General features: G+C 47.7%; 40 protein-coding genes, 3 long non-coding RNA genes and 10 other non-coding genes across 95 annotated transcripts; 27 read left to right on the top strand and 26 right to left on the bottom strand.

Annotated features, from left to right (window-relative positions):
* The first annotated feature begins 10,511 nt into the window (after positions 1 to 10,511).
* Positions 10,512 to 13,743, top strand: LOC128072394 (Krueppel-like factor 2). The gene is made up of 3 exons (XM_052666144.1): positions 10,512 to 10,680; positions 10,906 to 11,869; positions 12,503 to 13,743. The coding sequence occupies exons 1-3, from the start codon at positions 10,591 to 10,593 to the stop codon at positions 12,676 to 12,678; spliced, it is 1,230 nt and encodes a 409-aa protein (XP_052522104.1). The 5' UTR covers positions 10,512 to 10,590; the 3' UTR covers positions 12,679 to 13,743.
* Positions 13,744 to 17,704: 3,961 nt separating this feature from the next.
* DMAP1 (DNA methyltransferase 1 associated protein 1) lies at positions 17,705 to 46,840 on the top strand. 2 transcript variants are annotated; one of them, XM_052666133.1, is made up of 10 exons: positions 17,705 to 17,807; positions 18,425 to 18,633; positions 21,140 to 21,231; positions 22,016 to 22,211; positions 26,500 to 26,658; positions 27,577 to 27,744; positions 29,053 to 29,238; positions 32,490 to 32,561; positions 41,919 to 41,991; positions 43,572 to 46,840. In XM_052666133.1, exons 2-10 carry the CDS (start codon positions 18,532 to 18,534, stop codon positions 43,916 to 43,918), a joined length of 1,395 nt encoding a protein of 464 aa, XP_052522093.1. In that variant the 5' UTR covers positions 17,705 to 17,807; positions 18,425 to 18,531; the 3' UTR covers positions 43,919 to 46,840. The 2 variants fall into 2 exon arrangements, with proteins under 2 accessions (XP_052522093.1, XP_052522092.1); XM_052666132.1 differs by lacking the exon at positions 17,705 to 17,807 and adding an exon at positions 17,829 to 17,922.
* Positions 46,841 to 48,545: 1,705 nt separating this feature from the next.
* On the bottom strand, positions 48,546 to 145,574 carry ERI3 (ERI1 exoribonuclease family member 3). 3 transcript variants are annotated; one of them, XM_052666147.1, is made up of 8 exons: positions 145,480 to 145,574; positions 137,079 to 137,353; positions 124,981 to 125,097; positions 121,235 to 121,294; positions 119,355 to 119,446; positions 102,072 to 102,144; positions 74,571 to 74,670; positions 48,546 to 50,060 (listed from the first exon to the last, which is right to left on the bottom strand). In XM_052666147.1, the coding sequence occupies exons 2-8, from the start codon at positions 137,328 to 137,330 to the stop codon at positions 49,978 to 49,980; spliced, it is 777 nt and encodes a 258-aa protein (XP_052522107.1). In that variant the 5' UTR covers positions 137,331 to 137,353; positions 145,480 to 145,574; the 3' UTR covers positions 48,546 to 49,977. The 3 variants fall into 3 exon arrangements, with proteins under 3 accessions (XP_052522107.1, XP_052522108.1, XP_052522110.1); XM_052666148.1 differs by having other exon boundaries at positions 145,454 to 145,489; XM_052666150.1 differs by lacking the exon at positions 145,480 to 145,574 and adding an exon at positions 145,198 to 145,278.
* On the top strand, positions 87,084 to 88,100 carry LOC128072402 (uncharacterized). The gene is made up of 2 exons (XR_008202240.1): positions 87,084 to 87,207; positions 87,514 to 88,100. It is a non-coding gene; the product is annotated as an uncharacterized LOC128072402 (long non-coding RNA).
* Positions 145,575 to 160,865: 15,291 nt separating the features above from the next.
* Positions 160,866 to 324,952, top strand: RNF220 (ring finger protein 220). Of its 7 annotated transcripts, XM_052666122.1 has the most exons (16): positions 160,866 to 160,882; positions 166,940 to 167,668; positions 224,846 to 224,920; positions 254,049 to 254,178; positions 263,902 to 263,947; positions 270,972 to 271,067; positions 273,892 to 273,934; positions 280,175 to 280,296; positions 281,295 to 281,427; positions 296,515 to 296,611; positions 297,618 to 297,704; positions 299,357 to 299,412; positions 301,109 to 301,187; positions 314,791 to 314,899; positions 316,094 to 316,168; positions 316,421 to 317,670. In XM_052666122.1, the coding sequence occupies exons 2-16, from the start codon at positions 167,044 to 167,046 to the stop codon at positions 316,493 to 316,495; spliced, it is 1,848 nt and encodes a 615-aa protein (XP_052522082.1). In that variant the 5' UTR covers positions 160,866 to 160,882; positions 166,940 to 167,043; the 3' UTR covers positions 316,496 to 317,670. The 7 variants fall into 7 exon arrangements, with proteins under 7 accessions (XP_052522082.1, XP_052522087.1, XP_052522084.1 ...); XM_052666127.1 differs by lacking the exon at positions 160,866 to 160,882 and having other exon boundaries at positions 280,175 to 280,218; XM_052666123.1 differs by lacking the exons at positions 160,866 to 160,882; positions 316,421 to 317,670 and adding an exon at positions 322,459 to 324,952 and having other exon boundaries at positions 166,942 to 167,668.
* A 1,850-nt stretch (positions 324,953 to 326,802) lies between these two features.
* Positions 326,803 to 329,743, bottom strand: TMEM53 (transmembrane protein 53). Its single transcript, XM_052666146.1, has 3 exons — positions 329,627 to 329,743; positions 329,214 to 329,326; positions 326,803 to 327,791 (listed from the first exon to the last, which is right to left on the bottom strand). The coding sequence occupies exons 1-3, from the start codon at positions 329,703 to 329,705 to the stop codon at positions 327,129 to 327,131; spliced, it is 855 nt and encodes a 284-aa protein (XP_052522106.1). The 5' UTR covers positions 329,706 to 329,743; the 3' UTR covers positions 326,803 to 327,128.
* Positions 329,744 to 331,299: 1,556 nt separating this feature from the next.
* On the top strand, positions 331,300 to 341,724 carry ARMH1 (armadillo like helical domain containing 1). The gene is made up of 12 exons (XM_052666392.1): positions 331,300 to 331,380; positions 331,625 to 331,848; positions 332,188 to 332,256; positions 332,643 to 332,809; positions 333,408 to 333,604; positions 333,925 to 334,009; positions 335,137 to 335,238; positions 335,378 to 335,447; positions 336,736 to 336,865; positions 337,508 to 337,585; positions 338,173 to 338,298; positions 341,377 to 341,724. Exons 1-12 carry the CDS (start codon positions 331,333 to 331,335, stop codon positions 341,428 to 341,430), a joined length of 1,350 nt encoding a protein of 449 aa, XP_052522352.1. The 5' UTR covers positions 331,300 to 331,332; the 3' UTR covers positions 341,431 to 341,724.
* LOC128072885 (U5 spliceosomal RNA) lies at positions 334,319 to 334,433 on the top strand. Its single transcript, XR_008202492.1, has one exon. It is a non-coding gene; the product is annotated as a U5 spliceosomal RNA (small nuclear RNA).
* On the top strand, positions 334,926 to 335,040 carry LOC128072883 (U5 spliceosomal RNA). The gene has a single exon (XR_008202490.1). It is a non-coding gene; the product is annotated as a U5 spliceosomal RNA (small nuclear RNA).
* Positions 338,949 to 352,867, bottom strand: KIF2C (kinesin family member 2C). 5 transcript variants are annotated; one of them, XM_052666387.1, is made up of 22 exons: positions 352,733 to 352,867; positions 352,542 to 352,636; positions 351,642 to 351,746; positions 351,370 to 351,418; positions 350,125 to 350,172; positions 349,075 to 349,194; positions 348,249 to 348,365; positions 347,867 to 347,967; positions 347,644 to 347,739; positions 347,083 to 347,137; positions 346,834 to 346,996; positions 346,485 to 346,575; positions 345,944 to 346,007; positions 345,089 to 345,180; positions 344,752 to 344,894; positions 343,252 to 343,456; positions 342,685 to 342,795; positions 342,194 to 342,261; positions 340,590 to 340,692; positions 340,395 to 340,511; positions 339,903 to 340,029; positions 338,949 to 339,635 (listed from the first exon to the last, which is right to left on the bottom strand). In XM_052666387.1, the coding sequence occupies exons 1-22, from the start codon at positions 352,794 to 352,796 to the stop codon at positions 339,556 to 339,558; spliced, it is 2,214 nt and encodes a 737-aa protein (XP_052522347.1). In that variant the 5' UTR covers positions 352,797 to 352,867; the 3' UTR covers positions 338,949 to 339,555. The 5 variants fall into 5 exon arrangements, with proteins under 5 accessions (XP_052522347.1, XP_052522348.1, XP_052522350.1 ...); XM_052666388.1 differs by having other exon boundaries at positions 350,125 to 350,166; XM_052666390.1 differs by lacking the exon at positions 348,249 to 348,365.
* An 848-nt stretch (positions 352,868 to 353,715) lies between these two features.
* Positions 353,716 to 357,226, bottom strand: LOC128072464 (uncharacterized). The gene is made up of 4 exons (XR_008202264.1): positions 357,069 to 357,226; positions 355,737 to 355,769; positions 355,304 to 355,463; positions 353,716 to 353,789 (listed from the first exon to the last, which is right to left on the bottom strand). It is a non-coding gene; the product is annotated as an uncharacterized LOC128072464 (long non-coding RNA).
* Positions 357,227 to 359,743: 2,517 nt separating this feature from the next.
* LOC128072876 (U5 spliceosomal RNA) lies at positions 359,744 to 359,858 on the bottom strand. The gene has a single exon (XR_008202483.1). It is a non-coding gene; the product is annotated as a U5 spliceosomal RNA (small nuclear RNA).
* Positions 359,859 to 361,327: 1,469 nt separating this feature from the next.
* On the bottom strand, positions 361,328 to 361,442 carry LOC128072884 (U5 spliceosomal RNA). The gene has a single exon (XR_008202491.1). It is a non-coding gene; the product is annotated as a U5 spliceosomal RNA (small nuclear RNA).
* Positions 361,443 to 362,246: 804 nt separating this feature from the next.
* LOC128072864 (U5 spliceosomal RNA) lies at positions 362,247 to 362,361 on the bottom strand. The gene has a single exon (XR_008202472.1). It is a non-coding gene; the product is annotated as a U5 spliceosomal RNA (small nuclear RNA).
* Positions 362,362 to 362,575: 214 nt separating this feature from the next.
* RPS8 (ribosomal protein S8) lies at positions 362,576 to 367,137 on the top strand. The gene is made up of 6 exons (XM_052666444.1): positions 362,576 to 362,765; positions 363,524 to 363,630; positions 363,890 to 363,989; positions 365,021 to 365,196; positions 366,137 to 366,266; positions 366,974 to 367,137. Exons 1-6 carry the CDS (start codon positions 362,576 to 362,578, stop codon positions 367,081 to 367,083), a joined length of 813 nt encoding a protein of 270 aa, XP_052522404.1. The 3' UTR covers positions 367,084 to 367,137.
* LOC128072868 (small nucleolar RNA SNORD55/SNORD39) lies at positions 363,372 to 363,456 on the top strand. Its single transcript, XR_008202475.1, has one exon. It is a non-coding gene; the product is annotated as a small nucleolar RNA SNORD55/SNORD39 (small nucleolar RNA).
* LOC128072871 (small nucleolar RNA SNORD46) lies at positions 363,699 to 363,802 on the top strand. Its single transcript, XR_008202478.1, has one exon. It is a non-coding gene; the product is annotated as a small nucleolar RNA SNORD46 (small nucleolar RNA).
* Positions 365,414 to 365,485, top strand: LOC128072869 (small nucleolar RNA SNORD38). The gene has a single exon (XR_008202476.1). It is a non-coding gene; the product is annotated as a small nucleolar RNA SNORD38 (small nucleolar RNA).
* On the top strand, positions 366,700 to 366,771 carry LOC128072870 (small nucleolar RNA SNORD38). Its single transcript, XR_008202477.1, has one exon. It is a non-coding gene; the product is annotated as a small nucleolar RNA SNORD38 (small nucleolar RNA).
* A 693-nt stretch (positions 367,138 to 367,830) lies between the features above and the next one.
* On the top strand, positions 367,831 to 367,959 carry LOC128072880 (small nucleolar RNA SNORA35). The gene has a single exon (XR_008202487.1). It is a non-coding gene; the product is annotated as a small nucleolar RNA SNORA35 (small nucleolar RNA).
* A 1,513-nt stretch (positions 367,960 to 369,472) lies between these two features.
* Positions 369,473 to 373,013, bottom strand: BEST4 (bestrophin 4). Its single transcript, XM_052666315.1, has 9 exons — positions 372,698 to 373,013; positions 372,382 to 372,476; positions 371,720 to 371,953; positions 371,232 to 371,386; positions 371,078 to 371,155; positions 370,847 to 370,999; positions 370,462 to 370,542; positions 370,212 to 370,366; positions 369,473 to 370,093 (listed from the first exon to the last, which is right to left on the bottom strand). The coding sequence occupies exons 1-9, from the start codon at positions 372,847 to 372,849 to the stop codon at positions 369,724 to 369,726; spliced, it is 1,473 nt and encodes a 490-aa protein (XP_052522275.1). The 5' UTR covers positions 372,850 to 373,013; the 3' UTR covers positions 369,473 to 369,723.
* Positions 373,014 to 373,802: 789 nt separating this feature from the next.
* On the bottom strand, positions 373,803 to 375,777 carry LOC128072478 (SLIT and NTRK-like protein 6). Its single transcript, XM_052666316.1, has 2 exons — positions 375,686 to 375,777; positions 373,803 to 375,525 (listed from the first exon to the last, which is right to left on the bottom strand). The coding sequence occupies exons 1-2, from the start codon at positions 375,702 to 375,704 to the stop codon at positions 374,381 to 374,383; spliced, it is 1,164 nt and encodes a 387-aa protein (XP_052522276.1). The 5' UTR covers positions 375,705 to 375,777; the 3' UTR covers positions 373,803 to 374,380.
* LOC128072479 (uncharacterized) lies at positions 375,274 to 378,240 on the top strand. Its single transcript, XM_052666317.1, has 2 exons — positions 375,274 to 375,358; positions 376,232 to 378,240. The coding sequence occupies exon 2, from the start codon at positions 377,329 to 377,331 to the stop codon at positions 378,238 to 378,240; it is 912 nt and encodes a 303-aa protein (XP_052522277.1). The 5' UTR covers positions 375,274 to 375,358; positions 376,232 to 377,328.
* A 48-nt stretch (positions 378,241 to 378,288) lies between these two features.
* On the top strand, positions 378,289 to 384,435 carry PLK3 (polo like kinase 3). The gene is made up of 15 exons (XM_052666314.1): positions 378,289 to 378,524; positions 379,137 to 379,244; positions 379,323 to 379,439; positions 379,749 to 379,878; positions 379,959 to 380,046; positions 380,433 to 380,528; positions 381,039 to 381,234; positions 381,565 to 381,691; positions 382,041 to 382,150; positions 382,225 to 382,342; positions 382,440 to 382,523; positions 382,646 to 382,808; positions 382,905 to 383,034; positions 383,218 to 383,328; positions 383,646 to 384,435. Exons 1-15 carry the CDS (start codon positions 378,363 to 378,365, stop codon positions 383,838 to 383,840), a joined length of 1,935 nt encoding a protein of 644 aa, XP_052522274.1. The 5' UTR covers positions 378,289 to 378,362; the 3' UTR covers positions 383,841 to 384,435.
* Positions 384,436 to 385,070: 635 nt separating this feature from the next.
* Positions 385,071 to 386,114, bottom strand: DYNLT4 (dynein light chain Tctex-type 4). The gene is made up of 2 exons (XM_052666322.1): positions 385,978 to 386,114; positions 385,071 to 385,835 (listed from the first exon to the last, which is right to left on the bottom strand). The coding sequence occupies exon 2, from the start codon at positions 385,824 to 385,826 to the stop codon at positions 385,149 to 385,151; it is 678 nt and encodes a 225-aa protein (XP_052522282.1). The 5' UTR covers positions 385,827 to 385,835; positions 385,978 to 386,114; the 3' UTR covers positions 385,071 to 385,148.
* A 52-nt stretch (positions 386,115 to 386,166) lies between these two features.
* Positions 386,167 to 392,732, top strand: BTBD19 (BTB domain containing 19). Of its 3 annotated transcripts, none has more exons than XM_052666320.1 (9): positions 386,167 to 386,266; positions 387,936 to 388,161; positions 388,745 to 388,798; positions 390,018 to 390,077; positions 391,311 to 391,379; positions 391,601 to 391,732; positions 391,813 to 391,938; positions 392,023 to 392,153; positions 392,262 to 392,732. In XM_052666320.1, the coding sequence occupies exons 2-9, from the start codon at positions 388,024 to 388,026 to the stop codon at positions 392,275 to 392,277; spliced, it is 726 nt and encodes a 241-aa protein (XP_052522280.1). In that variant the 5' UTR covers positions 386,167 to 386,266; positions 387,936 to 388,023; the 3' UTR covers positions 392,278 to 392,732. The 3 variants fall into 3 exon arrangements, with proteins under 3 accessions (XP_052522280.1, XP_052522281.1, XP_052522279.1); XM_052666321.1 differs by lacking the exon at positions 386,167 to 386,266 and adding an exon at positions 386,276 to 386,569; XM_052666319.1 differs by lacking the exon at positions 386,167 to 386,266 and adding an exon at positions 386,807 to 386,945.
* On the bottom strand, positions 392,648 to 409,374 carry PTCH2 (patched 2). Of its 2 annotated transcripts, XM_052666313.1 has the most exons (24): positions 409,069 to 409,243; positions 408,810 to 408,990; positions 401,949 to 402,138; positions 401,772 to 401,841; positions 401,437 to 401,528; positions 399,897 to 400,092; positions 399,686 to 399,807; positions 399,325 to 399,472; positions 399,040 to 399,171; positions 398,803 to 398,958; positions 398,626 to 398,718; positions 398,422 to 398,547; positions 398,220 to 398,338; positions 397,711 to 398,116; positions 397,320 to 397,632; positions 397,025 to 397,167; positions 396,731 to 396,911; positions 395,972 to 396,255; positions 395,453 to 395,590; positions 395,196 to 395,338; positions 395,003 to 395,102; positions 394,503 to 394,748; positions 393,985 to 394,386; positions 392,649 to 393,824 (listed from the first exon to the last, which is right to left on the bottom strand). In XM_052666313.1, exons 1-23 carry the CDS (start codon positions 409,138 to 409,140, stop codon positions 393,985 to 393,987), a joined length of 4,053 nt encoding a protein of 1,350 aa, XP_052522273.1. In that variant the 5' UTR covers positions 409,141 to 409,243; the 3' UTR covers positions 392,649 to 393,824. The 2 variants fall into 2 exon arrangements, with proteins under 2 accessions (XP_052522272.1, XP_052522273.1); XM_052666312.1 differs by having other exon boundaries at positions 392,648 to 393,824; positions 408,810 to 409,374.
* Positions 409,375 to 418,355: 8,981 nt separating this feature from the next.
* EIF2B3 (eukaryotic translation initiation factor 2B subunit gamma) lies at positions 418,356 to 510,729 on the bottom strand. The gene is made up of 12 exons (XM_052667026.1): positions 510,598 to 510,729; positions 510,281 to 510,428; positions 508,382 to 508,521; positions 492,319 to 492,478; positions 487,273 to 487,384; positions 464,741 to 464,830; positions 446,534 to 446,664; positions 445,752 to 445,945; positions 441,392 to 441,469; positions 440,797 to 440,945; positions 429,444 to 429,547; positions 418,356 to 418,571 (listed from the first exon to the last, which is right to left on the bottom strand). Exons 1-12 carry the CDS (start codon positions 510,664 to 510,666, stop codon positions 418,519 to 418,521), a joined length of 1,428 nt encoding a protein of 475 aa, XP_052522986.1. The 5' UTR covers positions 510,667 to 510,729; the 3' UTR covers positions 418,356 to 418,518.
* A 392-nt stretch (positions 510,730 to 511,121) lies between these two features.
* LOC128072832 (E3 ubiquitin-protein ligase HECTD3-like) lies at positions 511,122 to 517,548 on the bottom strand. The gene is made up of 21 exons (XM_052667025.1): positions 517,189 to 517,548; positions 516,937 to 517,097; positions 516,591 to 516,683; positions 516,121 to 516,256; positions 515,776 to 515,891; positions 515,470 to 515,583; positions 514,494 to 514,576; positions 514,208 to 514,373; positions 513,911 to 513,992; positions 513,463 to 513,645; positions 513,322 to 513,374; positions 513,154 to 513,218; positions 512,897 to 513,000; positions 512,681 to 512,800; positions 512,449 to 512,538; positions 512,160 to 512,366; positions 511,906 to 512,035; positions 511,675 to 511,743; positions 511,465 to 511,546; positions 511,322 to 511,393; positions 511,122 to 511,226 (listed from the first exon to the last, which is right to left on the bottom strand). The coding sequence occupies exons 1-21, from the start codon at positions 517,507 to 517,509 to the stop codon at positions 511,145 to 511,147; spliced, it is 2,529 nt and encodes an 842-aa protein (XP_052522985.1). The 5' UTR covers positions 517,510 to 517,548; the 3' UTR covers positions 511,122 to 511,144.
* A 721-nt stretch (positions 517,549 to 518,269) lies between these two features.
* On the bottom strand, positions 518,270 to 531,507 carry HECTD3 (HECT domain E3 ubiquitin protein ligase 3). Its single transcript, XM_052667024.1, has 21 exons — positions 531,070 to 531,507; positions 530,283 to 530,443; positions 529,533 to 529,625; positions 529,096 to 529,231; positions 528,531 to 528,646; positions 528,145 to 528,258; positions 527,605 to 527,687; positions 527,084 to 527,249; positions 526,538 to 526,619; positions 525,436 to 525,618; positions 524,741 to 524,793; positions 524,341 to 524,405; positions 523,827 to 523,930; positions 523,385 to 523,504; positions 522,944 to 523,033; positions 522,368 to 522,574; positions 521,911 to 522,040; positions 521,579 to 521,653; positions 521,281 to 521,362; positions 521,095 to 521,166; positions 518,270 to 520,844 (listed from the first exon to the last, which is right to left on the bottom strand). Exons 1-21 carry the CDS (start codon positions 531,388 to 531,390, stop codon positions 520,760 to 520,762), a joined length of 2,538 nt encoding a protein of 845 aa, XP_052522984.1. The 5' UTR covers positions 531,391 to 531,507; the 3' UTR covers positions 518,270 to 520,759.
* Positions 531,508 to 531,548: 41 nt separating this feature from the next.
* UROD (uroporphyrinogen decarboxylase) lies at positions 531,549 to 534,930 on the top strand. The gene is given in 12 exon segments (XM_052667027.1): positions 531,549 to 531,621; positions 531,624 to 531,670; positions 531,672 to 531,733; positions 532,398 to 532,510; positions 532,597 to 532,676; positions 532,956 to 533,018; positions 533,114 to 533,311; positions 533,520 to 533,681; positions 533,819 to 533,956; positions 534,152 to 534,252; positions 534,455 to 534,521; positions 534,658 to 534,930. Coding segments are annotated over 12 exon segments (1,254 nt in total). The 5' UTR covers positions 531,549 to 531,563; the 3' UTR covers positions 534,823 to 534,930.
* Positions 534,931 to 535,822: 892 nt separating this feature from the next.
* Positions 535,823 to 617,830, bottom strand: ZSWIM5 (zinc finger SWIM-type containing 5). Its single transcript, XM_052667023.1, is given in 15 exon segments — positions 535,823 to 538,364; positions 538,480 to 538,561; positions 538,877 to 539,040; positions 540,205 to 540,362; positions 541,027 to 541,162; positions 541,266 to 541,526; positions 541,917 to 542,054; positions 542,854 to 543,000; positions 544,485 to 544,661; positions 546,822 to 547,001; positions 550,665 to 550,815; positions 551,246 to 551,394; positions 557,712 to 558,068; positions 616,818 to 617,704; positions 617,706 to 617,830. Coding segments are annotated over 15 exon segments (3,960 nt in total). The 5' UTR covers positions 617,816 to 617,830; the 3' UTR covers positions 535,823 to 537,501.
* A 2,347-nt stretch (positions 617,831 to 620,177) lies between these two features.
* On the bottom strand, positions 620,178 to 622,477 carry LOC128072692 (selenoprotein Pb-like). Its single transcript, XM_052666760.1, has 5 exons — positions 622,283 to 622,477; positions 621,671 to 621,891; positions 621,379 to 621,591; positions 621,118 to 621,253; positions 620,178 to 620,992 (listed from the first exon to the last, which is right to left on the bottom strand). The coding sequence occupies exons 2-5, from the start codon at positions 621,871 to 621,873 to the stop codon at positions 620,753 to 620,755; spliced, it is 792 nt and encodes a 263-aa protein (XP_052522720.1). The 5' UTR covers positions 621,874 to 621,891; positions 622,283 to 622,477; the 3' UTR covers positions 620,178 to 620,752.
* Positions 622,478 to 623,035: 558 nt separating this feature from the next.
* HPDL (4-hydroxyphenylpyruvate dioxygenase like) lies at positions 623,036 to 625,210 on the top strand. The gene is made up of 2 exons (XM_052666631.1): positions 623,036 to 623,069; positions 623,610 to 625,210. Exon 2 carries the CDS (start codon positions 623,621 to 623,623, stop codon positions 624,782 to 624,784), a length of 1,164 nt encoding a protein of 387 aa, XP_052522591.1. The 5' UTR covers positions 623,036 to 623,069; positions 623,610 to 623,620; the 3' UTR covers positions 624,785 to 625,210.
* Positions 625,211 to 625,546: 336 nt separating this feature from the next.
* Positions 625,547 to 629,673, bottom strand: MUTYH (mutY DNA glycosylase). 3 transcript variants are annotated; one of them, XM_052666629.1, is made up of 16 exons: positions 629,502 to 629,673; positions 629,291 to 629,412; positions 629,154 to 629,193; positions 628,787 to 628,860; positions 628,620 to 628,661; positions 628,474 to 628,545; positions 628,190 to 628,303; positions 627,996 to 628,093; positions 627,649 to 627,793; positions 627,362 to 627,437; positions 627,096 to 627,281; positions 626,798 to 626,943; positions 626,514 to 626,666; positions 626,307 to 626,357; positions 625,939 to 626,084; positions 625,547 to 625,870 (listed from the first exon to the last, which is right to left on the bottom strand). In XM_052666629.1, the coding sequence occupies exons 1-15, from the start codon at positions 629,605 to 629,607 to the stop codon at positions 625,980 to 625,982; spliced, it is 1,530 nt and encodes a 509-aa protein (XP_052522589.1). In that variant the 5' UTR covers positions 629,608 to 629,673; the 3' UTR covers positions 625,547 to 625,870; positions 625,939 to 625,979. The 3 variants fall into 3 exon arrangements, with proteins under 3 accessions (XP_052522589.1, XP_052522588.1, XP_052522590.1); XM_052666628.1 differs by having other exon boundaries at positions 625,547 to 626,084; XM_052666630.1 differs by lacking the exon at positions 628,474 to 628,545 and having other exon boundaries at positions 625,547 to 626,084.
* A 401-nt stretch (positions 629,674 to 630,074) lies between these two features.
* On the top strand, positions 630,075 to 634,969 carry TOE1 (target of EGR1, exonuclease). Its single transcript, XM_052666091.1, has 7 exons — positions 630,075 to 630,217; positions 630,294 to 630,334; positions 630,461 to 630,557; positions 630,637 to 630,795; positions 631,106 to 631,365; positions 632,651 to 632,822; positions 633,956 to 634,969. The coding sequence occupies exons 1-7, from the start codon at positions 630,107 to 630,109 to the stop codon at positions 634,709 to 634,711; spliced, it is 1,596 nt and encodes a 531-aa protein (XP_052522051.1). The 5' UTR covers positions 630,075 to 630,106; the 3' UTR covers positions 634,712 to 634,969.
* Positions 634,970 to 636,009: 1,040 nt separating this feature from the next.
* On the bottom strand, positions 636,010 to 697,202 carry TESK2 (testis associated actin remodelling kinase 2). The gene is made up of 10 exons (XM_052666090.1): positions 696,876 to 697,202; positions 682,915 to 683,036; positions 676,960 to 677,008; positions 659,583 to 659,729; positions 650,063 to 650,145; positions 648,589 to 648,664; positions 647,251 to 647,334; positions 646,057 to 646,143; positions 642,912 to 643,047; positions 636,010 to 640,886 (listed from the first exon to the last, which is right to left on the bottom strand). The coding sequence occupies exons 1-10, from the start codon at positions 697,095 to 697,097 to the stop codon at positions 639,880 to 639,882; spliced, it is 2,013 nt and encodes a 670-aa protein (XP_052522050.1). The 5' UTR covers positions 697,098 to 697,202; the 3' UTR covers positions 636,010 to 639,879.
* An 11,981-nt stretch (positions 697,203 to 709,183) lies between these two features.
* On the top strand, positions 709,184 to 720,580 carry LOC128072814 (uncharacterized). The gene is made up of 5 exons (XM_052666997.1): positions 709,184 to 709,290; positions 716,204 to 716,668; positions 717,114 to 717,425; positions 717,554 to 717,711; positions 718,432 to 720,580. Exons 1-5 carry the CDS (start codon positions 709,224 to 709,226, stop codon positions 718,474 to 718,476), a joined length of 1,047 nt encoding a protein of 348 aa, XP_052522957.1. The 5' UTR covers positions 709,184 to 709,223; the 3' UTR covers positions 718,477 to 720,580.
* A 689-nt stretch (positions 720,581 to 721,269) lies between these two features.
* On the bottom strand, positions 721,270 to 729,017 carry LOC128072817 (uncharacterized). The gene is made up of 3 exons (XR_008202451.1): positions 728,790 to 729,017; positions 724,905 to 725,037; positions 721,270 to 722,188 (listed from the first exon to the last, which is right to left on the bottom strand). It is a non-coding gene; the product is annotated as an uncharacterized LOC128072817 (long non-coding RNA).
* On the top strand, positions 728,989 to 734,474 carry MMACHC (metabolism of cobalamin associated C). Of its 2 annotated transcripts, none has more exons than XM_052666999.1 (4): positions 728,989 to 729,089; positions 730,954 to 731,148; positions 731,489 to 731,641; positions 732,148 to 734,474. In XM_052666999.1, exons 1-4 carry the CDS (start codon positions 729,018 to 729,020, stop codon positions 732,439 to 732,441), a joined length of 714 nt encoding a protein of 237 aa, XP_052522959.1. In that variant the 5' UTR covers positions 728,989 to 729,017; the 3' UTR covers positions 732,442 to 734,474. The 2 variants fall into 2 exon arrangements, with proteins under 2 accessions (XP_052522959.1, XP_052522960.1); XM_052667000.1 differs by having other exon boundaries at positions 732,145 to 734,474.
* A 5,172-nt stretch (positions 734,475 to 739,646) lies between these two features.
* PRDX1 (peroxiredoxin 1) lies at positions 739,647 to 745,773 on the bottom strand. The gene is made up of 6 exons (XM_052667001.1): positions 745,637 to 745,773; positions 742,921 to 743,037; positions 742,287 to 742,440; positions 741,912 to 742,034; positions 741,158 to 741,288; positions 739,647 to 740,032 (listed from the first exon to the last, which is right to left on the bottom strand). The coding sequence occupies exons 2-6, from the start codon at positions 743,024 to 743,026 to the stop codon at positions 739,947 to 739,949; spliced, it is 600 nt and encodes a 199-aa protein (XP_052522961.1). The 5' UTR covers positions 743,027 to 743,037; positions 745,637 to 745,773; the 3' UTR covers positions 739,647 to 739,946.
* A 2,143-nt stretch (positions 745,774 to 747,916) lies between these two features.
* On the top strand, positions 747,917 to 766,502 carry AKR1A1 (aldo-keto reductase family 1 member A1). 2 transcript variants are annotated; one of them, XM_052666996.1, is made up of 9 exons: positions 747,917 to 748,046; positions 750,951 to 751,045; positions 756,091 to 756,210; positions 757,736 to 757,887; positions 759,994 to 760,189; positions 760,775 to 760,974; positions 761,796 to 761,868; positions 762,948 to 763,034; positions 765,574 to 766,502. In XM_052666996.1, the coding sequence occupies exons 2-9, from the start codon at positions 750,956 to 750,958 to the stop codon at positions 765,637 to 765,639; spliced, it is 984 nt and encodes a 327-aa protein (XP_052522956.1). In that variant the 5' UTR covers positions 747,917 to 748,046; positions 750,951 to 750,955; the 3' UTR covers positions 765,640 to 766,502. The 2 variants fall into 2 exon arrangements, with proteins under 2 accessions (XP_052522956.1, XP_052522955.1); XM_052666995.1 differs by lacking the exon at positions 747,917 to 748,046 and adding an exon at positions 750,009 to 750,028.
* Positions 766,503 to 767,176: 674 nt separating this feature from the next.
* Positions 767,177 to 777,265, top strand: NASP (nuclear autoantigenic sperm protein). Its single transcript, XM_052666990.1, has 15 exons — positions 767,177 to 767,317; positions 767,908 to 767,958; positions 768,083 to 768,193; positions 768,649 to 768,729; positions 769,248 to 769,345; positions 770,045 to 770,914; positions 772,691 to 772,773; positions 773,510 to 773,586; positions 773,705 to 773,778; positions 774,332 to 774,520; positions 774,748 to 774,914; positions 775,305 to 775,358; positions 775,452 to 775,523; positions 776,461 to 776,592; positions 777,099 to 777,265. Exons 1-15 carry the CDS (start codon positions 767,262 to 767,264, stop codon positions 777,150 to 777,152), a joined length of 2,169 nt encoding a protein of 722 aa, XP_052522950.1. The 5' UTR covers positions 767,177 to 767,261; the 3' UTR covers positions 777,153 to 777,265.
* Positions 777,266 to 777,674: 409 nt separating this feature from the next.
* CCDC17 (coiled-coil domain containing 17) lies at positions 777,675 to 780,682 on the bottom strand. 3 transcript variants are annotated; one of them, XM_052666993.1, is made up of 9 exons: positions 779,716 to 780,682; positions 779,380 to 779,565; positions 779,164 to 779,278; positions 778,993 to 779,095; positions 778,860 to 778,919; positions 778,515 to 778,792; positions 778,276 to 778,436; positions 777,961 to 778,094; positions 777,675 to 777,816 (listed from the first exon to the last, which is right to left on the bottom strand). In XM_052666993.1, the coding sequence occupies exons 1-9, from the start codon at positions 779,857 to 779,859 to the stop codon at positions 777,795 to 777,797; spliced, it is 1,203 nt and encodes a 400-aa protein (XP_052522953.1). In that variant the 5' UTR covers positions 779,860 to 780,682; the 3' UTR covers positions 777,675 to 777,794. The 3 variants fall into 3 exon arrangements, with proteins under 3 accessions (XP_052522953.1, XP_052522952.1, XP_052522954.1); XM_052666992.1 differs by having other exon boundaries at positions 779,380 to 780,682; XM_052666994.1 differs by lacking the exons at positions 777,675 to 777,816; positions 777,961 to 778,094 and having other exon boundaries at positions 778,292 to 778,436; positions 778,543 to 778,792; positions 779,380 to 780,682.
* Positions 780,683 to 781,958: 1,276 nt separating this feature from the next.
* Positions 781,959 to 812,062, bottom strand: GPBP1L1 (GC-rich promoter binding protein 1 like 1). Its single transcript, XM_052666991.1, has 12 exons — positions 811,946 to 812,062; positions 797,093 to 798,000; positions 796,124 to 796,238; positions 795,230 to 795,359; positions 794,601 to 794,884; positions 791,996 to 792,068; positions 791,319 to 791,512; positions 787,895 to 788,035; positions 784,225 to 784,383; positions 783,386 to 783,510; positions 782,396 to 782,498; positions 781,959 to 782,167 (listed from the first exon to the last, which is right to left on the bottom strand). The coding sequence occupies exons 3-12, from the start codon at positions 796,181 to 796,183 to the stop codon at positions 782,021 to 782,023; spliced, it is 1,416 nt and encodes a 471-aa protein (XP_052522951.1). The 5' UTR covers positions 796,184 to 796,238; positions 797,093 to 798,000; positions 811,946 to 812,062; the 3' UTR covers positions 781,959 to 782,020.
* A 191-nt stretch (positions 812,063 to 812,253) lies between these two features.
* TMEM69 (transmembrane protein 69) lies at positions 812,254 to 815,637 on the top strand. The gene is made up of 2 exons (XM_052667046.1): positions 812,254 to 812,854; positions 813,435 to 815,637. Exons 1-2 carry the CDS (start codon positions 812,810 to 812,812, stop codon positions 814,161 to 814,163), a joined length of 774 nt encoding a protein of 257 aa, XP_052523006.1. The 5' UTR covers positions 812,254 to 812,809; the 3' UTR covers positions 814,164 to 815,637.
* Positions 815,638 to 816,217: 580 nt separating this feature from the next.
* On the bottom strand, positions 816,218 to 825,432 carry IPP (intracisternal A particle-promoted polypeptide). The gene is made up of 9 exons (XM_052666700.1): positions 825,418 to 825,432; positions 823,478 to 824,093; positions 822,873 to 823,304; positions 822,628 to 822,783; positions 821,706 to 821,873; positions 820,219 to 820,356; positions 819,803 to 819,925; positions 818,914 to 819,134; positions 816,218 to 817,997 (listed from the first exon to the last, which is right to left on the bottom strand). Exons 1-9 carry the CDS (start codon positions 825,430 to 825,432, stop codon positions 817,773 to 817,775), a joined length of 2,094 nt encoding a protein of 697 aa, XP_052522660.1. The 3' UTR covers positions 816,218 to 817,772.
* A 6,223-nt stretch (positions 825,433 to 831,655) lies between these two features.
* Positions 831,656 to 844,165, bottom strand: LOC128072838 (riboflavin-binding protein). Of its 2 annotated transcripts, XM_052667047.1 has the most exons (6): positions 844,082 to 844,165; positions 843,064 to 843,220; positions 842,153 to 842,252; positions 840,922 to 841,050; positions 837,012 to 837,123; positions 831,657 to 833,162 (listed from the first exon to the last, which is right to left on the bottom strand). In XM_052667047.1, the coding sequence occupies exons 2-6, from the start codon at positions 843,200 to 843,202 to the stop codon at positions 832,926 to 832,928; spliced, it is 717 nt and encodes a 238-aa protein (XP_052523007.1). In that variant the 5' UTR covers positions 843,203 to 843,220; positions 844,082 to 844,165; the 3' UTR covers positions 831,657 to 832,925. The 2 variants fall into 2 exon arrangements, with proteins under 2 accessions (XP_052523008.1, XP_052523007.1); XM_052667048.1 differs by lacking the exon at positions 844,082 to 844,165 and having other exon boundaries at positions 831,656 to 833,162; positions 843,064 to 843,202.
* Positions 844,166 to 852,043: 7,878 nt separating this feature from the next.
* On the top strand, positions 852,044 to 1,015,854 carry MAST2 (microtubule associated serine/threonine kinase 2). 16 transcript variants are annotated; one of them, XM_052667029.1, is made up of 32 exons: positions 852,044 to 852,357; positions 866,293 to 866,440; positions 870,007 to 870,149; positions 892,195 to 892,281; positions 921,594 to 921,625; positions 930,513 to 930,719; positions 956,288 to 956,379; positions 963,120 to 963,195; positions 965,680 to 965,700; positions 967,983 to 968,061; positions 973,419 to 973,555; positions 980,101 to 980,176; positions 981,652 to 981,861; positions 985,998 to 986,099; positions 987,035 to 987,167; positions 989,259 to 989,320; positions 989,948 to 990,033; positions 991,486 to 991,694; positions 992,371 to 992,509; positions 992,930 to 993,062; positions 994,101 to 994,266; positions 994,983 to 995,084; positions 996,836 to 996,958; positions 998,281 to 998,390; positions 1,000,835 to 1,000,989; positions 1,002,042 to 1,002,334; positions 1,004,646 to 1,004,861; positions 1,006,633 to 1,006,859; positions 1,008,249 to 1,008,371; positions 1,009,378 to 1,009,514; positions 1,009,619 to 1,009,806; positions 1,010,456 to 1,015,854. In XM_052667029.1, exons 1-32 carry the CDS (start codon positions 852,172 to 852,174, stop codon positions 1,012,513 to 1,012,515), a joined length of 6,258 nt encoding a protein of 2,085 aa, XP_052522989.1. In that variant the 5' UTR covers positions 852,044 to 852,171; the 3' UTR covers positions 1,012,516 to 1,015,854. The 16 variants fall into 16 exon arrangements, with proteins under 16 accessions (XP_052522989.1, XP_052522991.1, XP_052522988.1 ...); XM_052667028.1 differs by having other exon boundaries at positions 852,045 to 852,357; positions 973,401 to 973,555; XM_052667031.1 differs by lacking the exon at positions 965,680 to 965,700.
* A 4,076-nt stretch (positions 1,015,855 to 1,019,930) lies between these two features.
* Positions 1,019,931 to 1,078,278, bottom strand: PIK3R3 (phosphoinositide-3-kinase regulatory subunit 3). Of its 4 annotated transcripts, XM_052666100.1 has the most exons (16): positions 1,078,166 to 1,078,278; positions 1,077,041 to 1,077,574; positions 1,074,259 to 1,074,354; positions 1,073,961 to 1,074,038; positions 1,068,456 to 1,068,587; positions 1,067,516 to 1,067,717; positions 1,067,022 to 1,067,107; positions 1,035,667 to 1,035,778; positions 1,033,363 to 1,033,461; positions 1,031,776 to 1,031,956; positions 1,030,943 to 1,031,068; positions 1,030,030 to 1,030,172; positions 1,029,183 to 1,029,359; positions 1,028,764 to 1,028,838; positions 1,028,216 to 1,028,386; positions 1,019,931 to 1,026,792 (listed from the first exon to the last, which is right to left on the bottom strand). In XM_052666100.1, the coding sequence occupies exons 2-16, from the start codon at positions 1,077,360 to 1,077,362 to the stop codon at positions 1,026,591 to 1,026,593; spliced, it is 2,202 nt and encodes a 733-aa protein (XP_052522060.1). In that variant the 5' UTR covers positions 1,077,363 to 1,077,574; positions 1,078,166 to 1,078,278; the 3' UTR covers positions 1,019,931 to 1,026,590. The 4 variants fall into 4 exon arrangements, with proteins under 4 accessions (XP_052522060.1, XP_052522061.1, XP_052522063.1 ...); XM_052666101.1 differs by lacking the exons at positions 1,074,259 to 1,074,354; positions 1,078,166 to 1,078,278 and having other exon boundaries at positions 1,077,041 to 1,077,576; XM_052666103.1 differs by lacking the exons at positions 1,067,022 to 1,067,107; positions 1,067,516 to 1,067,717; positions 1,068,456 to 1,068,587; ... (2 more) ...; positions 1,077,041 to 1,077,574; positions 1,078,166 to 1,078,278 and adding an exon at positions 1,051,241 to 1,052,079.
* Positions 1,078,279 to 1,080,394: 2,116 nt separating this feature from the next.
* Positions 1,080,395 to 1,084,273, top strand: TSPAN1 (tetraspanin 1). The gene is made up of 8 exons (XM_052666770.1): positions 1,080,395 to 1,080,467; positions 1,080,627 to 1,080,691; positions 1,081,289 to 1,081,495; positions 1,081,759 to 1,081,833; positions 1,082,449 to 1,082,547; positions 1,082,867 to 1,083,007; positions 1,083,373 to 1,083,456; positions 1,083,671 to 1,084,273. The coding sequence occupies exons 2-8, from the start codon at positions 1,080,635 to 1,080,637 to the stop codon at positions 1,083,722 to 1,083,724; spliced, it is 717 nt and encodes a 238-aa protein (XP_052522730.1). The 5' UTR covers positions 1,080,395 to 1,080,467; positions 1,080,627 to 1,080,634; the 3' UTR covers positions 1,083,725 to 1,084,273.
* Positions 1,084,274 to 1,088,871: 4,598 nt separating this feature from the next.
* On the bottom strand, positions 1,088,872 to 1,102,909 carry POMGNT1 (protein O-linked mannose N-acetylglucosaminyltransferase 1 (beta 1,2-)). Of its 2 annotated transcripts, none has more exons than XM_052666556.1 (22): positions 1,102,790 to 1,102,909; positions 1,102,128 to 1,102,307; positions 1,099,738 to 1,099,846; positions 1,099,232 to 1,099,347; positions 1,098,865 to 1,098,930; positions 1,098,477 to 1,098,590; positions 1,097,702 to 1,097,819; positions 1,097,296 to 1,097,394; positions 1,096,654 to 1,096,781; positions 1,096,453 to 1,096,523; positions 1,096,078 to 1,096,153; positions 1,094,952 to 1,095,035; positions 1,094,793 to 1,094,834; positions 1,094,536 to 1,094,594; positions 1,094,221 to 1,094,293; positions 1,093,795 to 1,093,923; positions 1,093,342 to 1,093,467; positions 1,093,113 to 1,093,177; positions 1,092,452 to 1,092,496; positions 1,092,197 to 1,092,332; positions 1,091,604 to 1,091,713; positions 1,088,872 to 1,091,440 (listed from the first exon to the last, which is right to left on the bottom strand). In XM_052666556.1, the coding sequence occupies exons 2-22, from the start codon at positions 1,102,236 to 1,102,238 to the stop codon at positions 1,091,338 to 1,091,340; spliced, it is 1,980 nt and encodes a 659-aa protein (XP_052522516.1). In that variant the 5' UTR covers positions 1,102,239 to 1,102,307; positions 1,102,790 to 1,102,909; the 3' UTR covers positions 1,088,872 to 1,091,337. The 2 variants fall into 2 exon arrangements, with proteins under 2 accessions (XP_052522516.1, XP_052522518.1); XM_052666558.1 differs by lacking the exon at positions 1,102,790 to 1,102,909 and adding an exon at positions 1,102,741 to 1,102,758.
* A 192-nt stretch (positions 1,102,910 to 1,103,101) lies between these two features.
* LURAP1 (leucine rich adaptor protein 1) lies at positions 1,103,102 to 1,107,529 on the top strand. Its single transcript, XM_052666478.1, has 2 exons — positions 1,103,102 to 1,103,311; positions 1,105,843 to 1,107,529. The coding sequence occupies exons 1-2, from the start codon at positions 1,103,117 to 1,103,119 to the stop codon at positions 1,106,482 to 1,106,484; spliced, it is 837 nt and encodes a 278-aa protein (XP_052522438.1). The 5' UTR covers positions 1,103,102 to 1,103,116; the 3' UTR covers positions 1,106,485 to 1,107,529.
* Positions 1,107,530 to 1,109,053: the final 1,524 nt, after the last annotated feature.

Raw genomic sequence — 1,109,053 nt, 5'->3', positions numbered from 1 at the left:
ATGGGCATAGGACAGCCTTTGAGACCAGCAGGAAGCCCTGGAGCACCAGTATTGATGTGTGATGGCACCTCCAGCCAGGGATGGAAAACACCCCAAGGAGCAGAGCACAGCAGCACCGTGGAGCCCTGCCCTTCAAGTGCACCTGCGTGAGTCCCTCTGGGCAGGGTCTTGGAGGAAACAGCCAGGGGATTTAACGCTTCACAGAGAGAAAAAGGCTGTAGAGAGGTGGGTGCGTCTTTCCTGGAACATCCCAGGAGCATGGGGCAGGACCTGGGCTGGCAGCAGAGACAGCAGTAGGGCAGCTGCAATCCAATTAACCACACTGTGCAGTCATCAGGTTAAAATCGGGCTGCTCAAGGCCATCAATGCAATCAGCGGCAGAGGCCAAATTCAGGCTGCGAAACACCAGGAGTTTATTGGCATCTTCCCCTTCTCACATGTCTGTGCTGAAGGCTGTCTCCTGGGTTGGGGCCACATCCTAGGGGTCCAGAAGGCACTGATGGACATATTTAGTGGGCACAGTGGTGATGGGTTGGGGTTGGACAAGGCGATCTTAGCAGTCTTCTCCAAATCTAATGATTCTATGAAATCCTGGGGGAAATGACTGTGAGATGTTCACTTGCTTGACCCCATTCTAGCAAAGGATGACTTGGGGAGTGAAGAGCCTGGGGGAAGAGGGACTCAGACAGCATGGAGCTGAGAGCATCCCCAGCACCACAACAGTGAGGTAGCATGCGGTGGAGCCCTGGGTTACCTCCCAGTTCAGGTGCCTGGAAATCAGGGTGAAAAGCATGAGATGAAACTGTAGTGGGGATCTGGGTGTCCATGAGCAGCGAAAGCCCGGAGCGCAGGAAGCTGCAGGGTCAAAATGAGTCAGGTACAACTCACTATGAAACAAAAGGTGAGACGCTGGGATAAGAAAGGGGGTGACTCAGAGTTTCCACATCTTCTAGATAGCGACCATGGGGATGGCAAGGGACCTCCGGGACCCCTCTCACCTGGAACCAGAGCTGAAAGGGTCAGCAGCGACACTCTGAAGCCTCTGAGTCCCAGCAGCTTGGAGGGGCGATCTGTGCCTGCTGCTGCCTGTGCCTCCCATCCAGTGATGCCTGCAAGGCATCAGGTGCCGAGAGGGGGAGGGGGTCCAGCATCCAACCTGGGAACATGGGCTGAGAGCTCATGCCTTCTTGGAATCTTCTTGGAGTCTGTTTGAATGAAACAGGAGAGATTTCCCCCTTATTAGCGGGCTATTAATCACATTCTTTTTTTTTTCTTTCCTTTTTTTTTTTTTTTTCTTCAAATGAAGCTATTGCACAACAGGTTGAGTAACAGCCTAATAACAGGCTGTAAATCTCAGTTTGCTCTCCGGGAGATTACAGATGTTAATAACAGATAATGACCCACAACTCACGAGGAGCTCCTTTCAGCCCTCCCCTTTGATCCCTCTGTTCTGCCCCTCACTTTATTCAGCCCCCAGGAGGGCTGCAGGGAAATCCCCAAAAATGCAAGCAGATAGCAAACATCCCCAAGCCTGTCACTCAGCCCTGCTTGCTGGATCCCAGCTTTTGGGGTCCTCAAATGTGAACACTGATTGATGTGACCCGTGGGAGCTGAGCTCCTCTAGCCCCAAATCTGCTGCTGGGGATGTTCCCTGCCCTGTACAGCTGCTTGCTGCTCAATTGTATTTGCTTTTGGGATTTCTGCAGTCACCCTGCAGTGTTGGTTGCCCCACATCCCCCCTCCATGTGAGTAATCCCTTGGAAATGCTCCCATTTTTGGAACCCACCCAGAGCAGACATTCGTACCCCACCAGAAGGTGTGATGCCCATCCCATTGCAGGCTGAATACAAGGCTATGACAGGACTGAGGGAGCACCATGTTAGGGACATGTCCCACCACCACACCAATACCAGCTCAGCCCCAGCACTGCCTTGGGGACAGGAACAGCCATGAACAGAATCCCACTGTCCCACAGATGCTCATCTCCTCTGGGGTGCACTGGTGGGAGCAGAAGGATGGAGAGACTTGTGGGCAGGGGCAGTGAGGGCAGTGAGGGCAGTGAGTCACCACCAGCTTTCCCTGCTGGGGTGGGACCTGTGACTTGCCCAGCACCTAGAAGCCACAAGCATGGCAAAATCCCATCCTCAAGGGCTCGCCATCATGCACAGAGCAGGCAGCATAGGGCACCTGGTTTCTGCCTCCTGTTCCTTGCAGGCCATGGGGTGCTGGATCCTTCTGACACGAGTGCTCCAGGATTGCTGTGCTTACCTGCACACTGCATACACGTCAGACCATATAACAGGCACCGGCACCATGGCAAAGGATGGAGCAGCAGCTGTGTTTGCTGTGAGAGGTGACTGGTGATCAGGAACCACAGGACAGCGCCCAGACGGCGCCGAGGCACAGCAGCCAGCACCCACGAGCTACACACAGGTGCTCCCCTGCACATTGAGCTGGGTCACATATGCAGGTGGGCATCAGGAGATCATCCCGAAGTCTAGTCTCCAGCCACTGCCTATGGCAAGGATTATAGAGTGACCCAGCAAGGATATGGGGTCTGTAGGGTCACCAGCCTGCAGTGTGAGCACCCGGCTTTGGATGTGGGCATGGCTCAGCTCTGTGCTGCTCGTGGGAACAGTGCAGTGTAATCTGGGACCGTGGGGCACTGTCCTACCCATGCCTGGGGAAAGTGTTCGGTGGGATGCAGGGATGGTGAGCAAGGAGAAAAGCACTTTCCCAAGAGGAGGAGATGCTGGCAGTTCCCAGGGCATGCCTCAGGGATGCAGCAGCCGCAAACTGGCCATCCCATCATGCCAACCATCCATCCAGTCCAGCTTGACACCCCGTTAGGCAGCTGTCTCTGTCGGAATGTGGCACTAGGGCACCAGTCCTTTCCCTAGGGACACCTCGCAGAGGTGGTGAGGACAGTGCCGCTCCCTAGCACGAGGAATGCGGTCCAGTGCTGCCCCAGCCAGTTTCCTTTCGGATGTGGTTATTAGTCCTGCATGCTAATTGCAGTGTATATGTGTGTGTGTATGTGTGTGCACCTTCCCTGCACCATGCCCAGGTGAGCATGGGTTGGGGTTAGGGGTTTGAGGGCATCCATGGGGCAGGACCCTCACCTGCAGGATGCCCGAGATGCGGGTGACAGCCGCCCGGGCACTGATGAAAGGCGGCCGAGGGGCGCTTTGCTGCTATAAGGGCCCGGGAGCTTTGATGTGCAGAGGTCTCTGATTGCATTAGCGAGTTTAGTGCCCGCTGCTCCCCCGGCCCCTCTATCAGGCGCAGACGAGCTGCTAAAGGGCCCAGCTCGCATTCTACATGCAAATGATCCTGCAATTGTGGACTCGGAGGAAAGAGAATCCCCAAATCAGCCTCGGTGGAAGGAGACCTGGCCGCAGACCAAAAGGTTCCCGGGCGGCTGGAGCGGCCCCTTAATCTGCCCATTGATGCTCCGGCAGCCGCTGCGTTCCCGCAAATGAACCTATTTGTTGAAAGTGCCGATTCCCGGAGGTGACTCCTGCCATTCCCAGCGCTGTCCCCGGCTGGGCTGCCCCCACGTCCCCCATCCTGACGCTAATGTCCCCAGGGCAGGCGGCTTTGAAATGCATCAGATTGCGCTAACGGGAAGGCGCATCCACAAAAGACGCTCCCGGAGGATCTCGGAGAGAAATCTCCCTCCTAAAGCCGGAGAGTGATCGGAGAGCCCCGCTACCCCCCAGTGTCAGCGTACCCCCAGGTCCTCACGTCTGTTGTGGCCCTCTTTGCACAAGAAAAGATGATGCAGGTCAAACCCAAATTTGAGCCAGTGCAGGAGAAATTGGGCTCCCTAAATCCTGACAGCTTGGAGTGATGTTGCTGCCCTGCTGATTTGGGAACCCCGTGCTGTTCCGTGGCCCCAACTGCACCAGTCCCTAGCTCAGAATGGAAGAAGAGATGTGGGGCTGTGCATGGGGGGCAGAGGCGGGGACAGCGTGACCTTACCTGTCCAAAGATCTCCCTGAGAACCCCTCTTCTCCACCTCCAAACTTGGCCATGTCCCACTTCATGTGTGTCATGAGCTCAGTCAGATCTCATCCTTTTGACATCTCTAGAAGGGAGGCGTGGAAAACGCCCCCCAGGTGCACCCTACATTGTAGGGAAGGCAGGAGGGGAGTGGGAGACCTCTGTGTCCCATGTGGTCGCTCATAGTCACGGCCACTTTCCAAAACAAGGAGGCGCATGGGCAGGAGTGCCAGCACACAGCCACACTGTCCATCCCCACAAAACCACTTTGTTGTGCTTTGATGTCGGTGGAAAATTCCCTGTTTGGCTGGAAATCTGGGGAACCCAATGTCAGCCACACTCAGTGAGGGACTAAAAGCATGTTTTGCTGGAAAGAATTTTCCTCTCCTGATCAGGGAGGTAACATCCGAACCTTATTTTCCTTTCCAAGGTGGGACACGTGCCAGAGGCACCGAGAGGTCCTGGGTTCCTGGAGAAGCCATGGGATGCAGCAGCTATGCCAAGCCCTTCATTGGCATATGGGAGGTATTGGGGAGACCAGGGCTGGGAAAAATGGATGCTGCTGGAGGCAGAATTTGGGTTTGGAGCTGTTAGCCTGTAGCCTGAACACACGCTGAGACCAGGGAATGGTGCTCCATGGCTCCATCGCACAGGCAGCCCCAGGGCATGGCATTCTGGAGAGCAAGGAGGGTTCGTGTCCTCTATAGTGCCCTCAGCCCCTTTGGGGTTATGGTCCCATGGGGAGTGTTGCACACACATGGCTGTTCCCTTTAGAATGGGATGGGGAGAACTCCCGTATCCTGGCTTTGCCCCCAGTAGTGGGATGACCCCTGGCCCTGGAGTGGTTGTCGGCTTTGGGACCACACTGGAAGGATGGCGATTCCCCACTGCCTGCTTTCCATGGGGTGTGAGGTTAAGGCAGGAAAAAGCGGATGTTCCTCCACCTGGGCCACACACAGAGTGAGGAGGAGAGCTGAGAGTGTTTGCTGGGGGTGGGAAAGCACCGGCTTTCCTCTAACCCTCCCCCACATGGGCGGCCTGCTCACAGTGAACTGCAAGTGCTGGCAAGTGGGTCCCCCTCAGAGGAAAGCCTTGCGAGAGCTTCTCCTGGAGGAACCCTGCCACTCTCCAGCCCCAGAGGAAGCGCTGGGATTGAAGGCTGAGATAAGGATCTCCCTCCATCTTTTTGGCTGTGAACGCTGCCCAGAGATGCCAGTAACCAATGTGGGCAACGTGGGACTTGGCACAAGTGTGGGTGAGCTCCAGGGCTTTCTGGGGACCTTGTGTCTGGAAGCTTTGAAGATTGATGAGCACTTTGAGGCAACCCCTCTCCATCCCTACACGCAACGCCCAGATCTTGTGCAGACCATGGGGATCTCATGCTTCCCTTGCATACGTTGTGGCTGGGCTGCCTGCGGGCGCACTGCACAGAAACCCCTCTTCTTCATCCCCTTTTGTCCAGATTTCTCTCTGCCTATCTTTGGAGCAAGAACACTGGAGTTGCTTCTGTCCCCTGTTCACACCAGCACAGTCAGCACGAGCAGGGCAGGGCAGCAGCAGGCTGTGCTTTGGGTGACTCACACTGTGAAGCATGACACGAGGCGTATGTCAGGGTTTTTGGCTCACTGTATCTCAGGGCTTTCCATTTGTGAGAAAGAGAGTTTCTTTCTTCCAGCACTGGAAGGGATTCTCTAACCCCATTGGCCAGGCGTTGGGGCAGGGGACAGGGGCACTACGAGTGGCTGCTGTCCCTGTGCAGCTTGCCCCGTGCTTCGTGTCCGCCCCAGCACCGCTGCCTGCCCCGGCGTGGTTTTGCTGCTGCCGCATTTGCTCGCAGGGTTATCTGCTCCACAACTCGTGTTGGTTTTGGCACGCAGCGCCGGGACCACACCTACTATTTAAATACCACAGCCAAAAGGCACTGAGGGAGGAAAAAAAAAAAAAAAAAAAAGAAAGAAAACGAGTACGAAATATTTGTTGCGGTTTGGAGATACGCACACGCACACACAACACAAACACAGCAGCCCGGCACCAGATCACTGGCAGCCAAGGAGGGAAGGCTTGGGCTAAGATTGTCTTCAAAACCACCCTGGTGGCAGAGTGTGCTGAAGGGAAACCCTTGGGGCTAGCATTAGCCCCTGCTGTGTGCAAAGCCTTCTCCTGGGCCAGGGTTAGGGAAACTGGGGCCAGGCAGGGAGCAGTGCCAGCCCTGGGCCTTGGGGCGGAGGGGGAAGGGCATGTGGGAATCTCCCATCCCGTGAGAGGATTCCCTCTGAGGGGTCCCATCCTAGAAGTGCCCATTGGGGTGGCTGCACCACCTCCATCCCGCTCTGAGAATTGTGCTGCAGGAGTGCTTGGTGCTGGCAGGGGAAAAAACGACCCCCGAGCAGCCTATGGGGTCTTGGGGACATGGAGGATGGGTGCCTCATGCGAGAGGGCAAGAACCAGCCTGGCTTTGGGCCCAGAGGCCGTAGGGACAGCCTGAACAAAGTGACAGACAGCGGTAGCACCTGCACTCGCCCCTGCCCAGCACACCCTGCCAGGAGCAGGTGGATTATCGCCACGTTCCTTTCCCCGGGCTCCTTCCCGGAGAAGTTTTCCTGATGATCTCATTGGATGCACATTTCTAAATTGTTTGCTTGATTGTTTCATCATCGGAGGTCAATTAAAGAGAAGGCGAGTTCCTGTCGCCCCGCTGCTAACCCCTTCACTGCCAGAGCCCCAGAACAAAGGGAGGAATTGGGCTTGGGCTCAGGCAGCTTGTATTCCCATTTGGATATTTCCAACAAGAGAGCATTCCCAGGAGCTGGGCTCAGCAGTGCACTACATGGGCTGGGACAAGGGGAAAAAAAAATCCATCCTTTTGTTGTGCATTGCAATGCTACATGGTAACAGGGGGCTCCTTCCACTCAGCACCTGCCATTCCCCTCCACTGCCACTGATGTGCCCCATGCAACACAGCCACACCTGTGCGGAGCTGGGCTGTGAAACACCATGTCCCTGTGTGGAGGAGGGTGGATGAGCACAGGGATGGGCTCTGGTACTTTCCCTGGTTTAATGTGTGTATGGGAAAGGGAGGTTGTACCAACCCACTCTGAGATGGAGTTAATTGGAAGCTGAATCCCTTTTAGGGCTAACAAGAGATGAGGGATGGAGGCTGCTCATGGGAGAATGGCTGAGATTGGATTCTTTGAAGGACATCTCCAGCTTGTGGCATCACCCATGAGGGCTGTGGTGCGCTGTGACTTGGGGCACCTTCCAGCATCTCCAGGTGCAACATGTACCCAATGGGGGAAGACCCCATCCATCACAATGCTCACCCCCGCGGGCACGGTGCTTTCAGCTTTCCTGTACCAGTGAAAGTTAAGCAGTGGAGGAAAAACGTTGCTGTGTGTTATAGAGGAAGAGAGGTAAAAAGGGCAGGAAATTTGCACCATGTCCATTTCCCCTTGGCCCCAGGCCGCTGCTCATTCCGGATTTGGGATTTGCGTAGGCAGAGTTAAAAATAACAGGGGTATATAAAGAAAGACTCAGAAGGCTGTGCTGGCCCCATAACAGCCCGGCCGGCAGCCCCAGCAGCGAGGGCACAGCCAGGGCTCGGGCGGAGATCAAAGTGGGATGCGGGATGTGGTCCATGGTGAAGTGTATGATGAGAGCATGGGACAGCCAGCTCTGCCTGCTCTGTGTGACATGGCAAAGCATAGGACAGGTGGCTGTGCCACTCCTCAGGGTGCGCTGGCACCTGGGAACACTCATGGGAGACAGGGACATGTGTGTTCTCCTCATCCGACATCACTCCTGACTGCCGTCCCTATGCAGCGCTGGATGTCCACCAGGAGGGACCTGAGCCAGCAGACCCATCCAAGGGGACCCGCAGCCATTGTGTCGGGGTGCTGCTGCCCTCTGCAGCCCTCAGCCCCATCCGTGTGTCCCGGTGCTCCCCGGGCTCCGGGCAGGCAGGGCGGACACAGCAGCTCGCTTGGCCGGTGCAAACGAATCTGCCCTCTGTGCCCTGATAACATTGTGTTTGTTGCCGAGCGGGAAGAGCCTGCCAGCGCACGATAAGAGCAGATGACTTTATTCTGGACCCGCTCCGGATTGAATTATGCTTTAATTTCATTTTCAGTTCCTCTTTTCTTTCCAGGAGGGGAAGGGGCTTAGAGGAGATGGAGGGAGGTCTGCGGTCTCCTTCCTGGACCCTTCCCCACATGAGCCAGCTCTAGGCAGAGGGAGACTGGTAGTGTCACCCCACTCCATGCCCCCAGGTGTCCCTCCAGCCTGCGGTGCGTCCCTGCGGCACCACCCTGCCGGACCCCCCTGGGGCTCCAGCTGTGTCACCCACTGCAGCCAAATCTCTCTGGGCTGTGATGATATGGCCAATGCTATAGGAGCTCTGAAGTTCCCCAGAGGAGAAGGGACACAGGGAACCAATGCCACCCACAGCAGCGCACACCCCAGCACCTACGAACATGCAGGATAACCATTAACCCTTTCCTCTTGGGCCACCGCCGTGGCGCACAGCCCTTCCCTCCCACTGTTTGCTCTCCCGCTGAGCTGCTGTTTGATCTTGTCTGATGCCATCTACTTTACAGTCTGCTGCAGAGGAGCGGGAGATAATTTGTGTTTCCTAAATGGGCTTCTGTCAACAGCAGGCTGCATGCGTGCCGTCAGACTCCGGCTGAGCCCATTCACATCCACTGGGGCTCCTGGCGCACCAAGTTCTGCCGTGCTCCCCACACAGTGCTGGGAACAGTGCTGCCCCTCCATGCTGCCCTTCTATAAGCAATTAGGAAGCATTAGGATTTCCCCACATCTACAAGAAACATTGCCTGTAAAAGGGACTCCTATCTACTGGTGATGCCTCTCCTGGAATAAGCTGTGAAAAGTGCCTGGAAAAGGGAAAAGCCAAGTGGGATGAGAACTTATCTCCTGTGGCATCTGCTCTCACTTATCTATAAAAGTTTTGGGCAGGAACTGCCTCACTATTAATTATTATTTGGATGAGAAACAAATAATGGGATTAGCTGGTGACTTCAACAAGACACTGTGGGGGCCAGGCCAGCAGGGTGCCCACACACCTTGAGCCTTTCCCCACTCAGACTGTGACTTTTTCAGGGGAAGGATGTGGCACCCATACACTTCAACCCGTCGGGTGACACTACCACAGCCATTGGTGGCAGGCATGCAGTGCCAGGCAGAGTCCCAGCGCGTGCTCTGGAAATGAGGGCAGGGATTCTTGGTAAAAGGGGAAGATCTGAATCGTTGTTGTTCCACGGGATTACCGAAATAATTTATTGCAATGCTCCACCCTTATAATTAAAGCACGGTGATGAAAGCAACTGGTAGGGTGGCTTTGGATCCAGCAGCGGCGGTGCGTGTGTGTGTGCGCACCTCGGGTGTTTATGTGTGTTTTTTTTCAAATTGACTCCTCGCTTCTGAGCAGGACGGCAGCAGCCCGAGTTCTTAGAAAGGTATCTTGAGATGGAAAGCCCCAGAAAGCAGGGAGACAAGCTGGGAGAGATAAGGACTATGGCTCCTTGACAAGCGCAACAGAAACCGGGCCATTCCTGGTACTGCCTGGAGGGAGGCCAAGCGGAGTGCTCTCGCAGTGGGATACACACCAAGGCCCAGAGCCCCTGGGTGGCCACCCAGAGCCCTGCACCTCTGTGCCACATCCCCATTTGGTGGCACAGAGAGGGGTCACTCTGCAAATGGGGATGTCACAACCTACTTGCTGCTGCAGGGAGCTCTCGTGGGGATGGCACTGTGCTGGGGCTCCGTGGAGCGAGCAGAGCGGCACAGCAGACTTACACCCTCTGCAGTGGGGCTGCTGGAGGCCTTGCCATGGTGCTGGCCCCCAGGAGGGCAGGCAAACATCTTGTGGGGCTGTGGGGTGCGATGAGGAGAGGCAAGCAGGCTGCCAGCCCCTGGTGTGCTTATCTCTGCTCGCACACGTACCCTGCGCTTGGCCTGATGGCAGCTCTGCACTCCGGGCTGCTGATTGCACCGCACAGGGGACGCAGCCTCACATTCACCGTTACAAGAGGTGAGCGGTGTGGGCGCATCGGTTTGCAGCACACCTCTGTGCTGGCCCTGCTCACTCCCACTCGTGTCCGTGGACACCAGTGTAGGTCAGGCTCAACGTGCCCCTCTACGCTGGGCTCTGTGATCCACGCTGGCACCCTCTCCACTCGCTCTGTGGCATAGGGCACGGACAGACCCAGCTGTGCGGTGACACTGAAGGTGCTGCAGAACTGAGGACTCGGCTCCGCGACCCACGCCGGGACCCCGCACTCCGGGTCGGGGCTCATCGGCCGCCCTCCGTCTGGACCCGTCGAAGGCAGCCCCAAGGAGGCGGGCGTGGCCTGAGAGCAGGGGGGCGGGGCTTAACAACTTCAGTACCCAATAGAAAGCTGCGGCGGCCAACATCAATGTAAATCGGACCAATAGGAACGCAGCCATGCTGTTAACAGCTTAGGGGCGCGGGGCGGCGCAGAGCAGCGCTGCCGCCGCCGCGGGGAGCGGAGCGGAGCCGGGCCCCGCGCGCCGCGCTCCCCCCAGCCCCGTGCCCGGTCCCGGCCCGCCATGGCGGCGGCCGTGGACGAGAGCGCGCTGCCCTCCATCTCCACCTTCACCAACCTGCTGCCGCTGGAGGAGCGGTCCGCCGACATGCACGTAAGCAGCGGGCGCTGGGGACGGAGTGCCGAGGGAGAGGGTGTTGGGGTCGGGGGTGCTGGGTCCGGTGCTCGGTCCCTTCGCCGTCGGAGGGCGCTGCTGGCGCTGTGCCGTAGCGGTTCGGAGCCGTCGGGTGGGTTGGGAGAGCCGCCGCCCCGGGAAGGGGGTACGAGTGGGGGGGAGCTGTGCCCCGCTGTCCCGTTCCTGACGCCGATGTTCCCGCAGAGGATGCTGCAGCAGGATGGCCCCGCCGCTGCCGTGAAGCGAGAGGAGGACGACTTGGGTAAATTCGTGGATTTGGACTTCATCCTGGCGCACACTAGCAGCGGCGGGCAGGGACCGCCCGGCCCCAATTACCCTTTGCCTGAGACCCCCGAGAGCTGCGGCACCACGTACGACAGCGACGGCTCCTACCCCACGCCGGGCAAGTTCCCGGCGCCGTACCCCGATGGCCAGAGCCACAGCTACGTGGCCGAGCTTCTCACCCCGGACCTGCCCGCGCACTGCGACCTGCAGCGGCGGGAGTACACGGAGCTGCGGGTGCCCGGTGGCCCCCACCACCCGCACCACCACCACTCGGCCCTGCACCCGGCCCTGTCCCGCCCGCTGCCCCTGGACCCGTCGCAGCCTTTCGGGCATCGCATCAAGAAGGAGCAGCCGGAGGAGCGCGCCTGCATGCTGGGGGTGCCTGGCGGCGAGTACCTGGGACCGGGAGGTGGTGAACACAAGCCCCCCCGCATGGCGCCGGGCCCGGTGTCGGGACCACCGCTGCCGTACCCTGGTTTCACCCACGGCCGCTTGGGCCCTCCCGAGGAACCGCTGCCCGGCGCCGACCCGCACCTGCTGGCCGACCTGCCGCCCCACTACGCCGTGGCCCCGCATCGCTACGCGCCCCACTTCGCCCCCCAGCCGCCCCCTCAGTTTCATGGACACTTCAGTGTTTTCAGGGAGCCGCTAAAGGGGCCGGGGCCAGGTCCGGCGGGGCTGCCTGGGCTGCTGGTCACGCCGCCCAACTCCCCGGTGCTGGAGTATTTCCCGACCGGGGGCCCTCCCGAGGACTGCAAGCCCAAACGCGGCCGCCGCTCGTGGGCGCGCAAGCGGACGGCGACGCACAACTGTGAATACCCGGGCTGCGGCAAGACGTACACCAAGAGCTCCCATCTCAAGGCGCACATGCGGACGCACACGGGTAAGGAAGCCCCGAGGAGGCGGGCGAGGGTCAGGACGCATGGGGTTACTCGCGCGGTCCCCGCGGTGGGGTTGGATAGGGGCGCGTGGAGGGGATGCTCTGCCGTCTGTCCACGGTAATAGCCCCAGCCGTGGAGTATGAGGAGGATTCACGGTGTGGGGCCGGGTTGGGGTGAGCTGTGAGAGGCAGGAATGGCCCTATGTGGGGGCCGGGTGTGCTCAAGACCCTGAGATATGAGGTGTGGCAAATAAGTACCCACAGCTGGGCTGAGGACGCAGGGAGTGGGGTCCCCATGGTGGAAGTGTTCTGATGTAGCCCTGTAGCAGAGCTGCGATGCGGCACGTGGTGAGTGAGGTTCCTTGGCAGGGACAGGCGAGGGGGCAGAGGCACGTGGAGGGGTTCTTGCAGTGGGGCAGAGGTGGGCCTCGTGCTGAGGCAAACGAGGCAGAGATATGTTAGGTGAAGGGCAGGAAGATCGGGATGAAAGAAAGGTGGGTCTGACAACGGCACACAGTCTGTTTCCTCTCTATGAAGGAGCCTAGGAGCGGTGGGCAGGGACTCAGGAGGACTGGGAAGGGGGGGGGTGAACGCATGTGGAGTGCTGTGCGCAACTGACAGCCCCTCTCCCCACAGGTGAGAAGCCCTACCACTGCACCTGGGAAGGCTGCGGCTGGAAGTTCGCCCGCTCCGATGAGCTGACCCGCCACTACCGCAAGCACACTGGGCACCGGCCCTTCCAGTGCCACCTCTGCGAGCGGGCCTTCTCCCGCTCTGACCACCTGGCCCTGCACATGAAGCGGCACATGTGAGCGGGGGCTGCAGGCGCGCTCGGCATCCCCTCTGCTGAGCGACTCCCCGGAGCAGCTCCTGCTGTAAATAGCATTGGGGAGCAGCCCGGCCCTTCTTGCTTGTAGCTGATAACTATTTTCTCCTCCTGCCTCTGCTGTGAGAGCAGGGTTCGGCTGCGTGCTGGGGTGAAGGTGAGGAGCAGGGCTATGCGAAGTCCCTTGGCCTGTTCCTGTTGCTGAGGGCTGGTGCAGCAGGGATCTGTTCCCAGAGCTCCTCGCTTGTATTTGGCATTGGCTTCAAAACCTTCTCCCTAGTCCTGGCACCCTGCAGCTCTGGGGATGGTGGTGGCTGATTCTGGCCGAGCTCCTGTGCTGGAGATCCATGTCCCACAACTCTGTGTTCCGCTCTTCTCAGCTGCGGCTGTCAGAGCAAACGTCCTGGCCCGAAATCCCGGGGAGTGTGGGGTTAAATTAGGACTTAATCATGAGTATAAAGGTTCTGTGGGGGTCGGCAGTGCAGTGTTGCATCACACAGGGAGCTGGATGCCCTCAGAACTAGCCTGGGACCCCCTGGGTGGTCTGATCCTATGCCCACAGTTCTCCTCTTGGGAGCCCAAATGGTTCTCACCAATGGTCTACTTTAGTTCTTCCCCTCAGGATGACACCAGGTACTGCTGCGGCTGCCTTCCCCATGCTGCTTTTTAAAAACATAGTGTGTAAAGGACAGTGAGTCCAGCTCTGAATGCCCAGGTCTCTGCTATACTTGAAACTTTCTTAGAGGGAAAAAGAGAAAACTCAGAATGAATCTTTTTATGTGCAGCTTCTGCAAAGCAAGATGTAAATTAAACAAAGCAGTAATATATAATGTTTCTGTTTTTTAATATATTTTTTTCTTCCAGCTGGGAACACAGATGAGTCTCAGCTTTGGGAAGTGCACTGTTCCTGTCTGTGTATATTGTTAATTAACATTTCTCTGCTTGGGCACGTTAGGTCTCTCGCACTCTGAAATGTTACTTTTCTTTATATGCAAACTGTTGAAATATTGTGATCTGCTGTATAATAAATAAACAAGATGTAAACATGAAAGAGCCAGGAGAGTTTACTTTAAAGCTGTCTTCTGAGAGGAGTGGGTGAGGCTGGGCTGCTTGTCAGTAAATATTTACATCGATGTTCATTTCTGCTTAAGTTAGCTGCGGAGGATCGATGGGGAACGCCCAACCCTCGGCATCCGAGCGGCATCTCCTGTGCAACAGCTCTTGAGTCACTCCACTTCCCCGTGCCTCAGTTTCCCTAATCTGCAGATGGGGCAATTGCATCTCAGGGATGGTGTGACCGGTCCTACGGTGAGTCACAGCTGAGAGGAACGGCAGCAGAAACCCTCCCGGCAGCCTTGTCAGCCCTATTGCCTTCCCTGAGTGCCCCGTCCCGCTGTCCCCTGCAGCAGGAGCGTGGCACTGGCTGTGTGCTCACCCCAGGAGCTGCGTGTGGCCGCCTGTCCCCGTGTGCTGTTGGGTTCAGGTGCTGAGGTTTCCCTGCATTAATGGGGTGACTCAACAGCAGCATGCTGGCAGGTCCCAAGCTCAGCGAGCAGGTCTGGCTCCATCCCTCCCTCCCACGGCTGATTACCCATCATGCATACAGCCCTCCAAAAGCTGGGGCTTGTCCAGGCCTGATGCTGTGCTGGGAGCACGCGGTGCCTGGCCCCCAGTATTGCCCTGCCTGTAGTGGTGACTTCTGATGTCCTGCAGGTGGAAACTGTATGGAGTTCTGCTGTGAGCGGGATTGGGCTGAGCCTTCCCATTTCCTGCTGTGGTGCGCTCAGCTGGAGGAAAGTTGGGAATGGCAGAGCAGGGAATGGCTGTCCTGGGGCCAGTACCCAGCCTGCAGCCCTTGGATTTGCCCTGGGCAGGAGGGCGGCAGCCAGCTTGGGACTTTGCATCCTGCCTGTGCATATGGGACTCCATCAGCAGGCATTACTAACCCACTGAGTTGTCACTCGTCCTTTCTACAGCTGCCTCCGCAGTTGGCTTGCCCCAGTTTTGGAGGGGTGTGTTTGTGGGTTGACCACATTGGGACATAGGGGAGCTGTGATGGGCTCCTGGGGTGCTCCAATTCTGGGACCCTGTACCAAAAGATAGGGGTCTGACACCAGCAGGATGGCTCCAGCAAAGTTCTGGGACTGCTGCCTCTTCCCCTTCACTCGTTCGAAATGTCACATGGAGGGAGAGGGAAAGGTGTGGGCTGTTTGAATTAGCGATGAGTCAGGCTGGCAAAGCCAGATGGGGAGAGAGTGCGTGCCTCTGTGTTTGTGTGCGTATAAGTAATCTCTGGCTTTGTGTTTTTATTATGATTATTATTTTTATTTCCAGGGGAACGATGAATTTCTCCAACCATCCCGTCCCACTGGAAAGGCTGGCTCTGCTGTCCTCTCCCCGAGCATCTTGGGAGCCGCGGTGACAGTCCGCGGCTGTTTTGAGGCTGGGCTGTGAGATCAGAGCACAAACCAGTTCTTCTTCACCTTTCATCATCGGGGCGGGAGCAGGGCCTAGCTCATACAGTGCTGCTTGGCATTGAGCTGAGGGCAGAGGATTCCATCCCAGGCAGAACAACCCCAGGCATGGCCAGGATCCTCACCAGGGCCAGAAGTGGCTGCAGTGAAAATGGCAATTGCCCCTAATTTGTTGTTAATGAGACTCAGCCTCTCCCCATGGCCTGGGCCAAGGTGTGCTGATTGCTGGAGAAGGGTGCCTGATCCCTGCCCAGGTAAACTTGCCTGCAAAGCTGTGAAGGCAGTGAGAAAACACCCTCAGAAACACTGAGAAACACTCCATGCCAGATGAGACAAACAACCCATGCCCTTTGGCATGGCCAGCCAGAATGTACTTTGCTCTGTCCTGGCAGGGCATACAGGGACCCAAAATACTCCAGCAAAGCAGGTGGGACCCCTCCAGACCTCACGGTGCAGACCCACAGATTTGGAGCGCAGATGAGGCAGCAGGGAGGGAAGCAGCAAGGCATGGAACAACAGGTCCCAGCAGTGAGGTGAGTCATGGCTGCAGCGGGGCCGGCCCTTTGCAGGCACCTGCCAGCAGGACTGGGGCCCTGGGGGGGACAGGCTTGGAGCTGGGGGCTCTTTCATGGTAAGAGTAGTAGATTTGGAGATGGCAGGAGATGGAGCTAGGATGGGGGTACTGGGGGTGGAATGCTACTCAGGTACTCTGGGGATGGGGTTTTGGGGGCAGCAAGGTGGTGTTGGATCTTGCCTCCCTGGGAATGTAAGTATGGTGATTCCACCAAGGGATGTACTCAGGGCTGGCGTCTGATGCTCACTGTAGGGTACTGGGCTGTGTCCCGTCCCGAGCACCAGGGAAAATCCAGCAGTCAGCCCCCACATCCCCGCTGCTTGGCCATGGGGTGGGCCAGGCGCCGTGATAGCGGGGCTGTGGCTGTCACCGCACCCTTAGGAAACATTTGGCTTCAGGCACCTGAATCCATGGGGAAGCGATAATTCCCCAGCTCGCTCACCATGCCTGGACCCACACCTGGCGCTATCGTGTCTTAGTCACACACCGAGAGTTTTTCCACTGCTGGGCCCCAGATAACCTCCTCCCGCCCCATGGCCGCAATGTTTGCACTTGTCCTCCTCCGCAGGTGCCAGCCTGGGGGACACGCACACCTCTGGCATGGGGCCGTCATGGACCTGCCTCGTGGCCATCTGCGGGCAGAGCATCCTGCCCTGGGACCAGGCGTGTTCAGGTGACTGACATCTCCAGCTGTGCCCCTCTGCTAACTGTGAAAGCTCCTGGATGAAGCATTGCCCCTCAGAAACCACAGAAATCCCCCGCTCAGAAAAGCAGGTGCTAAAGTCATAGCTCAAGGATGCCAAATGGCCATCTGCCTCTGGGCAGATCAAAATTTGTTTTGTTTTCTAGAAGTGCTGTTGTACAGCTTCACAAACAAAGCATGGACGACCTGTGAGCGAGGTGCTAAAAGAGAGGCTGCACTGCAGCCACTGGTGATTGTCCCCCTCTATTGTGCTCTTGTGAGGCCCTATCTGGAGTACTGTGTCCAGGTCTGGAGCCCCCAGTATAAGAAAGAGAGCTGTTGGAGATGGTCCAGAGGAGGGCCACAAAGATGATCAAGGGACTGGAGCACCTCCCCTGCAAAGACAGGCTGAGGGAGCTGGGCTTGTTCAGCCTGGAGAAAAGAAGGCTGCAGGGTGACCTCGTTGCAGCCTTTCATTACCTAAAGGGAACCTACAAACAGGAGTAGAGTCAACTCTTTGAAAGGGTAGACAACAGCAGGACAAGGGGAAATGGTTTTAAGTTGAGGGAGAGAAGATTTAGGTTGGATGTCGGGAAAGTTCTTAACAGAGAGAGTGGTGAGGTGCTGGAACAGCTGCCCAGAGAGGTTGTGGATGCCCCGTCCATCCCTGGAGGTGTTCAAGGCCAGGTTGGATGGGGCCCTGGGCAGCCTGGTCTGGTATTAAATGGGGAGGTTGGTGGCCCTGCCTGTGGTGGGGGGGTTGGAGATTCGTGATCCTTGAGGTCCCTTCCAACCCTGGCATTCTGAGCGATTCTGTGTACCAAGTTCTTCAGGGAAAGCAGGGCAGAGGCAGGGCCAGCCTTCCTCTGACAAAGTGCTGGGGAAGCCTCATTTCTTTCTGTAATAGGGGAATAGTGGAAATCACCTCTGGGCCAAAGGATGAATAAGGATCATAGAATTATTGACGATGGAAAAGACCACTGAGGTCATCCAGTCTAAACACCAACCCACTCTCATTGTGTCTGCTAACCGTGTCCCTCAGAAATGAGAAAAGACTGTATGGCAACCCAGGACAAACACAGAGGGACACATTGGCAGCACCACGTGGGACCGGCCCTGGCAGCACGAGCTTGGCAGCACGGCTGGAGGAAAGGTGTGCCCAGGCAAGCCCCGGAGCTGCTAAGACCCCGGGAAGCGATACTTGGCTTTGAGCACCCGATCCTGGGTGTTCCACAAGGAAGGAGCTCGCCGAGCGGCCGCGGAACCGGGCGCACAGCTCGCTGCCCGCAGATCCGAGCCGGGAACGCCACCTGGCGGGAGCGGGGCTCGAACCCGCGATCGAAAAACCTCCTCGCACCGCCCTCCTCCTCCCCCTCAACCTCGCGGTGCGTTCACAAAAGGCTCCCGGCACTTCCTGTCGCGGCGTGGCGGGACCGGAAGTGGTGCTGCCCGGGCCCGTGTGCTGCTTGCACCGTCCCGGTGGCCGCGGAGCTGGAGCGGGTGAGGGCGGGAGGGGTCCGAGAAGCGGGGCTAAGCGGGACTTCGGCGGCTCTCCGCGACCCCGGCAGCCCGCTGCGCCCTCAGCCGGCGCGGGGATGGTGTGCGTGGGTCTCGGGGGAGGTGGGGTGCGAGGGCCCGGTGTTGGGCCTAAGGGGCGGGAGGCGGCTGTGTGTGGGGGTACGTGTGAGTGTAGTGTGTGTGTGGGTACGTGTGTATAGGCGTGCGTGTGCGTGCACTTGGGTCTGTGTGTGTGTATGTGATGTTTGCACGTGTATGTATCTGTATGAGCGTGTCTGTGTGTTCTGTATGTGTGTGTAGGTGTGTGTGCATGCACTTAGGTCTGTGTGTATGTATAAATGTGTGTACATATGTGTGTGCATATGCTTAAATGTGTGTATGGATATGTTTGCATGTCTGTGTACCTATATGAGGGTGTGTGTATCTGTATATGTGTACTTGTGTCGTGCAGCTCAGTACATATATGCACATGTGTGTTTTTCAGTGGATGTGCCACCACCAGGAGCTGCGCAGTGACTCCAGCTCTTTTCTCTCCCCCTCCCTGGAGCTGGACAGGACGGTGGCGGGCAAAGGCAGCAGGCAGGCAGCAAGATGGCAACGGGTGCAGATGTGCGGGACATCCTGGAGCTGGGGGGTGTGGAGTCTGAGAACACGGGCACCATCAACAAGAAGGATATCATCAACTCAGATAAGGTGAACTGCCACAGCCAAATGGCTGCTGCTTTGTTTCCTGGGTTCTGATGGATCTACTGTGTGGTCTCTGGGGTGGATATTTGAGAAAAGATGGAATAAAGCGCATTCCTGTCATAGCGTGTTTATTTTCAGATTCCTGTGGTGTACCTAGACATGCCTGCAGGGCTCTGTTCCTGGGTTCCTGTAGTTCTTAGTTACTGGTGCTGTAGCATTTGGGGCAATATTTAAGCTGTAGCTGTGCAGAGAGTGTTCTTGTGAGCTAGGCTTGGACTCAGGATGTTTTTGACTGTCTCCAAAATTCTCTTGTGGGGGGAAGAGAAAAAGGTGTTTAGCATCTAGTCCCCAAACATATGTAAGTAATACAAAGCAGCTCTGCTTGAGAAGACAGAGACGTTGTCTGACCTGTTTAAATGATAAATGCTCTCAAACTGAACAAGCGGGCTGCATGTGGGTGAGCTGTGTGCCTCGTCTTTGGGACAACTGGGAAGTGTTGCCTGTGGGAATGTGGGCAAGCTGGGAAATAGTCAAGAAAGTATGCTGCATTCTCTGTGGTAATATTCTATTGGGTGCTGTTGCCTTTTGTGTTTTAAATTCAGGCAAGATCTTACTGTTCCGTGCTTTGCAAGGTGTTGGGAAGATCAATTCACAGCTAATAATCGGATGTGGAGGTGCTTGGAAAATGGTGCAGGGGATATGAAATCCCCAGGGATCTGTCTGTAGCAGAGATGGCCTCATTTGAAGTAAAGCCTGTGTAACGGATGAAAAGAACAGCCACAACAAAATGAAAAACGCCCCCATCTCCCTTCCTTACTGTCTTTGCTTGCATCCACTGGAATGTTTGGCTCTGAAGTGATTCTGTGACTGCCTTGCTGGGAATAGAGCACATAGTTTATAATTGGGCTAATGGAAAACTAATTACTCTCCCTAATTAGAAGGTTGAAGTGTTACAATCCCCAATTATCAGTTGTTATGGTAAAGTGTGTCCAGCAAGCAGTTCACTGATTGGATTCAGCCTGTGATGTTGTGCTGCTGAATGCACAGAGTTGTGAGTTCTTTGAGATGCACTTGTTTTTTGGCTAGCAGAGAGTGGAAGGAGTACTGAGAATATCTGTCTCCTTTGGAGTGAAAGACAAAATGGGGTTCTTGTCAAATTTGGCTGTCTAATGGAAAGAGAGAGGAAAGGGAAGGAAAGTGGGAGGTTTTGGAAGGAGTGGTGGAGACTGTGTGCAGCTGGGAGCGAAGCATTTGGAATTTCTACACAGTACAAAAATGAAATCATTCCAAAGGCATAATCCATTATCACAGAGAGAGATAAGCATCAGTAATAACCGTGCAGCACTTGCTCAGGAAGTAGTTCTGTTCTCAACTAGAAAAGATTCAGATTGATGTCTTTAAATAACAGGAGAACGATGAAGTACTTTCCAGTCCATTAGTGACTGAGAATGCTTTAGAAAAATTACTGGGCATAAAAAACATTTAAATCAACAGGACCAGGTAATTTGTTCTCAGGTCCTAAAAGAGCTGGCTGAGGTGATCTCTGACTTGCTGACATTAACTTTTAATAAATCTGAAAACACTGGGGGAATTTTGGAAGCCAGTATTCAAATAGGTCACATGGTGACCAGTGGGGAACTGCCCTGGCTGGCCTTATATTGCTCCTATGCAAAGTGATTGACAAGCACAGAGAAAGATATTTGATTAGGAGTAAAAATGTACTAATATAATGATGGTGTGTAATGAAGTTGTGTGGAGAGGAGCTGTAGTTCAAGATAATAGCTTTTTTTTTTTTTTTTTTTTTTTTTAATGGGATTTTGAATTTTCTTATTAGAATTGACTGTGTTCCATACAGTTGTGTTATGGAGTTACTTTTACTGTCACAAAATATTTAAGAGAGGCAGTGCTGTGGTAAGCACTATTAGAAGTAGTGACATGGTAAGTAGTTAGAAAGACCAAATGTTTCGGACTGCTCAGTAAACTTGGCTCACTCAAAGTGTACCTTGATAATGCAGTAGTTAATGTTACTTCTTCATAAAACTGTGTAGGTAGTAGAAGATGGATTGTGTCTTAGAAACCATCAGCTCTGACAGGCTTTTTAAGGGCTAGATTGATTTGTCTGTCCTGAATTCTCAACATGAGGATAGTACGTGGGGAAAAAACAAAAAGCCAGCAGAAGCTTTACTGTGCAAATATGACACTTGAGACAGGAGTGAGGGTTTACTTGTACAAGTGATTCTTCTGTTAGTTTTGATGTGGGGCTGCTGTAAGGTCAGCAGATCAAAGTGTTTTCAGAAGCAGGTGTCTGAGCAGCAGTGAGTGCTATCACTGAAAGCAGGCCTGCTTTGTTGTCAGTGTCTTCCACAGGAACTGGCAGTTTTCTGGAGAAACTCAAGGTGTCTACAAACAGATAGAAATGAAGAACGTATCAGAGCTCCAGCTCTTGTAGCTTTATATGTTCCTTTGGGGATTTTGCCATGTCTGAAACTAAAATTCAAATATTTTGTTTCAGAAAAAATCCAAGAAATCTTCAGAGACGTTGACGTTTAAGAGGCCAGAAGGAATGCACAGAGAAGTTTATGCACTCCTCTACTCTGACAAAAAGTAAGAGCTTGAGTTCATCTGTACAGGTTGCAGCCTGGGCTTTTGGTGGCAGGGCAGAATCTGTGTGCATCTGCAGTCTTGCCTTCCGGAGTCATTGCCCATTGTGCTTGGCCCACTTGCATGCCCCTCTCTTGGACTTCTGTGGACAGTGCCTTGCCTCTTTTCTAAATGTGAGGGGTTTGCTTTGTGTATGGAGTGAGTTACATCCACGTGCAGTAGGCCAGTGCAACCAATGCAGTGTTATTACCTCTCTTTATCTAATGCTCTTCTTCTGTGGCTGGGAATAGCACCTGCTTTTACTTTTGCAAAGAGAGTACTGCTGCATCCTGTATTTGGCTTGCTCTGGGTTGTGCCCTTGCCTCAGAGGGTTCTTGCATAGTTTGCTTTCCAGGTGATTGTTTTCACAATTATCTATGCAGTGCATTCTGTTCTCTGATGCATGCAACTTTCAGCTTATGCAATGAGAATTGTTTCTCTGACAGTATGTAATCATCTCCGCATCCTTTTTACCTTAGAAGTTGTGAGCTGTGCTTTAGCTTACGTCAGCACTAGAGTTGGCTTAGAGCAATTTAGGGTTAGGTGCTGCTGTATGACCAGCACTGAAGCATCATGGAAGAGCTGAGCATATTAGCATTGCAGTTTGGGAAGCGCAAATCCTGGAATAAAATTGAAATTCAGGTTTTCCCACCCTAGATACTGTGGGAAATCCCACTGTGAGTCTGAGCTCTGGCTTGTCCTGGGCTTCTTCCTGCTTCTCTTCAGCTGGTGCTTGTCTCCACCACAGGGATGCACCTCCACTGCTGCCAAGTGATACAACTCAGGGTTATCGAACGGTCAAAGCAAAGCTGGGGTCGAAGAAAGTCCGACCTTGGAAGTGGATGCCTTTCACCAACCCAGCAAGAAAAGATGGAGCTATGTTCTACCACTGGAGGAGAGCAGCAGAGGAGGGAAAGGACTACCCATTCGCCAGGTTCAATAAAGTAAGTGGGGTCAATTTCAAACAGTAGTGAATAAATAGCAGTTGCAAACTATCCTTTCATCAGCTTTTTGAGTATCCAGACAGGAAGCTGGTTCTTTCAGTGTCTGGAGGCTGAAATAGATTTGACAGTTGCATTTTAAATTGCAGCATGACTGCATGCAGCCTTGTAACCTCAGACTATGAAGTCTCCAAATCCTCCAAGCTGAGTGGGCTCAGTATGTGGTCAGAGCTTGCCAGAGTATTTCTGTGTTTTGGGGGTGCAGTTGCCAATTTGGTAAGGAGTCACTGCACTGTCTAATTAGCTTCTTAAACGATCTCCTCTCCCTGATTACAGGCTGTGGGTAGTAAAATGCTCTATTCTGAGTGAGGCATTGAAGTCATAAGTCTTGTTATCTTGCCCAGTATGAAAAAATTCACTTGTAGCTTCTTGGCCAAAACGCTGGCTTGCAGCCTTTTGGCCAGATTCCAACACAGATACTGAATTATATCGCATTCCTCTGAAATTGCTCCTGTGGTATCAGTGCAGTGCAGTACCCTGTTCTTTGCATCTTATATTAAATTATCACAACGTGTTGTTATAATCTCCTGCTGTCTTTTGTCCCAGATGTATCTGCTTTGAGTGGTTAGTGCTTTCATGTGCGTACAGAAAGGAAGCTGCAGCAAGATTTATATTTCAAAGTCAGGACCTCAAAAGTTAGGATGGAGGAGACTTAGTATGCCTCCATTATGTCATTTAACCCCCTTTATGATGCAAACCTCAAGGAGGAAGGAAAAAAAAAAAAAGCATGTGATCCCATGATTCTGCAGAAGCTCTGCTTGTATGTAACTGTATACAACATTTCAAGTTTGCAACCCATGGAGCATCAGCACTAACAAAGCCTGGCATCCTGCAGAGTTAAGCAGTTGGTTGACCTTGTATGTTAGAAGGCTCAGACTCTGACTGATGCTTTCTCTTTTGTTGGGACGCTGGTAAGAGCCTCCTGTGGTATCTCTTCTCTGATGTCTTGGGTGGAAGTCTGAAACAGGACTCACTTAGTCAAGGCACCTACCTAGCTGTCTGCATGAAACTTTGGCAGTGCAATTATCTCTAAGACTCTACCTCTCTAACAGTTTTTGGCTGAGTTCAGACAAGTTTATCACAGGGAACCACGCTTGGGTGTTGTAATTATATGATTCTTGTTTCCTTAACTTTATCACGTACTGTGAATTGACAGCCAGAAGAGTCTTCAGCAGGGCTGCAACCTACAGATTAGTGGTACAGACCTCTGCCATCTGTGTGCACCCACACAACCATGTAATATTAGGGGCAAATTTATTTGTTTTTCCCTACTGTTCTCCTGGATCCTTCTTGCATACGTGATACCTCTGTCTGTGTCTCTCACCCCTGTTAATGAGCCCACATTCTTGTGCAGACTGTCCTGTTGGTCACTCAAACTCCATTCCTGCACCACTGCTCAGTTGCTTTGCCTTTTCTCTGTGCTTCCAGTTTCCCCTATGATCCATTGTGAAATGAGAACATAAAAGCAGCTTCGCTGGTGTCAGAGCAAAGGCTTGAAAGGCTTGTCTTAGCCAAAATTCTCTTTCTGACTACTGTTCATAAAGGTTTGGAGAAAGAGTAGGAGAAGGGGGCAAATACAGCGCGTGTGTTGCTAGCTTCTGCTGGTGTTTCACGTGGGGATTTCTTAACTTGGAACTTGTTTTTAACAGTGGGTGCATTCAGGGCAGAAATCTGCTTTGTGAACGTTGTACAGCAGTGAGTTCTGCAGGTTCATTTTGTGTAGTGCAAAGAGGTGCTTCTGTGTTGTTCATAACTGTTAGCTGTGGATTTCATTTGATGCCTTTGAGCTCTCGAGTTACAAGACAGTGAACTGTCCTTGCTGCATACACTGTTTTCCATGCTTTGACTTGCATCTGCCCTCTGTGCTCAAACATCCTTTCTTTAGAAATGGGTGGACTGTGAGTGCATGTTGCTGTTCTGGAGGTACGGGGGGGTTTGTTTCTTTTTTTCTAGTCATTATTACTGTTCAGTTTGTCTTTTCACTGCTGCTTAGCATTGTGCTGGTGTTTTCACAGAACTGTCTCATGGCTCCAGGATCTTTCCTGAGCAGTTGCAGCTAATTTAAAGCCCATCATTGTGTGAGTTTGTAGTGTGAAATGTGTAGGACTGAGAGGGGTTTTCTGGGCCATTGAACCCTTGTCTCTTTCAGGCCCTGCACCATCCAGTCCCTTTCATAAACTGATCAAGTTCCATTTGCTGGATTTCCCTGCCCCTGTGCTTGCTTGGGAAGCTGTTCCAATCACTGTCTGCTCCGGTTCTCATTTCCAGGTTGAATTCTCCATATTAAATGGGCAATTTTTTTTTTTTTCTTGTGAGCCAAGTTCTTTATCTGTATCAGTTGTTTTTTTTTTTTTTTTCCCCCACCCTGTGAGTATTCTTTGCATTCCGTCCAGCATCATTAAAGCCTGCAGTCAGATCTCTTTCAGGCTTCCTCTACTAGGCTCCTTTCTCATCCAGTCTGAGGAGAGAGCACAAGCTCCCCACCCCATTACTCATCCTTGTTGCTCCTCTCTTTACTTGTTCCCATCTCTGTTCATCTTTTCTGAGCATTGGTCAGTTGAGTTGTAGTTGGTATTCCAGACAAGGTCTTGTTATGCAACTGAAGCCCTTTCAGTTTCTGCTGAAAATCCTCTTGGAGACTCTTGTTTGCATCTTCATGGCTGTATTGCATTTGAACTGATGGTCATCTGATGTTCAGGCTTCCCATCTCATGCGAGCTTGTCCTCTTACAGAAGACTTGCTTCCAGCACTGCAGTGCTTAACTGTGTTCCTTGTGCTCAGAAGTCTCTTCCCATTTCTGCTGATCCAGCTTCGAGTTGTTTTACTGCAAATGCAAATTCTGAGTTGCGTGGCCACAAGGTGCTAAAGCCTTAAGTGACTTATACAGGCAACCAAAGTAACTCTCATAAGTTATCTCTTTGAAGGAGTCCCCACTGTGTAGACTGTCATAACTGGGGAAGCCTGTGAGCCACTGAGAGAGAGGCTGAGGAGGTGTCTGAGGACTGCTCTTTGTCTCCTTCCCTTCTATGACCAGGGATCTGCCACCTTCCCTGCTATCTGCTGCACAGGGCTGTGCTCTTTTCATGTATGTATGATACTCTTAAAAAAGAAAATTTTTCTGAAGAAATATATAGGACATCCTTATGGTGTCTAGTAGGATGGCTTTTCTTTTGATAGAAGTAGTGCTTGAAGGCTGAGGTGTGTGCAGTGTGTCTCCAAGAGATATTCTACACCTTTATGCTTCCGTGCCTAAGTGCTGGAAGAAAGGCAGGAGAGATCTAAAGAGGCTGTGTGGAGTTGATGAGGATGAGTTTTCTGCTGTAGGACTCAGGAGGGCATGGAGGTTTTGAAGCATGTGTGCTGCTTACATGCATGTGATGTTTTCCTGTTTCTCTTGCAAGGCCTCATCAGGCAGAGCAAAGTTCCACTGCAGGAGTGGTAAGGGAGGGAGTGACTTTAAATATTTTTGTTGTTCCTTTAGTAATCTAAGGGAGCACTGTGTGACACTTGTGTTCTGGATAGAGCCTCTGCAGAGCAATTTTAAGCAGGAAAATGTGGTGTGGGTTTGACCTTTTAGGCACCTGGGATGGAGTGCTGTTTGTAGCTCTGCTGAGGAAAAGGGTAGATGAGGAAGGAAAGGCAGAGTTGTTTGCCAGGCTTACAGTTCTCAGTTGTACTGCTCTGGTCTTTCAGATCTTCGTATTTGGTGTGGATTGTGCTCTGAAAGAAGTGGGTTGTGTATCAAAGCAGGAAGTATACTGAGGAATAGGACCCTTTCTTGTCTACCCTGTTGCTCCCAGGCAGCAGGCATGTCCCAGCTCAATTAGAATCAACTGTCAGAGCAGCTGATGCCAAAGTATTGGTGCTGCTGTGCGAGAGGAAGGGAGGGAAGCTGGCCCAGCCTTGATTTCACTCTCACATTTACGTGGCAGTTTTGCAACCTATTTTCGGGATGTGGGCTGGTGACTCTGCCTATGTGAAGTAGGTTTCAGCCTACCAGGCAGTAGTCGTGTTTGTGGTGCTGAGATCCCGTGTTGCTCCTTGTGAATTCCTCTGCCTACTTTACACTTTCTATCAGGGCGCATTGCTCAGGATTCTCGCAGTGCCTCCCTGATGCTCCATCCTTCCTGTCAGCCTGCTGCTCTTGCTCTCGGCTCCAGAATTTCAGCTGCTATCAGCTGGCTATGTGAGAAAGAGAGAGAGCTGCCATGTTTTTCTTTTCCCTGCTTAGACAGTGCAGGTACCTGTCTACTCAGAGCAGGAGTACCAGATGTATCTCCATGATGATGCGTGGACCAAAGCAGAGACAGACCACCTCTTCGACCTGGCTCGGCGTTTTGACTTGCGCTTCGTGGTGATTCATGACCGCTATGATCACCAGCAGTTTAAGGTGAGTCCCAAGGGCCAAGGTGTTGCTGGCAGCTTGCTGTTACAGCACATGTAGGGCTTGCTGCGCTGCAAAGAGCAAATTACCCTTTATATCAACTTAATTAGGGGAAAATAATGAATTATTGGCAGCAGGGAATATTGAATTTCCAGCACAGGGCATCGCTGCTTGTTTTGTTTGTAATTAAATCCACTGTGACTTGTGCTCATTCCCTGTTGCATTTTATTAGAAAGTTAGGTTTGTCCCTGCCAGAAGAACGACTCATTCCCTGAAGGTGAGGCAGCTGGGGAGTTTGTTTAACTGAGCAGGATAGGTGTTCTCTGTTGTTGTATCAGCCCTGGGAGAAGAATCTTCTCATGTTCCCTTGGAAGACTGGGGTTTTTTTCTTGTGCTACTTCTGACTTGAGGTTTGACCTGGGTGCAGGCTTCTGTCATCTCTTTGGAGAAGTAATGACCATCAGTGGTCTGAAGATGCAATCCTGGTGGCGTGGTCCTAAATCTCTTGTAACCTGTTGGTGACTTGGCAGTGATGTGATTCCCACAGAAAGCTTTCAAGAGCTGGAGGCTTTTGTTGCCTTCTGACATGCTTGGGTGAAGAGCATGTAACAAAGTGAAATAACAAGAGTCTGCCCAGTTGGGCAGCCCAAACACCCTTAGTGCTTGTGATAGATCATGGTTTAGGTTCCATGTAATGTTGGGCAATGAACTGTTGCAGCTGATGCCTTCTTGGCTATGGCCGCTGCTATGACAGCAGCTCAGAGGAGGCCTCTGGTGTGTTTGTCAGTTTCCTGGTAAGCCTCATCCCAGGTGCTCTCTTACACCCCGCCTGACATCCTTCAGCTACTGTGTCCTTATCTGGTTACTGTGCAATGTTTTGCTTAGTTCTTTCATAATTCAGTCCTCTTTTGATGTCTTCCTCAGAAAAGATCTGTGGAAGACCTGAAGGAACGGTATTACCACATTTGTGCCAAGCTGGCTAATATTCGTGCAGCTCCAGGCACAGACCTGAAAATCCCAGTTTTTGATGCTGGCCATGAGAGGAGGAGGAAGGAACAACTGGAAAGGCTGTACAATAGGACACCAGAACAGGTAATGGAGAAGAGAGTATTGCTGCCCCCAAAATTTTTATGCCAGGCTTACGTCAGTGGGTGGGTAAAATAGGCCGAAAACAGGGAAAGGGAAAAAAAGACTGAACAAGAAAACAGCAACACCTGAGTATTGCTTTTTTGGGGGGGGGATTTATCGTTTTTAAAGGATACAAAGGGACAATAACTAAAGAGTCTTACTCTACAGGTGAGAGAGCTGGATAAGCAGAGTTATGTCCTCTGGTAACTGCTAGTACCTTCATTGTGGCACTTAACTGTTCCAGTCCTCTGAATAGAAGGAGTTCTCAGATCAGTGTCCTTAGATATCAGAAGCATGTATGAAAAAACTTCTTTATTTTGAGTGTTACAGAGCACTGAAACAAGCTCCTCAAAGAGGTTGTGGAGTCTGTTACCTGGTGTAGGGAGCCTGCTTTGGCAGGGGGGTTGGACTTGATGATTTCTGGAGGTCCCTTCCAACCCCTACAATTCTGTGATTCTATGATTCAGTTTCTCTGGAGATTTTCAAAACCCACCTGAGTGCTTTCCTGTGTAATCTACTCTTGGGAATGTGCTTTAGCAGGGGGTTGGACTAGTCTCCAGAGGTCCCTTCCAACCCCTACTGTTCTGTGATATTTCATAATATCTGAATTCGTACTGGCTCCCGTAGGCTCACGGTGAGCATATAGCATCTACAGGTGTAAAAAAGATCCTGAGTCCCAGCAGGGAGAGAATTATTTCCTTTGGAGTATAAATCTTGATCAAAGGCTATAAGTTGGCTTAGTTTTCCTCTCTGTTGAAGTGGCATAATGGTTTTGGGATTTAGAGATTAAGGAGCTGTGTGTTCCCCAAAGTTTGCGAAACTCCTTTTCTGTTAGGTGCTCAATCTAGTGATAAGTTTATGTGTGTAATGACTCTGCTTGTCTTTCCCACATGTATTGGTGTGCTGATATTAGATGTAATGTATGTCTGGGGGGAGTCAGCTTTTCATAGCACTGCATTTGCAGCTATAGCATATTTGAGCTTTTTTAACCTTTCTGTCTGTGCTCGTTCTCCTTTCTGAAGGGGAGACTGATCTCTCATGACTGCTGCTGAAGGGTGGACCGTGAATGTTGCCACACAGTACCTGCTAGGTTGTAAGCTGTCTTACTGTGCTCTGCAGAGCGTAATGTGCTCTGTAAATCCGAGCCCTCTGCTCAGGCAGGGGAACTTAAAGTCAGCTTATCCAGAGCGTGGTTGTTATCAGTAGATGGCCCCCTTGCCTTGCTAGGCCTCCTCTACTGCTCTGATCGCCTTTCTGTGCTCTGGTCTGCAGGTGGCAGAAGAGGAATATCTCATTCAGGAGCTCCGCAAAATTGAAACCAGAAAGAAGGAGAGAGAGAAGAGAACACAAGATCTGCAGAAACTCATCACAGCTGCTGACACCACCACTGAACAGAGACGCGCTGAACGCAAGGCTCCCAAGAAGAAGCTGCCGCAGAAGAAAGAGACAGAGAAGCCTGTAAACGTTTCTCTTTTTTCTTCCTTCCTTGTGATCTGGCTGGGTAACGTGTGTTTGCTTCAGCAGTTCTACCGAGATCGGGCTTAAAGCATTTTAGGGGAGAGTGGCTGATGGCTGCTGCATTCTGGCAGATATTCTTTGGATGAATTTTGGAAGTCAGCCGTTTGCAGAGAACTCTAGTATGCTCTCTGTCTCCCATTTGAAAAGTGCTGGTTTAAATAATGTTTTCCTTTCCCTACCTGAGAAACAGGATGAAATGGTGTCAGCCAACCATTCATGCCTCATGGCAGAGAGAAAAACATCTGTCTCTGCTCTCCTAAGGGTGTTCTGCTTCTGCTGTGCAGAGTTGTCACACAGACCCATTATCTGTCACCTGCCTTCTTTTCCTGGTCCGGGTTTTTCATCCCCTCCGTGCTCCTGGTTCTCAGGAACATTTTCTCAAGCTGATTCTATGGCTTTCTCCTGAGCCTCAGCTGTGATCAGAGCAGTCTTGCTGAGATGCTGTGTCCGTGGAGAGAGACATGGACACACTGGAAAGAGTCCAACAGAGAGCCGCCAAGATGATAAATGGAGCAGAGCATCTCTGCTATGAGGAGAGGCTGAGGAAGCTGGTACTGTTCAGCTGGGAAGAAAGGAGGCTTGGGAGAGGAGGAAAGATGGTGGATCTTGTCAATGTCCATAGATACCTGTAGGGAAGGTGCACAGAGGGCAAAGCCAGGCTGTTATCAATTGTGCCCAGTGCTAAGATGAGGTAATGGGCACAAACTGCAACACAGGAGGTTCTGCATAACATCAGGAAACACTTCTTTACTGTGTGAGTGATAGAGTGCTGGAACAAGTTGTCCAAAATGTTGTGAAGTCTCCCTGCTTCAAAAGCTGTCTGTACATGGGCCTGAACAACCTGCTCTGGGTGTCTCTGCTTAATCAATGACCTCCAGAGGTCCCTTCCTGCCATTCTGTGGTACTCCTGCATTATGGGAGCTATTGTGTCTCGTTTCTTTCTGAGCCAAGCTAAAGTCTAAGAAGCACACAGATTTTGATTCACATTTGATGTTACCTTAATCTCATTTTCTGGAAAGAGGGCAGCGTGAACTGAACTAAAACCAGCACCTTTGATAGGAAGGGGGGGCTGTTACATCTCAGGTCGTTCCATCTAATCACTAGTAACTCTTGTCCATCCACACTGTGATCAGGGAACACTTGTCATCATCCCCCAGAAGGTTCTGTGCAGGGAGGGGAGAGAAGAAGTGAATGCTAGAGAGTCATTGCCCAGAGAAGCGTGCCTAATGGCCACCACTACCTTAAAACTTTTCCCCAACACCCAGGCCAACATAATGAGTACAGCAGTGCTGGGGACATTGTGCAGTGAATTCCCTTGAGGGCTGATCTCTTAAAGCTTACCCACTTGTCTTCCTCTGAATAAAGTAGCTCATCATTAGTGGTAATGACAAAAAGGTGATGGTGGAGAATAGGACTGGAAGGATGCTGTGGATGCCAAGATGAGGGAATCTAGCACTAACTGCACGTGGGGCTGGAGCCTGTCTGCAGTCATGTACTGGATAGGCACACCGAGGTGGGCAGAGAAGCAGTTTCTGTTGTTGCACTAGCATCATTTCAACCATGACAGAGTCCATTAGGAGTCAATTACCAACCATAGCCGGGAAACGGTAAGAAAAAAATTGCATTTTAACTAAGAATTTGAATCGGGAGCTGCATCAGCATCATTTCAACAAAGGAAAATCATTTACCAAAGAGTCAATTGAGGTTGAAGCGTTTACAGCGTGTACAGGCACGCGAGGCAAAAGAACTCATTTAATTGCTCGTGTTCTGAGTGCAGTCAGAGTTGTCTCAGCCAAGCCAACAGTGCTGATTTACCTTCAGTGCTTGTGTCAGGGTGTTCAGCAACACACTGGGGAGCAGAGTTTGGGGCATCTGAAAGCCAGCCTTCATCCACAGCAAACAGAGAGTACTGGTTTTTGGTCGCAGCCTTCTTTCTCCCTAATAATGCAGGGAGAGAGGCTGCAACCTGCTGAATCTCAAAGTGATTCCCTAAAAGTGGGTAGTTAGAGATAACTTTTTCCATCATGGGCACGTTTAGAAAATTCTTCCTGGGGCCTCTGATGGTTGGGGTGACCAGAGATAACAAAAATTTGAATGCCTGGCCATGCAGAGTGATTTGCAAGGTGTTATCTCCAAACGAAGACATACAGGTAGCTGATACAGCAGTGGGAGTCAGTGGCAGGGAACTTGAAGAATTGAGTCACTGTCCTTCAGCATCTTTTGATGGTGGGGTGGCCCTCATTTGTGTCAGCCCTGTGTGGAATGAACAAAGAGCAAGCTGCAGAGCCTCTTGCACAGAAATGATGGAGCAGCAAGGCGAATGCTGTCTCCAGAGAAATTGGGAGATTGGAGATAACTGTTCCTTTTGGAATAATATGATTGAGCATGCATTTTGCAGTGACTGTGGCTATTGTTAGATTCAATCATGGGTATCACTGACCCATCCAGGGGGCCCTGTACTATTCTATGCAAAGGGCCCTGCTGATAGCCTGGTTTAATCACTTAAAAATATGCTCACCTGTGCTCTGCAGTGCAGATGTTTATGAGATTACATTTATTTTTTCCATTTTGCTGAAATGCAGCCGTGTGCTGTGCTGTCAAGCAGCTGTGTTAGAAGTTTACTTTCTCATATTACTATGCTTAAAATTTGAAGTGGGGAAAAGAGAGAACTGTCTAATTAAAGGACAAATGGAAAAATGTGTATGAACAGCAGGCTTCCCTGGAGGGGTGCCGTCCTTATGATCTGCACATCCTCGTTAGTGGGTTTGTATCTGTGCAGATCAGAAGTTTCTCAGCTCTTACATCAGAGAATTTGCAGATTTGGGAAGTCTTGGGCAATTTTGATCAGTGAAACGGGCCAGGTTAGACAGGGATAATAGTGTGCAAATATGCATATGGTGGTACCACCATTTAGGGTGAGGGTTTATGCTCATTAGATGGGGATAAGGCTTTGTGGAGAGCAGTGATTTTAAAACAAACTAACAAAGTGCTTGAGCTCTGCAGAGGTACCTTTAGCTCCAGTATTTTTCACTGCGAGTTTGTTTGGGATTTTCCTCTTCCCCCAGCTCTGACATGTGGCCACGGCAGGTGGTTCTGTCATAGGAAACAGCGTTTCCCCTTCAGATAGTGTCTCTATCAAATGTTGTGTTTTTGTTTCCTCCATCAACACATCCTGTTTCGATCTCTTTCAGGCCGTTCCTGAGACTGCTGGCATCAAGTTTCCTGACTTCAAATCTGCAGGTGTCACGCTGCGAAGCCAGAGGGTAGGCTGTTGTTCTGGTCCCATGGGACCTCTGTTAATATCTTTCAGTCTGCCTGTTCTCCTTTTATAGCTAAAGAAAGTCAAGATCTTGCCTCTAAAATAAGAAAGGAATGCCACAAATGTGGAGACTCAGAAACTAGGAATGCTGGCTCTGTGGAAGCCAGCACATTGCCTTGCAGGGGCACCTGAGCTTGCTCGTGTTTGTGACTGGTGTGTCCACTCGGCTGTTGGACACACGTGGCAGACACAAATGGAGCTGTCTGATCCAAACAGCTTGCAGCTAAATGTCACAGGCCACGTAGAGCACCTGTGTTAGTAGGTGAGAAGGTGCACTTAAGGACTGGATCTTCAGATTATGGCTTGTAAAGAGAGAGGTACATAAATGCATCCAATTTTTAGCCTTTTTATTCCCAGTATGTTGCTTTGGAAAATACGTGTGGGAAAAGCACCTTTGTTCATCCTGTCATTCAGACATCTCTGAGAAAAGAACTTCCTTGCTGTTTAATCTGCAAAATTTGAGATCTGTCTCTTAGCGACACGTTTTGGGATACAAAGTCAGGTAGAGCTGCCTGGCTGGCTGAATGTTTTCAGAGGGGTTTTGATAGCAAAATCCTGTTTGCCCAGGACAAATTTGGTTTCTTTTTCTAACCAAATAAAAAAAAATCCTTAGTTGCATTATTGCAGCAAAGGTGGTGAATGAGGTTTCTTGCCCTTCCCCCCCGCTTTCTAGATCACTTTAAAGAATACTTTATGGGATGCTGCTTTTGTGTCAGAATAGTTTCAGATCTTGTTGGGAATACCCTGGGGCTGCTAATAAGAACACGCTGGGGATGATGCTGCTTTAACTTGCTGGTGTATTGTGCACGTTAAAGGTGGCATGCCTGTGCAAAGCCAGGGCTGGGGGGGGAGACCCCTAAGTGCAGAAGTGCCACCACCTACAGGTTACTTGTTTGAAAAGTGGCTGCAGTCTTGAGGAAGAAGAAAAAAAAAACACAACAAAATAAAGCCAAACCTCTGCCAAAAAAAGAAACAAACCCAACTCAAACCAAAAAAAAAAAGCACCAACAAAAAATCCAACAAGTTATGGGCCATACTGCAGTGTGTGCACTGAGATTTATGGAAGCATGGCAGATGTGTTCTCCAGCACTAAGATAAATAGAGTAATTTATGGAGATTGATTTAGATTTTGAAAACTAGTAAGTGATGGTTGATCTTTCTTATTTTTTTTTCTTCCCCTGAAAGGGAAACTGAGCAATAACCTGTCAGTGATGGAACCATCTGGCAAAGCCAGCAGCCTTTTTGTGTGCCAAACAGCACAGTTCAGATCCCATCCATTGTGAAAATAGGTGCTACTGGCTTCTTCCTGTTCTCTTTAATGTTTAGAAAATGCAGTGGTAAGCTAAGGCATGGTAGTCTGCTTCAGCAACTTTCAGCCTACGGTATCCAGTCTCCTGAGATGATCTGAAGCAGCTTCATATGCTCTGCTTACAATTTTTGAGGTAAATGCTGGTATTATAATTACCAATCATTTGCAAATTTTAAAAGATTGCAAATCACTGGTTTAGATGGAAAAATGGCACTTTGCTGCTTGGAAACATGGATCTTCCCTCCAAGCCAGCAAAATGAATTCATTTGTAGTCTTTAGTCAGTTGCCTGGGTTCTTTATTTAATTCTTCCTCCTGATAGGTTGACTTCCTTCACATATGGATGATGGGGAGAACTGATTGCATAAGGTCAGTACCTTGTGAACTGGTGAGAGGTGCTGGAGAGCTGAGTGGTGTAAAGTAAAGCTGACAATCCATGCTAATCCAAATACTTCAGCTGTGGGATTTTCATGACAAACCCACTCCACACCAGCAGTGTTGGATTGGTAAGAGTTGGGAGCAGGCTAGGGCTAGCAGGGGAAGAGGTGTTCAGGGCTGGAAAGCTGTACTCTGGCAACATTCAGTGCGAGGTCTTTTGCTCTGAGCACACTGGAAAATGATTCCTGAAGGCTTGTGATATCCTGCAGTTCTTTTGCCTGAAGTCTTAAGGGGTTCCTTATCTAAATGCTTCTGTTGTTGTCTCTATTTTGTACTTTGCCATCATGCTTTACACCTTTGTGATGAGGTGCAGCTGGATTTTGCACTGAGAACAGGGGCTCAACTTCTGTCACGTGTCAGAAATGTATCGTACCATCCCAAGGCTAATGGCACTTACTCTTTGATTAGAGAGATTCTTTTATTTCCTGAAGATTTACAATTAGTCTGATAAGTTGAGTTAAAATTAATATATAGAAGTGTGTCCTTGAAGAAGGAAGCGGTCTGTATTCAACTTAATTTGTTCCTAGTAGTTTTAATGACGGCAGATCAGGCTTTTAAAGTTCCCCCTGTTGTTAAAGCTTACAAATATCTTATGCACAGGCTGAATTTGAAGACTTTTTTCTTTCCCCCTAGGATTAATGGTCACTTACAGCCATTATTCTTCATAACTGAAAGTTTCTCCTTCAGCAGACGCTGAAGTGTAATCTTCTCCAGTGAGTTTGACAAGCTGCCTTCTATCACAATGGCTTCAGTCTCCTATTGTTCTCCATAGGGCTGTGGCCACGGGCAAAGAAGGCCACAGCCCCCGTGCCCTTGCTCTGCATGGGATTTCCCTTCTGCCTCCTGACAGCACAGATCGTGAGTTCCTCTAATGGCAGTGGGAAGCTGGGCATTATGAAAAGCTTCATCTTAATTCAAGTCAGCGTATTGCCTTGGTGCACTGAGAACAGGAGGTGGTAGCAGATGTTTGGGAAGGGAGTGAAGCCTTTCATGAGTTCCTTGAAAAGGAATTTTACACCTTTGCCTTTGGTGTTAGTAAAGCTGTTATGAAAATAACACCAGGAATGTATTATTAATTCTAAGTGTTACTTCTAGAAAGCTTCCTGCTATACCAGCTCTGCTCAGCTGGAAGGGCAGATAGCCAAAGAGCCAGAGGAAATGAGAGATGAGTAGGGAATTTGTATGGGGAATGGAGAGGAAGAGACTGAAGGGAAGGCAGGGAGCCGAAGGCTTTGCTGAGGGCCTGCCTTAAGGGAGGGAAAATGAGAGCTGTTAGTCTTGAATCTTTTCCAGGATGCAGCCAAACCAACAGTGAATGCACGTCTGTGATCTGTGCCATGCATTGCTTCTGCAGGGCAGAGCTGGGCTTGTTTTGAATTCACCACTGTTTCTGTGCCATGTCATGTTCAGCTGAACTTCAGCTTCATGTTCTGTTTAACCTTAGGCTTCATTTTGTTCAGGGCCTACTTTGGCATACTACACTTCTCCTTGGAGTTTTACCTTGAGTTGCTCGTTTCCTTTCTCAGCTTTGTCTGCAAATTTTAAGTTCTGGTTAGCTAGTGCTGCTGAATGGCAAGGGTGGTGCTTTTATGAAGGAAGGTGATGGATGCAAAAGGATGGACATTTGTCCCTGTTCCTGCGTGTTTCTGGTATTGATCTGTGTCCTTGCTCTGTTGTCACGGCTTCGGAAACAAAGGAACTGTAGGAAAATCTATTGAGTGATGCCTCATGTGGTAACAAAACAGAACTTGAGGGTGAAAAGGAGTTTGTGGAGATCTCAGCCCACGGGAAGGACTGCAGCGTGGTCATTCAGAGCTGGCCATCTTCTCAGGAAGGGCTTTCAAACAGCAGGGCGGCCCCTTCTGCTAACCAGCATCCTGCAGACAAATTGCCCCTCTAACCAATTAATAAAAGTAGAAGAAGGCAAATTTCAAGTGCAGCTTTAGTACCCATTGATTCAAATATTCACACTCAACAGCTTTTAAATATTTACTAGCCAGCTGAGCATTTTGTTTTTAGCACTGATTAATGAGTAAGAATTTACTGTGGTTGTAGGGGGAATGTGTGTGTGATTTCTTCTCCATCTTTTCTTTTCTTGGAGTATGAACTGAGTGCTTACTGCAGCACTGAGATGAATGATACTTGAGGGGAAGATGGGGCTGTGTGTGTGTTTATCCTCCCTATTTGGTCTGCCTCGCAATTAAATGGCCAAGCACAGTGCCTGTTTGCTCTGTAGCAGAGGCTGTTGGCTCTGTTCCTTGCCTGTCATTAATGCAAACCCAGACCTCATCGGCTGTGGCCATGTGAAACATCTGTCTGTCCTGTGATCAATACTGTCCCTTCAGAGGCTTAGCTTTGGAAGCAGTTCCATAAAATATCAGTTTATTTGGATTTGATAAATTTAATTACTTGCAGCAATTAATAATTTATTTGTTTTGTATTGATTGCAGTCTGAGGCATCTCGGTAGGATTGTCTGGCGGCGGTCAGCACGTTCTTGTTAGGTGGGAAAGTATATGTTTCCAGGTCTGAACTTCCCATGTATCAGTTAGCAGAATTGTGCTCGTTGCTTCTGCTAGCAGTTTTTCAGTAGTGAAGTTGTAAATTTTGCACTCTGCAAGAGAGTGGGAGAGAGCAATGTCCATGGGGAGCCTGCCAGAGGCACGAGGGGAGGATGACGTGCTTGTTGCTGTGAGTAAATGTTATGAACAAATGGTGCAGGCTGGATCAAACTCAGGTTGTGGCATTACTGTGGACATGTTGCATTACGTGCCCTTTAATTAGGGCTAAGTGAGTGCTGCTGTGGTTCCTAATTAAATGCATGTCTGTGAAGACTCGAATAGGATGAAAATGTGGGGGTGTTTATTTTTTAAGAGAGCAATAGGAGGATGCAGCATCTTGAATGAACTGGTGAAGGTGAATCCAACATGTTTCCAACGCTGACGTTCCTGCAGGGCAATGGATGCTAAATTGCTGGAAGAAAAATGCATCCCTCGCCGTTTTCATCGAGCTCTGTGCTGTGCAAGAGCGTTGGGCCAGAGCCTTCCTATAGTCTCAGGTGGGAAGAGAGCACTCTGGTGCAGTGATGGGGTTTCTAGAATAAGAGGAGATGTAGTCCTCCAGCGTGTGAAGCCAGGTTCATCTACCAGCAGGACTGAAGTATAGGGTTTGTACTTATGCACAATTGATTTGGGAATTTGTGAGGTGTGTCTGACTTCTGTCTGAAAACAAAGCCTGAAGTAAGCACTTACAAAAGTTAATGTGGACATGTTTTCCTAAAGTATTGTTTTATTCAGCATTGTGCCTCACTGATGGGTGAGTTGATGGTCCCACGCCTACCCAAAGAGGTCACTGTGTTTAATGTTACATTGCACCACAGGGATGGCATGGCACTGTGATATATATTTTCTTAATTATCATCTTTCCTAAATCTCAGTCTGGCAGAGCAGCAGGCACTGTTGTAAGACACGGGGTCTGTGGCTGTAAGCTGGGACAGAGGAAGGTGTGTGCATTCATTGAGGCAGAGAACATCTGTGTAATTTCAAACTTTTCCAACTTTTGCATATAGCCCTTGTAATTACCCACCCACTTCTCATTGTACCGCTTTAGTTCTGAGCAATTAAGTCCTTTACATTGCCAGAAATGTGCACATTCATACTTGAAATTGAGTTTCTCTGTTGGGGTCTTTTAAGTTCCAGAGCTCTGAAGCTAAAATACGTAATATGGTTCTTTCCTTCCTTGAGTCTTAAAACCGTGCAAAAGTGGAGGCTCTGTGTTCCTGCAGAGTAGAGCCATGCAGCAGGGAACAGGTTGACCTTCTTTCCCCATCTTCAGCCAGAGAATGCAGACAGCATTATTCATCTAAACTTCAGCACTCCGTCTTCCTGGAAACCCACGGTACAACTCGGTACTCTAAAGGCATCCATGAAGAAAGTGCCTAATGAGAAAGTTTTCTTGGAATGCTGCTGAAATCCACAAAGAAGGTGGTTTTCAATGTCAGTGAGCTGTATTGTAATGCTGAACAACGGACCTGGTGCGTAAAACCACAGTTTTATAGCTGCAGAGACACAGGTCAGAAGCGTGGAGTTCTTGGCATTAACGGTTTTAGGACGTTTTGTTGGGGGTTGGGGAAGGATGACTTCGAGGAAAAGACTGCCTTGAATTAAAATGGAGTGCAGCACCAGGGAGGGCGAAATGTCATGGGAGATGTCCAAATAACCACTGGTCAATCATTTAAAACTCTTGGCTTTTGGTGAGAGACCAAAACAGAAAGTTTGATCATCAGCACAGGATTTTGGGGGGTGCCAAAAATGGAGCATTGACAAGAGCAGGACATCTAAGGTGGTGATAGAAATACAAGCACAAGTGGCGTTTAGCTGGATCTGTTCCTGTAGGTTCTGCAGGCCTGCCCCATTCCCAGCACAGACCCCCGTGCTCATTGCTACCTGCCAGCTGGTGATGCTGCAGGACACAACAGGGCGTTGTGTTGCAGGCTCTGCAATTACATAGCCATCATTACTCTTCCGAAATAAACTCAAATACATTTATGACCGTGCTTAAAAGTATTATCATAAATCATGGAAATTGAGTGGCACGCGGAAACAAATGAAACGAGTCCGTTTGGGGAGGTTGTATCTTCAGTTATTTCTTATCATGTTTGTTCATTTAATGAGTTTTGCCGATTTGCAATTAATTTGCAGTAGGTCTCCTGGTCATTAGTGTGAATTAGCAAGGTTTTGTTGGCGGGATGTCTCAAGCATTAAATAAAGGCATGGAAAATCCTGTATCATTTGGAAGCTCTGCGCAGTTTCCCTGCAGCAGCAAGGCTTTGCCTCTGTGCAGGGAGGCTCTGGGGCCCCGTGCTGTTGGTCCACACAGTTTTCTGTGACTCTTTATTTATTTTTCTCCTGATACATGTGGTTCATGTGTTTAGTGCGGGTTGTTTATAGCAAGGACAGAGGATTGCAGTCCTTAAATCAAAAGCGACGTTGGTGTAATTATAAGCGCGGGCTGGTGCTGCGAACAGGGCTGTAGGGAGAAGCTGTCAAAGGAGTGGAGCATCCAAAATATAGTAACCTCAAAAATCCCAGCTAATCAGTTTTCTGACTAGAGCAATCTGTTTCCCAGGTATTATTATTATACGGGGACTTTAAAGATAATAAATAACAGTAATAGTCTAGTGTAAGGAAGGAAAGAAAAGGGCAAATGCCATTCACCTTGGAAGCTGTGGTTGCTTGCTGGAGTTCTCTGAGGAATTTCCCTTAGCCTCTGCAGAGGGCTTAGTTCACAACAGTGCCAAGAGCATCCCGGGAGCTGTGGGGTAAGCGCTGAGGTTGCCCTGGATGTTGCTTTTTGGTAATGCAGAGAGAGGGCCTTCAGGCAGCACCCATCCCAGCGTGCTCATCAGTAGCCAGGGAGCTGTGCTGTGACCTCGTTCCTCAGAGCACTCCAGCACGTCTCTGGTCAGCTGCTGAAGGCATCAGAACAAAGAAGACCTGCTGAAGTAAGCTTGGGCCTGTCTGAGCCATACAGGACATGAAGACTTCTCTCCTGCAACAAGGCAGCCCAGCTAACGGACCCTGGCTAACAGATTATCAGCAGCATTTGAGTAATAGACTGCTCATTTAGTTTTAATACATTTTGCATAGAGAGCAATCAGCCTTCATCAGTCTTAGAGATGAATTGGCTTAGCCAGCTAAATTCTAAAGATATTAGTCTGACAGCAGCCACATAAATCATAACATTTTCTTAATGATGGTAAAATTAAAATATACTCTTGCTTTGAGAAACCAATGAAGCCTTCCTCTTCACAGGACAGATCCTCCTGCCTGAATTGAAAGAAAGTTTAATTGATACATTTTTAAACTAAACAAACAGCCCCACTGCTCTTCAGCATCTCTGGCGTTCCATTATTTGTAGTGAAATCAACTTGTGCTGTCTGTGCCTGCCCCATCCTCTGGTCTTTGGGAGCACCAGTAAGGGCCTTGGCTTGGTGTTTGTTGACCAGACTCCATTGGACAGCAGCAGCTCACACAATACTTGAAGGTTTTGCCAGAGCAGTGGTTTGTGTTGCTAATAGTTCCTTGAGCTAGTGAAAGCCTCCTCAGGGAAAAGCTTGTGCTCTTCCTCGACACAGCAAACCACGACTGCTGTCTGTCTGCCTAGCTAGGCATGAACTTTTCTGATTTCTTGTCCTCTGTTGCTGCAGTTGACTTGAAATCCAGAGTGCTTTTGTCACTGGTGCTTGACCGAAGGGTATCCTGTCTCTAGCTGGGAAGATGTTGCCCTCAACACCGTGATGTAGGTGTAGAGGGCAACAGTGAAGACACTCTCAGGGCTCTGAAAATCGTGCTGTGTGTCTGGATCTTTTCGATGGTCTTGTGATGCTGGGCTTTCTGTTAATGGCTTGTGCCCTAGAAGTCAGGGATAGCACAAGCAGAGCTGCACTGCTTGTCTTAAAAGTTTTGGGTGGTTCCTTATGAGGCAGAGCAGTTCGCTGGATCAAAGTCTCTTGCTCTCAGGATCATTTCATGGTGCTCCAGGCTGGCCCAGACACTGAGCCCAAGACTCTCAGGGTATAAAAATGGGACAGGGTGCCCTCTAATCCTTGGCTGCAGGGGTGGGTGGAAAAGCTGGGGCTGTGGAGGTGCAGTGGGACATACCCAGCCATAGCTGGATGGCCAGGAAGGTGTTTGGCACTGTGAATTGCTTTTCTCCTGCTCTGTCTTTGAGCATTGTCGAGGAAAGAATGTTCTTGCGATTGCTAGCGGATGCAGCGCAGGGCTTGGAGCCCTGTTGTCCCTGCCATATTGTGCCAGCTGCGTTTGTGCAGCTTGTCATCTAATAAACGCTTGGTCTGAGCAGCTCGCACTCCTGCTAGAGCCCAAATGAATGCAGAGGAAGGACCCTGCTAAGTGTATGCATTCTTCCTCTCCTGGCCAGCTCCAATTCCCTTTCATAGCTCACATCTGATGCTGCCTCTCTCACCTAGCCCCTTAGCTCCGATGTAAATGTGCGTTCACACTTCCGCCAGTCAAGTAACTGTGCTCTCTCTGTCTCTCCCCTTTGTTATAAAGCCCGCTCTGTAAATGAATCCCACAGGTCTGGGGCTCAGCAGGTAAAAGGAGAAGTGAGTCTGTTAGCGCATGAGTCTAATCAGGCCGGCTAAAGCGAATAAAGTAGGGCAGCATTGCACATTAGCCACTGTGTAAATGAGCCCTTTGATGGGCTGGGCACCGCGGGAGAGGGTTTGAAGCCAAGAAGAACTTTTGTTGTTAATTCAGTGACACATGGAAACTGTAAAACAGCGTGTCTTGCACACACACGAGAGAGAAAATAAAAGCCTTCGCGACCGGGCTTTTCAATACCTGCCCTCGGACCTAGTCTGAAAACTTTCAGCCCCTGTCTCCTTCTCTTACCACTTGATTTTCCTTTCTTTCCCTTTCTTTTTTTGTTCCCCCTGCACTATAAAAAGAAAAGCTCTGTTGCCTTTTGAACTAGACGGCTGTGAGTGAGGGCTATCTCTGAGCTGTGTGGCTCTGTTACCTTTGTGTTCCAGATGAAACTGCCGAGCTCGGTGGGACAGAAGAAGATTAAAGCCCTGGAGCAGATGCTGATGGAACTCGGAGTAGGTGAGTAAAGGGGGCACGCGAGAGAGAAAGAGACACACAGAGCTAGCCTTTGTTCTTGAGATGGGCTATTTTTTCCCCTAGTAATACAGCCAGTTTCTTGAATAACAGTATGTGAATGGTTTTTAAAATATTTTATGTGTTTAAAAAAAAAAAAAAAAAGAGAAAGAGGGTAAAAGCCAGAACAAGATGCACAGGGCTTTTTTTTTTCTTTTTTTTTTCCTCCCAGTAGAAAAATGTTTTAAAAGACCCTTTGTTTCTCTCTTGTTTGGGTCTTTTTAACTATCAAGAGAGGCAGCGCAGTATTAGGAAGGCAAATCTCAGCCTTGCAGGGAGAGGTACTTCTGAGTGCGTTAGTGACCATGGCGCACACATTGTTCAGGGCTGCCCTGTCTCACTTTCAAGCTTCGTTTCCTCTTAATTTACTGCTCGTGGTGGCAAGTCCAAAATGCGTCTGGGACTTTTCATCCCCCCTTTATAGGCGGCGTGCTGTGTGAAAATCTGGAGCATCTCTGCTGAAAGGCGAGTAAACACACAGCCCTCACTCCTGAACTCTAGTGTCTCAGCAGCAGAAAGAAGGGTTCACTTGCCATGGACGGTGCCTGCACGTAGCTGGAGGGGAAGCAGTGCAGCCGCTGCCCTCCATGCAGCAGGGACAGGGCCTGCAGGGCCGTCAGGTCCCGGCACGCGGTGCCCTTTGGTTGGATTCCTGATGGCTCCTTTTCCCCCCGCTGGGTCGGGAGGAATGAAAAATAAACATCCCTATCGGTGATTTACAAAAGCTTACTTACTGAGCCTGCTCCCAGCCCTGACTTCTTTGAACTTTTGTTAGATTTTTTTTGGGCCAATGGGTCCCTGGCTTGATACGTTGCCTCAGAGACTGTGTGCAGTTTTGAAAGCCTCCTGCAACTGGTAAAAGCAGCTCAACCCGGCTGATTTCACTTTTCTGCTTTAGAACTGAAGGAGTCACTGGGTTTGTTTGTTTGTTTTCTTTTTTTTCCTTTTTTTTTTCCCTTTTAGGAGCAGTCCAGGGAAAAAATAGGTATATCTTCTGAATGACATTAAAGGAGAGATAGATGGAAGGAGATTAATTGCGGTATATAAGCATTGAGTAGAATGGTAGGGTTGAGGCTGAGAGTGCCAGCTGAGCCTTGGGGAAGGATCTGAGTGCCTCTTTGAGCTCACTTTCCATGAGGGCAAGGATGGGGTTTCTGCCCTCCCACTCCCGCTTTACAAAGTCTATGCATTTCAAGGGCTTTCTGGAGCTTCAGCCATGCTGTGCCTTGGAGTACAGAAAAACACCTGGGCTTTGTGTGGGTGAGCACAGTGCTAGCAGGGAGGGGTCTGTGGCCAAACAGCAGGCCACATGCTGCAACAGGGCAAATATTCAGAGCCTCATCCTTTTCCAGAACACATAGCTGGGCCTAGCAGTCTTGATATGATGAGCCATGTGTGTGACTGGCTGCAGCAGGATGCGTGGTGTAAGGCGGTGGAGGTCTGCCATTGGAACTGGACCTCTGTAGGGATCTTCAGACACAGGGTTGTAGCTCTGGGTGTTCAACAGGGCTCCTTTATCTCCCTAGATCTCAACCCTATGCCCACGGAGGAGATCGTGCAGATGTTCAACGAGCTGCGGAGCGACCTGGTACTGCTGTATGAGCTGAAGCAAGCCTTTGCCAACTGTGAATACGAGCTTCAGATGTTACGGCATCGCTATGAGGCCCTGGCCAAAGCTGGTAGTATCGGCCCCCTCAGCGTGGAAGGCAGCCATCCAGATGGCCAGACAGGGCTCGGCATCGAGGAGGGCAAGGGAGATGCCAAGGACCAGATCATTGACGTAGTAGGAGCACCACTGACCCCCAACTCGGTGAGAAGGAAGGTTGTGGGGGCAGAACAGGGAGCACTCAGGTCTCCGACGCAGATGCCGTGACGAGCACTGGGATGCTGCCCTGCTCTCCCTCCAGGCGTGCGCGTCCAAGGGAGCACAGCACGCCTTTTCCCCCAAGTCCCAGTGCTCTCTGGGCTCGTCTCCTGTGCTGGACAGTGTTCTTGGTGCTATAGGTGGGGTCAGCAGGTCTTTCTTCATCCTGCATGCAGGCAGATGGCTTGATGTGGGTGCCATCGTGGACCAAAGCAGTGAAGCTTTGCCTGACGAGAGCTTGCACCAGGGCAGCGGCAGTGATGCCAGTACAGCTGCAGGCCTGAGGCATTTTCCTCCAAGCCACATAAGGGCTGCTCAGCAGAGGGAAGCAAGCGGGAAAAGCAGTCTTGATATGATGAGCCACGACCTGCCCAAGTCCCTGGAGTCGAGTGGTATCCTGCCTGGGGCAGAAGGCTTGGGAAGGAGAGAGGTATTTGAAGAGCTGAGCAGTGTTTCCATACTCTGCTTCCAGCGCTGAGGAAGAAAAGCCAGACCTCGGAGTTCTAGAAGCCACTGAAGCTTCGCCACGAAGCCCTGCAACAGCACCCTGTGCGTGTCCATCTGCAGGTTGTACATCAGCAGCCCTCTCCTCCCTAACTCTGTGAGGGCAAGTTGCCCAGCCCCTCACCCTCAGCCCTGAGGCAGTGGTGTGCTTAGAGGTCAGGCAAGGCTGCTTTCCCCTCTGTGCGCTCCCCTGGAACAGCTGAGCTGAACTGTCTGACAAACAGCTGCCCGTCTCCACGCAGTGGCATCCCTGCCGCCTCAGATATACTGCCCCCGGTAGCGTCACAGACCTTTATTTTCTAAAATGTATAATGTATTATTGCAGGATATTCAGAACACCTTATCTGTCAACAGCAGAGGTGACGCATTAATCTGGACTTGAGTAATGTCCTGTTCAGTTGTGACAACGTGGAGTCATAAGGAAGCGTTCCACCGAGACAGGTTCATGTTCGCAAAGAAGTCTTTTGCATCTTTCTTTCACTGCATTCAATCTCACCCTTCGATGCGGTCCACAGTATCCCGGTTGGTGAACGCCTGGGGCTGCTTCGCATCGCGCTGCCTTCCCTCGACAACCCTTGATGGGAAGGAAGGCACTGGTGGCAGCGGCCATGGCTGCAGGAGGGAGAGCCCAAATGTGTTCCTGACCACCTTCTTCCTCAGCCCCACCTCTTGGAGATGGAAACAAAGAGGTGGGCCTGGGCAGCGCAGAGAGGGTTAAACTGACCTCGTCTCTGACATATTTGAAAGAAATATAATCAAGTTAATTCACTGCAAGGCAAATTCAGTACCTAAAGGGCCTCCATGTTAAATACAGCACTGACCTTTACCGGCTGATTACACAAAGACGACACAATTAGATTAGTCCAAGACAAAAGGTCAAGCACATTCACACTGTGACCATTTTATGCTACCTTTAGAGGGGGGAAGAAATTACCTCCCAGCTGGAGGGGTATCTGGATGAGGGGAACGGGACCCCTGTGCCGCCTTCTGCGTGGCTCAGGTATGTTTGGGGTGTCAGACACATGCAGGCACCATGCTTCCCTCTACCTTCCCTGCACTTCTGGGTGCTCAGGCAGTGTGGGGGACCAGCAGCCCATGGCCCAGAACCTGCTGTGAGCTGGCAGGATGTGAGCAGGTGTGTCCCGCTGCAGTGCTGAGCTAGCAATGCCAGCAGTGCAAGCAGACAGCTGTTTGTTGAGCAGGTGTTTGTCGGGGCATTCCCTGCCTGCCTGCTCAGCAGCACGATGCTGCCTCCCTGCTGCAGCCCTGGCCCTGGGTGTTTGTTGGTGATGCCCTGCCCTTTGCCAGGGCTGCTGCAGGGGTTTAAGCTGGCTGTGCCAAGCTGGCTCTGAGCTCCAGCCTGTGCTTTGCCACTGAACTGCCTCGGGGAGAGTCGAGTGATCTCCCTGCTTACAGATTGCTCCGAGTTAGAGAATCCCTTTGTGCTGCCCGTCCACGGCACTCCATGTGCTGGATTAAGCATGGATTAGTTCAGTTCCGAGCCAGCTGCTGCCCTGAAGCCAGCTTTGGTTCCCCAGGGAGAAGTATCTCGCTCCAGATGTTGGAAGGAGCGAGTGGCAAAGCAAGGAACGGGACAGCGAGCTCCATCTCCCGTACGGTGCCCCACAAGCCTCAATTCCTTTGCAGGTGTTGGCAGGGCTGGGTGAGGGCGCAGCAGCGTCCCGAGATCCAGGCTGTTAGCGGCTGCCCCGTCCCTCCTGGCAGCACTGCTGTCGGCGCTGTGCCCCCTTAGGAGCGGCGTCCCCGGGGCCGGCGCGAAGCCCTGCGCCGTGCTGCCTGCCCATGGCCGCCTCGTCCCTGCCGCGGCTGCCATCCCCCCTCCCAGGGGCTGCGGTGCCGGCGCTGACCATGAAAGCCGAGCCGGGATCCCCCTGGTGCTGACCCCGGTAGGGACTGTGCTCGGGGCCTTCGGGAGGTGAAAGGTGAGCCGAACTCGGAACAAATTAGTTCCAAGCAGAAGTTCAGCCAGTTACTCCAGATTGGATCCTTTGATTTCCGCAACTCAGACTCCACTCAGTGATCTGTAATGAGTGACTCTCAGAAATCCTCACATTGCAGCACTTTGTTCCCGAGCTCACAAGTCAGCCCATTAATGGGTAAAGGAAAAGACCTTGAGTCTAAGAAGTCTCGGGTTCAGAGTCAGAATTATTTGACTTTTAAGCTTCCTTTATCTGAACTCCTGCTGACTTCTTGTTTTCTGAGCCTGTTTGAAAGCTAGAAGTTACATTGTTAAGATCAAACATTCTCTCTTTCCAGATGGAGTTACAATATCTGTCTTTTATATATATATATATATATATATTTTAATATATATATATATAGTGTATATATACCAGGGTGTATATATATTCCACTTTTTTTTTTGTTGTTTAATCGCTCTTTCCATTAAAAGAAACTAGACTTGTAGGCTCTTGTAAATTATAATGTAAAACATTTTTTTTAACCAGACAGTTCCCAATTTTGCCCAAGGCGACTGGAATAGCTGCGCCGCAGAAGGCAATAGGAAGGTGATTAATATGAATTTGTGACATATTTGAAAGATGGGTCTTTTGCCATATAAAGATTATCAAACACATGTGCTCTTCCCCATTAATTCCGCAGCCCTCCCAGGAAAGCCACAAAGCCCGGCTCCTTTGTTTCCAGGGTGGGTTTTTGTTTTTAAATGTACCTTTTGGTCCCCTTGATTACCACGTATTTGATTTTTATAGGGCATCTGTTCACACTGCTGCGTGGGTTCTCAGGCCCTTTTATTTCCCCGTTAAGCGGATCCCGTGAAGGCAGCCGTGCCAGGGGCTCTGACCAACCCTGTGTGTGTGCTGTATTTAACTTGTAGCCGTGCAAATTCCACCCTCTGTTTGCCGTCTGCCCGGCACGCAGTGGGGCTGCAGGGCCTCCCACCTTGTGCTGCTCAGAGCACGGGGACCTGCAGGAGGAGAGCAGGGCTGCCTGGCCCGTCCCGGGGTGCTTGGTGGCAGGGCCGGCCTCTGCCTGCAGAACAGAGGGGGTGGTTCAGCAGGGATCCCATCCCGGTGTGGTGCAGATGGCTCCACCTTGCCTTGTGTACCTGGATTCAGCCCTAAAACTTTCCCCACTCTAAGTGATGCTGGCTATGAAGCCAGCTGCCTTGGTCACCCCATGTTTTACAGCATCCTGGGTGTGCTGCAGCATCTCTACTATCACCAGTAGTGGTGGCCGGGGCTCGGGCACTGCAGGTGCAGGTGGCCCCAGCCGTGTGCTCCCCCTGTGCAGAGCAGGCTGCCCACCCTCTCGACCCCTCTGTGCTGCCTTTCAAGTGTAACTGGCCATCGATCCGCCGTGACAACGTCCTCTGAGTCACATTCTCGCCTGCAGGAGTAAAGGGCAAAGGCCAAGTTCTTAGTTTTCATAGAAAACTAATTAGACGACTCCATCGAAAATAGCTCAATAAAGCTGATTGGGGGCTGCACAGAGGGAGCCATTAAAGCCCCTGTGACCTTTGCTTGGGTTGGGGCTGCCCCTTCCCTCCTGGAGCTGCTCGCTTCCTTCCAGCTGCTTGGCAGGTCCCAGCAGGGACCAGGCTGCAGTGCTGTCCCCAGGGCTGCCAGGTGCCCTGCCAGCAGTGTGACTCTGCGTCACGGTGCTGCACAGCTGGTGGCTCAGTGCAGTGCAGCTCACAATGGCCCTGATTGATGCCCGGGACTGAAGTTGATGCATGCTGAGGCTGCAGGGCAGGGGAGGTGACAGATGCTGGCGGTAGCTTGGTGACGGCATCACCCTGCTCTGGGCATTGCTGGGACGCAGCTCAGCTGGGATGGGATGGTGGCATCCTTGGGGCTGATCCGTGCAGGGGGCACACAGCACATGGACAGCTTGTCCAGGCCTCAAACATCCGAGGTGGTGGGAGAAAGGGACGGACACCTCGTGGTGGTTGTGCTGGAGTTTGTGATGGGGCAGCGCTCCCATCCGCAGCCCCAAAGCCCGCTTTTGCACTTGGCACCCATAAAGGGTGAGCTGGGTGCCGTACCCCCGGGGCGGGCAGCGGCCGTCCTGCTGCCCTGTCTCATCCAGCACACCCCGTCCCAGCCCACTCCATCCCGGATTGCACTCACACATGCATGGGCACAGCCTGGGCTCCTTTACCCCCAAACTTTATTCATGTGGCACATTTACAGCAAGGATTGGAATAACTAGACAATGAAAATGCTGGGTTTGCATTATCGGTTGGTTTAACTGGAACACCACACACCATGCAGTCATGTACCGCCAAGTTCAGTGCCTGTATTGCCCTTCTGGCTGCCGTCACCGGCTTCGCTCCAGGCCATGCACGCACGGGCCCGGGGCTGCAGCCTCCCTGCAGGTCAGCACCCGGATGAGGGCTCCATTCAGCAGGGCCCCGGGGCTGGGTGACACTGGGTGACACTGGGGTTGCACGCCCTCAGCCTGCCCCGTGGCTGCCCCCGACTGCGAACCCACCCAGCCAGAGGGGACGCGCTCGGCAACTCTCAGGCAACAAGCCAGCTGCTGCTGAGCATCCGCGGGGACCCGCGAGGGGCACGGGGAGTGCGGGGACCGCGGGCACGCGGGGGCTGAGCCTCAGCATGGGAACCGGGGGAGCGGGAGGGGAGCGGGCCGGGGGACCTGGGCCGATTTACAGATCCCCTGCTCCAGGTACCTGTGGGTCGGGGCCAGCGCGCGCTGGCACGTCCACCGCCGGCAATGGACGCGGTGCTGCGGCACACCTGGCCCCGGCGGAGCTGGGACGGGTCGGTGGTGCTGGGGCAGGGCTGGGCATCCCACCCATCCCCGAGAGGCACGAGCGGACGGGACGGGGGCTCTGCACGCTGTCACCTCCCCCCTGCTGCCCGCCTACCCGCCCGCCGGGCCCCTGCCCCACTGAAGGGAGCCCTCCGGGGCCCCGCAGCCCGCACCAGGGCTGCCAGGGGCTCTGCAGCGGAGAATACAGGCACTTCACCTTGAACATAAAGAGACGGATTGCGTTTGTCACATACAGGAGTCAGAGAGGGGTTAGTGTCGCTTCAAAAAGAGGGGAGAAAGGCGCTCGGGGAGAGGCCGGGGCTGGCGGGGAGGGCGGGGGCCGTCTCGACACTGCTGAGTCTCTAGGAGCGCGGCGTGGGCACGCGCTGCAGCAGCCGTCAAGGCCTGAAAACATAAAACCAGCAAAAAGAAAGAAGGGAAGGCGGGGACGGCCCATGCCGGGGGACGTGGTGGCTACGGGGCGGGAGAGGGAGGACGGGGTGGGGCGCGGAGGGAGGGACGGAAATCGGGAGCCAAAGAAAAGAACAAACTACGAGTCTAAAATGTGGTGCAAGCGCCCTACGCGGCTGTCCGCTAGCATGGCATAATGTCCGGAGCAGCCCAGAGAGGGAGTCACATCAGGTCTACACAGATTTGCCTTCCCATATATACAACCTCTACTGGAGTAACAGCTGAATTGAGATTTGTGTCGGTTCCTCTGGCCTCGGTTGCCGTTTGAATGCTAGAGCCCGTCCTCCCCGCCTCGCCGGCGCCGGGCGCATGCAGCCCTGCCTGGCCTGCCCTGGGGATCAAAAGGGTTTGGAGGTCTGCTTGAAGATGAAGCCTCTATGGGCCAGTGTCTTCATGATGTTGGCGATGTTCTTACAGTCATCTGCGGAGAGAGCACAGAGGCACCGCGTTAGAGAAGGTCTGGCGCAGTGACGTCGCCTGGGCTGCGTCCCCAGCTGGGCTCCAGCTCCCAGCCGTCTCCCTGCGAGCCCAGCGCCCGACTGCCCCGTGGCCGCACCAGGGACGGGGCTGCCCCGCTCAGAGCTGTCCCCATCGTGGCCTCAGGCTGCCCCGCTCAGAGCTGTCCCCATCGTGGCCTCAGGCTGCCCCGCTCACAGCTGTCCCCATCGTGGCCTCAGGCTGCCCCGCTCAGAGCTGTCCCCATCGTGGCCTCAGGCTGCCCCGGTGCCACGCAGCCGCGGTGCCGACAGACGGCCGGAGCGTGGGGAGGGGGCAGGCGCTGCCGTTATTTACCTGGGACTAAACGCAGGCACCGTTTGCTAAAATAGAAGCCGGGCTTAAATTGATTCCTGGTGTCTATATTTCATGTTGAAAATTGGCTTGTAAATCCATGTTTTGATCTATGAGGGCCGTCTCCTTAAGAAAAAGCAAGAGTAAATGTGTAATTTCTCCCTTGACAGCACACGGCACAGAGGCGATCCTTCTTCCCGCTCCCCTCCGTTTCGGGACAGCTCCACTCGTTCCGATTACCACTCTTTCTTCCTCGCCCCACGCCTTGATGTCTCCATTTCATTACCGCGCGCCCATTTATCAAGCTGTTACCGTAAGGGTGACTTTGCCCACTTGCGTGTGGCAGCGGGGCCCGGCCGGCGCGGGGAGCAGTGCCCGGGGAGGGGGCGCGGGCTGAGCCCCCCTCTCGCCGCCGCCGCCGGATGGATGTTGTGGCGGAGGGAAGGCTGCATCATTACTGATGTGTAAATGATAAAGAAGCCTCCACATCCATCTCCCAACTGTAAATCCAGGGAGTGCTTTATAATCAAGCTACAGCGATAATAATGTGAAATTAGGTCTCTCTATCAACGGGAGGAGGCCTTTTAATCACGGCTTAAAGGGTGCAAACGCTGTTTATCATAATTGAACTGTATCCGGGCTAATTGTGGCCATATTTCACTGTCTAGGAGACAGCAGGCTGCCTGCTGACAGTGCCTCGTGCCGCATTGAGACCCCGCGTGGCCGTGCCGTGCCGCTGCCAGGTGCCGTCAGCCGGACTGTGCCACCCTGCTGTGCTGGTGGCAGGAGCGCTGTCACCTGGCATGGCCACGGGCTGGGGGCACCTCTGTCCCACGGCCCCGGAGCTGCTGAGGATGCTCCTGACACCGGCATCCCAGCCCATGGGTGGAAGATACGGCGTCCCCGTTAGCTGCACGTGTCCCTGTCACAGCCACCGGGCATCGCGGAGACGCAGGGCACTGCTTGGGAGATCTCACCATCCCACAGCTCACGGACAAGGTTTGCTCACAGCATCCCCTTCTCCGTGTCCCCGTGTTCCCAGTCCCTCCACCCGTGCCCGGTGGGACAGCATGGGGACACGGCGGCTCCCTCCCCCTCCGGGCACCCTGCGGGGTGGCAGCCCCAGAGGCACAGCCACCAACACCATGAGTCGTTTTGGGAGCTTCAATCCAAATCAGTGCGAAGGTAAACACGCTTATTATAATTATCCATGTACAAAAAAAATCAACAACAGCAGAACAACTTTCTAATATGCAATTACAGCCATCTATTGATTTTACAATGTAATCCGCTCCGATTGATTTAATAACACAATTATAGGCTGGCTCTCGGGATATTAGAGTGGGAGATTTTCATAAACTCCAAAGCAAAAAACTAAGCGGCTTTTAAAACAACACAGTCAGATGGCTGTTTGGGGAATTATTAGCAATATGAAATCCTCTAAATCTGGCCGTCGTTACCTTGTGGAAGGAATTTCTATTACAAAAATGGCAATCGACAACCTAAAACAGCACGGACGGGATTGCTCTGCTGCTCTTTCAGTGCTTAATCCATCGCAAAGGTGGCCACGGGGCTGGGGGCAGGGCCAGGGATGGGCAAGGGGGCAGGTGTGGGGTTGGGGACAGGGGCAGCCCCGTTGTCCAGCTGCCCCCCAGGGAGGCACACAGCCACAACAGGACCCAGAGCCCCTGCAGTGCCCGCACGGCACCGCTCACCCTGTGTCCCGTTGGAGTGACAACACACGGGCCCCAGAGCCTGCTCCCCATTCCCACTGCCCCGTCCGCAGCCCTGCGGCACCCACCCACATCCTCACACCCACTGCCACCTCCACGGCACTGGGGTGCCCACGTGTCCCCATGCCCAGCACTGGGGAAGGCAGCCCTGCACCACTGTCCCTTGCTCTGCGCAGCCTCCGTGCCCCGGCTCCCTCCATGTATTCCCGACTTTATGGGCACATTTTTCTTGTCAAGCTGACAGGGTTGCTAAGTGGATTTCTCCCTGATATGCGGACGGATTATCACATTACTCCAATGTCCTACACAAACATATTACTTTATATTCAATAGCTCTAATGAATATAAACTGCTTTTTCTTTTTGGGGGGCGGGGGGTAATCTATAGATTTTTAATGAGGGCACTATTAACTCCCTCCTCTTTAAAACAGACTTAGGTGCAGCCTCTGAGTAGAAAATCAATGGTGTTATTGTAGGAATATTGTATATTGATATTGTAATAATAAGATGCAATTGATTTAGGGGTGTTTCGCACCGTGTAGGAAGGGGTCAGCCCGGGGTTACCCGGCAAACGGAGCGCGGCTGCGCCGTGCTGTCCCACACTGCGCCGTGTCACGTCTTGCCGTCACCCACTGTGGGCACGGGGTGGCCGGGGCCAAGCTCATCCCGACAGCTCTGCACTGTCCCCACGTCCTGCCTGGGATTGCAACTGCTTGGCACCGCAGGGTACAGGGACTGCTGTGGCCCATCTCCATGTCCCCATCGGGAGCGAGCCCCGCGCGCCCGTGCTGCGGCTGGAAGACGGATCACCCCCCGGCCCGAGCTGAGCAGGTCCATATTTAAGCTGTCCCCATGCTTTATGGTCTGTACGAGAACTGATGCTCAGGCGACCGGGGGCCATTTGTCAATGTTCTAATGGCAGATTACTGTTAATGAATAATATCGCCGCTCCCTTTGTACAACAGCTCCCTGCAAAGTGGGAACAGGGACGCGCGACCACCGCCTCCCCGCTGCCGACCGCTGGTGACGGCCAGTGGCCCCATGACCTGGCAGCCACTCGGTCCCAGTGGCCCTAAGGGGACCAGACACCCCCCAGCTCTGGGATCAGCAGGATGCGGGTCCCACCGCAGGGTGACCTTGGCAAGCGTCACAGCCCAGCTCTGGTAAGGGCAGGACATGTAGGGACAGACGGCCGCAGCGGTGACAAGGACAGGTTAGGGCCACATCACCCTGCACGGTGCGGGGTCGGCGTGCCCCAGCTGCCGGCAGGTGTGTTATGAGGAGCTGACAGCGACGTGCAGAATATTAAGAATAACTTACCTCATTATCTGCAATTACGTTACTGCCACACACCTCATTTCTTCACGAAGAAAAGGAAATTAGCTTTATATTGACTTCATCCCACTGCCTCTCCTGGCTGCCCCGCCGGAGAGCCGCTCAGGATTTGGAGACAATTGGTGCCTCGCTCCATCCATCCCCTACCTGTTGCCATCCCTGTGCTGGGGGATGGGGTGCCCTTCCCCGTCCCAAATCCCACCCACACCACGGGCACCCTACAGCTGCCGGGTCCCTCACCTCCCGTGCCCCAGGGCAGCACAGGGGGCGTGCAGGGGATGGGGACGTCCCAGTTCTGACGTGGCCAAGGACCTCCACTTGCCCCGCGTCCCCATGAACGGCCCCAGACAAACCACGCGAGCAGCCCTGGGAGGGCTGAGCGATACAGGGAAAAAGCCAATTTCATCTTTATTAGGAGGAGATTTCTCTTTTAGTAATAAGCACACTTCAAATAATTAGCGTGTTTTACGTAATAATGAAATTATGGAAATGCAGGCCACTTATTCAAACAAGTCGCCATTACCATATTTTTAAATATTAGACTTAATTAGAGTTTATCACTTCAGAGAAGTACGAGGAGTGGAGATTTTTTTTCCTTTACAAAAAAAATCCTCATAAAGTGTTTATTAAGAGCGGGTAAGAAGGGGATAATGATCTGTTTGGAAATTAAGGCAATCAAACATTTAATGCTCTGCACTCCTGTAGGCAAAAGCATTCAAATGAGTCAATTATACATCCATTATCCAGGCACGATTAAACAAGGCAGGACGGGGAATTTGTCCTCCCCATCACACGATTGTCGCGAGGACTTATGTCCACTTAAAGGCAGCTAATAAAACACCCAACTTGTGGGAAGAGAGGAGGGAAGGAGCGGGGAAAGGGATGGGGTGGGAAGAAGGGGGACGAGGGAGCGGGTCAGCGGGAGCGCCGAGGGGAGAGGTGGGAGATCCGTAATGATGCGGCGGTGTCTGCATCCCAGCCCGCCATAAATCAAAGTAATTAAGTTAACATGAAAATCAACTTCGCCATCCCGTTAAATTACGGCATTTGCATATTAGGACTCAAATGAAGTAGGTGCTGGAGAGGGGGAGGAGGAAGAGGAGGAAGATTTGGGGGGAGGAGGGCGGGGATCCGCGCTCCAAAAAGGCGCCCATTTATTACGGTGAATAACTAATTCCAGAATTTATAGCGCTGGATTTTTGTTCCCGTGCCATTTATATTACAGAAGGAAATTAAGGGGCGGGCAGGAGGCTGGCTGGACATCTTTCTGCGTTATTGCTTGTCTGCCATTTGCAAATCATTATTAATTGTGGCCCGTGTCGCTGGTGCAGCAGGGCAGGGTGCCTGGACAGCCGGAGCAGACACACATATCTCTTCATCAGGACCCCAGCCGCTAGCCCTGGAGAGCCAATTACCCCTCCCTGATTGGTATCAGATAAGGAGGGAATTTTTACAAATTAGGGAATAAATAGAATTTCCACACGTGGAGCAGGGAGGGCTTGAGAGGCAGTAATGAAAAACGATACATCACCATCAGCCAGACAACCCTATTCATACGCCGATGCATTACGCTCACTACTCATAATCCCGCCGGGTGACAGACAGCCCGCGGAGCCGCCGGCCGGCCGGGACGAGGGGCAGCGCCGCCAGCATGGGGCCCCAAACCGGCCCCAAAGCCCCGCAGCTCCCAGCGCCGTGCCGCGGGCCATCGCGGACTCGTTAAGGTTGGCAAGACCAATCGTGTCATCCACTCCGACCCGTGCCCACCAACCACGTCCCGACAGCATGCTGTCGGGGAACCTGGAGCCAGCAGTGCAGAGATGTGGTGCGGCCAGCACGGCACGTGGGGTGCCCAGCCTGTGCCACGTCCCCAGCCCGGAGCTGAGCGCCGCAGGCAGGTAATTAGCTCTCCCTTATGACAAGCACGTCACCAAACAAAATGCTCGGCAGGAGATCAATCTCGCCTGTAAGTCACGCAGCCTTTAATTTATTCAGCATACAATGTCGCTCCACCACTGCCTTCCTGTAATTTATACCGTACACTGTCGTGTATTATTTAACTCATCTGAGTGTTTTACAGCTCGCCTGAAAGTCACGGTGCAAAATAAAGTCACGGCCGGGGCACGGGGCAGGGGCAGCAGTGTGCAGCCTGGCCCTTTGCTCCGGGATGGGATGGGATTGTGGTGTGCATTGGGGATGGGTGCCAACTTCCTGCACAAGTTCACGGCTCCGGGTGGGAATGGGAAGAGCAGGCCTGTGCTGAGAGCAGCCCAGCGAGATTCTGCTGCTCTCCAGGAGCCCCCAGCCCCAGATGCACCACAGCCAGAGGAAGTCCCGGGCACGGGAGGCAGCCAGGACACGGCTGTGGCCACCCACGAGATGTCCCCACACTGTCCCCTCTGCACAGGGACAGGAGCGTGTGGGGACAGTTCACCTGGAGCTCGTCTTTGGCCGTGCAGCCGAATGGAAACAGTCGATGATATAGAGCTGGATATTCTCCGTGGGGAAGGTTAAAACCTCTGTTCAGTGTAAAGTTGCCATATCTAAGCACTTATGATCACGATATTTATGGCCAGTTTATTCCAGGCTGTTAAAGGCAGCAGTAGTTATCCGCAGATAAAGGGAATCGGGCTCCCCTGGTGCCTCCTCTCCATGCACTGAAGGCAGCCAGGTGTCCGTGGGCACCGTGCCTCTATGGGGACACAGGCGGCACGTCCCCCCTGCCACCCCCTGCCCCACACCGTGGTGCCGATATCCCTGTTGGGATTGGGACCCTAATTAGGGCGAAATTTCAAGGGAGAAATAAGCGGGTTTGTGAAGGCGCGTTGCTGCCTGTGAGTGACACGAGATGTCAGAGAAAGGAAATAAAAGGCGAGGATGCAATCCCAGCGCTGCCGAGACTGTGCGGCGAGTCCTAATGGAAAGTTGTGCTGCTCTTTAAAGCTCGGTCAGATGGCCTAGTTATTGCTTTAAAAGGGCCAGAATCAAACCGCCGCGCCGCACTCCAATCCTTCAAATAAAGCGAGCCGTGCTTCTGCGGGTCCGGCAAGCAGAGCCGTGCGATTACACAGAGAAGGGCAGGTCTCTTTATCTTGGAGGGAGACCTACCTATTTTTAAACATTAGCTCCAAATCACCAGCTCACCTCTTTGTCTCTCGCAAACCCTCTCTCGCCTTCTGGAGGAGAGATCAAACGCCAGCCCTGCTGCCATTGTTTCTCTCCCAGCGAGATGGATGCGGGACTGTAATCTTCCCACAAAGCCGTGCGCTTCAAAGGCATCAAAAGTGCTTATTAAAAGTCCTAGGAAACTAATTTAATAACACCCCAAAGGGCCGGAAAAACAGAGCTGGCAGCTCCCGGAGCAGCCTGGCCTGCCATGCCACGGAGCTGGACGCCAGACCTGTGTTCCTGCATGGGTCCCACGGAGCGGGGCAGGAGATGGAGAGGAAAGCTCCAGCCTCCCGCTCACCCTGCCCATTAGCGGGGCTGTTTTACTCCGGATCATTAAATATGTATATCTTATTACACGCCTTGTTACAGTATTGAGCTCTATTGACTGATAATAAATTCCAAGCATCATCCCGGTCATAAATTTATCTGGAGATGATGAAGACTCAATAATCTAGTCATGCAGATAATATGATAGGGCCTTAAAAAAGATCATTACATTATATGTCAAAATTAAAAGTGAAATACACTTTATTAACAGTTTTTCCACACTTGGGGCCATTACTTGTTATATCCCCTCCTGCCCTCCCAGCCACCAACCCGCCATGCCTTGGGCGAAGCATGGATGAGCCAAGGCAGCTCTGCGCTGGGCAGGTGCCACCAACGGCCATGCGTTTGGGGACAATGGACACGGCACACTTGGGAACCCGCAGGTGTACCCGAGCCACCCTTCTGCCCAGTGCCTCATGTCCCTTGGCTCCCACTTCCATCCCTTGGCTTCACAAGCAGGTCGCAGCCACTGGCACCATGCCGTAGCCCTTCTCCACGGCACACGGCTCAGCCCTCCCCCCGGCCCCTGTCCCCCTCCCCAGCCCAACAAGGGGACGGGCAGTGGGGGCACGCGGATCGATGCCGCGACACAGATCAGCTGCTGGGAAAACCAATCGCGGATCAGATTGAAAGCGACTTCTGCGTGTATCTCCCCAGCTCCCGCTACAATAGATTGGCTGGAGAAATCCGATGGAGAGAGGAGACAAAGGGGGAGGAGATGGGGAGAGGAGGAAAGGGCTGATAATGCTCCCTGCCACGGCCGCTCTAATCTGTGACAGCCCGAGGATTTGCTGAAAACCATTATCACATTTCTCTCCCTTCTCTTGTCCCTGATAAAGCCCCGGCTAATCTGTTTGTTGCAGGTATTGAGAAAACGCATTTAGCGAAACAAGGGGTGTGCGTGCGCTCGGTGCGTGCCTATAAAACATTTCCCCCGTGTCTCCAGCAGCAGCGGGGAGCAGGGGGGGCTGCTTCAGGGGCTGATTTAGGCGGCCGTACTGGGTGTTGGCCATGGGCACATGGTGCCTTTTGAAGGTTTGGGGAGCTTTCTCCCATGAGAGCGCCCCATCACCCAGACTCATTCTGACCCCATGCAAAGCCCCAGGACATGGGGACAGAGGACAGCTCTGGGTGCCCCATTTCCATCCAAGCCCTTCCCTGGGGATGGAGGTAATGCAGCGAGAGCCCGGACTAGGGGCTCCCGTCTGTTACAAACAGTTCTCGTGGAACATTAATTACAGTAATTTAGCCGTGGAACACTAACTGCAGCCAGTGCAATAGCATTCAGTACATTAGTGGCTATAACCCACTCCTTAAAAAAGACATTTGGCTACTGACAGCTGATACAATGAGTTGTGAAGCATAACCGAAGGGAAGGGGGGGAAAAATAGTGAACTGGGAGCAACATGTGTGGTGGTGTGGGTGGGATGGGGCAGCACCCATCAGGGCACCCATCACTCAGGTGGTGGGGAAAAGGGCAGCACTCAGTGCCTGCAGTGGTCTGGGTGCTCCCACTGGAGCCCAGAGCCATCCCCAAGCCCAGCGGGCAGCAGCACAGGGCCACGTCTCGGCACGATGTCAAACAGAAGGACATTTCCTTCTATCTCTCAGTCACCGCCCCAGGGCACAATCCACCTCCATTCAATCTTTACTCCACTACACATGTTTCCTTTCTAGCCTCGGATTATTTTTTATCATCAAATTACTGCGACGATAAGATGGAGGAGATGCGATAGCGAGCAGCAAACCCCCGCCGCCACCCCTCTCCATCTCCCCCAGCCTTGCTCTGCATGGGGCTTCATGCCCCATCCGTGTGGATATCACGGCTGGGACCGAACCACAGCCAATGGTGCCTGATGGGGCAGCAGTGGCACCCAGGTGGCACAGGCAGGGGACGCACGGCCACGCTATCAAGACCCTGCAGGCATGATGAATCCTCCCAGTCGCCTTGTTTGCTCTACTCTGCAACAAACGAGCCCCTTCCCGGCCGGGGATAGCTCATCCGGAGGAATGCTCTTTCAGGCCTCTCTCCCTCTAATCCCTATTAATTTAAATAATGCTCAGGCACTCTCCTCCAACTATTTATTATTTATCAGGTTTGTTTATTTGTAGCTAACAGGTAGCGCTCAGCATGCGTCCCTGGTGCGGGGACAGCGGCCGTTCATCACCCCGCTCCCCCGCCATCCACCATCCGTCAATTACTCCTGCTTCCTTTAATTAGTAATGAGGACTAATATCTCTGCCTGGGATGGTGGCTGGAGCGGAACTTCCCTCCGGTGGCATCAGAAGGAATGAAAAATAAATACCTGTGCAGGGATGCTGCTCCGGGGGGAGCTCCCTGTGCATCCCTATTGGGGGGCAGCTCTGTGACTGCCCCTGCATGCCAGCTCCTGCCCTTGGGTAGAGCACATTATAGAGGACACGGAGGTCCCAGCCTACGGTGTCCCCTCACAGTGAGTCCCCGACACTGAGCTCTGCCCCACCAAAATGAAATGCCCGTGAGATGCTCCAGTGTCTTCTCGCAGACCCAGGGAGCTCTGCATCAGAAAGTACCACCCAGAGCAGCCTAATAGTAAAAGCAGCACGCGATATAAATGGAGCCCCTTTGATTTATTGACTGGGAGAAGTTTTTACACGATAGCCCATTAAGACGGACGGCTCTGTTTACAGCCAGACCATCTAGCTATAGGGACCCTGAGCTGGATGCTGTGTTTTGCTATTGCTCTTCAGGCAGACATCTCATTAAGGGCAACAGCATATGGAGCTCTCTGGATCTATACTTCACGAGTCCTGGGGGAGGTTTTTACCATTTTTAATAAGTGGGCAAGGTTAGCAAACCTGCAACGTGCTGACCTCGCACCATGGATCCTGGAGCAGCGCCGCGAGCGGACGCACCGGGAGCACGCGGGATTCCATAAATCACCACTCCATGGGGGAAACAGAGGGGTCCGGCCCCCAGAGGGGACCCAGGGCCATACTCATCCCACCCAGCTGTAGGGACACACAGCACGTGGGTGGCTCAGCCACAAAGGTGCTTTAAGGAGAGCGTGTTAACGCAACAGCACAGGAAACGAAACCCACAGGCGGCTGCTCCCGGGGGATTACACTGTATTCAGTAACAAGGCTGCGCAGGAGAACATGTATCTCTGGCAAAGACCTACAGCTCTTCTGCCACCTGACAGAGCCTGTGGGAACAGCTGGGTGCCGTGGGCTCAGACGGGCAACAAGCACAGGCTGCCAATGGCTCTGGTACACAGCCATCATTGCAGGGCAGGGCTTGGGCACACCCTCTGCTCCCAGCTCAGTGCAGCAAGCATGGAAAGCCTCCGGATGTCCCCAGGTCAGAGTTGGCTGACATCCACCGAGTGTTCTGAAGCACGGGGATTTGTGTCAGGTTTGGTGCCTGGCTCAGAGCACCATTTGCAACCTGATATAGCAGCACAGCATGGTCCTGAGGTAGCAGTGATTTATGCCAATGCGCTGCCCTCCCCACATTGCCTTCTGGCCGATGGAAGCCTGCAAACGGGACCGTTTCCTTTAGGAAAGTCTGCCTGGGTCTGGTAAGAGGCAGGGAAGGAAGAGAAGGACAAATGGACAGGCAGGGCAGCGTGTTTGGTCTCTTCTTGGCAATTCTCTCACAAACAGTCTGAGCATCTTTGAAATGAAATTTTGTAGGCGATTAGCTCACAATGTGAACTTAATTGCTTTTGGTATTTAAAAAACCCCATTAAATTAAATGGCCGAGATATTGAGGCTTAAGCAGTGGCTGCTTCCAACGCACAGTAACTACCAGCCTCATTACAAGGCCGATTCCAGCCGTGCACGGCGCAGACCCATGCGACGTGACCGCTCTGGGCTCCCTCCCTGCGCCCTGCATGGGAATTGATCTGGTCCCATTTGGTGCAGGTACCCTGCACCTCCCCATTGCAGCTCTGGGAGCAATGACCTGCTCCACACTGAGCTCTGTAATAGGACAGAGCAGCAAACGGATTTCACCTTACTTTACTTGTTTGTTTAAATTATTTACACTCCTCAGATGCAAGATTGCTGTCCAAAAGGAGCATCCTTTTGGCTGCTGCAGCTTTAAAATGACTTGCATCCATCACTCAATCGCTTTCAGGTCAAACATGCGCTCCCGACTTAATGACCACATTTCCTCAGCAACAAATCTGTCACCGCTGTTTGTTTAAAGCCAACAATCTGTAGGAGCACTGTGTGCAAGGATTGAATTAACTCAGCATCTGAATGACTGCAGCGCCAGATCATTCAAATTGCACCTTTCCTAAGATCTTCCCGCAATGTTAATTAACGCTCCGTGCGCGATGGACAACGTGCACGAGGCTGCGGGGAGAGCAAAGCTCAATCCCTGTGGCCACGGGGCTGTAGGAACCAGGTCCTGGCCACGTGTGTGCACGGTGGGGTGGTGGGGGGCACCCCTCGCTCCAACCTACCCTGGTGTTTCCAAAGCACAGTGGTTGCAGAGATTCTCCACGCTGGATGCTTGACTCACGCTGGTTTGTTTTCCCCAGGAAACATCCAACCCAAACTGTTAATGCACTGCAATGAACACGAGTGAAAAATATGTGGCTATTTCCTACAGATTCCAGCTACGTGTTGCTCAGAGGGTATTTGGTACGTGTGCGTTCAGATGCTTTGGAACAAAGCCTTCAAATCTGTCAGGAAGGCGATTTTGGGAGTGTTGGGGATGGATTTTCCATCGGAATGTCAGCAATGTTGGGCACAGCCCTGCCTGCAGCCCCACGCTCCCAGAGGCAGCCCCACTGGCACTCGGACCCAGCACCTGCATAGGGAGCAGGGATGTGTGCTCGATGACTTCCCCAGGAAACAGGAGGGAGGAAACAGCTGTGCTGGAAGACTTTGGGACCAGGAGCTGGGAGAGAGGTGAATCCAGAGGAAACCGTGATGGGGAGCTGGTGGGGCTGGTGGAGCTAGGGGACACCACAGCAATGGGGGATGGGATCAGGACAAGAAAACAAGGACAAAGAGCTGAGATACAGGTGGGGAGTGGGGCTCATCCAAACCCAAATGCACAGACGTGTCCCAGCCCTTGCCAACACGGCAGCAGTGCCCTCGGTGCAGGCCTCCTGTGCACGGCAGCCACCATGGCCCTGTGGAGCAGTAGCTGTGGGGTCCTAACCTGGGGGTTTACAGCCCCCCCCAGCCTCACCTCATTGCGCTGCAGTTAATTGGGGCACTGCTCTAATCTCTACCTGCCATTGATTTCAATTCAGCTCCAATTTTCTTCTTTGACCTTCTCTCCTCCAGACCCTGCTCACAAACAGAGCACAAATCCTCAGATATCCCCTTCACTTTTCCCTGAAAAATTCCATTGCTCCCCAACCACCAATGACTGATGTCTGTTTGGATGTGATGTTTGGGGACAAACACCTCTACCCAAATGGACACCCTTCCCAGATGTTCCCCTCCTTGGCTTTGGCATGGGAAGGGAAGCAGTGATGCTCTGAGACCACCCCAACCTTACACTCCTCACCTTTCATGTAAGCACTGGATTGGAAATGGGATGGAAACAGCACCAGCTCCCCAGGTGGCTTCCTGATATCTGTAAGGTGACCGTCTCATGCATGGGGAATGAGCATGAAGAACTGTTGGGTGTCCCTAAGCCACATCAAGGCTCATACATGCTGGGAGTCACGCTCCCTTCTTCTCACAGCTGAGATCACCTCAAGGCAAAAAGAGTCCACGAGACTTCCAGATGGTGACCTTCAGGATGGCTGCCTGCTGTCCACCTAAACACGAACCCCTGAGCCCCAGCCCGGCAGAGTTGAGATGCTTCAAAGGCAAGCTGAAAGGGAAGAGCTAGGGGAAGGTCTCCCCTCCTCCACATCCCTGGAGCCATGGATGGGACACAGCCACCAGCAGCACCCAGCTCCCCGGTGCCACTCTCTGTGCTGTGATCTGGAATGGGAGCAGCCGCTCGGAAGCGGTTAGGATCAGGTTGCAATGTGCTGGCACTAATGAGCAGGAGACAGGGGGCTGCAGAAAGTGACTGGGAGATGTCCACCAGCGAGATGCTGCCAGTGCCAGGGGCCATGGAGGAGCTGCCACTGGGGGCATGGGATGGGAGAGGCATCATCCCTCAGAGCTCATCGCCTCCTGGCACCCCAAAATGGGTGGGGAACCCCTGCCAAGGTGCTTTTCTCCAGAAATCCTGGCTGCCAGAATTCTAGCCCTCCTGGGGCCCTTCTTTTCCTGGCAGCAATTCACTATGTAAAGAGGCTGGGTATTTATAATTATGCTCAAAGTGGCCACTTTGAAAATCTATATGTCTCTAGGCTCCCTGTACATCATAATGTCAACTCTGCGAATGGAGGCATCCATCAGAGGCCTCACATCACAGACCTCGGAGCTGTGATAAACACTTGGGAAATGCTTGCTGAACCCCTTGTCCCACTGCTGCCCGCTGGGGAACAGAGCTGCTCTTTGTGGGGTGCCAATTGAGCTCCTCCAGGAGGAACAACGCCAGGTGAGACATTGATCAGCGATGGGATGAGCCACCCAGCCAGAGCCTTCCTTCCTCTCTGACCCCACTGGGAAGTGGGACCCACCGGAGCCATCCCCCCGTTCTGTGTCACCTCCTCGAGACGTGGGGCCGGTGTTGGTTCCCACAGAACAGAACACTGCTCCCTGCCGACCACGCAGGCTTCCCTAACACTTTGCCCAGGCTCTTCTTAAAAATTTATTGCTCTGTTGCAACGTGAAAAATAAGACAGAGAAGTAATCATTAGTATAACTATAACTCCCCGTGCAATAGCCCCACTTGTAAATTGAGATTTATGATTGCAGCTGCCGATATTTTAGAGGCCGGTGCAAGCAGCAGTGGCAGCACAGCCCAGCTCCACGCTGCCCCGCCGCAGTTACAGTTTATCACAATCTGCAGAGATTATTGCAATGAATAATACACAACGGGCTGGCAGTGAAGAACTATTCCCGATCAAACGTTTCTGTAAACAACTGAATAAATAATATTGCTCAGCCCCTCTTTAGAGCCCTCAGAAGCCCAGGGAAATCTCTCATTACTCAGCAGGAAGGCGGCGGGGGGCTCAGAGGGGAGGGACGTGGGGTCTCTGGGCACTGTGGCGGCAGCAGTACAGGGGGTCCCAGCTGGATGCCAGCACTGCAATGGGAGCGGGGCTCGGTGTGCTCCATAAATGTCAGTAGGTAATGTGACACACGCAGGAGCGTGTGCCAGCGGCAGTGGAAAGGGCATTTCTTACACGGCTGGAAGGACAAAGTTCAGCTTGTAGCCCGGGGTTCCCCCAGGCACATTGAGCTCCGGCTGTGCCCACCCATGTTGCGTCACTGGCACCGTGTCTTCATCCAGTGGGCAGTGTGCACAGATCCCCTTCTGACCCACGTCACCCTGGGATGCCTCATGCAATACCCAAACCCTGCGACGCCCACTCTCAGACCAGCAGTGGGACGAGGACACCCCCAGGCAGGACTGTCCCCCCCAGGACAGATCCCTGCTCCCCGTGCCCAGCTGCGAAGGACAAGGGATGCAAAGCAGTGAAGTTTGCTTCCCTGCAGTGCCTGCTCTGCCCACGCCTGTGGAATAGGCTCCAATTAATCCCCCCTCAGCTTGGCCCGCCCGCTTCATTACCTCCCCTTGATGAGAACCATCAGTGGGGCCTGTATGATTTTGCTAATTAGCCTCACTTCGTTTATCATTTCCATTTTCTCCCAGAGACGCTCGGCTTGCTGGGCGACAGCTTCATCTCCCGCTGAAACAATGCGGCCCCTTCTGTGCCCGTCTCACTTAGCGCTGTCACCGCAGCCATTATGAAATTGGGGTTTCATTTACACACTAATTAAACATTACAGCTTGTTCACAATTACAACACGGGGATGAGGAGGTAACTAATTACTTAAGAAATGAGCTAACATTTATCTCTGGTTCCTCCCCCACAGCCCACCGAGGTTGGAAATTGTTCGGTAGCGACGGCCTCCAGGCCCACGTACCCCTTGGGGCTGTATCCCTTTGAGGCTGTGTCCCCTTGGGGCTGTGTTCCCTTGGGACTGTACCCAGAACCCAGCCCCAAAGGCATATGAACCCTGTTCCAGGGATGATGGGGCCACAGCAGAGCCAATCCTGCTCCAGGAGCATGCAAGGGATGGAGGTCTTCATGGGCAGTGCAGACACCCACATGCCCTCCATGTTCTATCTGGTGATGGGCAACTCATCTTGAAAAAGACATTTTCTTCAGGGAGGAATTAACATTTAAAAACGAGAATCATTAGGGTAAATAAAGCAGGCTGTCACTTGGATCGAAAGGCAACACTGAGTATGGGCTCAGGACACTGCCATGTACCAGGAATCAGGCGAGGGGAGGAATAAGGAACCCATGCTTGGCCTGAGCCACAGAGCGCAGGCAGGAGATGGATATTCAGGTTGGACACTAGGAGAAAATTGTTCCCCTAAAGATCTGTGATGCACTGGCACAGGCTGCCCAAAGGGGAGGTGGGGTCACCGTATGTGGAGGTGTCCAAGAGATGTGGGGATGAGGCACTGAGCAACGTGGTCAGAAGTCATGGTGGGGAGAGGTGGGCTGGGTTGGATGATCCCAGAGGTCTTTTCCAACCTTTATGATTCTGTAGTTGGATGGAGGCTAGAGGCAGGAGATGAGGCTGGAGGCTGAGATGGAGGCTGAAGGCAGGCAGTATCCAGAGTCATTCATGAAGGGAAGAGCAGCAGAGAAAGGGGGAGATGACATGGACTGTCCTGGGACAGCTGGGAAGCAGCAGCTGGGCTGTATGTCCATCTGCAAGCCAGCAAGCAGGCTGGCAGGAAGAGAGGGCAGAATGCGGAAGGCCACCAATGCATTGCCTAGAAGCTTCTGCAGACACTGTGCTGCTGCTGGGCTTTTGAAACACATGAGAGTCCCCCCACAAACAGCCCTAAGCAGTGGAAATGCTCTCAGAAAAAAAAACCTCGTCCAGCACCAGGCAATTAAGGTTCTTTTGCAACTCTTAACCCGTGATTTTGAGACAAAGAATTTGGCCTTGGCATAATTTGAACTGCTAATTGCTTCCCTGATCCGCAGTCAGAGAACTGAGATGAAGTCTGGGCACCAAAAAAAAAATAAATCACCTTCCCTGTTCGGGAGAAAATTCAGAGCTGCTCTCTGGGGGGAAGGGGATGCTCTCTTCTTCCCTTGAAACAGCTTAAAAAATAATGATCAGGAAACAGTTAAGCAAAAGGGGGGTGAACTGGTGGTTGGAAAAAAAAAAAATTCACACCACTTTATAATAATAGTAACAACTCATTCCCATAGTTTTATCCTTCCTGTCTTTAGCCCACAAAAAAAAAAAAAAAAAAAAAAGGAAAAAAAAAAAAAGAAACCCTAAGCTAAACTACTGACACTGGCTGGGAGCTTAGAACTGCTGCATCAAACAGAGCCCTTGAATCTCCTGAACATAATTGTGCTGCCCTCTAACCTCAACCTTCAATCAGTGCAGTTTAACTATCTCATTTTAGCCTACAGGACACACCCCTCTGCTAACTAGCAGCCATATTCTTCTCATTAGGAGACTGCTCTGTACAGGAGCATGGAGGCAAATCCGTTGTCTCTCTTTTTCTCTCTCACTCTGCTGCTCTTGGTTGTTATATGTGTACTTCTGGAGGGAAAGAACACGAGCAGAGGGCTTGGCGGGTGCTGGAGATGGCCCAGCTGCCAAACTCTGGGTCCCATGGAAATAAAGCCACACCACTTGTTCTTGTGTGGAAATGCACAGCGTGCAGGCACGGCCCCACTAACCTCAGTGCCAGGCGCTTGGTGCTGGAGGTGCTCCTGCTTTGCTCTCTGCATGCAGCCAGGGATGGGCCCCAGGGTGGCAGTTCTGGTCCTGCAGGGCCAGGTGGGGACAGGCAGGGGACACGCGTGTTCCTGTGCCAGCACTGTGCCTGGGCAGGCAGGGAGGTGTGGGGCAACATGCTGAGCTGGATGGGGCTGTACACTGCAGGAAAACTGTGTCTGTGTGGGGAAAACTTGCGGAGGGTTGCCATGTGCTCTCCATCACTGGCAAGCTTTGCATCAAGTCACTGGCAATGGTTTCTTCCATGCCTGAAGGTCAGCTCAAAGCCACGTGGGAATGACGCAAGATGGTTCTGCCAGCTACCTGACCTGAAGGGCCACACATGCCCTGACGTCACTGGAGTACAGGACATGGCAGCTCGGTGCCTGCAGTGTGGACCAAAGCACCCACCCCAATGGTGACTGTGACCTTATCCCCTGCCTCCCCACCCAGCCAGCACCCCCAAGCCTGCAGCACCCACCTTATGCCTCTCTGTGGGTTTGGGTGATGCAGAAATCATAGAACCTCAGAACCACTGATACTGGAAAAGATTGCTAAGATCATTCAGTCCAACCCACCCCACCATGCCCACTAACCACATCCCTCAATGCCTCATCTCCACAGGTCTTGGACACCTCCAGGGATGGTGACCCCCTCACTTCCATGGGCAGCCTGTGCCACTGCATCACCGCCCTTTGTGAGAAGAACCTTCTTCCTAATATCCAACCTGAAATGGCATGCAGTTTTCAGGCAGAGCAGATCCCTCTGAGCCCACCCAAAAGCTCTACAGGAGCACGGTCAGTGGGGCCAGGCAGCAGCTGGGCTGGTACAGCTCTGCCTTTGCCTTGAGATTTGGGGGTTGGCATCCTGGAAGCAGGATGTGCACAGGCAGGGATGGATAAGAACACAGCTCTGGATGGATTTAGATAGCTCGGTGTCTGTCCTCCCCGCCCTGCAGCATCCTCCCCATCCACACCTCATCCCTGGGTCCCGCTGAGTTATGCCAGCTATTAACACGCTCCAAGTTCGTTATCTTAAAGAGGCCACTCAGGACACGGGGCAGCGATCCTTAAAGCAATTAATGCAATCCTTTGATTTCAGGGGATAATGTAGGAGCCGCCGGGCTGCCTTAAAGAGGGGACTGTCAGCACCAGAGCGAGGAACAGTCACGGGTCAGAGCGTCGCGCTGCAGAGGTACCCGTTAGCTCTTAACAAGACACGGGGGCAGCTGCCATGGCTGGCTGCTGTCAGAGCCCTCCTCACCCAGCCCAGCTCCCTTCCAGAGAGTGGAAAGTGGCAATGCAGGGCTTTGGCTGCTGCCCGGGGGCGGCCCAACCCACGGTGAAGTGATGCGCCCACCAAAGGCATGAAACTTTCCTTTCTTTCTTTCCTTCCTCGTTTTTTCAGAGCACAAGTTCTCTCTTGGTGAAGACTTCTGGGGGAGGTGGAGAGAAGCAGGAAGCCAAAGAGAACCATCTCGCTAGTCAAAGCCTTTAACAACTATTTTTAATATCAGGCAGAGGAACAAGATTTTGAAATGAAACAGCCTGCGCCGCTTTGATGGGCGAGCGACAGATCTTGAAACAAGGTCCATTCCCTCCTCCTTCACTAACTAACAGCCATATTTCTCTCATTAAAGACAATCTGGCCGTATTTTCAAACTTCTTAACAAGGCGATCACCGTAATTTGAGATTTCTATTATCCATGCTCCTATTACAGCAGTCTTTTAAGCAGCCTTTTTTTTTTTTTGCTTTCTTTCCCCGATTTTGTCTCTCCCCTCAGACTGCCATCAGTGGTAATGACGTGCAGGAAACAAGAGCACCGAGAACCAGCTCTTTTTTTTTTTTCTTCTCCTTTTTTTCCCCTTCTTTTTGGTACTAGCTCGTGCAGGGGGCAGCAATAAGGAACAGAATAAAAAAGCGAAATGAAGTTTGGTTATCTCTTATCGGGAGTTTGGTTGTTAATCCGCCCAGGAGCTCACTCGGAGCCCACGCACCACCTTATCTCCCCCGTCCACCACAGACCCCCTCCCCGCGGACCCCCGGCTCTCCCCTTCCCGAAGGCGCCCGGCCGCAGCCCTCCCTGCCCCATTAGTCCTTGGCTGGGCTCTGCCAGATGGATGCAATTTGCATAATATCAGCGGCAGAGGCTGGCAGATCAACCGGGGTCAGGCTCTGACATCTCCAGCACAGTCTATCTCCGAGTGCTAATTTGGACTGCATTGATCTCTCTTTCTGATTTCTTTGTCATTTACGTCTGCAACGGTTTGACAGGAGATACAGAGACAGACAAGGGGGGAAAAGAAGGGGAAGGGGGGAGGTAGAACAGGAGAGAAACAAAGATTGTAGTTACAGATGTCTTTAAGGGAAAAAACAGATTAATCCAAGGACTCCTCTGAGGGTCGCGGCTTTGAAACATCCTAATTATCCCCTTCTTATGAATTCCTGCACAGACTTAGAGGGGGGTCTTGTCAGGGAACTCAGGGGAATGGAAACTTGTTAAATTGTGGTGCAGCTCTCCGGCTGGCTGCTACCCCTTCCCTTTGCACCTCGCAGCCGTGTCTCATTAGGAGAAATGGGGTGGTTGCAGGCATCCCTCCGCACCTCGATGGTGGCTCTCGTTAGGGCCAGGAGGAACGGGCACGGGGCTGTGCTCACTGCCCTCAGGATCAGGAGGTGCTCCTGAGTCACCCCCCATCCTGGCAGCCCAAGGGGATGGCAAGGAGGACGCTGCAGACCAGAGAGAGCCACCAAGTAAGGACCGTCCCAGGGCTGGCCGTACCACCCGGTCCCCAGCAGTGGGTCAGGGACACGTAGCTTGAAGTTCAAAGATGTTTCCGTGCTATTAATTGAGACGTTTATGTTCATTAACAGGAAACTCTTCCCCACTCACAGGTAAGAGAGGACAAGCCTCGTCTGGGACATGTCGCAGAGAGACACTAAGGCACCAAAGAATCCATGGGGAAATCAAAATGTCACTCAGTGTTTTACGTTTCTACTTTCTACAGAAAAAGCTCTCTGGAAAGTTAATGATCTTCCCAGGCCTCTCACCTACCGCATGTCTTCCAGTGCGTGAGGCTGTGGCACAATGCACCAAGTGCTCGTGTTTCAGAACAAGTGCCTACAGGAGGAATGTTCTGCAGGACAGACAGACAGCCAACAGTAGGGTGGTCCCCAGCTAGCGCATAGGGCTCTCTGCAGTGCAGGTTAATTCAGGCCTGTAAGCTCCTGCTGTTGGGACTGGCTGGTTTGTAACACAGCATCCCTAAATCACACCCTCACCAGCCCCTCCCGCACTGCCAGTATGCCAGCAATGGTTTGGCATGAGACGGCACGGCACTGCAGAGCATGGCATCCCATCACATGGCACTGCATCACTTGTCCCGAGCAGCCGCAGCCCTGTAACTACCTCACCTCCACCAGAACGCCGGGACTGCTCCAGCAACATCCAGCACAGCGGGGCCAGCAGTGCACCGTGCCCCTGTGTGCCATCGACTTTGGGCAGTGTAGGACAGAGGGGTGACTGCAGTCAACACAAACACTCAATCATCCTTCCTTTCTTTCTTCTGTGCCTCCTTTGTTAACTGCAGGAAACAGCTGAAAGACCTTGAGTTTCCCATTGTGGCGTGTATGGGAACAGAGCTGCAGTGATCAGAACATACCCCCCGCTGCTCCTGGGGAAAAAGGGAGAGCAGAATCTTTTCTAAAAAGGGTTTACGATTAGAAGAGTGTTCTGTCACTCTGGCGCGCAGTAATCCACTGCGCCACCAAGTCCCTTCAGAGAGATGTCGAAAACTTAAATGACTGAAAGCAAAAGAGCCCTGGCTCAGGTTCCTAGGCAGCCAGACATCCTAATTATCTTTAGATCCACTCCCACATGGAGGGGAGAGAGCACACAAGAGTAAAAAAAAAAAAAAAAAAAAAGAAAGAAAAAGAAAGAAAAAGAAAGGGAAAAAAAAAAAAAAAAAAAAAGAGGACTGTCACATTGCTTTTTTCTTTTTTTAAAAGCCCGTCTCCGCTCCCTGCTTTTCCAGCTGTGACACCTCTCACGGTAGTTAATTAGAACCATGTCAGCACGTTAACGTGCACTGACTGGACACTGACAGACCCTGACCGGCCAGCACGGGCTCCTGTCCCTCCCACAGGGCCTGGGACCCCACTGCCCCCATCCCCGTCCCGCTGTGCTCCCTGCAGCACGCTCTGCCAGCCGGGCGCAGTGCCTCACCGCGGCACCTGTTTGGAGCTGCCTGACCTTTACCAGCACTAATTCAGAATGACACCCCTCATTTGATGACATTTCTGTTTACTTTTCCTTAAGTCTCTTTTAATTATTTAACTCTGAGTCTTTTCTCTTTTGCCTCCGGCTGCCTGGCAGAGGGAGCCCCGTTCTGTCCATGGCAGCGGCCCCAGGGCAGCTCCCAGTTCTCTGCTCAGCTCTCGCCATCGGTTCCCCTGGCACGAGGATGATGCCCACCGTACTGCACTGGCAGAGCACTGCCTCTGCTGAGAGCCGAAGGACGGGATCTGCCTGCTCTGTCCCCACAGCCACACTGAGGTTGGGGTGAGAGGTGGCTAAAAGCAGAGGGGAGTGTCACAAAACGCTGCCCTCGTCCCCTTGGTTCACGTGCCAGAGAGAAGCACAGGGTCTTGGAGCATCCCGAGAAGAAAGGAAAAGGCGAAAGGAAAGCAGGCTGAAATGAAGCTGCAGGAGGAGAGTGGGTGCTGACAGCTACAGGCACCATCCGTGTGCCCGCCCCACACTTAGCAGGACGCGGGCAGGGCAGGGGCACCGCGGGCGCTGGCAGCCGGCGGCAGTTAATTAGAATCGTGTCACTAAGTAAATGCGCTCTGACTGGACTCTGACAGACGCTCACCTATGACACTGGGGGCCAGGAGACAATCCACATCAAACTACTGCAGTGTGACCCTTTTAACACAAAGAGTAAACTCACTGCACGTCGAGTTGAAGCTCATTAAAACTGTCTACTCTGCGAGCATCCCATTAACCTCACTGTTAAAAACACGCAATTCCTCTTCTTCTATCCGAGGCCTAATTAATGCTCTGGATCAGGAACAATATCACGCCCTAACCTTCCGAGATTTCCAATCAGTAAATGAAAAGAGAAAGTCGGGGCTGGGGAAGCGCGGGTGCCTGCAGGGCTGCGCACAGTAGGGCTGCTGACCCCCGGGCTGTGGGGCTGCTCCCCCAGGCTGGCAGGGCCCCATGGCACAGAGCAGTGCTGCGGCCCCAGGACCACGCTGGCACCGTCCTGAGCCCACGGGTCCTGAGATTTGAAACGGAAAGAATCTGCAGGCTGAATTCTGAACTTTCACCGTGCTTTGCAGGCAGCCAATCCACCACAGGTTAAAGCAGAGCGGGCAAACGAGAAATCAACTTGCACAGCAGTGGCTTCTTCTGCACATTTGGGAACTTCTCCCTTTTCTGAGTGTGTTTTCAGTTCAGTAGCTGGCTCGCTCAGAGCCAAGAATCAACAAAGGCTTGTAGAAGAAGAAGAATGTCACCAACAAACATTATTTAAACCACTTATGGTTACTCAAACAGAGCATTCTGATTTTCATCGAGAAGCACTACGGCTGAAATCATGAGCAATCTTTTAATCCTCACTTCTTGAATAACTAACAGTAATGCACCATTTTTCTAACGTAATGACAATCTAAAAACTAAGAGTAAAGGCTTACTATGTTACATTATTGATTAAAATAAATGTAGAAAATATACTGCATTAAATGTAAGAAAGAATAACCAGGTTTAATCCCTGGGAGAGCTGAACACAGTCTGATAGGTGCTGGTCAGTAAAACATGACCTTTCTTTAGGGAAACAGTTAAAAACAGTGTGAATATAGAAGAAAATCAATTACTGAAAGCAGGTGCCCTGCTGGCTGATTTAAATCTCAATTAAAACCTGTGATTTTAATCATTCTGATTTATATCAGTCTCTGCAACTCCATAGAGAGACGTTGATGTGAGAGCAAGGCTGCACCACTGCCACTGCAGGGATGTGCTGCCCTAAACTGCACAGAGCTCCCTCCAGCCATCAGGGAAGCCCCAGCCATATTTCCCAAGGGATGTGGCCCTGGATTTCCACCAGGCTTCACCATGAGCTCCCTGCCCGTGCGCGGCGGCTGCACAAGGTGAGGCTCCCATATAGGATCCAGCCCTCAGGTTCCCATACGGGAACCAGAGGGGAAATTACGCATGTCACAGAATCACACAGAATCACAGAATCACAGAATCGTAGGGGTTGGAAGGGACCTCCAGAGATCATCGAGTCCAACCCCCTGCCAAAGCAGGTTCCCTACAGCAGGTCGCACAGGTAGGCATCCATCCATGTCTTTGTTCAGTTCTCAGCCCTCCCTGGTTTGCAGACTTTTGCACACCAGCAACCATCAGAGCAGGTGTTGACCCCCACCTAGGGCAGCCCTGGGGACCCCAGTCTGCCCCCCAACTTCCTCAACCCTGCTGCACCCCAGGACCCTACAAAGGAATAATGAGACTCCAGACAACACAGGAGCATTTCCAAAGCCACAGCTAGGTCCAGGCTTGCTGCTATGTAAAGTAACAGGCAAGCAGATGTGCTGAGCTGCTCCTAACTCTTTTCTTGAGATAGCAGCCCTGGAAAGTGGGCATGGATTGGGCTGTTCCAGGAAGGGAGGGGCAGCACAGGGCAGGAAATTCTGCAGGAAACATGCCTGCTCCAGGACAAGGCAGCAAAGCCTTCCTAAAGGACTGGAGTGGAGAGGCAGGTGAGCAGCACCTTTCAACTCAATCAGGCAGGGACATACCTGAGCAAGACAGCACTGAGATAAACACAGGCAGAAACCAAGAGCAGACAGATGATACTCCATAACTAGGGATGCTTTGTCAGAGTAGGAGATGACAGCAACAGAGCACTCTCACCATAAATAAAACAAAAGATGAGGCATAAAACAACTCTGCATCCCCCAGAGAGTCTCTAGGAAAGATTCAAGCCCCAAAAGAAGGCAGAACACAGCTCCTGCAGTCCCAGCTTGCTCCCCATCACCGCCAGTGTGGCACACCAGCAAGGCAACTCTGCTCCCAGGCAAGGAAGCAAATTTTAATGCTACCTCCGTCAATAATGCAACCAGATCCATAGTTCAAAAGGAGCTTGCTAATTAAAAGCTGGTGAGCTTTAAATAATTCATCTCCTTAACTTGGATTGATTGGAGAGTTTAATGGTTAGAGTCTTGAAACAATATTAAACAGCCTCCTCAAGGCCCAGGTAGCAGGTGACTTTTCCAAGTAAATCTTACCTTCTTGCAAACTTTACTTCTCTCAAGTCACACTGGATGAAGGGCTGGGAGGCAGAGGGAAGGCAGACACAAGGCAGGCAAGTGTGATGCAGCCCTCTGAGGCACAGCCCGGTGAACCTGGGCCAGATCCCTGCTGCCCACATATCCCACAGCCTGCACTGCCCCTGCCCCCAAAGACAATTGTAGTCCTCAGAGCACCCCAGAGCAGGGAGAGCTCCCAGCCCAGCACTCATCTCCTCTCAGCTGCAGCACCCCTGGAGCAACTCCCCAGGGGGACTAAGAGCCAGGATGCATTCCCCCTTTCCAATCGTGTTGCAGGCACAACCTGGTGCATCTTCTTCCCTTCTGCCAGCCAGAGGCCATGCAGCCCTCTGGCTGGCCTTCAGCATCTGGCTTTGAGCAGCTCTTGGAGCCATGGAGATAGGCAGAACACAGCACTGGGTCACTTACCTATCCCGCTGTGAGGCCTCCCTATGTGCTGTAGGTTCAGTCCTTTGTTCATGTCTAAGAGTCCGTTCTTTGGCCAACTCCCCATGGCAAAGCTGTACGCCTGCAAGAGAGAAGCAGAAGGTCACAGGTTGCATGGGGCACATGAGATACATTCTGGAGGGAACACGTGTGTTTGTGTCCCCAGTATTCAACACAGATCCAGACACTGCCCCTAAAGAAGCTTTCCAGGAGGTGGTGCAGGCCTGTCCCACTTCAGAGATGCCCAGGGCCTGACACTGAGGCTAGCACAGGAGTGTCACTGTGGGGGTCCTGAGGCAGCCCCCAGCTCCATGGCTGGGTGTTTTGGGACTCCTACAGCCTTTGGGCTCTTCGCCTCTAGAAGAAACCCCGCTGGGCCCCATAGAGCCCATAACCCAGCCAGAATCTGCTCCTGCCCCACAGCTTCTTGCAGCAGCACCCACTGCCCGAGTGGCACAGCCCCACTGGACAACAGCAGTGGGAGAGCAGGCCAGCCCCGCACCATGCATGCGGCCATAATTACAGCCTGAGAGCCCCCTGTCTCCTTCATCTTGAGGAATTAAGCTCACAATTGCATTGTGAGCCTTAAGAACAGCACGTGGGCTTAGCACAACTCACACAGTGCTATCTCTGCTGCCGTGAGGGCCATTGTCCCCAGATGAGATCAGGTCAATCCCGCAGCGCCTATCTCCCTCCCGCAGCGGGGATCATCACTGCATACAGTCACTGCATGGAGGAGCAGCAGGGCTCCAAAAGTAAAGCCTGCTTTTGGGGCTGCCCCCAGTGCCCCTGCTCTGCTCCCTGCTGCATGGCTGCCCCATGGGAGCCATGGCTTTGGGGTTGGGAATTCACTGCTGGCCTCCTAACGGTTTACGCTGCCTTGTTGCTCCTGCCTTAGCAAAACAGAGGGCTCCACGGATAATTAATAGACAGCATTGCTAATCCTGTTGGGAGATGATTAGCAATTAAAACTCCTAATTAAGTCTATGCATAATTCACTGAAATTACACTTTGTGTGTACACAACACGTTCAACAAACACGCTCTGATAACTTCATTGCTGGGATTGCTGGTGGCTGTGTGTTGGTCGGGATGCTGTGCCCCATGCCCAGTTCTGGGGGTCTGGGTGTCAAACACAGCAGCTCTGCCTGGGGCTCCTGGCTCCCTCTCCTGGGCTGCAGCGGGTGAATGCAGAACATCAGGCTCCTGGTGAGGAGAACCGTTCCAACATCATCTCAGCAAAGCCACAGCCATGCACAGGGTAAGGCTGCCTTAACACCCATCGGCCAAGCGCCCCACATCCTTCTCACCTCCCTCCTGCTTAAAATTGGGGTTTATTGCTGTGAACAGAACAAGAAGCCCACACCTTAGATCTCCCAGATCAGCACCTCTTTTGCATAGCACTTTTGCTTTGTTAATCAAGGTCATTTGGTACAGCCGTGCTACCTGAGCAAACTAGCTAAGCAGCCCGGCTAGAAGTTGGCCTGACCACTGAAGGTCAAGTGTGCACTTATGCATATTCAAAGCTGTCTGCAGGATCGATTGGGTTTTAATTGTTTTTCCTGGGGTTTTGGAAGGAAGTGCCAGGAGCATTGATCGGTCCGGCTGAGGCCGCTCACACTCGGTGCAGTGACTGCTGTCACCTCGTGGGCAGGCGGAAAGCAGCCGGGCCGGGGGAAGTGCAGCCAGCCTGGCCAGGGAGGAGCTCTGCCAGTGGTGGATTGTATTCGAAAATAAAGTTTTTTAATTAAAATTGGCAATTCTGAGCCGCCTGCCGGCAGCAGCCACACAATCAAGAACGAAGAGCTTTGCTGTTTAATATTTAAAGACAACGTTTAATCTTTAAATAGGAAAGTTCTTCTTCTGACTGTTAAAGTGAGCACCCGACACGAGGTCCCAATGCCAGCACCAGTGGCTTTTTGCCCTTTTTGCCAGGAAATCACACTCATCTGTTCCTCCCTCACTGGAGGGACCAAGCAGAGCCCTGTGAGGTGAGAGCAGCACCCCGCAGGATTTTGTTTTCATCTCCATTTGAACTATACAAAAAATGTGGGTACCTTTTCCAAAAGCTCTCGTAAAATATTTTGGGTCAGAATTCTGATTCAAATACGAACTCAGCCCCTCTGATCTGCTACCAAACACCAAAACAACACGCCCGCAGAATCATTTTCAAGCACTCTGAACTCAGTTATTTCCATTCCATTCCATTCTCTCCCTTTTTTCCTGATTCTGTTTGTAATTCTGTGAAGGCCGCATTTACCTCCCAGCCAATGCTCCTCTGAAGCCAGATGATTATTAATTATATTTATTTACTTATACAATCCCATAGGCATACGCAGCACTTCACAAATACTGCCCTGGGTCACTCCCTGGTGCAGGGATCTCAAAGCAAAGGTAAGCAGATCCTCCTTGATAAATGGGAGCTAAGAGCAGCCCGACATTAGACATCTATTTCCACGCATGCAACCAGCACCACAGATAATCCACATCCCATTAACAGGACTGGGAATAAGTCCTTGGGTAACTCACACTGTGCATAACTGCAGGATACTCAAGCCAGGGGGAAGCAAAGCAGGGAGGTGCTATGGGACAGCACTCAGGGTACAGCAGGCTGGGGCATGGAGATGCTGTGTGCTCCCTGCACTGGAACATGCCAAGCTGATGTATGGATCCAAGTGGGCTCAACGATGCCCCATCATTTATTCACAGGAAGCACTCAGCAGCATTCAGCAGACACCTTACAGGGGCTGGCAGTGCCATGTTCCCTGTCCTTTCTGCCATGTCGATGCCATGACCCATCTGGTGTCTTTAAACGTTTAACACGCTAACTGTAATTTTAATATTCATGTATACCACGCAGGGAGAAAGTACTTCCTTTCGAAATAATCCTCCCAGGAGCAAAGACACGGGGTGGGCTGAGGAGATATTGAAGGATGGGGATGGGAAGTGGAGGGAGCAGGACCCCTATGCACAGCAGCCCGCGGATTGAGGCTGACCCCTGACATCCTTGCAACAGAGAAAATGACTCTGCGACAGCAAAAGCATCTTCTTCCCCTCGTCATGTCAACCGCATGCCCAACATAAGCATTTCCCTCGAACCCACCTCATTCTGCTGCTTCCATGATGAGATGTCAGGGTTTTATATTACTTTGTGTGTTGGAAGGAAAAAGGAGGTCGAGCCTGCAGCTAAGTGGGATTTGAAACAGAGCTTAAAGTGTCCTTGGTACCACACCGTCCTACGGCTTTGGGGCTGAGAGTGCCTTTGGGGCAGCGGGTCCTGGCCATCCCATATTATTGCTTGCAAGCTACAGGAAGGAGGGGAGCAGGAAATATCTTGCTGGGATTCCTTGCCATGCAAACTCACCAGCGCGATGAAAGGGCAAATGAACATCATCCAGGCCAAACCACACAGCTTGGCTGGGGCTGAAAACACATACATAGGAGTAGGTAAGGAGCAGGAGGGCGAGGAGGAAAGCTGGTCCCCCAGCACTCTGCAGCACAGCATCCCCTGCAGCCTGGCCGCGGCAGGCAAGGAATTTCCCCCATGCCGCACCAGCCCAGGTGCAATGTGTCCCTGTTAAGCAGTTTAGTCAGCAGGGCTGCTGCATTCACAGCTTTTCAAGTGTTTTTAAATCACTTACAAAAGCGGGATTAAACGATCAGGAATTCCATTTAATAGGACAAATAAAGAAATAACAATCTGCTCCATCGGCCCTGCGAAAGGCAGGTTTGATTTAAGGGGAAAAAAAACGTTAAAAAAAAAGTATAAAAGAGGGAAAGAAAAAAAGGAAAGGGGGGTGGAAAAAAAGGATAATGTGTGTTTACTCAAGCAAAGAAAAAAATATTTAAGTGATGTAGGAGAGAAGATTGCGGTAACTAGTGAAGAATAACATCGTCTGCTTTGCTGTCAAATCACACAAGAATTTCAGTAATAGATTCTCATTCTGACACTCAATTCAATTCGAAGGTGATCCTGCTTTATCCCAACACATCAAATATTAAACACTCGTATTAGCCAGGGTGCCGTCGCTTTTCCCGGCTTAGACGCGGCAGGAAGCTTTTCCCCTACTTTCTCTCACCCGCTATAATATTCTCAATGTTATCTAAACATGCCTTCATACACTGGGGTTCTTTATCAATCCCATTTGGGAAGGGAGGGGGGTACTTAAAACGGTATTAGTTTGGGGGGCTTTTATTATTATTATTTCCAAAGCTTTTCAATTTGGTGTGGAAACAGCTTAGAAAAAAAGGAGGAGGGAGGGGAGGTGGCGAGAGAGGGAGACGGAGCGCGAGAGCGAGGGAAAGTATAAGAAAGGGAAAAGCAGCCAGCAGCTCTTGTTTGACTGATGCCTTTCAACAAGGGCAGTCTAGCTTGTCAAAGCCCGGGCTCGAGATGAATTGGCATATCTATTCAGCCTGCCTCTGGATGTCATGCAATACAGTTTCATATTCCCAGATAAGGCATGATAAGCAATTGCTGCCCTGACACCGACTCCATCCATCCCTGCCTTTCTCTGCGTGCGCCTGGCTGACTTACGGGGCTCTGCGTTGCATTTGCATCAATACAGCAGCAAGAGGGGCTGCAGAACTCACCAGTAACCCCCAGCCAGCACCCTGTATTGTTGGAACTGCTTCCCACAGATCCCAGCCTGCAGCCTGTGTGTTTTCTCCTTGCTGGAGCAAGCAGCCCATGCCATCAGACTGCTGTTCACGAGAGCATCGTAGTGCACACACACGGTGCACGCACCCTGAAACTGTAGTACTGCTGATGTTGCAGCACTGCTTGGACATATAGCCTGGGGAACCTGCAGCTGGGCTCTGACACTGTCCAGGGAGAGCCACCACGTGCCCAAACGCCCTGCAGCACAAGCAGGTAAGGCTTTCCTGATTCACAAAGGGAAACTGAGGCACATGGGCCTTCCCATCCAGAGGTGTGCCCGAGCAGTCTGTCTGCCCACAACCCAGCAATAGCATGCACATTCACTGCTCTAACTCAGTTTCAGGAGGAGCAGGATGGATCCAACCCACAGCCCTGCAGGATTAGCAGGCGCTGGGGCTTGTGCAAGGCCTGCAAGCCTGGCTCCACCATGTCAAAGTGCCAAGCAGTTTAGGCTTCACGTTCCCATGTGTTTGAACAAGTCTCTGCCTTGCTCCCAGGCTGAGGATTATCCCGGATAAAATGTTCTCAGCTGCTGTGTGCTCTGCGGATGGTGACGTGCTGGGTTAAGGCCTCTGGGACCTGGGTCCAAGCCTTGGGTTTGGGTTCAAGAGAAACAAAGCCACGGCTCTGGGTGACTGCAGGGCTGGGAAATAGGACTGTGCACACAATTGGGGAGCAGCAATGCTGGAGGTGGGCTAGGTGAGGAATATGACATGAAGCCAAACCCAGCAACGTCTTCACCCACAGTCACATCCCCTTCCAGGTGGCTGAGCAGGGACCAGTCAGATTCTCCTCGGCTGCTCCTGGGTAAATGGGAGCCGAGGCGGGGAAGAAGCCTGCAGTGGGGCTGGGACACAGGCACAGGCTGGCACTACCCTGAAATCAGACCGTCAGCCGCTGCAGATGTGAGCAAAGAGATGAGTGGAGCACTCTGCACACACATCTCCCTCCATGGATTTCACAGATCACAAGCCACCAAAGAGCTGCTGCTTGGCCGTGTTGCACGAAGCCACTGTTCACCACCTCATTCTCCTCCTCCAGCCCCCAAACACACATCCCCATGATCGAACCCCACACCCTGCCAAAGCAGAGCTGGCTCCAGGTTCGCTGTCAAAACACCCAATCCCTTTCGAAGGGGGAATTTTTCCCCCTCAATTTCTATTTTTACACACACGCACGCTTGTCTCTTCCTCGCTCACTGTTTAATTTCCGTGTGAGAGGGAAGCAGGTGCCCGTGCTCCCGTGAGCTCTCCCTTCTCGAGGCTTTTTTTTTCCCTTCTTGGATCCTGCCCCATTAGTTTAGTGCCCAGCCATCTGCGACGTCTCCTGTAATGCTGTCCCCCTTGTGTACCAGGGAGCTTTTCCATTAGCGCCTTTAATATTCTGACACCTTAGCAGAGGCTGCTATTACATTCAAACACTGATCGCCCTGTGAAATTACATCGCAGGGCTTGCTAAAATGGAATTGTGTATAATCAGGCTCCTCCATGCACTGTCAGTCCCATCACAAATACAACGTAAAGCAGGCTTATGGATGGGCTTAGCAGCTGCTACAAGTGTATTTTTTTTTAATAGATGAAGTATCCCTTATTTAAAGCATTTCCTTAAGAAAAAAAAAAAAAAAAACACCAAGAAAAAACCAACAAACAGTGAAAGACAAATCAACAGCTGCTGCACTATGTTAACCATATCGCTGGTCTCTTAAAAACATGTTATTTACTAAGGTAGCTATCTGCTTATCTATAACTATATCAAACAGAGAAGGAGGATGAGATAAAGATAGTTAGTTAAACAGACAGCCGAGAAGATATCTGCCACTGGGAAATAATAGCTAAATAAAAAGTGCCATTATGTACTGCTGGGGAGGAGGAGAGGGGGGACCCAGCGCTCTCCCTGCACTGCTCCACAGCACGGTGCTGCCTTCAGAGGCTCCAGTTTGCAGGGGCAGCCGTGCCCCACACACAGCCCTAAAGCTCCATATGGTTGTGTCTGACAAACGTGGACCGGTTCCCCAGCTGTTTTCTGTTTCAACTAAGGCCATAATGGGTTATGACAAAAGTATTTCAGGTGGATGCAGGAATGGTGCGTCAGAGAAATGAGCTCTCCAGCTCTGAGCTGAAAACACTGCCCCTCACCATGCCCTAAAGGTTATGCTGTCTGTCTGCTGTGAGATGTGACAGCACATCGCCTGAGGGAGATTTCCTGAGGCGCTCTGACCCTTTTGCCATCTCCTCCGAGAAGCTTTTGCAGAAACATGAGGCTGCAGCTCATTTCCACACACCTGGTGGGAGCCAGCCCGGATCAAATGTGGTGGGAGCAGGCGCTGGGAATCGGCCTGGGGAACAAACTAACACTCTCACATTTCCCTTCATCCTAAATCAGGATGGAAAAGCCAAAATATTGTAACATTTCACTGTGTGGGAATGGTTCTGCTTGGGAAACTCAAAGCAAAACCCAGCGACAGAAATGCTGCCCTCTGCAAGGAGCAATCTATTCTGGCGCGAGCACTGATGTGACATTTTGACTCCAGCTTTCCCAGTGCAAAACAAAGCCATTTGTCCACAGCAGACATGCACACAAGTGCTCTGGGTGCTTTCGGAGGGCCATATCCATTGATGGTCATGCTACTGGGCACAAACACGCCAGAAATCATACAATCACAGAATGGTGTGGGTTGCAAGGGTCCTTAAAGCCCAGCCAGTTCCAAACCCCCTGCCGTGGACTGGCTGTGACCCACCAGATCAGGCTGCCCAGGACCCCATCCCTCCTGGCCTTGAAATAAGGAAGTCTGGGACTGTGGAGGCCCAAGGACAAGTATTTTGTTCTTACAACTCAGGCCCTGTCAGATGGGAAAGAAGCAGGAGACTGATTGATCCTGCAGGTCCTTCTCACCAGAGGGGCATGGAAACCTGCGCCCTGCAGCTCCTTACCTCCTCTTCCCAGACAGCAGACTTGCAGAAACAGAAAGCAGCCTTCACATTTGAAATGAGTTTAAACTATAAGAGGGTAGATTTAGACTAGATATGAGGAACAAGCTTTGTATAATAAGAGTGGTGGTGAGGAACTGGCACAGGCTGCCCAGAAAGGTGTTCCTGGAGACAGCCAAGGTCAGGCTGAGCACCTGAATGTAGGTGCCCCTCTTCATTGGAGTTGGACTGGATGGCTCTTGAGGGTCCCTTCCAAGTCAAACGATTGTATGATTTGGCCCAGCACCAACTCAACAGAACTATGGGACCTATGAGCTGCAAGAACTGAATGAAGTTTCTCAGCACTCCCCCAGGACATGAAGCCACTCAAAGGAGACAGAGCTAGAACAGCAAGAGAAAGAGGGGAGACTACAAGGCAGAAGGCACCAGGGAAAAGATCAGTAAGGATTAAGAGGGCAGTGGCCACATCCCTTGCCCACGCAGGAGGCCTCATGGCAGCGGGGAGGGAGAGGTGAGTTAACAAGGCACTGCCTGCGGACGACACCTGTCTGATCAAAGGCAGAACTCACCCTGGATCACCTGCACAGCAGCTCTTCCCCTGTCTGTTGACTCAGGTCAGAGTTACAGCTGGGGAGGTGAAAGCAGAGGGGGCTCTAAGAGCGCTGATGGGTGCAAGCAGGCGGCAGGCGGGGGCCCTGCAGTGTGGGAGGCAGAAATGATGCTCCCTGCTTTTGACAGAACAGCAAACAGCGACGATTTTACTGTTCCACTTTTAACTTGCAACATCTTTTTCTTTTCAGGACAAGGGGTGCAGGAGGCAGAGGCGATGTGAGGACGGGGCACAGCCAGGTCCCTCTCACCCCTCCTGAGTGCCAGCAAGCCATGCGAGCACATCCGCCTGCCCTGTGCACCCCAGAGAGCTGGCAAACGAGCTCCAAACCAGCCCACTGCTTGTAATCGCAGCCAGCCAGTGTGTGTGTTACGCTTGAGTTGATGGCTGGTGTTAAATTCAATGCCTTGAGTATTGATTTCCTCGCACATCCAGGACTTTGTTAAAGGGTTAGCCGTGAACTGAGATCAAAGGGAGGTTAACTCGTTTCTCATAAGTGGTAAAGCAGACCTCTAGCAAAACTGGGCTCCAGGTCCCCTCCGCAGAGGATGCTCTCTGCATGTTGTTAGCTCTCCCGGTCGTCTCGAAAGCCAGATAAAGCCACAAAGCTGCCTCAAAGCAGGGAGATAAAATGATCCTGACAACTTCGCATGGAGCCAAAGCTATTATGAGTGCACACTGGGGACCGGCAGCAGGGGTCAGCAGGGGATCTGTCCCCACTCCACAAGGAACCGGTCGCCTCACCTAACCCAAATGGCAAGCCAAATCCGTGCCACTGAGGATCATGAGAAAGGGGAGCACTCCCAGAACTGGAGCTGTCTCGCTCTGCAGGCACACAGCACCCTCCTGGCCACGGCCAGGTGACAAGGACACTTCCCCTTGAGCCACTGCTGCCATCTTAACCTCTGGGGCACTCATTTGCTTCATTTTACTTTGCTCCTTTCTAGTTTTTCCCTGCTCATATTCATTCCTTGCACCCACATCATTCTGTTTTGCCAAGGCAGTAAGAGTTAAGTGCACAAATAAGAGGACTGCAATGGGGCTTTGGCTTTTCCTCCTTAATTTTTAAGGTATAGGAGGCAATCTGGAACAGTTATCACTACCACTAATAAACGCCCAGAGGCACCAAGAAAGAAGCACCCATTTCAGATCAACATCTGTCAGCACTAAGAGGTGAAATCTCAAAAATACCTGAGGTACTCAAGAGATTGGACTGCACCTCCAGAGAGGCTTAAGCACCCAAGTCACTTGTCCCTTACGTCATCTGGGCACCAGTGCTGGCCCTCAGCCCCTCTCCTCTCCCAGCAGTCAAACAGCTTCAGCTGCAGGCAGTGCAGCATGTTCTGCCACCCTTGCCAAAATAAAAAGTGAGCCCCCAAATGGCGATGTTGCTAGTGTCATTTCCTTTGTGCTGCTGCAACATCTGTAGGGCAAGAACCCCAACACAGCCTCCCTAGGTGATGAAACCCTCAGTTTTGCTCCTGAGAACAGAACCACAGAATCAGAATATCCCATGTTGGAAGGGACCATAAGGGACACCGAGTTCAGCTCATGGCCAGGGTTCTCTGTGTGGGATCAACAGACATTCATCCACCCCTCCTCCCAGATCCCTGCCACCCAGCACGCCCCTGGCAGCTGATTTGTTTTAAAGCAAAAGGTTTATATCAGAGTACTTAGGGAATATCAGTACCCAGCATACCAAGTGCTGAAGATTTCACTTAAACTCTCAGCATCTGTGTATCTCAACTAAATTAAGCTATTTGCTATAAAAGAGCACAATGACAGTAATGGAATAATAACAGCATTAATAAAACACAACAATCCTCGAATGAGAAGCGGACGCATCAGCTAGCTGCAACCAAGAGAAGAAGGCTATTTTAAAATCACACACAAAAACCATCTGGGGGTGGAGAAAACCAACAAAAGCTCCGAAACTCAGAGGTCAGACTGAAATTATGTTTCTAACCTCGAAAGAAAGATGCTTGCCAGAGCCTTCCCAGCCACAGCACTCCCACACCAGCTGGAAATGAATTTCCACAGCTCCTGGCAAAGCAAAGGCTCACAACAGGAACACTGACCATTTCCAGTGGGGCAGAACTGGATGCCTATCTGAAGCAGGAGCGCCCCTGAAGCATCAACAGGGTTTGTTGCCCAGCTCCTGGGACAGATGCAAGGGGCAATGCAGTGCCAAATGCATGAAGCCAGCTGCCTGCACACCATTATGCAAACATCCAGATGTCTCCACGCTGCCATTTCCTTCTCAGTTGGAAAATTCTTTCTCCTTTGTTTTAGATGAGGTTCAGGATAAGCACAGCACCTTGTTACTTGAGCCCCATTTTGCAGGTTGCACCATTTCAGGGCTAGGCATAAGCCAAGCCCCAAGCGCCCCAACTTCTCTGAAGGTAATGTCCTGTCACTGGAGCCCATTACCGGGGAAGGGGACTTCAATTCCTGCAGATCCTGCCAAGGACGACGCGGTACGGACAGATATCTGCTGTTCTCTGTGACATCAGAAAAGGCCTCCCCAACACCTGAGTGCAGGTTCCTACAAGTCCTCCTCCCTGTCTCCTTGGCTGCTCTATCAACTGCCCTGTCAACGTGGCTGACCTACCTTTTCCAGCTGCTCCATCACCATGGTCCTAACCTGACCCTTTCTCAATTCCCATGGAGAAAAACCCAAGGCAGAAGCTGCCCAAAATCTGAGCAGGCTGCAAGATTCTTTGTTTTCATTACGATTTCCTCTCCTGATGCTTTTTTTAAAGGCATTTCTGTTCTACCCCTCAGAGGTGCTCCTGTGATTGAATGAAACACGACCCCAGGCTCCAATAAGTGTATTTCAATTACATCTGTCACCACGTAACAATGTAATGATATATCATGTGATATTAAATCCATGGTAATCATATCAGCGATTTTTTTAATAGTGCACTAATCACATTATTACATCTCAATAATTAACAACAGAAGGCCTAAAAATCTGGATACAAAGAGGGAAGCTCGGAGAGTCCCAGCTCTTGCCTGGAAGAGGAGCAGAGCAGAGCAGGATGGTGAGGGAGATGATGTCAGGGCATGGCATGGCTACGGGCAGAGTGCTGGGCACGGGGATCCCGAGCCACTCCATCCCCACTGCACTTCAGCTCCCTTCCTGTTGCAGCCCGCTCAATCTTGGAGTTTCCACATCACAAGCTGATCTGAAGAGAGCCTCATTACCTGCCTTAAATTTCCAGCCAAGCACTTAGCTCTTAAAGACGGGATTTAAGAAATATTTGACTGATCTTTTCTCTCCTCATTGAGTTGGGCTTCTCTGAACCAATTCAACCTGTGAAGTTGAAATACTGAAAGTGGGAGGGGATGGAAGTGCTGGTGATCACACTGTGCCACATGCAATATCCCTGACTCCCCACTGGCCCTTCCCAAAGGTTCAGATCCTGTCTGACCTCCCCAGCCACCACCTCCTTTCCACTGCAGGAAGGGCATGGGGGGATTATAGCTCTTCAACATTCAGACAGCACTTTCTGCCATGCCTGGAAGTGCAGACTGATTTCCTCATGTCCTCTTCCATGTACATCTTTCTCCTACCCCACCTTCTACCTCTTCTGTCCCCAGGGCTGTGCAAGACAGGCAGAACTCTGGCTGAGGCAGAGCAGTTGGACTTTCTCTCCTTCCCCCACTCTCTTCCTTCCATTTTTTTTTTTAATTTTGTCTCAGAAGCCACGATCCTTTAAAGATGTGCACGTCTCATTAGCTCTACCTTGACAATCATTACCATTGCCGCAAATGCAGGAGGAGAACTCAGCCTGAGCGTGGGGGAGTCCATTACCTCGCAGTTAAAGGAACACAGACAACTGTGGGCTGTCTGCGGCCCTGCTCCCACTTCTGGGCAGCCTCTGTATGGGCAAGACCATACCTCGGTCCTGCAGGCATAAGCAATATGCCCCTTTTCAACACTTTGCATGTTAACGTCATGCAACATCTCACTTCAGCAAAATGCTCCTGTGCTGGACCACAAGAGCCCACCCAGCTGCAAAGCAAGCAGCTAATCCAAATGGGTATGGCAGAAGCCACACACAGGCTGAGGTCCACCAGCAGGATCCTGGGGTAGGGCACAGCTTCCACGTATGAATGCTTGTCGACACCACTGCAACAGGGACAGGACCAGAGCTGTGAACATTGCATTCATCAACCAGCTTAAAAGTGCAATGTCCCCTTGTAGTGGAAACGCTAAGTCACAGCCTGAACCAGTGATAGAGCACCTGCTGGGAAGGCAGGGCCAACCCAGGGCAGCTCAGGTGTAAGCAATGCATTTGAGTGACTGGAAGGGGTGGATCCTGGCTCCATCCCTTCCCAGCCCTCATTTAAGGGCTGGCAGGGGGAGGTAAGTGTGGCTTGTTAGAGATCCCTGCTTACCTGGGGCCTTTTAAAGGTATGCAGCCTTTTTCCCTTGTTTTTGTGTCTGTGGTTGCTGTACTTGGGCTTACACTTGTTTGCTGGAGCCTGGGAGTCTGCTACTCTACTGTCATCACTGTGTTTTCCATCACACTACAGTGCCATACTTCTCTACTTGCTGGGTGTGCCCCCAGCTTTGAAGGCTTTGTAGGGTGTCATATGGACCTAAGTGAGGAATGGGCTCCAGTGGGTGAGGGTGACTGTGGTGATGGATCTTCCTGGCTGGAGTTGATGGGTCCTGTTCATTTCTCTGGATACCGCCCTGGTTCTTTGTCCCTTGCAGGCTGGGAGCTCTTCGTGCTGCTTCCTGCAAAGCCCTGGTAGGATGCAGTAACACAAGGCTGCGCTTCAGAGCTGCGCTATGAAGAAGGATCCTACCTACACACCAATGAGGCTGTCCAAGAACTTGACAGGACTCTGTTTGAAAAAGATGTTGAAAGAAATGATCTCTTTAAGTGCAATGGGAGATATTTGTCTCTGATTTACCCTTGGCTTTTTGCTCTGGTTCAGGTAGGAGCGGTGTGGGATGGCTGGCAGATCTGAGAGCATGGCACGCCCCAGCGGGCAAAGCGAGCAGTGCGGAGGAAGGCGCGAGTCAGTTTGGAGTGCTCCCCATTTATCAAACTCACGCAGCCCGCCAGCAGAGCGAGTCTTTCTATCATTACAGCTCTCAAAATCCGATTCATACCACTAATCCTGCCTTCATTCTCCCAGATTAATAACATCTCTTTCAACCTTCACAGTGTGATAAATAGACAAAGAGAGAACAAAAGGAGAAACAGAAGTGAGAGAAAGAGCCAGAGCAACTCCACATAATAAAGAGAACCAAGAAAGGGGAGAGAAAAAAAAAAAAAAAAAAGGAAAAAGAAAGGGGAAAGAAAGAAGCTGGCACACTTGACTCTGCCATTTACTTTAGCAGATTCTCCCCAAGAGCTCCCTGCAATCTTTAAAGAATGTAAAACATTGCTCAAAGAAAAGGCTCGTTAGCAACTCTGACCAGCCCAGGTTTGCTGGAGATCTTTTTGCTTCCAGCCTGGGCTCAGGCCAGCACTGAGTTTGTTGGTTCCTTTCCTGCTCCTTCCCCAGATTCAAGCACCAGTATGCATCTACTACCTCCTTGTAAAGGCTTCATGGAGGACGCTGGGGGGTACTCAGCAAGCCCAAGATGCTGGCACTGTCACGGGACCCTCACATCTGCAGAATCATTAAGGTTGGAAAAGACCATTAAGATCACTTCGTCCAGCTGTCAACTGGTCCTCACCATGTTTGATGGCCATGTCACTCAGTGCCACATTTCCACAGTTCTTAAATACTCCAGGGATGGTGGCCCATCACCTCCTGGAATATTCAGGAGTGAGGCCCACGACCCGGGCTTAGGATGGGGATGAAGAGAAAGCCACAACAGCAAGTCCAGCAGATGTGGCACTTGATGCTATTTATTTACCCAGAGTGCGTCCATCGAGCTGGAGGCAGAGGATGATAGCAAGGGAGCAGCCCTACTGCACATGGAACACTGTTGCCTGGGTGCAAGGAACAGGGTGGTGGCAGCAGATGCCCTCCTAGCACTACCCTCTTTGACAGGAGACAGCTGAACCCTAGGGCAAGCTCAGCTTGCAGCCCCATAACACAGAAAGCTAACTTCTATCCCCCCAAGCAGCACAGCCCACTCTCATGGGTGCCAGCTATGCTTCCCTCACAGTACCAAGTGCAGCCCATGCCACCACACTGAGCACAGAGGAATAACTCCAGACCAGGATGCTGCTCTATTGTGGCTCTGTATTCACAGCCCCCGTGCAGAGGCTGGGCTGGGTTGTTGGTTTTTTTTTTTTTCCCCCCTTTTCTTTTAAACTGCTCCATATTACTCCAGCTTTGAAGTACAGAAAAAAGCCACACTCAGTGTGGCTTTTTTTTTAAAGCTACCTTTATCAGAGCAAATCTTTTCCCTCTCTGCTGTGTCGCTGGAGATAGATATCAAGCAAAAAGAAAGTCTCCTCTTCTAACAATGGATTTCCCTTCCCTTCTGAACTTCAAATAGAAAACTCTTATCTACAGCCACAGTTGACCAGAAGAAAAGAAAAGAAAACAGACATATGAACTGAACCCAGGCTCTCTTTCTATTTACTCAAAAAGGTTGTGCTGGGTTCTTCACGGGGAGATGCTCTGAACATGTTTATAGCACATATTTACTCACTTCACTAGCCATCCCACTACCATGGAAATGCACCTGCTTTTTCCCCAGAATGATTCTCTTCTGAAATCCTTTCTTTGCTTGGTGAGCTGTATGTACCAAGGCCATCCAGCACAACAAAGCCTACACTGAAAGCTGGAGTCCATGAGAGCTCTTCAAACTCAGCTAGGAGCAGCAGCAGTGATGCCCCTGGCTCGTATAAACCATCCCATCCATACAGTGAGAGTTCTTTAAAATGACAGGATGGATGGCAGGTCAGAGCTCGCTGGCTCTGCTCACGCAGGATACCAGCTGAACTCCCATCTAATGTACGTCCAGGAAGCCACTGCAGCCTTAAGCCCTGCCCTTCTCCCTGGGACAGTTCTGTTTCTGCAAAAGCTGGCCCCTGTGGGGTACAAGGGGGGGATCCATCACACCCCTCCTTCCCCCCGAGCTGCCTGCTGACAGATGCTCAGTGGGATTGGCAGAGCACTGCGGAAGCGCTTTATAATTCCCGCTCCTCTCCTCCCTCCTCAGCATCTCCTGGGAGAGGCACGATGATGGACGGTGACATAAGTGACTGTTCCCAATCAAGGTAATGTAAGTAATGACAGCTGATGTGATTCCTGGAACGCGCAGGTGCCGTGCGCCTTGCAGAGCTGGCAGAGGCAGGAGGCTGGGGCAGAGCCTTGGCCAGGTGGGGGGAGAGGAGCCCCAGAGTGGCTGCACTGCCTTTGCACCCCCGCCCTTCCCTGCAGGCCACCACAGAATACCCAGAAATGGAAGCGTTAAGTCAATTGCTGGAGCCTGTCCTCTGACCCCAAGGCGGCAGGGCTGCAGCAGCCCCAGCACACGCGCACACACATGGGTTTGCAGAGGCTCACAGAGGGACAGCCTTGTGTGAGCTCCGAGCTGCATCCCTCTCCCAGAGCCTCCAAATTAGTAGGGAAATTTAACATGCAGAGAAGCAACCGATTAATAACCCAGCATTGACTTAAGAAGACCTTGAATAATACATAGCGCTTGTACACGGAAGGGGAAAAAGTCAAGTCCTTCTGCTTGTCAAGTGTATCCGCCTCCCAAGCACCGACACTCCACGAGCAAACCTAGCTGCCAGCAGCTCCAAGCTCCTCTTCACAAATGCCTTTTGCCGAGATTAATGGTCTAACTTTGTGCCAAGTTAGGCTGGCAGTTGGACAGTTCCAAGTACGGTGTTGTTTTAAAGGTAATTAGCACTGCTTGTTAATAGAGTCTCTAAAGCTGCCAAGAAGAGGATGAGCACTTGCAGCCCACAGCGCGGTGCATGCCGCTGGGTGGGTATCTGGAACCCATGAAAAAGGGTCTCACCATGAGGCCACCCCAACCTCATCTGCACCATCCCAGCAGCTCGGCCACATTGAGCTGGCCCCAAGAGATAAGACTGACAGAAGCCCAGCTACAAGCACCAGGCTCCACAGCACCACAACAGCAGATGAAGCCACAAATGATTCCCACCTGCAGCCTGATTTCAGCATCTCTGCACTGCTCCAGCAGTTGAATGGCAGCTGAGTCTCCCTTCTGTGCAGCCAGTCCATGAGATGCTGCGTGGATCTAATGCCTGCCAAGCAATTTCAGAACGGAAAGACCTAAAGAAGCACTGGGGCTGAAGCCTATGGCCAGGAGAGATGAGACCTTGTTTTTGTTCCAGTCTCACAGCCGCCTTCTAACCCATCCATGTTGTCACTACACAAAACATGTTGTGTAAATAAAAGGTCAGCAACCACATACAAAAGCATTTACACCCAGTGTGAAATACAAGGGAGAAGGTGCCAGAAGGAATCAGGATTTGTCTTTTTCAGATGTAAATGAGGGGCAGCTAGAAGCAGAGTTCCAAAGATGCATTTTAGCACTGAAAACTCTTTCTGCCAAGGGAACACGTGATAAACAGGCTCAATTCTTACAGTTTGATTTCCTGAGCAATAAGCACAGAAACTGAGCCCAAAGAAAAGCTCCGTATTAGCAATAAAATCCAACCATTCAAATAGGAAAGAAGAGACACCCAGACTGGTGCAGACCTGTTTCCGGAGAGAATTTTGGCTCCCCAACCCTTTCACACCCCGCAGTGGCTCAGTGAAAGAATTCTTAAGAAGTTGCAAGTTTGGTCATAATGTGTAAAAAGCCCCTGAAATGCGACATCATTTACTCTTCTGTGGTATTGCTCAGCAGAGCTAATAAATCTTGCATGAGCAGAGCTGATTCTAATTTTCTAATACGAAAAGGCATTTGGATTGAGAGAGAAGGGAAGATAAAAGTGATTGAATCTCCAATAGCCCAGAGTCAGTGACAGGAAACATCCTGATGCGGACCCTGAGGAAGAATGGCTCCCTCCCACCCCAACATCCCATTCTCCCTGCTTTCTGCTCGCGACTCCCCTATTGACAGGATGTGGTTTTAAACACAGTTACACAAGTTATCATTTCTGCCTTCTGATCAATCTGAATTTTCAGGACGATTACCCTCTTAATCAATGATTGCTATCAGCATCCCCAGCTCCTCAGCGGCGCTGCGGGCAGACGGCGCACAGGCAGTGACGTTGGAGGAGGCTGGGAGCTGTGAAGGCCACTTCAAGGAACATCTGATGGGAAAAATAAGTGGAGGGAATTCAAAGGGATGTTGTGCAAGGCACAGCTAGGCAGGAAAGATCAGGGATCTGCTGAAGGTATACCACTAAATTGGAAAATGAATCTATTGAAACTACAGTATGAGTAGTGCGGCACTGGAACGGGTTGTCCGGAAGATGGTGGATGTTCCATCATCGAAGGTCAGGATGGATGGGACTCTGAGCACCTGAACTGCAAGGGTTCCTGTCCATTGCAGGGGAACTGGGCTAGAGATCCTTCAGGAGTCCCTTCTAACTCAAACGACTTTATGATTCTATGAAAACAATGAATTTGCCATCTACCCAAACCAGATCACTAAGAGCTATCTGTTGTGAGCACTCCTGCTCCTGATGAAGCTAATGAGCTCCATTTCCAGAGACTGAAACTATTAAAAGCAAAAGAGGAGAAGTAGGCTTCAGACATCTCCAAAGATGTGGGATTTTATGCATTTTATTTCCAGAGAGTGTCACCAGAATGCCCCTATCACTTTCACAAAGCAAGTCCTCCCCCATGGAAGAAATATCTCCTTCAGCCACCAGTGGTTGCTCTTGGAGGATACAGGCATATCCTCAGTACATCGTTCCACCCCAAAAGTCACTTCACCACATCCCTGCACCCCTTCCTCTGGGCACCTGGATCAAGGAAGGGGCTGCTGGGCAAGGAGGGAGCTCTGGGAGAGGGGAAAACAGCTGAGCTCCTGCAGACACAGCAGCATGGTGACAGCGTGGTGGCCTCGTGACTGCGCCCAGCAGCTCGGGCTGGCACTGAGCAGAGGCAGGGGGTGAGGCTGGCAGCCAGCTGCCTTCACAGGCTGCTGCTGGCTGGAGGAGCTCTCCGAGAGCACAGTATTTCACCAGCTATTTTACATGGAGAATTGCCGATCAAAGATATCCCCACTGTGTGCTCCAGAGCAATAAAAATAAAAAAAACCCACAAGAAGAATTCTTTAGGCGGGTAATGGGCATTTTATTCCTTTTTATGACACTAAACATAGGCAGCTGGCATAATTACACCACAATAAAGGCATAATGTGCACCTAGCAGAACAAACTCATACTTTTGATAATTAGGCAGAGCAAACACAGTCTGGGGTTCAGTCACACGGATTCACTGTCTCCTGATGCTGCCAGGGCCCCGTCCCTGCAGTGTGCCAGCTCCACACCCATGGTAGGATTTAGAGACCCTATGGGAGAGCTGAGCAAGCAGAGCATTACCTGAGGGCAATCCTGCGAGGAAGGGATGGCCAGGGAGCTCTGTTACCTGCAGCCCCATGCACTCATCCTGCACCTCTCCTGCATGTAGCTCCTGGTGATGGAGCCAGGGAGTGAGAGCACCAACTCTACAGCTTGATCCTAAAGAGTGACCCAACGAAGGATGCAGCAGAGCCAGCTCTGCAGGGCCATACTGTGCCCAGTGTAACGGCAAAGGGAGACTCACAGCACAGAAATGCTGAGCCCCTTTTGGGCTTTGCACCAGGAATGTGTTCTCCAAGGTTCTGTGTACCTGTGAGTCCTGGTGCCAACGTGCAGGGCAGCACACAGCAGCGAGCACACTCCTCAGGCAGCTGCATGCAGCTCTGACTGAGGAGTCCAGCCAAGGCGGAGATCCTAAATGATCTCTGAAATATTAATAGCATCAATCAGAGCCAAGCCAACAGAGGTTACCACACTGGGAAAGCACCGAGCAGGCTTTCCTGAAGCTGGCACGAGTCCATGCACTAAATATCCAGTTTGTTTAAAAATATAAAATTGATGTCCCTCTCCTCTGCCTTTCAACATCATGTGAGAAGTCTTCAGTGGCCCAGAAGGGAGCCCAATACCATAGCCCGGCTGTGGGGCTGCGCAGACCAAATGCACCACCATCCCCAGCTCCTAGTGAAATGGTCCCACCTATAAAACCATAGAATCATTACAGTTGGAAACGATTGGTAACATCATCTGAGCCCACTGTCCCATCTCTTCTTTAAATCTCTATCTATTTCCCCATCTTTTCTCACCTCTAAGTAAGGAGAAAAACACTTGCTATTATACTCCTCCATGACTTTATAGACCACATCAGACCATGACACTTTGACTCCTGCTCAGGAGCTCCTGTGCCTCATGAAGCCAGCAGAATATTCACATCTCTCACCCAAGGGTGTCCTGGTCTTGGAAGGCAGTGCCCAGGCTGCGGGAAAGAAGTTGCAAGACCTCATGGGGCTCCCACTGCAGGCAAGCAGAGAATTTAATCTCAACTTGCTTAGAAGCCTTGAGGCTCTAAGAGATTTAATTAATTAATTTGATGAGTATGAAACACTTATTAATATACAAATTCCCCTACACCGTCTCCCATCTCCCAGTTCAGCATATCTCACTGCTTTCATACTGAGCCCAAGGGAGGCAGGGAGGCACATCTCCTTGCAAACAAGGCACAAGCTCCTGCAGCCACACCGGCTGGGCAGGACAGCAAGCACTAAACCAGCTGATGTTCTAATCCCCAAAGCTTGCATTAACCTCTCATCCCTGTTCTGGAGAACTCCAGAGGCCATTTTCATGCTCTTCCATGGAGCTTCTGTCCTTTAAATGCACAGAAATGAGTGCACAGCTCTTTGCCCAGGTACCAGGTACCCCTGCTGCACTCCAGCTGTGGGATTGGGACATAGGAAAGCAGCAAAGGCCACCTTCTGTGCAGTGTACCTTTGCTTTCCAGCTCCTTTGGATCTGCAATGCAGCAGGATGACTGTAAGACATCCCCTGCCTGTAATCCCTTCTCCTCTTGCTCCACTACAGAAAGTGTTCTCATGGATGCTGCAGTTCTCATCAAGTCTTCCCATTGCCAGAATTGGAGTGCATTGGGTCAGGCTGCCTGCTGCAACACGAGGGCACACAGAAGGCTCTAGTCGAACCCAATGGTTACAGCTCTGCAGCAGAGCACACAAAGCCAGATGGGAACTGCAGACAGATGTTCACATCCCGCAACAGGGAGAGGTGCAGCCCTGCAATATGGCACAAGGGCTGCACAGGGGCCTCAGCAGCTGCCACTCCTGCCACCCGCAGGCTCCAGCAATGTGCAGGCAGAACTACAAACACTGACATGCCTTCAGCTGCTCGCATGGTGATGCTTCTGCTTACAGTTCCAGCTAGCTGATGCTCTGCTGAATTCTGAAGTTTCAGCTGTCCATGGCCACCACCAGAGCAAACTCTTTTCTTCCTCCCTAAGGACTTCCAAAGGACAAGGGAAGCAAGAACTACTAATTTTTATTCAATTCTGTGTGAGTTACAACTTATTTCTGTTCTTTCATATAGTCACACATTTTATGGCCAAAAGGAATTATTGAAGTTATACTCTATTTTGCAAGCCAGGAAACTTAGCTCCTTTCTGGGGAACTAAGCGCAAGAAATGACAGTAACCTCTGGGGATCACAGCTTTCCTATCTGTTCCCTGGTAAGTCCACACAGACACATGCTTCATGGGAAACTGCTCCTGAGCTTTTAGGATGCAGTAGTGGGAAAGAAAAAGAAAGAAAAAAGAAAAGAGTAGGGAAGCACACACAGCCATTCTGAGTTAGACCAAGACGACCACTGCTCTTTTCTACCCCCCTGGGATGGGCATGCATGCTACCACAAGTCATCCAAAACCAGTGAAGCCTCCAGGCTGTATCTAGAGCCCACCTCAGCCGTAGCAAGAGCAGCTCCTGAGACTGCAAGGAAAGGAAATGAGATGCGAGGCTGGGATCATTACTTTGAAACTATAAGCTCATGCCACTGAGCCAAAGCCTGTTATCCTGACATGCTGTGCCACCCCAGCAGCACTGATCATTTTCCAGCTCTGGTGCCCCTGGGAGCCCAGCTGCAGACATGGGACCAAAGGGCCAGATCTTCAGACTCTCCCAGATGCCCTTTCCCGTTCAGACAAATATCCTCACTCCCTCCCTTTGATTTAAGAGTTCCTCTCCTGGCCCTGACAGTAAGGTATTTCTGTCCCACAGATTATAACTCACTCTGGGCTATTATTCAACTCCCAAGCCCTGGCCCTGCTGCATTTAGTCCAAACATAATATCCTTCATGCATATATTATCTGTCTCCCTATTATCTGGAATCATTTCGGAATTAAATTTCAGTCCTGCAATATTGGCTTGAAGAGCGGCTCGCTTTATGGGCTAGTCAAAGGTTAGAATACCAATCAAAATAACACTGCCGATGCAGAGAGACATTTTAATATTCCAAAACCCGGTAATTGTAAAAGGACATAATATTTTTTCCCTGATTACCCCAAAGGCAACACATGTTAACAAGGCGAGGGAGAAGAGTGAAAGAAATTTCAGAGTTCAGACAGCCGCACGACAGATTTAAAGGAGAAGTCATGCATGGCGGTGGCTCCAGGCCCGGCAGTGGGAGGCACCCTGCCCACCTCAGCCCCCATCGTCCTCCCAGAGGCAGCCCAGACGCCCTGGATCCACCAAGGGCAGCCTCACGCCACGCAAGAGCTACACTGAGATGGATGCAGCCAACACTCACCAAGCAGGAGAAAGCGCCCAACTTCTGCTCAGGCACTGAGCCTGCCCCACGTTAATCCTTCTGAGCTCGAGAACCTCAGCCTGCAGTAAGTTGTTCCAACAGTTAATTATTGCTTCTCTAAAATCTGCACCTGAACTATCTCTCGCTTGGATTCCAGGCATTGGAGCTGCTTAAGTTGTTGTTCTGCCAGGCTGATGGAGCTTCTCACCACCTTCAGGCTCCCCATGTATTGCCCAGGGTCTACAGCCAAGACACTCATACACCCTTCTCTCTGGTATCCTAGGCAGCTTCCAGGGCCTTTGATGTACAGAAAGTGTTCTCGTGGATGCTGCAGTTCTCATCAAGTCTTCCCATTGCCAGAATCCCTACTTCTCCATCATCTCTGTGAGTCTCTCAGTGTGGTCCAAGCTGTCCCAAACAAGGAGGTGATCAAGCCCCGCTGCTCCTACTCAGCATGCCCTGCTTTTAAACCCAATGGCATCAATCTTCTGGATGCAGTACCTACACACTTCAGAGAAAACGATTTTTAAGTTTTCTTCCAAGGCATTGATAGAAGTGCTAAATACAAGAGGCCTGAGAAATAGATCCCTATGGGGCCCCACTAGGAAAACAAGAACTCCATGATGATTACCCATTTACAATTAAATGCTAGGAGCTGTCAGTTCGCTCGTTCTTAATCAATGTCATGTGTGCCATGTTGATTTTGTATCACTCTTGTTTCTTCATCAAAATGTCATAAGGTACCAAGTCAAATGCCTTCCAGAAGTATATTACATTGACATGGTTACCTTTATCAACCAAACATGCAGTCTCATAAAAAAAATATCAAGTTAGTTTGAAAAAGATCTAGTTTCCATAAATCCACATTGATTGGCATTATATTACCCTCTTTTCATTCTTTATTAATCATCTATGATATCTGGCTTTTCATTACTTTGCCCAGAATTAATGTCAAGCTGATAGGGCTATAATTACTTCATCGGTCATCCCATTTGCCCTTCTAAATTACTGGTACAACATTAGCTTTCTTCGAGTCCTCTAGAACTTCCCCCATGTTCAAAGACTTATTAAAAGCAACAAGAACAGTTGAGAGGTTCTCAGCCAGCTCTCTGAAAGCTCTTGTAAACCAGCTATGCAAAATGCCAACCTAAAGCAACCAGTTATGGTATCGTAACAGCATCTTGCTCACTGATACGACATCCTCTGCCTTTCAGTAAATACGGAGCAATGCATTTTGCTGTTAGAAGCAATCTTTCCATTCCCTTCCAGCTATGAACCAATGCCATTGCACAGACACTTTTCTTTCCCAATTTCCACATCCTTACTTCCCTTACCACTGGAGCTGTGTTTCTACTTTTGCTTCCCTTCACAACATCTAACATTGCTGCCTTCTGAGAGACCTATTTACTGAGGCCAGGAGCTCCAGAGCGAGGGATAGGGGGCTAAGAGAGCACAGCTCCCATGAAGGCAGGCAGGACAGGGTCTCAAGCACCAGGTGCCTGACTACATGCCTAATGCTTCAGTTGTGAAACACTGCCTGAGAAGTCCTTCTCTGTCATTTCTGACCTTCCTAGGCATTTTATATTCCCTATAGCTAGTAACTCAATCAACAGGCAATTGATAGCCATCACACACGCACACACTTAGCCCTCAAGAGGTTAACTTTTGGAAGTAACTTTCAGACATGTGTCAAAAAACAGCCTATTTCTCAACTGCATCCATTTTAATGTTCTTCATCCAAAGCACTCATGGCACTAATACCAAGTGCCTAAGAACTCCTTCCATCCCAAAGGCACAAGGAATTGTTAATTCAGAGAAGAGACAAAGACTTGCTAACAGCTTTTTGTTTGTTTAGAATGTGTTTACTTCCAGTTGCCAAATATTAACAAAAACATCCTATTACATCCTTCCTCTGCTGTATTTCACAAAGCCAGTAGATGACAAAATATTTGTCCATACGTATTAGCTGTTTGCTTCCAAGCTACAGAAACCTACAGATCACTAAAAGCTGGGCCTGGAAAACACCAGCCCTGTACTTATCCCAGCATGGACTTTCTGAAGTAACCACCATTTGTGTACCTAAAGACATGTGGACCTCTGTGAACAGAGACAAAAGATGGTCAAACGGGCCTGGATGAGAAAGGGACACCCTTGGCTCTGCAGTGAGTATGAAGATTGCCTTCTTTTTTTTTTCTCCAAGTAAGTATTTCAAAAATAAGGAATAAAATCTTTACACGTTCCATAAAATATTCCTTAGTTTTCTTATAACTACGTAACCTCCAAAGAAGAAATGGAAGATGACAACACAGTGTTAAAAATAGCTCCCACAACCCAATTCTGGAGTCAGGGAACAGCCTGTGGCTCTGTGCCAGCTCCCCACCAACAGTTGTGCTGCGCTGCAAAAGAGACCATGAAGGCAGACTCAGGCAGGGGCCTCGTGTCAACAGTAGGAGAGAAACTGGCACCACTTCTTTGCTCTTTCACAGAAGAGAAGGCTGAAGTTCACAAAAATGATAAGGTTTAAAAGAAATTAAAGGACATGCATCTTCACACTACTGTGAATAAGCAGAGTACAATTAATGCATAATTAAATAGCACAACTCATTGCTGCAGGATGCTCTAGAAACTGAAAGCGTCAGCAGATTCAGAAAAAGAAACAAATGGCAGCAGATGCAGCAAACGCAGTGGGTAACAGGCACAGGGTCAGGGACAGCCACCAGTCCCAGTCTGCAGGTAATGGCTGGGAACCAGAGCAGGCTGACCTGACCCACATCTGCATGTTGCACCGACAGCAGCAGCTGCAGCAGAAGCTGGCACAGTGAGCCACACCAGCTCCCAAAAGAGCCAGCGCAGCACAGATGGGAGCTGATCCTGGTGCAGCAGGCATTCACCAACCCATCCCTGTTACCTGAGGGTGCCAGTGGTGTAGCAGCCAGGTGACAGGTGCACAAGGGACACATGCAGGCAGGATGGTGGCTCTCACGTGAGATGGTTTAAGGGGACAGCTAAAATGCTGCGGCATTCACAGATTGGCTCTGCTTCCTGCAGCTCTCCCTCCGTGCTCAGCTCATCGAAGGGAAGAACATGATCAACTCTCTGCCCCGAGTCAGCTCTACCCTGACAGCTCACTAGAGACACACGATCGCTCAGTGACATTAAAAATGTCAGCAAACACCGATCAGGCTTGGCAGCAGGGATGTGCTACCAGGCTGGGGGAGGCACAGGGCAAGGTAAAACTTCTGCAAACTCGGTCAAGTGCATGAGCAGCTTTTCTCCCTTTGTCTTTCACAGGAGGCTTTAGCTCAGATCCAAGACATCACAGCAGCAGGCAGGATGGAGCTCAGCAATACTGGTAAGGCCAGACCAGTCCCAGAAGGTTTCCTGGTGCAATACAAGTGTGCTCCATGTGCATGAGCAGAGGAACATGCAATATGTTTCGATGCTGCATCACTACACACAGAAACAAACTATGTCTGCCTCATGCACGCACCTGCCCAGCACATGTCCCTGGATTCTGATTTGCAGCTCCCAAACTCAGTGGGATTCTCTCATTATCAGTGGTCACAAGCAGAGACCCAAGTAAAAGCCAACAGGATGCAGGTGGGACCGTTCTGCAGGAAGCTGCTTTCAGTCACGCATGCCATTTACACTCAGATGAACCGTTTTCTCAACATCTGAAAGATCCAAGTCTCCACATTATCCATGACCTAGAAATTAGCAGTTTCACACCACCCCCAACATCTTCACTTCATGGATCAGGTCAGAGGCACTAGGAGGTGTTTCTAAGTCAGGAACTTGCCAGAGGGAGGAGAAAAGGGGCCGCCTGAGCTCCAAGGGAGGAGCAGGGGGGCGAGTCACCCGTCCATCCTTATTTGTCTCATGCTGGGAGCTCAGACACAAGAAACTGAGACTGCTGGGTTCTGCTGCTCGCACAGGATTATTTATTCAGGCTGGAAATGCTCTCTGATAAAAACAAACACACCTGCACAAGGACAAGCAGACACAAGCCCCAGCCCGTGTGTCCCATCCTACGCTCTTAGTCTGCAACCCCTGCAGCCAGCTGGGCAGGGGAGCATTCCCATGTTTCCCTCTGTCCCTCAGCCCTGTGCTTGGTGCTTCACCAGTGCTCACCAGCCTTCAGCTCACTATCAGAATTTATGCTGTAGCTCAGTGCATGAACACTTGTCTTGAAGAACTGCTGCTTGTCTGGTCTGCGTTACAACACATCACAGCCTCTGCTATGCTAAATCCTAGAGCCTTGAGCTATGGAAAAGAGCCGTAAGCCATCCATCCATAGACCCAGAGGAGGAGCACAGATGGATCAACCTACTGCTGAGCAAACATCATGGGACACAGGATTATTTTTTTTATTATTATTATTCTGAAGCCATCAACCTGCTGGTTATGTAGCTGCTATCCATTCACCGGAAGTTTAGTGAACTTCAAATGGCGATCATTAATGGTCACTGAACTGCAGAATGCCCCAACGTGCTTTCAGATTTCATTTACCAAGGACCAGCAATCAGCCAAAAGATTTGCTCTGACAGCAAGGAAATACAAGACCCCTTGACAAGTTCAGCCAGGAACGTGCTGCCAGCATCCCTTGTTCAGCTCATGTTCTACCCCATTTGATGGAACAGATCATGCAAATTGTCCTTCTGTGGCCGCTCAGCCTGTCACTCATGCTTCCATTTAAAACAACAAATAAATAAAAAGAACAAAAGAAAAGCCCATGTCTACAACAAGCTGTTTACAGGCAAATTCCACTTACTAAGACCCCTAATTATAAGGAAAAGGCACAGAAACCCAAATAAAACATGAAATTGGATGGGGGAAGGGAACCCTACTCACTCCAAGGTTTAATCAGAAGGACCACCCCAGATACTCTTTGCACAGATCCCAGCCTCCCCAGCCCTGCTACAGCTGGGTATCACATTCGTTTTTTCTTTCCACTCCCATTTGCCACTTGGGGCTTCACCATGTTTTTCCATGCTGGTGCATGGCAGGCTGCTCCTTGCCAGTCAGAGATGAAGCACCTCACAGCAAAGTGCAAGGGATTTTGCTCTGCAACTTGATCGCTGGTCTCTTAGGTGGACATGCTGCTGAGACAGCACAGCACAAAGGGAAATGCTCATTTTTATACCAGCATATTTGCCCACTTATCAACCAGAATTTTATCAGAAGGAAAGCAAGGTCCTTGGATCCTTATATGGCTGCAGACAAAACAGAGTGAGCAGAACTGGGATCAACAAAACCCTTGCTGGTGAGAGGCCTTGCAGCATCCCACTATTACACGGAGACACTGCACTGTGCTGCCACAATGGGTTTCTCCCCAGCTGCAGAACATATCCCATCAAGTACAGTAAGACTCTATTAGAGGAGATACAATAGGAGTCAGAGGACTCGCTGAGACCAGCTTCTGAGAAAATAACTCATTTCAATGCAAAACAGCAGTAGTTATTAGACACCTCCTTAAGAGGAAAGAAGGAAAAAAAGGGGGGGGGGAAGACAGAGACCATGGCAGCTTGCACAAAAGTACCTTTTTCAGATTAATCCACTGTTTGAAGTAATCAGCAACCGGCAGCCCTAAGTACTGGCATTGTCCTGGTAACCTGTAAGAGAGAAGAGAGAGCAGGTTTGATTCAATTACTGTCCTGACAACACAAACTCTGTTTTATTAAGCACATTTCACTCTGAGATGGAAGAGCCCCTCCAGCCTGCAGGAGCAGGCTGCACATCAGAAAGGACAGCAGCAAACAAACCTCACGAGAGCACAGCTTGGCTGAAGCCTGACACACACCCAGCCACAGCCAGGCTGAAGATGCAAAGAGCTGCACACTGTCCCACTGCAGGTTTGAGCAGCATTGGCCAGATCTGCAAGCATGAGTCTTTAACCTCTGCCAACAGGGCTCACTGTGTGGGAACAGAGGGACACCAAAAGCCCTGGATTTGGAAAGTGGCTCCTTCTGCACAATGCCAGCCAGGCAGAGAACCCTGCTTTGCCCATGGATGGGGAAGGCTGAGAAGCAAAACCGGGGCTCCAGCTGTGCTAGAGATGAGTTATAGGAGTCCTCTCCAGCCAGTTTGATCCAATCAGGAGTAATTGATGAATCTTGTTCATTCACGTACTGCTGAGCATGCCTGGGGCACTGGTCACAGGATCTTTAACTGAAGCAAAGGAACATCCCAAATAAATATGTCAACTAAATAAATGACTAAATTAGACTCATTTGTGCATGTTAAAAGCCACAACCCCAGGAATTGGCTTTTGCAAACAGAGGGGGTGGGGAAATCTTACAACTTCCTTAAACATGTGGGGACTGCAGGGGAGGAGGGAAGAGCCGCAAGTGCCAGCATCAGCTGCTCCAGCATCTCAGCACACATCTGCCCAGGGCAAAATACAGAGAACCCAGATTGGACTTGAGATTCAGGACTGAAATTCAGGAACAAATTCTGAGCTGAGTGCACCATCAGCCCCTGTACGGTAGCTAAGAGCTCAGCCTATCTCCAAGCCCTCTGATTTCCAGGGCAGCATCCCTTCAGATCTAGAGCAGCTGAACTATGAAGAAACCAAGGGGGGATGCAGACAGCACATCTGTGGGTAACATGAGATTCTGTGTATCACAGTAACCAAAGGAGCACTGCTACCTAATTCCTAAAGGGAAGAAAAGGACAAAAACTGGCAAATATATTCAAAGGAATCTCCCAGAAAAACGTGACCAATGCAGCTGCCATGCCCAGCCCCAGCAGTGAGCTGCCTTTGTGAGCTTGCTTAGGATGAGGAAGGGAAAGACTGTGCTAAAACCAAGCACCTGGTCCTGTAAAGACGTATGTCTTTACATAGCCTCATTTAGGAGTGGCAATTTAAGCTATACAGAAACATTTAAATAAAGAGGTCCATAAGAATCTCTTCTGTCAAAAGAATGAGCTTACAGCAGCAGAACCGAGGCGATCTGCAAGGTAAGCAGCACAACCTGACAGCGTGCTCTCATCTCTTGGCACAGCTCATCTAATGCCAGTACCATCACAACTGCATGGCCACCACATAAAAGTCAGCCTGCTCTGTGCCATTACCCGTGTCCATGACGCCCCAGAGCTGAACAGACATAACCAAGCCCAACCAGCATCCTAGGAAAGCTGCTTTCTGTGAGGGCCAAATGAAAAAACATCACAAGAAAAAGGAACTATCTCAAATAAGTGATGGATCTAACAAGGGAATCAGCTCAACCTCTGGGACTGCTCACTTTAGCTGGAGAGGACCACAAGAGCTGTTAGTAAGAAATGTGTTACTAAATGGTTTCCCCTTTCAGCCCAAGAAATCTTCATTAATACAGCCTTCAACCTGGCTCCAGCTAAAGGAATAATTCTCATCTCACCTAACGTTTAGACAGGGCTTAGGACAAGCCAGAACAGAACTGTTCTTGTTAGCTACACGAAGTGACAGCTAACCACCCAGTTCAATGAATGACATGAAAGCATTTCCATACCCGTGGGATCAAAAAGGATAGGAAACAGGACAGCTTGGTTCTTCTCCCACCCTGAGACTGATGGCAGTAAGCCCAGGGCGCTGGACAGTGGGACTTTAATTGAAGAAAATAAATGTTCCAAATAAATATGTCAACTAAATAAATGACCCATTTTTGCAAACAAGTAACAACCCCAGAAACTGGCTGTGGAACTGTGTGACCTAAGGACATTCCCCCTCCCCCTCTGTGCTTCTGCTCCCCTCATTTCACATTAGCACCAGAGAGACTTTACCAAGTTTTTAAAGCACTGGCAGCTCCATATTCATACCATAACCTGGGCAGGCTGTCAGCCTCCGCTTCCTGAGCTGGAAGATTCAGGTCGGGTGGCCCCAGGCTGTCAGGGAGACAGCCCCTGAGCACCTTGCCCTTACTGAAGTACAGCCCTGTGTTCTGGTGTAGTCCAGGGCTGCAGAGGTCTCGGCATAGACGTGGGGATCTGGGGGCTCTCATTGCACCGAAAGTAGGATCCAGGAAAGCACTCCTAGCTTCAAGGTTGTCACCTACAGTGGATCCGTGCTCCCTCAACCTAGGGAACAGGCAGCAGTTTCTCCATCACCTTCTGCAGGTTGGAACAGGCATGGCAAACCTGTGACTCTCCTGGGGAATAAAACTGCCAAGGCCTTTAAGAAAGCATCTCCATTTATTAGAATCACTACCAGGCTCTGAGCAACCTATGCAGCTGTAGGTGACCCTGTTCAATTGTGGAGGAGTTAGACTTAGACAGCCTTTAAAGGTCCCTTCCAACTCAAATTATTCTATCATTTGGCAAACAGACTTTATGCTCAATATGGCTCCTCATCTGGTAAAATTCAATCTTGATGAGTAGAGCGGCTGTGCTCAAGCAAATAGCTCAGGGTACAGAATCACAGAGTCATCAAGGCAGGAGAAGACTTTCAAGGCCATCAGGTGCAAACGTCAACCCAACTTGCCAAGTCCCATCATTAAACCGTGTTCCTCAGTGTCACATGCATGTATCTCTGAAATACCTCCAGGGATGGAGACTCCTCTGCTTCCCTTGACATCAAGTGAACAACAAAGATCCCACCATGCTTCCAGCTTCTGAATGAAGTCTCGCTGCTTCCTCTCCACAAACAATCTCACCAGCCAACGACTGTGCTTCAGGCACTTGCCAGTGAGAAGCCTGAAAATGGCTGCGGGATCCTCCAGCCTCCAGTGCAGCTCTGCTTCAGCCTGCACTTCCATTTTCAGAGAGCCCCCTCATCCCAGGCTCTGTTTTCCACCCAGCCCTGGTCCTCTTCATGCTGTGAGGGAAACAGGGGCTGGAGAAGAACGGGATGTAAACGGAAAGTGAGGTCACCTGACTGCATTCCTCCCAGTGAAACCAGTGAGAAGCGCACAGCTCAGCGGTGATAAACGGCCTTGCTTTAGTTATCACTTCCCTTAAGTTAAGGAGAGCAGCCTAGTGATGGATGGGCTGGAATTCGGTTATCGGGGAAGGCTGTCAGCCAGAGTTGCCTATCTCCACACACATTTAGCAGGGCATCATTATGCGATGGCATGGAGTTAAAATATGACCAAGGGTATTGAAAGTAAGAGAGAATGGGATTTAAAAAAAAGAAAAAAAAAGGCAAATTGAGCAACAATAAAGGAGCGTGAGGCAAGAACGTTATCGTACGAGTGACACCTTTTATCTCGGTCTGGTTAGCTAGAGCAGGGCACAAATTGGTCCTTCCTCCACTATTGTATCCTCTTGTACAAACAGAGGCAGATAAAATGTGTCACCGGTGCGATAGCATATCAATTTAACCCTAATTATCTAGGGGGTCAAACTAAGAAATAGGGGTTTCTCATTTCAACAGGTTCCTCCGCCTCTGCTCAGAGCCACCACATTAATATGGAAGGGAGGGTTGGCCATAATTGATTTCCGTCACTCAGGTGGTCCTCGTGTATAAAAAATTAATGCTTGATTCTCCCAACTCATCAGAGCTGGTTAACGTCCATCTGCTTCTGGGTTCAAGATGTCAGGAGACAAAGAAATTGGGCCACTTTCTACACACTGGGTGTATTGATATTGAGGCAGTTTAAAGAATAAGTCCCTCTTTGGGAAAGATAAAGGGACATTAAATCTTGATATTTATAGACCTGGTTGTAGCTTTCAAAAAAAATAAAAAAAAAAATCACGCACCGGAGACCTCAAGTTGGAAGAGATGCAGAACATTTTAATTGCCAACCTCGCTGCACCGAGCTGCCAAGGAGAGGGCAAGCATGCTTCTGCTCTGGAAGTCCTCTGCTGAAGGAGCATGGGAAGCTTCAGTGGAGATGCTGAGATGTGGCAGCACAGAGCAGAAGCAAGGTGTCACCCAAGGGAGTAGGACAGCTGCCAAGAACAAGGCTTGGTCAAGGGCTGGATTAGCCCCTGCCAGGTGACTGCCTTCTCTGTGCCTCCATCCCTCTGCCTCCATCTTGCACTTCACAAGCTGCAGCTGTGCCAAGACAATACCTTTTGAGAGGGTTTGAGAAGCCCTAGGCTCTTGCAGAAACCCTGAGACAGGTGCCTTCTCTTCTCCCCCCCCCCATCTCTCTCTGCCTTCCTTCCATCCTCTCAGTTCTCTCAGCCACCCCCAAACTTGTCACAGCGCAACAAGCCTACGAGCTGCACATCAGCTTTAAATATCAGCGTGCGTGACGCTGGGACATGAGAGCAGGGAAGTGGGAACAGACAGAGCCAGCCTCCATCGCCTGTCAGTGAGCACTAATGAATTTCAACACCAGCAGCCATTGCTTCAGATGGGCTGGCGAGAGAAGACGGAGTTGCAGTGAGGAGCCTTTGCAGGAGCAGCCTGCCTTGTTTCAAAGCCCCTCTGTTAATAAATGTCAGAGCTGAGCTGGCTGCAGCCCTCATACTGGGATGAGTGGTTTGGGGGCAGGGGGGGACAGGCAGCTGACAGCATGCAAGTACTTGGGCTGGCACGGCTCCTCCTGCTGCACTCCCAGATGGGAGCCAGAAAAAAGTCCCAGAACCCAAGGGGCACACATCCACTGTAGGGAATCAGAAACAACCTCCAGAGGAGCCACAACTGCAACCCCATCATCACCCAATGCCACTTGCTGGGGTTGGAGTTACGGAGAACAGTCCCAGGGTCGGGCAGAGGGGTGCAGAGGCACCCAGGCACTCTGCCTGTACTACTGGCAGCAGCAAAGGCTGACCAGAGCAGTCTGCCCCTCTGCTAGCACAAATGCATTCCTGAGGCAGCAGCAGCATCCAGCACAGGGCACCACATGGCAACCGCACCGATGCACAACATGAAGGTCAATGCAAGTCTTCTTTACAAATGTCAACCTGTCATCTCTGGATATTAATGAGGGCTGACCAGCAGCTAAAATGCATCCATGCTCCATTAGTAATAAGAGAGCCACAATGCAGGAGAAGAGCATACACCGAGGCGTGCGGAGGTTCCGCAGGGCCTGGGGAGGTGTGCTGATGCACAAAGATAACAGAAGCCATTCTAAGTACCCAGTGAGGGAAGCAGGCTGCACACAAACCCCTTCACTGGAGAGCATGTTAGCTTTTTCCATCAATCTTTAATTGGATTAGGGTAATGAGGCCAAAAAACCCAGGCTAAGCAGCGAGGCTAATACCTGGCACTCTCAGAGCTTCCTGTCTCTTTCTGGCCAGCACTGCTTTCCCTCTGTCCCACTTACATTTCCACCTAGGAAGCCCCAAAGGCTCACCATCACTTGCTCGCCCTGCAAAGTACGGCGTGCCTTCCACTGCCATCAACCTTAATGAAACATGAAGGCATTTAGCACCATGTGAAATCTGGCCCTTTTATGGGTTTCTGTCTGTGCGTCAGCTCGATGCTGGCAGAGATGCTATCTCAACATTAAAAGCAAGGCTGTAACACAGTAGGTATTCAGCCTCCAACAGAAGATGTTCATCAACAATTGCACACACATGATGCTACAATAAATCTATGTGCTACTGCTTAACAGCTTCTCTTAAAAAGATTCATAGCTCTATTTACTGGGCCTGATTCTCCTGCTATACATGTGGGAGTAAATCTGGAGTAACTCTACTGCTGTTAGTAGGCAGCCAGTGGGAATAAGTAGCCATGAAAGTAAGCTACAAATGCAGCCTTTTGATTTTAAATAACCACCTAATTACCATGCAGGAAAGCAGGACTTGCTGGTTTTACAGTTCAACTGAGGTTAGGGGTGCAGCAGGCAGAACCTCCAAGTTCTCCATATCAGCAAAGCAGCACTCAGGGTCAGGGCAAATGCTGCGTTCCAGCAGGGAGGAGGGCTGGGGGGAGTTGCCTTTGACAACAGAAGGGCACCAAGTTGCTCCCAATGAAAGAGAAATTGGAAAGTGTCCAAGGCTGAGGGTCACCTCCTCAGCCGTGAGAATCTGACACTATATAAAAAACTTTAAAACAGATTTTTACATGCAGGCTTGCTGCAACAGATTGGCCGCTTATAGCATCACAGAGTACCTTATCAAGAGCAGTGTACAGTCTTAGCATACTGCACACCTCTGGCACAGGCATGTTCTTGATAGAAGTCACCAGCCATGACCACAAGCTGCAGGTGGTGAGTTTCCCATCTTCACTGTACAGGAAATAAAGCACTGGGACAGAGAGGTGGGGAACCTCCTCACTGCAAACACGCTCAGAAAAGACCCCAAGTGAGCTGTCTGAGCTTGAAGTCAGCCCTTCTTAGAGCAGCAGGCTGGAATAGAGATCTCTATTTAAATGATTCTGTGATTCATGCTGCAGTGGAGGCCAATTAGAAACACAGAGCGTATCCTTCTTCTATCTATATAGCCTGTTAGGGAGTGTTTCATACAGAGCCTTGTCTCGTAATCGCCTGGTCCTCTGCATACGAGCTGGTTGAAGAGGCTGCACTCAGACTCCTGCTGCAGAGCATCATGTCTACTCCTTGATTAAGGCAGGGCACATGATGCGATGAGTACATCCACAATGCATTGTGTCCAAGCCCCCTCAAAACCCAAACAGGCACAAAAAACTGAACTGAAATTAAAGGTGCTTCTCCCCAACTGCACAGTTTCCCACTGGAGTAGCTCCCCATAAAACTGGAGCATGCGAAACGCAGAGCGAGGTGCTGCTCAAGGGCAGAGCATGCATCCTGTTCCAGCTCCCTTCCCGACAGACAGGAGAAAGCCTTGTCTCTCCCATCCCTTGCCTGTCCTCACCATTTAGCTCGTACACTCTTCAGGACCAGGGCTTCTCTGCTATGAGTCATAAACTGTTTAGTGCCTAATGGTAAAGCCTATAGACGCTTAACATAATACAATCATGTCACTTAAAGGCCATTAGTCTCCAGTCTGAACAGCATTTTTCCAGTCACGAAGGAGAGCTGCCAGCTCGGGAAGGCAGAATAAGGACGTGGGTGGCCACATGGGTCACCGGATCCACAGACACCCAAATGACTTCTGTGATTACCTCCTCTTTCTCTCCCACTAAGGGAAAGGAGGCAGTGGGATGGGGGCAACTCCATCCCCTCTGCTGATATATAGCTGAGCATTACATGCATGACAGCTCCGTGTCCTTTCAGCACAGGCTGTGAGCACAGGACGCCCAGCACCCTGAGAAACAGGGGCTGAGCACAGGTTTCTCTGCTGTTACAGATTAGCTCTACACAAGGGGAATACACTTTGGGTTTCTCCTTCAGGGAGAGAGCCTGCTCCCCACCTCCAAGCACGAGCTGCCATTAGTATTTGCTTCAGCAGAGAGAAGGAGCAGTGAATCCTCCAGAGCAAAGGACAAGTGCAGCAATTAGGATGCAGGGGCTGCGGGAGCTGTTTAACAGCCCGACCCAGAGGTCAGTGCCGCCAACTCCCAACCCCTGCATAAATATTGTATGAATCAGGGAGAGGGGCTGTTACAAGCCAGCATCAGCCCTCCCCCCTCCATCACCACTCCGCATCTCACTAGATGTGCCAGCAACATTATTTACAGATGTGACAGTCAGGGAAATCACTTGAGTAACCAGGGGAATGGGGAAGAGGGCTGCTCGGCAGAGAAGGAGCCTGTGGCTGCAGTCTCACCCCCATTCTCCAGCTCCTTGCCTGGGTCAGAGGCTGCCCAGAAAAGCTGTAGATGCCCCATCCCTGGAGGTGTTCAAGGCCAGTTTGGATGGGGCCCTGGGCAGCCTGAGCTGGTAGGGAACAACCAGCCCATGGCAGGGAGGTTCCAACTATGTGATCTTTGAGACCTCTTCCAAGCCATTCTATGATTCTGTGATCCTTATGGACCCCTACCAACTTGAGATATTCTATGATTCTTACTGCAGGGCAGCCACAGCTGCTGACATCTCTGCAGATTCCCCTACCTGCTCTGTTTGGCACCAACCACCTTCTCTAACCATGACCTGCCCACTGTTTGCCCTCTGAAGATCACATTCACCTACAGCTCCAGTCCAGACTGGCACCATCCCTACAGCATCCTGGAAGGTCCTCTCCATCCTATGTGTGTTCTTTTACTGGAGATGGCCATCAGCTGCATACCTGCTATGATGCTCTGCATAAGTGCAAACCTGCTTTCAGGATCACTGAACCACTGAAATCAGCAACTGCTGAGGACAAGGACAGGAGCAATTCTCCAAATGTACATTAGCAGCACACAAATTCCTAAGGGCACAACACACATCCCTGCCCAGGGCAGTCACAAGAGCTGCAAGATGGGGAGCACAGCCTGGATATACTTCGGTCCCCAACACTCCTCCAGAAATGCTTCTGCTGCTCTGTGGTTGGCTGCTGAATGCAGGGCAGGCAGAAGCTCAGACTCATCATTCTCAGCTTTCCTGAGCTCACTGTGCAATTAATGGGCTTAATTATTGATGGCAAAGGCAGGGAAGGAAAGAAAGAAAGAAAAAGCCAACGAGAAGGGAATGACGTGGGGGTGGCGGGCGCCAAAGGTCTCCAAAGCTCCCCTCAGCCTAGAGCAGAGACAGAGCCCCTAGCTGCTCCGCAGCTCCCATGGCCCTGCTCTAATGCTCCCTGACATGCCTCTGAAAGCAGCGAGCTGTTTGCAGTCACCACCGTGATTTGTTAGTAATTATTTTCACGGTGTCACATTGCTGTCACTCTCTTAACAAAGAGACAGGCAGCCCGAGGCTGCCTGCGAGAAAAAAACAGCAGAGAAAAGGAAGTGTCAGGCACCCAGGGATCCTCTTTGCTTCCTGGGTTTCATAACCAGAGTCCCTACCAGCTTCTGAAGGAACTTCTGAGGAAAAGTGGCAAGTGAGAATCATTTCCCATCCAGGTCACAGAAAGAGGAATTAATTACTGAGCCTCCTCCTAATTTCACATTATCTATATAACTGGTGCAAGACCCTGGCGCTTAAACCTGCTTAAGTCACCAATTTCCTACAGCAAATGCAGAAAACTTCAGCAACTGACAAATTTCAGCTTTCTTCTTACAAGCTCTGAATTCTTTCATACAGTCTTGCCATTGGGCTGAATTACCCTGCTGGCAAATCTTACCTCTGCCGACCGGCTTTGCATGCGCTAACCCCTCCACACCAGCCTCATTCATTCTGTCACACTGCTGCGCTCCATGTGTCAGGAACACTCCACTTGGCATTTCCCAGTGCCAGGGATCTTGGCAGCTTCCTCACACCTGAAGCTCACAACCTGATGGCTTGCCAGCTCTGTTTTCTTGCAGACACCACAGGGATTTGACAAGAACCTCCCCTCAACCCACCCTCCGCCCATCCATCTCCCACCTGCCATGCGACCGCAGCCATCCATCCTTCGGCTAACGTGTCACTCAGATGTAATCACTCCTTTCCCGTAACTGCAGAGCCTGCTCGGGCCCCCGAGGAATGGAAGCTATTTCGGCACCCGAAGTGTCACACAACATAAAGACAGAGAGATGAAAGGATGAAAGGCTCAGACACCTGGCCAGCCAGCCCTTAAAGCACCCTGTGTCTCTACGCAGAAAGCAAGTGGGCTTCATACAGCGCAATCCCAGGCCTGAATTGCATGAGACAAGCATTCTTCCTTGACAGCACACCGAGGTCATTCCCTGTGTCGGCAGAACCTGGGCTATGGAAATATTAAGCCTCACTTTCTAAGCAAAACCCTCCCACAATTAACTGCACAGAAGAGCACTGACTCAGAGGGCAGCTCCTTTTCAGGGGTCCTTTTAATAATCAGAAACGGCACACGCATGCTGTGAAGAATTAGGATCACCATTGGGAAGCTAAATGGCCCATAAAATGTAACTGTTCTCCTCAGCTTGGGGACTATGGTGAGCTGGAGAAGAGGGGCTGCAGCCTTCCACCTTGCCTGGCTCCACAGCACGTGGCTCTGTGCTAAGGATGGAGCTGAGCCCAGCCCTGGCTGACACTGGCACTGACAACAACCCAACGTGATGTAAGAACTGAGCAGGGACAGTAGAGATGACCAAAGGCACCTACAGAAGGAGATGAAGAGTCACTTGGAATGCAAGTGCTGGGCAGATGGAAGGAGGAAGCCCTCAAAGGAGGCAAAGAAAGCTGAAGGGTCCCAGGCAGGACAACAGGTTGGGCAGCATGAGCCTCCCACACAGCACCGCTGGCACGTCACACTGCATCCTCACTCCTCTTCCCCCAAGTCTTCACAAGACGCGCTCTTCAGGGTGACAAACACACAGGAAAAGGGAGCTCCAACATGGAATGGACTTAGCTCAAAAAGTTATCTGCAGCTCTGGTGTCCCACACTCACCCAGACATCCACTCCTCAGGCTACCGAGAGTGGCTGGACAATGCACATGAGAATACGCTGGAGGGAAAATACCAGGGATGACCTCAAGATGGCCCAGTAGGTCTGTGCCAGCCAGGAGCTCCAGGAGGAAAGGGACTGAACCCATCCAGGAAAATGGCTCCCAACAGGAAACAAGCATGCAAACAATTAAAATGCTTTCAAGAAAGCCACCGAGTTATGCCAAGCTCAACTATAACAAAGAGGCTGCTCCTAGGCTAGCAGTATTTTTCAAGCAGGGCTCTCCAACCTGAGCAGCCATGATCACACTACTCCCAGCAAAGCCACTGGGAAGGCAGCAGTGATGACAACACACAACCGCCTTGCTTTTGCTGGGAGCTCAGAGGAGCTGAGATCCAAAGGGAGACAGCTGATATTTCAGCCCCAGCATGAAACACTACAGCTGTCTAGTGCTAGAAAAATTAAGCTTTTTGAAGCAATAAGGAAAAGTCACAACTGATGAAACTACTCTCATGCTGCACACACCTGAACTCAGATGATAGAGTCCTCCAGTGGTTTCTCCTTAACCGTCCTCAAGTCAGCCAGCTTTCTGACCCCTCAGGGCATGGGGTAACCATGAAGTTGAGTTGCTATCAGAGGCCTCTTATATATGCAAAGAAGGCCAGGGGTGCTTTTTACCAAATATTCAGTATGAATCCATTGGTTTTGAACTGTTTTGCCTAAATTCATTATAACGCTGGACACAGAATTCACCTTAGAGATTTCTATTGCAGAAGGAATTATTTTTCCCTATTGTATGATAAGATGATACTGGGACCAATGGCTTGCATTCAGTCCAGCGTAGCTGTTCAAATACAGCTTGCATTACTTTATCCAAGTATGGAAAATCCACCTCTCCATTTGTTACCCCACCTCAAGGGTTCATTGCTGGAAATGAAGTATTTCATGCAACGCCTGTCTCATTTTCCCCTACACCATAAATTTATTTCAAGTTTCTCCACCAACTTCTTTGACGCTGATTCCCAAGCAGCAGCATCCATGCTCCCCAGTGTGCATCAGGCATCACAGCTCAATAAATCTTTGGCAACTACAGCCCTGACTATGACAAACATCTCTGCTATGACGCACCAGGCAAGCAGCAGACCCAAAAGTGATAGTCCACTGTATGGCAACCCCTACACAGAGATTTCATGTCCAAAACTTAACACAAAGGCATTCTCACAGTCACACATCTCAGTGCTGCTTGTAAGAAGCCTCATGCAATCAACACATTTCAAACAAAGGCAGGAACAGGAGACAGGTGGGGAACCGATGCAGAGGGATAACAAAAATCAAGGGTGCAAAACTGATTTTAAATAAGCATTGTACACTCTTATTTTTAAGGGGAAAACCTTAAAAATCCAAGATTTATTTTGCGTCACTGATATCATTTCCTTTAAAAACAAAAAGCTGGCCTGCAGGGTCACAGAAGTGAATGGGGTCTGTGCTGCTCCCTGTAAGTGCTAGAGGAGAGCATGCTCATAAGGCTCCCTTGCTCAGCTCCGGCAGTGCACTTTAGGATGTAATTACATGAACAACTCCATCAGCAGAGCTGACTCAAAAGGTTCCTGACCCTGGATATTCAGTCCCATCCCTGCACTGCAGTTCACCATCCTCTTCTTGAGCCAATGTAACCACGTGAAAGGATATACCACAGGCTTGGTCAGCAAAACAATCTGCATTAAGGTAACAAAAAAGCTAATCCAAAGATTTTAGTTGGAATTACTGTCTTATTTTTAAAGGCAGATTACTACATTTCTGTTACCAGCTCTTCCCTCAAAGCCACTCTCTAAACCTAGCTTCTGCAATGCCATCACCTAACCAGCTCACCCTATGCCTTCTCCTGCCTCTCCCCACAGCTACCCACACAGCCCCAGGCACTCAGGGGCTGCCTGCAACTTCTGCCCCATGCAGAGACCGCTGACCCTCTTCTGTTACTGTGATAAAGAAGAGTGTGCATAAAGGACACCAACACCATTGATTCTTCATCTTCTTCATGACCTAATGCTGATCCCAAGCCAAGCCATAAGGACAGAAGGACAGAAAGACCTACCTACTGACACGCTCTGAGCTGGTATCAGAAGGCAAGTGTCCTCCCAGTCAGTGCCACTTGCACAGGAAGGGCTAAAAGAGTAACACTGAATTAAGCAGTGGTATAATTAATAGCTCAGAATTTACTAATGTGCAACCTAGGAAGAGCACCAAGGGCTATAAACATTTCAAGATACTTCACAATGTTATATCACCGCATTAGAGAGTACTAGCATTTTAACACTTGTTTAAGAAAATAAAATACAACTGAGCAGTAGCTTCCTGTAAAGAAATAAATTAGCGCACTGTAATCAGCCACAGTAAATGCAGTACAAACATCTTCATACTGCAGGTACACAGAGCCAAGCCTACGCATGTTTTTACTCTTCTGCTGCATTTGCAGAATGATCCAAACCTGGAAGGTTTAATGTGCTCCTGACATTAAGGTGCAGCTCTGAGGTTCACCAGATGTGGCTTCAGCTCCTTTCCCTGCCTCTGCCTGTATGTACGATGCACGTGTGACCACAGGCCTATCACCTACCTGCGCTGCGTCTCAGCTCTGTAGCAGGAACACACAGTGAAAACGTTCCTTTGGTTGCCAAGATTAATTCACATTGTGCTTACAGAGCGGGCAAAATGGTTCCACACACAGAGGGAGGCAATCTGACATTTCAGAAAAGAGAAACCACACTAAAGAGCTTACAACACAAGGGCTCAACCTCGGCAGACTCCGAGTACCCTCTTTTTCCACTAAAATCATCTCCTGCAGACAGCGGCTCCCTCGGCCCTTTAGGGGTATGTTACCTTCACCACTCAATGCCACATCAATGTGATTTGTTTAACCACCAGCAGCAGCTCCACCTGCGCGCAGGATGAGGCTCTGGCACTAAAGCTGGGTCTGAATCCGGCCCTGGAGCTTTTCAACTCGGAGGAGAGCTCCTTGCAACAGGCTGAAGGAATCCTCCCGCTGTGCCCGAGGACCGTGTGCCTAACGAGGCTGTATCCCAACTCATATTTTAGCTTGGCAGGTCTGGTGCTCCTTTCATCTTTTGCTTCAGGTAGCTCTCTTTAATTAATAACATTTCTGTGTCGGCACAGGGAACTTTCCACCCAGAATGAATGGCCTTCTCTCATTAGACCCACGACTGTCATGATGTATTCAAGAGCAGGAGTGTGATTCATTCCCTTGTCTGGGAATGAGGGGTGCTGCTGGGGGGTGGAGGGGAGAAGTCTCTGTAATGAGTGACTGATATTTGCTGAAGCTGAGATGCGACTCTGTCGGCTTGAACTGCCTTGTCAGGACATGCCTTCAGAAAGGTGATGTTCCTACTCAAGAGGTTTTCCTCATTAAAGAAATTGCATCTTAACAAGAGGGAAAGGGAGGGGCGGCAGGAGAGCTGCTGTCTCCCCGACTCCAGCCTGGCTCAGAGCTGAAAGCCGGCAGCCAGCAGCACTCTGTTTCGGAGCCCTCTCTCTAGCAGCAGCAGCCAAATCTTCCAGCAGTGACTTTCCTTTGTGTTTTGCTCCAAGGCTATGAGTAGCAGGGCAGAGGACCTCAACTGGTGCTCCACGAGCCCTTCCCAGGTGCATGTCCGTTTCCTGGCTCCTTGTGACTGGTGCTCAGAGGGAAGCCAAGCAGAAAGAGCTCTGTGATCTACCAGGAAAGTTCAGATGTTCGAGAAAAGTCAAGTGCGCAGCCACAAAGCACCTCATTCTCTGAAGACTCCTAAGACAAGCAGAGGCTTCATGGGTCCTTTAGCAGCTGAGCGTCTATCTTGAATGCTGCTAGACACCCTCGTAAGAGCTCTGCACCTTGGCTGTTCCTCTTGCACTTTTCTCTCAGCCGAGTACTATGCATGCTGCAACTCCTGGCTTTGACAGGTTATTTACCCACCTTGTCCTCACATCCACCACTGGATGGTGACAGGCTGGTAGGTCCTCCTCTGTGACCCAGCCAACACCCCAAATTCAATTTGCTCATCTGTGTGCTTCCCGGTGCCCTGGCATCTGCTGGAAGCACCCACAAGCAGACAGGCCTGTCCAGAAGACATCATTCCCCAGCACGTGCAGAACAGCACATGTGGACTGAAGCCAAGCAATGCCCAAGTCATTGCTGGAGAAGCCAGGAACAAAGCTGCACAGTTTTCTACCATCAGCCAAGCTAAGGACAAGGAATTACAAACCGCACAAGAAACTGGTAAGAGGAACACAGCTTGCTCCAGAACTCATCTAGAATCCAGTGGGAGTTTCACCATGCAATGCTTCCAGGAACATGTTCCTCCAAACTTGGACAAGCAGCACCACCTCCCCTCTCTGTCCCAGTACCTTCAGCGCCAAGCGCGTGGACTCCACTTGGTAGAACAGGGCATCAGCACCACTGCAAGTCTTTTAGGGAAGCACAAGGTAATTCCCTGGAATATTTCCTAGATGTTCCAGCTCTCTGAGAATGCATCTCCCTGTCTAAGCAGCCTCGTTTCAGCTCTGCGCCTTCCCTCTTTAAAAAGAGATGCTCAGTTCTGCTTTGCTAAACCCTATTTGGCAATGTGTCTACACACACGCAAACTTAATTAGTTTAGGAGGGAGACTCGGCATTTGTGGTGACGGATAAAAGTAATGGGAAATGAGACAAGTCAGAGCTGGCAGGGAGTCCTCACTCAAGCCTCATTCACTGGCATGGAGCTAATCAGATGTGACGCTGCACGCTGCTGCACCCAATCGGTGGCGGAGCAGTGCGATGCTCTACTTGCTGAACGGCTGCAGCCGGGCTCCCCGTATCTGTGGTTGGAAACATGAAATGTACTTTCTGCTCTGCCCTGGAGACGCTTCAGGATTGAATTCTGAAGTTAATGGTTTAAAACATTTTTTTAAAAGGAAGAGGGAGAAATGAACCACTCACTGCAGCCTCATGGCCAGGAGTGGAGTGTTCTTTTCCAGCTGACTAGTGAGGCACAGTCCATGCAAAAGACTGCTGCAAATGGTGAATCAAGTATCTGGGCTCCAGAGCTGCGTGTCCTGCTGGCTCAGCTCACCCCACAGTCCCCATGGCTCACCAGAAACAGGGCTCATCGTCACGATATTTCCCCACTATCGGCCTCTGATGAAATAGTAAATGCAGAAGGTTGTCTATTTCATACAGACACTGAGTTATGATGCCATTATCTGGAAACCTTGTTAGCCTGGTGTGAAGGGGATGGAAAGATGGGCTTTGAGACATAGCAAACCACAGTTTGTTCCTCACAACCATCACCAAAAGCAGTAAACTGGACTCTCAAAACAGCAACAGAGAAGGAAAGTGCCAAGAAAAGAGATTGGAAATAGATGTTTAGCACATCCCTGCAGCTGTCTTTGTGTTGGACTCTAACAAACGCTTAAGCACAATTTACAAAGAAAAACACATTAAACCAGTGACAGAGAATTGGCAATATACTCATGTTCAAGTTCTGGTCATGACCCCAGCAGAGTCCCAGCAACTTCTGACTCAAAAGAGCATGGCAAATTCCTCATCTCTACTAGCGCTTGTGCTGCTGCTTCGATCCCCGTATCTCATGCCTCACTAATCATACCATGTGGAAGCAAGGAGCTGCCACTCTACAAAGACCACTCTGCAGGGAAGGAACCGGTGCTGATTGCTCCCTGGCTGTGCGCAGTTTATTTAGGCTTCCAGCTTGTGGAAACCAACGTCACAGTGAGCACCAAGTAACACTACTAACGAGTTGTGGATGTCAGCTTAGCTTTGTATGTGTCAAGTCCAGGCTTTACTGATGTGATAACAACAGGAGCCTTAACCCAGCACTCTGAGGAAATGAAAAGCTGAGGCAAGTTTACAGCAATCCAGGTGAATTCAGCACAGTATGATAATACTTTGAAAATATCTTACAGGTTAGATTAATTTCATTCACTTCTTCAAAATCACTTTCCTGGGTTGCTGGTCTAGCTGTTTACATGGGAAAACATGCACATACACCAGCACTTGTAGACCTCAACGCAGGTCCCCACCTGGAACTCTCTAGATGCCAGTCACCCCACTCAGGAACACGACCTCAGCGATACAAAAGACCAGTGAAGCATGTCAGACTTGGCTTGTATTCTTTTCCCAAAGACTACTTTAATTCACATCCAGTTAACGTGCCAAGATGACAGGGACAAAGGATCTGCATGCCAAAGTCAGGTAAAGACTACTGCTTGATTTGAGTGTTCAGAAATGGAATTTCATTTGTATGCTTAGGGATGATCATCCCTTTGGAAAACATGTTGGCTAAAAACAGGAAATATCACAAAGCCCCAGTTTAAACCCTTCTCAGGGTTATGAAAGGATTCATTTGCTATAGAGATTATCCTGGGCAGTGATCTGGCTCTATGCCTAGCACCTACCTGTCTTCTTAAACAACCCTCCACTCCCAATTATGCACGGCGAACAACGATTTCCCTGAAAAATAAAGACTGGGGACAGTCGGAGGCTTGTAAGGACAAAGATATCCACATTACAGGCAAGCATGGAGCAATAAAGCCCAGAAAAACCTCCCTCCCTTTCCATACTCACATCACTTTCAAATCCCAGTCTCCACAGGTCACAAAAATCGACTTGACGCTGGGATCTAAGAGTCCTTCCTTTGCCATCCATTCGTCGACCCTCTGAAAGGAAGGCAAGAAAAGGGGATGAGTTTTGCAGAGACAGGCCGAGCCAGAACAGTTAAACTCAGATAAGCCGCTTGCAATCAAGTGAGAAGAAAATTGTGATCTTATCCACCTCTCTCCCTCTCTCTCTTCTCTTTTTGCTTGCCATCTGAACAACAGCACGTTTGGACCTTTGAAGATTTCTGATAGGAGACATCAGGCAACCAGAGCGGAGATGATCTTATCTGGCACCACAGCTGCTCTGCTCACAGAAGGATGGAAGTTGTGCAGCCTTAACGGGACAATACAGCTGCGCTTTTACCTGGCATTCCTGCACTTCTCCTCTCCCTGCACCAAATGGGCTTGTAGGGACCTCAACCTGTCCCCCTTCAGCCAAGAAGAATGCGCTTATTTCTTGAAGCACTCCACTGTGATCTGGGCGAGAGTAAGAGAAGCCAAAGCAGGAGCCCTCCACAATGGCCCTCCAGGCACCAGGCTGTAAGCTGAAGGGAATGAGGCAGCCAAACAAATCTGAGCAGGAGCTTCTTACTACCTGTTTGAATATCCAGGATAACACAAGCATCCTGGGATGGTGTCCCTCACTCACAGCACTGCTCACACACTCCACTCCACACACAGGATATGGGAGAGAGAGAGAGAGACAAAGAACTGGGTACAGCTGAACACTGCAGCAGTCACAGCCAAAGGCAGCCATCCCACCTTCCACTCCCAGGTTTGGTCTCTCCTTGTTCCTTACAATTCATTCAGCTTGGGTTTCAAGTGAGCCCATATTCCCAGTGAACTTCCCACAAGAACATATGTTCTGGATCCACTTCACAAATGGGCCACAATAATCTGGAGGATGCACACTCACCTTAGGGAGCAACCAGGCTAGCCTAGGCTAAACCCCCTAAGAAGACATTCATTCCAACTAGGACAGCCCTCCTGGGAGCAACCACCCCAAAGCAGAACACTCCTGGCCCCATGAGCACCTGCACCTCCAGGATCTGGCAGCAAAGCTCCCGCTGCAACCCTGCTGAACTCTTATGTGAGTGCCCATGAAGTGCTGTCTCCATGGAGGATTTTAAAGCCTTTAATTTGATTTCTTCACATAAGCAATTGTTACAATTATTCTGATTAGGAACAATTAGGTAACACAGCAGTGGAAATCCTGACAGAGACAATGCATTGAGCAGCAACCTGCAGCCTGAGAGGGCTCTGCTTGGGGAGGTTTCCTTCATTATTTAACTACCAACAAAAGCTATTGATGGAGAAACACTTCCAAGCTAATTAAGCTCTAAATGCTGTAGGAATTCAACATTAAGCAGATGGCATTATTAGGGCTATATCTGCATTTGCAAATCCTCCAGATTAGATTTTAGAGGCATTTTCCTTCAATGCTACGTGTATTATTTAGCATTTAAATAGGTAGAAAAAAATTAATTTAATAAAACGCTGAGGAAGAGGAAGGAAAAAAGACAGAGCTTCCAGAGCAGTGGTTTCAAGCAACGCCTCGGTCCTTTAAAACTGGCTCAAGGAAGAATCGCCTCTTCTCCTATCTACTGGCAAGAGTTTGGATATCTTGTCAGTACCCTTGACATGAGCAGCTGGAAATGACAGATCAATGGTTCAATACTCTCAGCAGTGTGTCACCGACGTGACAGCAAATGTTATTCTAATGAAGCTGTAATCATAGTCAAATTACGCGGTTCGATTCTCAGCAAGGGGAGGGTGCAGGGAAGGAGATGAAGAGGAGACGACAGGACCAGAGGTCAGAGTTCAGGAAATAAAGGTTATTCTGCTTACCTCAAGCACTTGCTGGAGGCTCGGCTGCCCATCCACCATGCCTTGAATAATCCCAGTCAGCTGAAATGAGAGACAAACAAAGAGCAGCCATCAGAGCAGCACTCAAAAGATCATTAGAAAGGTCTCCTCTGCTGTCCATCTCCCTGCAACCAAAACATGCTCCTGTGACCTGCGTGGGTGCTGTCGAGGGATCAGCCATAGCAGAGCCATGGGCAAGGGCAGAGCTCCATCCCAAACACAGGAAAGTACGGGGCTCCTGCCCACCCCCCACAGAACAATGAACTCCCAATGGGGCTGGAGGCACTTGGGGAGCAGCAGTGCCACTGCACGGCCTGACATGGTGTCCCAGAGCTGCACTTTCCCAGTTATTCCTGTTCTGATGAGCTCTACTGGGGGCTCTGGGCATGCCCCTGGTACTGAGACCACACTATCACTCAGTGGGAGCTGCTCGGAATCCATTCATTCCCTGTGCTGGGCAGTAAAGCATTGCAGCAGGATGGCTTGGCTGCTGAAGGGTAGGCACATGCACAGAGAGATGTGGTCTCATGGGCCCCCACCTGTGATAGCTTGAGGCACACAGAAAGCAGATAATTTTTCTGTCTGTCTTCCAACTGACAAAACCGTCTTTTAACATATTGAATATTGGAGGTCAGTAGCTTGCCATCAATGCACCCAAGTAATTAAAAAAATCATTATTATAACAAGTGCACACTCCAGTATTTTCCTTCATCTGGCACTTTGCAGGAGACCAGCATGGCCTCCTGCACAGAACGTCTCAGCATAAACCTCAAGGCTCTGCTACAACATGGCAGCTGGCAGCAGCTCTGCTGCTTTACTTCTCTCTTCCATTGGCTGCTTGGTTTACAGCACAGAACTCAGAAGAAGGGGAACAAGAAAAAAAAAAAAAAAGATTAAACTTCAATTAAACTGTAATTGCATTTAATGAATACCAAATACCTGACTCGCTGAATAAGCTGCAAGTGAAAAGATTATTTTCTCATCGTGACTTCCGTGGAACGGTAATATATAGCTTTTAGGGAAAGTATTCTAATTTTAAGAATGCAGAGCTCCTCTAGGTGGGTTTCTCAAGTTCATCAAGTCATTATAAGGTGGAATTTTAAGGAAGTGTAAGGACACAGACACTCATATCCTAGAAACTGTTTTCATATTAATCTGTATTTTAATTGTATAACAGCTGCTGCCTGCAGACTCCCCATATTCTAAGAGGCAAATAGATTTAGGAGATTAACATGCAGCTCTTCAAAGTGGTTTTTAAAGCACACTGGCTGGCTTCTTCCCCTCCTCGCTGCCTCTCCCCACACATCTGCCTGGCACAGGAGGACAGAGCCAGCCTGACCGCAGGAAGCGCCTGAAGGATGGGTACAATTCATCACCAAAGGAACTGCTCAAAGGGGACCAGCTTTCTGCTCTCCCATCTTTTGCCATCTTTTCTGGTCTCGGTTACATACATCACCTGCAGCACCCACCCAGGTGCACTGGCTTTATGCAGTATTATCTGATCTCTTCTGATAAAATATAAAAACATCAAATTGCACCACTGTAAAGTTTCACTGGCGACTCCAAGAAGCACATGGTATTTGGGAACATAAACAAGCGATAAGGCATTTATCTTTCTGTACTTTTATTGTCTGTTCCTTCAGGAAAAAAAAAATCAATAAAAATTAATCATAAAAAGAGAGCAAAGTACCATGAAAAAGCCTGAACGAGCGCCTCATGTGTAGAGGGATCCTGTCATTTCAGCTCCTGGTATGAGCTTTCCTGGGCATCTAACCACCTGTATCTTTCAAAAGGGCAGGAGGAGCTTTTTCTCCCTACTTTCTCTGCCTGACACCAGAACCAAGCCTTATAGTTCGTGTCCTGCCAAGAAATATGGAATCAGAGCAGGGCAACAGAAGAAAGCAGCTTGGAAGGCATGCTCCCAGCAGTGGTGTGGGAGGTTGGAGGAACCTTCTGAAGCCGGGGTTCAGTTCAGCCACCACAAAACCTAAGCAGAGAGATGCCCTGAAGGTGACTGCAAGCCCTTTGTCCTTGCAGTCACCGTTTTCATGCTGCTTTCTTCAGCAAGAGGAGTGTGAGAGATGCTCCAGACCAGAAGAATAACGTTGGGTGGCCCTGCTGAGCCTCACACACACACTCCTTACTGAGCAGTGCGATCACCTTCTGGCAAAGCAATGGATAGGGAAAGGGAAAGCAGAAGCAGGGCAGTCAGGTTCCCGTGCAGTGTCAACACTGCTGCTTTTGCACCAGAGTTTATCTGAGAAACCATCGTATTTCTACTCTAAGACAGTTTGCTGATTACCTAAACACTTGTCTCTGGTGTACAATCTGATAATCAGGCCTGGTCTTTCTTTGTAGACAAAGAGGCCAATAAATCTCACCCTTTGTAAGTAGAGGTGCCTAGACAAAGCCCTTTACTGGCATTTAGCAAAATGGATATTTTTCAGGCAACAAAAACCAGCTCAAAGCTGATGGTGAACGCTGGAGCTGTGCAGGCAGGGGCTGAGCTGGAATGGAATATACATCACAGCTGGGGCTGCTCCTGGGGCTGCTTATGTCTCCCAAACCCCAAGCGTCTCTATAGGGCCTCTGCAAAAAGCAGTGCAAGAGATAAATGTATTGGGGTGGGGAAAGTTGCAACAGAGGAATTCCTAGGAAAGGGAATGTCAGTAGGAGCAAATAAGTGAGATGACTTCTCTAGAAATCCAATGACACACAGCACTTACCTTCCAGGCCTTACTCTAGAAGGGAACATTGCTCTTAGGTGCAAACTGTGAGATCTATCACAGCAGACATCTGCCTCAGCACACGTCCAGCAAGCCTCCTGTGCATAGGGGCAGCCCAAATAGTTGTCCAGCCTTATCATGTTAAAGTTGCAAAAACACTTCCAATTTAGCTATAAATGCGTGAAAACAGGGCCTTCTGAAAGCCCCTCTCCTGGGAATAATGTTCTCTGAGCTTAGTTTTTATTTATTTTTTTGCCTCTTTTAGTTTAAATAAAATACCTTTGGCTGGCTTTTAGCTACAGGAGAAAGAAAAAAAGAAGTGTGTGTGTATGCATATGTTTTAACAACATGCAAATATGGCTGGCTGGTCTTAAAGACAGCTCCACTTAAGAGACAGGAGTCACTTGGAAACAGACACTACATGTAGGATAAGCTTGTCAAAGGAGAATGCAGTCAAAGAGAATGGAGAAAATACCACAGTGCCAATGGTGCTGGATGACAACAGGAGGGAACAAAAGGCCTGGATACCCTAAGCCCACAGTCAGTGCTTTAGTTGCTGACCTGGATAACATTAAAACAGTAGAGGAACAGGAAAAAAACCCAAAGCAAAAAGAACTTAAAAACCTCTGTGTTGATGCTCTCTGCGACCTCTCCCATCAACATTCAGAACAGCAAAATCCCAAAGAGTTTACATGGAGGCTGCCAGTGTTTTGTAGATTACACAACACAACAGCAATGCTTTTGTTTTGTGGTCACCTAGGAATACGTTCATTAGTTTAAACAGAACCAGTGTCAGCTACCAGCTCATAACTGAATGATCACAACTCACAAACCCAAAGAGAGACCTCTACACGCTGCTACAAAGACATAAGAAGATCCCCTTCTTGTCCTCAATTGTCCTCAACATGCGGCAGGACACTGTGAGCAGGGGGCCCCAACCCTGGTGCAATGAAAACCTGCTCCCCTTGGGACTCAGAGAACCGGGGAACCTTTGCACTTTACCTCTGTACAGAAGGGCGTAAGCTGGGGATGCACCACAGGCTGAACATACATGTGAAAGGTGGATTCAATTTCCATCGTCCTTCCATTCAGCTTCAGGATAGGGAATTCGATGATCTCCTGAACGGGGCGAGAAGGAGAGAAACTGTTCATGTAAACCAAATAAACAGAACCCCCAGATTTAGCCAAGCACAACGTGAAGCTCCATGCTAGGGTACAGGAGCCCAGGAGAGGTGAAATCAAAGTCACAAGGAACACTGCAGTGGGAGGAGAGGGACTGGAGCCCCCCCAAACCACCGCCATAGAACACAGCGCAGCAGCATCCCCTGCTTCATTTTCCTCTTTGCAGACAACTTATGCTGATAGGGAAATAAAACCGTTCTTCATCAGAAGAATGTTCAATTATTTGAATAATCAACAATCAAAAATTTACATGGACCTGTTAATAAAAAGTTTAAACAAATCCCGTTACGATGGATTTCACAATTATTAAAAAATATACATGAAATTAAAAAAGCCAACCGCCGAATAAAAGCCATAAAATCCTTTGTGTTTGCAGCCCTCCTTCTTCACTCCCTCTCTTCCTTCCAGTTTAATGCAAGAGGAGAAGCGACAATTTGTTTGGTGTCTTTAAAGAATAATTTGTCTATGTTATTTAATAGAGATGCATGGCACCGAGGTTCTGGAGTGCAAATGAGCCTGCTGAGTGATATCCACGCACCGAGCCTCTCAAATCACTTCTGGGGAGAAACGGAGAGGGGGAGAGAGAATAAAAAAAAATATTGCTTTTTAATATTCAAAAACAGTTTGCAAAATTTAATCAAAGCAGAGCAAAAGCTAACATTTTTACCACTTTGACATTTTTATTAGCGCTTTCATAAATTTTTAAAACATGAATGGAATTAGTTTAACAACAACGGAAAAAAAAAACTGCCTGAAAACATCTGGAAGAGACAAATAAGAAATAATACAAAAAAAAATTATATATATATATATATATATATATATATATATACACATATATATATAAAAAAATCCTGTGAGTAAAATTAGCATGTAGAAGTGCAGTCACTGCAGAGGAACTAACACCAGTTTGGACCCTGACTGCAACCCCTGTGACCCGCAGAGGGAAATTAATGTGAGGTCATACGTGTGAGTTGATGACATCATGATGCAGCAGTGGGTGGGTAAATGGAAACAGCAAATAATGTAAATAGAGGAAACACCCAGGGTATCCCCAGGAGGAGAGGTATCTGGCCCTAAGCAGGATGTGCTGTGGGGGGCACGTGCCTGCAGGTTGGAGAAATGAATGGAACCAAGTGTATGCAGTGCTGAGTGCACAGAGGGAGGCAGCGGGGGGTCAGACAGCCTCACAGGGGCAGCTGTGCATGCAGAGGAGCTTTGGGAGCATCTCTCCCTGTGCTGTGCTACCCACTAAAGGGTGGGAGGACCCAAGGATCCCACTGCTGAGAAGGGACAGGGAGGAAGACGCAGAGAGAGAAGGGCTGAGCGCTGCCTGGCCGCAGCCAAAGGCACTGGCCACAGCCATGTGGCATCCCCCATTGAACTGCAGAGAGTGAGGCTAGATGAAGACACAGCTGAATGGGGCAATGGAGCACCCACAGAGTGTCCCTAACAGCCATGGCGTGGTGGGATGCACAAAGGCACTGCCTTCCAGCACTGACAGCAGGAAGCACTGCCAGGAGGGTCATGTTAAAATAGGCTGAGGAAATAAAAACTAAATGCTACTAAAAACGTGGAAAATTTAACAACATCCAGCATTAGCACAGGTCTGGGGAAGCACACAGCCAGGCAGTCGGGGTGGGACCTGCAGAGCAACTCCAGCTTGAGAGAACGAGCAGCAGCTCTTCAGGGCTTATTCGGTCCCTTTTTAAGCAAGTGGTAAAGGACTGCTCCCCAAAGGCTGTTTATCTGCACGCTTCCTATAGTGGAGATTTTTCCAGGCTCTGGCAGTGTTTGCTCCGTCGGTATCTAAGGCAACAGATCCCGGCCCCATGAAATCAGCCCCACTCCTCAGTAACAACGTTAGCCAGTCCTGCAATGAAATTTAACCTGTGACACTGCTGTACTTTTCATTTAAACTTTCATTTGGAGAGAAGCAGTGTTCGGAGACCCTGCAGTTTGTCCTGCTAATAAAGACAAGTGTTGGGACCTTTAAAGGTGCCATTCATCTTTTGCCTTTATTAAATTCAATTTTCTTAAGCCCATGATACATCATGAAATTAAGAGTTGACATTCCTGCAGAAACAAAAATATCTATCAAACATAAACAGAAAGGGAAAGAAAAAGGAGGCCTCTATTACCAAGAATTTATGGCTTCAAGTTGATCTGTTGCCACTTTTCTCCCGTCCTCTCTTTTTTTTTTTTTTAACAAGCATATGGTTTGTTTTAGATATCCAAAATGTTATTACAGATCTACAATTTCATTAGTAATTATGATGAAATGGTGAGCCCTAACACATACACACACACCTCCCAGCAGCCCGGTAACCTCCATCCCTACACCCAGTGCTTTGGCCAAGTGAGAAAAGGAACAGAGAGCAGCACAGGGAACCTAAGGCAGAGCCTCCCTGACGTCCCCTCTCCCTCCCATCACTCTGACCATCCCCGTCTGCCTCACACATTACCATCTCCACCACCCAGCACACTGCTTGTGCTGCAGCAATGCCGGGGGGGCCCACAGCCATGAGCTCCCAGCAGAACAAATGCCCCCATTTGAATTCTGCGAGCACCGCAATTAAGGGCTTTTATTTACCACTGCGAAGTAACTTGAAAGGAAATCCGGGATTCAAACCGCCGGCAATAAATAAGCAGCTTTTTATTTTCCTTCCCGCGCGGTGAAAAGTTGAATATGGTTTGTGTGGGGAAATTCTGCGCGCAGCACCCAATTACGGGCATTTGCATTTATATTGTTAGAACACAGCGCTTCCAAAATCAATACTAACGCGCTTACAGAGACACGGGCACCCTCTGCTCCCTCTGCTGCTCCCCAAACTCTGCAACAATAGAACCTGCAGCGCCGCAGGCTTACACGGATCCATTACCCAGCCCGCACTCTTTACAACAACCTTGCCTTTATGATTTCGTGGTAATTCAAACAAATCTATGTGACAGCTGGCTCGGATTTGCCTTGTTTCTTTAAACATTCCCTGAGAAGAGGTGCTGGGTGCCAGCAGCGCGGCTGGGCCGTCCGCAGGGCACTACCAGCAGTGCTGGACTTCCCTTTCAAAGGGATCTGAAAAATTCATGAGGCCATGCAGAATCAGTGCCATAAAACCTCTCCCTGCCCGGCCACCTTAAATACAGCTCCCATCCCTGCTGCACCACAGCACAGAAGGCAAGATGCAGCTCTCTCAATTTTCTCGACAACTAAAGCTTTGCACAAGCAGGCAACTACACCTGCTTGGCGTCTCCTTAAAGCAATGAGACCTCAGCAAAGAAAGCTGCCCTCATCCCACAGCAGAACTTTTGCAAAGAAAGCTGCACTCATCCCACAGCAGAACTTTTGCTCACTGCTTTGATCCAGCAGGACTCGCACACACTCTGTGCCCTGCTGATCTCCCTGGGCCTCAAAGCCCTCTAACCCACGTCAGCTGAGGACAGGACATACTCTGGGACGCTGACTTATTTATTTGAGGAAGACTGTATGGACAATTCCATCCTAAAACTATCAGGGAATAATTTATCCCTTACACCCGCCCCCATCTGTGAAGAAGTTTAATAAACACGAGAATAAAAGATGCCCATAAAAATCAGAGCCTACTATTCAAAACGCAATAAAAACAAGCAGATGTCTTTGAGAGAAGAGGATTTTTTCCGGTAGGGAAAAGCATAAAACATCCTCCCAAAGACCACACTACACCTCCAAAGAGGTGCAGGCAGGACAGACGAGGGGGTCCCACGGAGGGGACACAGGCTCAGCACAGCTCATTTCCTTCAGCCATTTCTTTCTGGTCCCCTCTTGAAAAACAAAAAGTCGTTTTATGCACAAGAAGCTTATTTCTTAAACAAACACTCGTGGTTTTGATTTACACCACGGGCTGCTCCTAAATAATTTATGGCGGGTTAAATTTATTGCACAGCCCTGGCCGGCTGCAAATTCGAATTGCCAAATAATTAGATTTTAGGGCAATGCTTATAAATTATCCACCGATTTGTCCGGACTTGTTTGTCAGTTGCTTTGTGCTTCGGGTCATCTTTGGCATTTCGCTGTTTGTGTTTTAATTGCTGATTTACACTTTGACAGATGAGAGTTGATGCCTCCAAGATCCGGGTGGGTGCAGGGGGGTGGCGAGGAGCAGCAAGAATCAGAGCTTTTAAAGGCCTGCGATTCTACTTTTTTTTTTTTTTTTCCAAGGCAATTAAAATGGAAAAGGGACACGGTCAGGACAGCACTATCCTTAACAGGTCTGCATGCCCCGATTCCATCCTCTGCCTTAATTATTATTTTAACTAAAGCTCTTTCCAAGTGAGCAGCCTCGCACTTGTCCGCAGGGGCAGTAGTTGAAATGACCTCAGAGGTCTCTTCCCTGCTTCTAAATCTCCATTGAACTGACCAAAACAAGTGCCACAAAGGTGATGGGGGACAGCGAGGCTTCCGCTGGACCAAGGCTGTGCTGACTTCCCAAGGATGCTGACCAAAAATCAAAATACGGGGGCACATGCAGGAGCGTGGAAAGATCATGAAGCACCAGGAGAAGATGTGAGGGCAGCTTCTGCTCCCTGATCACTGGATATATCCAAAGTTTTTTTCCCTCTCCTTTGTTCTTAGGATAACCTCACCTTCTACCTCCAACGTTCAGGCAGCAGACCCTGATACCAAAATGTGGGTTTCCTCAGCTTGGAGCAATCTTTCAAGTCCTCTGCTGACACCAAACCCAGCTCAGATTTGCAGGTGCTTCCTTACAACTGTGAGGGTGAGGGACCATTTCTCTTTCTTTAATAGAAGCTGAAATTTCCATCTAATCACATGCCTCCAGGAGCTTGGGCTTTAAGAGACATCCAGTCCATGCACCTGCCCAAAGCCATCAGCATCTGCCCCTAAATCACTGCCGACTTTGTCTCGGCTGCTTTTACAGACTCCAATAAGAGAGACTCGCAGTCCCCAGGCACTCCATCCTAGTGCTTCATTAGTCTTATCAATGGAAAGTTTTCCTTAATGCCTAATCTGAATTTCCCTTGCTGTTGTTTAAATTCATGGCTGCTCCTCCTCCCCACAGCAGACGCAGCCCAGAACGCTGCATCTCCCTTTCTTCTAACAGAAGAGCTCGCCATCCACACCCCTGACACAAGCAGAGCCCAACGCGATGCCGTTCAGCCTGTGCTCACACGTGTGTTGCAGATCCCTGCTCACACTCACCCTCTCTCTTTGGGATTCTCTTGAAACTGTCTCAATTTTTTAAAGTATGGATTCCAAATTGAAAAACTCCAGCTGAGGTCCCTCCTTACAGGACCACAAATGGAGCATCTCAAACCCAGCATTTCACCTCTCAACTTATGGCTTGTTCCTTTCATGCTGCTGTGCCTGACTTTTTGATAGTGGGCTCACAGCCCTTGTCCTTCCATCCCAAACAAATCTTCGGTGGCCATTTGCTCACAGACTGCTTCCCGCCTCTCACCATCACCTCACCTGTCAAAAACCACTGGTTTTGATCTTTGTGTTTTTTTTGTGGGTTTTTTTTTTTTTTTTTTTTTTGCTATTATCTCCTCAGCTACATGCCACCATCAAGAATAAAGCAAAATTCCCCCCTTTTACCACACCTGGGATGCAAAATAGAGACACACCAACATTTCAGCTCACCTCTTCGAGCACTGCTGACATATACTTAACCACCCAGAAAATCCCCACTGACAGACAACAATTCAAGACCAAACGGAGGGAAGTCAACACTTGAACCACGTTAAAAACAGCATGTACGAATTTTCAAGTATTATCCATTACAAGTTGACAGCTCCACTATATATTGATATATAAAAACAGATAGATAGATAGGTGGGAGTCCACTCCCTGTTGCTACAGGCAGCTGGCCTGCACATCCCCACTGCAGCATCATCGAATCATTTCAAGCTCCAACCTCTTCACCTGCTATTGAGCAGCACAAGCGATCGATGTTCCCAGCAACACTAAAACATCTGGGCTGGGCAGAAAGGGCATGTTAGTGCATGTAAATGAACAGCCAGGGTTTTACAAACATCACAGCTAACTGCTGGTGACAGCGCACTTCTACTTGGCATGGAGAGGAACTAAATTACATAGCTGAGAGCTATGCTGCCATTTGATGAGTGCCCAAGCCCAACAGAGGGGATGAAAGTGGGGGACTTGGGCATCTCCTGCAGTCTCCTGTTTATGGGAATGGTTTGTTCGAAGACCTCAGGAACCAGGACCAGGAACGTGCAGTGCAGCATCCACAGTGCCACACCAGGGAAGAGTAAGTATGGCACCATCCCTTACCTTCAGAAAAGTGGTGCCACGTGGTGGCAGCACCCCTAGCATCCTCCATACCTCCATCAACTGCTTTAGGGCAAAGCAAAGCCACCTTTCAGCACCAGGCAGCTGACTTGCTGGTTCAGGAATGCGCACAGATCTTTTCTTTTCAGGGTGACTGCAGCTCAACTACTTTCTGCTGTAACAACAAACCTACTTAACACGCAACTTGTCACCCAAACCATGTGAGATGTTTGCACAGCTAAGGATCCAGCCATCAAACAGCACAGGTGGGAGCTACACAAGGGGAAGGGCAGCGTGATGGACAGCTTCAAGGTGGCCGTCCCATTGCTGTCAGTGCCCAACCACGAGCCAAGCAGGTTGGGTCAGGTTGGAACTGCAGCAATCAGCCACCCCAGCATCTGGTATTTGAGGCTCGTTGCTATCACAATGCTGAGTTTGTATCTTTAAGTAAGAAACTGCTTTGAATTTTGTCATACATCAGGTGTCTTGCTTGGTGGTCTGTAGGCTGTGCTCTCTAGGAGATCTGGATTCAGGCACTGTTTTCACATTATCTAGTTCACCAGGTTTTAAATAAATACAGGTAATTCTGCTGCCCTGTCAGATTCACATGGATCACAGCAAGGCTGTCCCTACTCACTGCAGGAGTGAGGGAGGTCTCCAAGGCAGGATGGCTGCCCCACAGAACGCAGCTTTTGTGGGTTGCAGACCCATACCAGAACCCTGTCTGCCCTCCTCTGACCCCCACGTCCTTTAAAATAAAGACATCATTCTCAATAGTGGCCAAAATAAGATTTCACAACAGTCCAGTGGAACTGCAATGAGGCACACGACGTATGGAAAATATGATAAAAAGGAACTGCATCTCTTTAATTTCAGATGCACATTGAGTTAGGGATATTTATGTGCTCTTAGCAGAACGTGTAACGGCTCAGATGAGGCAGCTACAAGGCCTCAAAAAGTTTCTTCAAACAACTGCTTGAAAAATTAACGTGAATAGAAAAACCATCTAAAACAGCTTTTCTATGAACTATTTCCCGATGCTCTGAGAACTTAAAGCACTACAACATAAGAAGAATGGCGCACCAACAGCCATGTAGCTTCATTATATAAAGGGTACAAAGTAAGCCATAATTGGCAAAGAGATGATAAATACATATTTTTTTATTTACTTCGGTAAAAAAAGAAGAGATTTGAAGCGATTGTGTTACGTGCATCTTTAACAGCATTCCTCTAGAAATAGCACTGTAACAGCTGAATTGAGGACTATGTGTTTAAAAGCACACCCAAGTCTAAGCTGCATGAAGACAGGTAATTGCAGATTAATATGCCACTGTAATACTTATACATGAGAGTGCTGAGTTAAAGTTGCCATGGGAAACAAGGCTGAATTTCTTCACTTTTCAGCAATTTGCCATCAACCTCAATACAGGTTTTGGCAGGTGATTTCTAACGCACAGAGCTTAACAGCTACACAAGAACCGTGCTAGCAGAAAGTTGCTGCAGGGGGATACCCAGGTAGAACAGACAGAGACCAACACATCTCCATTATCAGCCCTTCCAGGGGATGGGAGCAACCAGCTGCCTCGTGAGCCACCTCTGACAGTCCTACTCTGCCCTTTGTAAATCACCTGAAAGAAAGACTGGCTCTCATTTGTTCACGTGGTTTTGTGTTATGATCATACCTTATTTGTACACTTAAAAATAAATTAGTAACTGAACATTTGCATATTTGTAGTCTCGATGATTGCAGTTTATGTTGAAATGGTGAGCGACACTGTATTTATTAACAGGTGTGTCCAGTTTCGCTTGACATTTTTAATTAAAAGCACACGCACAAAGAGTCAAATATTAAAGGAACTTGAAACAAATAAGATACACTAAAGAAAGCTACTCAAATGTTTTTGTATTTAAACCATGCTGTTTAAGTGAGCGAGGAAGGTTATCATCTGCAATTCATTTATTTCTCTGCCTCTGGTCACAGCCTCCTTTAGCAGAGATCTGGCCATGTCATACCTTCAGAGCGAGAGGGAGGGGGGCATTTTTAATTCCCAGCTGATCAGCAAATCTGAGTGAACCCAAGACATGAAGTCAAATACTTGAAAACCGACCTGAACCAACAGTACCTTCACCACTGCCAAAAGTTCATTCAGCAGTGGAACAGCTTCTACCCCCAGCAACTTCCCCCAGGGCAGGGCCTGATGCCCTTCTGCACCACCTGGCAGCAGGGCACACAAGCTTAAAAAAATATTCATTTTTCATGAAAGTGTTTTTATGTATTACAGTAGAGGCTGACATCCCACGTAGGGGCCTAAATTCAAATTCAGGTATGAAAAGCTCTGATTTCTATGATTCTGTCAGACTTTTTTTTTTTTTTTAACCTTTAAGAAAATCATCACTTTTCATCCACTTGGCAGAAGCTGAAGACAAGCTGCAGGGCTTGCTGAGTAAATGGGACACAGCTCCTCAGGGCACTGCCAGCACAAGGGTACAGGCAGCTGCAGATCTGAGCCTGGGCAGCTCCTCAATACAGCACTGAAAGCAGGGGCCAAGATAAACAGCTGCATGCGAGGACAAAGGAACAGAGGAGCAAGCCTCCCACTTATTTGTGCATCTTCACTTGTGTATCTAAAGTACCATACATACCTACCCTTACGAGCTGACAGTGTACAGAAACAGGCACTTAAACTGTTAAACTGTTAGCAGGGGAAAGAGAAAGCAGCAGAGCTGAAGCTGACGGATGAAGCAAGCTGCCACTGCTGCAGGTCCAACTCCTGCTTGACACTGCTAGGCACTGGATCAAGTTCCAAACACGAGGTAAGCTTTGAAGAGATGCAAGGGAGCAGCCATAAACATCTCTTACTGCCAGCCCCTTGCTGACCTTTGGCTGGTTAAAACACTACATGACAGAGGCCGTGCCTCTATTCTTCCACTTTTCCCACTTATTCATCTGGGGCAATGCAGATAAACTCTCCACCTTCTTTTCTGTCTGGGATGGTCTCATCATTCATAAATAAATCTGTAAGCCAACCCTGCCCTTTTGTGCATTTAAACATGCACTTTGATTTGGGGGCATATCTGCTGAAAGCTATCAAGACAGGGAGATGACAAGGATGCAGGCTGATTGGCATGCTCTGTGCCACCAGCCCTGAGAGCACCTCTCCTCTGCAGACAAAGGGCAGAGACCACGGAAGTGGTGAAGCACAGGACAGCTGCCACATAGCCAGCAGTCACACCACAGATGGCTTCCCAGGGGAACACTGTTGTCCTTGACTCTCCTTGATCCCCTTTACAGATGCTGTGCCACAGAACCTTGGAAGGGACCAGAGAGCATGAAAGAGGATGGAAACGCAGGAGCTCTGAGTGAGAAGTGAGACGAGGCTGTCAGCTGCAGAGGAGCACATATAAGCAAATACAGAGGAAGGGGGAACAGACGTGGCAGTACATACCTTGGCATAGAGAAAAAGATAGCTCCTGCTGCTAAGGAGCTGGGATGTTTTGAAGAGTAGTCAGTGAGAAATGTGAAGTGTACCGCACAGTACAAGTGTGCTCTGCCAGACTTCCAGGCTGAGCTGGCTAAATTTACAGCTATGACTACCCACTGAATGTAACTTGGATCACGGCTTAGCTCTTTATGCAGCCTCCTCATCAAATTCTAGAGCATTTGGATTTCACTGTATCACTTACCACACTTCTATTTTGCAAGTAAGGAAACAAAAGCAGAAGAACCACGAGGATCACAGCTAAGATCAGAACCTGACCACTCCCAGGTCCGCTCTCATATTGCATCTCCAAAACCTGTGTGCCACTGCTTCACTGGAAAATACTGCCAGCAATACCTTGCACAAAAATCAGCATCACTGAAATACACAGCGCCGTTTGCTCACTCAGACATGTAGCCCTGCAATGACCAGAGCAACAGCCACATCAGCCAGCAAAAAGGTGAAACATAGGTAGGGGCATCAGCTAATAAAGGCTCTTTTCTGTAAAGCTGCCCAATTCCAGCAGGCAAATTCAGCCTTTTCAGTGACACCGATTCCCATGCAGTAAGAGCATTATTTATTTGTCAAACTCATTTGTTTGTGAGGACGTGAGGGCCTGACAGCCCTTACAGCACACAAGATATGATACAGACAGGCACAGAACAGAGCAGACAGAAGAAACAACGCCGAAGAACATCTCCACCTTAAAGGTGCAACAAAATATATAGCGGATCTGCATTGGCCCAGGCCATTACTTTCTCTGGCAAGGACTTGGGGACAAAGCTCCTTAAAACAGTAGTAATCATATTCCACTCATGCTCCTTTTTACTGCCAGCTGTAAACTAGCTCCACATGCATCATGGTTTTGCATCAAAATGTGCACGGACCAAGCCCATATCCAAAGGGACAAAGTAGATCCAATTTACAGCCTTGACAGATCTGTGCACCCGAGGCTGAGCGTGCAGGAAATAGCCTTACATCTCACTTGGAGAGCGGTTACAACCGCCAGCAGAGCGGGATGCAGAGCCACAACAGCCTCCCACAAAGACCCAGAATACAAGGAGAGAATGTGCAGTCCTTTTTGTCATGAAACAGGAGGGATGGGTGGCACTTGAGATGCCTACATCTGATCCCAACTCACAGCCCTCCTTTGGTAGATAAGCTCAAAGGAAGCCACAGCTGCACTGGGAAGCAAACCCATTGCACCAAGCCATCTCAGTAAAGAGATGCCACACTGATTTAGTATGTTTGAAGCAAAGCAAATCAAAGTAAATCTCAGACATGATGCACGAATTAGCAGTAGCATTAGTATGAGTATTAGTATCAGTACGAGTAGTATTACTTTTTGGTACAGAGGAGGGTACAAAGCCTGAGTTCAGCCTGGACACTAAGAAATTCTGTCCGTTACCAGCCCAATATTTCATCTCTTCTTTTTTGGCATGTTTTTTCCATTTAAGCAAGAAAACCTAGGCCCACACTGCTGATAACTGAACATATATTTAATTAACTTACTCTACGCTATGATGGAAGAACTGGCTGCAGAAATACATCCAAACCTCACCCAGATCTCTGCGTATCTCAGGAGGCCAGACACTGGCCAACCTTTCTGAGCAGCTCTGTTCCTGTCTCATTACACTCCAGAGTGAACACCCAGGCAAGATAATTTCAGCACCACCACACAGCTCAAAACCATTGTTCTCTGTTTAGAAACACCATTATTCTGCACACACTCATATCATCCAAATTGTGTTTTGCTTTTTTTTTTTTTTTAAAAAAATAAACCATTGGCTAATAATAGACCTTTTCCTTACAGAATCAAAGGTTGCTGAGAGCACTCTACTAATGCAGGTTCCCAGTCAGCAATTCTCAACCCCCCACCACTTCAGGCAGACAACAAGCATACATGACTAAGTAGCGTCTGTGATAACACGTGTTATCACTTCCATGGTGAAAATCAGGCTCCTTCATTTCATTTCCATCACAGCGACCTGGCACTGCTGCTTGAGAAAGCAGGAGCTCTGGGGGAGCAGCAGTAGAAAGAAGGTGGGAGAAAACAAGGAAAGTGAGCTATTCAGTACTGCATCTTTTCTTTCCATCTCTCAGAATGGCAGTATCAGCTTACAAGCACACAATTAACAGCGTCAACTATTTACCTGAGGATGAATCTGTGGTTTATCACATGTGGCCTCAAAATCCAGCACTAAGAAGTAGTGATATCTCTGTGGAGGGAAGGATGACATTGCTGCCATGGAAGCTCCAAAGCCGTGGGACGCCAGTTTCCTGCTTATGATGGAGCCGTACCCTTTGAGAAGAGGAGCAGGGAGGAGCAGGCACACAGCTTGTCTCGCCCTTGGAAGAAAGTGTTGGGGAAACTTTGCTGCTCCAGTATGGAGGAGTGCTATCATTGAACATCCAGAGGCATCTGAAACTGAAGAGAGATTCGTGTTACTCACACGCTCGCATCTCAGCGCTGTCAGCACCGCTCCATCGCACTCTGCCAGGGGTTTTCCTTGTGCTTCCCCGTGTGGCTTCCAGCACTGCCAACTAGAAGCAGCACAGCAGCCTGCACTAAGCACTATGGATGGAGCTCAAGGTAGCCTGAACCACATACACCTCGAGATCAACCCTCTGCAAACAGCTCTAAATGAGAAGCCACAGACAAAGCCGCCGTGGCTCCAGGCACCACATCACACAAACCTGCTGAGCCTTATCACAGCACAACACAAACTATTAATGCTTGAGAAGCTCAATCCAAAACCCACTGAAATTTCCAAGGAGGCTTTTGCCTTTTTGTATACAACACAACTTCTAATACACAGCAGGAACTAAAGGCAGCAAGCACACCTCAGCACCATGACCCCTCAAAGCAGCCTATCAGTCACACCGAGACCTCCCTGCTCCTACAGATCCAGGACTGAGGAACTGACCATGACAATGCCACCAGTCCACCCCGCTAAGCCAGCACGTGGGCACCCCTCCCAGCTCTGCTGGCTGACGGCAGCCACATCATCCCCCACACACAGCACAGCCCCTGTGGGGTGGAGGACACAGGGCACTGGCTCTGGGCACAGCCTGAGGTCCCACCCAGCCACGTGTACTCAATGCACGGAACGGGAAATGGAGCTCGCAGCCTGCGCACAAATGCACTATTTGCACAAAAGACAGCATTTGCTCTTCCCCATCCGTTAGTCCATCAGGTAAATAATGCACGTGCCAAAACACACACTTAATGAGGTAAATAATACGCCTTGAATAGCAGCTAAATCTGTATTTACCTGCGAGACCAGAGAAACTCGGAAGGACCAGATTAGGAGATAATTGCGGCTGAGCAGGTTGTGTGCTTCGGGTAAACACGCGCTCTGCAACCTCCCCTTACAGGGCCGGGGCCAGAGCAGCACCAGGCACAGCACAGCTGGGAAGCAGAGGTGCTGCGGGGCTCCCAGCACTGCCCACACTGCAAGCCCACAGTGTGAGCACTGCCACGCTTCAGACCTTCCACATTCTGGGGGGCTGCTCGCTGTGTTAGTGGTGTGCCAAGCAGCAGGTACTCAGCAAACTGAAAACTCAAGTTACAAAAGCATAATAAAGAGTTCCCCACAAGACCAACGTTGTATTTATCCCAAAGGGGCTCAAGCCCGACCTATTGCTTTTCCATCTACAGCTTTTACCGTCATTAATAAATGCATTAATGCACAATAGCAGTTAGTCACATTCACTTCTAACCGTCTCAAATAAGAGATACTTAAGGTGTACGTGCTTGAAATTTTCAGGCCTTCAGCTATGAATCTGAAGGTCCATCACTGTAACATCTCAGAATACAGCAGCATGTAAGTTAGTCATGGCAAAACCCGGCCTGTAGCCTGCTGCATAAAGCGAAATATACAGTTGGGATGGGGGAGGCAGGCAGACTCCAACCCCTATATCAAGCACAGGCAATAAAACACACCACGCTGTCCACCTACACAGCAAAATCAGCACTTCCCTCATGCATCTTCACCAGCATGGGCAGGGCATCGAACACGTGCAGTGTGAATCTTCAGGCCAGCCTGCAATGCACTGGCACTGTCAAACAGCTGGCATGGAGAGCCAACCAACACCTTCCCAGGCACTCCGTGCCCATCTAAGAGGGAGCTGAGCACTGAGCAAGGTGTGCAGGTGGAGCATTCCTTGCCGACTGCCCTATGCAGACAGCATACGAACAGGAGCAACCCTGCTGCACAGCCTGCACTCAGAGCCAAATGAAGTTTTAACTGCCTGTTTACCCAGCCATGCTCCTGGTGCCCTGGGAAGACCTTACATCATCTTCTCTGGGAAGGTCAGAGTGCCTCCGAGCACAAGATAGCTGTTGAGCAAACATGCTTTATTAGAAGTCATGTAAAGCATTTATAACTGCTGTGACGATGCGAGGCACGAGTAATTATCCCTTATTTCTCCCCCCTCTAAACAGGCAACAACCCAAGCAGTGCAGCTTCAGAAACCAGAAACCCTGCTCTGCGCACATAAATCCAGGTTGCATGATCCCATTTCCACACCTAAGCAAAAAAGCACGCCTATACTTCTCATGTACAGAGGGTGAGATTATCATCTCAGATAGTGCAAACTGCCACATCTGGCATCCAATCCTACTGGGTTAGTATTTCATATCACACAGCTCCAATTCCTTGCAGATATGTATGAAATATAAGGGGACCGTTGAGCTGCAGCTGGACTACAGGAATTGTTTTGACAGATTGTACACAGCCCTAGGAAAACGTGACAGCACGTTACAGTTGCAACACCCAATAACACAGGAAAGGGCCGTGTCTGGTGGGTTTCAGCTGAAGATAAAGTTAGCATTAGGTGCTGTGTAACACCTATCCACCAATGGTGAGATAGTAATGAACCTCAAGCCTGAGAACTTGAGCTCAACAGGCTCTCTGCAATGAACATTAATTTTTTCTTACAACTACATCTAATTAAAATCCTGGCAGCAAAAGAAGACATCTCTCCTTGCTTCTAACCCCAATATCCCCCACCGTAGTTGGAGACAAAAGAGGGGAAAAGACAAACTGTGCTTGGGTTGCCCCACCAAACTTAAAGGATGTATTTTAGAAAGCCTTCACTTACATGCTAAATGTAAAATGATTTTACCACAGCATATATATATATATATATATATATATATATATATGTATATGTATATGTATATGCATATATATATATATATATATGTATACATATATAATACAAATTTAGAAAGAACTAGAGACCAATACAAACAAAAATTGGAAAAATAAGAAAGAAAAGTAAGCAAGGAAGCTTTGGGAGTAATATGGGCCAGTTTATTTCCCGAGCAAAGCCCAGGCACAGGCAACTACGACTGCTGCTCTCTGGCAGACAGCTGAACTCAAGGCTAGAGCAACCAAAAGCGGTCCAAGATGCAAGTCAGACTCGTCTTTTATTGCTGTCTTATGTTCATAAATATAAAGGATAAAAAGACACAGCTATAAAGATGTATTTTGTAGAATAACATTGCATATGTTTAGCAACTCCTGGAACAGAGTATGATAAAAAGAAAAAAAGCAGGACTTCCAATTTGGGAGCTGCTCAAATGTGTACTCAGAGGTCAACTGTGAGACCATATTTCAGCTGCATGAAGATGTAACTGAAGAACAATAGAGAGAACTTTATAAAAAACAACAGCATTAACCTAAGAGAAAATATTTCATTGGAGGGACTACAGTCCAAAAAATGACACCACCTGGCTAGCCTGGGAGACAGGAAAGAAGGCTCAAGCACAAAACCAGCTCAGCTTATCTACTGCTGTCCAAACTCGCAAAAAAATAAAATAAAACACATACAGTAAAACAAACAACAAAACACAAAGCTTTTACAACCATTTTAATAATGTAACACGATTGTAGACAGGTAAGTTCTCTTCCTTAACGTGTTAACCTCACAGCATCATCCCTTGACCATCACTCCAGCATACCTTCATTCCAGCGCTCCATTTCTGGCTGGGTTTGTCTGCAGCACTGCTGGACAACCAAACCCATGTTTCAGAAAACTCACAACGTCACTTTCCCAGAGCACTCGGGATGCTCTGTGTTGTCCCAGCATTACCCATCAATAGCTACAACTTGGTATTAATCATCCTGCTTTGCAGAACTGTGCCCAGACTCTGCCCACTGTGCACACAGAGGTCCCTGTTCTCAAGAACTTACAGTCTAAACCTACATGTGATGCAGTGCAGGAGGATAACAGCAAAGAATGAGGGTTCCAGGGCAAACTACTTATCTGAGAGAGATGCACACCTCAGTGTTTGAATTAAAACCAACATGCTCATCGCATCACCCTGCCTGAGCATTACAGGAGAAGCAAGTGAACACAGAAGGGCTGATTACGAGATGGAGGGCACTCTTGGATTAAGAAAGTTCTCTGCCATTCCTTCAGCTCGCTCTTCCTGCTGCATTCCTCAGCTGCCATGGCAAAGGCCTGAGACACGTCAAAGCACCAGAATCTCTCAGAGTGAGAGATATGATGGTTTGGGTGATTTGAGGCAAAGAGAAGTCCTTCCTAAGGACACCACAGCCTATGAAGCTGGAAAACCAACCCATCTTGGCACGTGGGGTGACTCGGGGACACCTGCACCACGCAGACCACCCAGAAGTGCTCCCGAAGACACACAGTACAATTCCACTTTGATTTTATTAGGCCACCTCTGCCAGGCAACCCACTTTCGTCACCTCCTCGACTGGTCTCTTAAGACAGGTTTTGCTGGGTATTTTTAAACCTTCTCCAAGAGTAAGTGAGGATCGACAACAAGAGCTGAGCTGAAGTTGGAAGAAGCTCTGCTAGGTAAAGCATTGGTCACTTACAATAAATGCAGACGAGAAAAACGACAAATATTAAAACAAGCAGCAACAGCAGAGATGCATACAACAAAAGATTGGCAAGTTGCAGCAGAAGAGCAGATTCAGCATCAAGGAGTAGAGTTAAGAGATCCAGAACCCTCAAGCCCAGTCTTCCATCTCAGCGTAGGAGCCGCAACAAAATGCCCTGGGGTGAACCTAGACACAGCAGGGTTAACCAGCCCAATAGCTCTCAGAGGCCAGAAGGAGGCAGGCCCATATTCCCTCTCGCTCTTATTCTCCTGCTGATCATCTGACACCAGCCTTGAGCTAGTCAGGCCTCGCTGCGAGCAGATTCAACCACAGGAACCCATAAAATGGCTAATGCAGCCAGAATAAAACACAATTAAAACAAGATAGTTTCCTGCCGGCTTAGTGAGACGAAACAGCCTGGGGATGGGCTGGATGAGTGCCAAAGCTCTGAGGAGGGGATGCGCCCACACTGCCAGAGGCAGGAGGGAGATGAGCCAGTGGAGCTGCTCAGCCACACACCTGACCACGTGCTGCCTACGGCTGGGATGGCGTGGCAGGGCGCACAACGTGGAGAAGGCATCTTGGCTCTGGTAGCATAAACACGTAAAACGCAGAAGTCGGAAAGCCCACTGGGTCATCCTGTCTGAACCTCATGTAATGCAAGTCATAAAGTTCCCACTTCGTTACTTCTGAATTGAGCCCAAAGGCTCGAGCATCCTTCAGAAAAAAGTTTCTGGCCTTAAATGGCAGAATCCAACACAGAGGCTCCCCACTACCTCCAGACTGCTCGTTCCAATGGTCAATCAGTTCATTGTATAAAACAACAATTTTAGTTTTCATCCAAACTTTTCCAGCCCTGGATTTTGGAAAGAGTTCTGAAATTTATGGCATTTCAGTGCTCCCAGTGCCAAAAGTAAGACTTGTAGCTATGCCTGCAGTCAGTAAAAACTACTGCTGCTTACTGGCCTAATTTTGAGGAAAGGAGAAACACCAGGCTGGCCTTTGTTTAATGGAATCTAGCACGCACAATTACTTGATTTTCATACACGAGTACCTCAGTTGCTCAAACCACTTAAACAGCTGCACACCTTTCTTAGCTGAGAAAAAATGAATGTGAAAGTTAATATTTAAGAGTGCCAAACGAATCTCAGCCCAGATGCAGGGAGCCAACACTGACATCGCTTGGTATACGCTCACAGCTGATCTTCATAAATGAACTCTAGAAGTGTTTTTATTATTATTTTTAATAATGACAGAAATCTGCAACTCTGCCCAAGGTCTGCCTTGTTGGATGGACAAATCACAGAATCACACAGAATCACAGAATGGCCCAAGTTGGAAGGGACCTCAAAGATCATGAATCTCCAACCCTCCTGCCATGCAAGGTAGCAGCTACAAGAGGCTTTCCAAACAGCCCAGTCTCAGCAACCCCAGAAAACCAGCCAGGGAAGTTGTTAGGAAGATAAAAATTAAAAAAGAAAGCACAACCACAACAAATACAACAGAAGTTATTAATTGAAAAGAAAAAAAGCTATTTGGGAGCGAGGTGTCATTACTTGTGCAATGTGTCTGGAAAAAGCACAACCATTCAGCTGGCACTCAGTCAGCATAGGTAGCACTCTTAGGGGAAAGTTGCCAAATGGGATCTGGCAGCAGCAGCCAGCACTGCTGCTCTAGCACACGCTTCATATGCAACAGCTTGTCCTCTTCTCCCCCCATTCTCCTGCTTGCTGTTGCACCATGCTATCAGTCTATCACACTTAGAGTAAAACACCAGCAGTCGCTAGGATGAACGTTTCCAGCCACAACATGTGCTTCAGGTCCAGAGACAGGTGAAAGCCACACAGCCACTACGTGGTCTCCCATGTTCTCCCACGAGCACAGCCACCACAGCCAGCCCTACACCTGAGCACCGCCTGCAGCCTCCCTGCCCTTTACTGGGAGGAGGCCAATGGGTCAAATACAGCAGCAAAATCTTCATGCATTTCTGTATCTTCCAGAACTCTACTTCCAAAATTTTAAGGGGAAAAAAAAAACTAAAACAAAGGGATCCATTTGCAGAGCGGAAACTTAAGGTCACATAAAATCACTTCAGTGTGTACACAACCCAAGGACTTCTTTATTTAGCATCAGACACATCGGCATGTTGGGTTTTTCGCTTTTATTTTTTTTAAGGCTTTAATGGGTTTCTTCTGGATTTCGGTAATACTCAAATCTGTTTGGCTACATATTCTTTTTTTTTTTTTCCCCCTTTGGAAAACAACAGACTTGCTGTTCACGAAGAGCAACTCGAAATTTGAAAGAAACAAGAAGCATAGAAGGGCCACGCTTTGAAACAAGACAGGAATTGAGTCCACACAGTAAATTAACATCAACATTCAGCAACAAAAAACAGAACTCAGTACTTCAAAGAGAAACAAAAATATCTGACATCCAACTTCCCAAGCCCACACAATGAAGAGTAACCAACTAGATCTCTAAGGCATTATTTATTTTAAGAACAGTTCATTCTAGGAATAATAACTCATATGCCAACTTTATACTAAAGCGATGAGATGCCACAACGCCACAAAGAGCAATTCAATGATAAAGTCAAGTCAAGTTGCCATTCAAAGTTGTATCTATAAACAATTGCCTGGCAGCACCCAGTGGGCCATGGCCTGCTCTGAGCCCTGCACACCTCTCCCAAGGCACAGCACAAGCACTAACCAAGCGGAGAACCCCCTGCTCCCTGTGCCGCAGCTGGAAGAACACTTAAGAGTTCAGGCCAAGCAGTAGCTATCCATTCATCCATCCACCCACAGCCGGGACCAAAGCTCAATAAGAAAGCGGAGCAAATGCAGAAGAGGTAAAATAAGTGCCAGACTTCAGCAAGTAGGCCAGCAACGACCACATAAATCCACAAGACACAGACTTGCAAACGGCAGAACATGAGGAAAAAGGGACATCATCATTTCAAGTGCCTCACTTTAGAAAAAACACCTGTAATGGGGCAGCAGCAAAGAAAGAACAGGAGAAAAAAATCCTACTGCCAGCAAGGGACGAGCAAACAGCCCCGGCAGCCCCTCCAAGTTCACTTCAGAGGCTCCGGGTCCGAAAGACGGACGCTTCTATCCCACCAGAAGAACCCCCACCCTCCCGCCCCCCACCGCCCTACCCGCCCACCCCCACATCCCACCCGGGCTCGCCCTGCAGCGCACGCCGCTTCCCCTCCCGAGGCTCCGGCAGCGGCCGCTCCCACCCGGCCCGGGAGCGCTCGAAGAGCGGTGAGGAGCGGAGCCGGAGCCCGGCCTCGAGCGGCCGACGCTCCGCCACGCCGCCCCACGCTGGCCCCGCGGCCTCCCCGGCCCTGCCGCTTCGCCTTCCCGGCCCCGAGCCGCGCTCCCCGCCCTGCTCCCGGCCGCGGTACCGCCTCATCCCCCCCGCAGGCCTCGCCGCCGTCGCCGCGTAGGACCGGGCCGCGGCTTCCCCGGCAGTCGGGCCTCCACCCCCCGCCCCGGGCCAGGGCGGCCCCACGCCTCCCTCCGGGCCCGCCCGGCCCCCGCGCCGGCCCGGCCCCGCCACCGCCCGCGGCCCGGCGGCGCCGCGCCCCGCTCCCGTCCCCCCGCCCGAGCCGGGGCCGCCCCGGGCCGGCCGTGCCCCCCCGCCCCGCACGCGCTCCGCACCACGAGTCCCCAACGCCGCCGCTCACCTCCGCGCACTCTGACCCCCGACCCCGCTCTGAGCGGCGGCGCCGCCGGCCAACCGCAGCGCCGCCTGCCGCCGCCGGGGGCGGGGCTTCCTCCCCACCGCGCCCTTCTGCGCAGGCGCAAAGCCGCGGCCGCGACGCGGGGCACGCCGGGGGTCGTAGTTCGGCGCCGCCGCGCCGCCCCCCTGCCCGGTCCCGCCGCGTGGCTGCGTCTCGGCGCCGCCGTGTCACCGTGCCCGCCCCCCTCTCGGGGACGGCTCCGGCCGCCGCCGGCCTCCCCGCCCTCCCCGCCTCCTGATGGCACCGGGACGCCTCCTCGCACCCCGGGGGTGAGGCGACGCTGCGTCACCAGCCGTCACCCTCCTCCCCAGCGGCCGCTTTCCTCGGGTCCCCAAGTGCCCCCTCCCGTGTCCTCCGCAGGGACCGCCGCGGGACCCTTTTGTCTCGAAGTCCCGCGTATTTCCCCATTTTGTCACCAAAAAATGCCTCATGTCCCCACTGCGGGTCCCCAAGTGCCACCTCCCATGTGATATAATCACAGAATCATTAAGGTTGGAAAAGAAATCTCGCATCACCCAGCCCAACCCCAACCCACCACGCCCACTGACCACATCCCTCAGTGCCACATCCCCTGGGCGTGGAACAGCTCCAGGGGCGGTGACCCCACCTCATCTTCAGGCAGCCGCATCACCGCTCCATGGGAGAACGAATTGTTCCCAGTATCCAGCCTGAACCCCCTGCCCCTGCTGGCTGCACTATTGCTGATACAAGCCGGGATGCTGTTGGCCCTCTTGCCCACCTGGGCAAACTGTTGGCTCGTGTTCAGCCTCTATCAACCGACAACCCCAGATCTTTTTCCTACACACAGCTCTCTGCCACTCTACCCTAAGCACATCTTACATCAGCTTGTTGGCTCTTCAGGCTCCATTTCTCCTTTTTTGCTCTGTCTGCAGGCTTGAACTTCAGAGGCCTGAACCGTGTCACACAATCAGCAAACCATTTAATAATATGAAGAGTTCCTTTAAGTCCTCTTAGATTTGGCATCTCTTAGCCTCCCTCCCACACAAGCAAGCTCTGCTTCTGAGCTCAGCTGTGCTTCTGCAACTTGTCGAGCCTTTGGTGACTGATGTACAGCTTGACAAGGAGCACAGAGGATCAGATATAGGGCTTTTCCAGTGTGGCGTTCCTTGAGCGATCCGTAAGTGCCCTCTGCCAGTCCTTCCTCGTCAGTGATGGGAGCTGGCAGTGACGTGCTGGAAATGAACCTGCAGCCCCAAGGCTGGAAATTTAGGACTCACAGCCTGCCTGCGAGTGTTGCTAGTAGGATGAGAGAGGAAGCCTTTCATGGCTGACCTCTAGAAGTAGCAGTAAAAAATATTTTTTTCTCTGTCTAGACAAAAAATCAATGGCTCAAAGATGTGTACAGGTCCCTTTTTCATCAGCCAAGCTTGTGCTGTTTCCCAGGCTTGTTTCCCATTGCCCTTTCTGTATAGTGGGAACTTCTTTCCCTCACTGAGGTTTGAAATAAGGGGGGAGGGGGCACATCTAGCCCTGCTAACCTCAGTGTCCCCCCTTTATGAGTCTGTATGAGTCGTACCTCAACAGTGTGGGACACCAATGCAATTACCATCACCAATCACACTTCCAAAGAGTTCCTTTCTCCATCACAGCTCTCAGAATCTGGAGAAGGACCTCTTTGGAAGGTGTGCCAATCCCACTATCTCAGTGCCAAGGACCAGCATAGCAAGCCTTCCGTCAGCCCAAGAAAGGGCAGTAGTTTTTCAGCAGCAGGTCTAGCATCTTAATTGCTTGTCGTACTTTAGAGGTTTTGGAATGGCTACAAGCAACACAGAGGAAATAGACTGGACCCATTTTGGCCGTCCCAGTCAATTCTTCAAGCTCCAGATGGAAAGGTCAACCCAAAGCCTCCAGCTGTGCACCCCTTTTGCAGATGGATCCCCAGTGCAGTAGCATGGTCCAGAGCTATAACTTTAATTTGCTTTAGGAACCTGACAGCTCCCTAACAAAACATCACTTTGCTCTGCACAGCTGTGCATCCACCTCTGGGCTGACGGATGGACGGGGCTTTGAGAAGAGCAGGGCAGGCGAGGCAGGAAAACGGGACAAATCCCACACACTGCACACTTTTTAACACTGTGGGATTTTATAGGGTTATGGCATTAAAAGCATCGCCTCGTTTTAAAGCCAGCTCCTTTAGTTCCGTTCAGTCGCTTGTGCTGAATGCAACTTTAAATGCCTTGCAATACAAATGACAAGTAGTCCTGTATCACTGTTTTCTACTTAACAAGTTAATAATGTGCCAATCCAAATCCTTCAGTTACTAACGCCACCGGCGGGACTCATTAAGCAACGTGAACACATATTTAAGGGAATACTAATATTCACAATGTACATTTTTATATTCATGTTGTCATTCTTGAAACCACAGTGCAGTTCATGTGCTCTGCTAAAACATTTGTTTGCAGAGGATTGCTCTCTCCCCTTTTCTCCGAACACGTTTTCTGCCATTGTGGTGAATGATATTAATGACAGCTTGTCATCATGGAAAGCTATTCCTAGCTGTCAATTAAAGGGTGTTCTGAAAGAAAGAGGCTCGTTCAGCCCCAAGGGAGCAAGTGTGTCTCATTGTGTGGCAGTGACCCCCTGATGGATTTGGGAACAGCAGCTCGGTGCGGTCAGGAGGTTCACACACACAGCACAGGGCTCGTGGGTGATAAAGACACAGGTTTTAAAGGTGCTAAGGTCTTCAGCCTAGGAAAGGCAAAATAGGATTTCAGATCATAAAAGCCCTCCACACATGGGAATATCAGCCAGAAAAGTTGTCCTAGGGATACTGAGTGCGTTGCTCCACCGTGTAATGTGATTTGCCACCCAGCATCCTAGTCCATTTACCAACATCCACCTACAGATGCATTGGTTTACTTGTCTGCACTGACCTGGCTGAGCGGTTCCTTCAGGTCTTCTCTTCCTGGAAGATGGAAGACCTTCTCTAATTCCAAAACAACACGCATTCACAGCTAGTTTGCACTCATTTGCTCTGGCAGGATGGGCCTGGCTTTAACCTGGCTTTGCTTCATTTGGTATATTTCTAGGTAGCTCTCAGATTCTGGTTGTCCTTGTCCTTTTTGTTTCGTGTGGTAACAAAACCTGTTGTTCTCATCTCTCCTTGCCTTCCCATGTCCCACACCACTTCAGCAGACCCCCTCTGCACCTGTTCCAGTTTCAATTAAATTTTCTTGATCACAAGTGCCCAGACTGGAATGTGGTATTCCTGAGCTGGGCTCCAAGGCCTCATACCATATTTGTCACATGATCCTATAAATATATTTCATATAAACAAGCTTGATTTCTGTTTTTCCCCCCTCAACAGGGTGGTCCACTCTCAGGGCTTTCTTGTTTCTTTTATTTTCCTAAGCACTCCTCGCACAGTAATAAAAATGTACAGACTCAGTGGGGATCTGTTTTAACTTCAAATGTGCTGATTCAGTTCAAAAACCATTAATTCAGCCGGAATCAGGGCCGTGGGGTGGAAATCCCTTTCCAGTTAAAACAGTTAAAACAGAGCCTTTGGCAGGCTGAGAAATAAAGTGCATTGAAAAGCATGGCTCTGAGGGACACGGGTTATGGGCATGGTAGTGATGGGTTGGTCCTTGGACTGGATGACCTTAGAGGTCTTTTCCGAGTTTTGATTCTATGAACATATCAGGGAGTCAGAAAATGGGCGCTGACTGAACTGCATTAGCAGAGCATGAAGCAGCCCTGGGTATCTCAGACCAGCACTGGGTTCTCCAGCCTGTGTTTTGTTGGGTTGGATTAGATGATTGCAGAGGTTTCCACAAGACCCCAGGTTGGCTGAGCAGGCACGATGCTGTGTGGAGTTGCCCAGACAAACCGGTCCTTTCTTCAAAACAACCCTGTTATTCACAAGCATCAGAGGATACACTAAAATGTGAAGAGCAAACACGGAGCTGTGCAGTCTGTGGTCTTGATGGATTACAGGAGTTAAAGGGCGTTGGGATGTGACAATGATTTGTAAAACAGATAAACACAGGGTTCTTTGTAGAGGAGGCATGCTGAATAATCCCATCCGGTGATGCGCTGGCACAGGCTGCCAGCGAGGTGGTGGGGTCACCGTTCCTGAAGGCGTCCAAGGAAGGTGGAGATGTGGCACAGAGGGACATGATCAGTCGGCATGGTGGCATTTGGGCTTGGTGTTTTTAGAGGTCTTTTCCAGTCTTCATGATTCTGTGGTTCTATGATTCTCTGATCCACTTCCCAGATCCTTGCCATTTCCAAGTTCCAGCTCCATGTGCTTCACTTTTCCTACACGTAGCCTGGCGTGAGCTGCTTCCATGCATGCTGCAAGCAGTCAGTGCACAGACCCACTTCGTTAGCACGTGGCCTTGTTGAGGTGCTGACGATGTGAGTGTGGGCTGCGTATGGGTCAGTGTCTGGTGCGACCGCTGCAGGCCACCAGGCATCTGACTAAAGGAACACTTGGCTGAGCCAGAGCATCAGGAGAAGTTTCTCCAGGCAGTGATGCACTAAATATTTGGACCCAAGAAGTACAAAGAGGGACAAGCAGTGATGTCAATTTACTAAAGAAATAAAACCTTTTTACATCATTATTGTGTATCATAAAAGCCTTGTGCTCACGCTGTATACTTAATCTCGATATTCCAGTGCCATCCACAAAAAAATGCAGGCTTAACCCTCACAGTTTATATTGTCACCATAAACGCCGGTAAAAAAAATATTGTACAGTTGGGTGCAGTTTATTCTTTATATTTTAATGGCTATAGCAAAACTCCATCGCTAACTAGTAAAAAATAAAAATAAAAAAAAATAAAAAGCTGAATGTGTTTTACTGCTATGCCGTCATGGGAAAGCTGTATTTCAAAGTGAGGGCATCAGCACCAACGAAACGGGACGTTTTTAAGCATTTTAAACATTTTTAATGGGACGTTAAAAAAAAAAAAAAGAAAAAAAAAAAAAAACATTTCAGCAAAATCTTTTTGCCAGTATTTTAGCTAATAGGGTTGCAGTGCATAAAGGACGCCTGCACAGGCCACCCAATACTGACGGGCTGCTCAAGTGTCTTGAACTCAAAGTGTAAATGGAAAAAACATCGAAAATTAAGCGTTTCTCCTGGAGGAACAAATTGCTGATAAAGCAAATCTCCCCACAGGACGAGCACACCTGCTGGAAGGTAGAGACGTTTTTATGTGGAGGGCTTTAACGTGAGATAAAATGCTTTTCACGGGCCGTCATATGGAAGACAGCTGGCCAAAAATAATAATAAAGGAATTCCTGTCCCTTGGGAAATCCTGCAGTTGCAAAAAATATGGTTTCTGACCTGAGCTGGGGCAGAAACTGCAGCTCTCAAGGTTTGGGGTTCTTTTTGTTTTTTCATTTGACGACATATTCCAAAATAAAAATAGTGCATTTCTTTTCACTCTACCACTCCAGCATTTCTTATTACATAAATCTGGAAGTCCCAGCCATGCATTACACCGCACTGCTACATCTCATTTTATTGCATATTACAGAGGCAGGCGGAACCTCCGCCCTTTTTAAGATCCCTTTGAGAAGGGCTGAGTTTCTCCATGAAATTGAACACCCGTGCCTGAAAGGGCTGTCACCCAGCCCTGCTGCCACCTTGTCACTTGAATCCTTGCTGTGATCGGGGAAGTGGAGAAAGAAGGAAATATTGGACCAGAAGAGCTCCTGGCAGCCCTCAGTTCTGGAGACCTCATGTTTTTGGCCAAGCACTTGGACCAAAAGGGGTGCAGAGGGTGAAACAATGCTGTCAGGAGGAGATGAATAAAAAAGAACACAAACGAACACTATGGATGTTTTCTCAGTAAAAGCTTGGATAATATCAACACGTGCTAGGAAATGTTTCCAGTTGCTCCAATCAACATTTTCTGATAGAAAACTGGTCTGCTGGAAAAACATGGACCTGCTCTACCATGAAATCTCTTCTGTTCATTATTTGTTTGGACTCGAGCGTGATGTTCAGTGCAAGGCAGCACCTCCTGGATCCAGCCTCCTCCAAACAGCCCCAGAGCAATTAACTAATAACCTGGCCAGCCCTAGCTGCTGCCCTTCCAGCTGTGCTCTCCAGGTCTGTAGGGTATTGCCTAGATTCCTGGCAATTGCCAAGATTCAAGGCATCCCCTGTCCCTCCCACACTCCCAAAGCCCACCTGAGCTCTGCAGAGCATGGTCCCACAAGCCTTACTCTCTTCAGTCTGCACTGCTTTGATTTCCCCATTGCCTTCCCAATGTTTATTCTATTTTCTGCCTCTTTGTCTTTCCCCTCCAGCGCTTGGCGTCCCTCTTTCCTTTTCCAGCCTCTCTCTTCCTCCCCTCATTTCCCCGCACTCGCTCCGTCCTTCCTTGCTTTCTTCTTTCCTTCCTTCCCAGCCCTGGTGCTGGGCTTTCTATTCTCTCTTCTTTCCTCCCTCTCTTCCTCTGCTGTCACCGGAGGCACCCTCAGGGCCAGGGTAGGAAGGACGGTGCACAGAGGTGGGAATATGCAGAGAGGCATCAAAAAGTGTGGCTGGGACTGCCAAAATGCATCACACACAGTGGAGGTAAGAGCAAGCTCTGGTGTATAATGCTCTCCCTTATCTCCAGTGCTACTGACTTTGGTCTATTTAATTTTCACTTTGATTTTAATATAGATTTATTGAAAACAACAGTTATCAAAACAAACTGCACTGGCAAATTGGTGTTCGTCTGTAGCTGTACAAGCACCTATAAAGCTGCCAGCGTATGAAATAAATGGTGCTATATGGGAGGTCAGTTATTGCAATAGAAGTTCCCCAAGGATTTGCACCGGGCAGTTTAATATTTTTCTTATTACCCTCTTCTCTTTTCCACTATTTATGCCTCGGTTTAAATTTAAAACACACAGCCATCTGCTGAGACAAGCCTCTCTGATAAAGCCAACCCTGGTAAATTCTTTCACCAGTGCTCTCCCCTACTCATGTCTGTAAACACGATGCATCCTGCTCAAAGGCAGGTGAGTGGGGATAGACAAGACAAGTTTTCTTCCCAAAATGTCTCGCCACCCAGGCCAGCTCTTTTTGTCTCTTGTTTTTGGACTGGCTCACCTTTACCACATACTTTTTCATGTAATAATAGAGTGGGTTGGGTTGGAAGGGACCTTAAAGCCCATCCACCCCAAACCCTGCTGTGGATCACCAGCTCAGGCTGACCAGCTCCCATCCCACCCAGCCTTGGACATCTCCAGGGATGGGGCACCCACAGCTCTCTGGGCAGTTTGAATAAAAACTCCTTGATAAAACAGTGCTTAAACCACGTTATTTAACCTCGTTCAAATTCCACCCTATGCAGATCATACCCTCCTATCCACGGGTTCTTCCCCGCAAGGACTGCTAAAAAAGCCAAATCCAATCAAAGCCCAAACCCGTTCATCAGGAGAGATAAAAGGGTTTCTGTACCACTCTCCACACCAGGAGAACACAAATCAAATAGCATAACTGTCAAATGAGGAGACAAGGTGTTTAAATGCCTATAGAAAGAAGAATTCTAATTACGGAAACATCTATAATGTAACTAATATTATTTACATTAGAGAGATGCTAATCCAGACGTGGGTTAATGTCCCTGCTCCTAAAACATTACAGTTTAAATAGACAAGAGACAACGAGAGGGTGGAGGGGAGCATCAGTATGCTCATTCCCTCTTGAAGGCAAGGGGTGGAGGCAAACTCCTCGCTGAGAGAGTGGAAATGAGCCAAGATGTGCAATAAGAAGGGTGAGTTTAGATGGAGCCAGAGAGAGCAAGTGGCTTGCTGAGTCCTACACAGTCTGCCTGGGATGGTGGTGGGTGATAAATGGAAACGGTGGGTGTCACAAAAACATCGTTCTGCAGCAGGCAGTGCTTGGATGTCAATGGGTCAAAATAGGTGGATGTGTGTTGTCCTCATCGAACTGTAAAGGTTAGAAAAGACCTCTAGGATCATCCAGTCCAACCCCACCCCCCCACGCCCACTGACCACGTTCCTCAATGTCACATCTCCACAGCCCTCGGTTTGGGCATGCCCAGTTCAGACCATTTTCCATTTAGAATCATGAAGGTTGAAAAGACAACTAGGATCACTGAGTCCAAACTAAGATCATCTAGTCCATTTGGTGCAAATTGCTGAAGGGCAGAAAGATCAAGCACGATCTTCTATAGCAGTTGCAATGTCTAATCTAGCTCTGACATCCTTTTAGGGGATATTTCTTAGCCCATTCAGAAACTCTCTATAATGGGTAGCAGTCCCAAACAGCTAAAACGAGATAAAAGCTGCCTGTGTTTGGGGGGAAAGCTTCCACACTATCTGGCACAGGACCCAGCAGATTTTCCAGGTCTCTAGCAACAGTTCAGCACAAAAGGGAAAGCCGACAGACAAGAAGCAGAGCATTAAAAAGTCTGAATGACACGTGCAGCCAGATTGTCTGCTTCGCTGACAATTGATGCCATCCCCATTACCGGGAAAATATTGTAAGCATGCTTCCATGCCTCTCTGCAGCTTATTACTGCAGATAGCCAGTGTTTCTTGTCATGGCTCCTGGCTTTTGTGAGCTGGTGTAAAATGGCTTGCTGTTCCCATGCCCGAATTTACTGGAGGAGACAGCTGAGCGCGTGCCTCGCCAAGCATCCCGTGTGCGTTTAGATGCTCCCAAGTAGGAACTGTGTTATAAATGCCATTCTGACAGCTCAGCTACCCCAAACTTGTAAGCTGGCACTGCTAAAAAGGCCATAGACACTAGAGAAGCTCACTGAGGTCTCATGGCTGAGGATCAAACCCGTACCAAGGGGAGGGCATCCCACCAAGAAGATCTTCTGAGCTTGCAGAGGAGAGCGCGTGGAGCTCTGCAGATGCTCCTCTAAATGGGATCATTGGCAGCAAGTATGTGATACAAGCATGTGGTGGCATATCTTCACATCCCTCTCACAGTTTCCACCTGCATTCAGAAGTACTCCGTAAGGAAAGCAGGCAGAGCAGGGGATGGGAGAGAGGGAGAATCAAGCAGAACTGGAGGCTGAGGGCAGGCATCGCCGTGAATCACAGCAATTTCCTCTGATCCTGTTTTATCATTGGGGGTGGGAATGTAAAAGATGCAGAACCTGTGTGAACAAGGTCAAATTAAATCACATTTCCAGGCTGGGGAAATTACTTTTGCCTGCAGCAAGAGAGGTGCACAGCACCAATGAAGGAGGCGAGGTTCATGCCACCAGGCATGCTGCATCCAGCTGATGCACGACAGAGGGAATTTATAATTAGCCAACTGAAATATATCCCTGCAGGATTATGGGGGAGGGGATGGTCACACCAATTGAATGTGTAAGAGAAAGACCAACAGAGATCCACCTTCAGACCTGCTCCTTATGGAAGACAGCTTCTCTATGTCTCCTTAGGCATGCATTTGTGTCTGAAGAGATGACACTACAACCAATGTCCACTACCATGCATTGATGGAAGAGAGACTGGGGATGTCTTCAGGGCAATTCAAACCTGGCTCAGCTTTGAGAACATAAATGAGAGGACTCAAATCCTACCAAAGCTCAAAATTTCCCACAAGAGCATCTCAGGTCTGCGTGACACCCCTTGATCGAAACTTGAGATTATTTCTCCCTGGAACAAGCTTAAGGGAGGAAGAGCACCTATGATGTGCACAGGAGGCTTGATGGAGTAGAGTACTGTAAGGATGCATGGAAAGGAGTCTGATGAAAACCAGTGTAAGAACAGAGGACTAAAAGAAGCGGACATCTGCAGGGTTCCTATGGACCTCAGCAAGGGATGTGATATGTGGGGCACTAGGGCTGGATAAGGGAAAAAAAAATACAAGCTAAAGCTACAGCTGGGCCAAGAGAAAGAAATTTTGAGTGTATCAGTTCCTGAACAGATTCATGTCTGACAGAAAGCTCGCTTGTTGCACGCATTTGCCTGCTTTAAATAATTTACTGCTAGAGTAATGTGAGCTGGATTAAAGGACAAGAGAGGGGCAAGAAAAGGGGATTGGAACTGCTGGTGAGAAGTGACTCGTGAAAAAGACTGGCAGAAAGAAGACATGCATTTCTGGGAGGAAGATGGGTAATTTCCCAGGAGGGAAACAGGAGAGAACCAGGCACTGAGTCCTGGAAAGCTGCTGAGGAAGCCTACCATGGGAGGAAATCAGCCAGTGCTTGGATCTGTACAAAGAGGTTGTGGCCATGGCCTCTTCAGCCAGGGGAGATGGAGCTGGAGTGCATCACCCCGCAGAGGAACAGAGGATCCCAAGGAGGAGGGGTTTTTGGGGATATGACAAACTCTGCATCATTGGTAGCTGTGCACAGGGCTGCCATGTTCGGCTGCCCACCAGAGCAGCTAAGGTTTGTGGGTTTCAATCGTACCACAGCATGGCAATGGTCCCAGCGTACACCACTGCTGGCACTGTCAGGGCTGATGCTGTGCCAGAATGAAGTGTTTTCCATTGAAAGAAGGCACAGGTATGTCCCACATCACCTATGGCATGTGGCTGATATCTAGTGAAGCTCTTGGGCAAGACTGTCATGATAACCCTCAGCATCCCGAACTGCACTGCAGCCCTGTGTTACACAGCATTGTGAGGAATGCACGTAAGGCATGTTTACTTCCAAGAACATCCTGTTTCTATTACTACAGATGTGCAGCTCAGGATTAGCTTCTCGGACAGCATGTTCTTGGGCAAGAGCAACTTGTCTTTCTTTTTGCTGTAAAGCACCGTTTCAGCGTACGTACCTGTAGCAGATATTAATAACAATCATGCTGCACTTGGCTGCTGCAAACTCTGACTGATGAGTGCAGCCCTAACTCACACAAGTTTCCCATTGATTTTAGCTCATGTTAGGCTCAAACTAATCACATGAGTGAGCTGCCTGAACAGCTCCCTAGTCTGTCCTGCTCTGCTGTGGTCTCCAGGCCAAGAGCAATGGTGGGGGTCATCCAGCTCCCCATCGAACAGAGCTGGTCCGTCTCCCCAGAACAAACCTCACGCAGTCCTTGTGCAGTCACAGCAACCACAGACATGTGCATATGAGCAAAGCACATTGATGGGTAGGCAGTTGCACTTGATTATCTTAATGTTTTTTTCCAACCCTGGTGATTCTATGATTCTATGATTCTATGATTCTATGATTCTATGATTCTATGATTCTACGATTCTATGATTCTATGAACATGTTGCTCTGCCCGTGTACTTTCCATAAACCAAAGCCACTGCTCTGAGCTGCTCTGGACACAGCTCCACCTTCTCATGGCTTGCAAGGCACAGTTCAATGCCTTTGCCTTAGTTGTGCTTGATCCCATTAATGACAAAGATGACAAACACATATGCTTTGCCTTTATAGCTATTTCACGCTTTGACATGATCCCGGGCAACTCACCTATGCTGTCAGAGTGATGGATGGAGCACAGAAGGGGGCTTGGACAGGTGTAGCTCCTGTCACAGGGAAATATTTTTCCACACCATTAGCCTGTGGAACTCATAGCAACAGGATATCACTCAGAGAGGGACTCAGAAAAGCCCTGAAAAAGGAGTGAGTGTACACTTGCTTGTATAGAAAGCAAGTGTCCAGGGTGATGGGAGCAAACAATAAGAATAATCAATAGGGAAGGATGTGAAGGGTGCGTATCACACAGGCTTGGCTGCAACAGGTCTGGGGAGAATATGTTCCCCAGCAAAAAAAGCATCCCAAGAGGGCCTCGCTTGTGGCCGTCTACATCTTAAGAAGGGGCTATAAGAAAGAAGGGGACAGACTCTTTAGCAGGGTCTGTTGTAATGGGACAAGGGGAAGTGGTTTCAAACTCAAAGAGAGAGTATTTGGATTGAATATAAGGAAGTTCTTTACAATAAGATGGTGAGGCACAGGTTGCCCAGAGCAGTGGTGGATGCCCCACCTCTGGACACACTCAAGATTAGGCTGGGCAGGGCTCTGAGAGTCTGATGGAGCTGTGGGTGTTACCATTCATTGCAGGGGAGTGGGACTACATGACCCTTATGGATCCCTTACAACTCAGATGATTCTGTGATTCTCTTAAGATGCTCCCAAACCCAAAGCTCCATCCTCACCTTGGACACCCTCACTAGTAGGACAGGAATGAGCCATTACTCCACGCAGAACCTTCCTTCAAGCTCATCTTAGCAGGTACAGCCACAACTAAGACCGTGGCTTTGAGGAAACAAATGATCAAATCCAGCTGGGCAGAGGTGGGATGAGCATCCTGGCCCCAGCATGAGGGCAGGGCAGGTGGCACACTGCTGACAGCCTGGCTGTAGCCAGCAGAGGGCATGGAGCTTGCATGGAGCTTACACAGGCACTGCAAGCCATGGGTGCCTCAAAGCACAGCTGAGACAGAATACTTGATTCGGAATAATCCATTCATGAGCCCATTTCCCTTCCTCCACCCATATTGTGGATGAAAGGCAGTGAAAGCCTGAGTCTGGGGATGGTTCCAGAGGCTGCAGGATGGCTACCAAATTCCAGTACTTTCTCCTTGCATCGGGCTCCTCTGCAGCAGGGTGGTTGCAGACAGGGAGCAGGATCCCGTGCTGGCACATCCATACCCCACACGTTCGCTGGTTGCTGCTAGAATGTATCATATATACCAATTTTGGTTATGAAATGGAAGCTGGAGGACATGATGACAAATGAGGAGTCGTGCTTTACGATTTGTACACTGATGGCCATAAGGAGCCAGCAGGCACCGCTCCCGGCGTGATTTGCACATAGGCTTGACTTTATGTATTATTGGTAATCCTATTGAAATCTGCATGCATAAAGTTAAGTGCATCTAATCAACTCCATAGCTTCAGATTTGTATATATTAATTTAATTCCGCCGTCAGTATTTAGAGCAGCTCCTGCAAAGAGTAGTTACTGCGCTGCGACGGAGCGTAACGACCTCAAATTTTGTTTTAATATTAAGTGCAGGAAAAATATGAAACGGAGGCACCCCTTATTACTCTTCAAGGCAAACAATGAGCGCGATGTTAAATGAGATGCTCAAAGTTATTTCGGGGTCCAAATGATCAGCACTGAATGTATGTCATTGGAAATTTTTCCTGTGGGCCTCTGTGCACAGCGCAGCTCCATGGCGGTGCGCAAGGCCGTGTTTATGGATCCATTTTCAGGATCAAAGCCCTCATTAGTAATACGGATTAATGGTAATTACAAATATAAATAACTTGAGTGTATCTTCTCACTTTCCTCTGAAGACGTTTCTCACAGAAGGCAGCTAGATGCCAGGCTTATTCCTTAAATCCAAACTGTATTAAGTTCTCGGGTAATAGTGCGGTAACATAAAGTTACATAAAGCTGTGTTATTATTTTTCAGGCCTCAGAACACAGAGCTTGATTCTCAGCTCGCATTAACTGGAGCTCAGCTCTGGATTCAGATCCTTTTTTCCATACTGAGGAAGTGAAAATTTAAAAAAAAAAAAAATCAAATTGCTTTTTGGCTAAGAACAAAAGTAAGAAGTTGAAATTGGAGGGATCGTTTTTCACAATGTTCTAAGTACCAAAAATACAGCCTTATAATAAAAGCACTTTCTTGACCAAGATTCTGTAATTGCTACTATGAAGCTGAAGCTCAAGTCGGACTGCAGTGCTCACAAGCTGAGCATTTTCTCCAAATCCTTGGGAAACAGGGATTGCTTTAATGCGTTTTCCTGACATGTGTCGCAACTCTGATGTTATTTAAACATGACCAATCCATATCAACCTATGGAATATACACCCCACTCCTCAGCTGTTTGGTTGTGTCAGGGTGGGGCATGCTGCAGGATCAGTGCCTTAGGAATGTGTGTGGTGCCCATTCCCTGGGACATGACCACTAAGGTGATGGCCTTAAGTTGTGCCAGGGGAAGTTCAGGCTGGATATTAGGGATATATAATTCTCCAAAAGAGCAGTGATGCACTGGCACATCTTCCCAGGGAGGTGGTGGGGTCACCATCCCTGGAGGTGTTCCAGAACCGTGGGGATGTGGCACTGAGGAATGTGGTCAGTGGGCATGGTGGGGTGGGGTGAGATTGGACTGGGTGATCTCAGATGGCTTTTCCAACCTCTGTGATTCTGTGATTCTACGAAGATAGAGACAATTTCAGTGAGAAATAAAGGGAAGAGGAGAAAATGGAACAGAAAGTGAGGTACGAATGGAGCAGCTTCAGTGCACTGCAGGAGCAACCCTGTATGGGCCTTCCCATGTCCCAGGCATGGACACCTCTCACCGGGAGGAGCATTCACACCGCAGGGCAGCATTGGGCAGAAGCAACCTACATACCTCAGCAGTGGGTTGCTGCTCACACCACAGCCATCGGGTGACTGAAGCACATTGTCCCTTCCTCTGCCTCACGCACTGAGGACAGCCCAACCAGTTGATGATGTTAATGGAGAAGACTTCTATTTGTAGCCTGTGCTACGTAGTATGGTCATATTTTGGAAGTGGCAGTGCAGAATTAGGTAAGAGCTGGCGCTGGCTGGATTATTCTATTTTTAAGAACAACCCAAAATTATTTAGCAGTTGGTGAGTAAAAACAAAAAGGTTCCCTCCTGGGTGGAATAAATAAGTCCATCTTCCCAGTCCCCTGTGTGCTTCACGCAAAACAATAAGGCAATAAGGTCTTTCATCTGATCCCCCATTTGAAACTCACTCTTCCATTCCATGCAGCAGGCAGTTTTGCACAGGACAACGCCAGGGAGCATTAAGCCAGCTCTATGCATGCAGCCATAGGGGCAACGCTGACAAGTTCCCGATCTCAGGGATGCTCGAGGTGGATTTGGAGGTGCTGCTCCCCCGGGTGCCGGGATGCACGGCGGGGGGTGCGGGAAGAAGTTCTGTACCCGAACCCGGGGGGGCTCCCTCGCCTCCCGCTCGAGGCTGGGGCGGGGGGGTCAGGGCTTCCCGCTGCGGGGGATGCTGATATTCGGGATGCAAAACACAGCGGGTGCCGGGAGCTGGGTAGAGCAGCGCGGAGGGGCCGGGGGGGGCACGGCACGCCGGGAGGGCAGCAATCCCCCTGCCCTATATTTGAGCAACTTCGGGGGCTGCAGGCGGCAGGCGGGTGGGCTTCCGATGCTGGACTGCATTTCCCATAGTGCCCGAGCGCCCTAATGTATGCAGTGCTGAGCCCGGCTCGGTGTGCGAGTGTGTGTGTGCGTGTGTGCGCGCGTGTGTGTGTGTGTGTGTGTGTGCAGCCGGGAGTCCCTCGGAGAGTGGAGGCTCATTCACTGATGAGAGCCGGCACTGAGAGGCAGCACTGCTCCTTCCCTCGCACCCCCGGCGCCTCCCGCTCCGCTCCATGCAGCAGCGGGGCCAGCACGCCCGGGACTGCCCCGCTCCCCGCACCGTGAGTACCGGCACCGGGCAAACTTCGCAGGGCAACTTTCCCCCCTCCCTCCCCGACTCCCCGCTCCTTCTCCCTTTCCCCTTTCTCCTTCCCCGGCCCCGGCGAGCAGGGCTGCTCGGAGGGCCGGGTGGGCGGGTGGGGAGCGGCATGGTAATACCGAGGGGAAAGGCGGATAAAGGCTCCCCCCCCCACCGCTTCGGAGAGCCCCCGGCCGCCCGGATCCGCTCCCCTCCCCCCGGTGCCTTTCGGGGGGGACCGGCAGCCAGCAGGGGGATCAGGTGCCGGGGGCCTGGGGACGGCGCTGGGCGGGGGGACCCGACCCGACCTGGTGCGCGGAGCCCTCGCTCCGAGATCTTTCCCTTTTTAACTCTTCTATTATTATTATTATTTTTCATTTCGAGGGGCAGCGCGGCGAGTTGTTTCCTCGCTGCCCTCCGCTGCGATCTCTCTCTCTCCGCCGTTGCTCCGGCAGCAACGATTTCATTTCCCAGCCGCTGCAAAACAAAAACTTTTTCAAAGGAAATAAGCAGATCTGCTGCCTGTGCCACTCGCAGACCCTTCACTTTTTTTTTTTCTGATTTTTTTTTCCTTTTTTTCTCCCCCCACCCCCCCCCCCCACCCCCCCTTTCTGTTTAAAACACGCGAGCGTTTTTCTTTTGCAATACAAGTGCCCGCAGCACCACCGGGCTCTCTGCGCGCCGAGCAGCCGGAGGACCTCATTCCCTCCGAAGCTTTCCTTTTTTTTTTTTTTTTTTTTTTTTTAATAATTAATTTTAATTTTATTTTTTTTTTTAATCACCGGGCAAACTTTTCTAGTTCTTAAGCCGTCCTCAAAATGTGTGATCCCCGATCGGAAGAGTGATTTGTCCGCCGGTGCCTCTCAGCTTAAATTCGGCCGGGGCTGAAGTTTCGCCCCCAGCTCGGCTCCTCTATCCCCGGCGTTTTTCCTCCCCTTCCCCGACCGCCTCCAGGTAGGAGCCCTCCCGCACCGCTCCGCTCCGCTCGAACAAAGGTAGAGTCGCTTTAAATTGTCGCCGTTCTCCAACGAATGCGCTAAAATTACTCCACGTGTCAATCGCGGAGCGTGGAGAGCCGCAAAGGTGAAGGGATTTGTGCGTGTTTTCGCTTAGAAAACTTTCCGGATCGTCGAGAGCTCGCAGGGTTTTATTTCTTTTCGCCGGCTCTAGAGCAGGGAAGCTGTAAATAGGGGTGGAAGCACGGAAAATAATTCCTCACCTTCAGATCTAAATACATAAAAACCATCTGTTTGACCACAATGAAATCATTAGGAACTGTCTACTTAAGGAGTTGTGTTGAATGCTTATCCTTCCACACAGGAAACGTGGATGGTAAGTGATTGTTGCAATAAATTCAAACAACTCCGCGGTCATCCCCGCGTTTGATGATCTGTGTGACCCGGGGCTTTGAGGAGGGGAAAAAGTGGTAGAAAAAGGAGCACGGAACGGGTAGGGCAGGGCGGGGGGCGGGGGGAGGGTGGGCGAGGGCAGCACGACCGAGCCGTGCCGAGTCGGGCCGTGCCGTGCCGTGCCGTGCCGCGCCGAGTCGGGCAGTGCCGTCCGTGCGGGGCTGTGCCGGGCTGAGCCGTGCCGGGTCGGGCCGTGCCGAGCGGAGCCGTGCCGTACCGGGTCGGGTCGGGCAGTGCCGTCCGTGCAGGGCTGTGCCGTACCGAGCCGTGCCGAACCGTGACGAGGCACACCGTGCCGTGCCACCAAACACCTGTTTAATTTACCGCCGCCCACATCGGACCCGCGGGGCAATCTCTAGGCTGCAACGTGGGCATCGCCCCTTTTGATTTTATTTTATTTCCTTGTATTGAAAACCTCTGCGAGGGGCAGCGAATACTGGAGCGGGAGGAGTGGGGCCGGCGGCGGAGTGGGGCCGCTCCGGGCTCCGCGCTCCCCCCGCGGGCGCCGGTGCCGTTCCGGCTGCGGGACGGGGGGGCCGCGCCGCGCACAGCCGTAGGTAGGTGGTTGGTTGCTTTTTCCCCCCCCCTTTTCCCTCCTTTTATTCTTTTACAAAACCCCAGGCGCTTCCTCCCCGCAGTCCGCCGCAGGGTATCCCCTCTCCGCCCGGGGGCTTATTTTTTTTATTTTTTTTTCTTTCTTTTTGGTTTTCTTTCTTTCATTTCTTTCTTTCCTCCTTTCTTTTCTTTCCTCTTTCTTTCTTTTTTTTTTTTTTTTCCTTTTTTCCTTTTTTTTTTTTTTTTTTTTTTCCTCGAAGAACTTTGCAGCCAAACAAACCCCACGGAGGGGCAGAGGCCGCGCTGCCCTCCCAGCCGGTGCCTCCCGGGGCCGGGACCAGCGCTGCCCGCTCCGCTCCGCCCGGCCCCTCCGCTCCGCTCTTTCTATTTTTTTTTTAATTTAATTTTATTTTATTTTATTTTTCTTCCCCTCCTCCTCCCCCCCCAACCGATATTCACAGCAGTGGACATATCTCACGCGTTGGAAAAAATTAACTGTTTTTCTTTTGTATCTTAATCCAGTGATGAGAGCTCTCCTTTGTTGCCTTTCGAGCTCGCATTTGTTTTATTTATTATAAGGAAATCCAGTTCGGTTCAAATATATAATCCATTTGAGCACTTAAATCCCCAAACAGCTGGCATTATTTTGTTTTATAATCTTTGGCTTTTCTGCTCAGAGCATATTTCTAAATTCCTACTTGACATTTATGGGGAAAAAACTTTTTAATGTAAATGGATATTGCGATTTTTTTCTGGGTCTCTCCTCATTTAAATGCATCATCAATTTCCCCGTGTTTCCTTTTGTTTTTATCTTTCTTCCCACCCACCCACCCCCTTTCCCCCTGTAACTTGTTAATTAATTTTTTTCCCCCTATGAAAACTTTGTTTCTGGAGGTAGAAAAATGTTAATTCGCCCCATTATTTGTATCTCTGACATTTGGAAATGGTTGAGAGACCACAAAAATGCAACCTGTTGTAGGAACCCAGGGCGGTGCGTTGTGTGTATTTTAATCGATAGCAGAGCAGTGATTTAGGAAGAGGAACTCCGAGTGGCATTTTAGAGTAAGCTTTGCAGAGGTGGTGGCTGTGTATGCGGCGTGCATGTGCCTGCATTTGTGCTCACCGAGGGGGTTATGCTTGCAAGCAGCTCTCCCTCCTCATTTCCTCACTCGCTGGGGTGATGCCTGCGAATTCCGGCTCTGAGCCTTCTCCTACTTTTATCAGACTTAACTAATTCAGAGCGGTGTTACAATCTCCACGCACAGAGGAACCAAAACCGAGGCGGAGAGAACTGATTACAACTCGTTCCTTGCTGGGAGATTTTATTTTTATGGTTCAGAGCCGTTCAATTTGTCTTGGTGGTGGAGTGTTATTAGCAACACACACAATTACACAGGTAATTTGTGTACACCTTAACCAGGGCGGCTTTAAAAACCCATAACTATGCAGATAGGTAACCATTAAAATTTTATATATTTATATATATGTGTGTGTTTTCATAACCTTGATACTTGGTGGGCAGTTCATGCGGCTCCATAGATTGATCTCCACCCCCTCCCTCCGCTCCTTGTTTAGTTAATTCAACAAAGACTTTTCGCAATCTGTTTGGAGTTTGTCTGATGCCGTGGAAAAGTAGCTGCTGATTTATTTGGTTGCTTTTCGATTTCTGTCTGCAGCCCGTCTTTTCTCCTCCTTTCAGCGGGGATGTCAGCTGTTATTACTTCCTATTGATCCCTTTGCAAAGTGAGAAGTGAACTAAAATTAATGTCAATTCCACTGCTCGGATCAATAGCCGGAGTTATTTTAATCTGGATTTGCGCGAGGTGCTAAATTAAAAAAAATCAGCATAGAGGCAGAAAAGCAGCAGTCCCTCCCTGTGCCCGCTGCCTGCCCGCCACCCCGCGCTGCAGCCGGCCCATCATCCCGCCATCCAGATTTTCTTAATTAAGGAGGTCGGTTAGTTTTCTTCTTTTGGGTTCCGTATTTAAACCGATGACATTTTGACATCGGGAGTGTATTAACGAGAGATTTTCATAATGACCGCTCCGCCGCGGTCTGATCTGCACACTTTGCTGGGAAAGGGGGGGGTAGGGGTTGGAGGGAGGCACTGGGGAGAGAAAACGAAAAAGGAAGTGGGGGCTGAAAAAAAAAAAAACAAGAAAGAAAAAGAAATTTGGCCGGTGAGATATGGTAACGTGTTGATTTATTCCTGGCGTAATGAAGTTTGCAAACGAATAAGCGGCCGCGGTGATTCACAGTATCCTACAGGAGTGTCAAGTGTTGCAGCCAGATTACTAATTTATGAAATACGTTTAACGTAGCGGGGTGGTGGCACAAGTAAAAATAGAAAAGGAGGCAGAGGTGGCTGCTTCGCTTTGTTGTTGTTTCTCTCTTTCTGACTTTCTTTTCTTTTTTTTTTTTCCTGGAAATCCATATTTTCCGTGATCGCTCGGTTTCACTTCCACTGTTTATTTCTGAGGGTGGTGGTTCCTTTGCAAGCGTCCCTTTAGATACAGCTCTGTGCATACACGTGTGCACCTACAGGGCCCTGTGAGCCTCCAGCTATGCCAAATTTCCCAGCGGAGGTGGTTTCCTGGCCACGAGCTTCCAGGAGCACTGCATGAAGCGGCAGAGCAGAGGGCTCAGCGCTGAGCTGGTGCCAGTGCACCACTCTCCCTATGCTCTCTGTGGCAGTGCCTGGGTGGGAAACTTATTTAAAATCTGGAAGAGAGCAGCTTCACTTGTGCGAAATCCATAATGCAGTCATTCAGCACTGAAGTCCGAAGGGGTGCCAAGGAGAGACGATGCCCACTTGTTTTTGCCATCGATACCCATCGCTGGGCGCAGGATGAGGGAGAAGGAGCAGCATTGCCGTGCTGTGCTGAAGGCACGGCTGGCTCCGTGCGCTGTGTTAACCCAGGCTCCCTCATTCACACAGCACAAAAGGCACTCCATTAGGGAGACACTCTTTCAGTAAGTTTTATTTGAGATGTTTGACCCGCTGGATTTAAGAGGCACAATTTGTAACAGCTTTTTATTATTATATGATTTTTCTGGCCCTTTGAGCTCCGGCGGCCGGGATATTGTTTCGGAGTTATGGTCCTTGTGTTTTGAGCCGGGCTGTGGGGCCTGAATGGCAGGCAGCGGAAACTTGAAAGAAAGACACTAGATTGATTGGGGGAGAAAATAACAAAGCAAAAAGCCCGAGTGAACTCAGGGGGACGCAGAGAGGAGCAGCTCTTCCTGGGAGGCTCGACGAGATGCAAGTCAGAAATTTGGTTAACATTTTCCTCTAAATGTTAATGGCACATCCAGGGCAGTTTACAAATCTACTTAAGAGTGAGTGCATTAGGAACTAAAATTACTGATCCATTCTCTCTCGTCCCTGACCCGAAAGGCAGACGTTTGCGGAGATCAGATGGCAGAAGCACCCATTATGATTTTAAACATTGTCAGAGACGCCAGGCATTTTATTGGAGAAGTCTCTTCTTTTGCTAACAGGGAGAGTGCCTGTGCATGTTTGTGATGATGGATCACGCACATGCACCCATACAGACTCATTCATACACCCCATGGCCTGTATTGCATTGTAGGATCCTACGGGTGCGAGAGTGGCCTGCAGTGTATGCTGTCAGAGTGGGGGAAGACATACAGCTGCTGGGTATGGCAGTGGGTACGGCATTAACACGGCTTCTGGTGATACGGGTAACGGTGCACAATAAGTACTGCCATATAGTTACACACACACACAAGCAAATGAGGGCTGTGTGTACGTGTGGGCATTCTTGAGTGGATGCAATTAGATGTACATGCCACTTTTCCCGTATCAAATTCCAATTATCATTTGGAGTTACCATCCTAATTTCAAACCGAAGCTTGTTTATTAGCGGGTGATTAAATCTGCGTGCTGCTCTCCCTGCTTTGCCTTTCATCTGCCTGCGCTGGATGGCACCCTTAACCTGGAAGGCCAGAGCTGCTCCCAGCAGCGTGTGAAGTTCTCTGTTGATTTCCTTGAGCGAGCGGAGTGGTGGGACCCACACCTAACACGTAATCTTCTCTCTTCTGTTTCCTTGCAGCGTCCGGAGGGTGATGACGCTCCAGTAGGTTTTCCAGCCCTCGCTTTGCTTTCCCTCCAGGGAAGGTCGTTCCGCACACGATCCCGCTGAGGAAAGACACTCCGATGGACTTACACCGGGCCGCCTTCAAGATGGAGAACTCACCCTACCTCCCCAACCCGCTGGCCTCCCCGGCGCTGATGGTCCTCGCCTCCACCGCCGAAGCCAGCCGCGACGCCTCCATCCCGTGCCAACAGCCGAGGCCTTTCGGGGTCCCAGTCTCAGCAGACAAGGACGTGCACATCCCCTTTACCAATGGCTCCTACACCTTCGCCTCCATGTACCACCGGCAAGGCGGTGTGCCAGGCGCCTTCGCCAACCGTGACTTTCCTCCCTCTTTGCTTCACCTCCACCCCCAGTTTGCACCCCCCAACCTGGACTGTACCCCGATCAGCATGTTGAATCACAGCGGGGTCGGGGCCTTCCGCCCCTTCGCCTCCAGTGAGGACCGGGAGAGCTACCAGTCGGCCTTCACGCCGGCCAAGCGCCTGAAGAACTGCCATGACACCGACTCGCCCCACCTGCGCTTCTCGGATGCCGACGGGAAGGAGTACGAGTTTGGCACCCAGCTCCCCTCCAGCTCCCCTGGCTCGCTCAAAGTTGACGAGACGGGGAAGAAGATCTTTGCGGTGTCGGGCCTCATTTCGGACCGGGAGACCTCGTCCAGTCCTGAAGACCGAAGTGACAGATGTAAGTACCTCCGTTGGCTTGTTGGCGTTCCTCTCGTTGTGCGCGGTTGAGATACCCAGCAGGTGGCTGTCCTTGTGCTGAAGGAGGGGACGAGCAGCCTTTGCTCCCTGCCACCCCGCAGCATTGCCACGTTTCTTATAAATGGACAGTGACAGGTTGCAAGGGGAGGTGCTCTGGAAGGAAACCTGCCTTTCAGGCAATGCTGACCTGTTGTTATGTGCAAAAAAGTGTCTGAGCCCCAGAGGAGTGATATGGGTATTATACATCAGTAGGTGTGAGCAAGGCTTCATCTGGAGACTTCCCCAGAGCTTGTAGGATGTGCACCTCGAGCTTTGGGGTTTTTATCCCGATCTTTTCTTTACACATACTGTTCTTGTAGCAAATGCATCACCCCCAGGGTTTGTGCCTCAGGTGGGGAAGCTGAGCATATTCATGGTCACCAAGGTCCCTCTTCAAAGCATAAACCCAAGTCTGTTCTTTCAGGTCAAAAAACTGCATCCCAAATAGGTTGTGTGTGTTTCCCACACTGGTGGCTTGGAAGGTGAGGCTCTATGGCTGTAGCTCCCCAGTCACCCCCCATCATTCCCTTCTAGCACAGGGACAGTGTTCCAGGGATGGGCTCCAGGGCTTTGAGCAAGGCAGGTACCCCAAAAGAAGCACTGAGTTATGGTCAGTTTGCCTCTAAGAAGCAGTGAGTTTGCTGCTATGTGTACGCTCCTTTGTTCTGCTGAATTTTCTTCCTAGAAAACAATTCTTTTTTCTGTTGTTGTTATGATTACTATATTTTTTGTGATGAAACTCTGCTGCCCTGCTTCCCCCTCTCCCTTTCAGGCACGATTTTTCCTCTCCCCTTTATGATGCCGAGGAGGTAATAGAGACGTTGTGGCTCTGCCTCCCCTGTCGGCGCAGCTTCCCCAGCCTGTCTCCTTGCATTAGGCACCGCGCTAACTTACCGCCGCTAAAAGGCATCTGCCTAAACCCCGCGTACCTTTTCAATAAAAGTCATCATAAAATCAACCTGCCTTGTAAATCCATCGCTCTTTGCTTTTGAAATATGCCGCCAGTGTGTCTTTTATATTCGCGTTCGCAGGGTGATTCCTGCTGAAGGCAGAAGCTCTGTGTTCCGTGCATTATTCTGCATGGGGAAGGCAGGTGGGATCTCAACGGGGACGTTTTATGTCTGCTGCACGGCAGAGCAGAGCAAAGGCGACATCCCCAACCTTCCACCGACATTAAAATTCTTGCGTAACTACTGGGGCAGTTTACACTAAACATGTCTGTTGGCTCTGTATCGTATTTCCATCACATATAGATGCTGCACCATGGAAACTCAGCTCCATTAGCACCACAGGTTTATCTGTCGTCCAATACGCGGGATGTAGCGCCATTTACACGTGCGTGTGGTTGGCCTTGCTCTCTAAGTGTATACCCAGGGATTGTAGACTCCACATGTTGGGCCGTGAGGATCTGGGTGTGCCTGTGTGATGCGGCCGTGTGTCAGAGCAGGTAGGCGACTGTAGCTTCTGTGCAAGATGCAATAGGGCTCCTGCCAGAGATGGCAACTGTTGAACATTGTCTTCAACCAGCATCACCTTGCCATGTCCAGTGGGTGCTGTTCAGGTTTGCAAGCTCAAATTTTCGGTTGTATTTTTCAGATTCCTGAAAGCATTATATGGGTGGTGAGCTGCTATAGTTGCACTGCAGAGTCTTCTGTAGCGCTGCATAGGAACCTTTTTGGATAGCTCATTAAAATGTTTATTTTTCTTCATAGCCTAAACGGCTATTATTTAAAAAATGTGTTTATTGCAATGTTTTAATATTCCTGAAAAATAACTTCATGCTTGAGATACTTTGAAACACAACGAGAATCCAAAGCTAGGCATTTCCATCTTGGAATGATGAAGTGGGTCTCTTTAGTCCCGTGCATTGAGGGAGCAGAGCCTCATCCTCTTTTCACCCATATGCTGAATTCAGTGAAATGATTTGGGATTTGTCACAACCACTGACACCTGACTCTGTGTGATATACTTGTATTGAAGTGAGAACTCATGCAGCAGCACTGGACCAGAGCTCGTGTCCATGGGATGCTATGAATGCACGGAGGTGAGGTGGTGTTCCTCATCATTCAGCAAACCAGCCTGAGGTTGGTCTGCTCAAACACAGTGCTGTGAAATGCAGGCACTGAGGACACCCAAATGATGCACAAAAGCAGAGACTTCCCAGGGAGCAGCGGTCTCACTGTGTGCTGGATGGGGCCCTTCTGCTGGGTGCTTCTGAGAAACGTGATGCCGTTTGTTGGAGTGTGGGGGCTTCTTGTAAAGCATGTGTTAAAGACACCGAGAGACGTATTTTATGGGTTTCCTTTAATAAACCCACGACAGCCGAGATTCCTAGAAGGAGTGGAAATTAATGGTGTGTTTCTTTCTGCAAAAGAGATCTATAGCTCCATTTTAGAATCAGAAGAAAAAAAAAAAACCACAAACAAAACACAATAAAAAGACCCTTTTTGCTCCTAATAAAACCCATCCCCATGGCCTTCTGCATGAAGCCACCACCACGTCACCTTCCCACGAGGTGATGGGCAGAAGCCTGTAGCCTTCCCGTTGCTTTCTCCCACTTGCTCTTCATCTTGCATTTGCCATGACCTGCTGGTGTGTCAAAGATTTGCAACCCCTCAGCCACAGCTTCCATCCCATCAGAACCTGCTCTTCCGGTCTCAGCTGCTGCCGTTGGCTCTCACGCAGCTCCAGGAGGGGAGCTCTATGGTGGCATGCCTTGCTGGGACCTCAAATCCTGACCCCAAATCCCAACTCCAAATCCTGACTCACTGCAGCACGGGGATGGCATCGGCTGCTCCATAGGTTTTGACAGAAGGAGCTGCGAAGGGCAAAGTATGAGCATTATTAATACAGTACAGTTAGTAGAATATTATGAACTGTTATAAATCATTACTGCTAAACTACAGTTATTAAAGGAAATGACCAAAGTGCACTTTCTGAGCCAGGATCTCCGACAGTTAAAGCGTTATTTTATTATTTCACTTGCTAACTTGCAAAATTCAGGAGGCAGCGGCAGTTTCCTGGTTGGGCTGCGATGGTTGCACGAGGGATTGGGAGACGCTGGAGGAGTGGGCATGCACAGCAGGAAGCAAGCACGGGATTTAGTCATTGCTTTTCTCTTTCTCTGATAGCCTATAGGTTTTGAAGGAAGGAGACATTCCCCTCATGCAGGTGCTCTGGGCCCACCAAGGCCACCAAGGTCTTTCTGGAGTTCCCATAGAAAACTCAAGCGTGAAGGTGCTTTGGAATTGTCAGCAGTTGTTATCTGTGTGGTATCATTTAGACAAGTCCCATTAAATGCTAGCAGCAGTTCCATTCTCTCCTCTTTGTTTGCCTTCCAAGGAGCAGAAAACAGACATAATTATATTTTACGTGAGACTCTAAGATTTCCTCTCATCTCCTCCTCTGCTTAATATCTGCAGCTATAAAATAAATTCCATTTGTGCATACATGGTGCTAGACAGAGGTAAATAACTGTCATTCGAAATCTGCCTAACCTTAATCTGTACTGGGAGCACTATAGAGCACCGTATCCATTTGTATAATATTAGGCTTTATTTTTATTATGGATTTCTAATGCAAATTCATAGCGGGGACAAAGTTGTTTTCTGCTAATGCTGCACTCCAAGGAAAGCGGCTGCTACGAGTGAATGGTGACAATCTCTATCCAGCGGTTTGTGGTCCTCAATCACGTCAGTATACCTGGGGGGCATTTTTCATCCTTGCTCTTCAGGATTAAAAAGCAGATTTGAGGACTTTCGAGGACATTTTTTGGCTATGCAAAGCAACTGGGACCAACAGTTAGTGGGACTGGTGTGGCTCTGGGTTACACACACGAAGCTTCCCTGGAAGCCAGCCTGGAGTCAGAGTGCTCTGATTGAACACTGACAGTGACATTTGGTGCAAATCTGTGGCTGTGATCTTGTTTTTTTGTCTTTCCTTTGGAAAACATAGATGGTGGCAGTGATAAACAGAGCGTCCTTTGGCCACCAGAATTGCTTTCTCCTTCAGCCCCTTGCTGGCATCTTGAAGTGTAGCAGAAGAGAGGAGAAAGCAAAGCTGGTAACTTGGAGCTGAGGTCTACTTTCTCACCGCTATTTTAGGGAAGAATGTGTTTTGTACTTTTCCTTGTCAGTGCTGGGCTCGTGGTGCACAGCTGTTTGCAGCGGGAAAAGGAAGGCGCTGCGTGCCTCTGCATCCCTGTAAGAGGAAGAGCTGGAATCCGTGTCCTTGTTTCCCGCAGCAGCATGGATTCTGGGTAACTGGCTCCAGGCAGAGTGACACAGCCCAGGATTTTTTAATTCAGAAAACACAAGAGCTTTGATGCATTTTGCTGGTGCAGTCCTGCACACCCGCATGTGCCCTGCGCCCTTTTGCAGGGCCAAAAGTGCATCTCAGGTCTGCCACAGTGAGTCCACGTCGCTCTGTTGAGATTTTCAGGAAAAATCACTTTGCTTCTAATTAAGATAGTTTAAATTTTAGAAGTCTCGACCTTTTCATCTGATTTTCGTGTTGTTTCCCTATAGGAAGCAACTTGCAAAGCCATTTAATATGTGCGACTGTCTGTCCTGTAGCATCCCTCACTATAAGGGAACATAAGATAGCAATCCCTCATCCCAGGCAGCCTGCTCTGACACTGGGAAGGCATACAGAAGGCTCTGCACCAAAACACAGCTCTGCCTTCTCCTCTGGCCTTGCTTCAAGTATGAGAAATATTATGGGGAGCTTCCCCCTAGGGCTTTAGGAGAGGCTCTGCAGAGTGCTGGCGTCCCAGTTCTTCCTCTGTGCTCAGGGCAGGGGCTCACTGAGCTGAATGCCATCCTGGTGTCTGGAAGTCTCTCGTGGGCTGGAGGGCATCTTGTCCCAGTGTCACTGTTGGCAATGTGGATGGCTTGGGAAAAGGTGGACAGCAGGTGAGCAGGGTGCAGCATCACTGCCAAGGGGCCTCAAATGCCCTGCACAGAACCCACTTCCTTGTTGGGTTCTTGCAAACCAGTTTCACTTCCCACTACCAACCATCGATTGGAGGTGAGCCTCCAGTACAGCCCTCAGCCAGGATGGCTGCTTTCCCCCTGAGCACTTCTCTTAAGGAAGCAGTTTGACCACTGCTCTCTCTTTTTTTTTTTTTTTTGGCTTGAAGATGAAGGAGAAGTTGGGTCTGTAAAGGGCTGAGCACTGGGACCAGCATGAAGTGGGGAGCATGCTGGAAGTCTGGGGTGAGGCACAGCAGGACGCAAGCAGTCCGCACACCAGGAGTTAAACATCATCAAGCTCTGCAGAGGGAGTGTGAAATATAAAGGGTCTACAAGTTATTTCTGTCCTCATTTGGCCCAATACTGAAATAAGTGTGATGGCAGTTGGATCAGGACTGGAATATACTGGAAAAATGGAGAGTGAGAGCGTGCAGATCTCTGTCTCCATCAGCCAGAAGCACTGTTCCCACTGTCTCATTATGTTCCCTCTTAAAAATGAAAACGCCTTGACTGTGGAAAGAGAGGGAGATGGTGTCAGAGCAAGGCAGGGTGGGGAGAAGGGCTGTGAGCTGGTTTCACTTGGATGTGCCTGAGATGTTGTGCTGCCTGGGGAGCTGTGCAGGGCGCAGCCTGGATCAAGCCTTGGTTTATGCTGTATTTCAAGGAAGAAGGGGCCTTAAACTGGGGAAATGCTTCCTTTTGGGTCCTCTCTTCAGGAGCACCGCAGGGACACACCATCTTCCCAGGAGTGGGGGTGCCCTGTGGGGCTGGAGAAGGTCACGGCGTCAGTGAACACTATAGGGGCCGCTGTGTCCGGATGGAGCTGCACCTGGGCAAAGAGGCAAGGGAAGTCCCAGTGTGGTGCGATGGGCTCTGCAGGCGGGGAGGGCAGGAGGGGGCTGTTAGAAGGCACTTGCAGGCGTCACTGTGTACTCAGGTGGCTCAGTGATGTTCGGGTGGTCCCAGAGCCACACTGTTTGCAGCTGAGGAAATGTGCTGCAAGCTGTTCATATGCAGATTGTTTTACTTCTGTTGCTTGATGTTGGGATATGGAACGCAAAGGCACAGCCGTGCCTCCTTCTCCGTGCCCCACAGAGAAGGAAAAGGGAAGGGCTGTCTGGGCACTTCAGCTTGGGCTCTATTGACCTTGGACAACAGAGCCGTTCCTCACAGACAACGTGAATGCAAGGGTTGCCACGTTTCTGTGCACTGAAGGTGGTGGCATTCCCATCTCAGAGGTGCTCAGAGCTGCCTGCGTTGCTGCACCAGCACTGGAGGGATGCAGTCTTGTTCAATAAACACATCCCTGGCATTTGTTCTGAATAAACTTTTGCCAGACATATAGATGTCTTTCTCATGAAATTTGGGTGAACAGCTGAAAACAGTGGCTAGGAGCAGCAGAGAAAGAAACGGGGAAAATTTGGAGTAAGGTAGATAAAAGTGAGAGATAAAAGAAATAATGCAGGGAAGGATGAGTAATCGACATTCTTGGAGTCGAAGCACAGGCTCTGGCTTCCTTCCTGAGCAGTAAAATAAAATTAAAATAAAAAAAAAAAAGTCTTTAGAACAACAAAACTCTGGACGCGCTGGTTTCCTTCCTGACGGGCCCAGCCTCGTGGTGTTTCGATGAGTCCTCATTGGCAACCAGGGCTGATCTAAAGGCCAAAGGCAGAGAGATTGGGGGGGAAGGGAGAAGGGTTTAACTCTTAGAGCCCTGCTGCCAGAGATTTGCAGTGTGTGGGTCCTGGAGCATGAGCAGTGCTGCTGCCATTGGGCTGGTATCAGCTGGCACATCAGCCCAGTGGGCAGTGGGGATGTGTGAGAGGCAGGTCGGGTGCTTTGGGCAACTCGTGTTTTGCTGTGAGCTCTCTGAGGCTCGCCGCTCTCTGCAGGGTTCCCCTCTCTGAAAGGTCGAAGCTACTTCTTAATTCCCAGCAGCTGACAAAATATTTATTTTCAGGTACTTAAAATATTATAATTTGAAGTGGAGTCCAGGGCCCTGGCTGGAGCTGAGCTTTTGTACTAACAGCCCCAGCGAAATGACTTTTTCCTCCTACGACTTGCCAACAAACGCTCGGAAAATAATTGTGGGACAGTCATCCCTTTAGTGAGCAGATCAAGAAGATTTGAGACTTGCCAGAGCCTTTCAAAGGGCAGGCCAAAGGTTCAAGTTGCTGCCAGTTCTATTTGTCTTAGCCTTTATACTTACTTTTGTGTCATTAATTTCATCAAATGCCTGAGGGTAAAAGGCACCCAGCGGGCTGTTGCTTGTGCCGAGTTCTTTGGGTGTGCTTGGACACCTCTTGGGAAATAAGCCCGGCTTTTTGTGCAGAGCAAGATTAAAGCCAGTGCACACTCAGGAGACCCTCACTTACCCCAGACTAAAGTTGTTTCCTTTCTAAGGCCCTTTCAGAGCAGGTTGTGCAGAAAGAAGTATATATGAACGATGCTCTGCACCTACAGGACCTATAGGGATCTTCAGAAATAAAGCATTGCAATAAGATTTTGTCAAACCACTGAAATGAGGGCTGAGCACAGAGAGGTGAGCAGAGCATCTCAGGGCTGTTGGCCTGACTTCCCATCGCTGTCTGCATCCCAACAGCTGCTTTCCGACCCTTCCTGCCCCAGCGCAGCCAGCCGAGCACGTTAATTTCTCAGCAGAAGTGTTGTAATCATTAGGCAGCTCGTCGGAGGGATCAGCAGCACTTAACCAGATGTGAAAGACGCAGCTCAGGGTCCCTGTTCCATCACTGGGTTGCAGCCAGCTGCCTCACTGTGCCTGCTTTGGTGCCTGGAGGGGCTGCAGGAGGTGCCCAAGGCCAGACTGGATGGGGCCCTGGGCAGCCTGATCTGGTGGGGGCAGGGGTTGGAATGGATGGGTGTTAAGGTCCCTTCAACCCAACCCATTCAGCAATTCTGTGACCTTGGGCTGAGTCATCCTGACAATTCTTATATATAGTAAACTTTTATATATACACACTTGCGAAGTGTGTTACGCTTAAAAAAAACCCATATACAAGTTATAAGTTTATGGTTATGGAGAGAAAAAATCAGCGAGACCAAGGGAGCAGACGAGATTTAAAACTGATACTGTGTTATGCTGAAAATCCCAATGCATCTTTGTGTGTGTGTGTAAATGGTAAATTCTTCTCTGAGTTCTGGGCTTGTTTCTTAATGTGCATCACGTAGCAGAATAGCAGTGTGGACACAGTTGCAAATACGGTATGTGTTTTATTGTGAGCATTACGCTGCATAGCAGAGCGCGGGCGCTGAATACCGCAGCCGGTTATATACAGCTGTAAATGGAGCTACCTGCTGTTCTGCATACAGCAAGCTGCCTATTTATGAGTAAATACCAGCCTAGGTGAAATAACAACAAAACAGGAAGTTGCATTAAAGACTTCAATGTTTAGAACCAGTTTGCTCAAAGCTCCCGGGACTGCGCTGCAGGGAACAGCCCTGCATTTTTTGGCATTAAGTCTTTTCCATCTGATTTTTCTCATTCTGAGAGTTTAAGAGCCTTTGCTTAACTCTGCTGCTCATCAGAGCGTAGGGTAATTCAGATGCGTTTGCAGGCAGGGTGAGAGCGGGGCTTTGGCTGAGGAAAATGCACACGGACTCCTGCCTCGGTGCAGCTTTGGGGTAATGTGTGGGGACACGAGTGCAATCCCCGCGGTGCCACAGCAGGAGCTACAGGCACCGGGGCAGAGCGAGAGCTCCAAAATGAGCGATGCCTTCTGAAATACCGGCGTGTTTAACCTAGAGGGAGCTCTCCTACATGAAGAATGCGGCTTTGCCCGAACAGTTTTCACCATGCACACCCTTAGCGAGCTGCTCCGAGCGCACCCGGGTACCACACTGACGTGGAGGGGGACCCACGGGCCACTGCTGCTCTACTGTTAGAAACTGATGGAGATTTCTCCTGCTGATAACATTTCGTCTCTTTTTCCTGCTCCCCGTGACACAGATGAGGCAGGGCTGTGATGTTTTGAGGGTTAGGTGAGCTGGTGTTTCCTTTCCTGGAGGCTAGATGATGCTCAAGGTGACCAGGGTGGATGATGTGACCATACAAGTTCTTCAGCCCTCATGGGTCCTGTTCCCAGAAGACACAGGAGTGCAGAGTGAGGATTGGCAGTGTTCGAGGTGCTGGAAAAGAGGGCTTGAGAGAGATAAAGCCTGGAGAGATCATGGAATCATAATTGAGTAGGAAGAGACCTTTAAAGGCTGTCTAGTCCAACTCCAATGAACAGGGACATCTAAATCCCTATCAGGTGCTTAAAGCCCCATTCAGTCTGACCTTGAATGTCTGCAGAGGCAGAGCATTCACCACCTCTCTGAGCAACCTGTTCCAGCATCTCACCGTTTTATTGTTAAAAAAACTTCCTTATATCCAATCTAAATCTCTCCTCTTTCAGTTTGGAACCATTTCCCCTTGTCCTATGTCAAGGATGGGTGCTTTTCTGTGTGTTGTTTTTTGATGAATTTGGGGAAGGAAAGGACATGCGTGAGCTGAATGAAAAAGATAGTTGGAAAGAACTAAAGCACATTTTTCATCTGATTCTTAAAGAAAGGCTTTGCACTAACTTTGTGCATGGCTTCAGTTTGTAGTATGTTCTTCATTTTTCCATACAGAGCCAGAAGTGGCATGGGTTTAGTGGGCATAATGATGATGGGTTGCTGGTTGGACTCAGTGATCTTAGTGGTCTTTTTAAATCTCAATGCTTCTATGATTCTAAGTGGGAGCAGCAGAAGCGACTTAGACCCAAACCCCTTATTTGATTAAAAAAAAAAAAAAAAAAAGGAACTGGGATTGGAATAAACACATTCCCTGGGGACTTGCGCTTCTCTCCACGTTTTGGACGATGCCCATTCCACCTCTCCATCTTGCTGCCTTTGCTGTGTGTAACACTATAATGTGATGGAAAGTACAGCAATAATAGCAGGGTAGCAAAATCTCTGGCTTTGTAAATATAGATGGGTTCAAATGCAGCAGCCACAGACATGAAGGAAAGAAAGAATGAACAGACAGACAGACAGACAGACAGACAGACAGACAGACAGACAGACAGACAGACTTTGGAAGGCCTCACATAGGCAGGGATCTCCAGTAAAGTACCATTGCCTCCACTGCCAATGCTTAAATGAGGTCTGGGAAGGAAGGGATGGACCCTGGCTCCAACCCTCCCAGTCACTCAGGTACATTGCATGCACCTGGGCTCCCCTGATTTGGCCCTGCCTTTCCACCAGGTGCTCAATCACAATTTCAGGCCATGACTTGGCATTTCTACTGCACTGTTCTAATCGAGACATCACACCTGATCTCCCTGTCCATTCATGTGCTGACCTCCAGTATTGCTTCTCAGTATTAGAGTGGCACAGAAGACTTTGCAAATCCTGCATCCTGCTAGATGCCCAAATCACGTATTTAGAAATGATGCCAGTGCTGGTTTGACATGTGTCCTGTGACCATGGATGGTCACAGCCATTGACTGAAGGTGACAATGCATGGCATGAGGGCATGGGTGTGAGCACAACCCTGCTGCCCAGGTGTGCTGCAGCTTAGAGTGCTGCTCCTCCACCGTTGTATCCACGTCCTGCTTTCCTGAGATGGGTTGTAACTTATGTGAGCATCCTCTTCCTGACTCCCATTCCCTCAGCGTTAGCGCTGTGGGTGTACCAAAAAGGCTGATCTGTGTTAAAGGAATTTGTCCAATGGCAGACCTCTGAAGGAGCCTCTAACAGGCAATTAAGGCATAAAAAATATTTCCATCGAGTGAGCCCTAAATAAATGCTTGTCACCGCTGATCAGAGTTGGTTTATTTCCATGTGTGTTTTCCTTCTTTCTTTTTTTGTATAACTTACAGCCCTGTAAATGCTCAGCAGCTGTTAATATGATTCTGTCGATACGTTTACCATGGTGATTTGGCTATATTTGGCGAGCGTGTGAAGAAATCACTCACCGGTGAGAAGGAGGAAAGACAAGCTGTCGATAGCGAGGGAGAAATGCTAATAACCCGGTGACAAATCATTCCTGGGAATCTCGAAGGGTTAAAAAAAAGGGGCCGCGAGGAGTGAAGGTGACTCATTGGGAGCTGCAGACACCAGCTGTCATCTCCAGCTCCTCCTGCGCTTCATCACTTCACTTTTCTAAAGAAATATTTTGTTCTAATTCAAACAGACCCAGGCTTGTTTGTTTTTTATGAATTATTTACCGGGGAGGAGAACCTCCCGAGGTATCCATCTTCGCTCAGGAATAAGTGGACATTCAGTGCTTTAAAGTGCTCCATCCCCTCCATGATGAGTCTTTTTCATTCAACACCTACTTCCATGCAGAATAAATGCCAGAAGGCCAAATCTAGCGTTGAGTGTGCAACGGAGGAGCCCAGTAGACATTGGCCTCATCCAACTGATCTTGTGCCACGGGACTGAGACATCCCAGGGAACACTTGTGCCACGGAGACATGAGGGTTCCCTGCCCCTGAGCTGCTTCTTGGCGTGTTCCTGCAGCTCAGTGTGCCCAGATGTGCTCCTTGCACGCCAATAGCTCTTCCAGTGGCTACAGGAGCTCATCTGATATTTTGCAGTCCCAAAAGATCTGATCCAGCGGCCGTGGAAGTAAATAAATGGAAGAATGTGTGCTACTTGGACTGGGTATCCGATTAGCCCCTAAATGTTAGTTGATCTGCTTTGGGGTTATGACAGACAAATATTGCCCCAAGGTTACTGCTACAGGAATAATCGATCTACCTGTCTCAGCCACATCCAGGCTGCCTGTCATCACTGCAATAACCAGTTACACGTTACATCCTGGGAACATCGTGCCTGACCAGACAAGTTGCCTTTTCTTTCTGTGGTCTGAGGCCAGACAGTACCATTTTCAGCATATTTAAGATCATTTCTACTTGACACTTATCTGCTCCACAGGATATTGCTACTTGACTGCAATGTCCTCATTACAACTACTTAGGTTTAATTCATAATTTTTATTTATTTCTTTATTTTTATGGAATAAATAACGCGGCCTGCCAATAAATGGCTTGGTCCTCCAAACAATTTAGACAGACAAAGTGCCTTGAGTGTGATTTAGCTTGAGTGGTGTAAGTCGCACGCTTCTACAAGCTTCAAAATGACAGGAGAGATAATCCCATCAGGCAGTCTGTAAAACAGAACAAGTCTGGAGAGTGGTTTTCTTGTATACAATTACACTTAGAGACACAGAATTAGATGGAAGGGGATTTGGGACCTTGGGAGGCTGAGGAAGGCTGGGTCCTATGTGCAGATAATACAGTGGCACAAAGCACAGCGACTTAGGCACACTTCTTCCCTTCAGTCTTCTGCAAAATCTCCTGACTCGGTGTTGATTTTCTTGAGATGGTGTTTATTTAAATCAAGATAATAATCTTCCAAATATACCCTAAAATTATACGGCCTTATAAATCCTGTCATAATATATTCAGTAAAACTGTCAGGTGATCATTCTTAATGTAAGATGAGACCTTTTCATTTCCATCCAGTCAGTTAGCACTAAATTAACTCCTTGGAACAGGCTCAGAGTCATTCATTTGAGTAAATACCCCGGTTATTTATTGAATATACAGAAGTGCTGTCTGTGCCGGGGCTGGGAGCGAGGGCTCCTCTTCCCATCCCAGCTTTGGTGCTGGTCAGCAGGCAGCTTGGAGCCAGTTGCCTAACTTGTATGCTTGGAGCTAGAACAGGATTCTGCTATGGGATTCCTGGATGATAACTCAGCATGCATGAAAACTTCAGTGACACCCATAAAAACAGAATCATTTGAGTTGGAAGTGACCCTTAAAGGCCAGCTCGTCCAACTGCCCTGCAGTGAACAGGGACATCCACAGCTCTGTTGCCTGCTCAGAGCCTGGTCCAGCTTAATCTTAGATGTTTCTGGGAATGGGTCAACCAGCACCTCTCTGGGCAACCTGTGTCAGTGCTTTACTACTCGTGTTTCGCTCTGAAGTTTGGTGCAGCCATCAGTTGACTCACAATGATTCATTCCAACCATAGGCAGGGCTGCAAGCACCATTCCTAACCCACTGCTTCAGCAGTGACCCAAGAGTGGGGATTGCTAAAGAGCTCATGGACATTCAGACCTAATATCCTGTATAGAGCACCATATTCAGCTTACCCAACAGGAGAGTCAAATAAAAATAAATGAATTAATGAATCAAATCCTGATGGTCCGGATCCAGGCCATAAGGAGACACACTCATCCTGCACTTCTGGGAGATCAAATTCACTGCACAGATCAAAGAAAGAAGAGGAAAAGCTCTTCAAAAGTCAGGAAACAAAATCACCTTCACCTTCCTTTAAAGGAGGAAAGTTACTGGACTGCAGCCTGAAAGACCCAGAGCGGCAAGCATTAAAAGGAAGCGCTCAGTCGGACAGGGCTCTGTCAAAGGTGAGGTGCAAAGTGTTGGCATTTCCACGTGGGAGTCTGGAGCTCAGAGCACAGCTCCCAGAGAGCCATCTCTTACCCTACCACAGGAGCTCTGTGTCCCCATCCTCTAGAAAAAAAAACTAAGAATCATAGAATCGTTTGAGTTGAATGGGATCCTTAAAGGTCATCTAGTCCAACTCCCCTGCAATAAGCAGGGACACCTACAGCTCCATCAGGTGCTTCATCCATCCTGATCTTGAATGGTCAACTGGAAGAAGAGAGAAAGCAGCTCCCCACCTAGAAGAAGGAGAAAGAAGTGAAACGGGGTGTGTAGGAAAACAGGGTCACTCGCACAGGGCACACAAAGCCAGCTGTGCATGGGGACCCAGGTGGCAGCAGGACACCAGGTTTAGACAGAGTGCTCAGCTCTGTCTTTGCAGTCCAGTTGACCTGGGGCTGTTTTCATGCCTAACAGGGATTTCGTGTAGTTTGTTTTGTTTTAGTCTGACATTGTTTAGTGTTTAAAGGTTACCTGGGTTAGGAATTTTACTGTTGTATTGATTGGCTGGTTTCTTCTGTTGTGTCACTGGAGATGAGAAGGAATTGAGAAAAATGCTCCCGATTCACTCACCAAACATGAGAACTCCAAAGACTTTCTCCTTCTCTGCTCTTCTACCATGTGTGAGCAGGCACACAGGGCTTCCTCCCTCTGCTGCCAGGTGCTGTGTGGGGACCAGTGCTGCAGACACCTGGTGACTCCAGAGCTTGCGGCACAGGCTCTGCCACTCACCTCTCACCCCGTCAGCAGAGCTCTGGAAAGCACAAATTCTGCTGAGATTACGTTATAATTTAAGGCAGTGAACATGTGCTCTGCTGGCAGCTGTAAAGATTCATATCATAAAGTTTTACAGTGGAACGGTTTCTGTAAAAGCATCGTTAGAAAGGGGGAATCGTGCCCTTAATTCTTACAATGTATGGGGCTGCCTGGCTTGATTTGGTTTTAGCGGTGCTTGGTGTGACCCTATGCTGCCATTTAAAACCTGTCCTTCCTTCCTTCCTTGAGGCTCTGATGCTTCAGTGCCTGGGGAAGAACTAGAGATGCTGAAGAGCTTTTGTTTCCTCCTGGTGACTGGTGAGGTTAGGGATCCTACAGGAGTTAACAGAACCCATCATATCGTGATGTCCGTGGTATCTAAGTGGGGTTGCATGGACCTCAGCTCTGCATGGTGGTGGGTTCTTTCGTTTTTTTTGGCTATCAGGGAGAAAGATGTCTTGGTGTGTGCCCTTCTGGTGTCATAGAATATAATCATAGAGTCATGGAATCATTAAGGTTGGAAAAGACCACTCAGTTCATCCATTCACCCCAAACCACCCCACTATGCCACAAAGCTGGATTGGTTTCATTCTTTCAGAACACGACACCAAGTTCTGTCCCATAAAACAGTTGTGTCCAAAAGGAAACATCACCACAAGTTGCTATGGATTCCAGGACCACGCGCCTCCATTAACACAATGGCATTGCTCAGGGTTTGAGTGGGAACCCTTCACCAACCTGAGTTTGGGCTGACACAGCCGGTGAGAATCTGCAGCTGGTGCACGAAAGGGGAATGAATTAAACATAATATGAATAATACAGTCAATACGGCAGCCATGAGTTGTTTATTTTTATGTTAAATTCAATGCATTTTTGTCGCCCTCATATTTTGAGTGATCAATAGGGAAAAGATTTTCATATTAACAATACTCAGCTGTATTGTGGAAGCGGGGGGAAGCGGGAGGTTTTGGCAGCTGGGCCGACGTGCAAGGTTTTTGTCATCTCTATGGGACGTGCAGCGAGCAGTTTGAGATTATGACTAAGCATCACAGGTATATGCATTCGCCGAAAGATCAGCAGTGAAATCGTTTCCAGTATTCCCATTCCGATGGTTATCTCCAGCCCTAGCAGTTAGCACCCCACTGGGGAACGGGGCTGCAGCAGAGCTCTGTGCGCTGGTGTTTGCGGCGTTGCAGGAGGAATGCACCGCAAGAACTCCTGGTTCATCTTTCAGTTTTATTTATAAACCAAGCACGGTGCAAACTTAGTGCAAACAAAGAGCCACAGTGCAGAAGGCATGGCATTGTGGGCTTTGATCTGAGATGGAGGGCTGTGTTCTGTTGAGCTTTTCAGCTGCGTGGTTGAAACCAAGAGAGGAATTCAGAAAAGGGGGAATGTTCCAGCTCCAAGTGAGGCTCTGTGAGATATTGGCAATGAGCTTGAGTAGGGTACGGGGAAATCCTTTCAGTATCTAGAGAAGGGGCTGAAAGAAAGAAGTGGTCAGATTCTTCAGCACTGCTGTGACAGGACAAGGGGAAATGGTTTCAAATCAAGAGAGATTTAGATTCAGTATAAAGAAAAAGTTTTTTACAATAAAGTGGTGAGACAATGGAACAGGTTGCCCCGTTCCTTGAGACATTCAAGGTCAGTCTGGACAGGGGTCAGAGCACCTGGTGGAGCTGTCGGTGTTTCTGCTCATTGCAGGGGATTTGGATCAGACCCTTAGGGGTCCCTTCCAATTCAAATGATTCTGTGGTTCTATGCAATAGGACCCTCTTGGCCTTCGTCTGCAAACGGAGGGACAGACCAGGGTTCTACCAGTGCTCTGGTAAAGGGCACTCCATGTGTTGTGATGCGTGCTGCAAGCAATTTTCAGCTCTGCCTGGCCAAATTGCTTTGGAGCCCTATGGTTGGGTTTTGACTGGGACACAATGGCCAAGTCTTGTGATGCTAAACCCTGCCCTCGGTGGGTGCGTAGATGAGCAGGATAGTTCAGCACTGCTGAACTTTGCATATGCATTGGTCCAGATCTGCAGGGCTCAGCACCAGGCAGCCCCAGCCCTGCTGGCTCGGAGGAGCAGATCGATAGCAGAGGCGGGTGATAGATGAGGAGAGTTAGGGATGGATAATCTGCTGAATTTACATGACCCAGGGTGGTCCGGGAAGGCTGTGAGACTTTCAATAGGAGACAGAAGTTGCCTTAGTTTCCAGCTGCTGACTGCATTTTAAAAACATTGCAGGGTCTGTTTGGGTGGGTGGAGGAAGCTGCCAATTGTGAGCAGAAAATGAAAAGAGGCATGTTTGCTGCCGCGCTCCCGAGGAGGCTGGGGGCTGCCCCCCCATGTGCAGTGCTCCGGCTTCCCTTTGCTCATGCGTTGGGAAATGCTGGTAGGACTGGTAGTGCTTTGCATAGATGGGTGTTGTGCAGAGATGTGGGCTTGCTCCATCTCCATAGGAAGCATAGGGTCTCAATCCAAAAATCTCTTCATTTTCAGCGCTGAAGTTAGCAGGGATGTTGTGAAAGCATGCACTAGCAGGTAATAAGGAAAGGCGAAAAGCTGCACTTTTAAATTAAAAATAAACAAATAAATAAATAAAACATTTTCCAGTCCCACTGATACAGGAGAGTGGAATTTTAGACTTAATCCTGTAAAACATTGCTAAATGCCTTCTGCCAACAGAGCAGAGCATATGCCAGCAACAAGACTCTGTGAGGAAACTTCCCCTGAATTGAGGCCACCCTCTGACTGTTTACAGTGGTGTCTTCCCTTTGTCTTTTGTCGTTTGATCTCTCCCAGAAGCATCTGGTCTGGTTTTGCTGGAGACACCATGCTGGGCGTGTTGAGCAGAAAGGCTTTTCTGCCCCATGCAATGCCCCAGGGCTCACTGAGGTGCCCCAGACTGCCCTGCCGGACAGGGCACTGTATTGAAGCAGAGATGCTTTGGAACTGTTTGCAGGTGCCCAGCCACTGACCTTCCCACAGTTAAAATAGTCGCCATCCAATGTGTGCAAGCAAAGCAGGCAGTATGATCCCATTGCTACTGTCATTACTGCCACAAGGATCCTGCCCCACAAGCTTGGTGTTTCCTTGTTATCAACAGTTCTGGGCAGCAGTGGAGATGCCCACTTGTGCACTGACATATCTGTGTGCAAGCACAGCATGCATGTCACCCATAAAGACGTCAGCAGACAGATATCTGGGCACACGTCGCTAGGCTGGGCTCTTTGTACACTGGTGTTTATTGAATGGGCTTAACACAGGGCAAAGTTCCCTTTGCTTTCTACTTCCCGATGTTTCCGGGAGCAAAATGCCCTGCTGGAGCCTCACTGGAATGGCCAGGTGGATAACTTCAGGAAAAAACCCCAATCTTGCAGCGCTGCTCCAGTTAAGGAATTAGCTCCTCTCCCTCTCTCGCTGTCAGTTTGGTGGCACCCTCCATGCTCTGCGTTTTAATTCCAGTCTCTAATCTCAGCCGCTCCTGTGATAAATTAATTGTAATGATAGAGGCCCCAGTTACGAGGTCTGCACCGTTTGCTTGTAATCTGAGCGACAGGTTTAGGGCCTGCTTTATTTAAGATGCAAGGGTAATTACATGGGAGTTAGCATATGCAGGCAGGGAGATATGATTCATTCTCCCAGCGACGGCCATGACACAGCTGTTTGTCGGATAAAATAGAGGAACCGTGTTGTTACAAAATGTTCCCCTTATTATACCTCATTAAAAACAAGGCTGCGATAAGTCAGACCTGGCAATGAATAAAATGTATTGCCCCCTGTAAAAGCTGATAGGAGAGGAAGAGGGGCTTCCAAGCAGCCTCGGGTCATTTATTTATTTTCTGTTCTCTTTCACTCTCTGTGTTCTTTCTTTTCCTTCCTATTCCTGCCTGGAAAAATAAAAAGGAAAAAAAAGAAAAAAAAAAAGAAAAGAAAGAACATTCCTTTTCTTTCTTTCTTTCTCTCTTTCTTCCTTTCTTTTTTTTCCTTTCTCTTTTTCTTTGAACCTGCCCCAGCCCTCCCCTCCTGGGAGCAATAGCAGATAAGGCAGCGAGCGGCCAACGGCAATTAGCGGAGAACAAAAGCGGAGATTCGTTCCCATCGGCCCAACGCTGCCTCTTCACCTTGCCCCAGTGCAACAGGCTGGAGGATGGCAAAGAGGGCGTTAAAAAAGATAAATTCAGCCACAATTCCACGTATGTCAGACGCTGTGGGTTGCAGGCGTTTCTCCTGGTTTATTTAATATTTTGACTTCAGTTTTAGTTTTTCTTTTAGAGTAATTTCGAATTGGCGTCAACAGCGATCGCTGCCGGTGCTCTGCGGGGCTCTCCTTTGGGCAAAGTCACTGACTTCAGCAGAACTGCAGCCCGGCAGCTGTGGCCTTTTGGAGCTGTTTGTATGGGCTGCATTAAACCAAATGACGTGTGTCTTGTTTTCTCTCCCAATTTTTTTGTTGTTGAAATCTGATCAATACGTTCAGCTGCCTCTTCTCAGCCCACTTGCCTCTCTTTCGCGTATGCTGCTTTTTTCCTTCCCACAATGGCTGGGGTGAATGAATAAGGCTGATTGATAGATTGGCCAGTTTATTTTTAACTTAAGCTATTAAAGGAGATTTATAAAAGCATCGTAATCCTCTCTGGATGGACATCTAACTTATAAACACCGTGACGCTGGACTAATGAGACACTGAGCTGTTTTTGAAAATTTGATTCACTGTCTTACAAGTAACTTTCTAAAGTCGCAGGCAGCGAATGAGCTACTGGTGCCCAGTGAGATCCCAGTGTGTACATGGGATCATGTCCCATTGCCACACCAACCCAAATTGGTACTGGTGGTGCCTGTTCTGGGGGCGGTTTTTCAGTGTGAAAGTGACTGCTGGGCTAGGGGCAAGCCCAACGTGTGGCAGTAATGGTGGTAGCAGTGGGGTCATGGAGCTAGTGCCTCTTGCACTGCTTGCACACATTGGATGGCCACTGTTTTTAGCCCTCATGCAAGAGTCTATAGAGTTGTCATGGATGTCAGTGGTGCTGACATCCAAGTATTGGGATGAGACCAGCACATTTTGAAGGCTAAAGGGAGGAGTAGCATGCAGCGCAGAAGCCCTTGGACAGCTTTTCCTGAGTTTAACACAGTTTTGGAATAATGAAAGGATTTTAAAGATACATTATTTTACCCGAATTTGGATTAACCACACGTTCTCAGTCTGCCTGAATTGTCTTCTAACCTCTCTTTCCCTGCCCTGATCTCTACAGTTCTCCAATCCTGAGTAGATTTTGTTTCCAGAGCTGTGATGAACTATCCTACTTCCAAATAAAATCCCAAACAAACAGGAGTAACAGTTCACCTCTTCCTCTTCCCCCTTGTAATTTACTAAAATTAAAACTCAGTCAGGCTGGGCTCACTCTGGACTAGAGTATGTCATTGCTGAGGCATGTGACTGTGTTTTGCAGTCATATCACCATAGAACACCACAGAGCACTTTGGGACCATGGGGTCACGGTGCTGATTCATTACTTGCTGCAAGGATCAGGACTCCTTTGCTTTACCATCTCCCCTTCCTAATATCTCCCTTACCAGAGCCTGCTGATGGACTGGGAGGAAAGATTTGTCCCCATGGTGACTTGGAATTTTTTCCTTGTTCCAATAACAGCTGCCCTGCTAGACACATGGGGACCTTCAGGGATAGCCCATGTTTATCAACAGCATGAGGCCTTGAAGCCCAACAAGAGCATCATTGCCTTTGAGAGATGCTGCCTTGGCTGGAAGGGATGGGTGGAGGTATCTGCCTACAGAACATGAGAAGGACTCGTGGATAGCACATAGGATCATAGAATTGTCTGAGTTGGAAGGGACTCTTTAAGGCCATCTAGTCCAACTCCCCTGCAATGAACAGGAACACCTACGGCTCCATCAGATGTTCAGATCACAATTCAGTCTGACCGTGAACATCTCTATGGATGGGGAATCCATCTCTGGGCAACCTGTTCCAGTGCTTCACCAATCTCCTTCCTGCCAGAGGAATGCAAGGACCAGGCATGGCTTTGAGAGGGAACTGGCAACTATTGAGCCAGAGAGGGTCTGTTTGCACAGAAAGGGGCTCACCACAGCGGGAGGACCCTGACACGTCCCCTCCAAGGAAAGGCAGCTGGGAGCTCTGCAGGGTGGGAGGGGTTAGAGATCACCCACAAGCTGGCTTGCATAGAAATTCAGGGCAGGGGGCTCTCGGAGAGGCAGGTGAGTAAATCACGCGCCCTTGCTCCATCCTCTCTGGGCCCTTCTTTGTGAGCGGCACAAAGGCTGGGAGTGTTTTAGTTTTGGTGCGTGCGGGAGTGTTTTGGCGTGCGGATGTCCCCCGGCCCAGGGGGAGCAGGGCCCCCGTAGGGCTGGTGCCCCTTGTCGCAGCCTCCAGCAGACAATGCGGGGGGTGGGCGGGGGGAGGCCTTTGTCTCCCTGTTTTATACACTCTCTTTTCAAGGTGGGGAGGAGGGAGAGGGGCTGAAAAGTTTTTGAATTTCAATCAGGTTTGGCTTTGAAAGCCTTTGGCTTTTGTTGCGGGGAAAGGAGGGGAGGTTTACATTTCAGCTGAGCCTGGTGGATGGGCGCTGGGGAGGGGACGGTGGTTTTAATGACATCAGTTTGGCTTTGGGGCTAGTCAGCCAAAATAAAGTGTCATCTCAGCACTGGGAGAGCATGCCGACATGGGGGAACGATGGGATGTTGCTTTCTCAGGAGCTCTGAGAGGGGCACATCCATCTGAAGTGCTGGGTGTGAAGCTGAATGGTGCGTCCCCGTGTGTCCCCGGCCACCCGTCCCCCCCTCGGTGGCAGCTTTGACTTGCGTAAGCTGGTGAAGAATGGACCCACCCATGCCTAGAAATCCGCCTCCTCCCTCCCTCCCCACCCCTTCTCCCCTTTTCTGAGAGGTGAAATGGAGCAGATCCCACGGGGACCAGCTGCCGCCTGCCCTGTGCTGTAACGTGGGATGCCCGGTGCCCTCACACTGCATAGCCAGGTTCTGGTGTTCCCAAGGAGGGAGCAGACTTTGGAGCAGCCTTTGGGAAGTCTCAGTTGGCCAAACACCGTGGTTGGTGCCATGAGATTGGACATATTATGGCACCATGATGGAATGATTCCCATCAGCCAGCTCACACCATTGACACCCCCTTCCTAGCATGGTGTGACCTCATTATGGTCAGCCTTGTCCAGAGGGAGGTCTGGGTGAGAAGAACTCAGTGTGCTGCAGTTTGACCTTGCCATCTCCTTGCCTTCCTGCCCATGGCAAAGCCACATCCCACATCAGCCCGACACCAGGGCTAATCCATACCAGAACCTTGGCTGCATGGGATGGTGCAGATGGCCCTTCTCTTTTGTGTGCTACTACCCTTGGCTCCCCATTCAGCTGCAGAAGAGCTAATTCTCCTTTGTTTTGAGTAGGCTTGTTTAAGAAAAATGCGGTTGTGCACTTCCAAGAGCTATTCTCCAAAGGCAGGTTGTTTGGATGCACACCTCCAATATTAAAAATCAAATGCTGCTCTCTTCTCCTGACTGGGATGATCAGCTCATGGAAAGGAGAAAAAATGGTTTCATGCAATTATTTTCCATATTTGATAGAAATTCTTAATTCTAGATTATCCATCCCAATTCCCAGTTCCTGTAGAGTAGGACACCCCCTGTTTTACAGAAACAGAAAACAGAACTGGCAACCCTAAGTTTTGGATGAGAAGTGTGACGTGTTCCAAAGATGCATGGGCAGCCCATGCACGATGCGAGACCAATGTGCCCATGGCAGAGAAATACATTATTTCCCTTCAGCATCCCTCAGCAGCTGCAGAGCAATGGGAAGAGAGGGTGCCAGGGGCAGGCTCACCCTTCCCCTCACAGCCTTAAGTCCTCTTGACCAGTACTAAGAGGGCTCAGGTCTCAGAAAGGGAGGGGGAGAAAAAAAGCAAAAAAGAGAAAGCACAGGGGCCAGAAAATTCTCCATGTTTTATGCATAGTGCCAGAACAGAGGACATGTGAGCCTCTTACAAGTGGAGATGTCTGGTACTATAAAAATGTAAAGATCCCATCTTTGTTCCTGAAATGTCAGAAGACCCACAGCTTCAGACCCGCCCCAGGACCTGTTCCTGAGCCTTATTTCTATAATTTGGGAGGAACTTTCACAATATAAAGAACTGTTTGAAATGAATGGCGTTTCATCCAGATTTTTTCTTTCAAAGTTATTTGAGTCTCTTCACAAATTGAGCTGCTGAAGGAGATCCCAGCAGGGAAGAGTCAGGCAAGCTTTCCAGCATCCCCAGCATTGCCAACGACCAATCGGGTCAGTATGACCTGTATGGGGACGGATCTTCTGCTGCCTTTCCATGTCATCTTTGAGCATTTCTAGGAGTCATTCTGCTTTTCCCCCAAACAGTACTTCGTGCACAACATAAATAATGTTTTTTTAGAGTAGTCATGTGATATTGCTACTTGGAATGGAGTTTACTTGGTTCTTAAAACTGTCAAAGTTCATACTGAGAAATAAAGTGGCTTCTTGGTGTTGTTGTGATGGTTGTTGCAGAGGAGATGATCAAGTTTTTCCTTATTTCAGTCTCTGATGAAAGCTGAACACCTAAGCTGGTGCTTGGTATGGAAGCATCCACGTCCACCATGCCCATACTGAGCCAAAACAGTGTGGCTTAGGAATCAGTCAGAAGACAGTGGTGGTGGGCAGGAAGGACTGGCTGTCCCTTCCAGGAATCCCTCTGTAGCCCAGGGGCACACCTGCAGAGAAAGCAGCTTCCTCTTGCCTTGGGCAGCAGTGGACCATGAGCAACTTTGGGATTGATTGGAGATGCTTGGGAAGATAGCGTGAGGCATCCTGTTTCCAACCCCATCAGGGGGAGAAAGCAACAGATCTGGGGTGAAGCAGCCCATCTATGGAAACGTGTATCAGCATTTAGAACCAGAGCTTTGGGGCCAGTGTTGGCTCCCACTGGAGCTGTTTGGGCATAGTGGTGAGAGGCAGAGGAGGATGAGTTCTCCTTGCTCACATACCTGAGCCACGGCAACTTCTGCTACCGTACTTATGTTCCTGTTGGTTTTTCTGTCTATTTATGTTTCAATTTAAGAGAGGTGCCAGAGGATGAGATCCCACTTCTGGCCCCATTATACTCCCAGCTCCCACAGTGTCACACTGGGGCCAGATCAGGATCTGGCCCCTGCCACCGTACTCCTTCTCATAGGGACTTTGTGCTGTAAGGATTGCCCATGATCCCATGCAACTCCGTGCTGCTTTTCTCTTCTTTCTTAAAACCCATCTAATTTTTCACTCTCCAACCCATCCCAATCCCGGAGGTGCCACCCAAAAATAAAAACACATCCTCCTTTCCTCCAGCAAAGTTGTTTTGCTATGCACAGGTTAAGGCAGTGCCAGCTCCAGGCTCGGGAGATCCCCCTGCAGCCCCCTCTTGCCTCGCTCCGTCGCCGGCAGCTTTTTCATTATTTATTTAATGTCTTGTACCGTAAATAATGGTGACTTTATGGTTATTAGGAACGGGTTAAGGTACATGCGGGCAGCACCAGGCTGCCTTCAAAAGGAACAGGCCCGGCATAAAATGTTGCGATAATTGCTTTACTGCTGAGTGCTTGGTCTTTATTTTGTGTCCGATTTGTCTCTTAAGCCAGCGTAACATTCTCCCCGCTGCAGGAGAATGCAGAGAGCAAATTGAAGGTCTGAGCGTGAACAATGCAACATGGTGCACTGCTGGGTTTTTCTTTTCTCTCCTCTTTCTTCGTTCCTCTCCCGACCTCCCTCCCGTCATCCCTGCTCCCCTCCCCCTCACTCTCCTCTCCCTTGCAGCCCCTCCAGCTCTGGGCCTCCCCGTACCCCACAGGTGAGATCCAGGGGACAAGATACCACATCTTCTGCTAAAGCACAGCATTATATACAAATAAATGCAGATAGATATAAAATGTTGGAAAGTCCCTTAACAGCAGCAGAGGATACTCCTGGGTGCTAAGAAGGAAGCATCAAGGAAGAGGTTGCGGAGGCAGGTGTGCTTTTAAAGAGGTGATGGAGTGTGGTTATGGTTTGTGTCACCTTCTATACCTGGTAATTACCTTGTTAAGAGTAATTAGATGTGGATATGTGACTATATTGAGGTGGAGCTTTCCTGTCCTTCCACTTAGCTAGATCAGGCAGCTGTAGTTATACCACAGGCGATGGGATGATCCTCTGTTGGGTGCATCTCACATCCCACAGATGCACCCACCAGACTTTTCCCACCTGTGCATGGAGCCACCTGGATCACTCTCTCATGAGTCTTTATTTTTGGTAGTGCTCATGTTCTGCTGGACTTCAGTTCTCCAGCCCACAAAATGGCCCCATCGACCCAGCACTGAGACCCTTCACAAATACTCATGCAGCACCAGAGGGATAGACCTGCTTGTCACAGAATCATAGACTTGTGAAGGTTGGAAAAGACCACTAAGACCATCCAGTCCAACCATCAACCCACCACCACTGTGCCCACTAAGCTGTGTCACTCTGGATCACTCTGTCCCCTCCCCAGAAGCTACAGTTTCTCATCTCATCTCTGCTTGTAGAAAAATTCTTGTTCATTGACATGATCTCATGGATCCTCCTGGCTCTGCTTCCTGGGGGTGAAACCTCTCCTCTGCTTGTGGGAACAGCAGTGTCCTGAGACAGGGTGATGGGCGCTGGTGATAGGTGGCACCCTCCCACTCACTGCTAGTTGTTTGGGGCCAAGGCAATATTTATTTATGAGAGGAAACAGGGCAAGGGAGGCTGAATGCAAAGGAGCTTGCAGCCTCTTCCAGACAGCAGTCCTCTGAGATAGGCTAAATATTTTTTATTTGAGCTCAGATCTTTCTGTTCTGGCTTTGCTACCTGCCTGGTGCATAAAATACAGCCCAAAACACCTCCCAGAGATATGTCACCTTTGAAGAAGCTTTAGTTTGACTTTTGCTCAGGAGTTAAGGTTTGGCCATTGTGCCCAGTGCTAGCAGGCTGAGAAGTTGGTGTGTGCAAAAATTGAACTTCTTGCTCTGCTGCTCTTCCTGCTTTAGCCAGAGGCACTGTGCTTACTGGGAATTAAACAGTTTTGCCTTCCCTGGGCCTCTGCAAAATAGCTTGATTAGTAGAACAAATTATTACACAAAGGAAGGGTTTGCTGGGTTTTTTTTCCTTTTTTTTTTTTTTTTTTTTTTTCTTTGCAAGGAGAAAGGAGTTATTTTAATCAGAAAGTGCTAATCATCAATTTGAGCTTGGGAATCAATGGGTTGTAGCCCTGGCAAAAAAGAAATCAATGCTGAAAATCTGACCCGTAGACGGGCTTGGGCCCCTTTCTCACACTCCCACCTGCCTCCACCCCCCCAGCAGCACTGGGTAATTAATAAGGCATAAGGGGAAATATGAATGAATTGGGCTGTGCGAGAGAAGGACGAGCAGGAGGAAGGATTTGCTCCGTGTATCTGAACGGCTTTAATTAGCGGTGCCTCAGTCCCTTTAGCAGGGCTAGCCATTGGGGTAATCCAGTTAAAGAGGTGCCTTTCATCTCGACCGGGCTCCGAGGGATGGGCACAGGGCATGGGGAGCCAGGGCAGCACCGAACCCCAAACACGATTGTTCCTACAGCCTGCTGCCTTTAGAAACAACCAACCCAGCCCAGCTCCGGCGCAGACCTCTCGCTAGCCGCGAAGTCAGCGGTAAAATGGCCAATGTGCTTCTCCAGGCTTAATGTGTCCTGTTTTCTGACCCCGAAACGTTTTCTTTATGAAAGGATCAAGTTGGGAGCATTGTCCCAGCGCCTTGAAAAGAGCTGCACAGAATGCTCTTTTGTGTTAAGTTGCCTTTTTTTTTTTTTTTTTTTTTTTTTTTTGAGCCACTGCCTGCTGTGTTTTTTTCCTCCCCCTCCCTTCTGCGTGGTGGGGGGAGAGGCTGGGATGGACAGTGATACAGACAGAGACTGTCTTGATGAACCATCTGTGCCACAGTGTAATCCAGTGGAGCTGAAAAATTAAACAGCATTTTCAATTAACTTTCTCACTCTGGCGCTTTTTTTTTTTTGCTTTTTTTTTTTTTTTCCCCTTCTTCTTCTTCTTCTTGGGTACAAGTTGTACTTTAACCCCTTGGAAGCCATGGGATGGGGAAGGCAGCAATGAGGGGCAGCTGGGGCAGGGCACGTGGGGAAGCTCACACCTGGAATGAAAAGAAGGGGGTCTGCAAAACACAGCGTCCCGCCCAGGTGGGAGGGTGGTGCAGAAAGGCTGTGAACTGGGAATAAATGGGCCGCAAGGAACTGCTTGCTTGGTTAAAGGAGCGCGTACTCCTTTAAAAAATGACAATGGCTCTTTTGCTTACTCTCGTTAATGTAAGCAAGGATGTTTCCATCATCCTGTTTAAGTGTTTTTTTTTTCCTTCTTTGAGTGTGGCAAGGAGTCTCAGGGGTTAACTCTACACCATCTATAACTATTACCATTTTTATCAGTTTTAAGTTTTTGTTCCATTCATCTTCATTTCATTGCCTCCCACCAAGAAGGAGTTATTTTATTAAAGCTGCTCCAATTCTGCTTCATGTCCGTTGTCATGACCATTTCTGTTTGTCCTCTACTAAAAATGCATCAAGGTGTGGTTTGGGATGGTGGGGGTCCTCCATGTGAGCACTGCTGTTTGCTGCAGGGCTGGCACAGGACACCATGTCCCTGCTATAGGGACATGCATGCTTGATTAATATTGACCCCAAAGCTGTTTGCTCCCTCCAACACCCATTGCTTTGCTGCTCAAAGCTGCTCACAGAATCCTAGAATCACTATGGTTGGAGATGAGCTCTAGGATCACCCAGTCCAACTGTTCACCTATCACCAGTATTACCCACTGACCACGTCCCTTAGTGCTGCATTTCCATGGGACTTGGACACCTCCATGGACGGTGACCCCACCACCTCCATGGGCGGCCTGTGCCTGCACATCACCTCATCATGCCTCATGAAGACTTCTCCCAGCTTGCTCGGATGCCTCTCAAATATTTCAGTGGGCTTTAGGAGAGCAGCTCACTGTCAGTCTCCTGCTGTGACTACGGCTGATCCCATGCCTTTGTGAGTGGCAGTCAATAAGTCCTGATAACTTTCTGGCCAGCCCTTGAGCCACCGTTTCGCTGGGGCATTGGGGCAATTCCAATAAGGAAGAGAGCACTTGCCTTTGCAGGAGGTGCTCCCTGCTGGTGCAGCAGGGCTTTGCTCACAGGTAGCACCCCACTGCCTGTATTTTACCCTCAGACCTCTGGTTTAGTGGTTGCAATGATACATACACTGCTTGTCTCCTATCTGCCACTTTATGCAGCTGTGTGGCTGAAGCAGCCCTTGATGTGATTGAAATAAAAACAAAAGGGGGCTTGGAGGAACGCGGGGCAGTTGGCAGACGCAGGCCCTCCTCTGTGCTGTGCACACAGGATCACATAAGTGACAGCTCAGTGGGCTGCTGTGGGGTGCTTTCATGGCTCTGGCTGAGCCTTTCGCTAGGGAAAGCCAAAGTGTCCGTCACTGCCCTCCCAGCAAGCCCCCCCACGCCTTTTCTTTTGCTTTCCCCTTTCTTTCTCTCCCTCCCTCCACAGAGGAATGGGCGAGACCTTTGCATTCAAAGGGAGGATGGCTCTGTGAGGTCTTACTGAGGGTGGAAATCACTTTAGCAGAGATGATGTTTCTTTGTTTAGGGGCAAATCGCGCCCCTTCGCCGCCGCTGCGGAGCTGCCAGATGCTGTCATCTGCAGGGGGTCCCTGGAGAGGGGTGCAGGCGGCACAAGGGAAGCAGGAGGGCTGGGGATGGGAGGGAGCTGCTGTGTAAATGGGATACAAAAGGAATGTAAAGGGGGATAGGAAGAGATTTGGGAGATTTGTGGTCGGCGCCCGGGGAACTGTGGGTGAACAAGGGTGTGGGGAAGAAGTGCAGGCAGGAGGACGGAACATGAGCTTCTTCCTTGTGTCTCTGCATCATTGCAGAGAGTTGGCTTTCCCTGGGAGTTTTGGTCCCAGTTTCTGCTTTTATGTGATGCTCTGCCACACTCTCATGCTGCTTCCACATCCAGTCTTGACAAAAGTGGAGCCTTAAGTGGTACCCGGGGAGCTGGGCTGGGTATGGCATTTCAGTGTCTCTGCTCATTTGTTTCACTGGAGCTACTCTGACCATATTCATAGAATCAGAGAATCATGTAACCATTAAGGTTGGAAAAGACCTCTCAGAACACCCAGTCCAATCCCACCCCACCATGCCCAATAACTGTGTCCCTCAGTGCCACATCCCCATGGTTCTAGGTCACCTCCAGGGATGGTGACTCCCACCACCTCCCTGGGCAGCTGTGCCAGCACATCATCACTGTTTCTGAGAAGTCTTTCTTAATATGCAACCTGAATCTCCCCTGGCACAGCTTAAGGCCATCACCTCTTTTTCTATGTGATAGGGTTAGGTCTGGGTGACCCACAGAGTCCTCCCTACACCCTGGCTGTACTTCCTCTCTGTCCTTTTGGCAACCTCACAGTTAAAAACTTTACCAGTTTCTTTCTCTCTCTTTTTCCCTTCCTTCCTTTTCAGAGTTGACAGGGGCAAAATAAAGGCTTTATTTTTTTTTAAACAATTTTGTTCCTTCTGGGAGTGATGGAGCGAGAGTGAGTGAAGATTATAGCTCTGTGTGCCGAAGACCTTCATAATGGGGGGAGAAGCAGTGACATAATGGGAACCTAATGGCAGTAATTGGCCCTGGTTTTGACAGGGCCTATATCACGGCTCAGGAAAAAAAGAGATGTTTAAAGTAAAAATTTACACAAAATTATACGGTTTGGGGGGTGAAAACGGCTGTTTGGTTTTTATCTCTCATTTTTTTCCCATTCCTCTGGGGACGTTGCCTCGTGCTGTGTTTGTGTCTGTGTGTGTTTTCATGTCCATCACTTAATCAAAGTCAGGATGCGGGTCCCTGGACAAGAGCCGGGTGTGCAAAGCGCAGACTTGGGCAGTGCTGCTGCTGCTCTTCCTGCAGTACACTGGAACACAGGGAACACAGGGAGGCTGGTCCCAGGCTCAGAAAGCATGTGCTTGTCCTGGTGTAAGTGGTGCGTGGAGTCACAGAACTGTAGACTCGTGAAGGTTGGAAAAGACCACCAAGATCATTCAGTCCAACCGCCATCCATGCTGCCATGGTGCAGCTGCCCAGTGACAAATGGTGTGTTGCTTCACCTGGGTCACAAAGCTCTTCTAAAAGATATTTGGATGTTTCCAGCATGCTCCAAGTTCTAACTTCCTCTGCCTTCAAGCTGCTGGGTTTGGCACAAAGTGCTGCTGAAAGTGTTTGGATGCATGTCCACGTGTTGGCTTGTTGTTTGAAGAGGTCCTAATTATCCCTATTTGGAGCAGTATAGTCAGACAACAAGCTTAGTGCAGGATCAGGGCAAGCGTGCCTGGGGTCTGCTGTTACACCTCTCTGGGAAGGGATCAATACTCACTTGGACAGCTCAGAGAAATGGCTGATGTCAGAAGTTGCCATTCCAGCATGGCTGGGTGAGAAGCCACGTGCTTTGTGCTGTGTGTCATCTGGGTTCTCAGCAAGAGCAGATCGTGGGTGGCCCACTCAGATGTGATGCTTTAGGAACAAATCAGTGTGTCTTTTCTAAGCTATGAGCAGCTGTCTGTTCTTCAAACCAAGCAGCTGGAGAGCAATGACAGAGGCTCTGTGCCTGCCTGTGGAGTCCATGCAGCTGTTTGCTATTCCAACCCAAAGGCAGAGCAATGGTGCATCACCCATTGCTGAGGTTTGCGTTTTGCAGCCCTCTGTGCCCTCACGTCTCCCTGAGGAGGAGAAGGTACTGAGCTCTGGGCTGGAGGTGGGAAGCAAAGTCCCAACATCTGAAGTGCCGAGCCTGAAGGCTGAGAGCTGCCATAACCCTTCCCTGCAATCACTGTGCCTCCCTGTGCACCCCACCATCAAGCTCATCTGTGTATGCACAGGCACCTGACCGACCTTAAACAAGTGTGCAAAACTCGTTTGCCTTCCCGGCTCAAATACAGCGGAGCTGCTGGAGACCTCGGGGGCAGGGGGAAGGCAACATCTGTTCAAACCCAAACAGTGCCTCTTGCTAAATGGGCTAGAAAGCTCCTGCGAGTGGGGTCCTGGGTGGAGGCTCCAATGCTGGGAATGTTTTGTCTGGAGGGGCTGGGATCGGAGGTGAGTGTCCATGGGGGCTCCCACATCCTGCGAGCGAGCCACATCTGGGGAAGTCGTTTGGCTGGTGCTGATGGTTCCCCAAGCGCTCCTGGCTTTAATGACTCGTGATGCCGCAAGAAGTGGCCCTGTAATGGCCATTCCATGCTTGGCCAAGGGGCGTGTGTGCTGGCCCCACATTGGAGTGTTTTCTCATCCCCATTGGGGACCAGCACCTTCCGATCCCCCAGCGCCCCAGGGCAGGGCCACCTGGAGACCTCAGTTCCTTCAGAAATGTCCTGGGGGGTCTGCAGGTTGTGGTGAGGTGTGCTGCTGGTGGAGCCAGGCACTTGTTCTGCTTCTGCTGTACCCATCATCAGCACAGAGGCAGAGATGCAGACCCAGGAGTGTGTACTCTGCAGTCGGTGTTTTGGGGCAATTCCCCTCCAGCCCTTCCCCCATTCACTAATAGGCTTGGGTTTAAATCCCGTCTGCCATGGCAGATGTATGCCAGAACTTGCTGGACTGAACATTGTCTCCTGCTGCCTGGTGGTGCCCTGTGCCGTGGTGCTCACATGGCCTTTCAGTCCAAGTAGCATCAATATGCATGAGAGGGTTTTGTGGGCCCCAACCCAGTTTCTAATGGCATATGTACGCAGTGATGAGTCTCTGCTCTCTCTGTGTTGTCAGCCTTGGCACAGAGACTGAAGCCCCAGAATGGAGTAAGGAGAATGAAGTTGGCACCATGCAGAGGGTGCGTCCTTCAGCCCTGGGGACTGCTGCTGTCCTGCAGGTACGCTGGGCTGTCCTGCTGTGCTGCTTCAGTCTCTTAACACTAGCAGAGCACAATGACTGAGCACCCAAAGTCACACTCTGTGCAGTGTTCTCCAGGCCCCAGTTGCAAGGAATAGGATAGAGATGGGATCATTGATATGCTCCTCTGGTGCTTCCATGAAGCTTCTTCTTGGCTGTGCTGGTTTAGGGTCTGCAGCAAGCTGTTCCCACCCTTGCTGTGGTGACAGTGGCCAGTTGCATGTAAGACAGTAGGGATCAGAGTGCGTTCGTATTTCTGGTGCAAGATCCAGCACTACTCTTCCCATCTTCCTCTCCTCCTGTGCAGACCCTGCCTCCTTGCTGGGTTCTCTTATGCTCTCCCACTTCTATCCAGACCCCAAGAAGAAGGCTGCATTTCACTCTCAACCCAACCCGACCCAACCCGACGAAACACATCCCAGCTCAACCCAACCCAACAAAACACAATCCAACACAACCCAAAGCCCATCACCACGACTGCAACAGGCTCAGAGCCAGGACAGCTCCTGCTCAGCTCTGGGTCGTGGCATCCGGTACCTGGTGCTGGCAGCAGTCTGTCCGCAGTGCCGGGGGGAGCAGGGAATGCCTCCCCCAGCCCCTTCTCAGCGAGCGCTCATAAAGCCGCAGGTGTGGGATGTTTGTTATTTAGTCTACAGCCTGGTATGTGACAGTTTCTTTTCTACTCAGAGTGGTTTCAGATAATTAGTACATTACGATTCCCCCACCTTGAGTGGGGGAGAGGGGAGGGGGGCAGCCCACCCTCAGACTACTTGTAATTTCACATCCTGTGTTTTATGGACCCGAACTGTTCGGGGCGGGGAGTTGTATGGGGGGGATCAGAGAGCAAGCAGAGAGTCCTTCCCCCGCCATCACCATCCACCAAACCCTGGGGTTGTTAGGATAGCCAAATGTTATTTGGTACTGCTGCAACCAACTTCATTCAGCGATGTTTGTTTTCTTTTCTTTTTTTTCTCTTTTTTTTCTTCCTTTAAGCATCGGATGCCTTAGAAAGGGAAGAATGAAAAACAAGATGCTCTTTCTTCCAGCCTGTCCATGCTCCCCTCTCTCCCTTTTTATTACACGCTTATCGCTTCTTTCCCTCCTGCTTTTGAAATTGATTTCCTTTCCTTTCTCCCCTATTCAGGGCCTAAACGCTGAATGTTCGATATTTCATTTGAGGCCGCTAATCGCATTACCACCCTTGACGTTTTACAGATATCATATTATGGGCGCAAATTTGGCAAATTATTAGCGTTGTAATGTATAGCTTGTCAAAGGTATTTAAGACACTAAGAGCCCTGGGCTTATCGGGGTTAGCAGAGAGCTCTCGTTGAGCTTTTGAAATGCAGAGAGCGGGTTATAAAACACACTGTGACTCTCTTTTCAGCTTGTAAAAAAAAAAAAAAGAGTGCGAGAGAGAGAGAAAGGAGGGGGAAAAATATCATCCGTCTATCAGGGGCTTCCAGGGCTGATAACAAGCAAAATTCTTCTCTGTGGGTTTCACTGGAAATGTGAGAAGCTTTTAAAACATTTCACAAGCTGTCTGGGCAAGAGGAAAAAATCTTTATTGAAAGGATGTAGCAATCTTTTTACTGAGGTCTATTTATCTCCTGGGAACAAGCTGTAAGTTGGAGTTCCCCTCTCGGTCACCAGAGGGGTTTGAGAAGAGGGAGGTGGAGTGGGGTCCCCTGGTTGCTGTCCCATCCCCTGCGCTGGGGCGCTGGGGCACTGGGTACAGTGGGAACAGCGGGGTCTGGGAGTGGGTCCCCATCTCTCCTTCACCCCGGTTGGCCGCGATGTTTGCCCTGTGTTCACCGAAGAACATCAGTGCGTGATGGCTGAGGAGGAGATGGGACGCTGGGTGCTGCACTGGAGAAGTGGCTCTCTTCCCAAATGAGCTGCTTCCTCTCCAATCAGTTTATTAAAATGATTCAAAGTCCCTTGAAAGCCCAGTGGGGGATCTGCGCATTCCCTCCCCGTATGTGCGCGCGCGCTTCTCCCTCTCCTTTCAGCCAGGGGAGGAGGGGGCATGGCAGCGCTGGGTCACAGTTTGCTCCCAATATTGTGATGCTAACAAGCTGCGGAGTTCGTCAAGGCAAAGCAAGGCTCTGGCAGTCCGGGGAGGGGTGCCAGGGCTGATTCACACCCCGCTGGCAGCAGAATGGATCTCATGCGTCTTGTGATGGAGGGAGACAGGCAGAGCCCCACCACCGAGAGCTGTCATTCCTGCCTCCTCTTGACAAAAACAAGCCATAAATAAGTAAACGCTTCACAGTGAGGGGTTGTGTGTGTGTCTGTGCGTGCGTGTGTGTGTGTGTGTGTGTGTGTGTGAAAGAAAGGGTGGGAGAAAAGCTGCGTGTGAAACACCCCTGTTGGGAACCCCAGCTCACAAGGGGGAAAATCTGCGTGATTTATGCTGCTGAGTCTCCGTGCAGGGAACGTATGCCTCCCTCTTGGCTGCTCCAAGTGCTGGGAAGCACAGCCAGTGTGTGCTGGGCAGTGCCTGCACAGGGCTGTGTGAGGGCAGGGTGGGATGCTGAGGTTGGCAAAGCTTTAAAAGTGACCGATGCATATGCTTGATTGCATAAAGATGTGCTGGGAAGGTGCATCACATCAGTGCTGGATCCCAAACCTGTGCCTCTGCACATGTCCTGGGATGGCTGTGTCATGGATTTGTCATCCACCACTACTGAGCTGAAGTGTGGGTCACTGTGATGTGTTTAGCTCTTAGGCATCCTCTTGGCAGCTTTCAACCTCCTCTTGTTTTGTGGCACTGTGGTACAGAGCCAATATGCAGAGCACTGGCTGATCCTATTTGCTTTTTTCTTCTCGAGTTCCTGGGTAGCTGAGAAGTAAGATGGGTTGCACATCACTGCTTTCCACTTTTCTCTGACCAGGGGTTTTGTAAGTGTGTCTGTTGGAGAGCAGGACGTAGTGTTCTTCCTCTGGACAGTAGAGCAATGAACTACTAGGATTTGGTGATTGCACTACATTGCAGAGCTGCTAAGCTCCTCTGTGCCGTGCACAAGTTTGGGGGATTGGAGGGGCAAAAACAGCTGGGGCCAGCAGCACTGGGAGGTGCTGGGCTTGCAGCGTGGGATGCTCGATCGCCAGCATTGCTGGGGAGGAGCTGCAGTGGGTTTGGGTAGGGCTCTGGGCTGGGTTTGGGTAGGGCTGTGGGCTGGCTTTGTCTCTTCTGACAACTTTGCTTCATTGTGGGCACACGTGCCAGGCAGCCCTTTCTACATCAAATGGAGCTGCTCTTCTATCTCGTATGACTGGTTCCACCTTAGGAGTGCTAGGATAAAGGTGCTGTCTTGTGCTCGGGGGTATTTTTCTGAATGGAAGTCCATCCTGTCATTAGGTCTAAGGCTATGGGAGATTCCTTTTGGCTCCTAAGATTCACTGAAAAGTAATTGTTCACACGTATCCATCTACTGGGAAATGAAGGCTTCCCCCAAGCATCTGCACCACTAGGAAGGAGAGGGAGAAGGTGATGTTGGCATGCGGATAGAGGTGAGAGCCTCAGATGGGTTTTAGGAAGGGGCTCCTGGATTATGTGCTCTATGCTGTGGTCCTGTCCCAGTGGGGTTGCTCTGGATTTCTCCCACTCCAACCGGCAGGAGGAACTTGCTGGTGCTGGAGAGCTCTGCACCCCGTCTCCCTGATGGGAAGAAGTTTCTTTGATTTGAGCATGGAGCCCCGGGCTCCCTTTCCCTCTCAGCCTCCTGAGGATGCAGCATTCTCCCTCTCTCTCGTACGAAATGGCGCATCGGTAAGTGCTACTTAAGAAAACACATGTTCTCCCCCTTGAAAGCAGCCCCTTCACTCCCCCCTCACACCAACACCTTTCTTTATTCGACCCAAACCTCACCAAGGGGAATTTGCAACAACTGCGGTGATAAATCCGCCCGCAGATAATTGGCAAGAAAACAACACTTGTGCAGTATATAACGTTTTATGGTTGTTTCATGTACTTTATTATAATACTAATGAGCAGTTATATATCAGGAGCTAACTGCACGCCGGATTAGCTTGTTAGCATGATATGAAACGGCAGAGCAAATAGTCCAGTCCCCCTCACCCGCACGCCCTCCCCCTACCTCTCGTTCCCATTTGCACTGAGTAATTAGTATGCAAATTAGACCCCGGGACCACACAAGTTCTAGTATATTACAAGGGCTTTATTATGCTCTTGTGAGTAGATGATGGAAGCGGCCCATGACAGTGTTTATCTCACTACCTCTCTCTCTTTTTCTCTCTCACATACATTGGCAGAGAGTAAACACACACTGAGCTGGGCCCCGTACCATTATGATTCCCTGAAGATGCCACCAGCTTGCCTTTATCCCGACGACCGGAGTTAAGAGCCTTCTCTGGAAACACTGTAACAATGATGTTAATAATAATAATAACCCTGATGATGATGGTGGCGGTGCTAAGGACAGCCTTGGCTCTGGCAGTCATGGTGATGATTGCAGCAGCAAGAAGGATCAGACTGAGCCAGAATGAGCTCTTTCATCACCTGGGTTGTGCTGTGGAGTGAGAGGTGGCCTCATCTCCCAGCCCCATGGGGATATTCAGCCCTCCTGTAAAACATCTCGGGACACAGTATGCTCACTGTGTGATACTCAGATCGAAGCATCCTCCAAATCTTTGGTGGCTTCCAAGCTGTTGAGAGAATAGATCTCAGCTGAATTTTGTCTTGGGGTTCCTTTCCTTTTCTCTTTTCTATATATCTTGTTTTTTGTTACACTTTCTCTTCTTCCCAGTATTTTTCACTGATATGGTCTCTGTCTTCATAGAATCATAGAATCATTAAGGTTGAAAAATACCTCTAAGATCATCCAGCACAACCCTAATGCAGCCCACCGTGCCCACTGAACACCACAGCGCATCACTGCTTTTTCAGAGAAGAAATTTTTCCTAATAACCAACCTAAACCTCCTCTCTTCCAACCATATATCTGATGGACAGACAGACCACCTTGGAGACAGGTGCTGCCCGTTTAAATAAGGGTGCATTATACCAGCAGCACCCCCGGTCCGCTCTGCCTGCATGACTCAGACATGCAGAGACTGAAGTCATTCTACGAGTGCTGTGCTGGGGAACGTGGTGCTGAACCCACCAGTTGGGTGCCCAGCACTCTGTTGAGCCAGCAACTAGTGGTCATTTCTGGTTTACATAACCGTGGCCAATGCCAATCTGGTCACTTGCGTGCGAATGCGTAGTAGGGTCATGTTTCTATCCCTGTTCTCTTCTCCCCACATCTGAGATTTGCTGACACTGAGATAGCCCTTTGGGTTGAAGCAGTGAGCTCAACCAGCTGGGGTGAGTAAATGGAGGAGACCTCGGTAAAATCTCAACCCACCACTCAGGCCAGGCATCTCCATAGGCTTACTGAGATCCAGGTCCAAACTCCTGCCTCCTCCCAGTCTTCCTTTCCAGAGGAGAGAGATCCCCAAATCCCAGAGCAAAAAAAATTGGCTGCATTTGTCCTGAGCGTAAGCAAGAAGGGGAAAGTCAGTAGAAGCGGCGGTTTTTGTAAAGTGCTGAAGTGCCCCACACATCACGCCCTGACAGGCCCTGATGTTAGCTCCCGGAATGGATCACAAGAGACTCATTAGAAAAAACAAATATTATCACACGCTGAAATGATTTATGGAGAAAAATGAAAAATTTCGTGTTGTTGCGTTCTCGCTCTCCCGCTCCCCTCTGCTTTCGCTCAGGGAAGTTATTTATGGCAGCGGGCCCTTAACAAGAGAAAGGCGAAGCGCTGAGCCGCCGCTCCTGCAAACTGCCTGCATTTGATTTTTATTAGCGAGTTAAAACTTCCTTCTTTTCACCTCCCCCCTTCCCCTTGCTCTCCTTTATTATCCCGGACTAACTGAAATGCATTTTAATGCCTACTACTTGTGCTTTTAATAGCGATCCCATCACCACCCCAGCAGCAAATAAAGTGACATTGACAGGGAGAGGAAGGCCTGACAGACAGCCCGGCAGACAGGAAGGAGTTACTGGAGTTACGGGTCTGCACGGCGCCTACCTTCCAGTAACCCGAGAGGAGGTTTATTGTCTGCAGAGCAAACGCAGAAGGAACCCGGGCTCCCCGCTATTGGCAGCCGGTGGGCCTGCGGATGGCCGTGTCCCTTGTCCTGGGAGAAGAGTGCAAAGGGGTTCTTGGATGCTCTTGGGGTGCTCAGGGCACCCCACGTGGTTCATCAAGTTTGTATGTTCAGATTTACCCAGCGGCAATGGGGATGTGTCCCTGCTCCAGCTCTCGTGGTCTTGAGTCTCTAGTGCTTTTGTTTCTCGTGGCTTTTGCCACGAGATTCAAGGCACTGTGCTGCATTTCCTTTGAACCCTTGGGCTCAGCATGTGGAGACCCTGTCCCAGCCATGCAGAGTGGGTTTGTGATGGCTTTGTGAGCATGGTGTTCTTCCCTCTTTGCATCTTATTTCCTCACTTCACAGACAGGAGGAGATGCTGCCCTGCTGCTGGTGCTCCCTGAAATCCCATCACTCTCCAGTGGGCTCATGCCTGGAGGTCAGTGCCTGTTTGAGGCAGGGAGAGCCACAGAACGGGCCAGCAGTGCAGGTACAGCACATGTCTGGGAGCTTTCTCCAGTCTCCAGGAGCATCCCTGGGCAAGAGCTCCTGTACCTACATGTTACAGCTTCCTAAGAGGACCTGGAGCATGAGGCTCACCATGCTGCCTTGCAGCATTCCTTTTGGGTTCAGATGGTGTACAATCACCTGCTCAGTCCCACCCCTGCCTTTCTCCTCCTGGCCACATCAGCGTCTTTTTTCCTTCATGCCAATGAGCCATTTTTCCCTCAAGCCAACCCACTCACCTCACCGATGCAGAGCTCTGCTGAGCACCCCCAGTGTCCAAGCCGAGAGGCAGCCTCCCATCCCATACCCGCGTTGCTAAGTGTCCCTGGGGCCGCATCGGCTATGCCCCCCCCCAGAGACTCTCTGGGTGGCTGGACAGCCCATTCTTCCCCTGGCTGCTCCCCGACTAAGAGTCCCCAAAGCAGTGCAATAAGCTTTCCGGAGCGATGGTTATCGCTTGGCCTTTTCCTCTGCTTCCTCTTTGTGCACAGCCTTCCACGTGCGTCAAGCCCAAGGGACCCCCCAGCCCCGGCGTCCCTCCCCAGTGGGGCCCTTTCAATGGGGCTGGGAGCGAGGCACGGGTTAATGCCCGCTGACACCTGCAGCTCGGCTGGTGCTGCTGGCTGGAGGGGGAGCGCGGGGGGAGAGGGGATCGTTGGTGGCTTTATTATGAAGAGCTCAGCGGGCCTGGGGCCTTCCATTGTCCAAGTGGCAAATAAATAAATAGAAGAAAGCAAGTCTTCCCTATGGCTCGGCAACGGGAGGTTAACAGCTGGACATGACATGACAAATTGGGCGGGTTTTTTTTTTCTTTTTTTTTTTTTTTTTCTTCTGCAGGGGCCAATCGCAACAGCTCTATATGGGGAGGGGGAGGGATGGGACAGGAGGATTGCAGGGTGAGGGTCTGCGTGGCTGTCAGAGGGGCCTTGTTTGGGGCTGGCTGCTGACCTGGGTCCCTCACCTGTGGATTTGAGAGGGTTATCCTCCGGGGGAGCATCCCCAGCAGAACTGATCCCTGCATTACCCTACATCCAGCCCCCGTCCCCGCAGTGCTGCTCGGCCGCTGATAGCCCCACTCTGAAATCAGCCCTTTAAAGGCCAATAAAACTGGGAATTCTCCAGCAGGAAAAGCAGGGAAATTAATCAAATTGTGGATCTGCTGTGAATTACGCACTCACCTGCCATCTGCCCATTGAGATGGCTCACCTTTCCCTCCCTGCCTGCATCCCCTTCAGCTTGCGGCAGGAGGGAGCCTTTATGGCTATGCCTGGAGCCCTCACCATTTGTCGTGGGCTTAATAGAAAATGTGTTAAACATACAGGAAATGGCCCAAATGTTACCAACGGGTCTAGTTTGCTTGATTTGTTTCTTCTTTTTGGGAGTGGTGGGAGATGGTTGGTTTGGTTTCAAGACTGTGGGATGTAATGGCAGCCACCTTGTCCCAGAGGTGGATCTTCACCTGGTAGAAAGGGGCTTGTGAGCCCTGTGTCTCCAGAGACAGTACCTATGGCTGAGCACGCTGCTAGTGGCCTCTGTGGATTTCATCCCCACTCGGAGCCCCCAGGAGCTCCCAGAGCATCTACCACCAGTTGGTGTTCCCAGGAGGGATAATGGCAGCTCTGGAGGAACCCCTTGTGCAAGCAGTGTGCAAACCAGAGCTGCTCTGCAGCCCCTTCTGGGGTGTCTCTGTGGGGCCATGACTTGCTGAAGGCTTGAGGAGGGCAGAAGTTTGCTGGGTGTGGTTCAAGGACTCACTCTCACTGGGGCTAAGGTTGCACTGAGCTCCAATGAATGTGGCCATGGAGAAGCCACTCACTCTCTTCCATCCCATCTCTGCTCTTGGTATCAGAGGAAGGCCCAAAGATATAGATATAGATATAGAGAGGCCCAAAGGAGCTGGTGCCATGGTGGGTGGTCAGGAGGGAGACTCTACAAACCCCATCAATCTCCTCCTCCAGCTCCCATGCATCTGCTTGCAAAGGGAGGAGGAGGCAATAACCTGGCCATCCTCTCCCCATTGGTGCTGTGGGAGGCAGGAGGGGGAGGAAAGGGGGAAACACCAGCCCCGATCCCTTGGCAACTGCGGCCTGAAATATTAACTGGAAGAATGCACCCAAGCATTGGCCCCCAGGCTGGCCTGCTCCTGTGCTGCCTCCTGGGGGGCGCGACGAGGGAGCAGCCTGTTTGCACAGCCCAAGTGTCAACTAATTAATAGGACTTCATAAGAGCATTTCCCGGGCTGCTGCCTCAGGGGGGGCTGGGGAAGTGCCCCACATTTCCTGAATCCCCAGCTCTCTTCCCCCTGGTTCAAGGGAATCGCTTTGGTTTGCACTGGGAGCAAAGCAGCGCCCCCAGCCTCTCCCAGGGACCTCTTCATCATGGAGATGTACTGTTATTTTCCCAGGGCTTTGAAGGCCCATTGTATTTGATGATGCGTGTCCTACAGCCATTCCATGAACATCCACACTCTGCTGAATTTTTGCAACCTGTTCTTTGTCCTCTGAGGCGTAGTTGAGGATGAGTAGCTCCCATCCTGTGGTTACCTCAGATAATGGGGAAGATGCTCCCAGGGAAATGAACACACTTCCAGCACGTATCTGCTGGATAGATATGCATCCCCTCCCAGCATGTGTATGGTTTCCAATAGAGTTGACATCCAATGGTGCAGCCATCAGTGAGAGGCCTTGCCCATGCATCCCTCCTTGTTCTTCAGGGTCATCTTTGCTCCTGTTAGTCACAGAATCATAAAATCAGTAAGGTTGGAAAAGACCACTAAGATCATCCAGTCCAACCATCAACCCATCGCCACCAGCTCACCGCAGTGTTGGCAGAAGGCATCTCACTGAGGCAGCCCCAGGATCACCAAGGGCTTCATGGAGAAAGGGCTGGAGATCCTTGCTCTGAGCACCCCTGGACTCTGGGCCTACCTGGCTGCGATCTTTGAACAAGCCAATAAATGAAGTGTAATAACCAAAGCGGTGATTGTTTTCCTCGCGGCAGCGGTGGAAATCTCTCCCCAGGGAGCACAGAGCTTCCAGCCTCAGGTTTTAGATCACAGTCCCACTAACCTTCCTATCCCCTGGGCAATAGTTTACCACTGCTGCCCTCGGAGCTAGGCACTATTTATTATATATACTGGCCTCTGTGTGTGGCAGTGTGTTCGTAAAGGCTGATTGAGCTGTAAGGAAAAGTACACTCGAGGGGAAGGAGGAGACAAATGCTTGATGTGGACTGCCCTAAATACAGCTGATAGCCTCCGTAGGTGCTGCCAGAGGGTGCGAGGCGGTCATGCAGACATGGTCCCGGTGACACAGAGCTCACAGCGACATAGCATCACACACATCATAGCTAACCCTAATACCTCAAGTTGGAAGGAATCCCCAGGGATCATTAGGTCCAACTCCTGGCCCCACAGCAGTACTCAAACCCAAACCCTATGACTGAGAGTGTTTTCCAAACACTTTTTGAACTCTGGCAGGTGAGGCCATGGCCACTGCCCTGGGCATAATGGTTGGCACAGATGTAGTTGTTCTTCGCTGGGGCAAGGGAGTGCTACAAGATCTTTCATTTTCCAGGAATCTGCTCCCTCCCCCTACGTTTTGCTTTCCTATATAATATTCCATGCTGTAGCCTATAAATGCTGCTCTGAGCCCACAGCCTGATTGAATTTGGAAGCCTTTGTTTACAGATGTCTGGCTGTACAGGGGTATTTATTGAATTTTCCATGAAATGTTGCTCCTCTAATGCTGTAAAGCATAAGCTGCCCACATCAGAGGAGCTGCGTGTTAACGGATTGGGTTACGCAGAGATGATTGCCCTGTTTCCCTGTGAGGAGTGGAAGGTGGGTTCTGGAGCCCATGTGGGATGGACGCTGTGGTCAGAGGGGCTCTAGGGGGACCCCTGGGCCTTGAGAAGAGGAAGACTACCTGTCCTGCACCACTGCCTGCAGCTAGGGGCCGGGATGTGCACTTAGCTCTACAAGCAGAGTGATGTCCCAAGAGTCTCAATAGGCAGAGCAGCCCATTGTAGGTGATAGTCTGCTGATGGTCTGATGCCATGTGTGCTGGTGGGGCTGGAGGTGGTCTGATGTTGGGCTGTTGGAAATGCTGCAAATGGTTCAGAAGATGGATATCCTCAGAAGTTTTTTGTGCTTTTGTTTGAGGCTTGCAACACTGGGGCACAGCCAAAAGAGTGGATTATCCTATAATATGCCCTTCTGGTTGCCATGTAACCATGCTCCACATTTCCTTGCTCATCTGATCTATCCATCCAATTGACCCCACAAGCAGAGGACTGACATCAGCAAAAGAAATGGGATTTTTTTTCTTGCAACATTTTGAAGGAGCCCCTCAGAGCATCCTCTGACCTCAGTGCATCACACATAACCTCTGTCCTAGAAGGGAAGTGAGGGAGAGTGTGGTCTGCGGAGGACGTGTCTGGGACCTTGCAGCAGTAGCTGGAGGAATGTGTCTTCCTTCCTCATGGGGGAAGAGTACAAAACCATCTTGCAAAACGCTGGGTCAAGAGCCCCAGGATCTCTGATGTAAAATAAATGGTTCTCGGGAGAGAGCATGTGTTCACCATGTTAGAAAAACAAGCCCCCTGCAAACAGCACATACCAAACTCTGCCCGTAGGAAGGGACTTCAAGGGTGGACAGAAGGAGCAGTCCGAGCATCAGAGCCCAGCCTGCCCCCCTAAACTTGCTGGACTTGCACACAGCCCAGGATGGAGGCAGGAGGCTCGGGGGCTTGTTTTCTCAGATTTGATTGGTTTATTTATCCTTGGTCCAGGCTCCCATCTGGTCCGACTTCAAACAGGAGTTGCCGCGAAGTATGGAAGCCACCAAGAGAGATTCTGCAAACAACGGTTGTGCAAAGTATATAAATATTTCTGGACATAAAAATGACTTTGTCTGAGTGGGGGTGATTTTGGGCTGGAATGAAAGTTCCATGTCCTGAGGAATGGCTGGGGGCAAGAAGTACACACTTATCGTGGATTGGTGTATGCAAGGGCAGAACTGAGTGCCACTGCTACCCAGTGCTGCAGGGAGAAAAGAGAGCAGTGGGGAAGTCTGTATGTCTAATCTGTATTTCATGGTGTGCATAAATGTGCACTGATTTGAGGTGCCAGACCAGGATCTGGGGTTTGTAACTTACCAGAAAATCCAGCATGGCCCATCTCACAAGGGACCTCCAGAACATAGCTGCTGTGTTTGGAAAGTTTGATGCAGCTGCTGGACGTGAGCTTTAAACTGGAGATACAGGGAAGAGGCAGCAGCCTGTTGCACAGCTTTAACAGCAGTAGGTGTGAGGGTCAGAAACCTTAAGCATTGTGGAGCTGCACTGCTGGTGGCTTGAGAACCAATTGGTGATTTGTTGATCAAATCACAGTTTGATGGCCTCCCTTCAGGGAAGAGATGAAAGGGAGAAATGCCACCCAAGGTGGTTGCTATCAGGTCGGATAAAGAAGAAGCCCGAAGCAGGTGTTTCTTGGGTTGGGTCCCATTCAGGCTGAATCCTATGGGAACAGACCAACAGATTCAAATCCAGATGGTTGGCAGCCTCACGGATGATTTAACCTCCAGCATGGAGATGTCGTGCCCCCCATGCTGAAGCTCCCCAAAACAGTTGACCTGGAGGGCAAGGGGAAGTTCACTGGGAAGATCCCCCAGAGTCAATCTCATACTTTTGGGATGGAGAAGGGCTGAAAAACGCCCCGCTTGCACGCAGCCCTCTGCAGCTCCCAGCAGCAGCTCTGCAGCAGCCCTCAGTTAAACCTGATCCTTCGCTTTAAGGGCCTGCCTGGCACTTAGTGGAGACCATAAATAGCGATTTATAAACGATCTTCACGCCGATGCCTCGGCCGCTGCTCAGACATCAAAGTCTATAATTCACGCCCTCCCGCGTCCCGAGCCTCACAAAAGCAGTGCCTTTGATGTCCCCCCCCTTGGCTACCTGCACGGGGCTGGGCTGCGGGCATCTGCGCGGCTTGCGGCCAGGCGCCAGGCGTGCTCTGCGAGGCATTTTATAAGGTGTCTGCTGTCATTCAGCCTGTTCCTGAGCCTGTTCTCCCCTTCGGCAGGACAGCTGCGGAACAATGGGGGCTGGCTGGGGGGAGCTCGCTGGGGGCAGCGGGCAGAAAGCACCTGGCCTCTCCTTCTCCCTTCCCCCCAGCACCTGCAAATTAATGGAAACTTCTTCCAGTCGTGCTGCCTGTGCTGTTTAACAAGGCTGAGGGAGCAGAGCCAGCCTCACTTCTAGCAATGGAGAAGGCTCCCAGGACTCTACGTCAGGCCTGCTCCTAGGGCAGGGTGTTGGAGTATCCCATCTCTAGCGCTGCAGTGCATCCTGTGCTGCTCCTCCTGAAACCTGGAGCTAGTTGTCCAAATGCTTGCTGCAAGAAGGGCACTTCTCTCTTCCCACTACTTGTGAAACTGCAAAATAAAGGATCCGCGTTAATCACTGAGGTCTGCACAGTGCAGGTGTCTGTGGGGACATTGTCTTTGGGGCAGGTGTCCCTGAGCACATCTCACCAACTTCACAAGGTCCTCCTCTTTCTCCTGCTTCTTCTTCTTTGACCCTGTGGTTGTGGGAGGTATTTTCAAGATGTGAAATGAATGCATGTGCAGGTCTGGGACAGTGTCTGGAAACCAGTTGCCAAGGGTGCATGATGGTGCTATCAAACCACTGTGAGAGGCTGCCACCTTCATAGAATCATAGAATCATGGAATCACTGAGGTGGGAAAAGACTTCTAAGATCACCCATTCCACCCCACCGTGCCCACTGTCCACGTCCCTCAGTGCCACATCTCCACATTCCTAGAGCACCTCTAGGGACGATGACCCCACTACCTCCCTGGGCAGCAGTGCCACTGCATTACCACTGTTTTTGAGAAGATTTTTTTCCTAATATCTCTTCTACTTCAGGCCCTCATTCTCCCAACAAGGGCAGCAGGTCAGGCACCAGAGCTGGACATACACTGTGTGTAAAGCACAAAGTAAACTGTCCATTATAAAGGCTACTTGGTGCGGTGCAAAATATGATGTCTTACAAGCCAGACATTGAATAGTTGTTAGAGATATTTGGGGTGTTGGGAGGATTTCAGAGAATTTTGCAGCTGGGATAGTTGGTTGTTCTTTTTTTTTTAAGGGAATGTCTGTAGAAATGTATTGAGAGAGTCTTGCAGGTGCTACGGGCTGTGAGTGGTGGAGAAGGAGCATGAATCATGTCACCTGGCTCTGTATTTAATCATACCAAACTGGTTTGGTTCTCCAACAAGTCAACATATATTATCAGTGTAAAAAAAGGCATTTTACAGGGCTGGGAGTCTAAATATCATTTATAAATATTTAATTCTACAAGTGATCTTTGCAAAAGAAGGATAGCTCTTCATTATCATACCTGTGTCTATTGAAATATCACCATTATTTATCATCTACTGTTGGTGCAGCGTCCTGCCTGGGGCCTGAGGAGTTACTTGGTACTGGAGGCCACTATGGGACATGGTGCCAGCAGCTGTCCCCACCCTAATGCCTGGTGACAGGAGCTCCTGGGAACTTTGTGCCTGAGCTGGGGGCAGCCTCATGCCACCAGGCTCCTTCTCTTTACCAAAGCCACCAGAATCATCAAAATCCTCTCTGCTGGAGAGTTTGGTGGAGCACACATCACTCACTGTGCTGCGAAAGTGCTCCATAATCCAGCTCCTGCTACAGCTGCGAAGTGACCTGTGAAAAGCAGTGACTGCCTCCCGTCCCTGTCCCCATCCCTGTGGCTTTCTGCCTGTTTAATCTCTCTGACATTCAGCCCAGCTTTGCCCTGCTCTGTTTTGACTCCTGACAAGCCTTTCAATTTGCTCTCCTCTCTGAAGAGCTGAGAAGCCATTGATAGCTCTCCCCTTGAATTATTGAATCTCAGAGTCGGGTTTCGGGCCCGGGGGAGCAGCCCCACACGCACAGGGCATGGAGGTTGGCCATCGATCGGCAGAGCTCAGCAGCAGCTTGCTGATGGCACACGCCCAGTCCTGGGTCCCTGGGTCCCCAAGCTGATGGCTGTGCAGTCAGAAGCATCCTTGGACCTTGCTCTTCTGCAACATCCCCAGAGGTGTTCAAGAAGCACGGAAATGTGGCATTGAGGGTCATGGTCAGTGGGCATAGTGGGGTGGGTTGGGGTTGGATTTGGTGATGTTAGATGTCTTTTCAAGCTTAATGATTCTATGATCCTATGATTCTTGGAGAAACAACTTTGTATCCCCTGGAAAAGATGCAGTGCTGGACAGTGTCCCATATAAATCCTGCTGGCACTTTGTCTCTGATGCCAGGACTTTCCTTTAGTCACCATGTCATGGGCTGATTACAGAAGAGATACCCATTTGCACTGCAAGTAGCCTTGCTGTTTTCAGATGTGGATGAACTTTTTTCCTTCCCATTTGTCACTGCCATCCCACATACCATGAAAGGGAGCTGGGATCCCTCACACACCAACCCCAGCCCTTGACCTCAGGAGAGGGTGGATGATTTCTCCATCCCTTTCTTTCCCACTTAGGGCATTTATCCCTCTGTGGTCCTTACTAAGAGGCCAGCAGGATGCAAGGGCATGACAAGAGCTGGCCTGAGAGCCAGAGTGCAAATGTGTTTTGGAGCCACGTGGGGGGAAGAGGAAGGGCAAGTGTGGACTTTATTAAGTGATAACACATCTGCAAATGAGATTATGGGAAATTTTCGGGGGCACCGCAGCACTGATTGGCTGGGCAGAGCAGGAGAGGCTGTGTGGGAGCATGGTGGAGCACGTGCAACCGGATCCCTTCCATTAGTGTGATCAATAAGCCACCGTGTGGGGGTGGCGGGGGTGTTGGCAAAACTGCATAAATACATATGCGAGAAATCACATTACAGCCAAGAGATCTGAGCACAACATGGGTAACCCTTTCACCCCAGCACCCAGGGTGCAGGGAGCATTAACCCTTTTGGGGCAGGACATTGAACGGGGTGCTGAAGTGGTGGTTGACATGCTTGTGGCTTGGCACAGCAGGAGGAACCACTTCCCACACTCGGCTTCTTGCAGGCTAGATGTTTCTTTGCCTGCAAGGTCTCCACCCCATGGTGATGGGGGTAGTGGCAGAGGCTGCCCAGGGAGGTGGTGGGATCACTGTTCTGGAGGTGTTCCAGAACCCTGGGAATGTGGCACCGAGCAGGATGTGGTCAGTGGGCATGGTGGGTGGGTTGGGGTTGGACTGGCTGATGTAAGCGGTCTTTTTCAACCTTAATGATTCTATATTTCTATGATTCTATCTTTCTGCTCCTCCAAGTTCTTGAGAGAGATGCACTTTGGCCCAGAAATATGTCCTCACCTTCACATTCCACATAAATATGCCAGCTGAAGCTCAAGCAGGACTATAGTGCCACTTGCCTGTAGTGTGGTCCCGAGCCCAAGGATCTTGCATCTCTATCTCAGCCCCTCTTATCATATTTCCAGCCCCCACCCCCCTCGCCCCAAGCCCTTACAGTCCTGTTTTGACACTTCTAATTAGAGGACATTTAACACCTTGTTTTGCTTGGGCCCCTCTTTCGGCCAGACAACACATTGATGGCCTCTGACTTCTCCCCTGACCCCAGCTAACCTGGCAGCTCAGTGCTCTGACACCACTCTGAAGCCATCCATCCCATCCCATCCACTGAGCTCCCCCCCCACCCACTGCCCACCCCTGGGGCCTGGGGTGCAGCAGGGCCAGGATGTGGCATTTCCCTTGGTAAGCGCTTTCCTGGATGTGATTTAGAGCACTGAAGCCAGAAGAGAGAAGGAAAAAAACCACCCTGTAATAAAGTCAGCACTCTGCTTATTAAGGGGAAAAGGCTGTGCTTTACTTATACTAACATTAATTAGACAGATATATAGGGAGCAAGGAGGCCTCCAGGAGATTTATACTGAGCTTCTGTAGATGGATGTGAGGACTGATAGACGGACAGACGGCAGTTCCTGGAGCGTGCCAGCAGTGGGATTTAGGGGAAGTGGCGACAGGGAGCCAAAAGGACAGGTGGTATAGGAGATGCAGCAAGAGGCAGGAGGGGATGCTGGAGCTGCCCAAACCATTTGGGGGTGGCATAAAGCTGGAAGAAGGAGCAGGTGGGGAGGAGGTTTCTACGAGCATCCTCACAGAGGAACATCCCTAGGGAGGAGCCTGTCTCCCTGCCCTGCTCCTGGCTGCAGTGGCAGCAGAGGTCTTAGAGCTAGAGTCTGTCCTTCACGGTCCTGACACCTATCATCACCTGCATGCCATTATCTAATTGAGGAGACACTTGAAGCTGCTTATTTTTACTAGGAGACTTTTCCCTATTCCCTTTCTCACTATGTTAGTGTAATACTTTCCTACCTCCCCCAGCACCAGGCAGAGAGAAGTCACCCTGGGTTTCATTACCCCAGAACAAAAGGTCTCTTTGTTAACATCTGATCAGAGCTCCATCATGAACTCTTAGGCTGAGTCTGCTGCAGGGAGACATCCATGGGCTGCATCCAGCTCCCTGTGCCTTCCCTGTGCCCATGGGCTGCATCCAGGCCATCAGCACCTCATTCTGCTGATGCTTTCTGGTCTGGATTTCTTCATCCCACGCAGGCAGGGCCCCCTCTGACCTCCTCCTCCCAACCTTGGTTAAATACAGCAGCTGACTTTGTAGGTGATTAGTAATAAAATTTTAACAAGCATCCATATGAACGTCTTTTTGTCACTTTTATGAGGCCATTTACAGCAGGGAGATATAAGAGCACCTTAAATCTCCCCCTAACGGCAAGGGTCATGTTAAGGGGTGACACAGCAGAAGGCCTGGCGTGTCCCATGCCCACTAGTGCAGGAGATTCTCCCTGTGCCTACAACAGGACAAGTGGCTTCTGGTTGTTCTCTTGGCTGAGTGGGGATGCCCATCTCCTTCGGGGGCAGGAAAAGCAAATGGGATACTCAGGCTACAGCACAGAAGAGGGATGGGCAGGGCAGCAGGAGGGCAGCTCCAGTCTTGCAGTGGATGATGATCAGACAGTGGGGACAAAAAACAGGGAGAAGTTCCCCAGGTCCCACACTGGCTTGGTGGCACTGCCTGGAATAGAACCCTGCTGTCTCCACGGCCACCAAACCACACTGCTGCACAGATGCTCCGTGACAGCCCTTTTGTGTGGGCTCTGCTTCCTGTGCCGAGAGCACAACCTCACTGAGGCTTTTGATATTAAGAAAAAAAATCTGCAGCTTGCTGTCTGAGATCGGGGCAGAAGTTTGGGTTTGTTCCTTTTTTTAGTTTTGGTTCTTCAAAGAGAAAAAGAAACACACCTTGTGTGGTGAAATTGAAAAACAAGGAAGCAAGATGGGTTTCCTCTGTGTTCAAAATGAGTTCTTGTTTGTTGGGAGCAGTGCCTGGTCCTTGCTGGGCAGCCTCTTCCCAGACTGCACAAAAGCTGCAGGAAGAGCCACTGTGACATAAATAGTTGACATCATCACCAACATGCATTGCAGCAAGCATCACCAATATGCATGGCCATGAGCATTATCAGTGTGCATGAGCTTGCAGGATTCAGGAAGGGTTTGGACAATGCTCTCAGTCACATGGTCTGATTTTTCGGTGGTCCTGTGTGGAGCCAGGATGATCCTTGGGGGTCTCTTCCAGCTCAGGATGTTGCATGATTCTATGATAGTATGAGCTCTGAGTGTGGCCAACGAGAGAAAAGGAACAGGATGGAGCCCAGGCCCTGTGCCGTACCGGTATTTGTACAGTATTTGTGCCTGCATCCTTCTGTGCATGGCTGCACATTGCAGTGTGCTATGGGACAGCCTTAGTACCCAGGTGCTGGAGCGGGGGCAGCAGGGACACAGGGGCAGCCCCGCTCTGGGGTTTGAGCCTGCTCTGGCAGGAGGTCAAAAAGGCAAAGTTTCCTGGGAGGTGAATTATCAGTGGGAGCGATATCGGCAGGTCAAGCACATTGGTGCTGGGGTAATACAGTTAAGGTGCAGAGCCTTGAAGGGAGCCCGGCCGAGGAGTGCAGCATTAAAGCAATGAGCCCAGCTTAATCTGCCCCAAGTGAGGGCAGTGGGGTCTTTAATATTGTGTCAGGCTTGCAGGCCCTTGTTGGCGGGTTATTCTTCACGGCAGCTAATGCCACTGGGCTAACTGAATTAGCCCCTCCTTCCGCGGGGTGAGCGTGGGGTTGCTGGGAGGGCGATCGTGCCTCGCAGCTGCAGGGAGAGCGAATGATGGCCTGGAAATTCAATCAGGTGAGGAGCTGCTGCCATCCCCAAAGGACAGGGAGCAGCCGGATTGGGGAGGAGAGCCCGGGACGGGGACGCTGGTAACCAACTCCATGCTGTGCCTGGGCAGGGGGTCCTCCAGGAGCCAGTCCTCTTTCCGGGCAGCATCACACCTTGCTCAGTGATGGCTGAGCACCCAATGGGTACTGAGACCCATGGGCTGTCTCGGCCAAGGTGGGTGTTCAGGTGCCACTCTTGGCACATTCTCGGTATCTCTGTGTGGTTGGAATGATCACCAAGAGACTGGCTGGCCTGAGGAAATGACAAGTAGGACTTGGTCCTGGCTTTGATGTTGGGTCAAGCCACCAAGAGCCTGCACTGTCCTCTCTGTAAAGCCCTGTGGGATCGTGGGACCACTGAATCATAGAACATCCCAAACTGGAAGGGACCCATAAGAATGAACAGGCAGAAGGACTGCTGAGGGGCTAGGGTGCATCAACAGCCATGCCAACACTCCCAGGAGCTATTCGCTGTCCTTTACACTAAAAAAGCAAAATCAGAACTTTTCAGGCATTAGAATAGAATAGAATAGAATAGAATAGAATAGAATAGAATAGAATAGAATAGAATAGAATAGAATAGAATAGAATAGAATAGAATAGAATCATTAAGGTTGGAAAAGAAAACTAAGAACATCTAGTTCAACTACCAACCCATTGTCACTTGGTTGTGGTCTCCAAACCTCTCACCTGGGTGTCAGGGCTGGGGACCACCCTGCCCTGAAGTGCTGAGGTGCTCAGGGCACCCCCCATGGGCACAGCCCCATGTGCCCTGGAGCTGGAGATGCTATCCCTTCATCCTCACTGGTCCCCATTCCTCTCCCAGGTGCTTCTTTGATCTTCAAACCTGCCCCAGCTCCCTCACCCCCCTCCCTTTCGTTGTTATAAATGGGGGCCTTGGCTGCCTTTAAATAGTTACATCTATCAGACAAGCTCATGTCAGCCATAAATCCTGCAGTAATGATGATTTTCTAAGTAGGTCGACTGGAGCTATTTCCGCTTCAGCCTCAAGTTACCGCACATGTCCCCCCTGCCCCCCCAGGGCCTGGCAGCCTCATTTGTTGTCCCCTTAATTGTCATTTCTCCCATGGGCTCTGGGAAGAAAAAGGGCTGGGGGACCCCTCTCCCCACCTGTGTCCTTGTCGTGGAGGGCGCTTCAGAGAAAAGCTTCTGGGGGGAAGATGGGAGATGGAAGATGGAGGAATGGTTGCAGCAGCCCACCATATGGATATCCTTACGCCATGCCCCCACCACCACCTCCCCAGCTGCACCCAATGTGTGAAAGCTGTAATTGCAGGTAATCCCCCCACACGGTGCATGGTTTGAATTTGGCGACAACAGGAATGTTGAAGGGAGAAGGGGTGCTGCACAGGGCCAACATCTGTGTGAGCCATCAAGGCACATCTGGATGCAGCTGCCTGTGCTTGGCAGCCCCACTTGGCCCATGGGGTCTGAATACTGCCCCCACTAAGGGCAAGGATGGGCCTCCCTTAGGCTGATACCGCTGCAAACTCTTGCTGCTGGTGAGCTGCAAGGGGAAGGGTTGTTCTAAGCAGCGTCACATTTCCTCCTAAATGTGCCTGGTGTCTGCTTGGGGCTGACTTAGCAGCATAAGCATCCTCTCCCAGTGACCCACACTACCCCCCAGACCTAGAACAACACCTATGACACCCATACTGCCCCAGCAGAGCATCCTGACCTCTCTCAGATGCAACTACCCCCCAAGGCTTCAGCAAACCCCATGGCTTCCTTAGGGCAGAGCAGGTGTCACAGGCATTGTCTCTTTGAAAATTAATTTTGCTGTCGATTTCCTTATTTCTCTTAATTGATGAGGGCCAGGCATTCGGCGCGTTGCCAGCGGCACCAGCCACAGCCTCCCGTAGGCATCGGTGGAGCCAACAGCACGAGCACAGAGGGCTGGGGAGTGTAATGAACTCTCAGAGGACTCGTTGCAGCTCAGCCCGCGCTCTAGATTAGCTGAGGAATCATCTGGCCCAGCTATTAACTGTCCCATTTAACATCATAAATTATTAACTTAATTTTGAGGAGGGTCGGTGACAGATCGCGTTGATTTTGTCGGCCTCTCCATGCAGGCGATGCCTCTGGCAGGGCCTGGGGCAGTGCCTGTGGGAGGGTATAGGTGGAGGGAGAGCATCCTCGCTGGGGAATGAGCAGCTCTGCCTCAGTTCCCAGCCCAGCAGAGGGGATGGGGACAGTCAGGGCAGGGCAGTGAGTACGCCAGTGTGAGAGATGTCCCTTGAGGAAGAACCCAAGGAGGGAAAAATATGGATTTCTTGGGTAGAAGAGTTTCAAACCACTCATAGCCTTTTTCCAGATAATTGGGCAACAGAAAATTTTAGGATGTCATCTTTACTTCCCCTTTCTTTAAAAAGAGAGATGTTTGCAGAGCGTGGCAGCGAAGGAACGCCCTCCAACCAGCATCCTTTTTTTAACAGCATGGAAAAAATTCCAAGCCGTTTGGCTTGTCACAAACCAAACAGCCCTCAAGGAGAGCAAGCTCTGAAAACCCTTGTAAAACGCCTCTTTCATTCCGGCTTTTTGGAATGAAAGAAGACAAAAAAAAGGACTTTTTGTTCCCCTGGTGAGCAGCTGTGCCACTCAGCACCGCCTGTCCCTGCTCCCCAACGTGTCCCAGAAGTGCCCCAAACTCACAGCACCGCTGCAATTTGAAGTGCCCAGCGCTGCACCCCTGCAGCCTTGCTGCTCCCATCACATCCCTGTGCTGAGCCATTCCCCACGTGCAGAAGCTGCTCTCGCCAGCGGCCGCGCGTTGCCCGGTGCACGGATATAAAATACAGCGCCCTGCCATAAAACATGCACTGCTAGTCTATATATTTTGCAATCCCTTTAAAGGTTTTTTTTCTTTAAACCCCTCACCCCAGCCCCCTCCCCGTCCTCCCCCCAAAAAATTATTATAAAGAATTATTGCCATTAGTACGTCTTTCCCAGTGAAAGGAGAAAATCGCCTCATTCATAATTTATACCCTCAATTACTATTAATAAAGAAATATTTCAGCAGAAAATCGCCTGGGAAAATTACACGTAACATTGCATTAACATTCTATTTGAACATTTTCATCACATTTGTTATAGAGTTAATAAGAGGGATATGCTCCCCTGACTTCTTCATGAAATTATGGGCTGCCTATGATAGTTTAATCTTTTAGACTTTATATAATATATTCACTTTACTAATTGAGCTATCCAAGGAGCAGTTAGGGATGTTCTTAAACGTGGAAGACAAAGTAATCAGGGCCGTGACTTCCTGACTAGTGGATCTTCTTCCGGAGATGAGGAGCGCGCGTGAGGAGCGCACTCAGGCCCGTGTGTGATGTGCAGCTCCATGGCCCTTCCCATGTTGTAGAATCATAGAATCATTTGAGACAGAAGGGACCCTTAAAAGTCATCTAGTCCAACTCCGGCGCAATGAACAGGGGTGTTTACATCACCTCACCTGAGCTTGGAACGAATGTGAGTGAAAGATGGAGGAGGCTTTCAGGTTGGTGAGGTGTTCCCCAAAAGCCCTGTTTGCGTTTTGGAGCAAGAATGGGTCTGGCAGACATTCCCAAGCTCTTCTTTCACAATGAGAAGTGCCTGACATGTTAGGTTTCTCAGGAGAAATACTTCCTGTGGACAAACTTCAGGGTTAAATTCACCCCACCCACAGCCATGCACAGACTTTATCCAGACGCAGAGCAGGGCTGAGGTGCACAAACCCTCTGCTCCCTGGAAGCTCCTGCCATGTATCGTGTGAGTTGGACTCAATGGTCCTTATGGGTCCCTTCCAACTTGGGATACTCTATCATGCTATGATCTCAGTCTGAGCTCACCCCAAATCTGCTCGTGTGACTCCCAACCCACGTCAACAGCAAGCCAAATAATTGATGGAAAGCTTTCATGCATTAGGATTCATTAGCTGGGGCTCTATGAGCAGCAAAGAGACGCCTGGATGTTGCCAAGTGAGCCCTGCTGAAGGCACTGTGGGGTGAGGCAGCCTGGGAGAGCAGAGCGGATTGATGGGTTGGTCACTGGGGGAGAGACTGAGCTCCTGAGAGCCTGGGTGAGCCGTTGGTGTCAGGAACGGGCGTGGGACATCCTGAGCCCTATACTGGGGAAGAAAATGTGGTGTCCCGTTGTGCCATCACTGAAGCACTGAAGTGGGCGAGCAGCAGCTGGGAGTGCCACTTCTCCCCATAGCCCCCAGTGGCTCTGCCCAAGGACGGGAAGCACAGGCTGTCGGGCTCAGAGTGAGCAGGATGGGCCACGCTGTAAACAGGACAAGGCTTGTAAACAGCTCCAGCTGGGATAAATTTAGCCTATTGGGGCTGCAGCCCCGGTGCAGCAGGACACAGTGTCAGGGCATTGTCGAGGACAGAACGGGAGAAAGAAGCTGAATAAACAAACACAGCTTGTCTTCTTTTTTATTATTTTTCTTTTTGTGTGTGTGTGTGTGTGTCTCAGCATTGTTATTTCAGCCAGACAATTGCCCTGCAGATCGAGGGAACAGACTGGAGTTCAAGCAGGCTTGGCTCCCAGTGACTCCCTTCTCACTCTGTGCTTTCATCTTTGTGTTCAGTGTGTCCCGTACCGGTGTGCACCAGCATAAAGATGCTCCATGTACCTCCCTGTGCTGTCTCACAGGGGCTTAAAGGGTGAGACCCCCTAGTCTGGCTTTGGCAGTTGAGCAAAGTTTTGCTTCCCCTGCATGCACAGCCCAGCCTAGCGCCAATGGGAATCAAGAGGCATGGCATACTCTGTTCACATTTGTGCATGGCTCCGTGAGCAGCTTTGGAGGTGTGCTCCTGTGCATAGGGGATGCTGCAGAAGTGGATGTCTCTGCAAAACTTGAGAAATGGGGATCAGGACATTTCCCTGACAAAATCACTCATGGCCTCAGGAGCAAAGGGCATGATTGGCTCTGCCAGTGCTGCCCTGCCAGGACCCAAGTCTTCTCTAAAAGCCATAGTTAGAGGTAGCTTTATTTTCACATCTTAATTTTATTTTTCTCACATCTCTCCCTGACACACACACGCACATACACACAACGCACTCCTATTGGAAAAACGATTTTAATACCCATGGTGCATTGTCCTGGTGTGATATAAAATCCAATGACATGTGGCATTTGGAAAAGGTCACTTCCCCCATCAGGATTCATTATCCTGCCTCAGCCTGGGAAGCCATGGGGTTGCCCCCGCCTCTGCAGACCCCTTGCCCCCTCCCCAGCTGCAGGGTGTGCAGGATGAGGGGATGGCAGGGCAGCCCCTGGGCTCTGCTTACTGGCATCCCCAGAGCAGGAGCAGCTCCTGCAGTGCCCTCACTGCACACGGTTGCAGAAGGGAAATGTTCCCCTTCCTTGTTTCACTTGTTCAATTTTGGAGCGGGTGGGTTTGGGGAGTGCCCCGCGGTGTCGATGCTCACCACCAGTGAGGCAGAACTGAGAAGAGAAAGTGGAGCAGCCCGGCAAAGCCCAGCTCCTTGTTCACACCAATCAGCTCCATACTGTCTCACCAGTGCTTGCACTCCCAAAAAAGGTGTCACCTCTGCCCAGGCTGTGGGGTCTTTGCCCTCTCTCATAGGTCGCTGCTTAAATGTGGTTCCTGGTGAAGGTTACAGGGGATGCAGGGCTGGGGATGCTCACAGTGCTGTCCCATGGTATTCTCAGGCTTTCTCCTTTCCTTGGGCTCATTTCTGTTTCCCCATCCTTATCCAGTACACAGCCACCTCCACGGCCCATTCCCATCCCAGCCCAAACCAACTCCCTGGGAATGACATGGGAAGGACGAGCATGGGGTGGTGCATGGTGGACACAGCCCTTTGCAAGGGGCAAAGCATCCCATGGGGCAGGCAGGAGGACTGGGACTTTGCACCTCCCGTGAGCTCCCCGGGGCCAGACTGTCACCTCTGTCTTCCCATTCCAACCCGCAAGAGAGTGGGGGTTGCAGAAGGGCAGAAGCAGGATTTTGTCCAGGGTTTGTGTGCTTTTTTGCAGCAGGGAGCAGAGCTAGATGCCTGCTGAAGATGACTTTTCAGAGTGCTGAGGGTGATGGTGAGCGTAGCCCCTTCCACCATATAAACACCAATGAGTTATGGGTACCCCAGCCTCTAATTATGCAGTCAGCCCCAAATAGGCTGTGTCTAACGAAGCTGACAGACTAATATCTCAAGAGCCCTTAATGCGTTATCATCCCTTGCTGTATGACCTCATATTTATAACTGCTCTGGTGGGAGGTTGAGAAATGTCCTTCTCTCTCCCCAGCCCCCTCCCCAACTTTCCTCCCCCCCGGAGCAGCAGCTCTTCAGTCTCATCTGTTAGGATCAGGAGGAGAGAGGCGACTTCTCTCCATCCATCATGGGCTGAGTTTGTGCTATTAGATGATTAAAGGCATTTTTTATAATATTTGGAAGAGGCTTTGAAACATCTCTCAAACAGGGTGATGAATGCCCGCTTAACCCTTTCCTGGCCAGCGGAGGGGCGGTTGGGCAACACAGTGACAAGGTGTGATTCATGGGCACCTGCAGGAAGCAGGGAGGACGTGGTGGTTTCTGAGGCTGCAACGGCTCCAGCAAGAGGAAGCAGTGCCTGTCCTCTCCCTGGTGCTTACACAAGAGGCCCCGGGGAGGCTGTGCACACATGGCAGAGCCCCCTGTCCCATTCTGCACCAGTGCAGCTGTTCCCTTGCCTCCTTCTCTCCATGCCCAATCCCAGTGTCTTGCTCCCATATGCCAAGTCCCATTCCCATAAGAAATCAGAGGCATCGAGATCCTTTGCTAGGATGCATCCCTTCCAATTTGGGGTATTCTATGATTCTATGATGTCATGGCCTTGCTTGGAGTTGGTCAGAAAGACGTATGGGGACGATGGGCATGGGTGACCTAAAGCCTATTCAACACCAGATGGGTGACATTAGCCATGCTGTGTCCCGGTGGGAGCGGAGGTGTCACACACTGGGGAAGGAACCCCCTCCTTTACTCACAGGCACAATATTTCATAATCCCCATTTCTTGTCGATTGATTGCCAGATAGAAGCGACAGCCAAAGAGGGCCCCAGGCGTCTGCAACTGCCACTCATCGTATGATTTTAACTCTCCCCCTCTGTAAGTTTGCATTCTTTTCTTGTTGTCGTTTTTACCTAAGTAAGTCTTTTCCTCCCTTCTCCCCCAAAAATGGTGCTGAGAAATCCCACCGTCCTCCTCAGTTTGATGTTGAATGTACGAGTAGCTGAGAAGGGTTAATGCATGATTAACAGACGTTTTATTAAAATGGTTAATCTGTCATTAGAGAGTCCAAGAGATCAATAGATTTCTTATAGCCACAGCCTACAATCATCTTTAGCACCGCTGACTGTGGGCTTAAGACCCCAAGCAGCATGCTAGGGACTCCTGCCACCTCTGTGTGCCCCTCTGTGGTCCCATTATCCCAAAGAGAAGCAGTCTGGTCACCTCCCAGCTCCTGTCCCAAGATGCTGATCCAATGGATGTTGCTGGTGATCACAGCTCTGTGTCCCCTTTGGGATGCTCTCCCCCTCCGTGCACCCATTCTGCCCCTGGGGGTGCCTGCTGTGAGCTGTGCTCTGCAGATCCCATGACAAATCCCAGAGCCACCAGGATGCTGACCCCAGCCACGCTGTTTAGACGGGCTGACAGCAGCACAGCTGAGCCAGAGCAGGCAGGAGGGCATGGGACAGCATCCCAGGATCTGGGAAGCGATGGGTCCTGTTGGGGCCACCAATATAACTCAGTGAGTCTCGTGCTGGGGGTGCTGGTTGCTCTGCTCCCTGTGGACAAGATGGTACATGTGAAATGAAGGTTGAAAATGATGTAAGTTCATCCTGTTATTTTCTGCTTCTCTTTCCTGTGCTCATCCCATTGCCTCGAATAACCCGGTCATAAATCCTAGTGCTCCTGCCTGCCCTGTGTGTGCATGCCCAGTGCTCATCCCTCCCACGTGCTCGCCATGGGGTTAGGGGGAGATATTCCAGACCCTCTGGGTCCAGCCCTCTCCTTCTCTGCCTCAGTGCTTATTTCTGGGCCATTATGTTCGACAGGGAGAATTTGTTTCTGTCCAGAGCAGATGCCCGGACAGTCTCAAACCTCTGAGGATTTATCATCCTGAGCTTTTGTTTGTAGGTCCGTGGGACCCCTCTGCCCCATCGCCGAGCCCAGATAGCTTTGCTGTCTCCTCCAGGAGACTCTTGATGAGTGGTGAGGCATTGGTGCAGGCTGCCCAGGGAGGTGGTGGGGTCACTGTCCCTGAAGGCGTTCAAGGGACATGGCACAGAATTTTAATGGGCATTGGTGGTGATGGGCTGGTGGTTGGATGGTAAGACTCGATGGTCTTAAAGATTCTATGATTCTATGAGTGGGAATGGTGGGGATGGGTTCGGGTTGGACTGGATGATCTTAGCGACTTTTTCCAATCTCTGAATCTATGATTCTATGAAAGCAGGGCAGTATAAACTGTGTATGGTTGATGTCCATTGCACGATCTGTCTGTGCGATTACACAGGGGTGGTGATAGTGAGGATTTGGGTTCTCCTCCTGCCCTACAGCCACCAGGATGAGGTGTCCCAGCATCGCTCTGGAGGCCATCAGAGAAAAGCAAAGGTGTGCAGGGCTGCTCCACCACAGCCCCACTGCCCCGTCCCCTCCCAGCCACCCACATTCCTCCGCAGCGCCGATGAGGGGGCCAACCTTTGGCACCTTTATTGACACTCCCTGAGTTCATACAGCGACTCTACAATCTTTCCCTGAGATTATTAAGAATTAATTGATCGCTTTTATATTCCCCCCAGTACCCAGTGCTGCTCTGCGACAGGCGGTGGGAGGAGGCAGGGAGCAGGGAGGAGGGCGGGGTGTGTGTAAAAAAACACACTGATAAATGTTAATTACTCTTTTACAGCCCTTGTCAAATTCCAAAGCAAGTCGTAAATTCATTAAACTCTAACGGATTAAGCACATGCAGCTTATTTAGTCGCCATAAACAAGATCATTTGGATGTTGATTTTCCCCTTTTTATTGCTCCAGCAGAAAAGGGGAAAAATCAGATCAGGGAAGCAGTTGGCGGTTACCAGGGAGTCAGAAAAGTTTGGATTTATGTAATATCTTGTGTTGCTGTGTTGTCGCTCTCTGGCAGCTCTCGGTATCTCCCAGTCCTCAGGCTGTGCTCCATTTGGCCAAGCCTGCATGGGCAAGGCAGGGAGCATAGAACAGAGTCACGGGATCATTAAGGTTGGAAAAGAGCTCTAAGATGGTCCTGTCCAGCCTTCCACCTACCACCAATGCTGCCCACTGACCACGTCCCTCAGTGCCACATCCCCACGGCTCTGGAACACCTCCACTGACAGTGACCGCACCACCTCCCTGGGCAGCCTGTGTCACTGCATCACCACTCTTTCTGAGAAGAATGTATTCCTAATATCCAACCTAAACCTCCCTGGTGCAGCTTGAGGCCATCCTCTCTAGTCCTACTGAGGGGCCGCCCCTGAGTGGGGTCAGGCAGGGCAGAGATGCGTGCCACGGTGGGGTTGTGCCGGGCTGCCTTGTTGGCATGCCCTAGTGCCAGGTCTCCAGCAGTGGGATGTTCCCAGCTGAGCCCAGCAGCAGACGAAGGCACATGGGGAGGGACACTTGCTTCCACCAGCAACACGGGGGGAGCCAGACACACGCTGTTCTGAACACAGGGACAGGACCCAAGGTCTGAGCCCTACATTGCTGCCAGCCCACTCTGCACGCTCGCCATCCTGCACTTGCACTTGTTAATAATGCAGGCTGACCTCCTGAGCATTGAGAGCGGGGAAAGGAGAATGAGAGGAGGGTCATGGAGATTAATTAATACTCAGGGCTCTAATTATGAGTTTCTTCAACACCGGGCTTCTAATGAGGAACAGGCACTGAGACAGCTCTGCATCCCGCTGCCCCACTGCCGGCCCCGCCGAGACATCTCCTGCATCCCAGCAGCGCTAGGGGGACGCAGCCAGCCCTGGCCACCCCCAGCACATTGTGGGAACAGGGGCAGGAGGTGGCCCAGAGGGACCCTTACAGCCCTGCAACGTGTAGGTTAGGATGCTCCAGGACCTGGCAGCCCCCCGTGATGCTGCACAGCAGACATGAGCTACAGGCAGCAGAGGGAACTCTACACCCCTCTCTGAGTGCTCTCTAAGCAGTAGCTAACAGCCACTAGCTAATAACTTTATGGCTTCAAAGTAGCTCATTTATCATGCTGAAGTTTGTTTATGCACTAGTTATATGGCACACTATAGCAGATCTGTGTTTGGCTGATAAATTCCCAATGACAAGCAAGGCTACCAAACAGGACCCACTGAGTCCAAAAGACCAGTAGCTTTTTCCTGAACTCTGCTTTCTGAGATAAGGATGAGTTTTCCCTCTTTTGTTTCACAAGGAGAAGGGGGAAAAAAAATGACAACTTGCAAACTCAAAATAAAAAAAATAAATGAATAAAAATAAAATCCTGTTCCAAATTGAAATTCTTGTTCCAATATGAGTTTCCCATTACTGTGATATGTGTTGTCGGTCAGAGGAGGAAGAAGGATGCCTGGGGAGGATGGGGAAAGTGACACACACGAGCCCACACCAGGAGATTTGGGTACATGCAGAGGGAGCACAGGCTCCTAAAGATCTGGATCATAGAATCATAGAAGGCCAGAGTTGGAAGGACTCATGGGCATCGCTGAGCTCCTGGCTATCCTGATGTCCCATGGATGTCCCTGGGAATGGCATAGCTCAGTCCCTTCTGCTTTCAAGAAGCACGTTTTGGGGGCAGTTTGGCAACTTGCTGGTCTTATAATGTTTGCCATTATTTTTTCATTGCTTATTATTGTATTTGTCAATACTTTGAGGTTGTGTGTGTTTTGTTGCTGAGCACAGCACAGCTGCTCACCTGTACTGGGTTAATCTAAACTTGAATCCTGCTAATAATAATGACCTTCACATTCTGGCTAGCTCTATCACAGGAGCCAAACCCACTTTGCAAACAGTTGTGAGCTCGGTCTTCCAACTCCATGCAAACAGGATGAGTCAGGATTAGTGCTGCTGCAGCAGTGGGGAAACTGAGGCAAAAAGCAGAGAGTGTGTTAGGCTCTGCTCAACCTTTTCTTTGACCACCAGGTCTCACCCCGCTCCAGTTCCCATGGCAGCTTCCACAAGTCTCACCTGGGATGCCTCTGCGAGGGATAAATCCAGGACATCCCAGCCTGCAGCATCCCTCTGCCTCTCGGCTGCTACCTGTCGCACCCATACCTGCGCCTGTCCCAACCACGCAGCTGCATCTGTTGCTGCATGTCCCGGTCCCGCAGGCTGTAAATACTGCCAGTGTGTCAGGGAGGTTGAGCGGTTTATGGCTCAAGGTCAGGCCCATGAATCATAAAAAGGTGTCGGAAGGAGCATTAACTCCTAGCCTTCGCTCAGCCGCTGTGTGGTTTCAGGCGGGGCCCCGGAGGCAGCGATTAAAGGGTGCACCTTCCCCTTTCTGTTTTACGGTAAAAGGAAAGCAGTAAATTAGAAGCCCACAGGCTGCGGCAGGCCAAGTCCCAGCAGTGCAGTGCCTACGCAAGGATCAACCCTGAGAGCCCACGGCTGCCCCATGGCACAGCCCTGGGCAGGACCCGGCCCCTCCGTATGCCCAGTGGTTCATCCTCAGCTCATCTCTGTCCCAGTCATGGAATCACAGAATCGTTAAGGTTGGGAAAGATCTCTAAGATCATCCAGGCCAACCCCAATCCACCCCACTGACCACATCCCTCAGTGCCACATCTCCACTATTCCTGAACACCTCCAGGGATGGTGACCCCATCACCTCCCTGGATGGCTGTGCCACCGCATCACCGCTCTCTCCAAGAATAAATTGTTCCAAATATCCAACCTGAACCTCCTCTGGTGCAACTTAAATGTCCCTGTCCATGGCAAGGGTTAGAACTAGATGATTTTTACGGAGCCTTCCAACTCAAACCATTTAATGATACCATTGTGGGATTCCTGTTCAGGTCCAGACCATGCGGTGTGCGGGGCTGGGGGGACCTGGGTGACACCCAGAACTGCAGGTCCACCCTGCATGACCACGGCAGGGGGAGTGAACGTAAGCCTGCCCCCAGATGCTGCCATTTTCTATAGCTCATCCACGGCATCGCTGTGTTGTGATCCAGTTAGGGTTGCCACCGGTGTGCGGTGTCCGCAGGGCCCAGAGGCTGCGGGGGCCCAGCCGGCTTCGGGTAGGGCTGCCACCGCCTGCCTGCTGCCGGTAATAGCAGCGGCCGCAGGGACGCGGCGGGGCCGTGCCTGCCCTCGGAGCTTGGAGTGGAGCTGGAGGTGAACTGAGTTGCAGGAGAAGCTCCACGTCCAAAGCTGGGGCGAGGCATCGTTTGTCTTTGCAGAGGGATAGAGGGAAACTAGGAACTTGCAAGGAGAGAAAGTGCTGCTCCCTGCCCTAAAGAACCCAGCGTGCTTTTTCCCCCTGGGGAATGGCATGGCGGAGGCCTGGAATTGACGGTGCTGCCAGCACTGATGGATGGCGCAACGGAGGGAGCAAAGCGGGTCAGCAGAGCAGAAAGGAGCGCAGACAAAGAGGCAGCGTCCCCGGCTCCCAGCCGAGGCGGTGACACCCAGTGCCGGCGCGGTGCCCACAACAGCCCCGGCTCTGTTGCACGACGTGCTGGCACAGCTGGGGTACCTGGGTGCGCCCCGTGCCGCTGCGCTCGCCCCAACAACGGCAGCTTTTCTTCAGACCCTCACAAGCTGCCATTGTTCAGATGCTTCCCTGAGGTCCTGCTGCTCCCAGGAGGATTTTCAGCGTCTCGGAGCTGCTGGAGCTCCACTCGTGTTGATAAAATGGCCAGGTTTGTTTTCTTCAGGCAGTTCCACAGCAGGACGCCTCCCAGCAGTGCTGCCGTGCCAGCCCATAGCCACCCCTGCCTCAGTTTCCCCACTGGTGGCTGAGGTCCCTTTGCAGATGTGCTGTGAATCCAGAGATGTCAGAGAGCCTTCGTCTCCAAAGCCCCGCTGCTGAGCGTGCTGCCCTGCTGCTCACTGCTCCCGCAGCCACGAGGAGGAGTGCAGGGAAGGGGCTCAGCTTCAAATCAATGTTGAGTGCTGTGATACGAATCTCTTATCGCTGTTGTCATTGTAATGGCTGGGACCAAAATGCTGGGCTGAGCAGGAGCCAGATCTCAGCGTGACTGGGGGTGAGGAGGAGATGGGCACAGCAGGAGATGGAGTCCCAGCCTTGGGACTGCCCCAGGTCCTTCTCAGCTCCTTACGAATAAAAAAGTTCCTGATGGCAAGGGTGGCAGCAGAAATACAGGACTAAAGGAATAGGTTCTGCATGCCCAGGCCATGCTCAGGGTGGAGGCACACGCAGAAGGGCAACCCAGAGGGCTGATAGTGCTCTCCAGGAACAGGGTGCTCCCACCTCCACTCCTTCCTGCTCCTACCTCCAAAGCCTCTGCCCCATCTCCCCCAGCTGTTCAGAAACAACTTTGGCATGCAGTTCTCATAGCTGTGCTGGCATCTGGAGATACAGTAGCAAATGGGCTCTGGACCAGAGCTGGGGCCTTTGTTCCCATCAGAGCCCAAAAGCAGCTTTTCCAGTGGATAAGGCAAATGGTGCAGGCAGCAGCAGCATCCCAGTACCCTGATGGATGCACTGAGCAGCAGTGCCATTCCCAGAGAGCCAGCAGACAAGCTTCGCATTTAACCCCTCATACTTGTCCCCTATATTTTATTAACAACTGTTGATTGGGATCCCAAGGTCATCCGTTCGTGCAGAGACACAGATAAAATCTAACAGTGCTGCAATCCCCTACATCTCCAGGCCTACCAATCTCTCATCTATCTGCAATCTGTCTTCCACCACACTTCTTTCCAGCTGCTGGGCAGCTCTGAAGCTGTGGTTCTGGATGCAGGTTGCACGGTTGATCAGCCTCGGGGAGCAGATGGTTGGGGTGCTGCCCCACAGAGGTGCCTCAGGGTTTTGGCCATTTAATTCCAGGAAGAGCACCCTGTCAGGGCGAGTGAAATTGGTCTGATGCAGGATTTATTAGTACTTCTTTCCCTCTGCCTCCTGCTGGGTGCTGTGCTAAGATCCCATGCCGCACAGTCATCTTGCTAAAGCTAAGGGGAGCTTAGTGCTTAAATGGTTTTCTTGCAGCTGTGGAGTTCAGTGCTTGCCAACAAGCTGAGACTGGGCTGAAGTAACAAACAGGGCAGATGGAGGAGGGAAAGCAGTGCTGGGCAGTGGGGAGCCCATGGGTGTCCATGCACCATGTATGATGCATATGGGCAATGCAGGGGTGTCGCATACCCCTATCCATGGCGTGAAGACTAACTCAGCTCCGGTGAGAGGTGCATCTGTCCCAGCTCTAAGTTTAAATCTCTCGGAAATGCTTTCATTAAACAGAACTAACGTGAAATATCAGAGCTTGCCCGTATTTTTAGCCCTTGCTCTTCTGGCTCTGCCAGCAGTAGATCTGTACACGTGAGCACACTTTGGGTTCGGCATTAAGCTGACCGCTCCGGCTGTACGCGCTGCTGGGACACTGCTGCAGTAACCAACCGGCTCTGCAGATGGGGATAGCGGAGCTGGGAAACCAGCCCCGACTCCAGATGGCACCTCGGGAGGAGGCCCTGCGGCAGGAGGGCACCTCGCACCCCAGCACGCTGCAATGATAGCAGACAGGGCTGCCCCAGGGATCCCATGGGTCGCATGAGTCAAGTGTTCCAGCAGGATCCGGGGGAGAGCAGGGTGGTTTTATGGGTAGTGATGGCATTTACAGCCCCGCAGGCTGAGGCACTGATCCCCAGCTAATTGCCACGAGATCCTGAGGGCAGCGCTGGCCCCATCCTGTCTTTGCAGCACTCTTGGCTGACCCACGTCCCATGAGTTTGGGGTGGCTCAGTATTCCCTTGCTGGTAAGGTCTTCAGCAGGTGTCACTGTGGATTGAGACTTCCCTTCGTGGGAAGGGCCGGAGATTGTCCCTTTTCCCCGCTCCTTTCTCTCTTCCCCCACTGCAGTATCGCAGGCGGCCCTGCAGCACACCCCGCATTTTTTTCCCATCACCTGCCACAGGCCCCGCATGTTTCCATTTAGCCGACATAGTGGAAAGCTGTAAAACATGTGTCTGCTTCCCAAGGAGGGAGAAAAAATGACTTCAACAGCTTGGTCCAGTTAACAGCTCAGGCTCTCGACTCCACTGTTGGCTTGGCAGGGACTTTGCTGCATGCCCTGCACTAGTTGGACCAAGGTGTGCGTCTGGAGGGAAGGATGCATGGAGCAGGATATTTTGGGGATGGGCTGCCCCAGGGAGCGGTCAGCAGCAGTGCTTTCCACCCCAGTCTCCATGGGCTCCTCCCAGCGCAGCTCCCCATCCATCCCATACATTTACCTAACGCTAATGAGACGTATTGATTGGAATGATGGGATTTGTAAAGGTCGCAGGGTTAAAGTACATAAAACCAGCCTTTCTGGAGCTGCAATATCAGGGCCGATGGGTCTGGTGGGAGAGATTAAAGGCCTCGTGCTGCAAGAATGGAGAGAGCTGACAGCAATTACATTTCAGATGTGTGCATAGTTATAACTCCTTCCCACAAGACAGGCGGCTGCGTCCCCACACTGCAGAGGGTCTGCAGCCCCCAGCTCCCTTCCAAAGGGAAAATTTTGATAGAGCAGGTCAGGGAATGAAAGGGGGAAAAGAGAGCCTGGCGTTCTCTTTGAAGAGGCGGTACCCTGACCCATCCCTGTGGCTGGGCTTGGGTGCCTGTTTTAGTATTCCTAGCTAAGATAGCATAGGGATGCTGTAACAAAATTACATCAGTGACATCTCAACTCCTAAAACACTGCAGTCCCTTTTGTGAGAGCAGGACTCCCACTACTGGTAACGAGCTGGCAGCTCATTAGAGACACATCTATCCCCTGGGAAGGGCCCTGCATCCCCAGCAGCTCCTGCATAAGGGCTGGGAGACACACAGCCCCTCACCCCAAACACTGCAGAAGAATGGAGTTGATAGTAGGTCTGCCCCACATTTGGGTCAGGTGCTTGGCGAGCTCAGTCCCTCTTGCTCAGCCCCAAGCTGCTCCCACCAAAGGGACCTAGCTGCTGGGGACCCCTACTCAGCCCATTGTTCCTCTATAGCAGAGGAAACACCCATCTCCATATAGTTCAGGCATCCCCAAGCTTGCTCTGCCTTTATTTATCCCTCCCACGCACTCTCCTTCGCTCTCTCAGATGGTAATGAGTGGTTTTCACTGGGAACTAAATGAAGTTGATTGCCCACTGGTGTCTGCCATTAGTGGTAATTAGTTAAAACATCAGAGTATAAACAGTAAATTGGCTCTAATAATTAATACTAGCACTCAAGCATATGAGAGACACAGAGACTGGGAGAGAAGCAGCGGCAAGCTTGTAAAATCAGCTGGGGCTGTTTTAATTAAAAAAGAAGGAATGTAAGTAGCACAGTATTGGAAAAAGGACAAAAGCCATCAGGATCTCACTTGTTAGGAGCGTGGTGGTGTATCTCCGGGAGCTGAGCTTGGATGAGGGAAACGCAGGAGCTGCTTTGCTCTCCAACATTGGCTTTGACCTCTGGGTTCCTTTGGGAAAGAGGAGCGTGGTGCTGCCAGGGCGTGCAGATCCCACAGAGAAAGGTTGGGTTTTCACTTAGAATAATAAGTTTTCTCCCTGTTTTTCCAACGTTTGAGCACGTCTGCCCTTCTGATTGGGGCTTCCGAAAACCATACTTTGAGGAAAAGCTCACTGCCCACCCCGAAGTGATGAAACACTAGCAGTAATGTTGGGGCTGGTGCTGAGCCCCAGGGTGGCAGCAAGGGGCAGAAGTGTGGGGCAGAGCTCAGGGAGGAGGGGGGCTGTGTGCATATGGCTATTAATCATCCCTGCGTGCGTTAACCATGCTAATGTCGTCAGTGACAATAGCCCATCTTGGCTCTTGATTTAGGGTCTGTGAACGGAAGCTGGGCTCCTGGGAGTAAATGCGTGAATCCTCCGCTGATACTAAACCTTCTAATAAATCTCACGCACACCAAAAAGCCCTGGGCACTAAATCCCAGAATCCGGTAATTGAAACCCTTACGGCTCTCAGAAAAAAATTTAACCGGTGAGTGGAAGCGAGTGGATGTTTGTACAGAATATCCATCCTATCTGCACCTGATTATCTCTGGAAGAGACAAAGGAAACCCCGTGCTCCCTCAGTGTGCACTTCATTCCCTGGGCTTAAATAATCCTTTGGGAAATGGTATTGTCGGTGTTTGGGGATGCTGTCTGTGTGTCATCACCCCCAAAAGCCACTGGGGTCCAGTTTGCATCCCTGAAGGTGTTCAAGCACTGTGGAGATGTGGTACTGAGGACATGGTCTAGAGCAGTGACAGGCATAGGCTGTTACCTGGACTAGATGGTTTTAGTGATCTTTCCAACCTTAATGATCTCTGATTTGGGTTGGGGCCTTGAAGAATTCTGCATTGTTGCCATGGCCTGCGTAGTTCTGCCTGTATATGGTGGAGTTAGGGTTTGTTTGTTTGTTTTTGCTTAAAAAAACATTGTGTTGGTGCTTTATCCTGGTTTTAATCTCTGTCACAGACCATGCTTCAATGCCTTGGCAGGGGACTTAATAAATATAGTCATTTGGATAATGAATGGTGATGATCCAGGTGGGACTCAGAAAAGTTGTAGTGAAGGGATGCAGGGGGGCACATGGCTGCCCCTCGGAGGCAGAGGACTGTATCTGCCGTAGGATTGTCCCCACTGGGGCGCGTGGGCTGCTCAGCCCTCTCACCAATGAGCATCCTGCATTGTGGGAAGGAGCCCGTCGCACCAGGGGTCCCTTCCGACTTTTATGAATTATCATCAGAGATCACCTTTGCTGTCCCCTTGCCATCCAGTTGCTCTCCTAAGCCTCAGCAGCATCCCTCCCCACCGCTGTGCACTCTGCATGCCACAAACCCATCACAGCCCTTTTTGGGTGACCACATGCCAAGCTGCGAAGGACATAGAGCACGGCCACCCATGTGCCATATCTCCCAACCCATGATGGGGCCAAACACTGGCATCGCAGGATTCCCATCACCTCCCTCCTCTGTAGCCATTCCAAACCTGGAGGGAGCCCAAGCACCCTCGTTTCTCAGGTCACCGCTTGGCTAATGGTCTATTAATTTGTTCAATTGTCCCCTGTGAGACAAACTCAATTTCTGCCCGAGATTCCTCCCTGCCTGTCGACGCGGTGATGGATAGGATGAGCGGCTGTCACTGCTGGCCCCAGCGCCCGCTCAGCTCTCTGGGATCTGCATCGCCTTACGCCCGCAGATCCATCCTAAGCAATGAAAAATGGCAGAAATATTTAAGGACAAATAAGGTTTACAAACCCAATTTAAAATTATTACGGGAGGCCCCGGCTGCAGATAGGCCCGAGCCGATTCACGGCAGCAATCAAATCGAATTTCCTTATCGTTGTATTATTTTAGGGTGTTATCTGGCCCCATAATGCAGTTATAAATTCAATTTCATCTGCGAGCGTTCATTGTTTACTGTCGCCTGTTTGCTGGGGAAAATGTAAACACTTGGCGGCCCTCGGCTGCAAAATTAATTTCTGGCTGAAAAGAGGAAAAGGGAGAAAAAGTGGAAAGTGAGAGGAAAAATAAAAAAAAAAGAAAACAACAGATCTGGATGTGGGATGGACGGACAGACATGGACAGATGGACGCGGACAGCCGTCCCCTCAGCTGCAAAAGGAGGAAAAATACGCAGTGACCTGCTAGGGCTGCCAAGGGAAAGTTGAAGGTCTCCCATTAATTCCAGACTAAAAATGACAAATTCATCTTCTACGACAATTAAATGAAGTCAGTAATTGATGCTAATTGATCTTCAGCCGAGAGGGCTCTTACTGCCTGGCCGTGCTCTCCCATGCTCCATCCCCTTCCCATCTCCTCCCTGCTGGGCGCTGCCCCCACTCCATGGCTTTGGATCGCCATTGGGGACATCCCCAACATGCAGTGGCTGTTCCCACCCAACAGCCCTGCACATCCCTAGCTTCAGGGCTTTGCCTTTCACTTTTTCTTTTTGAAGGCAGGTACCAGGCCTGGCTGCCTTAGCGACAAAGGATTTATAGCCTACAGCTGTGTAGGTTTCCACTTAATTTTTATAAGCCCAGCATAAGAGCCAGCGGGGGGTAAAGCACACTTGGATTTTCTCTACTTAAAATATTACAATGTTAGCACTTTTGCTTGAGCCCTGAAAAAGGGGCAGTGGGGGGGCTAGATGCATGCGTGTGTTTGGGTTTTTTGGTGTTTTTTTTCTTTTTTTTTCTTCTTTTTTTTTTTTTTTTTACGAGAGCCCTTTAATCTCAAGCCAATATGTCAAAATCAAATTAAGCCTTGGAAGGGGAACGAGCTCAGCGTGCCAAGCGCGCTCGCTTGGTTGTAAATGTGCAATTGTTTCTGGGAGCTGTTATGAAAGCACCGGAGCTGCTGCCCATTAAGGGACTGTGATGTCATGTCCTCCTGGGTAGCAGGGGATGGACCTGCTGCATCCCTGCTTAGGGACAGTGGCATCCATGTGGATGCGCTTTGTTGCAAGCCAAGCAATGACAGCACCATGAATGTCGCTGATCTTCACTCTAGCCCACATGGGATGATGATACAGAGCACAACAGGGATGCTGCGTGCCTGCTGCAGGCTGCTTTTCCCATCCCCTTTGTGGCAGTGCTACCAGGCTGTGCCCCATGGCTCTGGGCACAGGTGAGTGGCAGTAGGTGGAACCGGCATGCAGGAGTTGCTGGAGAGCAACGGCGCTATTCATTCTGTTCTGTGGTCTTTATGGGTCTCACTAAATCCTTTGTAACGTACTGTAAATAACATTTATAGCTGGAATGGGTGTTTTACAGGGGCAAAGCAAAGTCCAGCTGCAGAGATGCAAACAGATCTCTGTGTGCTGAGGGGAAGTGGCCACAGGGCCATGATAAGCCCCCAGTTTTGGGGTAGGAGCATGGCTCTGGTCTCTTCCTTTCTCTTCCTGCCGCCAATGCCTCTGTGTACAGTCATGGTTACAAACAGACCCCTGCGTCTCCTCCCCATCAGTGCATTAGTCCATTTTCAGAAAGCAAATAAATGGCTTTCTACACATCATGCAGGGGTCAGCATTCAGGGCACAGGTTAGTGATACATGCAAGGAAGCTGAGGCAAAGAGCCTTGCTTCAGAACAGGGTACCAATGCTCCAGCAGAGCCGGGAGGAAATGCTGTGTCTCTTGTGGTGCTGGCCACAGCAGGCATGGACCTGTCCATGTGGATGGGAAAGCCCAGAGGTACCAGAGCATCCCCCGTGTCATAGAATCATGAAGATTAGAAAAGATCTCTAAGCTCACCCAGTCCAGCCCCAACTCATCCCCACCATGCCCACTGACCACGTCCCTCAGTGCCGCATCTCCACAGTTCTTGGATACCTCCAGGGACCGTGACCCCACCATCTCCCTGGGGCAGCCTGTTCCATGTACTGCTACTGCACCCCACTAGTGCATCCCAGTATCAAATCCCAAGAACTGCATCCCAGTAGCACACTGCGTCCTTCTCCTTATCCCTGCAGCCACCCTTAGCAGGGCTGTGCGTAACAGTGGTCCAGGCTGCCCAGCAATTCCCAGACGTGCTGTGCTTGCTGTTTTCCGGGAACCAAGAGGCCTGAGCAGAGATAAATAAGTGATACAGACATCTCCGCACTAAACACACATGACGCTCTCCCTCCGGCTCCCCCCCCCACCCACACAGTTCTATTAATCCTGACAAATTATGACGTACAGACGTGTAATGCAAACTGATTCATCATACATTCAAATCTGCTGTGCAGGAGCAGCGGGAGGGCAGAGGCAGACAAGTGTATTACACGGATAATGTATTTGACGTATTAATAAAACCAGCCGCATTGCTCAATCTGGAGAGAGGGGGGGATGCCGATACATCATGACAGATCACATATTGATGGAATCCAGATGTTGGGAATCATAGTCTTGGGGCCTTTCTTATATTGACTAAAGGTAAAAAATGCGGGCTGTCAGCACATTAAATCTCCGCTCGGCGCGCGGAGGCTGGGGCAGCGTTATTTATTCCTGGAGCACGAGGACGCTGCCACCTGCATTCCATATCCCTGCCCTGGGGCACAAGGAGGCAGGAAGCAGCCTGAGCCCTCCTGGCCCCTGTTTTCTGGATGGTGTTGGCATGATGGAGACCCACCGGTGCAGTTTCTGTGCAGTGTTAGCAGTGATGCTAACATGCTTCCCATGTTTTGCTCCCTTTGGACGGTGATGCTGCTCACCTTCATCCCTCTTTTAATGCTCAGTCGGAGCCAATCATGAGTGGTTTGGGTGGATGCTGCTGGGGAATGCGAGCATTACACATCTACTTACACGTAAGGGTGTGTCCCTGTGATATTTTTGGAATTTTTCAGAGAAAGATACTGTTACTCTTGCTTTCACGGGTAAAGGTCACCATGCCAGTAATATCTTCAACTTCTATTTTACCTCACAATATCCTTTTAAGATGAAATCATCTCATTTCAAGCCTGTTCGGATTGGATTCTTTAAAGGCCACTTGCATTCTTGAAGGCTGACTGACTCCAGCATGTGTGCAGCCAAGTCCACTGGGTGCACATCTACAACACCCACTGTTCATGCTGAGGGAGGCACAGCTCTGCGAGCCCTTGTGTGGTGCCCTCTCTAGCTCTGTGGCACCTTGCTGCAGTGGATAGGGAAGGATGTCTGACCATGATGAGAGATGAAATGATCCAAAATTCATAGAATCATGAAATCATTATGGTTGGGAAAAGCAACTAAGATCATCAGGTCTGACGATATACCTGTCACTGCCATGAGTTCAGATATGTAGAAAGCCATGCAACTACTTGCATGGTATTTCCCCTGTATCAGAAAATTAATCAAAAAGCAGGAAGTGAGTAATTTAGGGAAATACAGAGCAGATGTTGATACATCGATGTCTGCCTGAGGGAAGAAAGCCTCAGCTTCCCCATGAGGAGACAGCAAAGATCTAAGGTGAGAAGTAGCTCTACTAAGAGAAAGGCTTGATCCTTCCACAGGAGTCATTCCAACAGCAAAGCTGTGGGACAAGACCCAGCAAGGTCGTTTTCGAGATGGAGAAAGGCAGCTTAGAAGAAATATAAATTGCAATGAGTGAGCAGGACGTGAAAGCAGGGAGGGCTTCTCAGATGGGGAGAGGGGGAGAATGATGGAAGGAACGTAAGAATGACAAAGCATGTCGTTCCAGTGGAGTGCAAGGCGATTTGCTTTAGCTCATTAAATACTGCAATAAAATATTAATAGTTATTGTCCCTCTATTTTTTGTAATTATCCTTGCAAAGAAGGATCTGCTGCGAGTCACTAATGTATTCCCAGCAGCGGGTTGCTTTTTAATACGGCGATGGCAGTCAGGGGTGAGGAGGGGGTGGAGTGGAAGCGTTTATGTGTGGCCAGCAAATAGTTGTATGATTGGGGTCATTAGAGAACGGTGCTGTCTGCAGCAGGAAGGGGCAGAGGGGCTGTGGGATGGGACGGGGGCCTGGGGACGCATCCGAGGGGTCTGGAGGCCTTGCTGGGTGTGGTGCTGAGGACAGCTCCAGGTTCCCCCCATCGCATGGCCGCCTCAACCTCCAGTGCCATGCCATGCGGCGGCAGTCTGTCCCAGCCATCTGCCTGTCTGTCTGCCCAGGCTGGCGGTCTCCAACACCAACAGTGTTGGTGCCCCTGCATCCCACGCCCGTCAGCCGGCCCTGGGGAGGGAAGTGGTGCTGACAGGTATCTAAGCGAGGCAGAATTAAGGGAAATGATAATAAATGTAGATGGTCAGGCGGGGGAATGAAATGATCCATCTTTTGCATGTTAGCAGAGAGGTGTTGGCGGCCCCCCCGCCCCACTCCTGTTCAATCAGGGCCTGTCAGACCTCCAGCGTGCTGGCATTTTTGTGAAGAATCTCTCAGCTAAAAATTGTTGTCATTCCTATTTCCTTGTTATCAGTCGGCAGCACCTCGGCAGAGCCCTGAGATTAACGCGGAATCACCGGCCGAGCATCCATTCCCGAGGAGCCCTATCCATTACGCCGAGCTCGGCGGGTCCCTCCCGCCTCACCTCCCACATTCATCATCTTTAACGCTGACAGCCCGGCGCAGGCCTTTCAAATTTATCTCGCCGCGTCCCGGGCAGGGTCTATCCGTCAAACTGCACGAGAGGGAGCGAGCCGAGCACAGGCTCTTTTCCCCGGTTTGTCGGGGAGGAAGAGGGGGGGACCAACCTGCCCGTGTGAGGGACTCGGTAAAAGATTGGTCCGAGATACACAATTAATCATGGCTCGCATCAATTTGCTTGATTTACTCCCCGGAGGGAGAAGGGGCGTAAACACGGCGTGTGCAGAGGCAGTGTGGAAACATAATGTGTCTGTCTATAGGAAAAACATTAACACATCATCCCCGTTGTGGGTGATTGATGGGGGAATGGGAGAGGGACAGCCTGGAGCTGGCAGGGTGACAGAAAGCTGGGAGCTCATCGGGGGGACAGGGGAACCATGGGACCGTGCCCAGTGTGTGGCTCACCGTGGGCCACAGCTCCAGGTGAGGATGGGCAGAGCATCTCATCCTCATGGTAATGCAGAATCCAAAGCAAAACTGCTGTTTGCACACCGAAATCTCCATGCACACTTGATACTCTCAATGGTGTCCCAACATTGCTTGGCTCCTTAGGACTGGGACTTCATGAGGAACTTTTCCTCCTCACCTGAAAGCCAGAGAATCATAGAATCATAGACTCACAGAATCACCGAAAGGACAGAACCACAGAATGAATAGAATCATAGAATCATAGAATGGTTTCAGTTGGAAGTGACCAAGGTCATCTGGACCAATCACAGTGAGCAGGGACACATAGCACTGTGTCTTGGGGAGATCCATCCACGCGCAGCTCATCCACAGTTCCCATTGGTAGCCATGGAAGTCCCTTAAGGCTCAGCCCCAAGCACCACACTGTGCCCTCCTGGATGGCTCAAGCAGAGAGAAGAGGTTGAGTTTTATAGTGAAAGTTACAGCTGCATTTACAATCCAAAAAGATCCTTGTGAGCAGCTGCAGAGCAGAGAAGGAAATGCGGAGAGGGGGGGATGATTTCATGTGTCCTTCCCTCATGCCTTGCAACTAAGGATCTTTCTCCTTCCCTCACACATGAAGAGTGCTGGGTCCTTACACTAAAGCCCACTTTGGGCTCTTGGGTTAAACATGGTCAGAACATGGGAGCAGAACCCTGGGGTCTCAGCCCCATATCCTCCATGGGGAAGGCTCTGTTGGCATAAGAGATGCCCATGCGGATGCCATCTGCAGTGCATGGGTGGTGTGTCCAATGAGGTTTTGTTGTTTCATCTCATCTTGTGGAAATTACCCATAATTTTGTGGTGGCTGTTTAATATATATATGTATGTATGTATGTATATGCTGAGTTTTACAGCCCATTTTTATCACCTTTTTATTATCTCGGGTCAAAAGCTTTACTGGGTTGCATTCAGGGAATTATGCAAACTAAGAGAAAATACCATAGCAAAACTATAGATTTTCTCATTAAACTCTGCTTGGACATGTAGTTATTGTAGTAAAACTCTAGTAACTATTACAGGCCCTAATATAAAATTATAGTTTGACACCTCAGTGTGATTGGCCTTGCACTGCAGTTAATTTAACCCCTTCCATCCCACGCTAGAGCTTTTTGCTGTCAGTAGGCAAGACAGTTTGGGGACAAGGAGAGACAAAAGGGTGCCAACCAGCACTGCAGCCCTGGGAGGTTTTACTACCAACTCTATGAAATCCATGGCTTTTTCTTCCTTATAGCTCCCTCCAGCTCAGGTGTAGGCAGGATCCTACAGCCCCAGGTGGACAAAGCCAAGCAGGAGCATGCCATGGGGTCTTGGTGCCCAGTGGAGCAGCCTGCCTGCTTTGCCCATAAATCGCTCTATTCCTACTGACTGTTATTCTCCCAGTCCTGCTCTGTGAGCAGTGGATTTAAGGAGCGGTAAGCATATTCAGCAACTTAATTATCTCCGACCAGATTTTATTCTCAATTACACTCAAGTAAATCTTGAACGATTTCATTCAAGTGGAGGGCGTTCATCCGCCCTTGTAAGAAATAAAATTGGGGGAAGCATCACCCGTGCACGTCAGCAAATCTCTGCTGCTCGCTCTGCAGCAACAGTGGGAGCTTTTTGGCACAACGGAGGGAGCGCAGCATCGCGCTTCCTGCCAGCGCTGGGGTGAGCGCAGCAAAGCCTCGTTGGTAATAACCTGGGGTAGTGTGACACTCCTGCAACTTCATTCGAGGGAAACACTTAATCATATTTATTATGTAAACACAGCTTGCCATGCCCCCATTAAATTATTAATAGTACCATTAACATATTTACATATAAATCTTATAGCAATTGATGGAAACAGCTTGAAGAACCTCGCACTAGCTCTCCTTTTATAATGGATTCTCTCCTGCAAATACCCATTTATTAAAGAGACAAAATATTAATTTTTTGTTCAGTGTTCATGTCAGAAGTGTCACCTTATCCTTTTTGCAAATTGCCATTTACACAAACCCTACTGACTTTGTATTTTCCCGTCTTAAAGAATGGCCTGTTTAAACAGGAGCAATTAAAGGGGAGCAGGGTACAGATATTTCAGTCATCTCAGGATTTTTTGGTTAGCGATCAAGCTGATGGGTTCTGCTACTCATTCTTCTGCAAACTCTTTGTCTTTCCCGGCCCACATGAGCGCTCCCCGTTAGGCTGCACTCTGTAATTCCTTAATGCCTTCCAGGTAGCTGTATTCCAGGGTGGTTCGCTCTCAGCACTGCCAATTTTCACAAGTTTATCACAAGGCTCTCAGGGTTTTTTCTCCTAAAGTTTCAGCCTCTGCAGTCAAGCAGTGATATAAGAATCTTGGCTTTCGTTTAAATAAATAGGAACGGCATGCTTCACGCCTGCAGGCAGGGCAGAGAGCTGATGTGTGCTGTGAGCAGAGCCCTCAAAGTGCAGAAACCAGAAGGCAGCGAGGGAGACGATCAGAAAGTTGAGGAGCCACAAGATAATTGAGGTTGAAAGGGACCTCAGGAGGTCATTTTGGCATCGAACCTCCCTTCCTTCCCAAGTATTTCACCATCAGCCCTTCTTATGTTAATACTGAAGCCAAGGAAGGAGGAAAGATGCAAGAAATAGAGCTTTTTCCTTCCTCGTTAAATGAGTGTTCCCCTAACCCACTGCAACCAGCCCTCGTGTGTGCTGTTACAATTGTCTCTACAAACTCCCTCTGATTTTTCAAGCAATTTCTCACGAAACAGGCACTTTCAGAAAAATCATAAGAAAGCAATCATTTCAAATTGGTCATTTGGGACTCAAATTACTAATCTAATACATTTTTTATTGAGGGTTCCTGAAAGGTTCCATAAAACACCATCGGCAGAGCTGCCCAAACTTGCCAGCCTCTGAGTTTGACAAATCGAACCCAACAATCCACTTTGCAGCTCAGCTTTAGGGCCCACGGAGCCACCGCCGCGTTTATATTTCTACATCAATAGTGCCTATTTGGTCAGAGTTTTAAATTCCCTGGGGTGGCGTATTTTGACTTTATTTATTTATTTATTTATTTTGCTTGGCCTTGGGCCGGGTTTTTATTTGGGGAGGACGGGAGAGGAGGCTCAGGGCTGTTCTGGAGGAGACACCACCACTGCTCTCCACCCCTGGCCCTTCCCTGGGCTGCTCTCACCTCTCGGTGTCCCTGCATGGTGTTGTCTTTGCCCCTAGGACACGTCTGGCTGGCTGTTTGCTTTAGTCAGGGGCCGGCAGCATGCCAACACGTCTCTGGGCTTGGATGCGGTGAGGCGCGGTGGTGCCAAAGTCTGGGCTGGCCGGCACACCGTCCATGTACCCAAATAAGATGGGATCACAGCCTGAGGTGTTGGGGCCATCAAAAACATCCACTGCTGAGCAGTGAATGAGGGTCGGGGAGCGGGAAGAGCAGCGGAATGCTTGAGGCAGCATGGGGAAATGGGATGGCTACACTGACCACCATGAAACCAATGAGGGTAGGTCCCCACCTGTGGCCAAGGGACATTTTCCCATGACAGCCCCATCCCCTGCATGTGGGAAATGCCATTTCCCAGCCTCACACTGTTCACCACTCCCCAGAGAGGGGACACTCTCAGTGTGAATGTCACCTCATGCAGAAGGGTCAGCACAAGGCTCACACGCCACTTCAATCCCACTTAAGCACTGAACACTGGGGTGAAATTAACTCCCTCTGCAGGATAAGCTGAGCTGAAATCCACATTGGGCCACTTCTATTAGCAACTAAAAAAAATATTTTCCGTCCTCAGAGTTAAATGAGCCAATAGTTCAATCACAGAGCAAAAAGGAGCAATAGAGATGGGAATGCTAGGTGCCTTAGTTGGGCATTGACAGTCTATGCAAGGAATTGCAATAACTGGGCTCGCCTGTTTTCCGTGTTTAGCAGCAACGTTATTCAACGACCTATTTGCAAATGCCATCTTCCAAAGTCCTTTTTTCCCCTCGTTAAAGTTGCAGCGATAATAGGGCGATTACAGTGCAATAAGCTAAGCGCGATCCATTAGTAGCATCATGGCTGTTTTTAGATCTTAAAAAAAAACAACACCAAAGCTGTTTAAGTTTTCTTATTATGCACATTAAAGGCAGCGGTTCAGTCTGATCAAAGACAACACCACCCCTGTGCTCCCCCCGGCCTCCAGCCCCGCATCTTGTTCCCCCTCTATTCATTAGTGGCCACAGCTGTGCAGGCGGCCAATTACTTGGGAATAATAAGTACATTTTGCAGTAAATTAAATATTAATTAGTCCTTGGCAAGTTGTTCTTTGTTGTTGTTGTTTTCTTTTTTTCTCCTTATTTCCTTCCCTCCACCTGAAAATAGTAGAAGGGATGTGACAGTACCACTGCCTGCGTTGGCACGTGGGTGACAGTGGGGAAGAGCTGTGGTGTGATGGAACCTTGATCCTATGGACAAGAGCTCAGAGGACAGACTGACTTGTTCATTGGAAGGGGACAGAATTCTAGGAATCTCTAGGAGCCCAGAGCCAGATGGGTGGTTTTGGTGTCCACTTGTCATCATAAGTCAAGGTTTAAAGACCTGAGAGCTGCAGAGGTTGGGCAGAGCTTGGCACAGAAAGGAGAGGAGAAGATGCTCTGGTTCCCCACTGACCCCTGCCTCTTTGGTCCACTTGCCCAGCTCTGGTATTCCCACTTCACTCACAGCTCCGTGGGCTGTCTTGTGATGCACTGTGCACTATTTCAACCCTTGATGCTCTCAAGTGCCATTAAGTGTTGTTTTTTTTTAAATGCAGTTTGACAATATGCAGGTTAGGTTTGTGTTTTATTTACAGCTTTTACTTGGGGACCAATAAAACCACAGCTGGCTAATGTGAGATCTAAAAACTCTCTTTGCCTGGGATATCTTTTGTATGGTAAACTATTTATTTGTGTTTCATCTTGTACAAACTCCCCTTTCCACACTGAGAAGCTGAGAGCTCCAGGGGCTCTTTGAAGACTATTTGCTATAGGATAGCAACTGGAATTCTCTTTAAACATATGCGCCGGCTTTGTCCTACACCCGGCCTCTCAGTGTCAGCACGCGGCTTGGTGCACATTTCCTGTGCAAAGACAACATTTGCACGCTCCCCTGGCAATTGCGCTCACAGATCCCTCTTGTTCAAGCGTATCCCATCATTTATTCCTGCAAGCAAGCATGAGCAGCGGCCGCTCCACGTGCCAAATTAGAGGCAGCATCAAAGCCTCTTTAGAGCTGTGGATTAGGGATGATGTGCTCAGGTACGGCGAGTGCAATGTGTGGCATTAGAACGGTGTTTTCCTGATCTCTGAGCCCTCAGGTTCTCAGCAAACAGTTAAAACACGACAAACTCTTCCTGGAAAGGGTTATTCGGCAAAAGGGTGAGATGAATGCATGCGAAACCCCAATGCATTTCAATGTCATGCCATTAGACATCTCCACCTATGAGCATCCCCTGGATGCCGACCCCAGTGCCAAGGGTGAGGTGGCATCGGGCGAGTGACACAAATCACACTAAAACGCCAGCAAGCCACCTCGCAAGCATCTGCAACCCTAGGGTCGTGCTCTTGCCATAAAAAGGAAGATGAACCCCGGTGAGATGGAAGCGATGTTCCCAAGGATGCCTCTGGGAGGGAAAGATCAAGAAGCGCTGCTGATAATGGCCTCAGCTGCTCAAACAGTCAAAATAATGATGGGGTGGGAGGGTGCTGGGGATATGGATGGGAGTCATGCGGTGGGTGCCATCCCCTTGTAGCCAGGACATGCGGCTCTTCTCCAAATCCCAGTGGCAGTGTTTTTGTATGGGTGGGACAAGCTCTAGGATGACAGAGGGAAAACATTTCCTTTCTCTCTGGAGCTTTTTTCCTGCTCTCTCCATTTGCATCCTCCCTCCTCCAGTGCTTCTCTCTACTCACCAGGCTCTTGCTCAAGGTGAATGGAGGGCTTAGGGCAGCAGTGCCGGTGGGGAGGGCTGAGCCAGGAGGGGGCTGCACAACAAGGTGGCCTGATCTAGTGATTAAACAAAGGGATTCAGCCAACATGTGTAAAATTAAGTGATCAAGAGTTGATTACAGAGTGCATTGATTGTGTACTGATGGATTAAACAGAGTCGTGCTTGGGATGCGATTTTCCGAGCCGGGCACGGAGAGTGCAGGCAATTGACATGTTGGCCAGAAGGACCCGCTTCTCCCAAGCCCTGGCTTTTATACATTCTCCGGATAAATCTGCAGAGAGGCCCGTGGAATTATAATCGATTATCCATTTCTCAAAGTCACTTAAGGGCCCTGAGCTACAAGCTAAAGTGCCGGTGCTGCGAAGAGGCATTGGGTATGCGCCGGCATGTGCAGGTGCTGGCGCGAGGGGAAAATGTGGCAATGACCCTGCGTGCTGCAAGCTGATGAATCTATTTTCTTGTAGGAAATAGTTTTGACAGTTCAATATCTGTGTTTTCAATGTGTGCCCCACACACCCCCGAGGGAGGAGAGGAGCTGCAAGCTGGGGGGAGGGAGTGGGTGGGAGGCAGGGAAAATCTCTGCCCCATCGTTGTCTCTTCAAATTGCGGGCATATTGGCGCATTCCCAACCAACTGGCTGCCCTCCAAGCCAAGGGCATGGGAGCTGCATGTGCTACGGGTATAACTGAGCTAGGTGCCGCATGTCACCAAGAGGCTGGGGCTGTCCCAGGGCTCCTCTGTCACTGCCAACAGTGAGGGTCCCATTTGCAGATTGCTGGTGTCCCTAGGGGTGCTCCCAGCTCCTTCAATGAGGACACAGAGGTGCTCCTGCTCATGGCTGTGCTCTGATTTTGGTACATCGGAAGCAATCAGGGCATGGAGCAGACCCTAAACACTGCCTTGGATAGCACTTCTCAGATCATCTGTGGGCTCCCAGCCGTACACTGGGATGTCCTTGCAAAACTCCCACCTTTTCCGTTTCCCACCGTCACTTTTCGTCAGCAGAAGATAGCTCTTTGCTCCAGGTCTTTCCATCCCAAGAATCACTGTGAAGCACGGATTATTGAGGCACACTTTAGCAATGCAGTGGAACACCTTTTCCTCTTCATCTCATCCCACCAAACCAGCAGCCACCCCTGCTCAGTGTTTGAGGGACAACAAGTGCCCCTTGTACCAAATGGCCAGCAGGATGTCACCAGCCTGCCACCAGGGATGGCATCACCCGTCAGGATTTCTGGTGTGCAGAAGGGACCAACTCTCTGCTACTGCTCCCTGTTGCCCTCATTCCATCCATCTCCAGAGTAACGGGGCTGTCCCCAGCCCTCCTCTTCCTCTCACCCTCCCGAGTCCCTGTCACAATCTCCCTTCCCAGCTCGAGGTGGCCGGCGCTCCTCTCATCGAGGATTCATTGTCTTGTCAGCCTCTAGTTAGCCAGCATGCGTGTGAATCATAAATTACCCCGCCCGGGCCTCTGCTATGCTTCAGCACAGACAAAAAAATTGCACTCCATCACCGTGTCTCCCGGCTTTTAGTGGTATTGATCAATGCTGCTCCCTTCCCGCCCCCCCCCCCGCTTTTCATTTTAACCGAGCCGGTTAAGTGCAGTATCTTATTTTGTGCTGGGACAAATGAAAAGAATATTAGCAAGGGCTGAAATATATCTCTTTTTTATCTCTCTGCTACTTTTTTATTGAATCTTTCTGAGTAGGTGGCTTTCCGCAGGATGACAGCCTCATGACAGGCTCCTCATTAGAGCTGAGACAGTAATTGTGATGCATTTCCCTGCGCGGCCTTTTCACTTCTCCCCCCCCCCCCCTTCCTTTCCTCCTCTCTCCTTTTCCCCTGATTTGTAAAGTGATTGGATGTACAGACTCACTCAGTTTCTTAAATTATTGCCCGGCTCCATCCATCTTTCTCCATCCCGCGGTGGGCAGCCACGTTCCCAGCAGACGAGCATCCAGGGGGGAGGTGGCTTTTGGGGTGGAATCCTGGGATTCTGGGGATGTCCCCAGGAGCCCCCCAGAAGCACGGTGCCCATGAGGACAGGACTGTGCCTCTCTTCCAAGGGCCATCCCTGCGGTGTCACATGGAACAGCTCCCACCAGTTGTCTGGCAGCAGCGCTGTGCAGCGTTGCAGTGTCCAGCTCACAGCTGCAAGAGCCTCTCTTTTCTTCAGAAGGAAATCAATATTTCAGCAAGTTTTCAGCCTTGGATCCTGCCTTAGATTTTTGCTTAGCCTCGGGAGAAGCAGGTGCATTTGCTAAGCTGCTCGGCTGCCCAGCCCCTTACCAAGGATCAGACCCTTCAGGGGCTGTTTGGCTCTGTGCTGCACCCCGTTTGCTCATGGGGTCTCTCTGTCCATCTGTGTTCTCCTATCTCCTCCGCACAAACCCCTGTCCTTCTCTCTGGAGTTCATGGCAGGAATGGTCCCATGCCATGTGCTGTCCAAAAAACCCAGGTACCTGGTATGGCTCAGAGAGGTGACTCCTGTGTGGCAAGGAGATGCGCAGTTCTCCCCATGCTCCCTCCCTATATGATCAAGTCATTTTTCCTCCCAAAGCCACTCTGTTGCTGTCACCGGTGCTCTTTGCTGACCCAATCCACCCCCACCTTCATCACTACTGCTGTCATCTTCCCCTTCACCGCCACTTGCTGTCATGCCATCGGATGCCATGCAGGCTCGCCGGAGAGGAGCAGGCTTTTGGCTATTTCCAAGCTAATATGGGGCTTTCTTTGAATTATTGTTTTTTGAGCTGGAAGGAAAGGAAGCTTGTCACATGAGATATCTGCTATCAGTACACAAATAACAGCCGGCCCATCATGGAATGGAAAATAATCGCCATGGAAGCTGAGCAGAGGGGGAGCCAGGAGGGATTATTATAGCAGTGGGGCTGTCAAGAAGCCTGTGTCAGCACTTCCATTACCACCCACCTGGCTCCTACATGGCCCCAGAGCAGTGTGCGGGGCCCCAGCGCGGGGTCATTGCTATTCAGGAGGGTTTCAGATCAACCAGCTGTGATGGGTGTTAAATGATGGAGTGGTTAAGAGGGAGAGAGAAAATGGGAAGATGAAATGGAGAGAGGCGTCTCCAAGGAAGTAGAGCTGTGGACTCAGACAAGTGGAAAACAGTCTGAGATATTGGGAAATGAAGAGTTGGGAGGACAGGTCTGGTGCTCCTGGGGGCAAGGCAGGGAATGGGAAAGTTTTGGATGCCCATGAGGAAGGACAGGGCAGTGAGAAGATGCTCTGGGACGTAGGCAGGTGGCCTAGGGAAGGGCCTTAGTGGAAGACAAAGCATATCCTCAACAGCAAGTGTGTCATGAGCGTCTCCTGATCTAGGATCTGTTTGTCCTCTGCCAAGGCTGGGAGCCATTCACACACAGATGCCCTCTGACGGAACCCATGTAGAAATTCCTCCACGCAGGGGTGCGTCTGCATGTCAGGCGTTCGGCTTTAGGAGCCGGAAATATTTGATTTCAACACTTGGATTTCAACATTTCCACGGAGCCCAGGAGACTGTGCAAGCAGCAGGAGCTGCAGATCTGCCTTTTCATCTCTCTGGCACTGGCAAGCAGGGGCTTGGCGGGGGGAGTGCAGCAGAGCCGGGGAGGGTAAACATGTGGAACCAGAGAGCGGTGGGGAGAGAGAGGGGCAAGAAAACAAAAACACAGCTGCCAAAAAGAGAAGCCTGAAAAGAGCCATTCAGGGTCTCCCAGGAGAAGTCTTGGCACAGGGCAGGGCAGGGAGCACTTGCTGCTGGAGCAGGCAGCTTGGGGCCTGCATCTTTCATTTCACCACGGTCAGATGCCCTCTGGTCCAGCTGCACGCACAACACAGTGTCCTTGGCTGTTCCTGAATATCAGGATGCCCAGCATCAGAGAGTGATGCACGGAGTGTTCACATCTCCCTCTGTCTCTGCACTGACAACTGAAACCTGAACACTCCAGATTGCCATTCCACCACCCAGCACCACCAGCATGGAGCAGGGTGCCATGGGATGGGCAGCATGAGCAAGTGTGGGGCCATGGGGCAGAGCTGAGATGAGTTGTGTAGGTGTCCTGCTGGCATGGAGCCATCCCCTCCCCTCTGCTGTCACTGTTACTTAGCCTAGCGCCTGCTAAAGTGCGGCTGTCAACCCTTGGGCCAGGAGCCGGGGCTCCTCTGTCTCCCGCTTTAAGCACGAATGTGGCAGGCTGTGTGTCAGGGTCTTGGCTGCATGGCCAGAGCCCAGATCTCCTGCCCCTCTTGAAGCCTTTCCTGTAGCCTGAGCTCCAGCCTCCCACACTTGCTGGAGTCAAAGGACCTTGCCTTGCTATCACAACACCAAGCAGATGCAGGGTGACAGCTGACATGACACAGAGCCATTGCAATATCATTTGTGTAGGTGGTAGAGAAGGCCATTGATGCTTATTTCTCCTGCAGTGGAATGCAGTGAAGGTCCTTCCTATAGTCTGAGATCCCCCCCCCCAGTTACCCCAGATGATGAAATCTGAAATCATCTGCTTAGGAACACTTGCTCACCAAAGATCCCTAAACAGTAAGCAGGAGTCCAGCAGCAGGTTCCCAAGTGGAATCCTGGCTGCACATCCCTATCCAAGGCGCCTCCTACCGCTGCCACTGTGCTCCAGGACTGTCCACCATCTCACAGCAATCACGCAAGAGAATACCACAGACACCTGCAGGTCAATCTCTAAGAGCATCCCCATCCCACCAGTGCAAACTGTGGGTGGTAGGGGAGGATGGGAGGGCCCTGTGGTGATGGCTGGGACAGGGAGTATGGATTCAGGGTAGGAGGACAGAGGGCAGCCACTTCCCTATCCATCTGCACACACCACAGCTGGAATCCAGCAGGATTTCCCGTCCACTCAAAGGCTGCCTGTTTATTTTGGGAAGGAGGCTCAGACAGCTCCATTGTTTTGCTGTGAAGCTGGGGTTATAAATAGCAGGTGGTCGGGGACACTCCTGGGCTATTTCAGCCCCTGCTACACAAAAGTGGAAAAGCTCCAGCAGGAAGGTGGAATTACTGAAATGCCGACCTTTCCCGCAAGGGTCAGCAGGAGCTGCTTGTTTGGATTTGGTGATTTCTGGGCATTATTGAAGAGAGGGAGATGCACCAGCTGCACAGCAGCATGTTTCATCCTCCCTTCTCCAGCAGGCATTAGGGATGCAGAGCCAAGGGATGTGCCTTGGGAGCAACTCAAGTCCAACTTGGGCTTTTGCTCTTGGGCCTGCATGTGGGAGAGCTCCCAATGGACAGAGGTGCTAGAGAGGCAGGGGAAGGTCCATGTCACTGAGCTCTGTTCCGTGCCTCAGTTTCCCTCTTTAGGGAGGCCAAAGGAGAGGGCTCTGCCAGGCATGTGCACTATGTCCGGCTGGAAGGCAAGGATGAGCCAAGGTGACTCCAACTCATCTCACACTCTTCCTCTCGTTAAATGCCTGCACCAGGCACTTACAGAGAGCAGCAGGGCTCCAGTAAAGCTGCTCACACCAATGTTTTATACTTCAAGAAGGTCTATTCCTTTAATGGGGATTCATTTAACTGGGCTCTGCCATCGTTAGGAGCCATAAAATGGCACCTTTTGGCTTCTGATTGGAAGGCCACGCTGCACGTAGCCCCTCACATCCAGTGCTGGCTGCTTTATTGTGCATTACTGCCTCTCACTCGGATTTAACCAATTTGATCCATGTCTAATACATAAATAAATAATCCAGCAGGAGGGTCGGCGTTGGATGACAACAGGCAGCTATAAAGCATGTTCCTCTGCCACAGCTGAGCCAGGCTCCGCACGCCCTCTCATGAGCAGAGTTGCTAATACAGCTGGGAGAGGGGTGCGGGCATCCCTGAGCTTTCCCCTTTTATTGAAACTTCATTGTTTGCTTTAGAGTTTTATTTTATCTTAAATAAGCGCTCTATATTCCTTACAGAGGAGGTAATAAAGTTTCCAAGCTGAAGGAAATTGGCTATGGAGTGGGGAAACCTGGCAGGGCTGGAGACGAGGAGGGTGGTGGTTGGGGATGAAGAAGGGGACAGCCGTGCCTGCATCTGGGGGCGAACAGCTCTGCTCTTCGGGGTCCTGACCCCCAGCTTCAGGGACATCACAGATAATTTAAATACTTCTTCTAAATTAGTTAAGAACAGAGAGAAATGCTGTGGCATTTGGCTCTGAGCTGCGTTGTCTGCTCTGGAAACAGGGGAAGCCAAGGCTACAGAAGAGCAGCCCAGAAATGGGACTGCTCATAGAATCATAGAATCACAGAGTCATTAAGGTAGGAAAAGACTGCTAAGGTCACCTAACCCAACTGCTGACCATCACCACTCTGACCACTAACCACAACTCTCAATGCTAGTTCCTTCCCCTGCTAAGTCATCGGGATGCCCTCATGCCCATCTGCAGGACAGAGCTAGTAACTGCCTGAAAGAGCACGAGAACTGGGGAGAAATGGGGGCACTCCAGAAGAAAACTGGATTCCAGACCATGCCAGTCCCCTCTGTTTCTGCTGCTTAGAAGCAGAAGGGATGATAAAATCTGCCCTAAAGCTGTGCCCAAACCAAATGGAGCTCGGAGCAGGAAATGCTGCTTTTGGCCACTGCTCCAGGACTGAGGCTGCACAGGAGCTAAAGCTTTATCCCCTCTTTTCCTTCCCCACAGGCAAAAAGAAAGCGACATTGTTTGACAGCCAGGCTCCCATCTGCCCCATCTGCCAGGTTCTCCTACGCCCTGGAGAGCTGCAGGAGCACATGGAGCAGGAGCTGGAGAAGCTCACCCAGCTGAACATCAGGTAAGCAGCCTGTGATCATAGAATCATAGAATGGCTTAGGTTGGAAGAGACCTTAAAGATCATCTTGTTCCAAACTCCCTGCCACGGGCAGGATTGCCAACCACTAGATCAAGCTGCCCAGAGCCCCATCCAGCCATAGCAGAGGAGAAAACGACATGCAAGCAAATTAAAACAGCGAGAGCTGGTACTTGCAGCATGGCCCCATATTGGCTGCATGGGTGCTGTGACATCTGGAGTGCATCCTGCAATGGAGCAGGGTGGGAGCTGCCTTCTGCTCCTGATGCTTTCCCCTGCATGGGCAAGTCCTCCTTTTATTAAAAATAATAATAATAATAATAATTGCATTTTAACTGCTAGCAGTTATTTAGGAAATGGCTGCAGCCAAGGGTTGTCAGATCCCTGCCCCTGCCTTAATAAAACTCAGCAGCCTTGGAAAAGAGCGTGTTTATTTCAATTATTAATTAATTCCCCGGTCATTAAAAGGTGAGGAAAGGAATCATACCACCACTGAAAAGCTGAGTTACGTCACCAGGTGGTAGGAGAGAAGGGAGGGCTCCTGTACCAGTATGTGTGTGCACACCAGGGCAGGGGGCTTCCCATGGATATGGGGAGTGTGGAAGAACCTGCCCCAGCTTGGCTGGGCTCTGCCTTGCAGCAAGCCAGAAATGCTCAGAAGGGGGAGAAGCAGAGAGGTCCGAGGGAGCACCCACGCGGCATCATGTTGGATCCTGGCACCACACAGGGAAAGAGGGGGCAGGGAAGAGCCCATTTATCCCCCGCGCCACCCGCTCCCCTCGCGAGCGTAATTTATGGCGTCATTTGGGCCGCATCCAACTTAATAAAGGGCCACTGCAAATTAGTGAACAGGTTTAAATGAACAGAAGCAATTAGCGCTCCGAGGAGCCCATCAAAGAAGTTGGGCCAATATCAGAGCAAAACTGAAAGCGCGAGCCAGGCGCGGAGGACGGCTGGCGCGAGGCGGTGATGGGAAGGTGGCGTTTAATGGGAAAGGAAAGGAAACCCTAAATCATAAAGCGTGACAAGGGCCATTGTGGGCCAGCTGACAAATGAAAAAGAATGGCATTATTCGTTTAAATAACAGCAGCAGTTAGAGAGAAGACAGCTCTCCCCAGCTTGCCCTCGCTTCTCTCGCCCGCTCCGCTCGGCCATGCAGGCGGTGGCAAAGAATCAGAGGTCTTGATTAATTATTAAATAACAACTCTCTGCGCTCCATGATAGATAAGGCTCAATCCAGGCTGCGGGCTGTGACTCAGCACAGGGATAGGCTGCCCACTGCAGCAATGGGCAGGATGAAGGTGGTGGGATGCTGGGCTCCATCCCTCAGGTGGCCCCTTCTCCTGCTGCCCCAGCTCTTGCCGGGAGCAAGAACACATCAACAAGAGGAGAGAGAAACTAATAATGATCTCAAATAACCCAATAAACATAAAAATAAAATGTAGGCCTATAAACGTGACGGGCACCGGCAGCCCTGGCCGCTCCCTGCCAATGCTGACTCGTTACCGAAATGGCTGAGCAGCTGTTACTTATCAGTCTGATGGGGAGAAGAGAACCAAGGGGCTGCTTTCCAAGGGCCCTTTTTTTCTAGATTTAAAGAGGATGTAGCCAATCGTGGTGCGTGCTGTTAAGTTTTAATAAACCTTAATGATTTGCAACCAAATCATCAATTTCCAGCACTAGGGGTTAGGAAGGCAGATTCCCTCCTACCTGCTGCGCCTGCAGCACTGGGGACTCACAGCTCCAGGGATGCTGCACAGAGTGGCATCCCCCAAGGCAGAATGGCCATTGGGTTGCATTGGGTGCAAGCAAGATGCAAGGCTGCCCTGGGGCCAGATGGAAAGGGAAAAGGCTGGTAGCAAAGCAATTTGAGGTCTGCCTTGCGCTGTTGTCTCCATTTTGGGGGTTTCAGGGGCATTGCTGGAGCACCAGCAACGGTGGAAGAGAAGGAAGGGAATTCCTCCAGGCTGGAGCTGCAGTAGGAGAGAAGTGTAGACCTACCCAAGCGCTGCCCATCCACCCACCAGAGGTGCTGCACACCAAGCTGCAGGAAGGCTTTTGCTGTCCCCGGGACACAGGGGCAGCCCTTGGCATGGGCAGCACCAGCACGGCGGGCACCACCCGGCTGAGCCCCGCACGGCTCGGCCAGGCTCTCTGAATGCAAATTTCATTTCTGAGCCACTGGCGCTGTTTCAAGAGCGGCAGCCTCCGAGCCCTTCTCGGTGTTACATATGTAACAGCCTCATTGAACTTGACATGTCAAATTCAGGCCATTTGTGCAAAATCTCCCTTTAATAATACCGTTTCATTTCGCTCAAATGAGACTTGAATGCATGTAAAATGGAAAAGGATATTTAAGCGCTAACATTAGGCAGATGTCTTGCCAGAGGCCGATTGAATATATGAGATTTTGAAGTGCTTAACACGTTTTCGGTGCTCCCTCTTAGAATATGTCACCTGGCTTTCTTTTTTCTCCCCCTCCTTCCTTTTACCCCCCCTCCCCATTCTTTAAGTGAAGGGTATAAATTGAAAGAAAACAAAACTACAAGCCTCGGTTTTATGGGGTTTAACTCTTGCGGAGCGAGACTGTTGGTATTCCTCCTCCTAAGAGGAATTACCTCCTGGCTCACCTTGGTGGAGCACGAGCATAGCACAGCAGAGAAGTGGTGATGGGAGGGATGCAGTGAGGGGAGGGATGCTCTGCTCACTGCATCCTTGCAATGGGGAGAGCAGAGGTATTGGTCCCTAACTGAGCAGCTAAGTAACATCAAGCTAAAAAATAAGAAATAATGACAGCAACTCTCTGCACACATCACCCCAAATATGTGAATACTCATGTGCATGAAGCCTGGATGCAGGTCTTCTTGATTCACATCCACCTGTTTTATTCCTCATGCAAGCACCTATAGGTGGAGAAGAGAGGCAGCTTTGGGGTTATGATTTGGGTTTGAGGTGGGAGGGCCACTGGGGATTCAAAAAGCCTAAGAAAGTCACATTACAAATATTACAGTTGCTGAGTCAACCGCTGGAAGACTGGGAAATGTGCTTTTGGGTGTATTCCTTTTCAATAGCCTGATGCGCTGTTATTGAAAATGCAATGCTCTTTTAAAAATGTATTTGGCAGGGGGATTTTTATTTCCCTGCATGGCAACTAGCAGGTTCCTCCTTGCATGGCCAGCAGCAAAGTTGTGCTTCAGATCTGTGATTTACCCTACCCATTTCCACCACTCACTGCCCCTGGCAGCTCTCCTTGCACCTTTTCACCACACTGTATCCACAGGTGACATCCCTGAATGCACCTCAGGAGCTCCTGATTCCTCTGGTGAACTTTCTGGCATGTCCAGGAGTAATTTCTCTTCTGATTCTCTTGAAAGAGCCAAATGTGAGGCTATGGGACCTGGGGACAGGTCAACCTGCTTCCACACAAGTCAGTGTCTCTGAGAGACGTCTCCAAGCACCAGGAGATGCAGCCTGGATTTCACTAAAGTTTGGTGGCCTTTTTGATTAAAGTCACCCTATGCCAACACCTGAGGGCGTACGTGACCACATGCCAGCAGCTTTCAGTGTTCCTCCTGGGCAGGTGGGATGCACCCAAGCAGTTCTTACTGGCTCTTGACCCTACTCATGCACAGGGAACCTTGTGCTTATGTTCTGCTGCTCCGGATGCACTGAGCACCATGCCACGCAACAGGGCCTTCCCCAAATGGCACAGGGAGGGATGAGCAGCCATACTGCCAGGCCCAGCAGGATGAATAGAGAGCATAAAACCCGAATTAGCTCTGTTGCCATGTGTCACAGCACGGTCATGGCTCTCGCCCCACGTCTCTTCGATTTATGCTGCAGGCTTTAACCTGACAGCCAGGTATCTTGTTCAGTGAGCACTGCAGATCCGCCAGTGTCTGAATGGGGAAGATGGTATGCACTTTGTGCTGAGAGGGACTTCTTTCCCAAAGCCCCATTGAACTGCATACTGCATCTCTTCCTTATATCTAGTGGCCACCTGGGAGCACCGGGCCAAGAGAGATGGCACCCAGGAAAAAGCACGCTAAGCCCACGGGCATTTCCCTCCCCCTCCTCAACTTCTGCTGCTCTTCCTGCTTTTCCCCTCTTCTTTTTCCACCTCCTCCTTCTCCTTTCCCTCCTGCTCCCCCTCTGCGTCCCCCTCCCTCTCTCCCCACCCCCCGGTATCAAGGCGACATCTCCAAGCCAAGTACTTTTAATTTCGCCCGTGGCCCTTGCTGACACGGTGGATATGCACAGCAAGTTAAATTCCCGCCTGATCAATAAAGCAGAAGCAGTGTGTCCGACTGGTCGATATTTTTTTATCTGTCTTCAGCCCAGTCCTGCTGATGACAGCCCCCTGCGCTTCAGCAAAGGCACTCAAGGGCATCGGGCTTTGGCAACACAGCTCTTTTTTTTTTTTTTCTTTTTTTTTTTCTTTTTTAATTTAAATGAAAAAAAAAAAAAAAAAGCAAAAACTAGATGCCTACCAAAAAAAAAAAAAAAGAAAAAAGTTCACAGAGTTTGGCCTTTCCTTAATAACGTTTTATGATTTATCTTAATTTTTAATTGAAAAAAATTTGCGAATTAATTGATTTCTGGGACTTGCCAATTAACATTGTAATTGGGTGCATGATAAATTTCGAGGGAGCGCCATTTTTCTCCTTCTCCCCCTTGTCACCCAGGAGGGGAATCGCCAGGGCAGCGCTTCCTCCCCATGCACCCCCCTTTTCCCCGTCACTGCCCTCCTCCCCCTGTGCTCCTGTATCTTAAAGAAGGAACAAGAAAGCTAATAAAGTCATGTTATTAGAGTCTCGCCAGAGGTGACCCCTGGAGGCATAAATCCACGCTTGGAGATGCTGGGGACAGGTGCTATTAAGTGCCTGGCCATACTCTGTGCAGCAGGATGGTGCCTCTGGGCTCCTTATCCCCCAGCAAATCACACTGCTGGGATGGGGTCAGTCCATACAGCATGGAAGGTTTGCCTCATCCTCATACAGAGTGTCCCATGCTGCTTAGTAGAACTGCTCCGTATCAGAGCACAGTTCAGGGATCCGGTAGCCAAATTTGGGATGCAGGCACATCTGTAGGTGTCCGGGAGCAACAGCTGGTGAGTGACACTTGGACAGGACGTGGGACCAGCTGTCATGCTGTGCCATGGTGAGGCATTTTGTCACCCTCCAAATATCCTGCAAGCACCACCTAAAGCCCACATGCTTGGATGGAGTTTTGTCATGCTCTCTACCCACCCAGTGGCTGTCCTTCCTTCCCCACCTTGTGTGTACAGGGGGAAGGATGCCCACCCAGACCCATCTTTTCTGCACCAGAGCATTCTAGGTCCACACCTACCACTCTCACTGGTGGAGAACCATCAGAGAAAGGAGGGAATTTATGAAGAGAGAAGGCTGTTTATTAACTAGTGAATGTGTGCTGTTGATGTAGTGGATTTATCTTCTTTCTCCTCCCTCTGATTTGTGTCTCTGCCTCTTGCCAGAGCAGATTGATCACAGGCAAGAGGGGCAGGTGCCTGTCCTGGTCCTGCTTTGGGTTCCTCATCCTAGCACATCCCTTAATGATGCAGAGCAGCCCCATGACCTGGTGTGAATGCATTTCCATTCTTGTGGACCAGACATCTCCTCATCCAAGCAGCACTCATAAGGCACTCTGAGTGCTCCTGGCAGTGCTGCAGGCTGGCAGCACCCAAAGCCCATACCCTAACCCCAGGGTCTGTGGGACCCATGGGGAGGAGGAGGAGGCAGAGGGGTGCAGCACTCGACAGGGGGCCCAGCACCGGGGGCTATACACAGAAACCAGAGGTGAGAAATAAATCCTTGGCCGGTGATTTTCCCTTGAGCGATGCATGCCTTCTGCAGAACCTCTTCTGAACTGCCATGTGAGCTGCGAATAATTAAACACTCATTACAGCCAAGGTAGAAAAGAGCCCCCCGGATCAATCTCACACATGACCTTTCCCTCCAACTTCTCTCTTTCCAGCCACCTCCTTTTCAAATAGTGAAATGTTTCTCCATCCACCCCTCATTCTGCATCACCCCTTTATTACCCAGAACCTGCTGAACTCCACAAGCAGGGACAGGGCAGGCAGAGGGTACCATGTGCTGGGGTCCCCTGCTCATGGTGGTTCGTGTTCCTGTTGCATTCCTGCTGCAGTGTCACCTCCCAGCTGGGCACTGGGGCTCGCAAATATGGACTGGGAGAGCACTCCGGGGGCTTTGGCTGTTTTTTCCATCGCTCAGCCCCTTTCACCATAGGATGCAGAGGATGTTTAAATCAGTATTTGGAGCAGGTTAAACACCCCAGTGCCTTCCCCCTGACAGCACAGATCACGTGTGGCAGCTCCGGGGAGCTGTCACCCACGGCTGGGTGAGGGTTTGGCCTCATGTAGTTTAAAAAAATATATAATCAAACCCTCATTTCCTTATTTAGGCTTCAAGTGACACTTCCACTTATTTAAACTGTCGTCCACAAAAATCCAATTCCCTCTCTGCCCGGCTGCTGCTGATTCCCTGCCGGCATCTGCTCTGCACAGCTCTGCTGCTGCTACTCCATCCCGAGGCTGGGAGCCCGAGCTGCTGGAAATAAATTGTGTCCACTGGATTGTTTGTACAGAAATACATCAGCTGGCCGCAGCGTGCTCCTGGCTTTGTGAGATGTCACATGGGAGCTGGCCACGCTCCAGCTGGGGCTGTCACATCCCGGGGGCTGATGAGGGTGTTTTGGGGATGAGATGCAGGGATGGGAAATAGCAGGTGCGTGCTGGCCTCTATGCAGCGTTGTGAAGCACGAGCACAAGCATCCCTGCAAAGCCACCAAGCATCTGCATGCATGGCATCACAGAATTATAGAATCACCAAGGTTGGAAAAGGCCTCTAAGATTATCCCGTCCAACCCCAGCCCACCATGCCCACTGACCACATCCCTCAGTGCCACATCCCCACGTCCCTTGAACACCTCCAGGGACGGTGACCCCACCACCTCCCTGGGCCTCCCTGATGCCAGACATCACCGCTCTTTCTGAGAAGCTCTTCCTCATGTGCAGGCACATGGGGCAGGAACACGGGCTCCCAGCTGGAGAAGCAAAGCCATCGGGGCAGAGCCAGGCTGCCCGAAGTACTGCCTCTTCCCAGGATGTTGCCTTTCTTATTTGGTAGTTTGGGGGGTGAGGGTCCCTAAAAGGCAAAGAAGTTGTTTTGCTGTAATGAACTAGACAAACAATTCCCCAAATAGATTAAAACTAACTGTAACTTATAAAAGTGGGTAGTAATTATATTTTATTAGCTAGCAAAACACCATTTTTTTATTTCGTAGGATAATTCTGTGTAAATCACCTTAATTAGAAGTGTCAGAAGAGCCTGTGAATATCGTACTTAGTAACTAATTTCCTATGTACAGGTTATAATTTAAAACACATGGATCACTCGCTGAGTGGAAATATGCTAGCCATGAAATAATGTGGGGAGTGTTGGGGTTATTACTATGTAAATGTGTAATCATTTCAGACCACTGCAGCCTGGCTGGGTGATTAAAGAGAATCCCGAGGTCTCCAAAGATTGTGCTCTCTGCAAGAGCCTAGAGCAAAAAACTTTAAAAGGCACCGAAAAGTGTTTGAACTTTAAAGGTCTTGATTTCCCTTTTACCATTTTTAATTTGTCCGTGGTGTTTATGGACAGGAAGGTTTCTCTTTGCTGACGGCCCCTCCACTCACAGCCTCTTCCCAGCACAACTGCTGTGGAGCAGATCTAAAAGTGGTTGTCAGCACTGCTCCTCCCAATGAAGAACAGTACAAACAGAGCCCTTCCCCATCAGTCCCAATGGCAGCCCATTGACTGACCAAACTCTTCCTGGGAGCTCCACTTTCCTGGCACTACAACCATTGCTGGGGGGAATTAATGAGACTCTTCCTCTCAGCCTTGGAAAGGAATAATTTTAAACACCTTTAACAAGAAAAGGGAGGAAATGAGTTGTTGTGGTGGGTTGTTGGGTTTTTTTGTTTTTTGTTTTTACTTTAACCCAATGATTGGTTTATAAAAGAAAAAAAGTGTTGTTTCACACTTTGGGCAATTCAGAAAATGGAAACATCGTGGGAGGTGGAGGATTTTAAGCTCAATTTTGGCCATCATCAAGGCAGAACAAGTTCTATCTGGCATGAAGGCAAGAGGGAGCTGAAGATGGCATTTATGTCCCAACAGAAGTCCCAATTGCTCATACTGGGAACAGAGATGGGAGCGAGCGGCAGGGCTGTGGGACCAGAGATGGCCAGGCTGTGGGATGGGATCGGTAGCACACTGTAGGCAGCAGACACATTGGATGATGGTTGTGATGTCCTCAAAACACGCAGTACTTGTTCATTCTGAGCATCACACTCTGGGTATGCTCATGCGAAAGCAGCAGCTCACTGACCTGAGGGCCTGGAGCAGTGCTCTGCCATTTGGGGTGACTCAGTGGGGAGAGATCACCGCGGGTGTCACCTCACTGTGGGGCGGTGGCACTGGGAGAGGAGGGGACTGTAGCCCCGGGAGAAAACACCTTCCTCCATCCCTTCTCATTTCATAACACCCAGCCATCTGCCAAATCAAGGCAGATTAAAGCCAGCCAAATTCAATTTCTCCCCGCTGCCACTGCAGCTCGGCATCTGGGGCTAAAGTGTCCCCGACAAAGCGAACATGACAGGCACATTGCTTTTTTGTCACATCTAGTACCATGTTGATCTTCTAAAAGTCTCATAAAAATTTATTGATGTCTCCCATATTGCTGTGATTGAGAAGAAAGGAGCGTGTGTGTGCGGCACGGCGCGTGCAGGGGGGGGGGCACGTGCGTGTATTAATGCTCCTGAAGTAGATCTGATTTGATATGTCTTGTTCTATTGTCAGCATCTGTTTAGCGAGGCTTTTTAATACTTTCTGGCTGCCGATCACTCATCCTTAGCCTGGGATGCAGGCTTGCATACAAATTTTGTTATTAAACACAATTCCATCCCTCCCTTCCCAGCCCCCCCCCCCGCCCACCCATCCATCCATCACCTCCCTAGGCTCAGGGCATCCAGCCTGCGCTGTGAGCACCGGCACTGGGGCTGGCAGCATATTTCAAGCTCCTTTTGCCTGCTGCAGGTGCTTTGCATTGACAAATCGAATCACGGGGAAATCATTTATTTCCTAATGCTGTTTGCAGCATGTTAGCGGGAGAATTTACATGAGAGAGATTACTTTAATAACCAAAAAATTACAGCGCGGGCCTCCCCGCCATGTCGGCTTTGATATGTAATTGTTTCAAGTTTAACCTGTCTGGAGGGGGGAAGGTGTTATTAAATCTGCAGCATCTCCCGCTGGCGAGGGCAGGCAAGGAGGAGCGCTGCTCCGGGGACCTCCTTCCCTGCTAAACGGGGAGCAGACTGGCTTCACAAATCACTCCAGCCTGCGGCGGCAGCGGCAGCAGCGGGAATCTTCGTTCCCCTGCTCTTTACACTGATTTATTCCCCCTCTGCTTCCCATCCTCCTGTTTTATTGTGCCCGGCCCCATGCAGTGCTCACCACCTTCTCTGTGGCTATCATCCCATTGCCCCTATAGGCTCACTCCCCATTTTTCCCCAGGGTGGAAGAGCTCTTTGCTGTTGGAGATCCCTTCCAAGAGCTCCCCACACTGCCCACTGCAGTGTTTTCATGGCTCTGACCCCATTCTCTTCTCTTTTGGCAGTAAGAACTCCATCCTGAAGGATGCTATGGCTGCAGGCACCCCCAAGGTAAGTGAGTACCTCTTGAAATGTTTTTCCCTGGAGTGATGCACTTTATTTCCCATCACCTTCCCATCCCACTCCACTTTATGTTCCTTGAGGGTGAGACCGTCCCAGGAGCCAGGCTAGCACAGGGAATGCTCTTCCTGTTCCTGTTCCTGTTCCCCACCACATCCCGTGCAGCTGAGGAACGCTGGAGTTGAAGGACCCAGAAGGCTCCAGGATTCCAGATTGTGTCTAATGACAGCTAATGAGAGCTGATCACACGCATACTGAGCTCAAACTGTGAAATCATGCACAGGAGCTAAGGGGCCAGAGCCATATGCCAGCTCTGGAAGAGGGAAGCAGGGCCACCTCTAAGGGATCAAAGCATACCCAAATCACTAAAAGACCATTTCTCAGATGGATTCCCCCTCCCATTCCCTCGGCTCAGCAAGCCCTGCTTGCCAGGACCAAGATGCATCATAGCATCACTGCTGCAGCACCATCTGTTAATTAGCTGCCCTTAAGATGATGCTGCAGCAGGAAGGATCAGTGCTTGTGCAGGCAAGTGGCTGATAAGGAGCTCCAGGCCCTGCTTGCCTATTTTTTTCTGGATGCTTTGGGTATCTTTTGGAGCAGCTGGAATGCAACATGGGGGTCACTGCCTTGCCAAGCACATAAACACCCTGCAACCCCCCAGGCCAGGGGCTGGGAGGCAGTGTGCTCCTGGGATATGTCCCAGGCAAACTCAAACCCAAAGAGAAAATAAAGACCCAGAGGGAGTGTGGTTGCCTTTGGGCATCCTGAAGGAGTGAAAGGCACCTGCAAAATAATGTCTGTGAGGGAGAGGGACGGGAGAAAAGACAAATGAGCTGTTTGGAGGTATATGCACCACATGAGTGGCAGCCAGCAGATAAAGAAGAAGGTCCATCTCTCGGCAGGGCTGGGCTTTTGAAGTTTCCATTGACAAAGAATCCCATTTGCCTTGAGCGAGGGGATTAAACTGGGACTGGAGAGTCGTTCTATGTAAAGGAGATCAATCGTCCCCTGTCACCACATGGATCTTTTCCCTTTGCCCGTCACGTCTGGGCCTAAGAACATTAACTTCAAGAAGCCACGAGAGCAGGGAGGGAGAGGGTGAAATCAGGAAATCTTTCATTCCCTTCTCAGAGAGCTTGAAAGCCTCTCAGCCCAGGAGGATTCATTATTTCTAGGTGGTTTTTGCTGGGAGACAAGTCCTGTGTGGCACGGACAGGTGATGTGCTGACCACCGGGTGAGCTCGGTGTTAAAGTCCTCTCTGTCACCACACAGGGCTCAGAGGATGAGGTGCGAGTCAAGGCTGCTCCTTCCCTTGTGCCCATCGAGCCATTGGGATGCAAATTCCCTTTGAGAAAGCCCATTCCTTCCCCATAGTTACCCCAGCAAACATCTCTCCCTGCCGGTAGCAGTAAGCACACATCCCTCGCTTCCTGCTCTCCTGCCCTCAAGAGCTGTCACTCACTGTGCTGGGTCAATTTTCATGGCAATATGTCAAAGAAAATCCAATCACTCAACATGGGATGCGATGAATGCAGGATTATTGTATCAAGTTCTTCTATTATCAGGGCTGACTGAGGCACTGACGGCCAAACAAGGGCTGCGAGATGGGGACTGCGGACGATCCGTCTGCCCATGCAGCAGCAAAATGGGGAGCTCCAAAGTGGTGCCTTCATCCTCATGTTGTTGAGAGCCCAGATAACTCCCGCATGTGTGTCTGAGCTTTGCAGAAGGCAGAGGTGCAAAAAAAAGTGCTAAAAACCCACCTGCTTTGCTGTAGAAGAGGTCTTCCCCATGCATAGGAATTAGAGAGAGCCCTGATTTCCCTGTGGCACTCATCTCTGATGACAAGCCTGAGACATCAGGATGGATGGGAAAAGAAATCCCATTCCCCAACATGAGCTGGGTGTTGGTCAGTAACCTTTCACATCATTTTGGGTCCTCATGGGGAAGTCCAACAGCAGAGCCACTCGGGAGGGCACGTCCTGGAGATGTGTCCCAGTCAGCCATCCCCCAGACCTCTCTGAGCCCAGAGTGTCTATGCAGGACTTCCCCAAAGGCTGACTGTTCTGGCTTGTCCTTGAGAGGTAATGCTGAGAATCTTGCACCCCCATGTGCTCCCAGTTACCTGAAAATGCTTTTTGCTACTGTCTGGCTATGACTCTCCCTTTGTGGATATAGAATCAGAGCATTGTTGGAAGGGACCCTTAAAAGGCAATTAGTCCAACTCCTCTGCAATGAACAGGGTCACCTAGAGCTCTGTCAGGTGTCCAGAGTCTTATCCAGCCTGACTTTGGATGTCTCCAGGGATGGGGCATCCATTACCACTCTGGCCAACCTGTTCCATCATCTCAGTGGGACATTTAGGGAGATCTCTCTCCCTAAATTTCAGAGACTTCCTCTTGGCCATACATGACGGCAGACTGCCTTTCCCACCAAAGCCCAGCTCGTGTGCCAGGTCCCACCACCAGCAAACACTCCGGGTGCTCCCAGACCTCCGCTGTGATCCCCCACCCACCCTGCAGTTTTACAGCTTGGCTGAGCAGTTCGAGAGAGAATTACAGCACCTAGAGGGAAATTTGACCACTAAAGCCCTCCAAGGAGAAAGAGCTTTGAAACAAGCGAGATTTGGAGCCTGAAACCCTGACAGAACGGCTGTGCTAAGCCCTTGCCAGCTGCCTGACTGGAGATGAAATTTCTAGCACGATCATTTAACTTCTCCATATCATGTCTGGTGGTAGGGGCAGGGGCCAGTGTTGGGGCCCCAGGGCTTTGACTCCTTCTCTTGTGTCATGAGCTCGCTGTAGGGGCTCGGGAACGTCACGCTCCTCCCTGTGCAACACCGATTTACGAGGAAGGATTAAAAAGCCAAATCTGAATGCCGTGGCAAGGCTGCAGCCAAGGTGGGGACATGGGAACAGCCTACAGATCTGTGAAGGAGGGGAAATTACCTCGGGTGTGTGCCGGCTGCCAGCTCAGGGTGACGAATACCAGAGCCACTCCAACACAAACCTCCAAGAGGTTATGTGCCATAACACAAATCAGCGCTGAACAAAGCCCCTCGCTTTGCTTGGGCTGAACATCTGTGCTGGAGACACAGCACTGTGCAGGAGGAGCACGCACAGACTTGGTCTGGGGGTCGTGTCCCAGCTCCAGAGCACAGATCTGTCCCCTCCATCCTGGCTGTAGCCACTGGTGGCTCAGTGTGAAGGGGTCCCCTATCCTGTGCAGTCACATCACCGAAATAAATCAGCAGCTCCCTGCTGACACTGTTATTTCTGCTCACTATTCACATCCTTCCCATGTTGAAGCTTTCTATCCCCAGTTCCATCCCACCCAGATAAAAGCCACCACATAATTTCGCCTTTCGCTTGCCTGGCAGCAAATGTGGACCCTCCAAAAGCTTCTAGGAAAGTCAGCTTTAATAGTAGCATCTTTTTGTCAGGGATCCTCCAGCAGCAGCATAACAAATGGTGAGCAGAGGGAAGGAGGAAAATCGCAGCCAGGCCTGGTATCACTCATTGCTTTCGGGTTACAGTTCCCAAGTGATAACAGCTATTAGCAACACTTTGACGGCTTCCCTACCGTGGAGGGGAGGGCAGGAGACAGAAAACATGTCAAGCCATCACCTCCATGTTAAGTGATAAGTACCTATTTAGGCGGCAGAGTTAAAGCTGAATGCATCAAGCAGGGAACACTTTGTGCCAAAATAAAAAAAAAAATAATAAAAATAAAAATAAAAAAAAGATTATAGATACATAGAAAGCAGGGTTGGGGTATTTGTTCTGCTGACAGCAGCGGTGATGGATTGTTTAAGAAAAATAGACTCCCCGTGTTTTTCCAGGGCTGTCAGAAAGCCGGAGCCCAGCACTTCAATACCCTCGAATGACCAGACTTGAAAGGGAGCGGGATGTCAGCTGGGCTGTGTCCAGCTTCCATCCCTTCCTGCGTGATGGAGGCAATGCCATGCACCTTTGGTTGGTGCCAAACCTGCCCAGCACCAAACGAGGAGAGGCACAGCAGGAGGGGCCGCAGGAAGGAGCGAGCGCATGGCTTGGACAAGATTGATGGCCTCGTTGCCATTAAGAAAAAAATTAGCCGGTGGCGGCTATCATATTAAAGGGTGAAGAAGCCGTGAATTATTTTCTTAAAGATCTTATCACTTACAATGATAATTTTACCTTCCAAAAGGCCACTTTTAATGAGGCGAGCCAGGCAAAAAGTCATGATTTAATGCCAGATTTTTTTTTCCAAACACATTTTACTGCTTTTTTGTCCATGTTTAAAAAGCGCCGGTGACCTTTTTTTATTTAGCTTGCCCCAGGTGTAATGCTCAGGCTGATCCTCTCAGGGTTTATAACCTCCGCAGAGAGTGCCTTTACCCAATGGAGAGATGATTTAAAGGGGAGGGAGAAATATGAGGCTGCACAGCCGCTCACACATGTGTCCTCAACGCGGGGAGCTGTGGTTTGCCAGGGAAGGGGCAGCAGGAGATGAGGATGCTCTCTCCCAGTAGCTCCAATCTTACACTGGCAACCAAGGCAGCAAGCAGCCCCTGTTTTGGAGTGAAAAGTTGGAAGAGGGCTGGAGGAAAAATGCAAAGCTGCCTTCACCTCTACAACTGTCTTCCCAGATGGTGGTAGTGAGATGGAGCAGGGCTCTATCACTGCCTCTACTCTGCTCAGAGCTACCAGCTTGGCCACAGCCACTGGGAAACAGCCCCAGTGCAACAGTCTCAGGGGAAAGAGGCCAAAATCAGGAAGGCAGAGAAGCTGGCCAACTGCATTAGTGGACTAGATGCCCTTTAAGGTCCCTTCCAACTTGAACAATTCTGTGAAGTCACCTTTTCCTCCAGCACCTTACCCAATGCCACAGACCTTAGGATTGCCTTTCCCCTGCCCCATGCTGTCCCACCAGCATGGGCCAAAAGGCAGAGTGTGCCACATCGCCAGGAAACAAGAAAAACAGATGAAGTCAAGCCTCCTAACAGCAAAGTGGAAGTGTGACTTGGCATCACTAACGCCGTGTTTAACATGCCGGCGAGGTATTTAGAATTGAAGTGCTTGCACACAATTTAAAAATAGACAGTTTATTAATCTAAACTGCAAGTGTATGTAGAAGAGGCCCCAAGATTGACATCTTTGGGATTAGTTTAGCCCTGCGTTTTTCCAGAGGTCATCGCCATGGTGCTCAGGAGGTTTGTGGAATAAATGGGGCCGGCGTTCTTCCCGGGACCACACGCTAAAAACTAATACATAACGTTTAATTTACTGTCTCCATAGCTAGCCCAACCATTTTTCACATAATAATATTGGATTAGAGTTACCAGGAGGCTGAGGGGGGAGAGGGAGGTGGGAAGGATCTGTCTGTCGCCAAAGAATGGGGAGGTGGGTGGTTTTTCCCCTTCTCTAGACTACACTGGAAGACAAAATGTATTTAACCCTCCCAGCTCAGCGTGCTTGGTTTATTAGTGGGGAAAGGGCAGCAACACTGCTACAACTGGGATGTTGTTCTGGAGCCCTATTCAATGCCCACACTGCCCTGCTCTCCTCTCCAGGAGGGCTGTCAGAGCCCAGGGATTGCCTCCTGCTGACCAAACGGATTTGTGTGCTGAGTCATCCTTCCACTTGCTCGTATCTTTCCAAAAAAAAAAGCACATTTTTTCATGTTTCATTTCAGCCCAGAGGCAAATGTTGCTGGAAAGCTTGCCTTTCTCCAAGGTATTATGCTTTTTAATAATGTTGTCACCACACTTGACCTGTCCAATTCAGATGATATCTACACTTCCCTTCGCAAACATACACATCTCCGAGCAGTCATTTATTGTTGGATCTTGCCAGCTGATTCCTGGAAACAAACATCTGGAGAGCCAAGCTTACAGTGTATATCTTTTCAACGTATTGTGCTACATTTAACCTAGTTTAGTTAATTTCGATTTCAAATTAGAATTTTAAATTGGATTTCCCCCTCTAATTCTTCCAATAATAAACTTGACTCACAACTCAGCATACATTTTTTTAAATGCTGTCAAACTCCTGCAGCAATTTCTCCTCTCAGGTTCACTGCATGTAGAATTTGGACTTAGCTACTGTTGACTCGAAGTTTATCAGCGATTTCTTAGGTCTCAAATATCACTGATCTTTTTAACCTTCTAAAAGGCCTTTTTTTTTTTTTTTTTCATGTGCTACTTATTAAAATAAATAGCATCGTTACAGAATGAAGGGTGGCTGTGCTGCCGAGGTGCTGAGAGCTTTAATGCAAAGCTGCTGAGAGATTTAGTGCAACTTGCAGAGACAGATGAGCACATGCTGGCACTGCTCCATGCCAGCACAATGCTGCATTGCCATATGGTTTTTGTGGATTTCTAGGGTGTTTTTTTTTTAACCAGGGGACTCTGCTGGATCCCCCATGGCATCTGCAGGGCAGTGCATGGCTGTGCAGTGCTCTGACACTGCATGTGCAAGATGCTCTCCAGCACAGGAGGGGCACACGTTGAGCAGCACTCACTAGTGTGGCTATTTCATTTCCTACACGGGCTGGGCAACCTCTGTGGTCCAAAGATGCATTCTTGTAGCTCATCTGTCAGATGGGGCAGCGGATGGTTGATAGGAGAGAAGGCAAATTTTTAAGGCAGTTCTCATCCACTGAATCACTTTAAATTGCACACCCAGGCTCAGCTGGCTGTCCCCTTTGGGCTGTGCTTCTAAAACCAGCAGTGCATGTTGCAAATAGCATCAGCTCGACCCTGCTGCTCAGCCAGCAGACCCACCGGCCTCTTCCAATGGGATCACTCATCACTGTCTGAAGGACAGTTGTCCTTTTGTTGCCTGATGTCACTGCACTGGGCTATAGCAGGCCACAGCCCCGCAGCCCAGCCCCAGGCAGGGCAGGCAATGCACAGCATGAGAAGCACAAGGCCAGCCTCACATTGCTCCCCATGCCCTTGAGGGCAGCTTAGTCAGGGGCAGAGCATTGGACGATGCTCACAGCATGAATTTCTCCTTTCTCTCACAGTCAATTTTGTTGTCGGCTTCAATCAAGCGGGAAGGAGATTCTCCAACAGCATCACCCCACTCCTCGGATGACATCCATCACTCAGACAGATACCAGGTAAGTAGGCAGGCACCATCCTTGCTCTCCGCTGTATGTGGGAGCCAGCTCACCCCAGCAGCTCTCCATCAGCTCTGCATGCCTATAGAGCACCTTGTCCCTCACATGGCCACGCAGGCGTGCTTCTGTCTGCACAGTCCTCCCAATGCTGGCTTTCAGTCATAGCTTTAAATCTTCGCAGAGCTTTCTGCTGCGTTACGTTCATCATCTCTGCCGTTGCCATGGCTGTGTTTGTCATTACTTACTCCGTGCTTTGTGAAACTTTCAGAGAAGTGATTTTTTTTTGGAAAGCAGTGAATGATGTCAGCCTGCAGCAGGACAGAGCTCTCCATTTCACTGGTGTACTGCTACCCAGCAAACGGACTTGTGATTCCGACTTAAATGTTGGCAGAGTGGTGCCACCATGTTTTATAACCCTGCAGGTTATATAAAATAAATAAATAAATAAATAAATTCTCTACCCAGAGGAATAGCAGGTTTAGACCTGCTGTGACACACTGAGTAAAAGCTCTGGGAGACAGAGCAAGAAAGGAAGAAGAAGGCAGCAGCCAGAGTGCAGCTCAGCTTTTTGGGGATCTGTCTGTGGTTTGTGGGCAGGCTGGCACACTTGACTCCTGCTCAAGACACATCCACACTGTTTGGCTGCAAGCCTGTGCTCAGCCACTAGCTTCAACAAAGCTCTGAAAGGCAACAGGAAAAATAATGGTAGTCTTTAGCACAGTGCCGAGCATGCCTTCAGCTACCATGGGGAGAGGCTGGGCGGGCTATGGCTGTATTTGTGTCAGGCATAAATCCACCACCCTATGTGCCATTCTACCCCTATACCCTGTCCTATGTCCATGGCCCAGTGTCCCTCACAGTGATGTCCTGTGCTCAAGGTCAAGCCGTTATACATCAGCCACTCGACACCAGCCCAGTCTGCATCAGTATCAGCAGAAAGAGAGCTGATGACCATTCTGTGTGCCCAGCCCAGCAGCTCCAACTAAAGCACGTGCTCTAGAAGATAGGTCCTATTAATAGCAGCAAAAAATGTGCGCTTATTGCCCATTATTCTGTCCTCTGACCTATTTATCGGTTATATTACCAAAAAAGACAGATCCTCCATTGTTTGCTACATACTCTAAGGTACCCTTCAGTTCTAATGCTGTGTCATATCACGGTCACTTCACCCTCATATGAGACCTGGTACAAAGTAAGAGCAGCAAATCCCACAGAAGATACGGAAATGCCTAATACAAGCATTCCTGCTCTCTTCCCTGCTTGCTTTTTTAAGGCTAATAAATAAATAATGTTCTTTCCAAAAGGGTGTGCAATTGCCTTTTGCAATGTCCCCCTTTGCTCAGGAGCACCCCTCCCACCCCACTTCTCCAGATTTCAATCTCTGTGAACTTGGCGGTCCCTTGCAGTCCTCTGTTCCTATAAATTTTTATTATGTCATACTTGAGGACGAATATTCTCAGCAAAAGCCCCCTCTATGTGCTGAGTCTAGTGAGTCTCTAATGTGTTTTAAGTTTGTGAGTATATTTTATGGAGGGTTGCAGCCCTTAATGCAAATGCGTAATGGGAGCTGTAAGTCTGCACTGCAGGGAGAAAAGACCTCTGGGGCCTGATTTTCATTTATGCCTATGCTGGCTGCTTTATGCTCCTCAGGCAATGTAAAGGGACCTCAGAGTGGGTGCCAGGATTGTGTAAAGCCTCAGCCTATCCTTAATAAAGCCACAATATGAATGAGAATTCATTCTTCCTGGCTTACCAAGCGAAACATTCAGGAAGCAGAGCAGAAGACTCTCATGGTGACTTTAAAGCTGCAAAATTTAGCTTTCCGTATGCAGAGGTGTGCTAGTATTATGAATGCCTCTTGTGGGGATTTAATAATAGCAAATATTCATTGTATTAGCAGCATGCTAAGACGGGAATCATTGGAGCACACATTTTCAGAATCCCCACGGCTTGGTTTTCTTAGTCCTCATGCTTATTTACCACGGGGACACTTGGGGAAGAAGGAGATCTGTGAGTAGGAGCGCTGCAGGAATGCTGGCTTGCTCAGTGCCCTCCTCCACCAAAGCCTCAGTGGTGAGCGCGCCTCCTGACAGACAGCTTAATTAATTGAAAGGGTAGAACCCACAATCGGCAGCGCCCTATTGGGTAAGGACCCCTTGTGTCCAGTTGCTCCTGGGCTCTTATTGGCCCTGTAGCACAGGGTGCCAATTGCCCCTGGGTTCTGATTGGCCATTTGCCCTCGGGTTCTACTTGCACCCGATCTCTCATTGGCCACTCACGCCGGAGTCCCACTCGCCCCTCATCTCTAATTGGCCAAACCTCCCTAGTTTCCTACCGCCGCTGAGCTCTGATTGGCCGGGGCTCGCCGAACCTTGCTGCCGCCTGTCGGTTGCCATGGGAACTTCCTCTCCTCTCCCTGCCGCTTTCCCGGTGAACTTTCACCCGCTCGGCGGCGGGTCACATGACCGGGGCCAACATGGCGGCGGCCGCTGGGGGCTGATCGGCGGCGCCTGCCGGGCCGCGCCGTATCCGCCCGCATCCCGGGCCACGCGGGGGGAGCCGCCCCGGGGCCGCCGCCTCGTCGCCCCGCCGGCCGCCCGCGGCTATGCAGAGCGGCAGGAGGGGGCCCGGCGGCGGGGGCCGGGAAGAGGTGGGTGCTGGAGTTGGGCCGGGGGGGGGGGCGGGCCCGGGGCCGGTGCGTCGTCCCGACGATGCGCGGGGCGGGGGGACCGGGCCTTGTTTACAAGGCAGGGGCAGCTGTTGACATCCGGCGGCCGCGGGCCGGGGGCGCTGACACGTGTCCGCTCTTGTCTCCCCTCTGCAGACCTTCCTGCGGGTGCGAGCGAACCGGCAGACCCGGCTGAACGGTGAGTGCGGGCCCTCCTCCATCCTCCCGGAGCGGCCCGGCCCCGCTTTCTGCCGCTGGGGTCCCCGCACGAACCCGCGGCAACCCGGTGCACTCAGGCTCCTGTGGCACTGCCCGGGTCCTGAGGAAACTTTCCAAGTTGCGGTGTGGGCATTGCTGTATCTGACGTCACCTTCCGTGGTTTTGGGTTCTTGAACTCCCGGTTGCAGCCTGTGTGTTACTTTTATGCTTGAGTTTCTGCGTGTTGATAACAGCAAGTAGACAAGGTTATCTAGTGAGAAGTGCTTTAGTATTTAGAAGTATTTAGAAAAACTTTATTATTTAGGCTGAAGCTGAAATGCTTCTCCCAGATTCGGAGGAATTGGAACTTTCCTGTACAAAGTAGCAATAATTGGTCATCTGATTTTTCTATGGCCTATATGTGACCCGTGTATTTTGTATGGCCTGTAGCCAACCCAAATTGCAGCGTTCAGATGCCATTCAGGTGCTTAAGCTGCCAGGTGACGCGTTTATATTGAGCTTCCTGCTGTGGTTGTGTAGGACAGAGTGGGGTTTTAAAAAAACTTTTTAAAAAAAAAAAAAAAACCAAACACAACTTCATCTTAACCAAATAACAAAAAGCTTTAGATTGTACCAGTACTGGAGTAGTTTGCTTACATTTGAAGTACTACTTCTTGTATAGTCTTCTTAAACAAGTTGAAGTTTTATTAAGTTACTGACCCAATGTCTTTGATAAGAAATACTGAACTGAATTCAGAGGCGGCTTGGAGAGTTTCAAATGCGCACCCTGAGGGCCAGAAGCTCTTGAAGGTCTGTCAAGTCATACAACAAAGAGATGAGTTGCCTTGTATCAATATCACATAATTGTTGGCATGTGTGCTCACATCCACACTGCTAGATGAGCGCAGTGAGCTGCCTGTTTGCAGGCAGTCCCCTTTCCTGACACAGACTTCAGATGACTGAAGCACACTCAGGTGTTACTCTGCAATGACTTGTTTTGTGTGACAAAGGTCTCTGGAGTCAGTGATGTCAAACTGTTTCTTTATCATTTTTGGATAGTTCAGTCTAAGCTCACACCTTCTGCCTTTTTTCTGGCCAATAATTTTATTTAACAAAAAAAGTCTGAACGAGGCTTGTGAGGTTCTTGGCATTGTGGAGTCCTCCAGGATGAATGAAAGCTCTTGATGACAGCATGCTCTGCTGAACCAGCTCAGCAGTGCTTTCTGCTTTTGACTTTAGCCTGAAGCAGGACTGCAGCACAGTCAGTATGTGCTGCAGTCTGGGACCTGCTTTGGGTTGTTTTTGTGAACTGAAGGGGCTTGTCAGCTGAAGGGAGGCTGCTACTTCTGCATGGCATTTGCATTGCTCTCGCTGAACCTTCTACTCTTTTTAGGAGTACAGTGAACAAAACTAACAGTCATCATCCAGATGAGGGCATTTTGATTAAATAATACACTTATAACTGTAATTGTTCTCTTGTGTACCTTAGCAGGACTAGGTCCAGAGCTAGGGAGCTGGATGCAGAAATATTAGCTGAAGTGCTTTGGTCAAGATGGATTAGAGTTGGCTCCTCCTCACCTTATCTTTTTATGACTCTTGATTATTACTATTCCCAGAATGTGCCCATGGTGATACCTGGCTCAGTCCTGAGCAGTTAGATGAGCATTCAGCTGGGTGGCTGGATAGTGTATTCAGCTGCTGTCAGTGCTTATGAGCACTGAACTCTGCCTGCTTTCTCATTTGCTCCTCTGCATTTGTACCAAAATAACTTATTCGTAAGCTTCACCATGTTATTGTTAGTTAGTTAACCAATATCATTCCAGATGGAGAATGCTTGAGTGCTCTGGAAAAAAAAAAGTTTATTTATCTATATCTTGTATTTTAACAAGCTTCTTATCAATCACACAGTTTTATAGCTTGTTCTGTGAGAATTATTTCCTTATCCCTATTGGTTTGCATGGACAAAAATTGTGTAGGACTTGTCCAAGACATCTGGCATTCTGCTTCGTGTTCTTATTGGCACATAACATATAGAAAATGCAAACTTATGTTAAAGAAAAACCTACTATTTCACTTTTTTTCTATTATATTTTAAAGGTTCTTCTCAGTGTTGCTGTTACCTGTTTGTCTGGCTGTCTCTGTAAAGTTTCTTACCAGCTGAGCTTCAGGATCACTTTTGGAAACTCCCCCTGTAAAGAGGGACCTGCAGTGTTTGCTGTTCTCCCACGTAGTCCTTGACTCAGATCTCAGCTGCCCTGGCTCTTTGTGCCTGAGTGGCCTCTCGAATTTTCTGGATATGTTTCATCCCAGTGTGGTCACTTGAGACAGAACAGGAGCTAAGGAAAGAGAAGGTAGAGAAAGGGATGTCTTCTGTGAGCCTGGGTGCAGTGTAGATAAGACCTTATGTGGTTCACATATACTTGGTCCAGAATTCTGATTCCGTAAGTCAAACCTTTAACTTACCTTGGACTGTACATAAGATAATTGTAAGCTCTGTGCATAAGGCATTTGTAAGCTCTGGAGCAGCAGATTAATGTTGTCTGTAAGACACATGGTCTAGTGTTTTTGTATCTGAAGTTCCCTGTCAGCCTCAGTGAGTTAATCCAGCACCCTTCACCTGTGCTAAACTCACTTCATGGGGTTGTGTCCTTGTGAACTCAGGCATATGAGGTGCTGATTCCTGGTGTAGCTATATGTTAAAGGAAGCATTTTGTTCATTTGCCTTTTTTCCCATATTGCTAAAGTCAAAACTTGAAGCCACTCTGTAAATTGATGCTGAAGGAGTTTAATACTGCAGGTCTGCTTAGAGGCACAGTTATGATTAGTGTACAGAGCATGGATTCAGCAGGTCAAGTCTGTGCAATCCTTGGAGAACAGCGTCAGATGGAAGATTGCTGAAAATTATCTGTGTTGTTGAGACCCTTCTGTGAATTTGGCCTTTAGTGTTCTCTCTCAGGCAGATGAGCAGCAAATCATACGCAAGGTCTGAAACAGATTTATTCTTGACCATCTGTTTTCCTGCTTTAGCTTGTTCTTGAGGTGGCTTTTTGTACTCTGTCATAGCTGTCTTTTTTCCCTTGGATCAGATGCTCTTGGGTAAGTCGATCTGCCACAGAAGCCTTTTGTGATGAGTCCAACAAAGTGTAAACAGTCCTCAATACTTTTGTAGTAGATTTGTGGAGAGCAGGTGCTACCTCTCATGCCTAAATATCTCTGATTCACATTTAGGGGTATTTGCAAAGTTGGCATTCTCAGTAGAGCTGCAGAATGGGTCCTTACAATGATCTTTGTGGTTTGTTGCTGCACTCAATTCACCACAAGCGCACCAAGTGCTCCAGTAGCTGGTGATGGGTGGGGGAGGGACAAAGCTAGGTGATTTTCACTGGAAAGGAGACCAAAATGTTTCCATTTAATTTGATTGGCCTGCCATTGCAGGAGCTGCTAATGATGTCTGCATGGGACTCGGGGGACCACTCAAACTGGTGGAGGGAATCATAAGAGATATTGCGAGTAACTTAATCATCTCCTTGGATGCTGCAGGAGAGGTTTGTCTCGTGTCCACTGCTGGATGCACTGGAAGAGCACTCTGGGTGTAATTAGACAGCCCCATCCTGAGGGTGGATTTCTGTTTACTGGGAAGCGTGGCAGTGAAAACTAAAACCCATTAGCTTTCCTTCCAGGAAATTTTTCTGAGCCAGAGCATAACCTAATCCTCAAGCATTAATAATTCTTAAGCCTAGATGGGAAGAGCTGTGAGAAAGACACTCGGTCCCTTCCACCTGCGGAGGGCGGCCTGGCTTCCTCTCTCCCCTCCTGTGGGAAGGCAGCAGAGATTTGGAAGCCCAGACTGCTTCTGCCTATGTTTTTATCTCGCTGAATTACAAGAGGGAATCACTTTTTTTTTTTTTCTTCTTTCTTCTCCCAAGCTCCTGCGACAGGAGTGTAGGGGAGAGGGATTAGTGAGCTAATTAGAAATGATCGCATCTATCAACACTAATTAAGAATCCTGTGGTCTTACTTGCGTGTTCTTTTGAGCGGTTCCCCTTCGGGACAGCACCACAATCACCCCCTGCCTTTGGGGCCGCTCTGTCTCTGCTGTGCTGATTGGAAGTGATGGCAGGGCTGCATGTCGGGTATGGAAGATGTGGCTCGGGATGGGCTTTCGAGGCTGCAGCAGTCCCTTTGGTTTTCTGCTGTCAGCCAGGGGCACACCGGGCCTCTGTGGGCACCACTAATGACCACAGAATTAAAATGGCAGGGGATTTGGTTTCAACACTTCTTCTGTCCAGTGGCTTTTTCACTTGTGACACTGGAACTACGAGGGCTGCTTCGCCAAGGAGCCACCTGCTGAGACCTACCAGAATATTTTAATGCTCCTTCCCTCCATTTCCCTGCTTAAAAAAAGGGTGAGCTGAGGGACAGGTGCCTGTCGCTAGAATAGAGAAGGCTTGCTTTCTGTCTTCCTGCATTTTATTTTTTTCTGGTCAGGTGAGCGTTTACTGGAATACAACTGAGTCAGTTTCCAGCCTGCTCTCTCAGGGAAGAAGCCCTGCTAGGGGGTGTAGGTGCTCCCTGACCCGGAACTTCAGAAAGCTCTTATGCACTGAAGTACAAACCAGACAGAGTATGGTTAAACACTGTCCCTGGTAGTAGTGCTGTGCCAGCTTGGAGGGTTGGTTTGGGGGCTTCCAAGTGGGGAGATAAAACAGAAGACTTTAGGGGTCATTGTTTTAATTAGAAGTGGAGTATAATTCATTTGGGCGCTCTGAAATAACACTTGGTGATTATCGTTTGCTTTTGTATTGACTGGAAGTCATGCAGTTTACTTCTGGAGTAAAAGCTGACGCTGCAGATAAAATAACTGGCTTAAGCAGATAAAGTAGAAGGGAAACTACCAAGACATCTTACCAGAAATACTGAAGTACAGACTGTGAAACTCCAACACCAGATGAAAGCAGTGTGCAGTTACTCAAGAGAGCTGTTGCTGTTCAAAGAACTGGGTCTCAAAGACACTCCTGCTCTGGTTGGAGTTGTCTGTTATTATTATAGGAGAGTTGTGTTTGCAGAATCCTTTTTATGATGCCAGGAACACAGGTTTGTTTTGAAGGAATTTTTTTTAATTTTTTTAATTTTTTTTTTTTAATTTTTTTTATTTTTTTTTTGGCAAATCTGCTTGCTTTCAGTGAGGAAAAGCAGTGCTCCAGATATACGAAGCCTTCATAATAGTGGAGTTTCAGAGCGTAGGGGAAGGTGAATATTCCTAATTCTGAATGGTGGGAAAGCACATCCAAACCCAGACATTCTTATGTCCAGCAAAGCCAACAATAAAGCCCTGTTTCAAGGCTGTGGTGGTGTGTTCAGCTCCAGCTTCATCAATCACACGATGCTGTGAATGCACGAATCTGATGTACCATAGGGGACAGTTGACACAAACTTTCCTGTACCCTGGTGTGGTCCTGGCGTTGCAGCACCTTTCTTGTTGTCTCTGGCTGCAGAGAGCTGTTATCTCACAGGTTTTGTGGACAAGGCTTTCAGAGCACGCTGCAGCACTCACCATGTCAGGAACGATTTCTGCAGCTTTTTGGTGGTGTCATCTCTCATTATCACACGGGCTTTCCTTGGGCTTTTCCTTGTCTCTCATTCAGAATTTTGACCTTCCATATTAATTAAATAGGAACTTTCCTGCAGCCAGTGATTGAGTTATTCAGTAATACCTGCCTAAAGCCATCATAATAAAGGACAGAAGTTCTATTTAATGCAAATGATTTGGTTCCAGATGTTTTGATCACATTAAACGATGGCTCAAATTAACCAGAGATCATATTAAGCAACAGGCTACCTTGGCTGCTTTTTCTAATCAGCGTGAATCCTAACATGTTTGTTTCCCAGAACATGCCCTGAAGAAGGCAGTTTCTCTATGCATTAGAACAGTGAAATAAAAATAACAGGGAGAGACAGAAGCTGTCTGGGGTGGGTGCTGTGTTTTTCACAGCAAGGATCTTTCCATAAATGCTACCTGCTACTAAGATCTGCTTGTGACAGTTTGGGAAGGAATCATTTAGGGCGTGCAGGAGACACTCCTGAAAGTGGCTGTCTTACATAATTTGTCTGAGGCTTTCTGGGCACTGCAGTGGCTTTCTGTGGTCAGAGCAAGTTTCTATGTAAGGAATGGATGGATCTACAAACTTGACATGTCTTCCTTTTTCCTTTTTTTTTTTCTTTCCTTGCTTTGTCCATGCAGCTCGGATTGGAAAAATGAAACGGAGGAAGCAAGACGAAGGGCAGGTATGTCCCCTCTGCAACCGACCTCTGTCAGGATCCGAGGAGGAGATGAGTAGGCATGTGGAACAATGCCTTGCAAAGGTAGAGGCGCAGCAGGATCGCCAGCTGCCATTCCCTTCTCCTTACTCTCAGCTTTGTCTGACTTAACATGGGACAAACACTAACACTGTTGAGCTTGCAGGCAATGCTAACTGTCTCCCTGAGATCTGTAGTCACTTCCTCTGTCTTGGAAGGTGGATTCTTCTGGATTTTCTCCTGTTCTGCATTTATTTCCTGCACTCTTTCACTAAGTCTAAGTTGTAGAAAGTAAGTGTAGAGCTGTTGAGTGTGTGAAGCCTTTTATAGTGCTGTATGCTTCCTATGCAGCACAGCAAGAAGAGTTCTTTCTGCACGGCGACAGCATTGGAATTACTTTTGTTGGATTCTTTTGTAACAGGCTGGCACTTGTAAATGTTTCATGACCACCTTACTCCAAAAATTGTGTTCAAGCAGAACTGTTCTCTTGCTGTTTTTTCCAAAGACAGCAAGGAATAAGGAGGAAAAAGCATCAGGGATAAGAGAATTGTCATAGGGCTTTCTGTGCTTGTTTTGCAGGGAAATCCCATAGCAGAGATAACAAATTCATTCATTCTTGTCATCTCAAGAAGTGCGTGGTGTAAAGACAGGTGTCTTTTGATCAGTGTGCCTCAATAATGCTCTAGGAGAGTATTCCTTGTCAGCTCCTGTAGCCTGGGAGCTTCTCAGTGCTGGGGATCAAAGGAATCTGTTGTTTAGATGATAAATAGGGAAACTGTGCTCCAAGTAGGGGAACACATTGAAATGCACACCAGTGTCATAGGAACCAGAGCTGAATTTTGCTTGTGCAAAACTGATGACCCCCTGCCACTTCTTTTGACTTTAAGGTTGTCATGTTCTTATAGTTCCCATTTACTTCTGAGCTCAGATGGCTGGGAATGGGGAGGGGAGCAAATCCTACCCTGGAGCAGTCCAGCTTTCCTTCTCTATCTCACCCTGAGTTGTTAACCCTGCAGTGCTATTTCATGCGTCTCAACGCTCTGTCCCTGCTTTCCCCTGTGCAGAGAGAAGGTTCGTGCATGACCGAGGATGACTCTGTAGACATCGAGAACGAGAACGGCAACCGCTTTGAAGAATACGAGTGGTGTGGGCAGAAGAGGATACGGGCCACTACTCTCCTGGAGGGAGGATTTCGAGGTGCGCCCATGTTTTGAGTCCCTTGTAAATCATTCTGCTGTGGTAGGTGACTGTGGCTTGTTGTTAAAGGGAGGGACGTGGAAGTTCTCTCCCAAAGAATGGGACCTTAACCCTTTGCAAGAACGTAAAGCAATTTCAGCTTTCTGCCCCTCTGGAATGGTAAGATTCAAAAATTGTGCAAGTCCTCAGCAAACGCGTGGAATTATTTCTTGCTTGAGAAATGTGGTTAAAGAGGGGAACGGGTAGAATGGGGAGATCATTTGGGGAAAATGGATTCTTATATGTTACACCTAGTATCATATACGTGGAAATATGTGAAGAGACGGAAATAGAAATGAAATTGTAAAAACTCCCAGCCTGGAGTGACGAAAGCTGGTGTACCAGCCTCTGGTGATGTATTGAAGGTGACAGCTAAGTCGCTTTAGCACCTGCATAAAATATTAAAGGCCCGGTTGTGCATTTATCACTCCATCCCTTTTAAGGTTGATAAATGAGAATCCAGAAACCTGCTCTGCACCTCCAGCACTGCAAGCCCTTAGGGCTCCCAGACAAACACATTTTATTTTTCTCCTTCTTCTGCTCCTTCCCCAGTGACGGGGAAATCAGTTACTGAGGAGAGAGTGAGTTATGGTAAAATTTGACCTCTCATGAGCTTTATTGGTGAATGTAATTTTAGCTAGAAACCTGTCCCCTCTCTTACACTCAGCCTTTTGGCCTCAAGGAGGAGGATTTACTAAACTGCTCTTTGGCACAAACCTCTGGCACTAAGGAGAATCTCACAAGCAATCCACGTAGTGCATACCTAATGAGGGGAGGAATGCTGGCTCCCTCCGTTCAATAAAGAGGGTGGGATGTAATCTCTTCCTATATCAGCTTGGATTTTAATTTAAAATATCTCAAGAGGAAAGGCTGCTAAGTAAGGGACTTGGTCTTAAAAGCCAGTCGTGTGCTCAGTGGCAACCTGGCACTCCTGATCTGCTCTTACCTTCCTCTGAAATTATATCATATTAGAGCAGGTATCAGGAGCACAGAGGTGAAGGAGCAGCTTCTACTGATTTTAAAGGCTACCCATCGAAGCTCATGTTGTTTGCTTTCTGTGTCTGTGGCCTTCATTCTTGTTACTTCTTTTCGGCATGGAGAGTTGAATGATACTGGGTAGCAGTCTGATGAGACCATGCAGGGCCTTAGGCTTGTGTTTAGTACAGTTATTACAATCAGTAGCAGAGAAGCATGGGATGCCTGTGTGCTTTTGTCTCTACTAGTCCTGATTAGACAGGATACTCAGTTAATTCCTGACAGACCATGCACATACAGAGTGTACTCATGCACTCTGTGCACCGAGCAGACGAGTTTTAGAAGAGAGCACAATCTTCCACTTCTTTGGCTGAAGCATTGTGCTGTCTTCACCTGGATCTATTTCCAGTGGTGTCTGAATTAATTCACTGAGATATGGACTGAAGTTTTCATGCAGCTTCAGTCAGGGTGTTCTTCATACAAGGCTCCAGGTTGACAAAGTGTGTGTAATTGATAGGGTTAGGCTATATAAATACAGAGGGTTTACACCCTGATACTTTTTATTTAAACTGGAATTCTCAAGTGTGTTAGTTTGCATTAAATAAATCAACTACTTTCCTTCACCATCAAAGATTAAATAGATCGTAACAGCAGTCATGGCTGCAACCTTCTCACCTAGCTGGCTGTATGTGAATCTCTGAATCTGATGTACAGAAGTAGCCTTGCTTCCATTGAGAATTATGAGGTCTGTCTCTTCTTTCCTTACCAAGATCTGCATGACACTGTCAACAGCATTTAGTTGTGTGAACTGATCCAGTAAAGTACCAGCAAACTGGAAGAGGTGAGCATGGGTAAACCCTCTGTAATTGCCCTGATGGGAAGGACGTCTAGTTGACTCCTGCTCTTGGTGCAGGACGCTATGCTATAGGCAGGATACTATTTAAAACCAACTTTCTGCCTAATGTTTTGGGATGGCTAGATGATGGCTGCAGGGTACCTGCATACCCTATTCAGGAATCTTCCATAAAATGTGGGAAGTGAAAGCAAAGCTGGAAAGCTCCTCTTGTTAGCTGATTGAATTTCTTTTTAAGGAAGTTATACTTTTCCATGCTCCTTTTAGTGATTCTCCTATTTTCTCTGGTCTTTGTTGGTCAGACCTGCTTTGTGCACTCTCAGGTAAAGCTGACTCTCCTTTTCCTTTCTCAGCCAATGTTGGTTCTTCCCTTGTTCTAGGGACAGAGTCCCTATTGTACAGCCTTGAAGCACAACACGGTGTTCTAGAGATGCTCTCCAGTGCTTAAACGTGCTTTGTCTGGAGTTGGTAAGGCCCTCATTAACCCTTGTCACCCGAGGCTTCATGTTTGGCTCTGTTCCCTTTGCTAAAAAGTAGCAGCGATGTGGAAATCAAAGGTCTTTTATAATGCCAGACAGCTTTTGCCAGGCTGCAGGGATGTCAGGGATGTCTGAAGAGTTGACATGGGGAAATATATAAAACCAGAGGGGAGAATAGACATCCATGTGTCTCATCAGTTTTGGTTTTAATAGTGTGTTGCTGGGAGGAGATGTCACAGCTGGGCGGTGAGTGGAGCAGGATGCTGTGGCCAGCATGTATTGCACGAGTTGGCTCAGACGGTGGGCAGCGTTGCAGAAGCAGCTCAAACTTAGCACAGGTTCCTGGCTGCCTACTCTTATCATCTTTGGTTAATGGGCATGTTTATGTGCCTCTCAAGGTCAGTAGAGCTTTGCTGAAAGATCTTGTCAGTTTTTTCAGGCGAGGGAAGGCTGGGACTTTTATTTTTTCTTTTTTCCTTGAAAGCAGGTCAGGGACAGTAGCAGCCCAGCTCAGATTTTCTGGAAGATGGTTTAATACTTGAGAGCAATCACAGGCTGAAAGCCTCACTTGTGTGGTTCCCAGGATGAAGTTTTCTTGATCCCAAAGCTATGGCAGGGAAGATTTGCTCCTCTCACCTTAGGGGCTGTCTTAAGAAGTCCAGCAGAGCTGAAGTACTCCTTGCTTGCCATGGTTCAGCGTACTTGACACAGCAGTTGGAAAGGAAAGGAGATAGTAGCAACTAGGAATACAGCCTAGGTGAGAAGTGCTGAGATTAGTATGCTGTCTCTTAAGCAGTTGGGCTTGGTGAAGGCATTCAGTCAGGAGTTATTTAGTACTTCTAGAGGTTCTCCTGCCTTCGCAAAGCATCGTCTGCTATTGCTTCATGTGCTTATCTCAGACTGGATCCGTGCAGGGTATAAATGAAGACTGTTGGCAATTAGATAGCATTTGGAATGGTTTTGTTTCAGCAGAGCTTCTGTTTGAAGCAGGAATTCATAGTTGAAGATGACTGCAGAAGGCTACCAGCATGAAATACCTACTGCTATTTTAATCAAGCTCTTGCTTCAAAATGTAAAGCCATAGAGAGGAATTAATAAAATATTTCCCTATCTCACAACTGTCACAAAACTGAAATTTCTTTTGAAATTCCTGAACCATCTGTCCCCATGTCCCTGGATCATCCCTTTCTGATGGTCTTTGTTACAGGAGATTATTTCATGCAATCTTTGTCTAATGAGTTTCTCTGTTTAGGAAGCCAACGAGGCTTCACAAGTGAAAGCATCAAGTGGCTCCATCTCTGATGTTTTTTAGTTGTTTTTTTTTTTCTACCACTCAACGTATTTGTAGCAATTCTTCTGTTCCTCTCCAGAATGGATGCACGTTACCCTCAGTGTTTACACTGTAAGGTTATCCCTTTAAAGATTTCCTGAGGGAAGTTCAAAAGGGTTTTTTTCTTTGAAAGATTCACTGTCTCTTTTTGTGTGTATGTCTCTTACTTGAAAGAAGGAAAAAGGAGGGGGGGGAGTGAAAAAAAGTGCTTTATCTGAAAAGAATCACATCAGCTTCGCGCTGATAGAAGCTGCTGTCATCTCTTAAACGGCTTAGCACAGTCAAAAGGCAAGAGGACTTAAAACAGTGTCTTACACAGGGATCGATGGGTGGAACATATAACTCGTAACTGAAAAAAAAAAAAAAAAGCACAGGGGGAGAGATAACGGTAATGATTGCATTGAGGGAAGCTTGAGGGAGGCTTGTGCTTTGTAACACAGCTTCAAAGGTGTCTGGGCCGATGCCTGAGCAAACTGTCCTGTGAAGTCGTGCCTCTGCAGGGCTGGGAGCAGGGGATGCTTGCAACCTTCTGTTCCCCAGCAGATGGGACAAAGTAGATGAGTAAACACCAGGTTAGCAGCTCCCCCCTGCTGCCTCGTGCTCGACGAGGGGTTCTTCCCACTCCGTCTCCGGCCGCTCTCTCTGGAAGGGGCTGTCCGGGAGGGAGCGGCTGGGGCTGGCGGGGGGACAGGATGTCAGTTTATCGATCGCACCTCAGTCAGGAGAGCTGCAGGCGCAGCGCTCTGAGCACGAGCGGCAGCGTGCTTAATGTGATTGAAAGGCAGTTAAAATGGCGGTGACCTTTTCAGGGGGAATTAGATTGCCTGCCAAGAGTGGTTAGAGGGAGTGATAACGCCAGCTTGAGGAAGCTGTCCAGTCTGCTTCAAAGGGAGGGAGACAGCGACAGGGAACGCAAGCTAGTAGCAAGTACCATTTAAAGCACGAACCACGCGGTCTGATAGAACAGAGATTGCTGTCCTCTTTAGATATGAAAAGATTGAAGAATTGTAGCTACGTTCTCTCCACCCGCACCGTCCTCCTCTCTTCCATCTTCCCCCAGGCAAAGCTTTCCTTTGGACGTGGAAGCAAGATAGTCACCGTTGCTTTCGGGGGTTTCTTCAGCAGGTTGTTTCCTTGAAAATGACACAGAAGAGAGAAAGACTTTGAAAGTGTTGATGGTAAACAGGGAATTTTCAGGGGCAGATGCCTTCTAAGAAAGATCGACGTGATGACAACTGATGGATTGTGAATGCTTCTGAAGATGAATTGAGGATTGCTTGACTCAAGCTTCTCTTTCACAGAGTCATTAAGTTTGGAAAAGATCTCTAAGATTCATCTAGTCCAACTGTCTCCATGCTGTTCTGCTCCCAGGCTAGCAAAGGGCTTGTTATCTATTTGTTAATGTATTAAGCAGGAGAAAAGAGCAGCATCAGTTAACGCATAAGAAGAGAGACTTGGTAAGACTTTATAAGCTGTAACCAAGTGTAGTTATCCCAGGGTACTCATTTGCATTGAATCTCATGTTGTGTACGATTAGGGCAGCTGTGTAGAAAGTGAGACTATATTAAAATGTGTGAAAGTTTACAGCAGATGGCTGCGGTCCCACAGCCAGCTTTATCTCCGCAGAATCAGATGTGCATTGGTTTGAGTAGCAAATGATGTAGACTGGCCTTCTTCCTCTGTAAGTTAGTTGTCCAAGCAAGCTCTATGGCAATAGGGCATGTTCCTGCATTTGTTTTCTTTCTGAAGACCTCTAACATTAGAAGCACATTCACAAGTGTAAAATCCTGCCCTCAGAATATAAGTAGATGCTTTTCAGTTTTCCTGCCACAGCAAAAGGTTTTGGTGAGTACAGTGACCTTTGTCTGGTAACTACCAGGGCAGAAAGAAATAGAAGAGGAAAACTCAGCTGTGCTGCTCAGTGCAATGTAACAATCGTCGAACTCTTCCAACAAAATACTGCCTCTTTCTTACATGTACAGGGAAACTGAAGGATGAGGAAACAACTTCTCTAATACTGTGAAGATAGTGCAGAAGAGCTTGACATAACTAAAACCCCTTAGGAGCCAAATGTGCCTTCTTTTTCAGATAAAGTATAATGGGGCATGCAGGAAAGCTTCTGCAGATAGGGCGATTTCCCATTTTTCTGTGTGATGAGCTTCACACAGCATTTAGGGTCATACCAATAAGAAGGTATAAACTGATATATTCTGGAAAGGAATTTGAGCTGAAACTTGCAGCTTCTCCTACAAGGCCACGTGGGAAATAAAATGTCATTGGTGTACTTAGGCCTTTTTGGAAGACTGATTGAGTAACCAGAATCGTCTTCCCCATTTCTGTGGGATGAGTCAGAATTCATTCATTTTGCCCTGTCATTCTAAAGCAGACTTCAACTTGGATGCAGAGGAGTCTGTGGTGAGAGTATGGGGAATCTTTGCCATAATGAAATTCTTGATCTTCCTCCTACTTCGCAAGAATTCAGTTCGTTGCCTTTCTCTGTCACATTTCCAGCAGAGCTTTCTTCATGGCTTGGTCTGTAAGGTGAATGCAGTACTGCATCTGCATCTGAATGTCCTTCTCTCTTTTTCCTTCTTGGCAATTTTGCTTTCCTATGTTCAGCTTTCTACCTACTGCTGGCCACTTCTACCTGTTGTAAGCTTTGAAGTGGGTGAGATGTGTAAATCTGATGTTTCTCAAGTGCTTATTTTATGCCTTAACCTCTCTTTAGAGGGCTGCTTCATCCCGGAATGCTTGTATGTCTTACCTTAGCCATAGTGTAAAATGGTGGTAATCCTAGTAATCCTCGTTGCTGAAGGACAGCACTTTGTACTTGTCTGATGGAGTAGCCCAAGCATTTCTTCATGTTGGCATCTCTCCTTTGAGAGGAAATACTTCTCTGTAAGGTAACTTGAGCTAAAAATGCTGCGGATCTGTTTGTGTAGTCCTGTAGCTCATGTGATTCCTATATATACCTGACTATTTCACCATAGCTTATAACGATGTGTAGAATTTGAGGGATTCTGTGACTAATAAATGTCTCTTAGGCACTGTGTTGTATATTGATGTCAGACTGACTTTGGTCAGTAGAACAAAGAGGTGAGAATAATCTGATTTGAAATTAAAAAAAAAAAATCCTACCTTACCTATAAAAACCATCATGAACCACCACGCAAGTGTTGCTCAATATCCTGTGTGTTTAAAGTTCACACAATGCTTCAAGCAATTGGTTTCATCGTTTTGGAACATCATGTGATTAATAGGACTCAGCAAAGTAAAAATCACATTAACTTGGGGGGGGGAAAAAAAAAAAAGAAAAAAGAAATCGGCGCTTATAGACACTAAAAGTCGTGATTGTTGATGCTGCATTTTCATTAACTTTAACGCATGCAAAAATCTGAGAACCTAATTTTTGTGCTCAAACTGCCAGAACGCATTAGCTGAGAGGAGCACAATCAACTAAATCTCTTGCTGTTTGATTTATGTAACAGCAACAGTCATCCTGACCAGAAAAAGAGTTGCTGTGGGATGAAGGGGAATTCTCTCCATTTGACGGCGTTATGTATATCACTTGAGGGGGGAAGGGATGTCTGTCACCCAGCAACAGAGAAAGGAGAAAAAAATTAATTAAAAAGAAAACAGAAGAAGCAGTTGTAAACCCCTGCAAATTGGCAGGGGGAGTAAGGGAGCAGGTAGAGCACCTGAAACTACTCCATTTTTTGAAATTGACTGGATTTCAAGTTGACAGCATCCCCTTAAACTTCAATTTTCCTAGGTTTCAGACGTGCGGTGTAAGACCTTCCAGTCCCATCTGCTGTTCTTGCTTAGCTGCTCTCTCCAATCCATTTTTCTAGTGGTCTGTCTGCTTTGAATTTGAAAGTCCTAGGCTTGAACGCAGTCATTTGATAATTTTTATGTTTTCTCCCCAAGCGTCTGCAGTTTTGCCAGAACTGCAACCTTCTTCTGGGAGCCTCGGGTCAAACTTCAGCCCTGAGCACCGCACAGCTGATTGACGTGATTTTAATAGCATTTTAGAATACAGTTGTTAAGTCAGGGGCAGTGAGATTTTTCTAAAGGAAAAAGGAGCACGGGTCTCAATGGCTTTAAACAGCTCCTGTCTCCACATGTCTCTTCTTACACTCGGTGGTGAAACGCATTATCGAGTAGTGCCCGGAAAGTGGCTAACTGCGTTTGACACACGCCAACTCCCTGCCTCCACACTGGATAATTGCATTGTCAACTGTTCAGCAAAGTGGCAGGTGACACTGCAGCCGGATTGATTGTCCTAGCATGGAGACTCCGAAGACTGTCAGCTACCCAATCGATAGAGTTTACACAAGGCACCGTGACTGCATCTGTAACTAATTTCAGTTTGGAACTGGTGGGGTGCGGCGGGCCCTGTTTCCTGGCCGGTTGCACTTGTTTGCTCGCATCCTGGAAAGTTGCTTTCCCGCTGAAAGCACAGCTTTATTTCTTGTTTTGGAGCTGGAAGCGAAGAAATCGATGGCGTGTTTTGTGGTTTCAGAGTTGAGGGCATTGCAGCACACGGCTAACTAGCAGCTCCAGTTTTCCGATCAATAGGCTGATCAATTGATTAAATTAACACTGATTTTTCTTTCTTGTTTCCAGCCTGGAAAAGAATTAGTTTGGGGGAAGAGCGCGTGGGCTCGGCCTGTGAAATTTTGTTCCTTTCCCCATCTTTCCCTGACAAGTGGAATCTCTGTGCTCATCGTTATTTGAAACAAACTGCGCTGAGCTGGCAGGGCCCGCTGTAAGCCAGGGTGCTGCTCCAGCTGCGCGCCAGCCTTGCCGCTTCATGCTCGGCTGCCTTAGAAAAGTCATCCCGCCAGCTCTGCCGTGCTGCTGTGTTATTGGCAAAGTTGCGACATTCCTGTGATCCCTGTCAGTGGTGCTTATTGATCCGGCAATGTGAATCTGCTTAGCGATTCAAGATTACTTTAATTCTCCCTCTTCCTTTTTTGTTTGTTTCCACCCTCTCCCCGGGGGAACAAAAGCTTTCAGATCCACCTTTCTCCGGCTTTGAAAAACGAGTGGCTGCAAAGGCTGTGGCTGTTGCTGCCGCTTTTGTGCTTCAGCTGTGGGTTTTGAAGAGCAGCCTTTGAGATCGACGCGAGATTGTTCTCACCTTCGAGATTTGTGCTGGTGCAGTGCTCAGGGAGGCAGCTTTGCAGGAGGTGCCACACCAGATCAGATCTTTGCATCCCCATCTATAGCCGCGATCTGTACCTGGGAGGATAGAAGAAGCCTACCCCTAGATAGCTCCCCAGTGCCTCTTCCCCGAGCCTCGCAGCAGCTGGCTCTTACCCTTACCCACGGAGCTTGCCTGCCCTTTGTTCAGCGCATTGCTGCAAAATGATGTTAATGGTCATAAAATTATATGGCCCTTTCTTTAAAGGCAGCTGTTCCTCTGATCTGTGAGCAAAAACTGCTGTAAGCATCCGCGATGCTGCTGAGCCGCTGGCTCTCTGGCAGCTTGTTTGTGCTGCCGTGGGAGCTAACAGACGGCCTCCGATTGATGCATCTGCTATTTCAGGTGCACGCTGTGATGACACAGGCGGGTGTCAGTTTTTCAGGTAAATCATCGTTTTGCTTGAAATGGATCTCGCTCCTGAGAAATGAAACCCTTGTCCTGCAAGCAGCTTTTCATGGTTTCCAAATGTCATTTTTCCTGCAACAGGCTGTGAAAGTCACTAGGAGAAGTGTTCTGTCCCTGTTTGTGTTAGGAAAGATGGGGGAACGATTTGACTGTCCAAAAATATGGCTGGGGAAGTGATATGAATGTAGAGAAGGGCTGAGGTTGGCCTCATTCTCCATCTCGCTCTTCCTTTCGAGAACCCCTGATGGCTTTCTCTTTCTTCCCAAACGCCTTTTAAAACAAAACAGCATCCGTGCCATCTTGTCCTCTTAGTGCTAGTTTGGGATACTTCAGCAGCTGATGAAATAAACCCAGTTTAGAGCCATTCTCGGGAAGTGTGTGTGAGGCCTGGCCGTGTGTCTGCATAAACTACTTTTATTGCCCTCATTGTTTTTACTCTGCAAGAAGCCAACGAGTGACATTTCGTTAAGAAAATAGAGTGAACGTGCTGGAAGGGGAGGTTGTGCAGAAAGGGGTTTCTGCAAGGAGTATAATTAGCGAGGGCTGCAGTTCTGAGATTTATGGGAGACTTTTTCTCTTTCCTGAACATGTGCAAATTACCTGTGAGCAGAATGAATGCCTCTTCCCAGCCAGCACAGGCCCCAGTAGAGCTGCATGCTGAGATGGATTTCGATTTAGACCCGCTTACAGAAATTTTTCTTTAAATCCAGAATTTTATGTGTTACTGATATTGATAGGAAGTTTTCATTCCTGAGAGCAAAGCCCAGGTTATTCCTGTGAGTTTAATCTTCAGCAAGAGCAGCATCAAGTAGCTGCTGTCACAACAGTGGTGTGGCTAATAATACCATTAACACTTTAATTTTGTTCCTTGGTTGTGTTTGATGGGATGGCATTGGGGACCAGCTGTTCTCTGCGTTTATTGACCGTTCTGCCCAGGTAGGAGCTGAGGAGCACAGTAGGCCTGTGTTTTCCCTGCTGTGTTGATGAAATTTGGCTGAGAGATCTGGATCTACATTGATCTGGTTGTCCCACCTTTCTGTTCCTTTGTCCACCAGTCTGCATGTGAGCATGAGAGACAGCAGTGCCAACACCTGAAGCAGCATATGTTGTCACTGCAACCATCTGCTGCCGAGCGTGATGGAGAAAAGGAGGGACTTGAATGTGAGGTCCTTTTATCTGCTCTGTTCTGTGAATCTGTTTATATATATCATGTTAATGACTCTCTATCTGAGCCAGAGCTGCCATTCAGTGAAGATATGTTGAGATGACCTGTCATCGGGGGGATTGCACAAAGGAGCTGCGATTTGAGGAGTGGTGCAGAGGTCAGGGAGGATGCTTAGGCATAGGGGACAGCTTAGGAGAAAACAAAGTGCTCTGAAAACTTAGAAAAGAGGGAAAAAAAGGTTTCTGATCAGATTTATCACCAGCCATTATTAATTTGTACGTGGAAGGAAGTGCGAGGTGTTTCCCTGTCTCCTTCAAGCTCAGCTGATTCCTATAGCCTGTCAGTGCCTGCAGCCTGGTGGTGGTGAAGAGGCGTGTATGTCCTGCTTTTCAGAGCTCGGCCTCTGTATTTCAGAAACATTTTTGCTTCTGTAGATCACCTAAAATTTTCAGAAACCGACTTGAATCGGAGCTCAGGTGGATTGCTCCAAGGCCAGCCCAAGCAAAGCTGTGTACACAGTGCCGGAGGGCAGCGGGCGCTCTAGGTAAGTGATCTTGATAGGTACACTCTGATTGATGGGGGAGTTTGTCTCCCAAACTGTCACAGGGTTTATAGAGGTGCCACTCAATACCAGTGCTGGAATTGCTTGTCAGAGCACCTGGCTGCAAGAGCAATGGGGATTGGAGACAGAGCTGTAACTTTGTTTTTTCTCTGCTTAATGGCCCCAGTGCCTGACCTGCCTGCTCACTCCTGTTTGTCTGGACCTTAAGGAGGCAGCGGGGATTAAGACTGTCAGAGCATTGTGGTGCTTTCGCATCAGGAGGCTAATTGTGTCGGGGATGGCAGCACATGACTAGTGGTTGCCTCCTGCCAAGTGCACAGCAAGAACAAAAAAAAATTCTTCAACAAGATGTAAGAGAGTTTGTGCTTTGGTTTAATCTGTAAGTAGCATTTTCAAATTCACATGTGGAATTATGTTCTTGAGGCTTTAGGTGACCCTCTGTGTAAGATTCGCAGCTGTTCCTATGAATAACAGCCTCGGGATCACATCTCCTGTGAATTCCTAGGTCAGGCGTACAACTTAACATTCAGTTGTCGGATTTCACTTTATTAACACATTGGGATAAAGTTCTGGTCTTGAGCATTGACCTCTGGATAGCGGCATTGGTTTTAGCAGTGCGCTCTAGGCAGCTCTGCGGATGCAGTGAATTACTGCGTGTCCTTCGGTAGCAAAGCCCTGCCAAGGAACCAGGGGCACGCTGCTGGATTGCAAATCACCCACGTGTGGTGGCTGGGGGTCTTCTGGAAGCTCCCCATCTCCTCCTTTGGGTCTGAAACAGACCCGTTACAGAGCTGGTTTGTTCTGCTCAGTGCCCTCAGTGCTCCGTTTCGCATCTTCCTCACTTCTGGATGGTACTGTGGAGCTGTCAGCATGAGCTAAAGTTCTGAGCCCTCTTTACACTTGGGCTGAGTTACTGAGAAGCAGGTGTGATCCTATCAGGCCTTCCTTGCATTTAGTGGCCCTCTTAATCCATTTATAACAGCACTTGTCCAGAAATCTGTTTTGAATGAGCCTGAGATGAATGAATAATGTCAAGCAGTTCAGACGTCAAATATTTGAACAGCTGTGTGGGTGTTTTCACTGGCTTTGTGCATGGAAGCAACCTCAGGAAGTTAGGCAAGGAGAGTCGGGTTGGAGCTGTGGCACCAAACCCCAGCCCATAAGAACTGGCCTCAGGATCCATCCCTGCTGCAGGTGAAGGCATCAGAATGAGCGGCCTGCCACCAGCCCTCCTGCAGGGGATGTTGGACCAAGCTTGGCATCCTCCTCTTTCACATTCTCAACATACAGTGGTAGTACTGGGATTTATAGACTTTTAGATTTGCACTGGAATCATGTTTTGTCATTTCTCTGCCCTCCCCCCCCCCTTTTTTTTTTTTTTTTGACAACCTTTGAAATCTTAACTGATAGCACGACTACACTCAATCTTGGTACAGAGCTTATTTTGTTTAGTGTGCAGTTTCTGAATTAGTTTGTTGGGTTTATTTCTACCATGTTACAATGAATTACACTTATTTAAGAAGAAATAAAATACACTTTAAAAAGATAGTCCATATTTGGCGTAGAGCTCAGAGTTGGATCACCTTATTGTGACTTCTTTTAGGCATTGGTCTGGGAGTCCTTGTTCTATCAGAAGGCAAAATTTGCCCTATTACTACAGCTCAGCTTAGTCTGTGAACTACTCTGTTCTGTTCTTCTCCCAGTGCGCATCTGTCATCTGAACATGTCTTGTCCAAACCCTTCCCCTATACATTCCTGTGTACAGTAGGAAAGAAAGCACCCTGTTGGGAATGCAGTCATTTCTACTGCAGAGCTAGATTTAGCAAAAGATCTGTGGAGTATTACCATTACAGACTTAAAAGGGATTTTCTTAAGTGCAAAGGTTTTGAGAGCAAGGACACTGGGATTCTGAAGTCAAGGTGCCTTCATATTTGTAAATTGTTTCACAGTAAGCAGATCTTCTTTTCTTAAGCTCTAACCATAAACCACTAGTCAGCTTAAGTCACTTGGGAACAAAATTGATAGAAAGATGCACAATTTCTGAGTGCTTGGCATTCTTTCAGAGAGAGACATGCAGGGAGCAGTCTCTCTTAGATTCACTCTTTTGGACCCCTTTCCCTCCCAGCAGTCTCCAAGTATTCGTTATCTGGCTAACATTCAGATCACCTCTGGGACAGGCCAAGTCACAGCTCTAGCTCTACATGATTTGTGTTCCCCACAGCTACAAAAGAAAAATGAAGACCTGTATGTCCGAAGTTTATGGCCTTTGAGAAGTGATGGGCTAAAGCAATGCCAGGTGCAGGGGATGGTGTTACTGCAGGTTAAATGCCATGCCTGTAAATTACTGCCCCATCACCCCCTGCGACTTCTCAGGCAGCTTTGAAAGACTATCCAGCTTCTTTGACAGGTCTCTCTTAGTACTCTAAATCTTCCCCCAAACATTGTGATGAACTGAAGGTTCCAAGATTTACTAGATGAGCCACTGCAGCAATAGGAGGCAGCTCATGACATATGTTGGCTGGCAGTGTGTGGCCACTACACCTATAAAGGCTCTGATGGAAGGAAGCTGCCCTGATGTCACTGCAGAGCTGACCTACGAGCACCTCTTGCACTACCTGACACACAGGGTGGATGTGCATTGTCGATGCTAGTAGCGTTGCTTCTGCTGGAAATTAAGGCTGGCAATTACTTTCAAGTAAAAGGTAGTTTATGCTTCTAGAAAAGGTTAGTCTTAAAATCGTTGTGCTACGGTTATCCCTCGTTAAGGACCTTCTTTATATTCAGGGAAGAGAAATATCAAATCCATATAAACAAATTTTATTGGGGGCTTAATGAATCAGTGAAAGCATCCATTCCTAGAGAGCGACAGTAAAGGGCTCTGTCTGCATGGTGTCCTTGGAAATGAGACCTTCGCCTTGCCCTGTTCTCTGCACAGATGCAGACTTAGGAATACAGCTCACTCCTCTCAGCTGGGAAAGTACAAGTCTGCTGCTGATCATGTGAGACTGTGGGAGCCCAACTCAAGCCATCATACCACTCGAAAGGCTGACTTAGGTTCTGATAACATCATCTTTCTTCAGAGATGCACCTCATGTTCACCATTCTTACATTAATGATAGCCTGTCTTCTGCACTTAGATTGACAATGCAGAAATCTACCATCTTTGGGACATTCATGCAAAGCGAAGGCCACCTCTACCTTTCTTGTTGGGTGTCAGCAGATAGGATGTGCTTGAAGGCCTGGTTTCAGGCTTGGGTCAGCACCCATCTGTTTGTGCCCCGTCCTTTGCCTTCCACTTAGTGCCATCTGTCCCAGGAGAGTGGGATGGTAAGTGAAGGAGCGTGCTGGAGGCAGCCAGAGTGAGCAGAATTAGGTCTGTATAGTTACGTCCCAAGACAACTCACCTTAAATCTGCTATAGAATTGAATGCAGATAAGGGCCTTGCACTACCCTAGTAGCAGGAGATCTTTGTTCAATTTTTCAATTGCATGGGAGAGAGCATGTCCAGTGTTCAAACACATAGAGGGTAAATATAAGGGTTTCCCTCCTATTACTAATCTTCAGGTAGTAAATAGCAAGTGAAGATCCATCTTCTGTAGGTGCTTGCATTCAGTTAAAAGAAACCTGATTACAACCAGCTGTAACACAGTCAACAGAATGCTTTGGAACCAAAATAAATCTATATACTGCTAGAAAGGAGTACTTGCACAGCTGGCATCGTTTCCTCTTGCTTGGGACTGGGCTTGTGCCTGATCAACTCTTGCTAGAAGTACAGGACTCCTGTTGACTTGTACTAGAACTTGCTCACATAGGAAGTGTTCATACGGGGCTGCTAATGACTGAAGTCTGATGTTTTCTTAGAAGCAGGTTTGCTTTTCTTAAACATTTCAAATAATTAAAAAAACCCTGAATGCATTATTTGCTTGTTTGTTTTAAATGATGATACCTTTTGTGAGCCCGTTCAGAGTAAAGGATGACCTGCAAGCTGGTACCCCTATCCTTAGAAGATCTCCTTTGCTTGGTCTCCATTTCAAATGCTCACCAGCACATTCTGTTGTTTTATTTTCCAGGTTCTGGGTTCATCATGTGCAGTGGCAAAGAGAATCCAGACAGCGACGCAGACCTGGATGTGGATGGGGACGACACACTTGAATACGGGAAACCACAGTATCGTTTTTGAAAGGCTTATAACTGAGAGGGAGCCTAGAGATCCATCTTCAGCTAGTGCTTATGTAGCACTGCTCTGGGTAGTGTTGGGCAGTGCGTCCAGCCATACTAGAAAGGGCACCACCTTCCCCAGTTACCACATTATTTGAGCTAATAGGGATTCTCAGTTTCCTTTCTTTGAGGTCCTTGTATACATGCAGAGCTATTTCAGATCTTGTTAGTGAAGTCTATATGAGATGTTGAAGGAGATCAAAACTACTGTTTCTCCAGTCTGTATTTCATAAGTGATACTAACTTTTGTGTCTGTCCAAGCGTCTTCTGTATAGGTAGCTTTTCCTGCTTTGTGGTTAGAAATGTAGTTTATTTTCCACAAGATGTTTGTTTGATTTCAGGGGTTTTGTGCAGTGTATATTTCAAGCATTATTCACCTGCAGCTGTAACTGCAAGAATAAGTTTTTATTCCTTTTGTTAGACGCTTCATTAGGGGCAGTTTTCTGGAACTCCATCTGGGAGCCAGACTCTTCAGACACAGCTCCAGAACTTCTGCCCTAAGCAGCTGTGCAGCCATCAAGGAGGACTTCCCACAAGAGTATTAGGCAGACATCGACATAGCTGTGTTGAGAAGGAATATAAATCTACAGAATTAGATTGTGTTCAGATCTGCACCGGTCTTTAACACCAAAGCATCTAGCTGTAGCTGGTTGATCTCCGTACTTCAAACAGAAATAGTAGAGTTGTGCAAATTTCACTTTTAGAGGTTGAGGAATTGGTTTTCCTCTTCTGAAAAGCTGTGGTTTTGTTGCTGTCTAAGGACTTGTCTGTATCTTTCCACCTAAAACAAAACTGTTATCCAGAATCTAAAAGCAAGCCTCTCCATGGATACCAGCTGGTGTTCCTTTGAGGTTTGATGTGAATATGTTCTGTACCCAGATAGTGTCCCAGCCATCTCAGAATTCTTTCCATTGTCTGCAGCAAGGCTGTATGTTTCTTAACTCCTTGTGCTCAGGTACACAGAGGCAGACGTTATCCCTTGCACTGGAGAAGAGCCAGGTGAAGCCAAAGAGAGGGAGGCGCTCCGAGGTGCTGTTTTAAAGTAAGTGCTGTGCCTTTCTGATTTGCTTTTGTTACTTCTGGGGAATCTCAACTTGTGGAAGGTATCTGTTTGTTTGACCAAAGGACCACCATAAGGGAGTCTTACAAAGAACCACTGTGTAACAGGTGGGTCTCCATTTCTGTCTGTGCAGCCTCATAAAGCTTCCCTGCACACACTTCCCCACCTTAACCACTACACTGCCCAGCCAGTGCTATCTTCTCCCTGAGCAGTGCTGGACAAAGGGTGGATTCTAGCCATGGGGAACCTGTGCTGTGTCAGGGCTTTGTGCACACCTTGCCATGTATTAGGAGACTGGCACTAAGGTATGATTTCATCGCATCATATTTGTGTTGCAGGGTATACAGATTAATCCTGCATGCAGGTCTGGGCAGAATGAGTGCTATGCCCACAAGCATGTGTCAAGAATGTAGGCAGACAGCGTTCAGGGCGCTTGGGGAAGCATTTCAGGCAAGTAAAATGAGTCTTAACAGAGAGCTAGGATTGCTTTCTAAGCCCTCTGCCCTGCATAAAGCAGGGCTTAAATTACCCCTCTGTCTCTTTTGCAGAGTGATCCTGTGAGGTCAAGGTTGAAGTGATTGATAGAGCAGTGAAATGAAGTTTTCTTACTGCATAGTCTGTCACAAACACTAGTTCAAAATTAGGTTCCACTCCATAGAAGTGTGTATTTGCCATACTGGATCCAAACCATTGATCCATTCAGTACTTTGCAAACTGTGCTAGACCACAGACGTGCCTCAGAGATGCTAAAGCCCCTTCACAGCTAAGAAAAAGAAGTGCTGTAACAAGATATCAGTGTCCCTTATTAGTGGCTGTGGACATTTAACACTTAAGTGAGACCACTGAGGATGTGAGATGTGGAAACCTAGTTCCTTCATGTGACTTGCGCCTAAGATGTTTTGCTGTTTGTATGAAGTCTTTCCACATCTCTCTGTAAAGCAGAAGGGATAATGTTGCTTGTGAAAGCACTTTGAAATTTGGGCAACTTTCTGTAGGAATGCAGTAAATTAGGTAAATTAGCTGATGCCCTGAAGCATAAGCCTATGTTACCTTTTGAGCACAGCTGTCACAGCTCGTAGAGCTGAAATGTTATACAGCCGCAAGTATACAGGCTCCTGGGAAGATTCCTTTCTCTTACTGCCTCTGTTACTGGCTTGCAAATGAATGGATGGGGCCAGGAGTGGTCTGCACTTCAATACTGTCATTCTTCAAATGGGAAAATGAGAAGGATGGGGCTTGTGATGGCATACAGTTAGTTCTAAAGCAAGAAGCTATTGCAGCATGGAGGATTTCTGTTCACTGGTAGGGTTTTCATCTTTGAAGCTGGGTATTCGAGAATGAGTTTTAGGTCACAGGTGCTATTTGATTCCCAAGCCTTCAGTCAGCATCACAACCCTCGTGTGATTCAGCAGAGGTCTCAGCTAGAAGAGCAGGTTGGGAGTTCACTGGTAGAGATGCGAGCTAACACAAAAACACCTCCTGCAGCAAGCCAGCAGCTCACATTTGATGCTTAGACTGATAGTTAGAAGTGTTGGGAGAGATGTATTTGGACCGGTGGGCGTAAGCACTGGCTTTTCCCAAGCAGCAAAATCTTCCACATTCAACCTTTAACATTCTGCCCTTCTCTCTTTTAGTGGTGGCACACCCAGTACTCGAATAACGCCGGAGTTTTCTAAATGGGCCAGCGATGGTGAGTGTTAAGCATGTCAATAATTCCTCTGTTAGCTACAGGAGGGCAGATAGGTATTCTGTATCTTCTAATTACCAGTAATTAGGAAAATGATAGGTACAGGTGCTCTTGCGCAGTACCAGCAGATGTGTGTGCAATCTATTATGTTACCTTTTTTTTTTTAAATTTATAGCACAGTGAACTGTAGCCAGTGAATTTGGGGAAGTTCCCAAAAATGGAACTGTAAGTGATATGGTGATAGAGACAGGGTTGGATTGACTTGCTGTCTTGTCGCTAAAAGACAAACTGCTATATCACAGAGGGAGCCATCAGTGCTTGACTGTAATGTTGTTGTTCAGCTGTTAGGAGTTTAAACTATATAGGCACCTGTTGCTTTTTTTTTTTCCCCTCAGCTGCTTATCATCTTCACATCTTTAAAGGGGTATGCTGGAGGTTCTGGGATCTATGCTACCTTGTGACTTGTTGCAGAGACTCCAGAGCAAACGAGTGAATGTGAAATTTTAATTCACATTATTAGTAATTCAAATTATTTGGAAGCTCGTATGATTAATTGAGGGGTGGAGGGTTAAACCTATTCAGCTGTTGCTTTGTTTTATTTAATGCCAGCAGCACTGGAAGTGTAAGCAGCAACCCAGTGGAAATATGAGAATAATAAAACCTGGCGCTTTCCAGCTGTAGATGCCAAATCCATTTCCAGAGCTGGGCAGTGCTATTCTAGCTCCCTTAGGAAGGGAGCTGAAGCTCAGTGATCTGAAGAGACTTGTCCCAATGATTCTGCTTCCTGTTCTGTTACAGCAATGCTTTGGGCTTTTGATTCCCAGCTTTTAAAGTACCTACAAGACATAAGAGACTGTCAGTGGAAGAGGGGGTTGGGTAGGAGCAGTTTTGCCAAAGGCATGATGATTAAATGAAGAACATAAGATATCTATCGCAGGCATTTGCTTCTGTGGGGTAGGCAATCACATCTGTTTTCTTTGATGTAGGCTCACTCGCTCGTAGGTGTGTTCAGCTTCAGTAACTGCAGCCACAGCAGTGATGAGGAAGCAGCTCTTATGGTGCTTGCTATGAGCTCTGTTTTCTTCATACCTTTTACATGAGGCAGTGGTGCTGAACCTGCAGCCCAGGGACTGGCCCCAGGATGGTTCATCTGGCTTGTTTCTGACTGTTAGCTTTCCTGGAGGCTCACACCCCTCCTGTGTTGGGAGGAGCCATGGGACTGCTGGTTGAGAAGAGAGCCACAAGCAGACTGTTCTGTCATACTACTTACTGGCATATATTCTTCTTCCTGTCTGTGCCTGAAGGGTCTTGAAAAAAGGGGGAAGTTGAGAGCAGAGTCTGGGCTGGATAAGTCTGCTCTATAGTCACCTTTCTGGAAGTACTTTTTGGTGCAACAGCTGCATCAAACCTTTCTGAATTAAATCCTGGCTTAAACAGCTGGCACATCTGCAAGGGTAGTCAGTTTGTAGTGAAAAGAGGGTACATACTGTACTTTCAGCCTAACTTGTGGAACTGTGCTATGCAGGGAGAGGGCCTCCCTGCCAGGCAGGGATATGTAATATTGGTCTCCTCTCTTGAAAAATTGATATGAAAATGTCTCACTGGAGTCCTCTGCTTCTGAAACTGTAACTTAGACTACTTCATCTCAGTGGTAAAATGTCCTGTTCTGTTAATAATTTGTCTGTTCTTCCCTCAACAGAAATGCCCTCAACGAGTAATGGTGAAAGCAGTAAACAGGAAACCATGCAGAAGACCTGTAAGAACAGTGACATTGAAAAGTGAGTGTAAAGTGGATAACTTTTATTTCTTCTTGGTTTAAGAACTATGGAGTCCACTGACTCTCACCTATCTCTGTTTTTGAGGACAGTCCATTGTCTCTGTTTTGTCTTTTCTAATGTACTTGCATATACCACCCTCCATCTTTCCAACAAGGGGGATCCCAGCAGTCCCATAACTTGGCAGGAGATTCACTGAGAGAATTAAGATCCAGATTATATCTCTGTATGGTTACTAACAAAAATATTTCTCAGTTTCTATGTTTATTCTATGTTTACCAACCCTTCCAGTCGAATCAGAAATTTGACTCTCAGTGTTTGAATGTTCAGTAATGCAGGTGCCCCAATCATCTCCTTTCCTTTCCCTCTCTGCTAGCTGGATATCCTCCAGCATAGGAGAGAAAAAAAAAATGCTTTTTTTCTGCACTTGGTGGTTGAGTAACAGCCTCCCTCCTCAGCTTACTCCCACAAGCTCAGGAGGTGTCCTGCTTAGGCATCATGTGGCAGTCCAAGCATACAAGTGCAGGCTATCCACTGTTGCCATGGGCTGTTAATTATGGGATTTTTTGAGTTGGTAATTGCCTGAAATAAAACATTGTCCCAAGATCAAGTGAGAGGCAAAGCAGCTTGAATTGAATGGAAGACATGAGAAAAAGCAGGTTTTAAGAAGGGAATATTTACACTTTGCGGCAAGATATATTGATAATTTAGGATGGGGAAAAACCTGATGTTGAAATGAAGACTTGAAAGAAAGTTATTCTTTAATGTAGTTAATTAACTTCTTGCCCTGGTCCTGATGCAAAAGCTTGTGTCACTTGCACATTGTGGGGTGTCTCATAGTTCAGGCAGCCTGGCAAAGCTTTTGTTCACAATCAGGAGTTATAGCTGAGGAAATTCCCTACTGCAGAGGAAGCTTTAACACTGCTTTGCAGTCTCGGTGCTTTTTGCAAGACAATTTTTTGGCATATACCAAACATGGGCTGTGTGCTGTTTGATACTTGGTGAGCGGACTTTGTCCAAAGACCAGGGAGCAGGAGAGCTCACAGGTCAGTACTGAAACAGTGTTGCCCTTAGCGCAAGCTCAGCTATTGTACATGTTCTGGTGGCCAGGACTCAAGAATACATGCATCCCATTTGCCCTGATCTGTCAGCATCTGTCTCAGATACTGCTCCAGGCCTCCTGCCTGTCAGACTAGCAGCCCTCCACCCTCCCAGATCTACTTCTATTGAAAATCTTTAAACTGCAGGAGCTGAAAGGATTTGACATTTTCCAGAACACTTGAGCTCAAGTGATAAAATTGACATAGCTTTAATAATCTGATCAAAGAGGCTTTAGCTAGCACCTTTTGAAGGATCCCAGAATCCTTTCCAAACAACGTGTGCCAGCTCTACCGTGAAGTGGAGGGGTGAGTGTGTGTGTCTTTGCATGCACGTGTGTGTGCGTGTGTATATATGCACACAATGCCTTGTTCCTCAATAACCTTGTCCTGCTGAAGCTTCAGTGCTGCAGAAGGTGCGAAAGGTCAGCAAAACCCAATAGAAATCACAGGAAGGACCTCTGTGTCTTGCTGAGTCTTTCCAATAATGCTGATTTTTAAAGAAGCAAGGAGGGCTTTTTATTTAAGGCCCTTTATTTCACTGAGGTTCAGAAGGCAAGATGGTGTTTCAGGTGGAGAATTTCCTAACTGCTGTTTTTTGTTGTTGTTTTGTTGGGTTTTTGGTTTGGTTTTTTTTTTTTTTGCTCCTTTCCTTTGAGATTTGTGTGTGATAAATAGTTTCTGTCCTGCCATTTAAGAAGTCTGAATGCTCTGTGTGCTTGTCTATGTAGAGGGGTTCTGTTAAATTAATTGATAACAGGGATCAGAGCTAGAAGCCTGCAGAAGGGGGGGGAAGGGTTTCATACTGTCTGTCTGATTCCCACTCCACTGCTGAGCCATGATATATGACGACCCAACCCAACAGGCTAAATTGATTCATCTCTAGTTCCTGTTTCTTAATCTGGACCTAAATTGGTTTCATTTTTCTTGTATTGGGTGGCACTTGCAGGAAGTTTTCGGCAGCATCGCTTTACACTGTTGCTTGTAACTTTAATTTTTGCTTTTAGACCTGCACATTGCTGATAGGCATGGTAAGCACTGTGTAGCATCTGATGAGCGTTTTTCAAAGCATTGGGAAGCACATGGCTTACCACCTGTCTCAGCCATGCCCTCCGTTCAGGCAGTGGCAAATAGAATTAGCAGTGCTCTGCATATCGATCCTTCCTTCTTACGGGTGATGTTCTTTCCCCCTCCCCTCTTCCAAAAATACATCTAGGCGAGGAGAGACGTGTTTCTCTGATAGGTCAGCACTGAGAACTGGAGCTCATCAGTGTGAGCTCTGAACTTTTGAGTGGCAGCCATGTGCTGGGCACTCTCCTTCCCAGCGCTGCAGGCCCACATAACCTCATCTCTGTGCCGATGGAAGGCGTCTGGGCAGCACCACTTTGTGCCGAAGGCTCCTGGGAGCAGGCAGGCCATGCGGGCCCTCAGCAGATGGGCCGAGCTCAGCTGGCACGAGATGCGGCTCCGGTCAGCAAAGCGGTCCCTAATTGCCCAAAAGCCCACCCCACATCTCTGCAACAGACACAGAAGTGCTTTTCCCCACAGAAGTCTTCCTCCTCCTCCGCCCTGGAGCTGCCCGCAGCGGCCTGGCGCCATTTTGAGGCCGAGGTTCCCTGGGGTTAAAAGCCAGCATCTTAATTCAGAGTGCCAATGTTCAATTTTGCTTTCTGCCACCAGACTAGATTGCAGGCCAGCGAGAGAGTCTGGGTTAGTGGCCCACTGGGTCACCTCCCATTTGTTTTCCTCAATTTTGTGTTGTCATAAATTCATTCCAGCCCGTTGTGGTTGATCAGTTTATCTCCGCCGGGGCAGGGAGCGCTGCGAGCATGATGTATGGCACGGAGCATTGTAGCCAGCCTCTCCATGAATCACTCCAGCTGGTTGGTGTCAGCCCCAAAGCAAACAGGCCCCGGCCGCTGAGCGTTGACTACGATGAGCTCAGTATGGGAAGAGACATGACGTATGAATGTTTATTTAATAATTCTCTAATATTTCCAGCGGAGTGTGGCTGTGCCTTCTGGGGGGGAGGGAGGGAGGTTGAAGAGGGAAACTCTAATCTGTTGGGGTGGGTCATAAATCAGGAAGACAACATCATTAATCAGGGATGGGACCGAACTGGAAGGAGGTGGGACTGGAGCTGCCATCCTCAGTGGGGAGGGGCTGTGCTCTTTTTCTTTTTTTCTTTTTTTTTTTTTCTAAATCTTGTTTCTGATCCCACTTGGCCCCAGCAGTGCTGCCCACGTAATAGCAAGCCTGGACACACGGCTGTTTAAGTGAGTATGCTACCTCCACCATAAACCTTGCGATGCAAGCCTGCCAAGCATTAAATCCCTTTATAATTATCTTCTTTATATAACACTTCATGCTCATCATGCTTCGTTGGATGAGATGCTCGTTGGGTTAAAAAGGGTCTGGGAGACAAAAAACAATTGTATTCTATTTTTCTGGTCTCCTTTCTTCCCCTTCCCCCTCACTTCACCTCTTTCCAGAGCAGCTGTTCAGAAAGCATTGGCTCTAATGTTGGCTGCTGCAGGAGCATGGGGGAGAGAATTAGTTAAAATTAAAGTGTAGGGTGGATTCCACGTGCAAAGAGCAGTAGGTGAGACAGCAGCGTCTGGGTCTCAGGGCCTCTGCTCCTGGGGAGACAGGTTGAGACTGGAGCCTCTGCTCCAGCGTGCAGCCAGAGGATTAGCTCAGGCCTCAGAGGCAAGGAGCCACGCTTAAGCCACTGTGTCACAGGGAAGCAGAAGCTGTCGTGCATTTGCACTGGAGGATAAGCACTCCCCAGCCCTTCTCTGTAATGTCACACCATTAATAGGCTTTGGTGGTAGACAAGAAAATCCTGTAGCAAGGATAAATTTGTTTAGAATTACCTCAAGCCATTAATGACCTAGCCCTTTGTGCTCAGGGGGGAGCGTGGGGCTGAGGATCGGCAGCAGGAGGCTCCAGGCTGAGACCAGCCCACACAGACTGGAGATGAGGTTTGGGAGGCATGGGGTTGTTGAAGCTGGGCTGAGTGCTGCCTGCGTCTCAGGGCTCTTGTCCAGATCTGTTATTTATTTTTTAAGCTTTAGTTCTTCCTGTCAGTAATTTAATAGAATGTAATATGTGCTGGTGGTCAGAGCTGGAAAGGTGCGTGGGCAGATGTTGGGCTTTTTTTATGAAGTGAGACATTCACATTACTTCATCCTCTCGATTGGGTGTTCAGGCTCTGGTGGTGAACAGAGTGCTGGGTTTTCTGCTCCCTCCTTTAACTGTTTGGTAGAAACTAGATGTGCCAGTGATGATCTCAGATGTGATTACCACTGTGCCAGCTGAAATTCTGTCAGTGTCATGGTTCTTCTCAGGGTAGCAGTTAACGAACCGGATCAGCCTCCCAGTTAACTAGTGACAAAATGAAAGGGAATGGCCTTAAATTGCACCGGGGGAGATTTCAGGTTGGACATTAGGAAAAGCTTCTCTGAAAAGAGTGTTCAGGCACTGGCACAGGCTGTCCAGGGAGGTGTTAGAATCACCGTCGCTGAAGGTGTTAACGAAACGTGGGGATGTGGCACTGAGATGTGGTTTAGTGGGTGATATTGGTTGCAGGTGGGCAGTTGGATTGGATGATCTTTGAGGTCTTTTCCAACCTTAATGATTCTGTGATTCTGCAAAGCTCAGCAAGGCAGGCTAACAGGAAGAGTTCGGTTCTGGTGTGACAGTGGTATCTGTTCTACAGTTGTATCCAGAGATAGGGTCTGATACTCATACTTTGGAGACAGTTCTTGCAGACATGTTGGACATCTTCTTGCAGTGGAAGAGGTGCTTTTGTCTGCAATGTTTTAGAGCTGAAGCCAGAGTGGCTCTTGTGACAGTAGCATCCTCATCCCACCATGAGCTCAAACCCCAGGAAGGAATTTTCTTCCTATCTTGAGGGTGCAGTTGAAGCATCTTGCCTTTCATGTTTCTTTGCCCTCCTCTTTCTTTTCTTTTTTTTCTTTTCTTTTTTTCTTAGTTTCAGAAATGCTGTTAACTTTAATTTGTGGAGTTGCTTCCTGGGAGTGAAAAATCGATGGGGGGCTATCGCAGTGTGAAATTTGACTGTCACTATTGAGCTATAGAGTTAGCAAGATGTCTCAGAAGGTAAAAAATAAATCGTGGCCCAGCAAGTGCTCAGCTGTGCTATTTCAAAGGGGATATGAGGCTGATGGTCCGTTAGAGGGTACTTCAGTTAGATGGATGATGATTCCCTGTGAAATATTGGAGTTATTCCATAGGTAAGAGAAACTTTAGCTTATAAAACACAACCAGCTGCCTTCTGGCAGACGGATTCTGCCCTGAGATGTGTGAGCAGCTTGTCAGAGAGAGGACTCATCCCTAAAATTAGCCTGTCGTGTTTAACGGTGTCTCTGATGGAGCATTTTAGATCCTACTGTGTCCCTTCTGAAAATACTTTGAGGATGTGACTGTTTATTCACATCCCTTACCTACGCTGTAAGAATTAACAGTCAGGGACTGGGTTTTCATGTTCTTTTTTTAGGAAATGTTTGCATGGTGCTCAAGAGAAAAGTAAGAATTATTTTTAATGTAGGCTGTGTTCTTTGTTCGGATGGGAATGTTCCCTTGAAGAGCAGAAGAGGGGCCATGTTGTGCCCCTTCCACTGCCAGTTTGCTGTCTCTCCTGTGCATCTGTTGGAGGGCAGCCCTGGCTGCACAGCTTCTCTGTGTGCTGGCATTAATAGGGCTACTGCTTTCTTTGGCACTTACTGGCTATTACAGCAGGACTCAGTAAGTGTTTGTGCTCTGCCAGCTGCTGTGTGACAACAGGATGATTGGGATTACGGTTCTTGGTAGTTTATGCATTTCTTAGGCTATAGTTAGTAAATATAAATATGAAGTAGTACCAAAAAAAAAAAAAATAAAATAAAACCAAACCTGTTTGTATTACTTCCCAGCTAAACCGTGTCTGGGACACTGTAGAGTGTGTAATTATTTATCTTACACTTGCGTGCACATTTCTGATACAACAGAGGGGAGCTTACTGCTGCAAGAAGCAGTTTTAAGCTGTATTTAGTTTAGGTTGGTGAAGATCTCCCCAGAAAATGTAATTGGTGTTATACAAGCAATGTAATACCAAGTAATGTGATTAACATTTAAAAACCATGTTGATTTTTGCCTTCACTTCAGTGTTGATGCTTGTCTTTCCCCACTGCCCACCACTGTGGCTACTTCATCTTATTTTACCCATTTGCTTCTCCTTCTTTGTTTCTGATAGTTTCTATCCCTCCAAAGCTCTGTTTCCCACTCAGTTGTGTAAGTGTTCCTGCCCTTCCCTTGGGCAGCCAGCTCATGACCTGTCCTTCATCTCCACTGCTGATTTCCTTTTCCAGCTCCGGGACCACAGTTGGTTATGTGATACTAAAGTGCAATGGCCTCTTGTTGCTTTTTGAAGGCGCATTTACCTTAAATGATGCTAATTCTGATCCTTTCTTTCCCCATGAAAGGAAACGGTTGCGGTGTAAAAGTTCTAGGCCAGGCAGCACAAGTTGTAGGAAGTTGTCTGGAGGATGTGTTATCACGCTGCCCTTGTGCACCTCCAATCAGTGCTCATGAATGGGGTTCTGGAAAGCGTATCACCTCGGCAGTAAAGCCCTTAAAAGGCTGCAGATGAATCCAAGTGGTGCTGTAGTAGCATAGATATTTCCTGTTTATTTTGGCCATTTGGAGGCAGTCCATGGGAGTAGAAGGCATTTTGTTGTGCACAGGCTCAGCTTAGGAGTCTGCTATTCCCCTTCCACTTCAGGGATATTTTACATTTTTAATGCCCTGATTATCCAGCCAAAGCTACCAATAATCCCAGACTACCCCCAGACCGCAGTTGGATGCTGGGTTGCAGCAGACCTAAGTCCTTCAGTAGAGAAATAGGCCTGCCTAGCTGTATGTGGAGCTTGGTTGTAATCCAGGCTTGTTTGCTTGTGGATCAAGCAGTCTCGGTAGGCTGGAACCTGCAACCCGTGTTCTTCGTTGGGGAGCAGAGCTGCACTTCCCATCTTCACCACCTGCCTTCCCTGGCCCTGATTTGTATTGAGACGGCACAGTGAACCTTCACGGATCTATTAGGGATGCACTTCTGATCCACCAGGATGAGGGATGCGTTTGAAAAGTGAGTTGGCGTATCACTGTACAGGATGTGCAGTAATTTATATTTAGGAATTTTGCTCAGAGAATTGTTTTCTAATTCAGCCGGTGCTGCCCCAGTAAAACCTGCAGCAGAATGCTCGTTGGTAGCGTGGCTTTCTCCTTTATCGCCAAAGCTGCTCCAGTAAAGCGATGGGATTGCATTTATTTCCTCTTTGAAACAGGGGACATCGTCTCTAAATCGAGATCAGAATGACCCATGCATTCTTTCTCCCAGCTTTCATGTCGAACCATAATTGCTCAAATGGCACAGTTAAAATTTTGGCGCAAGCTCAGTCTTTCACTCGCTGCCTTTTTAAATCAGTCCCAGTGGCCGGCAGATACCGTATAGCCCTACAAATGCATCTAAACACACTGACTCCGAGGCTCCTTCCATTCTGAATGATCAGCGGTGCCATCTGTCTCTGTTTTGATTGGGGCTGGGCACATGTGTCCTGGCAAAACCTGGGCCAAAAAGAGAGAGAAAGAGCCAGCCCTGAATTTACTTCCTGCTTCTGTAGAGGCATTGTTGGGCTCTGCGTTGTAGAGGCGGAGGAGATGGGAAAGCATAATGAATTCTGCTGTCGTTAAATTCTTTGGGGAATCTTTACCCAAGTCCCAGCTAAATGCAGCTTAAAATGCAGCGGTAAGCTCCCCTCAGTGGTATTGCGGCGGTGCGTGCAAGTGTAAGAGAAATAATTCTTCTGTGGGGAAAGAAGAGACAACATTGTTGGTTTGCATCGAGATGAAATTAGTCAGAATCAAACTCTGAACTTGGCAAGCAGCTGCCGGCATTAACAAGTTGTGCAAGCAAGTATAAAATAGAGGCACGGCTGGCGGAGGGGGCTCAGCACTGTGTGCGCGCGCCCTTGCATGCACCCCGCTCCAAATTCACTACTTAGAACACGGAAATTAGAATGGGGAACATTGCATTATTCATAACTTGGCAACCAGAAGCCAGGGCGCTTTGCCAAAATAAACTATTCTCTATAATTACAGGTGAAGCAACATTCTTTAATATCTTACAATACAAAAACATACATTAATCAAGGAAAGAGGGCTTTTTTTCTTTTTTTTTTTCCTAGAGGACAATAAATTAGCATCCTTGCCAGTTTCCTCAATACACGTAACAATGTTTTACAGGATTATAAGTCAGCCTTTTTAAAGGAGGTTAGTCTGAAAACAAATAAACCCGATAAATGAGATTTTTAGCTAAATAAAGGGGAAGCCAGCTCCTGAAGTGTTGATGTCTTGCCAGCTGATTTGCTTTTAGTGCTGGCATTCTCATGGACAGAGGGTCTAAACTTTGCTTGGTATGATTTGACACGGCCCTACTGACAGCAGCCTTGCTGTGCAGTTTGCTGCTGCGAGGAATCTGGCCCTGTGGCTGTGTATCCCCCAGCAGAACTCACACACATCTGCCCCGATGAACCCCTCCATCATTTTAGCAATAGCACGTGCTGCAGGTAGTGCTTGCTAACTTGAAAGGGAGGATGGATTCTTTCACCAAAGTGGAGACGAAAAGCATTCTTGTCCTGGATGATAGGTAGCGAGTGTGCTTTGGAGATCATTTGGTTTGAGCAACCTCAGACATGAGTGCAGACTGGGAGAACTCACTGAGAGCAGCTCTGTGGATAAGACTTTTGGAATCCTCGTGGACAAAAAGGTGGACAGGCACTGGTACAGCTGCCCAGAGAGCTGTGGCTGTCCCATCGTTGGAGATGCACAAGGTCAGGATGGGGCCCTGGGCAGCCTGATCTGGTGGGGGGCAACCAGCCTGCAGCAGAGGATTGGAGCTGGGTGGGCTTTGAGGTTCCTTCCAGGCCAACTCAATTCTGTGATTTTATCAGATCTTAAAATTCTGTGCCCACAAGGTGAGTTGTGCATATTAGCCTTTCTCTTCTGCAATGAAGTAGTGATTATGATAACCATCATCTGGAGGCGTGGTTGGATATGGCCAGAAGCAATTTCTTTGCTCCTGGAATCTCACTTTAGCTTTACACTGCCTTCAAAGCATCAACCAGTCTGTTTCTAATATTTATGATATGTAAGCTGGTAGCAGCCTGACCTCTGCCCCTGCTGCAGGGAAATGGCAGGTATGCTCTGCTGTGGGATCAGGTTCTCCACCTTGGACAAGGGGAAATAAGGTCTTTGTTTAAAAATAAAGCCATCGCTCCCAGGTTTGTTACTGCCACTCTGTTTATGGACGTACAGAAACAAAAATAAAGGTATGAGCACAAGGGAGGAAGGTCAGAATAGCAAGTGTCAGAAGAGGCCCATGAAATCTTATTGGTGGTGCGTTTAATCGGCACTAAGCATTTTTTTTACAAGGGACACACAGATAGTGGAACTGTAAAAAATACATGGAATGCTGTGTACAGTGTGACTGTTTATGAAGAAATTAATGTTTATATCCATTAGAAGGAAGCCAAAGGGGAATGTTTAACGGAGGCTCCTCAGCAGCGGGGTGCTGCAAATGAGACCTGGCAAGGGTGGATGGGGTAATTCACATGGGCAGATAGACAGGGTTCTAGATGCAGGGATGTATTTCTTGTTTGTCTGTTTGTATGATGGAAAGGAAACAGAGGTGAATAGCTGCTGCTGGTGTCTGGTATGAAGCTTTTGCTCTTGGGCCCCTTCCAGTCAAACAGTTTTTTCAGCAGCCCTTAATATCCATCTGGGAAGGGTTAACTGAAGCCAATCACTTTGACATCGGTGTCTTTTTGTTTCCTTTTTGGTCCAGTATTTTGTTGATGATAAAGCACAGACTTAGTCAATTGAGAGATTCCAGAGCTGCAGAATCAGAGATAATTTAATTAACGGAATTGCTTGTGATTGCCCACTGGGACAGCGGGTAGGAATTGCTCGATTTAATTTGGAGAAACAAAGATCACATGCATGCTAATGTTTGACAAATAACCAGTGTTTGGGTTAAAGTTTTTTGCAAAGGGGAGGCAACCTGTTCCCTGGGGAGATTTCCCAGCAGGTGCTTGCTGAGTACCAGATCAAAGGTACAGATAGGTCCTTTTTCTCTTACATGGTGCTTTTGTGCCCTTACATGGTGCTTTTGTGCCCTTCTCCTGGCCTTTTACGTGAGCAAAAGCAAGGATTTGCTCAACAAAAGTAAGTTTGTTCTTTTTTTTTTTTCTGTACTGACAAGAGGAAGAACATGTTTTGAACAGTAGAAAAACATGTATTGGGCACAAAGACTGGAAAGTGCTGGTCTTCCCAGTCTCCCAGTAGACTTGCTCCATGATACCCAGCATCCCCAGCTGTGACTGCCAAGTTTTGGGAGTCCATAGGGAAGTGCAGGACCAAGCTTCTTCTCTGAAGAGCCCTTCCTTCACGTTTCTGTTCTGGTGTAAATGTTTGTGCTGAGGCTCCCATATTTGTGGTGGAGGTAGGTGTAGCTTCCCAATAAGAATGGGATATGCCTTCTTGAGTTGTCCTCTGCCATGGAGGAGATGATGAGGCTGCTCTGCTCCCTCCTTCCTGGTTGGAGAAGCAGCAGCCCAGGGCTGGACGCATAAGCTCCTTGCAGCAGTTGTGCTCAGCATCTCTGTCCTGAGGCTGGTGAATGACGTTATCCAAACGTGAAATCAGAGCACTGAGGCACAGAATTGCTAAAATGGTTCTCCCACATCCAGACATGAGGTCAAGGCAAAGCAAGGAGCAGGGCTCTGGAGCCAAATTCCTTCTTCGTTGCCATTCCTTCAGCCTCCCTTGGCATGGTGGCTTGTGGAGGTCGCTGCACTCTGGCCTTGCTCAGCCCTTAAAAACGCAGCACAGGCTGCTCCCAGCTGTCTTCAAGCAAACTCGCATGAGGTGTGCATGCAAAGAGGGAAGCATCAGGGAATTCCTGAGATTGCTGCTGCAGGAAGAGTAGCTCTGAAGTGATACTTATCTTTAGGATACAAGCAGCAGGTTGACGGTAAAATGTCACTAAATGGAATGGTATGTGTCCCAAGTGTGCTGGCCACCACGGGAGCCAGACACATGGGAAGTGACTCTCGTCTTTATTCCATCCCTGGAGGTAGTTCCAGTTTCCTTTATTTACTAATGTTCTCCCTATTTCCCTTGACCTCATTTCCTCTGGCTTTTCGGAAGCAACCATGCAATTATCGCTTGCTTTGGGTTGACCCTTGGCCCCCATGTCCCTTGTTGCTGCTGCTCCAGGAGGCTTTCCTGAAAGCTCAAGTGCAAAATACTCACTCGTGGCCAAAAACCTCTCTCTTGGGAGCTGGGAGCTGTGCTTTGGGCGGAGGATTTGTCCTGAGAGCACACTTAGCAACAAGAACATGGAGTTTAAAGTCTGTTACAGCCGAGCTTTGATCAGCGCTGGGAGATACTGCTGTGGCTGAAGCTCCCTCTTACCAATGCACCCCAGTCTTGTTAATAAATGTATATTTAACAATGTCTGGAGCGTATGAAGTGATAATAACTAAATCAATACCTCCCACATTGATTGTCCAGGATCCCTACAGCGTGACGCACGCAGCAGTGCGGTAATTTTCCAGCTAACTAGCACCCTGATCTACAGCCCTCCTATTGATTGGCCATTGTATCAGGCAGCCTCTGAGCATTATTTCTTATACCTCTATTCAGCCTCCTTTTCTGATTCATTCATTTATTAGTGGACAGGTGCGATTATCTCAGAGTCTTTCCAAAATTGGCTGATGGGGGTCAGCCATTTAGGCCTCTATAAACAAGCCATTTTGTATCTCCTCTAGTTGTTGCAGTGGCAAATTCTTCCCTTTCAAGCTTTGACCATTATTGGGCTAGGTCTGGAGATGAATTGGCTTTTGCTCGGATCTGCTCAAGGATTCCTCTTTTCTCTCTCCTTACTGAGTCTCTTGCTCTTCAAAGGAGAAAGGACAGTTCCATGGGTGGTAGGGAATTTAGCAAGGGTTGAGGTTCCTGCTTGCTCTCTGCTTTGGGCAGGAACCTTGCTTGCTGCCTTCTAAGTTCCAGTAGCCTCACGCATGCAGGAAGAGAGAAACGGATTCCAGAAAGTCAAATTCAGCTTCAGCTTTCATCTAGCATCAGCTTTTTGACAGGGCAGGCTGGAAGGGAAATGATTTTCTCATCCCACAGTAATCTTTAAGTTATAAATAAATAATCCTGTTCCTCCCTCAGACAAAACTAACAGCTTTCTACACTTTCTTTGAAAATTCTGACAACTCTCCCCCGAGGGTGAGAACCCAAACAGGGATATGATAATAATTTATACCAACAAGCGGGAGCAAGTGGATGTTTCACAGCAGGGAGCTCTGTTTCCTACTAAAGCTCTTTCATTTTGCTCCAAAGAATATTTCTTGATACCAAGACTTGAACACACAGTGTCCCTGTCTCCACGTGGTTGCCATCCACCAGGCTATGGTGAAACCTGTGTTTCTTTGCCTTATTCCAGTTTATGAATTTCTGCTATTTTTTAGTAACTCATTTGCGACGAATCTCCTTCTGATTAAAGAGAGCGAGAGCCTTAATGTCAGTGCAATACTCTGCAAACCTTTCCTGGGGAATGCTGGAGGGCCCATGCCTGTATCTGCACTGTGCAGAAATCTGATTTTGCAGCATGCTGGAGTGACACATCCTTGTCTGTAATGCTCCCTGCATCTCATTTGCTAAGCATTACTGCCTGCCCTTGCTTTTAGGTTGGCAAGTTGCTTTTTTCACCAGCCTTGCAGCCATGAAAATACACTTGCCTGCCCTCAGCACAGTGCCTCTGTGACAAAAGAGATAATGCTGCCCATCAAAAATGACCCTAGGAAATGGGAAAGCAGTGGTTGTAAAGCTGCTTTTATAGCCTCCCTGTTGGCACAACGTCTGTTGCTTTTGGTTTTCTCCTTTTCAGTATTAGAAACCAACAAGCTAGAGCAGCACTGTGTGGATCCTCTGTAATGCAGATCTTGTGTTTCACAAGTCTGATGGTCAGCAGCGGCCTCTGTTCTTTAAGGGGAAGAGCAGCTCCTGTTGCCCACGCACAGTTAGCTCACCAGCTTGGAGGAGCGCCCAGAGCCTTGTCCCGTGTGTTTGCTCCCATGGAATCGCTCACAGGAGACAGAAAACAACTAACAGAATCTATTATTTAAGTGTTCACGTCTTGCAGAAACTTGCTTTCTATGCAGTTGGCAGCACTAGTCCTGTTGTGCCGCTGTGGTGTGTTTGGAACTGTTTAGTAGCAGACCTCCAAGAATTCACACTGGGTTTTTCAAGGACTCTTTTTCAATGCACGTTTGAATCTTGCTCACTTTTTCCTCTGTTGCTCGCCTGTTGTGAGATCCTTTTCCCTCTGAACTCTTCACAATTTTGTGTGCTCAGTGATGCTCACTCTCCATCATCTTTTGCAGAATTACAGAAGACTCTGCAGTGACAACATTTGAAGCACTAAAGGCTCGTGTCCGTGAGTTAGAAAGGCAGCTTTCCCGTGGGGACCGCTATAAATGTCTCATTTGCATGGTGAGTAGCACTCCACTTGTGGTAATGAATCAGAAGTGCCCTGGTGTCTTTGCCTTATCTTTGCTAAGGAGGGAAGTTTTTTCCTTTCTCCTTTTTCTGGGGAGGGGAGAAGTCACCCTCATCCCTGTACGCTATGAGGAATCTCTTTCCTTTTGAGTGTAAGTGCCTGGTTGTTTTAGAAATTGGACTTTCTGTGCCCATTAGATTGCTCCACTGACTTTTACAGCCAAGAAAACCCCCACTTTGGAAAGCTTTCAGGCTCCCCAGAGAGAATTCCCAGATACCCGTGTTCTCTTCTCTTTCCATACATAAAAGGGTACATTCCATGATCTGAGACCCACCCTGCGATTTGGGAAAAGAATGTTGCCTGTTTAAAAGTTGTCCTGCTTCCTCTGTGGTGATGCTGTAGCCTCCGTAAAGAAAGGCAGCAGCTCCCTCTGATGGTCTGAGCTTGCAAAGCGTTTCATCTCCTTGTTAGGTCTTCGTTCTGCGGATGGCAGGAGAAAAATCTGCTTGGTAGAGGGCTCCCTCTGCAACTTGAGCTTGATGCATGGTGCTGCCTCTCCCACCTGTGACTTGTGGGTATGGGGGTAGCAGTTCCCCTGCCTTGTCCCATGAAAGGCACAAGAGTTCACTGCTGATTTTCAGGGGCTTATTAGCAATCATGGAAAGCACTTGAGCGCTCTGCTGAAGTAGCAGCAGCGTTACTGGGATGTAGTTAAGCTGTTGCTGCAGAGTAGAGAGTTGTGATAAGGGTTAATCTTACCCTGTTGCTGTTTTTCATATGATCTGGTGACCCTTCTGATGAGAATAACAGCAGGTGGCCACGGCAACTTCAGATGCTCTTGCGATAACTGTGCTGAGCCAGGTCACCCCTTGAGTGGATTATGGGCTTCCAGCAGGTCTGAGAAGCCAGAGACTTTCTACCTCTGCTGTACAAACATTGCTATCTCTGCTCAGTTCTTAAGTGGAAAGTCAGCAGAAGTTTGTTAACACGAGACCCTCTTAATTCTGCTTTGTTTTTCCTTTGCCTCACGCCTCATGGTAGATCAAGATCAGACCTCTCTTGCTTGGCTAATGGATCATCTGTAGTCTGATGCCATCCCTACAAAGAACAGTGTTGCAGTGGGATTGGGAATGAAGAATCAGTAGATCCCTGCTGTGGAAATAACCTATTTGCTTCTTCTCATTCAGGACTCCTACACAATGCCCCTGACTTCCATTCAGTGCTGGCATGTGCACTGTGAAGAATGCTGGCTGCGGACTCTGGTGAGGCTCTTAGCTACTTTCTCATTGACTAACAGACTTCTCCCTCTCTTTTGGGATACTTTATTTTAAATCACCATGGGGAAAGATGCTTTTTGCTTTATTTTAAACAACCTAAGTGCTGTGCATGCAGGCTTTAATGTCTTTGCCACTTAACACCTCACTCTAGCTTTGATTTCGGTGAGCTTTGTTTGAGTCATCGTTACCAAAGCACAATCCTGCTCACTGCTTGCTCTTCTGCTGCTGTGAGGGCAGCCTTGCCTTCCGGCAGTGCCCTGTGTGGCATCCATGCAGAGGGAAAGCTGTGGGAACGGAGGCCAAATCCACTGAGATGCAAGGAATGCGTAGCTTCTGGGAAACCTAATGTTCACCTGAAACAAAGCGAATCGTCTTCAGGATAGACAACAGAGACAGAGGCTTTTATGAATATGAATCAGTGGGTTTTGGATTATTTGAAACAGCGCTGTGCAGTTTCCAAGCTTACACCATTCTGTTTGGAAGATTGGGGATTACCTTGAACACTGAGTAGGTGACCCAGTGCAGTGGTGATTTATACATGTGCTGAAGGACGTCAGGTTGAAATTTAAGGTGTTATTAAATATGGTGTTTTCCTTTCCTTTGTTAAAACTGGGGGCTTTATAATCAGCTTTTCATTTCCCCTGTGCAGCTGATTTTCAGGCTTTCATTTCACTCAGTCAGTTGTGCTTTCTAGTTCTCTTGTTAGCAAGATGATAAGGCGTTGGGCTGCAACAAATGTAAGGGAATGCCACTCCTAAAAAGTGTTCCTGTAAGGCATTACAAAATCTACTTTATAGAACATGTTGTGTTCTTGGAATTACGATTAAGCCAATCTTGCTCCTTTAAATCCTGCCTTTTAAAAATCTTGTCCAAGAAAAGTTACCAGGATGGTGAAGTGCCTGTGGGCTTCAGTACTAATAGCAACTCAATAACTTGGCTATCCCTTGGGCTGTATTTTATAGCTCTTCAGCTACACCCCGTCACTACTTAGATTATACAAGCTTTTGTAAACATTTTAGCAGCATGTTATAAAAGACACATATGTGGCCACGTAGCTGTGAGGTGTTTGGATGAATGTGCGCTCTGCCACCTTTGCTAAGTGAGGACTAATCTTGTTCCTCTGCAGTGCTTCAAGCAGAGGATAAAACACTAATTTCTTTTTACTCGAGTCTCTGCCGTCTCTTCTTTCCAGCAGCTGTAAGTGATGTTTTAAATCTGTCACGCCAATTTCAGATTGTTCTTAGGCTCAGCAACTTCAGTCAGGTCCCTTTCTTTCATGGTCATAAGAACTGGAAAACCTCACTCCAGGTGCTGAGGGGTTGACGTGTCTGGGTACCTGGGGGAGCACACGGCTCTTCTGCCGAGCGGGCGGGATGGGAGCAGGACAGCAGGACAGCAGGACAGCAGGACAGCAGGACAGCAGGACAGCACATTAGGGCTTGGCACTTGCATAGGGGAAGCAATTAATAAGTGGCTACTCATGTGTTCCCCAGCCCCAGCCTCTCTCTGCAGCCCCCAATTTATTACACCAGGCCTTTTCACAAGGCGTGCTTGCGCTCTTTCCCGTCTCAAAAAAAATCTCCCAGCCTGTGTTCGCATGTTTCTAATGTAACCATTAAAATGTAGCCCGAAGACAGCAATAAAAACCCTGGAACGCCTTGGTGCTTTTGTGTCTTGATCAAAGTCAATGTGTGTAATCTCGTTAAGACTGCCCTCCTTCCCCCCTCCTTTTTTATGAATTTAATGGCATGCAGCAGCTGGGCTCAGTGTTTAATGCTCACCAACCTGCATTGTTCTAATTAAGGTATCTCCTTTTATTTCGGGCACAAAAGAGACTCTTGTTTTTTTTAACAAGCGAGGAGCTGTGGGATAGTGTGTGTAATAATCGCCACTGTTACCTTTCCCTGGGAATAAAGCTGGCTCCCCAGCAGGGCAGGAGGGGGATCGGAGGGAGCCTGCGCGTGTAGCACACATGGAAAGGCTTGGCAGGGGGAGAGGGGCAGCATTTTTCTTCTGTTGTGCAATAAACAATTCGTTGGAGTTCATGGGAGCTGGGCCTGGTGGGTCGTGCAGGGCTTCCAACACTCTGGAAAGCAGCCATCCCTGCTGCTGCATCCTTCATGTGCCTCTGTTCTGTGCACTGACAAATCTGGTACTGAGTTAGAGTGTGAGTGGGTTTGCGTGAGAGAGGAGAGTGGTGAGTTGAGCGTGGCCTTGGAAATGGAGGCTCCACGTGCCTGGGAGCACTTGTTAGCCTGAGTGAGATGTTGAGGATAGGATAAAATCTGATGCTGACGTTTGTCACGGAGCAAGGGAGAGAAAAGTGATTTTCAGAGTTTGGGGTTTTGGTATTTTCTAGGATGCAGTACTGGAAGAATCTGAGCATCTCTAGTATCCTCAGGTTGCTGTCGTGTCTGAGGGCACTGGTGAGGATTAGGTCTGTACAGCACTTAGGCTCCCTGAAAACACTTCTTGGACTTCAAGTTCTTGACGTCCAGTTGCAGATTGTTACTGTTCTCCCTCTGGTGGAGGCAGGGAGGCGTTTGTAAACACTGCACATGGCTGCTGGGCTCCTCAGCTCAGGTACTGGAGCTCAGTGCACCAGACTGACTCCAAGTCCTGGCAGTGAAGCATCCACCAGAGCTGGTTCCTTCTTTCCATCCTGTCACTCTGGGTTTGCTGCAGAGCAGAAAGGGGCCCTGAAGATGAGTTAGGGGAACAGAGATGGTGGTGCTGGTCAAGTCAGCCAGCACATCAGTACCATTGGACGTTTGCAGACAGCTCTCCTCTCGTGTGGCCTTTGAGGAAGTGAGGATCTGTCTATCCACCCAGCATCAGGAGTGGAGGAGTAAGGAGTTTGCTCTCCTTCCTGAGGGCTGTGGTGTGGAGCACACAGGCGTGGGGTGTGCCATGCATACCACATGCACTGAGCTGCTAGCCACAACACTCTGGTTGTGGCTTGGTCCGTGCTGGTCATTGCTTGCTGGTTGTCTGTGGCACCTGACATCGTGGTGTACATTCATGTACAGCACTAAGTGCAGACAGAGGGCTAATGATAGCATCAGGTTGCACAGAAACGGGGATTTGAGTCTTGAGTGAGCTCGCTGCCATCCCTTGTGGGAGCTGGGTGCCTGCTCTCAGCTGGCTGTTGGACTGCTTCCACATGTGTGGCATGAATCTCCCTTTGGAAGATGTTTGGCTGCCCCTTCTCTATCCTTTCCCATTAGCTGAGAGGCCCCCTGCAGCTACTCGGGGGTGAGTCTATTTTCTTTCTCCTGGGATGAATGCTCTGACAGGAGAGATGGGTGATCTGCTGCACTGCTTTTCTGGGGAGGTTTGGAGCCACTGTCTGTGGTGGTTTGGGAGAGCAAGTTTGATGTGTGTCTGTCAAAAGTAATTCAGGTTGAGGTGGTCTTCCCAGGGGAATGGATTCTTGAGTTCTTGAAGGCCCTCGGAGCTGCTCTCTGTCATCTCCCAAACTCCGGTATCCTTCCTTAGGAAATAAATGGAATTAAGAGTGAAGTCAGGCTGCTGTTGTCCAAGCTCAGAGCTGTTGTGGGTGTGACGTGCAGGGCTGAAGGGGGAGGTTAATTGGAGCAGGTGCAGAGTTTCCTTCTGGCCTGTAGAGCCAGAGCCAGCATTTCCCTTGTGCACCCGCTGGTCCCAGGCTTGTACTTCCCTGTCTCAGGCTTATTCGAAAATGACGACTGCGAGAGCAGGAAAAAATCGCTTTTAGAAAGCCTTCATCACAGAATGTGCTTTCAGGGGATCCATCAATAGGTGCGCATTCTCTGCAGTTGACACGTTTATGTCTTTGCTAGATGACACCGCTGCGTTCTGAGCCTTTCAGCTTTTTCCAGGCTGTAACGCTGCGCGTCCCACGCGGGCTTGGAGCATTTGTCTAAGAAACGGTGCAGATCGAGAGCGGGCCTTCAGGGCCTTCACAGGGCCTTCCTGAGCCGGCAGCTGCATGGAGGGCGCTGCACTCCGTCCTCTGTGTGCCCAGGTGCTGTGGGGCTGCCCGCTTTCTTGCCATGTATTTCAGGTTTGGCCTGCGGCGCCCTGCGGCAGCGAGCTCCGTGCTGTGGGGAGGCTCTGTGGGAAAGGACGCGGTGCCGTTGGCTGTAGCCCTGCACCTGCAGGTGTGTGAGAGGCAGAGGGCCCCGGCTGGATACGTCACCCCAGGGCTCAGCTGCCCTCCTGGCAGAAGCTGGCTCTTGGCTCCCATCAGCTCCGTTTCTCCTTCCGATAAAGCATGGAGCTTTGAGCCCAGGCTTAATGGTGGCACTGCGTAGGCGAGCTGGCTGTGCGCTTCTTTCTTCTCTGTGCCTCTTGGCGTATTCTGTTTGCAAACAGCCCCACGGGACAGCAGGAGGTGCCTGAGCCCTTCCCTTTCGGTGTTGTTCCCTTGGTCAATTCGCAGCAGACATCACGCAATTATTTTTTTTATTTTATTTTAAAGAGCAGCTTTTAGGCAGAATCCTCCAATCCTTCCTGGCACCGCGTGAGCCCCGACGACTTCTCAACATCTCAGCTCTCGTTAATGTATTTTTCAAACTGCTACCCCAAGTGATTAGCCCGTATTGTGGATCAATCACTTGCCAAATTTTAATTAAGAAAGGAGGAGAAAAAATAAACTCCTTCCCCGTTCCAACCCCTTTGCTTTGCTCTGTAACAGCCCCGGAGCAAACTTCTTGCAGCAGAGCTTTATAAACCCCTCCAAAGTGGGCTTTATAATGGAAAAGCTGAGGTGGCCTTTACTGCAGCACACGCAGCTATAACACATTAAGGCTTTTCCATGAAGCGATGATGAAAGGAGCAGAAGGACCTGGAAAAAAAAAAAGAAAAAAAAAAAGACTGAAAGAAATGGCCGACAGGTGGGACTTATTATTGCACAGTGTTTTCATTTCAAGGGAAAAGTTTAGTAACCCCAGCTGGCAGGTGAGCAGTGGGGGGGCACACTCATTTTCATTGTGCCTGTGTGTGTGTGTACAAGTTTGTGTGCCTCTCTGCGAGACGGAGGAGCTGAAATGCTGGTGGCAGGGAATGTTGTGCACTGATATCAGAAGTCAGGTGTAAGGAATGGGGTTCTAAATGATTTCAGTCTAAAAAGGAGTAATCAGGACTCAGTTGTGAATTTAACACACTGCTATGGGGAGAGGATGATAGCTTTGTCTATAAGAAAAAGGATTCCTCCTGGGTACAAAGTCAGTGTTTTTGCTCAAGCTGTTGAATGCCAGAGAGTTCCAGAGAGACCCGGGGACTGGGCCTCAGGTGTCCAGGAAGAGCCCTCCCTGCGTGCAGGTAAAAAGCATCCATTGCTCTGTGGTCAGGTCAGGTATTGCAGAGTAACCAAACTGGGTCCGTCTGTGTGTTGCTGGGTCCTGCCTTCTGGTGTGGTTGAAAACGTGGCTCTGAAAGCCCACCTGCAGCTCTCACGTGGGGAGAGTGGAACCCCAAAGCCACCAGCATGTAGTGCAGAAGGGGCTGAGGTCCTGGGGTCGGGCAGGATAAGTCCACCCATCTTCTCTTTCCCTGGGGCGTGAAGGAATTGCAGATGTGACCTTGCTTTGCTGCTGAAGAGGGACCTGGACAGGGCATCTTTCCTTCCAAAATGTCCCGTGTTGAGCTGATTCAGCCTGCACAAGGGAGGCTACCTGGGGCACAGGGATCACACAATCCTCCTCCAGATCCCAGAATGGAGCAGCGTGGCCCTGTGCAGCACGAGGGGGCATGGGGCAGTGCTCAGCCCTGGAAGTCAGGGCAGCCCCATTTCCTGCGCTGCCGGTGCTGGAGATGGGCACAGCCCCACGGCAGCTCGCTCTGTCATTTTTCCCACCAGCTGGCTGTCACATCTGCCAATCTGAGGCTGACCCCGATTCTTGTTAACACCCCATTGCTGTCAGGCTCGGTGACAGGCAGCACACCCGCTGCTGGTTCACGCTGTGTGCTGCTTGTGTCAGCCTCCCGCTGCGCGGCCCCGCTTGGAGGTCACTGCTCGCAGCTCACCGGGGCATAGCAGGCCCAACCTCTGCCCCGCTGTGTGCACAGCATGGGGGGAGCAGGGCGGGGATTCCACCTGAACCACTTTGGTCCCCCAACAGCTGTGCTGCTGGTCTGTGTTCTGCCCTGCTCAGCCCGGCTGGGGGGTCAGGGGTTGGCCGTGCTGCCCCTGCTCTGCTGTGTGAGGCTGAAGGTGAGGTGGTGGGTTGGTTGGTTGGTGCTGTTCCCGCAGTGCATCACGCTCATGCTGTCGTCCCATCTGCTGCCCGCAGGGTGCCAAGAAGCTGTGTCCCCAGTGCAACACCATCACATCCCCCGGAGACCTTCGGCGCATCTACTTATGAAGGACGCAGCAGGAGGGCGGCTCTCGGCTCAGCTCAGCGCACCCACGGGGAGAGGAACGACCAGGAAAAAAGGAAAGGAAAGAGAAAAACAAACAAACAAACAAAAAGACGTTTTAAAAACGTAAGGAAACAAAACCAGAGACTCCAGACACGGACTCGAGGACGCGGGAGCAGCGAGAGCCCCGGCTCCCACCTGCAGAGCCCCTCTGCGGCGGGCGAAGCCGACCCCGTTGTTGTGCAACCCCTTTTTTACTGCAGTGTTCCCCACCCGCCGCGGCTCGGAGCCCTCCTCCTTCAGACTGTGTTGTGACCACTCTGCCCCCAGGACGCTGGGGAAGGGACCCTTGGCAGCAATGTTAAATAACCTGTAACTCGTGTCCTTCGTTCGGTTTCCATTGGGTTGGTTTATTGATTTGGTTCTGTTCCGTTTGGGTTTGGTTGTTTTGTTTTTGGTTTTTGTTTTTTTATTGGTTTATTTTTTTATTTTTGTGGTGTTCTAGTGATTAAAAAAAAAAAAAAAAAAGGTTTAAAGGAAAGAAAAAAAAAAAAACCCACACCCAGGCAGAAATGAAGCACATGTAATATAGATTATATATGTTTACAATGTTGTGTATAAATGGGATAGACTCAAACATTGCATACTAATAAGTTTCCCTTTTGTTTTTCTTTTTTGGGTTGTATTTTTTTTAAAGAAGAAGAAAGAAAAAAAAATGAGCAGAGAACATTAAACCCATATTTTTCTTGGTTCAGCAAAGTTTTGGCATTAAAGTCATTAGTTTAAAAAAAGTATATATATACATATATATAATATAAATGGTTTAATGTTCTGTGGTGTATATTTCCTCATTCAGATATGAAGTTAACAGCTTTTAGTAATGGCTGTAGCATTGCCCATAACTTACAGAACTTATGGGGAGTAGAGGAGGTGCATTTTTGTCATTAGTTGTAGCTAATGGGGCTATTTATAATAGAATCGTTATCCCTGAACCACGCGGCTCTCAGCTCCCCCCAGGGGGCCGGGCAGGGTGGGGGCCCAGCAGCCCCATAGAGCTCTGCCCCAGGCTCTGCTGCACCCCTTCCTCCCCCCTGGGCGCAGGGTTGGCTGGGCTTGGCGTTGCTCTCCTCCCTTCTAGGTCTCGTTTTCTGGCTGGAGCTGCTCCACGTGCTGTGGGGCAGGGCTGTGCCAGCCTGAGGTCGCAGGTCGCACAGCCCCAGCTTCTTCCACACCGTCCCTCATGTTCATCCCCATCGCCCGTACCCTCAGCCGTAACCAAAGCTGCCATCTGGCCTCTTCTGTTGTTCCTTTTCATTTACAGGACCCAAGAAGCAGCTGTTGATCCGTTTCCTGTGAATGCGTGCTCCCTGCCTCGGCTCTCCTCTCACCGTGGGGTCTGCTGGGGTCCGAGCTCCCCGCGGGGGATGCTGCTCTCCCCATACCTGAGGCATCACTCTGGGCACAGCCCTGCATGGGCAGCACAGCCATGCACTCTTGGTTCTGGGCATGAAGCATCTTGGCTGTGGCCGGTAAAGGGGAGCTGGGACCCCATGGGGTCACTGGAAGATCAAGCACGCCTTGGGCACAGCATGTCCTGTGGGGGCACAGCATGTCCTGTGGGGGCACAGCGTGTCCTCAGGGACCCTTTGCCACCTGCATGCCATGAGCCTGGTGCTTTTTTGCAGAGCTGTTTTCCTCAATGCCTCTTGCAGTGTTTTCAGAATGATTCCACTGCATCCCCCCAAACCAGGATCTGTGTTCTTTAAGCATCCAGCTCACGGTGTCCGGCTTTCCGTGCTCTCAGCAGCCTTTGCCATGGAGGATTTGCAGCTTTCCCTGCTAGGAAGGGTGATGGGGGGGACCTGCTTTTTCAGGGGGCACCAAGGGTTGGGAGATTCCAACAGAGAAAACAGCTGAGGGCCCAGCTGGGATCACAACCCAGTTGGAGTGCAGTGGGCTGGAGGGCAGATTCCTCCCTCCCTGCCCTTCCTTGGAGCCAGGGTTCCTGGTGGGTGTTGCGGACCAGCTCTGTGTACCGATGTGTAAAACCATACGTAACCCATCCTTGTTCCTTCATTTCGGTTCTTTTCTGTTTCGTTTGGTTCTTTTTGGTCTTATGTTTTTATTGTAAAGCCATCCCCTGTTTTCAAGGGGGGAGGGATAAAGGGGGGGGAGAACAAGGGGGACTCACCGCCTCTCCTGTAACGATTTTAATCCATTTAAAAAGAAGAAGGAAAATAAAAGAAAAAGGAAAAAAAATAGTAAGTAAAAGCCCGGAGTTACCTATCTCTGCCCAAAGAACCCAGTTGCACAAAGCGATATTGCGGTGTGTCGATGATTGTGTGTCGGTGTATATTATACAAAGAGGTACTTGTCACTCCCGTTTGTAAACTACATTTGACATTAATTAAACACGTATAAATCTTTGGGGCGTGCCGCCCTGCTCTCTCTGTCTCTCCTTTCGGGGACCGGGGGGGGTGTTGGGGTGGCATCTACCTGCAGTGCTGCGTCGCCGCCCCAGCACGGCTGGGACCCCCAGCAGAGGACACATCCCGGGGGGGCTCCCCCTGTGGGCATCCACATCCTTGGGCGCTCTGCTGGGAGGCCCCCAGCCCCAACAGATCCATAGTGCTGCATTTGGGGTCACGGTGTGGGGTTACCGCAGCAGCTGGGGGTGCAGGGGGGGCTGGCGCCGGTGCTGTCGGTGTACAAACATGGCGCAGACGGATCGATGGCTGCGTCCCGCGGGACGGGATCCCCAAGGCCGAAGTGGGGGGGAGAGGGGGGCGTTCCGGTGTTCTCCCATCTGCTCCGGCCCAGAGGGCGCAGTGAGGGCTGGGAGCGCCCCTACACACCCCAGCCCACCGCCAGCCCTCCGCCCTCACCGATATTGTATTTGAAATCTCTCTGGGAAGCGGAGGGCGGTGATGTATCGGAGGTGTTATTGAGAAAATGCAAATGCGTAATAGCGGGCGGCGGGGGCCTCGTCCATCACCCTTCTGGGGGATCCATATCTAATTAACGGTAATGAATGAGGGAGCCCACCTAATGACAGCCCGCCGCTTTGTGATGGAAATGAGGCAATCCCATTAGGCAAAACACTTAATTAAACAAACCGCTCGGAGCGCGGCACGGGGCAGGGCCGGCCCTCGGGGTACCGCACGTGGGGACCCCCCGCGGGGCTCTCCTTCCCCAGCGCGGTTCCCGGCGGGACGCGCGTCCTCTGCTCCTGCTCCACCGGCACCGCAGCAGGCAGGGCTCGAGGTTAATTCCTTATCAATAGCGCATCGGCAGCTCATCCATCACCGGGAGGGCGGCGCCGGGAGGATCGCGGGGCGCCGCTCCCCGCACGCCGCACCGAGAGCCGCTGCTGCCCCCTGGCGGTCCGCGCTCCGCCGCCGGCCTCGGCCACGAGAGCTGACAGCCCGTTTGCCGTCCCGGGAAGGCAGCCCTCAGGCCGACCCCTCAGGCAGCTCTCACGTACCCCACACACCCTCTAAAGCCGCACGTTTCAACTCCGGGGCTCCTTCCTGCCCATCTCGGGGCAGGGATTTAGAGCTGGCCGCGATGAGCACACGGTGCCGACACAGGGTAACCTCTCACCTTACAGCTGTTCTCTGCCTTTATCCTCCTTCGCTCCCCCCCAGTAAACAGCCAAAGCCAAATGTGGCTGAAGGGCAGTGCAAGGAGCTGCATTTGTGCTTTGTACCACCAGTACACGGGCAGCAAAGACTGATCATCCAAAGAGAACATTACGGGAAAAACACTGGATTTCACGGTCAGCTGTGGGCTGGCTCCCACAGGAAGTGAGTTAAGGAACACCCAGTACCAACCACAGCTCCAAAAGACAGTTTCATTTTCCTCTGTGGCTCCACCTTTCAGTTTCTGGGATCTTTTGGATTTCAGCTGTGCTGTTTCCCTGTATTTTCAGACTGTAGAATCACCAAGGTTGGATGCACAATCCAGGCTGCTCAAAGACAAGCAGCAATAAACACTCCCCAGGAAAGCAAAAGTACTGAGAACAACACACGACAAGACAGAGAAGAAACAAGGCACATCCAAAAGGTTAACGATTTTTTTTTTTTGGTTCAAGAACACAAAAGTTACCACAAACATTTGAGGTCTGCTCCAGGGCGAGGGAATCAGTGCTTTGGCTGCTCTCAGAGCTTTCATAGAACCAGACAATGCCAAGAGATGAGGGAAATCTTGGAGAGCTACTTCTGTTTGCTCAATGCAAAATGAAAGAAACAGCAGAGAGGGGAAGAAAACAAAGAGACTGCAGAGTGTCTGCTGTATTGTAGAATCAGTACCAGGCCACAGAACATCACACTGGACACGACACACAGATATGGAGAACATCACAAGACAGGAGGAAACAAGCAACACTCCGTGTGAAAAAAACCACCACCTCAGGGCTCAGATTGCAGCACCTTCAGTTGTTTAAATTACTCCAGATCTACTTTTTGCTATGTTGTGGCCGGCTCTCAGACTTGTAACTGATGGGGAAGAAAAGCACAAAGTCTTTGCTTTCCTCCCTTCAACGACATAAAGGCAAAGGGGATGGCATTCCTCACAATCTGAGCAAGCAGAGGCCGTTACAGCACTAAGGAGGCAAGGTCCTGACGCAGTCAGACAGGAAAGTCGTGCAGAGGGTGCTGTAGTAGGTGGGATACACCCGCAGATGGCTGACGTGAGCCGAATCTGTGAAGTCCACAGCCTTCACAGGGACACCGAGCCGCTGCCGCGCGTCAGCCATGTGCTGAACATCACTGGCACTGATGATGGCATCCGCCTGGGAGTAGAGGTAAAGCTCCGGCCACCGGGAGGGCGCCTTCAGCAGGGCATCATAGTGGCTCTCGTGGATGAAGCGAGTCAGTGGGTACAGCAGGATCTGCAGCAGGACAACTGCAGTAGCAAAAGTGAGCATAAGGAGATACCTGAGCAGCACGTTCGTGGATGTCAGGACAGTGGCCAAGGCACGAAGGGCTCCTCTCAAATTCCTTCTGCCAGGGGCACTATCAAAAACAGCGCCTGCCACTTTGAGGTTCTTAAAGGGCTGCTGAGTGTGAAGCGCCTCAATGATGTAACGGTAGAGCATGGCACCACCGTTGCTAAAGACGTGGAAAAGCACCGGCCTGTTCTCAATGCTGTAGTCAAAGAGCAGCTCCAGGAGTCTCTTGGCTGGCGTGTGGAGGGATTTGAAGCCAAAGCTCTCAGCGAAGAATATCGTCCTCCACGGAGCTGTGTAGCGGATGACAGTGCACCCCTAAACAGAAAGAGAACCCACACGTATTTGGTTCGGGCTGTAAATCACATGGAGCAGGCGAGCTGCTGTACCACAAACTGACATTTGGAACACATTTCCAACCGAAATCATGGGGCCAAGAGACTCTTTAGTGCTATTAGCAAAGCATCAGCACGGAAGGCGTTGGACTCGATGATCCTCATGGGTCCTTTCCAACTCAGAATATTCTAAACTCTACGAATGGGATTCTATTAATCATAACAGTGCAAAGACTTATCAAAAGCCTTCTACAACAGCAGCAGGCTTGAATGATGTCCCAGATCCTTTCCAATCTTCTGTTGTCACCTAAACTCAGCGGCATTATGCACCGACAAACACAAGGCCAAGGCACCAAGGCGGCCTTCCCTCCCAGAGCTCCCTTGTCACTGAATTAAGCAGAAGAGAAGATATCAAGTTCTTCAAACCAAGCTCTCTATACTGCCTTGCCAGGGTTGCAGCCACTTCCTCATTAAGGCTCTAAGAAAAGCTTTCCTATCCTTTCTCAATATCAGCAACTTTCCGACAGAAAAGTATTTCCACAGCAGCTGGCGTGCTGCCACAGAATGTGAGCCTCACCCAATCAGCAGCATTTCTTAGTCGCAATAATTGCTTAACAATTAATTCTTCACCAGAACCAACCGATCTGTGACTCTCACACTGGATTACACATTAACAATACACTTGTTTATGAACAAATTTAACCACCTGTAGTTGAAACAAGTTTGGATGAACATTCTTGCATGCTGACCAAAAAAAAAAAAAAAAATCAAATACCTCCCAATACCACAAGCTGGGGACATTCCAGTAAGATAAATGATTAGAAAGGAAGACACCATAATTTAAAGAACCAGCATCTAGACAGACCTCTAGTTCAAGTTGCTAACAAGCAGGTATTTCTGTCACAGGGCACCTGTTTCAGACAAGTTACAACAAATTTGAATGAACATTTATATGAACTATCAGCAGAGAAAGGAAAAGCAGGAAGAGCAAAAGCTGCTGATACATCTGCCGTGCCCCAGCCTGGCCTTGCAGTCTACGCTGCTGCCCATTAGCAAGCAGTAAATGCATTTCCTTTCCCAACATATTTCCCTGCTTGGACAGCTAATGCAGTTAACTTTAAAAGCCTCAGAACACTCCAGTGATTCACAGAACCACAGAAAACTTCTCCAAAGCAGTATTTTTATCTCAGCTGCATGCACAAAGATGACATCAGCAGCTGTTAGGTAACACTGCTGCTGGACACAAGGATCTTACAAGGACAACAGGAGCTCACCACCTAATGACTTCAGATGCAGAGGGTTTACAGCGATTTCACCAACACGCAGCACAAAGACAGCGTAGAACAGGGACAGTGTCCCCAAGAGCTGTACGACAGTGCCACGAAAGCAGAAGCAAGCTGCTCACCTTCTGACTGTACAATGCGCTGTACTTGGCCAGATGCCTGTCCTGGCAGCCTGCCCAGCCCAGAAGGATCACCACGGGCTGCCCATCTGCGTGCCCTTTCTCCGTGCTGCTCTCTGAAACATTTTAAATTAATTAGCCTCAAGTCTGCTAGGATCTGAAGGTGAAGCAACTTGCCTGGTGACAAAGCTGAACGTAACAGGCGGCTCCCCAGCCCGCTGCGAGCTCACGGCTCCTGTCTGGGCGAGCACAGCACTCTCAGGAGCACCACAGGCCTCGCTCCCCCTATGCACCTCCAAATATCCTACGGACCCTCTAACCCGGGTCCCACGCTCCCCAACCCCACGAACCCCTCAGGCTCAGCCTTCTCCGCCCCCGGTTCCCCCCCAGATCTCCTCTCGATCCCGGTCCCGCACCGCGGGCCGCCCCCGGCGCCAGCTCCACCGCTGCCTTCAGCCCGCGAACCCCCATCACTGCCCGCTGCCCGCCTCGCATCCACCCGCTGCTTCCGCTCTCCCCACCGGAAGCTCCGCCCCCTCACGGCTCGCAGCCAATAGGAAGGAAAAGCACCTCTCTCGCATCATCCTTCTTCCCCTCCCCTCCCCGCCTCCCACTTCCGTAGCAACGCGCCCTTAGCAACAGCCGTGGGTCGGGCGTCCCGCCTACCGGGCGAGAAAGCTCCCTTCTATTGGTCCGATAGGAGGCCGCGGAGTGCGAGGATTGGCTGGACTAGGTGTCGGTTATTCGGCGGGTGTCCGCCCATCGCGGGAAGGTGAGGGCCTCGGGGCCGGGCGGGCCGTGTGGGGCCATAGGGCGGGATGCGGGGCGGCGATCGTCAAAACGTTTTCAGGATGCGCTGTAGCACGGAATGAACGAGTATCATGTGGGCAGGGGCTGTTCCGGCAGCAGCCAGGACTGATGGACCACAGCACCTCCAGCAGACCGGTGCCGTCCTTCCTGAGCTCGTTCTCCTTTGCCGTGCCCTGGCGGGCAGCCCTTCGTGCCGCCGCCGCCCTCGCGTCCTCAGGACTGTGCTGCTATTTCTGAATAGCGGCCGTGAGCGCGGCTTTCGAATAGGACAGCGTTATACCGGCGGCTTCTCCAACATAAATATAGAAGCCTTAATTTAGAATCAATTTGGGGACGTCTCAGGCTGTAAAGTTCTCTTAACAAGATCTCTGCCGAGGACAGAGCAGCTCTTTATGGGACTGTAAATTTCGTGCAGACGGTCCCTGTGAAACGCAGGCTCCTTCTGCTCGCTGGCTGTTCTCTCCATATCAATCATGTGCTTTGCAAGTAACGTTTCACAAATATTCTGTAAATCACAGGAAAATGCTTGCAGTAATGTGAAATATGACTTTCACTTGACTGTTTCACCAGAGGCCCCTAGCAGGCCATTCTCCTGTCAGCACTAACATTTGTTATGGCTAATAACACTTTCAATCACAACTATTTTGGGAAAATGGATTTATTTTCAACCTGCTTCCCCGCAAAGGAGATCCTGAGAACGCCCTGCCAAGGACACGGGCTCTTTGCAGAGCACAGGCCGTTAATTCCCAAACGAAATTTCATCTCATCGTAGTTCTCAGTCCCCTTGCCAACTTTCTGAAGCCTTTGCTTGTTTGTTTCCCACGGCCGAGATGCATTTCCACCTCTCAGGCAGCTCCTGGTAACAGCAGTAGAAAGATATTTTGGGTGCATGTTGTGGGGATGTCAGCCCCCGCTGAGTGCATGCTCACGTTGGGCTGGGGGGGATTTCATACTGAAATAAAAGTGTGGCAAAGTAATTTGGTAAAGTGCAGACTGCTTTATGGGATTGAAGGCAGTGCAGACAAGGGGTGTTTCTGGATCTCCTGCTTTCTTCCACAAAACTCTTATTAATTCAGATATTCATAGCTTTTTCATGATGCACCATTGAAATCTCAGAATGAGCACGTAGAAATTAGACGACAACAAAACAGAGCTAAAGTCCACCGTGCCGAAGGTCCCCAGGCACTCTCCCTTTGCCAAGGCCAAGCACATCCTGCTGGAGTGGATTTAGGCCCAGTTCAAACAGCTCAGTGCACTCACAGGAGAGCCACGCTGCACTACCAGGCATTGACCATTGACCCTGTCACTCCCCATGAATCCGCACCCATCTGTGCCCTCATGTCACCCTACTTACTTTTGGGTAGGTCAGATATGAGAGGTAGTGTTCTTGTTGTGAAGCTAGCAAGAAACCAAAGAGGGGAGAATTAGTAACATCAAAGGGACTGTATTAACACAGCAGAAAAGAGAATGTATGAGTATAAAGGAAAATGAGACATAATTAATGGCTAGAATTCCAGAGATATTCAATATGATGGTAGTTCCTTAATACAGATTTTTTTTTCCTACTTTTAAGGCCTTTATTAAACTTTCTCATTTTTCTCCAGGCAGAAGAGATCATGACGTCTGCCAAAGAGCAGGAGGCCATCAGGAAGCTCATGATTTTCCTTCAAGAATGGGACAAAGCTCACAAAGTTGCTCGAAGCCACATCCTAGACAACTTCATTAGAAGCAATAATGGCAAGACAGAACCAGAGCTGGAGCTGGAGTTCTCCCAGGGAGCCAGCTTGTTTCTGGCTCGCCTGGCAGCATGGCTGAGGATGACGTATCTGTTTCCTTGGAAAGCTGAAGGTGGTACATGGGAATGGGATGGAGAGGAAGGGAAAGGTCTCTACTAAAAAAAAAACTGTATAAAGAATAAGCTTCTGTATAAAAATCCAGCTGCAGAAAAGGAAAAAAAAAAAAACCTATCTGAAAATGGAACTAAAGTCACATAGCCTGTCTTTCAGGGACCTAGAATTAGGAACCTGGAATCAGGAACCCCTGCATGCCTTTGAGAGGAAGGTCCGTGCTCCCTCTAACAAAGCCCAGGTTCAGACCCCCACATTGCCAGAGTTGCCTGGGGAACACTGAGGCAGTCTGTAATTCTCTCCTTAGCCTTATCAAACAGCTACATGTACAGCACGTGCATCAACAAGCTGCTCAAGTCCATTGGCGTCTTCTTATCTGCTGCAAGCGGGTGAGTACAGAATGTCACTGCCTGAGAGGTGCTGTGGGGAAGCAGCATGCAGGCAATGGGGCTGTGGCTTGCTATAAGATGCTCTCAAATCCAAATCCACAGCTTGCCCACATCCAGAACCACTGGGTCATTGGCACAGTGTGGAAAGAGCACACTTGAAGTCTGAGCGCAGAGATGGGGTTTTCTGTGCCTGTGTTTAACATCTGAAACGAGCACGGGGTACAGCTGTAGGTGTACACAGGTGAAGCTCTGTCCCAGCTGAGCCTCAGATGCCTCGTGTTCACAGTGTCCAGGTGCCATCGCACTGCTACAGCGAGCTGGGCTCGCTCAGGAAGATGTGCTCCAAAGCAGGTGACGTTTTTGGCTTTGTTCCTCCATCCGTGCAGACGCAGATACATTATTGAATTTCTGGAGACCGGAGGTGTCTTGATGCTCCTGGAAATACTAGGGTTGAACCACCTGAAAGAAGAGGACAAAAGGGAGTCTGTAAAGCTGCTTCAGCTCATTGCAGACGCTGGCAGGAAGTACAAGGAGCTCATTTGTGAAAGCTACGGTAGGCAGTGTGTCCACCTGTGCTTTTTTCCTGATTCAGGTGAGGCTGTTCTCCCTGACCTCTGGTCCCAGGGCTGCTTGCAGCACCGAGCCACTCCTTCTTCTGCTGCCGGACAGCAGATTGCTGCAGCTGTTGGGCTGACTGGAGGGAGCTCAGAGCTCAGCTATTGTTGAGCGGTCATATTTCATCCCCTGCTCTGTTTTTAATGAGCTCACTTTCTTTACAGGCATTTCTTTTGATGCACTATTGCTGTCCCACTGCTCACAACTGCTACAGCAAAAATCACACAGCAGTTTCTATTCTTACCCACAGTTGCCTACTGCAAACCTTCCCAGCCTTCCCCGCTGGAGGCTGAGGCTTTTGTGGCACGTATGTTTTGAAAGAACAGTAGAATAATTTTTCCTATTCTTTTTTTTTTCACTCCTGTATGGTAGAAGCCAAACACCATTTATCGCCCTGTAGTTGGGATTATGGCTCACGTTGCCGGTGGCTATAGGGTGATACCTGCTGTCACAGCTTTCTCCAAGAGAGGTGGAGCAGCAGAGGGACCCTTAGCAGTGCTGCCGGCACGCGACTTAGCGCCTTTTTCTCCATGCAGGTGTGCGATCCCTTGCTGAGCTGCTGGCCACCTGCAGCTCAGCAGAGGCTCAGGAGGAGGTGCAGATCTTGCTGGCCTCTCTGGGCCGCGGCAACCCCAAGTACCAGAACCAAGTGTACAGCGGGCTGCTGGCAGTGTTGCCATGCGGCTCTCCCCGTGCCCAGCAGCTGGCTCTGCAGACACTGCACAGCATGCAGGTGAGCGGTGGGGGCAAAGGGTGCCTCCCTTGTGCCCCCGGGAGTTGGGCAGGCTACATTATGCCAGAGAGAAAGGCCTGGCCCCATTCCCAGCACTAGTTAGGGCTGCCCCATGCCTATGGGGGGACAGCGGGGAGCACTGCGCGCACCCGCCCCCCACCACCCACCACCCACCACCCACCACCCACCACCCACCACCCACCACCCACCACCCACCACCCACCACCCACCACCCACCACCCACCACCCACCACCCACCACCCACCACCCACCACCCACCACCCACCACCCACCACCCACCACCCGCCCTTGTCCCGCAGGAGCTGCTGGGAGAGACGCCCTCGGCTGTAGTGGCGCCGCTGCTGGCAGTGCTGGGCTCGGCGCACCCCGAGGTGCAGTACGAAGGTACGAGCCCTCCCACGGCGTGGTGGGGGGAAGGCCGCCCCGCGCGGGGCTCCGTAGGCGGTCGTTAGCCTGCGGCTCATTAACATGCGTCCTATTTGCATACCCAGCGTGCACCGCGGCGGAGCGACCCCGACAGCCCTGTGCTGCGCCGCCGCTCCCCCGGGCAACGCGGGGCTTTGCGGAGCCGGGAGCGGTGCGGGGGAGCGCGGGGCCGGGAGAGGAGGAGAAAAGAGCGGGGCAGGAGGAGATCGCCGTGCGCTGAGAGAGGCGGGCGGGCAGGGGGATGAGGGCCGAGAGAGGGACAGCGTTATACTCTGGTTTCTCTTCAGATCGTATAAATCTTTCGCCTTTTACTAAAGATTTCCGTGGAGAGGAACAAGCACGAGTGTCGTGGAATTTTTTGAGGCTCCGCTCCGGCGGAGCTGTCCCTGCTGTGGTTTAACGACAGAGCGAACGTTCGTGGGTGCGGTGCTTGAGCTCCCGTTGCTGCTGGGACGTTCCGACTTTGTTTCACCTTCTGCTTCTCAGCCTCGTTAGCGCAGTTCCGTGCTGCCCGCCCGCACCGCTCCCCAGCACACCCAGAGTCCCGCCCGCCCGCGCCGCGCTGTAGGCCCGCCCCGCCGTTCCGTTCGGCGGAGCGAGGCACCGTCCTCATGTGAGCGTGGGGGGGCGTGGCGCATCGTCATTAGCATACGGCTCGTTAGCATACCCAGCGTGCAGCGCGCGGTCCCGTGCGTCCCGTCCGGCTCCACCGCCCCACGCGTGATCGGCCGCCGGGAACTGACGGGGCGGCGCGGTGCGGCGCGGTGCGGCGCGGTGTCAAACTGTGCAACCGAGCGCAGCGGAGCAGAGCGGGTCGCCGTGTGCTCAGGGAGGCGGGCGGGCAGTGGGCACGGGGCCGGGCAGGGGTGGGGTTATACTCTGGTTTCTCTTCAGATCGTATAAATCTTTCGCCTTTTACTAAAGATTTCCGTGGAGAGGAACAAGCACGAGTGTCGTGGAATTTTTTGAGGCTCCGCTTCGGCGGAGCTGTCCCTGCTGTGGTTAAGGACAGAGAGAACTAAGGAGCGCTGTCTGGCGCCAGTGTCGCCCCGCGTTGGCGCTCACAACCGCCCATGTCTCACCAGGCACCCAGCTGCTACTCGCCCTCGCCCGCCGCGCCCCGCCCGCCCTGCTGCCCGGCCTGGTGGCGCTGCTGACCCCGCCCCGGAGCAAAGCGCGCGCCGAAGGTAAAAGCCGTGCTACGGCAGGCCGCGGCGGCCCGCGCTGTGCGGGTTGTGCTGTGACGTCGTACGGCCTGCCCTCCCTTCTCGCGTCTTATAAATGTGTCAAAGCATCGTTCTCACTTTCCTCGTCTTCCTCCTGCAGACCCAACGCTGCGCCCGAGGGAGCCGATGCCGGCCCACGTTCAGCAGGCAGCTGCTGCTAAAGCCGTCGGGTAAGGAAAGCTGGAGTAAAACCCACAGGAGCGTGCGGGGGGGAGGCAGAGAAACATCTTCCTTTGAGCTGGAGGTGTATAGCAGGATCAGATGCACCGTCCGCGGTTTGCTGATGACACCAGGCTGAGTGGTGCAGTTGACACAATAAAGGGGAGGAAAGTCGGCCAGAGGGAGCTGGACAGACTCAACAGTGGGCACATGAGAACCTGCCGAGGTTCAGCAGTGCCAAGTGCTGGGTGTTGCACTTGGGTCAGGGCAATCCCAGATACACGTGCAGACTCCTTGAGCGCAGCCCAGCAGAGAAGGGCTTGGGGGTCCCGATGGACAGGAAGCAGGACATGAGCCAGCACTGTGCTCCTGCATGCTGGAAGGCCAGCTGTACCCCGGGCTGCATCGACAGGGGTGGCAGCAGGAAGGAGGAGGGGACCATCCCCCTCTGCTCTGCCCTTGTGAGGCCCCATCTGGAGCGCTGTGTCCAGGCCTGGGGCCCCCAGCACAGGAGGGATGCGGAGCTGTTGGAGTGGGTCTAGAGGAGGACACAAAGGTGGAGCACCTCTTTTAAGAAGAAAGGTTGAGGGAACTGGGCTTGTTTACCCTGGAGGCTCCAGGAACACAATCACAGTCTTCCAGTGCTCGAAGGGAGCTTACAAGTAGGAGGAGTACCAACTTTTTACACAGTGTGAACAGATAGAACAAGGAGGAATGGCTTTAAGCTAAAAGAGGGGGATTTAGGTCAGATTTTAGGAAAAAAATTTTGATCGGAGGCAGTGAGTCTCTGGCACAGAGACCTCAGCCACCCAATGGAAGAATGTAGTACCTGTGATTGACCACAGAATCCTTACATTGGGCTGCTTGTGCTAAAGTCTATGCATTTATTATGAATTTCCTGCAGCGTCCACAAGATAGTGCTATGAGAACATTTCTACAAAAGCAGATGAGTTTAGTGGGTACAGGGACATAGTCTCAAAAGCAGTGACATTGGTGGTGGTTCTGCTTTGAGCCCTGAGTTCTTCACATTCATGCACATTCTGCACATTCTAGAATTTATAATGCGCCAGGAAGCTCCTACCAATAACGTAATAACTGTTTGTGAGCCAAAAACAAACAAACAAGCAGAAAAACCACTAAGTGATTGACAATGCATAGCCAGTCAGATGAGGTTCTGTCTTCTGTCCGTTGATGCTTCCATGGGGATCACACCAGGTCTGTACCAAGAGGGCCAGGCTCAATTTATTATGTGCCCCTTCCCCTGCACAGGGTAGAGGCTGATGGCCTGTCTTATTGCAGTGTATTAGCCAAGGAGTCAGCAGAAGTGGCTGAAGAGCTGATCCAGCTGAAAGTTGTGCATGGCCTGATGGTTGCAGTGGGGAACCTGGATTATCCACTCAGCCAGAGAAATGCCAGCATCTCCCTGGAGGTGAGTGTGATGGTATGCAATACAGATAGATGACATCATAGCATGCGTTCTCTTTCCAGAACACAGAACAGAAATGCTCCATGCACTGTTTTAGTGAGGTTTTTGTTTGTTTCTGAGCACAGCAGACAGACTTCACAAAGGCAGGAGTAGCACTTCATTCTGGAAATAGCTGTACTACTTGTTCTGTTTGCCTTTCTCCTGCCAGCTACCACAGAGGGTACTGGGCAGCCAGTGTTCACCCTCACACACCTGTTCTACTCTGCAGCTTGCCCTGAGGCACACCAAGGTAGTTTCCCTGGATCTAGACACCAGTACAGAATTGTAAGCAGGTTATTTTGTCCTGCTGGTGCTGCTTAAAGAGCTTTGGCTGCCTCAGCACAGATCTGTGATGACTAGGAAGACGAAGGTCCATACTGTGAGCAGTGGGAAAGGCACAGAATGAGGGACAGCTGAAAAATCAGCCTACTCAGAGTGACCTGTCTGGTAATGCAGAGGGTCAGTATGCTGTTCACCTGAGAAGACAGCGGAGTGGAATAAGGTAGGGCTCAGAGCAAGGACCAACAAGTTCCTGTACACGGAGTTCTACCTCCATACACTTGCACATCCCTTATCCCCATACACTAACTCTCTGTTCCATTGCAGTACTTTGTCCGCACATACCCCTCTGTGGAGGAGCATGTAAGGAAGGCAGTAGGACACATGCTGTTCCAGCTCTTTAAGGTAAGCATGCCTCCCTAACAGAGTTTATCAGTGGCATTAGAAGAGCTTGATCTGTTTTGCAGAGGTGTAGGGACTGTACTCCTCATAGAGAAAAAAATCCTGTCTTGAGTAAGAGCACAGAAATGAACCAAGCCCCCCTTGGAGAAGTTTTCACCTTCAGGCTGTGCTCAAAAAGATCATTTCTCTAGTTCAAACCCTGAAGAGAGCAAGGATGGATCTCAGACACCTGAAGAACTTCTGCAACAGCAAGATCTCTGTCAGGATGTGACAAGAGGTGACTCAAGTTCCTGCAAAATCAGGGCCCTCTTGCCTCTAGCTCCTGGAGTGGTGATACAGAGCACTAAGCCAAAGTAGGTCCGGAGAAGAGCAGAGACAGCACTTTTTTCATTGCACCCAGGTCCCTCCTGTTTTACCACAAGCTACCTCTGATCAAAACTAGACATAGCTAAGAGTAGTAACACCAGAAACAGCAGCTTTAATTTAAGCTCAATAGGGCCCAACAGCCATTTCGCTCTCACTGTGCTGCTGTCTTAGTATGCTGCACCAGGTACTGCAAGATAACCTAACACTATTGCTGCCTCTTCCAGGACTGTCCTGAGACCTGGTACACAAAAATAGATCCAGTCCAGGCTGAAGAATTGGCCTCCAATCTAGTGGACAGCCCCAGAGACATGACAAAGATGCAATCTGCAGAAGGTAGGCATAGAACTGGCCTCAGTCACTTAAAAGCCCCAGTTGTTTTGGACTAGTATCTCCCTCTGAAATTAAAGGGAATAGTCTGTGGTAGAAGGCAGCCAGGAGACCAGGGCTGGGGTCCAGGGCAAGAGTGAGTAACGATAGATTGGTCTTTATGTACTCTGGTATTTGTATGTCTACACACTGGAGTTCTTGGGGTAATTTTGTCCTTCTGGAGATAATCCCTACAGTGAACAAATAAGAGGCACCCATCAGCATCACCTCTCTCCTATTTGTCTATCCTCCATCCTGGCCCCTCTACCTGCTCACCTCCAGAGAATAAGATGTGTGGGGCTATCTAGACCAGGCCACACACACAAGGGTCACGGATCCCAACTTGCTACAGCTGAGCCAGTAGCAGCTTTACTCTTCTGCCCTCGAATACAGGCTTTGATGGACTGCTGAACATGGCTTCTTATGCAGCATGTTGACTAGTACATGAATTAACATTCTGGGCCACTCCTGAAGCCCAACTAAACTACTTAGGTGGGAGGGAGTGACAGGGTGTTACCTGCCTGCTGCTGTAAGAGCTGATCCACTCCCTGAAACATTGAGCTTTACTGAAGTAGAGGAGGCTTGTTTAGAGGCCCTTTTTCCCCCCTTGCTTGGGAAGTTCTACGCCACAGGATTTCAATTAAAAGAGAACATTTATTTTAAATTATTTTTATGCAAACATTACAAGTGTAAAGACTTCAAAAATAAATCTACTAAGAAATTAGGGTACCTCTACAGCACTAGACAGTCGTCAGGGACTGTAAAGACTTTAGCAAACATCAGCAAGAAATGTTTTAAGGTTGAAGTTAATTAAATACAGGAACATTTATTTAATTGAAAAAACATCGTAAAATACTGATTATCTTTTTTAAACCATTACATATAGTCCATTTTCTTCCTAGAAAAAGTTCTGCAGTGTTTTCAAGCACATCTGGAATCAAAAATTACATGTACATTAGAAAGTTGTACGTGTATCTACTTCTCTAATAGAAGTCCATTGTCATTAATAAAGGACCAGATATGAAACATATCTAGCAGACTCTCAGCCCTCCTCCCCCAGGCCTTGAAGGGGAGCTTTCCAGCAGAGTCTCTACAGAGTACCCGATACAAGACACGAAGAGAGATAGGCTGCAAGGTTTGCATCTCTCAGGCACCCTACTGCATTTAATAGTAGTTACACAAACCACTGACAAACGTCCAAGACATACAGAAGATTGCTTGCAAACCAGGTCTTGCTGTATTTACTGATGCCTCTGCTTTCTTATCTTTTTGCTGGCTTGCTCTTCTAGTTGCATGGCTACTTCCAGAGCATCCAGTGTTTCTGTGAAGGAAGAGAGGAGTGACAGGGTTACTGATCTGAAAACTGAACTCCCTGGCCCAACTGCTCCACTCAGCAGTTCAGCTGATGCTCTGTTTACTCTGGAAGTGCAGACAATAAGACCAGTCCAGCCTGGTGATCAGCTAGGAGTGACCAGAGGTATAAGATACAGGCTGGTGTTACTTCAGAGTTAAAAAAAAAAGATTAGTGGAAGTGCAGATTAAGAACACATCTCCTGAGTAGACACTACCTCAAGAAGCATTAACATACCTCTGGCACTAAGAAAGTTTCTTGAGCTCTCTTCTATGAAGTACTTAGCTCTGCTCACAAATGTCTCAAGGTCGTAGTCTGGTTGTTCTGTGATTCCCAGGAGGTAGTCAAGTTCAGTTGTCATTTTCTGTATTTACAAGAATGAACACAGTAAGAAACTGATTTTCTAGAAAGTCAAGTTTCAATGTGTCTGGCACACCAAAGCAACCGAGCTGAGCTTCTACAGACAACTTTATCAGTCTGTGCTCATTAGCAGCAGATGGAAGTTGCTAAGTGGAAGAGACAGGGACTGGCTGGTCACAAGCACCAGAATTCCCCAGTTTTACCTGTTGGGCAAGAAACCACAGGGGAAAAAAAAAAAAACAAAACAGCAGTAAGGGAAATGTAATACCATTTAATTACAGCCCACAGCCTACCCAGCAGCACTGGGTTCAGACAAAGCAAGCTGCTGTCAGCATGACAAAGCATCTTGAGCTGGGCTTCCCTCTTTACCTGTCTCAGTTCTCGAAGCTGTTCTACAACCTTCTCCTCCCGTTCACCAATTTGACTCATAGCTTCACGGAAATTAAACAGGTGGGGACAGAGATCTTCCTCCTCGTCCTTGGACAGCTGCAAGAAAACAGCTTAAGTAAGAACAGCAAGTTGTTTCCAGCTTTGAGATCTTTTCAGCCCACTGCACACACATACGCTGCGACGAAGACCTGAGCTTTCTTCTCTCATTTCTGCTTCCTCAATCTCCATTTGATTCTGTGTTTCGCCACCTCCATTATGAGGACTGATCTCTTTCACCCTGCAACAAGAATATTTGCCACTTAGTATCTTTCAGCAATTTCAGGACTGTGGTATCACAAGGCAGCTGCTGTAGTTCATCAGTGCCCAGCAAAAAGCATTTGGCTTTATTAAAAGAAATTCTAAACACTGTCACACCTGGAACAAGCTCACATAGAAACTCCAAAGGGCTGTGAGAAAAAAAGATGAAAGATGTTTGCTTGCACATCCAGTGTAGCCATATCAAGCTAGGACCTCTCCTGGAGAGTGCTGAATACACAGTACCAAGTGCCAGTAAAGCCTTTCACAGAGACACGTCAGCTTGGTCTGTTACAATCAACTAAGAGGACTTAGTATGGAAACAACAGGAGTAAGGTGGTCTCCTTCCCTGCCTCAAACAAACAAACAAACAAAAAAACCTCTCCATAAAAAGGAGAGTCCTTATTTTGTCCTTATTTTGTAATAAGGACAGAAGTCATGGCTGATGACATGGAGCTAGGTGTCAAGCATCAGCTAGGCACTTCATCCCACTTACCAGCATCAGCTTTGTATTTTCAGTGAGTTTTAGCCTACCTATTCCCTTTCCAGTGGCCTGAATTTGCCTTGTGCACCAGCAGTGAAACCAATGGGAGCAAGCAAAGCACAGTGCAAGTGTGCAAGTCAGATGCTTCATTTTGTCTTGTGCTTTCAGGTGATCAGGAATGACTCCACCAAAAGAAAAAAAAGCAACTTCAATCCTGAGCCTGAACCAAACCTCTGAAGATTCATTGTGCTCCTGAACGTTCATGACTTTTCTCTTGAGTTTTCCTGCTAAGGAGGGGACCAAGAGGCCTTTTATGACATAAATGAAAGCTACAAGGTCTGAAGTACACAAGTTTTATCTTGTTAACATAGGACAAAAATCACAGACTCTGCAGCCACTGTACAGAACCATGCAACACAGCATCAGCAAGGGAAAATTCAAATACCACTGATCCTCGTGAAAGAGGGAAGGCTTTAGCTGTTTCTTTAGCTGTTGTGCTGACATTCAAAATACAAACTGCTTTCTCTGCAACCAGAGTCTGCCTATCCTTTTTCACTCATCATTTCACTGGAGATGTAAAGGCTGCTCTTCTCAGGTATTCCAGGGTTCAGCAAGACCCCCAGGGAACTCTAGAGATCTGTTCCTGCAAGTCTGTCTTTCAGGTGCCCAAGATGAACCACGGAGCATTCAAATTCACACTCCCACCATCTGCTACCAAGCACCTGAGTTCTCTGGGTTCTTTAGATTTCATTCAAGTGGTATCATACCCTACTAGCTCATATTAAAGTCCACAGTAAACACCTAGCGGTGTTGTGCATAATCTGTAGGGTTATGTCAGGGAATGTTCTTAGTGCACACTATGGGTGGAGGTCACCACTCAGGACACTGCCAACAGGGTATACTTCCTACAAAAAACAGGGCAGTTTGAAGCCTACCTCTGAAGAAAGGACAGTCAAAACATAATCTGCAGTAATAGAATCCTTAAGTCAGAAAGTCATACCTGTCAGCGTATCTCAGTGTGTTTAAGGTGTACTCGCATGAACTCATGCCTGGAGAAATCATTGCTATCTGCAAACAGAAAGCCACAGTGAGTTCCATGTCTGCCTTTTGCTCAAGCTCTTGGCCCTGCAGATCTCAGTAGGCAGCTGGGACACGTTAGGGAAAAGGGTCAGAGTTGAGACACTGGCCATGTATGTTTTTCTGTACGGCTCCTATGGAGCAGAGAAAAGTCTGTTTTCCACTGACTTCTTGTGCACGCGTGGTGCTGCACCTTCCCAGGAATTAGGTGTGCTTTGAGAGCACGCCACGCACTACTGCAGATCCACTGTATGAAAATGACTTGTGCTGCCTTCTTCCTGCTGAGACTGGAGCAAAGTTCCCTGCAGATTTGACACCAAAATTCCATCCTAGAAGAGGAGCGTGCAGCTACCTGGTCAAATTGCAACACTCGCAAACAGTGAGTGGGTTTAACTGTATCACAAACATACTTACCATGCAGGTCCTTGAGTTGGTTCCTATGAAAGAGTCCCTCAGCACCTGGGTCAACTTGCTTTCACGGAAAGGAGTGTAAGATTTGTTCTGGCCTAAAGCTCTGATACATTCCTAAGAAGAGACAAGTTTTGTGAGCATAGTATCTGTATCTCTTTTTAAGCAGCTCTGCAAACTACAGCCACCAGCAGGCTGAAGAATCATCATCTCTATTGCTCTCTACGTGCTTCCTAGCCTTGTAAGTACACTCCACATATCTGACCAGCACAGATACCACATACCATCATATATAGAAAACAACAGAAACACAAAAACAAGACAACTTGAATGAAGCTTCAAATGGCTGTGACAGCGTTAGACTTGACGGGACTATGCAACTGTACTGCTTTCCTGGAAACATACTAAGAGCAAGCATAATACATGTGATTTATCAGGGTTATTAAAATACAAAACTGAGATCCTTTTGGCTATTCTTTTCCCTTGCGCTGGAAAGAAACAGAGTAGATTACCTCAAAGTCAAACAAAATCCTGTGTTGATTAGCACCATTTGCTCTCTGAGCTATAGCTCACCTTCAAAGCCAGCAAGCTTTTATTGATTTCTGCACCTTCCATTCGTGTCTGTCGATCAGCACTAGATGTGTCTGCACCTCTCTCATTTCCTGCCAAATCCACCAAGGAAAATTTGCCAACCAATTTCCCTCTCTGACGTAGTATGATTTGGAAGCAGGCATGTGACCGTGAAGAGCTAGCATTTGCAAAAGTCTGCCCAGATGTCCTACAGCAAAGATGCAAACAAGTGTCAGAGCTGCATCACTGGAGATTCAAAGGTCCCAACAGCATTAAAGGCCTGCAGCCATTTAATTAAGTTCTTTAACCCACACAACAGTACCTCAGGTTTGCATGAATTATGGAATCACTTCTGTTACCATGCTGCCCAGCTCAACTCAGACAGCCTACATAAGAATAACTTTGACTGCTAACACCTCATATACATTCAGAGCTGGAAGAGATACCTTCAGCCCAGCATTTTCCTGCCACTAAACATTAGCTGTGCTAGCACACTGCAGTCATTGTAAATCCCTCTCTCCAGCCAAGCAGGCTTGCTGCTTAGCCTCTGCTGTGCAACTGTTCCTGCCTGTCACTGCTAGGGATTGAGTCTGCCGTACCATAAACTTCACTGTGACTTTCACTACCATTTGTTCCCTAAGAGGGCTGGCAGGTTTGTAGTCCCACCCACATCCCTGCTCCCAGGTGAACGGGGAAGGGGGTTGCCCTGAAATATTGTTGAGGGAGGCAGGAGGCTGAAGCATTAAACAGTTCCTGGCTGAAACATCACCCAAAACAGGATGCACAGCAGAGCATTAGTGGAGCTTTGAGGATGCACACATCTGCCCGTGCAATGTAATACAGCTGCCAAGAAGTTCTTGGCCAAGTAATATTTCCATAGCAGGTATATCTTATGAGACAGCTAGAACTTGTTAATACAGAACTTAGCCCCTGATTGAAGACGTACCAGTGCAGTGGTAGCAATGCTCCACTCATAGTCTGCAGCCAGGCCTGCCAAATTGAGCATCCAAGCCTACAGCAACTCCTATCAAGGACTTCTTAGAGATCTTCAAATGACATGTAGCCTTTTTGCTGCTATCAGAACAGCTCATCTGGCCTGCAGTTAATCCTAACACTTTTGCAACTACAGCTTGATGCCAGCTGCTCTTCCTTGATCTCACACACTCTCAGGGAGCAACTTAAGCTCCAGTATACCAGCTGATACTTCTAAACTGGAGTCTGCCTGCTTCCTAGATGTGACACAATGGAAAGGCTGCTTTGATGCAAATATTTCCTTTCTTCTGGAGATGCGTGAACATGTGGCCACTATGGAAGAAAGACTAAATCCATGCCTGCTAGTCCTTCACTATGTAATCCCCTTGTTTTCATGCAGATCAGTGCCTGTCTGCTACTGGGAACAACAGGCTCCTTGTTTGAAATCCAAACACCAGCTACAAGCATCACTTTTTGCAGACACAGAGTACAAAGACACAGTTGCTTTCTTATTGTTTTAAGGCATCAAACCTGCAAGCACTGCCCATCTCAATCATTCTGATGACATCTTCAGCACAGCTGACTTGTTTCTCTTGCAGACCAACAACCTGAACCTGCTGCTTGCCATCCTCCAGGACTCGAAGCTTTGCCTTCTTATTCAAGAGATCAAACACCTATATTCAGGCAATAAGATTGAGGCAAATTTGAACAAAGACTCCTTGCAGGTAGCCTGTATTGGCTTTACAGAGAACATCACATTGAACAGAGGCTTAACAGATAGAAAAAAAAAAAAGTATATTTAATTCAGCCACATGTAAAACATACAGCCAGAATCAGGCCAGGATTAAAAGAAAACAAGAAGTCTTACCTTTCCATTATATATTTCAAAGAAAGTCACATAGACTTCCAGGTCCTGACTCCTGTACCTGGGCTGGCTTAGAAGAAAGAAGACATCTTGTGCTGGTGAAGGAAGACAGGAACTTAGTTAAGTAGCTTAAAAACTTAGTTAACTAGCTTAGTTAAACTAGCTCCTAGTTGCTGTTGAACTACTGCTGATTATCACTAGCCATAAAGCAGTGACTAGCAGCTTAATGACAGCCATCCTAAGCAAATTCTAATGAAACAATTAGTGACGTGCTGCCATCTGAAAACCAGTTTCAGCAGCACTGTCATCCAGAAACCAAGAACAGGGATATGGATGCTTCTACTGCCAACATTACCTGCAGACAGCAACTCATGCTGGTCTACTAAGATCAGCGTAAGTAAAAGCTGCACACGCATCCCCCTGACATGGGGAACATCAAGACCTGTTACTGCTTTGGACAGGCCTGCAAAAGCCAAGCATTTGTTTGAAATGCTTCCTGCAGAGAACCTAGACAGCACTTGCATGCTGCTGGAGATGATATACCAGAACAGTTGGCCCTTTGGTTGAACTTAACCGACCTGCTGCACTGACAGTTTCACAATACGCCTTTCTATAAGAAAAGTAGAACTCAGAACAACCAGTTTGTGACACTTTCTAGGCATTACATCAAGGAGGGGCTTGTGAGCAACCTGCTTCCTGTACCTCCTGCTGTTTAAACAGCCCCACTGATGAATCAGAACTTAAGTACTCCATGCATCTTTTACCAGAAACATTTTAAATAATCCTGTAAAAACAAAGCATATCTATTTAGGAAAAGCATGCACAAGTTTGGTTTTCATATCTTAAGAATCAACTTACATGCAAAAGCATATATGCCTTTGGAGGCGTTCTGCGCTCTCCCAGAGAAGTCTCCACCCATAGTCTATTAAAAGAAAAAGCCATCAGAAGTAAAGTGCAGCTCAAAAGCAAGGCAGGCAACCTGATTATAATCCCAAGGACATACTAGGAAGTTATCATGTACGTGATCTGATGTGAATGAGATGATTACAGCAATACAATGAAGTTATTTGCTGTTTCCCTGTCAGTTTAGAGAGGAGATTTGGACCATGCAAAGTGTCAGTTAAATGCCTGTAAGATTCTGGAGTGCTGGCCACTGCATTAGAGTTCAATGGAGCTGTTCCTCCAAGAGGAAAAAGACATGATTTTCCTCACAACTTCAGAAGAAATACTTAAAGCTACAGAAAAGGAGGATTAACAACTAAAACTGTTAACAGTTTAATGACAAAACCCTTAAGACCCAAGTTCCTTGTATAATCTCATAACAAAGAACTTCAACATACATTATCTTAAGCTATAAAATGATTCTTTGGAGGGGAAAAAAAAAACCAAACAAACTTACATGCGTCTTGCCACTGCCTGTCTGACCATATGCAAAACATGTTGCCTTTCCACCCTCAAAAATTGTCTGTACAAGAGGCCTAGCAGTGAACCTGGATATTCAGAAGATAAGAGACAGTTAAGGCAAGCATTTCACATCCTACTTTATCAGTTTTCCAACAGAAGCAAATAAAAGCAAATCCTTAGATAGTTAGCAAGGCCATGCAAAAACCATGTTAGACTTTTTAGTTGTTTGGTTTCCTCCAGAAAGGAATTTCCTATTTATTTCAGGTAGCAGTTTAATTTAAGCCAGGCTGTCACCCAGCTGTAGCTCAACACTTTTTATCGTTCCAACGAGAAGAAAGCATTACCTGTACACCATTTCATTAGAAGCACTTTCATCAAATGAAAAGTCAAATCTAAATGTTTGGGTTTCAAGGTATTTTGTTAGGTCCACTTTCTGCTTTGGCTCATGCACCAGAAGGACACACTTGCTTGGAACAGTAATCACATCACATTCCTTTTTGTTAATTTCTGTTGACAGAAGAGAGACTCAGTTTTAACATGAATAAGCCATATCAAACAGCTCCAGATCAGGGCTGCTTCATCAGCACGCTCACCTTGTTTATTCAGAGGGCGCTTCCTGACACACACACAAATTCTATGTTCTTCTATCTGAGAAAAAATAGGAAAACAAGTAATTATGTTCCTGTTTCACCTACTTAGAATTACAGAGAAAAATTGCATGGTTCCTCACATCAACTTTCACATGCACTGAGTAATTTCTGAGAGGTGCTGAGGCAGAGTACAACTCATGAAGTAGGTCTTGAAGTCCATCAAACACAGAGGGAACACTGCGAGCAGCTTGCCTTTGAGTAGCATACTCAACATATCTTGCAGAAATGCTCCTATGCTGAAGCATCCCAAACATTCTGTACTATATCAATAACATTCAGTTGCTGGACAGCTGTCCAGCAAGATCTGGTATTACTACTGCAGCTTATCCTACACTGGACAGGTTAGTGACCTCACATTTACTGCCAGGTGCCTCAGGATCACAATATGCTCAGGATTTCCCAGGAGCTGTGATGCACTGATTTGCTCATATGCTAAAATCCTCAGTACAAAATAAATAAGTCAAATGGTCTGTGCTGCAGTCAGTGGCCTCAGTGTTTCCTTACTGGGTCAGACAGGGATATTGGCTGGCAGTCTAACGTTGCTCTGAATTCCCTGATCATCCGTGCAAACTCCCAGTTTGGACAATTGCTGTCAATTTCCTGCATGTAAAAGACAAAATCAGACAAAGGTAATGAGCCCGTTATAGCTGTATGTATATAAATACATTTTGGTTTTAACTGCCACGATATGCTACCCTATAGCATCTCCTTTCTGGAATAGTACTACCTGTGCACGTTTTATCCTGATTTCACTAAGTTGAGCCCTCTTCTCTTCTCTCTTGTTTTTCATCTTCTCCATCTCTTTCACAATGTTAGATTTTCTTCGAACTAGATAAAAATGAAAGCGTTTCCTTGAATTAAATTTTCACCCTATGTTTTAAACACATTTTATACTGCCCTGTTACTCTAAGGGCAGAATTTCTAAGGAGATATCACTATGATAGAATTCCACATTTATCATACAAGTACTTCAGTCATCCAGTCTTACTGCCAAAGGCACCTTTTCAAAGTGCTAGCCTAGGAGCAGACGAAGTAGCACAGCGATGCACCACTGACTGGTGAACCAGTTCTTAGCCACTGCTCCCTGGTACCCCACTGCTCCCTGGTACCTGGGCTCTGTGAAGAGCTTATTCTAGCAGAAGGCAGATTATCCTCTGTAATGCCATTCCCATTTGGAAGCACATTTTCTGGAGCACAGCGCAGCTTACTAGCCCTGGTTTGGCCAGCTGCAGAAAGAAGCCAGACCAAAAGACAGTAAGTAGAACCCAAAGATTAAGAACTATTTGTTATTTGTGAAGTCTTACAGACCTCAAGTATTCCTCTGCTCTGATTGTGGATTGGTTCAGAGAACAAGCTTGCATGCAAATACTTATTTTTAAATCCAGATTTTATTCAAAGCTACAAATCAATGCCACATCAGCTAGGCAAGAAGTTAATATCAAACCTCTTATTTGAATATCTTAATTCATGAGGCACATGCATCACTATTCATGGAGAAGGTCTCATTGAGAGAGAGAACTACAGTTTCACAGTAACTCAAGCAGGCTCAAGTTCTTGCTTTACTCAACCAGCATAGCTAGAACTCCTACCAGTGTAGTCAGAGCCTGTTGTGAGTACTAAGGCACTTTGCTTCCTGCTCGCCCTGTGAATGCTACTTGGTGCTGTTAAGCAGGTACCACATTAAAACACAAGACCTGCTGCAGCTGTCTGGTTAAGGAAGCACATTGTTCTTCAACAACACCGTTTCCCATGTCCTTTGATAACTCCTTCAGGCAGAAGCCCCAGATATTTACATAGCATTGGACCTCCCCCTCTTGCTTTATATGTGAAAGGGTAGAGGCTGCTCCTGTTCCTAGATAGGTAGTTTACTTAATTCAATACATACAGAGCACGTTGCTTCATATCAGCAATTCTCTAAGTTCTTTCTGTACTCACCAGGAACTGCCAAGTTGTTTCTTATTTGTGTAGAAGTACAGGGATCCACCCCCATCTCATTTTCCTGGAGGTTGTGCTGAGATTCTGTGATGACAGACATCCTGGAACGGCCCCGCACAGCTTTGGAAACAGAAACTCAAGGTCAGCGTCACCTATCAGACACTCAGGCATTTGAAAATAATTGTGTTCAGATGTGCAGGCTGTGACTAAAAAGACCGTTTCCAAATTTGAGACGTTAGCAAAGTCTAGGATGAAGCAGTGCTGGAAAGATAGGTGGGTGAGAAATGACCACCACAGAAAAACAAACAGTTCATTCCAGATTTGCAGCTTCAGTGAATTTCTTGTCAGATATCACTAGGGATTCACTAATATGGCTGTTCCAAATCTTAAGACCTAGCAAGGAGGTAGTTACATCACAGACAAATGGAAAAATCCTCTGAAGCTTCACACCTGCAGGCTACAAATTAACTGATGGTGACAGCAGAACTGCAATCTGGCAGCTGCTCAAAATGAATTTATCCAAGGCTGTACCACTAATTTTGCTTTACAGACTACAGATCGAGTTATCTAGGAAAGCCAGGACAAAAATCATTTTTTCCACATCCAAAGATAAAACTGGTCAAGGGCTGGATCAAACCATCACAAACCCAAGCCCAGTACAGAGAGCACGGGGTGCCACAGTGGAATGGCAGCTTAATGACACTAATTTCAGCTAAAGGACTTTACACAGTCAATATGAAATGTGGCAGTGGAGACTAACTAAGGTTTTGTTCTCTGATTGAGAACAAACCACTTGCAGAGCTTCCTAGGGAAGGGATAGGAACATACACCTCAAGAGATTTGTAAAAAAGCAAATCTGGTATGAAAAATAGAAGTGTGCTATGAAAACCAGAACTAACCTCCAGCAATCACAGGAATTTACCCAGAATCAATCACTATGATTTCAAAGGAAATCATGCTTAATGTGAAACAAATCTCAACTTCAATTCTGGATCAAATTCCTTACAATTGTGCACATGAAATTCAGTGCTCATGTGTTAGAATTTTTACCTGCAATCTTCTGCTCAGGTGCAGAGACATTAGATGTCACTGCTGCAACTTTAAGAACAAGAAGAATCAGTTTCATTATACTCAGATGGTACATTATTCCATTTCCTTTTGTCAAACATGCCCAGACCTGATTTCATCACAAACTCAGCACTTGTAACAGTGCTCCTGGACAGGCATACCTGCCAGAGGATTTGCTCCACTTCAGTGGTTTGGATTCAAGTCATTTCTGTACAGAGAACATACAGCATCTGCTAAAATTCTTACTGCTTCACAGAACTTAGACAGCATCTGTTTTCAAGTTCATCCTAAAAGCGCTGCTTCTCTCACTTCCTTTAATGAGAAGGAGACAGGCACCTTCTGATCTTTGATTTGTTTAGTCTAAGGACTGACTCCTGAAGTCAACATTAGCTTCCTAATTGGTGCAGCACAGAGTTTGCTATGAGACTTACTTCCTGACACTCATGTAGTGCAACTATAATATAGATAATATTTGATGACTGATCAGTTGCTTCCCTCCAGCACTCTGAGCAGGTCATCAGGGACAAGACTGTGCCAGAAGCAAAGGCAACAAACACTTCACATTTGTAATTACATTTTATATGTCAGGAAAGCAGCAACCTCTGTGAGGCCATTTGCCCCCCTCCCCACAATCAGTCAATGTCTGAATTAAAACACCTTTATTTTTCCAGCTGGCTGTCCATTAACTGATTTGTCTAGAGATAATCACTACTTTATCACATCATTTTTCTTGCCATTCACAAGATCTATGGAGAATTCTCTGCATTTGAGAAACATCAGCATGCTTAGTACAGAACAACTTTTGACAGATTGAGTTTCTTGAACTACTCCTCTCTCTCAGGTACAAAGGGATTTGTACAGTTGATTTCCAATATTAATTTCCCTTCTCTTGCATTGTATACAGACTGTTTTCTGTTTGCAAAGCTACATCCAAAACTTTAAACCTCACAGCAGCAGGAACTTCCTAGCAGCATTTAAAGCCACATAGCATAACTACAACAATGCCACAGAAAAGGGCAGCATATAAGAAAATCCCAGCTTACAGGAACAGGAGAGCAACTGGTTGGCAAAGTTCTGCACTCAGGCGCGTGAAGCATTGGTACAAACTGGTGTGCTGTTCTTAGCACTGCCTGAACGAGCAGCCTTGTGCTGCACTAAAATGGAACACCGTGGCCACAGTGGAAGACCAGCATTTCACAGGGATGGAACAGAACAACATTTTCTCACCTTCCCGTGGAGCAGGGATTTTTGAAAGAGTTGATCTACGCTTCTGTTTCTGGAAAACAGTGAGAGCTATTAATAATCAGAATAAGCCAGGAACACAAAGGACAGCACTACAGAACAGCATTAATGCAGCAAGGATTTCTGATTAATGTCTGTGATACAGAACACAAAGTCAGATGTCTCCAACTTGTAAGAGCAGCAGTATTATTTATAACAAGGCCTGGTTTTAAGTGTGCTGTGGTCACGTTATTAACTGGGGAGGCTAAAGCACTTACCTGCACCGTTACATTCTCTTGCAAAGGAAGGTTCTCTTTCACTTCTGCAGTAGGTAGGTCTTCTGCTAACTCTGGATTTAATGTTATCACATCATCAATCTCAATCTGCAAGAGCAAAGAGAAGATTTGACATTTCCTTTTATTAATGTTGATTTTCAAGACAGGCAAATAAACCTGAATCACTGCTTGCCAAACGTTAAAATTGCCCTTAAGGGCAAGACAACAGTTAAGATTCTATTTGAATAGCCTACATGCAGCTGCACTAGAAGAAATGTGCCGGTTATGCCATTTACCCTCATCTGCCAAACACCACGCAGCTCTGCAGGTGCCATAGAAGAGCTCTGTGAGCACAAAAGATAGGCAAAGCACATCAAGAGCCTTTAATCTCTTACAGCTAATCTTAGTAAATCCCAGTGACTTCTGTGCTAGCAGAGCATTAAGAGGTGACTGCGCTTACTGAAATAAACTTCAAAGAGCTACTTAGACCCGGGGAAATGAAGGGTTCAGCATTTAATCCACAAGCCAACGCACCTGCATTCTCAGTGACAGCCCCAAGTGAGTCCACGCAGATCCAGCTGTGCCTCCCGCCCGCCCCACCCAGCGCAGCCACAATCCGCGAGCCCGATCACAATGCGCAGCGTTCCATAGCGCCCGGGGCAGCGCTGAGGGCCCCGGCCCTCTCGTTTCAGCTGCTCCAACCCCGAAGGACTCTTGTGCAAAAACAGCAGCGCGATCGCGGCGGCCGGCACGGAACGCGCCCACCTGAGCAGTGGCGTGAGGGAGCAGGGCACCGCAGCGGGCAGGAGGCCCTGGAGGCAGGCCGTGCCCAGCGCCCGCCTGGCGACACGGGGCCGCGTGCCGCAAACCCGCGGATAACGCCGGCCGGCGCGCAGCCCTCACCTCCTTGCCCTTGACGACGCCCGCCTCGCACCACTCCACCGACACGGAGCGCTGCTGCGCGTCCACCGTCTTCACCGTCGCTTTGTGGATCAGACCTGAAAGGAGGAAAGTCGGGAAGGAGCCGCGAACGCCGCCGCCCGATCCCGCGGCAGAGACCCCCGCCCGCCCCGGAGCCTCGCTCTGCTGCTCACCGTGGCTGCGCTGGATGTTGACGACTCGCCCGGGACAAATGTGGCGGTAAAGCCGCGGATCCATGGCGCGGCGCTCCGTTCCGGCGGAGACGCGCGGACGGGCAACGGCCGCTCGTTTAAACGCCGCGCGCCGCAGGGCCTACCGGGAAAACGCGGCGGGGGGACCACGAGTCCCAGCCTGCCTTGAGCGTGGGGGGGCCGGCAGTCGCAGCGAGGGAGGAGGGGCAGCGGCAGCGCGGTGCGGGCCGGGAAGTGCGGTTCAGAGCGAAAGGGCGGCAGCGCGCGTGCACAAACGCCGCCGGGTGGGACGGAGGGGGGCGTTTTCCGCAGCGCCGCTGTGCGCTGCGCCGGGGGGCGGTCAGCGCTATAGAGAGCAAGGAGCCTCACGGTATTCTTTGTTCTCTTACTGACCAGCAGAGGGATGGCGCCGCCGAAGTGGAGCCTCAGACTATTCCACGACACTCAGAATTTCCCAAGACATTCGTGTTTGTTCTGCTTTTCACCTACAATGGTGAGAGGCACAACAGAAGGGAAGCCACCAAAACTCCACGACACTCAGAAATGCCACAACACTCGTGCTTGTTGTATCTAAGCAGCAGTGGGATAGCGCTGCCGAACGGAAGCCTCAATCCCACGGCACTCGTGCTCGTTCTGTAGCTCAGGCTAAGTGGAGACTCCACAAGTTCCACGACACTCGTGCTTGTTCTGTTAGTAACCACAGTAGGGATAGCTCTGCTAAAGGGAAGCCTGAGAAATTCCACGACACTCAGAGATTCCCACGACACTCGTCTTTGTTCTGCTTTTCACCTACAATGGTGAAAAGGCTCCACCGAAGCAATGGTGAGAGGCATCAGAGAAGGGAAGCCACCAAAATTCCACGACACTCAAAAATTCCCACAACATTTGTGTTGGTTCTGCTTTTCACCTGCAATGGTGAAAAGGCTCCACTGAAGCAATGGTGAGAGGCGCCATTGAAGGGAAGCCACCAAAATTCCACGACACTCGTGCTTGTTCTGCTTTCCACCTGCAATGGTGAGAGGCTCCACCGGAGGGAAGCCTCCAAAAATTCCACGACACTCAAAAATTCCCACGACACTCAGAGATTCCACTACATTCGTGCTTGTTCTGCTTTCCACCTGCAATGGTGAAAAGGCTCCACCAAAGCAATGGTGAGAGGCGCCACTGAAGGGAAGCCACCAAAATTCCATGACACTCGTGCTTGTTCTGCTTTCCACCTGCAATGGTGAGAGGCTCCACTGAAGGGAAGCCACCAAAATTCCACGACACTCAAAAGATTCCATGACATTCGTGCTTGTTCTGCTTTTCACCTGCAATGGTGAAAAGGCGCCACCAAAGCAATGGTGAGAGGCGCCACTGAAGGGAAGCCATCAAAATTCCACGACACTCGTGCTTGTTCTGCTTTCCACATGCAATGGTGAGAGGCTCCACCGAAGCAATGGTGAGAGGCATCAGAGAAGGGAAGCCACCAAAATTCCACGACACTCAAAAATTCCCACGACATTTGTGTTGGTTCTGCTTTTCACCTGCAATGGTGAAAAGGCTCCACTGAAGCAATGGTGAGAGGCGCCATTGAAGGGAAGCCACCAAAATTCCACGACACTCGTGCTTGTTCTGCTTTCCACATGCAATGGTGAGAGGCTCCACCAGAGGGAAGCCTCCAAAAATTCCACGACACTCAGAGATTCCCACGACACTCGTGTTTGTTCTGATTTTCACCTCTGATAGTGAAAAGGCTCCACCGAAGCAATGGTGAGAGGCATCAGAGAAGGGAAGCCATCAAAATTCCACGACACTCGTGCTTGTTCTGCTTTCCACCTGCAGTGGTGAGAGGCTCCACTGAAGGGAAGCCTCCAAGCCTCCAAAAATTCCACGACACTCAAAAGATCCATGACATTCGTGCTTGTTCTGCTTTTCACCTGCAATGGTGGAAAGGCTCCACCGAAGCAATGGTGAGAGGCATCAGAGAAGGGAAGCCACCAAAATTCCACGACACTCGTGCTTGTTCTGCTTTCCACCTGCAATGGTGAGAGGCTCCACTGAAGGGAAGCCACCAAAAATTCCACGACACTCGTGCTTGCTCTGCTTTCCACCTGCAATGGTGAAAAGGCGCCATCAAAGCAATGGTGAAAGGCGCAACAGAAGGGAAGCCACCAAAATTCCACGACACTCAAAAGATCCATGACATTCGTGATTGTTCTGCTTTTCACCTGCAATGGTGAAAAGGCTCCACCAAAGCAATGGTGAGAGGCATCAGAGAAGGGAAGCCATCAAAATTCCACGACACTCGTGCTTGTTCTGCTTTCCACATGCAATGGTGAGAGGCTCCACCGGAGGGAAGCCTCCAAAAATTCCACGGCACTCAAAAATTCCCACGACACTCAGAGATTCCACTACATTCGTGCTTGTTCTGCTTTCCACCTGCAATGGTGAAAAGGCGCCACCAAAGCAATGGTGAGAGGCGCCACTGAAGGGAAGCCACCAAAATTCCACGACACTCGTGCTTGTTCTGCTTTCCACATGCAATGGTGAGAGGCTCCACCGGAGGGAAACCTGCAAAAATTCCACGACGCTCAAAAATTCCCACAACATTCGTGTTTGTTCTGATTTTCACCTCTGATGGTGAAAAGGCTCCACCGAAGCAATGGTGAGAGGCATCAGAGAAGGGAAGCCACCAAAATTCCATGACACTCGTGCTTGTTCTGCTTTCCACCTGCAATGGTGAGAGGCTCCACTGAAGGGAAGCCACCAAAATTCCACGACACTCGTGCTTGTTCTGCTTTCCACCTGCAGTGGTGAGAGGCTCCACTGAAGGAAGCCTCCAAGCCTCCGAAAATTCCACGACACTCAAAAGATCCATGACATTCGTGCTTGTTCTGCTTTTCACCTGCAATGGTGGAAAGGCTCCACTGAAGCAATGGTGAGAGGCATCAGAGAAGGGAAGCCACCAAAATTCCACGACACTCGTGCTTGTTCTGCTTTCCACCTGCAATGGTGAGAGGCTCCACTGGAGGAAAGCCTCCAAAAATTCCACGACACTCAGAAATGCCACAACACTCGTGCTTGTTGTATCTAAGCAGTAGTGGGATAGCGCTGCCGAAGGGAAGCCTCAATCCCACGGCACTCGTGCTCGTTCTGTAGCTCAGGCTAAGTGGAGACTCCACAAGTTCCACGACACTCGTGCTTGTTCTGTTAGTAACCACAGTAGGGATAGCTCTGCTAAAGGGAAGCCTGAGAAATTCCACGACACTCAGAGATTCCCACGACACTCGTGTTTGTTCTGCTTTTCACCTACAATGGTGAAAAGGCTCCACCGAAGCAATGGTGAGAGGCATCAGAGAAGGGAAGCCACCAAAATTCCGCGACACTCAAAAATTCCCACAACATTTGTGTTGGTTCTGCTTTTCACCTGCAATGGTGAAAAGGCTCCACTGAAGCAATGGTGAGAGGCGCCATTGAAGGGAAGCCACCAAAATTCCACGACACTCGTGCTTGTTCTGCTTTCCACATGCAATGGTGAGAGGCTCCACCAGAGGGAAGCCTCCAAAAATTCCACGACACTCAGAGATTCCCACGACACTCGTGTTTGTTCTGCTTTTCACCTGCAATGGTGAAAAGGCTCCACCAAAGCAATGGTGAGAGGCATGAGAGAAGGGAAGCCATCAAAATTCCACGACACTCGTGCTTGTTCTGCTTTCCACCTGCAGTGGTGAGAGGCTCCACTGAAGGGAAGCCTCCAAGCCTCCAAAAATTCCACGACACTCAAAAGATCCATGACATTCGTGCTTGTTCTGCTTTTCACCTGCAATGGTGAAAAGGCTCCACCGAAGCAATGGTGAGAGGCATCAGAGAAGGGAAGCCACCAAAATTCCACGACACTCGTGCTTGTTCTGCTTTCCACCTGCAATGGTGAGAGGCTCCACTGAAGGGAAGCCACCAAAATTCCACGACACTCGTGCTTGCTCTGCTTTCCACCTGCAATGGTGAAAAGGCGCCATCAAAGCAATGGTGAAAGGCGCCACTGAAGGGAAGCCACCAAAATTCCATGACACTCGTGCTTGTTCTGCTTTCCACCTGCAATGGTGAGAGGCTCCACCGGAGGGAAGCCTCCAAAAATTCCACGGCACTCAAAAATTCCCACGACACTCAGAGATTCCACTACATTCGTGCTTGTTCTGCTTTCCACCTGCAATGGTGAAAAGGCGCCACCAAAGCAATGGTGAGAGGCGCCACTGAAGGGAAGCCACCAAAATTCCATGACACTCGTGCTTGTTCTGCTTTCCACATGCAATGGTGAGAGGCTCCACCGGAGGGAAACCTGCAAAAATTCCACGACGCTCAAAAATTCCCACAACATTCGTGTTTGTTCTGATTTTCACCTCTGATGGTGAAAAGGCTCCACCGAAGCAATGGTGAGAGGCATCAGAGAAGGGAAGCCACCAAAATTCCATGACACTCGTGCTTGTTCTGCTTTCCACCTGCAATGGTGAGAGGCTCCACTGAAGGGAAGCCACCAAAATTCCACGACACTCAAAAGATTCCATGACACTCGTGTTTGTTCTGCTTTTCACCTGCAATGGTGAAAAGGCTCCACCAAAGCAATGGTGAGAGGCTCCACTGAAGGGAAGCCACCAAAATTCCACGACACTCAAAAGATTCCATGACACTCGTGTTTGTTCTGCTTTTCACCTGCAATGGTGAAAAGGCTCCACCGAAGCAATGGTGAGAGGCGCCACTGAAGGGAAGCCATCAAAATTCCACGACACTCGTGCTTGTTCTGCTTTCCACCTGCAATGGTGAGAGGCTCCACTGAAGGAAGCCTCCAAGCCTCCAAAAATTCCACGACACTCAAAAGATCCATGACATTCGTGCTTGTTCTGCTTTTCACCTGCAATGGTGGAAAGGCTCCACTGAAGCAATGGTGAGAGGCATCAGAGAAGGGAAGCCACCAAAATTCCACGACACTCGTGCTTGTTCTGCTTTCCACCTGCAATGGTGAGAGGCTCCACTGAAGGGAAGCCACCAAAAATTCCACGACACTCGTGCTTGTTTGCTTTCCACCTGCAATGGTGAAAAGGCGCCATCAAAGCAATGGTGAAAGGCGCCACTGAAGGGAAGCCACCTAAATTCCATGACACTCGTGCTTGTTCTGCTTTCCACATGCAATGGTGAGAGGCTCCACCGGAGGGAAGCCTCCAAAAATTCCACGACACTCAAAAATTCCCACAACATTCGTGTTTGTTCTGATTTTCACCTCTGATGGTGAAAAGGCTCCACCGAAGCAATGGTGAGAGGCATCAGAGAAGGGAAGCCACCAAAATTCCATGACACTCGTGCTTGTTCTGCTTTCCACCTGCAGTGGTGAGAGGCTCCACTGAAGGAAGCCTCCAAGCCTCCAAAAATTCCACGACACTCAAAAGATCCATGACATTCGTGTTTGTTCTGCTTTTCACCTGCAATGGTGAAAAGGCTCTACCAAAGCAATGGTGAGAGGCATTACAGAAGGGAAGCCACCAAAATTCCACGACACTCGTGCTTGTTCTGCTTTCCACCCGCAATGGTGAGAGGCTCCACTGGAGGAAATCCTCCAAAAATTCCACGACACTCAGAAATGCCACAACACTCGTGCTTGTTGTATCTAAGCAGCAGTGGGATAGCGCTGCCGAACGGAAGCCTCAATCCCACGGCACTCGTGCTCGTTCTGTAGCTCAGGCTAAGTGGAGACTCCACAAGTTCCACGACACTCGTGCTTGTTCTGTTAGTAACCACAGTAGGGATAGCTCTGCTAAAGGGAAGCCTGAGAAATTCCACGACACTCAGAGATTCCCACGACACTCGTGTTTGTTCTGCTTTTCACCTACAATGGTGAAAAGGCTCCACCGAAGCAATGGTGAGAGGCATCAGAGAAGGGAAGCCACCAAAATTCCACGACACTCAAAAATTCCCACAACATTTGTGTTGGTTCTGCTTTTCACCTGCAATGGTGAAAAGGCTCCACTGAAGCAATGGTGAGAGGCGCCATTGAAGGGAAGCCACCAAAATTCCACGACACTCGTGCTTGTTCTGCTTTCCACATGCAATGGTGAGAGGCATCAGAGAAGGGAAGCCACCAAAATTCCACGACACTCAAAAATTCCCACGACACTCAGAGATTCCACTACATTCGTGCTTGTTCTGCTTTTCACCTGCAATGGTGAAAAGGCTCCACCAAAACAATGGTGAGAGGCGCCACTGAAGAGAAGCCACCAAAATTCCATGACACTCGTGCTTGTTCTGCTTTCCACCTGCAATGGTGAGAGGCTCCACTGAAGAGAAGCCACCAAAATTCCATGACACTCGTGCTTGTTTGCTTTCCACCCGCAATGGTGAGAGGCCCCACCAGAGGAAAGCCTCCAAAAATTCCACGACACTCAGAGATTCCCACGACACTCGTGTTTGTTCTGATTTTCACCTCTGATAGTGAAAAGGCTCCACCGAAGCAATGGTGAGAGGCGCAACAGAAGGGAAGCCACCAAAATTCCATGACACTCGTGCTTGTTCTGCTTTCCACCTGCAATGGTGAGAGGCTCCACTGAAGGAAGCCTCCAAAATTCCATGACACTCAAAAATTCCCACGACACTCGTGTTTGTTCTGCTTTTCACCTGTAATGGTGAAAAGGCTCCACCGAAGCAATGGTGAGAGGTACCACAGAAGGGAAGCCACCAAAATTCCACGACACTCGTGCTTGTTCTGCTTTTCACCTGCAGTGGTGAGAGGCTCCACTGAAGGGAAGCCTCCAAAAATTCCACGTCACTCAATAGATCCCACTGACGCTCGTGCTTGTTTGCTTTTCACCAAAACGGTGAGATGCTACACGGAAGGGAAGCCTCCAAAAATCCCACTGCACTCCGCTCCTGCTGCTCTTAGCCAGCAGCACACTTGCCCGGCCTAACAGCACACCGCAGCAGTTCCACGACACTCGTGCTCGCTCTGTCGTTAACCACAGCAGGGACAGCTCCGCCGAAGCGGAGCCTCAAAAAATTCCACGACACTCGTGCTTGTTCCTCTCCACGGAAATCTTTAGTAAAAGGCGAAAGATTTATACGATCTGAAGAGAAACCAGAGTATAACTCCACCCCTGCCCGGCCCCGGCCCCACTGCCGGCCCGCCGCCCCCAGCACACGGCGTCCTGCCCTGCTCCGCTCCTCCCGGCACAGCCCGGCTCCGCACCGCCCCGTTCCCCGCCGCCCCTTCCGATCCCGGCGGCCGCTCACGCGCGGATCGGCGGAGCCCGGCGTGGCGCGCGTGTCCGCCGTCTGCACGCGGGGTATGCTAATAAGTTGTATGCTAATTTGCCGCATGCTAATGAGGAGGCGCCATTGCCCCAGCGCCCAGCGCTCAGGTCGGGGCGGTACTGCCTGGCGCCGAATTGAAACGAAACTGAACGGTGGGAGCCGGGCGGTGCGCGTCTGCTTGCGGAGCGCTGTGCGGGACTCTGCTATGGGGGCTGCACTGCGGAAACTGAATGGAACTCGGGACGTTGCATTATCAGCGAACAGCACAGCCGAAACGCTCACTGTGATATTGAGCAGCAGTGAGATCGCTCCACGGAAGGGAAGCATCAACAATTCCATGACACTCAGAGATTCCCACGGCATTCGTGCTTGTTCTGCTTTTCACCTGCAACGGTGAAAATGCTCCACCGAAACAATGGTGGGAGGTTCCATAGAAGGGAAGCCACCGAAATTCCATGACACTCGTGCTTGATCTGCTTTCCACCAGCAATGGTGAGAGCCTCCACAGAATCGAAGTCTCCAAATATTTCACGATATTCAAAAACCTCACAACACTCTGTTGGATCTGAGCAGCAGTGGGATAGCTCTGCAGAAGAGAAGCCTGCAGAAATCCCACGTCACTCGTGCCCGTTCTATAGCTTGGTCTGAGTGGAGATTCCAAAAGTTCCATGACACTCGTGCTTGTGCTGGTATTCACCTGCAATGGTAAAAAGGCTCCACCGAAGCAATGGTGAGAGGTCCCACAGAAGGGAAGCCTCTAAAATTCCACAACACTCAAAAATTCTTACGATGTTTCTGCTTGTTCTGCTTTTCACCTACAGTAGTGAAAAGGCTCCAGCTGAGGCAAGCCACCAAAAATCCCACAACACTCAGAGACGTCACAGCACTCGTGCTTGTTGTATCTAAGCAGCAGTGGGATAGCTCTGCAGAAGGGAAGCCTCAGTCCCATGCTCGTGCTCATTCTATTGCTCGTTCTAAGTGGAGATTTCAAAAGATCCACGACACTCGTGCTTGTTCTATTACTAACCACGACATGGATAGCTCTGCCGAAGGGAAGCCTGAGAAATTCCACGACACTCAGAGATTCCCACGACATTCATGCTTGTTCTGCTTTTCACCTACGATGGTGAAAGGGCTCCACCGAAACAACTCTGACAGGCTCTGCTGAAGGGAAGCCTCCAAAAATCCCACGGCACTCCGCTCCTGCTGCTCTTAGCCAGCAGCACACTTGCCCGGCCTAACAGCACACCACAGCAGTTCCACGACACTCGTGCTCGCTCTGTCCTTAACCACAGCAGGGACAGCTCCGCCGGAGCGGAGCCTCAAAAAATTCCACGACACTCGTGCTTGTTCCTCTCCACGGAAATCTTTAGTAAAAGGCGAAAGATTTATACGATCTGAAGAGAAACCAGAGTATAACCCCACCCCTCCCCGGCCCCGGCCCCACTGCCGGCCCGCCGCCCCCAGCACACGGCGTCCTGCCCTGCTCCGCTCCTCCCGGCACAGCCCGGCTCCGCATCGCCCCGTTCCCCGCCGCCCCTTCCGATCCCGGCGGCCGCTCACGCGCGGATCGGCGGAGCCCGGCGTGGCGCGCGTGTCCGCCGTCTGCACGCGGGGTATGCTAATAAGTTGTATGCTAATTTGCCGCATGCTAATGAGGAGGCGCCATTGCCCCAGCGCCCAGCGCTCAGGTCGGGGCGGTACTGCCTGGCGCCGAATTGAAACGAAACTGAACGGTGGGAGCCGGGCGGTGCGCGTCTGCTTGCGGAGCGCTGTGCGGGACTGTGCTATGGGGGCTGCACTGCGGAAACTGAATGGAACTCGGGACGTTGCATTATCTGCGAACAGCACAGCCGAAACGCTCACTGTGATATTGAGCAGCAGTGAGATCGCTCCACGGAAGGGAAGCATCAACAATTCCACGACGCTCAGAGATTCCCACGGCATTCGTGCTTGTTCTGCTTTTCACCTGCAACGGTGAAAATGCTCCACCTAAGCAATAGCGAGAGCCTCCGCGGAAATTAAGCCTCACGACACTTAGAAAATTCACGACAACTGAAAACTCAGAAGCCTCACGACACTCGCACGTATTGCGTTTAACCAGCACTGGGTCAGCCCAGCACAACGCGCAGGGGCGCTCGCTCCGTAGTTTGAGTTGCGCGGAGGCCGTACGAGCTCCACGGCTCTGACGGTCGCTCTGTCGTTAAACCACAGCAGGGACAGCTCCGCCGAAACGGAGCCTCAAAAAATTCCACGACACTCGTGCTTGTTCCTCTCCACGGAAATCTTTAGTAAAAGGCGAAAGATTTATACGATCTGAAGAGAAACCAGAGTATAACGCTGCCTTGTCCCAGCCCTCATCCCACTGCCCGCCCGCCTGTCTCAGCACACGGCGATCCCCGTCTGTCCCACTCTGTCCTCCTTTTCCGATCCTCCACTTTCTTGCTCCGCTCCCGACCCCACACACCCCGCTCTATCCCGCGGGAACGGCGGCGCGGCGCAGAGATGTCGGGGTCGCGCCGCCGCGGTGCACGCTGGGTATGCAAATTAATGAGCCGTACGGTAATGACTGCTGCAGACAGGCAAATCAGCTACAGGGTTCTTGTCGCTGTATTGTCTCTTAGCAACGGCGCCCGCCCGCGGTTCCGGCGCGATAACGTCACGGCCTCGCGAGAATTCGCGGCGGCAAACCGCCCCGTGATCCTTTGCACCGCCTCTTTGCGGCGGTGCTGCGCCATGGGTGAGTGGGGTTGCTGCGGGGCCTGGTCATCATCCGCCGCCATCCGCTCGTTGTGCTGCCGCTGCCTGTCTGTGTTCTTTGCCAAGCGGTGGCTGGGGGTGCCGCCGTCCCCTGCTGCTTGTTTTGGGAGAGGCCGCGGCAGCGCCGAGTAGGTGGTGGGAGAAGATTGCCCAGGCTCAACATGGCGTCTGGGGGGAGGCGGCCCCGCCGGGCCTCAGTGCGGGGCTTCTTTATAGCGATGTGTTTGTGGGGTGCTTCTGACCTTCCTGCAGCCCCCAGGAGATGGGATGGATATGCAGGGTGGTGGGGCTAAGGCTGATTGCCTGGAGGACGTTGCAGCCTGGCTCAGAGGAGGATGGGTTGAGGTGCCTCGTTTCCTATAGGGACTTGCAGTTTGATGGTGTAGAGCGTGCTCTACCAGATTCAGTCGGTGTTTTAAAGCTTCTGTTGTTGCGGACTTAATTGCTCGATATGAGATGCTTCTTGCTGGGGCTTGTAAGGTAAGTTGGGGGGCTGCAACCCAAAGAGAACTAGAGAACCTTGCAAACATGCTGGATAGAAACAGCCTGCTCTGTGCAGCTGTGCTGGAAGTGATCAAAGTGCCTCTGAGTCTCAATGATGAAGCTTCTCTGACTGCTGCATAAAGCTGAGTGTGCTGTGCGGATGCCAACCTTGGAGAGCTGAGGACTCAGAGGTGTGCCCCGCTGTGGGCAGGTGGGGTCTGTGCACGCTCTGACCACGCTGCTCCATACATTCAGGTATCTCCAGGGACAACTGGCATAAGCGTCGCAAGACTGGGGGCAAGAGGAAGCCCTACCACAAGAAGAGGAAGTATGAGCTGGGTCGGCCTCCTGCTAACACTAAGGTGAGTGATTGGTGGAGGGCAGTCAGTCATTTTTCAGTTGTGGTTTGCCAGTTTTAGCAATAAGAGGCAATAGGAGTGATGAAACTTTCACCTTAGGTAGATGCAACAGACCGTTTTGGTCATTTACTGTATCTGCCGATGCTGGGGTTTGTCATAGTTACACTGACCTTGCTGCCTTCCAGCTTAGGACTTGACTGGGCTCCTCATGTGCTGCACTGCTTACTGACACCAGCAATGCCAATTATTTTTCTGTCTGTAGATTGGTCCACGCCGAATTCATACAGTAAGGGTTCGTGGTGGTAATAAGAAATACCGTGCCCTTCGATTGGATGTTGGCAACTTCTCTTGGGGCTCTGAATGTAAGTACATCATCAGTGTGATGTGATTTAAATGCATTTTTACAGCTCTGGCAGTCTCCAGTGCTGCTAATGGAGTAGAAGTAAGCATAGATTTTTAGGCTGGATTTGAATACGTTTTGCAGAGTTGGCTTTGAAACAGTACGCATGGTGATGATAACTTTGACATTATGTGGCCTTGGGAGACTTGGATGTCTGCTGGGTTCACAGTGATTGGAGTGTCATAGTTACACTGAGGGGCGTGCTTGTATTGGCTGCTTATTGGGGTGGGTGGTGGAAAAAAAAGAATGCCTACAGGATTTCATCAATGCAGCTTGCATCCTGACCAGTGTATTGACAAGGGAGCACGTGGTTTCTTAGTGATGGCAGAGCGTTGTCTAAAATGAAAAGTGCTGCCATTTTTAGACAGAATTGCAGTAATGAGGGGATTGAGCTCACCTTGCAGAACAAGTATGAGGTATGTGTGTGAAGACAGGGAAACCTGTTGTGTTTTTTTAACCTGTCCTTTGTGTGACAACTGCTAAATGCAGTAGCTGAATGCTGAGCGTTTCATGTGGGCCATGAAGAGTGAAAGCCCAGCTTCATCTCCCACTTTATTCAAAGTCTCTTCTCCTATAAAAATGGCTCCCATTCCATACATTCAGCTCAGTTTATTTGGTAATTGTAGGAAGCTGGATTGAGGATTGAGCCCTCTGTGTGGTGTTGATTGGCATCTGCTAAGGTATCTTCCACTCCAGAAATCTGCTGTTCAGCATTATTTAGTCATCTTAGAGATGAGTTCCTTCAGCGCCACAGTTTTCAGTCTCTCATCTAGGATGGATCTTTTTCCACATACAGACTTGTGTTGTAAGATCAGATTTGGATTGCTGGGATAAAAAAAAAAGATAAATGTGGGCTAAATTAAAGGCAGTGTCGGGGGGCTGGAGGACATTTCAGGGGGTGATGTGAGCTGAGTTTAGGGTATGAGATCCCGTGGAGCCTGTTGTCAGCTGTCTGATTCCTATAGGTTTGAATTCATGCTCTTCTTTTGAAAGGCTGCACTCGCAAGACCAGGATCATTGATGTTGTCTACAATGCTTCCAACAACGAGCTGGTGCGGACAAAGACCCTGGTGAAGAACTGCATCGTTCTTGTTGACAGCACGCCGTACCGACAGTGGTATGAAGCCCACTATGCCTTGCCCCTCGGACGCAAGAAGGGTGCCAAGCTGGTGTGTATGCCTGGGGTTGCTTGGTTTCTTGGCAGCTAGCTGTTGTGAGTGACCAGCACCTGCCAGCACTGATTGGGTTCCTGACAGCGGTAGCACTGGTCTTGTGGGCTGCATTCCCATCAGAATAAGTCAGGTTCTGTTAATGGAGCATTGGGACCGCAGAGTTCTGAGACATCGCGCTCTGTTGTGCACAAGGGTCTGACTGTCCATCTTCTGTCTTCTGATGATGATACTTCTGTCCAGTTCTGCTACTGAAGGGAGAGCGATGACACTTGTGATGCTGAGGAAGACTTTGCGGTCAGGTCCTTGTGCTGAGGAATTGGTGCCCTCTGATTTAAAAGCTAGTGGATTACTAACTTGCTTTGATGTGTTTTAAAGTGTCTTTATCCAGATTCATTCAGCCTCAATTTTCAACGTCCAAACCCCAGATAGTTAAAAGTTTTTTGAACACTTGTGCAGTATTCAGCTTAAGGTAGTCTTGTGTTAAAAATAAAGCTCTCGTTTGCTCTCCCACTGCGTGGTTCAGAGCATGGGGAGAGCTTGTGGCTTGTCTGCCAGGAATTGCACCACACCTGAGTGCTCTTATATCTGGAGAAGGAGAGTATTCACGTTCTTTGGGGGAATTAGCTAATTGAGGAAGCCTTTGCAGTTTCATCTGTCAGGGGAGTTTCCTGAGGGCACTGTCCTTTGTTGTCAGCAGTGACTCCAATCAATAACGTTTCATTTCTTGACCTCAAAAGTAAAAAAAACAAACAAACAAAAAAAAAAACAGCACTTGATTCTGTGAAGTATTTGTGCCTTGAGATGTGATTTGGGACATAACAATACTTAAAGAAAATCCTTCTATTTTCAGTGAAGATCTCTTGCAAGAAATAATCACATTCTCAACCTTGTCTTCAGCTTATGCTGACCTTGTCTTTACATATGGGCTTCATTTTAGACACCTGAGGAAGAAGAAATCTTGAACAAGAAGCGTTCAAAGAAGATCCAGAAGAAATATGACGAGCGAAAGAAGAATGCCAAGATAGCCAGTATTCTTGAGGAGCAGTTCCAGCAAGGAAAGCTACTGGGTGAGTCCCTGGGAGCATTAGTGTGGGTGTGGATGAGGGAGTCAGTCAGCAGTGCCAGAACAGATGCTGTTCTTGCTCCTGGGATCATGTCAAGCTGTGTCTGCAAGCTGTGATAAAGTTAACTGCAAGGTGAAAGCAGTGGGAGAGTTCTCCCTATCTGTCTGCAGGTGTTCTGGGTGGTAAGAGTAACTGTTCTTGTACTTTCTCTGGAGATAGCCCAGCCCTGGCAGGAACATTAAATGTTTCTGCAGCTGAAGCACTGGGAGTGACAGCTAGCAGACCTGCCTTTTTGGCCTTGAGGGAAACGATGGGGCCTGAGACCTGCAAAATGAGTGAAGACATGGGTGGGCTGTGTTCCAGGAAAAGCTCAGCATGTACGTTAGCAGTTTTAGCAGTGTCAAGTTCTGTTGCAGATAGTTCAGTGTTTTGAAGTCTTCTGGTGATGAGACCTTTGTCCAGTTCTGCTACTGAATTTGAGGGATGACTGTTTGGAGATCTGAAGAGGACTTCTTTGTGGGTGTAGTCCAGCAGAGCAGGTTCAGAGCAAGGTATCTCAGGGGGGGTTCTTAAGCAAGCACGTAAGCTGGTATGTTACTGGTCCTTGCTCATTCATGCTTTTACAGAGAGACTGCAAGTAATGTTTCCTTTGATTTGTGTATATGTATATAGAGAATTATTTAACTTAACTGAACGAGTTCTCCTTGCAGCCTGCATTGCCTCCAGACCTGGACAGTGTGGCCGAGCTGATGGTTATGTGTTGGAAGGCAAGGAATTAGAGTTCTACCTGAGGAAGATCAAGGCCAGAAAAGGCAAATGAAAATTAACGATTCTCCTGAAAGAGCCAATAAACACACGAGTCTCCTGTAATAAATGGGTCTTGTGCTTATTTGTGTGCAGAGGGGCCTTGTAGTTCCTTAGGAGCATGAAAGTAAGAAGGCTCCCCTGCAATCGCCAGGTGCTTTTCTGTCTTGAGGTAAACTCTGACCCTGCTTGCTGTTGATTAACATCTCGCTGGGTTCTACAGCAGTGACTTAATGAACCAAGTGAATGTGGAAGAGTCGTCAGCAGGAATCGAGGTTGACAACTTCAGGAGGTTGTTTTTTATTATAATTACTGCACAGATACTTGTGAAAGACATGGAATGAAGCTCAAATGGCATATTACCAATGCTAGAAAAAATGACTGCAGAGGGAGGGTGTGGATGTTCATTCCTGCTGGAGTTTGGCTGTTTGGGAATAGAGTGGTTCTGGCAGGGCACGTGTTCCCCTTCGCCCTCTGGTACCTTAGGTGAGCACTGACTGCATGGGGCCCTTTGCCAAGCTGCCTCAGGAGGAGGGTGCCCACTTAGCAGCTTCAGAGGTGCAGCACTGAACCTTTGTTAGACTGCATCTGGCTGAAAGCAGATGTCACAGCCCTGGCCCCAGCAGCTGGTATCTCCTGCCTTTTTTCTGTCCTCTGGTTGGCGCCAGCAGTCCTATTTGCCGTGGCCTGGTGCTTTCTGCCTGGCTGCACGCTCACCTTTAAGGTCCAGGATCATGTTCTAAACCAGCTGTTGGCTGAATGTCTGCACTGGTCAGTGACTGGCTGGTCTTTCCCTGATCTCCTGGTCTCATTCCAGTGCAAGAGAAATCCCTTCTAGCAGAAGGGCCAGGCTCTCTCTGTGGCTTGCCCCTTTCGAAAGCTGGGTACAAGCTCCAGCTTTTCACACTGTTACTTAAAGCAGGATTAGGAAACTGATTTTTTTGCCCTTGTTTGGGAGCATCTGATGACAAGTAACTTTACAAAGTCGTTATAACATCAGGCTTGTAGTTCCCCAGTGCTCTGGGCAGACTGAATGTTCACACATCTGGTGCCTGCTAAGTGCATGCTCTGCATACCTGACCCACTTGTACATTCTTACAAAAGCCTGTTTGTTCGTGGGAGTGCTCTGGTGAGATGGAAGCTGGCTGTGGCCCAAACCTTGCACTTAACTCTCAGCTGGAGGAGTCCGTGATCAGCTTAACCCCAGCAGAGCTGTAGTGAATAAAACGCAACTCCTTCTGTCTGGCAGTGCTTAGTGAAGTTCACTGAGGGTCCTTTGCTGGGTAGTGTGCTGAGCTCCAGCACTTCAGCAAGGGCCGCCTGCCCCACAAATAAGGCTGTTTTACTGGTTTTCTTGTGTGCCCTGCCCTGACAGCAGACAGCAGGAGGTGCTAGTGGGCACGGATGACCTGAGCTGCAGGGATTCACCCTGCTTTGCTGGTGGGTGCTGGGGGTGGATAGAGACATCAACGATCAGCCAGCGGTGCCACTGCCCTGCAGCCCAGCTTTGTGCTCACTGCAGGGGTGAAACGGGCACTAGGGAGTCTCAGTGCAGGGCCTGGCTGGGTGTGATGTTTGCACAAGCACATTCTTTCTCCATAGTGATCGCATATAAACTTTCCCTGCTTTCTAGCAACGTGTTCTGCAGAGAGGTGCGGTGGCTGCGATAAAGGGCATTTGGGAGGGATGCGTCACGGCAGCTTCCTCCGCGTTTGCCTCGCGCCGCTCACCCTCTGCAGAGAGCAAACAGGATTCAGGGAGTTCCTGGGGGACTTTGGACAGAAGGAGGAGCTGAGATGAGTGTTAGGGTAAGGGCAGGGATTGTAAACCTTGCCATGATGGGCAGGATTATGACTGATCCATCAATGGCCAGCATTGCTATCGCTGCTGCCAAGGGTGACAGCCCGTGGGAACGGAGCCGGCACCCATAGCTGTGCTGCAGGGACATGGGAACACGGCAGGATGGCAGATAGCCAGGCTGTGTGGCATTGCCAGTACCTGTGGTGACACGAGCACGAGGCCTCGTGCAGCTGGGAAGTAGGAGGCATCACTCCTGGCGTGACTGTGTACAGTGATTTACAGCAAGCATGCAATGAGCTGAGCCAGATAGGTGCTGGGTTATGCTGCTTGAACTTGGAGAGGGTCATGAGTGCCAGTGCCTTTGTGAGGCCTGGATTAATTCTGGGTAAAGTCTTTAGAAAGGGGATTTTTAGCAGCCCCTGGATGGGGGAATTCATTTGCAGAGGCTGAAAGCACCTTTTGCTTTGTAGCATGCAGCTGTGTAACCTGGTCTGAAGCCCCATAGACATTGCAGTCTGAGCCCATGGGATGGAGCTCGCCCGCTTTTAGGATGCAGTTGATGTTCCTGCCCCTCACTGCTGGGAGTGACAACAAAGATCCTCAAATCCAAGGCTGGCAAGAACTTTATTAACATTGAGGGTACATTCCAGCACTGTGCTGAACACATTTGCTCTGACCTGGCTCAGTGCTTGGGCTGTCCCCTTGGCAGCAGGCAGTGTGCCTGGCCAGCTGCAAGTGGTGGCATCGCCCCGACCCATCAGCACCTCCCCACCACCCTGGGGACAAACCCTGGTTCAGGACTGGTGAGGTCCTGCTTCTGGCCAGGGGTGCATTGGGACAGGGCTCTTTCACCTCCTCATGGCTCCCCAGCCCCTGGCTGCTCAATTTCAATGCTCTCTGTGGATGGTGCCTCCACCTGGATCAGTGGCAGCTTCTCCTTCTGCTTATCGGAGGCCTTTGGGGAGTGGGGGCTGCCCCTCTGGCTCTCCTCATCCTCCGTCTCCTCCTCCTCGATGCGGCTGACAGCCTCGGGGTCCTCGCTGTGGGCACTGCTGTCCCCCCTGGCACGCCGCAGGTGAGGGGTGGCTCGGCCGCCTCGACCAAAATTTTTGATGCTGATGGCAGGGGATGCGGCGGCGAGGAAGCGGCTGAGCAGCGGGGTCTGCGTGCGGGCCATGTTCGGCGAGGCCTCCACCGTCTGGCTCTGCTCCATGTCCTCGGTCATGCTGAGGGGCACAGAGGGCTGATTAGGGTGGCCGCTCGTCCCCAAGGTCCCCACTGAGCCCGCCAGGTCGGTGGTAGGGACTCCCTCCATGTTCCAACTGGGATGTCCTGTGCACTCACCGCATGTCAAAGGTGGAGCCCAGGAAGGAGGGCTTCAGAGTCTCGGCGGCAGTGGCTATGGTGTAGGGGGGCTGAGCCACGGACTCGTTCCAGTACTTGTCCTTGGTGGCTGGTGGCAGGTTCTGGTACATGTCATCCACCGACAGCAGGGACACCTAGATGTGGCAGGGACAGAGGACGGCTCCCATTGGCACCTTGCTGGGTGTCCCCATGCCCACCCAACCCGATGACAGCCCAGGGCAGGACCCACCTGCAGGTTTCTGTCTATCAATTTATTGGTCTCAAAGTCATCGTCATCTTCCCCAAAAGGGTTAATGATCTGCTCTGCAACCTGGGGAGGGAGGGAGGGAACAGGTGACACAAGGACACAGGGACAATTACGGAGACACCTTCCCACAGGACTCTCCATCCTTCAGTCCACATAGAAACATAGAACATAATCATAGAATCATTCAGGTTGCAAAAGACCACTGAGATCATCCAGTCCAACCACTGACCCATCGCCCCATGTCCACCAAACTGTGAATCACGAAACAGGCCGGTGTTCCATGTCCCATCTACCCAGTGCCCTGCTGTGACATGCGCTATGCCAGGAATCCCTTAAGGCACATCCCAGCCATGTGGTCACATCTCACCTTCAGCCAGCCAGCGTAGAAGAAGAACTGGAGGAGGGTAGAGAGGGGGACGTACATATCCAGGTCCCCTTCCTGCCCTGGCTCCAGCGGCTCCAGGAACTGCCTCCCAATGAGGCAGAAGGCAAAGAAGGAGTACACAGCAATGGTAACCACCTGCGTGGGGAACATGGGGACAGAAGGTGACAGTGCAGGGAGGCAATCCCACATTGCTGCTGGGCTGGGGTCACTCACCTGTGTGTACACCAGTGGGATGCTGATCCAGTCGTAGTGGAACAGCATGCTGCACTTGGCCCGGAACAGGTTCAGCTCCTAGCAGGGAGGCACGGGTGGGTTTTTGCCTATCCCCCATACTTCTCAGCCCCTTGCACACCTGATGCCGACTCACATCCATCAGCAGACGCAGGGCAACGTCATCACGGATGCGGCCATCGCGCCGTGCCTGGGCTGCCAGGTTGGTGAACCAGACGCAGGGGATCCAGTACTTGTTGAAGTCCGAGTACAGGCTCTCAAACTGCTTGCGCTCATCCTGTGTCATGAAGCCTGCAGCAAGGCAGAGGATCAGCACCATGGATCCCAAGATGAAGGGAAAGGGACCTTTGGGGGGACATGATTTTGGGGACGGTCCCAACGGGAATCTGGTTCTGTATGGAACCTACAGCCATGGGGGACGTTGGTGAGCAGAGAAGACATAGGTGTCTTTGGGGATGAATGCCTATGTAGGGAAATAAGCTCTCCACACCATGGTTGGGTACAGCATCCAAGGAGCTGGAGATGCGTATTAGCGGGGCATCCCTACTGCAAACTCCCCCAGAGTAACACCTCTAAGGGCCCCACCTCTCCCACCCCATCATCCTGGGGTCTGTCACCCCTCACCAGCTTCCACCACATGGTCCATGGTGGGGAAGCGTTTGAGCACCCTGGTGCTGACGGAGCGTAGGATGAGGACGGCCGACAGGTTGGCGTAGCGCACCAGGGTGCGCCGCAGGATCCGACCCCGCTCGTCCTTGCCGTGGACGTTGCTGGAGATGACACACATGAGCTGGTCAGGCAGTGGGATGCTGGTGTACTGTGCCCACCACCGATTCACAATCAGGGTGACATAAAAACCTGCAGAGAGACGTTCCATTGGGAGCTCTGAGTGGTTGGGTCCGGTGAAGACGAACCAGTTCCCGTTGAATTTCTATGGTTACTGTTCCCAGGGATGGAGATGGGGATATCCCTGACTCTTTCAGGTTGGATATCAGGAAAAATTTCTTCTCCAAAAGAGTGGTCAGGCACAGGCACAGACTGAGCAGGGAGGTGGTGGTGTCACCATCCCTGGAGGTGTTCAAGAACCGAGGGGATGTGGCACTGAGGGGCATGGTCAGTGCGCATGGTGGGGTGGGTTGGGGTTGGTGGATGATCATCCCATTGGTATCTCCAAGGACAAGAGTGGCTCCAGGAGCTGAGAGTCACTCCCAGGACTCCTCCAGCCCCCAGCAAGGATGGGCAGGGGGGGCAGCCCCACAGCTGGGAAACAGGAGAGGGACCCATACCTAGGACAAAGGACATGGGGATGAGGTCCGTGGAGCGGTTGCAGTACTCAGCCACCTTGGTGTAGAGACGCTTCTGTTCCTCGGTCAGCAGCCGCCTGCAGCAGGCATGAAGCAGGGTCAGGGGCGAGCAGGGGGAACCCCAAAAAAAGCCATTGTCTGTGTCTTCTTCTCCTTGTGGAATCCCACCCCAACCCTCCTGGGGGAGTCTCTTGAGGACCAGTGGACCATGATTGATGGACCCCTACACATCCCCACCCCCAGAGGAGGCCCCTCACATATGACATTGAAGGCATAGGGAGCAATGCAACCCACTCACCGGTAGATGATGCTGAGCAGTGCATACAGCACCACAAAGACGATGAACTCCTTGTAGAGCAGCTTGTAGATGCTGCCCTTCCAACGGAAAAGCAGCTTGGAGAAGCCCCAAAAACGGGAGTTGGCGACCTTCAGTGTGTAGGAGACTGTCATGGCAGCACAGCCCCACTCCTTGGGGCAGGAGCACCCTTATCTCACTGCCTGGGGAGGAGCAGGGTCCCTGCTGCTGGCCAGGACATGCACTCACCCCCACACCAAGCACTGGTGCCCATCAGCCAGATCGCTCTGCAACCTCTGCCCGTCCCTACTCATGTCCGTGACTTCCCCTAAATACCCCAGTGTGGACCCATCAGCCCCATGGTGATGGATTGGGGCTGTCACAGCCAAGGAACAGGGAACTGAGGCTCAGCCACACCTCGCTGTGACCGGAGATGTCGATGGGAGCTGTTGGTGCCAGTGCTGGGAAGCACGGTGCTGGGAAGCACAGTGCCCAGTGGGGTGCTTTGGGAAGTTCCCCTTAAGAGGGGAAAGGACAGCTGGAGGCGGAGAGGTGGAAGGGCAAATCTCAGTGGGACAAAAACCACTGGGAACCATATGCAGGGAGCAACAGGACGTGCAGTGAGATCACCCCATCCTCATCCTCATTCCCTATCTGTCTGCACTGGTACTGGTGCTCCCAGCCCAGCACCTTCAGGGTCGGCAGCTCCGTCGCATTGTGAGCTGTGCTGGGCAGGAAACGCCGCTTCCTTTACAGCCGTAACGCCGTGTCCCGCCCTGCCCGGCTCCCTTCCTGCCCGGCACAGCGCCCAGCCCAGCCTGCATCGGCTCCAACCATGGAGACTTCCAATGCAAGAAATGCCCCTCATACATCCCCCTGCTGTCCCTTGACTTTCTCATGATGCTGAGGCACAGGTACAGGACACGGGGCTGCAGCAGGGCTGGGACAACCGTGGGTGGAGATAATGGAGATAATTTACAGCCCCCCACCAACCCTTCCTGACCCGAACACTGTGCCCACAGCCTCTACCAGTAGGCCATAAATCACAGGCTCAGTCACACAGGTCGGCACCCGCTGCCCCAGATCAAGAGACAGGGTGCAGCCACACTGCCAGGAGTACAATGATTTATTTTGCATTGGGCAGGGAAGGCTGCACCCCATGAGCACTTTGCTATCGTGGCCCCAGTGGAGCCCACCTTTGCCCAGTGCTCACACATGCGTGTGTGCATGTGTACAATGCAGTGGGCACGGCAGGGTGTGCTGGTGGAGCAGGCAGGGCTGTTCCAGGCTGCCCATGTGGGACCCTGTAAGCAGATCTCATTTCTTGTCCCTGGGTCCCATTATGTGTAGGCTGGGAAGCAGCAGAGCTGTGCTGGATGCAGCTGGAGGCAGAGAGGACATAGAACCTGCTCAGAGGGTCTGGTGCACACAGTGCTGTTGTACAGATGGGACAGCCCCACCTCCTCTCCTTGCCTTGTGTCCAAGTATACCATCAGCCCACAGAAAACCCCCTGTGCCCTGCCCAGTGCAAGCATGGGGCACATGTAGGGGAATGCAGCAGGAGGGGTGGCAATTTGGGGGTGCAGCTCTGCAAACAGCCAGTGCAAGAAATGGCAGACTGGTCTGCGTATCCCCACAGCCACCAGTATGTTCCAGCCAGATCCCAAATCCCAGCCCAGCTACCCATCAGTGTAGCTCAATGTTCTCATACTCCAGGTTGTCCGAGTCCTCCAGCTCGATGCCAGGCACCAGGTTGTAATAGTTGGTCGACTGGTTCATGTAGATCTTCTCGCGGTCAGCGGAGTCCTTCAGCACGTCGGTGACACTCACTGTGTCCCCCTCCATCTCAGGGCTGTCCTGCTGCTCATCGAAGGTTGGAACATGGGATCCCACCTGGATCTCCACCTCCTCATAGAGGTCCCTGCTGCTCTCCTCAGGGGGCTGCAGCAGCACCCGGCTGCCCCGCAGCACCTTCCCCTCGCTGTTGGAGGGGGCACTGGTTGGCTCATAGGGGACGTAGCGGTGCGGCTCGGGGCACACGGGCACGTTGCCCCTTTCTGTTGGGGAGGTGTGGCTGCTCCCAAGGCTGTAATTGGTTTTCCTTTTCCTCCTGCAGAAGCAGCAGGTGATGGCTGCGAGGATGAGGAGGGGAGACAGGCAGATGAAGAGGGCGGTGAGGCTTTGGTGCTGCTGGCACAGCTCGTCCCGTGGGATGCTCTGCAGCTCTGCACCACGGTGTCTCTCTGGTGTATGACAGGTGAGCTGGGCGGGCAGGCTGGGGGTGCCCTGCAGGGCATCCAGCAAAGCACAGCTGCACTCCCAGCTGTTATTGGAGAGCTGCAGCTGCAGCAGGGATGGATGCAGAAGGGTGGGAGGGAGGGAGGTCAGTGCGTTGAACCCCAGGTGGAGTTCCTGGAGCTGGGTGGAGGCTTTCAGGAAGGATGCGGGCAGCTCCTGGAGCTGGTTCCCATCCAGATAGAGGACCTTCAAATTAGGGGCATCTTCCAGAAAGCCTCTGGGGAGGCTCTCCAACTGGTTGTGACTTAAGTGCAAGACCTCCAAGGCCGGGGGGACTCCCTGGGCGTTGCTGATGGCTGTGATGCTGCAGTGTGAGAGGTAGAGCTGGCGCAGCCCTCGCACTGCTACCAGCGCTCCCCAGTCCAGGTGGGTGACATTGGATCCAGTGAAGTTGAGGCAGCAGCTCTCGGCGAGCGGAGCTGTGCGGAACGCCTGGAAGTCCAGGGGATGGGTGCAGTTGCAGCTCTGCGGTGCCGGCTCTAGGGCGAGGCTGGCAGCGAGCAGGAGGCCGCCCCATAACAGGGGCACGGTGCCTGTGGGAGGGCACAGCAGATGGGCACCCCATTGCGGGATCAGCACGGGGAGCGGTCCCTCCGCCCGTAACCGCGTTCTGTCCCCGCACCCCCGTCCCTGCCCCGTCGCGCTGCTCCCTCCCGGTTCTCGGTCCCCCCGCCCCGCAGCCGCCGCCCTCACCTGCCGCCGCCCGCCCCATGCTCCCGGGGCCGCTCCGCGCTCCCCGCCGCCGCACCGCCGCCGCCCGGCTCCGCCTCGCCGCGGGGTGGCCCCGCCGGAACCCGACCGCCCCCGGGCCCGGCCCAGCGGTGCTCGGCCTTCGGTTCCTCTGCTCCGTCCCCTCTCCCCGGGCTCCTAACACTGCGAGCCCTCCGGTAGCGCCGTGCCGCCCCCCCGCCCCTTACATCCCATCCACTCTCCCGCCCACCCCAAAAATCCCATACTCAAACACTCCTCCCCATCCGTTCCCCCTGCAGAACCCTTTCCAACTTCGCCCCATCCCCACAGGCTGTGTGCTCCATCAGCGCCTTCTGTACCCTCAGTTCCTGCGGGACTCTGGCTCTGCCTAATCCCTTTCTCCCAGGGAGGGGGACAGGACCCGTCCCGTCCGGTGCCACCTGTGTGTGGGGTGCAGCCCCCAGTCCTGCCGTGGGTGGACATGTTCATGGGATAGGGACCAAAGGGACAACCTTTCAGGTCCTTACAATTTTCTTCCACCCCTCACAGCTCCCCGGATGGGAAGGAGGTGCCAGACTTGGACACAGCAGCACAACCCACAGGAAAAGCAGTGCTGGAGAGGGAATTCCATACCCCAAAATGTGTGTGTGCTCAGAGCCCCAAGGAGCTGGGGAAACTGAGGCACATGGCAAAAACCGCTGAAGCCTGGGGGCAAGGAGGGTTCTGCTCCCCTTCCCAGTTTGGGCCACATTTGCACAGCCAAATCCAAGTGCTTCCTTAATTCAATGGGATCTAGGTCCTTTTACATCTCCTTGCAGGAAGGATTTGCAGCTCGCCCTCTGCACACCCCCAGCAGCTCACCCTGCTTCCTTCCCCCGCTCAATCACCTCCTCTTCCTCCTCAGCAGCTGCAGCCCCATCATCTGTTCGGTGAGAGGGACAAGGGAGGAGGAAGACCCTACCCCTGAGAAGGTCACAAACCCTGGGCAGGCCCCCTCTTTCAGGGTCCTTCTTACACCCAGGTGCACTGTGCATCAGCTACACATTTTTGCTTCCCAGTTCCTGCTGCCACTGAGCATATTCTTGAGGGGGGTGGAGGGAGGGGAACCTTTCTAAAGAGGTTCTGTTCTCCCCATATCTCCAACCAAAAAGCTGCAGGCAGGCGAGAGGTGGCCTCAGAGCTCCCCTTCTCCAGACTGCTGCCATTACACCATGCTCTCTTCCTACTGGCATGGCAAAACACCCATCTGTGGTGCTCTCCTGCCCTCATGCACCATGCAGGGCTGAGCTGCAAGTGGAAGAGGAGCAGATCCTGAGCTCCTTCCATCCTACGGTGGGGGTGTGGAGGGATATGGGGGAACGCGGGTACCCTCTCAAGTCCCTGAGCCCACCTGGAGTTGTTGCTCTCAGCAGGAGACCACGCAGTCAATCTCTGCAGGGCCTTGGGGCCTCCCTGCATCCCCAGGTGCCCCCGCCCCCGCGTTGCCACCAAAAGCTCTGCCTGGGGAGCCCCGTGTTGGGGCTTCCGTCAGAAAACCAGAGGTGCCCTGTGACGCCACTGCACACAGAGAGCCCTGGGGGCCCGGGTGGAAACCATCTGTTTCCCCAAAGGGAGAACCTGTGTTTGCTGCCAGGCAGAGCGTGGGCATGTGTTTCCTCTGCAAACCTGAGAAAAAAGCAAGCAGATTCAGATCACTTCAACTCTCCCCCCAAAATGGGTTTGTTCGGTCTGCCTGCAGCACCCTGGATGCAGGGCGCTGGTTGTACAGAATCGATCGTGTCAAATCTTCAGCATGCTTGGGAGCACAACAAGCATCAGTGAGTGGAGCCTGGAGCTGCCTCAAAGAAGCAGAGGGGAAACTGAGGCACAGAACGAGGGACATGCACACAGTCCCCCAGAGCAGGGAGAGGGAGCGGGATCTGCTTTACAGGGGCTTTTGCAACACTGCTGACCTAGGATGGAGGGTACACAGGTTTCTGGCCACTCCTGCTGCCCCACATTCCTCCTTGGCCTATTCTGGATTACACAGGGATGTGTCCTCCTTAGGGTCATTACAGAATAACACCTTGGTGACGCACTGCCTTGGCAGTCACCAGTGTGCATGGGGTCAGCACTGCCAAACTCAGACCCATGGTGCTGGGGGATCAGCTGGGGGATTGGTGTCCCCAATCCTGAACTGGACACTGTGTGCAGTCACAGTGGACAGCATGAAGGCCCCTGGGGCACAGGGCTGTGCACAGACCAGGGCAAAGCATACCAGAAGGCTGTCTGCCCAAAGGACAGCCTGGCTGCACAGCTCACCTCTTCCTTCCACTGTCCCATGTTTCCAGCACCCTACCTTGGGTGGGCTGACCCACCACATTCAGTGTGAGGGGGCTCTGGGACCCACGTCCAAGAAGTCAAGACCCGTTGCCGACTTACGGCTCTGTAATCCCACTCAGATGCACATGCGGCTCCGCGAGCCCCGCAACAGCCACGCACCGCCCACCTTGTTGCGTGCCGCTGCCCCTTTAAGAGCACGTCGGGGGCGTGGCCGAGACCGGGCGAAGTGGGCGTGACCGTGCGGGTGACGTCATCGCGCCCATTGATAAAGCCGGGCGGGATCCCCGGCGCGGCAACGACAGCGCGCGGTGGCGGCGGGGCCACGTGTACGGGGCGCGGCGGTGGCGGAGGAGCAGCCATGGAGCACGCCGGCCTCTTCCCCCCGCTCCTCGCCACCTGCCTCCCCGCACAGCCCGCTCCCACCCCGGCACCGCCGTCGGCCCGGCCGGCCGAGCCCACCCGCATCATCACAGACCCGCTCTCCGGCCGCTCCTACTGCAAGGGCCGCCTGCTGGGAAAGGTACCGATCGGGGAGGAGGGTGTCGTGGGGGGGATGTGCCGTGATTCGATGCGGCCGGAAGCCGCCGCCCGGTTCGGAGGGAGAGGGTTGAGCGGGGCCCCTTCGTTTCAGGAACGGCTCTGGGAACGGTGGATCGACCGGGCCGGCCCGGCCCCCGCCTGTCTATCGCAGCGCACATCGGTTTCGGGTCGCCCCGCGGGGCCGTGCGTGGGCCGCCAGTTCCCACCCCGCTTCCCAGGGCCGCTGCGTCTCACGCAACTTTTCCTCCCGCTGCGAGCCGTGTGTGGGAGGCGGCTGCCTGCTCCCGGCCCGGCAGCTGAGTGTGCAGATTCGGGGCTGACATCACGGCAGGAAAAACCTGTCTCCGGCGTGCCGCTCTCGGTAGCCTCCGCTCCTCTCTGCCCTGCGTAGGGCTTTCCGGGTGAGCCGTCATCGGGAAAGATTCCGGAGTTTAGTGATGGTGGGAGCGCAAACGCTGTGGAGATTTTACAGGAACTGAGTTGAGAAAATCCCTATTTGAGAGCATCACGGTTCAGATCTTAGTGGGTGAGCTGGCAGTGAGGAGGAGGAAGGCTGCCTCTCACCCATCCTTGTGTGCCTTTCCTCTTGTAGGGCGGCTTTGCACGATGCTATGAGATGACGGACCTCTCCAGCAACAAAACCTATGCCGTGAAGGTCATCCCTCACAGCCGGGTGGCTAAACCCCACCAACGGGAAAAGGTGTGTGTTGGTGCCAGTGGGGAGCTGGGGTTGTGTTGGGGTTGCCTTGCATTGCTCACATCTGCTGCTCCCTTCCAGATCACCAATGAGATTGAGCTGCACCGTGACCTGCACCACAAGCACATTGTCAAGTTCTCCCACTATTTTGAGGATGCGGAGAGCATCTACATCTTCTTGGAGCACTGCAGTCGGAAGGTGAGGGCTGTGGCAGCCCCCATGTTCTGGGTCCTGAGGTGCCATGTTAGTGCTCTGCTTCTTTAACATTCCATCACCCACCTGAGCCAACCCCACCCGGTTGCACTGCGTGTTTCTCTATCACACTGAGAGCCCCAGTGTGGTCTCCATAAATCCAGGAGTTCCCCTGGTGGTGCTGAGCAGCCTCAACCTTACAAAGAGCTCAGTGATCCTAATACAGTGACTCTGCAATTCCTGAAAGAGCTGCCCCTACCTGTTCCTTGTTCCCCTCCCCCCCCAACACCATGCTGACTTCTTTTCCCTCTGCAGTCACTGGCCCACATCTGGAAGGCCCGCCACACTCTGCTGGAGCCTGAAGTACGCTATTACCTCAAACAAATCATCTCAGGCCTCAAATATCTCCACCTCAAGGGCATCCTGCACCGGGACCTCAAGTTGGGTGAGTGGCACGGCTGGGATGGAATAGTTCAGGGCTGCCCTGAAGGGGCCAGCAGCAATATATTGCCCTTTGTCTCACAGGCAACTTCTTCATCAATGAGAACATGGAGCTGAAAGTGGGGGACTTTGGTCTGGCTGCGTACCAGGATGCCTCTGATCAAAAGAAGAAGTAAGTCTGGGGCTTCTGTCATCTTCCTATGGCTCCCTGGGCTATGGGGTTGGGGCAGCCTCAGGGCCCCAGCTGCAGACAAGGAGAGGGGGCTGGGGGCTTTGTGGCTTCTCCAGAGCGTGCCTGCAGCCTGCAGGGAGAACAATGCGCTCGCTATGGCCATTGTGCTGGCCGGGTGCACAGGCTGGGACACAAAGGCCCTGTTCCGTGCTGTGTCTAGGACAAGTTATTCCCCGCAGCTTGCTCGGAGCAGCTGCTGCTGAGCCCTGGGAGCTGGGGGGAGCTCAGAGTCGGGGGTGGGGGTTGGAAACAAGCTGCCAGCTGGGTCTCCCACTCAAGGAAGTGGGAAGATAAGAGCGTGCTCTTGACCCGGTGTCTGCCCACAGGACAATATGTGGAACCCCCAACTACCTGGCCCCTGAGGTGCTGTTGCGGCAGGGGCACGGCCCCGAGTCGGATGTGTGGTCGCTGGGCTGTGTCATGTAAGTGCATGGGGAAGGGGCAGGCAGGGCTCTGGGGTGCCCCAAGGAGGAGGTCCCATGGCATTTTTGCCTCTTGGCAAAAGCGAAGAGGGAGGAGAGGGCAGTGCTTGGGGGCTGAGAGCTGCAGGCAGCAGGCTGTGCTGAGCTCTGCTGCAGGGTGTTCACACTCTGAGTGTCGTAAACAACGGAAAGTATTGGTGGTTGGTGGCAGCTGCTGGCTTGTTTGTATGGGGAACGATCACCTCAGCGACTCGAGCCCTTCTCAGCCCGCAGGCTTCCTGCACAACTTCCCTCAGCGGGGCAGGGCAGCAGAGCTGTCCCCAGCCCCCACGTTCCTCGCTTGTTGCCCCCAAACAGTCGCTAGGAGAGAGCATGGCTGGATGTGCCCAGGCTGGAAGTGGTGTTTCCAGCCAGGTGTGGCAACTGAACGCCAATAATTTCCTTGCTCCGAGTGCTGCTGAGTCACAAACCCAGAGGGAGAATGACAGTGGCACGTGTGTCCCCTCCCAGGTACACCTTGCTGTGTGGGAACCCTCCCTTTGAGACCCTGGACCTGAAGGAGACCTATAGGTACATCAAGCAAGTGGACTACATCCTGCCCACCTTCCTCTCACTGCCTGCCAGGCACCTCATTGCTGGCATCCTCAAGCGCAACCCCCAGGACCGCCTCACGCTCGATGAGATTTTGGACCATGAGTTCTTCAAGGTGAGTGTGAAGGATTCCAGCTGTGACCCTGGGATGAGGCTTTGGGGCTGGGCTGCTGCTGGCATGGAGTTTGGGGTGATGTCCTTGATTGCCTTTTAAGAAAGAAAGCAACTGCTGTGCTGTGCAAATGCCAGCGGAGGATTCAAGGGATCTGCTGTGCTCCCTGCTGCCCTATCCCACAGGATATCCCATAGAGCTGATACCCAATGCCAGGCCCAGAGCCAAGGCTGGTCGGAAATGCAAGCTGCTGTCAGGAGGGCTGCGGTCAGCCCGGGGCAGTTGCTTCATGTGGGTTATGGAAATTAACCATCTGCTATGACCTCTCTGCAGGGTTACACACCCGAGAAGCTCCCTCCCAGCAGCTGTGTGATGGCTCCAGAGCTGTGTGCCCCCAACCCAGCCAAGAGTCTGTTTGCTAAAGTCACCAAGACGCTCTTTAGGAAGAAGAAACCTAAGGGTGAGTGTATACAAAAGCCTCCAGATGACCCTTTTACCCATGGAGATATGTCCTGTTCTCTAGAGAGGCTTGGGATGGGTCTCTGTCCCCCTGTCTGGGGTCAGCACCTGCTGGCTTGTCCCTGCCCTTCTGGTGCTGGTGGCCTGCTGGGGTGTGCACCCAGTGGGCTGATAATGTGCTGCAACCCATGGGGCAGTTCCTCCTGGGCAGCCTGTGCCCCATGAGAATGGGGAAGTGAAAGTGGGAGACAGCAGCCTGACACCATCCTCACTCCATGGGCTGTACTATGGGGAGGGGTGGCCTAGATGTCCCTATTCCTTGTTCCACTCATGGTGTGCTCTCTCCTCAGCCAAGAAGGGCTCTCTGGAAGACAAGGATGATATCTCCAAGCTGGTCACTGGGCTGGTGAAGACATCCATCTGCCGGCAGATGAGCTGCAAGGCAGTGGAGGGGAATGAGGTGAGAGCAGCCCTGGGTTCTTTCACACTCCTGGAGGGGTCAGCAGCATGGTGCTAATATTGGGTTTTCCCCAGGCCACCCCTGTGTCCTGCCGTAGTGTTGGCTCCAGCCCTGTGGAGACACTGGTGGAAGAGACATCCCACAAGTCCACATCCCCCTCTGTCCGTGGGACCATGGCCAGCAGTTGTGAGGGTGAGCAGCTCCTCCCTGTCCCAGCATGGGCTTCCTGCCCTGCCCTGACTGATAGCGGGGCCAGCTGACTCACAGCCTGTCATCTTCCATTCTGTAGCCTTTGAAGACTGCATCACCACCTCTGCCATCATCGAGTCTGCTGTGCAGCTCCTGCGCACCTGCCTCTCCTGCATGCCTCCAGGTAAACCTGCTGAGCTGGTGGGATGCAGGCATGGGTGCTGCTTCGGGTGCCTGACCCTAAGGCAAGGAGCTGGGGAGGGGGGAGGGGTTGCCTGCTCTGCTCACTCTGTTCTTCTCTACCAGCGGAGAGAAACCCGGCTTCCCTGGCCCGACATGAACAGTTTGTCTGGGTGAGCAAGTGGGTGGACTACTCCAACAAGTATGGCTTTGGCTACCAGCTCTCCAACCACAGCATTGGGGTCCTCTTCAACAACGGCACGCACATGATGCTGTCCCCCAACCACAAGTAAGCAGTGCCCTTGTGAGGGTAGGAGGGAATGGGAGAAAGCTGAGCCTAGGGTGGTTTGGTGCCCAGTGGCCCTGATGTTCTGCTCTCCACCAGGACAGTGCATTACAACCCAACCAACAGCAAGCACTTTGCATTCCCTGTGTCTGCTGTCCCTGAGCAGCTGCGTGGACAGATGAGTGTCTTGCGCTATTTTGCATCCTATATGGAGCAGCATCTCATGAAGGTGAGTGCTGAGATGCTGGGTTGGACACTGGGACATGACTGTGCCATGTGAGTATGGCCAGGCAGGCCCCCACGGGGCTGTGTCCTGCTAGCAGAGACCCCAGAGGGTGTTTGCTGTGATGTGGCCATGTGCACCGTGGTGACAGTGTGGGACCAATGGCTTATGTAGATGTTTCTCTCTAAGGGAGGTGACTTGCCTAGTATAGATGACCTTGGACAGCCGGCCCTGCTCCTCCTGCAGTGGGTGAAGACTGACCAGGCCTTGCTCATGCTTTTTAGCAATGGCACCCTACAGGTATGTGCAGTGGGGATGCCCCAACCCTTATGGGGAAGAAGCCAGCCCGGAACTCCTATGCTGGGTTAAATCTTGACTCCTACAGCCTGAATACATAGATCCATCTGGGTGTGAGATGCTGCTCTGGTGTCACAGCCCATCCAGTCCCCTGGGAGGCATGACACTTTGGTCAGGTGCCCCAGTGCATTCCTGATGTGGGACTGCTCCTGGGCAGGTTGGGGAGGAGGAGCAGGTTGAGGCAGGAAGTGTGGTGGGAGCAGGCATGGAGCTGTGCTGCAGGAGGTATGAGCTAAAACTGAGCCCCACCTGTCTCCCAGGTGAACTTCTACAATGACCACACCAAGGTGATCATCAGCAAGCCCGACCATTCATGCCTTGTCACCTACATCAACCGGGAGCGTAACTCCTACACCTACAAGCTGTGCAGCATCCAAGAGCTGGGCTGTTCATCTGAGCTCCAGCACTGCCTCCGATACATCCTCAAGCTCCTCCAGGAGTGGGCTGATGCCTAGCATGGGGCTTTGGAGACCTTCTCAGGACGTAGATGGTCTCCTCTTGCCCTCCCATGGGATGGGAGGTGTTGTGGTGCTCAGCTGGACTTTGATTTAAGACGTGAATGTGGCCCTGGCAGCGGGTCTGGACATCCATGCTGCTCCCTGGCTGTAGGCAATCACTGTCTTTCTCTCTGCGTGGCTGTGAGCTCAAGGCTTGGTGCTGCAGGGTAGAGCAGATGCCCTCCAAGGGACCGACGGCTGTAGGGTGATGCCTGCCCTGCCAGGGCTGCATGGATTGACTTGTGCCATTCCACAACCCCTACACTAGGGAGGGGGGCTGAGCTGGGCTCCGGCTGCCCCCCAGTTTTGAATTGTCTGGTACAACTTGAGGTTTGGTAGAGGGCAGGGGGAAGGGATCTGTGGGCTTGCCTCGAGAAACCCTTGTATGGCTGTAAGCTAAGGGCAGATTTCCTGTTTCAAGGCAGTCTCTGCCAGGTGGGATTATTTATGCATCTTATTTATATGGAATTTATTTATTTTCTTCTTGGTCTGTCCATGTGCAGCTCCCCTGTCCCTGACTTACCTCATTAAAACCTTATTTGTGTAAAGGCAATCTGTTCTCATATTGTTTGGTGTTGGGTTTTAGGTCATAAAATGTTTGTGGCTTCTCAAGGCTGTGGAGCAGGGCATCCAGGCCTGCTGCCTAGTGCTGTCAAGGTGAGGGAAATGGAGATGTGGGGGAAGGAGAAGGGGCAGGCAAGGTGATGAGATCTGGTAGAGTGTCTGGATGCTGAGGTAGAAACTGGAAGAAAGACTGCCTCTTGCTGATATGTGATCCCCCCAGTGTATCAGTTCTGGGGAAAGCAGGGGGAGTGACTCCCAGCTGAGGGCTGTGGGATGTTCTGCACTGCCTGATGCAATGGGATGTGAACTGGGAGTGAAGCCAGGAAAGAGGAGGGACTTAATCCTGCTCTGCAGCCTTGCTTTGAACGTGATCTGTCACCTCCTGCCCTGCTGCTACCTCTTCCTGGGAGCAGCCTGCAGTGTGGGAAAGGTTATGGGCTGCTCCGTGTCCTCCCTGTCCAGCCCTGGGCTGCAGCCTGCACTGACCTCTGGGGGAAAAGGAAGCAGAGTCCGAATTTGGAATTGTTTACTGTAGTTTGGGTTGTCTTGAAAACTATGGTGGTGAAGGCCACCAAACCCTGGGGCATCTCTGCCTGTGCCATCATTGGATCTATGCAATAAAAGTCAGGCGTGATGCAAAGTTATTTATTTGCACTAGTCGTGTAGGGCTGCAGGTTGAGCACAGGTCAGGGCAGGTGACCTTTACTCAAAGTAAACCCCATGCACTATAGCAACAGCGAAGAGTGAGGCATTGCAGAAAGAAGCAGAGGCAAAGCTATCGCTTTCAGGGTCCCAAAGTGCCTGGCTGGCCACCAGCATGCTCTGCTGGCTGTGCTGGCCCAGCAGCACCTGGCACACCAGCTTGTAGCGGGGTGGCACCACCTCCTTTGCCCGGCCCCGCAGCAGCTCAGCCAGGCTCTGCACCAGCACCGTGCTGCCCTGGGGGCTGTAGGCTGTGCCCCCCAGCACCCTGGCTAGGACTCCCTCCAGCACCCGCTGCACCCGCCCTGCGTTGAACCTGCAGCCTTCCTTCGGCCCCATCCTGTATGTGTTTTCCAGGTGGGTTTCTGGAATGGGTTGGAAAAGTGGGAGCCCTGAGAAACTCACACGGCTGTGGAGGAGCCAGGGCCCCATGGAGGACCTCTTTCCCCCTGGGGCTGCCCCCAGAGAGCTGCGGCGGCTGCCTGGGGGGCCTGGCAGGGTGCTGAGCATGGAGCTGCGGCGGGAGAGCAGCGGTGGGGCTTTGCCTTCCTCTGGGCCCCGGGTTGGGGCTGGGGGGTGGGAGCCACGGTGGATGGCTTGGGGATGAGGGGCTTCAGTGCCGTCTACAGCCATCACCCGCGTGGATGCTGCCAGTTCTAGGGATGGCTGCTCAGCCATACAGGTGGTCTGGAGTGGAGAAGAATCTCTGAGACCCTTGCCCTGGGCAAGAAGCCCCTTCTCCAACCCCCCTTCTCCTCCCCCTCCCTCCCCCCCCCCCCCCCCCCCAAATCCTCTACTCCCATTTGCCCCTCAGCTGCCCAGAACCCACCTCTCCCCTGGGTTGCAGCTTGTTGAGCTCCTGGAGCAAGAAGGGTTGCTACGTGACGCTGAAACTCCCCGTGGCACCGTAACTCTTTGTTTCCTGCTGCCTGCGCTGCCCTATTGTCCCATTTCCCCCACAGCTTGCTGCCAGCTGCAGCCTGGACTGCAGCCAGACTAGGGACACAGTGCCCTGTGATATAGGCTTCTCCTTCTGGACACCCCAAAAAACACCTCGTGAGCATCCACTGCAATGGATGGAGAAAAGCTGTGTGAACTCTGCTGGATGCGGCACCAAGGTTTGATGTTTTTGCCCCAGATATCATCCCTGAGTGCCACTTCTCCCAGGACTCCCAGGCCTGGGCACCCATTGAGCACAACAGTGGGGCAGCTGAGCCCCATGTTGTGCTGGGGATCCCTCTGCATCCGTGCCCCAAGTCGGAACAGCTCTGCCTGGAACCCAAGTGGAGTTTTCTCCCTGCACGGTGCCCAGCCCTGCTGGTACGCCCCGGCTGCCCCATCAATGCGCCTTTGTCTGCCCCGACTGCAGATCTATTTAGGGAAAGTGGAGACGGCCTTTGTGTATCTATCTGCTGCTGAAGGTATTTATAGCTCACTGCAGGCTCGTGCTGCCAAGCACGCCGGCAGCTGCACTCTGCTCCTTGGGCTCTGGCTGTCCTTTCCTTCCATCCACCGCTTTCCTACGCAGACCCGAGAGCTGCAGAGCAGCTCAAGGGTGGGCTTCCCCGCTTGCCTCCCCTTTACTCGGCCCCAATGCCTCTCCCAGCCCAGCTGCCCGCCTGCCTGTTTCCCTAGCAATGGGCCGTGACGCTGCGGCCTCCTCCCCAGGCCGGCCTCCTCCCCGCCTTCCTCCTCCGCCGTCCTCCCCATGGCCCGCTCCTGCTCGGCCCGGCTGCATGGCGAGGCGGCCGCGTTCACCGCTGCCCTCCGCTCCCTGGTCAACAACCCCCAGTTCAGGTGAGGGGGAAGGCTGCCTGCCGCCATCTTCCCCTCCAGCATTCCCCTGGGAAGCTCCTGGCGGCCTATGGGATGTGCATGACTTCCGCACGGCTCTTGGGCCGTTCCCCCCTCCTCTATCTGCTCCTGCTCCATCTTGGCTTCAGCCGCGCTTCCTCTCGCTATCTCTGCTGACACCTCATGGCCATGGAGCAGGGGGCAGCCCCACGGGGCCCTGGCCGTGCTCCTGCCAGGACCAGTGCTGGGTGGTCAACGTGTGTGGTCCGCTTTGCCCGTCTCATGCCGAAGCCTGGCAGAAGCATTGGTGTTATCACAAGAAATCCTGTGTTGGCCACCCGGAAGAGAAATCCCAGTGAAAACCCCACAAACTCCAGTGCCAGGGAAGTTGCTGTGGGGGACTGGCCATCCTCAGGTCGCATCCTATACCATGCATCCTCCAGCTTTTGTACTGTGAATTTTGCACTCTGCATCTACCGGCGTTCCTTCTGCATCCTGCAACCCAAAATCTGCACCCTGTGCTTCCTGACCTAGACCCTGACCCTGTGCATCCTGCACCTAGATCTTGCACTCTGTGGCTTGTAATCTCCATCCCACAGCTCACAGCCTACACCCCACATTCCATTTCCTCCTCCTTCCCCTGTAGACTGCAACCACGGAGAAGTTTTATTCAGTCCACTTTGCTGTTGGATTTATGGAGGACTCATATGGTGCTGCTCAGATCTCCAGACCTGGGATGGGCCAGGTGTCCTCACCTGCAGTGGGTCACCATGAGGGACAGGTTTGCTGCCCTACTGGGACTGGAGAAGAGCACAACAGGGGGTGAGGAGATAACAGGACTGTAGCCAGCACAACTGCACAAAGACCGTGGGGCTGGGGGAACCAGGGAGGCAGTGCAACCCTATGCCCTACAATCAACCCACCACCTTGTGCCCTGTCCCAGCCCTCGGGTTGGTGTCCTCCCTGTCCTTCATGATTCCCTTTCCCCAACAGTGATGTGACGTTCGTGGTGGGCCGGGAGAAGCAGCAGGTGTTTGCACATCGCTGTGTGCTGGCGTGCCGCTGCCAGGCGTTCCGGGGGATGCTGACAAGCAACGAGGATCCCCTCAGCAGTGTCCCAGCCCAGGGACCCTTCATCCTGGGCAATGTGCAGCCAGAAGTCTTCCTAGCCGTCATTGAGTTCCTCTACACTAACAGCGTCACCCTCAACAGCCATACTGTGAGTGGGGATGGGGGAATGCACGGGGAAATTAATGGGTGGAAGGGAGCTTTGTTGCTCCAAGGGATGTTTGACCATCTGTGCAGTGAGTATGTGGAGCCTCAGCACAGCACTGTGAGGTGTCAAGTGTACCGTGTTCCCCAGGTGGCTTGGGACAACCATGAGTGTGGGACGGGGATATCAGAGAGGGGGAGCTCTGCTTTTGTTCTATCTTGCAGCAGCTCCTCTCCCATACGTTCATAGCCCAGAACTTTCATAGAGAAAGGGGGATGCATCCCTGTGCTCCCTGAGCTGCTATGACCAGTATGTATGTGTATATATATATATATATGTATATATATATATATATTTTACACGTACATATGTGTTGGTATATCAGGAAAACATTCTGCAACAGAGGGCAATGGGCATAGAACAGGCTCCCCATGGCAGTGGTCAAAGCCCTATGCTGCCAGAGTTCAAGGGGCATCTGGACAGTGCTCTTAGACATAGAATTTGAGTGGTCTGCTGTGGAGCCAGGAATTGGCTTCTGATCCTTGAGGGTCCTTTCCAGCTTGGGATATTCTATGATTTTGTGCTATAGGTGCTAGAGGTGCTGACCTCATCGGTGGAGTACGGCCTGCAGGACCTTTGCAAGGTATGACCCTGCTTAGACTTGGGGTAGTGAGTCCTCTATGCTGCTATGCTGAGGAGCACGCCAGTACAGCCAGAGCTGGGAAAACCCCATGGCAGGACAGAGGATCACGTATCTCCCACCCCATGAAGGGCAATAGGAAAGCCCCAGTGTCTTCGGGTGCCTTCTGGCTGTGTCAGGAGGATGCTGTTGGGAAAGTCCCACTCTGGGGAGCACTGGGAACCCTTTGGGGCTGCTGCGGGCTGGGAGGCCTTGGGGAGGCAGCAGAAAGCAAAGTGGAGCGGTGGGAGCTGATGGGCTCCATTAGGGATGCAGTCAGGCAGATGGACGGGAAGTGGGACAAGGGGAGGGAGCTCTTTGGGCAGCTGGGACACGTCACCAGAGCCATTCCTGGATTACGGCTGGGCCTATCGCGTGACCTGCACCTCACACCCGGACTTCCCCTCCCTCAGCAGTGCAGTGGGGAAGGAGTTTGTTGAGGATGTGAGAGCTGCCAGAGCAGCCCCATGTCTCACAAGGACGTGCTCGGCAAGACCCCAGCCATGGCACCAGGTGGACAGAAGTATGAGGTGTAGAGCTGGGGGTTTGCAATCATCCAGCAAGGGCATCCCCAGAGCAATTCCTTCATCAGTAGATGCGTGTGAAGGTGGGGATCAAGTGACAGCTGGGGAAGCCCCTGGCTCTGTCCCCAGCTGCAGGGTGACTCAGGGCCCTTCTGCTCCAGCAAATGGCTCCTCCCCACAGATCACATCACTTTGGGTTTTCCAGGGCCCTCTGTCCCCACATGGCTTGTGTCCCCATGTGGGAGGCATGTGGGGTGGGCAGGAAGGAATCCATCTGGCTGTGTCCCAGCTGCATTCGGACTGCAGCCACAGATGCTCCTCTCCAAGCAGGGAGAGCTGGGGTCACCCAGTATTCACAGCTGGGGACAGTGTCCTCATGGCAGTACTGGATCACGTCTGGAGTTGGGTCACCTTCCTCAGGATACACAGTTGGCCTGGGTTTGATCATTGCAGGCTCTCACCATAGCTGAATCTCTGCTCACTTGCTCTGCCACAAAACTTCTCCCCTCAACCCATCCAGTACGTTACAGAACCCCACGGGGCTCCTCCACCCCTATCCAATGTCCTGTGTCCAGGGGGCTGAGGGGATGCTGAACATCACGGGGATGGCGGTGGGGTCCCCTGCTCTGGCCACCCACTCTCTCCCGTTCACCTTGCAGCTCTGTGTGGAGTTCATTAAGGACACGCTGAGTGTGGAGCAGGTCTGCGAGGCCCTGCAGGTAAGTGGCACCTGGCTCTGATGTGGCCAGCAGGGATGGTGCTCGGGTCCCCCATGTGGGCAATGGGCCACCTGCAAGGCGAGGATCAGCCTGGGGTGCTGGGGAAAAAACAGTGACAACTTCCCAAGGAGCGTCACAGAGAGTAAAAATAACTCTGCTATTTTGGAGTCTGAGTTGGCTGATGGGGTAGGATTTTCCTCCCCTCCCACTCAGCAACTGTCCTGTCCCCTGAGGACATCACACTGGTGTGGGCCACCACAGCCCCAAGACTGTGCTCCTCTCCACAGGGCCAGATAGAATTCCCCAGGATGGATTTTGGGGTTGTTTCCCAAAACTATGCTGAGATTTGGGCCACTCAGGAGTAGTTGGGAGGCCCCATGACTGCTTGGTGGGACTGCTGCCTCATGCTCCTAGGGCAAGGATGGGAGATGATTTATATACCCCATGCACCCAGGACTGATCCTACAGCCATGACCAAAGTGATGCCCCTGGGTGAGATGCTGGCCCTGGTGCAGAAGCTCCCATCCCACGTGGTACCTGGCCACCATGGTGTAAACAGAGCTAAATTGGGCTCAGAGGAAAGAATCAGAAAACCCCAGAACAAAACAAACCTGAAGTAAACATCTCGCTCTGCCCTACTGGCTTGCATTAGCTCCAGTCCCAGTCAAGGCTGTGGGGGAGGTGACACTGTAAGATCCCTTGTATCCCACATGCACAGGCTGTCTCTGCCTGGGGATGAGGGCATGTTACGATGACCTGAGAAGGGTACAATAATGGGCAGAGTCAGCCTAGGGGTAAGTTTTACTCTGGGAGAGGATAAAAGCCCCCCCAGATTCCTTTTGCAGCAGGGAATGGTGACAACAGGGCAGGCTGCGTGGTGGAGCATGGGGTGCACCTCAAAGGGCCGCGTGCCAACCTTGTGTCTAGGTGAGAAAAGATGACTGTGGGCAACCTCATGTCCACCCAGAGCCTGGTGATGTCCCTGAGTGGCTGTGAGAGCTTGGATGTTTCTGCTTGTAACTGGGGCTGACTGGAGCCACCAAACCCTTTGCCACGGGCTGGCTAAGAGCGGGTGCCTTGCCCCACGTGCTGGCATCGTGCATGGGGCTGCTCTTCTTACCTGAGTCTGAGAGCACTTCAGGGCTGGTAGCATGGGGAGGATTCTCAAGAGGGGTTTTGGGAGGGGTCCCTGCTGCCCTGGGGACCCTCACGGGTGTCCCTCATGTTCCACAGGCTGCAGTGACCTACGGGCAGGCAGATCTCCAGAAGCACTGCCTGGCGTTCATTGAGAGCTACACCATGGTATGGCTGCAGGGGGAAACAGGGAGCAAACAGGGACTCGGTGTGGGGCAAGGGAATGGGGTCAGGAGAATGGTAGGACTGGAGCTGGGGAGGAAATGGTTTTTTTGGGAGAAGGTGCTTGAAGCCAGGCTGGGGATGGGCCGGGGGGGGGGTGCTGGGGTGCCAGACAGGGTTGGTGTGAGGGCTGTAGGTGGGTGTTGGTTCAAGCAGTGCACTCGCAGGCAGTGGTGCAGACACGGGGCTTCCACGAGCTCTCCGACACGGTGCTGGCACGGGTGCTGCGCAGCGACCACCTGGCTGCAGATGAGCTGGACCTGGTGCAGGCTGTGCGGGAGTGGGCGCATGTCAGTTCGGTGAGTGCGGCACGGCGGGGTGGTGCTCTCCCAAACCCCCTCAGTGTCTGCTCCATCTATCCATCCCTAATGTCCCACAGGCAGTCCTGGGGCGCCCGGTACCTGAGGTGGCCGCTCTGCCTGTGCAGGAGCTGCGCCTGCCCTTGCTGGCACCCAGCGAGCTGGCAACGCTGGAAAGCCAAAATCAACGTGACCTGCTCATCCCAGTGAGTTGTGGGGTGCCCCGTTGCTTCCTGGGGATGTCATGGGGCTGGTTTGGGGTACCCACACTGTTGTCCCCGTCTGGGCAGGTCGATAGCATCGCAGCAGCCTGGCGGTCCCATGCACTGCGGTGTGGAAGCGGGGTGCCCCCCCACCTCTGTCGGCCCCGGCACGGCACGCGACCCCGCAACCACCACCGCCACCTGGACCCACACAGCAAGTAGGGCCTCTGCCTCCCTCCTGCCCCCTGGAGCACTGCTGCTCCAGGGGGTAGTAGGTGCTGAGCACTCCTGGAGCAGCAATAAAGCGCTTTTCCCCCACTTGACAGATTAGGGGCAGGATAGGAGGATCATGCCCGTGCGGGGCTCCGGGGCATCCGAAGGATGGGATGGGGGCACAGGATGAGCCCCCATTCAACCTTATCCCATCCAGGTCCCATCCTTCTCCGAGGCGGTGCTGCCCTCCGCTGGCAGCAGGACTGTGCTACAGGAGCGCACCAGGGCCCCCGCGTGGCAGAGACGAAGAAGGGCCTCAGCGTGGCATGAGGCAGCTCCCAGACTCAAGCCCAGCACTGCCTGGGCTGCAAAATCCCCATCACCACCCCCATCCTCTTTGCACAGCCCATTGCACGCACAGCTGTGTATATCTCATCCACCCCCGGAGTTGTGCCCCCCAGGAGACAGGGTCAGACACAGCGGATAATTTATATATAATATATATATTTACTCTTTAAAAATAAACCTTCAGTCCCCACTACCGCCTGTACAAACTACAAAAATAAACCTTTGCTCTCTTTGATATAAATAACTTAGATGGCGTGGTTGGGGGGGGAAGAGGGGGGGCTGCCCACCGTGCCCACGCCTGGCACGGGGACGAGGACCCCAGGGCCACCCCAGCACAGCAGCAGTGTCAGGGGGCCAGGGCAGTGGGCACAGCAACACCGCTGGAGTTAAAGTGCTGGGTAACGGCGTGGATGGTGCCCGGGATGGGGAGGGGAGTTGGCAGGGGGAGATGGCCCCATTGCATGGACACGGGGCAAGAAAGTTGCTTTCCCAGCTGGATGAGCCCAGTGGCAGTGTGAGTGCCCTACACAGGGCAGAGCTGTGACTGTGGGACATCGCAGGGGCTTGGCACAGCGAGGAGCACCCCAAGGACCCCTTCTCCCTCCCCCAAATCCTGCCTGTGTGCTGGCAGCAATAGGCTCCCCAGCACATCCCCCAGCTCTGTCCCTCCTGTGCTCACTGGTAGGGAAACTGAGGCACAGAGAGGATGGGGGAACATGGGGCAGCCCCTCACTACCCCACCCCAAGCAGCCTGACAAGGCCCTTGGCTGAGAAATAAATCTTTTAAAATAAGCTTAAAAATATATATCTCTCTATAGATAGTTTCCCTTTGCAAATAAATAAAGGTGGGGGATGCCTACCCTGGGCCTTGCCCACGGCTCTGGGGTACCTGCCTTATCAGGCAGGGGGGCACCAGGGAAAGGCAGCCCAGCAGGTGGCCGGGGGGGTCCCAGGAGGAGGTGATGGGGAGCAGGCAGTGGCCCCATGAAGGGAGGTGGCAGAGCAGAGGGCTGGGCCCTGCGCCCCCGTGCCAGCAGCTCCAGAAACAGAGGGGGAGTTAGTGCTTCCGTTTCTGGGGGGCACAGGCACAGGGCGACCCCAAGGCACACAGGGAGACACGGCCCTGTTGGCACAGCACGGCCTGCACATAGCTTGCATAGGAACGCCAGCCTGCCCTGTCAAGCCTGGGTGTGGGGCCGATCCTCTTCGGCTGAGACCAGAGCATCGCCGCTAGGGCGATTAGCAGCACAACACGGGCGAGCCCGCTCTGCACCTTCTGTTCCATGCTGGGAGTTGCCAGCCTGGGTTCCATCCATGGAGCTGGTGACCTGTGGGGAGACAGCGGGAGTTCAGAGTTCAGAACCCAAACTGTATCCCTATGCCATGCAACAGCACCTGCACCCAGTAGCGCTTCTGCAGCATTACGCCACTGTTTGGGCAGCTGGCAAGAACAAGGAGGGGGATGTGGGCATCGTGCCCCCAGCTCACCTAGCGCCGGGTGCCTGCCCCGTGGCGTCCCAGGCTTTGCATCTCAAAGGAGTCAGGCATGGTGCTGGGCTCCTCCACACTGTCCGTTTCAGTGCCAAAGCTGGGGTAGGAGCCAGGCAGCGTGGGGTGCAGGGCCACCGTCACCGAAGCAGTGGCTGTGACTGTGGTGTAGCTGCCGGCGGGGCCCTGCAGGTGGGTGCTGTAGGCTGGCAGGGAGGCCCGAGGGGCTGGCCAGGCACTGGAGGAGCAGGGCTGACCCGGCCGAGGCAGTGCTGTGGGGTGTGGGTAGTCTCTAGCCAGTGTGGGGCACGGCTCCCCGAAAGGCAGTGAAGCTGCAGGCTGGGGGACGGGCTGCTCCTTCTTCCCCTGGACCTCCGGGCTGTCCTTGTAGGGCTTCAGCACCTAAGGAGGAGCACAGTGGGGGTGGCTGAGCATCCCTCTGGCACCACCCTGCCAACCCCCACGTCTCCGCCCCTCGGCTCCATCCAACCACCACACAGACACATGGAGACACTCACAGTGATGCGGGGAAAGCTGGGGTCCTTGCCAGCCTCCAGCAGAATGTGTGCCGGGGCAGGGGGCACAATGAAGGGTCCCTGGGGGCTGCCTGGCCCCACACCGTCGCCATAGCACTCTGTGTCTGAGGTATCAGTGAAGGCAGCGGGCCAGGCGGGGGCACGGCGGATGTACAGACCCCCAGGGCCTAGGCACGGGGGCACCGGCTCTGTAGGGGGCAGGCGGGGGCCATTATCCACAGGAGATGCCTAAGGAGAGAGGAGATAGTGTAAGGGGTGTCAGAGACACACAGAGATGGGGTCAAGCAGGGATGGGACAACTGGATATGGGGCAAAGAAGGAATAGAGTAAAAAGCAAGAGTGAGGCTTAGGTGAGGGGAAGGCTGAGGTAGGTGTGTGTGGGATGACATCAGGACTGGGCTAGGCAGGGATAGATGTAGGGCGAAGGTAGGGCACAGAGCAATGGGGTATTAGGACAGGTGGGCATGGGATGGGAGTCATACCTCGGAGGGTGGCCCGATGACTGATAGCAGGACAGGCAGCAGCACCAGCCCATTGAGCAGCCCCAGGAGCGTCAGGATGGTGAGCACCGCAAAGAAGTACCTGCAGGTAGGTGGGCGGAGGGCTGAGTGGGCTCACTGCCCCCCCCAGCCCCACTGTGACCCAGCACTGCCGGATGGGGTCCCCAGCCCTCACCTCATGATGAAGTCAAACTCAGAGCTGGCCAACATGAGGACGCCCAGGAGGGTAGAGACGGCACCGTCCATCACAGGGGCAAAGGTGTGCTCCAAGGCGGCAGCTGAGCGCACGTTTCTGCTCCCAACTGCCGTAAGGAAGCCCTGCGGAAGGTGGGAGGATTATGGAGGGCTCATCCTGATGGGGTGAGGGGGACACTGGGTCCAGGGGTGGAATCGGGGTGCCCCATGGACAGGCAGGGGTCTACCATTGCTCACCAGAGCCACATGGACAGTGAACTCCACACCGATGCCAACTGAAGCGATGAGGATGACCACAGGGATGGCACTCAGCTTGATGCCCATCAGCCCCATAATGCCGAACAGTTCCACCGCCATCATGGCCAGGATGGAGACCTGGGAGCAGAGGGGTCAGCGAGGGGGTGCTCCAGTGCACGCCATGCCCAACCCAAACCATAATAGGATGATCGTGTCCTCAACCTATTGTCCCTTTCTGCTCAATTTGGGGTGTCTCTTTTCCCATCTATTGGGTGATGCTCTCCACCCCCTTCACAAGGAATATCCTTACAAATCAGGGTAGATGTGGCACTGAGTGGCGTGTTGAGTAGGCATGGTGGGGATGGGTTGATGGTTGTACTAGATGATCTTAGTGGTCTTTTCCAACCTCAATGATTCTATGATTTTATTCCCGATTCCCGCTACAGGTGTCCTCCACCCACCGCCACCTCCACATGGGCATCCATCCCCAAGAAGCAGGTACTGGGGGCACACACTCACGATGATACCGGCCGTCCAGGGGTTGAGCAGCAGCAGGGCGCAGACGAGAAAGGTGCAGGCCAGCAGGATGCTGATGGCCAACAGGAACCAGTGGCGCAGGCCGATGTATTGCTCCCAGAAGAGGAAGGGGTAGCCGCTGGGGTAGCTCAGCACGCCATGGCGCTGGGCCGCCTCCTGGCAGATGGCCCGCACGCTCTCAATTGCCTCGACGAAGTCGGCTGTGCGACGCAGCCCGCTCAGGTAGAAGGGGAACTGGGCGAACTCCAGTGGCTGGGCTGCTGGGACTGAGGAGGAGAGCATAGGGTAGCACGGAGGAAATCAACTTCACGTGAATGCAGTCAAGATACGTGCCTGGGCACATTCGAGTAGCTGGGCATTGCCCAGGCAGGTGGTGGGGGTCACTGTCCCTGCAGGTGTTCAAGAACCATAGAGATGTGGCACTGAGGGACATGGTCAGTGGGCAATATTGGTGGTAGGTGGACAGTTGGACTGAACGACCTTTGAGGTCTTTTCCAACCTTAATGATTCCACTCTACGATTCTATGAGTATCACAAGGCTAGGGACAAGGAGTTGGGGGTACAGAGTGATGCCTGGGGTGTAGGGCAAAGAGAGTGCAGAGCAAGAAGATGCAGGATACATCTCCATCACGGGATGCCCATGCGATGAGGGATGCTGGGGGTTTCTCAAGGGGCAGGGAGCAGCGTCCCCATGCCAGGGGATGCTTGGGGCCACAGGGACCTCGCTAGGCGCTCACTCACTTCGCAGGTTCTCGCCCGTAGTGTCGTACTTGTCATGGATCCACTCAGGCGGCGGTGGGTAGAAGTTGGCCTGCGAGGCAGCGAAGCCCAGGGGGTCATTGCTGGCCCACACCGTCAGGCAGATGTAGAAGGTGTCTGGGGGGATGATGCCATTCTCATCCACCAACCGCCGTGTGGTCAACTATGGGGGTGGCAGGGATGGTGGTCAGAAGAGTGGTGGGCACAGCTCAGGATACAGCCCCTCTGCTCCATCCCCAGCCCCACTGCTCCATCCCCAGCTCTATCCCCAAGCACCTGGTTGAAGTTGAATGGCTCCTTCTTGTTGCCAGTCTGGATGAGGAGCTTGTAGGCCAGTGCCCCGTCCTCAGAGCCATTGCGATAGCTATCATGGGTGATGCGGCCGGCTTGCCAGTCCCTGTCAAAGGTGGCCTGGAGCCCTAGGGACAAAGCATGGGGTGAGCATCCCTGGGGGCACCGTGGGGACAGCATGGGATCCTCCCACCCACTGGGGCTCCAGAGGATGCAATGCATTTGGGAAGGTATTTCTTGGCATAAAGGTTGGGGTGGAAGCTCTGGGGATGCCCCTTACCTCGCAGCCAGTCCTGGAAGTAGTGGAGCCACATCTTGGGCAGGTCATGGTTGCCCTCACGCACCACGTACTTGACAGTGCTGAAGGCTTGGTGCAGGCTGAGAAGGGCAGCCTGGGCACCCGGGTAGTGGAAGCCACCCTTGGTGACGATGAACATATTGTAGAAGGAGAAATACTTGAACTGGGCTGAGATGAAGGCGTGAGCCTTGGTATCCCGTGGCACAATGTCTGTCAGGTAGAGTCCGTCATGCACCATGGTGGTGCCGTAGAGGCTCAGTCCCAACAGTGCCAAGAAGAGGACCACCACCACCACCTGTAGGGACAACAGGTCAACCAACGTCTCACTCTACCATGCTGCATCACAAAACCTCACACCCCCACCCAACTTCACCTTGGTCTGGGTCCGCAGCAGGAGCGGGGCATACTTCTCACGGGCAAAGTCGGAGAGGCTCCAGCGGCACAAGGGCAGCGGCACACACTCGCGCCCGCCCTTAGCCTCGTCCAGCTGGGCCAGCAGGTCCCGCGTGGAGCTGGAGGGGGTGAAGACCTGCGAGCCCAATGGGTCGGCAGGCGGCAGCAGCACGGCGGGCGAGGTGCACACCTGGGAGGTGGGTGGCAGGACGGTGACGATGTGGTGGCCCGAGGGGTCGCACTGGGTGAAGGCCTGCACGGTGGTGGTGATCTGAGTGCTGGTGGCCACGCCGGGGTGGCCGTAGGGGGACGGGTGGGAGGCATGGTTGTCGTTGGCATCGGCCAACTCCTGGGGTTGGATCTGGATGACCCGTGAGGAGCAAGGGCTGTGGGAAGAGGAAGGAGGAGGTGGTGAGGAAATGAGCAGGGCTGCCCATGGGGCTGTTTTGGGTGGGACATGAGGATCCATCCCTGGCAGATATCTGCTACCTGTAGAAGCAGCAGAGGATGTCGAGGCGGCGCTTCTCCCGCCGATACAGGTCCAGGCTCAGTATGGCAGGGAAGATGAACAGCACCATGGCGAAGTTGAACACCACCACCACTGCTGCCTGCGGGCAGAGGGACATGTCAGAACCAGGCTCTTCCCACCCCACAGCATGGGTCACCAGTCCCCAGTGGGTGCAGAGCATACCTGGAGTGAGAAGGCACGCAGGGCGGGAATGGGCACCAGGGCAGCCATGAAGAAGGCAATCATGTTGCTGATGGAGGTGAGAGCCACGCTGGTCCCCGTGCGCCGCAGGCACTCTCCTGTCCGCTCCTGCAGGACACAGAGGGACACAGTGACAAGGGACCGTGGGGAACAGTGGGGCATCCCAGGGCTGGGCTGAGTGCTCACCTTGAAGGGGATGTGCTGACTGGTCTCAGTGAAGGCATGAGCCAGGAGGAACATGTCATCCACACCAATGCCGAGGGCCAGGAAGGGCAGCACCTGCCAGAGAGCAGCCAGTGTCAGCATGGGGACACAGCCACCACTTGGGACAAGGGGACCCACAGCTCTTCCCCCAGCATCTACCTGCGTGGTGGCTGCATTGAAGGAGATACCGAGCAGTGAGCAGAGCCCTAAGCCAGAGGCCACAGAGAGGGCCACCAGCAGGACCCCGGCCAGGCCCACGGCACCCTGTGACTTGGAGCAGTCCCAGCGCAGCATGGTGACACAGGCATAGGCCAGCTGGAGGAGCACAGCAATTAACAAGGAGGCAGTGGGCAGGGAGGGATGGAGCAGGAGATGGACAGAGGGGAGTATACACACCATGAGGAGGTATCCCCCAGCCACCCGGATGGCACTGACGTCAGAGAAGGACTTCATGATGTCGTTGAGTGTGGTGGTGGAGAAGGCATGGATGTTCTGTGTGGCGTTGGGTGGGATGGAGTCCTGCGCCAGCTGCAGGGCATACATCCCATTAGACAGAGCCATGACACGTCACCCCATAACAGGACACAGAGGGCGAGCATTGCCTGGGGACCCGTTGGACCACAAGCATGGTGCTGGCACCCATGGCCATGTGAGACTCAGGCAGCTGCCCCTGGTGCCCACCTCCACGAATTTCCTCTGCCAGGCCTCCAGGATAGCACCTGCCTTCTCCTCACTCCAGCTGATGTCATGGATCTCATAGTCATCCTTGAAGTGCTCAAACAGCTGCCGAGGGCTCATGAGAAGGAACATTGTCTGCAGGGCCTCGGCACTGGGGAGACACACACACATCCTGCTGGGATCAGAGCTGCAGCACCCTGTGTCCTGGGTCCTCCCAGAGTTCCACAGAATTTGTCCCTCTTATCCCCAGCCTTGTTCCAAAGCACTGTTCCCCTTGTCAAAGTGTTCCCTAGGGTGCTAGATGAGAACACCACCACTACAGGACCCCACGCTGTGCCCAGTGATCCTGCACTGCAGCCTTTACCTTAGCAGCTTGCCCTGGGAGTCTTTGGTTGTGCCACCCAAAATCAGCTCCTCCTGCCAGCGCATGAACTTCCTGGAGAAGCCGTGGCAGCCCCCAGAGAGCTCCGCCGGGATGTCGGGGCTCTGCCGGAGGAGGGAAGGCAGTGTCAGACGTGGGCAGAGAATGGTGAGCCCTCCTGGTTGCACCCCAATCCCAATGGGCTGTCACCCACCTGCTGGCTCTGCTTGTTGGGGGCGCTGGAGGGGCACTGGGGGTCCTGGGGGTCCAGGCAGGGTCGCTCCATATAAGCCTGCCCCACTTCAGCCTTATCCAGCAGCTCCTTGAAACCTTCTAGGGATGTGAACTGCCCCAGCTCCTCCATCAGCTGCAGAGGGTCCAAGTTGCTCCACTGGATATCAGGACGGCCCCTGCGGAGAAAGCGGCACGGGGCGACGCTGAAACCCCCCACCCCAGACCTCACTGCATGGGGTCAGCACCCCGACATCCCTGACGGCAGGGCTGGGGGGGAAGCATCGGTCCTTGATGCATCCCGCAGCGTCCCTGAGCTCCGGCGCAGCGGGCCGTGCCCTGAGTCAAGCAGCGTGCCTGATCCTGTTAGGCTGGGACAAAGGGGGGCAGGCGGCCCCGCGCGCCCCGCTCCCTGCAAGCAGTCAGCGCGATTACTGCCTGCGGATAACATCTTGATAGAGCGAGTGGGGAGGGGATGTCGGCCCATTCTACTCTCGGGTTTTGGGGTCTGCTATAGGGTCGGGGTACGGAGCGAGGATGGGAGTTCAGGAAATGGGGCTTTTCTGCTGCCTATGTAGGATGCTCCGCTCCAGACTCCGCTCCAGGCTCCCAGCCCCAGTAGTTCTTTGAGAGAGGACAGACTAAAGCCAACTAACCCAATCCAGAGCTGCAAAATGGGAAAGAGAAAGCCCAGAGCAAGTGCGGGCTCTGGGGAGAAGTGCAGCCCAATGATTCATGAAGGCTGGCTGGGCCGGAGCCGGGTGCTCCAGATTCCCACATACCAACTGGAGCCGCTGCCACTTCCAAAGAGAGCCCCTTTTATCTGCTCTGCTTGCTTCACTGAGCCAGGGCAAATCCTTTTGTCTTTCCACAGATTGCCACGCTTTGTTCTCCCAGCTCCCTCCCTGCTCACCCCTCAGAGCCTTAAAAAGGGGACAGAGTCCCGGGGCTGCCCCATGGGTACCGCTGCGGGGAGGTGCCCTGCTGCCACCCCTTGTCCAGATCCAGATCCTCAAGAATCCCTGATTTGTCCCCAAGCGTAGGGACGATGCCAGTCCCAGCGCAGACAGTGCCACTGGTGCCACGCTCGCTGCCGGCCAGGCTGGGATGCACAATCCCAGGGTCTAAGGGGGGGCCAAACAGTCCGCCCCCTCGCCCCCCCCCCAGTGCTGGCTGGGCACGCCAAGGCCCCTTCCCCCTCCTCCGATCCCTGAATAAGGCCACTATTTCATCTGGTTGGCAACGGGCAGCTTTCAGAGCGGCATTAGCATGAGAAAGCGCGGGGCTGCGTTTGCTGACAATGCACAAGGCTGCCCGGGCTCTCCCGGACAAACACGGCTGTAAACAGAAGGAATGCAGGGGGCCTCCCCAGGCCCCACCAAAAAGCACCCAGGGCGGGGAGACGAGCATGGAGCGAGCAGCCCCATGCACCTGCACCTCGCTGTCCCTATGTCCCCATTCCAGGGCTGGGGGTGACAGGGATGTGCCACCAGGGCCCCCACTAGTGTCCCCCATACACTCACGGGAGGTAGGCTGAGCCTCCCTGCAGCTTGGCCCCTTCCCAGAAGCAGTCCAGCGGTGTCAGGATCACACAGGGGAACAGCTTCTCGATCATCTGCAGGAGGAAGAGTGGCAGTGGTTGGAGGGATGCACTGTGCCACCACCCTGTGCACGTGCCTGTGCCACCACCTCCCATCCCGGCCCCAATCGCCCTACATGCAGCTGGAGAGCTGCACACTCCCAGCAGGTGGGTTTTTACCATTTGCTGCTCCATTCTCAGTGGGCAGATGGCCAGGGATGGGAGTCCCATGGCACCAGTGCCCCCACTGACCCACTCAGCGCCACGCTCAGGACTCACCCTCTCAATCATTCCATTTTCAATGATGGGGACTCCTGACTTGTAGCAGATCTTGTTCAAATCCCACGATCTGCAACAGGAGGAGAATCTGAGGACGGGTTCTGTGCCACGGGAGAGTGAGAGGGGGACGCAGGGCACAGCAGGAGTCTCTGACACCCCATCTGGAGCAGGACTCACTTTCCGTACAGCGAGACTTGCACTTTGCTGGCAGCCAAGGCCGCCTCGAGGTGGAGCTGCAGGGCCTCCTGCGTCAGGATGTTCTCTCCTTCGCGTTTCGGGGTCTGGATCAGCATCTGGGATGTGTAGACAGACTCCTCACCCAGCTTCTCCTTCGTGTAGCGGAGCTCCTGGCTGACACGGCTGCCCGCTGTGGGATGGGAGGAGACCGTGACACTGGGGCCACCAACACTCTGTCTCAGCACAGCACCCACCTAGAGACACCTAGGGATGTGAATAGTCCCCAAGTGCAACCAAACCCGGGGGACGTCTTGCCATGGGGGTCTCTCAGCTGCTGACCTCCATGCGCTCACACCCCAAAAGCACGCATTCATCCCGTCTGTCCCGCCAGCTTTGCCTTTCCTGGAAAATCCCCGTGGGCAGCAGGAAGGCGACATTACACATCCCCTCCACTCCCACCTGGAGCAGAAGAATGACCAACAGAGCTGCTCTGGGAGCACCTGCGGACAGAGGGACAGAAGGGCACCAGGGGCCCTTTTGGCACCTTCAAGGCACAGGAAGCCATCCTTAAATGCTATACAAGAGTTTCGGCAACCCACTTTCCCAGCAGAACACTCCGACTTTTTTTCCAGCCATACACTGCAGACCCCATAGCACTCAGCTCCCAACTCACGGGGTACCTGAGATGAAGCCCCCAGCCTGGTGCCACCCTCTGAGGACACCACACATCCCGGTGCAGGGATGCAGTTCTCATCCATGCTGGGACCAGGACACTCCCTGGGCATGAAGCCGGAGCCCGGCAGGCCTGGACCCCCGCCAGCACTGAGGAGGCCAGAGCAAGACCACAAATAAGCAGCAGAATCTTCCCCTTTTAATGACTTATTATATGGGTTGACTTTTTTTTGTTGTTGTTTGTTATATTTTCCTTCTTTTTTGGGCGGGGGGTGCCTTTATTGTTCCTGGCCTGGCTGAGGAGCAGCTGGTGTCCATCAGATGCCATTTGCGATGGAGGTTGTGCCAGGACTGGGGGAGCAATGGGAGGAGGGGGTAAGGGGGGGCATGGCTGTGGCCTTTGTGTGCGTGTGACAGAGGGGACGTCGGCGCCCAGGGCTGGGGACATGGGGAGGGAGGGTGCCGCGGGGGGAAGCATCCCTTCCCAGCAGGGTGGGAGGTCGGGGCGGGGGGGGGAAGAGGGGGGTGCACCGCTGCTCTGATCTCAGTTGTGCCACCCACATGGATGGGCGGATGGTGCTGGAAGGGGGGCATGGGGTCCCACAGCCCAGGAGGGGGAAAACAGAGGACGCCCCCTCCTCCCTTCCACTAAATAAATAAATAAATAAATAAAATTGAAAAAAAAATCGAGAGAAAATAAAAAGCCGTCCCTTGTAATTAGTGTTAATTTGGAACAGGGCACTGCGAGCCGTCAGCAAGCTTCAAAGGCAGTGAGGAAGCCTCAAATTCCAACACCCTAATTAAGCAAAGAGCAACATGAAAAGACACGGCAGCGTGCGCCGGGCTGCCAGGGACACTTCAAACGGGCACACGGCCGTCCCCAGGCTGGGAACAGAGCAGGACGCCCCGCGCCGAGCACAGGGGGCCAGAACGCCATGACAGCAACAATGAGCGCGCGGCTACGGGGACCTGGATGTAAATTTTGGAGGTTTTTGTTGTTGTTGTTGTTTTAAAAACTCCAATTAACAAAGGGAGCCCTCAGCTCGTTCATGCAAGGGGCCCTCTGGTTCCAATCAGACACCCAGCACTGCGATGAGCATCCCACCCTCCTCCCCCAGAGGGATGGATGTCTCCTGGGGCGCGCTGCATCCCCCGCACGATGGACGGGGCTTTGGGTACCACGGGATGGGGATGGAGACTGGGGGTGATGGCACACATGGGGGGGACACGGTAGCCAAGTGGGCGCCTAGAGGGGTCCCAGCACTGCGGGAGGCCTTGCGCATGGGCCGTGCTGTGGGAGCCCTCCCATAATTATGGCATCCACTGCTAGATTATAGGGCAGGGCAGGAGCCTCCCTGCCTCCTCCCTGGCCACCCTGCCTGAGCCACCCACCCTTCCAAGCTCCCCACAGCCCGGCAGTGGTTCACCCACAGCTGGAGGCACCAGTTTGTGCCCCAGGGAGTGACCAGACAGAGAACAGGAACCCAAAGAACTACCGTGGGCGGTGTCTTCCCCCAAACCATGGTGAGCCACAGATCCAAGCACCCTCCTTAGACATCAGTTGGAAGGTCTGGGGACAGCAGACCCCATGCCAAGGCCCCAGACAGGCACATCAGCATAGGAACACAGTCCCACACTGAAGTGCCACAGCCAGAGGGCAGAAAAGTGAGGAAGACGATGGAAAGCACTGCAGAAAGGCAGCAACCCCTCAAAAGATGCAATGCTACAGAGTCCATGCTGTACCCCCAAGGGTGGGTAGGCACTTGGGCACCAGCAGTTTTGGCACCACCATGCTGCAGGTGGGCACTGTCAGAAGCTGTCACTGCTCAGGTGAGCAGGGTAGCAGGCAGTGAGCACATCCTCACTCAGCTCCCAGAAGAGAAGCCCAGGGCTGTGTGGCACAGGGTCTGGCACAGCTCTGCCCCAGCCATACCACCAGCAAAGGGCTCCCTTAGAGGGCAGAGATAGAGAGCAGCATCCGGATGAGGAATATCACACCGAGACCCTCCTCCAAGAACAGCCACCCCCCAGCAGCATCCCCATATCCACACCCCCCTCTGTGCAACCAGAGGCACTCGCAGTGCCATCAGCACAGTATGGACACAAAGCATCACCGCTCCAGATCCATACATGAAACCCCTTCCAAAAAAGAGGGCAAGGGGTACGGGATTCCTCCCCCTCCCTCCCTCCCCCCCCCCCGGAGCATTGCCCCACATAACCCCACGGCCGGGGGTCCTGCAGCACGCAGGGAAGGGACGCGCCATCCCCGTGCCGCCAGGCACGCAGCAGCCAGAGGCCACCTTGGGAGTGTTGTGGGGCGGATTAGCTGGATTAGGGAGCTGTGAAAGGACCCATGCTGCTCTGGAGGAAGTCTCGCTCAGGGCGTGCTGAAAGAGCCATTTTTACCTGTCCCGGCCTCCCGAGGAGCCCCGCGGCCCCGTCCTGTCACAACACGGCCCCGTGCCCCCGCGGGGTGGCAGCCCCACTCCGACCCCATAGGAACGCTCCCGAAGTAAACGCAGCAAGGGAGAGGGTTCTGCTACCAAAACCCAGCACAGGGGATGCAAAAATTGAAAGAAAAAAAAAAAAAAAAAAAAATATCAGGAGCAAAGGGCCGGTGTGAGGCCACGGATGGAGAGCCGGCTTTGTTTATGGCGCAGCCAAATTAATGTCTTTATTACCCCCAAATCCGTTCCCAGCGCGGCCAGGACTGAGGGGACAGCGCGACCCCCGAAAAGGGGGAGCGGGGATTGAGGCGGGGACCATTCAGCGCTCAGACTCCTGTCAGCATTGACATAAATTTCCACTGGTGTTGGCATTTAGGCATTTGCCATTTCCATATGTATGGGGCTGCCTGTACTAATTATGCTAATCACCCCCTCTGTTGGCTGCTGTGAAAAATGGCCACATTAGGCACTCCACTGCTTGCTAATGTCACTTAATGTGTGGTTGAAACATACATTCATCCCGCGCTGAATGGTGAAATTTTTCCACATTGCTGGCTTCATTCAGGCAAGAAATGAATTTTTTGAACTCGGACCACTTTTCCAGGCCCGAGGGAGAGGCAGAGAATAAAACCCTCTTCTGGGTCCCTCGCGCCGCCCCCTCCCCAACGGGGCAGAGTCCCCTCCGAGCGCCGCGGATACGGACGAGTTTAAAGGAAAAGCCCCCAAACCATCCAGGGCAACAGAAATGTGTAAGTGGAGAAGCAAAGCGAAATGAACGCACGCTGATCACCGCAGCCATCTGAGGTCTCCGGGACTTTCTGGTTAATTAGCAAAAGTTTCCAGACCCAAAAAAAAAAAAAAAAAAAAAGCTGAGCGCACCAACAAGAAAGGGGAAGGCAAAGGGAGCTCCCAACAGCGTCCCAAAGGGAAACACACGGAGGCAGCCCCCACTGAACCGAGAACAGCAAGCCCCCGGGAACGGTGCTTGTAGGGCTGGCTCAGAGCGAGTACACAGAGCCCACTGCTGGATTTTAGGACAGCGGGAGCACCGACCCAGCGCCCCAGAGCAGCAGCGTGCAGGTCCGAGTACTTGGGGATGGGGTCCCAAGGCTGCACCCTAACCCCATGCCCAGATGGGGTAGAGGGTCCCAGACCCAGACAAAACGCAGGAGGGACCGCACAGCTGCAATGGGGACCTCTTCTCACCCCACACACTGACACCAGTGCCACCACCCGGGCACAGAGCAGGGATGTGGGCACCTCCTGCCCCCCAAACCCACCCTGCAGCAGCAGGACCACCCACCTCTCTCCATGCCCACCCAGGCACCACACAGCCCCCACCCCACCCCCCCGGGTCCCACAGCAGCGTGGGAAGCGGGGCTGCAGGCACAGCTCTCTCTGCCGTAGGGCACAGAAGGGTGGGGAGGGCCTTTCATCCCCACTCTCAGCTTTTATTGTGGCTTTCCGCTGCCTGGAGCCAACCCCCCCCTCCTTCCGTGGGTGCCATCTCCCTGGGTGCTGGGGGTGGGGGGACAGCATCCTGTGCCAAACCCTATGGTAGAGGTCAGGGAAGGATGAAAGCCACAAGGGAAGGCTAGGGGAAAAAAATAAAATATATGTATATATGTATATGTAATAATCATCTCATCTTTGTGGAAACAGGGAGGGAAATGCCTTTCACCCCTGTTCCACACATCCACTTCCATCCCTCAGCCCTGCAGCACATTTAGGGTATCCCTGACCCCTCTGGGAAAGGAACGGGGTCTGCTCTGGTGCTGTGGGAGCGCGGGGCTGTTCCGGTTAGGAATTAACCCGGCCTTCCTTTGAACCAGCCCTCAGCCCCATAAATCAGGCAGCGCCATTCACCACCCAGCGCTCTGCCTCCCCGGCCCCACAGCGCCCTGGGAGAGCCGGGAACAGCTGCCAGGTGTCTCGAGGTAACCCAACACTCGCTGCGAGACAGGGATTCAAAGCCTGCGAGCGGCTAATTGCTTCGGAGGAACCTAATTGAACATTTCCACAGCAGAGTCCAATTTATGGGGTGACACACGGCCTTTTCCCATCTCCCAAGTTGGGATGTGGAGCATGCAGCAACCCTGCAGGCACCACCAGCGTCTCCCAGCTCACAGGGCTGAGGCAGCCCTAAGGCAGGATAAGGGACACAACGGCCAGGGTTGCACCCAGGCTGCAAAATTCCCCTATGGGGGGCACAGCCTCCCCCAGCCCCAAAGGGCTGCCCTGTCCATCTCTGTGGGGACAGTGATGTTGTGTCCCCACAGGTCACAGCTCCATCCACATCCTCCCGCAACAGGAACAGTCTCAGCTGGGCCTCGCCTGGGTGCATCACTGTGCTGCAATCCACCACCTGTCCATAGCAGGCAGGTGAGAAGGTACCAGCAGCTCCCAAAGGGCACTGATCCTCAGCTACCTTACTCCTGAGCTGGGGCACCAGCAACGGGATCAGGACTCCCCCCACACACACACGCCCTTCTGCCCCTTCAGCGCTGCACAGAACGGGAAGACCGCGTCCCTGCAGACGCCTCTGCGCAGAACCCAGCTCCCAGCATCCCACACCTCCGGCCGCTTTGGGGTCACTCCTCTCCGCCAGCCCCACGCTGCCCACAGCGATCCAGCAGCACAGCAACAAACGCATCCACCCCGCATAACTACCGGGGAAGAGGCTGCAGTAAAATCCCAGCAGCAGTCCAAAAAAAAAAAAAAAAAAAAAAAAAAAGAAAGAAACAAACAAACAAACAAACCCCACGCAAACAAAACTCAGGACGCAACGACGCAGTGTGCCTTCCTGCACCTGTGACACGCAGCCCACCTGTGGCACACAGCCCACGGCCTCGGGACAGGGACGGCTGCGGACACACGGAGCGGCGACGGATGGCGAGCTGACACGCGGAGCTGCTGGGAGCTCCCACGCACCGAACCGCTCCGAGCCCGCACCGACGGCACCGGGACGCGCTCCACCGCAAGGAACGAACGCAGCGCCGCCGCCGCCACCCCGGCTCGTTCCCAATCTCAACACGCTCCGAGTTCCGCTCCCCCACGACAGCGGCGAGCCCTCCCCCGGCTGCAGCCTCAAAGAAGCACGAAGACCCCCGCGGCCTCAGTGGGAACGGCGGGAGCGCTCCGGGCACCGCAGCACCGCGCAGCGAAGGGGGGATGGATGGATGGTGCGGTGCGGGAGGAGCGCCACGCGGGTGCGGGGAGCAGGTGGGGGCTGTGCGGGAGAGCCGAGCGCCGAGGAAGGGGAAAAAAAAAAAAAAAAAAGGAAAAAAAAAAAAAAAAAGGGGGTGGGAGAGCAAAGTTGCTTCTATTGTTGAACCGAATCCAAGAGGAGCCGAGGACCACACAGGGAGCGGGGCGTGGGGGAGGAGGCAGCTCCGCGCTAAGATGGCTGACACCCTCCGCTCGGCAACATCTGCCCCGGCGCTGCGCCCGCGGGGCCCCCCCGGTGGGACGGGAGCGGGCCGGGCGCCGCGGGGGGCACAAAGGGATGGGAGCGGGGATGTGTTCCGGGCTGAGCCTCCCGCAGCGCTCCGCACCGCGTACCCGACGGCGGGACGTGGAGATGCTCCGCGAGAAAGAGGGGAAAACAGCGAAAGAAAAAATAAAACCAACCAACCGAGAAAGCAAACAGACAAACACGCGTGGGAGCGCGCTCAGCTCCCGGCACACGTGCGCGGATCCCACGCGGGCTCAGCCCCACACTACGCCCCGCAAGGCAGCTTACCTTCCACCCAGAGGTGCTCGATGTCCGTCTCGACGGAGGCCACCCGCAGCCCCACGGCCAGCGCCCCGAACAGCAGCAGCCCCACGAACAGCACCTTCCCGCAGTGCCGCTGGATCCGGCAGCCCAGCGCGAAGAGCAGCGCCTGGAAGCGGGCCCGCAGCCACAGCGGGGCCCCGCGGCCCTGCGGGGAGCGGCGGCGCTCAGCGGGGGGACCCGCACGGCGCGGTGCGGGGCGGAGCGGGCGATGCTCGCCGCTTACCTCGGGCAGCGCTTTGCGGAGGGCGGCGGCGGCGGCTCGCGGAGGAGCGGAGCGGGGGGGCTCGGCCGGCATGGCGGGGCGGCTGTGCGGGGCGCGCAGCCCCGTTATGTGGGGCCGAGCGAGGCGGCGTCGGCCCCCATGGGCGCGGAGGGCGCGGGTGTGCGGCGGAGCGGCGGTGCCGGTGCGGAGGGCTCTGGGCCGGCGGCCGCCCGCCGCGCCTCTAAAGGGGAGGGCGGGGGCGGGGGGCGCCGGGGCCGCGCCGCCGCCGCCGCTCCCATTGGCCGCCGCCGCCGCGGCAGCGCCCATCGCCGCTGCTAAGCAACGGCAGCGCCCGCCGCCGGCGGCCACACACGGCGGAACCCCCCCGCCGGGTTCTCCCCCCCTTCCCCCCCATCGCACTCCCCCCCCATCACCGCAACGCACCGCCCGGCCCCGCCGCGAGGAGGTGGGGGGAGAGGAGCGGAGCGGCGCGGGGTGGGCATCCCCACAGCCGGCCCCACGGCATCGCCCTACGGCAGCCGCCTCTAAGGAGGAGTACGTAGCCCGCGGCTGCCCCCCGCCAAGGGTAGGCGGCCTCCGCACGGGTGCCCCGCGGGATGGGCGTCCTAATAGCGAACCTGACGGCGTCGCCCTATAGCTGCCGCCTCCAAGAATGGGCACGGCCCCCAGAGGTGCCCCCTGCAAGGATGGGTAACGCACACCCCGTAGGGGGTATTGGCAGCCCCCACGGGTGCCTCAAGGGATGAGCATTCTCTCCAGGGGCTGCTTAATCCCCCAAGTAGCTGCCTTCCAGTCTCTCCCCCATAGCCGCCTATGGGGCCGTGCATCTTCTCATAACCTCTCCCCAAGAAAGGGTGCAGGGGGGCCCCCCATATGCACTGCCCACCTCCGAGGGGCTGCGTGCCCTTCATGTGCACCCCAAGGGGTGGGCATTCCCGCTCCCACCCCCCCCCCCCCCCAAGGGCTGGGTGCTCCACCATGGGGGACAGGGGATATTCTGCTTTTTGGGGTTGCCCAAGAGCATTGCCCCATCCCCAGCTATGCACATCCGACCTCAACGGCCCTTGGCTGGAAGTAGGGCAGATCGCCCCCTATCAGGGGGCAGGGGGGGAAGGGTAAATGCCAGCAGTGATTTGTGGGGCAATAGGGATTTGCACCAGCTTTATGGGATCTCTGCTCATTTTGCACCCTCCCGGGGTCTCTGTTGGAGTGTTGCTCTCACTGGGAACCTGCAGAGCTGCTGGGGGCAAACCCACATAGAACATCATCCCATAAAGGCTGCGGCGTTCCCAACATCTGGGCTCCTCCAGGCATCCCTTTAGTGGCCCAAAATAGGGGGAAACCCCAGCAATAACTCCGGAAAACCCTAACTCCTGGTTCTGGGGCAACCCTACCGCAGCCACAGAGCTGTGCTGGGCACCAGGAGCACAGAAAGGGTTTCTCCCACGTCCCGCGATAGGCCTGTAGCATCTGGCGGTCCCCCAAATACAGAAGGGAAACAGCTATTCAGCACTTCTTGTGCCTGATTGCTATTAACAGCTCCACCATTCCTATTCCTCGGTGGACCGGTACTACTGCTGGGCAGCTGCTTCTTTTTAGAAAGTAAAACAGAGTTGCACTGTTCGGTGTGGCACCACGGTGTCCTTTGATCCCCATTCTCCATCACCTATTTGTCACTGGTTATTTCTACCTGGGGCACAGATGTGGTTGGCAAACCCTCGGGATGGCCACTGAGCCCATCGGGGATGGCATCCTCAGCCCCATCCAGGCTCGGCAGCACCGGGGTGCCAAAGCTGAACGGTACAGTGGCATGGATCTGAGCACTGTGGCCTGGGTCCTCTTAGAGCATCTCAAACCCCATACAGGGATGGAACCCAACTGGAAAATGCCTGCAGGCAGGACCGTGCCCTGACGCCGCAGCAATGGTCTCTGGCAGCTCTGGGTCTGCTCAGTGCCGCGAGCTCTGTGTCACCCCTGTGTCCTCCAGAGCCACCCGGAGGGGACGTGGGCTGTGTCCTGAGCCCCATGGGCCACCGGCCTCGGGGGAGAGGCTCACGCACGGGGAGGCTGCGCCTGCCGCTTCGTGCTGACCGGCTGTTTTATATCAAGGCGGGAGGGGGGATTTGCTGTTCTAGATGGTATTTTAATGGGCAGCCAGGCAGCTGGAGCCTGGGAGAAGCCTGCTTTACATTGTTTGGGGTTGTAACAAATAAATTCAATTAAAGGCAAATGGCTCCGCACAGCCCCCACCCTGCGCTGAGGCTCTGCAGCACGGATGGCTGCGGGAGCCCAGCCCTGGGTGTGAGGCGGGGGCCCAGGGCTCCGTCCCCACACTGGGGACACCCTGGAGCCCTGCCCCACTGAGACACTGAGATGCAGTGGAAGGCTGAGCAGGGATGGGAGCGGGGACATCCGAAGAGGGGGTGTCTCCATATGGCTGTTCCACTCTATGGTGCAAATGGGATTGGGGAATCCCAAGGACACCCCAGCAGGCAGCCCTGGAGGTGCGGCTCCAAGGAGCCTGGGGAGAGGGATGTAGGGAAGGGACAGGGACATGGAGCCTGGGGCAAAGCAGAGGGGACTTAGTGGGGCCATGCCAGAACCTCAGAGCTGTAAACAGCCACAGCAGCAACTCCTCTGCTGGGAGCCAGAGCCGGGCGTTTGTTAGTTGGAAACCAGATGGTGCTCTGCAAAGCCAGCCCAGCCCGCCCGGCTGTGGGCCCCTGCTCAATGCAGGCTCCCAGGGGCCATGGTGGGATGAAGGAGGTGTTGGGGTGTCCTGTGCAGCAGTGAGGGCTGGGAGGAGGTGTCCCCAGGGGTGCTGTGTCCCCCAGGGGTGCCACGTGCCCAGAGGAATGGTGTGACCCATAGGGATGCTGTAGGAGGGCAGGATGAGAGAGGCAGCATCCATAGCCCCCCGCCCTCCAGGCACCTCTGCGTGCTGCACTGTGCCTCAGTTTTCCAGCAGCTCCCTGGCAGCTGGGACATCTCTGGGATGGAGGGGGTCCCCAGGCCAGAGGCTGACAGGTCCATCCAAACAGGGCAGTGGTGCCAGTGGGGAAGGGATGGAGCCCCATCCCTGAATCCAGGGAAAGCCCTGGGGTGATGCCACAGGATGTGGTGACTGCGCCAGAGCCAGCAGGATCCCAGCCCCCTTCTCCAGTACCTGGCTGTCCCGGGGCAGCAGCACCAATGTGACACAGCCATACCCCTCTCAGCCCCTGTGTTTTTGGGGAGCACAGCATGCGGGCAGACAGCCCTGACTGGGGAGGGGACAGAGGGAGCACCGTAACCCCGTGGGGGTCCCATGGTGTTTACAGAGCTTAAGAACCCCCTAAGCCCCGCCAGGCCACGAGGCACAATAGCGTGTGGATGTGGTGACACCGGCCGTCCCCACACCACCTTGGAAGACAGAGGGCCCTGCCACCCACCGCCAGCACCGGGATTAATTATGATAATGTAGTTCTTTCCCCCTTTGTCACCCTAATGAATGGGCCCCTTTAGGATTTTAAGGCCTTTGTTTGGTGCCTCTTTACTGCGGTATTGTAGGATGGGGACTAGCAGGTGGCAGGTCCCCAAACAGCCCCTTTTGTCTCCTTTGGGGGCTGTTTGGTGGTGGGGTTGGGAGGGGGTGCAGGGGGGCCGCAGGGGGGCTCTGGGAGGGACCGGCCCCGCGCCCCACACCGTGCCGCCATGTCGGGGCCTGCAGGCTCGACCGGCCCACACGGCGGGCAGAAGCCGGGAGCCACCGCCTGAGCACCGGCCTTGATCTTTTACTGCCTGGGCAAATCAATTACCCGGCAGAAAAGTCCCTAAATCCCACCATAAAACCCGTTTAGCGGCTGATGTGGCGTGGTGGCCGCTGGTAGCGCTGGCTGGGCCCTGGGCAAAGCCTCAGCTCACGGCCACGGGGTGAGGGCAGGGTGGCCGCTGGGGACAATCAGGCACAGTGCTCTGGGATGCGGGTCCTGGGGGTCCTGGTCGTGCTCAGCCCCTCCAAGGGCCCACAGCACCTTCCCCTCCACTCCCGTCCTGAGAAATGCCTTCGGGACACCCGGGAGCGCTGTGACAAGGGACGCCTCTTCCTGGGGCGCAGGGCATCCCTGTTCCCTGCTGTACTTTCCCGCTCCCTGCGGGACCCCAAGCATCCCATGGTGTACAGGGCAAACTGGGGTGCAGGGAGGCAGACCATGGCTGGGCACCACAAACAGTGGTGAGCAGCGGGGTGGTAAAACGGTGACAAGTAATTGGTGTCCCGGCCGGTCCTTTCATGCCGACGCCGTTTTATGGGTGAGGAAATTGCTTGTGAGTCAGGAACACAGGAGACAAATTTAGGAAGTGCTCTCTGAATGTGCTGGGGTCAGGCGCCGAGGCCGAGCGCTTGAAACCTGGGTGGCCTCGGCGCTCGCCCCGCGCCCCCCCGGCCCCTCGGCATGGGAACGCGGACCTTTTATCTTATCACTGCTCTTCCGCCCGCCCCAGCCTCCCCTCGGCCCCCTCCCAGCACAGCCGCTTGTGCCGCAGACACAATGCCACCCTCTGGGAGCCAGCATGGGGGCTGCTCCCTCTGCCCCAACCCACCATGGGGTCCCCAAGGTGGACCCCGATGAGCCGCCGTGGGGCGAGGGGTCCCCCCGTTTAGGGTGCTGCCCAGTGTGGGAAGCACTGGGGTGAGGTGCTGAGTGGCCCCATGGCTGGGCACTGTCCTCAGGTATGAGCCAGTTGGACCCCAGCGCTGGCTTCCAGAGCCCCCCAGGAGGAAGGGAGCAGGTTCTCCCATTTGTTTGCTATGGTTTTAACTGGGAGGAAAGGCCACGGCCCCATTAACACGGCTGAGGGTACCTTGAGAGCACAGCCCCTTCCCTGGCCACCTCGAACGCATCGAACCAGGCGGGTTGGATGTATTTTTCTTGATCACCGGCCAAGAGCTCTCTCCTGCAAAGCAGCATGTTTCTCATTTTCTGTAGGTTTAACTCCAAATTAATTTGTAAGTGATCTAGGTTTCTTGTTCCCCGAAAGATACCTAATAGCGCAGGGGAGTTCCTGCCAACCGAAACGTCGCAGCAGGGCGAAGGAAAAGCAGTAAAAAGAAACCCAGGAACTGTGACCCCTGGTGGGTATTTAACAAGGTGTCAGGTCGAGGGATTTTCAGAGCCCTCTAAGTGGATGTGACACCGGCCCCACTGCTCGGGCTGGGCAGCAGGAGGGTCCAGCTGTGGGGATGCTCTGCTGTGGCTGCTCAGTCCCATCCTGATGCAGCGACGGAAGATGCTGAGAGAGCAGAGAAGGATGGGTTGGGGTCCCAGGGCCAGCGCCCCACTGCATGGGAAGCAGGCATGGTTTAATGGGGCCAGCTGCTGGCAGGAGGACACAGGCGCTTTTGTGTGCACTCTCGCTCCCGGCACTGGTTGGGGCTGGCAGGGCCTGCAGTGGTTCAGCCACCAAGAGCCGAGCTCGCCACGGGGGCTAGCGGCCAAACCCACCTAACAACCCTGCTGCCTCATTTATGCCGGGGCAGCCTGCAGCAGCAGCAGCGAGACTGCCTTGCTGCTGGCTGTGGAGCAGAGGCAGCAGGATCCCTTCTTGCAGGCACCCGGCACCAAACGTCATCTGCAGAAGGGCCAGAGCAGGGAGGAGACGCTGCTGTTGCTCAATGACCCTGCAAGGGCCCCGGCCCTGGCTCCGTCCCATTGCCAATGGCAATGGCTGAGCGACACGGCCACCAAGCTGTCCCACGCTCTGCGGGCAGCACTGCAGCATTGAGGACATCCCACGGACAACACAACCCAGCCACCATCAGCCCATTCGCTCTCCCCAGCCATTGCCAGGCTTCCCAGCTTTCTCTGCCTGATAACACAGCAGGGAACCATTTTGGGGGATCCCGGAGTTGGAGCGAAACCGACACAATGAGCTGCTGGGGTCTTTGCAAGGCAGATGGCTGCGTTCCACCAGCTGGCCATCCCAAACATGCCCATCGCACCACCACCAGACATCCCATCCCCATCCCAACATCACCACTCGCTCCTTTCTCCTCATCCTCTCCAGCTCCCCAGGAGCTGCACCCACTCCCAGCTGCCAGCCCTGGGGACGGTGCTGGCCGTGGTCTCTGCCACCAGCCCCCCTGCCCCGCCGCAGGGTTAAACCCCCCAACCAAATGACGGAGGAAGATAGGAAAAACAATCACAAGAATTTGTTTCATGCTGCCTGGATCCCTCCTCGCACGCAGCAGTGTTTTTGGACGGCCAATTTATAATCAGCAGTGTGGAATGTTGTAAATTAAATATTTTTAAACAACTTTGCTCTCTCTCTGGTTAAACATTTCAGAGATCGCTCTTTCTTGTCTGTCTCTTGCTGGGTGGTCCCTCCATTCGCCCGTACATCTTCCTCAAACACAATTAACCATTTAGATGTTGCACAAAGGAATAGCTTATGCATACAACACCAGTCGCTCGCTGCTCTGGTGGTGGGGGAGGGAGGCAAATAAGAAGGCAGCTTCTTTTATTTTCCACTAAAAACAAAAACAAGAAAATCCCTTTTTCCTTCCCAAACTATCCCATTTTCCTTGAATTATAAAGGCACTGATCCAAGCTCATCAGCTGTCTCGGTGTTTGGTCCAGGAACCCCTTTGCTTTTCCCCCTCTCCTGAAATTCAACATTAGCATTTTAAAAGCCTTAAACATACAAGTTTATTTAGACCCCAGCTCTCTCAAGCTCTCGCCTTCCATATTTATATATACATGCATTTTATCGTATATAAAATGTCTGTCTATTGGGCCTGGAAGGAAGTTCTCGTCTGCCGGCCCGTCTGGGCGGCACGGTGTGTCTGTGGACCTTGGCTCCTGGGGCACGGAGTGAAAATGGATGCTGCCCTAAAGCAGTCACTCTGCCGGGTCCCAGAGAACCTCAGATGCTGTGCGGCTCTGGGGCAGGCATGCTGCACCTCCTGGACTCCCCTCCAAACTTCCAAGCCCTTGACACCCAAAGTTACTGAGAAGGAGGGGATAAATCCACAAGGGCTGGGGCTAGGCTGGCAGCAACCCGCAGCAGGACAAAGAGGAGAGGCCACCACCTTCCCTTGTAGATCTTCCAGGGAGGTCGATGAACCAGGCAGGACAAACCACCAAGCCGGCCACGCTGACCCAAGCAAGACTCAGCACAGCTGTGCCGAAATCAGCACGTGCCAGCTCCCCCAGGCAGAAATGTCCCAGCAGCAGAGGACGGGCAGGGACTGGAGCCAGCCATCAGCCCTCAGTGCGCAACCTTCTCATATCCACCCAGCCGCACATCTGCCAGGAGGCTTCAGGCCTGTCCACAAAGCACCGCCACCTACCAAGCTGGGGAGCTCCATCTTTTCAGAAGCACTGCCCACCCAGCACTGCCCTGGTTCTCATACCTCCGTGATGGCATGGGCTGCAGGGCTCACCTGCTGGGACCCGACCGAGCGAAGCAAGGGCACAAACTGCTCTGAAAGCTGGAGAGCAGCAGCGCAAGTCAGACCTCCATGAATGCCTGCATGACTTGGGACCAAAGCTGCTCCCCAAACAGCCTGGGAACAGAAATGCATTTCTGAGCTCACCTCTCCATTTCTCCTGAAGACTGTAGCATTTCCCACTCAGTCTGCACGCATTCCTATAGCACACAATCCTTAAGGTTGGAAAAGCCCTTTAAGATCACCCAGTCCAATCCCACCCCACCACACCCGCTGCCCACGTCCCTCAGTGCCACATCCCCACGGTTCTTGAACACCTCCAGGGACGGTGACCCCACCACCTCCCTGCGCAGCCTGTGCCACTGCATCGCTGCTCTTTCTGAGAAGGAACTGTTCCAAATATCCAACCCATCCTCTGCTCATCTGACGATGGCAGCAGCCCGGAGACCAGGTGAGATGAGGAAGGGTTAACCCGGTGCCCATCTTGGGATTCCTGAAGGCCCTATTATCCCGAATTATTTTTCGTAATTACTGCCACACACGTAGACTACATCAAGAGTGAATCTTCACTTTGATAATTTGTGCTGCGAAATCTCACTTTGGGATCTACTTTTATCTCACACCAAACACCTGCAGGTCGTAAAAGGCAAAAAGGAAAAGAAAATGCCTCAAATCCCGGCCAGGTTTTCAAGTGTCAGGGAACACTAAATTAATGCTAAATTCTAACCGACACAGTAATGAGCCCCCCACCCTCTGTTTAAATTACCTAGACAAAAGGATTCGAGTGAGACGTTACCTTGTAATTAAGACACAAGGAGGTAAAGCTCTAGCTGCTAAAGAAGAGGACACTGACATTTCAGAAGTTAAGATGGATCTTAGAAACCAGAAAATAGAATACTTTCTATTCCCATCCAGCCCTTCAGAGTTCGGTTTTTGTTTATGAAACGCTGGGAATGTCTGGATTATAATCCCTCTTCTGTCAAATTAGCTAAGAAACTGTAATTTTTCTCAGGGGATGCTGGTGCCCATGAAGCACACATTTAAAATTTATCACTTCAGTTAATGAAATCTCATTCCAGCCAGTTGCTGTAAGCACCTCTGGATGCCAAACTGCCAGGCTCAGATAAATGTCCCCGTTGAATCCTACCAGATTCCAATAAACAGCTTTTAGGTAGGAACTTGTGTCCAATTTACAAATGTTAAAGAACAGCTTGTGTTTCAATCCCCTCCAGGTGCTTTACAATCCTGGCACAACCCCTGACCACAAGGCTGTGCGTTTCACATTAGCGCTCCCGACCCATCTCACATACATACAGCCTGGACACGGGGACAAACCTCCTGCCCGGGCTTGGGAACGGCAAAGGAACCATCAAAACAAAACACAGTCCCACTGCTTATGCCCTACTTTCCCTCCAGCCCCTTCGCATTGCTTTTGGGCAGCATTTCCAAGTAACGGACCTCACTGAGCCCTGGAGCAAACGGGCGCCGACCTCCTCAGCTGCATCGCAGTGGAGCAGGGCTGCAGCTTCAATGCCTTTGTGCTATGGGGCAGCATTGCGAGAAGAGGGAAGAAGGCTGGCGAAGGGCTACGCAGAGCAGCCCACACTGTGCTTTGCTGCCCACCTGCTGCATTGAGGACGTGCAGGCGGCATCCCGAGTGGTTTCTCCCGGTATCCGGGGCTCGGCCTGTGTCGCAGCGGGGTCGGCAAAGTCATTCTTTCGAGTAGGCACAGTCTGTGTGGTCCCAGCTCCCCTTCTGCTGGAAAAGTACAGTGCGTTCGCCGGGGCAGGGAGCGATATCAGCCGGCACAAACCCCGTGCATCCCAATGAGGGGGGAAGGGCTGGCGGACACACGGCTCTGTAAATACTTCTTTATTAAGACATAAATACAAAGCTGAACAGGAAAGGAGCAGTGACAGGGTAAACCATGCCAGTACTGATCTGCGCGGATGATCTTACGATGCTGAACATCTGGTTCTGCTGCCGGCTTCCATAAAATCATCTTTAAAACCTACTTGGGTTATATCTCCATCAGCTGTTCAGTGCCCACAATGACTTCATTAACATGTTTGGCTGAAAAGAGAGAGAGAGGGAGGAAAAGAAGAGGAATTGAGTTTTGCAGCAGTGTTTCAGACCTTGCATTTTTTAAATCTGCATCTTTAAAATAAATGAGAAAAGCAGATTCTAGGGAACTTGAGCGCAGATTCGCTGCCCTTTTTTGGTCTCCAGCATCTCTCAGACAGCATCCCACACACATGGCAAAAGCCTAAACAACTGACTAAACATTAGGAGGTTTCTCTAATGAGAGTTTTCACATGTATGTGTCACTACCAAACAACAGTGGCCCGACGGAAGTCACAGCTGCTGCTGACAGGTGTACCTCTAGGCCCATGCAAAGAACCATCCACATCCAGCGTGGAGCTACACAGAGCTACAAGGTCACTCCTCTGCCTATTCCCAGCCTTGGCGGACACTGTAACGTGCCAGTCCCTGCCCCAGCACTGTTCATGCACTGTACTAAAAGAGCCTTCCGTTTAAAATGCAAAAGCAGCCTGTCAGGGAAAGACTGCAAATAGGCGATCCAGAGCCAAAATAATAAAAACACAAAACTGAAAAGCCTAAAAACCCAAGCATGTGGCCTCAGAGCGTGACACAATGCCTGTGTGCTCCAAGTGGGTGTCCTCGGGGTATGGCCAGAGTTGGTGAATCTGAACCACTCCCTGCGAGTTGGACACCCATTCAAGGGAAGTTCAGGTGCTTTGAACCGTGCCCCAAGGCTCTCCATCCCCCTTTTTCCACTTCTGTACATTCAGAATAACAATTGGCTCTGGTATCCAGGGTGCCTGGGGTGAATCATCGGGGCCTGCAAGGTGCTCAGGCACACCGCGTTGTCTCCAACACCTTACACAGTAGTGGGGGTAGATGGCCAAGGATGAAGGAAATAACCAGTTGTGTTTTATTTACCCACCTAAAATGCCTCCCCTCAGGGGAGCAGATTTTGCAAGAGTGCTGCAAAACAACAGCTACCCTGCCCTCGGCTGCATAAAGCAATTACTGGCAGTTCCCAAACTGGCCGAGCTAACATGATGCTTCCCGTGGTTTAGAACTCAAGACATTATCTTTGCACCATGCAAACCGTCACTCCAGAAGTGGTTTGATTAAAAACTGCTCTGCAAACTTCAAGGAGTTGTATGGACTGCAGCGAGATAACTTCCTGCTATGGCCCTGACCCCAGCACCATGCGGATCCTGCTGTCTGCTCTGCTTGCAGGACAGAGCTGGGTTAGCCACAAGACTGCCTTCCAGAGATCCTTCGTGAAAATAACAACAAAATAAGAACAAAAAGATGCTTCTTACTTTCAGCATCAGATTGAGTAATTTATTCCTGCGCTCAGGGCACTTAGTGACAACTGATAATTAATCCTGGAGCCTCATGGAAACATCCTGGGTCTCAAAACTGGAGCTGGAAGTTGAAGCCTGGGCTCCAGCACTGGGCACGATGAACAGAGGTGGATGCAGCTCGGGAAAATGAGGGACTGTCTGTACGCATGCCAGGCACAGGCGTGATGTAGGTAGCACCACACAATCTCCCCAGCACAGCTCTGCCAATAGCCCCAAGTCCAGCCCTCAGCTCCTCTCTCCTCCCGTCCTGGACCCCACACAGCTCTGCCAAGGTACCTCAAATCCAACCTGCAGCACTTCTTGCTGTAACATTCCTCACCCCCAACAACTTTCCCAATATATCTCAAACAGGCCCTGTAGCAACTTCTGTGACTCCATTCCTGAACCTCCTCCAAGCAGACTACCTATCATGTTGATTTCTGTGATGTGAATAAGACTCTGGCTAGCATCCAGCGAGAGTAATTACGTTATGCCTCTGCAGATTAAACATGCCTTCACCTAAGCTCAAGAAGAACCATGTCAATTTATGGTTCAATATATGAGTTATCTGTAGCAATACCTTTTAATAAGGAACTTTCTGCTTCATTTCAGACAGCATCCTGCACTGAACGTGCAGATCTGGGATGGGCCCCGTCGCATACTTTGTTGCAGAGGTGGTACCAACTATCTGTATTTTGCACCGACATGCTTATAGCCTTCTTCTGGTATCTTGCATTTTCCATCTGATTAACTCAAGATGCTTTTCAAAAGCGGGTGAATAAGAGCATTCCGATTTTACAGGTGGGGAAACTGAGGCAGCAGCAAGCTTACTGAGCTGATGCAGCACGCGTTCCCTGATCTCCTATCCTGCCCTTTCCTGATCCACATGGCCCAGATTCTGGCACATGCAGCGTATCACTGCTACCACCAAACTCATTTCTCCTTGCACGGGCTAAAAGGAAACACATGAATGTGCCTGCCTCAAATCCACGAGAAAGTTTCTAAGTGATAAAGGGAATGGTTTTGCTAGAAACAAAGCCTGATTCCGCACCCCAGGGGGATGTGATAGGCAGATAAGGATTCACCCTGCTTCCCTCTTCCCTTCCCAAAGCCCTGCTTACAGAGGAAAGGGAATTCAGACTCCACCGTGGGTGCCAAGGAGCAGAGCTGTGGATAGCGTTTCATTATCAGCCCTGGCTGCCAGTTGCCAGTGGCTCTGGCTGGTATCAGCAAGCTCAGTTCGTGCAGAAACTCTGCCTGAAACTCAGGGGGGAGGAGGCAGAAGTACCTCCCATGCTCCACTGTTCAGCTCCCTTCTCCTTCCCCAGCTCCCCATTAGGGATTTCTTACCAGGCTGCCTTTTATCTGACACTGGCAGGGTTACAGATGCATTCAGCCCGCAGAGAAAGAAGAGGGATTAGAGAAAGGACTTTCAGAAAGCCTTCAAGTTGGACTCTGCAACCTTAAATCATGTTCAACTAGATCTTCTCAGATTGGGAGCATCTGGTGCTAAGCAAATCCAGAGCTGATCAACACATTCAACCTCCTGATTAGCACTTTGATTCAACTTGCTGACGCAGCCCAGCCCCAAGTCAGCCTGGGTGCTTGAACCCAGCGTCCACGGAGCTTCTACTGAGCGTAAATCAAAAACCTGTCACTCGTTATAGATGCATTCCTGCTTAGGAAGACGTGTGTTTACACATACTGTATGCTGAGCCCCTTAAAAACATACGCACAACACGAGGAGAGCTGGGGAGCAGCAGAGCCTTTGGTGCTTGGCTAAAAACAAATTGTAATGCAAATAAACAAAGGGGCGGAAATGACTGCAGAGCCCAGCACAAACCCCACCACCGGGACGGGGGCTGCAGCCCAACGCTGCCCTCCCTGCACGGCACAGCCTTCCTGGCAGGTTCCTGCGAAGCTGCTTACAGAAAGGGGATGCCGGAGCATTCCTTTAAAAGCCATGTGAAAGCATCTCCTTGCTGTTTGCTCAATTAGCCCCAGACAGATTGCTGCTGCTGCTGCTGGTGGCAACGCTGGGTTGTAAAGGAGGAGGGGAGGGAGGGGAAAGGCAGGGGAAAAAAAAAAAAAAAGGAAGAAAAAAAAAGGTTAGGGCCTAGGCCCAGGACCACCACGAAGTTCCAGCCCTCAGGGGCTCCAGAAAACGTTCAGTTTACTCACTCAATTACATACACTGTTTTATAAACCCTTTAAAATAAAATAGAAAACAGTCCCTGGCACAGAATTACTGCTCTATTATACAGCAGTGATGAAAGCCACTGCTGTGTATTTGCTCTCTTTAAAGCAAGAGATAGTTTAACTTAAAAACCGGGCAGGGGGAGGGGTGCCTGCAGAAACGCATGCACGAAAACACACCGTGGGTGGCTCCTACCACATTCACCCAGGACAGAAAGGATCAGAGAGTGGGAGAGAGGAGCAACTTGTCTCTGCAGCGATGGTTGGCCCTGGAAAGGCAGCCAGGTTGGTGGGGGGAGAGGAACTAAAGGGGCTTAAGGGGATGGGAAGCAGCTGAAGCTTGACTCTGGGAGGCTGGAGGGTGTTTTAAATTACATGGAGAGATAAAGAAGGGAAGCAGGTGATGGAGGCTGATTTGTTTGTGTTTATGGAGCACTGGGGCTTTCCAGTCAAGGCCTGCTCTCTTCCCAGCTACGCCACATACTTACATGACCGCTGGTGATTGGGGTGACTGTACTGTGGCCCCAAAGGCCAGCAGTGTCCCACAGATTGCGAGTGTCACATGAGCCTCACACTGAAGCACACAGCTGTGCTTGAGGGGCTCTGGAGTGATGCTCGCTGTAAGCATCCCAGGGAGGGATGTGCAACTCTGCCCAGGGCACTGGGAATGGGACTGGTGAGAGCTTCAGGCACATCAGCTCTGGTGAGCAGCTGGGAGCCCAACCCAGGCTCCAGGCAGAGAACAGATGGAGATCCGCTCTTGGAGATCCCACCCTTGAACACCACTCCCAGCAAACACCCATGTGCAGTGCCTGTGCTCGCTTGGGGCAGCTGAGGCTTCTCTCACCAGTATTGTACACAGCATGGTTTGGGCTGGAAGGGACCTTCAAAGATCATCCAGTCCATCCTGGCCACGGGCAGGGCCATCTTGCACTAGATCAGGAGAAACTAGACCCAGAGAAACGGTTACATCTTGGGATGTAAAGTAAAGGCAACAACGAATTCAGTGTTCGAAGAAAGAAGAGTTTACCACGGCTTTGAGCAGATGGACAGGGTGGGGTGAAGGAACTAGGAAAAGTGATTGCTTGAGGTACGGGAATGTGATTGCTCAGGGTGTTAGGAGACACATTCTCCTAACAGAGAAAAGTGAGACTAAGGACTAGAGATGTGCACAACAGTGAGCTCCTTGGGGACAGGGACACACCCGCAGCCCCAGCACTGTGTCCTAACCATCACTGAAGAAGGAGACTGGGTTACACTGCTGGATGTGCTCCCACAGGGGCATCACTCCCTCACAGCAAGCACTAGGGATCTCAGAACTGTCAATCTGAAGGCCTCCGTCCGCACTTCCCACTAGGATGGCAGCAGTGCCACATCTGCCTGGAGACTGCTGCCCACTGTGCTGGTCACAAGCAGAGGTTCCCTTCCTCTCTCACCCATTGGGGCGTCCTTCCTGGCTCTTTTATGTGGCTGAGCTCTAGCAGAGCACAAGAGGTTATTTTCTCTGCATGGAGCATGTATAAATATTTCTACACGGTTACAAACTGCTGCCTTATGGGTAGACATCACAATCGACACACTGTGAATACAGCAGTTCCCTTAACCTGTTCAAGCAGGAAGCCTGAACTTCCCTGGCTGGGAATGACACAGTGCTCAAGTGACAGTGTGACAGTCGCCAGCAGCAGAGGGAAGGACAAAACATCACTATTGGGTTATTCTAGAGGAGTTTTATGCCACCACTGAGACCAGAACTCACAAACAGTTTTAATACAGCTTGGAAAGCAGGCTTGTTGGGATCACCTAGAAATTGTCACTGATGCAAAAAAGGTGACTTTTTAAGAGATGCCTAATTTGAACTGCCAACTGATATCTTTGTCAGAGACATTCAGTAGTTAAACCACTCTAGGGAACAAGTCACATGGACCTCAAAATTTCCCTCTGAATTTATACCATTCCTCCTTTCCAGATCATCCTGCACCTCTGTGCACGACATACATGTGTGCACTGTTTAGTCTGTGTCTGTTCTTTGTGAGCTTTCGTAACTCCCATCTGCACTGCAGCATGCTTTCTGATCCCAAACTTGTGTCATGCTAAGTATTTTCAGTTCCCCAAGATTTCACCAGGAGGTACCCAGCATCTTGCAACAGCAGACACAGCTCTACTTGAATGCAGCAAGAACATCAGAAAGCCCATCAATCCCTTCCTGTCCCTGTCTTGCTCAATCTTGGCTGGAGTGAGGCATCCTTACAAGCAGTCATCCATTCGTATGCAGAGGCTCCATAAACTGTACCTGCCTGCACAGGATGGCATTAGAGAAAAATGTGCTCTTTGGCCCTCATTAAAATAAAACAATCTTACTCTGTTTCATTGAGAAGTCCTAGGACTGCAAGCTTGGAACAAGACTTGAAAAATGATCTGAAACGGGAGCCAGTCCCTACTGGATATGTGCCTTTTTCTGTTCTTGTGAGAAACCACACACTTTTGGCTATGTGATAAGCCTCTGGAAAAAAATTCTGTTTGCACATGTTCTCAGGAGGGCAGCTAAAAGCTCCAGAGACTACTTCTCCTGAGTGCTCTCAACCAGGGAAGTGCAGGGTCGATGCAGGACTTCCCTCAGCTTGTGTCCCAGCTCTGGGACCAGCACTCAGCACAGCACTGCTTCCCTCCAGTGCCCAGAATGATCCCACCTGGGCACAACAGCAGCACAGAAAGAGATCAAAGCAGTCAGGGATGGAGTGCCAGATGGGAAATGGAGCATGGGACTGTTTTGCAGGGGGACTGGAAATAGCATCTACAATGAGAGCAGAGGAGACAGGTGTGTGGCTAGGCATAACAAAGTAAGAGAAAAAAAACAGAGACCGGAGGAAGAACCAAAGACTGGGAATGAGATGAGACTCGTTCTGGGACAAAGCCATAGTGGGGAGCAGTGAGGCAGGAGTCAGGATCAGATAGGAAATAGGTGCTGTGGTTGGGGCCCAAAGGACGATGCTGCAGGCAGGAGCAGTAAAGCCTACGTTAACTACAGCCTCCTCCCCCTGCACCAGGAGTGAATCTCCAGGCTGCTGACACCCATGGGCATCTGTGAAATTTCCTGGCAAAGTTCCTCTTGCCTCTCTCCAAATCCAGCTCCCCTTAAGGAGGATGACCCACTACTGTCAGTTCCCATCAGCTGGAACAGCAGAAGCTCTATAATGGACTTTTAGTCCCTGGAGCTGCTAACAACCCAAGCACAGGCCAACATGATCACATAAAAAAACTTTTCTTTTTTCTTTTTTTTTTTCCCCTCAGTAGACTGAAACCTCCATCCCAACATTTACAATGTAAATGCTACGGCTAAAATGTAATTGCTAGGAGATGCTACGTGTAACATGCTGCTTCAGCACTTAAGTTGGGCAGTCAGAATGAAAGGGCCTACAAACAGCAACTCTGACTCTCAGGACTTTCTAAAATAGGTGCAAAAATCAGCCATGTCCACGCTGAGGAGGTAAAAATGAGCTTGTTAACAGCTGTGAAGCACTAAGATGACAAATGTTGCAGAAAGGCCACAGAAAGGATCTTGTTTCTTGCATAGTGTACAGTAATTAAGGTTTCAGACTCAAGCTGAAAGAAGGCAGGGATCAGGGCTATGGAACAGCCTCACATTCAGCACGCACTCGACAGCACTTTCTGGGTGCTGACTGCATCGTGGCACCAAGGAAAATAAAAATATATGGTTGCACTGAAAATGCACCAGAATAAGCAGAGTGAAGTCTCAGCCTACATCTTGGTCAGGGAGATAATGCTACTAAGTACGCATTGGGATGCCAAGCTAAGATTACATCAGCATCCTGAGATACTTTTTCCCTTTCTGCAAATACACTTTGTGGCAATAACACTGCTGTAATACCCTTTCTGGGTGTACAATGACTCGAGCTGTCCCTAAATGACATTGGCTCCTGCACAGTCAGTGAACACAAAACATGCCTGCCCAGGGACACCAGAGATGAAAGCGAGGGCTCAGGTGGTGAGTTTTCAGTCCGTTTTGCTAGTTTTATCCTATGAGTGCCTCTCTACTATCTCTGTTCTCTATTTTGCTTTGAAGAAAGCAGGTTCATCAAAAAGGCTGGAGTGCAATTATAGTAACTGTCTTAGAAACAGTGACTGAATGCTCTGTGCAATTAAGCCCTTTCAGAGCTGCCGCCTGCCATTTCCTACCCCTTTAATAATTGCCTCCTTTTTCTTAGGTACCAACATGTTTTTCAAACTGCTATCTGGGTGAGGTCGCCTGTCTGTTAATTCTCCGCTAGCAAATTTCTTAAATTATCAAAGAGGAAGGGAAGTGGATGCTTCCTAAGCATGGTAATAAAAGCAGTAGGAAGAGAATAGCATGACTCTCAGGAGGCATGGCTTGCAAATCCAGAAGTTTAATAAAACTCCACATCATGACTTTAACAGAGGCACTTAAAAAGTACTGTGTCTGGCCAGTGCTGTGATGGGGCCTGTAGTCATTGCTGACAGCTACCTGCCCCCCCTTGTCTCTAACTCGCTTTTTAGCTTGAAATTAATAGGCTGCATCTGATCTACCCCAAAAACCAGTGGTGGAGCACTCACTCCCTTTATTTAGGTGTCCAGAGCTTTGCCAAGCCTATTATTAAGTGATGAGGTCTCCCACCACGTCCCCAGGGAGATTATCCCACAGCCGACCAGACCACATCATTAGGAAAATGTTTCAGATATCCAACCTAAATTGTGTTTAATTCAATCCCATTACTCCCAGCTGTGCCATTTAGACCACCCTAAATATGCCCCTGCCTCTTCCGTAGAAGGAAAAGGGCGAGAGCTGGTTCGAGTTACTTTTGCCTATCATTTGTGGTATCTGTTCTTCTGCCATCCTGCTTCCATGGTTCAGGTTATGAAAGGAGGTCAGTGGCTCAAAGAGCTCTTGTACCCTGAGCTGCCTGGGCAGCGAGACCAGGACTGGTATAGCAGAACTGGGAGCACGCAGCCAGTTCCGCAGCAAAGTCAACTGTGGGATTTGCTTGGGGGTGTGCAGGATGATGCGGGGATCTTTGTACCTTTGATGAATCCTGGCTGATGCTTTGGAATAAGGAACTGCTGTTTTTTTTTCTTTTTCTTTAATGTTTCTGGGAAGGTGTACGCAGCTTTGCTGAGGTTTCTAGCATGTAACTCCCAGACTGGGGTCAACAGCCAGCTGCTACTGCTTACGCCTGCTGAGGTGCGATCAGCTTGCAACAGAAGGTGGCTGTGACCCAACAGAACCAGTTTTTCGTAACCTGGCTGTGAAGGCTAGAGTCTGAAGAAGGAAAAGTTACCAAACAGAACAACATAGCCAAAATCTTGATGAAAGTGGGAATATGGAAACAGACTTACGGGGCCACACCAAAAGCTTGGCACAAGATACAGGAAGTCTTGGGCAGGGGAAAGGAAGTCATGGCATGCTTTCACAGTGAAAAAGAGAGGGCCCAGTTTACTGTGGGACCAGGCAAGGTCAGAAGAAACATGCTGGGCTGGAAAGACTCTGCAGTTCAGGAAATAAGTCATGAACTTCACACACAGATCCCAGACCACCAAGGAGAACCTGACCCCCAGCCCAAATAAATTCCAAAACGGTTAGGAAACTGAGGCAGGGAAATGAACTGAGGCTTTGTTATCATTTTTTCTTGCTTGGCATAATGGCATATTTGTCATTCATAATCTACCTGAGTGTCTTTGCTAACATCAGTCATACATCCCTGAATAGTTTAACTGGAGGGCCCACAGACTCACTGAGAAGTGCTCTGGAGAGGTGAGCACGTGGCCCTACGAGAATGAGCAAATGAACCACAGGTTCCAGCTCTGCTCCTCTCCTTCCAAATATGTTATCATAGAATCACAGAATTATGTTGACAGATCCTGAAAAATGTTCAGATAAAGATGATAAGGACAATAATGAAGAAAGAATGGTTTCCATACCAGAATCAACCAGACTGGGACCTGCATGGTGGAAGAGACTACCCAAAAAGATATGAGTGAGGGCAAAGTGCGATATTTCTGTTTGAAATGATCTGCTGAAGAAACTGAGCGTAGTAAATTAGCTAAATCTACACCCTCACAGCTTCCTCATAGTTCAAATTTTAGATTAATAAACAAACATGACCTGATTTAGCTCTCCTAGTGATTCATGCTCAGAAGGAGGCACGAGCAGAGCATCATGAACAGTATGTATCTTCAGGGATAGGAGGGCAGTGAACCCACAAGGGTCGATGATTACAAGTGATGCGATGGACAAAGCCATGGGTAAGCAGAAACTGTGGGACACAAGGACCAAGACCAGAGCGTGCATAAAGCTGACTGGGTGTTTCCTGCAGCATCTGAGACTTGCAATTGCAGGACCAACATTTTGTTTTCATGAGTCTCTTACTTCTAGTTTCAAATGAAAAGAAAAATTTTGCGTATGCATAGCTGGCAATAGGTTACACCATACCACATTAAGTGCAAACTCTGCTCTTCATCAGGACACTCACAATTGGGAAACCACCCATATACTATAAAGACAAAACAAGCAAACAAATCCTGATCTGACTAAATAACTTCACATGGAGCCTGAAAAGGAACTCACTGTTGTCCTCAGTCCACACCCTAGAGCAGGGATCTGCCAAACCCCAACCATAAATATTCATTAAAAAGCCCTCTGCTTGGGATGCAGTCACTGAGACAGCCATTTCCTGCCCATTATCTCTTAGGGCAGGAAATCAACAGTTCCACTTAGGCGGTTACTGAGCTGAGCCTCACCACTCACAGCTTGATTGGATAGCTTAACTTTGCCCAAATTGGGACCGCATAGTGTAACTTCTCTGAAACCCCAAAAAGCATTTCATTTCAGTAAAACAGATCTGAGTCTAACTGCCCTTGTATTACTACTAAGCACGGCAGCTTCCAGTATGACATTCCATCTTGAGCTCCTGCATGGAGCAGGGTGGCTGGGAACACGCTGGCACCTGTGGCTGCTAGCATTCACAAAAAGAAGGATGTCTGTGCCACCACTTACTGACTGCATCACCCCTAACACTGACAAAAACTACTTGTCAAAATGACAGTTCCTTCTGCTGAGGACAACTCCAAGCTGACCTAATTGTGGCCTCTGGGAAAAGACTGTCTCAGCACCCAATCTTGTTCTTTATAGTAACAACAGAGTTTTTCTGCCAACTTCTGAAGAGCAAGTCCCTGAACTACTCTCATGCCAGCAAGCTGCACTTTCCATGAAAAACAAATCTTAACCTTAAGGGTCACCACACTGCAAAACTGTCACTGTTTACTGGCTGGAAAATCTCGAGGAGGAAATTCTAAAAATTAATTACAAATGCATCATAAAAACAGCTTTTCTACTCACCTTTGGTTTCCAGCCTCTGATCACTTCCAATCAAACAGTCTTTGATGTCTGCACCCTTCTCTATCACAGCGTTATTACAAATAACACTGCCCTGAAGACAACACCTATAACACAAGCACAAGGTAGAACAAGAAAACGATTAAAATGATAGGTACAAAACAAAGGTATCCACTGGGATAGCTAATAAACCTCTGACATGATTTGATCATCCAGTTAGGAAAGAAATTCAGAGTCCAGATGTTGGCTCCATAACTCCTCTACAAAGATATGGAGAGATGTAAGTGAGTTATTGCACCGGTCTTTGCCTCTCCAGGCAGTAAAACTGTAATTGTGCATCTTAACTAATATCCATGATGTGTGCTCACTCAGCACCATGAGTGATGTTAAATAGTACAATTTATTGCAAAGCTATGGAGAAAAAACAGCTATGCTGCAAATTATTTGTTTCCTCACGTTTACATGTGCAAAGATGGGTAGAAACCATTGAAGGACAGAGAATGTGAAGGCATTCAGCTAACAAGTGCCTACAAGTAGTAAGTATTGCACACCTTGAAATCGGTTGGTGGAGAGAAAGCCGTAAGTGAGATACATAACAGAGATGGAGGTATCTGTCCCATTTCATATTTCCTCCCCAGCACTTCTGCTAATGTATATTACAACAGTTGTGGTTATTTGTGCTACCCTCAGTCAAATGGCTGATTTCTTTCTCAAGTTTTTGTCTTCAGTGACTTTCTGCACTGAGCTCTGCAGTTCAATCCCTTCTGTGACACCCGCAACCATTGCTCACTGCACCAGCAAAACGCTGCCCAGCAAAAAGCTGGCCCATCAACAGAAGAGCTATTTTGGAGTTTGAACTAATAGCACAGAGGGCTTTTGGTACCGAGAGCCCCCCGAGCCTCAATTTTGTATTGAGCAGAGCCAGCTGTGCTCCTCAAAGCAAAGAGAAGGTCAGTCCTCACTCCAGACTGCCAATCCTAACATTAATTCCTACTTCTTTTCCTACTCACACGTTGCCACTATCTGGTACACAGAATTTGCCATTAAATATATAACAATTCTGTTGCTCATGTGAGTCAGAGCAGAAACCACCTGCATCACAAACACGGCATTAATTCCGCAGGAGTAAAAGCAATAAAACCGGACCTCAGCCACGGTGGTTAGCAGTTATGACTTCCCTTGAGCAGACTGTCCCCTCTGAACAATCATTCTTTTAACTTGCTTCAACTCCCCCTCCCCTGACCTATAAGGAGGCAATATGAGCAATTATGCTCCAAGTAACCAGCTCAGGTTGCCTTGGCAAGGTTTTTACTAACATATTAATAAGATAAAAAGCGGCAAAGATACACAGCAGACCCCTGTCTGCCTTTGCTCTCACACTGTCACCAGCTGCTTCTTTCCAATAGCTCCATGTACTCCAGCCATCATCCTGTGCAACAGCATTTGCTGGGAGAACGCTCAGCGTCGACGACCGGGCTGGAAAATGAACTGGTAGAGGGAGGACTGCCCATCACTGCTGCCATCCTGTGCTGGTGCCATCCAAGCAAAGGTGACAGGAGAGATTACTCGCTGCCCACTGAAAGTGCCCCTATCCAAAAAGTACGCTCCAAAGGGCCTTCTCTTTGATCACGTAGAACCATTTCCCTGCGATCTGTAGGTTCCCACCATCTGTAGGTTCCCACCATCTACCACTGCTTCCAAGCACAAGAACTGTGGCGATGTGGCACGGAGCGACATGGCCTAAGTGGGCATGGTAGGGATAGGGTGGCGGATGGACAAAACGATCTCAGTGGTCTTTTCCAATCGGAATGATTCTATGATTCTAAGAAGAGCCTTGGGTGTGCTAAGATCTCTGACTTTAAGCTGTTTTCTGGAGCACAGGCTGGAGCATGTTGTACGTCCCAAGCCTTCTTGGGATCATTTTTCAACTCTTGGGGAAAGAACAGCATTGTAACCAAGAAAGTGCTGATGACATTAACATCAAAGATAAGGGGCTTTCCTGCCAAACCATTTGTTGGAAGGACAGCCCAGGGAACCAAGGCAAACGTGGCCGTGCCAGGTGCTTGCAAACCTACCCTTCCCCAGTGCCAGCGTCAAGCAAAAACAAAAGACTCCGCCACCCCAGGAGTTTCTTCAAACTTATAAACACAACCAAATGCACAAGTTTTAGAGCCATGCTCAGCGCTAGGATTACCCCAGTCGCACACACCAGCAGTGAATCTGGCTTTTATTGCTCAAGTGGAACAAAACTTCATGAGATAAAAACACAATTTGTGGGTGTTCCCTTTACCCGCTGACAGATGTAACACAGCCATTTTGAAACCACTTGTAAATGCCTTTTTTTTTTCCCGAAAAAGTATGTTATAAAGTCTGCCAAGATAAGTATTTTGTGTGTTTATTTAATTTTTACTATTTTTTTTTTTTTTAAATTGAAGAGTAAGGGATAAACTTTTATTCTCTTAGAGGATAAATATCACATCTCAAGACAATCTTCCGCATCCTCCTTGGATAAACAGCCACCGTGTTTCCTGCCTCGCTTAACAACTAGGTGCTATTAGTCCTCAAAGGTGCTCTGACAGCATTCAACTTCACTGACCACGCTGTGTGTGCGCATACGCACATATTTGATGTACTGCTTTATAATGCAAACCATATTTATTTCTTCTCCTAAAACGTAGTATATTTTTAAACTTTTCAGCACCGTGAAAACGGATATCTTCTGACCTTAAAATCCAAAGAGCATGTTCAAACCCACAAGAGGAACTAATTTGGGGCATTTGATTTATGGCTGAAATTTCAATTTGAATTTGTTTTAAGTGCAATCACAAGCTGAAAGTCTGGCAGCTGAGCGTTTTTCAGAAAATAAATAAAAATATTCGGTGTGTGTGTCTGCATTCTAGAGAGAGCATTTTACAAGCCCAGTCCTGTAGTGGTAACAGATGTAGATGTCGGCTAGCTGAGACATTAATTTGTTATACAGGTACAACGTGCGAATGGAAGCATATGAGAGTGAGTGTGTGAGCACGGCTGTGCATGTGCGTACGTTATGCACAGCCTGCATCTGAGAGACACAGAGGCTGACTCGGGTTCGGGCTTTTTCTTTCTTTTTTTTTCTGAAAGTGAGAGAACAAGAGCAAAAGGAGTAGTGGCCAAGGAGGCATGGGGGGATTACAAGGATTTAGGTCTTTAAACTGCAGACCACCTAACAAGATCACTCTGAAATGCCACTAATTTCAGTTAAGGCCACAGACCTCCCTTCCTCTGCCCTCCCTCTCTCTCCCATTGTAAACAACTAATCCCAGCAGAAAACAACAGAGAGCAAAATATACACACATTCTGCAACATTCCAGGTCCTTCTTTATCTTCTATTTATTTTTCTAAAAGGTCAGAGTATGTATGCAGGGAGGGGGGAGGGGAAGAAAGCCAAAAAAACCTCAAGTCCATCTCTTGTGTGGGCTTGAAGGAAGCTGGGAGAAAGCAAAGTCCAAGAGCATACAATATGGAGCTTTTATAGCATAGCAATTCCTGGACCGGGCTTACTTTCCCCTCCCTCTATTTGTGGCAAAGTCACATAGCTTTAAACCAAAGGACAGGGTGGTCGATTACATCTGAAAGAAATGTAAAGAATTGAGAAAGAATTCCATCTCCTGTCGAAATTATAAATAAGGAAGTATTAGTCCCTGAGACAGGCTGATTTATGCAGTCCTGGAGCTGCTGACTTTCAGCCTGAGTATCAGTCTATAAATCTAACTCTTAAATCAAATGTGTCAATCGCTGCAGAACTGAGACACTTAAGAAAAGAAAGGCACCTACCACTGAAAGCAGGAAGGCTGCCAGGGGACGGAGGTACTGTACCCTTCTTAATTTTCTGAAGTGTAAATCTGAGATCAAACATCCTTTGGGGAAACGGGAAATCAAAATCCGCAGTGCTCAGCACACCGGGAGCAGGCTGCAGGAGTCCAGGACACAACCCCTAATTACAGGCTACCCACTGATTATTTAGGACTCTGTGATTAAAGTGATGAACGCTCCTGGGAGAAAGGGGCTTAAGTAACTGAGGTCAGGACCTCAACTGCAGCTCTCGCCCTGGTTGTGCAAGCTTAGGAAGGTACAAATGTCACAGGTTTGCCTTACAGCAAATCTCCTGAAATGCCAATGGAAGCTATCCAGGTCTGCTAGTTTAATCCAATTGTGCCAAAAAAACGACATAATCTCTGTTGGGCAGCAAAGCAAATGAGGTGTCTAAAATGCAACACTTAAAACCACAGGCTGGAGAGGAAGAAAGAGCTTGGAGCAGAGTTTAGGACGGCCGTGGGTAACGCTGCGCCATGCCAAGCAGTCAGGAGTCCTGCTGCTCCAGATGAGCTAGGAAGCAGAGATGGGATGGGGAGCTAAAAGCCAAGGGTGACATGCCTCAGCAGCTACTCTGCTGACTGAGGGGTAACAGCTGTGGATTCCCCTGGGAGCAACATCCCACTCTGCCTTGACCAAGGAAATAACGGCCACAGCAGGCAGCTCAGTAACGGTGAGAGGTGGCAAGGGGGGAGCGCCAAACCCTACCGGCAGCCCCTCAAAGAATCCCTCCATAGGTGGTGCCTGGGACACATGGTCACAGGATGAGGCACAAAGCCAGGGGAAAACAGAGAAGAGGCAACACTACTATTAGGAAACTTGAGAATCTGCAATGCTGCCTTCACCAACATTTATTTTTACACACTAACAAGCCAAATCCGGGTACTGTGAATTCACAGTGTACACTCAAGTAAATACCAAAGACTACAATAGATGCCAGCAGTATGTGCTATAATTTATAGATACATTTCAAAGAAAGCATTCTTAAGTGAATTCGGGCTTTGATCTCCTGTTTTTCCCCTTGGGGGTAACAAAAACATTCTACCAATCCCCTAAATTCTTAACCCATCTCCCAGGGTGTTTTTGCTGAGGAACTTGTTTCAAGTCTCTTTGCTAGCCAAGCTCATCACTGTGGTATGGCTCCTTTACACTTCTTCCCCACACCCTAAACATTTTGCATTACATATTGCATATACTTGCCAGCACTCGTATTTTCCAGTGAAAGTTCAACTGACCTTAAAGGATTGCCTCAAACCTTCCTTAACTTGTTTTATTAAGTGAAACGTAGGCTGTCGGGGAGGTCGCCTGGAAGGTTGTGCCTCACCTCTGAAACTACAGATAAATCCAGCTGATCTTGGAACAAACCAATTGGTGGCCTTTCGTTTAGCTGGAAATCCGATTTTGCACACTTCAGCAAAAGCACACACGGAAACGAGTCTTACATCAGGAGACCCTTAGGCGTGAGGAGGCTGACCTCCTGGGTTCTCACTCTCCATTGGACGTTATTAGTTAAATCAGTTGCTGTATGGGCTAGATGTACAAGGAAAAGAGGATGTTCTCAATGCCATCCTTAAAAACAGAGACTGGTTTTCTGGAGTTAAGCTGAACTTGTTCAACCCCAGGGTCCCCTTAGAAACCCAGAGGAGCAATTCTGAAACAACATGAGAATTTCTTCCTTTTACTTAGCCAGGTTGGAGAAGGTTTTTCAGGAGCACCAATGGCACTTACACACAGACTCCCACCAAAACCTGACAGAAATCAGTAGCTTTTGAAAATCTGCATACACCTCTTCAATTAGACCCATGTGGCTAGCAGGCAGAAGCTTATTTATAGCTCTGACTCTGGCCACCTGAAGAAGCAGATCAGCAGAACAAGAGGAGCTGTTTTAAAACGCCGCTTTTCAGAGCTGACCTGTGCTTTAAGTTCAACATTTGATGTACAAGATGTTTGGAAAATTGGGAAGAGCTCCATGCTCTACCAGGAAAACATATGTATCTGAGTATAAAGAGCAGGTGATTTATTCAAGATGGATTGATGTACCAGGAAGCTAGCCAGAAGAAAATGTTCTTTGAGGAGCTGCAAGTAATAATGGTTCAGAGATTCACAAGATAACAGGTACTATATGAGAAGTATCCTAAATACAACAGATACAGCAGAATTCAAATGCCCAAACATGAACCAGCTATGGAAGTAGCTCAGCTACTTTCTGCTCATTGCTTTCCAGGTTTGTCCTCTCTTCCTCAATTTACCTTCCTGAAAGCAAACTCTGCTGAGAAGTAAGAATTCTTGTTACAGGCAAGCACTATACCTAGCTTTATTCATATGTTCATGCTTATCCATACCCACAATATACTTTATACTTACATACACTTGTACATACTACATATGCTTCTGAATGAAGCTCTCGCTTTTCACCGCTTTCTGCAATGCCTATTCTGAACTCGTTGTCCTTTCCAAGGTTAGCACAGGGCAGGGGTGCAACTGGCATCACGAGACAGCATCCAGAAGACAAGACCCGTCTTAAAAACTGGCTCAAGATACAAAACATTTGGAAATCCCAGCACAAGCAAAACTTTTACTTCCAGCTTTGTAAGCTATGGTGCTGGAAACAACTTCATCTCTCCTCATTCCTTCTCATGAGGGAATGTGCTGTAAAATACATTTTACAATTTCAACAAATGTTGCTTTGGCAATTGGATCATTCCTATGTACTGCTCTTATCCAACAGGAAAAAGACCACTTACGTGCTGAACCCCTATAAATGCTCAATTCCATCCTGGTTTTAATTAGAATTTTTTCAAACCGCTCACTGTTTCTACATCAGGTGCTGATTTGGCACTATTGAGGAAACAACCAATAAACTTCACAATCAATCTGCACTTAGTAGCCAATCCAGCTCAGCTTGCTTGTTGTTTTCTTCCTTTGTACATTTTCTCATAGAAAGTAGCAATAAATTGGAGACATGTGGTAAACTAGAGCAGTGTTTAACTAGTCGCACGTGGTCTCACTACAGTCCACTGAGTAACAGCACAGTGTCTGCACCACTGACTTTACACTGGCAGCAAGGACACCATCAACAAAACCCAACGCAACTTACTGCCTTTGTCATTGGCTCGGCACGTAAGATTTTCTGGTTGGCGCCATGCAGATGACCAGAGATTCCATTTATCTTTTCCATCTTAAAAAATTATCATCCTCAACAAGCCCTTATTTCTGCTAAAACTATAGGTGACACAAGCCAAACTTGCTGTGTTGTTCTGTGAAGACCTAGTGCTTCCTAGCTGTGGAACTGAGATTTTGATGCTAATCTCGGCAGCTCTGTCTTGCTGCCCTCCTGTCTGATAACCACAGCATTGTATTCATGGCTTCCATAAGAACAGCTACCACATGGTGCGACGGGTTGGTGGTTGGACTAGACAATCTTGGAGGTCTTTTCCAACCTTCACAATTCTACCACCATTGGAAGCATATTGCTTTGCAGTATCTCCTTGAATAAAGCACAGGAGCAAAATACTTCATTTAAGAGACTAAATCTGCCACAGAGCTCCTAGGGTACTGGCTACCAGCATGCCGAAAGGCTATTTTCAGTGCATGGCTTTCCATGGACCTGTCATCTTGATATTTATCTGAGCTTTTCATGCTTGCCTCCTCAAACACCAGTAAGTCCAAAGTAAGTCCAAAGTAAGTAATCCAAAGATCAGTTTTTTAATTTGCTTTTTTGTTTTTCCTATTATATTCCCATCTCTTCAATCTTTCCCAGGGAAACATCCTGCTCCCACAACCAAGGCACAAGGATACACCGTGCACATGACATGGCAAAGATCCTTTCGTTAAGTGTATACAAAGTTTTATTAACAAATGAGATTTCAAAATCTTTATCTGCTAGCATGGAATAAAGGATTTAGCACGGTTTTCCCGTTAATATTATCTACAATGCTCAGAGCACTTCAGCACAGGGTCCTCTATGAATTCCTCCATCAATATCTAGATCCCATTTCAAGGAAGTTAAGTGTGCCTAATCTGAATTTAGGGACCCTGTTGTACAGCACTACACATAATGCAAACAGAACTAACAAAAGGGTCATCCCCAAGACACAACAGAGACTGTGGGCACGTACAGCTACTGCAGGAGCATTCAGATGCACAAAGTTCTCAAGTGATCTACAATTTCAGCTCGATTAGTAGGTTTTCTCCAAGTCTGTAAGTCAGTGCAGCCATTTGTCACTGAGCTCAAGGGAGCAGTGCAGAGAGAAATAAGAACCATTTCCCGCTGCAGCCTGTCACCTGGATAGTCAGCATCTCTCAGCACTTGCACTGCTGTATAAATTACACCCCTCCCAGCTTGGTCAAGTATGTCCATCACTCTGCACATATGTAATCTTCGCTATTTTATTATCTCATTGATGGAAGAATTAGCTCACAGTGGGAAACACATTAAGAGAGGACTGCCAATTATTTTCCCTGTGTTACTAACTTCTTTAATCCCCTGTAATCTCATCTAAGGGGGATTCATATCTACTCAAATCACTTCACAAGAGACACGTATAGCATAACAGAAGTCCTACACACCAGGGCTAGAAAAACTGAAAACTCTGCTACTGGTCCTCCAGAATATCAAACACAGCCATCACTGGAGAACGGACTGTAACTTGGAAACAGGATGAAATGGCACTATCCAAGTGAAACCAGGTCCTTGATCCTTGGTTCAGGAATGAACCAACCACAGCCTAACAATAAGAACCTTGTTTTGTAATAAATCCCTCGTGGTTTTTCCCTCTGCCCAGAAACAATCTGTTTATTCATTTTAGAAGCTCGCATCAAATGTTGAAACCTTTTCTGGTTTGGAGATGTAATTTGTGGGTCCTCAAGCCAAAAGAACCATGGCAGGTCCAACAGCATCCTCAATTCACATTACAGGGCATCAAGAGACAAAACAATTTTCACGCTTTCCTCTGTACTGACACATGAGCATTTATCCAGTTAAGATGTAGAAAAAAACAAAGACAGTGAGATTCAAACCAGAGAAACTAGAGGTAATTACCAGGACAGTGGCATGCATAATCACAACTCTTGAGCATTTTTGCATTTAGTTGTTCCCAGCCTTCCCACTTTCAGAAATGATTTACCTAATCTTTCTTTCTTCCCTGGGTTACCAAAAAGCTTTGTCTTCTCCAAAGTGTGCCCTATAGCAGCCCTTCCAGCCTACTCCTTCAGCTGGTGTTGCTGCAATGAACAGTGCTGGGCCCAGCCTGCAGTTATCACTCACATGTGACGACTGCACAACACAGTAGTCCACGAGTTCGGTGGAGCTTCACGTCAACATTATGATGTATGTTCATTAGATGACACCTTTTATCTGCTCCTCAGTGCAATTCACAAGTTTCTAATGTGCAGTACTTCAGACGATGCTAAAACTGGCTCATGTTTGAAACATTCATAATGCAACAAAAAAAGATAAATTGGATCTGCTAAGGCATTTTATTATGACCATTTTGACTCAGACCAGCCAACATAAGCTGACTTTCTAACTAAAGTGGAAGACACTTTCTGAAGTTGGTGATTAGGTAGAGCCTGAGTTACTCAGACACGCTTGGGAGAAGAGCTGTTTGGAAAGCAAAGCTGTCCACTGTGGGCAGTTTAAAGAAAAATCACATATAATTTATTCACCTGTTGCAAATGGATCCATCAGCGTGTTTCAGAATCATTAACATTGTAACAAAAAACTATCAGATTTAATCAAATACGTGAAAGAAGGTCAAAATACACAGAAACTGTTTTTACTAAGTTACCAGCAAGACTTCTTTCAACAAAACTTAGCAGTTGGATATTCCTGTACCTCATCACCTGTGTATGCATGGCTTCACACCTCTCTAATCTTAAGGATTACGGTGATGCAATAAGTAACACTTTATCAATACGGTATCTGTGCAGATCCATGCAACATTAATTACGGTATGTTTTTAAGTAAATCTTAATGCATGTAAGATTAATTTGGACTGGAGAGGAAAGATTACAAATTTTACCCCAGTGCATCAGTGTGCAATGTCTATGGAGCAGCTAAGGGTGAAACTCCGAGGAGTGCAAGATTTATCACCTATTGGTGACGACACTGTTCTCACCGCGTGTGAGCAGTGATGAAACTGGTTTCCAGAAATTCACAAAATATTACCCAAAAAGTCATTTTTATCATCTTAACATCTTTATAATGGCTGTGGAATTTTGCGGTACCCTTGATTTAGGATTTGGAAAACAGCACTACGTAACAGTGCAGATAAACACAAGCTAACCTGGGGCTCTTCATAAGAACACCACTATTTATACACTTAGCTGCCTCCATGGTAGAGCTGCTCACCTCGTATGCAAAACCATACTAATATGGCTGCGGCATCAATTAATCAAAATGACAGAGGGTCTCATGATCAAACAAGAGAGGTTCTGGTGCTTCTTACGACAGTAGCATTTGTGATACAGCCATACTGGATCCATTTGCAACTGAATTGGAAACCAGCTATTTTCTATACTCAAAAGAATTCTGATTTATGATGTGCTTGAAATTACTGCGGATTTCTATTAAAGACAAACACTTGGCAGTAAGGTACCATACTTACCTGTAATTTAGTTATGTAACAGTAGTATCCTCCATAGACCCCACATCCTTTGGGGTTTTTTGTTTTTCAGATATGCAACTTTCAGAGCCAACTTGGCATTTTTTTTAAGATTTTGGCCTTTTTCCTGAGGCCCTAAGCAAACCTCAAGCCATGAAGTAGCAGGGAATTTATACAGGCCTGCACAGACTCAATCAGCAGTTTCCTTTCCACTGACATCCACAGGAAGCTAGCTTGTATGGAAAGATGGGGGCACGCAGACATCAACAATTACAGATAGGCCACTTTTCCCACATTTGGAAATGAACAGCTCAAGGCTACCTATTTAGTTTGTGTCTTTAATGCGTGGGAAACCTCCACTAGCTGGCAGATTTTTTCTTTGAAAAGTTTACTATTGATTCCATTACTAAGCATAAGGCAATAATAAAGTAAAGATGTAAGATGACAGAAATGAAAAAAAGAAAATCACATTTTAGGGAAAGTTATTTAAAGGTGATAACATCTGTAGTTAGTAAGAGTACCACTTTCAAATGTATGTCCTGACTCAAATGTTTTAGGTATACTCACAGACCTAGGCACTAAAACAATTTGAAAAGATGACACACAAGCTCCTACAGACATACATTCACTTAACTGAATTCCACTTTCTGAAGAGGCTACAATCTCCTCTAAAAAGAAGAAATTATATTTCAATTTTGCAGTACCCTCATTAAACCATTTTGCTTGCATTCGTAGCCTGTTTATTTGTTTATAGAGACATTTCTGATTTGGTCCTTAGAAACACCTTCCTAGCAATCAACAGGTCTGACTGAGGATCAGTTACAAGACAAAAAGCTAAGAATCTATCCGGAAAAGGAAATAGCAAATTTAGAGGCCCAAAATACAAAGAGGTGACATACCCTTCCTCAATTGTAACAGAATTCATGATGATGCAGTTTGTTATCTTAACTTTGTCTTTTATGGTACATGTGCTGCCAATGATGGAGTGTTTAATGGATGTCTTCTCCCCAATCTGTGTGGATGACCCAATGATGCTGTCTGATCCAACCTAAGGAGGAAAAGAATGGAAACTGAAATAGGACCTGGAACTCTGCTACACGTTCTCCATACATGTGCTCCAAACAGCATGTCTCAAGCACTCATACACAAAGTATGCTCTGCTCTACCTTTGGGCAATCTTGGCAGAGGAAAGATTTTTGGGAGGAAAACTGCTCAAATATCACAAATTGCCAAAAGGGAACAAGAGATTGCAGTGTTTGACCTGGGGATAAGGAAAATTTTTTATCAAATATGGTTAAAGATAGAGACTGAAAGGCAGGAATACATGGGAGAATCTGCAAGCAGATTCTTGGCTGTATCATTCACCTTGTAATTCTATACTTCAGAACTCAGTTTCATATCCAGCAGTGGGACAGAATTTTAGGAAGCAGTTCTTGAGGCAAAGGGCATGCAGACTGCATTAGAAGAGCAGAGATGGGGAAAGGAAACACCTACCATGCTTCTGTCAGTGATCTGTGCAGTCCCGTGGACAAGTGGTTCTTCCAGACCCAGATTAAGCAATAGTTTGGGAACCTGGATGGAGGAACAGACATTACAAGTTAACAGGACAGTGCTATATCTGTATGTCACATAAACATGGGCGGCTATGATTTCTATTGTGCTTGTATCATAAACTCATTAACTTATAGAAGAATGTAAGTTCTTACATTTTAAATCTGCGACCAGTTTATCACCTTCTCATTTTGTAAAGGAGCGAGGTATAGTTCCACGTGTGCTACATGTCTCCCTCTCAACTCAGCTTCCCACCAGTGGAGAAGCAATGGATGATCATCAGCAAGCAGACCGGTGCCAGCAGGACACAGTGACGTCCCATATACTACTTTACAGGCTTTTCTATCATCTGCCATTCCAAATGCAACTGAAAATGTTCTGTATCATTCAGTAATGCAAGAGAGAAGGAAGTAGCAAATATAAATGGCATAAAATGACAACTACGTTCATCCCACTAAGGTAGTGTGCTGAGATACAGGCAATGAAAAAGTCTTTCAGATGTTTCAGAAGAAAGAATCTGAAGTTGATTGAGTAGCTATTCCAGATGGTAGAAAGCTGCAGAAGAAAAGGTGCTTAACAGGGAGAAGACAGGTGTTAGATAAGCAGACAAAGCAGCAATGGTAATAGAGAGACTCGTGGTCCATGAGGTAGCCAAGAACAAGTCCACAGAGAGAAATTCCGAGCTGGCTCCCGAAAAGAAGGGGGAGCTGAACTGCTGTCAGAGGATGGGATATCACTTTATAATTCCCCCTTTTCTGGGTGAAGGAACAGGCTGAGGCGTTCTGCAACTCCCGGCGTCAGGCCGGGGCCAAGGTCACACACCGCAGAGAAGGTGATGACAGCCTGGATGACGATACAAGGCGAGGCAGAAGGCTCACAGCACAGCACTGACAGTGCTGATGGAGTCACAGAGCAGTGATGCAGCGTACGGTGCAGCTCCGTATGACAGAGGCAGCAGGGAAAGAAACACAGAAGATATGGAAGGTGACAAGTTGACTTGTGAGTGCCAAAAGGTCTGTGTCATGGCAGATTGTGTGCTAGAGTGAGAAGCAGGGCATGCTGGGGCTGCTGTAGAGCTCTGCACATGTTGTTTGGACAGCCAGGATGAGGGTGTATGGCAGCATGGTGGTGGTACAGCTGGGATTACCCAAAGGGAGAGGAAAGACCACCCATTAAGTCTCCCTTCTCTCACCTAGGCACCTATTTTGACAAAACTCTAAGAAAAATTCTATTTTGGAGATCTCTGCTGCTGAGAGTTGGTAGTAATTCCCACACTTGCTCTGAAGGAACTGCCATATGGCAGTGTAAAATGGCTTCCTTGGAAATGTGGGATAACAAGAGCTGATAGCTATGAAGTGAACCTCCAGAAGCAGATCCCATACATCTGAAGAAGTTGGGATCAGATCAGAAAAGCATATCATAAGATCTCAAAATGAGATACTTCAGGAAATTGCTCAGATATTCATAACGTGATCAATCCATTTCTCTTCCAGCATGCAAGGATGGGTAAATAGTGTTGTTTTCATACAATAAGAATTTTCATGGTTGATACTTCATTTGGATGACTGTGATGAGCCCAGATGAGCTCACACCTCTTAGCTACCTTTTCAAGCTGCCTGCTGTCCCCAGTTGACATTATCATAGCATCAATAAAGTTGGAAAAGACCACTAAGATCATCCAGTCCAACCCCAATCCACCCCACCTTGCCCACTGACTGTGTCCCTCAGTGCCACATCTCCAGGGATGGTGACTCCACCTCCCAGTAGGGCAGCCTGTTCCAATGCACCATCACTCTTTCTGAGAAGAAATTATTTTTAAAATCTAACTTGAATATTCTACCCCTGTAACTCTTTACATCATGGAGATGGTTCTTCCCACTAGATTTGTTTCTGTTTCTTTCTTTCTTTCTTTTTAAACAAAGCAGGTTAAGTCCTTTGGTCCAAGATGCAGATGCTACAGAAAACGACCAGCTTACCAAAACACAACACTCTAGGCCAACCCAGTTGGATTACACACACTGGCTTGTGAAGGGACACCAACCTCACCTGACACACAGCAGGGCTGCCACAACAGATAGAGCTGAAAGAGGAATTCACACCAAGTCACACCTACAGCATAGGCTGGAAAGATTCCTACTGTCTAGTGTTACCCTGTGGGAAGGGAAAGGAACGAGGAAAGGATCCTGCCCTTCTCTGTAGAAAGGTGGTGTGGTGAAATAAATAAAAGATTTTACTGGCCAGAGCAAAACTCTTATTAGAATCAGTCAGTGGTAGTGCAGCCTGAGGGGTGAACCAAGAAAGCTACCAGCTCAAGCATTTAACTCTGAAAAGGAAGGTTAGATAGGGGGCAGGAGTCAGAGGGAGTGCCTGGGTCAAGGGAAGGTTTAAGATGTGTTTGGATTTAATTCATCTTACAAAGAAACTATTTCCTGCTATTGAAGATAACTCCCTCCTGAACCCACCTGCCCACACACAGGCTGCAGGCATCCAGAAACCCAGCTGGAAGTGAAATGATGTGAGTAAAGTGTTTCCTCACCAGAAGGGCAATGGGTTAGGATGCCATTCCTTCCCACGGCTACTGGACTGGACTGCTACTGCTTTGGGAGCCTGTCCTCTTGGACAGCAGAATTACAGGTCCAGGCTTTGCAGCCAGTGAATCAAAATCTGGTCTGTGAGGACCAAGAGCCAGTAAGACACCAAAAGTCTTTGTTAAAGACCAATAAAACAAGAAGAAGAAGAAGAAGAAGAAGAAGAAAAAGAAAAAAAAGAACATGAAAAGAAATGTTTATATTTTATCAGAATTAACAAGAGAAACAAAATGCAGTGGCACTGAAAAAAAGAACTCCTTTCTCACAACCTCTCATTAAACTCTGTTTTATGCTTTACTTCCACATAGTTTCCTTAGAAATTTTACCATTCTGGATAAGTTATAAATTCAAAGAAAATCTTATCCAATGTTGAAGGCCTCAGTGTGATTTCAAAACACTAATTCTATTTCTATGTACCACCCAGGAGCAAACACATTTCCTGAACTGACCAAAATGTAGAATATTTAGGTTAAGGGAAAAAAAAAAAAAAAAAAAGAACAACAAAAAAAACCCACATGGAGTCTGACTGGCTCAACTCAATAACTTTTTACTGAAGTGGCTGCTGCCAAATGTACACGCACACTTCCCTAGCAAGTGATATTCTCTCTTAACCCTTTGGGCACACTTTTCTCTTTCTGACAGCAGTGTTGCCACCCCCTTCACTTCCTCACATTCTTAAGAGCAAATAACAAACAAACAAACAAAAAAACCCAAATGACTTTATTTCTGTGCTCATCTACAGGAACCAAGGATAAAGAGCTCTGGTGTGTGAATTCATTCTGCCACACTGCAATGTAAGTTTGCATAAATTCATTCACTAATTTTAGTGAAAAAGAAACCAACTCAAAGGCAAGGAAGTGACCACCTCCAGGATTCCCAGTACAACTGTACTGTTCTACCAGCACTGCTTCCAGAAATCCTGAGCTTCTCCCTACTGCACTCCCTGTCAGTTTTTCAGAACTAAACTGTCCCCATCTCATAGCACAAAGCTCATCACTTTGAGAGTGAAATGAGAACTTTTAAGTTGCATCAGCAGTGCAGTAAAAAAATCCTCACACTAGGAATAAAAGCTATCAATCATCAGCTTGTTAGCTAGGATTTTTCTATGCCTCTCTTTGATGTTTTATATTATGAATTCTCACTAATGTGACAGTAACTGAAGGCTGCAACAGATCAACATTTTACCTCTACGTATACCTGGAGTGCAACTGTAGAGAAGCCTGTTCACAAAATAATTCTTTCACAATAGAAAGCATTAGGCAATCTGAATGTATGGGTAGCTTTCAGACTTCCTGCAAAACACTAAAAACCTTTGTCATTATCACTTTGATAAACATCTGCTAGGAAGAGTCCAGCCAGAACTGATCTTGCCTTCAGGACACGGATGATGCTGACTACATGAAATACTGAAGCTACTTCCAACCTTATTTTCCACACTTCTTGGCTCTTTGGCTGCAAGTTTTGTCACTCCCCAAAATCAGCAGAATATCTGTGGTAGTTTTCTAGGCTAAATCAAAGCTGTGGAGGAAATTAGTGACAGAAGTGCTTCCTTGTCTCACGTCCCTGTGCAGCAATCAGGAGGTGATGCACCTAGCCAACACGGCACCGATTCAATTCCCACACACTGCTCAGCAGTACCACAGGGAGCCACTCACACAGGGAGACTAAAATGTCCCATAAACTGCTGCATTCCCACGACAGTTCACTGTTCTCACCTGTCGATTAGCTTCAATATACAACGCAAGCGTGTTGACTCGGCAGCACAGCCCCTCTTTCATTATATGGACGTAGCAGCGTATTTTTCCTTCATGGAGAGTTTCGTTCATATCTCCTCTGTGATCATTCCAACAGGAGTTATCTGGAGCAGGTTTCAGCAAGCTATTATCTTCCTTTATGAAACTATAAATGTCTGGAGAACACACACATGCATGAAGTTAGACAGGATTTAATGAAATGCTTTCTGAAGAGGAGTACTATTAAAATAGTGTTGGTGAGGGGAGATCTTTGCCCCACATCACCCGAATGGTTAGATACTGAGCAATCATTAACAGATTTTATCACGTGCAGTGAGTAAGTGTTATTTTTATTCTGCAGGTGGGAACCAAGGGATTGGGACAGATGCGATCTTTTGCCCAAGGTCACACAAGGAGACTGTGGAAATGCTAAAAATAAATGTCAAGATCTGAGATCTCATCAAGTTCCTGGTTATGGCTTTGTCTGTTGCTCTACACAACAGAACTTCCTCCTGAAGTTACGTTTTCAAAAGTGCATTTACATATACTGTACTTTGGAAAAATAAATACGGAGCACCTGGCTGATTGATGCTTGATTTACACTACAAATATTTATCAAATGCACAATACCGTCTGAAAAGGAAAATTACTAGAACCTTTGCCATCAGAAAGTACAAGAAAAAATAATTAATATTTCTATACAATAATTCATTTGCAGCATAGCTGATTTAAGCATTCACCAAATTTTTGATACTCATACTGACCTAGAGGTGCTTGTTCTTTTTTCTTTCGGCCCTCTTCTTTGTTGTCCTGTCCCTGCTGCAATGATGTAGGAGCAGAGAACTGTTTCCTAACCAGATGTGGGATCAGCTCACTCCGGAGCGATGTGATTGTCCTGGGGAAGGAGATGCACTCATTAAGTCCACAAACACTACAACTCCAGCGCCTTCTTCCTTTTTTTTTGCATAACAATAACAGATACATGGCATGTTTTTCACGAGGATGGATAAAAATGCCTGGTAGTTCAACATATACACATAACATAGTGGCACCAAGGCAATGCTCATTACTCACGTGCTTCCTTAATGCATTAAATTGTAAAGGAAGACTGCAAATAAGGAAAATGTTTCATCTTCAGAAGTAATTCCCCTGTATCTTAACAGAGATGCCTATAATTTAATAAGGCACCACTCTGCAATTCGTGCTTGCGTGCAGCTGGAATGTAGAACAGTGCCAATATCGTAATGGCCACAACTGCAATCCATTTTATGTGGCTTAAAAATGGCATCTGTTTACAGGAAAAGAGAGAATAAAGTGCCTATAGGGAAAAACCCACAGAAGCTCATTTTGTTTATGATCAAAATGTGGAAATGCTCAAAGTTATCTGAAATATCTGATTCCTAAATGAAGATATTTATGGTACAGACATTAATGATGTCCTTCTGCTCACGCAAAATGTGAAAAACGTTTTAAAGACTCAGTCTTTAAGCAAACAAAATCAACACGTTTTAATCAGTTCCAAGAGCTTCACACTCTTTAGGTGGCCCGATCCAAAATACATCATAATCAATAGAAAAGATTCCCAATACCTCAGCTGGCTCATTTTCCTTGTGTACAGACTTCAGTTTTTCTTTCTGACACCCCAATACCAAGGTCAGGGAAATTATGAAAGGTTTGTGATCAAGGAAGAACTTCAATCCAAGCCATCTATGCATCACAATAAATCAAGAGAAACCTCCCCCAACAGACAAATATCAGTGTAGAAACCTTACAGTACAATGGGATTATAACTTTTATAATTTAATTTTGACTATTAGAAGGTAGTTTTATTTTTCAATAAAGTATTTGGAAAAAAACCCACAACAAATGAATAATTTTTACAGTTGCAGTGCATGAGCTGCTGTCTTAAAAGAGTTTTATTGTTGTTGTTCCATTATTTTAACAATCTGCATTTGTTACTGAATTGTGGATTATTGAAAGTAGTGCTTGGGAAAATCATGTGGAAAATAAACTCAAACTTGGCACATATAACAGGAAGTGCTAAACTTCAGAGGAGGGACTGGGAGAACTAAACAGAGAGCTTGGCTACGTAACTCACCAAAAGATACTGTGTAAAAAAGAGGAGCTATTTACAAAGGAAATAGCAAAAATAGGCACAAATACCAGGTTAATTTAAAAGAGGAAAGTGCTAGAATGAGCTTCCTGAAGAGATTTAAGTTGGTGAAAACTCCAGCAAAGCGGAATTTTAAACAGCTCACTGCTAGAGGAGCACAGCTCACCCCCCTCTCAGGTCCCTGCTCAGGTGAACGGCAGTGAAACACAACTAAAGAGTGAGACAGTCTTTGCTGTCTGTAACCTGGAGGGGAAGATCCAGATGTGATCGCAGGTTCAGGACTAAGAAGAAACACAGCGTTTTCCTTCTCTACATACTGTGGAGTTCAGTTCTTCACTGTAGGCTGTCACATCTTCCAGCTGCCACAACGGGAGCATCTGAGCCACCCTGGATCTGTGATTCTTCTCTAGTCTGCAACCTCCCTTCCTCCTTCCAAACCTTACAGTCATCTCCAGACAGCAGCACTTCAGGAACTAACGAAGCAGACCCCCATTTGTTAATCACAGCATCTCCCAGCACCAACCACTGGCAGCCGCACACCACGGCTGTCCCAGCACACGTGTGGCTGTGCAGATGGGCAGTTTACTAGCCTGAAATGTTTGTCTGCAGCTGTGCCATTCAGCAATGATTTCCTGCTCAGGTTTTATACTCCATCCAAAACCGACAATCCCGTGTTTCCCTCAGAGGCAGGCCATGGCATTTATAAGATATATTACCTATAAAATATCCAAGTATTTGGCAGTCTCAAATAGTCTGATGCAGAGGACAACACAACACGGTAGGAAATGAAAGCAGTGGAAAGGGGGGAAAGACAAAGTTTTGACTGTTTTTGGATGTTTTACTCTTTCCTGGCTGAATACCGAAAGTGTTCCTGCAATTCTCTGAAGTGTTAACCACATTCCTGAAGCAAAGGTAGAGAAAATCTTTGGGTCACCCGTAAGATGTGGCTCAGGAACACACTCTTCTTACTGGAAAAGGAAAACTGGGAACGTTTGCCTTTGCTTGCTTTTTGAACAGAATATATTTGCAACGTTAAAGGAATTTGCCTTTGGAAAGAATTAAAACATTTACAGAAAGGCTCTCAGTGACAAAAATCCAGGATTTTTTTGTGACAGATCTTGCAATCGTGGAAATATGAAGTGATAGCGTGAGAATATTATCTGTCAACAACCGGGCAAAGCAAACATCTGGCTGGGACTAGGAGAGGAATTCAAATCAAAGCAGGAAGAGCACTGAAGAAATTCCGTCAAAGAAAAATTATCGAGACGTTGGAAGCAGCAGCTTGCCTGTAATCTAGGTTAAGGAGAAAACAAACCAAAAAGGATCCTGCGTGTTAAGATCTCTCATAACAGAATCCTGAACTACACAGGCATATACTGAGTAGTGTGAGACTGCACGTTCTGAAGAAAGCAATCTTCTGTATTCTCTTCAAATGGCAAAACTTGGCATCACAGAGGTTTCTAAGCTTGTTTTCTTCTCTCGCACCAAGAAGTAGGAATGAAATACCCATAAAGAGAAACCTGACCATATCCAGGAGAAAGAAAGTGAACGGATGGGCAGAGCAGAGGAGGGCATACAAAACTTTGGCATGAACCCAACAATAAGCCAAATGTGAGTAAGCATGGTCTGACACCTCAGAGGCAAATCCAGACGGTGTAGACAACAAAAATGAACCTGCTTTTGAGAAACATCTGCCAAAACAAACATGCTTCCATAAACTCAGCCAAAGCGACAAGCCTTTTTTATGGTCCTTCATTCCCCAACATTTTATTTTTGAAGTGACATCTGCCTGTTTTCACCTCAGCAAAAAGTAGCAGGTTTTCAGTTTTCAAAAGCCAAAGACTGACAGTGCCAATAAACTGTTTCTTGTAAAGGAAGAGTACCAACCTTGCAGCACCTGGGGGCTTCAGTTCATTGAGAACAATGGGAGATGGGGCAGCAGTTTTGGAAGGGGTCAGTTAGAAAAACATTTTAAGCATATAAAAGGAATAACTACAGGATGGAATCTTCTGTTCAAGTAATAGGTCACAACTAAATGGGAAATTAGCATCAAGTGACAGTGTGTACACAGGGGAAATGAAGACAGCATGGCAGATGAACTCATACACAAGAAACAGCTGGAAATCCAAGAGACTTTTTTTCTAAAAAACCAAAGGAACCCTGGCAAATTGTATATCTAATGTTAGCTCAGAGCACATCATCCATTTACACTCAGCTGTCCTGCACTGACCTCGTAACTCTCCTCGCAATGAAGAATTACAAACCTAGAATATACAAGGTTAAACTTATTTAAAATGTAAAACATCAAGATGCTTGGTCAAACCACTTTACTAAGTACTTTACTAAGTACTGCTGCCATGGGAGAAAGAAGTGCCATGCTTTTAGAACTCCTTTACGTCTGGTCCCTGCGCACTGGACCTTCCTGGCATTGCTGCATGACAGAAAAGGCAGAGTTCAGCTTTGTGCTGAAGTCAGAATTTTAACTCATTAAGAACATTCGGTGAAAATATCCTACATCCTTCAATTTCACATTTAAACACAGCTATGCAGAACTTTTCACTGAGTTTCACCCACAAACAGAACGGTCTGTGACACAGTAGAATTAAGTTTCTTTGGATGCTTGAAGCTCATACCTCTCTGCACTGCATACATTACATTGCATCCATTATGGCCCACAGGGAGCCAGATTAAACTTGTTGCTGAAATGCAGCTGCCTCTGGGACGCAGGCAAGTTTATTGAAACTTCTGTGAGAAATGAAGAATAATGAAGCCAACTGAACCAAGCAAACAAACAAACACAAAAGATGTAAAAAAAACCCTAAAACAAAACAAAACAAACAAAACCAAAACCAACAACAACAAAAAGCCAAAGGTATATCACAATTATGTTTCAATGAGCTGTTATTTCTGTGTTTATATTGCTGAAGACTGTCTTTCAGATGACACAGAGAATAACAGCCCTCTGGCCAACGCTGGTAAAGAAAAATTCTCAACAAGTACTTTAGAGCAATAAAACAGTCTACTTAAGTCTAAATGTAAGTTATCTCGCAGAAATCTCAGTACCAGGAGATGCTGCTTGGCATGACTCAATGCAGAAATGGGGATCACACAGCTTTTATTTCCTGCAGCTATTTCTTACAGCCCTGAGCAGGACTGTCAGTTCCATTTACCAACTGTCACTCATTTTCATTTTCCATGTTTCACGTTAAACCCATAAAAGAGTATTAATGAGTATTAGCATTTTAATATCCTCCCTTTCTTATTAATCTGTGACAAAGTGTGAAAACTACCATTGCTGTCAGCACCCACCTGTGAAATCCACTGCTCACCTCCCTAGGCTGGTTCCAGGGGGTCTCACTTGCTGTCATTATTAGCACAACCACTATTACTACAGGTGCAGATAGTGCTTGCGAACCACAACCACAAGCAAGCAGAACGTGAGCTCTTCTGATACCTAGTTTTGTCTCATTCATTTTTCAACAGTCCAATGTTATCCCTGGACTATTCTGCAAGCATACAGTGTGTTGGGTTCTAATTGTAGCTCAGTGTCTTTCCATAAAGATTCTTCAGATCACATCAAAAGGAAACATGAGTCTGTATTTCAGACTGGTGCTCATAATTAATGTTAGAAACGTATACATAAATACAACTAAACAAATCCTAAGGCACTCATAGTTTTGGCCAAAAAAGTTGCACGGTTACTCAGAACAATAAAGATGTAAGAAAAAGGGAGAGAGAAAGGGGAAAAAAAAAAGGAGGGCGTGTTGGAAGAAAGAGAAAAGTTAATTCTGAGCGCTGTAGGTACATAGTTCATGGTTCTCATCGCTTAAAGGATAAAGCCAAATAACATTTAAAAATTCCATGTAAGCTGGGAGCTCTCTTGTTGAATCTCCACGTTATTTTCTCCTGATCCTTTGATGGAGATTAAAAATTTCCATGTGAATACAAAGAAAGAAACAACAGTTACTCTGAGATTTTTTTTCCCCAGCATTTAATGCTCCAAACTAGAGCAGCCAGCCACCATTCCCATCTCCTCCCCCCTCCTTATGAAAAAAAAAGTCAACTCACTTTGAAGAAAAGACAAAACAGGGTCAGGGCAAGGGGGATTAGGGAAATGATATTTGTATCATGGACCAAATTAAAATGTCAATGCAAGAGGCAGGCAAACATCCCTTGCCACGTATATACACCAGGCATGTTTCCTCAAGGAAACAGGAAAGAGATTTGAAAAGAGTTAATGCAGTCCTGAGTTAATAGCACCTGCCTCAGACTCAACACCACTTAAAAGACAGTGTTTGGGTCCATTTCCCACAATGTGGTTTTAACAAGCACAATGGAAAAAGCAATTACAGTCCTTTTCCCCTTCTTTTCACTGATTCACTACTAAAAATGCTGGAATTTCTGAGACATGCTAAGAATGTGGAGAAAGCCGACAAGGACTGTACACAAAAGGAAGAAGTATCAGATGATAAATTTATTGGGTGTGCCACATCCATGCAGAAGGCGAATTCTCCTCCTGTATCTTCCAATAATCTTTTTGCCTTTTTTTGGTATTCCCCAGGCTAATTATAACAAAGGAAATCTCCAAGGTAATCAGGCAAGTCAATAAATCACCAAGCAGTTCCTTGTGTCTGATTCAAAAACCTCCAGCACCACTCGTAGCATCAAACAGATGTTATTTCTTGCTGTACTGTCCTCTTCTACTCCCAAAATTTCTACTACAAAAGGAGTAAATTTCTTTGACACCCTTCCCAAATTTCGTATTAATTAAGATTTTTCTCAGTGTCTTATTATTTGTGGAGCTACAGTGAACACAAGCAAACTTTGAGAAATGTTCTAGGAGAAGGCAATTCCACATGACTGCATTTGTGCTTCATTTGTCTTTCTATATTATTTTCTAAACCAAACTTTCAATTCTGACCCATTCCTGCACCGTTAGCAGCCATTGCAGAGCGAGCCCACGTAACCACAAAGATTATGAATGACTTCCTAAAGCAACAGAATCACCAGTGGAATCCTTGCATTCTGGATGATGGAGAGAAAGCAGACGGCAGCACACCAGTGCCAGTCAGAGACACCATAACACAGAGAGGATCGAGATCAAAGTGAGGAAGGGATGGTATGGATGCAAACCACATACATAAAAGCTGCTCTCAAGTTCCACCAAGTCTGGATGCACTTGAAGGAGAAGGGATCTACTTCCACTTCTGCCAAAAAACCCTTTGGGAAACAAGACAGCTTTTTCAAAAACTGACCACAGAAGGTAGAACTCCTCAACTACACAGTTAAATCCTTTGAAAGCATGCACACAATTAGCTCAGATCATCCGCGTAACCTTAACTCTGCCCACTCCCAGAACAGCCCGGGACACCACACAGCTCCAGACCAACGCATCTTTTGCAGGGGAATGCCAGCAAGCTTGGACATTTTTAGAAATCTCTGACCAACGACTGCGGCCGTCGGAGGCCACCCAGGGTGTCTGGAAGGGTGCATGAGCTGCTGAGGAATGGCTCTCATTCATTCCCAGACAGCATCCCATTCTTCTCAAACAAGCGCACCTGCACCCAATGTGTTTCCTTGCCAGAACTCATCTCTCCCCATTCTCTCCCACCTCCGCCTTTATGGCCATCTGTGTCTGAGTTATCAGTTCTGTTCTAAATGCCTTTGAAATCAGGCTCCCTTCCTGAAAAGCGCATCAAACAGAAGCTTTCTGATAACGTGCCTAAATAAACACATGCATCTGATGCATTAGTCAAGTTGAGTTGTATCCATAAAACTGAAACTATGTAAACTTCAGCTGTATACGTTTAGATAGATTTAAGCACTTCATCACTTGCCTCTATAAAGCACTTCAGTATCAAAAAACGTAGATGCATCTCCATCTTCAGGTGGGTAAGATCTTTCACCTTGCTCCACTGAGGACGCACTAAAGGCACTGAAGATTTTCACATCACTTTGCCCTTTTTCTCCATGCAGATGCTATGCTTGCTGTTCTGCACTCCAATGGATGCGCTCTTGACCGGTCTTAACAACATGTCCAGCATTCCAGCAGTCTGGGAGAACACCTGGAAGCTCTGGTGCTTCATTCTTTCAGTCTTGCTATCACCTGTACAATTCCCACTTCCCACTGTTTGTCCGAACAAACATTCTACCTTAATCCCCCCCCTCATTACTGATGATTAATCCTTGCTCCACCTCTCCCTACAGAACAATTCTGTTCTCTTTATTAGGGCATGTGCAACGTGTTTTACTCTCCCATGAAAAGATCAAAATGCTTTTTGCTTCTGTGTCAATTTTCACTTTATCCTTTCCTGAAGAACTTCAGTTTGAAGTTTTTTGGCCGACGAATTCCACCTCTGTTCAAAATGTTATGTATACATACATGTATATATCCATACATATACACACACATATATTTAATTTCTTACTCCTTATTGTAAATGAGGCATTCTGTGGTTGCTCCATTTTAATTGAAGACAATATGCTTTAATCAGTCCTTACTGCACACTCTATCATCATATTCAAACTGGAACTCAAAAAAAATCACCTACAGATAATTCACTGCCTGCTGGAAACACCTCTGTTCAGACATGTGGGCTCTATCAGCATTAGCAGCACATATTCTCCTTCCCATATGCAGAAAGTTAAAGTCTCCAACCATGATGATTCAACAAAATAATGGAATCAGCAACAGTGCTATAGGCACTGTTATTTCTTGTTGCTCACATTTCATTTGCCTTGGTTGAGGCACAATGAAATTTGATGTGGAACTAACACCTAGAATACAATAACTCTGAGAAGTAGAATGGGAGGGAAACAATTACTATCTGCTCTCTTTTTCAAAAATTCAAGTCTTGAGTAGAAGCTCAGCATTTCAGAAAGTGGTATGGAAGAGATTTAGAAACAAACCAGAACAGGAGAAGTGAAAACATTACCTTGAAAATTCTTTAAAGCTGCAAAATCTTGGGGAGGAGTTCAGGCCATGTGAACAGAAAATGTAAGAGAATTATGCCTTCCACCACAAGTGAAATATGCCATGACATCACATGGAAGGACTGTATCCTCACAGGAAAACATCTAACAAAACAAGATAATCTGTTCACCTCAAGTATTAGCTTACATGCAAGTATTGCTTTGTGGAAGAGAACGTACTGCACTGATGAAAGAATGCTTAGGATAACACTGTCCAAGCGGTGATGACTTACAAATAAACAAACAAACAAAACCAACTCAGAAGCAGATGAAAGAATTATCATTCACCAGCAGTTCAAATCCCTGCTCTCATACAAAGATAAAAGGCAGACTGAGCGAAGGCTATACCCAAGGAAACCACAACTGCGTGGAACACTAGAAAAAATAGTTAATTTTTAATGTTTATTATCAGATCAGAGCAAGCCCAGCTGAGGCCACCAAGAGGGCCAGGAGCACATGATGCACGAGGAGAAGCTGGGGGAGTGGGGTTTGTGCATCCTGGAGAAGAAAAGGCTGCGGAGAAATCTGATCAGAGTTTTCCACTACCAGAAGTCAATTAACATAGAAGACTACCAGACTTTTCTCAGAGCTGCACAATAAAATGGTAAGAGACAACAGACACAAGCTGCAACACTGGAAATTCCAGTTGGGATGTAAGGAAAACAGAATTTCCAGTGAGTGGTACAGTCCTGGGACAAGGCCCAGACTCCATCCTTCAGATTTTCTAAACAACTGCAAAAAGCCCAGAGCAACAGAGAAATCAGCTCTCTTTTGAGCAGAAGGATGGATTAGAGGACTGCAAGAAGTCCTTCACAATCGACATTTTTCTGTAATGCTTGCACTGCCATTTGAATAGCCTTTTGCGTGTCCTTCACGTATTTACTTTTCACAGGGAACTCAAAGGGTCACTATCTGACTCTGTAAGTCATGCTTGGAGGACAAATTAACAGATTTTAACACTTCCTTTACAAAAACTTGCATTGGGAGCTGCCTGCACGAACAGAATACTGTGCTAACTGTAACTCAGGAGGCTCCGGCGTGTGGCCAATAGGGCATATTGTGGTCTCAAAGACAGATCCACAGTTATTCATAAAGATAAGCAGCTCCAATTCTGCACATCCAAAGATATGTCTGTTCCCAGGTAGTTCACTAACAGGAAGAAAAATTATATTTATTACAGAAACGGTTTGCTGAAAAATCCTCATTTGTTTAAATCTACTGTGAATCATTAGGCTTTTTTCCCCCCTGAGGTTACAGGAGTGAGCACGAGGGGTATCAAGGGAAGGTGATAAAAGCAATGACACTCCGCAAGAAGATGACAACATCAACAAATTCAATTCCTGGCATTTCGAGTAAGAAACAGAGAAAGCTCCAACAGCTGGATGTGTTTGACAAGGAAAGGAAATGGAAAAGATAAATTGCTATTTCACATTCTAATAGATTAAATGCACTAAGAAGGAGCTTGTTTTCTTTTTCTTTTTCTTTTTTTTTTTTTTTCATCTTCTTTTCCTTGTTTGGAGAGCTACAATCTATTTGCCCTATCCGTACACAGTACACTTCCTGTAGGAGCTATTTGTTTATTTACCCATTTAAATCACAAGGAAAGTATTCATTATAAAATCTCTCTTTTCAGCAAAGGAGAAACCTTCCAGCCACACGGCTGACACATGTTAACTCGCAGGTATTCACAGAGCAGGTTCTGTTTTAAGCCATCTTTCAGGCAGCCACACAAAGACCACCAAGCTGGGTGTTCAGCTCTGCCAGACCTCCCCCAGCCAGCAGTCCTTGCCAGGAAACACAGGTGACAGCCTGAATGATAAAAAGGCATTTCGAGAGGGAAAAGAAAAAATGTACTGGTTTAGTCTGGGCAGTACCTTAACATAAACCTGCAGGGGCCTTTGTGTACAGCATAGCACACAGCCATCGAAGCAGGAGCTTCAGCACAAGTCACTCGCACCTCCAGCATTCAGAGATGCTCTGCTTTCCTCATACCACCCTTATCATTTATGGCGGAGAAGGGATGCCATCCAAAGGGCATACTCACATCGTCCCAGATGTGAGTATTGGACTGGGAGAAGAACTCCTTGAGAGAAACCCTGAGGAGAACTTGGGGGTCCCGATGGGCGGGGAGCAGGACATGAGCCAGCACTGTGCTCCTGCATGCTGGAAGGCCAGCTGTACCCCGGGCTGCATCGACAGGGGTGGCAGCAGGAAGGAGGAGGGGACCATCCCCCTCTGCTCTGCCCTTGTGAGGCCCCATCTGGAGCGCTGTATCCAGGCCTGGGGCCCCCAGCACAGGAGGGATGCGGAGCTGTTGGATCGGGTCCAGAGGAGGAGACAAAGATGCTCAGAGGGCTAGAGCACCCCTCCTATGAAGAAAAGTTGAGGTAGATGGGCTTGTTCAGTTTGAAGAAGAGAATTCACTGAGAGAACTCAGTGCAGCCTTTCAGTATTTAAAGGGAGCTTATAAACCAGATAGAGACCGAGCTTTTACACGGTCTGATAGTGATAGGACAAGGGGGAACTGTTTTAAGCTGAAAGAGGGGAGATTCAGGTTAGGTGGCAGGAGGAAATTCTTTACTCAGATGGTGGTAAGGCTTTGGCAAAGGCTGCCCTGAGAGCTGTGGGTGCCCCATCCCTGGAGGTGTTCAAGGCCAGGTTGGATAGGATTCTGGGCAGCTTGGTCTGGAGGGCAGCAAAAGACTACTGGATTGGAACTGGATGAGCTTTAAGGTCCCTTCCCAGCCATTCTGTGACTCCACTTCAGCTCTTCCCACAGCCACAGATGTCAGAACACTGAGCACAGACAGCAAGCCTTCCTCTCCCTTTCCAGCGGAGGCTTTCAGGACAGGGCAGAGGGGAGCAGAGAAGAGCAGCCTGCTCTGGGATCACAGCTGAAGCAGCTTGGAAAGACAGAGCAAAATGACCTCACGCGATTTGTTCTTATGTATTTCAGCAGTTCAGAAAAACAGCGTTTGACTTTGCAAACAAGTCATGCTGACTTTGGCTATAAAGTTTACTGCAAATTCGTCATGTTGAGAAAAGAGCTTCTCTACCAGCACATCCTGGCAGGCAGCACTTCTGCCGTCTCGCAGCACAGAGCTGCCTCGCTCCCTTAGCTCCAGCAGCCCACAAGACAGGAGTCTCAGGAACAGTGCATTTCCCAGGGGCTCGATATCTGCACTCAGCATGGCCAGGACCAGGCACTGTGAATGCTTACTCGGAGCTTTCAAAGCGACTACAGGGCCACTGTTTATCATTCTTGCCCTTCCAGCAACATACATCATTCCTCCTGGCCACAGAGCTGCCCAGCTCCCAAGTGACTCTGCACTCGAACCAGGTTCTTCTGAACTCAGAATCTCCTTACGTTAGAAAACTCAATTGCCACCCATGTGCACGATGGAGAAGCTGTAACATCTGAGCAAACAAGAAAATGGCATCTGTTTTTAGAAAAAAAACAACAAAATGCAAGACAAATAGCTTTTGGAGGTGGTACAACCTGGGTGCCTATAGATGAATTGCCTATCATTTCCTATTGGAAGTTTCTGTTCTCATCTGTTTATAAACTTTGCCAAAATTTAACTGTTTTGGCTGAAATTACCCATGCCAGGTGTTTGCCTCAAGCTGATTTTTGTTGGACAGCTTCATCAAAAATGTCTCTGCTATTTCCAAGAACAAAATTATGGAAAAATACTTTGTTTTGTCCATGCTAAAAATATTTCAGCTACTCTGCTGAAAAGCTCTTGCACTTCCATGCTTGCAATTTGGCACAGAGTCATCTTTTTGTCAGGGTGTTACATTCATAAACATAAGAAGTGCCCACACTACATCAAACTCACTCTGAAAAACCACTGTAGGCACACACTTGGAGAAGACCTCTTTTGCAGCTAAATTTTCTTAGTCCTTCTACGTTGGGCATGCTCATTCTTTGAGTCCCATCCTACAAGGTAATTGGGCTGCTTTATGCACTGCTTCTCAGAGTAACACAGCAAATTCCAGCCAAGCTGGATAAATTCAGAGCATCAGATCTCGTTCTGCTGGCCGACCTGACAGGTGATAAATGTGTGCTGATAACAGCTACTCCACTAGCAGGAGTCACAGTAGCCTCATTGAACATATATATGAATCACATTCTTAGAACTGATACATGTATCTTCCGTATACATATATACACACACATTTAAACACAATTTTAAATGAACATCAGGGTAACAGTTTGGGCACACAGATTAAGAAAAGCCAGACCTATGTTGCTTATACAACCCTAATTAAGACCTTGTGTGTACAGATTATGACACAAGCCTTAAAAACGCATTCACCTACTTCTCTCTCCCCAGTCTCCATTTCTTCTTCACTCAATGTAAAGATGCACTATGCCCTGGGGATAAATGAAGGTTGTGTAATGAGGCAGAAGAATGCCTGCCTCATTTGTTAGAACATGTGTGTTAAACATACAAGGCAGAGAGCTGCAAGAGAACTGCTAATATTTAAAGCAAATGAATGATGCCTGAAAAACTATTTTTTTTTAATTCCCTTCTGTCACTGCAATCTACAGAAGCTGCTGAATGCAGATCACAAATCTAACTTCTGCAGGTTGCTACTGGTTAAGTGCTTTTGATTTGCTCAGCATCACCTTGCAACTATCATCAACAGAAAAGATTCTTCCAGCATTTCAAGAACTCTGTACGATAGTAAGGACTGAAAAACAGCATACTGAAGATATAGAGGCTTCAAACTTCAACTGATGTGTGCCTTAGCTTCCCTTTTGAGTATGGAGAAAGACTTCTTTAACAGAAGTGCTGGAAAGACATTTAATGAAATGCATACAGACTATTCTAGTAGCAGCAGTGAACATCTGAATCTGAAAGGAAAGCATTTACCCTATCCTCAGAACACATTTAAACAATGAGAAGAAAGAAAGGCTGGTAGTTTTCATCTTAACTACAGAAATTAAATATAATATTAAACAGTATCTCCTTCACTGAACATCTCAGGTGCCAAATGATGCAATGTCACAGAGGAGAAGAAAAAAGAACAGAGTTATGTAACTGGAAACTGCACTGTAATGTATGGCACATACAGAATCACAATGCTGCACAGGAATCCTCAGCTGTGGCACTTCCTAACTGCCAGGAGTTTGACTTGTGAAGTAAGCATTTAATAACAATGACTTGCAGAGGTAACTTAAGAAGTATGACCCCATACTTCCTTGTTTTAAGCAGCTTCAATCTGGCCTCCGATTTTCTGGTATCCCTCAGTAAGAGGTGGAAATGGCAGACTGCACACAGCTACTGCTTTCAGCTGTGAGCAAGACGAGATCTGAACACATGTAACAGATGTGCACATACAGGTAACAAATGACTGGGTACAATATCACTTATGTACACGTGTATCATAAAAACATATTGCTTATATACTTCTAAACATCTAGGCAAGATAGAAAGAGAGATTCACCTTCAGAACTTAAATTTTCAAAACAAAGGATTGCTTTATTTTTACCCTCCCTTCCCCCTATCAGGTACATTATTTCACCAGGCTACAGCTTTAGAAATAACCTAAAAAACAACTTCACTTTTGATCACATTTCCTTTGCTAGCAGCTCTGACAGGATTGTTAGCAAGCAAACTGCCAGCACGTAGTAAAGAAGTCTGGGTGCATGTCTGTGCAACGCTCTGGGTTCACAAAGCCAGAATCTGCCCTCCGCTACAGATGAAGTTCACAAGGAAAAAAGGAATAAGGACTCTCTTCTTCCATCTGCCCTGAATGCAGCAACAAGGCAGGATTCCAACCTAGCACTCAGAAGAGTGCCAAAAAGGGGACTGGCTACTGTGCTGGCTGCCACCCCAGGGCCCCAGGGGTGTGAGGCCCGCCAGCTGTGGGGTGGAGCCATGCCCCCAGCCAGCTACAGCCTCTGCTGCTGTCTTGCCTGCTGGCTGGACCTGCCTAATGATCTTTTTAAGAAAAGCAATATTGTGCAGTTCATCACGCAGTGCAGGTGTTCACCTTCAGCTGTCGCTGCCCTGTGCTGGCAGGGCAGCTCCAGCAGCCAGCACTTGTCTGCCTTCCCCGCTGCATGCAGAGCAGCACCTACGGCCAAATGAAAGCATCCAAGGCCAGCTTTATTCTGAAAAATGAAATGTTTAGGAAAGAAAAGCTCTTGCCTGAGCGCAGGGAGAACAGATTTTTAACTGTGCAAAGCCGTGGTGCAGTTGAGCAGAGTAGAGCTTCGAGTCACAGCAAGGAGGATGAGGGAGGATCGGTCCACCCTGGTGGTGCAGTGGAGCAGAGAGAGAGAGGAAGGAGTCAATTCCAGCTGCAAGGAAGGACAAACTGCTTGGGGCAGTAATTTCTTTGGCTGTTCCCCAGGTCATCGTGGAACCACCTGTGTTTCACTTTGGCAGATTAAGGGTAGGTCTGTCACGTGCCTGAAGACTCAATTTCACAAAGATGCATGTTAAACTGGAGGCTGAGAGATAAATAGAGATGGAGACATTAAACTACCAAACTCCATTTTTTCCTCCTTGACAAGGAAAGAAAAAGCAGTTTATTTCCCAGGTGTAAAGGCTCTTAGGCCCGTGTTGTCTCTCATTTTTGTCAGGATGTACAGATTTGAGGGGTTTCTAATAGACAGCCCATTTCCTCTGACTTTCATTCAAAGGCAGTACAGATTTCTGTTTTTTTTTTTTAGAACTCAGCAACTTGTATGGTTTCCTAAAGCACAATAAGACTTCAGGCAAGAGAATCTGTTATTCAGGCCTTTTAAAATAGTTCATAAAGACGTACTAAAGGACTAAGAACTGAATTACCAACTCCCGAACAGTGTTTTGACCTCTCCAAGCATCCCCCAAGGTACAGTCTCAGTGTTGCCAAACACACACTGATTATTCTCCAAACAATCCCACACAGAAGATGAAACAAGTGCACAGACACATTAAGGGGTTTGTCCAGCAACACAAAGACAGCGGCCGTGCTGATCATAAAACCTCTGTATAATGCTCCGTTTGGGAACTGAACAATAAAGGGAGCCTTTTTCTATGGGTGTCATATTACAGAGCTGTCCCAAATCCTAGCATCAGATTCACGTGCGTGGACAAAACAAGCTGTCAGCCAGTTCACCCCCCGTCCCCATTTTCCTAGTAGTTGCTAGCGATTTCTGACTTTACACACAACGCATATATTAACCTGATCAAAGCAGAGGAATGCAATTTACTCTTACAGGTGCAGCTATATGCAAACTACATCCTCGGTGGGAGAGCTGGTTGCCATTTTAACCACATCTCAGCAGCTAAACTCGGAGTACACTGGGCTTTTATCCCACTTGAGCAACAGATCCCACACACGCAACCACAATAGTTTTCATGCAATTCTTTGACCTGGAAGTAATCATAACTTTCCTCTGTAGAATGGTGAGCAGTGACCAGTTGTAGGACCTGATATTTTTGCTGCTGGGCAGGATTTTTTCTGCTCTCGTAAGTCAAAATACAATTTGAATTAAATACAGCAAAAAAACAAAAACAAAATCAACCCCAATGCTTTACAAAACTACAAACAATGAGAAAAGGTGTTCTGCCTGCCATCAAGCCTCGCTGTTAAAATATTAACACAATGTAAATATTGTAATATTGAGGAAGTACGCTGTGTCAGTACTTCCTGGCACCACACAAGAGCTTCACTGTTCACTTCAATCCCTGCTGTTAGTTTTAAACACGCACAACTTAAACAAGGCATCTGAGCTTCTCCAGTCCTGGGGCAAAACTGCAGAGCGGCAAAGTCTTACTGTACGCTTTCTCTAGACTAAAACCCAAAGTATTAAAAAGATTCCCCAAACCCAAACAATTATGTCGATGTCAGGACTTTTGAGGGAAAAATATTATGCAGGGTCTTTCAAAAGTCCTGGCATATTGCTGCCAAACAAGGAAAGATCTCTGGGTATGCACTGTCCTCCCCTTCCTTAGCAAAGAAAAACAAGCTACAAATGCCCACCGATGCCAGAAGCCTGAAAGCCCAACTTATTCACCATGGCAAAAGGCCCATTCTCCAGATCTGCCAGTTAAACACATTACTAGCAATTGATTCTCTCCCTCTCAATTCAAAGGATTAGCAGCATATATGTGATGAAGAGAACGAGGCAGCTACCTGCTGTTTAAGTAAGGCAAATGTGGCAGTCAGACCTGAGGAACACAGGATCACAGCAGCTAGACAGTATCTGTAATGAAGGCTTATGTAAAATAAAGACAGCTTCATAAAACAATACAGACAAAATGATCTCTGGAAAAGAAATAGCCCTGAATAAACCTGCAAAAATGCAGAAGACTTGATCTGGAGGCAACTTGAGGAATGCAGAGCAGAATTTCACTCTGCTGGCTTTGGTTAATAGAGTTTAGGCAAAATCATGCCACTCATAAAAGCAAAGATTTTGCCAGCTTGAATGGAAACAGGATAAAGCCTTGAAATCTGAAATGACCAATGTTTATGTTTAGGGGCCTCATGCACTGAGACACGTCAGACAAAGACTGTCCTTGTTCCCCAAACACAACGACCCAAATTCAAAAGAGAATGAAGTATACCAAGAAAAAAACTGAGTGTGTGAAGTGTTTCCACATATTCAAGCAGTGCCTAATCCCAGCAAAACTGCACGTCTGAGATTTCCAGGCATTAATTCTACATGTTGTATTATGACAAAAGAGATGCATACACACTGCTTCATGCTTCCACAGAATCCATGGAGTCCAAGATGTCAGTGACTTTTTAAAATATAGGTAATAAAAGGCTTGTTTCAGATTTAGAATGCCTTCTCCTGAAGCCTTCTCACCTTTCAGGCATTCTCACACACCAATGGGATCTAAAATGACTTGCACAATGCTCCCACGTGCCAGTCACAGCAGCAGATAAGCTTTATTCTTATGCATGGTAAGAAATTGCCCTGAGGGTTAACACAGATTTTCCACTTAATTTTAGCTCACTCCCAGAACCTTATTCAAAGAGCTCCTTTGAACACATACACAACTGCATCACCAGATTTGTATATGGTCAAGGCTACCACAAATCCCCTTACTTACCCACCCACAATGTTTTCTCACATCAATTTATCTACTAAGAAAAGCACCAGGAACACAACACTTACTCAACCCCTTTATCTTTCATCTTACTTAAAAGGGAGACAAACTCTTGAGAAGTCAGCGAGCATTCAATATATGTAATGTACATGATGAGAGAGCTGCAAAAATTCTAGGAACAAGACATCAATTCCAAAACCAAACTACTTACTGTGAGGAGAGTTGTTCATTTGTTTGTTTTTTTAAAGATAAACAAGGGTGGGTTTTTTTTTTTGTCCATTTCATGAAATATTATAGCTAAGATCCTTCTGCACTTCCATAAATGGATGTTTTTCTTGCTCTCAGTGGGTGGTCTCAGAGTTTTGACAGAGGAACATCACAAGCTAAAAACATAGGATGCTGCAGAGATAGCCCACCTGCAGCGGTGTTGGATGTGAGGGGGGAGAGGAAAGGTGATTTCAAAGGCCAAAACAGACTGTGGTGGGGGAAACCAAAGGTCAGAAATGTATTCACAGCCCTAACAATGGGGGAGCCCTGGCAAAGTGAGCAGCCAAGAAACACAGCTACATTAGGATAAAAAGACATGCAGAACGAAGCAAAAATTTTAGCTTTTATTTTGCCGTTACTAGATTAAAAGAGACGCCTGAGCAAGAAAGCCAGGCATAATGCTTAGCATTTTCATGACATTAAAGTTGTTTGTTTGCTTTTAATTAGCTTATTTTCCATTGTCAGCCAATTTAATGAAGCAAACCTCCCTTTAAAAGCTCCAGTCTGAAGTACCTGTCAATGCAAACACCTGCTGTGACTTTACATTGTGTTTGGTTTCTTACCTGTTTTCTACAAGGAAGTCTACCACATATTTCTTCAGACAGTAGAGATGGGCATCCATCAGCCCTGTTCTTATGTGCATCCTGGGGTGCCTAGAAGAGGAAAAAAATGATAATCATGGAGCTTTGCATGCCTGTTTGCAAGACTTTGGCTTTGCAATGAAGTCAGTGGATTGTGAGAGGTTTGCAAAGGTAGATCTGCTTCTTTCTTCCCACTGCTGGATTATCAGACAGGAAAATAGTGCAGGCTGCCATTACTGGACTCTGTCTGCAAACTTACACCTGCTGGCCCTGGGCTGATTTGCTGCGAAAGAAAACACCTCCTCCAAGGAGTCATTACTCCTGCTACATCTTCTTATGTAAGTGGAAATTGCACATTACTGGGCAGGAAGCCAAAGTAATGGGCCCAGAGTGCTAAAAGTTACAGTGGGTAATGTCAGGGTACAATAATTCAAAGCTTCTGGCTAAGTGCCTGCCTTAATATGCAAGGCTGTGCATGTTCCACTAGCAAACACAACACTACCGTGTTTTTTTCCAGCTCTTCCTGGAGGCAAACAGGGGAAGGAGATGGGGTCTGCCTACCTTCCCAGCACTACACATTACAAATGACTGCCATAGCTCGATTACTAAGCATTTGCACCTCCAGTCCAATAAGATGGAAAACATCAGGAGAACTCCCTCTCATCATCAGCCAAACAATGGCAAACAGGGAATTCTTACTTTTCAAACCAGGGGCACATTAGCATCTCAGTAACTCAGAAGTCTCTATCAGATCCACTGTTTCAAGAACAAAGCCAACAGTCCAATTACACTGGAATGGTTCAAGATGTCTGTAACTGGACTCGGTCGTGGGGCTATTAAGGAAGGAAATCACAACCTATACCTGAAAGGACCTATATTTTCATTTTTTCTCCTTTGACACCCAGATTTTGTAATGGAGTCTGAATGAATACATCTTACCAGCATCTTCCAGCCAACTTTGTTCTCTTATTCGAGGACACGCTAAAGTCAGATGTTTACGATCAAGATCACTTTTACTAATTAGCTAAGTAAAGGGATCACTCAACTTAGGCTAGCACATGGATAAATAAACCAATACTAACACACCGAATGCTTGCTAATACCAAACTTATCTAGTATACCAAGGCATTCTAGTATTCTAGCCATTTTTTAAGAGCATATCTTGATTAACACTGAACAACCAAAGCTCTTAAGATTTTATGAATTCAGATGGCATTTCTCAAATCAAACCAAGGGTATTATTAACTAGTGACACATTCTGTAAGGCCTGCTTGTAAGGAAAAGTTCCTGTATATGAGTTGTATGGCACTTTGCAGTAAGTATTTGGTACTAAGAAGTGATAGATATACCTCATTAACAAAACATGAGCTCACCTAGCAGTGCTCCTGTACTGATGTTATCAGTGGCCCAGATGTTGCTGTGGAAGTCAGCCCAAATAGCAATGTTCTTTATGCAAGGAAAGGGAATCTACTGAGTTTAATGAGGCCTTGCATTTGCAAATTTGCAAACTTGCTACTGCTCTGCATCCAGAGGATGGTTTCCTCATTGGGGATTTATGGGACAGAGAATTTTTCCATCTTCCCTGAGAAAAAAAGATCTCTTGTACTTATAAAATGAATATAATATATTTATAGAGAGAGAGAACAGGAAGAAAACAATTCTTAATTTGAAGATGACACAGCTTCAGTGCCAGTATGCCATTTTTCTTCTCTCTATTCAAGCTTCCTTTAAGTACAAGGCAGGAGAAGGTAACAAGGCTATAAGCAGAACAGTGTAAGCCAGGAATTCCTCAGTAAGTGCCAGCTCCGCTGCCAGTGTCTGAGCAGCTTGCACACATCCAGTCTCCCCACCTGCAAACTGAAATGACACTGTTTGGCTACACCTCAGTGCACTGAGGATGTGTAACTACATGCAAGCATTAAACAAAAGTAGCTAAGCAACTTTACAACAGAGTTACTTAAAATCTGTGTAAGCAGACAGAGCAGCACAGCGCTGTCCTTTCAGCAGCTTCATCACCACCTCGAGTGCTGAAAGTCCAGCCAGATCACAAGAAGAACTGGAGCACCACTCTAATTTGGCTTTCAATGTAGAATATATGAACAATAACGGAATGTCATGCTGAACAAGAGGGAGGTCCCACAGTGAAAATCCTCTGAAACACAGACCACCTAAGAGATGCGCAACAGAATAGTCCCATAGATTAATATTATAATCACATCTCAGAGGTCAAACAGGCAAGTTTGGGCATATGCATAAACAAAACTGTGATTTCTGTAAACCAGACTCGAGGAGAAAATAGCCACACTAACCCGGGCTGATAAGAGCACTGTCTCATAACAAGCCACTAAGGATGATTCCAATTTTCACTGACTAACACTTAAACCAGTTTATCTTCAGGTAAAAGAACAGGAGTCTTAATCTAATAGATAACAGCAAACTCCATCACCATTTCAAATGAGCATCTGGTTACTAATATGGAAAGCCACACTCCCTCCCCATGCCTCTGATCTCCCCCGCCATCAGCTAATCTTTACAACATATGAAAAATGAGCGAGTCAGAAGAACAGCTGATACGGAGAGAATCGAATAACAAACAATGCAGGACTGAGAGCTGGCGCACCTACACTTATCGCTCGGAAGGAGATAATGCACAGGACTTTTAATTATATCATCAAAGCAACGGAGAAGGTAGTGGGAGGGGCTGGCTGCAGACGGGTACGTGTTAATGCATGCAGGGCTGGGTAGTTTATCAAAAGAGAAAGGCTGGATATATATCTGAGAGGGTCACCGGAGAGATGAAAGTTGCAACAGCCATTGTTGGAGCTCTTTAATGAGCGAGGGACGTCAAACGTGAAGCCCCTAGGAATCACACCAATTACTACGCGAACTTCAGTTCAATCTAGCAAATGTAATCAAGCACGAGTCATTAAAATACATGGTAAAACTCCCATTGGCGCTGCCACTATAGCATCTATTATGGTCTGTGCTCCCATGCAAGGGAGGGGGCTGCTCCCCGTTGTAAGCGCTGTGTGTTATGTTAAGCGATGGCAGATTTCAGCCCTAATGATGCGGCACAGAGGGCTCCCTGGCAGAAAGCTGACAATGAGGAAGCTCGCAGAGATCTGTTGAGAAGTGAGGAAAAGATCGGCAATTAAAAGAGCAATTTCAAAGAATGCAATTTAATGTGTAAAATTAGCTTTTATCAGCACCTAATTCCACAAAATCCTGACTCGGGATGAGAGCGCACAAAGGTCTGCAAGAGGCCTTAAAAAGGCCTGTGCCCGTCATTCCTCACGCGCCATTGTGAAATAATAAGCAGTACTAACAGGATTGATGCATGCTTCGTACATGGCATTGCTTTGAAAGCGGAGCCCAGAGCTTTTTTCTCCCTGATAACCTCGCTTGGGATTTCCTCCCTCGGGGAAGTCAAGCACTGATAGCGCAACCTTCCCTTGTTAAAGGCAAAAAGATGGACAATTGTTTCAACTGTAAACTAATTAAGAGCGATTACCACCGAGAGCTGGAGGTTCCAAGCAGCCCCGCACTCCCACTGACAGTGTGATAATGCCACGCTGGGGTCAAAATCATAAATCTGAAGAGAGCGCACACAATGCTTAAAGCCAAAAAGCTTCTCTACTAAGCATGGGATATTGCCACATTAACCTCAGCACCTCACAAATAAACTAGCTGAGAAAGAGAAATCCCATGGCCTCCTTCCCTTTAACTTCATACAGCTGTTGGTGGAAAATATGAAGGCCTTTAAATAGTCTCAAGGACCCGGGGCTATCTGTACTCCAACACTAATCCGAGCAGTGACACAATAAGAAGGCAATCACAGCTACTATTAACCTGGCTTCCGAGCTGATATGTGAATTACATCCACCGTGGGCTTATGGAGTATTAGTTCATCTCCCTGCTATCCCTCAAAGAAAAAGAAATAAATTAAAAGCACTCCAAGTGAAAATGATGGATTCTGTGCATTTATTTTGTAAGTAACTGCAAGTAGCTCGCACAGTCTGTGTAGCCAAAGCGTATCCCTTCTTTCCCCTCCCACAACACACACTGTATTCTTGCAAGAAGCGCACCGTCCGCTTCCATCACACCGTGCTGACCCTGCCTGTCTGCATTGGAGGTGGTGCTCTCCTGTTGACACAAAACCTGTGTACAGACTCACACTAAGAGAAGCCTTACAGCAAAAGCTGCCAGACCACCTTTCATGTCTCGAGCATTCCTACTTTTAAAGGGAAAAAAAAAATCCCTAAAATGCACTGCTCATTTACGGGACAGCTCTTGGCTGTAAACTCACTAATAATAAAAGACCACTGTTACACTGGCTCTTCAAAAATCCCAGACACCTTATGACCTTAATTTTTACACAGTGCTTTTGGCCAAAAGGATCCCAAAGCACTTAGCAAAATGAATGTCCCCACTGTACGGCGGGCCCGCGTTGCCCACCAGTGAAATGCTGCCATCTCTGGGCTGAACAGCAGCAGCTGTGGTGCACGGCTCTGCTCCCTGTCCTGGGTTGTCCTGCAAAACTGGGCCGGGCCACCCGCCTTCTGCCAGCTCTGCAGGAGGGCTGAGCAAAGTTTAATTAGAGGAATCACATCATCTATCATAGAATGGCTCTGGCTGGCAGTATGCTGTTTCTCAGGTGGAAGAACTGGTTCAGCTGTGTTCTGAGGAACACCTGGGTGATGTAAGGCAGCTGGCACGGCGAGGAGCAGGGCACAGTCTGGCAGAAATACCATCATTAAGCCTGGATTTAAAGGTGGCACGGATTGCTGCTGCCTGATGGACTGTGCCATGCCCCCCCCCAGTGACCCTGCCTCCCAAGCTCAGTCACCCCAAGTTCTTGGTGTTGCTCTTCCTTCAATTTTCTAACAACCTTATTTACAAAAACAAGTGGTCATCACGCAACACTCTTTGGTCCCTTGAGGGTCTAGCAGGGAAGGATGTAGCATGTTCACAGCACAGCTCTCCCATCAGACACCCCAGCACCTGCCTGCAGACAGCCTGCAGACACCCAGGAACATAACACTTCATCCTCCCAAAGCTGCTTCTGCAGAGGCCCTGCACCAGAAATGGCAAGTAGTTCAAAATCCAAATGTTTTATTGATCTAGTGACCCAGAGTTGCTTGAAAGCCTTCCGAATAATAAATATTTTTCATTTATAACCTTCATCATGTGCCATTTTTCTTTGTTATATTATATTATTAATATGCTCATGAGACTCTAATACAAATTATGAACCTACTTCTGACAAGAAGATGTTGAAAACTTTTTGGTAAAGAAACGTGCTTTCATTGAAAGCCAAAGATTAAGTCATTTTCTCTAGAATAAAGAGTATAGGTTAGCAGGCAGAGCTCAGGATTAATATTTGTTCAAGGTCAGTAATAGTTTACAATAAGCCAGCATGACCTTCCATACACAACGACTCATTATCTTGGCACCAGCGCCACAACTGAACATTTACATCTCCCTGACTTCAGCGCTGAGCAGTGAAGGTGCTGACGGCTGCAGGGCCAACTCATCATACAGCCCTGCACAGAATGTTTTTCCTCACCCTGCTCCAGCTTCCTCTTAGGAAAGTGAGAACAGCAGCAATTCCTCGCCCACTCCAAGAGGGGGAAACGCTTCCTGGGTGCACGAGCATCCCCTGGGAGCACGCCGACACAGCTGCCGGGGTCAGCAGTTTCCCTAAGCTTGGTTCAAGGGGCTGCTCTGCCACACTGAGTGCTAACAGCTGTAAGGAACAATGCGAGGGCTGGGGCTCCCTGCAGTCTCTCTACCCCTTCTCCTTTCCCTGCCCTATACTGAAATCCAGGCCATGCACATCTTTTACACGAGGTGCTTTTCTATTAGGTGCTGGTCTGCGAGAACACCCACGTGCTTCACTTGGGAAACAAAAGAGGGACCAACGTGATAATAAGGATGGAGTTTGGTATGAAGAGAGGAGAATACACTGAAGGAGGGCAGGGACTGCCAGAGACATTATTAATAGGTTCTATCCTTGAGCTCCAGCAGCTACTTGTTCTGCACACAGAGAAAAAGGATTAATCAGGCCTTGCACGTAAAGTTTCTTTCTCTGGTGTGCCAAAATATTTAAAGCAGTACATACGAAGTGAAAGCCTTTTTATTATACACATTCAATGTAATAATCTTATGCTACAGTTAAGGCTGGGATGACAATGAAGTAGATTACTGTGCACTATAACCAATTCAATTCCATCACAACAGGACACGGCTTAGTCACTTCGTTCAGATTTGGTATTTGAGCTTATTTTTCTTATGCTGAGCTAAACTGCGATTTAAGAGATTTAATCAAGCTTTGGGAAATGCCTTCTTTGCTAAAGGAGGAGAAAGAACTAAAAGTCTGCACCTGGCAACCCTAATGATTTCCAATTTTCAGCTCATTTTGCTTCCTGCTTAGTGGAAATTTACCTTAGCAAATAATTGTTCCCTAAGATCACCAGGGCTGAAAGGGATGACAACACATAAGAGGAACAAGTTTTAAGCAAACAAGCGAAGCTGGAGGATTGAGTGGAGGCTACTGAAGAACAGCAGTTCCTGCTGATCCCTCCTACATCAGTTCCCAAAGGGCTGAGCAGCAGACATATGATATATTTTCTTAAATCAAATAATTACAGTAAATGCATGGGAAACAGTGAAACTGAATACTGGGTCAAAGCTGTAGGTCACTAGCAATATATAGCTTAAACACAGGAAGGTTGCCACAGTTTCTTTATGTCACTGCCCTAGACTCAAAGGCAAACAGAACCAGACCCAGCACGACACCTCGCCCAACAGAGCTTTGCTTCTGAGGGCTCCAAGGGTGTTCTGTGCCTCTCGGGCACAGAGGGGCATTTTCCTCACAGATAGAACTTACGGTGTCGGATCTGCAAAATGCAGGTACCTCATGAGAGCCTTCTTCACTATGAGTTGCTTACAATTAAAAATCTCTTTTGAAATGTGTTACTGTGCACAGGCCACACCTGATCACTCACTTTCCTTTGATAGTACAGTACTGGGACAAATCTGCCTCCCTAAAGGAAAACAGAGCTCGAGTTATGACTCAGCCCCTGCACTGAGGTACACCTCAGGCACACGGCAGCCTGGAGGTAGGGCAACATCAGTTTTGGGTCATGAGATCTCAGGGCACTGAAAGCCAGCAGGGCTCAGGACAGCATCAGCATCCAAATGCCCCATTCTCTGCAGAGCCGGGCAGTAAGTGGTTTAAATTCCACACAAGTAAAAGAGATGCTTCCATGCTTTGCCATTTTGAAAGACATTACAGTATTTGTCAGCAAATATTTTAGAATTATATAGCATGCAGTCATTAAAACAAAGCCTTAAGAATAGAGAAAGCATCATTCTTTGTGCAGAATGACAACAGAATTTAAAACCAAAAGAGAGTTAAAGTCCCTCTGAAGCCAACTGCAGCCTCCTCTTCCTTTTCCAACCAAAAGGAACTCTATGAGTAATTCTTCTAATACGTAACTTGCATTTTACAAAACATCATCAGAAACACCAGGGGATGATGAACATAAAGATCAGGGGGAAAAAAAATGACATAGGAACATTTGCTACCGCAAGAAGAGTTTAACATCCACCCAAAGTCCAAGTATGCATTTTTTAAACAAGTAATTACAGCAGTTAGAACCACACTGCTTTAGTCTCTGATTAGACCAGATTACTCATAACTTAAAATTTCCAGATTTGTTAATGGCCATAACAGAAGTTACTGCAGCACATTACTGTAAGGCTCTGAGCTCACACATAAAATGCTTTCAGGACACCGAGGTTGGGGTGCTACAGCATAAAGACCCACTGAACATAAACATACACTGCACCTGAATAACAGCTTAAGATTCAGCACGGGGAATTTCACTCCTTTTGCACAATGATAATATGGCTGTTAGAAAACTGCAGTGGGCAAGAGAAAATCCTGGCCAATTCAATGCACTGAAATGATATTTTTGAGCTCTAAGTTAACTCCAGCCCTTGGATAACTACTGCTGAATTAGAAACCTCTCACAAACAAGAGCTCTGTGCAGCATGTGCTAACTCCATATAGCACGTGGGAACTACTTTAATTAGAAGATATGGGCAGTATTCACTTTAAAAAGTCTTGAAGAAAAAATTATCTTGACACTTAATAAGACACTGCTCAGTGTATTTTCATAGTCCAAATACTGATATAATTTGGTCTTTTTTTGCAGATGTCATTACAAAGTCCAGTTCCAGGCCAAAATTAGCAAGCATTTTATCACTGTGATGCAGGACATTGGCACACCCATAGTCTCAAGACAGCTTGACTTCAGTAATTAAATAGATAGGAGAAAAGTCATTAATCTAGATTCAGCAGTCCCTAATGATGAAAGCAATAATACAGAGCCATTTTCACCACTGATCACAAGCCAAGGTTGAAAAGCAAAAGGGGAAAGACAGCAGCTGAAGCCTCTGCTATCTGCCATGCAGACTGGAGGCAATGAGACGCCTGTGGTGGGTAAGAGCATTTAGATGCCTCCACGATTTGCTCTTCAAATACTTCTCTATACCAAAACCAGAGAGGCAACAAAAGCAGTCCCTCTCCTTTACAAGGCTAAATCCACAGCAGGGCAATCTCCTCATCTTGAAACACTTAGCTTCACAAAAAGAAAAAGAAAACACATAGTAGATGACCTGAAGATTATCATTTACAGTTTTATGGCAACCTCAAATACTATTAAAATGAAACAACTTCTATTCCCTTCCTTCTACTCCCTTCTTGCTTGGAAGAGACTGGGACCATTCCATCTGTGGTTGTGGACTGCTTCAGTATTATCCAACTGCATAAACGAAACTAGTGTCAAAATTAAGTTTTAAATGGCTTGAGGTTTATAGGAATTAAAGAAGGAAAAATTAAATTTGAAACTCTGCTTGTTTACTAGCACTAATTAAATATGCCAGATTTCTGGGCAAGCTTCCGAGCCTGTGGCTACTACGTTACTGGCTTGTAAAACAGTCAACAAGTACAAGAGTACAAAGCACAAATACAATAACAGAGATCTCGTGTGCAGTCCTGCCCATAGTTTGTAAAGAAAAAATGTATTGGAAACAATCTGTAACTATAAAGACCTGTGCTAAGCCTCTAGACTCTACTAGTAAAATAAAAAAGGGACCAAGTCTACAAAGGCTGCTTTTGCAGAGAAGAGTACTTAAAAAAAATATATATATATATATATATATATATATATATCAGAGAGAGGTAAGAAAAGCAGTAAGCACAACCAAAATGAACAGGAAGCTTTAAAAGATGTGTTACGTTTCCTTCTTCCAGTGTGAGCTTCTGGGCTCCGTTCTGGAAGTATTTTGCTATTAAAAATAAAAGGGAGGCTTTGTACTTAACAGAAGCAGTGGGTCTGATTATTCACACTCACCGAATATAAACTCCTCACCAACAGTAGATTTTCTGATTACATTGGAATTTATTAAAAATACGTTGATAATAAAAAGCCCCAAATTCACATTTGACTCATGGCAAGGACAGTATCACACTAGGATGCCTTTTTACATTATAAACTCTTAAGGCAGGTACTATCTTTGCACTAGTTTGTTTAAAATGTAGAAAACCAAGAGCTCACAGCCTATAAGCAAACTGTAAAGCCTTAAGAAGGAGCAAACTGAAGCCAACTTCAGCTGAAAGGCAGGCTCTGGCAGCTGCTCAGCCAGCCATGCAGGTGAAACAAAGCAGAACAGAAGGTAAGGGTACCTGTCCCAGCCACAGGTGGGGCAGGAGATGGGGGGACAGAAGATCGTGGCCTACAAAGCTGTTCTTTGCACATCCTTCTTTCAGGAAATGCTTCCAATTTATTTTCAGGATCTCCAGAGAAATGGCAAACAACTTTTAATGAGGAGATACTGGAGAACGATTTGCTGCCTCAACAGCTTCAAACTGAACGGCCTTACACAGCGACTGGAGTTAATGTATGTTCCCACTGTACAGTAGCCTTGCTCAACTGCAAGGAAACCAGGAATTATGCTTCAATAAAAACTCAGCCACACAAATATTCTGCTATAAAAACAAGGCATAAACATACAACTCTCCAACTTCCAGAATCGCATACATGAGGCAGAGGGAAATGATATAAAAGTAACCAGGTTTTTGTTTATATCTTGGATTTACAAGAGGAATTCCAGAAACGAAGTTCTTCCACAGAGGCACTGATTTAATTAGCCTACAGAGCTCACTTTATTTGTATTTGGATCTCTGACGTACATTGATTAAAAAACCAAAAAGAACAACTACACAACGGATACACAGAAAACCATTTGCTAAGCCTTCTCTACGCCCAGGTGCAGCTTAAAAACTTCCAAACACACTCTCCCAGGCTCCTCCTCACGTACAAATGATACTTCGTAGTATATACAAAGTATGTGTGTTTTCAATTTAAAACATGACCAGATCGATTGAATCATACAATCTTGCAAACCAGCCAAAAATCAAATACAAACTGAAGCCTCAAAGCAATTTCTGGAAGTATAAACTGCACAGCGTAGCAGTTCTATTTCTGGTAAGAAGAATCACCTCTCCTTTCATAGCGCCTCTGGAAGTGACGGCAGTGCTTAAAAACACATTGTCAGGTCAGCAGGGAAACAGTTCCATTAATAAAAGACACTCCAAAATCATTCAGAAATGTTCTCTGGGGAAAATCTTGGCCTATCATGTCAGCATTTAATGATCATGTCACAGGAGAACACTCGCTTCTTACCGTTTGAAACTTTTAATCCCAATTTTGGGCCTTCCTCAACTAACTGGCTGACATAATTAATTCCTCAGAGGTGTGAATGTAGGATTGATTCTGATCACAGCAAACAGTAACAGTGAGGGAGATGTTGCTTAGAGTCATGAACAAGACTACTAAGAACTGTTTCTCATACACTTTCTCATACACAAATTGTCTCTGGCTGTCCTTCATCCCATCAGACTGAAACCCCAGAGTACTCCAGAATTTTGAGCTTTCGGTACTTTCTGTCAGTTGAAGATTTTTGCTTAGGATTCAACACCTTTCTCTGAGATGCACGAATTCATATCCTTGTATCAAACTACCAATGCTTTCAAGGTGGTAAAACGATCTTTCATGACTTCAAAAATAGAAATGAGGAAACGGATAAAGTGACAAACTTGTTTGCAGCAGGTTACTCACCTGTTATTCAGCCCTGATGTCTGGCATTTCTGCTGTTCACTGCATTCTTGCCTTACGTTAGAGTTATGAATCATTTAAGCTGGAAAAGCCCTCCAAGATAACCAAATCCAACCACCAACCTGGCCTACAGTGTCCCATTCCTTAGTGCCACATCTGCACGTCTCTGAAATACTGCCAAGGTTGGGGAATTCACCACTGCCAGGGCAGCCAGTTCCAACCCTCCCTCTGAGAAGAAATTCCTCCTGACACTCAATCTAAACCTCTTCTGGAACAACTGGAGACCGTTTCCTCACGTCCTACATAATCATTTATGATCTTTGAGGTCAGTATTTAACAGAGCAGTATCACCTTTTATATCACCACAATCCACGGTTCAGAAACAATCAAGTCTTCACACGTAAAGCATGCATTAAGAACTGAATAAGCAGATCACTCACGGCTACCCGAATCACCCCAAAAGCATTTTTTAAAGCAGATCACCATATAAAATTTTAAAAACATTGAGACAAAATGAAAGCAATTAGTCTTTGGAGTGATAGCTTTCTAGACGGCATTACTTTTCTAATACAGAAAGTAAGCTATATATGAAGAACTGTAAAAGACTAAGTGTTGGATATTTGCATTTCGGCGGAGCCTCAAAGTGGCGACCAAAGCTGTAAATGCGGATAGAAAAAGGCAATTCTTTTCTTGGAATTTTGAAGCTGCTGTCAGATGGCCAAACTGGAAGTGGCCATCAGCAAAGCAAACTCAGGGACTGACAAACAAAAGCATCATCTTTCCTCCTTTATCTGGGGTGATACAGACCTGAGGAAGCCCTGGCAGCACTACTGCCCTGGCTCCAAGGCTGGCTCCCACCGAGTGCCCCCGGCTCCTCCTTGAGTGGGAGCTGCACCAACGCCCACTGCACGCTGCCAGCCGGCCCTGGCAGCAGCACAGATGCTTGTATGTTAGCTCAGGTGCAGTGCCAGACTCAAGGCAGTATTTGTAAAACCAGGTCACATGCAGGCAAGGAACCACCTATCCGCAAATTTCACAGCGTGCGCTCAGGAATAGTGGCTTATTAAGAGGAAACAAATCATATTTCATTTTTCACTCTATGTCCAATGCTTTCCTATGAAAAACTGGAGACGAGTAGTATTATACACAGTATTACATTTGAGCATTACTGGGATCTGAGGGATGAAACAACGTGAGTGCTGAAACTGAAAATCTAGGGATAAACATGATCTAAACATGAGCTCACGCTGCATGCAATGTTACACCAGCTGCTTCCTGCAGATTGTTTTAGCAAGAACTAAATGCAGGAAAGGCAACAGTTCATACCCTGTACCCAGAGTAGCATTTTACATTTACGTTACTGACATAAACATTCATGAGTTATGAGGCTGGAGAAGTAATGTTGTGTTTATTTTAAAAAGTGAAGAAATTATGAGAGACAAATATGAAGCAGACTTCTTGAGGCCACAAAGGCAAGTAGAAGTGAGATCTCTGGACATTATTTACAAGATATTTGTAATGCAAACAGGTGATAGCACATCAATTGACATGGTATCTTTCAACCTTTCCAGCATCAGATCACCAAGAAGACAAGAGAACTACACTGCTGTGAACAGAAAGGTAGCTCATTTCAGTGGTTTTCTACAACTATCAAACTTCAACATTTTAATATTTTACTTTTTTTTTACCTCAAAGACAAATGTAGATCAGTGAGAAGTAAGGTCAGACAACATTTCTGCAAACCCTTCAGGTCAACAGATGTCCAGAATGTGAGAAGTCATTTTAAACCCCACGCACAAGGTTACACCTCACACACACATGAAGGCCCATCATCTATATGAACAACTCCAGCATCACAACCCCTTCCTCTGACAAATACTAAGAAAAAATGCCAAAGTTTAGGGGTTTTTTGTTTTTGCTTTTTGTTTTTCCAGGTTGTTTCCTTCACATAACACAGCAAATCAGAACACACACAGAATCCTGCATTCTAGAGCTATGCTACTACGGCACAGATCTAAAACAAACACATTCAGTAGATGCATTCCTTAAATCTTAAACATATACTATTTTCCCAAACGGTAGGATATAGAAAAACAAAACAGCAAGTATTAATTTGGCTCAGTGATCCATTCCCTCAATAGCCAGAGGCTACCTTTAACCACATCGATCTAACAAAGGAATCTAAATTGTATAAATCCACGTCTCAATTAACATTTTGTTTACGAAGAGTTATGGAACAGAAACAGAATGTAATCATTTGCTAGCACAGCGGCTCCAGAGGTCTGGGAGGGAGCTCATGAAGAGTGAAACTGAATGTGGGAATGGTCCATTATTCTTTCAATAGCGTCTGGTGCTGCAAATTGTGTGTGTGCATACTTTCCTACTTGAAAAGCTTAAGTCTTCAGTAGCTTCTTGGTCTGGGAAAATGGCAGGCACCCAAATGCTAACACAGGGATCTAGGAAAGAAATCTACCTGAAGAACAATATTTTTCAAGTGGCTTTAGAAGTGAAAAATGGTCATAAAGAGAAGTCTCACACTCAAGGGATTTTATTCCTTCTGTCTGGCTGCAGTTAGTCAGGTGCCATTCCCTGCATACATCCCCAGCACATTCTAATGCAAGAATGGAGAGGGCCTCTCTGAAAATAATCACACTTGCTGAAAGACCTGCCCTGCATAAATATCTCTAACAACAGTACAAACAGAAATCAGCCTTCTTACCCAATACTCCAGTTGAAATTTATGGCACTGCTGGCTGTGATTCTGTTATTGCTGTTCTACCTGGCGAAGGCTCAAAGTCACAGAACTGGGAATTTCAGAGGTATTCTCAGCAATGCAGTGCTCATTTGGGGAAAAAAACAACCCAACAAAAATACATACCTAGTTCTATAAATGCTGTACCAATGTGTGAGTGAACAAAGCTATGCAATACACGCATCTGCAGACATGTGTTTGCACACACCATAGAGACAGGACAGCGAGAAGTTAGGGACAGGCATGGCCTCCGAAATGATATTTAATGCTACAGCTTGGGAATAATAAAGCAAGAAAAAAAATCAAAGGGAATACTGGAGAACACTCTCTTGTGCTCTTGCAAATATCACCAGCTGCTGGAAGATTTATATGCAGAAAAACTAGAAGTTCAGCTTTAACTTGAATTTCCCTCTTTTCTTACTGATTTGCTTCCAGGCCTTGGAGTTTAATTAAAGTCCATCAGCCAATTTTTTTTTTTTATTTTTTATTTTTTTCCATTTGAAGGCCACAAATTGTTTCTTTTAAAATCCTGTTCATATCGACTGACTCAGATTTGAAAAGCACAAATTATGAATATTCCCCAGGACCCCCCTCTTTAAAAAGAAAAAAATAAAAATAAAAATTAGACAAAGGATTTCAAGATCATTCACCAAAGCAGAAGAAACAGTGATTGCTGGCCAACGCACAGGTAGCCAATGCACAACGCAGCTACGTGCAAGTGACACTTAAAATGGGTAACTGTGCTACGTACAGCATTCTGCATTGACAGTTTGCATATCAAGGACCAATTGCCACTTTCTCATAATTCCTAACATGACAAGCGTACATTTGATGACTGAGGAAGCAGAGGGTCTTATAAGAAATCTCCACGACAACTGGCTAAGAAGTTTTACTGCTTGTAAAAGGGATCTCTATCTAATCTTCTTTAGTCGGAGAAATGGTGCAATAAATTCGCTGAAGAGAAAAGAAGGATTTAAAGCCAGAGAAAATCAGGATTTTTCAAAGCTGAAATGTAGAGGACATGGTGCCCTTAGGAATAGATCCCTGCTATTTACTCGATCTACTGGAAGAACTCCTGTGGAGCATGTCTTAGCAAGAGAAAGGAAAGTTTGCTATGCTCTTCATTTCCTGTGTAATTCCAGAAACTGCCAGCACAATGCTGTTTGGGGAGAACCACACAACGGCTATTCAAGAGGGAATTCAGCATTGTATTCTGAATGAATGGAAACATTTTGAAAGATATAGACTTGCTGCAAGTAAAGTAAGAAGGCAAACCCAGTAAAGATCCCGGGCACACACACACCTCCAACTAGCTCACTGATATCCTCACTCTTTCCACTGTGACTTCCACAACATTCTTAGAATTGCTAATTGCAATAAATCATCCAAGCTTGAGTTCACAGGAGCTACGAGTAAACGTAATAAAACAGCATTAAAAAAAATTATGCAACTAAAGTTCAACTGGCACCAAGTATAGCCATTTGCACAGAGAGATGATCATTTGTATGACCAGAATGAAGGGAAGGCTCTTCTAAGCCCAGGCTTTCTCACATGATCTAGATGAATAGTTCTTTATGAAATTTCTAAGGGTATTTGCCTCCAGCCCACTGCAGAAATCTTCTTGCTAAGCACAACAACATAAAGGATTAAAACACAGACAAAAAAACAAGCAGCAGCATGGTAAGCAAAGCACGACCATAAGCACTGGCTGAGCTCAGGAATCAGGGCCTTAGCCCCACGCAGAATCAGATCTTTTAACTGAAGAGGAACAGTCACATGCCTCATTTCACCCTTACTTTGCTTTAAACTAGGCTGTTTCCTCCCCCCAGTATTCCACATTGGCTGATAAATTCCCCAACGGCGGGTGTTAACTAACTCCGCATTCCAGTCTGCTCTGCGTCATGGAGTTCCACATCCCGCTGATGAGGAACACATGGCTGACATGTGGTGGGGAGAGCCTGACAGCACTCACACAAGTAGGGATAACTCCTCTGACCTTTGGCTTTTCTTCTCTGTACCATCCCAGCCACACAATAAGGAGTCTGTGCCCCTCTGTGGCTTCCTGGTCATTCTGGGGATGTTGGACACAAGGTGAAATCCTAAGATTTCAACAAGCAGCTACACAGTGCCTCTCCAAATATACACTGTGGCTGAAAACATATGTCGAGAGCAAAACACGGATCATTCTGTGCCTCTCCTCTAACCAGACCATCCATAGGAACCTCTACACCATACATATAACATCTAGATCAACGGGGGTAAAAACGCCACTAAAACAACCAGCAATGGCTACATAGTGGCAACTGTATTGAAATATTAAGGTTTTGGGTTTGTTTTTTTTTTTCCCTTTTTAAATGAACAGAATATTTGTCATCTTTTCAAGATCCAAGCCTCTTTCGGAGTAACAGTGAGATGCAACTTCAGTATTATCCAACCTGATGACTCACACAAAGCACTGCACTTACAGAGTCACACGCACCCTGCAGCGTCCAAACAACACGGTCATCTCTTCCTCCTTTGAAACCTTCAAAAAGTAAAACTGAGTCATGGGCTAAATGCTGCTCCGAGATCTCAGCTTCAGACAGATGACTAATGACAAGCCACACAACATGCATTTACTGACATTTAGAAACCAAATGCTGAGCCTCGTGCTCTCTGCTTTTAGTCCTATGCTTAGCGTAAAGCTGGCAAGAATCTTGCAGTAAAATTTAACCCATTGCCAATAACTCTTTCAACAGCTAAATTCAACAAAGTCCTTGCTAATATTTCCAGATTCCAAAGATCCGTGACCTCTTACCTGTACAAGCTGTCAAGACGTGTTATGATCTTTCTTTTACAAACAAGATCTGGGTATATTACACATCCCTTCTGCCTCTCACTGAATGAATAAAATAATATGGCAGCAGCAACACACAATACAGTCCAGTGGAAGCAACTGCATTAAAATCAGTTATAGCAGCACGTTATTTAAAGTGTAGGGGTCCATGTCTTGTGAACGGAATTTAATAGAATATTCCTGTTTGTATAACAAGCATTAGCAAATAAAAGCACCAAATCAAATGTTTTATAAATGCATTTGGATAAATCCATTATAGAAACAATGCATAATTTCAAAAATACTTGGTTCCTGAAGTTGAAGGCTATACTCATCCCCAACATACTTGCAGAAAAAGCAGAGCAAGCTGGCCAAAGTTTAAAGGCATAATAATAAAGGCCAACTTTCCACGAAAATGAATGCTTTTTAGGTTACAGCAGTTACTTTTAGTGACCAGAGAAACTTTTCAACAGGCAAGTAGGACCTCTAAGGGAATCTTTTGAACATCTACTCTCAGCTCACGTCTCAGAAACTCAAGGGCCAATATTTTTTCTGAAGCATTCAGCAAAGTCTTCTTTCGTAAAGAAATAAGATTGAAGCTACAGCATTTTTTAAAGCACAGTTATAGTCTGAGAAGTCAGTGTGTAAAAATCACACTCTCTTATCCAATAGAGCTAGTTCTCCTGTTTTGACTCAGAGTCAGATCTGCTTGCTTTACTGGCGAAAATAACTTTTTACAACTTTTAAAATTCCTACTAGTACAGTGAAACCAATTCAGTTCTGAAAAGGAGAGCCAGATTCTAATCAGGCTCGTGCATCTGCAGGAGGACGATTACCCAAATGGACACATGCAATTCCTGTTTCTCTGTCGGAGGAGCCAAAAGCAAACCCGACTTATTTTCTGATTATTAGCATTAATCAGAAAAAAATATATTATTTATGAAAAGAGCAGATCTGAAATAACTGCAAAAATAGATTAACAGCAAAGACATTAAGATCCACACATCACTTTCAGAAAGTCACTTTTCAGAGAAAAGAGAAACACCCAGCATCTTTCCACACACAGTGAATCATCAGTTGAATGCAAAGAAAACCTTGAAGTTTTCTACTAGTGAAAACTATCATTTTTTTTCCCAGCACAGGAGCAACACCAAAGCTACCATACACATCATAGTCTTGTAGACAGCCAAGCCCAGCTAAGAGTTATTGCTCCCTGCTCTGCCCTGACTTGCTCCTCTGGGTTTCCCTACTGAGCTGGGTTATCATCACCCTCCTTTCAGATCTGCCAGAGGTATTGCTTGTGGGACCGCTCCCTGCAGCACAGCGCAGAACGGACCAGGTTATCAAAGTCTTGCTTTTCCATCTATTAGAGGTAACCCACCTCATTCTGACACGTGGCTGATGAAGTACTTATCCAGAAGAACATCTGTCCACGATCTTGTTTAGGATGCTTTACACAATGGAAAATCAGCCTCTACCTATGTCGTTCCCATCCTTTCTCATGGAACTGTATTTTACAAAAGAAAAACAAATGAGCCACCCCAAGGGCAGCAGAGTATTTCGGAGATGTCATTTTCCCAAAGAGGGCAGCTGCAGAACAGAAAGGGAACTTAGGAAGCTGCTGAGTTTATGTATGATCTGCTTATTTAAGGCAAATTATCAGCAGAAAAGGAGGCAATATCCCAAGGCGACTGAAAGGAAATCAAGTGTATCAAAGCTATTTCAGAACTCCCATTACCTACACACTTGGCAACGCAGACATTCAGAGCTATACCTCACTGTTCATTTTTAGCCTCCTGATACAAGGGGAAAGGGAAGAGAAGACTCTCTCCCGTCTTACCCTCTCTCCCCCCTTTTTACTAAAATATCTTAAAAACAGATCTGCATTGTAACTTCAAGGTTACTAATGTTAGTACTGCATATATTTATAGATGAGGTATTCCTTTCTGTCTGCAGCGCATGAGGTAATAAGTAGCTGGAATTGTCACGGTGATTTATTAACATATTCTCTAGGAGAAGCTCTGCACCTGCGTCTGTGCAGATGGAACACCCACGAAGACTGAACTCACCCTTACACAGCCCACAGTATCTTAAAAGGAAATGCTCCAAATTTAGACCTGCTCCAACAGGTGTCTTTTACTGTCTCGCTTTGCACGACCATAAATATCAGAGGTGGAGCAAAAAGTTCCCGTCCATTGTAACCGTGCTTTGAAAACAAATACTTTTGCCCCATCTCTCTCTGAAAACAAAAAAGGCAGCTATGGAATTCTCATCATTTCCTCACTCCTTCATTCTGCCAAGCCTTAAGTCAAAGATGTCACCGGCAACACCGGGCTCCAGGGATGAGCACATAGCTTTCTTTTTTCCTCTTCAAAGAGCCCTCACTGGCTCTGAAACCTCCCCATACTGTATTTCTTTCACTCTCATCTTGCAGCTATTTGCCTGAATGAATGACATGCACAGGCTGTTCGGGGCTTTTTATAAGCTCTCATTACCCAAACAGGAACCATTTTCTTCACAAAGCCTTCCCCAGCAGCGTTCGTCTCTCTAGGCACTGTCGATAAATGTGTCTCTCAGCCCATCCTAATGGACACCAAAATGTGCCTGAACGGACGTATCTGAAGCTGCTCTGCACTTGTATACTACAGGGAGGATGCTACCTGTAGGACCTGTCATCAAGATGATGGTAAGAATGGAGAAATAAATAAGTAAATGATGAACGGAAAGCTTCTGCCAAATCTTCTCTGACAATCAAAGGAGAAAAACCAAACCTCCTTTCTCTGCAATAACAATAAGAATCATTTCTCAAAACCAAAGCTGCTATCCACAACTCACAAAAAAACCCAAACAAATAAACAAAAAAACCCAACAAACGAAACCAAAGCAACAAATCCTGAAAAGAAATTCTAATCAAATTGAGAAACAGAGCCACACATTACACCCTGAACTCAGAAATCCTATTGTTTCCTTCTGTAACACTTTTTGTTATTATAAGAATGCCCAAGTCAAGAGCAAATAAATATTTAATACTCAACAGGTACTCAAGAGAATGTGTATTTTCCCCTGTCCCTCCTCACCAGCTGCTCTTTTATGGCAGGAAAGTGAAGAGCATGAAATCCAATGATAGGAAGAAGGCAAAGGTCAGGAAAAAGGTTTTTCTTCAAGGATTTAAATTAGTGTTCTACAGCTTTGGATGTTTTGTCAACAGGACTTCCCTCCTGTGAGAAGGGGAAGCCAAAGGTCCTTTGAACTACTTCTGTACGGGATCTAGATCTTTACCAGTAACAAGAGTCTTAGCTCTAAAGAAAATCTCCCCCTCTCTCTTCCCAGTCCTTCCACCACTCCTCTCCCTGCTCCTTAAAAGCAAGGAGGGGTGGAAGAGTAAAAAAAAAACAAAATGAAAAGGATCTGAAAAGCAAACCAAGCACTGACGGAGTTCTAGAGTTCATGTAACAAGACCACCACAACCCTTCAAAGCGACCATTAAAAGCAAAACAAACAAAAGCAATACCCTCAAGATGTCTATTGTATTTTACAGAGGAATGAATTGAGTGCACTGGAAATTCTCCCATCTTGCCACAACGTCTGTTATTTCGTTAAAACAAAGTCCAGAGATCAAGAAACGGCCAACATGGTAGCTGAAAGTCAGTCACATCAAGTGATCCATGAAGACAAACGAGATCGGGCTTGCTCTTTTTTTCTCCTTGCTTTACTATGATGTTTAAAAAAAGACTTCAAAGATAGTTTTAAGCATTGCCTTTGTTTCTCACATGAGAAAGCCAGAGCTTGAGCAGGTCTAGACAACACGGTGGTTAAAACTTCATTATCTGCCAACACTTTGTCTTCCTAGAGCTCCCACAGTTGTTGCTACCCTGGAATTGCCTCACCAGAAAATATCTGAGGATATCCATATAGTATTTTCCTTCCCTCAGAACTTCTCCAAGATGGCAGCTGTAGAACAGAGCACATGCTAGCACCCACAGCACAGCACCCACAACAGGCAGTTTCAGAGGGCAGCAACATCAGAGGCTCTGCCAGGTAGGTCGTGGCCCAATGCTTTCAAGCTACCAGGTTGTTTGAGATGTTATCCTTTGAATCTTGACACAAAATCAAGGTCTTGGCTACTTCTATACTTCGCCTGAGAATTTTCACAGTATGTGCCTATATTTCATTTTCATTTAACTTTTTTCTAAACTTACCACATCTTCTCTCCTTGTGCTTCTGGACTATCATCTGTGAGTTTCACCTGGAGGATGGTTAACACTTTGCATTATATTTACATATGCACAGCTATCAAAGCTAACTAAGACAGAGATACAGATTTTATCGCTTCCACTTATCATCAACATTACATTTACCAGATCCCAAACTGCCACACCGAAGAAGGTCTGCTGAAGACAACGTAACAGAACAGGTGTTCCTGAAGGCAAAGTTTGGCTTGCAGGATAAAGCCTGATTAATTTAGCTATAGGCTAACAGGAATGAAAAACCTCTGCTGAGATGAACCTGTAAAATCAGAGGTCAGCTAAGCTCACATGTGTTACAGCAATTTCTGGGTTGCTACTGCTAGAAAGCCATAAAGAAAAGCCTAAGTAGATAAAACATTCCTCCTCGCTCAGAATAGATCCACGAGTGTTTGTTTATTCAAAACTACAGAATGCAACAGTGTTGAATTTCTTGCACTGTGCAGATAAGTGCCGTGTATGAACAGAACACACACCTGCAGCTCAATCCTTGTCATGTCCAAGAAAAAAAAAACCAGCAGAGAGACACTGAGGAATCCTGGGACAGACTCCTTCCATCACAGCAGTTAACGTGGCTCTCTCTTGACCACCATCATCAAGGGTAATCCTTCAATTTTGGCAGAAGAGGAGTCATTTTTCCATGGGCACATAGCATCCCCCTCCCATCTGGTAGCAGGATGTTAAAGGAAAGATTACACCTAGCAGTGAATTGTTGAAGCCCAAATATTTCATATGGCCTATAGCGTACAACAGAGGCATTTCCACAGGAGAGATTATCTGGGAGCAGACCCCAGATGTCTGCATCCTTGACTTACAAGGTCCACATGGATGAATTTTCAGCTCTTAGATGGCTGCCCCACAGGTGTCTAATCTCAGAAGTGAAAGCCTGACTGTCAGCCTGGGACAGACTACAAAGGCTGGCCTCTGAAGGAGCCAGCAGAGCTTTCCACAGAAGATGTCAGACACCATGCATCTTAGAGAGCTAAAGTCGCCGTATAGAAGAGTATAGAGAGCAACAAACCATCCTTCATTTTGCTAATAATGGATATGAACTATACTGCACAGGAACCCCAGCTAAATCTGACATCTTTAATAAATTTATCCCAATCCTCAGTGCAATTTAATGCTGGACATAACACAGATTTTCTAATGAATCTTTTTAGGGCTGGAAATGCAGCTGAAGTTTTGTGCCTTATATGCAGAAAGTTTCATGAAATCCTGAGAGCCCTTCTCAGATTCTCTGAATTTAGGTCTATCACTTCTGAATAGCAGAATCTAAATCACACCTGAGCTCTATCACAGCACTGGATTCATTTCACAGAAAGTTGCTTTTTCATCCATATGCTTACCCTGGAATTTTTCACAACAAAGGTATTGGCAAGCTTATTAACTGGTTGTAACAAGTAATAAGGTATTGTTCACTCCCTATTCCAAAAGGTCGTCTTCCTCCTCCCATCTTAACCTTTCCTTAAGAGTGAAGTAGGAACATTCCCAGTTCTGTTTCTATTACAGCTTACTTCTGCAGGATGGATCTTTTAATGACAAGTTCTTCATCTAGGTCAGCTTCATTAGCCATGAAGAGCAATCTTTTTCCCGTGTCATCCACTCCAATGAAGTCCCGCTGCTCCACTGAAGTTAAAATAAACAAACAAACAATCATTATTGAACCCTGTCTTAATGTAGGCTGGAAAGACAAATGGATCACCAACCACCCTTGAAATATAAAACACTAGACTAGGTTTCAGACTCACCCAGTAAATCAGTGAATGCACAATAAATGTTAAAAAATTATTATTAATTTTTTTACTTCTTTTCACACAGAGTAGCTGATATACATCTATTCTGACACTGGAAACACTTTCCTTTCTGCATCTTTCTTATGGAGATGCCAAATACAGGTCATGACATGCAACACTCTGTATTGAGCTATGAAGAAACTGTGCTTTCCTTCTCTTTCTGTCTTTAAAATGCTACCTGAATTTACACAACAAGCCCACAGGAATCAGAGAGCTCTTCAAAATCCAACTTCTTCCTCCTCATCTTAAATCAAACCACATTAGAATTAAGTAGTCTGGAGAGGATTATGATTTCAGGTAAGATGTTTGCAACTGATCCGCAACTTAAGATTTCTATTTCTGTCTGTATTTACCTGAAACCACAAACACAGATATAAAGGTAGGTTTTGAAACCTGTGTTTCCAAGAAGGTCTTCTGTTTATAAAACGGCCACGCAAGAGACTACTGAATTGTTACCTGCACTGCCAGGGCGATTCCCATCAGCTGCAATCACTGACAGCACATCAACTGTGACTTATTTCCGAATGGTTTTCTACAGCTTCTGAATAACAATGGTGAGCTTATTCCCACCTGGCCCAAACTGCATTTTTAACTCCATTTTCCCCAGTTCAACCCTGTCCTTGTTTTCTTATTTACTCCTTCAGAGTTACCATAGTAATAACCACTATCAAAATGAAGTCAAATCGACACAGATGTTGGAAGCTGTCCTACGGGCAGCCTTTGATCCAAGTGATCAAGCAAGCCCTCTTCTCAGAACTCAATCACACAGCAAAGAGGTTCAAAAGTAGGTCTGAACATGCAACACTGGCAAATCAAGTGCCATCAAGGATAAAACTCATTTGATGCAGAACATCAGAAATAAGCCTTCAAAGCCGTCCTCATTTTAAGGAGAGCAATGAAGTTAGAGAGCAAGGGTAGCACTGCTACAACAAGTGTTTAGCAACACTTGTAATTTAGAAAAGACAACGTTTATTACTAAGATCTATTAGCTAGAGATAGAAGAGCCCTTCACACTGGCAGTGCTCAGTAAGGAAAGACAAAGGGAAGAATGAATACATAACTAGCTCACTGAATCCCTGGGAGGGAAGAATGAGAAAAATGTTAAACCTGCACTGACGTTAACTAAATCATGGTTTAAAGTATTAAAAAAAAAGAATACAGGATGTGTTTTGCCTCTTCCTGGTAGTTAAATAAGGATTTGACACAGTATTGCAATTTGTTAATTACACTAAAAATTAGATCCCATCAATTTTGAGGGTTTTAATGACCTAATGAAATCACAATATCACAAGAGAATAGAAATGAAGTAATTCAGTAAAGAGTAGAAAGTTTTCAGTCTGGTTTTCTAAAGCGCTTTTTAATCACATAATTAATTGAGATTTGGGAAAAATACACCTTTGTTAAAGATTCAGAATCTCCACCCTTTCAATTAAGGGAAGAGGATTCACACGACGCAGCCTGCAAGACCACCAAGAGGTCTTCTGGCAAACACAGAGAATACCAGTGACGACATGCCTGCTGCTTTCAAGACAAGAAAAACAAGCAGGAGAGTCACCAACCCCATCTCTTCTGCCTTCCTTGATACACAGGAAAGTTCACTCTCTTTTTCCCCCACCCCACAAACCCTTGCACATCACCTTTAAGCACATGGCTCCGTCCCAGGTGCAAGAGCTCCTGACACATTTTGTTTATTTGGGTGTTAGCACCGTTCCCTAACATTCTACTTTTTTTTTTCCCATGCCTCTTCTTAATCAATTCTAAAAGCCAATGAGACAATTACAATCAACAGATGATCCTCTTAGTGTGCAGAAGCCAACAAACTTCTTCCTGTAACGTGCACCTGAATTACATCAAGCACTGCAGAGAACTATCAGTATCAATTTATGACTGATTAATAGTGTGATTCCTGATACTTTAAAAACTGTTCCTTTATCACACATCTTCCACGTTTAATAATATCCTACAAGTAAGGACTCTGCATCAGGTTCTATGATTCCTTGGTTCCTTCTCAAAAGTTTAATGAATTTGTAGGAAAAGAAACAATAAATAAAGTCAGAAATATATTTAGTGGCTTGTCAGGATGAGGGGTCAATTTCCCAATAATAACACTTCATAGTACAGTACAGGTACACAGAACTGTGTATGTGCCATGAATCAGAGAAGAAGCTAATAGTGCCACATCCTATGAAAGACTGCCTTCCACTTCCACACAAATATCCAACCTTCAGCTGCTGATGAGCTTTCTTAAATGTTCATTGTTTGGAATGAAACTTCTAACATCAGGTGCCTGCATGCAGAGCAGGAAAGCTTCAGTGAAAACAGCTTCAGTGAAAACAGCTTCAGTGAAAACAGCTTCAGTGAAAACAGCTTCTGATGTTAAATTAAAAATAATTAAAAAAAAGTGGTTAACCTAAGCTTAAACAGTTGGGTGGCAATTGTCCTGAGAAGCTCTGGTATTTCAGCTCCTCCTAAGTGCTGCTGATCTGTGGCTCAGGAGCGTACCTTCTACCTCTCACTCCACAGTAAATCTTTGAAAAACATGCACTTTCACACTTTTTCAAGTCCTCTATTTTTTTTGCAAAAAAATTCCATATACTTTATTCTTAAGGAAAAGCTGTTTTGAAGGCTCAGTTCCTAGACCTGATCAAATATCAGGTGCCACCTGAAGTCTTCTGTACCACCAAGAGGTGCACAAGCAGGGCATGCAAGCCACAGGAGGCTCCACAGCTGTGCTTGATCTGCTGTGGTTTTGCAACCTATTTTTTTGATATAAAAAAAAATAATAATGTAAAAAGCTCACAAGGGGGAGGGGAAAGAAAAGCATAGAAAAAGGGACTCTGCAAGTTAGGCTGGAAGGAGGAGAAAGCAGTTCCTGAGCAGTAGTGGAGACAGGAACTGGGAAAGAACAACGGACCACAGATAAATGAAGGATGCTGATGGGAGAAGTCAGAAGAGGACTAAGGGGATGGGACTATTGGTGAAAGGAGATGAGAGTAAGATATGAGAAAGAGAAGCTGGACTCTTGACAGGGATCCTGAAGGGCAAGACTAAGCAAAGAGACTGACTAGGATTAGCAGGGGAGGTACACAGTGGCAAGAAGCCAGCATGGAAAGACAGGGATAAGTTAGGACAATAGTGACAGCAATAGGATTCACTCAGTCAAATAGAATGAAAGGCAGGAGGGTTCTGTACTCCCTAAAATATACCGTCCCTATCCAGAGACTAGAGAAGAAACCAAAATTCTCCAGTCTCACCACTCCCCTGCTGCTAGAAAAAGACTGGAAAAGGCCTAGCAGGGTCTGCGTCTCATCTGAGGCAGTTCACACACAGAGAAAACAACTTACTAGTGTTATCCATGACAGCTCAAGTAGAGTAGCTGTGAGTGGGAGACCTTTACATCTAGCTCCTACAGATAAACACTGTGGGTGTTAAAATGCTTCCACATGATGGAATTTCAGTGTTTTCAAGTTCAGCCTTTTACAAGACCTGAGAAATCATACACAACATTTAACAGTAATGCAGGAGGAGTACTGCTGCAAAGTCAAACACACAGACATGCAAAAATAAGTAAATTAAGAAAGCATGTGCGACTCAGTGTGTTTATACTTGCTAAGTCTTCAGAGGATCTTGTTTATCCTCATATACCTCATCACCCCTGCCCTGCATGCTCAGTTGAGCTTCCTGGGCTAATGATGTTTAACCATAGATCCATACATGTATATCTTCTGAACACTCAGCTTCACAATTGTAGTAATTGTCTCAACAATGTTTTATGTGCCATTCTCACTATGACTGCCTTTAAAAGACAAGGGCGTTTAGAGCCGCCTAAGAGTCCAAGTCCAAAATGCTCTCAGCCTTGTTATCCTTGTATTTTGCTCCAGAAAATCTTTGTCCAAGCAGCTTTCTTTTAAAAACACATTTCCTCCACTTTCAGACACACACGTAGTCCAACTGCTGGCTTGCGTTTCACTCCTCTCAAACAGTTTGAAGCTGTGCTTTCTTATTTGTATTACCGTAATGCCTCTGAGCTTTAATCACAGACCAGGGCCCACTAACCTGGCAGTAATCAAGCTTCAGCAATTTAGCAGATATCATTAAAAGAAAATGAGAGGTACGGTATGGAAACAACCATATGGTATTTAGTACTTTTAGCACATAAGTAAAACAGGGATAATAACCCTGCCCTGCCTTACAGCACTGTTGTGAGAATAGATACATTACAGATTACATGAGATATTATGGTAAGAGGGACCAGATAATGATCTAACCAAATCCTTGAAATCAGTGGGAGTTTTGCCTAGTGAAAGGCTCCTGGATGTGATCTCAGAATAATTCGCTACATACGACGAGAGTGGAGAATTTCTAGAAGTATTTGCTATCCATCTAACACTGGTCCCTGCAGTCAATGGTAAAATTCCCAGCTACAATCTGACTGATGTAGAGTGCTCTTGAAGGAATGCTTTTAATGCTCATATGTAGCAAAAATTTACGGTTTGATCCAAAACTCACTGAAGTCACCTGGAGCTTTTCCCTTAGCTCTTGTGAGCTTTGGACCTCGGCCTGCACGATTACACCACTGTAATACTAATTCTGAGCTGGAAAAAAAATAAGTCACACCCCCACCAGGGAATCTGAGGAAAAACAAGGTATCTTACCTTTTTATTCCTTTCACTTTCTGATTGATTAATTATACATCTACGATACGTATATATGTACCAAAAGATAGTGGTCTCACTATTATTACTCTATATACTCTTATCTACATACCGGGTTTTTTTTTCCCTTTCTGTCCTGGGGCCAATTCTGTGGGTTCATGAGCTTTCTTCATCAACATGGAGAGAGTAGCATCGTGTGTCCGAAACAGATCCACAACTTTATATAAATCGACATCTGTGATCAGATCGCAGCTCAATACCAAAACGTCAGTCTGCCAAGGAAGAAAAAAAAGAGGAAACCCTCAGAAATACAAACGACCACATATGGATCAGCATTTGATGACTTGGCTCCAGGTCGTAGAGAATGTGAGCATGAAAATTGCCATCATCAGCCCCTAGCAGGAGGAACTGGGAAACAGTACCCACGGATTTCAAGACTGCCATGGAAATCTGCTGCATTTACGATCACTGCTTCCAGTTGCATAATGGTGTAGAAAAGAAAGCTTCCTGAAGAAATCTTTTTAGCTGACTTTGCATCTGGCTACAAATCACTGGAAAAGATATTTAAACTATGTTATTTTATCAGGAAAAAAAATCAAAGACTACGTAGGATGTGATTTACTCGGTAATTGCAGTGTGATGGTGGGCTCAGTTTAGAAACACACTTCCTAAAAGCAGCAATATCCCATATAAAAAACAACAAGGAAGCTTGGTTCTATTTAATAACAGGCTCGTATTTAATTTTGATCTCAAAGGATTCCAAAGTGCCGTACAAAGTAATTAAGGGAAGTGCTGCACATATCACAGAAATGCAGTCACACAGTAGTGAGGCGTATCAGCTTCGTTAAGCACGCAGGCTGTCGAGGCACTCTGACTAAAATCCCTCACTTCAAAAACATTTTCTACATTTCCCATGGGCTGCAGAACACGCTGCCAAAAATCTACTAGTTTGGCAATTATCTTCATTTAAATTAATCCTAATGCAGCATCTCAGCAGTATGACCTACAAATAACCAGCAAGTTTCTGCTTTATTTTTTGTTAATGAATAACCTTTTTTGTTAATGACAGTGTTTCTCTCTCGACATCACTGCTTTCACTTTGAGTGCTACCATTCACTATGGTAAGCCTCCTTGCACAGGAGAACATGGCACCCGACTTTCATCTTTTATAAAGGGCATTAGCAAAGACTTGCTGCAATCACAGTTGCTCTCTTCATAAAGGATCAAGTTCTGCCTTACAAACTATCTCATATTAGGAGATTCTGCACGGTAGGTGAAGATAAAGGAGGTCTGGTATTTCCATTATTTGACAGGTTCTCCTACAAATGCTAGGCAGCTTCACGTGTTTACCACTAAGTCACTGGAATTCGTTGTGTCACAAACTGTGGGAGCTGCTGATTTGGCATGCTGCACAGAAGGTCAAGCTCTTTGGTTTTCATTTGCTTTCCCCCTCCCTCACTGAGTAACACCTGGACACTTTACAGGAAGCAATAATATTCAGGTTAAGAAACTTCACAAATCATCCAACTTTCACAAAAAACATCCAAAACCTAACTTGTATCTCCCCTTTTAATATATTTGCAAAATATGTATTCTATATTATGGTTTTGCCCAAGAGAAGTGTTTTAATTATCACTTCTCTAAAACAAGCAACACACACACATTGGAACAAAATCCAACCAACCACAAATGCAAGCTGCCTAGCATCCTGGAAACAGAGCTGCACTGACATCCCTGAGTGTACAAAGAAAGGAAAATAGATCTGACTTGCTGTAGAAGGATATCTTCCATTTTATACCTGTACATTGTGGAGAAGCATATACTGAACAACCTGAAAAATCCTACAAAAATGTTCAGATATTACATTTTTACACAAGCATGAATGAGTTACAATACCTTCAGAAGAGGTCAAAATGTATGTGAGAGCCATTGAAAGAGACCCACGCTTTTCAAACTCAGTCTGCAGAGGGAATAGCTCTCTGCCTCCAGATCTAAATGCATCCGCTCTAACGGTGTTAAAAAGGAATAATAATATAAGAGATGTTCACAGGCACATCGATGGATGTACTTTAAGGAGTTGGACTTGTAAGGCAAATTTTGTAATTGTTTCACAATCTACCAAATGCTCGAATCTGTCACTGCAGCAAAATCCCAACAAGCGCTTCATAGCTGCGAACAGGCTCCTGTTTCTTTTCTCCTCACTATAGGACAAGCTTTTTGCAAAAACTGAATGCAAGACCCCTGAGGAGCATACGGGAACAGAACCACCAAATGTCTGGTTGCCATCTGTTCTACCCATTTACTCTCCCAATATGTAAATAAACGTCAGTGAGCACAGGGACCAGTGAAACACACAGTTGCTCTGTAAAGCCCACATTTCTGCCTCTCCTCCTGATGAGCAGAGCAGCGGCCTCAGAAGCATGCTGAGAATACACCATGAAAGGCTCTTTTGGGACTTGACAGCCTCCCCCTTGAAACACCACCACCCTCATAAATAAAGCCCTCACTGTCTAATGGATGCACTTTTTTCCAGTGTACAACTCCTGAACGAATAAACTAATGGCTGAATGAAAAAATAAACTATCCTAGAACCCTAGCAGAAGTGTGTGTTTTTCTTTACTTTCTTTCTTCTACGCCCACCCTGAAAAAATAAATGGTGGAGCTTGTGGTTTTTTTTTAAGTATCAGCTTCTACCCGTACCATGTAAGTACGGTGCACCTTCCCAATGCCCTGCTGATACAAAGAGGTATGTGCTCACCGCCTGCTCTCCTGTGCTAACAAAGGGGGATGTGAACATACTTGACTTCATGAATTATGCAAACACCTCAGTACACACACATACACACATCCCTTAATGAAATACATCTCACGATGATTACATCAACCCTCAACTATTATACAAACAGACGATAAGAATCAACATGAGCTGATTAAAAAAAGCAGCAAGTCCACACCCCGAGCAGAACCACTGCAAAGGAAGAATAAGGCACGCACAGATCTTTACTAACAGCGCTCTGCCACTTGTTACAACCTGGGGGGAGGACAAAGCAGCGCTCTTAAATCAAGAAGGACCATCTGATGGACGGGGCATGAAAGCAATGCTTGAAATTTCTGTCATTTTTCAGATCTGCCAACGTTGATAGGTAACCTCTTGTTTACTACTGATTTATTCAGGTTTGCACTTTATGCACTCAAGGTCGGAATTCAGACTCGGCGTCCAATCAATAGAGAGGAACGAGCTCCTGTAGAGGTCATTCCATCCCACCCACGATGTGAGCTGCGAGGAGGTGCTTTACCACCCAGCCCTGGTGCCCCTGGTAGGAGCCCTGGGCCCAGCTCAGCCCACACTGCACACTCTGCTCAGTCAGTAAGCAACCTGGAGCTCAGCTCTGCCTTCTTAACACTGGGTAACGGCACAGCACCGTCAGGAGTGCCCAGAATGCGAGGTGAGATAGCTTACGGACTCGGCCTAACATAAAACATCAAGAGAGTCACATAAAACAGAGCAAAGCTGTGCAGAGAAAGAACTCGGAGCCAACATGTCAACAATTATACAAAGCCCAGCACAATATGGAACATCGACACAAAAACAAAACCAAAAGGCAGAATGTTTCAAGAGCTCAGTTCAAGATGACCGATTTAAAAATAGAAAACACGCTTTCAATGGAGCTAATTCATACCACAGATCAAAAGATGGATGCAATTATATGCTGTAATATACAGCACAAATAAAAAGCCTTGGACTTTCTCACACCCTGCATACAAAGGCAGCATGAAAAACGTTTATGTTCAGTTATGATTGCTGGACCCCTTCTGTTCAAACAGGAGATATCAGGGTTACCACAGCTAGCTGGCAGCAAATGCTGACTTTTTAAATGGTATTCACTATGCCTTTTCTGTCAAGTATAGACAAGGGCAGGACCTTGTAGCCTCAACTGCTGAGGCCTCAAAAACTGCAGACTAGAAAAATGAGGAAACATGTGTTGCAAGGAAATCTCTAATTTGAACAAAATCAGCCTCAAGAAAAAGAGGAAAACAAATGTCAGATTGCATTATAAACAGAGAAGAAGCAAAGTATCCGCAAAGCAGTGGAACCACATTCTAACAGAACCAAACATGGACAAAGCACTGAAGTCAAATGCTAGCAGCTTCCAATTGCACAGTGTTATATGTCGAAGCTTTGACAGGAGAAGAAGAAAATAAAGAGATTAGATAGACTTTGTGCCTGCGCTCAGCCTAAGTTAACACACGCACAGAGAACTCTGCATCATTTCCTGTGGTGTTCACCATACAGCAAGCGGGAGAGGAACGAGTTATAATTACTGCTGGAATCGAGACTGAGAATTCTCAACACAATAGCCTGGAACTTCACCCATATGTTGCAGTAACAGTGGGGTTTGTGTGTAATGCTTTTATTATTCTAAAGACTGGAAAGGGAAAGAACAGTTTGGCTGTGGGCAAACATTTTGATTGCTTGTTAGCACGCTCCCAGGCAAAGCCAGGGGTACCTCGGAGCAATTGCATTACTCACCACTCTTCAGATCAGAAAACGTACATCCAAGGCTTCAGAGAATCCCTTTTTATCTCAGCCTCCATTAAGAGTCCTCCAATTTCCACACCTGTGACCTCTTTGAAGCTCTATGGCTGCTCCTGTAACTGGAGCAGGGAACCTCTTTTTTTTTTTTTTTTATTTGGATGTCTGTAGGATCTTGTTAAGCACCAACAGAAATGACCGCCTTTGGCTGGGAATTCCCACCCTGCTTTTGTAATGCCCTTGATAGCAAGATTCAGAAGAAAAGCATGATTTAGTGCTTTCTTCACAGACATGAAGCGTTTCCCTTCAGCACACTCACCCTACAGCAGCAAGCTTGCTGCAGGCTAGCACCTTCCTAACTGCTAAAGACATGGAGCAGGGGAAGCACAGCATCCTCCAGCCTGAAATCCAGCAGTAATCTCTCCTCAGAAAAAGAAGGAATAAAGCTTTTTTTTTTTTTCTTTGAAAGATGGTGGTAAGGTGGAAGAGGCTTTAAAGAGGAAAAAAAAAACACAAAAACAACCAACACAAAAACAAGCCACACCAAAACCAAAAATAAACATAAAATAAAAACCAATTTGGGAGCCAAGGGAGTCTCTTCTTGTTTCTTGGATGGCCCTGAATTCATCAGGTGAGGATATCTTAAGGCAACGTGAATGCCTTCACACACACAACCTGTCAGCATCACTGTTTATCTTCTCAAAGAAAGCTGGAAGAAAGATGCCAGGAGCTGGGGAGGAGACTTAACCCCAGTCCTATCACATGGCTCATCCTATGCATTATATCAGATGGGATCTTACAACAAAAACACCCATTTTACGTTATCTTTGCATCTCAAGAGCTACCATCCAAAATCAATATTTTTTAATTTACATATATATAAGGTAGGAACAGGAAAGATATTCAAGCCCTCGAGGCATCCTGTCTCCTCCCAGGAGGAAGTCTCCTTCCCTGTTGCTGAAACTGACACGTGGGGTGGAAAAGGGTAATTTACAGTTATCAGGAACCAAAAGCAGAAGTTTAGAGATGAACGCAAGTTCATGAGCTTATTAAGAATGTTTTCAAAGCAGGACTTTGATACTGTGATGCTTACTGAACAGCACACCTTCTGGTCTAGGTGCAAGCTTTGCAATCTGTCTTTCCTTTGGTTCCATGCATTGCAGTTTTGAGTAGTCAAAAAATCATTTTCCCCACTTCCTCCTCCAACCATGTTACCTTTCTTCACTGGTTCCCCCTTTCTGTCACACCAAGCAAAAATTGTTTGCCTTTTTTTTTTTTTAATAACTTATTCCTTCCATCACCAGTCATTTACCAAGCATACTTCTGCCTTAAATCAACAGAGGATGCCAGCTCTACTACCTGCATTCTCTAAAGGAGGAGATTTTATGCTCAGCAAAGCTGTCCATTACACCTCAGACACATGCCATATTCTCCTGCAGGCTATCACAGTATTTGTCATGGAAATCTTTTGTTAGAAGTCTGCTACCATTGTACCTGCAGAGATCTGGCCATCATCAGATCAGTGTGCATGACTGACACAAAATTTGAGCTCATTTGCTGGAGGGCAGGTATCTTCTCCTGTGTCTATGTCCAAAATCCAAGCGTGCACAGAGGAGATTGGTTTTCCCCATCTAAAACAAGGCATCCAGAACGTGTGCACTGTAACTCACGAGAACCACGTGCTGAAGCTCAGGGAAACATCCCAAAAGCCAGGCCCCGAATTCACCAGTTCACAGAGGGTGAGCCTGGCAAGCCGACTTCTCCCCTGGCTCAACGTATTGCACTAACAGATCCCTTCTTCCCAGGCAGGAGCACTCCAGAAAGAAATGGCTCTCTCCTCATCGCTCGCGTTCCTGGAAGGAAGGTTTCCAGGACTACCTGACCAGACCTGCTGTGCGGCTGCTCTTGGACTCTGCCTCCCACAGACAGAAAGGAGAACGCCGCAGCCGGGCTCCCATCTCAGCGGCGCAGCAGGCTTGCTGCCAAAGCCCAGAGCTCAAGCCCGGGCTTAACGCTTAATGCAAGCAGAGCCTTAGGCAGTCAGGTGCTGTAGTCACACAAACAATAATAATAAAAAGTAGTCCTAATGGAGCTCAACTGGCTCAAGTTATTGAAGAGAAAGATGGCCTTTGCCCACAGCCTGCAATTACCCAAACAGCAGAAGATCGCTGAGCACCACAACAAAAAGCAGAAACGGCATAAGTGGCTCAAATGCAGGAATAAAAAGAAAGGTATTTTAAGTATCACCTGGAATAAGTGACCAGCTGGTACAACAGACTCATCATCAGTGAGAACGCATGAATGAAGACTTGCCTTCTTTCTGAAACACAGCAAGTCATCCAAAAGCTCTGGCTAACAGCCGAAACTACTTCGTGCAGAGCTCCTTACAGACTATGGGATCACAATTTGTAGCAGTCTGCAACAAAGTAGCACAAGAACACCAAGCATACACAGCACACGTCCTCAGGAATCGCCCTGCCATCCTGTAACTAGCAGCACTGCGTCCTTAAATAAACAAACAGTATGAAACAAGATTTCCAAGGTAAAACCAAGACAGTACACAACGCTCAGTTCCAGTTCTGTTCTAATAGAAAACCAGAACATCACTCAACTTTGCAAAATACAGGCTCAGCAGAACCAGCCCTTTTGAAAGACAGTTCAATGGCACTGCTGCTTCCTTGTAGCCTGCACTGAACAAATACCCACATGCAGTTCAAATGCGTTTTTTTCCTCTGTAAAAACAAGGTATGCTATGGTATCTAAAAATGCTGTTCTGAATCCTATATTTCTGTAGGATACCCTCTTCAATACTATTTTCTCCACTAGCAGCTATGCAATTTTTCCACTGATACTTGTGCAGCAAGTGGCATTAAAAACATACAGTGAAAACTCTGAGATCTCTGCTTTTCCCACTACCAATCTCCATCCAGAACATTAACCACCTTCCCAAAGGAGATGACAGAAGTTACATTACAGAAGAATTTCCAAATTTGCTTCAAGAAAATTTGAACACCATTATTTTTCCTTTTTCAGCACAGAACCAAAGAAAAACTACATAACCTAAGCAGGCTTCCCAGTTAACATGGTAAGACAAAAATGCAAAACGAAGCTTCAGACATCCTACAAGTCCACCAATCTTCACCATGGCTTTCAACAAACTGCAGAAAAAACAAAACAAACAAAAAAAAAAAAGCTTAGCATAGCAAGAGTGCCTGTCTCTGGGAAAGGAGGTGCTGTTCCTGCTACCAAGATTATGGTTCTGCACCAGGCTGCAAAAACAGACAGGGAAAAACCCTTCAAAAGTAACTCCATTGGTTGACATGTAGCATCTGTTTCCTCTCACGCGTGCCAATAAGTAGAACATTCACCCAGGTGAACACATGAATCTGTGTTTTATCTAAGCAATTTTATACCCTCTTCTGGAGGATGAATGCTCACTAATGAACATCACCTTCAGTAGAGAAATTGTGACTGCTGTACAGTCCACCCTTGCCATGAAAAGACCCAAGCACTCACGAAGGAAGACTCCACGCCACTGAAACCTTCAAGGCTTGAAACAAAGGGGAAAGGCTGCAGAAAACAAGGAGGGAATGTTATTCCACACTGGTAAGAGAACGTCTCCTTGGAAGTAAGAAACCGGAGCAGCCTGTCTCATGAGGAAGGGCTGAGGAGAGTGGAAACAACAATCAAAAATGACTAATACATCAGATCAGATGGCAACTTAACACACAGACAGCACAGGGCTGTCACCAGACAAAGCTCTATGCAACTCCTCCTTGCTCTGCTCCAGGGTGACACTGACAGCATCAAAGCCGTCGTGCCTCCAGCCAAGCACAGGGGACATCTCACCTTCGAGGCTCAGACGTGGAGAGGTGCTGGCTTCTCCACTGACAGCGCCAAGGACAGGCAGCAGCTGAAGGAAGTCTGCAGACTTCCCACTTGCAATACTTCACTCTCTCTTTGGAAATCAAACACAAGGTGCACAAGTTCATTTCTCATGGACTCATCGCTTCTTTGAGTATTCATCACAGAACAACTTTTGAAATCTATAAACTTGAGTTTATCAATGTAGAAGGCTTCCTATGCCTGATAAAGCAAGCTGATAATAAAGGACTTTAATAGGCACATCAATGCATATGAAAAGTGTCAAGTATAAAAAGTGCAAAACAGTGTTTTACCAGAATGCTTTTAAATTATTTCAGTTGTACACACGTGCAAAAAGGTTCCCATGTCTACAACTAAAATACGTTCACCGCGCGTAATTCATCAGAAACCACAGAGGGTCTGAATGAAAACATATTCTGTAACACAGGAAAAATGCTGACAATGGATCTCCACTGGGAAATAAGAAGTACTGGTCAATGTGATGAGCACGGGCCTAGAAGACAGGAGGAACAGAGAGAGATACAACGATGGAAACTGACAGGTATCTCAGGCCGGTCAGCGACTCCTGCTGCAAAACACGTAAGGTCTTCATGTATATTTTTGTCTGCCTCTGTATATAACAGAAGGCATCCTCATGGGCTGACGGCGTACAAGAGAGCAAACAGCCCAATGACCACTCCTGAGCCTAACCTTCAGAGCTAATTGCCTCATTCAGACTTCTGGTGTTTAAACCCTGTTCCAGTAAACCCTGGCAGCAAAATAATTAATTTAATGAGCTACGTACTTCTCAACCTGAGTAACTTTAAAAAGAAAAGAAAAAGCCAAAAAAACCCCGACAACTGTTGAATCCTCTGCCTCTCATCCTGCCAGGAAAAATAAAGATCAGAACAAAGTCCCGAGCACATCCATCAAGCACACAGCCAGGCAGCACTGTATCACCCCCCCCAGCACCAGCGTCAGCCTGAGCACCTGCCAGTACAGCTGTTTGATTTTGTTTTTACTAAGACAATCAGCTGTGCTTTGGGAATGGGACTCGGGCGTGCAATCCATAATTAATTTTGCCCAGCACTGCAACGCTGGTAGCTTTCAATCACACTCCTTGCCTGCGTCGGAGGTAGGGATGGAAACAAGATGCTGCACACTCTGCGAGCTGCCATCCGATTCAGCTGCTTTTCTCACGCAGCACTGACACCATTGTAAAAGGCAGAATCAGAAAAGCATCAAGAGGGCGGCTTTTATTTGCATTTCAGACAGTATTCTGAACAGTGAACAGTATTCTCTGTCAGGTCTGCCAAAAAAAAGATGCAATTCTTTTTACTACTTCCAAATAGATAAACAGAACATTCAACTGAGTCTTGGGGAGAGAGAGATTATTATTTTATTTCCACTCGCAGTACAAAAAGTACATAGCTATGTATTATGGGCACTGAGGTCTTTCTTTCCGTGCTCAAACACTCTGCTCAGCTGTACCAAAAGGATTCAGATTCCACCTTCCAGCCGTTACAGCAAGCTTACTTACATCATGTGTTTGGAAAGGAGATTTTTCAACAGAGGAAGTGAAGCGCTGAGCCATGCCGTCCAAGACTACACGGATCAGTGACCCTCAACAGCAGACAGACCACCACCGTGACATCACACTTTCCACAACATGGCTCCCAAAGATGCACATACCGAGAGAATCTGGAGTTTCGATCTTTATTTGTTCAAACAAAGTTGGTTTTTACCTTCTTCACCTTGGTAGCTTTATAGAATTTGCTTTGCTTTTTAAGAGCTGCGTTACTTTCAAATCTTACTTTTTGAAACTAGGAAAACCAGGTGGACCACCTGAGATGAAACGTGTCACATGCAAGCACTCACCAGCGATAGCAGTAGAAGGCATGCTGATCAGCTCACAGCGTGTTAGTCAGGGCTTCCATTAACACAACCGAGGGCTCATCAAGGAAGGAAAATGTGAAATTGTTCCACTGCTGTCGCCCTGCTGGAACGCCACCGTTTAATCACTGGCTGGAGTCCAGCTGAGTGACACGAGGAAGAGAAATGCTTAACAGAGGATGAAAATAATACAGATTCAGAGAAGACAAATGCTTGATCCAGGCACACCTCCCGCCTCAGCTGGAAGTGCAGCTCCATGATTTAACCAGGTTTCCCAACCTGCTGCCTGGAGAGGCCCCCCGCCCAAGAGGTGGTGCCAGACAGCAGCTGTGAGGGTCTGGAAAATTGGGCACAGAAATAAAAAGGCTAAATATTAAAGATGCCTAAAGAATGCATTTTTAAACTGCACTGACACCCCCTTTGTCTTATTTTGTCACCAATAACCTGCAAGTCGCAAAAGGGCCCCAGTAGTTTGATGCATAGCACAAAGAGAAGGTCACAGAAATAGAGTTCTCACAGAGGTTTCCTGAGTCAGAGAATCGCCTCCTGCCATCCCAGGTGTCACATTACTTTCTTTGTTCTTAACTAAACTAAGACTTCTCATTCCAGTATAAAACTAGGGGGGTTGTCTTGATTACCCCTTCAGCCCCTCAGCCTTCTCTTGTGGCACATTTAAACACAGTCACATTTCAGTATGAATGTTCTATCTCCCTTTCCAGTTTCTGCTCTACATTTGACACAGAAGTTCCACACCTGTGCAGTATTCCAGTCAAAAATCTTCCCACTGCCTTCAGCAATTAATTTCTCATTGCAACTGAAAAATACCTGATACATTCTGCTCTTGCACTTACCCCCTCTAACACCGTAGCTGCTCACTGTCATCTTAACTCAACTAGTACATTCTGAGACAACATAAATCTGCTTCCAGTCAAATTTCTTGTTACCAATCCCCCAAATCCTGAGTTCTGTGCTACCAAGTTCTTGACACTGTTGCTGTGCTGTAACATGGCAGGCCATGGCACTGTGCTTTGCATAGCGATCCTGTGAATCACCCAAAGGAGGGCTACTAAACTGTGAGAGAAGCCCTTCAAGAAGTGCAGTCGAAGCCAAATAAACAGAGACATAAAATTGGAGTGAAGAAGTCACAGAGCAACGTTCTGGGGAGAATGATCCCAAGGGAGGCCTTGACAGACACAACAGAAGACTTTACATTACAACTTGGAAAAAAGCATGTTTACTGACACCAGGTACAGAGGAAAAGCCCTCCTAAGTGAGCGAGGGGATTACATTACGTGCGACTTAGTGAGACATCAAAAGAAATCAGCCTTTGTAACAGGCAGACTATTCTCAAAATATTTCAAAAATAAAAATCATCACTGAGAGATAAGCTGCCTATGCAAAACAGCATCGTTATCCACTGCATGCAGCAGATAGCACAAAGACACCTCTTCTAGCTAGGCAGCGTATCAGAATGTCACTGAAACAGGATTTCTTACTAATTTCCCTACTGTTCAGATTGAACAACTCATCTGAATGTCTCAGGCAGTGCTGCTTGCCAATGAAAACCAGAACCAAGGACTGGAGACAGTTACCGAGGGGAAAGCAATTATGCATGACTGAAAAAAAAGAAACAAAACAAAACCCACATTTCTTCATTTCTTACAGACTCTCCCCACCTTCCGCTCTGTCCCTGGCAGTCGCCAAGCTGTGGATGCTCAGTAAAAACAAACAGGAACATGGAAGCTATCACGTCACACCTTTACTCCTGCTGTCACATCTGCAGCGCCATTCCCAGTTTGCAGCAGTGCTGAAAAGTTATAATGATTTACTAAACTTCATTAACATGGATCTCATTTAAAAACATGAAACATCGTGAGTGAGGAAAGTTAAATTGAAAGCCATAGTCAGTTTGGTGTTTTCTCACCACCTGTAGAAGAGGCATTCTGTTATTCCCTAGCAAAGACTGTCAAGGCTACCTGTAATTAACAGCCCGTGTGAGTGACGGAAGCAAGAAAGGTAACCAGGAGAGCAGAACCAGGAAGTGACAAGAGTAAAGGATGTGGAAAAGCTGATCTCCTGAAGGAGGGAGTTTGCTTTACATTTCAGGTGAAAATAACTTGTCACAAAGGATATTTTTTAATGCAAATAATCAATGAAGACAAGCTTCCAACAGAAGCACAGACAACACACGCCTTCCAGAGGCAGAGGAAAGCGCAGATACTGCCTAAAGACTTCAGAGTCTACTTCTACTAACAAACACTGCATAAGGTGGTATTTACTTAATACAGAATTCAGTGATTTGACTTTGTTAGTGTATCCACAAAAATCATGTTCGGAAATTTCAAAGTCATTGCTGATGCTGATTGTCAGAAAAAGGCATGAACATACAGCAACATTTCCTTCACACAGCTTTTCAAAGCCACACAGGCAGACAGCAGCAGGCATCTATTGTAATGCCACCTTCTGCACCCTACAAGCCTTGCTGGACTTATCTTACTTCCACGCTGTGGGTAAGGCAATAGCTCACAAAGTACTGAGTTTCCACTAAATAAATTACTTCAGAATTACTCTGGCACACTTGCATGTGCAAACATTTGCAAGAAAAATGGAAGTCAGAAGGCATAGAAATCAATGTTCCTGTCACTCAGTGGTACAGGCAAACCCAAATCTTACTTACAATTATTCTATACACCATTCTTTTGCCAAGGCAGCAAAGCTCCCTTCACTCTTTGTGATCAAACAAGGTCATCAATCTGTCACCCAAACCAGAAGCGTGGAAAGGTAGTTTGTTTCTTTGTTTAACTTGTTCAGGCTCTCCCACCAGCACAGATTGTGAGCTGACAGAGACCTGTAAACACCCTCATGGTAGTAAAACTGCAGTTTCAACACAAGCATTATTATAATACCACCAAGCAAGTCTACACAGTCTGTGTTCTACCCTTCCCAACTCTCTATATAAACAAGAAAATAATTAAGCCTTTACAGTTTCACCATCATCTCCATATTTTGAACAGGTACCCGTTAGCATTCTGGCAAAAGATTAGTAGAAAACTAAGGATTTAAAGGGTGCAAATGAATAAAAGTAACAATAATATGAAACACGTTTTAAAAAAGCCACAAAAGTGTGGACATTAAAACGGCAGCCATGGAAACTGTCACAATGTACAACTACTGTAGGAGGATCCTGAAACCGAGGGCATCCTAAGGAAAGGCTGAGATTGTCTACAGGGAAGCAAGGGAAGGAACAGATGGATTGTTATCACAAAGATCTCACACAAACTGCTCCGTACCCTTACACAACACGACAGGGCTGTGTGTTAATTACCAAAGAAGCCACTGAAGGAATCAATTTCAGCACATTGTCTTTATTTTGAGAAGGACGCAAGAAAAAGATACGTTCAGGCCATAATATCAAATGCCTAATAAAGCTGGTACCTTACCCATCTGATACTGGCTGAGACAATCAAAAATAACAGGAGGAGTTCCAGAACAGCAAAGGGTACTCATCCACTGTATCAGCTCTTGAAGTTAAGATCTGCACAGAGTAGGTGAACAGCAAAAAAAGCTTGATTGGTTTCCTTGTGATTGAGTGCAACCACTGAACAACAGGAAAGAGTAAGACTGGTGCAGTCAGCTGCTTGCTTCCATGCACAGGACAGTCTTACCACCTCCCAGAATGCCAGCACTGAGAAAGCAACAGAACAACAAAAACCACCTCCTCAGAGAAGTTACAGGCTTTGCACACATGCATTCTTACGTTACTTCTGAATGCAATTCTGTCAATCTAATTTTGACAACTAAACTTCACAGCATCAAACCTTATTAGCAAAGGTGTAGCACAGCAAAAAGACCGGCTGCAGCAGGCACAGCAAGCAGCAACACTCCGTGGTGGAACTCGGCCCAAGGCCAGACAAGGCAGCACGTCATGACACCTCATGCTTCAGAGTGGCCCAATGTTTCCATGCTCGGGATTTGTTCAGCTAGCCTTAGGCATATTGCTCACAGAGCACTGATAATTCTGGCTTCACCGCACGCCACTCGCACCGCACGCAGGCAAGCTGTCCACGTTGTGCCACGTTACCTCATTTTTATTGAGCATACTTGCTCTTCTGTCTGTGGGCAATTAACTCAATTTGCGACAAATAAAAGTTTCAGCAACCAGTTTAAACTCCTCATCAGGCTTTTGGCACGGGCTGCAAAAAGCCTGCCAGCAAACTATGGCCACAAGCAGCAGTTGTTTCCCTGGTTAAAACTAATTCTGCAGCGAGATCCCTCTCCTGCCACACCACAGACTGCAGCTTTTCATGGCAGCTACCCCTGCCATGCAGCTCCCTCACCTCTGCTGCACAGGAGAGGGCACATCCTGTAGAGGTAAAGGGCCTGTATGTATTTGCTTGAGGAATGACTCCAAAATACACAGTGCAGCAATCTGCTCAAGAACTTAGTACAGACTTACTTCAAATAAGAGACCACTATGTCCTCTCTCTGGCCAGTCAAGCTAGACATAGGAAAAAAAAAAAGGGGAGAAGCAATTGCTGCCATTCACACACAGAAGTTTACTGAAGCAAATGGCTGGTTTTGAATGTTGCCTCCCTTCTTCTCTAACCCCTAACACAACACTGCCTCCTCTAACAACACAGTCTATGTTCTCACCTCCGCACACTTTCCTACTGTCTCTCAGACTTCCCCTAACAGAACTGCCTGCATTGCCAAAAACCCAGCCTGCTGGGCTGACTGCTCTGATCAGGCAATAAAACTGGAAGGCCTGGGTCAAAATTTGCCATGCAGAGAGACTTCCTTACTGCAAACACACGTGAAAAAATAGTAGCCGAGTTATTATGGAGTGCAGCTCTCCACATGACAGAAATCTTCAGTTAAACTACAATTCTGTTAATTTTGTTTTACCCCTTTACACCTCATTTGCAGTTTGATTTGTTACAGTCTGTACATTGATACCTTACAAAACTTCTCTCACTGTGCCACCTGGACACCCATATTTGTCTGGAAAGTTTCTTCTTATCTTGACTGGAGTCTATCTTGAAAGTATACAGCCTGCTATACTGCAGTTTATTACCTTCAACAGAGCCTGAAGAAGACAAAAGACATCTCAGGACTTTAAACGGTCCATTGATGTTCTGTTGCAACCTCTGTTTAAGTAGACAATTTGGCTAAGATGGCCTAAACAGACAGGGAACAAATCAGAAAGATTAAGCATATGACAACCACATAAACAAAATTCCATCCCAGATCCTGGTATGAGCTCCAAGTAGCATTTCTGCCTTATACTGCAGCATTTTTATTTCTGCAGTTAGAAATTAAAACTCAAAAAATAATCATTTTTATTAGAACAGCATCCAACTGCAGAAAGCAGCCCTTTTTCACATTTGTTTATCTAAGAGCTCATCACATGACCAAGCTGCTACAAGCAGAAAACTGAAGCCTAATGGAAAGGACCAAGCCCAAGCTTCCTCACATATCAGTGCGTTGCCCAAGCTGACTGCACCTCTCCAGAAATGCTTTCCCAGGCACAAACTGGACAACAGCTAACATACACCATATAAAAAATGATATGAGCAAATACAACCTCTTTATTAACCTGCCAGAAAGCTAACAAGGACTAAAATGCATCGAGTGCCCAGCCTGGATTTGCTCAGGCCTTCCTAACTATCATTTCTACTCAAGTCCTTGTCTGGGTTCCCCTGGGAGGTGACCTCACAGCAGTCAGAGCTTCCGCAGATTGGGAAATCCAGCTACCTGCAATAGCAGTACGTGGCACAGCTCTCAGGGTATTAAAGTGTAATGGGGGAAAAAAAGAAAGAAAAAAAAAAAAGGGGTGAGTTTAAAGAAATGTGTTCTAGTCAAGGTCAATAAAGCACACAAATACCTTTATTTTCTGGTGAATATGCCTCAGCGAATCTGCTGTACCCATGTCCGCGTTGTCACTGATGTACACAAAATCCAGCTTCATTTTTGTGTCCAAGTTTAGCATTTTTTGGATCTCCTTTCTTGTAATCACAATGACCTCTAGAAGAGGAAAGCAGGATGAGATCAAGCAGCAGCAACACTCTGGAGCTTTGCCTTTCACCCTACCCAATGCTGTATAGCTCTCTGGACACCACCACCAAGCACAGCATCGCAATGCATTGGTTAAACTATTGCCAACACCAGCTTGGCAAAGAAATGGAGTAGTTTGTGAACAACAAACTCATTGCACCTAGAAAAGAGAAGGCAAAAGTGTATTTGAAGAACATCAATGGTGACATGCACAAATTTTCAAAAACGAAGGATATGAGAACAGAAGCTTTGTAGGAAGAAAAATGAATGAGAAAACAAAAAAAGTGAGAAATCTTTTCCCTTGGCCTCAAAGAAAAAGCAGCAGGCACACACTCAAGTTAAAAAAAAAATAACAAAAATTAAAAAATCACCACCCACCCATTGCATTCTCCATAGGATTTTAAACAAAGTACAGCAAACACTACAGCCCTTTGCCTCAGAAGTTCCTACCATACAACAAAACCATGATAAGAATATATCTGCATGGGTCAAAAATGATGTCCTCCTGAAACTGTTAACAGAAAAAGAACTGTAAACAGGAGAGCTGTATGGGAGTTGTGTGACAGTTTGGTACCAGAGCTACTGGAGGGCTCTCCTCTCACTCCTGTGCAAGAGGCCAGCTAGAAGTGGGGCAAGAAGTAACCAGTGGAAAAGGAACTGGTGTCAGGTGGAGGCTGTAAGCCCACAATTCAGCATAAACTTGGCGAGGAGGACAAAGGCCTAAATATTAGGAAGGATGACATGCTTGCAGTTGGGACACAAGGGAAGCAGTGAATCAGATTGGGGAATACCTACTTGTTAACACAAGCAAGTAGTAAGAACCAAATTGCCACCTAACAAATAATAAAAATTATGATCCAGGGAAGGAATCCATTCTACTGCACAATTTACACAAGAATGTGCTGTTTGGTCAGGGAGCAGAAGCAAGAAAAACAAGGAGGTGGTTAGTTGCTTACTGAAGCTGCATGTGCAACCTCACGTGGCCAAGTTCTCAAAGGACACATGAAGGTTCTCAAGGATTTCTTAACAAGACAAAATAAAGGCAAAGGCCTACATTTATTTTTCCCTTTGTTCTCAGACACCAAAACAGTAATAAGCTAACGTGAATACATCGTGCATGCTGACTGGTACATCCCCAAAGAAAAGAGCATTGGTCTGGAAAAAAGTCACATTCTCAACACAGAGCACAGAATGTCAAAGAGATGCTCTGCGATGCAGTCACTGAAGAGAAACGAAAGAAGCAGCAAAAAAGCAAAGTCAAAAGCAAGCATTACAAGGCTGCCAGCTCCCCCTGTGCTGCTCTGTCTGAAGCCCAGCACTGAGCTGCCCTCTGCAGCAATGACTAAATGCCTCACACAGGGCAGATAACCCTGAACTTCAGGCCAAACTGGAACAACGCACCAGGAGCCATCCAAGAGAGCTGACGTGCAGCTCACACCACTGTTATTAATGACTCACAGAAATAAATGCAGAGAAGACTTCTGATTAACAACATCAGCAAAGACGCCAAAGTTAGGAAAAGTGTATGGATGAGGAGAGCCTTGGTGGGGAGCCAGAGGGGAATGACAAGGGGTGAGAAGGGAGCATGCACAGGAATGCAGCCTGTAGCTAAAAGGCACGACACTGGGAACAGCGGCTCCAGTCGCAGGTGGAAGAACGACTGACGGAGGTGGTGCCAGGAAGGCAGCAGGGCCGCCTGCCCTCTTCCCCACCCCGGGCTCTGCCTCACCTTCGAAGCCGGCGCGCTCCAAGAGGTTCAGCGGGTACCAGAGCAGGGGGCGGTTGCCCACCGGCAGCAGCGGTTTCGGGACGCTGGAGGTGAGGTCCGTCATGCGGGAGCCGCCTCCAGCCGCCATCACCACGGCCTGGAACTCCATCTGCCACACAGAAACGGCATCACTCACCCACGGCAGCACCGGACCGAGCCGGGGTCACACCGGTTCGCTTCAGCCCGGCCCGATTGTACCCCTCTCGGCTGCTCAGAAGCGTGCGCGGCCTCCCCATCTCTCCCGCCGCCGCACCGCTCCCGCCCGGCCCCGCCGTTACCTCCGCTCCGCCGGCGCCCAGCACCTCTCTGACAGAACCACAATGGCGGCGCCGGCGCGCAGTGCGCATGCGTCCGGAGAGCCGAGCGCATCGATGTCGGAGAGCGGCGGGAGAGCGCCGATCGGATCGATCACCTCCCAGCTTGTCGGCCGGGTCAGCGAAAGGAGCACCGAGGGGAGGAGCGCGGGATCACCGAGCCGCGGATTGCCGTTTGGCTGAGGGGAGGCACAGCGCCCCCGTGCGGCCTGGAGTGGAACTGCACCGTAGGGAGGCTGCGGGATGCAATGCAGGGAGTGGTCTGCAGGGGGACAATTTCCGGGAGGGGAGAGGAGGAGGGGGGGTTATCTCCAGCCGGGCAGCCGGAAACCACAATCTGGTTGCATTGAGATGGGAGGGAACCAGTGAACCCAAAAGATCACGGAGACAAGAGGATAAGAACTAAGAAGGGGGTGCTCCCATGGCCGGGAAAAGGACAACACACACAGCCCCCGCAAGGCACTCTCCACACCACAGACACAACTGTGACCATTTAGTGGTTTTATTGCCACTAGTCCCAGGTGTTCTTGTCAGTGTCGATGGACATGCAGTTATACACGGCGAAGCGCAGCAGCTCCTCACATGTCTTGACCCTGAGGGCAAGACACCGGGTTAGGGCTGTCCCCGAACTCTCCCACTGCCCCCCATGGTGAGGAGGCTGAGCGTCCTCATCCCCAGGCAAACTCACGAGGAATATTTGGGCAAGAACAAGGAGCAGGAGCATGTGGAGGCCTCAGGCATCCTGTCCAACCGCTCAGGGCTTGGGAGAAAGGAGAGATGAGTCAGGGGTCCGCATGGCAGGACCACAGCCTGCAGGACAGCCAGACTCACATGGACCGGTCTGGGTAGATGGTGAGCTGAACTGGGAGGCGGCTGCGGCCGGTGATGAACTTGAGGAATCGGCTGAGGTCCTCTGAGAAAGGACAGGAAACAGAGCTGAGGTCACCTTCAGAGCTGGGAAAGCCAAGGGACATTCCCAGGGGAAAAAGTGACCCTGCAGGCCTGGCCCAGTGGGTAAAGAGCAGGACAGTGGTTGCTCACCACTGGTGAAGTTCTTGAGGGCATCCCAGAATTGCTGGATGCGGTTACTGTCAAAGTCCTCAAAGGTGACTGTATCAAGGAACACAAAGGGGCTTTGTGAGTAGATCTCCACAAAGGACAGCAAGGTGGGGTGCCAGGGTGCAGGATGACTACTTGTCTCCACACAGGACAGGACGCAGGCGGAGGACAAGCAGCAGCCATGAGCACAGCTTAATGCTGCCCGCTACTTACTGAACTTCTTCAGCTCATCCACCGTCACCTCAGGGTTCCCACAGACCTTCCTCTCCAGCTGCTGCCAGGTGAGCAGGTCCAGCACAGCCTGGGGCACCACGCGGAGCAGCCCAGCACGAATAGCTGCCACCTGAGGAGAGCCATGTCACCACAGCAGTCCCCTAACCCACTCTGAACAACCAGGCCAAACAGAGAGTACCTGGAGGACCTGACAAGCGATCTCTCCCCTTGCATGGCCGGGACCATGGCGTTACCTGCTCCTTGCTCTCCTCCAGCCGAGCCTTCTGCACCAGACGGATGAACTCTTTGCGGTCCTCAAAGCGCACCACGGTGCTGCTACCCTTTGGGATCAGCTCCACCACACGCTGGTCGCTCCGTACCGCTGTGTAGGTCAGCTCCTTGCCAAACATGAAGTTGAAGGCCTCCCTGTCCACTTCCTCCAGCATCTCCAGCAGCTTCACCTACCAGCCAAAGGGACAACGCTGTCACAGCAGAGCTGGAGGCAGCTATGGGAGCACAGGGCATGGTCCCAACCCTGCTCACCAGCTCCACATCCACAGCAGCAAAGTCCTTGCTCCAGATGACCTCCTCTCCTGACAGCTGCTTCCACACCAGACTGGGCAGAGCCAGGACCTGCAGAGGGGTTGGAGATATGTCCACCCCAGCACCAGCTGAGGATGATCCAGCCAAGGAACATGGTGGCAGGGGAACCAATGGCATGGATTTGACCCACATCAAAACTGTTTGCCAGCCAGGCAGGCAGTGCTACGCTCACCAGAATCTCCTTGCTTCTCAGGGCTGCTCCCATGAGCTGTCCAATCCACTCGTACTTAGGGAAGTCCTTGCAGGAGGGGTTGGGGACGTACATGTCCCTGGTGTCGCTGCTGCTGTTACTCTGTGGGGGGGGAGACACCGAGATCTAATTCAGCCTCTGGGCCTAATTCAGGCCCAGAGTCTACTGTGAGGATGCTGCTGGGCTGGGGTGCCAAACCTGGTTGGATGTGCGCACAAAGAAGGGCAGTGGCATGGGGACATCACCAGAGCTGGGACACAGCTCCTCTGAGATGTCTGTCAGGCAGTCCCGAAAACCCCCGCCTGCAAAGGAGACAGAGGTTGCAGTGTGGGACACAGTGAGCCTGCAGGATTTGACTACCTGCACCTCTACCCATGGGGCACATGTGCAGAGCAGGGTACCATTACAACAGAGACCCCCAAACTCTGCTCAGGGAGGGACAGGAGAGCTCTCACCGTTATCAATGACGCCCTCCGTGGTGAAGTCACACTCCCACCACTGTCTGTGGGTCTGAGGCCACCTGTGGGGAAGCAACAGCCCTGTGCAAACCTCCTCCAAGAGGAACAGAAGCACTGATCACCTGCATCCTGCTCCAGGGAGGTGACACGAAGCTGAAAACCCACCTGTAGTTTAGGAGATGATTGTTGGTTTTAGAAGGCTTTAGGTTTTCATATACCTGCAGAAGAACATCATGGAGGAGGATGGAGAGGCAGTGATGCTGAATGATGCCAAATTATCAAGCACTTGATTTGATGCTGCTGTACCTGGGTGAAGACTGTGTTCCGGCCACTAGGGTCCAGCTCAGGGTGAGCCCGGTGCTCACGGGCCAGCTGCCGGTTGATGAGCAGCTTTGGCAGCATGCAAGGTGGGCTGCTCTCTGAGCTCTGCAGGCAATGGGTGATGAGGGTTTTGCCCAGCTTGCACAGCTGCAGGAACGGCTTCATGCCCTAATGGAGAATACGCAACGGGGTGAGAGGCCTGATCCTACCCCACGTGCCCTCTTTTTCCCTCCTCAGCATCACAGGAGATGCTCAGCTCCCCCATCCCTCCAGCAATAGCTGAAGTACAGAACAGCAGAGCGAGCCCTGGTCTGTCTTCCTTGACTCAAAGAAAAGTGCAGAGAAAATGGGGACATGTCTCAGGGCACCCAGCCCAGACCAGGATGCTATGGTCCTACCAATATCATCTCAAAGGAGCCCAGAGAATGCTCACCCTCAGCACGCTGAAGCTGCTGTCACTCTCATCAGAGATGGGGATCAGGTACCCCAGGACACTGTCTAGGAGCTGGATGAACCTGAAGACCAGGGAGGAGAAGGTGAGGATGGTGTGTAGGGTCTCCAAGCCCCGCAACAAGCACAGTACCCCCAGGCACTGAAAGCAGCTATGCTTGAATGGGGAACCACAAGGCAAAGTCTGTATCACACACAGGAAAGGAGCCAGCAGGTTTTAAGCATGACACATGCTAGAGGCCAGAGCATTGTTCTGCCTGTTGCTGTCCCCATGCTGTACCTCTGGATAACTATGGCCCTGTGGTACAGTACGTCTGTGTCCACCCCTTCCAGCAGCGGGTAGCGCACCAGCTGGGCCGCCTGAAACATGTCTGCGTTGAGGCTCAAGTCCCCCTCCCAGAAGGACTTGAACTTAATCCCTCGCAGCCGGACGTTGTACCCTTGTTCTGCCAGGGAAGGACAGCAGTGCTGTAGGTGCATGCCAGCTTTTCCTCCCATGGCCCCACAAAGCAGCTGGTGGGACAGGGAAAAAGCCAGAGGTGGCTTCACCCCATGCGTGAGCTCACCTCGGCACTCCAAGATGCGGATCTCCAGTACTGGCATGTGGGTCTTCATGTCACGTAGGATACATACATCCTGATAGCTGTTCCTGCAGGCAGCACGGATTAATGGCAAGACTGCAGGGCACAGCCCTGGTGAAGACAAAGCTGGGTTCCCACCAAGGGCATGCCAGCATCCTAAAGTCCTCAGTGGTGAAAGCCCCTAAGCCTCACCAGGGCTGCAGCAGGAGGGGATGGAGCAGAGAGGAGTGGCTGCCCACAACATAGAGGACGTCCTGAAGGAGGTGGGAACCGCATCCAGAGAAGAGCCAGGAAAGAGCACAGAGTCAGCAAAGACAAAGCAGGGCAGGAAGGCAAAGTGGCCACGAGCGGCTGCTTCAGCACAGACGTTGGAGCAGAGCTGGCCACATAAATAAGAGGGAGGCACAGTGAGGGTGGTCCGTTTTTGGAGGAAGCAGTGATCTGAGAGAACGAGCGAGTCGGTTTGTGATTCACTGGTGTTTCCGAAGCCTCTGCCAAGGTCCCTGCAAAGACCGATGGGTATGAAGGGAAAAACAACTGCGGCTGCCGGCATGCAGAGCGGAGACAGCTCCTGCTGCCAGGAAAGGGACCTCGATGGTCTCACAGGTGTTTCTTCAAACAGAAATCATCCAAAAAGTACAAACAGGCGAGTGATGGGGGAGGAGGAGAAGGAAATATTCACACTTCTGGGTGCCCATCTCAAGAAAGATACTATGAGGATGCAGGGCAGATGGGGAGGTAAAGCACTGCAGCTACAGCATGGCAGAGGCGCTCAGAAAGCACTCAGGCAGCAGCAGCGCACCCCCAGAGGCAAGAAAGAGGAGGAATGTCCTCCAAAACCCCTAGCTGGGAGGAAGCCGCAGCTCAGCTGACACAGCATAGATGAAGCTCAGAAGCAGAAATGAAGGTGCTGGGCTGGCAGGTGGAGTTGGGCCGAGGCTGCTCCTCTCTCGTTACTCACTCGTTGATTAAGACAGTTCTCAGGTGCTGCAGCCTGTTGGCTGGCCCTCCATACACAGCCACCCGCCTGGGGACGTAGGAGTTGATGCATGCGTTCAGCATCAGCCACAGCTTCCTGGGGACAAGAGAACGATGCAGCATTGTCCTCCCATCCCGAGCTGCTCAGAGATGCCCCCAGAGGCGTCCCAGGGGCTGTATCCTCCAGGAGCCTCCACCTCGAGCTGCAGCCCAGGGAAAGCTGCGCTCGAGAGGAAGACTATGTCCCTTCCACAACCACCACCAGGGAAGGGACATCCTCAGGTCTCACTTGATGACGCTCCTTTTTTTCATGTGGAGCCGCACCCAGTGCTGCCCAGGCAACCCGTTGCTCTCCCAGTAGGTGTCTCCCTGGTTGTCTGTCAGGTGGGTTATTTTGAAGTCATCCTGGAAGAGTGCAATGAGCAGAGGGAGGAAGCTGAGCACCTTTGGGCAAACCACAGCCATGCCCAGGATGGTTCCTCTGCAGATGCCCATCTCCTGGCAGCTTCACTAAAACAGCAGAGACCACCACTGTCCCTTCCTCTCATGGAGGTGATTCTCCCTGCAGCTGTGGGATGCTTGGGCAAACTGTGCCACAGCAGAGTGTAGGGGACAATGGAGCCCCACAACGCACCATCTGTGAGGAGACCTCTATGCTGTTGAGGTGGTCCTTAAAGCAGTCCTTGCAGTGTTGATCCCTCTCGGTGATGTCATACAGGAAGCGCCCCAGCTCCATGTCCTGCTCATAGCTCCAATTTGGAGGCATCGACCTATGGAGAATCCGTGCTAACAGAATGAGAAGACCATGCTGTGCCCCAAACCCACCCATCAGCGCCGTGGCCCAAATCAAGGCAGCTCCAGCATCCTGCTGTCAGCACACAGGATGGCCCCAAGCAGCTGCATCTCCACTACTATGCCAGCTGTTTATGGCCACCCCAGCCCAGCAGGAATAGTACTACGCAGTTGCTCCAACAGGCCCTGCAGCAAAGGCCATCGCGGGGTGGCACTGATGCAGAAGGCATCAGCCATCACCCGCCCTCCCAGCCCTGCAGACATGGTCTCCCCCAGGGCACTGTGGTACCACTCCGCGAGCTGTGCTTGTACCGAAGCTTCTGCACCCCAGCTTCGTCCGGCTCGACTGACACGGGCTTCTTTCCCAACTGCATGGTGTATGTCAGGTCCACCACTTGTTCCCAGCTAAATGAAGGGATCACGTAAAGGAAAATAGAGGGTCAGTGCTTGGTTTACCTATGTGATTCCTGCCTTAGCCTGGTGTAGAGGTGCCAGCAGTGCCCAAGGGCTGTGGGAACAGCACTGGGAGGACTGGTGTCACTCCATAGACTAATGGGATAGCAGGGATGGCTGTCTGGGGGAGCCAAGGGGTTGGAATGGTTGGCTCCCTGTCTAGGTCTCACTGCATGGCAGCGAGATGCAGCTGTGTGGGCCTTACCTAGCCACAGGTTTGTAATCCGTTCCAAAGGTCTGGTGTTGCTGCTGGATCTTCTCCACCGGATCCACCGGCACCAACTTATCTCCCCCATCTCCAAACCGCTGCGCCAGGACCCAGCCCTCCTCCAGCTCATGACAGACCCCGTTCTCCTCCAGGTGCTCCTAAAGCACACCCGGCCCGAAGTGACACATCCCGGCCCGGAAGCGGGCACGGAACCGACAGCAGTGCCCCCGGCCGCCGCCCCGCCGTTACCTTGCGGAGCTTCACCCACAGCCCCGCGCTGTTTCGGTACTCCTCGCCCGTAGCGCGGAGGCAGCCGCCCTTCCGCACCTCGATGGTGGCTCGCGCCGCCCGCTCGGAGCCCCGCGCCGGCCCGGGGCCGTCCCAGACGCTGAGCAGGCTGCGGGACGAGGCGGCGGCCGCGGGGTCCTTGCAGATCTTGTACTGCACCTCGCGGGGCACGTAGCACAGCGCGGCGGGCAGCGGCCGGGCGCGGCGGAAGCACTCGCTGCACTGCAGCAGGAACCGCAGCCGGCCCAGCACCTGGTGCGTGGCCTCCTCGCCCGCCCGCATCGCGCTCCGCACCTCCGAGCCCCGCACCGCACAGCTCCCGCACCGCGACGCCCCCTCCGCCCGGCTCCGGGAACCCCGGCAGCCGCCTCCGCCCGCTGCCGCCCTCGGCTCCGCCTCCGGTCCCCGGGGCCGCCGTCATCGCCCCACCCGCGGCCGCCGCGCCGGGAAGCGGCCGCGTTCCTCCCGTCACCCCCGCACCGCCCGGCCCCGAGCCCGACAAGCAGGCCGGACGCCGGGAAAAGCTCCGTCTCGTCGGGGAAGAGAGGCTGCTGGGGTCACGCTACAGGGGAAAGTAAGGGGTGGGCACGGCGCTGCCCACGGAGTCTCGTACCACAGAATCCCGCCCCAGGGCAGCTGTAACTCTGAACTCGGTCACCTCGCGATGATTCACATCGTGGTTCAGGCGCTTGTCACATACCGGGGTGAGGTGGTGGGGAGCTATCAGCCCCACCCTGCGCTGCACGGAGCTCCCTGGGCTGGGCACACAACATCTGCGTTCAGCAGAGGCTGGCAGAGCTCAAAGGTCTCCCCCTGAGCTGCCTACTATCACAGCAGGACATAGTCCAGCTCCATGCCTGCCTGCGATAACATCAACCCTGGGGCGTCACCCAATAGCAGCTGCCCCAGGGCCGGGCGCTTCTGGCCGCAGGATCACTTCGTGCTTCTCTTCCAGCTCATGATATCCCTCTCCAGCACCGTATAACACAACAGCACTACACAGATCCCTCAGCAGACACAGCAATAGAAGCAGTGCCGGGGGTTGGTTAGTTCATTTTATTTTAGTAGGGACAGACAGCTCCCATCTGCCTATTTATAGCTTGTCATACTTCAGGGTAGCAGTGGAAGAACAAGAACAGCTAGTCACAACACGTGCGTATTAATCACCTGAAGCTATCCTAGGACAATTCAGCAAGCTGAAATTGGGGGGAGAGAGGGGTTCCTCAGAGATGTCACAGCACTGATCCCCCCTGCTCTTTCTTCCCTGCACACCTATTAGCCAGCTGCAGACATAGCCTCTGCCCAGCAACATCTCAGGATGTTCCTGGCCCAAACACCGACCTCAACCAAATCCAGTCTCAGCAATAGAAGGGGAACGCACTGGCTCTGGCTCCTGCTCACAGCTCTCTGTGCTACTCATGAAAGTGCCCCTGGCCTTCTGCTGTAATGGGCACACTGCCATGCCACAGGGCCTCACCATCCCCACAGATGTCACCTCACTGTCAAGTCCTCCAAAATAAAAACCAAGATGCACCTGTCCACGCCCTGCAATAAAGTACTAGAGTTCACCTTTCCTTCTTCAAGTTCCCTAGGTAAACGACCCACCCTCCTGCTGGCCTCTCTCACTGATAAGCAGGCAAAGTCAGAGAAAGCAGCATGGATTCCACCCCATCAGCATCCAGAAAGGACTTAGGATGGCCTACTTCAAACCCCATCTCACCCTGCTGCTCTCTTAGTGTGATGCTGAAGATTTCTTCTCCAGCACTCCTGCCCGTGGCCAAGGCAGCAGGTCAGAGCCTTTCCACCAGCTCACTCACGATGACTTAAAAGCAAACACGCTGGGCTGTGACTCAGCCACCAAAGCAGAAGGGTATCACACACTGCCCCGTCCCTGTGTATACTTTACTGCTGCAATCAGCTGCAAAGTCATAGAGCTCAGTTTTGAGATAACTCTAGGATTTACAAAAAAACCCCTCCAGCAGACAGGGCTTAGCACCCAGCACGTCATGTGTGGAAGGCTCTGCCACAGGCCACGGCTGCCAAAAGGGAATTTCCTACTCACCCTACGCTCTTTCCACTCACCGCAATGCAAGGAGACCTCAAGCCTGGGCTCTGCTGATCCTACATTCCTTTCAGTGCAGCCCCTCAGCAGTTCTGGGAATAATGGCAATTTCCAAGAAAACTGGTGAGTGGAATGACTTCATTTACAACCAGGAGCAATGTCTGAATGACAAATTCCAACAGAAGGGAGTAAGGCATGATGTGCTCAGACACGATAAATCCTAACTCACAGCACTGGCCCCACTCCAGCACAAGTGACTCAGTGGCTCTCACTAGCGATGGACCAGCAGCTCTCAGACTGAAGATGAAGCTGGGGTGTACAAGCAGACTGTCATGGGCAGCTCACGGTGCTAGGCAAGCACCAGCCCTGCCCAGGGCTGCAAAAATCCAAGAATGGTTTGATGTCGTAAAGCTTTCGTTGCCCACTGCCTGGTCACATACCGACCTGCTCCAAACTCAGAAACATACAGAGCTTCTCTTCTTCTTCCTGGGGTGAAGGCTGTCTCCCCCAACACCTCCACCTCTCCTCCCATGGCAGACAGGAGCAGAGGCCAGCGCTGCTCTGCCTGATACTGCTTCCACCTCTGCTGTCTGGAAGAGCTTGGCCCTGCCTGCACATCTCCATGAGAACCGTAACAGATTAATTGTAACACAGGCTTTTAGGCTCAAAGAGCCTGGGAGAACAGCTGCTAGGCTACCAGCATGCCCTGGGCAGAATGCAGAATCAGAAGACTATAGAGAGGGAGAAAAGCAAATCATTCCCATCTCCTGCAGGGGAGCAGCTCCCCCAGCAGTTGCTGCTGTGCAATGGTGCAGAGAACCACGGGTGGTGACAGGTTCTGTGTGACATAATAGCACCCCACAGCACCCACATTCTCACTGTGCAAGCCTGTCGTGACACCTGGTGGCCAAAGGCACCCCTGCAGCACCCACCACCGGTCTGCTTCACTTCTCAAGCCAAGATGAATGATCTCATGTCCATGACCTCATGGGAAAGCAGGAACAAAGCAAAGGAATGCAGTCAGGACACTTGGGCTAGGGTACAGTGACCTCTGTACACCAAATGCTCTCAGCTGCAGCTCACAGTTCTTTGTCCCATACCACAACCTGCCATGCAACTCTGTAGCCCTACCCACTTCTGTTTGGAGCAGAGCACAGCACAGCCTGGGAAGAGCAAGAGTAAGTTATGGAGCTGCAATGGGAACACTGGGAAAAGAAACTCATTGCAAAAGCCTACCCGGCCTTTCTGATGAATGAGGGCTGGGAACAGGGTTTCATTACTGCAATAACATTTACACTCCAAGCCAGTTCCAAATGTCTGTGTCCAAAGTGGTACTGGTTACCACTGCAGGAAGCCAGGCTTCAGACCCAGATGTTTATTATATATACATAACCTGGGGGAACAAGGGAGCTCTTCCCATTGTATGGTTTTGTCAAGTGATTGTCCATGCTGCTTGGTCAGGCTGCAACTTCACTCCTCCCATGGACTCATGTCTGTGTCAATGGCCACGCAGTTGTAGGCCGCATAGCGTAACTTCTCTTCACATACCTTGGCTCTAGGGAGGGATGAGGGGAAAGAAAAAAAAAAAAAGACAAGAAGGAGTTGCCTTTTCTGCATCTGAGATGACAAGATGAAGGCTATGCTTCAAAAGCTGCTCACAAAAAAAAAAAAAAAAAAAAAAAAAAAAAATCACAGTAGCCACATGACGCTGTTGCATGGTAAAGCAATGGGGCTCTGTGGGTCAGCATAGAGGCTGAGAGCCCAGACACAGAATCCCTCAGTGGCAGAGAAGCTGCAACACTTACGTGGCATAGTTGGGTAAAAAGAGGGTACTGGAGCAGGTGGATGACTCCGGCAATGCATCTGTTGTCTCAGAGCTTGAGGAAAGGTGACAAACTGGTTAGAATCAACAAACCAACAAGGAAGAAAAGAGCAGACCACAGATTCGTTTGGTCCGTTAGCCCTGCAGTCTGAAAAAGAAACAGACTCACCCTAGTTTGTCAGGATAGATGTAGATCCGTGCTGGGAGGCGGCTTCTGCCAGTAACAAACCTGAGAAAGCGACTGCGATCCTCTGTGAAGGGAGAACAAAGGTATCAACAGATGCCAGGGCAATGAGATCAAGCACAGCCACTTGCAGGTATCTCCTTTGTCCCAGCAGCTTGCTCTGCTTGGCTCCCATCTGTTCCCCGGGCAGCAACGAGGGTGGTTTCAATCCCTCAGTTCCCAGCCAGCACTTAGGGGTTGTCACAGCATGAGGAGATGTGCAGTGGCAGAGCAAATCACTCACCATTGGTGAAGTTGTTGAGTGCTTCCCAGAAGTACTGAACGCGGGTGTCCAGTGGCTCAAAGTCCTCAAAGCGAGCTGCCAGAGGATACAGAAAAGGAGTTCTAGAGATCTCAACTCCTCCTGGACAAATTAGAGCACGGCATCCCGTGCATATCCATGGACCCTTCCTGATCCTATTAGCACTCAACTAAGGGCAAAAAGAGCACAGACCCACTCTGTCATCATAATAAAAGCTACTATGTGCCTCCCACAGCCCCCTTGGCCCAGCATGGGAAGGAAGACAGTCATTCTGCTTTCAGGGAATGAGCTTTCAGCAGAGGGCCTTCACTTACTGAGTTTCTTCAGGGCATCAACTGTGACTTCAGGGTCTCCACAGACTTTCTTTTCCAGCTCCTGCCAAGTGAGGAGGTCAAGAACAGCTTGGGGTACTACCTTCAACAGCCCAGCTTGCATAGCCATGATCTGAAAAAGAAGCAAGGCAGGTGAGCAGTGTGTCTTGCCTGCTTTCCTGGCTCAGGGTTGAGCCCAAGTGCTACTGAACTGAAGCCAAGTGACTGCTCCCATGCTCCATGGGACCAGCAGAGGAGAATAGGATCCCAGAGAAACGCATTCCAGTTCAATTAGGAAGCCTGTATTGGAGCTGAGAATAAAATTCTGTTTCTTATGTTGCCATCCACCACCCTAAAGGACTGTGTGCTATTGCACTAACGAGCACAGGGCCATTAAGCACTACACACACTGGCTGTCTCTGGAAATTCAGTGGCCACTCACACTGTGGAAGAGCATTACCTGCTCCTTGCTCTCCTCCAGTCGAGCTTTCTGTACCAGACGGATGAACTCCTTACGGTCCTCATAACGGACCACGGTGTTGCTGCCATTGGGAATCAGCTCCACCATGCGCTGGTCACTCAGCACTGTCGTGTAGGTCAGCTCATTCCCAAATTTGAACTCAAAAGTGTCTTTGTCCATCACTTCCATCACCTCCAGGAGTTTCACCTGCCCAGACGAGTGCTTGTTAGAGAGATGCCCAGTGGGCAGAAATATACCTGGTCCCTCATCATCTGCTTTCCCCAGACAGGGGCTAGAATGACTGAGACAACAGTGCAGCATGAGATATGCTGCCCTACAGCTGCACTTGCTGCTTTAGCAGACCTGAGGGCATTGTGTGTGCTGAAAGCGAGTCAGCACTGCTTTGTCTGTATCAGCTGTGAGATGTATTAAATGCTAATAATGCCCTCTCTGTGCATTTTTCATCAACGCATCACTGGAAAATGCAAGCACAACACAGGAGCAAGTACACAAATCACAGGCTTGCAGAGCGTCACACAGAATAGGCATAGGCACAGCCTTTCACCAGCCTCTCACCAGCACCGAGTCCACCGCAGCAAAGTCTTTGCTCCAGCTGACCTCCTCCCCTGTTAATTGTTTCCATACAAAGCCAGGAAGAGCCAAGACCTGAAGGAGAACAGCAGTTCTGCTGAGTTTGTGAGAAAGGAGATAGCCTCAAGGATAGAGATGGGGTTCAACCATGGTGGAGGTTCCATCACATTCCCTGTCTACATGTAGTGCTCATCAGGTACCTTGGCCTACACAGAACTGAGCAGAGACAAGACCCCCTCCCTTAGGTTCCCTGCAGCATCTCACCAAATTCAGGCTGTGAGCTCTCAGCCCCAAACCCTGACAGACACTTTTTGTCCCAGTGCATGATCACAGGGACCTTACCATGTTCCTGCTGAACAAGTGGCACAAGAAGACTAGCAATTCCTTTTGTGGCAAACCTCCACACAGATGGGGTTTAAAACTCACCAGAAACTCCTTGCCCCTCAGAGCTGCTCCCATGATCTGTCCAATCCACTCATACTTTGGGAAGTCTTTACAGGAGGGGTTGGGGACATACATGTCCCTGGCTTCTCCAGTGCTGTTACCCTACAAGCATAAGGGTCAACACTCAGCCCAGCATGAAGCACTACAAGCAGCTCTTGCAGTGACACTGGGAATTTTCCACAATGGAAGAGGGCTAAACCCCACAATCTCCGTGGCAATGTTCCTAGTGAGGCACTTATCAATTTATCCTAAAACCAGATGTCACAAAGCAACATACTCAGTCCTTTGTAGTTAATGAGACTAGGCTTTGGACTAGCAAAGATATACATCTCAGGCATGAAGGGGGATACGAACAGTTCTGCTTTGTCAGGCACAATTTTGGGCACTTTCCACTTTCTGCCTCAAGCATCCCAATCCACAGCACCTGGTTAGATGTGCGCACAAAGAAGGGCAGGGGCACAGGAGTGTCTGCTGAGCTGGGACACAGCTCCTCCGACATGTCTGCCAGGCTGTCCCGAAAACCACCACCTGCAATCCCAGAAGAATGGCATTTTTAGTGATAAAACTGCTTGTGTGCTGACTCTCAGGAGCACAGAAGCAAGATTAGGGGTTTTGATCCAACAAAGTCCAGAGCTAAATAGCAGACTCCTGTCACAGCCCTAAGGCACCAGGGGAAACAAGACAATAGAAGTAACACCACTGCCTGGCCCATGTAGGACAGCCACTGTCAAAGCTGCTGCTAGTGACTAATGGAGGTCTGACACCAGTGTTAGCACGCAGTACTCCTCACGCACAGCACTGCAGAGGGTGGCAGGACAAGGTGACCTTCCTTCCCTTTCTCCTCCAGCAGCAACAACACCAGGAGCAAATGAGAGCCCCTGCAGCAACAACTGCACCGCCAACCTCCAAGTCTGCCCCTTTGCCCACACATCCCCTACCTTGGTCAATGATTCCCTCTGCGATGAATTTGCACTCCCACCACTGGTCGTAACGCAGCGGCCACCTGCAGAAAACCAGGCAGGCCTGAATTGCTGGGGGTGCTCCGTGCACTCAGATCCAAGGAGAAACTGAGGAGGCAGCAGGCAGAGCAAGGAAGCCAGAGGCCTAGGGCATAGCAGCCTGGGCTTAAAACAGCCTCAGTCTCAAGTCAGCAACCTCAGAAGGGAGGAAACACCTTGGGACAACAGGCCCTCATCCCATGTCTGAGCTGGCTCCTGACCTAGCAAACCCTCTCCAGAGGGCACAAAGGGCACACAGGTGCTTGCCAAACACCCTTCTGTTAAAGAGGACATGCTCCCAGTACTGCATGATCCCCTCCCTACACCCAATGTGGCTTACCTATAATCTAGAGGCTTTTCAAACTTGTCAGAGGGCTTCAGGCCTTCATACACCTGCAACAAGTAGAGATCAAAGCTGGTATCCCCACTCCAGGAGAAATGGTGCCAAGTGAAGACTGGAAATTGGAAGGAATCTCGTTTGTTTCAAACCCTTAAATATTGACTGAAGCTGACCCCTAAGTGGCCTAGGGGCCCTTCACTTTTGAAAACATGACATAATTACAGTATTTTACACCACTTGCAGCTTCCTAGCTTCAGAGGTACACTGAATGCATTTGCACACTGAAAACTGTTTGTGCACACATTGAGCAATAGATCTTTTGGAGGCAGAGGGAGAACTACAAGAGGAATATTAGAATTGCTGTAATACCACAGGACTGTGTGCATTATTATTGTCACAGAAGTCTCTACTGTCCTTTCAGTGTAATAAGATCGTTATGTTCTGCATTAGCAACGTGTCAACAACAAAGCCTAACACAGAACAAAGACATCAGCTCTGATATTCAGATATTCCTGGATAAGAGATCATCAGCACATGTAATTGTAGAGCCTAGGAGTCACGTAAAGAAGCCCTGAAGTCACCAGGTAACTCTAGCTCCCAAGCTCTTCCCTCCACCCACCTCCCCCTGGTTCATTTTGGTTTCAGGATGCTCCACTCTCCTCACAGCATGAGCTCCTCTCCAGGAGGAGAAATACCTGAGTGAAGACAGCATTCTTGCAGCTGGGATCCAAGGCAGGGTTGTCTCGGTGCTCCATAGCCAGACGTCGGTTGATGTAGAGCCGTGGCATGAAGTTGGGCTTGCTTGTCTCTGAATCCTTCAGACACTGTGTAATGAGAGCCGTGCGCCTCTTGGACAGCAACAAGAACTGCTTGATATGCTGCCAACAGGTAAGTTCTAAACGTCAGAAGTGTCCAGCGCCCAAAGCACATTACCTACTTCCTAGGTTCTCCCCAGAACCACAACCTCCCACACACAGCCACATTCTCCTCAACAGTATTTTCTCTAGCTGATCTTCTGTCTCCAAAGACTTTCCTTTCTGGCTTAAGAGACAGACCGAGCCCAACTCTCCCTCCATCAGCAGTCATCTGATACTCACACTCTAATGTTGCTTGGACTCTCCCTCACTTTCACCAGAACAAGAGTCTTACTATTCCTCCTACTTGTAATGAAACCAAGGTCTGCTAGACAAACAAGAATCCTTAAACACTCTGGGTTTTAGGCTAAGCTGGCACAGGGATTACAGTGTTCTATAGCACTAGTCCTGGAAGCACACAGAGTTGGACTACCCTAGCAGTGCCCGGCACATTCTGGGAGAGAATGTGAGGAAAACAGACAACTGGAAGGATGATTGAGTCTTACGAGAAAGACACGAATCAAAAGCCAGAAAGTAGTTATTGGTAAGAAGCCCTGCCATCCAGACACAGCCAGTTCAAAACTGCTGGCAGCAAGTGAGGGAACAGAGTGTGCTGGGCTGGGATCTACAAGGGGACGTATGCCCAGCTCACACACCCAGTGCAGCTACGCTCCGAGTCCTTTTTTGGGTGATGTGCTCTCACCCCCAGAGCCTTGGTTTCATTCTTCTTTTTACTGCATAGCTATAACATTTCCACATCAATGTTCTAGCAGGAAAACAGTCTCAAAACAATATCGCCTTTCAAAGCTTTAATGAAAGGAGCTCAGCCAGGTATTTCCCTTGAGCTGCTTTAAAAGCAACAAGTGCTGCCTGTCTCCCTTGCCACAGCCCAAGTGCAATCGCTCTGCCTCACGGAGGCCCCACAAGACACAGAGGAACTCACCTTGAGTTTGCTGAATGTGCCTACAGTGTGGTCCCAGGCTGGCACCAAGTGATGCAAGACACTATCCAGGAGCTTGATGAACCTAAATCCCAAAGAAGAAGGTACTGCAACACCCTGAAGGGAAAGGGACCTTCACAAACCTATTCCAGGCCAGGCACTCCAGACACAAACAGAAAAGTAACAACTGATCCAAATACAAGTCACTGATGTTTTAAATCTCAGAGCCTGTAGCACTAAATTCCCATTGCAGCAACTACACACCCCTTGCAAGGGATTCTGTGTGCATCTGCCCCCCTATTTCCCTCACAACACAGATATGCTGCACCTGCAACACACAGAACATTGAACTTGAGCTGCAAGAGTCCTCTTAAAAATATATGGAAGCTACCCAAGAAAACCTCTGCTATTTTCTCCAAGGCCCAGGATGCCCATTCCAGGTGGAGTCACTGAGCTTTGAGCTCCCAGCCATTACTTGCACTGCAGAGGGCACCAATCACTGCAGACAGCACCACCCCACCGCACGCCCCCTGCGCTCCCATACAGTACCTCTGAATGAGCACTGCCCTCCGGTACAGCAGGTCAGGGTCTGTCCCTTCCAGGCGGGGGTAGCGTACTAAATTGGCCAGCTGGAACATGTCGGCACTGAGCCCCAAGTCCCTCTGTCGGGAGGATTTGATTTTGATGCCACGAAGGCGAACATCGATCCCATCATCTGCCAAAGGAAGACCACAGATAATACGCTAAGCCTACAAGAAAGGAAGCCTTCCAGCTGCAGCACGTCAGTACCATCTCCAAGTAGAAGCACTAGGAGCATGACCAGCTTCACCAGCTCTGGGGCTGAGCACTGAGTTTGAAAGACCTTTGTGCGGAAATGAGGAATTTAAAGAAGAGGAAAAAAAAAACCAACAAAATCAGAGGCAAGGAAAAGAAAAACAGGCTGAAAGCACAAGGCTTGCAAATCCTCAAGTTGCCCTGGAGTACTTGGCCAAGTACAAGCTGCAGAAATAAGCTCACTGTACAGTATCTCACAGGTGCATTATAGATGTGGCCATAACTCCTAGCCCTACCTCTGCACTCCACAATCCGGATCTCGATGACAGGCAGGTGTGTTGTCATGTCCTCAAGGACGCACACATCCCCAATGTAACTCCTGCAAGCACAGCACAGACAGAGGCTGCAGAACTGATCCCTTGCCCAACCTGTCAAAATTCACTCGGCTGCTTGTAAGGAAAAAGTTGCATCCTTTAGAACGGGAGGCTGCAGGAGAAACCCAGACCAGCAGTGCCACACAGCTCACACGAATATCCAAACCTCCTGTTACCTCAGGCGTAGGCAATGTCTTGTTCAATAAGACAGCACAGCTCTCTGAATTAACCCAGCCGTGCCAGTTGCTAACCGTCAGCAAGTCCCCCCATCTGAAAGGCCAGGACTGCAGGAACTGGGAATGGGGTTTCAAAGTGTTAGACTGGAGAGATGGAAAATGCCTCTCCCAAGGCCCTGAGCTGCTAAAGTGAGGCTGCAGTTGGCGTGACAGCCTATAGTTGGGATGCCCAGTGCCTCAAGCCCTCGGAAGGGCCACACTACACTTCCCACCTCCATCCACTCACTCATCAATGCCAACATCGTTCAGTTTCTTCAGATTGTCCCCCTCACCCCCGTACACGGCGACGCGCTTGGGCATGAAGTTCTCATCAGTGGTATCAACAGTCAGCAGGAGCTTCCTGCAAAAGGAAACAAGAAATGAAGAGAGAGCTCTGCTTCTGAACAACTACCACTGCTCCTCCACACCTGTACCAAGCACATGCAGATGGCACTGAGAACCCCAGGAACCTGTGACAACACTGGCTAAGAGCTGCTCAAACCCAAAGCCAGAGCACAGGACAAGGAGCAGGGAGGGCACAGTAACCTAGGGCCACGATGGACTCATGCACAGCGCAGGGGCTGCAGTGCCCATCCCAGCAGTGAGCCAGCACACAAGGGAGAGATGCCTCACTTGACAATGGTGCCTTTCTTCATGTTGAGCCGCACCCAGTGCTGGCCCTGCGACCCATCGCTCTCCCAGTACGTGTCAGCATGGCTGTCCGTCAGACACGACACATTGAAGTCTTCCTGGAAAAGGACAGTGAATGAGGAGAAAGTCAGAGAGGGATAGGATTGTTTCTCCTTAGTGGCTACTTTTGCCATGAATCATAGAGCCAGAGGGTATCAAACTGGCCCGTTCCTATTTGCTGGCCTCAGGGTAGACACGGGGAGCACAGACAGCACAAGACATTGGGGCTGGCCTGCTAAGGTGCTGTGATGTCACACGCACAAGAGCATGAAACTCTCCCTAAAATCAGCTTAGCAGCTAGCATTAGTATTTACTTATCAGACCACAGTTGGCACAGTTCATCCAGGGGCTGCATTCCCCTTCCAAGACTCCATCTTATCCCCCACATCCACATAACACAGACCAGCCCATCCCAGAGAAGGACAGCACACCCACTACGCACACTCCCCAGCCCCATGGCACAGCAGGGTTGATCAAGCCCTGTCCCTTTACCCTACAAACTACTCACCGTGTAGGATGAGACATCAATACTGTCCACATACTGCTTGACGCTGCCCAAGTTCTCATCCTCCTTCCCAATATGGTCATACAAGAAATGCACTAGGTCTTCATCGCATTCATAAGTCCATGTTGGAGGCACAAACCTACCAGGACAAAGAGGTTAATGATCTTAGAGACCCAGGGACAGCAAGGCTGTATCAAACCCTGCCAGGTGAATGGGTCAGGACATGGGTAGGCCCATGTCTGCCTTGATCTTCATCTTGTTTTCTGGTTCATGCTGACTTATCTAGGACAAGACTGTGTTAAGCAGAGCTCAGCTTCTCCACTGCCTGTCTTGCTCCACACCCCAGTTTACAAGAGATGGCTGTCTGAGCAGCAAGGGAGAGAAAGCAGCTTCTACCCACCCACAGCTGAAGTGTGCAGACACCATGAAACAGCTCCTACCGAAGCTTCTCTACTGCAGCTTCATCCTGGTCCATGGGCTTAGGTTTTGCTCCCAGGCGCAGGGAGTAAGTCAGATCCACCACTTGCTCCCACCTGAAACAAGATGGAATGAGAGAATCCCAGGGGAAAAAAAGCAGGTACTCAAAAAGTAGCTGGAAGGGGAAGATTCGGGTTTAAAGCCACACCACATTTCATCCTCCATCATATCCTTATCACATGCCAGTTTTGTTCAGGCAGTCTTTACTTTTTCCAGTCAATAGCCCCAGCTGCATTGGTGAAAATGACCAAGCAGAACTGAGTAACTCCATGTCTGGGTTCCCTATTGCGTCACTTTAATATAAGAAATGGCCAAGCAGGCTGGGACTTTTCAGTCCAGAACACAAAGAACCGAGGGAAAATACATTAAAATCTCAAGCAGCACAATATGAGCAGATGAGAACTTCTCTGCTCTCACACGTGCAAGGAACCGACATCAAATAAAGATAGTAGGCTCAGATTACAAATAAGCTCAAGGCTCTAAAATAGGGATTTCAGGTTTAAGGCTTCTCCAGCTTCTCACTGTGGGCAGCAAAACCTTGATTTCTTTTCTAAGTCAGACTCTGGAGACAGATTTTGAGATTTCCTGTGTATTGCACCTTTCCCAGCTACAAGGAATGCAAGATGCTAGACACGTGCTTATAAAGCAGCCTGGGAATCATATCACTTTCCACAACCTATGTGGAAGGGTAGATGTGAGCCACAACCCCATACCTGATCACAGGTTTGTAATCAACCCCAAACAACTGCTGCTGCCTCTGGATCCTCTCTGTGGACTCAACTGGGACCAGCCTGTCCCCTCCTTCTGCATGCTTACACACCAGGACCCAGCCTTCCTCCAGATCACAGCCGCTCTTGTACTCTTCCAGCTGCTCCTGTAGGGGAAAATACATCCTGTAAGGAACCCCTGGATCTCTACAACTCCTTGAAGGAAGTTGTGGTAAGGTGGAGGTTGGGCTCTCCTGCCAGGTAACAGCAATTAGATGAAAGGCAGTAGCCTTAAGTCTCCCCAGGAAAGGTTCAGGCTGGATATTAAGAACAATTTCTGCTCTTAAAGAGCAGCGATGCAGCGGCACAGCTGCACAGGGAGGTGATGGGGTCAGCATACCCAGAGGTGTTCCACAACCGTGGGGATGCGCTCACTGGGCACGCAGGGGTGGGGTCGGACTGGGAGATCTCAGAGATCGTTTCCATCCTGAATGACGGCACGATTCCACAGGCACGAACCCACACGCAGGGCCCCGGGCCTCACGGCGTCGCCAAGGCCTGCGCCCGAGAGGGACGGGGGCACGGGGCGGCGATAGGAGCGACGAGGCAGGGAGGGAGGCGGCCGGAGGACAACCGGAGGCGGCGGGGATGGGGGGGGAAGCGAGGCGCCGACAGGGGTCGGCCCTCCACCCCAGCTCCGGGCTCCGGGCCCCTCCGCAGCCACCGCGGGCCCCAAGCCGCCCTCCGCCCCGCGTTCGGCCCGGCGCCCCGCCACGCAGTGCGGGGCCGTTACCTTGCTGAGCTTCACCCACAGCCCCGCGCCGTTGCAGTACTCCTCGCCCGTAGCGCGGAGGCAGCCGCCCTTCCGCACCTCGATGGTGGCTCGCGCCGCCCGCTTGGAGCCCCGCGCCGGCCCGGGGCCGTCCCAGACGCTGAGCAGGCTGCGGGACGAGGCGGCGGCCGCGGGGTCCTTGCAGATCTTGTACTGCACCTCGCGGGGCACGTAGCACAGCGCGGCGGGCAGCGGCCGGGCGCTGCGGAAGCACTCGCTGCACTGCAGCAGGAACCGCAGCCGGCCCAGCACCTGGTGCGGAGCCTCTCCGCCCGCCCGCATCGCGCTCCGCACCTCCGAGCCCCGCACCGGCGTCAGGAGTGAGGGAAGGTGGGGGGTGGTCGGTGCTCGCGGCTTTACGGCAAACCCCGCCCGCCGCCGAGGCAAGATGGCGGCGCCCGCGGGCAAGATGGCGGCGCCCACGAACTGTACGGAAAAGCGGGGAGCGAAGCAAGATGGCGGCGCACGGAGGGATGAGGGCGGGGCAACATGGCGGCGCCCGTGCGGCGTACGGAGGGGTGGGGTTACGGTGAGATGGCGGCGACCGCGGGGCGGGGACGAGGGCGGGGCGGGGACGAGGGCGGGGCGGGAAGCGACGCGGGATGGACGGCGGCGAGCGGCTCCTGTAAGTTACCGGGCGCGGGGTTACCCCGTGGTGCCTGCGCGTGGGGCTCGGGCGCCTGTCACCGGGGTGGCTCCGGGGTTCCTCGCGCGGTCAGCTGTGCGCGGCACTGCGATCCCGCGCTGCGGACAGAGGGGTGGCACCGGGATCAGCGACCCTGAGCGCCGTGCTGCGGCACCGAGCTGGAGACACCCGGGGCGGCCCTGAGGGCGCTGATCCCAGCACCGCTGCGGCCCCGCTCTGGAGGTGTTGGGGTCTGTCCTCTGGCTGCCTCCCATCGCGGCGGGGCTGAGCCCTGCACGACCCCCACGTGCGTCCCCTCCTTGGGGCCCAGCTCAGGAGCAGGCTGGGGACGTGTGGCGTGTGAGCCCAGATAGCGCCGGGCCCTGCAGGCCCCCAGCCTCCCCCTACGGGAGCAGCTGCTGCCAGTGATAACGTAATCTCGCAGAGCCCCGGGCCAGGCATCGCCTGTCCCCTAGCAGGGTCCTGCTGCCCCGGAAGAGGCCCTGGCGGGTGACAGAGGCAGCATTTGTCACCATGGCCCCAGCTTGGAGCAAACTCTTCCCTGCAGCCGTTGGCCGGGGAGCCACCGGCCCTGCCCCAGGGACCTTCTGGGGTGCCCAGCGCCCTTCATGATGACGAGCCCTGTCTGCTGTCTCTCCTGCAGCCCCAAGGGCTTCCCCAAGCTGAAGAATGACACATTCCTGCGTGCAGCACGCGGCGAGGAGACGGAGCACACCCCGGTGTGGTGCATGCGGCAGGCGGGACGCTACCTGCCTGGTGAGTGAGGGGTGGTGTACAGGGCTGGGGGCTGGGGGCAAAGGAAAGCCAGCACACTGCTTGTCACCATGGCTGGTTTCTTGCAGAGTTTCGGGAGACCCGGGCCGCTCAGGATTTCTTTGACACTTGCCGGAGTCCCAAATTATGCTGTGAGCTGACGTTGCAGGTGATTGTTCTCTGGAGGGGCTGTGTCCCATTTCCTCTCTTGGGATAGAGGTGGAAGAAACTTTAGGCCTGGCCCTTAGCCTCAAGTGACTCAGTAAGTTGTGCAGCCCAAAACCTGACTCAAGTTGATTCACGGAGTGACCCCCAGCATCAGATAGGGCCCTGCCCCACCCTGGGGATCCCACTGCACCCACATGTGTGCCCAGCCCTCACAGGGAGAGGGACTCAAACCCTCACCCATTCTAGTTTTCTCTCTAGTTTTTCTCTCCACTATCCACAGCCACTCAGACGATTCCCCCTGGATGCTGCTATCATTTTCTCTGACATCTTGGTGGTGCCCCAGGTGAGTCACAGTCAGTGATGGGGAGCAATGATTGGGTATGGGGCTGGATCCAGTACTGTCGTATTCCTGCCTCTTCCATTCTACCTTGTCCCCAGGCACTGGGCATGGAGGTTGTCATGGTCCCCGGCAAAGGACCCATGTTTCCAGAGCCCCTGAAGGAGGTGGAGGATCTACTGAAACTACGGCAGAAAGTGGACGTGACTGCAGAACTGGGTTACGTCTTCCAGGCTATCACACTGACACGGCACAGCCTGGAGGGCAAGGTGCCCCTCATCGGCTTCTCCGGGGCACCTGTAAGTGATATGGGTCTGCAAAGTGGGCTTTCCTGCTCTTCCCTCTGGAGTAATGCTGGTCTTGGCACCTCCAGAGCTGCAAGGACCAGCTTGTAGGCAGGGAACGTGTAGGGCTGCTGCTCTTGCACACAAGCCCTTCTTCAGCACCGATCCCACAACCAACCCTTCACATGTTTTCCATCTCACCCTGCTCCTCTCCTTCCTGCAGTGGACGCTTATGTCCTACATGGTTGAAGGGGGTGGCTCTGCTACAATGGCAAAGGCCAAAAGCTGGCTGTACCGTCACCCTGAAGCAAGCCACCGACTGCTACGGCTGCTGACTGATGTTGTCACTGACTACCTCGTGGGGCAGGTGGCTGCTGGAGCGCAGGTATGTCCTGGGGCTTGGGGACAGGTCCTAGCAGGAGGGCAGGGACTGGGGACAAGAAGCAGAGGGGTCCAGCTTGTGGGATGAGGGACCGAGGTGCTGCATGGTACCTGCAGCTCAGGTACCTTTTTATCCAACAGGCGCTCCAACTGTTTGAGTCCCATGCAGGGCATTTAGGCCCAGAACAGTTTCAGGAGTTCGCCCTGCCATACATCCGAGACATCGCCCGGGATGTTAAGAGCAAGCTGAAAGCAGAGGCACTGCCTCTGGTGCCCATGGTAAATCCAAGCTGCCTGGGATGTCCCTGTTTCCTGGGAGTGCATGGAGGATTATGGCTGAGGGGGAGGCTGGGAGAGGGTACAAAGGGCTGCTACCAAGGTAGCAGTGTGACAGTGTCTGTACCTGTGTCTCTCATGATCCCTGGCATCTGGATTCCATCCCCTGAAGTTACTGCCCATCTCCTCCTTCCCCAGATTGTCTTTGCGAAGGATGCACACTACGCACTGCGTGATTTGGCACAAGCTGGCTACGAGGTTGTCGGTCTTGACTGGACCATCCAGCCCCAGGAAGCTCGGTAAGAGTCTGGCACAGCACTCTTACTTTGTCTGGCTGCCCTGCTGCATCGCAGGCCTGGAATTTTCTGGTGCAGAGGAGGGGATGCCAGGCTCCAGTGCTGTGTGAAGCTCACAGCAGTCAGGAGCTGCACTAGGGGTCCTACAGCTGCCCCTGATCTCTGCATCACACACAGCAACTCACCTGTTTCCTCCCTGCTCCAGTGCACAGGTAGGGAAAGGTGTCACCCTGCAAGGAAACCTGGATCCCTGTGCTCTCTATGCACCCAAGGTGAGCCATGGGCCTCCTGCCCCCATTTCCCCTCTTGTGACCTTGGCTCATGTCCCAGGCTGATGGGGGCAGGACTGGTGGGGACAGGTGTATCAACCTGCTGAGACTGATACATGGTCTCCTGTGACATCTACAGGAGAAGATTGGCGAGCTGGTGAAGAAAATGCTGGAGAGCTTTGGAACCCAACGCTACATTGCCAACCTGGGTCACGGCCTCTACCCAGACATGAACCCTGAGCACGTGGGTGCCTTTGTGGAGGCTGTGCATGCTCATTCCCGCCACATCAATAAACATGGCTGAGCCTGGGGACAGGACTTCAGGTTGTGCACAACTACCCTGAATATGTTTTTGTCACAGGGTAGCTTGCTCCAGGTTGTGATGCAACATTAAACTAGCACCTTCTCCACAGCACCTGCATGGCTCTAACTGGGAGTATGGAATCGGCCTTGGAAAAGATTAGCATGTGAGGTCAAGGAGACCCTGATCCCCATCCTGCTGGTGAGGGGACACTGATGGGGAAGCAGGGATACCAGGGAAGCAGGGTCGCTGTTCCTTTGCAGTCTATGCATTGTTATGCTATGTACCTGCAAGAGGGGATGTGCTCAGAGTGCAATGGTCATCTCCTGGCACTAGGAATGCACTCAGCCCTGCCAGGGGAGAAGGGGTGCCTAAAGCTGGCACTTTCATGGGGAGCTCAGGGCTTATATCCCATGCCACCCTGGGCTCAGCATGAGCACTGCCAAAGCCCTCAACAGCCAATGACACAGCTCTGCTCAGGTGGAAATGGGCAGCATGACCGTGATTCAGGTTGTTACGAAGTTGGTGGTCCACCTGGCAGGACTCACCTGGAGACAGCCAGCACCCTCCAGGCACCAGCACCACCAGATGCTGCCATGCTGGCTGCAATAGCAGTTGATAGCATAGTGTTAGCAAGGCCATCACATAGCCTTTCTGGGACCATCCCCCAGCCACACATCTCATCTCCTCTGTTCCCCACGAGCAGTTGTGCCTGGGGCTCAGCACCCACTGCAAAAAGCAGTGCTGGGTGTTGGCAGTATCCTGAGCCTGGGGTTACAACACATCCCACAGCACACAGGGCAGCTGTAGAGTGGATTGAGCACAGTGAGGAATCACATCCTGGATTGGACAGGATTCTCTGTGAGCCTTCTTAGGGTGCTGGGTACCACAGGGGGGATTGAGATGCTGCATAGGCTGGGGATGTGCCATGCTTGCATTGCACGCAACATGAGGCTGTCTGGAGATCCCTCTGGCTTCAGAGAAACATGGTACATACGCATGATAATGTTCATCCCTTTTATTATTAAACATCAGATGAAGAGGTCGCACACACACATACACACACGCACACAAACAAAACAAAACAAAAAAAAAAGAAGAAAAACAGACTGGTTGAAGAATGCTATTTCGGTGGCGACAGATACTGAGTACAATTGGTTTCCTGGCCGGAGCGCAGACAAAAGTCACTTTCCAAAAATTAAAGTCAAACCAGACAGCAGATAACTAGCCCATGTTCCTAACTACAAGTCACTGTCCAGACTGGCCCCGGCCCTCCCAGCCCTCCCAACCCGTCGGAAAAATAACGAAGCAAAACCTCAGAGCTGCCGGCCGGGGGCCGAAGGCTCCGCTGCGGGCTCGGGGCGAGCATCCATCCCTGCCTTCCCAGTGGGACGGGATGGGAGAGTCCAGCCGCCCCCAGGCAGCCCCATTCCCCCCCAAGATGAAGGCATGCACGCACCCACGCACCTCGCACTCACACATGGGCGCCCGTGGGGCACAGGCGAAGAGCTGGGCGATGTCCACTGGGTGCCCGCGTCGCTCCCGCGCCGTCCTCTGCCACTCGGGAGCCGGAGTCTGTGCACATCCCAGCAGAGTCCTTCATCCTTTCCTTCGCTGTCCTCAAGCGCTAGGCTGCTGCTCCTCCCTCCATCCGTCCGTCCGTCTGTCCGTCCCGGTGCTCCCAGCTGAGTGCGGACATCCGCCTCCCCCCACACCCTTCTTGCTGCCGACGATGCTGTGGAAACCTGAGAATGTTTGCGTGCTTCCTCCTCTTTTTGTCTGTGGTTGTGGTGGTTTTTGTTTGTTTGTTTTTAAATAATAGTTATAATAATAATAATAATAATAATAATAATAGCAATAATAAAAATAATCCCCCCAGCCCACGACAATTTCAAGTATCCCCCAAATAAAAGACAGAATTATAAATAATTATAACTTTACAATTTAATAATTGACACATATACTATAGTATTTACAGTATCATAAATGCTTTTTTTTTTTCTTTTTTTTTCTTTTTTTTTTTGTGTGTGTGTTACTTTTAGTAAGCAATCCCTGAGAACAGTTACTTTAACTTGTTTTTATTGAAGTATCTTCACAAATAGAGGAGTTTGCATGTCTCGGGCGGGCGGGAGAAGCGCTCTGCAAAGCCATCGCTTTTGGTGACGCATGAGGTTCTAGTGTTGCAGGTTCCTTTGCTCTTTGTCTCTTTCATCCTTCTCTTTCATTTTCTTTCCCTCTTTCTTTCTTTTCTTTTTTTTTTCCCCTTCCTTTTTTTATTTTTTTTTTTTCATTTTTTTTTCCCCCCAACATAATTATAAAGATTTTTGCACTTTGCAACCTTCCGATCCCTCCAGCGACCGCTTTCTTCAGGAAAGAGGTATTAGATTTCCAGGTTAGCTTTTGGTATTGGCAAGGGAGGGCAGGGGCTGAGCAAACCATCCTTTTTCCTGGTTGCCTTTTGGTTTGTGCCCAAAGAATCTCTGGATCCTCTCAGCGTGTGAAATGGTTAAATCCGAGAAAGAAAATAACATCAAAAAAAAATAAAAATAAAATAAAATAAAAAGGAAACAGAAGAACGGAACGGAGCAGCCTCTGCCGATGGGGGGAAGGTCTTCTCCGCTCTCCTTCCTTCTTCTCTCCCGAGTCCCCGTGCTGCGGCCGGACCCTGCCCAAACCACTGGCTCACCCAAACCGCTCCCGCACCAGCAGCATCAGTTTTTTCTTGCCTTTGTAGATTTGTTTGAGATTGTCAATGAACTGGGCGAACTGTATGTGCCCGTCCTGCGCCAGGAGGAAGGTCTCCCTGGCCTTGCTGAGGAACTCGATGAACTCCCCGTAGTGCCGCGGGCTGATGTGGGTGAGCCGCGAGTGGGTGGTGTTGATGTAGGCGCTTATCGTGGCGTCCAGCAGCTGCCGCAGGGGTGCTTTGTCGGTGGACATCAGCTTGCCCGAGTTCCTGCGGCCGGGGATGCCGGCCAGCCCTGGGGCCGTCATGGTGCAGCGGCGGAGGATGTCCGACAGCACCGTGGCACAGTGCACGCTCTTCACCACCAGTGGGATGATGGCCGCCAGCTCGTTTTTGCCCAGGGAGTGGCTCAAGGCGCAGGCCCAGAGCACGTCGTTGATGGCCGGGTGCGTGTCCTGGTTGTAGGCCAGGTTGAGGTGCGTCATGGCCAGCGAGGCCAGCTTGAAGGCCCGCAGCGGGTAGCCCCGGTGCTCCATGTAGCGGGCGATGGTGAAGAGCTGGGTGTAGGTCATGCCGGTGGAGGCGGCGTCGATGACGATCTGGTAGGCTGTCTCGAAGGCAATGTGGTCCTTCTCGCAGAGGGTGAGGGCGGACAGGGCGCAGTTCTGCGGGTCCTTCATGGCACACTGCAGGGCCAGCGTGCGGGCGCAGCTGGCCAGCTCCTCCCGCTGCGGGTAGTCCAGGCTCAGGCGCAGGATGGTGTTGTGGGACATCACCGTGGCCGCCACGATGCTGGTGGCTTCCGTGGGGGTGAACAGCGAGTACCAGCTCTGCAGGATGCTCACCAGAGCTCTCACTCCTGCGAGAGACACAGGGGTCAGGAGAGAGCTCAGAAACTTAAACCCAGGGCCACAAGTGGCTTTAGGGATCCCTGTGCCCGTTCTTCTTCCACCACATGTGGGCCAGACACTCACCCACTTCCGTAGCACATGTCACCAGCCACCTCACCATCTCCCGCCGCCGCCAGTTGAGGGTGGACAGGGTCATGCGCATCACCTGCAAGACAAACACAGGGTGACCCTCTATCCTATGGGGATCCACTGAGGCCACTTAACACCACGGTGCTCCCCCATATTCTCCATGACCCCGCTCACTATCGACTCCCCGCGAGGCTTTCAAGGGCTGCCTCACCCAAAACTTCCCCCAAACCTCAGCAGAGGCTGAGCTCTACCCTCTCAAGGCCATGCAATGATGAATGTACCCCTTCCACGAGACCCCTGCGTGCCATGGGCGACCATGTGCTTGGTAGAAGACCATCACCAGAGTTAGTAGGGCAAAAGGGCCACCAGCATCATGCGTGCAATCCTATACCTGGAGCCCCAGCTCCAGTGCAACATTGAGGAGTGTTGTGTCTGAGTTGCTGTCGGCTGGTGTGGCAATCTTGAATGCGTCCTGGGCCAGCTTGAAGATCAAGGAGGAGGAGTGGATGTTCTTCTGGATGGCTTCCAGCACCGTGCGCAGACGTAGCATGTCCCCTGGATGCAGGCAAGGATGGTCAGATGGCTCAGACTCCCCCCAGTAACATCCAGCTTTAATGTATCACCCAAGATGTGCTGTCTATCCATGCCTTTACTGGCCATAGCATCATGATGCTTCCCTGGAAACCAGCTGACCCCTGCGCAGGTTCCTGACTTGACCCCAAGCCTGAACCCCCAGCTCAGCCTTGTGGGAGACATCAGCCCCTCCTGGACACAGGATGGGGAGAGGGGCCTCTGATGCGAGCACAGACCAGAGATGCTGACGCGCCCCATCACCCTGTCTTGTTCCAGATTTGTGTTTCTACTCCCATAGCCACCAACGGAGCAGATGAATCTCATGCAAAGAAAACTGAAAAAAAACACACAGCAATGTGAAAACCCCAGCACTGCACCTGGGTACACACAGACATCTCAGATGACTAATAGCTAAATATATCGCCTGCCTCCCACAGCAGCCGCCTGCACCACCACCAGCATCCAAATCTCCCAAAAATGGCTAGCGGGGGCGTGGGTGAGAAACGCTCTGAGGACACAGGATCGCATTGGGACACGCTGTGGCGGGGGAACACCCAGGGAAAGACACAGTGGGAGAAACAGATGTAATCCACCAGCTCTACAGCCCCAGCATAAAGCTCTCATCCCCACAAGGGGCTGAGAAACTAAGGATAAGCCACTTCCATCCAGGTACCTGCAAGGAGAGGCATGACGCTATCAGCCCCGGACAAGCAGAGAGGTGGAGGAGGACAGGATGGAGACAGTCATACAATGGGTTAGGTTGCAAGAGACCTTAGAGCCCATCCATTCCAACCCCTGCTGTGGGCTTTGCCCCCCACCAACTCAAGCTGCCCAGGTCCCATTCAATCTGGCCTTGGGCACTTCCAGGGATGGGGCAAGGAGGCTCTATGCTGCTGTCTGTCAGACTTGAGCAAACGGAAACTTGTCTCCAGTAAAATCCTTTCTGTGCAGCCACATCTCATCGCTCACATCCTACAGGATTCAAAAGGGCTTCCCAATTCTGGAGGGGCTGCTGAGTGCTTCCCACACCAAGCACTCCAGCACTCTTAGATCCCCTCCCTATCACTCCTGCAATATTGCTCCCCACCAAATCCCTCCCCAGCCTCTGGGCAGCTACCTGTCCAACAACCCTGGTCCCACACCAACCTTTGGCCGCCGTGAGCATGGTGGATGCCAGCTCGCATTGCTGTGACTCCAGATGCCCCAGGGTGAACCAGCGTGGGTACCTGCTGGGGACCACCGACACCAGGTGGTGGGGGTGAGTCACATCACCGGACGGTGCTGTGGTTTCCAGCACTGGCAACCTGAAGGACAAACAGAGGAGACAATGTCAGATCAGCCACAGGATGTGGTGATGGGGAGCGAGGAGGGGGCTGTATCCTGCAGTGCCTCTGAAAGCCTCCTGCTGCCATGCATGTGCAGAGGCTGCTGGGCTGCATGCACGCCACATGGGCATGGGGATCAATCTCAGATCGACTTGAAAAGAGGAGAATGATCCGTGAAGTGATTTATAAACTTGGAAGGAAAAACACAAGCATCAGGGGAAAAAAAAAAAACAACAAAAAGGCAAGAAAAAAAAGAAAAAGAGAAAATCCTCCTCCCTCTGTGCTCCTTTTATGTCAAAGAGCCCGACAGCACTCCTGTCTGCATCATCTGGTTCTCCTTAAGATGCCCAGTTATGATCAGAAGCAGCAGTACATTTCCCCAGGGCCTCTGCAGCGGTTTTTGGTTACCTGCCTGAGTGGTGATATTCCAAAGACTGAAAATCTCAGGAAGTCAAGGGAAAGAGCAGGAGCCCAGCTTCACTTGCTGCAGTGGAAGAACCATGTCAGCCCTTCCACACTCTCATTTCCTGACCTGAGTGTCATCAATCCCAGGTCTTACAGAAAGGAAACGTCCCCACGGATAAAGGGAGCATCAGACGTCTGTCTTCCCCACAACGAAAATCAGAACAAGTCATGCACCAACCTCATGGCCCTCAAAGCCAGCTTGTACGCTAGGTCGGCATCATGGGGCAGCAGGGCAGAGAACAGGTATTTGGCAAAGGTGTGCATAGGGACACTCTCACGGTGGATCACCTCTCCCAAGCCACTGAAGGGGCCACCTAGAAGCAAAGCCCATTGGCCATTGTTATTACGAGTACACCACTAGCATCAGTACACGGCTACCCCAAAGCTGTCTTTGCTACCCCAAAGAGAAGCCCTCACCTTCCAGCAGCAGGATGCACTGCTTCCTCAGGGTCTGCACCAGCACTGGGTCCAGCTCCAGGTCCTGCAGACGGGCTATGATCTGCTCCTCGTTGCGGCACACCTTGTCCTGGGCATAGAGGCCTTCAGGCATCACTCTCTGCTGGCCCATCCCCATCAGGGCCACCTCCAAGGCCAGGGACAGGTAGGACTCGCCACTGTCTTGGCTGCCGGTTGTGACGGGCACATGCTGGTAGACAGGGGGTTTGCTGTCCCCGGTGTCTGGAAGAAGGGAGAAGTACAGAAGAGTTAGAGGAGTCTCTTAGAGGGCTGAGAAAAAAACTTTTCTAATTCAGAAGCAAGACCCAACATTTCCTTTGCTGCGTGCCTTTGGTTACCCAAAGATGATGGAGATGCAAAGTTTCACCCTTCTCCTTGCTCTCAACTGTGAGACATAGGAGCCCTGAGACACATGCAAGAGGACACACAGCTGATAACAAAGCCTTTCCCAGATGAGCATATCTTGGCTCAGCTCTGCCAAGCAGCTGCCCTGCTCTGCTGCAAACCCCAGGGCTGGGGACAGGAAGTGTGGGGCTCAGGAGCCTTGAGGCCAAGCACTGCACTCAGGACCAGCTGGAGTTGCCTGGCAGAGAGTGAGAGAGCACTCAGTACCTGAGATTTCAAGGCAATTTTCCTCTTCTAATCTACAAGCTTCGGTCAGTGTGAGAAAGAGGCAGCCGATGGGGTTCAGAGGGTGGCCTACCCAGCCCTCCAGGTTGGTGATGGTTGTTGCACCTCGCTGCAGCAGCTCTGAAAAAGAAGAGGGAAAAACGAAAGAAATTAATAGTGAGGATTTTATGATGGGTTCTCCACCCAGAGAGGTCTCCAAGACCAGAGGCTTTTTCTTACCCCATGGGCTAGGGACACAGGTACCTCCAGGGGCCATGGGAAATTTCCAACAGCCACGAGCAGTTCAGAGCAGCCACCACAAGGGCACTCAGACAATAGGAAGAGCAGGAACCCAGTACAAAAAGGTGCCCCAAAAGGCTGGAGGAGATGCAGTGGCTCAAACTCAGTCCCCAGGAGCACACAGGAATGTCCATAAAGCAGTGGTTGCCTGAATGATTTGGAAGGCACGCTCTCAAACTGGCTGAGCTAGCAAGGCCCAGAGGAGCTACCAAACCACTATCAGCAATGCAGCAACCAGCCCCAACTCTCTGCCAACTGCAAATGCAAAATAAGCGATGCTGGTCTAGTCTCCTGTCCATGTTACTCAGCAAATGTAAACGCAGTGTGGAGGTAGCACAAGCAGCCAGCTACCGCAGTGCTGCGGGCAAGCAGCATCACCTGCTATCACCCGTGCGATCCGCGCACGCAACCAGACAGCAGGAACAGCTTGTGTCCCTGGGCATCGCTGCGTCCTTGATGTATGGGTATAGCAGCACTTTGGCTCAAGCAATTGGACTCAAGCAAATGGACAGTTTGTCATTTTGGGGGCACATAGTCCCACACGGTGCTCCCCCACCTCTGAGCTCTGAGAGTCTTCCCCACCACCTGGGACACCCCGGCCAGCACTTGCGGGCCCCTTCTCAAGCCCCTCTGCTCCTACCTTTCTTCTGATGCTTGTAAATTTCCAGCTGCCTCTGCTGCTGCAGTCGCAGGGTGTTGATGATGGCAACGGTTAAGCGCAGAGCCTCCCGGGGGTAGCCATGGGAGCGCAGGGCGTCCACCCGAGCGCAGGCTGTCGGGACGTGTTCTACAAGGCAAGGGCAGACACAGGGCGGGCTGAGCCAAGGGAGAGCAGAAATCCAGGGGATGATAGGGAAGAAAACCTGACAGCACCAGGCTTCAGGGCATCTTCTTCTACTCGTCTGCCCCACGCCCCAGCTGCAAGCCTGTATGTCCTCACTCTCCCACTGCACCTGGCTGGGATGTCTACTGGGAATACTCATGGGACTTCTCCCCACGTCCAGCCTGCAGCAGCCCCTAAATCCTGACCCCCACAAACAGTATCTAGGGGAAGCAGTGGCGTTCAGCTCTGTGTTGGGGACACTGGCAGATTTGGGATGACATTCTGAACTGCTTCTGTGACTGCTGCACAGAGTGAACTCCACAGAGACCTCATCTCTTCCACAGCCCTCCTACCTGGTGTTTTATTATTAGGAACAGTTGCGTGAAACCCCCAAGACTCAAAGTTGCTTAGAAATTCATCTGCTCCTGCTGCTCATTGCTCACCTGAAATCACAAGCAACTGTGGAGAGGATTATGACTGAGTGAGAAATTAGCAGGAGCAGATGACATGACATGCCGCATAACAAGCAGCAAAAATCCCATTTTCTTGCAGAATGTCCTACCAAGGGGAAAAAAAAAAAAAAGGCAAGCACAGAAGATCTAAAGTTATGGCAGAAGGATCATTTCTATTCCTGGAAAAGACCAGAGAGCTTTGGAAATGCAGACAGCCACCTCCACAAATGAGGTTTCCACATCCCAGAGGTCACTAGCAAGGAACATGAGGAAGAGGTTTAAGAACAAACACATCTATGAGAGACCTTCTTGTTGTTCACTCCTTTCACTAAACGGACGAAACATTCAGCTTCTCACTGAATTCATCATGCAAGCTGCTGACAAACCTCACTCCTATCCCAGCACAAGTTCCCTGAAGGGGAACCAAGGAAGCAAAAGCACTAAAGCCAAAATCAAGGTGATTGTATCAACCAGCGCTGCCTAAAGGCTCACCAGAGTCTGTGCCACAGAAATGGAGATGTGTTCATCACATCTATTCTAGATCCAGTCCATGGAAGCACCAGCCCCATGCCACCACCTACAGCTGCTATGGGAAATCCAGCCCAGAGTAGAAATGTCCTCTCCTGCTCTACCTATGCCAGTAAAGGACAGAGCAGTGGTGGGCTCTGGCCTTTCAGTATCTGTACATTCTCCTCCTTTGCTGTGCAGATGAGGCGTCTACACTCCCAGAAATGTGAGGGCTCACATCTTTTCTGGGGTCAGTCTGAGCGGTGACGGTTACAAGGAACCCATAAGCCTCCCGCCTCACCTGCTCTCATCCTGAGACAGTTACTGAGGTTTTAAAGTTTAGGTTGTCGAGATATTTTCAATTTATAACGCTGAACCTTGCAAGGATGCAGGGTAGTGAAACTCCTTTGATGCTTCAGGTGGTTCTTTTCCATGAGCAAACCAACCCATCCACCCAGGCCACGCTGGAGCTGCTGCTTGGATGCTTACCGAGCCACAGCGGCTGCCCCTGGGAGTTGAAGAGCAGACTCTCGCCTTCCCGCTGGTAGGCAGGGGACACGTAGAAGTCACTGCTGATGATGCGCTGCAGGTGGCTGTCCTGCCAGTGCAGGTCACAGCCCTCAATGGCACGGGTGAACACGGTTCGTCTGGGCCTGGCCAGTGAGTCTGCAAAGAGAAAAATCGTCAGAGCCTTGGGGCAGCGGTGGGACCCTCCTGCACCTTATGGAATCATTAAGGTTGGAAAAGACCTCCAAGGTCATCAATTCAATCAGCAACCCATCACCACCATGCCCACCAAACCAAGTCTCCTTCCTCGGCCCCAGGGTCGCCTTGCACCTTGACAGGCTTGAAAGGAAGCCCTGAGCATGTCACTGGCATCAGGGCAAATTGGGGTGACCATCACCCCTCCCAGTAAACACCACAGTGTGTGCAAGAGAACTGGGAAGGAAGGAGAGGGCATCCATTGTCTTGAACCCCACTGCTTCCCTGCAGCAATGGTTGTGCTCCTTCACACAGCTGCTCTGCAACCAAAATGTCATTTTCAAAGCTATTGAATGCTTGTATGCAACCCAAAACAATAAAGCTCGTTACGTATTAATGCATTAATGAGGCGTGCTCTGTATTAATGGAAGAAAAAAACCAGAACAGCCTGCTTGCTAGACTTATGCCCATGCATGTGACCCCTCTCTACACAGAGGTTTGCCCATACAACGGGGCTGAGGCTTGCAACAAATCCAGCTGCTGCTTATTGCTCTCTGATGTATCTAGCAATTGCATGGTCTGGCTCATCTAGCTGACATTTCTGCTGGGCTATTGTTCTCCTGTTGGGCTATTGTTTCTCGCAGACAGTGGGAGCAGGTAGCGCTCGCTTCCCGTCTGGGAGCTGCAGGGCAGGAGGAGGTTTTCACCCCATCCAGACAGAGCAGCCGGGCGCTTTGTTGGGCTGTCTGCAGCCCTCCTGCTATCGCCCAGCCACGCTGGAACAGGAGGGCAAAAAGCAGCCGTGCGTTGCAAAACAGGGAGCCTCGATCGCAGTGCAACGCGGAACGCGAGGTCCTGCAGATAGACGCGTCGGGGAGGGGAAAACAAAGGGCTCCGCTCAGTGCTGAGCCAGGAGGTTGGGTAAACACGCTCTGGAAGCGATGGTAACAAGCAATTAGCCTGAATGCTGCAGGCACCCCGAGGTGGATAGAAATTAAACAGGTGTTCGTGCGTAAAGCACCGACCCTCCGCCAGGTTGAGTTGGGCAGGAAGGATTTCGGCAATCAGCCGTTGCCTGACAGTAATAAAGGAGGCTGGCAGCAATTCACTGTGCTATTTGCATACCCATAACCACCAGCCCTAGGATACATCCCAGCTCTGTTTTCATCCTAGGCACTCTGGAAACACCGTGCGCACATCCCAGAATGTGACCAGCCCCGAAGAGCAGCGGGGCTGGGAGCACTAGGCAATCCTGGCCATGTAGAGCTGGAGCGAGGCCAGCTGTAAGGCGAGCTGTTCCCGGCCTGCGATGTGCACATGGGATGCCCGGCGTGCGGCCAGGGACAGCAGCAGTTTGCTCCATGGCTATGTGTAACAAACCCACAGCCAATTCTCATGCAGCAGATGGAGGCACTGCGAGAGCAGTGAGTTTCAATTAATGTCTATCTTGGGCCAAAGGAAGGGGCTCTGCTCCACCTCGCTCCTTGCTTTCATAGAATCACAGAGTCCGTTAAGGTTGGGAAAGACCATTAAGATCACCTAATCCAACTGCCAGTCCATTGCCACCATGCCCACTAACCATGTCCCTCAATGCCACTTCCATCTTTTAGCATGGGCTTTAAATTCAGCTCTGCAACAATTCAAGCAGTGCCAGTGACCAGGAAAACCCAGGTTGCCATTCTGCTCAGGGCTGACACCATCACAGGAAGCAGAACCAGGAGCCACGTGTATGCCCCCAAACCAGCTTCAGAATGGACGGCCCAGCTGATGGCCCCACAGCTCCCCAGAGCCCTGCACTGTGCTGGGATTTATTCTGGGGGGTGGAGGGGATTTTTCAAAGCATTAATCACGGTCCAACTGCTCCCAGGGTGAGATTCCCATTGACGTCAGTGGGAGCAGCCCTGAGCCAGCACTCAGTGCCTGCTCAGCCCATGTGCCAGCACCCAGCAGCACGCTGAGTTGGGTCTCTATGTGCACAGCACCAAGCACGAGCTGTCCTCCTCCAAGCAGCACCACTCAGAACCTTGCGAGAAGCAAACTTCTGAAAACACAACCCCATTCCCCTCAAACCAAAGAATCTCTCCCTTACAGAAATGCATTTTTTTGGCAGATTCCCGAACTCACCTTGGCTGTGGCTGGAGCTCTGCGTGAGCGCATTGGTGATGTTGGGAAGCTCGTTGCCATAATTGCCATCTTCGAGGGGACACACGTCCATCTCGCCCCACTTGCGCAGCTGCCGAAGCCAGGAGGATTTCTCTTCCAGCTTGCAGTGAGGGTTCAGCACGACGCACACCCACAGCGCCCCTAAACAAAGCCGAGAGGTGAGGGATGTGCTGTGCTCCCCTGCACCGCCCGGCCGCTGCCTTCCCACCGCCTGCAACGTTTTCTCAGCATCCATAAACTCACAGCAGCACAATGCACAGACCCAGGAGGGGGATTTAGACAGCTTTCAAATAAAAGTAAAACTCCTCTGTAATGAAGCTAAATTATAATCTCATGAGATGGGGGACAGTGGGGAGGAGGGAAGAGGAGACCGGCTGTGTATGAATTTGTGAGTGCTTCTGTCTGCCAGGACAAATCTACTGTTTGAACTACACATCAAAGCGTGCTTAAAAACATCCTGGCAAGCTGCAGAGTCTGTATCTCCAAAGACTAACCTGATTTTGATCCTACCCACGTTCCCAGCGCTTTAAAGCCCGCTAGAATGCTATTTCATCTGCCATTGTTCTTCGGGCCATTTGCATTCAACTATTTATAAAGGAGATTTGGTGTATTTTCTTCCTTTCTCTCTCTTTTTTTCTCTCTCTTTTTTTTTTTTTTTTTAAATCCCCAGCAGCCCCCCAGACCACAGCAGAGGAACCCAGAGCTCGGTGTGATGCCTGGCAGCCAGAGCTCTTCTTGGCACAAGCAAAGGTGCCCAATGGTAGATCCACCACAGCACCATCAAGCTTTGGCCGTGGCAATGCCCTGCCCTGCACTCTGGGCCCCGCAGAGCTCTGGGGTACATGAGCAGTGGTACAACATCTTGCACAGCTGTCTCTCAGCTTGTTTCTCAGCCTGGGGAGGCAGCGAGGTTTGGTGATGGGGCTTGGTGACCCTGCTCTGTCGCAGCCAAGAACACGATGTGGCTGGTGAGTTTTGGCTCCTGTTGCTCCACTGGGACAATCCCCTATAGGGATCCTCATGTCTTCACAGGCTATTTTTGGGAACCCTCCAAGGTACCCTTTGGCTGCCAAAATAGCGTGCCCCCAGGCTCTCCTGTAGAAGGGAAGATGGGATGGGGACAAGCTGGGGAGAGGGATTCACATCTGTCTCAGGAGAGAAGCACTGAGGTAGCAGACTGGGAAATGAAAAAGTTGGGTTTTGGGAGTCCTTTGGCCAAGTGACAGCATGACTGACTCCTGTCCTGAGCCGATACGCTGAGCTGGGTCAGACTTTGTGTCTCACATGCTGAAGAAAACCTTCATCTGAACTTTCCGACAGCAGAAGGTTAAGTGGGGAACAAAAAGGCAGATCACGATTAAGCTAAGCCTCTGAACAAAAATGCTTTTTGATTGCAGGGCTGGGTAGAAAGGGGGGGGTCACAGGAGCCTTCCCACCCCAGCGTCCCTGCTGCCGGCCCCAGGGAGGGCAGGCACTCGGATCCTGCACTGAAGTTTCCAAGCCATCAAAGAAATTCTCCCGTTTCCCACAGGGTCGCTCCCTGGCCTAATCTCCTGAAATTCCCCACTGTAAACAAGTGGCTGAGATAAATAAACCCGTCTCCAGGCAGATTAAGGTCAGGCTGCACTTCAGCTGGTTTTTCGTCTATTTTTTGTAATTAGGCTTTAATCATAAGTAGTAATGCGCCAGGGCAAATACTCCCACGCCGCACAGCTCCCTATCCAGCGGGTTCTTCCCTTGGCTCCCCAGCAGACGGGGCAATAGATGCTCAGTTGGCAGCACACACACATGCAAACGACGCCTTTTATTTCTTTTTTTATAACTCTGAAATCCTGCAAAATCCTTTACATTTTACCCGGTATAAATCCACAATCTTCTTTAGGGCTGATCTTCCAATCCCACACAAGTTGGTGATGCAGTCTTTGTTAAAATCGATGATTCGTTATTAAATGCTTGCCCGAAATAATGTCTGGGGCTGGTTGCAGCATCTGGCATAGGTTATCTCCCCTCCTGCCCTCTCCATTTGATAATGTTCAGCAGTGCTGGTGCAGCTTTGGCATCCCTGACATGGAGTTGATCACTTGTCCCTGAGCACCGTGCCGACACCATCTCAATCATCTGCAGTTCAGGGCAAACTGCTGCATCCAGGCCTGTCTGGACATCCATACAACCACGTTTCACAGATGTGTTTGCTTTCCTCCATGTGGAAATTCTGGCGTGGTGGATTTGGCCACCTCTCTAGGATTCTTGAGTATCTAGCCATTCCAAATCCTGGAAATATCTTTCTGGCAGGCAGGCCAGGATCAGCTCTGCAGAGCTCGTGTGTTTATTTCCATCCAGGGAACCGCAGGCAGGAGCAAGGCATCCCTCCTCGCCCAGCCCCTCGTCTGTGCCATTCCTGCACTGCTGCTGTGAGGAGGCTTCCAACCCCAGCCCACCACGCAGACAGACTGTGCCAAGGACATTTTGAAAGCCAAAGCAGCCTGGCAGCCGACTGCCGGTTATCAACTATTTTGCAGACAAGACCATGTAGGGCAGTGTGAATTTTGGGAGGGAATTCTTGAGCTACATCAGAAAAACAATGGCTTCACCACACTACTGCTCTGACAGCATGGCAACTGATGAACTCCAGAAGTTTCTGCTCCAGCCACTGAGACCTCCTACCTGGCTTCTTGTTTCCCACAGCAGGGACAGGCGTATAAGGAAAACCATAAGAGCAGGCAAATTTGCAGACATACTCCACTGTCCACCCTCCCACAATCTGTGACTCAAGAACTTCTTGAAAGAAGTGGCATCTATACTCAACAGCCCTTTTCTCTCCTTTTTTTCCAAATAATTTTCATCCTCCTCCAAGCTTTCAGCCTCAGAAATTCCCATCACATTAGCTTCACCATGCCACAAAGTCAATTTCTATCACACTGATAAGAAACGCCTTCTGCCTGATTTAAACACCTCCACTTGCCCTGTGCTCACCTCCTTGGCAATTTCATGAGCCATTCCCGATTTTACATGTGCAGTACACCTTCCCTGATCTCCCCTGCACACTGAAGCACATTGACCCACAGAGGTCTTCCTCATACAGGTGTGGCTCCAGACCACGGACCACCCTCATCCTTCTAGCTCTATAACATCTCTTTGGTCCCAGCCCGTGAGCTGGTCCAGCCCTTTACAAAGCATTTCCCACCACCAGGCAGCAGAACAGCTCAGACTCACAGTGAATCCATGGCACAAGTCAAACTATTCCCCATACATCCAGGAGAGCCCATGACTGTTGGGTCAACTCCACCACACAACCATCCCCTCCAGGCTCACGTCATCTTAATGTTTTATTCTAATGATATTACATCATCAGCCAGTTGAGCTGGTGTCTAAGGTGCTTAGTTAGAATTATCCAGAGTTGTATTTCTCTTAAAGCCAGGCTCTGCACTGTCCATCCCTCCCACTCACTCTGGAAACCATTTGTTTGCTAGGACAAGACATCCTCTTTCTGAAGCACAGAAACACAAGGGGCTTCTTCTGGCACCAAGGCATTGCCATTTCTATGTCTTACTACAGCACATGCTTCAAGATGCTGCAAAAATGGCACAAGCCACCCTGCAAACATATCAACCCTGGCTCCTTTGCAGGAGAGGAGCTGGTTTGTTTAAGGTGCTGAAATGTGCAGTTTGGGCCTGATCCAGCTGTCCCACCAGGATTTGGCTGGGAAACTAGGGTGAGCTCTGGATGAGCTCCAAAATCTAATAGAACAAGGCATGCAGTCTCAGCAGCCCCGCTCATCCCGCTGCTGCTCCTGGTGGCCCTTACCCAGCTCATCCCAGAGCTGCCGACACTTCTCTGTTATGCCCGTCCCCTGCTGCCTCCAGAGGGAGAGCCGAGGGTCGGCCATGAACTGCTCCGTTATCAGTGTCAGCATCCTGGCCCCGTTGGAGTCCCTCATGCGCAGCATCTCCCGGACCTGGAAAGGACAGAGTGAAGGCTCTTTGTGAGACAAGCCACGATCCCCTGGAGGTGTCTAAGACAGTCACAGAATATCCCAAGTTGGAAGGGACCCATAAGGATCACCAGGTCCAACTCCTGGATGAGGTCACCTAGATGCCAACTCCCTCACCCTAGCTGGATGGCCATAGCGGATTTCCCTCCACCATACTAAAAAAGAGATGGGGGGAAAGCCCTGATTCATGAAGAACCACTGTGTGGGAAGCAGGGACTCTGCCTGACCCAGAGCCTGGATTACAACCGCCAGCTCAGTGGCCAGGAGAGAAGGCACTGGAGCAGAGATTCCCAGCTGTGATGGGCACTGTGCCAGGGCAGCCAGCGGGCTGCCTGCTACGTGACGCGCCATGCAGAGCACAGCAGGAAAGGGAGCAGGGCTGGCTCCTCCTCACCTTGGCGAACATGGAGTTGAGCTGTTTCCCCGAGCCGTAGTACCCTCCCTGAGATAGGAACAGCTTCACCTGTTCTCGGACCTGCTCTTCATCCAGGTGCCAGCAGTTCTCATCGTCAATGCTGGCCCCAGCAGTAGGGTCAGGAGCGCCTAGGGGACAGGGAAAGAGGAAAAAGAGACAATGAGGTTTGTAGCAGCAGAGCTAGCAATCATGGAGAGCACGAAATGGCCCATCTCTTTTATCAGCTCAAGTGAGAGCAAACCAACCCTCCCACCAACAGCATCAGGCTCCCCTCCCATGGTGGTGGCAGCAGCAGCAACCATGAAGAGAGATCTCGAGCACAGCATTAATACCTACAACTCTGCTTGTCCCTCCTAATGAGTCTAGGGTAGCACCAAGCAAGGTCTATTCCGGCCCAGCTTTCACCACCAGTGAAAGACACAGTGGGTGATGCTTGGGAGGACAACAATGAAGGCCATTCCTCTCCTACTGCTATACCCCATGCTGAGGCACAGCAGCTGCACAGCCCCGAGCCTTCTGCATCCCCTTGGATTGCCTGGGGTTCTCCTCTTGCTCCACATTGTGGATTTGTTTCAGCATCCATAAAGCTGATCCTGTAAACCTTTCCTATCTCTTGGAAGCAATTTCACAGAGGTATTCTTGGATGAAGGATGCATGGATCCTTCCTGAGCCTTCCTTGCCCCTTTTAATTCCCATTTTTCCCAAGGGCTTTTCTACCTCCTAGCAACACCTTCAGCTTCATGAGCACAAGGGGCAGGCAGAAATACGGCTCAAGGAGGGGCCAGGAGCCCAGCCCGAAGTGCTACAAGGACACTTCAGTGGGCCCCAGTTGGGGAGCAGCCATCTCTTCTTCCACCACTCCTTGCTGCTGCTTTGGGTACACACCCCAGCACTGGCTGAGAGATGTGGAGCCAAGAGCTGAAGTGCAGCTCATGGAAAGGCAGCTCCAGACTGCTCAGCGAGGCGACTGTCTCTTCTTGGCTTATAAATGAGAGGACATCAACCGGAGGGGTTTTGCTCCTCCGGCAAAGGCTGAGAGTGCTCCTGACCCAAAAAGATACAGCTATTTGTATTTAATGTCCTTTACAAAATTCCTTTAATTTCTGCTAATAATCGCTGCCTGAGAGCTGTTCCAGCAAGCCCCAGGCGCTGCCCGTACCGCGCTGGAGGGAGAGGATGCTGCTGCTGCTCCCTCTGCGGAATAACTTATAGTTGACAGAACAACGTAATTGGGACAGGATCTGAAGCAGCAGAAAAGAAACCGCTTTCGCCCACAGCCCTGTGCTGGGAAGGAGGGAACCAGCTCCACGTGACCCAGCCCTGCTCCCCGCTGTCATAAGGCAGCACAACAGCGCATCTCAGCTTTTCTGTGTCTCTTCTTTCCCTCCCCCAAGTCCATCCTTATCTTCGCTCCCCCTTGCAGATAAAGAGCAGACAAGCCAGTGATTATCCCGTATCAGGAACCGATGACTAATCTGTCTGCCACGAATGCTTATCCGGCCCCCATCACCGGGGTTGCTGAGATGCTTGTGCTCTTAATATCCTCCTCCAAGCAGCCTGCCTGCTCCTCCCAGCTATCCAGATCAGCCAGGTCGCCTCATCAGCCTCCACGGGGTCATCTGGCCATAGCTACAGGGTGCAGACACCTGGCGACCCATGCACAAATTCTCAGCTCGCTCCTCATCAAGGGCACTGGGACAGCTCAAAGCAGAGGCTCAGTGAGATGCACAAAGAAGCAGGGTTTTTGCAGGGTTCCCAGGCTAACCCCAGCGTTAGCATGCAGCGGAAAGCGCAGACGGCACGGAAAGAAGCGTGGAGCTAAATAAAATCTCCTCCTCCCACACAACACATTGAGCACTTCTCACGTTTGGGTTCTGACCACAGCTAAATTAGCAACACAGCTCTCGTCACTCCAAATAAAACCCACGTTTACTCGTAAATTTATTTTGCTTTCCCATAAAAGATTCATACAGAGGGTTGTAATATCAGATTCCCACACACGCCACACAAACAGGCAGATAATGGGCTACCCAATTACACCGGGGAGCTGGATCAACATTTAAGAGCAAACAAGAGGATTTGCGTGGCGTTTAAATATTCATGGCAGGATTTGCCCACTTCCCATTGCCAACGTTTGCACCGTGGTGGCGTCCCCATGGCATGCCATGACGTAGCCGATGAGCAATTCCATGTCTCTGCTCCAAACTAGCAGGGAACGGCATGTAACACAGCCCCCAGCCTGCGTAACACGTTTCTCATATAGCAGCATTCCTGCTCCAAAGAGCCTGTTTCAGATGCGCTTGATCTTTGTCCTGCGGGATTCAGATTTAAGGAAACACCAGCATACATCCTGAGTGGAAAGAGTGTTTCACAAACCCATTTGCACTGGCTGTAGAAACACAGATAAAAATGCCATCAATCAGGGCAGCTAGGACCTCTCCCTCGTCATGGGCTCAGCACTTAACTATTTGGCACCCAAGAGAGACCCAGCCAGAGGGGATGCGAAGAGTGGAAAATAAGGGCTGGAAAAAATCAACGGGGGAGAAAGCGGAACAAAGGCAGACATGGAAAATCTAACACCTTGCTCAGAAGTTAGCTGTGGAAGGTGAAGAAAAGCAAAGCTCCTGGAGGGGGGCATGTTTCTGGGGCTGAAGAAGCACTGGGACGCCCATGGCTCACACTGAGGTCTCCCAGGTCGGGGCAGAAGAGCCAAACGCACCCATCCTGGTCCTGGTGAGCTTCTGGACCATGGAGCAGTTCACAGAAGCCGTCTCATGACTGCATGTGGCGCTGCCAAAAGCCTCCAGGCTGTGTCTCCAGCATTTGGATAGAAACCAGGAGTGAAGGAAGAGCCACCCAGAACGGAGAGGGAGCAGAGGGGGAGGATACGGACAAATAAACAAACAACAGAAACCTCAAAGAGAAAATAACCAGGCACCAGAAAGGAAATGAACTCTAACAAGGGGTAAAAATAGCGGCGAAGCGAGGGAGAAAGGAACCAAGCTCCACTGAGCCTCCCAAGCCTCCCGTTCCATTTTTAAGTGGAGGCAGATTGAATGGAGGCAGCCTGAAGAGGCAGAGACATCTGACAGCAATCGAGGGAGTGAAACCCCTCAGCTCCTGGGACCAAAGTAGCTGCCAGCAGTGGCACTGTGCCCATCACAGCTGTGGTCCCACTGTGGGCCATGGGGACGCGACGGCACGGCTCTGCAGACTTCTAATGCCCATCATTTCCATTGGAGTAAAGTCCTGAAGCTGCCCTGGAGATCCTGGTTAAACCTCCCAGCACTTCTTACGGCTGCCATGCAACTCCCAGACCAAACCCAATTCATTCTGGAGTTTAACTCCTTGTTCTTCAGCTTTCCCCACACACCTCACCTGCAAGTGCATGACTGTGTCCAGGACAGAGGCTGAACTCGCCCAGGCAGGCAATGAGTTTTCACAACACTGCCGGTGAGAGCAATGAAAACAAGCTTGAGAGCACACTGCTAACTGCGGGGGTCTGGCTGCCCCTAGGAAAGGCCAGAGCATTTCGCTGGTGTAATGACAGCCCTCAGCCTTGTGGTGAGCCAGAAAGCCATGCAGAAACAAGGGAGGAAGCAGCACTGAAAGCCACTGTGGTCTCATTTCGAGCTGCCACTTCAGAGGCCGCGAGCGGAGGAGGGCGATACGTGAGACACGCGCTCTGAGTGCGCTGCCCTTTGCAGTGATCTGCCAGAACAGAAACGTGACCTACTTCAGCACGCAGAGGTCAAGTGGGAAGCAGACAGCCAGGCACACCTAGGCTTGCTGCTCTGACTGAACCCTGAGAGAACGAGCGAGCACTTTGGCTGCACTCCGAGGCTGCATCGTTACTGGATAGTTTGCATTTCCTTCTAGGAAGGCAGCCCAGGAGAGCAGCACGTGCGTGCACACTCCTGCAAGGAGCAAAGGTCTCACACCCTACTGCGAGCCTTGTGAGCGGCTGCCTGCAGCCTTCTGTGCTGCTTGGGCACTACAGAAGGAGCACAGAGCACCTCTGAACAGAGAGGGCAACACTGTTTCTGAAGCAGACACGATACAACAGGGACATTCATAGAAGCATTGAGGTTGGAAAGACCTCTAAGATCACCCAGTCCAACCTCACCCCACCGTGCCCACTGGCCACATCCCCCAGTGCCACATCTCCGTGCTCCTTGAACACCTCCAGGGACGGTGAATCCACCACCTCCCTAGGCAGCCTGTACCACTGCATCACTGCTCTTTCTGAATAGAAATTTCTCATAATATCCAACTGAACTTCCATAGATGCCCCTGTGCTGCAGCATCTGCTCCCCCACCCCTCATCCCAACCACCAACACAGAAGGAGCAGCCCTGTGTTCACCAGACTGAAACCCAAACCAAAACTGAAAGACCTTTCCTTAGAAGAAATGAAAGAAGTTAAAAATAATTTCTAGAGAGGGCTGCTCTTGCTTCATGGTGCAGTAACCTCAGTTGCTGGGCACATGCTGGGTTAGTTCATGTTGCAGAGCTGCAGCCAAAAGACACCCTGGCCTCAACCCAGAGGTGAACAAAGCTGTGACCCCAAGAGCTTGACCCAGTCAAGACCAAGAAACATGCACGTAAGCACATAAAGCACTATTTAAAGCATCTAAAAGATTTCAAATCCCAGGATCAGGGACCTTCACTGAAAGCATGAACTGCAGCTAGGAAAGGCAAGATGTGGGGTAGGCTTGGATTCCATCCAGTGGGAGCCCCAGCAGAGCTGCTGGATTGCTCTGACATCCAGAGCCCCATGCACAGCAATCCTCTGCCACATGGTTGGGGCTTTATTGGCAGGACAGGGAGGGAAAAGCTAGCAACATCTGGAGTCAAGAGCCAAAGCCACACTCTGAACCTGAAGGTGGGGCTTTTTTGAGCCTTTCTTTCCATGGTTTGGGACATCTGATGGACATGGCTTGAGGGGCATGGTCCTGTTGGCTTTGATGGTTGGACTAGATGATCATAGAGGTCTTTTCCACCCTTAATGGTTCTATGACTCTATAATCTATTAGTTTTATATCACTCTAGTGTGCATCTACCACATCCCTCCCCAGGCTGAGGTCAGGGTGCACTTCTGCTCACAGAGGAGCTGGCTTGCTGGTGGGGCTGCCACACAGCTGTCAGACCTTCCCCATAGGGTGAGGCGTATGTGGCTCTGCTGGTTCAAAACTGCATGCTGGAGGGCACGAAGCCACACGAGTCTGAAAGGACAGAGAATTTTTGCTTTGTTTTTTAAAACCACTTGTAAAAACAAGAGGCAGATATTGAACCAGAGCCAACATCTGTATCTTTGTAAGGCCTTCAATCACCAGCCTTTTGCTGACTCCAGAGCAATAAATATTCAGGGTCTTAAAAGCTTTTCTTCATTCTGCTTGGGAGAATGCAGCCTCAAAGTATGGCGAAGGCGGGATCTTGCCCAATCTCAGCTTCAGTGAGGGAATGGACCTCACCAGATTCTTGCTCTTCGTTTTTTTTTAACACCAAAAAATGAGGAAACGTCTCCAAACCATTAATTTCAGAGCACAACCACACACACAGCAGATGTGGCCCAGTGGAGGATACAAAAGCCTCTCCCAAGGTATAAGCAAGAGGGAGGTAAGGGAAAACATTTGAGATCACAGCTGCCATCACCAGGAGGATGGAAATGGACCCCTGGCCTCACTGCTACATGTGGATGCAACCAGTTCAGATCCTATTTTAGGCTGCATATGGGGCTTTTCATCTTCAGAGCAGCTAACAGGCATGTGTTAATCCCCACAACGCCCTTCCGTGGCAGATAAGTATTCATTATCTCCGCTTTACAGCTGGAGGGACAGGCGCGGTGCAGACCGGCTCACTGTTGGAGGCCCTGGGTAACTTCAGTTCCAGGGCTCCTCAGAAGGACACAGCAGGAGCACTGCCTTGTGCTGGCCAAGGGACCACAGGGGGACTCACCATATCCTAGGCTGGGATGGACACCAACTCCCAGCTGGTGACTTCTAGAGGAGGAAGTTCAAAAGCACCCTTTAAACACAAAGCCCCAGGAAACATCCTTCATTGCCTTTGTGCAGTAGGTCAGGGCAGCAGCACTCATTTATTACGGGCAAATTAGCACCCATGGAGATTAAAGCTTTATCTCCCGCCAGCTCGGTCACATCTGACTTAGCAAGATGCAGGGCCAGGCTGACACAGCGTCACCATGTGCTGGAGGAGCCATGTCCCCACTGTCCTCTTACTCCCCATTGCCCTGACACTGCATTCCCACAGAGGGCAGAACCGGGACACGTGGCCAACACCAGAGTGGTACCTCTGCCCACTTCTACCATCTTCTGCCAGTAAGAAACATGGCAAAACAACGGCCACCACCACCACTGTAAGACCACCAGCCCCAGCTCCAAACAAGTGGATTAGTGCTGAGCCAGCAAGGAAGGAACAAGGAATTACCATGCACTTGGTTGATTTCCGAGTTGGAGGACAGGATCTCATCAGCCAACTTCTGGGCAGTGGGCAACACCTCAGTGTGGTGTGCTGTGATCAAATACTGAACAAACTTCTGGAGCTGGTCCCTGTTCATCTGGAAAAGGGTCTCTGAGATGGGAAGACGGAGTTTGACCTGGTCCGGCTTGCGGATCCTGTACAGTGAAAGCGCCACGACGTGGGCGCAGTAAAAAATGTCCTTGTTCCCGCAGCCACATGTCACCGATGTGATTTTGCAGCGGTCGAAGCTGATGGCCACCTTGTAGGTCATCTCTGGTTCTGTCGCAGTCGCTGGCTCTGTCACCGTCCCACTGAGGTGGAAACCTAGCAAGGGAAAAGGAAAATAGGGAAAGGTGACATTAGCTGTGCTCTGACCACAACCACTCATGCAAGCTCTAGAAAGTGTGCACAGCCAGCGTGAAGGCCACTTCTGCATCGCTCTTTCAAGGAGCACATCACCCCAGGATGAAATCCCTGCACCCTCCATCTGTCTTCTGGGAAAGAGAGGTCAGCACCCACTCAGGCTCCCCTGTTCTCGTGTATTAGCTAGCATTTGCTGTCGTCAGCCAAAATCAACCAGGCAGACATCCAAGTATGACCACTGACTGTGCAGTGGACTTGTGAGCTGCACTGGCTTCACTACCATCCAGAACCCAGCCCACATACAAACACACTCCTGTACCAGCACGCGCATGCAGCCAGCCTCGTCGGTGAGTTTATTTAACAGCCAAACCACAGGGGAAGAGCAAAGCCGCTCAGTTCTCGTTTGTTTAAGAGTCTCTCAGCCTCCTTCCCTCCTGGGAGCAATCCTCACCCGCACCTCCCCCTCACTGAATTCGCACCACAACTCACGTGAGCAAGAGGGGGCAGAGAAAGGCCAGGTTTTCTTTTCTTTGATGAAGCAAACAACATAAAATTAAATACAACGCAGCTCCAGCTTCATTCCCTCGACCAGGCACAGAGCTCCAGGGCACAACCACAGCTTTAAGCTCTTCCGCACAGTGAGAACAAGAAGCAGAGATGGGAGCGACCCCTGCGAACCCTCTGTGACACGTGAGCTCTCTCCAAAATACAGCTGGCAGGGAGCTGCTTGTCAGCACGATCTATGCACTGGGCCCAGGGACTGCCCAAATTGTTGGCACAAATGTCATCGTCCTTCAGCTGTGCTCCTGACAGCCCCTGCCACGCTGCGAGGGGCTGCAGTGCCTTCAGGCACAAACTGTGAAAAATGTCCCGACAATTCTCCAAGGTGGATGAAGGGCGAGAAATTGGCTCAGATGGAAGGGAAAGTCCTCTGGGCCCAAAGAAGGTGGATGCACTGAACAAAAGAGGGTTAAAGTTGGAGAGAAAAGACTGAACGTCCACTGTTCTCACGCTGGAGCCAAGGCTAGGTGAATCACGGAATCATAACGGTTGGAACAGACCTCTCCGATCATCTATTTCAACCATCCACCTACCACCAATATTGCCCACTAAGCCACACGCCTAAGACCCACATCTGCACGCTCCTTGAACACCTCCAGGAACCGTGACTCCACCACCTCCCTGGGCAGTGAAGACACTCCAGACCTTCCCAAGGACACTAGCCACAGGCATGCTACTGAGGAGGTCAAAGATCAACATTTCGCATCCGTCTGCCCTCTTCTCTCTCCCGATGAGGATGAGGACAAGGGGGGTCAGCGGAGACACCTCTGTGTGGAGCCTTAAGTGGTGCCCATGCAGCCTGGCCCTCCTCCTCGCAGGGGAAGCCCACTTTCCTCCATGCCCCTGGAACCTCATTTAGGCCACGTTTGAACAGAGGTTTCTGTGGAGCCTACCACCACCCTAGAAAAGGCAGCAGACAGCTGAGAGGCCCACAGTTAACGACAGACGAGGAGAAGGGGTGCGGGAGAGATTAAAATACATTAACTGCATCAAACCCTTGCACGTTTGCCAGCTTGCACAAAAGCTTTCTGAGACAAATTCTACCAGAGGTTTTTAATAAATGGCATCAAAACTAGCTATTCACTGCCAGTCTCTTTAAAGCCACGCCAAAAACCACATTCAAATCTGATTAAGTGTCAAGGAGGTCTGCTTTCACTTTAGCGCACGGGATGGAGGAAGCAGACCTGTTCTGCAGCCATTGACCAAAGCTCAGACTGTGCAGCCAACAGAGCATCCAACACGGTGTTGTTTAACCTTGGGAGGGCAGGGGCAGATGGACAGACGGCCCCACACTCCCTCTTGCTCGCACACGGCCAGCAGTAGAAGCGCTGCTGGGGAGGTGCAGCCCTCAGCAGCCACGCCGTGTAAATCTTCAGGATAAACTCCAAAGTGTTTATGTTTTACCACTTCTCTGGTCTGCAATGCTTGGCAGGCTGCACCGACTCGCTGCCAGTTTCTCCCTAGTTTGCTTTCTGAACAAGTTAAAAGGATTGGAAACAACGTTCCTGAGCAATAATGTATGGATACACATGCATGGACACCCATATGTACGTATATATAAAACCCTTCAAGACAAATTACAAGCCATAAACACTGCCTTAAAGAGTTACTCCACCAGGATCCCAAGCCAGACCCTACTTGAGGCTAACCAGGCTGGAGGAACTCAGCCCTTATAACCAATCAACCTGCTTCAGACAGGTGTCAGCCTGAAAATCACAGAATCACAGAATAACCTGAGTGGCAAGGGACCCACGAAGATCACCAAGTTCAACTCTAGCATCAACTGTAGTCTGAAATCAACATTTGTCCAGAACCTTGACTCGTGCTGCTCTGTGGCATGGACACAGCTCTGTCCGGCACCAGAGGCACGCGACATTGTGGGACATCCCAGAAGCTGTACTCTCCCACAACTGGTCCTCACCATGTGTAGTCTGGGTTTTTGCATTGACCAGAGCCATTCAACACGCCTGTGACAGCAACGTTCATCTGGCATCTGGGCTATAGGTCCAGCCTCAGTTTAGATGTGAGTTGTCACAGCAGCAGGTCTAGTTAAGATAAACTAGAAACTCTACACAAAACATTTAACAAAAGTTTAGTCAGAACTCAAACATGGCAAGGGGGGAGAGAGAGGAACCCACAGGAGCAACGGCATTGTTTGGGAATATTTACATTAACGTCAGGTCAGCTTATAGCTACCACACCCAGCCCTGCTCTGCAGCCCAGAGCTGATTCTGTAGTCCGCACAAATCTCTGACACTACAGTCCCCAACAGGTGATGGCCACCTGCAGAAGGACAGCTGTCACCGTGCCACCAGCTCACATCCCACAGAGCATATGGGGCCCTCCAGCAAAGTGGAACACAGCCCCACATACTGACACGGGGTCTGGATAGCGCTGAGAGCAAAAACAAACGCCCTGCCCTGCGTCCCCCCTGCTCAGTTCAATTTAAGAAGTTCCTACAGCCGAGTGCTTATCTAGGACTTCATCTTCTGTTCCTAGCACACAGTTAACATAAGCTAACTCGGTGTTTGATTTGCTGCCAGCAAAGTGACAGTGCCAGGGCTTCAATGCTATGAAAAAGAAATAATTAAGTATCATCTTGGTAACTACAGGCTCATTAAACCCCAGATTAGTCCCAAGAAAAAGGCTCAGGCTCCTCCCTTCCCCAAAAGAACTCCTACCATGGATGCTTCCCAGAAGATGCCCCTTTGATCCAGGGTACAGAAGGAGCTGAGCATGGACAGCTGCTCCAGTGAGCTGCAGAGAGAGCACTGCAAATCAGCATAAACACCACACTAAGCACAGCCACACACTGCACCACTAGCATATCTCCCTCCTAATTCCATTTCTCCATCCAGCTGGACAAACACCTGAGCAAAGATCTTTTCCCTGCCGTGGCACATTTGCCCCCAGAGTCCCCGCTCTGATGTTGCATTAGTGTTGCAGGATATTGTGCCTCTGCCTTAAATTAAAACAGTCCCTAGGGATGTATGCTGAGAGTTTGTGAGCTCCACGCTGGTGTCACTTCTAAACTCATTAGCAGGGCAGCATTTTCCCTTTGGGGTATATAAACCCCACAGGCTGGGAGGAGCTGGATGCTCCAACCCCCCTGGGCTCTGAAAGCCCTACAAAGCACCAAGCTGACCAGCAGCTTCAGTACCCAGAGTTTTGCTGTTACGATAGGATCACCAAGGCCTCGACCAGAGTACCTTTAACCAAGATGGAAAATGCTTAGATCTCTAAATCTACTCAATCAAAAGGAGCTTTGCAAATTCTTCCAACTCCATCAGAGCAGCCAGAGCTATATATTTATAACCCAGGTGTCCATAAGCTACCTGCAAGGCAAGACTCCCACACCTTCTGCCTGCACCTTGAGGAAGCAGCTCAGCCCTCCTAGAGCAGAGATCATCTCTGAAAAAAAAGATGGAGAAGACAGCTTTTGCTTCAGAGGACAAAACTGCAGCAGACAAAGCCTCCTTGAAATGCACCCCTGGCCTTGGGTCCTGCAGCAGACACCAAGAGTCTGCAGAGCCAGCACACAAGCTGGTTGCATCAAAGCACCTGTGATTCAGAGACAGACAAGCCAGAGTCACTGCCATAACAGATTAACCAATTTTACTCAGCCTTTCCAAAACATCACCTACAGATATCATCATAGACCACAGACCCCAGAAACCAGCAAAACCCCAGCATGATCTGCTCCCTTCTTGTAACTGTGACCTCCAGACCCTTCAAGCACTATGAGGAGGATGAGGAGCATCCTGCAGCTATACCACCAGACAGGAACTCAGCTCCATTTCCTCCAGCAGTTGCTGCTCACAGCCATCCCCCAGATTTCACACCCCAGCTCAGGCAGAACTCACAGTTGACATTCTCAGAGTTGCACCACTTAGAAAAAACAAGCTCACTCATCCCAGGAACGGCATGTGCCTGCCTTGCACGGAGCTGGCACAGTCCCCCATAGACCTTCTCATGGGACCAGACATCCCAGGAGTTAACCCTGGACCAGCAGAAACAACCTGAGGCTGCTGCACCAGCATTAACAGTGGCGATACACTGGAAAAGGCTGCCCAAGAAGGCGGTGAAGTCACCATTCCTAGAGGTGGCAAGAATCATGAAGAACAATCATAGAAGAACAATCAAGAATCATAAGAAGAACAAGGTTAGGGGGCATGGTGGGGATCGCCTTGGTTGGAGGTCTTTCAAACCTTTATTTTATTATGACTGCTGCACAAGAGGACCAGGAGCAATCCTTTTACTCTTCTCCTTTCACAGGCTCAAAGGTCTTTGCCTACAAGGAAGACCTTTCAAGAAGACCTTCTACCATGAAGGAGGACAAGGAATGGCTCTACAGAGAGAACAAGGCAGCCGCTGAGGAAGCTGGGTGCAACCAAACACTGGGCTCCATTAAGACCAGCGTGAGCTGCCAGGCACAGTGAGCCCTGAAAGAACAGACAGGAAAGGCTACGCAGACGTTTATGGGGCTCTGCAGATGTAGACAACGTAAACCAAAATTTTCAGTGCAAGGCATATACACTAGGTTACCATGACCCAAATATTTTTAAAATTCTCAAACCACAACGGAAAGGTATTTTAAACTAAAGCGATTCCAAGCCCTTCAGTGATTAAATGGACTGCAGCTCCAGCTTGTAGTGGAAAAACCATTTGTTTTTCCACTGTGTGAAAGCCATAACTAGCAATGAATAATAATTGCTGCGCCTAGTGTTATTTATAAGTCATTCTTGGTCACATTTCCGAGCCTAGAAACAGCAGCTTTCCAAACGTGAACTTAAAATCAGTCAATATTTGTAATGTAGACAACACCCATGGGAGGAAGGTGTCTGTGTGCTTACGCGGTAGGAAGCGGAGGTTAGTAAAATCTCCGCAAGCTTTCCAGCTAATAGATCAATTCCTCCAGCCGGCTGATCCTGACAATTGCTCAGTCTCTGACCTTGCAGTTGGAAAGGAGATGGGCTCATGAACTCATTTGCACATGACAATGCTCCGGCAAAGTGAATCATCTGCCTCTGATAGTAATGGAGAGTACTGCTCACTCCAGCCCTCCCAGGCTCCATTCAAATAGCGCAGGGCTGGCCTTTTGTGCTGTAAGTGCAAGAAAGACTCCGCTGAAGATGTGTGCAATTAAACCCACTTTTCTTGTTGCTCTTTTGATTCAGCGGAGCTCAATGAGAGGCACCCTAGGCAGGTGTTGTCACACACAGATAAAATGTGCCTTTTCAGAGCGCTCACAGACAAAAAGAAAGAGGTAAAGGCTGAATCAATTGCAATTTCTCCCTTGCAAAAGAGGCAATCCATGCTTCAAGCAATTCAATGAGGAGAGAGCTCATTCGGATTTACACGTCTGCCCCCTCTCCCCTCCACAAAGCAATTTCTTTTTGTGACAAATGGATGCCACATGCAAAGGTGCTGCCCTGCAGCCGGACCTCTGCGGGGCAGGGAACCTCTGCGGGGTAGGGAACGGGGCAGGACATAAATCTGAAGGGCTGGGGCCCTCCTCCCAACCCCTCCACACTGCTTTTCCCTTTCCCGGCCATACCACCCAAGAAAAGCAATGTGGTTTGGCAGAGCTAATGAGGACAATTAACAAACTGATGCTGTAACAAAGGGATGTGGCTGAGATGGGACAACCATATCCTTCGGGAGCCAATGGAAAGCCACGGGCAGAAGATGAGCTGCCCTACAAGCGCATGGTCAGACATGAGACATCGGCAACCAGAGGTCTGCCAGCAAAGCCATGTGTGTGGGTAGGCTGGGAAGAAGCTGCAGCTTTAACAAGAGGGGATGCGAGTGCAGTTGTTTGTGTTGGAGGTAGCCATAAGCTCCTCTGAGCAGCTGAGTAAGCTGGAGGGACGCTCTCGCTGCCATCTGCTCTGATCCCAGAACACCTCCTGCAAATGAAGAGTCAATCCGCGGGTTTCTATTCCTGTTAACCTCTAATCAGCCGCAAGGACCGGCCTCTGCTCTGTTCTTTATCTGAGCCAGCTAATGCGTGAAGTGCACCGCGCTCCCCATCTGTTCCAGCATTAGTAGAGTTAAAGGACAATGCCGTTTCCCTGTCCCAAGCATTCACTTACACAGATGCCCTTGTATTAACTCAATTTCCCAGTGATTTCCATTATTACCCTTACGAGATTTCTGCTGTTTGTTTATCCAGAAGCCTGACGGAGTTTTTTTTTCTCTCCCTGCCCAACTCCAGGGGTGGGCTCCAGCAGACTGCTTCTGCTCTGCGACATCTCCCCCCAGACACCCCAAATTGCTCTCATTCTCTCCCCAGGCCTCAAGCACTCTTTGTTGCCTGTTCAGACCCCAAAATCCCCAATGCTGAGGATGCCCCTCCCCACACCACCTTCCACATCCTTCCGCTGCCTACCGGCAAATGGGTTTTTAATCTACCCAGATGCGCAACCCTTGCTCTGAAGTCATATGGTTTGGGGGAAGAAGGGGGAAAAAAAACCAACACAGCAACCCTCATTCTGAAGCTCTGACCGATTTCCTCTGCTAATTTGCAGCCCTGCAAGCTGAATGCCTGTGCTGGCAGCTCAGAGCTAATGCAAACGGAGCCGAATGGCGATTGTGCAGCAGCATAAACAATAGAGAGGGTTTGAAGAGAGGGAGAGTTCACCATGGCTCTGCTGACACGTACTGCCTGCGTAATAACTGGTGGCAAAACACTGTCCAGTCTCTGCTCTTTGCTGCTCTTGTGTACCTCATGGCAAGCTTGAATGTAAAGAACTTGCTTAAAACAAAGAGAAGGTTAGAAAGATGAGTGTGTGCACTAAATTAATGGACAGAGATGGTGAATGCAACACCTCCACATCAAGAGAGAAAGGAAACAACTGTGATGATCCCCCAAGTATCCATGTTTCTGCATTCGTTAAGAGCTCTATCTAAAAAAAGAGCAACGTGGCTCTTTGTCATAGCCTAGGTGCCTTCTCAAAAAAGTGTGCAATCACAGAATGGGGTGGGTTGGGAGGGAGCTTAAAGCGCCCCTAGCCCCACTCCCTGCCATGGGCTGCTTACCCTCACCGGATCAGGCTGCCCAGGGCCCCATCCAGCCTGTCCCTGAATGCCTCCAAGAATGGGGCACCCACAGCTTCCCTGGGCAGCCCGAAGCAGAATATTTTCAAGCATGAAAGCAAATATCCATGGGGACCAAATTCCTTTTCTGTTGGAGCTTCTGAACCCAGGAGTCCCATCAAACCAGGCTGCCCTTGGAGCCAGCCTAGCCCAGAGCTGTGCATTGAGGAGACCCACCTGAGATGCCAGAGCCTGCATGCAAGGCTGGATCACAGAATCAGCGACTAGGATAATCGCTGATTACGATTAGAATAATTAGGATCCTCCTAGCTGGGCTCACCCAGATTTCCAACAGCTGAGAATCTCAGAATAGAATCATGGAATCATTAGGATAGGAAAATACCGCTGAGACCACCCAGTCCAACCCCAAACCACCACCGAGGACATAAAAGGGTTTTAGTAAGGAAGTGCCACTGCGATGGAAGCACCGATTTCACTGCACGTAGAAATGCAGAGTAGCGTCGCTGCCTCTACAGTCCTCTTTATGTGGCGATCCCTGCAAGCCCTCAGCCCCACACACAAAACAAGCCCTGCCACTTTCACAAAGTGTAGGCCCTGCCAGAACCCTTTTGTACTGCCATTGTTTGCACGGAGGCGCCCCGCGAGCGGCGGCTCTGCTCCTTTGTTCCACCCTGCAAACCTGGGTTGTCCGAGATAGCAGGAATTTCCAATCCAGATCCAATTAGCACAGCGCTTTCACTTTATTCTCTATGGTAGAAAACAACTGAACCCGAAGCGGCTGTGCGGCTTGCACCTGCAGTGCGCAGACACAGCGCGTTGTGCTCGAGGTGCCCCAAAGCCAGCCCACTGCAGGTCTGCAGGGGAAAAGCCTCGGGGTCAGCAACTTGGCCTGAATAAAAATTGAGTTATGTCTGCCTAATCCTGTTAAATCGGTCAGAGTCTCCTTGTACCCATTGTTCTGGCTCCTGGTTTAAGCGCTCATCCCTGGGTACCTGCTGGCAGGGGATGAAGTTACTCCAGAGCCACAGGCATCCTTTTCTTTATCTGTTCCCATTGCTGTTCTGCTTTTCTAAGACACAGCCTCACTCCCGGGTTGGCAACTTATCCAAGCTTCAGTTTTTCTGAGATGGGAAGGAGGAGAAAGGCAGAGCTCATGATAGCGATGTGAGAAAGGGAGACCCACTACCACTGAAACCCTCTAGGAAACAATTCATGGCATATTTTGCAACTGGAGCCACCTCCACAGCGTACAACTAAAGCCACAGCCAAACAGAAAACAAACTCAACTGACCAATATCAAAAATCAAAAGCAAAAGTGAGAGCCTCACGCCTTGCTCTGCTCACAAGTCTCTGTTCCTTGGGACCAGCCAGGCTAGCAGCAGCACCCCTGGCGAAGCACCAGCATCAAACCAGGGCAGCACGGAGCAATGGAGGGAAATGGCACACAGCCCTGATCCTCCCTGAGACATCAGACCTTAAAATAGCAGCTCGATGATTTCTAGGGAAGTTATTAGTTATAATTTTCCTGGCCCTCAAAAGCCTTCTGAGGGAATGAAGCAGCCTAGATTCAGTACAAGAACCTGCTCCAAATTATTCCAAAAAAGAAAGACGATTTTTCCATTAAAAACAGTTTTATACTGGGAGCATGAAGTCTGACTTTCTAAGTTACTGGCAACGTTGTTAAATGAGCATCACATTTATGAAGTGTTTGTGGTAATGGCCTCAGTAACCATTTACTGAAAAGGTCAACTAACTTCCCTCACAAAACCTTGCTTTCAAGCACAGAAAAGGGCTCTGTGTTCAAACTGCTCTCCAGAAGTGGAAAACCCTTTGCAATGTCACCGTTCCCCCATTCCTGCTCTCCACCACCCATCCCTCAGCCAGGCACAGCCCCTACAGCAGTGCTCCCAAAGATGCACAGTTCCATCCCGACCACTCCCCAACTCTTCCCCCTCTTTTGTCCTTGTTGGACAACAAGGACAGGCAGATCCTTTGGGAAGGTCACTCTGATGGCCAGACACACCATCCCCAAGGAAGCAGTCGTCCCAGCGTGGAAACTCGTGCTCCTCGTATGCACCTGCAGCAGTTGGTTGCCAAGTGCCACAGCCCCAGCTCATAACAAGCCTATCCTCTCTCTTTTTTCTTGCTATTGAATTTCATTGAGGAGACCACAGCCAAACATTTTTACATTGCAGAAATATTATTGTTCTTGAACGGCTTAGCTCACTTCAGTAGCTTCACTAAAAGTCAGCGGTTTCCACCTTTTTTCCCTCTAAACCAATAAAGCTTAAATTTTTGAGCCTGTTACGGCTGCTCCATATTGGGAAATTAACCAGTCATTGAAGAAGAAATTATTCAGCATTTGCTATTCCAGATCAGCTTCACCTTGTGAACTTTTTATTCCAGAATAATTTTGGAATACTTTGCAAGGGTATTAATTAATCCACGAGGATAGGACTAAATTCCAGGACAGGGAGTTGTTCAGATAACTACAAGTACCCCATAGCAGCTGGGCTGGTCACTGACACCAACATAAAAGTGATGAACTTCTTCTGGTTATCTGTGTCGTTAGCTTGGGCTGGGAGCTTCTGCAGGAAGACAGACACAATCCCAAGCAGAGCGATCGCAGAAAAGGAGGTGGAGAAATGACAAACATGGCAGCCACAAAGACCAACAGCATCGTGGCTTGTAACAGAAAGAGTAGCAGGACAAGGAGTAATGGCTTCAAGTTGTGCCAGGAGATATTAGGAACAATTCCTTCTCCTAAGGAGCGGTGATGCAGTGGCACAGCTGCACAGGGAGCTTGGTGGGTCACCATCCCTGGAGGTGTTCAAAGAATGTGGAGATGCGGCACTGAGGGATGTGGTCAGGTGGCATGGTGGGCTGGGCTGGGCTGGATGATCTTAGAGGCCTTCTGTAACACTGATGATTGTATGAACCAGTTTTTCCAATCTTCTTTTCATCTGAGAGCTGAAAATATAAGGTGTGAGGAGTGGCCTAATGAAAAGGTTGCAGGACATTGCATCATGAGATTAAATATGCACCACATAGCGCTGGGAAAAGCAGAAAATAGCTTCCGCCCTTGGCATCTCTGCAATGAGCCCAACTGGGAAAGGCCAGCATAGCTGCCTGGGGACATCTAGCACTGTATATGCATTCTGTGGCAGATCCCAAACCCAACCAAACCGTCTGCTGGAAGAATTTGCCACCTTGCACACCAGGACCTTGTTGGATGCCCTCCAGTTCCACCAACCTATAGATTGTACCCAAAGTCACTACAACAACTACAGAGTCAACTCCACAGGCTATACCACAGCAGTTGGATTACGTGGCATCTCTTGGACAAGACAACCCCTCAGTGGCCCCAAGAAAGGTCCGTGTCAAACACTACCTGCAAACCCCAAAGCATAACCAAAGGGCGGAGGCAGAGTGCCCAGGCACTATTTCTAATGGGGTACAGGAACACATAAGAGGGACAAGACCAATTCACAAAAGGATGTGACAAACACATCTTCGTATCTCCTTCTTGGCAAGCCCACGCAGCCACATTTGGGGTTGTGCCTGACGAGCACTCAAATTGCCTCATGCTGCACAATGAAAACCCCGTGCAGAGCAGTCATTGCACTTGAAATAAAAGAACATTTTTAAAAAGAAACGCTTTGATGGCATTGTTTTCACACGACCCTGCTGAAAAGTCAGGAAGGCAGCGGGAGGTCTGCGGAGTTAAGACTTCCCTTGCAGCCTCCCTTGCTTGAAAGGAAGGCGGTTGGGAGGCAGATGCCTGACAAGGATGCTCAGCTCCTCCACATCAGCAGTTTGCAACATCTTTAGGACACAGCCCCTCTCAGAAGCAGATTCCTGTGGGGTGACTTTAAAACCCTCAACAGCACGCCTGCTTATCGTGCATCCCCACAGCAGCTGTCCTGGTTACCCACCACATCCCCAGTGCTCCCCAACTCCACATCAGGAGCTTCAGGGAGCAGCCCAAAATGGAAAAGCTGCCCTAGAGAACCCAAAGCAGAGCATCTCCTATTTTCCAAACTCAAGATGTCTCCAAAGCTTAACAGCCTTTGGAAATCCAAATGGCCACAAACAGCGATAACAAGCAAAAGATGAGCCTACAACTCATGGTTCTGGTTTAAAAACTTAACAGATCTCTTTTTGCTGGGAAGACATTGTTATTCAATACACAGGCTAGACTGCAGGCTCCTTCGTTTGCTTTCGGAGCAGTGCAAACATCTAAAATGACACCGCATAATGACAAGATCTGTCATCAGGACGGCTGGTGCTACAATATACAGAAAGAAGGCGCAGACGCATAAGGAAGGAAAGACCCATTCACTCTCTTTGGAATTGGTTAAAATTAAAACAAAAGGAAACCTACGCTGTGCAGTTAACACTAAGTACACAGAAGCAAAGGGAAAGAGGAAAATTGCAAAGCGAGGCATTTCACTGTGGTTTTCTGTCATTATGTGGCGCGAAGCCCTCTCGGTGTCAGATGGAGAGCCTCCGACTCCCCTAACCACAGACGTATTTTAGTAATTAAGCCCCTCTGTGAAGGAAAAGGGGAAAAAAGGAAGGGGAAATCCTGCAGTATCCCAGCCAGCAACCTGCTGAAACCCAACACCAAAGCCAAGCAGCCTGCCCCACCTCCCACTCACAGCCACTGGGGCTGCCACGCGTGCTGCATGGCTATCAGTGATTTCATTTCCATTTGGGGCTGGAAGCAACCATAAGGCAGTGAGCTCAGCGTAACGGGACAGAAATGAAGGAAAAAGCAAAACCAGATGAGTGGCACGGGAGCCTGCTCCTCTCTTCCCTTTGAACAGGAAAGGCGGTAATTTGAGACAGCGCCGTTTATAGGAGTTTTACCCGCAACCTCAGCAAAGGTTTTCAGGAATTGTCCTATATCAGCACATAATGTGAGCATTACATGCTGCTCACACAGTAGAGAGGGAAATCTCCCACAGACCCCCGGGGAAGCATCACAGGGATGCAAAAAGGGACAGACTTCAGGGAGAGGTGGGGAGGAATAACTGCAGCTGGGGACACTGGGGACATTTTCAGTAGCATCCCTGGGTCAGTTTTGCAGGAAGGCCTGCCATGGAAAGGGTAGAGGAGCACCAGCCTTGCCTGGGTCCCAACTGCACGTAGGTCTCTGCGGTCTCATCCCGATGCTGCTCCTCAGTTTTCCTGCAGTTGCTTAGCGACAAGGACAGCTCACTGCACTGCCGCGCCAGGCATTAAATACCCTCACACTTCATTTTTGCAGATGAGGAGCAGCCAGGAGATAGAACGAAGAGGCCATTTTCTCCTCTGAGAGGCAGAGATGCCATCTCATCACCTAGCAGTATGACTGCCACAGCACAAAGATGACCGAAACACTTGAGGTGAAAAAAGCCCAACTCGCTCTCTATCAAAGCCAGAGCAGTGAAGATGCCACAGGCAACCCATGGCTCCACACAGCTGCAAACAGAGATGCTCCTGGATCAATGCTGACACCCTATTGTCTTTAAATCTCCAAGTTCCGGAGTTTTGTGACTGGCTGGCACAGGCACTTCAGGGAGCCAGGAGAATAAGCTTGAAATCACAAAGAAAGGTGCAGAAACTAAACTCAATTTCCTTTCCAAAGCTCCTAACCCTTTAAGCGGATCTGATGGCTCTTGACATGGCTTAAGGCTTCCCAGCACCTGAGTTCAGCTGTTCTGTGACTTGCTAGAGAAGCTCACACTGCATTTTGCTACACCTGGAATCTGCCCAGCTCCGGGCAGCCCGCAAACCTGGCATGGCTCCAGCTCCAGCAGTGCTGGAAATGGGCTTCTCGTGTACAGAGAGGGCTGAGACATGCCAGCACCATGCGCCTGACAGTGATGCACCACTGGAAGATACTCATCTGGACTTGCCTTGCCCAAGAACCCTGAACCAGCCCAGCTAAACGCCTCACTGTGCCAACAGCTACGAGCATTCTTGTTCAGAGACCTACTTGCAAGATTTCATACCACATGCTTGCATGTACAGGGACAGTCACGTTTTACCAGCTGACATCTACAGACTCACCTGAACAAAGTCTCTGGTGTGCATGGGGCAGTGAGCTTAATTTCCTACTTTTGGAGCTTTTTCATCTCAATGAAAGTAAAGAAAGCCAGAGGCTGCAGGGAGCTCCTCCTCCTCACCTGTGCTCATTCAGCCCTTGGGTGCCTCTGGCTTTCCCCCAGCGCAGAGGACATCAGGACCAACCAGACTCATCCACTTGCATGGGTGCCCATCCTCCCTGACCTGCACTGTCCTCTCCATCTCCCTCAGGGCCTTATTTATACCCAGTATAAGCAGCACAGAACTGCTGCTGCAAAGCACTGCAAAACTTCCATCTGAGCAAAGCTTCCATCCCACAGCATGCCCAAGACAACAGGCAGATGTCAAATTAAAACGACTCCAGCCCTCTGCAGCCTCTCTCTCTGAAGAGCAATTGCTATTATTAATTTGCTTCCTCCAGATAAACAAGAAACGTATTAAAATCTGAAATAGATCGGGAGCACAGGGGGCAGCAGAGGGACAGGAGGTTGCCACTTGTCATCCAGCATGGAAGTATTTATTTCTTAAAGACACTTCCCACTTGCTGGCTCCCCAGGAGCCAATTTCCGCACCGCGCGTTTCCTCTGCAGGAGACAGAAACGTCACTGCTGCTGAGGCAGCTCGAGGGCTCGTCCGTCTTTGAGGGGAGGATGTACCCGAGCTGGGACCTAGTAGGTGAAATGCATCTAAAAATAGATATTTAGAATATAAAATCAAGTTAATCTTAGCATGGAACACAAGAAGCTCTTCCATTAAAGCTAGAGAGAATCTCATCATGGACAAAGAGACCAACTCCTCACCCTCTCCATCCACCCAACAGGAAGGTGATGTACATGGAGCCACCTCACCGGTGGCATCAATCTCTTCCTGCTTCTCTTCACTGCTTCCTCCATCCTCTGCAGTGAGGAGAAGTGGTTTGAAGCACAATGAGCAGCAGAGTTCCCATTGCCCTCACAATGCACATTTGCAAAGGATCTTACAGCCGTGCTTTCATAGATCCCCCCTTGTTTCTCCAGCCATAAAGAAAGGATTTAAGTGCTGTTGCAAGCACAATGCAAGTTATCAACCATATCAGTACACAGAGCCAAGGCAGAAGCAAATTATGTTCGCCATACACTCAGCATTTGTGCAGGCAGGGGTGTTTGGGAGATAAGAGGAAAAGGAAACACACAGCAGACAATCAGGACACCTAAAATACAAGCAGTGAGTTCACAGTCACGGCTGCCTTTGGGCAGGGGGGTTTCCTATAGCTTGACCACCTTCTTCAATGAGCAACAACAACTCTGGACAACTGTAACCCTTTTGCTCTTCAGAAACCTCCCTAGGATGCAATAACGCCTTCATTCCGTCTTCTCCTCGATGAAGGTATGAGAATCACAGCATGCTCATCACCTCCAATCACATAATGTCAAGAGCTCTGGGCCATAAGGAGATTTTGCTAGATTTGAGCAGTGGCATGAAGCATGCTGGGGGCAACACCGTTAGGCTCATTAAACTGAGTAAACCAAACTAAACTCAAAAGAAATTAAAACCAAAGACCATTGCGAGCTGCGAGCTTCACATCCTTTCAAAGGCAGAGGTTGTTGAACTTCCACTTCAGACATGAATTAAACTCACCTTTAAATTTTCAGCAGCCGCTGAGTGGATATTGAAGCCAGCCACCGACACTTTTGCACGTTCACTTTGTCTGATGCCAACAGATCCATCTGCCTCAAATACAGGAGATCTCTTTTTAACACTCAAAAGCTAATGAAAAAAATCCCCTCTGGTGAAAGGACAACACTGGATCAGAGAAGTTTTATTAGCCCTTAACCATGCAAAGTTGGATGGTTGTCCCTTGTTTAATTCTAATACTCTGACTCTGTTAAACATTAACTGTATAAATAATCAAATACTTCACATGACAGAGCCATACTTCCAATCTGGGGCCAATAACCCAGAGGGTAATGAAGGGTGTAGTCTTCTGGGCTCAAGGATTTCCAGCACTCTCCAAACACCAGAACAAAGGCTTTCCCTTCCCCCTCCACAGGCTTCAAAGCAAAAGCTTTGATTCACTCAGCGAGACCACATCAAGCCAGAGCACAGGCATGCGAATCTTATATATCTCATTGCACACCCTCTGCTCCAGAGACACATGTGAAACCAGCAACCATTGTGTGGTCTGAGCTCTGTCAAATTGCCTGGGCCCCCTCCACATTAAAATAAAAAAAAAAACAACCCACCTCCCCATCCCCAATTCAGTACAAGATGCTCAAGGACAGGGTCTCCTCGCACTGGTCTCATTCACCCATCCATTCAACCCATGTACACAGAGCGACTCCAACCACTGCAGTCATGGTCTTCAAATCATGGTTCCACTGTCCCCTGCTGCTCCTCCAAGACATTTTCCTGGTGAAATATTATGGGATGGATGAGAGAGGAGCACAGCTCCATGCTGCCAAAAACTGCAGTTTCCATTGCTTGTAACGAGGATTGCGGCTGTGTGGAACCTCCGAAACGGAGCTCTTGCCCTCCTTGGGCTTTGCTTTCCCCAAGTACAAGGCTGGGAGAATGCCCTTTCTGGGCCCCACATGGGTATTTTAAGACACAGGCTGGAATTGTTTGGCTTGTTAGGAAATGACTGGTGCCTTTACAAAGCAGAGGAATGCAAAACGCTACGGAAAGAAAGATCTATAAAGGAAAAAAAAAAAAAAAAAAAAAGAAAAAAAAAGGCCTGTTTGAAAGAAGTTAAAAATTAAAAGCTGCATTAAAAATATATGAATCTGATACTGGCTGTCCCCTTCCTCCAAGGTCAAACTGAGACAATTTTTTGGAAAATGTAATCATCTAATGTCCAGGACTTCACTGTTTCAGATTGATGCTTTCCCTTTAATGCTGACTGAAAAGCTTAAAGTGATTTTTGACAATCAAAGTAGCAGGAGCCAAATGGAGAAACAGTCAACCCATAGCTCTGCCTAAAACCGTGCTTTCAATACTTCTGAGCTGACTTTGGAAAATTAGTATTGGCTTTGCCAGAACCCAGGAGAGCAATTCTGCATTAATTATAACTCTTGCGCTGCAGACAGACATACAACACATAAAGACAACTGCAAGGCTTGTTCAGAACAGGGGATCCAGCGCCGGCACGCCACACAAACATTTTCTCCTTCAAGTGTTATTCAACCACACAGCTCCTGGGGAGAGCCCTGGGCTGTGCCAGGTAAAGCTCAGACTCAGCACAGCCCACACTGCTGCTGTCCACATTGATGAATTCAGTTCAGCATGCGGCATCTGAGCCGGACAAAATGCATTCTAAGAACACATTTCTCTGGTCAGTCCACCCTCTCTAGCTTCTTTGAGGGCAAATAAGAGAAGTAAACACACCCAATCTACGTTGCTGCAGCCATTATTGCCATTATTGCCAAATGTACCAAAGCAGAGCAGTCCTTCAGCATGACAGCGGGCCCAGGCTGAAGGGACGGAGCTGCCACCACCCATGCCCATACAACACCCACTCCAGCATCACCAGCAACACATGGTCCATACGTGGGAGGAAAAGCCAGGAACTGCAGCAGGAGAAGGGCAGAGCGAAGCCAGGAGAGCCAAGGAACCACCTCCAGAGTTCCTCCTTTCTGACTTGCATTTCCACATGCTACAGAAAACACAAAGCTGTTTTACTCCTGACTTGCAGATTCTGGGCAAGAGGGAAAGAGAACACCGGCCATCTGCTCAGGTCCCCGCAGCAGAGGAGAAGGCTGCACAAGGCAATTCCCCAAGAAAAGCCATTCTACAACACAGGGGGAGGCTTTCAGGTTGACTTGGCTGTTGGATTGCTTTAATGCAATTTTGGACCCAGATGTTTTATAACACACGCTACCAAGGGCGTACATGTGAGGAAAGTAACTCTGATTTGAATATCCCTTAGAGCACATTGCTCTTATTAAACACACTCTACAGAGCTATTGCTCCACGCAGTATTAGACAGTACAAGACGTTCTGGTAGACTGCAAAAATTGGCCCATAAAAAATAAACACTTCTGCCTCACTGAGGGCATGTGGGATTGACCCAGAGAGCTTGTCTATTTTCATTGGTAGCATTTTCATACAGCAGAATAAAAATTCAGTTCTGGATATATAGCAAATGTGCCTCAAAGGCTTACAAGGAATCCTTCTCAAAGCCATCAGCAGGCATGCCAGCCACCTGACTCCCCAAGAGAGCACCGGAAGATTACTGTGCAGTCCCACTTTGCACAGACATTTATCCACAAACTCTCCTTCCTGGTCCCTCTGTTAATCCTTGTATCTTCAAGGAACGAGGCATGTCCCATAGGATGCAGGAATCAACATGTTAAGGAAAAGACCACTATGACCATCCAGTCCAACTCCAACCCACCCCACCACACCCAATAACAACATCCTTCAGTGCCACATCTCCACAGTTCCTGAACACCTCCAGGGACAGTGACCCCACCACCTCCCTGGATGCCCTGTGCCCATGAGTACAACTGGAAGCACAAGGCTTGTACCCTTCAGAACTTCTTGGGTTGAAAGTGATCTTAAAAATCATCTAACCAAGGCTTTCACTCTGCTGGAGAAAGGAACAAGAAGCCCTGATATCCATCAATGACCAGGACCCAGAAGAGCAGACAGGAATAAACAACAAAGTGACAGCATCATCTTGAACAACCTCTTGTCTGGAGCCACGCTGCTGGTGACTGGTTTCTTAGGGCTCTCCAAATTCCTGCTCCAAGCCAGGCAGAGCGGAAACAGGAACCGATGGCTCCCCCATCCCAGATCCTACCCAGGGACAGCTCTGCTGGCTGTCTGGCTCCTTCCTTCTCAACAAAACATTCCAAAAATGAACAAAAACAAACTATCGTTGTGACACTTTTCACAAGGCAGACTCCTGGCTCTGCAACCCTGCCCAACTGCAGACACTACCAAAGTATATTTATGTTAAAGTAACTATTTGAGCTGGAGCTTGAAAGAGGAATAATCCTTTTTCTAAGTGCTTGTGGTTGCTGTAAAAACAAGTTTTAGCAACAGCCACATTTCAGGCGCTCTTCAGAGAAACCCTGCGCCGACCGCTCAAACACGGCGCCGGCATCTCCATAGACCCACATAGCAATGGAGGAACAGCGGCCAGCAAAGGGCCAGTCCTTGAGGCACACACAGGAAATACTGGAGCAAGACAAACAGACCTGGTGCACTGGTGTTACACAATGCCATGCTTTTCACCTGCCCTAGAAGGTCATTCCTACTCTTCCTCTTCTGGTCACTGTCCAAACCCCTTCCCTTGTTCAGGTCACCTCCACTTCATCTGTGCTCCCTGCTCATCCCGCTCCCACTGGGACTGGGAACAAGCTCCCCGCTCCCCAGCAGCTATCTCAGAGCTGCACTGGTGCAGCCAGCCCCATAGTTGGATATGAGGAACAATTCCTTCTCATAAAGAGTGGTGATATGCTGGCACAGCTGACCAGGGAGGTGGTGGGGTCACCATCCCTGGAGGTGTTCAAGGGACATGGAGATGTGGCACTGAGGGACGTGGTCAGCAAGCATGGTGGGGTGGGGTTGGACTGGGTGATCATAGTGGCCATTTCCAACCTTAATGGTTCTACGAGCCTGTGATTCTGTAGCATGTCGGGAAGGCCGGCATCCAGCCTGGCCTCCCTGGAGAGCTGTGTGGGATGGAGCTGTATCCATTGTGAAGCCGCTCTGGTAATCACCAGCTGCTGGAATCAAAAAGGCTCTGCTGAGCACATGCAAATTCCAACTTTTCATCGGTTTGGCCACATTTTCAGAGGGATGGCAGAGGCGGCTCACAAAGTGGGCACCCCCTCCCCCTTGCTCTTGCGCTAAGCTTTGCTGCAAGCTCCAAGAAAAGCTCCCCAGACTTCTTCAGAAGGGCAAAACCAACATTTTTCTTTGTGCCTGCTCTCCAAAACAGCAGGACCGTTTTACACTCATCTTTCCCTAAAATAAAACAGTTTGAGGCAGACATCCAGCATGGAAATTGAGAGCACGGATGGTTAAAACCCTGACAAAATTACAAGCAAAACTGAAAACAGGGTCTTATCTCGAGAACTGTTGGGCAAACCTTAATAATAGATGGTGCCACCAGCCCCGCCTCCAGTAATCCTTATCCCTAGGCAAAGTGCTTCCAGACCCCTGCTCGGCAGCACAGCAGCACCCATCACAGCTCGCCCCTCGCCTGTGCAGACGATGAAACTGGAACAGACTGACAGCAGGATAGTTTAGGGAAAATTACATTTTCTATACAACTCTCCTACGTGACTATATTTAGCAGATGGAGAAACAAAGTACATGCATTCAGTAAATATATATTTTTATATCCGTAACATTATAAATACATATGTATGCACGGAGTTTATTTTAAGATGCTCTTCAGATGTGGACCATTAAAGTCTGCATTATAGTTCCTTTACCATATTATAATATGGAAAGTGAATAATCCCTTTCCAACTCTTGTAGGTCACGAGAGACCTAAAGACGATCTCCTTCGCTTCTGGTTGCCCTCCTTAGTGCCGTTTCAGAGGTAAATTGGTTTCATATGTGGGCTGACTGTACCTCGCAGCACCATGTTGCCTGCAAACCTAATTTAGCGAGCTGCCAAAGCACTATAATGTGGACAAGCTTCAGTTCCAGCCCTTCAAAATCCATAGGGTCAACATCGGAAACAAACTGCCTGCATGATGGACTGCAAGCTTTGCAAGAAGGCAGAACCAGTGTTGTTCCACCTTTGGCATTCAGGAGGCAGTAATCGTACTTCAGCTATTGGAATTTCTGATCCAAGCTGATTAATTTCCTCCCTGTGCCCATTTCAGGTCTGGGATGTGCCTCTGGGGAGGGATGCCGAACTCCTCTTCCTGCTTCCCAAGTCAGGAAACACACCACCTTTCTCCACCGCACTTCCTCTGACTTCTGTCCCTAGGGAGGGCACGAGGTTTTAATCAGCACCTGGCACCATATCTATCAGATATGCTAATGAGGCACCTCACCTTAACAAACACCGTCAAGAGCAGACTCATCCATCTTAATTGGTAAACGCTTCATTAATAATGCAGCTGAGGAGTCTCAGAGCTAGAAGTATAAATAGCAAGTTCTGCTGCAAGGGCTTTTTTTGTGCTGCTGGGATGGATTGGGAAGGAGACAGAGGAGCCCTTTGCAGAGCGCACACAAAGCCCCTTTCTGCCCATCCCACCAAAGGGAGCGGAGGCACGTGGGAAGGCTGGAAGGCACGGAGGAGCACAGGAACCCAAGAGGTCAGTATGACAAGGCTACCAGGAGCGTGGCTCCCAGCCCCGCTGATCGATTACAGGAAAAGCATTAAAACGCCTCTTTGGTTAAGTCACGAATTCCAGTCCCATGATTAACGCCGCTCTTAGCCAGGGAGCAAAGCAAAGGCTCCAACAGACGGCCCTTCTGCTCGCGATGAAGAAAAAGGTCTTGTGTGTCTGAGACGATGTATTCTGCGGCGAGATGACCCCAGGCCCACCATGCTAATCTCCAGCTTTCCATTCCAAGGACGTAGCCAAAACAAGACAGAGAAGCTCTGAAACCCAGCACTCATGAATTCCAGGGGTGTCGAAATAGTAGGTTGGGTTCTCCTTTTTCTTATAAATTCATCCCGCAGACAAAAAGCCAGACAATTAGGGATTTTAGGCATTCTCAGTCCAGCTGGAGGCTTGATCTTGCTGATCTCATCAGGTTTCTTGCAGTGATGGCCATTACTTGTGCACAGGACCGTTCTATCACTCTTTTTGCAAGGCTCTGCCTATCAGCCCATATGGGCATGACTAGGGGGTCAAAACCAAACACGAAAGAAATTACTGGAGTTAGGGGAGTCTGGGTAAAACCATTGCTGGTAAATACCTTCTGCCTAATGGCAGTATTTAAATAAGTCAAGCGTCAGATCAAATCCCAGATAACTGATTTCTGGCAAAAAATTAAATATTGCAAGCAGGGAGGTTTCAGCCACTTTTCTTGGGGAAACACTGCCAAATCGGTTTTGTTCCAGAATCCACTATCATGTCCGCATCATCTTCTTATCTAAGCAATCCCTCGCTGACCCAACTCCAACAATTCACCAGACTCTTTCTGCATTATTTATGGCATCTTCCCACAGCAACTTGCTCTTCCCAACAGTCAAAGGTTTCTAAATGCGGTTCCAGCACCGGGCTTAGAAAACAAGGCTTCTGGAAAAGTCCTGCTCTTACAAAACTGCAGTGTGACTTCAGGTCCTGCAATTAGATCTCATTTGGAAATAGCTCCTGGGCACATGTGAAAGCTCCCAATTGGAGCAAAATGCCAGCCAGAGGTTATGGCCAAGGGATCAGAAAGAGTCCCACCTGGAAATGCTGTTTTTTTCTACAAGCTCTCTTTCAAACCCAATCAGTGCTTGTGGGAGGACAGCAGTAAACACTCATCAGGTGCTCTCCAGAGGGAATAAGGTGCTTTTCTGCCCACGTCAGGCCAGCAACAGCAGAATGGGATTTTGCAAAGCAAAGCCAAGAGGTCTGCGTGGACGAGAGCAAAGGGGCTCAGCGCTCCACATCGCACTGATGCCTCTGGCTGGAGTCGACTCGTACCAGACAAATGCATCATTGTGCAGGAAGCCCTGCAGCGGGCCAGCCCGGCAGGACATCAAGGACATTGGAAACTGATTTCTCCGGCCAGCTCGAGCTCCCCAGACACTGCCCCTTACCGCCTCCCGCCCCACTGATTAATGGCTCTCTGCAACAGTGGTTAATAGGATCCTCTTTGAAATCCAAATAACTAGCATTAGTGACCTCAGCGCCCTGCCTGCTCTCTCTGGACGTACTGCCTGCTTTTAATTCTCTTTGTTTTCTCTAGCAGCTCTACTACCAAAGATCGCTTTCCCTCCCCACCATCCCACAACCCAGCACATCCCATTCATCACAGACCCCATATAGGGAAGGCTCAGGTCAGCTGCAGCAGCCCCATCCGTGGCCATGAACTTCCTTCCCCGGGCCAAGGACTCACAGCAAACACTCATTGCCACCAAGCCTGCCCCAGGGCTAATTCACAGCAGCCAACAATTTAAAGCCAAAATTTATCAGGGTCCCTTGCTGCTCCCATATCCAGCTCAGGAAAAGCCTGTCTGTAAGAGACTAACATTTAGGCAACTAGCTCCGACTACAGCAAATCTCCTTCTTCCTTTTTTTTTTTTTTTTTTTAATCCACAACCACCAGCTTTAAAGCTTTAAATCAATATCCCCTCTTGCGATCTGCATTCAGCGAGGAATTATTCACATTGAGAGCTTTAAAAATTAAGCTAAACCCTGCAGGGCCCAGGCCAAACTTAAATCACAGCAAAGCTTTAAACACTGGATCAGGGGCACAGCATGAGCCATGTCCAGGTCTTAGATGCAAACTAAATGTAGAAAACAAAGCCAGCGTTACTCTGTTGAAAGGAAAAGCCATAAACAGTCCACAGTGCAGCTTCTCCCGAGGACACAAGAGACGCAGGGCATCCTTCCACCAAGAGAGGTCAGCCAATTCCATCCTGACTTCTTGCAAAGGAAAGAAACTAATTGTCCCTGCAAGGGGAAGAGACTCACAGTAACCATTTGAAGAAGAAAACAGCATCTGATCCATCTACTGTTTGAGAGAAGTGATGGCAAGTAAAGCGGGGCCACACACTTGGGTGGACATGGCACCCATATCCATGGGAACCTCAGCACCATGTCAACACTCATCGCCAGCCACTGCCAGCCCCATACCAGGCAGAACGGGCCAGGCACCGAGCAGAGCCCACAGCATCCCCAGGAGCGCTGGTTGTAGTGGTGTAAAAGCAAAGGGGGAAAACAACTCAACCTGAAACAGCCCTTGGGGAACATCGAGGATGGATGAAGGAGAAAGGTTCACTGATAAGAGGAATTTCCTTCTTTCATGGGGTCTAAGTTGCTCAGCTACAAGGTGGAAACCCGCTTGCTCCTCCATGTCTCCTCTCACAGCAGGGTTGAAAGAACCAGGCTCCATACTAAGACCCCTCTCTCCCTTCTCCATCGCCCATGCAATGCTGGGATGATGGCAGGTCTGCAGTTCAAGAGGCAGAATGAAAGCAGAGCCCAGGAAACATGAACTGGATTTCCACCCCCTCAGTGGTATCTAAATGCATGCTAAAAGCTTTCACTCTCCCCTGCTTGAGGGACTGCACAGAGCACTCTCTATCCCACAGCTACCAGCCCAAAGCCTTAACAAGATTGTGCTGAAGGAGCTGGAACAAGGCTGGGGAGTGGGTACAAAGTGGAGCAAACCAAGAGGATTCTCCCACCCTCAGATTCACAGAATCATTAAGGTTGGAAAGACCATCAAGATCACCCAGTCCAACCCCAACCCACCCCACCATGCCCACTGACCACATCCCTCAGTGGCACATCCCCACGATACTGGATCACCCCTAGGGACAGTGACTCCCCCACCTCCCCTGGGCAGGTGTGCCAGTGAATCACCACTCTGAGAAGAATTTGCTCCTAGTATCCAACCTGAACCTCCCCTGGCACAACTTAAAGCCATTACCTCTTGTTCTACAGATTCTCCCATTCCTCATATGCCTTGGTAGGAATGAAGGGCTTAGGGGGCCTCACCACTTGAAAGCACACTAGCAGAGAGGTTATGTCCCACGTTCAACCCTTCCAGTGCCCGCACACAGCCACTTCTCCAGCTCTCAGTCACAAGGGTGAATGCCCAGGCCTTAATATTTGTAAAGTCCTTAGGAAATCCTTGGAGGGGAAGAACAGAGTATTATTATTTCATAATAGCTTTTTATTCTGCTCCATCTGAAAGCAGCGGTTCTTTGTTCGGCCCTGCGCTGTCTAAGCCAAGGGTTAAAACTTAACTTGCTCAGATGTAAGAAGGCTATCCCCTGCGGTGGGGGAGAGGCAAGCTTCTGAAGATCTGAAGAACAAGATGTCTTTCTAACCTGTTTGGACTCCAATAAGCAGCTTTAGATCTAACAATAGGGGGCTGAAAACCCAAATGCCCCAAAGCCTGGAGGCAATCAGCACTGTTTAAGCATCCACAACTGACATTTCTAACACCACCTGAAATGTGTATTTTCCTTTCTGTTTCAAAGCCTTATTTTCCAATCAGATTATGTGCAGGATAAATACCCTTATACGGTGACAGCAGGCACTGCACAAGAAAATTGGGGATAATGGTAAATGCAAAGATTTACAGATACTTATCTCAGCATCTGCAAGACGTATTAGCTTTGAATGCGGTGTTCAAACACAATGTCAATCACCAGAACCCAGAGAAACTGCAAACGTGCTTTGTGGAAATCAGCCCTAAAATAAATAATAATAACAAAAATAAATAACAGAACTAGGTCTTCAGAGACCATCTCTTGACTGGGATGTAGCAGCTGCACACACTAAATGCCAGGCTGGCCTGGGCTGACAAAGCATGAGCACAGCTGAGCGACCAAGAGGAACGACCCAGAAGCACTGAGAGCAGGCATGGAGGTGAGAGCTCTCATTGGGGACCGTGAGGTGCTGAGCTGCCATGAGGAATCCTGCAATTGACCACCACCTAGAGGTGGATCCAGAAGGAACGAGTGTGCAATCAGGTCCCTAAAACCTAATGATCCACCTCTGGAAAAAAGCAACAATCACCAGCTGAAAAATATACTAGCATTAGCAAGACTGTGGAGAGATGAGGATGCCTCGAGCTGGGCCAGAGGTGGTTCAAGTTGGATATCAGAAAAGATTTCTCTGAAAGAGGGGTCAAGCACTGTAACAGGCTGCCCAGGGAGGTGGTGGAGTCACCATTCCTAGAGGTGTTCAAGAAATGTGGAGATGTGGGACTTAGGGACATGGTTTAGCAGGCAATATTGGTTGTGTGGTCGGTTGGACTGGATGATCTAAGAGGTGTTTTCCAACCTTAACAGTTCTACGATTCTATGTCACTTCAACAGTCCAGATCTTATCACCATTTGGGGTCCAATGCATATTAGTATCTTCAAAGGCATGGCTGGACCTTATTCAGCTGGTCAGCTGTGCCATGAAAGCATGGGAACCTCTCGGACCCACTGACCATCAGCTCCTTCCCATGCACTTGCTTTCACACACATCCTTCACACCCCTGATGTCAGCTGTGCACGCAAGTGATCCTTGAGATAAACAACCTGACGCCTAACAGCAAGACTAGAGCTACAGCCATAGATCGTCAACTGAAAAAGCAAAGCTGTGATCTGAAATCTTATCTGGTCGCTGCAGAAACACAGCAGAGAAGGTCAGCTTTCCATCATTCAGCAAAGAGACTCAGCGCCAGCACAAAAAGAAACACTAAAAAATATCACTGTTAAGACAACTTTGGGGTTTCTGCTTTGCAGCCAAATATCACTCAGCGACCATTAAACAGATTTTTTAGCCATCAGTGGAACATTAGAAATTCCACGAATTTGAAGTTTATTATTTCCACGATACAGTTTATATTTTTTTTAGGATTTATACTCCTTGGCTTCACTCTTTCAGCTATAAATAAAGCCATTTGCTAAGTTGGCTGATACACCACAGCCCATGACTGGCACATTTATGCAAGTTGGCAGAAAAACAAAACAGTTCAAGGAATCGCCAGAAACACTAAATCCAGTTATTTCAAATCCATTCTGAAACATCTAATAAATCTGCAGGGATCACTTGATATACAGAACTGGCTAAACTCAAGTAGTCGTGCTTCTGCTCAGCATCTCCGACGTTTATGGAGTGGCTGATGTGTGTTTTACAGCTTTCAATCTCAAGTCCTTCACAGTCCATCCCAAAAATATTTGTGCCTTTGAATAACGTTTGGAAAGGCAGCTAAGAGAAAGAAACAGCAAAAGATTCAGCAATGGAAAATGAGACCCGCATGCATGGCTTCCTGTTTGGGTAGAAACATCAGACAAGAATAGGATGGAGTACACAGGGGTCTTCACACTCTGACACAGCTCCAACACGGCTGGGCAGCCCCCAGCACTACCCAACTCAGCCAGAGGGGCTGCTGTCTGCCAGCAACGTGCCACCAACCACCACAAAACACAGGTCAGCCTCTTAACCTCTACCAAACTCCAATCAAAGCCAGTGCTCCACTTCTCTGACCCAGCCATGTCCTGGTTCTTAAGCAATGAATTCAGCAAGGGTTGCTTTATCTGCTCCCACATTAAGCATCCCAAACAAGACGACAGTCTCTGTAGCACTCAGGGTCTCCACTCCCTCACTGAAGAGGCTTTCATTGATAGAGAAGATCCAGGGAGAACACAGAAGTCTCTTTTGTCAGCTTTACCCCTGCAATGAATTTATTTCACAGAGCTGTGTTGCACCCAGGACTTGGTCACTTCGTACACTCAAGACATATTCTCATCATAGGTTACAGCAGCAGTGAGTGGGTGCTAGGAGGGAAAAAATAATCAAGAGGACTACAACTCTGGTGTCGCTTGAGACCAATGGAAATGCAGACTCATTGCAAGCAAAAAGCAGACCTGGAAGCTGCTCTGGTCCATCAATGACCCTGCACACCTACTCTCCACATCAAAGGGAGCTGGAGAGCATTAAGTCTCACATGGTTGTGCCAATGGCAAACACTGCCTTGGCCTGAAGTTGCACAGATTCTGAGGTAGAGGGAAATCCTGAAGTTTGCCCAACTCTCAGAGCTTCAGGGTTAGTATGAGGCAAACAATGTAAGATCTGATCTGATCACAGAAAGCAAAAATAGAGTTATCTGACTTAATGTTTTGGGGTTGTTTTTTTTTTTGTTTTTTTTTTTTTAATAGTACTCATAATTTGTGCCCTGGGAACTACTTGGCAAAAGAAAGCATCTCTAGCCTCAGGATACATCAGCAGATCTTTCAGCAGCACACAAGGGACTGACAGCAGATTTGCTTCTACACTAAGATGAGCAAGCCGAAGGAGAAGGCACTAAAGTCACCTCACAGGAAACCCTGAGCTGCAAAGACTGAATATTTAGCAGGAACTTCTGGATGCTTACTTTCTGAATAAAAGAACATGCAAAACTGCTCAGACGGGTGGTGATCAGTATTGCAAAAGCAAGGCCCTCCGGGAACAAACTCAAGTTGTGTGGTGTGGCACCCTCAACCGCAGGAGAGCAAGTCGGATCCTTGGGGAACCTGCAAAAGTTTGAGTCTTGATTAATCCAAGAGAGATGAGAGAGAATAAATGAGAGTACTAATACATCAGAGTCACAGCACATCAGCTGCTGCTACACAATTTCCTTCCCTGCTCCCACCAGCTCTTACAGGATAATGCTGCAGACCAACGTGGTCATGCACTGCACCCAAGGCCTTGCAAGCCAATACTACAAATATCTTTTCTTTCTCTGCTCCTGCTGCTGGGAGCCAAAAAGCAATCATTTCCTGCTGCTCCCTGGTGCAATGGCTCAGAAACTGCTGAGTTCGACCTTACTTATCGCTGGATGTAATGCAGTTCTGCTTTCTAATCCCCTACATCTGCATTTCGTGCAGCCCTTTTCCAAGGCTCTTCAGATTTGTGTTACAGTTTATCACACTGCTCAGGCAAGATGACGCATCTTCAAACTTTCCACTCAAACAGGCACTGAGGAATAAAACCATTCACAACCCAAGAAGTTGCCACAGAAAATGGTCCCCACCGAATACAGACAGCAGAACTGTTCAAAGGCTTAAAGATAGATCATTTTTATGTTTTAGTGGGCATAGTGGTGATGAGTTGACAGTTGGGCTTGATCTCAGAAGTCTTTTCCAACCTTAAATGATTCTATGATTTTAAGTGCTGAGTTTCAAAAGTGAAAAAAAACACATTTCTGTTCACCTACCTGGAGAGAATAAGAACACTTCCCAGCACGGATCTAACCAACAGACTCTTCTCCTGTGCTTTAGCCCAGGAAGTCTCCATCCAACTCCAATTTAGGCAATCTTAGTGCAGCCTAGATCCTACAGGCCCAAGCTAAAGTTTCCTCACCAATTGCATCCCAGCAGTCAGAAAGGATTCTTCACAGTCTCTAGAAGTACAAATAGACTCCAGAAGTTTTAAGGTCCCTGGATCCAAACTGGAAGAAAACCAGTCTATCCTGGTGACTATTTTTGGTGCAAAAGCCCAAGAGGAGCCAGGCAACACACGCTCCAAACAGAACAAGATCTAAGAGCCTCCAGTCCTCCTATGGGCTCAACCTTTATGCTCTTTTCCCCTTTATAAAGCCCTCAGTGTCACATCCACTGATGGGTCCCAGGAGATCCCACCACGCAAGGGAGAGCATTTAGACTCTTACAGTCATTATGCTTGGAAAAGACCTCTATGATCATCCAATCCAACCCCAATCTATCCCACCATGCCCACTGACTGTGTCCTTCAGAGCCACATCTTCACCTCCCTCGAACACCTTCAGGGACAGTGACCCCACCACCCCCCTGGGCAGCCTGTGCCAATGCATCACTACACTTTCTGAGAAGAAACTGTTTCTAACGTCCAACCTGAACCTCCTCTGGCACAGCCTGAGGCCACTTCCTCTCTTCTTATCTGTGCCGATTTGTTCCAATTTGCCCAGGCTTTGAGGGGTCTTCAGGGTCCCCTCAGTACACATGTACCAACCCAAACAACACGGATGAAAGAAACCTCATTCTGTCCTTCCATTGGGGCTGCCCTAATGTGTCCAGTCCTATTTTCTTGCATCAACACTGTTTTTTGAAACTTTGGCTTCTCTGCCAAATCTCACTGAAACTTGACATGGGCTTTAAAGTGGCTAGACAGAGGCAAAGAACCATTTCTACAGGTTCTTAAGGCACAGCCAGCTCTGCTCCTTTACCCCCCAGGCTGCAGGAAGCCTCTGATCCCAGCCATCCCCTAAGCACCAACCCTATCGCCTCACAGTTCAATGGGGGTTCTCCACAGGGGCTCAGGCTGAGTTTCAAAGACAAAGCATTGCCAGAACAGGAAAACCTTGGATAAAAAAACAAAGGAGCAGCCCTACTGTCTCCATCATGCCTGCAGGAAGCTGAGGATGCCTTCGAACACACAACTGACAGGGCCCCCCAGCAAGGGCACAAAGCCGGGAGCCACATGGCCTGGCAGTCCCGGAGAGCATAAGTTGTCTCCCACATCAGAGGGGAGCCTTGAAGGTCTACTGGGACGTGAAGCTGTACTGAATTAAGGCAGAGATACTGCTGTGGCTCCTATTGGGAATATACACATGGCCTCTCCTCATGATGGAAATAGCTTGACCAGCCAGAGAAGGGGCATCCACAATGTCTCTGGGCAACCTCTTCCATTTCTTCAATTCAACCTCTTCAATTTCTTTCTAATATCTACTCCAAATCTACTCTCTTCCAGTTTTAAGCCATTTCCCCTTGTCCAAATGCTACATGCAGTCCAATCCCAACCTATCCCACCATGCCCACTGACCATGTCTCTCAGTGCCACATCTTCACAGTTCTGGTACACCTCCTGGGATGGTGACCCCAGCACCTCCCTGGGCATCCTACTGCCAGTGCATCACCACTCTCTGAGAAGAAACTGTTCCTAATATCCAACCTGAACCTCTCCAGTGCATCTTAAGGCCATTCTCTCTTGTCCTATCAGTATTACCTGGAAGAAGAGGCCAATCCCCACCACACCAAAATGTCCTTTTAGGTTGTTACAGAGAACAATAACGTCTCTCCTGAGCCTCCTCTTCTCCAGACTGAACAATCCCAGTTCCTTCAGCAGCTTCCCGTAAGACTTGTGCTCCAGACCCTACAGAACTCTGCAGCCCATCTTTGGATACACTCTAAGGCCTCAAATGTCATTCTTTCATGCAACTGGGCCTAACCTTTGCTCAGTCAGGATCAGAGAAAACACTGGCTAACCCGGGGGAATATCTGTCAGCCTTTTGTGCATGGTTTATCATCAGGACAAGGCAGGACCCTCCACAGTGCAGACAGATGCTACAATCACTCCAATTCCAGAAGTAGGCTTCTGCCACGACATGTGCAACCACTTTCACAAACTCTGCTGCAGTGATGTTCCCACATTCAAGAGAAAAAAAAAAAAAGTTTCCTTTGTTTAGATTAAGGTACTCATTTTTACTGTAATAGCCAAGCTGAAAAGGCAGAAAAGCTCACGTTGGCATTGGCTTCCTCAGACCTGAATTTGTTGTCTTAAGATCTACAGAGAGCACCATCATCAATATCCAAACATGAACCAAGTTGCCTCAACTTCACACCAGTCCAGCAGCACTAGAGAAGAGACAGCCATTCCACTGCTGGGGTGAAATGCAATCAAACACAAATGCTCATTTCTCCTCTAGGTCAGTCCTGCCTTCCTCCCGCCGGTGGCTACTAAGCAGCAAAGCGATCCCTTCGCATTACCGTGACAACTCAAGGATGTGTTACAGCAGCAGCAAAGCTGCTGAATGGTGGAGTTTCAGCGCTTGACATGCTACAATAGGATACGCTTGCCTTTTCTCAGAAACCAGAGGCTGACATTGTGAGGCAGTTAAAGCCAGACATCCAAGCGAGGCCATTGCCACCCACCAGCTCAGAAGGCTTTGTCTGCCCTTCTAAGAGAAATTTCATAATATGCAAAAGTGTGAGCAGTCAGCAAAAGACTCGGATCTCTCTCCTTATAATCATCCATGGTTTCCTCACGACGGGCCTGAATGCATCTTTGATTGGTTATGTATTAGAGGAACTGTCCCCAGCGTGGTGCCAGACATATGCGACGCAGGCCCGGGTCAGACTCTTGAGCAGAAAGAAGAATTCAATTCAGCAGCCAGGCTTGAAGAAAAATAATAATAATAATGTAAAAATGCAGCAATTATTTCATCCCAAATGGTTTCAAGCTATTACCGCTTCAATAAAGGCTTGCCTGCAAATTAAAGGCTAGAGCACTTGGGTCGTTCCCCCCTGCAGTCGAGGCTAACAGCGAATTCCCAGGTTGTTCCTACGACCAAGAGGGCATTTCCAGCCTCCGCTCCTCACCAAAGCACGGCCAGCCCCCCAGAGCTGCCCTGAGCATCCTGCCCAGAGCGCGGCCATCTCGATGGCTAGGAGGATCCCAGCACGGGGGCGAGGAGGAGAGGGGGCTCAGATCTCCTCCGTGGCACAAGCGGCTCCGCCGTTGTTCTGCGCAAACAAAAGAAGAGCGAGCGGCACAGTGGGCCCCGAGAAGGGTGCCTTCCCTTTAATGAACGTGATTCCAACCCCAGTGAATATTCATAAAATTACCCCCGCTCTAATTTGTATAAAATGACAGCCTGCAAACCGGGGATGATTGAAGAGGCCCCAAATCATTTTGTTTGATTACAATCTCCCCTCCCTCCCACCCCTCCTTCATTATCTTTTATGTCTATTTAAACTCTGGACACTGCATATTCATCTCAATTCTCCCTCCATCTCTCCTTCTGTTTATGGGTTGCTGCTTTCCCCACCCCCTCCCATCTCTCCTCTTTTCATTGTAATTTTCTTCTTGCTTCTGTTGTGCATTCAGGGATTTGAGGAGGTTTTCTGGGGGGTAGGGGTGGATTTAAAAAAAAATAAAAAATAAAGTGTGTTGTCTGGATAGAAAATTACATTTGCATGCTTGAGGGGCCTGAGGGCTTCTCTGTGGGCTTGGCAGAGATCCTGCCTCAGGGGGGAGGGAGGTGGAAGATGCTGATTTGATTTCCTCCTCTTCCCACCCCTTCCCCCTTTGCTTTCCATATTATAAATGTCTGCCTGATTTTTCTTTTCTTTTTCTGCATGTGCAAACCACTTGAAGAACAATGGCACAGATTAGAGGCCTTCCTTAGGGCTGTTTATGAATGCAGTTGTGGAGTTCAGCAAAGCAGAAACATTACATACAGTAATTGGACATTTAATTACTAATGAAGCTAGCAACTGAGTTGTTGCTTTTTTTTTCCAAGGGTCTGAAGCAATGTGACAGACCCTCCAACTGCAGGTTTAATTATGGCTGGAGATGGGCTTAATATTCAATCTTACACTCTATTACCCTCTTGAAAGCCCTTGTCCCTTTTATTTGTAATTTTTATGCCCCTGCCTCCTCCAAGAATGGAAACATTGCAGCATTCAGGCCATTGGACACAATTACATTTCCACTGCTTCTCTCAATCACCATAAAGCCACTCCCTTGGCTTCTTAAGGAGCCAGCTCTCCCAGTGACAAGGAGGCAACTGATGCATTTTGGTGGCCCAGAAGATACAGAACCAAAACCTGTGTTGGACCAGGATCAACACGGAATCAAAGAATCATTAAAGTTGAAAAAGAGCTCTAAGATCATCCAGTCCAAACATCCACATGCCACTGATACTGTCCACTAAACCATGTCCCTAAGTACCACACTTCTACAGTTCTTTAATACCTCCACAGATGGTGACTCCACCACCACGCATCTCAGATGTAGGCTTATATCCTTCCTTTTGAGAAACCAAATACTCAGACCATTGGGCCACCTGATTTAATATCACCATATGACATCGAGATTGGACTGGAACAGGGTTAATAAGCAAGCAAGAAGCTTTTTGATCCATTCATTCACTGTTGCTCCTATTTCTTTTTCAGGTGAAAGGAGAAGTGCCAGGCAATCCCACCTCCTTGTGCAGAGTGTTAAGCTCCAGGGAGCAGAACCTCCAGCTTCTGCTGATCAGAAACCTTCTAATTGATTACAAATGAACACTGCGCAGCAAAATTGTTGGATTTTAAGAGCACAGAGAGCACTTTTGTAAAATGTCATATGCATATTGGGATTCTTCTTTCCTGGTTTTAATGACAAGTGCAAATTTTGGGGAGAAATGACAAGAAGGCAGAGTAACAGATGTTAGGAGATTAAAAAAATGTTCTCAAAGAGAAAGTCATCCATTTCTTTCTTCAAATTTTCCACCACATTCCTGTGCCTTTGTAAGGCTGTATGCTCTTGAGGTTCACTCATACTAATGCTCATGTCTTGTACAGACCATATGATCAATTCATAGATAGGAGCCATTGATGTAAATTGCCTACACAGTCCTTCTGCAACAGGGCCATCTCCTCTGGTCTCAGGGTGTCAAACCAGTGGGAAGGGCTCCTGTCAGCAGGAAGCTTATGCCAGTACAGCTAAATCCATTGCAAAACGGAGTAGTTGGTTTCACACAACCCACTCACACAGTTGATGGTGGGATTAATCTCCTAACCACTAAGCATCTTAGCTGGTGAACAAGGCTCTTCTACCATCAAGTACAAGAAAATAAATCATGCACCCCAGAGTACTGGTTAGCATTGCCCCCAGGCAGCACTGCTCTCCCTCCAGTGACTAACAGAGATCTTGGAGGACCATATGAAAACAGACACCTAACTTTTAGCCAGCAGACAGCAAGCAAGAGGAATCCCTCTGAAAGAACACTTGCTTGTGTAATAGATGCAATTTCCCCCCAGGATTTGCCTTCAAAGTGTGGGATTCAGCCAGTAAGGATATCAGAAGTTCACTGGCACCAGTTAGAAGCCCTGCTGTTCTGCCTCCGCCTTGGATCCCAGACAATTCGCCCCTGGCTGTTTTCAGAAGCAGACACCATGCTCCCTGGATTAGGAACAAGAGTCTGCACTGAATCTCTTTCTAAACTTTGCCCAGTTTCTCAGCTGTGACTGAATTCAAGATGGTTGGTGCATGGATGCACCCCAAGAGTGCAGTGGATCTTGGGATGCCACAGCCCTGCCAGTTATCACTAGGGAAGAGGCTGTAGGCATCCCCCATGAGAATACTGCAGCAACCATAAACCCATCTGCATTTAGAGCAGTTTGTCGGCCATGCTAAGAGGATGCACACTCTGTTTAAAGCATCTGGAACTGCTCCACTGTGTTTGAGTCCCCCAGTTTTCTCAGTGTGAAATTGATCTCTTCCACCACCTTCTCATGTGGAAGTATCCAAACTAGAACTATTTCAATGGCCTTTTAGATGATTTCCAGGCCGCCATCCGCTCACTGATGGGCTCAATGAGGTCTTTCCAGATCCCTTCTTAATCAGACTAAACAAGAGGGGACCGCCACAAAGTGGGGCAGCTTGAGACAGGGGAGGACTCCTTTCAGAAAGGATAAACAAGAGCCTGTCCATGCCCTCATGGACATCCTGCTATCAGGACTGCAGTCAGATCATCTGGTCTGTGCTCTGCCCTCCCCTTCTGCCACCTTATTTTTGCACAACAGTCACCTTGCTGTTCAAAGGAACACGAGCCATCACCCAACGCCACTTCTGGGTGCAGCTTGAGCACCACCAGCTTGCTGGCAGCTGGCCCTGCCCTTGGGGAGCCAACCATTGCCTGTTGAGTGCTACAGAAATACACGCGGCCAGACTCATCTGCTTCTCTGCATGCCAAAAAACAAACCCATTGACACATATCAGTACTTTCACCTCAAAAAACTCCTGGAACTGAGAATATCTCCTCGCAGTCACCAAGACCCAAACCTCCCATCAACTTCTATCACCATCAGCTCTATTTTAAAGCTACTTTAAAGCAATGACAGTGAATGCAAATGCAACTTAATACAGGTCAGATGACAGAGCTTAGTCATGACAAGAGTTGCCTTTGGCCAGCACAGCTCCACATAGTCCCCCTATAAGAAATATTTTGTCCAAACTCACAACCACCTGAGAATTTTCAGATGGGACCCGCTTTGAGAAAACGCTGCATGCCCCTCAATTAAGTCCGGGCTCCTTCAAGATGTCACAAATCAGACATTCAAAGTTCAACTGCCTTGGAAGAGCAAGGAACCCCTCGCCATTCTCCTTCCACATGTTTATTTTCTGCAGAAGTCAGCTGCTGAGCTTGCAGGAGAAAGATCAAATAACAACAAAACGAAGTTTTAAGTTGCACACCCACTGCCACTTACCATATTTGAAACATCGCTCCTCGTTAAGTCTTAAAAATGCTTGTTTCCAGAACTCAGCCAGCCCATTCCCTACAAACACAGGTACAGTGCCCACCGGGGAAACTAAATGGAAAAAATAAGTCAACAGATATGAAGAATCATTTCCTGGCCAAACACAGCCATCAACTCAGGGCAAGTGTGCCAGAAGGAAAGCAGAGCAAAGTGATGGTTCAGTCCCTGCCCAGATTGGCACTGAAGTCGGAAGAGAAAGGAAGGCAAGAGCCTACCCTGGCCCTCAGGCCATGAGAAAGGCTTCTGGTTGGGGACTTGGCCCCTCCAGCCACGTGGGGGCTCATTTAGCGCCCTGGTGCTGAAGCTGAGCTCACCCTGAGATCTCGGTGAGGTTTTGGGACCCTTCACAGCTAGACAGACAAAGCATTTGCCTTCAGAAGGAATTTTCCTTCTTCGAGGGCCAGCATATCCTTCAAGGCACCTCAAAGAGGACCCATGTACCCAATAATAGTCTCTTCTCCAGCTGTCCCATTGCCCAAACAATCCGTCACCTTCCAACACAACGCCACGTGCCGTAACAAGGACGCTCCAAACTCCCCAGATCCCACTTGCAGACAGAGCAATGCTGGGCTGGCTGAGCACATATCACAGCCTCGCCACAAAACCACAGAATCATTGAGATTGGAAAAGACCTCTAAGATCATCCAATCCAACCCCAGCCCTCCCCACCACACCCACTGCCCATGTCCCTCAGTGCCACATCTCCACCTAGAAGGATGGTGTTCTTGAACACCTATAAGGATGGTGACCCCACCACTTCCCTGTGCAGCTGTGCAACAGCATCACCACTCTTTTGGAGAAGATTTTCCTAATATCCAAACCTGAGCTGACACCAGCAGGGAGCCCTTATGTGAACAAACCTGCCGGCCTCCACGGCCTCACAGCTCATTTCACCCCCTCTAAATCTGGAGGACAGAGGAAAAGCAGAGCTTAAGAGCCCACGCCAAGGAGAGCTGGTCTCCAGCAAACAGCAAGCACACAACACGGTGTTGCTTGACATGATCAGGCAGGAGGCAGAGGGGCCCTTCCTGTTATTGCTGCAAGCAGTACAGCTGGACACAATGCCAAGACCTTGGCCAGGGCTTGGAGCCATCTTCTCCTGAGGGTAATCATCCTGCACCAAACCACAGTGGTAGGGCAGCAAGATGCCCCTTCCAGCCCCACTGAAGACCTACTTGGAGACATCTGCTGTTTGCCAACAGTGGGCTGCCATGACAGGAGAGCACAAAGCACTGAAGTTGGACTCCATTTCAACATCCCTAACTTGCTACAGCCGCTGACTTCAACTGCTAAAAGCCAGTGTAAGCTGATTTGCAAAGAGCCTGTAGATGTAAACTGCACCTTTTCTCCAACATAAATAGTACAATTCTGGTTTATAATTTCATCAGCATGATGTTTTCTTGGCCAAGAGCATGCCAAAGGAACTGGAGATGGAAACAACTTTACAAAGCCTGGCCAACCACACAATGCAATCTGAAAAGGTCCCAAAAGGGATGGATCTCAACCACAGGACCACATATGCTGGTGGTTCTGGCCTCGCCTGGATGAAGCACAGACCTGGATTCAGGCAGAACCTGTACCACACACTGCACTTCCTGAAGGACACAGGGATCTGCACACACCCCTCCACAGCAAGACTCTGCCATGCAGCCTGTGTGCTGTATGTAAAGCAGCCTTTCAATCCACGTACCCTACTAAAGCACTGCTTTTTCTTTGTTCCCTGGTGCAGAAAACATCCTTTTGAGCTAACTAGATTTCAAAGCTCTCCACTCCTCACTGCAGCCTGAGATAAATGCATTAGGATGCAAGGAATTAATAACTTAAGACAACAATTCTGAATTTAATAGAAAATGTTCCTCCCACCTCTCGCTCTGAAGAGGAGGATGGCTGTTAAACCTGTGCAAAACTTGCATTAATTCACCAACTGTTTCCATGGCAGAAACTGGTGATGCAGTGAAGTCAGTGACTTCATTTCCTGAGGACATCAGATCTTGCTCTACATCAAAAATATGGTTCTGTATTTTAAGGCCCATAAAGGGATCACAGAATCACAGAATTGTAGGGGTTGGAAGGGGCCTCCAGATATCATCGAGTCCATCCCCCCTGCCAAAGCAGGTTCCCTACAGCAGGTCGCACAAGTAGGCATCCAGGCAGGTCTTGAGCATCTCCAGAGAAGGAGACTCCACAACCTCCCTGGGCAGCCTGTTCCAGTGCTCTGTCATGCTGGGTTTTAAGCTTTTGGGGAAATCTTCTGGAAGGCACAAGAATCAGGAGACCAAATCCTTTACAGATGCTCCATCCCTGGCAGCACCCAAGGCCAGATTGGATGGGATTCTCGAGAGAGTGATCGGGTGGAGGGCAACCAGCCCACAGCAGGGGTTTGGAATGAGATTATCTTTAAGGTCCCCTCCAACTTAAGCCGGTCTATGACCTGCAGAATAGTTTTTCACCCTGCATCAGCACCTAGCATGGTTTGCTGCTTGGAGACAGCCAGACAGAAGCAGTTTGTCAAGAAAACCATTCCTTGCTCCCCTCACTGCCTTTCAGAAGAAAATACGATGCCCACACTGACTGCTTTGATACCGAAAGCAAGGAGATATTAATACAGCTCAGAGAGATGAGCAGAAGTCTCAGAAGAGAAATCTGCCATACATGCAAAATGCCCATCTGTAAGAGGCAGAGGAGATGACAAGGGCATTCAACACAACCAAGAAATTCACAGCTTTATTTCTAGGGCAAACAGCAATGAGATGGAGTAGCCATTTCACACACCTGAGCTATTTCAGCAGCTGCTGACACTCACCTCCCTCCTCCCCCAGCTATACAATTTATTTTCATAGTTAATTACAAAGAGAGACTGACATCGACCTGCTGAAATCAGACAGCATCTTGGCTATTTTTGGAACAAAAAGCACAGAACAGAAAGTGATCTCCTTTGATGGGTAGAGACGATACCCAAAATAAATGATCTTGTATACTTCTCCATAATTTCTTTCCCTTTTGTTTTCATTTAGCATCTTTGATCATTTTTAAACAAGACCCACTCTCGTGAATCCTCTCCTAATTAAATGTTCTAATTAAAATGCACCACAGTCCATAAATTCACTCTGGTTTTAAAAGCTGGCTTTTAATCTAGAGGGCAAATAACTCTGATCTCAGCACCGAAAGAATAAATCAATCAGTCGATAAATGCATCCAACTGATCCAACAGTTCTAAAATACTGAAAAGCTCCCACAAGAACCAGCACGTAAATAGGAACGTTCGCCTCCACTGACACCGTGGAGGTGACACTGGAAGGCGACATCCGCTCTTCCTAAGTCTGTGCATCACCTGGCATAATGGCAGGGTCTGTCCTTACACAAATATTTACACTGATTTCTACTTATGTAAATACCTGGCAGGCAAGGTGACGTTTACGGATCACTACGATCAATTTAACTGAGTCCTGTCTGCCCTGCTTGCCAGTAAACCTCCGCATACTCTTCAGGAAATTCAGCATCACACACAGGCAGAGCCTCTCCCTCCACTGATTTTTCATTCCAGCACCTAAATTGGCTTGAGGATGTGTCCTCACAGGAACCAAATCGCCAGGAAAGAAGACATTAGCTGAGCGTTAGGACACATGATCTACATCTTTGCCGAACAGCATGCTTTCTCATAGCCTGAAATAGCTCAGAAATTGATTTTGTATGGATGGGCTTCAGAAGAAAATTATTTATACGCAACCAAGCCTGGCATATCTCATCCCAAAAAGTGCTTCTCTCCTCCCGCCCCCAGGACATCATGGTCACATAACGCAGGCATTACGAAGAGCGCTGACGGTGAGGCAGCTAGCAACTCAGTGGCAAACGAGCACTAGTAATCTCTGCCTCCCAATGAAAATTGGCTGCAAATGTTGCACCAATTCAGTGCTTCACCACAGCTTCACTATCAGATGAAAATGGGTTTTGAGGGAGAAAAAAACCTTACTTTAATCACAGATCTTCAAGATGACAGCCACACTGCAAAAATGAAATGCATTCAAGAGGCCCCACAGGAAAGATCAATGGTTTTATGTTTCAGGGAGATTAGACTTTGTATTTTTAAAGTTCTCCAATATGAATTTGGTTTAGACAAAGAAAAAAGTGGGGGAGAACTGTAATCTATAACACTTGTTCTTTCGGAGTTTGAAAGCCATTTATTATTTTGGAGACGTTTCTGCAGCACAATTCCCAAGTGACCGAGAACATGATTTTTACAGCAGAATTAACCCTTACAAGCAGAAAGCCAGGCTCCTGGCATCCTGAGAAAGGGAACAACCTGATGCCTGGAAACAAGGAGCCAGTATCTTCCACTTCATTCCCATAAAGGCTTTGCCACCTTCCTAAAGCAAGTGGCCACCACAGGCACAACCCAACCTGTTGAGGCTACCCATGAGCCACCCCAGAGAACTCAGTTCCTTGTAGCCCCTCATCTCTGCTGGAGACCGGGAGAGGCATGTCTCTGGCAACATGTGATGACATCAGGCCATTAAGCAACACGATGGAACTGTGCCCTGCACAACCAAGCTTGATCTGACACCATGGTAAGCTCAAGAGATGAGAGCACATCTTCTACCCGTTACTATCTGCAAACTTCTACACATTTTCCCAGTAGGAATGCAACCCCACAACATGATGATAAGCTTCCTGACAACAGGCTGAACTTTCTTACCATGACTACTAGTTTGGAGATGCTTTTGAGTAATCCTCAAAACCTGAGGCCTTTGGACCAGAGCCCGAAACCCACCAGGACAGGAAGAAATGTTTTAATCAGGGGCAGTGAGGCCCTGGCACAGCTGCCCAGAGAGCTGTGGGTGCCCCATCCGTGGAGGTGCCCAAGGCCAGGCTGGATGGGGCCTGGGCAGCCTGAGTTGGTGGAGGCACCCAGTCCATGGCAGCAGGTTGGGACTGGATGATCTGTAAGGTCTCCCCCAGCCAAAGACATTCTGTGATTTTGCAGAAATGCAAATGAACATCAGCAAGATGTGCTTGCATTCCTCTGATATTCCATTCCGCAATGGTTGAGAAGCCAAGCTAATGGGTACTGCAGAGGGCTGATGTTGGAGGCATTTGCAACTCCTTGCCTTGAAATATTCCTGCTTGGTGCAGATTTTGCTCAAATTAATGTGTCACAGCAAGGTTGCACAATTATAGGCAAGATCTCAAGAACAGCAAGAGACTAATACTTCATTTAGCAATTGTGTCAGCTCTTTCTTTATTGAGCGGCACAGGGCGTAATTCCAGAGTGAAACCCATTGATTACGGATTGTGGGGAACAGGCTGCCTCCTCATCCCATCTACTCACCAGACAGGGAAGAAAGCAGCTTGGACACATACAAGGAGGCAATGCTCCGCCTGTGCAAAGGAATTAATCCCCACAGCATAAACATCCAAATACCAGGGAACAGAGCTCCCCCCTCCCCCCCGCTCTTTGGTTGCTGCAATTAATAATACACATTTGAACATCAAATGAGCATTAAATCAGAAAGGAGCCCATTTTCTACTGCACTCCAAGCCCTGATAACCCCCATTAATTTCAGCAAGGTGCCCTCCCAAAGCAGCAGGGCACTGAGCTCCGCCATGCCAAGCAATTCATTCTGCACCACGCTGCTAGCAGGAGATTCACTTGAGCAAAGAGGCAAGTGCTAAGGAAAGCAAATGGCCAGGTTCTGCCATTCCCTGAGCTCCTGGGATGCCAGGCAAGCAGGGACATCATCAAAACAGATCTCATTGCAATGAAGGGTCATGACAGCTAGAGAGGCTCAGTGGGGAACCCAAAGACTGATGTCAAAGCGCAGGGAGTTCCCTAAAGAAAGCATTTCTCTCCCCTTATCAAGCTTTAAGTGGGGCAGAGCACCTTGTCCTTCGCCTGAGTGCTGCAACAGCAAGAAAAGGAGCAAGGGTCCAGCTACAAATAGGCAGCATTCAGCCAGCTCTCCCAAGGAAGTCAGCTCTAGGTTACCTCCCTAAGCACAGCAAGGGCCTCTCTTGATAGACAAAATGGAGAAGGGCTCATTTATGTTAGCTACTGTGGAATGTCTGGATGCTTAAGTTGTTTGGAGTAAGAAGGCATCTCAGCTAGTTAGTCTGCTACTCAGCAAAGGGTGAAACATCCGCTCTGCTTGGCCTCCCAGTAGTAAGCTGCCCAGGCACCATCTAATTGTCACTCTAGTTTACGAGCTGAAGATCTGTGTGAAGATAACACTGGATGAATTTTTGGCAGTGTGCTTAGAGCAAATGGAAGCCCCTGACCTAAAGAAAAACTCATTCAATTCACCTTCCCTGTCTGAAGGGCCCTCCTGCCCAACAGCAGCAGGAGCTCTAGAGAAAAGGGATAGTATAGCAAGGAGTGTTACGGGTCCAAGCAGATCACCCAGCCCCAAAGATCAAAAGCCTGCTCACTTTGAAATAAGTGCACTTGTTTAAAGTGCCAGACAGACCTCGCACGTTGATTTCTTCCCAAAGCAACAAAGGCTACCTCAGCATACTGTTAGGCTTAGCCTGGGGCAGATAGAAAAGCGAATGGTAAACCCATTCTACAGAAAAGAGATTCCTTAGCCTACCTAGAAACATCCTTATTGCACCCCGAACCACTGGTTCCAAGTGAAGATCACAGGGTGTGATCACTGAATGGAGTTGAAATGGGTCCTTGAGCCTTCATAGGTCATCCAGATGGAAACAGTCTTCTGTGTCCAACCACCTTGAGCCATCTCTGCTGGGATTCGTCTTGTCCTTCTCTGGATTAAAACACCACATATCTGCATTCTAGCTGCTCACCCACTCTCCTTCCCCAGACACAGGACCCCAACGTGCCCAACTGTTCTCCCAACAAAGGGAAGGAGGACGGGGCAGGTCTCCAGTCTGCTCATGGAACCCGCCATGAAAACAAGCATCCCCTTGCACAGCCACCCACTCACCCCCATCCTGCTGCCAAGCTCCTGCAGAGCAGCACATTCCAGGGCTCCTCCAGCTCGCTGCCACTCCACAGACCAGCCACAGCATACGGCTGCTCTCCCCTACAGAAAGGCAATGAAGGGTCGCACAGGGTAAGGTCGCAAGCAAGAGAAACTTCTACTTTCACTGCATTTGGAAACAGCAATGCCATCAAAGTTTAAAATTAGAAATCAAGCAAATCAGACTGCAGCGTATTTGTGTTTTAGCTCAAATTAGACTTAAAAAGCAAATAAAACCTGTGCCTGTACAGTGCCCCAGCACCCCCACTCCATCCCAAACTTAGCAGGCATTTTTTTCCTACGTCACAAATTCCAAAGGCAGCTAATTAGCCAAGACTCAGCAAACTCAGGTTAAAAAAAGCAGCGGCTTCAGCTCCGCCAGGGAGGCAGATGGCAGCGGCGCGTTGCAGACGCGGCAGCCTGCATCAGCACTTTCCCCAGCCCATGTCTGAACAGCAGAGCACTGCGCTTCAGCTGCCAGCAGGCCACCCCAACAGGTGACTCCTGAGCAGGAAGAAGCCTTGCCCAGCTCTGCCACGGAGATGGAGTGCCAGCCAATGGAACTCCTCACTCACTGCTGGTTGGACCTCGTGCTCCCAGTCTCATACAGAGAGCCTGGGTGTACCTTGTGGTTTTCAGCAAGCAACACATTTCATCTTGCCTTTCCCCAGATCTGCTTTCCACCTCACCCATGAGGATGCAGGAAAAGATAGGGGCTACTGGCAATAATGGAGGAGTGAAAACATATAATGGGAAAAATCTATGCTAGATAGAAAAAGCAGTGAGATTATTGCTTAGGTGGCCCAGCTGACTCTTCAGAATAATCCCTTACGCCAGCAGGAACCCAGCCAGGTAGACACAATCTAATTAAAATACATCAGCCCAACATAGGAGTTGGAGGTAGCTCTGGACACGGTGCTCAGCGCTCAGATGTGAGCAGAGATGAGGAAAGGTCAAACTTCCTTGGACTCCATCCATGCTCCTGCTTTTCTCTCCTCCTGGTTTTAAGTAGGTGTTGACTTCAGACACCCTTGTGTGTGCTCTTCCCAATGCCCTGAGCTCCTGCTAACACCATCAGTCATTAGGCTGCATGGGGAGCAGCAGGTCCTAATCAGCATTTCCTGTCCCATTTCACCAGGACCTCACATACACCTCAGCTGCAGGTGCAACAGAAATGTTTCTAACCTACAGGAATGTCAATGTGGATGCCATTCGTGAGTTTGGTGCTACTGAAAAGGTGCAAAGTGCAGCAGCTTCAGAGACATAGAGGACATAACACAACCCACCAAATGGATGCCAAAGCCCCACGAGAGTTGGATGGTCTCAGCACTGCCTTGTCAATTCTTTCTTACTGCTTTCCTTCCCCCCCTTTATCAACTCCATCCTACTCTGACTACAGTGAAGGGATCCAAGACCCTCAGAGGAGACACAGACTGCCTTCATCTCTCCCTGAAACTGTTCAGTTCACATTGCACTCTAACTACAAGGAATGGCAATCCAGGGGATTTGGGGCAGCCCCATCCCCTTGGTGTACATCTGCTGCCCTCAGCTCCTGACTTAGGGGTTGGACAGGGTCTGGGCTCCTTACCCGCAAGCTGCAAAGGACAGCAGGGGGCTGGCTGCCCTGTAAGCAATATTAAAGCCTCTTCAAAACATTCAGCCCATGCTCAGGGACTGATCGATAGCAATCAATTCTTGCACATCAGCGGATTTCGCAAATGCCTAGCATGCTGCTGAACGAGGCCATTAGCACCTACAATCTCAAACTAATAGCCTGTAATGATGGGATTTTACCTATGTTAATAGCAGGCCAGATGATAAACAGCAATTTCACTATCAATGTTCATTGGGGTGAGTGGATCTTAATCTTGTCACAGCAGAGATGACAAGGCAAAGACTGCAGTGGCACACTGGGACACAGGTGATTTGAGGGACAGCAAAGGAGCAGGCGTTAGAACAGTCGAAGTGAAAGAAATAAAAAGAGGGGCCAGGAAAGACTGACACAAAGCTAAATGACTAACATGGGCACTGCTACGCTGCAGCACAAAGCACGGATTCACAAGGAGCACGCCAACCCCAATCCCACTGCCTGCACGAGCAGATAGCTGGCAGCCTGCAAGTCCCATCCCAAGGCCATGTGCCCTGCAGGAGTTAACATCATGCCGGATCCAGCTCCTTTCTCATGGGCTTAATACACTCAGAGCTGTAGCAAGGGTGTTAAACTCCTACACTTCCAGTTCAAAGGCAGCTTTGCAGAGCTGAGCAGTCTTAAAATGCACAGCTTTTCCAAAGCGTGACCTTTCACAAGGTTTCCAATTCAGCAGAGATTTGTTTCTTCCTTCTTCAAGCACATAACTAATGACAGTCATGAAACACCTCCTCCACCAGCAGCATGCAGGCCGGCCAGGCTCCCTGCCAAGCTGGGAACATCAGAACCAGTTCCCTTTGGTTACGGCGACGATGTCTTTGCAAAGTGTGGAATTCACTGACAGCCAGATATCCAGGCAGTGGGCAATGGATGCAGACTCCCCCTCCTTGGTGAGATGTAGGACCAGCACTGACCCCAAGCCAATGCCTGCTACCTGCAGCAGAAATGCCTGGTGCTTTCGGAAAGCTGCTCAAATCCCTAACGTCCCCCCCAGCAGTGCCACACCTGGCCTAGGGATGTGATTCAAGGTCAGGCTGATGATGAATGTCTTTACCAGCATAAACAATTCTATGATTCTAATCATTGGCTACTTCCTGTCAATATTAGCCTGAGACATCTTTCCAGTTCTCTCAATGGTCAGATCCACTTTGCTCTTACTTGCTTTGAGGGCTCTCAGGGGAAAAAAGAAGCATTTGCACCAATAAATTTTATAGCATTCTGATGAAGAAACACCTGTTTGCCCCATAGCACATAAAACTCCCTTCTCATCCCATCCTCTTCCTTCCTTGCTCACACTCTGGGAAGCCTTTTCCCTTCCCTGCACCGACTGGGAGGTCTGCAGGGCACAGACCTGTTGCCACACACCTGGAAGTGCCATTATGTGCCATGCAGAATAAAACCATTCAATGGCAGCATATCAGACAACTCCTTTTCAGCTGTGTTTACGTCCTTGCCTTCAAGCTCAGGAGACTTGTGTTATTTTAAAGTACCCAGGAGCAGTCACCTGAGCAGGCACGGCACATTCTCACCAGGAGGGCTTCAAGTGCTGTAAGAACAGGTCTCATAGGAACTGAGTGGAAGTCCAGCACGATGACAGTGTCAGGTATTTCGTATTTCTAAGCCAGCTGACGGGACGCTCCACAGTTCCTGCAGCTCACCAATTACCATCAACAACACAACTGATGTTAGCAAGGAACACATGATTTCTATGTTGACCAAATTTCCCCAAACGCAGGGCACATCATCCCACAGAGTTTAGAGCCCAGGTTATGAACTTCCCAGAACAATTCTGGCCCAATGAGGGGGAACTCCAGGCTTACGCGCAGTTCCCAAACGAAACGGTGGCCAATCTTCCTTCAGGCATTTTCTCTTCCTGTTGTATATTTACTGCATGGATTTGTTTGGATGTGTTCTGCTCATGACTTGTTCTTTGGAGAAACTCCAAATCTGCCTCCCTCTTAAGGTTTGCTACAATGTAGTCATTCAAACTGATTGCAAACATCAGAAGCTTTGTTTGATTTCTTTATGCTCACTAATTCTATACTAGGTCACCAAACTATTTTCATAGTTGTGTCAGCACTGTCTAGACAAACCATTAAAAACAGGATGCAATGATCATCAGAAATGCAACATCAAGTTCATGGCCAGAGATACTCCCCACGGGGGAAAAAAAGAAGAAGGCCAAATCTGTCATTACACGGCCCATTCACACAGCTTGGCCAGAGCTGGCTCTGCTGTCACTTCTTTTGATCAAGAGGACTTCACCAAAGCTCACCAGAAAAACATGTATTTAACATCAATTTAAAACATATATATGCTGACATCAACAAGCACAGAGCACAGCAGGATCTTTGGAAGGGTTTGTCCAAAAGCAGCAAGCCTACCCAAAGGCAGCTCCTTCATGCTACTGGATGCCCAACACTAGATCCTCACCAGGGGGCAAGCAGCCATCTCACCGTTACCGTCACCATCACTGTCGCCATATGGGATGACCTGCAGCACGAGCCCCACCACCTGCATCACCAAACCCGCAGCCTCGGCACTCACAGCGCTGTGCACCAGAAGCACAGCTTCCCATTCCTTGCCACTTCTCGGCATGGAGCTCTTCCAAACTCCAAGAGCACGGACTGCAATCTTGGCAGAAAGGGACTCGCAGACAGAAATCAGCGCTCTGTCAAAACAGGGGAATAATGCAGGAGCTGATCTGTGCACATTAATCCGCCGCAGTCAATGAGGAGACAATTTCCCTGGAGAAAGTCATACATTAAAAAGGAAAAAAAAAAAAAAAAAAGAAAGAAAAAAAAAAAGAAAGAAAAAGAAAAGATTAATGTGACTTTGAAATATCACAAGCACCGTTTATCTTCCTCCTGCCACCCCAGGTTTTTGTCCTTTTTTTCTTTTTAAATACAAAGAGCACCTTAAAATTCACAGGGAATACAGGCCTTCTGCCTCAGATGTGCAAACATTGCTGCATCACAGTATACTAAAAATACAAATACAGTACCACCTGCCCTCTCAGTGCCCAACCTTCACGTTTTTAATTAATTTAATAAAAAAAAACCATAATTGCTTTTCAGTGGCATAACCTCCTCATTAGGCTCGGAGCAGACACGTGCTCCTCACAGCTCCTGGTTACACCGGCAGTGCAGGCACACACTGAGCGCAGCCCTCAGTGCTCCCAATGTAAAACACAGCTCCCTCATGTACGTACATCACAACCACCCAGCAGAGTTAACCACCTCACTCTGCAGAATACAAAGAAAGATGCACTTGAAGTTGAGGCAAACTGCTTGAACCCAGTTTTGGCAATTCTGGAACAAATGAGCTCACCACAGCGTTTATATCCCCATTTTCCTCCAACCTGTATCCCATAGATCATAAATATACATTAATAACTGTAACACTCAAAGTTTACACTCAGCTGTAACATTTAGGATCAATACTCTTCAAATGACCTTTAATAGTAATGAGCTACCATAACACTGTCTCGAGGACATTAAATTTTTATTAGAAATACTTTATTACAAATGTTCAAACCCATCTCTCTGCACTTGCACGCCTGCACAGACACACTCCCAACATGATATTTTTCCCTAACAAAAAGCAAGGTCTTCCAAGGTGGGTCAAGTCCGATGCGGAATCACGTCCATGTCTCCCTACATTCATAGGGTGGATGGTTTGTGACAGTTTCTTTCTTCATCCTGGACTCACTCTACAGAGAAAACTGATTTTAGCAGAACAACAAAACCAAATGATGGAGGTGAAGCCAAACAAAGGAATCTTAAGAAAAAAGGGAAAACATTTCCCTGCGTTGCCGTTAGATGATGCCTCTGAAAGTCGCAAACCATGGAACACAATGATGCAGAAGAACAGGAACACATCTCAAACCTGACCAATCAACATTTCCACTCCCTAACCATCTCCCCCACCCCCATTTTTAGGGAGATGCTCTGAAACTACAGCACCAAGCACCTTCCTGAGCCCTTTGGAGAAGATGCTCCTTCCCCCGCACAGCACCGTGACAGCATGCACCACCTGAAGGCACACTGCACCCCAAGTCCTGATCTGGGCCCCCAGACCAGCAGCCCCTCACCCAGCCCCTCTCTTCCACCAGCTGCTTCATTAGGGCCCAGGTAGCAAAAGGCACTGTCCCTGTGGGCTCGTCTGGGCCCATCAGCAGCAGGTAATTCCCAGTGCTTAATGACCTGAGACCAGCCAAGTCAGCGGCAAATGGCAACGGGAATCTTCTCATTTGTTACCCATCCCCACGTCCTGATAAAAAGAATGATTACACTTTTAAGTTCGAACAATTCCCTGCAGTTGTAGCCATGTCATATCTAGATTGTCTAATTTACATGCATATTCATAATCCCTGTGTATTTAATTAAATTCTTCAATCCCTGGAGTGTCTTCCCTAAACAATAGTAATTTATCTTGCACAGATAAGGGTGCCCTCGATTTATTCCATTCTGTAGCTAACAGCATTTCCTTCTGATCAAGGATAGGAAGCAAACTCAAACAGAAGGAATCTTTAAATATATTTAAATTGCAAGATTAGCCTGCTTCTCTTTCTCTCTCACCCCAAGTTACCCTTTTAAACAATAAATTCATTCTCCTGAGCTGCAAGTAGAACCTTTCACCCAATGTTTGATAACAGCGGCATGCCCCCATCCCCCCAAACCCAAAAACCCTATCCAAACTGGGTTGGGCAGAAGGCATCTCACAGACCAGAGCTACCAGAAACTTCATCCAGCACGGCCCATTGGACAGCTTCCATAAGCTGCAAACTCTTCCATCACAGCCAAGCTCTGCAGTAAAATGGCATAGGAGAAGCTCCAGGTAGACCATGCTCTTTGGTTTTATAGCAAGAATTTGGTTGGACTAGATGATCTTGTAGATCCTTTCCAACCTTGTGCTTCTATGATTCTAATTGAGGCTGCAATTAGAAAAGCATTAAAATATTTAGCAAAGTCAAAGTGTTGAGAGCATCACGACTGGGGAGAGGAAAAAAGTTTGGGAAAAAAAAAAAAATCTGATGCCATAATGCTGCTTTTTTTTTTTTTTTTAATTACACAGTTGTTGGTACCAGTCTGGAGCTTTGAGCACCAACGCAGAGTGCAGAAGTACCATTTTCCCCCCCAAAAAAAATTTCCATAGAAACACCCTAAAGAATGGGACTGCTAGGACTCCCATTCCCACAGCACCACAGCTCCACTCCATCACCACATCACAGCTGTGGCAAAACCACCACTGGTTGAGTCAACAGACAGTCACCACCTTTTAAATATAGCTGCTTTCCCTCCAGGGCAACAATCCCTTCCCAGAAGTACTGGGCAAGGAGGGTAGCGGTATCCCTCAGCCTGGGCTGCACAACCACGCTGTCCCATTAAACCCAGGCTCGACACGCACACAGCAGAGCAAACAGGGCAGTGAGCATACAAAGGTGCTGCCCTTCTCCAGCAATGCTGAGCCTATCCGCCGATACAGCCTGCGACTGCCAAATCCTCTTCCCCAGGAATTCAGAGTTGGATGCAGCCGTTCCCAGTCTGTTACTGATTCCAGTGCTTTCGGCTCTCTGAAGCACAGGGACATCCTGTCTCAAACCTGCCGAGCCTCATGCCAAGAGGACATCTGCTCAGAGGGCTGACGGGGCCAGGAGGGCTGCCTTCCCATCCCTGCAGGAGCCCAAGCACGTCCTTGTGGCCACGAAGTTCTCAGCAGAGCCAGAAGCAAGGAAAGCCACCCAGGCAAACCACAGCTCCCAATCCCACTTCAGAGGCTCTGCTGAATTTTTAGACCTTGGAAATAATTCTTCCCGCTCGGGGCATTTTTAGGTTAACGGTTCATCAAACCTCACAGTCCAGGAAACCTTAAGAGTGGCTGACCAACGTGTGGGTGTGGGGATGGGTGGGGGAAAAACAACAACCCTCAGACATCAGCACTTCCCACAGCGCTCGAACCACAGGCTGAGTGCGAAGCCAGGAGCCACCAGAAAGGAGCCAAGAACCAGGCATACAGGCAGCGCCGAAAGGGAAAGCCTCACTGATGCTTTGCACCAACTCCAAATATGGTGAGGACAGATAGCAAACAATTGCCCTGGGAAAGCATCAGTCTCATTTTCAGGATGCTCTCCAGAAGACAGCATTTCCATATGAGAAGCAGCCGTGCTCGCTAAGTCCTTCTGCAAAACCTCATGGGTGCCACACTGCACCAGCAGCGATGTCAGCAGAGGGAGCACACAGCACTGGACCCCCTGTCAGCCCAGGAACAGATTCCCCCCTGTGCAACACAACGGTGACCCCCTGCACTGCTTTCATTTGGCTTGGTATCTTTTCCCCAAGCCTTACTGCACCTGCATTATTCAAATGCAAAAGAATGGTGCAGCACTGGTCGATTCAGTCCCCCATATGAAGAATCTCACCTTGCTTAAAAAAAAAAAACAGTTCTTTCAAGCAGCTCCCTCAAACATGGGCAATTCCCATCAACTCATTCCCCCACATCACCCACCCTCTTTTTCTATAGACAAAGTTGAGGATCTGAGCCACAGCTAAGAACATCTGATAATTCATCTTCATCCTGCCCAGTTTCTGTGAGTTTTTAAGATTTTACAGGGTCTAAGTAGCAGCAGATTCTTATCACAATGCAGAGATTTCTATCACAAAGGCAACAGAGCAAATTTCCTCTGCTCTCTCTCTCCCAGCAAGCACAGCATCTTTTCTAACACGCTTCCAACAAGTGCACAAGCTCCCATTCTACCCGTAGAGTACCCCACTGGGCAGCAGCACACTGAGCCACCTCCAGCTCCAGAAAGGCACGGGGCATGCAAACCTTTCCACTGAGTCGAACCCAAGAGACAAGGGCAGCTTGCACGTAGAACCAGTAAGGCTGGAAAGACCCCTAAGGTCACCCAGTCCCACCATGCCTGCTGACCACATCCCTCAGTGCCACATCCCTACAGTTCTGGAACATCTTCAGGGACAGTGACCCCACCACCTCCCTGGGCAGCTGTGCCAGCTCATCTCTGCTCCTTTGGATGTTGGGAGCAGTTTCTTCTCCAACCTGAACCTCTTCTAGGGCTACTTAAGGCCATCACCTCTCATCCTACTGCTATTAATCAGAAGAGACCAACTCCCACCTCAACACAACCTCCTTTCAGGGCACTGAAGAGAGCAACAAGGATTCCCCCTGAGCATCCTCTTCTCCAGACTGAACCATCCCAGTTCCATCAGCTCCTCCCCACAGGAACTGTGCTCCAGACCCTTCACATCTCCATTGCCCTTCAGAATGCCTTGTCCTTGTGTTGCTTTGAGGTTTCAACAGCAAAAAAACTGAAAAGAATAGTATGAAAGAGCAGCTTCATACGCCAGCACCTGAGTGCCTCCTAGACCTCAAAGCACCAGCTGTCAGCAAGGACACCTGACGAGGGCTGAGCTGACAAACACGACTTATTCAGTGGCACACAGCACGCGTAGGTGACGTGCACTAAGTGAAACTCAAAAGATGGAGACAGCCTAAGGATGGCAGGCAGTGCACGTTGCCATGCTTTCTGCTGAGCTCCAGCACCCAGAGCTCCCCTCAGCACCGCAGCCCGGCTCCTCGTGCAGCACAGGCAGTGGCATGGACCGGGCCAGCCAGTAGAGCCCTTCCAGCACAGCTTCAACCAAATCAGCTTCTTGCAATCAGCATTTGGCAACCCCACGGTGCCTTAAACTGCTAAAAGCATCTGCTAACGATGCCGGCTGACCTCAGACGCAGCCAGCCTGCTGAGACCATCGCCCTCTCTCAGTGCAACTCTTCAGAGAGCTCAGCCCAACTCAGCAACTTCCCAAAAATACAAAATAGCACTTCAGAAGCAGAGCCTACAGCCTGATTTTTCAACTTTCAGGCCAGATTCCCCTTATTTTAGTAACTGTGTCAAGTATGTCTCCTCCACAATTTATGGATCAAGTAAGAAAAGCTTAAAGAGGAGTGGAGGGAGAAGAGACTTTGCAACAGGAAAAAAAGAAATGAAACATAAGATTTGCCTCAAAATGCAACAGAAATGCAGCAGACCGAGGGGACAAATTAAAAAAGGAAACTGTAAAATGCTTGCCCAACTCCTTTTTTAATTCTTACATCTGTTACTTTACAGTAAAGTTTCATCTACTATGTATAATTAGATAACTGTGTATGTGTACATACAGATTTCTCTGAGATGTGTGGACGGTTTTTAACCCTAAATTCTTAACCATACTCACTGGGAAAAAAAAAAAAAAACAAACCCACACAACAAAAAAACCACTGCAATAAAAGTTGCTGTGGAAGGAAGGAACAGCAATCACACAAAGGTCTGAGGGATGCTGCAGTGTGTGCAGGCAGAAGCTTCATCCCACACTCTGCAAACCAACTCCAGAAATGGGATGAAGAGCTATGGTTTGGTTAATTGGGTGCAATTCCCCAACCCAAAGGCATTCACCAGGACTCAGGGGCAGCAGTACAAATTCTGTATCCCATCACTGTACCTACTTTGCAGCCACCTGGATGCATCATGCTCCCAGATGGCAAAGCTGCTGCAGAGGGATTGCTGCAAAGTGGCAGTGCTACCCTGGGGGCCTGGGGACAAGCCCTTCATCCCAGCCTGACTCCTCCTGTAAAGCACAAAGCAGTCTTTTCCTAGCAAAACAAAAAAGATGAAGGTTGCTTGGGGTTTCTTGATCCATGAGAGTGTTATTTACCTGGAGATGGGAAACAAAACAGAAAGAAATAAGGCCACCAACTCCAGTGCTAAAAATCCAGCAACGCAAACACAGAATCATTAAGGTTGGAAAAGACCTCTAAGATCATCCAGTGCAACAATCAATCCATCCCCACCATGCCCACTAACCACATCCCTCAGTGCCACATCCACCCTCATCCTGAACACGGCCCATGACTCCACAGCTTCCCTGGGCAGCTGTGCCATGTGTCCCTACAGACCCTAAGGTCCCCCACGAGGAGAACATCTGGCCCTAAACACGGCCCAGGCTCCCAGAAGCCAGCAGATGATGGGAATAGAAGGGAAGACCAGTAGGCATACAAAGAGATGCCCTCTGCCTGCAGTCACGTGCCAAAACAGTGAGCACAGGGCTATCAGTGATCCCAGACTCATTTAGATCACAGTGCACCTCCCAAAACCCCATCAAATGCCATCACACCTCACAATTCAGCACTGAAAACAGGAATGAGGAAGGAAGGAAATTGCGGCCACTCCTATGGGAAGGAGCAGGCAACCCATCAGGGCACACAGAAAGGAGCAACATGACTGCAAGCCCCCCAGCATCAGGACCACTGCCAAGACACACGGCCCTGCTGGGAGGGGCAGCTCTGCCCAAGCCTCCTCCGAGCAGGAGGCAAAGCAAGGCGCGAGGAACAGCAGCAGCTCGAGGATGAAGTATTCCTCTGGAAACAATCAGCCTCAAATAACAGGGCTGCAGTGTGATAAAGGGAAGGAGGAGGAGCAGGCGGGGAGCGAGGGACTCGCTGGATATTTATCCCATCCTCATCTTTGTGTTATCAGTGCCCCGGTATCAGCATTGTTCAAAATGGCTGCTTAGATGGTTGCCAGCAGCAACAACAGAATCAGTCCATCTGCTGGCATTCTCTCTAATCCATCTCAAACACTCTTCTTCTTTTTAAATGCACACAGGGAAGAAAAAAAAAAAAAAAGAAAAAAAAAAAAAGAAAAAAAAAAAGTCCGCCTTGTACAAAGAAACAGAATCCTCCTATAACAGAGCCTTTTAACTAGATTTTATGCCACCCCTGTTTCCAGGACACACAGACAAAAGTTAATTTTACGATAAAAGAACCAGTGTAAGGTGCTTTTTTGTTATGAGATCAGAAAGCAAATGGAATTTGAATTGTCTGCAGTGGCATGTATCTGACAAAGATTAATTTAAACAGATATTGTCTCTGAAACCAAAGTCCATTGAGCGGCTTCACAGCCCATCAACCATGCGAAAGCGGCTCCTCCAGCAGCACTGCTGACTCCACCACTTTCTTTAAAAATGGCTTAACCTATTTCTTGTAAGATAAAAAGGTCACATATAGTTCTATTTTACAAACCCATAATAGCCACCGCCACACCACGCAAGGACAATTGGGAGAAAATAAGAAAGGGAGGGGTGGGTTTCCTCCCCCTTTGCAGGCAGATGCCCGACGCTCGCAGTGCACTTTCCCAATGTGTGGGCCCAGCACCAATGGGACATTTCAGCATGGAAACCCCACGGCTCTGCGGGCCATTGACGGAGCCCAGGCAGCTCCATGCAAAGGGAACGGGACGCTGCCTCCAAAGGATAAAGCAGTGTGGGTTGGGGCAGCTGCTCAGGCTTCAATGGGACGAGCACAAAAAGCCACAGAAATCCAAATCCTGCCATCGCTGCCCGTTTTTCTTTCCAGTTTAGACTGAGCACCGCAGGGAAAACGCTGCCAGACAGTGCTGGGGTATTTGATACAGCAACGGCCCAGCTTTGGGAAAAGAATGGAGGAGAAGAGAAATAAAAGATGACAGCCAAAAGCACTTTTAATATAGTTTCAGTGCTTTCAAGAGAAAGCTGCTGTACACAGAGCAGTGGGTGAACTGTTACCAAAATAAACACGACCGGCTTTAAAAAAAAATCTAAAGCATTCCTTATCATCAGAAAGAAAATCGAAAGCAATGAGAAACAGCCAACGGAAGACAAAAAAAAAAATTAATTTTTCATTCTCCAGATCTGCTCCTTTTAACTTGACATCCAAAGCCACTGTCACTCATTCATGCAAATAGTGTTTATCTCGGGGACCCATTTGTTGCTCTGCCACTCCCCTGACAGGGCTCTCATCTTCATCAAGGGAGCTGAGCAGCGGGGATTCAATGGGGAGCACAGCAGCGGTGGCTGTCATTGGTGTCCCAGCAGGAGGAAGGCCTGGGCTCGCAGGGGAAGCATTGTGTCCTTGCAGGGCACAGGGACAGGGCAGCAGTGGTGCCCACCTCCAGGCATCCACAGCCAGGCTGATGCATCACCGTGCTGCCCACAAGCTGGCATCTCAACACATCACCTCCTAAGCACATCTGGGGCTTCGTTTTGAACAAAGCCAGAAAAAAAAAAAAAAAAAAAAAAAAAAAAAGGAAAAAAAAAAACCAACTGGCAGCGTGTGCCCAGAACACAACATTTCATCAATTTGCACATTACTGGAACCGCAGCATTTTATCAGGGCTAACCCCAATCCTGCGCAAAATCCTAAGCCTAAGAGCTTGAGACAAAAAGCCAATGCTCTTACAGTGCTGGGATGAGGCAGCTCACCAAAGCCTGCCCAAAGTTGGATCCGAGGTCAGAAGGAACGGCCACAGAGCGCCCACACCACAGCGAGCACCCAGCGACAGCAAGGTGTGCTCCCTCATGCTAAGCCTCAGAACACAGCACACAGACACACGTGTGCAGCACAGCTCAATGGCACCCATGAGACACTTCCTCCGTGTGGCCAAAATCCAGGCCTGCCGTAGCAGCAGACAGCCCCTGCCTGGCACAGGTAAGCTCCTGTCCCACATCCCACACCCCTGCCTTCCTCCCAGTGAATACCTCAGGCCTGTTTACTCTTCAAAGCCACAACTAAATATTTCCTTTCTCACCTCTTACATTCTTACCCTTCCCTCAGCCCAGCATCCTTTTGCCTGAAGGGAGGAGGTCATCCCAGCTTCAGAGGGTCTGTTTATACGCTTCAAAGCCAAACAAATAAACCCAACACCGAGTTACAATTCCAGCTGTCAGAGCATCCCCAGCCCTCCCCGCAGGAACCTCTGCTGTTTTCCATTCCTCTCTCTGTAATACAGCCCAGACTGCGCTCAATAAATACCTCCCCTATGAGAGAGCAGCTATAAGCCAACTAGCAAACCGTAAGATTTAATGCCCAGCAATCCGCTGCTATAATTAGGCAAGTTAACAAAAAAATAATTAGAAATGTAAAGAGCACAATATATATGCAAAGCACTCGTTGCGATGGGACGGGTGAAGCTCTGCCAACCCCTTTTATGCGGTCTAAAGCATTTTTAAGCCACGTGGTAGGATAAAATAAACACCTGAAAAGCGATGAACTAATTAGTAAACATCTCATACATCAGCCAACCCTCCCAAAAACCGAGAACAGGGAGGGAACGGCTCCAAAATGTGAACTCCTCACCCCCAGCGCATCACAGGGGCATCGCACCCACCTGGCCAAGCACCCATGCTCCCATCGTACCCATCACAGCCACACAGAGAGGAGATCTGCCCCCAGCCCCCCCAGCCCCTCGCCCACCCATACGCAGCCACCACGGCTCAAGGGCGCGCTGCATTCTACTATATTAGGAAGCAGCGGCTGGGAGCGTGGATTTGTTATGCTGGATAATGGCCCACTGTCAAAATCCACCAAAGGTCTTTTCTCTCTCCAAGAACCCCAGAGATAATGGTGTAAAACTTTTGTTCATAAATATTTATGCGAGGGAACTTGTTAAAAATTAACCGCCACCGTTAAAGGTTTTGTATCCTTTAGGATTCCCGGCATGCAGCGCAGCCGCATGCTTTATATTAAGCCTGGCATTTCTGCATTCCTTTCCTGCATGCTTTTGTCATTTGTCTAAAAATTAAAAGGGGGGGGGGGGAGCCACCCCACACACCACACACACACAAAGCCAGGATCTGTACACATCATAATAAAGCAGTTTTGAGGAAGACAAAGATGCCTGTGTTTGACATCCCAGATCTTTCTTTGAGCGGGGAAAAAAATATATCTATATCGCAGTAATGACTCCAGCGAGATGAGGGCTTAAGTTTTACTCAGCATAAAGGAATTATTGGTGGCTAACGCAGCACACGCAGCCCTTCTCAGAGCCGCACAGAGGGGCGGCCGTGGGAGCACAGCCGTCGCCCCCAGGAAGGCCGATCCCACCCCCTCCCCGCCTCGGAGATCCGTCCCAGAGACTTTCCGACCACAGAGCGGAGGAATTTCACGTCCGCGCAATTCTGGGTTTTTCACGGCTCTGAGTCACAGAGCAGAGCCGGCGCAAACATCTGATCCCCATCGCGGGCCGGCAAACCTCAGGTCGTGACGCCGCGCTCTCGGGGCCGTCCGTTCCGGGAGCGTCGGGGGGGCGGCAGCAGTGATGGAGCGCCCCGAGCACCGGGCCGCTCTCCCGAGGCGTAATGGTTCCCACGTCCGCCGACAACAGTTCCCGTCTTCATTCCAAACGCGCGCAGCCACCAGGCGACCGCAGCTCCCGCACGTCCCCTCCGACCGCATCCCCGGCTGCGCGCAGGGACCTCCCCGGGGGGCGGCCGCACGGCCCCCATAGAAACCCCCATAGAAACCCCCACAGACGCCCCACGAGGACGCGGCCACCCCACCTGACCCCAACGCCCACCGGGGTCACGCACAGCGCCAGCACTCCCAGAAACGCGCACCAAAAAAATTAAATAAATAAAAAATCCCGGTCGCAGCCAAAATGAAGACATTCCTTTGTGCCCCGGTTGGCGGCGACCTCCCCGGCTGTGCCATCCCATCCCATCCCATCCCGGGCAGCGCTCCGCCGCGGCGCTGCCCATCCTCTACCCGACCCTTTTTTCTGCCCTTCGCAATTGTTAAGTTCCCGGAGCTGTTCCTCTCCTCCTAAAGAAAACCCTTTTGTTTTTGCCGTTTCCGAGCAGACTTGGGATAATTAATCATCTCAAAGCAGCCCTTAGAAAATATTAGTTCACTAAAAAAAAAAAAAAAACGCAACAAAAGGGTATAATTATATCCTCGGAGAAAACCCTTTTGTGCTCCGTGAATTCTCCCCATGTCTCCTCAGAGGTGGGAGCAGAATTCTTCCGCTGCTTTCTATTTTCGTGTCTCAACTGGAAAATGTTTTGATAATGCTCTTTTGAATGTAAACTGTACCCAATGGGATTGTTTTTTCCTTTCTTTTTTCCCCCCCAAAAGGAAGAGAGGGGCTCTTCAAAGCAGCGCGGCCCCACCACAACCCTTTCCCCCCCCCCCCCCCCCCCCCCGCACCATCCGGGATGGATTTCCATCCCACATTTGCCAAACAAATCCCAGCGTCATGTCACCGGAATGAGAACGCGCATCGGTAACAGCCGGGAGCGGATTGTTTTGTGCCAAACGCTGCGTTTCGGTCCCCTTGGCGCAGGGACACGGCGGGGACAGCGACCGGGGAAAGGATGGGGGACAACGGAGCGGCACCCCCTGCGCAAGCGGACACAAAAGACACCTCCCCCACCCCCCCACCCCCCCGCCACTAAATACGAGGACGCAGAGCACAATGCCACCGTCCCCGCATCGCGTTCCCACCCCCGTGGCACCGCGCGTGGGGGGGCGGGGGGGGGACACGGGGTCGTGGGACACACGCGGGGGGTGGGGCAAAGCGCGTCGTTCCCCCACGGGGAGCGGGGGGAGGACTTCCCCGTCCAACAACAAGCAGACAAAAGGCTGAGCCGCTCGCGGGGCGATGCGGGAGGAGGAGCGGGGGTTGGGGACGGGGGGGGGGCACTCACCCACTTGCAGCACGTTGTCCACCGCGCCGCTCTCCAGCAGGCGGATGCCGCGGCGGAAGGGCAGCCCCTCGCCGTGCGGGGCGGAGGGGGCGGCGGGGGCGCCGGGCGGGGGCTGCGGGGGCCCGGCGGCGGGGCTCTCCTCTCCGGCCGTAGCGCCCGCGGCAGGGGCGGCGGTGCCCGCGGATCCCCCCCCGGTGACGGCCGCGCCGGAGCCGGAGGCGGCGGAGGGAGAGGCGGTGCCGGCGGCGGCGCGGCCGGGCTGGAAGCTGGAGTACATGCAGATCTGGCGCTCGCTGCGGGGGAAGCTCCAATACACGATGCGGCGTTGGACGGGCTCCGGGATGCGCTGGAAGCGGCCCTCCACCCTCTCGAAGGCCCAACTCCCCGCCACCCGCTTGGCCGCCGCGTCCAGCAGCGACTCCGGCTGCAGCAGGCAGCCCCCCGCCCCGCCGCCGCCGCCCCCCGACGCCGCAGCAGCCGCCGCCGCCGCCCCCGACGCCGCCGCTCCCGCCGGCCCCGCCGCAGCCCCCGCCGCGGGGCAGCAGCCGGCCGACGCCGCCGGGGCTCCGCTGCCCCCCGCGCCCGGCCCCGCGCCGGCCCCCGCCGCTCCGGGCCGGGGGTGCGCGGCCCCGGTGCCCCCCGCCGGGCACGTCCGGGAGCACAGGCGCTTGGGGCCCGGAGCGCCGGCGGGCAGCGGCGGGCGGAGCAGCTCCTCTCCCTCTCCTCCCTCCGCCATGGCTGCGACCGACTGAGCCGGGCGAGGGGAGGAGAGACGGGGAGGAGGCGAGGGGGAACCGGGGGTGGAGACTGGAGGGGGTGGTCCCGCCGGCCCCGAGCCGGCCTCCGACGGGGCGGGCCCCGCCGCAGCCCCCCGCAGCCCCGCCGGCCGCCCGGGGAAGGGCCGTTGCCAGCGGTGGGGCCGGCGCAGCGCTTTGCTCTTCCTGGGCGGCTGGGTCTGCTTGTGGGAAAGATGCGCGTCCCGCACGTCCCTGCAGCATCTGTGCGCGCAGTCGTTCCCCGAGAGCGGCGCGGGTCGTTCCCGTGTCCGGTGGGACACCGTCCCTTGAATCCCCCAGAAATACTCTCCCCATAAATCCTTTGTCCCATCTAATTCCAAGTGACAGCCCTTTCGGCAGCAGTGGATATCGGAAACCTCCGTTTCTTCCCTCTGCCATTCTCCAGTGCCCAATGTCCCCTTCCCAGGGCTGGGAGGGAAGCAGCCAGCTCTCGGCAGGGACTGCAGCAGCTCCCACTGCTCCGTTTCAGAGCAGCCACACTGCGACTGATGAAGGTCTGGAGGTGTTTCCTGAAGGCTGAAGCTCACAGGCCACCTCACCCATCTCGTCCCAGGCGACGCTGGTCAAGAGGATTCCTGACCAAGTGCTGCCTTTCCCTGTGTGCTTTTCCCTCCCTAGTGTGCTCCCATGCCTCTCTGACATTCTTTCACAGCCGGGCTCCCAGGGGCTGTTGGCTGCGATATTTGTCTCTCAGTGGATCTGATGTCCAGGGAGGAGCTGAGACCTTCCTTTACAAAACAATTGGCTTTATAAGCAAGGGGAGTGATGCCTTGGGGTGACTGCCCATAGGACTGAGCCCTATTTTTAGGTTCTCCATTGCCTGGTGAGGCCCCCAGCAAAGTGTCGGATGGAGCTGGAACCTTTTGCCATCAAACTGTTGGAATCCCACGTGGCTTCTCTGCTGACTCATTAGCGCTGAGTTATTGCTGCACTCCTCTTCCTGCAGGACTCCAACACAGTCAGTTTTCACCATCCAGCTGTTGTGTGACACCTCCCGACACCCGCAACCTCAGAGACCTCCTTCAGATGTGACTGCCGCTGTCTGCGCGCTCTGGAAAGAAATGCCTGCACAGAAGGCCCCTGTCCTCTGCCTGCAGGTGTGCTGAGGTCCCAGGCCAGCTGTGGGCTTGTGGCTCTCACACCACCTGCACTCAGGTCTCTCTGCACCTGTCCCGACTCCTGGTGCAGCATCACATGAGATGAGCACAAGCCCACCCACCCACTGAGCCCATCGCCACCCCAGCTCCCATCCCAGGCAGACTCACATGGCTGCCCTTGCCCTGCGCAGCCCCCAGAAGCAATGGAAGCCAGGCTGGGCTGGACTTGGGGGGCAGAAACGCAGCCGCCTGCATTTATTTTGCCTAACAACAGCAATCTCTCTGTGTATTTTCATTCTGTTTTCCTCGGCTCAGCTGCCTCCTCAATGAAATGTTTCCAAAGCAGCCTGGCTTGGCGGCGTGCCAGCCCCCGGCTGCCAGATGAATGGGCGGAGGAGGAGGGACCCATTCCTCTTCTTGACACAGCATCGCTGCACAAGAGGCCTCTGTTGACATTAGGACTGGCTGTTCCCACTCTTCCTGAGAGGATCTGCCTGGATCAGCACACGGGGCTGAGGCAGCGGGTTGACCTGGTGACCAGCCATGGACAGCAGGGTACAGCGGTGCGTCCTCCTCTGGGGTGGTGGCACAGCTATGGGCACCAGGGGACTGCAGCATCAACCCCAAGATGTCACCAATGTAAAGAGCCCGTTGAGCCCTTCCAAAACACCCTGTTCCCAGCCCAAAGCTCGACAGGAAGAGAGCTTCGCTGCTGCCTGGGATGTCTGCAGTGAGGAAAAGGCTCTGCCTGGCTCTAGAGGAAAAGAGGCCGAGCAGCATCGATAAGATGAATTGGTTGTCTCAGCAGCACCGGCAAAATGAGCGAGAGAAGCGGAGCCCGTGAGGCTCGGCCTGCTTTGTTTCAATTACAGCAGCTGCCAGAAGAAGAAAATAACCTTGATACTGATGGCGGAGCAGCAGACAGAGGTGCCCTTGTGGGTGCTGGGAGCAGGTAGAGGAGGAAGAGTGAGGAGGAGAAGAAGAGAGAGATGGAGCCAGGGAGCAGGGTCCTGTGGGACCTCACACACTGATCCCAACCAACCTGACCCAACTCATCCCCATGGGGAGCAACTTCTGACCCCCACATGGAGCCACGTCAGTGGACAAGCCATCCCTTTGCTCCCAGCTCAGGCAGAGGGGGGGTGGACAGGTGGCGGTTCTGTGCAGAGCGGTGCAGGATTGGATGGGCTGTGGGGCTGGGGCAGGCGGGGGGCAAGGTGCAGGGCTGGGGGAATGCAAATCTCCACTGGGCGCTGCTTTATGGGGCCCGTGTAGAACCCCAAACCCCTTCCTAAGTCTCAAAGCAGGTGTTGTACTAAGGGACATGGCTTAGTGTGGAAATGTTGGTGGTAGGTGGGCAGGTGGACTGGATTCCAGCATTGTTGATTCTATGATTCTTGTGCTGGTTGGAAGCCCCACAGACCTCCACCCTCTTGGGGAAAGGACACCCCAAAGGCCAGGACAGGTAGGGTTCACTTCACAGAGGCTTTATTCATCATCTGGATGTCCACTTCACCCCATGACCCCCACCCACGTCCTCCTCCTAGGGCTGCGGGCTCTGAAGGCAGCCCCTGTTTTCTGAGAGGGGACACGGCCACCATCTTGCGGCCACCCACCACCACTGCACATACCCGTGCACAGGGTGGGAAGGTTGGGACGCAGGGAGCGACAACCCCCGTCAGCACTCCCCTTCTCCGGGCTCACCCATGGGTCCCAGCTCTGCCCCTTCAATCTCTGCCCCGCTGCTCTGTGTGGTGTCAGCCTGCGGTGACCAAGGAAATCCTGGTTTGCACCACGGGCATCATTGAGCACAGAGAGGCAGCAGCAGAGGAAGAAGGGGTAGAACTGACTCTTAGGGCCAAAAGGTCAGCACCTCTGGGTGCCAGAGGGGGATTTTCATCCCTGGACACTAGGTGGAAGCATGACCCACGTGGAGGGGGCTGCATACCAACACTGCTTGTGGCCAGCAGCACAAAGCAAGCCTTTCGATGCCTCTGAGAAGTGAGCCAGCTTGGTGTGCACGCTATGGGTTCTGCCCAGATTAGGGATCGTGTCCCTCTGGCATCTGCCCCTTGGGATGGAGTTGGCCACGGGCTCCATGGTGGTGGTGAGTGTGGGCAGGTCTGTGGTCCCTGCTGGGCTCTGGGGCTGTCCTGCTGCCAACCGCATGGTGGTGAGGATGGAGATGGTTGGGTTGGTGGTGGGCGGGGGTCTCGGACTCCTCTTCCTCCTGTTTGGGAAGCGGGGTCAGGGTCGTAGGGACCTCCGTGGTACTGTTGGCCTAGGGAAAACAACACAAGGACCGGTGTGTTATGGCTATCCACCAGGACACTCGGCAGGGACGTCACAGTCCTGCACGAAGCCAAGTGATGCAGAGCCCAACCCACGGCCCCTGCAGCCCCGTACCTCCTGGGTGCTGTTGGTGTAGAGGGAGCAGTTCCCACAGAAGTCCTTGCGGTGGGTGAAGCGGATGGCAGACTCGACGTAGGGCAGGTGCAGGAAGCTGTAGGGCAGCTGGATGTGGAAGGCCAGGCGGCCGCAGCTAGGGCAGAGCGAGGATGGGCTGCAGGGGTGGCCGGCTGCCTCAACCCCACGTCGCCCTCCCAACAGAGAGCCCTCCCGGCACCACGTCACCTGCCAGCATCCACCCCAGGGACAGGAGCTCACCGGTCGTAGACGAGGAAGTCATCTTTGTCACCCCCCAGCAGCTGCCACACATCGGGCTCGTGTGGCTGCTGCTGGAAGACGGGGACACCCGGTGGGGCATGGCGCTGCAGCTCCCCGAACATGGCGCGGGACAGCGGGGCCTGCTCGTTGACGATCATATAGCGGACATCGCTCACGCCCTGCTGCCCCAGCCGCTCCCGCAGGGCCCCGAGGCTGTGGGGAAGGACGCACTGAGTGTGGCTGCCGTGCCGTGGCCCAAGATGGCGGCGGGGCGGAGCGGGGCAGGCCTCACCTGCGGGCCTGCTGCAGGCAGAAGTGTCAGCTGGCTTTCAGCAGGGCCACCACAGTCACCTGCCCCGCCGTGCCCTCCATGGGGCTGGAGCCGTTGATCCGCCACGCCGGGGCCTCGCGGCACAGACGGCTGCCATCGGCAGCCCCCTCGGAGGCCACGGCCAGCCCCAGGCAGGAGGCCAGCGCCAGCAGCAGCGGCCCCATCCCGGCACCGGGGGTGAGCTGCAGGGGATGGAGGTCAGTGCCCCCATGCCCTGCCTCCCCAAGGGACCCACGCTGCATTGCTGACCCCAGAACCCCAGGTTGGTTTTGGGAGCCCTGTCACTGTGGCCACAGGGGCAGGGACGGTTTAACCTTGAGGCCACCTTGAAGGTTCTCTTGTCCTACCAAGAGCTTTGGGGTGCGCAGACCCTTAGCCCCGATACCCCCAGGGTCCACCCAATGCCCCTTTCGTCCCACCGCCCCACAGCCCTTCCCACCCCACGGAGTGCCCCCTCCCTGCAAATTCAATGGGCGGGGGGGACACAGGGCAGGGGAACAACCCGTCGGTGAGCTGGTAGGAAGGATGACCCCAAAGCCAGCCCTCTCCCCCATGAGAAAGAGCCCTCAATACCGCACTCCTCACTGCTGTCCTCCAGCCGGACCCCGCTCTGCTCTGGGCAGCACCCAGCTGGCCCCTGCCTCCCTTTTATCTGCTGACCACTCTCTCCGCCCAGGAGGAGGAGGAGGAGGAGAAGCGCTCCCCATTCACCACCGCCTGCCTGGGGACAGCAACAAGGCGGCCTCTGTCCCCATTGAGGCTCCGAGCTGTGCTGGGACAAAGCGGTGCCTGGTGCTCGGAGAAGAGCTGGGCACACAGCCCTGCAGCCACGTCACTCCAGGCAGGGGTGGGTAGCAGTGCCAAGGGTCTGGCTCTCCCATCTGGGACCACGGCATCCCCAAAATCCTTGCGCTGCATCCTGGGGTGCCACCCAGCTGTGCAGTGCCACGTTTTGCACCCGGGGCCGCCAGGGTCCCTCGTCCTCCTGCCCAGCCCCGCACCGATGGGCTGCGATGGCCTGAAGAGCCGGGGGACCTTCCCCCCCAAAGCACTACATTGGCCCCACACGGACATCTCCACAAATATTTGGGCAGTTTATCGCCTCGGGGATCTGTACAAAAACATGATAAGCCGAGGAAGGGCAGCAGCCATAAACAGAGCAGGGACAGCAGTGTGGGAACAGGACATCGAGAACGGGGCCGGAACGGGGCCCCAAACAAGGGCAGGGGGTAACGGGCTGCCGGGGCACCGCGGGGCCGGGGGGAGGTACAGCCGAGCGGTCCCGCCCGCCGCGCCGCTCCGCACCGCCCCCAGCGCTGCCCGGCCCGGCGTGCCCTGCGCTCGGCGTGCGCGGAGCCCGGTGAGCCGGGGAGAGGCGGTGGGAGCGGGGCGGGGGGCTCATCCCGGGGCTGCGGGCTGCCATCCCCGCAGCGCTCCCTGCCCGTCACCCCGCGTGGCTTTAGGACGAGGTCAGCACGGCCCCGTGCCGCTGCGGGGGCTCCGCGCTGGCCTCGGCGAGGGTTACTGCGGTCACCGCTGGCGGGCAGCGGGGCAGTGCGGGACCATTTCGGATGCAGAGCCGCCCCGTGCTCCCCAGTCTGCCCGCTGCATGCAGGATCGCCCATCCCTGTTGCAAAAATCACCTCGAGGACAGTACGGGAGCATGCTGGGCTGCACCCAAGGCTGAGGGTTGTGTTAAGGGACAGGGGAGCAAAGTGAGCCCCAAAGGGTCACGGGGATAGCAGTGTGCTCGGGCAGCCCATTGCAGCTGGAAAGCGTCTCAGAGACACTGATTTAAAACACGCGTTTGAGTGCACGCACTGGGGTCTGCGCAGAATGGGGACACAGCTCCTTCCCGCAGACAGCGAGCTCTCCCTTGACCTCACTGTCTCCCCTACAGGATGCCCGGCCATGGCCGCCTCGCTGAGCCGCCCGTGCTTCCTGTCCCTCCACGTGCCCTACGGGCAGGGCTGCGCACAGGACCTGGCTGCCGCTTTCCGCTTCCAGCCCGTGGCCGTGCGGGAGACACCGCGTGTGAGGCAGCTGGCGCTGCGCCGCGGCGCTGCCGTCTTCCTCCTCAACGAGCGCCTGGCGCCGGCCGGCATTTCCAACCGCGATTTCCTCTACGACGTGGACCCCCGTCCCACCCTGGGCACGGCCTCCAACGTCTGCCTGGAGGTGGATGATGTGCCGAGGCTGTGCGCGCAGCTGCAGAGCCGGGGTTGCACCCTGCCCGTGCCCCCCATTGAGGTGAGAGATGAGCGCGGCTCCGTCACCTACGGCGTGGTGAGCTCCGCCGTGGGCAACGTCAGCCACACGCTGCTGGACCGCTCCCGCTACCGGGGGCCCTTCCTGCCCGGCTTCCAGCCTATACAGGAAGCACCCCCTGGGGACGGCGTGGAGATCTCTCACTTCGACCACATCACCTACGTGTGCCCGCGGGGCGGCACGCAGGCTGCTCTAGAGTGGTACCAGCACTGCTTCGGCTTTCGGCACTTCTCGCTGAGCCCGCGGCAGCAGCCGGCGCGGGGCTTTGTGCTGGGTGGGCACGGGGCCGGCATGCTCCTCCGCGCCCTGCAGAGCTCCCAGGGTTCCGGCTGCAAGCTCGTCCTTGCCGAGTCGCTGTCTGAATCCGTCCCGAACCAGGTGGACACCTTCCTGGAGCAGCACGGCGGGGCAGGCATTCAGCACGTGGGTCTGCGCACGCCTGACATCGTGTCAACCACCAGAGCCCTGCAGAGGGCGGGCGTGCGGTTCTTCACCCCCCCTGCTGCCTATTACAGTCAGGGGGGCAAGGAGGAGGAGGTGCGGGGTGCCGGGCAGGATCCCTGCACGCTGGCAGAGCTGGGCATCCTGCTGGACACCGCCGTGCATGGGGACAACGGGCAGCTGGGCAGCAGTGCTGGTGTAAGCCCTGCGCAGAGTTACTTGATGCAGATCTTTACCCATCCCCTCTTCTCCGAGGAGACTTTCTTCCTGGAGCTCATAGAGCGACACGGAGCTCCTGGCTTTGGAGAAGGCAACATACGGGCGCTGTGGAAAGCTGTGCAGGTCTACATGGACCAGAGGAAGTAGAGGCCGGCAGCGTCCCTTCTCTCTGTCCCAACCCTGGGGCAGTACACTGCAGAAATACCAACTGATAGCCATGGCACAGCTCTGAGCAACATGGTCCAAGGCACTCGACCCAGACACACTCCAGTGCTGCAGCACCCTGCTCAGAGATAGGTTCTGGGAGCTCTGAGCAGCACCCAGGGGAAATGGAGAGGGGTTCCTCCCCCTTAACCAGAGGTGAAGGACCTTCTGCCTCAATTTCACTTCAATCTAATGAAAGTTGTGCCTGCAGCATACGGCTGAGGACACAGCTGGCACTGCCACAACCTCATTGTGGGGGACAAGGAGGACACTACAGACATGGCTGCTTACCAGCAGACATCATCCAAAGCACCACAGGGCAAGTGGCTGCTCCTTCATCACCTAAATTAAAGAATTAACCTGGAATAACTGGTGTGGGATTTTTTCTCCTCCTGCTTAAGATTTGCCAGGGTGAAGACAAACAGACCCTTTCCCTGCCACTGCCCAGGGTGGATCATCACCTAGGCTGGGGCCACCTACCCTTCAGAGCACCCCAAGGCTATAGGGCATCTCAGATAGCAGGGCTGGCACCTGCTGTTAGCACTGAGCCATATGCATGGGTGCAGTAACACAGAGACCACTGCATTGCTTTCCCAGTCCAGGCACAAGCAACCTGCTGGCCATCCTCATGTTCAACCACTGGCAGCCCCAGCTTAGTGCTGTGCTGCAATGGAGGCAGAGTCACTTCAAGAAAAAAGATAATAATTAAAAAAAAAGAGGCCCTTAGGAGATTTATTACAAAAAACATGGCTCACATTCAGCAAAAAGAAACATAAAAAGGGCTATGGGAATATGGATGTGAGGGTACAACAGCACCACAGTCACTGGCTGCTGGCCCATGCTCAGGCATGTGTGAATGATGGGAACGCGGCCACATCCTTCTTGCTTTCTTCTTGCTGGAGAAACCCCATGGCCAGGGCAGGGGAGTGAGCCCAGCTCTGGGTCGCATCCAGCATTGCACCGGCCCCTCGTACAGCACGTATCCACAGGTGCACTGGGGAAGGTGGTGATGTGCTGATGGCTGTGGGGCTGGAAGGAAGCACAGTGATCGCTACAGGGGCACGGGGAGACCTGCAGCTGCCCCACACAGGACTCACCACAGCACAGGACCTGCTGGTGTCAGCTGCCAAAGGTTTGATCACGGGGCGCTCTGTGCCCGGAGGAAGGCGCGCAGGGAGAGCTGAATCCCTGTGGGGGCGCTGCCTGCTGCCCCCAGCTTTGACTCCCGCTTCCGTTTGGAGGCCTGCAGGACAGATGCTGCGGCTGAGCCAAGCCGCAAAAGTGCCCAGGGACACCTCTGAGGCATCAACGGTGGGGGAAGGTGGGTCTAAAATTAGGGGAACCACGGACGGAGCTGGCCAGGCATATCTCCCTGCTCCAGGCTGGGGAGTTCCCAGCGCAGCCCCAAGTCCTTGTGCTCCAGCACAGCACAGGGCAGCCCTGCACACACTGCTGCGCGGCCCACCTTGGCACGGCCGTTCTGCACCCCACGCTGAGTCTCCCGCGCCTTCAGCACCTAAAGAAAGCATGAGAGTGCTCAGAAACAGATGGGACTCATCCCCAAGCTGGGACTGCCCAACAGCAGCTAGGGGGATGCCAGGGGCACACTCAGCACCTCATGAAGAGAATGGAACGTGGAATTCCATTCCATGAAATGGAATCCCCCTGGTACCTTCTTCATGGCAGTGGACACAGCCGAGGCACGGAATTCCTCCTCTGTCACCCAGCGGGATGGGGATGAGGCAGTATCCAGGACCACATCCCCATCCAGGCACAGAGAATAGACCACATATGTCTGGTGAATGTGAGAGAAGATGTGGACAACCTGTGAGGGGACAAGAATATGATAAGCAGCATGCAGGGAGGGCTTGAGACCAGAGACATCAGGGAACGGGGATCCTCCCTCTGTGTTGCATGCCCCATAGCACAGCACACAGTGCCTGGCCCCATGCTCACTTCTCCAACGAAGCACAAACTCTCTGTCTGCACAGGCTGCCTTGTCCATGCCTGCAGGTGGTCAGCCAGCACCTCCTTCTGCTGCTCCTCCTGCAGGCCCAGAGCCAGTGGGAAGCTAGGGAACTCCCAGAGCCCAGCCAGGAGCCCTGTGAGAGGGCAAAACAGAGTGTGAACTGGGGGTGCTGAGGCCCATCACAGCCCAGGAGGCTCTTTTCTGCACCCCAGGAGAAAATGCCAACCCACAACTCCATCCCAGCACCATTCACTGCCAGTGCCCTGCTCCCGCCTGGCCCTGTACCTGAGCTGGGTCTCTGCACAATGAGGTACTCAGGGGCCCCACGGTGGCCCCTCCGCTCCAGCACACACGTGGCTGTCCGCTCCACTCGTGGCTGCTTCTTTGCTGCTTTGCGGGGGAAGTTGGTGACCCCCAGACTGCTGTCCCACAGCTCGGCAGCAGGAAGGCACAACAGACAGTCCCCAGTCCCTGTAAACATCAATGCAACAGTCAAAGCACAGCCCAAATGCAAATGCAGAGCTGCCACAGCAACCAACCCAGGTGCTCACCACAGTCCTCAACATCAGGCACCAGGGTGGTCTTTCCAAACAGCTTCTGAGAGGCAGAGGCCAGATCCTTCTCTACCTGTATGGGACAACAGCATGTCCAACCCCATCTCCACATACAGTGACTCCCCAGGGCTGGCACAGGTAAGAATGCAGGACTCAGTATTCAGCCAGGTCTTGCTTGATGCTTCAGAGGAGGTGTGGGGAACCTTCTGTCACCCTTACAGGTACAGGTAGAGGCCTCTGCCACTCACAGACTGTCAAGGGATGGTTTTGGGGTCCATTCTTACCCTACGCCAGGCATGGCAGTGCTCCTTCACTGGGCACTCCCCACACAGTGGGGATTTGGGTGTGCATACAGTTGCCCCCAGCTCCATCAGAGCTTGGTTGAAGTCCCCCGGGCGGCTCCTATCCACCAGGGTATTGGCCATGTTCCTAGGAGAGATGACTGTGAGTGACGTGGGGTTCTGCGTGCAGGAACCCCGTGACTTCCTGAGCCCCTGACCCCCACACGAGTCCCTAACGCTCCTGCTCCTCCAGCATCCCCCCTTCAGCTCAGCTCCCCATGGCTCCTAAACGATCCTGCCCTCAGCCACCAACACACAACCTCAGCCGCCATCAGCACAGCTCTCCTCACCAGAGGCAGTCAATGACAGCCAGGCTGCTGGTGTCAGCACCGATGCACCGCAGGCGGCACAGCACGCGGATCACATTCCCATCCACGACACCGGTAGCCTGAAGTAGGAATAGGGATCAGCAAACTGCGAGGTGCAGGTAAGGGGCAGGGAGACAGCAATAACAGGAGTTACGTTCCCTCTGGACAGCTCTCACCTGTCCGAATGAAATGGAAGCAATGGCTCCCGCTGTGTATCGACCCACTCCTGGCAGCAGCCTCTGCAGGTCTTCAGCTGTCCTGGGCATGTGACCGGCCAGCTCCAACACCACCTGCAACAGGGCAGCCAACGTCAGCTGAGCAGACACAATCTGTACATGTGATAAGGAGGGTGCCCAGCCTCCACGGCCCTGTGCAACGAGCTCAGCTCCAGTAAGGCAGAGCAGGCATGAACCAGCAGCCACCCACGGGGCACAGATTGCTTAGGAAATGCCTTCAGCACCTTCTTTGCTGCCTCCTGCAGGCGCTTTCCTCGTGAGTAGTAGCCGAGTCCTGCCCACAGCTCATTCACCTCCTGCCTCATGAGATGCAGCATTAGGGGGATGCAGGGAGAGCAGTGAGGGCTGCACTCAGCACCACAGTGCTCACCTCCAGCGATGCTGCTGCCAGTGCTTGCAGTGTTGGCCACTTCTACAAGAGGGAAGTGACAAGTTCCGGATGAGGACAGCCAAGCACTGCAGATGGGAGTCTGCCACAGGCAGAGAGTAGAGCCTCCAAAGCAGGAGGTTTGGGGGGACTGCATGAGGAACAGTCACCTGCATCCAGCGGTTGTAGTAGTCAATCACCGTGGCCACTTGCGTCTGCTGAAGCATGATCTCAGACACCCACACTGCCAGGAGCACAGAGGGATCAGTGCAGAGGTGCCAACATCACTTCTCCCAGCATGTGCCCCAGTCACCATGGTGCTGATTCCAAGAACTGCAGCAGTACCCAACCCAGCAGCCCCCCTCCCCATCTACATCCCCAGAGGATCCCTCTCAGGCCCAAAGTTGCCTCTCAGACGCCACCAGGGGTCCAAGCAGCTGTTTACAGGAACAGCACTAAAGCCACAGCCTTCACTAGGCTACGTTGTACCCCGTGTCAGGCAGCAAAACATGGGATACTGCCACCCCCGTTCCTCACCTGCATACGCCCGCCTATCGGCATCCGGCTCAACTGCAGCCTGAAAGGGAACGAAGTGGACTGTGAGAGACAAGGGAACACAGCATTTGCTGCAAGGAGACCCGCATACAACATAAAATGGTTCACGCTGCCCTTACCAGCGCCCTCCAAGGAAGGTCCCGCCGGCTTTTGTCATACCAGGTGAGCAGGCGGCCACGTAGAGCATCGATCTCGACGGGGTCGCCGAAGAGATGCAGCGCATGTGGTCGAGCGGGAGCCCCTATCGGGAGAGCGGAACGGGGGTCGGGTCCCAGCTGGGGTCGCGGGGCTACCCAGGTCCGGCCCTACGCGTTCCCCGCCCTCCCGCACCTTCACGGAGCGACGCGCCCTTCCTGCTGCCTTCCCCAGCCGGGGCCGCGCTGCCGCTTCCCCGCCGCCTCAGCCCCCGGGCGGCCGCCGCTCGCAGGCGGCTCATGGCTGGGAGCCGCGGGACACACGCGCGCTTTTCCCGGGAAGATGTTTCCCTTCCCTTCCCGCGCCCCGCCCCGTCGCTTCTCGGGGACAAATCAGAGCGGGCGGCGCGGACCCGCCTTCCACTCTTGAGCCAATCGCAGCGCGGTGTGAGGGCAGCGCGTTCGCCCCTCCCTTCGGGCGAGCCCGGGAAAGGGCGGGTCCTGGCCGCGCAACGGAGCCAACCAGTTTTCCCCGCCCGTTCTCCCGCCAGTCACAGCGGCGGCGTCAAGGCCCCGGAGGAGCCGCCCTCGCTAAACGCCCGTTGGCTTAGAAATGGAAATTCCATCAGAAACCGGGCTTCGAGCAGCAGAAAAAACGTAATAAGCTACCAGATTTCGAGGCCGCCTCCGCAGGCCGTCAGTGCGGGGCTCGGGGCCGAGCGGGGTGCGCGGTGGAAGCGGGCGGGCGCGGGGCAGCCCGGTAAGGAAGGCCCCGGGGCGGCGCGTGGGGGAGCTGTGGCCATGGCGCGGGGACAGGTGCCGGTGGTGGACGTGCAGAGCGACAACTTCACCGAGCTGTGGCCCTCCATGGTGCTGGCGCTGCGCACCGCCACCTTCATCGCCGTGGACACGGTGAGATGGGCGCGGCGGGGGTTGCAGTAAGCGGCTGTGCGGCAGGGCCGCGCCGCTAAGCGTCGTTTTCCCGCAGGAGCTGAGCGGCCTGGGGACCAGGAAGGCGCTGCTGAGCCCGTGAGTGCCGCAGGTTGAGGGGCGGGTGGGGTGCCGGGTCCCCGCCCTCTGGTTGTCGTTGTGGAGAGCGCGGAGGGGAGTCGGTTCCGCGAACTCGGGACGCCTCAGCGGTTGTGTCTCCTGTAGGTGCATCGACGAGCGCTACAAAGCCGTCTGCAACGCCGCCCGGACGCGCTCAGTCCTGTCTCTCGGCGTCGCTTGCTTCAAACAACTCCCGGAGAAGGTAACGGCAGCTCCCCGGGGCTCAGCCCGGTCCCTGTCATCCCCGGCTCTGAGGGCCCGGTTCTGATCTTGTTCCGCAGTCCGAGAACACGTTCCTCTGCCAGATCTACAACCTGACGCTGCTCTGCACGGAGGATTACGTCGTCGAGCCGCAGTCGGTGCAGTTCCTGGTGCAGCACGGCTTTGACTTCAATAAGCAGTACTCCCAGGGGATCCCCTACCACAAGGGCAACGACAAGGTACAGAGTCACTCCCTCGTCCTGTTGTGAATTCGTGCTCCAGGGCTGATGCCCTCATTCATCGCAGCTTGCTCTATGAGCTGCGCTCCCCTGCAGCCTCCGGCTCCCAGCTGCTGCGTGGGAACAGGAGTGCAGCACAGCCCTTTCTCCTCCCTGTTGTTTTTCATCACTTGTTGCAGCTGCTTCTCCAACTACGTGCGCATTTCCTTGGTCAGAGCACAGCATGGTGTTCTGCTGTAACAAGCTCTGACTTGCCGTTGCACCAGAAGTCCTCAGTGTGTTAAGACTTGATGACTGATTCTTCTTTTAGGGCAATGAGAGCCAGATCCAGAGCGTTCGGACTTTTTTCCTGGAACTCATACGAGCAAAGAAGCCTCTCATCCTCCATAACGGCCTGATTGATCTCGTCTTCTTGTACCAGTGCTTCTATGCTCATCTCCCAGACAGTCTTTGCACCTTCACCTCTGATCTCTCAGAAATGTTCCCAGCAGGAATATATGACACTAAATATGCTTCAGAGTTTGAGACCCGCTTTGTTGCATCCTACTTGGAATACGCTTACAAGAAATGGTGAGTGGCACACTGCTATTTAAAGCTCTGGGACAAAAAGACAAGAGAGTCAGTTTGGTTTCTCTTTCCAGACACAGGACGTAGGTCTTTGTATTGTTCCAGTGCTGAAAAAGGTGTTTATTGCCTCCCAGTTCTAGGCTGGGTAGGTAAGGGTGCATCTTGTAATTTGCTCTGTACAGAGGGCAGCAGCAGAAAGATTTGTCTTCTGCTGGCAGCAGTTTAACGTCATTTAACTGAAAATTGATTCACTGCATGGTTATGGTCCAGCACTGCCACAGGGATACAAGCAGGAATACGTGCTGGCTAGAGAGCAGGGCTGTACCTGCAGAATCTGCCAGCTGTGACAGCTTTGCAAGGGATGATGCAGTTGAAGAATGGGTGCACATCCAGATGCTGACCAGCTCCGCACATATGACCCTTGCTTGCCCAGCAGTAACTCCCAGCTGAAGGTTGTGCTCTTGTTCCTCGGCCTCCTGTCTCGCTTCCTGTCCTCAGCACCTCGAGGGTGTCTTTCAGCAGCTGTGTCAGTCTGGCTTCTGATTCTGCTCTTGCTGCACAATCTAAACAAGACCCAGGCAGTGATACGGCCACCTGAATCTATTAAGCCAAAGTCACACTCTGTGCAGAAATGGTATTTTTAGTGACAGTTTTACATCAGTAAATTCTATTTTGATATGCCTGAAAATGTTCAAGATGGCTGGCTGTTCTCAGGCACGAGAATATTTTATTCTGACAGGATGAGGATACTTTTAACTGACCTCCTAAGGTTTGAACCCACAGTTCTAGTTATGTTGTCTTCTGAAGCAGTTGGGACAAAACAGTTCTTGCTTCTTCTTGAGATAGAAAGCATTTCTTTGTTGTCTGCATTGCCCAGGTTTGCTCTGTCTGGGTGGTGGTTGCTAGGTACACAATGACAGCTCACCTCAGGCATTTCCTCTTTGTCCAGTAGTATTATCAGAACTAACACACATCTTAGCTTGGTGTTAAATATGAAGGGCACTGCGTGTCTCTTTCTTCCATAACATCACAAAACACACTGCTGTCTCTGCCTATATTTAGGCATACAAGAAACCAACACTTAAATCAGCATAAAAACAATTGCTTCTTAAAGTTCTATTCCCTGCACCGTCTTTGCAGCAGGCTGTTAAACTGAAGCTAAACTGAAGCTCAAGAAAAGAAACGAGAGGAGCTGAGAGTTGGCTCAAAGCAGCATGTTTGTACCAGCTCTGTGCTGGGTGCTTTTGGCGAATTAACCACAGTAACTGCATCCTCTTGTGTGTTCCAGCAAGCGAGAGAACAGCAAGCTGAAGGACTCCAGCAGCCAGCACATCTCTGTGGAGTTCTGCAACTACCCTGCCAACATGTCACGCTACATCGACTATCGCCACTGCTCTCTGGAAGAAGCAAGCCACAGCGAGGGAGAGGCAAATAAGGTGCCTGTATGTGAGAAATTCTCGGTAAGTAACATGAATCCCTGCTTCCTACCTGGCCCCACAGCAAAAGCCACACATGGGCAGAGCAGGAAGTAGAAGGAAGGAACCTCCCAGGTGCTATTTGTTTGCTTCACAATACAGGGAAGACTTTCAAGCTTCAGGTGACTTTGAAACTGAAAAGGCAACAACATGCTCTGCTCTGAGGTAGCACATTTCACAGTTTGCATTTGAGGCCAAGGTTCAGAGAACAGATAATATAGCCCTAAAAGAGAACTAGTGTGTATTAACAATATACATTGCTGTCTTGGCTAGGCTCTTTTATTGCTTTCTTGGAAGGGCTTTAAGTTCTAAGCGTCCTTGGTTTGTCTTCTAAGCCAAGAAGTGCTTCCTCTTTCCTCCCCCGTAGCTCGATTAGATGTAGAAAATATTACCTGTCTGCAGCTCCTGGAATCGTAGTGTGGTGTGATCCACAGCATCTCAAGTTCTGGCACTTCTACAGAGGTTATCAAGGAGCCCACCTGATCCCAGCTGGTTTCACATGCTTCAGGGGAAAAAGGAGTTCTTCTAGATGATGCTGCACATTATTTTCACAGAACCACATCCGTTAGGAAAACATCAGGAACTTTCTCAGCAAACCACCAACTCAGAGTTACTCAGAGCCTTGGTTGGTGACTTTTGAGTATGACCAAGGACAATGATTGCAAAATCCCCTCGGGCCCCGATTCCAGTGGTTGACCACTCATTGTGAAAAATACCCTCTTGGATGTTTAGTCAGAATTTCCCATTAACATTTCACCTGCGCTCTTCTCAAAAAGTGTTTGGCTCCATTTTTTTCCATAACCTCTGCTGTAGGTAGCTGGAGTCCAGCTATTAGCTCTGCCCCGTGCCTTTAGGCTCATCTGTTCCAGGTGGGAACGAACCCAAAGACTTCCTTAGCCTTGCACTGCATGCCCTATATTTTGTCAGCTCTCTTCTGCACCCAGTGCAGTTTGTCAATGCCTTTCCTGTGGTCTGGTGCCATAAGTGGACACAGTGCTCCAGTTACAGCCTCACACAAGCCCTCAGTTGAGGGCAATAATTAACCCTGCTCCGAGTTGCAGTGATAGGCTGCTCTAACTGGGAGGCTCATGGTTACAGACTTCTCTTTTTCTCCCTAGGCCTATGGCTGGTGTCCAAATGGAGTGAAGTGTCCACAGTCTCATAACATTGACCTCATAATTGATGAGGATGATAAGCTTTGTGAGAAAGTGAAGAAACGGAAACACAGGCGGAAGCGTCGGAAAAATGCAGAAGAACCTGAAAAGACATTAGAACAGGAAAGCTCAGGGAAAGAAATGGAGCTAATTCAGAATGGGGAAGAGGAACCACCACGAAAACAGAGCTGCTATGACACTGATGGCAGGCCACGAGAGGAGGAAAACTCCGCTGCTATGGAACCAGAGGGCAGCTCAGACACCAGTACACATGGTGGAAGGCAGGAAGAGGATCTGAGGAGCACTGAAGAAACTGCTGCTGTGAGCCCTTCTGCCAAGGGAAATGCCCATGACGGTGACCAAGTGGAAGGGAAGTCAGAGGTCCTTGCTGGAATGGTCTCCACCAATCACCCAGACATCCCTGAGACTGAAGCAGCATGTGCTGCCAGAAAGCAAAATGCATCCCAGGGGCCATGTTCACAAGTGGGAACCCACCGAGCTGGCTTTGATGCCTTCATGACTGGCTATATCATGGCTTATGTGTGGATGCTTAAGAAACGAAAAAGCACAGGCACTGATGCAGAGCCATGGTGTCCAGACTGTCATAACAAGCTGTACCTCAGTGGGAAATCAGTGCCACTGCAGATAGTGAAAAGCTCGTTTTCTAAGTCTTCCACAGCTCACAACCAGAAGATGAAGTTGGTCTGGGCCACTGGATAGAGCTATGAGACTCCTCACTGAACTGGGTGTTCTTCCCCTACAGTTATTAAAGGGGAACAAGTTTCTTGTCCTCCATTTTAAGCTCTGACTAATTAAATTGCTCTCAGTTGGAGTTCCTTCTGGTGTTTCTTAGCTGGACTGAAAGCAGGGGTAATGTTGGAGGGGGGAAACGTGCACTTCTCCAACTGCATGCAGGGCAGCAAGTTCTGTTGAGTGCTCTAACCTGACAGTGTTTTGAAATAAAAAACAAAAAACAGACCAGGTTTGTATTTCTAGAAAGACCACATAATAGCTGCTTTAGCATGGGTGTCTCTTCTTGAAGGTGATGAATAGGGTAATTCTTTGATTAAACACAAGAGGAGACAGAGGCCACATCCTCCTCCTCCTTGTGTCTTTATCCTTACCATATGCAGAGCCTTACTACCTGCTGCCACTTACCCTAGTGGTTTAAGAGGGACAGATCTTTTCCAAAATGAAAAAGGTCAAACCTGCCTTACAGAAACATGCTCATCAGAAGCAGGCTGTTCCTTCAGCATACACTATGATTAACGTTCAATCAAGTGTCAGTCTCTCAATCATTGCTGGTAGGGAAATTCCTTATGACTCTAATTACTTCCTGTCTTTCTAAAGAACTTGAAGGGGGACAAAAGACAAAAGGGGTCTTTTGTTTGTTTTAAAAAAAGGCACTGAACATATCCCTCCTTGGGAGAGTTGTCCTGCCTTATAGTTGTACTTCACCTTAATTTTGGTTACAACTTAAGCCTCTGTTCTTGTAGTTAAAAAAGGAGAAAGAGATGCTGGGCTGGCAGATTCTAGTGAAGGGTAACTGCATGCAGAACCAAGCTATAGCAGGTCTGTAAACTTCTAAATAAGGGAGCATCAATGGGACTTGCAGCCAGGTGTGGTTCTTTTAAATCCTGGTGCATTGCTTCCTGTGCTTCCTGAAGCTATTTTGCGGAGCTAGAACACAGCAGTCACAATGGCAAGCTCCCTGCAGGCTGAGTGCTATCAAAAGCATCTTGCCTTGTTTGTCACAAGTTATGCCTGCTCTTCTGAATGCTGTAAGGCAGAGCAGAAAAAAAGGCATTGAGTCATGAATTGAACAGCCTAGCATTTCAATAAGATGCAGGGGAGAAATAAGACCAAATAAGGGTGGCAGTTTTCCTTATAATAACTCAGCACCAAGTAATAAAGGTATGATCTCGAGACAGGCGTTAATATCATCCATAGCTCAAGTGTGTGTTTTAATCAGCTTTTTTTTAACCCAAAGTTGTCATCTTAATCACAAGACTCAACCCTTGATTTTAATTTTATTTTGAAAGCAAGTTGGGAAAGTTTACAAAACCTGACCAAGAAAAAATTATGAAAATATTTAACTGGATTCATCTTTGGTTACTTCTTATTGCAGTTCCAATAAAACATACACCATTTCTACAGCTCAAAAAAAGTCCAAAGGTCAATCAACATAAAAACAAGACGTGCTTTCTTTACATATTCATAAATATCCACAATATTAGAAAAACTGTTTTGCAAAGATTTTTCTTTTCTGGCAGTGTTAACTTACTATTATACACAGGCTACAAACTTCCTCCTAAGCCTTTAATTACAAGTTGAGCTATTTACAGTCTGCAAAATATTAAGACGTAAAACTCCTTCATAAATATGAAAATAGATCATCTTGCAAAGATCTTTAAACTTACTTAATCAAATATCTGGCTGCCCCTCCTCCCAAAAAAAGGGTTATTTGTTTTGCATAGAAATGTAGTGACATGCAATATAAACAATAGCATTAAGTGCAAACAGGAATTATTCAAGTGTCTTTAGTTGTACTGGCAAAAAATACCAATGTTCTGTTACACAACACATTGATGCTTTTCCAGCAAGTGTAAGTCTACTAAAGCCCCTTGTCTGCACTGCTTTTGAGGGGCAGCAATTCACATGCATTCTCTTAGTTGCATTTTATCAACCTGCAACCACAACAAAAATAGCTTATAACAGACATTTCAATGAACTCAACACAGAAAGATTTAAAGTGAATTAAAAACATCTTTGATCTCTTTAGGGAACCTAGCAACGTGTAGAAAGTCTTTTAAAAGAGCAATTGCTCCTCCAAGAAAGTCAAAAACCATGATAAAATCCAGTCACAAGAAAAAACTTTGTCACATCACTATAAAAACAAGGAGTTTGCTGACTGCATGTTCAGATTCACGTTCATCAGTAGCCGTCAGAAAATGGCCCCCACTAGAAAAGTGCCCTCAGATGGGCAGAAAACCTAGGAGTATTTGCTAGGTGCAACCTAGATTCAGCTTTGCACAACCAAAGGGATAAGACAGTGTGTGCCAACTGCATCCAAACCCTTGGAAACGCAGGGTTTCAGCAAGCACTTAGCTATTTTAAGACAGCCTTTTACTCCAGTTCACATGCACGTCATCCTTTTTCCCCGCGCGGACCAAGAATGCAGGAAAGGCCTGAGTTGTTATTCCTTGGTATTTCCCTTCCCAACATCTCCATCTCAGAACAACGAGCTAGCAGAGTTGATAGATGTGCCCCGTGCACGTCAGCTGGCTGTGCAAAGAGTAGGCATTTCAGAAAATAAAATGTTAACCATGCTGCTTCGTAAAAGCCACTGAGGGTAGGGAAACATTTAAGAGCCAGTGGTGTGAGAGAACACTCGAGGTCACTGTGATGGGTTCTTAGAGATATCCCATACCAGACTACACAGATTTTGCAGTCTGTCAGAGAGGCTACAGGCTTCATGAGGTGTCAGTGCTGACAAGCAGGGTAACACAAGCCACACAGAGCAGCCAGAGGCACACACCTATGCTGCTGAGGCTGCGGGACAGCTTCCTTGCAGCCTGGTGATCCAAAATAAACTATTCCTTATTATTGCTTGTTTGTCTGAAGTCACACACATAAATGCATCTTGTGACAACAGAAGCTGGTGCTGATGATTTCTCTCCTGAAAGATTACAGTTTGATAAAAGAAAAAAAAAATATATATATATATGAGGGGTTGGGAAAAAAAAAAGCAGGCACCAGACAGGCAGGCAGTGGAGTTCTGTTGACTGGTTCCCTGTCCTCAAAGGAATTGACACAATGCAGTGCCAGCCCTTCCAGCTGCTCAGCACACTGCAGACACCAGCACAGAAAACAGGACACCCAACACAAGCTACTCTACAGATCAGCACCTTTGACGGGCAGAGAGGTGTGGGCCAAAAGGGGCAATCTTGTCAGGATGGGCATTTTTCAAACTAATAACTCTGTAACACAGCATGAACTGTGCAAAGAAGTCAAAGATACTGTGTTTCTCATTTAATTACCTGCAGCCATTGCAAAGAGATAACTGCTGCTTGGGCTGAGACGTATTTCACAAGACAAAGTCACAGTTACAGCAGAACAGTTACCTACACCTCTGAAAAGCTGAGTAACTCAGCCAAGAAAACAAACACACACAGAAAAACATAAGCTTTCTCCTTCATCTTTTCCTTGAGATGGGAGAAGAGGAAGAAAACCTTGCTTTCATCAGGGAGTACCAGCTTACATTTTCCATCCTTGCACAAGAGCAGAAATAACAGACTACCTGGATGAAATCCTGGACTCCAAATCCCCCACAGCTACTGCATCACCTGCTCAGTGAGCACGCAATGCATACCTCAGATAGGAATGATAATATAGGCTAAAAATACAAAATCAAACAAAAAAAAACCACGTAACTGTGTACAACAACAGTAGAAAGGGCAGGATTGTTGCACAAATATCACCACAGAACAAGAATCCCCTACATCACATCCCAGACTGGGGATCTCTGATGCTGGTTCCAGCAAGCAGCTTTAAAGCAGATGCTGCTGCTTCTTTTACATCTATCTGTTGGTAGAATGAAGAAAAATATTAAAAAAAAACCCTATTCAGGAGTGACAGGAGAAACCAAAGAAGATAACAGCTTCTTTCTGTAGAACTAAAAAAAAAGAGGATAAGTTACTCTTCTTCAGTTTGACAACTCAAAAGCCCATCTGTGAATTTCTATCTATCCTTACCCAAACGCTCTCATGTTGCTGCAACACTGCTGGTGGCTTCTCTGGAACAGGGGATTCTTGTCCCCCATCCAACAGTCTGCTTTTTCACAAGTCATTACTACTACACTAGTGCAGTGGCACCAATGAGATGGATGTCCTGCTAGAGAGGGGTCTGAACGCAACCTTCCCACCACAGTGATAGCTGTTCATCTAGAATTTATATTTAACTATTCTGCAGAAATAGATTATGGTACCTTAAAAGAGGAGAGCCCAAAAGCTTAGTACAACTGGCAGTTCCTCAAAAGGGCCAGAAATGACAGTGCCTGGAATCTGGCTCCATTTTTGCTCCCTGGGCAAATCTTCCTCCCACATCTGGGTCGAGGTACATTAAGAGCTGTGCAAGAAAGAAAGTGGTGCTCACTGCATCTTGCTTCCCCATACTAATGTGTTACACATCACTAACCAATCCCAGGGCAAAATGAAACACCAGGGCACAGATTCCTCTTGTTAACTGGAAAGTACTTATCATGTGACCCCACCCACAGACTGCAACCAACATGAGGGGTTTTGTTTTTGCTGCTTTTGAAAGAAGAGCTTGTTTAATGCTGTAACAGCATTCACAGCAGCTCTGGGACAAGAAAGCATTGCTATCTGCTTAACGCAGCTCTGGAAGACCTGTGCCCATTTCTGGAACAGAGGCTCTGATTCACATACACTGCTTGCAGAATGCTAATGCAAAATCTGCAGCAGTTCAGAGCAGCTGGTCAGTCAGAGGAAGAGGGAAAACCTGCGCGTCGCTCTTTCCACTCAACGTGAACTTAAGGCCTCAAAAGGCTCCATGCTGGAATCCAAGTCAAACTGTTTGTGTGGTGCCTACTTCTGGATACTACCTCTATAAAGTATGGGGCTCACATGGAAATTCTGGCTGGAGTAGTTTCCCCTCCTAAAGCAAATCAAGGGAGGAAATAAGCATAGCTTGAAAATACTTAAATCATTAGTCTCTTCAGATGCTGTCCACAGCTACCTGTTTGACAGCCCATTTTCACCATCTGCTGGATCTCTTTTGAGCACAAAATGCAGCGCTACTGAAGAGCAGAGTTTAAGTGACTGGGAACAACGGCTCCCTTGAGGATGTGCTCCGTTTGAGCCCTCTCTTCATATGTCACAAGTTGGCTGTGTGCTGCCACTTGCTGAGATGTTGGAGGACGTCTGAGACAACAGGGCAGTGCTGTCCCCATCGTGCTCCCTGAATGGCCGTGCATCTGTCCTCAGCTCCGTGGAAGGATGGATGCTGAACAGAGGCTTTGTAGACTCCAGCAGTGTATTTTTCAGCAGGTTGTCTTCCACCTCCATCTCTTCAGAAGGGAGACAACCGGCAAACACCTGTGAGGAGTTTTCCTCAGAGTTCAATGAATTCTCAACTAGGAGCCCTTTGTAAGATAATGGCTCAGACTGGGCCAGCACTAATGGTTGATTACGTGCTGGATTCTCACATGTCTTCTCAGAGTAAAATCCATTTTCCTCCTGGGACACCGGCCCATCCGAACAGTCCATATCTTCCTCTTGTCCTGGTACAGAAAGAAATTCTGGCCTGTGAGGCTTGGCTTGAAACGGGGGAATCTCTGACACACCATATTTACTGCTACTCAGAAGCTTTTGCCGAACCTCTGCACTTAGCTGGGCTGGATCACATCTACTGATGGTTGAAGACAGTCCACTAAACAGGCCATATTCTTTGTGTGCCAATTCAGGAGAGACTGGAAGTGATCTGCATCTCCTCCCAGGAAGGAGGGAAAATTCCTGCCAGTCTGTGCTATATGCCTGCCGGAATTGGGACTGGCTGGCTTTCAGGCAACCACCTGTCTCTGGAGAATGCAAGTCAAACACAAGAGAGATCACGGACTTGCTTGGCATGTCAAAGAATTTTATCTTTCCACCCTTGAGGTCCTCCCGGGCACTGAAGGGATTAACTTTCCGGCCCAGTCCTTTGTTTGGTGTGTAGTAGGGGTCCTGCACATTGATCTTCCTGGAAGGCTTGCGAGAGAAGATATCTGACTGGCTACGTGACAACCAGATATTGCGACGTGGACGGGGTGACTTGGGTGGAATCTTATCGTCCAGGGAACTCAAACGCTTTACTCCTGGTCCTTTTTCAATTGACCCTGAGTGGAAGAAAAGAAATACCCTTAGCTTAAAGGAGCTGTATGCCTGAACGTTTGCTCACTCACAAGAGTCTTCATAATGCAAAGAAAAAGGCACATTTCTGAGTTTCCAAAGTACCCACAAACACTTTTGCTGGTTACATACAAGTTCCTGCACGCACACAAGGTCACGCTACTCTTCTTGCTGGTGCAGTATTGACTTCAAACTAGGAGATCAGCAGCCCTGTCCACAGCATCTTTTACATGCAAAGGCAGTCAAAACTGTATTTTAAATATTCTCTCCTCTTTACTCATACCTCAGAGTAATTAAAAGTCATCTTGAAGAACTGTGCAAATGCAAACACAGTCAGTGTCATCTCAGTTCCATAGGCAGTGAAACTGTACTGCTTCTGTATTATTTTATCTTCAAATTTGCTACTCATATTATGGGGGATGTTGATTTGGTAAGACAATATTGTCTTCAGAAAAATAAAAAGGGAAAGGAAAGGAAATTATAAAAAATCTGATAGGAAGGAAGAAATTTTTGCACTCTTCTATGTATTTTTGGGCTCCTTCAAACCTCCTCATTGCTGTTATTCTGACACAGTAGAAAGAACAGAGTGATCTTGGAGAACGATTTGCATGCTTTTACATTTACCATCCTGGCTTCCAGCAGAGGTTGCCCAAGATCTGTTGATGATGCTGACCATAGAAGAGAGCAAGTACAAAAGGAATGGTAAGCACATTTTCACCCTGAATGAAGACTTTAATAATTCCATTCTAGCCTTGGTTATGTTGTCAAGTACAGAATCTAAGGATATAGATCTTTAACTCTATTGAGTAGGAGTTTAATTTTATGTTTGTTTGGTTGCTGTGTTTTTTTTTTTTTTTTTTTTTTTTTTTTTTTTAAGTGTGCATATTTATTTGAATGCATAAACATACACAAATAAATGAAAACAAAAGCTTTATCACTAGAATAGGATAGGAAAATCATAGTTCTTTAGGAAAAAAAAATGCTAACTTCTTGAGTGTTTGGAACACGTAGCTGCCACCAGCTCTCAAGGTGCCTCTGAAAAGCTGTGGTAGAGCAAGAACAAGAGAGAATATCAGGAAACAATCTCGTGACAGTTTTCAGAACAAGGACATATGGATTTCTTCTCTTCCCTTTAAATATTACCATAGGTCACACTGCGTGTGCCTTGAAGTTAAGTTGAAGAACTGTACATAGCACTTCTCCAGAAAGATGCAAAATTAAGATGTGCTCTAGAGAAAGAATGCCAGGAAATTGAAAGAGCATTTTTCCTTTGTAACTTATGTCTCTCAGATGCCTCCCACATAGGATAGAATTATCACAGTTATGTGCTCCATGAGATTTCACATACAAAGGTTATTTTAATATATATACAGTTTATACACACACACACAAAATACACACATACATATTTTTACTATACTTTAAGTTGCCAACACCAAAATCTGCTAATATAGAAGAAATCTAAGTCAGAACATCTACCACAAGAATTGCTTGCAGTTTGCTCCCCACACCAGGTGGCACTAGACAGCTTTAGAGAAAGCCCTTGGAGGCCAGCATTCCCAAGAAAATTGGCTTCCCCAGCCATAAAGTACTTTGTAATACTCTTGCATCTTCTCTGCTCTTCTTCCTGCAGAAATCTAAGTAGCTCCCAAGCATTACATGTATATCAAAGAAACTGCATATATATGCACTAAGAGTAGCAGGGATAAAGCAAAATTTATGAATTTTACTGTACTTTCAGCAACTTAAGTTCCCAAATGAACCCGTTTCCCTCCCAGAGCTTGTGGGCACAGCTTTTTGATGAATCTTAAGAAACAGCTGCTCTTTCCCAAAGGACACTCCTCAGTGCACAGTGTGCACCACTGTTCCAGAATCATTTTCAGACTTTGGGTAAAACAATTCACAACATGTACATAATGCCACACATCTGAAATCATAGTCCTCAAAATACAAAACGCTGCACTCTTTTGCTATTAGCCTGCAGCAATCTTTGTGCAAATGCAGACATTTACCTTTGGGTTTTCTTTCGTTGCTGTCAAGATTCAAAAACTTTCTGTCTCTCTCAGAGTCCTCGTTTCTCAGGCGGTTTAAAATCTCCTCCAGTGTTTTGACAATATCAGCAAATGAAGGACGCAACTTCGGATCCATCTGTGAACGCACAGAAATCAGATTGTTTATGTGGGCTCATCCATGCTATTCTATCTATGGAGTTGACAAGGAGAAGAATAACTTGAAGGAACTGGGGAAATTCAAGACTGTTTTTAGGAGTGTGCTGTCATTTCAAAAACCCACTAAATAAAGCAAGAGGAAAAGCAGTGCTCTGTTCTAGTCCATGTCTATTACACTTCTCACAGAACTATCAAGATGAAAACTTTCTATCATTCTATGATGGAGACAGTTGAAAAAGAAAAGGTGGCAACCTGTTAGATTCAGGGCTTATGAGAGGGGTTTTGTTTGTTTTCCCATGTATTATATATTTACTTATTTTAGATGGTTAAATACAGTAGGTAGCACTGTCTAATTCAGCCGTTGAGAGTTAACCTCATTACACTATTAAAGAGATTCCACTTGACCTGATTCTTGCCTCCAGCCCACTAAAGGCTTTTTCAGAGTGGACAAGCTCAGACATCACTGCTAGTCAAGGAAACAGTGATGCTTTGTAAGCGAGAAACCCCAGAAGCCTCCCTAATACTACCTTGCAGGTCCCTATGAGATGGATCTTTCTGAAAAGAACTGGTATGACTGGCAATGACAGAAGACCTTCTAGTAACATGGGGTGAAGGGCTGAAAATTTACAGATACATTGATAAGCAAAACAGCAACAACAAAAATCACACTCGCTTTGAGGAACTCAAAAATAGAAATGAAGTTGTCCTAATGCAGCAGATGGAAATGCCTGGCATAAAAAACCATCATTTCCTGCTTTCCCAGTTTCACTGAAGAGGTAGGGCAAGAGAAAACACTAAAGCATATATTCTTTACTCTGACAAATGTAGATTTGTCTGATCTTTGGAAAGATTAGATAGTCACTGCAAGCTGCAGAAAGAAAGAACAGGTCTCTATTTTAACAGTGCGAGGGAAGATCCGAACAGCAGCAGCAATGGAAAAGTGACTCAAAGCAAATTTGCCTTTTCCATTCCAAGCACTCAGCTGCTGATCAAATGGCCTAGAAGGTTCTTCCTCACGGCTGCAGTTCTCCAGAGCTTAGCTCATGCTGGTAAGCTTTCTGCATGTTCTTGCAGGATTCATGCAAGTAGGCTTACAGTTGCTGGAGGAGCCATAAGTTTCAGACTTGCTTGCATATTCTTCTTCTAAAAAACACTCTTTATCAGCAAATTAAAGAACTCCAAAGAACTCTAAAGTTCTAAAGAACTCACTACTCACACACATCTATTTTCACTGGTTTTCCTAGGTTGCCCTAAAATGTGTTTCCTTGCTCCAAGACTTTCCACATTAGCTCAGCTTATCAGGTTACACTAATTGTTCACCTAGTAAATAATGAAAATCTATATAAATATCTTTATCTAAGAGCAAATTATCACACAGATCACCTGTTACTGGAACACAACATGCTTCAGAAAATATAAGATGTAAGCCTTATTTATTTGCCACCTTTTCCTTCCTCTAGGCAAGTGGAAAGTGAGTTACAGTATGTCCCACACTGAAATTAGCATACTAATGTCTTGATCACAAGACTGTCATTTCCAGGGCAAGGGACATTTATTAAGAAGCAGATAGCATTGGATGATAATCAGTAGGAGAAAGTCCCTTTTCTCATGAGAACGTAAGACTCATTCCTCTTTTCTCCATTAGTACAGTTGCACTCTGGATTTCATTTGTGGTGGAAAACTGCTTTGGATTGTGTGTTGGATGCTGTAAGATTTCTGGAGAATACAATTGGGAGTTCAGATTTCCACAATTAAACTCTACTTCTACCTAAGCCCTTTACTGCTTACATAGTCACAACACTTTAGAAACATGAGTCAGGCATCCCACTGTCCTGGTGAAACAAGCTCCACTGTACTAAGGAGAAATTAGAGGGGTGAAGCAATTGGTTCAGAGCAAGTTCCACGAACGTGTTCAACATTAATTTATGCTCTTCCACAATACACGTTCTCAGCCTTACTCCACTTGCCACTTCAGTATGCACATATGTACTAATGCATGTAAAAAGAGAGCTTGGGACAAAAATAATTATTACAATCATGGGTAGTGGGGACTGCTTCTGTCAGCAGCAGCACTGACATAAAAACAGAGTCTGAAAAACAGCAACAGAAATTTAAAAAAAAAAACCTGCTCTGAGAGTTTTCTTGCAAACACTCACTAGGACACAGTGCTGTTATTAGTTCCAACAAAGCCTGGTTTTGGAGTCCTGAGCAGAGTTTTGTGCAATAAACGTTCTAGAAGGTGTCTCAACTTCAGGTGAGACAACTGGACATTCCCAGCTTCGGCTGAATTCAGTGGAAGCTCATGTTCTCTTACTTCAAAGGAATAGTAACATCTGTTACAAAATAACCCACAAAAAGAGATGTACTTCCCTGTAATTTTCATGCTGAGGAGTCATGAAGGTATTCAGCACTATCACAACTTTACTCCAATAACCAGCAGAAAAATTTACTCTAGACTGGACATTACCTTACTGGGTCCAAGCTTGGAGATTTTTTTTGAACACAGGCTAGACATCTGGGGGGTTCTCTCTCTTTTTATAAAGCAGCAGAAAAACTTCTCAGTAATTTAGAGCCTGTTCTTTGTTTGCCTGTCCCCATTTTGTCCTCTCTGTTTATGAGTGCAACCCAAAATTCTTTCTTCACAGCTCAGTAGGCCTGTGCACAATAACAGCTGGAGTTTGTCAGCCCGATGGCCAGCCAGTGTCAATAACACACAACTGGTTACGATCAGCCTGAGCAGTCTGCAAGAAGCTGTTCAGTGTGCCAGACCTGTTTGTTTGGTATGACAGAACATAGAACAGCAAAAGCACGAGTCAGACCTTCTTGCAAGGGGAAAGAAAAGGGTATAAAGACTGTCAGGGACATTGTGTTATAAACGTACACTGCTTTCATAGGCAAATCTGTCTTGTAAACCCCTTAAGCACAATCTTAGAAAGTCAGAGGGATTTAGGAAACTCCATTTTGGGCCTCTCCCCTTCAAGATACTCACATTACAGCAGTTGAAGGCCAGCTGGAGGAAGTCAGGGGGACAGTCTCCCACCATGTGCTGGAAGGCATCGTAATCTAATCCAAAATTCTGTACAAACAAGAACACAGCACGGAGAGCTGACATAAATCAGGACTGCCATCTGGCCCAAGGCATCCTCTTTTCAGGGTTCCCCTTCATTGGGTTATCAGGAGTCATTATGAACACCATCTCTGAGTAGACTCAGAGAATTCTGAGAAAACTTCATGCACACTCCAAACTGCAACATTCCCAGTGGGGATTATTTGATATAAGATACCTGTAAGAGAATGAGCTGACTTCAAAGCCTAACTTTCTTCCTGGATTCATCTGCAGTTCACTGAAATGTTGCCCCATGTGGATCTGGAAGCAATATCCTATACTATGATGTTTCACCATGGTGATTTTCAGTGTAAATTAACAGCCTTCTATAAAACCAGAAAACTCACAGCATCGAAAATTCACCAATTAAAACATTTTTTTCAGTGGATGGTGCTACCAGGCTGGTGATCCAAGTTAGGCAGTTCTTCAGAAGCACTTCTCTGAGAAGGTCTGAAGGGCAGATGAACAAAAGGATCTCTTATACACCATTGTTCAAGACGTAAGCATTTTCAGAACTGGAGGTGGGTAAACAATTCAGAGAACTTCTATGGAAGGCAAAAAGCTGCCTTGCAGATGGGACTAAGCCAAAAGGCAAGTGAGGAAAATAGAAGTATCTCCTTCAATTAGCTCATTTTAATTTAGATGGACAATGCTTAGCACAGCATGTAAAAATAAGGATGAACTTATTTTAGCTCCTGCTAACATCACAAGGCAGGGCTACTTCAAGGATGCAACATTCCAGAAGTGCTCTGTCTGTGAACTGGGAAGAAGTTGATGTGAGCTATCACTACAAAAGGTCACTCCAACACTCTCAACGTTCATCCAGTTTGGGGCAGGTCTGGAGTTTCTGAAAGGATTTCCAATAATGACTGTAGCTCTATAAAGTCTGTATGTTGAAATGTCTTCACTGGAACTTCTTCAATAACAGCACAAAAGAAAAAAAGCCTTTTACAAGCTCTTTTTAATGTAACATCATACGCATCACATCTTTGGCAGCAGTGCTATAAATTCTAAAGGCCAGCCATTATCACAGCATATTTATCACCTCCCACCAAACGTATAAAGGTAGCAACTTACCTCTGTGCGAGGGAGATAGTCTGGATCTGCCTGTATTCTTGCTATTATCTCACACAGAATTATACCATAAGAGAACACATCTGCCTAAAAGGAAAAAATGAATAGCCATATGGTTCAGCTATGAATGCTCACCATTCTTATCTGCCACTGAATTTCTTTTTGCCCCAAATGCTTATCAGAACAACTAAACCAACACCACAGCCTTACAACCACTGCATTATAGCTAACATTTTCCATGTAAAGAAACATATCCTCACAACAAATTTCCATGAGGCTTAGTAACCATTTATCTGAGCATACCTGGAGACACACAGTTCCTCAGATTTCCACTCACCTGAATTTACCAAGTAATAAAATCTAGGGAAACATGGAAAAAGGTTTACAGAGCAGAAGCCTGCATTCCTTAACCCTTAAATATCAGGCAGGCTCATGCATTACTTTTACACTGACGTGATTCCTCCTTAATTCCCCATTACTGCAGGGTTAGCAAAGAACCTGGGTACTTTATTATTAATTTAGGTCAATTGGAACTCTTAGCAAAGCTTTTGAAACAGTAATGATTAGATTTATTACTGAGATAGTTACTGCTTTACTCTAAGTTTTAAATATCACCAATTAAACAGATACTGACTTCTAGCTAAAAAAAAAAAAAAAGGTACAGGATGTGGGTTTTATCATGAGAAGTCACAGCTGCAGTGCCAAACTGCACTGTTCTACATGTCTTTGCACACAGCAGAAAAAAAAACAAAAACTATGTCAAGAGCAACTTTGCTGAAAAATACTTTTTCTAAAACATCTAGTGTGATCTGATGTTCCCCTGCAAGAAGCACCAGTGTCACAAACAGAAAGAACAACTGCCTTTGGAGAACAGTTTGTATGCAGGTGCATCACCTCTGAAAACTGTTTTTTGTTGTTGTTGTTGTTTTTAACTAAATTGCAGAAGTATACATGCAGATTTTTACTTCCATATAAATTTCACTAGGCCACTGTCAGGGAAATAGCCTCAATGTTGTATAGAAAAAAAAAATAAGCATCACTAGACATTTCTCAGATCTGGTTAAATCAAGCTGTGTCAGGCAGACAAGCTATTATCATGCTTCAGCACATGGGGCATTTCAGAGTAGCAGCAGTGTAGCAGTGAATTATGTGGAAGGTACTTCAATTCTGCATGAAAACCATGCCATGAATTAACATTACTAGCTGTTCAACTCACACCATTCCTTCTGAATGACCCAGGATAGAAATGTCACAAAAAATAGTATTACACAAATCTCAAATATCGTATACATATATTGCAGAGAAACACTTGACAGCTAAAGTGCATTTACATGTACCTACCTTTTCATTGTAAGGTTCATCTCTGAGAACTTCTGGCGCCATCCAGAAAGGTGACCCCACCACTGGCAGCTTCTCGCTGAGCACAGACATGGATATCAGAGAGGGTAGCAGGAAGAGAGGGAACAACCATTAATGAATGGCTCTACTCAGACATTGCTATGAACTTTCCATAACTGCGAGCATCTACAGAAACTTCAACCATGGTGAAGTCTATACAAGTGCCTTCCATCACACTGCATTTCACTCTGATTTCCTACTGGAATTACTGGAACATTTGATAACAGGAGGAGAAAGTGAAAGAAACACAAGATTTTGGACTATTAATCAAAATATTGTATTTCCAGTTCCAAAGTGTCTGAATATATATATTTTAAAATAATTATTGTTAAATAATTATTGTTTTATCTTTAAGTCACAGATTTCAAGCTTTCATTTCTGAACTGTTGGTGGAATGAGCTCCTTCAACTACATTTACAAAGCCTTGTACAGATCAGTTTCTGACTGGCTGGCAAGCACTCTGCTCAGCAGAAAATGCAATTATCCCTACACACGTATCCATAAGCAGTTCTGAAGCATTCAGCACAGCCTGCTTGCAAATATACCTCACCAACATGAATGCAAGCCTTCAGACCTCCCAGGCTGTAGTTTCAGGATATGTGCAGTTTAATAACAGTGCACATCTTGGATCATCTTTGCTGTTCTCTTTGCAGTCTTAAGAGCTGAAAGGCTTTTATTTATTTTTACGTGGAAGCACACCAAAGAAAATTTGACTGCATGTTTACCAGTCAGAATAGTCTGAAATATACAGGTCAATATACAGATGAGAGAACTATTAAACCCTCGACCTCCCTAACAGAGGGATGACAAAAGGACTATTTCCAATTGTGACAATAGCTTGTGACAGTTACCTGTGCACTCCTCAAATGAGTTAAGATTACAGTTTCATTCTACAGAGAGCAAAGTGATGAGTTGCTATTATATTAGCATCTCTCCTTTATAAAATTCAATCTTTAACACTGAAGTTACAGAGAAAAAAAATAGTGGAATCCCACTGACTGTTGTTTACAAGGTTGGAGAGGAGCTAATTATAGTTAATTTGGAATCAATAGAGAATATTTATTATAAACTCAGCCCAATCCAAAATGCTGGACAGTACTTATTTGTTAATAGAATATGTACTTTTTTTTTTTTTTAAACAAAAATTCCCAAATACCTGCCTGGAAGATCTGCTGAAAAACATGGGCAAATCTTTTATTCATTGAAGCACTTTTAGAGAATAAACTACACCACTAAACCAGAATGGACAATCATTAGACGTGGAACACCAGTGGTCACCGAGTCTGCAGTTCTAGGCTGAAGACTGAGGGCACTCATTTCAAATTCTGCAAAAATGGCCTCAGGGATCCAGCTTAACACACCTTCTGATCTGCAACAACACTGCAGCTCTCACTGTATTTTTGATTAGTTCATGTACCTGTGATCTGGAATTTTCTCTGCTAAACCAAAGTCTCCCACTATTGCTGAGTATCCATTCTCATCGTGTTTTATTAAGCAGTTCTGGAGAAGAAAAAAAAAAGAAGAAAACAGAGTTATTATCTGGGCATGAAACTCATATACTATTTGTTTCATTTTGTTTAAGTCTGGCATGAGATCACGAGAGATAATTCCGAGGACATTCATTCAAGGAAAAGAGCTTTTCTCTGAAAGCACCCACCCTCTTCCCTTACTCTCCGCTCTGTACTGTCACATATCTGTCAATCTTAAGATGCTGCAAACAGCCTTATACTTCGTTAATAATCCACTTTAAAATTTGCTGAAAAAGCCAGCAGCACGTACCAGCTAGGTTCTAGGGAGATTTCAGATGATTTAATTCCCTTACTACTCAAGTATGCAATCCATGCAGCTCATCTTCACATCTTAAATTTCCCTTCAGGTCCAGTTTGCCTGGGCCTGACCAGAATACAAGAGCAGAACAATGCCTTTGTACATTTTGCTATATTGACTACTTAAAAGGAATCAACTGCTTTGCAACAAAATTCCATCAGAAAACACAAGATGGGGCAAAGCTACACGTGCTTTGTGAGTCTCAAATAAAATTCTTTACTCTACATTGCATCATCAAGGAAAAGGACCTGGGGGTCCTGGTAGATGACAGGTTGGCCACGAGCCAGCAGCGTGCCCTGCTGGCCAAGAAGGCCAATGGAATCCTGGGGTGCGTTACAAGGAACGTGGCCAGCGAGTGGAGGGAGGCGATCCCCCCCCCTACTCTGCCCTGGTCAGGCCTCACCTGGAATACTGTATCCAGTTCTGGGATCCCTGGTACAAAAAAAAAGACACAGATCTCCTGGAGAGAGCCCAGCAGAGGGCCACAAAGATGATAAAGGGCCTGGAGCATCTCCCCTGTGAGGAAAGGCTGAGCGACCTGGGTCTGTTCAGCCTTGAGAAAAGAAGACTCGGAGGTGATCTTATTAATGTTTATAAATATCTTAAGTGTGGGAGTCAAAGGGACATGGCCGACCTCTTTTCAGCAGTCTGTGGGGACAAGACAAGAGGAATGGCCACGAATGGAACATAGGCAGTTCTGCAACAATATGCAAAGGAACTTTTTCACAGTGAGGGTAATGGAGGACTGGAACAGGCTGCCCAAGAAGGTTGTGGATTCTCCTTCTCTGGAGATAGTCAAGACTCACCTGGATGCCTACTTGTGCAGCCTGCTGTAGGGAGCCTGCTTTGCAGGGGGGCTGGACCCCTAGAGGTCCATTCCAACCTCTACAATTCTGTGATCAAACATGATTTAAGGGAAAAGGCTATAGTAGGAAAAAGCTGTCCATCTCTTCCTTTGGAACGCCACTCCCTCAAGTAACTCTGGTCTGGCAGCATCATATCACATACAAGGCATTACCCACTTATACTTGTTATTTATTTACAACTCTACAAAACATGCTGTGACTATTCCACATCTTTTCCTTTCCAACCAAATAAATTAATAGTCGACTTCCTGAAACCTTTTTCCTATCTTACAGTAGGTGGGGCAAGACGGCACTCATTCCCTCAGCGCACGCATCCTCCTGCAGGCAGCACAAAGCAGCGACAGGCAGCAAAGCCACTGCCGGAGCGGCACCCTGCATTCATTAGCTGAACAGCAGGAACCGCTTTCCAGCTTTATTGTGCCGGGACGTACAAAAGCCCCTCGCTGACCCCAGAGGATTAGCTTGTCTGTATAATGAAGCTACCAAAAAGAGTGAGTTCCTTGTCTAAAAGATCAAGTTCGGGTCATTACTGTTTACATATTCAGAGCTGACTGTGGCTCAGGCCACGACGCGAGTTTTCTTCCTGCCAATTACAAAGTGAAGTGAGACGCTCACAACCACGTAAAACACATCTCAGCCCCGAGGTGCAAAGTTCTATTTGTTCAGCATGACTCGAGTACAATAAGAACAGTTACTCTGGGGATTCATAAACATGTACAAAGTTAAACCAACCATGCTTGTCCAGAGAGCAGTAAAGCTTCTCAGTTATGGGCTTTGTTATCTTTTATCAAAGAGCACATTCATTCGGTTTGCTCTGTTCAAACATTTGCTTGCTGTAAGTGGACTTAACAGAGAAGGATAAAACTTTCCTGAAAAATCTTACCCAAATGATTCAGCCATGGGGAATTTCATTGTGTGCCACAGAAACAAGCCTGGAAGGACAGCAGAGGTCTGACAGTGCACACAAATGCTGATAGTCTACTACATGAACCTGTATTGAGTTGTTTTCTGACAGAGTTTTCAGTGATCAAAGATGTTTCATAATCTTACATTTTCAAAAAAGATTTATAATTCAAAATATTTGTTTTTGAAATCTACGTTCCCCTCTCGCATTAACTTTGTTTACATGTTGCTTATTTTGAGTAGCAAAACCGCAGTAGCTCATTCTATAATCTGGGTTTGTGTATTAGGGCTATTCACCATTAACCCTCAAACAGCAAACATTTCAGAGAAATATTTCAATTCAGACCACAAACTATTCTCAGCGTATCTGAAAACCTGCAGAAACAGTTCTATACTGAGCTTTGGATTTGCAATGATCTACAGGGCTGCTCTGATAACAAAAGGATGCTAAAACACAACGTAAACGTGACAGAAATTTTTCCTTCAGCTTCTCACGGTTACAGAATCCCATCCCATTTGACAGTAACACATTACTGCGGATGGAACAACCCTATCCCCACAGTGAGCCCCAGGCAGTCTCAACTCTCAGGTGCAGCATTATTCCCAGATAAATCATAAACCAGCAGAGCACGCAACGCAGCTGCCAGATAATGCTGCCTGACAGCCCTGAGCTCCTTCCCGGCTGAGCTGAGCTGAAGTCGGGCTCCCCTTCAGCACGAGCTTTTTGAGATGTCAAATAGGAGTGACATCCCGCTCCACCTGCCAACCCATCAGCTCCAGAGAGAACAGGACGGCACCACCAGGAACAGAGGAGAGCTCAGGGTTTCATTTCTGATACAAAACACTCGACAAATGCTCCACTGTGGGGGCTGCACAGTGTTAAATGACGTAAATAAGGCTAAGCTGTTCTCTATCACTAATGGGAGTCTGTCTTTTTCCTGCACTTCTAAAGTATCTGAATTCACTAACACGTGTTCTAGTACAGTAAGAATGAAAGCCTATTCCTACAGAAATCAGTAGGTAAGGCCCTTCCGAGGATACCAGATGTCACTTTTAAAGCCCATCCTGCTCATTACTGTTTAGCAGACAGTGATGCTTTGCTGGTTCTCTGCATGTTCCAGGAAGCAGCACCAGCACACTCCTCCTCCAGCCTTCCCACCTTTATGAAACCATTACATAACACTGCACCAAATTCACAGCATGGACAGTTTAGTTACCAGATCTAAGATGCAATTCATGGAAAGGTCACTCAGAGCCCACGGTAAGCAGTAACTGGTTGTTCATGCGCACTCAGCAAAAGGCATTTCTCACCACTCACGTTCTGCTACCAAGATAAATCAGGATCAAAAATGAGAAAAGCTTCATTAGAGACTGAAAGGTTGTAGAAAAGTTTTAAATTTAAGCTAGTTTGTATTCGAGTAGGGAAAGCACAGCCTCGCATGCCGCATCCTTTTTATTATGTGATATTTCTCAGTTTCTACCAAAAAACCACACGTATCAATTGGCTAAGAAGTTTAATTACTAGAATTGAGCACGGAGACACAAGAGTTCAATCTCCCCTCTAGTATAAGGAACAGCTTCAGAAACTGCCCATGAGATAAAATGTCAAGCAGCTTTACAACATGGGCTTTAAGAAAACTTGTTTGACTTCACTATCGTGCTGTTTGTATAAGCTGCAAGGCAATAAAACACAAAGACCTTCTCAAGCTCTCTTTGGAGCTCAGCATAAAGAAGGATATTCTTTCCTTGGGCAGCTCACATGATCAGGGACGGCAGCATTTCACTTCAGTTGGGTTCCTGAGGCTTTTTCCCCGTAAAGGGTGATCACATCAGTCCTTCCTGAGGCAATCTCTGAGCACAAGCTGGGAGGACTCTGTACATGAGTCCGAAAGAGTTAACAGAGCTGTTTATGTAGAGACAGATGTGAAAGAATATAAAGCCCCCTTTGTGTGTTACAGGAGCTTAACATCTGCTTTGTACAGCATAATCCTGCTAAGATGAATGCAATATTCTACTCTCCCTTTTACACAAACAAAACCAAAAATAGACTGAAAAGTTTTGGAGTTAAAAATAAGTTTAGCTGAAGAAACCCCATTGTTTTATTTTAAGATATGACATACAAGCTTAACTCTGAGATTTTACTGCATGCCAGAAAACACGGAAATACTACCAACATGTCATTTCCAAAGCTCTGATGAATGTTACTGAATTAAAACGCTTCAATGTATCACCTGGCTCTTTTTAAAGAGCCGTCCCTTAGCAGAAACATCACTGACAATTAAATGTGCAAAAGGAAGTTTACAACACCATACACATTTTTAAACAAAACCAGTATGTTTCGGAGACAGTCTCCAGTTGGGCCCCAAAGTACCAGTAAAAGTTCAGTATTACTGTAGAAGTAATCCTCTGCAACAGCTAATTTTTCCACTGCAAACCCTCTCCTGCAGTGCAAAATACCCAGGCGACAGCTTACTAGAGCACAAAGGGGACCTCACAACAGCAGCAGCAAGTATAAGACTCATCAGACAAAGGTCCTGTTCATTGCCTGGATTTTGTTTTGAGCAAGAAAATGGCATACAACATAGGAAGTCAAGGTATGTCACTTTCAAGGCCAAAGGCAATGAATTCATCTTATACCAGATGGTCCACAGAAACTGCATACACACATTTCTCTCCTATAGGAACTGAGATCACTCCTCTCTCAGCAAGAGAAGGGTAAGCTATTACACATTTACTGGGAAGCGAAAGCGTATCTTGGCAAAAATAACCACACACATACCCTGGCCTAGAGATTACAATTCCTTCACAGATTTTATCACTCATGGAGCTTACCCAAACTGCTCACAACCTACTATTGATTATAAGAGCTTGTTTTCAGCTAAGGCATTTGTTTGGGAAGTTCTCAACAAAATATTAGCCTATGGTATTATACTCAGATTTGACATGCTCTCAACTTCAACAAGACCTCTGCATGCCAAAAGTAGACTGGAACAGGTTATGTTCAGTGTGGGGAAAGTGAAAGAGGGAATTAGGTGACAAGACCAACCAGAAGTCCAAGCTAAAGGCTGGCAGGGACCGACTGAGGGTCTTGAGTTAGGTTCTTGGAGCAGGAGATAATAAGCAAAGGCTTTTACTAAGACATAAGAGGGATGGAAATGGCAAAGAAGTAAGGAGAAGGAACAGAGCTCACTTGGACAGAACAGTGGGAGACTTAGAAACAGCTAAACATACTGAAGACCAGAATGTAGAGAGATGGCTTAGATAAAGCTTCAGGCAGGAACACTAAGAGGAGAGCAACCACAGGCAGCTGAACAAGAAGACTGAACCACAGGGCTGGGAGTAGGAGCTGGGAGAAAAAAGAAAAAGAAAAGAAAGGAAAAACCTGTGAATAAGGATGAAGAGCCTGAATATTGGCCGATACTGTATGCTAACAGAAAATAAGTGATAGTTACAGAGTAGATATGATGCCCCAGAAAGGGCAGACAGCTAGATGTTAGCTTCTCACTGCCAGGGAGAATTCCTGCTCCTCTCTCTACTCCTGCTCTGTAGCAGAACCATGTATTAATAATACTAATTCACAATAGCACTAAATATTTCTAAAAACAAAGCTAATGCGTGAAGATTGTTAACTAAAGCAACTAAAAGACACCTCTGCCATGCATCTCAGACTTCTAACCTTTTAAAATAATTTAATAATGTCACTTTGTTTGTTTTTCCAGTTTGGGTTTTGTGTTGTATGTTTTGCGTGTATTTTATCACAGGCAGTTGTACATAAATTAAACTGCATTAAAAAAACCAACGTTATATGAAAGACAAGATATGAGAACTTTCATCCTTCCCCTTCTCTGTACATGAACTAAGGTAAAAGCCTTTAATTACAGGATCATACAGCCCATTTTCCAACTGGAAACATACTTGTTTTCTAGTGCGTACAATAGGTTCAAATAGATGAGTTTGGATTGTACATAGAACACTTGGGTCTGTTGTTTTCAGGAACCCAATCACTCTTGCAATGGAAACAGGAGGATGAGAGGAAGGTTGGGAAGAGGTGAAAAAGAAAGGCTGTGTTAGAAATGAAGGTCTTCTGTCTCGTGGATAAGGAGACTGTGTTGTTGCTCCAGGATTTGGATTCTGTCCCTCCTTGGCACCACTGGAGGATTCTGCAATGAAATCTAACAAAAATATTTCAGGGACCGATGCTAATCTGTCACTTTCATTGCCGCAAGAAGCAAAACCTGACTATTTTATAAGTACTGCATACGTCCAACTGTCCCTGAGGCAAGCACACTGCCTTGAACTTAAATAAGTCTAAAATACCTAATACTCCAAACGGTCTCAAAACACCAAGTATTGACCAATATACTTGCTTTTCATCTCAGTATAACTGAGTTTATTCATCTCTCTTATCTCAGAGATACTGCAGTTATAAATTCTCTGACAATCAAGCAATCACTGCTGTAAGTTTCCAAAGAAACTAACAATGCTTGAGAGCAAGATTTGTCTATGAAAAAAAAATACAGTGTAAACAAGGTGCTGAAAGAACTCTGTGTAGTGAAAAGGTATTTATTTGAAGGGGCAAGGATTTCGCTGCATTCTTTTTGCAGACTGAATATTCTTCCCCATAATTTCTCAAACATGATATTTTAATGGCAGGTAACAGCAGACAGAAAGCTGAGAAACTAAGTTGGATTAAGTAAAGCTTTGTCACAATTCACTGACTCTTATCACTATATTCCCAGTGTTTCACATTATGATTTCGCTTTACCGACAGCATCCCCTATGACTAAGGCTGTCAGTCTTCAGAATCTAGAAATCTAAAGAACTAAAAGATGAAGAAAAGCCTCATGATTCCAGGACACAAATCCTCTGCAATCCTCTGCAGAATAAGAAATGATTCACAGGGCTTGCAACAATACGGACAGGGAACGAGCCAAAGAGGCTGGCTGTCATAACCCATCTACGGCTGCATGCTTAATCTTCGCAGCAATCTTTTCATGACAAGTGAAAAGCAAGGACACCATATTGGCTTACAAAACGTACAAGTCACCCTGCCCACACACCTACCATCTGCAGGCTGGGAGCAGCCAATCCAACTGCCCAGCTCCTGGCAGACCCAGGCTAGGCTGTTGCTGTCGATCAGGGCAGATCAACCTGATCAGCTAGAGGGCTACAGCCCCGCGCTGCTCACAACATGGCGCTGCCCAGACAGCTGGTATTTCCCCCTCCCCTAACAAGACTCCCACTCTGATAAAAGGGCAACAGGAAGGGCACAAACAGGATGGCAGGCTTGACATCCCCTGTGGGCTGCCACATTGACTACACTGACCTACATCTACTCCTTGCTACCATTCTTTCCCTCTGGCTTTCTGCAATGCTATTAACTCTGTGCTGCTACTGTCCACGTGGAGCAATTAGGAACAGAGATCATCCTGCCATAAACTCATTGTCAAAAACAATTATTTTTTCAATCCTAGATTGACAGGGAACATGGACTGTCCTTTCCAAGCCTCTGTGGATCCAGTTCTTGTACACATATAATGCTACAGCCAGAGCAAGACCACTCTGCTGCTGTAACCGACAGAACAAACTTCATGCATTCACACAACCTCTTACAGGGAGCTGCAGGAATTCTAAGTGCTGCCAGAAACAGGAAGAAAGGCAGAAGTACAGGTCAACTAATAGAGAATATTTATTTAAGCAAAATTCATATTGGAGAGAAAATTTCCAGTGGATAAAAGTGCACCATGTAAATCAAAAAGACACTCCTACATAGCAACTCCAGTTCATAGTTCAGTTAAGGTCCTTACATTTTTAGAAAAATACCTTCCTCTTCACTTCAAACTCGTGTTTGTTCTGAGTTCTTTAAATGTCTGAATCGTGGGCAAAGACAAGGAAGTCATCACACCAATTACTGAAGCTCAGTGAAGAAGGAAGCTCAATACAGGACACTATTCAATCTACCCTTGGCCAATCCAAATCACAAGCTCTCCCCCACGGAAGAAGCCTCTCAAATCTTCTTCCACTTCACTCACATGCTGTTTAGTGGAAAGAACGGAAGACAATTTATCCCACCAGCTGCACAAACCTGGTAAAACACAAAATCTGTTTCCTCCAACAGCAGCCAAAAGCCAAAGCTGAAAATTTCTCAGGATTTCTTACTTCCTGAGGCCACTGATGTGCTTGCTGGTGCACTCAGACCGCACGCTCTGCCCAGCAAACAATGACTTGCACCATCTCAGCAATGGATAACACTGAAGCAATTGTTAGGGCAGCTCCAAAGAACTATACACAATCACACAAAGCCCCGAACAAAGGCATTCACTGAGGTCTCAGGAAATGGATTTTCATATGACTAGCCACCACAGTATGCATTTATGATAAACATTACAGGCAATCTCCTTAGTTCTCCTTGGCACTTTGGTTCCTTGCAGCAACTCTTCTTCCCCACTCTAAAGTGCTCCATATAATTCATCATGAACTGGGAACAAAAGGAAACACCACTTCATCTTTTCAATTATTGTTACACATTTCTTACCTGCACACTCCAAGGTGACTTAAATGGAGCTGTCGGAGTCTATCACATCAAAGTGACATGACATCAAGTCTGGGCATTTTGCATGAATTTGATGTTCTTGAATTCAACACCCTTCATTTGAAAGGCCATCCAAAGAAGCACTCTACAGTTTCAGTTAAACTGGTATGTGAAATAAGTGTTTCACTATTTTTGTGTTTGGTTTTGTGTTTGTTTGGTTTTTTTTTTACTCTTTTCTAAATGCAAGTCCTTCATTTGTTTAACAATGCACTGAGATAGATTTAAGAAAATTAGATGAAAGACTAGCAGTCACTTCAAGTTTGAAACACACTGTACTTTATTTTTGTTTGTAAAATGTGTCTCTAGTCTTAAAAAAAATAAAGTTCCCCTTAAGCTAGGATAGCATTTTTCTGGATGCTTTTGGTTGAAGTGGCATTATAAAGTTTTTACAAGAACAATTCTGGAATACTTTCACGTTGTAAGTCTTAAGTAAGCTTAAATAGGACAGCAAAGCCCTCAGTCACAGGCTGCAATGGTCCAGTGTGAATACTGGAGCAACTGGTTCATAGGGCTTAGTACTTGAACTAGCTAATCACCTCAGCCAACTAAACCCATACAAGTTGTCATGAAAGCAGTATAAGCAACGCTTTTGAGCAAGATTTTAAACCTATAAACTTCATTTGCATTTGTTTCTTCCAATGTTTACAACTACTCAATATACAACAGTGCTTCTCTTCAGGAAGAAGAAAGAACCACACAATGAGTTATAGCATCTCCATTTCAAGTCCTCTTCATTTTACATACAGTACCTTGGATGTAAGGTCTCGATGGAAAATGCCTTTGTAGTGAAGATAACTGATTCCCATAGCGATGTCATATGCCAATTTCACCCTCACTGTCCAAGGCAGATGCTGGTTGCTGTCTAATAGCTGTTCCAGGTTTCCGTAGTTGATGTACTGAAAAGACAAAACAACATTTGTATTAACTACAGATATTGTCAGAAATGTACAATTCATCATTACACAACTGCCTTCAGCTTGGCTACACATCAAAAACATTTTTTTTTCTTAATTGCCAAGCAAGCAGGAAGTTTTCCAACCAACAGAGGCAGAAAATGTCTCCCTTCCCCGCCTCTACCAATGCGTTAGTGTTAAAGATGCACACAACAGCCACCGCTACATTAACTCAGCAGCATTTAAATACTTGTATTTAATTAGACCCTTAAGAAACTCCGACAGTGTAACACTACCCTCTCATTTCTGTGTATGGAAAATAAATGATGAAGAACTGGTTCTCAGGCAGAATAAAACAATGAGAGGGTTAAGTATCCAAATGTAGGCCACAGAACCTGATCAAGTTTTCAGATTATCAATTCCCTGAACTGAAGCAACGTCAAAGAAAAATATTACAATGTATTATGTAAGTCCAATTTTTTCATTCCTGTATCTACGTGTCTTCATCAGCACAATTTGATTCCCAATGTGTTCAGTACATCGACTCCACCAGATGGAAGCCCCTATGAAAAAGAACCTGCACTAAGTATAAGATAAATGTTACAGGGGACTGCAAAAGAAACCAGCACCCAAACAAATGCTACACAGTATGCACCAGGGCTAAGCCACAGCAACTCCATTGCTTCTCAAATCATCATCACAGCAATGGTGGACTTGTACTTTATTCACCTTATACCATACGAACAGCTACGCTGTGTTTGAGCAGCTTCTTATTGCACTTCTTCTCCACGTGCAATACATACAGACAAGCAGGCAACAACAACCTGTTGCCCAGCGTTTGTTTTACTCCTTTTAAATACAAACCTTTGGCTTGATTGCTGTGCTGTGCCCTTGAGCAACCATTCAGACAAAAGGTGAGCAGAAGAGTTACTTTATGACAATCAGAGACTCTTCAGAGACAGCTGATTGACAGCTCCTACCTGGGCCAGATTTTAGAGGAGGTGTCAACTACCTGCTCATATCAGAGGCAACCTCAAATAAGGGGCCTGGGTATGGGAAATACTCCAATATTCAACAGTTACAAGTTCTTGCAACCATTTCAAGACACACTGCCGCATCCTTTGCAGGAGAAAAAGGACAGTGGTATACAAGATTGAATTTCAAAATAGTGTATACAGTTAACAGAATTGGGTGAGCCAAAAATTACTTGTATCTTACACTTAGGCAAGGGAAGCTCCTGAATTTGAAAGAATCTGACTGGTAGTTTAAAATGCACTGTCCTGTTTTTAAATAGTACCATCTTTTAATCAAACTATTGCCTTTTGAGCTAGTATCAAGATGACTGTGCAGATAACTGTGCTTAGTGCACGTCATTTTGCAAAATAAAATGCCTAATGTTCTCTCTCCAAAAACCTAAGTCAACAAGAGTTAACACACATGATGAAAATCAAATGTTTAGCCCAAGCACTGCAGCCTGAGGGAGGGAGGGAAGGGCACTGATCAGATGGGTACCCTGAAAACAAGAAACAGCAGGCTGGTTCAAGTCAGGATCTGAAACAACCTGGCTCTCATGCTGCAAGGTCACGCATCAGGAGGGCAGCAGCTCTGGAACAGGCTGCTCAGAGGCTGTACAATCACCTTCCTCAGAGTTTTTCAAGACACAACTTGACAGAACCTCAGCCAACCTGACCTAGCATTGGCAATAATGCTGCTTTCAGCTTCTGCAACTTTGATCTTTCTTACAGCTTTTGCTTGGATCCCTATGGGAGCCAGATGAGTGATACTACAGCACTAAAAAAAATAAAAAAAATAAAAAAAAAAACCAACCCATTGTTCAATATAATTTGTTTTTTTAATTTTAATTTATTTGTAAATCACAAGATGATAGCAAGCTTAAGGAAAAGAATAGCAATGTACATATTTTTCCATTAATTTACTGTATATTCCCAGCACAAGCTCTACTTCTTATCCATTTATGTTCAAATCAGAACAATATTGACTGGCCTGGAATAGAAAGCACAGAAAACCTAGCTCAGTTACCACAGTTACAGACTAACAGTTAGCAACTGCTTTGGACTGCCCCCCCTCTCTGACTGGACAATAACAGATCTTACATACGGAACTGCCGCACTTGATTTCATTGACAAGTGAGTGGAAGAGGAAGGGAATTGCTGACCTGGCTTCCTCTGTTTAGGACTAAACTGTGCCATAACAGAATGATAATTGCTCCAGAAATACTCATAAATAAAACAAGCACTTGGTTAAGAGTATTGAAATATTGCAAAGTGGCAGTGAAAGCTGTCTGCTATTTTGTGCGTGATTCTATCCTCCTGAAATGAAAAGCTAAGTTGCCTACTGATTTGATGATTCACTGCTTCCATGCTAGTGAAGTACATCTCCTGTACCTATTCTCTCAGCACCTCTGCAGCCAAATTAGCTTGCAAAGTCACTCACCCATCTTACTGCAAGGGCATCCTAGCACAGACTGAGCCAAAACAACTGATACGCAGAGGACACGGCATGCGTGAGCTACACAAGAATCAAACCTGACTCTGGAACACAGAAAAAAACACAAGGCCTCCTATCAGCAATTGTCACCTGAGTAAACATCAGATCTCATTTACTAGACACGAGAGTTCCAGTTTTGGCTTTAATTTCTACTGTACTTCTTTGAAGCATAGCAAGCTAATCAAGTGAACAACTCAACTAAGATTTCCCTATATCCATCGGTAAGGCTCTAGCTGAGGTCAGATTTTGGCTGGCCAGCAGATAACCTTTATGTGTAGAGTCCTTACTTGTCCCCAAGGCAAGTATCACACAGAGTTCAGTGTTCTCTCAGTGTCACAGAAGTAATCTAATTCTTCGGATCATTCAGGCTGATAATGCAAACAGTCAGCCTGATGGCCTGATTTATTCAGAGCCCTTCAACAATGCCTTTTTGGTGCAGACACAAAATTACTAAGATCATTTCCTATTTGCCAATGAAACTGGATGAAAAATACTTGTTCTCAATCTTGTAATAGCACAAAACAGCTCTGTGTGGTAACAATATCCTAGAGGATGGTAAATTCACCTCTCCCATAGAGAATATTGGAGATATATATATATTTTTTGTCCCTGAAACACTTCAGGGCTGGTATTTTCAAACAAAAACCAATAAGGCTACAGCACACACCATCTCAAAGCATTATTTCACTATAGCAACAACAGGCATTGCATAAGCATACAAGCAATTGGAGGAGAGATCTGATCAGGCTACAAGAATGAAAGCAAAGGACACTATTTTATAGAGACCTCACAGCTAAATGGAGCAGTGTTCAGACCTTTTCAAACTCTGTATCATCAAGTTGCAGTGACACAGCTACCCATTATTCCTACTGCTAGCTTTTTGTCATGTAACAGGAGACCAATAGGCAGTGCATCTGGTTGCCAGAATCTAAAAGTAACCATCCTAGGTTGCTTACCTTTGCATTTACTAGAATTCTACACAGCAAATTGAACGTTAGCATGAAAGACCTTGGCATTTTGGCTCACAAAAATACCCCATAACTACAGATTTATCTGTGATAAGAGTTACTCTAGCTTATGCTACTAGAACAGAAGGTTAGCAAAACCCAATGTCACATCTCTCCCAAATCTGAGGAAAGAGGTCAGTAGCTTCTTTGAAGGACAAGCTATCCAGAACTCCAGCCAAATACAGGTGCTGCTCTCTAGATCAGAGAGCTTTGGAGAAGCTTCTGGTAGAACTGCTGCTTTTGCAGCATTAAGCTATACAACTGTTTCCCACACAACAGGCAGGGCACAAGGAAATGTCATTTTAATCTAAGAACAGGATAACAGGATTGTTTCCTTGCAAGTACTTGCAGTCACATTATCAGACTCGAGCATCTGAAACGAGGAATGGAATGAAATTCACCATATCATAGTGCTTGCATGTGGCACAAGGTGATTAATTTCAAGAAACTCATACTGAACCTTCAGCTTTCAGGTTTAAGCCTTAAGATTCAAGAAGTCTCAAATGCATTCACAGGAAAACTAGAAGCTTTCAAAGCAAAAGCACACTGGATTTACACAAGTCCAGCAGCTAGAGCTCAAAAACAAAGACTGTAAGCATCATCAAGTCTGGAGAAGAGAGAATGGAAATGAAAAGAGCTTTCAACACTATTTTGAAAATCAATATTGCTTCAACATGTAGGTCTAATAGAAATAAGTCACCAGATACTACAACACAGGAAAGCCAGTAAAAAGTTGGCCTACTATTTACTCTGCTTTACATGTCAGCGCTTCACAGTGACACAAAGCAAACAAGACAACTCTGTATGGTGGCCCAAATGTTGTCAAAGGCAGCGCATTGGGTGGTGAAGAAAAGTAGGTGTGGAGAGTGTATTTAAAACAGCAGCCCAAATGTGCAAGTAAAAAACATGAGCTCTGGGACCCAGGAACACTGCAAAACACTGAGATACTAAGGGATGAATATCCTGGAGAAACACAGAGAAGAATGGAAAAAGGAGAAGCAGGAACATAGAGAAAGTACAGCCATGGCTGTAACGCCTTCAGTGTGGAAGACAGAGAGATGTCAGAGCAAAGGCCAGACTTTGCAAACACAACAGCAACCTATTTGAATCACCTCTAATGCTGGAAGTAAAAAATAACTCTCATGGCTAATAAAGAAAAGTGGAGATCTTGTCACTCAGCTTTACGCAGAAGTTTTCAATCACACATTTCAAGGAGGACACAACTTAAGTTCTCGTGTTTGAACAGTCATCCGTCACACCCAGCAGTGACTACTTGGAAGGTTTCTGGCTGTAAGACAACAAGCTGATGTTCCCTTCTGCCCCAGCTGGCATAATTAGCTGCAGTGGGAGGACTGGAAATTTCCTAGTTCCCCCTATCTGTTCTCATTAGCTTCATTCAACCAAACTGAACCAAAATGAAAGACAGCATTAGTATGTTCAGAACTAATGCATGAGATACTACACAGCTGACATGCTGAGATTGCCTACCAGACTAAATGCAATTGTTCTTGAAGTCTGTTCATAGACCTCTGCTTGTTAAGAAAAATGCACAGTTTAAAAGTCTGCAAACCACCTCACCCAAGTACCTTTGAACAGTAACCTTCCAATTACATTGAGCACCAACACATCGATGGCACCAAACCAAACAAATTAAGCAGTAAATCAGAACAAGTTGGCTGTTTAATTTGGGCTGTACAAATACATTCTTGGTCAGCAGGTGAACTGATGTTGCCAAGGAGAAAACCACAGCAGTGACCATCAGAACACGCAGGAGAAGGAAGCACATTTCAGTACAAAGCTCTGATTTTTCCATGAGGCCAGAAGGGGGCAAAACAGCCTGATTAAAGGAATAAAAAAAAAGCCACAAGTCTTTCTCTAAAGGCCACTTTTCTTTCCTGCTCCTTGGTGGCTGAAAATACGGTTTTCCAACCAATACAATTCTGTTGTTTAATTAAAAAAACGTTTGTTTGTTAAAAAAACAAACAAACAAAAACAAACAAAAAAACCCACACAAAACCTAATCATTTCTGACAAAAATAATGTTGCTTTAAAAAGTGTCAGTTACTCATAGGAGAGAAGGCAAGCTTTCCAATGCAATTGCCATAGCATAATTACCATTGGAACACAGGACCACCTGCCAGGAACCACAACAGACCTACCTTCAAGTCTACTGTGTCAGGTGTTGCACCAATCAATCCACTGTCTATCCCTTCTAAGGCATGTACAAGCACAGCTTATTTCATAAGGGCAAACAAGAATTAACATGTACTGCTCAGAAAAGAGCTTTAGTGAAAGCCATTTGTCGCATTCCAAACATTTAAGTGCTGGCAGTGAAAAGAACATGGCAAGATTTGCCTTCCTTTAATTCTCTATACCCAACAGCTCTCATGGGCAGCAAGCACAATTCATCCCTTTCCTGCCACTCCATTCAATTAAAATGGAATGCTCAGTTGCTTGCCTGCTGCCTGAAGCAGATTAGTGTAATTGAGATTCCAACTGCAGGCACACAGCAACAATGCACTGCAACCTGTATGTAAGAAATAAGGTTTACGGATGGTGCTTCCTCATAGCCAGGTTTGACAGATTGCAGGAAGTTCATTTTGTTGGAACCGGAAAACACTCCCAGTATATCTATGCAAACTGACCTTGATAACCACTTTTTCCTGTAATTTTATTAGTAGGAAAAACAGAAAGCTAAAAAGGCCTTGCACAAAACTACATTTATAATCTGAAGTCACACCACATGGGTTCTAAGCGAAGTCTAGTTTCAGTGCCAGTAAGAATCTGTGATATGGCAAGACAGCAACAGCATAAATCATCACACAGGCACAGAAGAGAAAGTACCTCATTGGTGAGACAGGCAAGAGGAACAGCATCTCCACAGCAACACTTCTGTTAGAGAGCAGAAAGCTCGCTCCATACTGACAGCATTCTGAGCACACTATTCACTCAGTTCTGTCCAGAAGCAAGTTGCAGCTGCTGACACGGAGCCCTTTTTAATAAGCTTTTTCTCACCTTCTCCACAAAGATACCTGCTGCAGCAGCCCACAGATTATATGCTCACAAGATTCCAGATAAATAACCTGTTAGCTTTAAGTGAGACTATAAATACAGCTATAAGGACCTACTGAGTCCCAAAGTTACAGTACACAACTGCACACAGAGCAAACATTGTTTGAATTCTGCACAAGGAATACTGCTCTTGAGCTTTCCCAAGCCTCAAAACTCCAGCTGTGCCACAGTGTCCACTTACATCTGAGGGTGCTTAAATGCTGTATTGATTACAAAATTGTAATTGTAATTACAATTACAAAATGGACCAAGATCCCCTATAATCAGCACTGTGCAAAGCAAATGTTAACAGAATTTTCTCAAGTAACAGTTTCCGAGTGGTTTGAATGGCTGATAAACGAAGCGAAAGGAAGAAAGTGAAACTACAGACCATTTGTTAATTTATGAGTGGACCAGGGTGAGAGAAGAGGAAAAGGAAGAGAAACCTCTACATACTTACAGTAAATTATAAGGAAAAAGGGCCAGCATCACAGTGTTTAACTGAACTTCATCTTTATATGCACATGGAACAGGAAAATCCAGTCCTCAAGACAACATTCAGTTTTCTTCCCTTCCCTGCCCCCATACCACCTTGTTTGCATCTTCTCATGTATTGATCTAGACCTATTTCCAGGATATCAGAAAGCAACAGAAAGAGAACTGAAGGGGTTATGGTTCAAGAATTTTTGTTTTTTTCCTTTTTTTTTTTTTTTTTTTTTAAGTTCCCCTGTATGGTCCAGTAGGATTAAAGTTAGTGTCAAAACACTGATACTAAAATAAGCAAAATAAAACAATTTTCCACACCCACCGACACACCTGCATGTGATGTTCAGGGAAGGCAGCAAAAGAATAAGATGACAAAGCTTGCTGGATGCTGTTTTCAGTTTAATATTTATTTGCCTTTTATCTTATTTTCTCCTATCCTTGAGACATTCTAAGAAGGAGGAAGAGATTACCATCAGCAGGACATTAGCAAGCCTTCCTCAGAACACAAAATGTTTAGATACATTTGTCTCAAAATAATAAAGAAAAAAGGTTCCTCATGCACTGGCTCAGAAGAAACAAAAGTCAGTCATCCTCCTCTGAGGGGGGAAAAAAATATTAAATCCACAATGCAGCCTGCATTGCCAAGAGTAAGAAAACATTTCACCATGTCTGAGCTTTTAAGCTCATACGCAAGCATTTAAGAAAATGACTAGAATTTTTAAGCTTGCATATCCAGAAGTTCTCACAGGAACAACTGGTTGCTCATCACTTTTGATCTAGCCACCTGCCCGCATAAATACAGTCTGTGCAACTAAATTTAGGCTCATCTTTTCAAAGTCTTGGCCTTTGTCTTCACATGAGAATTTCTTTAGAGTCTGATTATAGTACTTGCACTGCTGAACTTACTTCTGTGAGAACCCACCCTTCCCTCCTTGCTTAGCCAAAGACTGCAAACGAGTCTAGAGTTTTCCTCTGCCTCCAGCACAATGCTGTGCTCACACGGGTCCCACAGCTTGTCTCCTTCTGGTGAAAGGAAGCCATTCCACGCAGTTGCCCTCAATGTTCTTAAGCTTAACTGGACACCAACTCCAGCAGGTTTTCACTTAACCAACCTAGCAGCACTTCCCTCCAGAAGCAGAGTTCAGAAGGTCAGCTTGCATCTTGCAGAAGCGAGAGTTTTTGTCAGCTTTTTTTTTTTTCCCCACACTGAGCTTTTTACTGCAGCTTTCTGAGAATTCCACCCTTTGATAAAGCAAGGACCTACTTGAACTTCTGCCACTCATTCTTATCTATTATTATCATTCTTATCTATATTCTTATCTGCTCATCTACGTGATGGGAGCTGACTCTCTAAAATACGCACCTCCAACCGCAGCAGGCCTGCAGCCACAGGAAAATGCACAAATTCATTAAAGCCTTCTCCAGTGTAAAATCAATAGCAGTCTTCCTCCTGTTCTCAGAGGGAGTGCTGCGACCAACTATGGCACCACTGAACTTCCAATCGAACTGAAACTCACAACAGGAGATTCTTTGGGGTATGAGACCAACCAGTTGGATGTCAGTTGGTGTTTTTCTGGAAATGCAAAGTCTTTATCACTGCAGACAAGATGGTTAGCTTTCAGTCATAAAAAGGTAAACAGCCAACTGATGCAGGAAAAGAGGAGAAGATCAACTAATTTAAATAAGGCTCATGTTTCCCAAGAACCTGACTTAGCTGAAACTCCTGTGGAGGCCTGTATCAATTTTGATGGAGAAAGAATGAAAGGGCCAAGCACACCATGTGTACCACAACATCAGGATGCAGGAGTATGAACAGGAGATGGAACTTCAGCCAGAACTTCCTGCCTCTTGCCACTGAGAGCAAGGCCCTCTTGTGTGATTTTAAACTGGCTTTTTTGGTATGTGCGGCACATCAGGCTGTGTTTGGGACTGAAGCCTTTTTTCTTCTGAACTAATTCACAAAAATATTTGGTTCCCAAGGAAAATAACATAAACAAAGTAAAGAATATGTACTTTGTGCAATAACTTCAGACTTTCAGACACTCTTTTTTGTTACAAAAGAATTCATGGAGTTCCAGCATGAGGTTTAAGTGGCACAACATTTTCCAAATACCAGCACTACCCTCTCTAGTCTACAAACTTTTAAACTCCAACTTTGAAAAGTCTACCAATTAATTTATGACATATCCTGTGTTCAGATTTAATTTTCATCCAGTGGTGCATACAAAGGAGTCAAGTTTACTTCTGCCCTTAATCAGCCAAACTCCAAACTCACATAGAAACTACAATGACGGGTATCAGTGTCTGCAGTTCTTAAGCTGTTGGAACGAGCAGTCATGAGGACTTGGCATGTGGGCCTACAGCATTATTTCATCAGTCAACAAAGTGAGACATCTTCAGCTAATCAAGCAGCACCACTGGACTCACATTCTTCTGACCCTCACTCAGGTCTCTTAAGGCTGATCACCCAGAGAGAATCCATAATGGAAAAGGTTGGGTTTTTCCCCCTCTTTTCCATGCATCTTCTCCAGGGAACACAGTTTGGGCAGATGCAGACGTCTCTCCCCCCACCCAAAACAGTTGGTTTTCTAGCACCCTCCATATACATTTCATACTACAGAAGAATATGGTTCCTTAAGGAGATATCCATACTTCTTGCCAAAGACCTTGCAAGGAATAGGTCTCAGCAATTCTACAAGCTGTGAAGTGCCAAATTTATTCAGCCTTTCATATGCGAATCTCTCAAACCAAAGGAGATGAGCTGTTACTCCTCTTAATATTACTGATCCACAGGAAGAAGGACCCAGTCTGAAGGTGAAACAGAATGAAACCTTGTACAGTATAGGAAAGGTAGCGCTGGCCAACAAGCATCAATCCACATTGGCCAAAAGCAATTTCAGCAACATTGTGTAAATTAAACTGTAAGCTTAAGTGAACTGTTACAGCAAAACTGAAATTGACAGTTCATGTGCTGTGAAGACTGAGAAATTAAGACCAAATATAGCTCATGTGTTGACAAGTATTTCTAAAACTCGGTTGTCAACAACCAAAACAGATGAAGGGAGGCCCCTGCACTAAAGCAAGTTTTTAAAATAACTGCATTTCAAAAGTATCAAAGATACACTAGGAATGATTTTGCAAGCTGCACAAGGACAAGCGAAAGTACCAGGTCTACCTGTGGCCCTGAACAAAGCTAGTAAAATAACATGTGCACATGTATGTGAAATACAAGTACCTAACAGTCACATTTATAGATTTTTTTTTAATTGCCCCTTTAAAAATTTCTTTGATACAAGAAATGTGAAGCACACCCCAAGGTTTAGGATTTAAAGATTCAGGGTCTTTAAAGTTTCAGAAAGGCATTGCTAGAGGCTTGGTTTGCCAGGTTATAAACACATTCATCTCAGAATATAAACAGAAACTTCCCAACTTTTTGGCTGTAAGAAAACTCCCCATTACCTATGCCTGCTTCCTTTCAGCCAGACAGCTGCTGAATGACAAAGGCAATACTTTCATTTCTTCATAACCAAGCTCTGGTGTCCACGCACAGTGAAGTACAGAGCACAGCCAACAAACTTGCCTTTCTATAAACAATCTGTTTTGGGGGGACCAGTTTAGCCTCAAAAGATTGAGCCCGTATTCACAGGCACACACAAACAGTTCTTGCATCTTGTATGTTCACTTTAAAACTATTCCTCAAAGTGAAATGTAAAGTACTCCACAGTTCTATATATTTTGAAATGAATTAATAGCAGAAGGAACAAAATATTTCAAGGTAACTGTTGCTCTGCAACAATTTTTTGTAATGACATAATGAGGTTTTTTCCCCAAGAACAGAAACATAAAGTACTATGCAGACAGTGGACAGTCCTAACAGACATACTCTGTGATGCACTCATTCTATTTTAGTGCTGGAAAAAGCAGTTGCAATGAAATGGAATGATTTCTCACCTTATATATTACAGTCTAGCATAGTCTTCTTCACACCTGAGTTGTTTCCTGCTTCATTTTAACCCCTATTTGTGCTGCCATGGCCCTTTTTCTTTTCCTTGGGTCCTACAGAACTTCACCCAGTCCTCAGCCATTAAGGGGGAATGGAACTGCTACTGCATCAGACAAGGTTACCACTACTTTTCTCCACAGGTCAAGTCCCTAGAGGCCAGATGAATGGTTTTCTCTTGACCCCAAAGCAAGTATGTGCTTAATGACTCCTGAAGGGAAAAGCTAATGAACCCAAACAACCAAATTAACTGAGGAAATAACACAGATGTGTGCTGCTTGGACTTCCAGTCCTACACTGAAAGGAGCAAAAGAAGCAAGGAAATATCACCAACAGATACTCCAGTTTAATCCCACATAACCATTCCTGTCTTTAAAACAGATCTTCCTGAAATTAAATACACTCAGTCCTGATAACAAAATCCACTCCAGGGAGGGTGCAAAGTAATCGCAGTCTAACAGAGGACCTGAGGCTTCTGAAGCACTTCTGTTAAGGCTTCACTTATTTTTGGTTCTTGGCTTATATAACTCTACAGGCCCAGATGGCTGCTACGTTCTGCACCTCCCAGCGCTGGCCTCAGCGCAGCACCACTGTCATGGCTGTTCTGTTCATATGGAGAAGTACATCAAACAGAACTGTGGCTATAAATGAATGCTACAGGAAGTATCTGAACTAAGGACAAAAATAATGAGGCATGCAAGTAGAGATTTAGTACAGTATTAATCCACAGACCATGCTATTCATTGGTTTAGAGATCATAAGGATCAATTTAATCTGCAGAATTTTACACATACTTTGAGTTCTTAGGAAGTTGAAACAACAGACCTTCTGCAGCATCGTAGAGCTGGGAGGCATTTAAAATGTCAGCTGTTGGCTACTGAGAGTCAGCTGAAAGATACCCTTCGTCATCACAGCACATTCATCTTTTTCCTTATCTATTTTTTTTTTGAAATCCCATCTTTTTATAGTAATTCCTCTAAAACAAAGGCTCTTTGAATTAACAGGTATATTCTTGTGATGTCAGTAAAAACATCCAAGAGAAAACTTGCACAGTTGCTCCTTTCAGAAAGTTGCAGCGGTTGCCAGTTCCACAAGGCCACGAAGTCAGTAACACAACCCACTGCCTGAAGCCCCACTGCACTGAAACAAGATGCTTTAAGTAGGTGCCTGTGGTAAATTTCAGTAAGCAAAGGTAGCTAACAGAAAGCACAGGGCACTAGGGAATACAAGGTGATCTGGAAGCTTTTCATCCGTATGGCTCAGCTGTATATATCCTCAGCAGTGAAAATACTGCACAACATGTGTGAAGTGACAGAACTCTTCTGCCAGCTGCAGATTCCTCTTTCTCTAATAGTTTGGGCAGCTACTAAAAGTAACTGTAGCCTAGGTGCAGGAACCTATGTGCTCTGTATTATTTTAATATAGTAATGCCATGACTATATTATTTTCTAACAGCATGAAATTTTGAGTCTCATTACTTCAATTTTCTACTTGGTGCAACCTGTAACACATTTTCATCTTCTTTGCAGTCGTATGAAAGCTCACACTCACCAACTGCTCCCTGCAGCGATTCCCTTCTTGGAGGGACACTGAGACACTAAGTTCCCTGGGGCTGATGGGCTAGGCCCACTGTGAACACCAGAGTTCAATATTTACAGCACTACAGGAGTAAAACTGAAGTTAATCAGGCAGTTTGTGTCACATTCATGTAACAGCATGATTTAGCATGTGTTGTAGGAGATGGTGAAAGGAGGGAGCAGGCAAGGAACGGTGTGCCAGGGCCTTTTAAAGCTCTTAAGTGTGCAGCCTCTATCTAGAAGGAACTGTACACCTTTCACCTTTGGTTTAGGGGAAGATACCCAAGGGATGTCTGTCATGGTTTCTCCATTTCAGAAACAAAAGCTCTCCACAAAAAGAGAAGGAAAAAATAAGGGATAGGACAATGTTTCAACAAAACATTCTTAATGCTAGATGCTGCTTGTGAAAATTTTAATTCAGAAGGACCCTTCCTCTTACAGAACTTCTTTTCCTTTCCTTGTAGAAGAATAATTCAGCACAACTGTAACAATTTGAAGAATTTTATGCTGTTAATGTCCTTCTTCCCAGTTAGTACCATCACCAAGAGCAAAAGAATACTACAGATAGGAAGGTGTCCAAGTGCCTGAAACCCCATTTCCTGCATTTACAGTTTGCCTAAACTGCCACTTCAGCTTTTGTGATAACTGAAAACTCTCTGCTTAGGCAAAAGTACTTACTAAAAAAAAAAAAAAACCAAACCAAAAAACAAAACCCTCTGTCCCAAAGCCATCATCTGTTTCATTATGATGTGCTCTAGGAGTACAAAAGGGATGCACTGTGCAAGGAGGGAAAAAGAGAGAAACAAATGAGCTATGAATTGTGGTTGATGGTAAAAACAGCAGTGTGAGATTCAGCAAGCCATTACAGAATGCATCAAAATTGTCCAATAGCAATTATCTTGCCCCAGATGAAAATTAGGACGTCTGGAAGGATTTCTGCAGTAAATATTTCCCAGGGTTTCTGACACAAAAATTAACTGAGCTGAAAAAATGTGCATCAGTTCAAATAATTTTTTCTCTTCTTTTTTTAATAAAAAAGCAGTCAAGCAGCCTTTTTCTTACATCAGTTCTCGGCATGTATATCTACATTAAAACTGCATTGCTGTTTGCTGCAGACATCAACATTCTCAGCATACAGGAAGCATTTTAGAGTTTAAGGCACCTTCATGCATGCAGCCTCTGAAAGATGCACTACACAAGGCTGTTGCTAAGGACTCACCAAATGGGGCATGGAAGCCACTAAAGGAGCCACGTGCCCAGAATGGCTGGCTCGTCCCTTACAGTCATTTCATAATCATTCACATGGCACATACACAGCTTCTTAAGACAAAGGCTGCTCAACGTAGATCGTTGGACTCGGGAAACATCAATAGTGCACCAGATGTTGGGATAGAATCAGGAGGACTGACTTGGGAGGATGTCAAGGAGAAAAACTGGAACACTGCTGGAGTGGTGTGTTAGGCACACAGCACATCCAGCTGCTGGCTGAAGTAACAGTGCCCAGCCCTCAGCTGCTGCCCTTGTGCTCCTATCACACAGCCTGAAAAAGCTCCAATGCACGTCAGATCCTGCACCGAGCAAACGCAGCTAAAGCTTCAAATTGTGGCAGCAGAACACTTGTGCCTTATTTTCCTAGTTCTTCTAGCAACAATTAGCTGTTGTTTGTAAAGCACTGCAATTTCAAGATAACTCAATCAACACATTAGCTCTCCCTTGCTCATTTTCTACACACACAGCTGTCAGGACCTGCATTTCCTTGATGAAGGAATTACCTTGCTGCATGACTCTGTGCACATACATCCACATACATCCAGCTCTAATGATATTTAAGCGTGATCTCCCTCAGCAATTCAAATAAATGTACTTAACAGAGTTCAACAAAGAATTTAAGCTCAGCAAAAAGGCACCGAGTAGCTGCTATATGGTAGACCATAAACTACATTACCTGCCTTTGTGTAATAGCATGAGCCTATACAACATGCAATGCAAAAATGTGTTTTATAATCTCCTGGTAGTGGCTCCTAACTGGTGCCTGAAAGCTCAGCAATGCCTCATGCCAACTGATGCCACTGTACCTCTCTACAAAATTCTCAACATCTGAGGATGCTGTGTGCCAGGAGATGAAGAAGCAGTAGCTAATAAAGCTGTTAGATTAAGGAAGTGGACAGAAAACACCAAGAAGCTTGAAAGAGAGACTGGACTTAGGTTGTAGAGGCATGACAGTGCATGCAGGAAGCACTGCAGGCTCACAGCCTCGGAACCAAACCATTAGCCACAGATTAGAGGTGAATATTAACAAATATTCAGTTCCTAGTTTTACAGAAAGTGAGCACAGTAAATCTATGCCCATCAGTTTGATGTTCATGAGACAATCTAAAACCTGCTAACTCATCTGAGCTCTACTTCCATTGAACGCTTAATGCTATGCTTCCAATGACAGAGGTCCCCACCACCCCCAAATTATTCTGTGTCTCCACGGATATTGAACTACTTCAACAGCAGCATATGCCACGGTTTCTGGTTTGAGTAGAAGTTCAAAATAATATTGCATTTTCAAAACTGGTATGATTGTAGATTTAGAAAAAGGTCAAAATCCTAGGACAACCTATAATTAAACAAATTTTTGTTGTTGGGAAAAAAATCTGCTTCAGTAACAGTCATGTAAGACAAAAGACAATTAAAGCAATGCAAAATGCTGCCAATGGGGAAAAAACCCAAGGCCTACATACTGAGGTCCCTCAGACAAAAAACCTGCTCTGCATGATCCTTGTGTTTAGCTCTCCATGCGCTTAAAGACACAAGAAGAGAAATCTATAACACAGCAGACTGTCTTCCAATAATGAAGCACTGCATGCTACTTCTACAGCCCCTTAACTAGCTTATAAAATGCTCAATGCTCCTCTAACGTTTGGGCCTGCTGCCTTGCCTGCTAACAGCACAGGGGCTACTAAGCACAAGTCATCTAAATCCATTCACCAGTCACTTGTAACAGGAGCTCAACTTCTTATATCATGAAAACATACACATGCAAACAAATATGATTTCCTACCGCCCCCTCAGACATGAGCTCTAAGTGATGCTGTATCTCTTCTACTTAGAAATATCATCAGCCACACTACCAAAGCACAGTGTTTCTTACTAAGCATAATCCAGGACAAAAATGATAGTTAAGCTCCTTTCAGAACAGATCCAGGGTAGGCTAGTGAGAGAAAGGATTCTCCCTGTAACTGAGCTATCTACTGAGGAACAGGCTGCTGAATCAATAGCTCATCCCCACAGAAGTAATACCATGGGAGAAGTTCTACGCGCTGGCAGTGTCAGGCTAGTATCAATTATGTTAAGCTGTGGAAGGTAGGAGAACCACAAGCTGAAAGAAGCCAGAAGATGGTGGATAATTTGTTTATCCTGCTGGGCTATATTTGAGCTGGTGACTCACCATGTACATCTAGTTACACCTTCAGCTGCTCATTTCAGCCCCCTTCCCTAACCTTCACAAGTCATCAGCACTGAATCATTACTGTACACACACTTCAAGACAAAGAGCACCTCAACCAGCAGAACACACAACTATTCCATACATCCTATGAAACTGAAGAACTACTGGATGGGAAAAAACAACGTGTGGATTCCCTACACATCAACTTGCTACACATATTTTTATAGCATGCTATGAGAGCTAATCTGGTTTTCAAAACTCTGCAGGGATCTTTAATGTAAATTTTTTTTTTAAGTAATTCTTAGGCAAATGCACCAGGAATCCACTGTAATCAATAAGTAACAACATACGTGCTACCACTTGTCTTACTTTCAGTAGGAGAGAAAAGGGTTAATTTTTTTAATTAAGCAGTTCCTACAAAATAAATGTAAACAAGAACCACGAACTTTACAAAAAAGGAGCATCTCCTCAATCTGTACTGAAACTAAAACAGCAGAACAAACACCGGATTGATTTTTGACACAAAATAGCTCACACTATTCACAGCAAGAGAACCTTCCCTTCTGTTTGGTGTGGGATTTTTTTGTTTGTTTGTTTTTCCTGAGGGAGATTAAACACAACCCAGTGAAACCTGGTGGGAAGGCCCACGTGAACTAAAATTTCTGTTTCTTATTTGATAATTAGACCTTGGCCAGGAAATACAGGCAGTGGAATAGTTCCCCTTCACAGAATTCAGATTAAGCTGTAAGAAGATAGCAGAGACTGAATATACTGATATCACCCAGCTGAAATATCCCTGATTCATCTGTGAAATGCATATGAAATCAGAGAATAGTAAATGAGACTTAAATGCAATGCAACGTTTCCAGAACAAGTATGACTTAAGAGCAGCTTGATGGCAACCCAAATCTCCAATTCAGAATATTATCAGTTGAACTTTATGTTCCTACTGTGATTTTTTTCATCTTAATGATAAAACACATCCAAGGGCTATCAGTGAATGCAGTTCTAAGGCCTGACACTGCAATCTTACCTCTGCATAGCAAGCAGCACGTGGTTATCTATTAAGGCCCCATAAAAGAAACTATGACTGTAGGTGAAGAACAATTGCAGAATCTGGCCTGTGAGCAATTTCATATTGAGTGCATATATCATGAAATAGCCTTACCTCAGTAAGTGCGTGCAGCTGTCCTTGATGCACACAGACACCCATAAACCTACAGGAAACAAAAAAAAGAGAAGTGGTTTGGGTTTTCTTTCCCCCCCCACCTTTTTTTTTTCTTCTTTGTTTTCTAGAAAGAAACAAGGATAACAGAAAGTAGTGGCTATCACAAGAAAGAAGGAAAAAGCGGAAAAAAATAATCAGCCTCAGACAATGCATACCTCAAGGTCAATTATTTAAAAGTCTCAGCACAAAACAAAATTACATGCCTACGCTGCAATATGTGTTCCAAGAGAGCACAGGAAACTGCTCAAACAAGATGGAAAGTTACTAACTTAACTACAAGCAAAGGCCAGCATATAATGTTTTTGCAGAAAGGAACAGTCTCAGAGCTCCCTGCTCCAATGAAGCCAAGTGTAATCCACTGTTGGTCTGCATAAAGTGCAAATTACTTCCCTTCTCATTGTGCTGCATAAGCATGAAGATGTTCCTTTCTACCCCATTCCTAACCACAGAGGACTGTGAGGGCATGTGCATGCAGCATACTTCTCTTTTCCCCCGTGCCTCCCTTTTGTTTTCAACACTCGCATTAAAGCAAGTTTTGATGGTATCTGCTACATCCCTCTGTGCAAGGTTCAGAGTCCTGCTAAAAGAAAAGACCATCAATCCCTTGACTTTTCTGCATAATGACAAAGTGTCATATTTGAATTTAAGAGGAATAATTAAAAGCTCATCATTCTACAATACAAGCTGAACTTCTAAGTAACAAAATGCAAATTAACAGTAACAATAAACATCTCCTGTGAGAAAGCTCAGTACAACTTAACCTGTAGGCACCTCGCAGTCCTCCCTGCACTGCCAAGATTTTGGTTATTTTTAGATGAGCCAATTGTCAACTTCATCACTTAGATTTTTTTTTTTTTTGTCTCTATGGGCAAAAACACATTGCCTGTCATTTCACAGCGTTCAGAAACCTCCACTTCACAAGAGGTAGAAAGGCACAATGCCATTAAATGTGATGGGAACCCTGCAGAGATCAAGTTGAAGGAAAAGGCCCTTTTACAGCCTCAAAACTTTCTGAATTTAAAACCAAAATGATGCAAGACACAGCACTAGTTCAGCTAAGCTGCTTCTGAACAAATGAATGATCCTTACTGTTCTCTTGCCTAACAGCTGACTGGTAAATTACAAACAGCCAAAGAGAAATAACATAGGTAAGGTTCTTTGCATAAGCTGAGCTGTGGAAATCTGTTTTTATAACCAAAAAAAAAAAAAGTAGCAGGACTCTTACTTTAAAGTCTATTGTCTGCTCTTACCTCAAATATTACTTTCTCCAAATGAAATATGCATTTTTCTTTCGTTCGAGAGCGAAAACAATTCCTCTCGCTTAAGGAGGAGCAATTGTGCACAACAGGTGTTTAGGGGACGGGGAAGAAGAGCTGTTTTAGATACATCATCTACACAAACATTGCTCTGAGTTTCACTTCACACAGCGACTGCATATGAACTCTTCTGTAAATGTGTTCACAAACCAAGCTTCCTACAACTAAGAAACGTGGACCTCTCCAAAGCAGGAATCTGCTTCTATTTCCACGCATTCTGCAAGGTCTATAAAGTACAGTGTTAACAGCTTCACTTAATCCAAGATAACACTTAAAATTTGGAACCGGTATTTTCTCTTTTCTGAAACGCACTAACGAGGTTAATCCTGGATGCTGCAGTACTTTCATTCAACAAAAACTGAGGTTAGACAAATAAAAATAAGAGCATTTCATCTGATTATCAACTCCTCCTTTGTAAAGGCATATTACTTTACTTCCATTTAGGCTTTCATTGTATTTGACTGAATTCTAATATATAAATGCAATTAAGAATTCTGTTACACGTGTCGACTTCACCAAACAGGAGAAATGTCTCTCATCAAAATACTGGCAGACCCTTTTCTGATAACCTGTTTGCTCAAAGGAAGTCTCAATGGAAACATATTCATAGCCTCAGTGAACCTACACTTCGAGCAGGAAAGGCACACCAGCTCAAGTTACCGAGAGTAAGAGCTCAGCAATTCTTCAGCATCCTGCATTTCTACGAGGAAACAGACTAACATTTCTAACCTTAAACCAGAAATTAAAGCAAAGTTCCATATCATGTTCCATATCATGACTGCACGAAAAATGCAGGACAAAATTATATTTGTAAAGCCCACATCTTTGGAAGATATTAGCCAGGAAAAGAGAAACCAGATACACTGATAAAACAGGCTTAATGAGCTTACAGGCAACACAATGAAACCATCAATAGATTGTGTCGAGAATCTCATTTTCCAGGCTCTGGAAAATACATCGATAGAACAGACCTCTAGCGATCCAAATTCCTGGAAAACGTCATCTTAACTGCTGTATCAAGCAATGCTAAGTCTCCTGGTTAAGCCAAGTACTGCTACAAAATACTACAGAAAAGCTTTCTGACTAGAAAGTAATATATGCAGCCGCTACCAGGAAATACAATTACCAAGTTGAACATAAGATTCCAATTTCTGAGATGGGCCCACAGGAGATTCCAAACCCTGTGGATAGGAAGCTGACATGCTGGCCCAGTTCAGCTGAGATGATTCCTGCTGGCGAGACGCCCCGTCTGCAGAGCCAAAATGCGCTCGTAGGTGAACTGCAGCAGAATGTCTCAGCAGCCAAGGGTTACATTTCCTATAAATGTTTCTAGTTGGAAGAAGCTTCAATGAGTAAGTCATCCACAGCAGAGGTGACTACTTGCAGATATAAGGAAGTTTATTTTTCAAGACAGTACATCCAGCCTTATCAGGAAGGCTGAATCACTTCCAAAATTGAAACCAGCAGCTGGAAAATCTTCCCCAGAGGCTGCAAGTCTAAGGGATGCCATGTGAGTCCACGCTGCTAAGTACAGTGCAGAACATCTTCACAGTCTGTATCACCTGTCCTCCTAAAGAAGAGGAGAAAGAAGTATTCTGCACATTCTTGAACCTTTCAGGGCAGTTACCCAAAGTGCTTTCATTCAGTTCAGTCAGACCGCAGGGGAGAAAGTTCTGGACAGGATGGGGACTAAGAACCCTAGTGCCCAACCTTGGCATCTTTGTTAGATTACACAGAACTGATATCCAGATTAAACAGCCATTGTGGACATCCAGATATTGGATCCATGCTTTCCATTGAAAGAACTTCACTAGAACATCTCTGCTCTACAGACAAAGCGAGGGCAGCTAGATAGAGGAGACAGACCTCTGAAATCCACTGCTTGCTTCTATAAAAGAATTTAGGAGATAGAGGATAACTTTAAAAATAAGCAGCAAACCAAACTCACCAATACAAAAAACTCATACAGCTCACTAATACACAGAGAAATGAGTTCAAATGACAGCTGGATGCTTATTTCATTGCACTGGCTATTGCTGGAAAGGGAGGAGAGCATAAATCTGCATTAGAACCCTTCCTGATGTCTTAGGCACCATTCTAAAAACCTACTTAGTTTTCTACACTTGCTTTTTGATTCAAGAGAGAGGCAAAACGTTTTATCTATCCACTCTGTAACAAATTACACACAACACATCCTATCTTCTGCTGCTTTGCACGCAGCATTCATAAGATACTCCTATTAGATAACTGCATTACATACAGAAAAGTTTAAAAAAACAGTTTTCCTTTCTTTTAAGCTATCACTCAATACAAGAGAAATGATGTTAAAAGACAAAAGCCATCCTTCTACCTGGTGGCTCAAAGTCAATCACAATTTCACAAGAAGGAAAGTTTGACAAGAGAAAATGCATTTAAAAAATTGTATTGTCTTTCCAGGGTGCTGGATGTGTCCAAAAGCAGCTGAAGGAAAATTCTCCTTAAAGTCCACAGAATAAGAAAGTAGTGTGCACATTATGTTTTGGTGTGTATGCACAGCAAAGCAGATTTAATCAACGAGTCAATCTGCCTGCACACTCACTGCCAAACACAGCAATATCTCCAAGGGCTCCCGTGAGAGCACTTAAGCCATAATTTAAGGTTTTCTGCATACAGGATGTTTTAAATGAAGTCCCTGAGGTACAGATTAAATAAAGAAGTATTTTTCATGAAAACAGTAGTGATATTAAAAACTGAAATTCTATCTCAAAATTGAAGATATACTAATTTAAGAGACAGCACAAGGAATGGATTATCTGTGTTAGCACACCACTTCATTTCTCAAAATAAGAAAAACACACCTGTAAGACATTTCCAGAATGTAAAGGTATCAGAACCAGAACAAGAAGGTATCAGATCTCCAAGGCTGGGAGCTGTAGAGCTCCAGACTCTGCGACAACAACAGCCTCCTTGAGCTCTTTCCAGCCCCATTTTCTTCTTTTGACTTAGGCAAAAACTCATGACTGCAGTGCAACATCAGCATTCAGAGAAGCATCAAAGTGCTGAAAAACACTTTGAAGCATACACCAGACCTGGTAGCAGATCTAACCCAAACCTTGAACAGCACTGTACTTGAGTGTGACTTAATTTAATAAGGGAGTGAAGAAATGTTCCAAATCTCTGGCTCTCCAAGTCCCAGCTATTTGTCTTACCGTGTATCAGCCACCCCATATTAACATGACTGCAGTAAACACTATATGGTGCAAACCAGAAGCCCAACTCACCTTTCCACTCCTGCTCTTACCATCTGCTTTGAGGTAAGATGTGATAAGCCAGCAGGCAGCAGCATCTCATGCTCACAGGAAGCAGAAGCATCAAGCCAAGACAGAAAAGCATTTTAGTCCTCCAGTTTGCATGCAAGGATGAGATGGAGATAGGAGATCATGCAGTTGACAGTAGAAAGTGCTGAGCACTAAGGAACACCACTAGTCTGCTTTCACTCCTGAAACATCCCCAATCTGATCCTTGATGTAAACAAAGAACAAGAAAAGCAGCTCTTTCTTATGATCACCAAAACAGCAACTGAATAAATTACTACACCACAGTTAACATCTTCTCTGCCTCTGGAATCACGTTTGCTAACAGAAATAGGAAGCAAGAGAGAGGGAGACAAAAGATCACAATCCCCTTGTTACCATTCAGTGCAGCTGCAAGAACTTCTATTCCAAAACATCCTTAACCAAGAGGTTCCATTTTAGCCAAAATAAACCCTTAGTGGAGGATAGTTTCTCACTTTTCCTAATGAATTTTCCATCAAGATTTTTTTAACAGGTATTTTTATATATGTATATATTTGACCATTGGAATCTTTGTAATGCTACCACAGAGATTACGTACTTACTGGAAACTTGGTAAGTGAAAACTAAGCTCTTCAGTGTCTTCTGATTAAGATAGATATCTACATGGCTGGCCAAATGCAGAATTTGAGCACAAAAACATTGAAATGAGAGTGGGGGTATTTAAAATTAGCCTTACAACCCCATGCCAAAAAAACCAAATTATTTTTAAAGCCTAAAAAACCAAACCACTACTTCGACACTTATTAGAAACAGAGAAATTGGAACATCTTGACACAACTCTGTGCACAGAAGTGTCTAAGGTCACTAAGACAAAACACAAACCTATCTGTAAGTAATGTCTACAGCGTTGAAGGATGGAAGAAAGTCAGGCTAATCCAGACTCCAGACTGGTGGTTGTAGGTTGGAATAAAAACCTTACAAGGCTTTAGTAAGTGTGAAAATGAGTCGATACAGACAGCAGAGAAGCAAAAGTAGTCTCAAATAATCTGTAACAGTAGTTGTTCACTACATTCATAAGTGCAATTAATGGAAAAGAGGCAAGAATCTTCGCACTACCATCTTAAAATTAACTGTAGGCATGTTGGAATGGACAGCTTGTAAAAAGGTGTGATACATTCTAGAGCACTGGCAAAGAAAAATTTTAATTGTTTTATTCCCAATTAGCCAAGGGTCATTATTATCCACTGGATACCAGATACACCAGGAAGTGCATCTCCAAACATTTCAGAAGAGAAACAGTATACCTTAAGATGTTTGGATGTGAGAGTCTATTCATAAGTTGAACCTCTTTCAGCATGTTCGCTCTGTTGCTGTTCAGCGTGTTCATCTTCAAAGCCATTACCTGGTCTGAAGTTCTGTGTCTTACCTACAGGATACAAGCAAAAAGCAGTAAGGACATATCCTAGTAACATGAAACAAGGCTGAAAAACCAGTAAAGTTGTAGAACAGGTTAAATGTACTTTATGACAACTGACTTGATGTATATTCTGATTTCTCTCATCTTTATCACACAATTACTTTCAATAGGCACAGCATCCAAATGAAGGAAGGTGTTTTACACTTCCCATGCAACTGATGATCAAGTTTGAAAAGCTGAAAAAAAATTATCAGCTTCTGGGTACAAGTGAAAGTAGTCACTTATTTGTTCAGGGAGAGAAAGCTCCTTACTCTGAGTCTATGAAACTCAATTGCTTTTCACCCATCCCTCTTCCTTTCCCAGGGCAGTGGTTGGTTTTAAGGATCCACAGAATGAGTTATGAGAGGCCCTGCATTATACAGCCATGGGCAAATTTCACAGGCAGCCCAGGTTTCCTTTTTGACTAGAGGCACAAGCCTGATGATACGCTCAGCAGAGAGAAAGCATTTGTTCAAATTCACACTGCGAAGCAGAGTTACAAGAACAGCTGAACTCCAGATAAGTGGAAGAAAGAAGAAAGCTGGACATCTCGTCCAGCAATGATGCCCACTAGTATGCTGAAGGCATCAGCTGATACCTATTTTCAGGTTTCATTTGCCCACTGTCTACAAGAACAAGAGGAGCATTTCGCCTAAACAAGAAGCACCACGAATTCAGCACAGGGAAGTACTGGAGGGAACGGTGTCATGTTTTAGATGTGTGTCCATCTTAATGCTTGAGACACCTGCCTACTCCCCATCCTAGTGAGAAGTGCAGGGCAGTACGGGAAGCAGTGCAGCTAAGAGTGGCAAACATCATCAGACTGAGCAAGTTGAAAAATAGCTCTCAGGCATTTTCTCCTGCTCCTCCCCTGCCCATGCATGAGCTTCTCAATTGGCTAACTCACACTCAGTAATGCCACTGTGAAAAGGATTAGAGAAAGGAGATGGAGAAGGGTGTAGAGACCACCATGGATAGCAGAAACTAGCAGTAAGTTGGTGAGCCGAGACTTCTCTTTTCAGTGGTAATATTGGCTATAAAAACAAACAAACAAAACTGGTCAAACTACAGCTTTGGTGTTATAACAAGATAATCCAGAGTTGCTCCATGTTTAACCTGTTTTGCCTGTTTGGCATGCTTATTACTTTTAAGTGGGATGATTGCATGTTAAGTTGACGAGGTTTACTGTTACTTGCCAGGTTTCCTGTGTCTATTGTCTGCTTTCATTAACTCTTAATTTTAGACAGCTTTCGCATACCCAGCCAATTTGAATGAACAAGCTGAGATGGACAAGTCTATTTCCATATGCATGTATTTTTAAATATGTATTTTATTTAGATTTCAGTTTTATTTGTGTCAACTCTTTGGCTGGGGAGCCAAAATTAAGAAAAGCTTTCATAGATTTAAGGGAAATTTGTTCGACCAATGCAAATTAAGAATAAGAACAATTTTAAAACTTTCCATCTATACATAACAGCACAAGAAACACTTCCTCTGGGAGAAGGGTGAGGAATCCTGGGTGTTACGATGGAGTCATTTGGGCTTTTCAAGGAATGGCAAAGAATGTGAAGCTTAAGACATACAGGCAAAGATCTATTCTCAACAGAACTTCCTCAGAAATCAGCTTTGCACTGACACAGAAGCTTCAAGGTCTGCCAACAGGGAAGGAACAGAGATAGAAGGTGAGCAGAAACTTGGATGCAATACCGTCCTGAGCAGTACTGGCTCGTCATTAACTCTGCTACCTTCTGGCCATTTATCTAATTCACTTCGCTCCACGCCAAAATTTCAAGTTCTTTTGCCTCAGCTTTTAGGTAAAATTAGAGATCCACCATAGGACCTTTTTCCTTGTTCTTTGCCTTTTCCTTGTTCTGGTCTCTATTCTTGAGCTATGTAAACTTCTGAAGGTGTTTTTGAAGCAACGATCCTGTGTGCTTCCTGGATTTTCAGGTCTGACAGGCAAAAGGAAGAGGTTAACAACTACTTCTCAAAGGTTGGACTGCCCACAGTACTAACTCCATGAACAGAAAGGAATGAGCAGTCTTTGCAAAGAATATTTCTCATCCTCCATTTCAGGATATTCCTGCAATCTCTTTGAAAGGCTGCCGTGGGTTGTGCAGTGAGCTTGGGGGCCTCTTTGTTTTGTAAAATCCACTTGATCACAGTTAGAAATTGCTCAATTTCTAGCATCTGGGCATGTTAACAGGTGTCTAAAAGGCACCTGGCACTGTGCTGCTTTCTGTTTCAATTAAGGGGACACTGTAAGCTAATACCAGTCATTTTATTTGAGCTTCTGTTTACTGTTCTGATGTTGGAGGACATATTCTCCCTGAATCTGATGGAACAGCAAATTACCAAATCAAACCAAAGCAGAGGTGAGAGGACAGGGACTTGTTCTCACACAAGAGAACAAGTTAAGAGTTGAGTTAGGAGGGAAAAGCAGACCTGAAGCCTGAAAGTCATCTTCTCAAGAGGTAAGCAGCCAATATTGAGAATAAAGACCAGATATTAACTTAAATATTATGAAACACAATACCAATCACTTAGAGTATACATAAAGCTAATTGTGGTCTGTCCTCTGAAGCATTGTTGACAAAAAGCATTTCCACAGTAAGAATGGACTGCCAAGAGGGAACAGACAGGTCCTGCTTTCAAGGTCTCAGTCAAGCTCCAGACCATCTGAGCTGTCAGCTCTTCCTTACAGCCACAGCTATCAGTTACACACCTTGTGCACCTACTTAGCTGTCATTCACAGCCTAAACTGAACTGGGCTCTGTGCTGGTATTCCTTGCCAAAACTCTGCCTTTCTAAACTTTCTCTGCTTTTCTAAACCTTTATCTCCTTTCAGGCTACTAATGTGCACAGAAGACAACAGCTCCAGAAGCTAACAGTAGATTTTAGAAATATTATTGGTCAAAAGCAGTATTTGCTTATAGGACATTTTGCCTCAGCACATGCCCATATGCTCAAGATATAAACAAGGATCCCTAGCAGATGGCTGTGAAACTACCAAAGCTGTTGACGTTGTTATTAATTAGAGTTCCTTGCATATGAGCTCAAGTAACCTTTCAGTGATGTCTGGCTGATCAGGTCTGTGCTTGGAAATATTTTGACAATCCTACAGCTGCCCTCCCATGCTGCTTTGCACACTCTTCTGACTCTCAGTCTGCTTACCTATGTGTCTCTAACTCAGAGGTCACAGTAACCAGATATTGCCTCCCTGTTTTATTGCTGGCAGGCAGTTAAAGTGTCCCTTTGCACTCTGGTTCTTCTAGGATCAAAGTACTTTGTAAGTGCTTTGACCTGGCTATGGCTAGCTGCACGGCCTGCCTGGCCAGGGTCTTCAGACCATGCTCTGGCCCCAGACCTTCTTACCTACTGAAATAAAAGAGGTATGCAGTGAAGTGATGGAACCAGGCACAGAAACAGTAACATATTTGAAAGAAAACTTGTAACAGCAATGGAGGGGAGCTCACATTCAAAATAGCTAGCCAATATGTAAACCTTGTACTCAGCTCATACAAGAAATGGCCAGGAAAATTGCTGCTTTTAATTTTTAACTTACTGCTTGCAAAAGTTTTTTGTTTGTTTTATTATTGAAAGACTAAATATCACTTAAATAACTGTTTATTCAGTCATAGGTATGCCATAGCTTCCTAAATATCCAAACATTAATTCTACTGTTTGCCTGTACTGAAGATGAAGGGAAAGACTGATGTGATTTCATCTTCCACACGGCCCATCTAATCTTTACTATTAACTGCACCTTTCCAGGTGTCCTTAAAATGAGCATTTGAAGGACACTGATGTTACAGATCTGCCAATATAGCTTTCAGCTTTGCCTTTAGTTTTCCATTGCATTTTCATTGTGTTCCAGCCATGGAACATTGATTTCAAAGTAATTTGTTGTGGTTATCTTTCAAAACTGCACAGCGTTAGGGTCAGCTGCATTCTGTTCAAGTCTCACAGTCAAGCCATCAAGTCCCCATGCTCACATGGACATATATTCATACCCTGGGGATGAATATCTTAAAAGAATGCCTAAACTCTGATTGAAGAAAGCTCCCTTTAATTAAAGGAGACAAACTCGTTCCTTCGGTTGTAAATCCAGTTCTACAAACTGTTCATCTCAAATGTTTTTCTAAGCACTAAAAGTGCCCCATGGTCAGATGCACACATCCTTAGTGGTGAAGCTGATATCGCATCAAAAGTGCCACGTCACTAGGAAAATCACTAGTGACTAATGGAAGCTTAAAGAAATACATCGATGCAGATAACATTAAGCTGCTACCTTGATGCTGAGGAGTGAGTCTGAGTTGGGGTTGTTTTGGGAGCAGTAGTAATGTCACTACACCGACTTGTAGCAAGAGAGAAACATGCCAACCCTAACAAAGCCTTGCCAAACAAAACCAGTCAACGTGTGTTACAAGAGCTTGCACACGGGTTCAGAAGATACATGGGAAATTTTTCAACCCCCCAAAAGATCAATACATTTTAAAAGCTTGACAGTAATTGTGATACACTAATTTCTGTTGCATTAAATAAAAACAAAAAACAAAACAAAACAAAAAAAAAACCACCACAGTGAGAAATACAAAAAACGTTGGAGCTTTTATCATTTCTCTTTAGTGCAAAGGTATGGCATTGGTCATAAGGCAAAGATCCAACTTTAGTAACTTCTAACGTCACCAATGTAGCAAAGTAACACATTCAGCTACTACAGCATATTCCACACCTATCACCAGTCTCCAGTTTTCTGCAAAAACCCCTATAATTAGTAAGCAGTACAGTTGTTACTTTAGAAACCCATTTGCGTGTGCCAAAAAAAACCTCATTTTTCTTTTGCATTTTGTTTTTCTTCATTGCCCTCTGTAATGTAGAACCAGGGCCCAGAATACAGCAGCCATTTATTTTAAACAAACCATTCTCCGATAGGAATCTGCGCACAGCTCTGCCACCAACTTGATCTCCATTAAATCGAAGGCAAAAAGAGACCACAGTCTTATTTTGAGAGAAAGCACAAATGAATCAGAGGACCATTGTTCCACTGCTTGAGATCAGATATAAACAGGCACAGCCAGGGTGGGGAAGTTGACTTCTTTTGTTGCCAGTTCTGAAGAACGTAACCCTGTAAAATTCCCTCTGCAATACAGAAGGCTCAAAGCAGACCCACCACTTAAGGGCTGGATAACAAAACGCAGCAGAGCCTTGTACTTTTTGTTATGGCACGAGCTGAGGGTACAGCCCAGGTGTGTACTTTATACCCAAGCACAAAGTCACAGTCAGAAAACATTGAGCCAGAATTACAAAACTGAGTGCTGCTCTTCATTCTTACTGGAGCTGTTCATGAGCTCTGAGTAGCCCTGAGCAGGCTCCTTCAATTCCAAGCATCTGCTCTCTAAGTCTATAAAATGGAGGTGATAACACTATTTATCAGTCATGGAAATCTGACATCTGCAAATGACTACTGTGACACCCAAAGATACACAATGCAGTACCCTACCTGTGTCCTTACTTCCTTTTTTTTTTTTTTTAATTTAATATTTACAGTTAAATATTTCCAGTGTTACCATGCTTTTATCCTGTGTGAAAGACTGTGATAATTACATAACCTGCAGATGCTTTAAGCAAAATACTCCAGGTTGACTTTTCCTATCATCTTCAGTCTTTTACTAATGTACTAACACAGGGTGGTACTAAGCATGGAACCCCACACCATATCAGTGATGCCATTATAACTAGTCACCACACAGACATGATGGCTTTGTTTTTAAAATCTGTATGGCAGCCTTGAGAGATCTGTTTTGGTCAGATTCCTTAAGTTTCCTTCATAAATCTGTCAAATACACGTTACTCACCCACGAGGGAGGAAATCAACCTCCCCTTTGTGCAAAGCCCACTGGCACAAAAGCTGTTGCTACCATAATTACAGTTAAGCACTAGCAGTATGGAGGAGCTGCATTTTGCCTACATGGAAGTTACTGTGTTACACACATGGTCTGCTATGGGTCGGTTAACAAAGCAACACTTCTCCACTTTGATTTCTCAAAGGAAAGTTCCACAGCTCTGTCCTCTCTTCAACCCTTAATCCCTTCCAGTAAAACCAGCACCCAGAAGGTGCCAAAGCACTGCAGCGGCGCCACTGCAGCCCCAAACAGAGGAAGCTCACAAGGACAGGAGAAGGCAGTCTCTCCAATTTGGACACGGCCTCAGCACCCACTGGAAGAAAGACATTTTGGATGCTCCTCATACAGAACAGCTGGAGCAGCAGACTAACCATATCACAGAGGTCTCGGATTTCCTTTCTTTAACTCCAGTGGCTATTAAGGAGCTGCAAAGAAGCATTGCCCAGTGATCCGAGGCTGTGAAAAATATCCCTGTCCTGTTATTGCTATGAATATAACCATTTGCATTTCTCATCTTTAAATTTCAAATTACTCAGCGGCACAAACGTGCACTACAATCACAGCCTCTGACAAAAGCAGTGACAAAAGTCACTGAAATACATTTAACTCTACCCCACCCAATGCTGAGTGTGTTCACAGAGGTGTGCCACGAAGATCTTGAGGGATGTATTCTGTTCTCCAGGCTCAGTCACGTTCATGCCAACACCGTTATTTGAAGAACAGTAAATCAGCACCTGTCGCTCAGTATCAGCAATGAATGAGCTTACACAAATGTGCATGTTTGCCAGCTGGCAAAACAGAAAATCCTGGAGCTGCCAACCCTGCACATCTCTATCCAGAACAGAAAACTAAGCAGACCTTTTAACTGCGCTTGAGAAATTATTATGGAAAATGAGACAGAAAAACCACAGACGTTCCTGTGCCAAGGGAATCTTGCCACCTGCTTTGCCCCTGGGAAACTGCACAGTGATACTCAGATAGGCACAGTTTCTCTTCCAGAAGAGAAGAAAGGGCCCAAAGGACCCGGAACAGAAGGCACTGTACCACACACAAAATCCAGCCAGAGGTTACCTGTTATTTCAAGGCCCCACTTGTCACAGTATTAGAGTGCTTTTCTTACTGATTTGCAAGCATCCTCTGCTCACCTCAGCCATTTAGCATACCAGCTGCTCAATGGGAGTTAGAGGAGGCCACGTTTCTAAACAACTGATACGGACATTTTGAAATGGAAAATTTTACATCATCTTCTTTTCTGATGGAGTATTCTTTCAGTATTTCAGCATCACGCTTATTCAACTCAGATTGCTCTGGCTTCTTACTAAAGAAGCAAATCTTTCACTTTCAAAGTGTTATTGACAGTTCTGCAATATTTTTCAGTGATTCTTCTCTTCAGTGGAGAAGGTAGCTGACCAAACCAGGTGAAGTGAAGTGCACAGCATGCAAAACCCTTTTTAGCTTGTTCTGTTAATTTTAGATCTTACTTAGAGTGATGTCTGCGAGACTGCAGGCAACAATAAAATCTAGAAATTGTGTTTCTGTATTTTTTTCTTTCAGTTTTTGCAACACCACTACAACAGGCAGGGTTTGCAGAAGAGCTACTTACCTGGTGACAGCTTTTAAGTCAGTCCCAGAGCTTCCGCAACCGATGCTATGTGATAATTGCTACATACACAGCCAGCCACAAAATAAATCAAAGCAGGACTTATGTCAGATAAGTCAAATACGAATTAGTTCTCCATTCTACACTGTCTTTCAAAGCAATTTCAATTCCAAAAGATGTGGGAGAGTAAATGCCTCGCGAGCGTGGCAGGTAGTTCTGAATTTAATGACACTCACATCTGACTGGGGATGAAAGCTCATGAGAATTTCATAATCCTGAGGGAATAATTACACCAAAGAGGTTTTTAAGTCACATTAACGATCCACCAGAGTAAGGCCTATGTGCTAAAAGCACTGCCTAATTGAGTGAGGAGGACGAGGATGACAGCATCTTGGCACCTAAATAATCAAAAAGTCAACTAGGAAGAAAAGGGAACTGATTGTCTGAAGGGTTGCCATACAAGGCATCTTGGCAGTTGCTAAAAGGTTTCCAAAAGGCTGATCCACACAGCATGAGACAAGTAATCCTGCTTAGTATTTATGCCTCATCTCTGTTCCAGAATGGTGCTTCTTCCTATTCCTGACAAATATCAGAGTGAAAAGAGATTAGAGCCACTTAGCTGACATAACTCAATGGCTTGGGGTTTTCAAGTTACTCTAGCCATCTTGGCCAGTTCATGTAATACAGAGTGACCATTCCAAGCTAACAATTAATGATGGTTTTTAAACACCATAGCTTCACATAAGGGGCCTTAAGCCCCATATTTTTTGCTTCTGCCATTTTCAATGAGGTGAAAGTAGTTGTCAAAAAGGGAAGATTTTAAGCTTAAAATTAATTTCCCTTGAAAAAAAAGACGACCATAATGCATGTGTGGAGACAAGATCCACTGCCAGTCACAGCACCAAATCACCCTGGGAGGAAAGAACACTGCAATGTCTCTATTCAACAGTAAGAGAAGGGAAGAATAAATTGAGAAGTGAAACAACACATCACACCTAGCTGAAGGAAGGCACTCACTGCACAAATGGATGTCACTTAAAAACTTACTAGATATATTCCCCGTGCCTACAAAACCAAGGGTAACCAACAAGTTGAGCTTCCTGCTCACTACTCTACTTCTATACTCACTCCCTAATCCATTTGGACTTCTGGCACTATGGCACAAACAGAACCTGATGTAATAATGCCAACCTCAGGGAGAACCAGCAGCCACACTCTCCTGTTCATATAAACTGGCATTCCCTTCTCTACATCCTCACTTATAAAATGATTCAAATAGCTCCTTTCCTCCTTCCACATACCCACAGACATTTCAGTCTTGGAAGAATGCTTCTGTTGACATGATAAACCATTAAATGCCACAGGAAAACTGAGCCCTCTGTCAGTAAGGGGTTGCTTTTAGAGCCAATAAGCAAATAGACACGACCAGCTGTAGAAACAACCAAAACTGGAAAGTTCTAGCTATAAAAGCACAGTTTAATAATAAATAATAATAAAAAGAAAATCACATCTTGGCTACATCAAAGAATCTCCAATAATGGAAGTTTTAAGGACAGACTGAAAATATCTGCCAAAAACAGATCTCACATTCCTAAGCCTGGCTCAGCTAAGGAGGCTACAGTAGTTCTTACAAACGTAAAGCTGAAATGGGATGTTATTTTAAAATCTGGTGATGAGATTTAAGGTCATTGTATAAAATTACACCAGTTTTACAGCAGCTGTATGCAAACATAAACACACAGACTTCTGTAAGACATCTGACTTCATGCCGTAACAGACCATAACTAGGTTAAAAACTGACCAGTGACAGCTCAAGATAGAATTATGCATGACAAAGCAGCATGAAAGAGAAATTTCTGCTGAGGCTCCAGAGGAACAGAGCTAGGCCTGGTGTTACTCAGTGCTCTGCTGTGCTCACTTCCAGCTCACTGATCCCAGTTACCACTCAGAAAAGCTCAAAGTCTGTTGCATCTGCTCTCATTATTTCTCTACGTAGGGAAGGCCATGCTGTACCTGAGGAACATCAGAGCCAAAATTAACACATCCAAATGAAAAACTTCACTGTAAACAGAGATTTTATCTACAGGAGACATACCTCCTGCAAGCAGCAATGTGACAATGTATTTAGGAGTCCCGCTAAGCAAAAAATGCAACATAAATTAAGTGAGTTACAGTAACAAGTGCTGCTTAATGCAGAAAGAGCATGGCAAAGCAAAAAGAGAGTTCTTACAAGTCAACTAGGATGCTGCAAGTTGGGGTGTCTGCTTTAAAAACATAAAGATGATGGAGATGATGATGGAAAGGCTTTAACCTATACTGAAAAAGTGAGGTAGATACCAGTTATTGCCGAAGTGTAGTGGCCTTAAGATCATCCAATATCCCTTCCAAGCTTTAACTGCTTGAAAAGTTCATAATGCATTTATTTTCAAGCATCTAGTAAGATACAATGGGCAAAGTCTAACATGATCAACATGAGTATCTATTTTCAAGATAGACTTTCTGTCAAATGGCCTGTATAGTCTCATAGCCCTTCTGCCTGAAGCCCTACGAGTTATTCTGTCACTCACTCTCTTGCACAGTTCTTTCTCTGCATTGTTTATTTTAGATAGCAAGTGCTGTCATACTTAGTTCAAAGGCCAAAAGAGGAAAGTGATTACTGCTCAGCATCAAGCATTTCTGCACTAGACTCCTCAAAGCCCACGAAGTTACAGGCAGAGAGAAATATTAATCAAGAGAAGTGGCAACGAAGTCATAAGGTACAAAAAGAGACAACTCTGAATCGCAGAATCATAGGATGGCCCAGGTTGAAAAGGACCATAATGATAACCTAGCTTCAATCCCCCTGCAGGGTCACTAACCACCAGCCCTCTTGGCTTCTACAAAATTAAATGCACAGTTCAAAGCAGTCAGGATTGCAGCCCAGTCGACCTGAGCTCTGGCCCCAGCTCTGCCTCAACGCTCGTGTCAGAACACGTTCTCCAACAAAACGATTCTCGCTGTTCTACGCCCAACTCCCAGCTGTGGGATGGGGGAGCTTCGATTAGTTGCACTCATCACCACAACAGCAGTGAGGCAGCCCTGCATACACAACCACCAAAACAAGTTATTTCCCTTCTGCTGAATCATCTTGTGAGGATTCGCTTCTAACAGTCAAAACCTTCAAACTCCCAGTGACCACATCTGCACAGAAACACAAACTTCTCAATGTATAAATACAATGTTGAACTTGTACAGTCCCATACTGGATCTATACTCCTTGTTTTCATAAATAATAAACAGCAAAAAACATTTTTCCTCCTTTAAAGGTCGAAGTGCCCAAGTATTTCCAGGCTCTCTCTGTGTTCAGCCACAGAACACAGTGCCAACAAGAAGCCCTTAAGAAATATGTTGGGAACTTGAATGTTTTGTACCGGCTTTGAACCAGAACATGTATTTGAATAGAGGAGGATCACAGACTTCAGTTTGACTTCTGCTCCATCACGTGTATTTTAGGATGTACCTGCCTCCTAATACAGTTTCACTACGATGTTCATCTCCCCCACAGTTACTTCTACTTCCACCAGTTCTTATTGGTCTTCCCAGCTAAGAATTAAGCAGTTCAGGACAATGGCTGATTACCGTTCACTTACAAAAAAACCCCCTTGTCCAGCTCAGTTGAAGAGCAAATGTCAAGCCTATACTTGCCAACGAAAATTACAACAGGAACTCAACACTCAGCTGCTTCAAACTACACTGCTGCTGGTTTCATAGAGTTCCATTTTTCAAAACTAATTTCTACAACGTTTAGCATTCAAGTGAGTTTGAATTGCTGTAATGATGGCTGACAAAAATCAAAATGCTAACTTAATATTTAATGCTGAATAAACCACAAAGCTTAATTTGTATGAGTTAAAGTGCCCTAGAAATGCAAGACGACCGTTCCTAGCACACATTATGTACACACGTTCATGCTGTAACGTATTCATAGAGAGCATTTCTATCCACTGTGAAAGATCATATTAATCAAGGAGGCTCCACAGAAATGATGGAAGGGAACAAATCAGTGAAAACAGTTGTGAGTTACATAGCAAAACAGAGACCTCAAACCCTCAAAATGGGGCAAGTACTCTTTGATAAACTACCTGAGCGAACCTGATGCATGATATTCACAAATCAGGCAAATGTATCTCCAGAGCTTTTTAAGTTATTCAAGGGTTTTGTTTTGTTTTTTTAAATACCTGTTACCAATTTAAAAGGAAAGCCTCATTGCTTTTCTAAGTTACTCACGCAGTAAATCTAGAACTATCCTGGATTGTTCTCAAGTTTAAATGTTTACCTGGAAGCCTGCAGATCAGACTGAACTTTTACTGTGTCAAACCATGAGGCCCTCCTTCCTGGAAGCACATCAAGGTTCTTGAAAGAAATCTGATCAGCTCAGTGAGATTAATGAAAGAGGTGCTCACGCTGATAAACTAGCAGAACAGAAACTTGCCTAAGTGAGTATGGAACCACATCTAAGACAAGGTCATAATGCGCTCTTGCCACTTTATGCCAAAACTGAAGAGAGATCTCTCTTAAATTGATCTGAAAAGTATCAACATTGTTTCCCTGCAGAAGGTCTGCAGTTGTTTCTGGAAAGAACAGACACGAGATACCCAGACTACAAGCACGTCTGTAGTAATGGTGCTGATTGCAGACTTACACGAGAGGACGTCCAGCTCAGTTCTGCTGTAAGGAGAAAGGCAGGGAAAGGTGTTCTAAAGTTAGCAGACCTCTTTGTGCACACGAAGGTAAGTCAGTTTTTTTTTTTGAGGATTTTTCCTCAATCAATAGAAGTTCTCAAACACGTTTATGTAAACCTCTGTATGTCACCACTTGTGTAAAGCAAGTGCTCCCAAAATAAGATATTCTTAATGAAATCAGTAACTGCATTTCCTGGAAATTTACATTTGCTTTTAACCACCTTTTTTTCCCCCACCTACTTCTGTTTCCTAATTATTCTAATTACCTTACTTTTCTGCTGGGCATGCAGTCATCTTGCCCCAGGGTGCTTCACCACGGTGTTTCTCACCAAGCCATGACAGAGTATCATAGTTATTTCACCTAGGACATATGTTCACACAGCATGCAGCTGTCTGACTGCAACACCTCAATCTGCAGTCTCAACATACAAAACTTTGATGTCCCTCTTCTCTTTATTTTGAAAGAAATACAAATTAGAATTAGTGTAAACTGAGTTTCACGTGTCTAGCAAAAGAAAAAACAATTAACAACTTGCCTTCACACGAGAGGAAAGAGAGGTACATATGAAGATAGGAATGTCTTCTGGGAAATAAAGTAACATAACATACGTTTTCTAATTCACATATCCATTCACAGCAGGAAAGCAGGATAAAAGGTTTCTTGGCTTTAATTCTTAAAGAAAAGATGACATTAAGTACCACGGAACAGAGAGCATGTGCAGCAGGATAGTTTTCTGGCATTTCACTGAAATGGAAACGATCTGGAGAGCGAGTTCATTTGAAGCCAGGAACTAAGACAAGGAAACAAGTGATTTCTGCAATGCCTGGAAGCCTAGAAGAAACTCAGTATCCCATTCCTCTACAGTAGGCCTTACCACAATCGTCAGGACAGCACAAGTACAACGAGCACTTCAAAACTGCCTTCCAATGGCCTCAATCATTTTGCAAATACTCTAACAGCAAGTCACCGACAACCTCAGACTTTCTTGCTCATAGTACTCACTGCAAAATCAATCTCACATTATTTGGGTTAGAGATACAGCATAACAAGAAGCAAAGGGAACAGAGAAGAGCAGCTAACTCTACTAACTTCAGTACAATAAGTTCTGTAGTTTCAAATTCAGAAATCACTCACCGATTTAGAGGTGCATCTAGTGCTGGGAAGCAGAAGACTGGCAAAAGGAATGGGTACAATCCCACAGCGCTAAGAATCAAGGTAAACTAAAGACATGCAGACTTACATATGAGGGAATCAGTCATTTGAGTTTAATAAGGAGGTTGGGACTAGATGACCTTTAAGGTCCCTCTGCACCCAAGCCATTTCATGATTCTGTAACACACTACACTATGGGGAACAAAAGTTAGACCAATAGTTTTGTAGCTTGAATTCCCAAATACCCTCTGCAACTCCCCAGCTAACTCGCAGGTGATGCAAAACAGCTGAGGAAGTTGCAAATTCCTCATCACTCAGCTAGAATAATGCAAATATAGGAATGGTTGACTTCAGTGAAAGAAGTACTCTCACACGTTCTCAGCACCAAACAGGAAGCAATCAACGCGGGCAGAAGAACTGAACACACACCTTGAACACCTCAGAGAAGAAACCAGAGCCAATTTTCTCACACGTGAAGTCATCGAGACGGGTAAGTCTGGAAAAGGCACTTATCAGGGCTCTGTACGAAGAGGTCCAAACTCTCCCTATCTGGGATGTAGTCCCATCTCCTCCAGTGCCACCATCAAAGTCCTCAGCACGCTCCAAGCGAGGTGGAAATCCAGCTATTGAATTCCTTTTACTTCGGTCCATTTTGAAAACAAGGTTTTCTTTCGCTAAGGGAGGACTTCTCACATCTTAGGGACTTTGCTGTCTTCTCACCTCTTGTTGGGTGCTGAAATGCAAGAAATTGAGGTTATTATAAACACATCTAATGAAGTTTGATAGGACTCCAACACAATCTAACCAGTGTGAGGGAACACAGAAAAAGCAGAAGACGCTCAAGTAGAGCTTAAAAAAAGAAAAGAAATACACCCCCACAATATCATTAGAAAATACCATCCAATTAACTTTTCTTTTGGCTTCCTGAAAATACTTTATGTTCTGGCTGCAAATAAATTGATAGGTGTAGAGCTCAGATCTTTCAATGACAACAAAGGACTTCCACCCAACCATCCCCCACTCCACTTTTTTTTTTTTGGTGGTTTTTTTTTTTTCCCCCAAGTTCTGGTTGCTAAAGCAAACAACTAAGCAGAAGGAAACCCACAAACTCTTACACTCTATTCTGCTTCAACGGCAGCTGGTGACCAATGCAGTGCTATAACAAGAACTCATTTCACACGAGGGGCTGGACAAAGGATCACTAACAATAAAAAACAGATCAACTTTCAGTTGCCTTAAGGAAAACTATTAGCTGTCAATAACAGTAGCTGGAGAACCAAAACCTGTTTTCCAAAGCTTCCACCTATGCATGTTCCAAGACCATTTCCTTAACTGGTAAGAACACAGATTTGTATCCACCAAGGATCAAGTCCACAAATGTATAAAACCCATCAGCAATCCTGCAACAAAAACAAAGTCTTCTTATAAGAAACTGCCAGAACAATTCTCCCCAAGCACACTTTTTAAAGCTCTATTAATTTCAGCTCAACTGAAAACACAGGAAATAAGATACATTTGCCAAAGTACAAGGGAAGAAAAAAAAAATAACAGTGAGGGAATTTTTTTCTCTGTAAGAGGATGATGAAGTAATCAGGATGACTGGAGCCCATCAAATCCAACTTGGACTGGCAAACCTGACAGGTGGCCTACTTTTTTTCCCCCCCTTTAAACCTTACACTCAGGAGGTTATCCATCTTTCCCACGCTGAACTGTTCACTTACAGCAACCCAGCACAGCACACACAGCACCTGAAGGAAGCAGGGAGCAGACCGGGCAGCGAGCAGACTTGTATTACACAGAGGCAAGAAGCTGAGTAATACACTCGATGTGAGGAGCAGCTCACACACAAAGAGGCACAGGCACCAGCTGTCCCCTGAACGCACAGCAGTTCTGCTACACACGTCCTACGTACCACCCATCTTTCAGAGATGCTCTGTGCCAGCACGTCAGAAAGTCCTTCCCTGCCTTCAGAAGTAAGCTCTGTTGAGCTGCATGAAATTAATTTCAGGTTGTCCTCTCCGAAAAGGAAAAAGAAATATTTCCAAGGTGTGTGACGGCGTTTATTTCAAGTATCTTATCATTTATCTATCTAAATGAGTCAGGATGAAGGCTGTGATAAAGAGCCTTACCAGAGCCTGTTTACAAAAATGTAATCTATCCAGTCCCACGTTGTGGTATTCCTACAGCATTTTACGTGCAGAGTCCCACATGCGTGAGCTCACTGAGCTCTGCAGATGACAGCACAACGTATCTAATGTTCTGGTGTGGCTGACTGCCACTGAGAAGATCAGTTTCCAATTTCTGACCTCATATTCTTGCCCCGAGAGCCCTGAAGGTCTGGAAGTGGTACAGAAGCACCATGGGAAGATCAAGTCTCATATCTCCCCAGCTGAGAAGAAATAGCCCCAAGAACCTCCTCAACTACACAGAAGATGCCCAGGAATTTCCAAAGCATACTTAAATAATTCCTTTTGATCCATACACAGTGAACTAACACTTGGTTACTCTTCAAGGAGATGAAGAATTATCTGTGGAAGGAGGACAGGCAAGAAAGAACGGTGTTAACCGTTCCTTATCTGGAACAAAGCATGCAAGTATGTTTGGAGACTGATGAAAACAGAGGAGCAAGAGTCAGTCCAGCAATGCCCAGCGGGACACCTGGTATCTATCCTCCTCCAAGGCAGGCCCTGAGGCTCGCAGACACCCCCAGAACACCCAGAGAGCCACACATCTGCACTGCAGCCCAGCAAGCAGCAACACAGGGCAGCGAGCTTTGAGACAAAGCAACAGACCCAGAAACAAAAGGAAGAAGACTGGCATTTTCTAACAGGAGGAAGACACAAGATAGGTTAGTGCTATTAAGCAGGAAGAACAGCCTAACTCTGTCTTAAGCATCCAGATACCATGAACAAAAGCTCAGCTCTCCATTTACATCCTTTTGATTGAAATCACATGGTGAACTTTACAAAACTCTACACAAATCTCACAGTGAAAGAAGAGATTCAAAGCACTTTGCACAACATAAACCCCAAAAGGTTTTGCCATCTGGATTCTTAAGTAACCCATTCCTTTATTTCTACCTGCCCAAGTTTGCCTTACTTCCAGACAGCTACACAAAATCCTTGGAAATTATGAGGATAGAGTCCCATTTGCCCAGCTTCCTGCCCAGGACTGCATACACAGAATTAGAGGAAAATTTCAAGTGGGCACAATTCCAAGACGGCCTCCTGTCATTTTGGCCAATTACTCTAATGATCACATTCTCAGTCAAATCAACCAGGGTTTAATTGACTGTCAAGTCAGTCTGAGGTACTTTAATTTACTACCTTGTATGATTAATTAAAGTGAGCCGAGCAGAACCCAGGGCTGTCCTGCTGCAGCACGAAGCGCTGCTGGATGGCCGGTTTTCTGTTTGTTTTTAAGATTGATTTAGCTGAAAGATTCCTGAGCTGTGCTCAACTCCCAGCTAAGAAATGACATGGAGCACTCTACAAACACTTCCCAATAAAGTCTCAGCTTCCAGACCACTTTTTCTGACATCCATACCCCAACAAAAACGCACAGCGCCATGCCAAGCCAAAACATTTTACAGACACAGACCCCCAGATGCACGCCTGCCCTACTCAGCCACGTTACAGGACTGAAAAAGCACAATTTTAGGCAGTTTCCTCCTCTCCAGCATTTCAATGTGTTGATCTAAAGAACAAACAAAAAAAGTGAATGTTATATTAAGATCAGTTTCTGCACTGCGCGAACGCATTGGTTTTTGAACTGTAGAAATGATTGTAACTACAGACACCATTGGCAGTTATTTGGTTAGGTAGGGCTTGGCTCTCAAAACCGATGTCTGAGCTGGCAAACAGTTAAAGATGGAAACCCCAGAAAAGCACATCAAGTTCTACCCTGCACACTGGCACTGAATGAATGAGATACATCCACCAGTGCTTCCAATTTTACACTTCTTGTAGGCACAAAAACGGGTCAGGCTTCTCGATTTCCACAGCACCCCTTTCACACCCCAGGGCACAGCGGGAGATCCCTCCAGAACCATTACAACTCAGCACAAACACTTTGTGCCCCCGGTATCTTCATAAGGCGCACGCACTTGCACTTAAAAGCCAAACTCCAAGTTTGCTAAAAGATGGCCTTAACAACAACACCAGCCATTTTTAGACACAGAAGACTGTCGCTAGGCAGTCGGCCTGGAAAGCAATAAATCTGGTGGATGCGTGTTATTAATTTGAAAAGGTTTTCTGAAGAGCAGGATGCCAAAGCTTTGACATAAGACATTTGCCAAGAGTTAACTATTTAAACTCATCTCCAACGCAGTTTAAAACCCAGCACTACAAAAACACGGAGGAATTAGCCTGGCAAGTGCCACTTGGGAAAACAGCCTGGGGGAAATAGAAAAGGAAAAAAAGAATTCACTGCAGTAACGTGCAAATTGCAGAAAAGCTTTGAACGATCAGAAAGAACCAAATCTTCCAGCGACTGAATTGACTTTGAGGTCATTAACCTAGAGCAGAGGGGAAAAATTGCTTTGGAAAGGAAACATGAGAAATCCCATTAAATAGGTAAAGAGAAGCAAGCGTTACACAACTTTGTTCCTACGTACTCTTATCCGTTCCTCTAACAGAGGAGCAGCAACTGGGCTGGCTGTAACTTGGCCTCCAGTGTTTGGAAGCACGCACAGGCAGGGCAGCTATGAGTACCAGAGCTGTGCGATGCTCAGCCCAGCTCACTCAGAAACTGCTTTGCTCAGGTAAGTCACTACACTTGAAAGAGAAAAACCCAACCTTTTCTATTTCCATTTTGTGAACATTTTGCTTTAATTGTATCTCCCCTGCTGGGAGAAATTCCCAGCTCCAGCAGGTACGTACACAGCACGCAGCGGGGCTGATGCTGCTCAGAGGAGACCCGTGCTGGCCCAGGAATGGTTACACAGCCACGAGACCGGCGGCCGCAGAGCTGCGCCACGGGTTTGTAATGCAAACAAACCTCTGCGAGAACCCGAGCCGAAACAAACAGTTCATTTCTTTTGTGCCTGCCGCCAACTTTGAAGCCAAAAAGAGACGAGCCATTAACCTGGTGCAGGATTCAGGGCTGAGGTGGTCAGTTTAAAAACACCCACACAAAGCGCAGGTATAAAGGCTGGCATGTGTTTAAAAGGCAAAAAAACAAACAAACAAAAAACACTTGATCACAGTAAGGAACTGCCAACACTTTCTCAGGTCCAAATATAATGCAAAACTGAGCTTGTGCAAAAAACAAAAACATATTTATTTCCTAGCCTGGCTGCAGCCACACGGAGCCATGGTGCACACAGACTATGAGCCAGACGGGAAACATCGTTACAGTCAAACCATCACTCAAATAGATCACATTCAGCACAGCTGCTGCTTTAGATGGATCATTTCAATACATCCCGTTTACCCAATAAAGCAGGAAAATGGCAATATATGGCAAAAATCAAACAGCAGCATTCCCTATGCTTCTGCAGAGCTCAGTAAAGATGCTGAGGAGCTGCTCCAGCCATCCAGTGTCAGCAGGCTGGCACTGAGAAAAACAAAGTGCATCAAAGCCTTCCTGTACCAGCAGTGCTGGAAAACCTCCATAGTCAAGGAACTCCCCCTCAGCCTCTCCACCAGCTGTACACCAAGGGCTGACAGTTCTGCTGCACCCAGGGGTTCTCACTGTGGAAGGAAGCAACCTGCAGTTGTTTCAATGCAGCCACGAGATAACTTGCTACAGCAAAGGCAAGGAAAGAGAACAGTAATGACTGAGAGTGGAGAAAAATAAAGTAAGCTGGCTCCATTTCATGCCCGACTGACCCTTCATAGTCATACAAGATGGTCAGTATTTGAACATTTTCCATCTAAAAGCACCATCTTCACAGATACTTAAAAAGCATTCTATAATCTACCATTAAAATACAGCTGGAACACCAGTCCGTGTCCGAGGGCTCAAGTTACTGTGAAACACCCAGTCCTGCACTTACGTCAGATACCGGCTGCACAAATGGAACAGTAACATGGTCTCAACTAACTTATTTATGAATCTTTGCAGTGAGAACTGCAAACAGCTCTGCTGCTGTTACAGTGCTGGAGATCCTGCAGTCTGGTGGTCTTTACACAATCACAAGCACCCCGGGTACCAGGACTAAGTCTCAGACCTGGAGCGAATGACATCAGGTTTCAAAAGCAAAGTTATTTCAACTCACGTGCAGGCTGCTTGCAAGAGCTATGACTGTACCCAGTGCAACTGATGGGACAATCACATTAAAATAAAAGTGGCCTAGGCACTACCAGAAATGTGTTCAACTTAAGAAAAAGTGACAGGGCCATATGAAAAGAAGCTTACTAACTAAGTCAAAAAGAGGACTTGGCTGCAGACAACAGATGGAGCCACTGGGATACAGCAGCTGATTATCAGATGTACTTACTGATAAATGCACAACTTCAAATGGACATGGTAGGGTACTAATAAGCAGTAAAACAGCTAGGAATTAATTGTCAATTTTGACTGGTTTTGATCTTGCCCAGAAGAGCGCAAAGATAAAATAAAAAGCTCTGCCATAGTGCAAATGCAAGGTTCTTGGCTAGCGTAATAATACAGAAAGGAAACCTATGATGCAAGGGAACCACAAGCTTCACTCTTCCGCAGCAGGCACAGGAACAGACCCCTCCTTTAACCCGACATTTCTTCCAGGAATTTGTGAAGTCATTTGTGTAAAGAATCACAATGGTAAAAGCATATATATAGAATTGGAAGGTGTTACAACATCTCATCTGGACCAACCGTCTCATTCTGCAGTTCCAAATATATTAAGTGCTGTAGCAAGGATTGCTCTGTCCCTACCTTCTGCTCTGCCCCCCTTTCCTTCCCCCCCCCCACCAGCTGCTCACCCTAACAGAACAGCACAGAAGTTAATAAAACAAAATGAAAACCAGGATAGCACACACTGCCAGCAGGTACAGGCACACACCCAGCTACCTTCAGCTCCAGTTGATCACGAAGCAAAACGAAATGGACAGTGGAATAACAGCCGTGTCTACAGCTGCACACTGCAGTCCCACTCAAGTCAGAAAATGACGCTTTTATTGGCCTGTCAGGATATGGTATGCAACAGTAATTTCCACAAATGATGACTAAATAGAAAGGTTTACGACTGTTCCACTGGGCATATCAGAGTTTCTCATAAAATATCTTATCTGAGGTTGTAAATTCCAGTGCCTAATTAAGTCCATGGAACTGTAAGGCTGTTGATTTTGCACACAATAAAAATATCCTAGAACTCTGACCTCTATTTAAAGTTGCTGGTTATTTTTTTTTTTCCAGCTGAAGCATAAAGACTGCTCACAGATTGGTGTAAATATCAGCACTCGGTCATTTTAAGAGGGCAAACCAGAAAGTAAAAGCATAAATAAAGCTGCAGGCAGCACTCCTGACATTTCAGCTTTCACCTAACTGCCGGGGTACCTGTCAGAATATGCAAGAGGAAAGTCCTCAGCACTTAAAGCAAAAGCAGTCCTCACCCTCAAAGAAACGCACCACTAGGAGCGATCTCCCACATGTATACACCACCCTTCATCCGAGGGCCACCACGCAAACACATATGTGCACACACCTGAACGTTCCAGCCTGTCATTAACCCATGATTCACGTAGGGCAGCGCTTAAAATAGCAAAACCGGAGCCAAGCTCGCACCTCCCGGCTCGGCAACCATTTCGCAGGCGATCCCCGCGTGCCTGGGCACCGACCCGCACGCCAAGTCCCTCATCGTGGGACGGGAACGCAGTTTCCTCGCGGCCCCCCCGCCTCCCGCCTGCACCTGCCCGCCCCGAGCGAAGCCTTCAGGCGGTGCCACCCAGGCGGCCCGTCTTCCCGGTGCTGCTGGACTCCGCTCCCTCACGAGACCGGGATCCCTCCTGCCGCCCGCCCGCCGCGGCGCTCAGCTCAGCTCAACTCTGCTCCCCCCCGCCCCTCCCGCGCGGCCCCGTCCGTTACCTGAGCAGCAGCAGCGGCGGCGGCGGCGCAAGCGGGGCCTGCGGGCGGCGCGGGCACTCATGGCGACCTGTTCGTCTCCCAGCGACTCGGTGAGGGTCTGCCCAGCCGCTGCGGTAAGCGAGGGGGCCCCATGTGAGGACGGAACCCAGCTGCGGGACCCGCGACCGCCACGGCTCCGCCCTCGCTCTCCGCCTCCTCCGCCTCCTCCTCACGCGCCCAGCCCCGCCGCCAGCCTCACGGCCGCTGAGCCTCCCACAGAGAGGGGCGGAGCACAGCCGCTAGCCGCCTTCTGGAACAACCAATCGACGTCGGGAAGGCTTTGATGGACGGTGGCGTTTGGCCAATGGAGAAGGGGAAGGCAGGCGGAGGGACTCGCAGGTAATCCACGTGAGTACCGGCTTCTAATTGGTCAAGACACACTTGAAAGGCAGGAGGCTGGATCAATAGGAGCAGAGACAACGACTCCCAAGACAATCGCGGGAGTCAGTGACAGGGAAGGGAGAGGGGCGTTGCTAGGGGCGCCTCGCTCTCATTGGCCAGACTTCGAAGGCGGGTTATAAATAAGATTGTTCGTCAATAGCAGTGCGGCTCAAGTGCTGACGGACGGGCAAGAAAGCCAATCCGCGTGTGTTTATTGGCGGCGGGGGGCGGGAAGCTGTCAGCGGGCGCCGCAGGCCCGTTCCCGGGGCGCTGTGTCCGGCGCCGTGCGGTCGGTCCAGCTCCGTGCCTTCGGCGCTTGGCCGCGGCGCTTCCCTCGTGCTCCGGGCCGCCTGCTCCTTGCTCCCGGGCGCCCGCTTCCGGGCTGGGAAGAGAGCAGCGCAGTACACGTGGGGGTTCCTTCGTTCGCTGACCCCATCCTTGCCAAAGCTTGAGGATCGGGAGTCCCGGGGCGGATCCTTCCATTTTCCTTGTGGATTTCCTTTGCTGGCAGCAATTTTCCCACGCCTCCAATTGCTAAATATCGAGTACGCATGCAAGCCCGTATTCTAATGACGGCCCAGGGTGCAGCACAGCTGTTGTAATGAAGCCATTAAGCAACGCTGAGCGCACGCACCGCGTTCCGCTCCGTGCCACAACAGGCGGAGCCGCTCAGCTCTGCCAGCACCTCAGCACCCAACGCCCCGCTCGGCGTGGCGATGTTAGGCAGACCGAATTTCCACAACTTGCGTCTTACTGAGACATTTCGGCGCTGCGCGTTTTGCGGCAGTCTGCCCGGAGTCGAAAAGATTTTACGAAGCACGCTCTGAAGCACCGCGGTGTCTGCGGTCATTCGCCAGCCCCCAGGTGTCCCTCGGCTCCATCTCTGTACCCTGCCGGCCTGGAAGCTATTAGTTAGCTTCGAGGTGACACCTGGTGGCAGCTTTTCATTACTTCTTCTTTTGGAAGCCAATCCCAGAGCTAAAGCAAGCGAACGCGCCTTGCCTCGATTCGCCATCACAACTTTCACCTTGTCTGCATTCCAACCAACGTTTCCAGCCAAACTCTGCTTGTGGCCTGCAGACGTCTTGCTGGTAACATCCAGTTCTGAAAGCAGAAAGGAATGGTTGGCCACACATGTGTGTACAACAACAGCAGAAACTCCACGTGAGAACATCCCCCCCCCCAGTCCCTTCTTACAGGTGGCAGAAATACTCCAGCAAATTCACAGAATTAAAATCTCCAGAAGATGGATGGCTTTTTAGTTTCCATTTCCTGGAGAGAGGAAAATGAACATTGTATGAACAGACCCCTCAAAGGGGTGCACCAAAGGCAAAGCCCTGCAGATGTCACAGCGTGCTTTGGGCTTGAGGTCCATCGCTGGCACAGAGCAGGGGTCCTGCAGCCCAGGAGCTGGGCTGATATTCCTCTGCTGTCCCACACGAGGATCAGCTGCACCAAAAGCACTCCTGTGGTTTGTGGTTTGCTCCAACACTTCCCCAGACAGATCACTTCAGCTTTGTAAATGTAACCGGTTTGGCAAATGCACGGCCAAGGATTTCATTGCCATTCATGGGTCGGCAATAAAAACAGACATCAGAGGAGGTGGGTGAGAGCATGGGAGGGGGAATTCTTTTTCCCTGGGCTTTGGAAATGCCCCAGAGGCAGAGAAGTTTGGAGATTTCTGCTTCCCAAGGAGAAAGATGCTGTGATGTAGCCACGCAAGTTTTACTCCTCAGCAGCAGAGCAGGGGTTGCCCTCAGCAGGGATGGAATTAAAGCAGTGCCTAGAAAAGGGGATGGTCTTTATCCTCTTCTGGAGGATGAAAGCAGTGAATCAACTTCACAGCACTGCTGTAACAACAGGCATCCCAGAGATTGAGGCCATGAGGTACTTCATGTGAGGAAACCCCTCAAGGAAAAACACCCTCGTTAAACAGCACTGGTCAAACTCTGCTCCAGTTTACACCAGTGGAGGTCCTGAGTCATTTTGTGGAGCAGAGAGTGGGACCCCAGTAGGACTGCCTGGAATTTGTCTAACATCAACACTGTCCCTTTTCCAGCCCTGTCATAGGTGGACATTTCATAAGGAGCCGTGAGATCCTTGCAGGCTTTCAGTCATGCTCCAAACCCTTTAGGATCTCAACAAGCATTCCTGGGATGCTGTTCTCTCCTCAGCAGTCCCCTGGACACAGCTCTCTCAATCCCATAATTTTTCCAGCTTCAGAGCGAGTGAAAGCCTGATGTTTATCATTCCTCTTCCCAAACAATTCTCTATCCCTGGAGCTGTGCTCTCCAATTTACTTTTTTTGGACCCATTTCGCTTCCCTCTTCTTCCTTTGCTGGGTCATGGAGCAGCGCAGGGCCCTCGCAGAGGAAGATGAGTCAGGACAGATGCATGGGGAGACAGCGAGCTCCCAGCTTGAGGCCAGGCTCACTGCCTGCGTCACCGATATTAAAAATAGATGGATGCAGCTTTCTCTGCATTGAGGAGCAGCAAAGATGTCCTGTCTGGGGCTGCTGAGCCAATCTCCTTCTACCCGCCTGCAAGCCACCCAGCAGCACCCTCTGCTCCAACAAATACTTCCCTCAGCTCTGACTTGTGAGATTTAATTTGCCTTTGATATAACACAGTTTTAATGCTGCAGGCTTGGACAAGGAGGATGACTCACCTTGGCTTCTCCCTTCTGCTCCACTTAGCTCCCAGCCTGCTTTCTGCTGAGGATCCCTTCTACCGATGACCAGCCCAATGCTGATCAACACCATTCATCCCAAAAACGTGGGATGCCCAGTAGCATGGCACAGGAGCTGCCAAGCCCTGCAGGACCAGCAGTGCTCCATGGAGACACAATTCCAGCACCAAGCCTGTCCTCACAGGCCCTTTGCTGCCACTATATTCCACCCACTTTTCTATTACCTGCTTCTTCCTATTAAATTAGAACAATCAACATTGCCATTCCCTGCTGCTCCCTGTGCTGGCTGCCAGCCAGGAGCCACGGGATGGGAGCTAAATAAAGCACTGAGAGAAGCAGAAGTCGATGCTGCATTTCCCAAGTATGAAACTTTATTTCAGGAATTGTTCCCACTCCTCTGCTCTCTTCAGTGCTCAAATCTGTCTGGTCCATGTGCTGATCAGGTGTGCCCCATCTGCTCCCTTCTGCTGTGCACCACCCCAGGCACTATCACAGCCAGGCTGCTCTGCAGCTTCTCTCAGTGTACCAAAATGCTATAAAGACATGTAAAATAATTCCCCTTATGAACTGGAAAGCTATCAAAGGCCTAGTTACTTCTTTAACGGGATGCCAGAAAACAGTACATCTTCTTTTGGTGGCAGTAAGTGGCCAGAAACAAATTTCTGAGGTAGAGAATGAGATCTTATGGGTACGGTCCCACAGCCACTGCTCCCTTCCACCTGACCTTGATGGGGGGCAGAGCTACCGAGACTCCCAAGCTGGAGGATGGTGCAAAAGGAGCAAGCGCTCAGTGCATAAAGTCCCCATTTCCACCTTCCTCCTCTGTGCCATGGGATGGAAGGGACTCAGCCCGAGGCGGGCTCAGCCACAACTCCCATAGGCAGAGGGTTGTACAGGAGGAGCCTCAAACCAAGAGTGGTGGGGGCAGGTTGGAGCTCATGGCAGCTGCACACAGGGCACTGGGGCTGGAGAGGAAGCAGTGGGGCCAAGGGGATTGAACGGGGATTTTGGGGCCTTCCAGAGAATAGCACAGGCTGTAGGGGACTGGCCATGGGCAGTTTTGTAGTGGGGCTGCTTCTTCAGAAATGCCACCAGAGGAAGGAAGGGACAACCTGGTGGCCATCTGGGTTTGCTATAGGGCTGGGATTTCCTTCACCCAGCAAATACCTGGGGAAAGGCCTTTACAGTGCCTGGAAGGGTCTGCCCAGAGCCCAGGAGGGACACAAGGCCAGGGGTGCCTCCGGGAGCCCGAGCACCCTGAATACCCAGAGTAGGAATACGGGAGCACCCCGCTCCCAGCCTTGCCCACAGCTGAGGGCATTCCAAAGCAGCGCAGGGCTACAGCGGGATGCCACTTTGTGTCACCCCCATCCCTCCGTGGGGCGGAAGCGTAGTTCTGGGTGTGCCAGAAGCGACGCGGGACCGGCCCGGGAGATGCTGACGGACCGCGCCGGGGGTACCAGGACCGGGGATGCTCGGGGCAGGGAAGGATCGCACCACGGGTGCCGGAGGCCGAGCGGGGACCGGACGGGTCGGGGGCGCTGGGAGTGGCGGCGACTCCCACCCCGCGCGTCCGTGCCCGGGGCCGCCCCCACGTGCCGCCCGCCCCGCCCCAGTCCCGCCCCGGTGCCGCCGGCGGAGGCAGCGCGGATCGGCCCAGCATGGAGGGGACGCGGCGCGCCCTGCTCCGCCTCGCCGCCGCCTGCTGCCTGCTCTGCGCCCTGCCAGGTACCGCGATGAGCCGGGAGGGGTGGGGGATCCCGCCGCTTTCGCGGCACCGGAGCTGGAACAGCTCTTTAACCGGAGATGGGAACCGCGGGCCCCGAAAGTTGGGCAGAGCACCGCGCGCTGCGGGGATGCTGCGGGACAAAGCGGCGGGACAAAGCGGCGGTCCCGCGTCCCGGCGGCCGCTCCCGGGCCGGAGCTCCACGTGGGCCCGTGCCGGCGGCCACGCGGTGGGAGCGCGCCCCGAGCTGGGGGTGGGGGGCACCGTCGGCGGTCCCGGTAAGCGGGGCAGCGACAAAGCGTGGGGCTCGGCGGGAAGCGGGCGTGCTCCTCTTCTCGGCTGCCGGGAAAACAAGAAACAGAATAAAGCAAAGAGCTCCCAGCCAGCCCCCCTGGGGAACGGGGGGAGGGGGTCACAGCACGGCGAGGGCAGCGCTGGGGGCGAAGGCGTGAACCCAACTTTGTCTCTGGCAACATCCGTGGGGCTGTGGCACGAACCCTTCGGTGCTGCCCGCGGGGCTGTGGCTCTGAGCCCCGGATGGCGTTTAGCGTGGGGCTAGGGTTGAGCGCGGGGAAGTGGCCCCAGACCCACCTGTTATGTGGGGAAGGCACAAAACAGAAGGCTCCTGGCTGCCGGCAATGCGGCTGCAGTGCGTGGCTGCGGGGTTCCCAGCAGCTGAGAGCCGTTCTGCCCCACGCTCACCCCATCTCACGGCTCCGAGCACGTCGGGGTACCCAGGGAGCTGCCTTCAGGGGGCTTCTGAGAGCCCCTGGCTGCCGTATCTCAGACGCAGGGATTTGGCCGAACTAAATTTGTGCTCGACTCCTCCTGTGTTGCCTCGTGCTCAGTGCCCCAGTCCCGGTATCCCTTTGTGGCCCCAGGAAATGGCACCCATACAGTTTGGCTCTCACAGCTCTTGGATCCGCTACCTCACCCCAGACCCAGTTGAGAGAGAAAAGATTTTGTGAAATAGGCGGCACAGGAGAGCTGCCACCAATAAAGAAAAGCCACATGGCGAAACACCAGAGAACCCCACCAGCTCAGCAGAGTTGGAAGGGGTCCCCCAGCACCTGGCCCCAAAGCCAAAGCTGCCTGGAACTGGACTCATCCCAGCACCACAGATGTGTCTCTGCCCTGCGCCTGGTGCTGGTCCTCATTGGCCCCACTCTATGTTTGCTGCGGGGCCAAACACCACTGCATCCCCCGCACTCTGCCCGCCCCAGCTCTCAATGTGGCCTTTCTTCACTGCCTACGGAAATCCACTTCCTCCAGCACCATCAGTCTTAAAAATAAAATCCCAGGGTAATCTTGGGCTGGGCACTGCACTGCCTCCCCTCTCCTGTACTGAGCAAGCAGAGGAGACAGCTCAGGGTAGGGAGCAACATCAGCATGTGAACCCTATCTGCATGCCCACAGATCTAACAATGGGTTTACCACTTTTTACTAGAGGGAGGGAAGCAGGCAGCCCCAGCCTGGCTGGCTCCAGCTCCCAGCACTGAGCCACAGCTTGGTCCTCAACCTGAGGTGGTGCCCCCCCACCTCCACCAGGACACCAACAGTGCAGGGCTGCAGCACTCACCTCCTCTGGCCACGTTCCTCCATGCTGTGGAGAGAGGCAGGCGCAAAAGACAGACGCAGTTGGTACCCATGGACAGGAAGGTCCTGGAGCAGGGTAGGATTCCTGGTGCCTAGGTTCCCCCAGCTCACGCCAACACTGCCTGGGTTCCCTGCTGACATGGGGCTGCTGTTAAGGCAACTGGCTAATTAATTTTCTCCTAATGACATGAGTGCTTCCTCCCCTGCAGCTGTGGCTCCTGTGGTAATCATGGCTGGGGCTGGCTGATTCCAGATCTCCTCCTGCTGTGGTGGTTACTGGGGTTACACACAGACCTGGACAAGGCTCTGAGGATGTGTGCCCCCAAATGTCCAGGCAGTCTCTGGGCAGAGGTGTCTTCATCACAGCTCAGTCCTCAACCGAGGCACAAAGTGAACAGCATGGGAGCTTTGGCACCTCCCTGCCAGGCAGGCTGGGGAAGTGGTACTGGCCATGCAGACAGCCCGGGCTGCCCTGTCTGGGGAACCTGGGGTAAGCCCCTCTTTCTGAATGGGGGAGCAGAGGAGGAGCTCCATGCAGACCTGCAGCATGGCTTCACGCCTTTCTCCCCATCCTGGCACGGTGTGTGCACCCCTGGGCTGCTGGGTCCCGCAGATGGCTGCTACCCCACATCCCAACACCTCCCAGCACCACCACCCGCCCCAAGCGTGTCTGTGCTGTTCTTTGGCTTCTCTTGGCATGAAGAGCCCATGCTTGGCATTCACAGCACTGTTTCCAGGGCTGCTCCTTTCTGCTCACAACTCCCTCTCTGCCACCCATCCCAAACGCAGCTCTACCAAACAAGATGGTGGCACTGACGTTTTCCTGCCCCCCTCCCCTCCTCACACCTGAGGCCCGGCATCTGCACCACCCTGGGGAGGTGTCCCGCTGCCTGCCTGGGCAGGTTGGGTGCTGGGCTGTCCTTTGCCAGTGCTGCACTCGCTCAGCACCCCGTATCTAATCGGAGCCCCGTCCCGTGCTCAACTCGAGGCCTCCTGCCCCGCTGTGCTGGAAGGAGCTCCTGGGTCAGGAGACCTTTCTATTCCTGTATCTTACCTCAGCCCTTTGCAGCGTGCCTGGCCTGGCTGGTTCCCAGAGCCGTGCTGGGCACTTGACACCTATGCTTCAACTCCCCTGGTTCACTGCTCATACCTGGACCCCTAGCAGCAGATAGAGCCTGTTCAGCCCCTGTCTGCCAGGATGGGCATGGAGACAATCCTGGCATCAGCCCTGGTAGGGAAAGTGCTGCAGCCTGCCGCAAACACAACCTTGTGGCATCCCACCTCCATTGAGGTCTCACAAGGTATCGACCAGGGACGAGGATTCCAAAGCAGGTGGGAGTTTGCATTATGGTGTCCCTGTCGGCCTACCTGAAAGGTAGACCTGCGCCTCTGCTGCTCAGGTCCTATAATTCTGGTCTCTGAGTTACAGTGTAAAGGTCAGGGCTGGCTGCTGTCTGATCAGCAGCTATTCCAGCTCTGCTTCTCAATGAAATGGAGAGCCTTGGGTTTAAATCCCACTGTCTGGCTTTGTTTGCATTTATACTTTAGCTCTCTTTCCTTGAAGAGGTTTTTTTAATTACCGTTGGTTGGTAATCATCAAAATATAATAACTGGCAACAAAAGATAATTTCTACACCTAATGGGGTACTTTGCTAAGGAAGAGGATGTAATTGCTGAGATGCAAGGTTACTTTTTAATCATTGCATTAATTTTGCATTTTGCTGTATTGTTTGTGAGTTGTTACACTTCAGTGGGAACTGAATTCAGTTAGTGCACAAAAATAGCACTTGGGGAGGTGCAGCTGGATGTGCTCTGTTCAGGCAGCTGGTTGCAGGGAGTGCAAGCGGTGATGTCCCGTGTGGGAGCCATTGCAGGCACCAGGGATCCCTGATCCTACAGCACCTTGCAAAATTGTGGGTGGATCCTTTCTCTTCTTTGTGCTCAGCTCTTCTGGGGGGCCCTGTGAGCCTCTTGCAGCAGTGGCTGCAGGCTGCACCCCACGCTCTGCTCTCTTCCAGCCCTTAGCCAGGCTGCCACTGCCTTCCCTTTTAGAGCATGTGGCTCTAGTGCCTCTCACCCCAGGCTTACTACAAAAGGGATTTTGGAAATGGTGGTGAATTGGGGTCAGATTTGTGTTGGCTCCTGAGGAGCCACTGTTTCTGGCTGAGATATGAAGGAGGGTGCAGAGGACACTGTACATCCACATACAGACCTTCCGTAGCCCCTTGCTTGGCCCCAGCCCTGCAGCCTGGGCAGGGAGAACACAGTAGGAACAGCCCTGTCTCCTGCAGAGCTGGCTTCCTTCACTCTGGCATATTTATACCACGTCTGCTCCAGAGCTGGTGGGAGCACAGGCTGATGTGTGGGGGTCCATCAGCAATGCCTGGAGCCTCCCCTGCCCCACAAGTGGGAGCGTATCCCTCTCTCATCCAATGCAGGGGCTTCTCAGACAGCCGCATCCCTTCTTCCCAAAGGCTGCTGACTTCCTTCCCCTCCTGTTTCCCAGACAGAGGTCACTGCAGTCAGAGATGTCTGCTGGGAGCCGCACACCCTCCTGCCCTGCCCTGGCGTGCTCTGAGATCGTTGCTTCCCAGCCAGTTGGCAGCTGGCCTGGCTCCTTCACTCGCACCATGGCTGTTGCTGCTTTGTATGATCCAAGGGTGACCACTGTTGTGTCTTGGAAGGTGAAACATCCTCTCTGAGTCCTTTCCTTCCTTTCCTACCTGAGGCAGAGGGGCCTGGTTCCCTCCTGTCTGCAGGAGACGGAGAGGATGATGCCTCAGGCAGTGCAGCCACAGCTTCCCTGGCACCTGGTGCAGGAAGCAGAGCTGCTCCAGGAGGATGCCAGAGTGACGAGCTCCGACCTGCACCTCTGCAAGTAGCTGATAAGTAGCTGAAGTCATTCATTGCTCAGCGATGGAGCAGCAGCATCTGGGCTGGAGGGCGTGATTTTCAGAGCTGCTGGGTACCAAAGAAGCAGGGCTGGCTTCTGCCCCACTGCTTTGCAGGGCTTGCACCAAACTGGGTGGGTGCAGGCTACAGCTGGTGCCCACTGTCGCTACAAAACGGTGGGAATCAAAGCAGCAGCAGAACACATCTCAATGCGAACTGTGGAGAGGCATTTTTATTTTAAAGCTGAAGGAAAACCCATTGGTGCTTGTGCTCTTTAGCATCCAGAGCTGACACCAGAGCGCATAAAGGTGCTTCCCTGGTGCTCCACGAGGCCGGGCTGGTGGCTTTGGGTGTGCCCTCACTCCTGGGAGGGGGCACGCAGCGATGGTGATCTTTTGTCTGTCTGCCTTAGAGCGATCGGGGTTTACTCACTGTCCATCTCTTTGTCCATCCTGTATGTCTTGTCTCTTTCTCCATCTTCTCACCAACACCTCCTAATGGCTGGACGTTTTGTGTGAGCTCGGCCTCATTGCCGGCTCTCCTCTGTTTCCTGAGCTGGGATGGTGGGCTCAGTGACAGGCTAATCAGGTGCCATCTACTGCAGTGCTCAAGGCACCTTAGTGAGTTCCTGTGCCCAACCTGTCCATACTTGCCAGTTTTAACATCTCTACCAGTGCTAGTGGAGTGAGGGGAGCTGCTTCTCCCCACAAACCTCCCTGCCCCACAGCACCTCCTGGCAGGGATGCTAGCTCCTCTGCAGGGCTCACTCTGTTTCCCTCTGGTTTTCTGTTCCTAGCCAAAAAAAGTGGCACAAGCATTTCAGTGCTGTTCAGCCCTTCGTGCCACACATCTTCTCCCAAATCTTCTCCCTGCGTTACCCCAGTACAGCTTACCAGCCCATGGGAGGCAGCCCCAGCACAGGCCAGCTATTCAGAGCAGCACATCAGCAGGCTTGCTGCTGGCCGGGCACCTGGCCACCGCCTTTCCTGTTTATCCTGCAACAACAGCGTGGCTCTGTGTGCGTTGCTGCATAGGGGCAGGTAGCGGCATATTTACAGAGCACCCATCTCTGCCCAGCTCAGATCCTGGGCACTGCCCAGCATGGGCTCTGGAGTTGTGGGGTTGGCAGCACATTGCATAGCACGTCCTGGCCACAGCCAGCCAGGTCCTGGACACAGTGAAGGGAGAAGTGCTAAACTTTTGGTCTTTAAGGGCTGAGCTGCTTGTGCTCTCATGGGACTGGGGCCCTGGGATAGGGAATCATGCCTCTGTCACTCAGCTCCGGGGTTTGGAATCCTGCAGCTGTTTGGGGTACTGCAAAGGGCTCTGGAGAGAGATGTATTGTGTCTTTTTTTAGGCCTTAGTAAGTGCTGGAGCTGGAGAAGAGCTCTGATAAGTGTGTCCATTCCAAAACTGCTGAGTTTTTCATCAAAGCCTTTGTACCAGAATGAGCTGCTTTGCCGATGGGTGAATGTTTCTTGGCTAAGGCACTCACCTCGGGTGCTTCTCCACTATGGACAGAACGGGCACAAAGATTGATTTTCTTCAGTACTTTTATTTTCTTCTGTGGTTAGCTGTCATGTCTCTGTGGCGTAGATAGAAACTTGGGATACAAATGGCAAAAATATTGACCATGCCATGTTTCCAAATGCTCATGAGAGTCCAACCTGGTGTGGCAACATTTCTCTGTTTGTTTTTCTGTTTACACCCTACAAAAACCCAAATGGGATCCAACTGCATGACAGACATGTCAGTTGGCAGTGTGAGGGCTTTGCAGCTTCCCTCCTGTGTGCTGTCACACTGCTGAGTGCATCCGAGGAGGGGGACCTGCTCACAGCCCTGCCTGCTCCAGTGGGAGGCGGAGTGGCTCTCTCCATTCCTCCAGTCACACTTGATGGTGATGATGTGCTCATAAATAGCTCATGAAGGCAGCTGCCAAAGTATACCACCAGCTTCTGTACAGCTCGGCTCAAATTAGTTACAATTCCTCTGGCCAGGGCAGATAATGATTTAGCTTAGGTGGTACGGGGAAATTATTTTCTCAGAGGACGGTAAGGCCCTGGCACAGCTGCCCAGAGAGCTGTGGGTGCCCCATTCCTGGAGGTGCCCAAGGCCAGGTTGGATGGGGCCTGGGCAGCCTGAGCTGGTGGGAGCACCCAGCCCATGGTAGGGGTTGGGGCTGAGGTGGCTGTAAGGTCCCTTCCAACCCAGCCACGCTGTGGTTCTATGATAGAGAAGGAAGAGGCTCCCCATAGCAGGTCCCTGCCAAGATAGCAGAGAAGTTATTTGAACTTTTCCCCCAAGTGTGAACTTGTGCTGGGCTTGGAGTCAACAGGCTGGGTAGATTCAGCTCCTGGTCTTGCTGTTTCATCTCCCAATGTGGGATTTCTGAAACATTTCTCAGCACTTCAAAACTCTCTTCTGTAGGAGAGGGACAGAAGACAACAGAGACTGCAGTGCTGTCACCTCTTCTTAACACCGTGCCAACCTCTCATCAGCTCAGGGAAGCCTCTGACCTCAGCCCAGACACTACTGCTGTTCCAGAGACAAGTTTGGAGATTAACGTGACTGCTGCAGCACTCAATGCCACTGGAGTTCACTCTACAGAGGTGGAGGATGTCTTCATCTCTGCCACCCCTGTGGTTGGCACCAAGACAGAGAGACTGCAGGCTTCCACGGCTGCCAGCCCCACAGGCATCACAGTCATACAACGTGAGCACCACAACATGAGCTTGTCAGCTAACAGCACTGAAATCCCCTCCCCTGCCTCAACAGTGAGTACTCTGGAAAAAAACCCGTCTGACCACAAAGTCTCAGAGCCCTTCAGTGCAACTGAAGAAATGGACGATGCCAGCAGTGCCACCCCAACACCTCCTCCGAATAGCGTGCCCGGTGAGGTTCTGCCTTTCATGACTGCACAACCTGGGGTCTTCGGGTGCTGAATGGCTCTGCACCCACAAACTCTTGTGGGAACCAGAGATGGGGGGAAGTAGAAATATCCCTTTCAGTGGGACTGAGCTGCAGAGGTGCTCTTAGTTCAGCATCCTCCCTGCAAATCCTGTCAGTCGTGGCATTAATTTTGTTGCCTGCTTGCTTAGACGTTGATTCATGTGTGCAGGCCACATGAAAAATAAGTGGGCTTTTTAGCACCGTGCCCTACAGTGTGTCTCTGTGCCTGTGCTATAGGACTCTTGCTAGCCAAAGTGTTGTCAGTAAGCTGCTATTCTTATAGTCCCCCAAAGTCTTCTTTACAACCTTGCTTCCATCTTATCCAGTCCTACAGCACAATGCACTTGCACTTTATCCTTTTAAATAATTGTTTGTCCCTATTCTGCAGCAACAATCAACAGATCTCAGCTGGAGCCGACTGATGGGCAGACCACCATACCCACAGCAGCAAGAGCTGAAACCAGGCCAGGAACGAGCCCTGCAGTGGCCACAGAGGTGGAGCCCTCTGCTCCCGTTTCCACTGTAGGGAGCACATCCCCTGCCAGCACCTCCAGTACTGTTATGATGAGACTTCCTGTGACCAGCTCTCCTGCTGCCAGCACAGCCGCCATCCCAACCAGCACATCTCCAGTGGGGCAGCAATTGGAGCCCGTGCATGAGAAAGCTTCTGTGTTGGATGTTGGTGATGATGAAAATCCAGGTAAATGCTCTGCACTTGTCCGTGCTCTCGCAAAACACTGCGAAGGGTTGCGGGTACCTCAAATTTCCTCTTAGTTGTGCTGAGCAGAACAACTGTGAAGACTGTCACCTGGCCCCATTCCTTTGCAGAGCTCCCGAGTTCTCCTGCAGTGAGGGCTGACCCCTTGGTAATCGCAGTGATCTCTGTCTTCGTTGTCATGGTGGGCATCCTGGGCTTGGTGGGCTTCCTGAGATACCGGCAGCACAACAGCCGCATGGAGTTCCGACGCCTGCAGGACCTGCCCATGGTGAGCGATGCCTCAGCACTGCCTTGCTCCTGGTTTTCAGCTGCCTGGCAATTCTCTTTCTACTGAATTGGCCATGTTTGGGGTATTTGTAGAAGAAGGATGCCAGTCACAAATCCTGCTCCCTCTTAGGTCTCTCTCCATCCATCCAGGGTTTGCATTGAGATGGCAAGTCTCATGGATGGCCACTGAAGCTCTCTGCCTTCCCCTCATTCTGCAAGGGACACTAAGAGGTTAAAGAGAGAGAAAGAGGGGAGTGCCATCCAAATTTTCCCTCAAACACCACCTTGCTAATCTGTTCTCTTGGATTCCAATGTATTTGCTTTGTGACTGTGACAAAGCAAATTTAATGCTCTGTTCCAGGGGAGGTTGTCTGTCTGTCTACATTTGACCCTTCGGTGATATAAAAAGATACGAAGGGCTCAGAGGTGGGGAGGCAGCAATCTGCAGAGGTGCACTGATGCCCTCCTGCAGCTAACTGCAAGCATGTGGATGTTGTCACAACCTGAGTGGTGTTCTCCACAGCCATGCACACAACTCTTCTCTTCAAAACACACAGCAGGACAGGAGAGCGAGTGTCCAAAGACCCACTGCAAAGGAGTGATGTTGATGGTTGGGCAAATGGTGACACTGTGACAGAGGGGATGGTGAGGCTGGGGCTGTTCATTATGCAGGCATCCCATTAAAATGAGATAAAATTAAAATACTCTTTTCTGCTTCTAGGATGACATGATGGAGGACACCCCCCTCTCACTCTACAGCTACTAGGTAGCCAGGCTGCCTCTGCTTGGAGGGCTGAACTTCCCACAGGAGAAAGCCTTGAGGCCTTGGTCCCAGACAATCTGCTGACAAATGAGGGGGCTCTGACTTGCACACAACTGAAAGATTGTTTTCAGACGGCTTTTGGTTTTTAGATATTTTAAATAGTTCAGTTTTGAAATTTTTATGCTGGAAATCAGAGCCCAGGTCTGGCTTATTCGTCTGGGCTCTTCTAGAAAAGATATCCCAAAGAGGTGCCTCCTCCTTTTAGCATGGTGACCAGTTAGCAAAGACAACCTTTACCGTCGTGTTCTGCATGGAGCTCTTCTGTCCATCTTGACAGCTGCTGCTTTCAGAGGGGACAGATGAGTGAGCCATGCAAAAGCTGTTACACTGGTGGAGTCAGCACAGGAGACTGCTGTTTGCTGAGGGAGCCAAGGATGTGGAGATTTGTTCTCTTATGCTCCCTCTTGTTCTCTTGGTTGGTTTTTTTTAAGTTCTGGTTTTTTTCCCTTGCACTTTTTTGTTGTTATTGTTTCTGTTTCAGCTTTAGTCCTGGGCTTGGCACTGCCTATCCTGAAACACCTCCCAGGATGATGAGAGACTGCCCTGCTTCCTTCCTACATGTACACCTTTCCTTGTTAAGGGAAAACAGTTATGTGACTACTCAACAAGTACTGCTTAGAAATTGCTGGAAGGACACTGGCATGATTTTAGCTCAACAGGGCTTGTCAGAACTCACTCAATTGCCAACCAGACACACTAACTTAGTCTCACCACAATTAGAAAACTGGGTCTGCCATACTTGCTGCTTTCAGTGTAAGCTATTGCCCAGGCTTTAAAAATGCTTTAGTCCACATTTCTGTCGGGATTTACACATCTTTCTTCAGATACCTCCCATTTTGCTGCTGGGATCTGGTTTCTGAAAGCTGTTATATAAAACTAATACTGCACTGTCCCTCCTACCAGCACAAGGTCAAAGCTCCTTTGTAACGTTGGCCTTTGAGCCAGTTAGTGTCCTGTTCTGAGGACAGAACCTGGTTGTAGTGCCTTCCTCCCTTCCCTTTCTAGGTGTTAGGCTGATTAGATTCTGCACTTTTGCCTCAAAATATCACTGGTGTAAACTGCAAGGCTTTAAGATCCTGCAAGGAAACCCACAGACCAGATCCTCTGAGTGCAAGTCTGAGGGTTTTCAGGTGCCCTTCCTTCAGACAGAGCGGTTAGTGCGTGGCATGGAAGTCTTCATGTCATGAATACTGGCTCCTGTTTTCTAATTCACATTTGATTGTGGGTAAAGAGAGGCATGTGCCTTCTCAAGAGCACTGGGTTTCTGACTCAGTTGCTCCCGCAGGACACAGCAAAGGCTAGAAATTACATACAGTTATCTCCCACACTGCTCCTAGAAGCCTCTGTTTCTCCTTTTTCAGTAGCAGTGCTCACAGAGCCCACAGACAATGCATTATAAGACTCACTACCAAAAGTATCTCTCTTTTTTCCAGTGCTGTTACTATTCTTTTCAGCAGGGAAAGGGGAAATTCCCCTTGAAATGATTTACAAAGCCCAAAGATGGAGCAGAAGTGGTCAAATGGATGAACCAAGTAAGGCAGCAGTTCCTCCTTGCGAAGGGCTGACAAGTGGCTGCCGTGCAGTTCGGGTTCAGCTGTTGGCTTTGGCCTTGCGTCTGTTTATTGTAAGGGTGCCCAGTACAAGAGGGAAGGACGGTTGGTTCTCTCCTCCAATTGCATGAAAACTGAAGGGCAATTGTCACAACTCCAAAGCTTTTGTATCAAGCATTGTCTGCACAGAGCAATCTCCTTAGCTACAGGCTTGTTCCCCCGCCGCAGGGCAGGGTGCTACTGGTTTTTTGGCACAAAGGGAGGCAAGTTCGTGGTGGAAAAAGAAACTCCATCCTGGCTGGAACTGGTTTTCAAGCTCTGCCAGCCTACACCATCTCTGGACCAAACAAAAAGGGCAGGGGCTGGCTGTTCTGGGTTCCCATTTGCTGTCCAGGGGAAAGGGGTGAGGAAACTTGCCCCACACCAAAGTGCAACTCTCTTTGTAAGATATGTTAATAGTGGATTTTTTTTTCTGCAATAAAGTTACAAATTCCAAAGGCGTGCCCCACATCGTCGTATTTTGCTATGGTTGAATTAGATGAAATCTGTCTTAGAGAGCCACGTTAATCTAATGTACCTTCAGACTCTCCTTTGTTTCCAATTGAAGCTGTCTTTATTGCCATCTATTGTCAGCTGTAACCCTCTCTTTACACAAATGTCCTCAGAGCCAGTCTAATCCAAGCCTAGTAGCATTAGCACCAGTTGGACTAGATGGTCTTAGTGGTCTTTCCAACTTTACCAACCTTAATGATTCTGTGATCTGCCTTGCTTCTTTCTGTAGTACAAACTGACAAGCAAATTGAAAGGAATACAGATTTACAGCTGAGGTGAGGCTGCCAGGTTTGGAGATGGACCACAGACTGGTTCCATGGGCTTCTTCTCTCTGCCCTTCTCTCCTTCCCTCCCCTGGTTCGTGGTTGGAAGGGTGGATAACAGCCCTGTTCTTACCACCCCTTAGAGCAGAGTGCAAGTGTTGCATTGACTCGAAGCAGGAGTGCAGCAGCAAGGCAGGGAGGCACAGCAGTACACTGCAGTAATGAAGGCTATGAAATGGTGCACAACCTGGGAAGCTTTCAGCCCATGGCCAAGCAACATTCTCCTTGTATTTCAGGGAGAACAGAAAATGCCTACTGCCTAATTCAAATACTGAGGAAGGAAGCAGGAGGCTGCATGCCTCCATGTTATTTATATTCAATTTCCATAACTAAATTCAGTAAAAATGCAGATTTCTCATGGGGGAAGAGAGATGAGTTTTAATAAGTGTGCCTACTGAACCCCTGCCGGAGATGTTCCCATCCAACTGCTGCTCTGCTTTGCTGCAGAGTGAGCTCTTCAGTCCTCCCTTCCACTCCCCACAAAGCCAAAAGAAATCATATTGTTCCTGATCATGAAACAGCCAAATATGTGGTCCTGCTCATGTGTCACCAAGCAGTAAGCAAAGCTGGAAGACCATGACTACTAACGTGAGAGTTCCTGTCAATATTAAGCTTCCTAAACTGTGGGTTTTTTTTGTTTTGTTGGTAATTCTCCAGAACTCTGTAAGATGATCAAAGCCTTCAAGCTTCCCCATACAACCATATTTGAATGGTTATACTTCCATGCACAAATGCCGTTTCCTCACAGATCTGAGAAAACCAACTCTTCCCCAAAGCACAGCTTGAGGACATGTCAGAATGCAGAGCAGCAGCAGCAGCCAGAATGGGACATTTCCATTGTGGCTGGGGATACACAGCTTGCAAACTACATCCTCTGCCACAGCAGATCTAACATTAATAAGCTTTTGTAAGCAATCATTAACACAAGGGAAACATAGGATGCCAGACGGTGTCAAACTTGACAGATATGTGCGTTTTGAAGACAAAGTGATCAATGCACTGATCTGCAGGCAGCCTGCACAGCCTTCTGCGTGCTTATTCCTACTTCCTGCCTAATAAATACACTTGAAAGACATCCTTAGCCCAGGTCTGCTCCTCATGCACCAGCAGTTCAACAATGGTTAGCCTCAGTTCCTCTGCAATTATTTTTCTTTTGAAAGACCCATCAGCCAAATAACTCCCTGAACCACAAAACCAGCATGATCTTGATCAGACGAGCGGTGGTCACAGCTGCAAGAAAATAAGCGTGTTTCTGTTCCTACTGTTCAGCTCCTTCTCTGTTTACAGGTAGGCCCAATCCCCCACCCACAGTTCAAATAAAGAAAGAGCACAGTAAGTTACCACAGGTATCCTCCCAGCCATAAAACAGGTCTCCCTGTGATGAACTGCCCAGAATTAATACATCCCTGCAGCAGAAGCCTTTTGCTAAGGCTCTTTGAACTATAATGGAACATCTGTTGACAATCTCCCGCAGGGGAACTTCTCCCCTCCCCTGTTTTAATCCTCTCTCCTTCAGAAGTACTTCTGCTCTGAAATTAGACACACCAGTTGCCACAGATTGCCATGGAAAGGCATAGAAAGGTTTTCTTTACATTGGTCTTTCCTGGGAGCTGCAGGAAGGACGACGAGCAGTCACAGCCCTCTTTGGGATACTCCTACCAACTGCTGCTATGTCTGAATTGCAGAATTCTAGGCTCTGCTTGGAACAAGGCAGGGCTCATGGTTTGTGGAGCATGCCTTTCAGCTGGGCTTGGGGATTCATTTGATTCTGACTCCGAAGAGTTTTACCAGGGACAACTGCAAATGCTGGCTGTGCCTTCTGGTCTTACGTGGGGACACGGGGAACAAGCCACTGGCCTCACTTCTTCCATTTCCTCATTGATAACCTTGGGGAATGGAAAATCATTTTCACTTTTTTTTTTTAAAGGATCTCAAACCTTTCATGCAGAAGGCGGTTGGGCACAAGGCTGTTTGTGGCTGGCTAGCAGAAAGGAAACCTGTTTCCTTTTTAACAAGGGGCTGAGAGGCATTGGCACAACGGCTCACTTTCTCCTGCTGCCCTACCTGGTGCCCACAGCGAGTGACAGAACTGTCCTGACATTCCAGCCACCCAAGCTGCCCTTGATATCCTCACCACGACCTGCTAACAGCTGCTCACATACTCAGGTCCACTGTAAGAAGCAGAGTTGAACTCTGGGAAGCAGCTGTTCCCTGGTGAGAGAAGACTAACTGATCTCAGACAGCTTCAAAGCAAAAGCCACTGTTGGTGTAACTGAGTGAGATGTAGGCCACAGAAGCAGCTGCTGCCTCTGCACCCAGGCTTGTCTGTGCTCTGGTTCCAACCCGTTATTTGCTGCTCTCAGATTAGCAGCACCAACCTCTGCTTTTCTAACCAGTTTTAACTAAGCTCTGCTGTGCCCACTTCACTTTCCTCAATCTGTGCCACATTCCCATGCCTTTCATACTGACTGAGAAGTTGGCACCAAAGGGAACGCCACAGATCTGTCTCCTGCACTATCCCATGTGCCAGAGACAACCTTCCCCATTGAAGAAGCAGTTCTCTCCATCCTCTAAATTAAAGAAGGCTTTTTCGGATCAATTTGAAAGGCCACACAGATGTAGTTCAGGCAAGGCAGGTCACTGCTGAGATCATTTGCTCCGGTGTATTTCTGGCCTCTTTTCCTGCACACACTCCTCCAGCTCAAGATGCAGTATGGAGATATCTCTACAGCCTACAGCACCAGGAAGGAATGGGCCTTCCTCAGACTCCTTACCCCATGTGCCCCAAGAACAAATGCTGACTCGGTGTGGATTGCAACCTCTGTCAAATTCTAATACAAAAACATCCTCATTCAACTTCTACTGAAATAAAGAAATACCAAATATCATCCCCAAATACTATGTGAGTTCAAACTAAAATAGATGTCCATGTATCCACACAGCTACAGGGTGCTCCTGCTGTAATACTGGTCGGGGTTTCTACTGATACAGTGACAGAGAAGCATTATTAGAGGAAGGATGGTGCTTCAGCATCTGATTGGCAAAGAGCTGCACAGGAGTCCATACCTGGCACGCGCCTCAGAATAAATGCTAGAAGGAAAAAATCTGACCCCTTGGTATGACATGGCAGCTCCTTAGGTGCTGTCCTCACAACAACCTGACATCTAGAGATGTCAGATCACAACTGCAGCTACAAAGCAGTTAATTGTTGCTGGTTTGCTAGTGAAGTCTGAGTCAGCAGGATTAGTAAAACAGGAAAACAGAACACAAGGCAGTTTAATATGCCTTACAGCCTCCATTCACAAGAATCTTAAGCATCTTACTAAAGTAGGGCATGAATTTTTTCTTTTAAAGGAACATTAGCCCTTTGTTCCCGATTTCCTTTAATGCTGAGCGTTAATGAAAACACAAGGAGGTTTTATATCCTAAAAGCAAGGCAGGAATCCAAAAGGATAAAGAGGCTGAGAGATGAACCTTTATGAAGCAAGCTATTTCCACCTTCCTAATCTCACTGGCTGCATGTCAGCACCAAAACAAAGATGGAGCCACATTAAAGAGTGGTACCTTGGAGCTGCCGGAGGAAGTGATAAGCATCACAATTGGCCCTCACACGCAGCTTTACATTACCCTGACACTAGATGGGGGGAGGATGAAAGGAGACACAGGCGCACACACGTTACCTCCGTCCTTGGCAGAGCCCAGAGCAAAGGTTTAGCTGTGACCTGAATGCTAGTCTGCAACTCCAAACCCCGCTGCTTTCATGCCTTTACGTGCCTAATGCTCACCCCCAGCAGTAGTACCGGACACAGCAAGTGCCTTCGTCAAATCATCTGTATGAACTCTGGAATGTCCTGAATAGCAGACATGAAAAGCTTCTGTAGACCCCACCATTTGCATTATTGTGACAAACATCTGTAAGCCTTGAGAGTACAGGCACTTCACTCACCTTCAAGCACGTCACTCTCTGCAGTGCTGGAAAGCCCACAGGAGCTGAGGTCTTTGAACTTGAATTCTGAGATAGAATTCCCACCCAAAGATGGAGAAAACCACTTTGCCTCTCAGCAAGTTCCTGCTTCTCCCTAAAAAAAAAAAAAAAAAAAAAAAAAAAAGGAAGCAGCAGTTCAAAGATTAAGCTGCTGAACCTAAGTCTCCACTGCCCACCTTTTCTGACAGCTCTTATCATATGGAGAAACTGCTGCCATTCTCATTTAATTGCATTTTTTTTTATTGCACAAGCACAAGCAATGGCATAAAGCAGATGGCAAATCCCATGATACACAAACCTTGGCAGGAAAAATGCACAGGGACCAGATTTCATCTGTCTTTGACCAGTGGCCCCAACCAACTAAATCATGCAGGAGTAAAACACAAAGCCTAGGCCAGCTCATTTCTGCTCCAAGCCACAGTCACAATGGCAAACACTTCCAGTGCAGGAGCCAGACTGTGTTGGGAAGGAACAGGACGCCTCACCTGACAAGTTCACTAAACCAGAAGGTTAAAATATCACATCCCAGATGTTCTGTTTTCAGCAGAAGAAGCATCTGGCAGCAGAACACCTCCCTCCTCGCTTAGCCCCGCTATCTCTATTGTACCAGTCCTGTTATCTTAGTTGTGCCAGCCCTGGGAAACGCATTACAACAAAACAAAGCAAAACCAAGAACGATACATTGGTTAGAAGCAGCTCAGCCCTCTGATCAGATTCACAGCGCAACAACGGCAGCGGCAGAAGCTCCTGAGGCAGTGTGCCATGAGGCCAGGGCAGGAAACAGCAGAGGGGTGGGCACATTTCATGCTGGTATTGACAGCAAAAATTCATCCCAGGAAATCACAGCATGACAGTGTGACATAACATGGGAAGGCCTTAGGCTCCTCTAGAAAGAAAGAGGAAAGAGATATTTAACCATGAGAACTGCAGTGAAGTTCCGTTATTGCATTAAACATCCCACCAAATTGATCCAATATCCTTTATCGAAGAAAACCTAATAATAGAGCTGCACTGACCTCCACGCTCAGTGTGCACTAATGCTTCTCTACTAATAAAGACAGGCAGTCACACGCTTATGGTCACGAGCAAGAAAGATCAGAAGAGCAAACAAGGAAGTAAGATACTCTTTAACTCCATCTCAGTCACCAAACTGCCACGATTTGTGCCCTGTGTTCCTACCTAATGCAGGGCAACAGCCCCTTCACTGGGTCAGCAAGAGGTTTCAGAAGCTTTGGAAGGAAAGCAGAAGGAAAATCCCTTATGCTACAGGCAATACAGCGTTGTGGCTTGGTGATATTTATTTACTGTCCTGGAGAATACAGAGAATAAAAGCTCCTTTTGTGTGAACACTACATGACGACACCCAGTCACGCTATTGCCCATGCAATGGCAGCCCAGCCTGAGGGAGGTGAATGGGTGTGTTGTGGTTTTACTAAAAATAAAATGTATATATATACACCTGTGACATAGATCCCTCCAAATGACATCACTGCTTCCCCTCCTCCCTGAGTACTGATGCTTGTTCTCTGGATGCTTTTTTACCATAACATGAGGCTGCATGAGAAAGCAAACTCTGGGGGCAATGACATGAATCTCTTCCTGGACCTGTGACCACTCAGACAGCTGATAGCTCTCCCAGGGCAGCTGGGGTCAGGCAGAGAAGGGTACAATTAAACAGGGTCAGAAAGACCTAAAGATCTTCAACAAGGAAGCTGAGACATTGCTCTTATCTCCAGGGAGCAGTCAGGGCCCTGGGGTAGGGGCTGGGGGAGCAGGGCCCAAACTAGGAGAAGTTAGTGACACAAGTTTAGTTCCCACCAGCAGAGCATGTGAGGGAGGAGTGAGATGGTTAGGGGAACCAGTGAGCCAACTCAGATTTTGTCAGCTCAGCTCTAAGGACAGCCGGGAAGGGAACAGCAAGTGCTCACAACACCCACACAGAATTAGCTGAAGGTGCTAACTCTCAGGGTATGTCTATTAGTCTGCCATTCAACCTCCTTGCTGCCAGTCTCAGGGCTGAACGTTTGCCTGCACCCAGCCAGGAGTCCTGCACGAGACAGGACACACACTCAAGCTGTACCCACGTGGAGCTTTTCCAGTTCAGAATTTAAAAAGAACACCTCGCCTCACAAGGCTGACAAATCTACAACCTTCAGCATCAGCAAAAACAGAACCACGCCAGCCACAGAGATTACCTGTGCCCCACAGGATAAATACTCTCCTCAGGCAGGTACAAAGGGCACCATATGGGAAGCTGGCAAACAATGGCTCTGAGATGAGAGACCAGACCTCAGCACCTCTGAGCTTGCCAGCGCAGGGCCCACGAGAGCTGGCTGAGGCAGCGGCTGTGCTGCGGAGCTGGGAGCAGCAAGCAGCCAGCTGTGGCACAGTCCTGCAGCTCCCAGGCAGATATTCCCCTTGAAGCCCAGGAGCTGCACAGACTTGGGAATCCCTGGAATCCCCAGAGATGTATCCGCTATGCCCAATGTGGCTGTGCAAGTATCCTGCTGCAGCTGGAGGCTTCCAGTGCTGCTCAGTGCAAAAGATACAGTCCATTTATTGGCCTTTCTCTCATTTCAGCCTGTATCCTCATACCTTCAGCTTTCTTCTTTCTCTATTCTTCTATCAAATCTTTTCCAATTCTCCCTTTTGCAAAGATCATCCACTTTCTGCAACAACTCAAAAAATCACCTACTCCATTTTAGCTGCTATATCAGGACATTTACATTATTCCTCACTGATACATGTGCTGAAAACACCTAACTGCCCTCTTCACCAAGACCCCCAAAAAGGCTCTGGCTAAGCTATACTATGCATCTGATTTTCCATCTCTGCTGCCAGGCAAAACCTAACAAAACAAAATCCACCCACAGCTCTCCCAAAGGCGAGGGATGGATGCAGAGCCTGCAGGCAAGCTGCACGCATGCTGTCCTCCCACAGTTCTCCCAGAGCACAGCGTGGAGTCACAGCAGACTTCTTGAGAATCAGTGCAGGAAAGAACACAGCCAGAAAGCTGGAAATACAGGAAAACATGGAGAAGAAAAATTAATTCTAAACAAGATAGATGTAACCCTTCAGTCCTCCTCCTACATAGGGCACGGTTACAAGAAACAGCTCCTGGAGTTCTAGCATAAGGGAGCCCCATGAAGGACATCTGTATATCTGAAGACCATCCCAGAGATCTGGCAGATCTGAAGCAGAACTCAGGACTAACAGCAGGAAAAGACTACACTAGAACTAATGATGAAGGTTATGGGAAGCTGCTATGGAGATGACAGTAAGAAGCCCAGATCTCAGGCTGGGTATGATGGTAGAGAGCCGGGCAGCTGCAGAGGATACATAGATTCAGATAGAAAAAGGCGTAACACAGAGCAGCTGCCCACACGACCAGGCAGGGCTTTGTTAAGGAGAAAGAGAAATACTACAATATAGAGCAATATATGTAGGTTGCTCTGAAAGTGATGCCTCCTATTTATTTCCATAGGAAACACGACAGCTCTAAAGAACACAAGAATGCTATTTGATAGAGCAAATACTCAGCTACAACACACTCTTTTCCCACCACAGTCTCCACCAGCAGCTGTGCATTTCCACCAGAAACGACGCACCACGCCATTCTGTCAGACCGCCCCTCTACTGCCATCTATTGTACGGCAACGACACGGAACGGGACACGGGCGGGAAGTTCAGCCTGTGCTGCCGTACCACCGGCACCCGCCTCCAGGTGCGCGCCGGCATCGCTTGCGGAGCAGCCCTCATAGCACGGGTGGGGGCACCGGAGACCAAGAGCAACAGCCATTGGTGAGGGCTGCAAAGAGGGAAAGTCTGCGCCGCTGCAGAACCCACCTCAGGCAGCGCCTACAGCTCCACAAAGGACACTCGCACCTTTTGGACGCGAAATGAGACTTCCCGCTCGAACTATAAAGCGCACACGGGTTGCAAATGGCGGCGCTCCCAAGGGCAGCGCACTACAACTCCCATGGTGCCCCGGGGCGGCCGTCTCCTAGGAGACGCGGCTCCGCCCCTCCCGCTGCTGGCGGGCCGAACTACCCTTCCCGCGGTGCTCCGCGCGCCATGGAGGAGCGCGTGGCGGAGCGGCTTCGCGGCGCGCTGGGCCCGCTCGGCTTTGAGGTGCACGCCTTCAAGGTACTGACGTCACGCAGGCGTGCGGTCGCCGTGACGTCACCCTCGCTGGCGTCGTGCAGAGAGATGCCGCCCGGGGCGCGGGGTGCTTGGCGAGGTCGGGAGGGAGTCCGGGGCGCGGGGACTTGCGGGCTGCCGCCCCCGGTGAAGGTCAGCCGGCAGCTGCCGCGCTCCTCCCGGCCGACAGCAGGCGGCAGTACCGGCACGGTGCGGGGATGGGGATGGGAGACCGTGTCGTGACCCCGCGGAGCGGAGCAGCTCGGGGCCTCCCTGCTGGCCCTGTGCTGCCGGGGGAGGGCACGAGAGTGCTTCCAAACCGACGGGGTTAAAGTCCTCCGAGCAGGTTTAAAATTTAATCTAAGTTCAGCACCGTACCGCTGTGTAGGTGCCGACTGCTGCGTGGGTTCGTGAGTGCAGATCCGTGTGTGCATCGTATCGCTGTCTGCCTCTTGCACTGCCCGTGTGCTGAGCTCCGTGCTGGGCTTACAGCACTGTATCTCTTTCTAGGTGTAACTGTCACACGCTTTGCTCTGGTGCAGTCAGTGGTGTGAACTGGGAAATGAGCAAACCTTGGATTCACATCTCTGCGATTCCTTTAGCATCTGAATTCAGCTTCTTGAACAAGAGTCACAGAACTGAGTCAGCAGTGAGGCCGATGTGAAAATGCATCTTTATAGTGAACTGAGTTTGCATTCGTGTTTATGTATGTGCAGGACTGGCTGCTCGCGCCACCTCTAATGTCCCTTTCAAATTCACACCACTGACACGCAGAGGTGAGCAGTGTCCTGCAGCTTAAGGCTTCATACCACAGCCACGTCACTGAATGTCAGACCTGGTCTTTGTGGTATCCCAAGGGAGCAGGCACTGTAACCCACAAATAGATGGTGCTGTGAGGCAGCCGCTGCCCTGAGCCCTGTCCTCTCACACCCTCCTGCCACCTCCTCCTGGCCTGACCCCTCGTTGTGGGCTGCGCTAAATCCAGGCCGCAAAGAAATTTCCAGATGCTCTGTGTCGCAGTGTGTGCACAGCTGGTGTGCTGGGGGATGCTGGCACTGCTGGGAGCTTCACTGCCTTTCCTTTCACACGTAAATGCTTCCCGGTGAAGAGATACGCAGTGCCCCTCCTATCGTGGACACAGCTAATTGCAACTCATACCATCTCACTACAGTTCATTGGCTTTAAGCAGAAAAGGACTTTGGAAGCTTCAGCTCTTTTGCTGATTATAAACTGTAGCCCTGTGCTTTATTTCCTACGAGGTCTCCTGCTGTTAAAAGCCCTTTGAGGTCTTTTGGAAATCAGCTATTCAGAGAGGACTGCTTTTGTGGGATAGAGGTTCTGTGAGATTTCTCCTACAGGCAGGGACGTGTGCATGCCGGATTTGAATTCAGGATGAATCTGCTTCTGCTGGCACAGTGCGTGTGTGCTGTGAAAGTGAGTCCTGTTCAAACAGATGGCTGAGCTTTCAGGTCACAGACAGGCTAAGAAGCTGGACAAGCAGTAGGAAATGTGTCCAAGTCGGGATCCAAGTAAGGGAGAAAACAGCTGTAGAAGTTATCTAAACCAAAGCATCTGATTAACCATGGAGAGAATGGTTGCTCAGTTGCTCCACCTATGGTTTCTGAGCAGAGCTGGATAGAAAGGGCAGTCATGAGCTGGATGCAGTAGATGCTTCACATCAAGGTACAGCTTCCAGAAACCAAATCCCAGTATGCAGAAGCACTCGGTGTGAAGGGCCGGCCCAGGGCCGGCTGTGTATCTGGGTTGCAAATTAAAGTGGCTTTTTTTTTCTTTTTTAAAATTCTTGCATATCCACTTGCAAAAGAGCGGTGTCCTTGTTTTAATGGAGATTTGCTTTTCTTTGCTAAAGGTTGGATGGTACAATGCAGTTCTCCAGCCAGCCTTCCATCTCTCCTACCCGGATGACACGCTGGCCTTTGTTGTCCTCAGCACGCCCTCAATGTTCAACAAAGCCCTTAAGCCTTTTGTGAATAAAGAACGGTTAAAAATAATCAGAGACCCTGTGGATCAGTGTGTGTCTCATCATTTATCAAGTGTGAAGGAGGTAAGAGCCTGAAAAGCTGACTCCTTTTAATACTGTGGCACATAACCACCAGCTGGTTTGAACAGTAAACAAAGCCTTCCTGCCCTTCCTGCCCTTGCTCTTGAAAAGGGCAAAGCATCATTCACATTCTGCCTCTGCCAGTACAACCTGTAGTTATGCAGGATGCTTTACGGTCAGAGTTCAACACCCAAAGGTGTGACCATGCTGATAGAGCTCAATCAATATCAGGATGTGGAATGTGCAGGCCTCTCACTGTGCCTGATTTGCTAGTATCCAGTGCTTCTGTAACGACAAATCTTTTTCTACGGGTCTGTGCTGATGTTTTTTTCTTTTTCCCCAGATATTCCCTGACCAGAAAGTGGATGTCATTTTTGATTACGAGATACTGCCAAGCCGAAGGCCCAAGTTCTTGGCACAAACAGCTGCTCATGTTGCTGGAGCTGCATATTACTACCAGAGGAAGGATGTGAAGTTTGATCCCTGGGGGAAGAAGGTGAGGCAAAGACACAATATGAGAAGACACCAAACGGCTATCACCAAATCATACAACTATTTTTACTGATGAGTTGTTCTTGCAGGAAAATACAAAGTCCAGATCCACATAGCTGTGTAGCTAAATGAACAGTTTCAGGCTGGAGTCAGAGGCAGCCAAAACTCTGTGGTGTGTTAGAGGGATGCGTAAATGGAGAAGAATATTTATTTCTTAAGCCTACTTAGAAGAATACACTTCAGTGTTAAAGACCTGCTGACTGTAGCATTGTAAATAGCAAAAAATAGCACTAGTCAATCTCTGTTACATTTTCAAAGAGACCTCTCCCTACATCACAGTATGGTTTGTGTGTGGGCTTAGGAAAATGGAAATCAAGTGCCATGTGCCCAGGGAAGGGTTTTCTTCCCTGAATGACTTTCCAACAGGGAGCCAGAAGCGTAAGAAATTGCTTGACCTCTAACCATTACCAGAGTGAGACATCCTAGATTTTTTTTTTTCACTTCCAGAAGATCTTTGGCGTATGTATCCATCCCAGGTATGGTGGTTGGTTTGCTATCCGGGGTCTCCTGCTGTTCCCAGATGTTCAGGTACCATTCCTGGCACAGTCTGCTCCAGTTGACTGTGTGAGCACGGAGCAGAAAAGAACAGAGCTGCTGGAGTTGTTCAATTTCCACTGGCAGGACGGTCGCTACAGGGATATCATTGAAGTGAAGGAAAGGTACTCTGAGGAGCAGAAAACCTACTTTTCCACTCCTCCAGCAGAAAGATTCAGGCTGCTGGGGCTGACACATTTCACAGAGTAATGTGGTTCTATGAAGGTGCTGGGCACAGGTGAAGTGGAACTCACCAGCACCTCTTCCATGCTGCTGAGGAGGAAGATGTGCTGATAGGGACTGAAAATCCAAGCGTTGTGTACAGCATCTCAATCCAAACTTCAGCTTGTCAGATATAGAAGGAACACTGCATCATGGCACTTACGGTCTGGGGGAAGGTGGAAGCAGTCAGTTCCCTTGCTGATGCTGATCTTTGGGAATCCCATTAAGATACCCATTTATCTGCCTGGGCAAAGTTGAGACACCCTGGCAATGGGAAAACTTGTGCTGCTTTTTGCAAAAGTTATGTTTTTCCCTCAAGAATGTCTTCTCCCAGTGTTTTTGTTTTATGTAAGAGTTAAAAAGTTATTTATTGCTATTGCATTCTGAAATAATTTTTGTTCGAACTCAAGGCCGATACTTTTCAGACGTATCCAGCATTTCATTGCCCTGTGTTGTAGCTCTCTCTAGGGAATGGATGTTTTCAGTCCTCAGAAGAACATTTTTCTGCATTCCCTCACTTCTCATGAAGCTGGCTTATTTTAAACAAGAAATCTTGTAACATCTCCATTCCTTAACCCCTAAAAGGAAATTCTCCAGAGACTGTTTCATTAGTTTGCCTGGTCCTGTGCAGGAAATGGGAGCGAGCAAAAGACAGCAAACAGCAGCAGCCTCCTTCTTCAGGGTAGTTGTGGAAGGCAAAGGGACAGAGTGAAGGTCACAGCTCAAGTCTGATACATTTCCTATTCACTCACGGTCAGCTTCTGCTAAAATCTTGGGGAAGATGCTGCATAATGCCTGGCTTTTACACTAAGATAAATAACAAAAAAGTCAATTCTTGTTACCTTTTTCAAAGGTGGATGAGAATTTAAAGTACTTTCCCGTGCCGTGTCAGTAATACCACAGCTGTAATACTGTAGCTTCCTGGTGTAATTTCTAGATGAAGGAGATCATGAAGTTGCATGCATGTAAAAACCATTACATGAAGTGTTGTTGCAGTTAGACACAAGCAGAGAAAAAAAAACAGGGAAAAATTCAGCCAAAATGCCCCTCACATTGCTGGTTAATACATTTCCAGAGAAACTTTTGTGTGTTTTGTTTTTGTTTTTAAGATTACTGTTGTGTTAGATTTGTTCGTAGGTCACAGTGGCAGGGGAATGAAGAATTAATTTACCTTAGAGAAGTTACGCCTCGTTACAGTGACAGTACGTTACAAGAATGGACGCTGTTGATGCTGAACGATGGAGGTTCTGTTACTTTACTGCAGCGCAGTGCTGCAGAGCGCTGAGCACTTTTCCTCCTTTGGTACCAACATGGCCATGCAGAACTGAGCCCTTCCGTTTGTCTTGTGGCTCTCCTTCCCTCTTGGAGACCCAGGCACTAAAGCTGCCCTCACAGTAAATCAACGCTTGGTGGACTTTTTTGTAGTCTGATAGTGAATCAGCAAAATCCAAACTCAGCATAACTAGCCTGTTATTCCTGTAAACAGAGCAGCAAGCCTGTGATCACTGACTTTGTTCAGTGTTTGCTGTTACAGAAACATGCTGTTTACTTTCATGCCTTGTTCAGCACACAGCTGACAACAATAATCGTTTTTAAGCTAAACAAAATAATTAAATTCAATTGTTTAAATTCTGCTTGTTACAGATTTACTTCTGGTTGAAATGTTGGTTAACCTTCCTGAGGCTCCCAAGTCAACTGGAATTTAACAGGGACTTGAGCTGATGGTTCATAGTAGTCATGTACATAAAATATTGACTCTCTTAGAAGGACAAACAGTGATGTTCCTAGAAGGATAAACAGTGATTCTCTGAGAAGGATATATAGAGAATGGAACTCGATTTATAGTTTTACATAATGGTTTAAGATTAAAAAAATGGTTTTGGTTGATTTCTTACAAATATTAAATATTTTGTCTTATTTCACTCACTAAAGAGATTATTGTAGCAATTTCTTTGTAAGTTTTTGTAATTTATTTCCCATACGTGGTATTTTGGTTAATAAAATGTACAAAGGTGCAATAATCCTGAGAATGGAGTGTTTTTAAGCTATGCAATGATTGACTTGTGGAGCCCTAAGGATGTTAAAGTAAAAATTGATCGCCGTGTATTTAACCACACAAATAATACTGAACTACAGACATTCAAAAGTCAGCATCTGAGAAGAAAAACAGAGAGATCTTAAGATGCTGTGAACTGTTAAGGCCAGCTCACCTGGGACACTGAAACACAGCGCATCAGGAATGAAGCCTAATAAGCGTTGATCTTTACAGGGCTGTTTAAGTCAGATGCTTTAACAAGCAGCACATGACAAGGCACCTCCATTTTCTTCCTGTGTTCTGACAGTAACAAAAAATCAGATCAGGGTGTCCAGCAGTAACTCAGCTGAGGGGTTTTCCTCTCAGTAACTAAGAAGCAATACCTGTAATTACTGGAATTCGTTTAAAAACATATTAGTGATGTATCAGGTAAGGGCAAATCTGTGTTCTTGATGCTCCAGGCAATACAGTTATGTCAGGCAGAACAGAGCAAATACTTAACTCCATATTCAATCCTGCCATAGTAGTTTTGGAGTGAATTCTGTTTGCTTCTACTGCCTTTCAGCCAACTCTCAGCACCACAGCTGCAATTGCTCTCCTTGCTGGGCTGTGCCTTGTAAAAGCAGAGCTGAGAACCTGTTTGACTTCTCACCTCTTTGACAAGACCAGACCTGGTGAGGAACAGATCATTTTGGATCCTGAGGCAGCATAAAGACATTCTTATCTGAGGGAGTTGCAAATGTCAAACAAGTCATTGCAAATGTTTAGCCAGATGATTTTAGCTACTGCATTTTACGTAAGGGGGGTTGGACACCATCTCTGGAGGTCCCTTCCAACCCCTACAATTCTGTGTGAAATTTTCACTAAATTCTCATTTTTAAATATTTAAGTTCTTTTCTTTCTCACTATAAGCAGCAGGGGGAGCATTTAAGACCTGAGCAGTAAAGAAAAGTAAGAAGATATCGGACTTTCAATTCACATTTCACAAGATATTCCATATGTTTCAAAGTAATCAAATATTTTGTCATTTCTTCATGTGCATAGCATTAATAATTTACCTGCTCCATCAGTACAGGTTAATGAAGTCAGAAATGAAGAAAAAAATGGTGAGATTTTAAGATTAAATCTGTGACAGACAATACTGATTAAATGCAAAGCACTGTCTAATCTGGTGACAAGCAGACATGGTGATTCTTCCTCAGAAACAAGAAAACACTCCAGGGCCTATTTTTTTTTTTTTTTCCCCCAGTTAAACCAATTACTCTTATCTCAGTAGTGCAAGAATAAACACACTGGATTGACTACAGACTGCACTGAGGACTGTGTTGCAGAGCTGCTTCCTGATGCTGCTGTCTAAACGATAGGCAGCAAGCAGTCAGTGTGGCCATCAGCACGCTGTTCAGTTCCAAGCAAAACATGCATTTAAGAAGCCTGCTTTCAGGTGCAGTGGTTCTAAAGCCATTCTTGAAGAGGAAGTGGGTGTTGCTATTTATTACAGCAGAGAGCCAGCTTTAACTCTTCAACCTTAACCATCACATTCATCTACCAAAATGGACAAGTATATTTTGGCTTCCCACCATACCACATATCTCACCATGGATCATCAATATGTTTGCTGCAGAATGCAAACAGAGCACTTCCCCTTGATGTTTTCAGGGAAGGAATACAAATGTCTTTCTTTCTGCACCTGAGAACAGGTATACAGTGATAATGCTTGGAGGAACAGCCCTATAAAGGAGAAAACAGGAGTAGTAATTTCTCTCCAATGACTGGCATAGTCATGGGAAATATGTAGGAAGTGTAACAAAAATGAGGTTTTGCCGGAGATTGAAAAATATACATCTGAACATCTGAAATCTCTCCAAAAATATACACCACAACCCTTGAAAATGTGACTTTCTATCTGTAAGTATTCGACCTTCCACCTTCATGAAGAATACATGTAATGTCAATGAAGGGGAATTATATCCACAATACATTTCTCATGAGAATTTTGATATTTTAATATTCAAGCACAGCTTGGCAAGCAAACAATTTCATTTTTAATAACAGGGTATTGATTGAGAATCAGATGTCTTGTACAAAATTTCTGGAGGCCATTTTTGTCCCATGCAAAATAAAGGATGGGGTGGGCAAGTCCCTGCAGCTCAATTAAAGCAGGAGGAGGCGTGGCTACATAGGTTGAAAAATCTGAATAGAATCTTAACGCAGAATCATTAGTTTCTCTATTAACGCATTAAAAAAAATCTTTTATATTGCTTTAGATTCTCATTTCATGCTGTCACCTTTTTTCTAGTACTACTCAGAAAAGTCTCCCTGAATTCCTCCACTGCTTCAATCATCTCAGCAGGCTCTTTCCCTAGCTAGAAACAGTATTTGTGGAAAAAATGAATTTTGATCAGTTTTATCTTTCCCTGACTTCAGTTGTAGATAAAAGGCTTTTCTCTCAAAGGACATTTCTCTGTCAGTATGGATATTTCAAGACTTCATGTAGATGTGTAGTCAGTATCTGTTACAGAAACACTATAAACCACAGTACACTCATTCGGTGATATAAGTTTCAGCTGAAAGAGCCAAGTTTCGTGTTGAAGTCCAAAGCCATCATCGCTAGGTGTGGTGGGATGAGCTTACCTCAGCAGGAACTGCCAGCAGCGCAGCGCTGCCACAGCTCTGCAGCCGCCCAGCTGCACAGGCTTGTCCATTCACAGCACACACGGAGCAGAGCTGCCTGCCCAGCCCACCTATGGCCTCACACAGCCCCTCGGCACTTCTTACTGTTCCCTTGCAAAGCTGAATCACAAAGTTTCCATTGTAAGCCCTCTGTAGCTTAATCTGTCCAAGATACTTCAGAACTTACACAGGCTGTCACTGCTGAACAGCAGAGTAACTGAGAGTTTTCATAGAGTACATCTCTCAAACCATGAATGCAGTAAGACCCACTGCTCTTCTGGTCTATATTAAGGAGTACAACTGCCAGAGCTCACATCCTTTTCTAACCAAACGGCATCATTTCACAATAGTTGTGTTATGTAACCCACCTGCTTTTGTTCTTAGAACTGCATTGATTTGTTGGAAAAGCCAATAAAAGCCAATAAAAGAAAATCCAAAGGTCCCACAGAAAGGCTGGAGTGCTTGTTAAGGAATCGACTGTTAAGATTTTCTAAAGGAGTGCTTTTCAAAAACAGATGGAAACTCCTTCTGTCAAAGTGGCCCTTTTCATCTACGTAAGGAAAGCGCTTAGTGATACCAAACCAAGTGTTCCATTGCCAATTTGAAGTAACCTGCAGAAAACCTAGCATCTCACATGGCCGAGGGATGAAGAGAATCTTCAGTTGTATGGATTTAACTGCATTCGCTCCCACGTTTAGCTGGCTATCCGGCACAGACACGCAGCAGTACAAACACAAGGCAAGCTCCTGCCCCACACGTGTTCAGGGCTGTGAGCTCCTGCACTGGCCGCAGCTCGCTGCACTGGGTGAACACACTGCGGAGCGCCTCAGCCCGCCCACCGCACGGCGCTGTTCAAAGGAAGCCCCGCACGCCAGAGGAGCCGTTAGGCGAGCGAAGGCGGCAGGCGTTTATCGGGACTTCCCAGGCCGGCCCGCCCACCGAGGCGCCCCGCACCCGCAGCCACACAGCGACCAGACTGCGGGGAAATGGCGGGCGGCGCCTCCCGGCGGGGCGGGAACAATTCCGCCGCCTGAGGGAGGAGGGCGGCCCAGGAGCAGGGACTGCCCGCGTCCTGTGGGCTGCACTAGACGTCATTTTAGTTATACCAGAGAAATTAAAAACACAACACGTTCCAATAGCCTGAAGCACACAAGAGCCATCCCAAGGACTGCTGTTACCAATTCCCGCATACTTTAAAGTTTACTTTACTTACTTAAAGTAAACAGAGCACAACACAACTGAAGTTTGACACCAGACCAGCTCTGACCTCCCCCATTTCCCTTTCACGAACAGGGCAGAACTTCATGTTCAGTATTGCTTCAGTACTGTTCACTTACCTTGAACCTCATCAAGCATCTATACACAACTCCCATACAACTACAGCTTTAAATGCAGGCGTTTGCTTAGACCCTGCAGCCATTACTTCAACAACCTATGGATGTTAGTTAAGATGCTCTGATGTCTCCATGGGAAGAGTCATGTGGGCTCTAAACACTAAGCAAAGTGATGCAACTGAGAATCATTTCACTTGAGAGTTGGATCTTCACAGGTACATAAACATCACAAGGCTCTAACCCACTTGCACTGCAAAGCAATAGCTCCTGCTGATCTGAACATCATTACAAGGCACCTTTAACCATGAAGCCACATGGCCAATGCAGCTGTAATTAAGTTTAAGCTAATCAAGGCATATGACTATGGCCTTATGTGCACATTATAAAATTCATTTCTGGTACAAAGATTAAAGGTGAGGCTGAGCCAATCCAAGTTCATAGCATCACCCTTTTGATCTTCTCCAGCACCTTGCAGTCATATGATCAACTAGCATGTTCTCAGTCCTCTCAACTCCATGTTGTGTATCCAAAGAAGCCACATCATATATCCAAGGAAATCTGTTTTCCAGGAAGCCCAGTATTCCACTCCTCTATTGTCTTCAAACTGGACATTAAGATTCCCAGAGTTTTTGCCTACGCAATCAAATTTAACCAAAATAAATGCAGAAATAAGTTTACACTGCACATTAAGACTTGCCTGGCCTCTGTCAGCCACAACAGGGCTTCACACTCCAGGCACTGTGGCATTTCTTAACCCTGACAGATCCAGGTCAAACTGTGCTGCTCTACATTCCAGATTTTTCTTCTGCCAAGAACTTTCCTATAGAAACACAGAACTGAGGTGTTAGTATCTCCATTGCAATGCAGCTGCAGAAGGCCTCCAGGAATCAAACTGTCTACAGACAGTTCAAGAGACTGAGCTGCGAGACCATGATCTTTCACCGCTATTCAGAAGTTGTCTTTCTGAACCAGGGCATCACATCATAACCCATATGCTATGAAGGAGTATAGTTCCCTCTAGAGAGGGTAAAAAAAAAAAAAAACAAAACTTTGTATTTTCTAGTGAATTAATTTTGCCAGTACTTGTCAGTGAAACAGAAGCACAGCCTGCGCCACTCTTCAAGCTCTTGACTACATAAGACCAGTACACGATGTGCTCTTTCCACAAGTTTAATAGTTACAAAAGGATACCATTGTTCTATATGCAACACATGGCTAACCACATATACTGCATTGTCACTAAAGTCAATAGGCCCTGATGTACAGATATTGATCATTAGGGTCTTCTATGAAGTTACTGTCAACAGGACAAACTTTCCTTCAAGTAAAAAAAAAAAAGTTACTGTTTATACCTATAGCATGATCCCTTGACTCAAATGCAATTATTTAGTCAAAGTTCGGTAACTGGTACTTGCTCTTTATGTAAGGCATACTAGTTTCCACTCAACGAAAGTTTACTTCTGCTTGGAGAAATACTCTTTGCTTTTCTGAACATCAGGCTTGATTGTATCACTGCCGGGCTTCCAGCCAGCTGGGCACACTGAAACAATAAGAACATGTGAGCCTTCCTAGCCACTCCTGCTCAATGTTTTATACAGACAAAGCACGCTAGCAACAACTCACAGCTTTTAAGATTTGTGCAACACACAGAACATACATTAATCAATTCAGCACCATCTTCAGCTCTCAGCTTCTCAGTACTGCTGTATACCTCATCCTAGCCTAGACTTCAGTCTTAGCTCTGTAAGAGGAGCTTCTGCCAGATTTTGACTACTCCAGGGCACAGTAAACCTCAAAAGGCTTCATTTGCAAGACATGTGACTGCCCCATCAACATATATCAGGGATACCTCCTCAGTTGAAAAAGAACCTGGAACATGGCATCCAAGTTAAGAAACACTGATGCTCTTGGGGTTGGGCACAAGTACAATAGCAACTGGTTTTATTAAAGTGCAACACTGATCTACCAGTTCTGAAGCAAGTTAAGCATGACCAATAGCAATACCTGCAATTAACTAATGACAGCTAAACATATTAACACCTATACGTCAATTTTGGCTTTAAATAAACCACATCAAAGCTTTCATATGCAGTGGTTTTTTTTTTCCCCTTCTTTAGGGAAAGCAACCAGCCTCAAGCACCTTTGAACCACTACTACAGGCACAAGAACTCTTTGCCATTTTCCCCTTTGCTATTTTCCCCTTTGCCTGGCCTCAGTATTCACAAATACAAATCAGAAAATTTAAATGCTTCAACAGACTGCTTAATAAACTTATCATCAGTGTCAATTGCGTCAGTTTATCAAGCCTGAGAGCTGAGTCTAAGTTAGTTTTGCCTGTAGAGGCAAGCATAAGACATGTTCTTCAGCATTTGAGTATTTTCTAATTGAAAAAGGGTATTAAAGAGCATTGTCTAATTGAAGAACATAGACCACTTCTACGTACTTGCCAAGATGCCCAGTGCTTGGTTTAAGTGATTTCAACACCAGGCAAATACTTGATGGACTATTAGCTGGAATAAGGTTGTATGGCATTAAGGTGTGCTTCAAACTGCTTCACAGAAACAGCTTCATTACGAGAAGCACAATTCTACATACATACTTAGTATCTTTTAGCAAACCTATTCTAGTTAATACTGTTCTCTAGAGAATCAGAGTGAACCCTTACCTTCTCCATGTTTATCTGTAAACTGGAAGGCCTGCACAAGCCTGAGGGTCTCATCAACAGAACGGCCAACAGGAAGATCATTGATTGTGATCTGCCTCAAGATGCCCTTCTCATCGATTATGAACAGACCCCTACAAAGACAGACCTGAAGTTAAACACTGATTCTGACAGATTTGTCTGAAGCGAGTTTCAGAAACAACATTCCATCACAAAACTTGATGGCATGGTACAGTATTATTGGCCTCTTCCTTTCTCAAAAAGAGCTCTCTGTTTATATGCTAATACAACACCATGATAAATAAACACACATTCAAGAGGAGCTAAGAGAGATAGCAGATAAATATGGAAGTAAAAATGTTACTTTAATGTGTTTATTTTGGTTTAAGGAATTCAACTGTTCAGCTGACTAAAAGATAAGGCGTAGCTTTCAATCCCTCACTAAATACCTCTAATCACTTTCATAACTGTGTAGACACCTTGTGTTAGCCATATTTGCATAAGTTCACCTGCATCATGCAGATAGGTAGCGCTCTAAGTAATGCTGTTATCAAAGGAAAGCAGCAGACATTTATCTAGCTTACCAAAACCATAAGGCTAAACAAGTAACGTCTCTCCTTGTAGAAGCAATAGCTTACAGCAGCTTACATCTTGAATAGCTAAGAACTTCAGTTTGCTGCAGGTGTTCAAGTACATGCAAGTTCTGCATTAAAGCTGTATGTTGCAATAACAACAGGTTTACCTTATTGCTCATTACCTGTATGCAATACCTTCATCCTCTTTAAGTACTCCGTAGTCTCGGGCAATGACACGCTTTGTGTCAGAGACCAGTGGGATTTTCATAGTGCCCAAACCACCTTGTTTCTTAGGAGTGTTGATCCTAAAAGCAAGAAGGTCAGCTCATAAGGTACAGAGGCTCACCCTAATTGCACTCAGGATGCATGAAGGGTGCCACAAGGTAACAAAGGAACTGACCAGCATTCCCATTCTTTAGAAGCACTTGGAATGACAGTACTTCCTACATGCCTTTGTTTGATACACCAGTAAATTAAGTCTGAATACTCAGAATCCAGTTCCTGTAAGAACTGAGGCCAGGCACAATACTGTATGAGGTTCAAAGGCCAATTCTTACCAGGCAAGGTGACAGAAGTGAGAGTCAACAGAAGCACCAATTATTTCACAGTTAATTTTCTTGAATTCATCAGCTCTGTCACTGTATGCGATAATTTCAGTCGGGCAAACAAAAGTGAAGTCCAGGGGGTAGAAAAAGAACACAACGTATTTTCCTAGAAGAGCAATGTTACCAGTTAATCTCTTATGTTAGGTTCTACAGCAGTACCAAACTTGCAAACAGTGAGAAGAGAATAGCTTTCTAGTATTTCTGTAGAAAGAAGCTTCATTAGTTAGAGGGAGTTCTACTTTCCACCAACAGATAAACCTACAAGATTTTGTAGCTCCACCTAATGTTTTGAAGATGTTGTATCAGACTCAAACTGACTGAATCTAGGATAAGACTTAAGTGTTCTATTTTAGAGGAATTTTATGCTGATAACCAACAATCATCATAATTAGGGCATTCAGCCATGCTGTCAACATCCTCCCAAACATACGCCAGTCAGCAATGAACAAAATCACTGTAGATTGTTTACAGTCAAGTGGTCACTGTTACTTGGAAACCAAATTCAAGGCTTAATTAGATGCACCCCCACCCCAACTCCTGCACATGGGGAGATATCATTTGTGTAATTAGATGCACATTGGCCTACCTTTATAGTCAGAGAGCTTGATATCTTTGAATTGCCCATCTGGCATTACAGCTGTGGCAGTAAACTCAGGGGCTGGTTTTCCAATGAAAGCCTTTCCTGAAGACATCTTGATTCAATCTAGAAAAGAATTAACAGAGCAGTTTAGATAGTTGTATGTTTGAATGTATCTTATTTCCAGGTGCAGCACATCAGTTCATGCATCAAGGGGTAGTTAATCAGCATTTGATCTTGCAGCAAGGCTTAAAGTAAAATTCATGTTAATCTCATCATCTGGGTAGTCAGGTATCCAGATGGAACTACTATGCAGATTCCTTATGGCACATTAGTTCCCTAACAATACAATTGTTATCTTTGACCAGTAACAGCTCATCAGACAGTTAACTCTCTCCCAGCCTGTAGAGTTTCAGCTGTATTCACACTAAGTCTTCCAGCTCCAATAGGTGGATGAATTAGAAAACCTTTCTTCCAAACTACTGATGAGGAGACTCTTGCTCAAGTTCACAAGGGAATTAAGACCCCAAACCTTGTCTCCAAGCAGAGTTTTATTAATCTCTAGGAGAACAATGCTCTCCATAACTACTCTCCAGCCTCACAAACAAAGAAACCTTGTTTTATTTACAAACAAAAGACTCATGATGTATTTTGGTTCACATTTTACATTAACAACTTAAGTTCCACAAAGTCTTGAACCAGTGAAGCCAGGCTGGTTCCCCTGAACATTTCAGTCCATTGAAAAAGAGTAGGAGTGTACATGAGGCCAAGAGAATTTTACTTCTGGCCACCAGCCCTAAGTCTGGTCCTCTGTAACACGTTCTGCACAGCACTTCTGCTCAGTCTACAGATGCAGCATTTCAGAATTCAGCACTTCAGAATTCCAGTTACTTCCAGAGCACTATCCTTCAAACGGACAACTTCATAACCTACTTCCTTCAGCTCGGTCTTCAAGTGATCTCACTGAAGTCATTTTACATGTAAAAGAATTACCTGGCACGGAGACACAGGCTTCTGAAAGGTTAGTATTACCGAGTCTCACATTGCTACAGAAAGCTGAGATTCAAAGACCTTTACAAACCCTGCTTGCATGGCACAAAGTCCATTTCAGAACGAGTCAGATGCACTTAATTTCTTGGCTCCTTCTTTCTTACCACAGCTCCTGGAGAATTACCTCAGATGTCATAAGGATTTAATTTTGATTCAAGTTTAAATGGATCAATTTAGAGCTTCTACAAAGAGTTTAACGTCTGAAGGCTCCTCTTACATGCAGAGAAACAGACAATAACCCCCTCCTTCATTTCGCTTTGCAAAATGCCACCTGACTCAGCATGTTTAACTGCCTCATACAAAAAGTTCCACATTCCCAGTTCATCTGAGGGATTCATCTTCAAATGCAGCAAATCAGGACAAAATCTTATGAACCAAGGTAGCCAGAACTGCAAAGCATTCATAAGATGGTACTGAAACAGTCTAGCACGATGACATTAATAATCCCTCTGATCACTTCACGGAGCCATAAATGCAGATACTATTCTAAAAAATACCATCGCACGACAGTTCTGAGACACCTTCTACCAGAAAGTTCCGTCTTTTAAGCAATACCTATTTTATCTGGAGTACACGACCCTGCGTTCTACCACGGAATTCCATTATTTCCCTGTACTCAAGCTCAAGGTCATCCTTTTGCTCAGCACTATGCCAGACCTATATTTGCTCCATCAGCACTTCTCTGGAGCATAATACTAGGGATACAGTGTCAAATAAAGGCAGTCAGACCGCTCTCTGATACTTCCGAGAGAGGAATTATTGTCCCTTTTTAGATAACCTGCAAGTCTTTAACATCAGGTTAGGAGATGTAGCAGTATCCTACTGCAAGAGCTGTGCTCTGAAGCAAGCAGATGCGATTTGCCTCCGCCTGCTCTCCCAGGTAGGGGCAGCACGCAGCCATACGTTCTGCTTGGATTTCCAGCCACAGCGTTTCCTAATCCGCAGAGGAACAGAGCACAGACTGCGTGCGAGCTCCCTTCATTCTGGAAGCACGGCGCTGCAAACGAAGCGCAGCTCAGGCAGCTCAGAGCGCCTCGGCTGCTCACAGCCTCGCTTACAGCCAGGCTGCAATTACAACAAGGCGGGCCTGCATTCCAACTGGAAATTCACGCCTTTAGGATACTCCAACGGGCGCGAAAGGCCATTCCAAAACACGGCAGCCTTCCCCTTCACCACCCCAGCAGCGCGGTTAAGGCATCGAACTGCGGACGGAGAAGGGCGGTACGGCCATCCAGCTCCCGGCGGGGCCGCTCCACGGCCGGACCGCTCCGCGCGCCGCCCGAGGCCCGGTCCGGTCCGGCCCCGCTCCGAGCTGCCCCCGCCGCGCAGCTCCCGCCGCTCCCCCACGCGCAGCGCCGGCGGAGGGCCGGGAGGCGGCGCGCAGGGAGCGGTGCCCGGCTCCTCTCAGCCCCATAGCCCTTTAAAGAAAGGGGGGAAAAAAATACACGCCAAACGGCTGCAGAAAGCAGCATCTCTAGCAGAACCCTTCCCAGAGAGCAGCGTGCCCAGCGCGCTTCGCTCGACCCCTTCCGCGGACACGGAAAAAGAGAAAGGGGACGGGACGTAAGCCATAAGCGAAAGCAACGAGCAACCCCGACCCCCAAGCGACCCCCACCCCGAGCACTGCGCGCTGCACGCACGATCCGATCCCATCCCGCGCCCCGCCCCCACTCACACAAAGAGCCGCGCACCGCACAAGCTGCGCTCCGCGCTCCAGCAGGAAGCCGCCAACTGCCGCAGCCCCTGCCGCGCCGCCCCTTTATAGCGGCCCCGATCTCGCGAGGAGACGGGCGCGGCGCTCCCGGTCCGTTCCTCCCGTCCCGCCTTCCCGGGCCGCCCGCTGGGGCAGCATGACTCGGCACAACGCGGCCGCGCCCGATAGCCGCCCCGCGCCTTATCTGCCCCGCGCTGCACGGCGGCTGCAGAGCGGCAGCGCTCGTCGCTTGGATGGCGGCTGGGCGGCGTCGGGGAAACAGCCGGCGGAATGGTTGGAAGCGGTTCACGGCGGGATGAGTCAGGTGGCTTGTTACGAGAAATGGCTTTAATACCTCAATAGAACCAAGCCGCAATAATTAGGAGTCATCAGAGACGGAGAGGAAGAATGAGATCCAGCTGGCGTTTGCCATTTAGGTGAATGGGAGTTTGTCACTGACTTCAGTAAAGTCAGGCCTATTAACAAAGCAGTGCGCGTTCAGTGCCATACAGGTGTGGGGTCAAATCTACCTGCTGTTACTTTCTTAACTTCGTGTGGTAAGGAGAACTGAGGTCTGTAAACTGAGATACTGCTGCAGCTCAGGCACACGGGAAGGGGTTACCCTGGAAGGCCAGGCAGTCCTAATTAACAGCTCTACAACAAGGCTGTCTCCCACAACTCCAGCATATTGCCAGCACACAAAGCAGTATTGGCTTTCTTGTGCTCATTGTGCTCATTTGTCACACTTCCATGCATAACACCCATTTTGTAGGGCTACCACGATACACTTTGCTTTGGGTTTGTGCCTTTAGCATGCCCTGAAGCAGACGCACAGCTCTCGTACAGCAGAGCTGATCCCTGCATGCCTGTAAATGCTCTGCAGAGCTCATCTCCACCTATATATAAAGCCCGATGAATTCTGAGCACACTGACCTCACTGTACACACAATATTCCTGGAGCCCAGTATGACTAAAATCCTGTATGTGTGGGGACATTTTAACATAATACATGCAAAAATTCGTAAGGCAACAGATAGGTGTTCCCAGGCCTCTGGGCATTCATGCACAAGCAGCTGCTGCACGCTACTTGTAATGAAAACAATTACCTATCATTAAACATACAAGGCACGTATTTCATTTTCCTTGTTTTGCCCAAGCAAAGACTGTGTTTCTAGGTCAAAATGTCCTGCACAGCCTCTTCCTTCCTACACAGCTCTCTTCTTAAAATTTGGTTATTAACATACTTTATTACCACATGTCTTGATGGTGTCTGCTTTTTGATGGCAAGCCATTTTACCCTCCATTACCTTTTCTATTTTATTTCCAGTTACTGGAAGCTGAGGTTTGGTAAAATTTCATATGTGATATTAATATAATTCAGGAATTTTTGATTTTATTAAGATTTTCCAATGGATTCCTGATTGGCAAAGTCTCAAAAAATAAATGAAATCCATCAGTTTTCCCTTCCCATTTTATTCTTCCCCAATGTTCCATTTCCTCTCTTACTTTTGTATTGTCTTTTCTGTGCCCTCCTTCCACCTCCTGCGTTATGTCAGGACAGGCTGCGCCAGGAAAGTCTGGTCATGTGAGTGCCCAAGAGATTAATTAACCTTTGTGCTTTTAAGTCTCCCGAGCAGTTGAAGTCAGAAAGAATCTGCAGCAGGACAATCTTTCTAGAAAAGCAGCAGGCTCCTCAGAGCCTTGTTAGATGTATGCTTTGCCTTACTCTGATACAATCTCACTATTCTTTTTGAACTATTCACATATATAGTTTATAAACTGCAAAAATGGAAGCCTGGAGTAAACGCCAAAGCTGATTCTAGTATTCCTTAGAGGTGTTTAGGATGCTGCAAGCCTAGAGCAGCCATCAGCCACAGACCCAATTCTGTTCCCGCTGAAATCACTGCAAGTTGTGACTGCACCAGCAGGGCTGCACATACGCAGATGTAGTCATTCTGCTTTAATTTTGCTTGCAGCCTTCTTGTGCAAATAAGGAAGTGCATTCTTGTGCACCTGCAGCAGGAGCCTGATGTCTCCTCAGGAAGTGGCACTTCTTTATGCACCTTTGAGTACGAAAGCTAAAATCAAATGCTTGTAAATCACAGAATCACAGAATTGTAGGGGTTGGAAGGGACCTCCAGAGATCATCGAGTCCAACCCCCATGCCACGGTGCGTTCCCTGAATCCTCGATAATTAGGACTGCCCACAAAACAAACACCAGCACAGACTATCAGAGCGGGAAGGGATCACCAAGCCCCGCTCCCGGCCGCGCACGGGACCCACAAACGCTGTTTGAGAGCGGCGCCCCGCACAGCGCCGGCCCGCGCTGCCCGCTGGCGGCCGGAAGCGGAAGCGCAGAGCGGCGTCGGCGGCCGATCGTGCGGCGGTGCGGTGAGTGCGGCGCGCTGCGCCGAGGCGCCTCCCGCCGCCCCACGCGCTGCGCCCACCGGGCATGGCTGCGGGGAGCCGAGCGCGGGGCTGCCCTCGGGCCGGGGGGAGGGGCGGGGCCGGGCAGGGGACGTTGTTGCGGTTTTAGCGATACACGTCCGTGTGCGCTGCTGCCGTAGTACGCGCTGTTTTGCAGGCAGAAGGCTCGTGGCTTCGGTTAACGGCGGGCTGTGAGTGTGGGTGGATGGACGGGCGTAGTTTGCGCTTCCCGTGTTACGAATGCAGCCTCCTGCACGCATTGCTTTGTGTTATTCTCCTTCTTGTCAGTGTGTGGGAATAGGAGCTGTATCTCACTTGTACCAGCTGTACCTTCTTTTTTTTGTATTTGCTTGTATTTTCTCCCTTCTTAAAAGCACCTCGCTGCCTTATAATGAGCAGACTGACAACGGGTCATGGACACTTTGCGTCTCCTCATTAGGGAAAGAATCTGAGTGGAAACTATTAATAAGTGTTTTCTTGTAGCGTTTCCATTCTTCCCAAGTCCGCAGCTCTGCTCTCACTGCAGTTTAATGTACAACGATATTACATGAAGCGAATGGTTCCACAGAACACACTGATGTTAGTTAGCAATTAAACGCGTGCACCTTGTCTTCTGGGTGAAGTGTTACGTTTAAGATGATTGCACAACACGGCAGTGTGGAGCACATGCCTGGTGTATGGTGCTGCAGGGCAGCATGAATGTGAAAGCCCCCAGGCCTTGGTTGCATTGCGTGATGTCAGAATCATGCAGGCAGCTTAATCCAGGTAAGGTGGACCCAGCTGTGCACAGCTGGCAACAAAATGGCCGTGCAAATCTTCGGCACAGAAGAGAATGTTAGCGTCCTATTCTGACTTTTCTATAGCCCCTCCCCAAAATGGACACACACCAGCAGTCTGATGACTGCCTTTATACCACCATTCGGACTGAATGTATCCCAGTGCAAATCCAGGCTGATTTGTCCGACTATTCTGTACCAGAAGGTGTTGGGCCATTGCAATCCCAATAGGAAAGGCACTCAGACTCAGCAAAGTAGTATCTCAAGTGCTGTTTATCGCATTTATAGCCCTATAAAGAAGGCAAATTGTGTGGGTAATGAGACATTCCTTCACCTGCTGGGCACCCTGTGTGCACAGCATCAAGCAGCTGTCCATGACACATGCAGTGTGCTGTGTAGGCCCGTTGTTTTGGTTACTGGAGCTGTTACAGGATTCTCTTACAAGAAAACAACTCACTTGTACTGCCAAACAGAGAACTGTACTGCTCACGGGAGAACTTCCTGCTCTGTGAGATAAAGGCAAGGCCATGCAGGTGGCCTAATGACAGGTACCAAGTGGGAGCTGCCTGCGTGCTGCTCTGTTCTGCTGAGCACATCCTGCATCTGTGAGGTGTGTGCAGCATGAAGGCCATGCTGTGTGTGAGGTACAATGCTGCTTGAGCCTGGACCTACATAGGATAACAGTGCTGGGGACCTCCATCTCAAAACACGTAGCTTGAGAAGCTGAGTGAGAAATTGAAAATATAAACTTTCTGTGTAAGGGCATCTATCAGTAGGTGCTTATCTGTAGGAGAAAGGTGGTAACAGCATTATGGAGAAGGCTGTTTCGGAGCAGTATTCTGTGTGAAGGCTTCTCTTTGAAGATATACATTCCTCCTGCATAGTCAGCCATTTAGCCAGCATTGTGTTCTTCCACTCTTGTTCTTGTCTGTGTGTGTTTAAGTAAATAGCATTCAGGAGTTTGGACACAGCTAAAATTGAGAAGTAACTTCCTCATCTTCTGCTGAAGTCAGCTGGCTGCCTTTGGAGCTCATCCTGAATGTGGTTTGTTTTTAACAGTTCGGCCAGAAAGATAGATTGGGAGGATGTTGGGACACAGTATAAAAGCCTCCTCTTTGATAAAATCTATGGGCAGGTTACTGTCTGCAGCAGCTGTAACGCCAGCAACAGGTAATGGAAGGTCCTGCCGGGGTGTATTGCATTTCACATGGAAAATGCATGCATGTCCTGGTGTTAAGCATGACAGAAGCCCAAGCCCAAAGTGATGTTTACCTTGTGCAGTATTTTCATATTCTCCCTTTAGTAATAGAAGAATGCTACTCCCTTGTGAATTTGTGATAAATCAGTATTACTGTTACCTTCTGTGATAGCAATACTAGTTGTTATATTGTCTGTGCTTGAACTGCATCTTAGGTAAGTTGAGTTCTTCTTGTCAAATTGCCAGCAGAGTCCACAGGCAGATTTCCACAGTATGGGAACAGGAGACTTTTCAGCTCTTTAAAAGATAGCATCCCTTACCACTTGAGCAAGGAGATGGAAAAGAGCAGGATGACAAAGTCATTTTGGGGTTCAAAATGTGTAAACACATAAAGACCTACTGCTTTTTTGCACATGGCTGTTTATATTGATGTGTCAGAATTACTTAAAAATATGTGTTTATCACCAACTGCAGCAGTAATTAGAGCTTTTTCCTCAGTCAGCCAGTAGGGAGTTGGTAAAAGAGAAAGACTTTGTGCAGAAGTCCCATGGCCTTGCTTCTTTCTGTATCATCAATGCTTACAGCTGATTTGGAAGGGAGAGATTGTATGTACTTCTCAAGTGGGAGAAAACTCACAGCTGTGCACTGAGAAAGAGATAAAAGAATAGGAATAAAGAGTCTTTCTTTCTAGTCTCTTTTATAGCTGTAAGGTAATAGGTCTGGTTTGTACCACTAGAAGTTGAGAAGACCTTGCTTCACCTTTGTTCCAGTGTAATAACTAAAGCATTATCAAGACCTGTGTGATTTTATTTATTTACTCTTGTATAGAAAGGGCATTTTATGTAATCTACTGAATTGCTGCAAAAACTCAATTTGCTCTTTTTCTTCTTGAAGCAAAAATGTCTGCAGGATGTGACTTTGCTGCACTCTACAATGGGCAGAAGATCCCTCTCATAGGACTGGGAACCTGGAAAAGTGAACCTGGCCAAGTAAGTAGGGAACAAACCACACATCAGCATCGTGTGCTCTCACCTGCTGTTTGCATTTTGTGCACTTCTTCTGAAGGTCCTGGGTCTGAGACCTGGATCCTGGACTGAGATGCATGTGAGAGGCTTCAAGACAGCAGCAGCAGCAGTAGTAGATCTCTTAAGACTCATTAAACCAGACCTCAGACAGTGGTGCTCTGGGAGATGAATCCAGGAAGAGACCAATTAGTGCTGTAGTTACAGTATGGTGCCTGCCTTTGTAATCTTTAGGCTGCAGTCTGACCAGGCATCCCTCTGGCTTGATCTGGTGACTCAGTTGAAAGGATTATTTTGGGAGGCAAGAGCTCTAGTTGTTGCAGTAAGTCTTATTTGTGTGGTCTGTCTGTGTTTAGCAGCAGAACTCAGAACTTGTTTGGGTCACCTTCCTTTCAGGCTGTGATGGCTAACGCGTCATTAGAGAGCCACTCTGTTTCTAAATTCAATGAAATGGCAAATGGCAGACTTGGAAACAAGTCTGTGTTTTATTGCAGACTGTCTGTAGGAATGTTTGCATGCTGTGGACTGTGCCTCCTGTTGTAATACTTTCCCTTGTCTGTCTTTTCCTTTCTTTTTAATTTAGTTAAAAGATAAATTCCGAGGGCAGACCTTGCCTTTCACAGCAGGTATACACAGAGTGTAGCAGGAGTGTCGTCTTCTTTGGAGGATTTCTTAATTGGTATTCTTCTTTTAATGCCTTTTGGACTTTGTGTACCACTGCATGTCAGTAAACATGTATCTTGCTTATGCTTTCATGTTAGCTTCACGATAGTTACAGGAGTAAGTCAGGTGGAACAGTGCCTGTGACAGATGGAAAGCTCAGAAGGCCTTCTTGAGATGACCCCTTGTGCTATTCTTTCTTGCCAGCTGGAGGAAAAGGTGGGAAACCAGCTATAAAAATTACATCTATTCAGAGTCACCTTCTTACTATGTTTCCTGCCCAAACAATTGTCAGGACAGTGGTTCTGTTTGGAACGGAAGCTGTAATGATGTGGAACCCAAGGCAGTGTGAGCTCTGTCAGCTTGCTAAATGAGGATGAGGGTGAATGTTCAGCTCTGTCACATCAGCTGCATTACATTTATTAATAAGCAGGAATGTAGTGGATGAATTTCTGCAGACCCAAGGTAGTTTAATGTGCATTGTACTAAAACAAATGCCTGAAACTAAACAAACAAAATATCAGCGTGTTACTTTGTGCAATAACTGTCCTGAGGAAAGTGCAGTCTTACAGCCAAGAAAGATCCTGCTTGTGCTTAATATAAGCCTATCTCAGGTAGATTTTGCAATCCTAAGCAGCACTGCCAGCAGCTGAAGCCAGCAGGGATCTGCTGCTTAGATCTACCTGGGGTCCAACGGAAGTGAATGGGGGTCACGACTGTGGAACAATTACTGCCTTCAAGGATGTGTTCCTTGAGTGTATTGAAGGCATAATCTAGAAAATGTATAAAATAGCCAGAGTTACAGAAGATGCTGCTATTCCTATGGAATAAATAAGTTCTTGTTTATCACTCTTGGAAATTGTTTGCATCCTTTTCATTTTTAATGGACATTTATCAGATTCAGAAGCAGTAGCAATTTGGCAGAGCATCCGAATGGTTTACTTCTGAAAGGGTGTGATGGAGTACAGGGAGAGAACTGATTGTGAATTAAAGACCAAGGGCCAGAGACCCACACAGGCAGAATCATCTTTGTATTCGATGCAGCCCACTCCCAAATACACCCTACTTATCAAAGTCCCTTTTGTACAAGGGCTTAATTAGGAGCAAGAGAGGAAGCAGATTGCTTTTGAATTATTTCAAGTAAATATTTTGCAGGTTGCAGTTATTTTCTTTGCCAAGCTGTTTTTCAGTCTTGACCTCATTCTGTTGATTAATTTCTTTATCATTGCCATTATAATTACTGATCCTAAAGAATCCTTCAACTTGAAGCCAGATCTCAGCAATCCAGGACAAAAGTACCACTGCAGCCCCAGTTTCATAGAAGGTGAGATCAGAGAGTAAAAGAACTACTGAATCTATTAGAGATTATTTAGAATAACAGGAGATAATTTAGAATAGCATTAAGTTTTTTTGCTTTACATGATTAAATGCTCAGAAGAGAAATTTGTTTTAGATGTTACCATAGGAACATGATGGAGAGCTATTGAGTGGAAGTGAATACAATACAAAAGCTTCTGAGCAGTAGCATGAATGGGTCCAAAGACAAAAGTCCTTTGAGACTGGAGCATCAGGAATATCAGTGGCACTGACTATTAGCAGTGGAGCTGTAATCCTTTAATGTTTTCTTTTCACAAGTGGGCCACACTTCCAGCCTGGAGGATGGAACGGCCTCATGTGCTGTGACAGAGGCTGGCTCTGCTGGGACAGGAGATGTGGGGCTGAGGGGGGCTGTATTTCTGTGTGAAAGTTCAGGAGAGCCAGAAGAGGAAATGCATACCTCAGAAAACCAGTCAGGCTGGGCATCTTGTGACAGAACTGCAGTTGTGGAGGAGACTGCTTAGGTCCTGAAAACCTTGCCAGAGTATCTAGAGAATCCTATCCTGCACGTGGGAGCACAAATTCTCTACTACTGGGATATGTTGAGGGAAGAACTTGGATTATATATCCGAGGTATAGGAGGCATAACTTGCTGCTTTGGGGAACTGCAAGCTACCATTCATATGGTGGTCTGAGTTCCTTCCTTTGCAGCAAACTGTTGGGTCATACTGCACCTGAATATCACGTGGCCTGATGATCTGTTTTTACTTAAGCTGTCTGACTCAACCAACGAAAGGAAAATTAATTCAGTAATTGCTCCTTCCACAGGCTGCACTAAAGGAAAGCTGAAAGGATCCTCTGGCTGTTATTACCATACAACACAAAATATCCTGAGGCATTTGAATCTCAGCATTATGCTGAGTCTTCCCCACCCCAGGAAATGCATGTACCTACATGTCAACAATACAAAAACTTTCTCTTGAAACAAAGTACTCTTCTTACACTCACATCCTTCTATTAGTTAAGTGCCTCAAAGAAGTTCTTATTTATACACTTGCTCTTGATTATTTGCCTTTTGCACGGAACAGGACTTCTCAGTTCAGATGGGAAAGTCTGAGTAGACTGAGAATAGTTTGCACGAGTGAAAATTGTGCCCAGATCCAAACCGTAGTTATGTGAGTGGTTCTAGTTTTTCAATGCTAGAAATAGATGAAAATGCTGATACTGAAATATGGCCTCTATTTTTATAACTTTCCAGAGGCATTTGGAGTGCCTTGCCCCTGGTTTTCTGCAAGTGGTGCCATAAAGTTTTATGGCAAATTTTGTTCCTGCTTGGATTTATAAAATAAAAACCAATACGTGATAGAGGAAATGAGAGATTAGTTCAGAAAAACCCCATGCTGGTTTCCCTTTCCTTTCTGCTATGCTTTCAAAAATAAAAAGGAGGGTGGGCACACCCCAATTTAAACAGAGCGTGCTTCTTCCCCTTGACTTCCGCCTTTATGCAGGGGGATATTCAGCTTTAAAAGCCTTTAGTCTGTCCCAAGTGATTTCAGAGTTCTTGTGACCTTGACTTCCCAGTAACCTTCTGAGAAATGTCTTGTCAAAGTGAAAGAAGGACTGTAAATACATCCTGCCAGAGAAAGGAAGAGCTGATTTCACTGCTGTAGTAGAAGTGCTTTGTCATTCTGGCTAAGGGCAACTAGTCTGAGTTCCACTTTTCCTCTCAAAATGCCAAAGAATGTAGTCAGAATATCCTGTGTCTGCTTTTACTGCAGTTCTTGACAGGAAAAGCAAATGAAATTCACCAGCAGAAGAGAGATCTGAAAGCAAGAGTCTGTAGTTGATTTTAATCACTTTGTTAGCTTTAAAATTGAAAATGCTGGTACTTGAGCTGAAAGAAAGCAATCAGGCTCCAGCCCTTGTTGACATGTTTTTAATATCTCTAACTAGATGAGTGCCCTATCACATCAAGCCTCAGACAAAGAGCAACTTAATCTCCATCAGTCTCACGAGACTGGAGACAGGTCTGGGAAGAGCAGTGTATAGAAATCCTTAAGAGGTGAACAGAGAATGTGTGCATACCGACCACTGGAAGTTAAATAGAATGGATTTCACTTAATGCTCTCTCTGTTTAAAGGGAGATGGTGACACAAGACTAATTTCTTCATGCTTACACAATCAGATATTTACAATTTTCATTGAAAACCTCTACTCAAAAGCCACTTACACATCCTGGATGAGATGCCATTCTGTGTTTCCCTCTTTGTTTTCTAGCCTTGCTCCGTATCTAATGCCAGCATGTGACTATATACTTTGTACTTGTGCTTTGTTAGAGCTTTCAACAGCAGAAACACATGCAAAGTGTGGTGCCTTGGTTCCAGCCATTCTGGCTGGTGGCAGTACCTTCTTTGTCAGAAGTGTGTAAATCAAAATGTGAAGTTGAGCACCAGCAGGAGATTCATGCAGGCCATGGGTTAATAACCACCAGTATAGTGACTGCTGTTGCTCAATCAGTGAGAACAAGACACAGAAGAAAAATGTGCCATAAAGTGGCCTTATCTTAGAAGGTAAATAGTTGAACCAAACTGAGCTCTGGAAATTACAGAATTAGAAACCTGGCTTTCCTTTTACTAGGGGAGAGCTTGTACCTTTCAAGCTTGGCTAACGATTGATTGGCCGCTTAGTTCCACTGCGACTGTCTTGATAAATGTCTGTTTGAAAATTGTTTCTTACAGCTCCTCTCATATGTAACAAACGTGTGGCAGCTATAGCCAAGAATGAATTTCCATTCCGTGCAGTAAGTTCTTCCATGCTTGCCCTGCATGCATGGTCCATTCTCACCTTACTCTTGGAGTGTCTGCTAGCACCCGGCTCTTTGCTCACAAAGGCTGTGCCATAGGGCACTCTTACCTATTCTGCTTGGGCTTCTGTAGCTCTGTACTTTGGCAGTGTTGCTCATTAAGTCCTCAGCAATTTGTTTCAGTTGTGTTCCTTGCCACTGGTCGTACTTGGTAATCTGTTTGTGATTACAGGTGAAAGAAGCAGTGAAATATGCCCTAAGCGTGGGTTATCGCCACATTGACTGTGCAGCAGCTTACAGCAATGAAGCAGAGATCGGCGATGCTTTCCAGGAATGCCTCGGGCCCAACAAGGTAAAAGCACAAGAACCCCGTGACTGTATGTTATATCAGAATTTACAGATGTGACCCGAAAGAGCAGACTGTGAATGTCTGTGGCTTTTCCTTCTGGTCCCAGCTGTTTGCTATTAACCAGGGCAGGCATGAAAGAGGGCTTTCTCTACTCTGGAATCATCCTGGCTGTCGGGAGGAGGAATGATTGCCTGGAATACTTGCAAGGAAGCTTAGAGAAAATGCCTTTTTTGAATTCCCAGATAAACACCTCCCCATCCAACAGCTAATTCATGGATTCAAAAAAGAGAGGTTGCCAGAATCAACAGTTATAATAGAAAATAGGGGAGAATTTACTTTACCAGTTCAGAGTGTTGTGCAGTGCTGGGTAGCTGCAGCAAATTCAGTGACTGCTGATTTTTTTTAAACAGTGGCTGCATTTGAAGGTTTGGTAGCTGTGACTTTAGGGCCTGCACTGAGCTTCATGGCCGTAATGGAATGTAACTGACATTCCTATGAATTATCTCAGGTGAAATCTTCAAGTCATCCTTTTGCTCCTGTTTGCCCGAGGGGCCAGAAGAGTTATGCAAATGGCCTCAGAGCCCCTGGAATGAAAGTTCTTGTGTTCCTTCTTCTCTGGTCCTCTGCCCATTGCTGTGGGGCAATCTCTTTGTTAGGTGCTTAGCTGCAGAGAGGCTGCTTTCAGCTTGCCCCAGGGATTCCTTTGCACCCTTTAGATACTGGCAGCTACTATGGAGAAGCACAGGACTATTTTTACTCAGTTTGCATTAGCTAACTAAAGAATTTTTAGAACGCTTTGCTTGTTGAACACAAGAGCTGATACGTGATCCACAAATAACTGAATGGCTGGAGGAGAGAAATGAAGGAATTAATCATTCCTATACACAGTCGACTTGAGTGTAATTTGGTCAGTAAGAGATGCCTTCTGATGACTTCAGCGTGTCAGACATGATCTCCATTTCACATTTCACGCTTCCTAAATACCCATATTTCTATTTGATGCAATTTCTGGGTCTTATCCTTCTGATATGAGCCATTCAGTTCTTGGTGCGTTCCTCCCGGAACTTAGAAATTCAAGTGCAGAGGTTTGGGGAAACTGCTTGTTTATTTTCCCACATCCTTCCTTTGAGAAACATTCTCGGTTTATAACGTGATGAATGTGGCAAGTGAGCTGGTTGTGCCTTGACTGTGAATTGTTTAACAGAAATTGCAGAATGTACACGTGAATAAACCAAGTAATCTTTCATTTATGCTGAGTAGTGGCTTTAACTCTTGAATTTGTTTGCAGTGTGTGGAGGGGTTGCTTTGTTGTGTCAGAACTTGTAGGGAATTGCTCAGTGTTTGATGTATTTGGGGATGGGCTCACATATGTGTGTATTTCCCTTTTCTCCATCTAGCACGTTTCTGAAAGGTTTAGTTTGTAGGTTCCACACGTTAACTTATTTAAACTTGTAAAGATATTTGGGGAATTGCTGCTGTTCTGTCTCAGCTCTCTCTGGTAAATTGTGCTCTCCTCCCTTTCTTAAAGGTTATTAAAAGGGAGGACGTGTTTGTAACATCAAAGCTGTGGAATACCAAGCACCACCCAGAAGATGTGGAGCCAGCACTAAGAAAAACACTTGCAGATTTGAAACTGGATTACCTGGATCTGTACCTCATGCACTGGCCCCATGCCTTTGAGTAAGTTCAGCCTGCAAAGGGCACAGGATGCAGAAGCCCCAGTTTTACATAAGTGGTTGGCATTCTGTCCTAAGCAGCTTCTTTCTGATTTGTGTCTTCCTTCCAGTGTAAGCTACCTGCAGGATGCTTTTGTGGGTGGTTTATATTGTAGCCCAACAGATGGATACAGACCCCTCTCTACCTGAAACCAGTGCATTCATTTGTATTTGATACATTCATCCACAGAAACTATTGTTCCTATTTAATTATTCTTCTTTGAGTTGGCTGGGAATTTGTTGTACTTATCTATGAACTGAAAATGAAGTACTTTGTAAAGAGGACAACACCTTTCACTGATAGTTATTAACTGTACTGGAACTGAGCACGTGCAATGTCATGGAGTCTGTAAGAAGGAAATGAAAATGGCCTCTTATGACACCTGAACTGCAGTCATCCTAAGATTTGAGGAAATAGGGGAAATTAAATGCTAATTCCGTGTATCCTACAATCCTGCCAGAAGCAGTGATCATTGCTTTGTTTTCTTGTAGTCATGGATACTGTTATTTTTTCTTTCCTGTTTCAACAATCAGTAAAAAGAAGAGAAAAAAAAATTCCTTCCCAGCTGTTTGCATGGACACTTCACTTACCAGGAGAAACCCTGTCAGACTCGGAGGGCTTCAGCCTATTTTGCAACCTTAAAACGTTTTTCCCCTTCTAGTCATATGAACTGAATTTTTCCAAGCATACAACATTCATGAAAGACACTCCAGTTCTAAATGTGTCCCTCATCACAACAGAATGAGGAAGTGTTTTCTAGCAGGGCTGGTCTGGAGGAAGAACTGCTATGAAAAATTCCCCCTATTTTGAAATAGGTTTGTTTTACAGTTGTTTGGACAAAAACATTTGAAGGTTGCTTTGATAATAGCACGGAACACAAGTAATGATGTCTGTGTAGGTATTGTTATTTGAACTGCTGCTGTTGTGGCAAACGTTGGCAAAACTAATGTTCAGATCTTCACCCTTTCTCATCGATAGAAGTGCACTCTCAGTTTTCCATTAGCTCTACTTGTACTGTTTTAGTGCCTGATTACCTGCAGTGCCTACTGAGCTGGGAATGTTGCAGAAGATGTTATTTAAATGGAAATTAACATGGACTTCCAGATGGGAATCACAGTACCCTAGGTCTCGTGTATTAAGTGAGAGATACATTTTCTACTCTTGACATATGAGACTTCTTTTCAAGGTTGAGGGCTCATATGATTATCAGATGGATAGATGTACAAACAAAAATGATGTGCACAAGAACGGGGTCCCCAGCTGCTGTTGCACGACAGTCACTGCTTAGCTAGAGCAACATAAGACAGGCTCAAGATCTGGGCTGGCAGTGCTGTGCAGTGGCCATGAGGCAGCGCTGGCACCTCTCTGAGCATGAGCTACTCAGAGGCCTCACAGGCCTCAGGTAGTGTGCTGCTGTCACCTGACACAACCAGCTCCTTCCTGTGTGTGGCTCTGGGTGCTTAGTTGGTTTGTCTTTTATTGAGTTGGTATGACTAACTGGAAGCACACCCATCCTACAAGCGACATGCACATGTTTAGACTTCTCTGAAAACCAGAGCTTGCACCAGTGCTGACACTGCTGCAGAATCCAAAGAGTGGGAATACCAGGCTGCTTTGCACTCAGTCTCTGCTACATAACTCTTAAACCAAGATCCCTTTGGTAACAGCTCCAAACAGGCCCTTCCTCAAAAACAAACTGAACAACCAAGCTACTTTCTGGGTTGCAGCTCTAATCAACCTCACTGTGATCAAAGGGCTGTTGTTACACAGGCAGTGGCTCAACTTTTTTGTGTAGTCACTGCAGGCAAGCAGTGTGCTATAGGTAAGAGGTTTCAAGTACTATATCACAAGTTTACATAGGAAAGACTGTGTGTAAAATAATTTCTTGTAGGCTGAGTCTTCATCGTGGAATTTAGAAGAGAAATTTGCTCAGTTTGTACTCCAGCTTCCAAACTGTGCATAAGCTTAGGTATTCTTACGAGTACTTTGAACAAAGTTTCTTTAAGTGAAGATCTACTATCATAGAGATCGCGTGCCTTGCGTATTTACACTTTGCCTTTCATGCTGCAGACGAGGGGACAATCTCTTCCCAAAGAATCCCGATGGCACGATGCGTTACGACTACACTGACTACAAGGATACCTGGAAGGCTATGGAGAAGCTGGTAGAAAAAGGTCTTGCGAAAGCCATTGGGCTGTCAAACTTCAACAGTCGTCAGATTGATGATGTATTAAGCGTGGCTACTGTCAAACCAGCTGTGCTTCAGGTAAGATGAATAGAGGAGATGAGGATGAGGTGTACCTTCCTGGTTTTCCATGGGAGTGAAGAAAACCAATGCTGCCTGGTTAGTACAAGGAGTGCAGCTTCTGATCTACAGGGAGGAGTATATCCATGTGTGCAGGAGTACACAGAGTCCTTCCAGACAGGTGAATTAAATGGGAAAAAGGCCTGTATCCATGATCGTGGCCATTACACCTATTTAGTTGACAACTCTTCTGCAGAAAAGTTTGTTTCTTCCTCTGATGATCAATTTAGTCTACAGGAAAAAAAAAGATTGAGGGACTAACTTAAATCCCTCCTGTAGAGCTCCCTTGCTCGTTGGATGATGTGCTGGATACATGGAGATAAATCCAGTGTTCTAAGGTTAACCAATCTGTTTTTCTTTTACTAGAATCTTAGCCTACCATGCCATTTTTCATCTTCCTTGTAGTTACAGCCTCATAAGGTTTTCCAGAACCTGCAATGACCTCTTGTCATGTGTTTGATTCTGCTGAGCTTTTGACCTCCTGTTTATTTAGAGCTCTGTATTGATCATTTTTCTTTGGCCATTCTTTGTCGGTCATTTTAATAGGTAGAATGTCATCCTTACCTAGCCCAGAATGAGCTGATAGCTCACTGCCAGAAACGAGGGCTGGTTGTTACTGCCTACAGTCCCCTGGGTTCTCCTGATCGCATGTGGAAACACCCAGATGAGCCTGTGCTTCTGGAGGAACCTGGGATCAAAAAACTGGCAGAAAAATACAAGAAGTCACCTGCACAGATCATCCTCAGGTAACATTCGAGAGAGGGTGGCATCTGGGACCTGGCCTTAAATAAAGCAGAATACAAAAGCTCGAAGGCATCTACTTTAGGATACGTGTTTTTTCCCCTGTTATGTGGGGAGTTAGAATCAGAAAGTGCTAAAGCCCAAAAGCAAACCCAACTGCTGCTTGTTTTAGATTTGCATGTGGCCAGTTGCTTGAACCTTACAGCTCCTGCTACTGCATTTAAAAGAGCTCTAAGGAAGAGACTGTGGAAGGGACTTACCTTCCTTCACAGTGAAGAACTGTTTGCTGCTTTGTGCTCAAGTAACAGAAGCTGTACTGAGAAACAAGGTGGTTGAGTGATATGCAGAATGTGATCAGCACTTTGTCAAGTAGCATTGGGTTTCTATCCTCATTATTTTGTTTGGCTTTGTATCTAGAACAATCTTGGGCAGCAGTAAGTTACCCTGCCAGCCGAACACGCTGAAGGCTTTGTTCTCAAGTCACCAGAAAATCACTTGGGGGTGTTGTGTGTTTTACTATTTTTTGGTGGTCATGATAGAATTGATGTAAAACTGTTATGTACGTTTTTCTATTTCTTGGGTTTGTGGCTCAACACCTGAAAACTGTTTGCTTGTTCAAAGGAATGGCCATCTTCCTTTCATCAGTTGTCTGGTGGCCGCTCTTTTGCTACATCTTAATACAATACTATGTTGGTCTTCCTCGGGGTATTTTATTTGCAGAAACCATAAGTGCCATCTCTGCTGCCACTGATAATTGTTGAGCCAAAATAAATGTCAGGATTCTTGGGCAGCATGCATGGAAAATCTCGCTCTTCCCTCCCCACAGATGGCAAGCGCAGCGTAAAGTGGTGACGATCCCCAAAAGCGTCACTCCTGCTCGCATCCTGCAGAATCTCCAGGTAAGCTCAGACAGAGATGGGGAGTCTCAGCAGTGTCCTCTCATGTGAGTAACATACTGTCCTGCTACAACAGTCTGAGGCACGTGCTTTATACCAGTCAAAGTATGCGTGTGCATAGGAGGGAAGTTAAAGATGTTAGGAAAACAAGAAAGTTTCAAGCAACATCGTGCATTTGTGTACAGAAATTATTGGAACATTGACTTGCAGTAATTCGGTGGGTCTGTGAATCACCTCCTGTGATTTTTTTTTCATCCCTTAATCAGACAGACTGGCAGGTTGCAGGCTTGTTTTTAAGCAAGGATTTGTTTCTGCAGCTGTTAATTCCATTAAACCAAAGTCTGAGATGCAGTATGCTGCCAGAAAGTGCAAAAAACTCCAGTGAACACCGCAGTCAGGCAAGGTTTAGAGGGAACATTTGGAAGAACAGTCCCACTGTTGTTCATTTTTGTGGAAGAGAGCTGTGCAGTATTAGTGGTGGTTTAGAACTGGCAAAGATATGAACACTTCTGTTTTTAAGCTTTTGTTCCAGCGTTTCTGGTGAAATTTATTTACTTGCAACTTCATATTTATAAACTGAACACAAAGTAATGCAGTTAGAAGCCAGGGTTTTTACAGGTGCAGAACTTCCACTGTTCAGAGCTGTGTGTAAATTCCTTCTGCTCAAGGCCAGGACTTTTACCAAAGTCAAAGATTCTTAAGGTGTCTGAAATGTAACAACTGGCAGTACTTTTCATTGGGTTTTAACACTAGGATCTTGCAATTCTAATATGGCTTGTAGGTTGTATTTTTTGAAAGCAAAAAAGAAACATTATGCAACTGCAGCTTACTTTGATTGTGTGCATGTTGCCTCTGGTTCTTAACTGTCACCTGAAGTTAAATGCTGAAATAGTTCAGTGTGTCACTGCTGCTGATACGTTCTGTCCTGGATTGCTGAGGGGTGGAATTTCACTCTGCAGAAATTCATGACCCAGGGGGATGTTTGTGGCTTCTAAAGGAAACAAAACCAAGAGGCAAAATTCAACAGAATTCAATATGAAAAGTTACGGTTACTGAACTAAGGCTCTTGCTTTTGTTCTTAGGTGTTTGATTTCAGTCTCACAGAAGAGGAGATGAGCCATATTGGAAGCCTGAATAAAAACTGGCGTTACATTGTGCCAATGCTTACGGTAAAATCCTCACTCTCTATTACTTCTGACCATGTGCATGTGGCCACAATGTGGGCTTTCTGTAGTTTTCTTTTTCTATATCCTGTCAGAACTACGTATGAGTTAGAGCATTACCTCTTTTCAGGGTATCTAAGCTGAAATAATTTTTCAAAAGAAAAGAGAGCTTCAAGGCCATGCTTTTACCTGTAGGATGACTTGTGTGTGTGTAAATATAAATTCCCACATCCCTGCAATCAAAATTCTCTTTGCGTATGGGTTGGGAGTTTGTACCAAATTGCCAGCTTAGCTGCTCATGTGTGAATGTGGTAGTGACAAACACACCTGCTGCTGACAGGATGTTTCTTTCAAGTGTTTTCCTACTCGTGCTGCAAAGTTGTTTTTTGGTAACAAAGCTGCAAAAAGCATTTGAACATAGCCTGGCTCGGGCTATCCAGGAACAATGCATGTGGTTTTGTTAGCTGGGAGATGTGATCAGATCAATGACACACAGAGAAGAGATGAAATACAGTTCAAAGTGCTAGCTCATCCAGCTAGATAAAGGTGTGAGTGTGATGCAGCTGGGCTTCAAAGATATTGCCATACTGACAGATAATAAGACAGGAAGAGGCGAGATGAGAAGAGAAATGTTATGCTAGCTGTAAGATCTCAAGCGGAGCCTTTTGTCTCCAGCCCATCCCTTCCAGGCGCATCAGAAAGAATTTTCATCATCTGTGAATTAAAATGCCTGTCTAACCTTTCATGCCTGTTTCCTTTATGAATCTAATTTATAGTGTCTGGATTTCAAAGTGTGATGTGGCAGTGTCCTAACTGATGAGACGGTTTTCCCTTGCTTTACCTCGCTGGTACATGACCACAGAGTTTCATAGTTGTGCCACTCCTCTTCACCTTGTTGTTTTGCTCTAAGTCTGGTGTGAATCTATTATATTGCATGTAGGCAGTTCAAGACGTTTTACATTTGAACAGATCATACCAGAATAGAGGCTGGAAATTGTTTAGCCATACCTGGTATCAGCCTGACATCCAAACTTCTGGAAACACAAGCTAAGAAATATACATAAGCAAAATTGAATGACTAGCAAGCCAGGACAGGAGGAGAGGTGGTGCTGTACACATAATCTGTCCTTTTCTGATTGCTGCTGTTGATCTACAGTGTCTTCGCTGCTGATTTACTCCCTTTGTCCTTCAGATTCCTGGGGTAGTCTGGAAACAGCTGTATACAGCATTGCTTCTGGCAGCTGCTGTTTTGACATGCAAACACAGATACCTGAAGAGCTGATCCGAGTAGGGAAAATATGCAGGAGAAAGTAACTGGGACAGGAGGAGGTGGGAGAGATAAGAAACGTGAATTCTAGGAACTTGCAGTTGTTGGCTCTCAGAAGCATATGAGAAAACATGAAGATAGTTTTGTCCATAGTTTTAAGTACTGCCTTCAGCTGACAGTTTCATTTCACCTTAACTTTATTTTAAACTGACCACCAGCCGAATATTAAACCGTAGCATCCTGGTTTTGTGCTCTCGAGTGCCCCCAGGTGACTATTCTTACACTCCCCTGGTTCTTGTAAATAAGGATTCCTGTCGCTTTGAAATGTGGGATTTAATCTGAAAGCTAATAGAGGGACTTGCTAGAAGATACTTGATGTGAAAGTACCTGTGATTGCCTCTGCCCCCATCACATTTTGAGTGATATCGAACATCACAGTAGTGTAAAAATCACACGTATAAAAATCAATCATGTGTCTAACAGGACTTTTACTCAGCCATTATGTGCTTCGTATAAGTTTGAGCTGAATGATGCTACTCACTTGTGGAGATGCGTCTCCTTGCTGATGCTGCACATAAATTTCCTCAAACATCACAGATTAGGAGCAAGGTTTTACTCCAGCTCCCAGTAAATGGGGATTTTGCAGTGGACTTCATACACCTAGGAATGCAATGTGTGTGTGTGTGTGTGCTCAGCATTGGGACATAGAAACTGAGACTTCTGTGTGCCTACATCTGCATTGGGCCACCCAAAGTCTTTGTTTTATTATCAACAAATGTTAGTTTCAGTATTCCCATTTTACAGCTGGAAAAAAACTGGTTAGTCATGAAAATGTTCTTATAGTTGGTGTGTTATTAAAAAGTGCTAGGAAAGAGTTCAGTGACACTGGCGTTTCAGAGTACGATCCACATGTTAAACTGGCAGTCCATCAGCTCCATCATGAAAAGATGGGCAAAAGTGCTGACTTCTGCAAAGTGCTGTGAAGCATGCACACTGCAGCAGTTATTCAGTCATGGCTACCAGGCAAAATGCTTAACTATTTGGTTCTTGAGTCCTAAGAAGCTGGAAGAGAGACTCTTGCTATAGGCTACAAAAATTATTTCTTTCTAGAATTGCTAAGAGGACTGAGGAGTAGAGGGAACAACTCTTGATTAAGCTCAAGAAGATCTCCCAGATATTTGACATATGAAGATTTACCAGTTGAAACCATTAGAATTTGAAAGAGAGAAAGAATGGATCTTTATCTTTCTGACATGTGTCTGTCTGCTTACTTCACAGGTGAATGGAAAGCCAGTACCAAGAGATGCTGGACACCCCCATTATCCCTTCAACGATCCCTATTAACTACTTGGAAACAAGGTGCTAGAATAACATGCTCCTCTATACACTTTTCCTACACAGTAATTAGTGCCATAATTTGTCCAAGAAACACCCAGCCCCATCTATACAAGACCTTTCTTCCCGAGTAGGCTTTCTTACAATGTACTGCTTTTGATTAACCTTCTTTCTAGAGATCCTGTAGCTTCCATGTCAGAGTTTGTGGATTTATTACAATGACTGCAAGCTTACCCTGGGGAGCATCAAATCTTTTGGCATTAGATAAAGAGTGGGAGAGTCTAAATCGAGTTCCAAACATCGTTATCAGGCAAGGGCAGTGCTTTGGGTCTGCCTGCTGAACGGTTTTGAAATCTTTATTACCATAAGTGGGGAAAAAAAAAGGAAAAGCATTTTCAGACTAAACAACTGCTCAGCTATCAGCTTCAGTATCTTCATTAATACTTTATACAGGGAATACGGTAAAATGTGCTGCATTTGCACTCTGTCCATAAAACATTGGTTAAAACCCAAGTTGCCAGCCATGCTGTGTGCTTTTTATCCTCTTTGGAATACCTGTGGGACTTAAAACTCTCTCCTCTTTTCTTTCTCTTTTAATTTGTCTGTTGATTTGAGGAGAATAAATGCGTGCCCTTGGAGCAGGCCTTCAGGGCAAGCATCTCCACTGCTTGCAGAATGGACAGCTCTAGCTCTCAGACCTTCCTCTCCCACCAGCCTCAATACTATTACGCCTTACAGAAATCCATCCTACCTTTCCCATGAAGCTGTCGTGTGTCTCTTTACCAAAGATATGCAGTCTGAGTTCTGGGAGGTGGCGCGGCTCTTTCCTGCATGTACGGTTATAAATGAAGAAATAAAGTGTCAGAGCAGCCCTTCGTGTCAGTGTGCCTGACGTCTGCCTGGGCTGCCATAACCGGGCCCTTAGCTGCGCCCCTGCTTTCCTGCCTGCTGTGTTGCTGATTTTCTGAGCGCTGCTCAGGGCCGAGCAGGGCTGGAAGGCTGCACCGAAGGTGTTTTGTTCCGTTTCAGCCCTTCACGACCAGCCCTGCCATCGAAGTACGAAGAAGCTGAGCTCTGAGAACACACGCAGCTGCACGGTGATCCCACCTGCGGCCTTAGCAGAGGAACCGATACTTTGGTTTGGTTTTCTCCGCTTGTTAGATGATCGGTGCCGGCTTGCTTTGGCACGGGCACGGCCGCGGGGTTTCTTAGGGCCTTTCGTAAGGGACTCTCAGCCCCGACGCCGTTCTCAGACGGCCATAGCCGCGCACTGCCTCGCCTCACGGCAGCGCTGTGGGACTGCAGTTCCCAGCAGGCAGTGCGGCGGAGCGGCATTTCCCGCCGGAACGGCATTTCCCTGCGCTCCGCCTCACCCGCACTACACTTCCCAGCGCGCCGCGCGGCCTCCCGACTGCGACTCCCTTGTGGGACTACAGTTCCCAGCGGCCCTCGCGCGGCGACGCCCTGAGAGCCCCGCAGAGTGCGGGCGCGCGGCATGCTGGGAGCGGTAGTCTCCCTACGGCGTGCGCGCGCCGCCAGGCGGGCCGGGGCGTGTCCTGGGGGGTATATAGGCAGCCGGAGGGGTAGGGGGCTGCACTCTGCCGCCGCCGCCCCTCTCTCCCGTAGCTTCCATGCAATCTTCGGCCGCCGCACGCTGCGTTGAGCCCGCGTCGGTCGCCTCGGATAGGTAGGGCCGCGCGGGGAGACCCGGGCGCGTCGAGGCGGGCGGCGAGAGGAAAGGGGCCGCTTCGACTCCGTGCGGGCGACCGCGGAGGCGGCGGCGGCGGGCGGGCGGCGGGCTCCCCCACGGCGGGGAGGGGAGCGGGGCTGGGGGTGCCGGCCGGGCCGGCCACCCTCTTCCCGTCGCTCTCCCCCGCGCGGGGGTTCGCGCCGCCCCGCTTCGCCGGGGCCAGCCGGGCCCGCTCGGCTCGCGCGGAGCCACCACGTGATCCCTGCGCGGCCGCTGCCATCTTTTTTGGGGGCAGCCGACGCCGCCCGACCCGCCCGGGCGGGGTGGACCGGAGGGGAGGGCGGTGGGAGGGCGCGGTCACGTGGCGCGGGGCCCTCAGCCCGTCAGGAGCCGCCGTGGGGTTTGGCGCCAACGGTGGGGGCGGGGCGACGGGAAGGCGGGAAGCGCCCATTGTCTGAGAGGGGCGGCCGGGCCGGGGCCGCCCGTCAGCACCCGGCCTTCTTCCGGCCCTGCCGCGGCCGTCGGCGCCGCTCCGAGGCCGGCCCTCGCGCGTCCCGTCCCGCTCACAGCTCGCTCCGCCCGCACAGGATGGAAGAGGACCTGGCCGCCCCCTCCACGTCCGCGGACGGAACGGACAGGTGAGGCCCCGCTCCGAGCTGCGCCGTGCGGCTCCCGCGGATCCGGCCGAGCTGCGGCAGCCCGCCCGGCGCCTCTCGTACCCGTAGAAGCTCACAGGGTCCCCCGTTGGGCTCCTTTTTGCAGCGTGGACGTGGACGCGGAATCCAAGAAGCTGCTTGGGCTGGGACAGAAGCACCTGGTGATGGGGAACATCCCGGCTGCCGTGAACGCCTTCCAGGAAGCTGCCAGCTTGCTGTGAGTATCGGAGCGCCTGTGTTTGTACCTGCGCTGCTGGGCGTGGGGAAGGCTGAGCTGGTTGCGGTGCTGCTGTGGTTACGCCGAGGGGAGTGCAGGCTTGTGAAGTTAACTCAGGTGCGGGACAGCGTGATGGTGGGTGTGCCATCAGGGAGGAAAAGGGATCTGATGTCTTCTTTCTCCTGGCGAGGCTCTGATGCGATCGTTCATGTGGGAGCGATGCAGTTGTCACTCAGTCAGTCTCTGAAGGTGATGCTTCTCGGATTCTTAATTAACTTGCTCTGCTGGACGCTTCTGAGAGCCAACTCTGTGTAAGCAAGCGGGGCTTTCATCCTTCCTTCGCAGTGCTGAGTGAACCATGAAACTGCTGCTGTCCAGAAGCTTTTGTCTGTAAAGCTCAGGTATCAAATCCTCGCAATGAAGCACAGGCAAACAATGCTTTGTTACTTTTCTAGGGGTAAAAAGTACGGCGAGACAGCGGATGAGTGTGCAGAAGCTTTTTTTTATTATGGAAAATCGCTCCTGGAGTTGGCAAGGTATGCTAATGGTTGTTTGTTTACAGTGGCTGTCCTCGAATGCATGGTGTGCTTCCTTCAGGGGGTTGGTTTGTAGCTGAGCAGTGACTGTATGCTTCTTCCTGAAGGGACTGGTTTAAAGCTTGGTAACTGAGAATGAAAAATGCTGCTAGGAATAATGCTTCTGGTGGAAAACAGCTATGCTGCTTTGAAATCTGATAACATACTGTGGTTTGTTCTTTGCTATTTAAGCAGTGTTTCTTGGTAGCAGTGCTCTTCCATGACACAGAAGACAGTGATGGTTTTCCTCCAGAGCAGTATGGATATCTGCAACATTAGTAAATAGCTTCATCTCATAAGCACCTGGTGTGTCAGGGAAGCACGTAACACTCAGGCACCCAGAGCCTGGCTGGGCAGTGGGGCTTTGTCCCTTGGTGGGCAGGGTTATGCTGGGTGGAACGTGCTGTGGTGGTGCAGCTTCCACAGTTAAGCGATGTAGTTACGAGAGCCAAGTGATAATGATCTCTTCCTTCTTTTAGAATGGAAAATGGTGTATTGGGAAATGCCTTAGAAGGGGTGCAGGTTGAAGAGGAAGGAGAAAAAGCTGAAGATGATTCCGCGTTGCCGGCTGTTGATGGTATGTAAAGTTGTCAGCTGTGTCACAGAGGTACAAGCTGTGCTTTTGTCTGACTGGTCTAAGTCAGTACATTGATGTCCTGGGTAGTCAGAATCATTCTGTTGAAACTTCTGCAGCCAAAATGGATTTTTTTGGTCTTCTTATCTTGCTTAAAGATGAACAAAACTCCTGCAATGAACTTATTGCTTAAGCATGTGTCAGGGGTCACCAGATGTCTGTGTTCTGAAACGCTGCATTCAAGCTTGCTTTCTTAAGCTTCAGGGTCAACTTGAACTGCTTTATAACCTTGTAGCAGTACAGTGTGTGTAGCAGGACAGGTCAGTATTGAAAATATCCAAGAACGATACTTGCTTTGTGCTGGGCAGCTGGAGATAATGCAGGAATTCCTGTAATCCAGACTATTAAAACACTGGCATCTCTTGCTTAGCTGCGACTAAAATCGCTAGCGCAAACTGCACACTGCTTGAGCAGCTGCTTGCAATAATGCAGTCTGGGGAAGGGGTTTGCTTAGTTTGAGTTACGTTGGTTGCATCCCATCCTAATTCCTTGTGTTCTGAAAAAAGAGCTTTTAGGAATGGAATGCCATCTAACCTGATGACAAACCAACACACTGGAGGGTCGGAGGGTGGTATTATCAGTGCCCGTTAATGTCTTTATCACTAAACTCGAAGAAATGTTTATGCTTCCTCAATCATGTAGAAGAAGCAAGGGAGGAGTTAAGAGAACAGGTATATAATGCCATGGGGGAGAAAGAAGAGGTGAAGAAGTCTTCAGTGCTAACTGAGAAGGAAATCAAAGGAGAGGACGTTGAAATGGAAGATGTTACAGAAAAGCTAAAAGAAGACACAGTTACAGATACGGAGGTAAAGCTTGAAGGGTCTGAAGAGAAGACAGGGACTTCTGTGGAGAAAATAAATTCAGAAGAGCGTGACAAGCAGACAGCTGTGGAAAAGAATACAGAAGAAGCAGCTGTGGAAGAGAAGGCAGTGGAAAAAGAGCAGAACACACGTGAAGAAGCAGAGGCAACTGAGGGGAAGAACAGCATGAAGGAAGTGTTGGATGAGGAGGTGAAGGCAGCTGTGGAAGAGGATGAAGCTGCAGAAGCATCTGCAGAAAAGAAGGGAGGGGCAGGAGAGCAGACGGCAGAAACAACAGAAACAACAGAAACTGAGACAGCTGTGGAAAAGGGAGAGTCTATAGAAGGGCAGGCAGAAGTGGCTGTGGAGGAGAAGGCAATGTCACAAGAAGGGGCAGCAGAAGGGCAGGCAGCGGTCATGGCAGAGCAGAAAGAAGCTGCAGAAGAACAAGCAGAAGCAGCTGAAAAGAAGGTGGAGGAGAAGGAGTCAGTGGAGGCGGCTCCAGAACAGAAACCAGGTGAATCTAAAGAGATGGATTCCTCAAAAGAGCCTATGTCTGAAGTGGGTGAAGATCCAGCTAATGTTACAGGAGAAAAAACTGAAGTGGCTGCTAAGGTAGAGAAAGAGGAAAAGAAAGATGACCTGATGGAAGAGAATGAAGGTGCTAAGGTAGAAAAAGAAGAGAAAGATGACCAGATGGAAGAGGGAGAAGGTAACAGTGAGAAGAAAAGTACTTGTGGGTGGATGACTTGCTGGATTTGGCTAACCGTGGGTAAAATGTTCCATTCAGAATTTTCTGTTTGCCTTAAAACGAGGAAAAAGGGGATTTAGAAGGATTTTATATCTGAGTAACTGGTTTCAGTAAAGTTTCAAGAAATAGAGAATCATCTCGGTTTCTTTAGACTAACGCTTAACTAACTGCAAAGCAAATCTGTAAAGCAAACTTACAGCGCTGTGAAATGTGTAAGTAAAGGCTGGGCTGGTGGAGAATACTGAATGGATGTTCCTTGCATGTCTGGGTTTAATGCACTAACCTTCAAATAACTCACGAGTTGCCTCTGGTTATAACCATACTTTAAAACAGTGGAGCAGAAAAATAAGAAGTGCTGAATATATAATGAAGTGATAAATTTGCTTTCCAGAGGGCAGGGAGTAACTTTCTATGGGAGTCTTCCTAGCAGTAATTGAAAATGAGAATTTGGCTGATGAACCTAAATCTAATTTGCCTTGGAACCTGCAGATTCACTGCTTCCATCTAGTGCAGTTCTGCAGGTACCTGGCTTTTTCTGCCATTCTGCTTCCCCGCATCATTATGGCTGTTGACAGGGTTAAAGTTGCCTGGTAAAACCTGTATCTTTGCTGCAGTAGTATCTGCATGGCCTTAGTAGGCCATGGATTTCTGTTAGACAAGTTAATCAATAGGCTGCTAATTGAAACTTGGCTTATCATTAGCTCAGCTGCACAGGAAGAGCCTTGTTGAAGAGAGGCAGGAGTGCAGATCAAGTAGCTCTGGATACTGGAAGGACTTGTACTGCCCAGTGCAGTGAGCACAGCATTGAAGCAGCTGCCTAGGAAGGTGTCTGACCAGAGTGTGACTGAATGTAAACTCAGAACAGTTACCCACCCTTCCTCATTGGACTGTTTATGTACACACTGCTTCCTTTTGCTCAAACTCTTGTTGGTATGAGGACCCCCTTGAACATCCTAGTCTGGTGTATGGCCAGCATCTGTTCTGTTTTACATTTGGTCAGGCTGTCCATGTACTTAATTATTTTGGCCCTCTCTGGCTGATGTGTACTCCTTGGCAGTTGGACTGAGCGGCTCGCAGGTTCTCTAATCACCATAACAAGCTCCTGTTATTCTAGCACTAGTCAGTGGTCACAGTGAATTGGTTGACTTGAAGCTAAAGTCACACAAATTAGGTGTTCTTCAAGTGATTAGATTCCTTAGGGGCACACCTCAAAGATTCCTGGTAGAGCAGATGATGCAAAAGTCCCACGATATCAAAGCCAATTACCACAGTATGACAGCAGGTTCATCAATACCATTGTAAACATCTGAAGTGAGGAACCTGAATTCAGAAAGACTTATCTGTACACAGCTTGGCAGTTATCTTGCTGAAAATGCTTGTTATCTGTAGCATGAAGTCCCAGCAACTGACCAGCACCTCTAGGGCTGCTCAGGATTCCATGGCTTCAGTGGGAATTCACCACGTGTTAGTGAGAACAATTTTAGGTAAGTTTCCATGCTGGCATTATGAAGTTGAATTTTAAAATGTAAACTGAGGTTGCCTGGAGCTACCTTAGTTCACAGAGCCCAATGTTTTCAGCAAGATGGCTGTTGCTGAGAATAATTTTACCTGTGCTGCTCTTAATCACACTTCTAACCTCTCACTGGAAGGATAAGGGCTGGATAAAATACTCTGCCTGGCTCCGTGTGAAGCAGCACAGTGACAACAAGTGTGCTCATTCATCTGCTTTCCTCCCAGAAACAGAAGAATCTGAAGACGAAGATAAAGAAAATGAGAAAGCTGAAGATGACAAGGAGAACGAATTGGCAGCGGAAGACAAGGTGAGGTTGCTGAGCTCTGGTGTTGGTGCTCCTGAATGCAATGTCTGTCTAAATGTCATGTGAAGATCGTTAAGTTTGTGAAAGCTCACGTGTATTTTGTTAAGTCCTGTACAGGAAATACGTTCTGTGTGGTGAAACCAGTGGTAGCTAACAGGGCCATTAGGGTCGTTGGATTTTTGTCTGTAAACTGGTGCTTGTTCAGCTGCACTGAAATAAATGCTTGTGCTCTGTAGGTCATTGAGGCAGCCTGGTTGAGGGGAGGCTGGCCTTGGTTTCTCACTGAAGTTAATTGTAACAGTTCTTTGTCTGTTCTTGCTGTCTGGTTACTTAGTTTGAGTGCACTCAGTCCAGTAAGTGGTGATAGAGACTGAGAATCCAGTGGCAGGTGTAACACTGCTTAAATCTGGTGAATTATCTTGACGTAGCAGTTCACACTAAAAAACTTACTGATAGGAGAAAATTGCTGCTTATCCTGTATTCTGTATCCTGTTATTTCTGGGGGCAGGAGGAGAGAGAGGAGCCCATATCAACTGACAATGTAAATTTAAGTTCCACTTTAACACCTTCATACTAACATGCAAAGTGTGAGCTGATATAATGAACTGTTACACATTTCTCCTTTTATCAGCAAAGCATTCATCTCTTGGTTAAATGCATTCTGCTTAAAAGCATAAAGTTGTTTAATGTGGTATGTATCCAAGTAGCTTAATATTTTATGCATTTCTGGTCTTTACAGGAAAGTGAGGAGGAAGAAATTGGAAATCTTGAGCTAGCCTGGGACATGCTGGAGTTGGCCAAAGTCATCTATAAGAGGTAAAATCTAAGGCTGTAATTTGAACGTTTGCTAGAGAAACTCCCTCAGTTGGGAGGTGGTGTCGCATGATGCTGCATATTCTGAAGTCTTGAAAACAGCTTTTTTCCCTTGATTTAGGCAAGAAACAAAAGAAGCTCAGCTTCATGCAGCTCAAGCTCATCTAAAGCTAGGAGAAGTCAGCATTGAATCTGGTAAGTAGTGCTAATTGTTGTGTGTGAAGTGCTAAGTTACATATTGCCATGTTTAATTTCACACTCAAAAATGAGTGGAGGTGACTTAAGGCTGAGAAGGTTGGGGAGTGGTTAAAAATGAAAACAGCTCAATTTTGTCTAATTATAACAGTACAGCCATAGGATAAACTTCTTAATGGGGGACCCAAGGAAGTTTCTTAAAGAGGCTGTACTGTGCTTCCCTGGAGCAGCAAAAGAGCTTTGTGTTAGAAGTGGTGTACTATCAGGCTAAAGCAGAACACAGCATTGTTTCATGGAGATTTGGTTAGCTTTAGAAACTGGGAAAGCCTCCTTAGGTTACTGTGTTGTAAATACGCAGAGCCCCCTTGAGAGGAGATGGGGAAGTGGACCCTAAGCAGTGCTGGACTGCGAGCACTGTCATTTGACGACAGGGAAGCATGCTGTTACTGAGCTCAGCCTGTATTCCACAACAGTTCTCTTTTCAGACCACATCAGGTGGAATGAAATATGTAAAATACGTTCTTTGTAAAGACTTTGTGTCTTGCTTCTATAGAGAACTATGTGCAAGCTATAGAGGAGTTTCAGGCCTGTCTGGCCCTGCAGCAGAAATACCTGGAAGCTCATGACCGCTTGCTGGCTGAAAGCCACTACCAGCTGGCCCTGGCCTACCACTACAACAGCCAGTTTGATGAGGCAGTCCAGCAGTTTGGTAAATCTGTAGAAGTCATTGACAAGAGAATGGGTAAGTTCTCCAAAATGGCCTCGCTAACTAAAGGGCTTTTGTGGGTCAGCACTAACTTTAAATTGCCCTAAACCTAGTCTGCAATGCAAATGTTCACTAACAGGCCATACCAACATCAGGACTGTCAGAACAGCATCTGTTGGTGGGCACTTGCCCCTGTGGTGTTTGTAATGAGACAGCTGCTTTGCCTTCAGGCTTTTTTTGCCATGGTAACTTTGTCATTCCAGCAATGCTTACTGAACGAATAAAGAAGGCAGAAAGTGGTTCCCCCGAAGATGAGAAGGAGATTGAAGAACTGAAGGGACTCCTCCCTGAAATCAAAGAAAAGATAGAGGATTCAAAGGAGTCTCAAAAGAGTGCAAGGGTAGCTGAGCTGGCATTGAAAGCAACTCTGGTTAGTGCATCCTGTGTTTTCCTTTGAACCAAACGTTCTTCTAGCGAGGCTTGAAGTAAACCAGTAATGGGAGAAGCTGAGACTTCACACAGAGCAAGAAGTTAACTAATGCAGTTAAATCTAACGATAGGATTAATAGCAAATATGTTGAAATTAATTGTTCCAACCTAAACTTGAATTTGTTAGGGTTCTAAGCAATAAGTCTGAGTCAAATGTGAGACTTGAGTGTTACACTGCTACACGAGCTTTTGTTCTGTCTCTGCTGTATGTAAGTGCAGAAGTAGAATGCAGTAAGACACAGTTGGATTTCCTGCCATTTCCTAAACTGTGTACTGGCCTTTTGTGAATAGGTGACAGTAGGTGTTGTTAACTATTTCTCTGCTGTTCTAGGTTGGAACTACATCTGGTTTTGCACAAAGTGAGGGCAGCGGCTCTGTTTCTACAGTAAGTTGGGCAGAGAAAGTTGCTGAGAATTCATGTCTGCTTTAAGGATTATGGCTTGCTGTTATTGACGTGTCAGTGTCTGTTCTTTAATAGATTCCAGTAAGAAAAGCTGCTGATGGAGCATCTCAGTGTGTTACAGACATCTCTCACCTGGTCAGGAAAAAGGTGAGTCCAGCAATGACCAAGAGAATAAACAGCTTGTCAGAGTATTGGCGTTTTGCCCTCTATAGTTGGATTTCTTGGCTTAGAGCTTTTACTATGGAGCCTGGAAGAACACTTAAAAGTAGTAACAAAAACAGTGTGTAAAACTCCTTTCCACTGGGAGGTGATCAGTGTGGGAACCGCCCAGCTCCAGATGTGTTGGTGCTGGGTCAGCACCGTGCCTGACCACAGTGATGTAATTGCAGGCTGAATTGTTTGCCCTCTGGAGATGTCCCCTGAGCAGATGCCCTGCTCTGGAGGAACTGCAGGAGGAGCAGGGCAGCCTGTAGATACTGAAAAATTAAGATGAAGACACAACCAGGCTGAGTTGGGTTCCCTTCTTTCCAAGTGGAAACAGAGAATTGAACTTGAAAAATAGCAAAGCCAGCCCTAGTGTGTAGCCATGCTGTCTCTTACTCAGAGAACAGGATATGTTGAATACAAGGTTCCTTTAAGAGTATAGGGACTTTCCAGAGTTGTTCATACTGCTAGTTATCCTGTATGGGCTCTTAGTTTTTATATTACAAACTGTTATGACACAGCCTGCCTTGTGTTACACTGCCTGCTTTGAGCTCAAGTCTGTCAGCAGCAGCTTTGATCTGCTTTACACAGGTGATTGTAAATAGCCTCTATTCACTTAGCTGTTACCTAGCTCAACAGTAGCTCATTCCCCTGTCAAAGTATAAGGATAATTCAGCACTGTAGCTACTGGCACTTGCATAATCCTTCTGGTTATATGTTGAGATGTTTGTGCTTCAGAGCTTTGGTTAAATCCTAACGCTTAAGTTCTTGAACCTGGCAAGTAGAGCTTAAGTAAGTAATGTATAATGATATCTAGATGCTAACTTTCTAAAAATACTTCAATTTGTACATAGTGAAGACTAAACAATTTTGTCTTCAGAGGAAACCAGAGGAGGAGACCCACCAGGGAGACAATGAAGCTAAGAAATCTAAAGCAGAACCGGCTGTCAATGGTGGCGGTGGTGACGCTGCCCCCAGTGGAAATGAGGTTGCAGAAAAAATGGAAGAGGAGGTGGGCAGTTGAGTCAGGACTCTGTGCATATATATATATATTTTTTCTTCCCCCTCTGTTCAGGCATGGTTTTGTGCATGGTTTCATCTGTTGCTGATATACTTTATTGCCTGTTGGTCTTCAGAAGCTTCCCACAAGATGGGGAATATTCCCAAGCTGCATGTTGTACTGAGGTGTCTGACACTGAGTGAGCTGGGAAGATGCCAGCTTTGGCAACCTGCAGCCAAAGGGTGGGACAGAAACGTGCTGGGGCCCTGCATGTGTGATTCGGGTTGAACAACAGCACGAAGCCCTTCTCCAGAGCGTTTCTGTAGTAGAAAGTTTAAAGGTTTTGAAATCCTTAACTTGGCCTACAATTTTTACTGTTTCAGAGTAGTTCTGGGCTCTGGCGATGAGCAAAGCATGCATGGTTACGTCTTGAAATTAAAGAAACTGACTGCTGCATGAGTTGGTGCTGTAATGCAGTGTTTGATTTTTAAAAATCAAATACTTCTCTTTCCTTTTAGACAGAGAAAAGGCCACAAGCAGAACCAGGGGCTGCAGTTGAAAGCACAGTATGATAATTCTTTAGCTTTGGACACTCCTCTCCTTCAAAGGAAAATGGTTTTGTATATAGTGTATTTTTTCACTTTTTGGCAACTTTTGTATGACTTCAATAAAGATTGTAAGCAAATGTTCCCTGTTCTGACCCTCTTCCTCTCTCAAGCTCCTTCCTCCCTGCTTTTGTGCTGCAGCCTTGCTTTTCTACATAGAGCTGCAAAAGGGTTGAGCTGGGGCAAGAGGAGGCAGTGTAAGCCCTGAGCCTGTAGGAAGGTGCAGGGGAGGCAAGGCTGTTAGCATCTCTCTGGCCAGTTACTGTGGTGTGGTCCCATCCCTGCTCCTGTGTGCTGCAGCAGCAGAAGGCTGCAGTCCCTGTGTGCTCCCTCCCTGCACTCCTGGCTTGCTATGGCTGAACTGCATTTTGCAAAGTTGGTGCTGGTTCTGTGTCATCTGACTTGGCAGCAGTAGTACAGCTCTGTTCTTCAGGATATGACTGCAAACTTCATAGTCTGTACGCTGAAAAAGGCCAGGAGGTGAAGAGCTGTAGGTAGAAGCCATTTATTTCACACACCCACCACAAGCCCCAGGATGATAGAGGAAATCTTGCCACGGGTTTTGCTGCTCCTTGGTTTGAGCCTTGAATGCCTCCTGTTAAGCTTTTCCTAAATGTACCTTGAGATGTGTCTTAATAGAATGAGCAGTAGGGGAGGGGGGAAAAAGAATGTGAGTGAGCATCGTCACAAAAACAGTCCCTTATCAAAAGTCAGGGTGAGCAGCTCTCACTGTTGCCTGAGCAATGGGACAGGGCACAGCTCATCCTGACCTCACCTCTCAGGGCTTTTGTGCTGAGCTGGTGCCTCCTGAGTAGGAGGGGGGTCATCCAGGGCTCCAAAGAAGATGCCGGGGAGGTTGGAGGGCGCAAGTGGGCGGCTGGAGGCTGTGGGGCTGCTTGTCCTTATTGGCTCCTGGAGAAAGAAAAAGGAAGCTTTAATGGGGGTGGGCCCCCTGGGCACCGGGAGCAAATCACACTTGCAGTTTGGCACTTACACAGGGAACGCGCCCCAGTGCAGTCAGGGAGCAAGTACCAAGTCAGCACCCTGGAAAGGCCCTCCCAAGGTGAGAGTTACCCTGCAACACGAGGACCAGACTCACCGCTAAGGCTGGAGGGAGCGGAGGGGCCACGGGCGGTGGGAGAACGACGGGGGGCGGGTGCGGCTCCATCCCCTCTGCCTGGCGTCGCAGCAGCATCTCCACATTTGCCTTCAGCTGAGCCAGCTCTGCATTCTGCCGGGCTGCCAGCGATCCTGGGGAACAGCAGCTCAGACACACTCAGCTGCCGCCTCACAGACAAATGGGCATTGCTCCATTTCCCAGTCACCCACCAACATCAGCTCGCATCTCCCTCCGGACCTTCAATGCCAGGAGCTCATCCTCGAGCCGCTGGTTCTCCAGCTCCACAGCCATCAGCGCCGCATCGAGGCCCCGTGCCGCCTCAACAGTGATGGTATCCCGTCCCTGGGCTCTGCGCTGGGGCTGGTACTTGCTCATCTTCTGTGCAGCGTTTTTCTCAAGTGCCATGGCCTCCAGCTGGAGGTCTAACATCTGTGCCAGGGTGGCCTCGTCACGGCCACCAGCACGCAGGTAGGAGAGCCGCAGAGCCCTGCCATGATGCTGGCATGAGCATCTGCTGGGTTCTGCTGGGCTCCCGCCCCACCCTCAGCTCTCACCTGGCCTCAGCTGCCAGCGGCCCAGAGGGCGGCAGGAGGGCGTCGAGGTGTAGGGCATCCCTGAGGAGGATATGAGCAAACAGGGGCCCAGCAGGCAATGGGCCCTTTCTAGGCAGCATGCAGCAGGGCTCACCCTCGGTGCTGGTGTCCAGCTTTGTCTGGCAGCAGCTCTGCAGTCCAACTCATTTCTGGTGACAGATGCTTGTTGCACAGCAATGCCAGCTGCTGGCACAGCTCTGTGGGACGCACAGCTTGGTCACTCCAGAACCACAACCATCGCCCCGCACCCCGTGCCGGTGCCTACGCTCTCTGTGCTGCTCTAGCTGCTGCGTCCTGGCCCGGATTTCAGCCACGTGGCGCTGATGAGCCTCCAGCAGCTCCGGTGCCCGTGGGTCCCCTCGCGGCGGGCCGGGCTCTCCCTGGGGCACAGAGGCAGCCACGGCTGTAGGGGCCGAGCCCACGAGACGGGGGTGACCCCGCACTATGCTGCAGGCGAATGGGGCCGGTGGGGCGGTCTCACCCGCTCTGCTGGTCGGCTGGCAGCGGGGGCACGGAGCAGCGCCCGCTCGCGGGGCGTGAGAACGTCACCCAGCGGTGCCCCGCGGGCTCGCCCCGGGCCCTCACGTCCCACAGAGAACCGAGGGAGCCCGGTGAGCGGGAGCAGACGGCGGTGCTTGGGGCGATCCTCGTGCCGGGACACCGCGACCTTGAAGAAGCAAACGGGACGGGAGGGCGGGAACTGCTCAACAACAGACGGACGGGCGGCACAGCTGCTCTCGGAGGAGCCGCGGCCGCAGCCCGCGTTCTCGCCCGCGGACGCGTCCCCGCCCCGCGCCCAAGCCCGGCCACGCACTACCGAGGGGTCCCGCAGTCCCTCCGTCCTTCCCGCCTCCTCCCCCGGCCCGCCGAGGCACAGCCGCTCGCGGTGCGCCCTTAGCAGCGCCCGGGAGCCGAAGGCCATGCGGCAGCGCGGGCAGATGAAGGCTCCGGCGGCCGCCATCGGACTCCTGCAAAACACCCGCGCCCCTCGGCCAGGCTCGGCGGCCCTCCCTCCTCCGGGCCGTCCGCGTCGACCCGCTCGGGGACGCGCCTGCAGTGTTTGAGGCCGCCGTTGCTACGGGCGCCGAGCCCCGCTCCGCCCCAGGCGCACGGCCCGTCCCGGCTCTGTTCTGCGGGCCGCCCTCCCGGCGCTCACCTCCACCGCGCGGTTCCTCGGGGCTCCTCTCTCAGCTCCCCCCGCGGCGCTCCTCCGGTCCCCGTCTCTACCCGGTGCGCCCGGGCCGGGGCAGCTGGCGGAGGCCGCGTTCCGCCTCGCGCTGCCCGCCCGCCATTTCGGGCTGAGGCTCTCCTCTTCTTCTCCTCTCCTTCTTTCTCCTTCTCCTCAGCGCAGGGCATAACGCCTCATTGGCTTCACCTGCGCTCACAGCGCTCCCCGCTGAGCCGTGAGGGCTCCCGCCTCAGGCACGGCCCGTTTCCACACAGCGCTGCTCACGAGCGGCTGTCAGCGCGGATACACGCTCACGGACTTCTAAACTTACCAGTTTCTTGGCTTTTGTAGCGCTTTTCCTCACGACTTTCCCCATCGATGGGTGAAGGCAGACAGCTGTCACAGACAGAAGCGATCTGACGGAGCGGATCGGCCCTGGGGAGCGCCTCACGGCAGCGCAGCCCCGCGGGCCCGGCTCCCATCACACACGCACACAGCCGCGCTCTCCTCTCCGCGTGGAGCAGCAGCAGCTCCACACACAACCCAGCCGTGCTGCCCCGCGACGCCCAGCTCCCCCGCTGAGGCGCGACCCCGGCCCGCCCCCGGCCGCAACCGCGCACCTGCCTTCGCCCCGCGGGTTGTGTTCCCAGCTGAACGGACACTGAAATAGCTTAGGCCACACCTGAGTTGTTTGTAAAATCCTTTTTAATCTAATAGAAATGTTTTCATGATTTTTTAAAAAAGATTTCAATGAAAACAGCTTTGGATTCAGACATTCCCTTGCCACGTTGTGAACACAGACAGCAGCATTGCACCAGGAACAGGCAGTGACACCGACCGGTCGAGCTCCACCATTTTGTATGAAGCGGAAAATAAAGCAAACTGCTTGAGTGGAAGATAATTCAAATTATTGTCTTTAATTTCTTAAAAAAAAAAAACAACAAAACAAAAACCAACCAAAACCAAGGAACACGGGCTGCCATCTCTCCATTGTTCTCTCCCTCTCCCTTTGTAAAGGAAGAGTTCAGCTCCTGCAGTCCCAGCACTACAGCAATGTTTGCCAAGTGGAAAAAACACAGTGGGAGAAGCAGCTCTTTATCCCCAGTGCTATTTGAACCCCAAAGTTGCACATCCCTTTAGAGGAAGGTTTTCTTACATAAGAAAGACAATTAGAATTGGCAAACTGATGCAAAATATTTATTCCAAGTTAGTTATTTTTGATGCAGTAGTTTTTCCCCCTCATACAGACTCAATGTGATAGTCACTTTTTTAAATCTGTAAATAATGTTATCAAAATAATCTTAATCTTTGAAATCTCACAAAAAATTTATATTTTACAATCCACCCTGAATATCAAGGCTGCAAGAAGAAGAACACAAACAATTCCTATATCCAAATATTTTACAGCTGTACCCAAAAAAAGAAAACCACAAACGCCTGGTTAAGTGATGAAGCTCCCCGAGCCGCCAAAAAAAAAAATAAAATAAAATAAAAAATTCATGTTATTAGCATTAATTTAACATAATTAGAACTTCAATAGCCATTTTGTCATTGACAATGATTGTTTTAGCACATGTTACCGCACAACATTGTGTAATGCGGGCGGCACTGTTAGAAGCTTGTTGTTGCAAAGATCAGTCAGCCACTCGTATCCTGCTTACCAGACTGAACTTGTGCACTGCCCCACAAGGGATTTCTGTCAAAATTTGCTAGCTGCACAAACTTCTATTAAGCATTAGGGCAAAACCAAAAGAAAAAGCTAAAGAAGCCAATTTCTCTCTTCTTTGGGATACAATTATTTCCCTTGTGCATGAAGTATCAACAGAAGAAAAAACTGAACAGACTGGAGACAGAATAAACTCTGTTTAGTTTATACAACCCCCAAACACATGTTGAACTACGAACTGAGTTTATTGGGTTGGTTTTATTTATTTTAATTTTCTCGTGCCCACTCTCAGGCATCGTCATCTGAAGTCTCGCTGCTACTGGTTTCTGTGTCCGAGTCCTCAATCTTTGTCTTAAAAGTGCTTCTCCAGTGGAACAACAGGCTGGAGCTGCGGCCCTGAAGAAATCCATTCTTCCCAAATCCGTTTCTTCTTCGCTGTGGGAATGAAAGTAAGCTTTAAAATAAGCACAACTACGGAGAGTAACTGTCACCAGCCACCTGGGGATGCTGTTCTGTGGTCACTTGTATATTCATGTGCTCTCTGTGGATGATGGAGGGTCACCGACCGCCATCCAGTTTCATTTCTGCTCTTTGTCTTCCACAACATCCTAGGCACTGCACTACAGAGGACTTACACAGCAGTGGCAAGAGTTATGAACATACCTGCTCTGATTTAATTTGGAACTCTTTGAGCTCATCCTCTGTGAGGGGAAGGTAATTCTCATCATTTTCAGGATATTCCTGCCATCCCATTTCTTTCAATAACCTGATTCATGAAAAAAAGAAAAAAGAAAAAAAAAAAGGGCACAGGAATTAAAGCAATGGAACAAAGGCAAAGGTGAGAACAGCCTGTCCATGAAACACAAGGTTTTGTATTAAATTACTTTGAGTTCACCAGGGAATCTTCTGCACTACACACCACTTAATGTTTAGCATTTACCCAATATTTTTCTTACTCAATGTCTTCTACAAACATTTAATCATCAGCATTTCTGTACAATGGGTAAATAACTAGTCTGGCAGAAGGACAAAAACCAAACAGATCTGAAGTTCTACCCAAGGACACTGAAGAAGGATGTGAGACAAACTAGCAACTCAGCTCAAGATCTTCTAAAAGTTACTACCCGCTGACACCAGATGCTCACAGGTCACTCACTAAAATAAGATACAAACTGAGATATAAAGTAAGAATTTTCTTAACTTTCTGCAGAATTTTTTCACAGAATTTAAAGCAGCACAAGAGTATTCCAAGGGCAGATAGAGAGAAACCAGTGAGTATGAGTATGCAAGTACCTGATTCATAACCCAGATCATTACCTTTAGGATACCCAGTAATAAATTAATGGAATTGCTAGGTTTATGTTGCCTCACCACGTGGGCAGGTAAATCCTAGGCAGCATTAAGGCACAAGGATGTGGCACGAGGGAAGTGCAGGAATTTAATTACAGACCTTGGCAAAGTCTTGGCTCAGCTGTCATCAGTGTTTGTTTTACCTGAAACTCCACCACCCAGTCCAGCACATAGAAATGGAACCCACACCTCCAGTTCAGCTTTGTGTACTTCCCAGAAAGTTCTTTGGAATAGTTTCCAGCTTGCACAGTCCGAGGACATGCCGTCTTTTACTCCAGACACCTTACTTGGTTATTTTCTTACCTGTGTTCTGCTTCCAATGAATGAGAGAGGTTTTCCCCCTCCTCTGGCAAGGGGAGAGAAAGGCCATTTTGATGGCAATTCTCTTCCCAGTTTTCCTTTGGTTCTGGTGTGCTGTTGCTCTCCATCTGAAGAAAAATAAAAGCAAAGTGCACAAAGAACACCATGATATCATACTTCCAAGTTCAACTTTCTGCTCTTGGGAGTAAACCAAAGCCTTCTGAGTCAGACTTTCAACAGAGCCTGGACTGACAATAACTTGGAAAGCAGCTTCTACCTAGCTGTGACAGGACAATGCGATACGGATGACATTTTGATGCACTGCACTTTGATGTCAGGGGAGTAAGTGCTGGCATTGCTAAGCCATCATCAGTGCCTCCACGGTGTAAGAAAACCATGAAAACCCCACTCTTAAGGTTGCAGTTTACACACACATTAAGCCACAGACTTACGCATTTAGGATTCCGGTCCAAGCCTGAGCCTTAAGCCTCTATTCTACACATTTTACAAGCACTGAATTCAACTTTCCCATGAATGTAGTTTGACATGAAGTTTGAAATCAAAGACAGTATTGTTCCATCCCTTAGAGAATTCTTACAAAGACCCAGATTACCTTCATCATCTGTCACACCTTCACTTCCACCTCATTTATTACTTATCCTTTTGCATTTCATCATGTTATGCATCTCCTTTCATCACACTGCTGCTCACTACCTCTGCTGGCATGCATGTCAGACCAAGGGAAGTCATTCATTTCCACGCCCACAGCCCCAATCACATACACTGCTTTTTTCAGTACCCAACTCCTTAAAAACAGCCATCAGTAAGGACAGTGATCTTACATCATCCAGCTTGTCACATTCTCTGCTCTCTGTTATCTCCCCATTCCGATCATCTTTCAGTGCCTTCAGGAATTCGCTCTTCTTATCAGTGGTGCGACGCATCAGCTTTGTCAAGCGTGAAGAGCAGATCTCGATAGGAGGGGTGGTGCTGGAAGGACTCTAGAGAAAGCAAGCAGAATATGGACACTCGAAAGCGTACCTTGTTGTGAAGATCAGGCCCTTTTAGGATCTGCACTATTAAATGCTCATCAGCTCCTGGTCTAGATCTGAACTCCTTAAGGAATCTAGTCGCAGATGTCCACCAAAGCAGTGACTGGTGTTGTGCTGGTAAGGGAAGAACTGGCTATACATTATGCTCCCACCTATCACTACCAACTTTGTTTTTTTTTTTTTCTTCCAAATTTCCCTAGGCATCACTGTGGCCAGGAATACATTTGTTTCGTTCCTTGGCAATGTAACTCTTTCACATGTAATGCTGAATACTACAACAGAAAATGTGGGCAGAGAGCTTCATGTGGGACTCAGTCCACAAAGATTATAAAATCAGGGAGCTCAGACTCTGTTCTATTTTGTGTCTTAAGACATCCTGCCTGCCTCTACCCTGAAATTAAGCTTTGGGCTGGGAATCTCTTTTCAGGGAGCGGCACATCTTCAATCAACTGGACACTGAACAGCCACAGCCTCTGTCTCCTCCCCTAGAGAGCACACTGCTGATTCCTGCCTATGGACACCCAAGGAAACCCAGGTCCTGTGCATGGCCAGGCACAGACAGCCCTTGAGCTGTAGGAAATCTGCTCAGCTGAATTCCTGAATCCAAGGTAACCTCACACACTCTTCCCCAGTGCTCTGCTTTCTTAATTACGTTCAATCTCTGAGCCAGGCATAAGGCACAACAGTTTGCATGTTGGCAGTGGCCCAGCCATGACAGTGCAATTAAAACAGCGATAAGCAAGATGAGCTTCCAGTTTCATGTTTCATCATTTTGACTGGCCATGCAAAGAAAATTTAAAACATCACGAAAAACCTTCCTGTATGCTAACCTTCTGTTCATACATGGACTTCATGGCTGCCTACTGGTAAGGAACCTAGCTACTTGTGTGGATACCTGACACTAGAACTTCATATGCAAAGACATTCTTTTCCTTTATTTACTGGCTTTGATTTTTATCTTTTTCTCAATTAAAAAAAAAAAAGCACATTTTCCTAAAGCGTGTGGCTTCTCCCCTCCCCTTTTTTTTTTTAATTTAAGCTGAGGTGGGAGGGTTGTAAATTCAGGCTCTCAAAAATAAATCTCCTTTATAAAAAAGTGTTGTTATCATACCACACGGTGCTCTGAGCAAAGATCAAGGAAACTAAAATATTTAGCAAACATAACCAAGCAGCAACAGCTGCTTACATTTCTCATGCCTGCTGCACATAAAACACTGGTGTGCAATAATGCCATTGAGAGAAGCGTGCTGAACATAACGCCTCACTCTTCTCAGGTAGCCTTCTTTATTTTGCCCTGTTTAACACTGTATTGAGCAAATCAACAATGGTAAAAGACACAAATGACCAAATGTTAGGATCAGAAGTTACCTTAATCCTTAAAGCTCTCAACATGGTAATTAGTTTGACTGCAAGTGATGGAAGGTAGCAGTGAGCAAAGGAAAATGAAAACTAGGATCTGTGGGTAATTCTGAATGCTCTGCTGAAGCATTTGAGCTTTTTGCTACAACATTACTGAAAGGGAACTGACTTTCATTTCTCTTCTCATTTTATTCAGATTCTCTAGAAGGCTTTTAACACCAGAAGAGACTGTTACGTAAATTTGTAAAGTTGGTTTTTGGCATCTTTTCTAAAGGTAGGTTTAGCCATTTGAATGAAATATCAGGGCATCTCTCAGATATTCTAAATGAGAACAATGCATAACATCCAGTCTGTTCAGACACCAGTCTATGAACAATCACTCATACACAAAAGTCATCCTACGCCATCTTAAAATTTCACACGGTCCTGAATCTGTTGTCAAGCACTGGCTACCACACAGTGCTGCCCAGAACCTTCCAGCTTACAAGAGGTTGTGGTCTCTTATGACCAGAGGTCTGTCTTCAACACTTCAGCGGGACAGACTTTATCCCTGTCTCAGAAATAAAAGGACAGATTGGTAGTCCTGCAGAGCCGGGATTACTGGATTATTTGCTGGCCACAGCCCTGTGTTTCCACACTGCCAGTCTCCAATAGATTCATAGAAAAACACATTGCAAGTGTTCAATTTCAGCTGTGATGAATTGTAGCCCTTTTTGTTCAGCTGACTAACGCTGGTAACAGAAGTATTAAAGGAAGTACTGCTCTGAGAAAAAGCCCAGCTGCACTCCTCCTGTCAGAGCAGTACAGTATCCAACAGCTTTGCTGACTGAAGTTTCAGCCACAACTTTCTTAGAAAGAATGAAAAACACAGCCAGACCACTTGTGCCACCAGTGTATGATACAAAGTGCATGTTTCATTGGTATCTACTTGAGGTAAAAGCCTATAAGGCTTACGTGTTTATACTGTAAAGGTGTCTGTACTCTACTGCATATTACACAAAAAGGAAGGCTGTCAGTAGCACAGAGACTCAGCCAAAGGACAGACAAAAGGTAAGGAGAAGTGATACAGCACCAGATCTACTTCTTCAAGGGACAGATGCAGGCTTTTTAATCACTGCTTTTATACTCAGGAACAGCTATAGCAGAAAAGCACAGGTTGTTTCAGAGTAAAGCCCACAAAGCAGAGAACCATAAACACGACAAAGAAGGTTTTTGTAAAGGACAAAGTCAGATGCACAACTGAAAAAAACCCAAAAGCAAACACTTCAACCCTCCCCCCCATAAGCTATTACACTTGAAATGCAAACCACACAAATTACAAATTTCCTGAATTAGTCAATTCTTGATTTTAATACTTTTTAATTATGACCACCAACTTCTGGTTCACGATGGGGAAAAGTTATTTGATGTCACTTTTCTATTAAGCTTCATTGAATTTCAAGATTCAGAAGAGCATTTTGCATACAAGCTATGAAGTGAACCATAGGATGCTGGCCAAAACACATCAAGTCACAGTTGCCACCGAAGTATTAAGTAATTTACATTTGAAGATTCTCTCTGCACATCACACCAAAACCAGAGGTAAGCCAGCCTCAGGCTCAGCAGATCACCTCCTACCAATGTTAAAAGCAGACACTAAGCTGAAACCTTACAGGCTGAACCCCTCAAAGCTCATTGCCTGTGTTGCTGCTTTTCTAGAGAAAAGCAGCGAGGCAGATCACTTGCACTTTATAGGAAAAGAAAGCACTGAAGAACAGCATGGGAATCAGTTTATCTTTCAGTGCACATCTTTTCTTGGTATCTGCAATTTCATAAGTCCATGTGTGTCCAACAACACAAGGCTATTAAGTGTGAGGTTGTTTATTTTTAAACTGCAAAGAAATTTTAGTATGTTTGGGCAAACCCCAAATGGCAATAGCTTTACAACCAGATCTCTTAATTTAGCATATCAAAGATGCACTAAAGATGAGCTAAGAACGCACAAGTGAGTTATCCAGGGTACAAAGCCAGGTATCACGCGCAGGAGAGATCTTATTTTGTTGAAGCTACAGTAGGTGACAGTGACAAAGTTCCCTTCCTACACCCAAACCCAATTTCTTACCTCTTTGGGAGAGGTGAGGACTGAGCCACTTGCCAGTACCGCTGGTTTGGTTACAGACACTGGACTGGTAAAGGCAGAGTCACGGCTGGAGGAAAGCGAGCCTGGCTTGTGTTCGTTCCTGTTGGCTTTCCATGGACTTGGCTACATTGAAAAGAACACACAGGACAGTAAGTGGTAAGACACTCCAATGGGTTGCTTGCAAGCAGTAAAGCAAAAACTGCATTGATAGAAATTGTCTGTTGTGTGGAGTTTTCTCCTCCCTCTCCAAGAACATTCCCAGCAAGTTCACCTCTAAATACATTTTTTTCCCCCATTATCATCTCCTTTTTCCTCCAAGTCACAGCAAGTTCTGCTTCACAGGCACGACCCTGTAACAAAAAAATGCAGTTGGAGCCTAAGGAGAAAATCCAGTGCAGCTCTTCATTAACTGGAATCACCACTGAGGGAATCAGTGCATCCTGCAGCTAGGCACAGATAGGAAGCAAAGATCCCAATTAAAACCACATTTCATATAGGAACACTGTATGCCTCAAAGAAAAGGTTTGCCTCGCTTGACAGGAATTTCCCCTGTGCAAGAAAGAAGCACCTCAAGGAATCTTTCTGTCCAAGCCAAGAATGTAAATTTCCTAGGGCTCTGGAAGTGCCCATCACTGCACTGATTCAGCCAATGTGGATGAGCAGCTACTGTTCTGCTCTGGATACTCTGCAGTGTTCCTTAGATACAGTGGCCATCTGGCTGAAAAGCAGACTTCAAGATAACTTTTTGTTACTTGGAAGATTTTTCTTGGGCCTGTCTTGGCAACCAAGGACAAACACTGAAGTGGCAGCTCTTACTGCAATGATTCTAACAAATGACTTGTATCAAGCAGCGTAAAAAATACATCTGTCAAAGCATTAAGGCATAACGGTTCCTTTGAACCATTACGCTTCTGAAGCCATCTTGATAGCAAAATAATTCATGCACAGTGTGATTAAGTTGTATCTGACATAAAATAGATCTTGTATTCTGGGAGCAATGAAAGCAGAAGCCACAATTTCCCTATGGGCTGCTTTATCCCTTTTAAAATAAACGCATCGTCATCATTCTGGTCTCATTAGCAGCCTTCCACACCAACCTTAGAAGTAGTCCACAGTGCTGAATAAATAATTCAGCACTCATACTAGATTCTGAACATCCCCTTCAAACCCCAAAAAGACCCTGGTCTCCACAATATTGCCTGTAATAAGTTTCTTAGGAGTGGAGAACTAGTTTGAGAGGAAGCTTCCCTCTGCATACTCACAGGGATGCACTCGTTCAGGCACCTGGCTCTTGGCTGCTAATTGTTATTCTCCCACCTTCCACAAAGTGGCAGCTTACGCAAATTCAAACACTGATCACTGTTACTTTCTTAGAGAGACTGCTGGATTCAAGGACAACAGCCACAGCTGAGCACCAAAAGGAATCGCTCGCATATTATGCCCTTCACTCACCGCTCAACTGTGAACAATTCAGCCACATCTAAAGGAAGAACGTGCCTCTATCACTGCCACTGTGTTCTCCTCCTTCGGTACAGCTAACAAGCATATTTCATCCCGTTTGCCTCTGACAGCTTTCCAGTACTGCTGACTTCACCAAAAGGAGCGTTCTGACTCTAATGCTTTATGCACTACAACTTCCACACAACTTTCTGGAGTCTTCAGAATGACGTACCCTACCACAGCTTCCTTCTGTCTCTACCTTTAGAACAAGGCATCATGCATACTGGTTTTCTACCTAAGGACACGCAGATCTCCACCTCTCCTTCTATCAGTGGTCATCATTCACTAACACACAAGATGAGACAGCACAACTCCTAGCTGTTGCAATCCCCACCAGTGAGCAGCACCACACTCCCTCTACAATCCCAGCACCGTTTCAATGCATGCACACTTACTGACCAGAAAACATGTTTATATCACAATTAACACGATGGTGATCTGCTGGGAGCTGCCACGCATCACGAGTCAATACCTGCTCCAGTAGCACAATAGCCTGTAATGTGTTATCAGTATTGTCACATCTACAGCATGAATCCAGGTGTAACCCACACCTAGTAACTGTTCTGAACAGAATATCCTTCACCAAAAGGAAAGTGAGGCAGCTACCGTAACACATGGCCATAATTCTGAATTAAATATAGATGTATAAGCTGGAACACAAGTGAGAAAGATGTCAAAACTCAAAATCCCCCCAAAAACAAACCCTGCACTTTTAACATCAGTTGAACTTCCGTATCACAGTCGCAAGACTGTCTGCAAAAGCCTGATCATACTTTCTAAATTATCTATGAAAATTAAAGGGTTTATTCCAACTGCGAGCACAGATTAATGCTTTTTTTTTTTTGTTTCAATAAAAAATTAAAATTTAAAGGGTAATTTCAGAGAACAGTTTGGAAAAGCCTTAAGAGCAGCTCTTCCAGATTGAATTAACAGAAAAACTTCTGCAAATGGTTTTAGAAGTAATGAAAACAAGTGCAATGGCAACAACACGGCAAGGACTAACAGCTATGAAAATATTTATGTTTGACTTCCACAATTCCAAGGCAGTGGGTACACATGTAGCAGCACAGCAGACCTTTATACAGCTTTCAGAAGCACATTTCAATCTCTTGAGCTCTAGTGCCAGCACAGCACTAGTTTTCAAACCTCACAATTATCTTTACACACAAAAACAGCAGCAAAGTTAGAAAAGCTGTTTGCACTCCTTTTCACTCTTTGAAGCAATCAAAGAGACAATGCAATGGTTTGGACAAACAGCACCTTTGGCTTTTTGTTTCAAACACCATTTAAAACATCCAGATTAAAAACTACTAAGGCTGTCTGGATACTTTTATCATCCAAGCTGTACAAGGACAAGTGACAGCTGCATTACTCACTGCACTACAACTGCATCTTATTCAGCTATTCTGAACAAGTATGGATATGGACTGAGATAAATAATGGGTTGATCCAGTGAACAGAAAACTCTTCTACTGATAACTTCATGTTAGCCCAATTTATCCCATGTAAAGGAATAAAGGTTTAGATTACCCCACTTGATAATCATTTTAGCTATTAGAATTCCTCCTCAAGTTGGCAGAATTTGGTCTGAATCAAGAACTTAGGAAAGGGTAGGAAATTCTGGGTTTGCTTCCACGTAGAAAGAGTTGTTACATTTTCATCTTTGAAGAGTGTAACACCTACACTAATCACAGAGGTTCTGCAGCAACGCAGCAGCCAGCATTAGCAATTAACATATTTTAGAACTCCAGCATCTGCACACTGTTTTTAAAAAACAAATAATTTTCCTTAACTTCTTGAATACTTGTAATATCAATCCTACAAATTTTCTAAAGCATCTGTAGTTCCCATGTCCAGAGAGACTTTTCCCTTGATCCACAGTTAACTTGGCTGGAAACTCTTGTACCTTGGAAGGAGGAGCTGCAGGTTTAGGAACCAGATTTTTGTAGACACTTGGGACAATGGTGGTGGCTTTGTTGCCATTTGCCAGGTGAGAAACAGGTGATGTAAATGCAGCTGAGAAGGCAGCAGCAGGATCCTCTTTTGAAACCTTTTTGATGACCAGCATCTTGGTAGGTTGCTTGGCACTAGGGGGGTTTTCTGTCAAAACAAAACAAAGAATTTGAAATACAAATGTTCTGTTTCATAACAGCTTCAGTATAACGCTCCAGTTTCTCCCTTCCAAACCTCAGACATTACAGCTGATACGCTTTTGTTTCAGTTTTGAGAAAGGATATCAGATAAGGACATTAAAGTCCAATCTTTTTTCACTTAACCACAACAGCTCCCTTGACTCGTAAGTGAAAAGCCAACAGTGATGCCAGCTAACAACCTCCCACTATAAAACAGAGATCAGAACAGATTAATACTTTTTTGAGCAGCCACGGATCAGCTGTTAACTCACCAAAAAATATTTTGTGTAACTTGCACCTTACAAGGTGCAGCACTTACATAAACAAGCAATTAGTACTTCTCAGGTCAAACACATTTTCTAGAGCAGAATTATTTATACAGTTAATAATATTTATCACTTTCTGTTTTGATATCAGCATTGCAGACAGCAATGTAGATAACTTTACCTACCCCAAACTCCGGAAGGTGTCCCTAAAGGTTTGTTCTGGTTGTTGTGTCTTCCTGCCTCTGGATTCAAAGATGGCTGTAAACACACAGAACATGCAAGTGAGTATATTCATTATATTGCACATAACAAATAAAGCTTTTGTATTAACATAACATGCTTCTAGGAAACCACAGTCTATTTCTCTTGAGCAGCACCCGAGTTAGAAGAGCACTCTGTCAGAAGACACCTAAAAAGCTCATATTCTCATTTGCTTTGCAGTATTTCCAACAGAACCATTAGAAAATTGAGGAGAGGCCCTTCAGCATTCTACTACACAATAAACTGATATACCCATAAAAGAGTCAGGCATTTAATCATCAGCCTGGCAATATTAGATTCCTAATAAAAAAGAAAAATGAAAAAAATCTATACATTTATAGACAAAAAAGCTAAACTATTCACATTAAGCTTTAGAATCCACTTTTCAGGGCAACTGCATTCAGACCCACTATTCTCTGCAGACTTACCTTTGATTCAGTATCAGAACTCAGTGGAACAACTAAGGACATGTTCAAGCTCAAAAAAGAGTACAGAAAATCCAAGCATTCAATGACAAGTATTCCCAATCAGCTATTCCTCTTCCCCTGTACCAAATAAGTTCAGTAAAAAGAAAAAAGCCACTTTTTCCTCTTTTTTATGTATCCTTCACGTTAGTTACTACAGCTATAGACTAAGTCTCCAATAACGAGATTCTGAAGCAGTAGCCATTCCTGTTCTATAAGAATTAGCAACAAATGTTACACCATAGCATGAATGCCTTCCTCAGACCCTAGGAATTCCTGTTCCAGCGCTTCACTTCTTAGTTACAGGGCAGTTTTATAGCAGTGCTGCTCACACCACAGAACTCAGAACAGCAGCCTGTTTTACGGGGTCAGGGTCTGTCAGCCACACAGGCCTAAAAGCTGCACACTTAACCACGGTGTACCTCAGTGTCACACCATAGCAAAGGCGACAGGAGAGCTGCCTAGCAAAGTTTGCTTCTAGACAGCAGATGCAAGGTATTATCTTCTTCAGAGAAAAAAGAAGGAAAACATATTTACAGAAGAAACAGCCACCTGGTTGGAAAAAGACACTTCTCAAGGTACTGAAGAGAATGAAGAAAGATTTAGATTGACTACAACAGTGTGGCTGCAATCATTACAATAACTTTCTACATTTCAAGAGGCTTTTGTCTGCCTAAAGAACCAGCTTATAGCATGCTTGAGAAATCAGATTAACAGAAATCTGCAGGTAAGCTTCATCACTGATCTCCAGGTGTTAACTAAGCTCTGATGCAGGCTACCACTCCTACAGCAGAAGCAGCTGAACAAGAGCATGCAATCACTGCCTGGGCACTCCAGTGAAAAACCCAGCAGTTTAAATCTAACTTGGGTCTTGGAGCAATTTAAGCTGAGACACTAGATTCTGTCCTGAAGCATCTGCATGGCATTCATATATTTCACTCCAACTGCTAACCTTCCAAACAGAAGCAGTAACATCAAACTGCCATGAGAATTTCAGACATAAACAACCTTCCAAAAATAAAAACTGAAGAAGGAAGCAAAAAGCTCAAGAGGATCTACGTAAGTGTGCACACTATCACTAGAAACTCTCTTGACTGGAAGCAGTAATGGCTTGAGCACTGATGATGCAGTTAGAGGAATCACATTAGGAGGAGAGACTGAGTTACCAGAAAGGTACAGATAACACTGGCCTCGTTACACTGATCAACGAGAGCCTGGAGGAAAGTGAAAAACAAGATGCAAAAAGCAAAAATCAAGGTCTGATAAAAATAAGATTTTTTTAAGGGGTGACAAAAGGACAAGAAGAAACTAAATTGGAAAGCAAGAGCAGAAACGGTGCTTACATCTTCACACTTGGAGCAGTTTTGAAAACTAAAGGTATTCCAGTAAAAACAGAGCCAGGATAAAAAAGACTGTTACAACTAACAATACCACAGGGATCAGAACGCTGGAAAAAGGTGGATGAACTGTAGACACTGATGGAAGAGATGGCTGAAGAAACAATGATTCACAGAGATTAGAAAATATCTCAGTCAAAAAAATGCTATTCCAGAGGTTTTAAAAAAGATGGTTGCAAAGGTCTGGGCACGCATCGTGATCAAGCTGAGGGAGGTTATCACACACACCAGCATGTACCAGAACAGGAGACAGGAACAGCAAGACTGAAGATAAGCTATACAGATGTTCTTAGGAGCAAAAAGGGCTTTGTAAGCAAAGCCACAAGGGCAAAAACATAGCTACCATTCCTGTAGCAGATCAAAGCGTCATCTTCTGAGTTCTAACGAAGATCTGAATGCTTGAGTTACAAAGCTGCCTTCAAGTTCAAAACTGCCACAAAATCCAATACTGTGCCAAAACCAATGCAACAAGGTCATCGAGTCCCCCGGTCTCTGGGTATCAATTAGTGTCCTGCAAGCACTGGAATCACTGTTAAATCTGTGGGGATCTCAAGCATGGAATGGAATGCAACTCTAGATCCTAGCCATCTATCGATGATAATAAAAAATGAAATCCGAAAAGCCAACTTCTCACAGCTGCCACTTGTAGTGAGAAGCTACACACTTACAAAATCTTCTTCCTCAAATTGCAAATGCTCTTTGTCTTCCTTCTTCTCTTCCCTGGCTTCAACAGGCAGCTTTTCTTGAAAGGCAGAACTTTTCCGCGAATGGAAGTTGCCATTCCAGTGGCGATGAACTCCAGTTCCTCCTCCACCACGCTGGTTCACGCCATCATGGCCCCGCGAGGGACCATGCCAGCCAGGCTGACTGCCAGAAAGCCCAACATGAGCTCCTTTAGAAACACCAGAATCTACAGAATCATGGCGGAGAAGGGATGGCTGATGCCAGCAGTCTAAACAAAAGGAGATAAGTATTCAAATAATAAAACGTCAACACTGCATGCAGAATGCTTTTCTTGTTAAGTTAGCGTTCACTAAGTCACTCCTAGGCCCAGCTTATTCAACAACTGTGTGACTATCCCCCAAAAAATCAACCAAGCCACACAGTGCACATACAGCTTCCACAGAAACCCCTAAAGGCCTTGGCACGTGTCATGGGAGAACAGAACAGCGCAAATTTCTCATGGGATGTTTTGAAAGATACAGTTTTGAAAAACATTTCTACTCCACAGAACTCTAAATTCCGTAAAATACTCCAAAATAGCTGCTCTCAGACTGCACTGCAATCCAATATTTACCTCCTGCAGTTCGGAGGGGCCCATTATTGAAAAATCCATCAGAAGAGTTGTGTCTCCTTCGGCTCACCCCAAAGCGTCCTTCTCCCCGTGGAAGATGCTCTCCATGTTTCTCAAAGGTGGCTGCAGGGGACTGTATAAAGAAAAAGATGATGTAAGAAAGCACTCCCAAGCCCACATTCCTGTTCTAGTTCTCAATATAGCATGCATATCTGTGCAGCTTAGCCAACACCATTAACAACCACCTGGTCCATCATGACCTGATTAACCATTAAAATATTTTTCACCATTGTCATTTGCAAGTAATGTAAAAGTCACTGAAGAAAAGAGACCTGAAAAGAGAACTCCTGGGTCAACCGAAGCTTTTCCTGGAATCAGAAGATACCTCCACATTAAAAATGTAAAAAACAAAAACAATAAAGCAAACAAAAAAAAGCCCTGAACAAACCAGTGAGTATTTCTGAATTTGGAGTTGGAGTCCAAGGCATATCAGTGTACTGCACAGCAATGGCCACAGCAATGGCCACTTTCATAAATGAAATCCAAAGAATTGTATCGTGAGTGCCAGCTCAAGTCTTGACCACTCCACGTTACTGGGGGGAAGGGGAGGGTTCTTAATCATTTTCTATTTGGGATTCCATTCGATTCTCAACACAGTAACACTGAACTTCTTCCATGTCTGAATGCAAAGGATATTTCCTCCTCTGAAATGGAAGGGATACATTTGTGGAAACAAACAAAAAAAGACCTCCACCTTAATGTTTCCAAAAGACTTCCCTCAAAATCAAAAAAGTAGTAAAAAAAGCAACAACAAACATTTTAAGTTCAATCTAACACTGGGACAAGTGTATAAACATTACCATAGCTCTGAGAGCAAGCAATCTGTAACTGAGTTACCTTGGTTGACTGTGGTGTTGAGAAGTTAAGCCAGGCAGGAACAAAGTCATGCTGCGCCATTTAGGTCCAGTGTCTCCCTTCAATAAAATGAGGCATCAAACCTCATGGCCAGGATCTGTAAATGAAGAGAACATTCCCTGACTCACATCTCTTCCAGAACCTCAAACCTGCTCTCCACTACTAAGAGGGGAAAAAGCACTCTAATTTTTTGTACTGCGCTTGAAAATGACTTTTTTCCTGCTGACTTTGTTCCTCTGAACAAAACAGGTAAGAACTTAAAACATTCCCACCTACTTCCTGTTTATAATTCCATTCTAAAGCCACACCCATGAAATCCACGATAGGATAGGTCTGGAGATGGAGGAAGACAGAACAAACAGCAATCAGTGATCTGTAAAACTGAAATGTGCCAGAATTTGGTACGTTCCTTCACTGCTTTTTGTCTCACAGCCCACACAAGAGTGATCACTTCCGATTTTATTGCAAAGGTTGTACAGTGAACACAAGCCCACAATGCTGACAGAGACACTGAGAGAAGATCAGAGTCCTGAAGGATCCATCGCAGCCCAGCTCCTGCACCCCAGCTTAAGACTGTACCCCAGCACACCAATTTCCACACTCCACAGAACGTCTTATGTCAGAACTGCTTTCACAGCAAAGAAACCAAGTGCTTAGGAGCAGAACACAAGCTGGCTGAAAGCTCTATATCTTAATGGAAGTTCCACCAAAGAGCAGCAGATGTGTCTCCCACTGAGAAACCCGAAACCAAATTTTCTTTCCAGCTTGTCACAGCAAGTTTCTCTGCTTAAAGCAAACATAACTCTACTACTACTCTACATAACTGAATTTCGCCCTTTAATAGAAGGCTCCCTGGTTTACAGCGTTAGTTGATTTTTACAACCTTCAGTTCAGCCACAAACAAGTCAATACTACATAAGCAAAGGAAAAAAAATAAATACGATAACTCACCCAGAGTTTGGCCTCTCCAGTCCAATGTTCTCACTTTTCCTTTGCTTCAACAACCTTCTGGTTCCTTTCTTCTCCAGTATACTCTAAGGCCAGCCTTGAGGCAATAGTGCGTCTCAAAGCAGAGCACGAGAGGCCGCACTTCGTGCCAACTGTACCCTCCACCCCCTCAGCTGCTCATTTTAACCTCTTTTTGCACTCTCACTACAAAAAAAAAAACAACCTAAGAAGGTAATTTATATTTTAAAAAAAGCCACGACCACGTTCACCTCATTAAATATCCTCTAGTTGTGCTACTACAGAAGTCAGTTACATTACAAAAAGGTTTGCCAAGCCTGAATGACAGCATTCAGAACAGCGCCATGGTTAACACTGAACACGTACACCCAAGTCTGCTGGGCAGCTCATGGTCTGCAGCAGATCAGCCCAAACACTCTGAAGAAAGGATCAACACGTATGAAAAAGCTTGCCCCAAATGCTCAGATCTAAATAAGAAGCATCCGCCAAAGTGCTCTTAAAAGATAAACTTCATTTTTACCAGATACATTGGCTAAAAAAAAAAAAAAAAAGTATAGTTTTTTTTTTTTTAAATGAATGTTAGGTTATACTCTAGACTTCACGTAGCTTGGTTAATGCTCCACAAAGCTAAGCACTACTTGATGTAAAAGCTCAAAAGCAGGCACAAATGTTTATATTCCTGTTTTTCACCATTTACATGCTGAAATATAGGTCATATGAACAGAAAAATGCTAGGTCAAAAAATAATCTCTTCTACTCTATTTTTTCTAGACTGGGTACTGCTTTTAAAGGGAGACAAATTATTCCACAAGAGCTTCTTGTTCTACAGTAGAGAGTTCACTTCTGGGTCATAGTCCTCTTCCATCAAAGAGGTGAGACAGGAACTGTAGTCACTGAAAAAAAAAATACAAAAACACAACCATCAATACAAGTGGCAGAAACACAATAAATAATGACTAGAGAGAAGAACAAAAAGAGAAACAGAGCAACTACTGCATAAGTGCCAAAAGCTATTTGATCTCTGATCACAAGCAAGGCAGAAATAATTTAATCATCTAAAACCAAACCATAAAAAAGTTAAACCCCTTTACCCACGCTCTCCATCTTCAATGCCACGAGAGGCACTGAAGTACTAAGACAGGATAGGAAAGCTTCGTCTACAAACTCAAAGTCAGCCTCACAAACCATCAGGTTATTAAATAAAATCATCCCTGATATTTATGTCTCGGCAAAAGCTGAAAGAAGCAAAACCAGCATTTGTAAGGAATGCTCTCCCCACTCAGAGAGCAGAATGAAAGGATATTCAATGGCAATCCTTGTCATTTTTCCCCACACCTATGAACTCAATCCTTCCAAGACATCAGGCTTTTATGGAAGGTTCAAGAGGGGGTATACCATGGGTTTCTAACAGAGAACACCAGGCTTTGTTCTTTTCTTATTCATTTTTAACATGGTTTAATGAGAGCAGAACAAATAACGAGACGCTTGTACAGAAGGGTCCCACAGGCACCCCAGTGTCTCTGCCCCCAGTAACACAGCTCCTCTGAAGCTTTTCCCTTTGGTTTCCAGCCTGACAAATGCCACATGACACCAGTAATTTTTTGCTATTGATTTTATCAATTCTTCTGAATGTGTAAACATCAGTTTGATGGAACTTCAACTTCCCCCACACTGGGGAGCAGCACAACAAAACTATTTTTCTTGTCATGGCTTTTCTCCCTTCAACCATCTCACCTAACCAGCAGAAAACTGACAGGTCTACCACTCCCGAAACATTTGAAATGATTTGTCACTGTTTTCAAGCCATTCCGTTTCTCAGGATCCCTTCAGGCAGGCCTCATTCTGCCTTTATAATTGACTTATCAGGGTTTGTTTTCCTTGCCTGGGTATGGTTCCATTCTTTGAACAATTCTGGTTTTCGTTGCATTTGCTATGCCATTCTTTACTCTGCTGAGCATGCAGGGTATGCCTTTTTTGTGTGTGCGAGTATAAGGCTGTTTTGATAGAAGCTGAATATAAACAAAGAAAAGGGATACAGTAAGAATCATCACATTTTCATCCTCTAGGTAATTCCTTTTAATAGAACAGAAAACAATGATACGAGAATGAGGGGATCTATCTGAAACAAGATGTTGTTGTTGATGAAAGAACAGAGTTCTGGCACACGCAATACAGACCTGGAAGCTCCGTGAGCACCACATCCAGAGCCACAATCTCCTAAGCGTCACAACACTGCAAACAACACAAGTGCCACCCTATCAAGAGCTGTTTTTATATTAACAGGTAATTTTTCAGTGCGCACACTGCAGCATGGAACGTCTGCTGCAGACAAAACAATTTGCCTTCTGTGCTGAACTCAGCACGGGTCTGACTCCTTCGGATGTGACCTTCTGAGGCTGCTACCACACAATTCAGCGTAAGTGGAGGATAAAACAGGGACAGTCAGTGCACAGTTGAATATATTTATGTAAGATTAATTACTTCACCCTCTGAATAAATATGCTTTACAAACAACCTGCATAGCAATTAAGCCTTGTCAAATTATTGACAGAGGCAAGTAGTATCGTTGAAAGATGTTGATTTAATGTACCTCAAGAATGATTCACACTGAAGTGCAAAAAGGACCAAGCGGCAAAACCCATACAAAACTGTTCCTTGTCCTTAAAGGGAGCCAGATAAACCAAGGCTACAGAATTCTGTATCCATTCCGTAGCAGGAAGGAGGTCTGAGTTCAGAAGTAAAACCACAACTGAATTACAGTGACCAGGTTTCACTTCAGAGAAAGGCTTCCAGGACTTTCCAGAAATGAAAGAGCCTATCAGCAGTCAGCAAAACAGGCAGCTTTGTATCTCAGCGCAGCCAGAAGCATGGTGAAACTCCATGCAAAACTCCGACCACCAACACGCATGCAGACCTCTTAACCTGCTATTTTGGTAGCCCTGGGATTACCAGTGATCAGAGCAGTTCACTAAGGAGCAATCTCCCACGCGCACGCAGACAGGCCAGCACAACTCACAGACGTGATACTTTGAACTGCTGTTTAAGTCCTACAAGCGTTGTGCTTTTGCTATTCCCATGAACCACCAAACCAAGATACTTCACTCTTGTTACAGGAAGGACCTCCGCATCCTCTCCAACTTTCTAAGCAAGTATTTTGGTACTTACGTAACTTCTACTGCGAAACAATCTCACTCGTGGGCGTCACCATTACAGGAGGGTTTACAAAAATCTGCTTGAAAGGAGCTGCAAATTAAAGCAAGATGCTTAAGCTCATCTCCACCCTTTTCAAGTAGCATACAGATGATAGGTTTCAAATTGGAAATTCAGAGTTGTGCCTGAGTTTATTTCCTGGCCTGAGCAGAGCAGGGAAGGCTGTGTGCCAACGCAGCCTGCAGATGGCTCCTAATTCCATCAGACAAACAAACTGCTCTTCGGTTATCACCTTCCTCTGCATGCAGCATCACAAAAAGTAAGGTATGTGACACATGAAAACACAATGCTTGCTTTCAGTTAAAGCAAAAGCTTGCCATTAGATGAATTGCTGTAGATAACACTGCTGAAGCACTTCAATCTCTGGTATTAATCCATAGGTTTCTCTCACACACACTGAATCCTGACCAACATTACTCCTTCCACACATCCACAGAGCGCTCCTATAACCTATCATACCACTGGCAGCACCAATACCACTAAATCACAACAAGCAAGGCCAAGAGTCTATCGATAACCTTCTCTGACAGCAACTTACAGTAAATCATTAATAAAAAACTGCAAGAACAAGCACGAACAGCAGCTGAAATCCCAGCATACCTTCTCAGCTGTGTAGAATATAAGCCAGGCGGTACTACAGTTTATTATCAGTGCTTCTGTGTAAAATTGTTTCCTTTTCAATCACATTCATCTATTTGTGTGTCAGATGAGAGGGGGCAGAGCTCACTTGTGCTTTGTGTGGAAGTCCATTTGGGGCAATACAACCATCAGCCTGGCTTCAAGCAGACGTTCCCTGGTGTTCCCAGCACCCAACCACACCCTGCTCTCTTCTACACCACACTCTCAACCTTAGCAAAAAAACGCACAAAGTGCTCACAGTCTGAACAGCTATAGTCACAATTCTGCATTTTTCAAATCTTTCTTCCAATACACCACGTCCTGTTTGTTTGATTCCCATGCAGAACTGAGGTGACCTCTGCCAGCCAGCAGAGAGCCTCCATGCAGCGGTGGTTCCGTGTGCGGAGCAAACACGCACAGCCCAAGGAGAAGTTCTGCCGTCCTGCACTCACAGCTCAGCCAATCTGCTCTTTAACTGCTTCACTGTATGGAAAGCAGCAAGGACAAAGATCAGCCCTGATGGCCACTCCCAATTCCAGGCAAAAAAAAAAAAAAAAAAGTCGACCAACAGTGCTTGTCAATGCAAGTTTAACCCATTCTCTCTTCCACGTGCTCGTGGTTGACTTATTTCTGGAAATGCAAAGCAGAGTACCATCAAATGAGGCACTCTAAAGTCTCACCTCCTCTCAGAACAATTATATTCACTGTAAGGAGCTCTGGTGGAAAAAATAAAAAAGGCTGCCATGCACCTCAAAATACTCTTTCACTGATCAAAAGGCAGACTTTTTTGACAAGGACATAAAATAGTTACTCTGTATGAGCACTTGGGTTCGACTTGCTAACAGTTCTAACCTCTTGAAAAATGATTTACATGATCATTATTCACATGTTGCATTAGAAATCTTTCAACTAAAAGCCACATCTTTTCCCATACTTCTAACATTGGAGTCAGAAAGAAGTGAATGAAAAAGAAACCAAATGCTATTTTATATAATTAAATGTCATTGTGTATTTGTCTAAGTAAATATTAAAGGCTTAACGTGAAAATGGAAGGAACTCACAGGCATTTAAAAGCGACACAGATTAAGGTAAGTACACACAGTTCAGGTCAAGCATACCCCCAATACGCCACCCATGAAGTTCCCTTCTGTGCTACAGTTCCCAACCGCTGTCCAGGCACTGCAACCCTTCCCTCTCCTTTAGTCTCTGAAACTTTGATTCCCAAGCTGAGCCTTCCATATAAACCTGACAGTAGGAATCAGGGAAGCATTCAGTAAGCCAAGAACATAAGACGAGAGAAACAAGCTGAAGACAACGAGAAATGGATGAAGATGTTCCTAAAGCTGTAAGGAAACGCAGAGATTGGCACGACCAGCCGTGCATTGTTCCTGTGCTTCCTCTCCCACCTCCCACCTCCTGCTCCCAGGCAGAAGAGCTGCCCTGAGCTCCTGACCAGATCCCAGGCCGCCAGCTGTGCGGCGCCCTTCTGGCCTTTGCTCACATTACATATTCCAGCACATTTCCAAGTTTACTGGATGCTTTTCCTGCTTCAGGTTTCTCTGCGAGCCTCCTCAGGTCCCTTCAACTCTATTTAGGTAGAATCCTATCAAACATAGCACCTAATTCAATCTCTCCTCCCACACAGCAGCAAATACAAGTCTTGGAGCCTCTACTGAAAACAACTGGACAAACTTTTACCCTTCATTATACATTTATCAATCCAGCCCACGGCAGCTGTAATAGGTCAGAGAGACAGTATCTGTCTATCCCTGCCACAATTTCAGTCCACCTCACTGCCCTCCTATGTATTTCTCCAACTAGAACGCATTTGCTTAATAAGATTTGTTTTCCTAACTGGTCATCTTTATAAACTCAGCTGGGATTTCAACAGTATTCCTAACGATCAGATGTCAGCTGGGTTGCAAATGCATTCAGAAAAATTAGTGAGCAATTTAATGGATGCATAAGGCAGAACAGAATTTACTTCCCTCATCAGTTTTCTTTCTGTGCAGCTCTTTTAAAGTTATTCAATAAAGCAGACACGCCTAAACATACATAAAAGAACTTCCTACTTAGCTACTCTTTAGAGCATAGTGTCATTTCCAGGTGTAAGTTAGCTGGCAAACAAAAAACTCAGAGAGAACACAGCTTGGTATTAATAGAAACTTTTTCTTTTCAATAAGATAATCATATTTGTGCACATAGTTATTTTAAAATAACATAATTACAAATTTTGCTCCAACCTTGCATATATTATTGAGCCTTACTATAAAAGACAACTGCAGCATTACGAGTTCAAGAGTTGTCATAACAACTGCTGAGCTGAATCGTCTCCGGTTGAGATGGGTTATTTGTACCTACACCAAGTGTCTGCAAAACAAACTTACTTTCATTCTGCCTTCAGCTTCCATTAAGGCAACCATGCAGACACACCTGCAGCCCATCCTGCTGCTGAAACACGGCTGCACTTGGAGAGGACCAGCGGAGGTGTTGCAGAACGACACGAACAACCAGCAGTGCTCCCCGTGCCGTGGTGCGCCGCAGAACACGGAGCTGCCACCCTTCTTTGTCTGTGGCACCACACAACCACAGCCCCAAAGGGTTATCTGAACACAACTGACAATTACACAAATTAAAATACCATTCAGAAGCGTTGTTTGAATTGTACCTATTGGCTGAAAAAAAGTACCATCTAAAAACGCACAGCATCACTCAACTTGGATTTACAGAATCAAGGAACTACGAGCCCGTTAAAACCATACATAACGTGCTAAAATGCTCATAATGCATCAAAAAATGCACAGAAATACAGATATTAAAATTCTTTTTTTGTGTGTGAAAACCATCTGTTGCTGAAAGATTAACAGCTTACTTTTCAAGTTCAAAGCAAATTAACGTGTCCTGCAGAACCACCAGAGCTGTGCTGTGCTCCAGAAGCGGCGCTGCACCTGTGTGTGCTCCAAGACAAAATCACCAGCTTACCAATACAGAAGGCTTTGCAGAGTAACAGGTATGGGCTGGGGGAAGATCCCCACCTGTTATCCATCTGACCTCTCTTGCAAAGCAGATGACTAATTTCAGTGATGTGAAACCAGGTTGAGAAAGGTCCACGAGGACACATCTATACCTTAAAGTCCTTTGCAGTACCCGCACGCCTCCCGAGGCAGGTGCCTGGTACAGAGCTGCCTCACAAACAGCTCTCCACTCACGGCTTTCTTCCCATTTCTAAGGTCACGCTGACCAAACCCTACCTGCTTCTGAACTTCTCAAACAAATACATGCATCCACCCAACCACACACCTTGCACTGCCTGGGCTTGTGAATAATTACTGACAGCAAGGTCTGAGGAAAGGTCATTTTGTTCTTACCAGCAAAGACACAAGGATGCACGAGAGTAACAGAACCAAATCATACAAAAGTGACTTCTAAGTTTACAACAACAGAAAGATTCTCCATCAAGCAAGGAAACACCACTAACAGACAACTCAGCTTTAGCAATGCTCCTGGATGCACCAAGCAGAACACAGCCCCCAGAGGCAGCATGTCTGCCTACAAAAGCAAGCTGCGTTTTGAACAAAAGCCCAAAGCACACTTTGGAAAAGACTGCTTCTGGGCAGCCTTTACAACAGCCTGTGTGAGGTGACGAGGCTCAGAACCTCAGCAAGGGTGAACTTTACAACTGAATCATACCAGTGGGGTCTGAAGAGTTTACACCGAGCCCAAAGATGGCACTATTTTAACACAGAGAAACAAGACGACTCAGCACCTACCAGGCACACACTGGGACGTGGGTACTGCGCCTACAATTATTCCCTCAGCCTGCACAACCTACAGTTAGTGGTGACAGTGTCACCCCTTATGCACCTCTCCTGTGCCACTTATGTCTCCATTCCTGTTCGGTGGCCCTTTAGCAGTCCTCAGTGCTGCTGATACTGGAGAACAGCAAGTTACCCGACACACTGAAGCCTGCTCACTGCTGTCCCCTACTGCATGGAGGGGAGCCCTGGGTGTTCTATACATATCTGCTGTTAGACAAGTGTGGCCACTGACATTACTGATAACAAAATAACACCCCACACCCAGTGCTATGCTAATTTAAACAGTGTTATGCTTTAAAATTGAATTGAATGTTCTGAACTTTCAAACAGTTTTAGCATTTTGCACTGTAAGATATTTTAAAAACCAAAGAAGCCATCCTGCTAGTTTTCATCAGATCCAAAGGTCTCCTTAGCTTTTGAAGAGCAAAAAAACACCAAAAAACCATCTTACAGCGCACTTTCATCTACAGACCATTGGAAAACACCTGAGGTCAGCACAGAGCAGAACATTACAAAGCAGAAAACCTTGTGGCACTGAACGGTGTAATATCTGCACAGCCTGCCCAGAGCCTTACGGACAGCCCCTTCTGACTCTCAGTAATGTACACTGGGGTAATGCTCTTCATCATAAAGAAGGAATTGCAAATATGTAATTACTGCCTTATCCTTGCTGCACGCTACATAACTCCTGCCTACCTGCCTTCTAGAGACGTTGATGGCAAACAAATGAAACAAAAAGTTCTCCAATACCTTAAAAGAATGGGATGAGTGTTGCTCACCACGGGTATTTTGTAACTCAGTATTTTACCAGTGTTATTTAAACTACCGTAGCACATTTACATTTAAATATATTCAGTTCAGAGCAGAGAAAAACCATATTTCCTTTGGAAAAGAACATTAAATACAGGCAGAGTATATCAAATATTTGTGTCAAGGCAAGCCAGACCATAGATCTCGTACAGGGGAGTACAGAGCTGCATTCCAGATGAAGGATAAGAAAAGAACAGAAGGCACGTCACTTGTAAAGAGAAAAAGCAGCCAATGAAGAGAACAGAGAAGGACATCCAGAAGTCAAAGACTGTTCTCCCAAAGGGTATTACAGTAATTCTTCCCCTCAAACCATTTCCCCAGCACTGCAGACTGGCAGGGCAGTGCATTCCAGTTGTTGTTACTTCCTGCCCCACTAACACAATCTCTACCCCTCCCTTATTACAGGATTATTCCCAAACCATTCTACCTCAAGTCCAGGACCGTTCAAAGAAACATAGTATTTATTCATCTGTGGCTATGATATGACAAAAACACACTCAGCACTTCTCAGCACACATACAGCACCTGCGTTATCAAAGTTTATGTTCTCTGCTACGTTTTTCCTTCCAGTAAGGAAGCTTAAAATTTTCAGCGCACTCTCTAATAAAATACTATCAAAAGGTGCAGAAATACCACCAAAGACAGCCCTGTTTAAAACGAGTCCTACACATATAAAATAAACTGCAATAATGTTCCACTTGTTTGGTTTTGGCCTCGAAAATTCAGAAGAGGAAAGAGCTGTGCTGACCTGCTGCATCGGGCAGGGAGCTCCTCTCTGGGTGAGAGCTCTGTGATCTGGGCAGCGAAGCTCTGACAGACTTCCACAAAATAAACCAAGGAGATACTGACAACATATTGTTCAGCTGGTTGGAGTTGGTCTTTAAGGCTGTTTCTATTGCAGAGAATTACTGCCTTGCTATTCTGCATGTACACTGTGTGAGTCAAAAGTTAAGCAATGTCATTCTTCTACCCCTGTGCCCTACAGTAAGCTAGGGAATACCAGGAAAGTGCATAGGAAGGACCCTGAGAGGTTTCATAGATCATCTTCTTCTCCTGGGGCTTAAAAGACCTTCTACTCTCTCACACTGGACGTCTTTGAAAATAAATTAAACAGTGTCTCCCTAAAGAATCTGTACAGTCACCTTCAGGCTGCAGAGGTCCAAAAAATAATCCTAAAATTAATCTTAAAATGTCTCAAAAAAAATCACCAGAAAAACAAGTTTACTATCAGTGGACTAGAATTCATTATGCAGGTTTTCACACCCACACTGGAGTATTTTTTTAGGAGCCATACATCACAGAAGATTACCACATCAGCGCTCTCCAGCGCATCTCTACAATGCCTTTTGGCTGTTCCTACAGCTTGGAAGCCTGTCCCTGCAGCCAGTGCCCAACTGAACACCTCCAGCTGCCTCCTCAGCCCCTGACTACCTGCTCTGCTCACCAGGGACATGGCAAGCTCACCTCTCTTTACAGCCACCTCTGAAGACATCTCTCCATGTCGGTATTTATCCCAGCAGAAAAAGGATGTAACAGTGCATTATAGGATTGGATATAGTCACATTTCTTTCTTAATAAATGAATACATGTCACGACCACTCCAATTTTACTGCTGAAGCTATTTAGGTTCAAAGTACTGATGGTGATAACAACAAATGTGACCCACCTAGCACACCGGACAGCTTGCAGACAGCTGGCTCCCACTTCCACCTGCACGTAACTTTAACCTGCTGATGTCTGATGAGCCACCAGTGGTACAAAACCATGCCAGGCTCAACAGTTTTTCAATCCTCACTCAGAGGTTCTCTTTTCAGGCCTTCGTTACAGTTCTTCTCACCCAGCTATAACCTTTCTTAAAGTTTGACAAACCGAACAAAACACTTTTGCTGGAGACCTACAGCTCCTCAGAGGAATGGAAAAACTGCCTCATGACCTCATTTATGATGCTTCGATGTATTCCAGTACGACAAGTGAATTTTCATGACAGCAATGCTGCTGATTCATGGTAATTTAGGAACCACTACAAACCCCAAATACTCGCTCACAGAACTGCTGCCTCGCCAGCTGCTACGTGTCTGCATGAGGTAATATTCCTAAACTTTACAATTTGAACCTCACCTGCGCTAAACAGGATTGACTTCACACTATTTCTTGAATTTCCCAAGATCATACCATCTGCATTTAGCAACAAAATCATTTCAAAACAGAAAAACAAAACACCAAGCAGAACATGACCCAGCAGAGGTTCCTGATACGAGCACTCATCACTTGTCTCTCTGTGACAAGATGAGTTGAACAGGCAGCTCCTGTCCTGTCTTTTTCCAAATGCTGGGAGTGGATTTGCTCCCCACCACTCCTCAGCTGGAACTTCTCCCATCCCCACAGACTCTCAGCTCCCGAAGTCCGTGGGATACATTCCATAAGGCCCAGCCAATCTGAAGTCATTTAAGGCATCCTTAACCCAATTCTTCTACTTAAATGGAGTTCAATATATAGAAAAGACAGTTTTCCAGAACCAAAAGTCAAAAGCATAATATATTCAACATTTGCAGGGTACAAGAATTCCCCCACCAAGCTTTTAAAGATTAGCACTGAAAAACTTTTCAGACCACCTCATGTGAATACTGATTAATCTCTGGGTGATGGATGGTGCACTGGAACACAATGGCAGAACGCTCTTTCTGGAGTGTTTACTGCCAGAAGTCTGCTGATAACTTGACTATAAATTCACCCACAACTTTGTGGGTATCGATAATCTGCGTCCAAAAGAACAGCGATGCCCCACAGCAGACTCAGCCCTTTGTTTACAAGAGAGCTGCTCATTAGGAACTAAGGATGACAAAGCACCAGAGCACTACGGTCACTGTCACATGCTGTGTGCTATGTGGGTCACAGAGATACCCAGGAAAGCAGCCCCTGCCACACCGAGCCTCTGTCCCCAGCATCACCCACCCCGGCCACACCATTACTGTCCTCTGACTCTACCTAAACCTGCTGCACATGCTGAAAATAAAAGTGCTCTATGGGAAATCCATTAAAATATTTGGCCACTTCTTGTATTAGAAAAAGTATATTCCAAAAAAAACAAGGACATGAAGCTAGACCCTGTGCGCACACACCTCTGCTTATCAGGAGGCACCAACACCGCACAACACAGCTGGGATGTTCCTTTCAAGGTGGAGGATAAGGCAATGAAAGCCCCAAACGGAAATGGAGCACAAGATTCAAGGATGGAATTAAAAATACATAGAAAGCTGCTGGTAGTGCTGCTAGAATGGCCCTATTGCTAGGACTTCAGCAGCTCCTGGTGAGCCCAGCAGTCCCAGAGGCTCTGGGTCGTATCCCGCAAACTATTTGGGCCTGATCATCACTTGTTGTACACAGCCTCAGTTACATCTGGATGCACCGCTTCAAAGAGTTTGTCCTTAGCCAGACCTTGGGAGTGCAACCATTTCACATTAGTCATTTTAGGGAACTGCACACACCGACATCCTACAAAGTCTTTTTGCTGCTTAATTACAGAAAAGCCTGAGAAGTATAAGGCTTGAAGTTCTTCTCTTTGCCAAACACTTTTGGAGCCCAGCTAGAGAAGGCAGGAACTGAACAATGTTAAGCACGCTTTAATTAAGAAATCCCAATTTGTAGTCATGTAGTCCAATTGCTAATATATATGATTAATGTAGCTGATAGGCTTTCCCCCTCCCTTACCACCACATTAGCAGCCTTGACGTGACCTAAACTTCTCAGCCTGCACAGTGTTTGCACATACAGGACAGTGAGCATTTGGCTGCTATTGGCCCATCTAAATCCACTCCCAAAAATGTAAATTTACCCTCTGACCATACAATAACTCGTTCAAGTTTGGCACACTGTCACAGGAACACGTTACCTTCCAGAACACCAGTGAAACAACACGCTGGCGCTTGGGCGGCGTGCTGAGCAGAACCACATTTCTGCCAACTTCGCTGCCTTTCGTCAAACCTGACAAGTAAGGAGAACCCAAACTGGTGCGACTCTGCAAAAGACAGATGTGCACCATTACTCAGAATGCCAGGCGCTGCACAAGTGACGCTGCAGCAGCTCCTTATCCCGCCATGTTAGAAGGACAACATCTAAAACAGACAGAAAGCACTCGATGCCAAATAAGTTAGCACAGGACTTACAAACCCCAAAGAAACTCCTCTGCACGCAGAGTGCCTCACCAGCTGGAGAGCTCGCTAGCAATGACCTTGCTCACTGTAACCTACAGCAACAACCAGCCCACGTCTGTGCCTTCACAGACAAAGCCGTACCGGTGCAGGAACCACCAGCGCTTTGCTGAGAAGAGTGCTTCGTGTTTTAGCCCTGCTTCACATAACCAATCTGCTCATATGAATGAATACAGCACGCCCTGAAGTGCACCCTGCAACCAAACCATTCAGCAGCTTCAAAAATCCCCTAATGCTGAAACCACGTTAAAAAAATGCAACTTGAGCTCTTGATCCAGTGAAGTGTTTGTTCTCTTGTGGCACTCTTGTCGTTGCTATCCGACATCCCACATTCCCAAAGAAATTCACAGATCCATCCACACCACTGCTTTCTTAAAAAAAAAAAGATAATCCACAGCTCTCAAAGTATTTTTAACATTTCCCAAAGCTGTTTGTGAAGATCAGTTCCCTTTCGTGACTTCATCCCCTCATTTAAAACACCGATTTCAAGAGGCACTCAAGCCAAGCACCAAGCAGTGCCATCAGCAAGATGAGGTGACAGCAACCTGAAACACATCTCCAAGGAAGGCACTTCTCCCAGCAGTTGGCACAGTGTGCACATCCATTGAGTTTGTGATACGTATCACATCTGCACGCTGCTCCTTCCTTATTTCAGAAACATTCATAGAAAAAAAAAAACCAACAACCAACAAACAGGACTTCTTTTTTTTCCAAATGCCATCTGTTCCCTGCATATTTTCACTCCAAGTCCAAGCAGAATATCTGCAATGGAAATTCCAGTGCCACGCAGGATTAAGACTACAAACCAGATGTATAAAATATGCAAAGGTCGTGCTTCCTTAGAAGCAGCTTTAAGTAAATGAGGAAAATGCCAACGAATGCTTTCTCTAGAAAAAAAAAAAAAAACCCAAAAAAACTTCTAGAAGTTCTCATAAGGCAGTTTTCTCTATAAGCGATCTGAAGTAACGTTAAAAAACAGGGTTATTTTTGTTGAACGGCGATGTTTTCTCTCCCCCCGCCCCACACCTGACGTTTCCAGCCCGGCTCGGCAGACACCAGAGCCGAGCACAGCGCTCCCACCCCCGCGCCCGGCGCTCCCAGCAGCGCTGCGGGCCGCAGCCGGGATGCAGGCAGGCGGCGCCGGGCCCCGCCGCAGCCCCACCCGCTCCGAGCCGCCCAGGTGCGCTCCCAGCCCGTGTTTACGTCCCTGCCTCGGCCGCTTCCAACCTTCCGGAATATTATCGGCATTACTAACGCCTGTGTCACTAGAAGCTCGAGGGCGGCGCCAGCTGACCTGGTCAGCTTATCCGAGGCGATTTGCAGCCGATGTTTTTAAGAAATTCCGCCACGGCCGGAAGGATTTCGGCAGCGGCCGCTCGCCTCGAGCCGCTGAAAAGCTCTCGGCCGCACGAACAGCCGCTCCGAAGTTGCCGCGGGAACCAAAACTCAAAGTCTTCAGCGGCGGCCCGGAGCCCGGCGCGCTCCCGGCAGCTCGGCCGTCACCGCCCGCGGCCGCCACCGCCCCACACGGCGCAGCACCCGGAGCCGCACGCGGCCGGGCGGCACCTGGGGGCTCCGGCCTCCTTCCGCCAGGCCGGGCACGCGTGTCGCCGCCGATCTCCTCCCCCCCCCAGCCGACCAACCACCGCGGAACGGCGGCGAATCGGCCCTCGGCCCGACTCTCCCACTTTCGTTTCCAACTCGCGCTCGCGGCGCCGCCACGCAGAAGCCCGGCGCGGCCCCGGGGACTTTACCCCGGCCTCTGCCCCCGCGCCCCTCACTGACACGGCGCGCCGCCAGCGGAGCGGCGTAGGGCTCGGCAAACTTTCCGCCGAGGCAGGAAACAATAAGCGCGGAGCTCGGCCCCTGCCGCCCCCCCCCCAACCCCTCGGCCCGGAGCCCCCCGGGAACGCGGCTCCCCCCGCCGCGGCGGAAGGGCCGGGGCCGCGCGGGCGGCGGGTCTGGAGCGCCGAGCTCCCCCCGGCGGCCGCCCCGCTCCCCCCGCCGCCGCCGCCAGAGGGGTCCCGGCCTGGCGGGAGGCCCATGCCGGGCCGCTCCGAGGCCGCGGGGCCGGTGATCGGGGAGTGGAAGGCGGGGAGCGGGCGCCGGGCCCGGCGGAGCGGAGGACGGAGACGCCGCGAAGCGCGGGGAACGGAGGTGGGCGCCGCACTCACCGGCCAGGCCTCTCCCGCTGCCTTCTGCGGCCCCAGAACCATAACAAAGCTCTGCCCAAAATGGCTGCCCGGCCCTGCCCGGCCGGGGGCCGGAGGGGGCGGGGCCTGCGAGCGAGGGGGGCGGGGCCGGGAGGCGGAAGGGCCACGCCCACTTGGCTCCGCCGGCGGCCACGCGGAGCGCACCCGCACCCCCTGCGCCCGCCGCCCAGAGCAGGAATAAGGGTGCGCGCGCGCCCCCCGCCCCGCCAATCGGCGCCGTCCTCGCGGTCTCTGGGGCGCCGTGGAGAACTACTACGAGTCCCAGAAAGCCCCGCGCCGCGGGGCAGCCTGGGAGTCTTATTCCGCTATGGCGTCTCGTGGCCGTCCGCGTGCGCAAGCTTGAGAAAATACCGGGCCGAGCCCGGCCAGCTCAGCAGCCCGCGGCGCTTGGGCCGGGCACGGCCGGGCTGTCAGGCGACACGACGGCGCGGTGCCCTTCTGACACGTGCCGGGCCGCGTATTGAGTGCTGCGCACGGCTGCGTTCTTCCCTGTGCGGCGGAACCAGCGGCGCCGTGCACGTTCCCGCCCGGACCGCCGAGGCGGAGCCCAGCCGGAGCGCTGCCCGGTACGCAGGAAGCGCCGCGTCCCGCACGGCTGGCCTTCCTCCTCGCCTGGCCTGCAACGTCAGTTCCCGGAACGACCCGCAGCAAAACATCCCGCGGTGGATAAATAATTACAGAGCGCGTCGAGGCTTTACCTCTCAGTACAGCACAGTGAGAAGCGCACGTCTGAATGCTGAGCGCGGCCTGCGGCACGAGCTGAGCTACTCGCGGTTCGGCCAGCCACCCGCTTGGCTGCTGTTTCAGGACCCGGACAAAGCAAGCATGTTCCATCTCATACAGCGGTGCTGCTCCCGCACGCCTCTCCAAGTAAGTTTCTGCAGGCTTTAAGCTCCATTTTTCTTTAAACGTGCCATTGGAGCGTTGGGAAGCAGTGCCTCACAAGCGAAAGTAGGCTTGCATTCATTGCAGCTATTCTGAACACGTCCCTTATTTTTACAGCCGCCTTTGGCCAGAGCTCTGATTCCTTTTCTTTTAAATCACGTTCTGATGTTTACATTCTTTTTCTTTCCCATAATTACCGTCACGGATGCTGTTGAACAATGATGGGATAGTAGCTGCTTTCGGGGATGGCACTGTCCAATGATCGTGCTGTGTTCCTTTCTGGTCAGGCCTGATGCATGCTCCTTTAGCCTTTGGGTGGGTGGGAGAAGAGGTGGCTGCAGAAAGTGTTTTCACAGTGAGCAACGTCTGCTTGCTCACTGGGAAGAGCTGAGCAGCTGTGCCAGCTTAATTGCTTAGATCAAAACATGAGAAAGCCTTGAGGAAGGGCAGCTGTGGGGTTATCCAGCCAAGAAAACTCTTCAATATTTTATAGATACTCCAGGTAACTGTAGGACAATAATGCCTGTGTTGTAAGGTGCTCAAAGAACAAACTTTTTAATTGCAGCTGCAGAAGCTAACTGGTCCCAGACTACTCCTGCATGGAAAGAATAAGACAAGGTGCTCCTCTCTCTGTCTCTCCCTGCAGAGAAATGTTTGTCTTCTCTCAAGACCTCTGAGCCTCAGCAGACTATCGGTGTGTGCAGTCAAACTCCAGGCTTTTCACACGTCTTTCCCCCTCTTAAAGAAAAAGCCTCCCCAAGAACCTCCTCGAGAGCCAGGCCTGTTGCGACAGAGTATGAAATCACTGAAGGATTCTCCAAAGCCAGCCCTTTACTTAAGCCTTGCAGGGCTAATTCCACTTGTTTCTATGCCGCTATTAATGGTTTTCCAAAGGACCTACCACCCAGAGCTGGCATTTGTTCAGGTTACGTATGGTGCTGTCATCGTCTCCTTCATAGGGGGAATGAGGTGGGGATTTGCTGTCCCAGAAAACAGCCCAGCCAAGCCAGACTGGCTGAACCTGGCCAACAGCACCATTCTTCCTCTGCTCGCCTGGCAAGCCTTGCTTTTTAAAGATATCGCTAGCAGCGCAGTAATGATTGTACTGAGCTTAGGGATAGCATTACACTATGACCTTTCCCTTCTTCCTACCTATCCTCTTTGGTTTAAAGGACTGAGGATAGTGGTAACAGTGGTGGCAGTATTATCACTGTTAGCTACTTTAGCCGTGAAGATGGTTTCTGATCATGAGCTAATTAACAGCAGACCCAAAAAGCAGAACACAAAACAATAAAGCAAGGGGAAAAAGCTGTTTATTTGTTAATAATGTATTTGCATTGAGGTCATATGGAAATAAAGACTTATTTGTGCTCAGAAGTCATAAGAGGGCATTGATCAAGACGCTTATTCTTGGAGCAAGTAAGTTCATAGCAACTTTAGAAGGGAAGCACTCTAAATACTGATTGTGTCCAAGGCAGGCCAGAATCTGCCATTATCTGTAGAACAAAGCATCGTTCCTGAGTGAGATTAGATGAATTTAAAATGGAGATTCACATGTCATGGGTATGAATTGCTCTGTTCTGAATTATCAAAGTATCTGGTTTGACTATAATGTGATAACATTCTGTGGGAGGGAGAACAATGATGTAGTGGTGTGTGCTCTAAATGATGTCAAGGAGAAAGCAGTAAGTTTATCACTGAAAGAAATAGAGAATTGTGCAGAAGTACATACACCTTCAGTTCCTGTTTTGTGGAAGTGTGAAAAAAAACCACCAAGAACTCAACCTTACTTCAAATTGAGGAGATGTCCAGAGCTTAATCACATAGAACTTAAAGTGGAAAGAAAGGGTAGGTAAGGTTTGTTTGCAGTGGCAAGCTGAGGTCAGCGTTCACCTGAAGTATACCATTAAGCTGCCATGGGGAAGGCTGGAAGGGGCAACTTTTCATCTTCAATGAAGTGCTACAAAAACAGATTAGCTTACTATTTAGACTTAAATAAAAAGGAGAGCCAGCCCATCTGCTCCTAGATTTTGCTTGGTCTTAGGGCTACTTAAGCAGTGAAGCTGCTTTCAACATATGATCATGAAGGACCATCATGTTCCTAAGTTAAAGAACCATCAATTGCTGCTTGGTAGGACACAGATCTACTGCTAACACGAAAGGATCAGGCAGTAGAATTGAAAGAAGTTTGTGTCTTCTCCCTCAAGAGTAGTTTTATTTGTGCACCCTAGGAAGGTACAAACACAGTTGTGGCCTGCACGCTCTCCCTGAGTAGCTGGTTATTGACATGACTTTGCATTTAAGTCTACTTCCTAACGAAATCTCAAGGAAGAAACAAGAGCCCATCACACAGATTTTCTTTTTTATCCTCAGCTACCCCAGGAAGCTTAATACATTGCATATGAGCATATTTACTATAGGCTTTTTATCTTAAGATGCAAGAAGAAAGGCAATGTTTGATATCCATGTACCCTCAGGACCAATTTATATGATCCTCATAGTACACATAAAGCACTGTTGGTTAGTGAAGAACAAAGCACCCACCATAACTTCAGTTTTATCTGCTCGTTCTGCAAAGAACAATTTAGGATACCTGCCTAAAGATGATGCCATCTTCTTCTATGGTGTTGCTGAAACAGCAGCTATGTCCATGAATCTCTCCTTCTCTTACCCCATTACCTTTTATGTGTTAACAGCACCATATCCCCCAAACAGCAGTATACTTGATGCTCTCCGAATATAAAATAAATAAAAACTTTATTTGTAAACACAGTGTTATTCTTTTTTAAATATGACAGTTTTTTTAAGTGGATCCAGATTTTGGTCTGAGTCAGGGAAAGATTGCTGAGTAGCTGGGAGCAGCTGATTACAGCCTCCAAGCTCAAACATCAAAATCAACCACAGGAACTGGAGAAGGCAGCTTCAGACCAACAGCAGATGCCCTCAAGATAATCTGAACCAGAAAGTTTATGGGAAGAAGTGAGTGCATAGAATTCCCAAATGAATAAAATGTAGTGAAGACGGTGTTTCTCATGTGTCTCAAGAAGGTTCCTCAACAAATAACAAAACTTAAGAAATATTACCTATAATTTCATTTCAGAGAGGGTTGCATGGAGCTGATAAGGCAGCCACACTTGCAGTGACTTTATACTGAAGAGAAATTAATGAGAATTTTACTACAGAAGTGTGGTATTTGCAGCTTGAAGCAGGCAAAATGTATAATCACTCTGTCCCAGCGTCCTACCAGGAACAGGACTTCAGTTAAAGAACAGGACAACTCACTAGATGAAAACAGCAACAATACAAGACATTATGGTAGGAAAACACCCTATTCAAGAGTATTCCATATTCAGTTATGAAAGTGTATTTTATTAGAAAAACTGCTTAAAACAAGTTCAAACTTGAAAAAAGACAAATAGACATAATTAAGAAATAATTTTGAAGTAAAACATATACAACGATTGAGTGATCAGAGAAAACAAATGCTCAATCATCTAGCACATTTTAACCTGGCAATCTCTCAGTCCTGTGTTAGAATGCAAAACCTGGATTCCTAATGTACCTGCAACACTGACTCTGGGGGCTTTTACTCATCGGTTCATTTGTTAGCTGCACGAAAGAGATGTGGACTTGGTACGAGTGCCCCCTTGTCTCATAATGCAGGCTTCCTGTTCTCTGCCATTCCAGTTGTGATTTTATGGTCCAGGGTAACACTGTATCTCAAGTTCAAGCAGCTTTATTTCAGACTCCTATCCCAGTCATCCAAGCTGTGCAGACAATGCAATTGCAGTGTGCAAAAAGCAACTTCAAGTACAACACTCATTTGATGAAGCTAGAAATAACTCCAAACTCCTGGCGAGTATTCTAGGAGTGTATCCAAGCTAAATATGAATTCCCTAAGGAAAGACACACTAACAGCATCACCTCAATGCTGAACACAGCTATTTCCACTAGAAAAGGCTCTGTCCACACTAATTTGGAAGAGGCAAGGTATAAAATGCAGCAAGGATGAACGTGTGAACCTTGTATAAGAGCATGTATTCAGATGCCAAATCACAGCACGTGTCACACAGCATAAAACAGTTAACAAAAAAAGAAAAAAAAAAAAAAAAAATGGGCAAAAGGTTTTCCTTAGGTTTTTAGTCTAAGAGCTGTCCTTACTGCAAAAACAACTCATCTAACTAATGCCGCTTCCATTTAAAATAATCAGTTTATACAGAAAAGGAGCTCTATTGCCATCGCTGACTCCACTGAGTAAAAAAAGCCTGTGCTGAAGTGGAACGACATTATTAGAACTGCAAGAATAGCTTTCCATAATAGGAAGTCCTCAGCCACTTACCATCAAAGTTGGGGGGGGTGGCAGGAAAGTAAACATCTAATTAATATTTAGTGCCCATGCCCTGCAGCAGCAGAGAGGCTCAAATGCATGTAGGTCCTAAGTGGAGGTACCAAGTCTCTCCCATCTCTTCTTTTTCTTGTTTTCTATCAGCAAAGGACAACTAATGCCAGTCAAGTAGCCAGCCTGCTTTTATCGGCAGGGAACTCCTAGACATCCATAGCAACCTTCTTCCAGACTGCAAGGCCAGCTGAAGATACTGACTGACACATCTGAGATCTAACATCTCTAGTGTGCTGGAATGATTTCTTCAGATCAGCACAGGGCAAGTTCGGCATTTAATAAATCTTAATCCAGTCATAAGAGGCATTCCTACTCTGGGATAAGCCCATTTACTTTGAAGGGCAAGAGTTTTAGTATTTCCTTTTGCTTCGGAAAAGCCCTCTGATCTAAGCCCCTGTTTCTACTGAAGGTTCTGCTGATAGAAGAGGTTTCTGGCCAATGAAACCGGAAACCAGAGGAGGCAGATACTCACTCATTCCTTGGATGAGTTTTCTTCCTTGCACTTTACAGCACAGCTACACCTCCTTCACAGCGGCTGGTGATCATGTTGGCAGTTTCAGTCCAACTGTCCATGTGAGGGTTATAAACTTCAACAGAGTCAGAGGTTACCGGAGCAGCAAAGTCATGACTGGGAGCACGGCCTCCCGAGGCATAAAGAAATCCATTCACAGTCACAACACAGACACCAGCTCTTGGCATCTTCATTGGTGCAACTTCAACCCACTTTTCCTAACGAGAACATGAAGAAATAAATAAATAAATAAACAAACAAGTAGTTTTAGGGTATGGCCCAATTCTGATAAAAGCAGCTTTTTAGCCTTAAAGACTGAAACACGTTAACTATGCAAACATCACAATTCAAACACCATGCTGTGTGCATAGTAGCAAGTGCATTATTGATACTGTAGTGCCAGCACTTTCACAAGAGGTCCATGTGGTAGCAGTCTCTAAAGAACAGATCACTCCCTGTCTACACAACACCCCTTCCTTTCTTCAGTCACCGTGTGATGCAGCCCGTCTCCAGATCAGAGAACCATACGCACTTTGAGATGGGAAACAAGGAGAACAGTGCAGAACAGAATGCCACCATGGAATACATGCTGCTTTCAGCAACTTTCTGTTGCAAAGAGCATCATATAAACATGAGCAGTAATAGCCAGGACTAATACTGCATTCAAAGCAATCTTTCTAGTTGCATTGAAACAACCACCACATTTTTATGCAGAAGAAAGATTCTCAAGTCACGCAGCAAAGGGCAACTCTTACTTGTTCTCTCTGGAGAGTGTAATTCATTCTATTGCAGGAGGAGAAGGGGAAATTTATTCCACTACCTCTACTTTGACAAGTATTTACCTAAGTATGAAGTATCTGAGCTTGGTTAGCTTCCAGTTTCCCAAAAGCATGCATGCAGTTTTCATAAACATACGGGTTAGATCAGCAGAATGCTACAAGCTGGTTAGGACAGACAGACTCAGAGGTCACCGGAACTCCTTCCACCCCCAACTTGGATTACCAGCCAGTAGGAAAAGCAGAGCTGGAAATTATTCATTTTTTCCTTTTAAAGGAAGGAAGCAGGCTACTTCCACAGCATTTTACACAAAGTTCACACAGTCTACATTTCTGAAAGGAAGGGACTCCACCATACCTCTTCAAAGGAGTATCTTTCTACAGTAGCAAGCGCATCTTGAGATTCATTCCAGCCTCCAACAGCATAGATACAATCATTGAGAGCAGCTACACCGAGATATGCTCTTCGGGTGCCCATGGGAGGAAGCTCAGACCAACGTTTAGATAGCGGGTCGTAGACTTCAACAGAACGCAGCTCTACTCCCTCATGGCTGATACCACCAACAACATAAATTAGACCTGTAGAAATATAGTTTTTCCTATGTAGCTTTACAATATGAAGTCTTGAAAGACAGAAAATGCTTCTCATGGCATCCATTTAATCTTGCCACTAAGATGATTCAAGAATACCAAATAGAATCCTTTATTTGTCCAGAATTAGCATACAAAGTTTTCAGGTAAGTAACCCTGTGCTCAAGCACTAGAAGCTGTGATGAAAGCAACCGTCAATCAAGTGAAGGGTGGAGAATTCAGAAGGCTGGAGCTTCTGTCAATACTTGGATCAGATGCATAAAAAGCACACATACAGCTTAAACCTTCAGACACAACCGTCCCGAAATAATCTGAAGAATTGCCACAGGTTGTCAAAAAGACATGCACATGAACCAAAAAGCTGGAGATACATAAAAGCAATAGCAGGAAGGATAATCAACTTAATAGATTAGCTGGATAATCATACCAACAGCCATATATAAACTACTTTCATGACATAAAAGGCAGCAGACAGAGAAAGACCTCTATAGCATAATTTCTGTAGAAACACATGTTAGGAGGACAAAAAAGCAAGGCACAATCTTCTGCAACTGACAGGACAAGACAAAAGTAAGAACTCGTGATTGAAGCATAACTGTTTCTAAAGAGTTCCAAGAGCCCAAGAGGGTTTTGGAAGCAAGCTTAACAATCCTCACCTTGTATTTCACAACATCCAAAGTAATAACGGGGCACAACCATGCTTCCCACCACATCCCAACTATTTTCTTCAGGATCAAATCTTTCAATTGTGTTGCCGATCTCTGCCCCAACCCAACCTCCTGCAAATGCCAACAAACACAGGAAAGCATTTAATGGTATGAAGCAGTGCCTAAATTGCAGGTAACACTGTGTGTCCTGCAACAGAACAACATCAATTCTGCTAGGGAAATAAGTTAGAGCTGAACAATAACTAATCCACGGAGACCTGGTGTACTAATGCTCATTTGAACAGGTCTTTTTCAAAGCTGCAGATAGGTAACATTAAGCCATAATATTAAAAACCAAAACAACTTAAAGGTCCCATGAATTAACACCTCTAAGATTAACCTCACCTAGTGGAAAAAAGAATTACCTAAAGCATAGATAGCACCACGGCATGTGCACACTCCCAGTCCACAGCGAGGATGGTTCATGGAAGCCACAATTGTCCACTGCTTACTGACAGGATCGTAACATTCAGTACAGTCAAAAATCATTGAGTCCTTCTCACCTGTGTAATAAGAGAAAGCAAGAGAAATAAGAGAAATAAGACAGACACGGGAACTACAGATCTGCACTGCAGATGCAAATTTTTCAACTCTTCCTAGGACCAAAGAGTGTAAGAATACAAGATTTTCCTTTCAGCTAGCCAAACAGCCAGAACAGCAAAAGCTTCATTGATACCCAGAACTGAATCATCACTTGAAACAGCATTCATCAACAGTTCCCTGAAACATTACTGAAAACATCAGGAATGAACAACCAGTGCTATACACATTTTATTTTGCAGCACAACACAATTTTCAAGGCTAAAGAATGCACTCTGTGGTGACAAAGCCAGTATGCATATGCATTCCTAAGGATTGGCAGGTAGAGGTACTCATCACATCCTTGTGCAAACATACCTAACAAGCCCTTCCAGGTAGGCAGACAAGCAGATGTCTTGCCTCTCATTCTGTGCGCTTCTACAAGATTAGAAGTGAGAGAAGAGACGCAATTACCCATAGCACACAAGACTGCAGAGTACCTAAAACCTCTCAGTGTATCTGAACACTGATATATGCTTACCTCAGAGTTGCTATACCATAAGAGGAAAGAATGGCCACTAAGAAATGACCAACATTGGAACCCTAACCAGTACACTCACAGCAGCAACAACAGAGAAGCAAGATACCCTAAATTCAGCTATTACTGAAGCTACAATTTTTATTACCTACTGCTGGCTTCCTCAGTACTATTTCGAGGAAAAATAGTTTTTAAAAACTCTACCCATGATTTCTCCAGTATCTTTTTAACAGAAGACTCTGCATCCCTGAAGGACTTAAATTCAGTCAGGAAAACTGGAAGTACTGGACTTTAGACTGTGCAGTGTTAGGCCTATGCAATACTGCAGGCTTTCTTTTGAAGAAAACGTCCATCTCCAAGAGTAAACATGTCCACAAAGCACAAAGCACCGATCCCTATCAAGTTAGTAAGTCAGTGCAGGACACAGCACCAATAATGTACTGGCTACTTAACCACTCATTTGTGAGGAAATGAACCTCTGCATCTATCAATTCTAGCATAAGAATGATCAAAATATAACAAAAATGATATTCTTACATTGCAGTTAAGGAACAAGAGTTTACTGTACCACTACAGGGCACATACTCCTAAAATAAACACAATCTATTCAGCTTTCTGAAATCATAGCAAGACGACAGTGTCTCTCTCTGATGCATGTCAGCTCTTCAGTTAATTTCATTGGGTATTCTCTTTCAAAAGAACATGCATACTTCATATAACAGACACTTATTTAACATTTATATTACCGTTAGCATTAGGAATGTGCCCAAAGTGCGTGCTTGTTTCAGGTTTTACCTCCAATGGCATAGACCATTCCTCCAACAACAGCCACACCCAGCCCGCTACGGGCCTGGCGGAGGGAAGACACCGTAGTCCAGTAGTGGCTGAAAGTGTCGAACCGCTCCACACAGCTGAGGGCTCTGCTGTCACTCCAACGTCCTCCTTGCAGTCGGGTGTACCCTCCTAGAGAGCAAATGGAAAGGTCACAGCTGAGTAAGAGCTTCCTGCTCAACCCCATGATCTTAACATGTAAAACGCAGAAGAAAAGCCAACAGAAAATCCATAGCAGCAGCACTCTACTGTTAGTAGGAATCAGGCTTTTCCAAACTGCATTAGTTCTCCATCGCATACAGAAGAAAGGTCACCTTGAAGGTCAGGTAACTTGTGCTACTGCACTTCATTGTATCACTACAGACATTCATAATCTTGGTAAAAGGCAGAGACCAGCTTTTGCTATCTTACAATTGTTACTTCTCACAGGGTGGAGGAAAAAAAAAGTATTTATTTTCAATACAGTGCTGTAGCTCTGGTGAAAACTTGAGATCGCAAGTATCCCATCAATAAATATTCTGTACTGAGAAAACATCAGCTTTCAGAAAAAAAAAAAAAAAAAAAAGTGCAGGAAATCTGTATATGCCAGTATGCATTTCCTCTAGTGAACCATGCTGATTTGCAGCTTTCCACCCAAGGCAAATAACTTTTAAAAGGCAGATCTAGGCTTTGAATGCCACGTCATAATGATGCAAAATATGAATGCTCCCCCACTGTGCAATTTTAAGTAGAAAGCAGCCAAGACTGCAAATCAGCCAGATGAAGCATACTGCTCTTTTTGTGTCTTCCCATTGAATAAGAAGCAGTCCAGCATTTCTGTCAGTACTGTAATAGAAGATACTACTTCATCATTTGTTTTATAAGTTTCAAACAGCCACATTCTAACCTACTGCATAAAGGTACTTCCTGGCTTTCCTCCGTGGACGACCTTTAGAAGCTTGCAGAAAACTGCTGACCTTGTTTTCTTTAGGAGATTTACAGACTTCACAGTATTCTTTCAGCAGAGTTTGCAGAGCCACCCGAAGGCTGAAATCTGGAACACCTTGACGAAAGAAACAGATTAGAAAAGACTTGGTTAAAACGGCTTGTCTGAAAACAAACATCTGATACTCCTGGCTTTTTTGCGCTCACCTTCTATGTACTTTAAGAGCCTTTGTGCCGGCAACAGAGGGAATCGCACAGGCTCCAGCACTTCCACCACGTGCTTCCTTCTTTTTCCCAGATCCTTCAAAATCCATTGCATAGCAGCCAGGAACACCTGGTACTCATCCTCAATGCTCAGGTCCTCGCTCCGCAAGATCTTCACCAGCTGCTCCTTGCTCAGCGCCAGGAACTCCTCCCCAGCCTGCACCTCCAGGAAGTGCGCGTGGATGTAGCCCTCTGTGAACTCCAGCAGGTCGTGGCAGGCGATCTGCTCGGAGAACTGGAAGAAGCCGATGCAGTTCAGTGGGTCGATCTGGCCCTTCAGGAACTCGCAGCACAGCTCCACCACCTCGCTGAGCTGCAACATGTCCGCGGCGACGATCAGCTCCTGCACGTTGTGCTCGCCGATGCTCACCACGCCTGCGGGCGGGCACAGGACGGCGGAGCTCCGCTGTAAGCCGTGCGCGAGCAACGGAGCGCTGCCAGAGCCCGTCACCCCACAGCCGGACCCCTCACAGAGACCGCCCGCCCCTCTCACAGACGAGACCACCGCCCTCTCCCCTCACGGACGGGACCCCCAGCCCCACCGTTACCCGTGTAGATGAAGTCCAGTAGCGTGTGGAAGATGCCCGCCTCGACGCCCGCGATCCGCACCACGTCCCGCCCCGATTCCTTCATGCCGCCCGCGAAGAGCGCCGCGAAGTACGGGCTGCTGGCCGCCAGCACCAGGCGGTGGACGGAGAACGTCTCGCGGCCCACCTCCAGCCGCACGTCGCAGAAGCTCTGCCCGACGCGCAGCCGGTTGATCTGAGCCAGCAGGAGGCGAGCGTGCCGGTCCGAAAATGAGCTCCCGCCGGCAATGCCCGCCGCGGCACACGCCATGACGCTCGCTGAGGCGCGACCGCCCCTCCCGCCCTCTGACCGCTCTGAGGGGCGGAGCTCGCGCACGCGCAGCTCCCCCCACCCGCGGCAGCAATGGGCGGTGCTCGCGCCTTTCCGCAGCGCATGCGCGATGCGGGTGGTGGGAGTGCGTGACTTCGTCTGTGAGGCGTGCGGCGAGGAGGGCGCGTGGCGGTGGCGGCCTCGAGCGGCTTCGCAGCGCGCCTGTCTTCGCAGCGCTTGATCCTTTGTCCGTGTGCCTGCCTGGTCGCTTGCCCCTGTGGAGCCTGTTTGCTCGCAGCTCTGGCCAACGTTCCCATGGACCCTTCTCTGTAAGGTGCTTTTTTAATGTGGATTTCAATCATTCTCCTGATAGATGACATTACTGCCTGCGGTGCTGAGGGCGATCAGCAGGTGGAACAGGCTTCCTATGGCACAGAGCCCGTTGGAGATGTGAAAGCATTTAGAAAAGGCTGTCAGAAATATGGTTTGGTTTTTGGGTGGGCCTGTATGCAGCCAGGAGTTGGACTCTGTGATACCTGCGAGTCCCTTTCAATAACGGGTGCAGTGTGATTCTGTGTGGTGACAGTGGCCTTCTGCACTGCCTTACAGACTCAGTCATACTCCTCTCAGGCTTACCTCTGCAAGCTGTGATCCAAGACACTGTAATGTGTTTGTGAGGGGGAAACTGACTGCCCCTCCCGGTAGGATAGACATGGAAGCCCTGGAGTGTGTCCAGAGAAGGGCAATGGAGCTATGAGGAGTCTGGATCACAGGTGTTATGGGGAGCAGCTGAAGGAGCTGGTATTGTTCAGTTTGAAACAAAAGGAGGTTCAGGGAGGACCTCATTGCTCTCTACAACTCTCTGAAAGGAGGTTATGGTGAGGTGAGGGTCGGCCTCTTCTCCTTGTAGCTGTGATAATGAGAAGTGATGTCCTTAAGTTGCACCAGAGGAGGTTCAGGTTGGATATTAGGAACAATTTCTTCTTCCAATGAGCAGGGGAGGTGATGGTGTCACCATCCCTGGAGGTGTTCAAGAACTGCAGAGATGTGGCACTGAGGGACGTGGTCAGTGGGCATGGTGGAGTTGAACTAGATGTTTTGGTGATCTTTTCCAGCCCTAATGATTCTGTGATTATATTACATTCTTTTCTGAGGAGAAACGACAGCTAACCTCTGCCTGAGGCAGTCCTAGAGAATGGGATGATGGGGGCTGTGTATCCTCGGTGTGGCATCGTGGTCAGCACTGCCTGAAGGATGGCCAGCCCACACACCTCAGCGTGGCATCATGCTGCATTCGGGTCTTCCTTTTCATTCCAGTACGGATGCTTCACCACAGTGCCTTGTAGTACTTTGAGGGTGCCTGGGGTCAGAGCTGGTCCTGAGGCAGGGCAGTCTTTGTGTGATTCACTGAGTCACTGCATGTCTGGGCACTGACCAAGGGAAGAGCTTCGCATACTGAGTTACACCTCTCATTCCTTGGGTCTGAAAAAGCCAACACTGATACAAAAGCATCCCTGCTGAATTTTCCATGACAATTTCAGCAACATGACATGCAGCCAAATTAAAATAAATAAATAAATAAATCAGCCTCTTGGACCACTTCCATATCTATTTACTGTGAGTATGGGAAAAGAGAAACATGTCTGCTTACAGTTACAATGGTCATGGCCCCTCAGGCTTTTCTTATGATTCAGTATTTCATTGTAATAACTTTTAAATGTGCTTCCAGAAAAGAAATCTGAATTGTGATACTCTCTGGGGACTGTTGCTTTCTCCATTCATCAGCATTTTGTTCTTGACATTAGAAGGGTAAAACGATCTTCTGAGCCGGTCTTAAAAAAACATCCATAGAAAATACATACTTAAATAGAAAAGTAAGGTTCCTGCAGTTGCATGCGTTGAGTGCATGCTGATATGGCTCAATATATATTTTAGGCCAGGCTGATAAATTCTTTGAGAATTTTCTTTCATTGATGAATCAGGAAAAGAATCCAGAGCTGTCTTTGTGCTGACATTTTGTTCATTGGAAGTGGCCTGTGAGTAAAAGGCTTAGAATTCCTCTCAGTGCTCAGGCGCAGGCTGATGTCAGCTGGTAGACGCTTGGCCAGCATTAGGATTTCACACCATAGTGCCAAAATTACAGGCACAGAATAGCATTGTTGAGACTGCTAATTTTGCCCTGAAGGCCTGTCCTGCACTGTGTTAATGTGGCTGACTAGTTGTGTGTACAGAAGAGGGCACTGCTTCAGCATGTTTCTTTTATAGCCATGCGGAGGCCATACAAGATGGAGTTAATGCTCCTGTATGCTGTTGTGCATCTCCTAAAGGAGACTAGGGTTTTTTTTTGTAATAAGCCTGTAAGTACATCTGACAGTGAAATTGCACTGTGTAACAAGAAGCCTTTTGATTAATACCAAGAATGACAACACATCACAGTGAAGGAATTAAAGATGATTTCAGTTTTAATTTAATAGGTTCCTAACGTGGTGTTAGGAAGCCAGCTGAGTACTTACTGACCCATAGGACAGGTGTCAAAAAAGGCATGGCAGGTATTCCTCCGTGTGCCCCACTGGCCACACCTGCACAGAAGTGCTGCTATTGCAATACCAAGACCTCTCAGTGAGAGCAATCTGACAAATAACATTTTTAGGCTTTCTCCTGAAAAAGCCCTGTGCTGTGCCAGGGGGCCGAAGAACTGCAGTCTTCCTTGGGATATTTCATGGAGTTCCCTGCCTGCTCAGATTTCTCTGGTTGAGGGCTTCTCTGGAAAACCTGTCCAGACACCTGGGCGGTGCTCTGCTGGGTGAGGTGTCTGCTTCCACTCTTAAATCCTGCAGGTGGTGCTGTCTGTACAGGATGATATTTTCTGAACATGCAGCAAGAATGGGTGGCTAACATGTGTTACTTGTCTGGGTACTGTAGTTCTCTATTATAGAAAGGTCTTAGATTTTTTTTTTTCCCTGAGCTCCATAAGATGAAGGGCTTTTAGACTCAAAAAACCTACAAGAACAATAATTGATTTGAAAGTGCAGTTGTGCTGTGCTGTCTCCTGCACCTGTAGCTTTGGGGATCATTTTGACATAATAATCAAAGAATAATCCCAAAGTGTTTCTTATGATACTTCATTGCTAACGTTCTCTGTGAAACTCAGACCTTGGCTGTTTGTAGGTATGACAAACCTTGTGGAATGTTTTGTGACAGAGAATCACTTTCCAGTTGCTGTTTTTCAGCTCTTCTCTCATTACCTGCTTGTAGCTACCATTTGTGTTTCAGTACACATGACCTACCAGATGAGTGTTGAATGGCCTCACCAAAAAGGAAAGGAGCTTCTATCGTGCTTTGGTGTCCAGCTCATAAAACTCCCATAGGATGCAACCATTCTTACTCAATTTCCCTACATTTTGTAAGAACTTGAAGTAAAACTTCTAGGGAAGCTGAAACTGGAGAAGTGCAGAACCACTTTATGAGAGGTGATGCGGATTAGAAATACCTGCAGTGCACTGAGCTATGCTCTTTACACTTCCAAGCTACCCTTCTTTTTGCTAAGGCCTCCACGTGTCATGTGAGTACCATTGCATGCATAAAGCAGTGGTGCAGATCATCAGTCTCAGCCGTGCATGTTTTCTTAGTGAAGTGGTGGAGCTGTGTGATGAGTCCCTATGGAGCTGGTAATCATGTTGTCTGCTCTCAGTCAAAAGCCTCTAATGAGCTGGGGGCACTAGATTCTAATTAGATACCCACACAAACTTCCTGTTGGCTCAGGTGTACTGAAGCCTTAGTGGCTGAAGAAGCTTTCCTTCAGGGTCTGGATGTTTCCCATCTCAGTAGGAAAATTCATTGTGCTTTACAGTGAGATAACAAGTTTTCCAGACTTAGGCCAGATACAAGAAGGCTCTCTTGGCAGGATTGGGCAAGGCCCATGAGCAAGATGAGCTTTATTCCTGCAAGAAATAACGCATCTTAACAATTATGCATGTGTGTGTAGGGTAAAGATCTGAACTGGAGTTGGTCAAAGATGGAGAACAAGAGGGGTCTTCAAAGCTAGCTTTTCTGCATAGGCGGCCTCAGCACATATGGTTTGCATGAAAACTTAAGGTTTTCTTCCCCTGCCCTGTCTTCCTGCCCTCAGCTTTTCTCAACGTTTTTGTGTACTTTGGAATTAATTGATAAAGTGATTAAGTACTTTCATTGCTCTCACTGTAATATGGCTTCAGGTAAGGATAACATTCAGGTAACTGCCTGGTAAGAGAGTTGTCAGTTTAAACAGGTTTAGCATTCTTAAACTTGTTACTGAGAAACTCTCCCAAGCGTCCAGTTAGCACTGAGAAGCAGGCTGTGCTGGAGTCCAGCTGAAGGGCACCATGTCCTGCAGTGGCACCCAGACCCAGAGAGCCACCTGGCAGGCAGCACAGCTGGGGAGAGTCTGAGCTGTGAGAGCCTCCAGACAGAACGTGATGTTCACAGCTAATGATGTGTGATTTCAGGAGCACTGGTAGCATTTCAGCACTTGCTGTAAGCTGCACTTTTACAGCTAGTCTTGGTTAGAGAGCTGCTGGGTGTACGGTACAAAACAGTCAGGAAAAGAAAAATCTTTAAGCTGTGTTCCAGCAATTCAGGTGTTGTCTTCTGACTTATTTGTGTGGAGAGGTTTATGTTCAGGGTATGCTTACCTTGCAGGAAGTTTGTTGAAATTCCAGTGAAATAGGAACATTGTGCAACATGTGGCTGCAGTTCCCCACTGGTTGGAAGATTCTTGTTTAAGCCGAAGGTCTGGAGCAATTCCAAGCAACTTGATTTAAAGTAAACATCCTGGATGCAGTGTGTCAAATACTAACACAATATTGTTTTAGTTTTTCTCATTTCTCTTGTGGGAATAATCATTCCATGAAGAAGGAAAGTGATCTAATGAGAGAATTAACTCAAGAGCTTGAATATGGAATTAATCACAGCTGTCTGAGAGGGGAACCAAGGCAAACTCCACAGAGAGCTCACTGCATTTCCGAGGAAGTAGCACAAAAGAATGCTAAGAGTCAGATAGCAGTTGGTGATCGAAACAGAGATGCTTTTAGTAGCTAAAGGAAGCAAAAATGTGCAGCAGGATGAGTTTCCTGCTTTCATTTCTGTGCGATGTTACATCTCAGTAGGAAGGGATCGCTGCAACCTTTTCTTGGGGGTGTGAGAAAGTGACAGATGGTTTGGGTCTGATCCTCTTTGCGTCTTCATGCTTAGCTGAAGCAGGTGATTGATTTCCTCAGCTGGCTCTTTTATTCACTGTTTGTTGGGAGTGGTCCTGCAGCTTCAGCTGACCTGCTGCCTATGTAGTGTTACATCAATACTGGGATCGTTGTCTTTCTCTCAGAAAGTATTGCACTCGTGTTTACAGAACGTGTGAGCTGATTTTACTGAGAAGATGGATGGAGTTTAATCTCAGTATGCGGGGATCTCTGCCTGATACCCACCACATTCCACAGCCTGTGCGTGTAGTGGGGTCATTCCAGAAGCACAGCCTCTGTGGAATGTGAGGTCTGTCATGAAGGCCGTGAGTAATTGCTGGTGGGATGTCTGTGAGCTCTGTGTCTGCGTGCTCTGTGAGTCAGGGCATCCAGGGTTCTGTATATACTGAAGACTGAAAGGATTAAAACTTCCACAGTAAGATGTTTTGACTGTAAATGGCATCGGCAACTGATACCCATCCCAGCTCTGTGGCTGCTCTGCTGTTCCTTTGCTGTGTATCTCCCTGCTTTTCTTTTCCCCCTTGATTTACCTTTCTGCAGTGCAAGCATTTTTCATTTCCCTTTGTAGAGCTTCACCTTTGGGGGCTGCGATGATGTCTGCTTAATTGACTAGAATAGGAGCAAACCCTTTGGGATTCCTAACAGAAGACCTGTCTGAATTTAATGACGACATAAACGTAGTGGTGTTGTAATTCGTTTGTAAGCAGTTCTGAACCTCTGTTGCAGTGTTTTTGTTTGCACTTCAGTTTTCTCTGTTTCCTTATCACAATGTCACATCAAATGTTACCAAAATCCTTCAGAGGCCCTCATCTACAGCTTTCTTTTTTTTCCAGCAGGCTGGTTGTATCTCAGTTAGGAAAATCAGCCCGTTGTGATGTTGTTTGTTTGAAATAAGCTAACAGTGATAACATTTATCATTCTGTTATTCAAGGTGATGGAAATGCATTGTTTAATGACTTCTTGTACTGTGTTTTATTGTGTGAGCTTTTTTTTTTTTTTCCTTGATGTTCAGGTTTCTGCAAGTTTTAACATTTGTCCAAGGTTTACCTTGCAAAGCACAACTTCATTTCCAGGGTGAAATGAGTCCCTGAAAGAGGACTTGTTTGTGCTAGTCCTCCTTCTGCAACACTTGCAGCAATCAGATAAGTACCTTACTGACTCCATCCCACTGACTCAGTTTGCTCACTCTTCCTCTTGGGTGTATCTTGAAGATTAATTAATACTTATAAAATACTTTTAGTAAAACCTGCCTGTGAAAAATGCAGCACTAGTTGAAAATGCTGCCATTATTGGTATTTATTATTTTGCAAAAGGGAAGCTATTTTGCAATCAATATCAGTGTGGAATTAGGAACTATAAAAATAGATGAGGGCTCTAGAGATACTGGAGAAAATTGTGGCTGGCACAACTAAACTGAAGGTGAGAACTCTTGAGTAACCTGATGAAGAAAGCCTTCCAGTGGCACAAGGCACAGGAAGCAAGTTTTGGTAATAACACTTAGTAGTGAAATATATGTAGAATTAAGTGTTTGTACTGCCGAAGGATGATGAAGTCCTTTTCAGTCTGAGTGTTAAAACTGAGGTTCATCATCATAAGTGACATCAATAATTCCCAAGCAGCAGGCTCAGCTCACCTATCCTAACCAGCTCTAGGGAGCTGCCGAGAGAGATCTGGTTGGGAATGGCTCCTGGCAGTGCACAGATCTGGTTGGGAATGGCTCCTGGCAGTGCAGAGATCTGGTTGGGAATGGCTCCTGGCAGTGCAGAGATCTGGTTGGGAATGGCTCCTGGCAGTGCAGAGATCTGGTTGGGAATGGCTCCTGGCAGTGCAGTGGGGTTTCGGAAGACTCACACTGCTGTGCCAATATTTAAGGAAAGAAAACTAAATAAGCAGACCAGGCAGAGTGACCCAGCTAGCTGTGTTGTGGTTAACATGACATCAGCGCCAGGCAGCGTGGTACGACAGCTGATGCTTAGTCATATAGTAAATAAGTCAATAACTGGCACAATTTTTTTATTTTTATCAAATTTATCTTGTTGGAAAATCCAAGTTAACTTATTAATAAAGTTTGTAGGTCTGGTTCCTACAGGTTAGTGTAGAAATACATTTCACAACATGTTTCACACAGCGTTTCATCTACCATTGTGACATTCTGATAAAGATCTTGGTGGCATTAAATACAGAGACACTTCAGTTGTCCTGGTCCCTTGGTTTTGCTGTAGGATCCAGTGCTGTTTGGGAGCACGAGTCACCAGTCTCATGGCTTGTTCTGAAAGTAAGCATCGAAGAACCCTAGTTTTCTAGGGTGATTTGGTGAGCTAGAGCAAAGAGAATAAGGGCAGATGGGAAAAATAGAGCAGAGATGCAGGCGGAGACAAATGTGCTAAATTTAGCAAAGAACATAAAGGAAATGTTTGGCAGTGGCTGTGCAGAATAAGCTGCTGTTATGCTAGTGAAAGGGAATGATTAATTAGTGAATTAATGTTGCATAGCAAAATAAAAAGCAGGAAGCTTTCTGCTCTGATTCAGGTGTCTCTGCAATCAAGAATGACGGCAAAGAAAACAGATCAGGATGGAAAAAAAAAAAGGAAAAAGACTAGCAGAGCTTCACAGAAGTGCATTTTCTTTAAGAATTGGCTGGCTGTTCTTTTCAAAATGTAGAAGCAGCAGGTTGAGTAGCCATGAAGTACAGACCTGACGGCGTATCGTTCCAAGAGCAGTTCAGTACCGGTAGGAATTATGCCACTGTTAGCTATAGTGAGAGGCAGAGCTTGACCTGATGGGTCTAGCATTACTACTGCAGCTGTGTGAAACCATTGAAGTAAACAAGCAGTCTAGGGAAGAGTGGGATGGATTTTTAACATTCTCCTGGTGTAAGGGGGGTGCCGAGTCATTGTTTCAGCTGGAGGCCGGATCCTTCCATGTTGTAAGGTGCCGAGCTCCATTGCAAGCATTGAGAGGATGTGGATTTTCACTTGATGATAATGTGAGTCCCAAAATTAAATCCTTTCGTGGTTGCCCTGGTGATACAACTGTGAAAGGCTGTACGGAATGGCATGGAACTCTCTGCTCTCCAGTGATGTCGGAAGAAGGATGCAAGCCTAAGTAAAACCAGCATTTGATTAATCTTTACCTGATGAGTTCCTCTGGGACTGGTGCAGACTTTGGTTTTACTTTGATGGTAGCAGTGATGCTGCAAGCAGAAATACCAATGGGGAAACCCCTCATGTGGGTCCTCCCTGATGTAGAGATTGTTCTGTCTGTAGTCATTCCAAGGGATTCATTGCATTCACAATTATTCTTCACATTCGTGGTGTAGGAGACTTTTGTGCTACTGTAGTTTAAAGTAGAAGCCCAGAGCAGCAGTCTTTGCATTTTGTATACTGGTCATATATGGATGCAGGGATTTATCTAATACACGACAATCCCCTGATATAGAAGTATGTTTTTGGGATACAAAATAGGTACATTTTCAGTTGTCAGTAGCCAGACCTACTGACCTATTTCTGCCTGCAACATTTCTCCCTTGTCTGAGCAGAGTGTGGCACACAGGAACTTGTGACATGAGTGATGATACCTGTGCTAATGAAGGATCCGTGTTGAAGGTTTGGTGCACTACTGGCATGGCCTTGCAGAGTGTCTCACTGTTCCACCTTAAATCAGCAACCACTGCCTGTGCTTCTTGTCTTTGAAAATCAAGCCTGGAAGTTACCTTCAGGCTTCTGATTCAAGTCACAAGGTTACACCTGTGCTAACTTGCCTGGGAGCTTTGTGATGCAGATGCAGAAAAACTCAGAGAAGGATTAATATAGCCAACCATTGATTTATTGAGTTCTCAGAAGTGAGGGATAAGACAGGCTGCTGTGATGCCCTGAGCCCAACCTCCACAATGATTTCTCTCCTCCTGACGTTCACCCACCAAAATTCATCTCGTCTCTTCCCCTTCTTCTTGCTGCAGTGCCTCAAACTTCAGGAGTCTCTTTTGGCAGGAATGCTCCTCACTGCTGCTGATACTGGAGCTTTCCTCTGAGCTTTCGGAGAGGAGATGCTTGATTGCCACCATGTCCTTCTTGTTCATTTGCAAGCAGAGGCAGGAGGATTCGCTGACCTTGAATGATTCCCCCCACATGCTCTGGCACATGTCGGTCCCATTTGCATACATCTGTGTGTAAAACAGGAAAAATACATCAAACACATTTTAAAAAGAATGGAGTTAAAACCGAGTTGTATTAATTTGAGAAACATCACTTTTTTTAGAAATGGTACAAAATTATGAAAAAGTCTGCAGTCATCCACTGTCTTGTACAGCTCTGCACTGTACTTCATCCCTTTGCAATGTTATTTAGTTCCACCACTGGCAGAAGAGCTTTGCCAGTTGTGAGAGCAAGCGATTGCACAAAGTGCAGTGTGATGAACAGCCAGCCCTTTGCTTTCACCCCGGGGCTGACAGAGTAAAGCTGTGTGCAAGAGGCTGCACGACTTGCAGCATGTCAGGGCACTCTGACACGTCTCTGGGTTTGAGTATTGCTGAAAGTGCCAAACCGAGTGTTTTGAAAACTGGACTCTATTGGCAAGCAAGAGGCAGTCAGTGGAGTCACAGCCTGCTGCAGTGCACATCGTGACCAGGCAGAACCTTGCTAAGAGAAGAGGCATAACTCAGAAACTGCTTGATGAAAAGAAGACTTACAGCTGTGGGCCCCGGCCTGCCTCCAAAGAGCTGTATTTATTGCCTCGAGAAATTGTGAGCTGCAGCAACTCTCTGCAGGTGAATTTGGCCTGTTCTTGGTGCTGTGTCGCTTTGTTAGTCCTCTGTCACAGGACCTGTGCAGCCAAACAACAAAAATATTTCTTGTTTGCCAGGCTTACATTGTGACGATCTTCTGTCCTCCCAGCTTGAGTTTTCCTGAAGAGTGTAAGCTTAGCAATTACCATGTTCAGCCACAGAGTGGGCAAGATGTATACTTTATCTTGCCTGCATTTCTCCTGTGTGTTTGTTGTTGAAGTTTGGTTCTTCCTGTTTCTGGAAGGAACTTGAGATACTTCCCAAGTAATGCTAAAAATGGAGTTGGGGGTGGGAGTGATGACAGGAGCAGAAGCCTTAGGAATTAAGGAGAAGAGACTGCTAATGACTGAAACAGAACTAGGGAGCTGGACTGCTGGTCTTGTTGCCAACTGTGTCCCTGAGTCGCTTTGTGAGGATCTCTCAGAAGGAAGCCGTGTTTCAGCTGTGATATCACACGCAGTCCTTGCCTGTGACCTTGGTTCACTATTCCCTTGGCATTCCCTTTTGTGCTGTGATTTCTGCGTTCTGAGCTGGTTTGCCAGTCGCAGCAGCACATATAAAGATCTGTGAATCTTGGAGACAGTGATCTGTCTTCATGGTCAGGAGACTTCTGCATGGAAGGCGTTCTGTGTGCCAACAGTTAGTGATTATAGACTTAAATCTATTATATGGAAGTGGGACTGGGCATCTGTAGTCCTGCGACTGCTTCTGCTCCACATCTTTTCCACAAGTTCTCCTTATGAGATGTATCCTTGTCTCCTTGTCTCCTCACGTGCTAAACAACCCTGGCTGGGTTTTGTGCAGAAGGCAGGTGAGGTGATATACCTTAATCAGAGTTGATTTAGAAATCTATCCAGTGCAAATAATGGAGAATCCATTCTAAATAGCTCCAAAGGCTCTGGTCTGTAATACAGCTTTTTACATCTCACCAGCTTGCTCTATGGATGCTGCGGTTGCTGGAGGACTGTGAAGGTTGGTCAGTGCACTGGGAGAGATGCGGGCTCAGAAACAGACAAGTTGCTGCATCTGGTTCTCCCCTTGCTCTCCTTTGGGCAGCCAGATCTTAGCTGTTTCTTTCCAGCTATTCCTGTACTTTCAAGCAGCATGAGACATTTTCTTCCAGCTCCTGTACAGATCCTGCTTTTATCGGGTCGTGTGAGAAAATATTTAAAAGCTGTTATGAGTTTTCTTAGGTCCATATGCAGGAGTCATGGCTACGTCCTATTAGGTTCCACAGGGTCTGTAGCACACATTCGTGCTCTGATACTTGTTAAATTAGCCATTTAATTTTGACATTCCTCCAAACTTTGCTTAAAAATCATAGCATAGCCAGAATGCTGCAGCAAACAAAATGTGCCCATTTAACAAAAGCGTACTTAAATTATTGCTTCTGATTGTTCAGCTTCTTGGCCGCTGTTCTGGTCTGTGCATTAACATCACTTGGGAAGCACTCTGCTGGGAGAAAAATGATAAAATGTGCAGGCCAAAACTGGCTACGGTCCACGTACATTCTTAATACTCTCACTTGTTCCAAGTAGTCCTTGCAAACACTTGCATACGTCACGCGTAGGACTGCTGATTGCTTCTCTGCATTTGCTGAGGGCATCAGATGGAAGCATCTGCCCACAGTGCCCTGACATGGGAGAACCTTTGGGGCCTTCCAGACGGCCGTAACGTTCCTTTCCAGGAGTTGAGTGCAAAGCAAGTGACTCCAGTGTTTGCGTGTAATTTCATTTTCATACGGGAAATATGTTGTTGTAATTGCTCTGAAGAAAATAAATATTTATTCATACTTACCATGCGGGCCTATTTTTGGTAAAAAACATGGGCAGTGTTGGGTGTGGTTCCGCTTAGTTTAGGAATAGCTGCATCTGCCTTCCAGTGATAAGACCTCTGGATTTGCTGCGTGGCTTTTTTCCCAGCCGATGGTATATTTTCTTTAAGAAATATTTACATGGGGGTTTAAGTTTGAACCTTCTACCTCTGGACTAGGAACAGTTTAAACAGGGACTGAAGATTGTTTATGGCAATTATCATTTTGCTTTCATTTCATCTGGAGCTACTGATGATTTAGCATATCTGCAAAGCTAAGCTGCGAGTTTCCACAGGCCGTTTGGTTTTTGGCCATCTTCCTGGCCCTGCTGATCAGTGTCACTGCAGAGCAGACACAAATCCCGGACTGTGACTTACATCAGTCGCTGAACAAACTTCTGGATGTACACGAATTTGTACAGATTTCAAAACAATCCATTTGGGATCTGTGCAAGATGTGCTACCAGTCCCTAAGAACTGCACTTAAGTTCTGTTCACTTCTTTAGTTTGGACTGGATTTACAGACTCAGTTTAACTGTTAATAATGTTCCAATAAGTGTTGTGGTTTTGAGCTGTATAATCTAGCCTTGATCCTACACATATTTGAGTCACTTGAGAAAAATCCCCCCTGACTCTTGAAGGCCTGTGAATCAGGTTCCAGGCAACTTTGGTCCCATCAGTCTTTTAATTTCTCATTTTATACGCTTTTCTTCATAATATCAGTTATCCCAACCATCAGAAAGTCGGGATGGGCTCCCAGAAGGCTTCTCAGTGCTGCTTTTTGACTAACAGATTTGAAGAGAAAAAAGCTACCTGTGTCTAGCAATTGGCAGACACAAAGGAGAGCAGCAGAATTATGGTAGGTCTATGGAGAGTAAAAGGGAGACGATTAGAAGACTGCAAGGACTTAGGGACTTGAAGTATGGAGGACTCAAATGTGACAACGTCAGATAGAGGGGAAGGCAAGGATGCCTAATAAGTAAGAAAACCTTGGAAGTTCCTTAATGACCTGGGAACCTGCTTCTCAGTGTAAAAAGGCAGAGGTGTGTAAAGCTCTACACCGTGTGAGAAGTTTTATAAGATAAATTCATTGCCTCTTTCTGTTACATGATCCAGGTTCCTTTATCTTTTATTTTCTGACCTCTGCTGTGGTTAATGTATCAGTTCTGCTGGAACATCTTCTGTTTCACAAGTGGTATGAATAGTGATTAATTAGAAGTGTGTTTATTTAGTGAGAGATCTACATAAAATGCTTTGGAAACTATATATTTGAGAAATCTGGTGGTAGGTATAGGTATAGCTTGAAATTGTTGAAATAGAAAATAACTCAGATATTGCATTTTAAGCCCACATATTCAGGAAAAAGAAAGTACTCAGATTATTTATTTAGTGCCCCAACTGGCCGTGTTTTCTTACCTCCCTGTATGGCATGCATTTACTCTTACAGTGGTTTTCTCCTCTTTCATCCCGTTCCCAGTCCGTCAGCCAGTTATGGGCACAAATGGAATCATCTTTGCAGGCTTCGTACCTTCATGGAGATCAGTGTGGAAGATACAATTATTTTCCTTAGTGTTTTCCAGTGAACTACAGGGATTCAACTTGAAAAGCCCCTGGGCTGCGCTAGTAATGTGTGCGGTCACACAGCGCTCTGTGTCAACTGATCTTCAAGAAAGGTGCATGTGAGCTTAGCTTGGATGTACATAAACTGAACCAGATAGGAAGGCCTAAATCCCAACGAAAACTGAGCAGATCAGCCATGGCATTTCATGCTCACAGGTTTAAGGAGGTGGTCTGTGTTCTGGGAAGCAGCGTTCATTTGCGGTGATCTGTTCTGCTTAGTGAAGTTTGCTGACGTTACTGGGGAGAGGGAATGCTGTGTGGAGTTTAATGAGTGCTGACCATCAGTGCTGTGGCGTAGCACAGGTATCCTAAGTGTGAATTGGCACTCGAGAGAGAAGTGGGGGAGATTTATGAATTACTGTGGGAAAGGATGGGTGGTAATTCCTGAGCATGGGACAGCTATGAGAACTGCTCAGTGAAATAAGGAAGACCTATAAGCAATAAAATCAGATAAGCTAAAGCCGTCAGCCTCAGAACGTTTTCAAAGAAGTTAAGCTTGAAGTGCAGGAGCAAAGATAAATGCTCTGTGAGGTGTGGGGTCTACGATTTTAAATTTAAAGTGATTTTTAAGTTGTAAGCAATAAGGTGAAGAGAAGCTTGTAAGTGGCCTGGAATCACTAAGGTATGCAACTGGCTGTTCTATGTGATGAGAGATCTCCTGACCTACCCATCGCCTTACACCATTTTCTTTTGGCTTTTACTTTGGCTCAAATCCTTAATTTGTTAAGGATCTCTTTCTGCAGATCAATTAACATCTACTCAGACTTTGTCTCCATGGCTTGGGGCAGTCTATTCACACCAGAAACTGGGAGTGCCAAAAGCATGAGGCATAGCTTTCAAAAAGTGCAAGTAGCGTTCATGATAATTAATGCTTTGGGGTATATTTTATGTTTTTTATTTTTAGTCTTCAGGGTCACGTTTACCAAAATGACTTTGATGTCACAAGGACAGCAGACTTATGTTGTAAAATGAAACACGAGGCTGTCTCATAGTCACAGAACTGCAGGATCTGGACATTGTAATACATTTGAACGTGCAAGGTAAGAAGGTGCACATCTGCAGAACTGTCACTGCACAGTGCCTGGAAAATGAGCTCACAGGCAGCACAAGTTGTTGCTCAAGTACAAGCAGGAATTACAAGTGAGTAGACTACGTGCATTTGAGCCTAACCTTTTGTACTTCTTATTGCAGTGGCAGACAAAGTGATTTTAAATATATTTGCAGTGCACACAGAAACATTGTAGTAGGACTGAAAAGTTCCTGCTTCTCATTTTCACATTAAAATCAATGTTTGAAGGTCAAGACCTTTGCTGAAGCTTTGATCAGGTGAGAAGCTGTGATTCAGTGACCCAGCCCAATGTGTTTCCTGACTGGGATGCTTCATGGCTGCTCCACAGCGCTGCTGGCAGGTGGGACAGGTGCAGGAATGGAGGAGCAAGGTTGGAGTTGAGGGGAGGGCAGAACTGCTTTTATTGTTTGGTTTTTAAATTAGTGTCACCTGCAGTTATACTTTTCAAACTTAAGAGTGTGTATTTCAGAGTTTGACTGAACTGGGGTATCCATGTTATATCTCTGGCTTGCTTGGGAATCTGAATTAAATATGATTATTAAAATATTTATATTTTTATTCACTGATACCTATTGAATTGTTGGGTGAGAGGTTTCCTAATTACAATTATTTCCTGACCCTGTGGCTCGCTACACAAGAAGGTAGCAAGGCATAATTCTATTTTATGGGTTTTTCTTTCCCTGTGGAAGTAATTAAGAAGCTAAGTTCATGACAAATCATGACTTCTGATAAGTTTGATTTTTCTGCTGTCCAGAAACCCAAAAGTAGTTTCTTCAGACATTAATCGTAACCTGTGAGAATCTTGAACATGAATATTTAAAATACCCGCTCCAAATACACCAGCTCCCTGTGCACTCTGGGTGGGGTATTTTTATTTTGAAGCTTTTGTCTTTTAATTCTTTTTATAATTAGCTGTTTCTCTGTGAAATGGCCCGGGGTCACCTCACAGGTGGGTCAGACAAGGGCAGGGATAGGGGCTCTTTCAGAAGCAATAGGTTTTAGAGCTAGTGGGAGGAAGCAATTCTAAGACAATAGGAAGAAAAGGAAGGCCCCAAGCCAGTCAGATGAATTTCTTTTAAATGAAGTCGCTGCTCGTCAGAGCCCTCCGCACATTGCTGGCCACAAAGCCGTCCGGCATGCAGCAGCACACTGACGGCACTGGGGAAAGTAGGTCACATCACCAGCAGTGCTGAGCTCGCTCCGATGAATGGAGCACACACACAGAATGTTACTTTAGATCACCAGAAAGGATCGGAATTCTGGCCAAGCTCTTCTCTGGCCTCGGGCCTTAAGCAGGGTGAGGGAATGGGTTTGACATTGGGTCAGGCAGGCATACAAAGCCGCGTGCACAGTGATGGCTCGTCTTCACGTGTTTGATTCAGGCCAAGCATCTGTGACGCCGACAGGGGCAACGGATCATTGTTCAGTGTTTGCTTAGAGCTGAGCCTTTTCCCTAACAGGAAAAGGAACTGGTTCTTTGTCCCTGTGCAGCAGCTCTCAATCACATACACGAATACTTTAAAAGTTAAAAATGCTGTTTACCTGGAGGTTCTGGTAGTACCCAAGCAATACTGAGGGTTTTATGATGTAATATTGATCCACGTGTGCACGGGTATAAATCTCATAGGGACTCAGACGGGTTTAAACCAATTCATCCTTGTGAGAAGGATTTGAAGTGCGTGCAAAGTAAAATTAAGTCCCTTTCCTTTCGTTGCTATATTTTCTCTGAATGTAGCAATTTGCTTTGTGTGCTGTTCCTGATGTAGATTCTATACTTACATTGTTTCAGGGTACATTTGCCTTAGATATCGGTGTTCAATTACTTTGCCTGCGTTTTAAGGCCCACTGGGAACTCTGTTGCTTTAGTATCCAAATGTTTTCACCTTTCAGAAATATTTAGTTTGGAGGTTTGAGATTCTGAGTGCTGAGATACAATGTTCCTACTCCAAGACTAAGGACAAACAGGTGCTGCTACATATTTTGCACTCAAAAAGTAATTTGATTCCATAATGCTATATTTTGGGAAACGAAGTCAAATGCTGCTCTGCTCGCTGGTTACTGTTCTTGTTTCTCTGAAGCTCGGGCTTGTAGAAGTGTTGTTAGAGACAGGGACACAAGGAAAGAGTGAAGGGTAAGGATGAAAAACTTAGAAATGAAGCTCATTTGTTATATCTATTAATTGAGAACCACATTGCAAGCGGCTGCTTCCATGATTTCACAATGCCTTTTTAATACACATAGATGTGCTGTATCATAATCAAGTATTTAGACTTAAAATCCCACCTGCACAAAGCTGAGCTGTGGAGGCGGGAGTTCGAGCAGCAGCGCAGTGCCCTCGTGGAGAGCAGCGTGGCGCTGCCGAGTCCCTGGACTGGGACAGAGAGTGACTCCGTCCTGCTTTCAGCTTGGGACATTATTATTGTGCAGGGCAGCAGCTTAGCAGAGGAAAAGGTAGAGATGGCAAACTAGAAAGGAGCAGGAGGAACAGGCGAAAAGCTTGACAAGTGATACAGCACTATGGAATCTTGTTGCTCATTGTTTGGGAAGGCCGTGCTCCGTCCACCTGCTCTCTCTGACTCCTGAGTACTGGGCCTATTAAAGCTAAATAAAGACATTTTGATAACGATTAGAACCTACCAGTCATCACAGAAGCTTTGGCACAGTGGAACAGACTGAATAGCAGCAGTATATCTGGGATTGATCCAGTGAGCAGCGTGTGGAGAACACCGGTAAAAGCACTCGATTTTCTTTGTGAAATCTTCACAGCTGTTGTGGGTGAGAAAAGCCTCAAATAAACATGTTGCTCAGTGTTAAGGCTACGACTTCAATTTTCTAGACCTGCTTTGATGTGGATGCAGTACTACAGACTAGGAGAAAAGCAGAAAAGTTTCATTTTGCCCTGTTTGTATCATTCTTTTGCTATTGTGCACAGACTCTGGCTGCAATTACCACAGCCCACTAAAGAGTGCACAAATGTTCCCATGCGTATTTCAGCCCTATTTGTGTAGCTTTTCCATAAACTTTTGGGGCCTTGAGTTTTCCTGGCAGAAATGACTCAAGACAACAATAAAACGTAGTTTAGAATTGTAGTATAAAATATTTTCTAAGCTGTAGTCTAACAGTTTCACCAATCTTTATATTTTCCCACAGCCCAGCTGAAATTGCTTAAAAACAGTGTTGCTGCTCTTCTGGGAGTGGCAGGCAATAGCTGTGACTTCCACACATCTGTTTTTGCTTAATTGTTTTGTACTTTCATTCCTTTATTTCTCTAACTTGCCCTGTTTCACAGCTCTAGCATCTAACAGGGTGTTAAGAACCTGAATTATGAAGACGTTCTCCTGTTCTCCATGGTTACCAAATGGAGTACAAGGCTACAAGATCTTTTATTCTAAATATTCAGATATTTTTATTTCTGGTCTCCTGTGCATTTTGTTTGGAAGATATAATCATCTGGTGGATCTGCTTTCTCAACAGAGAGGAAGAAGCTGATCTTTTTGACTGGGGTTTGCAGAGTGTGCACTCACTGGGACGTGATGGTTGCTGTACAGAGGAGCAGCACACTCACTACCTGCTGGGTTTATGACTGCTTCACATTGCCAGATCTGGTTCTATATTGAAAGCAAACTTTAACAAGCGTAACTCTTCCTTGAGAAAAAGGCATAAATCTCTCTGCACAAAAAGTCTGTACTTAAGGATTCATGGGCTTTTGTGAGGGGGGAAAAAGAAGAGCCAGATGTTGCTCTGGTGTAGAGGAGAGATGATGGGGAGCGTAGGGCCAGCCCATCTGCGGGCAGTTAGTGCTGGCCGTGTGGCTGCTACAGCATAGCTCCAGAGAAGCAGGACACAGACAACATCAAAGCTGACTTACGATTTACTGAGCTGCCCACATCTGTTCCAGTAGCTGTTGCTTACTTTAATTACTGGGGAATGAGCCAATTGCTCTGTGAAGTTTGCATAGCAACAGGAAGCTGTTAGGAATGAAACAAAGATCTTACAGTAAGGATTTTTTTGAACACTCTGGAAGGCTTAAAATATAAGGTGAATCTCTTTGGTCCATAACGTGATGAAGTCTTTTGATACTAAGCAAAAGATGCGGCCGAGCTCTGATGTTTTAGTTTTTGGAAGAGCAGTGTGAATGCTAAGTGGGAAAGACTGGCATGAACACTGCTTTGTAAAGGTGTGTCCAGGAAGCCCCGTGAGGTTTACTGCTGCTCTGCTGGATGTTATATGCTGATGGGTGGTAATTTTATAAGTTACCAAGCAGGAAAAGAGAACTGAAGAACTGTAAAAAATATTGCTATAGTTTGCTCAGTATGAAAGTTTAACCTTCTGCAGTTTGTGTGGAAAACGACAGGCAATTGCAATCTGCTACAATTAATTCAACACTGCTATTTTTAATAATTTACTGGGGACAATAGTTAATTCACTAGTACGATCAAGAGAGAAATATGTTTTAAGTATTTTTATACTTCATGACAATAGGCTGAGTCCATCTCTTCTGTAAACCTTTTAAAGCAGATAGAGATTCCAGAAAGTAAACTGCGTAGGCTTTTTAAACAGACAGTGGATAAAGCCAGTGGGAGTTCTGCAGCTGACTTTGTTAAGGACCAGAGTTTACTCTTGAGTTGCATGCAGCAAAATGACATTGAGGGGGGTTTTTCAAATGCAACTTATACTGCATCTAACGTATCTCTCAGAAGCTTAAGAATGGCCAGAACAATCAGTGTGTACAGAACTGGACTTCTAGACTAGCTGCAGCAAAAGCTAAACCACTCTTACATTCAGAATACAGAGTGCATTCATGCATGTTTGGCTCTGGGCTTGGCTTCGCTTTGTGGGTGTCCCCTTCCAGACATCCGTACTGCTGGCAGGTAGATGATGTGATGACAGCAAGGAGGGTGATGGCAAACCGCAGCATTGTTGTTCAGTTCTTTTCCTATATGGAGAGAAGTCTTTACTGATATCCTTTAATTATAGGAAAACTCTTGATAGTAAGAAGAGCTGCTGTAAAAAAGCTGCATATATATACGACTAAAATATGCTCAGGAGATATATACATGTAAATATTAGAACACTCATTCTCCCTTTCCTTTGCTTATGTCTAAACACTTATCCTTCTGCCACGTCTTTCCAATCTTTGGTGGCCTGTGAAAAAGCATTCCTTCAGGCTGTATGTTACAGTTTTCAGTATTTAAGAAAAGGTTTTTAAATTTCTCATGCACATATGAATTTACCATCCCACTGCTGCACAGACTGGAAGATAAGATTGATCAGCTCCTAAACTTACTGAGTTCTTCTGTGCACTGGGAAATGACCCATTTAATTCCAATGCTTCTGTTTACAGAATTGACAAGCTAATAGTAGGATGTATAGTGTATATAGTATAAGGAAACACTTGAGCTGGATAAATTGTGTAGATAAGATGCCTTCATGGAGGTTATGCTCACTTGTACCTAATAATCTGATTGATTGTTTTCTGTCTCTTTTGTAGAGTTCAGTCAAAAATGCAAGATAAAAACCATTTTATCTGCGAGAATAGAGCTTCTGTAAGTACAGATTGCATATCAGTGAGTTATACAGATAAATCTAGAACCTCCTACGTAAATAACTGCATAATTCTTTATGGTGTAGTTAATTTAACCTTTAATTCTTTAGTTAATTATTCCTGATGCCTTTTTGGAAGAGGTTTGCCTGAACAAGAACCGCAGCTCCTCTCCTTACCTAAACTTTTCGGAGGCAAAGAAAGCAACGTGTTACAGAAGAAAACCGCCTGTACGATTTCTCAGTAGTTTCTCACCTCTTTTGCTGCCTTCCGGGTGAAACTTCTCCCTAGAACAGAAGCACAGTGCATTGCTCTGCTGCTTTCCACTTTATATACCCGCCATCTGGCATCAGCACTCCAGAATTTGTTTGCCCTGCAGAGTTCCTTGACCCTTTGAAATGCTAACATAGATTTATCTCAAAAGCAGATGGAGTGACCAGCACATAATGCCCTTTTATTGCTTGCAAATGTGGACATAATGACCAGGAAAGTACATAAACTAGAATTAGAAAAACAACAGCTCTCCAGTGTACCAAATACAACTACCTCCCATCCCCTGCCTGATTTTGCAATGATTCCTTTTGCTATAATTGTTAGATTCATTTCTACCACAGCTCGATTGGGCTCTTATCACAGATTTCACTGAATTGGAGACATTAAAAATGACACTTCGTATTTCAGCCTGACTGGCTTAATCTTAACTGTAAATATATCAGTTTGCTTTGTGTTACTCAGTAATTTTACTGCAGCCCCTGAAAGAGAATTGGTCTCCTGATTCTCAGGCCTTTGCTCTTTGTCCAGAAGATTCCTTTTTCAGCCTGCTGCTGTTTGCCCTTCTTGCTCTACCTGCCGTATTTGTGCTTCCCAATGGGTGTCTCAAGCCCAAGGAAAAACTGTTGTGTGAACCACTGACAGCAGCTGCAGACTGGATTTCCTTACAGAGTGTGCTTTCTGCAGAGGGGATTCTGCATCTGAACATGAACCATCACAGGAGGCAGATGTGGTGATTACAAATAGGTGCACTTACTTTGATAGGTTAAATCTCACCGAGCTCCCTAACTAGCCGTGCACCACTGATTACCTTGCAATTATTTAGGTGCAAATGGAAAATAGCATCTCTTGTTTCTGTTTTAAAACACAACAGTGGTTTGTCAAGTAGTAACTGTGGGTCAGTAATTACAAACCTTTTTTGCTTGAATAAAGCAAACATTGGCACAGTGGAAGTGTGGAATGAATCTCGCTGAGCAAACTCACAGTGAGATAATGATCTCTGCTGAGCTGTAAGCACCAATTCCTATTCTGGCTGGAGCCTTCCTTGAGGCAAAAGTGCTGCTGTCTTTAAAACTGATTTTCAGATCAGTTGAAATCCCAGGGCTTTCCATTTTCCAGAATGAATCTAAATAAGACAAATGCAAAGAGACTTAAGTATAGGAGAAATTGAAGTAATACCTTACTGCCTGTGCCTTCGCTTCATGTGGCTTGATCTTGTGCTGGTTGAAATTAATGGGGCTCCTTGCTGATTTGTAACCTAAAGGACTTGTGCATACTGCTTGGTACTGAAATCAGTGTATTTGTACCAAACAAAGACCACTGTGCCACATCAACATTCCGTTTCAACCTGAGGATGAGTAGCTGTGCTGGCCAGCCTGGTGAAAAGCACGTTCTGCTCCTTACTGCTTGCTCTGTATGAAATGTATTCATGCTTGTAAAGGTGTTAGCAGCCAGGAGGTTTCTTGTAATGCCTCTGTTTGTGGAACTGACATACAAATTATATTAAGCTATAGGAGACTGGGATCTTTTTCAAGCTTTGAATACGAGCCAAATGGGACCACTTGCTGGGAGATTAGGCAGAATTTCTAGCAGCAGGAAGGAAAATTGTCATATGTTTGTGATTTCTCAGACTTGGCTTTGGTTAACAATAGATGTAAGCAGACTCAGGCACAGGAGCTTCTAGAGATCTCAGCCATACATCATCTTGATCCTTTTTTTTCTTATTCTGAGTAAGAAAAAGTCTCAGTATAAGACTGTGAGTCATGTATGGAGAAATTTATCATAGAATGTTTCTTATTGCTTTCCGTACTTGAATGGATTATTATCTTCATTTGTTAATGCTGAACTTATTTTCAAGCACTCACTAATATTCTTGTACTTATAAAAGCCCTGTTACTATTTAATTTTAACATTAATGTCATTGCCTTATGAACTTATACTGATCTTCTCAAAGTTTTTATATAGTGTTAAAGCATGCATGATGCTAAAGGTAGCCACAGACAGTAATTCTGGTGCTGTTACATTAAATTACCATTATCACATAATCATCTGATGGTCTGATAATGGCCAGCAGAAGGATGTATCCATTCCGAAATCACAGGCACAGCCATGTGAGCTCTCAGCTTGCCTGCATAAATTCCTCCTGCAAGAGCCACCATTGGGTAATGAGGGAAGAAAAGGGAAAAGAAACAGAGGGACTCTAGCTAGTTGCTAAGTTCACAGCTTCTGGCCATTGAGTTAGTATCCATGTCAAACTGACATCTTCTGACTCAACACAGTGATCCCTTTTGAGTGAGTCAGAGCTCTTTAATGGGTGAAGTAAGCTTTCATGGTTTGTAGAGTTAACAAAAATATAAAAACTGTAGTGCTGAAGGGAAAAATCGTTTGTACTTTTTCCCTGTGACAGCTGCCAGATCTGTTTCCCTCCTTGGCTTCACGAAGGTGTAACAACACTGTGGCTGGAGTGAGATGGAGTTTCACGAGTGTAAATTGGAGCATTTGGCCTATTGCAGCTTTATTACATATGGTGATGTGTGCTAATGAAATTAATCTGCTGCTTCCTCACATCTCAGTGGGAGTCTGCAAACTTGGAAGTGTTTTTCTTGTTAACTAGCAGGAAATGCAATGAAGAACACAGGTTGTTTCCTAACTTCATGTCAATCCTGAAGCTCCTTTGCAGAACTGCACTTCATGTTGCATTAAGTGCCATATTATTTGCTAACTAGTGAAGAATATATCTTGACTTTTATTTTGTTAGACTTCAGAACCGTGGGTTCGTATCCACCAGTCTGCTGAATGCATCCTGTCACAAGTCAAGCTGAATGCCAGAGGAGAGGCTCCAGATGGACTCAGTCTGGCACTCCTGGCTCCAGGAAAAAAAAAAAAAAGGCTGAGATCAAATCTTAACGCTACCAAATTTAAGGTGCAACTTATTTCTGTTCATTTCAGCAGGGCCAGTGTTTTTCCTTAAATTTTGTTTGTGTAAGAAATATAGCACAGCATGAAGTCAGGCTTACTTGCTTTATTTCGAGTACATGAATGTTGCTGTGCAAGTTCCCCAAAAGAGCACAGGAATGACAAAATCACCAGTACTTTTATATAACCAGGAGAATGAGTCAGTGGAAAAACAAAAACAAAAAGCAAACCCAAAGTTTTAATGCATAGTGTGTTTAAAAAACACTCACAACCCAAACAACAAAATTATCACTGTAAAAATGTTACTTCAAGCCCTTATGTTAGTTTTTTTTCAGAATGAAAAGGGACAAAAACCTACTTATTTTAGCTTATTGCTAAGTTGAAAGAACCTCTTGAAAGCATAACTGAATGCTCTTCCTTTGCTTTACTCTTTCATTTGCCTTTCACGTTCTGTTGGCCTGTTACCACGGGGTTCCTGGATCCACAAGCAGTTGTTGCAGCTTTTTACATCTCTTTATTCTTTTGTTCCAAAGAACAATCTCCGGCTTGGATAGCTACTGACTGACTGCGTGCTGTGCTGTGATCTCTCCCAAGTGACAAAGAAAACGCAGTCCAGTTTGGCCAATGCTCCAGAAGTAACCAATTGCAGTGCTGTCCCTGATTTAGAACGTTAATATTGGACTGAATTTTCTACAGCTACTTGTGTGGTGAATTGATTTTTAGGGGAATATTTTTTAATTTAGTCTTAATTGTAGGTGCTTTTATTATTGTGAAGAGGTAACGCTGGCTGGCCCTGTAAAGCAGCGTGGTGTTGTGAAATGTTTGGTGCCAGTGCTGGATTATGGGTGGCCGCATCCCACAGCCCCATTTTGTGCCTTCGTTCTTTACTGCTCCTTTCTGGGCACTGTGCTGGCACAGCCCGGTGGGGTTGTGCTCCCAACCAGGTGGGGAACTGATCCAGCAATAGAAATGTAGCAATTATCCCGCCTCCAGTGCTGCTAGCCAAATCAATTTCCCAGTCCACTTTATAGCGCAGCTGTGGAAACAGTTTGTTGCTGTGAGGAAAAGGGCGGTATATCACAGTGAGGGAGACAAACAGTGGTGGGTAGGACTGGCAGTACTTCAGTACTTTTGGTGGAACTGCCAGCCTCTAAGCCCCATTGTGTTACTGTTCTGTTTTTTTTCTTGATTGGTACATTGAACACCTTGTAATCAAAACGTAGAGCCAGGCCTACAAAGGAAACAGTGCAAACACAAGGTAACAGTGAGATCATACTGGTCAGCATGTTAAAAGGCAGTGACAGGAAACCACAGGATTAATCATTGCTGAGCTTTTCCTGTTAACATCAGAGCAGGGATGAGTTTTAAGTAGGACACGGTTGAGGTCAGTGGGGTGTTTCTGCAGATTTCTGTGAGGATTGACTCCCGTGCATGACTTATTAGTTCTAGAAAGCTTTACTCATTGCCCTGTGCATCTGTCCTTAGAAAACTGACCACAGCACTCTTGGAAAAGGTATTTTTTCCCAATGCCTTTCTTTACATTTGCACTTCTCTCTGCATCTCTCGAATGGCACCTCTCTCTGTTTATCACTCAAAACCTTTCTTTTCCAATCCCTTTGCAGTTTATGGACACCCTTTTTATCTCTTCTTTCAGTAGAGACAGGTTAAGTCTCTAGAAATGTTGCAATTCAAGCTTCCACTGCACACCTGCTGGATTTCAGTGGCTTGCTTTCCTGTGTATGGCATCTCATATCTGCAAGGTTATTTCCTTAAGTAGCAGAGAAATTATGTGTAATTCTCACCTGGTCCCCCTTAAAACTCATCTTTGTTTGGGTGCCCAAAGAGGGTGACAGCAGTTAGAATCTGATGCTGCTCCTGCTGGCCAGCATCTCTGTCCCCTACATGCTTCTCTTTCTGAACCTTTTAGAAATACACAAAATATGCATGTTTATACACATGTAATTTGTATTCTGTTAGCCCTAGAGATAACAGCTCAACTGTGGCAATTGCTGTAAAATCAAGTCCAAGCTGTCTGTGAAGGCAGCATATTCACTGATTTCTTTCTGTCTCTTTAAAGCTGTGATGTGTTTGATGAGTTTTTGTTGCTAAGAAATGCTGTTAACTTAGAGAGGGCTTAGTGCATTTTAACTAAAATTAATGAGCTTTTAACTCATTGTATATATTTGTATATTTACATGTTCTACTCTATATCAGATGTAAAATGGTATCTAGAACAAGATACAACAGAACAAAGCTGTCACTAATGACAAATTGCATCACTGCTAACAAGTATAGATGTTCTTCACAGTATATAATGAAGGAAAATAACATTTGGAAAAGAAATCGTATCCTCTTATGTCTGGTCTTTTGTTAGATACAGATCTTGAAATTGCCATCCTGGACCTGGTTGTCAGTTTGTTTACTCCATTTGTCAGTACTGGGGACAGAGTAATGCTCTTGGTTTCCAGTGAACACACAAAATCTGTACAGCGTACTCTTACTGAGTGATAAGCCTTTAAGAAATTCCTTCCTAACCTTTCTTAATTCAGTGATTAACTTGTGCCCTGAAACATGTGTATATCTTTTCTATAATAGGTGTTCTCCTGTAACTATGAGTGTTTTTATTAATTACACAAATGCCTAATATAGGACTTCTCAAATAGCACACCTCACTAGATTCAGATCATTAATAAATTTGGCTTGGGTTGTGCCAAAGCCTCAGATTTTAAAATTCTCCTGCATTGTTTTGGAAAACCTTGTCTTTCTTACCATTTGTCTTACCATTGCTTAGGTAGCCTGGCAGAGCTGGGATTGGTGTCTTGCTTTTTGCTCAAGAAGTGATGCATCATTCTATAAAGATTATTTGATTAGTCTTAGTTAAACCTTTCCTAGCAAATCTTACTCCTCCTGCAGTTTATGTAACTCCTTTTTTACCCTTATTTCTTGGTTTGTTCACAACTGGAAAAAAAAGAGGTGTCTGAGGAGAGCCAGCATGTCTTCACTAAGGGCAAATCATGCCTTACAAATTTGGTGCCCTGCTATGATGATTGGTGGGTAGGGGGAGAGCAACTGACATCATCTACTTGGACTTCTGCAAAGTATTTGACACCATCCCACATGATATCCTTGTCTGTAAGTGGAAGAGACATGGATCTGATGGATGAGCAACTCAGTGGATAAGGAATGGCCTGGATGGCTGTGCTCACACAGTTGTGGTCAGTGGCTCAGTGTCCAGGTGGAGACCAGTGATGAGTAGTGATGCAGGGACTGATGCTGGGACCAGCACTGCTTAACATCTTTGCTGGTGGCACAGACAGTGGGGTGGAGTGCACCGTAAGCAAGTTAGCTGGTAACACTGAGCTGTCTGGTGTGGTGGCCATATTGCCAAACCTTGACAGGACTGAGGTGGGCCTGTGCTTACGTCATGTTCTTCAGTTGTATCCTGCTGCTTTTAAGTGAATCTTGAAAAAAGAATGTTACAGAGGTGGTTAGAAAACCAGACGGGAGTCATCTTAACGATGTGTAGCGTACATAATTACTTGTCATTACTGACATTCTATGCAGCTATAGTACAGCATATCCCAAAGTACTGTGCTGTCTTACTGCCACTGCCAAGCATTGGTATTGCAGTGTAAAGACCTCTCTGTGAATTCTGTATCACTATCAGAAGGTGTGTGATGGTTTAAGGTGCAGAGCAGCTACAGCCATTTCCTCCACCTCACACAGAACAGAAATACTGAGTGAAGGGAATGCTTCCTGGATAACACAATTCTATCTAACTTCTGGACTGGAAAGGCATGTTTAGGCATCTTAATGGGGAGAAAAAGGAAGGTGGAAGCCAGGGAAATTTAGTATCTGGAACAGCAAAGAGAAACAGAATTAATTACTAGCTAAGTATCTGTAAGTGTGCCATGTAGGCTCTCTGTGATCTCTTGCTTTTGTGCTGTCAGTCAGTCTTGGTAATGTGAAGAATCAGCCCCTTCAGAAATATGTATTAATTACTCTTGTACTTTTTTTAAGCATTATGGAGCATCTCTGGAGACAAGGCTTTGAGCACAGGTGTGGCTCTGCCTCATTCACCCTTATTCTAGGCTAAGCCTCTCACAGTTATGCTCAGTTGAGAAAAAAGGCTCAGGAAATGGCTCCAATGGAGAAGTCAGGCAGTCGGGTTGGTTTGTGGATCTGGAGTTTAAATAGGAAAAATATAAGAGAAGCAGTAAGATGAACGTTTTTTTCCTATTCATTCAACACGAAAAAGCGCTCATTTCCTTTTGTTTCCAATATCTTGGAAAGGCATTTTGAGTCCAAAGCGCTCCCCAGGGATGAAGCTGAGAAATAAGGAGTCTGAAGCAAAGTGACCACAAACCTCCCAAGCAAAATGAGAGCCCAGATGGCTTCTTGATGTAGGGTGGTTGTTTCCCAGCAGTGTGAGGATGCCGACTGCTTAATATGAAAGGGAAAAGAAAGGGGATGATTTTGAAGTTGCTTTTGTGAAGCACAATGCAGAAAGTGCTAACTTACACCCTGGGGAAATAACCTGTAAAGGCAAGAATACAGAGCAGGTGTGAATTATTGAGACGAAATGCGATGTGATGACAGGCACTGATGGCTGCTGCAGGTAACGCTGCACGCTTGTCTTCGCTGCTGAGATGGTGAGCTGTCTGCTCCCTGCCGCCATCTCACTCTAAATGCTGGAGTGCAGAAGGCAGGCTCGCAGCCCCGTGCTCCCGTGGCGGTGGTGCTGCGTCTACAGACCGCGGCCCGACTTAGGCGAGCGATGCCACCGCCTGCCGCCGCTTCCCCGGCCTCGCGCCTTCCCGCCCGCCCCTCGTGCTAAGTCTCGCGCTCTCCCCTTTCGCCCTTCTCAAGTCTCGCGCCTGTTCCCGTCGCGAGGCCGGCGCTCTCGCGATAGCAGCGGCCGGCGGGAGGGCGGGCGAGCGGATGGGGGGGCGGCGCCGCGGCGGCCGCAGCGCCCGCGCTCTCTGACAGGCGGGCGGCGGGAGCGGCGGCGGGCGGGCATGTCCCTCCGCCCCGCGCGCAGGTGGCGGCGGTGGTGGCGGCGGCGCCGGTGGCGCCGCCCCGGCTCTCCGTGAGTCCATGGCCGGCTCCGAGCAGCGGGAGCCCCGGTCGCGCCGCTGAGCCGAGGAGCCGCCGCCGAGATGAGGAAGGGCCGCTCCCGGGGGGACAAAGCGGCGCCGCCGCCGCCTCCGCCGCGGAGAGAAGCCGGGCGGGCGGTGGCCGCCAGCGCGGCGGAGCGGAGAGCCGGCCTGCCGGGGGGCGGCGGCAGGAAGGAGCCCGAGGACGCCAGGGCCGCGGGGGCGCCCGGCCGGGAGGCGCCGGAGAGGGTAAAGCCGGCGGCGGGGCCGGGCGGGGGGCTGCCGGGTGCCGGGCCGTCGCCGTGCCGGCGGCCGCCCCGCGTGGTGCTGCCGCCCTCCGGCGCCGCGGCTGCCGCGGGGTGCGGGGCCGGCCGGGAGCGGGGGCTGCGTGCTGCCCGCGGGGAGCCCCGCCGGCGTCCTCGTCGCGCTGCGGTGGACGTCCGCGGGACGGGAGGGTGGAGCCCGGGTCGGAATTGGGGCTGGGTGGGCGAGCGGTGCGGGGGGCGGCTGGCGGGGCGAGGCGAGGCTGTGCTGACAGCTCGGCTGGGTGCTGTGCTATGCCGGCTGCTGTATCGGTGATAGGTCCTTCCTCGGCACCTCCTGTCGGTTGCTTCTGATCATCTCTTCAGTGATGATGCGGTTTTTTCGTGCTTATCTGTCATTTAACGTCTTTATTTTTAACACGAAAAGTGATATATTTAATACAGGTAGAGAAAAATGAGAACATTTACACAGAATCATAGGTCAATACACGCACTGTCATAGGTTTCATCCACACCAAAAAATGTCAGTTCCCTATTTAAGGTTTTGGGGATGAGAGACCCAGCAGGGCTTGAACTTTGCTTTGGAGATGTTTTGATGTTCCTGGATTTACAGGGGAGAGAAATGAAGGTGAGATTTAGCAGTTGAAAAATGTAGTTGGCAACTGATGAAGAAATTAACACAAAAGTAAAAATTCCCTCGTTGCTTTATTTTGCCTTTTTTTTTTTTTTTTTGGAGCAAGATGAAGGCCTATTCTTGGACACCTTTGGTGGAGGAGGGGTCTTAAATTTACATTGTTATGGCAGATGTAGCTCCAGGCTGAAACAGGAATACCTCTATAGTTGTGTTTGAAAGCCCCATTTGTCAGTTGTTCAGTTGTGAGCCTTCCTCCCCCAGATGTAGCTGCTTGGCAGGACTCTGCTTACTGCGGGGCTGTGCCCATGGCAGGCTGCTCTGGAAGCCCCAGTGATGGAACATAGTTTGCCATGCTCAGAATCAGTCCTGATGTTGCAGAAGAAAAAAGGCTGTTAGGATTCTTAAAAACCAAATCCTGCCTTCAATTATAGTAGGCTGGTATTTCAGCTTTGACTAATGGGTGCCTTTTGAATATAGGCTCTTCTCAGACTGGGCTCTGGGAGCAACCAACAAAAGGAATAAGTAAAAACTGAAGAGGTGACAGCCTTCTGCTCCAGTCGTATAACGGTTGGTGGAACTGCTGTACACAACAGCAAGGTGTTTGCTGTATTGTTGTGACCCTGGGTGTGATTTTGACATGGAAGTTGACTCAGAGTGTTTACAAACTGTATGCAGAGTGCACTGCATCGTGTTGTGTGGAATGCTCAGGAGGCTTCATCAGAACGGCATTAATGTGAAACTGGAAAGGCTGCAAATTCAGAAGTGCCAGTGTTTGAGACACACAAACTTATTGAAGGGGAGAAACTGGCAGTATGCTCTTAGCTCAGGTGCTCTGACTGAGGGCTGATTTGACTTGTAGGAACAGATTGCTGTTCTGGCAGATAGCTGGTGTGATGGGAGGTACCATTTGGAAACCTAGTCAGCCTGTGCAAGAACCTCGCAAACTCTAGAGGATGCCCTCTCATCTTTTCTCCCCGTATTTATTCTATTTGAAGTGGTAGAGGTTCTGTAAATGCACTGAGCAACTTGCAATAAATGGATCTGTTGAGCAACATCAATAAACAGGTCAAAGAAGCCTTCTCGCAGAGTCTGTCTTTAATCTCAGCAGCTCAGTATGTAAAGGTCAGGAGTTGCTGGTGCAGAGGGTGCTGGAAAGACCTTCCGAGGTGCAAAAGATAGCGATGTTTTATTTCCATCGATGCAACTAGACAAAGCTTTCCTTTGGGGCCACTTTCAAGCAGCCGTTGTGTCCCAGGCCCACAGCAGTGCACGTGGCTGCAGGGAGCTGCTGGCGGCGAAGGCAGGTTTTGCTGCGTGTTCACCATGCAGTTTCACACGTTTGTGGTTGGGAAACACTAAGCTACTCTCAGCATTGGAAAAAGTACTTATCAGACTGTGACCATGGTAGTTAATCGCTGCGCTGACCTTCTGGGCCTTTGAACAGCCGATCCTTTAATGTGCTGTGCTTATAGATCCGCCCCGTACGCACAGTTAACGTTTCCACTTCTTTCTTTTTGACTCACTTACGAACGCTATGCTGGCCGTACTCGGTCACAGTACAGAGCCCGCTAACCTGTCTTTCTGAGCTGCCAAAAGCAGATGCTTAGAGAAGAGCACAGTGTGTATTGAGGAAATACCTTTCCCAGCCTCCAGCAATTTGTGGCTCTCAGATTTCCGGGACTAGAGGTGAGATTTGTTTTTAGTGCCCCCAGTGGGTTTTTTCTTCTGTGAGTTTCTCCAATCGGTGTTTGAAGCCGTGTGTACTTGTAGTGTCCGCAACATCCTGCAGCTGAGTGTTGTATGGCATAAGCACGACCTGAGTGGAAAAATCTCCTCCTCTTGTTTGTTTTTCAATTTCCCACCCCTTTGTTTCATCCTTGTGTAGTTTCACCGCTGGAAGAAGCGTCGAAAAAGAGAATCTACGTTCTTCTGTTTTGCTTATGCACTGATAACTCTTATTTACCGATCCATCCCTCGTGTGACATGCTGAGGAGGTTTTGCAAGAAGTGACTCTCTTCTTTCCATTGTCCTTACTGATTATTTTGCATCTTTTTCAGCTCTTCTTAGAGACAGTGATGCAGGGATCAGAGGAACAGAGTTGGGGTTTGTTACGTTTCATTCTTTAATCTTTTAAGTTCAGAGTTCATAATTGTGTATATGAACTCAGGTGCTTTTTTTTTTTTATTACATCTGCATAGCTGCACTGATCTACATCTAATCTTATCTGCTGTTTTACATCATGATACTTAAGAACTATCATTAAGGTTGACTTCAGATCCTTGGCCATCACTTCTGCAACCTTGGAAAACTGAGTAAACCATGCTGTAAATGTTACACTTCTTTGCTACGTCTTCCTTTGCAATATTGAAGGTATTGATCCCAGAACAGATCCTTGCAGGGTTCTGCTAACAATCCTCCTTTTTTATGGAAAGGCCGTTTGCTCCAACCTCTTATTTCCTATCTGGTAATCAGCCAGTTAGTAATTGAGTTGTGCTTCTCATCCCATGGCAGTTAGGTATCATTGCCTGGTGGCATCTTTGTCAAACACAGCCCACCTGGATTTCTGTAAAGGATCAACTTCATCCTCATGTATTTGCCAACTGCACTGAAGGAGAAAAATGGAGTTGAGGTGAAAGTTAACATTGGTTGAGATGGATGACAGTTGCCCTCATCCATGGCATTAAATGGTATTTAATAAGTATTTAAACATTATAAGCGTTAAATTGTTTCTATACCAGGCTTCCATAGTTTGATACTTTGTGATATTCGCCATGAGAGATCCTGCATGCAACATAGTGCTTGGCAGAGTTGCTTTTATGATTGTTTTCTACTTCAGGTAGAAGTCAAGGATCAAAGTTCTCTTAGAGAGGAATATTTAATGTTCAGAAGACACGACTCAAGGGGCTTCTGATGAAGGTACACGAGACCACGTTTGGTATGGAGAGGGCAGGTAGCAAACAGCAGCTGAGTGTTTCCATTAATATTGAGTTAATCAGACTTAAAAAGAGGTGGGCCTTCTTGCGAAAGGCAGTGAGCAAAACCATTGTTTTGCCTCTGGAAATTATGGATGGAGAAAACATTCGGAGTTCAGGTACTGTATGGGGAATATGGTGAAGATTATTGAGGAAAACTGAACTGAAATTAATTGGCTGAGGGACTGCAAGTTGTAGAGACAGCGTTCTGGGTGGAACCTTGATTTTGTATAAAGCTGAACTCGGCTGCTGCTGACCAGGAGTTGGGCTGAAATGTTCCAACAGTCAGGACTCTTCTGCTACGTGTGTTCGTTGTATGGGAGATGTTCAGTTGAAGCCAGCAGGTAAGCTATATACAGAATACAGAGTAAGATGGAAAACCTCTTCAGTCCTGTTTAGTTTGATGTCACCATGCTCCTTGCTGTGGCACAGTTGTCTGTCTCCAGCTGTACATGTTGGGGTGGCTAAAGAGGTTGAGACCTTACCTGTTCCTCAGCCTGCACACTTTCAATGTTACAGTCATTTGGAACTGTAGTGCAACACACTTTTAGAGTGTAGCAGAAGCATTCCTTTCTCTTCCTGTCTTTGCAACTTTGTAGTTGTGTAGGTTCTGCAGCCACAGTGGGTTGTTGTGGCCGTCAGTTGTGATTCCTCCATTTGCTTAGGCTGTGCAGCTTTCCTGAGAGAGAAATTAAAACAACTTAGAAATTGATCTTATCTTAAGCTTAGATCATGGTGTATCTGTCACCTCTTCTAGAAAGCTCTGCCAATGTTTAATTATTCCTGCAGTTAGGAAACTAAACCACATCTTATTTCAAAGCTTGTTTTGTCTGACATCCAACTTTCAGCTGTGGAAATATGCCTGTGCTAGCATAGGCATTAAAAACTCTATTATCTGACATGTTTTCCATGTATTAACTATTTGAAATGTAAAATCTGGCTTCAGTTGGAATAGAAGATGATGAGTTCCTTTGCTTTAAGCTCTTTGCACTTTTCCCCCAGTTGTTCTTGGAGTGGGTGCACCAAAAGTGGGCAACATTCCGCTGGCAGCCTCCAATATCCAATGCTCACAGACAAGTTACTTCTCAACTGTTTGATATCTGTCTTCTTACATTTCCAGGGATTGCATTGCCACAGCTGGGTGTATCATATGGGGGAAAGTTTTGTAATGTCTACGTGGATATTTCTAATGCCTGTTTTCAGGAACTTGCACAAATCATTCCAAGACTACTTTTAAACATTAAGTTAGAAAGCTTCTCTACTGCTTTCATGTTGTCTTTTAGGGAACAAAGTATCTTTTCCACTGTCTTCTCATCCTGTTCATTCTTTTGGAAAGCAGTCAGTAACCAGCAGGGAGAAAGAAACTGGCCAAACTCCGAGTCCTACTCAGATTTGTTTTGCCTCCACAGCTGCAGATGAGCTGTTGCCATGCTTTCCTTATTGTGGGGCAAGCCTGGAAATTGAAGACATCTTTCTTTTTTGTCTTACTCAGAAATGATGGTTCAAATGTAGTAAGTGTTCTTGCTCTCTTTTTTTCTTTTCCATCTAGGTATCTTCAGGGCTATTGAAGGCAATACCTCTGTTGTGATGAGCTCTGTATACACTGCCTGTCAGTTTGAGATTCATTGGTTATATCTGCTGTGAGTCGTTCTTTTTGCATGATAGGTGAAGAAGCAACTTTTTGGGGATGGTTGGTGCTTTGCTTCTGAGCTTTCTGTACCCTTCTGTTTCTCGGGCTGCTGCTGAGAGCTCTGCTGCAGCTGCTGTTGTGCTGTCAGCTTGGGCCCTGCGGTTAACAGCTCACAATGCTCTGCATTCTGCCTTTGTGTCAAAGCACAGAAACTGGGATGAAATTTAAGAAGGTGAAAGTTCTGTTTTTTTCCTCAGAATTCGGGTAAACAACCAAATGGACCTATCATGAGAACGCAGGTTTTAGTATTCAAATTAGAAATTCCTTAAAGGCAAATATAGATTAAAAATAGCCTAATATGTTTCATCTACATTTTTGCTCCATCTTATCAATAGAGGGGAGGACTTCCGCTGAGTTCTGGGAGATCAGCAACCATCTGAGATCCTCCCAGCCTCATATTTTGGGGTCTTCCTGCTATTTAGGGCTGATTAGAAGACAGCTCTGTCCTGTGTCTGTTTCATCAAAGAAGCTAAAGAAAATACTCGTGGAAGACTTTGCTGAAGACTATCAAATCATGAGCTGTCACTATGACTTACCATTAAAAATTCAGAGCTGCTGCTTCTAGACCTCAGACTTGCTCTCCCCTTCTTCCTTTCTTTGCCATCTTATAGCTCTTTTTCTAATTTCAGTAAGAAGGCGAAACAATTTTGTTTTTCTGAGAAGGTACCAAGTTCTGGCCCATTTAGCTTCTGATACGGTGATCCAGAGTGCATCTTCTTTCTGTGTTTGATTGACAGGCATTCTTAATTTAGCTTGGAGTTTAATTTCTTGTACTGATCCTTTTCTTCCTTGGTTTAAAAAAAAGCACCAAAAAGGTAGTGAAGATGCCAGAGCATTGCAGGTGAAGAAGGAACTGCTCCCTGTGATGTATATGATTCACTTTTCTTTTCATTTTCCTGAGGAAGCAAGAACAGAAGGTAAAAAGCAAACCCCTTCGGTTCTGTAGGTATGCCTCACTGCCTTCTCCAGATTTGTGTTGATGCCACAGCTACTCCTGTTCAGTGCCTTTGTTAGTCTGGGTTTTGCTTTTTTGTATGTTGGTCCGGCAGCAGTGGCAGCTGCTGGCAACGTATTGCTTGGTCTGAATTCACCTGTGTGCTTCTACTGATGTCCAGAAGTAAGGGAAAAAAAATCACTGAGGAAAAGGCTCATCTAAAATCAGGCAAAGGGGAATGGAGTCAAGTGACCAATTCTGTAATGGGTTTGTTAGCAAAATAGAGCCAAAGGGCGTATGGCTCTTTTCTGGTGTGATGCCATAAAAACATAATGTTTCTCAAAGTTAAATATTAATGGAAAAACCTATGATATGTTTCTATAATCAATGTATAAGTAGGTGTTTCATCACTGCATAGATGATTTGGCTTGGCCACGTGAGATTTAAATTTTCCGTCACTAGTGAAGAAAAAGAGCAAATCTTGTGCTTTAGGCACACGAATGTCTTGCATATTAAAACAGCTAAGTGAGAGTGGAGGGATGATGAGTATGTAGGTGTTCACATTGCTGACGGTTTGCCTCTGGTTACAGCAGTGCCCTGTGTTTGCTGTCTGAGAGGAGCATACAAATCAGTGAGCCAGGAGAAGCCTTCTGTCAGAAGGGGATGGATTTGCTGTGGGAGTATTTGTTGTTACCATCATACACCACTATGAACTGGTACAGAGCAGTAGAAGATCCAGGGCTTGAGTTAGGCATCTGCAAAAGCCTGAAAGACTGTGTAGGAAATATTCATGACGGTATGCTTTGAGAAACCAAATAACACCTATGTCGTACAGTCTTACACTGCTTGATTTCCACATCAGATTATGTCATGCTGTGGTGTCTTTCTTGTGGTGATGTGGTACTGTTTGAAGCCTGATCAAACTGCTGCTCGCTGGAGGAAGAAGTTGGGTCCCTGGCTTCTCAATGCTGTGTCTTTTTGCAAGTCACGACAAAACCTGTTTCAGCTGAGCAGAGAGAACTGGCACATTTTTACTTACTTTTTTGGGGTATGGTGACAGGTGTTGCTTTTTGGCTGTAGGAAATTGATGCTTTCTACTATCTCAGTGTATTAAAAACATCTGAAGCCTTATTTAATTGAATTAGCTGTATTATTGCCTTTGAAACCTGCTTTAAAAACTGCTGGCTTTTTACTATTTGCTATTAGCTACTTTGCTATTTCTTTAAGCTGTGTTTCTCTGTGACAGCAGGCTATCTAACTAAGCTGAGGTCTCATGAACCCTAAATCTAATAGCCTTTAAGAAATTAGTTTCAAATGTTCTGTTAAAAACACAGATTACAGTGCAGTGGGGGAAGGGTTCTCAAGGCTGAAAATCCAACAGTAATTGGAAAAAAAATCTAGCTGTCTAGCTTGTAAGATTATGGAATTGCTCTAGTGTTAATGGGAGTCCATTATTTCTGTGGAAATACAATGCACTGTTTATTTCCAGAAAAAAATGTTTCTGCTATTAGAATTGCATAATAAATACTTGTTGTTATGCTATATGCACACAACGTAGGTATATGCTGTAATGGATACAATAAAAACATTGACAGCTGTAGCAGAAATGGCAGAGTCAGGGCCTGAAGCAGTGATGGAGCACCTGGAGGGAAGGCAGGGCCAACCCAGGGGAGCTCAGATGTGTGCAATGCAGCTGGAAGGGTTGGAGCTGGGATTCAGCCCTTCCCAGCCTTCATTTCAGGGCTGGCAGTGAAGGCAGGGGGGATTGCTGGAGATCCCTGTGTAATTGAGGCCTTCTGGAGGTAAGCAGCTTTGTTCCTTTCTTTCTGTGCCCGTGGCTGCTGCTGCATTTGAGCAAATCCTCACTTGCTGCTGCCTGGGACCTTGCTGCTTTACTGCTATTGCTGTGCTTTCTGTTGTGTTACAACAACAAAATGTTTTCTGAAGACAATTAGCTGGTGTGGATTTTCAGAGATGTAAAAGCAAGACAGTGCTTTCAGACATTGCATGATGTGCTTACGTTTCCAGGAGCAGGTAGCACACTGATCCCATTGGTGGTAAAGTATCTGGTGCACTGTGGGAAGTTTGAGGTTTTGTAACTTGATCTGTGACTTGTTTTCTTTGTGGATGATCTCTACAGGAACATTTGCTGTAATGTTTTTGTCAGTATGTGCTGTCACATGTTAAGCACCACAATCGTTTTCTAACAGTATCAAGGCAAAATAAGTTATTGAAGCACCTAGTGTAATGATGTTTGGATAAGTTTGAACCCAGTGGTCAGAACTGATGCTAAGTGTGCAAATAAATAAATGAAGGTCAGTATTTTAGGGGAGAACCTACCCAGGAGCTGGATAGTTAACACAGTGACAGCAGGCAGTTAGGTGTAGTTGGCTGCAGTGACACAGAATAAAGGGTAAGGCTGCTGATTAGTCAAGTGACTGATACTGAACCTGCATTGAGACCATGGCAAAAATACATGGCTGTGAAATCTCAGTTATGCATTCAATTAGTTATTGGGATGTTCTTTGGTCCTTGCATTGATCCTTGGTTTTAGGATGGGGAGAATCTGTTTACAGCACTGCCCTGCCAGTGTAGCAGGCACTGAAGACTCTGCTGACTGTGGGCTTTCAGCGTGAACTTGACTCGTGTTGATGTGCACAACCTGACAATCGAGCATTGTTTTTGTTCTCAAGCAGAAGGGAAGAAACACTCAGCTTGTCCTTGGAACAAAATTTGGCTCTTGTTTCTTTGGAGTGGAACTTGATGAGGAGGAGCTTTTGTCCAACTGTGGAAACTGAATTTCTGTGTGCAGGTGTTGATAAGAATTATGAATCAGTATCTTTGCCTGATGTTTCATGTGATTTCTGTTAAGAAAAGGTAAGGATTAAGTACTTGCTATGTTTATCATAGAATCTGAAGGTTAACTTCATTTCCACAGTTCCAGTGTCCTGTCTCCTTTGGTTCTAAGGCTATTGGTCGTTTTATGTACAGTCTTGTAATCGAAGGATGATTTTTTCCCCCGTGTATCATATGTGCAGCTCTGCTGTTGAGTTTCAGGGAGATTTTCCTCAGGAAGGCTTTGCATGGTGCTTTTTCTGTTTGCTGTGCATTGAGGTGCTTCTTGTCTGTGCAAAGAAGTGAGAAAATTCCAGGTTGTTCATGGCAACAACAATAGTGATGCCAGCAGATTGGAGCGTAGACTCTTGCAGACCAGAAAGAGCATTTCATTTTCTTTCCTGATGTAAACAATGCCCCTCCTTAGTGATGAGAGCACATTAAAATTAACCATGGTCTGTTTTCAGCACGTATACAATTTTTTCCCCTATGCAGTCTGTATTATTTAAATAAGTTCAGTAAATTAAGGTTAGGTCTTAAAATTGCATTACTCATCATCTGTAGTAATTGAATTGCTGGTGCCCAAGTTTACTCACGAGTTACTGCCTTCTTTCTCTGCAGGCAGCTTCATTTGAAAGAGAGCCCACAGCAGCAGTTGGGTTTGGTCTCTTTCCTCTGCGCCCCTCTGTGTTGGGATGGTTTTCAAGGGCTCTGTCTCAGACCAACAGAGACTTTTATTTGAAGCTGCATTGAAACTTATGCCTTCTATCATTTTTTTCCTTTGGAAAGTGCCGCTCTTTTTCTGAAGAAGATTGAAAATGTAGCCAATATTGTACCTGAGGCCTAGAATTCCATAACTGCACTGTCCTTCATACGGAGCTCCCGAGGTGTGGGATCAAACGCGTGGTGTGAATCATGGCGCTGCGTATTGCCGTGTTAGCGCCCAACATTCAGGCTGATAGAATTGAATCACAAATCACTCTGTCTTCCAGGCTGTGGTGTTAGGAACAAAATGATTCTGCCTCTTGATGATCTTCAAAAAGGGCGTGATGGTGCACATAGTTGTAAATATTTACTTCTGCTTTTTAAGAAGGCTTTGAATGCATTCCTGCAGCTGGGAGCACTTGGCACCGAAGTTAACAACTTGAACTTCCCTGGTGAAAGGACATGAAAGCTTCCAATTCATTAGTTGTAATCAAGCACGCCTTGGAGTTGTTTCCTGAGGAGTTAACAAGGGAAAAATCTTGCCATCGGAGGAGTGAGATGAGGGTGTACCTCACAGTGTCAGTTTGTGATGCATTTCCATTTGCTTTCAGCTGTTTTTCTTGTCACTCCTCTGTAATCTGCACTGTAAGTGTGGATGAGTGCAGGCAGAAGCAGGAGGTACTCATCAGTCAGGGCTGTGTGCTGTGCTGTGTAACTGTGTTACTGCAGCAATAATGCTCAGCTCCCTGATGTTCTGAAAACATGGTAATGAATAGAGCTCATATATTTACCTTTGGAGATGGTGGGATTTGTTGCACAGGGTGCTGTATCCTTGCTAGTTTTGCTAAGGACGTGTGCATTTATTATGTAAAACAAAGGGGAAAGGCTGAGGAGAAAATGCTTTTCAGATACTGGCACACAATCCTGAATCAATTGGCTCTTATTTAATGACAAACTGTACCTGATTTTGAGTTTCTCTGTTTTTAATGCTAGCAGTTTTTACTGCTTAAAAAATTGTCTTCAGTTATACTTGATTGGCATTACTGATTTCTTGCCTTCCTTACAAAACAAGGTCATATTAACGTATTTTTGGCAAATTTGTCATCTTTTTCATTTCATTTCTTTCAGCAGTTTGTGAGAATTCATTTCACCCTGGGCTATTGTGCTTGCTGGCCATGAAAAACCTTTCATTTGTGACTAGGTAAAGCATTTTGGCCTATGGATTTGTGTGTTCAGTAGTCAAAGCTAAATGTTCTTCGTTTCTTCTAGAGGTTTATTTTTAAGGAAAGTTAATGGTCATACAACATCATGTGCTTCCAGAATACATTCTGAATTAGAACACAGAGTAAGCGTAACAAATGTGTGACGTTAGAGCTTCCATGCAGGCCCTACAGTGCTGTGTTGCCCTACCGTCTGCCTGCTGCTGTTTGGGTCTCACCAGCTGTGTGATTCAGCGCTTCATCTGTTGGTTCAGGGAAGCTAATTCTGATTCTGTTGGTTCAGGGAAGCTAATCACCGAGTAGCACAGCATGGCCACAACATGGCCACGCTTCCTGCATTCTCGTGCTGTTTGCAGGTGAAGGATCTGTGCTGTGCTGCATGCTCTTACCTGCCAGAAGAAACATCTGGTTTCTTGTCTTTGGTCTTACAGCTACTGCTGCAATGTCTGATTCTCCTTGCTGAGCTCAGCCCTACTGAGAGATGTCAGGCAGCAGCAGCAGATTTGTGTGCCTTTCCAGTGCCACAGCTGTGCTGAGTTTCTGTTCAAGTGTGCTCAGTGTCTGAGGTGAAGAAAGCAGGGTTCCTCACTGTTCAAGAAAATCCTTTCCTCTTCTTTGTATCTTCCTGCTTCAAGTTATGTGAACAAACATCTTTGTGTACTGTTGAAAGAACTGATAGGAATAATCTCAGCCTGGCAAATGAAGATTGTGATGCTCTTACCTGAAGCCCTGCCCTTTAAAGGATGGAAAGGGCTTCTCAAGCCTGACTTCTGTCTTCTGGCAAGAGCCACAAGGCCAAAGAAAATTAGTACACATCTTTTCTATTGCCTTGGAGAACAAATTGAAGGAATCCTTTTCACTTTGCTTTGTGAGCAAAGTGTTTCTGTTGGGTGTTTGCTGATTTTTCTGAAGCTGCAAATCTTCTTTGCAGCTCAAGAGTAGAAGTAGAGCCCTTAAAATTGTGGCAGCTTGTGCCACGTAAGGAATGCTTCAGCCACTGCTCTGCTTAGTAACCGGAAAGCACGGAAACCAAACGGCGTTAGCACTGCAAAGACTTGTCCTTACCATGCATTTGGGATGTTGTGTAAGATCTTTGCCCTTCATGCCTATTACATCTTGCTTTGGGACAAGGACATGGGAAGAGCACTTCTTGTGTTTTTTTGTTTTTTCTTTTCCCCGTTGGCTTTATTAGGGCTGTTACTGTAATACTGCTATACTTCATTTGTGAACTGCAATGCTAGAGCTGCATTTTGATGGATATGTGAAATAAATTACAGTCTCATCAAAGACAACTATTGTGGAGTTGAAACTTTCCCTCTTCTTTGTTTTTCTGACAAAGTTATGCATGTCTCTTTGAAACTGAAGTTTGAAAGTGCTGCTTTTTAGTTTTGCATTTTGAAAACTGAGAACAGTACACTGGATTTTTTTTTTTAATTATTACTGGATGAGTTTAAGAGGTATATACCTGCAGTGTGACTGGGGTCCCTTTCTTTAGTATACTTGGCAACTATATAGTCTTTCTGACAGCAAGGACTTTCTCCCTTGGGCCTCTGTGGTTCTCAGAGGTGTGCTGGGAGGTTGCAAGGGCCACGGTTTGAAGGCACTTTGCTTAGTCCAGAGTGCAGCTGAAACACGTGGTAGAGTGAATGCAGAAGTATTGGCTTCTGGGAATGAGGGTCTTCAGTGCCTCTGTGGGGAGGTTCAGAACTGAATGAGAAATTAAGCATCTACTTTGAGGTGTGTGGGGAGCTGTAAGGTGACATTAAAGCAGCTTCCAAGCAGCTTACCAGTGCTAGGATAGGAATAGGGCTAGGTGGTGAGGAGCTGGTGGTAAGTGAGCTGAATTACTTTGTTACCAGCTCTCATTTTTGACTTGGTGTAGGCGTTGTGGCAGCTGAATGTCTAATGGTAAGCAGAGGAAGAAAAGGTGTTCGGGCTGTGGCTCTCAATCTATAAAGTGTGCACCTCTAAAGCAGATGTGGAGCAGTGTGTTCTTGTTCCCCAGACAAACAGTGAGGTTACTGTTGTGCTAGAAAGAGATGGGGTTTGGGAAAGCTAAGAATGATTCAATTTCAAATACACACTTTCTTTTTCACATAAAGCCACTTTGGGTCTTTTTTTCCTCTCCAGAAAGTATCTTGAAGTTTTTAGAGTGTGCAGTCCTGGTCTACGTTTGACAGTTTGAGGCATAACATTGTAGGCTGAATAGATTTGCATTAATGACTTCAGAAATAGATTTTTGACTGCGATCTGCAAATCTTAATTAACAGCCACTGGTGATAGATGATTTTTTTTCTTATTTAAACATAATTTAGAAGACACGATTTGAAGTTATGTTAAGCTACGTAGTAATGTATCACGTAGGGAAACTGCTTGCAGCTTATTCTCTGCCTCAGATAAGATTTTGTATGGGTAAGCTTGGCTCGAAGCAGCTAATGAGAGGCATTTGTAATAAAGTGGAGGAATCCATTAAGATATGCAGAGCTTACTGCACAGCTGCAGAGAAGGGAGGCTGCCCAAGTGCATCTCTGCAGGCACATGCATGACAGCTGTGCTCGTCGTTTTTCTTCGGGCACTCGGTGAGAGTTACTGTGACACCTCCAGAGCCACTGAATGTAGCAGGAAAAAGCTGTGGTTGTGCTCAGTGCTCTTCTGTTCCCTACTTCTGTTTTGCTTGAAGGTTTGCTGTGTGCTGTGAAAAGAATTTGTCTCTTTTCCTACACCCTGTAATAGGAAATAATTGCTGTAGCTGTTCAGGAACCATTTTTGACTGGGCTCTTGTGATGTGTGTTCTGCACAGATTGGTGACACATAGAGGGGGGCCTACATTTTTAAGTAAACATCAGGTGTCCCTTGTAGTCAGTTAGTGCCTTTCAGGGAAGAGAGACCTGAACTGTCACTAACAACCTTTTTCTTGTTTTCTGTGTACAGGAACCAATATCAGAGTCCGCTCCGTTACGCTGCAGGAAGCTCAGCAATCCTGACATCTTTTCATCTGCTGGGAAAACTAAGCTCCATCGGCAGCTGAGCCAAGATGACTGCAAGCTGCGCAGAGGCAGTTTGGCAAGTTCTTTGTCAGGTATGGCAATTGGTAGGAACCACGTGACAATTCATCAGAATTAAGAGATACTCCTATGTTATTTCTTTTAAACTAGAGATGGTTTCTTGTTGGGAAGGCATACAAGATTTTATATATGAGAAAAATGCAGAAAGAAACCTTAGAAAAGAGAGGAAAAGAGTGGATTTGGAGTGAAATTCTGTCGGTTGTCCAGAGTGAAAAGTTAAAAGCTAAAACTTGATGTGCAAAATTAAAGGACTAGTTGGAGCTTCAGGCAACACAATGATACATTCTTGTCTCTTTTAAAGTCACCACCGACTGTAAACTTACCTACTTTTCTGTGTTGTTTCTTATGAGGAACCTGAGTTTTATAGCATGCTCAAATTGTTGGCTTTTTTTTTTTAAATCCAAGTGTTCTAAAGCAAACATTTGTGATTCAATACAGGAATGCTGCTTGAAAAACCAAGATAGTTTTTCAGTTTGTGTAAAGATTTCTCTTCTAAACGTAATTGTCAGTTCTGTCAGAGAATTTAGTTCGTTTCTACTGTAGAACCACACAGTGAGCATAATCTGGTAATGAGTCAAAAAATGGAGAGCAACATTTCAGTAGTTTTCTTTCTGAAAGACTTGATGCACAGGACGGGAGAAGATTTCACAATAGTTTAAAGCTTGTATTAAAGTCTGTGATGTTGGCATGAGACCATAAAGAGCTGCATGGTCAGTCTAGAATGAAATGGCTGATCTGCCTAAATATGCTGTTGTTCTGTGCAGTTAACTTTCTGCACGTTTCCTCTCTAATTAGGCTCACTGTTTGAGTATTTGCATGTTAGAGCAAGAATGAGAAGTGCTGGAAATTCTCAGATGGGAGGGGAAGAGGAAGAAAGCGAACATTTCATTTTGGCAGCAGTGTGGGCTTGACTTAAACAATTGAAAATACAACCAGTCTTATTCTCTCCTTCCTTTACCTGGAAAAAGATAAACACACTGATGTTTGAGGTTAAACTACGTAACTGTTGGCTGAGTACAATGGCTGAAGATAGTAGTGGTCTTTTTTTTCCTCTTGAACAGAAGTATGCCAGGGAAAGCAGGAGAAATGGGAAAATGAGGAGGGCATTCTTCTGTTTGGATATAATGCTCTGTAAATCTTCAGTCTGAAATTGTAATGTCTTCCATAACTTGTTGCTGCATCTTAGTGACTTTTCAGTCCGCTATAACCTGATACAGGAGGGAGGAAAGAGCTCCATTCAGAGTATTTTGACTCCACTGGGTAAATGAAGTGTAGATCATAGAATCACCGAGTTGGAGGAAAAGACCTACAAGATCATCCAGTCCCACTGTCCACCTATCAGCAGTAGTTCTCAGTGTTGCCATGTTTAGACAGATATGTTAAATGCAGGTTGGGAACATATATAGGATTTGAGGCGTGGTAGGAAAAGGCTTTAGCATCAAACTCCATCCTGAAAACAATTCTATTTCAATGAGAGAAACAAATTTCAGAGAAATAATAGTGACTGTAGATGACAGAAGATTGTGCATGCAAACTGCATGGTTCAGTTTGCCTCTCAGTGGAGATCTGTTGTCTTGAATTCAGGCTGTGCAGTTGGTGGCTCCTTGATTTCCTGGAAAAGGTTCTGTTTTGTTTAAATGCTGGCTGCTTTGTGGAACTAAAAGGGAATATTGACAGCTGTGTCTTACAGAGAATTAAAGGTTAATCTAGTTCTCGTGCACCAGCATTTTGAATAGTTAGGTAATTCCGTGCCTCGAATTGCTGTGGTAAGGTATCTTTGCTAGTGCTTTACTGAGATAAATACAGCAATGTGTGTTTCTGTAGTTCTAGAGCTCTGCAGACAACAGTAGGTGTTGTATTTACATGTAGTCTTGAAAATGAGCAAGCCATACAAACCATGTCTGCAGCTGTAAGCAGCTTTGAATGGGACTGAGAGTGAGGTACCAATAAGCTGTGTCTGCTAACTGGCATTGGGGCTTTTCATCTCTCTCCCTGTGATTCATTCCATTAATGGGTACTTGGTGCATTGCTTGTAGTTCTTACAGAAAAATAACGTAAACAAAATTACAAAAGAAAAATCACACCCCCCACATGGAATTGTGGATAACCACACTGAGTTCTCCAAATATTGTAGCAGCTTTAATTAGTGAATGTAGTATTTTGTATTTAATCCTAAGGCCAGGTGAGGTATTTGCAGAAAAATAGCCTGCTGCAGAGGGGGGTTCTGCAGTACGTGTGATTAAAGATGGAGGCTTCTTCCTGCTACTGAGTGCAACAAATGCCTTACGGTCCCCTGCGATTCCTCCCGGAGAACCTGAGCATGTGATCATCTGTCAGATGCAGCCCTGTTCACCGGGCCTGGGAGGGAGGGGGCAGGGAATCAGTCTGTCTTTTTCCTCTGTATGAATAAGTGCCTCTAAAATGTCATGCGCTGTTTCAGTGTGGGAGATGATGGCTAAGGTAGTGTACCATCAACAGCCCACGTTTCATCTCTATAGATGATTATAGACATTAATTTAGTCTGCCAATCTCAATTTTAAGGAAAATTTTGCAGATGGTAAAACTGAAGCAGAGTCTGACTGACCAGAGTTACAGAGGAAGTCATTTGGAAGCTAAGAATGGAAACCCAATTTAAATACTTTTTCACTTGTGTTTTAACCACTAGTCTCTGTCTTCCTATTGTGAGTAACACTGCATGTAAGAGGACACTTCAGGCTTGGTGCAGTCAGGACTTTGACTTTGCTTCTTTCTTCTTCTGGAAATTTACTGTTTGTTGCTTTTAAAAACAGAGTTATATTGACTAGAGAAAATACACTGAGCAGATCCTTTTAATTGATTCCTGTACTTCCTGCAGCAAGGTGCAATGATGTGAGCCTCTTGAGATAGGAGCTGCTCTTCTGCTGTGTGCACAGCATGGGAGATAAGCATCTCCTGTTAATCAGATGTAAAGGAAGCTTGGGAAAGTGACAGAATGTTTTGCTTTTGGGATGATGTGATGCTGCTGACAGATGAATTTTCTGTTAGAAAATATTGATCCCTGATCCAGAATGAAACAGTGATTAAATATACACTGATTTCTGTTCACAGCTGAGTGAAATCTGCTGCTGAATGTTGCAGTGGTGGGGAAAGCAGGGTTGTCTGGTTGCTAGGTTATCTAGGAGAGGTAATATTTTAAATTATGAATATATTGTCTTCAGATTTTTTTAAAGTTGCATTTAAAGGACTTTGCAGTGTGAGCGTTCTCTCTATAGGGCAACAAAATGTTGAACTGGCAGCAAATGATGTTTCCTTTTTACGCTGCATGAAGTATAGAAAGGCATAAAAGATAGAAGTCTGTTTCTAAAAGGTTTTGAATTTGCCCATTGCCTAACAATGAAAGTAAACTATTAAAAAAAAATACTAGCAGAGGTAATGAGCTCACAGGTAACGTTGTTTTACGAGTTCTAGCTTATTGAAACTTTGAATCCATTTTCTATTTAGTGATTGTTTTCCACATGCAGTATTTGCTTTCTGCATTGTATCGTGGAATTGGAAATTTTTTTGAGAGCAAGTTGATGGTATTTTGCTTTTGTTTCTAAAGGAAAGCAGCTGCTTCCCTTATCGAATAGTGTCCACAGTGGAGTGGGACAGACGATCTGGCAGCCGCCTGGAGACACCTCTAACCTGGTCCGCATGAGAAACCAGTCTCTGGGACAGTCTGCTCCCTCACTTACTGCTGGTCTGGTGAGTAAGGCTGCGTAGACTTGATGATTTTGTGTTGTAAATCAAAAGTAGTGTGATCCTGTGCTTTGGTTTGTTTACCTCCCTCTCTTTATGAATGACTGTCTCTGACTGTCTCATTCACGTTACGTACGCTTTTTTAGGTTGGAGGTGAATTAGAGAGAGAGTGTATTCACCTTTTTTTTTTTTTTTTTGACAAAAAGTTGGAAAGGGAAAAAATGTATGTGTGAAGAATAACTTCTTTGTGGGGAATCTCCTTGATGCTTCTTACGCTGTCTGATTCCTGAAAGAGAGATGGGAGCATGAGAACCTGACCGTTTAAAACAGCTTTAATTGGGAAACAGCTTTCTGAGTAGCTGCCTTGATTTATTTCCCTGGAGAGCAGCTAGGGGGCTGAAGCTGCAAGGGATAACTGTCCATGGAATGGGAGATCTGGAGCTGACATCTGCTTTGCTGCATGGTTTCTGTCAAAGGCATTTGGTAGAAATGAAGAATGCTGAAGAAAGCTACGTCTGTTCAATTAGCATTCTCTAAGAGCAGAGCATTCTGTGTGGGAAGGAAATTCAACTGGTTGTAGTCATGATTTCGCTGCAAACCAAAAGCAACGTAACTTTTGTTTTCAGATGTTCCTTATTTCCTCTAATTATTTTATATTCTGAAGTGTGAGAAGAAAAGCACAGGAGTAGGAAAAGACATCTGTCAGCTTCTTGTGAGCAGTCATATATGTAACATGAGGTGTTGATAAACAGTAAATGTAAAGCAAAGCTAGAAGCTTTTTCTGTTGAATTTCCATGCCTTGTCTGTTTAACAAGTGTTACTGAAATGAAGGAATGGTCTGTCAGTTGCACTGCCTTCTAGGGCTGTGTAAGTAATTTGGTAAACATCTCTTATTCTGTAAGACTGTTGAGGAGCAATGATTCCTTAAGTAAAAGGGTGTCCCTCATATTTAGCCCTAAGACTGTGACCCCTCAAACTTCTGGGGGGAATCCTAGGCAGTTTGGTACCACCGTGGGTTTGAAAAGAAACTTAAATCTTTACAATTAAAAAAGCCATGCATTTGTGTTGCTTAAAACTAATTTTGATTTTACAGTGACATATCAGCACTTAGCTTTTTTAGATGAGCTACTGTGCTGATTTGATTTAGTTGCATTACGTTTTAGTTTGGTGCCTGTCAGTAGGTACTGTTCTATCAGTCTGCCTCAAATATCTGTTCTTAGCAGTGGTCCCTATTGCACTGTACGAATAGAAAATACAAATTCTCACATGAACATCGAAGTATTTCTCTGATGAGGACTTAAGGATGAAAAAAACAACGCATTAAAGCACAGACTTGTTCTCTAGTGGTAGGCAAATGCCTTGAAGCTTTATAGCTCAAGTTAATGAAAATAGCTGTGCTTTAAAACAAAGCTCTGTTCTCATTTGTATAATTTGGAGTAGTATGTTGTTATTTAACAGCTCTGCACAATTCAGTGAGCTGCAGATGTGTTTGCATTGAATGCTGCATATTAGTAAGTTGTATTCTCAGTTCACCATGGCAGAGTTTGTGCTGTCCATCAAATGCTCTGATATGATACACAGTGTCCATGATTTATTTTAAAATAATAATAATAATAATAATAATCTATCTAATGAAAGCAGATAAATTCAGCTATAAATCCAGTGTTTGTCCCTCTGTGTTACTGCTAGGAACTGAAGTCTGCAGCCATTTTCCTAGTTCTGTATACTTTATGGTGGGCTGTATGTTAATTACAGTTGTAGTTAATTAAGCCTTGAATTTTTTTTGTATGGAATGGGCTTCTGAAGCAATGAATAAAGAGCTGATCATAAGATGAACTCCTAATTAAATGCAGCGAGTCCTGGGATTTTGGTGCTGCTTGTATGTTTGCAGCTCTTTTAATATGCTTGTGGTATTGAAGTATGTTTCACAAATTAGAACAGCAAAAGGTTTCTTGCCAGTATAATTAATCTTCTTAGAAGAATAGCTCTATTAGGAGATGAATAGGTTCAGTAATGCAGAGTGTCATTTTAATGTGCCAGCCCTGATTGTTGGAGCATTTAATTCTCTTATTATTTGTTACTAATACAATAGATGGATGCTAGGGAGAAACTGGGAGTGTGGTACTGGGAATGCACAGTGCTCAAAGCTGCGTGCGTTGCGTCCCCACTTCACAGCCCTGTAGATAGCAGTTTTCCTTTGCTAAATGGCTTTGCTGGCACGCAGTTGCATTTTTTGTTTTTTCTTCCAAGCACTAATAATCCTACACATTGTTTGCTGTGTTTCAATTGCATTTTCTTCAAGTTTAAAGTATTTGCAAAGTGGAAACAATGAATTAAAGATAGTAGCTATGGAAATAGTTTGCAACTTCAGAAACAAGAGTGGTAGCTGGATTACTTATTAGCAACAGCTCAAGAACTGGAAATCGCATTTTAACGTGCTAAATTTTGTAAGCACAACTTATTGTTAGAATCTTTCAGCTCTTTGCATGTGTGATGGTCTGGATCAATGTGTCTGCATAGCATAGTTGATTCTTGATTGAAGGAAGCCTGCAGAGACTGAATGCTGAGCATTGGTGCTGTGGAGTGACAGATGATGAACGTACCTCTGTGCCTTGTAAGTAATGTGGGTGAGGATTTTGGAGGATGACCTTCAAAGCTCGTCACTACTATAAGACAGATGGCTCTCATTGTAGTAGAATGACATTTGGTGGGGAACATCCTGTGATTTTTATTCCATATTTAAGACTTTTAAATCCCTGAGATATCCAAGGAAGTAAACGGAGGGAGGGAGAGAATGCTTGGGCATTGTCTGCTCTCAAGACCCAGATGCAGTAAAAACCAAACAGAAGAATGGTGATGGGTTGGAAAATGTGTATAAAGTGTGTATATATGAAACAGATAATGTGGAAAATAGTTTGGGGATTCATTTGTCTGAAATTCTGGCTTGAAGACATTGTGCCTTGAAAGGAGTTAGAACTTGGTCTGTGCTTAGGTTGACAGAGAATCATTGGAAATAAGGATGCATTCCCTTATGAAGAAAAGCATAAAAAGCATCAAGATCTACTAATTTCAGAAAGGATAAAGTTTGAGAGGACAGTGCTGTGAGGACAGATTGGGAGGGTCTTTATTGCAAACACTTACTTTGACAAAACTCAATGAATGGCTTTTGCCAAAAGCAGTTTATTTCAATGCCGTAAGGTATTAATATTCCAGAGTTGGGGTGTGTATGTGTGTGTGGATGGACAAAGGGTGGGTTTCCTTTCCTTTATATGTTGAAGATCATGGAATTGTAGAATGGCCTGGGTTGAAAAGGACCACAACGATCATCTGGTTTCAACCCCCTGCCTTAGGCAGGGTCACCAGCCACCAGGCCAGGCTGCCCAGCGCCACATCCAGCCTGGCCTTGAATGCCTCCAGGATGGGGCATCCACAGCCTCCTTGGGCAACCTGCTGCAGTGTGTCACCTCTGGATGTGCTGCTCAGCTGATGCACCACACTAATGTCAAATAGATATTGACAGTTGTGATGAGAAAGGCTTTTCTGACGTGTGGTTTCTGCACCCTTGCCTACCAACATCTTATTAGAGAGCAGCTCAAGCACTTGTAAAGGAATCTGATAGTGTGCTACCATGAATTACAGTCATAGAATCACAGAATATCCCAAGTTGGAAGGGACGTCTTTCATGCATTGCTCACAGTCTGGTGCTTGGAAAAATTAGAGATGTTCCAAGAATAAGAAACCACACGTGTTACTTTTGCCAACTGTGGTGATGAGAAAACACTTGAGAGAAGCCTGTCATTGGAAAATGTGATACCTCCCTGAAAAATGTTGGGCCTTTTTCTCCTCCTCTGACAAACTGTGGTTTTCTAAACTGCTCCCTGCACACAACTGAAGTTTCCTGTGCCCCTTGAACAGGGAAACTGATCAACAAAATGATGCAGTTGTGTTTTCCATGCTGTTGCAGTGTGTCGTTTTGCCTTCCCCCGTTTTGTTCCTTAAGGAGTAATTTATCAAAATAAAAGCCTCTCGGATTTTGAATCTGGAGGACAGAAAGTCTCACATGCAAGGACTTGATGTTACACCAGAGAACTTCCTGTGTTGAATTACACTGAGCCTGTGATGCTCCCCGCTCAGCTGTGTCTGTTCTGAAGGCTCACTTACTGAAAGCCTGGTGGCTTTGGCAGTACTCAGTGGAAGGGGCCAAGTGGTCCTCAGGGCAGTGAGGAGTTCTGCTGGCAATGAGGTAACTGGGACTTCGCCCCATGGCATCTTAACGTTGATGTCCAAGATGAGGAAAGCCCAGTAGATGGAGGAGAGAATGTTGATTTTCAATGTTGATTTTCTAGATTTTTTTTTTTTTTTTGACTCCTTTAAGGTGTTTTAAATAATTCCCATTAAATTCATTTTAAGACTGAAACCAATTGTTAATATCTATAAAGCCTCGTGAGGTTTTTTTAGTCCTGTTCTGCCATCTGCTGGTGGGCATGAGGCAAATAAAAGAAATTAAACCCCAAGATTTAAGAAACTGTTGCTAAAATGTTCTTAGAGATGCTGGTAAGTGTTGGTGATACTGAAGCACTGCAATGTTGTTCATGGGATTGTGTTCAGCAGTAACTTCTTGCTAGTAATCTGGCTTTTCTGTATATATATTTTTTGGCTGGAGTATGAATTAGTTTTGTATTTCAAAATACCATGGCTTGCAGTGTTGTTTTTCTGTTACCAGAAAATTGGTGGTTGGGACAGGTAAGAACAAGATATGATGTTTTTATTTTGTAATTACGTAAGCCATTGTTTTTTGTGTATTTTTTGGGTCAGAATCTGCATTGCCAGGCTGTGTTTTGGCGTGTGAACTGCTAGGTGGTGCTGAAGTGCTGGAGGTTCCATCTCATCACGGTGAGCTGCATTTTTCAGCACAAAATGACATCACTGTTATCTAAAGAAGTGCAGTAGCTGTTTTCCAGTGTACTGTAGCTCCTGTTGGTGCAATATCACTATAAAGGCTAGCAACTGATAAATCCTGGCAAAGTGCAATGTGACGTGAAGTTCCATCTTTTTATACTGTTTCAAAAGAAAATTCTTGCAGAACACATTTGAGAAACTTGTGAATGAAAAATGCTCATTCAGGTTTACAGCTCATGAAGACTTCATACTTGATCTAAGGAGTAAAGAACTTTCAACACTTGATTGCAGAAGTGGGATTTAAGTTTTATATTGTTGACAAAGTGGAAGATAGCAGAAACCCATGGTTATATGAATGCATGGATATTTTTTTTACTTTGTGAATTCATGGAAATTGCATTTTAAAATAATAGTTGAGGGGGAAAATGTAAAAATGTGAGATTGGAAGTAAGTGGGTTTCCAAATTAAGGTCATGTTGAGACTAAGTTTATGGATACTAATGAAAAATTTGCATTTGCTTACACTATGAAGTCTCTGATGAGTAATTGAGAGAGGGTAAGTTTTGTTAACGTTGGCAGATGTGGCTGTGAGGAGGTGAGGTAGAAGGTAAGTGTTGCTTGAGGAACTAAAGCAATGTCTAAGCTTGTTTCTTGGTTTGAAGGAACTGGATTTGAGGGAGAAGTGGGGAGGAAGTTCCAGCTAGGGAGGGGTTTGATCCTATTGTGATGAACTGAATGGTAAGACTCAAAGTGAGGACAAGAAACTTGAATCTGACAGTGCAGAGCAGTGAAGAGTGAGGACTTTGCAGAGGAGCAGACAATACTACGAGCAAATTGCAGAAGAGCTTTTTTGAACATACTTAAGAATTCAGAGCACTGGGCAGCGCTTAGAATGCTTGTGGAGATTTATCTTTGTCACAGCTTTAAGGCAGCCCTGGTGGGAAAACTAAAGCGCGTATCTGCTATAATTCTGCATATTTTCATGACCAATTCAGGAATGTGTGCTTCACAGTGGCATTCAGAACTGATAATCCTGATAGGTTTTTCACCAGTAAATGTCATTCTAAAGAATTCATGTGCATCTGAGTAAAAAACAGCAAATGATTGCGATAAATTCTGAACCACAGTTATACTTAATGTACAGTGCACACATCTCGCTGTGAACAAACTTCAGTCTTTTCAGGTCAGCTTTTTTTATTTTTTACTCCTTTCCGTTAAGTGAATTTCATTTTGGAGTGAACTCAGTGGCTCAAAGGAGATCTTCATACTCGAAAGAAAAATTGGAACGCTCTTCTGTGTAACCTGAGGCTTGGCATCATAGGAAACTATGAATTCATAAAACTTGCCTTGTGATAATTGCTAGGCACTGGACTGTCAGTTTGAATGATTGCAGTTCTCATTATCTTCAGATGCTGTGTGTTACTTTTTGTCTATGAATATGTTGAATTGAGTTTTGGCACACGCAGCCAGTTCCGCTCCTGACAGCAGCGCTATTGTAGGTGTGAAGTGAGAAACTGCTGTAGCGTGTGTGGAAAAGGAGCTTTGTTGTTTGCAGTGCTCTGGGGGGCTTGAGACAAAATACAGGGAGTAATTCAGACCATTTTGAATATACTTGTCACTGGAATGGTGCCTTGTTCCAGAAGTGTTACGTGATTCTTTCTGACCTTTACGCAAGAACATAGCAGTGCAAGCAGCAAGAATCTCTTCTTAAATTTAAAATATTCTGAAGTAGCTTCATGTATTTTGGTGATTTTTGTTTGTTTGTTTGTTTGTTTGAAGTAGATATTGCTATGGAAAGAGTGTGAGCGAGCTGTCTGCATTTAGTGTTTTAATATAACTACCTTTTCTATCTGGTAACTGTTTCCTAGGGTGTGGTAGGGGATAGGAGGGGTCTGTCTTCAGGCATGGAATAGTTTGGTTGTCTGAGTTTCAAAGTGCTTCGTTCCAGTAGTGCAAATGGTTTTGAGCTTGAAGATGTTGATAAAAACCCCCTCAGTCCTTGACTTAAAAAAAAAAAAAAAAAAAAAAAGCTTTGGAAATGCTGTAAAAAGGAGCATAATCTGCTGTGTTTGGCTGCCACTTTTTTGTTCAGCGTGTTTTGCTCCAGTGTCTTATTTTAGTTTCTCCAGGGCGTGCAGTGCTGTCCCAAGCAAACAGTTCCAGCTCCAGAAGCACAGTGAGGGCTCATCTGACTGCTCTGAGGAGCATGGAGTGTGGTTGTTTCTCTGCCTCACCTCTGCCCAGCTGTAGCTCAGAATCTTGCCCAAGAGTTGATCTGCAGCCCTGTCTGCCTGGTAATTACTGGAGGGGAAGAGGTGATGTCTCTTGGCAGAGGTTGGTTTGGCCTTGCAACTGAAGCAGAGCACCAAAGTCTGAGACTTACGCAACTGTTCTGATACCTGACCTTTGATAACCTAGGATACAGGGAGCTTAAATCATTTGGTCGTCAGTAACACTGGGAATAAATTGTAGCTCACAGACTTCCTATGAAGCTCAGGTTAATAATGCTTGGAGAACTCAAACAGACAGGGCTTTCTATGTAGTGTACCTGCATCACTCATTTCTGATTCTGTTACAGTTATTGCTTAGATTCAGGAATCAGTCGTTGAAAGCAGGAAACACCTTGGTCTTTTTCAGGTCTTCTACTGCTGTTGCCAATCCGGGCATTTCTGTGGGCCTCAACTCTTCAAAGGTGGGAGCTGCAAAGTCCTTCTGTGTGAGAAGATGTGCATGCAGGCAGAAAGCTGTCACGCTAGCAAGCTTGATTTGAAGGCAGGACCTGTAGCTCTTCCCTTTGCTGGCTGACGCTGTGTCTGAAACAAAGCAGTCTACCTGAGCTGCCTGACCAGCAAATAATGTGGAATGACTGATAGAGGTGCTTCTTGCTTTTGTTATTTATTGCAGAGACCAAGTTTCCATTGGGGGTAAAAATGAAAAGAGATTCTGTGTACATCATGAATGTAAAATGGTGTCGTGTTGAGACGGTATTGCTGGTATGCAACAGTGTGTGCCAGAGTTACTTTAAGTTACTTTAAGTTACTGGCAAGGGGAAAATGTTTATAACAGAGGGTTGAAAAAGTACTGAGTTCCAGATCTGTCATAAAGGAATGTAAAATGTAATTAACCTAAAATAACCTTTAAAAAATTCTTGAGCCCAGTAAATTAAGTGAGCTGTGGAGATAACTTAATGAGAGATTTTAATTTTGTATCTTAAATAATATCCTATTAAAATCCCCCAATTTTGCTTTGTAATGGAATCCGCTGAGACTCGCTGGTTCTCACAATGACCTCGTGATTGAGTAACATTGTTAATATAGTTGGTGCCCGTTGGAGGGGTAAGGTCTGGGTTAATGGCAGCATTTGTTCTTCAGCTGCTTGAAGCCACAGAGCCCCAGTTGAAGATATGAATGTTTGAACTTCATTATTTTAATGTGCTAATGTAGTACAGCAGCAGTAAAAAGTAGTCAGATGATGAACTCTTGTTGCAGAGTTGCACAATTTGTCCATGAAAATAAATCATTGTGTGAAGCTTGAAATTAAAATTCTCTGCCTTGGATTTTAAATAAAATGTGCAACTTCAAGCCTAAGGTGGGTTCAGCTCAAAAGTAGAGGTATTTGGGTCCCTGTAACAAAGAGCAGTGCTGGAGGATTTGTTTGCACAGATCTGGTTGTAGCACACACCAAAGGTTCCACATTGCCTTTTAGAAGAGGCATCATTACCTGTTTGCTACAGATAGCTAACTGTGGAGGTGCTTCTGGACAATTTGCATCTTGGCTCTTCCAAATATTGATAATAGAACTAATTTACGTGAGGAGCGTTGCCAAGGAAAGTGTATGGTGTGTTTAGTGTTGTGTCGAGAATCCAAAGGTTGAAGACAAAGGTCAGGCGTTCTGCTCTCATTTCATCAGCGCTGTCGGCCTTGGCTGCCAGTTTGCAGCTCTGCATACTGTGTGTGTGTGGTGTGAGCTAGATCCCGTGTAGGCCTCCTGCCTGTGCTGAGGTCCTTTGGTTCTCGTGCTCCTACTGTGTTCTTCTAAAAGCTCTTGGTTTTGTTTTTCCCGTTCCTTCCCCTGTCTCCAGAGAGCAGAAACAAAACTGCCCACAGTGAAAATCCATTCTCTCCATGCAAGAGTAACTAGAAGAGCTGTGAATTCAAAGTGCTTTGTGCACCAGTTTGCTTCTGCTGTGACCTCCTTAGTGCTTTTTCACTCTAGCTTCTTTGTGCTGTCATCAACTAATCTGGAAATGTTCAGGTAAAAGCTATAGTGTTGCATCTTGTGTCACAGTTTTTGCTTAAAATTTGCATCTGGCTTTTTTTATCCCACAGTAACTGGGTCTCATGCAATGTCTGTTTCTGTAGTATCTCCTCGCTGTAAATGAACAGTGTTCTGAATCATGAGCTTTTGACCCATAAGCTCTTTGATTCTGCTCAAATGACAGTTTGCAATATAAAATTACATAACTGGTTGTTTTAGGGCAATTTTGTTGTTTTAATTCACTCAAAAAATGTGGCTTTCAAAATCAAGTAAAAATAGTGTTCTGAGTTGAAAACATATCTAAGATTTCCTTTAGAAGTGATGTATCTAATTAGAACAAAGCAGGCTAATGAAATAAAGAAGTTCAGCAAAATAAACTGAATGTTCTTAAAAGAAGCAGTTTATATGAGTGTGTATCAGTTCAGGTGCATCTGAACGGAGAGGAAAAGTACCATGCCAGCATTGTCAGATTATATTGATTAGGCATCAGCATCAATCCTGTTTGAACAGAAAGCTGTTTAAAATGATGTACTTTCCAATGACATCTTATTTTCTAGTCGATGATTTGTCTGCTGACATATTTATTTTCTTGATGCAGTTTACATACTGTGCTGAAGTTGTTGCAGACTGAGAAATGTTTGACTTACGCCATAGAATAGGAGGAAAATCAGATCTCATGGCTGATGTAAATGTGTAGAAATATCAGGTAACATTTACAAGCAAAGCATTGGTCATTTAAACACCAGCTTCATTCCAATCTAGCAAATGTAATAGAATGTTTCTCTTCTTTTGTGCTAAAGGTTGCCTGGAAACCAGTTACATTTGGGTTAGTTTTAAAAAGAAAATGGCAGCAGAACTTTGTGTACATGAGGCACTGAGAAGATTGAAGGATCTTGTTCCATGGGGGTTATTGTCAGACAGATCTGTGTACCCCCATAAAGTGTCAAGAATAGATTAAAACCTACTTAATTGGAAGGGTATTTGGGCATTAAAATCAGCTCCACAATGAGGTTCTGGATTTCTGTAATTGTTCTGGCTGCTGAGTTCCTCTGGTCGGTCTTACCTAAAAGTGAAACTGCTCTTGTTCCTGGCTTTCTCTTAAAATTACTACAACTTGTAGTGAAGTTTTGTGGTGCCTGTCTTCTTTAATTAACCACTGCATTAATGATGCGCACCCTTCTATCTGCTATCTGATTTCCTATTAGTCCTACTATCGACGAGACTTGTATGTCAGGCTTTGCTTGTGTTATATGGAATCTCCATCTGAGAATGGCTGTAGGCAACCTTAAGTAATTTTTTTAGCTTTGCTTTTCTTTGCACATCAGGAAACTTCCCTAGCAGGTTCCTGAGGTTTAAAAGTAGGTGGTTGCAATTTCACATTCTGGAGCATGCAGTGAAAGGTTGGTTAAACTCCATTTTGTGCTAACTAAAATGGATGAAGTTCTATTAAACTCCATTTCATCCAAGCTGCATAATTGAACTCACCCTTTTTGTTAGAAGCTGGTATTTTCTGCTGAATCCCTCTGTCCAACGTAGTGAGAAGTGTATAATATTATCCACCAACCACAGGTACAACTAATTTGTTTGCTATGTTTTTCAGATAATGACTTTAATCATATAAAATGCTTGAATTCTGACCTAATTCTGGCTGTCTCGTTTACAGCTAGTTCTTGTGTTCTGGCATTTTGTCTTCAGAAAGAAAAAAAATATGTGAGGAAGACTAAGCATGTTGGGATTGTGGCTGAGTGCTGCTGCATGTTCAGGGAGCCCTCTGACCTCAGCTGGATCCAATTAAGTAGCAGTAACCTGGGGTCTGTGTTACCCACTGGGGACCAGGGGAAGTGATGCTGACTGCAGTGTGTTGAGGAAGCTCAGCCTCTGTAGAATGAAATTAGTGGCAGTTTTCAGTTACTTATACGTAGACTTTGAGACACTGGCAACATTGCTTTCGGTCTTAGCTGTGCTCAGTTCTAGCTCAAAATGTAAGTCAAAAAGCCAGCTTTTAGTAGCAGCTAAAATATATGCAGGAAGAGCTTATAAGCAAATTAAAAACACACACAAAAAAAGACCACACTGAGGTTTCATTCAAATTTGAGTAAGCAACCTGGTTTAGGATGAAAAAGCATTGTTGGGAGCAAGGAACTTCAGCAGAGACCTGCATCTCTATAGCCCCCAGGGAACCTAGTTAAGGATCTCCTGTTAGAGACACAGAAATGCTGAGTTCCTCCTTCCCACCTGCAAATGAGAGTTAAGAATGGTTAAAGGGAACGTGGTTACAAACAGGATAAAGGAGGTTGACACAGCTTTAAAAACAATTCAGGAGTGAAATGTGAACTACTAATTGTGCTGTGTAACCTATTGTTTAACATGATTTCAGTAGACAAGAACCGAAAACTGGCAAAGGCAGTACTGGTATTTCAAAAAGCAGAAAAGGAGATCCAGAAGAGATCTGTGGAATCGGCCGTGTGGCTGTTCTCTTTGTGCTGCAGTTGCCTGACTCCCAGTTCTTAGCAGTGTAACCACTGGGTTGTGGTAAACAAAATGTGAATAGAGCAGCCTTACAGTCATTCACATAGCCCTGACAGTGCTGATCTCACAGTTTATATTTTGCTCTTACAGTAAGTTTGTCATCAGTGGTTTTATATTTATTTCTAGGTCATCAGTTAAAATGCTGAATAATCTCATATGCATGACTGTTCTCTTGACACAAAATGGTCCTATTCAGTAGTGATTCATCTTCTGACAGCTACTTTTTAAAATCCAATGGAATGACTGGTTCTTAATCAGACAGTTTTGCTGTTTCACAGAGATTTTTGTTTTAATGGAGTTAGCATCAGCAGAGGCAGTATTTTAACACACACACACACCATCCAAAAGCACCTAAGAACTCTTCTCAGAAATTGCAGTGATTTATTTGGAACCTTATTTTCCATAACAACCTCAACAACTGGTGTTACTTCTACTTTTGTGCTTTAATTGGAAATGTTGATACGGGATTAAAATAATTATTTTGCCTGGGGTTGACATCGTATGGGCTTTGCTGAAACCTCCTGGATAATCTGCTTTCTGCTTAACTCTTGCTTGGCAGGGCAGGAATGGGCTTTTTTTAGACATTTCCCTTGTGCTGCTTGTTGCAGGAGCGTTACAGGTGGTACTAAGAAGGAAAGTGGGCTGCTAGTGTGGGGAATTCAGGAGTGAGGCTTCTCCAGGTGGCACAAAACAGAGCAGACTTCTACAATAGACTGATGCTGATGTCAGAGAGCTTTGTGGTTTATTTAGAACCATGCTGTTGTTGTTGCATCCTTCCATCTTAGCTTCTGTTCAGTTGTGTTATACTTCATTGGCTTCAGATGGAAACCTTAAGAGAACGAGGCTTCTTCAGCTTCATTGCCTCTTTTGGAAAGTGTCTCCCTCGATTCCACGTGTCTGTGAAGATTTGCATTTGATATGAGATCATTCTGCCAATATGGTGTTTTTTTACTTGGCGATGTTGGCAACTCCAGAAGATTCCTTTCAATATTAAGCCTTTTGCCTTAGCAGATGATTTTTCGGCATATCACTGTGGATTGCCATTGGTGATGGCCTGTTTTCCTCTGTGAAGACCTAATGTTTTGGTAGAATTGAATTCTGTTTTTTAATTTATTTTTTTTTCTATCATAACTTTGTCCTGTATCCTGTCAGACTCAGTATGTTACCAGCTTTCTGAGAAGCTGCTTTTGTTGATGTATATAAAAGACTCCACTTTCACAGAAAGAATTTCCTCTAGTGATGATGCCAAGACTCAGAAGACCAGGCAGTGTTATGGCTTTGTATTTGGTTGTAATCAAACTGTCTCTCACCATCGTTTTGTCTCGTTAGAGCCAGAACAGCTCTGTGGGTGAACATGGCACGCTTTGGCATTGCTTACAAATTTCCCTGAAGCCAGCAGTGCGCGGGGTCACGGCTGCAAGAAACGTTGAGCAGTGGAAACCAAAGTTTAAGCAATTGTTCTTTCTTTCCTGGTAACTTGCAAGCCGCTGGCCTTTTTTATCCAGGCTTAAGGAGGGGAAGTAATGTCAAAAATAATTGCGATTGCAATTTCATAAGAATTGGAGCAGAGTGGGAGCCACGTCCGTGCATTCTCTCTGAGTTTTGTGGATCTGCTTGTTGTGGTTTGACAGCGCTGGCTGACACAAATGTCACAGAGCGCGTGGCCCTGCGGTCAGCTGGGGATGTGCTGGCCCAGAGCGTGCAGGTGAAGTCGGAGAGCTGACCTTGCATCTGAAGGGGCATGGGAGGAAGCAAGGTAACAAAAAGCAAAATGGAGCCTGCAGGAAACCTGGTGTTCTTAATTCTGCTGCCTGAGAAGCAACTCGTAAGTATTGAAGTGTTGAAAGAATTTTATATCCTTCTGTCTCTAAAAACATTGATGTTAGTGACCTGACTTTGGGTGGTGTTGGAAGGACAGCTTTGTAAACACTTCTTGTAATGCTTGCCCACAGTTTGGTAGAGGGAATGCCGGAAAGCTGATGCAGCAAATGGAAGATCTTTCCATGTGCCTTTTTTTGCAGCGTTCTGTGGTTGCCCCACCCTGAGCTGCACTGAAAGGTTGGTGCATGGAATTGACAAGGGGCTTCCCTGGGCTGTAAATCCAGAAAGCAGGGAGAAGAGCAACCCTCAGATTTGGCTGTGAGTGCAAAGCACGCTTTTGGCATCATCTGCATTTGATTTCTTTGCTTTTCAGGACTTAAGACATTAAAAAAAGAAAAAAAAAAAGAAAGTATTCTACAAGCTTGAAAGAGAGACTGTTATCTAATTGGCTTTTGGTTAGGAGGATACTGATTTCTAGGTCAATGTAAAACAAATGAGCATTTAAATTGAAGAGGAGCAGCTGTTCCAAAGCCCCTTTCCACAGTGCCTGGTTTTGTTAAGGATAATTATGTCTAATTTTAAATTATGATAGCTTTGAGTATTGAGCTTTGCCTTGTTACATCCACTAGCTCATTCTCCTTCATCTTTAAGAATGTTCCATCATGGAGCTAGGTTTCTAATTCGATTTATTTTCTAGCCTCTTGAATTGTGAAGAGAAATACAGCTTTAAAGGTTTTTTCAGTGCTTTTATGCAACTGTTGCCATGCTTCCACTTTCTTTTTTGGGATCATAAAACAGATACAATATTGTCTAGTGGGAAGATACTGCTGAGAAAATACATATTTGTGTAAATGTGCAACATTTTTGTTTGCATTTTTAGCTTGAAAATGGAAACCTTAGGTTCTAGTTGAAAAATTCAAGAAAGCTCTTCAGTTCTTATAAGGAAACATGTGCTAAAGATGTCCTGGGGATTGCATAGTGCTTGTTTCAATTAACACATTGATATTTCCTGTCAGTTCTTGAGACAAAAGCCAAGATGACAATTCAAATGATAAATGAATATTGTATTTTAACTTCATACTGGGGAGCTTTGATTTATTTTCTTTTTTTTTTTTTCTTCCCCAGAAAGATTTCAGCTTTGAAGCTCAGTGTTGTCTGAGTAATTTGGCCACAGGTCTGAACTCTCTAAACGGCACGTGCTGTAAATACGTAACCAAGCACATCTGTTCTTATCCAGTGGTTGTTGCTGGACATGGCAGTGTTATAACGGCATGGAAATGACTGTGTGCATGAATTGAATTTGTAGTAAAACGTAATTATAATTTGCAGGAACTGTGATTGACGTATTTTTCTGTTTAATATGAAATCCAGACATTTCATACTGCTTTTACCTGCTGCTTTTATGGAAAGAGGTTGCTTTCATATGCCTTGCATTTGATGGGCAATCCATCCGTATTTTGTAGCTTTTGTGGAACCAGTTTCTGTGTCTGGCTTCACAGTGTCTTTTCTATGAGATTCTTGAAACTTCCAGTTTTGTTGTTTCTATGAACTTTTCAGTAAACGTGAATAGCTTTTACTGGCAAAATGGGACAAGAATTGGTGTTGGGTCCTTGAGCTTTGGTTCTTTCACATCCTCATTAAAGGTATTCATCGGTGATGTTAAAGTATGTAAAGTATGTATCTGTAAAGCATGAGGGCTGTGATAGAATCTAGTAAAGGAGCCCTGATGTTGGCTGTGTCATTGGAGCACTCACTGAACAGGAATTCCATTTCCTAACGCTCAAATTTGCAGTGATAACTTCTCCACCAATCGTGAAATGTTTCATTTTAAAATAGGAACTGTATTTGAAATGTAACATCAGAGCAGCTAGTTTCCATTTTGTTCTAATGCCAGTTTAACTCCAGAACGAGAATGCTTACATAGTGAGTATAACATCTTATGTAAATATTAAAGTTTAGTTGAAGATTCCTTTCCAGAGATGTTAGTTTTCCAGGGGGCTTCAGCCAAGGATCTTCTGTCTGGAAGCTTGTGACTCTTCTGCATATACGGTCTATGGTACGGGATGAGAGCAGTTGGTCTGTAGCTGAGTGAACCGTTTCCTCCACCCTTGTCGACAGCAAATTTACATTTGTATGGCAGATGAGTGGTGCTGCCTTCCGTGGTGGATCGAGTGGGGGAGGGGGCAGTTCTGCACAGGAGTCCAAGCCGAAGGATCTGAAATCATGCAAAAGCGTGATGATGGTGTAAACCTTGGGGATTTTAGGCGGGTTTTTTCCTTCATTTCTTCTTCCTATAACCAAGCCTCATAACGGAGTTTATTGTGGTTCAGAATGATTTCCTATTACCATTCATTGTTAATGCAGGGCTTTGCTCCAAAGGTCTTAGTTTCTCAAATTGCCTCTTGTAAATAGGCAGGAAATCCAGGAGCAATTCAGACAAGCTGTCAGGCGAGTTTCCTTTGGTTGACTGCCAAGTTTCTTTTTTTTTTTTTTAAAGTTACCTCATCAACCTTCCTTGTTTTGGTAGCCTGTCAGTTTGTCTCAAAGGGATACGTTTATAAATCTCCAGATAAACATAGCTTGATCAAAAGAAATAAATAAAAACCCCAGAATATTTAAGCTTCATATTGGCAGTCAAACCTTTGGCTCATTTTGGTTGCACAGACAGACATCGCCAAAGATTTAAGGGAAAGATTCCATTGAAATTGACAGCTGATAATCTTCTGGAAAGTGATCTTTCACAGCAGGCAGTGTGTGGTGTGAGGAAATGTTATGTCTTTAAGGATTGCCACTACTTGGTGTCTGGTTGTTTTTAGTTTTTACTGAGGAAAAAGAAGAGTTTTGAATCATGAAAAATGTGTATTTTTAATCTGAATGTGCCAGGTTGGGGAATTGTTCTTCCAAAGTTTTCTTTATGATAAAAGCCTACAATAAAAAGCATTGTATAGATAACCAAAAGTCTATGCTTATTGTGATCTGGTTTTGTTCTTTGTGTGGCAAGTGATCCATGAATGGATGGTTCTTCTTCATTGGATCATCCTGTGTGCTGTTGACTTCCTCCACACATCTCCAGGTTACAGGGTCCAAGCTGTATTGAGAGGATTTCTGCAGCAAATATTGAATATCACGAGTGGCTGAATGTGTCACCTGGGTGAGCTGTCAATTGTCACTGGTTTTAGATCTTGGGAGTTACGAGTTCAAGGTGTGCAGCTGTTGAATTCATTTAAACTAGGAAGTACGTGAAGCTTTGGTGCACAGCGTGATGATCTGATTGCCAAGAGAGCATTGACTGGTTTTGCTTTTGTAGTAGTTGCAGGTTTCCTTTCTGATACAGTGGTACAGGCCTCAGAAGATAGCAGGATGCAGTGACCTGAAAGGGCAACAAAGTCACAACAAAACAAATTGCTCTTCGTATTTTAGTTCTTAATAAGCTGGGTGAAACATTTTCCGCAAGTATTGAGTGGATGCTACTAAAATGCGTTGTGTAGATCTGTATAGAAGCTTGGAAGTGCACGTGTATATACACAGGCTAATATAGTAGATACAGATTCCTCTGTTAATTATCTCCCTCCTTTGTAGTTTCTTTGGTGATTAGAAAATGTGAGTAATAGGTTAATAGCTCCACAGCTTCTCAGTTGTTGTAAGATTCATTGTACATCAGAACGACTTCATAGCGTCTTCCTGTGGTCATTACTTTCATGTGAAATTGGTATGTCTTTAGTTGTCTTTCACTGCTATTCAAAAACCCTTGGGCTATAGAATAAACTGAAAGAACAGTTTCTTTGATTATACTGCAGTTATCAGAGGGAAAACTTTGGTCATCTTCAGACACAGTTATTGGAACTGTTCTAAACTTTCAGATCGTTCTGTAAGATGAAGATCTGTTCAATGCTTATGTGAGTTGTCATAGCTATCACCCCCATTTCAGAACTATTTTTCAATTCACCCCTTTTCTGCTACTCCTGGTTCCTTTGTGGGGTTTGTCATTTAGGTGCAGTTCTCACTAGATACCACTTACACACCTTCCATGTGAATAAGAATGTAGAATCATGGAATGGCTCAGATTGGAGGGCACCTTACAAATCATGCAGGTCCAACCCCCTTTCCATGGGCAGGGCTGCCACCCACCAGACCAGGCTGCCCAGGGCGCCGTCCAACCTGGCCTTGAATGCCTCCAGGGCTGGGGCGCCCACAGCTTCTCTGGCCTGGAACAGTTACACTGGGTTAGCGCGTTAACTTGTCTCCGACAGACGCCTGCAATCAGCTGCTAAGGCAGAATCCTTTCCCAGAATCCTTGTAGCTGTTTGTGGCTTTCTATCTTCAGCATATTTTTCTGTTTTGAGAGTTCTTGGCGGATTCTTCAATGAATTTGTCGGAAGGCTTTTAGCCCCGCTGCTGAACTTTTTGTGCTTTTTATGGCAAGAAATGCTACAATGTGGCTGTTGTGTGAAGCATTACTTCCTTTTGTTTGTTTGGAAAGGGCTGATGGCTTCATTTAATTCACCTGGTATTGGAAAGTTGATAAGCTGTCCTTGCCTACTCATCAAGCTGGCCATTACAGGAACACGTTTGCTGGAAGGTCAAGGCTCTTTCCATTTTTTGATGTCTTTGAGTCAGGAACGAATGGCTTTTTTCAGAGAATGCTGCAGCCAAGCAGTATTTATCTGGGGCTCTGTACAGAAGGTCACTGGAAAAAAACTTATTTTCTGCTTATACAGAAAGTCACATGATGTCCATTTCAGACTGTGGTAGAAAATAATTGTGTGTATGTTGGTTTTCTTTTTTTTGGCACTTTTTTTTTCTTCATTAGTTGAAAAAGTGCTGAGAATTAAGCCTTTGGCACAGCTCTACCTTTCCTTCCTGATGCACAACAGGGGAACTCAAGTACATCTGGCTTGTAGTTTCTCAAAGAATGTAAATTGTCCTACATTGACTTTTTGTTGTCTTTTTTCAGTTGTGCCCTACTTAAGATTTCAGTGGGAAGTGAGGAGGATCAGCTCTGGAATTGGTTAATGATGTCCAAGTGATCCTGGTACTTCACTGCCCTCACTCCTCATCTTCTCTCCTTGGTGCAAAATCTTCCCCATATTTCAGTTAGTGCAATAGAGGAAGGAAGCATTGAGTTAGGAGCTTGTCAAAGATTATTCACCAGTAACTTCAGAAAGACTGCCAAAAAGAGGGAGGCTAATATATTTTATTTTTCCCTTGAGTGAGGTTGAATGCTAAGTAGATACTTTAATTCTTAAAGGGTTGGAAGATTACGTGAGTCCTCTCTTCTGATAAGCAGATATGATATTGGACACTTCATAAATTGTGCCAGCATCTGGAAACTGTTGGAGAAATTTGTTGTATGACTTCTTATATAAATGATAAAGTTCTTTTTTATGTACTTCGGTTTCTTTAATATCCTTTAGTAATACTTATCTTAGTGAAATCTTTTCTGCAGGTATATTTTCATCTTTGATTGGAAACTCATCTGCAGATCTCTTAATATGTTCAAATGATTGTCAAAGGATGGCACCGAATCTCCTCTCCCACCCTCTTTCCTGATGGCTTTTGTGGGTTTTCTTCCTTTTGTGGAAGGAAGAAGAGGGGAGAATGGGTGACTGTCAATAGTTAAAAAGGAGGGAAGCAAAAGGTAGTCACCACACTGAAGATTTTTTTCTGGAGGTTTTTGGTCTGCCATTTACAATCAGAATTGTTTGCTCTGAGGAAAGGAAGGGGAGAAGAAGCTGAAGGAGAAACCATGCCTGCTTCTTCACAGCAGTTCTGATTGGGATCCCTGCCGCAGGAGCTGGTAAGTGTGGCAGGCAGCCAACTTGAAAGCATTCTCCTCAAGAAAGCCTGAAACTTGGAAGAGAACAGATGATTCTCATGGTATTTTGAGACCCGTGCCAGCCTCAATCAATTATCAGTCACTTGTGAAGACATTCTGAGAATTGGCAATGCCTGAGTATTAAGGTAAATAATCCAGGAAGGATTAGATATTTATGTGCTAATCAGAATGTTTCCAATTTTATTGTAGAAAGAAGTGGAACCTATTTATATTAGATATAGTTATATGTATATAAAGGAACTATAAATATACACTATTGTGTTATCAGCCTTACGGTGTTTGATTTAATGGCTGGTTTGGGAAGAAAATACCATGTGAAAGGTATCGTGTAATTGTTCAGATTGCTTGATTTCCCCTCCCAGTATATTTTCTTTAGTGCAGGTGGCCTCAGACAAGAAGGAAAATCAATGATCCAGCTAATCTAATGGCCTACCATAAATACTCATAAAATTTATTACAGACAAACGTAAACAGCAAAATGCATGTAATGTATGTGACCGCGCGTGCCAAAATATTTCTGTGGGATTTTATGTGAAAACAGAATCTATTTGATGCTGATTTCTGCAAAGTGCAGTGATGGTCGTAGGATTAGTTTTCTGAAGAAGCTTATTTGATGGCAAAATGCAGGAAGTAACACTGAAATCCCTCACAAATATCAGAGTCGAGAAATCCGATCACCTTGGGTTTCAGCCTCTTTTCTTCGGGGCTTGAGCTGCATTTTCCCGCTGCTGTTCCTCCTGATGCCACATTCTCAAGTTCGCATGCGGAGCTCTGTGTCTGGCACCACGCTTCCCACTTGGATTTGCAAAAGCAGATGCTGTGCCTTTAAAAGCAAGTGGCTCACGAGTTGTTTGCAGCACAGCTTTTTATCCCGTACAGTATACTCCATGCAAATGAGCTCCCGCTCAGCCCTGCGTGCCTGCCTGCCCTGCTGGGGAGCTCACAAAGGCTCCGCAGACCTCATTCAGCATTCGCCTGTTTAAATCGGCAGATGGAAGGAGGTATCGGCGAGATGAGGATTTATTAGCTGCTCACAATAAAAGACCACACCGGCTCTGCAGAGGATCAGAGAAAGCCTGGTGAATGGGATTGAGTTGTATCTGCTTTCAGCTGACTTTACAATGATGCGTTTAGCTCATGTGACTCGGTCACTTAGCGTGAAGATCAGCTAAAGATTTCCATGTAAATATCTACTCCGTTAAGCACCAGCAACCTGTGTGCTTTTATGGAGACGTTTTTGGTTTGCAGCTGTCACAACTGTGGGAGCAGCAGTGTCTCATCGAGCCGTGCTCGGCAGCCGCCGCTCCGGGCGCATTGTTGGTGCGTTTGCTGAAAGCCCCTCGTAAACACAGCTCTTGGTGAAGTTTGGTTTCTTGCGTGTGCCTGCTGAAATCCTGCAGAGGCTGAAGTTGGGATGCTTTTAAATACAGTATTTATATTCAGAAGCTATAAATAGGCTCTTCTGAAGCTTTTATCTGGTGATGAAATCTGTTGCTTTAGCTTTCCGCTAAGAAATTGTAGGTCATTGCGGCGCTTGGCGATATTTGCAGCATTTCCTTTTTTCCCTCTCTGCCAGAGGAAGGACAGGGATAGCACAAAGATTCCATGAGATGCTCAGCGATTGGGATGAATGCATCTAGGTTTTTGTTTATTCCAGGGCTGTTTGCAATAGCTGCAGCTCTTAACACCTTTTCTTTTTCAACACAGCTCCTATTTTAATACGCGAATGTAGATAATGTACAGCAAGGGAGAAAGTCTCTTTTGACCTTGCTGGAGTTGAAGGTACAGGCAAACAGAAACTGCAGGGCAGGCTGCAGAATTCTCAGCTGAGGGCTGCTTTTCCTTTTTTTTTTTTTTTTTTTGCCTTTCCGCCATGGATGACGAAGAGGGAAGGGTTTCTTGAGACAGCTCTGTCAGTGATGAATAGATGAATGAATTCTTACATGTTCAGAACTTGCAACATGTGTTCCTGACCCCTCAGCACCTAAGAGAGGCAAGATCTCAGCAAGAAGCTCAAGAATGCGCCGTGCCTGCTGCGTGTGAGAAGGAGAGCAGCATACCTCAGAGATAGCAGAAACAAAAGAGGGTGCGATGGTATCTCTGACATGGGCTTTGTCATACAAAGGAGCAGAGGAATTCAGAGTTGGGAAAACTAAATTTAATATTGTTTCATTGTGATTTTTTTCTAATTTTAAATAGCTCTGTTCCCTCTCTGTCCACAGAATGAATTTTTATAGCTGTGTGAGTGTGCAGGTTTTTCAGGCTTTTTTTTAATGAAATGTGACCTGGATTTTGTGAGCTTATTATGATCGGTAACTGAAGGCAGCTGTTGCAGTTTGCGAATCCTTTATGTAGCTGAAGTACATGGAAAGAAAGCAGAAATAAGCGTGTGGGGGATCTGAATTAAATTCCACTCTTCGGCCTTATGTGGAGCTGTGGATTATTATACATTTCTGGACAGTTGTGTGTATGAAGGGAAAGAGACATCCAACCTTGGAAAGACTTAGGGAAGTCAAACAGATTTTTTTCCAATGCGACCTGCTAAATCTGTCACAAAAGGGGCAGGCAAACTGACAGACAAACAGGCAGAGACCCTGGCTGTGGTTCTTCATGACAGGGGAGCGAAAGACCGCGTCCTATTTTTAGAGAGTGGATGGAGGAGGGGCGGAGAGGGGAGAAAAAGTTTGAAAATAATGGACTTCTCTAACAGTTAGGGAGCAAAACTGGCCAGCAGCAAGGGAGGCAGCGCCGCGGGGATATGGATGACTCCAGTATTCTGCGGAGGAGAGGGCTGCAGGTAAGTGCAACTTGTCTGTTTTGTCCAGCTGCCTGCAGCGTCAGCGTTCTCAGAAATGATGACAGTCTTTCATGGTAAATCAAGTCAGTATGTGTGCAGTGCTAGCATTTAAGCTTGCTTGTTTTCACCTAGTACACGTATACTCATCAGTAGAAGTCAGATTTTTGCATGAAGTTATAAAATACATTTTGTTAACTTGCTTTAAATTTCAGTCTTGTAAAGCCTTTTGAAAAACATTCTTATGGAAAGAGGCAACGTCTGAACTGTAAGGCTTACCTCTATTTGAAACTTTGGTTTTTGGAGGTATTTTAAACCTTGCAAAGTGACTTTTCTGACTTGCCTCAGAATAGCCATTTTAGCTGAGCGTTACTTAGAAATTAAGTGAGATGAGAAAGCAGAGTGAGTATTTTTAATGTATTAGAGCTATGCTTATTTATTACTTCAAATGCGTAGCAATCCAAATACAGATGCAGTGCTACAGAAAAGCAGTTCTTCAGTATCTATTTTTATGTCTATTTTTTCAACAACTGTCGTTACGTTGACACAGATTCTCCTGCATTGTTTTAAGCTTCAACATCCCAGTGAAGTTTTGTGAAATTACAGTGCTGTGACAAATATGGTGATCTGTGTCAGTGTCAATGGGGTGTGACGGCAGAGCCGATTCTCTCTGAGTAAAACAGCTGGAAGTGAGAGAGCTCCCAAATCTGGTGTGAACTGGAAATGGAATCAATTTCTGCTTGAAAGCACCATATTCTTTTTTTTTGCATTGTAATGTGATATAGCCTATTACATACGTGCTGGCATAAATAATTGTTTATAGACCATGAAGCTTGCCCATTAAACAATAAACAAAACAGCTGACAGGCACAGTTAATTTCACTTCCTTTGAGGCAAGTGAATTCACCATTTTGAAATGCTACCCTTCATAGTTTAGGGACGCTTTAAAGTAATCAGGGTGTTACTGCTGCACTACCTGCATGTGCTTTGTCTCACCATTTTAGTTACTGTACGTTTTGATTTTTCTTTGTGCCAGCCTATTAATTTTTCTGAGATTTAGTTTCACATAATGTGCTGCATCAGTCACAGCACTACTATGATGTGCTTGTTCATTTGCTCAGCATAAAACATCTTGCATTCCATTTTTCTTTAACTGAAGTATATAGGATTGGGACTATTGTTTTCAGTGATGATGTGTTAATTACTTGGGACTTTGCGAAGAAAATTGTTTCTGACCAGAGAAAATCTAAATCATTCCCTATGTGTTGATTGTTCAGAGCCTAGAATGTGAGCTTAGAATGTCTGAGATGTTGCATCTGTGTGGCCTGTGGGGGCGTGGTTATTATTTTTAGTAGGAAAAATTATAGTAAAATATTTCATACCTTCCTTAATAGTAAATGCTATCTAAGAAGTTGGTTCAACTCTGGAAATAAAATTAAAAAAAAAATGAATTCTAATACGTTTTTTCTTCACTTTTATTCTTTACTTTATGGTATCACAGATTTGGGATGGGATATTTCTATTTTTGGACAACGTAGATGGAGGTTTAACTGGAGAATAACATTAATTGCGCTGGTAAAGATTTCACTCAAGAAGTCTTACAGTTTTGAAGCATGGTGAGAAACACATTAAAGTTGAGTAAATACATTAAGTGTTTTCAGGAAAGCCAGGGCAGCTTGTTACACTAATGGAGTGAGCTGCTACATTGGGGCAGACCCTGCGGTTATTTCTGTGATCAGCAACAGGCCTGGAACTGACCCATGGATGTTGCAAGTTTAATGAAGAATTTGAGTTAATATGCCTCTCCTCTGTTTCTCTGCACCTCTGATGGGACAGTAAAGCTCCCCAGCTTTCCTAAGGTCCCAGTAACCCAAACTGTTTTCTCTGTTGCTCTGGAAGACATTACTTTGCTGTTGAGCTGGAAACGAATGTGGCAGGTAATGGGAAGGGAATACTGCCATTAGACTTGAGATCCCCGTGGCTTCTGTGGAGTGTCTCATGGTAAATGTGCTTCTGGTGATGTTTAGCTTTGCCTGCTGTCAGCCCTTCAAGCGTGTGGTTGAGGTTAAAGCCTGCGTACTGTGAAGGAAGAGAAAAGTTAATTTGGTGTGCTCTTGTACCACGCAGGATTGGCACACTAACACCTCATTGGCCAAAGCAGTCATCTTCATAATAACAATGAGGAATAAGTGTATTGCAACGGTTTTCATCCCACATCAATGATTGTGCTAATTAGTTCCAAAAATAATCCTAAAAGCTTCACAGAGAAGCTTCTAAAAAATAATAAAAAAAAAAAAAAAAGGGGGGGGGGGGAGAGGGAGGGGAAGGAGAATAAGAAATCCTTGTGCAAGTAGATCTTAAAGCAGTTCATGTGATGAATGCCAGGTGAGGCACCCTGCAGCCTGAGCACTGTATCTCTCCTCCTTGTGAGTGTGACAGCTGGGGAGGCGATGCTCTTCCTCAGTGAAATTCATCAGGGTGCTTCAGGCGAGCACTGATCAGCACTGTGAGGCTGGAGGGGCCCAAATGTCTGCTGGTGACAGCAATAGACGTGCTGGGACTGGTTTAACACGTGCAGCGTGGTGGAATTGATAATTTTAGTAGCCTTCCATATTTACTGCCTCTAAGGGCTGTTGTCTGTACGTACTTGTGTAGGTACGTGTAAATGACGTGTGCTTATGTAGGTGTAATTCACAGCTCCACCAAGAATGCTTCAGACAATGCACTCACGGGACAGCAGGCAGTAGGGCAGATGTGCAAGTCCAAGGGTAAGGTAATGCTGGATTTATTTTCCATCTTGGACTGCTGGGGGTGTTTTTAGGAGAAATTGTGGCTCACAAAAGTGACTCTTGAAAAGATTCCCTGGGAAAAATTACAAAACCACTGGCTTGTGTTGGCTCTGCTGAGGCAATGCATTTTAATTACTTTTTTGGGAGTCTGGGTGCTGGGGGTTTGGTGTTAGAAAGTCACCGGTGAAAACAAATTACTTCCTCATTCCAATCAGGATGTTGGTGACTTTTGAAATAAACGTCCCAGCCTAAATTGGGCCCTCTAATCCAACCCTTGCACTCAAAGCCCTAATTCCAAAATGAGATCGGTTGCCCAAGGTCTTGTTCAGACTGGTTTGGAGTATTTCGAGGGATGGAGAATTTGCAGCTTTTCTTGGCACCTGTTCTGGTACTTACCCACTTGTGCTGTGAAAAATCTCATTTCCTTTATATTTAGTTGATAGAGAAGAATGTGTTGGTCAGCCTGCTGATACTATTTCACATCTAAATTGACTTTTGCAGATTAACGGGAACAAACAGATGAATTATTTTCAGCAGAACTGTTTGACCACAGTGTTTCTGCCTTATCTCAATAACCTGAGATTCTTTATTTTTAAACTGAGTGGATTTAGACTTGTGCTACTCTGGTTTTCCCAAGGTTTCAATGTTTTAGGGTTTTGTTTTGCTTTTGTATCTTCCTGTCCATTGGACATCTTAGTGGACTCCTGCTTATTGCTGGTGATGTTTCAGTCTTTCTCTTGCTTCCTGCAACTGAGTCCTCAGCCTAAATATGATGAAACGCTTATTTTGTGTGTTATTCCTGCTGCCTAACAAAAGCAAACAGAGATTTTGTTTCCCTTTTCTCTCTCACTGCTGAGAGCTGTACAGGAGCCTGCAATCAGAAGGAGCAGGTGCCTTTCCTGTCTCCCAACTCTTTGTTCAAACAACAGAAATTTCACATGAGGCTGTTACTTCTTTTCAGCAGTGTTTCTGAAGTTCCTCTCGCTTTGTTCTTTCCAGTTGTTTTGAAAATACCCTGGATCTGTTCCTTTCTCATTTTCAGTGGCTGCCTGTTGAAGGCCCTGCAGTGCATGACTTTCAGGTTCCCTTGTGTTCTTCCCTCACAGGCAGCGTTTTCTGTTCAAATCCAGTTCTTTTTGCCCTGTTAAAATAAGCCATTAGCTGTCACCACTTCATCCAGTTCCCTAACAAATGTATGTGCGCTTTTTCCTCATGCTTCTGTTACCTCTATTACCTGAAAGACACTCGAGATCACTGCTGTGTACTTTCTCTTCTCTGGGGGCCTTCTGCTGTGATCCATGCTGTAAATGGCCTCGTGTGGTGTAAGCAAATAACCTAAAGAAGCTGCAATTGTTCCTATAGGCTAAATCAGTATATTTGTATAACCTGTATATATCACCTTCCTTGTTTGTTCAGTCTGTTTTCAGTGCATTCTGTTTGGTCTCAAACAGTGAGTGCTGACTGCTCATAAGAAATAGCAAAATAGTGGAAATGAAGATCCAGGTGGAACAAAGCAGATTTTCTCGGGATGTATTTGTGTGTGTGTGTGTGTGTACACAGACATACTACGCAGCCAGTTTGACATAGCTGTGTGGTAGTATTGATGGAGGACCAAGAATGATAATGGAATGTTCTTTTAATTTGTGGACTTCCTTTTTGGCTAATGAACTTGGACTACTGACATAAGTTACTCCCTAGGGACAAGTGGTAATGCAGACGTGGAGCTGCTTCTATGGTACTGGGCAGAGAGCTGTGAGTGTGGATCTATTTATTTATTTTTGATGTATCACAATGTAAATTGTATCGTGACGGTGGCTACAAATGTTTGAGGCTATCTGGGTTTGTTGTTGCTCATATGTGTAGAGAAATAGTAGGGAAAAAAATGTTTGGGGACGTTTGAGTCCCTGTGAAAATGAACTTGTATTTTGAACGTCATCTCAGAGTGAAAATGGGCAGTGAATTGCTTTACAATAGCTGCTGTATGTTTGCTTTTACTCTTCTCACATATGTAAGAAATTAGAGTTTCTGTCTGAAAAATCTTACTTGTAAGTGCAAATAAGGAAAGTAATGGAGAGTGTGGTGTGTCAAATTTCAGATGCTTGTCAGTCATTATCTGCAGCACTTGTGGTATTTGAGCTGCACTCAGATGTGGTCAGGCCTTCTCAACACCAGCGTTCTCTGCATCAGTGTTTTCTTATATAGTGCTGAAATTCAAGTTAAGTTCAACTATTTAAATTACTTTGGAGCCTTTTTTTACTGGCTTCGGTGCCGATGTGAAACACAGAGCACATCACATTACTTGATGTGTTTATCTTGGCTGGTGTTTTCCACTCCACAGCACGTTCGGCTAAAATAGAACCAAATGTAAAACCAGCAGAGGGATGTTTCTCATTCTAAAGATAAATCCTAATGCTTTCTTCGCAGAGAGTAAAAATCAGGCGTGGGGGAGGTCTGGGGAACACAGACTGCTGATTCAAGGCTGCTGGGATTCATTGGCTGGTTGTATCATAAGCAGCTTCTGTGATGCAGCTCCACTGTCATGGTGCTGTACGTTATACCATACGTAACTACAGGGCGTTGGAGGACTGATGGCTGGTGAGAAGCACTGCTGCTGTCATGGTGCCTGCCTGGCACAAGCTGGCACACTGGCTGGCTTTTCCAGACCTGCTGCTTGTGGTTTCCTCACAGTGGAGCAGGAAATGGCACCGCCTTTGGGCAGCACGTGCTTCTGGCATCTGCTCTGAAGACATAGGAAATGTACCTAGGGGAAAATGTGAAAGCTTGTCAGAATAAAATGTCCTTGAGATATGGGCAAGGATAAAAGGTTAAATGGTTTGCTCAGACGGAAAAAATACTATTTAGCTGCTGTCTTCAGGGTGTTGTTAAATTGGTCTGATAATTTGCTATCATTATGCTTAAATAACTGCTTTCAGTTTGTCAGCAAGGACTTCGTGAATGCTTGTATAGCCGAACGAAACTTTTTATTTTCTGCTTGTGTGAAAAGATAAAATATCAGTAATTAATTTTTCTGCTTCAAGAAGAAAGGTTTTGTTAGTAAATGACTGCAAGAAAGAATGGCTGTATGTGTGTGCATCTGCCTACAAGGAGGTGCTGGACAAAGGAGTTCTTCCCAAAGATAAACTGTAAAATCTTTTTCCAACATTTGGCTTGAAAGCATCTTCGTGGTGAACTTTCACACTGCCATGCTGTCTGTGCTGCTGCTGGTAGTCACAGGGCTTGCCATGTGGAGTGTGGCTTTTGCTTCCTTTCCTAGCCATTAGCTGCTGGGGTGCTTCACGTGGGTCAGTATAGTTTCTTTTTGCTCTTGCTTAGTGACAGAAATCCCAAATCTTTAAAAAACAGAACAAAACAAAAAACCTGTTCTCCAGCATGGCAACAGAACGTGCTGCTGCTGTGCTGTTTCATCTGCTTATCTTTAATAGCCTTCACTGCTTACGCAGACCCGCTTACCTCTTTAATGAGAAGCTATGTCCTGCAGCGAGGCAGCATGGATTTTGCTTCTAGGCTTATGTCATCGGGCTGCAAGTTGAAATTGGTTAAAGCACTTTTTGTTATTTTCCTGTCAGTTCTGCTGCTGATGGTTGCCTCTTCAGTTTCTCTCATGTGCTGAAGGGCAGTGGTTGTTGTAGAAAGAAACCCGAATAAAACATGCCGAGTGGAAATCTAATTTTGAAAAGCTATCAGGATTGATTGGGGGCAGGTAGTAGCCTTGTATGTTCAAGGGATAAAGATGAAATATCTCAGCATTTTGAATACTTGTAAATCCTGGCTACTAGACAAATAAATGCCAAAAGTATACGATGAGTTGTGATGTTTTAACAACGCCTAGGAAACACTATCTTAAATGTCAGGAGACATTGACAGCCAGCTGTAAATGCGTGGCAGCATTTCCTGTATGGCTTAGTTGTTGTTTCTATTGTACTTCAAATTGCTCTATGCAAACTGTTGGTATTTATGGGACTTCTGTGAGTTGGGGGGATTTTGGCATTTCTGGAGGCAGAACACGATAGGCTTTGGGAGGTTGTTTTGTTTTTAAATATTTAGAAGCTACTATAAAAAACAACCAGAGTAACTGATAGACACCAAAATGGCTGTGCGGAATGTCTTGGTGGTATTTAGTGGTTATTCTCTCAAGTATGTCATACTGAATCCTCAAATAGGGTCTGTTTTGAAGAGCTGCATCTCCTGGATGTTTCTGGTGTGTGTGCTTGGCACGGCAGGGAGAGGAGGTAGGCATCTGGATTGCTTCATTCAGCAGCTGTGTGAGGAACAGTGTTTGTGCCCACCAGGGCACCGCAGTGCAGCTGTGGTGCTTTCAGCTCAGGCGGTTCAGGTACTGCTCTTGGTTGGCGTTCAGCTGTCTGGATATTCTCTGAATTGTCAGTTCTGTGAATATACTTCAGAGGCCATTTCACTTACAGGAGCAAACTGTTGAAGGTTTACGTACTCCTTCAGGATTCAGAGAGATGAGGTTGGTTGTTGGTGGCCCTACTCAGACCTTGCTGGCTGTGAGTGGTCACGTTTCACCTTGTTTTTCTTGACTGTCGAGTGGGTAAATAGTGTAACTTCATTGCTGTATGAAACAAAAGCCACCAAAATACACAAAATTCAGGCGTATGGAAATGATTTATTTGACTAGTTTTACAAATAGGCATTTTCACTTTACTCATATTTGTGAAAAAATTGTATTCATATCACAAAGAATGCAGTGCAGACTGCCTTAATAGTGGCTTATGGGCTTTGAAATCGTTTTCTCTTTTTGGAAAACAAAGCACTTCTTGTGATTCAGAGTTTAAAAAATGACTGCTACATTTCTGCATCTTTTCATGTGAATTTGTTAGAAAACTGAGAATATTAGGAAGCTAATTTCAGTCTGAGGTTAATTGTTGTATGTATCGTAACTATACAGTAAATGGCAATTTATGTAAATATTTCTATATGAGTAAACTCTGAAGTTTCTCCCATTGCTTTAAGGATCAAGAACGTTACCCAGTAAAGAAAAACAAAAGTGTTGTTTTAGATTTTGGTGGCCTGTGTTCTAACACTCAACCTCACTGTCCTTGTCAATAAAACTGCTGCAGTGGACAGCTGTGTCTGGAAGGTAACAGCCCGTTCTTTCCCCCATCCCAGCACGCTGCTGTCTGCTGCAGGTATTTGAATGGAGCATTCTACTACAGGTTTTTATGTAATATAGTGAATAAATATTCAATTCCTCCACCTTCCTTCCATTTCTAGCAATAGTCAATTAAGGATTCTTATTCTTCTTTATGAAGTGATTGCAATTATTTATTTGTTCTTTTTTGTCTTTGGAGATTTGTCATTAAAATGGCGGCTTTGGAATTAGCAGCATTTTTCCTACAAATGCTGACAAAGAGTTTTCAGGATGGAAAGTGGTTCAACTTTGTGTTGTTTTTTGTTGGTTTTTTTTTTTTAACCTATCTTTAGTCAAATCTGTAAATGGCTCATTTTGCTAATGGCAATGCTCTTTAACAATCAGATTGTTTTAGCACAACAGATGCGTTTGTAGCTGGAGATTTCTCTTTCCAAAATGTTCTTGGATATTAGCATGATAAAATCATGTTTGGAATGAGGATGAATATAATTACTGCCTCTTGTATGGCGTAGCTTAAACCTCATATAATTACTTTTAAAGTCCTTTCATCAAAATAAGAACATATTAATTGACTTTGACATTTATCACTTGTTTTATATCAGCATAGGCTAATAAACGTCGCTTGTACTGGCAGCCAAAAAAATGCAATGATATCAGATGTCATTGAGGTAGGTTACTGTAGTCCGTGCAAAAGGTCCTTTCTGCTTCATTTGTCTCACAATCTGTGGCTTCCAAATCCTGGGTCTGACTCTTGGCTGCATGAATAGAGCAAGCCAAGCCCCTGCTCTTCTTCCCAGAAACATGGGGGGACGCAGCCTATTAGGAAGGATTTCCAACTCCATGCTGTTTGTTTTTTGTTTTTTAAAGTAGCTTTGGGGTACATGGTGATCTCCTTCTCTGTAACATATGTGTAATTTAACTTTGTTTTTGATAACTGTAGAAGAATATGTACTGACTGGAAGAGAGATTCCCCCTCTGGGGGCAATGTTTGGATACCTGTTAGAAGGGGATTGGGATCTTAAACAGCCAGAACAAAATTTAAAGGCCAGAAGAGTGGACTGTGGGCGAGGTAAGGGTGAGAAGATTGGGCACGACTTAAACAGGAGTGTAAGTGATTTTGCATTTTGGACTGGTGTGAGAATTATTCTCTCTGATGGCTTCAAGTTATTAAGTATTTATTTTTCTGGCTTTTGTCTTCTCTCCCTTTAAGTGTGAATGCTCTGCGCCTTCATTTTCTCCACTTGTTGACTCTTTTGGCTGTAAATATCTGAGAGCCACATTTAACCCTGGCAGTTCTGTAGCACTCTGTGTCTCAAAACATTTATTTATAACACCCAAAACCTGTTGTTTTGAAGTGGGCAAAAAAGTTTTCATTTTTTTTAACAACTGCATATGAGGGAACAATTTTGCTGTGCTGGTGACTGCTTGCTTGTAAATGTTAATAGTTTCACAGTGCTGAGCTGATATTTTTCTTCTAAAGTGGCTACCATGAAGAAAGCCCCTCAGGGATACGGGACTCCTGTGGAGTTTCAGAAAGCAATGTTGTGCTTGATTAAGTTTAGACAGATGATGGAGCGATGTAGTAAAATCATTTCTGTTAAGGCGTAATATAACTTAGAATGCAATGCTGTACTGCTGGGACTGATAAAAATGAAATACTAAAGAAAAACCATGGCCTTACGTAGAGCTTTCAGCAGCAGATGCAATAGATGTAATTCAGTTGTGTGGTGCTGGAAACATAACATTGATTTGCCATGAATCAAGAGAAATAGCTTGTATCTTGCCTGCTTGAATGGTCGCAGCAATCTTAGTGAAATGAGCTACCTAAAAATGGGATGGTAGGAGAGTTCCTCCTGTTAGAGAGGGGTGGGAGATGGCTGTAGGTAGGTGAAAGCAAAGTAAGATTAAAAAATGAATAAAATCCTGAGAGATACTTCATGTGTAACTGCTGGGAATTGCCAACTTTCCCTGTACCTGAATTGTACTTGAAAAAACAGAATCACAGAATTGAATCACAGAATTGTAGGGGTTGGAAGGGACCTCCAGAGATCGAGTCCAACCCCCCTGCCAAAGCAGGTTCCCTACACCAGGTGAATGCAGAATACCTTCAAAGTTAGTTCTCCATAACCTGCATGAAACTGAAGCGGAGGTTTAATAGAATGAGAGCTCCTTGTATTATTTGCAACACAAATGACTTGATCTCTTTGCGTAGCATCTGTGTATCACGTGATAACTGCTATTTTTTCCTGTTAAAAAATAAAAGACAAGATAGCACTTATGGTACAGCAGGACTTGCAGTAACTTTCTGGGAGGTTAACTCTGTTCCTGTGTGGCCTGTGACTGCTTTCTAGCTTTGACTTTTCTGAGATGCAGTAGTTCTCCTGCTTTGTACCAGGTCAGTTACGGGATGAAGTGATTTCTGTTAACTTATTGCGTTTTTGGAGCTGATTTGAGGCTGACAAACAGGTTTACTACCTTCACCTTACAACTAGAAATGGATATGTTTTCCTAATGTTTAAAAAAATCAGTGTATGGCTTTTATTCCTCTCCTTAACTTTCAGATGACTCAGGTTTCTGCCTAAAGTACAATTAATCTTGAATACCACTAATGTAGACACGGATACTTTAAACAAAACATCACAGTACCTTTTGTTCTTGTAACCTTTGTTGTCCTGCTTCTCTCTACGCGCCGCTCAGTAGCATCGGGTAAAACTCAGTATGTCAGGAAATGTGTATCTATTTTTTCATTTTCAAATTTACAGAAATTCTGCTATTTAGGCAAAAAGCCTTTTCATGGGGGCTGCATTTCCCTTCAATACTGTACATTTAAGCCACAGTGTGCAGATGCAAGTGTTGTGCAGGTGAGATTGAACAACATATCAGAATAGAGCCTCTTGTAGAACAAGGCTTGAAGAGAGGCTTTGCACTTGTTTGTCCTATTGCCTGAAGTGCTAAGGCCTGCAAACTGTGGAGTTTAGCAGCAATAACTCAAAGTATTGGCAGCAGGGTGCAGTGAGCAAGTGAAGTCTGACCGCTGGGGGAGAAGTGATGCTTTAAGTGGAGCTGTTGCATGTTTGTTTATTCTCAGCTAGTCAGCTCAATTTCTCCCCAATATTCTTGGTGAAAGATTGCTGCTCCTGGGAGGCAAATTTGAGAAAGCAATCAAATAAGTCTGTTATGTATTTCGAGAGCCTCCCTGCTCTCCTGAAGAGGGAAAAGAAATAGAGCAAGATATTTAGCTCTGGAAATAAAAATAAGCTCCCTTGGTATGTGAGCTGGGTTTCTGGATGTTTGGAAAGTGTTTTTATGGAATTCATTGATTGGGCTCTTTTTTATTTTATGAAAGGAGAAAGGAAAAAAGCCACAACAGTATTTCATGAACCAAAAACTGGCATACAAATATTGTCATCTTGTGAGAAATAAACGTTTGTGTGGGGTCACCCTCCCTTCTTCCCCATCCTTTGTATGCGAGAGCAGTAAATGCTCACAAGGCTGCAGGTGCTGAGTCAGCATTCTCTAGCAGAACTCTTGTAAACAAATGGAATTCCTATTTGATGGCTGTGTTACAAGCAGGTAAAGGGATTGTATCGTCCTGTATGAGTACAGGAAATAAAATCAGTAACTCTTGGCTTTCCTAAATGTCAGCCCCCATTCTCTGCCACTTTGCCTGGCGTGTGTGTCAGATGTAAAAAAGAAAAAATGGAATGGAGCCTTTTCATTGGCGTAACAGTGATTGGTGTTACAGCTTTTAGAAATTGCTTTTAGATGCAGTATTTTGGAAGAATGCAGAGCAGAACTATATGGTTTTACTGGTCTGTTACAGATCTTCTCATTTATACCCTTTCTCACAGTCTTCTAACTAGGCAAGCAGATGTGTGAAATCATGCTAACTTTTAAAATCAGTTTGAAATAACATTCACTTTACTATTGAACATTTATTTTCTTCTCCCTTCTGAATCTTATGTTTGGGATGTGTCTTGTTGATACACCCCGTCCCTAGAAGTGTTCAAGGCCAGGTTGGATGGGGCCCTGGGCAGCCTGGTCTAGCATGAAATGTGGAGGTTGGTGGCCCTGCATGTGGCAGGGGGGTTGGAGATCCGTGATCCTTGAGGTCCCTTCCAACCCTGGCCATTCTGTGATTCCTTCTGTAGCACTTCATAGCGGCCAAAAGAGTGCATGGGAACAGAAAATGAGAAGTGATGCAAAGAATAAAAGTACGTGTAAATATATACTAAGCTGTAGCAGGAGACCCCTTTAATTCCTTGAATGGAGTAAAGGTTTTCCAAACAGGGCATAACTTAAAGGCTCCTGCTTGGAAAGTGCAAACAAGGGAGTCAAAGTAACTCTAAAGATCATAAAATACAGCAGAGGGATCAGTAAAAGTGGAAATAAACACCCACAGAACTGAACGTGGCACTGGTTTTCAAAGGTTAAAATTTTAAACAAAATTCAGAGGAAGTCTGTTTTAAGTAAAAGTAAAGCAATGAGTTAATAGAATAATGAGAATATTGAAAAGGTAAACCAAGGGAGGGAGCTTTAGGAACAGAAAGACCACCCACCCACTGCCAGCCCTGGATCGTTACCTTTCTTTGTGCTGTATGGTTAAAAACTCTTGTCTGGATTTTGTAGCAAAACCAACAGGAAATCACATTTTAATTAAACACAAGGAGCAGAAGGTAAACCAAACTCAAGCAAAACATTAGCAAAATTGAAAATAAACATATTCTGCCAGACCTTGGTTTTGGCATATGTGCCTCTAAATGGAGTATAGTGAAGGAGAATTCTAGTACATGTAGTGTTAAGCAGCAGTGCGTGTTGGAAGCTGTGTTCTGATATTGGCCAGGTGATAGAAGAACTTGTGATAAGCAGCTGAAGGTTTCTGCAGGCTGGAAGATGGGTCCTGAGATCTGGGAGGCTGGTTGTAGGTGCTGTAAGGGCTCAGAAGGACACTGAACAGCAGTGTCTGTCACCTCTCTGTTTCACACTGAGTTCTTTCTTGGGTCAGTGGTACGTAAACTGAGCAGTTTGAAACCCAAAATAAGGTGTTTGTCAAACCTGCTAGGCAGTTTTCATCAATAAACTGAGCAAAAATCAAAGTAACAGTACAGTGTTTAGAGGTTGTTCACCACTAGCACTGAGAATTAAGGTGATGGATTACTGGATTGTTGTTCAATAAAAATGGGTGTAGAAATTATAGGCTCAACTGCTAAGATCAGGCTGCCTAAAACATTTGTGTTCAAAGTCAAATTACTGAGTAGCAGGCAAGTTCTTGGGCAGAAGGTTTGAAGTAAAGGTAAGAAAAATCATAGGAACTTCTAAATCATTTTATATTTTTTTATGTGAAAAACACTTAAAGGGATTTACTCGAGAAATGTTTTTCTTGTCTTTTATTTGCTTCACCAGAAAATTAAGATCTAGTGAAGTTCTGTTTCCCATTTTTAAAATCCACGTTTGAGTCTTCAAAATGCTTCTGTGGGCTATTTGCATTATCTTTTTACCTTCCAAGATGATTTATAAATTGGCTTCAAATGGAAGAAAGATTGCAATAAAAGTTGAAGCTGATCGTATGGATATGCTGTCTTTTGAACGTTTCTGGAAGCAAATCTTATTTTGCTGCTTTAATATGTTTGAAGTCTAAATTAATCTTACACCTAGATTAGCATTACTGGGATGTGATAATGGATTAAGTACTGATCTTTCTTGCCCCCTGTTTCATCAGCTGCTTTCTTCTGCAGGAGTGGTAATTGCTTTGGAATGGAAATCTTCGAATACTGCTTTAGTTGATAAAGGTCTGTGCAATATCCATGCAGATACTCTTTTTAATTCGGAAGGATTTTTCTACTATTTATTTTGACATATGTTAAATAGCATAAGAAAGACCAGAATGTGAATCATGATGCCTTAAAGAACTCGTGTAAGAGCTATTTGAGTAGAAATATGAAATCGTCACGTGGAGCTCAGCTCATGAAAATTTCCAACTAAGAATGTGATTGTCAAGCAAGCACTAAAGCATTTATCATGCTTAAAGCTCCCCAGGATTGACTGTAAACAAAGCAAAACTATCACAAGGGATCAGTAGCCAGTGTTGGATCGAGATGAAAAATACAACCATTAATACTATTAACGTTAGAAGAAAAGTGCTAGCACTACTAATGTGAGTGAGGTCTTCTGATTCAGGTAAAAATTCATCTGTACTATTTTGATCTGGAAGATGAAAGACATAGCTGCAAATCTGATGGAATTGCAACCTGAGAACAAATGGCAACAGAAAACAGCTTTCAACATCAGATGAATTCACCAGAGCAGGAGAGTGTTGACAAAGTTAATGAGTGTAATGTAAGTAAGGCTTGTAAAAGACATGCAGCTGTGCATCTAGCTAGCTTCTGCCTCTGAACTGAGAGGCTGCGTTGTTTCTTGTCCTTACCTGATCCTTGCAATGGTTTGACTGCAGCCTCAATTACAGAATCAAGAAAGTTTGGAATTTAATTGAGAAAGAAGACTGTTATTCTTCAGTGACAATCTCAATGCAAAAAAGTTCATTGCAATTTGTAAGGGCAGCCAATATTCCCTTTGTTTTATGGTGGTAACTTTGGCTTCACATAAAGCATTAGAATTTTACTGGCAGCAAAATATTCAACAAGAGTACTAGTTAAACACAATTTAAGCTTATAACAGGGAAAACCATAGCAGAAGGCAACCAGCTACCAACGAGCAAAATATTGGTTTTTTCTTTTAAGTATGTGGTTACATTCTGGTGCTTAATACATAACAAGCTGATACTGAAAGAGTAGCCAAAGACTGTATAGACTCTCTTTGTCCCCTGGTGGCGAACAACATAGAATTTTTAAGTATACAAAGTTGTAATTTTTAGGAGTGCTACAAGATTCTGATTCATTGAAAATACATCCCACAGTCGGTGTAGATGATCTGAGGTGATCCTTCCTCAGTTCATAAAGCTTGTGTCTTCAGAACTGAGCTGATTGTGAGAGATCTGCCACTTTCTTTTCATTGCATTATTAATGGTAGAGATTAATCAACCAGTGTATTTCCAAAGTCTGCATCATAAATGTGTAAAGTGAAGTTTAATAATAACCAAGTTAAAATTAAATATTTTCATAATTGATATTAAGGTGCTCATCCTTTTTTCTTTCTTTTTTTTTTTAATAGTGGAAGCTTTACTATTTAGAGTTGCAAAACCCCTAAATAACCACTGACAGTAATAGCCCGTGGAATTAGAGTCAGATTAACAAAGAAAACCTTTGGATTCTTGGCAGGCTCCTCCTGTAGTCTTCACTCGGTGAAAACTGGAGCTGGTACTTGTGCAGCATCTCTCTCGTAAGATAAGTTGAAGTGTATTAAGAGTGGAGCTGAAAAGCCAACAAGGTTGTACATAACTAGAGAGGGTTCACTGACGATGAACCACAAAGCAAACAACAAAGCATCCCGACAGAAAATGGCAATGGCAGCCGTAAAATCAGATGATAAAATGATCCTACCATGAGGGCAAAAAAGAAAAAAAAAAATAAATTAATCCCCCCCCCCGAGAACCAGAGTGAACAGAAAAAAAAAAAAACAAACAGTCTTAGTGCAGAGAAACACAGGCATACAGCAGCAGCCACGTTGCCGCTGCAATATCGTGTTCTTAAGCAGATTAGGAAAATTCCTCTTGTACTGAGCTCTAGCAGTTTGCCTGCTAAATATATTGTGGGCTGGTTTTGAGCGCCTCCATAGATTGCATATCTAGAAAACACATTCCAGAAACCTGTGGCTTTTAAACCTTTTGTTTTTCAAAGAAAGAATTCTGTTGTAAGAGAAGGTGTGTTTCAAATAATACAAGAATCTGTGCTTTCTCAGTGCATTGGAACAAGATTTGCTCTTCTGTTTTCTTTGAAGCTTGGATGTGTCCATGTTAAAATGTGTGAACTTCCTGCATGTTTGTAGGAAATGAAATTTCACTGTGTGCATGTGTGTCGATGTCGTGCATGGTGTGTACATGCACGAGTGGATTAATGCATATGCTCTGTTCAGCTGGATGTCTTGAGGATCACAGGGAGTGTAGATGCTTCATAATCCATGTTGCAGTGGTTTCAGAAATGTGGTCAGCTGAGAATTAGAAACTTTTTACTTCAGTTTCCAGCACTTTTATATGCACCCGTTTTATGAATCAGTTCTTGTGCCAGCATTGTCCTTTGTTCTGAACAGCCTTCTTTCCATGGGAATTTTCCGATGATTTTACTCAATGAATCCAAGAGGCTGTCATCGCTTGCAGCCAGTCTCCTTTTGCTCAGATGATGGCTGCCAGCCTTTGAAAGTTACTTTCTTTCTGTAGCATTGGGAATGCTCCTGCTCTGAACGTGGGCTGCACAGCTTTTGTGCCCGCGCTGCCATGCTGCAAACCTCTGATATTTCTGTTCTTTTAGCTAGAAGGACTAATTATTTGCTCTCTTTTAAAAACTTGCTCCTTAGATTTAGTGCCTAGAGTCCAAATGATAGTTTTGTCCCTTTTTTTTCCCCTCAAGTTTCCAGGCATGTATTACATAGGAAAATTAATTTTAAGCACAGTAGCACTATCTCAGCGAGGGACCTGGGATGTGTCTGTGTGAATGGCATGGCCAGGGCCTGGCCTGGCATCATAGCAGCAGATATGTTTCTGACTGAGCTAATGGTATTATAGTAATTTCCATATTAAGTTCCATCCTGTCCTTGATGCTGCCTATCAAGTTGCTTGCTTTTTTTCCAGCCTCCAGCTGTACATTGTCATCAGTTGCAGCCTTTCAGTACCTAAAGGGAGCCTATAAACAGGAGGGGGTCAACTATTCGAAAGGGTAGATAACAGCAGGACGAGGGGAAATGGTTTTAAGTTGAAGGAGGGAAGATTTAGGTTGGAGTCAGGGGGAAGTTCTTAGCTGTGAGAGTGGTGAGGTGCTGGAACAGCTGCCCAGAGAGGTTGTGGATGCCCCGTCCATCCCTGGAGGTGTTCAAGGCCGGGTTGGATGGGGCCCTGCGCAGCCTGGTCTGGTATTAAATGGGGAGGTTGGTGGCCCTGCCTGTGGTAGGGGGAGGGTTGGAGATTCGTGATCCTTGAGGTCCCTTCCAACCTGGACCATTCTGTGATTCTTTTATGTTTAAAATTTGTGTTAGTTTAGCTTTATTGTGGAGTACGAGCAGTTAGAGGTGTGTATATCTGTTCTGGCATTGTGTTGACTCCTCACCTAATGAATTCCTCACATTTTTAGAGATGTTTGCTCTTGTGCAGTATATACTAATGTACTGCGTGCTGGACTTAACAGTAAACACTGAAGTCTCATCTAGCATTTTGCTATAATAAAATCAATTATTTATCTCTGATCTGCTTTTTTTTTTCTTTCTTTTGGTCCTTAATGCACTGTATGTTGCACACTGAAAGCGTTACCCAGCTTTCTGTGTGAGCATGAGGGATGCTGAGAATGCTTAGCCTGCTCAGGAATAGAAAAGTTGGAGTAATTGTATAATTTGTACAGTGAATAAGAGAACCAAAACTGAGGATTTGAATAGATGTTGCTTATTTCTGATTTGCTCAGTGAGAGCGGAATGGGCCAGGAAGAGGTTAATCCTACTCCTAGAATCATCCATGGTGGAAAAGGCCCCTTCAAGATCATCCCGTCTAACCATCAGCCTGGCTGACCAAGTCCCATCACTAACCCGTGTCCTCAGTGCCTTCTTCACACATTTCTGAAACGCCTGCAGGGATGGGGACTCCCCCACCCCGTGGCAGCCTGACCATATCCTCTGAAGAAGTTCTTGAGATCCAGTGTGAACCTCCCCTGGTACGAATGTTTGGAAATGTTACTTTATTTTTGTCAGTCGTTTGCTTCATTATTTTTATGTCCTGTACATTATCTCTTTAAAACTGAATAAGCAGTGGAATGCTATTCAATGTAATAAAAATTAACAAGACTCAAAGTATTTAGTCTTAAAAGTAAGACTTAGCACTGTTTGTTAGATGTTTTGCAAATGATGCTCCATAGTTTGTTTTGCAGTACACATTCTGCTTTGTAGAATCAGCATGCATTGAAATGCTGTGTGCATCTGCATTTATGGTTAAACTTGGGTAGAAAGAGGCTTATAAGTACTTTGTTAGAATTACTGGGAAAATTAAAATAATATTGTACTCATCTGTGATGCCTGTTAGTTTTTAAGCAAGCTGTAATCGCAGTGCAGGCAGAGCGGGCACAAACACTGGCTGGATTCTGGCAGCCTCAGCAGAGAGAGAGATTATGATTTTTGGTTGCTTTACCTCCTGCTGAAATATTTCCAGCAGGGCACTTTCACTAGGAGATGAGCCCTGTGGTGCAGAGCTACACCAGAGAAGGTGGTGGTTTTCCCTCTGAGGATATATATATTTTTTGCCAGACCTCTGTTAGGTCCCATCCCTGGGAGCCATCTCAGTTTTTCTCCTGAACATCCAGCTGATGTTTTTTAGAACAGTTGAAAACGATGATAAAAATAAATGATGGGCAGAAAAAAAGTCTGATTTGTTACTTAAGAAGATGGTGGAGAATTGATAGAAGTGGAAAAGCATCTTGTAAATGTGATACTTGTAACCTGTGTGTTTTTTGTCACATAAGAGAAAAGACTCTTTAAGATGTTAAGTCAAGAATGCTGCTTACCATATATGTAAATCTGCAGTAACCCCAGAAACAACACTAGGATTATTTTGGGGCTATCATAGATGATGCTTAAATCTTCCTACTGCCAACCATCTGTAATTTCTGGGTTAGACAGTCGTCTTGCTTTCTGCTGTCAGAATTTTGAATTCAGCAAATACCAGATTCACATTAGAAATAAGCCTTAAATCCAGAAATTTTTTGGTGGAGGGTGTACCAGTGAAGTGAACTGACATGCTCAAAATACTGAGCTGGATTTGGAGAAATGTTTTATCCTGAAGAAGGAGATTAAATGGGAATCATCCTCCTCACTTTTCTTTGCTGAGCCTTTATTTTGTGAGAAATTACACAGGGAAAACATTCCAAGAGCCTTGAACCTGTTGCAGTCAGAGTGTGGTGAAACTACTGTATCTAAACTGTTTATAGAAATGAAACACACTGGTGAACACAGTGCTAAATCTAGAAGTAAATGGCTGAATTGAATCCAGGTGTGCTTTTGTAGGCAGTGAATGGTTTTACAGCATCGGCCACAGCGGCTGAGAGAATGCATTCATGTTTGAGCGTGGATTAAGGAGTTAAACACTGAAACAAAATAAAGCAAGGTTTTTCTTGATGGAGAAGACAGTGTGTTATGGCACACCACGAAGAAGGTTGCTCTTGGAAAGGCTTTCTTTGTAAGTTACTCGGGTTATTTCTTCACAGATGGTCACTAAACTAAATGGGCATTTTGGCTTTTTCTTCATAGTCCAGTCCCTCTCGAACAAAAATACCAACACTTCAGTGAGTATTCTTATTCTTATCGTGACAATCAAGAGTTTTAACAGCTACGAATGCTTTTCGTATAAAAAAAATCCTCTGACACTCCTGGTAAGCACATCAAAACTCACTTCTGCTCTGAGAAATGCTTCTGGATGGGGCTGATTGTTAGAGTGGGATGGGCAGATGAAAATGGCAACAAAACTGTTGAAGAAACAGCTGTGAGCAACTTTGCCTAGAGATATATAGCATGCGTTTTGTTTTTATTTCTTTGTGATTGCACCATTCTGGTACTTTGTTTTGCCCATATTGAGGTTTATGTGCTACTTTTTCCACCTTTGGCTTTTTGTAGGCTGTGTGAGATGCATATGGGCTTCAGTTCTGGCATTCCAGTGCCTTCAAAGTATGTTAAAGACATTCAGTTGAAAACAGTGCGTTAAGGACTTTTGAAATGAAGCCACTGTGCTGGTTACCCAGGAGCCACCGTGAGCTGAGTGCTGTGAGCATGTTTGGAATTGAACCTCCAAGTATGAACAAAGACACTGATGAGCGCGCTGCTGTGTGATCTGTGGGCTCCAGGAATAGCCCCTTTCTAAATCCTGCTCACAGAGAAGAGTTGTTGAATGGCAAATTCTGATGAATGTGCACATCTTGTAAATTTCTTCTGTAGGTACAAAGTGGAATATTCCTTAAAATATGCCTTTGAAGCCAACACCTGGATGAGCCCAAACCTCGCAGTTCCTTCCTGAGGGCCGGAAGGTGTGGAGGATGAAGAGACCTGAATGCTTTGTAGTATGGAAGAATAATGGCTGTGCAGACAGTTCTGAATGCTTGAAAGTCTTTTCCCAGTGATGAAGTCATTGTTTGTTCTAATTTGAAGTATTATAGAAGACAGAAGGCAGAAGTTTTAGAGATTGATTCCTATCTTTTGTCTCCATATATTTTCAAGAGAGTACATATTTATAATTTAAGTGCAACAGAGAGAAAATTCTGGCCAGAACATGTCCTTGTAATAGAATCAGCTGTTTCTGTCAGTCCATTACAGAGCACACTAATCACCCATCAGAACTAAAGTCATTAGGCACAGTCTGCAGTTTCTCAAATCTGCTTTGAGAGCGCGTCTGCATTTTACTTGTTCTGTAATTGGGGATGAATTTTCCTTTGCTCTGAAACAGATCTCTTGGCACCAAGGAAGTCTGAATTATCCAACTGTATTAAATGTGAGGTTGTTCAGAAATAAATCTGTGAAAGATCCCGTGCTTCTTCACATGAGAAATCACAGAGAGCTGAAAAACCTTAATTCACTTGACATTTGCACAGTTTATAACATACCTGAAAAACAGCATGGCTGCGGCTGATTAAAAATATGCCCAGCGATGAGGTCAGGCCGTGCCTGCAATTCCCAGCCCTGCAGACTTTCATTTCGAAAGCAATAGATGTTGCTTTCCCAAGATAGGCTCTGCCCCCTCCGAGCCCAAAATTGCCCTGTGTACATCGGTATAAACCTGTCACCACGCTCAGTTTGATCTGTACGTTAATCTTGGGTTTGGCCTAGCACTGCTTTGCAGTTTTGCATTCTATTTTCCACCTTCTTGTCCCATGTGAACATGGCAGGGAGCAGTGTTCCCATGAGATGAAGGTAGCCCAAGACTGTCATTCTATAGTAAGGATGGCGTTGGTGTTGTTACAGTTCTTCTACGTGATCAAAACTGAGGAGAACATTTAATTGCCAGGTATTTCTAATTGTTATGATCATCTAGGTATTTCAAAGCAAATAAAGCATCTCTTTAAGAGTATGTGTGTAAGAGCTGGTGGGAGATCTTGCTTCACTTTAATGTTTGCTTTACTATTTTCTAGAGTGAATTCTAAGCAGGTAGCTGTAGAAATACTTAGTGTATAACTTGGGTGAGTCGCACCTTGTATTTCCAGGGGATCAGTCTCTCCCTGTGCTCGTAACATGACTACAGATTTTCTGTAGCTCTTTGCTTTTGCTGTAAATATTATCTGGGAATGAAGCAGTAAAGCCCTTTCTTCCTTTACTTGTATGGAGGATTTAGGTTTCAGCTTGGCTACGATTTGAAGCCCGGTGCACATGAACAGTGTTGCACCATTCACTAATGAGGACAGAAAGAAGTTAAGAGTTCTGCTGGTTGCTCACAGAGATACAAGTGCTGGTGGGCACCTGCTGGTTCCAGACCTTCATATGGTGCCCAGCACATGGAGGTCCTCATAAAGCACAGAACTGTCTGTAATCCTTTGCAAAACCAACCACCTTCCTCCTGTCCCCGCTGCCCTGCGGCTGCTGAGAAGCAGAGATTGGAGAGGGGTGAGCTGGAGTGCCTCGTGCAGATTAGCAAAGCAATGAGAAATTACATCTGCTTATTCTCTAAATAACGTCCGTTCAGAGCAGATGTAATTAACTACTGAACTTAATGGATGCCTCGTGAGGTTACAGATGCTATCAGTCATAAACGGGATGAAGGCAAGGGAGCTTTATATGCTTGGAATCCCTTTTAGGGCTAATGACTAAATATCTTTAAAATTGATTGCTTATGCTTTCAATTTCTGAGAGTGTTCTCATGTGATCTATGTGGAAGGGACGTGGTGCAGCTTTTGGGCAGGGTGGGGGACGCCTGCAGTGTGGGGGCTGTTTGAGGAGCAGTGCTGTTTCTCTGCCATGGGGCTTTTTCCCAGAGATCTGATATTAACAAACTTGGTTTTATTTCAGGGGCTGCTCAGAGGTCTGATGCAGCTGTTCTTGGTGCCTAAATTATTTGAGAAATACGTGGTTGCAAAGATCCCTGGGGCAGCGGCATGGCCCCAGTCGGCTGGAGCTCAAGGAACTCAGCTGTGGGGTTGGGGTGTGGGTGGCGCTGTGCAGAGCCCGGAGTTGGACTCGGTGATCCCTGGGGGTCGCATCCAACTCAGAACGTTCTGTGATTCTGTGTCAAATGTCTCAGTTTGATGTGGAGGGAAAAAGCCACAACTGACTTCATTCCTGCCTGTCTGCCTCCCAAATAGCGCATGACTGGGGCCTTGGTGAGAGGCAAAGCTGACAACAACCAGGACCCTTCTGATGTCATGAGATGCCTGATGATGGTGTTAATGTTGAGCTGACAGTGAACCTTTCTGGGTCCATCTTCAATATCAGAGTTCTCTCAAACTACAAATTTCAGTGCAGTTCTCTTTGTAACCACTGATCCTTGCTCACGCTTGCATCACCAATGCACTGAATGGATATGAGCTGGTGAGCAGCCCCAGAAGTTTTCACATGAGATACCCACTGTTTTATAGAACTTCTGTGCAAGGTAAAGCCACGTGAGTGCTGGGCTTGAGTACTCAGTTATAAATTGAACAGAAGATACTTGATGATTTCTGTAAATAAAACAAGGGGTCGGGTAGTATTGAAGCCGACTGTCAATTCGTTTGGAAACAGCTTTTTAAGGAGTAGATGCATGTGTTGTAGAAATGACAACCGACTTAATCATAGATTAATATTAGTACGAGCCAATGGGAGAGGGAATAAAATGGGGTTTGTTTATTTGTAATGCTCTTGGCATCCTTAGCAGCTGTGACCGTTTCCTTGGGGTCACTGCATGCCCAGTCTTGAAGGAATTTTTGGTGCAAGTCAAGACAGGATAGTTTACAGAGCAGTGTCTAACAATAGTGTGCTCCTGTATGTCTCTGAGATGACGCTCCTTTCTGCATCTTCCAAACTTTTGCACAGCGTGACCTTCTGACTTAGATTTCTCAGGCTGGCGTGGCCTGGCAGAATGAGTGAGCATTGTGAATGCTGCTCCTGTTGTTTGGGTGGCAGATATTGCTGACAGCCTGCTCTGCACACAGCCTGGATCAGTGATCTGCTTTGTGGCCTTGTAAAGCTAGAATTAGGTAATGAGAAAGATTAATGAGCTGTCTAAGCTGTGCACGTTATTCCTCCCAGTATTCCTCTCCCTCAGGCTAATCTGTGCAGAAATATAATGTATGTAATAAAGATTTGGAGTTGGTTAAGTATGTTAGTTCTCAGATTTTAAGCTACAGCCTGCCTAAATAAAAGGCAGAAGTCTACCATGCATCTCAGCTTGTGTGTAGTTGGTCCATACATTTGGACAGCTACTTTGTTTTGGGAGTCAGTTATGTGACAGCCTGCTGAAGCTATTGCTGTTGTGTTTTATATGTCGACTGTTATGAGAGCAAGTCTTTTCTGCTGCTTGTTCTGTGCTTCTGCGCCACAGCTACAACTCTTGGGGCTGCAATGTGTAAGTTGTAATTTCAAACGAAGTTATATCTGTGATCTTTTATGTGCTATGTATTAAAAGTAAGTTTGGCAAATGTATCTGAAGAGAGCTGCTGCTATGCAATTGCTCTTTTTTTTTTTTGTTAGCCTTGGGGAAGACAATCAAGCTGATGGCAAATTAGTTTGCTGACATCCAGGATTGAACAGCTGAGTTACTGTACCTGCTCTTCTTAATGTGACTGGGGTTCTCAGGGGTTGGCTTTAATTTTCAGAAACCATTCACTGTTTAACCTCAGTTGAAAAGCCTGGGATCAAATATGAAGGTAGCTATTTTCTTTACCGTGAATGAAAGACTGCTGCTTTACCGATAGCATGGAATTAGACTGACCCTGGGCTCTCAGTCCCGAATAAGAGATAGGAATGAATGCTGTGGAGGAAATGAGACTTGGAGAATTGCAAGTCATTCACCGTGCTGTTAGTGAGCCTTGGCTGCGAGCGCCCATGCAGACCCACAGCTCAGCTGCAGCTGCTGTGGGCCCGGGCAGCTCTCTGCTCACCCACTTGGAAATGTGGTTTGCATACGCTGTTCATGTTGCCATCTGTCTGCTCAAGCTATGATGTGTGACTTCAGTTGCATCTGTTGGCATGGATGGGTTTGGTTGGGCCCATCGTGTGCTGCATCGTGTTGTACTGTGGGCTTCAAAATGTGATGTGGTATTCAGAACATGGAGATCTCACTGCAGCTTATATTAAAAAAAACCCAATATTTATCTGTCTGTACGTACACATAAACATGCATATATATACTTTTAAAGTCTATCTATCTATCTATATGATGTGCACATTTATGGAAGTGGAGCCTACTCAGAATATTATGTGAAAAGTGGAAATTCTCATCGGTTTTGAGATGTATTCTGTAATTACTTTAGGTCAAGTCACCAGTAGCCTTAGTCCTATGACTGGCCCAGAGGTTAAGTGGTACAAAAGGTTAGTGGGCAACTTGCAGAGCCATATATTGTTGAGAGGTTAATGTGCAGATGTGGCCCAGGTCCTTCACTTTGCTACAAAGGGGGACCTTTGTGTTGCTCAGGCAGAAGGGCTCGTGGGGGACAAGGAAATAATTGGCTGTGATTGAGAATTTTGTTTAAAGTTGAAAGGGCTTTTGGCTTTATTTTCTTCTTTGCCATTATTTGAAATAAACCCAAGGCTTTTTTTTTTTTTTGCAGAAGAGTACAAAAAGGCCAGAGGATGCTAGAAACATTAAATGCATCATTGGCTGATTCTTGACCCACTGGTTTCAGGACTGATATAAACTGTTTATTTAGAGAAATGGGGTCATCTGTCAGCCCAACAGCTGTCTTTTTTTTTTTCTTTTTTCCCCACCGTTGCTTTTATGCGTTGGTACACTTTGCAAATGATGTTTCTACAGGCAGACAACTTCTGCTGAGGCAGGGAACTAATCCAAAGAATGTGTTTGTTTGCTGTGGGTGTGTGGGGTTATTTAGGATAGCAGCAGCTGGACAGGTGTACTGCAGACCATCGTAGTGCCATGCATGTGGTCCTGAAGGACCTGACACCCGCAGCCACGAAGGTGAGAGTGCTGAGGAGGGTGCTTTGGGGAACAGGAGTACCTCTGGGTTTGGCAGTTCAGGATGCGTGCGATTGATTGCAGGCATAAATTCGGCATGGGGCTCAGTAAGGTCTGGGAGTGAAGCTCGGTGTCCTCCCTGTGTTTTGAATGACAGCCGAAAGATTTGGGTATTTGTTTTCTGAACTTTAAGCATCACTGTATTTAAGCAGATGATGTAACCGTATGATTCTGAGTTTAATTTCTAAAAAGACAGTATATGATATAAAACAGCATCTGCAGTATATTCCACAGGCTAATCTGGCATTCAGTACAGCTAATAAATGGTTTGTGTTGCTGTTTAAAATTCTTTGCTGATGAGTTTGGCAAACAATTTCAGATGTAATCATCACCTGAGAGAGAAATTGAGAAGTATTGTTTTAATAACCATTTACAGTGATATGGTGAAAAGAAGGAAATTATTTTTCTTGATAGATTCTGATAGAAAAAGAGGAGCTTAGTGTGGTGTGGGTGTTTTTTTCTTAATCACCATGAAAAATTCTTTTCTGTTAATCTGATGGATGGATTACAGTTTGTCCTTGCCTGGCCAGGTTGTATTTTCCATCAGAACTGGAGATTCTAACCCTCGTTATATCATTTCTGTAATGCAAATGGTTATGTATAGAAAGAGATTTAATTAATCCCCTGCTGGTCGGTGGATACCCTAAGGCAAACGTAGTCAGCAAAGGAAAAAAATTAAAGCACGAGTGCACGGTACTAGGTCAGTGAGCGCCAGTGGAGTTTCATCATCTGTGAAATATTAACTTATTAACTGGAATGTATTTACTGGTATAGCTGTAAAAATATTTGTCCATTGTCCCAACTGGTATGATAGAGAGCTGCCATGCGGGAAGCCAAGGTCACAGGCAGCCTCAGGAATCACACTGGCTGCTCTGGCAAAGGTGTGAGGCATCCTGAAGGCAGCCGTGGTTCTCCCTTCAGTCTGAAAGGGCTGCATTTAAACTGCCATCAGTGCGGCTCCAGCATCCAACTTTGCCTGTGGGTCTGTGCCATATGTGCAGCTCCATATTGAAGGGCAAATTACGGGATTGAGATCAAGTGACAATTGTGAGCGATGGGCTCCTGCTCTCTTCACGCTTTTAGAACATAACGTATCCGTTTAAAGGATGTGGGTTGTCGCGTAGGTCAGTGAACAAATAGACTTCATTTCCATTCCATCTAGTGTGCGTATGTGCATACAGAAGATAGCACTCTTTCTGTTCTGTGAAACAATTATGTTTTATGGCAATTTTTGTGTACGAGAGATACTATAGAATACGTTTTCAGTATGTATGTAGAAAACCACATACTATAGAAACCAAAAATTATAATGACCATATATAACATTTTCTGTTTTGACTTCATGAATAACGATGGGGCTGGTGAGGATCTGTTGTGTTGTGAGATCAGAACTGTAGTGTGTTATTAGAGCATGATTTTATATCTGCATTATTTGAGATGATGAGATAGAGGGAAACAAATTTAAGGTACTGCTTTGAAGAAGGGGCTCAGAACCAGCTTTGATAAGTGCTATGGTGCTGTAGTTCTTTCCCAAAATTCATTTTTCACTTCTTGTCTGCAAACCGGCTGCCGCTTTTGTCGTGTGGAGCACAGGCTGCATGTTTAATAACTGTGCCTTGAAACATGGATCTGATACAAAAGATTAACTTTCAGAGCAGTCTGTTGCTGCCATTTGTGTGGGGTTGTGCAGGGTTTAATTTGCTTCTTATTTTTTTCTGACGTAGGATCTGTGAAAGAGGTTCATTGTTTCCACTTCCAGAATTTCCTGGTGAATAACGTGCAGCAGTCATTTAAAGTATGCAACGTTTAGTGTAAACCAAATATAAAACGTAAGCCTCTGTGTGGGGTTTGCTGTTAGCCTACAGAGCAGATAGCAGGGAGGATGGCTGTAGGATGGTGGAGGTGTCTGCAGGTAGGGGCAGCAGAAGTGCTGGGATGACAGGTGTGCCTTTGGGTGAGGCCATCCGAAAACCCGAGCGTTCACAGCTTGTCCTCGTTGGAAGGGTGGTCAATGTGAAAATAGCACTTCTGCATGAAGGGTTACAGGTGCACCCTGTAAATAGTGCTTCAGACCAAGCCGTTGCAGCTGAGCACTCTTCTAGGAGTCATGTTAGCTCTTTAAATGTGATTTATTTTGAAAGGCTGGGTGGATGTGTAATGGCATGCTCAGCTGTGGAGTGGGTGGGCGCCAGTCAAATCACACCTCCCTCATCTTTTAGTATCTGAAACATTTAATCTGCACAATAAAGCTGATTCTGAGCAGTTTTCACTTTCAGAGGGTATTTGCGAAATGCTGTTGGACTTCTCAGTTATGTTTCACAGTCATTTAATCAGCATTTTTGTAGTGCTGCTGTGTGTTTGAAATTATCCTATCATTTGTAGGACCCACTCTTAATGGGTCCCACTGCACACACAACTCCTAAGCCAGCATGAACTCCAGCTGAGCGTCTGCCCTGTGATCACATCCCCACTCAGGTGTTTGCTGGCACCGTGCCCCTTGGGGCTCTGCAGCTTTCAATGGGAGTGTCCTGAGATGGGCATCAGTTCTGCCTGCTCCCTCCTTGCTTCCATGCGCAGCCATTGCGTGTTGCCTTTTTCTTTGAGATGGAACTTCTTTAGGTGATGCCAAAGAGGCAGAGCTCCTGGTTCTGCTGCTCGCTGCTGTCTCCAGTGGCCCATAGCACTGCTGGGTTAACTGGAAGCCTATTGATCCACAGCCACGCGATGCTTGTCAGGGCTGCAAAGGATCACTGCATGGACAGGGCAACAGTTCAGCTGCATTGAGATGTTATCTGCTTGTATGTTTCCTTCTTTATTTGGAAACTCAGTTGATGACAGATTTCGAAAGATGATTTCATGAACAATGCTCTAATCCTTTTAACCTTGGTGTGTTTGATCCTGAAATAGCTAATAGTGTAGGAAGCATTAAGGCTTTCATCATGTGAGTAAAACAAGTGTCCAGCAGAGGAAAGGAAGAGGTTTGGCTGCTGCTATTGCTGGATCATGATTCCTGCAGTAGTTTGTGGCAGAATCTCAATGACAGGAAGTGTTAGAGCTCTTCTGCAGCCCTCGTACATGGAGCAAAGCAACGTGTGAGCCTCACATCTCAAAAAAGAGAAGATAGATAAAGAGATCTAAGGACCACTGCTTTCCTTTTCCAGCCAGTGCCGTGACATGTCAGTGCTTCATATGTCTGTGTGGGCCAATTCTGGGATGGATTGTTTTGGGAGAAGTAGATCATCATTTAGGTGGAGGAGGCACCTTTGTTCTGTTGGGTCTGCTGTACCGTGGGTTAATTGGTTGCACATAGATGGCTCGCGTGGTGCAAGAGATGCATTACACATACAATCATAGAATCGTTTGGGTTGGCAGGGAGCCTTGAGTCTCATCCAGTCCAACTCCCCTGCAATGACTAGGACAGGGACACCCACAGCTCCATCAGGTGCTCAGAGCCCAGTCCAACTTGACCCTGGGTGTCTCCAGGGATGGGGCATCCACTGCTTCTCCGGGCAGCTTGTGCCAGTGTATGTGTGTGTGTATATATGCATATACATTGCACACAAACGTGAAACAGTGCGAGGTATATGATAATTACACCCTACCTACTTACCTACTTGCATTGGCAAAGAGCACTCATTGATATGCAGACTTCACAGTTGGAAGCTTTTAATTCTTGCAAATAAATGAGAGCAGACGAAATACCTTTCCAGAATATAAAACATACAACCTGTTATAGATGCTTACGATTTATTATCTTACACTTGAAATGTTTTGATTAGATCTTGACAAGTTTGTCTGATGGCAGGAATTTATTCCTCGATGCTGGGAGCTGTCAGGTCTGCGAGAATTCGTACATGAAATCTGCTCAGTGCTGTGAAACAGTAATGAAATTCCAAACTTTAGAGAATTCATAGTTGAAAATAATAAATGTATTTGTGCTTTCACTTGTTAGCTCCAGCAGCTGCAGCTCTCCCCAGAGCTCGGCTGGCTGCTGCCACCTGGCGGCCCCAGCCCTTAGAGGCTGCTCTGCTGCTGCTGAGAAATAAGGGAGGAATACAGAAACAAGTGAAATTAACTCTGCTTTTTAATTCTGTTTGTTTTCCAGAAGGAGCTCAGCCTCCCCCGAAGAGGAAGCTTGTAAGTAGAACTGTTCTTTATTCATTATGTGGTTTGATTTGAACGTGTATAGCATTCAGTTGTGGAAGCCATATAAATAGGCAGATGTCCTGTTTTCTCTGTCGGTGTTTTCAAGAATCTGTTGGGCACTTGGAAGCAGCCAGCTTGCATTTCTCTGAGGTTAAATTTCTATTCATTTCCTTACGTGTAGTAGGTTAGTTAGCAGTAGCATAGGCTTACTGCATCAGCTGCAGCTGATCCTGCCATGGAAGGAGCGGCGGTGTTGAGTGTTACTTGCTGTGACATCCCCAGAACAATTCGGCTGCCATCTCTGGTTATTGATGTGCTTTGGACTGCTCTGATGACTGCTCTTCAGTCTGTGCTGGCAGAAATCTCTGTGCACAGATCCTGGGCCATGCAGTCAGGTGCATGCAGAGCATTCTGTGTCACAGAGATATTCCAACCAAGCAACAGATGTTGGGATAAGCAGGCTTCTAAAATGAAGTTTAAACAAGTAACAGACTTCTAGTATTGTGATGTTTAAAAAATCGCAGTGAATTAACAGTTACAGTAAGAGAATTAAGCTTCTGCTATGCTTACAGATTTACTGTGCAAGAGATGGCACTGTTGATTGCATTGTATGAAAGGGAAAGCATGTGAACTGGCTGCTGTTGCGCTGTGATTTGAAATGGCTTCCCATGCCACAGACGTGAAGCTCACAAAAGCACATAACCTTTCTTCCTCGGGGTTTACTGAGAAATAACTTTGAACCATTTAATGCAAGCTCTCTCCTTTGTATAAGAGGAGAAAATGCTGTGTGGTGCCACTGATTCAGTCCTGAACAATGCAGTGAAACAAAAGGCTTTTTTAAAATGGGATATGATCAAAACTTTCTATTTAGTTCACATGACAGCAGTCAACTGCTCAATGAGTCATGAAAATAAGAATGTGAAACTGTTAGTATTTGTATTTTTTTGCCAGCATTCCTTGAAGGCAAGCTTCACTACTTTTGTTGGATGTGTAGGAATGGTGGTGCTGATAAGTTGGAGATAGTGAAAGTTCTTTGAACATTTGGTGGAACAGAGAATTACCAGTAGGGTTTGTGTTTGTTTGTTTAACACAACATTATTTTTGTAGCAAAAAAATGTGAGTTTGCAATTGAGGATGCCAGAGATTTTCCCTTCCTTCAAGCACGGTGATGGGCATGGCACAGAACTATTCATACATTTCCATTTGGAATACTTGAGATAGAAATGAAATCCTTCAAGTGTGTAATGTTTTATTTGATTGTGACTAAACAATGACTGTTTTATTTCTACACTGATTTAACACCTTCGGTTTTTTATTACTTGATGTTAGTTTTCTGCCATCATAGCAATCTATGTCAAGACAACCCAGGTAATAAATTTAAAGCAAAAACTCACAGCTACTGGTGAGACTAAAGCCTGGGAGGAATTGAAATGTGTTCAATTAGTTGCATTTGTTACGTAGTTGATTACTTGTATTTTCTGGAATTACAGATTCTGTTGTCAGTTCTACCAAATGACTTTTCTTTCCTTGAGAAGTGTAAGTGTTTAAGAACTCAGTGGTGCATTGTGGCTTATATATGTTTATGTTGATGCCATACTGATAAGCATATGGGATCACTGAAGAAGGTACTATGGAGCTGAGGCATCTGATTTAGATATCTCAATATCAGAGTGCTTACTTGATGTAAAATTAAAAAAAATAATAATCCACTGTTAGTCTTTAAGTCAGGAATTAGAGAAGTTTTTATCAAGAACAGCAATAATAATAATGTATGTATATATATATATATATATATAGTATATATGTTATATTTATAAATTTACTTATTTTGTCAAAAGGAGTGCCCTAAGAATGTGCACTGAGATATATGCTGTAGGCAGTATGTGTATCAGTTCTTCTGGAGGCTTTTCTTCTACCTGCATCAACTTACCAGCGAACATAATACGCAAAAAGAAATGCATTCTGCAAAGGCACTGTACTGTAGCTGAGGAGTAGGGGTGGTTATGGATGTAGTGAGGCCCTGAGTCACTGGCTGTCGTTCACTGACTTTTGTTTGCTGGCAGGAGGGAAGCAGGAATTGACAGATGGATGAAGCCTCTGGCTCGGAGCCAGGAATCCTCAAGAGCTGCATCCATTTTCTGTACAGACTCCAGCCTTTGTCACAGTTCAGGGTCAACTGTGTTATACAGAAATATATAGCCACTCAGCATTTTCTCTGCTGGTCAGGAGGCTGGGGTGCATTAACTGCTGTAAAACAACAGCATCATGGCAGCTAGTCATTATTTGCCAGCAAGCCAGAGGTAAAAGGAAGACTTGATTATTCACAGAATGGCTGAGGTGAGAAGGCATCTCCAGGATCACATGGCCCAACCCCTGCTCCAGCAGCAGTACCTACAGCAGTGTGCCCAGGCCCATGGCCAGAGGGCTTCTGGAGGTCTCCCAAGATGGAGATTCAACAACCTCTCTGGGCAGCCTGTGCAGAGAAGTGCTTCCTCGTGTTCAGACAGAGCCTCCTGTGCTCCAGTTTGTGCTTGCTAGGTCATTGTGTTGGTTGACTGTTAAGTTAGAAAGGTTTTAGACTGAAATAGAGAGATTACTTGTCATTGTTGAATGGAGAAGGGAGAGCCCTCTCTGACAACACTTCTAACTTAGTCTTTATCTGACTCGTTGCTTCATATTTGCCTTTGTCTGCATTATTGACTCTATTTTTATGCAGGAACTGATTGTAGGCATGAACAACTGTTGCTTTCCTTCCTTGTGCTGAGGAAAAGAAGTGGAGTTATGTGTCTCAGTACTGAGAGCATGAGCAATTTTGCCACCTAAAGAAGGTCTTGTACAGAAGTTAACTAAAGGAGTGGTGGAATGGAGCGTGGGAAGTCTGTTATCTGCTCTTCCACGTCAGTAGAAGGGAACACAAGCTCACTGTAATGGCTTTGCCCTTGGAGGTCTGGCAGTCTAATCTTAAACAGAGAGTAAGTAGGCACCTGAAACAGGTGGGGGAGTTGTGTGCAGGGCATCATTAAGATAAATGGCTCAATTAATGAGATACCATTTTGTTGTCATTGTGGTTGAAGTCTGTGTGCTCCTATGGAGGGTTCAGTTCAGTACACTCAAAGAAATCTCACTCAGCTGAGTTGTATGTTGTAAAGAGGTTGAATAACACAAGTATTAGTAGAGGAAAGGGTAGTGGCATTCTGTCTCTAGTGTGGCTCAATAATCAGAGTTCAAAGTTTTCCTTGAATAAATTATGCATATAAATGTATTGGATATGTTTTTCTCGTATTTTGTTCACAAAAATAATTACCATTCATGAATATTTTCTTTAATATCAAACAGCAAATGCCGAGTGATAGACCCCAACTTTCATCTCCTTCTTATTAGTGGAAGTGGGCCGTTACCCTGTTCTCTCCTTTCAGTGCTAGAGATTGTTTTTGTACTGCTGCCTTCAGCTCCCAGGTGCTTTGGATGTGCACCTGCATCTGCAGTGCACCAGGGATGCTCCAGGCCTGGAAGGACAGAGGCTCGTGTCCGTGCGTGTGACGCAGTGCTGGGTGGTGGCTGTGGGGGTTCACTGTCGCTTACATTGCTGCCTTGGCTGCCCAGCGGTCACTGGATCTGGCTGGGGGTGCATTGGGACCAACCAACCAGTTTCCTGTTTGCTGTCTGAGTATTAATGAACGCAGTTGTTCGTAACACAAACTTTATTGACATGTTCAGATTTTTCATGAACTTTGTGAGTTTGTTTGAACTCCCCATGTTTTCTTGGGCAGTTGACCAGCTTGGATTGCTGTAATCTTTGCAATGTCTAAAGGTAATGTTTTATTAGAAAGAAAATACCATTTTTCCAAATTGTATCTAAATTTGAAAAGAGTAATTTCCTCTGCAAACTAAATTTGCAACACCAGCTTTTAATTTCAGATGCAAATTTTGGTAGTAATTCTTCCCTGCTGTCAGACATCTGTACCAAATGTACCTTCATAGTGCATGTCTGGGGGAGAATGAGCCTGGAGACGTAAGAAACATTAAAAATAATGATTATCCAGAGTATATTCAGTAAAAACAGGTTTTTATATAGCATATTTTGATGGCTGTAAAGATTTCAGAAACGCTGGCCTTGTTATGTGAGATTAATTGCAGTTAGATATGGGGAGGGAGGAGGGGTGGGACAACAGTAAAAGATTTGAATAATTCAGATATTACCAAGTGCTGTTTTGATGGTGGTAGGTGCTGACAGGAGATGGTATGAACCGTGAAGTTGTATGTCTGTCTGTATGAAATATGGTGAGCAAGGTAACCATGTATGATAAAGACACGTGCCAGGCTCTTACTGTGGACTTTATGCCTTTCAATGTATTTTAAAGGGAATATTCCCCCCACTCAAAGGTATGAACCTCTGCAGCCCTAGGAGCTTCACAGGGTATTTCATTAAGTAACAGTTTACCTTATCCCTGGCTTCTTGACAAAATAACACTTAAACACACCAAGGCATCTCTTGGGAGGATGTGCCGGATGCCAGTTTATATTGGCCTCTACTTCTGTTCTTTTTAAACTGTAATGCTTAGACCTTGGAAATAACAAATTTGATGGCAGGAATAAAAAACGTGAGCTTTAGTGCTGCCTGATGTCTTTATCCTGTTCTGCCCAAGTGCTTTATCTACAGAGGAGTGGAGGACATTTGGTTGCTGCCCATCTCAGAGGGTGGGCATTTCTGCTGGGGGTCTGTGCTGGGCCTCAGTGCAGAGAAGCCAAAGGAGAAAGGAGCAGTTCTGGGAAGGGGTGAGAAGTTCTGCTGTGTTTGTGCCCTGGCTTGGGTCTGGAAGCAGCGTAAGGGATGGTGCCTTCCTGAGCGCTTCCTGCTGTGATATTTTTGTAGCTGGGGAGGTGGCATGCACTGCCTGCTCCATCCTTCTGCATGGGGCACGGGCTGCAAAAATAACCCAGAGCTCTCAGCTGTCTGTGGGGCTGGCCCTGAGGGAGGGATCTGCCGAGTCCTTCCTGCGGGGTTCTGTGGGATGCTGCTGCTTGTACCCGAGGCTTTAAGAGTGGTTTTGGAGCGTTGTTCTTATCAAAGAAGCAGAGCCCCCCCCCAAGAAGGGATGCACTCCAGACACCCCGGGCTAGTGGTCTGTGTTCCTGATGGGACTGGACTGCAGGAGCTCGATCTGTGCCTGCCACTGCCTGCAGATAAGGGCTGTAATTGGGAATCTGCTGTGATTGATGACAGCTTGTGACAGCAGCAGCTTCCTATGCCTAAATATGGGTTTCAAGAAAATTGGCATAATGCTTTAAAATCTACCAAAGATACATATTTGGAAATTTTATTTGGAAAGCTGACTTCTTACAGAGGACGCTTTTTAGGAGTAGTTGACTTTAGAAGATAGATGCTTTCCGCAATACATGACACTGCTGTAGAGCTGATAGCAGCCACCATCTGCACACGGAGTGCCGGCGTGGTGCAGGGGAGCACTGTGCCCTGCTGAAGGACATACATCCCTGTGCCCTGCTGCTCCTGGGCCAGGGCTGGCAGCCATGGGAGCTGCAGCTGAACAGAGCCGCACGGGGACTGTTTGAGTACAGAGTCGTGCACGTGCTGAAGGGGGTTGATTCTGATGGGACAGGTTCATATGTTTGCTCGCCAGCAGAGAACAGCTGCTCTTTGCACCGCGATGACTCTGCAAAGGCTGTGGGTGCACGTGGGGACTCTGTTCCTATCGCGGTGTGAGTCTGCAAGCTGGCATGTGGGATTTGTGCCAACACCCTTTGGAGTGTGCCTTCACGTCGTGCCTGCCATGTGATTTGGAGAGAGCTGCCCCATGCAGTCCGGGAGAAGTTTGGTGATTTGCTGAGCACCAAATTGGGCTTGCTGCTGTCAGCCCAGCAGCTCAGGTCGGCGTGTGTCTGACTCTCCTGTGCCTTCCTGTCGTAAACCAGTGGGCTTTGTTGCCTTTCTCTGGATCGATCGATTCACAGAAGACTTTTTTTTAAATAATTACATGTTGGATGTGAGCCATGTGACTAATCTGGACTGCTGCTGAACTCCTGAGGTCTCTGTGGCACTGGGGCACACGCAGCACTCGGGATCGCACTGAGCTTGTGCCCTGCGCTCTTCTCCTTGAAGCCTCTGGTTGGGGGCAGAACCACAGAGCACCGCGATGAAGCGGAGGAAGCAGAGGCTGGGAGCCCCGTCGCTGCGGATCCAGTAAGGGCTGCTGTGAGAAATGAGTTGCACTTAAACATTTCAAGTGGAGATGGTGAAGAAGATAAGGCAGGGTGTTCTGTGCTAAGAAACGTTGCTTTTTGTTGCTAAAATTTATCCATCTTGCTTATTTCGCTATATGCAAAATTTCAATTTGAGAATTTTATGCACTTTGAGCATTTTATTTCTGTATACCATGTACCACAAAGTATAGCCAGAAAAAAAGAGCAGTATTTAAGTGTTTATGTACATTGTGCACTGTGTTTAAGTTTTGCACCTGGTGATGATTAATGTAGTGCAGTTAAATGTTCGGAACTCTCTTTCTAATTAGATCGCTCTTCCAAACCTAATAAGTACTTCAAAGAAAGCTGTCACAGGGCTCTGATCTAGAGAAATTTTTGCTACCTTTGTTGTCTTCTTAAACTAAGGCGACATATGAAAACTTCTAAATTTGAAGGGAAAAAAAATAATTATTATTAAAAAAAAAAAATTGACATTGTCATGTGCTATTTCTACAAATTAAAATGAATGCTTTTCAATACTTTACAAGCACTTTGAAATCTACTGGTGAGAATGGCAGTTTATTGATAGCGACGTTATTATTCCCATGGGTTATGGGAAGGAAGTCATCTATTTAGTGCTGTGTGTGTAAGCAGCAGGGCTAATGGAGCTGCCCAGGGATGGGAGGAGCAGGCAGGAGGTGGCTTAACCTCAGTCTGCAGCCTGCAGAGCCCACCAGCTGTTTAAGCAGAGATTGCTCCTGGGGAAGTTTGCCTGTACCTAAAGGTTGCTGACTGATAACAACTATTCGGATTCAGTAGGGAGTTAAAAGCACTGAACATTCACAGCAAACGTGCTCGGCTCCAGGGCTTCTCATGGAGAATGTCTGAATACCCAACAAAAGCTGGAGCACGTCCCAGATTTCCTTCTTGCTAGGCGTTATGTCTAAGGACAGCAAATAGAAACTTTCTTCTTCCCTCAGTGATAGTTGTAACCATATGGCAGCACCGGTTTGTTCTAACGCTGGAGCACACTGAGCGCTGCCCAGCACTGCCCACATTTTAAAAAGGAAAAGGCCAAACGTACAGTGATAGCAGAGAGCAGCTGTGGCTGGTACTCCGTGTGCTGTGCTCCCTTGTGCAGGAGGGATTGCATGGTTTTGAGGAGGAGGTAGTAGAGAACTTGCATTTTCTAGTAATGAGCATAGGTGAATCGTAACACTGAATTCCACTGTTCAGATGTTAAATGTTTAATAACAGTTCTTTTGTAACTTTACTTGATTGTGTGTAGTTACACGCAGTTATGTGCAAAAACAACCCCCACATATTCCAACCAGCGATGATTTATTTTTGGGTTAAACTGAAGGTTCCATTTGGATTCCCTACACTGAAAAGTTAAGAGCGGTTGTATCGTTGCTTATGAAAGAAAACAGGTTAGAAGTAAGGTAGCAAGCTGTATAAATTTCCCAGACTAAAGCACTTAGTTTCATTGTTGTCAGTTACCCCCGTGAGGGGTTCAGCTGAGCGGCCATTCCGCACTGCCCTAACACCAGGTGACAGCCATCCTGTCCCGAACTTACAGCCGATATGTTCGCCGTGTAAGGATTCAGCACAGGAACAAATGCAGTATATTGTTGCCTTTTTTCAGATAACTGAAAGTTCTAAACATGTTATCTTGTCACTTTATGGGAATCTGGGCAGAAAGCTCTCATCATTGAAGTGTATTTCACAATACTTTTTTTGGTTAACCAGGATTTCTTTGTAATATCAATATTTGTAAGGTAACTTTTCCTTTATTTCCAGTGAAGGACATCTCATCGTGTGTAGTTCAATAAAGTAGGTCTTAAAGCTTTTTTATGTTGATGCAGAAGTCTGTTTGCAGCTTCCTGAAAAGCAGCTACTTAGTGAAATGTTCTGTGCTCTCTGCTTACAGGAATACTTGTTGGCTGCTAACTCTGGGCACGGTGTAACAGTTCAGTTTGCAGTACAGTTTGCAGAACTGGGCACAGAGCTGGGGATCGGCCTTCTTAGCTGCAATCCTAATGCTGCTGTGGCTGTGCTATGAACGAGTCACGTAACCTCTCTGTGCCTCAGTTTCTCCACTGCTCAGTTAGAATAAACTCATTTTGCAGTGCTGCTCTCAGGCTTAACTAGCTGTTTTAAAACATTGTCAGTGCTAAACGTCCTCAAGGTAATGGTTTGTGTAATTCATGTCTTCACTGTTGACTGTTTCTATCGTTGCCATAGCTGTGCTGTAGAACCACGGCTCCCAGATTGCAGCCTACAAAGGCTGTGCTGCAAATGGCCCGTGTCTGTCACTGGTGCCATTGCCATCTTGGTTGATTGTTCCCAGCTAAAATTTGACGTTAACAGAATGGACAGCGGTGTGTGATCCAGAAAACCTGGGAATCACTCAAAAACAGGATTTGGGTAATTCCAGATCAGAAGATTTTCGTAGTGGAAAAATAATATGGATTAGATACTATGTATTGACTGACAAGTACATTTTGGTTTGGATGACAATTGGCTGACTTTGACCACTGAGTTTATTATACTGATAGACAGAAGATAGAACATGTGTTTTGAAAGTCTTATTTTTTCTCTTCCTTTTTATTGATGTGGTAAACAGAAGATGTGGTATTGACCCTGATTTATTTTCTTTTCTACCGTGGCACCTTGTCAGAATCTCCTCTCCTTTGTACTCCCACTGCCGAGGAAGTGATGTTCATCAGCACACGTTCTCTCCTACGTCTGCTCCAGGTCTGCAGCACCTTAAATTCCCATTTAGTGCTGACTGTGCACTTGTCACTTCTCCTCTTGTATTTTACCTGAACTCACAAGCCCAGAGCAATCCGTCTAGCCCATGCTACAGCCATCCATTTCAGTGGAGGTAAGGAGAGGTATCAACCAGGAATTTCTAACCGTTTGGTGTTGCTGTAACCACTTATGAACTTAACAGCTTTTTTGTTTGAGAAAATAAAACCTAACAGAAGGGCAGAGCCTGGTGATGTGTAATTTGCTTTCAGCCTTGTAGTGTATAGGTTTACGTTGCATTTCTACACGTTTTTAAATTAATTTGTAGTTTAAGGCCTGAAGATAAAATGAATGGAGCCCTGTCTGCCTGAGTGTGCACGCAATTTCCTGAGTGTACCTTTTGCTGCCTTACATGTGCCTCTTCAGCTTGTGTGAAACAGCAGAGGAACACCCACAGGTATCACTGATGTCAAGAAAAGCAACCTCAAAATGCAGCAGCCTGGAGTGTGGCCCTTAAGAAGCCCTGCCTGGAGACATGGGTCTGTGCTAACCTACTGCACTCTGTTCTGTTCACTGTAAATCCTTGTTAGCTTCTATGAGAAGTCAGCACTCTGAGGTCTATCTGCAATACAATGTCTGAAGAGGATAATGAGTGAAACTTAAATATGGGTAAGGAGTTTGTAAACTGGGGAAAAAAAAAAAGCCAAAACAATTCAGTTTATATTGAGGTGCTTGGGAGCTTGGCTGACGTGTTTCACATTCAGGATTAGCTCTTGCTCTATACTGTGCTGTTACAGGACGTGCAAGACCCCAGTGGAAACCTCTGGCTCCCTTACTAATGATACCTAGTGGGATTGCCCCAGACAAAGGCTAACATGATCTAGAGATCTTTGTGTGTGCAATTATGAAATTGGAGCTAAGTGGTACCTGCTTAAAACTTGAGCCAGCAGAGAGCTGGTTTTGAAGCTCACATACTGTGCTGTGGAGGTAGCTGGTCAAGTTTCAGCTGCTCATCAGGTGGTAATGCAATAGCCTCTAAACCTAGCCTGTTATTTCAGAGGGAGATTGCTCCTGCTGGCTGGCTCTGGGAGGAGTAACAAGAAAATGTGAAGTTCAGCTATTTTAAGCATCTGTCCCTCTAATGGAGAGAAATGTATATTGCATCTGTTGGGTGAAAGTGGGGCTGTCAGCAAAGGATAGAGACGTTGTTCATGTCTGTTCTTGGCTCGCTGTGCACTGCCATGAGGAGAGGTGGCTGCCCACCCTGCTGCTGTTACAGAATGGGAGCAGCTCTCCATGCTGTTCTGGAAGTAGTGATGGAAGAGTTCTCTTATTGTTTTAATGTCATTGTCACCAATATGATTGGGAATGAATTCTTGTTACATAAAAGCTGTTGGCAGTTCCTTCGTAAGGGTGCTTAAAGGTGGCTGAATGCTGTTTAGAATTGAGGCTAATTAACAGTCTGGTAATAAGTAATTAAATTAGATTATTAAAATAGGTCGAGAACTGCTCCTTCTGTGAGGATATATAATGATTATTTATTGATTCCTAAAGCCTTTTTGGTGCTTACTGCTCTTTTTCCTCCAAGTGCTCTACTCTTCAGGCTTCTGGCATGGATCAATGTTATCATTAAGAATAATTCACAGAAAAATCACAGTATCAAGTTATATTTCACTGTTACTATGGTCTCTTCTTGTTGGTAATATTTTTCACATATGGGGACCTTCCAGCCATCTGCTCTTTAAATGATGAGTGGTTGATGATTCACAGAGACATGGCTCTGTGTAAGAGCTTAGGTCTTCTATAATAACTTTTTATTTTTGTCCTTGTTGCTTTCACCTGTGCAGCTCTTGATCCAGCTTTATCCTGCCTTTGTTTGTTGTAGTTCTGTTTACTTGGTTACAGTGCCTGTGATAGCCATTGCTGCTTGCTTGGAGCAAAGGTTCATCCTGGCAAGTTATTGCTGTCATTGATCTGCACAGCTTAACACCCCCAGGTTAGCCAGGCAGTGGCTCATTTCCATCTCTGTGCAAATAATACTGGGAACTAGTGGAAAATGTAACTGAAAGGTGTATGGCTTCATGTTAAATGTTCTTATTTTTTACCATTATACTGCATTTGCAAGTAGCTGTATAGTTTTCCCCTCTTTGTGTGGCACCTTTGATGTTTTTACGTGGACAAATGAACAATTGTTAGTTCATTTAGTATGTCAGTTAGCATGGAAGTGGCTTCCTGGCTTCAGGAAGAATCAATGGAGCTGAGAACAGAAGTACTTGATATGCATAGCCTTTGGACAACTGAAAATAATGTAAAGCTTTTGAAGAGTAAAGGATGTGAAAGTGGCATGATTACAATACAAATAAATAGATAGTAGATGAAGTAAGACTGCTATTGTTGAGGCAGTCATGGGTTGGAATTCAGATCATGTGTCTTTAGGAAGAAAAGGGAATGGTGTCCGAAACTGAACTGAAACTGTGGGCCTCGTGTTTGCATTCTGCCTTGTGCTCATTTAGGGGTAGCCAGGAAGTCTAGTTAACCATGTTTCTCAGCTTGTCTTCTCTATGAGTTGGTGAGTCTTTGTACACTCACAGTAGTCCTTTAGTTCAATCTAAAGGTGGATTTACTGCAGTTCTTGATACTGAGTTGCTTTCAAGATGCAGTGAATTTAATTGTTCCTGGAGGTGAGGAGCCTTGAGACTCAAGCAGCACGCGCTTCCCTCCGTTCTGAGGAGCACTGCACCCTGTAAATTCCTCAGCAAGAGATAAGTTACTTTCAGTACTTCCAGAAAGGGCCTCGTTGGGCTGTGATGCCCTGGTTCTGCTTCTTGGCTCTGCAGGTGAGGTGGAATCTCAGTGGGAATTTCATTATCCTTTATCAAGGGAAGAGGTGCATTCCACTGTATTACTCCAGGGACACTTTCTTGGGCTATTCTGACTTCGTGAGCTCTTGCCAACTGTGGGACATGTTCTTACAGAACTACATAATTGAGATTGCTCTTCTTTTCGTTGAGACATTTTAGCCTTATTATGTTTTGTTGAGGCATTTTAGCCTTTCTAAAGTTTATTGATAATAGCTATTGATTTTTTATAACTCTGAGGAATAGTTTTAAAGATTTTTGTTTGTAGCCCATGCAAGATGTGGTCACCATCTCAGATCCTTGCTGTAATACGTGAAGCAAAACAGGAAACCTAACTTTGCTCCAGAACACTTCATTTCTGAGCCTGCCTTGATGTAAAGCCTTTCCTGTGTAGGCTGTGGCAGGGCTGAGGGCACAGCCAGGTCTGAGGGTCGCATGTAGCACAGCGAGCCCTCAGCTCAGCTGCTCCCACCTTGCTGAGACACCTTGGGACTGGATGTCTCTCTTCTTTAAAATGTCTCTGTGCCTCTTGGTGAGGTTGAGTAACTAAAGACCCTCATTGCTATAATTTCATTATCACAGAGTTTCTTAGAAAAACAGAATTTCTACAACAGTCACAGGAAGCTGTTGGTTTGAGGAGTGCATGCGCTTTACAACAACAGGGCAGCACCTGCAAACAGAAGTTCTGTTTTTCTAGGTAAGGTGAAAAACATTTCAGAATTCAAATGTGATGAGATTCTTAATGTTTTTGTTTTGAAATACCTCAAGGTGTGTCAAGAATTGGTGATAAGTTTCCTTTCTCTACTTAAAGTCACTGATACAGCTTCTTGGTAAGTTTGTTTTAGTTAGTATCCTATTTGACAAATGTCTGAGCATTAATGAAAAGGGCTGTGTTCAGCTGCAATGACATTTGGGAATTGTTCTGGTTTGGCAACAGGTGACACCTTCCTGGATTAGTGCTTGATTTGGTGCAGGTTCTGTTTTCCTAACTCTGCTAAATAACGGGTCAGCATTTACTGCATAGCAGCATAAGGAAACGGTGTAGATGAGAACTCAGTAACAAGTAATGGAACAACTCTGTGGCTGTGTCATGATGCCTTATATGAAATGGTGAATTCTGATTTTATCATCTTTTTGCAGCTGGACTGTAATGCACACCTCACTTTTAATGAATGAGTTTCCCAGAGTTCGTTTATTTTTAATAAATAAACTTCTAAAATGTATTTTCTTTTGTACCAATTGTTATTCTTGGAAGTAGCAGATGGAGACTGAGACTACAAGCAGGAGATGGCGACTTTGGGGAGTCTTGTGCCTTGTATTGAAGGAGTTCATGTACTTTGCCAGCAGCTCCGTAGCCTTGTTGGCTTACACCAGTGTGCAGCCGAGAGCTGAACTGGGAAACTGGTGATTCCGGCAGGTTGTCGCACGCTGCACGGTGATGTTGGTGACAGCATCAGCAACTTGGTAAAGCTGTTGGGTCTGAGATACAGGCTGTGAGTGCCCCAGTGAAACCCGTGGATTTTCTGCCCTGTCATTTAACCACACGCGGTTGCTCTCTCCTCTTGCACCCTGGGGGTTGTGTTGTGGGTGTCCATGCAGGAGGTGCTCACTTGACCTTACCATCCTCAGGGGCAGCATTATGCAGTTTTTTCCCTGTTGGGCTGCATAATTTTTTCATGCAGAGGCACTGTAAATGCTCAAGTCCCCACGTCCCCCCTGGGGCTGCAGCAGTGGAAGCGTTAAAGCCCAGGCTCAGAGCAGGAGGTGTGAATTCCTTGCTGCAGGCTGCCTTCTGCAACCACTGAGGAAGCACCAGCTGCAGGTCTGTGAGGCCAGAAGCTGTGGGAGGGGAGCACATCCCTCTGCCTTGGTGAGCTAGAATGAATTTCACTGATAAGCTGAGTGATTCCTACCTGTTGTTTGTGACTGTGCTATGAGGTGACCAGGCACTACTTCTGGCTTTGTCTTGGAAACCTTTGAGTGTGCAAACAGGCTCACAGTGCTAACAGAGAAGTACTAATCCCCAGCACCCAGTGCCAATATAACAGACCTGAATCAGGCAGGAGCAGCGATTGCATGACACAGCTGCTTGCATTTGCGCAGGATTTCTTCTCAGAAGGAGCAGTGATGCAGTGACACAGCTGCCCAGGGAGGTGGTAGGGTCACCTGGAGGTGCTCCAGAACCATGGAGATGTGGCACTGAGGAATGTGGTCAGCAGGCATGGTGGAGTGGGATTGGACTGGGTGATCTTGGAAGTCTGTTCCAACCTTAATGAGTCTGTGATTCTGTATTCTTTTTTCAGTCTCTCTTTTCTCCTGTCGGTGTTTTTTTTTTCCATCTAAAATATGTTTATCGTTGTCTGCCAGATTCTCCTGCAGTCCCATCTCCCCATATCTCCTAAAATTTTGCTTCTTTGGCCAGTGTTTATTCTTCTGTCATTCAATCCCTGGTGTGGTACTTGAGAGTGCAATCTTCTAGCCTAGTTTACATTACACTGTCAGTATGAATTATTAATGTCCTAAAATAAAATCTTCGAACCATAATCTTTGCAGTGGTGAAAAAGCTCCATGTGCTTCGTGTTGCTTCTTGCCCTGCCCTCGCCTTGCTTTGGAGCCTCGTCCGTGGGGCAGGGATGTCACCGACCCGTGGTCAGAAGGCATCGGAGCAATGCCACCTCTCTGGGTTGGAACAGGGATTTGTTTGCATTTTAAAAAAAGGAAGAGAGAGAAGTTGTGGAGGCAGCACTTGGGTTCTTTTAGAAAACCACCCAATTTTCCACATGAATCACCACAAACGTTTAGTGGAAGCATTCCTTTAAGTCACAAGTGTCAGCATTTCACTCGCAGACAACTCGCGATTAGTTTGGACAAAATGGAGTTGGTTGCAGCTGCACCCTTGGCATGGAGGAGCTGCCCTGGGGACGTGTCCCAGCCTGCAGCCTCGGTCCGCGCGCAGCCTCCTGGCACCGCCATGGAGCGCAGCACCGGGACCTGTCGCTTCTGCAACTTCTCCCTCCTGCTGAGGAGTAAGGGCAGCCGCAGGACGCCGCCGTCCACTGTGCGCGTACTGCTGCTGTAAGTGACCGCTGCTGGAAGGACTTCGCTTTATCGTTTCGCAAGTCATGTTTGCTCTGCGGAAAGTGCCTTCTGTGGGCAAGCAGGTGGTGCTCCTTTACGGGTGTGATCAGTAGTTGTGTAACAGTATTTGAAGAGCTGAAAATATTACTTGGGTTTATTTCTAGTTTCTTTTTTATAGGTAGCACAGAAGCCCACGTTTGTATCAAAAGTCCAGAAGGTGTTTGGTTTTTTTTGTCTACCAGGTCTGCACAGTGCTTGCTTTGCTGGTCAGAGCCCAGGGAACAAGTAAGGAAATGCGAGATGGAGATACTTCTTTAGCTATATTTTCTTTTTTCCTTAGATCTGAGATATTTTAAAGGTTGGTTGGTGAAGGGAGGGGGGCTATATTTGTTTTAAAAGTGTCTGAGCAGTGCTCTTATATACTTGTGTTGTACTTTTACTAATTGTATCATTTGTTTATGCCATTTTGTAATGTGCTACAATACAGTGTAATAAAATGTAGAATTGCAAAATTTTAAATACTGTTTGCAGTATTTTGAAATGAGGTTTTCATTGGAGGCTGCAGAAGTCATTGAGTTCCATATCTGTCTGTTCTGCACTTCATTTCCAAGCGAGGAATTAACCCTGGACAAATTTATTGCAAGTTATTAAATCTGTCTCAGTGTTTCAAACTTCTGACATGTATGGCCCTATTTACTTTTATTTTTACATACCTATATAAATAAATATGTATCAAGTGAGGTTCTAAATATTGTGTAAATTTTAAGAAATGTTGCTTTACTAATATATCACATTTGTGGGTTCCCCAGAGTTACTGTAAACCAGCTTATAGAGATGTATTGATCTGTAATTATACAGAAATCAGTGTTCCATGCTTGTTCTTGTGTTCATCTGCCTTGCACATTGTGCATTTCTCAGAGGCTCGCGACCTCGAGTAGTTTGTTTGCCTGCTGGTAGATGATATGTTATCACTGCTTTCCCAGACTTTCAGATTAAAGCTAAGCTTTTGCTGTGAAGATAGATATTATTCCAAAGGAATAACTAAAATAGGGACCGATTTCTGTTAAAAATTCAAGGCCAAATTAGGATGCAGTTCTGCCTTAGAACTGGGTGAACTTTTTATCCTTTCTTTTTTTCCTATACCAGTACTCATGATGTTCCCTCACATGGTTTTGATTTCTCATGTATCATCTGCACCATGGCTTATTTTGTAAAGTCTATTCTTATCCCATGCTCTAACTTCATTAAGAATTTATGCTTGAAAATGTAAAATTCATCCTCTTAGTCTGTTCGCTGCATTAGCATTCCCCTTGCTCCCAGAATAACTCTTCCTAGCCAACATCCCACAAAATAAGCCTTTTGTTTCAGAAAAGCCATGGTAAATGCAAGGGCTTTACAGTATCCTTACCCTTTGAGCCTCAGTGTGTTAAACAAGCAGCGAGGAAATGAGCTGCGGGGTGGAAGTGCTGGCACTGAACAACAGATAGGTGGATCTGTACCCAGAAACAAGTCAGGTGGTAGCACTGCGTTGGGAGTTCAGGCTTGATTTGCCTCTGAGTGATGTGCGGCCCAAAGGAGCAGCTCTCCTTCAGGCTGGCTGCCAGCCGTGCAGTGTTGGTCTTTGTCCTTTGTGGGCATGGCTTGTGGGTGATGCTTTAGTGGTTGGACTGGATGATCTTAGTGGTCTTTTCCAACCTTAATGATTCTGGGATTTGATATGGTGCTGTGGTTGATGTTACACCTTGGGCTCTTGTGTAAGTGATGGGAGCCCTATTTGATATTGGAAGCCAATGGCTGTGATCTTGAGTAACAAAATCTGTCTGATTCACCCACTTATATAGCTATGTTGTTTCCCCATCCTTACCATTTGCTTCTTTCACTTACCCAGGCTGTGTTGTCTCTGGTTCTAACCAACCACTGGTAAGTTCTTCACCCCTCCATCCCTACACAGCACAAAGTACCTTTGTTGCTGCATTTTCTCTTAATTTGTCCTTTCAATTCTGTACTGTAGTTTCCCCATAAAGTAGAGGATAGCAAACACCTGCTTTACAAATCTGCTCTGCTGAGGTCTTTTTGGAATGGTTTATGGCAGCATCTGTCAAGGGCAGATATACAAGACCCCATCGGGCAGGGAATCAGTGCTGGAGGAGCTCTGCAGAGAACAGGCAGAGATGTTGGTGCTGAGCTGCTTAGAGGAGGGGCTGACGTGAAGATGCCAGGGTACAGTGTGATAGGTTTGGTTGGGCTTGATGATCTTAGAGATCTTTTCCAACCTTAATGATTCTGTGATTCCTGTTTGCAAATATGGTTGCACAGTTAATTCAGTAACAGAGTCTTACAGGTTAGAAATAAATGTTTTAAGCACAGCTTTTAAGTGCATCATGATAAATTATTCATGATTAGGATGATAAAATGCCACGGTGGCAACAGGAAGCTCAATTTGTGTTTTCTTCTGACTGAGTTTTCGCTGGCAGAGAGGGGGGAAAATCTTTGCAAGAGGGTTTGGAGGTCAGAACAGAACTGAGGTGCTCAGTGGTCACCAGGTGTCTTCAGGAACATTTTGGATAAAACAAGAGGAGGTTTCTGTCTAAAAATGAAGTTTTCAAAACTAATGCTCAGTATTTTTATTTTCCAAGTGGCTCCTCGTTTCTTATGGCATTTGAATTGCATGTTGAGGGTGCATTTGATTAAATAAGATAACTGACATTTGAATCATACATGAAGAAAACAGCCTAGGAAAAGAATGCTAGTTCTAGTAACGCATTTAAAGAGACTGATTGACCTTTCCATGGCATTTGAGCCCACTCATCAATTTGCTGAGCTGGAAATCGCATTAAATGAATGTTTTATTGCAATAGCCAATATCTTACTAGTGCAGTTTGTGACTGGAGTAAGGAATTTGAGCAAATTATAAAGTGGTATTTTTGTTAATAGGAATCCAAAGAGAGAATCTGAATAAACAGTTGTAGAATTTGGGGCACAATTAGGTTTGTGTTTTGGTAAAAAGTCTTTGTTATCAATCTTTAACGGTGCTTTAGCAGGGCTGCTGCTGTGCTGGGACACTGAAATGCATTAGCTAGCATTTCAGGCTATTGCTATGATGACAACCCCAGTTAGTTCAGTAACAGCGCCAGATTAAAGTTACATGAGAAGCTGGCAGCTTTTATTCTGGTATATGAGCATACAATGCCTTATAGCTAATTCTGCCGCAGCTCAGCAAACGTTTCTGATCCTTTGAATCATTATCTAAACTAATGGAGGCTGTTATCTGCATGGGAAATGCACACCAGAGAGCAGTTTGGTTATTCTTCAGCCCAGGAAACCTGGTTGGTTTAATTTTGAGCAGCGCAGGTCCTTTGGAGTCCTCCTGTATGGAGCTGGGGCTTGAAATCAGGGCGCAGGTCTTTGGTTCTGTATTGGTCGTAGTTGGGGTGCATGGAGCTCGGCTGATTTCTGCCAAAAAATGAAGAAAGAGGAGCTCGTGTGAGCTAGCAAGTAACAATAGAGACGTGGGCCCTGAAGGTTTATCCGACTTCGTGTCCTCTGTCCGACTGCTGCTACATGGCTGGAGATGGCAGCCTGCTCGGCACTCGGTGGGTCGCTGTTCAAATAATAATGATGCTCCAAATAGATCAGCACACGTCTTCCATGTATTTCTTTTTTTTCTTTTTAAAGGAACGGTGCTCTGATTTTTTTTCTTTCCAGATTTTTATATTTTAGAGGTATGTAAGAAGAACTTCTTTCCTTTCTTCACACTGAAGTTCAAAGTTCAAACTCAAAACTGGAGTTATTACATATTGCAAGGTTTTGGCAACACCATAGCAATACACAGCGGCGATCTCTTCAGGTCTTCATCAGTTTTATTTCTGTTAATTAATGTTAGTTGCAGTGCTTTTCTTCTCTTGCTAAATATGCCATTTGAAGTTTCAAATAAAGTTGAACAGCGTATCTTTTGTTTTTGATGCCTCCAAACAATCCAGCTTTTGCTAGTAAAACAGTTTTAATTTTTAGATATTTCTAGTGCCTGACTTTTGCATTTGAGGTACACAGCTATTCGAAAATGTCAACTGTGAGACTACCACTTGTTTTTGTGACACTCAACACAATGTAACTGTTCAAGTGATTGAATAATTAGGTAGGTTTTCCCAAGTAGTATTGCAACTGGTTTCTGTTACACCGTTTTCCTCTATTGCATGACTCAAGTTACTTCCACTTGAAATTTTGGGTACTTCAAGTTTCATTCCATTTGAAATACTTCAAAAATTCAGCGAAAAAACGCTGTGGGAACCATTTCCTGATGAATAGTTCACCTAAAATCTGTCCAGTTACAAGAGGTTTGACTTCTGCGGTTCTCTTTTTAACATGACATCAATGATCTCCTTGGTAAGTTCAGCTTACTTTTACAAGGACAGTTGTTATTTAAGATGGTCTTATTCTATGTGAAATTAAGATCTGTAAGTCAGAAATGTGGCTGCTATGAAAGAAGCCCAGGGAGCAATGGGTTTCACATGGACTGTTTGCCTAATTGTAATCCTTTGTAATATCAGGCTTAATTTGTGTCCTACCCAGGTAATGGGAAAGGTGAGAAACTGGGGAAGTCTTTGATGAGTGATATCCAATGGATTCCATGTCAGGAGGGCCCTGGATGTGACAGATGTGATCAGCAAGGAAGCACTGCAGCATTGCAGGAGCTGCTGAACCTCTGGTCTTTCCTGAGGATAATTTGGGCGTGAATTGGGTGAAGGAGATGAATGGAAAATAAACACCCTGAACAGCAAGTGGGAGTGTTCCATAAGGAAGGCTGTTTCTTCAGGCTGGGAATAGCTCATGTTTGGGAATTCACAGAGACATATTATCTCATTTATGAGTTTAATGAAGTAGAAAGCTCATCTGGTAACATGTTTGTGTTTGTGGTATTTTTGTTGGCATGCAGAAGGCTGTGATTTTGAACCAGTGAGAAGTCTCTAGACTTCTGCAAAATGTTTTGCTTATCATACAGAGACAAGAGTATAGTCACTTGGAAGGATTTCATTTGTTATTAGCAAATGCTTACACTTTCAACTTTTTTATTACTAGAGTGCATTCTTCAAATGTTGAGACTGTAATACTTTAGGATAGGGCATATTTTTGATTTCAGTGTGTTCTGCTGTTCTAGTAAGAATGCTGCATCTCATAGCACTCATCACTGCTTACCTGTATTTTTCAGTCTATTCTCACCCTCTCTGTATTAACCACTTGGGAACTGTCCCAAAATGCACACTTCGCTGATGCCAATTTGCGAGGTGAGGTTTTTTATTGGTACGTGGAACACACGTGAAAAGCAGGGAGGAGAAGTGTTAAAGAAATTCCTGCTCTTTGTAAACCATGCTATGTAATTTCCAAAGTGTTTGTTGCCATTCATGGGCTCTGCAGAACCATGCAGATAGCATCACTGTTGCTGCTTCCCCTGCCCAGTTGGGGGCCCTGGGTGCCCCCTGAACACTGAGAGTGGAGCAGAGTTTCAGCTGATTGATGCTGCCATTGGTGTTCACGGAGAATGTTCTCCTAAAATGGCTTTTCCTTTATATGCCTTTTCTGTAGGGAATGTAAAAATGTTGTGTGGTACGTCTCCAGTTGCTGTTTTTCCAGTCACTTTTTGGAGAAAAAGATGTAATAAATATGAATTTAGGGGGGTTTAGCTGGTTTTAAGTTATTTGCTGTCTCTAAGTGTTCTGGAATTTCTTTTTGCTGTCAGGTCTACTCTGTTGGTTAATAAAGAGCTTTTTGTCTTCGTTACTGCTTGGAAATTTCAATTCACATTTCAGCTGATGATGTGAATGTGACTATTTGTAAACCTTTTTGAAAACAAGTCTGTTGGAGTTGGAAGGTCATGTGGTACCCTGAGTGTAATGCTGTGATGCTGTTCTTTGGTTTCTAGACTTGACTGGTATATGTTATTTCTTGGAGTGGTGATGCACTTGCATGGGCTGCCCAGGGAGTAGTGGGGTCACGGGTGTCTGAGACACGTAGGGATGTGGCTCTGAGGGACTTGGTCAGGGGGCATGGGGGGGTGGGCTGAGGTTGGGTTATGTGATCTTAGAGGTCTTTTCCCACCTTAATGATTCTATGATCCGTAAATTATTGTGCTGCTGCTTTCTGATCAGCAATAGATAGGGGCAGAGCTTTACCTGGTCACACTCTAAATGAAATCAAAGTAAAAGGTGATGGAGATCCTTTTGATGCAAGTGTCTAAAACAGGCTGGAAGAGGTGGCCATGTTGGACATAGCTCTGCTTTCTGCAGCATGCAAAGTTGCATTTTGTGTTCTGAAGCTCAGATGGAAGGAGATGCTTTGCTGAATCTGCTGGTGTGAGTTTTGATATATGTGTGTATTAAAAACCATGCATTTTTATGCGTTAGTTAGAAAGGTCATTTAATTCTTTCATGCAATTCTGTGGAAAGTTAATGAGAGCCTACTGGGATTCCTTCCTCCCAGCCGTTTCCATGTGTTTTTAAGGGGTGCATTGTGCCAGCTGTTGATTGTCATCTTCCTCATGTCTGTGATAAAAAGCCACTCAAGAAGGCTGAAATATGAGAATGTCATTAGCCTTCCTATTGGCAGAAGTGCTTAAAAAAGCCACAACAGAAAGAAAAAAGATTGTGCATTGAAATTAAAAAACAAACAAAAAGCGCAGCAGCTACAGTGAGGTTTCGTGTAGCCCCTGGAAAAAGCAAAAACGTGGCAAGGAGCACAAAGGGGACAACGTGAACCTGCTGTGCAGGACAACGTGGCTGCTGTGCAGGAGTGTGTGTGGGAAACCTCTGATGTGCATCACTCATGGTTCTCCTCTCCTTGCAGTTGAAATTCAGCTGGCGGAGCTGTTTGGTGGCACCGGGAGTTGTGCTTGCTGTTGCCTGACGTGTGCATGAGTGGGTGGTTTACTTCTTATTTATTTGTTTTTTATTTATTTAAAAACCACTTGGGGCATGTGAACACAGAACATAGGGTTCATTTGAAGATGGAAGGTTAATTAAAAAAATAAGCAAAAAGCCCCTCTCCTTGCTACAAAGCAGGAGGGCCTCCATTTCAAAATAAAACCCCGAAGTCAGCAGTGAGTGGTGCTGTGTGTGCAGCCACAGCCTGGAAGCAGCATGTTATTCAGCATTACCAATAGATCCCCGCTCGTGGCTTTGCTTGAAAATGTTTTGATTGCAATTGGAGGAACAGGCAGAGATGTATATAAATAATGTTTGTTGTGTATACAAGCAGCTCCGGTTCTAAAGTGTACACGATGGGAAGGGAATAAATATCTCATTTTGCACTGCCTCCTAAGGTAGAGAGCGGCAGGCAGGGATGGAGGCGGTGGGAGCAGCAGCATGCACGCCTGCCTGCCTGTCTCGCATTAATGGAACAGCTTGCGAGGTCTACAGGGAATTTGCATTGGCTCTGTCACTGGTATTATTTAGTTCCTTATTTATTGCTAGTGGCTTGATTGTGCTGTATTTTCCCAGCAATGAAAGCTTTTAAAGATCATGTCTGACTCCTTTTGGACTGTGCTGTCCAATTTCTCTCTGCCTGCTACCAGCATGTTGAGACGATCCAAAAGGTAATCTAAGGATTTTGCAAGTAATTCTTACGATGTTTTTCCAAGCTTCTTGTTTTAATGCTGTTTAGGCTTGCTTTCTTCCTTTATGAAGAGATTAAATCATGTACGTTGGGCGTAATTTCTTCATGATTTGTAGCTGTATTCATTGTAAAAATCATACCGTTCAGATCCACGGTTTGTTCTTTTTATAGGTATTTATTTAAATGCATCGTTCCTCGCTTCTCACAGTATGTGAATGTGACGTGGGTTTGTTTCTACAAAATGATGGATTGATGCCTTACTGAGAACAAGCTGCCTCAGTATTCAAAGTAGCAAAACAGTATTATGATGATATAGGCAGCACTGGGCAGGGCTTGGAAATGTTTTGACGTATAGTTCATGATTTTCTTAGCGATATGCATCACCTTGAATTTTAAATCATCCTTGCTAGTTTTGATTTTTTTTTCTTGGAGATGTTAAAATGTTGCTGTAGTAGTAAATAGGATGCGTGCTCTTAGTCACACGTTACTCTTTGGATTTTGATAAAATCCCATTGAATTGTGTGCACTAATAGCTCTGATGCAGTACAGTGGTACCCCTTCAAGACTGGGAAATAGCGACGTAATTATTACTGATCAGGTGTTCTATGGAGCTTAATGCACATAGCCCAAAAACTTACTGCAGGAATGGGCTTGGTGAGTGAGGTAGGTGCTAATCCTGACCAACACAATAGATATAGGTTTATGAGTAAACAGCTGCCATGAGCATAATAATTTCTCATTGGTTGATAGGCTGTTAGAGTTAAAATCTATGTAAGATTTGGAGTATAAGCTTTGACTTGATTTTGGGATGAATTTTGTTCATGAGCTGTCAAAAATGAAATTAATCTATTTTAGGACATAGAAACATATTGAATGAGGGGAGAGGGGTTACTCTGTTTCCTGGTTCTGTTTTTACAGTTTGAATTTTATCAGTTTGCTTCTGTGCTAACAGTGACTTTTAGAAATTTTACTGGGAACAAAGAAAGATTTTGCTTTAAAAAAATAAAATTTAGATTTTGGTCACAAAGAGTTGCATTAGAAGCTTTATTAACAAATACAAGCCTTATTGGCTTTTTATTTTTTTGAGAAGAAAAAGCTCCTTGAGTTTTCAGTTGTTGATGGGTCTGCCTTTCAAACTCATGCAGTAGTGTCAGTAGGAATGTGAAGGACGAACAGAAGTGTAAGAGCTGAAGCTCATTATTTCCATATATGTTTCTTGAGCTTGACTCTGGAGAGGAAAGGGAGGTAAATTACTGTCCTGTGCCTGTTTGCAAAGGATGAGGCAGGTAGGATGTGGCTTCCATGCCAAGCTGGGTTGATGTGGGTGATGTCTGTAGGAACATCGCCTCTGTGGGACCACTGCAACTGGAGCAGCCTTATTCCTCCTGTTTGCAGAACTTGAATTTTGTAAAGCTCGCTCTGTTCTGAACTGTGTTCTGCGTGCAAAAAGGTCGACTTCTTTGTGCAGGTTCAACAGTCATGGACTTCCATGCAGAATGGGTGTCTGTAGTGCTTTTGCACAACAAGCATGAGGTTTGTTTATCTTGGAAAGCCTTGTCGATGTGCCATTATGAATTTTGAAATTAGTTGTCAAGAACTGACACAATTTTGGGAATGCTAACAAGCTTTCTGGTACAATTACTTTGTTAGAAAACTTCCACTTGAAATTTTCAATTCCATTTATTTGTTAGTATTTGAAGAAAAGAAAGAAAGAAATAGATCTGTAAACCTGCTGCACATCTGAGTGGAAAAGAGAGTACTTTTCATTGATTTAACCAGATAAATGAATATTGGACATTTGAAAGTGATCAAACAGCTATATGAGACGCCCTAGCAGAGAGCAGCTGCATCAAGCCGGGCAGTGGAAATCCTATTTCGCACAGCACCGAAGCCACAGTCTTCAATCAACCCTGGAAATAAAATATTTGAGCACATGTGACAGTTTGCTGGGAATATCACCTTCTGCCATGTCTGCTGGCAGCCTGCCTGGCTTGAGGCAGGGGGAGATGGGCAGTCAGGTTGGATTGTTGTGATGTGCGTCGTAATAAACGAGTTGGTTCATCTGACATCATGTTGTGCTGGGATTCATGTTGGGGCATTGGTCCCAAGGACACACGAGCACACTACTACTCCTAGCAGTAGCTGGCTGTGAGATAAGCCATTGCACGTCTTGGTCCTTGCGGCAGCAGCACCAGGGCATCCTTGGGTGCCAGCATTCCCAGCATCATGACACGTCTGCACTTTGAATGAAGTATCATATTGTTAACTGGGTAACATCTGTTTTCATTGCTTCCCTTTCAAAGTGTAATGTGTGGTACTTTTTAGTACGTTTATTACTTTTTAGAAGTTGTTATTGCAATATAAATTTATTACATGGAGTTGAAACTGTTGGTGGCAGAGATTATTTTGCTGTGTGAAATATTTGACAAAGTTTTCCCATGACCATACGGAAAACTTTTGCATACAGTCTCATTGCACTACTGGTGCGTTGTGTGCTCTGAATTCTGGGCCACTGGCGGCATTCTGACCACTGTGCTGTGACATACATCTCTATAACAACGGCGACTGATCCCTGCTAAACATCCTACAGGGCTCTGCTCCCATATGGCCTCTCTGCATTAGGATGTTGTGCAGGGCAGCTCTTCCTCTGCGATGCATTATGCTGAAATGAGCTGTCTGGTGCAGCTGGGGGCTTCTCGGCACCACTAATGGCAGTGGGAAAGTGAGCCATCTGCTCCTCTGGTCAGGGATGGGGCCATTTCTTCTTGAGCGTATTCCCGGAAGGATAGCAGAAGTCAAGAGCAACGCTGAGGAGATTGTCATGGGAGGGGTGACATAAACGTAAATCAGATTTACCTGTCTAACTGGTTCTGTATAAATATTTATAATTCTAAGCTGCGGAATAAATAAGGGAATTTCTTGGTACAAACCTCACGCGGAGCAGTATTGTTGTACTGCTGTACTCAGACATTGCCTGTTGGATTTGAGCTGTGCAGAGATTAAGCATGATTTTGACATATTTAAATTAAATGTCTTTGTTTTTCAATCTTTTGTCTCTTGTGCTTTGGGCATGACTTCTCCTGGATATGCTCTAAGTTGTGCTGTGCAGTAACAGCAGTGTGTCGTTGTGCAAGTGGCCATGTGTTGGTTTTCAGAGATTGGCTTAGAGTGATGTTTTCTACTGTTACCTTATTTTTGTTCTAGCAATGTTTAGCCCTGTCTGGAGGAACAGGCTGTGACTTTTAGGAATTTTGAGTATTTTGTATGGATTTTAGGAAGTTGACTTTGTTTAATGAGTTTTTTTGATGCAGTTTAGGCAGGGAAGATTTGTTTGTACATTGAGAAAGATAACTCCGGGAGGACCACAAAGGTGGGGTTCTGTTAGGAAGGATGTACTGCTTAGTCTCCAGGGTTAGCAACAGCCACTGGTGCTCTAAATTTCCTTCCTCTTCTTTTTGGTGAAAGGCAATTAGTGATGCATTAGTTCCATAACTGTCAAAACCATTGGGATGAACTACCATGCGAGTGTGAAAAGTAGCAAGCCACCTTTATAGGTCAGTGATTCTATGTAAATTGTTATAAATATTTTCTATAATCACTTCCTTGATAACTAACTAAATGTTCTTTCCCATTTAAATATCCACAAAAACAGAAGAAACCACCTTTTGCTGGGTATGAAGCAGTGATTGGGAATAGTTGGGTGCTCGGAGCACAGCATGGGTGCTTTCTTGGTGTGCTCCTGGCAGCTGTAACTGCTGCAACAGGGTTGTGTGAGATGGGGAGCTGCACGCAGTGTCTTCTTATGCTGATTCATCCAGATAGACATTCAAGGCTGTGTGTGTCAGGAGGATGCTGCCTTCTGTATGTACATTGTCCCTGAGGAAGAAGGCAAAACAGAATACTTTTGTGATAACGTAAAGCTAAATTTAAAAATGTGTGTTTGTGCTATAATTAACTTTAAAGTGACAGCTGTCACGCCGCACATTTCTTTGCTTAAATGGGAAAAGTAAGAAATGTTTTCACTCTGTTGAGAAGGATGAGAAAGATCTGGAAATTTGATGCTTTTGATAATGCTTAGATCCAATTTTCACTTAGCACAGCATAATAAACGGTCTCCAACTGACACCCCTAATTGGAGAGGAAATTTCATTTCAATTACTTCTGCTAGGAATTCAACCTTGGGACAAAAGCACTGACTGTTGGGGGGAAAAAGAAGTTCCTACCTCATCTTCTGACAAGCTCATTATGAGAATTGTGTGTTTTGTGTTGAGTGAGCTGCAGTGGGTGTTGTTATAGAATCACAGAATCGTTAAGGTTGGAAAAGACTGCTAAAATCTTTGTCTGATGGCATCCCATCCCACCATGCCCTCAGACACATCCTTCAGTGCCGCACCTCCACGGTTCTTGAACTCTTCCATGGACGGTGACCCCACCGGCTCCCTGGGCAGCTGTGCCAGCACATCACTGCTAGGTGAGAAACCCGCCTGTTGTACAGCTGAGAGATGAGAGTGGTGCTGGAGGAGTACTGGGAGCTGTCAGTGGGTTCTCTACATGTGATATTTATACTACTTAACTACAATGCAAGAGGCTGCTGTGCCAAGAATGGCAGGATGGCCCTCCTAATATACAGAATAAGGGCAAGGATTCAGGGAACGTTGCCTGTACTGTTTGTAATTTCTAGTTGATCAGGGATTGTCTGTGTATGGTAGATTTTAAATTTATTATGAATGCTTTTGTGGTCTTGCTTCTCTTCAGACCAAAATCCAAAGTGTTCTATAGAGTTAAAGCTGAGGTTTTGAGCCTGGGAAGCAATTTGTTCTGGTGGAAACCCTCTTGTTCAACCAGCTGGCTATTGCCCAGGCCAAACCAGTTTTTCGAGTCAGAACTTGGAGTGGAAACTGAGCAACATGCAGATCGTCGATGATTTTATGAATTGCTGGGATCTTTGGGAAGAGATGGCTGAATGTAACATGATTTTACATAAAAAATGGCTGTTGGGGTAAGAGTCTGGTTTCAGAAGGAAGGAGATGCTGTGAGTGGGGCAGTGGGCAGTCGGGCCTTCTGAGGATTGAGAGCACGACATGAACATTGCACGTGGGCACGCGCCTGGCCTGAGATGTGCAGGGCTTGTGGTTAATTCAAGTAGACACATTTGGGTTTAGGAATCCTCCCCGTATCTGTGCATCTGCTTATTTCAACTGCTGTTTGTCTCCGACAAGTGCATTTTAAATGCAGAGTGTCTGTCAGCGTGGTGTCTGGTGATTAAGCACTGCAGAGTGATGTTTCGGTGGGGCTGGGTCACCATAATGTTGTGGGGAGCCTCACCCTTGGCTCCTCAAGTCTTGTGTCTGTGGTGGTAACAGACTGTGCTAGGGAAGGGCCGATGCGAGATCAGCTTGATATGCTGGCACTTAAACACTGTGGGTACTTCCAGTTGTGAGGGACTTTTACCTGCGCAGTGATGTTCCTCTCTGCAGGCCACGTGTGTGCCCTCTGTAGGACTGGACAAGGGGCACACCAAGCAGTATGCCCTCCAGGATGCTTGGGATTCCCGTTACCTCGACGGCAATGGAATGCTGACATGAACTAGGGATTGTAAAACACCTTCAGGCAAAATGTTCCTATAAAAAACAGACTTCATTGGAAGAACTGTGAGGAACATTATGTGGTACGTCATCTTCTATCACCGTGCACCTTCCTGGAGGCCAAAAACCTCAGCCAGGTGCAGAACGCTTTTTGTACTGACCACCTCACTATGAAACTACATTGTTGTGGTTTTTTTCTAAGCATGAAGGAAAACACTTCTTAAGCATTTTGATTCTACGCTTAGACCTAATTACTGGATGTTCCCTGAATAGTTTTTCCCACTCCATAGCCTGACCTATTTTTGATTTTTTGCTATTATTTCCAGGACTGCAGAGTAATACCTTTTACAGTAGATGTACAGTTAGAATAATAAGCAGTTCAGCAACAAAAACTCCCAGCTTTATTCCAAGAGTCTTAAAAGCTGCTTTTGGTTTTGAAGACACAGAATATGCCAATCTTATCAAGCTATGTGTATTGCTTCTGTATTAAATTCTGCAGCTTGACTAGGTTTGCATGAACTCTACTGTTTCGTCTCTACTCTTCCAGCTGCTCAGTAGCAGGAGAGGCCTGCAGAGAGGTGCTACATTTTCTCCTTTTTATCTGAATACTTCTCAGTTATTTTCTCTTCCATCTTCTATTTCTACTTCCTTTTGATTTAATCATTTCTATTTTTCTTCTTTCTGTGGCTAGGCAGAAAATGGTTAAAAAAACAAACAAACAAACACAACAACAAACATTCTTGGTTCCAGTTTCAGTGCACCCCTCTGCCTGTTTTTACATGTGCAGAGCACAACCGTACTGCTGTGTGTAAATCTGTGTTCTGTATAGAAAAGGCCACTGAGACACTGGTTTGGAGATTATTTCCAGAATAATGTACTATTGGAACAGTTTTTAAGTTAGATATGTGATTTATTGTCACTATGCAGTTTGAAACTACAATTAACTGATACAGAGCTAATTTCAAACATCTTTTGATGCTTAAATGGAGAAAATGCTCTGAAACAAAGAGAACTGTTCATGTCAAGCGCTATGTAGCAACAGGACTGCTCATATCCTGGTGCAGAAGATTGCTATTAAATCTCTGACTTTGGAATTGTGAATAATGGTTTCTTTTCATTTTGGCTCACATATTTGTTTTCAGGATGCATCTTTGGAGACCGTGTTTAGAATGGTTTTGTTTTATTACGTGCCTCTATATCCTTATATTTATGGGGTAAAAAAAAAAGCTTTCAAACACTATAAATGCACTTTGTCATTTTGTTCTTGAATTTGTTTGCTCAAATTTTCGCAAGCAAAAGAAGTGTGATAATCTGTCTTCTATGACTACTGAGACACCCATTGAAAAAGCAGTCATGCTAGGTGAAGCATTTAATAATAGAGTTGGTGGAAACGGGAAATGAAAGTATGTAGTTATGTTTAGTTTTTGTTAAATTGTCCTTTCACACTTTGTGATGTAACTTCAAGGCAGCATAATGCATAACACAACTGAAGAGGGAGATAGTAATGCTTGAGGAGGTCCGTGTACGTTTTCTCCCATTAAATACTGTCTGTTTTCATTCTGTCATCTCTCTTCTGTAATCAGAGATTTTTTTTTTCTCATCATATAAGGATGAATATAGCTTTGAAACATGCTTGTGAGGGAGGAATGTTTCAGAATAGAGTGGTTTGATTTAGTTGGGAATGGCTGTGCCAGTCATGGTAATTTGTTGTGACATTTCATTTTGTTTGGCTTTGCAGTTGCTCCTGTGTTCCTCTGTTGTTAATAATGCAAAAGGCCTGGACTACACAGCATGATGCAGGCAGGTGTACAGCAACCACACATATTAGGCAAATTAAACATAAATTAGACACTAACTGGCAATTTCAGCCATTTCTTCACAATTTCTTAACATGAGGTTATATCATTTCTTAAATTTGAGCTATGAATGAAGAACTAGAAGGGTTTATCTAACAAATAGCTTGTTTGAGATGAAACGAAATTACTTTTGTGCATTAACACTTAGATGTTAGTTTTCTTTAAACAAAAGAACCAGTGTACATCCAACTTCACGCATGCTTTGCTTGGCACCTTGTTCCCTTCAGCTTCTGTGTTTGCTAGCAGGCTGAAACATACCATCCCGGCAGATGTTCTACACATTTACTGTCCATGTTCTCCCTGGATATCTGTACTGAAGTGCAGCCCACACCTTACAGTTGATAGAAGCCCTCTCTTTTATCTCCATGCTCCTTGCCACACAGGTGAGCAGGAAGGGATCCACCCCAAAGGTGGGTTGTGCAGATGGCTGCAATAGCTTGTAGGTGACACAGGGAGGAGGGAATCATAGAATCATAAAACGGCTTGGGTTGAAAAGGACCACAGTGATCATCTAGTTTTAGCCCCCTTGCTGAGTCTGTCATAATGGAGGATCTGTGGTATCTAAAGATGGCCCCGTACTTCCATCCTTCATATATTCAATGAGTATAATGCTTTTTCCTTAAGAGAAGATAAGTGGTTATTGTAGGAATCTGCAAACCAGACCTCCACCATGAATAATAATGTGTTTTTTTTTCAAGTTATTCTAGGATGAAAAAATTTTAAACCATTCTGAATGTAGAAAAAATAATTCATTGTACCAGATGCTTACTTATTGTTATCTATTTTAGAGAACTAATTATTCCTGTTGTTGGTAGTGCTAAAGCTTACAAAATTGCTTCCATCCTTGAATTACTATAATTAAGACGATAACTTCCACATCTAGTTAACATTGCTGTGCAGCTGGTGCATTCATTGACATGCAGATTTCAGATTTTGTAAATTTTCTGTCATTGTGAATAAAAATTTTAAATACTTATTTTCATTTCCAAAATCTCTGTTTCTCATAAAGAAGTCTTTGTAAATCAAATCAACTGAAACTAAACTCCTGTAACATCAGAGGAAAATCTAGTTAAATTTGGTTAAGTGTTCATAGAATCATTAAGGTTGGAGAAGAACTCTAAGTTCACCCATTCCAACCCCAGCCCACCCCACCGTGCCCCCTGCCCACGTCCCTCAGTGCTACATCTCCACATCCTTTGGACACCTCCAGGGATGGGGACCCCACCACCTCCCTGGGCAGCTGTGCCACTGCATCTCTGCTCTTTCTGAGAAGTTGTTCCTAAATCATTAAAAGGGATCATAAACAATGATTAGTAACAAATGTGATTAAAGCTATGATTTTTTTTCTGTACGTATTGTTTATTTGCATACGCAACATCTTCTGCCCTGAGAGTGTTTTCTAGAGAAGCGCGTTATCTTTTTTGACAAAATACCTCATTGTTCGTTCCTCATGACCAGCACTGCAGTGATATTACTGAGATCAGTCCCAAATTGCCTTCTGGTGGAGGCTTGTTGGCTGGGGACAAGGTGTGCTGGGGCTGCACACAGCTCCCAGGTACCACACATCCTGCTTGGCACTGCTGCACGAGGTTGCTGCTGGCTGCTGAGCGCATTGCAGCGGGTCCAAAACTAGTGTCCAGTTACCAGACCCACATCTGATGTCCTGCAGTGTTCAGTTTCAAGAACACATCTTGGAACGCTCCACTGCACGTAACAAATGTTATTTTTACTGTGGGGAGAGATCTCAACTCACAAACAGTAGAGCCACCATTTCCGTGGTGATGGCGGAGGCATTGTTTCACCTCTCTCCATGTAAACTCCCATCTTGCTGTGCTTGTTCTGAATAAAATCAGGCAGCTCTCATGCTCCCCTGGGCTTGCAGGTTCCTGGAGTTTGGCAGTGGCCCTGCAGGGCATGCAGCAGGGGTTGGCTCTTTCCAAGTTATGGAGTGGGATCTGGGAAAAGCCTTAATGAGTCCCACACCAAACTGTGAGGAGAGGAGGGTCAGGGACCTTGCATGCAATGAAAGTAGGAAAGCTTTGGCTTACAAGCACGTAGTAGTGCTCAGAGTCTCTCTGGACTGGTTCAGAACTATAATTTTTTTCTTGTCAGTGTACTCTGAGTTGTATAGTTAACCTTTTCCCTTTCTACTCTCTCCTTCTATTCCTGGTTTTTATGCAGATTGGATTGTTTTTAGAGGGTTTCTTGCAGAATTCATGAACAGTAATGAGCAATGATGTAGTGTAAGAGTTCAATAATATGATCTCCTCATTATTGGCCCTGTAGCCCCGTGCTGAGCCCCGTCTGTCTGGCTGAAGTGCATCTTCCAGGAAAGCATTTTGTCTTCATGTGAACTGTGCCAGCACTTAAATTGACTCGCTCAAATTTCTTTGGCACAAATTCCTGGTTAAAGCTAGCTTTATTTCTTTAATATTCAGCTGTTCTTCTTTAGAAGGTGCTTAAATGCTGTCGTGATGAATTCCTGAGGTTAGCTGCCCAACTGGAGGCTGCACGTTAGCTCTTCATAGAATTACAGGATGGTTTGAGTTGGAAGGGACCCTTGAAGACCATCTGGTCCAACTCCCCTGCAAGGAACAGGGGCACCTACAGCTCCACTTCTCCCTTTTTATTTTCTTCATTTTTGTGACTATGAGGTCTTTATTGCTGCTTTTCTGTAATTTCTCGTTGATTCCAAGTTCTCTTAGAAGTTATATCTATCCATGTTTCTATCCAGAGAGCTCTCTTCAACCAGTCGAGAGTGCATTTGTGGCTGTGTGCGTGTATTTTTACCATCATATAACATGAATTCAAGAAATTGGAAGTTCTGTTCTTAGCCTTTATGTCTGAGCTTTGCCTTATTGCCAGCACATGCGGATCGTGTAAATGGCTGAATGGGCTCCAGTGATGTTCCTCCTTCCCTGGTGAGAGATCCAGCGAAATGGAAAGTTACCAAATTTTGGGGGTATAAAAAGAATATTCTTTATTCCTAACTTGGGCAGCTCAAAAACCGTTCCTCCCCTGGGTGCATTGGTGCAAACCTGACCTGTTTTAATGGGTCTCAGCTGTGCTTTGCTCTCCAGCTTAACCCTCTCTCTTTTGAGTCGTCCTCTCTGCAGCGATGGCAGAGAAAATGGGTTTGTAAAACCTGGTCCAGTCTGGCAGATGCAGCCATCAGTTAAATAGCTCTGAGCTTGAGACAGCTCTTATTCCCCATTATGCTGTGATTTAAATACACCAACTTTCCAGAGGACGCTCTGGGCTGTGATGATGAGTGTTTTAGTGACTCCTCTTAGCAAAAGGATGCAGCCACGGAGGACGGAGCTCTCTTTTCTCATGACATTAGTGTTCTGTATTGAGCAAGATCTGCAGTTTTTACATGGTAATTTACATGAGAATGCTCAAGGTTTTTTTTATTTCTCACATAGTCATCTACGTTACATTAGAATACTCAGCACTTTGGTGTTGTGAGAGATTTTCATCGTGATGTAAACATAGTGATTATCTGCTACTAATGTTGGAATTGAGTATTCTGTTTTTTTTCAACAGTTACTGGAATAGACTGACTGAACACATTAAAAAAAAATCCATAAACTGAGATTTTAAGCCTCTTAACATCAGGTCGTTCGTTTGTCTGTATGATGTACACAATGGCAATCAGTTTTTGGATGGAGTGTTGTTGAATAATACATGAATGTAAATGAAGATTGTATGGAATCAGTTGGACAATTTTGAGGAATGCTTTAAGTACACTAAAGAGCCTGAATAGCAGTTAATGGCGCTTCAACTTTATTACTGTTTATTATGGTTGGCAGTTCCCTTGTGCTTTTTTCTGCTTCGAGTTCTCCAGTTTCCTACAGAATAACAGTAAGAGGTCTTACAAATAATAACAGTCAGATATACTGTATCCTGTGGCAGCAAAGCAGTTCTGCATTAAATTGTGGTTTTGGCAGACTGAGCGCATTTATCGGAGCTGCTCCAGGTGGGATGGGGGCAGGTCACAGAATGGCCAGGGTTGGAAGGGACCTCAAGGATCATGAATCTCCAACCCCCCTGCCACATGCAGGGCCGCCAACCTCCATGTTTAATGCTAAACCAGGCTGCCCAGGGCCCCATCCAACCTGGCCTTGAACACCTCTAAGGACGGGGCATCCACAACCTCTCTGGGCAGCCTGTTCCAGTGCCTTACAACTCTCTGGGTAAAGAATTTCCCCTAAAGATGTCAGCCCTGGAGCCACCGTGGAGCTCTGCTGGGCAACCTAAGCGTGTGTTGCGTATGCACTGTATGTATTCCTATATGCCACAGAAAAATGGATGAACAGCAAGGGAGTTAAATATCCAGTAGGCTTTGTTCAGGACTGGGTGAAATGAGAGTGTTTTACTTGCCCATTATGATTACTTCCATCATCTTTAGAGCTAAATTGGGCAGAGGGCTGTTGGAAGCTCACCTTGCATGCTTTTCAATAGGCATTGAAAATTCATTGGGCATTCAGTAGGCATGTTTGTGCTGCTTCTAGCACATTAAAACGTATATTGCTGACAAAGTACCTTTTGGCCCTGTATGTTTGTTTCCCAGCAGTCAATACCAAAATCGAGAGAGAGAAGAAATATCGACCCGAATCTGAGAGATTATTTCTCCTTAGCTAAAGGCTGTTCTTTAGGACCAGCCTTCGGGTGCTTTGATTACTCTGGTTTTGCCTCATCATCTGTATCTCTTTCTTCCAGCTGTCGGACAAGCAACAGAAAGAGCTTGATTGTAACGTCCAGCACATCCCCGACTCTCCCGCGGCCGCATTCCCCCCTCCATGGACATGCAGGTAACTCCGAGGGCTGCCCAGCCGGGAATCGTTGGGAAAAATGTCAGTGCTCATTGCATTGAATTTGAACACAGAATCATAGAATGGCTTAGGTTGGAGGGGACCTCAAAGATCACCTTGCTCCAGCACCCTGCCATGAGCTGGGTTGCCTAACGTGTTGATATTCCCCATCAGTGTGCCATCTGCGGTCTCTGTCTGCTACTCTGAGCAACACGAGATGTTTGAAAATTGCTTTATGCGTTGCTGCCAGTTTTATCACTTCAGCAATGGTGAAATGCTCATTTCCAGGCAAATGGGCAACTGCTTGTTAGTCATCAGAGTGAAGTGTGGAGAGATGTTCTTTCTAAAGAAGAAGTGTTTATTCAGTCTGCGGTAACCACAGAGTTTTAGAAGGGGTCATGCAGTGGGTTCAGCAGCTTGCCTGAATAGCGTGTTCCCTTGTTACCTTTATCGGGAGAGAGACAGGTGATGTACACCTGCATTGCTTTCAGTATTTCAGAATGCCAGAGAAAGCAGTTGGGCTTCAGGTGTGGCCCTAATGGGTACAAGTTTAACTTAAAACAGCCCAAACGTTGCCACACATATTCACCCACTGTTGAGCCAATGTGGAAGCACATCACAGTTGTGTGTAAGTAATTGTTTTCATTACAATCAGACTTCTCTCATCCTACATGGCAGTATGTCCTGAAAGTACTTTCTGGAGATTGAAACAAAGGAAATGCTGAGAAAGGACAGCAAAGTGGTGGTGGCTCAGGGAGAAGGAGCCATCTGCTTCTTCTTGCAGAGCATTGTGCCTTGCGAGGGACATTCAGCCAGCTGGAAGGACAGAAGTTCTTGTCCAGGCATACCCGTGAAAGCCTCAAAAAGTCAGATTTTCATACAGATTTGCTGAGTAAAGCCCTGTCATGAATGGCTGGGAAGTTGCTGTACTCACACTGTTTTTTAAATGACCCATGATTTTCATTTTCCAATCTTAAAAGTAGCATATTAAGGCTATTTTCTTTTTCCTTCAGAATCTCAGATAACTCAGATAAACTTTATTTATTTTCAAATGTAACTTGTTGAATTCATTACTGCACCAAAAGCTTGCATTTGCTAGAGGAATTCCACTTCACTCCAAACTCCCTTGGCTCTCTTATGGGTGATCATGGTAGTGATAGCTTTGTACAATGTGATATTTCTCCTGGTAGGGATTCTCTGCTTAGTTATGTTGTGCTCCTTACTTTATATTAAGAATCTATGTGTATGTTGAATTTAACAAATTCTATGTCAGCTATATAAGCACTTAAGTAAAACGGTGGAGAAAAGTGCTCCTCGGAATATGAAAGAAGCAAGATGCTTTTGCTTTTCAGATTGCAGTAAGATGTTGATCTGATCATTGCTCAGAAGATAAAGGCAGAGATGTTCACACCTGTATCTTCTCGATTTTCTTTTCTCCCGTCTTTCAAATGAAACATTGGTCTTAGTGTTTTGGATGCTGTCTTGGGCTTTGCAGGCTTATCTTTTATTACATATGTGACTGTCTGGAAAACTAGAGTAGCTACTCAGTGTTAGGTCGTCGTCTTTAGCAGAAATTGTCAAATACTTCTATTTCTTGTTCTAATGTTGCATATGGGATTTGAAACTATTAATTAAAAAGGACATCCTATGTGACCTCCAAGAGTTGCAAGCAGAGAACAAGGAGATAAATTACTGGTAGCCTCAGTTCCCTCCCATTACTGTGCTTAGGAGTTTTACCTGAGTCAAGTAATTTATTCAAGAGACAAAAGTAGATGAAATTTAGAGTAGATTCACAAATATTTTCTTAAGAAATATCATATATGAGATGTGAATTTGAGAACAGGCTGTGATATTTGTTTAGTATTTGAACAGAATCGATCAATCTGTTTGTTCAGACACATGCACTGATAAGTCACTAAGAAAAGCTGGAGCCTCTCCCATCCCTCTTGCGTTGTGAACACGCAACCTCCTCTTCACGTCCATTCTGCACTTCTTCCACAAATGAAAGGAGTGACAAGCATACAGGGGAATAAGGAAGACTTTCTAAAAAAGTTCTGTTCAGAAAATGGAGTTCTTTATGGCGTTAATTGCAGGAGTTTCTCTTTTGTATGTTCTGTACATGAAGGTGGGGTGTGATGTAGCACAGTCCTTCCTCCTAATGAACACTGGCCCTGCAAACTACGCATTTTAATGTACAGAGCAGCTTAAGATAGGATGTCAGGCAATTCCATATCCCACAGAGTGGAGAGGAAAGGTAATACTAATAAGAGGTCTAAAGATGAAAGTAAATCTGAACAATTTCTAACTGCCATGAAAACATTTTTGAAAAAATAGCTCTTAATGGATTTGAAGTGCACTCGTTCAGTTTTCAAACTTTATGAAATAATCTGTTCCAAAATTACATGGAGCCTTGTTATTAAACAGCTACAACTTGTTAATGTCATGGGAAAGCCACCCTTATTCACTCCCCCATATCTTGACTGAAGTGCAGTTTTGGGAAGACAGGTTTGAAAATCTTCCTTGTATTTCTTTCAAATCAGAGGAAGGAAGGTGTCCACACACTTTCCCTGTGTTTGTGTTTCTTCGAAATGTTTTTTTTTAATCTCACATACACCTATTACAGCGTACACATTCGAAGGCAGGTTAATACATTACCCTTAGACTGTATCTTACAATGAAAAGCTTAAAATAAATCAGAGAAACAGCATCATCTTTATAGTAAGAATGAGAGAGATTCTTGAAGGTGGATGAGGGAGGCTCCTATAAACTGCTTCAAGTGCTGCCAGGTTACAAGTGGATACACTTGTCCCTGTTCCTGTCTGTAATAATGTGTGAAGGGAGCTGCTCACAGGCAGTGTGATAATACTGAATTCAATCATTCAGTCTCTCACTGTAAGTTCAGTTCCTTCTTCTGGCTTTAAAAAAAGAGAGAAAGAAAGAGAGAGAAAGAGAGAGAGAGAGAAAGAGAGAAAGAGAGAAAGAGAGAAAGAGAGAAAGAGGGAAAGAGAAAGAGAGAAAGAGGGAAAGAGAGAAAGAGAGAAAGAGAGAAAGAGAGAAAGAGAGAAAGAGAGAAAGAAAGAAAGAAAGAAAGAAAGAAAGAAAGAAAGAAAGAAAGAAAGAAAGAAAGAAAGAAAGAAAGAAAGAAAGAAAGAAGGAAGGAAGGAAGGAAGGAAGGAAGGAAGGAAGGAAGGAAGGAAGGAAGGAAGGAAGGAAGGAAGGAAGGAAGGAAGGAAGGAAGGAAGGAAGGAAGGAAGGAAGGAAGGAAGGAAGGAAGGAAGGAAGGAAGGAAGGAAGGAAGGAAGGAAGGAAGGAAGGAAGGAAGGAAGGAAGGAAGGAAGGAAGGAAGGAAGGAAGGAAGGAAGGAAGGAAGGAAGGAAGGAAGGAAGGAAGGAAGGAAAGAAGGAAGGAAGGAAGGAAGGAAAGAAGGAAAGAAGGAAGGAAAGAAAGAAAAGATTATTTTTAAGTCTTCTATACACTTCTTTTTCATGTATCAGTGCTGTACAAAAGTGCACGATGCTCCTGCTTCTTGATCCAAATATCCTTGGATCCAAGGGCATGAACAGTGTATCTGCGCAGTGGTCAAACAATAAAACTTGTGCAGGGTGTGTTGTGTGCAGCTCTGGATCCTGTCCTGCTCATCAGAGCTGCAGTTCATTTGCACTGTGTGCATGTGATCCCTGGATGCCAGACAGAAGCCAGGACATTCTCTTTGAGCTGGGTGGTGCATGGGGTGCTGAAGTGATTGGAGTCATCCTAACATTGGGATGTGCTAGAATGCGGGAAGTTCTGTGACGTGCAGTAGGATGTGTTCTGCTTCTGTTACTATTCAGCAAATAGCATTAGTATGTAGGTGGCCACCACAATTGGACCTTTGTATTTATTGTATTTCTCAGAATCTCAGGAGCAAGCATTACAAAAAGGTTCTAGTTTGAGCTTTTGGACTTGTTAACCTGTGCGATGTCATCATATTTGTAGATGGCAGCTGAGGCTTTTGCCTGTCTCCTCCCTGTAAGGTCTGTTTTCCTAGTTTCAGAGCAGTACAGGTGCTTTAGCTACCTCCTTCTCCACGTGTCCAGGAAATGTAAAAGTTCATGCCTGAATTATTAACATTGATGTAACTGCGTTGATTTACCTAATGGGTAATCATTCTGCGTAACAGCCTCCCCTGAGACAGTCATTCCAGGTTCAGAAGGAGCCAACTATAACCCCTGAGCAACAGGGGAATTTACCTTTGCTAACAGAATAAATAGAGTTTCGATCAGCCTCGGTGAACGAGAGCATTGCAGTAAGGCTTTTCTTATTAAAATTCCTTCAACTAGAGCAGATGCAGCAGTACTGGGAAATTTTAGGGAAAGTAGTAATTCCCCTTCTCCCTGTTGTTGTTTTAAAAGCTTCACCCAGACTTGAATTGAGTAGAAAAACTAATTGCTTTTCATTTTAAAACTTGAAGCAACTCACAGGGGATCTAATTAAAATTCCAGTGTCTGGGAGGAAATATGCTATATAAATCTGAAAAAGTTGTTACTTAAAAATTAATAGTATCTCCGTACCAGATTGTGCAGGCTCAGAAGACTTCGAACACCCACATAGTTAATTTCAAAAGTTAAAAACTGTCATTACCCAATTTGCTCAGTTACTCTGAAATCCTATTTTGATCATAATGTGGAGAGTTTACAAAAGATTGATGAAGATATTAAACAGACGATGACAGTTCACTGCCTGTTTATAACAGCAGTGGGCTTTTTGTTTCGAGAAAGATCATCTCGATGCCAGCAAAAGCAGCAAATCTGTGGTGGGGATGTGAACACCCAGGCTCCTACCAGGACAACTCCTTTGCTTTGCTGGGTTGTCTGCACTGCTTCCTGCAGGACTCATTCTGCCACATCTCCTGATCTTAGCTGCTCTTTCAGCTTTCTGTTCTCCTAGCAAATACGTGGCAACCCCAGCCCTTGCCTTGTGCTGCTGCGGGAACATGTGCTTCTGCACCTTGAGTTGGTCATTTTGTTGCTATTGTAGCTTTTTTCACTGTTCTTGTAAGCTTGCAGTGCCATCTAGACTCTGAAAACTAGTCTTAGCCAAGCAGTGAAATGGCTCTGTTTTTTCAGTGTGCCCATAAGGAGCCAAGTGAGTGCAAGCTTAATAAATAAAGTGCCAGTATTTGTCATCTTATTGATTTCTGGTGGTGTTTCTCTCCTTGCTGCCCACGATACACTGGGAGTGGATTTGGGGCCAGTCGGTTTTGGGTGAAGGCATGCATTGTGTCCTATTACACTGAGCTGTCGTTAGTTCTTAACTAATATTTTACAACACATTGAACTCAAACCAAACCCACCCACAGGAAAACAAGCTTGTTGCCCGCATCCTTTGTTTTTCATTCCGTTTGCTCTCGGTGAAGCAGATTGTGCTGGATCATGCTTCCCTCCCCAGCTCTCCCATCGCCCCTTGGCACACACCACATCAGCCCGAGGCTGCTGTAATCCCGACCAGCTGCTCTTGTCCCCGTGCACATGTAGGCCAGATGGAGCCGCCCGGCGCTGGGACACCGTCACGGCCTGGAAGCGTCGGCTCCTTCCCCTTCCCCCTTCCTACCTGCATGTGTGTGTTAGGTGGGAGTGACTGCAGACCTTCCAGTGAGCACAGTGCTTGTCTTCGCCTTCTGCTCAGCATAACACTTAAGGTACACGAGTAACTTTTTGGGGATTAGCCCATTGATGATGCTCAATTTTAACATGACTTTTTTATACTACACCTGAGGACCTTGCTGATGACCATGTAGCTTGCAGAACATTGCTTGTCCTGTATCCATTTGTTTTCCTGCTCATGTTTTAATGTTGTTTTTACTCAGAGAAATTGCTGCTGGCATATGCTTACTATGGGTAGTTTCTCTTTTGTGCTTGTATTAAGGACCTGAAAGAGCAAACCACTTAAGAATATGCCTGATAGAAAGAGTACACTCGCTGACATGGAGCTACTAATTCATCTTCTAAATTTCAAAGGTTTCTGCAGTCTGTAAATGATTCTGGCTTTCAGAAGGGCTTCTGTAAGTGGCTGCTTTTTTCTTTGAAGACATTGCAGAGCACTGCTTACCAACTGTATGCCTACACATCATACGACAAAGCTGGGAAAAAAGATTCTTGTGCCAATTGAAAATCTAATGTTATTTTTTCTTCAGTGTATGAAGTCGCTGGCTCTTTCATTTTCATTGTATTTTTTTGATGAAGTGGTGGTTAGGGTGAATGTTAATACTTTCTCGCTTTAGCATCTTCTGTGAGTCTGTAGTCCTTTTATTACATGTAGTTCCTGTGGCGTTTTTTTTTCCCCTCAGTGAATTTTACATTCAGCAGCAATAAACACAGTAAGTATGAAGATATTTTATTCCTACTTAATATTCCTGAAAGTGTCATCAATATCATTTCTAACTCAGGTTTTTCATTGAGAAACGTTGGGTTTCTATAGGATTGTGTATTGTATAAGGATTGTTACATAATATTGAGAAACTATATTGTGTATATATGATGTACTACTTATTTAAGAACAAGTATGAAAGTGTGCATCTTAAATTACTTCAAAAGGAGGTAAGATTCTGATCAAATCGTATTTCTTTGGCAAACTAATGCTCAAATGATCAGGAGCACAAAGCTCAATCATTTGCAGGTACAACTTGGGATGGAAGGTGTCTCTGCGCAGTGAGAAGTTCCTCTATTGCAAATGTGACTGAATTTGTTTGCTCTCTCAAACAGGTGGCAGCCCTTTGGACAGCCCTAGAAACTTCTCTCCAAATGCTCCTGCTCATTTTTCCTTTGTTCCTGCCCGAAGGTAAGTCAGGATACATTCGCCTGGATTGGCAGACAAATAGGATTTCTAAACTTAAGTTTAGAAGTTGCCTACAAGTTACGAGTATTTTTTTTGTCATGGTTTGCTTTCTCTGATATTTGTAGTTCTATTTTATTCACTTTTTGTTTAGGCCTTGGCAATACTGAGAATGTATTAGGTGCTTTTGAGACATAGAAATGATCAAAAGTTGATAAAGCCGTAAATAGAGCCTGGGGAGGAGGCAGTGTTCTCCCAGGAGGATGACATATAGGCTGTGTGAGATAACAAGCCATTTAGTGACAATGCCTAAGTTGTGAATAGAATAACTCTGTCTCAGTGGTAATCCTAGCTCCTCTTCACTCTGAGTAACGGAGGTGCTTTGTATGTCTGCCCTTCTGTTCTGTCTGCACAAAGACACAGACATACCAAAATCAGGCATGCACTCTGCATTCATTCACTGCCTTCTGAGGGGTAGCAACTTTTTAGCTCTCTCTACTGTCTTGGGCATTGGTGTCAGGAATATGTTATTGCTCTGACAAGGAAGACAGCTGATAATTGAAATCACAAGTCTACAGGAACTGCTAAAAGAAGAACAGTGTTGAAAGACTTGAATGCAAAGCTATCATCTGTCCTGTAGTGAGTGCTAGACAAATGCTTGTTACACTGTAGATCAAACTGTTGGAAAGAAATCTGATACTATTAGTGATCAATTTAGTGTAAGGAGCAGGACAGGAAGAATAAAGACATCTGGGAGAAGCAGACAAATGGAGTATTGAATTTCGTATCTCATCAGGAAGGCAGAAATGGATCACAATGCAGAAAGTTAAATTTGGTTGAGAAAGAAAAAAAGCAGCAACAAAAAAATAATAAAGGAGATCCCAAGCAAAATTTAGGCAGGGAAGCTGGGTTGCTCGATTCATGTGTGAGAAAGATATTTTTAATTTGCTAAACGCTTCAACTTCAGCTTCTCAACTGTGTTAGGATGACCTGAAAACAGGAAAAGTGTGATCATTCTGAGAGGCAGCAAGTTTTCTGACAAAGAGAGATCAGCTTGAGGACTAGATAGGAAAAGGTTAGGTATCAAAACATCAAACAAGAGTGGAAGGTTGGGATTTGGAAACTGAGTTTAGAGAAGCTGGAGGCATACACCTTTTATCTGGGCATTGGGTAAATCCTGGAGTGGTTTTTTTTCCAGCAAAGTGGCTTGCTAGAAGACCAGGTGTCCCTGAATATTGCTTGAAGTAGATTTTAATCTTAATATGATAGAGAAACTTTATAAAATCCTGTGAAACGTGATGAGGTGGATATGTATTTTCATATTCCCTTAGAGGGAAAAAATAAAGTTTTACCTGGTGGTAAAACAATTAAAATGGACTCATGCATCCACATCTATTTTTATAAAGGGATCTGAGCTTAATTTGAATGTATTTCATATGTTCTGTTGAAGTCAACTGGAATTTTACCAGTTTTCAGAATATCTGGATTTTAGATCACAGGAGGAAAGTTGCAGCTGAAACCATTGTCAAAGCTCAACATCAGCTGTTGGCTGTTCCAGCCACCTTAGTAGAATTGCTTTCCAAATTTCCAAACAGAAAATAAGTTTTCATACTAAAACTCAGAAATGTGTTCTTTCCTACTTTCCTTTCTCCTTTATTTTTAAAGAAATAGACAAACAAAAGTTAGGTCTGTCCTATTGTATGCTGTGGTTCGTTTTACAGCATGCATGCTGCTCTGCATACTTTCTCAGTCGCTGAAAAGAACACTTAAGCTCAGCTTGTTTTAGAATTTTGTTTCTATTTTCTACTTGTATTACACTCTGAATAGCTATGCCAGCAGTACCACATGTATGTATTATATTATCAAGCAGAGTATCACAATAACATCTGTGGGAAGTATGGTGTTAAGTAATTCAAAATGTTTTTCACTGTTACCTCAGACAGATGGATATGTCACTGCACCCTTTTGTTCAGCCTTGTTTGGGTCTCAGGGGAGAGTTCATACCTGGTTTTTTCCCATGGTCGTCACAGAAGCTATTTCTTGCTCTTTCCCTGCATTTTATATTTGATACAATTTCTTCATTTATTGTTCTGTTTGGACATTGTTTGTGATTTTCCTTCTTTGCTTATTGCCTTGTGATGAGTGGGTTCTTGGGTTGGAGTAGGGAGCACATTCAAATAAGTCTATTGTAAAACCAAATTCACTACAATAGACTGCAAGATTGTCCTTAATTTGACTAGTGCTTAATCAAAAATCTCTCACTGGGTGCCGTTTCAATGGCTACTTCACACCCATGAAGTCAGTGTGTTCCGAAATTATCTTGTATGAGTAAGAAAACGTGGTAATTTTGTCTGTATTCAGTAAAAATGATGGTAGTGGAATATCAGTAACACAGAGCACGAAGGTCTGTTGTTATTTTTCCCCTCAAATGACATGTGTATCTTTGACTTCTCTGTCCCTCATTACCACTGTATGATTTCTTCCGTACAGCCATGGACACAGAGCAGACAGGTAATGCATCGTACTGCTGTTGTGTGTGTGTGTGAACCATGCTTCTGTGCAGCCAGGCACCAGCCTGTGTCCCTAACAAGTTCATGCTATGAAAACCCCATTTAGGCATTCAGCTTTTGATTACCAAAGAATAAAACTTTGCATTTTGACCTAAAATGTTAAAGCTGTAGTGCTTTGTGAGAAGATGCTTTGTTCTTCTAACACCTCATTTTGAAATTCATCTGTGTTCATGAAATAGCATTGTAACTGCCATAAAAAAACCCTCCTAATTAACTTAACAAAATGACACTTAAAAGGCAAAACTCATTGCTTCCATGTCCTAGTTAAGTTTATTTTGCAATAAAAGACTTGAACATTACTTTCCAAGTATCTTTTCCTGAAGGAATATTGCATGAAGTCTCTCTGAAAATAAATTTTTATTAACGGAGCACTGAAGCAACTTTGAAATGTTTTGCATAAATGAGAGAGGAAATTTCTATTAAAGTCTTGGTTCCCATTGCCTTCAATTTGGAAGTTTTCTTTCCTGTCTCACCTCTTTCTGTTAGATGTAGAGCTGATACCTGCTGTCCTGATGGCTTGGCATATTTCTTGCCTAGATTGCATCAGTAGAATATAGCCCAAGCATAAGGAGGTATCCTGTAACTTTCTAATGAAGAAGAATTTGTTTTAATGTTGTCAAAATGAAAATACTAAAGTTATTTCAGTGCCCAATTTAGGCTAATCACTAGAAGAAGAGTTAGGCTTTCCTTTTGCAAAAAATGGAGTTATTCATTCCTATCTACTCTTTGGGAAGATAGGAAGATATTCTCCTTCTTTGGGGCTGAGGGTCCAAACTGAGATCAAATCACTGGCCTGCAGGTCCCACCAGCACCCATGTGCTCTAGGAGAAGCTGAATGAAGATCTCTGCAGCTGACTCGTGGTGCCCATTTGCTGCCACACGGCACAGTGACTTTGCACTGCTGACGCTGGTGGTTTCTCAGGGTTAAGAGAAGAATTTCTCCTGGCCTTTTTCATGTTTGTCTTGCCAAGGAGAACACGACTTGTGGCTAAATGGGGTTTAGCTATAATGTATGCATGTATAGAAGTCTGCATTACAGCTTGAGTATTTTTATGCATGAAGCATGAATCCTTTTAAAAACTCTCTTGATATAATACTTTTTCAGTAATATAGAACAGCGGGTTTATTTCCCTCTTGTTCTAAAGTAGATGGCAAAGTACCTGAAAATAAACAGATCTTTATGTCTGGGTGTGCACTGAAGTTTTCTCTGTAGATTGAGGCATTGTATATTCGTAGTGGGATGAGAAATATTGCTGCAGAGACAGCAATTGAGCTTTTATAAGCAGTATTTCAGATCCATAAGAGGCATCTTATTTTACAGTGTGCCTGCAGAAATGCACTGTATCAATGTGCATCCAAAACCACAAAGTCTTTCCAAAGTCAGTTAGAATGAGGAACTGCTCTAATTCAGTTTCCCTTTATGAGCAGCTACTGATAGTCTGCCATAGCAAAGCAAACGAGTGAGCTGAAACTGATGTGAGGGAGACTTCTTTAGCACTCATCCCAAAATGCAACAAGACACACTTGTAATTACAGGAATCAAAATGCCTTCAAGAGTGAGATGAAATTAGAGGCAGAAAAGGCACAGTGAGCTGGGATGAATTGAGTTTGGGTTCCAAGCTCACTGAGGTGGGTTTTAGTGGGAGAAGAGGGTTTCAAGAAGGGCAGTTCTGATTATTCTCCAAGAAGAACCGTCTTTAGTTCTGACATTGGTAAGGACCAAAACTGTCTGACAGTGTTTTCAGGGTATTTTGTCTATTTTCCGTGGGAACCGTGTTTACTGGCTATGACAAAGTAAGCAAACAAGACCACTTTCACTAAGCTCATGATTTAAAACATTTTTTTCCCCCCAACTTTCAGCATTATTTGAAAGACGAGGAACTGTGTAACAGCTTTAGGCAAGGCGGCCTTTTTCACATAAGTCCGTTTTATTTGTTCATTCCTGGGACGCCAATGTTTGCACAACTGGCAGTATTTAAAAAGCAACTACTTAATGTAATGCAGGAATCTGATGCCCATTTGCTTTATCTTTTCCAAGGTCACTTATTTGTTTCTCTTTAAATGTACCTTTGCTGTTTTTTCACAAAGATACCTGGTCTACTTGAACATCTCAAGACTTTAGAAAACCCGTACGGTTAAGAGATTTGGGGGTAGATGTTTATTTCCTCCAAGTATTGACCATAGTACATCTATCACAGTAATTTCCTTTGCTTCTTTCCTCAGAACGGATGGACGCCGCTGGTCCTTGGCCTCCCTTCCCTCATCAGGATATGGAACAAACACTCCCAGTTCAACAGTTTCAGTAAGTGACCCAGACTTCTCCAAGCAATTCAGATTGTACAAACACACCCTAACAAATCTGCTTCTGAGTCTTTACTAAAATATCTGATCTTCCTTCATTTTTTTTGCTAACATTATTAAATATACTAATTATTTTTTAAAAATTGTTTTAATTATTGGTTCCACTGCTTCTTCCTCCATTTCCCAGCTCCTATCATCTTGCACTTTGCCTTTACTACTGGTGAAATCCCAGTGTAGCACTTGGCTTGACTGCTCGGTTGAGAGGCACGATGTGTCAGAAATGGCAGGGCTCTGAGACAGCGCATAATTGCCAGCAAGACCTCAGCTCTTTTTAACTGGGAAATAATCTGCTTTCATGTGCTTAGTGTTAAAATCTGCTAGCAGAAGGAAAAACTGATAATCCACATCTGTTAACTCCACTTCAATAATTTGAATCTCCTAATGTAGCTTTTAATTTCTTACTTGTCGTTAGAAAGGTTGTCTGCAGTTTGCTTGAATTCTTCTGTACTTTCAAAAGGCTGATATGTCGTTAACATCAGTAAGGCACCAACACCACTTTAACCCTTATAGCTTTCAGATACTTCATACAATTAATCTTATTCTTTAGTATATGAATATAAACTGTGTTTATCTACCTGACAATCTGACAATGCCCTGCATAGAAAGACTGGAAATGCTAAGTCTACCTTGAGTTAACATGCTTTTGTGTTTGTGTTAATGGTGAGTACCTTAACAGTGTGGTCACGTATCATTCCTTCTTTCTATAATACTTACACTGATTGCTTTGTTTTATATGTACTGTTTAGAATGTGTTCCTAGTAATTGTAATACTTGTGTTAGCTAGGACTCAGTACTCCATGAATATTAATCTTAGTAAGTAATTAATCTTAATGAGTAATAATCTTACTCTGAGTGCAGTATCATTATTTTCTTTCTGAAATGTTCTAGTAAGTTCATCCATAAACCCTCTCAAGTACAAATTGATCTTCATAAGTCCTTGGAACACGAGTGTTAAATTCATTCCATATATTAGGAGAAGAGATTGGGGTCAAAATTTTCCTTTTAGCTATAAGTTAACATTATTAAAACTTCATTTTTTGTCATTAATATCATCTGATTGCTTCAGACACGTTCAGACACATTCCTGCAGACTCTAGTTTGCACTACTTCTACAGTTTGTTATCTTTAGTCCTTCAGGACTTGTAAGATTTTTTTTTTTTTTCCTCTCCTTAGAAGGAGACTAGACTTGATTTTGCTTTCCCAATGGACAAGAAGTGTATGTACAGGTATATAGAGAGGAGCACAGAGAAATGTGGAAAAAGGTGGTCCTGGTTTCATTGCCAAGCAGAACAAAATACTATTTTGTATTAACGTACCAGAAGGCAGCTTTTAAAAAGGAGCTTTGCTTTTGCTTCTGTTGTCTTAAAATAAACCTTTCTCACTATAAGCCCTCGCTGTGCCCTCTTCAGCAGGCAGGTGACAGTTTATTGGAGCGTGGAACATATGTAGTTACTTTATGTAGTGGTGGCATAAATAGTCAGATCATTGATAATCACTGAGAACGCTTCCAGGATGCATGTGAAGTTGGACCAAACTGTCTGCAGTGTCTTAAGTCCTTATTTTCTGGTGTGATAAGCAGTTTTCCCAAGAAATTATAGTTTGACCAGCCTTGGGGTAGTTGTTCATGGAGAGAGCAAAAGTAGCAAGATAAATCTGTGGTTGTATCAGTATTTGTTTTGAAAAAGGAACATGAAAGCTACTTTTAGAAAGTTACCAGTTGTCTGACACAGGGAAGAAAGAATATTCCTGTCTTGCTATGTTCCCTGAAACAGCTAGATCATTTTGATTGAAACTTTTCCATAAAAGAGAGATAGATATGTCACGTAGAAAGCATCAGTCTAAATAGTGTAGGTATTGTAGCTGTAAGCAATGGATGACAGAATGGCACAGTGCAAAGCAAGTGGGGATAGTCATGTGTAGATCTGAGTTCACCGTCCTGCAGGAAATAGATTAAAATCTTTATTTCCAATTTTTTTTTCTTTTTTCTATGTAGCTGAGTCTTTCCTCTCTTGTCTTCCTTCTGATCCAGTTTTACAATCCCAGAAAGACATTGAAACATGATGTTTAGTAAGTACTGAAGCAGTGTTGGAGCCATTAAACTTAGTACCACGTTTCTAAGCCAATTCTCCTTACTACTCATCAACGACAGCTCTATTGTCATAGTATTTTGTAGATTAGAATTAATTTGAACTGATCTGAATAACACCTCTGGAGTTGATAAGCAGCATTATGCCTGTGTAGACTTTAAAACTGAAGTAAGAAGATTTTAAGAGGTTTGTCAGAAGAGCTCGACAAATTAATCCCATGGATAAAGACATAACAGAATGGTGGGCTTCCATTTGGTGTGATCAGTCCTGTAGATTGTATTTTCAAGCAAGAGAGAAGGATGGCAGCAGACCTTCCTTCTGGTGTACATATCAGTAGGAAATGAGATATCAAGAAGAAAAATGTCACTGTGTTCTGCTGGGCCTGAGTTTCTGCATAGCTCAGAGCTGTCATATATCTCTATGATCACAGATCTTGCTTTCTACCAAGCAACAAACTGAACAAACTGAGGCAATTACCTGTTCTAAGGTCAGTGAAAACCTGTCGATTCTGCTTGAATTTTTGATTCCAGTTAATGGACAACACTTAATAAACCCCATTATATTTATCTTTTTCATAACAGTAGTGAAGACTTCATCAGACCAACAGTGAAAGAGCTGAAGAAGATCTTTCAAGTTACATGGGTAGAATAGTCAGCTGAATGGGCCAATGCACAATTATTTTTAAGCATCTAATTTGCTATTCATTTTCTAGATGCAGGGTTTGTGTGCAGTACTATGTAATTAGTTTGATTTTTTTAAAATAATTTATTTATTGAAGAGTTGAACAATTCTGCATCTGTAATTAAGACACCAGGGGAATGCTTGTGTTAAGCTGCTGCAAGTATTGAGTACAGTGCTATGATTACTTAAAAATCAATATTTCAGAAGTGTTTCACTTTGTGCTTTTTTACTGAGAAAGCTGCATGCCCTAAGGCTGCTAGAAAGGCAGAGGAAAGTTCATTTCTCATCATGGTCTTTATCTCCAGAGCTGTCCTTAGTTATTCTCTGGAACTACAAACTTTATGATCTGTTTTCTTTTAAAGAAAGGAAGGAATTTGGAGGGCCCTCCATGAGCTCAACTAACACAGCTTTGCCAGTGGCTTTGCAGTTAGGAGACATGTTTTCTTCTGGAATTTCAGTTTTGATTTTTCTTCTCTAACTCCAGTAACTTGATATGTGCAAATTTTTTAATGTAGCAGTTTTAGTTTAATTTTGTTTTGAATAAGAAATGCATTTCTAATGCCAGAGCTCGAGTACCTGTTAATGCAGCACTTCATAAGCCTGTGCTTTTAGTCTTCCTGCCCTTTTGCAGACTTGGTGTTATTCATCATCAATGACAAACACCTTTAGTTTGATAAGAGTTGCTGTTTTTGCATAAGCAGATGCTTCTTACTCTTTGTATGCTGTAAGACAGGTGATCAAAGAAGGCTCCTGAAGTCAAAGAGTGTTTGCATCATTCTGTAATAGAAAGAATCTTTCCTGTGTTTGGCATAAGCAGTGTGCAGAGCAGAACAGCTGTGAGGAGAGGGGCTGTCAGACTCTGCTGTGACTTCAACGTAGATCAGGGCAGTGTAAGCTTTTACACCATCTGCATAGTTGTCTCTAGATGGACATGGCTGGATGGGACTTCCTAATGTGATCTGTTTACCTAGGCTGCCTGAAGGAAGACATGGGAATTGATGGTTCCCTGTTCCAGCCATCCTTGATGATTTCATTCACACCCTAAAACTTTCAGATGGATTCTTTTCTCTGCAATGTGTTGGGCACTGCATGGTTTCTTTGTTATTTAAGGAAAAGAACTTCAGGTTTGGAAGTGCTCATGTTCAGTTCTTCATCTGATGGGTTCTGCAGCAGTCTGCATAGTTTTTCTTCAGTTCAAGAGTAGCTGTTTCTCTCTTGGCAAATTTGGATGCACCCAATTTAGGTGATCTCAGAATATTTTCTTTATCAGCATTATAGACGTGCTGGAGTCAGTGAGCAGCCTTGGTAGCGTTTGGCTTTCACGGCTCAGCCATATTTGTTAGCTTTCTATTCCCAGAACCACTGTCTAGAACAGCATGCTAGGTGAGTTAAAACTTTGGTCATATGCATCAGATCGTGTGTTAGTCCTTAAAACACATTCTTCTGGTGCTAGGATGCTCTGCTTTCCTGTTGGGGTGAGGGCCATTGTAGCAAAAGGAGAAAATCTTCCACCAGGAAAGTGTGCACAATTAAATTTAATCAGATCAGTAAGGAGTCTCAGAACTTAGGTTAGTGTCGTGTTTTTCATAAGCCCCACTGGTGTTACTCAGTGCTGCTCTGGCACTTCAGAGGTTTTTATAATCTGTCCTTATGTAATACGTTTCCTTATTTTTGTAAATGGAAAGGATGTTCAAACAAATCACACAAGAAGAAGTGCAGCCCTTCGTTGCCTACAGCTTTTTCCCCTCATCCAACATTTGATGCTACCAACACTTTTTTTTCTGAGTTTGAGTTCATACAGGTTCAAGAATTAAATCTGTTTCACATCTATCCTTATCAAAAGACATGTCATATAAGTTTATTAACTTATTTAAACACAAATGAACTGCTTTAGTGTTTGTAACAGGAAACTATTAATCCTACAGCTCTGCAAAGTCAGCTACTTCCATTTTATTATTTCCTACTTGGCTAGAAAGGAGGTGTGATGGGTAAAGAAAGGGAGAAATTAAATGGAGATTATGGAGAAGTAAAATACAGACTACTTAATGCAGCAATTTCCAAGGAGAGCCAGTGATCAGTGAAAACTCTTGCGTCTACACAGCTCCATAGCATTCTGCATGCCAGTGAAACTCCTGAGCTAAGAGAGCATGAGGGAAAAGGAAAGTTGCTCACCACTCCAGGAACCTCCTTGTCCTTTCCAGGGTAGCACTGGTGTTAATGTGCATTCCTTTCTGTCTCCTAACAGTAATTACCTTCACAACGGTTCCAGTATCATGTGTATTCCTTTCCTAGCCTGTTCCCAAAGTTGTCCTGGTCTCACCAGCTCTGTCATTGTACAGAAGGTTTGGCTTAGCCTACTGAGAATGTTGAAAAGAGGCACCTGGTCTGATAAGTAGCTTTCTTTTCCGCTGGAGTGTGCAGTGTCTGGCAGAATCCGTTCCTCTTCCATTCATTAGCTGACCCTATGCATGCGTTTAGTGCATTTCTTTTCTGTATTTTTTTCTGTACTCAGTCATCATGCTCATCTCAGGAGAAGCTGCACCAGCTGCCCTTTCAGCCCACGGCAGACGAACTTCATTTCCTGACAAAGCATTTCAGTACTGAGAGCATCACTGATGAGGAAGGGCGTCACTCTCCAGCCCTGCGGCCTCGATCACGCAGTCTCAGGTGAGTTCAGGTGGTGTTTATTGCATTTTTAAAATGTTGGGCACAAGTATTGCATTTCACATCTGTGTTTTCAGTTCTAAGAACAGTAAGAGAAAGCTGTTTCTTTCTTTGTTGTTGTTGCATGGTTTTGAAATTAATGAGTTTATACCCCACCTCACCTACACAGAAAACAATAATTTTTATTATTTGTTTTAACATTTGACACTGAAGATTTGAGTTGTGACATGCTTTGCATAGTCTGCTTTTGTATCTCCATCGTAACTAAGAAAATGTGATCCAAAAGCATCTCAGAGTAACCCTAGAGGATGTAGATTTCCTTTAGTGAAGTTTCTTCTCAATTTCTGCTGCAGTCATATAGGGAAGCCATTACAGTCACCCTTAATAACTTTTCCAGCAGAGCTTCTAAAGTGGAATGAAAACTAGAGTAGATGAAGTCAAAACCTTAAATAGAATTGCACCCACGAGCAATTTTATAATAGCACAGAAAACTGCATTAGCAGTTGGGTAATTTTTACTGTTGCTTCAGAGAATCAGTTCTTCAGGAGACAGCTATCCAGGGGTTGTTTCCTTCTGTAGTTGATTTTTTTTTCCCCCCATACTTAAAAATAGAAGCAACTAAGACTTGATCTTTCACAGAATTACAGAATGACAGAAGTTGGAAAGGACTTCTGGAGGTCCCCTTGTCCAATCCTCTGCTCAAGCAGATTGCCTTGGGACCACATCCAGACAGGTCTTGAATTTTCCACAGACTCTCTGGACAGTCTTTCTTGCAGTTCTCTAACAATCTTAAAAAACTACAAAAACAAAGTCACCAACATTTTATATCATAGCAAAAGCCTTGAGTTTCGCTATGAATTTACTGCTGGACCAAGTGAATGAAAGTTGAGAGACACATATCTTCTACAGCGTCTGCATAACCTTTTGTTATGAAACAAGAAGGATTCATGCAAGCAGGGGATGAAGAGGTGAAATCTCCCTCATGTTGTTCATCTGAGGGTATCAGAGGTAATACTGCTTTTAAATCATTGTCAGCTGGAAATGCTGAATCACTGTGCCCCAGCTCAGGACGTCGACTGGAGTTTGTAGTAGAAGGAAGTGAAATAGGTAAAGTTAACAAGAAAATGTGTGGTGAATATCATGATATGGCAGAAGGGACAGTTAATGATTATTTGTAATTATTTGTATGTTCTAAACCACAGTGCAGGCTGCATGATAATTGCATACGGAACTGCTAAGCGTAGTTACTCAGTTATCTACAAGAGCTGGTAAGTCCTGTAGGTAGCAGCACACTTAGTCTCTACCAAATGCCATGTAGTAAGAGATTAGTGATGTGATTTGGACTAACTGTTCAAGCCTCTTTGAATGATAGTCCTACTTCAGTCCTGTTGCTGTCACTCCTAACACCAGCTGTCGCTGCCCAGTGTAGCTGTAGCAGTACTAATTTGTTGTAGGACAGTTACTGTAGGTAGACAACCATCACTAAAGTAATTATTGTCCTTTCTAACACGGACATACTGCTGTCGGCATCAAGAAGCACAAAACACTACTCTTGATGCCAGGAAGATGTAAATAAAATAAAGAGCCACATTCTGTTTTTTTCTTGTTAATATGAATTGCAAGTTTGCTGTGAATTTGATCTCTGTAAGCCCATTTAAAAGCAGAGTTATCATATCATAGCCTTATAATCTGTGACAAGACTAGATTAATCCAGTGTGTCATGACTGTGTGCTCAGTATTCATTTCTGAAATACTTTCTCTAGCTCTCTGGTTTTTGGTGTGATAGTAGCCAGCCTGATTGGTATTCCAAATCTTAGAGCGAAGCAACATTTTTTTTTTAAACTTACTGTTTCTGATTTGTTTTTCATTTTGCTTATGGCTAGCACTGTTCAGCTGTGTGACTCTAAAGCACCCTTACTGCTAACAAACATCCCTCCTGGCCCTCACTCCTCGAGAAAATTGCTCCAATTGTTTGTATTGATGTATCAGTGTTTGTAGGAGTTAGCACTCTGTTTGGCAGGGGGTAGCACGTCCTTGTAAACAACAAGTGTTGACATATGTGAAGACCAGACCCTATGCAGTGCACAGCTTGCTTATTTGTTTGCCCACATAAGAATTTGCTCGCTTGCTGAGAGGACATTTTTACTTAATTAAAAAATTAAAAAATAAAATCTGAGCAGTTACTGTGTTGAAAGTCAGGCAGGAAATCCCTACAAATGTAATATTTTAAAAGGTACTTTATGGTTCTGTTTGATCAGCTTTAATGAAAAGGTGATGAACAAAATACATCAGATGGGCAGTCATATCTTTGTAATTAAAAGATGGCCTGATGTTTATGACTGATTGTTAACATTTATTCAGTATACCCTTAATGACTTTGATATGCAGGGGAAGGAGGTGGCCTGGCACTGCAGTGGGGTTCAAAAGAGTGATGTTTGTAGAGCTGGTCACTGAAGGCAGGTGTTCTCCCATCTGTCTGCAAGAGATTCAGACTCACCTGTTAAATGAAAGGCTGAATCTTCACGTGATGCACCCATTTCGGTGCTTTAGTAGAAGAGCGTATTTCTTTATTGTCCAGAGAGGTACTTCTTAACTACCATCTCTCAACTGTTTTGTTTTTATGTAATGTGACCCTCAAATCCTTCAAGTTACTGATTACAGAGAGCTGCCTGGGCTGCAATCACTTCTCTTGCAACAGTCCTGGGCTTTACTCAAAGGAGGTTTTCTCTGCCAGGTGTAAAAATGCATGGAGAGCATGTATTCTCATGCAAAACCTGGGCTGCTGCCCTCCATCTTTCCCTGGTTTTCTTCACTTGTCATCCTTCAGCTGACGAGTGGAAGATGCTGGAATATACAGTAGGGCTAACTAGCAGTGGCTTCTTCAACAGCTGCCATTGTGCATGTGCTCTGCCCACCAGTCTTCCCAGTTTTCTTGATCTCTTTGCATATTACAGGAAAAGATTGTCTAGATAGAAAGCATTGAAGATTGCAGCAGTGAATCTTTATATTGCTGAAGTAGATGAGATCATCCTCAGTCAAGCGTGCTGCTTCATCAGTTTGCTGAGCAGTGCTGCTTTAATACAGTCCTCTACTGTGACTTCCCATGTGCTAGACCCTGCCACTAACAGAGGTGATTCCTAGAAAATGTCAGTTATCAGAAGAAATTGATCATAAAAAGCACCCAAGATGGGACCAAAGATTAGATAGCGCACAATAGTGGCCCATGCAGTCCAATTTTATCTCAAAAATTGATCCTGCTCTGCCAAGCTCAGTTTTCTTTTAGCCATTGGCTTGTCCAGAAACAGAACTAGGCCCAAGGTGTGATTGCTGTGCTCCATGTGTAGTGCTGGATCTGGTGTTTCTGCATTACCTTCTCTTTATCAGTGGGAGCTTTCTGACACCCAGTAATGATGTGATTTCTACGAGGCTGAGTATTTAGAAAATGAATTTTTGAGGAGGAGGAAGGCCAGCACTCTGCTCACCTTCAGGACATGTATGGTTTGTATTTTATGTAACCACAGCTCTATAGTTTTAAAATTTGTTCTTTTCTGTGTCTGGAAGTGACACAGAGCATTTAACTTCTCTGCATTTTTCTAATTACAGCTGTCAAAGAGAAAAAAATGCAGATTCATAAACAGCTCAGTTACATGTAGTCACTGTTCAGCTAAATTTTTTTAAGGTTAAATTTATGAATATGCTACTCCTTGAAATAGCTGTCTGTGAGCTATAGTGTCAGGTAAAGAGACCTGAGTTGTGACAAGCTAAAAACCTTTGTGGGAGAAAGATGTCGCTGAAAGTCTACAACATAATTTCATGAAGTGGAGGGAAGGGGAAGAGAGCAGTTTTTCATTCTGCTGTTAAGCTTAAGGGGACAGGTATTATTCTTCTAATGTCTGCTCTGCTGAGATGAAAAACTCCCTGACAATAATCATTTCTTTGACCTGCCTGTCTGCACCAGGAAGAGAGAAGCAGCCTGCTTTTTGTCTTGAGATGTTATGCACATGCACAGTATGTGTCCTGTTTTACAGAAAATAATCTGTTCCTTTGTAAGGCTTGAAATGTTAGACTGTTTCTGTACCGTGTGTGAAATCTTGTGCGTGCTGTATAGATGTGCAGATTTTGCATTTGAAAAGCTGTCATGCCTGTACAATATATCTGAACTTCTTTCTTTTCCTTAAAAATTCTCTTCCATTCTCTGACAGTAGCATTCATTACTTGCCTGGTCCTGGCTTCTTTTTCTCCTGGTTGTATCTCCACAATGCTGTAGAATAACCAGCAGTGCCTGGCAGCCAGCCTTGGTTAGTCACTTACCCATAGAGTCATTTCTGTAGTTTCCTTGGCTCAAGCTCAACATGAGGCAGTGTATAGATATACTGCAGTCTTGCTGTAGTCAGCTAGACATTTAGTTTGACACGTTGTATTGGGAGAATTTCATTTAGAATGAGAGTTTGAAGCTTCCTCCTGGCTTTTATCCTCAGTTGCTTAAGTGTTCACCATTCCAGGTGGGCTAGTGGGAAAAATGGGTGGTAGATGGATGGTTGGACTGCATGATCTTGGAGATCTCTTCCAACCTTGCTGAGTCTATGATTTTATGAAAAAGTTGTATTAATCAGCTGCCAAAAATGAGAGAGAAATCTGCCAGTACCCAAGGAAGCTAAGGAGATTTAAGTTTTTACTTTCTGCATATCAGTAGACTCTTGTGCAAAGAAAATAAGAATTACAGTGTTTTAGAGTTGTAAGAAACAGCCCCATAGCTCCTCTTACCACTGTGGCCACTCTTAACGAAATGCTACAAATGCTGCCAAGAAGCATGATGTCCACAGAGCACTTAAATTCCTATATTCGTATGAATAAAATGTCTTGAAAGCAAGGGAAAAAAAAAAAGTCATGTATTTTAGCTGTAGGACAACAAATAGTTAAGCATGCACAGATTTTAGTAGTACTGCTTCAGCATTGAGATGGCATATGTATGTGCCTACATATTTCCGTAGTAAGTATCAAAGGATTTATATGTCCTTGTAATGTATACCTCACTCAAATCACACAGAAACAGTTCATTACATAAAAATAAATTCCTCCTAAAATATGTTCACCAAAATGTTTTGCTCCAGATGAACTTCCAGGAGACAAGTGTGTGTTTTTGCTGGTGTGTTTGAGCTTAGAGAAAGAAGAATAAATGTGGTGGCTAGATGTGTGGGGAAATTTGCTTCCAAATAAGGTGCATATATATATATATATATATATAAAATACTTTTTAAAAGCTCTTATCCTTTATTATCTTGCATACTCTCTATGAGTGTAAATGTAGGCTTCTTCAGAAAGAAAATGTTTCTTTATAAAAAACAGCTATCTACGAAGCTAAGACATGCCTTCTCTTAAAAATATTTATTAATGAGTAACATTTGAGCACCCACATCAGGTTTTCTCTTGTAGCATACGTGTTAGTGAGGTATTTAGGCCAAACTGCATTTTCTCAAGCTGAGGAATGAAACTTAATGAACCCAAGGCACAACGTAATTCATGGAATTCCAGCACCGGGCATGAAATGAGATTTGTATTGCTATATTCTGTGAACCAGTGAGTTAAATTTTCTCTGAATTGTAAATATCTATTCCCGAAAGAATGTTTTTCCTCTAAATAGGTTAGCAGCAAGGTAGGAACTGTAATGCATTCAGAATTTAAAATGCATTTATTCCATGTAGGGAGATTCATCGTTCACGAGTTTATAATGTTTGAACTGATTCAAATAGTGTTGTTGTTGGGTGCTTTTACGTAGAGAAAATATGTTCAGCAGTATGCATGACTCTTAAAATCATGAGGGCAGCAGTCATACAATATGCCAAATAACAGAAGCCTTCTCTCATCCCAATTGCTAAAGCGACGTCACCAGGAAAACGCAGCGCTGCAGGCGATCCCGTGGCTGGGGATTATCTGCATTACCTCACTCGGCTGCCCTCAGCAGTGGGATGAGTCAGAGCATTGCGTACCATCACGTGTGATGAAATGAGATGCAACTGTTCTTTAGAAAACACCCAAACAGTCATATAAAAACAGTTGGCCAAGATTCACCATCCTTTTTTTTTTTTTTTGGTGTGCCTTGGGAGTTGCTTGTTAACCTATGCATACATGCATATGCATCTGTTGTGTACTGTGCCTCAAGGGAGTGCAGTTTTCCTATAAGTGTTCTATTCCTATTGCATTGGTATTTATATATGGGATTTAGCTGAATAGCACTGTTCATGCATCCCTGCTGCAGCAGACAAAGGACAGGAAAAGCATCTCAGGGTCCTTCTGCACTTCCTCTATGCCTTCCTGGCACTGCAGACTGGAGATATCAGGGACTTCTGTGCAGCCCTGGTGCCATCGCCAAGGAGGCAATGAGACAGCAAGCAATGGCAGATGTACCTGTAACATGTGTCCCACTCTGTCTGTGCACATGTGTTGGGGCTTGTGTTCACTGCAAGGAGCTGGTTGTCTGCCCCCCGCAGACAGGGTGAGCGGTGTTTGTGATGCCTGTAAATGATGATGTATTTTCTTTTCTCCTCTAGCCCGGGTCGCTCGCCAATTTCCTTTGACAGTGAAATAATAATGATGAACCATGTGTACAAAGAAAGGTTTCCAAAGGTAAGGAATCACTTTTTGAATAATGCAGTCAATGAACTTGTGACAAAGCTCAGTTACTTTGTAATACTGTGACGGACCCCTTGTCTTACCTCTGATTTCTGAGCAGTGCAGTTTGGAAGCTGCTTTCTATAAATTTCTGTATTAATTCTGCAGTGGAAAAAAAAATAGATGAAGTATATTCAGATAGAAAAGTATGAAAGGCTTTGCGTATTATGTATGTACTTTGTATTTACTGAATTTCTCATTTTGGCATTTTCATGTGAATTTTCTCACAATTGGCAAGATAAATGAGCATGGGAATGAGGAGAATGGCCATGCTGTGGCTACTCGATCCATTTCACTTGTTTGAAGCCAGCATCTCCATATATTATCATAGAGTCATTTGAGTTGGAAGGAACCTCTAAGGGCCATCCAGTCCAACTCCAGTGAACAGGACACCTACAGATCCATCAGATGCTCAGAGCCCCATCCAGCCTGACCCTGAATGTCTGCAAGGCATTCTCCAACCCTCTGGGCAAACTAACCCTCAGCTTCTGCTTTGAATTCTGACTCTGCTGGAAGAAGGATGCTTAGCTTACTTCTGTGCATACTTTAAACAAACTATTTTGGACAGTAATTTAAAAATACTTTGAGTAACATTCTCCCAACATTCTCTGTATAATAACATTAAGTTTGCTTTATACCAATCCAAACTTTTTTGTCTTGGTAGGCTTTACATTTACATATTGGAAAAGCATGTTTTCTTTTATAGTCATTCCAAATTACGCTAGAGATTTTGACAAAAGCAAAGCTTGCCACTGGGGTCTTTAGTACCAGAGAAGCAATGAAGTTAAACTTGAGTTTTCAGAAAAGCAAATTATTTCGGTACTGAAGTGATCGCAATGAAAATAAAACGGAGGGTTTTTTGCTTATTTCTTTTAAAGCTGAATATTGAAATCCGTGGAATCAAGTTTTCAGAGTTAGTGCCTCACTGAAATGAGTGCAGACATTCATCTATCCCAGAGCTGTCAATATGACCATTCCCTTTCTGCTTTGCCAATAGTAAAAATAGATGTTGCTCTGGTGACAGAATATCGAGGCCTAAAGTGAAAGAGATGCTGTCTGTCTGTTGCTTGGGGCAATGATTTTCAGATTTCATGCTCTTGCCTACAATTTCTGAGAGCTGCCTTGTATCTCACATCCTTATTTTGGAGACCTGGGAGGAAAGCAGCCTCAGAAGCAGGATATTTTTATAGTCGTTTCCGTTTTCAAGTAGCATGTCCTGATTAAATGTTGTTGTTTCTTCTTGTGAATGCAGCTTTTGCCTACAGAGTAATATTTTTATTCAAAGCAAAACACCGTCATTGTATTTTGGACAGTTTTTTAAGCCTGGTGCGTTTTGGGATTGAGGATGTGACTATAGAACCCTACTTGTCTATGTTTAGACTTTGGGATAGTCAGATTTTAAGAATAATTTGTTTATTCTGTACTCTTAGGCCACAGCGCAGATGGAAGAGCGGCTGGCGGAGTTTATTGCCTCCAATGCTCCAGAGAACGTGCTGCAATTAGCAGATGGGGTCCTAAGTTTCATCCACCATCAAGTTATTGAGCTGGCTAGAGACTGCCTAGATAAGTCACGTGAAGGTCTCATTACTTCTCGCTATTTCTATGAGCTGCAGGAAAACTTGGAGAAACTTCTCCAGGATGTAAGTGCTCTTGAGAAGTAGAATATGTTATGGTGATGGAAGCTGTAGACAATAAGGCAGAGCTTTGATTTCAGGAGAGGGGAAGGGCAGTGGGGAGGGGTGTCAGGAGGCGTGGGGCGTTCCAAAGCGCTGTTGATGCACCATGGGCGGATTTAAGCAGGTCATTTCACCTGTGTACATCTCTGTACAAAGGCTAAATATGCATGTGAGTAAGTCAAAGGCAGTCTTCACAGTTTATGAAAATTGGGTTCATACAGATGAAGGAAATTACTGAACTTTTCTTTCATGTACTTCAGGACTGTGAATGACTTATTAATTACAATAGTGCCTTCAAGGAGTGAAAGCACCACAGTTTGTAGTGTTGCTATAAATTTTTCATAAAAGATTTTCCTGAGTTGAACTTAATTCAGTTGTGGGTAATTTTTTTACTACTTCGATGTGTTTTGTGGTGTTCAAAGCATTTGAAAATACACAAGGGGGCACAATTTTAATGTGTGCTCAGTATGCTTCAGCTGCTCATTAAAATTGCTCTTTTCCTTTAAGATAAATTCTGAGGGATTTTTTGAAGTTAATATTATGCTGTAGCTGTTGTGAGCAGTCAGTGCTGTTACTTATTGCAGGGTTTGGACCTCTGTTTGGGAACATCTTTCTAATTCTCTGCTTTGATTTAAGGAGATAGCAAGCCGCAAGTACAGGATTTGCAAAAATAACAGGTTCAGATATTGACTGTCACTGGGAGACCTAGAATCAGTTGTATGCTATAGAAATAAGATCAAGTAGAATCTCAAAAAAAAAAAAACCCAAAAAAACCCCAAAAAAACAAACAAAAAAACAACCCCAGAAGTCCTTCACTTGGTGGTCTGTGCAGTAGGATATATAGTCTTATGGTATATTTTTATAAAATGTGAAAGATTGAGAAGGTGACTGCTTGGTCAGTGAGGAAATGAGTAGTGGTAGCTCAGGAACTATCAGGAAGGCCCACAGATTTTCATAGAATTTTACTGTGAAATTCACACAGTAATTTCAAACCACAGAAAGAACACTCCATTAAATAGGTTGCAGGTTGAGGCTACTTTATGTTGTGAAAATGTATCTGTAGCATAGAGTAATTGGATATGTAAATAATGAGCTGTTTAAATATACCAAGCCAGAAAGCTTTTAAGGTTTCTAGATCTTGGCTTTTGTAATAAAATGCCAACAAATCTCATTAGTTATGGCAAATGAGATACTTTCTCGTTTGGAGCGTGAAATGCTGTCTTTTAGTCACTGTTATTGCTTATTGCATCACTGAAACGATCCTGAAGTAGAAAATGAAATAGCTTTTCTTTACTTTGGGAAACATGAACTTGGATGCTATCCTTTACATTTAAAATAGCTATTGGAAAAAAAGAGGATGTCTGGTTATTTATATATTGTGTTGAAGAAATGTTTAGATGATGTACTAAGGGACCTTAAGTTTAGGGGGGAAGTATTGGTGATAGGTGGACGGCTGGACTGGATGATCTTGGACGGCTTTTCCAACCTTGTTGATTCTGTGATTCCATTAGCATGGGGGGTTGCTTAGGAGATAGAACAGGAGCTCAGGTTCCTTATGAAAAAGGTGATAGGAATTGTTTTCTTGGTTGAAGTGCCTCCATGCCAAAGAACAAGGAACACTACCCAAAAGTTCCATGGCTTTATGTAGGCTCAGCCACTGGGAGGAGGGAATGAAGGACTGCAGGTATTTCTGTGCATTCAACAAAAGGAAAAGAGGAAGGTAGTGGTATTACACTATGTTCAGTGATACTGCACATTGGAAAATTGATACTCTGATTGGAATTGCTTTCTTAATATGAGCCTAAGTGTAAATTTATTGTTTCTTGGCACTGCAGGTCTATTGTTTTGGTTTCCATCTGTATATTAGCTCAATTACAGCGTTGTGACTTGCATATCCCGGTTACTGGTCCCGTGAAACCCCAGGGGAGGATGGTGATTTTAATTTCATGCCCCAGTGGCTACAGTTAGTGACGGATGGGTCTTTCAGATAAGGGAATCGGTTTGTAAATTACCCCTCGCTTCCTCCTGTACACGTGTCACTGGCAATGTGTGCAGGAATGGCATCAGCCTCTCCCACAGCCCCGCAGCTCCTCTCCCCTCCCCTCGAGAGGCGGGGGGGGGGACCCTGAAATGACACTGCCAACCTTCAGACAAGCGTGTCGTCATTGGGAGCTGCTAATGAGGTGTCCCACATCACACCAAGACACATGGAGGCAGCAGCACTATATAACCCTGCCTGCTTTGGGGACACTGCTGGGACAGCTGCTAAACAAGACGTCTGTAGGGATGTCAGAGCTGTCCTGGGGGAGAAGGAAGCAAGAAGAGGCAGTGCTGTGGATCTTGGACGAGCAGCGCTGTGCAGAGATGAAGGCTGAGTGGCTGTTCCAAGTTGTGTTTCATTTTTGCTATCCTCTACTCTGTTGTGGTGTTGTTTTTTTCCCTTTTCTTTCTCGTTTGGCAGTCATGGTCTGGCTTCTCATTTTCATCACAGACACCTGATTACATTAGTTACGTTTTTAAATTATTTTGCCTGAGCTGGGGAAGATGAGAAAGAGAGAAAACAAAAGGACTTGATTAAAAAGAATAAGTTTGCTTCAGCACCATAAGCAGATGCCATAAATGTATATACATCTATTTTCATAATATGCAAGGGGGGAAAGGATATTCCAATTGCATGTCTCGTGTTTCATATAATACAAAGTTGTTGATGTTTTATTTATTCATTCCAAAGCAGCTAACCCCTGGTGATCTGGAGTGGCTTTTCAGCTATGAAAGCATTAATTTCTTTATAGAATTCATATTGTAACTTACGAGTTTGGATATTGCATTAAGGAGCACTGAGTGAATACTAAGCACCTTCATTTTGGTTATTCTGTGTTTTATAATTAGAAAATATCGTCTAAAAAAAATCTCAATTTATTTCAATGCTTTCAAAATATTTTTTTGTAAGACTCTTATTACCAGGAAGCATCTCTGATGCTGTTTTCAGATGATGAACTAGCAATTATGTGGTTTTTCTAGCTATGAATTTCTATCTCCCTGTGTTTTATTGTTCTTCCAGGTGATTTCATGTGTGTTTTGGCTTCTTAGCCATATATGTCTTTTTCTTAGGTGGTTTTAATGAACAATGCTAAACAAGCCTTTTCATTTCTTGCTGCACGTTGATAAAATATCACTCCTATAAGCAACTACTGGCTCATTGCCAGCATAAGAACATTGGTTAAGTTCTGGACTTTGTGAGTATGCTAAAGCCTGTTTTTTGACCTTGGAAAGAAAAAGCTATACTTCATTTCAGAGGTTTTTTCATGTCCCTGGAACCATCTTTTGTCACCTTACAGTGAAATATTCTGTTATTTGTGTTTCAGGACTCCCTATGTAGCCAGAAAGGTTTTGAGCAAAAGAAGAGTTAATTGGGGTTGCATGGGTTTGGTGCTCAAATTTGTCTTTGCTTTCTACTTTACTCATTTTAATGTATTTACTGTTGTAAAAAGGCATCTCCCTCCTTCCCCTTGAACACTGAACACTGAGTTCATATCAAGTCCCGCAAATCAAAAGGAGAGGACAGGAGTAAAGTCTCTGAGTTAGGTTTCTGTATGTTCTTTGTTGGTGTGCTTCGTACACCATAGCATGCAGTACAGTGCTGGAGTTGTTAGGCAGGGTTTATGAAATGGAACTGAGAGAAAACAAAGTTCAGGTTTTCCGTGATGATGAACAGAAGTAGTTGGAATTCCAGCTGAATGCACAGCCTGAAAATAGGTGTAGCTGTTGGTCATTGTCTAGATTTCAGCATCGTGTGGAAGGTAAAATTGAAAAAATCATTAATCCTGTTTTCATTACAAAAAAAAAAAAGACCACATCATATCAAATACAACTTAAAGGTGATATAATGCAAGTAAAGCCTTCGAAATAGCTCTTCCATGATAAAAGGAGTCAGTTGGAATGGGAAAGCTGTATGTAACTTGGCATCCTTGAGTGAGCTGAGATCATTGCCTGGCCTGACTCCGTCATGACTTTGCTGCTGAATTACAGCGACTGAGCTTTGACATATATAAATGAGGAGTTCTCTGCTAGGACACAGTGTGATGTGCTGCTCTCCACAGGCCCACGAGCGATCCGAGAGCTCCGAGGTTGCCTTTGTTACCCAACTGGTAAAGAAGCTGATGATCATCATAGCGCGACCAGCTCGGCTGCTGGAGTGCCTGGTGAGTCTGGGCCTTGGGAGAGACACCTCAGGAGATAAGGAACACAAGAGAAGGCTTTACATTCTCATGGAAATTAAATCAATTTTCCTTTTTTTGGGGGGAGGGGGGTAATTTGTTAACATTTCACTAAAAAATTTTGGAAGAATCTTCCTTCCTCATTGCTCTCAAATGATGAATGATGAGGTTTGTAGGGGCAGAACTATGGTAATTTTGTGATCTTGCAGCAGTGCTCTTGCACCCAAATGTTGTTCTAGATTTCCAACTATATCTATTGGTGCAGTAAAAGAGATCACACCTGCTTATAATCTTTGCTTTCCCAGTATACCAAACCTGAGCTGATAGGATAACCCACCACCTACCCTGTAACAGTGTTTCTTATACAGAGGTTGAAATATTCTGCTGGTAGATTAGTAATTTTATTAACAATTCTATTAGTGATTTCTAATATTGGGACTGTTACAAAATGAGGTGAATGGGTTTATGGTTTGATTAGAAGTGGTATTTGAAAGTAGGAGAGCTTCATATTGGCTTATCTCACCTGTCAGAGAGGGCAAAAGATACTTGAGCTCTCTTTAGACCTCTCATTAGGACATCTCAATGGCAAAGGTAAGCTGGGGGTCCAGGTTAACACTTACATTATGATGACCATATTATCTGATAGTTTGGTTTTCATTAACATTCCTGCTGTCCTTGTCATGTTTTGAATGGCAGATATACAACCAGCAAACTATAGATGTGCACTATTTTTGCAGAGCAGGATGAAATGCTTGCTGAGCCCAGAATTAGCTTTGAGTGTTTCTGAGGAATCCAGATAATTCAACCCACTCTCTCTCTCTCTCTCTCTCTCTCTCTCTCTCAATCCTGTATAGCAATCTTGTAATTGTAAAGCTGAATCATGTGCCCCTCTTTCTGTCTGTCTCACCACCTTGCTTTAGGAGTTTGATCCTGAAGAGTTCTACCACTTGTTAGAAGCAGCAGAAGGCCATGCCAAGGAAGGACAAGGAATTAAGTGCGACATTCCTCGATACATTATCAGCCAGCTGGGACTCACCAGGGATCCCCTGGAGGGTGAGAGCTCCAGTTTTGTACTCACCACACTATTGAGAGGATAACCAGATCTCCAGACTCTTAACTCCTGGTCATCACAAGCTCAAGGAGCCTTTTTTTTTATTATTGTTAGTTAACTTATAGGCCATTTTTCTTTATTTTCCTGTTTGCTGTCAAATTCCAGACTGTCCTTTCCATCCCCACATCTCAGAGGAGTATTGCTGGGTTAAGGACCACGCATCACAATTGACAGTTCTTTACTTATGGTGTTAATAATGCCTGCCTGTATTATAGCTAAAAAAATGATAGAAGATGGCTTTATGATGTAACTGTTTTCTCTGGGCTATTGGTCACTAAAATTAAATATATTATTTCTGTTCTGCCACTGCTGGAGTGCTACTGAGTTGGATTCAGTCATTTGTTCAGTTCATCTGTTGTCCTCTCTGGGAGAAGTTGAGGTTTTCCATGAGAAGCCAGGGTTAGTGCAGATTTTTGAGTGGAATGTTTGTATTTCTACATCTTAAATAGCAGTGAAACCGAAAAGACTAGATTATATCCAACACAGTGCATCACCAGAGTAGGAGGAAGAGTGCCTCGTTGGATTGTCTGATAACTGAATACTTCATGTGAGAATAGCAGCAATATCGATGCATGATTCAGTGGAGAGTTGATATATTCTGAATTTTCTAAAGTAGGTCTGTTATAAACATAACGTCAGTTAATTGGGAGTTCTCTTGGATATAAAAGTGTTTATTTCTGTTCCCAAAAGATATTTTCCCAGACAGTTCATGATAATTAACATGAATTTATATTCAGAGTAAGTCTAGTTTGTGATGAAGATGATTTATTTTACTCCTTCCAGCTTTAAGAAATGTTGGATATTGCGCTTCAACATTTCATTCACTTCTAAGAAGCCATACAAATTTTCTTTTTACCTGTTTCATCCAGGTTTGGTCAGGTCTGTGAGATTACAGTGCTTTTCAGGTTCCTGTATGAGTAATGTTTTAGAAGAAAGTAACAGCTTTTCTGCTAGGTCCCAGAATTGCAAACAGTAACTTGAATATGTTGTAAATGTAGATGGCCCCAGAAGATCCTGACTTTGGAATTTGTGAGTTAATATTTCTGTCTGGCACTTTGCTAACTGACTTTCTCCTATGACAAGTTTCACGAGCACGCATGGCTTGCTCAGCAACAATAGAAAGTGTGACAGAGACTGGAGATTGCTGCAGAATATTTCAGCGATTGAACCGCACTTTTTGTTTCCTCAAGAGAGCATAATTTTAGCATAAATTAGTAGTCTGGATAGGTCTAGTTTAACTTGTACGGTGTTTACCCGAATGACAGTGACAGGTTGACTTCAAGTGAAGAGCTCTTCGGGAAAATTTATACCAAAGATTGCTAAATGCAATTTAATAGCATTTGTTGAAATCTGACATTAAAGAGAAATTTTCTTTGATCCCTGTCATGGGAGAGAACCTTTCCATCACTAATTCCCCTTACTAAAGTCAAATTTTCTTTAGAAATGTGTGGAGATGTCAAGGTGCCTTATTTCCTTTCTGTAAGGAGGGCACCCAGAAATGTCAGTGATGTCTGTTCAGAGACCAGTAGTTAATGTAGGATTTAGTTCTGCAAAGTTTATAGCATCTCCTAAGACAGCTGAGTTGCCTAAACTAACTGCATTTCTCACAGTTAGCTGCTACTCAGCGTTTTGCAAACTCAGACACATTTCATGGAGAGAGGTTGTATGAAATGTAATTCTTTCTTTTCTGGAGGACAGAGGTGCCACGGGGCAATATGCTTGGAATAGGTTTAACATTACCTAGCCAGCAGTTTCCCCTAACTTGCATTTGTTGCTTATTTTAGAAACCATCTAGAATAAGTGATGCTGAGATTAGGGCAATTAATTATATTAACCTGTATATAAAAGATTGCCTACAGTTTACAGGATGTTAAAGGTTAGCAGTATATAATTGGGGTGACTTTTTATGGAGGGGGGGAAGTATGTCCTTCATAATCTACAAGCACCCATTGAAATCCTGTTTGTCTTGTACAAACAAAGAGAATAGTGTTTGATTGAGATCATTAGGAGTAATCTCTCCTCTTTCTTTTCAGAAATGGCCCAGCTGAATAGCTATGACAGCCCAGACACTCCTGAGACAGATGATTCAGTCGAGGTAAAGCAGTAATACACTCAATACTGTCTGGCGCTCTTTTTTTTCTCTGCAAAGAGGTAGTCTGCAATAAAGGATGAATGATAATGCAAAGTAATTTTAATTAAAAGAGGAGAAAAGTGCTGACATTCAAAAGTGCACATTAGAACTAAAGTATATACTTATAAAAACCGTGTGGAGGTGAAATCATTGAAGATGCAAACAGGCATTAGCATCAGATTTTGTTGATGTTTCTTCAAGTTGCGCATAAGAATCATTTGGAGAAACTTTATTTGCATTTGTAAAACATGATGAGAATTGAAGAGAGATGACATTAGTATCAACTGGTGGAAAAACCTAGTTATATAACTCATTAATTTTCAAACGTGTGTAGCTTTTTAGTTTATTTGTACTTAAATAATATTGGAAAAGGTCCAAGCCCTCTGATTTACCATGCTAATGCTTGTGGGGCGAAGGTGCTGGCTGCTGGGAGTACTGACAGTTATCCCAAAGCTGAGGGCTCCTGAGCTTTAGAGATGGATTGAGATTGGATGAATGATACTCAAAGAAGAAATGGACAGAAAGAAGTGGCATATAGAGTGAAGTTGTTCCTGCACTCCTCATTTCTTCTTCTTTGCCTTCTTTCCCCAGAGCCGTGGAGCCTCCGTCCAGTCAAAGAAAACTCCATCCGAAGAGGAGTTTGAAACTATTAAACTGATCAGTAATGGTGCTTATGGGTAAGACGTTCTAGGTTTTGTTTCAGAAGAAAATACTGCTGTCATTCTACCCAGCAAGGCATTATAGCAAAGCTAAGGAAGTGAATGGATTTTGTTGGGCCCGAAGCATAAATGAATTTTGCCGAGGTCTTGAGTTCCACACTTGTGATGTCTTCTGTGTTCTTGGTTGAGATGCCATTTCTTTTATGTGTTCTGGATTTCTTACCCTATACCCCCATACCTGGAAGTAGTTCCCAACTATGACAGCCTTAACATTGTACTGAACTGATAGTTCACCCACCCCCCTAGTTTACTGTGGGATTTCCTAAACAATGGGCGGTGGTAGTTTTGGGTTTTTTTTTTTAAGGGAGTTTTAAGAGTCTAAGAAAATTATTTTGTACCCATTTCTTTACTGCTTATCAAGGCCTCCCTGCCTGAATTTCCTTCAGTGCTGAGTATTGAAGTCCTGTGATTTCTGTTTGTATGAAGGCTACCGCAGTGGGTGTGGGTAACATTCTGTAGTTAAATGTTATTAGTGACTCAGTCAAACAGCAGGAACATTGAGGAAGGCTTTGTTTATAGTTTTCCATTCTTCTATTTATGATTATGTTTTTGTGGCTGTTTGTGAGCTCTTCAAATACATTGGGGCGAATCTGCTGAAATCTGTCATACTGTAAGAGTGCTGTTGGTCTTTGAAGACATGATGGAGCATGTTGAAGCTCCATATTGTCAGATAAGAAGCTTTTGTATGTTTTCAGTCGTATATCTGCTTAGCCTCCATGGTTTAAACATAAATTTTCAAAAAGTGGGGAGAGGTGTAGTTCTGCTGTTACTTATTCCTGTCTCCATGCTGGGTGTGTTTTATAGTCAGCTGCTTGTGAGACAAAATACCATGTTAAATGTAATATACTCTAGAGAAAAGGAAGCAAGTACTGATTCAATCAGGCAGGGAAACTGGATGAAAATTTTATTTGCAAACTGTATTATTAATGTGCAGGAATCTAATGATCTGCAAATGATAGAAATGTAAGAGATACTGAAGGAAATCCCTGGTGACAGTGTTGCATCAAGTTAATTTTATGGAGTTTGGAAAGCAATCATGCTGATTTCATACTTTTTTTGGACTTTTTTCTTTCTTTTTTTTTAGTGACTATAGTGACTATAGTGTTGAAAAATATAAGCCCCATCGCACTGATACTTAAAGAAATTTGTGATATTTGTGCCTGAAATATATAATTTTCCTTTTTAGCCACATCAACAAAAATGTTCCGTAATTCTCAAAGGCAGAATAGGTTTTGAAGGGCAGCATTGTGGCGTTGCTCATTTTCTAGAGGAGAAGATAGGCAATGAGATGAGATTTTGTGGATTCACAGATAGCCAATCAGAATCCATCCGAAAGAATTAATCATCCACTGTTTTTTTAAATAGTTCAAACAGAAAGTGGAACTTTTTTCTTGGTATGTGATTTTCCAGAGCGGTGTATTTGGTGCGCCACAAGACCACCCGTCAACGTTTTGCCATGAAGAAGATCAACAAACAGAACCTAATTTTGAGGAACCAGATCCAGCAGGCATTTGTTGAGAGGGATATCTTGACATTTGCTGAGAACCCCTTTGTAGTCAGCATGTTCTGCTCCTTTGAGACCAAGCGCCATCTGTGCATGGTTATGGAGTACGTGGAAGGTATGTTTGTCATAACCTACAAAGAGCAAATGGCTCTTAGGATGTACACGTAGCCTGTATACAGCGTGTTTCATCTCAAAGGATGCTGTTTCCAAGTGATTTATAAGAAATGTACTTTTGGATGTGATACAGCACACTGCTCTGATTGCAGAAAATGGGAAGAATATCTTAGGTGTGTGCTGTTTCTTTCTTCGCTTAGAGTGAGGTCAGTCAACCCTGCAGCTACAAGGGAGGTGATGAAATCCTTTTAAGTAAGAGTATATGGACTGCTTTGGCTGGAGAAGTGAGTCATTCTACCCCTAGTATAGCTTGGCATAAGAAGATACTTCATTTCTGAATCCCAGTGACTAATCCAACGTGATCACAGTGGAGATGAGGAATTATAAAGCCACATGTAGAAAAGCTGCTGGGGTCAGAAGTCAGTATGAACTTTCCAGTCCTCACTGGAAAGAGATCCTCCTGCTCTCTTAGGGGATGGTATGGCTGAATCCGTAGCACTAAGATTTTTGTATTTATTTGAAGTTCAAGAGGGAGTTTTGAGTTCCATATAACAAGGTTGAAGGAGACAGATTTTGGGAAGCTGTCTGTAGTTATCTAGTACTGTTGTGCTGTAGCCATTCTTTTTTGTTGCTGACACTTGCCATTTCACTGTGCCGTATTTGGAACTTATTTCTAGGGGGTGACTGTGCGACACTTCTCAAGAACATCGGTGCCCTGCCTGTTGATATGGCGAGGATGTATTTTGCTGAGACTGTTCTAGCATTGGAGTACCTACACAATTATGGGATTGTGCACCGTGACCTAAAACCTGACAAGTAAGTCTTGAACTCTTCCAAAGCTTTACGATGAGAGCCTGTTCTTCAGAGGCTTTCTTCATGGGCAAGAGCATAAGGTGGCTAGAGGCAGTACCAATTCTTGATGACATCTAACATGCAGGAGGTTTTAGGGAGTCTCTTGCTATTGATGTGTAGAACTTAGAAAGCAGACACAGAGGGAATAGGATGAACATCTTCAAATATTACCTTAGAGCTGTTGCTCCACTGCTGAAATATGGCAGAAAGCCACCTGAATTCTGCCTGCCTGCTCCACGATGTTCTGTTTCATAGGAGGTTTATTCCAGGAGTTTATGAGAACACTGGGAACATGCTTAGCATTGCCTTGTGTTCTTCTGTTTTTAATTCATTTTGGGAAACAATGAATTGAATGTTGGATTATTTTGCTTCTCTTTCTTCTAGTCTCCTGATAACTTCCATGGGTCACATTAAACTTACAGACTTTGGACTGTCTAAAATTGGGTTAATGAGTCTTACAACTAACCTTTATGAGGGACACATTGAAAAGGATACCAGGGAATTTCTGGACAAGCAGGTAAGCTTGAGCTTACTGTTTTTACAATGGGAGGAAAAGATATGAGTCCTTTCTTCTACCTGTGCACCAGTTTGTATTGTTTTTTGTTTCAGTTCCTTGTTTTAAAGTGGTGTGCTTCAGCTCTTAGTTCAGGACATCAAAGGTGTGCTCTGGGCTGCAGCAGTTCTTTTAGGGATGTAATACAGCTTTTGCTGGAAGGTTGTTTCGCAGTCTCCCCCTTCTGGTGCTTAGAAAGTTTGTGGCAAGTTCCTATAGGCTCTTGTAATTTTGTCTGATGGCTTAATAATTGGTTTTCATTGCCATGGTGTTTGCTAGGGGTCTCTTTCCCCCTTAGCCTTCATTTTGCTAGGCTTAACCAGCCAAGTTCTTTTAGATAATGGGATAGATTTTCCTTTGATTAATTAATAGCTCTTCCATGCACCTGTTTCAGCTTGATTTCCTGGGCATCTTTAACAGGAACTATATAATATATTCTGGATACAGGTTTCTGGTGCCATGTATAATGGGATTAAAAAGTGCTTATCTCTTCTGAAAATACCTAGGATCACAGCAGAATTTTCTTGTTTTTCTGTGCCTAGTGTTAATTCATAATCATCCTGTGGTAAACTAAGAGCACACACGGGACCATGTCTCCTTTTGCTTCTGAATCATGGTATTTTTTGTAGCAGGTGTTCTCTGGTCACTAGTTCATGGTCTTGCATTTTGCAGTATTATGTTTTTTTACAGCTGTTTTGCTTCTGTTGTTGATTTGAAGCCCAAGGCAACCTGGCACTTCCAACATGAAGTCCTTAGCGGTTGTGCCAGCTGTACGTCCCAAGTTTAAATGATGACGTTCATCACCACGCTGAGTTGCTAATTCTGCATCAGTGGGACTAAATTCTGCTGATGCAGAGAAGTGGGAGTTGTGTGAAAAATTCAGTCCCTGATAAATATAGTCATACCAGTAGCAATCCGTCAAGCAGATAGATATATGCAGACAGAATATGATTTGAATTTGGCAATCTGAAGGTGATTGCTTTCTTGTGTGTTTCCCTCGAGGTCTGTGGGACTCCGGAATACATTGCCCCAGAAGTGATCCTCCGGCAGGGCTACGGGAAGCCGGTGGACTGGTGGGCCATGGGAGTCATCCTGTACGAGTTTCTGGTTGGCTGCGTTCCTTTCTTTGGTGACACACCTGAGGAGCTGTTTGGACAAGTGATCAGTGGTATGTTTCTCTTCTCTCCTGTTCTGCTGCAAAGTAAATGCTTGAAAATATTGAGGTTCGATAGTTTGCTCAGGAAAGACTAGATGTAAAGCAAAGGCTTTTTAATTTGCAAGCATTTATCTTTGTGTCAAAGTAACATCTGTCTTGATTCCAGCTATTGAAAATTGTCGAGTACTATCTAGCTTAATAGCTCTGTCATTTCTCAATGAATATGCCACTGAAAACATTTCCTATTGGGAGTGCTTTCTGAAACAGTACATTTTTAACACACTCGGCAAATATCCTTTGTAAGAAGTGAATTTCAGTGAAGAAATAAACTTAATGTATGAAATGCTTACCTGCAAATTGTTCACTCTGTTCCAAGTCTAACTAGTGTGGAATGTGTGGGCATGAGGTACAGCCACAGTATTGTCAGTGTCATTGTTTATGGATTGTCATGGAAGTCCCATTTCATACTTTATTAATAGAGTTCTTAATGCTTTTTTCTCCTCCACAAGCAGTGCTTGGATTGACAGCAGCTCTAGCTGAGGCTGGATTTTATGCATTTTGGAAAATGTCAATGCTTGAATTATGTTAAGTATGCAAGCTGCTGAATTCAAGGTATTTGCAATTCTGGGGAAGTACTGAGCACTGCATTTTACGGTGTAGGAATGTGAATGGTTATTCAAATTGGTCATGAAGTAGGTAGAAAATGTCAAGTCTTGTTTTGTCCCCAGATGAAATTGCCTGGCCAGAAGGTGATGATGCACTGCCGCCAGATGCCCAGGACCTCATTTCTAAGCTCCTCCGCCAGAATCCTCTGGAAAGAATGGGGACAGGTAGGGGCCTAGCGTATAGGAAATGCCAGAAGCATGAAAAGAAGCTACTGTGGCTGTGAGGCACACCAATCCGTGTTGAAAAATCCTGGTATAGAGCTGGGGAAAGCTTTATGCTGGATTTGATGAAGCTCTGAAAAGTAATGCGCACACAGTTCAGGCAGGCTGCCCAGAGAATGTGGTGCCCCATCCCTGGAGGTGCCCAAGGCTGGGCTGGATGGTGCCCCGGGCAGCCTCATCTGGTGGGGGCAGCCAGCCCAAGGCAGGGGGTTGGAGCTCAATGATCTTGAAGGTTCTCTCCACCAACCTTCCTATGATTCTAAGAAATACTACTGTATTGTCTGGAAAACAAGGAAAGGGCACCATCAAGTTCGCAATGTAACTTCTCAAATCTCTTCCGTTCTAGTTCAGGCTTGAGGATTTTGCCTCAATTCGAGCAGTGCATGATCAGATTTCTTTGCAATTCCTTCAACTGGGGGCTTAATCCCCTACACTGAAGTGAGCTCATGGGCGTAATAAAATAAATGAAAACTCACGTGTTCTTAGAGGGCTACTGGAGAATCCTCCAAACATGCAACAAAGTCTGATAATCTGTTTGGCAAAGTCAGATACGTATGTTAATCTTTCTGTATTATAATATCAGATTTGAAGTTTTGCGAGCCAATGCTTCTCATTTCCTGGTAGTAAAGAAATACCAACAAACTTCAACAGCCCACTTGTTTTAAAATCATTTGTCCAACGTGGGTTGGACAGGTTATCTGTTTTGTTGACTTGATTTGTCTGATTTAATTTTGGATTTTTGATTGGAAAACCACAATTTAAGGATAAAAAAACCCAAAAATTATAGCAATTACAACAGGCATGTATTCAGCAGACCTAACCCATGTGCATATGAGGGTGATGAATAGGTCATGAATTAATAATATAATCAGATGATTTTCACATGTTTTTTTCTACTTGAAATCTGTGTACTTGAAAGGTGTTTCTGTCACAGAAAAGATGTAGAGTTTCTTGCCTTACAACATGGGTTGATGGACTGATTTTCTGATTTCTTATATACCTGTAATGCTGAGATTGCTGTTCCACTTGGCATCTCTTACTGCCACTGGCACTCAGCAAACCTTTCATCTCCTTTCCTCTGCTATTCTCTTTTTAAAAAAGGCAGTGGCATCTTTTATGAATATTAATTTCATCTGGAAAAAGAATAAGCCCGCATGCTAGCATGCAGATAATCCTTCTTAGTTTTTCCTTTTGTGTACTTACGAGGTTAATAACTCAGAAGATAGTAGTTAAAAGATACTAATTCAGGAAGATACGTAAGCCCTGCCTTGATTTAAGCAAATGGATGAGTTTGTGAAAGCGGAGCTACTCGCATGCTAAGTACCTTTTAGTTTGTTCTTTTTATTTAGCTATGAGCAAGGTGGTATTTAGAGTTTGGAAAATTCAAATTAATATGTTAATTAGTTCTTAATCTTGCAATTTTCTGTAGAATGTAATAAAAGATGCTGTCTTCCTGCCCGTTTAGTCATGTGTTGTCATTAAATATGAAGAGGAGGTAGGAAGGGAGAAATATCATTCAGATTTTACCCTGTATAACCACTTTGAGAATGAGTTGTTTGTCAAAATTCCTGGAAAAAGCACGACTTAAATGTACTCAGGTACATTCTTGCACACTCTTGATATTTCTAGGGTTTGTTTTTCTTGTTATGCAAATGCTGAAAGAAATAGCCTGCAATAAAAGATTCTTCTTTCAGGTAGTGCCTTTGAAGTGAAACAGCATCGGTTCTTTAAGGATTTGGACTGGAATGGATTACTTCGGCAGAAAGCTGAATTCATCCCCCAGTTGGAGTCCGAGGATGACACAAGCTATTTTGACAGTAAGACTGAAGATTAGGCATAAACTGCATCATACTTTTTGTGCCTACTTCATTTCTGAAATTGTCCAAGATAAGACATTGTTAGAAATTGAATAGAGCGCTGGATGGAAATTACTTCAGAAAGTTTCTGTAGAATGCCAAGTAAGGCTGCTTTGAAAGCAGATGAGTTTTAAATGAAAAAACGTCGCTGTTGAAGTCAATTGGCCTTTCAGTGGTGCCTGTGAACTTGCCAGCCGTGGCCCAGCAGAGAGATGCTGTGTTTGTTGTGCTCCATTTATCACAGTACTTCCAAAGCGTTTGGTGTACCCAACGTCCCTGAGTTTTTGAGTGATATATTTTTTTCCCTATCAGCTGTTTTCAGCTAACCCAACAAAAAACCACAACCCAGTTTGGGGGACAGGCTTTTAGCCTAGGGGTACAGCTAGGGGAGGGGACCTGCTCAGCAGGTTATCAGGATGACTTTGGTGCAATCACCGTATAAAGGCTGGGAGCCTCACATCAAGAAGTATCTCACACAAACATTGATAAAAGCTGGCACTGCTGTTACAAACCCTAATGCAGAAAATTTTAGAATTTATAAAAGTAGCTTTCTGGCTGATACAGTGCAGTAAATTTGGCTCAGTACAGCTATCAGCTTTCTGTAGCCAAACTTATTAACGTCCCCCTCTGCAAAATCTAATGTGGCTGGCTTAGAATTACAGTGCTGCAAATCTCATAGCACAAAATCTCTTTGGAGGCAGTTTAGATTTTTTGCATTAAAAATAGCTTTGCATATTGGCTGCTTGCCCATTTTCTTTCATAAAATCTAATCCTTTTCTAGTTCTGGAAGGGAGGAGAGGAAATATTTTGAGGGGTAAATATTTTTATTTTTTAAAGAAGGCTTGCATCTATGTATGCAGGATAGGCTTCTTGCAATCATAAAGCTGTTGATTGGAAATTGGGGCAATGAATTATTTCCTTGTTTCTTTCCATAGGATTGTGTGCCTTAGGGAAGAAATATTCTTACTACAAAGGGTCTGCAGGATTAGACACACAGAGAATTTGTGCTGAGTATCAGCATTTCAAGCATAATATAGCTGATGATATAAGATAAAGTCAGTAGGAAGGAGGTATTCTTCCTTGCTATGTGTACAGGGTGAACAAAACTGCCTGAATATGTTTCACTGTTATAGAGAATACACATCATGGCATAAGAACACTTAGAGTTTTTTGTAAGTAGACAAGTAGGAATTGATACAAAGGCCATTCTGGGGTAAGCACATATTGCTTGAGGTATATCAATACTTCATGCACTGATGAAATCTGCCATGCCTGGTTTGCAGCCCGTTCTGAACGGTACCAACACCTGGATTCAGAAGAGGAGGAGGACACTAATGATGATGATCATGTGGAAATTCGGCAGTTTTCCTCGTGCTCACCAAGGTTTAGCAAGGTAGGAGCATGCTGCCTTGTAGAAAACACAAATCTAGAGAGGAACACTGTTTTTGGGGCTTTGGTGCTTCGTATGAGGTAGATTTTAATCACACAGATGATATGTGGGAATCACACAGAGTTTAGTATTTGCTGAGGAGGGAAAGAAATCTGTATGTGTTTGTTAGCTCTGTGGTTTGTGACCTGCTAGATGGTGGGTGAAAGGCTAATGGTGAATGACATTTTGTGTTTCTTAGTGTTTTGCTAATATGCGGGGCATTGCAGAGGTCTGTTGTGTATCTGAGTGATGTTTTTACTACGACTTGGATGCTGGTGTAGGGAGTGTCCAAAGCTTGTTTGCTTTGAGCAGTGCTGTTCTAAAAAGGGTGTTCTAATAGGTGACAAGGTGGTATTAGGATGAGGACTGATGTTGACATTTTGGAATAGTGGTCTAATATTGAAGGGATCCCATGCAGTAAGAGTAAATGCAAAGTTCTACACCTATGCTATTCATTGTTTTGAACAAAAGGTGAGGTGACAGTTTGAAAGAAAAGGATCGTGTGTTAAATATGCCAGGCTGTTGAGGCAAAAAGCAGCTATTATAAGGAGAAGGAAAGAATGTTTTCTGCAAGGCAAATGAAGTAATCCTTTCTATGTGCTTAGTAGTAGGTGCAGCTCAGCTAGAGTGCTTTGTCCTGAGAAATGTTCTCAAAAATAAATGTGGACTGGTAAAGAGAGTCCGGAGGAAAGCAAAAAGAATTATCCAGGGTCTACAAAGGATAAAACCTAAAGTGTTCTAGAAGAAAGGGGGTAAATTATTCTTCCTGTTCTACCCAAAATAGGTATGGAAACATGGGTGCAAAGGAGTTGTGCAATAGATGGTAAGGAGAAGTTTCCAATGTTGAAAATTAATTAAGCACTGGATTGCCTGGGGAGCTGCTAGAATTTCCATCACTGGTGGCTTTTGAGAACAGGTTGGAAAAACATCTGCCAGGTGATTGAAAGAGAGTGGTTCTGTTCTGAGGCAGGGGAATGGACAGGATGCCCTGGGGATGCTCCTTCTCGCCATGCTTTCTGGATTCAGTATGCCTTACTCAGGCCTGTGCAGTTCTCTCATTCTGCTTCAGATGATCTGAAATAAAAAACTGCTATCCCAGATATTTCAAAGTAGTAAAACGCCACTTAGCTTGGATAAAACAGATTATGTTTGGGAGAGACAGAAAGGAGAAGAAATGCTCTTTTAAGCCTGCCCTACCAACAGTATTCCAACTTCTTGGGGAGACGGAAGTAGCATTTTATTTAGGGACACTGAAAGATTTCAGTTTTTCATGACAGTTCCTCCAGATTTCCACTGTTGCAGTCAGTTTTGAAGCACTATTTCATTCTTCTTTGTCTTCGGATGGGCTACAGTAGCTTAAGTAGCAGTTAACATTAATTTTATGGAGCTGCTCCTGATTTGCATGACCAAAAGTGTGTTTAAAATTGGACCTGAGGATTAGTTGGGATTTTGAAAAAGTTCTCGTGAGCGTGTAAGAGTTTCTTTTTTCTGACTTTTCTCACCACAAGTATTATTCTTCTGTTAGAATGAAGCTTTTCTTTAGAGTTCAGTGTTTTTGCCACAAAGAGAAAAAGTTCACTTTTAATGAATTTATTTTAAGACCTGGAAAATTATACAGCATTTGTAATGTGGGAGGCATAAAAGGCTCATTATATTTTGAAATTCTTGTCTGACAATTCAGCCATATGATTTATTAATAGTTATCTTGTTGATGCTCTGAATTTTTAATAACATTATTTTCATTAATCTCTTCTTATGTAAATTAGGTCCACAGTCAAGTGTAGTTTTAAAAGGATGGCTTTTTTTTGCTTAATCATTTAATTATTTAAAGACGGCTGTAAAACCAAGAAAGGCACTTTCATTAAGCTGTCAGCATTATAGTAGATTCCTTGAGGAGGGCAGGACTTTTTTGTTCTGAAAGAAGCTCGGGGCAATGCTGATAGACTGCTGATAATGAAATGGGGTCATGAGCGTGATGCCTATCACTGAATTGAATTTGTGTAGTAAGATTTCAAGATGCAGATGCCAGCCTTCCAGGCTGGAGGAGTCTGCTTGTGGAATTTTTCTCCGTGGATTTGAGAGCTGTTATAAGCAAACATCAATGAGTTTCCATAAAAATCCTGGTGTTTCTGTGGCGTGCTGGGCTGCTTTTGGAGGACAGGTGTTGGGTGGCATTGTGGAAAAGCTCATTTATTCAACGTTTCTGAAGGTTGCCTTTTTCCTTTTCTCCCTGGCACACTTTGAGCATGTCACACCTGCACTGCATTATTTAGTCAAAGAGCGTTGCCACGGTCATACTGCCAGGGAATGTCTTCCATTGGGAGGAAATATTGTGCCCCTTGATCAGAAGAGGGCCAGGTAAGGTAAATGTGCTTTCTCTGTACAGAGGGCTCTTCTGCTTTGTGCAGGTGTACAGCAGCATGGAACGCCTCTCCATCCACGAAGAGAGGAAAACTCCACCACCAACTAAACGGAGTCTGAGTGAAGAAAAGGACGACCGGCTGGACAGCCTGGGTGGCTTGAAGAGTCGGGACCGCAGCTGGGTGATCGGGTCTCCTGAAATGTAAGTCCAGCACGACTCAGTGCTTGAGTTTATGAGAAAGACTGACCTGTGCCAAAACTCTGTGTCCTCTGTTAGGTCAGTAATGCTTCACGTGATACATTTCCACAGGTGAAACCCAGTGAGTGGAATAAATAGTTGAAAACAAATGTCCATATATGTATCCATTTAAGCACCAATCTTTCCTAAATTTATAGCAAATACTTCAAGTGAATTTAAAGGAATTCTAACTTTCAGTAGAGTTTTCATTTGTGAAAATACTCATTATGTTGGAGATGTACGAACAGCAGATTTTTCTTCAACATCAGAGAATCCAAAGTCTGTTTTTTTTGTCATTTGTCATACATTAGAGAAACTGTTAGTCAAAGAGCATTAGTTAGAACTGTCCAAAGTTTCCAAAGTTCAGAATATCCCCCCCAAAATCTTTTGTTCTAATAAAAAACATCAGGAAAATATACAAATGCCCAGAATTTGGATAGCCACCACATTTCCAGCATAACTGAAAAAATTGTCAAACTTGTCCTCAAAAAGGACTCTGTCATTTTGTACAACTTCTGTAAAGCTTTTACATTGAAATTTGGCATTGGAAAGATCATAGAATGTGGTTGTGATCTAGTCTGTATGACTCCATTCAAAAAATGTTTTATAGATTATGCTTTCAACTGGTGTTCTTGAATCAAGCCTTCCTGGCTTGAAGTTCACAGCCGCTTTGAAAGAAAAATTAATGTAATACCAAAAGGAACATGGACTGGTGACTGGTATTTTGCCATTGTGAATTTTGTAATATTTGTTATCATATTTATTGCATTATATTTTTCTTCACTTTTATTCCTTGTTTGCTTAGAAGCTTAACAGTGGAATATACTGGAAATCTAAATTCGGGTGATACCTTCGAAGCTTTGCTGTTTTAAGTCCTAATGGCGCAGCTCAGTCTCGTAACTTCACCTCAAATTGACTTCAGAGGTGTGAGCTGGGTCTGTGCACCCTTTTGTCCTTTAGAATTTAAACTGTCCCACTGCTGTAACGGAGGGGCTCTGCCTTGTGTTCTCCCTCAGACTGCGTAAGCGCCTGTCGATGTCCGAATCCTCGCACACAGAGAGTGACTCCAGCCCACCCCTGACCGTGCGCCGGCGCTGCTCGGGGCTCCTGGACATGCCCCGCTTCGCCATCTCTGCTGAGGACGAGGGAGCCGTGCTCAAAAGGCCTCAGTCAGAGGGGATGCTGCTGTCGGCCGTGCAGTCACCGGTGCCCATCCCAGAGCAGCCCGTGGAGCACGAGCTGCAGCTGGAGGGCGATGCTGGGCCCACCACCCCCTGCATGGCTGTCAGCAGCACCACGGCGCTGACAGGTTGGTACCCTGCGTGATGTGTTAGCTTACAGGTGCTAAGTGCACGAAACTGGATGTAGGTGTTGGGTGAAATGCAGGTCTCGTGCTATGGCACGCTTGGCAGCCCTGCCTGTGGCAGAGGCTTGGAGCTGCATGATCTTTGAGGTCTCTTCCAACCCAAGCCATTCTATCCCAGTATAGTTTCATTGCTGTGCTTCCCTTTAATATAACATCAGTCTAATCTCTTCAAAATTACATCTTTTATTTTAGTCCTTCACTTAAAGATCTTCCCGTGCTGAGACCCATATAATCAGTGCCTGCTTAAAATGATGTGGTGCATGAGTCAGAGCAGATGACTGCTGAGTTGGGGCTGCAGAAATATGGGTGTTTGGCCATACTGAAAGATCCTCACTTCCTATGATTATTTATCTGAACGTTTTGAGTAGAGGCTTGAACTAACAATAGCACAAGAGGTAATGACTTTAAGTTGCCCTAGGGGAGATTCTGGTTGGATTTTAGGAACAATTTCTTCTCATAAAGAGCAGTAATGCACTGGCACAGGCTACCCAGAGAGGTGATAGGATCACTGTTCCTGAAGGTGTTAGAGACCTGTGGAGATGTGGTACTGAGGGACGTAGCATGGTGGGATGGGTTGGGGTCGGACTGGGTGATCTTAGAGGTCTTTTCCAACCTCAGTGATTCTGTGATTCTGTAATTCTGTGAAATTTGCTGGGGACGTGGGGTTTGCGTGCTACTTGCTGTCTCAGCCAAATACACCTAAATTTAATCAAGTTGCAGTCTTAAAAAATGCATCTTGCATAGGTAAAGTGGTGTTAGAAATCGGTATGGGACTTCTCTGAAGCTTTGTCTTTCCTGGAGCCGTATCCCAGTGCTGGGCTGAACAGAACTTTGGACAAACCAGTTGCTGGGAGAGGCTAAGAGCAAGCAGGCAAAGAGGTTGTGGATAGGTTGTAAAGGGAGGGGTGACTGAGCATGGAGTCAGCGTGGCAGCAGGATTAGGCAAGGACAAGCTGAGGGGCACTGGGAGGATGTGATGCTGGGTTGTTAGGAGGTGGAGAGACCTGAAAGCACATTTGCCTCCAGTCTGGAGTGAGGCCCAAGATTACCATTTGTCATTATCCCTCTTCTGCAATCCAGTCTGTTAAAATTACTCCAGAGTTGTCCCATTTGTCTCTACAGCTCATCCTCCCAGAAGAGACCATCACTTTCTCCATTAACTCATGTGAGAAGGTGTAGAGATGAATGAAGGAAGGAAGCCACCACGTACTTGAATGACGTTCTGAAACCCGTTGTGACTCCCATAGCGAAACCATGGGATAGGAACCTTAGCTTTCTAACTCTGGCTGTTAGATGTAGAACTGGCATTGAGTAGTCTTTGGGACTGCTGCTCCAAATTGTTATTTTCATGGTACTTTCTGCTTTACTTAGTATGCAGAGCAGCGGTGCCCACTTAAAGAGCAATGATCAATGTTTTGTTCTGTCCTCATTGTTCAAAATGTGCCCCTTAGGCTTTATTTATTGCACGCTGTTCAAAACTTGCTTTTGAAGACAGAATGATTAATTTCCCTTGTGAACTAGCAGTGATGCTCACCCCTTTAATTTCCGAGCACCTTGTAAATTCTAATTAATGTCTTTTCACAGTGCCCCTTGAAGTATCGGATGGGGAACTGAGGCACAGAGCTCATGTACACCCCCAGCATCTGCTGATGCTGCATGCCTAGGCTGATGTTCAAGATTATTTTGTGTTTTATATATAATTATAGAAGGTTAAGTAACTCGAGACTAAATTGCAGTGGTACGCAGAAGGGGGCAAATTAAGGTTGTCTTTCCAACCACATTTTTGCTTTCCCTGGCTTTAGTACCTTCGTATTCTTTTAAAGTGGCTTTTTTATGTGCAAGCTCCAATAAAACCTGGTTCTGCTATTACAGGCAGGTTTTAACTTAAGGATTGACGGTTCTTGCTGATTGTAAAAATGGAGCACTTTCCATAAACCTGTTTACATCTCTGAACAATTCCATCCAAATGGCTTGCTTGCAGAACTGCAGCACGGATTTAGGATTCGTGCAGCTCCGCCGCTGAGCAACGTGATTTCATTCGCAAGCTTTTCCAGCAGAATAGAAGCCTCTAATTTTCTGTGTTCAGAATAACACCATTTCTGTAAATAAAAATTCAAGCCCTGGGGTTTCTTCTTAGGAAAATTTACTCTTGGACTACATGTAAACATGACTTTGATTTAATGTATTTTGCCTGTAGGAGAATAGACCGTTAGGAATTCCCTGTGGTTCTAATCTGTTTTAATTTAAACTGTAGCTGGGAGCACTGCAGACTTCTCTGATCCACGCGCTCGCAGCAACAGCAACGAAGGCCCAGACTTCACCACTCCTAAAGCCATCAGCGACTTGGCAGTGCGGCGCGCACGGCACAGGTTGCTCTCCGGGGAATCGGGCGAGAAACGCGCCTCCAGACCAGTCAATAAAGTGATTAAATCAGCGTCCGCCACTGCCTTGTCTCTCATGATTCCCTCAGGTAAGAAGTGCCTCGGGCTGGGCGTTGTGAGAATCTGCCCGCACACTCAGCAGATCCGCAGGCGGGTCCTTCCCCTTGCGCTCTCCTGGAGCGGTGCCTTCGCTGGCAGGAGGGGAGCGATCCGACCCGTGCTGTTGGTGGCTGTTCACTGCTCCCTGGGACAGCAGTGCTGCTTTGCCACAAAGTACTGTGTGTGGTCTGAGCGCAGCTTCTGCACGCGGCAGCTTTCCACGAGCTGGTCCATCAGCAGCAGCTCCTGGAGCAGCAGAAGCTGGTTCCTGTGCAGCATGAAGTGTGTCGGTGTGGAACGGCTTTTAACCCTCAGGGTGTTATTCTTTATTCTGTGGGGGGACAGCCTGCTCGGGAACTGTGTGCCACTGTGTGCCTGTGCCTTGTGCGTGCCTCAAGGGAGTTTCAGTGATTCACATAACTGAGCATTCAAGAATTTGGTGGTGTAAATAAGTCACAGTGTAAGCTGGTGTTGCTGTCCTGGCTCTGTCTCCACATGGAGCCATGCCTTGATGATTCCTAACGCCAGGCACCAACTTCTGGTGGAGGCAGCACTCCAACAGACCACTCTGACAGCCCTCTCCCCCTGTAAGGACTTTATCCCTCTTTCTGGAGGATAAGGCCTTGCTGCATTCCCAGGGCAGTATCTGCCTTAGATTAGGAGGCTGGGCTCCAGTGGGCCCGCTGTGCCAAAGCAGCAGAGCCTGCTGGCAGAGCAGTGCCTGCCCATCTTGCTGGGAGCTGGAGACAGATACAGAAATGCTTCTGGGCACCTCGTGGTGGTGCACATTTCATTCCTTATGGGCTGAGCACTGGTTGCTTTCTGATCCAGAAACTCACGAAAATCTCTAAGATATGTGTTTAATCTCCCAGCAAAAGTCCTTCCAAAGCTGTGCTCATCTGCCAGATAAAGACTGTGCTGGGTAATTCAGCAGGTGTTTCTTAGTGAGTTTGGGATTACCCTTTACAGCTGCATTTAATAATCCTACCATTTGGGATTTTTTTTTTACTGATATTGACCAGCTTCGCTCTGAAGTGAGAACTCTGTATTTGCTTTGTATTTTCGGAAGAGGATGTTGTTGTACAGCCAGGTGCTTTAGCCTGGCTAAGCCACTTAAGTGGCACATTTAGGCAGCTGAGCCACATAAGTGAGAATTCAACTCGTCAGCTGTGTGGGAAATGTACTCTGACATATACCTGTGATGTTGTTTTCTAGTAGCAAAGTCCTGCAATGACTGCTTTGTAGAGCTAAGTATTTTTGCCCCTAAGAATTTAAAACACTACTAGAAATTACCTGCACATAGTCAGGTCATATTGTCATATTCAAAACTGATTTTTCTTTTAAAATTGCTGATTTTGACTGAGCGCAGCACCAATGTGTTATTTGCACCAAAATCTAGAAACGATCTGATCTCTTTGGGAAGGGGGGGGTAATAAATCATACCCTTGGGCTAGAGTATTCCAGCACTGCATCTAAAGTCATTAACTATGACAGGTTGTAAATCCAGGAAACAGGAAAATTAAATGCTGTGACCCAGCTGTAATTGTAGGCAAGCACACTACACGTTACTAAACGTGCTGTCTGGAAACTTCACTGGGTTTTGTATTTTGAAACAGGAATTAGTTGAGGTCGCAGGAAAAAATATCACCAGCTCTAAGAGCATTGGGAGAGGTGATTTCCTAGCTGTTCTCTAACAAGAATTTTCTCTCTTTTGGAGGCCTGCTTTCCTAATTTTTGCACACCTTTGTGTCATCACTGTAGATCACCACACGTGTTCCCCATTGGCTAGTCCAATGTCACCTCATTCTCTATCCTCAAACCCATCTTCGAGGGACTCCTCACCCAGCCGCGACTTTTCTCCTGCTATCGCAAACCTGAAACCACCAATCATCATCCATCGGGCTGGAAAGAAATACGGTTTCACTCTGCGTGCCATTCGCGTCTATATGGGTGACAGTGATATCTACACTGTGCATCACATGGTCTGGGTATGTCTCTGCTTTTCTAAGGAGTGCCCTTGGGTCCGGAAATGTAGGTAGCTGGGAGCGTGGGATTTAGCTTTATGAATTTCATTTTGCCACCCTGTTTTCTTTCTCCTTCCGTGGACCCAAAGTTATCATTTGTTGGGTGGGGGAAACCTTTATGACTGTAGCAGGTTTCAAGCCCGTCACAGAACCATAGCAACCTTTCTTCTTTCTTTCTTCCCTGGTTACATGTATTCACTTCCTTTCACTTGTAGCACATACTTTGAAGCATGTTTTTATGTACATACTGTCTTTCTCTTTAGTGAGGTTGTTGCACGAGGGTGAGTTACGGCTAATTTGGTCAGACTTGCGTTAGCAATTGTAGCCTGCTTTGGATCAGCTCACTCTGCTGGGATTTTCCAAGCAGTCACTTGGAATTGATTACAAGCCTTGAAGCATCACTGCTGCTATGCTGACTGCCGAGGGATTTAGCTCTTGGCGTAGCTGCATGCTATGCTAAAAGGTCTGGTTTCCATGTCTGTATTTATTTCTCCCCGTTACTGCTGGTGCTTGATCTCTGTTCCTCTTTTGTTAACGTGTATGACTTCTAGGAATGTCCTGTTCCCTGACATGGGGTGATTTGACTTTTGCAGTTAGAACAGAGAAAGGGTAAAGGTGGTTCGTCCTTTTTCCTTGTGTCTGCTCATTAGACAATCCAGGCTTCATGTATTTTGGTCATCGTTTAACACTCATTCTTAGCTAGCAAAATAATCTGAAGCTGTGTTTTTCCCTTGCTCCTCTTGGCTGTCCTGGGAAAATGCTGAATTTACCAAGATTCTGATACTGTTTTGCTGCTAGAGGGAGAGTTGCAGAATTCTTGAGCATGAATGTCACCTCACTGTAAAGGAGGTTTGCCTTTTTGAACTGTGATGGGGAAAGGCAATGAGCTGGATGGGTCAGTAAAGGGTGGAAAGTGGAAAAAGACACTCTGTTTGGGATTAAATGTAATACAGGCAGCCTAAACACATGGCAGAGTCCTATTTAAAAGTCTGTCAGCCTTGCATTCCAGCATGTATGTGGTAGAATGAGAACGAAATTGAAAGTCTTGCCTGGAAATCAAGAGTATCTAGTTAACATTCCTGAGTGCTGAAAAGTTTGGGAAGAGTATTGACTCTCTTGCTTTGGCAGGAGCTGGTTTCTTGACCAGGTTAACCATCCTGGCTGTCAGTCTTGGATCAGGAGAGACTGTTGGGAAGCTGGGAGGAATGGCAGAGTGGGCCGTGCCAGTCAGTGGTTCCCTTTACCCTCCATTGAAGCGGCTAATGCGAAGGATGAGCTGGGTTGGCGTTGCGTTAGATGGGCCAGCAGCTTTGTACGTTCCTCTTGAAGCAATCATCCCCTTCTCATTGCCAGCACGTGGAGGAAGGTGGTCCAGCGAACGAAGCAGGGCTGCGTGAAGGGGACCTGATAACCCACGTCAACGGGGAGCCGGTCCATGGGCTGGTGCACACTGAAGTGGTGGAGCTGATCCTGAAGGTAGGGACTCGGCGCTGTTAGGTAGTGGAAAATAAACAAGCTGCCTCGTATTTTGCATATTACCTAAAGCACTGCAGATAGCTAATTGGCATTGTCTGAAATACAAGCGTGTACACCGCACCTGGCCTTTGTTTTGCAAAAACTCCTTGCTGAAGCTTGATCCCTAAATCTCCAAAATTGACTGTGCATCGCTTAAGCTGAACTCAGGTATTCTCTTTGACATTAAGAACCTGTCAAATGTGTCTGATGGCGCTGGGGACAAAGGTTAATAAGATTCAAGTGTACCTTTCCTCAACACTTCATGAAAGAAGTATCTTAAAAAAATCCCAGTTTACTTTTATTTTTTTTCTGCCTTTAGGCTGTGCTAATGTTATTAGCTCTTAATACTGCTTTCTCAAGGATTATTCCCAGTGGTATTTAAAAGCAGCTTTGTAATGGTTGGTCTTAAAATTATCCACTTAAATGACTTGCTTTTTGATACCTCCTCTGGGCTGAATCCATTTATGGAAATAAAACCCAAAGTTTTGGACTGTTCCGAGAGACAGAATTCTTTGGGAGGAGCAATCAGGATTTTTTTATTTTTAAGGGTGAGACAAACCATGCTTTGTGCTGCAGCTTCGGCATGATGGATGCCTGCTGTGCTCACACCTGCCTTCGGTCAGAGCACAGGGAATAGGATTGGTGGCAGAATATCACTTTGTTCAACTTCCCAAGGATAACAAGTATTAAGCAGTGGGAGAGGTCAGGTGCTGTGTTCCCTCTGCTCTGGGAAGCTTTACCAGCTCCCAGCTGGGATCTGAGCTAATCATTTGTGAAAGCCTGACTAAAGAGGGCCTCTCTCAGCAATTCCTTAATAAATGATAAGTGGAAATGCAAAGGGGGAAATGGAGTTTGACAACAATTACAAAATGGCAGGCAGTAATGAACTAACAGCCTACCTGCTTGGCCTGCAGATGTGCTTCATAAAGCTGTGTTTTCAGCTGTGTTCATGGCTTGTTTCTGACAGAGTGGAAACAAAGTGTCCATCTCCACTACGCCATTTGAGAACACATCCATCAAAGTTGGGCCAGCTCGAAAGGCCAGCTACAAATCCAAGATGGCACGTAGGAACAAGAAGAGCAAAACTAAGGATGGTCAGGAAAGGTTTGTTGTGTTGGCTCTCCTTTGGACGTAAAATCGACCAAAATTTGACAACAGTGGTAAAGAAATACTTAGGGCTTGTAAACAACTTTTAATATTTTCCACAGTAAGAAGAAGAGTTCTTTGCTGAGGAAGATCACCAAACAGGCATCACTGCTTCACACCAGCCGTAGTTTATCTTCACTGAACCGCTCTCTGTCCTCTGGGGAAAGTGTGCCTGGCTCTCCAACTCACAACCTGTCGCCCCGGTCACCCACACAGAGCTACAGATCCACTCCTGAGTCCGTACATTCAGGTAAAACAAAACAAAACAAAACACAAAACTCAGGGAAGAATTTTACATTGATAAATTTTTGAAGTAAAATCCTGCCCAGCAGCAGGTAGCAAGTCTGTTTCTAAAGTAAAATGGCAGCTGTGGTTTCCTCAAGAATGAATGTGTTCTCATTCGCTTAGTCATTTAAAAATGAAAATCCATACACTCTTTTAAGAATGCACTTGCTGAACTATAGCATCCTTTCACTTTGATGCAAACATGTATTGTAAGCTGCAGTGGTTTTGTAGCCGTTTGACACATTTTCTGTATTTTTTTGGGAAAAAAAGGAAATAAATTGGTGTTCATATTTTGAGCCTACTGACAGTGAAGAGATTTACATCACATGAATAGCACTGGAACATGTGGCTTATCTATTTAGAGGGTTTTTTTTTTTACAGAAAAACATTCTGATAGCATGATGTTTTTGGCTATATTCTGGTGTTGTGACAATGGTGTAAATTTTCATTCAGGAACCCTGGAATATTATCTCATAATATTACTGCACTGCTCGATAATAACATGACACTTTGTCTTGACTTCGCACATCTTACTTTCAGTAACTTCTTCGAATGATCAGATACATATTAATCTTTTGGTCTTGTTTTGTTGGTTTTTTTTTTTCTCTCTTAAGTTGGTGGCAATTCTTCCCAGAGCAGCTCTCCCAGTTCCAGTGTTCCCAATTCTCCAGCCAGCTCTGGGCACATCCGACCAAGTTCACTGCACGGACTGGCACCAAAGCTCCAAAGGCAGTACAGATCTCCAAGACGTAAGTCTGCAGGAAATATCCCTCTGTCACCACTGGCTCACACTCCATCACCAACCCCACAGTCCACATCACCGCAGCGCTCCCCATCTCCTTTACCAGGACACTCGATTGGCAGCTCCAGTATTATTCAGTCTTTTCCAGTAAAACTACACTCCTCTCCACCACTGGTGCGACAGATTTCTCGCCCCAAAAGTGCTGAGCCCCCTCGATCTCCTTTGCTGAAGAGAGTGCAGTCAGCTGAGAAATTAGCTGCCTCGCTGTCCTCTTCTGAGAAGAAGCTGACGTCCTCACGGAAGCACAGCTTGGATATCTCTCACTCTGAGTTCAAGAAGGAGATGCTGCAGAGGGATCCGAGTCTACAGAGCTTACAGGAATCTGTGAATGAAACAACAGGTGGCAAACTCGGGCTAGCAGAAAAAGGCATGTTGCAGAAGCCGGGTTCCCGAAAGTTGGGTGCAATCCGACAGGACAGAGTGGAGAGAAGGGAGTCTCTGCAGAAGCAGGAGGCCATAAGAGAAGTAGATTCTTCTGAAGATGAAACAGACGATGGTTCGGAGGATAGTCAGGATGGAAGAAGATTGGACAAGCCCCCAGAGAGCGGAGACCAAGGTTCAGATTCTTACAACGGGGATAATAAGTTTTCCTCTAAATTGGAAAGCAAGGATAGTATGGAAGATGATGCCTTCCTACCTGAAGATCCAAAAGGTACAGAAGATTTGCAGAAAGGAAGCAGTCAACAAACCAAGGCTGTTTCTGAGCTGCTGCAAGTTGGTGTGCACCCTTCCCCATCAGAGGTCCTCCCACGAACCTCTCCAGAAAACGTAGCTGGTTCAGAAAAGCCACTCCTAAGGCCAGAAACCACTTCAAAGGAGCATAAATTGGTAGAAAACAAAACCCTTGAGCATTTTGGTCCAAAAGGCAAATCTTCTGAAGCAGTCAGAGATCTTGGGGGAACTACCGGTACTCAAAAACCAGTGGACTGCACGGAAAGTATGAAGTGCCCACCTGTCAAACTCCCTGAGCTTGTACAGGATGAATCTGCAGGGGTCTCGTGTGGTAAATTTGACCTGAAGGACCCCTTGCTGTCAGAAATCAGTCAGAAAACCCAAGATCCCAAACCTCTGCTAGCACTTTCATCTTGTTGCACAGCAAGTGTGAGCTCTCCTTGCTCGGTAAGCCCTGCGGATTGTGGTGAGAAGGACCACAAGGGCACACTTCTATCTGCAGAACAAGACAGCACCTCATTTCAGCATCCTGCAAGTGAAACATCTGAAAGAAGTCCCAGCTCATCCCAGGCAGAGAGCGCTCCATCTGCCAGCAAAGCGAGCCAGGGCATGGCAGCAGGCACCGTGAGCTCCACGCTGCTCGTCCCCTGCGCTGTCGAGAGGGCACTCTCTGTGTCTCAGCTGGTGCCGTTGGCACAGAGCGTTTTGGGCCCCTTAAAGCTCAGTATGGCTGGTTCTGGAGAGATGGAAAAGAGAAAGGATTTCCCCCATTTGGGTGCCTCGTGTAAAGAAGAGAGAGATGGGAAGCAAAAAAAGCAGGAAGCTTCACAAGCAGGAGTGTGCCAGGAGGCCACACCAGCCAGCGCCGATGGTTTGACCACGAGGAGTGCATCCTGCACAGAGTCACTGAGCTCAGCTAAACCTTGGGAGGCAGCGTGTCCTGGGGTGGCCAAAAAAGAGGCAGTTTCCTGCAGCACTAAAGCATCGGAAGCACTGGCAGGTAGCAGCAAAGTGGCCCCAGCAAAGGAGCTGCCGCTTGCTCTGGGACAGGCAGCTCTGAGAGCCTCTCCTGTGCCAGATGGCAGCAGCAGGCCCTGCAGAGAAGGGACTGTCACACCGGCGAGGGGCAGAGAGGTTGGAAGTCAGCTAAAAACACAAGACTTTCCCCTGTCACATGATGGTGCTGTAAAGAAAACATAGCAGCATCCCCGGTACACATGGACTGGAGCGTTCTGCATTCAAAATAGAGACTGCATGTTTGAATTTTGTAATATACACTAATATAAAATAGAACTTGTGTACATCTATTTTTGGGAGGGTTTTTTTCATACTGTTTTTTGTGTTTTTTCATCCTTGCTATTCTATTTTTGTACACAGTAATGCTTGCTGTTTGAGGTCTCTTTAGAACAGGGTATCGTTAAAGCAGGGCTAAAGAAACAGTTTGCTGGTTTTCCCCTCCTGCCCTTTCGTTTTGCCTTGTTGTGCTCTTCCTTCCGATTCTGCCTTGGAGTCCCCAAAATTCTGAACCCAAAAAAGGCAGTTTACTTCAAAAATCTCCTGCTTTTCAGTTTTCCCATTCAAATTCCATTGACGTTCCCAGGTACTGAATTTTTTTCTTCAGATTTACAGTCTGGTTTTCTTGAACAAGGAGAAGAAAATACAATCTGTCCATGAGTTACTCTGGAGCAAGAAATCCTGTTCTCCAGAGCAAGAGCTCTGTCACTGTGTGCATACATTCACCCTTAAAGGATATGGAGGCAATGGATGGAGGAGCTGGACAGAGAGTTAGCTCTATCTTCTCTTTAAACCAAATGAAAGTGTTTTATTCTTTTTTTTTATTTCCCCCCGATGGAATTATCAGAGAGAAATCTGTAAGCTGCTTTGGAAGGGAGGTGTTTTTATTTATCCTTTGCAGGACACATGGCAACTTCTCCTTGTTTTTAACGTTTTAAGGACGTTTCATTGTTTTTTTGTTTTCTGCCTTCAATTTGTACCTTGCCCTGCCTCGGAAGAGGGACCCCAGGACAGGGCTGCCTCACTGGCTGATTTTAAAGTAGGGAAATTTGTAGACCAGTATGTTTTGGGCAAAGGTATCACGATGATAAATGAGCTTTCAAGACTTTTCCTTCTCTTGATGAGTCTCCACAGGTTGGGATTTAAGGTGTGCCTTGCCATTTCTGAACTGGGGCATAGGAAATTTGCAGAGTTTTTCAAATCTGCCCATTTTAGAAAGAAAGAAACTACAAAGGAGGTCGGACTCCTTGAGTTCTGTGGACGAGCTGCAAGCAGACTTCAAGACACATGTTCTGATTTCAGCTTTGATAGCTGGATCATTTCCACTCGGTTCCATTAAACATCACTCTTGGCCCTTAGGTTTAGGCATTGCTTTGCTTTAAGCGTGACTGACTCTGGATAACAGTGCTCTTTGCTGAGGATTAGATCCATAATTATACACCAGTAATGTGGACGTCGACACCTCCAGCACTGTGAGCCATTTCCTCATCCAATTCAAGGTTACTGTCACTGAACACTCCCGTCATTTGTCCCAGATTGTGCTCAGCTTTTACCCCAGTCGTGTCTGAGTGTATGTGCAGATCTAGCACCCTGCTCACTGGCTTTCTCTGTTAGAAGTTGAATGACTGCAGCAGTATTTCAAGCTGAAGCCGGCACCTCGCGGTCTGACTTCATCGTGCACTGCCTTCTTCTTTGTCTTGGCCTTTTCTGAGCTTGAAGTTTTGATTCACTTTCCCTACATGTAAATATGTTTTTATATGGGAATGTGTTTTCTCCATCTCTTTCAACTTGATTTCAGCCCAATCCACAAAACTCTGAAATCTCGCCCTGCTTCTTTCTGCATAACCGTATTTTTCCCATCATATATGAAATTTTGGCTGCTTGGATTTCATTTCTGGACCAACTTTTGGTTTGGTTTGAGTTTTGTTGTGTTTTTTTTTAAACATTTTAAATGAGTGTTTACTCTGTGTGTCTGTGTGAACATGTATGGTGTTGTTAATACACTAGCCAAAGCCTCAGAGCTCCCACGTAACACGTGAATAAATCTTGCTGTGACAGTATTGAGAGCAGGGCCTGTTCTATCTGTTGGCTCTTTTTGCTGGAGGTGGTGGGCTGCTCGCGTGCTCTTGGTCACCGATTACAAGGGAAAGGCAAACTATTGCAACCAGGGAGCTCTGACTCGGGTCGTTCCGAGCACCCAGCCCAGGCCCTGAGCTGGCGTAGCTCAAATGGGCAAAAAAGCAGATGAAAAATGCGTCTGCTGGGCTGTGTCAGCCTGAGCAGCTCTGAAGTGGCCGTGGCAGGCCCTGGCTGTGCTTGCTGCTGTCTTTATTCCACAGCTGCAGTGCCTGATGGCACAGTTACCCTTAGGCATCTGAAAAGGAGTGGGCCGCTTTGGTGTCACGGCTTTTGCTGCTTTAGCCCAAACCAGCCGAAGAGGAGGTGAGGGGTGCGTGTAGCCGCCTTGTTTGAGGCTGTGGTACGGAGTGATCGATGCGATGGAGAAGCCACAGCCATCCTGGTGACAGCCGGGTCCCTGCTCCCTGCCCACCCTGCGGCTCCCCTCGGTGCAGCGTTGGTCCGGTTTACATCGAGGCACCTTAGCACAAAAGTTTGGGCAAAAAAGATACTTCCTCTGAAACTGTGATGGAAAAGTAAGCGGAGACAGCAAGATTTATTGCTTGCTACTTGTTTAAATACCTTCTCAGACTGCAAAATTCCCGTGCTGCAGAGGGAAGGAGAGGCGCAGTGCCCTGAGATGCGCAGCAGCAGGGGGTTGGCCAGGAGGGAGGCGGCAGTGTGAGCGCTGTGTGAGCGCTGTGTGAGCGCTGTGTGAGCGCTGTGTGAGCGCTGTGTGCTGTCCGAGCCCTGCGGGCAGCCACGAGACCCGACGTTTCCTGGTTAATTTTCCCATTTGTTTGGTGGGTTTGGGCGTTTCCTGCCTTGCTGACTGTGGGGTTGCAGCGCAGGAGCTGCTCCCCATCGGCACGTCAGTGTTACTCTTCCCTTTGTCTCTGACTGTTGCAAGCTAAGAGGAATGGATGGTATTTATTGTAAATATTAGACGTTAGCATTGTCACGGCCACTCCTGGGTCTGAATGTTGGAGGCCTTTGGCTGCTCGTATCGCTGCGGGACAGAGTGGGATGACCGTGGTTTGGCTGCCACACTTTTGCATTAAGGTGTGATTTGAAGTATTTTATCCTTTTGTTCCGTAGAGGGGAAGATAAAGCCTTTCTCTGGTTTTCTCTTGCTGGCCTTGAAGGATAATGCTGTACTTCTGGTGGGAGGTTGGACAGCAGTGTGCGTTGTGTCGGTACCATATCAGGTGGCCGTGGGAGCACCCCAGGTGGGCCCCGCCGCGCCGCCTCGTTCAGCACTTAGATAAGAGGAAGTGTGGAATCTCTGTGTTCTTAGAAACTTGAACAATTGCCACATAATAGCGGTGCAATAATTTTTATCCATGTTGTACCTGCATGTCGATGTTCAAATCCTCCTCCAAAATAAATTTTTTTTTTTTACATAAATTCAAAGCTGCGTTGCTCTCTTTATTTCCTCCCCCTGCAGAGCTGTGTGTGCCGTGGCACAGGGCTTACGTTGAGTCGGGCCGTGTTGGGCTGAGTTGGCTTGACCCGATGGAGCCAAATGCTGTCAGTGAGGGCTGTGACAGCTGGCTGCCCCCAGTGCCACCTCTGGGGTGGTGAGGGTGGATGGGGACGGGGCTCAGGCACGTCCTGGAAACCCCCAGGGCTGCCCACAGCTGCCCCCACCTTCATCCCGTGCCGGCGGGCTTTGGATTTGAAACACTGATTAGGGCTGACCTCATATTCCAGAGCTTACTTCGCAGTCGCTAATGAAGGATTAAGAATGTTAAGCTAATTAGCAATCAGCCAACGAGGGCTCAGTCGGTTCTCAGCGTGGTGCGCTGTCAATGAAGCGGTCACCTGGTGGTGGGCACGAACCGCTCCCAGGGGCCTGGTGACACTGCTGGGGTGACAGAGCTCGCTGCTGCCACGTGGAGCCGGGACTGTAAAGGAAGTAGGAATGTGGTATTTTCCACCTGAATTTCTCTGGATCAGCTCCACCCCAGTGCCCGTATTGCCCTGAGGCTGCGGTTGACGGGAAGCTGTGAGCTGGGGCTGCCCTCGGGATTTGGTGCTCGCTGCATCTCGCGCTTTACTTTGTGCTGCTGTGCTGTGCTCGCAGCCTGGGCAGCCACGATGGGCTGCTCTGAGCTGGCAAAGGGATAAAACTGTGTGAAAGGTAGAGATAATGGGCTCAGATCCACCCTGCTGCCATCAGCCCTGGTGACAGCCCCGTTGTCACATCTCTCTGCTCATTAATCCCTGAGCTGCGTCTGTCAGCAGCTGCCCTGAGCCTTCTCCTGCTGAGCTCAGCCGTGGGACATCCCCACTGCTGGTGGGGGTTTGGAGTCTGCTCTGGGGTCTGATTGTTCCTAGGGATGTCAGTAGGACCAGGCCCTGAACCACAGCCCTGCCTCCGCTCTCACTGTGAGATAGGTGTGGATATGATGGGTGCTGGCATCCATCCTTACTCTTCTATCAGCCTAGTGTAGGAAAGAGCCACTCACTAGGGGAACATCACCTGGTGAGGAGCACCCCGTGCTCCAGAAGCACCAACCTTCTCCTTTGGGGAAAAGCCCCTGGATGCTTTCTGGGCCCTGTGCATTTTTTCAGCAGCTGCAAGAGGGTCCCATCCAAAGCCAACATCCGCCGGGCCAGGAGGAGGACGAGGAGGAGGAGGAGGAGGAGGTTGATCCTCAGCTGCCGGCTCACTCCAGACGCTGACTCTCTTTCTCCACGTCCCCTCCCATTCCCACTGGCAGCGGTGAGGCCGTGCTTCCTGCCGGAAAATATTCGGGATGTGGGCAGAGGGCTTCGCCCTGCGGGGGTGGGGGGTCCCATATGCACCCCGTTGTATGGGTATGGGTGGGTTTGGGGTGACGGCAGTCGGAGCCTTTGGGGCGAAGGCGCTGCACAGCCCCGTGGGCTTTGAGTGCCCACAGCCCCCGTGGGGGATCTGGCTCTGATCCCAGCTGTGAGAAATTCCTCTTAGAAATTACAAGCGTGAAGGAAAATTACGCCTTGAAGGAGGAAGAAAAAAAATAAGTGTGACACAGCGGGAGAAGAAAACAGCCCCAGCCCCACGATCAAAGCCCCGCGCAGCTGGAAGCGCTCCGGCAGGAATATTCCCGGCTGTGTTTGCCCAGTGGCAGTGAAAGGCCGCTTTGTTCTCGGCCTCGCCTTCGCCCCCATGGGATCGGGTCTCTGGGGCCGACATCGCCGCCGGGTGCCGCAGGTGCGGGGTGCTGCTCTCGGTGATGCTTCGGTCCCCGCAGCCAATCCCAAAGGATGTGTGTCCCAGTGCCCTGCTGTCCCTGTTCGTCTCCTCTTCCTCACCTCGATTTTCCTGTCTTCTCATCTCTTCCCAAACTTCAGGCCAAAGTTATGGGCTTTTTTAGGTGTTTTTTTGTTTTGTTTTGTTTTGTTTTGTTTTTCTAAGAGCTATTTTTGTTGCCTTGTTTCACAAGGTACACCTTGTTTCACAAGGTACGCCACTCCACGGAAGAGGAATTTCCCTCTGATAGCTTCTTCCAGGCATAGGGGGGCACGGGATCTGCTTTGCTGGAACAGCTGGGTCTGGACAAAGGTCCTCCTGACCAAATCCTAGAGATCTGGAATCCTGCATCCTCCAAGTCCCACATCCCAAGGTCCCAAATCTCCTGGATCCTGCATCCTCCAGCTGCTATATCCCTCAGTCTCTCATCCACCAGGTCCCCCATCCCCAGCTCTGGCGCCCAGGGCACAGGGACTCTCAGGCCAAGCTCCAGCCCTCTAGCATCTCCCATGGGGTCAACTGAAGTCCCCCCCAGCCCCTAAGGCATTCCCTCTGCCGGTTTTGGGCTGGGAAGGTTGGCTCTGGCTGAGTCCCAGCCCGGAAATCTCGGTAGGGCTTTGGCTCAGTGTAGCAGGGAAGGCTGCCGAGAACAGACCGGCCCTGTGCAAAAATGGGAACTGTGTTGTCGATGAAAAGTGCTTTCTTTGGGTAGGATGTTTGTGTTTCCCTTGGCTCGGCAGCGGCAGGAGTGTGCACAGCACCTGCCTGGGGCAGTGGGGCTCTGCCTGCTACACACCACAGCCCCTTGAGCTGTTAGAGTGGGAAGAGGTGGGGGAAGAGACCCGGAGCTCCCCATCCAACTCCTGATCCCTTTCTGGTTGGTTCTGTTCGCAGGAGCCTCAGGGGGAGAAAACTGGGAACAAGGGACGGGCTTGGCCCTGTTGATTGGGAGTGGTGTGAAGCTGGGGGCTCAGTTACTCCATTCCATACATCCGTATTTCCATTCCAGCTGTGTGTGAGGGTGTTTGTGAAGCCCCCTCTGCGCTGCTCCCATGCCATGTGTGGGCTCCAGGCTCAGCACCAGCCCTGCCTCCTGGTCCCTGGCCCTCAGCTGGGAGCATAGAGGGAACACAGAGCAGCTCGGTTGTGGCAACAAACTGTGGCTTTCAAAGCAAACCCTGATGGTTTGAGCTTAACCCCGATGGGCTGAACCAAATCCTGATGGTTTGAACCAAATCCTGAAGGTCTGAGCCAAATCCCAGTATTTGTATCAGGCTGTTGGCTGGAGAAGAGCCGTCTACTGACATACTTGTTTTCAGCCTCCTTTCCCCCATAGGGAAGGGCCTTGCCATTAATCTGTCACTGCACTGGTCCCAACCCTGGGGGGACATCCTGTGTCAGCATCCTGTGACCATCTGTCTGTCCATCTGTCTGTCTGTCCGACCCTCCATCCCACGCCCCTGCCCCGCAGGGCCCCATGCCCTCGGCTCCTGCCTGCTCTCAGGGTGAAGCCGGGGACCTGCAGGAAGCGCCGCGGTGCTGCTGGGGATGGAAAAACCCCAGGATCTGCCCTTTCTCCGGGTGCTGTTTTTCTTTCCATCCACTCAGCACAGCCGCTTGGAAATTTCCTATGCTGGCTCCTGGCTGCAATGTTTTCCTAAATGAAAAGACGCGCCTGGCGAAGCCCTGAGAAACGATTCGCCCATCAGTGACTTACATCCGTCCCGCAGCGCTGCCTTATTAGCCCTTATAAAATAAAATAAAGCAACAAAATGAAACAGATTCCCCAGGAGCGCCTCGTACTTCTCCTCGGTGTTTCCCATGGCTGTGCCCCTCGCTGCCCCCCATAGAGAGCTGATGGAGTGCAGAAACGCTGACTCAGCGCTTCGGAGAAATGCCAGCACAGCATTTTTAGGAAATGGTTGACTCAGCTGTCAGTAAAAATGCTGAGTCATGGGCTCAAAGAAACCCCGAGGAAGCAGTCTGCAAACCGTTCATGCACCCGGATGTACAGGGCCAGGCACTGAGCCCTCAGCTGCTCAGGCGTCTTTTGTTTGTCACCAGGTTTCTCCCCATGTCCCCCACTGGAGCAATGCAGGGTGGGAGCCAGCTCAGCTCCAGCAGATCCCTGTCCTGTCCCGGGGAGCCCCGGCAGCACAGCGTGCAGACACGAGCCCAGCCAACAGCACCACATCCCAACCACGCTGCATTTCTGCGTTTATTAGAAACAGCCGTCAGTACATCCTTCTAAAACATTACATGTCAATGTGCTTTATTGCAATTCTTTATTGCATTTTGATCTAGAGCAAGTAGGCCCAGGATGCTTAGTGTCTGGGATTTAAAAGCCCAACCATCTATTGAAAGAAAGTACAGCAAAATCGTAACACATCTGGTGACAAGTACAGTGTTGCATTACTGATCTAGAAACTACAGTATGACTTGTCCGAAAACACTAACATACAATTGGTTTCCTTATGAAGCAGTTTGTTTCTTTTTTTAAAGTTAAACTACATGAATTCCTTTTTTTTTTTCTTTTTCTTTTTTTTTTTTTTTTCTTTCTGACTACACCATAAACGACAGAAGAACAGGATTTACACAAAGAACAAACAAGAGTACCAAAGTTACATGCTGGAATTCATACGGAAAGAAAATAAGCCGACAGCTTCTGGGGAAGCAGGTTCCTAACAGAGGCGGTTTCCCTTAAAGAAAATCCAAGTCAAATAATAACGAGAAAGGATAAAAGCGAAGGCTGCACCCAGGAGTGCTGCTGCTGCAGCCCCGCACACAAAGCGCCGCTGCCCCTCGTGGAGCACGGAGGGTTTCCTTCCCCCACCTTTGCTTTCGGAGGATTTCAGTGCTGCGTCCCAGAGCGCGCAGCTGGAAGCCGCGTTCAGCTCAGCTCGCAAACAGCGGCACTCCCCCAGGAAACCCATCCTGCGGGGCTTCAGGAGCACGGATCGGAGGTGGTGAGGACCAGCTCCTTGTCGTCTGTGGAAATAAGCCCAGCTTTGCCCAAGCAGGATGTGCTAGCGGTGAGTTCTGCCTTAGTTCCAGGGGCAGTGCCACTTACAGCTAATGCATACCGATGCGTATGGGAATATATTTTACATATATCTATATACATACAGTACAGATACACACGCACGCACACGCACACGCACAGATGATGCAGACCATTACAATCCTGTGGTGCAATTAACAGCCAGATATACAAAATTAACAGGTTTAGTCAAAACTATCTCTGCCTGACACTCAGGAACACAACCCAGCCCCAAACCCATCCACACAGCTGCACTGCAGCCAAGCCCTGGGGGCCCAAAGTCACAGCCTGGCCGCCCCTGCTGTTCCCATCTCTGGACATGATCCTCTTTATCCAAACAATCCCAAAGCCCCTTCCCTGGTCTGGTGCAGGGACAGCACTGCAGGGTTGGGGTAAGCGGTCACCAGCCCTACCCAAGTGATATGGAACTGACGATGGGGAAGGGTCAGATTAAAGCTGCTGTGTCGAACGCCGACTCTTGATTGGGATTTATACTTTTTCTCTGAAGCTCGCGTTACGTATTTGTAAAGGCAAATTTTTGAACAAATGCCATCATTTTAAAGCACGGTGACTCTATGCCAATAGCAAACAAACCTGCAAATTCTGCACCGGTTGTATGGAGCCAGCCCCCAAGCCCGCACCTGGAGCACCGCCACCGTCTGAACAGTTAACAGGCACGGTGCTTTCTGCCCCTGTGAACAAACAGGAAGGAATTGAAAAGATTTCAAAAGAAATTTTTTCCCTTCCCGTTCGGTGGAAAATATTTCTGCCCACAGAATGCAAGATTCACAAAAATGTTGGCCAAACTTCCCCTAACCCCAGCAGAACGCGCTCCTCGCGCAGCATCGGCCGGCCCAGCTGTACGGCCGGCCTTCCTTCGGGCCAGCAGCTCCACTCCCCGCTGCTGGCAGCACGAGCCGTGCCAAAGGAAACCAGGGATCAGCGGCCGCGTTTCCTTCCAGAGCAGAGGAGCAGTCCTTCAAAACTTCTATTAATTTCCTGACCGCTTCTTGCAGTGCACGCACGGAGGACAACAAAGCACCCCAAGCTTTCGGCCCGCGCTGCTCCAGTGGCTCTGCTCTGCATCCCGTTTCTTTCGCCGGCTGAAGACAGAGCTCCCACAGCAGCACCTGCTGCTGCTCCACCACAGCGCAAGCAGGGAAGCTTTGGGATGCTGACCCTTCCCCTTTTTAAAGCTATTCGGGGCTGCTTGCATGCTAAGTTGAAGTAAGCGTAACCCGCTCCCCTCCCTGCTTCGTTCTTTGGGAACGTATTTTGACTTTGCTGATTCAAAAGCAGATGTTGCAAATTAACAGAAGGAAACTATGCATACAAAAGTCTGATTTGAAAGATGATCTGAACAAAACAACCCCTGACCCATCCTAACGCTTTGTCAAACTGCATTTTGAACCTGTCTCACACCCCTCCCGCCCCACAAGCAGTACCTGTTCTATGTCTGCACAATGCAGCAAACATACGAGACTCACTAACATTTCAGATTTTTATTCCCTGTTAGTGTAACAACAATAAAAATAAACAAGACATTCAAAAACAGAAGAGAGGTTGTTCAAGTACCAAATAAGGGGCTTTTCCAACCCGAAGCTGTGACGCTCCTGCAGCTACTCTGCACTCAATGTGGGCTCGGGGACACGCAGCCCCCGCTCCCTGTCCTCCCCAGAGCTGCACCAAGTGCCACCCTGCATTTCCACAGTCCCCATTACAGTTGCCTGGCTTTGCAAAAGACAAACTTTGGTTTTTGCCTCGCTATGACTTGGATTCAGATATGATGAAGTACAAGCTCTTCTCTTGGACATGGCTTTCTGTTGTGGGACTCTTGCTTACACGAGTGTCAATGAGAAAAGAATCAGGCCCATCACACTAAATGGAAAACTTCTTGATGTTCTGCCACATCAAGAGAGACGAGCGTGGAAAGAGCGGTTTGTTTTTGGCAAGAGACAGAAGGCTGTACTGGATCTACACTCTGGATTGCAACCACCCAGCGGTGCAAAGCAGCTGAGAGTTACAACAACACCCAACACAAGAGGAGCCCTGGCTGTGGAACAACCCAGCTGGGGGTGGCACAGGCTGCTCCTGCTCCGCACACCCTGAGCTGAACCTCTGCTCCCGGGTCGGTTACTTCCACGCTACGATTACTCACAAGCAGTACAGAAACAAGTGGGAAGAGATCGTAACTTACTAACTTCAAAAACATGGCACTCTGGGCTGACGTAACGGGGCCAATGGCAACTGTGGAAGTCGGCCTCATTTCCCATCCATCCGAATACAAAATACTGAATCACCCCTGATCCCTGCAAATATACTTCAAAACAGATTAGAAGAAACTGTGCATATCAGAGTTTCAACGTTCCCATCCCACCCCCCGCCCCCATTTAACACTGTGCAAAAGTTATTTATTTAACCCTACGTATATATTTAATACAACATGGGTCAATGAAATCAATACTCCTCGGACTGCAGCCCGACACGAGGCTGCTGCCACACCAGTGAGACCTTCCCCCTCCTTCCTCCTGACATTTTGACTCTTGAAACCAAAGCTTTCTTGCATTTTACTGCTTGAAAAGAACTCGAGTTCCTTTGTTTTGCCTTTATGTTCACATTTCCTGTATTTGTTTTAGGCTTAACAGCTGTTCCATTGTACGAGGGTTTAATCCTGTACCTCACTGGCCCAGTTCTGATTTCTCAGCCACACAAGTTCACAACTACTGGATGCAAAGGTTCGTCTCCCCGCTCCAATGCTGCTGAACAAACAGAAGCAGGCTGAGGGCACAAAGGCAGCAGGACAAGCCCTTGCTCAGCTGATGGTGGCAGCTCCCCGTGCCAGTTGGTTCGTATCCATTTTTTCACTTGCCATATGAGTGCAAATTTGATGAGAAAAGAATCTGTGCAATGGCACGTGAGGGTCACAGGGCACTTATGCCAGCAGCGTGGCTTCAGGTGCCTAAAGCAAATACAAAAAGACACAGTGGCAAAACAGAGGGAGGAGCTGAATACGAGCAGCACGGCCCTGATCTGCCCACAGACCTCTTCCAAAGGTTTGGGCCAAAGAGAATTTCAAAGAATGCTTCGAGATGGCTTTCGGCTCTGAGCACAGCGCTCACAGCCAAGGCATCACCTGTGATTAGAGAAGAGATCTCCGAGAGAGACGAGCCAGCATCTGAACTCGCTCACACCACTGCAAAGCCAAGATCCTGCCAGAGACGCCAGTGGGATTACATGGTGTTTGCGTTGGCATGGCCGGGGGAGCCTGGACCAAGACCTCACAGGATCAGTGAGATTCCACTACAGGGAAACTTCAGACAACCCCACTTTTCTACCCTGCTGCTGTCAGTACTGAGAGAGCGTGCCAGGACTCGTGGGCTGAAAGCAGACCCGTGCTTTTTTAAAACAAAAGCAAGCCCAAGCGCTATCTAAGAAGGTAGCAGACGTCCCTTGGACAAAACCAGCGATGGGAACGATGTGTCTGACCAGCTCTGAATGGTGACGCTGTAAGGGGAGAGCCCAGAGATCAGGGGGCACGGAAAACGCCCGCAAACTCCCATAGCAAAGGTTTTTCCACAGGCATGAGGCACCTGGCTGTCATCTGTGCCTTTGAAACTGATTTCCCTCGTAATGCATTTGGACTGAATCCAGCACTGAGGGAACGTCAGATGCACAAGAGGTGTGAGAACACGGCTCTACAGTTACCAGATTAGAACTACTAATTACCCAAGAGGTGGGGCAAGGTCCTTAAAAAAGAAAAATTTCCACATCCATACACAACAGAGGATTCCACTCCAGATTTTCACACACAGCAAAGGCTACGTCAGCTTTTTTCCTTCTCTTGGGGAAGTGGGACAGAAGGAACACAAGCGCAGACACGGGGCACGTTGATAGAACAGCTTACAAGGACTTTCCTCTCTGTTTCCCAGCTTTGGTTAAGTTTCATAACGTTTCATTGAATTAGAAAAGTGGAATCTGCAGAATTCTTTGCCAGAAGATTACACTCTCTGGCTGATTAGAAAGTGCCTGGGACCCATCAGGGTCATTAGTGCAAAATAAAACATCTCACGGGCACGCCAGGCAACCAGACTGCCTTCCTTGCAACGGCTGTCAGTGCTTCAGACCTGTCATTTCCCTGCTTGCAAATTCACAACATTCAGTTCAATAATACTTATCGTGTAAACATTAAATATCAACAGGCCTGGCATTCCTCCCCACGCATTACAGAAAACCCACATTTAAACAGGAAATCAGCCCCAGGGTCAGAAACAGGTCTACAGCATTCCCAGATCTGCATGACTGTCTGCTTCCTGTCCTGTACAATGGGTGCATTTCAAGGGAACCATTTCCAGTAACAGGAACAAAAGTAACTTTCAAGGTTGCACACTAAACAATTAATTTGCCGGTTATGCTTTGATGCCAAATGGCTCAGTTTGCCAAACTTAGCTCTTTTTCATTTTAGAAGCTTAGGGAATGGAAATAAGCTGCTTTGTATGGTGTCCAAGGAGGGGATTTATGGGATGATTGCTACACTTGACAAAGCCCAGGACTACCTTCTCCAGTATTTGACAGCAGCCTTTGCCAAGCGATGGTACCAGACACACAATCACTGAGGAGAGCACCTCCCTTCCCTTCCTGTGTTTTGCCCAATGTCCGAAATAACTATGAGGGAATTTAATTATACCACTGTAAAAATCTTGCTTGGCAGCAGTGGTGCGAAAGTTCAGAATCTAGCTTGAAAATTGTAATTAGCATGCTCACTTCTGTACAGACCTAAGTGGCTACTTGTCAAGAAATCATTTGGTACAATAAGCCATCCAGAAGCATGAGATTGCACCTGCCTCTTCTATATCAAAACCAAGCATTACAAGAGTCTGTCTTGTTCAGCAAGAGAACTGCAACGTGTGAGTGCAAGCTTCATTCTAGTTTACATTCTGAAGCACGTATCTTTAACAACCGAAAACAGAGTCCCAAGCTGAGGAGTGGGAGGAAAGGAGGGGTGAAAAAAGAGAGGAGTGAGCAGTTACATCAGATCAGACAAATTTAGTGTTTTGAAGCCACACAACATTTTAGCTTTTCCTTTTATTTGTTTCAAGTTTTGGTGTAGAAATTATGTGCAGATGCAACCTTCCCCGTAAGTGCTCAATCTAGCAACAAAGTTTTGGTGTGTTCAATTTGGTTATAAATGTTTCCTTTAAGCGAAGACCTGTAGTGCCATTGAAACCAAAACTTCATCGCTGTTGGCAAAAAAATAAAGCAACTTTTCTTTACAAGCATTTTCCATTTAAATAAAAACCTGAAGCTTTCCCGTTATTCCTTTGGTCTTCTCTCACCAAATTCCATGCTACCTCAAGACAAGCCCTCTTCGGAAGTTCGTCTGAATCGCAGTGAAGCTGCTAAAATTAACAGAGAAGAATTGCTGTGGTAGAGTTTCCTCCCTAGTTTCTTGGGAGTTTAAGACTGAAAGACATTACTGATGCCTCAAACAGAGGCTTCAAATTGTCTCTACTAGAACAAGAGAAAACAAACTCCAATTAGAAGTTCCATTGAAGGTGCCTGGCCAAAAATCATCTCCAGAAAACAATGTTTTGCTTCCAGTATTTCTGTATGGGTTTTGTTGAGTCTATTCCCCTCATAAGGAAACAAAAGTATCAGTGTAAAAGCACAGCTGAGCTTTTAAGGTAGCACCAGGACACCTACACCCAAGTTGTCGTCTTGTTGCTGCTAGGCCTCTTTTTGATTCACATTCACAGAATCACTTCTTGTGCAAAACAAGCAGTCTAAGGAGAAAGAATGCCCTCCAAGTTCTAATAAAAATTGTAGAAAAGAATCCAAGATAGCCAACACTTTCCTCCTCCCCAAAATTTATCTGCAAAGAGAAGGGGGCATCTGTGCGTAGACAGGATAGGCAAGCCTGACATTGAGGGAATCGTTGTGTTGAACAAGGGATGTCTGCTGGTAATGAAGAACCAAATCTTTAAGTGTGCTGTACAGATTATATGGTTCTGCAAACCCATAACCTCTTGGAGTGCTGTAGATCACACAGTGCTTCACTTCTCCATCAGCTCTGCAAGGAAAGAAAACAGGAGAGCTTGACATCAAAGAACAAACGCGAAGTGACAGACTATTAACAATTAACTAATGCAGCAACACTGCCAGTCACTAAATTACACAATGGAGGACTCAGTAGATGCAAGCAGAGGAGATTAATAGTCTGCAAAGAAACAGTGCTTCAGGGCGTCTGATTAAATACTCTTGCATAATAATCCACCTAAGAAGCCTCTTCTATCCCACGATTCCCTCCTGCATTGCTCCCAAACATTTCTTGGAAAAAAAAGTCAAGAGTTTAACCAAGACGACAAGCACCTGAAATCAGCAAACACAAACTCAGCTTTTTTGGAAACCTTTCCATTAAGTAGGTGCACAAGCCAAAACCCACATGTTCTTATTCTATTCCTACAGAATATTTCATGAAATACAGCTCTAATTTCCAGTGTGCATTTTCTAATGTTGAGCATGGCATAGGTTCAAGTTGGTTCATTATCTGAAGTCATAGCTACAGAGTCCCTAACTTGGCAATGCACTTACTGGAACACTGTATTTTCAAGGCTGCTAGAATAACTCATCTGCCAGAAAGATCAAGTATTATGTAATCCCTGTACTGAAGTCTTTTACAATCCAAGTCACATGTAGGAACAGGTTATGTTAAGCCATTCCTTTGCTATAGTGCAGTATGATACCAACCAAGTGAAAGTATCTGATGTCACTTCATTGACTGTGACAAACAGGTATCTTGAATGCAGCAGATACTACAGTCTTTGGTTACCTTGAGGTGATATACCTTCACATATTCATTTCCCAGACTTGCTTTCAGATGCAATTAACCTCATGTGAAATAAATCAGTGAAAGCCATTTTGCACTCGAGAACAGGCTTGAAGGATTTTTAGATAATGGAATCAGAGTTTTTCTGACCTCCATTACACCAGCATAAAACAAAGTGAAACACAAGAAATCAATGCAAGGCTGTGTGAATGTCAAAAATTACTGCTCACAAATTATGCCTCCTCTGAAGCATCACTGTTATCTTAAGCACAGAAGAGAAAGCACCGCAAATTTGGCACGTCTAACAATGAGAACAGAAGATGCTGCAGCTTTACATCTCATTTTGATTCTTCTCATGTGTTCCTTGGCAAGGAAGAATATTGGAGAATTTGGCCTTGATTTGCTTATGACTGCACAGCCTCAAGCCGGGATACCTCAGAATTTTGTACTGGTAATTGTGGTGACTGAAGAGACTGCTTGGACTGCAGTTACTGCACTTTGAAAACAGATTTCTGCAACAAAGCTTCGACCATGCTAGACTGCCTGCAAACAGGCAACGCATTTCAATGACAGGTGTAGGATATGCCTAGCTTTTGTTCTCCTGAATAAAGAACTGTTGTAGAGATTCACAAATTGAACAGTTATAACAAAAAGAAAACACACTTACACCACAGAACAAGCGTAACATCCTTTCTTGCTACTCTCTCGAATTAAAAATGCCCCATCAGGTTTCCCACAGAGCAAGTCTTCTGCTTGGATGCGGTTGAGATCTCCAACAAACCAAGTTTTCTCATCATGATGTGGCAGGTTTTCCTCTTCTTCATTCACAAAATAAGTGCTGAGAGAGAGTAAGTTTGTTAACTGAGCCAGCACTTAGTGAAGAGTTAAAAAAAGCTCAAGTGATTTTTGCAGAAATATTAAAAAAAAAACCAGCTCACACAAATAGGGAGTTCAGATTCTTAACAGTCATTTGGTATCTGCTGACAGCACTTAATATCACAAGTTTCAACTCAGTACTTAATTGTTCCAATTCAGATGTAATCCTAAACGTTTCAGCAGACTTGCTGCCTCAAGTGACACGCAGCTCCCTACCGAATTCCTTCCTTTGTTTGCACTCCTCCACTTAGAAATCGGGGCTTTGTGTTACCACCCTCCACAAAAGGCATGGTTTATCAATGGAACACTTCTCAATAAATCCTTATGCATGACACTTACTCATCAATATTTTCATTTTTGATCCCCAGCCAGTCGTTTATTCGCTTCTGCCTCACCCCTTTGTGATTGAGCCATCTGCCAGAAGAAGAGCACATCAGTATCACACTTCAGAGTACGCACGGGGGTTTGCACACTGAGCAAGCTTAAGTTCAGACACAAAATCCCACAAACAAACACTTTACAGCTTCGTTTGCTCTCCATTAGCAAAAGACACAGAAGGACCATAGATTTCATAAGCATGCTTCTGCTTCCTTGCATAATCTTCTGCAATGCCCTCTTTTCTGGTACAGTAAAGTACCTTAGCACTCTTGCAACTTTAGTTAAGAAAAGAAAATATAATTCACATTACCCTGATGAAAACAATCGTTAATCAGGTTCATCAGAGACACTGTTCTGAGGAACAGGTCAGCCTTACTTACACAAGATACTGATCTCTGATTTTGCGGAGCTGAATTAGGTCAGGCTTGATACTATTCATTTTCTTATCAGTCTCCCTGTTGTCCAGAGCTTGTTTCTTCAAATCTTGTTCCAGACGCATTTTACTGTCATGGATCTCACCCAGGCGTGATTTTAATTTTTCATAGTTCATCATTATCCTACAAACAAGTGTAGTGTTTGAGAGGTGAGGTCAACCCAGTCAGAATGAAGCACCACCATGGCACAATACAATTGTTACTGGTCAGCGTTTTCAGCTCCTCTACCGTGATTCATTAAGCACTGTGTCAAGTTAGGCACTGTATTTGGCATTCCTTCAAAGGTGCACACACACTTTCTTCTAGTAACTTTACAGAAAAGCAAATTCAAATGAGGCCCTTCTTTCTGATAATCGATATCTGCTACTAAGTAGAGGCTATTACATATGAATCTCCTTTGAACGTGACCAAAACTGATTATGAACTATGAGATTTATTGGAGCTATGTCCATTTCCACTGCACAGTTTACTTCTAAAGATTTTTCTCAATAATATTCTAAGCAAGTTCAAATGGAAGTGGGCAAGTAAATGAAATTACTTCCTGGTCCTCATCCCTGTATCTTCATTTACATGAAGTCAGAGACAGAACAATCTGCAAATCTCTCATCTCTTCTGTCTGCAATGCAATTTCCAACAGAAGAGGGCTTTACTGAAGGCTCAGATACTTTGGAAAAGGTCTCAGTGGAAATACTTAGTTTACAAAGTGCTTTATATAATGCAATATAGGACTTCACAGGAGTGCCAGTGTGGACACTAGTTCTTCCTCAGAAAGAAACATGACTTGAGAACCTACCGTTCAATTTCTTTCTCATTGCCCTCTCTGCGAAATCGCTCAATGTATTCTTTGCTGTATCGCTCCTGTGAGTGGCACTGCTCCTCAAATATCTTAATAGTTTCATTAAACGCTTCAATTGCAGTCCTCTTCATCTGGATTTCCTATGTGAGGAAAGAGTCCTCGATCATTTTTTCATAATGGAGACAACGCATGACTCCATTACGTTCCCTGAACTGAACGAAAGGACGAACTCCTCTCTCCCCAGGTCAAAAAGCACTTACTCAGGTTTAAGTTTAGACAAACGTTTGAATAGTGTCACAGAAGCACAGGGCAGACTTACTCCCTGCAAGTCTAACTCTCTCCCTCAGATGATGCTCTCTATTAGGCTGCAAGCCCCTGAGAAATATTTTAGTCATATTTTCCATCTTAGCATGCAGTAGGACTGCCAGCAAACCTCCTACCTCTGGACAAACTATTTTACATTACAAGAATCAGTCCAAATTCTGTATTCACACTTCCTTAATGCATAATATCTGAAATCTTATTTGAACTTGACTTCTTACAGAACTTGGACAAACCCTTCTACAATTCCCACTGCCGCATACAGCATCTGGAAATATTCAACAGCAAAGGAAGAAGTCTGCAGTATGAAGTTTGTAGGTAATGGCCATTGCCCTACCTTATACTAGGAAGTTCGGCTCCTATTCCTTCCTTGCCCCACACCATAGCTATATGACCATCAGCCATACGTAATATTCATTGTTTCCATTCAGCTTGAAGCCACTTTGCTCTATTTCACAATTTATAAAGGTTTTTTCCCTGTATTTTCTGACCTTGGGTTGACTTCGCTAGCCACAGCAGGTTAAAACCATTTTCTTTATTCCTTATGTAACTGGAAGGAGTCTCTATAGATAGCTGAAGCGGAACCAACCTGTGATGTTCTGGTATATTCTTCATACAATTTGTCATACTCTTTACTCTTTTCCTGGTACTGAGCGTGGTATTCTTGAAGCTTTTTACCTACTGCATCTATATTATCTTCTTTCACCAACTGATCCTGTACATACAAAAATCTATTTAGATTTCAAACAAAGCAGTCTTTCCCTTATAAGTATTCATTTGTCACTTGTACACATTTGCACTTTTTTGCTATTGCAGCATTTTTATAATCACATTTCCACAAAACACACAAACTCCCCATCTAAATCCCTTCATCCACACAGCAAATTCCACAGTCTACAGGCAGTGGGAACTGGAACTGTGGGCATTGCCAAATGCAGTTCTTTCCCCTTAAAACAGGGCAATGTCTCAGGCTACTGAATAAAACATTAAAACTTTTTTGAAAAATCTACATAGCTACGCACAGAGCAAGCAGCTGCATGGCTCGTATGTGCCTGAAGATCAACACTATCTAGAACAATATTGTTTGGGTCCATCTGGACTTAAGGGGAAAAATAAAATGCTTCTCAGAGACTCAAACATGCTACATGCTAGGGTTTCACTTCTCTGCTGGACTGCTTAGATGGAGACTGGAAGCTTGATAGAAGCAACAGCTCAAGTGGCTAGACAATTTGAAAGACCAGTTACAATGAGCAAAGTGAGGTCAAATGTGAAAACTCATGTTTTTGCAAGATTTCAAGAAAAGAATCTTGTATGAAACAAAAAAAAAGTCAGGCTCCACGTACAGCAAATGGAGTTATATACAAGTTCCACTCTTCTTTCTTGTCTGCAGTAACGGTTACTGGGCTTCAGTGAAAACCTTACCTGCTGGTATCGGGATACTGGATACATCAACTTCACATCAAGCTTCGGGTTGTACTGAGCAAGAGACTCGTTGCGGTAGTGGTTAATCAGTTCCACAACGGAATTAAATGTCAGTGGGTCAGAAAAGCCGTATTTTCCATCCCGATGGTAGATCTTTATCAGTTTATTGTTGCCACCCTTCCTGTAAAGCAGTACAGTCATTCAGAAGTTTTACTGCATACCTCTTATCCTCCTCAACACCGGGGCTGCTAACAAAGACACCAGTGAAGTTGCTGGGTAAGTCTTTGAAGTCAAACAGATTAACATACACCTTCATAATGGTTCTTTATATATTAGCAGATATTCGGGAGCTTAAGAGTCAATAGACTCAGAATTATCATCAGCTATTATTTGAACAGGAGCAAAGACCAAAGTAATTATCTTACTGTGCGTTCGTTCTGGAGTCACCTTAAGACATAACTCAGCCAAAAGTTTTGTAAGGAAAAGACAGATGCCGAAAGGCTGAGTAAAAGTGCCATACTGAACCCAAACCAAACCCTCCTGCAACTTGGACTCACTAATAACATACAACTGCATGTACAGTCATACAGCAATTAACAAGTCTCCTGCGTTACGGATGCTAACACAGGATACATGAACCTAAACAAAATCTCCCAAGGATTACAATATGGTTGTAAGTTTAGGACTTTACATTATCCAGATTTATACATTCCAGCAGTTTCCTTTTTTTTTTTTTCCTTTCTTTTAAACCAACAGACTGTTTAGACAATATTCTGTGCTTCCTGCACTCTCCTTGGTTTCCAAACACACACGCATTCACAGTAAAATAACCAACTCATGCCAGATCTTAGCACAAAAGTCTTGGATGTCAAAGCAGAACTTAAACGACACTCTTGGGGTCAAACTTGCCATCATACAAACTGAATTTCAAAGCAAGAACAAATATCTGCCACATCACAGAAACTCCCAGGGGTGTGCTGCAGCAGCAATGGTGTATGCATCTCGCCTATTTGTCTCTAACAACCAGTCCTGAGAGCCTGGCAGAGTCAAGTGGCTGGACAGGCTGGGCAAGGACAGGCTGGGCAAGGCCCCAGCAACTTGTTACATGACATCCACCACCTAACTGCAGAAGAAATTTTAATGAAGAAAGGAACATGGCTCTAGTTCAATATTTCCTAAACTTCAGATCAGAAAGCACAAGACACTCCTTCTACAAAGACACTGTGTTCAGTTCTCCAGAGCTGCATGCTGATGAGATATTCAACACACTCCCATTAATTAAAGTCCTAGTTTATAAACACCTTTTCCTTTAGGAGTTCTGAAACTATGAAGCCCTACTGAGTGTTGCTCTTCCCCGAGTCCAATCTCATTTACAAAGAGATATTTACAGTAGCGCTTAGTGAGGGACAAGATCCCATGCACAGAACAGACTATCTGGTTATCCACGTGCTCATTCTGTGATCTGCAGCATCTCAGGAACATCTCTCAACTTGATCCATGTCAGTGCTACACAGCCACTGCTGCCCCTGGAACCACAGCTCGCTATCTGGGGTCTTGCTGTGTGGGACACGAGTACTCAGCGCGTACCGTAAGGTCAGAGTGTAGTCTCCCTGCATCTTGGTCGATGCATCACGCACCAGGAATGTTCCATCTGGCATGTCTCGTAATTTGTCATTTACTTCTTCCCTAGAGAATGGAAAGGAAGGTAAAATTAGAAGCGTTCAGGACATGACCATCGTTGCCACTGGGGGCCAGTAACACCAGTACGCATGAGGAGTTCAGTCTTCAAAGTATCGGGCAATCTTTCTTCAGACTCAGGTCTTCTGGTCTTCTAGGCCTTCTAAAGGAAGTTGGAACTGGTGTAGCTATAAGAAAAAATAGCAGCAGGAGTGAAGTGCTGCTTAGGAAGGAGTCTGTTTTTGAGCAACAGTAGCAGCTGTGTCTCAGAGTTCACAACCTTTCACTGTAATCTGCTCAGGTCTTAGAATCCACACTGCAAACAGGTGCCCTTTGAGAAGGCAGACCTGACCTCTTAAGAAATGGGCTCTACCATCATCTCTCAAAGGTGCCCAGAGTTTAGCACAGTTCTTGTCTCAAGAGACTCATTACTGGCTTAACTCTGATCTTATTTACAGTAGTTTTAAACCACTACAACCTTGCTAGCTTTGGTGCAACTTTTACTTTTCTACAACTGAAGCAAAAAGGAATACTCAGTGCAGAGCTTTAAGCTAAATCAAGAAACCTGCTAGCAAAAGTGAATAACTGCAAGCATTAAGAAAATGCTTTCAGTTAAAGAGTTAAGCTTCCAGACAGGCTTGAGCATTTCACCCAGACTGCATATCACACTGTGTAACAGCTCCCTTACAGGTTCTTTTTAATACACTTTTTAATACAATCATTTGGAAACTCAAGTTTATCAGGTAGCCTCCACATTATCTAAGTGGAGTAGAAACTCTGTTTGAATTTGAAAAAGAAAAATCAACAGTGGCTTTTTTGTTCAAATAATAAAGAACAAAAGCATTCTTACCAAAATGCCTTAGTTTTGATTTGGCCTCCTGCAGAAAGTTAGTAAGACTGATTCCTACTAACTATCACTTCATGATCAGCCTACTTCACCCAGATTGGGCCTAGTTAACTCAAAAGGCTTTTTCCTTTTGGAAAAGATAGATACGGTCCAAGAGCTTGGGTTTCTGCCTGCAAGATGCACCCAGGAGCATTTCACAACAAAATTTTCAATGCAGTTCTTGACTGAAGAACATGGTTCCTGACCTGGCAGCCCAACGCAGCCTGTACCTGACGGCTTGCCAAGTTAAGGCCATTAACAATACCAGCTTTATGTGCGTGCATATCACGTTTTAATCCAATAGTCACTGCAATGTGATTTGTACTCCCTTAGCTCCCACCATCACGTGCATTAGTAGTAAACAGGGAACAAATCCACAGTCAATAAACTACCAGTATTGAGCTGTTTTAAACAAACCCTGCCTGGTGGGTAGTGTGATCAGGTATCGCCACTCTGCTTTGATTTAGTATTAACAGAAAAATATCACTGCTTAGGCGCTTCAAAAACAAGATCTATGCAGGTTTGCTTTATAGAGATAAGGGAGGTACAATAAAGATATGAAAACTTTATTTCCCCTCTCAGAAGTTCAGTGAACGACTGCGGCAAATCTGCCGTTCTTGCCTTTATCTGACACAGCGTTTCAAAGCACGGTGTGCAGAAGTTGGAACAATTTCTAATCACACTCCCAGTACCATCATGTCCCCCCTTGCAGCTCCAAGCTCGAGTTTTTCAGAAGCACCTTAAGGCAGAAAGAGATGACTTAATCCTTTCGATTTTTTATGCACTTAACTACATGAATGCCCAAACCAAAATGGTTTCTTTAGGAGGCAGAAGTTCATTTATTTGGTATGTGCCTGTATCATTGACTCCACATAACTGGTGATGGTTAGCACTTGGAAGAGCTATTTATATACCACCACTTAATAGAAATTAGTACACATGCAATTTTAACCAAATATTCAAGAAACTAAATATAAAAATGCAACTTCTTTTCTTTTGAACAAGTTTGCTGAACTGCATGCATCTCAGCACGGCATGCTTGCAAAACCTTATTATTAGCCAGAAGCACTTTTTTCTTTTTATTCTTTTGTTTCTCTGGAGGAAGTTAAAAACCCAAAATAATTGTCAGCAGGGCTGACACTATCTGTATCAGAATAACAGTAACTTAAACACAAGCCTTGAATCCAGTTGAACACCAGCATTTAGGTGCTTTGCCAAGCATAATCCTGAAGCACCTCCATCCTCTAAAATGCTGTCTGAAATAGGTATTTTTTTTTCTCCTGAAGTCTAACAGGATCATTTTACTTTTAGGAAAAACTATTGCTTACCTTGAGATGTCCCCCCAGTACCACTCCGCTTCCTGCAGAGAGAAACTGGAATTGTCCTTTATCCCATTCGTATTCACTGGAGTCATTGGTTTGGAGGGCTTTGGAGGAAGAGCTGAAAATGAAGAACAGATTAAAGAGAGGCAAGTAGGGGAAAGCAATCACTAGAAGGTTAAGAAACACAATGGTGAACATGATGGTGAAAAAGTGAGAAGAAAATGCATCTTCAATTTGGAATTTTTAAAGAAATTTGAAGTCAACAGCTGTGCTGTGATACTATGTTTTCCAGTACTTTAACCAAACATGCTAGAGGAAGTAGGGCAAGAAGTAAGAGAAAGCAAGAGTTATTCTAAAGGAAGTCCGGCTCAGGTGAGAGTACAAATGCTATTATTGCCTAAACCTTCAAAAACAAGCTACAAAGGTGCACTGTGTCTGAAAGCTGCAGTCTGCAAGACATTGTGCACAGCTATGGAAAAGCTGTAGTTGCTAAGGCATCACAAATCCTTATGGCAACCCACGAGAGCAAACAGGTGAGTGTTCCTTCAGAGGGAAATATGAGATGCTAGCAAGAGCTGGGCTGCAGCACATCCATCACAGGCCCTAGGTTCATGTTCTCCACTAGGAACAAAAGCTACGACTCTCTGAATAGACAGTTATGGGGAAAAGGGACATCAGCTCATTACCAGTGTCAGATCTTCTTCATACAGCTGAGATATTTACCATAAGAAAGGGGCTGCTACAAATCCCCCAAAGAGAGGCACACATATAGGCACAGTGCAAGACTGCCCGGAATGCCCCAGTCCAAGTTCAGCACAAAGAGGCTTTTACTTCTGTGCTCAAAATACGTTGCGCAGCATAACAGCATACAATCCATTGATGCTCTGTCTGGTCACTTCTTGCAGTTAAGCAAACAAGCTCTTCATGATCCTGAATGTTAAATTCTCTGTCAGGAGTAAGTCAGCAGCCACAAGCATGGCAACAGATTGGCAGAGATGCATCTGTGTAACACAGAAACGCCTTACACTTACTCTCTTTGTGAAAGATGTCTCGAGTGCTCTCCCCTGCTTTGCAGAGACTGAGGTTCCCCTCACAACACCATCACCGAACCGAAGCATTTTTCAGGCATTTCATGAGACTACAGAGTGTTTTACAGAGACATCTGAATTTAGAGCAGGAAAGCAGCTACACACAGGTCTGCCAGCACATTTTCGAGTCAGACCCTGAACATCTGTGCTCCCGGATCTGTGCTCTCACCATCAGATTACACAAGCATCAGAGAGCAGGGCCGATATGTGCCGACAATAGCTAGCTTTCAGATGCCCACAAGCCTGGTGTACAAGCAGAAATACAAATAAAATGAGTAGAAAGGAGAGTTTGATCTCTAGCTCCAGTGCAGAGTGGCTTAACACTGAGAGGTGTGCTACTTGGCACCAGCCATCTGCTCACCTCCGAGCCACACCTCCCACATTAAAGAAGAGAAAACACCGTTTCAACTGCAGTTCCAAATACCATTTCATCTTGAATATCCAACACAGTAAGTTCAGTGTTCTCAGACAAACCAGCAGATACTTTAATCGAGCCAATCTAAACTAAACCTGAACCTTGACCCAGACGTTTGCACCCTGGGGTTGCTGACCAAACACCTGATTCAGATAGCAGCATTCATGCTGCGGTATTGGGCATTTACAGCCAAGCATACAGGTTCTTTTTATGGGGTGAGCTGGGAACTTTCAGGTGTGTGCCTATCTAGCGAGGCAATAACAGGGTTTGTTATAACAGGAAGGTGAAAACCTTCGGAATCAGTGAAGTAGCTTCCTGGTTAGGAGGCTTCATTTACTCCCAGCTCAACTACCACAGTTGTTTTGTTTGTACAGCACATAAGCACTTTATAAAGTACCATTGAGAGTAAGACATGGCTCTAGCCCTACTTTGCTTGAAGCCCTGAGCCTGCGCAAGCAACTTCATTTGTGGAGCCCTGTGTTAGCCCATCTTCCTCATTCAAAGCTCACAAATCAAAAATGAGCTTCATGTTGTTCTTCTTCCCTTTTGGGCTTTGCTACCCCACGTACTCTAAGCAAGCAACAAGACAGAAGCAGTGGTTCTGAGTATCATTAGTATCTGCACATGGCAATAAATATGAGCTCAAAAACCTGTTTTGTATTTATTCCAGAATCTTTTGTAGATTCTGAATGATCAGCAAGTTCATGAAAATTAATGTGAAAAAATGCACGACAGCGAGGAGAATTCTTAACAAACAGTATCAGAACCAGCAATGATTTCATGGAGTCTTGCAAATTAAAGCTTGGACCCAAAACTTCAAGGCATTCTACAGTGTAAGAGCCTGTTTTACGCTGGCAGTAGGGGCTTTCCAGAAGAAGCTTTCAAGTATTCTCCAGAGTACTTGAAAACTTCTCTAGCCCTTCTCCTAAGATTAAACCTTGCTCCCTTATACACTGCGGAATAATTTAGCAGCTTTGTCAGGCCTCACTCCAAACACTGGGCACAGAAAAGCAAACTAACAAAGCCCAGAAAGGTAAGGAACAAGCGCTTGCACACGGACACAGAGCTCCAGACATTAAACAAGAGCCCTCACTACAGGTGGGGCCTTTCCTCTTTTGCCTTAATAGGTGGTAGCAGTTGTTGCTATCAGGGCTGAGCACAGAACTTTATTCTGTGTGAGGAAATTGGAAGGAAATTCTCCTAGGGAGAAGAATAAGGCTTGGACCAGTTCCTGTAAAACCTGACTCATGGAAGCCAGTCTCCTTCTCACAATAGACTTTTAAAAATGCTCTTTAATAGCTTGCACATTTTAAAAATAAAAAGAAGTATTCGCAAGGGCGGATACTTTGTTTCCAAAGAGCTATGGATCTAATTCTTTACTTTGAGCTCCTTGAATAGTAATAGATTTCTCCCTGTCCTGGCTACAGACACAGGCCCTTGCCAACAAGATAATATGCCCATCTATTTCAGTGGTTTCTGCCTCCATCTCAGCCTGATATGACTGTGGGCTGTACGAACAGATAAGGCAGGAAGGCAGTTTAAACTCTGCAGCCCAGAACCTGCGATGACAAGAGGAGAACTTGGCAGTCTGACAAGGCTGCTGTAGCAGGGCAGCACCCAGGCACTGGTGCAATGGGTCGTTATGAGAGGCAGCCTAGCATAGCGTTTACTGGTACCTACATAGTCCTAATAACCGTGCTAGGAGAGATCATGTCATGTTTCTGTGAGAAATGATGAAGAGCCTTCAAGATCTACACATTTTGATTTAAATTTTAAAAATGCAGTTTGATGTACTTTGCTTGATGAACATTAGAGCGTTAAAATCTTGCAGCAAAGAAGAGTCAGGCTGTCCTGAAGTCAACAGAAACGCCTTTGAGAGCAGCTGTGTTTCTTTCCGTGTCGTTGGGTCCAATTCTGATCTAGTCCCAGACACAATCTCGATGCATCTCATAACAATCTGATTTGATCCATCCTGATGGTTCCCTTTCCTCCTTTCTCTTGGGAGAGAAAGAACATTGACCAGAAGTGATTAACAGCACAAAGGATCTATTTGTTCTAATAAAGAACTTATTGTGAGCACCAGATAGAGAAACACCACGCCAGCACCCACGTCTCCAGGACAGCTTTACCACGTGGACCTTTCCAAAATGCGAAGGGAAGAGCCAACTGGGACACCTGCTCCTGGGTGCTCCCGAGGGCTGGCGTGCAGCCACGGCACGAGACAGGGCCCCTCGTGTAGAAGCCAGCACCTCTGCTTTTTCTTTCCTTAGCATCCCTAGCCCCTCTCCCCAGCTTCCCCAAGCAACCTCGCTCAAGCTAAATCCCAATCTCAGATCAGTGTTACCTAGAAGGGGGAAGTAAAGAGCTGACGGCTGGATGGAGACAGCGGAGTGGCCAATGCCAGCGGGGCCCGGGATCGGATGTTGCTGACGTCAGGCCCAGATGGCTGCAGTGCCCTCTCCTCAGGTAGCTTCAGCCAAGCCGCCCTGCAGCGCCGAGATGCAGCTCCTCAGAGAGACAAGCTATCGATTGGCCTGTGCCAAGGGAATGTTTTTCATGCTTTCTTGACTGCGTGGAATTGCTTTTCTTTTCAAAAGGCTGCTCGAGATTTAACAGACACGATTCCCTGAAATTCAGCTCACCTCCAACACCGAGGCAACAAAGAATACTGGCAAGGGTCTGAGGATTAGCGCCCACGTTTATTTTTATTTTTAAATGAGGACTCTTGTAGAAAACAATGGGCCACGCTAATCCCAAATTTACCCTCAGTAAAGCACACTGGGACTTCCGTGAGATACATACTTTTCCCAGTTAGGCTTTTAATCAAAATTTTCACAGCTTTACGTGATTTAAGAGCCAGCGAGCCCTACATGTGAGAGTTTTCAGTGGCAGTAATTCAGGAGGAATGAAAAAGAAGAATGCCTCGGGTCTCCAAGAGCTACATCCCAAATAGCACCCAGACAGGCAGTATTTGTGTACAAGATGAACCTGCCAGTTAATAAAGCTCTCATATGCAGTTCTAAGGCAGATGCCACTCAGCCCAAGAATGCCTCCCGAATGCAACTCTTCTAGAATTTTCCAAGGGCTGCAGGTCAGTAAAAACAAAGCAAGTTCAAGTGTGGGATTAACTCTATCTTACCGTTACAAACAATTACAACTACCAGACGCTGTGATAAGGTCGACTTTAAGTCACTCAGCACTTCCATGAGTTTGTTTAGTAAACTTCTTTCTGAAGTGTTCAATCTCCTCTCCCTGCAAGCAGACAGCAGATCAGAAGATTTCTGAAGACGGCCACTCAGATTCAGGAAGGCTGACAAACAGTAAGTACCCTACAGACTGTAATACAGAGCTCCAGGAAGTATCAGTACCATGGAAATGTATGAGTAATCCACAGTTAGACCAGCTAACACTTTAATGATACAGTCCTCAAGGACAAAGATTTTCTCTTTGGAGGTATAGATGAGGACTTGGAATGAAACAAAAGCTAAAACCTCCCAATCTTGAACTGTTCTCTTTAGTTTTACTCAATTTCTCAACCTCTTTTCTCAATTTCTCAGACACTTTTAAGGCAAATACTCAAAATCTTTCATTCCCTCAATAGCTCTGTACCTGTCACAACTGCACAAGGTCCCCTCAAGGCAGTCACAACTTCAGAAAAAAGCCTGTGCTGAACAAAGGTGCACTTGGCCTTGGTGGAAGTGTGTACCCAGTGCAAACAGGAGCAGTGATGCACTACACTTCTGCTGAGATCTGCAGCTACAAAGAGGAGGACTGAGCGCACCTGCAGACAGCAGCTCAGCCCGCACTGCTGACAGGTATGTTACCTTGGCAGCTGCACATCATCCTGTGTCAGTTCTCCTGCCAAGACCCCTCTCTCTGAGCCCCAAACATCAGTCCCTTCTCAGCTGCCCTTCCCCAAAAGGCAGCCAACACGCACTGGAAGGTCCACAGGGACACAGAAGGAAGCTACTTGATCACATTACTGCTGGCCACAGAATCTCACATGCTCACATTTTTGCTCTACTCCCTTAAAAACAGGCAAGACGCCAAAGGCTAAAACATATTCAGAGAATTGAAGTCTTTCAATATCTCATTACAGAAAACAGCAGACAAGTTGGCAGGAAGCCAGGCAGGTTTCCAACAAAAACACTCCTATTATAGCTCTGCTTGTGTTTCTATGAACTTTCATAAAAACCAACACCTTTAAGAAATATTTCAGTTTTGATTAATTGACTTTTTTGATAAAGATCTGTTTTGTTTGAAAACTTCCCAACCATCCAGTCCGCTCCCACACCTCCCAACCACAGCTCTTCCTCCTGCAGTCAGCCAAATTTCTGGTGCACTCAGCTCTTCACCAACATCCACAGCTACTGCCCAGGTTAAAGGTTACTCAGTCCTGGACACCTGCAGACAACAACGCAGTGTGAAGGAAAGGAGCTGGCTCACATTCACAGCTCTCTCTGGGCATCTGACAAGAACCCATCGCTACTCCACGAGGCTTGTTCCTTCACTGGCTGAGTTGGAAGATGCGCACTGTCAGACACATGACTTCAGGATCTTTTCCTGTACTGTAAAGTAATATGGTATTTCCTTTTCATTTCACTCTTCGCATGAAACGGCAAAGCAAAAAAGGCCCAACTTCCCAATTTCCACTGCTTGATGAAAAATTGTTTGCCTTTCAACCCAGCTCACAGTAACAGCTGCAAAGCTCCAGCAGTGCCAGTTTCCATGACCAACAGCATTGAGGTAGCTGCCCCAAAGTCAGCACAAGGAAGATGAAAAGGACAAGCTCTCTTTCATATAGCAAGGATAATTAGCACATTATCAACATCTAGATACCAAATCAATAATAATTCTTTAGAAATTTTGCCATGTTTCATGGATTGCTGCTCCCTCACCATCACATTTGACTCACCCCAGAAAAGAACAGCTTTATCTGCTGACCAGTAAGAATCTCTCTGGAGTTACTCTTTGGGGCAGCCTCTTTGGCCACTACGTAGAGATAGATGTTGGATAAGAGTAAGGAAAGCACAATGACTTGCATAAGCATAGAGAGGTTCAGTGATAGAGAATGAAGTAGCCTTCATTGTGGAAGATGCACAGTGAAGCCAGCATGCAGTGCCACCACCATGCAGTTAGGAGATATACCAAAGCCAAGAGAAAAAAAAAAAGTAACTTTAAATGAAAGAAAAGCTTAAGGCTGCTATTCCCAGCTACTTCAAAGACTAATCATCTATCCAGATGGCAGGTACAAAGACAAAAAGCAGTTCTCATTGGAGAGCAGAAATAATTTGGTGCCAGTGAGAACTTAAAATAATAATAATACAGCTGTAAATACATGTGACTCTTGCTGCTCCAAGCAGCACTTTTTTTCAGTTTACCACTAGTTTAGATCTTTGACAGCAGTATGTGAAAAGTTTCTCATACAGTACCTGTCCTTGCCATATGTCAAATATTTTCTACAGTTACTGAAGTAGATATATTTCAACACCACCTAAATTGCTGACAGAGAGCCATTTTAATCTAGATCAGAAGATGCAAATCAAACCAAACCTGAAGTTAGAAAAGTATTCACACATCATTATTCCTATGAACCTTGTTCCAGAAGGACACTGTATCAAAGCAGGAGTCCCAGTCCATGCAGTCACATGCAAGATTTTAAATTTTGGTTTTTTTTTTTTGTTTGGTTTTTTTTTTGAGAGAGAGTAAATGAAAGGAAGGAAAGAATTCCTCCAAAAGCAAAGACAATATGGCGTAACATCAGATCTCAGTGCCTACAGAGGCTGAGACACAGGATAATGCTATGGAAAATAAACATTAAAAAAAACCAAAAACAAACTAGCTCCTGTAGATTTTTTCTTTCATGAAGAAGATGTGGAAAGAAACCACGAGTGGTAACCAGCAGAAGGAAACAGGAGGTTTATGCTTTGAAAGAGAAATCCAACCTGAAGTACAAGAGTCCCATAGTGATGCCAACGCAAAACTGAAGTTATTTTGCAGTGAAAGAACAAGCAGATGAAGGGAATGCAGATTGATGCTTTTGATTTCCCCAAACCCACACGTTTTTGTGCTGAGAAACATGATGTTTTTTTAAGCCTTTCCTAAACAACCAGGTGTCAGTTTTAAGGGTTATCTGACTTTAGAAGCAGTAACATATATATATGAACTATCATTAAAATAACATTTTTCCAGTTCATCAAAACTGGATGAATGTTGGAAGCAGTCACAGGTTGAAGCATGTGAAGTATTTTGTCTCCTCTTACAAAAAGATAGCTGGATGGAAGGTAGCCATCTCGAGTGTGTGGCTGAACTCAAAGCCAGAGAAGAGCTGGGATCCTGTTCAGCCACAGGAAAGCTTCAGAGCACATTATGCTTTGGCATCAGGGTTCACCAGGCAGCTGGTGGACATCCAGCAAAGCAGCCGGGGGCCTGTTGGAAAAGGCACCACTTGCTCTTTGCTTTTTTTTGAACTGTATGAATTTTTCCTAAACCTCCCTGGGTGCAGCTACTTCTCTAGAGAAGTGCACTAGAATCACTTAAAGTACAGGCATATATTCACTGAAGCACTGCAAAACCTTTGTCTTTTGATTGGAGGACACAGCAAAGATGAAGGACAATTAAAACAATCTCTTCAGAGGAGGAAACATCCACGCTCATTGAGCTGGGACTCATGACCAGCTCATATGCTGTAGTTTAGATTATGTGCAGAAAAGAGTTCTTGCTTACTTAGCTATTGTGCACACTGTCACAAGAAATGAGATAAAAAGCAGAAGAAAAAAGAAAACCTGACTCATGTCCACAGGGGCGCTTAGTACGCAAGCAGAGTCTGCTCTTTAAGCTTTACTCACCAACATACTTCACAAAAACAAGTTTCCAAAAAACAAAAAAGAAAAAAAAACCCAGCTAGAATGCACCAATTGCTTCCATGGAGCCCAAGCTTTAGGGCAACCTGTTACTGCAGTCTAACAGTCCTTTTGATGATAATAAAACCTAACCATTAAAATACAGGAGGAAATGCTGATAAAAGTTTTCTTTATGCTGCTGTTTCTAGCGTTCTCCAGCTCTCTGCCCAAAAAAATGACTCACTAAACAATCAGCATGAGATGATGTAAGGCACCCAACTGCTCTCAGTAACGGGCGCAGATGTGCACGACCAGCTATGCCTCTCAGTTTTCCCAAGCTGTAGAGCAAAGATAAGCCTGAATAGCTTCATTCTGGAGTAAGATATCACACAGGCAATGGCAAAGACAGAAGTCAACTCTGCTGCTTGGGAAAATGATATTCCCCAAAGGAAACTCCAAGAATCTTCTTCTTTTAAGCAGGTGAGTTAGTAGGAAACACCACAGCAATTAACTTCTGTTAGGTTTCATAATGAGATACAGAACTGTTCAGAGCAATGCAGAAATAACGTTTGCTGGGATTAGAACAGGCTCTGATTACAAACAAGCATGCTTTCTTCCATGTTTTACTTTGCATAAGCATACACCTTTTCAGAACACGCAGTCAAACAACTCCCTTCAGTAACCTTCCCCTCTCCACCTACTTCTGCACTATCCGAAAGCCTACAGACAAACGTGAGCCTTTTAAAGCAAGCCCTCCCATCTCAAGCAAAGTATCGTTTTACTTTATATTAACAATGCTATTTTTTGCATTTGTGTATTTAATTGAAAGCTGACGAGTGATACACTTTAACAGTTAGAGCCATCAAAATGAAAACCATGCACAAGGAATGTAAAAGCAAGTCTGAAAATGCAATTAGAAGTTTAGAAATTAAAAATGCTTACAGCAGTCATTAAGCAAAAAGGCTGGTAGAGAAACGTAGGTATAAAAAATGGAGTATGTGCATTTTATGTCATGTTCTGTACAGGAGCTGAGACTCCATTTCAAGCCATTTTTCAAGGATCACCAAGTCTGTAAGTGATAGAACTTTATCTATTTCCTCCTCTACCCTAAGAACAGTCTGCACAAACTCCCTTTACATAGTAAAGCAACTCTCATCCCCCAGCACCTACATTTTGGAAACTGAACTTTCAGCAAAACTCCAATTTGCAATGAAGACGCAGCTGCTGCAGTGCTGTGCTGTTGATGACATGTACCAGTAGAACTACTCCCACTTTTTAAGATGTCTAAGAGCAGAATTTTTCTTTGATAAGCTTCTGGAGTCAGCTGAGATAAGCTGAAGGACAATACTGACAACACTATTAAAATCTGCATCTGTTCTCCCACTGGAAAAGCAGTCAGGCATAGACATGCAGCGTTCACCTACATCTGGCTACTGTATACCACAAACCCAATTTGAGAAGCCACATTCAGTTTCCACAATAACATTGATAATGATACAGTACGACTTGTATCCAAGTAAACACTGCCCTTCAGATCAGAATCCCATGTTTTCCAAGTTACAATTATAGTATCACTCCCCTAAAACAAGGGTTGTCAAATTGTATATGAGAAGAAAATAGAAACTATAATGAATAAATACATGTTCTCTCTTGGATACTTGTCTCACTTACACAATGGCAGAACTGCTTTAGCAGAGCAGATGAACCTAAGCAGTCTATAGATAATTCTTTCCCCTTCTCCATCTTCACTATTAAGAGATGTTGTAATAAGAAAATTGATACAGGTGGTTTTAAGCTGTAATAGGAGACAAGGAAAAGTAATATTCTTGAAAAAGTTGTTTGAGTCAAGGTATGAACACAGTCAGCCATACTTGGCCCAACAGCCTTTGAAAAGGTAGCTCTTACACAGCTCCAGGACACCCATTCTGTTACCTGCTCATGAACACATTCTGCATTAGTAAGCCAACTTCAAACTTGTGGTTTTCTTCATAATCCACGCAAGTGAAACTAACCTCTAATTTGTAGTTGAGCCAAATATCTTTGCTGACATCTGTATCTGAAATCCCAGTGGAACACTCTCACTGATTCTCATCCAAGTGTGATAAAATGTATTCAGTGATTACACATTTTATCATCAACACAACTGATAATGCATCCCAGACCTACAGAGGAAAAGGCACAATTCAGTCCTACTAATTGGAAGTGAGGTAATGCACAGGTAGTTATGGATTTGGTACTCTGGTAACTTTGCAGTCAATTCTCTGTTCAAAAACTGCACTTCTGGCAGTAAATACCATTTGCAGATCTGAAGAGATGTCACAAAAACAAAACAACAAAAAAAAAAACACAAAAAACCACTAAACTCAATCCAGTAACCGATTTTCTTGTCTTTCCAGACACATCTTGTAGCAAGAACAAACACGAATGAACCACAGACACAGTCAGTTTTCTAATGCCAGTGCACAATGCTGTTATGGCTGTATTATTTCATAGTAATCCTGACAGAAAGTTCAGAAGCTGCATTAGCCATTTGCAATTCATGATTCCAATTTTTTTAGTAGACTCTGAAAATTATTTAGTTATGCCTAGCATTATTTGCTACCTACAGCTACTACCTTCTACCAGCGATGCCATTTATTATGCCAAAAGACAAGCAAGAAGAAGAAGAAAGTATCAAGTACTTCAAAGCAAACAGCAGTCACCCTGCTGGCTGTCACTGCTTTTGCTACTGCGTTAGCTGTACTGCTCTAAGGAGCATTTTGTAAGGCTGGCAGGACTGCATCTGCAATCCCACTCCTGTGTCTAAGATGGATCGAGAGCTAGAAATCTGTAAAGGCCTTGGTTTTTACTTTTTGGAACCTTTTCGCTCTCTACTTTTATTGCTTTTTTTTTCCACAGTAGCTCATATGGTGCTATGTTTTGGATTTGTGATGAAAAATAGTGCTGATAACACACACCGATGTGCTAGTTGTTGCTGAGCAGCACTCACACAGTGTGAAGGTCCTTCCTGTTTCTCACACTGCCCTCGTATCTACGAGGCTGGGATGCACAAGAAGCTGGGACAGGGCACAGGCCAGACAGTTGGCCAAACCGATATTCCATGCCACGTGACATTGCACTCAGCAATAAAGGCTGGGAGGACATTCAGAGTCGCTGCATTTGCCTTCCTCGGTAAAAGCTACTTGTGATGGAGCCCTACCTTCCTAGAAACGGCCGTCCATCTGCCTGCCAATGCGAAACAGTGAATGATTCACTACCCGATGACCAGCAAGGCAGTTTGGAACTGGAAACTCCCCATGGAAGCGGTCACAGCCCCAAGACCGGCAATGTTCAAGAAGCACTGGGACAGTGTTCCCAGATACATGGTTAACTCTTACTTTTCCCTCTGGCGAAAAGTGGAGTCTGGAGTTGGGCTCCATAATCCTTACGGGTCTTTTCCAACTCACGGTATTCTCTGATTTTGTGAATCCCCTATTTTGCTTTGCTAACATGCACAGCTTTTGGAGGGAGAGAGAGAACAGCTGTGTGATGTTGAGCTGCCAGCCGTGGTCAATCCATAACATCCCTTTTTGTCACCTAGTGTGGGGCTCCAAGGGTTCCAGATAACAATAAATTTGATTGGAACATGCTTGACTGAAATTATAGATGTTATATCTACTTAGCTATTAATTGGCAGGCTCCTGCACTTGCTGCAGGGCTTGCCTACCTTACAATATACTGGACTGCAGTCCATGTTAGTGGCTGCTTGTTGTTTTTCCTATAGTTCTTACCACTTTACTCTGCTGTGCCTGGGAACATTTTCATATCAGCAACGGCCATGCACCTGGGCTGACAGATGGCCAGGGCACTACTGCTGTTCAAGACAGGCTGGAATGCCAATGGAAACTCAAGTCAAAAGGACTGGGGCTGCACACAAGTCCAAGCAGGAAAACATACATCCCAAAGCACCTCTGTGGATAAGGCAATGCTGAAACACCTCAAAGCAACTGTGGGTAAGCCCACAAAACAAGAGGTACATCTGTGGCACATGGTAAAGCTGCAGAGGAGCAGGGCCACCCCTAAGGGACTGTGGCACACGCAGCAGCTTTTCCCTGTGAGCATGGCATCTTCTGATACGTGTAAGCAATCTTCCTCCCTTCCTTTATAGCACCTTGCTGTTGCGCTGATCCTTCTCTCATTACACCTCTGGTGAAACACCTTTTCCCATCATATTGATCTCTCCAATTGTTACACCCTGCTAGCTCATAGGCTGGGGTGCACAATAAGCTGGGAGGGAATGCAGCCAGGACAGCTTATCCCAACAGGCCCAAGGGAGGTCCTCCATGCCCTATGACATTGTGCCCAGCAATAAAAGCTGGGGAGGGGCATTCAGAGCTGTCACTTGTCTTCTCAAAAAACAGTTATATATGATGGATGCCTTCCTAGAAATGCCCACACATCTGTCCACCAATAGGCAACTGTGAATTAATTCCTGATTTTGCTTTGCTTGCACACACAGCTTTTGTATTAGCTATTAAGCTGTCTTTATCTCTACCCATGAATTTTCCCACTTTTATCCTCCTGATTATCTCCCCCATCTCATGTGAGGAGAGTGAGGGAGCAGCTGCATGGTGCTGAGCTGCCTGCTGGAGTCAACAACACACATTCACTGCCTGACCCCACATTTGTGGGAGCTGGAGAAAACTCCTGTGCAGGAGAAGTATCCACTTGATTGTTTTTCAACTTCTGAGTAAGCCTTTGAGCAACCATGCTTCAGGACTTGCTCTGAGCATCCATTTACACCTTCAACATCTGACCAAAAGCAGGAGCAAGGTGATAAGCAGCTGCAGGTGGACTGAGGTCTGACAGGAACGACTCCAGACTGCCTGCTATCACAGGGTTTAATTTCTGCATTGTTATCATGCAACACTAAGGTGGGTATTCAGACAGCCTGCCAAGATAAATTAAAGGTCTCCTGGCTCTTAACAAGAAACAGTATCCCCATCCTTGACTTAGAGGTTACAGGTGACACCGCACATTAGGCTCACCTTGCTTTTGTCTTCTGCCTGCAGCTGAGATACTAAAATGTAATCATGAGCAGTCATGCGTGATTTGAGACATTTGGCTCCTGGCATCAGTAAATGCCCAGTATTGCAGCATAAAGACCAGCTGGGGAACTCTTCACGCAAGTTCTGTGAACAAAAGAACGCGCTGCCTTCCTTTGGCAGCAGGTAATTCACTGCATATTGTTAGTTTGCGTGCTGTTGAGAAAACATATTGCCACCGTTCAGCTGCTCAGGAGCTCCAGTCACTGCACAAGGGAATTCTATACTGAAAACCTTCACAAATTTTTCTTGGAGGTGGGCCAAACAGAGCTGTGGTTGTTACTGGGTGCAAATGCGGCGACTTTATCCCAAGGTATGCAGTGTCTGAGTCCTCCAAACAAATTCCTCTACGCTCCCCTTAGGGATGACCTATCAGCCCAGACCAGAGAATGCTTTTCCACCTTACCTCTGGAGGAGGCCACACTTTCTTTCCTTCCCTCTGCAGTTTAAAAGTTATACTTCTGCCAAATCAGGACATACACATGGGGACCATCCCACGCATCATTTCCAGCTCTGTCTTTTCTCGTTTAAAAAACACGAAGTACAGAGTTACTGAATTCACTGGGGGATCTGCACGTAACACTACGTCCTTTCACAAGCTGCTGTTTGGAAGACGTAGAGTCTCAGCCCCCAACAACGTTTCAACAATGCAAATATTGGCATTATTAATGACAGAAGCACTGTTTCTGCTTTTCACTTTCCTCAGGCTGCATGGCACTTCTGCAGGAATACTGACAAGTGTTTTCTGTCCAGTTTAGTTAGATCAATCCCTTACAGCAGCCTCCTCACACCAAGCTTTTTTTTTTTTAATTAAGAAAGCCCAACACCAATTGTTTGAAGTCACTTACAACTGAACTCCTTTTTTCTTCTTCTTTTTTTTTTTTTTTTTGCTCAATACGAGTAGAAACAAATATTAACTGTGTAAACAGTTAAAAGCATTTACAAAAAAGATAGCCTTTGAAATTCATAGAAGCAAGAAAACGGATTTGACTGAACTTCACGCTTTCAAGAGAAGCATCTAAAAATAGGTAGTGTCAGCTATGCAAGAATTTAATGAGCAGTGGCCAGCACTGAGAGATCTGTCCAATTTTTACAGCGTCAGAGTTAGCAGAGGAAATGACTGCAGGTCCAGAGATCCAGAAAGCCGAAGATGATCCTCCCCCACCCCTTTTGATTCAAGCACGCACATACCTAAGGAGAAAAAGAGCTCTCTGAGCTGAAGCAGACTGAATACATAGGAGACAGATGCCACAATTCAAGCACAGGTTGAAAAGCACATTTTGAAGCTCTGACAGTGCACGCTATGCAGATCGTTCCACTTACAAGTGCTTATTTAGGATTTCTGATGCCTATTTTACTGAAACATACAGATGAGAGAGCTGAGAACACACGGACTCTTTGGTTACCTTCCTGCTTGCAGCCACTTCCACTCTTTGAGGCACAGAGATTGTCCCCCCCCCCACCATCCACATATGCATTTTTTTAATTCATTACCAAAGACAGAATCACACCGTTCTCCCTGCACTTGTAAACCTTCCTCTGGCAGAAAGGAAACTTTCCGCCCCAACTAAAAACTTCAGGCAAGTAGAAGACGATGCATTTCTCTGCTTTCAGCGCTGGCAACCAATGAAAAAAAGTTGCACCAAAGCCTTCTGAATGAGGCTATAAAGTGCTATGAAAATAACGCTGCCTCAAGGAAAGTCTTCCAACCTATTTGCAAGCTTTCCCAGCCACAAGAACAGAACCCAGAAACAACACACACTTAATCTGTCAGTGCTGAAGAGAGAAAAAGGGTCTCAGAAAGCGTAAAAACTATTAAACTGAAAGTGAATGGAGCTAGGTAAATTACCCCCATCAAAGTGTTACGGGCACATAAAAGCACACAGGTGAAGAGGCTAATAAAAGCACCTCTCCAGCAACGAACACAGATATACAGTTTTCAATAAGAGGTGGTTTTCCTGACTAAAAGCAGCCCAGGAACAGAGAGCAGCTCTCTCACTGCCCCATCCACGGCAGCCCACACCCCAATCCCAGCACCGGGGCACCCACAGACAGCGGGCTTTCATGGCTCTGAAGTTCAAACCACTTTCAGCCCAATTTGCACCCACCCCTCCCGCTCCCTGGATGCGCCCAGACGGCTCAGCTCCGTACCTGGAGGGTCCATCTCAATGTAAAAGATGAGCTCAGTGGAATAGGGCATCATCACCTCCCTCCAGTCCGTGTCATCGCGGTCCATATCCCACACCGTGTTGTACATCGCGGCAGCGCGCCTCTCTTCGCAGTTAATTATTTAAAATGCAATAATAATTTTTTTTAAAAAAGAAAAGGCGGAAAAAGGCTTCCGACAACAACCCACCTGCTCTAAAACAAAGCTTCGGGAAAAAAAAAAAAAAAAAAAAAAAAGACAAAAGATCGCTAAATTAAAGTTAATTAAAAAAAATGAAGCCACACGAGACACCTCAGGGCTGCCCTGCAGGACGTCAGACAGGCAGCTGTACGATAGATATATACGATATATATAAATCGCCTCTCGCTGTTTGTTTAAAAAGACACCTTTCCACAGAAAAGCCACTTTCCTGAATTCTCTCTAAAAATCGCCATTTTCGGGGTATTTTTAAAAACACCTGGCGGACGGCAAGACAAAAACCCGGCACAAAAGGGGGCACAGCGGCGGCTCGGGAGGAGGCGACTGCGCTGCCGGATGGAGCCCGAGCCGCAGCCCGAGGAGAAAGGAGGGGGCGGCGGGAACAATACCGGCAGCCGAGCCCGGCCGGGCAGCGCTCAGCCCCGAGATCAGCGCCGGGCGAGCAGCCCGCGGCGGTGCCCGCCGTGCCCTGCGTGCAGCCCTGCGTGCAGCCCTGCCTGGCTCAGCCGGCGGCTCAGAGCGGCTGCGGCGGGCGCTGCTGCTGATGCTACTGCTGCTGGCGGCGGCGACCCCTCGCTCTGCGCGCCGCCGCCGGCCCCGCTAGGTTTCATTTTAAGAGGCTCTGAGGGGCCCAACCGTCGCCAACCGCCTCTTGCCGAGCGCGAGGCCACGCCCCCCCGGCGCCGCGCGGGTGGGGCGAGGGGGCGGGGCCTCGAGGCGCCTTTATAAGCGCGTCGGGGAGCCGGCGCTACCACGGGGGAGAGAGGGGGGGGGGGGGGGGGGTGAGCAAGCCGAGAGAAAGGGCGAGCGGCCGTCTTTGCTCCGTCAAAATGCACCCGACAGCAACCTTTCCAAAAAAACGTTCCAATGTCTCTTCGCTTTATTCTTTTTTTACCGGCTCCCAGTTGCCTCTCCGGCCGCTTTTTCAGCCCGCTTCTCACAGAGGTGCCCCCTGTTCTGAGGGGACGGGGGCGAGTGGCGCGTCCCGCGGCTGGCCCGTCGCCAAGGGGCCGCCGCCGCGGAGCACGCGCGAGAGACGGGGGGAGCGGAGCCCAGTTGCCGGAGCTGCTGCCTTTGTCTGAGAGAGCAGCGAGCGCCGGGATTGGTGGAGCGTTCCGAACGGCTCGTGCAATCAGATGGCGGCGAAGCCGGCCGGCTCGATGGTGGTTGGCCGGCAACCCCGGTTACTAAGCGGGACAAAGGGAGGCGAGCGCCGAGGGGGAGAGGGGGACAAAGGGGTGCGGGCGCTTTGGGGCTGCGGTGCCGGGGTCGGAGCTGCTGTGCCGGGGTGAGGGTTGAGCCCCGTGAGCCGGCCGGGGGGTGCCGGTGTGGGACGTAGCAGCGCCTGGGGGCCGGTGAGATTCCCCCAGCGCCTCCCCAGCACCAAAAAGGCCGGGCGCAGCGCTGCGGGGGGCGTGAAGGCGGCCATCTCGGCCCGGGCCTGAAGCGGCCTGAGGAGCGGCAGAGCGAGAGCCCCTCAGGCGTGGGGAAAGCGGAAAGCGGAAGCGGCCTCAAAAAGCACCGAGCTTAGGTGCTCTCCTTGCACTATAAACGTGGACAGTGCGGTTATTAGCGATGCCCTGAGCTGCACGCAGCCCCCGGCAGGGCTGCCGAGCGGGGCCGAGCCTGGCATGGCGCCCAGCCGGTGGTTTGCCCACGGCCTCAGCGCTGCTCCCATGGCAGCTCAGCACGGCGTTCAGCACTGAGCCTCACGCAGCCCTCTGCAGATAAATTAATTTCATATCCCCGTCCGCACGCTGATTAATCTATGATAAGCAGCTACCGTTCCTTCTTCTAATTTTTAAATTAAATGTTTGTGCTAATGCAAGACAGCATCTCGAGCTTGATCGGAGTGAATTGCCCTCCTGTCAGCAGCCTCCCTCCTGCCCAGTGATGCTGCAGAGGGTGCAGGTGGAGGTGGGGCTGAGCTGCTTCAGTCCCATCTGAGCTGAGGAGAGGGGCTGCTGGCCCTGCTGCCGCCCCCAAACTTTGATAAGTAGCTCCTGGGGAGGTTGAGGCTGAAATTTGTTCCCCCCCCCCGACACTCCTTCCTGCACCTCGTTATGAGTTCCACCCACATAAGACCTAATTACTTGGCTTTTATGCCGGCAAAGTGGATTTCATTCTTGCCGTTTCCCATGATGGTTGCCTTCATTTTCATGGCGGCACTGATGGTTACAGCTTATTGATGTTTTCACTTTAGTGATTTAAAGCAGAATACATTTTGTTATTAGCACCGGTTCCTCTCATTGCTGCTTTAATCAAAGACGCAATTTAAGGCGAAGGATTGCATGTAATGGTAAACAGTAGGATAATGCCTTGAGAGAACAGAATATTAATGTGTTTTTATTTCTCAAAACTGAGCTTATAATATATCCAGGATTGCTTGGCTCCCAACACAGACTCATGGGGCTCTCCCTTTCCCAGCACTGGGGGCAAGCGGCTGTGTGTGTGCTGGGACAGAGGGACACATGCGTGTCACATCACAGCAGTGCCTTTGGAGTGAATGAGCAAGATGAGGGGAGTGCTGAGTGCACAGAGGTGCTCTGGCTGAACCAGAGGTCACCCCACATCTGGAAAAGCTATGACCAAACACTGAAATAACACAATACATGTCTTTTCCAAAAGGTCTGCATTGCAAAGAAAGACTGAAAGCAAGATCTGAGAGCAATGCACTGTCCCTCCAACATATCTCCCATCCCAGGGTCAGTGGCTCCTTTCCAGTGGACCTGACAGTTTGCATCTCAAGTCAAAATTAAATATTGAAGTTTTGAGCACTTGCCTGTGCTTCAGGCGGTGCCGAATGGCTCTGCACTGAAAGGCACCAGACACAGAAAAGCCATTTGTGCCAAACTGCTTTGTTTCCTCTTTACTGAGCCACGATCGTGTGATCTCTGACAGCTGAATGTGGGCCACAACAGGCTGTTATAGCTGGAGGACTGCGAGAGGAAGGGGGGCTGTGCCCATGGTGCTGCCAGCCCAACTCACTCAAAGATGAGAGATTTTGGGGTGGGCTGAGTACTCCTGAGAGCTGAGTACAATTGCCACTATTAGTAGAAGCTCCGACCCTGCTAGAGGTTTGTTGGCACAAAGCAGAGCCTCGACCATGCCCCATTCCATTACCAGCCTTGCACTGTGCAAGCACTGGGATCTGTGAACTACTGAACCTATGGCTGCATCCCGCACAGGATGGAGCAGACTGCACCTTCCCCTGCAATTACACAGTCCCAGCCCCTGAAATACCACAGAGACTGCAAAGCATTTGCCACCAGATTAAGGGTATTAACCCCTGTGCTATGCTGAGGTGACGGGGTGAAGTGACAGCAGGTTTCCTCCCTATGTTTCCTTCTGCTTCTAGCAGGGACTGTGCCTCCTCCTCGATGATTTAAAGCTTTGGTTTGTACCCTTGTAGGCTGCAAAAGTGTTGCCTTTTGCTCCACCCCAGCTGTGGCCACATTTCTGTGGTGAGGAAAAGCTCGGCAAGCATCCCCAAGTAGGGTGCTTTGGTTTGAAAATTATATATTGCATGAAAAACCTGTATTAAAGAATAATATGTGGTTACAAAAGCATCTAAATGAAACACTTCTATGTTAGGAAGTGTCTTATTTACAACTGGCTGGGCAGCCTGCATCCCCTTCTCTGGTGCTGGGCACGGTGCAATGAGAGGGGCCAAAATACGGGCTCACGTACACAGGGATTGCAGTACAATGCATGCACAGAGCTGGACTTGCAAGAAATCATACATTTGGCATTTCCTAACTTAAAAGCACTTGGCTTTGCATTGTAAACAACATTCTTTTAACATTAAAAAAAAAAAAAAAGAAAAGCATAAGGTCTTTTAAATCAATTAGTACAATATAGGTTAGGAGAGGGGTACCCAGGATGGGTGCACGAGGGGTGGGCAGGGGGTGAGGGAAAGGACACAGTGCTCCCGAGTGCTGCTTTGGCAAGCAGTGCTGGGCCAGCTCTTCAGAAAGTTCACGTTCAGTTATTGTGTTGACAGGCTGCCAAAGTTTTCCTGAGGAATGCAGGCAGCAGAAGGGAAATGGCGATTTTCAAACTTTTCTTTTTTTTTTTTTTTTTTTTTTAATAACTCAGCCAAACCAGAGTGGAATTTCATGGGAAAAGCGAAAGGTACATCTCTAGCCTCAGGGCATCATTGCTGCCAAATTTCAGAGGAGTGGAGGTGTCCGAACATCTCCGGAGCAGCACACTCTCGCGTGCTCATATCCACCCCAGCATCCCCTCTACAGGACAGTGCTCCCACCCGGCTCCCCCAGAACACTGACTCTCTTACATAAACCAAACCTCCGCAGCGCCAAAGCAGAATGCAAATCCTGTTCAAAAGGATTGCAACTTGGACACTTGGATCGTCCCCATCCCAGTGCCAGCCTGCAGCTATGCATAGTGCTCCAGGACCCGCGGCCCTGCAGTGGGCACTTTTCTCCCCACACACTGCCAGCACTTAGGGTCTTTCTGCAGAGGGGCAGGGCTGCCCACACCCTGGGCTATGGCACTCCGGGGTCTGTGGGGCCATGGAGCTGCCATTCACCTTCTATCTCCGCCTACACTAATTCCTCCTGTCATTTCACCAGCAAACAGAGTTAAACGGAGCAATCCGAGAACCCTGGCAGACCGACTGTGGAGGGTTTCAGCCATCCCCATTTACACTGGCTTGAAAAAAAAAAAAATTGCCTCGGGCAGCTCCAGTTAGCGAATGATCAGACCACACTCCGGTCCCTTTGTGCACTTCGCATCTCTGTCACCGTGCCAGGGCCTCGCCTGGAAATGGTGAGCAAAATGGAAGGAGACTTGTAACAAGTTCAGAGAAATTAGGGAGAAAAGAGCCACCTTCCCCCAGTTCTGCAACCAGGACATTTTTGAAATGTAACGCTGTATAGGAATTTTAAATATTTTTCACTTCCTTTATTCATTACTTTAATGCACTGGCACTGCTCGCTCGGATTTTTTTTTTTTTTTTTTTGCAAGGAATGTACAATAACCACTCTGTAAATTCCTCAGGTCTGATTTTAAGAGGAACTGTAGAACTTTATTCATGGAGGAGAGAAATAATCCCAATCCCTTCCTGCCATAACTCTTTCTTTTAATAAACAGAGCAGCTCATAGTTTAATCACACTGCGAGCATTGGAGAGAAGAATGCAGCAGCAAATCTGGGGACACAGAGATGTCCCTGTACTGCTGCCACCCCTGGGACCTGAGGGTCCCCAGGTCTGGAGGTGGCACAGCACAGCACCTCTCGCTGCTGTTGGATAGACCCAGAGCAGGGACTCCTGGGGCTGTGAGAAGCCATCCATCTGGCCTTCCATCCAGGCCAGGAATTCAGCGCAGGCGGCGCGTTGGCTGCTGCTCTCCTCGCAGTTGCACGCATGCAATCCATCGTGTGCTGCTCCTTGCTCCATGCATTTTCCCTGTCACTTTTCCCAAATGGAAACATGGCTCTGTTTGCTTTGGAGATCATTCTCCCTGGCTTTCTCTGCTTAGCAGTAAATAAGTGCAAGGAAGAATGGCCTCTGAATGCCGAGTGGAGAAATAAAACAAACAGCCCTATGTAGGGTTAGTGCTTATAAACCGCTGCATGGATGTGATGCCTTCATTGGGCAACCAGAGATTGGGACACCATGATTTGGTTGCATAATTCTGAGTTCCCAAGTGAAGAGCATCAGTTCAGGTTGGATATTAGGAAAAATTTCTTCTCAGAAGGAGCAGTGATGTGCTGGCACAGCTGCCCAGGGGGGTGGAGGTGTCACCATCCCTGGAGGTGATCCAGAACCATGGCGTTGTGGCACTGAGGGATGCAGTCAGTGGGCATGGTGGGCTGGGGTTGGACTGGGTGATATCAGAAGACTTTTCTAGCCTCAGTGATTCTGTGACTCTAATTTCTTGGAGGCTAGGTGGGATAAAGTAAAGAAACCGATACTGATGGATGGCCCCAACATGTCTTGTTTTGGAAAGCCCATCCAGTTCCAACCCTAACTACCATGGGCAGGGACATGTCCCACCAGGTCAGCTGCCCAAGGCCCCATCCCGCCTATCCTTGAGCATCTCCAGGGATGGGGAATATCCCTTCAGCAAGGGCTGTTTCCTTATCAAGTGCTACCTTCAGTCCCCAGCCATTTGAGTGAAAGCTCTTCATAAAAGGAGGGGGAAGATTAATATTATTTTTCAACAACATAATGGGAGGTTTCCACTCCCAAAGTACTTCGGAGCCATTTTTGCACAAAGCCAGAAAAATTTATCCCCAAAGGAGAGAGAAAAAGAAAAACATATCAGACAGAGTTATGAGTGCCTGAATGAAGAGTTGGTGGGAATGGAAACTTCCACATCACTGTCACTCTGGGCTGCTGTGGTGTGATGCTCTGGGGTGGGAAGGCTGTTGGGGTCTCAGCAGTGTCTGTAGCCCCAAGACTCATGTGCACAGATGACGTGAGACTCTCGGTGCTTTCCAGGTAACAGTAGGATGGGGAAAATAATCCTTTTGATAACGGACAAATAAATGCAAAATATGATTGGGCTTCTCAAGGGCTCAGAGGAACTCTTCTTTGAGCCAGCTCTCGGCATTTCTAAGTGCTTGGGGTTACCCATCCAAGAAAAGGGATGGAGTACATATGTTCCTCACCTACCTCCCACTGCTGCCCTTAAAGGATAGCTAGAGTGACACCTCAGCAAGGACTGATCTCACACTCATCCAAGAAAGAAGAAATCCCCCCAGTCCTTTTGATGGAGATTGCAACCTATGGAAGCTACAGTGGGAGAAGGAAGCTGCCCAAACGACTCATTCATTGTTGTGATGAATGAGATGGTGAATGGAGATGGGGATGGCAGTGTGGGGATAGCACAGAGCAACCTGAGCTTGTGATTGGCCAAGAATTGGGACCGGAGGGCCTTAGAACTGCCTGTGGGCATCCCTGCTCAGCCCCACACCGGCAGCAGGGACAGGGAGCCCTTCACTTCAACCAACACGGCAGCAATCCCATAGGATAAGTATTCATAACTCCTTTGGCTGGGGCAGCCCACATTTCCCATAGCTACTGCTTCCCAGAAGCCAGACGACGTCTCAGCCCTGGCTCTGCTGCCTCAGCTCATGCTTCCTTCCCATCCCAGCCTGCAGACCTGGCACAGAATTACTGCCTGCTTTGCATCGTGCTGGGCTCCCGCCTCCCTGCCAGCCCCCATGCTTGTCCCTGGCAGCAGCCCCTTGCTGCCCCCGCTGTCCCACACCGGCTGCGAATGTTTTCTGTTCCTACAGAAATCCAGCTGAACATAAGACCGTCTTCGCTTGCCAAACAGCCAGAGCTCTTCTCTTGCTTTTTAGTTGAGAGCAACAATGAGTTTTGCTCAGCAAAGTCCAGATGAGAGAACCTCAGTGCCTTGTGACAGAGACACTCCGGGGGTGACCCAGGCTACCCCCTGTCCTGGCCTTTTGCAGGTCACAGCTGGCATCATTGTCCAACCCTGCATTTTGAGAAAGGCCTTTCAAAGTGTGAGGTGGCAAAGCTGTATCAAGCCCGTTCCTAAGAGCATGGATGGATTTGTGCCTCCAGCACTGACCCACTTGTGTTAGGGCTTTGAGGACCTCACCAATCCAGGGGCCAGGTCATCCCATCTGGCACCACCTAAGCCCTATGGAAAATCCACCAGAGTGACAAGCAGCAACAGCCTGTGGCTATGCTGACAACAAATAGCCATTCATCTTAAGCATCACTGAAGGGATGCTTAACCTGGAGCAAAAGCATGGGAAAAATGAGGAAAGTGCCCACTCATATAGGAGTCCCCCGAGAGGGCATTGGGTGCTCAGGGAGCATAGACAGCACGAAGAGTTCAAGCCTTCCAGTTAAATACGGGAAGGAGTTAGCAAGTCTTTGTGGAGGCGGATTAAATGCAGAGGTAAATGCTCCTGCTAAGTGTAATCTGCCTGGTTAAAAGCTCAGCTCAGCCACTATCCCAGCATCTTCTTTGCTTCTTACAAATATAGGAGACACAACGGACAGCATTTTTTGGTTCCTTTTGCCTATTTATAGACCCCAGAGATGGGGCAGAGCCTCTCTTCCTCTCCCTCCTCCCCAGTCTAGGTGCTGTTTGTGTTCCCCTCATCCAGTGCCCCCTTCTCTATGGGATGGGCTTACTGCTGGCAGCCTGGGACTGGCACAAGTGGGAGCTCAGTCACCCTGCTTCCTCAGCAGAGGCTGTTCCTGTTCCTCATCCCTTGTCCTGCAGCCATCAGCCACCAGCCCTGCGCTGGCCTCAGCTCACCCAGCCGGGACCAGCTGCTGAGATAACTCATCTGCATCCTGCGGGTGCAGCAGGAGGGGGATTATGGCTCGTGGGTCAGGGCAGGTGAAGGCAACTCCTGGTGATATGGAATTAGGCTGGTGACAGGAACAGGGTGCTCTGCCACCCCACATGCCAGGGAGCAGCCATATCCATACCCCCCTAATCAGTGAGACAATGCGTGAGAGGATCAGGGGCTACGATGGGTGTGATACATATAGGAATCACATAGAAATAGCAAAATACATGACTATATAGAAACATTTCACCTCTGCTCTCTCTAAAAGCCCTGTTCTCAAAAGGGTTAGCAATAGGTGGACACAAGAGGGAGGCAGCTCTGCTTGGACCATCCTGCTCCATGGCAGTAGCATCTTCGGTACCCTGTCCTCCCTATCTCCACAGGTTGTATACCCCTGGGTCTTAAGTCTGGAGTAGGGGGCTCTGGGGGCAGCACCGTGAGGATCATGGATTTACTGGGATTAAGATATTTTCCATGCATTCAAACAAGCTGTCATGAGTCCAGACCTATCTAGAGACCAGAGGATGAGAAGAAATGAGGGAGAGCCCAAGGCCTCTCTGTCTCCATCCTCATTCTCACCCTCAACCCCATTCTCACCCCTAGCCTGAACACTATCCCCATCCCCAACCCCATCCCTACCTCTTGGGCTTGCAGGAATACTGAGGGCACCGTGCCCTCTCTGGGGCCAGGACACATCAGTCCGCCTGTGCAGGCATGAGGGCTAGGTGGCTCCAGGAGCTTGTTAACCTTAATCCTCTCCTGGATTAATACTGAGGGGAGCTGGGGACAGTCGTTAAACCCAGAGGAGTACAGCACAGGAGCACAGAGCAGGGGTGATGAGGGGACAGAGGGCGCAAGAGAAGGGCAAAGAGAGGAGCAGGTGGTCCCATAGCCTAATCAGACGTGGCCATGGATTTTGTGGGCATGGTGCTGGACCCAAAGGGACAGGCAATATGATGGCTGGGGCATTATGAGTGACAGGGGTACTGCACTGTCTGCCTTCATGGCTCGAAGCCCTGAGATCAGTCTAGAGGTGTGGGACTATGAGCCCAGGATGGAAATCTGCTGTTGGAAGGATGCTCTTTTGGGAAATGCCTCTTCCTGGGGCTGAGTTTTCAGTTTGACTTGGAGGAGCAAAGCAGGGATGCTCAGAGCCTACAAATCTGCTGGGGTTCTGCATGCCAACTGAGAACCTACCAGCTCTTAGCATCAGTGGTCTATCCCTAGGTATGCTAATGCAACTTGCATGCCCACACTGGGGAAAAGCATTATCATCTGTTTCCCCATTTCCCCATTAATCAGAGAGAAGTACCAACAATCCCATGTAGCCCCTGACATCCATCTCTGGGCATCTCGAGCCCCAGCAGAGTCACAGGTGCCCATGGATGAGGTTGGCATCCCCCAGCAGCACAGGTACGGTTCTCCTCTGGGCATTCCCAACATCGTTTCACCATGCTTGAACGCGTGGGGCTCAGCATCACCCATAGAGGAATTGAATCCTCTGTGCATCCCAGGAAAATGCCATGGGATATCGTCACCCATCTCAGCATCACCAGTGTCACCTTGGACACATCCTGGTGGGCTACCTTGTGAGGCTGCAGGACCATGTGCCTGTCCCCTGTGGCAGCAAAGCAGGACAGGATGTGCTGTCCTAAGTGGCATCTTCACCAGATCTGATCCAGCCTTGCAAAGCCACAGCGCCTTCAATTCCCTTAGCACTCCAAATCTGCTACTGTGCATCTAAGCGGATTATTTTAAATACCCCATGATGGACTGCTCCTTTGTAATATAATCCAGCCTCATGTGTCCCATTCCCCTCCTATTTGCTGTGATTTAGCTGCAGCTGTGACAGCCAAAATCTTCCCAGCTTCCCTTGTTCTGTAGGAATCATCCTTCATGCCAACCCTGTCCCCAAATTCTGCTCAGCTCCATGCTGTGGAACCCTGGGAATGCTCCTGTTGCCTCTTGTGTGCCCCTATAATGCATCCAGGGCTAGATCCCAAGCCCTTTACCCAAAGAAGACCTGTGCAGAAGCACTTTTTGGATGGATTTTGCCTGCTCAAAGTCATCAAACCTTAGCACATCCCAAACCCGTATTTTAGGGATTGGAGCAGGATGGGATATCAGAGCCCTCCAGCTCTGCTTGTGGAGATGGCAGAGATGCTGCTGCTTTTCCAAGCACTCCCCTTTGGGGCTTGTCTGATTAATAAGGGCTTGTTATTTCCAAACTGTTTGAAATCGTGTTTATTTTATCCGCCGCCGGATCCCTGTGACTCAGGGCTTCATCGTTAACTGCCAAAGATGAGTGACAGATCCTGCTAATTACGGCTAATGATGGCCTTAAAGGATTCTCCACGCACACACGTGCGTTTGTGTGCACACATGCTGAGGGCCATTTATAATTTAAAGTGGGGAGACTCGTTAATGTAAAGCATGCCCAGATTAATTGCCGAAAGGCAGCACTGTGGGGCCATGGGCGAGCAGGAGGTGCCCAGAAGGAATCCGGATGGCAAAACCCCTTATTCTGCATCCACCCTTCTTGAAATTAAGGGACCCTTCAGCTCTAGGGAGGGATGTGCTGCACACATGGGGGTTTTCTATTTCCTTCTGCAAGGGAAAAGTCAGAGCTGGATGCTCCACTAGCAGCAGGGATGAAGATACTTGGATAGGCTTCTGGCTGGAAAGAGCAAGCTCAGGTTGAGCTTTATGGCTTGGGAATTTGTCTTGAATCATCCATGCTGTTCCAGACCCCAGAACACTTGGGTTTCTCATGCTGAGACACTCCAGATGTTTCAGTTTAATGCTTTTATGGCAAGAGCTGGTGGAGGCAGTGGAGTGGAACTGTGCTGATAAATGCGCAGAAGACAGATGGTTATGGCTGATCATGGCTGGAACACAGAGTGAGGTTGGCCAGGTGGGGCATTATCAAAACCCCCACCACTGCAGAACCCTTCCCAGTGTTTCTTCAAATGAAAGAAATCAGCCAACAGAGCAGAAGATGAGCAGCCAACACTGAGGACCTTTGGGCCGCTGGACCAAAAGGCCATCGGGGCTGTTTGGATGTTCTGCAATGCCCTAAACTATGACTTCAGCTTTTACCAAGATCCAGAAAGCTCCAAACTTTGTTTCTAGTTAACTTCTAGCAGATCAAGGCTGGCACAGCTGCCCAGAGAGCTGTGAATGCCCCATTCCTGGAGATGCCGAAAGCCAGGCTGGATGGGGGGCTGTCCATGGCAGGATTTGGAACTTTGGGGGCTTTAACTTCCCTTTCTACCCAAACCCATTCTGTGATTCTACGATTATATGATTTTTCTGCTCAGGGACCCAAAAGCATGTCCAGGACTTCCTGGAGAGTACCAAGCTCAATGCACCTGAGCCTCTGGTGATCTCCAGCATCAGCTGTCCTAGGAGCATTGCAGGGCTGTCAGGCGATGTCCCCTCTGCCATGTCTGTTCCCCCCTAGGAAGCTGCTTTTCTTCCCCAGGGAGCACAAGGAAAGCGTTTTCCACCATGCCAGATAAAAATGGATTCGCAATCCAATTTTACCCGAGTACCACTTCAGTGATTTTGATGGAGCCGCTCTCAATGCGCACTGGTTTGAGCCAGAGGACAGCTGTCGTGGTTTCATAGAGCAGAGGTTCCTTATCTGTGTCACCTTTGATTACTGTAATTGAAATCCTGCTCTGATCTGATCTGTGCCCCAGCATTTCAGCTGCCTGTGCAGCTCCCGGCTCGATCGGCCAAGTGACGTTAATAGATTTTAAAGCCAGGCAGGCCTGGAGAATAACCGTGTCACCAGCAGCCACCAGCCACTGCCACCCCCCTGACACCACCAGGATCTCACTGGGCTCAGCCCCAAACCAGAAGGGTGATACTTGCTGGAGCCATCCCAAAACATTGGACAGAAAGTGGGGAATTATTTCCAGAAAGCACATGGAGGGGCTCAGTCCTCACCCCAGCCCCCTGCTTCCTCCCAGCCGTGATTCCTCCCCGTGATTATTGTTTGGCAGCACAATACTCTGGGTTTCCCTAGCCCCTTATCAGCCCTGGCCACATGGCTGAGGAGGAAAAGGGCTTCAATCTGAGTGGAGAGATGCTTCCGCTGGTAGCTGGTCCTGCTGTCGCACACCACGTCCCTGCACATTGCCCCCATTCCTCTAGCAGCAGGCAGGGGCTGGGCTCACTGTCTTGCTGCTACCCTCCTCGCTCCATCATTAATTAAACACTGGCTAAAATTAGCCACGAAGGCAGCACCACTGGGGTCTCCCACTGCCATCTGACTGAAGAATGCAGCAAGTGGGTCAGGCACGCCTGCCAGCCAAGGGTATCCTGCGTGCTTGGGATACCCCATCCTCTGCTGCATCCTTAGGGATGCTGACAGAGCCTGGGCTCCGTTCACATTGTGAGGATACCGGGAGCAGCATGATAATCTGATCTGAGATGGAGGAGAGGGAGTGCTGACAGAGACCTCAACTCAGCTCAGCCACCAAAATGACGGCACTGATGTCTTCCCCCAGCTCAGCTTCTCAGGGCAGTGAGCAGAAATCCCTTGCTTCATCCCCAGCACTAGTGGGAAGCACTGCTCCCAGTGCACGGTTTGGCCATTCCCTGGGCTCAGCCATTCCATAGGTTTGGCCATCTCTTAGGCTCGGCCAACCCAGAGGCTTTCCCCTCTTTTCTCGCTGCCTCATCTTCATTTGGGCCAGAGCAGCTGGAGAGGCGAGAGGCTCCTTCTGGGATTGCAAGTGTGCACATCCTTGTCGTGTTTCTCCCCGTGCCCTGGGGGATCTGTTATTTTTAGCTGCTTTCCCTATCTCATGTTGCTAGCTAGGCTCTTGCTCTCTTTTTTCCCCCCTCCCCAGCGTTAATTTGTTTGCACTGTATTATCTTCAGATGAGGGGAGACAGAACCAGACATCTGCACAGGGGACCACTTGCCTCCATTTGCCCACTCCATGCAGTTTTCAGATGAGTTTTCCCCATTTTTTAACACTGCTCAGGGGGCTCTCCAGAGCCAACCCCTAGGGAGGAAATATGGGAAAGGGCAGTGGAGGGGCAATGCAGCCTAGAGATGCTCTGGCCAGGGGAAGGCTCACCCCCTTCCTTTTGGCTGTCTCACAGGCACTCTGGGGCTGATTTCCCAAGCCAAATGCTGGCTGCTCATGGCTGCATCCCAAAATACCGCCTGAAAGGAAAGTGTCCCTGCTGCCATCCGCATGCTGCCCTGCCACCACTCTGTCACACGCTTGGGGACAGCAGGAGATGCCCCCACATTATTTATAACTCCAATCCCTTTTCCTGCTCGTTGCACCTCTCCCCTTCCTGGCACTCAGAGGAGCACATCACTGCAGCAGGACTGGCACACAGACAGTGACGCAGGGGTGACTGCCGCACACTGGGACAGCTGGCTCTGTCCCCTGCCAGCAGCACAGCCCCAAGCAGGACCTGGGCTTGGGAACTACCCAGGCTGCACTCTGCCAAAACCCTGCTCTGGAATGGGGACACCTCATCCCTGCTTTTGCTCACAAAGGAGCTGAAGAGGTCACATTTTCTCCCCAACCTGGGGCAAGGAATGGCAGTGCTCCTGCCTGCAGTGCTCGGCCTCCTGCCCCAATGTTTGGCTTTTCTATGTCTGTGGAATTTTTTTTTGTTTGTTTGTTTTTTTTGTGTGTGTGTGTTTAGTCGTTTTTTTTTTCACAAGTCTTTGCTGCATGGTGAGTAAAGGCATCCTGCTGTCTGAGGGCTAACGGCTTGCTGGAGAGATAATAAAGCAAAGGGGAGTAAATTAAAGTGCCTATAAATAGCAGCAGGAGAGGAAAAGGAGATGAAGTCATCTTCCTTCAGCTGAGCTGGTATTTACATCACTGCTTCCCTCTGCCTTCCCTCCCCCTCACCCAAACTGGGAACCAGCCCCGGGGCTGGGGGTCCTGCACCAGGCTCTGTGTGCCCCCCAGACCCCCAAAACATCTCCATGTCCCTGCACCAGGTGTGGCTTTGGGGACGCGCTGGAGGGCACAGCGGGGAGCTCAGGATGCAGCCCCAGCTCGTGCACTGGTGGAGCCCCCAGGGTCACCCACCCCACTAGTGACCTCACTGCCACTGTCCCCATACCCACGGGGCTCCGTGCCCCGCTGCCACCAGGTATATTTATGCCTGAGTCAGGATGAGGTCACAGTGCGGTTTCCTCCGTGTCAGCTCCCGGCTCCTATTCCCGGGCTGTTTTCACACACCGCCGTGTTATTGCTGGGTATTTATAGCGATTTGACAGCAAGAATTAGAAAGCGGCGGCTCCACATGCACCCCAAAATAATATTGGTGCCGGGACGTGGGGGAGAGGCCAGGGCCTGGGCCAAGGCACGCGTCCCCTGCCTAATAATAATTCTTTGCACTTTATATATAGCACCTTAGCTTCCCAAAGTGCTTTGCAGGCATTTAATTAAGCTTCCCAACATCCTAATGTGATGACAGTTGGGTAATGACCTCCTCCTTTTGGATATGGAGAGCAGCAGGACCTGTCCGGTGGCACGCAGTGCAGTTCCGTGGCTGTCCTGGCTCATGGTGACATGTCCCCAGTGGACCCAAAAAGGGGATGGGGATCCACTGAATCTCAGTCACCCCCTGCTCAGTGCAGGGTAGGGATGACCAGTGTCACCTCAGGGTGCAGGGACGGCAATGGAGACATCAGTACTGCACAGAGAGCAGGGACAGCCACAGCTGTCCAACATCTGGATCAGCAGGGAAGAGATCAGCTGACAAGTCTGAAGGGCTGATTTATGAGCAATATTAGGAGCCGTAATCCTGCCTGGCCTGGCCACCCTGCAGGGACCTGAGGCAATGACAGGGACCAGATATATTGCAGGGCAGGCAGGCTAGAAGCAGCTGCATCTCCTGGGTGGCTCGGTGTGGGGACAGGGATCCCACAGGGATGGACCTCTGTGGTCCTCAGGGTCTGCAGTTTGGGCCACCAGCACTCTTCCTCCCTACTGCATCCATCCACGCTGTACCAGTACCGGTGGCACCTGCTGCGGTCCGGCAATGATGGGCACAAAGTGCCACTAGGCAGGATAGTCACAGCACTGGGACATGGCCAGACGAGGGCTGGAGTTTAAACCTCCAAAGGAGAAGCTCCAAACCACAACCAGACAAGCAGCAACTGTGCCCCTTCCTTCCCCCAGACCCACAGAGGATGGGACCATGCGAGACTGTCCCCAGGCAGTGCCACCACACCAGTTCCATCCCCTCAACCAGGTATCACTTACCGGGGGCTGCTGGCACCTCGGCCGCCTCGCTAGCCATGATGAGTGACTCGATGATCCTTGCGCAGAGCTCAGGGTTTGCCTCAGTGCTGCGAGGACAACAGGGTGAGCGTGAGGATGGCAGCAGCTTGGTGTCCCCAAAGGTCCCTGAGTTGACTACTCCAAATCATGTAAGGAGTGACACATGGAGAGATAACGCACTCAAGTTGCACTAGGGGCGGTTCAGATTGGATTTTAGGAAAAATTCATTCTCTGAAAGCACAATGTTGGCACAGAGTGCTTAGGGAGGCGGGGAGATCACTGTCCCCGGAGGTGTTCAGGAGCCATGGAGATGTGGCACTGAGGGACGTGGTGAGTGTGCATGATGGGGTGGGTGGGCTGGGTGAGATCAGTGGTCTTTTCCAACCTTAATGATTCTAGGAAATTGCCTCCCAACCCACACATTTCCATACAGCATCCCCAACAGCTGTGGGACACAGAAGGCCAAGGGGTCTCACCTGGAGGACGCAGGGCGGAGGAGCAGCTCCCCAAAGAGCTCCCCAAGCAGCTGTGCTGACAGCCGGTTCTTGCAGGCAGCCTGGCAGAGGTGGCTGAAGTGCCGGATGAGCTCCCGTAGCAGCAGCATGTGGGGCTGTGGCAGGGCTGGGGCTGCCAGCAGGGCTAGGGCACGCTGCCCACAGTCCTCCACGCTCAGGGTCTCTGCAGCAGAGGGAAGACATCCTGTCATTGCCATGAGGGATGCAAGATATTGCACGATGAAGGGACCTTCCCACTCGTCATGTTTTGGGGCTGGATCCTGGAGAGCTCTGGACTCATCTCCCAGAAGTTTTGCTTTTTGGTATCTTTTCTGAAAGCCCTGGGGTTTTGCCTCTGCTCCTTGCAGGACTGGACTATAAGGGGAAGGACTGGGCTGCGAGGCAAGGTGCTTCCCTTTGAAGTTGCTTAATGAGGCAACCCAGCTAATTGCTTCCTAATTGCTTCTTTATCCTTGGAAAGGAGGCAGCCTTTGATTTCTCCTCTCCAAAGGGGAACGGGAAGGCAGTGTCCCGGTGCCCCCAGCCCAGCAGTATTTCTGCTGGCACCATTCCTGCACAGGGCTGTGCCGTCCATTCACTTCCTCACTCAGGCAGAGCAGTCCCCGTGATCCCTTCTGCCCTCACAAACACCTCCCCCACTCAGGACACAGGAGTCATGGCATGTATTAGTGTCAGATATGTGGCCCCACAGCTTAGGTTATTCTGTCTTGGGGATCCTGTGCCTACTGCTCTCCCTTTGCTTCCCCAAAATTTGCCATGTGGAGCATGAGATGCTGCCAGCTGACCACCTTTGGGATGTGCCCCTGATGCAGTATCTCCAGAGAATGAGGAGAGGAAATGATAGGGGTTTCTCAAAACTCCTCCACCCCACAAAACATGAGGGAAGCCTGTCTCTGCTTACCTTGAGCCATACAGAGCAGGTCGGTGCAGAGTGTGGGAGGGACAAGGGGGACTGGCAGCTCCTGCAGGTACCACTTCAGGGTCTCTGCCAATGTCTGGGCATCGTACACCTCCATATCCACGTCTGAGGCATCTGCAAGAGACCCAGCAGGAGCCTTGAGTTTCCCACCATGGGACAGCACCCATACTGTGGGCTGAGCCCCTGTCCAGGTCCACTGCAGATATCAGGCACCAATGGTTGTAATGGATCAACGGTTGGACTTGATTATCGTAGAGTTCTCTTCCAACTTTTAATGATTCTATGATTCTATGGGTCTGTGTGTGGGCACAGTGGGGATGGGTTGGTGGTTGGACTGGATGACCTTACAGGTCTTTTCCAACCGTAATGATTCTGTGATTCTATGGAATGATGCAATGCTGCGCAACCCCATGACTGCGGCAAAGCATGTGAGGAAGGCTGAGATCATCCCAAAATGGGGTCAGCCCTTGGGAAACACGTCCCATGCTCCATTGGAGTCCCATGGCCAGGTTTGCCAAGGGGACACATTACTTCAGCTGTCTGTCGAGGCATTGCCTCATGCGTTTGTCTTGGAGGTCCCAGCCCAGCCAGCTGCTGGGGGGACGCATCCCCTTTGGCGAAGATGTTGAAGTTTCAAAATCTGGCTGTGATCCGAAGTGGAGCCAAACATGAAGGTTTTGAAATTTTCCTTGCAGAAGAAATGTTGGAGGGGGGGTGGGGAGGAAGTCCCAAGGTATTTGAGACCGACTGAGACGGTGCATTTATAGAAACGGAATTTCTCTCCTCTAAAGGAGAATATCGGAAAATGGACCAGGCTTTGCATTTTCTTGATGGTGATGTTTCAGGCCCTACGTGGCTGTGGTCTAGAAGCAAGGCATTGGGTTTGCCATGTCCTGAACACCCTTCCTTTCCCCTCTCTCTGCATTTTTATCCCCAAATGCAGCTTTACTGAAAGCAAGAGTGTTTGGGGAGGTGCTCCATCTCTCCAAACCCACAGCATTTTTCAGCAGAAAATGCTTTGAGCCTCCAAACACTTCAACTGGCCATAGAGACTGTAAGCCTCAAATGATGGAAAACCATATTCCTTAAGGGCAGGCCATGGAGCACCCAAACTCTCATCAGGATTTGGACACTCTGAGTTGGGTCTTCTCTTCCCATCCACCCTCTTGCTGTGTGGTTGGAGAGCAGCTCCCCCAGAACATCCCCACCAGGATAGTGCCCATCTCCCTGTCCAGCTCCTCCAGGACCACAGCCCATGGCAAGTCCCAGTGCCCGGCTCTTGGCTCAGTGACCAGAAAACAAACAGATTGAACAATCCCAAGGCAAAGCCTTTAACCCAGAGGCTGGAGACACTACCTCATCTTCAGGAGTGAGCACCCTGCTAGCCACAAACCAGCCTTGAGCCTGACAGGATGGCTGTGATGAAAGCCACTGTACCACCATGACCCAGGTCAAAGGAGCATGGGGATGTGCAGGATGCCAGCAGGGAGAGGAGAAATGGAGAGATGTGGAAAAGTGCCCATGGGAAGAGTTCATCTGTCACGTTCCCATCACCAAAAAGCACAATTGGAGCCTCCCAACCAGCCGCCAGTGTCCCATGAGATGCTCTAACCCCTGCATTTGCCTGAAACTCTCCAGCTTTGGAGATGATGAGAAAATGGGCAGCAACAGCCAAACCTCAAACCTGTTCCAACCCTCCAGTTGGTTTTAGCTTGCTCTCAGACATCGTTTCTATGCCAGAAACCCTCCTGCATCTGCCCTTGCTGGGCACATCCCACCACAGGGGTCTCACTGGGGATCCATCAAATGATGCTCATGCAGATTGGGGAGAGCAGCCGCCGCCTGTTCTGTGCAAGGAAGGGGATGCCAATGGGTGCTGCCCGAGGCAATTAGCCTGCGGCTCTGCTGTGGCCTAATTAGCTCATTTGCATAACTGGGCATAGGCTTAGGGGCGTGTTCAAAGCGAAGGCTCAGCCGATATCAAAGCAAGACTGGAAAACATCCTTGCACCCAGAGAGAGCTGCGATGGGGAGACCAGAGGGGGGTTACCCTGCTGCCAACAATTAATTTCACGTGGGACTGCTTCCATGCAGTCTCAGTTGCTCAGATAGAAATGGCCCTACCCTGGTGTCCCCATCATCCTGGGCATGTCCCCTGCCCTAACTCTCCTCCCTGGTGCTGGCTTTGGGGTGCTTGGAGCTGTGCCCCATGAGATGTTTGTTGGCAGCTGGGAAGGGTTAAAGGGAAGAGTGGGCAGGGAGCTGCCCCCGCTCTGCTATCACAGGGAGATGATAACCCCGTAAGAAGCTAATGATGCTGCAGAATGAGTCACTGTCCCCCACGCTCTCCAGATGTTCCAGCCCTTTTCTGGAGATCCCTGTCCTCTCCCCAGCCCACGTGCAAGGACAGAGGGACCCCATCCAGTGCCACAAAGCAGGAAAACACCCCCTATGCCCCCCAAAACCCTCCTCAGCCCCATACCAACTCCCTAAGCACAGAGCATGGTACGCACGTGGGGGTACCCCAGAGAGGGAGAAAGGTTAGGGGCTCCCTTTTCTTCCCTGTGGGAGTTGAGACCCTGCATGGCAGAACAAGGGAAGCCTCCTGGGGGGCAGGGGCTGAGGCTGAGTCAGGTGGGGTGGGAAATGATAGGATATCTCCCGGCAGCTGCAGCAAGGAGCTGTGAGTAAGACAGCCCCATGGTGTGTGCCTAAACTGCGGCAAAAGGAAAGTAGGAGGATGCTTGGCATGGCCCAGAAAAGGCTGGGGGTTTTGGGAACAAGAGGATTGAATGGAGCCTGGGAAGCAGCCATTCTGCTCTATTTGTGCCATGCACATGGACAGAGGTGATGGCTGCATCCCATATCCCACAGCCAGCTCAGGGGTCCCGTGTGCCCAACATCTGCAAGGAATGGCATGGGCTGAGCTGCAGTGTGCTGCCTCTGGGTCTGAGGTCCCCATGGCATAGTGGTACCCCAAACTTTGACATCCAGTGCTGAAGGAAGATTAAATCAGGACCTTTCTTCCCATCCATGCCTGCTGAAGGACCTGATCTCGGAGCCTCCCAGATATCCATCCCACTTGGGGGATTTCCCTGTGGAATTTCCCTGCCTTTGACTCAGCCTTATTGTCACGTCTCTGTGCCAGCCCTGCGGTCACCCTGAGCTTGGTGACTGCGGCACAGACCTGCCCTGAGCTCCTGCAGCCCTGGCTGGGATTTTCCCCACCGTGCACCCTGGTTTGGAGCGCTGGGACCCCTCCCTGGAGCCAAGATGGGGAAGGCGTGAGGCATGAGTCACAGGCGGCCACTGCCACTAATTCACCCTTCTTTCATCCCCACCAAATATAACAGATGAACTCATGCATCCTCCCAGGCTCTGACCGCTGCGGGGTTTATTTACAGGTACAAATGAAGAGTAGAGCCGCAGGCATTGGGGTGCATGGAGTAAAGTCATTGTGACGGGGCTGATGGCACGGCGTGGGGACACCGGAGTTCTTGGAGGCTCCATCCCCTTGAGAAGAGGATGGGGGGACACAGCCCCCACCATGCACTGATGCTGGGGGCGACGCGAGCACCCTGCTCCGACCCACTGCATTCTGCCCAGCAGCAGCTCACAGAGCCCACCGCCACCGCTAATCCCCACCGAGCCCTGACCTAATTCCCGGGCACGTGAGCGTGTCTCCAGGCAGACTGTGCTGCGCTGGGGCCGGAGATCAAAGCAGGGAGGATGGCAGTATGGCACCGCACGGCACCGCTCGCCTGGAGACAGCGGCTCCAATCCACTCTGCTGCTGCGGGATTCTCCCTGGCACCCGGCAGCTCCTGCCAAGTGGCTGCTTCAGCGCAGTCACGAGGAGAAGGCAGCTCCAGATTGGGACCCGGAGACAGTGCAGGGGGAGAGGACATCACCTATCAAAGCAGGAGGGGCTTGCACGTTTCATGCCAACGGGCAGTGGCATCAAACAGTGGCATCGCTCCAACCCCCGTGTGCAGCTCTGATCTAAAAGCTGTACTAAAGTCATCCTCTTAGCAGTGCTCAGATGTCCCCCTCCTGCAGGACACTGCCCTGTTCCTGTGGCAGTGGGGACAGCACCTGACTGAGTTCCACTATCCCAAATTTCAATGCGTTGGAGTAATGGAGCAGCTCTGGGGCTGGGGGACCCATGTCCCCCCCATCCCACCTGCACTTGCAGCTTTGACCCATCCCATCCCCATCACTGTCCCCATCCCCAGAACTGCAGCCACCACCAGTCCCCATGGGAGCCATTCTGGGGGAGGCATAGGGGCAGTCATGAGGCCATGGGTACACAACCAGAGGAGCCTCCTACTCCCTATCAAAATGTGAAATGCTCTTGTAGTGTAGGGAATGCTTCATTTTCTCAGACATGTTAAGATCTGAGAGTTTGAAAACCAACTACTTCAGCCCCTTCTCCTTTTTCTTGTGTTTTCTAGAAGTTTTTCCTCTCCATCTGCCAAACAGCAGCATGAATAGGGCATTCACTGGGACCCCAATGCCTCTTCCCCGGACCTGCTTTTCTCCCCAGCTGAGGCAGGATTCAGTTCCCATATCTGATTTCTCCCCATTCTCTGAAATTGACCTTGACTTTTGCCAACAGAGATGGGGTCCTGGCCACGGGGATGGAGACTACAGGGAGAACAGGGCCAAGTGTGACCCTCACACGCAGATCGCGCCCGCTCCCAACCCCCTTTTCCAGCACTGATGTTTTGCAGCCCAAATGCTACAAAACCCTGCAGGAAGATGCAGGGGGAGTGATGTCTGCATCTTGCACAGGGCTGAACATCACCCCCAGCTCAGAGCTGGGGGACCCCCACACTTCCCCTTGTGCAGTGGCTCCCTATGGGAAGCACTGGGGGGGCACACGGTGCCTGTTCCCCAGCCCGGCGGGGACTCTGCAGCCGGAGAGCAGAGAGCAGGGAAACGATGAGGTCATGTTGCTTAATATAGAGATTTCATCACAGCCCTTCTCCCCAGCAACACGGTCCGGCTGCTGCCGGCTCGGGCACTGCAGGGCTGTGCCTGGAGCCTGAGTGCCGCCCTCAGGTGCAGGGCACGGGGTGCCTCGGTGCACCCCACTTCCAGCAGTGAACCCCGTGTCCCCCATCTCCCAAATAGGAGCTTCGTTTTCCTCCTTCCTTTTTCTCTATTGCACTCACACGCTGTTTCTCAAATAGAAGCCTCAGAAGTTTGCAAAACAGATTCTAATAAAAGGCTGTAGCCAAAACCAACAATGTTTTACTTTCTGCCACTGACACTCTGTGCCAGCGCCCTGCAGTCTGTCCCATCCCCACTGTTGCACCCATATGGGCAGCATCCCAGCAGGACCAGACGAGTGCAGGGGGGCTCAGTGTGATCAGTGCCTTACTGATTCATACATAGGGCCATAAAGAGGTCGGAAACTAACCCAGCCCATGCTGATGGTGGCAAGAACCCGAGGGACACAAGGAAGGATGCAAGCATGGACTCACCTGCCAGAAGAGCCTCCTTCAGCTCAGTGTCAGCCAGCACACCAGGCTCTGATCGGTAGATCAGCTCACTGTCGAGACCTGTAGAACAGCAGGGAGACAGGGATCAGTCCTAGAGCCTCAAATCCTGCCTCTGACATGCCTGTGATAGAAGCGAGCAGGGACCCACACTGCAGGATCCCTCACTCTGCCCATGCTGCATGGATGCCAGCACGCTCAGGGCGAAGGACAGCTCTGGCAGTGCTCCAGGAGCACCAGTGACCATTGGCTGAGTGAGTGGTTGCCCCTTGGCTGCCCATACCTTGCTTTTCGAGTGCCTCGATGAGCCTGGCCACGGTCAGCAGTGCCTGCTCAGGGAGGGCTGGCTGCTCAGCGTGCTCTGCCTGCCCCGAGAGCCCTGTTGGGGAGAGATGGGGAGAAGGGCTTGAAGCATTCCTCCATTCCCAGTTTGTTATGTGCATTGCTTCCCTCTATCCCGCTTTCCTTTCCCCCTTTCTTTTTTCTTCCCTTCCCTTCTTCCTTCTCTCCTTTCTTCTGTCATTTCTCTCTTCCTTCCACCTTTTTTTTTTCCCCTTCCTTCCATCCAAATTTATTTTCCCTGTTGGTTGCCCCAGTAATCCTTTAATGGGAATTTAAATGCCTTTTTGTACTCACTACAGACATTTTGGAGATATCTGAGACTGCTTTAAACATTAAGGCTTTGTTCCTCAATCAGTATTCAAGAAATGGAGTCCTTAGGTAATACAAGAACCATAGCCCCATCTGTACATGTGTTGACACAGTGTTTCACAGCCACCTCCCTGAGAGAAGGTGAGTCCATAACAACCACCTTCATAGTCCATTTTACTTCCTTTTCTGTTTTTAGTAATCTCTCACTTCCAACCAGTGATGTAATTAATATTTCTCAAGAGGACACATCTTGTTTGTGGATGCTCCATCCATCTATCCACCACCCATCCGTTCATCCATCTCTCTCCCCTGCAGGCTCCTTGGTTTGAGATCAGTCCTTCTGATGAACCTCTGCCTGTGCAGGTTATGCACCTGAGGTTGCCAGAGAGAGTGCCTCAATGGGATATCAGTGATGGCACAGAGGGTGCTGCTGTCACCCCTGGCTTGGCCATGCCTTCTGAGATCACCATAGCACCACTGGGGAATATACAACATCTGGAGAAGCTGATGTCTCAAAAGCTCTTCTGCCTGTTTTGTGCAGCCAGCTGATCTGTTTTAGTGGAATTGTATTAAAAAATAATGGCTAATTAAATAAAGGTGTTGTGCTTTCCACAACAGCTGAGTTCAGTGTGACCAGCTTGCTCCCTGTGTTTGTTCCCTCTTCCATTCAGAAGACTGAGAGGTCCTGGAGGTGATGCTCATGGGAGGTGATGTTCATGGGACAACCAGTCAGGGACACAATAGCCTCCAAGCTCCTAGGAAGACCCCATGCAGCAAACAGCACTTGGCTCCATACCAAAGCCATTTTTAGGAAGTTATTTAATTTTTAAAAGACCATTCCTTCCTGTGGTTCCAGCCCTGGCTCTGGGGCATGTCTTGGAAATGCATTTCTTTCCTTGTGGGCTGAGCCCTTCCTCTGGCTGGAGAAAACCCAGGTCACCCTGTTTGGGGTCCCAGGGGCCCCAGCTGGCCCTGCAGCTCAGCAGATGCTGTTCTTTTCCAAAAAAAACCCTCCAAAGTTTGGAAATTTTCATTATAGGGAAAATCCCATCAGCTAGAGGATTTTAATTCAAATCAACTTTTAGTTCAAAACCACTCATCATCTGGCAGAGAGATGTCTCCTGTCGCAGTGTCCCTGTGCCAGGTGACAGTGCTCACATCCCCATGCAGTGGCAGTGGCCGAGGGGACAGGGACAGAGCATGCCCATAGGTGGCAGCACCCCTGCCCCAAACCTTGCTGGTAGCGGGTCAAAATCGTCTTGGTTTTACCTATTTTGTTCATTTTATTTGATTTTCCACTTGCCCAAGCCTTGATACATGCAGTGTGGGAGAGGGTCTGTGGGGAGGTTGAGGACATGCTGGGGCCTGGGGAGTCAGTGGGAGACCCCCACCTGAGCTTCACATGTGAGGCAATGATTTTTTGGGGTAGAAGCTGCTGTTTTGGATTCACTGACGTGCAGCCAAGCCCCTGCTTGCTGTTTCCCTGTGGGCTGGCAGCTCTCATTACCCAGAGGCTGGTGATGGATGGCCATGGACACACGGTCTCCGTGACCGGGGTTGATCCCAAGATATCTGCCCTTCGGCACTGAGTTTGATAGGGCTCTGCCCTCTGAATAGCTCGGGGAAGAAGACTGCTGGTGTGCCTCTGGGCTTAGCTGGGCAGGGGACACAGTATTCGCCCATCCAGGATGGCTGCACACAGCTGCTCGCTCCTTCTTACCAGTGCTGCAGGAGCAGCAGGACTGTGGCTGCCTTGGTGCATTTAGGGCATGAACTGGGTGCATTCATGGGCAAACACTGTCACCCACATTTTGGCAAGGGAAGACGGAGGTATCTCCCAGCCTCCCTGCTTGCAGGGAGCTGTAGGAGCTGCATGGCGAAGTCCATGGGCAGCAGGGTGGCAGCCGGCATCAGGGGATGTCGTCACCGGCAGCACTGCTGTGAGGGGGAGGGATGGGGGCAGCCAGGGGATGCTCTGTGCCCAGATCTCAGGCTGGATCCCACACAACTGGGAACAGCTGCAAAGCAGAGCCTGGAAACCTGCAGTAGATGCTATCCCTGCTCCCATCTCTCTGCTTCAGACAGCTCCCAGAGCAGAAAAGCAGCTCCCAGCATCTTACTGGGGTCCATCTGGGCCCTTCTAGAGGGCACAGCCCCAGACCCATGTTCTGCCCAATCCAAGGACTGAGCGGTCCCACTGCTGCTGTCTGGAACCATATTTTGGAGGGGAGTCCTCACCAGCAAGTGCCCATTCTGCTCCTCCAGCCCTGCACAGCAGCGATTTCTCCTCTGTCACATCTCACAGGAAAAGAGGATCATAGTGTGCAGGAGTTGGAACTAGATGATCTTTGAGATCTCTTCTAACCCAAGCCATTCTACGATTCATCCTACGATTCCCCCATCCCCACACTCACCCCAGGGCTGGCCGGCGGGCACAGGGGTCCCGGCGGGCGGCGGGGGCAATGGCCGTGTCTTGGCCTTGGTGGTGCTGATGCACACGGGGCCCAGGTACTCCACGTAGGTGCCGGGGAAGTGTCCGCGCTCCTTGGTGCGCTCGTTGAGGCCGTGCAGCCAGCCCTTGGGGCTGCGCTCGTCCCCGTCCTTGTAGTTGGGGGCAGAGAGTAGTGCAGCCCTGCTGACAGTCAGCACGTCCCCAGGGCTCAGCGCCAGGTCCTCCTCCCGCTCCTTCTGGTATTCATAGAGCGCACGGTACTGCAGCCCCTCTGAGGAGGCCATGGAGGGGATGCAGCAGGGAATGGCAGCGAGGAAGAAGAGATTGTTGCCTTGGAGAGGGTACCCTGACTCCTCCAGTCCCAAAATTCCACGCTGATGCTCAGTGAGGTTGGCTCAGGGATCACTGTGCTGTGAGCAAACGCCGCAGACCCACGCGCTGTCCCCTTCTCAGCCGGCTCTCCTTCCACCCTTCATCCTCCTGGTGCTGGGCTGCTCTGCTGGGGCAAAATGCAGCTCATCGGTGCCCCCAGCCCACGCCGTGCCCCCACCCAGCACTGGGCAAAACCATAGCCGGGCCAGCACTGCTGCTGTCGCGCACCGAGAAAGTACGGCAAGTCCGGAAAGTAGGGCAAGAGATCAAGCAACGTGCTTTTAAAATAGACACACGGGCTGAGCAGCCGCCCTGCAGCCCCAGAACAGCACACGGGGTTGTGCAAAAATACAGGATTTTAGTGATTTCTTTTGTTGTTGTCGTTGTTGTTAATTTAATTTTATTTTTTTTCCTTAATGGCTTTTAAATATCTCTGACATGTAACGGCAGGGAAAGGACCCCTTCTGCCTCTAGGATTGAAGTTAATTTGTTTGTTTATATATTTACGGACTGATTTTTATTTATTTATTTATTTATAAATATCCCTCGGGCAGATAACAGCAGGGAAATCCCCCACCACCACCACCACCACCCCCCCCTTATTTCCCTACGGGGAGATGGATGCAGGCGGCTGCTGAGCTCTCTGTCCATCCATCCATCCATCCATCCGTCCACCCATCCGCCCGCTGCCCCCCTCCCTCCCCCCCCGCCTTACCGGGCTCTGAGGCTGCCCCGGCCCCGGGGGGCGGCAGCGGGGAGCGGGGAGCGGGAGCGGAGCCGGCCCGGCCCCGGCGAGCAGCGCCGGGCGGTGATGTCAGCGTCCCCTCCTCCCGCCCGCCGGCACCGCAGAGCGGGGAGGGGGGGGGCAGCCTGCCTGTGGAGGGGGGGGGGCATGCCGCCTGCCTGCCTGGTGAAGGGAGGAGGTGATCGTGGGGATGGGGTGAGCCGGAGGGTCCCCTCGGGATCGGCTGGAGCTGATGGCAGCTCTAACATTGGAGCAAGGGGAGCAATGTGGTGTTGGGGGAATAGGGTGATGGGCTGCGGGTCTCATGTCTCAGCATCCAACCCATGCTCTGGGTACCCATCCCTTGGGAGCCGATCCCTTAGACACCATCCCTTGGGCAATTGTCCTTCAAGCACCCATAATTGGACACCCACTGTTGGGCATCTAAGCCTTGGACACTGATGCCATTGGTACCTGCTCCTTGAACGCTCATCCCTTGGGTACCCACGCTGTGGCACCCACCCCTTGGGCACCCGTCCTTCAGACATCCTCCCCATGGACATTCATCCCTTGGACATCCATCCCTTGGACATCCATCTTTTGGGCAACTCCTTCGAGCACCCAACATTGGTCACCTATGGTTGGATATTCATCCCTTGGACACCTATTCCTTTGGGAACCCACCCCTTTGGACACCCACCCCTTTGGACACCCACCCCTTTGGACATGCATTCCTGTGGCACTCATCCTTTGGACTCCACCCTTTGGACCCCATCCTTTGGGAGGTCATCTCTCAGCCATGCAGGGGCCATGAGGAGCTGCCGTAGAGAACCACAGCCCAGGGATGCTCCGCTTCCTCTCTCTCATTTACCCAGAAATGTTTCCCAGTCCAGGGTAAGGGTCAGGCACCCCATGAAACAACACAAGGCAGCACTCCTGCATGCAGAGAGGCTCCTTAAAAATGAACGAGGCAGTGATTAAGATTTAATAGGGCAGAACTTAATGGAGGGGGCTGGAACAGCAAAGCTCCTGGCTCAGTCATGCAGGGCTGTGCCCACCAGCAGCCTGTACCCAGGGTACTGCAGCTACATGCAACGAAAGCACCAGATCTCAGCTCTGTGTGCCTGGGAACCTCAGCAGAGCAGTTTCATTTGGGTATGGCTGAGATATCCAAATATTTGGCTGCCAGGAGGATACATCCCATCTATTTCTGCACTCTCTTCCCTGGAGCTATACCTACAGGACAGGAATTAGTGCAGCCAAAGGGCAGCCCTTGGTGTGAGCATCTCCAGGGGATGCCCTCAAGGCGACCACCTCAGCTCTCCCTGTTCCCCACTTTGCTTTGGGAAACCCTGGTGTGATCCCAGACATGGCTGTAGCTAAATGGAGCATAAATGCATGGATTCTAATTTGGTGGGGTGAGTGAGGCTGCAAACATGGAGCTGAGTGTTCCCAGCTGGAGAAATTGAGAAATAGGGTTTGATTGCCACTGTACACCAGCTGGTGCCACTCCTGATCCCTGTCCTCCCAGCACCCCAGGTACTGGGACAGATGGGCAGATGTTCCCAGCCGCAAACTGATGCTCATTGAGCTGGGGCCACCCCAAAATCCCACCAAGCCCAGCCTGCATGCCCTGCTCTCCATGGCCCCACATGGGGTTTGTTACCCTGTGCTTCCCAGGGAGGGAAACTGAGGCACAGCTCAGTGTCCCCATGGACATTAATCAAAGCAAGCCTCGCTGGTTGGGATGGACATGGGAATGCCACCGGGCTTGTCCTACTGTGGGCAGGCCAGGAGAGCCAGAAAATCCAGCCCTGGTTCCTAATAGGACAGTGGGGAGCACGCATCTCCAGGTGCGTGGGCAGGTGGGGGTGGGAAGCAGCCACAGCAGCACGTCCCGGGATTTTCCCCGGGGCTGTGAATGGAACTCCTTCATTGCAAACATTTATGAAATTGCCACAATTATTTGTGTGCCAGCAAAATTCTGCTCCCCGAGCAGCACTTAGCGATGGCTCCAACTCCCCCCTGACCCAACCCAGCTCCCAGAGGAGGCGGTGATGGACGCAGGCAGCAGGCGGGCAGGGTGGCTCGGGCAGCAGAGGGCAGCAAGGCACCGAGCACCTCGTCCAGGGCCCTCGTGGCTTTGCCAGCCCCAGGGGGTGGCCCTATGGTGGTGGGGGGAGCTCTATCGGAGGAGGCGGGCGCTGCTCGGGCGCTTAAAGGGCGGCGGGGCGGCGTGGGGCGGCAGAGTCGTAGCGTTGGGTTGGGATTGCTGGGGCTGTTCGCTGCTCAGGTAGGAGGGGGAGGGCGTTGTGGGGGGGAGCCGCTGGGGGGATGGGCTCTGGTAGGGCTGGGAGGGGGCTCGGTGGGGTTCTCTGTGCCCTAAACCCCAAGGAGGGAGGTTGGTGCTGGGTGTGGGATCCCGCTGGTAACGTCCATCTGCTCTCTCCAGGTGCAAACATGGGGTGCTTCACGTTCATCAAGGTCATGATGATCCTCTTCAACCTGATCATATTTGTAAGTGCTCTGGTGGCTGTCCCTTTCCAGAGTGACCTGGGCCCGTGCAGCTGGGATGGGGATACTGTGTGACTGGATGATTGTAGTTGTCTTTTCCAGCCTTAATGATTCCATGTGTGCCCTAATATTGTGGGGTCTCCTGCTCCGATGGTCTGTCTAAAGCTCGGTGAGGGAAAGCAGAGGACAGTGCAGGGCTTTGGGGACAGTGTTTGTTGCATCAGCCAACCTGAGTTTGAGTCTGTCCGTGTGCTGAGCTCTGGTGGGGTGCCCAGGAGCCCCAGTGTTGTTGGGTCCCACCTGCTGGGCTCTGTGTAGGGCAGCAGTGATTGCGGCTCAGCTGATGGAGGGCTCTGTGGGTCTGGTGAGGAGGATGAGCCTGGTGGGGGGAGATGGGATGGGATGGAAGCAGCCCCTGTGAGGAACGTGAGTTAGAATGGGAGCTGCTGAGGTGTGCAAAACACACCTGGCTGATCCAAATCAAGTCCCTGCTTGAAGTTCCCCAAAATAACATCATGGAGCAACAAGGCTGTTCCTCTCATCAAGAACCCCCCCCCAACTCCTCAAGCTCAGAAGCTGACACCTCTCTCTTCTCCCCAGCTCGGTGGTGGGACCCTCCTGGGCATTGGTATCTGGGTCACAGTGGATGGCAAGTCCTTCTTGGATATATTTGGGTCGCTTTCATCTAGCGTCATGCAGGTTGTGAATGTGAGCTACTTCCTCATCGTCATTGGGTGCATCTTGGTGGTGATCGGCTTCCTTGGGTGCTGCAGTGCCCAGAAGGAGAGCAAATGTCTTCTGATGACGGTAAGGATCTGTCAGTGCTTAGTTATGCTTCACCAATCCTTGTTGGATGTGGGTTGCTGGTGTGGGAGGTCTGGGAGATGGACTTCTCCATGGTAATGCCCTCCTGGGGTGTTCCCATATCATGGAGAGTTGGGTGAGCCTTGCAAAGACAATGCTGAGCTCCAACTCTGCCCTGGAAAGGGTGGTATTGGTCACTGGGAAATGGGTGGGTTTCTGGGAGGGGCACCTGTTGTTCTGACCTCCTTCCCCTCGCTGTCTCCTAGTTTTTCTCAGTGGTGCTGATCATCTTCATTGCTGAAATTGCTGCTGCTGTGGTGGTTCTGGTCTACACAAGTGTTGTGAGTGGCATACCTCATTCTTGGGCTGGGCTGCTTTGGGAAAACAAGAGGGACGTCAGCCACCTGCCTATGTGGACAGGTGGGGATGGCCTGGCCGTGTGGAGGGGCCGTCCAAGGAGCAGGGAGTGGGGGTTCCCATTGCCCTAAAGAAACAGGGGCTATCGTATGAGTTTTACCCATTTCTTTCTTTCAAACACCTCAGTCTAACATTAGCCAAGGCTGGATATCTCATGGTAGGAGTCACACAGGAGAAGTCCCTAATGCTTCGTGCTAAGCAAACCAACCCCTTATTATGCACTGGAAAATCCACCTGGGGAGAAAAGTGACTACTGCCAACCCATGTGCTCTGCTTCATTAGACACAGGAGAAGTCAACCGCAGGGCAAACGTCATTCCTGGCTCCCTGGGTTGTGTGACTCACCGTGCGTGGCCTCGCTGCCAAAACGTGCGGTTAGGGAGGTTGTCCAGCTGCCGTCGGGCTGATGCGGTGTGATGTGCTTTGGGTCCGATTGGCCTCGTCCCTAGGGGCTGAAACCAGTAGGGGCATGGGCGGCTCTTGGCTTCATGGAGCTCACCGGGATCTTCTCTGATGGTGTTTCTGTGCCTCTTCCTGCAGGCAGAGACGCTCCTGTCAGGATTGGTGACTCCTGTCTTGAAGGAGAAGTATGGGAAGGATGATGCTCTCACACAGATCTGGAACGTCACCATGAATGAGGTGCGCTGAGCCCAGGAGCCTGCACCCCTGGGTCGGGGCCGTGATGCTTCCAGCACAGGCCTGGTGGTGTCCCAGATGGGCTTATGGGGTAGAGATGGGGTTCTGCTCTGACCCTGCTTGGGGTCCAGAGGTCCCACGGCTGGGGCAAGAGCTGTTCCAGAATGTGGGGTGTTTCTCCTTGAACTCCCAGTGAGCTGGGCTGAGGGGGGTGATCTCCTCCATGGGGTAAAGAGGGCCTAGGAGGAGCATCTGGTGGGAGCATGAGCACAGAGACTTGTTGGAAACTCTCACCATCCCTCTCACTCTTTCTCCCTTTTAGGTCCACTGCTGTGGCCTAAATAACTACACAGACTTCGAGAACTCCCCATGGTATTTACAGAACAACTACACCTTCCCAAGACCCTGCTGCAAGTCTGCGTTGCCGTGCACCACTGCAGAGGCAGCACGCGACAATGTCACGGTATGAACACATGAGCAGCTCTGACCTTCCAGCAGCACCCAATCTGGGGGGGTGTGGGGGGAGGAATCCATCCTTCACCTCCAGCCTGAGTCCTGTCTTTTTTGTGTTGGGTCCCTCGGGGATGTGGTGGCTTTGGCCTGTTCGCAGTGGAGATGAACGTGCTGCTCTCATTGCCTGGTTCTAAATCCCCCAATTTCCTCATCCCAGGGGGATGAGATGAATTGTCTTCTGGAACCTCCAGGCCATCTCCATGGTCATGAAGTTCTGGGCTTGGGAACCTGCTGTATCTCTCTGGGACAGTGGGTCTCTGTGGCTGGGGGATCGCAGCCACTTGCTCACGCTCACCACTTGGTTGCCTTCTTCAGGGTTGTTTTGATCAGATCCTAGAAGAAATCAGGACAAACGCAGACGTGGTGGGTGGTGTGGCTGCTGGCATTGCTGCCCTGGAGGTGAGTCCCCAGGCCTTGCCATACTGCTCCCTCCTTATTCCTTGGGGGCTGGTGCAGCCCCGTGGGCCACCATCTGCCCTAGGATGGCTACTGAGCCTTCCTCCCTCTGCACACCTGCCTCTTCCTCCTCATGGGTGCTTCGACTGGGTGCTGTGGGCTTGTGTCCCCGTGCTGGAGGCACAGCTGGGACTCTGACTCTCCTTTTTCCTCCCAGCTTGCAGCCATGGTGGTCTCTATGTACCTGTACTGCTACCTGGACAAGAAGTGACCCTGCGAAGCAGCAAGAAGCCATACCCTCCCCTGCCCTGTGTTGGGGTGCTCCTGAGGGCCCCGCTGCTCCCCGGGCCTGATGCTGTCCCATGCACTGTGATTTATAGCTGTGGTTTGATCTACTGAGCTGGGATCTGTAGAGTTTATACATTGTATATTTTTGTACCGATACGCATCTGTACATAGAGATTTTTGTTGTTTTGGAGGGAGGAGCGCTGGATCTGATCTGCTGAGGCCAGCAGGAGGTAGGGCACAGGCTGAGCTCAGGGCTGTGAAACAGGCGCTGGCCTGGCCCTGCCCAACCCCTGTGGGCAGGTGGCCGTGGTGCTTCTGCCATGCTGGCACCTCCCTGTCCCCAGCCCTGTGCATGGGGCTGGTGCTTGCCCAGGGGCTGACGCCCGCACACTGCTGGCCGGAACCCTGCTCTGTGCTGCCCCTGCCCTGACATGAAGCGTAGCTCTGCTCCTGCACCCTGCTGTGATTTCAGCGTGAATTTGTGCTGTAAAGGAAAAGAAGAAATGATAATAAAAATCATCTTGGATATAAATCAATTTCTGCTGTGTTCAATAAACTCCTGTTCCTGCAGCTTCCTTCTACCTGTACCTGCTCTGCCTTCTCAGTGCTGAAACCCAACAGGGCTGTGTTTGCACAACAGTTATGGTTGGGAGCTGTGCAGCTCGCTTGCCCTCTGCCAGAGTCCTTCTGTGTTCTAAGCAGGACTGGAGCTGCAGGAGATTTTTCCTGGTGACTGTGTAAACCCAGTCCCCCCTGCAAACAGCCTTGGTACAACCCTGCTCCTGGGAGCTGAGCCCAGTGGGATGGGGGGGGGGTGGTGTCTGGCATTCCTGAAGCAGAAGCAGCCTGTCCTCTTGCAAATGCCCCCCTATTGGGATTTCAACCCATTTTCATCTGCCATCCCATGAGGTTTTAATGCTGCATTCTGCCGGCCCTGTCCTCGCAGCAGGGCCGGTTGTGGGACAGGTGCAGGACCTACTCCCACCCTGGGTGACTCAGCCTGGGGCCGTGCCCCATGGGAAGGGCTGCCACTCTTCCTCCTCTTTCTCAGCAATGGTACTGGTCCCGGTTTCACCACAACCCGTGACCTCAGGGCTGACGTCAGCGCTTTTTGTTCATAGTGTCCCATGCCGAGCAATGGAAGTGCTGGCACTGCCCCAACCTCCTTCCTGGAGGTGCAGGTAGGTGTTGCCCGTCCCCATGCTGGTGCAGGAGGTTTCTGCGGGCGATGCAGTTTCTGTGGCACTGTGTGATCCCCTCTGCCCGCAGGAACTTGAAAGACCAGTCTCTCCTTCCGGATGCGGATGGAGGCAAGGAGGAGACCAGTTCCTCCCTTCACTCTTTGGGGCTCAGCTCCTCCCACGTCTGTGGGGCAGCCATGGAGCAGAAGGTGTGAACCTGCCACAGGGGTGAGTGTCCCTGGTGGAAGGAGGACTCCATCCCTATGGGTTGGAAGCCCTGGCCCTGTGTATGGTGTTTTCATAGAATCACGTTTTCATAGAATCCCATAATCATTGAGGTTGGAAAAGACCATCACACAGTCCAATTCCAACCCACCCTACTGCACCCAATGCAATTGTCCCTCAGTGCCACATCCCCACGGTTCTCAAACACTTCCAGGAATGGGAATTCCCCCACCTCCCTGGGCAGCTGTGCCAGCACCCGCTAGTGCTGTGACATCAGCAGGTAAGGCCAAACACCTTGGGTGCATGTGACAACAGCAGAATCTTCCTTATTGTCCATGGTGATGTTCTTGGCCTTGCGTTCCTAACAGCTGATGGGATGTGTGTGCATCTGGGTGCGAGTGCTGCCAGTAGCGTTGCCTTGCACAGGGCTGAACCATGGGGTACAGCAACCTTCAGTCTCATATCCACCTGCCACGTATCTTCCAGCCCCTCTGGCCACTTGGCTTTGCTCTGACCAGTGAGCTGGTGGTGGGGACATGAGCGGGGTTTGCTTTTTGCAAAGAAATCATAGAATCATTAAGATTGGAAAAGGCCTGTCAGATCACCCAGGCCAGCCTCACCCCACCTCACCATGCCCACTGACCACATCCCTCAGCGTCACAGCTCCACCTGTGGTTCCTGAACACCAAGGATGATGACCCCACCAGCTCTCTGGGCAGCTCGTGCATCACAATTCTTTCTGAATAGAATTTTTTTCCTAATATCCAACCCAAACCAGTTGTGTTTGCTGCTGCCTTCTCCCATCTGCTGCCACCCCCCAAGCTCTCAAGCAATAGAGACCATCCTCTGATGCTCTCTTTGCCCCTGGTACCTGCTTTATGGGCTCAAATGGAAAATTTGACCCTACTTGAAAAGCAAGACAGAATCTACTGGGACAGGGGCAGAACTGCTTTCACACCTGGGAGCCCCAGAGTGGGGCTGGTGCACCTGATGAGATAGGTGCCACACACCAGCCAGAAACCCTGGATGCGTTTGCTACCAACATCATGTGCACTGGGGCAGGATGGCAGGCAGGGCTTGGCTCTGGAGGAAATGAGATTACCGCTTCTTTTTAGTTACCTTTGGTGGGGGCCAGTGACAACTGTCAGGAGGAGGAAGAATTGCAGCTGTTACACATTGTGCCCATAAAGGATGCAAATGAAAAACAAAGCAAACTCATCCATACTGCCTGTCCCAGAAGTGCCAGCTGTGAAGACATCCCCTCCTAATGTTCCCATTGGAGAGCAGAGGACACCCTCGAAGGGCATGGGAGAAGTGAGGTATTGCCACCTTCACCTGCTCCTTCTTCCTCCTTCTCACCCCACGATAACCCCCTGGGGCTGCTGCAGGTGGGGGTGTTTCCAGGCAGCTCCATGCCCAGATTTATGGCAGGGCTATCAGATAAGATGCTGTCAGGGATAGCAGAAATGCAGGGTGCTAGAGCTGATAGCAGGGCTGCTGGGTTAATCGTTAACGCTGTGCTGGGCAGGACGCAGCATAATAAAGTTCCAGTAACAATCCTCGATGCCCAGTTGAAGATTAATTTGCTGCCAGGCTTTGTTGTATATGGATGGGAGGTGGCCCATGGGAGGGGCACAACCATGCCGGGCGCTTGGGGACAGTCCACTGCCACTGGGACCAACGGAAAAAGTCTTTTCTTGGGGGCAGTTTAGGCACCTTGCCATCCCTCGACACCTTGGTGCCAGGGCTCTCTGTAAAGCAGAGGGTGTAAAAATGGGAAATCTGCTCTCCAAGTTGGGATAAACTTGGTTTCAATGCCTCTCTTGCAAGAACAGGGACAGGGCCAGCGTGTCCCAGGCGCTGGCACCCCTATAGCATGGAGAAGTCTTTACCTATGAGGATCAGGACATCATCCCATCCTCCTGTCTTTGCCTTGAGGACACCTCCCTCCATCCATGGAGCCATATTAATCAGCATTGCACTGAGGGCACTTCATGCTCCTCCAGCACCTGTGGGTACTGAGATGCCTACAGAACAAACACGATGCAAGAAAAAAAGCCACCAGAAATTATGCAAAATTACTCTTTCCCTCCCACCCCCAAGTTCTGGAAAGGTCAGATTTCATGCCAAGGCTATTTTGCTTTTGTTTAATTATCAGCCAGCTCCTGGGACATGGAGCAGCCTGGACAGGTTCTCCTTTGTAAGGCTGCACAAAGGCAGCGGGGCCGGGCTGCGGGGGGGCTGTGGGGCTCGGACCTGGGAACCAGGATTTGGATGACACCAGGGCCAAGGGGGGGTCGGGATACAGGAGCTGGTACATCCCTGCCTCACTCCTGTAAATGGAGCTCTGAGGAAACTAATAGCCCCTTGGGTTTTGATGTGTGTGGAAGGGAGGGGGAGATCTCACCCCCACCCACCTACCTTCCCAAGGGGCTGGGAGCTGGTACCCTATAACCCCATGGGGCTCTGCTGTTTCCACAGCACTCAGCTGGCAAAGACCCAGCACTGCAAGGATTGGTCTGTGGAGGAGGTGGATGCAATGGAGAGGTGATGGCTCTTCTCTGTCCCAGCACTGCCACACAGCTGGGGAAAAGCCTCTAGCATCTAGCTGCGCCTGCACCCTGGGAGGCAATGGGAGCAGGCTGGGCCTCACCCTGGGGAGTGGGTCTGGGCTGGTTGGGACTGACGGCTGCTACCTCCACATCCCAGTTTCATTTGGGTCCTGCTGACAACAGCCACTTTTGTGCCCTGCTCTTCTCAGAGCACAGGTCCCACCCCAGCCCTTGCCAGACCCCTACTCTATGGGTTGCACTGCTGGGAGAGGGCTCCAAGCACCTCCTTTTTATTTTGTCCTCACGAACACACTTGGGTTTAACAGCCGAGGCTGAGGCTGGCCTCATGTCCCCTCCTGCTGCCACTTCCTTGTGCTGTGACCTTGGGCAGAAGTTGGGCATGGAAGAAAAAAAAAAAAAAATCCCTCGTAGCCTATTTCACCAAGAGGAAAGAAGCCCAAATCCAACGGGAGCAGGCAGAAAGAACTGAGACCTGTTCTGGCTGCTCACTGCCCCCACCCCAGGGACACAGAGCTGCGAACCAAGGGGAAAAGCAGGGGATGAGGGCGGTAGTGGGCAGCACAGTGGCTCATTATACACGAGAGCCCATAGGCAGAGTTTCCGTCGGTTACTGAACCGCGGATAATAAAAAAAAGCCTGAGGAGGAAGCGGCAAACCTGCAGCAGCCACCCTGGCAGCAGGCAGGGCTTGGAGGACCTCTGCTGGCACCAGAGCGGCAACAGCTCCAGCGATGCTCAGTCAGAGATCTCACACTGGATTGCTCCCAGGACATCACCATGCATGCTATGGGCAGAAGAGGGAAAAAAAAACCCAACCGGACAGCCTCCTCTATGCCAAACTTACATCCCTTTCCTTTCTACAAACCTTTCCTTACTATGGTTCAGGGTTCAGCACACCATGCAGAGGGAACCAGGCTCTGTGCCAGCTCTCCCAGGACATACCAGAAGGCATAGAGCCCTTAAGGGCTGTTCCTTAGGAAATACATACCCAAAGCAGGATATCTGGACCAACAGCTCTGAGTGCAGGCTCCTGGCTGTTACAGAGTCCTGTAGGTGGCACAGAGGATGTGGATCTGTCCTTTCCAGGCAGACTGGCCAGGGCTGGGGATTTGAACCCAAGGTACACGAAACCAGATATGAAACACACCCAGCTCAACAGCTGTGCAATGTTTATTCTTGAAAAAATAATTCAATTCAGAAAGCGGCGAGCCCTGGGGATGCCCTTGCCCCCAGCACTACCACAGCTGCCAAACGGGAGCCTCACTTAGGGAATGGGGATGGACGGAGAAGAGCACCCAGCAGCTCAAGGTGGCAAGCAGAGAGGGAGGGGATGAGGAGCTCCAAGCCCATGGGGAGAGCCCTGCTGTTTTCCCTGGTCGCTGCAGGATGGGAAGCAGCACACAGGGGAGCAGAGGATCCTGCCCATGGGACTGCCATCCCCTTAGCCCAGGGGTGAGAAGCAGGCCCAGCCTGAGCTCCACTAAACGAGAGGGGAAGGGGGCACTGGGTCAGGGAAGGGATATGGGGACTTGGGAACTGAGATGCCAAGGGCATCACAGCAGAGAGTCACAGAGGTTCCTCCAAAGCCGTGCCCTGGGGAGCAACTGGCTTTCCCACTGAGGAGGCAAAGTCCCTTTCCCATAACAAGTAAATGACCTATTTTTTAATACTTACAAAATAAAATAAAAGCCTGGCGATCCACTGCCTGTGGGTTGCCGCACCAGAGCCCCTGAGAAGTGCAGCACTGGGGGGTGGCAGAGCAGGGAAGGGTTGAACCTGAGCCCCAGGGCTGGTACCGCAAGGCCTGAAGGGTGCCACCACCACCCTGCACCCTCAGCACAGATGTGCCACCTGGCAGTCCTCTCCTGCACCTGCCCTGTCCCAGGCACTGCATGCCCAGCAGCACTGACCCTACTGCTGGTGGAGATTTGCTGGGTTCAACATTTATTTTCCCTATCCTGGGCAAGGAAGAGAAGGGAATGGAGCCAGGGTAACAAGACACACCTTCCTGGACTGCCTCCTTGCAGGCTGAGGGCTGCTGGCTCTCCACACTACTTTCCTGCTATCCTCCCTTTTCCACAAGCAATAAATAAAGAAATGAGTGTAGTGTAGACCCCAGCAGGTGCTGGGGTTTGTGCTCCCAGGAGACCCTGATGCTCAGTTCACAGTGAGAAAATGAAGAGGGCGAGCTCCTGGCCCAGAGTGCTGCACCCTAGGGGACAGCCCTCACATACATTAATCTCTGTGACCACAGGGAAAGGGCTGAGCAGCAAACCCTGCTCACAGGGACAAGCCAGAGCACCCATGCCTGAGGATGCAGGACCTGGGCAGGGAACTGATCTCTCGCTGCACAGATGAGACGGGAAGGTGCACTGAGCAAGGGACTAAGACAGGTCCTAGTTGGGAGGAGAGCATTAGTACCAAGTAGATGGGGGTGAGAGGGGGCCTGGGGTGCTTCCTAAGGCACAGGAAGGAAGATTAGGACCCCCTCCCTTTCCACAGAGGGCGTACCAACTTAGGAGAGCCAGGCTACCCATCCTGACTCAGCTCACAGCTTCCTTGCTAGCTTCGTACCACAGTAAGGGTGGAGATTGAGGAGAACAAATACTCCCGCTCCACTGTTAGAGCTAGGGTTACCCAGATGGGGAGGAGGGAGAGGTAGGGCTACAGTACCACAGGCAAGGAGCATGCCAGGATGCAGCACCTCTCTCTACAGTACCAGCTGCTGGAGAGCCCAGGTCCAACTGGGCTCTGCAGCTGCAGGATCCCCGCTCACTGCTCCCACCTCGCTCTACAAGGCACTTTCATCCCCTACTCCTATGACTTGGGAGGCAGAGCTGCTCCCCATGGAGAAAGTGGGTGAGGGCAGTCTGAGCAGCACCACACAGCCTGATCCTCCTCCGTCGAGTCATCTCCAGCTCCCAGAACTGCAAGGAAAGGGGAACCTGACTGCCCTCCAGATGGGGACAGGGTATCCTCGATGCTTCCACAGCAAATCCAGCTCATCCTCAGTGTTCCCTTTTGCCTATGAGCTAGGCTGCATCAGCTGTGGTGGTCCAGAGTGAGATGTCCAACCTAGTACAGTCTTCAAGGTGCATCCATTGTATGGGAGGAAAAAAAAAAAAAAAAGCTGGAAGATCCCCTCTTTACCACTGTGCTCACCACTGGGCAAGGATCCAGCTGGGCAAGAGTTAATAACACCCAGCTAGAGGGCTGCAGCACTTGTACATGAGCATGCTGCCTTCTTGGAACTTTGGGGGCAAAAAAAGGGGAGCAGAGGTGTTTCTAAAAGCCTCCTCCAGCCCCCAGCCGAGCATCTCCTTCCTCCAACCTTGCCCAGCCAGGGAGCAATGGGAGCAGCATTAGTAAAGAGTCTGTGTTAAAAAAAAAAAAGTTCCTTGGATGGGAAGGTGGCATATCTACAGGGAAGGACTCTGCCCCCATGCGAGGGAGAGGGAGACCACAACAGGGGGCTGAAGGCAGCCCAAGATCTCATTCAGCAGCCTGAAATAAATGTCCATGTTAAGTCACCAGCCTCCAAGAGCTGCTGCCAACTCGGTTTCTGCACCATGGGTGTCTCTGTCTTCTCCAGCCCCATTCACTTCCCAGCTACCAGCCTCACGTCTGCTCTGCTGCAGCAACTGCTGGTACTGCCACTGCCCCCTCCTCCTTGGCAGGGGGCTCCATGTAGACTGGCATCACTGATGGGGGTTTCTTGGACCTGCAGGTAAGAAGGCTGGATGGGAGATGGCACTAGTAGTACCACAAAGTCCCAAGAGCGAGCTGGGACAGAAGCAGAAGACACAGCAGTGTCCTGGGCAGGGAGCAGTGCCATGAGGATGTAGGGCAAATGTGTAGCAAATTGCTATGCCCCTGATACTCACGAGTAGGGGGAAGCAGGGACCCCCACCACGAGGAAGTGGTTTTTCTTTCGGAAGAGCCGCCACAGCCCCTTGTGGTTCCCACGGACATCCAGATCCCAAATGTGGAGGCACTAGGATGGTAGAGAGGGAAGAAGAATCAGGGCTGGGATAAACAACAGCTGAGTGTCCTCCAGCAAGTAAAGAACCATCACCCTTGTCCTCACAGCAGAGAGGGAACATCAGTTTGATGAGGGCAGCTGAGGGAAACACACCTCCACCCACCATCATCAGCAAGAGTAGATGGGGAGCCTGCTCCACTCCCATCCCTGCTTCAGGGCAATGTGTCTGACCAGCACCTCCAGGCAAGTGATTCTAAACACCTCAGGCCATGAGCTCCTACACAGGGAGGCCATAAGCTTTGTCACCACAGAGCCAAGAATCAACCTAAAAATGACCCACTGTCCTTTGTAAACACAGCTTAAACATCACCCAAGATAAGCATGAATCCGTTTGCTGAGCTCTGTGTATACCATGGACACAACAAAGAAAAGCAGCCAGATGTTTCCCAGCAATTCCAAGATCAGTGAAGAGGATGAGCCATGTCAGGGCCTTACCTTGGCGAGCTGAGTCCAGGTGGTGAAATCTGCTTCCTGCTCCATCTTGATGAACATGACATAGACCTTGCCCTCCGTGTCAGGCACAAAGGAGTCCTCACAGGGGTTCTTGCTGTGGTCCAAGACTTCAGCCTCACTGTGGAAACAGAATGAGGAGAGGCAAGCAGTGGATAGGGCCACCTCTATTCCTTCTGCTGTCCTATTTGATCCATCCAGGAAGTTCTGTGGACTCCCGTCCTTCTTGCTGGCACTTACCCCAGGAGCCGATGAATTTCAGCCTCATAAGCATCCTTCCTCAAGCTGTTGGAGAAAAGAGCACAGAGATCAGGGCAGAGTTAGTGCAGTAAATTTCAGTCATCTTGGGATGATCCTTGCTTAAGGCTACCCCACTGTAACACTAAAAGACAAGTTGGAGACCGTGGACAGAGAGCAGAGACCATCATATCTCTTAGCAGGATGTTGCAGCAAAAAAATGACTGTTTACACTTGCCAGACCAATTTTGAACCGCCCCTTACAAAGACTCCATGTCTTTAGAAGAAAATAACAATAAACCACAGGGCTAGTTGCATGCAACTTGAGAGCTCTAAGAGCCAGCCTGGAGGATCAGGCAGTGAACAGTGAAATGGAGTAATAGAGACAGATGTCTGTCCTCCAATTTTAATGGAGTCTTACAAACAAGAATGAGGGATGCTTTGTGCTCAGGCTGCTTTCGGACTTCCTGGAAGATGGGTTAGCTACATGCAACCTCCCAGAAAGCACCGCAAGGATTCCCACAGTGGAGCACAAGTGCTGTGAACGGAGGTGACTGATGGCTGTTGTTTGGTAAGGAATCTCCATCCTTCCATCTCCAGTATAAGGAAAAATGATCGGGTCATGCAGCTGCTTTACCCAAATCTCCTTCCAACTAGCACTTACCTCTCCACATTTTTAAGCTGAACATTTGGAACAGTGTTGAACTTGTGCTTTTTGAAATAAGCTTCCTAGTAGGAAGAGAGGAAGGAGACAAAGAAAACAAGGTTCAGCCAAGAGTGAACGGTGCTCGAAGGTCACCTCAAGTATCTTTGCCACCTGGAGAGGTGTGCGGGTCAGAGTTTGACACCATGACAGGGTCTGGGAGAGCTGCTGGCTGAGGGAAGTCACTCACATGAAAGTAGCCATTCATGTTGAGGCCCACAATACCAAAGTGGTAGGAACGCGAGATGTCAGGGATGATGCACTCCCGGCCCTTCCTCTGCTCAGGCATCCGCATCCACATGTCCCAGTCCCAGAGCTGGGGAGGAGAAACTGCTGCTTGCATTCAAGTTTGAGGATATCATTCAGCACTGTGGCTGTTCAGGGACTTTCTGCATGCCCCCTCAACCTCTAGCTGACACAGTCCCAGCTTGCCTGGGCTTTTGCAGCCAACTCTGTGGCTGGTTAGATAGTCCTCAAGTTAACGCCTATCCTAAATCCATTCTGCTTGGGCATCTACCCAGGTGAAGCTCAGGAAGAGCCAGGGCTCCTCCAAGAGCTCTGTTCATGACAATCAAGTGATGATCAGGGACTGCTGATGCGCAGAGATTTGCTGCTGAAGACAGGACCCCTCTAGGATACTCACCTTCTCTGGGGTTGGCCACTTTGGTTCCAGCTCATCCTTGTATAGGCTCTTCCGAAGAACCCAGCCCAGGCCTGGCATGGTCTCCACACGGTACAAGAGTGAGGGGTCCTCAGCTGTGTGCTCATAGCCCTGCAACATTATGGGAAGCATTCAGCACCCCAACTGCACTCCATGCCCCTCCAAAGTAACTTGCCCTATCCTATGCTGGCTCCCAGCTTGCTAAGCAGAGACAGTCACTGAGAAGCACAAGGCAGCAATAGGATGGCAGTTTGCAGGAGTATTTCCAGGGCTGGAGAAACACAGTCACTCAGGTTGGTAGGACTGGGGGCAACCCTGCTTTACAGAAAGCACTCAGACCTCACCCTGACTGTGTTGGGAACAACACAGGGCAGAGCTGTCTCTCTTCCGCCATCCTCTTTGACCCACCTGGTCATTCCATGCTGAGATGCAGTACAGGCTCTCATCTTCCTCCAGCAGGTGTATTGACTGGCTCAGAAAGCTAGAAAAGAGTTTCACAGTTCCTGGTTAAATATCCTTCCCACAATGCAAATTCTCCACCAAGGGATGAGCCATCCACAACTACTAGGACTGTTTAACCCATCTCTTGGACTGAGGTGGCACATCTTGGCATAAGCACGTGTGCAAAACAGATCAGTAGCTCCAAAAATGAAAAAAAGGACAGGATCCATAAAATCCCAGATGCCCAACCCAAACAGAAGCTCAATGATCCAACAGCTTTACCTGAAGAAGTCAACAGAAATGTCAAGATCTTCCTCCAGAACCACAGCAAATTTGGCATCCTGTAGGGCAGAAGGAAGCATCAGAAGGACGAGTGGGCCAGAAGAGTGCAGAGACACCAGAGAGCATCCTCTAGCTGTGCTGCTCCCTGCCCCATAGGACAGATTCCAGATCCCGTGAGACAGGCTGTCAAACATCACTATCCCACAGACACCCTGCGCTGTCTCACTCCCAAGGGCCCAGGTAGAGGTCTCACTTACTGGGAACAGGTTGAAGGTTGCAGTCAGACTGGCTTTGTAGTGCTACAAGAATAGACACATAATTGCCTGTGTTAGCATCAACTCCCAGACCACAGGGTAGACTCCCTCAAATACTATCACAGGAAATAACTCCCCCAGGGGCTGGTAAGGGTCTCTCACCTGAGAAACTCTGGCATTTTTAATGCTGATGGGAGTGTGCTGGATTCCCGAGAGGCCAAACAGCTCCACAACATCCATTGGCTCCTGTAATGGGAATGTACAGAGCTCAAATATGTGGTTTAGGACATGTTCTCCCTACCCTCTGCCACAGCATCAGCTCCCTGGAACGCCAACAACATGTCTATAGGATTTCCTTTGCATGGCTGTCCTCTTGAGTGCAGGTGGGGCTCCAACCAGTACTCTGCTGAAGGCCTCATGGCAAGGAGCTCACCAAATCATCTTGGCCCTTCCAGCTTCTAAATATCTCTAACCTTGGCCATAACCTTGCTAACCCCACTGATTTCTGTACCCAGACTTGTATCCAAAGAAGCCTCAAAGTTTCTAGTCCCCCATGGACAGTGCAGAAGGAAAATAGGTGTATCTAGGAATATCTTGAGCTGCTTAGTATCAGGATCACAAACAACTAAATTTTCTTTGACAACTGCCAAGAAGAACCTCTGTCCAAGCACAACCTCATCGTTTCTGGGGTAAGAAATAATCTTAGAACCATCAAAAACTCATACAATGGCTTGGGTTGGAAAGGACCTTATAGATCACCTAGTTCCAATCCCCCCTGCCATAATAATCCATGTCTGGGCTAAAAATCCCCTGCTCCAAGATGGTCTCACCAAGGCCTTCTCCATCTTCATCCTGCCCATCCTACCCCCTAGTTGCAACTGAGGGAAGGAGCTCCCATTACTCCAACAGTTCCCTCTTTTCTTTTTATCCATCATGGCAGCACAAACATCCAAGCTGCCCCCTCACAGATGAGGGATACTGCTCTAGTTGCTATGGCAATGGATGCTACTATCTTTAACAACTCTGATGCACTGCAGTAAGAGCCTTCATAAACACACCAGCTGCCCCAGTCTGACAGTAGTGGGAAAGGCCTGCAAGGGAATGAGCCTGTTCTCTTCCCCAACTTCATCACAGGGTAACTGGACAATACTTTACGGGCTACTGCACAGATGAGCTAGAAAGCTCCTTAGGCTCACTGGGATCCCAAAGGCCTGACCTGAAGCTCACTGTGCTGTCAGAGCTGTGGGAACAAGGACCTGGTTACAGGGACCCCCGGGAGCGCTCTCACCTCATAGTACCCATCGATGAAGACAGTGATCATCTGAGGATTGACGCCCTGAGCTGACAGCAAGGAACGCAGCATCCTGAGGAGAGACAAGGGGGACTAAGCATAGCACAGTCCCAGTGAGTCCAGGCCATCTACACAGGAGTATGGATCCCTTGTGTTGGGGTAAGGGCACACAGTGAGGGAACAGAAATTGGTGCCCCAGGCTTTTCCCTTGCCCATGGCCAGGGGCACCAGGACTTGTGCCACCTGGTCTGCCCGCATTGCTTGCACAGCCATAGGATAAGGCTGATCCTATCAGCAGGATGCAACAGAAGGCTTAACCATGTATGGTCTCATGGCCCAGAGCAGAGAAACTGTGACCCCTGCAGTGGTTACCTGTACAGGTAGTTGGGGCGGTTCCCTGCAATAACAGCTACAGGCACGTCGAAGACTTTATTGTCTTTGAGCTGGAAGAGAAAATGCACAAGTGAGGCTGAGTGAGACTATGCCACACCAACCGTGGGGTCCACTCAGCAATGCTGGAGACCCTGCCAGCCTCCTCCCAGTGCCTTTCAGGTACTTTGTCCCGGTACTCACAGGATCAGGGTTGAACTCAATGGGTGTGGGGTCTTTGCAGCTGCAGACGCTGCCATAACCTTCCACTTTGCTGCAGAATCTTCTCCGGCGGCGGTTCAGCTCTGTATCAGGCCAATGACACTCAGCATCTAGAGACACCAAGGAGAAAAAAATTACAGACTGCTCATTCCATGGCCTCACCTTGTGTACTCGTGGCTGCCATGCAGATGGCCCATTGTGGGCTCAGCCATAAGTAAACCGGTTCTTATTGCCATGAACAAGCATCACTGCAGGATATAGAACAGAACCACAAGAGCCATTTAGAAACCATCCCCTCCGCATAGCCTCTCTAAGCAGCAACGGTCCTTGCTCAAGATAACAGTCACAGTGATTGGACCAGGGCTAATTTGAAGAGATGATGAATGGCCAGACCATGTCCTCAGTTCCTCATCCTCACCTCTCTCTATTACGTCTGGAATTGCCATGGAAGCAGGAAGAAGGAAAGCTGGGGTCATTGTAAGTCAGCATCTCATCACAAGCAGCCTTAAATCAATCCCGGGATGCTACTAACAGACTTGTGGTTCCAACTCAAAAGCATCGAGAGCTATGGGCAGACATCCCCCAGAGACATCCAGCAACACAGAGCAAATCTAACTTCCTTACCTTCCACAGATGTCAGATGAACTTCTGTCTTCAGTAGAACAGGGTCACCCCATGTTGAGAGGGCAGGTGACTTGGCATGCTTCTCTCCGTATACTTCCCCTGGAATAGGGACGCAAGGTCAGAAGTGCCTGGTAGGGCTCATCTGAACTGTGCAAAGAAATGACTAGAGGCTGCAGATCAGGGTAGTGGCTTAGCATCTTCTCTCCACTTCAGGGCCTCCGGGGAGCTGCTGAAGGGGCATGCTCTGCTTTCACTCCTTTCCCTCATCCCCAAGAACAGAGCAGCTTACTCTTTGTGATTTGGTGCTCATACAGTGTGTTGAGAATGGACTGCGACTTTCTACCTTCATTCTCTCCCCAGAAGGGGCTAAGAACCATCTCCCAAGTAGTGCTAGACTCATACTTACCTCCCTTCTTCCCCACAAATGTCCACATGTCTCTCCAGCTTAAGAACGGTGCAACTTGGCTCCCCAGACTTTTCAGAACATTCTTGGCTGTGTCCTTGAGGTGAAAAGAGCCTTCATCCTGGAATAAAACAACCCCTCAGTTGAGGTCTGCATACAAGGAGAGACTATCATCAATACCAAACAGGTACAGGACCCATTTCCTGAAATCAGCTCAGCCAGAGACCTTCAACAGCAGGTTCCCAAGATCTCCATGCCACTAAACCTGCTGTTTTTTTTTCCCAACCATGACCTGTGGGCAGGTCAAAGGAGTCAGAGTTCTGTTTCCGTGAGGGGAAAGCAGGGACAGAATGTATCTACCAATACTTTACACATGTGAACCCACAGCCTTAAAGTGCACCGTTGCTCACACAGTAGCCTAGAGCCAATAGTCTACAGCTCCTGCCAAAACAGCCTGGAACTGGCATAGTTTAGGACTGGCACAGAGCATCTCCTGGCCAGGTCTCAATGCATTCTTACATTTCTTCGTGTTCATTCTCCATCTTGTTTATAGCTGCAAGCTCTGATACTTGTTTGTTCTTCTTGCCCTGCAGTCTCGCTGGGCACACAGCAATAACAAGGAAGAATGAAAAGACAAGGCAGGTGATCCAACCAGGGGGACACAGCATAGCTAGAAATGTGACAGTTAGCCTTAGAAATGCTCAATAACATTCAGAGTTGAGCCTGATTGTGTCCTGACTTGAAGCAACTTCTCTTCTGACATTAAAGTCACATCTACCTTAATGGTGAAGATCAGGATCCGGCCCCGGGCAACCATATTGAGGAAAAGTACCATAGCTTCATCTTCATGAGGAGAATAGGTGTCAAAGACCCTCTTGGCCATCACATGACCCTGTTGGTATTCAAACATCAGATGTATCTTAAATTCCATATGACCAGGACAAGTAGAATTACAGAAATCTGCCTCAGAAGCATCAACCCCAAAACAACATGAATTCCTTTTTTAGTAGGTCCACTGCAGGAACCTTTTGGGTGATTCATGTCACACTCTGGCAACTGAAAGCAAACACGTTCAGGGACTTTGTCTCATACATCAAACAGATAAACAGGAAGGACAAAAACAGCTCAGGAAGGAAGGGACACATAGACGTGCAGGGATGCTTTACCGTAGCCTGATTTAAGACGATGACATGGATCCCTCTTCCCTGCTCCCGAGCCTCATCTTCCAGGACCTGCAAGTGGAGAATTGACAAGAGCCTAAGCTAGCATCTCTTATTCCCTGCACATCCAGCAGGGCTCCTAAACAAAAGGTTAGTATCTCCCCTGTTGAGATTTTGGTTTTGCTCACAGTATTCATGAATGCCAGGGTAGAAGATAGTGCAGGACAGGACAGCATCTCCAGTACTCTAGGATCTTTTTTTTTTTTTTTAAACCAACTACAGAATTGCTTCTCACTGCCCACAGTTCAAGGCTTTACCCATTCAATCCCAATCCATCATTTGCTCACAGGAACAGCAAGCAACCATCACTTACTGTTGTCCCATCCACAGCAACGTAGACCTTTGACCGGCTGGAGTACACCTCAACATCCAAGACCTTCTTGTTGCTCACAGGGTGCCTGGGGGCCTCCACATTCAGCATCTCATCATCTACAGGAGAGGAATTTCCAGTCTCAACCAGCCCAAACACCTCTGGTTTGTCTCTGCTTGTTCCTAGCCCAACCAAACCTCTAGGATCTGATGCCTATCAGGCATTCCAGTCCGTTTGACCATGGATCACAGTCTAAGGGGAAAGCAAGTAAAGGAAATCCAAACTAGCAGCAGGTCTGGTCCCAGCTATCCCCATGTATCTATCTTCTGAAGCTATACATGCTAAAGCCTTGAGTAGACAGAACAATAAACATCCTTTTCTAATCATTTTTATTAAACACATAGGCACAAACCTGTCTTCCATACTGTAGCTCACCACAAGTTTTACTTGACTTAAAGAAATTACTCCTTTCCCTCCGATTTCCATCCCTTCAATGAAATGCCCCTCACCATAGTCCTGTGCAGACTCCTCTTCCTCCTCGTAAGCAGCTCTCCTGGTGTCCAAGATCAGCTTGATGTTCACAATCACAGTTACAAGCAAGAAGAGGACAGCACCTGTCTGCAATGCAGGATGCTTTGTGTTAGCAACTTGTAAGTAACAACCCCAAGATCAAGCCTCTTCCCTGCCATAGTCTGCAAGGCACCCCAAGGGGATCTTGCTAGGAATCTTCAGTACCTGGCATTTCCCTCTTTCTTCTAAGGGAAGAGAAAGAGAAGGAAATACAGATGACAGTTTTAGGCTGAGGTACATCTTCAGCTGGAGAGCACTGAGCATTTGATACATGAGAATTAGCCCACTTCCACTGTGCTCCTGTTTCCAGATATGCAAGCAGACTGCTACTAAAATACTAAGGCTGAAGGTCTCCAAATGCAGAGAATTTGCTAATTTGAGTTGCAACTCTCACAGTAACCTCAGCTTCTGCCCCTACTGCAGCATCACTAAACTTGCCTCTCCCTCTGAAATCACAGGAGGTATCCAGGATATTCACAAGGAGGAAGAAATGCTGTGTGACCAAAACACAGCAAAAGCCAAAAACTCAGATCTAACTTCAGGAAACTGCACTGTGCCATAGGCTGCAGAGAACAGCTCACAGCCTTACAGTCTGCAGCAAACTACACAGCAGTTCACAAGGATGCAGATGGTGTAGTGATGGGAAGGACTGGGGCTATGGAGGAGTCCATAGAAACCCCCAATGGCAGCACTGCCACTTCCCATGGCCCTGTGCATACATTTTCAGTATTTTCCCTTGTATTCAGAGCCAGAGTAAAGCAGAAACGATTCCATGCCATAAGGATCTCTTTTTGAGACAGGAAGACTTGGATCACAAACATCCAGTGGTGGGAAGCAATCAGCACGCATGTGAAAGCTGCAAGAGCAGCACTGGCCACACCAAGAGAATGGTCTTAGAGTTGCAGTGCTGGCCTGGGATGTACAATCTTGATTGGTTTTGGAAGTCTCTCTCCCATTGCCCACCAAACACCCAGCAACTTTATTCCTAAGGATCCTTGTAAGACCACCTTCTCCTCAGGCTTTCTGAGGCCTGGTATGGGGGTGAGATCACACACACTGGTCTGCTACCTTGTCATCTACTGCCTCAAAGCTGCACGCTGCTGCTATCACTGTCATGCAGCCAAATGGGTTCAAAAGTAATTGAGGAAAATGAAAAAACAGCAATAAAACAACAGATGGACATGTAGATAATGTGACAATATAAACACCACTACAGTATTTTAGCTCAGTAGCTTGTTGTTGACTCAGAACTATGATCACCTTTCAGGATCAGAGCACAAAAAGCTTTTAATTGGCCAAGAACAGAGCTTGGGCTTGTTGCTAGGAGCAGGCTGTGTGCAGTAGCCAGTAGAGAGGTCTTTGTTAATAGACATGTTAATACCAAGGGAGCAGTCTGTGCTCCCAGAGCTGGCAGGCTGAAGGAGGCAGCATCAAGCAGGACCAACAGCCAGGTGTAGCGTGGTTGATTCAGCCAGGGATGCTGATAGAGACCCTGCAGCTGCAGACTTATAACAGCAGCTCTGGTTTACACATTTTGAGCTCAATTTTCATCTGTGTCTTAATTCCTATCAGTACCACAACAGAGCTCAGGGCAGACAGGCTCTAGCTCACTGCTCCCACCACAAGGAGCAGTACTGGCCTGAGCAATTGGGTCCATTCCCAAGCACTCCAGGGGATGCAGGACCAAGCAGTCTGCTTCCCCAGGGAGTCCCTGTGAGCCTACCCTGCACCATCTGCCTATTTTTTCCAAGTCCTGCTCATCTCAAGAACGGCTCCTTTTCTGCAGCGCATTACTCTGTGGTCAAACCCACCCTGTCCTTACACCCTTTAGTTTGCCAGCTTGGCTGAAGATTAGCTGTTTTACAGCACAGTCAAGTAGGCCTGGAGTTCCCCCAGACACCAGCTGCCTCTGGGGCACAAGATCCCATGCCTCAGCCTATTTTATTTGTTCACTTATAGTGAATGACACCAGACTTGGTTCGCAAATCATATTTGTCAGGGATGGTCCTTCATTGCAGGCAGAATCCTGCTGCACAGAGCACAGGTTTAGAACTAGGCACATTTTCATCTGAAAGTCTCCCAGGAAAGCCTGAATAATTGTATCTCCAGTTGTAACCAGTCCATTTGCAGATAAAAGGAGCTAGTAGATATGGCACACATGAGCACGAAGCTAGCAAGATGGCTTCTCTAGGGACAAGTTATACATCCCTGATACGTTAGGTCACACAGGACTCCTAGCAGACCCACCTCCACCCCCCACTTCTGCTCCCTAAGCTTGTAAACCCCAGATTATCCTCCCTAATCCACCACAGGCTTGCGAATGAATCACCTGGCACAGCTTCCTCAGCGCCCGCTGGTTCATCAGCTTGTACTTCCAGGCCAGGTACCAGCTCCGCTTCTTGTGGGGCTTGATGATGGGGTTGTGCTTCCACTCGTCCATAGTCACAAGGGCCGCATGGGGTGAGGGTCAGGATGCGCTCAGCTCCGCTCGTGTGTCCATCGGGGCTCCCTGCCCAGATGGGGTGGATACAGGATGAGGTGCAGAACCTCTGCCTAGCACAGCCAAAGCCCGTCAAGGAGGGTGGCTGTGAACGAGGACGCGACACAGAAGCTGCACGAAACTCCCTCCCCACCAGCCCCACAGGGACACAGGGCTTTGCTAGAAGACCCCATAGGGGAGGGCAACGGGAAGCCCTCGATCTCAAGGCCTAAAGAGGACCTCTGCCAAAGCGCCGGGGAGGGGTTTTCCTTCTGGAAAGCGCACAGGTACGTAGCGGGACACCGGGCTGGCAGGTGCCGGGGCCAGCAGGGGCTGCGCAGCTGCTCCGCCCGGGTAGCGCTGGGTACGAGCCCAGGCCTCCCCCGCATACAGTGGGAAGAGGAGGCCGGAGGAACGGGGAGCACAGGACATAGGGGGCCACGGGGAGGACGTAGGGGCGTACCGCACAGCTCAGAGCGGCACAGAAGCTGCGCTCCAGCCGCGCTACTCACGGTGAGTGCCGGCAGGCGGTGAGCGGGGCTGGGCCGAGCCCGGCTGGGCGCCGCCGCAGCCCCTCAGCACCGGCGGGGCCGCGCCGCTTCCGGCGCCGCAGAGACGCGAGGGGGCGTGGCCTCCCCTAACTCCTCCCACTGGGCGCCGCTCTGCGCTGCTTGGAGGACTTCGCTGGTACGTGGGCAGGTGGCGGGGCGGGGCTGGGAGGGCGGTCGGTACGGGGGCGTGGCCAATAGGTTGTGGGCGTGACCGGAGCGCAGGGGGCGTGGCCGGAGTGACAGCGCCGCCGCCTCCGCCCCGCGCGGTGCCGCTGCCGCCCCACCCGCATGGAGGGCGGTGGGGATGCGCTGCCCGCGGACCTGCGGGAGCTGGCGGGCAAGGTGGGCCGCCGCCCGCCCGCCGGGCTGCTGAGGGGGCTCCGCGCCGAGCCCGTCCCCGCCCCGCCGTCCCCGCTGCCAGCTCCGGTTCGCGGCGCCCGTCCGCCGATCGCCGATCGCCTCCGTGCGCTCCGCTTGGAGCTGGTGAGTGCCGGGGCCCGAAGAGTGCCGGGGCTGGGGACACGGGGCTGTCCCGGGGCTCGCCGTGCACTGAGGCAGCGGACCTCCTCTTTGCCGCTCGCCCCCGGGAGCCGCAGGGTGCACCGCTCCCACGCACGGGCACCGAACGCGGCGTTTCCATAGGGAAACGGCCTCACTGCAGCTGCGGGAGCGCTGCCGCGGGGCGATGAGGTGGCTGCCCGTCCTTGGCCGTTGGCTGTCCCCGCGTCGACTCCATCCCCGCTTCCCGGCCGCACTCCTGACCGCGGAAGGAAGGTGCAGAACTCGGGCTGCTGGGAGGAGAAGGAGGGAGAGGAGGAGGAAGGCCGCCTGCCCCGCACCTTTGGGCCCCGACTTTAAATGACGGCCGAATGTTGGGGGCTAAAATGCCATTCGGACTCGAAGTGTGGCACAGCACCGCACCCGGCTTCGCGCAGCCCCGTCCCCGCAGCGGCACTTCGCCCCGCGTGGGCGGCGCGGGGAGGGGACGGCGCGTTCCCACTCGCTTTCCCTGACCGAGGGAGGATATTGCGTCCCCGAGGGCAAATTCCTCTCTGCGGGAAGGGAAGCATGAATGGGGCGGGGGAGTGGATTCTGCCCCCGGGCAGGGCAAAGAGCCTTTAGTGCCCTTGGGGACTGAGCGGGGATGGAGGGCATGGGCAGAGGTGTTGTGAAGGTGGAAATCCCGATTCCAACTTTGTCCTCGGACATTTTGGCTCATTTTTCACCCCATTATCCCAAAACTGCCAGTCTCCAAGGGAAAAAAAAGGTGCCAATGGGTTTCTTGGGTGCTGAGCAGGGATAGGAGACTGCAGCGCTGGGAGGATGGGATGGAACTGGGAAACTGAGGCACGATGCGGTGCCCTGAGAGCAGGGAGCTCTGGTGGGTCTCCCTGGGAAAGATCCTGGGAAGGATGCTTTGTGGGGAGGAGATGTGCAAATGACACTTTCCAGCAGTGGGAACCAAAAGCGGGGAGCATGTTCCCATTGGCACCTAATCCCTAACATCTGACCCCAGAGCCTTGCTCCTTCCCTGCCCTCTGGCAGCACCACTCCGTGAGCTGGGGAAAAATGACACTGCTCAGGGCCTGGAGACAATGTCAGGAGGTCCCAGACTTCCTCCATGCCAGGGCCAATGTTTCATTGGAGCGTGTGGAGAAGCCTGCTGGAGCAGTTTGTGAAATAACTTGCCTAGAAAGGAAGTTTCTGCAGCTCAGAGCTGGCTGCTGCCCCAATCTGGGCTGTCAGCAGCTCTCCCATCTCTTCTTTTTCTTTTTTTCAGTCCAGCCTGGTGGCTTTGAGGAGGGTCAAGAAGGTTTGTTTTCAGATCCCTACAAGTGTCTGCTCGTTTTCTCTGCACCCTCTGACACGAGAGGCATCCCGTGCTGAGACCTTGACATAACTTTCCCAGGCTCCATCCTTCACCCAGTGTTCTTGTCCTGGTGCCAGCTGTGAGATGCAGATGGGGCTCCCAGGAGACCTGTTGAGGGGATGCTGTGGTTTCCCATTGGGCTCGGCCGGAGTGATGCTCAGGGTTGCGTCCTGTGAGCTCCCAAAGCATGACTGCTGCATGCAGCTAGGGTTGTGTTTGGAGATATGGTGCCCACAGAAGCCAATGGGCTGTCCCCTCATCTCCCCTCACCTGTACCTGTCCCACTGTGTGCTTCTTTCTCTCTCATCCCACTGCCCTTTTGTTCCCTTTCCTGGTGAAATATTTTCCTCCTGTGCAGGGGAAATCCAGTGGCTTTCGGCGGCGAGCATCATACAGACAGGAATGTCTTGGCACGCTGAGCTTTCCATTAGGAAAACAGATGTTTGTGCAGCAGCTGTAGTTCTGCAGAGAGCTTCTCCCGGCCTTGCAGGGCAGGAACTGGCTGTGCAGGGAAGGAGTGCTGATGGGGACCCCAGACCCTGTCCAGGGTTGCTCCATGATGGGCTCAAGCAAAGGGCAGAATGGGCAGGCACTTTGTGCCACCACTGTTTTTTCTCACCTTCTAGAAAGTCTGGGAGCTTTGAGAGTGACTGGGATCTTAGGCTCTAAAGACTTCCATGATGTGTCCACCAGGATCAGAGCCCTCATTTGTCCAATGGGGGAAACTGAATGCATGGAGGAGATCTGGAATCACTTGGGAAGTACCCACACTACAGAGGTGGGACTGGTCCTGACCCTGGGGGTTGTCCTACTGCATCCCTGCTCGATGCTACCAAGGTCTAGGGGTATATCTGGGCTCAGATCTGGACCCAGTGCCTTCAACTATCCCCTTGTTCCTGTTCCTGTGGGGATGGCTGTGGATGGGGATGGCTGTGAATGCTGAAAGTCCCTGATGGTGTTGTCTGCAAGTGTCACATAGCGCTCCTGGAGGAGGCGTGGTTCCCAGTGGGAACCTGGAGCTGGAGATGGGCAGCACATCCCCAGGTCTTACCCCTTCTTCATACAGCTGGCACTTGGGGTACTTCAGGGATGGAGGGCACAGCACATCCATCTTGCTGAGCCATGCTCTCTGTCTCCCCACCAGGCATACTTACGCGCAGTGGACGTGAAGATCCTACAGCAGCTGGTGGCAGTCAACGAGGGCATCGAGGCAGTGAAATGGCTGCTGGAGGAGAAGAGCACACTGACCAGCCGCTGCAGCAGCCTGGCCAGCAGCCAGTACAGCCTGGCAGGCAGCCAGACGGCCTCGCGGCGGGGCAGCTGGGACAGCCTGCAGGATCCCCCCGACAAGCTGGACAGCATCTCCATCGGCAGCTATCTGGACACGTTGGCTGACGACATGGATGAGTATTCCCAAAATGCTGGCGAGCTCCCCAGAGCGCTGGGAAGGGCTGAGCAGGACTGGGGCAGGCTGGACCCCGAGAAGGGTTTCACGAAGCAGGAGAAGGGCAGAGCAGAGCATGAGTGGCCCCACACAGACCTCAGCCCAAATCGGAGCTGCCCAGACCTGCAGCGCTTTGCTAAGGAGCCCCAGGTGGCCAATGGCTACTCGGGCAAAGAGCCCAAATCGGGGCCTGGAGAAAAGCTGGAGAAGGGGAATGTGGGTGGGAAGGCTCGGAAAGCTGAGGCCAGCTTGGAGAACTGCAAACTCAACAGCGAACTGCACCTGGAGTACGATGCCCACTGGCTCTGGCTGCAGTCCCAGGACGACGTGACGTTCTTGTAGCCCGTGGCTCTGTGTTTCTCACATCGCCCGCTCTGCTTCATTGGGTTCTGCTTGGGATTGTGGTGTGGTTGGGAATGGGAGCCACTCCTACACGTCCCATTTGGTGGCACCAGCAGTGTGAGCCATGGGGCAGGGCCATGGGCTGGGCATCCCAACTCAGCACTTCCATTGTATTTTTCCAAGTAGTGCCCACTAAGGGTATATGGAGCCAGGAGGAGCTGGAGCTTGGTTGGTTGTCAGTGTGGAAAGCCCTTCCTGGAGCTGAAGGTGGTTGAGATGCCTCTGTGAAGCCACTCAGTGGGACATGGAGCTCCAAGTTCCCTGGGTTTGTTCGAGGACTGTCCCACCATGTGACCAAGCCCTGCGTGGTGGAGTGGCCCAAGACATATGGCTCCTCTGCTGGTGTGGATCTGCAGCCTGGAGATGTCCTCTCTGCCCTCTGAGCCTTGGCTTCTCACTGTGCCTTTGACTGCCTGCCCCCTATGTACCCAGCACCACCAGCTTGCAGAGCATGGCTTGCACTGAGCTGTACACTCACTTGGGCAGCATCTGTGCCCTTCTTGGGATGTTGCAGGGAAGGGCAGTGGCATTCCACAGCTTCAAGGAAGGGTTCTTCCACACACACAGCAGAGCTGAATCCTGGCTCTGCCCCTGTTGGAGTGGTGGAATTTGGTTCATCATCCCCTGGAGCTAGTGGGAAACCAATGCTTTCCTGGAGCGGCTGCAGGGTGAGGTGGATGTGGCCAGGAGGGAGGTTGGGTGCACCCTGGCTGCACATGCACTTCCCTGCATTGGTGGGCAAGAACAGGACAGTGTCCAAATCATGGGAGGTGGCATCTGCTGAGGACTTGGGAGCATCCCAAATCCACCCCATCCCATCTGCCTGCCAGCAGCTCATGTCTCTATGCATGGCCACCATGTCCCCAAGGCTTCGCTTCTAGCTCTGCATGAGAGTCCCCAGGGGGATAGGGTAAGTCCCCCAGTGCTGCTAAAATTGCTGTCGGCATCAATAGCTGTGGCTTAATAAATGGTAATTTTTCTTCAAGGCCACGCTGTCGGTGCTTTGTTGAGTCTGCAGAGGTTTAGGGGCAGAAGAGTGCTGGAGCTGCCACCCCTGAGAACGATAGTCTGTCCAACGCAAGCATGAGCCACTGATCCAGACTCTTTAGCAAGGTATGTTGTGATAGGATAAGAGGAAGTTTTCAACTAAAAGAGAGGAGATTAAGACTGGATATAGGGAAAAATTTTTGGACAGAGAAGCACTGGTACAGGTTGCTCAGAGAGGTGATGGATGCTCCATCCCTGGAGACATTCAAACTCAGACTGGATCAGGCTCTGAGCACCTGGTTGAGCTGTGAGTGTTCCTGTTCATTTCAGGGGAGTTGGACCAGATGACCTTTAAGAGACCTATTCAACTCAAATGATTCTATGATCCACAGACCTTGGCATCTGCTCAACCCTGAGCTCTCGAGGCAGATGCTGACGACAGCAGGATGGGGAAGGGTTTCCCCATATGCTGCTGGGTTTAGGTAAAAAATAAAACAAAAAGAAGAAAACCCATAGAAGTAAAATGTCCAGCCCATTCTTCAGCCCAGCTTTTCTGTCCCTGTAGGTTGCCCAAAGAAGCTGTGGGTGTTCCATCCCTGGAGATGCTCAAGGCCAGGCTGGATGGGGCCCTGGGCAGCCTGATCTATGGAGGACAACTAGCCCACAGCATGGGGTTGGAGCTGGATAGGTTTTAAGGTCCCTTTCAATCCAACCGTTCTATGTTTCTGTGCCCCCCGGATAGAACATTGCCTCAAATCCAGACCTTGGAGCTGGATCTGGAGAAATGAGAGCTGTTGTAACAGAGCTTTCCTGTGGAAATGCCCTGGGGGGATGTCTGTCTGCTGGTGGATGATAGTTTAGGGTTAGCAATGGGTGCAAAGCTGCTGCCCCTGCTGTGTCACAGGGCTGTTAGGTGCTGAGAATGGGCAGGAAAACAAGCAGATAAAGCAGCTGAGCAGTGCCAGAAAACGCCCACTGCTGCTACAACAACACTGCCTGCCAATTCTTCCTCTTAGATATACACAGAGATTAGACCGTATTAATGAGGCAGTAAAACACTTTAATAACTGGCAAGGGGAGCTATTGGAAAGTCCCCTGGGCTCTCCCCTCCCTGCATGCCCTGAAAGGGCCTGTCCCTGGAGGGCTGCAGCCATATAACAGCTCCTATCCAACCACCTTTTCCCAGGGAGGGGGAGAGCCCTCTGCCAGGTCCTATGTTCACCTTCACGCTCCCCATGCTTGCTGCTCCTCTGTTCTGCTCCTCTGGGGGTTACACACCAGATATGTATGCCACTTTATTCTCCTCTGTGACCCATTGCCTAGGAAATGTCCCACTGCGTTCCTGGGGACACCTCGCTCTGTGCCATCGTAGGTGTGACACTGCTGCTCACCCCACTGGGGATCACCCTGTCGCTGTCTTCTGCCCACCAGCCCTGCTCAGGTCTCTCTTGGGGTGAGGAGGAGGAGAAATCAGAATCACTCTTCTGAAAAATCAATCTGCTTTTATCGTGTTAGCCCAGCC

The sequence above is a fragment of the Tympanuchus pallidicinctus genome, unplaced genomic scaffold (assembly GCF_026119805.1).
Source record: "Tympanuchus pallidicinctus isolate F22 unplaced genomic scaffold, pur_lepc_1.0 scaffold7, whole genome shotgun sequence".
In the NCBI taxonomy this organism is placed as follows: domain Eukaryota; kingdom Metazoa; phylum Chordata; class Aves; order Galliformes; family Phasianidae; genus Tympanuchus; species Tympanuchus pallidicinctus.
The sequence above is the reverse complement of the archived record's forward strand: the minus strand, read 5'-3'. Positions and strand labels throughout refer to the sequence as shown.

Coding starts and splice junctions, on each gene's coding strand:
- LOC128072394 (XM_052666144.1), top strand. CDS start 10,591: ATGGCGGCGGCCGTGGACGAGAGCGCGCTGCCCTCCATCTCCACCTTC. Junction 10,681..10,905: donor AGCGGTCCGCCGACATGCAC/GTAAGCAGCGGG, acceptor ATGTTCCCGCAG/AGGATGCTGCAGCAGGATGG. Junction 11,870..12,502: donor GCACATGCGGACGCACACGG/GTAAGGAAGCCC, acceptor CTCTCCCCACAG/GTGAGAAGCCCTACCACTGC.
- DMAP1 (XM_052666133.1), top strand. CDS start 18,532: ATGGCAACGGGTGCAGATGTGCGGGACATCCTGGAGCTGGGGGGTGTG. Junction 21,232..22,015: donor CTCCTCTACTCTGACAAAAA/GTAAGAGCTTGA, acceptor TCTCCACCACAG/GGATGCACCTCCACTGCTGC. Junction 22,212..26,499: donor CATTCGCCAGGTTCAATAAA/GTAAGTGGGGTC, acceptor TTCCCTGCTTAG/ACAGTGCAGGTACCTGTCTA.
- ERI3 (XM_052666147.1), bottom strand. CDS start 137,330: ATGATAGCACTCCTCCATACTGGAGCAGCAAAGTTTCCCCAACACTTT. Junction 119,447..121,234: donor GCCTCCAGCAAGTGCTTGAG/GTAAGCAGAATA, acceptor CCTTCCTTTCAG/AGGGTCGACGAATGGATGGC. Junction 50,061..74,570: donor GAGGCCTCACAGCGGGATAG/GTAAGTGACCCA, acceptor CTCTCTCCGCAG/ATGACTGTAAGAACATCGCC.
- RNF220 (XM_052666122.1), top strand. CDS start 167,044: ATGGACTTACACCGGGCCGCCTTCAAGATGGAGAACTCACCCTACCTC. Junction 280,297..281,294: donor TGGAACAATGCCTTGCAAAG/GTAGAGGCGCAG, acceptor TCCCCTGTGCAG/AGAGAAGGTTCGTGCATGAC. Junction 297,705..299,356: donor CTCCGAGGTGCTGTTTTAAA/GTAAGTGCTGTG, acceptor TCTCTCTTTTAG/TGGTGGCACACCCAGTACTC.
- TMEM53 (XM_052666146.1), bottom strand. CDS start 329,705: ATGCGAGGCGGGCAGCGGGCAGTGATGGGGGTTCGCGGGCTGAAGGCA. Junction 329,327..329,626: donor GGCGCCGGGGGCGGCCCGCG/GTGCGGGACCGG, acceptor AAAATGTTTCAG/AGAGCAGCACGGAGAAAGGG. Junction 327,792..329,213: donor GCGCATTGTACAGTCAGAAG/GTGAGCAGCTTG, acceptor CTTTCTGTTTAG/GGGTGCACTGTCATCCGCTA.
- ARMH1 (XM_052666392.1), top strand. CDS start 331,333: ATGAATCCGCACCCATCTGTGCCCTCATGTCACCCTACTTACTTTTGG. Junction 331,381..331,624: donor GTCACCCTACTTACTTTTGG/GTAGGTCAGATA, acceptor ATTTTTCTCCAG/GCAGAAGAGATCATGACGTC. Junction 332,810..333,407: donor GCTCATTTGTGAAAGCTACG/GTAGGCAGTGTG, acceptor TTCTCCATGCAG/GTGTGCGATCCCTTGCTGAG.
- KIF2C (XM_052666387.1), bottom strand. CDS start 352,796: ATGGATCCGCGGCTTTACCGCCACATTTGTCCCGGGCGAGTCGTCAAC. Junction 349,195..350,124: donor ACCTGAGCAGAAGATTGCAG/GTAAAAATTCTA, acceptor CTGTTTCCAAAG/CTGTGCGGGGCCGTTCCAGG. Junction 346,008..346,484: donor CAGGCAGTGGCAAGACGCAT/GTAAGTTTGTTT, acceptor TTCTTTTAATAG/ACTATGGGTGGAGACTTCTC.
- RPS8 (XM_052666444.1), top strand. CDS start 362,576: ATGAGCCGTACGGTAATGACTGCTGCAGACAGGCAAATCAGCTACAGG. Junction 362,766..363,523: donor GCGGCGGTGCTGCGCCATGG/GTGAGTGGGGTT, acceptor CCATACATTCAG/GTATCTCCAGGGACAACTGG. Junction 363,631..363,889: donor GGCCTCCTGCTAACACTAAG/GTGAGTGATTGG, acceptor TTCTGTCTGTAG/ATTGGTCCACGCCGAATTCA.
- BEST4 (XM_052666315.1), bottom strand. CDS start 372,849: ATGACAGTCTCCTACACACTGAAGGTCGCCAACTCCCGTTTTTGGGGC. Junction 371,954..372,381: donor CCCCATGTCCTTTGTCCTAG/GTATGGGTCCCT, acceptor GTCTCTCTGCAG/GTTTTTATGTCACCCTGATT. Junction 370,543..370,846: donor TCTACGCTGGCTGGCTGAAG/GTGAGATGTGAC, acceptor CTCCCTCCCCAG/GTTGCAGAGCAGATCATTAA.
- LOC128072479 (XM_052666317.1), top strand. CDS start 377,329: ATGTGTTTCCTCTGCAAACCTGAGAAAAAAGCAAGCAGATTCAGATCA.
- PLK3 (XM_052666314.1), top strand. CDS start 378,363: ATGGAGCACGCCGGCCTCTTCCCCCCGCTCCTCGCCACCTGCCTCCCC. Junction 379,245..379,322: donor AACCCCACCAACGGGAAAAG/GTGTGTGTTGGT, acceptor GCTCCCTTCCAG/ATCACCAATGAGATTGAGCT. Junction 379,879..379,958: donor GCACCGGGACCTCAAGTTGG/GTGAGTGGCACG, acceptor TTTGTCTCACAG/GCAACTTCTTCATCAATGAG.
- DYNLT4 (XM_052666322.1), bottom strand. CDS start 385,826: ATGGCTGAGCAGCCATCCCTAGAACTGGCAGCATCCACGCGGGTGATG.
- BTBD19 (XM_052666319.1), top strand. CDS start 386,857: ATGGCCCGCTCCTGCTCGGCCCGGCTGCATGGCGAGGCGGCCGCGTTC. Junction 386,946..387,935: donor GTCAACAACCCCCAGTTCAG/GTGAGGGGGAAG, acceptor TTTCCCCAACAG/TGATGTGACGTTCGTGGTGG. Junction 391,380..391,600: donor TCATTGAGAGCTACACCATG/GTATGGCTGCAG, acceptor GTGCACTCGCAG/GCAGTGGTGCAGACACGGGG.
- PTCH2 (XM_052666312.1), bottom strand. CDS start 409,374: ATGGGCGCTGCCGCGGCGGCGGCGGCCAATGGGAGCGGCGGCGGCGGC. Junction 401,842..401,948: donor CAAGTCTCGCTGTACGGAAA/GTGAGTCCTGCT, acceptor CTCCTGTTGCAG/ATCGTGGGATTTGAACAAGA. Junction 398,959..399,039: donor CTGGGGGATACCTCCTCATG/GTGTGTATACTC, acceptor GTGCTCCTCCAG/CTGGCCTATGCCTGTGTCAC.
- EIF2B3 (XM_052667026.1), bottom strand. CDS start 510,666: ATGCGCACTGCGCGCCGGCGCCGCCATTGTGGTTCTGTCAGAGAGGTG. Junction 487,385..492,318: donor GAAAGGGAAAAAAAAACCCG/GTATGTAGATAA, acceptor TTTTAACTTCAG/TGGAGCAGCGGGACTTCATT. Junction 446,665..464,740: donor GACTTCCTTGTAGAAAACAG/GTAAGAAACCAA, acceptor CTCCTTCCCCAG/GACAATCACATCGCTCCGGA.
- LOC128072832 (XM_052667025.1), bottom strand. CDS start 517,509: ATGCGGGCGGGCGAGGAGGCCACGCACCAGGTGCTGGGCCGGCTGCGG. Junction 516,684..516,936: donor GATTACAAACCTGTGGCTAG/GTAAGGCCCACA, acceptor CCCTTCATTTAG/CTGGGAACAAGTGGTGGACC. Junction 515,584..515,775: donor AAAAAAAGGAGCGTCATCAA/GTGAGACCTGAG, acceptor TCTTGTCCCCAG/GAAGCTGTGGCTGATGCTGA.
- HECTD3 (XM_052667024.1), bottom strand. CDS start 531,390: ATGCGGGCGGGCGGAGAGGCTCCGCACCAGGTGCTGGGCCGGCTGCGG. Junction 530,444..531,069: donor TGTGGGTGAAGCTCAGCAAG/GTAACGGCCCCG, acceptor TTTCCCCTACAG/GAGCAGCTGGAAGAGTACAA. Junction 522,041..522,367: donor TGGAGGAGAGCAAGGAGCAG/GTAATGCTCTTC, acceptor CTTCTTTTTCAG/ATCATGGCTATGCAAGCTGG.
- HPDL (XM_052666631.1), top strand. CDS start 623,621: ATGGCCGCCTCGCTGAGCCGCCCGTGCTTCCTGTCCCTCCACGTGCCC.
- MUTYH (XM_052666628.1), bottom strand. CDS start 629,607: ATGAGCCGCCTGCGAGCGGCGGCCGCCCGGGGGCTGAGGCGGCGGGGA. Junction 629,194..629,290: donor ACCTTCCTTGGAGGGCGCTG/GTAAGGGCAGCG, acceptor GTTCCCTTTCAG/GCTGCAGTTGAGCCGGATGC. Junction 628,304..628,473: donor TGCAGGAGGCAGCAAAGAAG/GTGCTGAAGGCA, acceptor GCCCTGTTGCAG/GTGGTGTTGGAGCTGGCCGG.
- TOE1 (XM_052666091.1), top strand. CDS start 630,107: ATGGCGCGGGGACAGGTGCCGGTGGTGGACGTGCAGAGCGACAACTTC. Junction 630,335..630,460: donor AGGAAGGCGCTGCTGAGCCC/GTGAGTGCCGCA, acceptor TGTCTCCTGTAG/GTGCATCGACGAGCGCTACA. Junction 632,823..633,955: donor CTGTATGTGAGAAATTCTCG/GTAAGTAACATG, acceptor TTTTCTCCCTAG/GCCTATGGCTGGTGTCCAAA.
- TESK2 (XM_052666090.1), bottom strand. CDS start 697,097: ATGGACCGAAGTAAAAGGAATTCAATAGCTGGATTTCCACCTCGCTTG. Junction 650,146..659,582: donor ATCGAGACCTTACATCCAAG/GTACTGTATGTA, acceptor TTTCTTCTCCAG/AACTGCTTAATAAAACACGA. Junction 643,048..646,056: donor TGGCCTTCAACTGCTGTAAT/GTGAGTATCTTG, acceptor GTGCGTTCACAG/ATGGATCCGAAGTTGCGTCC.
- LOC128072814 (XM_052666997.1), top strand. CDS start 709,224: ATGGAGGGGACGCGGCGCGCCCTGCTCCGCCTCGCCGCCGCCTGCTGC. Junction 716,669..717,113: donor TCCTCCGAATAGCGTGCCCG/GTGAGGTTCTGC, acceptor CCTATTCTGCAG/CAACAATCAACAGATCTCAG. Junction 717,426..717,553: donor TGGTGATGATGAAAATCCAG/GTAAATGCTCTG, acceptor ATTCCTTTGCAG/AGCTCCCGAGTTCTCCTGCA.
- MMACHC (XM_052667000.1), top strand. CDS start 729,018: ATGGAGGAGCGCGTGGCGGAGCGGCTTCGCGGCGCGCTGGGCCCGCTC. Junction 729,090..730,953: donor TTGAGGTGCACGCCTTCAAG/GTACTGACGTCA, acceptor TCTTTGCTAAAG/GTTGGATGGTACAATGCAGT. Junction 731,642..732,144: donor TTGATCCCTGGGGGAAGAAG/GTGAGGCAAAGA, acceptor TTTCACTTCCAG/AAGATCTTTGGCGTATGTAT.
- PRDX1 (XM_052667001.1), bottom strand. CDS start 743,026: ATGTCTTCAGGAAAGGCTTTCATTGGAAAACCAGCCCCTGAGTTTACT. Junction 742,441..742,920: donor CAAGCTCTCTGACTATAAAG/GTAGGCCAATGT, acceptor TTGCTCTTCTAG/GAAAATACGTTGTGTTCTTT. Junction 742,035..742,286: donor CACTTCTGTCACCTTGCCTG/GTAAGAATTGGC, acceptor TCTTGCTTTTAG/GATCAACACTCCTAAGAAAC.
- AKR1A1 (XM_052666996.1), top strand. CDS start 750,956: ATGTCTGCAGGATGTGACTTTGCTGCACTCTACAATGGGCAGAAGATC. Junction 751,046..756,090: donor GGAAAAGTGAACCTGGCCAA/GTAAGTAGGGAA, acceptor TTGTGATTACAG/GTGAAAGAAGCAGTGAAATA. Junction 757,888..759,993: donor CACTGGCCCCATGCCTTTGA/GTAAGTTCAGCC, acceptor TTCATGCTGCAG/ACGAGGGGACAATCTCTTCC.
- NASP (XM_052666990.1), top strand. CDS start 767,262: ATGCAATCTTCGGCCGCCGCACGCTGCGTTGAGCCCGCGTCGGTCGCC. Junction 769,346..770,044: donor CGCGTTGCCGGCTGTTGATG/GTATGTAAAGTT, acceptor TCAATCATGTAG/AAGAAGCAAGGGAGGAGTTA. Junction 773,587..773,704: donor GCCAAAGTCATCTATAAGAG/GTAAAATCTAAG, acceptor CCCTTGATTTAG/GCAAGAAACAAAAGAAGCTC.
- CCDC17 (XM_052666992.1), bottom strand. CDS start 779,859: ATGGCGGCCGCCGGAGCCTTCATCTGCCCGCGCTGCCGCATGGCCTTC. Junction 779,096..779,163: donor GCTAGAGCAGCACAGAGAGC/GTAGGCACCGGC, acceptor TGCGTCCCACAG/AGCTGTGCCAGCAGCTGGCA. Junction 778,095..778,275: donor CAGCCTTAGCGGTGAGTCTG/GTCCTCGTGTTG, acceptor TTTCTCCAGGAG/CCAATAAGGACAAGCAGCCC.
- GPBP1L1 (XM_052666991.1), bottom strand. CDS start 796,183: ATGGCGCAGCATGACTTTGTTCCTGCCTGGCTTAACTTCTCAACACCA. Junction 783,511..784,224: donor AATGTGACAAGCTGGATGAT/GTAAGATCACTG, acceptor ATTTTTCTTCAG/ATGGAGAGCAACAGCACACC. Junction 782,499..783,385: donor TCATTGGAAGCAGAACACAG/GTAAGAAAATAA, acceptor TTCATGAATCAG/GTTATTGAAAGAAATGGGAT.
- TMEM69 (XM_052667046.1), top strand. CDS start 812,810: ATGTTCCATCTCATACAGCGGTGCTGCTCCCGCACGCCTCTCCAA. Junction 812,855..813,434: donor GCTCCCGCACGCCTCTCCAA/GTAAGTTTCTGC, acceptor TTTTAATTGCAG/CTGCAGAAGCTAACTGGTCC.
- IPP (XM_052666700.1), bottom strand. Junction 821,874..822,627: donor GAAGTACCTTTATGCAGTAG/GTTAGAATGTGG, acceptor TTTGCTCTCTAG/GAGGGTACACCCGACTGCAA. Junction 817,998..818,913: donor AAAGATACTCCTTTGAAGAG/GTATGGTGGAGT, acceptor TGTTCTCGTTAG/GAAAAGTGGGTTGAAGTTGC.
- LOC128072838 (XM_052667047.1), bottom strand. CDS start 843,202: ATGCTGCGGTTTGCCATCACCCTCCTTGCTGTCATCACATCATCTACC. Junction 842,253..843,063: donor ATGCACTCTGTATTCTGAAT/GTAAGAGTGGTT, acceptor CATTCCTAACAG/CTTCCTGTTGCTATGCAAAC. Junction 841,051..842,152: donor TGTGGGCAGCTCAGTAAATC/GTAAGTCAGCTT, acceptor CACCCACAACAG/CTGTGAAGATTTCACAAAGA.
- MAST2 (XM_052667028.1), top strand. CDS start 852,172: ATGAGGAAGGGCCGCTCCCGGGGGGACAAAGCGGCGCCGCCGCCGCCT. Junction 1,000,990..1,002,041: donor GTGATCGGGTCTCCTGAAAT/GTAAGTCCAGCA, acceptor GTTCTCCCTCAG/ACTGCGTAAGCGCCTGTCGA. Junction 1,002,335..1,004,645: donor CAGCACCACGGCGCTGACAG/GTTGGTACCCTG, acceptor TTTAAACTGTAG/CTGGGAGCACTGCAGACTTC.
- PIK3R3 (XM_052666100.1), bottom strand. CDS start 1,077,362: ATGGCCTCCTCAGAGGGGCTGCAGTACCGTGCGCTCTATGAATACCAG. Junction 1,033,462..1,035,666: donor TACTGGGGGGACATCTCAAG/GTAAGCAATAGT, acceptor TCCATTCTCTAG/GGAAGAAGTAAATGACAAAT. Junction 1,028,387..1,028,763: donor AAAAATGAAAATATTGATGA/GTAAGTGTCATG, acceptor ACTCTCTCTCAG/CACTTATTTTGTGAATGAAG.
- TSPAN1 (XM_052666770.1), top strand. CDS start 1,080,635: ATGGGGTGCTTCACGTTCATCAAGGTCATGATGATCCTCTTCAACCTG. Junction 1,082,548..1,082,866: donor GGAACGTCACCATGAATGAG/GTGCGCTGAGCC, acceptor TCTCCCTTTTAG/GTCCACTGCTGTGGCCTAAA. Junction 1,083,457..1,083,670: donor CTGGCATTGCTGCCCTGGAG/GTGAGTCCCCAG, acceptor TTTTCCTCCCAG/CTTGCAGCCATGGTGGTCTC.
- POMGNT1 (XM_052666556.1), bottom strand. CDS start 1,102,238: ATGGACGAGTGGAAGCACAACCCCATCATCAAGCCCCACAAGAAGCGG. Junction 1,094,595..1,094,792: donor CAACCTTCAACCTGTTCCCA/GTAAGTGAGACC, acceptor TCTGCCCTACAG/GATGCCAAATTTGCTGTGGT. Junction 1,093,924..1,094,220: donor TCTCAGCATGGAATGACCAG/GTGGGTCAAAGA, acceptor ATAATGTTGCAG/GGCTATGAGCACACAGCTGA.
- LURAP1 (XM_052666478.1), top strand. CDS start 1,103,117: ATGGAGGGCGGTGGGGATGCGCTGCCCGCGGACCTGCGGGAGCTGGCG. Junction 1,103,312..1,105,842: donor GTGCGCTCCGCTTGGAGCTG/GTGAGTGCCGGG, acceptor TCTCCCCACCAG/GCATACTTACGCGCAGTGGA.